The following is a 1071470-nucleotide window of genomic DNA, read 5'->3' as shown; positions in this document are numbered from 1 at the left end:
ATTCTGGGATGCATTAACAGGTGTGTTGTGAGCAAGACACGAGAAGTCATTCTTCCGCTCTACTCTGCACTGGTTAGGCCTCAACTGGAGTATTGTGTCCAGTTCTGGGCACCGCATTTCAAGAAAGATGTGGAGAAATTGGAGAGAGTCCAGAGAAGAGCAACAAGAATGATTAAAAGTCGTAAGAACATGACCTATGAAGGAAGGCTGAAATAACTGGGTTTGTTTAGTTTGGAAAAGAGAAGACTGAGAGGGGACATGATAACAGTTTTCAGGTATCTGAAAGGGTGTCATAAGGAGGAGGGAGAAAACTTATTCACCTTAGCCTCTAATGATAGAACAAGAAGCAATGGGCTTAAACTGCAGCAAGGGAGGTTTAGGTTGGACATTAGGAAAAAGTTCCTGTCAGAGTGGTTAAACACTGGAATAAACTGCCTAGGGAGGTTGTGGAATCTCCATCTCTGGAGATATTTAAGAGTAGGTTAAATAAATATCTATCAGGGATGGGTCTAGACAGTATTTGGTCCTGCCATGAGGGCAGGGGACTGGACTCGATGACCTCTCAAGGTCCTTTCCAGTCCTAGAATCTATGAATCTATGAATCTATCACAGGGAATTAACAGAACAGGGCAATTGCGTGCGATCCATCCCATCATCCAGGATCAGCTTCTGGCAGTTGGAAGTTTAGGGACATCTGGAGCATGGGGTTGCATCCTTGACCATTGATAATAATAATGGCTAATAGCCATTGATGAACCTATCTTCCATGAATGTATTTAATTCTTTTGTGAACCCAGTTATACTTTTGGCATTCATGACATCCCCTGGCAATGGGTTCCACAGGTTGATTGTGCGTTGTGTGAAGTAGTTCCTTTTGTTTGTTTTAAACCTGCTGCCTCATAATTTCATTAAGTGACCACTTAGTTCTTGTGTTATGTGAAGGGGAAATAACACTTCCCTATTCACTTTCTCCATACCGTTTATGATTCTATAGGCCTTTTATCGTAACCCCCTGTCAGGCATCTCTGAAGATCTTTGGGGGACCCCACTATTTCCCTTATTGACCTTTGTTTCCTATCTCATTACTAATTCCTGAGAGGACCTTCCTTCTTATCTCACAGAATCATAGGACTGAAAGAGGCCTTGAGAGGTCATCTAGTTCAGTCCCCTGCACTCATGGCAGGACTAAGTATTATCTAGAGCATTCCTGACAGGTGTTTGTCTAACCTGCTCTTAAAAATCTCCAATGATGGAGATTCCACAACCTCCCTAAGCAATTTATTCCAGTGCTTAACCACCCTGACAGTTAGGAAGTTTTTCCTAATGTCCAACTTAAACCTCCCTTGCTGCAATTTAAGCCCATTGCTTCTTGTGCTATCCTGAGAGGTTAAGAAAAACAATTTTCGTCCCTCCTCCTTGTAACAACCTTTTGACTCATGACTGCTTAGTTAGGCTTTCTGAAAGTCCAGACACACTATATCAACTGGATCACCCTCATCCACATGCTTGTTGACTCTCTCATTGATCAGGGAATGTGATATATCCCCAAGGAAAAGTAGGATGACACCCACCAGCCACAGAGATAGGTGGTAGCCTTACCATGCAGAATCCTGCTCATCATTTATTAAAATCTCTCAGTTACATTTTCTGTTGAGCTTAATCAGGTAAAGTTTGTAAAAACACTGAAAATCTATAGGACAGCATAATAAATCACTATGATTTTAATCTATTTTCACCAGTTTGTGTGGCACAGCCAGGCAGAATTCATTCCTGCAACATAATTGCTCCTCATCTCTCCTATTTTTGGTCAGAAGTGTCTTTGTGTGTGTGTGTGTGTAGAGATCCTAATCTGACTACGACAGCTAGGGGTCATTTTTTATTTTTTATTATAATTAATTCATTATTTATTAATATTGTTGGCTTGCCCTGCAATAATCATATCAGTCCATACAGGGAAGTTAATATTATTATTATTTAAGTCAAGGCTGAATGATAGAAAGTCTTGTGGGGTCTCCTACTCTCATTATTTAAAAAACAACAGTTTTCAGTATTGCCTACCTGTCAAATATCATGACTCAGGTATCAAAAATCAAGGTGTTTTTTTTTAATCGCTGTTGTGTCTTTTTATTTGCCTTTTAGTTTTAAGTCTTTAGGGTTCACATTTCTTTGCAACCATGAGGAATAAGAACTTATTTAAAACAAAAGCTGAGATTCTCACATATTTACAAAACAACAAGGAGTCCGGTGGCACCTTAAAGACTAACAGATTTATTTGGGCATAAGCTTTTGTGGGTAAAAAACCCACTTCTTCAGATGCATGGAGAAATGGGTTTTCTACGCACAAAAGCTTATGCCCAAATAAATCTGTTAGTTTTTAGGGTGCCACCAGATTCGTCTTTGTTTTTGTGGATCCAAAATAACACAGCTAACTCTCTGATACTTGTTCACATATTTATGTAATTTCAGGATCTGGGTCTGTGAGAAAAATGCTAACTCTCATGACACTCAAGATAAATTGAGATTTGGCTGCACTAGATTACTGCCCTATTTTGGGCCAGGACAGTAAAGGCAGCAGCAAGCCTCCCAGCATGGGTCCACAGACTCAGGCTCCTACTAGTGCTCCAAAAATAGCTGTATAGACAGTACTGTGAAGTTGTAGCTCAGGCTGAAGCTCAAGCTCTAAAGCCCACTCCCTTCCTTAGGGTGCAGAGCCAAAACGGCCATGTCTACATAGATATTTTAGCACAGTAGTCAACCTGGGCTAGGAGGCTCACTGCCACAGGCTCTGAAGTCTTTGAGACCAGACACTGAGAGATATCTAGCTGCTGCAGAGATAAGGGGGAGAGGTTAATATCTGTGTCCCACATTCACCCTGATGGGGAGGTTTATAAGGACTATTCTCTCCCTCCCACTCACCCCAAAGGGGACGGGGGGGGGCGGTGTGTGGCTATAGGGCTGACTCAAAGTTCCTGCCTCACTCCCATTCATCCATGAGACTCTCTGGGTTTGTTTCAGGGCCTGTGCCTGCCTCCTCATCCGACCAAACAGAGCAGTGGTTCTCAAACTTTTATACTGGTGACCCCTTTCACATAGCAAGACTCTGAGTGCGAGCCCCATATAAATTAAAAACACTGTTTGATATATTTAGCACCATTATCAATGCTGGAGGCAAAGCGGGATTTGGGGTGGACCCCCATGTAATAATCTTGTGACCCTCCCCCCCCCGGGGTCCTGACCCCCAGTCTGAAAATCCCAATAGCGTCTATGGGAGTTGGATGGGTCAACACAGCCAGAGGTCACCAGTGCCCACCTGCTCCCGCAGCCTCAGCCGTGCCTAGTGCGCATGCCACGCGGTGACGTCATCCCGTCCCCCACGCACGTACGTTCCCCTCCCCCTCCCGGTAACGGGGGAAGAGGGGGCTGGAGCGAGCGGAGACCGAGCACCGAGTGAGTCGGGGGGAGGGGAGAGCCGCGGGGCGGCCCCGCATCGCGTTTCCCCGCGGGGCCCAGTGAGCGGGACCCGCTTCCGGCGGGTGGGGGACCGCGGCCTAGTGCGGCCTGCGGCGGCCTGGCCTGGCCTGGACAAAGGGCCCGCCCCCTGCTCGAGACTCCCCGTCCCTCAGCCGTGGCGCGCGGCGGGGCCGCCGGGGGTGGGGCTGCCTGCGGACCTCGCCCCCCTCAGCCCCCGGGAGCAGGGCCCCGAAATGAGGGGGCGGGGCCGCCACCTGCTGCTGGCTCAGCTCCCGCCAGGGTAGCGCGGGTCTGGCCCCCCCCCGCCTCACCGAACTACAGCGGTGCCCCCCCCAGGGCAGCGCGGGTCTGATACTCCCCCCCCACCGAACTACAGCGGTGCCCCCCCCCAGGGCAGCGCTGGTCTGATACTCCCCCCCCCCCAGGGCAGCGCGGGTCTGCCCCCCCGCCTCACCGAGCTACAGCGGTGCCCCCTCCCCCCCAGGGCAGCGCGGGTCTGCCCCCCCGCCTCACCGAGCTACAGCGGTGCCCCCTCCCCCCGAGGGCAGCGCGGGTCTGATACTCCCCCCACCGATCTACAGCGGGCTTCCCCCCCAGGGCAGCGCGGGTCTGATACTCCCCCTCCCCCAGGGCAGCGCGGGTCTGCCCCCCCCCGAGTTACAGTGGTGCCCCCTCCCCCCCAGGGAAGCGCGGGTTTGACCCCCCTCCCACCGACCTACATCTTTCCCCTCCCCCCGGGCAGCGCAGGTCTGACCCGTCCACAGGGAGCTACAGCTGGTCCCCCTCCAGGGCAATGCAGGTCCCCCCCCCCCCACCGAGTTATAGCTTTGCTTCCTCCCCTCCAGGGTAGTCTGGGTTTGTCCCCACACACCACAAGCTACAGCAGCCCCCCTCTTCCCAGGGCAGCATGGGTCTGGCCCCCGCCTCGGCATTGTGGGTCTTGCCCCCCTACTTGAGCTAGGGTGGTGTGGTTCTAATCCTCAATTGAGCAGGGTAGCCCCTCTCCCATCTAGGGTGGCATGGATCTCACCCCTAATCCAAGCTACCGTCTCTCCACCCCAAGTGCAGTATGGATCTGACCCCCACACCGAGCTACAGCGGCCCCCCTTCCTCCAGGGCAGTATGTACCTCACGCCAAATTGAGCTACAATGTCCCCCTTTCGCCCAGAATAGCATGGATCCAATCCTCAATGTCCAACCAACCCCATTCAGGGCAGCATGATTGCTTGGGTGAGGGGAATGCAGGATATTCTCACTCGCCCCACAAGTTTAGATCATGGGGGAGAGAGGTGATGCGTGTAGCTTTCCCCACTGTGGGAAAGGATGCTGCAAGTGTAGTTTTGCTTTTTTCCCCAATCCTATTCCCCCTCTGTACACATCCAGTACCTGACTGGGCGGTCTTTAGTGGGGGAAGGTGGAGGGGTGCAGTGTGGTTCTCTTCTCTTTTTTGACACCATGACCAATTGGGTGATTTCTGGGGGAAGGAGACTGAAGTGTGGTTTTCTTCTCTTTCCCCATATACACACCATCACTGACTGGGAGATGGGGAGAACAGGTGGGTGCAGTTTGTTGTCCTACACTAGAGGTCGGCAACCTTTCAGAAGTGGTGTGCCAAGTCTTCATTTATTCACTCAAATTTAAGGTTTGGTGTGCCAGTAATACATTTTAATGTTTTTAGAAGGTCTTTCTATAAGTCTATAATATATAACTAAACTATTGTTATATGTAAAGTAAATATGGTTTTTAAAATATTTAAGAAGCATCATTTAAAATTAAATTAAAATGCAGAGTCCCCCGGACCAGTGGCCAGGACCCAGGCAGTGTGAGTGCCACTGAAAATCAGCTCACGTGCCGCCTTCAGCACCCATGCCATAGGTTGCCTACCCCTGTGCTATACCTTCCTCAAATTTAGGATGATTCATGAGAGGGAAGGCTGCAGTGTTCCTTCCTTCCTGTCTTTTCAAGGCAGAATGATCTGGCAGGGGATACTGCTGCTATTCCATTCTGTGTCCACCCAGGCAGTGGAGGATCTTCCACAAGGCATAATGGTCTTTTGGAGTTAGGAGGCCATAGTGTCTGTCCCCTTCCCAATCCGTAAAACATATAATCCCCTGGGAACACAGTTTCAACCTCTCTTGTCTTAACCATTACATTTCCTAAAGTGTGATGAACGGGAAGTGGGGAGACTGCTGTGGTGTTCCCGCTCTTAAAGACAAGATGGCCTCCATAGAAGATGCGGTCCTCAGCATCTCTTTTCCCAAAATGTTGTTAATGGGGAAATGTGCACACACCTCTGTCTATCTTTAGGGTTTTCTACTGCAGCTTGTCACTGATGTCTGAACCTCATCCACATCAAAAAATCAATAGCAATAGCAAAGATTTGAGTAGACTTCATAATCAAGTCTAGCAGATTGTTCTGCAAACACCAGACAGTGTGTGTTTCTGATTGTACTTGATATATGCTTTTTCAGTTTTCTTTTATTCACACAGTGAGAAAACATTCTTACAAACAGACTTAGTAGTTTAAAAATATTTCAATTAATCAAGTACAGCACAAGCAACAAAAGCCAAGTGTTCCGCGATTTAGGCGTTTGTCACATATCAGCAGGTTTGAAGCTTGAGACGTGTGTTGGTGCAAGTGGGAAGAACAGATTATTGGAGTCAAGCCTCTACCATGGAGAGCAGAGGAATGATTTTTTCCAAAAATGACTAGTGAGCTCCATGTTCTAAACTTTTAGATTTGTTGAGCAGATTCTAAACTGGTAAATGCTTTGTGTAGGAAATAGTATACAGAATTTACTCTCAGATTTGCCAGTTATTTCTCTTAGCTATGCACTTTAATTTAATTGAAGGAGTTCCAGTGAAAGCAGAGAGTTGTCTAATAAGACCGCTAAACTAGGAGCTCTCTGACTGTAACACACTTGAAAGGGCTGTGCGTCATGCCCTATTTTTGTTTTTTGTTTTTTGTGCCTTGTGACTTTAGTTGCCCAAGCATTGGGAAAACACTAAACTTCATGGAATCAGGGTCAAATCCTAGCAGCATCAACAACTGAGCCCTTCATCCTGCTGACATGGAAAAGTGAGTCCTGTGCAAACAGATTGGGTGGGAGTCTTTCAAATGCAACCTCAAGAACTGAGGTGCTGTCTATTCTGTGTGTATCTTAAATATCCTAAGCACTCCTCTTAAGAAGAGAGGCTTGACTTTTTGTTTTTGACCAACATTTTCCCCTCCCCCTAGGGTTGTGTGGTTTGCTATGTGCTAATTGGATATTGCCCTCTTCTCTAAAGGTGGCTGGATTTCAGCTGTGCAGTATTTACAAAGCTATAAAACATTCAGGGATGGGACCATATAGAAATGCAAAATATTTATTCAGTTGACCTTTCCACTTCTCCCACATAGGTTCTTGTGTTCAGGGTCCTCGCCTTGGGTTTATTTGTCTATCTTGGATTGTAAAATCTACAGGGCAGGAATGTTTGTTAAGCATTGTGTTAATGGGGGATAGACTATTTTATCCATAAACCTGGTAACATTACTTTTTGATTGATAGAACTTTTTGAGAGATGTAATATTTTGGACAGCAATCTGTTCATTTTTCTTTAATGCAAAGTGAATAAATTAATATTTTCAGTAGAGGAACAAAGCCAAAATCCTAGTTGGGGTTATCTTCTCAAACATCCATCTCCAGATGACTTTAGGAAGCCCTGGTCAAAAGAATTTGTGCCTTTTGTGTCTGGCAAACTATAACAGAGGGGATGTTAAGTGGTATATTCTGACCTTAACAGAGATATTGCTGACATCATGAACTGGAACAAAGGTGGACCTGGCACCAAAAGAGGCTTTGGTTTTGGAGGATTTGCCATAGCCCCTGGAAAGAAAGAAGAACCAAAACTCCCTTCACAGTCCCATAGTGCTTTTGGAACACCTGGCTCTTCAGCTGCGTTTGGGAAGTCAGCACCGCCTCAGCTCCCTTCTTTCTACAAAATTGGATCAAAGCGAGCAAACTTCGATGAGGAGAATGCGTAAGCTGTGCTACTTTTTTGTGTGTATCCTGTTCTAGATTTGGTTGTTTGATAGGTTTCAAGGAGCAAATTTCATTGAGGGAAACTAACAAGCAGAGAAATAGCTTAAACTCTCTGAGCCTGGGTTTTCTTCTCAGTGAAAGGGGAACAATACCCTTTATGTCGTGGGAGTTGTTTGTGAAGCTTATTTTAATTATTTAGATTTAAAATAATAACAAGATGCCTATTCAAGAATCTAGGCACCGTAACACATCATTAGTGGATATAATAAAATCCCAGTACATTTTAACTAATCGTTTCAACAGGAACTTAACCAGCCAACCATCCACAAAAACTCCTTTCCACCCTTTCATCATTTTAGGAAGCATGCCCATAGCCGCCTCCAAAAGCCCAGTTGAACATATCTTTTGCAGCATGTTCAAAAGGTCACCAGATTCAGGCTATTTTAGACCAACAGGGGGACCGAGTTCCAAAGTTTTGGAGCTCCCATGTCCTGCCAACTGCCCCCTCTCTTTTATAATGAGGGGAATCCAGCTTGACCATCCGTGCTGACTACAGCTGTGGCAGAATGGCATGGGGAGAGAGGTGATCCCTCCAGTAGGCCAGTCCCAGGCCGTGTAGGACTTTATAGGTCATAACCAGCACCCAATATTCCAGTCAGCCAGTGCAGTTCCTGCAGTGCTGCTATTGCACATTCCCAGCAAGATGCCCCACTCAGTAAGTGACCCGCTACATTCTGCACCTGCTGCAGTCTCTCGGTGGTTTTAAGGCGTGGCCCCATGGTGAGCACTTGCAGTAGTCTAATCTTGAGGTAGTAACAGCGGCAAAGTCTCCATCCAGAATGAAAAGTCACAACTTCTTAGCCATATGCACATGGTGGTAAACTGACTGGAATACTTCTGGAATACGATTGTCAGATAGCAGCTGGGAGTCTGAAATCACCCCGTGTTACAAACCCTAGCAAGATAACTCCCTCTGTCAAATGGTCTGAAGTTGCCTCTTCTATAAAGAGAGAAGATGGTCCATTCCTTAGGGCACTAATCTGGGACTTTGGAGACCCAGGTTCAATTCCCTGCTCTGCCACAGACTTCTTATGTGACCTTAGGCAAGCATTTAATCTCTGTGCCTCAGTTTGTGTCTGTAGAGCATATTTAAACATATTAAAAAAGATTGTGAGGCTGTCAGACACTACAGTGATGGATAGATGGATCTCCACTTGCTTTCCTCTGGCCCTGTCTTGTTTGTGTTCAGTTTCAGCTAGCTCACTTTCATCTATACTTCAGTCTCAGCTAGACACTGACTGAGGGACTGACCAGCATCATCCAAGTCTAACAAGATACGGTTGGGTGTTGCCAGCATCCTGAAAACATTGTCCTTCGTACTAACCCTTCTTATAGTCCCATACACACTTTGAGGAGGGTGAAAGAATAGTGTTCAGTAGCAGCACCTGACTCTGGAGAGGGCTTGGGAAGAGGAACAGTTGTCCACAACTGCCTGCCTTACTTCAGTTATTAGCTTAATGCATTCCTGCTTGTATCACACTTCAACGTCCTTTAATGGAAAAAACTAGATGAGTACAAAATGTTGTTGTTCACTCCAGTCAGTTATATAGAGACTCAAACCAAGAGCTCTACAAACAAATAGACCCACTGCTTGACTTGTTATAGCCATGTGCTGACTTGGCCCATTACTGTGCTATAAACGACTCTCTCTTGTTTGTCAGATACTTTGAGGATGAAGAGGAAGATTCCAGCAATGTTGATTTGCCATACATTCCTGCAGAGAATTCCCCCACTCGCCAGCAGTTTAATTCCAAATCAGGAGACTCTGACAGTGAAGATGATCCCTTGGAAGCATTCATGGCTGAAGTGGAGGCAAGCCCCAACTCATTAAGTCTTTATGAATTTAGGTGTTAAACTCCTCTCTGGTCAAGAGCAGGAAACAGAGATAAATATACAAAAGGTTAAGGGTTATATTACTACTCTTCAAGGTGCTTTTTACAATAATATTGTTACATGTTGACATGGATATGGCCGTACTTGGTATATCGGAGTCCGTGTCTATTATCTTTATGAGAATTTTTAAAAAAAATCCCGATATGTGTAAAAACCATTTAAGAGTGATTAAAGCCAAAAAAAAAAATTACCAAAAGAATCATAGACATGTAAGTCTGGAAGGGAACTTGAGAGGACATCTAGTCCAGCCCACTGCACTGAGGAAGATCAAAAGTATAGCTAGCATACCATCCCTGGCAGGTGTTTGTCCAACCTGTTCTTAGAAACGTCCAGTGATGGGGATGCCACAACCTCCCTTGGAGGCCTATTTCAGAGATTAACTACCCTTATAGTCAGAACGTTTTTCCTAATATCTAACCTAAATCTCTCTTGTAACAGATTAAGTGCATTACTTCTTGTCCTACCTTCAGTGGACATGGAGAACAGTTCATTCCTGTTCTCATTGTAACAGCCCTTAACATATATGTTACCAGGTCCCGCCTCAATTTTCTTTTCTAAGACTAATCATGCCCTGTTTTTTTAATCTTTCCTCATAGGTGATATTTTCTATAACTTTTATCATTTTTGTTGCTCTCTTCTGGATTCTCTCCAATTTGTCAATCTCTTTCCTGAAGTGTTGTGCCAAGAACTGGTCACAGTACTCCAACGGAGGTCTCACCAGTGCTGAGTAGAGTGGGACAGTTACCTTCCATGTCTTACATATGACACTCCTCTTAATGCATCTCAGGATAATACAAGCCCTTTTCGCTACCTCCTAGCCAATTTATCCCCATTTTGTAGTTGTGCATTTGATTTTTCTTTCCTAAGTTCTTTGCACTTGTCTTTATTGAAAATCATCTTGTTGAATTCAGACCAATTCTCCAATTTGTCAAAGTAAACCTACCCTCCAAAGTGTTAGCAACCCCTTCCTGCTTGCTATCATCTGAACATTTTATAAGCATACTCTCCATGCTATTATTCAAGTCATAAATAAAAATGCTGAATAGTGCTGAACCGAGGAGAGACCGCTGCATTTCCCTATTTTGCTTATGAGAACATCATGTGAGACGGTGTCAAAAACCTTATTAAAATAGGACATCATGTCTATAGCCCAGCCCTCCTCTCCCCCCCCCAAATCCACTAGGACAGTAATTGTCAAAGAGAAGGAAATTAGGTTGGTTTGGCATGATTTGTTCTTGACAAATCTATCTTGGTGGTTATTTGTAACCCTATTATCCTCTCGGTGTTTGCAAATTAATTGTTTAATAGTTTGTTCCAGTATCTTTCCAGGTATTGAAGTTAGGCTGACTGGTCTATCCTGTCCCAAGTCCTTTTGTTCCCCTTTTTAAAGATAGGTAGTGTGTTTGCCATTCTCCAAGCCTCTGGGATTTCACCTGCCCTGTAAGGGTTTTCAAAAGTAATCGCTGTAGGTTGTGAGATAGCTTTAGCTAGTTCCTTAAGTACCCTAGGATGAATTTCATCAGCTCCTGCTGACTTAAATACAGCTAACTTATTTAAATATTCTTCAGCCTGTTCTTTCCCTATTTTGGCTTCCATTCCATCCCCCTTGTTAATATTAATTGTGTTATGTATCTGATCACTTTTGACCTCTTTAGTGAAGACTGAAGCAAAATAGGTATTAAACATCATAGCCTTCTTGATGTTAACAGTTGTTAGCTCTCCTTCCCCTCTGAGTAGAGGACGTCTACTTTTCTTCATCCTTCTCTTGCTATTACAGTAGTTATAGAACCTCTTCTTATTGCCTTTTATGTCCTTAGCTAGGTGTAATTCTTTTTGTGCCTTATCCTTTCTGATTTTTGTCCCTGCATGCTTATGCTGTGCTTTTGTATGCCTCCTTAGCAGTTTGTCCGTGTTTCCACTTTCTGTAGGATTCCTTTTTGATTTTCAGGCATTAAAGAGCTCCTGATTGGAGCCATATTGGCTGCTTCTTTCCTTCTTCCTATCTTTCCCTTCTATTCTTCCTGTCTTTTCTTTGCATCAGCTTGGTGTTGCACCTTTAATATTATCTCTTTGAGAAACTGCCATCTCTCATGAACTCCTTTTTCCCTTAGATTTTGTTCCCATGGGATCTTACCTACCAATTATCTGAGTTTAACATCTGATTTTTTTTAAGTCATTGTCTTTATTCTGCTCCCCTCCTCCCTTTCCTTAGAATCATGAAATCTATCATTTTATGATAACTTTCACCCAAATTGCCTTCAACCTTCAGATGAACTATAACATCGCCAAAGATCTAACAGGGCAGTACAACACCATTCACTGTATGCTAGTATTTTAAGCTTTTTTGTTACTTTGATCTTAACGATTTATGCCCTGGCATCCATTCTGCTATATGCAATTATGTTTAAAGACAGTTGGTACTAGCTGGGTTCTAGCACAGCTTTCCTGACCAATGTGTGGAGAAAACTGTTTCTAAGAACAGTGTTGGGAAAACGTTGGCCTAGGAACTTCCAAAGGATTAGTCAGTAGCATGATATGGTTAGTATAATAGGACATGGAATGAGAGACTGTTGAATCCCAAAGGTGCTGTTTCTGCAGCATGATGGAACACCCAAGCTCTGATTACTTCGGTCCTATTACAATATGACTCACTTTTTTCCCCCTCTTCAGATTTATTATCATGTTTTGCAAGGTCATTCATCCCTTTGTATAAACAACATTGCAATAAGGAATTTTCCTTTCCAAGCTTTATCCTTGCTGTTTTGTGATACAATTCTGTGTCCTCTTAGGATCAAGCAGCTCGAGACATGAAGAGACTTGAAGAGAAAGACAAGGAAAGAAAGAATATAAAGTAAGCTCTCTTCTGTATCTCTCAGATCCTGCCTTGTAAGGGTGTTTAGAGCATTTCAAGGCTTATAAAAAACATCTTCTCTATTTTACATTAAACTTAATTGGTTCTTTAGATCCATGTAATGTAAATACAGTAAATAACCAGAGCATAGAATCCCTTCCAGTGACTAAAGTTTTGTGCAGTAAAATAGCATCAGATGATAGATGAGCAGAATCCTTTGAGGCACCCCAAAACAAAACATGCTGGAAGATGCACTAATAAGAAAACAAACCAGGCTTTTATTTTATTTGGGAAGGATCACCGACGACTTTCCTTCCCTCCCTGCACTTAAAGTCCCTACACTGCAGCAACCATCTGTGCCCCTACACAAGCCAAGGAAAACTGGGTATAGGTCCCTACCAAGCCAGTCACTGCCGCCCTGAGCAATATCCAAAGGACGTTGTTCCCAAGTGTGATTCAGGTACTCTTTGCCCAGCAATCCCAGGCCATGCAAACCTAAGGACTGAGGGATTAAACTGAGATCCCTGCATGGCAATGCACTGCATTGCTACTAGCTTGCCAGACGAAGCTATTTGCTCCCCAGTGATTAGGAATGTTTGGTTTTGTCTAAAACCATATTTATTAGAATAGATGGCTCGTTTGGGATCATCTGGTGAAAGAACCATTGCAGCACAGACAAATTTAGAAATAAACAAAACCTTGCAATAAATACTGAGATTCTTCCAAACCTAGTTCAGGGGTTAAGAGCAATGGCACATGCTGCTCCTCACAGTTGAGATATTTTGATCTCAGAAGCAGATTTACAAGGAGGAAGCTTGCCTGTCTGTCTTGATCAGGTGAAATAACTAGGTACCATTGATACTAGTGTGAACATCAAATGTGTTAATATAGTCTGTATTGCATGGCATTGATCAGGCTGTTCATAGGCCTGAAACAGAACCAAACCACTACTGACTTTGGGGAAGCTCTGAACTGGATTCAGACTTCCTGGTTCCTGTCCCTCTCTAATTATGGGCTTGTAATAACATCTATTGGTAATTCCAGGAACTTAAACCAAAATGCTCACTTTTTAAAAACTTTCACAGTAGAATCCACATCAAAGAATTCTTTATCTTCAGCCATGCTAGTGAAAGTAAAATGAAGCTTGTGCAGGTTTATGTATTATGAAAAATCCTGTGGGTTGGGATTATACACTGATTTAATTGCTGCTTGATATTGTTAGTGTTGTGTCTTCCACTAAAGTATGGAACTCAGCACTAATCAAGTGACAATACAGAGCTGGGTATGTGGAACATTTGCAGGGAAGTTTGTTTCTCCGCTTGTTTTTCCAGGGGTATTCGAGATGACATTGAAGAGGAAGATGACCAAGTGAGTTCCTATGCAGTCTTTCTATCTATTTTATCCCCCCCAAATCGAACTACTTAGGTACAAGCAAAACTTAAACTTCCAAGTTTGTTTCAAATGGTATTTATCAAGAGAGTCTACTAGCTTCCCTGTTGTCCCTGCCTTTCCAGATGCTTTAGAAAAGAAATAAAAAATATTGGGAGAAAAATCTCACAGTTCCTTAACTTGTATGTGAGAGGATCTTTCAGCTGATATAGTTTAAAATATACACAGTTTTCAATACCTCTGGGCCTCATCTAAACTGTTTGTAGTAATATCTTTTATTTATATTGGTTCCACACCCCTGCTTTCCCCCCTCCCCAAATAAGAGAAGAACAGAAAGGAAAAGAAATGGGAGGGAGAGGAAGGAAGGGACGGACAGGGAAGGGAGAGGAGAGTGATGTCTCGGTTTCCATCTGTTAGGAATAAATGAAAGGTTTCTAGAAAGTTAGACCAAATCTTTTTAAATTTGTCTGAGATCCGTTTTCTGAGAAACATTACCCACTCAACAGCTGCTAGGTTAGCCAAGTTGCTGTAGCAAGCTTCTACCTCTGGAGGCAGTTTGTTCTTCCGTGTAGATCATAGTCATGTAATACAGAACTACAGTGGAACCAGGGGAAGTCGCTCTTATGATTTGTCAGCCAAATTTTGTGGCTCTTTGAGGGCAGAGATCAATTTTTACTCTGTATGCACAATTAGGGCCCCAATCCTGAATGAGGCAATACAATAAGGGCGTGTTTACACGTATGCTTACTGTGTGGCAAACTGGAGTGTGAATCAACAACACACCAGCATGCTGCTTACTAAGTCTCTGGGAGAACTCTGCTGGTATGTACTGAAAATTCCCTAGTATGCTCTGCGGTCCACGTGGACACTTAGTGTGCAGCATGTTGGGACCACTGCAGTTTTACACCCTAGCTTGCCATGCAGTAAGTGTACTGGTAGACATGCCTTAACACAGATAATAAATAAGAAAAGAGACTTCATTTCAAAATGTACTTTATCCATTTATTTGACATGTAATCCTAATTATTTGATACTTTGTGATTTGTTAGTAACTATTCTTTTAGTTTCAGTAATGTAGGACCTCACCAAAGTGCTGTAACTGTATACATTGAGTGAAGCTAATTTATGCATGCAAATATCTGAGACTATGCAAATTATGTGCAGAGATGGTTAGTTAAGCAGCTAATTGGCTTGGTGAATGCACATGCGAAAGTTAGACAAGTGCAAACATTTGCACGTAGGTACATGCACTGGACTTTGGAAATCTGGCCCTGAATCTTTGCTGAGAAATCAGATGAGACACCCATTTCCCCATGAGAATGTTTTGGTTTGCAGATTAACAGTGAGAGCTACATGAGTCTCTACCGATGTGCATCTTTGTTAGATGTCTAGATTGGGATCTTCCAATGCCTTCAGTGAGTTCCAACTTGTGCCTCTCTTGAAGGGTTCTTTTGGAATTGTTTCTTTCCCACTGAAATGGAGTGTTGACTGTCCATTAGTATGTTGAAGCAAAACAACTTTTCCTCACTCAGAGGATGGTGGGAGGAGGTGAAAAATAAACATCTGAGGCATTTTGGGGGAGGTGTTTTTTAAAAAAATAATTGAACATACAATGACTTTTTGTTCAAACTTCCATGTTTAAAAGGCGGCAGCATTTGTTCTGTAGTCTTTGTGGATGTAAGAATAGACCATGCCATTTAATAAAGCATAACACATGACATTTCTTGGTACAAACATTTCTTAATCAGTCTTTTGAAGAGGAAAAACGTTTTTAAAGTATTTTGTGGTACTTAGTGAACCTTACAGCAGCTTTCTTCATTTCTTCTGATTCTTTCCTCTGGACTTTACTGCTATTGCTGTTTACTAGAAGAGCCTGTTCTAGTGAACATGTTGTCCTTCAATGGTAGGTGTTAAAGCAAGTGACCATCTAATATCTGCACCAGTTAAGCAAAAATATAGTAGTATTTCCCCCATTGTATTTGTGTTTGATTTTACTGATGTGTTTTGCTGCAGGAAGCTTATTTTCGCTACATGGCAGAAAACCCTACTGCTGGTGTGGTCCCGGAAGAGGAAGAGGATAACTTGGAATATGATAGTGATGGGAATCCAATTGCACCGTCCAAAAAAGTCATAGATCCTCTTCCGCCTATTGATCATTCAGAGGTAGGGATGGAGTTTCTCCTACTGGGTTTTAACTTAAGGAATTTTTGTATTCCTCAGCCTAATGAGCCAGATTTGTGGAGCAGCTCAAAATAGCTCCCTGATCGAAGGGTTTAAGTTAGCTAACGGTTATTATAAAATTAATCTTGATCTGTTTGAGGAAATTGAGCAGAACAGAACTAGGGGGTTACAGGTGAGAGTTGTAAGGAAAGAGTGGTAAGAAATTAAGGTCATATTTTACAGAATGATCAAGAAGTGTCAGCCATGTCCAGGGCGGTAGTGGAGTCAAGAAGCGTGAATGAACTCAGTTAAAAATTGTTGACTGTGTTGTCATCTCACCAGCGAGACTTCACTGTGTGACTCGATCCACTCAGTGAAGTTTAGGGGTATGAAGAAGGCTGCTGGAAAAAGCAAACTAGCTGTGAAACAAACTTGTCTTGTACAGCCAATGATAGTAGACAGCATTTCGCTGCTGTGCAGCATAGTGTTCTCTTTACTGAAATTAATTCAAATAAACAATCATCCTCCCTGACCAGCTGTTGGCTAACTTCAGGGATGATTAAGACTTTGCTCAGAAAAGGACAAACCTTCCTGCCAAAATCCAGTGTACAGAATGGATTCCTGTCTCGTAGACTAACTGAGTAATTGAACCTGCAGATTGAATACCCTCCGTTTGAGAAGAACTTCTACGAGGAGCATGAAGAAATCAGCAGCCTCACCCCACAGCAGATAGTGGAACTACGACATAAGTTGAATCTACGGGTAAGCTGGAAACAAGACCATACTCCCAGGACCCCTCACTTTCACCCCTTGGGATTACTTCAGTGGTTATTATGCCCAAGACTTTCACAAGAGACATTGATTTTGAGACCACTTGAGACACCCTCAGATTTTCAGAGAGCAGGTGCTCATCACTTCCTGAAAGTTAAGGCCCTTTGAGGCATCTTGTGTTGGACACCCAAAACCATCCGTTACATTTGAAAGTATTGCCAATGTATTTCAAGTACAGTTTACATTTTCTAAAGGGTTTGTATGTGCTCAGCATGGGTATGGGACATGTCTGCAACTATGAGAAAAACTGTGTCCTTCATTTATATAAAACATGCTTGCCCATTTGTCTAGACACATTATACAAAACCCATCTCATTTATCTAACAACATTAAAACTCTGTCTAACTCACTCAACCTATGCATAGAGGAATAAAGTAAAATGTATTCGTATATATTTTCAGAAGTTCCACACTTTTTTAGTGGCATAGTTAAGTTTAGGGATGTTGCTTTGTTTTTATAAATCAGGGAGTTTAATAATTCTGGTTCCCAAGGAAGCAGTTTGCTTGCCATGGGAAAAAAACCAAAAACAGAAGTACTACAATCACATTCTCCTGAATTAGACTAAGGTATTGTACCATGGAGATATGCAACTATAATAATGTTTGATAAGGGAATCAGTCCTCTGTCATTTGTGCTTTATCCTGGGACACCTTTGGAAATTAGATGCTCCATGTCATTTATTTTGAGATTTTTTTTGTAATGATAAAATATTAAATACAATTGACCATTTCAGACCTAATTTAATTTATTGTTCAACTCATTCCTTCACTATGCAATAACAGTTCTGTGTTGAATCCAGAGCAGTAATCTTTTTCATGCTGTATATGGCCAGTTCTGCAGTTTTTTATCCTCTACAGTAAATGAAAAATAACTGAGATGATCTGCGTCTGAGAGTCAAAATGCCTGGATATGAGTCCCAGCTAAATCACTGTGTGAGTTAGGCAGACTATTTAACTTTTTCCCCATTTGTAAAAAAGTTACATTATCCAGCTACCACACAGGTTTGTGAGCCTCAGGGCTTGTCTGTGCTGCCCCTCGGTTCTGGACTTCGGGGCTGTGAATAGCAGCGTACCACCAAAGTGTAACCAACGTGCACTGTAACTCCCCCAGTGGACAATACCATGGACTATGTTAATGAAAATTTAGGAAGTCGTCTTGTTTGCTCCTGCAACATCTACCTGGAAGAGTTACAAGACAAAACTTTGATGTACACTGTTATTCGTATTCCTGTAGTCTGAAATGCTCCAAACTTATGGCATTTACACTGCATTAACCTTATTTCTGTCAAAATGAAAATGTGCCGCCTTCTGATATAAAAATGTTATCTTCATTTTGTATAAAGACTTCTCTGCTTTTCTCTTTCCAATTCCAAGTTTTTATTTCGTACTGTACATGTATCTTTTTATTTCTAGGTCTCTGGTGCGGCTCCCCCCAGACCTGGCAGTAGTTTTGCTCATTTTGGATTTGATGAACAGCTTATGCATCAAATTCGGAAATCGGAGTATACCCAGCCCACTCCTATACAGTGTCAGGTGAGTACTGTTACTTCCTATTCCTCTAGCATTAAAAGCAGAGGAGCTGTAGGCAAAAATGACCCTTAGTCCATATGAAGCTGTGAGCAATTGTGATTGCCTATATTAAGCCATCCTGAAGCATAATTCATGTACATCCATGCAAATTACTTTAATCTTATTGTAAAAAATAGGTTTACCTGCTACTTTTTAAAATGTCAACTGTAAATAAAGTCCAGTCTCTTTTTTTAATTGGCCTACCCACTAGGATTTGTACACAGCACATTGAGAACCTTATACTAGGAAACAGTTCACACCTAACTAGCACCATGAATAAGATGGGTAGGCTACATGGGAAGTGGTTTTCGGTTTTGTTTTGGGTTTTTGGCTATTGGCATGTATTCCATTGCCTTAGTGAAGTGGGCCCACCTCTGTTGCAGTGCATGTGCAAGAGATTGTACTGCATACGCAGCCGGTTAGAACAAGAGAGCGAGGCTATCAGTCAGTAGTGTAAGGTTATAGCCAACCTTGCTGTAGCTGCATTTTTTTATATTTTAAAAAACGCAATAAATATATGGGATTTTTTTAAAGTTATGTCTAACATTGATAAAATTCCTCAGACTTTGTTGTGTTTAGAGGTTGGTGTACGTGAGGTTAGTCTATATTGCGGCGATAAAAATATCTGCTGCTGAAAAATGCTGGATTGGCAGCACTTAAGGATAAAGTGAGTACATCACAGCTCAGTACTGGTACAGTATGGTCAGGAGCAGTGAAAGCTTCTCTTCACCACGCCACCAGTGTGCCTACATCTGGACCAAGAGGGAGGGGACATCCCCTAGAGAGAATTGTTCAGTCTCTTGACTCCTCTGCTAAGATTCAACAGGAATTTCAATTGTGTTTGATATGTATATTTATCCACTGAGTACGGTACTGAACCCTTGCCACTGATTTCACATAGGCCATAAAACAGCCCTGAAGTGCTAATAACTTTAGTCCTCTAACAAGTTCATCCAGACCTGAACTTGGCAACCTAGATATGGAAGTGTGTGTAGCCTGTTGCCAATCCCTTGTGCCATCTTGTCCTGATTGTGTGGGTTTTCAATCTCTCTGTTTTATCAGTCTATTTGTGTTAGTTGACACACAGGTTTAGAATAATGTGCTTTTATTTTCAGGGTGTTCCGGTTGCATTAAGCGGCAGAGACATGATTGGCATAGCTAAGACTGGCAGTGGGAAAACCGCAGCCTTCATCTGGCCAATGTTGATCCACATCATGGATCAAAAGGAGTTGGAGCCAGGGGATGGTCCCATTGCAGTGATCGTGTGCCCAACCAGAGAGCTTTGCCAACAGGTAGGTACATAATATACATAGTATATTTGTTAGCACTGTTTCCTCATAGAACATGGCAGATCTCTGTGCAAAAGACATTAGCAGATAAACGGCAATAATCTATTGAAAAAGATGGAACTATGGGTTAGTGCCCTGGTTTATAGTTTAAGATAATGCTCTACACTTGTAACTCCTTTCATCCTGGGATGTTAACCAACTTTATACATATTAACTAATTATCTAATATACCTACGAAGTGGGTTGGCATTATACTTGTTTCCCCTTCTGTAAAAGGGAGGTAAAGAGGTAAAATGATTTGCTCGAGGTCACCCAGGTGAATGAAAGAGCTAGGACTAGAATGTGGGAATCTGGACTCCCCATGCCCATCTCTCATATCTAGACAGCACTCTTCTTGTCATGGAAATATTTGTTTGCATTATTTTGGAGGGAATAGCCCCAGGAAGCGGGCATCAAATCTATCAAAACTGTGTATGTTAATTACAGATTGGTACAATGCTGACCTATGCTGTATCCTATTGATACTTGACATGCCCTAATACTACTACTACTAATGTCATAATAACTAATAATAATGTCAGTTATGTTGTTCCTGAATGCTGAATATATAATATAGCAATATATGCCTCAAAAGGACATTGCTGAGGTTAGTTAATGTTCGTAAAATGATTTGAAGTTGAAAAGTTCTGTATAAATGCTATGGTCCAAATTCTGCAGCTGGATGCATGGATAGGTTTTCAAGTAAAGTTAATGGGAGCTTCACATATGTATTTCGGAGCAGAATTCAAGCTTGAGGATTTGTAATATGCTCCCTTGAGTTACATTAAGACCAAGTTTGAGATGGTGGGATTGAAGAATTAGTTGATATTTCCAAGAGTGAGAGACCTTTTGGTTGAGTCTCTAATCTGAGCTGTGCTTTGCTTTGTTTGCAACTTTCAGATCCATGCGGAATGTAAACGCTTTGGAAAGGCGTATAACCTGCGCTCGGTAGCGGTGTATGGAGGAGGAAGTATGTGGGAACAAGCCAAAGCTCTACAGGAAGGGGCAGAGATAGTCGTCTGCACACCAGTAAGTATATTTTAACAGTGATGGAATCTTTCTTTTTTGCCTGCACCGGAGCTTAGGATCCTGGCTTTCTTTTAAATTGAAAGTGAGAGGTTGTTTTTTTTTTTTACCTGTTGATGGGGAACTCTTTCATTAACTATTCAAGCCCTGCAGCCTTCCTTACTACCAACAGCTTAGGAGGTGCTATAACAAACATGCTGAAATCATTGTTTAATCTGGAAACTTTGAGAGGGGTAAGCTCTAAGTAGAAAAGATGAGAAGGAACAACGTCAGACTGAGTCAGTACGAGGCATGCTTGGTACCAGCACTTGATTTCTTGTCCTTGAGATTGTGATGAAAACTTTTTGAAAGTGACCAGCTCCAGTGCCGTGTTCCTGAATCAGCAGACAACATGCAACAATAATACTGAAAAGCGTGAACAATCTATATTACCTTGGTTGTGTGTTAACTCTGAAATCTAATGATAGTAATTTGAAGTTGCCCCATTGTTAACTTGGATTCACTGCCAATCAGTTATAAACAGACAGCTATTTTGTAACTGTGGGTGGACCTTGAGCAGCGTACCCACCACATAGTTTACACTGATTCCTGCGAAGGAAGAAATTGGGGGGGCGTATGTCTAAAATATTCACAAGTCCAATGATTTCATTTTAATAATGAAGATCAGTATTAGTGAAATCTCTGGGTAAAATGAGAAGAGACAAACTGAAGGAAATGCAAGTGATTATCTGTTATGGACAACCAGAGTGAAAGCAATACATGAAAAATTTCTGGACCAGTTATTGAGGAAAAGCATAGGGTATTTGACCCTCTGGTACTTTTAAGTGTGAGTTTGTGCAGATATCTATCTAATCAAATAAAACTACATGTCTACAATTTGAAAAGTAAGAAGAGTAGAAATGTACTCTACCGTGATCCAAGGTGTTGTAACTAAGTCTAAAGGGATGCAGCTAAGCAAAGGAAATTGTGAGTGGAGTATCAGGGAACATTTCCTAACTGGGAGATCTGTTAGATTGTGGAAATGGTAGAAATCACTTCATATGAGTCATTTAAAACTAGAGTGTGAAAAGTACTCAGATATACTGGAGGGAGCACTTTTGTATTGCCCGCCAAAGAGAACTATTTTGTTCCTCTCCATTTTATTTCCGTTACTTTGTTTGTATCCAAACAAAGCCTATTATGATCTTCTCACTGGCGTCAGTGAGTTCAGAATCGGGCCCATTTTCTCAAGGTTTCCTGAAGTCTTTCTTGCATATGCTTCAAATATTCACCTATTGTCCAAATATGATAATGTCTGTTTCACTGTGCTGAGCCGTCTGAACTCTTCTGTAAAAGCAGCAAAGAATCCTGTGGCAGCTTATAGACTAACAGACGTTTTGGAGCATGAGCTTTCGTGGGTGAATACCCACTTCGTCAGATGCATTCACCTGCACGTCCACCAATGTAATATACGCCATCATATGCCAGCAATGCCCCTCTGCTATGTACATTGGCCAAACTGGACAGTCTCTACGGAAAAGGATAAATGGACACAAATCAGATATTAGGAATGGCAATATACAAAAACCTGTAGAACACTTCAACCTCCCTGGCCACACAATAGCAGACCTTAAGGTGGCCATCCTGCAGCAAAAAAACTTCAGGACCAGACTTCAAAGAGAAACTGCTGAGCTTCAGTTCATCTGCAAATTTGACACCATCAGCTCAGGATTAAACAAAGACTGTGAATGGCTTGCCAACTACAAAACCAGTTTCTCCTCCCTTGGTTTTCACACCTCAACTGCTAGAACAGGGCCTCATCCTCCCTGATTGAACTAACCTCGTTATCTCCAGCTTGCCTGCATATATATACCTGCCCCTGGAAATTTCCACTACATGCATCTGACGAAGTGGGTATTCACCCACGAAAGCTCATGCTCCAAAACGTCTGTTAGTCTATAAGGTTCCACAGGATTCTTTGCTACTCGTACAGATCCAGACTAACACGGCTACCCCTCCGATACTGAACTCTTCTGTGTACAACGGACAAAGGTCATGGGTCAGTTCTGCAGGATCTGTTGCTATATTTGAATATATATATATGTTCATTGTTGTAATATATTTTAAAGCATGGATGTCTTATATTTCTTGGAATAGAACAGGTTTTTCCCCAGATGTCCGTTCTATTTTTATATTGTGCCAAGCCATTATGACACATTAGCCTAGGCAGTTGCTGTATATAGCTCTTATGAAAAATGAATAATTTAGTGTTAGGTACATTTTAGGTAATACAGATTGTTACAACAATCATTCATTTTCAGAATGGAGATGGTTGCAGCCATAATCCTCACACTGCCACGTTGTGGCTTACTGACTTTCAACAAACAAGCTGCATTATTGCAACACAGTTCTATAATTTAATGATGGTGTTGTAATGATTATCAAACTAATTGCCTGGAAGGAGTCTGTAAACCACTGGGCTTTGCCTCAATTAGCCAAGTAAGAATTCAGTTATGAGTGTCCCAAAGTAAAATTACATTTAAATATGTCTCCAGGTGAATATACAGGGTCTCAGCAAAATTTAATGGTCCAGGTTGCTATGCCTTTAAGAGTTAAGAAAATTATGCTGGCATGTGTATAGTGACAAGGTAGTGACCAATTTAAACACTGGGTTGCCTGTTGGATGTGGATGGGGTCTCTAGTGCATGTTTCACTTCAAAATTGAATGAAACTAAAAGTAGAGGTTCGTTTTGTAGTGTTGGCCCTATATGCTGGGATGGGAATTTCAGATAATTTGGTGCCTAACTCTTAAGGCTCTTTTGAAAATCCCAGCCTTAAAACGTAGTCTACCAGGCACACTAACTGTATGCGTTTGGAATCTTACTTTCACTGACTTGAAAATATAATTGATACAGAACTGCTTTTTGAACAGCAGTGATCTATTATAGACTGAAGCACTGAGACATTTTCTATTACAAGTCTCTTTTTTTAGTATCATGATGATTTATACCGGAGCAGTAGCCACTTTCCTCAAAGATGCCACTTGTTACACTTAAAGGCTTGTGGATTTAAATTTTTGTCTTCTGATAGGGTCGCTTGATTGATCATGTGAAGAAGAAAGCTACCAATCTTCAAAGAGTCTCTTATCTTGTGTTCGATGAAGCAGACAGAATGTTTGACATGGGTTTTGGTATGTATTGAATGAAAGCCTCCATACAGTATAAAGTAGTGGTACACAATTTTCAATCTGAATTGGCTGGCTGAAACTCTTGTAGCTTAACGGAACTTTGAAATCCATTGAGAAAAATCTGTATGGACAGAACCCTTGCTAGGTATGCATTTAAAGTGCATGACCTTTTAGCATTGATGAAAAGGGGCCAGGCAGGTCTAACAAAATGAGATTGGGAATGGGATTCAGGAACTGCTAGGTTCTAATCCTGACTTTTACCTCCAACTTTCTGGGTGGCGTTGTGCCAGTCCCTTCACCCCTATGCGTTAGTTCTGCAGGTATAAGTGGGGATGCTGTATTAACACCTGCCTACTTCACCGAGATGTTACATGCTTGATCAGTTAATATTTGTACAGTGCATAGAATACGTGGACAGCTCTGCAGTGTCATTAAAGAAGGTCCGTGCCTTGACATAGCATGGCTTTGACTCTGCAGTGGCGGAAGCAAACCAAAGAGCAGAGAGGCTTGCCAGTGTATTGTAGGAGGTGTAGGGACATGCACTCCGATTAATTTGGAGCACAATTGAAGGGAGTTATGAAACAGCATTTTGGCAGCAAATAGATGCAGCCTGGAAGCAATAATAAAATTAGACATCTCTTCAATCTGTTTAATTTAAATATGAAATATGGGGCATAAAAATTGCTATGGAGTTGCTGTCAGAGCTATTCTTTTGATTGTTGAGCAGATAAAGTTAGAGCATTTTGATACCCTCAGATTTTTACTAATAACTGGTTGTGTTGTTGGAATTTTCTTGCTGGGTGAGTAAAATGTCATTAATTTTTTTCCGTGATAATCATCATGGTAAAGAGCAAGGTTTTGTGCTTGTAAATTTACATGACAAATTGGTAAGTATGAATTAGTTTGTCTTTTTTTTGTAAATGTGCAGAGCCACTGGCCCTGGATAATTCTTCTTTGTTTTCTTTTTCTATTGCAACTTCAAGCCCTTGCTTTGTTCCCCGTAGTCAAAGCTTATTTAACTCGAATCCTTACCTTCCCAAGCCAGTGCCTGTTGTATTAAGGCTGTTCAGAGTTAGTGGCTGGAATTTGAGCGCTATACACACTGTACCCTCATTTTTGGGGAGCAGCATTGCTTAGTCTGTATCTCAGGTTAGCTCCACACTCATGGCACTAACACTTAGGCTGGAAGTCAGTCAGCCCTCTCAGAAGCTGTAATTAATGCTGTTTAACAACCAAAGGCACACAGAAAATGGATGCACTTTGCAGAGCAAAACTATCTCTCTGCCAAAATCCATTTACTCTGCTGTCTTCATCTGTTTCATCAGCTGGCCTGAAACACTTGCCTATTGACGTCTCAGTTGGAGTAAGCTGGTTTCTAATAAACCAATGATTAGTGAGTCTGAACAGAAAGAAGCTCTTCAGATTTTTGTTTGCTAGGGCAAAAACAATTTATATATAAAGTACTATGGATCCTTTTTTTTTTTTTTAAATCCACGGAATGCACAAAAATCTTGACTAGATTTCCTTTCATTCGCTAATGAAATAGTGCTGTGTTTTGCATTATGTGCTGTTTTCTCTTTCCTTTCTCAGAATACCAAGTAAGATCAGTTGCCAGTCATGTGCGCCCCGATAGACAAAGTAAGTACAAGCATGTTTCACAACAAGCTACCACAGGACAAAAGCTTAGGAAGAGGCATTGGTATTTAGTAGTTAGAGCAAGAGTCTTGGAGCCAGGACTCCTGGATTCTATTTCCAGCTTTTCCACTGACTCATTCTCTGACCTTAGATATGTCACTTGGGACAAGATTTTCAAGAATTCAGCTCCAGTTGTTTTTGGTGGTGGTTAATATCTAGTTCAGAGGAGAGTTGAAGACATAATATTTAATGTTCTGTGAGATCCTCTGATGGAAGCTGCCATGGGAATACAATGTGGCGTTCCCGTCTTTCCACATCTTGTTTTTGGATAACTGAATAAATGCTCTTATTCTAACCATTTTCCTGTGTATGTATTTAATGTATTCTGGTACATTAATATAAGCCTAGGTGCTAAAGGATTTAATGGAAATTTGCCTTAAACTTGGTAAAAGTTTGAGTATAACTCAGAATCCCTAACACCTAGCACAGTTCTTATGTTTCTGTTGTACAGAGATTGTTAATAAGATCTATACAGAAGTGTATTCATAGTACAGAAAGGGAGCGTACTCTTCAGAGAGTTCAAATAGACTTTTCCTTCCAGCTCTCTTGTTCAGTGCCACTTTTCGTAAAAAGATTGAGAAGTTGGCCAGAGATATCCTGATCGACCCGATTCGAGTGGTGCAGGGAGACATTGGAGAGGTAATCCTGCAACATTGTTTCTGAAAGAGAATTCAAAGATGGTGGAGGAAACCATCTTATTCTGTTGTCTTGTGTTATTTACATTAAAGCTTAGATTACAGCTGTGGTCATTGACTGCCAGGAGGAAACATTTTGTGTTCTTGAACAGGAGGTCTGAAAAAAATAAGTAATGTAATTAAGAAAAAAAATTCTAATTTTATGGTAACTCAGAGACTTTAAGGCCAGAAGGGACCTCTAGTCTGACCTTGTGCACGTCACAGGCTACAGAACCTCACCCACCCATTCTTGTAGTAGGCCCATAACCTCTGGCTCAGTTACTGAAGTCCTCAAATCTTGATCTAAAGACTTCAGGTTATAGCCATTTACTCCAGTTCAAACCAGTAAGTGACTCATACTCCAGAGGAAGGCAAAAAATACCCAGGATCTCTGCCAGTCTGACCTGGGGGAAAATTCCTTCCTGACCCCAAATATGGTGATGAGTTAGATTCTGAGCATGTGGGCAAGACCCACCAGCCAGACACCTGGGAAAGAATTATCTGTAGTAATTCTCTGTAGAACTAAGCGTTCTCACTGTGATGGGAGCTTTTATTAATGCCTGGAGCAGCCCTGATACTAAGAAAATTGCTCTAGAGAAAAAATAACTCTGATAAATTAATAAGTTCTGCCATTACCTTCAGTGGCTCAGGCCCTTCGTTCCTAGTGTAGCCTTTGATTGCCTGGAGAGTAACAGGTTATTAGCCTTGTTACTGAGTTAGAAAAGATCTAGACCCCTTTATTTTAACTTAGAACTTTGTGAAATTTTGTTCTAATAAAAGCCTTTTTAAAAAAGTTAGTATATGTCTAATCCTGGCAACACAACACAAGTACATTTTCAGCACAGTGCATGGCAGTTTGGTGTTTCAGTTTCTGTTAGTCTGAGACTCATATGGATGAATTCCTGTGTTTTGCCCTGAAAATGTAAAGGATCAATTAAACCTGTGCACAGGTTTTACAATCCTAAGACTCCTCATGAAACTAGTAATATAACAGCTTCCAGCTGGTTTGTGTGGGGATTTTGGCTACTTGCTTGCTTAGCAACAGCATAACAGCTGTGTCAGCTAATTGTTCTAACAGGTGACAGGCATACATTTGCTTTAAGAAATTTTGCAAGCAATATATGCAAATAGCTGAGATCTAACCGTACTGCAGGACATTTATAAGAGAATCCTTCCCTACCGAAATCTGTACACATGCCTTCAAAAGACAACACATCCTGCCTTATATTTGATTAATAAAGAAAATTAATGGCTGATTAAAGCCCTTGGGATTTCAGCTTCCTTAGCAAGCATTCTGCCTTTGAGAAAAGGAACCTCTTTGCTAGCTCAGCCAGACAGTGTCGCTTCTGTTGCTGCAGGGAAATGCAGATATTCTGGTTTCTTTGGGCAAAATTATGAGACTATTTTGAAAACATCCTCCTCTTTGGTTCCATTTGTATCAGAACACGTGCACACAAATCAAAATATCCCCCAAATGGTGCCATGTCCCCCACTCCTATTGATTCATTGTAGAGTTTGTACAGTGAACTCCACCAACATCATGATTTACCCTGGTTCAGATGAAATGTCACAACTCCCAGAGGAGCCTTTTTCCTCGGATCCTGCACAAATGATTTTTCTGATGAGTGCTCTCTCTTCATGTCCTTAGGCCGGATTATTCCCCTGCTTTCTGATCCTTGTTTTGCTTAATCTAGCTATTTTAAATGGTAAATGTGGTATGGTAGAACATTAGAGACATCCTGGCAAGATCTGCGCTTTGCCTCTCCCACACTGATGGTTCAGCCAGTCCCAGCCTTCTGTGCCCCATTGGGTCAGTGTATTCAGAGACAGGGCAAGGGAATAAATGCAAATGAAGTTGAAACTTTTTCAAAAGGGGAACTTCACCACATTTCATCCTACTCCTCCCCCTCGCCTCTACACTTCTGATTTGAATCCCTGTGCTGCATTCAGTGTCTGCCTTGTACTTTCTGTGCCATCCTTGACCACTCTAGGTTATAACTGTAGTCTTTCTCACTCCTTCCAATAGGCAAATGAAGATATTACCCAAATTGTGGAGATTCTCCCCTCCGGCCCTAGCAAATGGAGCTGGCTGACCAGGCACCTGGTGGAGTTCACCTCTGCTGGGAGTGTTCTTCTGTTTGTCACCAAGAAAGCGAATGCAGAGGAGCTGGCCAATAACCTTAAGCAGGAGGATCATAACCTAGGGCTGCTTCACGGTGACATGGACCAGAGCGAAAGGAATAAAGTCATTTCAGACTTTAAGAAAAAGGGGATCCCAATTCTGGTTGCTACTGATGTGGCAGGTAGGGAACAAGTTTCTCGTAAAAGTTAATATATACAAACTGGCAGCCTCAACAGAGGGGCTAGTGAATCAGCATAGAAACTAAATGCTGCCACGTGCACAATTGACCCTGATGAGAGCAACGTGGGGGAAATTTGCATGGCAGCTGACTGACCATACTGCAGCTAAACAAAAGACTTTTTTTCCAGCTTATCACCTAGTATCTTACACAAGATGGACTTTATAATATGATCACATGAAAAATGAACTAGCCAGAGTATTGCTGTTCTGTTTTTGCAGCAACTTTTGGGTTTTTTTCCCCATTTAATGAGAACAAAACCTTGGGAGTGTTTTCTTAAAAATGAATTGTGTTGCGGGGGAAAGAGTGTCATCTTATAGCCAAGAGGTTAGGCTCCTGGCTTGTGATGTGAGACACTCAGATTCAAGTCCCTGTTCTGCCTAATTCAGAGCAGAGATTTTCATCCCAGATCACTCCAAATCAGGCCAAGCTGCCACTTGAACCTGGATCTCTCACATCTCCTGCATCCCAGACCAGTACCCTAACCCCCCAAACATTTTGGCTTCACTTAAATTTCATTTAGGCAAAAATATTCCAACCACCTCTACATACAAGTCCGTGTGTGCTACCTGTTAGGTTTTCCCTATTGCTCTGTTTCAGGCGGTAGCTAAAGAGGTAGTTTGGACTAGGCTGATGCCAGCAAGCTTTGGGTTCTGATCTACTGGCTTATGTGACCTTGAGCAAGTCACTTCGCCTTTCTGTGCTTCAGTTTCTGCATCTATAAAATGGCTGCTACCCACCTCATGGGATTGTAAGCTCTGTGAGAACGTCAGATGAAAGGGGATAGAGAAGTGCAAAGTATTAATACTAAGTCTCTGACTCACACACACACACTGACTCACACACACACACACACACACACACACACACACACACACACACACACACACACACACACACACACACACACACACACACACAGTCTTCACTGAGAGAGGCACAGCCTCTCTGCAATTATGTGCATTGCTGATGATGTCCCTTTTCCATGCATACAAATGGAAGTAAGCAAATAGTAGTGGGATTTGCTTCCATAGCCTTAGGAACAATAGTCAAATGTTTTTCAGAAGAACACTGTACTAGGAGAGGGGTCTTATTTTCAGTTCTAACAATACTAGACTATACATATGCTTGCCAGCTATTCTTAAAAAAAAAAAGTTTACTGCTCCCTTATGAAATATTGACTGTCTGGTAGCTTAAAATCAATTAGGACATTGCATAGTTTTCTAGGAGGGGGAAACAGACATCCAAAACCTTCAGAAAAACAGCTTTTAGATCCTGGACTTTTGACTAAAACAAAGTGTTGTGTTTTATCTGCTGTATCCTCTAATAAGGCACTCTTCCCCACCCTTGTAGGGGACATACTTGACTAAATGGGTCTCTTCCATCTCTAATGTCCATGATCCTGTTAACCTGATGTGTAGGATGTGTGTTGCTGTCGGAGTGGATGTCATTAAACTTCAGCTAACTAGTGGTTTCAGCTATAACAGAGCTGGCTTAAATGGGTTGTACTCTAGTGCAAAGCTCTCTCTTGTCTGAGCTGTGTAAAGTGACCCAGGTCCATGTAGATGGGATTTGTTTGTGTTTGTTCAAGAGAATCAGGCTGATCGTCATGTTGCTCTATGTTACAGCTCGTGGTCTGGATATTCCTTCCATTAAGACTGTGATCAATTACGATGTGGCCCGTGACATAGACACCCACACACACAGAATTGGACGTACTGGCAGGGCTGGTGAGAAGGGAATAGCTTACACTTTACTGACTCCCAAGGATAGTAATTTTGCTGGTGATCTTGTCAGAAATATGGAAGGAGCCAATCAACATGTTTCAAAAGAACTCTTGGACCTTGCAATGCAGGTACAAACACAAAAACATCTCTCTCAGCTAGAGGGAGCATCGTCATTCAGTGGGTAGAGCTGGGCAAGGGGGAGATCAGGAGTTCAGGAATATAGTCCTAGCTCCGTCACAAACTTGCTGTATTGCCTTTTGTCTCACTATATCTCAATTTCCCTACTGTAAATTGTAAAAATCATACTTGTCCACCTTTCAGGGGTTTGTGAGGCCTAAAACGACTAAGAGTGCCAAGGAAGCCAGGACCTGCTGATTCCAGCTGAGCACTGCATGGGTTTAAAGAGTCTTATTACGATCAAATCCTCGCACACTTCCTGTCTTTATGGCAGGCACCTAGAAAATGTGGCTTAATTGAGAGTTGTGCAAGACAGCCATTGCAGAGACTTCTGCTCTGTGAAATAGTTCTTACCTGTTCATGGTATCTGCTTAGCAACACTGTCTGTCCAAGCTATTCTGGCATTTCCACAGAAAGCATGCTTGATAGTCAGGGTTGTACCATTGTATTCTGGGATTTCTGACACTTTTCCCATACTGCCCACCACATCTGCTGAGTACTGTCCAGTGATTTTCAAGAAGGCTTAGGTTCCTGGGCTCACTTTTGAAAATGGGACATAGGCTCTTAAATCACTTAAGCACGTTTGAAAATTTTACCTTACTGGTTCCATCAGACCTGAGCAAACCAAGCCAGGCATTTGGCAGGTACAACCAATGCTCATAAAACCCTGGGACAGTGCTTGTGTGTAGACATAAAGCTTTGCAAACTCACGGTGTTCCAAGTAACTGGGGCAGCATCTTTTTGCCTTCAGTACCTTAGTTTCTGCTTAGCCTGTTGCTGGCGTGAATTGATTGCCTCAGTGGATCCTAACAGTGAAGTGTGGAAGGCCATAGACCTCCCATGGTGAAGGTCTTTAGAGAATGTCTTTGTTCCTGTATTTTTACAGGAGAAAAAACAAACCATGAACATGGCATAAGAGTTTAATAACGAAAAGCAGTGCTCACAAGATGCATAACATAGAGGAAGCCTCCAGTCACAAACAGGGCACAATGCCATCTCCAGTTTAGTTTTAGTGCAGCTGTTTCCCCTGTCCTGTCAGCTTGTGAGAAGATCTGTTTTGGGGCAGGAAATAGAGATGTTTTATGTTTTTCTTTGAAAACGATCAAACTAAACCTTCCTCTCCCCACACCTGCATTTTTTTTTTGCATTTCAAGGAGTTGTCTTTGTTTCATACAGAATGCCTGGTTCCGGAAATCCCGTTTCAAGGGAGGGAAAGGCAAGAAGCTGAACATTGGTGGTGGTGGCTTAGGATACCGCGAACGCCCTGGCCTGGGTTCAGATGGCTCTGTAAGTAGAAAACTTTAGAGGGCTATTTCTTTTCATGAAAATCCAGCCTAACATTGGAGCATAACTCCACAGGACCTGTACACAGGATTCAGCCTATCCGGTTTCAGACTGTTGCGCAGCTCAGAATCTTTGAGATTCAAACGTATCATTGAAAAGTCCTTGTACTTGCCTTGGTGGCTTTGTTTAGAGCCACAGAGTAGGTTTGAGAGGGACGCAATTCTAATTTGACTTGCCTTTTCCTGAAGTCGATGTTCAGCACAAAACTTGTACCTTCTAACCGGTCCTGGGAGTGGTGATTGCTCCACAAGAATAGGATATAGTTGAGCCAAGAAGCTGTGCACAGGTTGGTTCCTGACAGCAAGAGATTTATGGGATTCCATTAGACTGATTGGGAGCAGTCGTTAGAGCCCTATCTGTGCTACAAAAACTATTCATTGCTGCCCAGAGAGTCTTCAGTAAGTGTAGCTGAGCTGGCGCCGAGCACAGTTTAGCTTGAAAAGTATTGATGTACTATGTGCAGCACCAGTATAATAACCAGAGTCAAGACCTGGTCAGCTAGTGAAGATTTTTGGTTTTGTCTACTCTTCCAGCTAAATCATATTCAGCCTTGCTTAAGCTGCAGCTGTTGCTCAGGCATACATAATCCCAACAATACATATAAAACGATGGGGTCTATATTATCTTACCACTCAAGAAAGAGATCTTGAAGTCATTGTGGATAGTTCTCTGAAAATACCCACTCAACGTGCAGTGGCAGTTAAAAAAGCTAACAGACTGTTGGGAATCATCAAGAACGGGATAGAAAGAAGACAGAGTACATCTTATTGCCTCTATATAAATTCATGGTACGCCCATATCTTGAATACTATGTGCAGATGTGGTTGCCCCATCTCAAAAAAGGTACTGTATATTGGAATTGGAAAAGGTTCTGAAAAGGGCAACAAAAATGACTGGGGTATGGAACAGCTTCCATATGAGGAAAAATTAAAAAGAGGGGGACTTTTCAGCTTGGAAAAGAGACAACTAAGGGGGGATGTGATTGAGGTCTATAAAATCATGACTAGTGTGGACAAAGCAAATAAGGAAGTGTTATGTACTCCTTCTCATAACAAAAGAATTAGGGGTCACCAAATGAAATTAATGGACAGCAGGCTTAAAACAAACAAGACAGTCACACAACGACAGTCAACCTGTGGAACTCCTCGTCAGAGGATGTTGTGAAGGCCAAGACTATAACAGGGTTCAGAAAAGAACTAGATAAGTTCCTGGGGGATAGGTCCATCAATGGCTATTAGCCAGGATGGGCAGGGATGGTGTCCCTAGCCTTGGTTTTGCCAGAAGCTGGGAATGAGTGACAGGGGATGGATCACTTGATGCTTGCCTGTTCTGTTCATTACCTTTGGGACACCTGGCACTGGCCACTGTCAGAAGACAGGATACTGGGCTAGATGGACCTTTGGTTTGACCCAGTATGGCCATTTTTAGGTTTTTATGGAAGCTTGTAGACAGGGCCCACATGACAGGCAGGGACTGGTTTTCAGGGGACTCTTTGCTCTGGATTCATGCTTACCTCTCCAGGTGTGGAAATGAGAATATCCCACAAATATCTGTTTACCAGAGTTAAGGGAGAACCATCAGATAAAAATGTTCTTTTCTTTCCCTCCCCACTATTAACTCTTCTTTCTTTATGGACAGCTCCATCTGGTGGTAATGTTGCCTAGAGGTTAGAGCACGGGACTGGACTCCTGAGTTCTAATCTTGGCCGTTTCCCCATCAGTAAAGTGGGAATGACCCTGCCTTTCATGGCTGTTAGGGAGACAACATGGCTGAAGTAATATCTTTTATTGGAGCATCTTCTGTCGGTGAGAGAGCAAAAGTTGGTCCAATAAAATATATTACCCCCCACCCCCTTGTCTTTCTAAGATACTGGCACCAACACAACTACAACTACACTGCAAACAATCTCAGGGCTGTTGAGAGACTTTGCGATCTTCAGGGGAAAGGCACTCTAGTGCAGCGCAGCATCCAGTCCCTGAGTTTGGAGGTAGGACGAGGTGAAAAGTGTGTAGTTTAGAGAGAGAAGTTCAGTTTCCCTTTTGCTTTCTCCTCAGGACCGTGGGAGCAGCAGCAATGTGATGAGTAACTATGAGGCATACAAGCCATCCACTGGGGCAATGGGAGACAGACTGTCTGCAATGAAAGCAGCATTTCAGGTTGGTTTGATCACTCGTGTTCCCTACATCAAAAGAAGAGCTCATGAAGTAAACATTGTACTTTTTACTACTGATCAGAGACAAAGCTATGGGCTTAGTTTTCTGGAGGGGCAGAGACCCTGTTGACTTCAGTATGAGTTGGGTACTTAACACCTGAAAATCTTGCCTTTCTCTGGTTTTAATTCTGAGTGGATACGCTGGTCATCATACAAACAGAATACATGTCCTGTGCTATTTGCACCACCTCTTCCTGACTCTAGTTTCCCTGTGCAGTAAAACTGTGACGCTATCATGGATTGAGAGACTTCGCCAGCAACCTGTTCTGGAAACTTTAAAAATACACTTTTACAATTCAGTGCCTCTTGCCGCTTATTACTATTGTTTGTGTAGTGAAAAATTCCATTCCCTGCATTTTGTTCTATGGCCTACGTATCCCTTCAGGAACTATTCCTCAGTAGTACAATCCCGTGGTTTGATTGCTGTCAAGGAACTGGAGTCTTTGGAATATCGTCCACATATAACTAAATTCTTGGGAACGCTCTCTGGCATCCTGTTGCAGTCCTGAGCAGAAGAGTTAATTTAGGATTCTGAATTACAGGTTATACAGATACTCTGTTCCCCAGTATCAGACATGTCCTGCATCATTAAAGGAGTCCCCTTTCTTTCCTGTCTTCTGTGTAGATTGCTTGGCACCAGTGATGTATTGGGTTGTAAGTTGTAAGAGTTAATGAGATACAGTCCCTTCACTAGAGTGTACAAACAAACTCCATAACAGAGAAGTCCCCTTCTTTAGCTCAACATATATTTGTATGTACTGCAGGCAGGTGTGTGCTTTAATTCACTCTTGTTCAGAAGCACAAAACTAATGTTATCTCTCAAAGACCGGCTTCTTAGAGGAGCCCCTTTCACATAGGACATCCCCAGACTTCATGCCAGAGCTATGTGTACATCTGCGAGTTCCCTGACCCTGTGTATTGGCTAACACTCTTTTCTGTTTCCTGCAGTCACAATACAAGAGCCACTTTGTTGCTGCCAGCTTAAACAACCAGAAGACTGGTAGCTCTGCTGCTGGGGCCAGTGGATGGACCAGCGCTGGGAGCTTGAATTCAGTACCAACAAATTCAGCACAGCAGAATGCTGCAAGTCCTGACAGTCCGATTGCCACTGCTGCAGTAAAGGGTATCCCAGGCTTTACCAGTGCTGGGAACCTGAGCAGTGTACCTGGCTATCCAGGTGTTGGAATTCAGGGATACAATAGCACAAGTGCCATCATCAACAGTAGAGAAGGTGGCAACGGCGGTGGTGGAGGTGGAGGAGGAGGTGGTGGCGGCGGCGGCGGCAGAGAACGATACAGTGACAACAGAAGCAATCGCCACAATGACAGTCCGGCGCGCCATGGAGATGGTAGTGGTCGCCACAGTGACAGTCAGCGCCATGGAGATGGTGGTGGTCGCCATAGCGATGGCTATCGCCAGGGAGACAACCGCCATGGGGACAGCCACCGCCACAGTGAAAGCCGCCACTCTAGTGGTGGAAGCAACAGTAGCCGACATGGTGACGGCCGCAATAACGGTGACGGCCGCAATATGAGTGATGGTAGGAACAACGAGGGTAGAAACAACGAGAGCAGGATCAATGAGAACAAGAAAGATGGCAGCAACCGGGACAGCAAGACGGATGGTTTTGCTGTCCCTGAGCCCCCAAAGCGCAAGAAGAGCCGATGGGACAGTTAAAAGCTGATGCATCGTAACCTGGGATCCACACAGGCAGTGATGTCTTTTTAAGGAAGATCTTGGGTTTTGATAACTGGTTATTGAGGAGAGGGGAAGGAAACATTCCCATGTGAGTCGGTGTTGGTACATTTGCAGACAGCTTCACTCTAATGACATGTAAACACAATGCTTCTGTCAGAGAAATCATTTTTATAGAGCTCCTGGGTTCTGCATTTAAAAAATTCGTCCACTCAAGTGACTTTCTGCTGGATTTAAAAACAGATCTAGTTAGCAGGAAAGAGGCCGTTTGTTCCACACACAGAACATTAAGAGACTTGTCGTTCAGAAAAGTTTAAGGTAGTCTGTTTTCTTTAATCAATGTAGATGTTAAAAGCCAGTCCATTTAGAGATGCTCAGGACCCACCTGTTTAAGCATAATCTTTCAATGAGTTGCGTGATACCAAGGTCTCCGATCTATTCCTCCCCCATATTCTCTTCCAGGCCCCACATAATTTGGTCTCAAAATCACCCCCCTAGTTAAGAATGTATCCATGTGTCACTAATGGCCAGATATAAAAGGTTAATTTCATCAAGCAGTTTAAGGGATTCTTGTCTGGTCCTATTTACCATAATTCTACATGTAACGTAGGACAGAATCGTTAGCCAGTTGTAGCAAATGAACTGTCACCTTTGCACCAGCTGGCTTTTATTTTTTAAAAACCTCACTTACGTAACAGCCTTCATCTTCGTGGAAGCCTGCATAGCGAGCGTGTATCTCTGTTGTGCCTGTTTGCTCACTGAGAGAGGGCTAATTGCTTTCTCAGAGAAAAGGGAAGCCCTTTGGTATGTGCTACTTTAATCATGGTCCAGTGTCCCCTTATGAGACAAGACTAACCACAGGGAAGGGGAACTTGTTCTTAAATCCAGGGACCTGCTGCTGTTAAGCCTTTAGGAAGAACCTATAGAAGTAAGTAGTAAAGTGAGGTGGCTCAAAAATCGCCCAGTATCGGAGACGTGTAGTAAAAATGTAAAATCTCGCTTGACTGATTTTAACTCTTAACTGCTGTCGTGTGTATTCCCTGGGTTCCCCCCTCCCCTTTATTTTTTTAATTTTTTTTGCCATAATGGTAGAAAAAAAAACCTTTTTGCTGAAACAGTTCTGTTCTCATCTTGATCTTGTTTCTATGAAGAGAAGTATCGGAAACTGTGTCAGGTTTTTGTGACATTGTGACGTTTTCTTTATCAGCTGTTCATTTACTTTCTGCTTGCTCTAGTAAATGTTTTATTATTGGGATAGGTACCTAGCATGTGCCTTTTTTTTTTCTCTCCGACCCATCTGTTCCTCCTCAGCCGTTTTGGGATTTGGGTAGAGACGTAGCAGAACTGCAGACTTTTTATACACCCTTTTCATCTAAATCCTAAAATGGATGAACTAGAGTGCCTGGCATTAAATGAGGATATTGATATATAATAGGCATTGCAGAAACTTGCTGGCATGAGGGTAATCAATGGGACAGGGTAATATCAGGATACAAAATATATAGAAATGACAGAGTAGGTCACGCTGGTGAAAGACTGGCACTATATAAAGCATAAGGTCAAATAAAGTCAAAATCCTAAATGAATCAAATTATTTTCCAGGTGTCTGGCTGGTGGGTCTCGCTCACATGCTCAGGGTCTAGCTGATTGCTGTGTTTGGGTTCGGGAAGGAATTTTCCCCAAGGTCAGATTGGCAGAAACTGGGGCCAGGGGGTTGCCTTCCTCTGCAGCAGGGGGCATGGGTCAGGTTTATATGAGTGTAAATGGTGGATTCTCTGTAACTAGAAGTCTTTAAATCATGATTTAAGGACTTCAGTAACTCAGCCAGCGGTTAGGGGTCTCTTACAGGAGTGGGTGGGTGAGGTTTTGTGGCCTGCAATATGCAGGAGATCAGACTAGATGATCACGCTGGTCCTTTCTGACCTTAAAGTCTATGAGTCTATAAATTGTACCACAGTATTTCTATGTATAGAAATTTCATGCTTAAACAATAAGAGTATAGCAGTAGGAATATAGTACCGATCACCTGACCAGGATGGTGATGGTGACTGTGAAATGCTCAGGGAGATTAGAGAGGCTACAAAGGCAGAAAACACATATTTTATAGGAGATTTCAACTAATCTCATATTGACTGCATGTCTGGAAGGGATGTAGAGATAAAATTTCTTGACACCATTAATGACTGCTTCTTGGAGCAGCTTTTCTTGGAACCCATAAGGGAAGACAGTGCTTGATTTAGTCCTAAATGGAGCACAGGATCAGGTCCAGGAAGTGAATATAGTTGAGCCACTCAGTAATAGAAACCATAATGTAATTAAATTTAACATCCTTGTGGAGGGAAAAAAACAACAAGACCAAAAAAATGCTACCATGGCTAAACAGCAAAGTAAACGTTGATTAGAGACAGAGGCATCCTTTAAAATTGGAAGTCAGAGCATACTGAGGAAAATATAGAGGAGCATGAACTCTGGCAAGTCAAGTATAAAAGTATAATAAGGCAGGCCAAGAAAGAATTTGAAAATCAATTACCGAAGGACATGAAAACTAACAGCAGTTTTTTTTTAAGACCATCAGAAGCAGGAAGCCTGGCAGTCAGTGCGCCTGTGACAGGTTGGATTACAGAAGCCAGCTGATGTGCCAAGACTACCTCTGCTCCTGGTTTTCCTGCCAGCCCAGGACTCCAGCAACCTGTCTTGCTGAGCCAGAAGCTCCCATCTGCTCCAACAAAGACCCCGGATCTGAATTACTTGCCCCAAAACTGCAGGTTTACCTGAAAGCAGCTAACAGAAGTGTGTTTGTCTTTAATACCCAGATGCCCAACTCCCAGTGGGATCTAAACCCAAATAAATCTGTTTTACCCTGTATAAAGCTTATGCAGGGTAAACTCATAAATTGTTCGCCCTCTGTAACACTGATAGAGAGAGATAGACAGTTGTTTGCTCTCTGTGGTACTAATATATACTCTGAGTTAACTAATAAGTAAAAAGTGATTTTATTAAATACAGAAAGTAGGATTTAAGTGGTTCCAAGTAGTAACAGAACAAAGTAAGTCACCAAGCAAAATAAAATGCACAAATCTATGTTTAATCAAACTGAATACAGATAATCTTACCAGTTTTAGAATGCTCCCTTTTACAGACTAATCTCCTTCTAGCCTGGGTCCAGCAATCACTCACACCCCTTGCAGTCTCTGTCCTTTGGTCCAGTTTCTTTCAGTATCGGGGTGGGGGAGGTGGAGAGGCGCTCTCTTTAGCCAGCTGAAGACAAAATGGAGGAGTCTCCCAAGGGTTTAAATAGACTTTATCTTGTGGGTGGAGACCCCCTCCTCCCTCATATGCAAAGTCCAGCTCCAAGATGGAGTTTAGGAGTCATCTGGGCCAGTCACATGTCCATGCATGACTCTGTTTTTACAGGTAGTATCCATTGTTTACCTGCTACCTTGAACGTCTTCAAGTAGACTTCTTATGTGGATTAGAACATTCCAAGATCCATTGTCCTTTAAGTGTTTCTTGATTAGGTACTTAATTTCAACATTCCTTTCTCCAGCAACTGATCAAATGCTCTACTAAGGTTATGTAGAAATCAAGCCAGTACACAGCTAACATTCGTAACATCGAATACAAAAATGATATATGCATGCAAATAGGATTAATACATTCGGTAGCTCATAACCTTTATGGAGATATGTTACATGGCATATGTAGCATAAAACCCATTCTAAGCATATTTCCATAGAGCCTTATGGGAGGTACCGTCACCGCGTCCACTGGACGATCGAGCTGCAAAAGGAGCACTCAAGGCAGACAAGGCCTTTTCAGAGAAGCTAAATTAATTCTTTGCATCAGTCTTCATTGCAGAGGTGGTGAGGGATATCCCCACACCTGACTATTATTTATAGGTGACAAATCTGAGGAACTGTCTCAGAGTGAGGTGTCAGTAGAGATTTTGGAACAAATTGAGAAATTAAACAGTAATAAGTCACCAAGACCATATGGCATTCACCAAAGAGTTCTGGAGGAACTCAGATATGAAATTGCAGAACTACTAGCTGTGGTATGTAACCTATCTCTTAAATCAGCCTCGGTACCATGTGACAGAGCATAGCTAATGTAATGGCTATTTTTAAACAAGGCTTCAGTGGCAATCCTGGCAACTACAGGCCAATAAGCCTAACTTCAGTACCAGGCAAATTGGTTGAAACTATAGTAAAGAACAAAATTATCAGACACTTAGATAAAAACAGTATGTTGGGAGAGTCAAGATGGCTTTTGTAAAGTTAAATCATGCCTCACCAATCTACTAGAATTCTTTGAGGGAATCAACAAGCATGTGAAAAAGGGTGATCCAGTTCATACAGAGTACTTGGACTTTCAGAAACCTTTGACAAGGTCCCTCACCAAAGGCTCTTAAGCAAACTAAGCAGTCATGGGATAAAGAGGAAAGATCCTTTCATGGATCAGGAACTGGTTAAAAGACAGGAAGCAAAGGGTCGGAATAAATGGCCAGTTTTCAGAATGGAGAGAGTTAAATAGTGGGGTCCCCCAAGGATTGGTACTGGGATCTGTGCTGTTCAACGTATTAATAAATTACCTGGAAAAGGGGGTGAGCAGTGAGCTGGCAAAATTTGCATATGACACAAAATGACTCAAAATAGTTCACTCCAAAGCTGATGGTGAAGAGTTTCAAAGGGGTCTCATAAAACTGGTGATGGGGCAATAAAATGGTAGATGAAAGTCCATATGGATAAAGGCAAAATAATGCACATTGGAAAAAAATAATCACAACTATCCATACAAAATAAGGAGGTCTAAATTAGCTGTTACTGCTCAAGAAACAGATCTTAGAGTCATCATGGATGGTTTTCTGAAAACATCCACTCAATGTGCAACAGCGGTTAAAAAAGCGAACAATGTTAGGACCTATTAGGAGAGGAATAGATGATAAAACAGAAAATATCCTAATGCTGCTATATAAATCCATGGTATGCCTACACCTTGAATACGGTGTTCTGTTCTGATTTCCCCCTCTCCCCCCCACCAAAAAAAAAACCAAAATTGGAAAAGGTGCAGAGAAGAGCAACAAAAATCATTAGAAGGATGGAACATACCAAGAGAGATTAAAAAGACGGGCTGTTCGGCTTAGAAAAGAGACATTTAAGGGGGGATGTGATAGAGGTCTATAAAAAACCAAGAATGATATGGAGAAAGTGAATAGCGAAGTGTTACCCTCAGGTATCCTGAGAACTAGATGTCACCTGAATAAATTAATAGGTAGAAGGTTTTAAACAAGCATAAGGAAGTACTTCACACAATACACACTCAGCCTGTGGAACTCATCTCCAGGGGATGTTGTGAGGACCAAAAATATAAATGGTTTAATAAAAGAACTAGATAAGTTCATGGAGGACAAGTTCATCTGTGGCTATTCGCTAAGATGCTCAGGGATGCAACCCAATGCTCCGGAGGTGCCCTAGATCTTCCATAGCCAGAAGTTGGGACTGGGTGACGAGGGATGCATCACTTGAAATTGCTCTGTTCTGTTCATTCCCTCTGAAGCATCTAGCATTGGCCACTGTGGGTGACCAGATGCTGAGCTAGATGGGCCCTTGGTCTGACCCAGTATGGCTACTCATATGTTCTCCCATCTTCCCCAAAAGTCCACTGGGTTTTAGTAAAGGGTGAGAGGAGTTTTTGTGTTTCTCCTGTAATATCCTGATGGAAGGTGCTAATCACTTCACAAACATTAAGATTCAAAGCCCATGAGCTAGGATAGGCCTTGTCTCCATTTTACAGCTGGAAAAACTGAGGCACAGAGTGTCTTTGACTTGCCCAAGTCATACATCAAGTCAGCTGGGAGCAGAACCCCAGCATCCTAGCTCCCACTTCCCTGCACTAGCTTGTAGCCAGTTTAAGCTAAGACGCCTGTCTTATTACCTAGGTACCTTAATATCTTAGTCTGGCCTGGCCTTCAGAATAGTTTCTGATTGAGATGTTATCTAACCACCGTTCTCTTTCATCAAGACAAGCAGAGTTCACAAAGCTTTCCTCAGAGCTGCCAACCAAAAGAGAGCAGATCAGACTCAGCCAAAATAGTGAGCTGAGCCCCTCTTTGGAGCTCTGTCTAGGCGCTGATGGTTCTGGTTCAAAGGGACCACCAGCATGGGGGTAACCTCCCCTGCCACTTAAATGGAAGCCCTGAAGTCTGCACACCATGGGTCTAACCACAAAGCCTTGCATTGGCTCTGGCTGCGCTCTGCCAGGTTCCAGCTGCCTGGAGGAAATGGGCACGACAAAGGTTCAGTATGGAGAATGAGAAGATCTGGCCCTCCAGGGGTGGATGGGCGCGATGGCTGGAGCGCAGGAACTCTTTCCATGATTTGCATTCCCCTCAGTGCCTCATCACACTCTGCATCTTTGGAGTATTGTACAAACGGTGGCAGCTGAGTGCTAGGAAGTTTCCATCCGCATCCCCCCGCTCTGTTATCCTCCCTTCATGGGGCTCAGCTTGTGGTTGCAGGACCAAGCTGTGGATCTGCCAGGGCCTTCGGTTTCTCTCCTTTTTCATCCTGCCCCTTCACTCTTTTGATACCACTATTGAAATTCCTCACTGTGGTCTCTAGGCTACCAGAGGCCTCTCAGGTTTCAATGAGCAAATACCGAGCAGCGCCAGGGACTTATAAAAGTCAGCTCGCAGGCTTGTGTTAGATCCACAAAGGGGCTGGTGCCTTCTCCAGAGAACAAAGTGTCTGTGTGTTTAGTGTGTTGCGTGTTGGCCAGTCAAGAAAAGAATGTGCCTGTAAGACAGGAGGCCTTGCTGGAGTCGCTCTAGGAACTTGTTTCTTCCAGGCGAGTGGGAGCATGATCCATGTTAGAAGAAAACACTTGCTGGGAGCCTGGTCCAGGGTCTAAATCAGGGTGCTTGGATTCTATTTCTGCCTCTGTCACTTCCCCTCACTGTGCCTCAGTTTCCCTATCTGTAAAATGGGGTAAACTCTTCTATCTACTAGATGTGATGTGAAGGTGCTGCTGCTATTTGTATAGCAATTAGAACCTCCTACGCAAGGCGATACGCATGTGCCTGATTTTCAGAGATAACTGAGCCTACTTTGACCATTTAACTGTCACTGTGGTTGCTCAGCACTCATGAAAATAGGCCCCATTATTCCTCTTGTGCAGCAAGAGCAGAATAGACCCCTCTCATCAAAGCATCTTCAAGCACTTTGTACCATTGTTGTCGTTAATCGACCCTCCCTTCATCACTTGGGAGACACGGAAGGAATTGCTCCCGATGTGCCACCACCCGCAGGTAGAACACTGAGCACATACGCTGCAAGAAAAGAAGATTCCTATGTCCAGTTGAATCAGCAAGTGTCATTTAGCAAGGCAGGGGGCAGTTATCTGCATTAGAAGAGGGCCTGGGTCAGATTGTATTTATATGTTGGTGATAGCTAGAGGCCCCCCAACGGTGATCAGGGCCCCAGTGTGCTAGGCACAGTAGAAACACAGAGAGACTCCTGCCCCAGCGATTTTGAGGTCCAAGTAGACGAGACAGACAGAGAGGGGAAAAGGCACAGGGGAGAGGGAGTGACTTGCTCAGGATCACCCAGCAGCAAGTCAGTGGCCAAGAGGTGAATATAACCACATCTCTTGACTCCCAGTGCAGTGCCCTACCCAGTAGACCACACTGCCTCTTCATTACTAGAAAGCACCAAAGGAGTCACTGTTTGGTGCCTGGTTTTAAGAAAAGTTTCTGGGTGAGAATGTCGGTGAGCTTCCACCCACAGAGCAGCGCCCACAGCGCTCGCCATTACTAGCATGTTAGTTGGAGGAGGGAGGGTCACAGTTCAGCATAACCCCCTGCTCACTTGGGTCAGCTGACAGACCTCCCCAAGCACCCTCCAGTTTGCAGCGAAACAGGGCACAGCTCGTTGGCATGCACGATGGTCTGAGCCACATCTGTTCCACCAGACTGACCTGTCTGACTGCCCTTGTTTCTGGGCTTGAGCTGACAGCCTGCTGCCTCCTTGCTTTGAGTTTTGTAGTGTGGAATTTAGCTACCAGATGTTCTGGGATTACCCTCCTCACTGTCGATCAATCCTCTGCAAACCAACATGGTGAGGAATGACCAAGCTTTACTCATTTGCTCTGAAAGGCCCTGATCCAGCAAAGCATCTAAAACACACACTTCCTTTTAAAATCACAGTAGTTCAGCAGATTTCAAGGGGCCTGCTTGTGTCTAAAGTTAGAAGTACGGTGCAGAAGAGGACAACCTCTTTAGGCCCTATGGCCCCAATCCAGCAGATTCCCGTCCCCACTTTGCCTCTTAGCTGAGCTGTCCAGTTTGAGCTCTTCACAGCTTTTCTCATCTGCCAGTCCTTGGATCATTTCTCTTGCTCTTCTTTGACCAGCCAATTTACCCACATTTTCGTGTGGTTAACCTTGTATTCCAGGTTCAGTCACAACACTGCTGCAGACAGAGGGACCATCGCAACCATTCTGCTTGGCATAACGCCTGTTCGTAGCCAGCCCAAAACTACAGTCATCCTTTTGGCAGCCACATGACACTACAAACTCTTTCCGGACCCGTCTGGAGGGTCTGGTTGGAGACATGCTTGCTCTCTTCATAGCATGGTCTCCACCTCTTTGCTCAGGCTGGAATGACTTTGACCCAGATCTGGGAAGCACACAAAGTCCTTGGCGTTCTCCCCATGGGCCTTCTGGGGAATATCTTGGGTTGGGGAGGGCACAGAGTTGTCGGAAGCAGAGGAACTCGGGATATATCCCAGCAGGCTGGTGTGTGGGGACAGCGGCAGGATCCGGAGCTTGGTGCTCTGCTGCACCCCTGCCCCTGCCGGCCCCCGTCCGGCGATGCTCATGCTGACGCTGTTGGTGGTGTGTGACACCAGCCCACCATAATAGCAGCTCCCCCCCGTGCTGGTGACTCGTGTTTTCTGCTTGAAGTCCAGCGCCAGGCTCCTCCGGAAACGGGCTTTCTTAATCTCTGCCTGCACCTGAGGGAGAGAGCCGGCCTGTCAGGGCAGGGCAGCGGAACAAGACAACTGTGCAGGCATTGCAGCTGCCGGGTCTCTTGGCACACACCTCACAATGCCCCAAGCCCAAGTACAGAGATGGCAATGAGATTTCAGGGTCCCAGTGAGGTTTGGTGTGGAGAAGGGGTCATTTCCCTGCAACCCCACCCATCCCCTCAGTCTCTGCTCCATCCATCCCTTCCATACTACACTGCGGGAGGGGCTTACTCAGGGGATCTCCCTCCCATGCTGCTGACCAGGAGGAGGCTGGTCAGCTGACTCAGCCAGCACAACAGCATTCAGGCCTGCATCCCACACTGGGTGCCACCATGGCTCAGCTTTAGGGATCACTGGGCAAGCGAACATCAGGCACCACAGCGCCAGAGAAAACACTGCGAGGAGCTGACTGCCTTCATCAGGGCTGCCCGGGGAGGGGGGGGGCAAGTGGGGCAATTTGCCCCAGGTCCCACAGGGGCCCCCACGAGAATATAGTATTCTATAGTATTGCAACTTTTTTTTATGGAAGGGGCCCCCAAAATTGCTTTGCCCCAGGCCCCCTGAATCCTCTGGGCAGCCCTGGCCTTCATTACCCACTGGCTTCAGATCAAAGCAGGCACTAAGATCCAGAGAGCTCAGTGTGGGTTCAATCGCACTCCCTTTGATGGCCATGGGCACAGGTTTGGGGCCAGGGTGAACTCAGGAGTGTTCTCCAGCCAGGCAGCAAGTCTGGTGTTTCTGTTCAGACTGAGAGTGAATTGCATGCAGCTGGATGGCCCAGGGGACTAGACCTCTTCTCCCACAGACCAGGCACTGTATGGGCAGAGGCAGCAAACGCGGTCCTCAGGCTGCCTGGCTAACTTGACTCACCTCTGTTCCTGATTGATCTCCTAGAGGGGGGAACTCCACCTCCATAGCCCTACAGTCCGTAGCCTATCAGCAAGGGGGCCAGTGAGGGCCAGGTTAGAGTGAAATCCACACTAGCCCCAGTAGGTCCTGGCTCACGCTGACGCTCTGCAGCTCAGTGCAAATCGAGGGCAGTTTCCCTCCTGCTCCAGGAGGACTGTGCTGAGTTACTTAAGGGTCAAAGGTTACTTCACAGTCTGTTCCAAGGACAGGGGTTCCACAAGGTCAGAGGAAAAATGAGCTCCCTCCTCGCCCCAACAGCCCCAGAGGGAGAAATCCCGCGGGTCCCCTTGACTTTAGGATAGTAGCACTGATCTGCACTTCCCACAGCCCAGACTGAGCTCCCACATAAGATGACGGGATGGGAAAGGCACCACGTACCTACCAGAGCCAGGAACTAGCTGCAGGGCTGAGCCCATCTCACTTACCTCTCCATTGCAAAAGCAATAGATAAAAGCCACAAAGAAGCCCTGCCGAGAGACCAAGAAAGAGGCAGGTTTTACCTGGGGGTGCTGGAAACAAGCTCCCAGCATGTGCCCAATGCCCCTCCCTCCCTGGCAGGTCCAGAGAGCTCAGGGGTCCAGGCACCTTGGCCCCCATTTCTATTTGTTTTATGCACGTTTGTGACCATTTCACTGGGACAACTACCCCACTCAGCCCCCCCCCATGGCTTTCTCCCCACTCCGTGCACTGGTCCCAGCTTGTTTAACAGACCAGCCCTTCCACAGGCATCAACTACGCACGGCAGCTGCAGCCAGACTGTGGTGCATGTCCCAAGAGGGTGTGACTGGCCAACCCCACCTGTGACTCAGTCAGGCCTCCTGTCCAGGTGGGGGAATTAATGCAGCCACACGAGGGGCAGGTTATGTGCTTAACTCAGTCCAGGGCTGGAGATAAAAGGAGGCCTCCGGAGATGTAAAGAAAGAAGAGAGGTGCCTGCTTCTCCCAGTCCAGGGCAAATGGCTGGACTTCCAAGGAGCTAGCTTGGAGATGGTGAATGAGGGCTGCAGCCAGCCTGAGTTATCAGCACAGTCCCTAGGAGGAGGGCTGTGGGACCCCTCAAGGGGAGAACAAGAGTTGGATTTGAGGGGTGAAGGAACAGCTTCCTTAATACACTGCAAGAGATTTAATAAAAGAGGCCCACAAAGGGGGAATCCGGCAGAGCTCAAACAAGCGCTAGAAGAGGGAGCTGAGGGCAGTGCACCTGCAGGGCTGTGTTGCGCCCCAGGGAGGCCCTGCGATGCTCCTTTCACAGGCTCCAGGAGAAGCACTGAACAGCTTGGCAGCCACTGCAGGGGACTGAGGGGGGTTTTCCAAGGTGCCCTTAAGCCATGAGCACATGGGAAGCGAAGGAGCCTTGCAGGGCCCCTCAGAACATGCCTACCTAGTGCTACCTCTGCCAAGCACCTCACAGGGCAGATCATCTTCCTTTGGAGCCAGCACTGGGCCATGCAATGTGAGGAGAGCTGGGTGAGAGAGAGCAGGAGAGCTTCCCAGGAGCTGCAGCCCCAGGTAGACGTACCTGGGAGGAGTTGAACAGCATCTCGTAGTGCATCTGTATTTGCCATAACACGCCGGAGATTTCAGTGTAGGGCATTGCCATGAACACTACGTAATGGACCCCAAAGAGTGGCATCAGCACCAGGGTGGACTTTAGCAGCTTCCTGAAAGGTAAAACCATTCCACAGCTTTGTCTGCGGCCTCTCTCTCTAACCCTCTGTCCTCAGCTTTTCAGCCACCGCCTAGGATTTATCCTGCAATATCCTGGATAAAATAGTAACAACCTTACATTTTTATAGCATTTTTCCTCCCCAAATCCTCTTTGCAAGTAATTCACCTGCCACTGCAAGGCAGCCACCTCTCAGGCATAACGTGGCAGCTGATTGACAACCTGCAGCAGCAACAGACAACAGTTTAGGTCAAGAAAGGAAATGAATCCTGTCTCCAGATGAAACTGCCGGGAGGTGGAGTTAGGGAAAAAAAAAAAAGACCAGGCTGCTAAAACTGCCCCTAATTTCACAAAGAGGGCTCTGGGATATTTAACCCCCATGCGTGTTCAGCATCTGATTTATGGCACAGTGCCCCCTAGCAGCTGATGCATTGGGTCAGAGAGCACTAGCACCTCTGGGTTTTCCTTGCAATCTCCCATTGCTTATCTTGGGAGCGGTGCTGAGTTTCCAGTCCAAGGCAAGATGGCTGCACTTCCATAGTGCGCCTAACCCAAACCCTAAGTGGCGCTATATGCGGCAAAATAAAAAGCTTTTGGCTGCATTAATCTCGGGTGTGATATTTGCTACAGCAAAAAGTTACAAAGCACCTCGTTCTTCAGGAAAAAGCAGATTGACTGTCGGGGCTGGGAAAGATTCATGCCTCCCTTTGCCCTGAATAAAAATATATTGCTCAGGTGGCTGAAAGGGCATGTCCGCCCCCTCCCCCCACAACCCATTCCTGGGGCCTCATCTACTGGTCAGTCCTGGAAGCCGGATGCTGTATGGCAGCGGATAGGACACTGTGTGGGAGACAGAAGTTCTGTTCTTGCCTCTGCCTTTGCCAGCAGGGTGACCTTGGCCAAGTCAATTCCCTTCCGTAGAATGGGGAACAGAGATCCTGACTTCCTTTTTAAAGCACTTTAAGATCCATGCATGGGCCGTGCTATGTTAAGAGCCAGCTATTCGTACTATTTCCTCTGCTGCTTGCACCGTATTCTGGGCCGAGATGATATTTACACTAAAGCAGAAGGTTCATCTCTGTTAGTCAATTGGCAGCTGCACATTGCCACTCACCTGTACTGCTGCCGAGGGTCTAGCTTCCCCGTGTTTGTCTCCCAGAGCTTCGACGCCAGAACCCTCACGATGTTGAGGAAGAGGAAGAAATTCACCTGCCGACACACACCCACAGTCACCTTACGAGCCACACACACAGAATGTGGCCAGCGAAGGGCTTGTCCGTGCGGGGAAAGTGACCAGCATAACTATTGCAGCTGTTGTAATAAGGAGCTATTCCAGAACAGCTATAGCGCTTTGAATTCGTACCCTCTCTTATTCCAGAATAAGTTCCCTGTGTAGACACACCCTAAGTGATCTCCTCTAGCTAAGGACTGCATATAAATGTCCTCAGGGAGGTTCTTATATTGGGACACTGTAAAGCTGAAATGAAGGGCCTGATTCTCATCTTTAGATGTATATTTCGACTGTAAGGCTCAGATCCTCAATGGTGCTTAGATGCTCAACTCCCATTGATTTCAGTGGCAGTTAAGCTCCTATGAACCTTTGTAAATCTGGCCCTATGTGCTTTGTTGAATCAGGCCCCAGGGATCAGCATCTCTCAGGACTGAGCCCTGTAAGAGATGAGAAAGCAGACATTGCCTTGGTACGATGGCAAACAATGCATGGATCGGAGAGAGGAGATGAGCCCATTTCTATATCTCCTGAATCCAGCAGGTTTTTTAGGTGAATGGGATTGGGACAAGTCTGCCGGAGAATTCTTACCACAATGGCTGCTAAGATAGGGACTTGATAAATCCACTTCATATTCCCAGCGCTGAGGTCCCAGCATCTGAGGAGACCAGTAAGAAATGCTTTGGAGAAACCTGAAATGAGGGATGAGGAAAATAGCCCCTTTCCATCTTGAACTGAGCCTGGGCAGGAGGAAGGCTGATCCTACAGCTGGGGTGATTCTGCCACACACATTTGCACCCCAAAACATAACCAATGAGAGTCACGTATGTTACTTTAAAAAAAGTCAACAAAATCCAGATCCTGGGTCAGATCTCTCCCGTGGCAGAGCTCTGCCTTGCATGCTGCAGGAAAGAGGAATGTGCTTTTTCATAATAATAAGACTGCTTTGTATCAGTGACCTGTCTTCATTATTTACCCCCTCACCCATCTTTCATCTGCAAACTCTATCAGCAATGATGTTATATTTTCTAGCAAATCATTAATAAAATGAATCAATGGCATTGGGCCCAGAACCAATCCTTGTGGGACCCCCACCAGGAACATTCACCTTCATTGATGATTTTCCATTAACAATTATGGTGTGAATCTAGTACACTGAATATGGGCCATATTGACTTTGTATAGTGCTAATTTTTTATCAGAATGTTGTGCTGTACATCATCAAATACCTTACAGAAGAATATTACACCCACAGATACCTTTATCAATCAAACTTGTAATCTCAGTAAACAATATCATGTTTATTTGACAAGGCCTAAGCCACAAAATCATGCTGATTAACTTTAATTCTCTAGTAACTGATTTGCTTATCACTTGTTCCAGTATTCTGCCCACAGTCAGTGTCAGACAAACTGCCCTATATTTACCTTTTGTACATTTTGGCACAATTTCTTCCAGACATCTGGAGTTTCCTCAGTTTTTTATAAGTAGTTTAAAAATTAACGTCAGAGTTCCTTAGAACATCTTGGCCAACTCTTTATTTTAAAACTTTTAGGTACAAGTTATCTAGATCTGATTACTTTAAAAAGTTTGATTTTAGTGGATTTTAAACTCCCCCTTACTGTATTTCATCATCCTTATATGATATGAAAACATAATCTAGTTTCATTCTAAATACAAACCAAAAATATTTATTGAACACCTGCCTTTTCTACATCATTACTTAAAAATTTATCCTTTGGATTCCTTTTGTTCCTGACATGTTTAAAATATTCCTTTTTATTCTCTATAACCCTGTTGGCCATAGATTTTTGTCGATACCTTTAGCTTCCCTTATCAATTGCCTGCATTTTTAACTTTCTGATATGTATATGTTCAAATCTCCCTCTCCTCCATAAAAGCCTCAGTCTAGCAATTCAGTGAATTGGTCATCTGCAGATTGCAACCACCCAATTCAATAGGTTCACACAGAGAGATTTGCACTACAGGCCAATTCTCACCCTCCCAAATGGTCCTTTGGAAAACAAGTTGAACCTACGTACTGTGTATCCGCCAGGGAGGCCCTGACACTGGCCCAAACAGACACAAATACAGCAGGGAGACCTGGAGGGAAACAGAACAGGCAGTATGGTTGAAGCATCAGGTTTGCAAAATGAACCAATGCCAGGAATTTAGATGTCCCACTGACCTCTCCTAGCTGGAATCAGAACTGCTGACCTGCATGACATATAACCTGTACTGCTTAGAATAGAGTCTCCTTTACAGCTTGTCTACACAGAGACTTAGTGTATGTCAAACCAGGGTGCGACTCTACAAAGTACTCTCTTGCAGTGCACTAACTCGTCATGTGGACCCTGCTACCACGCACTACAAATTTCACAGTGTGCTTTGGTGCTCCACAGCTCCCAGTCAGCCTGGCAGGTGGATGCGTTTTTGGTGGGAGTGGTGTCTGTGCTTACCCCAGCCGATGATGGTGAGGGCCCACAGGTAGTTCTTGTTGGAGAGAAAGGCCATGAAGATCAAGCTGTGCAGGTAGAGCCCCTCCACCAGAATCCAGTAGTGGTTGGTGGCCAGGAAATAAAGGAAAAGTGTCACAACCACCTTGCAGCCCACCTGTGGTCATGGAGAAATGGAAACCACATTAGGGTCTCAATACCTCTACACGTCTCCCCACTCCTGAGAGATCAGGGCCATGATTCTGGACAGGGAGGCCCCCTCACTACTCTCCTTTAGGTCCTGCCTGGCAGCGGTTACTCTGGCTTTGACCTCTGACCCTTCTGCATGAGACAGTGTGCCTCCTGCCCATAGAAAGTTGTCGGGGTAGGAATGGGGGAAGTTCCCTTCCACGAAGAAGTTGGAGTGGAGCGGGAGGGGCCAGCACAAACCCAGTGTGATGCCCAGTGTTGCAATCCAGCATCTGCACTCGGTCACGTAGCTCGTGGCTTTATTGGAACAATGTGTATGTGCTGGAAAGGCGAGCGCCAACTTGTGTAGCTGTCACGCCTCCCGCGCCAGCCCCTTAAGGGTTAACAGAAGCCTTTTAGGCCATATCAGGGCACTGGCTTCCCTGAGCTGTGCTGAGCGCTAATGTGAAGGACAGTGCGCAGCTGTGCTGATCTGCACTCTCCTTGGACGAGCTCTTTGCTCATTAATTCATCCTTTTGTTAAAGCAGGAGCTGCAATCCTCCACACTCATCTCTTGCAAAATAATAGACACCGCTGCATCTCTCTGCTCCCCTGCCTTGCTGGGAGAGATTGCCCCCTCCGCAACCCCAGCCTCTGTACAGACACTGCTTCAGTGGCGTACAGAGGCAGCCAAGGCACTGCAGCAGGCGGGGGAGAAATTCCCTCAGACTCAGGCAAAGTGCAGGACAATAGCAAGTGATCCGACATTGTCCCTCCAAGATCCCAAAATGACACAGCCCAGGTAAAGCTGCCATAAATTAGAGCGACCTCAGAGGCTGCTCTAATTTATAGTGGGGGCTGCACAGGCAGAATCTGGAGAGCTCATAAGTAGCTTAAAGCCCCTTCTCCCCACCCTCTTCCTGGTCTACACCTTCCTCCTCAAGGTGCAGCCCAGAATCAGGCCTCCCCCAATCTCTCCTCACTGCACTAGGATTCCTAACTCCCCTTTCCCTCCCCTTTATTCCCTGGGTGCTTGGGGTAAATTAAGAGGGAAGATGAGTCTTTCAGCTACTTGCCAGCTGGGTCCAGTGTCCCAGAAAGGGGCCCAACTCGCCCTTTAAATCATCCACTCGCATCTTCTCCAGCTCCTCGGGCAGCGAGCCGGAGTAAAGCACCACATCCTTCACGAAGATGCTGGCGGCCCGGCAGATGAAGGAGGCGAAGAGGTGAATGTGGATGTAGTTCCTTGTGCAGTGCAGGCGCCTGCCCTCAGAAGAGGGAGTACATCAGTGACAAACACCGCCCAGTCAGCCATGTCTCCGTTACAAACACCTGCCCGTCATCCGAGCATGTCACGAAGCAGCGGAGGAACTGTACCAGGAGCCGTGAGGCTCAATGCATTCGGGGACATGGAGAGGGGTCAGAACCAGGGCTTTGGGGCTGGCCCATTATAAATATAGAGCCCATTTATAAAAGCTGGATCTGGATTGAGTTTTGCATGTCAAGCCCCCAGAAAGCAGGGCAGTTTGGCTCTGGCTGGCTGTCCCAGCTCTGTGAGAAATGCAGGATAAAATGGATCCGGCTATATCTGGACTTAAGGAAATGGTCTGTGGTTTGGCCTGAAACTGTTTGTGTTGGGCTTTCTTTGATCTAATTTGGTTGCCCATCACTGCTGGCTGGTGACTCTGTGTGGGGCTCTGCTGGAATGCTGGATGAGTGTAGGGGCTAGAGGATGAAAGGGAAGTGGTCGATTGCTCCTTCTTACTTGAAATAGCAGAGGATGCACACGGCAACAATGAGGGAGGCCAGGGAGATGGAGTAGCCGATGGTGTACATCATGTGCAGGCGGTCAAACACTTCCTGGAAGGGAAGGACACAGGATGGTCCCCGACGGCTCTGTGCTCACAGCTACATCACAGTAAGCAAAGTAGGACGTGCAGAGCCCTAACGTACCCTACCAGCTTGGACAACAGAGATGGCCAGCAGGTGAGACCAACCTGGCACATCTCCTACCACGGAAAGGCGATTTCTAGCTAAGGCCAGCTCAGCACAGCTCCTACCTGCTCAGCCCAAGGGAGGAGGCTCCCAGCTCAGCTCCTGTGCGGCTCTACCAAGGGGGAGGTTCTCATCTGCCTCCCTGGGCCGGGCTGCTGCCTACATCTCATGGGCTTTCAGACCTGGAGCTTTGGCTGCACCGAGGAACAGGATGCACACGAGAGGCGGGACTCTGCTGAATCAACTCTGGCATCTGGACAGGAGGGGGCAGACACAACAATCCTGCTTCCCATCCCCCACCCCTCCCCAAACTGCTGGGGGCAGGGGAGGAAATCAAAACCAGAGGTGGGGGAAGGCAAAGAGTAGTTGGAGGGGTGGAATCAGCAAGCTGCTCCCTTTGGCTGGCGCTGGAGGAAGATGAGCAAATAGAAGCTCCCAACAGCACATGGGCCTTTAATCGGAGTGTGCGATGAGCACTGGGCTTGGAGCAGAGTTTGGAGCTGCCTCTATCCCCCTGCAGTAGAAGGTTGCTTTGCTGCCAGCAGCCACCTTGAGCTCAGGGACTAACTCAGTCTCCAGTGGCCCCTCTCCTCAGTTACCCCACCCCACGTCCCTTCCCTCTGGCTGTGGCTCACCTTCTCTCGGCTCCGGCGCTCAGGGGTGAGAAAGTCGGTGCATTCTGTGTAGTTCGCCCACGTCTTGTTGATGCTGAGGGCTAGCTCCCAATTCCCATAGGCATCACAGTGTCTGTAGGCGTGGCCTGAAAACAGGGGCAGGGGCAGGGCAGTTGGACCTCCAAGAAACCCAACGGGCCAAGCCACTGCAGAGCAAATCAGAGGACCACAATAGATCATCTAGTCCAGTCCCCTGCACTTAAGACAGGACTAAGGGTTATCTAGACCATTCCTGACAGGTGTTTGTCTAACCTCTTCTTAAAAATCTCCAATGGTTGAGATGCCACAACCTCCCAAGGCAAATATCGCCCTGACAGGAAGTTTTTCCCTACAGGCCAGCCTAAACCTCCCCTGCAATTTAAGCCCATTGCTTCTTGTCCTATCCTCAGAGGTGAATGAAAACAGTTTTTCACCCTCCTCCTTGTAACAGCCTTTTAATCCCATGTTCCTGCAACAATCCATGCACCAGACCTCAGGGGGGATTGAACCGCCAGCCACAGGCACACCCCCTCCATCACCATTAGCTATTAGAGACGGCAGCAGGCTGTGACAGTTGCCGGGGGCTGAGTGCTAGGGCATGCTCATATGCACTAATCCAGGATAATGCACTTAGGGGTTGCTCATCCCCGTTAACTCACTAGGCCTGGTCTGAGCCTGTCCTCAGCTGAGTTAGGTTGTGCTCAGCAAAGCATCTTGTCTGGGATGCTCATAGGGTGAACTTTGAGTGACTGAGCTACTGTCTCTGAGACGCCTTTGGAAACCATCCTTTGAACTGGCAAAGCCAGTGAGCCAAAACGGGGGCTGGCAGGGATGTTTTTCCAAGTGTACCTTTATGGTTGAAGTCATAGATGTACTCTGGGCACGGGACCGACACCTCTTGGCTTGGGAAGCCCTCGGGCCAGCAGATAATTCCGTCCCACTCCGGGAAGCAGCTGGCATCTAGCCAATAAGCAAAGACATGGCTCAGCACTGGTATCATTATTATTTCATGTTTATATTGCACATCTGCTTACAAGCCTCTTACTCCAATGAGGGAAAGGCCCCCAGCAGGATTCCCCCTTGCGGGGGTTTGTTTGACGTATGTAAATGTGGCATTGCAACTGGTGATTTCAGGATGAGGACAGCAAGCTGCAGATGGCCAGCCTGGCATTATTGTTATTTATTTGTATCATCGTGGCAGCTAAGAGCCCTGATTGCACTGTGCTCGGTGCTGTACACAAAAATACGGTCCCTGCCCTCAAAGAACCTGCAGTCTAAAGAATCTGACCCAGTGTTCACTGAAGGTGATGGACAGATTCCCACTCATTCCGAGGGCCTGGAGTAAAGCCCCGGGTGAAATCCTGCCTTCAACAGGAGTTTCGCCACTGACTTCAACAGAGACCGGATTTGCTCTGCGTGGTTTAACCAGCTCTCTTGGTACTGGCTGAGCACAAAGGACACAAACTGGGATGGTACCTTTGATTTTCTCCAGCTGGGCTTTGAGGTTTGTTTGACATTTCTCCTTCGCTTCACCCAGCAGATAAATCTGCTCTTCCTTGGTGAGGACGTCGTCCGTGTCAACCTGCCAAGCCAAAAACAAAGAGACGGGGGCTGCAGTCATTGTGCTGCCTCAGGGCGGTTTGCAGAGGGAACAGTCAAGGCGTTCCAAGGCCTGGGCTACACTACAGAGCTAGGTTGATGCAAGGCAGCTTCTGTTGACCACACTGTGGAAATGTCTACACTTAAATTTCACTCTTCCTGATGTAAGTGCCCCGCTACGCTGACTTAACAACTCCCCTCCACGAGCAGCATAGAGTCAAGGAAACATTGCTTTCGGGAGCCGTCCCACAATGCCCCACACTGTCAAGGGCCATGTCCTGCCCTCCAAGTCCCCTCCGTCCCAGCTCCCTGGGATGGAGGGGACTTGGTTGGCAGGACACTGCGTGAGTATAAGTCACGTGGCTTGATAAGAGAAACACGAGTGTTATTAGTATTGTTGTTAATTATTTGTATTCGTGCACTAGGTAGGCGTCCGAGCCCCGGCCCATTATCCCCATTGCAATAGGCGCTTCTCAAACCCAGAACAAAATGCCCCAACAAGCTTCCCAACTAAGAACACAACCATACAGTAACCAAAGCCAAGTGCCGTGTACGTAGCACTGCCAGGAGCCCAGGCTCAGTGGCTAATTGCATCTCTCTAGTTAGCCAGTCTCCTGTATTTCTAAACAGTGAGAGATACTGAGCAATAAAGAGATCTCAGTCACTCCCTCCCTTGTCTCTGGTTTGCTTCCGGCCCTTCGCTTGTCTATTTAGGTTGTTTGCTCTGTCTCTCACTGCGGCCCCTCGCACCATGAGGCCTCCACGCACCGTTGAAATACAAATAATCATGCACAATACAAGGGATTCCGCGTCACTGTTTGTAACTAATGCAGGGCCGGCGCTTCCGTTTAGGCGACCTAGGTGGTTGCCTAGGGCACCAGGCTTTGGCGGGGAGGCAATTCAGTGGCGGGGGGTCCTTCTGCGCTCCGGGTCTTCGGCGGCAATTCTGCAGCAGGTCCTTCACTCGCTCCAGGACCTGCCACCGAAGTGCCCCAAAGACCGGGAGCGCAGAAGGACCCCTGCCTAGGGCACCAAAAACCCTGAACTAATGTTTGCTAAAGCCTGACATGAAATCAAAGCAGCAAAAGTGGCCAACACCAGTAATTGCTACCCAGCTCGGCCATTCTTCCCCTAAGTTTTGTTTTGCTTTTCTGAAAGGTGACAGGATCTTGCCTCCCCCTGCCTATGTTCCACTGTATTAGTCCCTCTTGTGTTTCCTGGCAGTGGTCCCTGAGGGGCATACATTGTATCGATACCTCCTCCAAAAAAACTCATCCATTCTTTGTTTTCAACATTGGAACATCATGTCCTCTGGCTATTGCCTGGCCTTACTCAACATGATGCTTGTGGTTGTGATTCTGCATTAGAAACACTGTGCAGTTTGAATCTTTTGTAACTCATAGAGTCAGTCATAGGGTTTAAGGCCAACAGGGACCTTGGGTGGATTGGATGGATGGACTATAAGGTGGATAGAAAGCTGGCTAGATCATTGGGCTCAGTGGGTAGTGATCAACGGCTCAATATCTAGTTGGCAGCCATTATCAAGCGGAGTGCCCCAGAGATCGGTCCTGGGGCTGGTTTTGTTCAACATCTTCATTAATGATCTGGATGATGGGATGGATTGCACCTTCAGCAAGTTCACGGATGACACTAAGCTGTGGGGAGAGGTAGATATGCTGGAGGGTAGGCATAGGGTCCAGAGTGACCTAGACAAATTGAAGGATTGGGCCAGAAGAAATCTGATGAGGTTCAACAAGGACAAGTGCATAGTTCTGCACTTTGGAAGGAAGAATCCCATGCACCGTTACAGGCTGGGGATGACTGGCTAAGCAGCAGTTCTGCAGAAAAGAACCTGGGGATTACAGTGGATGAGAAGCTGGATATGAGCCAGCAGTGTGCCCTTGTTGCCAAGAAGGCCAACAATATATTGGGCTGTATTAGTAGGAGCATTGCCAGCAGATTGAGGGAAGTGATTATTCCCCTCTATTCGGCACTGGAGTATTGCGTCCAGTTTTGGTCCCCCACTACAGAAAAGATGTGGATAAATTGGAGAGAGTCCAGCAGAGGGCAACAAAAATGATTAGGTGGCTGGAGCCCATGACTTATGAGGAGACGCTGAGGGAACTGGGCTTGTTTAGTCTGCAGAAGAGAAGAGTGAGGGGGGATTTGATAGCAGCTGTACCCTACCTGAAGGGGGGTTCTAAAGAGGATGGAGCTGTTCTCAGTGGTGGCAGATGACAGAACAAGGAGCAATGGTCTCAAGTTGCAGTGGGGGAGGTCTAGGTTGGATATTAGGAAACACTATTTCACTAGGAGGGTGGTGAAGCACTGGAATGGGTTCCCTAGGGAGATGGTGGAATCTCCATCCATAGAGGTTTTTAAGGTCCAGCTTGACAAAGCCCTGGCTGGGATGATTTAGTTGGGGTTGGTCCTGCTTAGAGCAGGGGGTGGGACTAGATACCTCCTTGAGGTCCCTTCCAACCATGATAGTTTATGATTCTTCTATGATTCTATGACCGTTAGATCATCAAGTCTGTCTGTCTGTCAGTCTAACATCGGCCACACACACCCTGCACCCCCTCCGCCAAACCCAGCGAAGGAAATGGGACTCACCAGAGCCTAGGCTAGTATGTGCCAGAGGTAGAGAGTAGGAGGGACCAAGGGATAACACTGAGACCACCAGGTTATTGTAAGGGATCCAACCAGCTCCTGAGAACCCTCGTCATTCATTATCACCCACCTGACTTTACTTTTGCTTCCCAATCCAACCTGCGAGAACGTATGAGTTACTGGGATGTTATTATTGGAACTTGATCTGTGGTCTTAGACCTGGGGTTGTATAAATGTTTAGCCGTGTGTTTCCCTCTGCGTCTCTCTGTTTTGTTGCACTGTGCTGTGGAAAAAACAGCATCGCCCCTGCTTGGTTTTAAATAGGCCACCGTTTAATTTCCCCTGAGTGCGCCCAGCGGGGCCGGACTCAGCCACACGCATTAGGGCCTGTGTCAGAGACAGGCAATAAAGCCTGGAGAAAATGGAAACGTTAATGAGAACAGATAACTGGCCAGTCAGAGAGGAAATGAGGCTGCGACAGCCAAAATGAGACACATCTGTCAGAACCGTGGCCAGGCGCTGCAGGTATGAATGGCTTGTGATGGTGTCAGATAAGCTTGGGCTGGACGCACATGGGTCACTGTTCTGGCTCTCATCCTTTCTCCTGCAAAATTGGCAGGAAATGGATGAGCAAGCAGAGATAAGGGAGGCAGCAGCTCTGGACCTGAAATCAAGGAGCAGGCATAGAGAGTGGCAATTAAAACGTCCATCTGGGCAGGGAACAGCAGCACTTCAGGAGCCCAGGAAATACCGTGCGGCCGATTTAATGGGACTTCAAGGAGAGATGCTGCATTTTCTAGTTTTTCTCTAAATCCAGGCTGCCCAGATAAGAGAGGGGAATTAAAAATGCTCCAAAGAGAAGCTCAAATACAAAGGGCTTATCATTTTCTAAGAGTGTGTGTGAGAGAGAGCGAGAGAGATCAGCAATCAGAAAGCCATGCACAAGGTAAATTCTGTCCAGGCCAGATTGCCGTAGCTCAGTTCTAGCTCCACCCAGCACAAGGCAATCAAAGTGAAATAGACATTCCTTCCTTCCAGCTCCATGCACCACCCACAGTCAGTGATTTAACAGGGTAGCTTCCATCCACAGGGCAGTGTCTCCCAGCCAGAGCTGCCCCCTCCAGTGAATACAGCCCCATGGATCCCAACAGAGAGGGTTCATCAGGATTGAGGGGAACATGCTGGGCGAGTGTCTCTCCTGTCTCTGAACCACCACCTGGAACCCGTAAACACAATTCCTGAGGACTCCCTTAGAACTTCTGAGTGCCTGCGCAAGGAGATCTGGACTGACTTTTAGTTATATCCAACTAATAGCACTTGTGCTGAGCAAGGAAAAGATCCAGAATGGAGTGTGGCTTAGCAGTTAGAACAGGGGAGCTGCTGGGAGCAGGCTGACTGTGATTTAGCCTGCTCTACCCTGAGCACTAAGCTGTGGCCAGCATCAAGTCATCTAATTCCATTGTCCGGGGAGTCAGGACTCCTAGGTTCCATTCCAGGCTCCGCCACAGATTCTGCGCATGACCATGGACAAGTCACATCACCTCTCCGTGCGTCACTTTCCCCTGTGTGAGATGGGGCCGACTATCCCATGGTGTGAGGCTTTATGCAACCATGTTTGTAAATTGCTTGGAGATACTTGGAGGGATTCATATGAATGGGAGTAAGAGGCCAAAGCCCTGGCTGAGAACTGAGATGATTTCACCTTCCATGGCCCAGCCGGTGAAGTCTCAGCAGTGGGTCTGGGGCTGTAGTGAGCAAAGCTCACAGTGAAATTCAGCTCCCTGTGTCTCCTTGCCTTGGCAGGGTCCTCATCTGGCCCAGATGGCCTCCTGCCAGCAGATCATGCTGTCCAGGCTTTTTAGCCCATATCGATATTAAGACATTGTTTAATTTTATTTATTTATTTAATACTTGCACTAACGACCCCTCTTTCCAAAGGCAGCAGATGCAAGGCACGGGAACATAAGTGATTGCTTCGAGGCAGGAGAGAATAAACAGCTCTCGAGCAAGCACCAGAAGTGGACGTCCTCTGCGCAATTAATCTCCGGCTATAAATTAGTCTGTTCAGTAATAGCCTGAGGTAGATGGAAGGAACAAAGTGTGCTAGCGTGTGCTCCCGGTTACATGTGTGTAAATCCACAATGACTCCACTGAAGCCTATGGCATGACACCCGTGTCACTGAGAGAATAATTTTGCCCTTTGTCTTTTATTAGAGGTTGCTACAAAAATGTTTTCTTCGTCCCTGCTCACGCCCAGATCACACTGGCTCAAGATCAGTCCTGGACTAGTCCCGGGCTTATGGGCTGGTATCTTGAAGCTCATCCCCCCTAGAAACATCATGGTCTTTATCCCTTTGTGGAGCTGGTATTCTAGGCTGTCCAGTGGCAGTGGCTTGTCCTGCCCAGTGCCATGGGATCTTTAACGATCACAAGCAATCCAGATCTCGGTTTTACCTCTTATCCCAAAGACGCACTCCTAGGAGCAGGGCACCTCCTAGCAGCATGCTGGCCCACTGATTCAAACCCTCAGATTATAAACTCTTTGGACTAGGGAAGCCATTTTATGTCAGATTTTAAAAGCATGCGAGGCGGAGTGGTCTAGTGTGAAGAGATGCTGTGGCTATGACCTGCCAAGCCCAGAGGTGCGGGGGCTCAGCCTCAGCAAGCCCTGGCACAAATTAAGCCCTGCATAGGGCACTGAAAGACCTGGACTTTGTTGCTTCTCTGCTACTGACCAGCTCCTGGGCAAGTCACTTCACTTCTCTGTGCCTCGGTTCCCGCTCCTACTTATGTCTGCCTTGTCCGTTTACACTGTGAGCTCTTCTGGGGAGGGACTGTCTCTCACTGTGTGTTTTTCAGTGCCTAGCACAATGGACGACCCTGATCTCAGTTAGGGCCTCTAGGTATGACTGTAATATAAATAATAATAACGTATAGCCCTATATAAACCATTAATAATAGTGACTTACGGGGGAAGAGTGCCACCCGCTGAATCAGCAAGAGCTTTCTAAGGAGCATCAGATTTTCTCTGGAAATCTCCAGCCCCAAAATATTGACCAAGCCCAGCTCTGCTCAGGATGGAAAGTCAAGAGGGTCGAGCTGTAGGGAATGAAATGGTGCAGTGGAGCTGCTCTTGCCTGATTTAACGCGGTCCTTTCCTCTCCTCTGCTAAATGCCCATTCAGAAATATTTGTCTGTTCCATGTGGCATGTCAGGCTTCTGCATGGGCTACTCCTCATTCGTCCCTGCTAGCAAACTGTATTTTCTTTGCCAGTGATTGTGGAGCTTTTCATTGCACCTCCAGCAACAATGAATCCCTCTGTAGTTTAATTTTTGACACCACCATGTGAAAGTTAACAGGCAGGGCTTTGCAAAGATATAGCAGCCCTGTGGGGGAGAAAGGGGAGAGTTCGTGCTGCCCTGCTCAAGATCTTCCTTTGAATTATTACCCAGCTTTCGCTTTGCAAATAATTTGGGAGGGGGGTGGCCCTGGAGCTCCCTTCACCTGATGCTCGGTTAATTTCACTGGGTGTTATCAGGGAGTGTAATAGCAGCAGGGCTGAAGTGGTGCTATGCTCTGATCCTGGTTGGGCTTTGGGGGCTCCCAATTCCATTTCATGAGACCTTGCAACATGTTTTGGGGACTGAAATGGCAGAAATCTCATCAACTTAGATGAGACAGTGAAACTTCTGCCATCTTGAATGGTGGAAATCTGAGCTCAGCAGCTCTTGCCAGATTTCAGACACATCTGAGCTCTGACCCAGAAACTGGAAAAGTGGCGCCTTCTGGTTATGGATCTGATCTGGAACCAATGTGGTGGGAACCAGTTTGGATCTGGGGGTTAGAATCCATCAGCTCCCAAGTTAAAAAAGGGTTGGATACCAGGTTCTGTTAGTGTGAATTGCCATAGCAGTTCAGCAACATCAGCAGAGGCAGTGGCATGGGCTAGCCCCACCAGCCCATGACCCTGGGTACATAGGTGAGCAGCTGGCACCCCATCCTGCCATTGCTTCACTGGTTACTCGAACCAGCTTGGATCTAGCAAGATGGAAGCTAACTCGGGTATGGCTGCATGTGCTGCAATCAACCTCCTGATTGCACCAGCTGTTCTCTGAGTCTGCCAGAGCTGTGGAAGCAGCAGACTCAGCTGCAGTGGGATGGGAGGCGGAAGAGCCTGCAGAGGTGCTGCTTAGGATGAGTTTGTGATGTGTATTTGTAGTTTTTAATTTGCTCGGGCATTTGGCCCCCACAACCTGGGCAGGGGCGTTTTAGAAATGAAATTGATCTTATGCCCCCGTTCAGCCTTGTGCTCTGCTCTATCAGCTCTTCTGAGCTAAGCCAGGTTGGTATATGGATGGGAAACCATTAAAAAGGAGCAACCAGGAGTGGTCCAGTGGATGATGTCCTCTGCCAACATCGTGACACTAGGGGGCACCATGATACTGCATGGGGCCTTTTACATGGCACATATAGCTCAGGTCCTGCCCATCTAGGGTGACCAGATGTCCCGATTTTATAGGGACAGTCCTGATTTGGGGGTGGGGGAGTTTCTTATAGAAACTCCTATTACCCCCCACCTCCTGTCCCAATATTTCACACTTGCTGTCTGATCACCTATGCCCACCTGCAGTTCTTAAAGATCCCCTTTGTGTAGCCTGTTAACCTATGTCCTGGTGGGAAGCTAAGCCAGCTGATTGCATTCCACCCCGTCAAAGTCCCTCTTTAATTTCAATAGGATATAGGGCTCTTCTTCCTTTCCTGTCCTATGCTGCTGTGTAGTTGTGTGTGTGAGCTGTTAAACAGCTGCCATGTTCTACCCCCAGAAGTGGCTGCATTTCACTGGCGAATGAATTGCTCCCGGTGTGCAGTCTGTGAAGTGCTGTAGGATGAATGATGGTGTAATAAGGATCTGATGCATGGGAGCTCTGGTAAGAAACTTTAGTTCCTGATCAAGTCGCCCTCCTTGGGTTAATGTTAATACTCCAGGCACGTGGCAGGGTCAGCTCCCAACCACTAAGGGATGATTATGCAGCATTTTTAAGGGCTCTTTTTGTGTATTCGCAGTGTATTAACACCCCCCATCTGCTCCACCTCAGCTGGAAAAGATTTAAGACAGAATCACAGTCATTTCAAACTGCAAATGGACTGCTCCTATTATGCCCTTGGACTCCTGTGCCACGTGCTCTGGATCTAAAATACAGATAGATCTGAATGAACCAATGAAAACAACCGGAAAGTGAACTTTCCCCCAGAAGACTATGCTGGCTATAGCCAGTTTCATGGCCTAATCAAGAGCAGCCCAGAGTCAATTGCATCCTATTATTTGAATTTAGCCTTGTGCTAGAGAGAGCGGAGGGGGGGGGGAACACAATTGCTTTTCCTGTATAAAATTAAAATAACACCACATTACAGATCACAGAGCAAACAGTGGGGGCTGGTTGGGGAATTTTTCTGGGTTCATCAGAGGTAAGATGATGGTCATTAGCCCCAGGGGATGGTCATTAGCCCCAGCATTCACACCGCCGTTTGGTTTGGTTCCGGCTCTCACAGAGAGCAGCAGTGAGTGTTTGAAGTTGTGCCCATCGCAAAAACACCACTGTCCAGTTTGGCACGAGTGGTGCAGCCTCTGTTCGGTGGAGACCTGGGACTGGCATTTCAGGGTATGGTGTAGGACAGGCTCATGGTGCACTGGAAGAACTGCATGAGGGAAGCCTGGAGCCAGGTTTGTAAGGTGAGCTGGGAGCAGGACTCCTTGGATCAAGGTAGTGCTATCAGCCCCTGAGTTTCAGAAGCTCTAAATTCACTCAACCATAGAAGCTCTGGGAGCCCTTCTGTCTCTGAGGTTCCTTCCAGGCAGAGGCAGTGAACTCTCTGCCCCTGGATGTTCATGAGAAATGAGAAAAATTTTCAGTTTGTGAGATCACTGTCTCTTCTAAAAAGCTTTTAGCAGCTACATGAGATTCAGCCTGTTTCCATCTCCCCCAGTCAAGCCTGGTACATTCGACTGCCCACGGTCAGTTCTAAACTCCAGCTAGCAACATGGTGAGAAGTCACATGAGAGGGGAGGTGGCAGATCCTCCCCGCGGGAGCGAACGAACCCAGAGACCTGCAGTTGCACCCCACTGAGCACAGCTAGCACCAGGGTTTCTGCAGACCCAGCCATGTGCCTGAGGAGGGGACCCATTAATACCTCTGTGTACGTACTTTGTCTTCAGTTGACTGGTAATTTCATGTCCCTTAATGCGGTCACATCCCATCAGCTTCCAGCAGTCAAAGAAGGGTGATCTCATGACTAAGACACTACACTGGACTGCAGGAGAGCTGAGTTTGATGTCCTGTGTATCTTTGGGCAAGTCATTTAATCCATGCCTCAGTTTCCCTGTCTGTAGCACTGGGATAAATAACACTTCCTCCCACCCATTGCCTGTCTTGTCTATTTATATTGTAATCTCTTTGGGACTGGAACTGTCTCAATGTTATATGTACAGCACCTAGCACTATGGGGCCTTGATGTAGTTTGGAGCCTCCAGATGCTACTGGAATGTAATTAATTGAAAGACCCAAGGGAGGAAGAGAGAGCAGCATATTCAAGTCAAACCCTTCTCATGATCAATTTTTCCAAGAGTGGAATTTTGCCCTGGGATGATCTCAAAGGTTTTCATACAATGCAGCCCATCAGTAGAACGACTATCCTACGGACACCTCCCACTCGCTATCCCAGAACAGCTCTGTGACAACGGCGATTGCTTCTGTGGAAAAGTAACAGCAGGAAATGATCCGCTGTATCCTCAGCTTCCTTGAATGCAATTTAGCAACAGGAAACAAGAAAGATCCAGCATCATGTGGCCAGCCACCTGTACATGCAAAATGAGAAAGTGGCCACAGCACCAGAGACCCTGCCCTCAAGGATGTCTGCACCATTGATGGATATGGGAGGGGTGTCAAAAATTAGTAGTCTGCTTATTAGGGGAAAATGATTGTTCAAAAAATCAGTTTTATTTTACTATTAGATATTTTTCTCATGGAAACTACCTACTTTATGAACTTTAAGACTGAACTTTTCAAAGGCATCTAAGACCTTAGAAATGATTTGCTGGTACAGCTACCCCGGCAAACCCTCCTAGTGTAGATAACGTCTTATGCTGGTAAAAAATGAGTTCTTCTGCCGGTTCACTTTACACCAATCGAAACAAGCTATATTGACAAAAGCACAAAACTGCACCTACACTCTGACTTTTGCTATCTCCAATAGGGGTGATTTTTCTCACACTCCTAATTCCCAGAGCTATGCCGGCAAAACTTTTAAGTGTGGGCAGGAGTTAAGTGCCAACTTCCATTGAAATTCAGTGGGATTTGAATACCTTAACTCTCTAAGGGCTCGTCTACACGTGAGTTACACTGGAATAGCTAGTCTGGAATAACTCCAGGTGTGGACACCCTTATTCCAGAGCAACAGTGTTCCTGTCCCAGGTACCTTCATTCACTTTGGAAGTGGATTATGCTAACCGGGGAGGAGGCACTCTTATTCCAGAAAAAGAGTGCTCACACTTGGAGTTATTCCAGAATAGTTATTCTGCTTTAAACTCACACCCTGCCTTATTCCAGAATAACCTTCCTGGGCAGACAAGTCCTGGAGGCTAGCTGCCAGCCTCAATTGCTAGCCCTCTTTCCCCACTACTTCTGTTCAGCAATAAACTCATTTCTCTCCTATTCTCATTAAATACCCCTACCGTATTTGTCAGTAATGAGCCACTCATCACACTCAGACAGGCTGGAGCTCTAAGGAGCTGCAGTACAGTTCCCAAACGTAACTAGCAACATTTAAAGCTACGCTGGTGGGGAAAGCCCTGGCTGGGATGATTTAGTTGGGAATTGGTCCTGCTTTGAGCAGGGGGCTGGACTAGATGACCTCCTGAGGTCTCTTCCAACCCTAATCTTCTATGATTCTATGAAAGCTGGGTTAGGTAACTTGAGTTAGCAGTTTGTATTCAACCGCAGGCTCCCTAAGCAAGCCCATCTGGCCCCGCTGGGTATATATTCCCCACTACTAGCATGCACCAAAGCCCACGCCACCACGTCATCACTACTATTTTTAATGAATAGGCTAGATTAAAGCTATTACAGGTACCTCAATGTAAACTGCAAGTCACATCCCCAATTGTAATGTAGACATAACTTCATAGACTTCAGCTTGAATGGCTAACTAGGGACAGCCTGTTTGTTCTGTGTTCGTACCGCACCTAGCACAATGGGGTCCCGGCCCTCGGGTAGGGCTTTCAGGGGCTGCTGTGATATAAATACTAGCCTGAGTTCCTGTCTTCACTGCTATGTTAACCCGAGTGAAGCCCACACCTGGGTGTGAAGCGCTGCCTGACCCGAAAGAAGGACAGACACCGGGAGGGCACAGAGGAGCAGACTTACCAAAGCACAGACAGAGCTCAGAAGACAGCTGCAGAGGAGAGTAGTCACAATGCTGCTCCCATAGACCGACCCCTCCATGGTCCCCAGAGCAGGCCGCAGTCAGGCTGGCTAAGATGCAGCACGAAGGGAGAGTTCAGGGGCTCAGCGACACTCTGGGCGAGCCCTGGCCCAGGCAATAGCCCCTTCATTCAATCCAAATCATTCCGGGTGTGGGCGGCCGGGCTGGCAAGAGAGCTGCTAGAATTGAGAGAAAAGAGCATCTTCGGGTCTTAAGCAAATTCTGCCCCACGCTCCCCTGAGGTTCCCCAGGAGATGCAGGCTGAACCCAAACCAGAAATCTTGCTTTTCAGAGCCTTGGGCCCAGCGTGGCACTCACTCCAGCCAGTTCTTCTGCAGGATGCTGCTTTTGGTGTCCTGCTTCCAGCTGGATGGGCAATTACCAAACACGGGGGGCTTCTCTCTCCCTCTCCCGCCCTACCAGCGTGCACACTTCTTTCTATTTGGTCTCTTTGTCTCTCCTGCTCTACCCGGCTCTGGGAGCATTTCCAGACACACTGCCGCTCCTTGTTCCCGGTCAGATCTGGGTGGCAGAGGTTTATTGGCTTAGCCCTAGGTGCTAAAATCCTGTCCACTCAAGGAAGATTCCTCCTCCCTTTTCAGCAACTTCTCCCACTGCCTGGTGGGTCACTTCTCAGCTGTCAACCTTCCCCCCCCCCGCCCGCTCTCCCATCTCCAGCTCCCAAACTGATCTCCCTAAAAGCAGCAGCCAAGTAAAAGGTGGAGGGAGGAGGAGGAGGAAACAGCAGCAAGGTCTCTAGGCTAGGGAACCAGAGAAAAAGAGTATGTGAGCATCTCCACTTAGTGCTCCCAGGGCGGGATGGATTTGGGGCAGATGCCTGGTTAACTTGTTGGGTTCTCTCCACCCCTCCTAGGTTTTGATGGGTTACAGAGAGACACACTGCAACATGTGTGTGAGAGGACTTGCCCTGGAAGCCGATCAATAGGTCATCAATGAGCACACGACAGGGCTTTCATGCTTGGAGGGGGTAATTTTGCAAGACATTTTTTGGTGAGGAGATTTCCCAAATGATGATGATCTGTGTGGTGAGGGCACTTCCCGGGACCCCTTCAGGCTGGGGAGCTGTACAAACAGAACCAAGAGATGGTCCCTGCAGCCAGGAGGTTACAATCTGAGCCGAAGACAAGAGAGAACAAAGGGACGCAGACAGACAAGCAGGGCAGCACAAGGAAACTGATCGGCTCTGAGATCAGCTCACCAGCTTCTCTCTGTTGCCAAGAGTTTTGTAGACATCCTGGCAAAGGTGAGTTTGAAGGAGGACACTCACATGGGTTGGTTGTTGCTTTCTTTTTCTTTCTGGAGATAAAAGCAGCAGCAGCCTTTAACAAGATAGGATGGATGAGTGGAGGTGGCCAAGCTAATTCTGGCCACATGCTCCCAGGTTAGCTACACAGTGCAGCTGCTGCTCTATAGGAAAAGCCAACAAACCATTGCAAATGAAGCCAGGCCCCTGCTGCCAATACCCCACTAATTCATAAGACCACAATGCCTCTTGATACACCTATCTCATAGAGCTGGAAGGGACCTTGAAAGCTCATCCAGTCCAGCCCAGCCCCCTGCCTTCACTAGCAGGACCAAGTACCAATTTTGCTCCAGATCCTTAAGTGGCCCCCTCAAGGGCTGAGCTCACAACCCTGGGTTTAACAGGCCACTGCTCAGACCACTGAGCTATCCCTGTATACTTGTTGGGGCTTGTCACCCTAGTATCCCAGTGCCTCACTACCTTTAAAGCATTTATCCTCACATCTGCCCCAGGGCAGTGCTATTATCCCTGTTGTCCGGATGGGGAACTGAGGCACAGATCTACAAAAGGATTTAGGTGCCTCACTCCCAATGGAAGTTAGGTGCTTAAATACCTTTGAGGATCTGGGACTAAATGACTTGCCCAAGGTCACATAGGAAGTCTGTGGCAGAGGAGGAAATTGACTCCAAATCACCCAAGTCCTAGGCAAGCGCCCTAACCCATTGGATCATCCTTCCTCTCTCCAACTCACTGCCTCTCTCTCTAGGCCTTGGCTACTCCACCTGAGAAATGAGGCTGAGAATAATGCTTTGTTCTTACCTAGCACTTCTTCCTCTGTAGATCGGAAAGCACTTTATGCAGATGGGCATCGCCATCATGCATTGGTGTCCCCCCCGTGTAACAGGTGTGAGCACAGAGATTTGAATCCCTTGGCATGAGAGACCTCATGGTTTGGGGATAAAACACTGGCCTGTGAGATCAGGCTTCTCTTACCACAAAGCACCCATGTGACTTTTGACAAGTCACTTCCAAGGCCGGTTATCCTGTCTGGAAAGTGAAGCTGTTCATTTCTCCCTAAGACAAGAGGGCAATGAGATGGGGAGTGCAAGAGGAGTTCTTTGACTAGATCCTGGAGTTTCTTTTCACCTTTGAACAGTAGTGGAGGAAAGTATTCCATCCCGATGGCTCTTGATTCCATATAGCGCCCCTCCTCCCCCACTGTTTCTTGTAGTGTTAGCCCCACAGCGCAGCCCAGAGAGGGGGCGTGACTAATGCAGGCTGGCACAGCAAGCCAAACACAGAACTGGGAGCAATCAGGTCTCCTGACGCCCAGTCCTTGCTCTGTTGACTGGACCCTGCCACCTCCCATTTAAAGGGGCCTTACTGTTTCTGTACAGGTTCTGGTTTGGAACAGGGCTCTCTCCTTTCTCCCCAGACGTTTCTCTCTGTGGCCCCTGCTGCAGTAATATCCCTCCAGATTTGACATGATCAATGGGCTTTCTTGGTCCTTCATAAATCCTCTGCCAAGTAGATGGCTATTACCATCCCCACATTCCACATAGGGAAACTGAGGCACAAAGTGACTTGCCCCATGTCACACAGCAGTCATTATTATATGTATTACAGTAGCACCTAGAAGCTCCAACCAAGACCAGAGCCCCATTGTGCAAGGTGCTGTACTCAAACACAGCACAGGAAATAAAGCCAGGAATGCCATGCCGTGCCTATAAACCACGCTGCCTCTTGTTATGCACAGCTCTGCTCAGATCCTGCCCCAGGGAGAGCCCCTGAAGCTTCTTTTGACCTTTTCCTGAACATTTTCCTGTTCTCTTTGGAGAAAGCCAGACCAAATACTTTAAGGAGATTCAGACTCTGGCCTGCAACATCCACTGGTGCAATAGCAATTCAGGCCTGGACAGTGCACTTGTAGCCTGCCTGCCATGCTGGGGGAAGGCTTCTTAACCAGTTGCGAGAGGAGGTCAAATTTAAATGATGCCTCTTCCGGAGATATGGCCCTTACACCTTTGAGTAAATCAGACAGAAAAAAGACAAGTCTCTTGTTTTTTATGCTACAATACGGTTTGATCTGGCAGGCTGGGTATAAAGGAGGGCACACTGATTAACTGCCCATCTCTCCAGATCCAAACGTACCATTGTGCCACCCAAAACTGCTGCCAGTCCATTGTTAGGATATTAATAGTCTTACACAAATATTCCTGAAAAAGATCTTATCCCTTCATTGAGCACTGAAATGCAACTCCTGCTGGTGTGGCGCACGCAGAGGTGAAAGTAAGCCGGTCTGATTCGGTACGCCTTGCTGGACCGGACTGGCTTCCCCAGGCTGGTGATTTAAAGGGCCCGGGGCTCCCTGCACTGGCAGGAGCCCCGGGCCCTTTAAAGGGCTGCCTGAGCCCCGCTGCTGGAGCCCTGGGGTAGTGGTGACAGGGCTCTGTTAGTGATTTAAAGGGCCCAGAGCTCCGCTGCAGTAGTGGCAGCCAGAAGCCCAGGCCCTTTAAATCGCACCAGGGCTCCCAGCCACCTCTGCTGCTGGTAGCTCCAAGGGGTGATTTAAAGGCCCTTGGGCTCCCAGTCACACCTGAGCCCCAGGGCCTTTAAATCTTGATTTAAAGGCTCCGCCTCTTCTGGATGAGGCCCCGCCTCCGCTCAGGACTCCATAGTACCAGTAAATCCTTTAACTTACTTTCACCCCTGGGAGCACGGCAGCTATTTAGCAGCCCACAGTTACACCCTACAGCTGTTTCAGATGTTTTTATTGTATCCAATTAAACTGCAGCACTCTTTTTTTTTAACTGGGTTTCCTGATTCTGGTCTGGAGGCTGAAAATGAGCAGGGATGGGGGGTAGGGGGCAAGGCTTTGGGAATATGCAATGTTACCTTTGACATCAGTACATTTATTTTGAAATGCTGTGGACAGTGAGAGTCTCTGTATCTAACTTGTTAATTTCTGTACATTTCAATACTTATATAGTTTTTCTAACTGTAACACTCCTTGGTATACAGACATAGCAGCAACCTGAACGTGTACTAACCATCCAGCACCTCTCTCAACCTGCCATCTCCAGAATCTAAACTTTCTTTCTTTCTTTCTCTCTCTCTGGCTGTGATGGTTGCTAACATGACCTGGGTGTAATCAATCCACTGCAAGGGTGTTGGGCACTGGTGCTTCTCAGTCGTCTCTATTCTCTGCTTATGGCATACAATAGTTTAGTCTCCAGATGGCTATAATAGTTTAGCTTAATCCAAGTGATTGAGCCCAACACAGGGGTAACTGGGTGGGTTTTAGTGGCCCATGATGTGCAGGAGGTCAGATCGGATGATCTGTCACTCCCTTCTGGTCTTACGCTCTATGACACTATGAATCTAAGTCTACCTGACTTTACAGAGAGCCTGAAACAATAGCTCTAAGTGGCTCGAATTGCTCCATTCATCACAATGCCCAGATGCCCAATGATGAGACTATAAATGTCAAAATTGTTAAGTCTTCTGCTGTTGATCAAAACACGTGAAGGAAGAAGAGGGAGGGTCATATTATGAAAATCTACACAACATATTCTGAGTGCATGGACTGGATTTTGCCACTTGTTCCTTTCCCTGGTCAGATCTTCTTTTAAATGGCTACTTGCCACATCACTCACGGAGCCCACCATGGCATCAGGGCCCCACCAAGGTGAAGAAAAGTCAAAGTAATCCAGCAGAGACCAGGAGTGTATCCAAGTCCCCAGTGAAGGGAAGCTGAGTCCAGACAACATACATGATCACATTTTGAACACTTACACAATCTTATTCTGGCATATCAAGTGGGTGGATTTTATTTTGTGGATGGGGCCTGGAGGAGAACCACTACTTTTTGTTTGTTGTTGTTTGTCAATTCCTCCCCTGCTATAAAACCAGTTTTAAATCAAGGTGACCAGATTATTTTAAAGCAGCTTTTTGTGGCTCATGTAAAGCCTATACTCCATATCACCTGTAGCAGGTGCCCAGTCTCACCCAAAAATCTGGGCTTGCACATATGAGGCATCCTGTAGGTGTTTGTAATTAGCATTATCAACCCTCTGCCAAGTGATAACAGATGTCAGGGCCCTGAAAACTGGATTCCCATTGGAGGAGAAATCTGACACAGAGCCTGCGTAGTTTCTTAGTGTAATTTGCTTGGTTAAGCTATCTGCACCAGTCCTGGAACAGAAGTGGTGACAAACAGTACACAGGCAATCAGAACTCGCAGCCCAAACCCCAGTGCCTGTTGCCCAGGAAGTGACTCTGGTTAGATTAAAGCAGACAGCAAATTCACCAGTTCCTCCAGAAGGAAATTGCATCACAAAGCTAACCACAATGCAGCGTCTCATCAAGGATGTAACACAGTTTGCAGGCTAGGCCACAGAACGTGTTTCGCTGTGTGTAAGCTTGATGTTTCACTGGATATCTATCATTTCATTAGCTCTTTGCTCCTCACCTCACTTTCTGTATCTGTTTCTTACCCTAGATGCAGGTGACTGATGCCTTTAAGGGGAAATGGGGCCAGCCCTGCCTTGCCAGAATTAGCTGCCTCCCCATCTAAGGGGGAATCATGTACACCTGGTACATGGTTGGCTGCAGGGCTGCTGCTAACAGGCTAGGCTTCTGTACCAGCTATGGCCTGGGCAGAGAGCTTCCTTCCCACAGAGATGCACCAGATGTGTTCACTACAAGATCCTTTCAACGCACGGCCAGGAATGGTGGTTGTGACCAAGCTGAGGTAAGGTATGTTACATGTGGTGCCACTTAGTGCTGACCAGTGTAATACAGTTTGTGTCCCATTCCAGGGGATCAAGTGACAGCCCAAAACTCCTGGGTCTCGCCAATGGGCCGAGAATGTGGTTGGGTGAGTTTGGCACTGGAACCACAGGGAAGTCCAAGAAAGCAGCCTGAGAGTCAGGGCCTTATCCCAGAGGGGCTGAGTCTGTGAGGGGGACTGCAGGGAAGCAGCCTGGGAGTCTGAGCTCCAGCCCAGAGCAAAGAGGCAATGGGCTGGAAACAGACCCCAAAGGCCAGGCCACATGAATCCCTGGAAAAGATGGGAGACTCTGGGGAGGCAACAAGCACCCTGCTGTGCCACGCATAGCTTGGGGGGGGGGGGGTGCTCTGGGTCAGCCATGCCGGTGAGGGCACCAAAACCAGTGGTCAGATTTTTTCAGAGGCGCTCAGCATGCTGGGTTCTGAGCTGTTTTGGAAATGTGAAATCAATTGGGGGAGTTGAGCCCTTGAAAATCAGGCCCTGCGCTCTTGGGAAAACCTTTGGCCTGTGATCTCTCAAACTGGGTGCCCAAAACTGGAGGCTGCTTTTGAAAATATTGGTCTGGCTGGCTCAGAGGCAGGAACGGAAGGCAAGAGAAACACATTTCAGTTGCTGGTGTGGGAGCACTATGCCTAGCAGCAAAGAACGCTTCATTTATCAGCGACCCTGCTGCAGCTCTGAGAAATCTCTAGCAAAGGGGCCTGATAGGTTTGCCAGCTTTGATTGGATGTGTTCCTGGAAGTTTCATCAAATGACATAATCTTTAATTAAAGATAAATCTTCAGTTACTGGAAACTCCAGGACGATCTTAGTTGGCAACCCTAGGGGCTGATGGAAATGTCTCCTTAACCCCTCCAAGGGCTTGCGTGTCTGCAGACAGCAGGATCCTGCTGTGGGGAAAAAAGAAGGCTCAGGTACAAATGTCCCATATCTGCCCAAAGCTCTCCGAGACTGATCCAGACACGTTCCCACAGGGTCCTCCACCGTCAGGCCGGTGTAACAGAGCAGTTTAGGGGAGTGGGGAAGAGACTCTTATAGTGAACGCTGGACATTTCAGCTGGGTGGCCCCACTGAATGCCTCTGAAGAGGGGGGCAGATTTGCATTAACTATCCTGCCCCCCCGGCTGTGAGCATCTCTGAATTCCCAAGGGGATGTCCCTACAGTTACCACTAGCCGGGCGAGAAATACTGGACCATGGGTCAGGGTACACCCCCCCCACACACACACACACCTTGTTCCCTCTTGGATCTGAACGTTACAGAGGAGGGCAATGTCATGTATCTTTTAAAAACCCCTGGGCCACCTGCTACTACCCATCAACCCCACTCAATGAATCTCTTAACTCTTAGGTGGGTACCAGGCCGCATCTTTCTGGCACATAAGGGCTACAGCACCACTGAGTGGTCTTAAAATATCCCTGCAACAAACACTAGGACTGTTGCTTTTTACCATAACTATAACAATCCTGCCTGAGGAAATAGGGCTATGCAGTGTTGTTAACTAGCAATTAGTAAACTCCAGTCATTATTCCTGCAGTAAAGTTCTAGCAAGGCTGCCCCAGTGGTAGCACCTTTATTCTTGCCTGCTTATTCCTATCATCGAGATCAGAGCTAAGACCTGAATGGAAACATAGGAACAGTGACCTGACTGTCAGTGTCTGCAAGGCAAGGCGTTCACAGCTGACTCCCTTCAGGTGCGCAGAGCAGGAGGCGATGACTGATTCATATAAGCCCTGGGTTTGACATACTCCGAGCCAGTTTAAATCCCATGGAAGGCATCTCAGTCTTTTGTCCTTCTGACAGAAATGTATTGAATTCCAGGCACTCTGTGCATGGGTCTTTCTGATAAGACCTTCCAAACCGTGAGAGGTTGGGTGTGGACATTAGGAATCCCATGGTGGTTTTGTATAAACTAGAGATTTTCTCTCCTATCATTGGCTAACATTTTCCCTCCCCTCCACTGTTATGCTGGTGCCCGGATGTATATCAGCCACTGATTCTGGGTGCCTCTGTTTGGTGTGGTGGTTTTTGAGAGGAGGAGGGGTTTGAACACCCACAGCTCCCGCTGACTTAATTTCAGCTTTTCTGAAAATCCAGCTCAAGGTGTCTCGAGTTAGACACCAAAAATTAAGGCACCCAAAACCACTGGCCACTTTTGAAAATGTTGGTTGGAGCATTTGGGCACTTCGGCATCTTCAGGGATGAGCAAAAGTTACAAGCTCTTACAATGAGGATGACTTAGCGAAAAACAGATGGAAAGTGTAAAATTACCAGCAGCTTGGAAAACCCACTAGCTATTCAGTGCAAGCTTCCCAGGTTGACAGGGCTCCCAGGAAGAGCCCAAGGGAGACCTGCCTCCCCTTCCCAGACTGCCAGTGTGACAGAGATGGCAAACTCCTGCAACATCCTGGACAAGCCTTATTGAATTAAGGTTGAGTATTTTAGGAGTTAATTGTATCAATGCACATGTTTGTGTATAGTTGCGGGATTGCAAGGGACTTCTTTAAGAGGGAGAGCGAACTGGGACACCTGTAACCTGGGACGTGTTATGAGCATCACAGGACTCTGAAAACAATGGGCCAGACAAGACTGACTTTTTAGTTGAGTGGGTTTCCTAGGATATGCTTGGGAGGAGGAGAATGCAAATTACCCACCTCCGGTCTCATCCTTTAGAACTGGGGTGGCCAAGCTGAGCCTGAGAGAGAGAGCCAGAATTTACCAATGTACATTGCCAAAGAGCCACAGTAACACATCAGCAGCGCCCACATCAGCTCTCCCCCACCACTACCAGCACCTCCCGCCCACCAGCAGCCCTGCTGATCAGCGCCTCCCCCTCCCTCCCTGCACCTCCCAATCAGCTGTTTCATGGTGTGCAGGAGGCTCTGTAGGGGAGGGGGAGGAATGACGGCTTGGCAGGCTCAGGAGGGGGTGGGAAGGGGTGGAGTGGGGGCAGGGCCTGTGGCGGAGCCAGGGGTTGAACAGTGAGGCCCCCCCCCCGCCCACACACACACACACAGAGCTCCGGCACATTGGAAAGTTGGTGCCTGTAGCTTCAGCCCCGGAGTCGGTGCCTATACAAGGAGCCACGTATTAACTTCTGAAGAGCCGCATGTGGCTCCGGAACCACATGTTGGCCACCCCTGCTTTAGAAGCTACACCATGAGGAAAACCCATTGTCTGGTTGCTGACTTATTCGTAATCTCTGCAGATCAAAGACACAGAACCGGATAAAGCCATGACTCAGAGATGCGGGGAGGGGAGGAATGCTTGTTCTGAGCTACCAGCTGTTATGAATTTGTGATCACAGAAGAATCCCTGGGTGGAGTTTGAAGGACCATTCCCTGCCAGAGCCCTTGTTGGAGCCGAGGTGATCTCTGGTGAGTTTAACAGGCGTGAAGGTTCTTTGGTGACTTTAATATGTTTTCTCTGTAATGCTTTTACCGTATGAGTTAAAATGCTTGCTTCAAAAGAGCCACGTGGGAACTTGTAACTATGGTAATTACGCTCTGAGGAGAAAGCCAAGCAGGCCTGCTTAGGCCGTCTGTGTGGCTGGGGACCTCACACTGTAAGCAGGGAGCTGAGTAGGCTGGAAATACCCCCATCAGGAGGGAGAGAGGCGCCGTCTCCGTCCAAGCAAGGTGACGGCCAGGGAGCCAGAAGCCTGAGGGGGGAAATACAGGTGCAGTTGCCTTGAACTGTGACAGCCAGGATGAAAACGCAGATGCTAAGAGTCCAGACGGAGGCCCTAATTTGGAGCTGGGTCATGTGGAAGGACGGAGACCAAAAGTGGCTGTGTGCCATTCAGGATTCTGGATCCAGCCTCCGGTGTAAACTGGAGCAGCCCCAGGGACCTATCCAGCTGAGAGCATTTTGATCATCATCCCTCCTACCTCCAACATACCCTATTGCCCTAAGAACCCACTTGCACATGATGGGGGGGAATCCCTCAGTGAGTTAATCCTGCTGCTTCCTGACCACTGTAGGCTGACAATCAGAGGGGCTGGAACACAGCTCAGAATCAGGATCTACCCTGTGGCTCCAAAGAATCAGATGCAGCATAGGAGCAGGTTCTGTTCAGTGGCATGAAAGGGGGGTCGCTAGCAACCCTAAGATCATGTTACTGTCCGAAAAGCATTTACCTACCATTGGTGCAAAAACTGGGGAGGTAAACATGCCTGGAAGTTCCCAGGTGTGTGGAGCTGCAGGTGGGTGCTGTGGGGGATGGGATTCTAGAACTGGATGAGGATCTGGGATTTTCTGAGGTGAAAGAAGGTGGAGGTGGATATTGCAGTTTGGGTGGAATTAATTCAGGGAAATCCTATGGCCTATGTTATACAAGTGGTCAGACTAGCTGATCACAACGGTCCCTTCTTGCCTTGGAATCTGTTAATAGAAAACAGAAAGCGTGATGAAAACATTGATTCAGCTATATATTTTTTTCCCGGTTTGCTTGACTTGGTTCATGTGAGAGTAGTTTGGGGTATAATCAAGTATACCCTGATTCCATCAACCCTGAGTGACTTTACTCTTGTGAGTAGTTACGTGCCTCAAGTTATTCTCAAGCTGGTGTCCAGATGTGCTATGGGTTGGCCTGACTTCAGTGGGAGCAGAGTTAGGCCAGCACCGGGCACTGTTAAAAAACCCATCCTTGTGTATGCGTTTGCAGGATACGGGCTTTTGTCAATTTCTCCTGTTTGTGTGGGTCATTCGCCCAGCAACAGAGCAGGGAAAAACATTTCATTTCAAATGAGGGAATTGTGATTGCAGAAAACCCCATTGAAACTGGCACCTAAAGCTATTTTAAAATCATGTTTGTAATTGATTAGATTTCAAGAGAGGAGATTTTAGTGCTTAAAAAAACAAACATGAAAAACTCCCACAGGGACAGAAACCAGCAGGTGGTGCTGTTAGCTGAGATACAGAACTAGCCTCATGGGCTGTGAGATTTTGGAGTTTTCCATCCAGAGAGTGACCAGATTATGGAGTTGTGGCTAGCCAGAGCCATTCAAGAATATCTCCCCAAACTCACCCCACTTACTAGATGGCCCAGACTGAGTTTTTGGGAAAGTTTGAAGTTCTGCCCTGACAAGTGATGCCAATTAAGAATGATTCAGTTTGGAACAAATTCCCTGGTTTGATACAGCTAACTTAATATTGTCAGATGCTACCAGCCTCTTCCATGTGCAGATGTTCACAATAGCTCCAGCGTAGCTGCTGGATTGAACTGCGTATTCATACAGAGCATTTATTTAGGTGTTTGGTCATTACTTTTATTTCATGCCAACACCTTTGACGGACACACTGAATGGAGAAGACATGTTACTACAACGGCCCCTCCATAGAATGTGTTCACACCGAATCACAGCTGGGATTTGCCGTCTCCAGAGCAAGACGCCACTCAGCAGGCTAATCTGCCTCGTGGCTGCCCTGGCATCATCTCCTCCAGTCCAGGCCCTCTGGTCAGGAACTCACCTTGGCTTGCTTATATCCCCACAGAGACAAGCACTCATACCTGAGTCACTTTGCTTAACTAATAACCCTTTGGTGGCAGGACAAGCTGTACAAGTGCGGCCGGTGTCTGAGAGAAGCAGGACCTTTAGGATGCTGTCAGCCACAGGGACCATCTGCCCAGGCTGGAGCAGTGTTGCCAGGGGATAAGCTGCTTCTGCAGGTCAGATCTGCTCTTTAAGCACCGATCTATGCAAGGCACATTCTCAGACTTGGGCACACATAAATGCAGATCCAGCCCCACACACACACACAGGCTCGAACACACATGCAGTTTCAAGGCGTGTGTGCTCACACACACAGATTCAGATGAACACACACATGCAGGTGTCAGTGCTGGTTCATAGACACACACACACACAGTGAATGCGTGGTTTCATCTCTCTAATCGCACACACTTTCATGGGAAAGACTCTGTCCTCTCTTGCATGTGGCCAGTGCATTATCAGCTGCTCTTGCTGCTGATAGATGGATCTAATTTGTCAATAACAGTTTCTCAATGTGGGGCAGCTGCTCCATTCAGAGGTGCTGGAACTAGGGCTGCTGGGGGGGGCTGCCACACCCCCTTGCTTGAAGTGGTTTCTGTCATATATAGGCTTGCGGTTTGGTTCAATGGCTCTCAGCCCCCTCCACTATAAAAATTGTTCCAGCCCCCGGCTCCATTCCTCTCCTTGATGCCCTTGAAATGCCTGAAAGTGGAGTCTCATCAAGCCAAGACCTTGCAGCTGGCGCATCTGTGTCATTCACTTGCCGGCTCTCCCGTTCCTGTCTTTCCCTTCCCCATCTCCCCTTCAACCCCCTCACTCCAATCTGCTCTCTTCCCCGTGTCCATCTCCTTAGTACCCCAATCTCGCCTCCCCCGACTCCTCCCAAGACTGCTTTGGCCCTGCTGATTTGAGATGGCAAGTTCGTGGGTCTGAGTCTCCATTTCCCTGCCCCTTGGATGATCCCTGCATGACGTGAGTGCAGAGTGCAAACCGCTGCCGTTCTGAGCCGGTAGCACTTGAGGATTCCTTTGTCGTTTTGTAAGTGACCACCCAAGGTGCACGGGGTAGGGTGACCAGACAGCAAGTGTGAAAAATCAGGACAGGGGTGGGGAGGTAATAGGAACCTATATAAGAAAAAGACCCCAAAATCGGGCCATCTGGTCACCCTAGGCAGGGGAGAAATGAGGCCCCTTGACTTGCAAAGGCTAGAAGGGAGGGAATCATCCTAGATGCCTTTTCACTTCTGCTCCGACACTTCCTGCAGTGGCAGAAACTGCCTTTCACCCCATGATGAGGCCCCATGCGGCTACTTGACCTTATCTCCCCTTGCATTGCCTTGCCCTGTCCTTTCCCAGGGTAGAAAGTGTTTGCTGATCCCCCTGCCACTGTAATCTCTCCCCTTGAGTCAGGTCCCTTGGTGTTTAACCCCTTCCCTTCTGAGACACCAAGCCTGTACTTCAGTGACCGTTCCTTTCCGCAAAAGGAATTAACCATTCAAATGGACAAAGAGGTCCAGCTCCAGAGCTTGTTTCCTGACTCCCCCATGGTCCCCTTTGAGTTCCCGCCCTAAAGTGAAACTGACCGGAATCGGTCAACCCACAGACATATCCCCGCCCTGGGCCTGATCCTCCAGTCCCCGCACCGTAGCGTTGTTTACAATGCCAGCTGGGTGTCAAACACTACCCAGCGCTGCCTCTACGCAGCAAGCCATGCACAGGGAGGCCAGGCAGGAGACAAACAGGAGTTCTCCTGATGAGCCGTAAGGATGAACTTGTGTCACAATAGAGAAACATTTAAATGTATCTAGGCTTAGGGTTGTTAGGGTTTTTGAAGGATTATTTTGCTCATATTGAAACAAGGGCATGGGGGCAGGAACAGTGTGGAAATTGCTTAGACCCATTGGCATCCCATTTGTGAGCTTCTCCAAGAGAAATGTCTTGCAGAGCCTTTGAACCAAGCAGGAATAGCTGTTTCAAAAGCGCAGCTAGGGAGCCCAGAGATGAGCATGGCATTCTTGCATGTGTAGGCCCGTCCCTTCTCCCAGGAAGGCTTGAAAGCCTCACCTAAAGCCTTGATGGAGCCGTGCTATGATGCAGTCCGGGAAGTCGAGCCAGAACATAGTTCACTTTGGACGCTCTCTGCCCAACCTGCCTCTTCCCTCACCACCCCGCTTGAAAGTTATTTGTTTGTGCATGCTGTTCTGTACCCGCCCAGCAGAGAAACCACCCGCATGCCACCTTCTGGGCCAGAAATGGTCACGTTACCCACCTTCACCAGCACATCGACCTTTCTTAGGGCTTGTGTATGCTAGCAGTGCTTTGCTGGCCATGACAGGGTGGGGAGCCCGGGGCCAAGCCAACCCTGATTACAGAATGAGGCAATTTCCAATAAAGAGCAGAGGGAAGGTGCAGTCAGGGGAGAAAGGCTCTGTAGCTGATTCTGCTTCACCAAGAAGAAGGAGGGGAAAAAGAGAGGATGGTGGTGCTAAGAGGAAAGCTTAGGCGGCTGTAGTGAGACTGCAGAGAGTGAAAGAGGCTCCTGCAGGAAAGACCCTGAGACCAGAGGAACTGCTCCAGCTTGGAAGGGCCAGGAGTAGCTTGCTAAGCCACGAAGGACTCTGACCAGACCAGAGGAGTTTGAAACTGGAGGCTGGAGGGAAGACCTCTGTGTTTAGCGTTGAACTTTAAGTTAATAAATCAGACCCCTCAGAAGGACAGTTGTGAATGGACTGGAAAAACCCTGAGTGGAGTTTATTTGGGGATCCAAGAAGGGAAACTGAGGTGCGGACCGTGTGCCAGGCTGCCCTGAGGCCAGCAGGAGGTGGCCATTTGTCTACACTGGTCTAGCTGTGCCAACAACGCACTCCGGGTGTGTATGCTGCACACTTCCGATGTAGGTTATTCCACCACCGTCCCTTCTGCCTGGGAAATGAGCTATCCCAGTGAAAGCACAGGCTGGCTGGTGCAGCTGCATCTGTTCTAGGAGCTTTTGCAGCGCCACTCTGTCAGTCGGTGATCGCAGCTCTGCCCATAGACATCTGCAGCGTACCCCCAGCCTGAGATACGTATGTGTCCCCCCTGCTTCGGAGCACACGCTCTCTTACTGCAGGTATCCCCAGGGGGGCAGGGCAGTGCTGTTAGCCCATTGTACGGCTGGGGAGCTGAGGCACACGTGGACTATCCGACGTTCCAAGGTCACACGGGGCTGGGGTAGAGCAGGGAATTGAACCCAGCTGTCCCAAGGCCCAGGCTCGTGCCTGGATGATGAGCCATCCATCCTGTCCCACCTGAAATGACATTTGAAACACCATATCTGACATGAGATTTGCCCCCTGAAAAAGCAGCTTCAAGGCTCCTGTGAAAGGCCCGTCTTGCTCCAGGGGGAGAAGGGCCGTGTGGGTCTCTCTCTCCCCTGCCCCCCGTCCCAAGGGCAAGAAAGGTTCTACCTAAATGTCAAAGCTCGTTCCCTGCTCAAGGCTGCCCACTCGCCCCTAGGGGACCACCCACTGGCCTTTCTTCCCTCCTCACTTGTCCTTTACAACGTCCACCCCCCCTCCCCACAGCAGGCCAGGGGAGCAAAGCACAGGAGCCCCCGCACATTCCAGCAGAGATCCCCCAATGGGCCCGGGAGGGAAGGAATCCAACCTCCCAAGGTCCCAGCAGACGATGTGGGTGTGTACCAGGAGAGGAGGGGGTCTCAGGTTAGCCCTTTCCAAAACAAGCGAAGTGTCTCTCCCTGGCCAAGCAGCTCAGGCATCAGCGGCTGGGATATTTCTGACACATCTGCTCCTCTGAGGAGACTCCTCAGATTACTGCAGCCTGGCTGCTCAGACAAGCTCCCGCATTGACCAAAGGCGGGGAGGGGGAGGTTGCGACAGAACCTGACTGGCAGCTGGGGCTTCTGAGCTCATGAGGATTTTGTTTTGCAAACTACTCAGTGTATTGGCATTATTTCATGCTTCATTTTGAGGCACTTTGGCCTCCAAACATACGTGTCCCATGCAGCTCCTGTAGCAAGAAGCAGTCTAAAGCAAAGTTCCATGGCAGTGGTTCTCAAACTTTTCGTACTGGGGACCCCTTTCACACAGCAAGCCTCTGAGGACGACCCCCCCTTATAAATTAAAAACAAATTTAACACAATTTGAAAGTGATATTTGTATGTTTTTTAATATCACTTTTCATAGCAGACTTAATAGCTAGCTGGGAGGTATGTACCCATGACCCCCATGTAATAACCTCATGAGCCCCTGAGGGGGGTCGTGACCACGAGCTTGAGAACCCCTGTTCTATGGTGTTACTAAAAGTGCTCCCTCTAGTGGTGGTCCTGCTGCTTTAGTTGTGTAACAAACACTGCATCCTAAAGAGAGGCTCTTTTGTGGGTCAGATTCCCCTGTTGCTAGCACTCATGACTTGATCCCAAAGCTAGCGATACTGGGTGTTTCTCTTCAAGTCCCAGCTCCTGTGAGCTCATGAGACCCTCAGCCTTCCAGATCAGCCACACCATCACCGGCTCATTCACCTGCACGTCCACCAATGTAATATACGCCATCATATGCCAGCAATGCCCCTCTGCTATGTACATCGGCCAAACTGGACAGTCTCTACGGAAAAGGATAAATGGACACAAATCAGATATTAGGAATGGCAATATACAAAAACCTGTAGGAGAACACTTCAATCTCCCTGGCCGCACAATAGCAGATCTTAAGGTAGCCATCCTGCAGCAAAAAAACTTCAGTTCCAGACTTCAAAGAGAAACTGCTGAGCTTCAGTTCATCTGCAAATTTGACACCATCAGCTCAGGATTAAACAAAGACTGAATGGCTTGCCAACTACAAAACCAGTTTCTCCTCCCTTGGTTTTCACACCTCAGCTGCTAGAAGAGGGCCTCGCCCTCCCTGATCTAACTAACCTCGTTATCTCTAGCCTGCGTCTTGCTTGCATATATATACCTGCCCCTGGCAATTTCCACTACATGCATCCGACGAAGTGGGTATTCACCCACGAAAGCTCATGCTCCAAAACATCTGTTAGTCTATAAGGTGCCACAGGACTCTTTACTGCCTGAAAACCTTGGACACAAACGACTTTCGTAGACTCGCTGAGTCTGATGTAATACACAATGGGCAAAAATGCTACACATGAAAGTCCGTTTTTAACAACTCAACACCAGCCCATCCTGCAGTTTTGGATGTTACCATCATATTTCTCACACTGAGAACAGAAAAGCCCAGAGAAACTGGAACGACCCAGGAGGCAAGTGGGGATGCTGTTTTTTTTATAGTGTTACCAACTCTTAGGAGCAATCACAAGCTGCAGGATTTTAGCTGGAGCTGGAGCCAATCTGGCCATGTCAGGAGAAGCTCCAGCTCTCTAGCAAATTTGAGCCCTGTTGGGGGCAGGGGTGCAGGAAAACCCCTTCTGATTGGCTGCTGAGCACCCAAACCCAACACCATTCTTACTAGAAGAGGAAGAAGCTAAAGAGTCCAACACCTCAGGGTGGTCCTGCATGCCCCCCCCTTCCTGTGAGCAACAGGATGGTTCCTCTGCTCCTCCCCCTCCCTTCCTGCAACCCCCAGCCTGGGAAGCTGCAGATGAGGGTGAAAAACTGTGTTGCTTAGGGTGACCAGATGTCCCAATTTTATAGGGACAGTTCTGATATTTGGGGCCTATTACCCCCTACTCCGTCCTGATTTTTCACATTTGCTATCTGGTCACCCTAGAGTTATTCCCCAAGTCTGGAAGGGGCAGCAGTCTGGAAGAAGAGGTAACGAACCACAGCAAGACATGGTCAAAGGCCAAGGCAACTGATGACCAAAGCTAATTCAGAGGAGTTTCCCTGCCATGGGCTGAGCTCCTTGGAATTATTACTCATGGAGGGGGAGGGGGAAAGAACTGTGCAGCCTGGTGCAAACCCCCATAGTGTATTGTGTGTGTAGCATGGATGCTGCTCCACACTCTGTTGACTGAGATATGTGGAGAGCACAACCAATCCCTGTTGGTGGTGCTATAGAATGCAAAGCCCTTGATTCCGTACAGAGAGTCACCCTAGGCCCCAACACACTTCTGCTTAGGGTGAGGCTGCTCTCAGAAAGTCCCCTCCTGGGTCCCATCCACAGTCCAGCAGGGGTGTACTCTCCACGCTGGCCCTGCCAGAGAGGAAGGTGGCCGAGTGGGCCCAATCAGCCAAATAAGCTGCAAATGGGAGATTTAGGCTGGAGAAAATTAATTGGAAGGAAGTTCACCAGGGAAGGAATAGGCAGGGCTTCTAAATAAACAGGACACTGGCAGGAGATGGGGGTGCAGGGAAGTTGGCTGCATTTGTTCCCTGGGAGGAGGGAGAGGGGTGAGGGAGGCTGCAGAGACAAGTAGCCCACAGTCCCTCCCTGGGAGGAGGGAGTTGAGAGGCTGGCAAATCCAGAGGAGGGCCAGGCAGTAAAGAAGCAGCTCAGGGAAAGGCAGCAAGGTGCAGGGAACGGACCTTGGCTGCTGTTTAAAGGCCCCCCGAGCCATAACCTGGAGTAGAGGGTGTCATAGTATAATTCCCAAATCTGGACCTTAGCATTCAGGATATGGGTACTAGCATAAAGTCCTCTAAGCTTAATTACCAGCTTAGATTCTGTAGCACTGCCACTAATCAGGAATTTCTAGGGCCTGATACCCTCTGGTCCCCCCAAAACCTTCCCAGGGGACCCCAAGACCCAGATTCCTTGAGTCTCACAACAAAGGGAAATAAACCATTCTCTCCCCCCTCTTTACCTCCTCCCAGATCTTTCCTGCCTGGGTACACTAGGAGATACCGTGAGTCAATTCCTTGAAACACAACACAGAGAAATCAAGTTTCTCTTTCCCCTTCTCCCAGAGGCAATACAGCTTCAAGTTCCGTGAATCTAACACAAAGAGGAAATTTATCCTTCCCTTCTCCCCACCAATTCCCTGGTATATACAGACTCAATTCCCTAGAGCCTCAACTGGGGGAAAAAAATCAAACCGGTCTTAAAAAGCAAAACTTTTAATAAAAAAAGAAAGAAAAAAAAGTATAAGGTTTATCTCTGCACTTTAGATGGTAAACAGTTACAGGGTCTTTCAGCTTATAAACAATAGAAAGAAACTTTCCCCAGCAGAAACACAATTTAAGCTACTTCCAGCAAGTACACATATGCAAATAGAAAAAAAACAAATTAAAAGCCTATGACCGCCTTTTCTTACCTACAATTCTGAATAGATAAGCGACTGTAGCAGGGAGATTGGCAGAAACCTGGTTGCATCTCTAGCCTCGTCCAGGACCCAGAGAGAATAAAACCAAACCCAAACCCACAAACAAAGGCTTCCCTCCACATGAGATTTGAAAGTATCTTGTCTCCTGATTGGTCCTCTGGTCAGGTTTTTGGGTCCGTTTGTTAACCCTTTACAGGTAAAAGAGACATTAACCCTTAACTATCTGTTTATGACAGAGGGTGGCTCCAGGTTCCCCCTACCTGCCACTGTGGGATCGGCCCCTGGGACAGTGAATGAGATGGCTGGCAGGCAGGGACTCTAATACACACTCCTGGAAGAGGAAACCAGATAGTGACCTGGCAGGAGAGCCGAGTCACAACGAGCACCCTGTGATTCCAGGAGTGAGAGCAGGGCCGCAGGCTGAGACTGACAGTGTCCCTGCTGGAAGGTGCATTGGCCTGGAAGGGCTAATCCCCAGAATGGCCAGGAGGAGGCGCTGTCCTGAGGGGAGTAAAGCACCCTGGTCACAGAGACAATTACAGCCAAACACAGTTTTGCATCCATGCTCGACACAGACAGCAGCAGTTTCGCAGGGGAGGGCTGAGCTATAGCAGCATGGGGCCAGCCAGCATGAGCATTGAAACCAAATCCCGGCCCACAGTCACCATGTTATGCTGGCCACAGCCAGGGCTGGAAAGAGACATCAAGCATGATGGTGCCAGCCCTGAGCAGACAGGGCCTGAAAGACACTGGGCCACATTCTGCATTGACTTAAATCCAGTGAAACTCTATTGACTTTAACAGGGGAGGTCAGGGTATGAGCCACATGGCAGGCGGAAGGGATGTAAATGGTGCCATGTGGTGCACTCTGGACGGGTCAGTGGGGCAAGAGACTGCAAAGGCATCGAAGCTGGTGCAACGTACGTGCCAAGGGGCAGCACTAGAGGGAGGATTTTCTCTTAACTGCCGGCTCCCACTGCCTTGTTAGCTTTCCTGCTGGGCCCCTTTCTTCCAGCCTTGTGCCGGATAACAGTACACCAATTTGGGCTCATGGTTGTTAGATTCCCATATGCCTGCTTAGCTGGTGGAATGTATTCCCAGTCACTCATGTAACTGAGAGCCACCAGGAAAATCCAGCCACAAAACAGTTGCACCCTGCCAGACCCTGATCTGTAAGTGCTTGGAAGCAATGCCTCATTACAGCAGCGGTCAAGAGAGGCATCGTGGCATCGTAGATAAAACGCTGGACTGGGTGTCATATGTGGGTTCCACTCCTGGCTCTTCCACTGGCCTGCTGGGTAACTTTGGGCAAGTCATCGCCCAGCTCTGTGCCTCAGTTTCCCCTCCCACCTTTTGTCTGTCTTATCTATTTGGAGTGTAAGCTGTCTGGGGAAGGCACTGTTCTACATTATGTATGTACAGCACCTAACACAATAGAGCCCTGATCTCAGTCTGGGTCTCTAATGCTACTGTAATAAAACACAGAGGCTCAGGCCAGCGTTCTGTTTTAAAATTTTGTTTATTGTGGAAAATGGAACTTTGAGTATCCTGCAAAGTGACAGAAACGTTGATACTCGTCTGAGCAAGCCCAGATCCTTCCGCCCCAACCCTGCTTGGGCCAACCCCCCTAGGAGCAGCAAACTCTAGGGGAGGGGGAAGAGGACAGAGAAAAGCTGCAGACAACTTTCAGGGCCAAGGGGATATTTAAAAGGCTCATCAGCAGAGGACAGAACCAGAGGGGAAGGGATCAAATATTCCAGTGAGCGGCTGTGAGGTGGCAGCTTGCAAATCCTGGGCTTAAAAGGAATCTGCAGTATTTGCACTTGCAGGCTTGCCTATAAAAAGACACTTTTCCCCCTGGGTATTGGGGCAGGTTTATCAGCCAGCCTGTTCCTATTTTCTTGCCATTTGTATTTTTGTTTTTGGATGATCTTTTAGGAAGCAGCCCTGATCCACCCCAGCCAATGAGCCAGGTGCCCCTTTCCAATGGGGGGGTGATGGCTGCTGCCTTCTCTGTGCTCGGGAGCTGATGACAATGGGCAATTGTTGAGCAGCGCCCCTCTCTTTGGAGTTTCTTCCTTTTATAGTAAGTAGCAGTTGCTCCTGCAGTTGGCCTGCCCCTCTGGAGTGAGCACCGGGCTGGGTATATAATGGGAAGGAGCAGACTTTGCCTTTTGTCCCTCGGTCCGTTGCCTTGTGGGGTGCGAAGATCCTTCTCAGCTCCTTTGCAAAGAACCTGGCACCATGGCGCCCAAGAAACCTGAACCAAAGAAAGAGGCAGCCAAGCCTGCTCCTGCTCCTGCACCAGCAGCAGCTCCAGTTCCGGCACCAGAACCACCAAAGGAACCCACCTTCGATCCCAAGAGAGTGACGGTAAGTAAAGAAATTAGCCAGTCTCCTGCCCACTTCCTTTTGGGGACCTGCCAAGTGCTTGGCAAGCCAGTGTGCCATGTGAATCATGCCAGCCGCGCTGCCTTCCCTTCTAGCTGGAACTGGAGGGGGAAATATTTGGAGTCCACGCTGGTGCAGGGAGTTGGGGCTGGGAATCTCCTGCCACTCCCTAAAGCGTCTTGCTGGAGAAGGGATGCACTTTAGCCCTGGTTCTTCAGGTTATTTCTGGGGAGCAAATGGCTTGCACCAATGGAATGGATTCCTCCTCTGAAATCTTCCCATGAGGATAGTATCCCCCCATTTGATCCTGTAGGGGGATTCTAAATAACTAGTGGACAAATCCTGAGAGGTGCTTAACACCCGGAACTGCCATCAAAGTCAATGGGCTCCTTTTCTCTTGCTAGCCCCTGGATCGCAGAGTTCAGTTCTGTTTGTTGCTGAGTCTGGAGAGGAGGGAGGGAGCAAGCAGGTGTGGGGGGGTGGGGGTGGGAGGGAACATTCCTTTCATTCCATCCATGCTTTAATATAGTGGGTCTTTTGTGAGTGTCTCTTTCCCCCTCCCCCCCCCCTCCACCCCAGGCTGCTGCACTGTTCACCATGCAAACAAGTTGCTTCTTCTGCACCCTCTTATTGACAAGGAGAGGTATAGAAACGTAACTGACTCAAAATTCAACCCTAGACTTTCCTTTGGAGTTTTCAAAAAGCTTGGGAGTTTTAGTTTTAAAACTCCACGTGATCTTCCCAAAGCACTTTGCAGATTACACACACATAGTAAAAATGCAGCCACCTCTGGGGCAGAGCGTGGCAATCAGATGGGCAAGTTGTACACAACGGCTTGGAGAGGCGACGTCAGGCAAGGAGATACAGTCAAGCCCCCACTCTCGTGCGGGACCTGGGATTTTATCATCTGATCTGGAGGACTCTCACACAACAGGGCTCAATCTTGCTATGGATGAAGGAGGAAAGTCTGAACTGACCCCGGAGGGATTTGAAATTGGGGCAGGAGAGTGTCTAGGAGTTTCAAATCAGCTGTGTTAGTGTCTATATACACAGTGCTGTCCTGTCTGTACTTGCCCCTTTCCACACTCTCAGAGCACGGGCTTGCCCACTAACACCTGCCAGACCTTTCAGGGAGTCGAACTGTAGGTGCTGCCCAACCTCTGTGCATTACCCTTCAGCCACTAGGGACTTTCCAGCTTCAGCCAGGGGAGGAAGCACAGATCCCCTACTCTACTGCCTATGCTCCTAGCACCTAAGTTATTCCCATTGGCCTTTCTCTCCCAATCCTGCCAGAATCAGGAATTCTTGGGGAAGCCACATGGGACCTGCATTAGAGTTTCCATTCCTGAATCCCAGATCAGAGGTTTCGATGGTTTGTGATGAACAGCTGCACTATGTGGAGGTGCTGCCCTTTAGAATTTCCAACGGGGCAGCTGTTTTTCAACTGCAGACACCTCGGGCTGGATCCTGGCCCAGTATCTGGCTGCTTGAGAAAGATAGTGTAACCCTCCCACCTGCTGGGTGGGGTGCTCTGTCCCACCTAGGGGCACTGAGACCACTTAGAGAGACAGTTAAAATAAGTCTGCTCTGCAGCCTTGGCTAACAGCCCGTTGGCTTTTAGTTCATGCAGCAGAGGCTCATGCACTAAACTCCAGAAGTCCTCAGTTTGTTCCTGCCCACTAGGGTGACCAAATGTCCTGATTTTATAGGGACAGTCCCGATTTTTGGGTCTTTTTCTTATATAGGCTCCTATTACTCCCCCACCCCCATCCCGGTTTTTTACATTTGCTGTCTGGTCACCCTACTGCCCACCAACAACTGGGATCTGTCGGACTTACAGTAGCATTGCTCAAAACATCTCGATAGGGGCATCTGGTCACCCTGCATCTGGAACGCCAGTGGATTCTGCCCCCAGAAGGATCCTCCCTGCCTGGGATCCTCTAGCATTATATGGTGACTTTAGCAAACTCCCAGCCTCCAAAGAAAGGGATAAAAGGAGTGTCCCCTGCTGCTAGAAGAGCTTGGTGGGGCAATGAGCAGCCGGACATAAATTAGATCATCCCTGAAACTAACTGACAGCTGGATCTGAGCCGGTCCTCAGCTGGCCCCAGAATCAGGGGAACGGGCTGGTGCTGTAGATGACACTTGAACTCATAACCTCAACATTACGCCTCCCAGTATGGCTTTATAAGGGACTGTGTGCTAACAAATTGCACCCCTGGAATCCACCATTGCAGATTTGCACTGTGTGTTACTTGAATGCAATGCAGGATCTGGGCCCTAAGCTCCACTTGCAAAATATGCTTGTGGCCGGGCTTATGAGCAAAATGCGCATTGGTACGTGCAAGACAACTTACCTGCATGCACTGTTCCAATGTACAGGTACCTGCCTGCAAGTGCAAGGATCCCGTTTGCATGCACAAAGGTGCTTTGCACCTGCATGTGCACTAGGTATCTATCTGCATGCGCAGTTGCCCATTCTGCACACCGAGATGCCCGGTTTTGCACACACAATGACCTGTTTGCTTTGGGAGCGCAGCAGATCTCTTTATTCTGTGTGCTTCCCTCTGACTGAAGATGAGTCACAAACTGTTGCACAACTGCATAATAGATAGTTACCCTAATGTAAATGGGCGTAAGAATCTTAGGGGGAAGGGAGGAACGTGCCAAAAATGTTTGGAAAAATGATGGATTGCAGCTGGCCTATTGCTTTTAAGACATTTTTAGAAAACGTTCAGCTAGAATAAGTGCTTCTCGATTTTGTTGTTTAAGAAGCAGCAGGCAGGTTTTTCTGAGTAACAGAGACCAAGCCAGCGAGGCTTGCTCTGGCAGGGCAGAAAACTGGAGCTCACTTCCCTCTGTGAAACACTTTTCTGCCTCCCTGGATGAAAAGGGCTGCAGTCAGCATCTTGCACTCAGGGCCACGCTGAATTAACAGACAACAAATTTAGAATGGATCAAGTGAATCCCTTTGCATAATTAACCTGTGGAACTCGCTGCTGCAGGATATTTCTGGAGGCAAATAGCTTGATCGGAGCCAAAATGCATCACATGAACGTGACTTGTACCTCCGGTGGGCCCAATACTGCTTCCATTGAAGTCAATTCCCATTGACTGTAATGGTGCTGCATCAGGCCCTGTGACATAAAACAGAATAGACTATAGGAGTTCTTGATCCTCAAGCTTCAGGGGCATAAACTGATCAGAAAGAAATTGCTCCGTCGGGGATACTACTGCATAGCTGGGTACATTTTCAGCTTTTACACCTTCCTTTGCAGCATCTGGTATTTAGGCACTTCAGGAGAATGGAGCTCAGATTAGGTGGGTGTAGTAACCCCTGCTCCTTACATCAGACTTCACCTGAAAGTAGAGTTCAGTGTGGACAAGAAGCTTCAGTGATCCGGTGTGGAAAAGGCAGCCCGTGACCAGAGCGGGATTTGTTCTGGGATTTCTCCCTCCCTTCTGGAGGTAGATGTACACGTTTTACTCTCCGCTGCCGCTCCGATTATGATGCCCTACATTTCCCTTATAGCCAGCAGTGTCGGGGAGCGGATGTGGTGTAATACAGCCTTGATATACTGCAGTGTTTGCAGTGGGAAATCTTCACCCCTCTCCATTTGGCCCTAGTGGAAACAACCTCTAGCTAAAACTGGAACTGCAAAGTCATCAGCTTCTCCTTTTGCTGAGGGTGGCTTTTTGGGCACTTGGAAAGATGTCACCACAGAGGACTCTTGCAATCTGGCTCTCGGCTACACACGGACATCTGAGCACTTTATGCTGCAAATCGAACAGAGGCCCTGGTTCAGGAAAGCCTCCCTAGTTAGGACTGCTCTTAAACACATGCTTAAATTCGATTGAAGTCAAAGGGACTTAGGCTAGGGTGATCAGACAGCAAGTGTGAAAAATCGGGACAGGAGGTGGGGGATAATAGGAGCCTATATAAGAAAAAAGCCCCAAATATCAGGACTGTCCCTATAAAATCGGGACATCTAGTCACTCTAACTTAGGCACATGCGTACAATTAAGGGTTTTCCTGAATCGGGGCTAAAACAGAGTGAGGCTGGATTGGTACTTGGGGGGAGGCCTCTGAGCAACAGGAGGTGCTGCAGAGATGCTGGTGAGCCAGGAGGTGGCGCTCTTCCCTCTTAGCCCAGAGTGAACCAGTACCCCAGTGTGGTGCTAGGGGAACAACTTGAAGAAGAATTAGTGCCAGGTCCTGACACGTGTGGCCTGTGATTACCCCAATGCACTTTTTGCAGGAGGCCGAGTGTTTGATACTCACACAAAACAGGTTGCTGACTCCTGTGCTAGTAGCAATATCCAGCTGCTCTCCACGTCACCTCTGGCTCTAAAGCCCAGCCTCGGGCAGCACCTGGACATAATGCACAAAGAAGAGGCTGCTTCTCAGAACCTGCCCCTGCTCCGCTCCCCCTTTGGGCGATTCCCCAAGGGTTCCCAGCCAGCACTGCACGAGCAGGAAGAAGCAGGGTGCAGGAACAGAGCCCTGTGAGTGATCTGTGATGCCCTGTGTCCACCTTACACTCGTGCAATGCAAAGCACCCGTAAAGGCCCGTAGCCCTCCTGGAACAGGGTTCCTCCCTGCTAGGCAGTGTGGCCTGAGCATGAGTGGACATGGCCAAGGCAGTCCTCTACCCCAGATGTTCAACAGGGCTGTTGCAGTTGAGGTGCTGTTTGGGGCACCCCTCCAGAATGGTGGACACAGCCCTGGTGCAGGAATGAACTGATGGATTCCCCCCTCTCATACAATCTGGGGCGGGGCCAGTACACGTAATCTTGCGCATCATTATGAGTGGATGGGCTGGGCCAGCTGCAGTCATCTTCTGTCTCACATAGAGTCCTCACTGGGGTGGCATTGGTCGGGTCCCCCAGAGCAGTGAGTGGGGCTTGGAATTACATCCCACTGAGATGCATAAGGCAGGTCCCTCTGCCCCTTTCTGAACTATCATTCCAGGCACTCTGCAAACTCAGGCAGATGTCAATGCAGTGGCTACATCCCAGTCGCGTTTTCCAGCTTCTCTTTGCACTCGTAAAAGCTGGAAACTATTTTTCCCCCTCAAAAGAAAGCTGAGATTCTGATGTAATTGCATGATTCCAGGAGTTGAGGGGTACTACCCAGTGACTTAACCTGGTTCTCACTGGAATATATGCCGGCAGCTGGATTTGATGAGATGGCTGTGCCTGCGCAGTCCTGAGGGGGTTCTGTCCAGCTGTCCCAACAGCATGGAACAGATTTTCTGCTGCCAGCTGTCTCAGTCCTAAAGTATTTCGGCGCCTGCAGCGTCTCATCCTGAGTCAATTTCCTGGATGAGAACATCTATTCAGTCTCCTCTCTCCGTTGTTCTCCGAGGGGAGGTCACTTTTTCCGTGGCTCTTCTGGATACAGTTACATTTCTAAGCCAGTGTTGTAGTCAGAGGGTTAATAATAGCATGCTTGGCATGGAGACAGTTTAACCCATTGACCCCCTGACTTTAGGACTGAGCCTTGAAATAACATCCTTTCTCCCAAGAGGGACAGTGCAGCCAGCCCCCCTGCTGCCTGCAAACTCCCAGGCCCAGCTGATCTCACCAAGAATTTGCTACTGCCTCTGGGTCTTTGTTGATGGAATGAGGCTCATTACTACAGCTCTACCCCTTTCAAAGGGACAAATGTTCTTGCTCATTGTGGTTAAGTACGTAGCCACCTGTTTCCAACTGGTGCCATCGTCTTGGGAACTCTTGGGTGGGGAGAAGAGACGAGTACTCAAAGCTGAGTAAAGGAAGTACTTTTCCTTAAACAGCGTGCTGCTATCATGTGGCAATGAGTTCCACAGGTTATTATTGAGGGCAGGAGTTCAGTAGGATTCAGAAAAGAAATAGGCATTGCTATGGCATCCACAGTTATATCAGATTTTTTTTTAAAGCTTCCTGCTTCAGGACATGAGCCAACCTCTGCCTGTCTGGGTTTGGAAAGGAACTTTTGCCTATGGGCAGATAATGCCATAATTGTCATGGCGGGTTGCTTATGTCTTCCTCTAAAGCAGTTGATTCTGGCCACTGCTGGACTCGAGGTAGCAGGGGTCTGATCCAGTCTGGCAATCCTACGTTCCTGTGCATCGATTCCCTCTTGGTGGCAGAGGTGGCGACTCGCTTGCATTTCCCGGGTGATACCAATCAAAGGCGCTGTCAACTGCTCGCCTGCCAAATGTGCAGGCCAAACAGGTTCTGCATGCTAGCCTCTTCCCATCATCCTCCAGGTTGGGGAAGGCGAGAGAGGATGGTGGCATGAGAGGCAAATGGAAAAGCAAGAAAACACTGAAGGTTAAAACCAGAGAAGGGGAGAAAAGGCAAACCAGGAAAGAGGAATTGGCACATTGGCCTTAGTGATGGGAACTGATTGTGCGGAATCGCAGGCCCACTGCTGTCAGTCAGCTGACGTGAAAGAACATGTGGCTCATGGGACACCAGTATGTGCATTAGCGCACTACTGCCTCCTTGCACTAGTGCCTAGGCAATCCCTTGCACTAAATAGCATGTTTCATCCACTTCATCAGATAAACCAGCACAATGCCCATTTTACAGACCAAGACACGGAGGCAGAGAGGGCGGAAGTGCCCAAGGTTACAGAGTGAGTCATGAGAGACCAGGACGTCAAATCCCCATTTCCCTCTCACCCAGCCCTGGGCTTAGTCCACTAGACCTGAGCTAATACTAATGCAAGGACAGCGAGTGTTTGTAAACCACCAGCTTCCCTAGGGAGGTGGCCCTAGGATACATGCTTTGGACTAGGGCTGGGCGGAAACTTTCCATGGAAATTTTTTTTTTTTTCGGGGGGTAGAAAACAATTTTCAACAAAATGGACAGCTGCTTTCCTCCAGCATATTTGGTTTGGTTTTTTGTTTTTTTTTTTCTGGAAAACTCAAAAACCAAACAAAAAGTGCCCCAAATATTTGGGTTTGGGTTGCAAAAAAAAAAAAAGTGGGGGTGGTTTTGTTTTTTGGTGAAAAGTCAATTTTTTTCAGTGTATGTGGGGTGGGGGCAAATCCTATTTCCTCATCGGTTCCGGTTATGCGGGCTCTGTGAGACGCTCCTAGCAGCATTGTAAGCTGGCTGCTGAGCATTTGGGCCAGTGCGTGGCCTTCCCAGTCCTTTTTCTTCGGTGGATACTGGATCAGCCACTGGCTTCCTCTCTGTTGAACCCTGGCCATCCGCAAGGACAACTGGATTTGTTTTTTAAATAGATGGATGTGTTGGTTTAGTCTCTCCTGTCCCCGAAGAGATGGTGGTACAGCCCAGTAACCCTTCCATGGGACTCTCCTACCCCATGCTATGGAGGGCATGGAATGAAGCGCCCTCACTGGCTGACCATTGTTCATGGCTTTAGAAACCCAGATGTTTGCCTGCCAAGGATGCCAGTGAAAATACACAGTCCCACTGGGCACCTCTAATTGAGATGGAATGAGCCCTTTGGGTTATGAAATTAAAATACAGCTCTACCCTGATATAACGCTGTCCTAGGGAGACAAAAACATCTTACCGCGTTATAGGTGAAACCAGGTTATATCAAACTTGCTTTGATCCACTGGAGCACGCAGCCCCGCGCTCCGCCCCTCCCCGGAGCACTGCTTTACCGTATTATATCTGAATTTGTGTTATATCGGGTCGCATTATATCAGAGAAGAGGTGTATATCTTAGAAAGAGCTTAACAGCTCAGCAGCTGGCTATGCTGGAACCCACCACACTGTGTATGTTCTTGGGACCCCAGCACCGCCATGTATTCAGTGGACTTGCCCTGGTAAATGCTGTTGTACAGTATCAGCAGCTAGACAAGGGCCTTTCCCTTCCAGACACCATGGGACAGAGACTCTGCTATAGGGTGACCAGATGTCCCGATTTTAAAGGGAGAGTCCCGATATTTGGAGCTTTGTCTTATATAGGCACCTATTACCTCCCACCCCATGTCCCGATTTTTCGCATTTGCTGTCTGGTCATCCTACTCTGCTATCTCGAGCTATGTCATGCTGTCTTTAAACCAGTGCGAAGTGGGTGTTAAGTGCGATTGTGGCGTTTTCTGCCTGCTCTGCGCTGGTGTCTGTGACGAGAGGAGGTGCAGGGCAACAGAATCAGGCCTTAAAAGTTGTAAAACTTTTTCACTCCCTTTTTGTACCCAAGAGGTGGGGTGGGGAACGGGTAAAATCACTCCCCTGAAAAACAACCCAGTGCACATCGGAACTGGGGGAAAACACAGTCTGTAAAAGGTGGGGTCAGTGGCTTCACAGCACAACAGCAGACTGACATCCCGTTCGTGAGTTCAGTTCCACGAGCCAAATTCAGCCTTGGTGTAAGCTAATACAATTCCCATTGAGGTCAATGGGAGCTGTCCCAGTTTGTGCCAGGGCTGAATTTGATTCTGTCCAGACTGTTTACGTTACTGGGTCCAAATCCCTGGTGTGACTCTGTTGACTTTAATGGGAGCTGCTGGACCTTAGCACCTCTGGAAATGAGACCCAGAGGGCCAGAGTTTCAAAAGAGCCCAGCACCAGACATGCACCCATTCTGCTGAGCTGTTATGAAAATCGTGACCCAGAGCATTTCCCACTGGCCACCCAGCAATTGAAGAAGCAAAAATCCAGGTGGTCACTTCCGAAGTCTGGGTGCAACTGATTAAGCCTGCGTGCTGGGTATTATTATCCACACTTTACAGCTGGTGGAAGCAGACGTACAGAGTGGGGAAGTGCCTTGCCCAAGGTCACCCAGCAAGTCAAGGTCAGAACCAGGAACAGGCCTCAGGATTCTTTACAGCCTCCCTTTCACTCATTGCCCAACCTAGCCACTGTATTGTAATACACAAAAACCTCTTGGTCAAAATCATTTGTCAGACAGTACAGATTCTCCCTGGAGGTCTGCCCTGAGGGACAGGCACCGCATCCTGTTCCCGGATGTTCTGTTCTGTGGCTTTAGTATTGCCATTCCAACCATTTCAAAATACTGAGCCAGCCCCACCCACCCCCAAATAATAAGATTTACATAAAAATCATGGGATTTAAATAAAATAAAAAAGGAGGATCTTTTTCTTTGTTTTCTGATTTGGGGACCTTAAAGCAACACTGAGGTCACATTTTTTGGCTTTTCCCCACAATCATAATGGCTAGAAACTTACCCTTTTTTAATAAGAGCTGAGATTGTCCTCTATACACATGTTTCCAGGAACTGGGGCTTTAAGGAAAAAACCAGCTCCCACAAGACTTCTTATAAAATCACAAGCACCTTTGGCAGCATGGTGGCTACTGATTTTTATATGTTTGTTTGAAAAATTCCTTGGCTTACATTTTCAAAAGGGACCGATGATTTTGAGTTGCCTCCATTTCAGGGGCCCAACTCGAGATGCCTTAAAGGGGCCTGATTTTTAGAGGACACGTGCTCTGCACTTTCTGAAAAAGCAGGCCCCTTTCAGGTTTCTCCAGTTGAGCACCCCAAAGATTGAGGCAGCCACAGACTCTTTAGAAAAGGTAGGTCTCTGACTCTTCACATTTGGCTGCTGTGATTTCTCACAGAAGCCTGACCCTCTGGTTTGCCAGATCCTAGGTGCCAGCAGTCATTTAACAAACACTGGGGAGAGGAATTAGATTGTGTTTTGGACAGATGGTGTCAATGTACTGAGATTTTGTGCCCAGGCTGGGCCCCATGGTCCCAGTAGCAGATTACACCTGGTTTACCCCGATAAACCAGGTACCTCACATGAGAATTACAGCAGGAGATGGTTTTTTACTTTCCTACATCCCTAAGGAGAAGAAAAGGTCTCTGGGTTTCTCTTGATTAAGCCCCACTCTAGCTGGGCAGCAGGTGTCAGTTTCCTGCATCCCAGTGATCTCACTCAGAGCCGGAGCTAGGCATAGGCAGAGTAAGCAATTACTTAAGGCCCTGAGCAGCTCAAGGGCCCCCCCTGCTAATTATTAGTATATGTTGGGGGGAGGCAAAATATTCCTGCTTAGGGCCCCCAGTGGGCTAGCCCTGGCACTGATCTTGTGGCAGTGAAACATTTTTAGGACATTTTGAAATTATAACAAGAAGCAGACCATGCCACCTGCCAGCCCTGACTCATACACACGCATACAGTTCAATGGTTTGATTAGACGGGACCGTCATGTCCTGGCTCCCAACTCTCACCTGCTGCTATGCTGAAGAGCCACAAGGTGCTGAGGCTCCTTGACTTCTTCTATTGCAACAGAGAGCTCCCAGCCCTGGCCAGGATTGCGCCCCAAGCATGTTACTAGGTGCTTCTTGGGTCCTGTCCCCAGACAGGGAAATGGGGCTCAGAGGAAGAGTTCTTCCTGCTGCTGCGGTGGCTGTTTGTTTTGCCGAGTGACTGCTCTGCTCCACGGGGCGGGGTGTGTGGCTAGTGTCTGCGGCTGGCCCTGGCTGTGATGTTCACGCAGCCGTATCCCATCACACAAGGGCAGGAATTGGGCTCTAAAGGCTCTGCTCTGTTTTCTTTTCCCTTTAGATTGACTTCAGTGCTGACCAGATTGAAGGTAAGTGCCGGGCATCTTTCGAACCAGCGGTTACTGCCTTTGCTGCGTTGCGGCGGATTGGGAAGGGTAGAGCCCAATGAGTCTGACCCTTAGCCCTTTGCTTTAATCACAAGCCTGCGCTCGCTTGCAGAGATGCCAGCAGAAACCAGGAGTCCAGACCCTGACCTGCTTGTTCTAGCCACTAGCCGACACTGCCTTGCAGACTAGAAGAGCTTTTCTGACTCCTAGGCCTTCTCTGACTACAATCATTAGGCCGTTCCCCCACCCCAAAGCTAGACATGGAACCCAGGAGTCCTGATCCCCAGCTCTCCATGCTGTAACCCAGTGGTCCCCAAATTCTTCACAGTCACGCCCCCGCCACCCCTGTCCGTGCTCGCCCTGGGAGATGGCTCCAGGGATGGGGGCGCAGATGGGAGTAAGGGGGCCAAGGCTGAGGCTGCAGCTGGGGGAGGGTCTGGGGCTGGGAACAGAGTCATGGCCAGAGGCCAAGGCTGGGGGCAAGGCATGGGCTGGGGCCGGGAGCTGGACCGGAAGGGGAGCTGGGGGCTGAGCAGGGCTGGGCGAAGCTTCCTCCTCGTCCCCTGTGGGGGATGGCCCAGGCCCCACCATGCCACCCCAAATGTTCCTTCCACTCTCCAGGTTGGGGACCTCTGCTCTAATCACTACATTACACTCCATCCAGGCATTGGTTCGTGCCATTTTATCATGGCTAGAAGGTGCATATCAAATCAGAACGCAGAGTCATTGATTGAATGCACAAGCTGGTACTACCCAGTAATACTAACAGCACACACGGCACTACAGGTGGTCGGTGGGGTGCCAATGCCTCCTTACCAGAGGATGGGATGGGACGAGCCCTGTGGAGCACTTAGAAGAGAGGTCTGAGCAGAGCAAGTAGCAGTGGCAGGGGAGGTGGGAAGGGCTGGAGATAGGAGTGGTGGACATATAAATAGAAGCATAAGAGGAATATGAATAGGAGCCAGGCCAGGGATTCAGGAAGGTCGCAAACTCCTAAAGCATCAGAAGGAATATATGGAACCCAGTTCCCTGCTCTGCTCTGCTGATGGAGGAGCCACCAAAAATGGAGGGGAAGCAAGCGGGTACTCGCAAGAGAAGAGCATTTTCAGTTCACGCTGAAAGATGCAGCCTTGGCTTGAAATCAGGGATTCCCTCTCAACGAGCAGATCCCAGCCACATACAGAGATGTGGGGTGGGCTGTGATTATGGCTTCTGAATGGCTCTATTAACTCCTCTGGATACAGCCAAGATCTGGGTTCAAATTCAGGCTGGTGGAAGTACTGTAAGAAGATCAGGTCTCAGGCTGAGTCCTACAAATGGTCCCTGTGAAGCCCCCCCTCCAAAAAAGACAGTGAAAAATGTAAACAAGTACTAATCCCACGGTGTTTGGATTTCACCAATAGTGAAATAGATGAATGCCCAGCCTTACGTTCTTCTAATGTGCTTCTGGATGGAATCCAATCTGAGCAGATGCTTGCCGTTATTTTCCCTGTAGAGGCCCACAGAGAGGGTACAAACCACAATGAATCCAAGACACAATTTCTAAATTAATCATACACTCATCTTGGGGAAACAGGACTAGAACTCTTCTCCTTTTGTTCCAAATAGACAGGGGTTGGCCGCAGGAGCTAAAAGAGACTGCCCTTAACTGACACTAGTAGTGGTTCCCTTATATATGCTCTGTGGGCCCAGCCACTGAAGGACGACAGCACTCTCTCACTCACATGCACAAAGCCAGTGCAGCACAACACCACTGACAGAGAAGTAGCTATTGTGATGTCACACCCGGGGGCAGCAGCTCCAGGGTTGTCTGCCCCATACTATGTAGGAAAGGAAAGGTGGATGGTGTCAAGAAACAACATCAAGCTCACAAGTGTGCAGGATTTGGATTGCGAGGGATTGACACACGGTTTGGCAGGGGCTCCTAGGCTGGCAGAACCAAGCTATGGGCATTTATAGTCCAGATCTTAAGCAAGGCAAAGCACTGCAGTTGGTATGAAGATGCCCAGTAATAAACCAAGCAAACTAAAAATCCTGCCTAAGGATTTTGACCAAACCAAGGAAACCATATCTTGGGCCTCTATGCCTCAGTCGCCACATGGACACCCTGAGCATCCAATCCCACGTGGCAGCAGAAACAGCGGGGATGCCTCCTTGAGAGCGTTATTGCTCGAAATCAAGAAGAAAACAGACAAGAACCTAGAGATCGTGACAGCCTTTGATGGTAAAATCGTGTGTCTCAATACTCGCATGGAAGTGCTGGAAGAGCGAGTCACCGGCCTGGCCCAGTCAGCCACTCAGACTGATTCCTCGGTCAAAAAACAGAGGGTGAAAACCCAACAGTGCACCCAGGCCTTGGAACGCTTGGCCCAAGAAAACAGCCACCTCGGCACCCGCGTGGAGCTACTGGAGAGCCAGGCCCGGGCCTGCACGCTGAGGATTCTTGGGTTACCAGAGAAAGAGGAGGGGAGAAACTTAATTGCATTCCTGGAGAAATGGCTGCCCACCATTCTGCGGCTAGACGCACCCAGGGACCCCATCGTCGTGGAGAAAGCCTACAGGGAAACAAACTGGAGGCAGAAGCCTGGGACAGATGCTTGCAGGACTGTTATTGCTCACTTGGCTGACTTTCGAGGTAGAGAGAGAATATTACAGCAGGCCAGGAGGCTGAAGAATATTATGTATAAGCGGAAGCAGATCCTGATCTTTCCAGATTTAAGCCCCATTCCCCAAGGTAAAAGGAGGCGATGGACCCTAGGCTGATGGGAGTTATATAGAACCTGGAAATGGCAGTCCTGTAGCCCGCAATGCACAGGGCTCAGTCGCGAGCAGGATCTTAAGGATGGGGAGAACGTGGCCCACCCTTCTTTGTACATGAGGGACATCAGGCAGGAGCATTCTGCAACATGTGGGGAGAAGGAGAACTGGGGAGGTCATAGAGAAGAGAGTTGTAGTAACCAAGGCATGAGAAGATGCAGACCGGGAGGAGGGTTTCGGCAGGGGAGGAGCTGGAACAGTGGAGTACATGGGGAAAGTTGCTAAAATGGCTTCAGGCAGAGACGTGGGATGAGAGGGGGAGTTCTGCGTGAAGGTTCTGGGCCATGGAAACCCATGGGAGAATTGAGTCAAGGAGAAAGATAGTGGAAATGCGGTTGTGCTTGAGGATGCTCTACTTGCCCAAGGGAGGAGCTTCTGCCTTGGAGGGGTTTAACTGGAGGAACTGGTTAAACTTTATCCCCATTGAAAATCCCAAAAGGCAACTCTCAAAACCCCACCCTCCCTGTCCAGCAGCACCAGCCCTCTGGACGGGACCAGTTTTAGGGCTCAGCCTCTTGCCAGGAGGATGTGAGGGCATTATAGGAAGATGACAGCTGATTCTCTCCCTTCCTTTCTGCAGAGTTCAAGGAGGCCTTCATGCTGTTTGACAGGACCCCAACCGGGGAGATGAAGATCACCTACGGTCAGTGTGGTGATGTCTTGCGGGCTCTTGGGCAGAACCCAACCAATGCTGAAGTCCTGAAGGTGCTGGGCAAGCCCAAACCAGAAGGTAAGAGAAACCAGGCCAAGGTGGAGAGACATTGTGTTAATTGGTTAATAGCTGCAAAGTAGACTATGTTTCATGTAGGAGATAGACCTTCAGCTTCATTCCCATGTATTGGCTGTGCAGTGTTCTATAATGAACTGGCATATCTATATCTACCAACCTACCTATCTGTGTACCTATCTATACCGATACACCTCTCTTGCTCTTGGTTAAGCATCGATACCCATTCGTCACCATGCCAGAGCTGAGTGAATAATCCATAACTGAGTTATCTAACTTCACTTCTTCCATTAGCAATACATCCGGGAGCACATTGTAATTTTTCTCTAAGTTATTCTTTATTGGACAACATTTTCTTGCAAATTTCATTTACTCCATGACTTGCCATTCATAATTTCAGCTGCAATTGGTTGTGTAAGTCATCTGGTACTGGTCAGTTCATTGATTATACAAACGTCACCTTTATCATCAGGTTTCTCGTGCAAACACTCGGGGATAGCAAATTTAAAATGAGCTTTACCTATGCGTTTGTGCACATCAGCTTAAAATTCACTCTCTGTGAGTATTATTATCATGATCATTATATTGTCGTAGCACATAGGAGGCCTAGTCAAGGAACGCAACCCTGTTGAGCATCCATGCTAGTGAAACCTGATTGCACAAATGTTTGCAGAAAGTAAACACAAAAGGGACAGAAACACAGCAGAAGGGTTGTATTGGTGAAATGTATTGCTCAATCTGAGTTTGCATTTTCTGGCAAAAAAATTTGCCTAACTCTACCTTTATATACAGTTCCTGCAGGACAGAGGTGGAGGGCAGCAGGGTAGAGAAGCTTGTGCTGAATTGTTTTGTAGACAGATTGGAGACTTTGTTCACTTCAGCCTTCAGTCTAACACCTTTCACCAGCACACAGTTCACTCTATAGATGAAGTGTCAAAGAGCAGGGAAGAAAAGAGAATCAGGGGCAGGGGAATGGGACAGAGAGGAAGTGGGTTTCTATTCATGAGGTGTCTATTCTACACTTTACCTCTGAGACAATCGTCTCTGCAACAGAAAATCCCACACGAGGTCGCAGTCCTGATCTCTGGCTCACTGTGGCTCGTGGACTCTGCCCCTGTAATAATACACTTGAGTGTGGCTGAAGGCCCAGATTTAGGGTTGCCAATTTTGTTGGACTTATTCCTTGGAGGTTACATTACATGACATAATCTTTAATTAGAGATTAATCTTGATATCCTGGAGACTCCAGGAGAATCCTGAAGGATTGGCAACCCTACCCAGATTACTGAAGACAGCCGAGGGTGCAAATTGATTCACCCACTGTAGGGCTGTCAAGACAGCAACAGGGTTGTGCTCCTAAACCCCTTGAGCAGGGTGTTCCCTTCTATTGACATCTCCTCTTTAGGGCAGAATACACTTTGGGGCAGCAGGAGACGGAATGGAGAGCCACACAGCCACCCTGTGGCATCAGGAACGACAGGAGAGGAGGGTCAGAGCCAGTCTCCCCCAGCTGCAAAATCTTTCATTGCTCATTTAGTTGCAGATCATGAGTCAACAAGAGCTATTGCGTCAGTATGCGTCTGAGGCCCCTCTTCTTACTCACTCAGGCTCCGTGTCCCTCATGTTGTCAGTGCTCTGCATCTTGACGCTCCGTTAGGTGACCAGATGTCCCGATTTTATAGGGACAGTCCTGATTTTGGGGTCTTTTTCTTATATAGGCTCCTATTACACCCCCACACACACCATCCCTGTCCCGATTTTTCACACTTGCTGTCTGGTCACCCTAACCCTCCGCCCCACCCCCTTCCAGAGCAGGTTCCCCTGCTCCCTGCAGCTGAAATAAAACTCCCTCATTCTGCAGCCGCTGTCTCCCTGCCGATGCCCTTGGGAAGGCTTTAGTGGACAGACCATCTGGAGGCCTGAAGGGGAAATCTAGCCCGTAACATAACAGGAGATTTGTGGTGGAATTAGCCCCACGAAGAGAAGAACCAATGAGCTCTGGCTGTTTCATAATTTAAAGAAAATGACTCAGAGACTCTTTATGCCTGGATCATTCCGCCCTTCCCCCTGTCAAATATCACCCTTGATCTGGCTCAGAGGACACACTACCCTCATTGGGTGGCTCATCCCTGATTGCATTATTCTTGGGCCAGATCCTCAGCAGGTGTAAATTGGTGTAGCTTCATTGACTTCAGGGAGCTATGTGGATTCAAACCCACTGGAGATGTGGGTCCTTGATTTTACTTTTTGCTTAATAAGAACCTGCTGATTGGGAAACTCTCTGGGTGACTGAACAATACCCATAAACCAGTTAACAAAGGAGTATGTTGACCGGGTCAATCAAATTAATTCCCACAACCCTTGTAGGCAGCCTTTCCCGTAAGGAGAAAGCCAGATCCTTGTATAATGCCCCGGTGGTAAAAACACGGATTCTGACAAACTGACAAGGAAAGTGAATTCCAGAGCTCTCTGCTGAGAACATTCTGCCCCCATCACCTGAAATTCAAACCTCGGAGCTGTTAGCAAAGGCAGCCCAGCTGATCTTCACTATGACCTATCCTAAGCATTCACAAAACATGAGTCAGGCCCCCAAAATTGATGACATTTTTAATAAAAAATAGGGGAGTGCTTTTTTTATTTGCTTTCTATTTCTGAGCCCTGAGAATGCAAGAGAGTCACATTTTCAAGCTGCTCTTCATGACAATGAGGACTGGAAATATACTAGCTTTTCATGCAGTCTCCTGATTCCAGAAGCTGTGGCTTTGATGAAACCTCCAAGGAAAATATTGAGAGTTGGCAACACTAGATCAAAGCCGCTGAGATGGGTGATTATATCCCAGGCTTTCCTCTCTGCCTAGAAACTGCTTTTTTTTTTAAACCTGGCCATGATCAGAGAAGTAACTGCATAAAAACGGCCCCTTCGGACTTGGCAGATCAACTCACTGTGTTTTCTGAGTCAGTTCTCCTGGCTTGCCTGACACAGACAAGTTGTTATTCCTGTAGTCCTGCAGAGCCAGAGCAGTGAGCTGGGCCCTGATTCTCCACTGCCTTGATTTAGTAGTGTTTTATTGCATGGTGATGACTGCATGGTGCAGGGCAAAGGGAAATCAGCTGCTGGGTTCTACTCTGCCTCACGAATCTAACCCAACTCCCTCAGACATCCCTGGACTCTGGGTCTTGGCAAATAAAAAAGCCTTTGGCAATGGGACTAAAGAGTTTCGTCTAAAAGACTCCGTTCTCTGCCCATCTGGGGCCATTAGAATGTGTCTGACAGTTCCCACAAGAGTAGGTGGCAAGCCTTGTTTCCCAACCAAATTCTACTGCTTTTAATTGCTAATCTACTTCCATCAATTTGCTTCCATAGTTTCAGTTTGGACGCAGGATTCATCCCTATTTCTTTCCCAAATATACAGTTAAAGAGCTGCCTGGTTCTACCTCAGATGGCTTTGAGATAGCAAAGTGATTACTCTGTGTGTGTGTGTGTGTGTGTGTATGTGTGTGTGTGTATATATATATATATATATATAGCTGGTAAAGTGCTTTGTTATAAAATGTGCCATAGACTATTTAATTAATGTCACCTCCTTTGTCTTCTTCGTCAGAAATGAACACAAAGATGCTGGACTTCGAGACCTTCCTCCCAATGCTGCAGCACATCTCCCGCTCCAAGGACCAGGGAACCTTTGAGGACTTTGTGGAAGGCCTGCGTGTCTTTGACAAGGAGGGGAATGGCACCGTCATGGGTGCCGAACTGCGCCATGTGCTTGCCACACTGGGTATGGGCTGGAGACAAAGCTAGATATGGTTGACCTGTAATGGTGCAGCTTGGGGTGGCAGGGTCTGTTCCAGATGGCAGAGATCCAGGCTGTGCAGGTCGGGGTGAAGTCCTGTGGGTGGGACCTTGCTCAGGTATAATGCATTAGAGGAGTGACCCTTCTATCTGTGGAAGACAAATATATAATCTTCCTCTTCCAAATGTTGATTCTAGCCAATGCCCCAATTTATTATTAATATGGACATGAAAGTGTTGGCATTAGAAGAGTGAATGGCTCCAGGATAGAGAGCCTTTCACATCCAGGGCACTGGCTCTCATGCTATCCAGACTGGTTAATGACTCAAAGTTGTTCCCAGCTATCTGACAGCTCTTCTCTGGATTCCTTGCTCCTCTTCTCTGGATTCCTCTAGTGGTTCCAATATGTAGCCCATTGGCTCATGTCTGCTCTGTTAATCAACCTTCGATGCAGTGTTTAGCCAAGAGACGAATCTTGTCCCAGATGTTAACCTGACATCTGGGAGGCTTTGCGTGTCTCTCAGGGAGTAGCCACGGGAGACATAATCCACAGCAGCATGAGCCCCAGCTGGAGGCAGTGCTAGAGTCCTCATCCTAACCAACCTGTCCTTCTGCTTCTACCCCTAGGAGAGAAGCTGACGGAAAGTGAAGTGGAGCAATTGATGACAGGACAGGAAGATGCCAACGGCTGCATCAACTATGAAGGTAAGAGGAAAAGATTCCTTTCATGGCTACCCCATCCATTTCAGTCTGCTCTGAGATGCTAAATGTATCTCCTGACCACACGGAAAGAGAAACCGGGGGTCAGTGAGTGCGGAAAACCCATCTGACTCCTGTCCTAGTCAACTAATTTGAGATCAGGAGAATGTTTATACCAGAGATTTCCAACAAAATGTTCCCAGGATGCAATGTGCCTAGTGGTCGTATGTGCAAAGACAGGGGAGCGAGGGCAGTTCTAACCCTGACTCTGACAGTGGTTTGGGGTGGGTCAGTAGGACAGAGGCGAAGTGCATGTGTATTCAATAGTTCACTGGCCCTTTGTCATATGAGCTCAAAATGCAGGGCAAGATCTCCCAGGCTTTCCAACCAAAATGCCCCAAGAGCAATTTCAGTAGCAGGGAAAGGGACACTTCGCAATGCTCCTCTAGACTGCCTTCTTGCCTATACTGCTTTTGGCAGTATAAAAATGTTGTAAAAATAACCCACACTCCTAACTGACATTATTATATCAGGAAATGTTTCTAGTATTGACTTGGATTCCAGGGCACCCATTGCCCTGCTAGCTCCAGCCATGATCGGACCATGCATCTGGGGTTTCTGATGAGCAATAAATGGAGGGATGCTGATGTTGCTGCCAAAGTGCAAGTCAGATCATGTCCCCTGTTTTTTAAATCCCTTTTCTGATCTCAGTGGAACTCCAAACCTGGAAGCTGGAATGAGATTTCCAGCTGTTGTCTCAACTCGGCTCATGATGTCCACTTCACCCTGGCTTAGAGCCTTGTGGACAGGACGAGTGTGAGTGTGAGGCAGTTACTGTGGGCCCCTAAATCCCCAGAGGCTGGAAAGCCTGGAAGCTTGTGGGAGATTTTGTCAGTGTACATAATCCCAAGGAATCACATGGAATGTAGGAACATGTAGCACCATGACTCTTAAACACAGATGGGTGCCCCAGCACCGGTACTCTAGCCTTTTGTTTCTGGTAGTCTTGACTTCAGTGGGATTACTCAGTTGAACACGGGGCCTAATCCTTTTTCCTTTCATGGATCACTTTAATGATGAACCTCTGTACTAGGCTCCGGTGCACCATTGCAATGCCTGCCTTCCACGAACATGTGGGTACTCTAACCCACCGTGATAGGGTGGCTGGTCCTTTAAAGGGAGAAGGGTCTCAGCCCAACCTGTGACACAGCCTACTGTCCTCCCCAGGTGGGGAAAATGAAGCAAGTCATGTGACCAGAGGGTCGTGTGACCCAATCAGGCCTCTCCCTGGGGTAGATAAGGAGGAGGTCTGGGGAGACAATCCAGGCAGGAAGGTGTGGAACTGGGAATGGGCAGGCCGCAGGGAGTTTGAAGGCTCCTGTAGAGGACCCTGAGACACTAGGGGGGAAAAGACTGTAGCTAGGTAGTGCTGGGAGTGGCAGGGAAGGTTCTAGGTGTCAAATACTGGGAGTGGCTTGTTGAAAAGTGGGAAATGATATTTATATAGACCTTAAATATATGATCTCTTGATTTGGACTTTGAGGACTTCATTTTGGAACTGTTTATGACACTAAACCACCCATGTAAAGGGTCTAGAAGACAGCCTTTATTAAATTACTCGGGCACCTTCAGGAGAGGGAAACTGAGGCAAAGATGCTGCAGAGCCACCCTGTGTCACAAGGGGGCACTCTGAAGGCTACACCGACCTTGTTACACCCACCATGGAGCTTGATTGTTCTACAGCAACCCAAGTCCCTCAGAGGACTGACTTGCACTCAGTTAAATGGAAGGTGATTGGTATTAAATGGTGCCGCTGGTCTCTGAGACTGGAATATGCAAAAGACCTACAATCAGGGCAAGGTTTCAGCAGTGTTCAGCATGTTGACTGCATGCTGGGTGCTGAGGTTTTTTGAGAATCTGGCTGTAAGTGGCACAATGGGAACTCCTGAGAGCGGAGTGGTTTTGAGCAGCTCTCCTCAGCTGAGGGGTCCGGGAGGTGCTGAGCGCTTGGAAATCTCACTCTGAGCTCTATGGGAAATTTGTCCCCACCTCTAGTTAACTGGTGGAGTTACCCAAAAGGTCTGGGAACTGCTATGATGCACTGTGTGTGCCAGAGGGCAAGGGCTCGCATTCGGGTCTGGGTGGATTTTTTAAAGCCTTTCTTCTTGTTTCCTGCTCAGCTTTTGTCAAGCACATCATGTCTGGTTGAAACAAGAATCTTCAGGGTGAGTTTGTCTTGATCTTTCATTGTTTGCCCTAAAATGTTTGAGCCAACTCGGTCTGGTGGCCTTGCAATGAAATACCACCAAGATACAAAAGGGAAAAAAAAAGATCAAAGTTGTGTTATTTTTAAAAAGATTTCTAGCAGCGTGAGCCATATGGCTGTCGATTCTGATGTGGAAAAGGCAGAAGTATTCAATGAATTTTTCTCTTCTGTATTTGGAAACAAGCAGTGTTTATATTTTATAGTGACAGTGAAATACTTTCTATTCCATCAGTAACTGGAGAAGGGGGAGTATCTTTAAATCTGCAGGACATGATACCCAAAAGTGTTAAAAGAATTGGCCAAACAGATCTCTGAACTCTTAATGTTGGTTTTTAACATATCTTGGATTATTGGGGAAGTTCTAGAGGACTGGGAAAAAGCTAATGTTGTCCCAGTATTTAAAAGTGGTAAACAGGATAACCCAGGTAACTGTAGGCCTGTTAAGAGCTGATTTGAGATGGTCTCCAAATATCTATATAAGGTTGTTTCTAACGGTAGAAAGCTCTTTAATCTAGCACTAAAAGGCAAACTGAAATCCAGTGGTTGGAAACTGAAGCTAGACAAATTCAGACTGAAAATAAGGCATAGATTTTTAACTGTGAAGGTAATTATTAACTATAGGAAAAATCCCCTAGGGATGTGGTGAATTCTCCATCACCTGACATCTTGAAATCAAGACTGGATCTCTTTCCAAAAATATGTTCTAGCTCGAACAGACGTTATGAGCTAGATACAGAGATTATTGGCTGAGGCTTTTTGGCATGTTATGCAGGAGACTGAACTAGATTATCATAGTGGTCCCTTTTAGCCTTAAAATCTATGACTGTGGGGATGATGACATGTTAAAAGTTGTTTGTTTAAAAAAAATTCCTTACTTGTATTACCAGAAACCCCTTATTAAAACTGAAAATATGCAAAATTCACCATTTATGCAGTTTATTTTGCATTTCACTCAGTTTGCACAAGGAAAATAGACCAGTAAGCGTCACTTTCCGTAGGGGGACATTATTAACTTGAAATCTAGTCAGTTTAAAAAAAAGAGTTGAAAATAATGTTAGATGCTGCCGCTGCCCCGAATCCTCCTACTGATTTTTGTGGTTTCACTAACTCAGTGTCTTGTGTTCTTAAATGTTTTCTCCCCTGCTGCTTTGCGAAAGACCCCTACCAACAAAAGCGAAAGAGAGTGACTGCTCAAAGTGCTGTCAAATGCACAAAATAAACAAATTCTAAAGAAAAAGAAGTACTTCTTTCCCCTCCAATCTTTTTCAGTTTTAGGTGTTACTTGAAATAGCAGAAGACAGATTTAAAAAAAAAAAGCAAAAACTTGCCGACAGGAGCCTGATTTCTAGGTAAATAATGTCCCGGCAATTGCTAATCATTTTCTCTTGCATTCTTATGCACTAGTTCAATGCTGCAATGTTTAGTGGCAAACCCTGCAGGGGGACATTTAACTCCAAACACAACTATGTTAATGGAATACTATTTGTAATGTCATGAAAGCATTGCTATGAATATTTTGGCTCCATCTGAGAGTTGGTTCTATTATTTCACAGACTTATTATTATCATCATCCATTGTCATTATATTAAAATGCTCTGTGTTTTGCCTTCCAGGTTTTCTGAAATGTTTCCATCCAACTAAGCATTACCAACAGCAAGAATTCTTGACCCATGTCCCTTCCTTCCTAAAATGTCCTGAGTCCGCAGCTGTATCTCATATGAGCCACAACAAAGAGTCCTCGTAGCCACAATGTACCAACCCTACACTATTGTGTGCGATCACCTCTGTATATAAAAGGACATATGTCTGCCCTTCCATTTTTAATCTTAATTTATTCTTTTGATTTTGTTTCCCTGCGTCGTTTAACCCATTAAATTTCACCCACACGCTGAATGTCATCTGTTTGCCCTGGTCCTTTTAAAGGCTAGATCAAATGTCGTCCTCGCTCACTAAAGGTAAACTCGGGGGTGTGGGGAAGATGAGGGTGTGGTCAGCTTGCAAGAAGTCAGCTGTTGGATTTCACAAGGAGGCAGGATGGAAAAGGTGTTTGTACAGGAAGGGAGCAGAGCCAGCTTTGGGGACCTGTGAAAACAACGTGTGAAGGAGGAGACGAGACCCGGGGCTGTCAAGTCACTACCTTTCATCACGGCCAAAATTAAAAGAACGTTTATTGGGCCAAATCCTGCTCTCAGTTACAGTGGTGTAAATCTGAGTCACTCCACTGAAGGGGTTACTCTGGATTGGCAACAGTGTGTGAGAACAAAATTTGGTTCATAGTATTTGTTTCCAGCACAGCCATGGTTCCTGGGACACTAGCATGTGGTGACTCCCCATGATATTCTGTAAGAGAGTCCCACAGGTCTGTGTTCAGAGATAACTTGAATGTCTATTTAACTCTCTGCTTCTGGAGATGCCACCTTGGGTGGTAGGAGGGATGTCCCACCTTGGAGCTAGGGGAGTGCAGTAGTAAATGGAGGGGTCTTGTTTCAGAGTAGGGGGAACAGGAGGGGTATCCTGTGAGGAGGGAGTAGAAAGATCCCATCTATAGCTACTGCACAATGACTCCTGTAAACAGATGCTCAAATGTGCTTAGACTCAGAAAATGTCTCTGAAATAGTGACATTGGAGCCCTGTCTGTACTAGGAAAACAGGTATGTTTTTAAATAGGGCAAGTTGTAGTTTTAGCTTGATTTATCTCACCCAGCTAACATGTTAAAATGAAATGTGATCTGCCTACCCTAGGATTTAAAAATGTTAGTGATCATGTTTTAAAAGCATACCTTTTCTCCTAGTGTAGACAGGGTCACAATGTCAGTATCCCAGAGCCTTTCCAGACTTATTCATGCCCAGTTATTCCAGATTGGATTGGCTCCATTTGCAATTCAAAGGGCTATTCCACCACTAAATGCCACCTGGGACCTGAAGTTCCAAGCATGGAGACGGAGGTCTCCTCACAATCCTAGAATTGTCCCTTCATAACAGCGAAGTCTAGTGCAGTGGCTCTCAACCAGAGCCATGCGTACCCCTGGGGGTATGCAGAGGTCTTCCAGGGGGTCCATCAACTCATCTAGATATTTGTCTAGTTTTACAACAGGCTACATAAAAAGCATTAACGAAGTCAGTACAAACTAAAATTTTATACAGACAAAATGAGAAAGTCAGCAATTTTCCAGTACTAGTGTGCCATGACACTTTTGTATTTTATGTCAGATTTTGTAATCGAGTAGTTTTTAAGTGAGGTATCAGGGGATAGCCGTTTTAGTCTGTATCCACAAAAACAATAAGGAGTCCGGTGGTACCTTAAAGACTATCAGATTTATTTGGGCATAAGCTTTCATGAGTAAAAAATCCTTACCATTTGGATTATGCAGACTTGTCTGTGAGTGATCCATTATTGTCCTTGAGATCTCTTCTATCAAGGCACAGTGAAATTTCAAAGGAACCTAGTAACTTCCTAATCAATAGAAATAGAATAATTAACACAAGTGGAAATACATTATACCGGAAGAATTCACAGCCAGTAATAGAGGAAGAAGGAAGTCTTCCTAAGTAGTGGGGTTTTTACCCACAAAAGCATCAGAAGAAGTGGGCGTTTCACCCATGAAAGCTTACGTCCAAATAAATCTGTTAGTCTTTAACAGGGGCGGCTCTAGACATTTTGCCGCCCCAAGCAGGGCGGCATGCCGTGGGGGTCACTCTGCCGGTCGCCGGGAGGGTGGCAGGTGGCTCTGGTGGACCTCCCGCGGCATGCCTGCGGAGGGTCCGCTGGTCCCGTGGCTTTGGTGTGCCTGCGGCAGGTCCACCGGAGCCACCTGCCACCCTCTCAGCGACTGGCAGAGCGCCCCCGCGGCATGCCATCCCAAGCATGCGCTTGGCATGCTGGGCCCTGGAGCTCCCCCTGGTCTTTAAGGTGCCACCAGACTCCTTGTTGTTTTTAAGGGAGGTGAAACTTTGGGTATGCAAGACAAATCAGATTCTTTAAAGGGGTACAGTAGTCTGGAAAGGTTGAGAACCACTGGTCTACGGGTGTGGCGGTGTAAAAGGAAACCATTCTGTCATAGGAAAACAGCATTTTTTTAGAAGAGCATATTGCAAAATATGGAATACAACCAAAGAAATCAAATGTGTTGTATAATTGATCAATAACTGTCTCTGAGTAAGGGCTGACAGAACACAAATGTATTGAATATGTTAATTTCAGTTTGGAATATTGAATTCATATACTGTATGCAGGTTGCATACATTTTTCAGATTTGGAAGGAAAGGGTTTCTGTATAAAAGAACATTTCCCAGCCCAAAGCAAGAAGGAAAATATTTTACAAAATACAAAGGGGGAGTGGGTGTTTGAAAGAAGCAATGACAAACACCCTTCAAATTAAAGAGCATCTAAGTCAAGCCTGTCAGACTGAGAAGCCCTGAAAAAGGAAACTGGTGAAAAATGACTCATTGAAGACTAAAATAACATAGTGAGAAAAACAAACGTTCTTTCTCTATAGCTCTGAAAGTTTTAAAAAAAAATCTCATTTCAAGTTTTATTTTTCCGGGAACTGAATGCTGATGTTAGCATGTGGCTATGGTATTCTAGCCCCAGGACAGCCGTGTCCCAGAAGTGGAGTGATGGGTGTGTGATACATGGGTGTGTGATACAAGGACCTGATGCTCCTTTTCCTTCTGCCTCTCCCTTGATTGTGCCTCGACATTCACTGCAAGGACAGATGGGTTTTGGGGGAGAGAGGTGCCGTGCGTGCTTAGATTTGCTTATTCCTTCTGTAGTCTCCAGAAGTTCTCCAGCAAATCCTCAAATGTTCTCTCACACAGCCTTCCCCGTTCGCTCTCCCATGTGCATTTGTGGGCAGGCTGGTTACAAGGATAGAAGCTATTGGGAAAGAATTTCACCCATGCTCTGTTTAAAGCTAGATGTGGCTCCATCCCCTGCTTGGGGTGGTACAAAGAGAGGCCTATCCACATAACTACTGTCAGCTCACCTGGCACTGGCAGGGGCCCACTGTAGGCAGGCTAGGGGCTTCCCCCTCCCCAAACCATCATGTCCCATAGTCAGGCAGGCTGGGGTTCATCCCAGAGAAAGAAGAACTCAGCCTTCACCCACCTGTGTAGAGGATTTGGAGTGAGGGCTGTGATCAGGCATACACACCCTATTTAAATCCAGCTTTGCCAAGGAGCTGCAGAGTGAAATTAATAAGACTGGCTGGGTCAGTGCTGCTATTCAGGAAACGGGGCAGTGTTGAAACTGTCAAGAATCATTCAGTTTCATTCTGCTGATGCATCTTGGGAAAGCTCTGACAGCAGGGAACTGGATTAGGAGCCTGGACCTTGTTCTTGACCCTCTACAGAATAGTAGATATGGCAACCACATGCTAACCCCCTTCTGCCTGTTCCTATACCCTGAAAAGGAGGAGAATCTCCTCTCTTTCCGCTCCCCCGTTTTGCCAGCCATCTTCAGGATTCATAGTTTTCTTCCTTTGCTGTTGAATGGGCTGAAAGTAATTTCATTGCCACCTGCAAGAAACAAAAATGAAGACGAATGACCTGTCAGGCCAGGTTGAAAGAGGCAGCTTCAGTTTAAAAGCAGGGGCTCACTGTGAACCAATGCGAAAGAGCAAAATGGGGAGACTGCCTGACAATGTTAGGGGTGGCCATTGGCTGTCATGGTTGTATTTACACTTTTCCTGGGATGGGTAATTGTCAGGGGAGCAGCTGAGTGAGTGGAAGTATCTGGAGGAAGCTGGGCAGTTGGGGAGATTCTGAAGGGGAAGCTGAGGACGCTGGAGGTGCTGGAATAGCTAGGAAGGATGGGTTTGCTGGGAGACTGGATAATGTCTCTTGAGCTCTGGAGCAGAACCCAGCCAGGACTGTGTTTCCTATAGGAGACAGCCAGCCATCCAACATCATTCCCTTCTAATGTCTGTTCAACAGCCTATATGAATTAAGTTGGTAGCTACCTAGCTACCTTTCCATATGCCAAGCATCACCATGATAGAGCTGATGAATAATTCATAATGAACAAATGATTTGACTAATTTCACTTCTGTTCGCAAAATACACAGAGAAGATGGCAATGTTCTCAATGTCATTCCTTATTCAACAGCACTTTTTGCAAGTTTCCTTTGCTCCCTGGCTAGCTACTTGAAATTAAAGCTGAGTTGCTTAGATGTGATTGGCTATGGAAGTCACCTGGCACGTGTCTGATCGCTGATTGAATAAGTGTTGCTTTTGTCCTCAGGTGTCTGGTGCAAATGCTTGTAAAAAGCAAGTTTAAAATGAGCTTCTCATGAGCACAAGATTAGAATTTGCTCTTTTGTCTGCTGTGGTATCTGAATGCCTCACAGTCTTTAATGTATTTATCCTCACTGTGAGGCAGGGCAGTACTATTATCCCCATTTTACAGATCGGATGCTGAGGCACAGAGAGCTTAAGTGACTTGCCCAAGGTCACATGTGAAGGCTGTGGCATAGCAAGGAATTAAACACAGGTCTCCCAAGTCCTAAGTTGTGCCCTAGTCATAGGCAGCAACTTTCCCTGGCGCCAGTGGGTGTTTGCATCCCCCTGCCCCGACTCCACCCTTTCCCCATCCCTGCCCTGCCCCCATTCCAACCCCTTCCCCAAAGTCTCCACCCCAACTCTGCCCCCTCCCTGCCCCATTGAACCCCTTTCCCCAAATCCCTGCCCCGGGCCCGCCTCTTCCCCAAGCGCGCCGCTGGGAGCTAGGGGGAAAAAGCGGGCATGCGGCACGCTCAGGGGAGGAGGCAGAGGTGAGCTGGGGTGGGGGGGCAGGGCGGGGAGCTGCCGGTGAGTTCTGAACACCCACCAATTTTTCCCCATGGGTGCTCCAACCCCAGAGCACCCCCGGAGTCAGCATCTATGGCCCTAGCCACTGCATTAGCCTTCCTTACTGTAAGCCTCCAAGCCAGTACAACCTGATAGCAAATTCAAAAGGGGTGCAGACATGGCCAAAGCAAATTTGTTTTAAAAATTCAAATGTTTATTTGTGGGAAAATTCTCAGGAACTTGCCCAGCTCTAGTGAACGTCAAGCCAGAAGGCCCTGCTGGCTGTGATGTCCGACTCCTGCACTGAGAAACTCAGAGGCTTCTCTATCAACCTTTTCTGTGAAGTAAACTTTGAAACTCAGTCTACTCTAGGGACTGAAATCACACTACAGAGAAAGAAATAGACACTGGGCAGAAAGAGAGTGAGATAAAGATGACAGCAAGGGAGAGAGTGATAGTGAGGTATGGGAGAGAAATAATTATTACAAACTCCAGACTTTGAAAACCACTCAGGAATACGGAGGGTCACCATTAGACTCATGGGGCTCTATTCTGTTTCTGCAGGACACAAATAACTATCATTGACTTAGGGCGTAGGGGCTGCTACTGATTAATCTTCACCTGGTTGGTCTTTGGGAAGGGCCTGATGGGCAAAATAGCATTGCAAAGTAAGACTATCGTGATAATGTCAATTGCCAACTGTTTGTGCAGCTGCCCCTAGTCCCAGGTCCCTGTAACTCCATTCCACCACCTGTCCCCGCGACTGCTGATGCTGAGGCTCCCAGAGGATGGGTGGTCTTAAGGCTAGGAACATTTATAGAAAGGATCTGTCAACATCGGCCGGCGTCCCTCATGCAGAATTGCACTTCACAGCTGGAGGAGACTATAAAAATCATCACTGGATCTTAGCAAGTCCCAGGACAATAGCTGATGCTGTGCCCTTTTATAGCTTGGCTGCTCTGCTCATGTCCTGAGGGCTCTGAGGAGAGGTAAAAATAGGTTCCCATTCTAAGGAGAGCCTGTTGCAGTATCTCTTTCTGTTCGAGATAAGAGAGCATTTCATACCAAAGATGGTTTGGATGTTGGGAGACTCAGAACCATTCCCTATGGAATGGAAGAGGCAGATGGAGCTGGCTTTCGTTTTGAGGAGTCACGTGCACTTGGTGTGGGGATAAGACTGAAATGAAGTTGGAGGAATTAACCCACATCCTGCTTCTTGAGACACCTCTCTTCTCTCACACTTAGCAGCGGAGGACAAAGGCATCTTGGGTCTTCAGATGCTTCCCTGTATCACACAGTTTGAAGCAATGCCCAGTCATTCAGTGGTCTGTGTGCAATGAGTTGAAGAGTCTCATTCCATCTGCCAGTAAAAAGGCGTCCACTGTACAAACACCACTGTTATATTGGGCATCTTCTTGGAAGGTGCAGCAGACAGCGCAAGGCTTGAAAAGACCATACCGTCCCTAAGCCTTTATATGCATACCGCCAGGATTCTCAAAGCAAGCACCTATAGATTTAGTCAAATGATTGCAAATTTGCAAAATCACATATATGTAAATAAATTTGCACAAATTGCTTCCAGCTTTAGAGAGAGAGACAAAAGAAAGAGAGATACAGAAAGATGAAAGGATGGAAAGTGGGGGAGGGAGAAGGAGAGAAGAGGGGGAAAAGGTGCCTCAGCATTTAATTCTCTTCCCCTTGCCTTCCCTCTCAGCATCAGCATTTCAAACTTTCCCTCCTGCACTGCCCTTGCATTGCCCACCATCAAGACACTGCAGAGTAATTCCCCCCATTCCATGGCACCACCACACACACTCCCCAAAGGAATTTAAATGGGAGTTGAAGGTCTCAGAACTTTGCAGGATGGTTCTCCAGAGAGAGACAACTTTTGTGAGGATTATTATGAGTCACATGACACTTGGTGTTTCTCTTAAAGTCTCAGCTTCCAGAATCAGATTATTATCCTAGAAGCTCAGCTTTCTTTGAAAATGTAAGTTTCTAGCCTTCACGGTTGCAAAAACAAGCTTGAAAATAAGAACCTGAAATGCTTCAGCCCTAGAAAACAAATAAAAATGACCTTAAAATTATTAATTTTTAAATTGCATTATTTTAAGCCAATCTCATGAGTTTGGGGTTTGGCAAAACTGGGACCCTGTAAATGTAAAATCAGTGTCATAATTTGATGTGGTCAGATTTACAGTGTGGGCTCCCTGGTAAATGAAATCTGTTCTGTTGTATTTATGTATTTAATATTTAATCAATATAGAAGGGGTGTCGAGCGATTAAAAAAATTAATCACAATTAATCACGCGATAAAAAATTAATTGGGGTTAACTGCACAATTAATCACGCTGTTAAACAATAATAGAATACCATTTATTTAAATATTTGTGGATGTTTTCTGTATTTTCAAATATATTGATTTTGATTACAACACAGAATACAAAGTGTACAGTGCTCACTTTATATTTATTTTTATTATAAATATTTGCACTGTAAAAAAGCAAAAAAAATAGTATTTTTCAATTCACCTAATATAAATACTGTAGTGCAATCTCTTTATCATGAAAGTTGAACTTACGCATTTAGAATTATGTACAAAAAAGCTGCATTCAAAAATAAAACAATGTAAAACGTTAGAGCCTGCAAGTCCACTCAGTCCTACTTCTTGTTCAGCCAATCGCTCAGACAAACAAGTTTGTTTACATTTGCTGGAGATAATGCTGCCCAGTTCTTGTTTACAATGTCACCTGAAAGTGAGAACAGGCATTCGCATGCCACTGTTGTAGCCAGTGAGGCAAGATATTTACATGCCAGAAGCACTAAAGATTCATATATTCCTTCATGCTTCAACCACCATTCCAGAGGACATGCGTCCATGCTGATGATGGGTTCTGCTCGATAATGATCCAAAGCAGTGTGGACCGAAGCATGTTCACTTTCATCATATGATCAAATACCACCAGCAGAAGGTTGATTTTCTTTTTTGGTGTTTTGGGTTTTGTAGTTTCTGCACTGGAGTGTTGCTTTTTTAAGACTTCTGAAAGCATGCTCCATACCTCGCCCCCTCAGATTCTGGAAGGCATTTCAGATTCTTAAACCTTGGGTCAAGTGCTGTAGCTATCCTTAAAAATCTCAGATAAAAATCACAAATAAGAAGCGGACAGTATTAGCTTCCGTCAATGTAAAAAAACTTGTTTCTCTTGGTGATTGTCTGAACAAGAAATAGGATTGAGCAGATTTGTAGGCTCTAAAGTTTTTACATTGTTTTGTTTTTCAGTGCAGTTATGTAACCAAAAAAATCGACATTTGTAAATTGCGCTTTCATGATAAAGAGATTGCACTACCGTATTTGTTGTTGTCAGACCTCAGCCGTGTGGTGCTCTGCTCTATTCAATGTTACACTTGTCTGCAATGAATTGAAAAATACTATTTCTTTTGTTTATCATTTTTACAGTGCAAATATTTGTAATAAAAATAATAATAAAGTGAGCACTGTGCACTTTGTATTCTGTGTTGTAATCAAAATCAATATATTTGAAAATGTAGAAAAACATACAAAAATATTTAGTAAATTTCAATTAGTATTCTATTGTTTAATAGTGCTATTAAAATTACTATTAATCGTGAGTAATTTTTTTAACTGTGATTCCTTTTTTGAGTTAATTGTGTGAGTCAACTGCGATTAATCTACAGCTCTAATCTATAGGCTAAGGGAACAGGTAAAGCTAAACGAGACCACATATTGGGGAAAGAAAAACTAAAATGAACCTGTTTTTCAAATGAATGAACAGTGCCCTGGCATTTTCTCACTGCTGAGTGCTTGCATTTGCAACCTTAATAAAATATTCTTTTATTGCAATTCTCTTTGTCTGTAACAGAAAAAGAATCCGCCTCTGAACTAAAGAGACATTCCTGCCATGCAAGAACCTGAACTTCTTAGCACTTCAACACTGACAGCTTCTCTCCCCCTTCCTAAAGGCTTGTCTACATGGGGAAATTATTCCAGGTTACGGTAGGTGTGAATCTATTCTGGTCCACACTGGGAATTATTCCAGAACAGCTATAGTAGGATAGTTATTCTGGAATAGCCATGCTTTTCAATTTCCCCATGTAGACAAGTTTGCAGTAATAGCAGAAGCTCCTCACTCTGCTAGGCTGTGCCTATGCTGCTGACAGAGCAAGCTTTTCAGTTCTGGGGCCTGCCAGCTCGAGGGCAGGACCAGGGGGAATGAGACATTTTCAGACTCGAGAGGATTCAGTAATGGACCAGGTTCCAATGGCCACCAGAGGCCGCTGCTGCTGCATAGAAAAAGGTCATGCTGCTACCTATATTCCTTAGAAAGAAGAGAGAAGGAAAGGAGGAAGAGGTGGAGGAAGCAGAGAAGGAGGGGAGGAAGGGGGGGAAGGTAAGGAGAGGAGAAGGGAGGAAGAAGAGGGGGAGGGGAAGAAGAGGAGGAGGAAGAAGATGAGGAGGAGAGTGAAGAACGGGAGGGGAAGGAGAGGAGGAGGAGAGGGAAAGAAGGAGGAAGAAGAGGGGAAAGAGAGGAGGAAAAGGGGGAGGGGAAGGGGAGAGTGAATGGGAAAGAGAGGAAGGAGAGGGAAGGGGGAGGAGAGGAGAAGGGAGGAGAAGCAGAGGAGGAGAGTGAAAGGGAAAGAGAAGAAGGAAAGGGGAAGGAGAGGGGGAGGGGAAGGAGAGGAGGAGGAGGAAAAAGAGGAGGAGGAGAGTGAAGAGCGGGAGGGGAAGGAGAGGAGGAGAGGGAAGGAGAGGAGAAAGGGGGGGAGGGGAAGAAGAGGAGGAGGAGGAGGAAGAAGAAGAAGAGGGGAAGGAGAGGAGGAAGAGGGGGAGGGGAGGAGGAAGAAGACAAGGGGAGAGTGAAAGGGAAAGAGAGGAGGGAAAGGGGAAACAGAGGGAAGGGGGAAGGAGAGGAGAAGGAAGGGGAAGCAGTGGAGGAGTGTGAAAGGGAAAGAGAGGAGGGAAAGGGGAAACAGAGGGAAGGGGGAAGGAGAGGAGAAGGAAGGGGAAGCAGTGGAGGAGTGTGAAAGGGAAAGAGAGGAAGAGGAAGGGAAAGGAAACAGAAGAGGAGAGATCGGGCCAGGAGAGGCAAACCGGCAGGGATAGGCAGAGCAGCCGCAGCCGCCCGAGGCCCTGGCTGTCTTCACAACTCTGGCTGTGCCGCAGGGAGCGCTCGGGTCTCGCTCGGCTATCTCCGTCAGCTCGGGCCCCAAGGCGGCTACTCGGGTGTTTCCGTATCCGTTCGGCGCTCTGTCTCCGCTCGGCCGCGGCCCGCTCCGCCCTCGGGTATTTCCGTCCCCATTCGGCTATTTCCGCCTCCCCTCGGGTGTTTCCGTCCCCGCTCGGCGGCACTCGGCGCCTGGCCGGCCTCCTTCCTTCCCTCCCTGGTGCCTGCCCCGGTAACGGTCGCTGTGAGTTTAAATGAGCAAGGGCCGGGCCGGGCCGAGCCGCCGCCGCCGCCGCCGGGACCGGGACACGGACTGAGGCGGAGCCTGGGCCCGCCCCGCTGCGGGCGCTGAGGGGACAGGATGACGGTGCTGCAGGAACCCGTCCAGGTACCGAGCCGGAGCCGCAGCCGCACCGAGGCCTCGGCCCGGCCTAGCGGGGCCCGGTGTCTCCCGGGCCGGACCGGGGCAGGGGGCTGACCCACCGCGGCCAGGCGGGCCCCCTCCGAGGCGGGGCTGCGGCCGGCTCCGCGTCCCCCGCGGGCGGTGGGACCCCCGGGGCCCCTCCTGGAAGGCAGGAGCCTGGTGGGGCCCACCTGCCCCGACCCCTGCCCTAGAGTGGGACCCTATCCCCTCCCCCCGCGATTTGAGACCACCCCTTCCCCTGAGATGGGCCCCTACTGATCCAGGTAGACCCCTCCCCTCGGTGTCCACACCCCGCCCAGAGAGCCCCCCCCCCGACACTCCCCACTTCCAGGGCAGGCTCCCCTCAGATCTCTATCTGCTCCCTTCCAGGGGGGGCCCACCACTGCCAGTTGCCGGTCTCCATCCCAGGGGACTGTCCTTCTCCCATCGCAGCCCTATTATCGTTACTGTTTGTATGGCTCTTGTGAGCCCTAAGCGGGAATTGGGACCCTCCCACTGTGCTAGGTGCTGTACATACACAGGACAGAAAGATAATCCCTGCCCCAAGCGGTTTACAATCTAAGCATAAGATGATAGACAACAGATGGATACAGACAGATGGGGGGTGCACAAGGAAACAGGGAGTTGATATTGGCCAGCATAATAATGACTAGTCCACTTCCAAGAGGGACCTCTCCCATCTCCACTGCTCCGCCCTGACCCCTTATGAAACCCCTTGATTCCTCCTTTCCTGTTTCAGCCACCCTCCACATCTGCTGTTTTACTTTTTAAATGTTCTCCATTCTGTGAAGACACACAGATGAAGGACATTTCTTGTCCCAAGGAACTTGCAGTCTAAAAGAGATGGGATGCCTCAGAGACCCAGAGGAGGGAATAATTTAGATTAAAAAAAAAACAAAAAAATTTAACTGTTTTTCCAGTATATTTTCCCTTCTTATCTTAGTCTGTCTTTCCAGATGTGATGCCCTCTCAGAAGTTATCCATCCTTCACTCTTTACCATATCTAACTTGCCTTAGCCATCCGTTTAATGTTCCCTCCCACTTCAATCTTTCCCATGTTATCTTCTCCCCTTTCCCTTCCACCAGACCTCTGAATAAATCGGGACATAGGGTTTAAAAGGTCTTGAATAGCTGCTTGTAAAACATATTTTTTTTCCGTTAATTTATAAACCTCTCCCAGCTCCCACACTGGGAAGATGCTTAACATACTATACAGTTATTCATAATAACAATATTGAGCACAACAAAAGTATCAGTAATTTATTTTATTTCCTTTTCTCACAAAAAGGAAAAAAGATGTAGCTGTTTGTGGGGGACACAACACCTACTCCATTGACTTGGTCTAAACAAGGTGGTAGCAATGGTGGTGCCATTCTTGTAGAAAAGGAGTTTGTGTTCTTTACACCAAATTCTTTCGGTCTGCTCTGAACAGCTCTAGACAATGTGCTAAAAACACTTCTAGCAACCTGGACCTCTTTTTCCAGTAATACTCTCCCCACTGCTGCCATCTCTGGAGCTCGACAGGTGGTAGCAACAGTTGGGAATTCTAGTAAAAACTGACTAGTGTAGGCTTCTGTGTGGAAAGGAAGCAAACACCCACTGACATAGTGGATGACAGCAAACAAGATCTAACATTTTTACAAGTGCGTGTAATCAGCATCTTTTCTGCTGTTCTAATTATGGCTAACCAGGTGGAAAACATTTGCTATCCTGAAATTTCCATGGCAGAGATGTGGAGTATTTTATCTGAAGTATATTATTTGGTTTGTAAAATGGACAGACACTTTTAATGTCATCTTCTCTAACTTGGGAGAGCTGTTGATGGCAGTTATCAGACAAACCTACTTGGATTCTGTGTACTTGATGAAGTACCAGATTTCTTCTTTTTTGCTATCCAAAGAGGCTGATATGGTAGTGCAACATCAATGCACAGTCATTATGTCTGCACTGGTACATGTCGGACTCATGATTTGCCACTATCTCAGCCCTACTGGTGGCAGCAATGACGGAGATTGTATTATAGGCACAGTTCAAGTGTTGGATGACAAGGTTGGAAAAATATGAATTCTGATTAAGTTACAGCCTCCCCCATTGCTACCACCGGCTGAGTTGCACTGGTATGAATTGCAGATCCTAATAGTGCCATTTTCAATGCAGCCTTTGTTTAGGTTCCTAGTTATTGTCCTCCATTGGTGATCTCACAGAAGTCTACTTTAGTCATCTGTAATCACAGTTCTTAAAAGTAAAACAGCAGTGGTGCAGTGATTCTGACAGTTGTAATAAATGCAGTAAAACCACAGGATTATGGTGCATTCTGACACTAATGTAATAAGCCTACGACATTCAGACTCTTTTTTGCAGTACAGATTTAAATGACACTGTTGGATTATGTGTTCGTTGCTTGGCTGGACTCCTGGTACTTTTTCTTTCCCCAGTTATCCCATTCTTCTTGCATATGTTCTGTAAGAGTAGGCATCATTTATGACTCATCAACATTAGAAGCGACTAATATGTGTAAAAACAGATTTTTTTTTTATGTACCTTTGTACAGCACATGTTGATGGTCATTCGAGAGATCTTTCACTCCCCCTAATCTATCCCTTCCTTACCTTGAAAAAGCAAATGATTATATTTTTTTTAATTTGAAAAACTGGTACTTTTACAATCCTCACAGGGCTCTGTAGTGGTTTCATTTGTATATGTAGCATTTTAAAAACAAATGCCTGCCTTGAAGAGCTTCCAGTTTGAGGGCCTGATCTTGACATTCTACTTGCAGTGAGTAAAGGTGGCAGAATCTTGTCCTAAATAGACAACGTACCATTTTATACCTCCAAATGATGTCAGTTAAAACTTCCAAATTTCAATTCTGAATTAAGCTATATATTCCATGTGTTGTTGTTGTATAACACAGGTGCATTTTAATTTTCGTCTCTAAAAACCTTTCGTTTCAGCAACACAGCTCTTAAGTTTGCTTGGATGCTTCAGTTCCTTGTGTTTTCATCAGATTGAATAGCTGGTATTGACTGCCATGACCAGATCTAATGATGGACACTTTCCAAGGCCATGTTCATATTGTACTCCTGGGGGAATTCTGTGTCACTGCACTTGCGCAGAATTCATGGCCTCTGCAGATTTCTTTGCTTACCCGCAGAAAAATGACTTCTGATAGGGAAGCAAAGGGAAGCTGCAAGAGCAGTCATGCGCCCACTACCTGCCAGTGCAGACAGGTTGGTTTGGGAACCCAGAACAGCCAGTAGAGACATAAATCATCAGGGTATTTCTGAAGAAATAGGCATGGGGCAGACTCTGTTCCCTCAGGCTGAGGAGAATGTAGCAGCCTGCCTGCTTAGTGAATTGTTCCCATTGTTCATAGTGAATTCCCCCCTGAGTATAAAACAGGTGTAAAATTTGTAAGGCTCCTTTCCATTCTCAGAGTGGTTTAAAGGACAGTATGGCCTTATAAATGCTCATGGTGCTTTAGTGATTAGAACTGGTCTAAATTTTTGGACTGAAAAAATTTCCTATCAAAATGTGCTCCATGAACTGTTTTCTACTAACTTTATTGGAGATGGTCAATAGCCAGTATAAATTGTGGTTTGAGTCCGCAGCCCTCACTTGCTCTTCAGTTGCCTATGATGTAACATTGAGCATATGGCTGCATATATGTGTTGACTAATACTTAGAAAGTCAATACTAGCTACATTACTATTAGACGGGGGGTTGGTGATTTCCTCCAGTGTTCCCCGCTCCCATTCTCCGTCCATTGAATTGTAGTTTAAATAAATTACCAAAATAATTGAAACTAGATTATGTTGCTTTATTTTGACAAAAAATGCAGAATTCTGCAGAATTTTAAAATATTGTGCACAGAATTTTTAATATTTTGGTGCAGACTTCCCCCAGGAGTAATATTGTGACTGATAACATGATAGGAACAACCATGTACAGTTATCATTAGCAAAGGTTCCCTGGCCAGTAAGGCTGCTTCCCTACCTCCAAGAACCATGCTATGAAACCATGGTTTTCATTTAATTTTAGACTGATTTTTCAGGCTGGGGGTAGTCTATAATGGCCTTTCTTAAAAGGAAAAAAAATCCTTGTCTACACTGGTCATGGCATCAGCAATGTGGACAAGCTCTTCTTGTTGAAATGAGTACAGTGCTTTTGACATAGCCTTTAAGATGGGTGGGGAACCTGTGTCTTGCAGGCCAGATCTGGCCTGCTGCTTCATTTCATCTGACCCGCGGCAAGTCTCCACACCATGAGCTGGAAGCCCCAGTCCTCAGCATCCCTCTGCAGTGTTGCAGCCAAAAGCGCCGGCTTGCCTCGCTGTGGGGGGAATCTAGAGTTGCCAGGCCGTTAAAAGTCCAATTGGCTCCCTGAAGCAATGATCAGAGGAGCTCCGCATGCTGCCCCCCGCGCTGGCTCCACAGCTTCCAATGGCCAGGAACTGCAGCCAATGGGAGCTGTGGGGGCGGTGCCTGCAGATTCAGATAGTGCGCATCATGCAGAGCCCCCTGGCCCCTTCGCCTAGATATTTGGTTTAGCTGTTGTGCAACATCCAGATGCTGAATAAGCTTTTCTGGGTGGAAAGGTAGGCTTGCCATGAGAAGGCTTCATATACTTTCCCCTGGATGAAAAAGCATTTGTCTTTTCCTTGAAGAAGCTTTCTCATTGCACAGCAGATGATATGATAGTTTTGGAGTTCTTCTCTGAGATTTATAACAGTTGTGAGTAAGAAGAGAGAAGAATGTGAACAAGCTCTTGGGCTCTGTCTATTCCAGCAGTTCTCAAACTGGGTCGGGACCCCAAAGTGTGTCACAGCCTCGTTTTAATGGCGTCACCAGGTTGCCATTAGACTTGCTGGGGCCTGGGGCTGAAGCTGGAGCCCTACCGGCCAGGCCAGAGCCTGAGGGCTTCAGATGTGGATGGTGGGGCTCAGATTTACAGAAACCTCCCCCAGACTGGGGCTGAACCACTTGGCCTTCGGCTTTGGACCCCTGCCTGAGGCATTGTGGCTTGGGCTTTGGCCTTGGTCCTCCCACCCAGGGTGCCAGGGCTTGGGTGGGCTCAGGCTTCAGTCCCACTTCTTAGGGTATGGCTACACTTACAGCCGTACAGCGCTGCTGCGGGAGCGCTCCCGCGGCAGTGCTTTGAAGTGCGAGTGTGGTCGTAGCGGCAGCGCTGGGAGAGAGCTCTCCCAGCGCTGCAGGTACTCCACCTCCCCATGGGGATTAGCCTACAGCGCTGGGAGCCATGCTTACACTGGCACTTTGCAGCGCTGTAACTTGCTGCGCTCAGGGGTGTGTGTTTTTTTCACACCCCTGAGCAAGAAAGTTGCAGCGCTGTAAAGCGCCAGTGTAGCCAAGGCCTTAGGGTCATACAGTAATTTTTGTTGTCAAAAAGGGGTCACGGTGCAATGACGTTTGAGAACCCCTGGTCTACTCTGTGGGAAAGTGTTACAATAAACTATTGGATGGAACACTTTGAACCTGCAACCCTTGTATCATGCCCTCTGTCCGTGCAGGTCCGCTGTCTGAATCATTTAAATGTTGGTTGCAACCACAGTGGTGAGATCTCTACCTCTGGTCTGGATGAACAGGTGCCACCTAAAAAGGCCTGTCCCCATTGTAGATGAGAAACCACAAACAGTTCAGCTGCACTAGGTCAGCCAGTTCTAAAGCGAATGGAGTAGCTTTTATTGAGTAAATACCTCAAAGCACCTGCTTGCAGCAACAGTTCTGTGCCCTGTGAATTGGTGCTTTGTGTCTCTTAGAATGCACTGATACAACCACAATTGTCAGGTGTGCTGCAGGGGGAAGCACCAAAATGGTTCTGTGAGGCACTGCTGCAGTTTGGGCATGCTTAATTGTTGCATTAGTCTTGGTTACAACTGCCTTAATATGTTCAATGACCGTGTTACAGTTTCCTTGCTTGGTTTCTGCAAGGTGAACTATCATCACAATTATTGCTCACTCTTGTTCGCAGTCTGAGGCCCAAGACCAGTTAAATTTGTTTTGTAAAACCTGCTGTGTTGTAGCATGGTGGTTCTTTTCCTCTCTTACACTAATCTCTAGAGCAACATGAGAGTCACCAATCTCACTGTCCTCCATTAATGGATTCAGCCCATAAAACTTGTTTCTTTTTGATTACAGAATGACCGTCATTATAGAGTATGAGCTCTACTAACACACACTACAGGCCTGCTGTTCCAATCCTGGGCCTCTAACCAGCAGTGGTGATTGGTTGAACTGGTTTGTGGTATCCATTTTATAATGCAGATGTGACATAACTGTAACACAACCAAAAGTCACTCGCTTACGGTCTATGCCAGACTCGAGCAAGGTTATAACTCTCAGGCTACGTCTACACTACAGCATAAAATCGAAATTACTAAAACCGGTTTTATAAAACCGATATTATAAAATCGATTTTATGCGTCCACACTAGGGCACATTAATTCAGTGGTGTGCGTCCGTGGTCCTAGACTACCATCGATTTCCGGAGCGGTGCACTCTGGGTAGCTACATTAAAGGAATGAGACCAATAACTTTGATTTCCGTCCACACTAACCCTAAATCGATATAGTAATATCAATTTTAGGGTTACTCCTCTCGTTGGGGAGGAGTACAGAAATCGATTTTAAGAACCCTTAAAATCGATTTAAAGTGCCTTGTAGTGTGGACGGGTACAGAGCTAAATCGATTTAACGCTGTTTAAATCGATTTAACTGTGTAGTGTGGACCAGGCCTCAAACAAGAGCAGGTTGCCAGAAGTATACTGACTTAAAACTCTCTTCTATAATCAGTTATTTAGCATCAAAGGTATGCATGCTGTTTTACAAGCCCAAGGTCTAAATAGATATGACCTGTTGTCATTCAGATATAGGCATTTGATTGAATAAAGGAGGAGGCACGACAGATAACAGGAGGAAAATGGAACTCTGGTGCGGCTCTAATTTATGCAAGGGGCCACACCTGCCCCGTGCACAATCTGAAAGGTGCGGAGGTGACTTGAAGGTCTCTGGGTTGTGCTTTCTGTGCTGTGCTTCCTGAAAGGTGCAAAACAAAATTTGAACTGGTTCAGGATAAAATTGAAGATGATCGCTTCAGGCAAACTTTGTGACTAAACTTCTCTTGGATACACAACAATACTATTGTGAACTGGGCTTTTAAACTGAAAAATACTGTACTTGCAGTATATCAATGGCTTTCACAGGTATTTAAAAATTGTTGAGTTTTAACTGTATTGGAGGCATCTACAGGTGAAAGGTTAGTGATCTCGTATAGAAATTTCCTGTATAATAATCTACAGTGTTATTCAAAACTCTACTGTGAAGGCTGTATATAGATTCCCTGTGGTTAATAACATGACACCATAGTGGTGCCTGTTAGAGTTGTAGAGTTTAAAGGCAGATGGGACCACCTGATCATCTAGTCTGGCCATTTATATAGCACAGGTCACCAACACCATCCAATACCCGCACGCTAAACCCAGCAACTGAAATTAGACCAAACTATTACAGTCCAGAGGTGACTCCATTTATGTGTCACAGGCAAAGAAGGTGCACAAGTGCCTGAGGCCCCTGCAATGGCAGGGAAATGATTATGTAATAAATATCACTTGCCAGGATTATCTAGACCTGCTCCCATACACTACATAGGAAGGCCAAAAAAACCCAACAGGTCAGATTGGCAGTGACCTTGGGGAGAAAATTACTTCCTGACCCCACACATGATAATCAGTTAGACCCTGAGCTTATGAGCAAGAACCAGCCAGCGAAGCACCTGAGACAGAAAATGTTTTGTGCCACCTTCGCCCTGGCCTTCCCCATCCAGTGTCAGCAATGTCAGCCCTGACTGACGTAGCTATGCCAACAAAGCTCTGAACTGTAGTCCTGGCCTACCTGTTGAGAGGACAGCTGGAGGACCTTTCCATCTCTGGCACAGTAAATACATCATTTAAGTAGTGGCAGCAACCTGAGTAACACTATTAATGTCACATCTGAACTGCCCTTTGCATGCACATATGATGCTCCGAAATTAGAAGGGAAATCAGTTTTAACTTGGGTAAAACAAAAAATGTTTAGAACTTATTTCCAGGCTGTTCTGGCTTAGTCTCTCTCAACCAGGTTAGTGGAGGCATGCAGCACAGACAAAACTGGCACTGAGAGTGGCTCAAAACACAAATCTTCAAGAAAATGGCACAGTTTTCCTCCACTAAGTGTTCTAAAATTCCACTAATGTTTATCACCAGATTAAATAAAAGTAAACTGATATTTCACTTTTAAATAGGAAAATTACTAATCACTTGAGGTATTCTGATCTCTGATATTACTAACTTAAAAAAAATAACAAAAACCCAAACAACTAATGGTAATAAGGTTTAGGGATGATAACTGTGTGACTGTTCAGCAATAGATGAACAAACTACTCAGTCTGCGTTCAAATGTATAAGTGCAATCTTTGTGACATGTGCAATTCCCTAGACATCTCACTGCAGTTTGTGCGTTCCTATATAGAATCTCAGCGCTTCACTCAATGGAAGTAAGACATTGTTTTTCACACACCACCTAACAATGGATCATGTTCATCTTGGCTCACTGTGGAATGTGTGCAGCTGTACCCTCCCAGAAAATGCCATTCTGCTATCACGTGCAGTTGATAGTTAGCAATCATATAGTGTTTGATGTTGCCATTGGCATGATCTCTAAGCTGTCTCCGTGTAGTTTGTGGTAATCAGCTGTTGGTAAAAACCCACAGAATGGCACTGGTTTGTTTATAACTTGATTAATATGTAGTAGGTACAGATTAACTTTCTTTGCTCAATATTTATTAATTTAATGTAAGAGCTGCAAACAGAAAAACAAATTTAGATTGCTCAGTGTCACTATAGGCTCCTGTGTATGTTCTTATCCTTTGCTTTAGATATATAATTTTTGGTAATAACTTCTTACAGCAATACTCAGTCATATATAGATCACAGTCCCACTTCCACTCACCCATGGAAAAGACTCCACTTGACTTTAGTGAGAGCTGGATCTGGTTCATAAACAGGTGTACATTACAGCAACAGACACTGGGGGTAAGGGGGGTGGGAGGACATGACAGTTGTGTCCCTAATCTTAGAGAAATCTTGTGCCAAGTTAGAACATTAGGCCTCTTTACGTGACTTTAAAAGATAGTGAAGTCTGTACTATGAACCCATCCCTTATATGCATCTCTCTCTCAGGCAGTCATTTTTAAATTATTCTTAAGGTTTTTAATATTGTGTAGCCTTTCAGTGTTGAACATTTACTAGGCAATTTAATTAATTTTGCTGGGCCTTTGGCAATGGATGCTGGTCCTTGGTATTTCCTGCGATTAATATGGATTTTTTTTAAAAAAGTTTTCCCTGTGAATTTTGAATCATATGTATCCATTTACATGCATCAGAAAATATATTTTTCTCTTCTACAGGCTGCTATATGGCAAGCACTTAATCATTATGCTTATCGAGATGCAGTGTTTCTGGCAGAAAGACTATATGCAGAAGGTACGTACCTCGCTAATATTGAATTAATGGTTTAATTTGCTTAGGATGTTTAGGGCTTCTGTTCTTTTTCACTTGGATAATAAAGGTTTATTTCTTTCTATTCTAAAAACTTCCCTGCAATTGAAGAGACACAGCCAAGATAAAAATCAGATGTTACTTGTAACAATATCAGGTATTACCTAAACTTACTATAAGAATAGAGGGAAAAACAATTGTTTTTCCATCATTTCAATTTGCTATATACCCTGGACTACTCTGGGTTTCACTGTTCTCCCCTGTAGTATATTAGTTTACCATGTTTGTGTGGGTCTTTCTTATAGCGATGGGAGCAACTTTTTAAAAAATGTGACTTTAAAAAATCTGTGTTTGGCAGGGGTAGATACGGTACATGAAACTACTTTTTAATTTAACTGAATATATTTCAGGTAGATGGTGCCCCTTCAGAATGGCTTCTTTGACAAGTACTTCTGTAGTGACACCAACTTGAAACCTTACTTTTCTTTATTAAAAAAAAAAAAAAAAAAGTGAAGTACCTTCAGGACCTTTATTTGCCAAGCTTGCTTCTGGCTGAAACTCTTTGTATTTACATACCTTTTTTTTTTAATTCTTGGATCACTATGCTATTTTTGTCTAGCCCAGATTCAGTTTCCAGTTGCAGCTCCTCACCTCTTGCTGGACATAGAGGCTTTCATAATCAATGTTGCTACACAAAGTGGTCAGCAAAAAACAATGAGTGTTCTGGCTTATGCCCTTTCTCTGAACTCAAACATAACGCTTTTGCCATGTATTTAAACTTCTCTGGATCAAGGAGCTGCTGTCCAAAAATTTCTTTTGAGTCTTGGTCTGCAGCATAGCAGCACAATACTTTACTACAAACACATGTGCTGGCCTGTATCTTGTTACATAACAAACTTAAATATTTGAATTTGGCTAACCAGTGTGTGTGATTATTTTATTAGTTAATAATTTTTAAATTGTTTTGATTTATACACAAAACTTTTTTAAAAGTTGCTGAAAGGATTTCAAGGATAATTAGTTTGCCAAGATAGCAAGCCCGTTTGCACTAAAACTTTTTGAGTTCTGTAAAAAATGGGACATGTTTGGGCCTCATTTCTTTCTGGCTTCTACTTAAGTGTTCCTTTCCTTTGCTGAGAACTGTGCATATATGATTACTTTAAATGCACAGTTTACATATATAGTTGAAAAGTCAAGTGAGTTAGGAGCCCAAGTCCTGTTAGGTGCTTTTGAAAACTTTATCTACAGACTGTATCTTCTCTCTCTCCTCTATCCACCCATTATTCATCTCCTCGTATACTGTAGTTTATTCAATATACGGCTACATATATTACACACAAATACATTGTTAAAAGAACATTAAGGTTGCAAAGTCAAGAACTCAAAAGGCAGGAAATCCCAGAGTTAAGGTTGCCTGTGTAACTTAGTTTAGCCCCCTTGTGTGTATATATTATGAAACGGTCTTTAGTTACATGAATTCACACTTTTTTCCACATTACCCCTGCCTCATTCAGTGCATAGGATGTATCTGTCCTGGAATGAATCAGCGTTGTGTTGTGAAGGAGGCTGTTTTTGTTGGACCACTGCTTCATTTGCTGCAGAATTTGAAAGGTCTGTAGTGAGTGAGGTAGGGGATTGCAGGAAGAGAAGGAATGGCCTCATAGTTAAGGTAGTTGAACTCTGCCCTGGAGAACTGGATTCTATCCCTGCTTCTTCCACAGAGTTCCTGTGAGATGCTGGGCAAGTTACTTAAATCAAACTTTTTATAGGTGATCGTTAATTTTGTACTCCTTATTTTCTGGGTGCCCATCTTGATATTCTGGGGTTTGATTTGCAGGAGTGCTGAGCACTCCTAGCTGGAACTGAAGGCAGTAGGAGTTGTGCTTTGAACATATAAAGTACTGTATAATGCAAAGTACTCTGGAAAAATTGGTCCTAGACCACTCACATTGGATGCATAAAATTAATGGACATATGGGACCTTAATTTCTTGGGGCCTCAGTTTCCCCACATAAATTATAGTACTCTGCAGTGGTGGAAAAAGGAGGATAAGAGTACCTGAGACTCAAGAGGACTTGTGGTATCACTTCAAGGCTATAATTATAAAGGCTATAATTCTTTAACCTCTGTTCTGAATAGAATCAGTTTAAATTAAAAAGCAAGGATCCATGGGTTATAAAACTGAGACTTGTAAAATGGAGTTTGAGAAGCTTTGTTATAGGCAACAACCTGATCAGTAACTGTTTAAACCTGTGAAATTGTGCAGTGAAACCTCCTAAGGGTTTGAAATGGTGAATGTATTGAATTGGCTGGAAAGCAGGAATGGGAATGATGTTCTTGCTTTGTAACCTGAGACCTGTGCCTAAAACTCTTCTTCCTAAAACTTGATTGGAAAAAAATATTAGCACCTAAAATACGTAGGGCAAGGTGCATACCACACTTGTCTGTCCTAGTTTTGTAAACTACTTGCTCAGCTTAAATGTGAAATTTAATTTTTGCTACCTCCCCTCATGGTCCTGCAGGGCTGCCCAGAGGGGGGGATGCAAATGGGGCAATTTGCCTCAGGCCCCGTAGGGGCCCCCACGAGTGTTTTTGAGGGCCCCTGGAGCCGGATCCTTCACTCGCTCTGAGGGCCCTGGAAAACTCTCACGGGGCCCAGGCCCCTGGAGCTTCTTCCACTCTGGGTCTTCGGCGGCGGGTCCCAGAGTGGAAGGACCTCCCACCGCCGAAGTCCCGCGGCAGGGGGTCCTTCCACCCTGGGACCTGCTGCTGAAGTGCCAGGTCTTCTGGGGCAATTCGGTGGCAGGGATCCCCTGCCGCCAAAGATCCCATGCCGCCTGAATCCTCTGGGTGGCCCCGTGGTCCTGAAAAATGTTCTTTCTACTCCTCATTCTTTTTACTCAGGAGGAGTAAATAGGAGAAGTACTTGTGGCACCTTAGAGACTAACCAATTTATTTGAGCATAAGCTTTTGTGAGCTAAAGCACAATTCATCAGATGGAAGGAGTAGAAAATACAGTAGGAAGACATATAGATAGATATACACAGAGAACATAAAAAAATTGGAGTTGCCATACCAACTCTAAGACTAATCAATTAAGGTGGGCTATTATTAGCAGGAGAAAAACTTTTGTTGTGATTGTCAGAAACTGAGTGTAGCTCACAGCAGAACATAATGCAATGGAGACACACTCATCTGGATTTCTGTTCCTTCAGTATAATGCAGTCAAACCTGGTATGACTCTCTGACCCTGTGCAGATAGCACTCAGCTGCACAATCAATCTCCTTATTTAACTTGGTCCGTTTGTCTAAGGACAGCTCAGATTTCCTGCTCCATTCCTTTTCATGCTGCTTTTTCCTCCATGACCTCCTATAAGCCCTTCTCCTTCCTCACTTCCTACCATTTCATACCTATTTTCTCTTAAACAAAGTAACAAATAAATCTTTTTGTTTTAATCTGTTGCCTAAATTTTCTTTAATATTAAGAACGAAGTTGCATATGCACATCAAATAAATGGCAGTCTGGCTGTTGCTGCTTTCAATACTTCATGGTAACTTTTTTGGATCTTCATAAGGTACATTGTTTCCAGATTATTTTGGTCAGTCTGTCCTTAGTTCAAGTGGTTTACAATGAGGTAGCAGCATCAGCCAACTTGGGGGAGGGAAAGATACCACCTTGCTAAAGATTTTCTTTTAAGATCAACATTTTTTGAGTTGATAGCAAGTGAAGTCTTGACATCCTTGAAGTTCTGTCTGTTCTAAATGATCCTTCTAAAAACGGTCAGTCCTAGTCCCCTTCCGTATTACAAATACATGTCTCTTTGGATCCTCTCTTTGTAGCCCCACGTTTTGCAAAATGTAAATACTTTGTGACAGAAATGAAAATATAATTTAAGATCCTTTCCACACAACCACCAAAACTATACTAAAATGAGTTTAAAAGTGGCTGTTGTGAGCTCAGTCTGACTTACTGAAGGGTTGATGTGTAATCCTTACCCAAAGAATAGTACCACCAAGTCAAATTTTTCAAAAGCACCCAAGTCTCATTGAAATCCACTCAGCTACCTAGTCTTTTCCCCACCCCATAATAGGAAAAATTGTGCACCTTGTTTTAAGATGCATCTAGATATGGATGGCAAAATATTATTAAAGTACTTCTGTGATGAAGTTACCTTCCTGATCCTTGATTTGCTATGTTCAAGAAGCTGTCGCAATAATTCTGTTCCATTAGAAATGACAGTTTCACTTTATTTCTGCAAGTACGTTTGTTAAGAAAGATAGTGAATCATTTGTTAGATGTGGGGGCCAAAATGGTTGGTGTTCATTCACTGCAGTAGATGGGGCAGCCATGATTGCTCCAAAATCTTGGGAAGCTGAAATTTCTAATGCCGTGGCTAGTAAAGGAAATACACTTGATTACTTCAATCTGTCCTGTTTTTTCCCCTCACAGCAGGAATCACATTATTTGTGCATCCTGTTGCCAGCAATCCTATGGAGCTCAACCACTTGTACAAAAATATTAAATGATCAAAGGATAACAGCTTTTTTGTTTTGTTTGTTAGTACACTCAGAGGAAGCACTGTTTTTGCTGGCAACATGTTACTACCGCTCAGGAAAGGCATATAAAGCATACAGGCTCCTAAAGGGACATAGCTGTACCACTCCACAATGTAAATATCTGCTGGCAAAGTGTTGTGTCGACCTCAGCAAGTAAGTCATCAATTTATATTGTATTGCAGTATTTTGGTAGGTTTTTTTAAGAAACTGTGTTGCATAAGCTGGTAATTCACTGGTCTTTCATCTCTCAGGATTATCACAAGTGGAATTAATTTTGCTTTCTAATTTGGACCTAAAGAACAATAGCCCATATTTCAGAAACTGCTAAAAGGTATTGAGTGCTTTACAAAGGAGCTGTGAAATTTGTATGGAAAGTCACTTCTGAAACCAGTTTGGGACTGTGCTGTTCAGTGCGTCCACCTTAGTTTGTTGTAGCTCGTTTCTTAAACCGCTGCTAAAGTGAATCTAGAACTTAAAAAAAAAAACCCAACCCTAAAACCCTTAGAACAGTAAATCTGTTACCGTTCACCAAGCTGGTGCAGATGGAAGATGGAAACTTTAGTTCACCCAAGCCTTATGCACCCCTTAAGTCTTCAAAATAGACATTAAGTGGGACATAAGTGCTGTATAGGCCTTGAGCTGACTCTCTGCACAGATGAATGTAGCCCATTTAGAGTTAATTCTTATAATAAGATGAGACTGGAGTCTGGTACGGCTACAGACTTTGTTGGGGAGAAAGTAAATGCCTTCTGTGTCCCCTTTCCCATTCACGTCTAGGCAGACCTCTCAAACTACTGAGGCCCATATGTGGGACACAACATATGACAAAAGACCCAACGTGCTTATCTTCTGTTGTTGTGCAATCAATAGGCTGACTTGATACATTTGTTTCCTGGGTTGTACCATACAGTATATTTTTCAAAGGACAGAGCTCATCTCTTGGGATCCCACCCACATTGTGTAACCAAGCTGCATGAAAGATGTTTTGTGGAGGGGTCTGGGGAAAACTCTTGCCCATCAGCAATGGGCAAGTAAATATGGGGGTGGAATCAATGATGATTGCTTTTTTGTTTTTATTTAAGACTTTGGCTTTGTTCAGTATAGTGCCACTTTACTACAGCGGGTATCGTATCAAGAAACGTTAAAGTGGAACATCTGATTGCCAAATATTCTGTTGAAATAGAAATCAGTTTAATGCTCTTCTTGGAAGGGACCAGTGTGAGCTGATTCGCTCTGTTTCTTCCGTGCCAATCACAGCTGTATAAAGTTATATTCTGGTATAGCTTATTCCTGTAAAGGAAGTGAAATAAGCATCTTAATAACATAGCTGCCTTCGCACTAGGGGGATTGTATTACTTAAACTGTACTGGTTTAGGTAAAACAGTACAATCGTTGGTGTGCAGACAAACTCAAAGGGATACTGTCAAGTCTGACCAGCCCCCTCTCTCCCTGACATGCAAAAAAAAAGGTACTGTCCCTTCCTTTCAATAAAATATTAGCGTTGTGGTGATGTTAAAATCCCTGCTTTTGGACTGCACAAACCAATCCATGATAGATTGTATTGTTACGTCTACGTGCAGTACACTGTGCCAGGCATTTGATTCCACCTGCCCATTCTGTCCTCCTAAGTAAGCAAGGCATCAAAATTCCAAGTCCATTGGACAGCCCCATGTTAAATTCCAAGAATGGAGCTGCCAGAGACCAGACATGGTACACTGTAGCTGGGAGACCAAGCCAAATCCACTTGTTTTCCTTGACACCCCTTTAAAGGTATCTGACTTTCAGAGAGTAAGTGTTCTGCACTTAAACTGTTGGTGTCTCTATAAAGCAGAGGGTGCAATACTCTACATTTTGAGACTTCTTGTCAGGGAAGTGTGTGCCCAATTTGGAACTTATTAGTATTGACAGCATATCTTGTGTTTGTTTACAGTATAGGAATATTGGACAACCACCATTGTTGTGAGCCTTACAAGCCCTTTAAGCCTCTTTTTTTTGTTTTTTTTAATAAGGCTGGCAGAAGGGGAGCAGATCTTATCTGGTGGAGTGTTAAATAAGCAGAAAAGCCAGGATGATGTTGTTACGGAGTTTGGTGACTCTGCATGCTTCACCCTCTCATTACTGGGACATGTATACTGGTAAGGTTTCTTTTTTTATGATGATGGTTATTGAATAATGGATTTTGATTTGGCAGAGGCAGTTCTTAGCCATGAAAATATTTCTGGCACAGCCCCCAGGTCACAACTGCTCTCAGGTTACGTATCCCCAACAATCCTGCAATCTGATCTACATGAGCAGATACCTGTGGAGCCCCTTTGTGACTGCAAATGTAAGTGTTCGCTCAGAGTGCAGATTGCAGGATCAAGACCCAAATGATGCTAATCTATAGAGGAAGGCTGATGCCTCCCTCATGTGGTTTGCCAATTGCATGAAAATACACATTAACGTTTCTTGGAATGTGTGTGGGCCTATTTTATTTTTGTTTTGGATTTTTTTGTGGATGGTGAATAAATTGGCAATACAGGAACCTGTTTTGAGATTGATTTATTTATTTTTGGTGCTCATTCTCCCCAAAATATGTGGCCTATTGGTTGGAGAAATATTAGCCTTCTTTGAAGGAAGTTTTCAGGTGGCCACCTGTTGATCAATATATCACTACTGCCCACCCTCCACAAATATTTCTGTATTGAATTGCTGTCTTCTCTGAAGGCTCTCTTCCAAAAATTTCATCCAATTAACTTTTAATGATTTTTTTTCAGGAGAACTACACATATTAAATTTGATTATACAATAATGCTTCACTCTCTTGTAGTGTGCGTCATCCATAGACACAAAGGAGCATTTCAACAAATTTATTAAAATAAAAGCAATAGTAAAAACAAAAAAAACCCAACGTTTGTATTTAGCAAGTCTTTACACAGTAGAAAGCCATTGCAAATGTTAACCGGATACTTGTTTCACAGAGGACCATAAAACTACTGGATACCTCACAGGTGCATTGGGAGGGTTAGTATTTGTAAAGTGTTTTGAGAGCCTCTGATGAAAGGCATTAAAGAAGGGTAAAATATTCTAAACATAATGTGACAGGTTGCCCTCCTTCAAGATGCCACCTGATATACTGAGATACCAATAAGCCCGCGTGGGTCCTCTTTAACCTGTCTTGCTGAGCCAGGCTCTTAGCCTCCTCCAGAACACACTCAGGCAGGGCCACACCCACCTGCAGAAAGAGAGAGACACTGAGGTAAACTGAGTCTTCCCAGAGCTAAAGGGACTTGCCCCAGCACTAAGGTGCCCACCTCCCTTGGAGTGCAGACCCAAAGATATATTGTCTTCCGCTTTATAGAAAAGTCTGCACAGCGCAAGCTCATAAAAGTATGCCCTCTTCCTCAATGAAGAGATATGCACAACTTCTTAAAAATTTCACTAACTGGGTTTAATAATAAAACAAATTTATTAAGTACAAAAGGCAGATTTTAAGTGATTATAAGGGAGAGCAAACAGAACAAAGCAGTTTACTAAGCAAATAAAACAAAAGACGAAACTAAGCTTGATTCACTAAAGAAATTGGCTACAAATAGTAATTTCTCACCCTAAATGTTATTTCAGGCAGATTGCAAAGGTTCTTGAAAGCCAGCTGCCCTGGCCTGCAGCTTGAAACTTCAGGTATTATTACTCACAGGCTAGACATCCTTCCAGCCTGGGCTCAACTCTTCTCCCCCCAGTTCAGTTCTTTCCAGTGTTTCCCAGTGTCTCTTTGGGTAGGGAGGCAGAGGAGAACCACAATGATGTCACTCCCCTGCCTTGTATAGCTTTTGTGTATGGCAGGAAAAGTTTGTCTTCCAGTGGAAAAACACTGGTGTTCCAAGGTGGGGTCCGGTGCCAGGTGACTCGGTCACATGTGTCTGCAGGATTGTAGCAGCTATTACTCGCAGGCTGTTTGGAGCATCCATAGGAGGACTAAGCTCTTTCACAGTCCATTGTCTCTGCTGATGGGCCATCAGCCCTGTCTGACTTTTTCATTGTCGTAACGGAAGAGCTAGTTGTGGGTGTCACCCAGAGTAGCACATTTGAAATACAGATACATGGTCAATATTCCTAGCTTCAGATGCAAAAATGATACATGCATACAAATTGGATAAACACATTCAGTAGATCATAACCATTTCAATGATACCTCACATGACCCCTCTTGCATAAAACATGTCTTAATCGTGGCATATTCATATCCTGACAATATTTCTATGAAGAATATGGGGTGCAATGTCACACATGGTACAGATGTTTAAAAACAAAAAATCTTTGTAAAATACATTAGGCATATTTTGAACATTCTTTGTGGGGGGGGGGGGCGGGAGCGGTGCAAGACCCTCTGCTACCGTAGAATGTTGGTAGCCCTACATACCAAACGTCTTATTTCTTTGCTTAATTACAGTTAATAGCATTGCTGCAATGTGACTGAGCACACTTAAATGTTAATTTCAGGCTTTGTTAGTATTGAACCTCTTCTCTTTTTGGTGTCAGCATTATTTGAAGCTTAATATAACCTGGATTGTCAGCCTGGTGCTTTCCCTAAGAGAAACAAACAAACAAAAATAAATCCAAAAACCGTATTCCATTTAATGGTTTTAATAGTCAATCATAGCATCAGTAGTTACTAAAAAAAGAAAAGAGACCTCAAAATAAGTTGCTTTTTATAGCCGCATTCCTTCCCCCACACCCCCAGAATTATTATCCAGCACAAAGTTACATTGAGCTGGACACCAGTATGCTGAATACAAATAATCATTTCACAACCTAAAATGGCTCAGAGGTTAGTAAACAGTCTGTTTGCTGTTTGCAAGGAAGTAGAGAACACTCATTACAGCAAAATGCTGGTCTTCTACAAGCAATCAAGCTGTACTTTCGTCAGCTCTTAAAGCCTGTGATGGTTTTTGAGCGTTCATTATGAATTAAAATGAGTAAACTTAAAACTTTTTCTAAATATTTCCGATGCAAAAATATTGAATAGCTTTTAAATTAACTGACTGTTTCTGTAGTCTGCAAAATGAGAATATAACAGTAGCTCTAAAGAGCTTCTTGTTTCCTTCTCCCCTCACTTCTTTTTGAAAGTTATGTGTAACGTAAATGCTGTTTTAACTTTCCTTCAACTGTTTGTTTGTTTTAATTCTCTTACAGCAAAACAGACCGGCTTGCCAAAGGATCTGAATGTTACCAAAAGAGCCTTAGTTTAAATCCTTTTCTCTGGTCCCCTTTTGAATCGCTGTGCGAAATAGGTAGGTCTGCAGAACTCAATGTGAAGAGAAGTGCTTTAAAAAAATAATTTGCCCTCTGGAGTTGGTATTTTCTCATGCAAATAATTAACTGAAAAACTTCTTAAAATTTCTTTGATAGTGCCCCAAGAGCAATCCATATCTAAATATGTTGTATTTCTGTTTAATTTTGGAGCTGCTCCTCATTTCCTGACTGTTTGGCTTTTGTGACTTCTAAAAATGAGCTTTTGTGGGGAGGCAGGGGAAGGGAGGGGAGAGAGAGAGAGAGGACCAAATATATCTTCCCTTGAAGAGGAAAAATTGTGCTACAGTTCTACCTCTCATAGCCTCTCTCTTTTGTAATAAGAGCTCCACAGAACTTAAAAAAGAAACTTGCCCACATCTAAAAGCATACACTTTTTTTTTAACCGTTCTTTTTCATTCAAATTAACCCAAAAATGTGTCTTGGAATAATTTCCAACTTTTGTTGATTTCTGATCAACTCAGGCCTTGGCTACACTGGCGCTTTACAGCGCTGCAACTTTCTCGCTCAGGGGTGTGAAAAAAACACACCCCCGAGCGCTGCAAGATACAGTGCTGTAAAGCGCCAGTGTAAACAGTGCTGCAGCGCTTGGAACGCGGCTCCCAGCGCTGCAAGCTAATCCCCATGAGGAGGTGGAGTACGTGCAGCACTGGGGGAGAGCTCTCCCAGCGCTGGCGCTGCGACCACACTCACACTTCAAAGCGCTGGCGCCATACCCTCAATGAGAATTTTATCTTCTAAGATAATTTTGTAGGGACCAGCTGGTAAATGATTATGTCCAATTCTCTTTGAGATAAGTGAACACTGTGTCAATAAGCCTTCCTACATTCTTGTGTGGATTTCTAGGAACTTTGTGCCTAGGATAAGAACATAAGATTGACCATACTGGGTCAGATGAATGGTCAGTCTAGCCCAGTATTCTGTCTTCTGACAGTGGCTATTGCCAGATGAGTCAGACAGATTGAACAGAACAGGGCAATTTTCAAGTGATCCATCCCCTGTCATCCAGTCCTAACTTTTGGCAAACAGAGACTTAGGGACACCCAGAGCATTTGGTTGCATCCCTGACCATCTTGTCCAATAGCCATTGATGGTCCTATCCTCCATTAATTTATCTAATTCTCCAGGGGATTAAATGAAATAGATAGAGGAGGTAGAGTTATGTCTGAAATCCAAAATAACTTAAAAGTCCCTAGTGTAGTGCTTTTAAAAACACACACACACACACAAACTTGCTCACTTTTCTTAAGATACCTAGTGTCCTTTCTATTTTGCTTTTACCCAAACACCAAATATATTTGATCATGGATAACACTGGTTAAAATTTTCTTCACTCTTACAGGTGAGAAGCCAGACCCTGACCAAACATTTAAATTAACATCTTTGCAGAACTTCAGCAGTTGCCTGCCCAACACTTGCACAACATTGGTGTCTAATCACAGCATATCCCACAGACAGCCTGAGACTGTCCTTATGGAAACGCCACAAGACACAATTGTAAGTTTCATCCAACCCTCTGACCTTCGAAGCAGTTGTCCCAGTTTGAATGAACAACTTAAGAAATACTTGCAAGTGAATGTTATAAAAGATGTCTTCCATTTCAGGAATTGAACAGACTCAACCTGGAATCCTCCAATTCAAAATATTCCTCCTTGAACACAGATTCCTCTATGTCTTACATTGACTCGGCTGTAATTTCACCAGATGCTATCCCTCTTGGATCAGGAACTGCCATATTGTCTAAACAGGCTCAAAATAAACCAAAAACTGGTCGGAGTTTACTGGGAGGACCAGCTGCTCTGAGCCCATTGACACCAAGGTAAGACTAGGACTGGGAATTTGAAACCTTGCTTTGTGACCATTTGCATTGCCACTGTTCCATGTGTCTTTGGGCAAGAACCATGTATTTCTCTCTATATTGTATGGCACCAAGCAGTACTTGGTAAATAATGCTGCTGAGGCAAAAGCCAAACCACTTACAAAAAGTAGCCATTCATGTTTTAGTAGTGGTCGGTTTTCATCCAGAAAAAATCAGACTTTTAGAACAAACTTTAATAACTAGTTAAATAAGCCACCAGCAGTTTGTGACTTTAGAAGAGTGGCATTTTGGTTCTGTGTGTTGCTTGGTACAACTTCTGCGATAGAAAAGTCACTAATAAAAGGATTGTGAAGTTCTTTTTCAACTGTGAAACCAACAGTTAATAGTAAAAGCTGCATTAGGGATTTGTAATACCTTTTGATTTGAAGGACGGTACCCCCCCTTATAGGTTCACATGTTCTGTCTCATGATCATGACTCTGCCACTTTCTTCCTTTAAAAAAAAAAATTAATTAGTATTGCAGCAAAGCCTGTTGGCCCCCGCTGAGATTGGAACTCTCTTGTGCTAGCTACTGTAAATGCATAAGACAACTTCCTTGTCCCCAAAAACTTGCAATTTAAATAGACAAGACCAGAGAAAGGGTAGTGTAAAAGAAGCAATCTTATCTCTAATTTATAGATGGTAATGGAGGCATAGAGAGACTTGCACAAGCGCTTACATGGGAAGTCAGAGGCACAACTGGAAATGGAACAAGAAGATCAAGCTTCCTCTGAAATGTTTGTAATATAATACTGCTTTTCAAGGATGCCCTGGTTCTGACATCTCCATTTCATTCTTTTCTCAGTTTTGGAATTTTGCCACTAGAAACCCCTAGCCCTGGAGATGGATCATATTTACAAAACTACACTAATTCATCTTCTGTAATTGATGTGCCATCTACAGGAGCGCCTTCAAAGAAGGTATCTTGCATTCAAGAATGTGTTTGCCATTCTGTCTCAGCTTAAATACAAGGGAATGTAAAATTAAACTCTAGTGCAAGTATATAAGCATCGCAGATTAGCTCAGTTGCTCTAAGTTGGATATATATATTTTTTCCCCTGCAGATTTTTTGTATTTGAAATTACACTTTCTCCATCAGCCAACCAATTATAATGTTCTTCTAAGTCATGGAAATGTTTTCACTGACTTTGTCTATATAAAAATGGGTATATTAAATAACAAATTTGCTTTTACTAAATTCACTTAAATTGTTAGTATTTCAGTTTGGTGTGTTATCAAATACTCTTATCAAGTTCTGAACTTTTTCTTTTTCTCACTTACTAATTTGTTTCTTTCACTAGATAACTAGAACTGATCAGGAATTTTCCAACAAAATGTTTTTGTCAGAAATGCCAGTTGATCTAAATCAGAACTCTTCACAGAAAAGGGTTGGTTTTGATTAACTTTTTCAGCTAAAATAAAAATGGCCAAACTAGATCAGACCATTGTCTGTCTAGCCCAATATCCTGACTCCGACAGTGTCCAGTGCCTGGTGCTTCAGGGGGAATGAACAGAACAGGACATTTGAGTGGTCTACTCTCTGTTCTCCTGTCCCAGCTTCTGGCAATTGGAGATTTAGGGACATCCAGATCATGGGATTGTGTCCCTGATCATCTTGGCTAAAAGCCATTGATGGCCCTTTCCTCCATGAGCTTATCTAATTCTTTTTTGACCCAGTTATAGTTGGCCTTCAACATCCCATGACAATGAGTTCCACAGGTTGACTTGCATTGTTTGAAATACTTCCTTATATTTGTTTTTAAGCCTGTTGCCTATTAATTTCATCCGGTGACCCTCTGATTCTTGTGTTATGTGAAGGGGTAAATAACATTTCCCTATTCACTTTCTCCACACTTTATAGACCTCTATTATATGCCCCCTTAGTTCTCTCTTTTTCTAGGATGGTCAGTCAGTCTTTTTGATCTCTCCTCATATGGAAGCTATTCCATACCTCTAATAATTTTTGTTGCCCTCCTCTGTACCTTTTCTATTTCTAATCTATCTTTTTTTGAGATTGGGCAAGCAGATTTTTGTGCAGTAGTCAAGCTCTGGGCGTACTTTGGGTTTATATAGAAAAAGTTTCAAAACTTTCAAAACAAATTCCGGTCTTCCAGTTGAAAATGACTCTCTTCCCCCTCTCCAAAAAAAAAAAAAGATTATTATAATACTAAATAAATAATGATAAACATCAAAATGAAACACTTTGACCCTAACTATGTTTTTTTTTCAGATTTTTGGCCCTTGAAAATTTTTGACTTTCCCATCCTAAATCAGGATGCAAAATTTTTGATGATATGAAAGTTTTTGCAGAATCAGAAAATCATTTCCTGCCCAGATCTATTGATGATCCTTTTGTTCAGGGTTCCTGTCTTTCTAATGGAGGCAAACCATCATTAGAACATTCTCTACAATGGGTTTGAACAAATTAGTGGTGAATGTTGAGACCTTTTTTGTGATAATGCAAAAATATTGTTAATGCTACAAAAAAGAATTTTACTAAATAAGATATAATTGTGATTGTTAATTAAACAAAACAGGAAAACCACTATATTTTAAAGCGAATTAAACATGGCCTTATATATTAACCAAATTGTAAAACATCAACAAGTTGCAGAGGGCAGTTTGTGTTAACTATAGCTTGAGTGGCTATTTCATATCAAGGTTAAAACTATTATTTATTGGTGCAAATGAGGACTGAGATCCTAAAGGCTAGTCCCACGTGGGTGAAACAGATCTTAAATTTTTTACTTTGAGCCTTTAAAAAATGTCAGTGTTCCTTGTACCACGGTGCTGTGTGGTAAGGACAAGCATCTTGCTTTAGCTTTACACAGCCACACAGCTTGGGTGTAGGGTGCCTCATACTACCTAGCCAGTCCCATGCCTTTTGAAAACCAGAGCCTGCAAACGGGACAGAACTATAGTTCTGCTCTCTCAATTATGTTGTCCAGCAGAGCTGGCCAGGGACAAGGGAGCAGTAATATGTGCCATAAAATGAATCTTGCAATCACCTACAGCAAGAGAGGAGCATGGGAACAATTCTGACTCTGAGGTGTTTGTAGCTTTGCATTATCTTATGTGCAGGGCTGAGCCTAAAGGCTCAATCAAGTCCACCATGTGTTCACTTGTATATTGTCTTTTATTGTATTACTTTTTAGAGGTTGTTTTCAAATAGACTCTTTTTTTAAAAAGTATAACAGGAAGTATGTGAATTGAAATTACCACACATGAGGAAGCACGAGAGCGGCAGTTCTCACCTTGGTTCATGAATCAGCCCAGCCTTGCTGAGCTCAGTTGTCTCTCTCCAGCAGGTGGAGAGAGAAGTTTCTTTGCTGGCTGATTCTCTAATATAGAATGTTTAATAAAAGAATTCTGTTGGTCTTTACCCTCGACTCACTGTAAATATTATATAAATTAGTTATTTTCTGACATGATGTAGTCAGTGCGTTTAGTGACATAATAACAAACCTGTAGAAATTTTGTGTTATGCAGTCTGTCACCAGGATAAGCCAAGCGGGAACAAAGTCTGTCTTCTCACAGAGTGGAAATAGCCGGGAAGTCACTCCAGTCCTTGTTGCACAAACACAGAGTTCTGGCCCACAGACAAGGTAATACAAAATTACATACCTCAGTAGCATCTTTTACACCTGGTTTTGCTTCCTGTGTCCTTATCAAATAAGCACAAAGTGAATCTGACCTATGGTATGAAGTGTCATTCCTGATTTGGATGAAGAAAGAGATAATGTGAAGTGGGTCTTATTTAAACAAAATCTTATGATAGTAACCAGTATTTTTGCTAAACTAGTAGATTTCTGCAATCCGTTCAACTAGTTCTTGGTGGAATGGCCTAATTGCAATTCGGTACGAAGATCCTGACTTTACACTTCTCTCTGCAAGGGGGATTTTTAATTACATTCTGCTCTGTACCTCAGAGTTCTCATACCAAGAGTACCTCACTTACCCAGAGGCCAAACTATGCCTTACCACGCTTGAGAGAATGATTTCAACTTTCTAACTTAGTTGTAGATTTCTCAATATTTATTTCAGTAATAAATGTTGAAAAACAACTTGTTTAAAATGCATCACTTTAACAGTTCAGAAAACTGCCAAATGTGTAATGTGTGTTCTCTTCCTTGTGTGCACATGCTTAACTTGCATTTGCGTTAAGCAGAATGTGCCTCAAATGGCTGTTCAGTCTTGACTCACAGGAGCATGAAGTTAATTTTGGTATGAGGGCCTTGTTTTCTTATGTGGCAGAAGGGTCCCCAGACTGACGTATGGTAAGAGACAGCCAGCTAATGACGGGCAAGACTTTTATCCACCTGGTTATTCTTGGCTGCCAGTTTGGATTTTCTCCTTTCTTAGAGCCAAAACTTTCAGCTCTCGTTGCATCGGTAGGACTTACTTGCTATATGTAGGAGAGGATAGCTTGATTTTACTTAGCATAGAAACTTACTGGTTAAGGAAATACCACATAAACTGCTGCAGTGATCACAAATGGTGGGGAAGGAGTGGTTAAAATCGAAATTTGGGTTATATAGCAGCACGTAAATCTGCCCCAGGGAGATGGAGGCACCTTCACACCAGCGTACAAGACATCTGCTAATTTAATACAAATTAGTGTAAAAAAAAAACAAAACAAAACTTTAAGCATTTTAATTCTAATACGCTGTTTATTTTTAGTACAACACCTCAGGTACTGAGCCCAACCATTGCTGCTCCACCTAATGCACTGCCTCGAAGAAGTTCTCGCCTATTTACTAGTGATAGCTCTACGACAAAGGTAACGTAGGATGTATACCTTAAATAATGTATCCATTTTCTTATCTTTCTTCTTATGCTAACTAATAACCTGATTATTCAGCCACTCGATACAAAGCTTCCATTGAGTAATGCAGGGTTTCTCAAACAGGGATCGCTGCTTGTGTAGGGAAAGCCCCTGGCGGGCTGGGCCAGTGTGTTTACCTGCCCCGTCCGCAGGTCTGGCCGATCACGGCTCCCACTGGCTGCAGATCGCTCTCCGGGCCAGTGGGAGCTGCTAGAGGCAGCGCAGGCTGAGGGACTTACTGGCCACCGCTTCCGGCAGCTCCCATTGGCCCAGAGCAGTGATCCACGGCCAGTGGGAGCTGCGATCGGCCGGACTTGCGAACAGGGCAGGTAAACACGCCGGCCTGGCCCACCAGGGGCTTTCCCTACACAAGCGACGACCCCTGTTTGAGAAACCCTGGAGTAATGTGTGGAGCAGCTGAAGAATTGTCCTTGTAATGTGCAGACTTTGTGAAATACATTTGGCTGCACAACATGAACTTTATAGTACATGACATGATTTGAATTTTTCAGTTAGCATGCATGTCTGTGTGATGTTTTCAAAAGTCTTAACACCTAAGTGCTTGTATCAAGTGAACACTCATCCTGAAGTGTTGCGGGGCTCAAATTAGTGACTGACAAACTTTATAAGTCATCTACATATTTCAGTCTGGAATTGCAAAAATTCAGTTATGATGCTGTTTATTCCTCCTCAAAGTGAGAGAATCCACCGAAGTAATTATGTACCTCCACAGCTTCTGCGGTGTGTGATAACGCTTCTGCAGCAGCAAGAAATTAACCAGAAACAAGTGTTCCTAGCTGGTTTCAAACTGCTCCCAGCACCTTTGGAAAAAGTGCTGTTGTGTGTGAGAACAATCTGGTAGCTGCTTATCTGCAGAGAAAGGTAGAGGTTTAGATAGATGTCCTACTGGTAGCTGATCTTATGAAAATCACTGTTATATTCAATGATGCCGAGAGCTTTAGTTAGGAATTGAAATGTATAGGAAAAGTGAAGTACCAAAACGTTAAGTGAATCAAGGAAGTATCAAAAATGTGTCTTGTGACCTGTAGTATATCCTTGGGGATTACCTTTCCCTCTTCAGATAATCTGAGCCAATAAACTGGGAAGACAAAGCAGGGTGAGGGGACCTTGCAGTGAAACCCAGAAGAAAATAAAGCTAATAATTACTTTTTCTTTTTCTTTTGAATTTCTTGCATCCTTATTTTTGCTGAACCTTTGCTTTCAACAGTAAGTTCCAGAATGAGAGAGAATACTTGAATATCCCTTCTTCCCTTCCCCTGGCATTCAATCCACAGCCTTTGACAAAATAAGGATGGCCTAGTTTCCTGATCAATGAAAATGAAATTAGATCTCTGGATGAGAGGTGCAATATCTTCAATACACTTAAATCAGTTTACTGCTTTCATTCAAGCTACTTTATAAAGATGCAGTGTAAAACCAAATCAATAACCTTAGTGCAACATTATGGCTGAAATTAATTGTATACACTTCATGACTACTTTTAAGACTTTGTATCACTGTTAACTTGGTTATTTTGTGTGTGTACACATCTGTTAGACACCATTATTTTAGTAAAACAGCAAACAAGCATGTCTTTTTATTCTTTGATTTGCAATCTATTTGCCTGTAGATAAACCCTGGTTTGAAACTTTTTTTTCCCCTTATAGGAGAACAGTAAAAAGTTGAAAATGAAGTTCCCACCTAAAATTCCAAACAGAAAGACAAAAAGTAAAACAAACAAGGGAGGAATAACTCAGACAAACATAAACGATAGTTTGGAGATCACCAAACTGGACTCGTCCATCATCTCAGAAGGGAAAATCTCCACTGTCGCACCACAGATCCAGGCTTTCACACTACAGAAAGCAGCAGCAGGTTTGTCTGAAAGCTCTCAGAATGTAATAGAGCCAAATGTTTTCTTAAAGGACCCATTTTTAATTCTTAACTTAAAGCTAGTTAACTGATTTCCTTGTATATTCTCAGAAAATTCATTTTTTGCTCAGAGTAAGTGCTGTAATTTTAAGGAGGATACGCTGTATTCTTCATACACAAAACACAGGTTCAGCCACTTTAAGTATAAAACTCAGCTCACCCTTAACTATGTAACCAATTTGCAGATAGGTTTATTCTACCTTTTGGCTTGAAAGGAGGTGGCAGAGTTGTTACCTAGTTTTCAATGCAGGAGTTGGTGTGCAAAGCCAGCAGGAATATCTAATTCTGTTCTTGGTGTCCCTGCATGGTTCTCTTAAGAACAGGGACCTCAGAAGGGTGTCTGCCATAATGTGTCGTTTGAGAGAACAGCAGCTCCAGGCAAGTAATTCTTTAGCTCTTGTCTCTCTCTTTTATTTATTGTATTTTTCCTCCTAGAAGGATTGATGAGCCTTCTTCGTGACATGGGGAAAGGTTATTTAGCCTTGTGTTCATACAACTGTAAGGAAGCGATAAACATATTAAGCCATTTACCTTCTCACCACTACAACACTGGCTGGGTGCTGTGCCAAATTGGGAGAGCTTACTTTGAGCTTGCAGAATATATGCAGGTAGGCATAGAGCAGATGCATACTTCTATTTTAATTTTTTGTCTTGCATAGCTTTGCACAGAATTTGCTGGCTTCCTGTGAAACCTGAGGAGAGTCTACAGTTGGGATAGCATAGCTGTGTAAGCATCAGGTTTGAAATACCTATCCTGCCTCTAGCAGTTTCAGATTAATCTGGATCACTGCAACCCTTCTGCTTTCTGAGGTGGCAAAATTAAGTTCTATGCTATTTATTGTGTTGTGGGTCTTCCTTATGATATGTTAAAAACCAGCATTCTTTCTAGTCAGCAAAGACATTAAATATCCTATGACACTTTTAGTCAGAGCAGGGGTTTGCTCCAGTGTCTTTGGCCAAAATCTCCCCTCCTCACCAGAGTTGTGTCCCTGGCACTGGTTGACTGTTGCCCCCCATCCTGGAGGTAACACTATTTCAGCTGTGCTGCATCTATAGTTTGTGAAGCCCAAAGGAGTCCTTCACAAGGACAGGTGCACATATTATCATAATATTCTTTAAGTTATGACGGTAACTGACCTCTTGAAAGGTTGTTTTTCCAAACGGTGGAAACGGAAGATCTGTTAGAATTCTGTTGTGTATGGTCTCCAGTCTCTGAAATTGCAGTTGTAATTTTTAAACAGTTAAAATAAATCCTGTTGATTTCCTCATGTGATAGACATTTACATGTAATAGGCATGTAACTTAGCACTTCTTCTTTGAGTGATTGCTCATATCCATTCCAGTTAGGTGTGCACGTTCATCGGAAGACTTTTTTTACCTTAGCAACTCCAGTGGGCCGGCAGGTCGCCCCCTAGAGTGGCGCCGCCATGGCGTTCGATATATGCCCCTGCCGGCCCACCCACTCCTCAGTTCCTTCTTACCACCATGTCGGTCGTTGGAACTGTGGAGCGCAGCATAGCTGTCCTCCACGTCCCTAGCTCTCCTTTGTTTCATTGTTCTCGTAGTTGTAGATAGTTGTAAATTGTAGTTAGTTATTGTTAATTGTAGTATAGTTGTATATTCTTATTAGCGGGTTTGGGCTGTAGCCCTTCCCTGCGCCCGGCACCAGGCCCATGCCTGGTTCGCCGGGGTTCAAGCAAAGCTCGGCCTGTAAAAAGCCAATGCCGACCAGCGATCCCCACGACGCCTGTCTGAAGTGCCTGGGGGAATCGCACATTTCAGACAAGTGCCGCATCTGTAAGGCTTTTAAGCCTCAGACAAAAAAGGAGAGGGACCAGAGGTTAAGGACTCTCCTAGTGGAAGCGGCTCTTAATCCTGTGGCCTCGACGCAGAGCGCCAGCACCGGAAAGACACCCCGGCACCGACCTTCCCCGGCACCGGGACCCGAAGCAAGACCCTCAAAGTCTGCGACTCCATCCTTGCAGGCTTGAGCGGAGCGCCCGGCACCTACCTCAGCTGCGGCACCACCAGCAGGGATTCCGTCGACTCTGTGCCCTGGAGGTCTGTCGAGTCCGGTCCCTCCTAGCTCCCCTATAAGATCTGGGGTTGAGCTATTGGTCCCTTCGACGCCAGAGACTTTCACTTCGGCGCGGGACCTAATTGCTCTCACAGAGCCTACCCAGCCTCAACCCCCCGTACCCCCGGTGCGGGTCATATCCAGAGGCAAGCCTGCGACAATGCAAGCGCCGTCTCCGGACTTGCCCAGCCGGCACCGATCCCCTTCGAGGTCTCGGCACCGTGGACGTTCTCGCTCCAGGCGCCGCTCGCAGTCCCGGCACCGCTCCCCTCAGCGGTACCAGTCGCACTTGTGGCACCGGTCATCCTCCAGACAGTCTCACTACTCCCGGCACCGGTCTGGATCGAGTCGCCGCTACCGGCACCGAGACTCCAGGAGCCATTCCCGTCGGTGATCAGCACCCCGGTCGACCTCCCAGCACCGAGCTGGTGGCAGGTCCCGGTTGACCTCCCGGCACCACGCCGGAGGCAGGTCCCGATCCCGGCACCAGTACGATTCCTGGTACCGGTCCCCGGCACTGAGAAGATTGTCGGCGTCGAGACTGAGGGAGCCCTACCAGCCACGTTCAGCCCCACCATGGCCCTCCCGGCAGCCGTCTATCTCATCGCAGACAGACAGCATGTACGCCCTAGACGCAGACAGACCCGTGGCCCTCTTCCATGACCCTCCTCCGCAGGATCAGGGACCGCAGCAGTGGGGTTTCTGGACACCCTGGGCGTATCATCAAGCCCAGGGCCCTCAACACATTCCACCTCAGCCTGTGATGTCTGAGCGCAGGGCTCCGGAGGCCTCGTTGTCTCGCCCTCCCCCGTCTCCAGCGGTGGAAGACCGATCCAACCAGCAGGACCCTGAGCTCCCTCCGGAATCAGAGGCGCTGGTACAGACGGAGCCCCCCGTGGACCCACTCCTACCGGGGGTCTCCTCGTCGTCCTCCCCCGATGAGGCAGTGGCGGGAACGTCATCCTCCAGTCCTCCCCCACTCGACCTCAGGGCGCACCAGGATCTCCTCAGGCGTGTAGCGCAAAACTTGAACTTGCAGGCTGAGGAGGTTTCGGAAATCGGAGATCCTGTGGTGAGCATTCTCTCAGCGGATGCTCCCACCAGAGTCACCCTTTATCAGGACTATCCAAGCCAATGCTAATACCATCTGGCAATCACCGGCCTCCATCCCTCCTGCTGCACGCGGAGTGGAGCGCAAGTATATGGCACCCTCGAAAGGATATGAGTACCTGCATGTACACTCAACCCCGTGCTCCCTCGTCGTGCAGTCTGTGAACGAGAGGGGAGCGCCACAGGCAGCAGGCCCCAGCACCGAAGTCCAAGGAGGCGAGGCGTATGGATCTGCTAGGCCGGAAGGTCTACTCAGCGGGCGCCCTCCAACTCAGGGTCTCTAACCAACAGGCCCTCCTTAGCCGCTATGCCTATAACTCCTGGGTGGCAGCGGATAAGTTCAAGGAGTTGTTGCCTCAGGATGCCCGTCAAGAATTCGCGGCAATTCTTGATGAAGGCAAGAAGGTCACAAGAATTTCATTGCAGGCATCCTTGGACGCGGCAGACTCGGCCACCAGAACTCTGGCTTCAGGGGTTACAATGCGCCGCATCTCCTGGCTACAGGTTTCTGGCCTTTCTCTGGAGCTCCAACACACCATCCAGGACCTCCCGTTCGAAGGTCAAGGCCTATTTTCAGAGAAGACGGACCCCAGGCTGAAAAGCCTGAAAGACAATAGGGTCATCATGCGCTCCCTAGGGATGCACACGCCCGGGACGCAGCGTAGACCCTTCCGGCCGCAACAGCAACAGCGCCGGCCCTATCCCCAGTACCGCCAATGGCAGGACTTTAGTAGACGCCGAAGCAGGAATGGCCGGCGCAGACAATTGGGCAACCAAGGGGGGCAGAATCAGGGCTCCTCTAAAGCCCCACCTGGCCCAAAACCTTAGTTTTGAAGGTGCGCCCGAGGATGCTGTACCAGTTTCCCCCACGGATCCGTCCCCCCTGTTTTCCAATCATCTTTCGTTCTTCCTCCCGGTGTGGACCCAAATAACTTCCGACTGTTGGGTCTTACGCACTGCGCAAACGGGATACCGTCTGCAATTTATTTCATACCCTCCCTCCCGCCCCCCACCCTTGTCCCTCTTCAGGGACCCCTCTCACGAGCAATTCCTTCAGGAGGTGCAGACGCTCCTCGACAAAGGAGCCATAGAGGCGGTTCCGGAGAACGAGAAGGGCAAGGGGTTTTATTCCCTCTATTTTCTGATTCCCAAGGCCAAGGGAGGCCTCAGACCTATCCTCGACTTGCGGGAACTCAACAAACATATGGTGAAGCTGAGATTCCGCATGGTATCCCTGGGGACCATTATCCCATCTCTGGATCCTGGAGACTGGTACGTCACCCTCGACATGCAGGATGCTTATTTTCATATAGCCATTTTTCCGCAGCACAGACGCTTCCTTCGGTTCGTGGTCGACCGCCACCATTATCAATTTGCGGTCCTCCCATTTGGCCTCTCCACGGCCCCGAGGGTATTCACGAAATGCATGGCGGTCGTCGTCGCATATCTTCGGCGCAGTCGCATACACGTATTCCCCTATCTCGACGAATGGCTGATTCGAGGCACGTCAGAGTCGCAGGTTCGCAACCACATCCGCGAGATCAGCAGACTCTTTGGAGCGTTGGGCCACATTATCAACATGGACAAGTCCACTCTGCTCCCCATGCAGAGGATAGAGTTCATTGGGGCCATTCTGGACTCCACCTTGGCCAGGGCCGTTCTGCTGCTGCCCAGGTTCCAGGCGCCTACAGACGGCACCTTTGACCTCTATAAGGACGTGCCTAACCCTCTTAGGCCACATGGTGGCCTGCACCTTTGTTACGGGTTATGCGCGGCTTCGCATGAGGCCCCTCCAGACTTGGCTTATCGCACAATACCGTCCGGCCAGGCATCGGCTGGACGCGGTTATCACCATCCCCCAGGAGGTATTGGATTCCCTCCAGTGGTGGCTAGACCAGTCCGTAGTGTGTGCGGGGCTCCCGTTTCATCCGCCCCAACCCTCGGTATCCCTAATAACGGATGCCTCCGACCTGGGCTGGGGGCCCACCTCAGAACCCTGAGGACAGAGGGCCAGTGGTCCCCTCAGGAAGTGGCCCTCCACATCAACATACGGGAGTTGAGACCGGTCCGTCTTGCTTGCCAAGCGTTCTCCCATCAGTTTCAAGGTCGCTGTGTCTCGGTATTCACTGACAACACGACGACCATGTACTATATCAACAAGCAGGGAGGCACGAGATCCTCTCCCCTATGTCAGGAAGCGATGTGGCTCTGGGACTTTTGTATAGCCCACTCCATTCACCTCATGGCTTCCTTTCTCCCCGGAGTACGGAACACGCTGGCAGACCGTCTGAGCAGATCCTTCCTTTCGCATGAATGGTCCCTTCTCCCGGACGTCGCCCTCTCACTCTTCCAGAGGTGGGGTTATCCCCGGCTGGACCTCTTCACGTCCAGAGGGAACAGGAAATGCCAGATGTTCCACTCTTTTCAAGGGCGGGAACCAGGGTCGGTAGCGGACGCCTTCCTTATCCCGTGGACGACTCACCTGCTCTATGCGTTCCCTCCGTTCCCGCTTGTCCACAAGGTCCTTCTGAAGGTGCGCAGGGACAGGGCCCGCTTGATTATGATAGCGTGGCCCAGACAGCATTGGTATCCGATGTTGCTGGACCTGTCCCTGCCCCCCTGCCCCTTTACCTGGACCTGATCACCCAGGACCACGGCAGGCTCCGTCACCCGGACTTCCAGTATCTACACCTCACGGCGTGGCTCCTGAGTGGCTGACCAGGTCGGAACTTCGGTGCTCTACCCTTGTACGTCAGGTACTACTGGGCAGCAGGGAACCTTCCACTAGAGCGACGTACTCGGCCAAGTGGAAGCATTTCTCCTGTTGGTGCACGGAGAGGGGTTCCCTCCCTATGGAGGTTTCTATCACCAGTATTCTCGATTTTACATCTGGTCCCTCAAGCAGCAGGGCCTGGTGATATCGTCCCTTCGAGTTCACCTGGTGGCTATCTCCACCTTTCATCCGGGAGGAGACGGCTATTCAGTTTTCTCTCACCCTACGGTGACTAGATTCCTGAAAGGTCTAGAACGTCTCTACCCCCAGGTTCGACCCCCTGCCCCTACCTGGGATCTCAACCTGGTTCTGACTCGGCTCATGGGCCCTCCATTTGAGCCGTTAGTGACTTGCTTCCTGCTCTCTCTCTCCTGGAAGACTGCTTTCCTGGTGGCCATCACCTCAGCCAGACAGGTGTCAGAACTCCGGGCCTTCACGGTAGATCCCCCGTATACGATCTTCCATAAAGACAAGGTGCAGCAGAGACCACACTCTGCCTTTCTCCCCAAAGTGGTCTCAGCCTTTCATGTCAACCAGGAGATCTTTCTCCCCGTCTTTTTCCTAAAGCCCCATTCGTCCCGCAGGGAGCAACAACTCCACTCGCTTGATGTCCGTCGGGCACTCGCGTTTTATGTGGAGAGGACCAAACCGTTCCGCAAATCCCCCCAGCTCTTCGTGGCAGTAGCAGACCGAATCAAAGGGCTTCCCATTTCCTCACAGAGGATATCCTCGTGGGTAACGTCCTGTATCAGGACCTGTTATGACTTGGCTCACGCCCCTACGGGCCATGTAACTGCACACTCCACCAGGGCACAAGCATCATCGATGGCTTTCCTTGCCCGCGTGCCCATCCAGGAGATCTGTAGGGCGGCGACCTGGTCCTCCGTCCACATCTTCGCTTCCCATTACACCCTGGTCCAGCAGTCCAGAGATGACGCGACCTTCGGCTCTGCAGTGCTTCATGCCGTGGCTTCTCACTCCGACCCCACCGCCTAGGTAAGGCTTGGGATTCACCTAACTGGAATGGATATGAGCAATCACTCGAAGAAGAAAAGACGGTTACTCACCTTTGTAACTGTTGTTCTTCGAGATGTGTTGCTCATATCCATTCCACACCCGCCCTCCTTCCCCACTGTCGGAGTAGCCGGCAAGAAGGAACTGAGGAGCAGGCGGGCCGGCAGGGGTATATATCGAGCGCCATGGCGGCGCCACTCTAGGGGGCGACCTGCCGGCCCACTGGAGTTGCTAGGGTAAAAAGTCTTCCGACGAACGTGCACGCACGGCGCGCACACCTAACTGGAATGGATATGAGCAACACATCTCGAAGAACAACAGTTACAAAGGTGAGTAACTGTCTTTTCAGTTAATTGAGTTCTTTTTTCAAAAGTCCAATATCCCATTTCATTTCCGATATCCTAATCCTTACCTGTTAATGGATCTATAAGAGGTGAATGTAGTAGATTTCTGAAGTAAGTTTTTGTTTTGTAAACTCTGCACTATGTTTTATGTCGTTTTTAAAGAAAAACAGTTGCTCCTGGACCTTGCTTGCATCCTGATCATGTCCACACACTTGGAATGTACAGACGCTGTTAATATTTCACGAAAGACCCTGCTATGGACCCCAGCACTTTCTTAAAGTTTTTTCTTGTTGCTGATTTGAGTACTATTATCTGGAATCTGTGAAAGGAACTTGAGTTGGCATAGTAACATAAAATCAAGAGTGAATTTTTGAGTAGACAAAGGCTGTATTTCCTTTGAACGCTTTATAGAAAAAAGTAGCCCCATATGGTACTTTACTTCCTAGTGAATCAGCCTCACTACTACTGGCACAGACACACCCTTGTGCATTGTAGGGAACCTTTCCCAGGCTTTGCTCTTTCATTTACTTAGTAAACAAACACCTGCAACAGCAAAGTGGGTTAAGTCTCGCAAGGCCAAGCCATTAAGATGCTCCAGTATCTAGTATAAATGCGGTCCTTGAAGTGTACTGTATTTGGATGGCTAGGTAATGTGGTTAAGACCATCCACCTATGCAATGTAAATCTTCGATAATAGAAATTCATAATGTATTGATCTCATAAGAACAGCCACACTAGGTCAAACCAAAGGTCCATCAAGCCCAGTATCCTGTTCTCTGACAGTGGCCAATGGCAGGTGCCCCAAAGGGAATGAACAGACAGGATATCGAGTGATCTATCCCCTGTCACCCATTCCCAACTTCTGGCAAATAGAGGCTAGGGACACCATCCCTGCCCATCCTGGCTAATAGCCATTGATGGACTTATCCTCCGTGAATCTCTCTAGCTCCCTTTTGAACCCTGTTATAATATTGGCCTTCACAACACCCTGTGGCAAGGAGTTCCACAGGTTGACTGGGTTGCATGAAAAAATATGTTCTCCTCATACGGAAGCCGTTCTATACCCCCTAGTCATTTTTGTTGCCCTTTTCTGAACCTTTTCCAATTCCAATATATCTTTTTTTTTAGATGGAGTGACCACATCAGCACATAGTATTCAAGATGTGGGTGTACCATGGATTTATATATCTCATTTTACCAATGTTACTCCTTTATCTTACTCTTTCCATCCTGGTGCATGAAGATATCGTAAACTGAGTCAGACTGCATATCTTAAGTAAACATACTGTGTTTCTCCTTTCATTTGGATAAGAAGCTAGAAATGACACAAGATTTGAAGCTCTCCATGTTGGTTTTTGTGTTTATAGGTGGTGATAAACTAAGCATCTCCATTGTTTTATAATATCTCTGAAACTTCCTAATATTGCCCTTAGTGCTCTTCTTGAGGATTTCATTCAAATTGTTTTGTTTTTAGGCGGAGAGGATATTCTCTGAAGTAAGAAGGATTGAAAACTACAGAGTTGAAGGCATGGAGATTTACTCTACAACGCTATGGCATCTTCAGAAGGATGTTGCACTTTCAGTCCTATCAAAAGATTTAACAGACATGGATAAAAATTCACCAGAGGTATAATATATTGTAGTGGTGTATGTTGCTGCGTACAGTTATTTTCTTATCAAGATTAAAGATAATTAATGAGTCAGAACAAACTCAGTAAACTCTAGTCTAATTCGAGTATATTTGTGTAATAGAACTGTCTCGTATAAAGGCTACTGGATTACCTGGTGGATTGAGGATGTCTGTAACCATTATAAAAAAGACATGTCAGCCTGCATGGAACAGGCTGAAGCCCATTAATCCATCAGTTGCAACTTTCATTTGCTTAGCCCCTTTCATCCAGAAAGATTTCCCCGTCATTTATTCACCCCGACGCATGGGAGGGAGTGCTCTCTATTAGGTAGAAAAGAGGTGTGCAGGGGTTTTGTTGCTTGCTCCGCTATTATTTTAATGTCTTTCTGTAAGACCCTTTTCCCTGTAGTAAAATTTAATTAACTGACCACCTAAAATTTGCTAGATATCATCTAAACATGTAACGCATTATGGTCTTAAATTTGTCAATGAATCAAACAATAGGCTGTCAATAGAGGTGGCAGTTGTGACTATATGGACACATAGTAGTGTAAGGCTGTTATGTGCAAAATGTCCTGTCCATTTTAATGAGAACTGTAACCTATAAACATGCACACTTTATGTATTATTAATGTTCTTTTATTTGAATTTATAATTTTTTGTTCTTTACATTTATTAGAGTTCAGAAAAGTTAAGAACCTTGTAACGTGTGCTTTTAGTGTGTTAGAAGACTGGGGAGAAGGGTGGAAAGTTATGGAGGATAGCAGGACAGGAGAGGTGCACATAGGCCTGGGGAGAAGAAAGGAGGAAAACAAGAACAGAAAACCTATTCGTTGCCAGCAAGCAATTCTTCACATGGAGAATAGTAAATGTCAAGTAAAATGTCCATTAACTGCAGCTAGACAAGTCTGGAGATCAAAGAGAAATAGAGCCTCCAATAATATGAGGTGATAATGTTGCGGCTGGGGACTCTTGAGCTCTGATCCCTCAAGTTGTGATGCAGGCTGCTGTATGGGATGGAGTGGGGGTTTCTACTGGAATTTGCTGTTCAGGGTGGGTTCCCCGTTACTCTGCTGGAGAGAGTGAAGGGGTGATGAATCTTGACTGTAGCTGCCTCCAGCCCACTGTTATTGCTAGTGCTAGAGCTGAATAGCTGACTGCTTACAAGCTCCATATTGTGTAATACGTCTAGTATTTAACTGCTGCTGACTTGCCGTGTCTCCTTGGGCTCTTGACCTCTGTATCTCAGTTTTCACTATGTATAAAATGCATCCAATCCTCTGTCCCTCCAAGGAGTGAGACTTAACTAATATTCTTTAAAAAGTGCTTTGAAATCCATAGATGAAAGCTGTTATATACGTGTATGCATCATGCTCTAGGTAAACCATTATGTGTGTCATCCTAGCAGTGGCTGGCATGTCTCACTGCTGGGATGAGGCATGCCAATACTCTAAAAACACAGCTCAATAGAAGAATACCTGTTTAAATCAATTATTTATCACCCTTATGTTGTAGAAAGGGGATTTGATAGTGACTTTGCAATGTTGCTGTTTACTAGGCGTGGTGTGCTGCAGGAAACTGTTTCAGCTTGCAACGGGAGCATGACATTGCAATCAAGTTCTTCCAGAGAGCCATTCAAGTTGATCCAAACTATGCGTATGCCTACACTCTCCTGGGGCATGAATTTGTGTTAACAGAAGAACTAGACAAAGCATTAGCCTGTTTTAGAAATGCAATCCGAGTCAATCCTAGACATTATAATGCATGGTAAGTTGTCTGTATTTTTTTTTTAATGAAAGCACCAAGGGAAGAAGTGTATTTTATTGTTGACTGCCTTTACATGTTGCAAGTGTAAGCACTCTGTTATAACAACTTGGATACTTTTTTATTTCTGCCACTTATCACATAAAAGAGTATCTCTGTCTGTTACAAAGAGGGATCTGACAACGGATATCACCATCACTGTTGCTGGATGATAATTAGTCTCTTTTGTTTAAAAAAAATGCACGTACTGCATTGCCTTATGTTCTCATGGTATCACATATAATGCATTGTCCCACTTCCATTTGGTTAAACATTTTTGTTAACTGGCACTGCTCCGTTTCTTCAGTGCTGCTCTGTGCCAGCCAAGGCGGTGAATATAAATCCTCTTAGTAGCAGATGGGGGACAGGAAAAAACAAAGGTTTTTGGTGAGACGACCCTTACAGAAGGAGGTCGTCCAATCTGCTTGCTGTATTCCCATTGGTTTCTTGTTCCATGGAAGGAGAAGCAACTTTACTGTTTTGTTGTTTGTTTTTGTTTGGTTTTTTTTATCTCCTTCCCCTAATTCTTGCCTTTGTCGGGATTATCTGATTTTAAAGCAGAATACATTCTTAGTGAAGAGCTTTTTGGTTTTATCATTTTCCTTCTCTCTCTCTCCCTCCAGCTGCCTTGTATTCTGGATCATCCAGTTGTCAGTGTTGTTTTCAATCACTGAAAGTCTGAACATAGCTAGCCCCCAATATAGGCAGAATTTTGTCACAAAAGTTTCATGTGATTCCCGTCTGCAACTTTTTGTAGGAAAAGCATACTATCTGGGCTAGCATAGAGGATCTTGGGGAAACTAAATTAACAGTCAAGGAATTAGCAATTCTTTGGTTGCTTATTTGTATGTATTCCACTCCTGATGTACATGAACCAGAGATGGGAATCTTTTGACTAGAAGTGTCCTTTGGCCTGTGCCTGAAACTGTCTCCTACATGCCCTGGCACCTCTTGTTTCCAAAGACACAAAAAGGTGAAGGAAGCTCAATTCTCCTCTCAGTTCCTTCTGACTTCCCATGGCTCAGAGACAGAACTGCAAGCAGTGTCCTTTGCTCTTGTAGACTTGTATAGTTAACTTTTAGAATAGTTCTAGTATAGTTTTGATAGTGAAGCATCTGTTAAGTTCCTTTATAGGTAATGCTTTTTAGCTTTTTTTTCCCCCCCTTCCCTATTGCCCAGTACTCAGTTTTCATGGTAGAACAGAAAGCCTTGCGCTTTGTGAGATGGCTGTCCCCTTTAAGGATGACCACTCAAAATGTTTATTTTGCTTAAGTGAGCAGCACATCATGAGCAAATATTCAATTTGTTCATTTTCAAAATGAATGAAAGCTAAAGAAGCTTGTGTGAAACTTTTTTCCAGGTAAACAAGATCTGTTCGAATCTGAGCAGTCTTCTTCCAAAAGTGCCCCAGTAACCGTGGGCTTCTACCAGTTTAATACATGCTGCAGCAGTTCTTGCTCTCAGGCCTTCATCAGAGAGGGGTAGGGCTCATCACCACTCTTTGAAAAAGCATTAGAATAGGTCACCATCCAAGGGATCTCCTAAGAAAAAGGCATAGATACTCAGTGCTGAATGAGGTTAAGGGGTAGCACAAGGCCTGTGTTTGTCTCTCTGGCACCCCAAAAGACCTCAGTGTGCATGTTGGTACCTGCTACTAAACAGCCCCTCGCAGTTGCCCACACTGTTGCCATGGTATCACCTTCAGGTCTCCTGGCACCAACAGTGGTATTGCTATTGGCTTTATCCATACCAGTCTCGTAGGCACAGTCCTGGCACTGAGGATATCTAATTTAATGTCGGGGTACCAACTCACTTTGCACTGAGCTACATGGTACCAAGGGATTTGGCAGTGTCCAAATGTCCAGAGTCTCTTCTGTTTTTCTTTAGCCATTAGAATTCTTACATTGGTATTGAGCTCTACTAAACTCTCAGCACTGTGTGTATGTATGGCACTGGCAAGAGATGTCCCTAAAGAAATTACAAGGACTCCTACTTGGTCTACTCCACCTCCTAGAGAACAAGTATTTCTTCTCCCCATCAGCCTCAGAGCAGAATAGGGAGGATTCTCTTAATTACTCTCCAGTCTACCATACAGCTGACAAGGCATCTAGGGCACATGGACGTTAATGTAGGCACAGGGATAATAGGGAGGGACGTTCTTCTTGGGAACTCCCCAGGCTACTTACACAGTTTTGCCCAGAGTCCTCGCTTTTCGCCTTACTAGGCTCTTTGAAGTCCTCAACACATTAGAAAGCCCAGCTCCTCTACCCGCTCCAGGGTCAGATCACGTTGTCCTGTAGCATCTACAAGAATTCAACCCTGTCAGCATCCTCTGATCCCTCCTGCTCCAGCACTGCAACTGCAGGGCTTTGAGGAGCAGCGTCGCTCTGCCAACCTAACTCCAGCTGCCATTTCTTCACTCTCACCTGATACAGCTATAGTTCTAGCTATGCCAACACAGCTATATGATAAGACCTTTCAGGATCTCCTTAGAAGAACAGCTAGCTGAAACACTAGAGATTATGATAGAGATCATACACAAAAAATCTAACAAATTATTAGACTTCTTATGTACTTTGTTACAGAAGACATTAACATAACCAGTTAATGAAGATCTGTTCGTCACCTCAGCTGTGCGAGTTCTGACAGCATACCTCCGACACCATAGAATGTAGATAGGAGGTACCCAGTTCTCTTGTCAGGGTTCAAATATTTTTATAGTTGACTCAGTAGTAGGCCACTTGTCACCCCCAGCCAGGAACATATAATACAACAATCAGATGTGTTCCTTATTCCATGCTCTGTTGGACTGATGTATGCTTGCTCACCAATCCCTCTGACTTTGAGGGTGTTGAGAGAGTTCAGACAAAAAGCTGCATCTATGATACTAATGGCATCCGCTTAGCCCAGGCAGTTACAGTACCAAGATATGATGAAGCTCTCTCTGTATAGCCTCCATTAACATTGCCTCCAAGACCAGCTTCACAGTACCTCACATCCTGGAGGATGGCTAGCTAACCAACATGGAGTAATCTTGTTCTAAAGATGTCCAGAGCATTTTGATTCACAGTAGAAGGGACTCCACAGGACTCCAGGCCAAGTGGAAAAGATTCATTATTTTGGTGGAGCATCATTTCCCTTTAGAGTCTGATGTTACCAGGATTTTTGAATGATCTCCTCTCCTTAAAGAGATCAGGATTCTCTTAGCTTTAAGAGTACACCTAGCGGCCATATCTGCTCACCCACTCACTGTATTCTCTCACGCTGTGGAAAAGAGCCTCCTTAGTGGCAGTTGCTTCAGCTTGCCAGATAAGTGAATTACAGGCTCTCATGGCAGACCCACCAGGGTCCCACTTAGGCCTCCTAGCGTCAGGTTCCTCCTTGAGTCACCAAGAGTGGAATTCATGTAGGCAGGCACTCAAAGGGGGTGGGTGGGAGGCTATTTACCTTACAATAACTGTGGTTCTTTGAGATGTGTGGTCTACATGTGTTCCAGGACCCGCCTTCCTTGCCTTCTGCTACAAAGTCTTATTGCCTGAATTCTATATTGATGAAGGAACAGAGAGCTGATTGGCCCAGTCCCACTTTCTGATGCCCTTGGGTGTAAGGGCGCAAGGGCACTTCATGTGCAAGCCAGTGGATACTGCTGGCCAAAAGATTCCACTTTCCAGTACATAGTTATTGCTTCTCTCTTTGCAGCTCTTTACACAGTTTAACTTCAGATCAGATTTCCTTGTCTAATCAGTTGAAAGTGCTTCAGCTACAGTTATTCATCGTCCAGCTGGGCAGGGTGAACTGGTGCCAAAACCCAATTGTGAATTAGTAGATACTATAGCTAGTTTGTGACTGGAGGGGTTACTCTCTGAGCTAACATTGTCACTAGTGCCTGGGACATTAAAGGTATGGCTGGCATAAACTAACTGTTGACATCCATGGAGTTGCTCCCACTTACACAAACAGTGAATTGGCCTATTCTGTTTTAGCAGAAGATAGTCTTAATTCTGCAGTAGAATTACATGACTCAGATGCCAAAATTTGAAACAATATGTTGGGTGTTGCTATGGTTACAATGTACGTTTACCCAAACTGCTTTAGCGGAAAGGCTTATATGGCTATATCTGAATCACAAGAACTTCATTGTTTTCCATTGATCTAATCTTCAAATTAATGTGCCAAAGATCATTTTCTTCTGCCAGCACACACTTAATAATAAAAGTTGGTTTGTGATAAATCAAACTTTATCTGACAAACTTGTTTTGTCCTTGCAGGTATGGGTTGGGAATGATTTATTACAAACAGGAGAAATTCAGCCTAGCAGAAATGCATTTCCAGAAAGCACTCGATATCAATCCTCAGAGCTCAGTCTTACTCTGTCACATTGGAGTAGTAAGTAGATTGCATTTACGGTAATTCTATCCTTGTTCTGTTTTAATCTGCTTTTTATTGTGTGTGCTCACAATAGAAAAAGCATATTATGGACCGAACTTGAAGCAAAGGCCCTGCTCTTCTTCCACTTCTGTGCAAAATTGCATTCGCACACACATTTCTGGTTTTTGCAGCTACGAACACCTGTATTTGTCCTGGAACAGTGCTATCATCTCTGCCTCCATAAGTGTTTTAAAACTTACACCCTCAAAACTGGACAGTTGTGCTCATGTGGGTGATAGCATTTGTGTTCACACTTGAGCAGTTTTTGCTCTTTCACAGTGTGGGCACATGCACAAGTAGCGTAGGGATCTGAAAATCAGTCCTCATATGAGAAAGTTTAAAGGAATTGAGTATTCACAGAGAAAAAACTGGTAATTAGCTCATTGGTCCTCAACTGCTAGTACAAACCCTGGAACTGGCACTTGGGGCTCCCCCACTCTACCTTTAATGAAGTTCTGTTTGGGGCCTCGGGGCCTCCTTGCTCCTCCTCATCTATATATGTGATGACCCTTAATTCTAAGAGTAGGGATTTCTAAGCAACTTGTGTCAATTACTAGCACAGTTAAATAGGAAGCAGTTAGCACAGTTGATATGGCCAAGATCTTACTGTGATTTAAACTAGTATAGAGGCCTGAAAAGACTGAGCCATTGTTTTAGGTCTGTCCGTTTGCCTGTGAAGGATTTATACAACTAGAGCAAATGCTCTGTTCTAATATAGAAAGCCGTTTTTAATACGTTAATGATTGTTTGAGTGATGTGGGGCAGAGCAGTATCATGGCGGTTGGTTATGTGCTCATCTGCGGACACTTTTCTCACTTGCAGTATGGTAACAAAGTATATAAAAGCCCTTGGTTAAGCTTTTCCTGCCCCTGATTCTGCTATGTCGATGGGTTTTCATTGCCTTTATGTTCTAGGGCTGGGGTATTGAACTAGTTTGGTAGTAATGGCTAAATTACCATTCTGCTAGAGTCTGTGGGCTCGGAGTAAGAAGCTTACTAGAGAGAGGTAAATTGTGCAGTCTTATCTGACTCCAGAATGAGCCTCTCTGTTTGAATATTGCATTTTAAAGGCACTCCACTTCGTCAAATGTATTTTTTTAGTAGTCTGCTCGGATCCTGCCTTCCCCTCATTTCTTTGAAAAAGAAAGTCTATTAACATCATCTCTGTTCTGTTGTAGGTCCAGCATGCACTGAAAAAATCTGAAAAGGCTTTGGATACTCTAAACAAAGCCATTAACATTGATCCGAAGAACCCACTATGCAAATTCCATAGAGCTTCTGTATTATTTGCAAATGAAAAATATAAGGTAAGACATGGATGCTAGAAACTGAAGTCTCTCTAAATTCCTTAGGGTCTGCAGCTGTCTGAATGATGATGAATTAAAAGTTAATCAAATCTTGATTCTTATTACTTCATAATGGAAACTATGCTTGGCTCCAAGAATATATCTCTGTCTGATCGCACTGGCTATGACTGTTGGAAAGACCTGCCTCTTTTGCCAGTGTAATACTGCAGCCGTTGTAGTCATTCTGGCATTAATGTGAATAGCTTTTTATATTTGAAAGGAAGCCTTCTGGTATCATGAGAGCTACTTGACTCCAGTTAACCAAGTCTGTATTTGGTAACCACTTCAGCACTGTATTAGGAGTTCTGTCCTTTATAACAGGTGTTTCTTGAGGGATAATCTTTGTCGGGTGTGTTTAAAATCCTTCTGCTTTCAATTTAGGGGTAGAGGTTGGTTTTTTGAAGGTGATCTCTGACTAATTTAAAAAAACAGAAGTACTCGAGTCGTGGCACCTTAGAGACTAACAAATTTATCTGAGCATAAGCTTTCTTGGGCTATAGCCCACTTCATCGGATGCATAGAATGGAACATATAGTAAGGAGATAGATATACATAGAGAGAACATGAAAAAGTGGGAGTTGCCCTACCCCACTCTAAGAGGCTAATTAATTAAGATGAGCTATTATCATCCCACCTTTTCATGTTCTCTGTGTGTGTATATATCTAAAATAGCAAATGTAGTCTGATGCAGAAAAGATACAGAAGTGTTCCAAAAACTCTCCTTTCCTAAGGAAGTACATATACAATTATTGACAGTGCCCAGCCTTCTTCAGCCTTAGATTTTACAAGAGGGAAATTTAGCTCTGGATTTAAAAAGATCAGACCTTTAACTTTTTTTTAATGTAACCAAAATGCCAGGAAATTTAGTCTGAGCTCACCAACTGCACTCTCGTGTGGTAGCAGTCTGACAGTAGCATCTGTTAGCCCATATTCTTCAATAGAACATAGACTCTCCGCACTCATTCCAGCAGAGACCATATCAGTGATCTGCTGTTCAGATGTCAGTGATTTTGCACTTCTCTGAATTGCCTGATTTTTATTTATGTACTATCTTTTATCCTTGCTGTCACTTTACCATTACAAGTTATCATTTGCCCGTTGTACAACTGTTTTTAAAAGATTATGATATAAATCACTTGATTGCCTATTAATTTGGTGTTTGCATTTGTGTTCTTATGGTAAGGATGTCAGTGAAGCCCTGGCATTATCTTTTTCAGCACAGATGAACATTTTAAGTGTGAAACTTCTTAGTTTAAAAATGGAAAATCTGAAATTCTTCTATCAAGTAGGAAACTAACTAAAGATACCCAAAACAATCACTCCAGTGATTTAAAACCATATCAGATTGGAAGAAAAAATCATTATTTACATTTTAAAACGTTACTCTTATTCAGCCTGCATTTGCTAGAATATTACATTTGATTGTGCAATGGTTGTTCACAGAGGAAAGTAGAAATCTGAGGTTTCTATATGGTTAACAAGATGGATTCCAAGAAAACTCATGAACTAACTGTTTGTTTTTTAATTAACCAGTTTATTATGATGTAATAAAAGTGGAGTGATGCAGATACTGGCTCACACTTACTGGGAAAATCATTTAACTTTTTTTCCCCCCTCTTTTAGTCTGCTTTACAAGAACTTGAAGAACTGAAACAGATTGTTCCCAAAGAGTCTCTTGTTTACTTCTTAATAGGAAAGGTAAAAACTGAATATAGTTCTATGAAATATAGCTATGATCATAAGTACCCGTGATTTCCTTTGGTGCAGAGAAACAAGCCTAGGTGCTAGTTTTCTCACTATCGTGAAGCTACTTCCATTTTGGACAGTGTTCTGAAAATTCCCACAGTGACATGTATGCCTCACCACATATAAACTGGCAACCGCATTTGAGATTAGTTCTTGATCAAAGTGGGCTGTTTGAGCTTGTCCTAGCAGAGCTCTATTTCTGAAAAAATTACTTCTGTTGTTGGAGCCTGAAGCCCGATTTTACCATGCCACCGTCCTTTGTCCCCACCATAACTGCACCACTGTCATTTAACCTTGAAGGACAGTGTATTCTAAGGACTGTGGAACAGATTCATATAAAAATGCCTGTATGAAAACAGGTGCATGATTTTCTGTGCATACCTGCTGCACCTTCCCCTGAAAATGTGACTCTAAAAGTACAGAAACTTTGTTCAATACAATTGCAGAAATAGTGTGCTGGATAGAATCCTACCTCATCTGGGGATAGAGCCCTATCTCAACTCCTGTTGTCATCTTAGACATGCATTTATAGAAACCTGTTGTAATCACATTCTAGTCCGTTATCAGAAATGCTGAACAAGGAACGCCTGCAGAATAGTATAGAGTGTAAAACACTTACACGGGGCAGGCAGGACTTCTGTTTCATCTAAAGATCCCTACACAACAACTACATGGAACCAAGTTATTTTGGAAGAATGAAGAGTTGAATTCACCTTTATTGAGATTTGAACCTCTGGATATTGGGAGTCTAGGGGTTTTCAAATCTAATGCTTAACCCACTGAGCCACACAGTAACACCGCTAACAAAATCCACCTCATGCAACTTCCCACCCTATTCATTCATGTTGCTCATTTTGGACCTGCTGTAGTGTTCCGTAATTGGGCCTTGGATGTTTGAGAGAAGTCAATTTCCATCTCCTTTTTAGTACATTTATTTCTAATTAAATGAAAACTCGTGTCTTCACATTTCACAGTGTATTAATATTCAGAATGTTGAACTGAGCTAAATGGATGCAGCTTTCTTTTACACTTGCTGTTTTTGTCTTGCAGAGATTTCCATTTCCTGTGGTTCAGAGCTATATCGTACACTCCATGCCTTTATGTTCTAACTGCAAATAGACTAAAGCATAAAACCTTCCTTCTGAAAGGTGTAATGATGGCAATATAGCATAAAGGGGTTGCTGCTTTTGTGTTCCTAGGACAAACCTATTTTAAATTAAAAGAAAGTGATGCTAGTGAAAGATGACTGGCTAATAGCTCTGGTAATAGAAGTCCTCTCTTGATAAAGAACATACAGCATGGGCAGTAGCAATGCCACCCCCACAATGTGCCTCAGCCCTGTTCTGCAGAGCCTTAAGAGGATCACCTGAGACTATATCTAGCGTGAAAACTAGGAAGTGGACTGAGACAAATTCATTTCACGTAGAGCACCAAATAGCCATTAAATGATGGTGTCTTTTGCTCATTGCCAATCTGGAATGGATTCTATCCAGTCACCAAGAGATGTGACAGGCTCTGTATCAGAGTTCTTTGAGACATTCGGTTCCTTCCTAGACAACTGCTTACAATGCATGCTAATGTCCCATTCATCCAGCAGTCTTTCACATGACAGTAGGAATTACGAATACCACTTAAAAATAACTATTGGCTACAAGCCAGTGTTGGATAAAATGATATCAAGTAGCAGCTTAATGGAAAATGTAGTGTTAATGTTTTTATTTTTAGGTTTATAAAAAATTGGGTCAAACTCACCTGGCCCTTATGAATTTCTCGTGGGCAATGGATTTAGATCCTAAAGGAGCCAACAACCAGATCAAAGAGGCCATTGATAAACGTTACCTTCCAGATGATGAGGAACCGATAACTCAAGAAGAGCAGATCAGCGAATGTTATCCATATGAGTCAGGTTTGTATTTCCAGCTCAAAATCCAAATTAACTGGTTTTCTAGTAGAAAGATTTTATGATCCTCAGTAAAGCAGAAGCCCAGACTATAACTGCTTACCTATTTGCACAGCAAATGGCGACTCCAACAATTCTCTTACTGCTGATCTAGCTGGATCTACTTGTAATAAGCACTTAGTGAAAGATTGTTAGATTTCTTAGGAGATTAGATATTTAATATTAGTATAAGGACTAATCTTTGCAGGACCAGGACCTAATAAACTCTTAACAGTATTTATATAAGTCATATCTTAATACTTTTTTACAAGACAATTATACACCCTGCAACCTGAACCTTCTAGTAAAGGGGGATCTAATCCTTCAGGTATCTGAAGGGTGTAACAAGCAAGGAAAGAATGGAATTCTTTGTTCAAGAGCCCAGAGCAGCATAAGTGTAATGAGATAACTTAACTTAAACAAAGGAAAACTTGGGTTTGATGTCGAGGGAAAATACCCCTAACAGTGAAATGTGTTAAATCTTGGAATTCTCTCTCAAGGAAAGTTGTAGAAGCCCTGTTGTTTGAAACTGTGCAAAATTAAAGCACTAAAAAAATACACCAGAGGGAATGGCCTAAATCTTTCTCATCTAATTTTTTATCCAGAAGTATGGATGGTCATAAATATTGATGAGCTTGACATGAACTAGAAAATGGATGGATAGACTGTTGCAAAAGAACCATTTTGTTTTCTTCATTAGGGAAACATGTTACTATAGAACTTAAAATTCTTATAGTCCATTGTAAAATTGTATTGAAAACTTTTTATCAGATGTATTGCTGGTGTGTATCCCATTGATTTTAGTGACACCTTCCAGTAAAACCATAGCATCTTGTTTTTTAACATGCTTTTTATTTTCTGAAATGGTAAATGTTTTTGGTTTTGTTCTTCTGTCTAAACTAATCTAAATGTTCTAGTATATCATTCATCTGCACCCAGCAGATGGAGACAGAGCACTTAAACTTTTCAGAGGTGACTGCAGCTTCTGGAAATAAGCACCACAGAAATTTTGTACTAGGATCCTTTTTTAATTTGTTTTTTTTTTTTAAATAGAAGTTTGAATTCACCAGACATTACTTAAAGCCTTCCAAATGTAAACCAGTACAATCCTCCTGACTCTGCAGACAGACTGAAAAGATACCTCAAAGGTCTAAACTGCCAAGTGACCACTTTAGCATGTGGTGAGCCTATTGTAGAGGCTTTTTAAAACATGTTGGCTAACATATTCTAACATACCTTTAAGTCCCAATCTAGGCAAAGTTTTTAAAGTAAGCTTTAAGAAAGGGACCGTGTCTTACTTCTGGGAAGTGCCCAGCATACTTCTGGGTATTATGCAGGACTGCTATTTCCCTTGGCATCAAAACATTTGGAAATTCAGATAAAGGTGAAGGTACTTCCATAGTCTAAACTGTGCTACCTAAAATTTACCTTTAAGCAATACAGGTAGGCACAATCAAGCTGCTTAGAAAGTGACCATCTCCTCGAGCTATTTATCTTGCTTTACTGCAAATTTTAACGAAGACAGAACTTGTTGAGAACTGCTTCTTACCAGATGAACATTCATTTTGCTTTGCTGATTGCCATGAATATTGGGGGAGGGGGGGCCTAGGAGGGGTTAGATGCATTTCCTTACCATGCTCTGGATTGTGCCTGTATACAAACTGAATGAGGGCAGAGTAGGTACAGTATTTGCAAATAAACTGATTTTACATTTTTTTTAAAGTCTGTATAAGCTGACATTTCTAAATCTTTTACTAGCGTCAGTTCTTGTGCTGTAAACTTCACTCTGTCACTTGCAGCATGGGGGCTCAGAGTATGGCAGTAAAACCTGCTTCCATCCTGTTTTAATTTCACTATCTCTGAACACTTTACTATTGTAAATACTAAGTAGTCCTTAAACATTACAGTTTTGAGATGAGAAGATTGATGCAAGCTATCAATCTCTGTGGGGCATGGCAGGTAGGCATATCAATCTGGCCTTTCCCGTTCACTTTATAATGGGATCAGATCTTATCAGTCTCTCTCCTAGCTCATTGATGGGAGGTGGTTAAGGAGGCTTTAAAATAATGAGGGTGCTTGTTTTTGCAAGATGCACATCATGTTGATTCCCTTCTCAGCTCTTTTAGGCCATGGCTACACTGGCGCTTTACAGCGCTGCAACTTTCTCGCTCAGGGGTGTGAAAAAAACACCCCTCTGAGCGCTGCAAGATACAGCGCTGTAAAGCGTCAGTGTAAACAGTGCCGCAGCACTGGAAGCGCGGCTCCCAGCTCTGCAAGCTAATCCCCATGAGGAGGTGGAGTACGTGCAGCGCTGGGAGAGCTCTCCCCCAGCGCTGGCGCTGCAACTACACTCACACTTCAAAGCGCTGCCGTGGCAGCGCTCCCACAACAGCGCTTTGAAATTTTGAGTGTAGCCATACCCTTATTTAGATCTTGTTAGGCTGGCTTGGGGAGAGTGGAAAAGAACTGGGTTTTAAAGAGGAGAGAGGTTACGTGGCATATGGGATTAGAAGAGATAATCCAGGGATGGGGGCAATGTGGGGAAAAGGTTCCTGGGGATGGGGGAGTGCAGAACCCTCTATATTTATAAGCTATGATAGAGCCTTGTTGCCACTGTTTTCTAATGTGGTGGACTTGCTTATGTAAAATGTGCATGCCTTCTACCGAAGAGCCTAATCCCTTGTTTGTGTTTTAAAGTTGGCACAGATGAATCCCAAGAGAGCAGCATGACGGATGCAGATGACACACAACTCCATGCAGTTGAAAGTGATGAATTTTAACCTCCAAAAGCCAGTATCTGAGCTTGGGTGTGTGATTGGTACTGTTGTGTTCTCTCCTTCCTTCACGTACTGTGTCTTCACGTCACTGAGCCGGCATTGTCATTATTCTCCACTGACACCATGAGTGCACCACTCATCAGATTTTAAACCTACACCGAATTAATGGCAGTGCAATGTTTAGCTGCTACTGAGACTGACTTGTTGGCTCTTATACCTTTATGAAATGACTCTTTGAGGAGGAAAAACATATTTTTTCCAACTCCTCCTTTGTTGGAGAGCTATCATGGAAGAAAGACTTGTGGTTTGCTCTAAGTGAGCCGATAGATGTGGGAATAGAACAAGAAACTGCTTCCTTAGTACTTTCTCCAGAAACGTGTCTCAGTTTGATTCTTTCTTGGTAAGCAGAGTGCTGAACTTCCATTTCCAGGTTCTTCAAAGACAGCGTTAAGTTTAGGATGGGACAGGTTAAAAACTTTTGCATATTATAGTGTAACTTAAATGCCAGGGAATGTGAATAACCTTAAAGCCACAGTGTCTCCAGTGAACAAAATACAGTGCACATGATCGGGATTCAGCGTGTGTCAAAATATTATAACATCTCCGGTGTCCCTACTTAGTGTAAACTTGTTCTTAGCCAGAGGAGCACATTGCACCATAGCAATTATTACAGAACGCTTTAATATTCTAGCCAAGAGTTAATTTATTCATCTAACTTCCAAAATGTCAATTGTTGTCTACTTAGTACTTCAGTGAAACAAGTCATTAATGTGTTGCCTCTTCTTCAGGTGCCCCTTGGATTTGGTTCTGATGTTCAGAGAATAAAAAGTTTTTTTATTGTAAGAGCAAAATAAAGAGAAGTGTAGATAAAATTGTAATGTTGAAAGGATAAAAGTAATATAAACCACAATGACAACTTGTTTCTAAGTAGATAAAGAAGCCAGGAAGACAGTGTAAGCCTTAACACAATCAAAACCTTACAGTAAGATGCATCAAATATTTGTCTAAGACAGTATCCTTTTAAAACTATTTTGTAAAGTATTGTCTGAGCAGGATGCAAAAATGTGCAATTATCTTATTTTTTTTTAATCCATTCTTTAAGATTCTTGGAGAAAATTCTCACTCTATATCTGTAGGAATTGAGTGCCCTGGAGGCTGTTTCTGTGAGAAGAAAGCAAGGCTATATTAAAGAATCCAAAATTATCTTTCTCTGTAGCACTCTGCAACAAAGATTGGTGCCCTTTATGCAGTGACCGTAAAGAGTGTATGATATCATAAGTTTTTTTTAAAGAGCAAATTATGCACAATAAATTGGGAATGATTCAAATTTCACAGCAACATATTTGTTGTGATCAGTCTTAAAATTTGTTCTGTTCCTTTCCTTTTAATGTATATTGTTTTTAGAAGACCTTTAGTTACCATTAGTAGAACTTTAATTTTTTTTTAAATATATATATTTTTTTTAGTGTCCTTGTCCTAGATTAGGTACAAACATGTCCTATCACACCTACTGTTTGGTTGTGAGAAGCATTTTTTACCGTAAGGAGAAAAAAATTCACAACACCTGCACAAAAAATATTCTCCATTATTCTGAAGTGGGTAGACAAGCAGTGAAAATAGGCTGAACTCCAGTCATAGTGAAAATCTCTAAAACATGGGAGGTGATATTGGATGAAGCTTTGTGCTTTTGTCAATACTGTAAATCTGTTTATTTCTGAAAATGAACTAGATCTCATTATAAATCATGCAAGTGTTTCAGCGGAGTAAAGAGTGCACTAGATGCAAGATTTCTTTGGTGCTAGAAAAGTATTGCAGTTAGGCTCTTGCATGATAAACCATCCCTTCAAAGGAAAACACCAGGGTTGAAATTCCCCAATGGAATTGTACTATAGGAAAGTATCCTCACCTGCTGTTCACATGTAGTAGTCATGAAGTTACCTATATCTGCATGGTTTTCTTTCTTTTCCCTCCCAGTCTTAAAGCAGCTGTAGCTCTCCAAGATTTGCACCTCCATTATAGGGTTTCCACAGGAGTGAGTTACAAAGAAATAACACATCGTACAGTCTGGAGCTACAGTCTGTGTGAATATTAGCTGTACAGTATATTTGGCTACCTTTTGGTAGTTGAAGTTTACATTCTCTAAACAAAAAGCAGGAATCTCTCTCTCTCTCTCTTTTCCCCCCCCCCCATGCCCCATATAGTTGAGAGCTGGAAAATTCTGGTTTTAAGCCATTAGGCCAGGGGTCGGCAACCTCTGGCATGCCGCTCACCAGGGTAAGCACCCTGGCGGGCTGGCCAGTTTATCTGCTGCGTGGGCAGGTTTGGCAGACCACGGCTCCCACTGGCCGCGGTTCGCTGTCCCAGGCCAATCGGGGTGGTGGGAAGCTGCAGCCAGCACATCCCTCGCCCACACTGCTTCCTGCTGCCCCCATTGGCCTGGGACAGGGAACCACAGCCAATGGGAGCCGCAGTCGGCCGAACCTGCCCACGCGACAGGTAAACAAACTGGCCCGGCCCACCAGGGTGCTTACCCTGGCAAGCGACGTGCCAAAGGTTGCCGACCCCCGACTTAGGCCTTGCTGACCAGGTCTTAGGCCCCAAATTTGACTTAGTTTTATTCCTTGTCTGTTTTCAAAGCGTATGTGCTAATTTGGGGATTTTCCTGAAACAAATGCTGCTTTATTTGGGGGCCAGAGATGGAAACTAGCAAATCCCCCATATGGGGAAAAAAAATCTTGAATTTCCTTTATAGCTGTTTAATTTTTTAAACAGTTTTGTTCTTTAAATGTTGTAAACTGTTATATTGGAATTCATTTTTAAATACCCAGCAAAGGGCTCTTATCTCAGATAAGATTTTTAAAAGGATGCAAATTCTAAACTGAACATTAGTGCTCAAAATATTAAATTGTCCCCTGCGTTAGATGTACGTCATCACCTACATTTTATTTTTCTCAAGAATTGCAAGTTACATTTAAACCATGCTGCTATTTTACCTTCTTAAAAACCAACCGCACGAAAACCATTATTTTAATCAATCTACTTATCTGCTCTTTGAGCGGCAAGGGAGGCAGAGTGTGAACGCGCTCTGACACCCAAACTAGAGCAAATGTGTTCACTGAAGAATTAGGGGACTGTCATTTATTAATACAAAAACATGCAAAAATGCAAAGTGTGGGTGTGGTGTGTACTATTTGCATTGAAACAATGTAATTTGTCTTTTTTCCTTTTTTTTTTTTGCTTTTCCTGACTTTTATTTCATATATTGTACAGTCTTAGAAAAAAGTCTTTTCTGTTAATATATTTGCAATTCATTAAAGGATGTGGAAATCCAAATAAACTACTTTTAAAAGCAGTTTTATAATCAGGTGCTTGATGTGTGGATCCCTCCCCACACCCACCCTCTCAGAGAAGTGGATGAGTTGCTCCCTGAGGGCCCAGTCCTACAAGCACTCTCTCCTTATTGAGTTCAGTGGGATTTCTCACTTGGGGAGTGTTTTCAGGGTTATGGCCTAACTGTGGCTGCTTTTGTCTGCTGCTGGTTGACCTACTAGGCTGAAATAAAGGAAACTGATGGATTTGGCACTCTGTGACAGCCTCTTTAAGCACAAACCCGTACAAGCGGCGTTGTGAGTTCTGCACAAATGCAGGCACACTCCTCAGCTCTGACCCAGAAGGATCAACTGCGGGATGTTGGTCATCTTGTCCATTCAGTCCTTGACCTGTCTGAAGAGTTAGGTGACGTGTGGGTGGGTGGGGTTGGTTTGTTTTAATGGAAACTATCTGCAAGTATTTGGCAGTGGAACTTTCATAACAACAGTAAATATACTTGTTTACCGAGATTTAAACAATCTATACTAATCAGATCTATTGGGTGATGGACACTACTAGGTGCCTTCATGACAGGAGACGAGATCAAGAGAAACCTTTGGCTCTTGACACACCAGTGTGTGCTGCTTACAGTGCTGGTATATTCTCTGGTGACTAGTTAAAGGGTCACAACAGTGGGGTGAAACTTTGACAATGGCTTCTTTTCCAGCCACAATATTAACATAGCAATCATTTGGTGTGAGGAAAGAGGAGAAATAATGTATCTATATAGGAGAAAAGGTAGCCCAGACCAAAATACCAAGTAGTCCCCCTAAAATCACCCATTCACTGATGCCAGGCTTTGAAAGCATGTGAGAGACCCACGTGGAGAAGGGGGAAGTGACTACCCTAAGAGCTGTCAAATGTACAAAGACAATCCTGAAATATTTCTCATCTTTCCATTTTGGTAACCTGAGGTTTGTTACAACAATGTGTGACATCTTCAGACAAGTCATTTTTTTTTTTTAAATTGGCTGTGTTCCTTTAATTTGTGGCAACTTTACGTTGTATAGGAGGTTTTCTTTTACCTCTGCCCTGATGCAAAATACAGACGAAAATGTAAAGGCTCCAAGCCTCCCTCTCCTTTGTTTTCCCACCTGATACGCTAGACCAGTCTGTGGTTGATAGGGAACAAATTCTGTACTCTGCTCCCATGGACACTATTATATATTGACTTTGGCACAAGACTATTCAAACCTGCAAAAGTATTGTTTAGTGTTCGCAGACAAAATATGTTTAAATACTGCATTGTAGTTACCAGCCTTATAATACAAGCAAGGATTTTGTTGCCAGAGGAGTATTTGGATCTGAAGCAGACTACATTTTGAGCAGCACTGGGAAAAGTCCTCGCTGAAATTAAATGAACACCAGTATTGAACTTTTGTAGCAAAAAAAGCAAGATTTTTGCATTCCATATTCACTTGTAATAACTTAATTGCATACTGGATCTAACAACTATCCGTACATCAAAAGTAGCCGGTAACAAATGCTTCAAAGGAAGGTGCAAATATATACTGTGATGAACACTTATGTTCCTATCTGAGAAGTTTTGTTTTTAACGCCAGGTAGATAATGGTTGAGATATTTGCCTAATTTTTTATGTCCTATCTAATGTAATAGGATGTTCTCTTTATCCATGTCAATGTTCAATCCTATTTTAAATCCCACTGAGCTCTTAGACTATCTCTTGTGACAGAGAGTTCCACAGGTGCACCAATTTTTTATTAATGTTTTTGAATTTTAGTGTGAGATTTTTTCCCTTCTAATTCCCTTTAGTTTGTTTAATTTGCAACATTGTCAAATTTCAGAACTTAAAGGAAAACTGAAAACACGTAATATTTCCTTACTTCTGTTGCTTATGACTGTCTAGTAAAAGATTAATTTGAATTGGGCTTTTAACCATTTGTGTAAGCTATCTTACTTGTATCTCATCCTGAACAATAAAACTAGAGTGGTTAACTTCACTTCCTTTTTCTCAGATATTTTGGTGTTTGCTGCCTGGAATAACCTTTCAGTAATTTTCACTGATACCCACAAAACTTTAAAAATACTATTTATATTAAAATACCCTTTTCAACAAACACATAACAAACTTGGGAACCTAACGTGTTGCCAATGACCTTCTATTTTAAAAAACAAAAATCCTTTATGAAACGCCCCATGTCAACCTTCCCTGCTACTCTGTGGATTTTCTCTTCGCATCAGCCACCACTCAAATGTGGCTGAGGATTGTTGTGCGTCAAACACAAATTCAGTAGAAAAGAATCAAGCTACTTATTTTAACATAGCTTTACTGGAAAGGCAGTTGAGACATCTTCCCTGGAGGATTTTATATTGAAACAAAGGCGCTTTATCTATCACTACAGATACCTTGACTGTGGGCTCCATTTCCTGCTCTGTTAACATGTCTGAACTAAAATGGAGCTTAAAATTAGACATAATTGTATAAGAAAAGTCAGCTGTAAAACAAAACTAACACTTCCCTTGTGACAAGGTGGGTAAAGTAATATCTTTTATTGGATCAACTTCTGTTGGTGTGAGAAGCTTTTGAGTGGCACAGAGCTCTTGACTATCCTGGGACCAACATGGCTGCAACTATACTGCATAAAACTTTTCCTTGTATACAACTGACCCAAGCAAAGTTTCCAGCCTGTACTATTGAGCACAGCCAGGCTATATTCACTATTCCACTTACGAGGGTCTTGCCACAAAGTCGCTTCTGACTTTCAGTAGCTGCATCCAACTACTTCACGGAGACCTTGCATTTCGCTGCCTACTCTGCCAAACCATGCCTACTGAGACGTTAAAAGAAAGAGCCAATAAGCATTTTGGGACAGGACTAGCTCTTTTGTTCTGCGTATGTACAGCACACAGCACAATAGGATCCTGCTCCATGAGTGGGGTCTTAAGTACTACCCTACACCAATAACAATAGTTGCTATAGTTTACAGTCAGAGCTAGATCCCCACTACAGGGATGTATTGTAAATCATGGGATTTGCTTCAAGACACAGCCGTGCAATGAAAAGAATTAGAAAATATAAACAGAAGGGGCTTTTTTTTTTTTTTTAGTGTTTGTATTGGTCTAAATTTCAAAGCCATGATCCTACACCCTTCTCTGCAATGAAAGTAGGATTGGACCTTAAGAATTATAACTGCACACACGTCCTCCCCCCAACACCCCACAGAATAAATAAATACCCCTCTTTTATTTGTTTCTGTTGTCTCTAATCTCACTATTTCTTTACTAACATATACTTGAACCTCAAGGCTCAAGTGAATGCCTTCCGCCATCTCAATTTATCATTCCTGTATAAGGAACTGTGCTATAGTAGAGACAAGAAATGGGTGGGGAGCTGTTCATTCTAGCCCACAGTCACTTGCTGGGTGACCTTGGGCAAGCACAATTTGTGTCTTCGGCCATGTCTACATCTAAAATTTTGCAGCGCTGGTTGTTACAGCTGTATTAGTACAGCTGTATAGGGCCAGCGCTGCAGAGTGGCCACACTTACAGCAACCAGCGCTGCAAGTGGTGTTAGATGTGGCCACACTGCAGCGCTGTTGGGCGGCTTCAAGGGGGGTTCCGGGATGAGAGAGCAAACCGGGAAAGGAAACCAGCTTTCCCGCGGTTTGCTCTCTCGGTCCCGGAGCCAGCCAGCAAACCGCAGGGAAGGAGACCTGCTTGCTCGGGGTTCCGGGACCGAGAGAGCAAACCGGGAACGCCGCGGTTTGCTCTCTCGGTCCCGGAGCCAGCCAGCAAACCGCAGGGAAGGAGACCTGCTTGCTCGGGGTTCCGGGACCGAGAGAGCAAACCGGGAACGCCGCGGTTTGCTCTCTCGGTCCCGGAGCCAGCCAGCAAACCGCAGGGAAGGAGACCTGCTTGCTCGGGGTTCCGGGACCGAGAGAGCAAACCGGGAACGCCGCGGTTTGCTCTCTCGGTCCCGGAGCCAGCCAGCAAACCGCAGGGAAGGAGACCTGCTTGCTCGGGGTTCCGGGACCGAGAGAGCAAACCGGGAACGCCGCGGTTTGCTCTCTCGGTCCCGGAGCCACCCAGCAAACCGCAGGGAAGGAGACCTGCTTGCTCGGGGTTCCGGGACCGAGAGAGCAAACCGCGGCGAAGCTGGTTTCCTTTCCCGGTTTGCTCTCTCGGTCCCGGAACCCCGAGCAAGCAGGTCTCCTTCCCTGCGGTTTGCTGGGTGGCTCCGGGACCGAGAGAGCAAACCGCGGCGTTCCCGGTTTGCTCTCTCGGTCCCGGAACCCCGAGCAAGCAGGTCTCCTTCCCTGCGGTTTGCTGGGTGGCTCCGGGAACGCGAGAGCAAACCGCGGCGAAGCTGGTCTCCTTTCCCGGTTTGCTCTCTCGGTCCCGGAACCCCGAGCAAGCAGGTCTCCTTCCCTGCGGTTTGCTGGGTGGCTCCGGGACCGAGAGAGCAAACCGGGAAAGGAAACCAGCTTGATTACCAGAGGCTTCCTCCTTCCACGGAGGTCAAGAAAAGCGCTGGTAACTGTCTACATTGGATTACCAGCGCTGGATCACCAGCGCTGGATCCTCTACACCCGAGACAAAACGGGAGTACGGCCAGCGCTGCAAACAGGGAGTTGCAGCGCTGGTGGTGCCCTGCAGATGTGTACACCTTCAAAGTTGCAGCGCTGTAACTCCCTCACCAGCGCTGCAACTTTCTGATGTAGACAAGCCCTTCGTTTCCTCAAAGCTGTCATCCCCAGTGTTAGCAATTTGCATATTCCCTAGGGCAGATTATCAAGATTTTATTCATTGTGTGTAAAGTGCTTTAAGAGTTTCCACTGGAAACTTATGAAGAAAGCAAACTATTCATCCCGCTGGATTATTAAAATGGAATAATTCACTTTCTAACTCTTAGACCAATCACAGAAATATTGTGCAATTTGGGACTTTGGTGTATGCATTGTTTGATATCAATAAGATTACAAATATCATTAGATGACTGGTAATCTGCACAGCCTTTACAAAGAGATTGTACCTGGTTCTACCTCTTGATTTATTGCTGCTCCTGAGAATAATTTCTGATACTGTGTTGTCTTCTCACCTACTGCCGTTTTGCTGAAGTGAATCCCCTCCAAGTGAGAGATGCTTGGGATAATGTTACACAGGATGTCAGAGTCTTGCCTCTGTGCTGTTCAAACTATACTTTTGTATTATGGTAGCACCTAGAAGTTCTAAATTAGATTGAGACCCCTTTGTGATCAGTACTGTGCAAACCCCTAGTGAGAGACCATCTCTGCCCTGAAGAGCTTACAGACAAAGAGGGGGAGAGAGAACAGGCACTAGAAAGGTGAAGTGACTCGGCTGTGGTCATCCAGCAGGTCAGTGGCAAAGCTGTGAATAGACTATGTTGCCTCACCGAAGCACTAGACAGGGGATGGGATGGGAAGATGGAACTAGAATGTCTTGTGCCAGTTGAGATCAGATGATTCTGGAATGTCCTGTGGCAGTTAGTCTGGGTGGTGGGAGAGGGACTGAGGCTTGTGCAGCTGTACCTAAGGAGGAGAGATGGAAGGCTGTGAGCCTTACTCCTGGATCAGGACCCCGTTGTGCTAGGTGCTGTACAAACAGAACAAAGAGACAGTCCCTGCCCCAAAGAGTTTACAATGTAAGTATTTCTAAATCTATCATTCTTGTGTATTTTCCTCCCCATTGAGTTCATTCTTGTCTGAGACAGTGCTGTTGAGAGGTACAGTACATGGTGTCTGCCAGGTTTGGCCTTGGGGGGGGGAGTGATCAGGGTGGCCACCCTGGCAGCCAGCTTTTGGGGGAGTGGTGTGTGTGGGTGTCACATTGCTTTGCCACCATGAGTGGGAAAACACCTGGGAGACCCGGGCTTCAGAGGGTGACAGTCATAGCGCTTGCGATATCTATGTACCAGGGGGTGGTGAATCACTCTGTTGGCCAGGAATATCCAAATAGATTATCTCAAGTCTCCTGTCATTAGCTGGCAGGAATAGGTCACTGAGACACCTGGTGGATAATGAACAATGCACCCAATGACAGGAGGCAGGTGCCTATATTGGGGCCTGGGTAGTGCTGTGATTTCTAACAGAGGCAGGCAGCTGAGAGTATCTTCCTTGTGAGTACGCTGCAGTTCCTATACTTCAGGAATGCCGAGTGAGACCAGGGATATAAAGTTAAAACCACACCATTAGGTACAATGACAAGAAGGGTCCTACAGACTCTGAGCATGCAGACCCCACATGTGTCTGCTGCACCAGCAGCCTCTTCCACTGGGAGGCCTTTTTGTGATTACACATGACTAATCTTAAAGAGACAGTACACAATATTACTACACACATCGCCTTCATTCTATTCCCATTGAGAATTGGCATCACTTTGACAGCAGAAATGAATGTCACTGGATTACAAAAATCATAATATACAGTACACTCAGTGTTGGCGACAATCCAAGTGGAGATAACACTTGGTAAACTGCAGGAATCCTGGAGAATAAGCTTGCTGACATCTGAGGCTATGGCTATACTGTCATGGCATGGGTGCCCAAAACTTGTATGGGGCTTCTCCAGCCTGCAGGGCTGGCTTCTACACTTGAGCATGTGTGTGTGTATCAAATAATTCAGAAAGGAAAGCGATACAAATATATCAGGATGACAAAGTTTAGATGCTAGCTATGAGAGTCCACAGCCATGTTCAATGAGGGAGAACGGGATAAGTTACACTGAGAACCTGTTCCTTTCTCTGGCTCTTCAAGCAGCCAGGAGGCACTGGAAGGGATGGAATGTTAGGGTCAGAAAGTTCCGTGGCAGTTGGGACCAGCAGGTTCCGTGGCCGTTGGGAGCAGACGGGCGGCGAAGGTTCCATGTCCATTGGGAGCAGAAGGACAACAAAGTTTCCATGGCCATTGGGAGAAGATGGGTGGCGAAGAGTCCGTGGCCATTGGGACCAGCAGGTTCTATTGCCTTTGGGAGCAGAAAGGTGGCGAAGGTTCCATGGCAGTTGGGAGCAGATGGGTGACAAAGGTTCCGTGGCCGTTGGGAGCAGACGGGCGGCGAAGTTTCCATGGCCATTGGGAGAAGACGGGTGGCGAAGGGTCTGTGGCCGTTGGGACCAGCAGGTTCTATGGCCGTTGGGAGCAGAAAGGCAGCAAAGGTTCCGTGGTAGTTGGGAACAGACGGGTGGCGAAGGTTCCGTGGCAGTTGGGACCAACAGGTTCCGTGGCCATTGGGAGCAGAAGGGTGGCGAAGGTTCCATGGCAGTTGGGAGCAGATGGGTGGCGAAGGTTCCGTGGCAGTTGGGACCAGCAGGTTCCGTGGCCGTTGGGAGCAGAAGGACTGAGATGGCTCCAGCCCGTGTTGGCCAGGAACAGAAGGCCCAAGATGGTTCCGTGGCAGCTGGGAACACACGCTTTCAGAATATCCCAGAGCAGTGGGTAAGCAGATGGGAGCAATGACAGCAGCAGGACACTCTCCTGCCCTTGCAAAGGAGGGGATAGAAGGTGAACAGCCAGGGAGGCTAATGGGACACTGGGTAAAGTCAGAGAGAAGAGCCCTGTGGCACACAAGAGCATGAGGCAAAGAGAGGGAAAGGGAGAGAGCAAGGAGAAAGACGGAGAAATGGACTGAGGAACGTCACCCCCTGAAAGCTAAGGGGGCTCTGAGTTATCTCATTACCCTGTTTGGGGGAGGGCCGAAGTGCTGCCTCAACTGTCTTTTTTTTACATAATAAAAAACATCCGTTTCCTCCCCACCTCTCATAAATTCCATTATTTCTAGTCGCTATGAACAGAAGTTGCACTCGCAGGGCCCAGATCCTGGCTGCTGCCGCTTTGCAAAGTTGGCAGAGCTGGGTGGCTGAGGCTTCCCCTAGTATGGGGCAATGCCTCTGTAGCACAGAGCCTGTGTTAAAGAAAACGCCCATTAAACTGAGGTGTGCATATTTGAAACAATGGCTCTGAAGATGAAACCTGCGAGTCACTGGTCCAGGCTGGGCTCTGCAGACTGCCTGCCTGTTTTGCTCTGCCTCCACAGCTGCTTACATGGACAAAGCCTCCTTGTGACCCTTCCTCTAAAGACACTTTACCTCCAAAATGTGCTTTTAAAGGCTGTTTGAGGTTGTGCTGCCTTGCTGATATTTTGAAGCCCAGTCTCCCCATCCTAAAGGTCATTCTTAAGGGGGGCTCCTGCAAATGTGCCTTTTTTTTTTTTGTAATTACCTCAGGAAATCCCTTTTAAGGGCTATTGGATGCGCCAAATTTAATTTGATACCAACAAGTTCTTGGGTTTAGTTGGGCTCCCAGAGGAGTTGGTGCTTTTTAATCCTTAATCTGCAAAAATGTACCTTGGAAAATTCTTGTCAAAGCCTGAATTTTATTTAATTATTTATTTATGGTGGGTAGGGGGAGCCCTCCAAAATCCATCGAGCACTGAAAAGAATTTTGAGGTAACTTTTTTCAGAGAAGGGATTTAAATGCATCAAGTCCCCAATCTAAAATGAATAATTTTTTGGTACCAAATTCAATTCATACATTTTTTTAGGTATTTTTAAACCAATAAGGATGGAAATCAAATCATTCAGTATTCAATTAATTTGTTTATGTTGGAGTCCATCACCCCCCCAAAAATTAACTGGGGATTTGAAGCTTTTTAATCCCTCTTCTGAAAAAAATTTCCTCTGAAAATTCTTCTAAATCCTCTTTGAAGCTTCTTATTCAATTTTGCATCAAAATGCTTGGGCCCAAGTGCCTGTTGTTACAGCCTAGTACGGAGGGCCATAAAGACAGGACATCCAGAGCAGAGGAAGTCCCTGGGTGGTATAATGGTACCTCTGATCTTCGCCACTCAGTTTGCACTAAGGAAAAAGAACTAGGAAATCAACAGCACCCAGTAAAAAGTCACTGCCAATGCCACCAAGACTCTTCCTGGAGCCGAGAAATCTGTGCCCAAGCCAGTCCTATGGGTCATTTTAGTCATTAACTGTGGTCACCTCAGACATTATCAACAATCCTAAAGGTTTAGAGAACCTGACTAGGAGAAATGGGCATGCTTAGTCCTGAGAAAAGAAGACTGAGGGGCACTGGATAACAGTTTGCAAATATGTTATGGGGTGTTATAAAGAGGACAGTGATAAATTGTTCTCCATGTTCACTGAAAGTAGTTTGAAAATAAATGGTCTTAATCTGCAGCCAGGGAGATCTAGGTTAAATATTAGACAAAGCTTTCTAACTGTAAGGGTAGTTAAGATCTGGAATAGGAACCTATCCCAGGGAGGTTGTAGAGTCCCCATCTTTGGAGGTTTTTAAGAACAGGTTGGACAAACACCTGCCAGAGAGGTGTAGATCTACTTGGTCCTACCTCAGCACAGGGGGCTGGACTTTATTACTTCTCAAGGTCCCTTCCAGATCTTAATTCCTGTTATTCTATATTGCCACTAATGGCAACCAAGCTACTTCCTAAGCCTGCCTCAGCTTCCACTGCCGCTGAATGCACCCCGGGCACTGTCCTCTTCCTGTTCCTCAGTGGGAGCAGAGCAGACTCCCACAACCATCCCTGGCGTGCCCCAGTTCAGTGCTTCCTCCAGCCTCCCCAAGAAAACACCAGGAGTTGAGTACCTCAGCACTACCAGCTGCAGGCCACTTCAGCCAGACACTCCCTCATTCTCTGCTAGAAATGGGATTGGAGACTTTCAGAGTAGCCCTGATACACACAGCAAATGTAACTTAATTCTTGCTCCAGTCTCCATGACTGCTTTCAAGCAGCCAAACATTTTGGGTGATGGTTCCCATTCTGTTAGTTTCCTAATTCATCAATCAGGCAATAGAGTTTTCAGGATCCCTTGGGATGGAAACTATTTTGTTTGGGAGGAAAGAACATTCACTATAGTGCTGCCTAGGCTGTCTCATTTCCCAGCAGCCTTCTCTTTTGATGTTACAGACCGTTCTCATTTGGAGCTTGCTTTCATGGCCCAGACCTCTTCACCTATGTTCACTAGCTCTTTAGGAGGTTCAAAATCACCCTCCTCATACTTTTAATATCACAAAAGAGGGGAAGCCACAGGAATGTAACACCAGGACAAATGAAAAAGAAGTCTAAAGCCAGGTCAATTTCCCTGAAAAATATAAAGACAGGTGCCATATGTAATGAGGAGTCCCACATTTCCCTTTCAGATTAAAATATTTCCTCAGATTAAAATTCCTCACATTGTAAGACCCTGGTAGTCAAGAACAAAACTAGGAGAAAGTGTAGAAGCTCTTTATTGCATTCAGAGGAAGAAAGTAATCATAAAAAAATAAACAAAATGGCAGACTTAATTATCATCCTGCTTCTCCTGCCAGACCTTTTTCTTCTCAGAACAGGGTCAGGAGGGTCATTGTATGGATTCTAGCCTTTAGTCTGTTTCTCCATGGGGCTTGGATAGGTGGGTGAGATTCCGATCTCCTACATTAAGGGCCTCAAGGATTTTGCTAAATCCATGCTAGCATGGATGGATACCTTGTCAGATGTCCTTTCCTACGGTATTAAAAATCAACACACTTGGAGCAGTTCTTTAAAAAAGTTGTTTCTTAACAGACATCTTCTTTTAGGCTGCTTTCAGAGATGCAATCTGCTCCTTTGCTAGAGCTATAGTGTGCAATGTGATGTTCTGAAGATATGTGGCTCTCACCCTGGAAGGCTGATGACCAGGAAAAATAGCAATCAGAGAGTTCCATGGGTGAACTTTATAAATGGGAGGTGTCTGCTCTATGGGTGAAATCCTGACACCATTGAAGTCACTGGGAGTTTTGCCATAGATTTAAGTGGGTCCAGGATTTCACTATACCTCAAATGGTCCAGGGATTTTGATTTCCTCAGCGAGGCAGAACAGCACCAATCTAACAGAATTCAGAGCAGTCTGCAAAGCCCTGGTTCTGTGGATTAAAATCAGCACATCCTTATTATGATACACAATAGAACAGTCCTGGCCTACCTCAACAAGCTGGAGGGCATCCGATCCTCATGTCTCCACAAGAAAACAACTTTTATTCACCGTGGCAAAGAATAATCATTATTCAGTGAAGAATGTTTTTGCACAGGATCTAATTCTGCATACAAATCCATACAGACTAAACTTAGTCACGCTTTTTAAAGGCAGTATCTAGAAGGTAAAAGCTGCTTTGTTACATGATTGCTACACTTCTATAACAATCCATTAAGAAGTTTAATACCAGTTTGACTAAACAGATTAAACAAACCCACTGTTCTTAAAACATATAAACATTCCTCAAATCTGGTACCATTCTAGCATCATTCTATCCTAGAATTCCTCCAGAATGGTTTATGGAGAGGATGGAACATAAATTCTCTATAGTCCAGGTGTCTGCTTTATCAAGTAACCTACAAAATTAAAGACATATTTTAAAAAATGAAGATCCAATTTTAAGTAAGAACAGAAAGGGAATTCCACAACAGTGACGTTTGATGCACAAGTATCCTTTCTCTACTTTCCCTCTTAAGTTTAGGAATATCATCCTGTACAGTACGATTGTCATCTTGGACTTTACACAAATGAAAAATCTCAGGCTTTTTGCACATCATTTGCATTTTGGTATGTTCAGCTAGTCACATTTCAAAGCCCCTGGCTATATTAGACTCTGTCAGACTCGGCTGGTGAGTGGCACTATCTTTATTTTTGGAGTTCCATCATTGCAAGGGGATCAGTGGATGCCCAAACCTTCTGTGTTGCTGTCCCAAGGAATTAGAACTTGTTTCCTATATAGATTATTGCGCAGCTCACCTTTGCTCAATTGTAAAGTTAAAAACATGACTCTTTTAGATGTGATCGAGTGGATAGAGAATGGGGCTAGAAACCAGAAACTGAGCCTAATACTGTCTCTAGCATTGACTGACCTTGGATAAGTCACTTATCCTCTTTTTGCTTCAGTTTTCCCAAATGGGGATATTTATACTCATCTCATAGCAGGGTTGTGAGGCTTAACTACCTAATAGTTGAACAGTGCCTTCAAAATTGTAGACTATCAAGTAATATTATTTAATCACTCTCAGGCCCTCGGTAGGATTCTCCCTACTGCAAGGCATGTTATAATAATTTGGCCCTTTATGTGCAAAGAATATTAAACATAAACAAAATACAAGATTGCACTGTGAAGTGACTAAAATAAATCAGATTACTTAACAATTTAGCATTTTTAGTTGTACATTTTAGAAAGGCTCTCATACTTAAAAATGGTTGGCCTTCTTTGTCTTCTGATCCTGAGAGGTGGGAGGAGTGACAACTGGAGATGTAAAGGCCTCTTGAAAGCTGTAAGTTTATCAGCTACTTATACCCTAGCTGAAAAATCTTTGGATAGAAAATGTGAGAGACTTATTTTACATGCACTAAAAAAATCAGCTTTTCCTATCCTGGGTCTCCTGGACATGGATTCTTACCCTTTATCTGAAATGTTTCAGAGTAGCAGCCATGTTAGTTTGTATCTGCAAAAAGAACAGGAGGACTTGTGGCATCTTAGAGACTAACAAATTTATTTCAGCATGAACTTTCGCGATGCATCTGAAGAAGTGAGCTGTAGCTCACGAAAGCTCATGCTGAAATAAATTTGTTAGTCTCTAAGGTGCCACAAGTCCTCCTGTTCTTTTATCTGAAATGTTATTATTGAATAAACTGCTACAGCAGCAGAAATCACACTTAAAATAAATAAATGAAATTGAAAATGAAGAAATTTACAGTATAACAGGAAAAAACAGCGTAAAGGGCTTGCCTTTGCTAGGAAAGAATGTGTGTTCTGATATGTGTCAGCATCCTAGTGTTGATAAGGCAAGTTGTAGTTTTAACATGTTAGCAGATCAAGGTAATACCTAGGGAAGAGCCTATCAGGCTAATGAGTTAAAAATGCAATTTGCCTTGTCTGCACTAGGATTTGAACATGTTAAAAACCAGGGCAGATGACGCCTCCCAATTAAATGGGTGCACTCTGCTAAACTGCTGAGGAGGGACTGACCATCTGCAACTACACCTTGTGCCCCTGGCACTGCAACCCTAATCCTGGCTGTTTGAGGAAGGGAGGTCCTGGTGGTGGTGGCTGGGTGAGGGAGTTCCTGGAAAGTAAGCAAGCCCACTCCACACCCACCCTACAGGGCAGCTCTTCTCTGGGCATTGCAATCACCACTCAGGTTTCGCTTACTCTTGGTTTATGTGGATGTGGATGATCATTGGAAAGTATTATGTCAGGGCCTCCAATGTGACAGATATGGTAGTGGACAATCCTTGTGGGGTTTTTTCACTTAGCCTAATAACAATCACCCTAACTCAGCTAGTAGTTTCTTCTGGGGGACAGTCTTTGGGGGAATTGCTAACAGGTTATGCGCCAACAACAGGAAAAACCACTTTTGTTTTTCTTGTAAAGCCAACAGGGACAGATGCTGAAAAATATTCAGGGACACAGGTCACCCTAACTGCAGGAATCCTCCTGCTTTTCCATCTCCCTCTTCTCTGTGTTCCCCAGCTCAGAGCTGTGTGCTGTAACATTACAGGCACTCTCCAGATTTCCCTTCCCCCTTTGGGTCCTGAAGTGGTGTGATGGCATATACTGGTGACTATCAAACCCAATCTCAGCTCCAAAATATCAGAGGCATTTTGTCTTCAGAGATCTCTGACTCTGAGGCAAATGTGGTTCCTGTACCCTCAGAAGCCTACAACAATGCTGAGAGCAACAGGGTCCCCCCTTTCTTGCCATCCTTCTGCATGACAGGGGCATATACTCCCCCCTCCCCATTTCACACAGTATCTGCATTCACAGCACTGTGGGGAGAGGGTCAGCTGCACAGTTTGCCCCTTATCTAATTCAAGCATGAGGGTGAGTGAGGGGAGGGGGGGCTGATCCAGGTGATGGGCCCTGAGTGGCTGCCCTATGCAGCCCTCCCCCTCCTTCCAACATCTCCGGGAAACACAAGCAGGGGCAGGGAAAGCCGAACACCAGCATCAATCACCCCTCCCGCCCCACCCCCTGCTTGTGACTGACACCCCCTCCTCCAACCAGAGCGGCACATGCCCTCCCCACGGCCAATGGGAAGGGAGGAGGGCGGAAGATCCCCACTTCAAGGCTGGTTGAGCTGTGCAGGTAGGTGCTGGGATGTGGGAGCAGAGGCTGGAGCTGGTGCAAGCGGGGACGAGGGGAAAGGCAGCTGCGGAGCCATGGGCCGGGGCTCGCTGGGCAGGGCAGGCAGAGGGGCTGCGGGGCAAGGCAGCGGGGGGGGGGGTCTGTGGCTTTGCAAATGCATGTGGCCGGGAGAGAGGGAGCGTGCGGCTGGCAGAGGGACCGATCACCCCCTATGGTGCTGCCATAGACAACAGGCCAAGTAGCGCTCGGAGCCCCAGTCCTGCAACTTTGTGCGCGGAGTCAGCTGGGCTGCGGGGGGCCGGGGGTGCGGGGGGGGCCAGAACTTTGCCTTGTCGCGTCCGATTCCTGCTGCTGTGCCTGTTCCAGGCAGGCAGAGAGGAGCGATTGCTGAGAGCTAATTCACCAGGCCAAGGCGGGGGGAGGGGGAAGGAGGAGGAATGATTATTGCACAGCCAGAAAGTGAGTTTGGCTTGGCGAGGGGTGGGGGGAGCGGGGGGGGGGAGCATTGGCTTTGAAACCAGACAAATAGCAAGGGAGAGATCTGCAGCGGCTCGGTTACGCACAAAACGAGGAGAGATTTTGTGTTGCATTTGCAACAATGGTGATGGCTAAACGAGCAGGCCAAATGCTGGGAGCTGCTGGAGCAGGGATGGGATATCGGGCAGGAGGTCTAACCTGGGCCAGCCGCCTGCTGAGATCCCGGATCGCCTCCTTGCAGGTCGGATACACAGTCGGGGGCTGGGGTTTGTAGACGGGCGCTGGGTTAGCGTCGTATTTGACGAGGGTTTCAAGTGCCTGGCGCAAGGACAGTTTATAACTCCCGAGCTGCAGCGAGGCAGAGCCGTGCATTTGAGTTTTCAGGCTCTTCATCCGTTGTGGGTTTTGTTCGTTGACTTGTGTTAAGGAAACACAATGACCACAGACGTGCAAAATCCCAACGATCCCTAAGGAATGTACAGGAGCCAAAGAAGGCGAGAAGGAGGCTCTGGCACTAGCATGGCAAACCTGGCATAGAGGCTGTAAAGACTTTAGATAGTAAATTTTAGGAAATGGGGTAGAAAATACCCCCCCCCCCTTTTTACAATCCTCCATTTTACCCAAACATTAAAAAAAAAAAAAAGGCAGATTCCAGACTCTCAAGGTGGGTTTCTAGAACGATTTCAGACAAACAAAACCACATCAGAAATAACCATCTGACTTTTTTGTTGTTGCAAACTATTGCCCTTCCCCACCCCCGAACTCCTTGTCCTGAAAAATAAATGTATTTCAGTGGGTGGCGGGCATTCGTAAATGTGGTAAGTGATTAAGGTGTAATTTAACATGCAGGGAATTTCCTAAAATGGGATTTTCATAAGAGCCTAAGGGAGCTCGGTGCCTAAATACCATCAATTTTGACATTACTTTGATCTCTTTACCTGAGTCATTAATCTATATAGTGTGCAGATTTTTGTCTGTACTTTCCAACTGTTTTGTCCTCCAGAAGTGTACAGAGTTGTGTCTAGTTTTCCAAGTATAAATCTTTACACAGCTTGCTTTGTGTGTTTGCTCTATATTCTTTCTTTCTGGGGTAAGGTGGTGATGATAAATCTATTTCTTCCTAAATCCTGATTATTTCTCTTCCTGCCCCCTCCCCCCAAAGGCAAGTTGTTTGTGAGCTATATTTCTTTCCCCTAATTAATTTTTTTTGTTACAGATACCAGAGTTCCACTTCTTCAAATAAGAAGAAAGATTTGCATAACTACTAGAACTTGGTTGGATCTGGAAAGGTTAAGAGTCCCTTCTGAACTGCTCCAGACACTATGGAGTCTATCAAGATGTCCTGCAAGGTAGGACCTGCCATCTCTTAATTTTTATAATGGTACATTGTTTTCAGAGTTCTACTCAATACAGAAATGCTGAATTGTGAAAAGCACCATGGTATCTGAAGTCCTTGTTTAGAATTCTCATGTCGCTGTTTATTCTCAGGAAAGGTTTAAAAACCAGGACTTCTCTGTCACTTCCATGAGAAATATTTAACCAGAAATTGGAGATCCAGGAATATAGCTCAAACAAAAGTTCACTTTCCATTTGATCTGTTTTTGAGGATGAAAATCGTTTATCTAAAATTGGAAAAATGCAATAACTTCTGGTGTTTTGTTTTATTTTTGCTGTGTGTGTGTGTGTATGTATTTTTTAAGTATGACTGTAATCTTTTAAAAAACTATTAATAGCTATAATTTTAGTTAAGTATTTCAGGATCACTCCGCATGCTACCAGAAATGCTATGTCAACTCTTGACGCTGTGAACTAAGGCCTTCTGACATAGCGTATTTGGATGGTCATTGTATGTTGTAAATTAGTAGTTAGTAGTCCCGGCTGAAAATGTGGGACCCAAATATCCTTGCAATAACTTCCTTAATATTTTTAATAACTTTACAGAATTAGTAGAAATTATTTTCCAGAGCGTAAATCAACTCAGTCTGAAAACCTGATAAGCAGGACAGAAAATCTATCTGGAGATTGCCAAATGCATTAAAATTGACACAGTGTCTCCATGTGACACATTGGCTACACTCACACTTTACAGCGCTGCAACTGGGGTGTGAAAAAACACCCCCCCGAGCGCTGCAAGATACAGCGCTGTAAAGCGTCAGTGTAATCAGGGCAGCAGCGCTGGGAGCGCGGCTCCCAGCGCTGCACGCTACACCCGTAAGGGATGTGGTTTACATGCAGCGCTGGGAGAGCTCTCTCCCAGCGCTGCCGCTCTGACTACACTCATACTTCAAAGCGCTGCCGCGGCCGCGCTCCCGCAGCGCTGCCAGGGCAGCGCTTTGAAATTCCAAATGTAGCCATACCCACAGTGTCTCCATATTGCTAACCCCACTCTGACTGTATGCTACTACCAAGTCTTCTGATTTTTTATTCTCATTTTTATTTTTTTTTGTCTTTTGTAAACACTTGATGGGGTTTGATGAGGTGAACACTTTATACATAGGCAGAATATTGCTGGGACATATGAAACATTTTAGAAAGAATAAAGACTGCAGGGGAATGGAGCACATCTACTGAGTCCCATCTAGTTTATTCTAGTGCAGCCCCCATTGCTCCACTTAGTGTAGGATTGATCCTTAAGGTATTCTGTCTAATGCTTTGTTCATCCTAGTTTTAATTTACTTATTAAATGGAGCTTCCGCTGCTTCAGTCTGACTGTTTTCACTGTTAGGAAATGTTTCCTGATATTCAACCTTTTTTTTTGCCTCTTTAGATTTATCCCTCTGGTCCTAGGTTCCTACTTGATTCTCCCCAAAATAGTCTATCTTTCCTTGTTGTGTATGCCCCTCAAATGCTTGTATATGGCTGTAATATTCTCTTTGCTCTGCTGACACGGATCCTGGTATTGTTACACGTGCTTGTAATTCCCACAGTGTTTTGCATATGCCTGTCAGTGTGATTTAATGTACTCAGCATTGGCCCAGAAAATCTAAAATTCTAATCCAGGGGTCAGCATCCTTTCAGAAGTGGTGTGCCGAGTCTTCATTCATTCACTCTAATTTAAGGTGTCGCGTGCCAGTAATACATTTTAACGTTCTTAGAAGGTCTCTTTCTATAAGTCTATAATATATAATTAAACTATTGTTATATGTAAAGCAAATTAGTTTTTCAAAATGTTTAAGAAGCTTCATTTAAAATTAAATAAAATGCACAGCCCCCCAGACCAGTGGCCAGGACCCAGGCAGTGTGAGTGCCACTGAAAATCAGCTCGCGTGCAGCCTTTGGCACCCGTGCCATAGGTTGTTCTAATCCTTAGTCTTCTGCTGAGTAACTGTTTGGGATGGGTAAATCACTTCAACTGTCTGTGCCTTGTTTTCTCCATCTGTAAAATGAGGATAATACTGATGTGCCTGAAAAAGGGGTTGTGAGGATTAGTTGATATTTGTACACTGCTTTGAAAAAATAAAGCATTATATTAGTAGTTTTGATTATTATAGTGTAAGGATTACAGCTGTGTTTGGCCAAGTTTGTATGCATTTAATAAAAATCAAAAAGAGCAACAGTCATAAAAGGAGAAAAGGTCTCAATCCTTCCCCATACTAACTAAGCATTTTTCTTAGTTGTCATGAAAGCCAACAAATGAATGACCCTGCCTTCAGTGGGATTGCATATGGTAGAATTTACAATAAAATAGTTAATATATCCATTCATATGGATATTTAGACAAGTCTACACTAATATTGATCACCAGCTGGTCAGCATAACAGTATAGACTCCTATGCTGTGTATGTATTTATAACATCATCAACAACATAAAACCCTAATACTATTTATTTTAGTTCTCTGCTACAAGTTTTTGGAGGTTGCTGCTACATTTTAGCAGTGTGATTTCCCTCCCTCCTCCATCCCCATGGTGCTGTGCTCCTGTAATTTCTGTTGATGGGAGCTATAGGTGACCAACCCCTATGAAAAGCAGGCCTAGAGGTGTTTGAAAAATATATTGAAAAAGACTAACCAATTTTAAAATTGCTATATATTAATGGATTAACTAGGTAAGAGTTTGCCATAGGTATGTAATGCACTGTGATGCCTGTATACAGATATCCTGGAACAGCTTATAAAATTAAATGTAGTCAGCCCTATGGCTTGAGTGGGATGTAATATGAGAAGATTCTAGTCAGTTTAATTGCTTATATTCAGGGCCCAGTAGGCCTCAGTGAAATGGACAAATCATGTTGGCTTCATGCTGCAGCTTGGAAAAGTTGTTGTTTAAATAACACCAAAGTTAAGTAACCTGACCTGTTCTTGAGAGAGAACCAAAAAATGGAGGCTATGGAAAGGGTAGAGTAATGAAGGCACCTCCCTTTGCTAGTATAAGGAGGGTCTAGGGTAGGTGTGAGGAGAGAATTAATTTCTTCTGCCTTCCAGTAGTCAGAAAGTTCTGGGTGAGAGGATGTGTTTGAAGCAAGTGGTTCACATCCTCTGGCTAGTAAGCATTTGATAATGATAAAAATAAAGCTCTTCAAGAAGGATACAGGCACAGCATCTTGTTAGGACTTTCAGCACATTTTCAGCATTTTTGGAATGGGGCTGGGGTTCACCAAGGGGATATTCTTGCACTTGACTGGGGAGAAGCAGTGTCCCTGCACCCACTCATCTTTTGTGTTGTTGCTGGCTAATAGTTCTAGTTCTCAGCTAGTTGGTGTCTGATAAAGCTTTTGTCTTGTCATTATTGCTTTATTCCCTCAGTAAATGATAGGTTTCCCTAAACGTGTATTGGGATATTGCAGACTAATGCGAAATCATTGCATATAATGCAAATGTGAGGCAGAAGGTGAGGTCATCCTTAAGCACGGCCGCGGAGTCTAGTGTAGCTCCTTATGTGAGATTTCTTATAGTTCATACACGGCACATGCCAGCAGGAGGGAGATTTAGTCACACAGAACTTAAGCGTCTTGTCCCTGACTCCCAAGAGCAGCAGCAGCAGAAAGAACAAATTGTGTGGGTGAGGGTAGGAGGGAGGCACAGGTTAATAGTGTTGTCCTAGGGCAGAAGACTAGAAAGTGGAAACTGATGGAAAAACAGTGAAATTGGCCAGTCTAGTTTTATTGTTTAATCAGAGTGACCTGCAAAAGGTAAACCAACAGCATCAACTGTGAAAAGTGACCGACTTTTACAACTATTGTTGTTAATCTAAGGGGTTGCTAGTAAAACAGGGAAGACTTTTAACATATGAATCTTTATTAACCACTGAAGGCTGTCACTCTCGAAATTCCCAGATTTTCTGTTGCCTCAAAAGATGAGAAAAAGCTAGACAGTATTTGTAGAAAGTCCAATCAGTAAAAAAATGTTGCTGTGAGCTTGAGGCAGGGGCTGTGGTCTCCTTTTGGAAAGGATAAAGAAGTATTGGAAGACTTTCAGCTACTCTTTTTCATTTTGGGCTGGCTATTCCAGGCACTTCCTTTTAACAGATGAAATATACTCCATTCCTGTTAACAACTAGCTAATGCTTCTAAACCTTTTCTATGTTTTCTAGCACATGTGCAGCTCCACTGTTGCTGCCAGACGAGGAAGCACTTGTGTGGAATGGATGCAGATACGTTTACCACTGTATCATTTTACTCTACAGAACAGGATTAGGCAACGTTGTGGTTAAAATACCTGCCTGATGCCTACGCTAATACTTCCATTGTCAACGTCAGTGGAGCTGCATTGGTGCTAAAGAGAGAATACAAAAATTCCTAGTGTAGATCCACCCTTAAAAACTGAAAGCATCATTCCCATAACACTGCTAGGCTTCACCTTTCTGGTGTCCCAGATGGCAATGGCTTTACATTTGGAGCAGGATCACATTTCCCTCTTCGTGTGTTTTCCCCTTCATCACACAAAAGTGAAATAACTCCTCATAATTAGCAGTTAAAGCAATAAAATTACAGTTTGTGCTATGCCAGTTTTGCTAAAATGATACACGTTAGTTTTATTTATAAAGGAATAAAATAAAATTTAAGACTTGCATCAATCTCAGGGATCATGTACAGCCCTCAATATAAAATCAACATGTTGACCAGCATCAATTTAAGCTTCTTAAGAAACATTCCCGTAACTGATTCCATCATCATGCTTCTTAGGCAAAAGTCTGAGTAAATTGATGGGGTCTGAGTCTATGCCAGTGGTTTTCAAACTTTTTTTCTAGCAGTCCAGTTGAAGAAAATTGTTGATGCCTGTGATTCAACAGAGCTGGGGCAGAGGGGTTTGGGATGTGGGAGGAGCTCAGGGTTGGGGCAGAGGGTTGGGGTGTTGGGAGCGGGTCAGGGCTCTGGGCTGGGGGTGCAGGCTCTGGGGTGGGGCTGGGGATGAGGGGTTTGGGGTGCAGGAAGGGGCTCTGAGTGTGGGGGGACTCAAGGCTGGGGCAGGGGATTGGGGCGTGGGCTTACCTTGCGCGGCTCCTACTCAGTGGCACAGTGGGGGTGCTAAGGCAGGCTTCCTGCCTGTCCTGGGACTGCACTGCGCCCGAAAGCAGCCTGCAGCAGGTCTGGCTCATAGGTGGAGGAGTGCAAGTGGCGCTGCATGGTTCTCACCCGCAGGCACTATCATCCCCCCCCATTGGCGGGGAGCCAATGGGAGTGCAGAGCCGGTGCTCGGGGCGGGGACAGCACGCGGAACCCTGTGGCCCCCCGCCTAAGAGCTGGACCTGCTGCTGGCCGCTTCCGGCGCATAGCGCAGTGTCAGAACAGATAGGGACTACCTTGCCTTATCTGGGCAACACTGCTGACAGGACTCTTAACAGCCCGGTCGGCGGTGCTGACAAAAGCCGCTGCAACCCAGTACTGGGTCGCAACCTGCAGTTTGATAACCACTCGTCTGTACTGTCCACCTTGTGTGCAGTCACATCTGTGCAAAATTAATGTAAAATACTGCTGTTTTGATTTGATAGCATTGTACAACCACTTTGCATCAATGTATATTATGACACAAGGTGCAAGGCCAAGACAGTGGTGAACTGTGTCCATTAGCCTTACACGGTGCTGTAAAAGTCAACACTGTGTTCCAGTTGGTCTGATAATTTCAGGGTTGTCAGTAGTTTGTGGACTATGAGTAGATACTACTTCCTGTATCTACCTGTACCTTCCCCTGTAGGAAGATGTACTTATCCATATTCCACAAATGGGTGCAATAGTGGGAAGGGGCTTATGCCTTCCTCTGAAACATACAGAATTTCCCACTATTAGACAGACTATTAGACAAGATAGACCATTGACCTGCTTACTATAATCAAGAACCCATGTACTTCATGGCACAATGGGACCATATTCTGTGGATAGAAAGAATAAATTAACTTTGCCACAGAATTTAAGCAATCGTAGTGAAATATTCTTCACGATCATTTCCTCCGCCTTACAAAAAGACACATTACTACGGTTCATAGTTGATTATTTTCAATTTTAGGTACTTTATACCACAGTGTTTCCAGGGTCAGAAGTTAAAATAATTCCCCTCATGTTTTGACATATTAAAAAAAAAAAAGAAAGACGTTTAAGTTGTAGACCTTCCTTGAATATAGGAACAAGCAGTGGATTTTTTTTAATTGTAAACTTCAGCATCAAATTAACTGGTTTAGTCACTAAAAGTGTTTACTGTTTTTTAAAAAAGCACTACTTTTCAGTTGGACTATGTAGCTCTTTGCATGAGGAATTTACTCTTCCTCCTTGACTCTGTTAAGCAACTCAAAACTTATCCAGTGATGTGAGAGGTCCAAGGAGAGCCTGTTGTAATGATATAGAAAAATATTTGACATCAATGATCTTGCCACTGCGTGATGGATCTGTTTTAGCTGCAGCTTGCTTATATTTATAGTTGTGGAACCAGAGAAAGGTCTCACAGTTCTGTGTTTAGGATAGTGTGCTCTTTTACTCTCGAACATGTCTTTTTGTTGTTGTTGTTGTTGTTGTTGGAATATCTAGTAAACCTGGAAGCCAGTATGCAGAAATTAAAGTTGGATTAGAAAGTGGAGTGTTTCCAGGGAGTTCTGTAATTCAGTTTTCTTCTGTAACCCCTGTTCTTATTAACTTCTGCTTGTTTCTCAATCTTACAGTTTTCTTTGCAAGGGTAGGAGTCTCCATATACCCGAGTTTCCTATATAAGCATAACTTGTATTGCAATAGCACTTAGCGGCCCCAGTCAGAATTGGGGACTCTTATTACTTTATACACTGTACATGCATATAACAAGACTATCTTTGTCCCAAATAATTTACGATCTAAGTACAATAAGAATAGGTGAAGGCAACAATCTGATGTGGGGAACACAAGGTAATTGTCAGTTATAATTAGTGTAATAAGCAACAGTCAGCATACCAGTTGCCTAACCATTTTTGAGTGTTTTTTGTAAGCATTGCAACAGGGGAGGGTTTTAAGAGATTCAAAGGAGGCTAATGTAGTGGCTTTGCAGATTTTTACAGGGAGCTCTTCCTGTGCGTAAGGGAAGGCGTCGGAGAAAACATGAAGATGTTTGAGGAAAAACTGGACTCATGAGCTATATAGGCTGGTATTGTTGGTTGAATGAGGGCAGGGGTCAACTGTCCAACAGAACATATGAGCTGATAGGGAAGGTGAGGGTAAGCTGTGAAGTGCTTTAAAAGAAAAGACAAGTAGCTTATGTTGAATGTTGTGGTGGAGGGTGCAAACAGGGTCAAGGTCTGAATTCAAATGGTTTTTGCAGCAGCATTTTAAATGGATATAATGGAGAGGTGACAGTGTCGTAAAATATTTGGCACGGCCAAAGTTACAGTACTTAATATGGGAGATGAGAGCCTGAGCCAGTGTTTTAGGTGTGTGGACAGAGGAAAGATGGTGAGATGTGCAGCAAAAAGGGGCAAGATTTAGACATGGGATGTCGTTAGGCTTGGAACTAGAAATCTTGATTTATTGGTTAGTAAAATACTCTTCCAAGGCAGAATGTAGAGAGGATTGGAAACCTTCATCCTTTTTCTCCTTATTGCTATGAGAAATCTTCCCTGTTTCTTTAATGATTCTGTCTGTCAAGATGTCCTTCTGTTTCCATGGTGCTTATGTCTGAACACATACTGCTACTAGAACCATTATCATTGGTAGGAGACTTCTGCCTTTTCTGCTAATCTGAATCCCAGATTTTGTATGTGTGTGGTGTTTTTTACATGGCCAAGGATGCTTCTGCCATTGTAAAATCCTATCTTGGTTCAGTACCCTGCTGTTCTAAAGGGCAGTTTTTTTGGACCAGTAGGAAATAGATCCAAAGCGCAGTGTGAATACTGCTACTTGCTAGGTCTTCATCATCTGACCTTATCCCACATACAATTTTTTTTTTTTTTTTCCATGGGAAGCCAGTATAACTCTTGAATAGTCCAGGTATGTACCTGATCCAACACTGCTGAGGACACATCACCCTGATATGCCGTTCTTCGTACTGGCTTCCCATTGTTTAAACACAGAGTACAGTTCAAGGACACTGGACTGATTTTCAAGGTCATGGATCTGGTCCTAGCTACTTGAGCGGCTGTCTCTTCCTCCATGACCTCTAATGACAGATATGTTCCACTGGAATAGTGAAACTGTCAGACAAAATGAGGGACTTACGACCACAGGAGACAGGACCTTCACAGGAGCAGGACCAAGACTATGGAGCTCTCAGCCAGACAAGTTAAGAAAGATCACTGACTTTCCCACTTTGCTGGCTGAGGACCTTATCTTGGCCGCTAAAAGAAGCAGTGGATCTTCAGTCCCTGCATTGGGGCTGGCAATTGGATCATGTAGCAAAATGTTGTCCTGAAAAAATTAGGAAGATGCATAATCTATGACTTCTATAACTAACAGCATTGATGGGCAGACCCAGGGTAGGACTCATTAAAAAAAGAAAAGCACCAGTGTCTTGCCCTTGCTACCTAAAAGCAGTACATTCTGGCCTTGTTAAAACATGAAGGTTGTACTGCTTTACCTCAGCCAGTGTGTTAGTAGTAGTATTAGAACTGCAGCGTAATTAAAGTGGTACAATCCCTTAGTGTGGGTGCAGTTAACCAGTATAAAAAGTGCTTATATTGGTTTAATTAATTCCTGTACAGCAGGGGTGGGGAATCTCTGGCCCATGGGCCAGATCCGGCCTGCTGCTTCTTTTCGTCTGGCCTGGTGCAAGTCTCTGTGCTGTGGGCTGGACGCCCCGAGCCTCGGAATCCACCCCTGCAGGGGTAGGGCTGGAGCTGTGAGCACCAGCTTGCCACCATGTGCCTGCGGCCCCTAAGTGGAGGGGTGATCGGGGAAGCTCCATGTGCTGCCCCCAGCACCGGCTCTGCAGCTCCCATTGGCCGGGAACCGCACAGAACCAAGGCAGGCAGCGAGCCTTTTTGTGCTGCCAACCAGGAGCTACCTGAGGTAAGCGCTTCCTGACTGGAGCCCTGCACCACCACGCACTCTCATGCACCCCAACCCCCTATCTCAGCCAGGAGCCCCCTCCTGCACCGAAGCTCCCACCCAGAGCCTGCACCCAGACCACCTCCTGCACCCCAACTCCCTGTTCCATCCCTGACCCCACTCCAGAGCCCACACTCCCAGTCAGAGCTGTACCCCAATCCCCGGCCCCAGCTCTGAGCCTGCTCATGCACCCCAAACTCCTTGTCCCCAACCCAGAGCCCCCTCCTGCACCCTGAACTCCCCCCCCAAGCCTAGGGAAGCCCCAAGCCTCTCTCCCCCCCCACACACACACACATGCAGGGCTGGAGCCGCGAGCACTGGCTCACTCCTCTGTGGGGGGAAGCTCCAAGCCTCCGTTCCCCCGCTCCTCATGGCGATGTGTGTGGTCCCTGACTGATTTTTGATGTGCATCAATGGCCCCTGCTAGAAGAAAGGTTCCTCACTCCTGCTGTACAGGAACAGGAATAAGCTATATGTTATAAGGCACCTTTTATGCTGGTTATAAAATCACATAAATGTAGGGCTGGAAGGAACCTTGAGCAGTAATCAAGTCCAGCACCCTGCACTGTGTAAGATCAGGTAGACCTAGACCAACCCATTACAGATGTTTGTCCTACTCATTTTTTAAAACCTCCAGTGATGGGAATTCCACAACCTCCCTCGGAAGCCTATTTCAAGCTTAACTACCCTTATAGTTCAGTTTTCCCTAATATCTAAACCTAAATCTCTGGTGCTGGAGATTAAGTCTGTTACTTCTTTATCTACCTTCACTGGACCTGAGAACAACTGATTCACTTTCCTCTAACAGCCCTTAACATATTTGCAGACTGTTTTCAGGTCCCATTTTAATCTTCTTTTCTCAAGACTAAAAATTCCCCTTCTCCAGTATTCCGGGACTTCACCTGTCCTCCAGAAGTTGTCAAAGATAATTGCTAATGGTTCTGAGATTGTTTTTGCTGGTTCGCTAAGTACTGTAGGGTGAATTTCAGCAGGCCCTGCCGACTTGAATACATCTAACGTATCTAAATATTATTTAACCTGTTCTTTCCCTATTCTGGTTTGCATTCCTTCACCCTTGTTAGTATTCATTTTGTCAAGCATCTGGTCACCTTTAATCCTTTTAGTGAAGACTAAAGCAAAATAGACATGAAATACCTCAGCTCTATGGATATCACCAATTATCAGCTCTTCTTCCCAGCTAAGTTGAGGACCTATACTTTCCTTTGTCTTTGTCTTGCTCCTAATGTATTTGAAGAACCTCTTCTTATTGCCGTTTGTGTCCCTTGCAAAGTATAACTCCTGTTGTGCCATAGCTTTTCTGATTTTGTCCCTGAATGTTTGTACTATTTTTTTGTACTTCTGCTTAACAATATGTTCATGTTTCCACTTTTGGTACCATTCACTTTTGATTTTCAAGTCCTTAAGAGCCCCTGATGGAGCCATATTGGCTTCTTACTATTATTCTTTCTATTTTTCCTTTGCATCGGGGTACTTTGCAGTTGTGCCTTTAATATTATTGCCTTCCAACTCTCCTGAACTCCTTAGATTTTTTCTTCCCATGGGACCTTACCTACCTGCTCCCTGATTGTATTAAAGTCTGCTTTTTTTAACGTCCATTATCCTTATTCTGCTATTATCACTCTTCCTTTCCTTAGAATTAAGATTTTCATGATCACTGTCACCCAAATTGCCTTCCGTCTTCAGATTTTCTAGCAATTCCTCCCCATTGGTCAGATTCAAGGTCTAAAATGGCTGTTCCCCTGGTTCCTTTCTCCACTTCCCAGAATAAAAAGCTGCCCCCAGGACATTCCAAGAACTTACTGGAAAATTTGTGTTTTGACATATTACTTTTCCAATAGATGTATGGGTAGTTAAATGCAGCCCCCCGCCCCCTTACTACCAGGTTGTGTGTTTTGGATATTTCTGTAGTTTGATCTAGAAATGCCTCATCTGCCTCCTCTTCCTGATTTGGTGGCCTTTAATAGTCCCCTACCCTGACACAACCCCTAATTTTTACTCCATTTCTCTTTACTCCGATTGGTCTGCCTTCACCTTCTTTTGGACCTCAGAACAAGTATATATACTCATGATGTGTAATGCATACCTCCTCCTTTTTACCCTGTCTTTCCTTCCTGAAGAAGCTGTACACCTCTCTACCAATATTCCAGTCATGAGACTTATCTCACCAAGCCTCTGTGATGCCAATTAAGTCATAATGTATCTTATGTACTAATCCTCCAGGTCTTCCTGTTTGTTCCTCATTCTCCTTGATTTGTGTATAGACAGTTAAAGTGTTTGAGTAGATTCTCCCACTGATTTCCCTCTTGTAATTTTTTGTGCCCTCAACAACTAATCCCCTGTTAAGGCACCTTTATTTATTTATTTTATTTTAATACTGCATCTATGGTAGGGGTACGCTAGTGTAACTGTTTGTTTGGTGGTAGAAAAATCACACCCCTAACTGAAATAGTTTTACCAGAACAAAATCTGTGTGTAGACCGGGCCTCAGAAAAAGGGTTCTTCTGATTGCTCACTAATGACCCATCTGTGCATTTAAGAAGCATCATTGATAATTAGCAGTTGTACAGTGCTTTGAACATGTCAAGCACTATATAGTCATTGCTCCCAACTGTCCTGTGAGGTAGCTAAGTATAATCAACTTACAGATGGGGAAACTGAGATGCAGAGAGGTAAAGTAGGAGAGGGCAGTGAATCAGTGGTGGAGTCCAGAGTATAACTTAAGAGTGTGATGCTTGGTCCCAAGCTAATTTCTGTATAACCTGCTGTCTCTTGATGGGTTCTTGAGTTCCATCTACTACACAGCTAGTGGTATCGTAATTATGATACAGGGTTCACTGCTAATGAAGATATGCGTTACGATCCCGATCCTGTGATTCCTTAATGTTGAAAGTTAAGCATGTGAGAAGTCCCATTGAAGGCAGGGGCTGTAGAGCCACATGAAAGTTAAGCATGTGTATAAATGTTTTCAGTATCAGGGTTTAGTTGCATACTAGCAGGGTACATTTATTTGTGCAGGGAGCTGTTGTAGTGGCCTATATGGTAATGGATTTTGCAGTGTAGTTATACAACATGTAAGACCTGATTCTCGTTTTGCATTAAGGCCCCTCTACACTGCTCTAGCAGTGGGTATTTCATTTGTAGCAGGAGCAAAAGAGGGTCTCCCCACATAAGGCCAAATAATCTAGCAGTGTAATTGAGAATCAGACCTGTAAAATATGTTTCTAAGAGTCTGGTCCTTCTAGCATTAACTCATTATAAAAGTGTGAAAGGTGTAAATGCGGGAATTGGCCCTTAGAATCCTCAGCTGAAACAGATTCATTCTGAAAGTTCTAAGCAGAGTTAAATTTAGCCCGTGACTCGCCTCCCTTCCATGTCTGTTAACATGACTCCCAGTCCCACTTTTTAAATACTAAAAGAAGTACTCTGCATAGGGTAGCAACCTCTCTCCAAAGGTTGCTCCCACCCCTTGCTTCAGATGCTGATATATACCACTTCCTGGCCTGAAGCACAATATGAGACCTAGCAAAGAGTAGTGGCAGGATGCTTCAGGCACGTGGATGGAATGGGGCTCCAGCGACAGCAAAGATGGGTTAAAATTGGCTCATCCCAAGAGCTGTTTCCTAGCACCCTGAAACTTTTTACAAAGCCAGCCCCCTCCCCTACCCTCCCTAGCAGTTCATCGGAAACACAGGAAACTAGTAATTTTTTAAAAATTTACCTATTCTCCCCCATTCCTGCCCCCCCAAGAGATTATTGTATTCTTTTATGTTTTTATTATTGTAGTGTTTAAGAAATGAACAGAACAGCAGATAGTGATTGCAGGAATGTCAAGTCTTTGTTTTTCCTGTTTCTGATGGATATCTCTTGGAAATGCAAAGACCTGAGGAGCTCTTTCTTTCCTTAATTGAGAGGTCAGGGGTACTGAATCTTTTAAAAGAACTTAATTCCAACTGTTTAGCAGGCATTTGAACTAAATAGGTGGTATCAGAACTAAACAAGCTCAGCTCCTCTCCCAAGTTTTAAACAGTGACTAAAAATAATTTCCTCTGTCACTCAGCTTTCACTTCCTTAATACTTGTGATAAACTAGTTGTACTATCAGTTGTCTGCTTATTTTTTCCTGGAAGACACTATAGGGACAAGACCTGAATATCATGTAAAAACCAGCAGGGATTTAAAAATAACATGTAAAATGATGGGGATGGGAGGGAAAATACTTTTTGGGTCACATTTAAGGAGTTAAACACAAAAGCGTCATTCCTTCAATCAGAGCCACATGGGCATGCCCTTGCACCTATGTGGAGCCTCATTGAAGTCATTGGGAGGACTCCATGCGGGTGGAAGAGCGTACCTGTATGGATATGATTAAAGTAATAAGGCCCAAAGGATTAGCCAGTTTCTAAACCTAACCATTTTATTCAAATATCAGACGTGGTAGATACTATACAAAAATATAGGAAGTCAGTCTCTGCCCTGAAGTGTATAGCCTTTTTATAAAGACAGCAGACAAGAGATTGGGGGCAGGGCATGAAGGAAACAATGCATAAAGAAAATAATCTGGGTGATAAATATGGCATCTAAGAAACCTGTCATTTAAACTATATAACACTCTCTCCCCAGCTGCCCCTCTGCTGAGGTTGTTTGTTTTTAAAATAAACTTCTTCAATATTTACTAACTTTAGCTTTTGTTTCCTTTTCTATTTTTTAACCATGCCTTTTTGAAAATGTTGTTTCCCATTTTTAACTATTACCTTTCTTCTAAGTTTAATATTGTGCCCTTTTTTTTTTAAATGTATTACCTTCACACTTGCCCTCTCCCTCCCTCCCCCTGACATGTGGCAAAGTGACACTGTCCAAATTCTGTTCTAGAGAAATCTCCCTCCCTTCCCTTAAATAGGAAGCTGTTTAAATAAGCTTTGAATAAGTTCTACGCCCCCCCCCGGCAAAAAAAACCTCTAATATGCCTTTCAAGACTGCTGCACTTATTTTTGCAGAACTAAGAAAGAAGGGTTTTGTTGCAGTAGCTGCGTTTTTGCCTGCTGTGCAATTTTTAAGGTAGTTGTATAGTGTTTCCTATAGTACATGTACTTTCAATCAAGATAAAAACGTATCACTTAGTAGATATATTTTAATGTGATTAAGGTTCAGCTGATATGTATTTGAATCAGCATCTGTGCAGCACACCAGTCATCGCTTGAAATTTGTTAGCTCATTTGAGGAAAACCTCTCTTTTATACCAACAGAAAACACAGTATTGAACTAAGACACTTCAGCAACATTTATAAGCTGCACTATTTTGAGCTTCTGTGTTACTATAGGAAACAATTGTTACACACTGCAGGTCTTCTGTGATGGCTTTTTTTTTCTTTTAAATGACTCTCTGTTCTACAGTGCTTAATGGTTTAGTCACAGAGCACATGTTGCCATGTCCTAATATTTTGATAAGGTTATGTCATTACATGCTCATGTATCAGCATAGCAGCATGATGTTGTGATGCCTGGAGTTCATCCCTGCAGAGACAGGTGGTCACACTAGTAGATTTGTTTAGACGAGGGATCGGCAACCTTTGGCACATGGCTCGCCAGGGTAAGCACCCTGGTGAGCTGGGCTGGTTGGTTTACCTGCTGTGTCATCAGGTTTGGCCAATCTCAGCTCCCACTGGTTGCGGTTCGCTGCTCCAGGCCAATGGGGGCAGTGGGAAGCAGCGTGGGCCAAACCTGATAAATTATCCTGGTCCACCAGGGTGCTTACCCTGGTGGGCTGTGTGCCAAAGGTTGCCGATCTCTAGTTTAGGGTGTTTTTAAAACATTAAGGCTGCTAAGAGAGAGGTTCATGTGACTCTGAATTTTGCTGAAAACTGCAAGTTCAATTTCTTGTTCCAAGCGGTGTCTCAACACTTGTATTTACAGTAGTACCATATTGGCCTTGCTACAGTCCTGCTTTGGAGGAAGAATTTCTTTTGGGATGGATTAAGAGACTTTAAAAATTTGGCTCTTGTTGATGCATAATTTTGGTGAATGCTTGACTGAGTCGTTATAGAGTCCCTGGTGCCAACAGTGCATGCTGTGTGTCCCTGGGACTGTGTATAGGCTACAGGCTGGGCTACCCTGGGACTGTTGCGAGCTTGCAAAGAACTGATGCCTTAAGAGAGCATGGGGTTATGAGATGACTACACTTCCCAGCACGCTCTGCGTCACCCGCAGCCCCGTCCCTGCTCAGGGCTGCTGTTCTGAGCAGGGCGGGCATGCGGCGCATGCGGAGTAACAAACCAAGGCACTGTTGGAGGCGCGCCCTCTGGCGGCTAGCGGGTGCTCTGCAAGGGGCGCCGCAGCGCACCAGCAGGACAATAGGCGCCGGGCTCTGCGGGCCCAGGGCCGGGCTCGGCCGTACAGTGCAGGGCGAGAGGGGCCCAGCAGGGCTCGGGCCCGCCGCCGTGATCCGCAAACACTCCCCGGGTTCGTTCCTTGGTGCACGGGCCAGGGAGGGACCCCGGGCCGGGGAGCCAGGCAGCCGCTTCGGTACCGCCCCGCGGGCCGGAGCAGCGGCTCTCCGCCCCGCCTGGCTGAGGCATGGCCCGCTGCTGCCGGCTCGGGAGCGCGCTGCCCGCGCCCTCCGGCCGGCGGCTCTGCGGGGCCCCGTGGCTGCGGGCGCAGTGCGCTCGGCGGCCGGCGGGGGCGCTGCGCCTCCCCTCCCCTCCCCCCGCCCGGTGCATTCTCCGATTAAAGGGAGGGGGAGGGCAGAGAAGGAGCCCGGCCGCCATTTTCCGAGCAGCGCCGCCGGAGCGGGGGGAAGCACCGCCGCGCTCGCTCCGCCGCCGCACCGCAGGCGGAGAGCGACACAGAGCGGCCCGCCCGCCAGACCCAGCGCCCGCGGGCAGCCGAGGGCCTGCAGCCGGCGGCTCCAGGGCGCTCCCCGAGCCGGGGGTGGGGGGGCAGCTTCTCCCCCCGCCCCAGCCCGGGCTGCAGCTGCCGCCGTCGCCGCTCTGCACCCGGGAAGGGAGAAAGAGACGAGCCCCGTCCCCCGCGGCCGGGGAAGACCGAGCGGGCCAGAGCGAGGGGGGGAGCCGGGGCTGCAGCCGGGGCTGGCGGAGCCTGTGCCGGCTGCGGCTCCGCTTCTCCCCTCGGTCGGCGCTTGTTTGCAAACTGCGCCCATTTTGTGCGGGGCTGAATCCGCCCGGACTGTGCTCTCGGCTCCATCACGTGGTAGGTGCCGCTGCCGCCCCGCTCCCTCTCCCCTCCGCCCGCTGCCCTTTCTCCTTCCCTCCCTCCCGCTGCCCCTTTGTTACTGCAACTACCGCCGGCCCCGCCGAGCCAGGCAACTTTAAATGGCTCCTGCTCCCTCGGCGCGGCTCCCGCCGCGTGCAGGGGAGGGAAGAAAGGGGGGCTCGCTTCCACCTTCACCATCTGCGACCGCGGCTGCCTCGCTGCCCGGCGCCGCCGCCGCCGCCTCTGAGCGGCTCTGATGTGGGCTTCTGCCAGTCCCGGCCTCAGCCCGAACTTCTCTGCCCGGCTGCTGGCTCCCGCCCCGTGCCAGGCACGGCCGGGCTCGGGGCTCCTGGGAGCGTGTGTCGGGTAAAGTACTCGGGGCCGCTAGCGGATCTCAGCCAGGCTCCTCCGGGGGAGGCGGGATGGGGGAGAGCAGGGGCCCGACTTTGTTTTCGCTGCGGTGCTTGGTGCCTTGCTGGGGGAAGTGGCTGTATTTTGGTCTGCCCTGGCTGAGCCCTGCGTGTTCAGTCTCCTTGTGCTACTGTCTCTGTGTATTTCGCCTCCCTCCCCCAGTGCGTGCGGCCAGCAAAGTACTGCGGATCCATTGCGTGGAGGTGGCGGCGGCGGCGGTGGGGAGGAGGTTGCTTTGATGGCGCCACTTTAAATTGAAATCTTGCACAAGGGCTGCAGCCTTTTGTGGCTTGTTTATAAACTTGAACGACCGCCCATGGAACGTTCCTAGCCCGGGTGTTCGAACGCGGCGGACCCCAAAGTTCGAAAATCGAGTCCTGCATTGCCGCCCCCAGCTCCATTCACACTCCCCGCCCGTGTGTGTTGCCATCGCTGTCACGTGGCTGGCAGTCACTGTGGTGTGGTGGTGCTGTTTGTGTGGTGTGTAACGTTAGATACTGGCTTGAATCTGAAGTCTGTCCTCTCGAAGAAGCCAAGCCCAAACTATCCCTTTGGAAGAGACCAAATGGGATAGGGGTGTTTAAGATAAAAAAACAAAACAAAAAACGGAGTTTTCAAGTAAACAGAAGAAAGTTGCATAATCTCCACCTTGCATAATTTTGCATCAGGAGCTTGTCCCTTCACAATAACATTAGGGCCAAATGCACAATTAGGTATGAAAAGTAGTATTGGAGCATGTGTGTAGATGTCTGTCACCTCATGGTTTTTTCATTCTTCTCTAAACAGTAGCATAAAGTGTGTTCACATTTTTAAAGACTATTCTGTTCTTGCATGTCTCTTTATGATAAGAGGTTTAGAGCATTTGTGATGCTCGATTTACAAAGAATTTGCCTAGCATTAGATTTGCTCAGGATCTTTTTAGAGGACTTCTTTGTATCTTCCGTAACACGTTTGCCCATTCATGTTTCTACAAAAAATTAGGAAATAAAATATTAGGAAATAAAATAGGTGTATCTCCTTATATTTATCTCATAGAACTGGAAGGGACTCCAAAATCACAACAAAATAATTTTTTTTTTTTTTTTTTTTTTTTTTTTTTTCAATTGTAGCAGTCTCTCCTGCTAATAAAATCTATATACATTTAAAATTTGCCCAGTATGTTTATATAGGGGTTTATATACACCACCAGTCTGAATGGCAAACAGAATTGTAACTTTCCATAAAACTGGCTGTTGTGTCTGTTTGGATTTTTGTCTGACCACTACATTTTGAACAGTTTGGGCCATTTTCTTGCTAGCAGTTACATCACATCATGTGATGTGTGCTATGATGTGTATTTCTAAAAATAAGACAAGGTAAAAAGCCCATCCTCAGGGAAGTTAAAATGTGTTGTGAAATTGGGAAAGTACTTTAGTCATAACACTCTTTGACTAGTAAACTAATTTTTCTTTCTGGACAAACCAGTTGATATATTAGTATAATTTAAACATGCCCACTTACCCTGAAGTTTCTTAAATTCAGATTATGAAGGGAATCTGATTTTTTTTTTCTCCTCCTCTTCTGGATAACATTACTTTTTTAAAGGTTAAAAAAACCCAGCCACCCACCATTGTTTTCAGAGGGGAATGTATAATGCCAGTTACCCATTGTGTATATTCTCCCCTTAAACCCTCCCATACAACATGGGAAAGGTATTATGGGTAGTGACGATGCCATGTAGACTTTTAACAACAAATTTATTAACTTAAATATAAAATGATGGTAACCTCTTCCCTTTTTTTTTTTTTTAAATTATTTGTAAGATGAGAATAGTTGCCTGACTTAAGAGGTCCCACTATAAAGGTGAAGTACAGGCAAAGCCTAATTTGGTAAAAGGGGCTGGGGGGATTTTTTTTCCTTAACTGTACCATCTCAGTGGGATCACTAAATCCATATTAGGCCCTGTCTACCCTGCAAACTAAATCCATATTACGGGTTTAATTACAACGCAGTTAAAGTTGACCTGAAAAAGAGAGAAGGATGGAAGTCTTTTATATACTGTCATGCTTTTTTATTATGTATAAAGAATGCCAAAAAGGGGTGAGAGAACTGTTTGGTTTTTTTTTCTTGTGGTTTCTGTAACATTTTTTCAATACTAAATGCAAGCGAAGTCCACCCTGGAAGATTATGGTGACGGGAGAATATCACAAAAGTTGAGTAAAAGCCGAACAATTTTTGTAAAGGAGAAGTGACTTTAATCACAGTTCTAAAACTGGTTTTGTTAACACACATAATTCCAACACCCAATGAACACTTTGGACAAAGCATGTCTCTGGAGTTTAAACACCTGATCCTTTCATTTAAGAGAACTGACAATACATATGCTTTGTGTTCCCCAAGTAGTTCACCAGTGAAGCCAGGGAGGATCAGGCTTGATGGTCTAATAAGGTAAATAAGAAATAAAAGTATATTCAGGCATTCTTCATGCTTACATCCTAAAGGCAGGTGGATAATAGAAGCCACATCAGTTTTGCAGGGATTATGCCTTATACTCTTTCTAAGAAAAAAAGTTCTAAATCTCTTCTGAAAACCAACTTTTTTTTTTTTTTTTTTTTTGGAAGGTGTGCAGGTTAAGTGTCTTGCTTTTGTACTTCATTGCTGTCTTATCTCCCATACTTTTTTTTTTTTAAAATCAATCCCTGTGTGATTGGGACAAACTATCATTAAGTTTACCTAATATCCAGAAAAAAGTTACGTGCTGGCTTGACCAAATACATAGAGTTTCTGTATATGGCTCTTTATGTTCAGAGTTTATAGTCTCATTAAAAAAATCTCTCAACACTTGGATGGTCCGAATGGCAGGTGATCTGTGAAGTACAATTTCCTTTGTATTTTATAAATAACATTTCCTCAGTCATAAAGTCTTAAAATACACTGTGTATCTGGAATGTGTGTCCAAAACCTTTTACTAGAATTCTTCTCCTGAAAAAGAAAATCCTCTCCAGACTCCTGTACTATTGTGTGGCTGTAAGGTTAAGGATGTAATTTTGAACGGCTTTGTTATACAATTAGGAAAAAGTCTTCCTGTCTCTTCTCAGTTGGACAAAGACTTGCCACACATCAGGATCCTGGTGATGTAGTTGCTTAGTGTATTATGCCATGAGTATATTCTCTTCAAGGTACATTCAAACTGAGATGTTAGGGTGGGGGACAATGCAAATAGCTTACTGCAAAACTGTTCAGACTCCAAGAAGGGATGGAAAACAAACTTCTTGTAACATGTTTCCCTGGAAACTATAATTGAAGTTTTAAGAATGAAAGCAGAAAATAAAACAGAAATTCTGATGGTTAAGGAGATCTAATACTGAAGACTGGAGCTTGGGCACTGTTCTATGTGAATCCAAGATGAAAACATCTTACTTTTTTACATGATCAAGAAAACAACACAGTGATTGGAAAAAGAATGGCTGAAACAAGTCTAAAGAGAGGAAAGGGTTCTTATTTGACCATATCTTTGTCAGCTCCTCAGTTTAGACTTGCTGCTGCAGAATTACTTTTCTCTCTCCACCAGCTCTGCGAAGTGTTGAGAGTGGTGAAAAGTATTTTTGTTTAAAATAGCTTTATTGAAATCTTTCTTTACTGAAAGCTAAATCCAGACTTTAGTCAGGCTAATAGCATGAAGTCTGTTATGAACGCTGTACTAAGTTATAGCAAACTTCATTGAGTCCCCTTCATGATTTTTATACCACCTTATTGAGGTCTGCAGTGACATAGTGAAGTGATGAATGAGTGGAAAAGTTCTGTTCAACTTCCTTTATTTCTCTGCCTTAGAAATGAAAAGTGACAAACCAGTTAGCACATGGTAATTATGGCTTGTCATTCACACACTGCAGGTTCCTTTTATTAGAAGGAAGTGCTCAGCATCCTAGGCTTGGAATTTACTTCCTGGTGGTGTTGGATGCTGTGATGGTGATCCACCTGAATTGCTGTCTTCAGTGTGAGATCCTGAGCAGCTGTTAAAGCTGAGACCTATTGGCTGTCTGTCAGCAGTTTGCTAAATTAAAGCTTTTGGATCATGGTCAGGATAATGAGTGTACTGGATTATTGATTCATTATAGAATAAGACACTTAAATGCCCAAAGAGAGGTTGTATAGCTTAGTGGATTGAGTATAGGGCAGGAGCTTGTGTGTTCTAGTCTCTCTACCACTAATTTTCCATGTGACATAGGGTAAGTGACTTAAACTGGTTTCTCACTGGTAAAACGATGAAAATATGGAACTCCCTCCCAGGGGTGTTAAGGTTTAGTTAGTTCATGTTTATACAGTGCTTTGAAATGTAAGTGTTCTATGACGGTGACACATTTTGGCAAAATACTGAAAGTTAGCATTAATATTTTGATCCTAGTGCTTTCTCAAAAGAGCATGCGTTAAAGGAGGTGTTACTTTAACTGCAGCAATAGAATGTGTACAAAAAATCTGAATATACTAAAAAAAAAAAAAAAAAAAGACTTTTTGATCCTACTTAACTTATCTAAGTCCTGAGTTCAAGACTCTTTCTTTCCTGTACTTTTAGGTATATTCTGGGCAACTTGCCAAGGAAAGCGCTGTGCATTGTGGTTTGTGGTGGAGTCTTCTGTGGTAGAGGGAATGCCAATTTTCCAGTTGTTTTGTAAATACAAGAGCAGCTGAGTTTTCAGATATTTTGTTTATACTTAAAGCTTTTTTTTTACAAACATTCTGTTGCTTACATTTCACTTTTCCATTTGACTCTTGAATGTGGCTTTGCTCTGAAGAGTGATTCCCTCAATCTTCTTTCAAAAAAGAGATAAAATGTTGGGGATTCCATATCAAAGACTTCATATCAAAGTAGGTCACTTTTGCAAGTAAAAGTTTTAATTCTTGTACATAACTGCCAGACTGCAAACTTCCTCTAGGAAGTGATAGTCAAACTTGCTTTTTCCTTTTTGTACGTCTTTTTTTGTCTGTAATTAACTTTGTGTAGACCAAATTCTGCCATCAGTGACTCCTGTGCAAACCCTGTTGAGTACAGAGGGGGTTAGACAGGTATAACAGATGATGCCATTTGAAGACTGGAGCTGCATAGGTGCCATTAAGAACATAATCTGTGTTTTAGGATCACTATTACTAGTGATGCTTGAGTAGGAAAGAGGCTAGGTTGACTTTGAGACTCAAGAGTTCATTTGCAGGCTTGACTCCTTTTATGTGTAAACTGAGTACACACAGTCTCAACTCATTGAGGCCCCACAATCCAATTATTAGTCACTTCAGAGCAGAACCCCTCTTTAATATTGAGTCTTTCATGGAAGGTTATAAAACACTCAGTCTCAACCCTCATTAGAAGACCTTGTCCTTTAAATGTAGATAAGGGATGTGTTATGCATTTTAAGTGTCTTGGTTCATGCCTAGATATCTACTTCCTTTAATATCTTCACTGTCAAATCTTTGGGAGAGCTGAGATTTTTAAAAACTACACTGCTACCCCGATATAACGTGACCTGATATAACACGAATTTGGATATAACGTGGTAAAGCCGCTCTCCAGGGGGGCGGGGCTGCCCACTCCTGCGGATCAAAGCAAGTTGGATATAACGCATTTTCACCTATAACACGGTAAGATCTTTTTTTGGTTCCTGAGGACAGCGTTATATCGGGGTAGAGGTTTATATCATTTTACAGCATGGCAAGCAGTTTGCCTATCATATGTGATGGTACAACTAGTCCATCCTATGTTTTTTTTTTTAAAACTATTGTTTTCTTAATTAAAGCTTCAAGAGTTATACTTGCAGGAAAGTTGCCTCTACGTTGGTAATTTTCTTTCCCAGTTACAGAATGTTGAAAGATGACAAGATATTCTTTCCTCCTTTTTAGAAAAGACATTTCCCTCCTTCCCTTGCGACCGCCCCCCCCCCCCAAAAAAAAAAAAAGTGTATCTAGGAGTCTGGACTGGGGGCTTGTTTTAGGGAAGAAGTCTTAGCATACAAGTTTTAAAGGCCTACTTCTAGACCTTTTGAGTTAGAGACTTAGGTTGTATTCTTGCAGTCACTGGTTCAAATCACTCTTCTATTCACATTTGTAAAAATGTTACAAAATATAGTCTTTAATCATGTACATAGTGCAATCAACCTTATGTGTACCTATAATCGAACCTACCTTTTATTTCCTGGATAAATTTGATATCACTTCTCACAATGTTTTTTTTTCCCCCTCTCAGAATTAATCTCTTCAGTATTCATATTTACCTGCTGTAGATAAGTAAGACTGGTTCCCGCTCTGAGAAGCTTACAGTTAGCTTGGGCATAACATGGGCCCCCAAGAAGTTGACAGGTAGAGGGGAAGCAGGAGAGGTTTATATAACACACGAATGTCAAGTTATTTGATTTTAATGTATGTTGTGCTCGTGTGCGTGTAAACTTCTTAGTGTGCAGATATTGCTAGTTTTAGGCTTTTGTTTGTGCACAGTGGAAATCTTGGCTTTCCAACACTGACTTCCATTCCCAAGTAAAGTAAGTGGCTTTTGAAGAGTAGAGTAAGATTTCCTAGTGAAGAAGTCAGGGAATAACGTGGGAAAAGATGGAGGCACCTTGTGGAAGGAGGCCTCAGGCTGAGCATGAAGGCTCGTGGAGTTTGTATGTGGTTGGACAGAAGATGAGGCAAGGCAGGAAGAGGTGAACTTTTGCAAGTGAAGATCATAAGTTTAAAATTTTGATACAGGAGCTGCAAATCCATCCGAGGGCTACTAGCATGATGGTGGATGAAATGGCAGGGAAAGAAGATGACTTTGGCAGCAGAGTGTTGGATACATGGGAAAGGGATTGTAAGGCAAGAGTCAAGTAAATCAGGTAGGAAGAGGTCGCAGTAGTCCAGATAACAGGTTACCAAGGTGTGGATCAGGTCTTGGTAAATTGGAAGAGGCAGATTTTGGAAATGTATAGAGAAAGGACTTAAGGCGTGTCTACACTTAACACTTGAGTGAAGACGCTACTTATACAAATGGGAGGGGTTCTGTTGGTATAGATCAGTGGTTCTCAAACTTGGGTAGTGGTGGTCGCTTTCACAGAGCAAGTCTCTGAGTGCAACCCCCCCCATCCCAATAAATTAAAAATCCTTTTTCAAAAAAATAAGTATTTAACACTATTCTAAATGGTGGAGGTGAAGCATGGTTTGGGAGTGGAGGCTGACAACTTGTGGCCCCCTCAATGTTATAACCTTGTGACCCCTGAAGGGTCATGACCCCCAGTTTGAGAACCCCTGGCATAGGTGGTACTCCACCTCTTCCATTATCCTAGAACTGTCTACACTGGGGATTAGGTCAGTTTAACTGTGTCACTTGTGATGTGGATTTGTCACAACCCTAAGTGATGTAGTTATACCAACCTAATGTCCTAGTGTACACCAGGCCTTAGTGGGATCCTGGATATATTGGAGGGGGGAGGGTAAAGAGAGGAGTTAAGGAGAGGAAGGAGTCAGACTTTACCAAGTTATGAGTCTTGGTGGAAAATGCCACTCTCGTCTCCATGATGAAGAGTGGGGAGAGACGAATTTGTTTCAGCTGTGTAGGATTTGAGGTTGGTGTGGTTGGTGTGGATCATCTAGGAAGAGTTGTTGTTTAAGATAGTTGCAGGATTGGAGAAAGATGGTGATTCATGTCATTAGAACAGATCAGTAACCAAAAAACCCCAACTTCATTAACAGAGTTAATGTTGCCCAGTGGTATCTTATGCCCTTCTAGGACATTGAGCTCAGCTGAATGCAAACCTCTGAAAACCAGGAAACAAAGGGCATAATTTGAAGGGGGAACAAAAATGGTGGGGGAAGTATGGAAGTTTGGGGGAGCAGAGCTTGAAGCCCCCTATATTCCCCACTGCACAGCTGTGACTCCCTCCTTTCCTCTGCCACTCTTCTACACTGCTCTAACCCGCCCCCCCAGCTCTGCTGCTTTGAGAGAGTGAGTGAGGCTGGAGACCCTTCGCCACTGCTGGTAGCAGCATGGGTAAGGTGAGGAGCTCTGGGTTCCTTTCCTTTGGGGAGCCGTGGAGACTTGGGGCAAAACTTCTGAGAAAAGCCTCTGCAGAATGCAGGCAGAGAGCAAGGAACATACTGTCTGTCTGAAAATTGCCAAAGGTATGGCTCAAATTCACAGAGCTTGAGTGCAGCTCAGGTTCAGTGACCACAGTGTATTGCTTTAAGCCTCCCAATTTCTATGACAAGAGATACCCATTAGGGCCTCAACAGTAGTCTTGCTGCACATGCGCATATTGCTCTTCTAGTCCAAGTTGTGCCAACTTGGCTTTACAAACTTTACTCTTAACTCTTTCAATATTGCTTCCCCAAAAGATCAATGGCTGCAGTGCACTAACTTAAACTGTCAAGCAGGATAGCAATATGGGGACGGATTAGAGCCATACATTTGAGCCCAGGAGTGTGCATAACCTCCCTTAATATTGTGAACAGCTGACTTTTTAGGGGGACTCAGGAACTCCTGCTCAAACTTGGACCACCAACTTATGCTGTGCCGCCATGAGTCACAGCAAACTTCAAGATTTTGAGTCACCATGTGAATTTTAGAGCACTTACTATAGAATCATAGGACTGGAAGGGACCTTGGAAGGTCATCTAGTCCAGTCCCCTGCACTCATGGCAGGACTAAGTATTATCTAGCTTCTAGACCATTCCTGACAGGTGTTTGTCTAACCTGCTCTTAAAAAAAATCTCTAATGATGGAGATTCTACGACCTCCCTAGGGAATTTATTCCAGTGCTTAACCACCCTGACAGGAAGTTTTTCCTAACATCCAACCTAAACCTCCCTTGCTGCAATTTAAGCCCATTGCTTCTTGTCCTATCCTCAGAGGTTAAGGAGAACAATTTTTCTGCTTCCTCCTTGTAACAACATTTTATGTACTTGAAAACTGTTATGTCCCCCCTCAGTCTTCTCTTCTTCAGACTAAAGATTGTGGGGAAAAAAATGGGTTTGTTCCCTCATAGGTCATGTTTTCTAGACCTTTAATTGATTTTGTTGCTCTTCTCAAGACTCTCTCTCCAATTTTGTTCACCTTGTTCCTGAAATGTGGCACATAGAACTGGATACAATACTCCAGTTGAGGCCTAATCAGTGCGAAGTAGAGCGGAAGAATTACTTCTGGTGTCTTGCTTACAACACTCCTGCTAATACATAATAGTCAACTTTTAAACTGAAAGTGATGCTCAACCTTAACTGTAGCAGAGCTGCTGCTATGTTGTTGTTCATGGAGATGGTGTGGAGGAAATACTTGTGAGCACTGGGATAATACGTACTGCTCTGTGTTGGGAGAAGTAGTTCACTAAACCTCTGTTGCGGTATCTTAACAATTACTGCTTTGATATACTGCAAAAGCTAAGCCGTATCTTCTGCTGACAACACAAGGGCTATAAACAAAGTGGAAGAAGATGTCTGTATAATACTAGTAATGTGACTCAGTGGCAGAGAAACCATGATATTTGCAACCTGGACTACTAAGAATTTTAAATGTGCCCTCTATAGGCCAAAAAATTTGGTCTTCTGAAGGAGAAAAGATAATCATCATGTATAGAGGTCTTGGCATTTATTTATTTTTTTACAATAGGCTTATTTGGGTCTTATCTAGTCTTTCCTGGAGGACTTGAACTATTAGGATTATGAATTGCAAATACAACAAGAGTATAACTTGAACGTTTTGAGGAGAGGAACTTCTAGTGACTGTTTTTTACAATTTAATTTAATTTTTTTTTGCAGAAGAGGAGGGACTGTGAACATCTGAGACAGTTAGGGGAAAAGATCTTTTGTATGTAAGTGTTTTCACCCCTTCAGCTGAGGACTGGGAGCACCTACCTCTGTTCTCTCATCAGCCAGCAAGAACAAGGGAGAAGAGGCTTAATATTCCAAAAGCCAGGGAAGGAGGAGCTCCACCCCTCTCTTAAAGCACAGCTGCCTGCTTTTTCCCTTAAAGGTCATCTTTAAGGAGGGAAATGTTTCCTGAAATTTTTGTTTGATATATCACTAATAACTTCTATTAGCTATTGCTTTTGCTCATCGGAAATTTTGCAAAAGAAAAATTGGATTAAAATAAAACTTTTGCAGATTACTTTTAAGAGAAATTGGAGGCCTCTTAAATTAGTGGAACAAAGAATGGAAAGTTTGTTTATTTAACAAGGAGAATTTGGAAACATTTTGTAAATCTTAAAGTTCCATCCCTCCTCTTTCCATTCCTCCTGTAAAGCTAGGGGTAAACCTAAGGTATGTCTAAACAGATATACATTTGGTTTAATTTGATTTTTTTTTTCAAATGGATTTAGTTAAATCTGTGAACACTCATATTTCTATGTTAACTAGGTTTATTTTGGTTTCGATTAAGTTGATTAGGAACAGGTTTAAAATGCACAAAATCAAATTACTTTTAATACAAAGTAAGTGTCCATGCAGATATTTACCCTTATTGAACTTAAACTAGTGCAAGTTTGTGTGTAGACAGAGCCTTGGATTCCCATGGTTAGAACCCAGTTGTTGTCGTCTTTTACTTTCCTATTTTTTTTAATTATCTCTGAAAGATGTTAAATGTGTATGTAGGTTGATACGGAGATCAGACTTTCAGATGCTATAGTAATGGACCCAATTAGATTAGTGTACCTACTTTTTAGGGAAACTGAAAAGCAGAAGCGTGAGTGAAGGTATTTGACAGCAGTGTTTATGAATAAACAACTGATCTAAATAGTCAAGTCTCATCAGTAAAGGCCTGGGTAGGGAATTTAATAGAAGCCTTCTGTAGTGAAGCTGCTTTTTCTATCCACAGCCCATCTTCACTGCAAGGATTGTAATCTGTACATTGAGTGCATTAAAAGCATTTGGCCCTGTATGTAGGGAGTGAAATTGTTTGTTGAAATCTGTTTTTCAGCATGGTTTAGTATGGGTTTAAGAACACAGCTGGGCATTGCCCACACATAATGTATTGCACATTTATGTAAAAAAAAGTAAAATAGACTCTGTTCATAGTAGGTAAGCAAACTACACAGGAAACAAAATACTTAGCACTGTAGACACAAACTGTCAAGGACTTTTTTATTCTGGGTGGATAGAACAGTGGACTGGAACTCAGGAGGCCTGGGTTCTGGTCCCAACTCTGCCGCTGGTCTGTTGGGTGACCTTGGGCAAGTTGCTTCCCTCAGTGCCTCTGAAATGGTGGTGGTATTGACCTCCTATGTAAAGTGCTGTGAGATGTATTGATGGACAGCACTATATAACAGCTAGGTATTCAACACAAACGGAGTTTAAAGTCAGTTTAGTTTAGGCTCTAGAGTTGGGATCATCTTAAAGGAGAACCTCCTTCCTCCAAAATCCTTGACATCAATAGAAATGTTTCTGATTTTTGTTTTCAATATTATTTGTAGCCATGTTGGTCCCAGGAGATTAGACACACCCTGTGGGTGAAGTAATATCTTTTAGCTCAAAAACTAGTCTCTTCCGCTCATAGAAGTTGGTCCAATGAAAAAATTACCTCTCACACCTTGTCTTTCTCTGGTTTTTCTCAGTTTACATGGAAAGGTTATTTTTAAGTGAATAAAACTTCCCAGCAGTTAGTATAATGTAAACACTGCAGCATACTTCTATATAACAGCTTGTTTCTGATTTGCTTTCCAGTTCTATTAACAAAACTAATTGTAGCTCTAGATGAGTAAATCTAAAAAAGCGTAAATGGGGGCAGAAGGAAAGCAAACTCCTTTTAAAAAACTTAATCTAAAATGAAATCAGTAACTGATACAGACATCTGGGATTTTTAAAATACTTTTTAACATCATTATTCCTTGTCCATTATTGGTGGCTTCTATTGTGATTATAACGTTAATTATTAATGTAAACTGACGTACAGTTGAGGGGATTTGTTTATTAGATATAAATACACCTCTGCCCCGATATAACGCTGTCCTTGGGAGCCAATAAATCTTACCATGTTATAGGTGAAATACGTTACATCGAACTTGCTTTGATCCGCCAGAGTGTGCAGCCCTCCCCCCACCCCCACTGCTTTACCGCGTTATATCCGAATTTGTGTTATATTGGGTTGCGTGTTATGGGGGTAGAGGTGTATTTTGTTTTAGGATTGCTCTGAACTTTTCACTTTTGCTCTGAATGTTAAGTATTGAAATACAGTACAAAAGCAGTGATGTGTTTTATCTGCAGCATAACAGCAAATGGAAGATAAAGCAAAAGCTATAAAATAAACTAAGCTGTTATAATTGTCCTGCACTTTCAAAAATGTGTAATAGTGCTGACAAATCTTAATGATTGATTAAATGGCTATTTGATCAGAAACTTCTGTCAGTCTTAGGAAAAACTGCAAGACCATTAAGTAAAATGTCATCAGTCACTCTTTTGTGAACTCATACTTTCTCTTGTGAGTTGATTTGTTACACTGTTAGTGAGTTTATTACTAAGTGTGGATGTACTCTGTCAGGGTGGGTAGAGATGAAACTGTCATATGGCAAGTACTTGGTCTCTCCCTTTCCTAAGTTAACAGCTGGTTTCAGTATGCATCCTGTAGTGGGGGGAAAACTTCAGACAGCCTCAGCTACTGTTAGTATTTTTGTTTAAATCTTGAATTTGGAAAACCGCTAGTTCCCAAGTGGATGAAACCTGAAAGGGTCTACCTTTACAAGGTTTCCAAGAAAGTCACTGGGGTTGTTTTGCTAGATAGGAATGTATTTTTCTACCCACTGGGAGTCCGTGTGGGTGGAGACATATTCCACCCAAAGCCATGTCCATCTATGCTAGCAAATTTAAGGAGTAATTTACCACTGATGCAGCCTCATTGGTGGATGCTATACTGTAGATGTAGCACAAACAATCTCCTGGGGGTCTCTGAAACTGATGTATGGTGGAAGGGGTATATAAGGCAGTTAACTTGTTTAGGGTGAGAGGAGGATGTTTCAGTACTCTGTAGGTGAGACTTTCTCCATGCAGAGCTCTGAGGAGTTTAAAAGTAGTATGGTTTTGTGGTTAAAGCACTGGACTGGGACTTGGGAGATGTGGATTCAGTTCTCAGCTTTGCCACAGCCTTCCTGTGTGATCTTGAGGGGGCAGGTTTCTTAACCTTTGTGCCTTAGTTAAAGTGTAAAATTGAGATAATACTTGTCTGTTTACACTGTTAACTCTTTGGGCCAGGATATCTCTTACTATGTGTATATAATGCCTAGCATTGTGGGGAATCTCTAGGTGCTAGGATAATAACTTGCAATTTCTGAAGTATACTGAACACTAACAGAATTATTTTTAGAAAGTGCTCAATGTTGGCCTAACTTTGCGCTCACTGAAATCAATAGTTTTACTATTGATTTCATTAGCAACCAAGTTAGGCAAATATGGAGAGCTGCAGAATGCTCAAAGGGAGAGAAACGGAAGTTCTAGAAAACAAAAGCATGGCCTTGTAACTTCTCCTGAAGTCTGGTATTCTCAGTTTTTGCAGATGTGGAAACTGAGGCACTGGATGAAAGTGACTTGCCAGAAAGTTCTCATTGGAAATTGATGTTTCAGAACCAGCACTGGGACATCAGTTTTTCTGATTGCTAGCTTTGCATTCAGTCCGCTAGACCATGCTTGCTGCTGTTATCTTGCAGTGTTGCAGACCATGGGCCTAGGTCTGCCTCTCAGAGGGCTCATGAGCATTTGTTTACTATTTATCAGATTCAGTGACTCTGCTTTCTTTTTTTAGGCTGTCCTCGGGCGAGGCAGTAAGAGGCAGTGGAGCTGGCCTCGGCACTGGGAGAGGCTGGATTTCCTGTCTCTCTGTGCTGAATGGCTGCGATGGCGCCCGCTCTCACTGACGCAGCAGCTGAAGCTCACCACATCCGGTTCAAACTGGCTCCCTCGTCCTCCACCTTGTCACCTGGCAGTGCCGAGAACAACGGCAACGCCAACAACATCCTTCTCACTGCCAACGGCACCAAAAGGAAAGCCATTGCTGCAGAGGATCCCAGTGTAGATTTCCGTAATAACCCTAGCAAGGAGGAGCTGGGCAAGCTGCAGCCACTGGTGGCCTCTTATCTCTGCTCGGATGTAACATCTGTTCCTTCAAAAGACCCTTTGAAGCTGCAAGGAGTCTTCAACAAGCAGACAGTTCTTAAACCTCACCCTCTCTTATCTCAGTCTTTCTTGAAAACGAGCGATCTGTTGGGGAGACAGCCAGTGTTGGAGTTTTCTTTGGAAAATCTAAAAAACATGAGTACTAGTGGTCAGCCACCCCTTCCACAAGCACCTGTGAATGGCTTGGCCAAGAAATTGGCTAAAAGTACCAATTCAGACCATGAAAACTCCAGTTCACTTAATGGTGGGAAGCGTGCTCCCCTCTCAGCCACCCTCCAGGGTGTTGACGCTAACACTGCAGGGGGTTCTGAATCAGGGGACTTGAAGACGGGTTTGACCAATTGCACTCTTCCACACAGAAGCCTTGATGCTGAGCGCACAACTCCATTTAGCAATAATAGCACTGCAAACAATTTGTCGCTTAATTCTGCAGCGCAGCAGCGGGTGATTGAAGGAGGTGGTGGAGAGAATAGATTGTCTGGTGTAGATGCACATTCTGATTTTGGGAGCAGCAAGACGGGGGAGCAGAAGTCTCCTCTGTCGGCAAGTCTTTTCAGTGCCATGGACTCTGATTTGAGGACAAGGACAGTGCTACGGCGGCAAGCAGACATTGAGAACCGTGCTCGCAGGCTGCAGAAGCGCCTGCAGGTGGTGCAGGCCAAGCAGGTAGAGAGACACATCCAGCAACAGCTGGGTGGCTTCTTGGAGGAGACTCTGAGTAAACTGCCAAACTTGGACTCTCTAAGGCATCGGAGCCAGCTGATGCTCACCCGCAAGGCAGAAGCAGCCTTGAAGAAAGCTGCAAGTGAAACAAGTACGTCGGAAGGACTAAGCAGCTTCCTGAAGAGCGACTGTATTTCAGAGGAACTGGAGAAGTTTACAGCCAGTGGGATGGCCAATCTGAGATCCAGTGAGCAAGCATTTGATTCGGATGTCACTGAGAGCAGCTCAGGAGGGGAATCTGACATTGAGGAGGAGGAACTGACCAAAGCAGAACCAGAACAGCATCATATACCACTGTGAGTAATGCTGAAACTTTTGCCTAATTCTGTTGGGGTGAGGTGGGTAAGGCAGGAAGGGGTAAAAAGGTGCACCATCTTTATTTTGAAGGATCATCTTTGATTTAAGACCATTTCATAGAAGGAGGAGGCAGTATTAGTGTGCGTGCAGTTTGGCTTGCTTGAACTGCATAATCCTGTCTTAATTATTGCAGGGATTGTAGTTTACAATATATTTCTATAATGTGAAACTGTATGTACAATATTATGGCAGTGATTCTCAACCGGGGCACACATACCACTGGAGGTATGCAGAGATCTTGCAGGGGGTACATCAGCCCATCTAGATACTAGTCTAATTTTACAAAATGCTACATGAAAAGCACTAGCAAAGGCAGTACTAACTAAAACTTCATACAGACAATGACTTATTTATATTCTATATATTGTCAGTGTTTCTTAACCTGGAGTTTATGATTTATTTTACAATTATATGGTAAAAATGAGAAAGTAAGCAATTTTTCAATAAGTGTGCTGAGACACTTTTTTTGTAGTTTTAGGTCTGATTTTGTAAGCAAGTTTTTAAGTGAGGTGAAACTTGCGGTATGCAAGACAAATCTGCATCCCAAAAGGGGTACAGTAGTCTGGGAAGGTTGAGAACTACTGACATTTAGGGTCTAATTTGACGGTCTCTTCGTGAAGTTAGGGAACTAGGGCTAGTTAGGGCATGTAGAGTATCCATACTTCAAATCCAGTACTGCAGTCTGTAATGTTTTTTGTCTAAAATTGCTCTTGGGTTGGATCTGCCCCTTCAGACTGAAGTATTCTACTGTGGCAATGGAGATCTCCTTCTTCACGTTCTTAGCCAGTAGTAGTGTGTAAAAGATGGCCAGGATAATGTATTTATGTATCTGACCTACTCTGGTTTTGCAGAATCTGTGCTTGTGTGTGGGTTTTGTCCCCTTTTTTTTTTTTTTTAAAATAGGAAAGCATTTAGCCCTGAAAATGTAATGTGAAAAGTATAAACTGATGCATTGTTGTAGACAGCTTGGAACAATAGCTCTGAGAGCTCTGAACTCCACCTGTTCCGTGTTAATCTCATTGGCTGTCAACATGTTGTAAGGCTGTATAGTTAGTCATTGCTGGCAATTTAAGCAAATGGGAGGGATTGGGAACTGATGAAGAAAAAATGGGAAGGGACAGGGAAGGAGTACAGAAGGAGGAGACAGTAGGGACAAAGTAGTGCTTTTCCTAAAGGTTAACATTTTCCCACTCAAGTGATTGCTGAATGTAACAATAAGGTACTAACCAGGTAACGAAGGGTGTATTGTAACCTGGTCTCTGTGCATACTTTCTACTGATATCAATAAGAATAGCCATACTGGATCAGACCAAAGGTCCATCTTGCCTAGTGTCCTGTCTTCCGACAATGGCCAATGCCAGGTGCCCCAGAGGGAATGAACAGAACAGGTAACCATTAAGTGATACATCCCCTATCACCCATTCCCGGCCTCTGGCAAAGAGAGGCTAGGGACGCCATTGATGGACCTACCCTCCATGAATTTATCTAGTGCTTTTTTGAACCTCGTTAGTCTTGGCCTTCACAGTATCCTTTGGCAAAGAGTTCCACAGATTGACTGACTGTGCGAAGAAATACTTCCTTTTGTTTGTGTGTTAAACCTGCTGCCTATTATTTTCATTTGGTGACCCCTGGTTCTTGTGTTATGAAAAGGAGTAAATAACACTTCCTTATTTACCTTCTTCATACCCATCATGATTTTATAGAACTCTATAATATCCCCTCTAGTTGTCTCTTTGCAAGCTGAGAAGTCTGTCTTATTAATCTCTCCTCGTATGGAAGCCGTTCCATACCACTAATAATTTTTGTTGCCCTTTTCTGTACTTTTTCCAAGTCCAATATACCTTTTTTGAGATGGAGTGACCACATCTGCATGGAGTATTCAAGATGTGGGTATACCAGGGATTTATATAGAGGCAAAATATTTTCTGTCTTATTATCTATCCCTTTCTTAAAGATTCCCATCATTCTGTTTGCTTTTTTGACAGCTGTTGCACGTTGAATGGATGTTTTCAGAGAACTAGTCACAATGACACCAAGATCTTGAGTGGTAACAGCTAATTTATACCCCATCATTTTATATGTATAGTTGGGATTGTTTCCAGTATGCATTACTTTGCATTTATCAACATTGAATTTCATCTGCCATTTTGTTGCCCAGTCACCCAGTTTTGAGAGAGCCTTTGTAGCTCTTTGCTGTCTGCTTGGGACTTAACTATCTTGAGTAGTCTTGTATCCTCTGCAAATTTTGCCACCTCACTGTTTATCCCTTTTTCCAGATCATTTATGAATATGTTGAAGAGGGCTGGTCCCAGTACAGACCCCTGGAGGTCACCACCATTTACATCTCTCCACTCTGAAAACTGACCATTTATTCGTACCCTTTGTTTCCTATCTTTTACCAATTACCAATCCATGAGAGGACCTTCCTTCCTTCTCCCATGACCGCTTACTTTGCTTAACCTTTGGTAAGAGATCTTGTCAAAGGCTTTCTGAAAATTTAGGTGTGCTATATCGACTGGATCCGCCTTGTCCACATGCTTGTTGACCCCCTCAAAGAATTCTAGTAGATAGGTGATTTTCCTTTTACAAAAAACATGTTGACTTTTCCCCAACAAATTGTGTTCATCTATGTGTCTGACAGTTTTGTTCTTTACTATATTTTCAACCAGTTTGCCCAGTACTGAAGTCTGACTTAACAGCCTATAATTGCCAGGATCACCTCTGGAGCCCTTTTTAAAAATTAGCATCACAGGTCTGGGAAAGTATGGGCCCCTTACTGAATGGGGGAGGCAACCTAGTGACAGAGGATGTGGAAAAAGCTAATGTACTCAATACTTTTTTTTCCTCTGTCTTCACGAGCAAGGCCAGCTCCTAGACTACTGCACTGGGCAGCACAGTATGGGGAGGAGGTGACTCGCCCTCTGTGGAGAAAGAAGTGGTTCAGGACTATTTAGAAAAGCTGGACGAGCACAAGTCCATGGGTCTGGATGCGCTGCATCTGAGGGTGCTAAAGGAGTTGGCGGATGTGATTGCAGAACCATTGTCCATTATCTTTAAAAACTCATGGTGATCGGGGGAGGTCCCAGATGACTGGGAAAAGGCTACTGTAGTGCCTATCTTTGAAAAAGGGAAGGAGGAAGATCTGGGGAACTACAGGCCAGTCAGCCTCACCTCAGTCCCTGGAAAAATCAGTCATGGAGCCGGTCCTCAAGGAATCAATTCTGAAGCACTTTGAGGAGAAAGGAGTGATCAGGAACAGTCAGCATGGATTGACCAAGGGCAGGTCATGCCTGACTAACCGAATTACCTTCTATGATGAGATAACTTCCTCTGTGGATGAGGGGAAGGCAGTGGACGTGTTCTTCCTTGACTTTTAACAAAGCTTTTGATCCGGTCTCCCACAGTATACTTGGCAGCAAGTTACAGTAGTACAGACTGGATGAATGAACTGTAAGGTGGATAGAAAGCTGGCTAGATCATTGGGCTCAACAGGAAGTGATCAATGACTCCATGTCTAGTTGGCAGCTGGTAGTAAGCGGTGTGCCCCAGGGTCAGTCCTGGGGCTGGTTTTGTTCAATATCTTCATTAATGATCTGGAGGATGGTGTGAATTGCACCATAGGCAAGTTTGCAGGTGACCCTAAACTGGGAGGAGTGGTATCTAGGATAGAGAGGGACCTAGACATATTAGAGGATTGGGCCAAAAGAAATCTGATGAGGTTCAAAAAGGACAAGTGCAGAGTCCTGCACTTAAGATGGAAGAATCCCATGCACTGCTACAGACTAAGGATCGAGTGGCTAGGCATAGTTCTGCAGAAAAGGACCTAAGGGTTACAGTGGACGAGAAGCTGGATGAGAGTCAACAGTGTGCCCTTGTTGCTAAAAAGGCAATCTGCATTTTGGGCTGTATAAGTAGGAGCGTTGCCAGCACTTCAAGGGAGGTGATCATTGCCCTCTATTCAGCATTGGTGAGGCCTCATCTGGAGCACGGTGTCCAGTTTTGGGCCCCACACTACAAGAAGGATGTGGAAAAGTTGGAAGGAGTCCAGCAGAGGGCAACAAAAATGATTAGGGGGCTGGAGCACATGACTTATGAGGAGAGGCTGAGGGAGCTGGGATTGTTTAGTCTGCAGAAGAGAAGAATGAGGGGGGGGGTTGATAGCTGCTTTCAGCTACCTGAAAAGGGGGTTCCAAGGAGGATGGATCTAGACTGTTCTCACTGGTACCAGATGACAGAACAAGGAGTAATGGTCTCAAAATGCAGTGGGGGAGGTTTAGGCTGGATATTAGGAAACACTATTGCACTAGAAGGGTGGTGACACACTGGAATGGGTTACCTAGGGAGGTAGTGGAATCTTTTTCCTTAGAGGTTTTTAAGGCCCAGCTTGACAAAGCCCTGGCTGGGATGATTTAATTGAGAATTGGTCCTGCTTTGAGCAGGGGGCTGGACTAGATGACCTCCTGAGGTCCCTTCTAACCTTGATATTTTATGATTAGCTGTCCTTCAGTCATTTGGTACACAAGATACAGTTAGTAATTCTGCAATTTCATATTTGAGTTCCTTCAGAATTCTTGGGTGTGAATATCATCTGGTCCTGATGTCTTATTACTGTTTAGTTTGTTTGTTCCAAAACCTCCTCTAATGACACCTTAGTCTGCCACTGTTCTCAGATTGTCATGTAAAAAGGATGGTTCAGGTTTGGGAATTTCCCTCACATCCTCAGCTGTGAAGATCAATGCAAATAATTCATTTAGTTTCTCTGCGTTGGCCTTCTCGTCCTTTTGAGTGCTCCTTTAGCATCTTGATTGTTCAGTGGCCCCACTGGTTGTTTAGCAGACTTCTTATTTTCTGATGTACTTAATTTTTTTTATTTGTTTTTTTTTTTGAGTCTTTGGCTAGTTGTTCTTCAGATTCTTTTTTGACCTTCCGAATTATATTTTTACACTTCATTTGCCAGAGTTTATGCTTCTTTCTGTTTTCCTCACTAGGATTTAATTAACTTCCACTTTTTGCTTCTTACTGCTTCTTTTACTTTGTTTAGCAACAGTGGCACTTTTTTGCTTCTCTTACTGTATTTTTTTTAATTTGGGGTATACATTTAAGTCGAGCCGCTATCGTGGTGTTTTTAAAAAGTTTCCATGCAGCTTGCAGGAATTTCACTTTTTTGGTGCTGTACTTTTTAATTTCTGTTAACGTCCTCATTTTTGTGTAGTCTCCCTTTCTGAAATTAAATGCTACAGTATTGGATGAGGTGTTAAATTTAATTATATTCATTTTTACCAAGCAGTCTAGCTATATTCACCTTTTGGACTACATCCTGTGCTGCATTTAGGACTAAATCAAGAATTGCCTCTCTTTTGTGGGTTCCAGGACTAGCAGCTCAAGAAGCAGTCATTTAAGGTGTCAAGAAACTTTCTCTGCATCTCGTCCTGAGGTGATCTGTACCTAGTCAATATGGGGATAATTGGGAAACACCCCCATTATTATTGAGTTCTTTTTATTTTTGATAGCCTCTCTAATAATATCCCTGAGCATTTCACAGTCCCTATCACTCTCCTGGTCAGTAATCTATCCCCTACTGCTGTAGTCTTATTTGAGGGTGGAAGTACTGTCCATTGAGATTTTATGACAATTTGGTTCACTTCAGATTTTTACTTCATTTGATTCTATGCTTTCTTTCACATATAGTGCCACTCCCCTACCAGCATGACCTGTTCTGTCCCTCTGATATATTTTGGCCCATTGATTATCTTCATTCCACCAAGTTTCTGTGATGCCTATTATATCAATATCCTCATTTAATACGAGGCACTCTAGTTCACCTATCTTATTATTTAGACTTGCAGCATTGGTATAGAAGCACTTTAAAAACTTGCCACTTTTTTGCTGTTTTCCATTACATGATATAATTGGATAAGACTCTTCTTTTCATTTGACTGTTTGTTTCTCATCAGATCTTACCATTTTCTCATTTTTCTATTCTCTCCTCTTTACTAGGACATAGAGAATCTCCATTAGTAGATCCTCCCCTAAGGAATGCCTCTCTCTGAACCATGTGCTCCTTCGCAGCTGTCGGCTTTCCGTAGCCCTCAGTTTAAAAACTGCTCTTTGGCCTTTTTAATTTTAAGTGCTAGCAATCTGGTTTCATTTTGGTTTAGGTGGAGCCCATCCTTCCTGTATAGGCTTCCCTTTTCCCCAGAGTTTCCCCGGTTCCTAGTAAATCTAAACCCCTCCTCCCTACACCATTGTCTCATCCACGCATTGAGACCCTGCAGTTCTGCCTGTCTGACTGGCCCTGCGTGTGGATCTGGAAGCATTTTAGAGAATGCTACCATGGAGATCCTGGACTTCAGTCTCTTACCTAGCAGCCTAAATTTGGCCTCCACGACCTCTCTCCTATCCTTCCGTATGTCATTGGTACCTACATGTACCATGACCACCAGCTCCTCCCCAGCACTACACATACATCTATCCAAAGGTCTCGAGGGATCAGCAACCTTCGCACCAGGCAGGCAATCACCATGCGGTTCTCTCAGTCATCGCAAACCCAGCTATTTATGTTTCTAATGATCTAATCCACCATAATGATTCTGTCTCTTCCTAATAATTGGAGTTCACTCCCCCAGAGAGGTATCCTCAGTGTGAGAGGTTACCATGACATCATCTGGAAGTAGGGTCCCAACTATGGGATCGTTTCCCTCAGCACCAGTTGGATGTTCTCCTTCCCTGAGATTTTCATCCTTCTCAAAAGCACAAAGGCTGTCAAATGGGGGTTGGGGGGGAGATAGGACAGTTCTGCTGTGTCTGGGAAAGTCTCATCTATGCACCTCTCTATCTCCTTTACCTCCTCCAGTTCAGCCACTCTGGTCTTCAATGCCCATACACACACTCTGAGGGGCAGGAGTGCCTTGCACCGAACACACACGTATGATTACCTGCTTATAAGGCAGGTAATTATACATGCTGCATTGGTCGCAATAAACGCGATAGCCCCCACTCTGTTGCTGGACTTCTGCCTGCATTCCTTTTTGCTCTTGCAGCTTATTCCTTTGTAGATGTTTTGTTTTTTGTATCGGGGGTGTATTTGGCTTTAAGCTTAAAGAATGTTAAGTGTATCTACCCCCCTCTAAACTCCCTCACAAAGCTTCCCTGTTAGCTGCTCCTGTTTGCTAGCTCCTTTGGTTGCTTAGGAGTGGGCTTTTTAAAGCCCTGGTCTTCCTCAGTAGCCCCACCCCCTGGTTAAGAAATTACTTTTGGGATGAAGCACCTATAAAATCCTAATTTGTACCCCCAGTCCATGGACCATGATTAAAAATGGAGATTTGGTTTCCACAGAATGATTTTGACACTCGGGAATGAAGCAGCCATTTGACTGGAAAACACCAGTACTTTAAAGGTTAAAATATATTCTTGGTACATCTTGATTGCCCTGATGTGAGAGTGTTAATTGCACCAGCTCCACAGTGGACTCTTCTGAAGCCTCTGAGTGTGATGTAAATACAGCTCCCTCAGTTACTCTATCCATGGTAAAGATCAGTGCTTGGTATAATATTATGTTCAAAAGTATCGCCAAGTTCTTGGTGAATTTGATGGTTTTGTGTTTTTTTGCACATCTCTTTTGAACTGGGACTAGATGACAGGATGGATCACTCGATGTTTACCCTGTTCTGTTAATTCCTTCTGAAGCATCTGGCATTGGCCACTGTTGGAAGACAGGATACTGAGCTAGGTGGACCATTGGTCTGACCCAGTATGGTTATTCTTATGTTCAGTACTGAAGTTTCAAGTACAAGAGTAAACTTTTATATGTGAATTGTTACCTTCAAAAAGAAGTCGCATGAGTTAAAACCTTTTTTCAATAGTGAGGTTTAAACATAAATGGCACAATTAAATTCTGATAGAGATGTGAACATTCTGTTCAGGAAGTAAATGCAGATTAGGTATAAAATTTGTGCTATAGATTGGAGAGGAGCCCCTCGGTTTTACACACTTTGTAATGCCTACAAATTAGATGTTAGTGTTGCTGATGAAGATTTAAAAATAGTGCAGTCGTGGATTGAAAGTCTGATTCCATAGGCTCATTAAATTGTGACTTCCCAAAGTGTCATTAAACCCTCCATGTCTGTGGCTTCATAGTTTATATAATTTATTTCTAGCGCAATGAAACCTCTTTCCTCTTCCTCCATACATCCCAATCCTCCCCAAAAGTTGTGTGTGTATAAGGTTCTTCTTGCTCTGTGTTGTGCCTCAAGTGTGAGCTGCATGGTTAAACTTCCCGTCCTCATGAGTTCACCCCCGAAAACCTGACAAGTTTTAGAGCTCATAAAAGGGATTCGTCTCCATACTTCTCACCGTAGTTTGTGTATACAAACCCTTGTGTCTGGGCTGGGTCCACTAGAGCTGTCTAAGGGTATGTCTACATCTAAAATTTTGCAGCGCTGGTTGTTACAGCTGTATTAGTACAGCTGTATAGGACCAGCGCTGCAGAGTGGCCACACTTACAGCAACCAGCGCTGCAAGTGGTGTTAGATGTGGCCACACTGCAGCGCTGTTGGGCGGCTTCAAGGGGGGTTCGGGGAACGCGAGAGCAAACCGGGGAAGGAGACCAGCTTCGCCGCGGTTTGCTCTCGCGTTCCCCGAACCCCCCTGCAAACCGCAGGGAAGGAGACCTGCTTGCTCGGGGGACGCGAGAGCAAACCGGGGAAGGAGACCAGCTTCGCCGCGGTTTGCTCTCGCGTTCCCCGAACCCCCCTGCAAACCGCAGGGAAGGAGACCTGCTTGTTCGGGGAACGCGAGAGCAAACCGGGGAAGGAGACCAGCTTGATTACCAGAGGCTTCCTCAGGTATGCTGGGATACCTGCTTATTCCACGGAGGTCAAGAAAAGCGCTGGTAAGTGCCTACACTTGATTACCAGCGCTGGATCCTCTACACCCGAGACAAAACGGGAGTACGGCCAGCGCTGCAAACAGGGAGTTGCAGCGCTGGTGATGCCCTGCAGATGTGTACACCTCCTAAGTTGCAGCGCTGTAACCCCCTCACCAGCGCTGCAACTTTGTGATGTAGACAAGCCCTAAGTCAATGAAGGCTCTTTTTAAGCTCAACTTCCTTGCTTGGAAAGTACTTCTAGCCTTTAGACAATGATCTTTGGTTTCTAGTGATTGATTAATCTTATACCAAATCTTACAAGGATCAGGCAATACTCTCTCTAGTCACATCACTTACAAACTGACCCAAATATGTCCATCAATAATAATTGAAATTCACAGATAAGCAAAGTAAAGAAAAATGCTTGTTGAGAATTTGAGTTTGATTTAAGGATATTTTCTTTGTATATTTTGACATGTGATGTCAATTTGCGGTTTGTATTTTTTAATGGTTATAAAGCTGTAACTCTTCTTGAATCTGTCTCTACTGATCCCAAATTATTTAACGCCTTTAATTCCCCACAAATGAAAATTTTAAATTGATAAAAACTAAAGCTTAAAAATAAACATGAGTTAATTTTAAAAAATCAGCTTCTGTTTCTAATTGAGGAAATTGAGGCATGAAATGGTAAAATTCTCATGGTGACCAATTCACTGGTAGAGCCATGAATTCAACCCCAGATCTTAACTCCTTGCCCAGTGTCCTCTCCACTGGAACTTTCTGCCTGTGCTTTGAGTTACTAGTGTCTCTCTAAGTGGTGGTGAATTTCTTCTTTCATTGATTTTTTTTTTTCCTATCAGCAAGAGATTCTCAAAACCCAAATTCCCTTTTTGAAGAGAGAATTTTTCTACATACCTGATGTTAAAGATCTTTGAGGGAAGGCATGAGTCTGCTTGAAGCAAATAAGAAATTCTGCTTGGCATTTCTTCCTCTGGGTCAAATTTTCTGAGCAGTGATGTTGCCCAGAAGGTCATAGCCAAAGGGCTGCCTGATAGGATTTCTCATGGCTATGACATTGTGGTGTACAATTAAAAGCTATCAAATCCAATGTTGCCTGCAGCTTAGTGGCTTCCACTGCCAGCCAGAGGCAGGATTGTAAATGATTTGTTTTGTGCAAAGCAGCCACACATTTTCATTCTGTTTTGCAAAGTTTTTAGTTTCGTCCTACCTATTCTGTTTTGGTTTTGGCCTCATGTCATCACTGTGTGGAACTGTTTGCAATTACTTTAACTAGGAACTTCCCTATGGCTTATCTAGTCCATTTCTATAGTGTGTGTGTGGAGGGGGGGAAGAAATTCTGCACAGATGGTGACTTGCTGGAGAATTGCTGACCTTATTATACTGCTTCTGACAATATTCTCTAATAGGATTCTCACTTGCCTGTTCTCTGCCTTTCAGAGTTTGAGGGGGGTTTGTTTTGGGTTTGCTTTCGGGTGCTTGCATAGCCATTCCTGGTCTGGAATAATGGACTCCTATCTCTTTTACATGAAAGTTGTGTAAATGTAATGAAATGTTTTAGCAAAACTCTTGCTTCCTTCTCTTGAAAGGAACTGGTGGAATGTTTGGGGTCATTGAGGTACTAGTGAATGACTGCATATCAGTAGGGCACTGCTCTTGAGCTTTGTTTGTGTTGGAGACAGAGTCCTAGATGTGAGAATCCTACAGGAAGGTAAGTGAAATTTTTTTCTTTTTCTTTTCAGTCTCAGCAGAGACAGAGATGTCTACAAGAACTCGTAAAACAGTCTTCAGATCAAGCTTGTTATAATTATACAAGCAGGTAGAGCTTTGCACAGATCTTGAATAAAGATTGTTTGGTGCAAACATACTGAAATGTCCCTTTTTGTCTTGTACAAATTACCAGTGTGTAATTACTGCTTAATTTTTCCTAAGGGTTCTAGTTTTCAAGGTGAGAATTTGGTTTCTAGATAATAGCAACATACTTATGAAAAGGGCATACTGGAGGAAATTATGGCTCATCTCCTGTGTATATCTGGAGTTCCTTTAAGCTATGGAAGTCTTCATTTGTACTGTCAAAAGCTGTAAGTATGGAATGGAAGACCCAATGCTGAGTTGCTTTTAACTTAAACTCTGAAGTTGTGCTGCTTTTCTGCCCTGCTGGAGCCCGCCTGTCTGAATGAGTGGGCTGCAATTTCTCTTGCTTCCAGAGTTCAAAATAAAATTAGTAGTTCAAAGCTTTTTGGGAGTCGCTGTCCAGTCTGTGCTGCTTCTAAAAGAGGATCTCTAACAAGCACTGCTATCTTACCAAGGCTGCTCTGGCACCATGTTCAATTGCTGTGAGGATCTCTTAAGCCATGTCTGTACTAGAAACTCTGATTTGATTCAAGTTATGTTGACATATAGCTGCTGAAGTTTATGCATTGCTCAGTCACGTGCATACTTGGCTGCTTGCATTGGTGCTGCATGTACTTACTTGCAGTGCCTGTTGATGCAAAGTACAGTGTACTGAAGGTCCGTATCCCAGTGTGCCACCTGCTGGTGTCCAGCACAGTGCTTTTTGGGAGACTTTTGTGATATGTTGTGGGATAGAAATTAGTGCCCAGGAATTGCTGGGAGTTAGGGAGTCAGGTTCCCAGCATGCAACGTTCTCCATTTCATACAGCCATCCATTTTCCATAATTTATGCACCCTTTTTTAGGAATTCCCACAAACACACGCAGCACTTTTCATCTCTGATGGAAGCATGGAGTCTGCAGAGCTCTCTGCTGTTCTCATGAGCTTTCCAAATACAGGGTGCGATATTCTCCTTGTGCACTTGCAGGAAATCCTGCAACAATGGGGGGCATGAGTTCTTCAAGGACAGTTTGAAGGACACAGTGAAGAAGGTTTTAAGGTTGATGGTGGTCACTGAGGGGCTGCAGACCGTGCAGCACTGCTTCTGGACCTGAGAAATGAGCGCTGACTTTAATGCAGGTTTTGGGCAGTGAGTAGTGGCTGCAGAACTTTGGATCCTGGATCTGTGTGCTGAGCTTGCTCCAGTCCTTCAGTGAAGGGACACTAGAATGAGAGAGCTGCATTGACTGTGATCACCACTCACTTTTCCACTATCTGGAAGCTTGCAGTGCTGGATTGTTATCTGGCAGTAAGAAATCATTTTGAAGGTGAAAAATCCACAGTGGGGGGTGTTTGTCATGCAAGCATGTAGGGTCATTAATAGAATCATAGAAGATTAGAGTTGGAACAGACCTCAGGAGGTCGTCTAGTCCAACCCCCTGCTCAAAGCAGGACCAGCCCCAACAAAATCATTCCAACCAGGGCTTTGTCAAACCGAGCCTTAAAAACCTCTAAAGATATAGATTCCACCACTTTCCTAGGTAAGCCATTCCAGTGCTTCACCACCCTCCTAGTGAAATAGTGTTTCCTAATATCCAACCTAGACCTCCCCCACTGCAACTTGAGACCATTGCTCCTTGTTCTGTCGTCTGCCACCACTGAGAACAGCCTACCTCCATCCTCTTTGGAACACCCCTTCAGGTAGTTGAAGGCTGCTATCAAATCCCCCCATATTCTTCTCCTCTGCAAGACTGACTAACCCCAGTTTCCTCAGCCTCTTCTTGTAAGTCATGTGCTCCAGACCTCTAATCATTTTTGTTGCTGTCTGGACTCTCTCTCTCTCCAATTTCTCCTCATCCCTTCTGTAGTGGGGGCACCAAAACAGGACACAGTACTCCAGGTGTGGCCTCACCAGTGCCAAATAGAGGGGAATAATCACTTCCCTCGATCTGCTAGCAATGCTCCTACTAATTCAGCCCAATATGCCATTGGCTTTCTTGGCAACGAGGGCACATTGCTGACTCATCCAGCTTCTTGTCCACTGTAATCCCCAGGTCCTTTTCTGCAGAACTGCTGCTTAGCCAATTGGTCCCCAGCCTGTAGCGGTGCATGGCATTCTTCGTCCCTAAGTGCAGGATTCTGCACTTGTTCTTGTTGAACCTCAGATTTTTTGGCCCAATCCTCCAATTCGTCTAGATCACTCTGGACCCTGTCCCTACCCTCCATTGTATTTACCTCTCCCTCCAGCTTAGTGTCATCCACAAACTTGCTGAGGGTGAAAGTAATCCCATTATCCAGATCACTGATAAGGATGTTGAACAAAACCAGACCCTGGGGCACTCCGCTTGATACCAGGCTGCCAACTAGACATGGAGACATTGATCACTACCTGTTGAGCCTGATGATCTAACCAGCTTTCTGTCCACCTTGTAGTCCATTCATCCAATCCATACTTTTTTAACTTGTTGGCAAGAGTACTGTGGGAGACCATATCAAAAGCTTTGCCAACGTCAGATATCACATCCACCACTTTCCCCATATCCACTGAGCCAGTTATCTCTTCATAGAAGGCAATCAGGTGGTCAGGCATGACTTGCCCTTGGTGAATCCATGTTGACTGCTCCTGATCACCTTCAGCTCCTTCAAGTGCTTCAAAATGGATTTCTTGAGGACCTGCTCCCATGATTTTGCCAGGGACTGAAGTGAATCTGACCAGTCTGTAGTTCCCCAGGTTCTCTTTCTTCCCTTTTTAAAATATGGGCACTATATTTGCCTTTTTCCAGTCGTCTGGAGCCTCCCCCAATCGCCACGAATTTTCAGAGATAATGGCCAATGGCTCTGCAATCACATCAGTCAACTTCCTCAGAACGATTGGATGCATTAGATCTGGACCCATGGGCTTGTGCACCAGCAGCTTTTTCTAAATAGTCCTTTCACACTGAGGGCTGCTCACCTCCTCTCCATACTGTGTTGCCCAGTGCAGCAGTCTGGGAACTGACCTTGTCTGTGAAGACCAAGGCAAAAAAAGCATTGAGTACTTCAGCATTTTCCACATTCTCTGTCACTATGTTGCCTCCCCCATTCAGTAAGGGTCCCACACTTTCCCTGACCATCACCTTGTTGCTAATGTACCTGTGGAAATCCTTCTTGTTACCTTTTACATCCCTTGCTAGCTGCAACTCCAGTTGTGCCTTGGCCTTCCTGATTACACCCTTGCATGCACTAGCAATGTTTTCATACTCCTCCCTAGTCATCTGTCCAAATTTTCACTTCTTGTAAGCTTCCTTTTTGAGTTTAAGCTCACAGAAGATTTCACTTTTAAGCCAAGCTGGTTGCCTGCCATATTTGCTATTCTTTCTGCACTTTTGGGATGGCTTGTTCCTGCACCCTCAGTAAAGCTTCTTTAAAAACAGCTGGCTCTCGACCCCTTGCCCCCTCATATTAGCTTCCCCAGGGGATCCAGCCCATCAGCTCCCTAAGGGAGTCTGCTGTTCTGAAGTCCAGGGTCTGTATTCTGCTGCTCTCCTTTTTTCCTTTTGTGAGGATTCTGAACTCAACCATCTCATGGTCACTGCTGCCTAGGTTGCCACCCACTTCTACTTCCCCTACTAATTCTTCCCTGTTTTGTAAGCAGCAAGTCAAGAGGAGCACGGCCCCTAGTTGGTTGCTCCAGCACTTGTACCAGGAAGTTGTCCCCAACACACTCCAAAAGCTTCCTTGATTGTCTGTGCACTTCTGTATTGCTCTCCTAGCAGATGTCAGTCCTTTTCTCTCAAGGCTTGTTTACACTTACAGCAGTGCAGCAGCATAACTGCAGTGCTTAGTGAAGACACAACCAGTACCAACATGACAGCTTCTGTCGCCATAGGTACTCCACCTCCCTGAGAGGCACTAGGTGTGTTGATAGGAGAAGCCGCCCTGTTGACATAGCTCTGTCTGTACTGGGAGTTCGGTCGGTATAACTACATCACCTAGAAGTATAGATTTTCCACACCTCTGAGTGATGTAGTTGTATTCACATAAGCTTGTAATGTGGACTAGGGCCAAGTCCAATATTTATGGCTCAAAAACTGAGGTAGTGTATGAAAGTGAAAATGACTATTTTGTCGTCTTTGCTGAGGCTGACAGAGAGGTGCATAAGCAGTGAAAAGAAAATGTATTTGGATATTTTAAAGTGCAAAAACTATTTAATTTACAGAGACAAGTTACAATATCTAATTGTAAAATATCCAACAAACAAAAGAACTGTCACTTCTGTTTAGATTATTAAAACTGGGTGTTGCAGCCTAAAAAGGCCTAAAACAAAAACCTTACTTGTGGCATTCATTGTATGTGGAGATTTACCCAGATTACACCAGAGCCTGTTTTCCTTCTCCTGTGTCGAAGTGGTCAGTTTACAGTGGGGAGTGATGGTTTGAGAGTAATTTCCATCATCAGCTTGTAGCTTATGTATCTAATGCACAGTTAAAAAAAAAAAAATCCTTGTGGCACCTTAGAGACTAACAAATGTAGCAAGGACTCCTTGTGTGGTGTGTGGTTGTGGTGTGTTAGTCTGTAACACGGCTACCCCTGAAACCTGTCTAATGCACGGTATGCCATTTGGAATCTTTTATCCTAGGGCGACTTGCCCCTTTTCCTCTGATTTGATGACTGCTTTAGTCTTTCTGGCTCGCCACTGTGGGCACTAATTTGATAACTGACTGGGGGTTCCTTGTTTTTGTAGACAAGTGAGATTTGACTAATCTAAATATAGATTTAATATAGAGGCACTCATACTTTAAAAATGGGTATCTGACTCCCATAACACTGGCAGTTTTTGCCTCTGCAGCACTTGTTCCCTCAGGTAGCACTCTTGTGTCTTTACCTCTCGTGCTCTGTCATCCTCCTTTTTTCAGTTCTGTACATGACCTAGACAACCTTAATTCTGCAGCCTGTGGCCTTCATAAGGGAATGGAGCGATATGGTATAAAGTAGGTTTCTGTGTGAAAGATCAAGGGGGTGGGGGGGGGGGGGCAAGAAGGTGAAAAGCTGCAAGGGCAGAACTTCAAAGGGGTGTGACAGAAAAGGAAACCAGACGGGATGCTGGTTACCTGTAAAAGTCAGCGATGGTGGGATTACTGGTACTGGTGAATGGAATGGAAAAATAGATCAAAGAGGGGGAAGGAAAGTAAAACTATTAAAAGGGGAGAACAGAAAGCAGTTGGGAAAAGAGGAGAGAAGCCACAATCTTTGAACCGTTGGTTTGGTTAATGCTATTTGTGATGTTAGCACCTGAGCTAAAGTGTCAAAACATCTGTGCTGAGGGCTAGATCCAGCTTACTTGTTGTATTTTTGGAGAACTGGAAGGTCCTTCAAGCTGCGTAATCACTGCATTGTAAATAAATAAATTAAAAATTTAATTTTGTAGACTGCATGGTTGCAAAGATAGCTTTTGACCTAGTTGTAATTGTTTCAGTGGCATCTGCAGCAGTTTGTAGAGAGCATGAAACAACTCCTGTGAACTGTCGTGTCTCTCCTCCTCCCTCCCCCCAGATTCATCAGTGGAATGTTTAAAGCCTAAGGATGCTTTAACAAATAAGGTTGGGCAGAGGGTGGGAGTGAATGGGATTTGAGTTGCTGCAGGAGTGTGATGGGAGACATTCAAGATGGATAAAAGAAACAAAGAACAATTGCTATATCTGCCCTTTCATTTCTCTTCGTTCTAAAGCAGCCTCATTACATTGTGACTCCCTTCTGACAACAGACATGCTACACGACCTCAGGAGGGGGAACCGAAGACTGAGCCTGCCTGAGCCCCACTGCCCCGGGGGTGTGTGTGTGTGTGTGGGGGGGGGGATGGGGGAGAAAGCTGAAGCCCAAGGGCATTCATTCTCGGGGGTGGGGGGAGGGAGCATGTAACTGTAGTCCTGGGTGGTGGGGCTTGGGCTTGGGCTTCAGACTTGCTGGGGCCCAGGCCCAACACCAGCTGTGGTGACCCCATTAAAATGGGGCCACCACCCACTTTGGGGTCCTGACCCATAGTTTTGAGAATACCTGTTCTAAAGTCCATAAGGGAGAGCCTGCTCTGTCACTGAAATGATGAATGGTGATTTAAAAGGTGTGTGTATGTCTATAAAGACTGTATTCTACCCTTAAAAACAAGGAGTCCAGTGGCACCTTAAAGACTAACAGACTTATTTGAGGCTAAGCTTTTGTGGGTAAAAACCTCACTCCTTCAGATGCCTGGAGTGAAGTTACAGATCATGTGTCGTCATATAATGCCTGCAAGAGAAGGAAGGTACCTCACAAGTGGAGAACCATTGTTCACAGGGCCAGTTCAATCAGGGTGGATATAGTCCACTCCCAATAATAGTCGAGGAGGTGTCAATTCCAGGAGAGGCAAAGCTGCTTCTGTAATGAGTCAGCCACTCCCAGTCCCTATTCAAGCCCAAATTAATGGTGTTAAATTTGCAAATGAATTTTAGTTCTGCTGTTTCTCTTTGAAGTTTGTTTTTTTTTTTTATTCAAGAATACAGGCGAGTCTCATCTTTAGCGCATTTAGCATGCGCAAATTCAGCTTTGCGTGGTCAGCAAAACCAAAACAAAAAAAAGAGCAATAACAATTTAAATACTGTACCTGCAATGCGGGCGATTTCGCCTGCCATTACACTCAATGTAATTTTGACTATATACGATTTTCACTTTATGCGCTGATAGTAGAACGTAACCTCAGCGTAAGATGAGACTCGCCTGTAGTAACTTTTAAATCTGTTATAGAATGACCAGGGAGATTGAAGTGTTCACCTACTGGCTTTTGTATGTTACCATTCCTGATGTCCGATTTGTGTCTATTTATTCTTTTATGTAGGGACTGTCTGGTTTGGCCAATGTGCATGGCAGAGGGGCATTGCTGACATATGATGGCATATATCACATTAGTAGACATGCAGGTGAATGAGCCCTTGATGGTGTGGTTGATGTGCTTGGGTCCTCTGATGATGTAGCCAGAGTAGATATGGGGACAGAGTAGGCAGTGAGGTTTGCTAAAGAGATTGGTTCTTGTTTCTGTGGCGTGGTGTGTAGGTGCTGGTGAGTATTTGCTTCAGGTTCGGGGGTTGTCTGTAAGTGAGGACTGGCTTGCCTCCCGAGGTCTGAGAGTGAGAGATTATTTTCCAGGATATGTTGTACATCATTGATGATAAGCTGGAGAAGTTTTAGCTGGGGGCTGTATGTGATGGCCAGTGGTGTTCTGTTGTTTTCCCTATTGGGCCTGTCCTGTAGTAGGTGATTTCTGGGTACCTATCTCGCTCTGTCAGTCTGTTTCTTCACTTCTCTAGGTGGGTATTGCAGTTTTAAGAATGCTTGATAAAGATCTTGTAAGCATTATGTCTTTGTCTGAGGAGTTGGAGCAAATTTGGTTGTATCTTAGGGCTTGACTGTGGAAAATGGATCGTGTGATGTGGTCTGGATGGAAGCTGGAGGCATGTAGGTAAGTATAGCGGTCAGTAGGTTTCCGGTATAGGGTGAAGGTGTGTGATCATCACTTATGGACACTGTAGTGCCCAGGAAAGGGATCTCTTTTGTGGACTGGTCCAGGCTGAGGTTGATGGTGGGGTGGAAATTGTTGAAATGCAGGTAGAATTCTTCAAGGGCCTCCTTTCTGTGGGTCCATATGATGATGTCATCAACGTAGTGCAAGTAGAGGAGGGGCACTAGGGGACGAGAGCTGAGGAAGTGTTCTAAGTCAGCCATAAAAATGTTGGCATACTGTGGGGCCATGTGGGTACCTATAGCAGTGCCAATGACTTGCAGGTATAAGTTGTCCCCAAATTCTACCCTTGCTCAGTATACAAACTTCACTTTAATATCAGTGGAAGACTGTGTGTGTGTGTGTGTGTGTGTGTGTGTGTGTGTGTGTGTGTGTGTGTGTGTATAATAATATATTATGACTCTATACCCTGACACAGATTCTAATTAAGTATGCTGGCGCTCTCAATAGAGTGAGTTTGACACATGACTTCAATTGCGTTTCTCTGGGAGCCACATGCAGCTTTGTTTTGGATGTGGGGGTAGCTTGCAAGAAGGTGAGCACTGGAGAACAGCACTCTTGGGTAACACTGCTGCTTATTGCCAGGCGTGGAACTAAGTTAGTGGAGCAGGTAGCTGTAAAAATGCCACAAAATGGTAGGTCGCCCACCTCTGGTGAGAGGAGAGATTAATGGTAGAATCGACTACTTTATTGCAGGGAAACACTTTGTCTGTCTTCTGCCAAAACCCTTTTCCTGCTAGTACTGTTGGCAGGAAGTGAAAACTGGCTGTTTATGTGCTTAATGTTAAAATGTATAGCTTGTATTTGCTATTTCTCTAAAAATGCCAAGTTATGTTCTAGAGAGTCCATTTCCTTGCTAAAATGCTTTGGCTTTTGCCACACTCTAATATTTGCCTTTTTCCTTTGTTCTCCCTTCCTCCAGCAGATATTTTGGTTGTATTAGCTCCACTCTAGTACTGCACTCAATTTCCAGCTGGGGGAAAATGTTTTTCTTGCTAAACTGGCACTCCCCCAGCAGATTTTTCCACAAAGTATGTTTTGGGCCCACTCTGAGTATGGTGAGTCTGATTTCAAAAGCTTGGCAGGCAGCACAGGTTTGTTGGGCTATCTTTGGCAAAAATGCTATAGCAATGCAGAATGGGACTTCTTAAAGAAACATGTTACTTAGGTCTCACTTGCTACATCTTTGAATGAAATGGAGAATTTTTTTTGCCAGTGAAAGCATGTACATTCAAATCAGCATTTTGGCTGGGATGTAGAAGCAGAACTGGCACTGTATTTGATTTTATACTGAGGTTGATTTAAATGGCTCTAGAGTTCACTTATTCAGCATTACGTTGACAGCACTCCTGATGATGGTAAATTTGAGAAGAAATGGATGGGCTTTTTTTTCTTCTTCTTCCCCTTTTCCAGCTGTGTGTAAACTGGAAAGGCCATCTACTTCTGATATACTGGTCATTCTTTAATGAGATTCTGAAAAAACAGCAGACTGTTTTCCCTCTAATCTTACTCATCATAGAGAATATTAGTTTTGAAATGTTGTCTCAAGTTTTTACTAACTGGTAAATAGCTTGTGCTGTGGTCACCCTGTGGCATTGATGAGTGCTGTACAAGAGCCTATTGTAGATCAATAGGTGTCTTTTTGTCGAAATTAGCAGATGCCCCGAGCAGAACATCTAAGAACTGAGCATAATGGAATCCCAGGCTCTGTTATGGGACTAGTGATGTGGGTGGGGACAGCAGTGTAGGGTGGTATATTAATGAGATGGGGTAAGAATACTGTCTGTATCGAATAGGAGGAAAGGAGAAGGACAGATGCCCCAACTATGTTTCCTATGTCAGCAAGGTAGTTTTGTCGCCGACGCTTTGTCACAAGCAGACCATGTAAAAGTTGAAATTGGGCGTCTGAAGCTTTTTCCAGGTGATAGCTCTGAAAGTAGGCTAATGGAATTACTGTGGCAGTATGTAGTCTGTTTTTGCAGTTAGCTACACAATCATGATTAAGCAGGGAGAGAATCATGCTAGCAGCTTCTCTTGACACTTCTGCTGGTCACAGAGTAACATTTTGTGGCTGAAGCATTTTGCCAGATGGCTCTTCAGTCTGTGGCGCTCAAATATAACACAGTTAACTCAGTATAACACTTATGAGAAATCCTAGTAATGGAGCAGTTCACAGGGAGGTCCCTACTATCTGATTCTTCTGCTTAAGCAGATGAATTTATGCTGCTTCACCTTGTGAATATATCTGATGGAAATGACATGTGAACATATATCTGGGAATATATCTGATGGAAATGACATGGGAACAAAATTCCCACTCTGAACCATTTAATTTCCCACCACTAAACTTCAGAATGTACATATATGTAACTGGAACTCTTAAGAGACATGTCACTTGGTGCTATGTGCAAAACTGTTCTTTCTCTCACAGTTTGGGTCATTCAGTTTATGTAGTAGTTGGAGAATTTGAGCTAGGTAACTGCTGGAGTTGTGGGTCTCAAATGCAGTGGATCATTCTGTGCTGGATTCAGTGTGTAGATGGAATCTATCTAGTTGACAGAGTTGGCTGTCACTTATATTTATACAGAATATATATTTAAATTGCCAGTTAATGGTCTACATAAACCTTTTGCTATGCCTGTGGTAGGAATTTTTCAGTCAGATGGAGTTAGACTTGTCTTTCACATGTACTTAGGATGTCAATTTAACTTCTTCTAATGTCTCTGTTTTCAAATGGTCAGAAATACAGTACTTGAATTTTGAGGGTAGCCTGGATATGACACACAAACTGGTACATAAAAAAAGGTCTCCCAAAGCTGGACAGAGACTCAGCACAAATTGGATATAGAAACTTGGAAAGAAATCTGACTTTTGTTTGTTTCTTCAAACACTTCTTCATCGGTGTAATATGCTCATTTTGACATAGTACACTCAAATACAGCGGTGAATTTTAAAAAAATATTCTTAAGACATCTAACCACTGAAGTCTTGGGTCTTTCTGCTCTTGATAGTATTCTTACTCTTTTTCTCTTGGTAGCAGAGGTGCAGTCTTGCAGTTGTGACATGTCAGTAATTTCCATAGCAACAGATAAGGATGTAAGTAACAAGTTACAATTTAAATATTTCATTTGTAGAAAGAAGGACTTTCACAAATATTAATGGAAGGAAATGTGAACTGGAGGTATGTATGAAAATTAAGAAACTAGATGGATGAAAATGGCAAGCTTTTTAGTGCTGTAGATTCACCTCTTCAATTTACATTTCATTCTCTCCAAATGTTTAATTTCAGTGCCTAAGGGAGCCTGATGTCGAAGTTTTTTTTTTATAGAGGATCCAATATCTGTGTATATTTAATCTTCTGCCATTGGTTTCACAGGTTGGTTTTTGTACTGTGGACCTTTGCTGCTTCTTGTATTCTGTCTCCAGTATTGGGTGAAAACCATTAAAATCTTACAATGTGACCAAGGTGCACTTTTCAGTGTAGCCCATTCACGTTTAGAAATTAACTGGTTAGTGCACCCTTTCTGACCAAACCCCATGACAGATACACAGCCTGGACAGTTTTTTGTAGTCAAGTCTAACCAAGAATCCTGTTTGGATTTAAAAATGGACACTTCTTCTAAACTACCATATATACTTGTTCATAAGCTGAATTTTTTTAGTAAAGGGAAGCACCAGAGAAGGGGCTCGGCTTATGAACAGGTATAGAGAGCGTGAGGTGGGATGCAGCCCCAGAGGCAGCAGAGTCAGAAGGGAAGAGGTGGGGCCAGAGTCTCTCCGCTTCTGGCCATGCTGCACTCTCCCCAGCCTCCGGGGCTGGCAGGCTGCAGCTGTCACTTGGCCCTGCCTCCCAGAGCAGGCTGTGGCTGCGCTGCCTGGCCCATTGGAGCAGGCTGCGGCCGTGCCACCCAGCTCAGCCTGCTGGAGCAGGCTGTGGCCGCACTGCCCAGTCTGCTGGAGCAGCTCCAGCCAGGCCAGAGAGACCCTCCCCAGATAAGGTGGGAAGGGATGGGATGGGAAGACTGGGGGGGTCCTAGGGGTCATGTGGCCACAGGGGTTAATCCCTGACCCCTAGCTTCCCCACGGCCTCAAAAAAAAAAAAATTCTCCACCAGATGCTCGAGGTAAACAAACTATCTCGGCCTGCCAGCAGCCTTTGGCCTGGAAGCCAAAGTTCGCTGACCCTTGAATTATGGGTCTACTTGTGAATGAGTCATAAAAATTTTCCATATTTACTTATTCATCTTATGGAGGTTGTCTTATAAATTAATATATGGTACTTGTAATGGAACAGCAGCCCATACAGCGTTCAAAGCCATCTAGGTTAGGTGAGCTCTCTGGTGGTTGTAACTTAATGACAGATATTGAGCTTTTGCTGCTTTAGTGCTGGCAATGCTACATTGCATTATCCAATCCAATCCTGATCTGGGTGAGAGAGCCCAGATTTTTGTGTAAAAGCTTTGTCCTATAAATGTCACAGATAGTTTCCTGCAGAAATGGGGTTAAGAGAGCAGTGTGTGTGCATGCACACCTAATTGCAAAATAGCTCTACTAACAGCAAGAGTTTGGCTGACTGACTAACTTTTGAGCTGTGGGATTGAGGTTGGAGTGGTGGCGCAAAACCAATGGCCCATTTGGTCCAGTATCCTGGCTGACAGTAGTGACTACCCAGATAATTTGGGGGAGGGGAGGTGGGTGTACAAGAAACCCTATACTATGGGAATTTAATGGCCCATAGAAGTTTCTTCCCAACCTCCTCTTTTAGAGTTTGTCTTAGGCTCTGAAGCATGAGTGTTTGAATCTTAACATAAGTGTGGCTTGTCTGACTATCTATTTAAACATTTTAATTCCCTGAACTCTGCTGAACTCTTGATGTCATTGGTAACTTGTGACAAAAATGTCACTACAAGTGAGTTCCCTAGGTTAATTTATGCTTTGTGACTCAGTTCTCCACTTGGATGGTTATGGCTTCTTGATCTCTAGTTGTCTGGCCCTGCTAGAGCGCCCCATTGGGGGTCTACTGTAGCTTAATTGTGGAGGATGAGGTGTAATGATGCTCTTCTCCACTGTGTCCCCTCCTCATGCTTATGCTTATGCAGCATAGGAGGTGACTGTGCCACCTTTGCCAGTTTTACTTTGGGGGCAGTTCCTTCTGCACACAGGGAGAATCTCTCTGCTGGTTTAAGTTCATTTTACATTTCTGTGGCACAAGGAGAGTTAACACCCAGTGTTCTAAATTTGGTGTCCGTTTCATTGACTGTCCTCATGGTTCCTCTGCTTTGAATGAGAGTAAAAAGGAGCACCCAGTTATTCAATGTTCTCGCCTCTTATTTATCCTCTCTGCACTGTCAGTCTGTTCTTTCACATGTTTTTTTTTTTTTTTAGTACTGTAGCTGAAGGCAGGCTGCTGGACTTGGTTCCTCCTGGGTCTGGTGGGGCTCATAAGGCCATGACTTTTTTTAAATTCTACACTACATGATACTGGCTGTAACTGGTGTGGCTGCTTTGGAGAAGGAGCACTGAGGAGACTGGACTTTTTGTAGGTTTCATAATAATATGCGTGAAGCAAGAGCTGTGACATACCACAGCATTTTGTGATATTGGTTCTTTCACATCACTGATGAATGACAAAGTAGTTCGCATGCTATTGGGATTAGAACTGACACAATAGAAAATAACTTAAACTACAGTGAAATTAGATAAACTTTCAATGCACTAGTCATCTTTCCCATTTCAAGACAGATTAAATTGATGGGTGTTTGAATATAATCTGTATCAATATTAAAAGCAAGTGAAGACCCAATGGCCCTAGACAACTCTCTATTTGCACTTCAGTTATATGACTTCTCAGAGTTTATTGTTCCTGTACTGGTCAAAGCCCTTAGTATTCTAAATACAGCAAGTCAACTGGGCTGAGTTCTGTCCAGCCACTTAAAGAAAATGCTACAGCATGACAACTCATTGTGCTTAAAGAAGGTTTTCCATAGCCAGTCCTTTGGTTCTTTGCAGCTGGAAATAGGCAGTGACCCCAAAACTAGTTAAATAAATAATCTAAGAGTTAAACTATATTTAATGATATTTTACCTGTGCTTTTGAGATCCTGAGCAGCACTCTCTCTCTTTTTTTATGTTTTTATACTTCTGGTGTATTAGGATTTAAAACTTGTATTCTTAATTGGCTTATTAATTTTATATGGTAACCATTTTAAAAACACTTCTACTGGATGCAGTTTGAATCCCCTTCCCCCAGTGGCCTGTTCCATTATCGACTGTCTGAATTTTTATTAACCTGAAATAGCATCCCTCTCCAGCTGTGGTTATGTATGTATATGCACTCTTTTTCTCTCCCTCCTGCCCCCCTTTCTCTCATTTGTTTGGGCAGTTGGTTTATCAAACACACTTAGTGTGTCTCATAAATCTGTGTGTTGGCTGGCTTGCTGTGTTCATGTCTGGGGCTCTGTGGTATAAGGCATCAGAGTTATTCCTAGAATTTCTTTTTTCTGGGTACATGTGCGTGTTGGCTGGCTTGCTGTGTTCATGTCTGGGGCTCTGTGGTATAAGGCATCAGAGTTATTCCTAGAATTTCTTTTTTCTTGGGTACATGTGCGTGTTGGCTGGCTTGCTGTGTTCATGTCTGGGGCTCTGTGGTATAAGGCATCAGAGTTATTCCTAGAATTTCTTTTTTCTTGGGTACATGTGCATGTGGATAATCAATCATTTCACAATGGTATCCTTAGTAAATAAGGAGTTTTCATAACCTGACCTATTTGTCATGATACAATCTTACTGTAACCAAAACATGCATGTTACCAAACACAAAACAAACTTGTGAAACCAAATGGGTTTTTGGTCTGTTTTTGGGGTAACTTGCAGTGTGGCTGTCTTCTGTTTCAGAAGTATTTTGTGATTTTTGAATTAAAATATTTTGGTCCATATTTGAATTTGCCTGTAGTGGGTTTCCATTTTGCCAGTCAGCCCTGCTTGGCTTGTCTGTTTAGCCAAATAGAAGGATTGACTCTTTATGCCTGAGTAAGTAAATCCTAAATCATCTATGGCAAATAAAAATCAGATTTGCTTGTGCCTTTTATGATGTTTGAATTGAGGTTTAGTGGGAAAACTGCCCTTTCAGCTAAATGGAGATCTGCTCTGTCTGTCCATGCATGATTTTTAATGGATTCAAAAACTAATCACACTTTGCCATGTACTGTTTGCTGCCTTCTTACTCTCCACACCACTTCTCATTTCCTCCCCTTTCTGTTTTTGGAAGAGACGGGGGTCATGTTTTAATAAACTTAACTATTCCTTTCCCTCCCGCGGAAAGACCCAATGGCATAGGCCAATATAACTCCATCTTTAAAATAGCATATCATAAGATATTTCATAGTGTTCTAACACAACACTCTCCTCCTGCTCTTTCCCTAATTTAGATTGCCTAGGTCTGTGAATACTTCTTGCCTCAAGCATGTACCCATGTACCCAAGCATGTGGTATGGGAACGAGTGTTCCAGCTAATATACTATACTTTTGACAGAGGCCTTCTGAAAACCCAAGTCCCTCACCAAAGGTTCTTAAGGAAACTAAGTAGCCCTGGGATAAGAGGGAAGATCCTCTCATGTATCAGTAATTTGACTGAAAGATGGGAAATGAAGGATAGGAATAAATGGCCAGTTTTCACAACGGAGAGAGGTGATTTGTTGGGGGGTCTCATGGATTTGTACTGAGACCAGAGCTGTTCAGTATTTTCATTAATGATCTGGTAAAGGGGGGTGAACGATGAAGTGGCAAAGTCTACAGACGATACAAAATTACTCTGGATAATTTAAGTCCCAAGTGGACTGTGATGAGTTAGTGGGATCTCACAAAACTAGGAGACTGGGCAATAAAATGGTAGATGGAATTCAGTATTGATAAGTGCAAAGTAATGCATGTTGAAACTAATAATCCCAGCTGTACATACAATGATGGGTTCTAAGCTAGCTGTTATCACCTAGTTATCAAGAGATCTTGGAGTCACTGTGAAAAGTTCTCAAATGTCTGCTCAATGCGCAGCAACACTCAAAAAGGCTAACAGTATGTTAGGAATTATTAGGAAAGAGAAAATATAATGCTACTATATAAATCCATGGTGAGTCCATAGCTGGAGTACTGTGTCCACTTCTGGTTGCCTCACCTCACAAAGGATATCGTGGAACTGGAAAAGGTTCAGAGAAGGGCAACAGAGATGATCAAAAGTATGGAATGACTTCCATATGAGGAGAGATTAAAAGATTAGGACTGCTCATCTTAAAAAAGAGATGACTAAAGGGATATGATGGAGACATATATAAAATCATGAGCAGGGTGGAAAAAGTGACTAGAGAAGTATTAGTTACTCTTTCATGGAATGAAATTAACAGGCAGCGGGTTTAGTACAAAGGAGGAAATACTTTTTCACGCAATTTACAACTAACCTGTGGCACTCCTTGCCTTAGAAAGTTGTGATATCAAAAAGTATAACTGGGTTTAAAAAAACACAAACAAACCTGGAAAAGTTCATAGATCCATCAATGGCTACTAGCCAAGATGGTCAGGGACACAGCCCCATTCTTGGGGTGACCCTAAACTTCTGACTACCAGGAACAGGGAGTAGAAGATGGTGTGGATCACTCCAGAATTACCCTGTTCTGTATACTCCTCCTGAAGCTTTGATATGGACTGCTGTTGGAGACAAGATACCAGGCAAGATGGACCCTGGTCTGACCAGCATGTCAGTTAAGTTCTTGTGAAGGGTCAAACTTCCCTGTTTTTGGGTCTTGAAATCACTTTCCACTAGGGTTTCAGCTTCTTGGGCTGAAACTAGGCAGGACTGAATGCAAGAACTACTCTGTACAGTCTATTCTTACATGTTGAGAGAAGGGGGGGAAATGTATACAGATGTATACTGGGTTCTTTGAAGCTGCTTCTCTGACTGTATTGCTTATGTGATGTGTTCAGATCAGCTTACCAAAAGAACAGAACTAGGAATTCTTATCTGTTCACAGGACTTCTGGATCTCAATATGTCTCTGAGCATCTCATTCATTTCCACAAGTATATTTCACTGGTTTTAATCATGATTTAAATCAGCAGTCAGGAAACCTAGGTTTAAGTAATTCATCTTAGGGTATGGCTACATTTGGAATTTCAAAGCGCTGCCGCGGCAGCGCTTTGAAGTGTGAGTGTAGTCAGAGCGGCAGCGCTGGGAGAGAGCTCTCCCAGCGCTGCATGTAAACCACATCCTTTACGGGTGTAGCGTGCAGCGCTGGGAGCCGTGCTCCCAGCGCTGCTGCCCTGATTACACTGACGCTTTACAGCGCTGTATCTTGCAGCGCTCAGGGGGGTGTTTTTTCACACCCCAGTTGCAGCGCTGTAAAGTGTGAGTGTAGCCAAGGCCTTAATCTTGTTTTGCATTTGTACTGGTTAGTTCTTTTCCTAAAGAAAGGTTGGTTGTCATTTGTTGACAACCATTAAAACATGGATTGGCAACTATATATAACCTTTACACTAAATTTGGTGCTGTATTTGCTAACCAGCAGGATACAATTATAGCTTAACCTTACTCATTCTTACTTTTTATATTTTTGTTAGAAAATAGTGAATGCTGCATTTCTTTACTAGATTAAATATTTTTACTTGTGATTTGTCAAGCTCTGTTTGGATAGTAATTCAGATTCAATTAAAATGCACAAAAACAGCATTTTACATTTAATTAAATAAAACTACCTTACTTGCTGCTACATAATTTTTTTTCCATACCAAAATATTTGCATTTAAAACTAACTGAACTATTAAACAAGGGAAGCATTATCTGTAGTTTAAAGAATTGAACTGATTGTTTCTTGTCTCCATTCCTGTCAAGATTTTAGTAGTAGATCTCATCCTATCACACCTATTTTATTCTGTGATTGGAAGAGGGAAAACAAGCTTTCCTGCTCTTTCAATTCCCCTTGATTTCTTAACTCTGAATAAACTGTTCAACTAATTCAGTCCAGTGACTAAACTGAAATGGAGAAAAGATTCTCTATCTGCAAAAGAGGCTATTGATATCAAGAGCTGGTTTAGCACTTCAGATGCTTAGGGTGACTTCCACCAATTAAGTAGTTGGACTTTCTTTAAAGCTCTGCAGCAAACATGTAGTGATTAGTATTTTTAAAATAATTTTAATAGATGATAGTAAGTTTAGGCTGTAACACAGATTACCACTCAAATTTATTTATTAATAGGTTTATTTTTTAAAAAATCCAATTTAAATAAAAAACAGCATTTTAAAAATACATCTGTTTTTGTGTTGCTGCATTAGGTTAGATATATTCTGGAAAACCAAAGCAGGAGGGAATTATAGTTGTGTTTTTTTTTTTTTTGTTTTGTTTGTTTTTTGCAAGTATAGCTTATAGTTCATTACCTGTAGACACACTGGGTGGAGAAGAGAGCTTTTGACAATTGTCTAATACTGGATGGTGCTAGCATTCATTGGCAGTGAGAGGAACTACAACCTTTCCACAGTGAAGCAATGCATTGAAACATGCAGCAGTGCAATAAGTAGGTAAGGATCTTTTCCTCCTGTTGCTTTTGGTGCCTTGAGCTTGGGCCAGTCATAAGAACAGGAAAGAACATCAGATGCCTGTCCTCCTTAGTGATAGCCTCATCAGTGATTTAGTGCTGACAAGTGAAGAGTGAAGCTTGATCTACCCTTGTTTTCCTTTATGCCTAGAGCTATGAAACGTAAGAATACATATAGCAACTTCACTTAGACTTATATTTTTCTCGTAGTTTTACTGTGTGTTTGTTTGTATTTTTGGATGTCTGCTTAACACTGACCAGCTGATGTGTGACTTCAGTTACTTTTTGTATCATTTTGAAACAGATTTTAAGTTGAGAAGGAAAATTCTGCACCATGTCCAGCTTCTCATTATAATCTAGGTGTTGAATGTGCCCCTTTCTCTATTTCAGTTAGTTGTTGGAGAGATTTTTAACCCTTTCAGTGGAAAAAAAGCAGCCTTGGAGGCAATTGGGTGTGGGGGGGTGGGAATGCTGCATCTTGGTCATAGTTTTTACCCACTGTGCCAAGATGCAGTGTGAAAAAAATCATGGAATTTAGAGAAGTCTGAGAATCCTACAACTTTATGGAATTGGAAATGGATGAATATCTTTGATAGCTCTGTAGTTAATTGTTACGAATTGATCTGGGAAGACATGGATCCTACATGCTAATAAGAGTTGTTGTTTTAATTTTTGACCTCTGGATGCTGCTTGAGCACACATACTTCTTAGAAGAAACTGTGTTTTAAATAAATCTGTTTCAATCTATCTGTGCATCAGTGATGCTATAATTGATGTAGGGCCCTACCAAATTCATGGTCCATTTCGGTCAATTTCACAGTCATAGGATTTTAAAAATCGTAAATTTTATGATTTCAGCTATTTAAATCTGAAATTTTATGGTGGTGGTGTAATTGTCGGGGTCCTGACCCAAAAAGTAGTTGGAGGAAGCGGGTGTTGCAGTACTGTACCCTTACTTCAGTGCTGTTGCTGATGGCAGTGATAGGCAGCTGAAGAGCAGTGGCTGCTGGCCAGGAGCCCAGCTCTGAAGGCAGAGGTCCTCCCAGCAGCAGCGCGGAAGTAAGGATAGCATGGTATAGCATTGCTACTCTTACTTCTGCGCTGCTTCTGGTGAGGTACCACCTTCAGAACTGGGCACCCAATAACCCATCTCTGAAAGCAGTGCAGAAGTGGCAATACCCCCTAAAATAACCTTGTGACCCCCTGCAACTCCCTTTTCAGTCAGGACCCCCAATTTGAGAAATGATGGTCTCCCCCATGAAATCTGTATAGTATAGGGTATAAACACACAAGACCAGATTTGTGCAGGGAAGGTCAGATGTCATGGTCTGCATCATGTTTTTCATGGCCATGAATTTGATAGGGCCCAAAGCATATGGAATTTATCCAAGAATTGATTTTCATATTTTCTTACAAATGAAGCAAGTTTATTCAAATCTCTTAAAAATTAGAAAATACTGTGATAACTTTGAAAATACCAAAACTGTGATTTGGACAACCCAGATGCATTTATCTGATTAATGATATGCTGAAATGGGTAGTATATACAAATGCATGTTAAGAATGTTAATATTGAATGCAAGTGCACAATGAATAATGCCTGGATTTTCTGACATGCAGAAATATTCTGGAGCAATGTGATCATCGTATACCAAGATGTCAGGGATTCTTAATTAAAATAGCTAATGCATGAACATGTTTAGAAATATAAATTCAGTGACATTAATACTTAAAACTTTGAGTTGTAGTATTAATGATAGGAGCTGGAATGACAGCTCTGGCAATTGGTAACTTCCCTATATCCCAAAGGCAATGCTGCTATTCCCAGGCCATGTCTTCTCCTTCAACTCTGAGCTGTTCTGGCTGCTGTTTATTACTCTGTCCTTGGACTCGTTAAAGATACCAATAGGGAACTAGTTACAGCTAGTTGGTTTTTTTCGTTGTCTTTTTTTTTTTTTTTTTTTTTTTTTTTTTTTCTCTGAGGGGGACATCTGTTTGCTGGGAACTGAACTGAGATTAATTTCATTTGGGCAGTCAGCATTACAGGCACATTCCTTTTCATTCATACTCCTTTTGAGCTTTTTATTCTGTGTTTTTTTTTTTCAGTCTGAATTCTTCTCTTTGGTTTGTTGTTCTGTCCTAATGATATTGATATCAGAACTCAAACTTTATAGTCTGTTAAAATTGGCTACTGGTGTTGTCACTAGCTTTTAAAAGGGCACTGCGGTGATTGAAGGCATTAGATCAGTGAGCATTACTTCAGTAGCAGGTGAATTACTTTAACCGACAGTCCTTTTCCTAAAACCTAGATGAACATGGTGTGATGGGAACAAGTCAGCAGAGATCTTGTAAAAGAAAGTAGATTGGAAACGAAGTTAGAATTCTTGGAGAGAATCAAAGTTAAGTAAAAGGGGAACTGGCTCATTATAAATCAAAGGCTTTTTGAACATTCAAATGACGTCCCTCACAGGAGGCTCTTAAGGAAAGGATATAGTCCGTAAGATGAGACAAAATGAAGGTGTAAGTGATTTTAGTTTCAGAATGATTGGAGGCTAATAAATAAAAGGATATTTAGTATGATCAGTGTTGTTTAAAGGGGCGCTTTAGAATCACACCTGTTTGAATTTTTACCTACTCTTATAACAAGTAACAATATAACTGAAAGAGAGTGTAACTTTCCCCCTCTTTCTGTTCCTCAGTTGCCTCTTGATAGTATTTCCTGTTTGGTCTTTTACAAACATGAGGGGAAGAAGAATGAAACTATTTTAAAAAACAAAACCAAGAATTGTAAATGTAGAACCATGGATTTGTAGGGGGAATTAAAAAATGTGGTGCCTTAAACTAAACTCTTCCAAGTTGCATAGATTTCAAGTTTATCCCTTTTTAGTGTTTCAAAATGAGATGGAAAAGGTGCTGAAAGTGACAATTTGTGGATGATACAACTACTGAGGATAGAGACTGAATAACTCCAGCAGTACCTAACAAAGTTAAGAGACTGTCTTAAGTAATCTCTGATGACCTTCAGTAATGTAAAGTAATACATGTTGGTAGGAACGATCTGAACTACACTCATGCACCTTGATTTAAATTTTACTATGCACAGTCATTAGAGCACAGAATTTCCAACCAAAGTTGCATTTGAGACAATTTTCTGTTTCAGAAGGTGGAGAAAGCTACTAGGGGCGAGGCTGTTCTAGGTTTGATTTTTTGATAAATAGGCAGGAACTGGTTGAGAATTTTGAAAATGGAAGGCAGCTTGGGTGACAGTGATTTATGAAATTATAAGAGTTCACGATTTTAAGGAATGGTGGGAGGGAAAAATGGCACAATAAAGATAATGGTCTTCAAGAAGGCAAACTTGGAGTTGGTAGGTAAGATCCCATGGGAAACAAATCTAAGGGGAAAAACAATTGGAGGGAGTTGGCTGCTTTTCAAAGACATTATTTAGGGCACAAGAGCAAACTATCCCATTGCATAGGAAAGATAGGAAGTATAGCAAGAGACCATACTGGTTTAATCAGGATATCTTCAATGATCTGACATTCAAAAAGAGAGTCCTACAAAGTGATTATCTTTGAAAAGTCATGGAAGATGGCTGAAATTCCAGAGGACTGGAACATGGTGCTATATTTGCCTGTTATAAAAAGGGGAATAAGGACAACCTGGGGAATTAGACTAGTCAGTTTAACTTCAGTACCTGGAAAGATAATGGAGCAAATAATCAAGTAATCAGTTTGCAAACACTTAAAAGATAAGGTGATAAGTAAGGTTAAGATTTTTGTCAGTTTATTTCAGTAAAAGTCCATGAACAGGTCCCAGGCAATAAACAAAAATTAATGGAGGCCTGCAATGTGTCGGGGGGAGGGGACAGGAGGGGATGGGAAAAAGTGGCTGAAAGCTGGAGCCCCGTCATTGCTGGTAGCAGGAGCTGAAGGCGAAGAAGTCTTAGAGGTCTCTTAAAGTCACAGAATCTGTGACCTTTGTAATGAAATTGTATCCTTAAGTGACAGCATGTCAAGAACAAATGGTGTCAAATCAACCTAATAGCTTTCTTTGACAGAGTAAAAAGCCTTGTGGATGGAGGGAAGCAGTAGGAGTGGTATATCTTTACTTTAGTAAGGCTTTTGGTACTGTCTCGCAAGACCGTCCCATAAACAATTTAGGGAAATGCAACCTAGATGGCGCTATTATAAGTTGGGTGTATAACTGGTTGGAAAACCGTTCCCAGAGAGGAGTAATCACTGATTCACAGAGTCAAGCCGGAAGGGCATATTGAGTGTGGAGTCTGGCAGGCATCAGTTCTGGGTCCAGTTCTATTCAGTATCTTCATAAATGATTTAAATAATGAAATAGAGTACACTTATGAAGTTTGAGGATGGTACCAAGTTTGGCAGGGATTGCAAGTGCTTTGGAGAGGATGGAGCTAAAATTCAAAATGATCTGGACAAACTGGAGAAATGGTCTGAAGTAAATAGGACAAAATGCAGTAAGGACAAATGCAGAGTACTTCAGATAGGAAGGAAGAGTCAATTGCACACATACAAAATGAGAAATGACTACCTAGGAAGGAGTACTGCGGAAGGGAATCTGGGGGTTATATTGGATCATGAGCTAAATATGAGCCAACAGTGTAAAACAGTTGCCCCCTCCATCCCCGCCCCCTCAAAGTGCAAACATTTTGGGGTGTGTTAGGAGTGTTGTAAGCAAGACATGAGAAGGAAAGAGAAGGCTGGTGGGGGGAGAGAGACATAACCGTTTTCAAGTACTGTATGTAAAAGGTTGTTACAAGGAGGAGAGAGAAGAATTGTTCTCATTAACCTCAGAGGATAGCACAGAAAGCAATGGGCTTAAATTGCAGCAAGGGAGGTTTAGGTTGAACATTAAGAAAAGTACCCTGACAGTTAGAAAGTTTAAGTACTTTAAATTGCCTAGGGAGGTTGTGGAGTCTCCATCATTGGAGTTTAAGAGCAGGTTAGACAAAGATATATCAGGGATGGTCTAGATGATACTTTAATTTTGCTTTGAGTGCAGGTGATTGGACTAGATGACTTCTCGAGGTCCTTTCTAGTTCTACACTTCTGTGATTAACCATAAATAATGATTAATGGCAACACAATGGACACTTCTTCGGTGTAAACCAGGGCTTTGGAGTGGAGTCCAGAGCTGGAGTGTGGAGCTGGAGCACAGCTCCAAAGCCCTGGTGTAAACATCTGCTTGGTGCACAGCTGTTAAAGCAAGCTATCTTACACTTCTTTTTCTGCAAGGCTGTCAGTGGAGGATGTTTGGTGTCAACATCCCCCTATCGCAGGTTATTCCATGGGGTTTCTTGCACCTTCATTTGAATCTGATATTGAATGGTCATCTCAATCTTGAAAGGCTACTGGTCTGATCAGTTACAGCTCATTTTGTGTTAACTCATGTTGTAGTTCTGGGTCCCTATGCTTTAGTCATCCTTACAGTGTAGGCCTGTACTGTTTCAGTGACTTCCTATTGTCCTATGTTCGTGCCCACCATACGTAAATGAGTGGGCTGGGATCAGGATGCTACCCTGTCCCAAGAGTCACCTAACAGCAGGCAAGATTTAGGGAAAGGACTTCCTCAGTCCAGGGCCCTCAGCTTTTCCTGGAGGAGCCCCAGAAGAGACTTTCACTGTTTTGTCTTCTGTATCATTTTGTAAATCTAGCTTTATTTCAGTAGCTTTATTTTTGACTTTTTTAGGGTAAGGTTGGGAAGCCTTGTTTGTTGCTATTTTTATGTCTGAGTGAGATTGCTGACAGCAAACAGTGGTTTGCCTGAATTCGTACATAAGAACCAAAGGATCTGAAGGCCCATGTGGCTGTCTATTTGGACTAGCTGATCTTTGTTTCTGATTTTAATATGTTTGTATCCATTTTATTGTGCAATGCTTAGATATCTTTCAACCTCATAAATGTATTATTAAATATTCCATGCTCTTGATATCTCTGTATGTTACAGGTAACACTGACAGCATCAGCATCAGTCTGAACCAGTTATTTGGGTGTCTGTCACAATGCCTTTTTAGACCCAAGCTCAGTAATGTGTATGGCCATCAATCACCTTACTCATTGCATCACAAGGCTATCAGACTTTGGATTCCAGCTGCTTTGAGTCTCACATTCTTCGAATTTTCAGCAGTCCTTGAAAGTATGAATACAGAATATTTTTGGATTTTTGTTTTTTTCCTTTCATGACCTAAAACAAAGTGATGTATAAAGTCAGCATTGTAGAATTTACTTTCTGTCCATCTCCTGTGTTCATTAAGTCTTGCAAATAATCACTGACAACTGTCAGGATTTTATTGTGAATCTTGTGGCAATAGAGCTTTAAGGAAAATACCAAGTGTCTGCCGTCATGTGAATGTGAGAATCTCAACTTTCATTTAAATAAAAGTATATTTCTAGCCCTCATTTTTGCAGAGGAGCATAAAAATGTGACCTTACTGGACCCTCAAAGCTCAGAAACAAGAAGGCAAATGAACCTAAAATGTAGTATTTTGGAGAATCTTTTTTTCTTTTTAAGCCAATGTTATGACTTATAATACAGAACATAATGGACTGATAAGGTTGCATTCTTTTGGGAGACTCATGTCTTCATGGTCCAGTACTGAGAAGAGAAGATTTTTTTTTTGAAATGGCGTGAAAACTAGTTTCTTTTTGTTACCAGAAGTTTCTTCTTGTGATGTGCTCTTTTCTCAGTCAAGTAATTCTCTAGTTTTATAAAGTTTGAGGTCCAAAAGCTTAGTCTGAAGTTCCCTAAATGAATCTGATAGATAGGAATAAATATTTGTCAAAGACTAATCCAAGCAGTAACACATACAGTAGGATACTACCCTTTTGGAAGGGCTAGCAGGTAAACAGAATATTTTGATTAGTAGCACAGAAAATACAAGGGGGGAATTTTATTTGAGTTTATTTTGACTGCTAAAAATAGAAATATAACTTCTCTTTTACAAAAAATCAGCTGTTTAAATTTCTCATGTCCTCTGGGATCTGTTTCCACCGTTCACGTCTCAGTGTTGTTCGGCTCTTTTCCTAAATTTCCTTATAATATGTCTGATATGTCTTTTCTGCAATCAGAGTCTAGGACAACTGTTTAGTCTGTGCTGTATTTGCCGAGACTGTTTGCAAGGATAACAATTGTTCAGGCGCTTTGTGATGTTGATACCTGTCTACTAGGAACTGACCTGAGATAATCGATTAATTTCAGAGGTTGTTTGAATAGCCAGCCTTTGGTCTCTCTGACATACAAAGCAGTGATTACTAGGGTAGTAAGAGACAAGCTTCTGTTTTTCATTTCTATAGTCAGGGTGGATTGAGGAAATGAAATGAAATGTTACCCCACCATCATGCACACGCTGTAGATTAAATGAGTTTGTCTGGGGCACATTCCAAACAGTCCTCTCGCTGATTGGAACTAGTTATGCTTTGTAGGGAGAGCAAAGACAAAAAACTCTCGCAGGCCTGCCCAGAAAGCCTGAAGTCAGTTCTGGCCATGAAGCAGCTGCTTCTGGCCAGGTCATTTTGATTGCCGTTCTGGACTGGATTTGAACTATTATTCTAGAGTGAAAAAAGCTTTGTAGCCTATTTAACAATCCTCTAAACCATCTATCTAGTCTTTTTTTTTCTCTTCCCCTCACGCTTTTCTCCGCCTCAACCCCCCATGTTTTATCATTTAGGGAATCCTCATTACTACTCCATTAGTAAAAGCAGAAGGGGGAGAGGAGTTGCTCAACAATGTCAAACCTGTCAGCTCAGCCATATCTGCTGGATACAACTCTGCATTGTCCTTGACAAGGAAAGATTCTTGCTGTAATTCACCTTGCCAGCTGGAAAGAGGAATTTTTAAAAGTGAGTTATTTTTAAGAGTGCTTGGGTTGTTTGAAAGCTCTAAAACAGTTCAGTGGTCTCAGAGGAGATGCTGCTTCTGTTTAAGGGGCAGGGAATACTTGTAGCAATACAAGAACAGCATCTCTTCCATCTTGTGGAATTTCATTCCATGTGAAACCCAGAAATGTGGTTCAAATACCCATTATTTTGTTCTGGTTTCATTCTGGCTCCCCAGATGTGGAATATGTCTTGCTGATGAATCTGTAAGCAATTATACAAGACTAATATAAATGCAGAATATTCTTTATTGCTCCTTTTGTACAAGTTTTGAAAGCACTATTCAAACAATGAGCACAACCTCCCAATGGGTTACTTTGAAAGGTAGATAAGTATTTATTTATTAAACAAAGCTACAGAGAGGTGGTGAGACTTCCTGAACGTTAGTACAGCATTACAGTACAGTCAGTGTGAGGGCCAGAAGTAGAACCCAACCCAGGAGTCCCAAAGCTGCCCACTGTTCTAGCTAATGGATGACTTTGTCTAGAAGTGACCTAAAATGGGAGCCTTTTTTCTGATCGCTTTTATTTTCTGTGTTGAAAATATATAATCTTTTGTTCTTCCAATCTTTCTGTAATCACTTGTTTATAAATAAGGGGCATTCAGAGACTTTATAATCTTGGAAAGGTTGATAGCTACCTTGGCATTATAGCTGGTGTATGCATGCAAGTAACTATTTTAAAAAAATAAAATAAACAAAGCACCATACGTATTGCTCTCGGTAGTAGTTGCCCAGCAGTGTCTTTGCATAGATACTACATCACTCTCTCTAGGTGGTAGAAATAGTTTAACCAGTTGCCAGTGAAAGAACTTGGAGAAGTCTCTCCCAATATGCAATTAGAATTGTGGTTCTAAGTCCATAACATGTTGTTGTTTGTAGAAGCTTTGGAAGGCAAAGTGAGCATGTGATGTCAAAATTCTTCGACCTCTTTTTGAAAGACAAGTTAGAGTGCAACCCATTAGTCCTGGATTGGTGGATAAAAGCAGTGGCAGCACCTTGATGTCCACCTGCATATATAAAAGTCACTGTATAGAATGCTCCATCTTGTTTGGAGTCGGCAACTGTTTAGAGCAAAATGGAACATTGTACCCAGGTATCTGTAGTCTCTGTAGCTGGGAGGAGGTTCTGGGGGTTCTTCCATACTAAAGATAAAGGTGTATGTTGACTTTTTTCTCTTAAGACTGAGGTTCATTTGTCTCCTAAACTAACAAGTAAGCTGCCTCTTGAAGTGTATGCCAGCATCGTGTGTCTTCTGGTTAGGAACAGTGCTGCTTTGTTAATCTTGACTGGTTTCCCTTCTTCCAGTACCAGAGTGTTGCCTTGAGAGAGCTTAGCCTCCTCCCTCATTAGTCCAGAGCTGTGTATTTTTGAACTTGTAGCTCAACTCAGGAATTGTTGCAATGCTTCGCTTTGGTTCCAGAATATTGGTGTTCTCTAGCAAGTGAGACATTCTTGTGCTCAGCCTGTTTGCATCCTTTTGACCCTCTGTTGTATTGGGAAGTGTTGTCCACCAGAAACTGACTTTTCAGAGAAACAGATCTATTGTAGAAAGATTTTTGGAAGGCTAACCATTTCTATTTTAAAACAAAACCAAAAGCTGACTACAGTCTTAGCTATTCTCAACCATGAGGGCCTTCTTTGCCACATACCTGTTCCCTGATTTGTGTAAAGAAGTTTTAATGGGCTTCTTTATTTTTATTATGGCTGGAAGGCTGAAGCTAGGCTCTTTTTAATGCAGAGTAACATGCTTATCAAAATCAAAGGATTAATACCACAATTGCATAAATATTCTTTTGGAGAGGTAGTCAGCTGAGGCTGATGGACTTGGTTGCAGCCATAGGTTGTGGCAGGAGTGGGAAGAGGAAAAACCAAAATGCCTGTTTTATGTTGGGTATTGCTGTTGGCTCATGAGACCTCTTCAGTGGTGCTTGTCAGCCAAATGAATGAATTGGGTTTAAACTGATAATGGAAAGCTCTCATGTAATATTTTGGCCAGGGCTTTGTGTATGGGCGATCGTGGCAGAAAGGTGTAAATAGCAGTACAGTAGGGTTTTTTTTGGTGGGGAGCCCTTCATTCAGGGGGTCTTGGAAATTGAAATCTGTGGTAAAGTTGGAAGGCAGCTTGGGTATATTGCTATCCTTCATAGTACTTGAGTATCCATTTTATAGCATGCACTCTCTGGAATGGAGGGCTGCCGGCTCTGACTGTTTCTTGTCACCTTTCAGCCACCGGTCTTTTTGCAAACACCATGCCTCTAAAGAAGACTTGGACTGATTATATCCTTCTCCTCACCGAGCCAAGCTCTTGCTTTTCACACTTCATTCCACTTTACTTCTCCCTCTCTAAAGAAGGTGAAGCAGCTTTTAGACTGAAAATCAACTCAGATTTAGGGAGTTGGTTTGACCTAGTCTTTCTTTCTGGGCTTCCTTCTGCCCCAGAGTATTCAGGTCACTCATGACTCTCATCATCTGACTGCTTGTCGAGGTGCTCTGAAGCAGGAAGTTTGTGTGACAAGCAGTGGTATACCCTGCCCTGCAAGGATTTGAAGACCCTACCTCCTTCACTGCAAACGTTCATGATTACAAAATTATCAGAAACCATATTTTTGTTTTTAAAAAAAAGGGCAAGAAAATAAAACAATACTAGCTCTTTTCTTAATCTTCATTCTGTCTAAATTCCTTATTTTGTTAAGGTTTAGTCACAATATGTTTGCATATTCACCCAGTGCTTGTCACTCAGTTTTTTAAGCTGCTGTTTCCATTTATAGGTCCCTTCCTTTCTGACACTGATGGAGCTGCCTGTTTGCTGCAGAACAGCACACTTGAATGTGCCTTCAGAGGATCTTTTGAACAGGAGGCATTTCCCTGAGAACATTTTATTTTAAATAAAATCTCTCCCTCCCCCTTTTTTCTTTTTTTTTTTTAAATATTTTGTCTGATCAGAGTTAACTTCTTTCCCTTCCTTGGGTCTTGAGGCCCTGTTGGAATCAGATTACATAAGAACAGCAAAGTAGGGTTTTTAAATAGCAATTAGCCAGTGCCGCTCCTAGTACTGCGTTCAGTACTCTGACATGGTCCTCCATCAGAGAGTGGAACTTATTAAAAGCAGACATGTCTTTCAGAATATCTCATGTTCTGTAGAGTTGGACCGCTACCAGTGCAGCAGTTTGTGCTGGATCAGGACGACTTCTTTTGAAGCATTTCTTACCTATGCCCCTGACACTTACTTAAAACTCCCCTCAAGCCTCTGAACAGCTTGTTAATACACACAGTGCCAGACAGAGTTGCTTGACTAGAGGAACTGATGCACCTGGCTTGAACTTGTAGTTTAGGCAGCGGTGGTAGTCATGTTAGTATGTAGGACTCCTTGTTGTGTGGTGGTGTGTTGTTTTTTTTATTTTTTAAAGTTTAGTAAGAGACCCTCTTGTGAATTAGGAAGCACTTGTGACCAGTCTTGAGGTTATATCCACTTCCTGTTCGTGTGTTCTCTCTCTCTCTCTCTCTTTTCCCTCCTGCCCCCCATTGAGCCACACATCACCATGCATAAAGCTTTCAAGCTTTGTGACGCCCCCAACAAGGAGTCTTCTTTCCCCCCCCAGTGAAGTTGGTGTTACTAGCAGCAAAGAATCCTGTGGCACCTTATAGACTAACAGACGTTTTGGAGCATGAGCTTTCGTGGGTGAATACCCACTTCCTCACATGCATCTGAGGAAGTGGGTATTCACCCACGAAAGCTCATGCTCCAAAACGTCTGTTAGTCTATAAGGTGCCACAGGATTCTTTGCTGCTTTTACAGATCCAGACTAACACGGCTACCCTCTGATACTTGGTGTTACTAGTAACACCGTCTCAGAAACTTCTGTGGTTTATGCTCTGTGTGATGGACCCATACAACTTATTGCTTATTTTTGTTATAGGAGTAAAATGCTTTAAATATACTTTTCTCATTAAGTTGAAGGATCAGTGTATCTGTCTATTTTTGACAGTAGGACAGATGCTGCACTATTACCTTGAACGTCTCTCCTCCTGGCCCAAATGTGAGCCTGGGGTTTATGGGTGTTAGAATGTGAGATTGGTAATTGCCATAAAAACATGCACATTGCCGTTTTCCAGTGCTAAATCTAACCCTGCTGAAAGGCTTAAATAAATAAAACCGTTGGGCATTACACACAAGCCGTTTCTTGTCTTTTTGACTGATAGTCTAATCTAATTCTCTTCCCTTTCTTGAGATAAGTGTGTGTGGTCTTTTAAATGTATGTGCTTCACCCTTAGTTCACATGGCTTTCCAGCAGGGGTGAATTAATTCAGAAGAACTTCTTCAAATGCTCTTAGGAGGTAGATATTCATTCTCAAAGAATTTGTGATCTATTGAGTGAAACACTTGTCACCTGAAAAGTTGTTCTAAAAAAACAATCTATCATTATGCAGTGTTTGTGACTGTCTTAGTTATTAGGCCTAGCCTAAGCATAAGAAGGAAAACCTTTCTCTAGTGTTTCTACAGAGACTTTTCTTTTTAAATACTTTCAAGTACTGTGGGTTTTCATTTGTTTCACCCAGGCCCTAATTTCTGCTATCCTTGTGCTTCCTGGAAATTTTATTTAAAATCAGAATTTGCCTATCTCTGACACTTTTTTAATGTCTTTTGAAATAATTATTGCTCTCTTACATTTCATACCTTGGTCCAGCAGTTAGTCCATGAGCCAGGAGAAGGAATGGGTGGCTGAGAACAGACCTATGAAAGACATTTTAAGACAGTGGAACAATAGGCTGGTTACACGGCAAAAGATGGAAAATGGATTTCATGCACAGTTGGAATGGAGACCAACGGCTAGTGAAGATACTGACTAAACTTTCACATCTCTTCCTAAGAAAATTTAAATTATTACCATGGGAGTGCAAAGAAGGATCTGAAGCCTCTGATTAAAAGGGGGCTGGAAGAGATACTTCAGACGCCACTTCACTTACCAGCAGCATTGGGACTGTGCACCATTTCATTTAAACTTTTTTTCCCAAGTCACATAAAATAACCACTCCTCTGTCCAGATTTAATGGGAGCCTTCATGTGGTTAAGAAGGATGTTGAATTTTCAGAGGCAGAAGCCAAGATCATAGAAGATCAGGGTTGGAAGGGACCTCAGAAGGTCATCTAGTCCAACCTCCTGCTCAAAGCAGGACCAAGGAATTGCTGTCTGTCAAGGAACATATGCATTTGTAGATCTGTCACCTTCTGTGTTGTGGAACACTTACCCTCTGTTTAAAGAAATTTATCTTCCTTGAAGGGATAACTGACTTTCAGAGGAAGAACAAAATTCATTTTAATTTAATCAATGGAATTGTCATATTGGAAGTAAAGCCTGAATGTTGCAAGAGTATGGTGAAAGTAATTCTGGATTGATCCAATCTGTGTGCTTTACTCAGTCTCAAAGAACATAGAATTGTTAAATGTCTGGTTTTGGGTGGAGAACTATTGTTAGTATAACTTCAGCAAGCCAGATAATATTAACTAAGCTTGGGCCTGTTTGTGTTCAGCATCCACTCAAATTCCAGTCCCATGTCTACCAGTGGTACTAAACAGTGCCATGGCTGTATGGAGCAGATACCAGTTATAGGTGCAGAACCACCAAATAAATACATTCATTTGCTCTGAGAGCAGAGAGAAACTTTGAAGAGAACTTGCAGATAGGTAATTAAAGATAAAGAGTTAGTGTAGTAACCTACTGTGACTTGACTTTAGGTTTTAAGAAAAGCAAGCAACCAAAAGAAGGTAGGAGGGAGTAGCAGGAAGTAATTTTGATTAAAAAATATTTGCTCATTTAAAAAACAAACCCACCAGCCTACTTAATCAGGCGTCTGTCTTTCAAATTATTGTTATGCTTGAGTCTGCTTCCAGCAGAAGAAAGAAGATACTGATCTGTTTTGATGGGTTTGTTTAGAAACTTCAGAAGCAAGGAGATGTATTTAATGGTGAATGGAAAATTATCCCATGGAAAGTTTCTGGCCTTCATACATGTTATCTTGTTTGATTTGACGAATCTTGTTATATCCAAATGTTTCTACTCATTCATCTTGAATTGTTTCTAAAAATAGGGGGTAGTTTTTGTAGTTGAAAATATCCCCACAGTCACCTCTTCAGAATCACTTAACTGCACGTCTTCACTGTTGAAGTCACATAAACCAGAACCTTTAGAGAAGAGTGTTACTGCCCATTGCGTAGTAATGGTCAAGAAAAAGGTGATGATGGGAACATGCTTAGGGAGACTAAGGGCTGGTCCACACTGGGGGGGGGGGGGAATCGATCTTAGATACGCAACTTCAGCTACGTGAATAAGATCGAATATCTAAGATCGGGTTACTCACCCGTCCACACGGCGCGGGATCGATGTTCGTGGCTCTCCGTGTCGATTCCGGAACTCCGTTGGGGTTGATGGAGTTCCGGAATAGATATAAGCAATCGATCCACGAGCAATCGATTTTAACCCGCCGATACGGCAGGTAGTCTGGACATGGCCTTAGGAATGAAATGATTGAAAAGACAGTCAGTGGTGTGATGTGTTCAGTTCTGGTCCCCATCTCAAAAAAGATATAGGAGGAATAGATGGGGCCCATCTTGGATATTATCCATATAAGTGGGTAATCCTTTTTTAAAATCCTACTAAATTCTTAGCCTAATATTCTTGTGGCAGAGAGTTCCAAAAACTAATGGTGAATTGTGTGAAAAAGTATTTGCTTTTATCAATTTGACATGGCTGCATTTAAATTTCATTGGCTGGCCCCTTGCCTCTCCTATTATGAGAGAGGCTATCCCAATCTTCCTTTTCTTTGCTATGTTGTTTTCCATTCCTTTATCATAACCCCTTCTTTGTCTCCGAAGCTGAAAAGTGCCAGTCTTTTCACTCACATGTAAAAAATTTTCAGTGCTCCTAATTATTCTAATTTTGGAAAAGAGAACCCCCTTCATTTTTGTGGCATACACCAGCTTCTAACTAGTGGGGGCTGGAGTAGTTGGGAAAAGGTTTTTGCCTTGTGGGGCTAGCTCCTGTAATTGTCTGTTGCAGAATTACTTCTGGCTTCTCTTTTGAGATGGGATGCTGGGCTACTTGAATACTTGGTCCGATGCAGTATGATGCTTCCTGGGTTCTTTCTTTGTCCATCCAACCCTCTTGTGTCTGGGTACTGCAGGACCAAGTGCATTTGATCATCTCATTATTTGTAGACCTCTGCAGTTCTAGTCATGTTGAGATGTGTGCTTAGTTTTATTCTGTACTCTCCAGACCATCAATCTTTAGCCTTGTTGCCAGTACACCATAATATATGCCCATGTATCAGCTTTAATAGAAGCTGGAGAGCCTCCAGCAATTGAGCTTCGGCGCTCCTGTCCTCCAGGAACTCTAGTTTTTCCTACTAGGTAATGTCTTCCTCAGAAGATTTCTTTAGTAGTGGAATGTAATCTGTGATTGTAGTGCATGGAAAAACGAAGCAAACTGCTCCATAGAATTTAGAGCCAGACAATATGTCCATTCTGTTGTATAGACAATTGTTTCTAGGGCTGGATTTGTTCTGGATTAACAAATTCTCCAAATCTGAAGATAAGTTTTGATTTAGTGGAAATGTTCAAAATTCGGTTATCCATCAGCCAAGAACAATTTGGCCAGTTCTTCAGAATTTATTAATATGTTTTCTCAATTGTGCTCTAGAAGCCTTTTGCACTGAAAAAGCCATACTGCCGCTGATTTTGTCTTCCATGCTTTTTTTCAAAAGTTTTAAGTACCCACTTCCCCCAGAAGGTTCAGGTTTTTTTGGTCTACAGTATCATACCATTTTAGCACTTTTCCATTTTAGCCATTTTGGTTTTGGGATTGCTTTTCAGATTCCGTTGTTGTTAACTTGTACATTGAGTGTGCACAAACATTTTACTTAGCCAAGTGATGACTATCTTCATGTCAGTGTACACATTCAGAATGACCTGCCTTGGAAAGGATCCGATCACTTTTAATTTGGGCCACTGTGTGTAATTTTAATACATCTACAACAGAGCTAAGCTTAGTCTCCTTAGACCTGATGATGCTTAGCACATGTAGAGTTTCATTCTGAAACAATTCTGCAAACATTAACTAACTTAGTAGCATTAAGCTTTCAACTTAAATTTGGTTAAAGTTTACTTAAGTTTGGAAGCAAGCTGATAACTGTACATATGAACATAAACTCTGGATACATCTTTGGATGTATTGGTTAGCAACAGCATGTCACAGCAGGAGGGACCAGTAGAAGGCACTAAAAATTTCTAGGTTTTTTGTAGTTGCTGTAGGCAGTGCAGGAAACTTGATAAATTCAAGATTGAGAGACTGTACTAATTGCAGAAAAACAAGTAGGTAGCCAGATCAAATTTCTGTATCCTTCAGCTCAAGCTTCAATTGAGTCAACAATATGGAAATATAAAAGATTCTCACCAGTTAGAAATTAACATGCTCACCAATGTGGTCTTTCTAGTAAAGTAGATGGGAAAGCAGTGGGATTTCTTTTCTTTGCCCTCAAGTGCCATGATGGTTATTTTTTTATGGCATATTTGTATTTTTTCAATCTTTGAGTGTATTTTGGGGATGGTGTGGGAGAAAGCTGAGGTTTTTTTTTTTTTAGTGGTGGTGGTTTTCCTATTTTGTGCTGGGTTATTTTTTCACTAGAGTTTTTTTAATCCAACCTTTGAGATTTTGGGAATTGAAATGGTGAAAAAACTACAAGGACATATCCATTTGTATTTCAGCTTTTCTGCCTCCTCTGTTAGGATCTGCCTCCAACATGGCAGTATGTGAGCAAATGGATAGTATTGCGGGGGTATCTGGAGTGGCTGATATCTCTGTGGAAGGAGTGGTGATTTGTCCTTGAGTATTAAGTATTGGAGAGGTGAATGTATGTAACTCAGTTATGTGCTTTTTCAGTTTTCTCCTGTTCTTTTCCTTTTTCCTTCCTTCCTTTCCTCCTTCCAGTGGGCTGTTGTCATATCCCTTATTTCTCCACTAAGCAGGATAGGCAATCCTATGTGGTTTTGTTTTTTGTTTTGTCAGTTCCAGGAGGCTACCTCTCTCTAAATCTTCTTGTATGGAATTGAAATAGGAGTGCTGCAGGCTTGAGCTACAGGGCTGTTTTAATTGTGGTGTAGATGTTCAGGTTCAGTCTCAGGCTGGAGCCTGAGCTTTGGTACCCTGCAAGTTGGGGAGGGTCCCAGTGCCTGGGCTCCAGCCTGAAGGTTGCAGTTAAACAACCTTCTAGCCTGAGCCAGCTGACACGGCCAGCTGCAGCTGTTAACAAAAGTGAGAGAGTTTCCCTAGCATCAACACAATTTCACCTTTACTCTACCTCTGGGGAAGAAGTGTGATCTACTTACTGTGAGGCTGAAAATCTGGATTCCTAATACTTGTTGAGCGCTGAGCCACTGTGACTACGTGCAGGTCATTTAACCTCTCTGGGCCTCCATTTAGCTATTTAGAAAGGGAGTACAGTATCTCCTTCATATAGGGATTTGGGGTGTTTTTACTTCTCTTTTTCTTAGATGATCTTCTGTTACATCTTTCAACAGGCTTAATTTTTGAAATACAAAGCACTGACTCATTCCATCACCTCTCGTTGGGGGAAACCCTTCTGAACCTAACCAGGAAACTTGTACTAGCCGAGCTACTTTTCTTGATTCTGTATTCACCCTAATGCCAGCCGTCTCCTGTTGAATTTTCTTGAGAGGTGTACAGGGGACATAGAAGTTCTTTTTGTGGGGTCTCCAAACTGGGACGAAAGACCCACTAGATGTACAAGTGAATATTTCACTTGGGGAGAGGGTTCCTCTCCTACTCATAGTCTTGAGGGGAAAAAAGAATTGAGCATATCCTTAGCTGTATGAGAGTCAGCGTTGCTGCCCTCATGCTATATCACCTCTCCATTGTTGCATTTGCAATTCCAATACCTGTAAGACATTTGAGTTAGTGGGTTTCACCCATGGATTGGGAGCTGGAGTATTTTGAGTCACTTTTCACTGCTGTATTGGTGTGGATCATCTGGTTTGCAGGGAGAGTCTTAAACACTTGGTGCTGATTAAGTGTTGGCTTGAGTGCTCTGGAGATATTTTTTCTTTATCAGCCAAAGAGATACAGTACTGGTAGCAGCTCTTGCTGCAAGTTTCCCCACTCTGCCCTCTTGCCTGACAATCTCTGTTAAACCCTGACTGGCAGAGACCACTTCTAGAGGGGTGAAAGGTATTCATTCTTTGGTTCTTCTGTGGAGACTGCCAAGCAGTCCCATGAGTGCTATTTTCATTGTTATCATTTGTGATGTGTGCTTGTCCTCTAGCAAAGTAAGGCCTCAGGTATGCTCAAGTCTAACCTTATCTTGACTAAAATCTAACTCTTCCAGTACACATTGACTGGCAAGGTTAGGGATATCCGTGTTCTAGCATGGGGGGCTGTAATGTGGACAAGACAATAGATCCAAGAAGCTCAGGTATGTTTAGAGATGCTATGAGACCGTGCTCATCAGCATGCTACAAATATCCAGACAAGCAGCTACTAAACTTTACTGATATAGCAGCACCTTTATTTTTAAAAAAAAATTGGGAACCTCTTATCTCAGCAGATAGTTGGAACACCTACATCTCGAGCAGTGCAAGACAATCATGCACTGCCACTGTTAGACTTTGTAATACCATCCCCAATTGAGAACAAATTTTGTTTCAAACTGGGTGCCAAACAGGCGTCAAGTGACAACTCTGGTTGCTACTGATCTGGACTGGAATCTATCAGAAACTTGGAGATGAGAAATCTTGTTTCATTGTGTGACTGAGCCATCCACTTCTCTTCCCCCCACCCCCCGCCTTCAATTAAACTAAGTACCTAGCTAGACAGTAGTTTAAGACCAGATCTAGAGCAGAGTAGTCAATTATTTTGTCAATTTCTTGGTCCACTTATAGTTAAGGTCCAGACTCCAGAGGAAAATAAAATAAAAAGATAAGCAAGCAAAAAGATTTCGGGGTCTGTTCAAATGCGTCTGGTGATTTGCCCTGCAGTCTCTGTCTGTCTGACTAGAGAATAGAGCTTAACAAATGGATTTACTGGGGGCAAGCAGGAAACTCTTTTAGTAATGGAAGGGCTTACCCCTCTATTTCTGCACAGTGTAAGCTTTCTTAAAACAAAACAAAAAACTTCTAACATCTGAGATGACCTCCATCTGACTTGAGTTTTAGAACTGCCTTCTTGGGTTAGCAGCCAGCGTGAAAGAGGAGTTTGAATCACTTCCACTTGTCTTAGTATTTTAGCCTGTGTTTATCTTTTCATTCTGAATTATTATAGGTTTCCGGAGTCCCAGCAAATTTTGATCTTCCGCTCACTGAAAATAGAGGTAGTGAGTAGGATACATCTTGTGGCTAATATCAGTTGAATTTGTTGTGAGTTGATACCATAGCTGCTTGATAGAGAGAATTGTAGGGATGCAAAATGTAACTCCCTAGATCAGAGTTTGGCCAGGACACCTAGTCTTGCACCCCTTAACAAAAGCTAAGCCATTATTTTGCAGGGGATCTCAGAAGAAAAGTTCTCAACCTTTCTCCATTTGTGATCTTCAAACTGGAAGATTGAGAGGAATAGAGGACAGAGGAGAAAAGGTGCCTGCAGGGAGCCAACTTTCTATTGTGGGTAGAGCACACATTCTTGTGTGTGTGTATGTATGGAGTTCAGAGACTGAGATGCATATGTGGCTGGCTGGTTTGCTTTCTGGACTGGAAGATGCTAATATTAATGTAAATCCACCCTATACTGAAGATTTGATGTGGGAATATGAATGGCGGGGGGCAGGTAGAGGAAGGAGTGGTGTTTCGGGGAGCTGTGGAAAGGGGGACAAGAGTTTGGGGACTCTAAAGTATGAGCTGGAAAAGTAATTAAAGGACATATAGAGAAAGGTGGGAGAGGAAGATACAGGTACTGGGAGCAAAAGGAAATAAGGGGGAACCACATGGGAACACGGCTAGGGAGACCCTGCTAAAGAATGCAGTGAAAATAAAAAAGGAAAGGGGGAATATGAGACCAGGAGAAAATTGGTACAGACAGAGCAGGATACACTACAAAGTAAAGAAAATAGAGCACAAGGACAATATGGAGAGACACTATCACATGGCGAGAACTGACAGGAAGACGGGAATAAGAAATTGTTGGACAGAAGAGACAACTGTAGGGCTGACCAACTTTCTTTATTCTGGGTTTTAGATTAATAAATTATAAAGACAGAGGATACCAATGTGGTGATCTGGTCTGACCTCCTGCATAAAGCAGGCTATAGAACTTTCCTGAACTTAATTCCTGTTTGAACTAGTGTGTCCCTTGTAGAAAAAATATATAGTTTTGATTAAAAAAAAAAAACAAAAAAAAAACCAAAAAAAAAACAAAAAACAACTGCCAGTGGTGGAGGAATACACTACAACCTCCTGGGTCCCAATGGTTAATATTTTTTTCATACAGTGAAGGTAAGCACCTTATTTCTATTCTGAATTTGTCTAGTTTTCAGCTTCCAGGCATTGGATCTTGTTTGTCCCTCTGCCAAATTTATTTTCCCAATGTACGTACTTAGTGACTTATCAAGTCACCCATTAACCTTCTCTTTGATCAGCTAAACATTTGGTCTTGTGAGAACCTCATATACGCTATGTTTTCCAGTTCAATTATTCTTGTGCCTCTTCTCTGAACCTTCCTCAGCTTTTCATTCTCCTTCTTGAATTGTGAACACAGTCACTGGGCACCCTATTCCAGGAGTGCCAAATACAGAGGTAGCATAACCTCTCTGCTCCTACTCAAGATTAATGCAATCATTGGATACATAAACAGCAGTCTTTTTCGTCACCGTTCCACAGTGGGAGCTCATGTGGAACTGATTATCCACCATGACCCCCAAGGCCATTCTCTTCAGAGTCACTGTTTCCCAAGGTATTGTCCCCCCACATCCTATAAATATGGTGCTTGTTCTTTGTTCCTAGATGTCTGGCTTCACATTTGGGTATACTAAAGTGCATATTGTTCGCTTTCATCCAGGTTGCACTGTCAGTAAGCTAGACGCTTCACTATTTAACATTTCCCTGATCTTTGTGTTATCAGTAATTATTTTGTTTTCTTCCAGGTGACTGATTACAAATGTTAAATAGCACAGGACATAGAGCCAATCTCTGTGGGACTCCATTAGAAACTCATCTACTCAGTGTTTTCCCATTTACAAAAAGAACAGGAGTACTTGTGGCACCTTAGAGACTAAGAAACTTATTTCAGCATGAGCTTTCGTGAGCTACAGCCCACTTCTTTGGATGCATCACGAAAGCTCATGCTGAAATAAATTTGTTAGTCTCTGAGGTGCCACAAGTCCTCCTGTTCTTTTTGTGGATACAGACTAACACGGCTGCTACTCTGAAACTTCCCACTTACAGTTACTTTGAGACCAATCAGTTGGTAATTTTAAAAATCTATTTAATGCATGCAGTATAGTTTGTATTGTCCTAGTTTCAGAGTCAAAATGTTGTGTAGTACTAAGTCAACTGCCTTATAGAAGTCCTACATCTATTACAGCAACGCTATTTCCTTTATCAGCCAAACTTGTAATCTCATCTAAAAATTGTAATGGTTTTCTGTATGTAGTTTATTAGTGTTGCTAGGGCCTTTAAAGGCATATAAGAAGAAAGGTAGCAATCAAAATGTTTGAGGAAGGGGGGATGCAGCACAAAAGCCAAGTGATCATGCACTTAAATTAGGCATATCATAATTCCCAAGCTGCTATTATGAACTAAAGTAAAAAATTATGAAATCAAGGAAGAACAGGGGAGAGTGGCTTTTGGTGGAAATGCTAGCAGGAAAATAAGTGAATTTGAAGGAGAGGAGTGGAAGTTGTATGGCATAATGGTGGGGAGGCTCTTCTAGACACAGGGAGCATCATGGAAAAGTGCATAGACTACAGTAAGGCCATCAGCCACCCTGATCTATGTGATCTGTTCACGTGACCTGGATGTTCTATTCAGATTCTTCAGAACCTGTTTTCACTTTATTAAAAACAAAAATCTAGTTTTCGTGGTGACAAAAAGAATTGCCTCAATATGAGTAAGTCTGAATTGATGCACTGTTGCCTTCCTCAGGCTGCAGGCAGTGTGAAACAATGACCAGAGAGGTCTGAACTCCCCAGGCCTGGAAATGTTTGATGCTAAAGACTGATGATGATGCTCAAGTCAATGTAACTATTTTGTGGTTGGCAGCAGAGAGTCCTGTGGCACCTTATAGGCTAACAAACGTATTGGAGCATGAGCTTTCGTGGGTGAACACCCACTTTGTCGGATGCATCATAATAGCACCTTGGGAATTATGTTGTGGTCGTTGGTCACTTTTAGAGACTGCAATAGGGAAAGGGGTGGGAGCAAAGCAAACAGCGGTGGGGGATGGAATTTAGCCATTTCTACAAAGAAAGAAATGAAGGTATTTTAAGGAAAGAATCAAAGGGCAGAAATAAGTGATCCAAAAGGTGGCTGTACTTTTACATCTGAGTGCTAGCTATATGGGCCACTACACTACAGGGGGGTGAAAAAGAGTTTGCTTAGTACATACAGTCCATCTCCTACCCTTGATCTTTGTGCTGACTTCCTGTAGTCATCAGTGGGAGCTCCACTGTGGGTTGAGGATAGTATGTCTTAAATTTATATCTGGCAGACCGTAATTAAATATGCTGTTTCTCCCTCTCCATAGATTTCTTTTAACACTTCTGAACGGAAGATTCTTTGAAGCAAGCAGTGTAATGGGTGCTGAGCTGTGAGCATATTTTAAAGTCAAAATAAATTGACAAATGAGGATAAGAAGGGAAGGTGGAAGATCCATTTTATCAGAGCCTGGGGGTCTCCCTAACGATAAAGCTGAGTGAGGGATTCCACTTCAGAATTCTTTGGATGTTTCTTCCTATATAGTGTTGGCCTTTTCCTCTCGCCTCTCCTTCTTTTTTTTAAATGCCATCTGTTTTTCATTTGCTTGCACATTTCACTGACCTATTTATTAAATCAGTTTGCACAACCCCTTCTTATATAATCATTGCAGAAAAGTGTCTGAACTGACTCACTTCCTCCTTTCCTTTCATTCCGCTTCAGAGCCATCAGCTGCAGAGCCAGAATCATTTGGGGCTTTCATGCTTCTCTGTGACATTGTAAATTCAAAGAGTATCGGTTTAAACCTTAGGCTTTGCAGTGCATATGAGTCAGCATTTTCTAAGGGGTGGGGAGTGGGGATGTGATGGCATTCTGTCTGACGGTTGGGCTTTGCATGTTCCTGTTTTGAGGGGAGGGATTTACTTGTAGTTACAGTGCTTGTGGGCCTCTGCTTTGGACAGTGATTTCATTGTCCCAGAAATGTGTGGCGTGAGGGGGAGTTTGAGATTCTGTCACCAGTCCAGGTTCAGAGTCCACACCTGTTAGCCAGGCAGAGGAAGCCAATCACCTCAGTCTTTCCTCAGGTCTGCTGGCTCTGTCTTTTCACATTTGGATTCCGAATTTCAGCCAGCTGCAGCAGCTCTCTAAAGTGACTTTAGGAAACAGTGAGAAAGGGAGTAAAATATGGGGTGTTGTAGATTCCCTCTCTTGTGCCACAGTGGTGGAGTCTTGTCTTACACTGCACTTCTTCCCCCATTCTCTGCTGCTTTCATGTGTTTCTTGTTCTTGTCTCCAGTGTACATCCCTGAAAAGTGGTTAGTTGCCAACACTAGTCGTAGAAAGTTTTTTCCAAGGTACCATACTAAAGCATGGACTTAGGTGTAAATCTGGTGTTTGTTGGGAAGACTTGTGCTGGTTCCCTACCTTCAGTATGGTCTCTGTTGTTCTCCTTTAGGATCAGTTGTAAAATGTATCAAGAGAGGAAGGGGGTAGTTAGCAAACCTTAGTAAGGTTTCACTAGGTCTCAGAATTGAAACTTCATTTAAGAAACCCTGATTTTACTACCTAATGCTTGGTTCCTAAGCTCTTCAGGTGAGCCGCAATAAGCATTTCTGCAGTTTTTCGTCAGTGGCTCCATCCTGCCCCAGCTCCCGCAACAGGAGGAGGGGTTAGGGAGGAAGGTTTTCAAAATCCATTGGATCTGTATCAGAATTGGCGAGGCTAGCACAAACCAAGACATCTGCATCATATTGGCCCATACAGCTGACACTCAGAATTAGAAGTATAGCCGTCTTTTTTTGGACCACTTGTTTCTGCCCTTTGGTATTAAGAAAGACAAATAATTAATCACCTTCTTTTCTTTCTGCATTTCCTTCTTTGTAGAAATGCCTAATCCTCATCCCCCCATCTCTCTTTGCTTCGCCTTTCCCTATTGCATCCTCTAAAGCAATCAACAACAACAAAGTCCTTAATCACTGGGTCAGTTTTCCCCTTTTCTGATCCACTTCCTAGTGGTGCATGCTGCTAAAGCAATTTCTTCCCCATCAAACATCCCTAGTCAAACACCAGTGGTCCTGCTAACACTCATTCTCTTCTTTCTTCCCCTGTGGCAGCTTTTCTCAAATGCCTCCTGGGCAGAGAGGTGTTGGGGGTGGTGGTCCCTCCCTGAGGGCCACCAGCAGGGGTTGGACCCTACCCCCACTTTGGAGAGACAAATGCTGGAGGAGGAGGCAGCTAGTGAGTTCCCCACCTTCCTGGGGATGTAGGGTTGCGCTCCAGCCCTGGAGTGGTGGGCAGCAGGCTCTGGCCACGGGGCTCCAACCGCCATTGCCCCTGGTCACCGCTGCTTCAGAACAACTACCCCTGCAAAGTAAATGTTACTGTCCCCTTATTACTGATGGGGAACCTAAGATTCAGAGATGAAGCGACATGTTCAGGATCATGCAGTGAGCAGTGGCACAGCAGAGAATTAGAATGCTCTTCTCATGTGCCGCCTTAACTACAGAGCCATCCTGGAATTGGTTTGAATTCCTTTTCTTAATCCTTCAAAGGACTGTAGAATTGTAGCTGTTAATGAAGCTTTTGGGATGTCCATCTTTAATGTCATACTCATTGATTGGAGCTTTGCCCTTTTGAAAGAGCAAAAGTGAAAGATTGCACCTTTTTTTTTAAAGGTAAACAGTGTAGTAAGTCTCTGGAGTATATGAGGGTCCCCCCACCAAAGAGGAGGAGATGGTATATACCAGTGCTGTATAGTACCTAGTCTCCTTGATGTTTCTATGTCACATGAGAATATCATGATATAGCTGCCAGCTTGTTCACCCCTGTAGCCTGAAACTGCATGGTTTCCTGTGTCGGCTAGGCTGCCAAAGGCTTATTTCTTCCAAAGTATAGCAGTTATGGGTGCTCCAAATTTCACCCCATCTCAATGATTTTTTACTATTCTAGAAGTAAAAGATGTTATAGAAGTGCAGCATATTGTTACTGTTGTAATCTTTTACGTTTACCCTTTTGGCTCTCCCATAGAGAAGCTTCTGGCCATCAACATGTTGAGGCTTGAAATTAGATTGCTCCCTAACTTCGCTCCTCTGATGGAGAAACAGTCTTCCAACGGGAGCAGTAGGGGAAAAAATCCTAACCGATTTCAAGACTGACTGGAGAGGATGGTATGATAGGCTGCATGCTGCTGTAGGCAGTCTTATCTGCAACTGCTAGTAGCAAATCCACCAGTGGCCAGAGATGCAACATTGGATCGGGGTGGAGAGAGCATTCTGAGTTACTGTAGAGAATTGAGGGGTTGCTAAAACAGTCCTTCAGTTTATGGCAAGTTCTAAGTGCAGAAACTCCCAGCTGGATGTGGGTTTTGGATACAGATGCCTTATTGCATGCTGCCTTCACTTAATGTTCTTGTACCTTAAATTTAATATTTTCCTGTTACGTTTGAGATCCTATGTAGACTGGGATTAATAGGTCTCTCTAGTGTTAGGCATACTTTTGGGTAGGAGAGACTGAGACTTTGTGCTACAGACTGGGTGAGGCAGACACCATATAGAGAATCTGCTTTGTACAGCAAGAGCTGTGGAGAGGCTCTAGCATCAAATGCCTTGAAATGTGTGATGGGATACAGAAGAGGCTGATGCTCTATCAATGGAGAAATAAAGGTTGAAAACTAAACTGTAGGCAGTCTGTTGAGGAGCGAGTGTGTGTGTGTGTGTGTGTGTGTGTGTGTGTGTGTGTGTTTACACTGGTTCCTGAAATGGACAAAGCCACAAGTTATGATTCTGGTGAGGTTATGTATGCTTCAGGTTCAGTGAATTGAATGTATTTGTTTAGTTTAAGTACATTTTTGGAGAATGCGGCACATGCTTTGTTCTCAACATCTCTTCAAATGGTCCCACTTCTTTGCTTGGTTGCAGGCAGGCCTTTTTGAATCCCTATAATTGGTTTGAGAGTAAAGAATGATCAGTATTGATGAATTTCAACCAGACTGGGGGAGATGTAATCATTGTCTTGTACTTCTGTATAGAATTTGGTGAAGAGGTGGCCCTGATTCGCAACTGTATATATGGGCAAATGGAAAGAGTGAAATTACTTATCCATATCTTATTGTGATTGCTAATTGAACTCCACATTGTTGCATTTTGAGATTTGTTGTGTGTTTAATCTGCAGTCGGGATCTGAATTAATTTTTTACTAATTTGTGGTTTTAGACTTAATTCTAGATCAGCACTCAGGCTACATTTTACACTATAAAACAGGACTAAATGGAAGCTGACACTTAAACTCAAGCCAATGTCTTGAAATTCTCATAGGAGGTGTTGCAAATTAGAGGGGAAAGAGGTAGCCTCTGTGGGTCAGTGGAATAATGCAAAAATTGTTAATGCTGCAAACCTGGTATCAAAGGCTGCAAGTGAAATTAGTTTGGTCTGATTAATTCTCCTGTGGACCATTTGTTCCCCTTCCGAAAACGTCTCCCCAGTCTAACATCATTGGGGACCTCTGCTGGAGTGGATCTTGTGGGTCTTGGTAAGAATTGAGGCGCATTAGCAGAGCTGAGTGAAAGATTAACTATCCAACTTAGTGGGCAATTTAGCCAACTGTGAAGTGTCCCCTAAGATTTTTGGGGACTATCCAGTATAGTTTTAAAATAAATTAATTTCAACAAAATTGCATTTCTTATTATAGTATAAGAACCTATTCTAAGTTGAAACTAAGTGTGAAAGATACTTGTAAGAGCAGACTATTCAAAAGAGCTGGTTGAAATGTTTTTTTGGGAATTTGAAATTTTCCAAATTCTTTATATCGACATTAAACAGAGCTGGTTTTTAAAAAAACACTGCTAAAATGTTCAGAGTATCGAAGATGTAAGGTATTAATAAATACTAATTGTTCAAAGTATCACACAAGGATCTCTGTGCTTTACAAGAATTCAGGTTTTAACCTTGCAATATTTATTGTGAGGTTGAGGCTTTCTACACATTTTACTGTTGAAAATCTAAATCTTTATTTAAAGTTTCTGATTTTTCTTTATGCCTGCAGCTTTGGCTGAAGAAACCTTTCTGTCATGAATCTGCAGCCAAACTGAAATGGAAACCTCAAATGTGTGAACTACCCACTCTCACGTGTTTCTTGATTGGTGTTATGTTTTTACAGCAACCTAAATGCCAACATGGTTATCATCCCTGCAGGACTGCCCTAACACGTACATCTGCATGTATTTGGCAAGCCTTGTCTCTTCCATTTTTTGGTATGGATGTTGCATCTGAAATTGCTGCTAGAAGACATGCAGCAGCATAGGCAGTTAGCCAACAAACTGCCACTGCTGGGATGTATGACTTTGAGGACACTGTATGAGTGGAGACACAGGATAGGTGACATGTACCCAATATTTAGGCTCTGATGGTAGTTTGCAAAGCATCGCCCCACTCAGCAGATAGCAGTTTGCAAAGTAGGCAGTTTGCATTTAGCTAGGATTATCACCACACAGTGGAATAGCTTTTCGCCCTGAAGAAGCGAAGGAGCTCTGAAGATTTCTTTGAACTGCACTATCCCCCTCTTCCAAGGCATGGACATTCTCTATGGGTTTGAATTACCTACCCCATGCTCTACTTCAGTGGTACCCAGCGCGGTGCCCACGGGCACCATAGGGCCCGCTGGAGCATCTGTGCATGCCCGCGTACTGTCCGGCGCCGCCGCTGCTGGATGACGCTGCTTCTCGGTCGCATTTTGGCGGCGACACCTATTGATGGCGCTTCTTGGCGGCATATCTGCAGATGCTTGTCCACCAGCCACGGTCCTCGGTGGCTTATTGTCCAGCGCCCGCCAGACTAAAAAGATTGGGGACAACTGCTCTACTTACTTGGCTGCAGAGAGTATCTTTTAAGTTCAAACATTAAAGCCTCGTCCGCTCACAGTGAATAGCTATGGTCTCCTTTGAACCAGAATACTTGGGGGTTCCCCTTTACTTGTTTTTACAGTGGATTTTGTGCTATTGAAAGATGTCCACTTGACAGCCGTGGAGACTGAAGCTCTCTGTCCAAAGAGTAGATATAGTACAGGCAATAGCAGTGCAAGATTTCTCTCCTCAGCCATGCCCAGACACACACACTATCTCCTCTCACTACCAGTATGTCTTGTTCTTGTACCAAAGTCAAACTTTGCTTGTGGTGGTGTGGGAAACAATTCAGTCTGATGATTGTTATTGACCTTTGCTGAGCCTTACCTTCAAGAAGGCTGGTTTGTAATGGTGACTTCTGTTTCACTTTATTTCCATTAATGTTCACCCTGGCAGACACTCCATATCTCGGTTCTCACCTGAAATGTTTGCCTTCTCTTTTAGGATATGTGTACACTGCAACAGGGAGTTTGCCTCCCAGCCCAGGTAGAAAAGTAGCAGTGTGGACACTGGTTCAGGCTAGCCACTCAGGCTTAGACCCAGGGGGTCAGGTGGGCTTGTACTCGGGTGACTAGCCCATGCAGCAGTGTCCACGCTTCCATTCTTATTTAGCATGATAACACAAGCTCAACCAGCAACTTTGTCTACCTTGCACTGACTGGGAAGCAAGGTCCCAGCTGCAGTATAGACATGCCATAAGGGTCGGATCATATACATCTTGCACAGATTGGTGAGCACTTACTCGAATGAGCAGTCCCATTAAGGAAAGCACTCAGGTTCAAACTGCACCCCTTACTCCCACTAACATTCCAGTCTAGTTACTGTGAGGGGCACGTCTCACAGATGAATAAATTCTGAGGCCAGGAGGGACCTTTGTGATCATCTTGTTTGACTTCCTATATAACATAGGCTATAGAACTTCCCCAAAGTAATTCCTAAAGCATATCTTTTAGAACAACATCCAGTTTTGATTTAAAAATAGTGGCGGAGACGCCACCATGACGCTTGGTAAATTGTTACAGTAGTTAATTACCTCCACTGTTAAAAATTTACACCTTATTTCTAGTCTGAATTTGTCGAGCTTCAACTTCCAGTTATTAGAGCATGTTATACATTTCTCTGCTAGATTAAAGAACCCATTATTAAATATTTGTTTCTTATGTAGATACTTACAGATTGTAGTCAAGTCACTCCATAACCTTCTTTTTAAAAAAGCTTACATAGATCGATCGAGCTCTTTGATTAGAAAACATGCTTTATAATGGTAGACTACTTTACTCATTCTCATGGATCTTCTGTGAACCTTCTTCGGTGTATCAACATCCCACAATTCAAGAAGGCACCAGAACTAGACATAGTATTTCAGCTGCAGCTGCCACTGCATTAGTACCAAATATACAGGTTAAAATAGCCTCTCTACTTCTATTTGAGATTCCACTGTTTGTGCATCCCAGGATCGCATTAACCTTCTGGGCCACAGCGTCACCCTGTGGGCTCGTGGAACTGATTATCCATGAGCTTTCAATCTTTTTCAGAGTTGCTGCTTGCCAGAATAGGGTTCCCCATCATGTAAGTGCGGCCTACATTCTTTGTTCTTAGATGTCTACATTTACATTTAGCTGTATTAAAAAGCATATTGTTTACTTGCACCCACCAGGATGGCTGAACAAGAGCACCTTGTACAGCTTTTAATCTAGGGCAGTGGTCCCCAACGTGGTGCCTGCGGGTGCCATGGCATCTGAATGCACCCACGTCCTGGCCTCCGGGAGAGCACCTGCCAAAATGCCACCGAATTTCAGCAGCATTTCGGCGGGGATGCCTCTTGATGACGCTGCTTGCCGTTGACAAGTGATGTCATCAAGAGGCGTCACTCCTGAATTTTGGTGGCGACGCCTCTTGCTGACGTTGCTTGTTGACGGCAAGCGACGTCATCGAGAGACATCACCACCGAAAGGCTGCTGAAATTCTGCGGCATTTCAGTGGGTGCTCCACCGCCGCACTGCTCCTTTGGCTGGCGCCCACTGATCTAGGGCAAGACCTTCAAAGGTGATACCTAAAGTTAGATGCCCTAAATTAATATACAAGCATATAAAGAAGTGGCTTGGTTTTAAGAAACTTTGAGGACCCAGAAGCTCCCATTGACATCAGTGGCCTTCCTTAATCATAGAAATTTAGAAATGGGAAAAGACCTGTTAGGACCTAGTGTTCGTTCTCCCCGTCCTACTCTTTGATAAAATGCATTATAGGGAGTCAGTGGAGATGAGCTCCGTATACACAGATAAATAATATACAAGGTTGGAAAATAGATGCATTTCAATCTGCCCCATGTTGCCTACATCAAAGGGGAGATGTATGTGAAAAATAAGGTTCACTATTAAAAAAAAAAAAACAAAAAAAAACACACACACACCCCTCATTGGTAGCTATAGTGGTTTTTTCTGAAGATTCTGCAACCTGGTCGTGGGGGTTACTTCTTTCTTGGACAGTGGTGATATCACAGTGTCTTTCAATCTTGTATGGTTGAGTCCCGCATTTTAACTAACAGTCTTGCACTTCAAAAGTTGTACCTCTATTTGTTGGGAAAACTTTCTACTAGGTTTAGTGCTCTTAGCTCTCCCCCACCCTCCTTTCCACTGACACATTCGTGTCTATAGATTTTTGGTCCTCTGCTTCTCCTATACTGAGTGTTTGCATAGAGTTTGTATATTATACCAGTCCACCGTGCCTATTTGAGGACAGGAAACTCGGACCAAAATTCATCTCTGCTTTTGTGACCCAGGTTACCAGCCCAGCAAATATTCCAGTTACCCTAATGTAGCTTCTCTGATCCACTTCTCATAATTGATCTAGTGCCAGGAAGCCTTTCTGCTTCCCTCACTATGGAGTGTAATTGCTAATTTCTTAATTTGTCTTCTGATCTTCTGTTTCTTACATCATTTGTCCCCAATTAGGTGACAAAAACAGGCCCCCTTCACCAGCACCTCTTAAATGTTCTGTTTCTTTCTGCCATGTGGTTTTTTTTTGTTGGTTTGTTTTTTTTCCCCTCTAGCCTCAGGGAAAACTGTATACAGCACTAGTCACACAGAAGCTTCTGTTTTTTCCATGTAATCCCATTCCCATCTCCTCCCTCCTCTCCCTGCCCTTGCCACTGTTCTCTGTTCTTCTTCACACAGCTGCCTTGACTAGCAAGAATGCTGTTACACCTTTCTGTCATGACTTTTACACCCCATTTTCTGGAGAGTCAGAAGCATTTACTATATTTGCAGTGTGTTAGCTTGAACAATGGTTTGGGCTGGGAAATGAAAGCTTCCTTGGAACAGTGCCAGAAAAGCATGCCTACACCTTTCCCTAGACTAAATGACCTTCACTGTTGACATGGTGTATTTTATCCTTTGTCTAGGGCTTTTTAGAGTAAGGAGGCGATCCAAGGCTGCTGGGTGACTTACAGTGGTGGAGCGGGATTTCTTGTGTGTGTGTACAGTATCTTAAACTCTCGTTCTTCTGATAGTTCTGGGTACAAAGGTGGGTGGAGTGAAAAGAACCCTCATGGGACTTAGATGCATGTCAAAAGTTAAACAATTGTATAATGCGCAGGTTAAGAAAAGAATCTGAACATCTGGATATAGTGCTTAGGAAAGCCCTTTCTGTGTCTCTTTATCCTAAAGAATCTGCTGCTGCTATTGCTTTGAACAAAGTTCGGGGATGCAGGGAGAAGGAATATAATCTTAAAGCCAGACTCTGACACCAAGCTGAGACTGAAAGCTCTTGCTAACTGTTAGAGGGACCCTTTGCAAAATAATAGCTTTCACTAGCTCTAATCTTAAATAATATAACCATCCCTTTCCTCCACCATGGCCATCATATTCCTTTGTGAGGCAGATTTCTTGCTGCTGCTGTTGCCACATTGACTTGTGGAGTAATTCTGGTTTTTTTGGGCTGGGTGCTAGACAGATAAATATTGGAATATTTCATTGAGCCTTACTGAAAATGACCTCCCTGTGCTTCAAGCTAAAACTCGGTTCTCATTTTTACTTCAGCACTGAAGCGACACAAGCAGATCGAAGGCATGGAAATCAGGGCAGTTTCATGATTGAGTGGGCAGAAGATGCAGGCTTGCACATGCGTGCTGTTTTCTACCTCCCTCTCCTTCTCCAGTGAAACATCCTTGAACATGTGTACTTGGTACTAAACAGTTTGAATGTTCATCTCTCCCTTCAGGGGCAGGAGATTTGGAGGCATTGGTGCCATTATTGACGAATTCACATCAGCAATCCTGTGTTTTACAGTTAACGTATCATAAAATTGATTGATAAATCCTCCACCCCAACCGTGTACTTCCATAGGGTTGCAGCTTGAAGTAATTAATACTTAGCTAGGTTTCTGCCTCCACTTTCACAGTGTTTTTCTAGTACCTCCTGGGCTTCTAAATTGCAGTGGTTTAACCAGAAGGTTGTGTGTAGTAAGGAGCAGCAAGCAGGGACAGTGGCAACTTTTAGACTTGCTCTGTATTCAAAGGTTGGCCATAAATTCCTTCTGACAGAATCTAAACACATTCATGACACTGACAATTCAGAGTTGCTTTTGTGGATTTAATTTAAATTCCATATTCCTGAGTGTTAAAATACTTGGTTGAAACACCTTCTCCTTCCCTTGAAAAGCCTTCGTAAATATATATTTTGGGTGGGAGAAAGAGGCTGAGAGGTCAGTTCAGTATTTCAGAGTGAAACGTGCACAGTTCTGCAGGAAACATGCTGTAGCGCAGTGCAGCTATTTTATTTTAAGACCGTTAATACACTGTGTGTAAATACCCACAGAGCTCAAAATTTTTGAGCTTTGACCTCTATCTTACGTGTAGCTTCATGAGAAATGAGGAAGAAACTTGGATGTTCATCCTCTTTAGCATTTTTTCCTTAAAAGGATGGTGGAGTTTTACAATTGTTTCTTTCTTTTCTTCCTACTAATTGCCTTGTACAGTGGAGTGGCTGATCATATTTATCATTGAAATAACTTCTTTACTTGAAAATATTTTTCATTTTAAAAAGACGTTTCTCCTGTTACCGCCACTGTAGCATTAAGCATTCCCCCCCCCCCCCCTTTAAAAGGTGCCTTAGTGCTGGAACTAAAACCTCTGCTTTCTGGATCCTTCTTGCTCTAGTTGTTTTGGACAGGTCAGGGACATAGAGCTGAACTGTTTCTGTTGTGACAAGTTCCAACAGCTGTTTCTTTTCTGGGGAAGTCTTTATATTGGTGATTGCAAATCCTAGTGGCAGACTTGGGAGTATTTAATTCGTTCTTCCTTTCCTGTGATTACTAGGTTCCAATGTGCAGATACTTCCAGTGGAAAGGGGAAGGAGATGTGGGGGGAAGAAATACAATAAAAGCTTTGGTATTTGACATGCTTGGGGGTATGGGAGGGTGCTGTAAGTTTAAAAAAAAAATTCGAGTTAAGTAAGAGGGAGGGAGTTCGGGTGGTGGAGGGTGCAGAGCTGCCTAGCATGCCTCCGCTTAGGGACAGCAGGGACATATCGCTGCTTGCAGGGAGCCGCCCAAGGCGAGTGTTGCTTGGATCCGGCCTCCCGGGTCCAAGCACCCTCCCAGAGCCCTTGTCCTGCCCCTCCTTCCTGCCCTCCAAACCCCTCATGTTTGTTCCTCCTCTTAGGTGCAGCAGGGACATGCCAATTTCGGGGAGCCGAGAGGAGCCAGGTAGGGAGCCTGCTGGCCCCGCACCAACCAGGCTATAAACCAGACTTTCAATGAAGATCAGAAATGCCAGTTTATAGAGCCTTTTGGTTGATGCCGAATAACACAGCTTTTACTGTATAAGAAATCTTATTCTTTGAATGGATGGCTCTAGAGGTTAATGAGAGCCTTTTACTCCTGCATCACTGGTTGCTACCAATCCAAACTGCATTGAAATCAGAAGTTATTTATTACAAACTAGTTATTGTGTGACCTCTATGAACTTAGTTGATGGTCCATCTGAAGCCCTGTTGGGCAGCTGTCCACCTGACAGTGCTCACTGAAGACTGCTTGGCCCCCTTATTGGGGAAACTGGACAAAAAGAGCAAGTATTGAAAGGGCCAGGGAAACTGAACCTCCCTTCAGGATTGAGGCACGTTATGTTTGCAAGTTTTGTAACATCAATATTTTGTAGTGTGGTCATGCACAGGTGTGAAAGTTATTGTTGAACTTGCTCAGGACAAATTAAGGGCTGCATAGGGTAAGCTGATTCTGTACCTGTTATAGGGGTAAGCAGAGGGCTCCAGCATCCGGGGAAGCTCGGTTTCATATCTACTGCCATCTGTAAACTAACTTCTGTATTAAAAGATATAGTCCAGGGAAGTACCGTTCCATACAGCACCACATTAATACCCCTGTGCGTTTAATGGTGTTCTGAGCTGCCATCCTGGTGCTGGCAATATTTAACATGGTTTCTTTATCAAGGAATATTGATTTATTGTGGAGTATTAAAATGTGCACACCTGAGCAGAAGGGCCTCATGAATTGTTATGCTCCAGGAATGCTGCTGCTCAGGAATGTGAATAAATTCACCCCTTTAACAATAGCCCTGATTTGCATATTCTCCATTCACTGTTCTCCAGGAACCATGCCAGTAAAGTTCTACAGTATCAAAGTGGGAGGACATGCACCAAACAGTTTTGTTTGCACACATACAAAAGACTCTGCTATTGAACAAGGATAACAACTTTTTCACATCTGTTTACTTTGTGCTGCAGTTGTCTTTTCTTTGGTGTGCAGTTATTGGTAATTAAAGGATTTATTTGTCTCCTTCTTGCATCTCCTCTCCCTATCCTATTTGCTGCTTCAACTGTATCACTACAGGAAAGTCAGATTTGTAGCAGTCTCTGCATAGTCTCAAATTCTTTCCAGGCTGTCAAGTGTGAGGTGGCGACTTTATATTGTTGGCGCCTGGAGGAGACGGGGCAGTTAGGGAGCTGCTTGCTGACATAGGTACCTCCTTGAAACTTTTGGGTTGGTTAGTCAATTGGTTCTTAGCCATGGATGTCAAAAACTGCTTAATCTGTCAGTAATTAAGTGGGTCAAAGCCAGGGCTTTGGAGCTGGAGCGCAGAGCTGCAGGTTTTTGCCTCGAGCTGGAGCAGAGCAGGAGCACAGCTCCAAAGCCCTGGTCAAAGCGGCTTTTGTTTTTAGTGAGTTTCTGAGCGGGGAAACTGGTTTTGTACAAGTGTGTGTTAGAGATTTGTCCTGTCTCCCTTGCCAAAAATCTGTGTGCGCACACACACGTGCACATTTGGGGTGCAGTGTCGTTTGGGTAGCAACCAGGCTCAGAGATGTGCTTACTCTCTTGCAGCTTGTAAAGCACTTTGGGGTTCTTCAGAATGAATTGCACTAGAGCTAAGACTATCATAGTTGGTTTTGTTTGCACTTGTTATGCAGGTAGTTAAGGTGGCAAAAACAATTTCCATTATAATTCCCATATTTATACACTAAGTTCATTATTCGCAATTTTTGACAATACCAAAAAAAGAATTTGCATGTTTCACTGTGAAGTTTGAAGCTTGGACTGGGCACATGGCTGCCAAGGACTACCATCTTTGCATGAGCTAGGGGTAAAAATAAGTGTGATAGATAAAAACTGAGCTCCAGGGATTTTTCTAAGATTTTTAGCCTTTCAGTGAAGTTCTGCTATCTTCTACTCACTATTTTTCCTACCTGGCCTCAGCAGGGATGTAGGTTCCTGCTTTGTGGCTGCTGCAAGTACAGTTTGCCTGGGAGAAGTTGTAAAGTTCTCATTGAGAGAGACTCAGCAAAATACTCCATTTAAAATTTTGCTTTAATGTCAGGACAAGAAAAAAATGAGGGACAAAAGTGTTCCATCATTTTAGTCTTTGAAAAATATTTTTGAAAATGTCACACTAAGCTTTCATTAAATTTTTTTTTCCGTTGCGAATATATGGGCGTAACAATGTTAATGAACATGCTGCTGCCTTGTTTAGACCAGTCCTGGAGAAATCTGTCTCCAGCAAAACTATGATAGCAACAGAGACCTGAATCTTGCAATTTCCTGTGCAGAGGAGGATCCTGCTTTTCAGTGGAACACCATTTTCAGTGGGGTTCTGCAGAGGTCTGCCTTTGTGTATTTGTAGGTTGCTGGTTGAAGAGGTGAAGCTGATGACCCGTCTTTTAGTGAGATGAGAATTCCGGAGCTTACTTGAGATCTTTGAAATGTTGGCATTGAGTACAGGACACTTGGAATTTTTGAAGGTGTCATATTTCATGTTCATGTATTGTAAAGAACTGCAGTTACATTCACAAGGTCAGGAAATGCATGTCTTAAGGCTTCCACAGCAGTATTAATTTAATGGATTTCACACACACTGTGTATTCTGTTTCCATACCTGGATTTGATCTGTAGTATCATGCAGTATATTACTGTTTATCTTGTAATGTTTTGGTCAGTAAAACACACATGCTGGGAGTTTGGTGCCTGAAATCACATCTGGTACAAACCCAAACCTGAGATAAGGTCTAAAGCTGTCAAGGGGGGGAGGAGAGAGAAGAGCAGTCAATATAAGCTCGGGATCTGTTGCCAGACAAATGCTATTGCATTCCTTCTGACCAACTTATTGTCAAGTGGATGTGGATGAGTCATGACTCAACAGGAAGCAGTGTAGTAAGGCTGTAAAGATTGTCAGAATGGAACCTGTTCTAGTGTAACTGGCATGCTGCAGTACTAATTGTTACAAATCAGGCCCCTGATGAAGTTTACTCCTCACCTGATTGGATGCAGGGGCAGGATTTTTACTGACAAGGGCCTTCTGAACAGCTTGAAAATGTAAATAACCCTGACTGCCAGTAACATGGCAGTAGAGCAGAACAGAGCTGAGTGAGGATAGGTTGTAAGCTTATGGGATCAGGGGACTAGAGCTATATTTGTGCGCATGTGTTCAGATATAGAGAAAAATTCAGTTGAGGCAGAATATTTTGGGTGCTGTAAGTATTTGTAATGTGTGTAAGTGGATGAAGAGAAAAGGTCAGTAGAAATGCAGCAAATGAGGAAGGACAAAGATAAGTCAGCAGTACAAATGACCCAAACCTCTCCAACCTGTATTCATGTTGTATATTAATGTCCTGCTTAAAGTGTGATATGTAAATGGGAAAAACTAATTTTTGTCCTGTAGCTTGGGCATATGACTGGAAGCCTGAAGTGTTGGTTCCTGTTGCTCCATATGTATGTTTGGTTTCCCCCCCCCCCCCCTTTAAGTCACCATAGAATCTCCCATTAATGGAGGAAACTGAGCTGTGGCAAACACTGAAGGGGGGTATATACAGCACCTATGGGCTTATTTCACCAAAGATCTACACTGATGTATTGAATTGATTCTGATTTGGCCCTTGTTGGGCTCTTGCTGCTCCTCTATCTGAAGAATGAGGAGTGTGCTGTCACCATGTCTTCCTCCAGACCAATCCAGATGGGACATCATGTTCTGAAAAGGGAGAGGACAGTGTCTAACAGCTGATGGAAGAAATTGCTATGCCATAGCATGGCCCAAACAGCTGTCTGAGAGATGTTGCTTTTGTGCTCTGATAGGCAGGATATGCATGCAGCAGGAGAGGAGACAGGGCCTGCCAAATTGTCTATGCTAGGAAGTTAATTTAGGTTATAGCCGGGTGTTAATTTTTAAAGCAGAATAGCCATTCCTGATGCTCCTATCCTAGAATAGGAGTGCCTTAATCCTTTTTGAAAGTGGAATTAAGCTAGTTTAAAATAAGGCCGTCTGACCTTCCTGTGGATGAGTTTTTATTTTGGAATAAATTAGGAATAATCAGGAATAACTTCCAATATAGACAAGCTTTGATCATTCCCACACTGCTCTCCCTCTGCCACCTTGTTGCTTGTGTCCTGTTTTCAGACTGTGCCCTGTGTGTGAATGGGAGATGTGTGTTTTTGTTACAGAATTCATTCTGTGGCTTTGCTGTAGATGGAGGAAGAAACGTATACATTCCTCATATACTAAAAGATAGGGAGTTAGCCAGAGCCTTCCCTGTAAGACTGTATTTAGGATCCAGAATTTGAACATTGCAATTAGATGCAAGAGCTGAATCATGCCCAAATAGTGTCTGCTTTCATTGGGTAGCTTCTGGACATGCTATAATCATTTGTACATGTTCCCTCCCAGCTTTTCCTGTCTGTAGAGACTGGAGTCCCTTGACAAGAGGTAAGTTACATATGAACAAGTTAAGGAACAGTGTGATGATACTACATGCAGACGCTCTGACCTTTCTTTGTAGCCACAGTGGTGTATTGAAAGGAGAGGAGAGGCTTTGTGGTAGGCCTGAGTTAGGCCTGGTCTACACTTAGTAATTAGATAGACCTAGCTATGTTGCTCATGTCTCTGAAAAACTTTGCTGTAGCTAGATCAACCTAACCCCCATGTAGACATACCTAGGTCGACAGAAGCATCTTCCATTGACCTAGCTACCTCCTCTTGGAGAGGCGAATTAACTGCATAGATGGAAAAACTCCTTCTATCGATTGTAGGAAGTGTCTGTGATACAGTGGCACAGCTGCAGCATTGTAGCTGTGCTGCTGTAGTGTTAACGTATCCTAAGACTGTACTTGTAAGCTCCTGTGAGCAAGGAGTGTCTTCTGTTTGTATGATGATGAATATTGGCAGTGTGCTCAATAAATAAGTATATTAATCATGGTTCTTTGCATTTTGAATACATGCAGTTCTCCTACTTCCTAGCTTTCATGAAAGCTGATCTCTGTTAATCTACGGATGCCCTCCCCCACCATGCAATCCCCACAGAAAAGTGATGCAAGTAAAGACAAGCAGTAGAATGACTCAGCATCTCTCTCTGACACACAGGAATAAGTTGAACAGCTGCCTGCCATGGACTTGCATTTTTTGTTTTTGAATCTTGCAGTACTTAAGGTTGAAGGTTTAACGTATGGAACATAAGTTTGAAATGTTATTAATTGCTTTCGTGCAGGAGCTAATGTGTACTATGTCATAGTTTTGAAGAGAAGAGTGGCAGTGAGTGTTTTTTATTTTTGGACTTTACACATTGGCTTCCTTTTATGTAGCACCTGCAGATCCTAAGTCTGTTTTCAGATTGTATATTTGAGAATTGCTTGCCCACCAATTAAACATCACCTCTAGGGTAAAGCATCACTGCTAGCAAAGGACTGGATGTGGGGAAAAAAGTCCCATATTCAGTGGCAACTTCAGGAAACCTGAGGGTGGGTGGCATTTCCCTCTATGTATGTATGTATGTATTAAAACTCTGGAAGTCAACAACAAGGTTGGCTTGTTCTGTGCCCACTTGCTGAGGATTTTATGGTTTGTTGGAGGCTTAAAGGCAGAACCTTCTTTCTCTCACTTAGTGTGTGTTTTTTAAAAACTGGTTTTTTTCTGCCCAGAACATTGTCAATCTAGTGTGATTTTGTTTTGGTTCTTCTGAGGGTACCTTATCAAATGGCAGTGGTAATGTTAGCCTAGTGTCCAGGTGTGTAGATACTAGGATTGCACTCATTAAAAATTCCTGTGATAAATTCACGGTCTGAGCCTCCCCCTATTTCTGTGCTATTGTTCCTTCCTTCCCCATGATCAAATAGAGTTCCTGGACACTAGTTTTTTCAATATATTTTGGCACACAATAAAATAGCCAAGAAAAAATTGTTCTGCGACCCACCAAAATCCTATGTGATTATAATTGCATAGGATTGTGGGATTTAAATCACAGGATGATGGCCTTTGAGTCACATTATCGGTTGCAGATCAAAAAAGGTGTATATGGGTATGTGTGTGGAGTTCAGGAGTCCTCCCTTTCCTTTGCTGCCTTTGCAATGCTGTCAGTTGGAGGATTGGGAAGAGTTGCTCCAAGGAGCTATGGAGTTCTTGAAGCCCCACTTACCCATTCTTGGAGCCAGCTCCTGTGGGAGTGAGGAGTGAGAAGCTGCCCTAGGGTTCGTTAGTAAGCTGCAGAACCAGGGGCAAGGGCATTGGCTACAGCATCAAAAGGGTAGGGGTAGGGAGCAAGCTGTTTCAACTAGGTCTTGGAGATCTAAGGATTTTGTTGCCCTCAGCTGGGGTGGCATGACTCACCCCCCAGGTGATCCGGTGTGAATTCCGGTATGGATTTCCAAATTTATTGGCTTGCAGCAGTTTACCCCTTAGCTGAATGTATGTAGTCATTAGTGCAAGTGCATTGTTGACTGGACACCAGCTCCTTTCTAGTTCAAGTGTCTGGATTTTTGATTCTACTCTGCTTTATTTGCTGCAGGCCAGGTGGATGCAACCTCCCAGAATTCCCTAACTGGGAGCTAAATGTCTCCGTTGGCTGATCTGGCCTAGGTCAATTCTCTTTAACATGAAGGAGGATTTTAGAAGACTGCAGGTGGCTAGAGTGCAGTGGTCCAATTAGATCTGAGAAGAGGCTTCTCCAGGGGTCTGCAACCTATGGCATGTGAGCCAATTTTTAATGGCACACTCCAGCATGCCATTAAAAATCCTACCCAGCCTGTCCCACTCTCCTCTGCCCTCCGCTCCCCCTGCAGGGGCAGGGAGCAGAAACATAGCAGTGCACAGGGGGTAGGCAAATGGCCCCACTCTCCCAGTGCTGCAAGCTGCGGGGTCCGCGCTCCTGGGATGGAGTGCCGGACCAAACACAGCAAGCCACCGGCCCCGCCTCCCCTGGGGCCCTGCCGCCATGTGCACAGCGCTCTGAGGGGCAGGGCTGTGTGCTCCTGCAGGGCAGCGTATCTGGCTCTGCGTGGAGCCTCATGGTAAGGGCTCCGGGGCTGGTGGGGTTGGATAAGGGGTGGGGGAAGTCAGGGGACAGGGAGCAGGGTGGGTTGGATGAGGGGTAGTTAGGGGTAAGGGGGTCTCTGGGGGGGGTTGGATGGGGCATGGGAGTCCAGGGGTCTGTCTGGGGTGGGGGTGTGGATAAGGGTTGGGGCAGTCGGGACAGGTAGGGGGTAGGGTCCAGTCAGGGGACAAGGAGCAGGGAGGCTTAGATAGGGGGTGGGGTCCTGGGGGGGGGGCAGTTGGAGGCAGGGGTCCCAGGAGGGGGTAGTCAGGGGACAAAGAGCAGGGGAGTTGGGAGTTCTTAAGGGGGCAGTCACCCAGTCCTGACCTCTGAGGCCTGACCCCCCTCCTCCCACACCCACCCAGCCCTCTGCCCTGTACCCCCACATACCCCCAGGCTCCTGCCCTGAGCCCTACCCACCCCCCCACAGCCCTCTGCTTGACTCCTTCATCCCTTCACACGCACCCCCACATACCCAGCGCTGACTCCAGCCCTCTGCCCTGACTCTTGCACCTGCCACATCCCCATCCTGAGCATCAAATGGGAGCTGCCCAGGTAAGTGCCCCACACCCAAATCTCCTGCCCCAACCCTGAGCCCCCTCTCTCATTCTAGCTCCTGGCCAGACCCTACACCCCAACCCCTAGCCTGCTTCTTCACCCCAAGCCCTGTGCTCAGGGCACTCCCACCCTCAGCTCACTGCAGAGAGAGGAAGAGAATGGCCAGAACCAGGGAGAAGGTAGGTACCCACTGTATGTGTGCAGGGCAGGGACCCCAGATTGGCAGCGGGCTGAGCGGATCCGGCAGCTGGGATCCCGGCCTGCAGGAGCCGGCAGATGGAACCCCAGACCAGCAGCAGGCTGAGCGGGCCGGCGGCGTAAGATCAACATTTTAATTTCATTTTAAATGAAGCTTCTTTAAACATTTTGAAAACCTTGTTTATTTTACAATACAACACTAGTTTAGTTATATATTATATGACTTTTATAGAGAGAGACCTTCTAAAAAACATTAAAATGTATTTCCGCCACGCGAAACCCTTAAATCTGAGTGAATAAAGGAAGACTCAGCACACTGCTTCTGAAAGGTTGCCGACCCCTGGGCTACTCTCTTCAAGACTAATTATTGCATGGTGGAGCCAGTAGTTGCTGTTGGAGGGCTTCTCACTATTAAAAATGAGGATGTTTGTGAATGGCTTTATTTTAATGCCAATTACACATGGCCTTTGGGGTCTTGGCAGGCTGCCAGCGTTGCCCGCCAATGGGTGAAGTTTGGGTGCCCTTTCTTAGCAGTGCTAACTAACTGAAATGCATTAGGCTCTATGTACATGAACTTCCTTTCAGCATTGGGCTGTTCAGTGGGGAACAGTGGAAATAGCTGCTCTTTTTCAGCCTGAAAGACCTCTTTTGTCTTTGTGAATATTGCAACATTTGAACTGAATTTAAGTTTTCAGAAAAACACCCCTGTTGCTGCTGATCAATACTGAGCACAGACTATGAACAGAAGAGTTCTGATGTTTCCATCCAGAGGGGGTGGTTCGTTTCTGCCTGTGAAGAAGCTGATCTCATTAGCAAATCATAACATCTGAGTACTTGTGGGGTCTTCTTCCTAGAGTTGTCATGCCTGCTTGTTTCACAAAGCTCACTCTCTCCACCCATGGGCACCCAGTGTTTCGCTGATTCTTCAAAACCCACTAAAAGACTCAATGGACTATTTATATTTGGACTACTTATATTAACGAGTAGGTAGAAGAGGCAGCCTTTAGGAATATGGAAGGACAGGAGCAAGCTCAAAAGTATCATTTGAGCTGGATTCATATCCTTTTCTCTGTATTATCACATCTAAAGGTCATTAGAAATCTTTAAAAACTAACATTTACACAGTGCTTTGAGGCTGTAAAGGGACATGGAAAAGTGATTATATTTCAATCACAGGAACATGAACAGATCTCTTCCTTGTGGTATCTGAGAGTGAACTATAACTGGCTTTGGAAGAAGCAGCCACCCAATCTATAAATCAGTGGACCCCTCTAACAATCCAGTTAAGTTCCTAGGTGCTAAAGCCTTGAAAAAGCATAATGCATGTTTCTGTTTCCAGGAACTTGCTGTAGATAGTTAATATAGAATATATTCCTGGAAGTACTGAAGTTTTCTAAAATCTTTACCTCTGTCCCTCCTTGTCCTCTTGAATTCAGCAGTCTCATTCTGCACTCAACAGGAATGCTTCTTGCTCTCATTTTGAAACTCCTTGATCCCCAACCCCACTACACTTCCTCATTCCCATATGTTACAGACTGGTTAGAAGTTGGTAGTTTGTGCTTGTGGTAACAGAGTTTAGTGTGAACAGCATCAGGGTTTTATCTGTCTAATACTAGCGTTCCTGAAAGTCAGCTGTCTTTTGTTTGCAAATTTGGCTAGTTGCAAATCTGTTACAGGTTTGAGTCTCTCTTGAATCTCCAGTGAGGCAATGAGATGAATTTTTCAGTTTTTCTAATCAGTGAGTGCATCCACCTTACTGAATAAGCATGAGTGATCTTCCCTGGAGTTACTTCCCTTGTGTGAGCCTCTCACAAGGGAGAGTGGCCACACTGCAAAGTAATACTTGAGTGCTGTGGGCAGAGTGGTTAATCTAATGCCACACTGGCACTCTTCTTGCTTGTGTGGTGTCAAGACTTTTGGAGGCACAGTAACTACGCCACTCTGTTAGTGCTTTCTCGGTGTATTGTGCACAATTTCTCTTTTCTTTCTGGAGATCCTGGGCAGAGAAGACACAAGCTCAGTAACTTAATAAGTAAACTAATTCCAGCTTGGCCCACTCCAGACTTCTGTCTGCTGCCTTCTTTCCAGCTGGTGGCAAGGCATGGATCCAGCTTGGACCAATGACTTGTATCATATGTTGGCACTAATGCAACTCTCATTTTTGCAAGAGGAGGCAGAAACAGGACATGAGAAAGCAGTGGTGGACATGTTGGCAGTGGCTTGGTGCCATGAGAAAGCAATGGAATGCTTGCTTAGGGAGAATGTGCAAGCTTCATGTGAAGCTGGAGGAGTAGAGACAGCTGATGCAATTTTTAATATGGCTGATGACTCTCCTTATGCTGACTGGTTCTGGAAAAGGACCAAAAATGGAGTAGTAGGACTCTATTGTTAGGCAGGCATAAGTGGGTTCAGTTTGCATATGAGAGGTGCCGCTTTCCTGAATCTGTGCAAAGAGCTCACTCCAGCCTTCAGTGCTAGGACATGCAAGTGAGAAGGGACATACCATACCAGAAGCAGATTGCCACTGCCAAATGAAGCTGTCTGCCACGGATTTTACAGGTCTGTGCTTAACCAGTTTGATATTGGTAAGTCAGTTGTTGGTCCTGTAGTAAAAAATGTTTGCCAGGCAATTGTTGCTTTGGTTCCTTCATGGGTGGTAAAGGAGGGCAATGTCTCTGAAATATTTGTGGGCTTTTTTGAATGAGCTTCCTGACTTTGGTAGGGTCATCTATGGCGCACGTACGAGGCGTCTGGCAGAAAAACCTCTATGCCATGGAAATCTTTTAGTCGTCTGGTAGCTGAACAGACTAATGATTTGGCAGGGACTAGTGATCTCCTGTGTGTGAGGGAGAGGTGGAGCATGGGGAGTTTGCTTTGCATGGAAACCTTCTTGACTTGACTGTTTGGCATTGGATGCATAAAAAGCAGAATATTACAAGACTATTCTTCCAGTTGCAAGGTACCCTTAAGCCTACCTTGCAACTGGAAGAATAGTCTTGTAATATTCTGCTTTTTATGCATCCAATTCTGTTTGCAGCAATAAATTACTGCATGATTTGAAGTCCTGTCTGGTTAGAATCCATCTTGAACTGCACATCATGTGTGGGAAGACATGGGGGTGTGGAAGGAGTGTCAGGGAAAATGGAGAAACTTCTTTCTGCCCTCTACTGAAGCTAAAACTGCCATTACAGCAAAACCACTAGCCCCCTCAATTTCATAATATTCCTCATAACCTGTTAATGCCCAGTCTCTGCTGCTGTTAAATTATACCCCCCGTGTAATATCCATAACAAACATATTACGATTCTCTGTGAATCTTACCAGGCTGAGGTGCTGGTTCGGGTGCTTCTGTCTCATCCATCAGAGGACAACAGGTGGAGGCCAGGCTGTCTGGGTATAGAAGCATTGGACTCGGGGTTCCTCTTCTTCCAGATCTGCATCTTCTGGCTCTGTGCTCCCCACAGTCCACTTGACCCACAACCCTGCCCAGAGCCCTTGATCTGTCCAGTATGAAATCTGGGTTTGTGCTTGGACTTCTGCTGGTGACTCAGTCTGTCTCTGTAGTACAGACACATGCTCAGGGAATCACCATACTGGAAATTATGGTTCTTGGCCTTGAGCGTCTATTTGATTTATCTTTTTCTCAGCACAAAAGCCCCACTTGTTCGATTCCTTGCTTGACAGTCTTATTTTAAAGCTTGGCATTTTGGATGTTGATGATGTTGTGGCCCCTGCAAGTTTCTAACCAGAGATCCAGCAATATGATAGTTACAGCTTCTAGTAAGCCGGCAGCACGCTGAGATTATATCTTCTTGGGTGCCATTATCAAAATCCAGAATTCTGTGCCAGAGATTGTGTGACTGCCTTGCTGGTATTGGAAGTTGCTTGCGAATGTGGGGAATGAATATCAAACAGACCAGGCCATGTAGTGGTGGGTGACTGACTTCTGATCACGGAATAGGATCAGGAAGCACGGAATAGTTACATGGCAAGAAAAGACTTCCGCATGTTGGGCCTAGGAGAATGCTGGGAAAACAACAGAGGATCATCAGTTACATTCTGGCACTAACTTGCACCCACACTACTCAGGGCTTGTCTACATCAGAAAGTTGCAGCGCTGGTGAGGGAGTTACAGCGCTGCAACTTTGAGAGTGTCCACATCTGCAGGGCATCACCAGCGCTGCAACTCCCTGTTTGCAGCGCTGGCCGTACTCCCGTTTTGTCTCGGGTGTAGAGGATCCAGCGCTGGTGATCCAGCGCTGGTAATGCAATGTAGACACTCACCAGCGCTTTTCTTGACCTCCGTGGAAGGAGGAAGCCTCTGGTAATCAAGCTGGTTTCCTTTCCCGGTTTGCTCTCTCGGTCCCGGAGCCAGCCAGCAAACCGCAGGGAAGGAGACCTGCTTGCTCGGGGTTCCGGGACCGAGAGAGCAAACCGGGAACGCCGCGGTTTGCTCTCTCGGTCCCGGAGCCAGCCAGCAAACCGCGGGGAAGGAGACCTGCTTGCTCGGGGTTCCGGGACCGAGAGAGCAAACCGGGAACGCCGCGGTTTGCTCTCTCGGTCCCGGAGCCAGCCAGCAAACCGCGGGGAAGGAGACCTGCTTGCTCGGGGTTCCGGGACCGAGAGAGCAAACCGGGAACGCCGCGGTTTGCTCTCTCGGTCCCGGAGCCAGCCAGCAAACCGCGGGGAAGGAGACCTGCTTGCTCGGGGTTCCGGGACCGAGAGAGCAAACCGCGGCGAAGCTGGTTTCCTTTCCCGGTTTGCTCTCTCGGTCCCGGAACCCCGAGCAAGCAGGTCTCCTTCCCCGCGGTTTGCTGGCTGGCTCCGGGACCGAGAGAGCAAACCGCGGCGTTCCCGGTTTGCTCTCTCGGTCCCGGAACCCCGAGCAAGCAGGTCTCCTTCCCCGCGGTTTGCTGGCTGGCTCCGGGACCGAGAGAGCAAACCGCGGCGTTCCCGGTTTGCTCTCTCGGTCCCGGAACCCCGAGCAAGCAGGTCTCCTTCCCCGCGGTTTGCTGGCTGGCTCCGGGACCGAGAGAGCAAACCGCGGCGTTCCCGGTTTGCTCTCTCGGTCCCGGAACCCCGAGCAAGCAGGTCTCCTTCCCTGCGGTTTGCTGGCTGGCTCCGGGACCGAGAGAGCAAACCGCGGCGAAGCTGGTTTCCTTTCCCGGTTTGCTCTCTCGGTCCCGGAACCCCCCTTGAAGCCGCCCAACAGCGCTGCAGTGTGGCCACATCTAACACCACTTGCAGCGCTGGTTGCTGTAAGTGTGGCCACTCTGCAGCGCTGGCCCTATACAGCTGTACTAATACAGCTGTAACAACCAGCGCTGCAAAATTTTAGATGTAGACATGGCCATAGAGGTTGTGCCAGCACCTGATAAGGTAAACTCATTCTGGGTGTGCCCTATACCTCTGGTCATATTACTACATTCCTCCCTCTCCCCACATAAATGGATACGAGGACAGGGGCTTAGTTAAAAGGAATGCTTGAGCTATAGCTCATATTAACTTTCTGGTAAAAACAAGCATATTGTGGATTCTGGTTTTCTTCATTGCAGCATAACATCTTCCTTTTTGGAGAGTGTGTGTGTGTGTGTGTGTACACACACGGGCTGCTTGCCATGCGTTCATATATCTGCATGTAGCAGGCTTCTCTTTGGTGTATGCCTTTTATTCCGCTGACGACATGCCTCAGACTCCTCCCTTTTTGGAAGTGCTTGGGCTGCTACCTGTAACAGCTGATGCAGAGTCTTGCTCAAGCATGCCAGAATCAGACACAAAGTTCAGGCTTAGGCGTCTTCTAGCGCCTAAATGTTCCTTCTCACTTACTAACATCACTGTTCTACATTTTTCTCAAGCATTGCAACTCTTCCCCCAGGATGTGAATTGTAAGCCTGACTCAGAGAATTGTGAAATAACTTTTCTAGTTTTCAGGACAATGTTTTTAAAAAGTAACAGCTGGGGAATCTGTCCTGTTCCTTTGCAGTTGAACATCATGTGCCTGTAGGGGGCCTAAGGGTAGGTTTTGAGACCTCCAGGTTCAGCAAAAAATTGTTCTGACAAGAATCTGATAAGGATGTTACTTCCTTAGAAGCTCATTGGCATAGGCTCAGGGAGGCCATGTGCTCCACACTCCCACTCAGTGGAAAGCTACAGGATGGTTGCTGTTTAGTGAAGCTTCGGTTTTTGACCCTGAGTTTTCCCTGGTCTCATTGAGGGAGCAATGGTATGAGGTTGTAATTAAAAATGTTTGTCCCTGTGATCTAAGTTTACCAGTCTAGTCCAGACTCTTCACACACAAGAATGCTTATGCCTGTTCAATGTAAGCAACTGTCTGCAGTTTACAGGCTGAGAAACATGAGCCTCTGGCTCCTTGGGCCACAAACATAGTCTCCCTTATAATCGCTGTGTAGGACTTTTAGATACCAAAACCCTTTGGAATATGAAGTGAGAGTTCCAAGCTCAGAGTATACTAAAGAATAAAACGATGGTTCCCAGAAGACTGCCTCTGCACCAGTCAATGGGCTGGAGAGGCAGGGTGATTCCGTTCTTTATATGCTCAGGAAAGAAAAGATGGGAATTCTTCCCCCTCCCTCTATTCTAGTCCCAGAAGAAACAAAATGGATGTATCTTTCTGAAATCTTTTTCAGAGCATATTTCTAGTCAGGCTCTCCAGTATTGTTTGGTGTAATTGAGCAGGGAGGAGGAATCTATTCTGGTAATGGAGCTCTGGTTTCCTTCACAGCTGCATGAATAAACTCTTAATTTTGTGGGAAGAGGAGGCGGTAAACAGTCAAACGGAGGGATTCTTTTGAGACTCCTGGGGATCTCTTCCTTCCTTGCTTTTCATGCACCAAATTTCTTTGTCCTGTCTTGGAAATTGGAGCGCAGTTCTGTTTATCCATGAAGTCTCTTTGAAATATTTTAGGGTAAAACTGGGATTTTAACTTCATACACCTCTGCCTTGGGTAATCTGAGCTAAGTATGTGTTAGGCTCTGTTCTCTTATTCCTTCTCTCAACTTGAACAAACTCTTTAGAGGACCCTGGAAGGCCTTCCAATAGATAATTTTCTCACCAGATAAGTTTAGGGTGTTCTCTGTGCACATACCTTGTGCGTGCTTCATTTATGCTATCTTGAGGGACCTGTAACACATGCTTGTGATTGGGGGTGTCTTGATATGAGACACAGTTGTGCTTTTGGTGGAGTAGGCTGTCTCAGTTGCTTGTCCAAAAGAAGGTTTTGCTCTGGGCTGGATTCTACAAAATATCAAAGAAGTAAAAATGTTAAATGTTGAAGTGCTGTGTGAGGAACAGTTTTAATCAAGTGAAAATGCCATTGTTTCAAGAGGGAAGGAATGAATTTGCTTTGAAGAATCTGCTTCCAATGAGTTGTTACATAGTCAGACCCAGATAATGGTTGATTTTTCACATACAGAAATATGGGTAATATTTAACGATTAACCAGTCTTAAAACATGGCTTTTCTCCTCCCTCCACAATGTTTTTTATTCATGAAAGACTAACACCATTTATATAAGCTAGACATAGCACAAGTTTCTGTTCTGTAATTCCCTGTTTCTCCTCAGCTAGAGGTGAGCAAACTGTGGCCCACAGGACCCTCCTGCCTGGCCCCTGAGCTCCTGGCACGGGAGATTAGGCCCTGGCCCCTCCCCTGCAGCTTCAGCTCACTCCACCCACTGGCGCAGTGCTCTGAGCGGCAGAGCCGTGAGCTCTTGCTGGGCAGCGCAGCTGCAGAGCCCTGGCCTAACCCGGTGATCTGTGCTGCGCAGTGGCTTGGCTGGCTCCAGCCGGGCAGCTGCCTGTACTGGTGTTCTAGGAGGTGCAGTAAGGGGGCAGAGAGCAGGAGGGTTGGATAGAGGACAGGGGAGTTTGCGGTGGTCAGAGGGTGGGGAACAGGGGGGTTGAATGGAGGCAGGAGTCCTGGGGGGGCAGTCAGGAAGGAGAGAGGGGGCATTAGATGGGTCAGCAGGGGGAGGTGTTCCAGGGGTGGTGAGGGAGAAGGGGTGGTTGGATGGGGCAGAGGTCTGGGGAGGGGTGAGTCAGGAATCAGAGGAGGGGTTGGATGGGGTGGTGGGTCTGGGGCGGTCAGGGGACATTGAGGGGTGAGAAGCGGAGGGGTCAGATAGGGGGTAGGGGCCGGGCCACATCTGGCTATTTGGGGAGGCAGTCTCCCTTTAACTGTCCCTCCATACAATTTTGGAAACCTAATGTGGCCCTCAGGTCAAAAAGTTTGCCTGCCCCTGTCCTAGGCTCTGAGTGCGCCTCTGAATCCCGACCAGAAACAGCCTCTACGTTCCAGCCCTCATGACTGAGTATTGCTAAGGGGCCAAAAGTGAGGAATGTAGCCAGAAAAGCATCTAGCAAGGTATATGTTTAAAATAACCCCTCGCCCCACCCCGAAACTAAGTTAGCACTTTCTTGCAGCTCCTGTGTGTGTAAATTACACCATAAGAGACTCCTTTTATACTTATTTATTGGTTGGTGGGTCTTATTGGCTCTAGGGAAATCTTGCTTGCTCAATCTTGCATATCACCTCTAGAGTGTGGCCCTTAACATGTAAATGGTGACTATCTGCTTTTTGCTTGGATTGTAGCCTTCAGCTTCTCATCTAAGGAAAGCACACAGGGTACAGAATAAGTTAGGTAATGTTATTGGGGGAAGGGAGGGAAGAGCCAGCTATCTGTGTTTCCTCTAATTTTTCCCCCACACACGTGGAATGAATTTTCTTATGTGCATCAATATGGAAGTGATGTGTGGCACAACACTTCCATATTCATGTACGTAACAAAATTAATGTGGCGAGGGTGGAGCCAAGGGCTTTGGAGCATGGGAGGGGGCTCAGGTTTGGGGTGTGTGTGTGAAGTCTCTGGCTTGATGTGCAGGCTCTGGGTTGGGGCTGAGGATGAAAGGTTTGGGGTACAGGCTGCCCAGGGGCTATGGCGGGGAGAGAGGACACTCCCAGCTGTCTTTTTCCGCTGCAGCACCTGGACTGGGGGATAGAGGTTCCTCTTCCTACCGTGGCAGCTCTGGGGTTGGGGTCGCAGGATAGACACTTCTCCCCGGCTGTGACAGGTCTGGGGCTGGGCTGCGGCCGGCGGAGAGAGGCGCCTCTCCTTGCGGCAGCCGAAGTGGTGCTTAGTAGGTTTCTGTGCAGCGTAGAGGGAACGTGGCTAGTCTGGCTGGCTCTTTGAAATCAGAACGTGAGTGACTTCCAAACCTTATTTCCAGGCACTGTTCTATGCTTCCAATTCAAATGGATTCCATTGGCTGTGTCATTTTTGGCTTGATGAGTTCTGAAGGGGCACCACAGCCACTGCTGTTTATAAAGAAAGATACTTATATTGGAAGTAACCATATACTAGCAGTTACTAAAAAAGCAAAAGAAAAATGAAATGGTGAGCGTGTACAATAGGTTGAGTGGAAACATGCCAAGATGCTGTGCTCCAGGTTTTTATCAGTGTGAAGTGATCTTTGCTTCAGACCTGAAGATCTTCAGCATTGCGCACACCGTTTATGGATTGCCTGATAGGTTTATAGACTTTCTGAAGGCTGCAGCATTTACTCTGGGTGAGCTCTGCTCCTTAATCAGTTTCATAAAAGAATAGCTAATTTTTTTTTGTCCAGTGGCTTATATTTAAAGTTAATGGTATAACAACTCAGAAAATGAATATTCTCACTTTCATCTGGTTTTAAAAGCTCTGAAGACTTGGAGCTGGTTGGTGCTTGACAGGAGATCTCTGCAAAAAAACCAAAAAACCACTATGCATGTGTGTCTGTCTCTTCCCCCCCCCCCCCCAAATCCTGTGGTTTATAGGCTCCAGGTAGAATGCTAGAGGCCCTAATCCTATTCTGAACCCCCTCAGTTCCTTTAGTTCAATCAGTTAACCCTACAACTCTCAAATACTGAGGTTTCTGAATAATTTTCTTGTTGGAATGAATTAATTTCTTGCAGAAAGATCATTTAGTCTTTCATTTGTTGACTACCTTGGGTTATTGTCCTATATGTTGGTTTCCTCTGTTTCCATTCGGAACTTCCTGTGTTATATGGCCCACATCATCCTTTGCAATTTGTCCAAACTTTTGCCAGAGTGCTGTTTTGTTCCGCATTAGCTGTTTTAGCACTTTTGTAGTTTAGGAGGCTTGTTCTTTCTCGTTTTACATGCAAGCTTCATTATTTAGACATTTCTAATGAAGACGTGACTGTGGCAAGTTGAACTTGCATCCTACAGCAGGCTGTGTAGCTCTGGCAGCTGCAGCGAACTGGAAGTTTGTGGGGGTGGCCTTTAACTTCAGTTCATATTTTCAAAGTTGACTTCCGTGAAATTGTGGGTGGGTGCTCAGCACCTCTGAAAACCAGGATGCTTACTCAAATGCCAAAGTTCTCAATATTTAGAATGGAATGGAGCAGTTTGTACATCTGTGCTGTTTCATGTTGCCTGCAAATTCAGGAAAACATGATTGAAATCTTAAGTAAATAGATATTTAAATTTAAAAAAAAATCTATCTGAGATAGATGTAGAGCAAAGCAGCCTAAAATGAATTTAGTAAAACCAGTGCAAAAATCCTATGTGGGTGCTCTTAATTTGATTTAAGCCTGGTTTGGTAAGGAATCAAGATAAAGCACTATCTTAACTGAGGCCTTGTGTACATACAATTGTACCCCACACTAAGTAAATCGGTACAATTTAAAGCAGTATAACACTCTGAGTGTAGATTCAGTTATACTAGTATACATGCTTCAGTCTTCAATGGATACTGTGTTCATTTCACCTCCCTCATTCCTCCCCATCCCTCTTCAGGGACTCTTTGCATGAGAGACTGTTCAGATAGGAAATAGAAGGTAGTCTATGCCTGGGAGTCATAGAACCCATTCTGGTACATCTGAGGTAAAGGCTTTTTTCCTGTTGTTTGCTGATCCCCAAGGAAAAAGCTGGTCCATACTACACCTCAAGCACTGAACAAATACATGAACACACAAAGTTTCAAGATGGTCACACTTACTTTCAGTGATTATACCATCTCTAGAACAGGGAGATTGGCTCTTGGCCTTCAACCTCCAGGACACCTATTTCCACATATCAATTCAGCCAACCCACAGATGACTCCTCAGATTTACCCTAGGGGTCAGGACCATTACCAATACAGAGTACTTCCTTTTGGCCTTTCATCGGCTCCCACAGTATTTTCCAAGGTCCTCTCTGTAGTAGCAGCTCATCTGTACGCCGGGAGGATCATGATTCACCCCTACTTAGGCTACTGACTCGCTTGCTCCTTTGAGGATGTCCTATAGGCCACCCAGGCAACTAGGGATGTATTCATGAAGCTGGGTCTACAAACCAGCATCCAAACATCAACCTTAACTCCAGTACAGTACTTGGAGTTTATAGGGACTGATCTTGACTCACTACAAGCGAAAGCACTCCTCCCACAACACAGATTTCACAGCCTGACCATTCTGTCAATTCAGCCCAGCCCACAAGCATTGACCAGACGTTGCCTCCAGCTTCTTGGGCACATGGCGGCAGACACATTTGTAATATCTCATGCCAGACTACACATAAGATACCTACAGGCATGGCTCAGATCTGTCTACAGACCAAATAAAGACTGGTTAGACAAACCTCTGTTGATGCCTTCCAGGGTCATCCAATCCCTGGAGTGGTGGAAAGACCCAACAAATGTCTGTACAGAGGTCTTGTTCACTCAACCCCACCTCCCTAACCCTCCTGCAGTGGACATTGCTTCTAACTATAGACAGATCCCTAATAGGCTGGGGAGCACATCTGAACAACCTCAAGACTCAGGGCAAGTGATCTCTCATGGAGGCTACTCTCCACATCAACCTCATCAAATTAGAGTGGTCAGAAATGCTTGTGCTCCCTTTCTCCCACTGAACAGGGACATACACCTGAAAATCATGACAGACAATATAGCATGCATATACTACATAAACCACCAAGGGACTGCCAGGTCATCCTCACTGTGCACGGAAGTGCTAAAGCTATGGAATTGGTGTGTTCGCCACAATGTTTTGATATCAATGGCTTATCTACCAAGAGTACAGAATATTGCAGCAGACAGTTTCAGTCACAGGCTCACACAACTGCGAGAGGGAAACGAACCCAACAGTACTCCACAGCGTATTCTGTCAATGGAAGACCCCAGTGATAGACTTGTTCATTACTTACCTGTTGCTCCAGGGCCGGACTGGGAAAACGCTCATTAGGTTACACTCTCCTTCTCCCATGGAATCGGGCCATTTCCTCTGCTGCTGAAGGTCCTGATAAAATTAAAGTGAGGAAAAAAGTAAATGTTACACTGATTGATCCCATCTGGCTGAGACACATGTGGTTACTTGTACCTATCACAGTGGGCGATGTGTGCACCAGTCCCTCTTCAACCCACTCCTTACCTCCTCTAACAGAGTGAAGGACAAACTCTCCATCCCAAACAGTGGATCCTCTGGCTCAAGGCTTGGCCCCTTCATTGTTCCAACATAGAGAAGGCCTCTCCTCTGGGTAGGTGCAGGAAGTGCTACTGCACAGTAGAAAATAAACTACCAGATGCACTTACCTGCAAAAGTGCGTCTGGTTTCAGGTTTGGTGCAATTCCAAACAAATCACCCTAGCATCTTTCGCCCTCCCCACAGTGTTTGCACTGCACACTAGTCATAAGAGGGCAGGCCTATCCCTCAGTTTGTTCAGAGGACACCTTGTGGCCATAACTGCTTTCCATCAACAGATAGAGGGATACTCGTTTTTTGCCCACCCAGTTACAAAGAGCTTCAAGGGCTGGTGAACCTCTTTTCCCACCCCTAACATGGGACCTAAATCTAGTTTTAAAGAGTTTAACTAAATCACCCTTTGATTCTTTGGCCACTTGCTCGCTTACATACCTGTTGATGAGGACAGCATTTCTAGTGGCTATCACCTCAGTAAGGAGAATAGGGGAGATAGTGGCACCAGTAACCCCCCCCCCACACATATACTATTCTTTAAAGACAAGGTCACTCTTAGGCCACAAAATTCACCCCCAAGGTGGCCTCATCTTTTCATGTAAACCCACTCATTCACCTCCCTGCCTTTTACCCAAAGTCTCACCATGACAGCAGGGAGGCTATACTACATATGCTAGACATTAAGAGGGCCTTGGTCTTTTGTTGGACAGGACAAAGGCCTTGAGGAAATCTCCTAAGCTCTTTCTAGCCCTCGTGGAAAGGTCTAAAGGTGCAGTGGCATTGGCCCAGAGACACTCCACATGGGTCTCGAACTGTATTAATCATTATCGTCATGCTTGCAGTGTATTACCTCCATTCAGAATCTGTACACATTCCACGAGATCCATTTCCGCTCCATCACCTTCCTCAAGAAAGTTCCTCTCTTGGAAATCTGGATGGCAGTGACTTAGGCATCTGCTCATACCTTCGAAGAACACTGTGCAGTTAGTTACTGGAGACTCTTCTTCCAATGCCATCTTTGGCTCCACAGTGTTGTCCTTAACACACTCAATTCTGAAGCCCCAGTTTCCTACCAGGGCTACAGCTCATGAGTCACCTGTGGTGGAGCACTCATGGGGCACTACTCGAAGAAGAGGGAAGTTACCTTGTGCAGTAACGATAGTTCTTTGAGATGTCTCTCTATGGGTGCTCCAGTCTACCCTCTACGTTGGAGTTCTCAGTGGAGGCTTTATGGTGGAGAAGGAACTGAGGGTGGTTTTGCCTGTGCAGCATTAGTTGGCCTCGAGGCACAACGCAAGAGGAAGAGCCCATGCTCAGGCTGAACTGGAGATGGTTGGTAGCAGTGTCAGAAGTGCAGGGATGCAGACACACCTACAGTGGAGCACCCATAGCAGAACACATCTCAGACTCGCCTTTTGCAGTAACAATGGTTAACTTCTTCCCAGTTCTGCCAGTGACCTGCTGTGTGACCTTGGCCAAGTCACTTTCCCCTCCATTTTGTAGTCCCTAAAATAGAATTAATACTGTCTTCAAAGGGATGTATTCCTAAAGCTTGCTTTGTCTGACCAGCTCACATGGGTTATAACTTCCTTGTCTCCTCTTTGAGCTATGGACCTCCAGGCTGGTTCCTCTGTTTATGCTCTGCCTAAATGAAGAATCCTTTTCATGTTAATGCAGAGCTACATCCTATAGCTTTTTTAGTAGCTGCACAAGGCTTATTTTAGAGCAGTGATGCGCCCCTGCCATGGGGTGCAGATCCCTCATGAACTCCTGTTGCTTTGTTCCCTAAAAAGTTGTTTACATATTGAGGCTTTCCCTGCCTATCTCAAACTACTGGACAGGAGGGCTCTCTGCCATGGATCACATGAGCCTGTTAGGGGGAGATGATCCTTCTCACATGACCACACCCCTTCAACGAGGGAAAAACAACATATGTGGAAGTCCATGGTGTTTAATCATCCAGTGCTGTATATATAACACTTGGGTCTTTCTGGTCTCCTCTTGGTTTTCCTTCCTCCTCAGCCTGGTTGTCCCCTTTCTTTTCTCTTCCCCTATTTAAAGAGAGAAAAAGGGCTGGGACTTCAACACATGTTAATTCCATTCCTCCCAATGATGTGATGTTAGTCTGCAAGGAGATGCCAGGCTGCTAATTCTGCACATAGGCAGACTGTTTACAGTGGGTACCATCGGCTTAAATTTCTAGGATGGTGTCCTTGTCAGTCAAGCTGAGTGTACTGCCAGCTGTGTGCATGCGGATGCTGGTTAGCTACATTTCCTGACCCACTCCTGTCCTGCAGCAGTCTGCATTCTGGACTCTTGGTCTTGTGCAACTGCACTTGCTCTGTCTGGTGCTTGTTTAAAGGGAAAAGAACATCCTGGAAAGAATCTCTCCAGATAAGTGTGGTCACTCTGCTTTTAAGGGAAAGGCCTCAAATCTGTACCTACATTTTAAAAATGTTTCAAAACTTCTTCTGGAGTCATAGAATCAAGCTTTCTTTCAAAGCTAACTCTGCAAAACAGTGAGACTCAGCTTCTGTTTTAACTAGGGTGCCTGGTTTTTTTTTGCAGTCACATGACATCTTGCTGTCTCTTGGGTCTGCCTGCTCTCTCTGTTCTGGTGAATCATAGAATATCCAGGTTGGAAGGGACCTCAGGAGGTCTGAACAAGGAGGGGCAGGGACTGAAGTACACAGGAATCCTGATCTCCGAGGACTTCATCAGTCTTGACAGTCCCACGTGTTCAAATTCCTATGCATCGTTCATAGTCTCCGCCTTCTGCTCTTTTTTTTTTTTTAATTTAAGCTTAATGGAAAAATATTGAACAGTCTTGTAAAGTGACTTTCTGCTTTGATACTAAAATATGTTCCTGTAGAATGCAATTGCCATTCAATTCTGCACTTAAATGTTTAATATTACACTTGTAGAAGCAGAAATACATGCAGTCTTGTATGTGTGGACAATTAAATCACACACACACACACACACACACACACACACACACACACACACACACACACACACACACACACACACACACACACACACACACACACACACACACACACACACAGCGGTTTGCAGTTGCTGTGGAAGAAGCTGGAACTGCCCACCACAGTGGTCCTTAATTCACTTGCCAGTGTGCACTGACTGGTCCACCTTACCTTTGGTACAGCTGTTTCTGTAACACTTCAGAAAGAGATCAGGTAGCCCATCTAAAGTGACACTTATCCTGCCCAGCCATCTGGCTGTCTCATTTATTGTGGTGTTCTGCTTAATCTGAAACTGCATCAGCAGCTAAAGTAGACAGGACGCTTAAATATGAGGAAGTAATACTCCTAATTATTTTAGGAAATGAGCAGAATATGGTGTCGCTCGGTGCTGAAGATCCTCTCCAGAATGCAGAGAGAGATATGACAAGGAGGTCTTTGCCATTTGCTCAAACAGAAGTACAAAAAATAACCTTAACTCACAACATCCCAAACTTCTGGTGTGTAAGGATTCAGTGTACCATGTAAACGTAACATATACACTTTAGGACTTTCCTTGTGGGAAATTAAAATACCCTGCAATGACCATTTGCCTTATGTATAGTTGATTGGAAAACTAGGCCAATCTTTTCTCAGGTACTTTGCAGATAGTGGACCAGATTCTCTGCCCGCATTAACTTCCCCTTTGCTCCACTTCAGTAGTACAAAGGAGATGTAATGCTACCATTAGGAGGTAGATAGGAAATCCCTTATTGTAAAGAGTTCCCTGGTGGCTTACAGCCATATTACCTTACCAGCCTCACCTGCTGGGGCAAGATAGAGCATAACAGAGCTTGAGAGCTGAGCCATTGCGAGTTGTGATCTTATGGTGCTGGGATGGCAAAATAGTCTCTAGGGGACTATTCCTCCAATCAGTATAGTCAGACTAGTCCTGTGGCTGCTCTGATGTATGTCATAGACTCGTTAGACCTGTGGTCTGCCTTAGCATTGGGCCACCTTTGCATCCTTCTTTGACTCCAGGGCGGTGGAGTGGGTGTGATTTGCACAGAGCATGAGGCCAACTTTGACCAAAATATGGAATGCGTATTGAACGATGAGGGCCACCAGGGAGAACGACTGAACTTACAAAAGCAATTGAATATGGCTTCCAAGGGAGGTGACAGATTACAAGCAGCTGGCTCTGTTAGTCTATGGAAATCTGGCTTGATTTTCTTTAAGAACTGGAATGACGACAAAGACAAAATCAAAAAAATAATTTGGAGAAACTATGGAGTTCATTATTTACCAGCATTATTCTATTCAAGTCAATCGTGGGTCAGGCTCAGAACAAGGAGAGTAGGAGGCTGAACTGTAGCTGTTAAAAGGTTATCCTAAATTCCTCCTCCTGTTCTAGCATTTAAAATTGGAGGTCCAGGTCTCCTCTCACAAACCTCTGCAGGAGGTTGTCATAGCTTGTTATATCAAAATAGTGGAAAATTGTGAAAGTAAAATAATAGAGAAACAGGACATTTGAATTCAGAATTTCATCAGTAAAAAGACCAGCACTGCTGCCCAACGAGTTCAGCATATGTTATGTATTTTCATAAGTGGCATTGGTTTATTTGAAACTTGTAATAGGATTGGTTTTGAAAAGGCAAGTGTGTTGATTGCCATTAAATACAAGAAGCTGACACAAGATAGTTGTAGAGCTATCTAGGAACTTGGTTATTGCAGTCAATTGTGATCTCTTCATTCTTGACAGACAGACTGTGCCTTTTACATTTGAAAAGTAACTATAAAATAAGATACATGTACTATGAAAGTTTCACAATCTTTTTGGGGTTTTCACTTTTTTTCTTCTCCCAGAGGATTTTTCATGAAGTTTGGCATGGGTTGGGATAGGCAAAAATCTCATATGTGCTACAGTTCTCCCTCCCACCTTACCCATCAGCATCATAGCTCAAATCTGAACAGGAGACTAGGTTATTTGTGAACATTTAGAAAATCATCTGGACGACAGTCTTGTCTCCAACCATAGAGGGGTGGATATGAAGGGGCCTTGAATCCATAACAGGTTGTACAAGCTGCTAGATGTCCTCCACACCTCAGAACCAGTGATAATTTTGTGTTATCAATTAAGCTGTTCTGGAGCCTGCTAGGACTATGTGGCACACCCCTGCCATGTGCCAGCCTATCTTTAAAGGGGCTGAAAAGTGCTACTAGGTCCTTGCCAAAGGTTCCAAATTCCTCTCCCTTCCCCCCGTCCCCCAAACTCTCTAGTAGTCCAGGCTGCAACTGAACTGGCAAAGAGAGCAAGTGGTTAGAACTTTTGGGATGCAAGGTATTTCTGCATCTAGCCTGCAATTCACGATTGTGAATTATCAAGCATTACTAGACAAAAATTACTTTCTGAATTACAGTAAACTTGAGGACCTTACTGATAGCCTGCCACATGTTGAATGAGCACGTTTTCAGGCACTTATTGAGAAAAGGAAGCTGGTGGCCAGAATTCCCCTCTAGTCGGCAGTAGATGTAGCAGATATCTTCTCCAGGGCCATGGCTGTAGCCATAGTCATGTTTAGGGGGTCTTGGCTCTATTTTTTGGCTTTCCTAGGGAGGTACAGAATACTATTGAAGACACTCCTTTTGACGAATCTCCTCTTTTTAATTAGAAGATGGATGCATTTCTGCACACGCTCAAGGATTCCTGGGACAATCTTCATTCGCTGGGCACCTACATTCCTGCCCCAAAGCAAAAATTCCATTGCCAAACACCCACTCAGTCAGCGTTACAGGTCTTCTCAAGTCTATTCTGACACCGTATGAACCTCTGAGGAAACACAAAAAAACAGAGGTCTCTCTTCCCAGGGCCCCCCTCACAGGCTTTGACATCACAGCTCCAACCATAAGATATTTCTAATGTGCGCCTGAGAGCCACCATCCACTGTGCCTACCCCTCATGGTCCCCCTACTCCCTTTGGAGGTTGTTTAGCACTCTTTCCATGGCTAGTGTGCAATAACAACGGACAGATGTTGAATGTCATCTCCCATGGCTACATGATCCAGTTTATCATACTACCTTCTCCAAGACTCCTGTCCCTCTTCAGGGAGCACACTCACAACAGCATTCTCACCCAGGAGGAGACCATCTTGTTAGAATGGGGATTCATGGAACACATTCCCCCCAGACTATCAGGGATCAGGATTCTACTCAACTTCCTGATATTTAGGAAGAAAGGTGGGTAGAGACCAGTCCTCAATCGCCAGCACCTCAGTTGCTTCATCCACAAGTTAAAGTTTCATATGGTAATGCTGGCAGCGATAATCCCATTCTTGGAGAAAGGCATGCAGTTTACCACTCTAGATATGAAGGACGTTTACTTTCACATAGATATCCATCTGGCCCACAGACATTTCCTCAGATTCACATTGAGCACTCACGATTTCCAGTGCAGTGTGTTCTCCTTCAGGGTAGTCACTGCTCCTATAGTCTTCAGCAAAGTTATTTCCATCATAGCAGCCTATTTCAGACTTCTATGGTCGTCTTGTGTTTCTGTATCTTGACAATTGGTGCCTAGCCATGAGGGTCCAGGCAAGAAGCCCAGAAGTCAACCTCCATGCTACTTAGTCGTCTTTCTTCCTTTGGAGTCAAAGACAATGTCAAGAAATCGATCCTAGATCCCATGTAGTCTCTGGATTTCACGGGGGTTATCATAAGTTTGGTCATAGCACAAGTTTACTTAACCTGTGAACAGGTTCCAGGAGATTAATGACGACATAACTCGCATCATGAACAATTCATATGTACCAGCCAGAACTTACTTGTCCCTCCTCAGCCGCGTTGCTTTGTGTATTTGTGACCCCCTTCGCATGACTCCAACTTCGTTGCTTCCAGACATGACTCCAGTCTGTTTTACTCACCAAACTGCCACTCCAGGGCTTCCATGCTGACGGTCTCCCTCAACCTGCTATTATCCCTCCAGTGGTGGACAGACCCACATCGTGCTTGTGTGGGAGTTCCCTTTCTTTCCTTTTCCCAGACAAGATGATTATCACTGACACATCTCTGAGGAGCTCATATCAGTGACCATGTGGCTTAAGGAGCACGGACTCCCAGAGAATCCAGGATGCACATGAACATCCTGGAGCTGTGAGAACCGCATGCCAAGCCTTCCTTCCCTTCATCTGCACCCATCATGTTCTCATCATGTCAGATACCCCCACCACTGTGGTGTGTGTGTGTGTGTGTGTGTGTGTGTGTGGTGGTGTTGTTGTTGTTGTTGTTGTTTTGTGTTTTTTTAATATCAGCAGATGGAGGGACAAGATCATCCACGCTACACGCAGAGGCAATCAGTCTCTGGAATTAGTGCATCAACCACCAAATCTTCCAGGGACACAGAATGTACTCGGCAGATATTGTACGATAAATCACTGGTGGGAACTTCACGATTTGGTGGTACGCAGCATCTTCACTGAGTGAGGGACTCTGGTCAGAGTCCTGTTTGCTTCACAAGTAAACAGCAAATGCACAATATGTACTGCTCCAGAGGAGCCCTGTGTCACCACATCCAGGGCGAAGCCCTCCTAATCCCCTGGTCGGACCAACCCAACTGTGCCTTTCCTCCACTACCACACTTACCTCAGGTAGTGCATAAGATTTGGCAAGACAGGACAGTGGTAATTCTGATTGCCCCCTGCTGGCCCAGACCATTCTGATTCCCCAGTCTTCTCTGCATGTCGTCCCACCCACCGATTCCCATCCCCTCTGTCCAGATTTGCTGACTCAATGCAAAAGTGAGATCAGACTCCCTAATCCCCATTCTCTACTCCCCAGAGCGTGGTGTTTGGATGGGCCTCTGCCTTAGGACGAATATGCTCTTCAGTTGTACGCAACATCATCATTTCTAGCATCGGGAAAGACCAACAGACATTGTTACCTAGTCAAGTGGTGACGTTTTTCATCATTGGCTCAACAAAAAAGTGTTTTACTAGAATTTTGGGGGATCCCCTCATACTGGACTACATTCTGTGACTAAAGTGACCAGGTTTCACCCTGCAGTTTTTTTTTTAAAAGTACAGCTGGCGTCAATTAGCGCATTCTAACCACCAGTGGAAGGTTTCTCTGTTTTCACCCCCCACCCCCTCCAAATGCTAGGTTCTGTAAAGGGCTCATCAGAATCTTTCCACCTATCCAACCAATAGCTCTTCAATGGGACCTGAATCTTGTGTTCTCTCTCTACTAATGAAGCCCCCCTTTAAACCTTTAGTGTTGTGTTCTGTGTCCCTCCTTTCCGTAGAAGTAGTCTTCCTTGTTGCTATTACTTCCATGCGAAGAGTGGCAGACTTGGTGCTATGATGGTAGGCCTGCCTTTTACGGTTTTCCACAGACTCTCCTTGTGACTGCACCCCGAATTCTTAACAAAGTTGGTGTTTTCAATTTCATATCAGTCAAGTCATTCACATGCATCTGCAGAGGAATGTTGTCTCCATTTCCTTAGCGTTTGACAAGCTCTGGCCTTCTACCTGCGGAGAGTGAAACCAGTCAGGAAGCGCCCTAGACTATTTTATTGCAGTAGCAGAGAGGCTCAAGGGACAGGCCATCTCCACCCAGAGAATCTCCATATGGACTTTACAATGTTTCACACTCTATCATGTGTCAGATCTACCACCTCCTACAAGTACGAGCTCACTCCATGAGGGTTCAAGCTTCAACCTCGGCCTCTCTTCAGAACTTGCCATTCATTGACATATGTAGAGCAGCTACCTTGAATTCTGTACACACTATTTGCTACACATTAAGCCTTAGCGCAAGACTCAGCGGTGGATGCCTCCTTTTGGCACAGTGGTCCTCTGTACTACTCGCCCTCCTCCATCTTAGGTACTGCTTGTTAATCACCCTCAAGTGGAATAGAATAAGGACCATCGCTGGAAGAAGGAGGCTACTTATCTCGAAGAACCTCCTGTTACAGGTGTGTGGTCCCTATCTGATTCCACTTCCCACCTTCCCGCCCCTCTGCTACAGATCTGCCAGATTTGCGGTGGAGAAGGAACTGGAGATGTGGTCAGTCTGCCCCACCCTTTAGTGCCTCTGGAAGCATGATGCAAGCCAGGGCGCATGTGCAGACCAATGGATACTACTTTAAAAATTCTCAGACTCCGGGCACATAGTGCACATGTGTAGCCCCTCAGTGGAATACAGATAGGGACATTCACATCAAAGAACCTTCAGTTACTGGTAAGTAGCCGCCTCTTCTGTCGTGTGTGTGTGTGTGTAGTGATGACAGAGTAACAGTTTGTTTTGTGAATGAATTAATTATAAAATACTGTGGTGGATTACACAGTCTAGTAGAGAAGTGCATGCCCTTGCGGTATTATATGCTATGTTCATTGCAGGGATAGTGAAGTTAGGGAAAGGCCAAACAAGTTTGGTGTGTTTTGGTCTGCATTGTCCAATTTTGTGCCTTTCAGCGACGGAGATGAGACCATGTATTTTAGCTGTTAACTGGTTCTGGTGTGTACGGAAGTGTTAGGAACCTACTATCAGGCACAAAACTCAAGTTTGCTGATGCCAGCTGTCCTTGACAACACCCCAGGTGCTGCTTCTTTCTTATAAGGGGTATCTTGAGGAGGACAGTGGAGGGAACAAAACTGCATGTCTTAGAGTAGAGCCACTCTTTTAAAAACAAAATAAATCTTGTGATGGTTTTTATCACAATTGCTGGGACGTTCTGAACCTTAACATTTAGTGCATACCACACAGTTGCAGCCTTGTAGACCAGATTCCTCCTTTTTGTGGCCATTTGTATAAATGAATATTTTATTTCTGCTGGTGTTGGACAATAGAGATTCTTTTAAAAAGAGTAAATAAGGGGTAACTGAGTTGGCTGTGTGGCCTGGGAAATGCGGTTTGGCACTTCTAAATCAGCTTGTGTTGGATGTGACCAAAAGGTGTTGTCATCTAATTGTTCTGTGGTTTGTGAAAAATATTTATCTTCATTTCAGTATGTAATGGTTAGATATCCATATTATGCTTGAAGGTTTGAATGAGTGGTGTGAACAGAGAGCATCACCTCTAATCTGTATTTTAACTTGACAGTATAGTCTCATTTTTTCCTTACAGGTCAGGAAGCCCTGAAGCATGAGATTTTAGAAATGTCAGACATGAGCAATGTAATCTATCATAGTAGGTCTCTATAGTTCTGCAGTAGATTAACATTGTGTATGAGAGTAGGATATTCATGCCATTTTAGTATTAAGCTTTTGATGCATCTGCTCTTTGAGCCACCCAACAAAGCTTTGTCAGTGTGTGTTTGGAGTTGTTTTCAAAAGTACTTGTTTCCCTATTTCAGGAGGAGACGGTCAGAATGGAGATGGGCAGCAGACCGAGCAGGTATAGTCAGTCGCTGGAACTGGCTCCAAGCTCACGTCTCAGACCTGGAATACCGAATCCGACAACAAACAGATATTTACAAGCAGATTCGTGCTAATAAGGTAAAGAATGGGGGGATTTCGGGATGCTTATTTTTTTCTCAATGGCTGTTTCCTTTCAGAGAGAGAGAGCGGGGTGTGCATGTGTATTACATATTGTTCTGGATGTTGAGGCTTAATACGTCTGGTGTCTGCTGCCACTAGGCATATTGCACAAATGTGGTTAGTTCTAATATTAATTTGAACATGTGTCAGGAACAATTGTTTCATCTGGGGTGACAAAGCGCATACAGATGGCTGCATCGCTTAAGCCAGTGATTTATAACTGTTTAACAGGGCTGGTGCTGAGAGTTGATATTTTATTTTCCACTGCATGCATCTGATGAAGTGGGTTTCAGCCCATGAAAGCTTATGCCCAAATACATTTTTTTAGTCTCTGAGGTGCCACAAGTACTCCTCGTTCTTTTTGCTGATACAGACTAACACGGCTACCACTCCGAAACCTGTCACTATGCAAGGCACTAAATTTAGCTGTATGAAGTGGAAATGAATCAACTTCATGAAAAAACCTGTACAGATACAGGCAGACGACATCTTCCTTTCCAAATGCAAACAGATGGACATCATACCAAAAGGACTGAAGGTAAACAATCCATTACAATCTACGTACCACACAGACTGTGCTGAGAGATTGTGCCCCACACGCTCAAAAAAGCTGCGGAACCACCTGATCAACATCCTATACAGCAAACGGAAAGATTAAGAATGAGCTCTCAAAACTGGATACTCTCATAAAAAGCCAACCTTCTACACAAACTTCCTTGTGGCTGGACTTCACAAAAACTAGACAAGCCATTTACGGCATACACTTTGCTTCTCTCAAAGGGTAAAAGTACACTAAACTATCTAAACCACTAGGTGCCTCAAGGGGCCACAACAGTGGTTTCCTTAACTCACCCAACAATATTGTTAATCTATCCAGCTATACTCTTAAGACAGAGTCTTCTGCCAGCTATCTCAAGGCTTCGTCTTCTGCCTCTCCACCCACACGAACATGATACAATTCTGCAGTGACCTGGAATCCTACTTTCAGTGTTTCTGACTCAAGGAATATTTCCAACACAACTCTGAACAACACACTAACCCACATAAACCTTCCTACCAACACTACAAAAAGGAGGCTTCTGTGTGGACTCTCCTGAATGTCGAAACAACAGACTGGACTTCTACACAGAGTGCTTCCGCCGATGTGCACAGGCTGAAATTGTGGAAAAGCAGCATCACTTGCCCCATAACCTCAGCCGTGCAGAACACTGTGCCATCCACAGCCTCAGGAACAACTTTGACATGATTATAAAAAAAGCTGACAAAGGAGGGGCTTTTGTCATGAATAGACTGGAATATGAACGAGAGGCTGCTAGGCAGCTGTCTAACACCACACTCTACAGGCCATTTTCCTCTTATCCCACTGAGGGTGACTAAAAGAAACTACACCATTTGCTGAAGAAGCTCTCTGAAAAAGCACAGGAACAAATCTGCACAGACACACCCCTAGAACCCCGACTAGGGGTCTTCTACCTGCTACTCGAGATCCATAAACCTGGAAATCCTGGATGCCCCATGATCTCCGGCATTGGCACCCTGACGGCAGGATTGTCTGGCTGTGTAGACTCTCTCCTCAGGCCCTACGCTACCAGCATGCCTAGCTATCTTCGAGACACCACTGACTTCCTGAGGAAACTACAATCCATTGGTGATCTTCCACAGTGGCCAGGATGGTGTTCTCTGGATATAGAAGCCCTTTATGCCAACACTGCATACGAAGATGGACTACAGGTCATCAGGAACAGTATCCCCGATAATGTCACGGCAAACTTGGTGGCTGAACTTTGACTTTGTCCTCACCCACAACTATTTCACATTTGGGGACAATGTATATCTTCAGGTCAGAGGCACTGCTTTGGGAACTCGTGTGACCCCACAGTATGCCAACATTTTTATGGCTGACTTAGGGGACGAGAGCTGAGGAAGCATTGAGGAAGCATTCTTCTAACACCCCTACTCTGCTTGCACTACATTGATGTCATCTTCATCATCTGGACCCATGGAAAAGAAGCCCTTGAGGAATTCCACCATGATTTCTATAATTTCCATCCCACCATCAATCTCAGCCTGGACCAGTCCACACAAGTGATCCACTTCCTGGACACTACAGTGCTAATAAGCTTTGGCCACATAACTACCACCCTATACTGGAAACCTGCTGACTGCTATACTTACCTACATGCCTTCAGCTTTCATCCAGACCACATCGCGTGATCCGTCATCTACAGCCAAGCTCTAAGATACAAGTGCATTTGCTCCAATCTCTCAGACAGAGAGAAACACCTACAAGATCTCTATCAAGTGTTCTTAAAACTACAGTACCCACCTGCTGAAGTGAAGAAACAGATTGACAGAGCCAGAAGAATACCCCAAAGTCACCTACTCCAGGACAAGCCCAACAAAGAGAGTAACAGAACGTCACTAGCCGTCACCTTCAGCCCCCAACTAAAACCTCTCCAGTGTATCACCAAGAATCTACAAGCTATCCTGAAGGACGATCCCTCACTCTCACAGATCCTGGGAGACAGGTCAGTCCTCGCTTACAGACAGCCCCCCAACCTGAAGCAAATACTCACCAGCAACCGCACAACAGAAACACTAACCCAGGAACCTATCCTTGCAACAAAGCCCATTGCCAACTCTGTCCACATATCTTTTCAAGGGACACTATCATAGGACCTAATCACATCAGCCACATCGTTAGAGGCTTGTTCACCTGCACATCTATCAATATGATATGTGCCAGCAATGCCCCTCTGCCATGTACATTGGCCAAATGGATGGTCTCTATGCAAAAGAATAAATGAACACTAATCAGGCATCAAGAATTAGAACATTCAAAAAGCAGTCAGGAGAACACTTCAACCTCCCTGGTCACTCAATTACAGACCTAAAAGTGGCGATTCTCCAACAAAACAAAACAAAAAAACCTTCAAAAACAGACTCACGAGAAACTGCAGAACTGGAATTAATTTGCAAATTGGACACCATTAAATTAGGCTTCAATAAAGACTGGGAGTGGATGGGTCATTACACAAAGTAAAGACTATTTCCCCGTGCTAATTTTTCCCTTACTGTTGTTCTCACTTTCTTGTCAACTGTTTTGAAATGAGCCATCCTGATTATCCCTACAAAAGTTTTTTCTCCAGCTAATAATAGCCCACCTTAATTGACTAGTCTTATTAAAGTTGGTATGGCAACACCCATTTTTTCATGTTCTCTCTATATATATCTTTCTACTGTATTTTCCTCTGCATGCATCTGATGAAATGAGTTTTAGCTTATGCCCAAATAAATTAGTCTTTATGGTGGCACAAGTACTCCTCATTCTTTTTGCTGATACCAACTACCGTAGCTACCACTCTGAAACCTATGTGAAAGCTGTTATAGCAAGTTGATTTTTCTTGTGGGGGTAGTTGAGGGTGAGTGTAAAGACCAGCAGAGCAAGAGAATTCTTGGAAAGAAACAGATCTGTACTTAATGCCCAAAAGGATGTGATTTATTAGTGTATTTTGGACTCTGTCAGATGGTACAAACTTTTAAAGTACCATAGCATCAATATATAGGGCTTTGGAAACTGGGGAAGATTCCACTGGGGGAATCCAGCAGAAATATTTAGCATTTCATGGGGTGAAGGAGCAAAAAAGAGAAGAGCAAGATTCTTACATAAGTGTTGAAAGAGGAGGTAATCGGGAGGAGGAGACTAATCAGAAAATACTACAATTAGGATATTTCAGGTCTAGGTGCAGCTGCTTTTATTTGGAAACTGACTGACATAAGTTTGCTTCCTGTGGGTTATAGTGTCCTACTTGACTTTATACAAAACTTCCACTGTGCTTTTCCATAGGCTCTAGTGGTCTGTGTGAAATGTAACTCTAGAGGCAAACTAAAAATTTTCCATGAGCATGGCTCCTAAACTTGAAAGCAGGAAGTAAATGGGAGAGATGGAAGATTTGTCATCCTATCCCAGACATCCGCCCTAGAGAAGAGCAGGCTTTGTTTTTTGAGTGATCAGAGTGGAGCTAATATTCTTTACACTGTGCAGACTAGCACAAATGTCTGTGGTGGTGCAGCTTCTCCTATTTTGCTTGAGAAGGCATTTCCAAAGGGCTTCTCCGTCCTCAATTTTATTTCTCCCCCCTCACCCAAAAAAAAACAAAACTTGGGAGCTAATTTTAGTGCTCCTGGAAAATAAATGACTAAGTTCTAACTTGAAGTGCTGAGTGAATCCTTCCCCCCCCAGTTCTGCCGAAAACCTATGCAGGTTTTTTTGGTGGGCACTCATACCCATTCACATGCAAACCTAGGTCTCCGGGAAACCCCGAAACCAGCGTCAGTGTGTTACTTGCTGCCTTGGAGCTATTCTTTCAGTCATCATAATGTGGGACGCTGCTTGTGTGGGCATCCATTATACATTTGACAAACAGCAGGTTAAATGGAGGCAGCCAGTCAGGCCTGGTGGTCTGGTGAGGACAGGTTCTGTTCGGGCCCCAGGGTTCCCTGTGCATCAAGGGCAGGGATTACTGGAGTGGCAACATGCTTTGCCCCAGCCAAGGGAGCCACCTAATGTGGTTACTGGTTAGAGTGCCATTCAGTGGATCTGGCACAAACAACACCCATCTCTTATCTTTCTGGATGAAATCAGTTGGTAGTCCAAGGACTAGTGAGTGAGGGGGACATAAAAGTTTCTTGGACATGTATATGGGAGGTGCATTTAAACAGCTGCTATAATTGTATATACTAGAATCAAGTGCCTTTCCTGTTCCAAGTATTGCAGTGTACAGCATACCCACAGCCTGGCACATCTGGGATGATTTAACTCAAAAGTATGTCACCAATTTTAATCATGATTTAGATCAACAAGCAGGAAATCTTGATTCAAATCATGAATTTTAATCATATTATGCTAAACATAAGTACTACTTAGTTATTTTCTAAAAAGTTTAATTCTGATTGGTTGGTAACCATTCAGATAGGTTGAATTTCAGCTGAATATAGTGTTTACACTAAATATGGTATTCCTTTTGCCCTAATGAGGATAGGGAGGAAAGAAATGGTGGTGGAGTGGAAGGATGTGTATTTCCAAATATTTATTAGCAATTATAGAACGCAACTTAAATTATTTAGTTTCTTAATTTTTACAGTTTTTTTTGTTAATATTACATTTCTTATTGTGTCAAACTCTACTTGGATGGGCATTCAAATTCAATTGTGCACAAGCAGCATTTTAGAATGTTTGTATTAAGTAAAGCACACTCAAACGTTCAGGATACATAAGGAAAAAAATGTATCTGGAAGCTTGTCAAAAGATGTTTTGCATATAAAATTGACGTATTAAAGGGTAGTATATCTGTGGTTAGCGAATTGAACTGGTTCTCATTTTCTCACATCTCTTTTATTCAGAGATTGGAAGGGGAAAATAAACTTTCCTTCCTTTACAACTTTGTGGTTTCTTATCTTTGAATAAACTAGTCATTGGACTGAACTAGTTGAATAAACTGAAATGAAGAACGTGTTCTCTCTCTCTCTCTACCTGTGGAAGAGGCTACTGCTGTAAAAAACTGGCTTAGTACTTCTGTATGCTCTGGTTCCAAGTGCTTAGCCTGAGACTTCCACCAATCCAGTGATTTAAGTTTCTTTAAATCTTGGCAACAAACGTACTGCTTTATATTTTAAATTATTGAGAGAGGTTGTCATAACTTCAAATTTTATTTTAAATAGGTTTGTGTTAAACCTTATATTTAATTTTAATCAGAACATATCTAAAAATGGATATTACTTTTTAAGTACACTTTTATCTATACTTGCCGGAACTTGTCCCTCCCTCACCATCCCCCATTCGCCCTCCCACGCGCCCCCACCCCCAAGGGCCTGGGGGCTGTGAAGGAGAAGAGGAGTGATCCTGTTCCCAGGCAGTCAGTAGGCTCTTGGGAGGGCAAGCTTTCTGCCCTCTCTTCTCACTTGCAGGTGCTACTGGGATGAAATTCTGATTTGTCATACAGTACTAATTGGAAGCTGATAAAGAGGAGAGATGGGAAAGAACCTTTAAGCAGGGCCCAGAGTCAGCTCTGTGGCAGAATGCCAACACTTCCCCCTTCTCAGTAGCTGGCCATAGCAAGGAGGCTGGGTTTCCTTGTCAGGACATTTGCTCCTTGACTCTGTCAGTATTCTCCCTCTCCCTCTCCCTCTCTCTCTCTCTCTCTCTCTCTCTCTCTCTCGTAGGGGTTTAGTTCTCTAGCGTATGACGTCAGCGGCACAGAATTTCCCCCAGGAGTATCTGTTCTCTGGGTACATGGAGGTTGTGAAATGGGATGTGCCCATAAAGTAATTTACCGAGGAGCTGCTCTGTCATCAGGTCTTCTCTCTCCTCTTGTACTAGGTGCTGCAGGATCACTGCTGAGCCAACAGTGAGCAATTTGGCAGCTTTTGTTCTAGAGGCTACCAGTGCTTAGGACTAGCACAGAATGTGCCTGGTCACTTGTCCGCAGAGAACATGAGTTGGGAGCTACTTATGCTTGTGATATAGGAAATTTTCATTAGGAATAGCTACTATAGTCTCTGTATCAGGTTTTTCTGGCCAGCAGTGGCTAATACCCTCTTGAATTTGACCAATTTTAGTATCTTCTCTGTGCTCTGAAGGGAAGGAAACTATAGTCTAGGCCCTGCTGAATACCATCCTCCTGTTGACATGTTAATAGTTTGTTCTGCAGAAACTTTTGCCCATGAGTCAAACTTGGCTTATTTCAGTAATGGTGATTTCTAATGTTTTTGTAACATCCCTGTTGTGTGTTCAAAATCACGGTACATATTTAACTCTAACGAGAATGGTTGGTTAGAGCATGGGGCTAGGACACCAGATTGAATACTCACTGTCTCCTCAGCGACTTGCTGTGTGATCTTGAGCAAATAACTTCAGTTCCAGTCTTGCCCTAGTGCAAAAGCGCTAGCCTCTGATTTGTTCTGGGGAGCTACTCAGAGCCTGGAGAAGGAATCTCTTTCCAGGATGCTCCCAGATCTCTGTTGCTATCACTCTTGTCTCTGTTGCCTCCAGTGCAATGTTCAGAGAGCTACCATAGACAGAGCTGTGAAAAAAGCAACCCAGTGAGTTTTTGGATTTTATTGTGTTTACCTGACTTTCTCTTCCCCCTCCTCCTCTCCCTTAGCTGTCTGTCTTTTGGAAATATTTACATGAAAATGTCATAGATGGAGGTTTTTAGAGACTTGTGTTTCTAGTATCAACTTGAACCTGTGAATGAAAAATTTACTTCTTCTGAAAGTCAAAAAGTAACATTGATTCTTGTTCCTTTTGAGGGAATGAGTGCTTGTCTACACTAGGGGTTTTGCCCTTGATGTACATCAGTAGTGCAAATCCCTAGTATAGGTATGCTGTATTGGTGGAAATCCTTTTAAAACACTGCTGTAGTATGTACGAGTTGGCTGTATAGCGCTATTTCCGTGTTTAAAACAGCCCAAATGTTTATGGTACTGTCTAGAAATCTAGCTGGATCTAGTGCAGTGGTTCTCAGCCCAGGGGCTGCTTGCAACCAGTCAGCACACAGCTATGGCCCATGTGACTTCCTTAGGGCCATACAGGCAGTATGTATGTGATTTTTATTTTTATATAGATAGTGTGGATTGCGACCCATAATGGTAAATAGGTTGAGACCTGCTGATCTAGCGGATGCAATCCTAGATGATTAAAGCGAAGAGCATGGCTAGTGGGTGGAATCAACTATTTTTGGATATTACAAAGGTGTGGGTGAGTTGAACTTCCTCAAGATGGGCAGTGCATCTGACATGGTTCTACACACAAAGCTGGCTAACTCATCTCTTCAACTCAGAGAATGTTGAGCTCTTAAGATTCTTTTCAGTGAGAAATCTTCAACTTGGACACAATACTGGGAGAAGATTCCATCTGAGAATGCAAACTATGACTAAGCCTTTTGCCATTTGTTCAGACAACAGCAAAAGAACTTCTCAGGTGAAACCATCCTAAATTTTGTTATGTACGGTGTAAAAGGTACCAGTCAAAATAATAACACAATTCAGTCAAAAATTCTGCAACCGCCATCAGGCTCTGCATAGCTGATTGCAAGGGCGGAGGAGAACATAGCAAGCATTTTACACAATGAAAGACTTTAGAAAGAGAGCCTAAGATTACAAAAGCAATTGAAGGAGATTTCAGATGGATTTGATAGATTACAAGCAGCTGATGCTACTGTCATGGTCTCTATGGAAATCTGGCTGGATCTGGAACCACGCAAGGACAAAATTGAACAAGGATTCGAAGGAGAAGTAGAAACTCTTGGTTACTTAGCCAACATAATTTGATTCCATATTGATCATAGGTTGAGCCTAGAACAAGAATCGGGCTTAAAATATGGTTGCCGTAGGAGTCCTGAATTCTTTTTTTACTCTTACATTTAAAATTGAACTTCCAGATTTCCATTCCAAATCCACATTTTTAAAGGAAACTGCAGAATTTCATTGCATCACAATAGAGCAAAATTGTGAAGTAAATAGTGGAAGACGAGGCAGTTAAATTCAGAATATCAATTTTTATAAGGTCTGTAGTGCTGTCAAGCCCACTCAGCATCAGTCAGGTGTTTTTTCACCATATTTGGATGGTTGAATTTAAACTTCATAGTAAGCTGTATGTTGGAAAAACCAAATATATTAGGTCTATATGTATTTATGGGGAAGTTCAAAGGCTTGTAGGCCTAGCTAGTAGCAAACTTGAGACTTGGGGTTTTTGTAACTTTTTTTGAAATCTACAGATAGAATTGTAATGTCTTCTGTAATGTGTTCCCCCTGGATACCACCGAGCCCTCTGACTCACCTCCTCTCACACTGTGCTTCTGTGACAAACTAACCTGCTCCTGCTCCTACACTCCCACCAGCCTTCATACAGGCAGGATCACACCCAGCTGCAGTTACATGTAGGCTCTGACCAGCCACTACATGAAACAACAATAAAGAGGTTACAGCCAAGATAATCCCCAGCCTAAGACCCCAGAGCTGTACCATGCTGCTCTGGTCAAAGCCCCGACCAATTTATTATTCAATTTGCTCCTCCCTCAGTGTGGAGAGGAATATGCAACAAGCATGTGTTAACCAAGCTGAGATTTTCTCCAGATGCTTCACTTAAAGGCACACTGGTTTAGATAAAGCAAAAAACAAGTTTATTAACTACAAAAGAGATTTTAAGTGATAGCAAACAGATCAAAACAGATAAACTAGTAAATAAACAAAACCGCAAACTAAGCCTAAAACACTAGAAAGGTTGGATATGAATTAGCAGTTCCTCACCCTGGCTATGATACAAGCAGTCTGCCAGATTTCCATACATAGGCTAGAAATCACTTTAGCCTGGGGCCAGCACTTCCCCCAGTTCAGTCTTTGTTCCTCAGGTGTTTCCAGAAGTTCTCTTTGTGTGGGGAGTAAGGTCCCTCAATGATATCACACCCCACCTTTATATAGCTTTACCATATGCCAGGAACCCTTTGTTCTAAAACCAGTTCCCAGCCCAGTTTGTGGAAAAATACAGGTGCCCAAAATGGAGCTCAGTATCATGAGATCTGGTCACATGGCTTTGCTGAGTCATAGCAGCCATCACGGGCTGGCTGAAACATTTACAGTAAGCTATTGATTAATCGCAGTTAACTTGTGAGATTAACTCAGTACTTAATCGCAATTAATCACATTGTTAAACAATAGAATACCAATTTAAATTTATTAAATATTTTGGATGTTTTTCTACTTTTTCAAATATATTGATTTCTATTACAACACAGAATATTAAGTATACAGTGCTCGCTATATTTTGGTTTACTGATATTTGCACTGTAAAAATTATAAATAGTGTTTTTCGTTTCACCTCATACAAGTACTGTAGTGCAATCTCTTTATCATGAAAGTGTGACTTACAAATGTAGATTTTTGTTTGTTACATAGCTGCACTCAAAAAACAAAGAATGTAAAACTTTAAAGCCTACGAGTCCACTCCGTCGTCCTTCTCATTCAGCCAATCGCTAAGACAAACAAATGTGTTTACATTTACAGGAGATACTGCTACCTGCTTCTTATTTACAATGTCACCTGAAAGTGAGAACAGGTATTCTCTTTTTGTAGTGGGCGTTGCAAGGTATTTACATGCCAGATGTGCTAAACATTCATATGCACCGTCGTGCTTTGGCCACCATTCCAGAGGGGACACTTCCTATGCTGATGATGCTCTTTTTAAAAAAAGTGTTAGTTAAATGCTCGTTTTAAAAAAAAGTGTTAGTTAAATGTGTGACTGAACTGCTTGGAGGAGAATTGTATGTCCCCTGCTCTGTTTTACCTGCATTCTGCCATATATTTCATGTTATAGCAGTCTTGGATGATAATCCAGCACATGTTGGTTTTAAGAATACTTTCACAGCAGATTTGACAAAAGGCAAAGAAGGTACCAATGTGAGATTTCTAAAAATAGCTACAGCACTTGACTCAAGGTTTAAGAATCTAAATTGCTTTCTGAAATCTGAGAGGGAGGAGGTGTGGAGCTTGCTTTCAGAAGTCTTAAAAGAGCAACATTCAGATGCAGAAACTACAGAAGAAAGAAAACTAACCTTCTGCTGGTAGCATCTGACTCAGATGATGAAAATAACCATGCATCAGTCTGCTCTGCTTTGGATCGTTGTTGAGCAGAACCTGTCATCAGCATGGACACACGTCCTCTGAGATGGTGGTTGAAGCATAAAGGGACATATGAATCTTTAGCACATCTGACATGTAAATATCTTGCAATGCTGGCTACAACAGTGCCATGCTAAAGTCTGTTCTCACTTTCAGGTGACATTGTAAACAAGAAGCGGGCAGCATTATCTCCTGCAAATTGTAACCGGACTTTTGTCTGAGCAATTGGTTGAAGTAGGACTGAGTGGACTTGTAGCCTCTGAAATTGTATATATATTTTTTTTGAATGCAGTAGTTTTTTTGTACATAATTCTACATTTGTAAGTTCCACTTTCATGATAGAGATTGCACTACAGTACTTGTATTAGATTAATTGAAAAATACTATTGTTTTTTACAGTGCAAGTATTTGTAATAAATAAATACAAAGTGAGCACAATACACTTTGCGTTCTGTTGTAATTTAAATCAATTATTTGAAAATGTAGAAAATATCAAATATTTAAAAATGCTATTCTGTCATTGTTTAACAGTGTGATTAATTGCACGATAAAAATTTTTAATCGCTAGTTTACAGTTGGGTTCTCAAACTTCATTGCACTGCGACCCCCTTCTAACAACAAAAATTTCTACACGGCCCCAAGAGGGGAGACTGAAGCCAGAGCCCAAGGGCTTCAGCCTCAGGCAGTCGGCTTTGGCCTGGCAGTGGGGCTTGGGCTTCAACTCGTCTTTGGCCGCAGCCCTGGGCACCAGAAAGTCTAAGCCAGTCTTGGCGAACCCATTAAAATGGGGTCGCAACCTGTGTTCCCTGTAAGCTGTGCGCTTGGGCGGCTGCGCAGGAGAGATTCAAGTGCTGTGCAGTTGATTGGCACAGCCACGCCCGTCCATCCGGCTAGCAACATGTGTACAGGTGCCTCTCCCCCACTTTTGCAGCTGCTCCTGGGACCTTCCTGCTGGCTGGGCAGAGCCTGGTGGTGGGAAGGAGGGTGCTGACGTCAGGGTGTCCTCCAGCCCCTGTACCCCATCTCCACAGAACAGGGTAGCAGAGACGGGGCTCAAGACTCACAGCAGCTCTACGATTGAACAAGCCTTCGGGTGAGTGAGTGAGCGAGCGCCTTAAATAAACAGCGCACGTTCTGAGACTTTCCCAGCAATGCGCGCACACACTCTCTCTCCCCTGCCCATGTACCCCATCTCTGCAGAGTGAGGGAGGAGAGCATCTCTCAGAAACTTCCCCAGCAGCCAGCACACACCCAGTCTGTGTGTCACACACCTCCCAACACTTGTTGTTACTTCTTGGTACTTCCTGCAATGCGCACATATCTCTGTAATTTTATTCTTTCAAAATGTGTTGCTTTAATTTTTTGACTGGTCTGTGCATTTCATAATTTTTATTTCTTTTACACTTAAATTTAATTCTTTGAGTAATGAGTTCTAAAATACCTAACTTGTGCTGGCTGGGGTAATTATCCCTACTGGTAACTTTTTTTAAAAACATTATAACGTAGATAATTTTTTCACATCTTAGCTTATAGAGCCGAGATATATCTAGCTTTTTTTTCCTTCTGGTGGTGCACAGCTGCACATTATCTTAGTTCACATAACAAAATTTATTCCGCACATGAGTGGGAAAAAATTAGAGGGAACGTTGTTCGTCACTAGGGTGACCAGACAGCAAATGCGAAAAAATTGGGATGAGGGTGGGAGAGGGAGCTATAGGCACCTATATAAGACACAGCCCCAGATACCGGAACTGTCCCTATAAAATCTGGACTTTGGGTCACCCTTGTCATGACCCACTTTGAGGTCCCAATCCAGTTTGAGAACCGCTGCACAGGAAGGCTAAGCTGTTCCACAGCTCATTGTGTTTGATGAGCCGTTGGCAGTGTCTAGCTTTACCATTGTTGTACCTGAAATATAGATCCGTAGTCAATATTTATAACTTCGGATACAAAAATGATATATGCATATAAATGGATAATCATTCAGCAAATCATAGTTTTTCCAGTGACACCATACATGGCTCATCTTATATAAATTTCATCATAATAAAACAACTATGAAGAATATGGGCTGCAGTGTCACATCTTCATTTTGGACATATTGTGTCTGCTTCTTATGTATGGGGGAATAAATGTGCTTATGAAGTAAATTGCATAATGTCTGTCTTCATTTCATAAAGCCTTCTTGGACATCTCTCTCACTGCTAGGTTTTTTAAGTTAGAGAAAATGACAAAACCCTGAGCAGGCTGCTCTGTTCTGCTTCTCCCCCCTCCCTTCCAGCGCTTACACCGCCATACAGCTGATTTGTGTAAGCTGGGGGGGTGGGGCGGGGAGGAATGCAGCATGCTTGGGGAAGAGGCGGGGATTTGGGGAAGGACCCAAGGGGGTGGAGTCAGGGCGGGGCCAGTGGCACCAACCCCCTCCACCTGTGCACTGGGGTGCAAAATATCGGGGACAATTTGCATCCAGACTGAACATCAGTTGGGACGCAGGACAAACAAGTAAATATTGGGACAGTCCTGATAAAATTGGGACGTCTGGTCAATCTAACTGTAATAGCAATTAATGATCTTATCCCTACCTATTATTACAAAGAAGAGTAAAATCATTGATGCTTGAAAAAGTAAAATAAAACACCCAACCATCTAAAGGAAGTGTGCCATTCTGATAGTGTGATAAATTACATAGTGTTGATAAAACAAATCTAGCCAATTCCACAGCCCAATTCAAGATATATAGTGCCTGAGAGAGAACATAAGATAGGAATTAGTAATAAATATCCTGTATGGAAGCTTAAAAAAAAAATACTTTCAAAGTTTTAAATGAAGATTTTTAAAACATCATTTTTATTTTAAAATAGAAGGCTTCCTCTCTCCTGCATTCCACATGGTGAGCTGCATTCTTAAAGCTTTTGTATATTACTCAGAGAAGCTCAGTCTGACAACAATACAATGGCAAGTTCAACTGAGACACTATATTTAGGTACTGAGAATGAAATGACTGACATTTTTAAAAAAAAAATTGCAAATCAGTTACTATTAGTAAATATCCAAAGTGCTAGACCTGATCATTGCAGTTTTCCTAGACCCCACAGAACAGTTAAGCTCATCCACTTGTGTTCTTACTCAGGATGAACTGAAGATAGTAAAGCCCTTTTTAACTCTGACTTTTCCTGCCTCCTCACTTTTGCTTTCCCTGAGCAAAACAGAGGGCACACAAATCCATGAGTGCCAGGAGAAGACGATGACTTCCCTTGGATTTCCAACACACCATTCTCCAGTACCAGTCTCTCTGTTTCTAGGTCCATGCCAGTTTTCCTCTACCTCACCTACCTCCCTGCTGGTTCCCAACCTTGGGTGGGTTTGGAACTGATTACAAAGGATGATGGGTCACTTGGGGTAGATCAGCATTTAGGGCAGCTGGGAGAAGAACCACAGCAGTATTTAATCATTTCTAGAATTCCAGAAGCCAGCATCTCCCCATCCCTTCTCAGCCCAGCACCCTCCTGTGATGCCTGGAAAACCATAGAAATTAATAAATTAATATCCACCCTGGACATTGGGTAGTTTCCTTAGGGTAATAAGGAAGGAGAGAGATGGAAGAATAGAGGTAGCCAGGACTGCTAGTCAGAAACCATCTACCCCTTTCATTTAAACATACTTATCTCATTACATGATTTTTACCTAAATTAATTGCTAGGTTATGGGTGGCCACCATGATTTTCTGGAAACCCACTGGACTCCTGTTTTAGATCTGATTCCCTCAAGCCATGATGTTAGGCTCCTAGAAAGGATTAAATGTGGGATCAATGCCATCGATACAGCTAAGATGCAGTTGTTGCTACACTAAATGTCCATGCAAGGGCTTGTGGCGCACTGTGGGAGGATGCAGGTGTTGGCACAGGATCCAGGAGTGCAGGGAGGAAGGAATGTTGGCAGTGAAGTTCGGGCCTGAGTTTTGGTGTGGAAAAGTGCAGCCAGGATAAGTGTGCAGTTTAAAAAAATAAATGACTTAGCAATAATAAGGGACCATGTTCATGGCCACAGAGTTATTCTTTGGACTTTGGGGCATTTTTGCTCTTCCCTGGCCTTAATGACCTTGTCTTGTCCCTGGAAAACTAGAGCTCTGATTGCTTGTGTGGCAACACGTAGTGTAGCCTCTGGAGCCTTCAAGTGGCTGATCCGTATCCGGTATCTTCATTCCAAGTAGCCCTGCCTGTGTCCTAGGGAAGGACTAGTCCCTCCATGACCAGAGATGGCCATTATCCTAATTTACCTTCACCTCGTAGTATATTTATGCCTTTAAGGCTCTCTATGTGCTCCCACCACCCTCACAAGCTTCATCGTCATCCTGTTCTCATTATTGGTGTTCCTTCACTACTGTTATCCTTTTGTTTCCAGTTTTTTTCTTGTTGTCACCTTTAAGTTCTGTTTACCGGGGGTGGCGCATATAGGAACCAATATTGTCCTTGTGCCCGACCTCTCACCTTCCCCCTCTTGCTTCCCAGTTAGATCTTACCGAAAGGTTTCCTCCTCTTCTCTTCCCCCCTCCCCCCGTGAATGTTAAATAGGTCACTTTGTCAGCTCCTAATGCACGTACAGCCATGATGAATTATTAGCATCTGCTAAGCATAGAGGCAGAGTAGTTCTGGCCTTTGATTTAAGCCCCAAGTGTTATGGGGTAAAAGGGGAAAAAACAGGAGAGAATAGGTATCATTAGAACCCTCATAAAACAACCCTCTCCACCCTGCCATGCCCTACTGGAATTATAGCTGCTGGTGATTATTTAAATATCAGTAAAAAGAACGAGTACTTGTGACACCTTAGAGACTAACACATTTATTTAGGCATAAGCTTTCATGGGCTACAAGCCACTTCATGAGGTGCATGCAGTGGAAAATACAGTACGAAGATTTTGTTTGTTTTATTTTCACACACACACACACACACACCATGAAAAAAGGTGTTGCCATACCAACTCTAACAAGACTAGTCAATTAAGGTGGGCTCTTATCAGCTGGGAGGGGGGAACTTTTGTAGGGATAATCAGGATGGCCCATTTCAAACTGTTGACAAGAAGGTATTAGTAATAGTAGGGGAAAAATTAGCATGGGGAAATAGTCTTTACTTTGTGTAATGACCCATCCACTCCCAGTCTTTATTCAGGCCTAATTTAATGGTGTCCAGTTTGCAAATTAATTTGTTCTGCAGTTTCTCGTTGGAGTCTGTTTTTGAAGTTTTTTTTTTTTGTTAAAGTGCCACTTTTAGGTCTGTAATTGAGTGACCAGGGAGCTTGAAGTGTTCTCCCGACTGGTTTTTGAACGTTACAGTTCTTGATGTCTGATTTGTGTCCATTTATTCTTTTGTGCAGAGACTGTCTGGTTTGGACAATGTACATGGCAGAGGGGCATTGCTGGCACATGATGGCATATATCACATTGGTAGATGTGCAAGTGAATGAGTCTCTAACGGTGTGGCTGATGTGACTAGGTCCTATGATGGTGTCCCTTGAAAAGATATGTGGACAGATTTGGCAGTGGGCTTTGTTGCAAGGATAGGTTCCTAGGTTAGTGTTTTTTGTTGTGGTGTGTGGTTGCTGGTGAGTATTTGCTACAGGTTTGGAGGCTGTCTCTAAGCGAGAACTGGCCTGTCTCCCAAGATCTGTGAGAGTGAGAGATCGTCCTTGAGGATAGATTGTAGATCCTTGATGATGCGCTGGAGAGGCTTTAGTTGGGGGCTGAAGGTGACTGCTAGTGACGTTCTGTTACTTTCTTTATTGGGTCTGTCCTGGAGTAGGTGACTTCTGGGTACTCTTCTGGCTCTGTCAATCTGTTTCTTCACTTCAGCAGGTGGGTATTGTAGTTTTAAGAACGCTTGATAGAGATCTTGTAGGTGTTTCTGTCTGAGGGATTGGAGCAAATGTGGTTGTATCCTAGAGCTTGACTGTAGACAGTGGATCGTGTGGTGTGTCCTGGATGAAAGCGGGACGCATGTCGGTAAGTATAGTGGTCGGTAGGTTTCTGGTATACGGTGGTGTTTATGTGACCATCGCTTATTAGCACTGTAGTGTCCAGGAAGTGGATCTCTTGTGTGCACTGGTCCAGGCTGAGATGGATGATGAGATGGAAATTGTAGAAATCATGGTGGAATTCCTCAAGGGCTTCTTTTCCATGGGTCCAGATGATGTCATCAATGTATCGCAAGTAGAGTAGGGGCATTAGGGGACGAGAACTGAGGAAGCGTTGTTCTAAGTCAGCCATAAAAATGTTGGCATACTGTGGGGCCATGTGGGTAACCATAGCAGTACCGTTGACTTGAAAGTATATATTGTCCTCAAATGTGAAATAGTTGCAGGTGAGGACAAAGTTCAGCCACTAGGTTTGCTGTGACATTATCAGGGATACTGTTCCTGATGGCTTGTAGTCCATCTTTGTATAGAATGTTGGTGAGAGGGCTTCTAATATCATTGTGTTTCTTTCTTGTATTGATCTCTGAGAATGCAGCATCGATGGTGAAAATCTGCTTTGAGTTTCTTGTTGATTGTGGGGTTTTTAGCCAGGGTTTATTGCCTTTGCATTGGCACAGTTGTGACTTTGCCCTCCCCTTTGTCTTGCTGTGATAGAGGATCCACTTTGTATTCTTTATTACAAGAAGCAATTCTCTTTTCCACTCCGTTGAAATGTTATCTTTGTATTTGCTCACGTACAGCTAGCTGACTCCTCATATATGCAGTGCATCAGAGAGGAGGGGGCAGCATTCAGCAGTCTTGCCTGAGAGGGAGCTAACTGTATGCTGTGGATGAGTCAAAGCCATGGGACCTGCACCAGTTTAACTTAAATGACATGAAAATCTAGACAGCAGGGATTCTGTCTGGCATCCTGTTTGAATGATGCTTTGGACACACAAACTTGCTGTGGTGGTTTAGGTTTCTGGAGTGTGAAGGAGGAGAAGAGACATGAGACTGAAGAAATCCATCCACCATGCTACAGTAATAATTCTTACATTTTTCTTTCCTCTAGGGGCTGATAGTCCTTGGTGAAGCATCATCCCCAGATACTGCTGTAGATGATGTATCCCATCCCCTTAGTGCCGAAGTTAAGCTGGAGCCCGGGACTGACAGACTGGTAAGTGCCAAAGATGGAGAGAAACACAACTAGATACTACAGAAACATGTCTGCAAGTACTGGTGCGTGTTGCTTTGGGAGTGTGTCCTGGAAGACAGATCCTTACACCGTGGTGTCTGGAAGCCCTTTAAGGCATGGTGCACAGTTGGGTGAAATGAGGCCTCTTAGTGGGGCTTATTGGAGAATTTATGGCTGTGAGGAGGGGTTTTTCAGGGGGTCTGGGTTTAACAGATATGGTGACTTGGACATGTTTTTAGAACAGGGCTCCCCTGAGACCCCCTTGTAATAAACATTAACATTTATATAGTAGTTTACAAGTGAAAAGCACTCTAAAGACATGAACTTATTCTCTCAGACCTTCTTCCCTCTAGCAAAAATGTCTTGGTCACACACCCAGAGATGGAGAGGCACAAAACTAGTGAACTAGAAAGTGACTATTAGTCTGTGCTTCAGTTTCACTACCCACAAAATGGGAATAAATGATGCTATGAGATCTATGGATGGGAACTATATCAAGAGCTTAATATTTATTAATATAGAAATGTAGGCCATAGAGACTACAGGTTTCATCATGCAGTGCAGGCTGGCCGAGCTTGCTCCTGTAATCATTTATGGAAATATCTTCCTTATTAAAGATGAGGTTTTGCAAACTGCGGTACAGTACTGTGAGCTACACTTGGACTGACCTCCTCTAGCTCCTCATACTGGTAGTGACCATAGAGCACCTGCTGATAGGGTCTGGTAAGTTTCAAACTGGAGCAAAATTTAGGGGCACCCAAGGAATACGTGAATTTTGCCACTTGTTCCAATTGGTGAGAGTTGCTATCTGTGTGGTTCCAAAATAGTTAAAATAAATTAACTTATAAATTCACAGAAGAGATGAATATTTCTGCCTGCAGGAGGCAGTCGGTTTTAAGCAACCATAGTTTAGATAGCTCTTTCTGTGGAGTGAATATTAAATAAAACCAATGTTGTCTTGTTGCCACAGCTTTTTGGAATTTGGCTCCCAAAATAAACTACTTCCAGTTATTTTGACCTCCTGTTTCGAAAGCTTCTAGTAATAATAAATAGGTGAAATAAGAAAAATCTAGCTTGAGAAATTTATTAGTTTTGATTTAAAGTTATTTCCTTTGTATATTTTGGCATATTATGTTGCCAGTTTGCATTTTAATGGTTACAGAGGTTTGTCATTTTAACTCTCAGTGCCTGCTGTCATTAAATAATTGTTTGACATGGGGGTATAATTGCCCACAGAGTGAAAATTTAAATTGCTAAAAATCTAAAAACTTTAAAATAACAATTGATGTAATCTGTCAAATATTTTTAAAAAAATCTAATTTGCCAAGCCTACATATAATGGACAACAATACTAAATTACCAGTGCCAATCCATAATGGACAACAATACTAAATTACCGATGGTCTGATCTATAACGCACAGGTGGTGCTACAGGTAACTTGTACTAGATTTCCTTGAGACTGGGATTCAAATACATTTGTTAGGGGTTTCTTGTTAGTCCTTGAATGACGGTTCACCTCATCATAAAACTTACTACATAATTTGTTACAGTTAACAGGATTTGCTTAGGACCAGAATAGCAGGGTATTGGGGTACGTGAGCTGAGCAGTGTGAGGATATGGGACTGGAATAACAAAGTGCTTTAGATCATGCCACAAGTCCTCCTGTTCTTTTTGCGGATACAGACTAACACGGCTGCTACTCTGAAACCTTAGATCATGCAGTGGCTTGCTCTGACCAGTGATTATTTACTGTCTTTCATGACTGCCTAGTAATAGGTGGGGAACAGACATACAATAGAATAGAATTCTGTGATCGCTTCTGTGTTTACTTGAGAGAATCAATCAATGCCAGATTGAAGACCGAGATAAATAGTTAAGTTTAACAGTAGTAGGGAAGGCTTCATTTTGTTCTAGTTTAAGTCAGGAATTTTGACTGAGAATATGCCAATGCCAGTTTTGTTTTCCTTTTGGAAAGCCAAACTTAGGTGCCCATGCTGACCCTATGAAGGAGCTCCCCATAAACATCCGCAGGCTGATAAGGCCACCTTATTATCTTCCTTCAGGTCCTTAAAACTCTCTTCTGCTGTGATATCTTGTTAGGTGGTGTGCTGGTATCTCTGAATCATTCTGGTTGTAATCCTCTCTCTGTTCCCTTGTTTCACTATTTCTCAGTTTTGTATCCACTTGTCTCTTTTTACTTGGAATGTAAGTTCTTCAGGACAGTCATCAATTTTTGTTTGTTTTGTCCAGTGTTAGCACAATGGGGCCTTGATCCTTGGTTGGGCCTCCTGCATGCTACAGCAGTAAAAATAGCTGCGAAGAAATAATGAAGCATGCGCTGAGATTAGTGTTTGCATAAAACAGGCATGTGGTCACGGCTGGAGCCTACACCTTAAAGTCTGCTGTTCTGGAGGGCTCTTACCTGGCAGTAAAAATACTCATCCTTATCACTTTCATGGAGGGGCCTCATTTGAAGTTGTCTTATCACCCCTACTCTGCTCTTTTGTGCAATACTCTACCAGCCTTTTGTTTAGTTCTGACTGTCTGGCCGTTGGAGATAATGCTGAGGGCGTCAGCCACAGGAAATGTGGCCTTTAGGCATCAAGCAGTTATGCTCCCCCTGCAGGATTATTCATGTGCTTAATTACACTTGTTACAGAGAGGGTGGGGTGGTGAGTCAGGAAGAGGCTTGGCTTGCACAGAGCTAGAGAACAAGTCTAGAGCACATTCCTGTTGCACTGGAACTCTTATCAGAAGAGCAGCTGTATCTGGCACCCCTCCTCAGCGTCCTTTTTCAGATACACTCTAGCTGTTCTGTTCAGCCTAGGGCCCAGAGATCTGCATTACTATCTCTGCACCCTGAGGGCAGCATGGAATACCATCCTCTTTGGCTGTGCCTGTTTCCTTGCTGAAGAGATGGTGTATAAAAGTGGGCAGGAGAGTGGATCCGTCACCAATCATTCCTAAGTGTCTGAGTCTCTTCTCTCATTCAAAGTCGTCATCTCTGGCCAGCGTGTGGGGCCCCAGGATATCCCAGTTGATGTTGACCAGTGGAATGAGTGTGTTGTGTGATCACATGTCCTGACACTGAGTAGGATGTGTGGAATGTTGCCCGATAATCCCTAGGAGGAATTCATTATACTGGCAGCGAAAGGGGACGTTTTCACACAAGACCTAGAAATTCCTTCTTTTAGCTTCCACTTCAGGATTGAAAATGCACTGTCTGAAATATGAATGATGCGAAATCCTGAAGTAGTACCAGCTAAGCCCTTGATGATCTGCAGGATAGTGTTAGGATCTGAAGACAATTGTAGGAGGAAATTGTTCCACCCCATGTCTCGCCAGCCCTTCTAGCTAGTTCAGACATTTGGGAGTATGTCAACATTGCATCTGGAAGTGAGCCTCCCAGCCTGGGTCCACAGACTTGTTTTGTTTTGGTGGGGTTCATGCACTAAAAATAGCTGTGTAGACATGGCTTTGACATTGGCGCGCAGACTCTCAAGTCTGAGGGAGTGAGGAATGGGCTTTGGAAGCGGAGCCGCAATATCTACACAGCTATTTTTAGTGCATTAGTTGCAAGCCCCACTAACACCAGTCTGTCTACCTGGGCTGCTCTCAGATGCAGTGTAGACATACTCTTAATGTAAACGATCCCTCCTTGCCATCAGAAGGAGATGGTACATGAAGACTTTGGTGATGCATTTGCTGCAGTGAAGGGCTTTGTACCCAGCAGAGGGGAAGCATCAGAAGCTTGTTCGGCTGAGAGGAGTGATCTAAACAAAGAGATAAGAGTAGGTCCTGCTATCTACAAGGATATATAGGAATGAAATATTATGTATCCTCTGCAGCACCGTGTGAGACTCCAGTGGCTTGCAAACTCCCAGTGCCAAATGCAAAGAGGTGGCCTTTGCAGGGGTTACAGTATGGCTGACTCTTGCAGTGGTGCCAGCACTGGCAAGTGTCCATGTTTCCAGATTTTCACACCCGAAATGGGCCATTCCTAGTGGTGGTAAAGCAGCAAGAGATTAAAAAACAGACTCGGAAAGGCTGCAAACCAGTTGCATAGTGTTAGAAGACTGCCAGTGCCCCTAGATACCCACAGCTGCAGTGAATGTCCATCATCTGTAGCCCTAACAAAGCAGATTTCTCTTCCCCCTTGCAAATACACGAATATGTGATTAATGCAACCTTAAGTACGGATTACTAGAGAATTGTTCCTGCTTTTTAGATGCTTCTCCTCCTCCTCCTGGGTTCCCAGCTGCTCCAGGGTCTCCAGCCCACTTTTTCTGATCTGTATTCAGACAACTTCGTTAGTTCTGCTTCCTCCTAATCTAGGCTCCTTGGAACAACACTGCCTCTGTGCCTAGAGTGCAGAGCCAGCTGCTATTGCTACCTCCACTCCACTCCCCTTATGTGCCATACATGGAGAGAATCCATTCCACAATCTAAATTGCCTTTATCCTGGTGTAAGCAAATCAACAAAGAACAAAAAGAGTCTCCATTCAAGGGCTCAGTGTGTGTGACTTTATGCCAGGCTAGCAGAAGGTCTGAGTGAAATGGCAGCCTGTTTCTGTGCTCTCAGAGAGAGCCAGAAACGTCAAGGTGCAGCACACTCGTTGGTAACAACTCTTTTTTCTCCCCTTAGTCTAAAGGAGCAATCCCGTCCCCTGGCTCATGGAACATTCCCTCCTGGACCCCACCCTAACTCCCCCCTTCTCACTCCACCCCCCCATCTTCAGTTCACCCTTTCCCTTGCTGGAAATGAATGGACAAGCTGCACAGAAGTTCAGAGAGAACTGTTCTGTGTTTCCAGGGGGATTGCAGTGGAGATTCTGCCTCAGAGTTCATGGGCCTACAAAAACAGACTTTAGGAGATTCAAGAAGAGGGGCCAGATGAGCATGGGGAAAATAGGTCATCTCCTCCCAAAAGGAAATTCCTCCTGATACCTTCAGATGGATTTCTCAGCCTATTACTGGGGATCTTCAGGGTATCCTGGGCTGACTGCTTTTTATCCTCTTTGGACTGCCCTTAGAAAGATGGTGTGTGCTAACACATTTAAAATGCTAGTACACACAAGACATTTGTAGTAGCTATAGTGGGACAACCTTTCAGTATGTGTAAAACCCAACTACGTTAAGTACGTTAAGAGTTTAAAGTGTTTAACAATGTTTGGGGCCGAATTTACAAAGGGGTTTAGGTGCCTAACAATACAGATACCTTTGTATGTTTGGTCCTTTTACCTTAATGTAGAAGGGGCCTCGCAGTGATTCTGGCAGCTCACATGATCTAAAGCCACTGAACTTCCAATGGTTTGCAGATCACTGGCGTGTGAAGGTAGTTTGTACAAGTGGTCATTACACTACGGTGAGGCATAATGTTAAAATCTTCCTTATAGGACCTTATCATTTCTTGGTTTGCTTTGCTCCTGGCCACTAAGGCAGTCTTTGCATGCCTGCAGCTATCTGAGAAGACTGGAAATCCTTCGGTTTTGTACACTGGGAACTGCAGATGAGCAGCTCTGGCAGAGGAGGAAAATCTTGCAAAATCCTCCTCCTCAGTCTCAATTCTATGTTGTGGCATGTGCTGGTTTGTGAAGCCTCCTGGAATTGAAGTTGTGTGTGGAAGCCCATTGTTGTGGTCTTTGTTGGTGGTGCAGAGGTAGGGATGAGGGAAATTTTACATGACTGTGAGAAACCTTTATCCATTGTGTCCTTTCTTTTCCCTCTGCAGGGTACTTCCATTTCCCAGCCGGTAGTGAATCTTGGTACATCTGCTGGAAATACTCCAGAATCCCTTCCCTCCAAACCCTGTGGAGCACTGAGACCTGTCAATGGAGTTATTAACACGTAAGATGCTTTTATGGGCTGCCTGGAGGGAGGGAGTTTATGCCTCCAGTGAGGTTGGCGGTATTCCATTACGAACTAGGCCTGGCCCACTCTAGAGTTTGTAACTGAGTTAAATCTTTTTCAGGCGTGGTTATAGCCTCTCATGGTTATGATATTGCTTGAATCCCACATCTAATCTAATTACAGATGCACTCAGAAACAGTGCATTAGACAGATGGAAATGTAGTTAGGCATAACACTGTTCTCAGAAAAATAATCTTTCCCTGCCTTGAACTGTGCAACAAATGATGTAAAACACAGTCCCGGCAAAACTGTTTAACAGGTTTTTTTGAACACCGTTGTGACTTCTGTGGGTCAGACAATTGCATACAAGGTCTTAGTTAAACTTCAGATACATCCCACATTAGCGCTATTGTCATTAAGAGAACATAGCAGGATTTAATGTTAGGTGAAAGCAAACACTGGAGACTTGTCTACACTAGAGAATTTTAATATTTCAAGCACTGTTGGAAATCTCTGCCATGCATGCAGTATTCACACATGCTTGCAGTTGTTCATAGGTGTTTTCAGCACCATTGCCTTTGTTTCTATATCGCTACACTGTAGATAGAAAGCACTGGTGTTTCAATTGCATTAGTGCAAATGATTATCCCAGCACAGTAACAAAATACCTTGATATGTCTGCAGTTAGCTCTGTCATCAAAGCTCTACGTTTGAGAGCAGTGTATTTCACTTATAAAACTTAAACATTGTGTTCTAATGAGGAGAAAACTTTCTGGCCAGTGGGTGGGGTGTTGTGTTGGAATTAAGATAAGTGCTATGTGTGGACATGATATTCTGTATGCATCTAAAACAGGAAGGTTAATGTCAGCATTGCACCATTTCAGGCACACTGGTGAAGATTGCAGTGGTACAATTCTGTAGTGGAGACCAGATTTGGGGTTCATGTCTAGATTCTGAGCGTCCTTTCCAATGAATTTTTCTCAACCTGGTACCCAGTGGCATTGAGGCCCAATTCAGATAATCTGCCAATATCTCAAGAGATTCAGGACTGGAATTTCAGGGGATCCTGCACGGCAGGATTGAGGGACTCATTGATAGAACAGTGGAGTTGGATAGAAAGGGACTTTCTGAGGTCGAGACTGAAATATCCTGGTGGAATTGTGTGTAATTCTCACCATTGGTTTTAGTTAGTACTCTTTGCTCTGCATTTTCCTAATACCATTTTTTTTTGTTTTGTTTTTTTTAACTTGGAAGGTGATAGGAGGAAAAGAAAAGAGAAATGTCAAACAGTTTAAATATAGGGCTGTCAATTAATGCAGTTTACTCGCACGATTAACTCAAATTAGCTGTGATTAATCGCAGTTGTGAAATTTTATTAAATATTTTGTATGTTTTTCTATATTTTCATATATATTGTATTCTGTGTTGTAATTGAAATCGGTGTATATTTTTATTACAAATATTTGCACTGTAAAAATGATAAGCAAAATAGTGTTATTTCAGTTCACCTTACAAATGTAGACTTTTTTCGTTTGTTACATAACTGCGCTCAAAAACTAAACAATATAAAACTTCAGAACCTACAAGTCCACTCAGTCCTACTTTGTGTTCAGCTTTCTTCTTATTTACAGAGTCACTAGAAAGTAAGAACAGGCATTTGCATGGCACTTTTGTCACCGACATTGCAAGGTATTTACGTGCCAGATACGCTAAACATTCGTATGCCCCTACATGCTTCAAGCACCATTCCAGAGGACATGCTTGCATGCTGCTGCTGATTACTTAAAAAAAAAAAAAAGTTAGTTAAATGTGTCACTGAACTCCTTGGGGGAGAATTGTATATCCTCTGCTCTTTTACCTGCATTCTGCCATATATTTCCTATTATAGCAGTCTCAGATGAAGACCGAGCACGTGGTTTTCATTTTAAGAACACTTTTTCACTGAAAATTTCACAAACCGCAAAGAGGGTACCAATGTGAGATTTCTAAAGATAGCTACGGCACTGGACCCAAGGTTTCAGAATCTGAACTGCCTTCCAGAATCTTAGAGGGAGGAGGTGTGGAGCATGCTTTCAGAAGTCTTAAAAGAGCAACACTCCAATATGGAAATTACAGAACCCGAACCACCAAAAAAGAAAATCAACTTTCTGCTGATGGCATCTGACTCAGATAATGAAAATGAATATGCATCGGTCCGCACTGCTTTGGATTGTTATTGAGCAGAACTCATCATCAGCATGGACGCATGTCCCTGGGAATGGTGGTTGAAACATGAAGGACATGAATCTTTAGCGCATCTGGCATATAAATATCTTGCGATGACTACAATAGTGCCATGAGAACACCTGTTCTCACTTTCAGGTGACATTGTAAACAAGAAGTGGGCAGCATTATCTCCTGCAAATGTAAACAAACTTGTTTGTCTGAGCAATTGGCTGAACAAGTAGGAGGACTGAGTGGACTTGCAGGCTCTAAAATTGTACATAGTTTTATTTTTGAATGAAGGTTTTTTTGTACATAATTCTACATTTGTAAGTTCAGCTTTCACGGTAAAGAGATTGCACTACAGTACTGGTATTAGGCGAATTGAAAAATACTATTTCTTTTGGGTTTTTTTACTGTAATAAAAAATAAATATAAAGTGAGCACTATACACTTTGTATTCTGTGTTGTAATTGAAATCGATATATTTGAAAATGTAGAAAACATCTGAAAACATTTAAATAAAATGGTATTCTATTGTTTAACAGTGCAATTAATTACAATTACTTTTTTTAATCGCTTGACAGCCCTATTAAAATACTTCAATTTTGCCACCTGAAGTAGACGTCAGAATTGTGAACCTAGTTAGGATTTTTAGGTAGCATCTATTCACTGCACAGTTCAAATGAATAAAAATGTTTAAATCTCTTCTGCTCTTGGACAGCCTTCAGTCTGGCTTGGCTGAACATTCTCAGGGAGATGGCGCAGATGCTGAGGAGCTGTTGCATAAAAAGCAGCGGCTGAACATGGTCTCTTCTCCTTCTGATGGAACCTGTGTAGCCGCTCGCACCCGCCCAGTACTAAGTTGCAAGAAACGACGGCTCGTTCGACCTAGCAACATCATACCCCTCTCCAAAAAGGTCAGTGTGTACTGGTGTTGTCTTGCTCATCTGTATTTGATGTGGGGTCTGTTGGCAGGAAGTGTGTGTGACCCTAGAGAGAACAGTAGTTAGTGGTGTACTTCCACCACTGTAAAAACAAAGATGAAATAGTCCCTTATTCCCCCCAATGTACGAGTATTTGCTGCTTTTATGAAGGTTGATCTAAAACATTAAAAAAAAAAAATTAGCAGAAGACATTGAGGCTCTAGGCTGTTGTAGATGCTATAGGGAAACCATACAACCTTTCCGTTAATTTATTGTGATAATTGCAACTCTTGTGTCAGGGAAGAGGAGATGATAATTACTTGGGGAGGAATCTTACCATGAGCACCTTTTATTAAACATTAGCTGAAACTTTAAAAAGTCAGAGGCAGATACCCAACATGGAAAATTTAAATCCAAACTATTAGATGTTTGGTAAAGTTATAAGCAATTTAAAATGGAAAATGTCAGGCAACTTTAATTATAGCCATTGTTACCTGCTTCCTAAAAGTTGTGCCATGTGTACAACACTCTATGCCTTCCATATATGTAATAATTCACCTGGGCTGCTGGACTGACTGTTATCTTCAGCCCCGAAACATATGAATGTCTTATGTTCCTGTACTGTTTTGCTTTTCATACTCTCTTCCACATGGTCTTGCCCTCCCTCGCCCTCTTCCTCCTCCAGTGCTCCTGTTTCTACTGCTGACTGTAGCAGTGAAAGGAGCTGTTACTCCCTGGTGAGCTGCGTGGGGAAAGCAAGGCTTCACTCTTCAGTCTCTCTTGTAGCTGACCCAAACTCTGGAGAGAGCAATGTCTAGCCCTCCCCTGGAGGGAAGGTGGCTAGGATGTGGGACTGGAGAAGAATGGGAAGTGAAGTCTATTTCTGTATAGAGGGGATATCATAGCTAACTTTTTTTTTAATGATGTAATCTTCTGGGTAAGTAAAATGGAAAGGAATCTTGTAAAGCAGTATCACCATCTGCATGTTCCTGTGGTCCTAGCAAACCATTCCAACTTGAGTATAAAGGGCTGTATTAACAGTGGAGGTAAGGGAATCTCTCTCGGGGAGGTTCAATCTTGCCGGAAGTTTCATTGGATTCTGTGCTGCTCTCCTGATTAAAGAACCATTACTCAGACAGGACAAACCATTCTCACTGCTGCTAAGTAAAACAGGTTTCAAGCCAAACTGCATTATCTTACGGTTACAAGTCTAGTGAGCTATGGGGGAGCGGATGTCTCGGGGTACTAGAATTTAGAGTACTAGCTCAGTTAGGTGCTACCTTCATGCGCAAAAAGGGCATGTTTCAGTTGTTGGCACAATCAAATTAGCTTAACACAAGTGTAAATGGAGATTTGTCATCCACCTGTGAGTATTTCTAGAGGGTTCTGCAAAGATCTGTTCTTGGCCCAATGCTATTCAATACCTTTATCAATGGTTTGAAAGAAAATAATAAAATCATTGCTGGTAAAACTTGCAGATGACTGAAATTGAAGTGATTAAATGCTGAGAGGGACATGTTAGGTATACAGAGTAATCTGGTTCACTTGGGGAGGTGGGTTCATTTTAATTACATGTATTTTAATACAGCCAAATGCAGGGACACACCTTTCAGAACAAAGAACGTAGGCCATGCTTACAAGATGGGAGACTGTGCCCTGATATGCAGTGACACTGAAAGGAACTTACGGGTCATGGTACATAACCAGTTCAACGTGAGCTGCTAGTGCAGTGCTGTAGCTAAGAGTCTGAATTCGACCCTTGAACATATGTATATGTTGAGTGTCAAGCAGAAGTGAGGAAGGGGGGGTTACATCTGTGTACAGCATTAGTGAGCTCATTGTTTGAATACTGTTTGGTGCTCGGGTCCATATTTGAAAAAATTGGAAAAGGTTTAGGAATGAGTTACAAGGATGATTCGCAGTTGGAAAACATGCCTTATAGTGAGAGACTTAAAAAGCTCAATCTCTTTATCTTATTTCGGAGAGGGTTCAGAGATGACTTGATCACTGCCCATAGGTATCTATGTGGGAAGGAACAAGGTGCATATTTTTAAGAGGGGTCAACCAACAATTGGAACAATACCAAGGGGATGTAGTGGGTTCTCCATTACTTGAACTCCTGAGTCAAGACTGGGTATCTTTCTAAAAAGTATGGCGTAACTCTCACTGAAATTATAGGCTTGATTCAGACCTTTCAGATGAGAGGTTCTGTGGCCTTGTATGCAGGGGGTCAGACTAGGTGATCATAGCGATCTCTTCTGGCCTCAACATCTGTAAATTGAAATGTCCAGCTTAATTGAGCTAATATGATTGAAAACATCCCTTTTCTTTGTCAAGACTTACCTATAAGTGTCAGCTGCTGGCACAGCCATTTCTCATGCTCGTCTTGTCTAGGCTAGAAAGAAGGTTGCTTTTCCCCCATCGAGTTAGCTGAATTGAGCTATCTTAAGTTGATTGAAAACCTCCTTAAACTGTCTACGGTAATGTCAAATATCTTTAGCCAATTTTAGCTGATTGATCTATTGCTAAAAGTGTTAAACTGTATCTTATATTGGTGTTCAGTAGGATTTTTGGTTGTTAAAACTTGATTTAGGGTTGGGGGAAATGCCTTTTTTTCCTAATCTAGACAAGGCCAGTGGCTCTTTTTCGGTGTAAAAAGGATGTCGCCTCCAGGATTTTTCAGCAAATTGCCCAAGAGTTGCATGTGGAATGAGTGTGTGTAGACAGATCAGCTTTTTTGAGCTGAGTATATTGAATTTTTTTTTCCTTGGGATCTAGGTTCATCGTAACAGCACGGTGCGATGTAGCTGTGATGTGAACCCGTTGTGTGCCATCTGTGGCACTCGAAGCTCCATATCTCCGGAAATCCAGTATGAAGCCCCTTTGCTGGAGCGCCTCTCCCAGCTGGACTCCTGTATTCACCCTGTTCTATCATTCCCAGATGGTAAGTACAGCCACTTAAGGAAACACACAGTGAAGTTGTGGGGTATAGGGAGAGAAATACCAAAGGGTGTAAAACGGATAATAGAGCCTGGGTAACTTTGGTGCTGCCATAATCCAGCCGCTTGGGGACCTGCCCACTCTGCTCTGCTGCAGAACTTTAGATATTCGTCACTTTCTGTAGGAAGTGTGAATGTGCTAGGTACGTCCATTGGAATGAAGTACGTGCAGCTGTCAGTGGCTTATGGGGGATGGCACTCACCAGAGTGGAAAGGTGAAAGGAAAGCAGTATATATTGAATCCACACTATAGTGAGCATGCACCTGTATACTCAGTCCTTGGGAGAACATTGCCTTGGAGCCTGGCTTTGTGGGAATAGAGCGCAAAGCAAATAAAGTTTGATGATTGGGAGTCTGGCATCAGAGTTTGAGCATTACACTGACCATAGTTTTGTAAATCAGTTGGGAGATGTATTTGAGTTTGACCATTTATATAAAAAGAAGAGACTGTCTTAGTTAGAAGAAGTCTCTTCTATCGACGCCAGCAGCAAATCTGCGATACAATGTGAATTTGAGGTTAGTGTACAGTCGGGTAATAAGAGGCTGTAACTCCCATTACAGAATTTCTTGTATGCTACGAGTCTGTATTCTATGGTCTCTCAATTAGTGGCATATTCCTTAGACAGTAAATGGACTTCGGAGGATTACACGAATGCATTGACGTATTTCCAGATTCAGTTTAGGGGAGTTTTGTGTCAGAGTGGGATGGTTTGGTAATGGTTTCCAGATTCCTTTTGCCTCTTAAGCTGTCAGTTAAAAACCAGTCTAGTTTGTGGTGACCAAAAACTGTTGCTGTCTATACATCAATGACCCCATCACAAAAACATATCACCACAGTTGATACAAACTGGCTCCCTAGGTGGCCCTCTCAGCAGAGACACCCAGGAGTGAATAAGTCATATCAGCTGAACTATTCCATCACTAGAAGGTGTCTCTCTAGAACAGGTCTGAGACATGTTGGCTTGTGGCCCTCTGGGGGAAGCTTACACTACAGCTTCCCATGCTGATCCTGCTCTGTGGATAGAGAGCTTCGCTTCAAGGCTTTCAGTTCAGATTGACTATGTGGTTAAATTGCTGGACTATACCTCTGATCTGGGTTCAGTTCCTGGCTTGCCAGCTGGCTCCCTTTGTGACCTTGGGCAAGTCACTGAATCTCTGTGGGAGTCAGTTCCCCTATCTATAAAATGGGGGTAGTAAAGTGAGGACAGTAATTGAGCATTTTTCACAAGCACTAAAGTCACAAATAGGAAGAGAGAGTTAGAGGATTACAGAAAGGGCAGAAAGTCTTGTAACCGAAGCCTTTTTATGTATTTATGGGTGCTAAGATGAGAGTAACTTAAGTTTCACGCTTCAGGGCGTAAACGTGTTGTTGCAGAAATCATAAAGGAATTTCTTCCCTCATCTACTGTATTGCACAGTAGGCCAGATACTTCAGAAGAAGGTGAAAAAACTATTATGTATCAGTCATCTGCCTCAGCTAGACACCAACAGTTGGATGCAGTTCAGTAAATCCCATATTTATAGGGTTGACCTGAACCAGCTAACTTTTTTAAACATGACTTGTCCTGTCTACACTAGGTGCAAAGTCTTGTTTAAAACTGTGTTCAGGCATGTTTACTAGCACATTTAAAACATGAGCATTTGTCTTAATTTAGGTTTCCCTCAGTGCTCAGATACATGTGACCACCTTTGATTATGCCCGAGACTGGCTTTTTAATCCTTTCAAAACCTGGAAGAAGGTGGGCTGTTTGGGGCAGGGAAATCTGGTTAATATTCTGGGTGTCTGCATCACAGTATCCCAGCTGAGAGAGAAGTTTCAAGGTCACAGAATTAAGACGAGTGTCATCAACCAGATTAACTGTTCATTCTCTCTCTCAAATTTTCACTGTGCCCGCCATCAAAAATATGATAAAGCCCCCCTGAATTGGCTGCATAGATATGGTACATTTGCATACATAAGGTTTGGAGGAGCTTGTGAAGATGGAACTTTTTATCAATATCTGGACCTGAACTGGCTGTGTCTTTCAAGCTCTCATTTTGAGTCCAGCTCTCTTTGGCACCTTTTAACACCATGGCACCCAGAGCTGGGCTTCTTTGGCATAATGTGCCACAGTCTGCACTGCCAGGCACCTCAGGAGGAGGAGGATCCTTTTACACTTATGGTAAGTGGTCATATGTGGTGGGTTTTAACCCATTACAGTGCTGCTTCATAGGTGCTTTGTCCTTTCAGTTTCTCTGGTTCATTTAATTTGTCTGGGAATTTTTAGATGATGTAATAACCTTGGTAACAAGGATGTTAACTTGGGTTTAAAAATGCACAGTGTGATTGCCATCTGCTGGTCCCAGAGAAACCTGCAGGCTTGAGTTCAGTGAAAGAGAAAATGTGTAGTATAGATTGCAATACGATTGGCAGTGCAACCAGCATGAAGCCCTGTTAAATCAAATACTTTCTGTAGGAGCAGCTCAGTTTTTAAAAATTGAAGTAAATTTCCAAGCCTTGGGATAAATTGTGGAATGATCTGCAGGCAGGAGAGACGAGTGAAAAGAGTACATGTTGTGTCCATGAAAGCAAATCAGTTTCGTAAATCCACGATGAAGCCTTCTTGGCTACCTGTTTAAGACTTTTTATTCCTCGTGGAGCATGCCTCTGCTAACTCATTTAATCTCCAGCATCAGTGATGGCAGGACAGCTGCCATCACATCATTTATTTCCCTGGCTTCTTAACAAATAGACTAAACCAAAAGCTTTAACTGTCAGGTTGTTTGAACGCCACTTTAGCAGCTTTTCCCTGGAACCGAAGCTCCTACTATTAATAACAAACTCCAGCCCACACCCTGCTGCCAGTTGGCTCTGTTCTGCTGTCCAACCTACCCATGCACCCTGTGTGTGCCCCTGCCCTTGGGTCAGATTGGCAGCCTCTGCTTGGGCTACCATGCCAACTCATAGAGGGTGGTGGGAATTCTTCTGGGGTTTCAAGCAGAGGCCTCTGAGATTCAAGCCCTGCTTGAAATCTCCTCCCTTCCAATTAGACACAGTCTGAAATAATTAATCTATGGAATATAGAGATTTCAAACAGCCGGTCACTCCTGTAGGCAGTGCTTTGGAGCTGTGCTCTGGCTCTGTTCCAGCTCCAGGCGAAAACCTGCAGCTCCACTGCTCTGGAGCTGCTCCACGCTCCAGCTCCAGGCTCCACTCCAGAGCCCTGCTTGTAGGGGCTAGGAAGGGGGCTCAGCTCTGATCTTAGCTGCTTCATCAAAGGCACTATAAAAATGTTGTATGTCCTTGAGATCTGAGGAAGGAATGTGGACCCTTCCTGCTCTCATGTCAGTATTGTGGTGGCTCCTCTCTGGGCCTCAATATTTGAACTTTCAGTTGTGGTGATGCGGTTAGTCCCTGAGACAACGAGGTACCTAGCAGTTGTTGTTTGCTTTTTGATGGAAGCAAGGTGCAGGTGTTCTGCCACTGATATGGCAGGATTCCAGATGGATGAGACAGACTATGTATGTTACGTAGTCCCTAGTGGCCCTGGATATAAGCTTCTTTCTTCATGGTTAACGCCAAGTTGCTGCCTTATAGACAACTCTCTTCTGTTCAGGCTGAGGCTTTTCCTGCTGCTCTGTGAGAGATGAAAGAAACCCTGATAACTGGTGGCCCAGAGGCACAAGACAACAGACATGTCATGCAGAATGTTCTGCTACCATGCGTCATAATTTTTGGCAGCCAAATCAAAGTTTGAGCCTGTGAGCAACCACTGAGAAGGGGGAAGTTGGGTCACCTGGGATCCCAAGGCCAGAGCCTGGTAGTGACTTTTTCTGCTAGCCAGAGAGGGGCAGCTGTGATCTCCTAATAAGCCTTACTTGCCTGTGCAAGTAAAATGCGGTATAATTTCATCAGTGTTGCCCTCAGTGGTGGCTTCTGCTAATTCAGACTGTCTCCTGAAGAGCTACAATGGTGACTTTCATGGGAGCAGAAGGTTGTGAGAAAGGGAGAGCAGCCTGCAATATGTATTGGATTGGGCCATGGACTTATGCCAGGACTGTGTGTACACATTGTGGGGCAGGAGTTTTATGTTGAGACTGCATGCGTGGATGCCCGTGTGTGTGTACACATCCAGGGGTGGGGCGGAATGTATGTGCTGGAAATGGGCTTGGAGTGTACTTACACATTTGTGTGCCCATGGGCTTGTGGAACCACAGTAGATGGATAAGTAATTACCCCCTCCCCATCTCTCTGAAATGGAGGCAGTGTGGGGATGATATCAGTGGTTTACCAGAATATAATCTGGGTGAGAGAGACAGCTGTGCCACAAGTCATATACGAAATTGCTGCTTGTCGTTGGGGCAGCATTTGAGGGATGGATACCATGTGTTGATGGCTTATGCCCACCTTTTGCCAGAATGATGTGCCTGGGCTACGTTCTACTGGATCCTCACAGCTGTCCTGAGCTGCTTGAGTTGCAGCAACGGCCTGCAATACTTTCCCTCAATTAGGACTGACCAGGAACAGGTGACTTTTCCTCAAAGGGAGAGGTCATGGTGGTCATCCGTGCCTTTGCAGCTCCAACGTAGATGAGCACAATGAGTGTTGCTTTGCACGGTCCTTGAAATCCATCTGGTTCACAGGGTTGCTCCTGCTCTTGACATAGGTAGCTGCTCCACACCACTAACGCCCATGTTGAAGACATTGCTGTGTATCTTGTCCTGGCAGATAAGCTGTCTCATTGTAAAATGCTCCCTGGAGAACAGCATCAGGGTATTTTTAACCTCCGAGTGCCTCTTTGGAAGGTGCTCTCGCTGGTAACTTACTGCATTGATCGATCATCTGGATAGCACATAAAACTGATCCATATTATTTGGTTGACTTGTTTTGGGTCTGCTTTTTCTCCGTGTTGAACTGCTAGGTTAGGAGAGCCATGGTAGCTCTCATTGTTGGTGGCTTATAGAATTAAAGTGGCTGGCTCCCCTGGTGACAATCAATACATGAAATGACTCTCCCAAGTGAGTTCCTTTTTAGGCCTTTGTCCTTGAAAAGGATGTGTCCCTTCTTATGTCTTGACCCTGAACTGAGAATGTAAATCACATCTTCCACTTTCTGCCCTTCCCAGTGTAAGTTTTGGTGTGCTACTGCTGCTGTGTTCCAGCTTCTTGGCAGGCAAAGGATGATGGGCTGGTGAGACTGAATGCGGAAAGGCACTGGACCCCTGTCCTGTCCTGGTGGGAAAGGCAAGTGCCTGGTCCCCCTCCTTGTCTTGGACAGAAGAATGTGCTAAACTCTCAGAGGTTGAGACTGGAGGCACTGTCTCCCAAAATCACAACCTCCCCATGAGCGTGAGGGTGGAGTCAACAACCTGGAATCATAGTTCAGAATAGATGTATTGTGGTCTCTCCTGGGTGGTAGCACAGGGAGAGGATTATACTATTGCATTTTGAATTCTAGCATGACGTGGTTGTTGCGTTGTACTTGTCTGCAGATGTGCCGACGAGCCTGCACTTCCAGAATATGCTGAAATCCCAGTGGCAGAGCAAGCCCTATGAGAAAATCAAACCTCCCAAAAAGCTCTCACTCAAGCATAGAGCCTCCGTGTCGGCCAGTAGCCTGTCTGACCCTGCTCGCAAGGACCGCCACAAACTGGTCAACTCCTTCTTCACTGCAGCCAGTAAGTATCCCCCTTTTTCTCAAACAAGTACAGGAGTGTCTGCCTGTAAACTCCAACTAATCCTGCTAATGGTCCTGAATGTCCTAAACAAGTGCAATGAAGAAGAAAAGTGTGTATGATCGCCCTTTCAGGGCGAGCTGTAGACTGGGCATGTGGCGATTTATATTGCAAGACCTGGGATGGAGATGAGGTGTGTGCAGGCATGAACCAAATTGGGCCAAAATGTCATAGGTGCTGCTCCGTGTGCAATCTGTGACTTCCTGGTCAGTGTTTTCCTGGCATGGGCAGAAATAAAGAGATTCACTGCTCCACCTGCATCTCCCCTAGTGCCTGGCGGTGCTGGAGCCCTGACCCATCCGGATCTCCGGTGTTGACTCTGTCTGGGTGTATCTCCTGTGCTAACAGAAAGCGAGGGGAAAGCAGACGTTTCATAGCTCTCTTTCTGTTCCCCTCCTCAGAGTGCTCACATCACAGAATCCAACCAGACAAGGCACACAGGCAGCCCTTAGATGATCTAATGGCTGTGTCCAGGGCCCAGAGAGTGCCAGAGCGCTCACTTATCCTGCCTCCTGCACATGACAAAAAGCAATTGTGGGACTCCTTACATGAGAGACGCGAAGGTAGGCTCCCACAGCTAGGCCTCACGGGGGGGGAGCTTGGGCTTTGTGCATTCCCATCCTCTTTCCCCTTGGCGAAGGGCAGTGTGCTGCTTCTGGGAATAAAGGAGCAGTTATCACCACTGCAGCTATCCCCTGTGTGCTCTAACAGCTTATTCCCCCAGGGCCTGTAAAGCTGGCAGCTGCGGTCAGAGGAACTTCTACTTCATGCACAACGGACCTCGATGGTCAGTTTGAAGCACGTGGCATAACCTTTTTAGCTAATGTCATTGTCCGTTTTTCTCCTTCTAATGTAGTGTTAAAGCATCACACGGATGTCGGAGGCCCAAGTTACCTATCAGCGACTGCAGCCTCTATGCCCCACAGCCCCATAGTGCGGCAGCTGTCCACATCCTCTGAAAGTTCTGCTCCTGCCAGCACAAGTTCACAGGGCACCTCTACCATGTCTGTAAGTATCTGATCAGGGCATGGTCATGCATCTGGAGGAGTTGATGAGCTCCTATCCTGCTCTGGAGGTTGCTTGGTTCTCAGCAATCCAGGTTTCCCTTTACTCTGGCTAGAAAGAACAGTTCAGGTATTAGTGTCTGAATTTACTCAGTGGTTTGGTTCCCAGCACCAGAGCTTAGAGTCAGCCATAGATTAACAGTATTGCTGGTTACTAGTGAATTCTGGGATTTTAAAAGCGAATTATAATTTTAATAAAATTCTCAGATTGATCCTGGTTGGTTGATCCTCCTCAACTGATGGAGTAATTAGATTTTTCAATATTTTCAATGCTTCATTCTGCCAAATAATTGTAATTGTCTTGCGTAGGTTGAGCCTCCACTTTAATCCAAGTCCCAGTCTTTGCCAATCTTTGAGAGAGCCTGGTGATGTCCATGATTTAAATCTGATGGGAAGGAGGCACGTAGCTGGGTGTCAGTGTGCTGATATCAGCAAAATGCTTCCACTTACAATGCTCTTTCATCCGTAGATGGTGGGCCAGCATTATTTCCATTTTTTTTACAGGTAGGGAGACTTAAGTGGAGAGATGAAGAGGCTTGATCAGCTTCACACAGGGAATCACTAGCAGAGACAGGAATCTCAGGTTTCCTCTTTCCTTGTGCCCAGTCAGATAAACCACAGCAGCCCCTGAAGTCCCTGTCTCCTTGTGACCGCCTTCAGTTTTGCAAGAATATTGAAGTGGTAGCAGGATATGGCCCTTTGGGGATTTCACATTAGAAAGCCATTGAAGTGGAGAGGAACCTTCAGCCAGCACTAACTGCTGGAATAGCTTGAATGGAAAGATTAGAACCACGTGATACCATCCATTCTCAGATCCTGACGTCATACTGACCTCATGCTGAACAGTATCGAGTTCTGCTGAACTGTTGAGCAACATCCGCAAGGACAGCTGGCCTCTATCCATTTCTGTAATTAGCATCTTTGGTGCATGACTGGAAATGGGCCCTGGAACTTGAGAATGAGGTGTTGGAATTGGCCTTTCCTTCACTGCCTCAGGTTATCATGCCCAGACAGGGAATGGTCTAGAACAGATGATGATTAGCAAAACATTTAGCATCTATGGTTAACCTTTTTAACAGAGACCTGAATCAAATTTGTTTGACCCAATTTGTATGATTGGTGCCAGCAGCTTGCCTCTCCAAGTGAGGCAGTAACATCCTCTCCAAATAAAGGTCCCAAGCAGTTGTTGCAAACTTCCACCAGCTAGGGCATGTAGAGGTCTTGGATGGAATGGATCGCTTGTAGTCCTGCTGGGACAGAGCTAGTTGCTTTGGATTTATAAAGCATCCTACCAGCCGGAATAGTTTGCATGGTTAGAATGTTGTAGATGCTTTGGAGTTAGAGAAGAGAGAGATTTACAACTGTGTCCTAGTGGCATAGAAACTCCTCCTGTTACCTGTGACTGATTCCTTGCTCACCTCAGCCATTGACATTGCCCGTCTCTTCTCTCCATTTGTCACACAGATTGTTGATGATAAAGCCAAGTTGACCTGTGGTGAGTTTGTAGAGAAGGCATGCTTTGGGAATTGTTGTCAGGAAGATACCTGGCCACTAGGAAGTGACAAAGGCCCAGCAATTTATTTCACTGTGAACTAACTCGTGTCTTTCTTATTGATAGTCATAATGGAATTGTAAGTTTTATGATACCTTTTTATTGCAGGAGGTATTCTACAAATAAATTCCAGGGCAAGGAATGCATAGGCACCCAAGCTGTCTGTTCAAGTTAAATTCTTGACCCGCACATCATTCTTTTGCACACCATCAGACCAGTGCCATCTGCCCTAGGGTTTACCCCACCATCTCTGGCTGCTGGGATAAAGTCATGGCCAAAGAAACATCTGTGCCTCCTAAGATAAGTTAGGGGTGTTCTAGAGGCAGGAAGCACCCATTAACTCTGCTTATTTTTCACTGAGGCCATCCTTTTCCCTTCTCAGATCCTGGGCTGTACTGGAGGAATGGGATAGCTTTTGAGGGGTGGCTTGCCTAATCTGAACGTTCCTAATGCTGGCTGCTGCTGCTGACTCTTTGTCCTGGCTGTTGCTCTATTAGAGTTGCACTTAATTCTTTATTTGTTCCCTGGGACTAAAGAATTGTGGAGGTGCTACATCACCATGTTGCCACATTATGTCAGTGCTTGATGAGCTGACGTCTGAAAATTCTGGGCATTCTCTTTTAATTGTTGGTTTAGTTCATGGTACAAAGTGTGGGAAAGACCTGCACGTTTCAGAACAAGTGTTGAATTTATGTCTTTTTTCGGTGGCAGTCTTCTCTGATTCTCCCCCCAGTCCTTAGACTTACTAGGAATCTTGTCCTCAGAGGCTGTAGGGTTCAGGTTTACTATGCACTCAGAGTCTGCCTGTTAGCTCCCGTATATTCTGAATGTTTCCATCAGAAATAGAAATCTCTCCATTTTTGTCTACAAATATCCAAAGTGTAAAACTTTTTACCTTTAAACTTAAAATTCTAAAGAGGCTGGAGAGATCCAGGGGTTAAATGTGACTTTTAGTCCAGTCAGTTAACCTAAATTTGCATATGATCTCTGATTGGTCAACATTGCTTCCCACCTCAGTACTGAGCTCTGAGGAGGTAAACAATGGAAACCGCCAGATGTTTGTCACATGACTGTTTTAAGCAAATCCTGTTTTCATGTAGGTAGCAGTGCTATTGAGCTGCCTTATGTGACTGTGAGGATCACTAATCCACTAATGCTTGTGCTTCTGCAGCACACTTAATCTAAGCAGCTCAAAGCATATTACCTGGCTTTTATTAGTTGGTTGTATTGTTTATCCGTCGTAATTACAGTTGCCTGCATGACTTCATTTTCACAGTAAAAACCACATGTTCCGTGTAATGGGGAATGGAGAGACCGATAAAAGGGTAAATTGCAAATCCTCTCGGTAAAGGGGCTATGAAGTTGAGTTGGGCAGTTTGAGAATCAAATGTTTTACCACTTTGTGAAAGACCTGATCAGTGGTAAGTTGGGAGAGAGTTTCATAGGCACAAAGGGCATTAGGCACCCAACTGCCATTGACTTTCAGTGGTAGTTAGGCACTTAGCTGCTGTTAGTCACCACCTCTTAAAACCAGGATGGATACAGCTTTAAATAGCAATATAATTTCTTGAAACACGGGTTGAAAAGTGTGGTAAGGAGCTAAGGCTGTAGTTCAAAATTGTTTTGTAAAGAGACATTTTTTTCCCTTTGAAATACATGAGCTCAGTGATAACGAGTGGAATTCTCTCTGCGTGGAAGGTGGAGTTTGAAAGGAACAGGAATATAGATGGGAACTGTGGCTCTTCCATTTAGAATTTCCATTCTGGCTCCTCTTGTTAAATGCATGATGGGGAGGGGGCACTAAAGCAGGTAGGTATCCGCATTGCACAAACCTTCTCCATGTTTGAGCCCTTGCTGGGCTCCTTGTCAGCACACCCTGCAGAAAGGTCGAATGGACCAAGGAGACTGAATTCCCCTCTAACTCCTAAGGCAGCCTTTGGTGAGGTATTCTGGGAAGTATTGAAACTTTAATTTCTGCAGTGTGCATTGTTCTTGGTCCATGGATGTGGCTTCAGTCTCCAGGGCTATCAATCTGGCATCCCTCACTAGTGACAATTCACGTTAGAAACTTTTCAGTGACCAAACTGATTGCTCATTAGAGAAGCAGTCCCGCCAGGCTGAAACCTGAGGCCCCCTCGCTTTCCTCACCATTTTTTGTCTTTGTTTTGCAGCAGCCGAGGAGGAGGAGAGGCGAAAGTTCCTTTGATATTAATAACATTGTCATCCCGATGTCTGTTGCTGCAACAACTCGTGTAGAGAAACTACAATACAAAGAAATCCTCACACCGAGGTATGTCTTTGGTCCATCCCCAGCTTCCATGTTCAGTGCTTCCCCTTCCCGTTTCCTCTGTCAAAAGTGTAGCATCGTCAGAAACTTTGCCCCACTGGAGCTCTCTGAATGGCTGCTAGTGCTGTTCAGGAAAATGATTTTCCACTTGCTCATGTCGATTCCTTTCTGAGCACGCCTACATGTGCAGTCAGAGATTTTTGCCTTAGCAGTAGCTGTAGAGTCGGCTGCGCCACCCCCTTGAGTGCCACGCTCGTGCCCTGGTTTATTAGGCGCCGCCAGCCCTATGCCCTCTCAGTTCCTTTTTACGCCCCTGGTTGGTCAGAGCATTAGCAGTTCTTTACAACCACTGTTTATCCTCTTTGTATGTCTTTTTGTAGATGCTTAGTTAGCCATTAAGTTAAGTGTTAGGTTGGTTTGGTAGTCAAGTCTGCACTGGGTCTTTGCCCTGGAGCGGGACTTGCTTCAAACCATGCTCTTCAGGCAACAAGACGATGCCTATTAGTGACCCCCATGACAGCAGTTTTAAGTGCGTGGGGGAGTCCCATAGAAAGGACAAGTGTGGGATCTGTAAGAACTTTCACTCTAGAACCCAGGAGCGAGAGATCCATTTGAGGGCCCTCCTCATGGAGGCTGCACTTGGTCCTGCGTGGGAGCCGTCCTGCTCGGACCCCACTCCTAGAACCCCAACATCAGTGTGGAGCACACCATTCCCCCTCACAGGTGCCTAAAAAGCGGCAAAAGAAGAGAAGCTCCCTGGCACCAGAGGGGAAGAGGGTTTTGGGCACAGGACCTATGTCAGGCCACATGTCCGCCGCGGAGCTTCACGGGGGTACCTCTGTGCTCGGACCCCCTAACCGAGCCAGGGATCTGCCTCGAATTCCTGGAAGTGGCAGGGGACCCCGACTTCTCCCGGGGCCATCATTGCATGAGGTGGCCCTGGCGGCCAAACGAGTAGCAGCATTGCAGATGCCATGCTAGGCGCCAGACTCGGCTAAGACCCTAACATCTCCCTGGACCACAGGCGTAGATCCCTATCACCATGGCCTGGGACCCCAGCACCACAACCTCGGTATCCAGTCAGAAGGCTTAGGTCCCTGAGGACGTGCTTTCCCCCCCTACAAGACATGGGACACCAGAGTCCAGGCATTGATCCCCATACCCTCGGTACCAGTGAACCTCCCACCAGACATCAGCACAGCACAGGTCACCATCCACCTCCCCAGCACTGCTTTTGTGGCAGACACTGATTCTCGCCCTCTTCTTACCAGTTGCCAACAAGGGTCAATCGACAGACTCAGGTCTCTACAGCTCTGCTCTGGTCACTGGAGAGGCAATGGTCCAAGTTGGAGCAGGAGTTCAGTTCCTTCAGGAAGGGTGAATCCCCACTGACCTGCAAGGCCAGCATGGCGTCCGCAGTGGCGGGGTGGCAGCAGGGACAGTGACCTGCTCAGTGGCTGTACTGGAACCCATGGGGTGTGCCTGTCATGCCAGTTCTGTACTCCCACCATTCCTCCCTTCAGGAAAAACTGCCCGCAGTGCCGCAGGCACCAAAATCAGAATAGGGTGCTGAGCTGACACGAGGCCAGCACAACAGGTTCGGTCCCCAGAGAGGGAAGGTGAAGCCGCCCCTTCCTCTGTAGTGCAGTCGTTCATCTCCAGATGAAGCAGCGGCGGGCCCCTCTCAAATGGGCAGACCCTCCCACCCACCCCTGACGACTTCAAAGAGCACCATACCCTCCTTAAAAGAGTTACTAACAATTTAAACTGGAAGATGGAAGAGTTGGCAGAGGAGTCTGAAACAGAGTGGTCCAGGTCCTGATGGACAATGCAGTGGCTATGTTATGTATCAATAAGCAAGGCGGAGCCAAATCTTTTGCCTTTTGCCAAGAAGCCTGCAGGCTCTGGGTCTTCTGTGTATGTCACAACATCAATCTCATAGCCGCACACCTCGCCGGGGGCCAGGAACGCTTTGGCAGATCGCCTGAGCAGGACCTTCTTGTCTCGCCACGCGTGGTCCCTCTATCCGGAGGGGATCAGCATCATCTTCCAGAGACAGGGGGCGGTCCCCAGCTGGACCTGTTCACATCCAAGAAGAACAGGAAGTGCCACGTTTTCTGCTCCATTTGGGGGATCGACAGAGGCACCCTGTTGGACACTTTTCTGCTTCCTTGGTCAGGGGCTCTGTTGTACCCTTTTCCCCCAGTACCGTTGATCCACAGAGTCCTTATGAAGAGCAAGCAGTACAGGGAGAAGGTGATCCTCATAGTGCCTGCTTGGCCGTGCCAGTTCTGACATTCACTCCTAATGGAGCAGTGTAGTACCGCAAGTGGAAAATTTCGTATGCATTTGAAACTGTAGGGGGAATTTAGGTTGCAGAATAGAACTACTTGAATTGGAATTTGTCACTAATAGTAGTAGGTTTTTATCCTTTCTGTAGGCCACCAGTCACTAGGGGGGCAAAATTAACACATGTACAAGGTATGTTCACTGCTCCTCTCCCCTCTAGTCCCTCCAAGACTACATGGATGTGTTATATGCTTTACCATGGCAGTGACTGACCTTGTTTTCAATGGTATATTGCAGCTGGCGTGAAGTGGATATCAGTGCTCTGAAAGTGAACCCTGATGAAGACAATGAGGAGGTAATGATAGTTGCTTTATATCTGTAACTAATTGGGGAGCTTCCCATGCCTTGGGATGGACTTGGTGGTAGCCATATAACTTCCTTTCAAGTAGGATGTGCTGCACAAGTGTGTGAAGTACCTGGAAAGCAGATGCTGAAGGATCAACAAGAACCTCAGAAGAGAGGTGTGGGGTCTCCTTTTTCATAGATTATTAGGGTTGGAAGGGGCCTCAAGAGATCATCTAGTCCAACCCCCTGCTCAAAGCAGGACCAGTCCCCAAATGGCCCCCTTAAGGATTGAACTCACAACCCTGGGTTTAGCAGGCCAATGCTCAAACCACTGAGCTATCCCATATGGAGGGTGGCGTCTTGGTTAGGCAGTAAGAGACCAGTAGGAAGTGTTTAATCAGTCCATCCTCCTTTTCAGCAAAAGGTGGGGAAGGAAGCAGCTGCTGAGATAGAAGAAGCTAGTTTATTTTGTTGCATGTGTATCAGTTGAAGCCAGAAGTCTGGCTTCTTTCATGAGGTGGCTCAGGGTAGCAGGCCCTTAGCCTTTTAGGGAGACCTGAGGTCTTGTCTACACAAAAAAGCTTCACCACTTGCATTGGTATAATTATATCAATATTAGTTAAACCAATATAGCTATACCAATATGAGCCCTTTGTGGACACTCTTAATTCTGGAATTCCGTTTAGCTCAAGCCCCTTCCTAAGCAACATAAGCTAAACCGACAAAAGGGCCTCTTGCGGTCCTCCGGGTAGATCAGTTTAAATTCACACCTTGGCTTATGCCAGTGTAACTTTGTTGTGTGGGCAAGGCCTTAGTGTAAAAGATCTCACGCTAATGTGACAATCCCTTTCCAGATTGAGGACCTGTCTGATTCAGCCTTTGCTGCTCTTCATGCCAAGTGTGAAGAGATGGAGCGGGCAAGGTGGCTCTGGAGCACCAGTCTGCCCCCTCAGCGACGAGGCAGCAGGTAAGCCTACTAGCATGCTCTCTGCAGCTGTGGTGCACTCTGATGCCACTGTAACATATGTTCAGTGGGTGCAGACTACTGCTTCTCAATTCTGCCATGTTAGCCTTGTGTGGGAAGACTGTCCTTTGCTCCAGCTTCTCTTGTAGTTGTGCTTCTCTTAACTAAATGCCCTCTTCCTACAGAGAGGGGATATCTGGGAGCAGAGTGCGAAAGAGCGATCTACAGAGGTTCATCTCCTGAAAGGCAGTAGTGTTGCAGAATCTAAGATGGTTCTTTGTACAGTAGGGGCAGAGTGGTGTTGGACTTGTGGGAAGGAATGGTGTATCTGTAGAGAGAGACAGACAGTGGAACTGGTAAGCTATCAGTTGGGGAAGACCATTTGTGGTGATGATGGTGAGTAAAATTATGCCATCAACTCTGGGGCTGAGCTTTCCCAATGGGATGGCCTCATACAAATTGTCTATCCCCATCTGATGTCAGAAATGTATGAGGAAATTATGTGGAACTTTGCAGAAGCCCTGGTAGTTAGATCCTATTACGTTATGATCACCTAGATGGTTGGTTGTTCTGTTTTAACCATCATTTCAGCCTATTTACCAGATACAAAAATAAGGCTTCCTGCTCTGTAATTCTCCAGACATAGCCTAGTCCCTTTTAAAAAATACTGAGTATAACATTCATTCCCCAGCTCAGCCACTTCCTTCGTGAGTAACTTCAGAACACTGCAGTGCACCCTCTGGACTGGATGACTGATTCCTGTCTAGTTTATCAATTGCAGTACCTCTTCTTTTGTTACCTCCATTTCTTGAGTACTGCGTCTTTACCACCAGAAGAGCAAGGCTGGGGTAGATAATATCCCAGCATTCTCTGCGGTGAAGAGCGATGCAAATATATTCTCTAGCTTCTTTGTAATGTTGTTCTCATCCTTAATTGTTCAAGCAGACCCTCCTATTGATGATCTCATGGTCTTCCTGGTTCTGATATATTTGAAGAATTTCTTGGCTGTTCTTGTGTTAAGAATTTGAAGAACAAAAAGCCAATCTTAGCCGTTCTGATTTTCTTCCTGCTATAGCTTATGCTCCTTTTTTCTTGGTTTTACTGGGGTTGGATTTTGATATTCTGAAGGACATGTTTCGCTCAGACAGCCCTTTTGAACCTCACCATTTAACTAAACACTGGTTTACTTCCTGATTGATTCTCTTTTTGTTTAGATGTACGCATGCCTTAATGAAAGGTTTTTAATCCCTCAATTTTCACTTTTAAGTCTTTGACAAGCTTCCTCATTTTTCTGTTCCGTTTCCAAAGTGTAGGTTTTGGCTCCTATCCTCCCCAAAGGATGTCAAGCTTAATTGTATTTTGGTCAGTATTTAGCTATTTGAACAAATGTCTTTTTGTTACTTAGTGTACAGCTGTTGTCAGGGGAATACTTGGGAAAACTGACCTAAGTGTCTGAGACTGTGGGGTGGCTTATTATTACTGCTATAATTGTATAGCACTCAGAAGTGTAGTAGGTATGTGCTCCACAGAAACAGCCCCTCTCCTCTCTCCCCCCCCCCCCAAAAAAAAACAACTGTCCCAAAGAGATTGTTCTGAGTGTGACATGATGCAGTGAAACAGTGATCGTTGGATGGAAAGGCCAGATCAGACAGTTGCAGTGCCTAGTCCAAAGAGTGGCTCAGTTTTGGTATGTGCACATCTTGATGATTGCCTTGCATGTAGTGACCTAAATGGTGTGATAACACTGTTCTAGGGCGTGATGTGGCAGAAGTGAGCTGGCAGTGAATGAAGGGTTTGCAGAATGACAGCAGACTTTCAGACTGCAGTAGTGAAATGTAAAATGAGAATTTTAAGACACGCTTTTTTTTTAATTCCAGGTCTTACAGATCAGCAGATGGTCGGACAACCCCTCAGCTGGGGAACCCCTCCACTCCCCAGCCACCATCCCCCGATGTGGGCAACTGCCACTCCCACTCTGAATTCTCCCCACGCAGTCCCGTCAGTCCCGAACTGCACTCTGCCCCTCTCACACCTGTTTCCCGTGACTCCATGCGGCTCTTGTCCAGTGAGGACACCCGTTGTTCCACACCTGAGTCTGGTCTTGACGAACAGGTGGGTGGCTTTCGACTTTTCATCCCCTCTGGCTGGTGGAAAGGTCCAGATACGTACACATTACTGAGAAGCTGTTGTTTTTGAGGCTAAATGTGAAATTCAGACTTTTGGTTTGTTTTTCACTGTTGAATTTCTTACTGTGGGAAAACTGCTGAGAATCTGTGTGAGAGAAATTCAGTTTGCTGAACTGAATGAAAAATCTATTCTCATTCAGCTTTGGCAGTTTTTCCTTTGGGCACTCATCCTCAGTCTGCGTGCCCGAAGAACCCCATTCATTATGTTACAATATTGACGTGGGAGAAGAACGTCACAGTGCTTGCCTTTCCAGGACAGAATGAACCCAAGAGACTTTCTGCAGTGAAAGAGCGGGAAAATGTCAGTTGATCTTATTGAGCTTTGATAGGTGTTTAGTTTTTCTAACACCTGCATTGTGATTCTTCTCTCCTTAAAACTCTCCAGCAAGCTGAAAAGCCAGTAAAAGAGAATTCTTGTTGGGAAGTCTGAATTGAGACCTTCCTTGGTCCATGTGGCATATTAATGTGTAAGGGGGCAGGCTAATGTTGTCCAATGATACTTCCCGTTTTCCTCAATAAAATGTCACTTTTTTTCACGGTATGTGTGTGGGAGTTAATCTCGTTGTGGTCCTGGCTGGGTGTGGATTGCTTGAGCCTGCTAGGAAAACAGGCATACAGTGCTTCATTGGTCCCAGCGGGGCTCTGACAGCTGGGTGCTGGCTCTGCTGTGGTCTCAGTCTGTGCCAGCATGAGGGGAGCTGACTTTGCCCTGATCCCTTGGGGAATCTCCCCATGCTAATTGCTGAACCTGCACAATATGTGAAGCACCTTTAAAGGGAGCATTGGCCAGGGCTGCCATATGTCAGGGATGAATGGGAAACAGGAAGATGACTTGGGGTGGTGGGGGAGGGGGACTATTCTGAACCACAGAGGGTTTACCCAAACAGAGCCTCTGAGTAGGTGTGAACAGCTCTGCTTCTCGTTCCCCTGCAGGCTGTGCAGCCCTGGGAGCGACGCTACTTCCCGCTCTCCTACAACCCCAAGACAGAGTGCGAGGACCAAGCTGATCCCCAGGACCGGTTGTCGCGCTGCACCCGGCGCACATCGGGCAGCAAGTCATCCCGGGAGATGGACAGCGCCCTCCCCTTGCCCGCCCTCCCCAGCCCCAAGAGCCGGAACCCAGCCGTGGCCTCCTCAGCAGCAGCAACAGCAGTTCAGCGGCCGGCACACAGATAGAGCCGGACAGGAAGAAAGGAGCAAAACCAACACACAGAACTAACTCTTGGCATTAAAGCTTCCGAAATCTGCGTTTGATATTCAAACATCCTGCCAGGAATTTTCACAGTTTTTAGTGAATTTAAGGAGTTTAGAAACTGTTTTCTTTTTGTTTGTTTGTTTTGGGTTTTTTTTTCCCCCATGTTTCCTTGTCACACAATAAGAGCACCCCAGCTTCCTCCCAGCAGAGTGAAGCCTCGGGAGGAGAGCAGTCTGCCAGACACCCTTCCGCCCCTCCCCCTTAGGTGTATAATTCTAGAGCACAGGATTTAGCTGACTAGCAGACGTCTGGGATTTTTCTCACTCTCTGCTGCCTGCTGCCTCCTCCCCGAAAAGTCTTAGTGGAGTGAAATTAGTGGTGAAAAGTGATGTCTTTGGAATGCAACCTCCCACACTAGCTGTCTCTCCCCACATGCAGAGCTGAGATCTGCAGTCTCTGCACCCCTATCCTGTCATTTTGTTCCCTAGGTTGTAGTTCCAGGTATTCCCCCAGGCTGCCTGCTGCATTGCACTGTACTGCCCTTCATTTCTTCCTTTTGCCACTCCTGCTTTTAGAGACTTCCCGTCACTTTGGGAAAGGAAGGTCCCGCATTAGCTGCTTCATGCACAGCTCCATGTGGGGGAGATAGATTTCGGAAGCAGCCTTGTTTAGTTCACACCTTGTGTTTATACTGGGTGAAGGGCAGGGAAGTGGGAGTCAATCCAGCATGTTCTGGTGCTTCAGCAGGAGCGGAGTTTATCCAGCACCCTTAAGGACTCCTTTTGCTGGGATCTAACTTGCTGCTGGCACCAGTACATGCTTTGATGCAGGAAATGCAGTTCTGTTACCAACACTTTAATTTCCCTTTGTGGTTTTTTACCCACAATTAGAAAATGTCAGGCTAGGTTAGCAGCTGGCCATCAGAATGTCACTTCTGTTACTGTTACTGCTTAGAACCCATGATGAGCTGCAGATGCCAGGAGGAGTGTTCAGTTGGCAGGAGTAGGACTTGGCAATTCACCATATGAAGTCTGTAGGCTGCAGTGCATAGGCTGCTAATGTTTGTTTCGCTTAAATTGGTTTGATCTATTTAAAAAAGAAAAAGCAAGTGTTGTGCTGCTCGAAGACTAGCTCAGCAGAGCCTTGGCTGCTCGCTTAGGAAAAGATCAGGACTTGTTTTTCACCACTGCTTAACTCCACTTCCACACAAATTTTGAAAACAGATGTTTAGTCATTTTCATTTTCAGGACTTTTTGGTCTGATGATCATAAAGTTTGACAGGTATTTTATTTTAAAATGGCACCACCGCTGCCCCCTCCTCCTGTAGACTCCTGGATCCCACACACCGTTCCAGTCTGTAGTGTTTTCTGACCCTAGCGGTGTGGCTATTGGTCCCTGTCCTGTTGTTAGCATTGTGCCTGTCTTATGTATAATCACATCACCAAAAAAGGAAAAAAAATACAAAGGACATAATTTTTTTTTTCCATTTTGTAATCGTAAAGAAATAGTAGCTAAACTGCTTAATGGTTGGGGTTTTTTCACAATTTTCAACATTATCTAGTGTTTTTTGGTTCTGTTCTAGTTTAAAGGATTTGTCATCGTTTCTTTAAAAAAAAATGCTACCATATCCCTTTGCATAAGTGCTTTTCTATTTATAAGGTTGAAAATTCTGAATAACCCTTTTAGCATTATAAAAAAATCACAAAAAAAAAACCACCTTGTATTTTGTAAATATTTTTTCTTTTCCTGCTTTGAGCTGTGTAATGTCCTTGTTCTATAGAAACGCTTTTCTTCCGAGAAGCTGATCTTTGTTAATGTCCTGATTCTGTTTGCAAAGCACAAATGTGCTTATAAAAAAAAAAAAGATTAAAAAAAAATTTAAAAAATGTAGTGTGCTGTGCAATGCCCCTTCTGTGACATGCCATGTGGAGTGTGGTCAGCAGCATGACTGCCAGGAGTAGAATTTCTCTGGGGTGCTCAGAAGTTCTCCGTTTACTTACAAAAGTGTGCAAGCAAGTCCACCTTCCATGTCTTCACTGGAGCGTGCACAGGTGAATTCACTGCAGGGTAATATTGTGGTCTTTCACCCCTCTACACCACAGAAATAACCAAAGGCAGCTGCTGCAGCAACTCAGGTTTCATGGTGGTGTGAATCTGAATCCTGAATCCTGCACCAGAGGCAGGGACATCCAGCTTGGTTGGAGGCTCTTATTTTAAAGGTAAAATAACATTCAGCAAATGTGAGGGGGGGACTGTCACAGCTGCCAGCTGTTCTGGTAAAGGAGCAATCATGTAGGGCAGTGTTGTTTCCTTCTGCAGTTGACCTTTTCAATGTGTTTCCCACTTCTGGATCAACCCTGTCCCACCTCATGTCTGTGTCCATTGTGGAAGAACTTTTCTTGGTGGGGGGGTGCCCAAAGCAAGAGCCAGTGATTGGGGAAGGGGAAGCTGAGGTGAGAGGGCATCTTGACCCCCTAGTCAGCATTGCTGCCATGTGTGGGGTTGGGATGGTTCCCCAAGCCCTAGCTCATGTATGCCCCCATCTTGTAACAAGACACCCTTGGGATGCTGCCTATAGCTCTGGAGTTAAATCAGCAAGTTTCTACACTAAGCACTTGCCAAAAGTTGACACAACTAAATGACCTCTGGGAGGGGAAGAATTTCAGCTGGCTGCTTGCCCAAAATCCAACCCCAGGTTTCCATCTGAGGAAGGGTTAAAAAAAAAAAACAAAACCCAACCACTTGCGGGCAGTCCCATGGCACAGGAAAATGTTCCTTCAAAACCCCAAAGCTGTGACCAGCCCAGCCCACAGCAGCCTAGCTAAGGGATGGTGGCTGTGAGCCCGGACCTCCAAATCCCATGAGACCTCAAGCCTGGAAATCTCACAGGATCTGGCCTGTCCTTTTCGCGCGCTCATCATAAAACCCTTGCTGTGCTCAGAGCCCTGAAAGGTTAACTGAAGCCTGGCTCTTCAGAGAGGGAACATTCACCTCTGTCATTGGCAAGAGCTTCGTTCTCACCTAGGCAGCAAGGTGTTTACATGGCCTACAGCTCGAAAGTCTCTCTTTCGGTAGGTGCTGTGACAATGGAGCAGATGAACCACACTAAGTGTATTGGAAGATTTGGCACAGTCTGAAAAAGTTTAGGCTTTTGCATGGCCCTGTTCAGAGGGGACGTTTGACTCCACTGCAGCTCTGCCCAACGTGTATGTAGTAACTGTCCCGAGTACCAGCAGTGTTTCCACATGGGGCGAACAGACCCAGCCTCTCCATCCCCTCCCACACTAGCAGACCCACCAAAGCAGCATTTTATTGTAGTAATGACTTTATTTCCAAATTCACTTGTACAGCAACAATCAGTGTAAACCAGTTGTTAAAACACACACTACACTATGGACAGTCACAAACAGGAAGCTAAGCTAGGATGATCATACAGAGATTAAGCCCTCGTACCCCCTCCCCCAAAATTAAAAAGGGAATCACAGGATTGCAAATACGGGAATTTGAAGTGGCAAAAGGACAATTATGGTAAGCATTTTTTGGAGTTCAGAAATATGGTTCTCTAGTGCCAGTTTTAACCCTTTTCAGACCAAAGGAACAATAAGTACATCAATGTACCATCCCTTTGCAGTAAATCTCAGGCCCTGGCAGGTGACATCTATAAAATGACCATGTTCTATGGGCTGGGAGGTCAGGCTTGGCTCTTGGAGACTGGAGAGTTAAGGTGGGAACTGGGACTAGCTACTTTGCAGGAAGAGATGTGTCAGAACTGCACAGGAAGGCTGGGACCCAGCTGGAGGGTAAAGAGAGCTGACAGCAGAGTAGGGGGCTGGAAAGGGCAGGGAGAAGCTCCAGAGATAGCAATGACTGCTGGACTCTGACAGTAGCAAGTTGAAACATCGGGGAAGGGGGTTGAGTGCAGATTTCTGTAAGCTCCCCACAAATGATGTTCAGGCCAGGGTTCTAAGGGTTAATAAAACTAACCCCCCCCCCCCCATTTCTAAACTCCAGCTTTTTAAAGTAACTGGGTGCTGCCTGTGCCAGAAGTCATCAACTCCAAGCATCTCTGCCTAGGCCAGGGGCCTGCAGCAAGACATGACTTTGGCCACACTGGTCTAAGTGAAAGTTGGCTAAGCAGATTCACAGCATGGCAGGTACCCAGTCTTCAGTAGAAGCTGAAAAGGGTTAAAATGGTTCTCCCAGTTGCTCATTTACATAGGAAGCCTAGGATATTTCTGTCCTGTCATCCCACAAAGATAATCACAGACTTTACAGGTTCTTACAATCATAAGAGTCCAGTTAAGTGGAACTATTGACAGGGACCCTTGCCATCCTCAGCAAGCAGCCAGCTGGCATTAGGCAATAAAGCATCCCATGCTGCATGTCTCCTCTGAGTGAACATGGAGACTCCTGTGGAAATAAGTGCTGGCCACTAGGCTGACTTGGTTGCCCTCAACTCCCCAGCTAGCATCTCCCTTTCAAAGTTCAAAGCTAAGCCAATGCTACAGTCAACCTTTGCTTGGTTCCTGAAGGACTGATCAGAATGACCACCACACCTGGCTGTGCTGCACCCTAGAGACATCAGACCATTGCTCATGGGCTAGAAACTCCAGGCTCAAATTTGTGCCACCCACCAAACCAGCTGAACTGACTCTCAGCTTAAAAATCTACAACTCAACTTCAGCTCAGTTTGAAAGTAATTATAAGGAAACCAGTGTTGTGACCTCCTCTGCCCAGCAGCCAGCTGGAATGCAGTTTACCCACAGTGGTACCTGCCACTGAGCTGCCTTCAGATTAGCTCACCTCCGGGGGGTCAGACCATACACCAGAACCAAGACTCCTGCTGGCTCAGTTGTTTTGGTACAAGAGCAGCAGGCTGCTCTGTTCATACTGGGCCAAATCCTGCTGTTACCTCGGGCTGGCTTGATGCTGGTAGGGGGCAGTATGGCCCCTGTTTTAATTCAGTGCTTGGTAGAGGATATTTCCTAGATGCTAACTCAGGGCAGTCGCTGCTCCTCATACAGGAGGTAAGGTTGCAACAAGCACTGCTACTGGAATACGATCTAGGATGCAATAGCCCTGTTCCTCTAAAACAGCGCAGTAGCACAGACAAAAGGGGCAGTTGCTGGCACCTTGCAGTTCACCCTGGGCTAATTCACCTTGGCAAAGGGCTGTTTGATGCAGGTCTCCCCAGTAAAATAGCAGGCACATGAACAGGGCCTAGCTGTTTGAAGTCCTGCCACCGAGCATGGCAGTAGCCCTACACAGGCCCCTTGTTGGGTACACTAAGGCTCTGTCACTGGGGGAACTGGGCCAGTGCATCCCCACTTCCACTGGAGCAGCAGCCTCAGCCTGTTCTATTGCCCTAATACTGACTTTTTAATGACATCTCATCCTCAGAATTAGCTTCACCTAAACCACATGTAGCCCTGCCCTTGAGCCAGGCAATTGGGGAAGGAAAGGCAGCTTAGGAGCACATCTCAGACCAGAAGAGCTAAGCCTCTTTGGTGCAGCAGGTTGCTAGGAGGAACTGCATGCAGAGCAGGGGAAGGGCTGGCAAGCAGCAGCCAAGGCCCATGACCTCATGCTTGTTCTGAATAGGTTGCCCTAGCAACAAAAGCAGCAAGAGGAGGATATTTTCTTGTTTTAACCTTAATCTGCACTCAGGGTTGTGTAAACAAGTGGCTAAAACAAAGGGTTAGAATGGTGCAAACCCAAAGCATCTAATGTTTGACTTCAGGGCTCCACCAGCCCTGCCCAGCAGCGCTCAGCTCTTTTTATTGTGAAGGGCAGTTTTCGTCTGAAGGACAGAGCTTCTTGGCCAGGCACTGGAGAAGACAAGAGCGTGCAAAGGTGGCAGCAGGGCCAGTAGCAACTCCCCTACTCTTCCATAATTGACACCTGAAAGCCCCAAGAAGTCACCCTGGTATCAATGAGGCAGCTCTGGGCCCTGGTACTCTATTTAATCCCAAGCTAGAATTCAGGCAGCCCCATCCTGCCAGGCTGTGACTGTGACCCTCTGATGCACAGCCTCCAAGCCAGGTGCATGGACATGGTATCACAGACCCTCTCCCATGTTCAGCAATGAGTGTCTTATGCCCTGGCCTCTGACCTCCCGAAGAGCTGCACTCACACCGCTGGGCAGGAGTGGTCTGCTAAGCTAGCACAGACACCCAAGAAGCTGGGCCTGTCTTCTGCACAGGTTGTTCACAGTGTAGCCACAGGAGATGACTAACACACCACTTCCAGACATTAAAGCTGCTTCTGCCTTATGCCCCTGGGGAGCAGGGTGACCAGATGTCCCGATTTTATAGGGACAGTCCTGATTTTTGGGTCGCTTTTATATAAGCTATTACCCCCCACCCCCATCCTGATTTTTCACATTTGCTCTCTGGTCACCTTACTGGGGAGTCAGCCTTGTGACCACGGGCCCTGTGATCAAAGACCATTTGTCAATGGCACAGAAGTGAGCCTTGTTCCCAGCCTCAAGGCAGCCATTGCACAGGGTGGGAACTAGCAGCTGGAGTTGCAGAACAAGGAACAGAGCTGCCCTCTGGTTCTCCCACCAGCGGGCTGCTGGGTAACAGAGGAAATATCACTCCTGTGAAATCAAAGGCTTTACTGGTTTGAGCCCCGGGCTCCCCCACTTCTAATCCCAGCTCAATGACTCAGTGACACTTTAGGCAAATCGCTCCTCCCAGCCTGCCTCCCTTTCCCTATCTGCAAAGGGGGCAGTACAGGGGTGCCAGGGACTGCAAACGCTTCTATGATTCGAAAGTCCACTGACCTCTAGCCCGAGCAGCCTGCTGGAGATCACCGGGAGGCGTTCAGTGGGTGGAACAAGAGGGGATCCGCTCTGCCTCCTTTTTAAAGTTTAACGTCCATTAAAATGCTGCCGGGATCTATAGCACTCATGGGTTCAAATGTGATCCAGAGAACAGTCATCACCAGGCCTGCAGAACTCCTATCGCCGCTACCGAGCCCCTCAGGTGCCAACGCCAGCACTTGGCTTTGGGAAAGGTTTTCCTGACAGTGGCTATGGAATAACCTATAGGAAGCCAGGGCAGACTCACCCCGGGGCATCTACGGAAGACTGGAAAAAGCCTCAGAGGAAACGTTGTAGGGCCCAGTCCTGCACAGGACGAGGGCTGGGCTCAGTGACGACCTCCAATTATCTCGCAGGACAATTCCACCAGCTAAGCAGTGCAATCACCTTCCATGATGAACTTCCAGAGTCGTCTCTCTTGTTTGCAGGCTGAATTCCCAGAAAACATACACAGCTCACGGGACTAGAACCCTCCAGCTTCCGGAAACACATTTCCCATCCTGAGCTGCTACCAGGTCAGTGCTGACCCAGTTCAGTTCTACTGCACTTGTCTCTGGCTATATATAGCCAGATGTGCTCTCACCCTTTTCTGATTGAACAGACAACAGCGAGAGTCGCTTTGGCTGAATTCTAGCCCAGTACTGAGCACAGGGAGGCAGTTCAAAACCTACCTACTGAATTATACAACACACGCTTATAGAACAATCCCCACCCTGGTGATTTCCAAGCATATACAGACAAATCCCACTATACAACACGAGGGGATGCCAAAGAAAAAATCTTAGACTCATCTACTCAACAGCTCCAGCATGAAATGCACCACTCCGACAAAACCAGGCCAGCCGGGACACACTTCAAGAGCATTCCCTTTGCTAAATCAATTGATAGGCCCTAGTGTCATCATTACCACCGCATGGAGCCAGTTTTTGGAGCTTAAAGGATGCAGGGGCCACCTGGGAGTATATGGGAGGGTGGGAGGGATTTATGGGCAGGCAGTTGGGTTTAAGAAGAGGGAAGCCCAATTTCTACACATCTTACCTCCTGGACACAAAGATTTTCTTCCAAAATCGCTAGGTGAAATAGTGATACTATTTCCACCTGCCCGTGGCTCTGCCACCCTTTATCCATTGCTCTGACCAAAGAAACGTGCCTTCAGTCTAGGCATTGTTATGCTAACAAAATGGAGAACTCAAATCCCGCAGCTCTTAGCTGTCCCAGATGTGTCTAACTCAAGCGTCTCCCTTTTCGACTGGAAGACAGCACAGAACACAGAAGTCCTCTATTCATTCAGCTCACATCAGGGGAAGAGAACTTTCACTTTGCAATGGCTAAGGCACCATCTCAGAAACGGACACAGAAGTTGAGAAATCTGTGTGGCCAGCCTCAGAGAATTCAAGTCCACATCAACCAGTCAGACAGACACAGACAAGCATGGCCTTAGCCTCATACCATGGCAGGAACAGAAAGGCTACAGGTACTGAGGGAGGGAAACAAATTCCAGCCATCGCTCCATCTTCACACTATTTCTTAGGAATCCAGATGGGTCAGAATGGCCCCAGCACTCTGCTGTTTCTTACAACAGGTCACCCAACCCACTCATCCAGCGTTTACAGCATGTAGTTGCCTTGCAGAGGGACTGCGCCCCAGGGTTGCCTGCACTCCAGAACACACAGTGCACAGGACACACGCTGGCAGGCATGGGAGTGGGATAGGAGGAAGAGGCAGTGAACTGGATACATGCCCAAGGCCATCAAATTAAGTAGGGTAAGAGGCCTCAGCCCAGGAGAAGAGCAGTGGTGGGAGCAGGCCTTGCCCCTAGAAGCCCGGGTTGAAGGCTGAAATCCTTTTGTAAGAGGAACAGCCTGGGAGAAAAAAATCGCCAGCTGTTGTCATTAATACGAGTTAAAAGAAGGAGCCTTAAAACTGCATTAGTCAAACCAGAGAGCAGGCGAGATCCTTGCCTAGACAAAGGAACCAGCTCTGAGAACAGCGAGTTTGCCGTGGCTACTAGTACTCCCCCCTGCGGGACATGCCACTTGCTCCGAGTGTAGGGAAGCTGTGGGCTCCCAGGACTTGAAAGTCAGTTTTGCTGGGTATCAGGAATAACGCTGGTGCCTTTTAATTAGACAGACAGTTAGATCCTGGCTCCCAGCCTGTGACCTGGAATCCAAGTAGCTTCGGGGCCAATTTCCAGGGGAGAAAAGGGCTGTTGCTGTCACATCCCTCCCCAAGAAGTCCCTGGGGAAGGTAGGTGGCCTCCCATACTGTCTCTGGATTTCTACAGAGTATTAACTAGTCTGCGATTTTCATCAGACACACAAGCGGGCGAGGTAATAGCTTTTACTGGACCAACTTCTAGCGGTGGGAGAGAGACATTTTCCAGCTACATCGAGCTCTTCCTCGGGTCCAGGAAAGGTGCTCGCAGTTACTCAGCTGTGACACCAAGTACTTTCCCAGACCGGAGGGAAGAGCTCTGTGTGGCTCGAAAGCTTGTCTCTCTCATCAACCAAAGCTGGTCCAATAAACACTATTACCTCACCCATCCTATTGTGTCATATCCTGGGAATGACACCGGCTACAACACTGCATACATGAGATTTCCATGGTGAGTGCAGAGCCCCAGGCTCCCCAGCAGGGGGCGGTCTGCTCCCAGGAAATTGCTGGGACAATTCAACGTGTTTTAAGCAGGGGCTGGGTGCGTGGGTGCTGGAAACAACCAGGGATGTTGCTTGAGGTGGGGAGGTGCCGGTCTCACTGTATCTTTGGCGGGCTGGAAATTAGTCTGACTGAGATGGCACTAGGGGAACAGGCTTGTACCTTGCTTGACGTTAAATTTAAGCGGCACCAACCTCTCCAGAAACCAAACTCCCTTGAGGGGGTGGGGGTGATCACTGGAAGATGAGGGTTTGTATCTAATGCTGTTACTGATTTTGAAGTCCTGGAGCCAGAGCTGAATGGACAGTAAAAGTAGGTTAAATCGTTACCCATTTGGGGGGCAGAGGGAGGGAGGAGTAGTTGTAAAAGGAACAGAGGAAGAAGGCCAGATTGATTTTTCTTTCCTTCTCTTCTCTCCGCCCACCGCCAGGCGATCACAAGCCCTGCTTGGCCAGGGAAGCAGACACTTCGTCAGCTAGCGTGGCCAGCTGGGGGGAGTCCACCATGTTGATACTGCCGGTGGAGGAGACATTGCTAAGGCGACGGGGGGAGGCATCTCCGGAGATGGTGGGGGACTTGTAGACGATTTCGGCTCCGTGGTCAGTCTTGGCTTTGGCATTCTCGCGGAAGGTCAGCTTGTGAGACTCGATCTGCACAAAGAAAAGGCGCAGGGTGAGCCCCGACATTGGGGGGGGGGTCAGTCGAGCCACGTGAGAGGCTTTGGTGAATGGTGAGTTAATGCTCTGTCCCCACCAGCCATGCCTGGGGTGCGGCGAGGAGGAAGCGGGTGAATGGAGGACAAGCACAGCACCTTCTGTTCCATGTTCAGCCCTGTGACAGGGTGGGGGCTGAAGCCTGAAGGAACCATTTGCCAATAACGGCCCAATGCCCTCAGGCAGATGAACCGCTAGCGGTAAAGGGAGGTGCCTGCAGGAAAACCAGGGCAGAACCTGGGCTCAAGGAGCCTGCTCTGGCCTCACTTCAGTGGAGCAGTAACTTTCTCAGACCCCGACCTAGCAGGGCCAAAAGTGGAGTCCCCTTTGCCGAACACCGAGGAGGGGACCAAAGACAACTGATCAGCAGTACAGGGGCTAACGCTTTTGGCTTTTCATCACTGCAGGCCTGCTCTTATTCACTACGTTCAGGTGACAGCAAAGTGAGCTGGGGGGTGGGTGGGGTCAGCCTGACCCCAAGTACCTCTTTGGGAGGCTTTGTCTTGGGGCTAGCAGCAGAGGCTGCTGCAAATTACGGTGAACAGGCAAATCTCAAAGGGGGAGGAAGGACCAGAACCTGCCCCCACCCGGTGTCCAATTACATGACTGTCACCATCTCACACACACGATCCAGCTGAGTACGCCGATACTGAGCATTTACAGACAGGCACCGGCGCCGCGCCCCTGGCTAGCGTTCGCCAAACCCCCCTCTACGGTGGAAGCTGATGAGTGACTACTTACTGGCATCGCCATCAGGCTGCAAGTCTGGGAGCGGGCTCTCCTCGGGGATGGCGGGCTCAGTGAGCAATGCCTGAGGCCCTGCGCTTTGGGACACACCATTTTGTGCACCACGCTCAGCGTCTTTGCCCTTCTCTCTCTACAGGTGGAGAAATCAGTGGGGCGCAAAAGGGCGTCAGCAACAAAATGAACTGAATTAAAACCGACAGCAAAGAAATGAGAGGGGAGGAATAGGTCTGCAAAACGCATCAAAGGAGAGAGGGGAAATTCGCTGAGCCCATAGAGAGAGAAAAAGAACGACAGGGCCAGGAGGTTTGGAGCTAGGCGAGAAAAAGAAAATCCCATTTGCTATGAGAAAGGAGATGCCCAGAGATACGATCCAAAGCAGATTCACAGGGAGAAGTGCAATCGAAGCCACAGCTGTAGCAGCAGCACTGAGGCCTGGTCCGCGCTGCAAAGCTTTACTGCACCTGAACGCAGCTGTCAAGAATCAGCGTCCCGAACCATCCTGTGGTCCTAAAACATCCTGCAGTCGCTAAGGGGATGTCTACTCTGCAACCAGAGACGTGACTGCTCACATACCAGGGTACCTTGATTACTAGCTAGCTCAGCTAAAGAGAACACTGAAGATGTGACACATGGATCCACAAGGTGAGGACAAACCCAGGAGTCCAGCTAGCATTTGGGTATTCCTACCCGTGTACACATGCAGCGTAGACACACTCGCACTCACCAAGCAAATGTAGACTATTTGGGGGAGTATTTAGGCTGTCTGGATGTCTCACCCCGTAACTTTGGAGAGTCACTCCTGTGGGGAGGACCTCTGGGACGGAAGCAGCTTCATTTTCCAAATATCCATTTTCCCACCTCTCATGGCCAAGTACTAATTAGAACACAGTTGATGTTCCCATCCTCTCCTAGCCTAACAGCCACTAAGGCGAGAAACCATCACACGGAGCAGTGGGCACCCAAACTGCTCCAGCCAAGGCCCATCCTGGCAGTTGGCCAGGGCCATGCCTAATTTCTCTAAAATGGAACCAACTGCAGCTGTCCCTTGAACAGAGATACAGCCTAAAGAGACTACAGGTGCCACTCGATCCTGGTCCAAGCAGCTCCTCCCTGGATTAAGAGGGCACATTGCATATTGGGATTTGGCAGCTAGCAGCTCTGGATTAAAGGGTGAGAACGGCCACCGGACACGAGAGGGACTCTGTAGGCTACACCGGGCCTGTACAGTGCACGTTACCCTCTTTGGTCTTTTGCAGATCTAACTCTGCAAACAAACAAACAAACTTCCTCCAGCATTGAGTCTCCAAGCTCGGCTCAACTCACTCAGGCTTGTGCTGCGGGGCTAAAAGTAGCAGTGTCGACATTCCCGCTCGGGCTGGAGCCCGGGCTCTGGAACCCAGCAAGGGGGAAGGGTCTCAGAGCCTGGACTCCAGCCCGAGCGGGAATGTCTCCATTGTAATATGGAACCCTGCAGTGTGAGCCCAAGTCAGCTGACCCGAGCTCGGAGACTCGCTGCCGAGGTTTGTTTTTTGCACTGTAGATGTAGCCGGAGTTATATTTATGTACCCAGAAGGTGTGATTTCAGTATCGTGATCACATGACTGAATGAGGCCTGTGGCTAAATTACAATACTGCGATACACAACCACATGGGATCAGAGAAGCCATGTTGTTGTGTTGTCAACTGCCCCAAATGGCAAAAGCTTCTAACTATGGCTCAGTGACTGTACAAGGAGATAAAAAGAAATGAAAAGATGCTTAAGCTGAACAAGGAAGAGAGTGGTACAGTACAGCTCGATGTGTAATGGCAGTGAGAGAAGGGGAAGGAAGCCAAGTAATTCCTCAGTCAGAGAAGCTAGTGCATTTGCTGGAAGAGGCTGACAGCTAGAAAGTTTTTCAAGACATTTACAAAATGCATCCAAAAACCAAGTGCTGGAACACAGAGCTGAACAGAACCTTTCCATCTCGTCAAGTTTTTGATAAAAAGATTGAACAATCAGCAAGACAACAATAACCTTCCCCCAGTTCACTCCTACTGCAGAGAAATCGAACACTTTGTCCCACTGTCCCCAAATTTGACTAATGAATCCACAAAACATCACCCCCATCCCAGCATCCTTGCATGGTTCCTGCCCAATTCATCCACCCAGTTGTGCTGTATTCAGTGTCTCATTTCAGATGCTGGTGCCCTTCACTTTGCTGTGAGAACATTTCAAGCACTATCATCCAAGTCTTCAGCCATAGGCTGTGTTTAAAAACAGGACTTTAATTTTTACCTAATAAACAAAGACTGAATTATGAAGTATCTTCAATGTATATTTGTTTTAATGAACAATTTACTGCAGGTCTTAAAGAAAAAAAAAAGGTATCTGTGTATACACAGATCCGGATCCTTTAAAAATGCCATTTGTTGTTACTGGCTATTCATGAGGTCTGATCATTATTCAACTGACTAAATCTCACTGTTTGATATGCAGCCACATGGGAGTGTGCACACACCAATGCACCACCCTTCGTGGGGAACCGGTAATGGCACAGCAGGGCATTCAGCACTAAGAAAATCAGCACAGACAGTCCAAGCAAGTTCTTAATTCATGTCTAAACAATGAAAATGAAAAAATAAATATATAAATAAATAAAATTATAAATAAAAATTATGTATTTGCAGTAGTCACACAATGTGCTAACAGCAAAAATATTTTTTTCTCCTGAACACGTTTTACAGAGTTTGTGGGTAGCGTCACACCCCGATTCGGCAGAGCACTATGTCAGTGCTTAGCTTTAGGCAGGAGTAGTCTCAATACCTTTGACAGAACTAGTGTGTGCTTAAAGATAACACTGCACATAAACCCTTGACTAGGCAAAGTGCTTAACTGTTCAAATCACATCAATATCCTTCAAGCGAAGGACTACGCCTGCCCCTCGCCCCACACACACACACACACACACACCAGACTTTCGGATGTCAAATACTGCGGCAGCCCTATAGCCCAGCTGTTCAGCCCATGCTGGGAGACTGAAGTTTGAGGCCAGAAGAGAATATCTTCTCTCTGAAATGTCAACAAACTTGCTCATTTCTAATTAAAATCAAGTCTTTAATAGACTGCTTCCCTGAAATGCCAGCTTCCCAGTCCAACAGTCTGCTTCATACTTCGCAGCTGAGGCTGAAAAAAACAGGTAAGATGCAAATCCAACTATAAGCTGTAACATCTTACAACAGGAAAGCTCGGGGCGTATGCCCATTCAGTTACACTGACATTTAGGGAACAACAGAAAAACTAGGAAAGCAAATAAAAAGAAATCACTTGATCATATTGTTTTGTTCTGACAAACCCCCATCAGGGATGGTCTAGATAATACTTAGTCCTACCGTGAGTGCAGTGGACTGGACTAGATGGTCCCTTCCAGTCCTATGATTTTATATCCATGTAATATATAATAAAATGTTTTGTTCATATTAAAATGCCTATTGGCTAAAGAATGGTGAATACAAACGCAACCCACTCCACCCCACCCTGGTAGTAAAAGGCCCCAAGAGCTCAAACGGCCCCAAATACTTAGATCTGTGCGTATAATGTGTCGCTCTTTATCACAGACACTAATAGGATGGGTAAGCGTGGGACTTTTAAAAACATGCAGGAGAATAACGTCTGAGAGGAAGTTTCAACCACGCATGCTGGGCCGAGTTGGACTATAGCCTGCAAGTTACCACTCACACTTGCATTAAAGCCACACACCTCTCATGGTTTTCTCCAAAAGGAAGGGATTGGCCAACTGTCAGTTTCTGCTACGCTATGAACATCTCGCTACGGCAAAATGAATGTCCTGGTATTTATCTGCACAGCACTAGAGTGATCATTCGTGTCCCACTTTCCCCTGCAGGGCTGCATTTCTCTGAGCTTGGCAGGCAGCTCTGCTGACATGCGCTGTTGCCATGCTGACAGGTCACCGGCATGAAACCGAACCCGTTACTAAGAGGCAGAAATGAGTCAGACGAATGGACGGATCAGGCCCCGATACAGAGCAGCATTTAAGCACATACTTCAACCCGCTGAAGTCCAGCTGACTTTAAAGTTAAGCCCGTGCTTGTATCGGAGTCCGAAACTTCCAGTGGGTGACAATTTACACCTTTTGAAAAGCAACCTCCAAGCGGAAGCAGGAGCACAGCTTCACTCAGATGTGACCGATTTCAGCTGCCACGCAACCCTCTCTCCCCAAAATGCTGTAGTGGCTTCAAGAACGGGGAAGGCTGGATAATCATGAGGAGCTGCGGCAGAGAACACACCCAGCATTCAGAGAAGAGGAAGCTTGTATGAAACAGGAATTGGATAAACTCGGTTGCAGCTGCTGTGTCCAGACCCTGATCTGTGTTTGCCCCCATACTCACTCCGACATGTACACAGAGCGCCTGCCCACCTGAGAGAGGACAGCAGGAGCGCTCGGCACCGTGCAGCTTTTTACCTTTTTATTCCCTCCTCCAGGGACATGGGTGATGTTATCTAATGACCCAATTTTCGACTGCACCTTCTCTTTGAAGTCCAGTTTCTCCGATTTCACCTCCACCTGGCCACCACCTGGAAGAGAGAGCAGAGTGGGGCTAGAGAACGAAACCCAGGTTTCCAGAGTCACGCATCTATTGTGCACTCTGCCTGTTTAACAGCGGTCACATCTGGGCACCGAGATGTGCTGATGGATGGGGGGTGTGCAGAATAATGATGGTTAAATGGTACCCACACTGGCCATTCTAAGTCTCTCTTCCTCAGCTAGGGTGACCAGAAGTCCTGATTTTACAGGGACAGTCCATACATTAGCCGCATCCCATATTGATTTTTCACACTTGCTATCTGGTCCCTGTATCATCAGCCCAGCCCCACCTCTCTGCTCTTTATCTTGGCATGTCTAAAATTTAGGTTACAAGCTCTTCAGAGAAAACCCTGGAAAGCTCAGGCACTACGAAGTCGGACAATACCTGGTTTATGATGAATGTTGCCCAAGGAACCACATTTGGATGTCACATGGCTCAGGTCTACAGGCTTGTAAACAATTTGCACCTGTTCGTATCAAAAACAAAAAGGGAAAGGACACCCCATTTTTAGCATCACCGAGGATAAAAAAAAAAAAGCACAGAATACACTGGGACCTGATTCAGATTTGAGATAAAGTGCAGGTAAATCCCCATAAGATGAATACACTCCCAGTTACAGAAGAACTTGCCACCAGAAACCGTGAAATCATTAAAGCACATGTGTAGCGGCCTCTCTAAAATCAACGTGTTCAGCATGCACAAGGTTATCATCCGTTCTCCACAGGAGGGGGAAAGCAAAGGCAGTTTAAAGTGCTTAAGTGAGAGGAAAAAAGTGGAATGTTGTTTAATTAAGTTTCATATTCAGATCATCCAAAAAAAGACATATTAGAGAGAAATTTACAACAAACAAATACCTTTTCTGAAGTAAAACTCAAAGTTTATGTCCACAAAAACTGAAAGAACAGAAATGATCAATGTGCACAGAATAAGTGACTGAAATGTGTTTCTGAAAAAATGATGTAATGGAATTAAAGTTTTTCTTTAAAAAGCACAAGTTACAAAGTGATAGTTTTTAATACACAAAACCACATCATACAACATTACTTACAATGCATTTACAAATTTTGAGCCTGTGTGAATGTGTACATCTCATCATCTCATTTAAATGGTGCCATTTAAACCAACAAGTTCAAAGATTTCTCATCACATGACACTGAGCACCTAGAATTTTTTTTTTTTTTTTTTTGGACATGCCTTTGGAAACATTTAAACTGGTTAAACTAGACAGTAGTTCTGCAATACACACAACAGGGGCAGTTAAAGTAAATCTGGGTTTGTAGCTGTAAGAAAGATCACACTGAACAATCTGATGACAGATCATATTCTAGAAAGGCCTGGGATACATACAAACACCCACCCACCCAGCAATGACAACATGAGCAGAAAACAGAAGGGAAAAACCATCCCCATATCCCTGAGAGTTACTTTAAAAGACAAATATCTGATAGTTATACCAGTGATGATAAACCTTCCTTTATTTTAATGTGGTTCTTGCACATAGATACCAGAGCACACATTGTGCACGCAAGGGAGAGTGAAACTGGAGAAAGAGAACCTTAGGGTTTGGCATCACAGAGGAGAGAGCTGGTAATGGTGACAGACATGGGGAAATTGCTCTTGCAATTCACGCAAGAGGCAAGAAAAGGATGACTCAGAGAACCCGAGCCACTGCTGCTCTCTGTACCCACGGCTCCCTCACACATCCCAGGAAGTCTTCAACACCTTTCATTTAAATTAGTCACCAATAAAAGAATACAAGCTCGAACCAAACATATTTGAGCTCTGGGCCTACAGAGCCTTCCATCTTCAAAGCAGTTTACAAATAATAAATAGAAATTCTCTGCCCTTCTCTCCAACCCTTTTACAGACATTAACTAACCAACCCTCATGATCCCGCTGGAGGCAGAGAAAAGTCAACCCTATTTCAGAGAGGAGGATACAGAGGCACAAAGCAAGCTGCCGGAGGGGATCCATGCCAGAGCCCAGATCAGATCTCAGAGATACCTGGCTCCCCCAGCAATGCTCAGACCACCCCTCACCTAATGCATCTCTCTGGTGGAGCAGAAAAAGGAGGTCTCACTGGATTATCAGATGACACCGCAGAGTGTCTGTGCCCAACGGTTACAAAAAAAAAAAAAAAAAGATGAATGTTGCTATAGCAACAGCTCATTTCCCATTAACTAGCTGAGTTCTTACTGGCAAGAAACATGAATTCAATTGCCCACACTAGAGTGAATCAGTGGCAAGAGCAGAGACTGCTGGCCTCTCACAAAGTACACACAGCGGCACCATGTAAACTGGGGAAAAATCAGACAGTGTGGGGCCCTATGCGGAGAAAGCACAACCCCTACCACCACCCCCGAGGCCAGGTCCTTCTGCCAGCCTAGCCCCTAAGGGGAGGAAAGGCAGCCATAGAAAGGAGAAAACAAAAGGAAGTCAATTGCTTTGAAAAGGTCTGAGAGCTGCTGATAAGCAGAAGTAGGGTCCTACCAAATGCACAGCCATGAAAAAAGCAACACGGACCATGAAATCTGGTCTCCCCCCGTGAAATCTAGTTATTTGTGTGCTTTTAACCCTGTACTATACAGATTTCACTGGAGAGACCAGCGTTTCTCAAATTGGGGGTCCTGACCCAAAGGGAGTTGCAGGGAGGTTATTTCGGGGGGGGTCATGGTATTACCACCCTTATTTCTGTGCTGCCTTTCGAGCTGGATGGCTGGAGAGAAGCAGCTGTTGGCTGGGCGCACAGCTCTGAAGGCAGTGTGGCAGCCAGCAGCAGCGTAGAAATAAGTGTGGCAATACCCTACCACGCCACCCTTACTTCTGCGCTGCTGCCACTTTCAGACCTGGGCAGCCGGAGAGTGGCGGCTGCGGACCGAGGACCCAGGTCTGCAGGCAGCAGCGCAGAAGTAAAGGTGGCAAGACCATGCTGTGCCATCCTTCCTTCTGCGCTGCTGCTGGCCACGGCTCTGACCTGGGCTCCCGGCCAGCAGCCACCGCTCTCCAGCTGCCCAGCTCTGAAGGTAGAGCCCCTGCCAGCAGCAGCAGAGCCGTAAGGGTAGCCCTCCCCCCACAATAATCTTGTGACCTCCCTACAACTCCCTTTTGGGTCAGGACCCCTATGGTTACAACACCATGACATTTCAGATTTGAACAGCCAAAATCATGGAATTTATGATTTTTTTAAATCCCACGATCTTGAAATTGACCTAGATGGACCGTGAATTTGGTAAGTCCCTAAGCATAAGACAGTTCCCATATGCTGGTCACAGAGAGCACAGTGGCCACTCATCTCTGTGACAGTCTTTCCCTTGGCTCTGTCATATTCTCTCCTGGCTTTATTATCCGTGAGCCAAATTGTGCCCTCAGAGATATGGTGCAAGTCCATTAAGTTACTCCAGATTTTCAGCAGTGCAATCGGGAGCTCAACATGCAGTTTTTGTTCCTTTTCCCTGGACCGTACGAGTAGAGGTAAAACGTTTGGGCTGGGCGTGTATTTGCAAACTGTATGTAACTCTGAGTGGGCCCCTACCAAGCTACCAGTGTCACTATAAGGGTGCCTCCATTTAAGCTAACAGCTTAAATCGGAACATCCCCCTGTCCATATCAGCAAGTCCAGCAAAACTCTGATCAGTCCTCTCAGGCCATTGCCTAAAGCATGCCGGAGACACTGTCATTAACAAGTAGATGCATGATCTTTAAAAGGACCCTGCCACCCATGTACCATCCACTGCCTGAGTTTAAACGTAGCTCTCGTGCAGTGACTGGGTCTTTCACGTGTTTTATATGGTGTTGCAATTGGAGATGGCACTTTGCAGAACTAGGGGACCTCAGTTTGCCTGCACTTCCTAAGCTACCGTCCATAGCAGCGACTGGCACACAGAGAGCGTTAATATCCACCTAATCTTCTGTCTGGTACAATCACTCCATTCTGCTGACAACAAGGCACTTATACTTCCAGGTAGCTAGAAACCTCTGGGTTAACAGGATATTTTCTTATGGAACACTGTGTCTTCTTGAAGGATTTTCAGTTAAAATCAGTTCACATGATGCACGTACAGGACTCGATCGAGTTTATCTAACGAGGTCTTCCATGTTAATGGGTTAATTTATTGCACATCACCAATAGCTATCCGAACGCGTGGTCGCTGAAGATAGCATTGGAGGTTTAGTGTACACAATCATGCCACTATTAGTAAGGTTTGTTATAGTGCATGAAAGTGTGAAAGTACTCACACTGCCTCCTCCTGGACTGTGTTTGATATTATCCTTTGAGCCACACTTGGATTGAACGTTGCTAAGATCCAGCTTCTTATTCATTATCTGCACCTTGACAGCCAGAAAAAAGCATGAGTAACACCACCACCATTCAGAGATCAACTCTGTATTAAACCACCCAAACATTGTTTGGGTGAAACAACCCAGAGCACCACCCAGTAGATAGAGCAATGCCAATGGGCTGGTTCGATCCTGCTTTGTCTGCTCAAGTTACTGATTCTACAGCGGCCTGGTTAGAGCCGAGATAAAAATTGCTTGTCTCCAGCATAGGTAGCCCCAGTTTACAAGCTAGAAAAACATGCAAAAAACCCAGCTGTCCAAGTTTCCTTCAGCACATTCAGAGGGAAAAATGCCAAGTAATAAGTGGGTCGGAAAGTGCTCTCGAATTCCAAATGATGAAAATGAAAACTCTGCTGGGCTCTGCATAAATTCCCCAACTCTAATCTGGTGGGGTTAGAGAAGAAATGAGCCTGAAGCCACCCCCCAGCCGCCCCGATCCAAACACCGTCAGACTGGAGAAGCTGCAGAAGAGCGGACTCGCTTTCACTCAGAGCTGAGTGACTGAGAACGGAAGGGACAGAAACAGCCAGCTAAGAAGAGCACAAACCAGAAATATGCTCAAACTCCACACACGGGTTCAGAGGGATTCAAACATCTCAGACAGAAAGCTACAAAGGAATGGAGACCAACATCTTTGTACTTTATAAGGTCTTAAATTCTAGATAAAATGGGCAGCCCAGCTCCATTACAAACGAGGCTAAAGGATTTGCCTCTTTGTATAGCTGTAGATATGAAATACAGAGTCACTGTTTCTAAATGCACATGTACACAAGCTAGAAATCTGGTGACTTACATACTGTTATGCTCAGAGTGCCTGGCCTGTCACTAACTGAGACCGATCTACAGACAGATTTAGTGCCAGTATAACCATTTTAATTCGGGATGTGTTTTTACACCTATGGTTATACCAGTGTAGCCCCCAGTGTGGACACAGTTATATTGGGACAAAGGCACCTTATACCACCACAGTTTCCCCCCTCCCCATAAGGTGGTCAAACTAGATGATCAAATGCTATTTACTGGCTTTGAAATCTATGAATCTATAAGCACCTTTATACCAGTATAACTGCATTCAGAGGAGGAGTTGTTCTGTTTTAACCATGTCCGACTCTGCGTGCAGACAAGCCCTCAGTTTACTTTATGAGAAAGTTACTGTTTAGTAAGAGCAGAAGAAATCCTCACTTCACTAACTCCATTGCCTGGTGGGCTGCGTTCTCTGTTCCTCGGTCATTCGGCAGATGCACATTTCAGCAAAGCTTCTGGCTGCTGTAGCCGGTTATTGCTGCTACCATGAAGGCTGCGTCCCAGAGCTCCTTTCTACATTTCATTTTTAAAGGGCTGATGATGGAGATGTAGAAACTGGGGGCTGATGAAACTTTTTTTAGTCTTAGCATGATTAGTCATTCTGCAAATCTGGAAACAAATCAGTTTGGATGGGTTTTTAAAACAACAGCATGTCATTAAGTGACTCTGCAGCAGTGCACTTGCACAGACAGTCCAACGAACACATAATACGTCTGACACAAGCAATTCAGTTAGATGTTGCTGTCTCTCCCTTGATGTTTGTTTTTCCTTAACTACCTGCTGTCTGCCTTTCCTCCAAGTGCACTGGGCTGACATTATCCATTAACAGGGAAATACCTGGAACACTTAGCAGTCAATAAACACCTTCTCCACTTCCCATGCCCAGTCCTGGGCAACATCCACTAGATTACGCTGCCTTGCAAAAGCTCAAACTTCTTCCATTTGTTCCGGACACTGTGGCTACATTTATCCTACTAAGGGGATCATAAGACCCAAGCATACTTAACAGCAGTAAGATCCCCAGAGGACCACCACCCATTTCCCCCTCACATAGCGGAAACCATCTTGAAGTTCAGCTGTTCTTATTCTTATTGTAAAAAAGGGAAACAGAAGGTCACTCATTAGGATGATGGTGGAGGGTTAAATAACTGACTTCAAAGCGGAAATGGCTTATTACAACAAGCACAGACTTTAATCAATTTCAATAAACTGACTTTTCACTTTTGAACCCACTGGACTATTGCAATTTTGAAGTCCCCCAGTTCCAGTTTACTGCGTGTCCGAAGGCAGGCGGTTGGAATGCGGCTGTTCACGCCAGAAGCCAGAGGGAAAGGTTTGTACTGTTGGAAGAAAGGGGAAACGTCTCTAGAGTGGCACATCAGCTCTGCTCTGAGTACTCTGCAGGAATGGTTGGTATCAACGGTATCGTCAAGGAGGACTGCAATTTTAGATGGCATCACAAACCAGCACTGACTCCAAAAGCCACTTAATACATTGTAATAAAAATGCAGAATGTGACTATTTAATTAATAATTGCCAGTGACGGCAAAAAATGCTCCTTTTAAAAAATGTTACCTAAAATACTACAAAAAGCCACTCGGGTGACATACCAATGTTGTATCTAAATGCCGATGTCACACATTTACCCAGTCACTCAGCAAATCTCCTGTATAATCACACAAATGGCTCCCAACCAGCCGCTGAGGAGAGTACCCGAGGTACATAGTGCTCCATCCTTCAGAGAAATGCAAGCTCTTGTAATTGGACCTACTGTCTGTTAGACACCTATCTCATAGAACTGGAAGAGACCTTGAAAGGTCATTGAGTCCAGCCCCTTGCCTTCACTAGCAGGACCAAGTACTGATTTTGTCCCAGATCCCAAAACGGCCCGCTCAAGGATTGAACTCACAACCTTGGGTTTAGCAAGCCAATGCTCAAACACCTGAGCTATCCCTCCCCCCCATGCAGCAAGTCTGGTTTTGGCCAGCAGTGCCCTCCAGTGTGCATTCACCCCTCGGAAGTGGGGAGAAGGGATTCTTCACTGCCCTATGTTGATGAGATGTACAGTGGTATCTAGTCCCTCAATTGTCTGCCTAGGACGGATCCGGCCCCCGATCCAACAGGCTGAGAGCAGTGGGAAGAAATCTAAGTACAGGAGACGGAGGTGGCCTGGAATTCAAGTGAAAACAAGACCCCTCAGAAGACAACGAACTCCTTTGTCAACTGGTTCCTAAAGATGATTCTATCTGAGGGTCAACAATTGTTTTCGGTTTTCAACAGGTTATTTAAAAGAACCATTTTTAGTTTGACTGGCAGCCCAGACTTAATACATCCCTTCTCCTAAGCACACAGCCTTCCCCCTGCACACCTACACAGCCCCCATTGTCGTGGGGTTCTCCTTGTAAACGGGATACAGTGAGGTCCATAAAAGGAACCATGCAGCTGAAAAGGCTCATGTTTGTTTTAATTATTTGTATTTCCATCAACTACTTTGCTCAGACATTTACGCTCGCGCTCCCTCGCACTGCTCCCCTTCACTGTCTCAACATCAGCTGTTTTACCGTTCCAGACACAAGTCTAAACTCCGCCCTCTGATACAAACCCAGCTCCCACTGAGCCCTCCTTGCCAAGTAGGCCAATGGCATATTGGGCTGCATTAGTAGGAGCATTACCAGCAGATTGAGGGACATGATTATTCCCCTCTATTCAGCACCAGTTAGGCCACACTGGAGTACTGCGTCCAGTTTTGGTCCCCCCACTACAGAAGGGATGTGGACACATTGGAAGGAGCCCAGCGGAGGGCAACAAAAATGATTAGGGGGCTGGAGCACATGACTTATGAGGAGAGGCTGAGGGAACTGGGGTTATTTAGTCTGCAGAAGAGAAGAGTGAGGGGGGATTTGATAGCAGCCTTCAACTACTTGAAGAGAGGATTCAAAGAGGATGGAGCTCGGTTGTTCTCAGTGGTGGCAGATGACAGAACAAGAAGCAATGGTCTCAAGTTGCAGTGAGAGAGGTCGATGAAGTGGGCTGTAGCCCACAAAAGCTTATGCTCAAACAAATTTGTTAGTCTCCAAGGTGCCACAAGTACTCCTGTTCTTTTTGTTGGAAGTTAGGAAACACTATTGCACTAGAAGGGTGGTGACACACTGGAATGGGTTACCTAGGGAGGTGGTAGAATCTCCTTCCTTAGAGGTTTTTAAGGTCAGGCTTGACAAAGCCCTGGCTGGGATGCTTTAGTTGGGGTTGGTCTTGCTTTGAGCAGGGGGTTGGACTGTATGACCTCCTGAGGTCCCCTCCAACCCTGATATTCTATGATTCTGTGGTGGAAGAGAGGTGCAAAGGTTGAAGGTAGAATTTGGCCCTGGGATTGGAGGCCTATGAAGTAGTTTGTGTCATGCGGGAGGGTGGCATGATGGTGGAAGGGGATACTGAGAATACAGTCTGGAGAGACCTTAAGGGAACCTCTAGCTGAGGCACTGCTCCTATAGTCCGTGTGTCCCTGGCAACCGCAAAACCCCATTAAAGTGAATGCACTAGAAAGAGTCCACGAGCTTTAAAAACAGGTATTACCCATTACACGATAGCATCTTAGCTTCCCATGGTCTCTAAAGGAAAGTGCAGCAGAACCTTCAGAATGAGACAAGGTAGTAGGAAACTATTTTAATGCACATGACTGGAGAGAAAGTCACATAAGACTTGATTCCGAGCTTGTGAGCCTTCCCAGATCAGATAGTAACCCCGCTGCTCCAGGGACAAATTGCTTGATCATTATATTGAGTGAGAAAAGTGCCTAAGGCTACAGCCCGGCCCGGCTAGCAGGGATTGCACTAGCGCTCTAAGCTGTGCAGACAGCGCTTTGAGGCTGCCGCTTGGACTGGAGCCCAGGCTCTGCAGCCCATGCCCCCTCCCTTGGCTCACTAAGCCAGGCCAGCAATTTCAGCATAACCACCCAGTTCCCTTGATGAGATTCTAAACCAGATACTGGCTGGAACTTAAGCAAGCTACTGTCATCCACTGCTGCTGCTTCAACGTGAGAGGCCGCAAGCAGCTCTTCTATTATAAATCAAGAGAGAGCACTCCGCTGTAAGCCAAAACTCCATGCAGCATCTGCTGACACCCATGTGGAAAGCAAATATAGGATTTACCTTTCCACCTCCTGGCTGGTGCTTCAGGTTTTCAGTGGAACCAATCTTGGACCTGACGTTTTTCAGATCAGGCATGGGGGCGGTAGACGTCTGCAGGCGGCTCTTGGCAGAAGCAGGGGATTTCGGTGGTGTGCGAACCACTGCCACCTTCTTGGGCTCCCTGTTCGGGGGAGTTGGCAGGGAGGGCGTGCGGGAACGGCTGCCGGGGGTGCCGGGTGAGCCAGGGCTGCTATAACCACTTCTGTCTCCAGACTTCGCTGGTTCACCTGAAATTCACAGACACACATGTAACAGCAGGGTGGAGGCACGGGGTTGCTGTGCAAAGTGCTGCCAATGTTTACGGAATGGATCAATCTGCTCCAAGAACGCCCACCTGCTATTCGACATGCGGAACGCTCACGGAATCAACATTCACAAGTTGCTCCGATTGTTACTTACCAGCAAGGGGATGACTAGTACTGACCATCCCCCTACGAGGTCACAGTCTGGGGAGGATCTTGGTTTACAAAGGGAGGGGCTAGCTAGAAACAAACACCAGTGAATCGAGACGACGGAGTAACGATTCTGCAGAGGAGAATCCTGAAGGAAGGGACAGGCACAGCGCGGGGGATCACAGGGGTTGGGAAGGAAGGCATTTTTATCTAAGGATTTCAAGGCACTTTGCAAACATTTAGTCAAAAATAATACCTACCTCTTCTGTACACCTTTCCATCAGCAGATCTCAAAGCATTTTACATGGAGGTCAACATCACTGTCCCCATTTAACAGATGGGGAAACTGAGGCACAGAGCAGGGGGGATGTGGGACAGCTTGCCCACAGCCACTCAGCATGAATGGCAGAGGCAGGAATGATAGAATGGTGGTTTGGAGCTTTACATACGATCTGACCCATGCTCAAAACCCAACCAGCGTTCTTAGGCAATATCCACCATGGTTCTTACCAACATCTGTATGGAATGAAACCCAGGTAATCTGACTCCTAATCTGCCTCTTGAACTAACCAGGACACAGACTCTCTTTCTCAATCTCACTCACTCAGGACCAGTGTGGGAGCTGGGGGAGACTAACACTTTTTGTTGACTTGCTCCATGCAACAGGAGTGGAACAGTGCTGGGAACCTGCATTTCTGCAATTTCAACTTAACAGCGAATGAGAGCCCGGTCCCAACACACAAAATTAAGCTGGTTTTCTGAACACAGATCATGAAAAACTAGCTTTGCACAGGGCTGTGACATTAACCTCTCAATGCCTGTGAAGCTACAAACAAAAATATTCAGATGCAATTTTTGTAATTAAAAAAAATATGAAAAAGGAAAAACACTGACATTGCAAAATATTTTTAAAACAGCTCAGACAGCTGAGCAGCTTGATTGTTTCCAAGATCGAACGGGGGGGGGGGGGGAAGCCTTACATTTTACCTTTCTCAGATTTTGCTGCTGTGGTAGGCGGCTTTCTCTGCTCCTTCCTGCCAGCTGAAAGAAAGTTAAAGAAACTTTAGTAAAATCAATTACGCTTCAAACGTTAAAGGTTTTAGCGGTGTCTGGATGAACAGAAGAAATATTCAGCAGGACACATGATTTTAAAGGTAATTTATGACCTCTGGAGCAGAAAGCATCCTCAGAGAGCATCAAGAGCACTGGCTTAATCCCCCCCATAACTGTTAGGAGAATGTATCCTAAATAAAAATGATATACAAAGTTGCCTCTATCCCCAGCTCTAGCCCCTTTCAGGAATGAATGATTGGCCTTTTAAAAGATCTATCAATAAATAAAAAAGAAAAACTAGCTGGAGTAAAAAATGGAGCAGCTCAAGTCTTCCAAATGAGAGCAGAGCGCATCCAATAAATGGTACTCCCAGAGGGATCTAACCAGAGGATAAAGGAGGTGCAGGTGTCATCCTAAACCAAGACGATTATATGAAGGAAGCAGACAGACCATTAACCAACCAGGCTTATTACACAAAAACTATTCATAGCTCAATACACACAAAACTGTGATGGATGTTATACGAACCAGTGCTACCACACCCGCACTCCTTATTCTATCTTACCCTAGTGAATGAACCCTAGGGGCTATTCTATAGGGTTCCCCAAAGTACAGGAAGACCCACCCTACCTAACTGTACCCATATAAAAGGATCCTCTTCTCACTGAAAGGGACGTCTATAGGCAGAACACTACATTGTTCAAGAGTTAGATGAAATACAAGATTTATTCGTCCCCACTTTGCTACTGCTCAATCTCCCAGTACACTAGAGGCAAAGCAGGTTGTCTCACACCAGCAGCATTCCAGATACTGGGGGATTTCACCACAGGGAAGATCCCTACAGAAAATTCACTCTGAACCCTCTGCTAGATTGACTGGCCAGATTTCCCCCCTTCTTTTTCCAGCTCTTATGGAGTCTTGGCTGGACATTGCAGTACCCAAGAGGGTAGTTTCAGACGGATCATTTTTCCCAGACAAGGGAAATCACCTATTACTTTTAGGCTCCGCCAGGGCTGCACTATTCACGCCCTCATACCCATGAAGAAAAAGCACGGTCCATCTAACACTCATCTTTCCACATCTCCCCATGGGTCTGGACTCCTGACATTGCAGAGTGGCTCGGGAAGGAGAATTTTGCTCCTGCAGCAGGAGAAAGGGGGGTAAGTGCAGACAGGCTGCTTTGTGACACAGTATGCTCAAAAATAGATGTGCTCACAAAGTCTGGCCCGGTCAGTGATTTTAGGGAGGGGCAATCCCAGTGCTTTCTGGAAAGAGAAGATTCCTGCCTCCCTGTAAACGTGCTGAATGTCCATTGGGGATTTTGCTGCATGCAGCACACACTCCATCCTACCAGCACTGGGAGGCGTCTTGGGGGCCGTGGGCGTTTTTGCCGGGATCCGGGTAGCATTGGCTGGGCTTTTCTGAGTCTGTGTTGCAGACCTGGGAGCAGCCATCTTCATTCCGCTTTTCATCTCCGGACCCTGGAGGCGGAATCGGGCACAAACATTTACCATGTGGTTTGCAGACCCACAAGAAAAAACAAACAAACAAACAACTGCCCAGTGAAGGGACATTCTCAAGATTGTTACTTTCTTCACTCAGATAGCAGAGAGCCTGCAAAGCACTCCTCAGCTCCTGCCCCCACCATCCCGGGACTCTGCCACGAGGTTCAGAGGGTTGGCTATATCACTAAAATGGCTGTATGAGTCACCGCCCTTAGGATGCTGCCCCATGATGATGTGCTGGCTGCACCAGTCCCAGTGACTGGAAGCCCACTTTCCCATGCAAGCCGTTCACTTCAGTCACGCAGTGCCATGAAATGCTTTGCTACCCATCCCAATTAGCAGGGCTGGCTGAAAAGCAAGTCAATGTCCTTCACCTGTTCCTAAAACAAAAGCTTCCTTTCCTCATTTCTGATCAATTGTGGTTTATGTTCATTCAACAGCCCTTTTAGGGTGCTGAAAAGTTTATGAAAAGTTAACTCTGCTGGGCCAATTCAGATATAAAGCTTGTTTAGGCTGGTCATTGGTGCTTAAAAAGTCAAAAGCAGAATAAAATATCCTTCTTCCCCATTTCCTCTGCAGTTTATTGTTTATTAACCCCTTTCATCCTGCAGGGCAGCTTTCTAAAATGGGTTCAACTCCATTTACTCCCTGTCTGACGCAGGACTAGGCATGAAAACTTCCATTAGAAGTGTGAAAAAGAAAGCTAAGGTGCTCTTGGTCAGAGCTCAACAATTTCAAACCACTGCTCTTGCTTTTAATAAAAAAAAGCTTGAGTATGTTGTTACTGTTTTTTCTCTGTCAGGAAGAGAGAGCGCTAAGCATTATTTCTTACTATGAATGTGAAATTTTCATTTTTTAAAAACATACACCAGCCCTGAAGCAATGCACGCCTGCATGTCGGGGATCAGAACGGGGCAGCTTCAAATTCTTTAGCACTGAAGCTCATCCTCTTATTCAAGATATACAATTTCTGTTCTCCCTCTCCTTCAGGTTTTAACAAGTTATATGAATGGAAACTCTAAAAGTCTTTTTTAAATATACATAGAATGAGCCACAACCCTGTTACAGGGCGGTGTATTGTCTTTTCTGCATAATTTTGTAGCATGGAAGACCTGACTCCAATATATGAGATATATACAAGAAGACTATGTCAATGCACCCATAAATACCAACAATATTGTTGCAATATGAAAGAAGTCAACGTTTCACTGAAATACAAGACAAAATCCTTCTGCAAAACGGAGGAGAGGTTTTAAAAAACAGCGTTAAATGAATGCAAACCAAGGGACCCTCCCAGCAGATCAGCGATACGTGACTGCTCTGTACAACACTGAATTATAAAATTTCCACAAGAACTACTCCAAACAACATCCCCTAACCAAGAACAGGAAAGGATTTCATGGTAACACACTACTTAGTTGTTTTGGGTTTTTTTTTAAATAAACACTGTTAACATCAGGTACTCCAGCCACCCCATAAACAAGCTACAATGGTTGTCTGGCCATTCCTGACTGAAGCGATTCACAGTCTCGGTTGAGAGAATTTTCAGTCCGATTTACCTCCTCCGTTAAGTAACGTGGAGTAAGCAGGAGACATTACACATGCTCTCAGAACATATTTCAGCATGGAGAGACAGGTTGATCTAAGTCAGCATTGGCAGGAATCAGTCAGGAACGGGCAACTCATCGTTTTTTAAAGGTAGCTTTGGTTTTTCACCCATTTCCTTACCTTTGGCTTTGTTTCTTTCATTCCTGTACTGGCAGGTCGGGATGTGATAGAAGAGACTCGTTTAGGAGTGGAAGCTGGTACTGAGGACTCAGCAGGACTGGAGGGGTTTTTCAAAGGGGTTGTACTAACAGAGGAGGGTCGTTGGGGGGTAATGGAGGATCTATCTGTCAGGGGTTTGGCAGAGGAAGGTGTGGATGTCTTCAAACAAGTAAACAAAATAAAAATAAAATTAAAAAAATCAGCATGAGAAAAGAGCAAACTGAAAAGGGATGATGGTTAAAGTCAAATATGAAAACGCTCTCCAGCCAACAAAGCTAATGCTGCTTGCGGGGTTGGAAGTATTTAGTTGGCAAAAGTGCCAAAGTACCGACAAAGAGCATTTACACATGCTGACTTTTAGCAACAAGGCTGTGTCGACACAGCCTTGTCGCTAAAAGTTGCGTGGTGTAGACAAGCCCTAAGACATGGTTTCCAGGATACAGTCCTCAATTCTGTGGGCATGGTCTGCATTCCTTGCTTCTAGATGTAGGACTTTGTACTTGGCTGTATTAAAACACTTTTTGTTTAAATAGGCCCAGCTTCCCAAGCTATCAGATAGCCCTGTCTGACTGCCCTGTCATCATGATTTACCATTCCGCCAATCTCTCACCTACCAATTTTCTTTGCCAGTGATGTTATATTTACTTCCAGGGGTCATTAGATGAACATGCTGAATAGCATCAGGCTACTACCAATCTCTGGGAAAAGAACAATCCCACTCGATGATGACTCCCCACTGACAACTACTTTCTGAGATCTGCCAGTTAGCCAGTAATCCATTTAACTGTGCTTTACTGATATTCTATAGTGCTAATTTTTTAATCAGAATGTCGTTTGGTATTAAGTCAATGCCTTACAAATGTCTAAGTATATTACATCTATGCAATTACCTTTATCAGCCAAATTTGTTATCTCCTCAAAGAATGAAATCAGGTTTGTTTGACAAGACCTATTTTCCATAAAACCACATTGAATGGCATTAACTATATTCCTAGCCTTTAATTCTTAATTAATTTAATCCTGGATCAGCTTCTCAATTATTTTGTCTGGGACTGGTGTCAGTCCTCCTACACCCATGTCATCTATTTTGCACTTTCTGAATACTGGCATAACATTAGCACTCTTCCAGTCTTATGGAATTTCTCAGTATTAAACTGTGCATATAATTCAGAACATAACACTGTTGGATAGGGACAATTTTTTAACTGTTGCTAAGAACAAATTCCCAGTCCTGCTCTTTCTTTGTTCCCAAAACGGGCAGTTATGTAAGTTCAGAAGAGCTGGCTCACCAACCAAAGCCCCAAATCTGCAACTGTTATTTCACAAGGCTTACCTTCGCAGCTGCATGGATCTGCCTCCAGGACTGGGACCCAATTATTTAAAGTAATAGTTTTTGGAAAGTTAAACACTTTGGACTCCTGCCGTGTACCTTGGGGTTTTCTTTGAATTAGTACAAAACCCAGCAGTTTAATTTTAAACTTCACAGTTTTGTTATGAGTTGATTCTTCCAAGGTTCATGATTTAAAATGGCTGCACCTTTCAAAGGCAGTGGGGGAAAACACAAACACACACTAACAGAAAAGAAAACTGGAAATTAATGGCAAGGTTTCCTAACAAATAGATGACTTGGGTCAAAAGCAGTTGGGTATAGATGGAGTCAAGAACACACACAGAAGGCTTACATCATCTCTCATATCTGTTATCTTACCTTAGGCTTTTTCTCTTCAATATCAATTCCATCTTTGTCTTTACTGTCAATATGAGCTGATGAAATGTAAATAAAGACAGTTATGTTTCTCTTCTTGGGGATACTAAATAAATACCAAATAGCTTATAATGCCTGCATTATCGTAACATGCATTAATGTTCTCTTTTCTTCTCATTTCAGTTAAATCTATTAAAAAACAGTCCTTATCAAATTACTTCCTCTTTTTAAGTGTGTTCTTGCCGTGTTACAGATTAGCCTTAATATAGGAGATGATGGGTTAGAGTAACTGCTGGGAGCATCAAAAGCATGCAGCAAGTTTTATACCAGACCATTCTTGACAAGAAGATTGACATACTGTTCTAATGGTGTCTTTCTGAACAGCTCCATTCTCAGGCCTAAGTCTGTCCCTTTGCTCTTAAAATCAAATGCAGATAAGATGAAACATGACATCTGAAGACTAAAACTCACGAATGTGTCAAACCTCTGATGTTAGGTGCTGAAGGCCCTAAATAACAGAACCGCGTCTTCTTGTGTTTCCAAAATCACTTTTCAATGTATTGCTTCAAAAAAACAATTTTATCCAAATCAATTTGTAATCGTCATCTCTCCCGACGTACTGTTTTCTGTCTGACTGGCAGATATTACTCCTTAGGATTCTGTTTCAGAACCTGTAATATCCCTTGAGCCTTCGTCAGCCAAATGAAAGCCACTTAAATTAGATTCATAATGAACACAGGGATTCTTGGGCCATTACACTATTACTTAGCTCCATTAACCTACGAACTACAACAGACACTGCAGTATTGCAAATAAAGAATTAGAAGTATAGAAAGAGTAAAATGTGTACTACACTCTAGCGTGTTAACTATTAAATCCACTTTTTTCCATCAGCAGCTAAATTCCTTCTTAATTTTAAAGGAAAACCAGCTCTTGTATCTTCTCTAAACTTTGGGAATTTATTCTGGCTGACAATGAAATGTACAAGGTCATTTATAAAACAGAGCTCTAGCAGTCACTTTGAACCTCCCCCACTATTCCCTTCCATTTCCTAAAGCAGCAAAGGTGCCTTGTGCAATGAAGGCTGAGCTGTGCATTAGAGAGAACTTCAGGTATTTCTGGCTGAAAAGGGAAATACCTAGCCCCTTTTCTGTTCCTGCTACTCAATCAGAAGCCGGCGACTTTAAGTATATGCATACGACGAAGTGGGTATTCAGCCACGAAAGCTCATGCTCCAAAACATCTGTTAGTCTATAAGATGCCACAAGACTCTCTGCTGCTTTTATAGATCCAGACTAACACGGCTACCCCTCTGATACTTAAGCATATTGTAACCTGAACTGTCTGAAAAAACAGTCAACTTCATTTCAAAGAGAACAGGAGTACTTGTGGCACCTTAGAGACTAACAAATTTATTTGAGCATAAGCTTTCGTGGGCTACAGCCGAAGAAGCGGGCTGCAGCCCATGAAAGCTCATGCTCAAATAAATTTATTAGTATCTAAGGTGTCACAAATACTCCTGCTCTTTTTGCAGATACAGACTAACACGGCTGCAACTCTGACACATTTCAAAGAGAGGAAGGCTGTACACTTCCACCCATTAACTACTGGCATTAGTGATGGCAACCTCTGCTAATGTCATGAGGTATGAATGAAGCTTTCTGATTGCTTATTAAGTTTAAGAGGATTAACAGCAGCTGATGATCCCCACAGTACAGTCCATACGGCGGAAGCCTCCATCCTCCATTTTCTGCCTCACATGATGGAGAGAATATGGGACGAACGTTCAGACTGACTGAGCTAGCTGTGCCAAGACTGTGTGTAGGCATCAAACACGGTGCGGGACCCATACAGACATGCAAACCTGTGTGTCAATAGCTAATGATTCCTGCAGAAGAGTGTCGGAATTCTATGGATGTCTACGGCTGGTGTGGCCCCAAAGAACTCACGCTGTGTTTTTAATACTTGGGCACTAAAACATGGAGGCTTGTAAATTAATGAACAGATTTTCTTACAGATCCCATCTTGATTGCTTATTAAAACAATTCAAAGAAAAACCCACATTTCACCATTGGACAGGCAACCTCTCAAGGTTTCCTTAGGACTGCGGGTCTTGTTGAGAGGAGAAATAGTTCTTGAATATAGAGAAAATGTGCCTGGCATACTAGCAAAGGCATTTGTGCCCGAACAGGCTGAATTTAGGAACGCACTCAGGCCAGTTAAGCTAACACTGTTGCATGAACTTGCACATCTAAAATTAAAGCTACCTGACCACAGTGCTATCAGATAAGCAGTTAAATGGCTCAAGGTTTCTCAGCCGACATACTTAGGTATCTAACAGGCTTCCTCTCACACAGGTCTCTCTTATAATACACCAAAGATTCAACCATCTCTCTAGAACTGTTTGGGGCGCACATAGTACTGGGCTTGGAAACTGAGGACAAAGTCTCGCCCGCGGTACCCTTCCTCCTCCCTCACCTTTAGAAAAGCTGACCCGAAGGGCTGGCTTTCAGGAAAAACAAACAAATATGAGTGGGAGACCCTGCGTGGTTTATTAACAACAGCCATGAAACTATAGCCTGCTCTATGCGAACGCTAGGTCAGAAATGCCCAGAAAAAGTTTCAATCGATCAGATGCCTCTTCTCTTTTATAAATATTTAGAGTGATGGATGAAATCCAAGAGTCTACCTAGCAGCTTTGATAAATCCAAGGATACTGAAATGAAAAGGAAGAAAAGCACATGGCAGCGTGTCAGCATCCATGCAAGAGAACGTGCAACTGAAGCGTGAGTGTGATGCGAATGCATCAAAGGCCAGCAGTAAATGAAGGGTGAAAAGCAGCAGCACGCTGGATTTGTTCATAGCGAACATCCGGGGACAACGGTCAAGCAGCAAGATTCAAGGGGTGTCAGTACTGGGTTTAGCAGCCTTGCCCTGAGCAAATCATTGGAGAAAGAAGCGTGGGGCAGGAAAATGAGACACATATACACACACACCTTTTAAATGAGGAACCCGACTGACTTGTTTCTCTGACACGCGAGTTGCAGGTTTCTTTTTGGGTGCCTCTTGCTTTTCCATGGCCTGCACCATTCCCCCCATCTCCTGTTGCATGGAAACACTTCTATCTGCTACATCCTTATTTAACCTATCGGGAAACTTGGTTGTGTCTAGTGGAGAACCTGAGATTTCTCCCTCCCTAATTATATTAGCTTCAACTTCCACTTGGTGCATACTTTCAGAGGGTTCCATCTTGGTGACATCATCATATCCTTTCCCTGAAAACCACTGCCGTTTCTCATCTAGGATCTGTCCTGCTTTATGACCTTCCCTTTCAGTAACAGGAGTCTCTCTAGATATTTCTGCCAGGTTATCTCTGGGTTGGCCTTCTGCTGGAAAGCTATGCTCCTTCACAGCTTCCTCAGCTATTTCAAGCAGTGGAGAGTCTTGCTGTCCTAATGAGGAAGGTGAATCCTGCGGAATAGTTTCATCAATGTCACGGTCTTCATCCTTTTCATGCCCAGCGGCCTCTTCTTTATATTTACCTCTGCTGTATAAATGAGATGCCTTGTCTTGAACATGGGAGTTGCCAACTGGCTCGTACCCCACATCATCAACACCTGGGTGCCACTTATCAAATTGAGCAGCACGTTTCTCATGATAGAACATTCCAGCTCTTGGAACACTTTGAGAGAATTCGGAAACTGCTGATGCGGCAAATTCTTCCGTGCACACATCATGACCTGCTTCATCTGCCAACGCTTTACCCACTCCAATGTCCTCTTTTCCACCACGGTCCCAGAGCTCAGTTCTGGAGACAGCCTCCTGGCTTTCTTCAAAGGCTCTGAAGTCTTCATACGTGCCTGGGGGGACTGGTATCGTGGCCTCAGCTCTGGCAGGAATTGCTGCTGCCTGTTCTCCAGTCTGCATTTCACATAAAGGGATGACAGTCGACGGAAGAACCTCACCTGCCTGTTTTTCTGGCTGAATCTCACTTGCCACGTGCTCCTGAATTCCATATTCCACACTCTCCCATAGCCTTGGGGAGCTCAGCTCTTCTGGGGGGGCGAAGAGGGAGGACAGGATGTCAAACATGGCAAAGAATTAGCACAGATATTTCAATGGAAAGTCATTCTTTCAACACAAAAGAGAGACTTAAAAGACTTTTTATAACCATTCGACATGGATAATAGCAATCAAGTCATACACTGCCACTTGCGGTGGAAAATTCAATTTTGCAGTTCTTTGTTTTAAAGGAATCTTGTCCCTGCAGATAGGTTTAAAATTAGAGCTACTCCACTTTGCTTTGATGATACACATTGAATCATCCATCATCTCTGCCTGCCTGCTCCATTGTTGGGAAGAGGTAGAGTACCAAAACAAAAACAGGATTTGCCATACCAGACCTATTCAGTTATCCTGTCTCCCATACTGAAAGTCTCAGAGGAAGGAGCCTCCCTCCACCTCTAGTAACATGTTGGCGTGCGATCAGCTATGTTGTGTCCATGGTGGATGGATTCTACCCCGCCTCTGTCCACAGAGGCGGTCCAAAGTATACCATGAAGGCTAACATTTGATTATCATTCTCTTTGCTTGTATAACTGCACAATTTTATAGGTCACAAAACTATCCAGCCTCTATCTAGTTACAGCATTGGACAATTAATTAGCTCTTGTGGCAGTGAAAGCCACAAGTTGAACATGTGTCAAATCAAGTGTCGTTTTCATTTGTTCTAAATAAATCTGCCAATAACTGTGTTGTGTAACCACAACACAGTGCGGGCCAGAATGAAAATGGATAGATAGTCTCTTCACTCTAAGAGCTAGTTTACACCGGCAGCGTTAAAGCGCTACCGTGGCAGCGCTTTAACGTGGCTTGTGTAATCACAGCAGGGGGCGCAGCTACCAGCGCCGGTGCACTGTCTACACTGGCGCTTCACAGCACTGAAATTTGCTGCACTCAGGGGTGTTTTTTCACACCCTTGAGCAAGAAAGTTGCAGTGCTGTAAAATGCCAGTGTAGACAATCCCTCAGGTTACATGCAAAACTTAAATCCCCTCCAGCTCTTCTCCTTTAGCTGACAACTCAGCCATCCAGAATTCTAACCCTCTTCACTTCTCTAGACCATTTCTCCTTCTGCTACATCTTTACCAAAAACTAGACAGAGCAGTACAAGTATTCGAATTCTTTTTTATTTCAGTAGCCTGTCTACACCATCAAAGCACAGGGTGTAGGTGGAGAGGATGGATCACAGAACAGAAACACTTGGCTGCAACTGCAAACAAACTCTCATTTTGTATGTTCCGCCCACTCTACAGAGTAATTAGTACCATAACATTGCACACTCGTTCTGGAGTAGCTGACAGTAATAACCTTTAAAAAAACAGAGCTTACAGTCACAGATGCAGAGATTTTAAGGCCAGAAGGGAACATTTATGATCATCTAGCCCAGGCCTACACTACAGACCTACAATGATGTTGCCCAGGGGTGTGAAAAATCCACATCCCTGAGTGACGTAGTTCTATTTACCTAACTCCCCATGTAGACAGCACTCGGCCAATGGGAGAACTTCCACCGATTCTTGGGGTATGTCTACACTACCCGCTGGATTAGCGGGTAGTGATCGATCTATCTGGGATCAATTTATCATGTTTTGTCTAGACGCGATAAATTGATCCTCGAACATACTCCCTGTTGACTCCAGAATTCCACCGCTGTGAGAGGCGGAAGCGGAGCTGACGGGGGAGTGGCGGCCGTCGATCCTGCACCGCGAGGACGCGAAGTAAGTCAATCTAAGATACGTCGACTTCAGCAACACTCATCTCGCAGCTTAAGTTGCGTGTCTTAGATCGATCCCCCTCCACCAGTGTAGACCAGGCCTTGGGGAGGTGGATTAACTATGTCGACGGGAGAAGCTCTCATTGGCATTGTAGAGCCTTCATTAAAGGGCTATAGAGGCAGAGCTGCAGTAACACCGCACATGAAGACAAGCTCCCCGCCTGCAGTCTGACCTCCTGCATAACACAGGCCAGAGAATTTCACGCACCAAGCCCATACATTCTGGTTGAGATAGAGCATCTCTTTTAGAAAGACATCTGATCTGGAGGAAAAGACCTTGGAGTGATGGAAAATCCACCACACCCTTAGGTAAACTGTTCCAGTGGTTAATTAAAAATGCGTGATTTATTTCTACCCTGAATTTATCTAGCTTCAGGCTTCTAGCCACTAGCTCTTTTCATGACTTTGCCTGCTAAATCAAAAAGCCTAGGTTAGGGAAACTTTTGTACTAAAATCAAAAAGAAGCCTTTCAATAAAAACCAAATTCTAAAGAGAAATTTTTAAAAACGGGATAAGCAAAAATCACAACCGAATTAGCCTTTTACCAACACAGGTCTAAGAGAACTAAGTGCTTAAGCAAAATCATCACTGCAGAGTCCTCAAATTCATGATCCAAGACACACCTAGATTGGATACCAATTAGTACTGGCAATAAAACTCGTGTCAGGCCTCTGATAACCAAAGGGCATTCCATCCATGCTAGTATGCTAACCAGCAGTGCTCATTTACCCAGTCTCGCTCTGCAGGCGAGCAGAACATACCGTAAGGACCACAAAAGTAGAGACATGCCCACTACATTCGTGAGCGACATTTCCAAAATGCACTTGTTGTTCTAAATACAGAATGCAATACGTAATCAAAGGAGTGTGTAACATTTCAAATGATATGGTTAAAAAACTGAAGATTTAAAAGGCTGCCTCTCCCACAGAAACTTGAGACTCACGTCACTACTCTTCCCTCTTCATGTTGAAGAGGCAGTTTTCAAAGTCCACAGTAAAACAAAACCAAGGTTACAAATTATGATTTATATCTGGCCACAGGCGTGCAGCGCTCATCACAATTATATCTGACCCAGAGGAAAATGTATCATAAAATGGAAGTGCCTCTTTGAAAGCATCATTCCCCATGTTCAGAGAAGTAACAATTTACTGTGCAGAAACCTGGTATTCAGTACGGGGCGGGAAAGTTTAAACATCTGGTGAGAACAGAGAAGTGGCCAGAGCTGGGCAGATATTATGCAACGCTCCCATCACATCTCTGCTAATGACCTCAAGCTACACCTACAGAAACCTCTGCTATTCTAAGCCATGTCAATTTGCACATAAGAACTGTCACTCATAAAGACTTGCATGATGACCCTGTGATAGAGTTATGGGCAAACTTCTGCTAGGGAGTAGGATAAGAATAACCAAACTCATATTTACATGGAAGCTGAAGATGTGAACTCTGCCCTGGGTTGAAAAGATACAGGAACAAATATTTACTTTTTAAACATCACTAAGTTTGAAAGTACTTCTCTCAGCCAGACAAGTTGTGTGCAATTTGGAGAGTAGCAGCAGGCATGGAGCAGGAAGGATATACACCAAACAGATGAAGAAATTCATGTCATGTATATGCCACCAAGAAAAAGATCTTGCAAAATGGGATTTACTCAGCTTGAAAAACCAAGCCTCATGTAAATGACACAAGATGGCGAGCGTTAGCATGAAAACGATCTACAACATATTCAGCTTTCTGCACTTGCTGTTTCATTAGACTGGGGTGGAATTTTCAAAAAACATTCCAAGCATTAGCCTCCCTCTACTCCCACTGGACGCTTTTGAAAATCCCACCATGAAGTTTTCAGTTATGTCTGAAGTCAGCATAGTCAAAATCACCCAATGTAACTCCCCCTATTAAAGGGATAATTTTTTAGCTCGGTTAAGCAGATGCCCATCTAAGCTGTACGTCCACACACTGCACAGCAGCTAGCTTTGTTATGGTCTGTGTAACAGAAGCTAGAAGAGACTACTCTCAATACGTCAAAGTACATAATGAGACTAGTTTGAGAATAATGTGACAACCAGACTCCCAGTGGGCATTATTTTTGTCACAATTCAAGTAAAAAAAATTGGATGTGGTAATTATAAAGTTAGATAACCCACTGCCTCGAGGTCAGCACTGCAGGGTTCAAAATAAACCTAAGTGCCTTACTCCACAGGAGAATGATATTGAGGTATATTGCAAAAGGTGACTGGGAATGAAGGAGTCAGTATTCAGAGCATGAGCATCTCCCGTTGGCTGACCCATATTGTCCTCTCTGTGTGTATTTTGCAAGCTGATTCCTCCTTCCATAGCCCGGAGGATACTCAACTGTCTGCTATTCCAGACAGAGGACAAGGACTCAGGCTGTGACCATCCAGAGAAGAAGGGCAATGGATGAAAAGTTGTGGTGTCCCCCTAAAATGAAAAAGTGGAGGGGATACTTCAAGCATCTTGACCATACCTGGCTAGAGACGGGCAGCAGCAGGGAGAACTGGATAGTTGGGTGTAGAGCAAAGAAGGGAAGCACTGCAGAAGAAAAATCCCAACCCACTGGCAACTGCTCTCTCTGTTTTGGGTCCCAACTGGATTTTACTATTTCCCAGCAGCAAATATTCCACTGACCTTGAGCACCATCTCCTGCAGCTTGATCCTCAAGGTTAGGAGTAGCTCCCACACCTGCCTCCTCAGCTGATTCACAGTCAAATAAAGAGGGGGAAATTACAAAAGTTAAATTTAAATGGCTGCCACGAAAAACAGATTTGCTTCCTTCCTGATCCTGTCCATCAGCCTGAATGCATTATAAACAGTACTATAATGTACCTGAAGCAGGAGCGGCGCCAGGGTTTCTGCCGCCCTAGGCAAAATTTGGGGGGCGGTATTTTGTGCGCTCCCCATGGGGCGCGTGGGAGCTTCCAGTTTCGCTCCCATCGCCCCGCTGAAGGACCCTCCGCCGAAATGCCGCAGGCAACAGTGGCAGTCATTGAGCTGCTCAATTGCCTGCCGCTGTTTTCCGCGGCACGTCGGCAGAAGGTCCTTCTTTGGCGGTGCGACAGGAGCGGAACCGGAATTTCCTGTGCGCCCCTAGGGAGAGCACAAAATGCCGCCCCCCGAATCCTGGTGCCCTAGGCGACTGCCTAGGGTCGCCTAATGGAAGCGCCGGCCCTGACCTGAAGGCAGTTACCTTTTAACTGCAGTTGAGGGACTGCCTTACTACATCAGAGCAGTACTTCTCCTAGCCAGTATCTTGGATGACAGAGACCAGTACCAGATACTTCAGAGACAAGTGCAGGAAACTCTTGTGGGCAATTAAGGCAGGTTAGCATGAGAATGTATATCCCTTTTTCAGTCCCAAGGGTGGATGTTATCAGCCACAAAAATATCTAATTCTTTATTACTGCCCACAGGCTAATTATAACAAAGCTCAGACTAATTCTAACACTAACCCAATGCTAAAAGCTGAGAGCTATGGGGTAGCTGGCAGACACTGCTAAGTGTCATCTCACTACCCCAGGCAACAAAAAGTAACTGAGAGGTGGTTTTGAGGCCCTTAGGGGAGACAGGGTACAGCATCAGAAATCCTCTGAAGTAAACAGGACAAAATTCAGTAAGTATAAATGCAAAGTACTCCACTTCGGAGGGAACAATCAGATGCACATACACAAAATGGGAAATGACTGTTTAGGAAAGAGTATTGCAGAAAGGGATTTGGGAATCACAGTAGATCACAAGCTAAGTATGATTCAACAGTGTAACACTGTAGCAAAAAAATAAAATAAAATAAAAATAAAAATAAAAAAGCAAACATCATTTTGGGATGTATTAGCAGGACTGTTGTAAGCAAAACATGAGAAGGAATTTTTCCGCTCTACTCTGCACTGACTAAGCCTCAACTGGAGTATTGTGTCCAGTTCTGGGCCCCACAAATCAGGAAAGATGTGGACAAACTGGAGAAAGTCCAGAGAAGAAGAACAAAAATGATTAAAGTTCTAGAAAAATGACCTATGAGGGAAGATTGAACAAATTGGGCTTGTTTAGCCCGGAGAAGAAGACAGAGAAGACATGGTAACCGTTTTCAAGTACATAAATGGTTGTTACAAGGAGGAGGGAGAAAAATTGTTCTCCTTAACCTCTGAGGCTAGGACAAGAAGCAATGGGCTTAAATTGCAGCAAGGGAGGTTTAGGTTGGACATTAGGAAAAACTTCCTAACTGTCAGGGTGGTTAAGCACTGGAATAAATTCCCTAGGGAGATTACAGAATCTCCATCATCAGAGATTTTTAAGAGCAGGTTAGACAAACACCTGTCAAGGATGGTCTAGATACTACTTAGTCCTGCCATGAGTGCAGGGGACTGGACTAGATGACCTCCTGAGGTCCGTTCCACTCCTATGATTCTATCATGCAGGGTACATACATGGCCCCAAAGGGCACTCCTGACCAAAAGAATCCAATCTCTCATTTGTGTGGTGTATGAGCACCTAGAGTGGGATCCATGTGGACAAATACTCAAAAAATAACACCTTGTTTACTTTTTGCCCTGCTGCTGCATGCTGAGCAGAGGTTTATGCTGTCCAGAATGATGCCTAGGTCTGTTTCCTGAAGAGCCACAATTAGCTTAGAACCCAGTAACAGCAGAGGACAGTTCGACCTATATTTTCAGAGGTGCACTGCCTTCCATTTATCAGTGCTGAATTCCATTTGTCATTCCATGATGCCCATTCACTTAACTTGATTAGCTCAGCCTTTCAGTCTTGACTAACCAACTTAATTCTGAACCTTTTAAAATGTTGCCCGCTCACTACTCACCCCCATTTCCCCGATGGTTAATATATTACACATCAGTCCTAACACACAACCTGGTGGCAACCTGTTAAGCTTCTACAATGTGGAAAATCAACCATTTATTGCTACCTTTTTTGGGGGGGAGGGGGGTTTCACTAATTTCGCACTTGTGACAGTACTTTAACCTCTCATCCCATGTCAAGCCTGCAGACAGGACCTTTGATAAAGGCATTTCGACAGTTCAAGTAAACAATGTCCATCTTCTATTTTGCTGACATCCAGAGAATTCTAGTAGACTAGAGAGGCATGCTTTTCTGCTACAGCAGCCATGCTGGGTTGCTTCTCTCCTGTGTTTCTCTAAGTTTTTTATAAATTCTATTTTTAAATCACCTTTCAACCAGTTTACCTGATACCAAAGTAAAGCTCACTAGTCTGCAATTCCAAGGATCAAACCTAGTGCCTTCAGGGGCTCCCCACCAATTCTCAGGTATAGTCACCAATTAAATGAGAGACTGCATCCTTTTGTTACCAGCTCATCCACTTCATCTATGAGTTCCTTCAGAACTCATGGGTGTGCCACACAAAAGAGGATGATGCTGTTGAGCCAGGAGAGGAGAAAAGGTTGCAACATCTTCCCCAAAGATCCTGCTGCTCTCCGGGATGGGAACAAGAGACAGACCTGACCAGTTTGGATTTTCAAGTAGGAGAAGGTAAAGCAGCAAACCTGTGTGTGCTTACTGGAACCTATCCATGCCTATGAGATGTTTGTAGTTTTACTACTAAGTTGCAACTCCACTGCCTATTCCAGCTCTATCAGCATCCAATAAGACTGTCCAGCCACTAGGGATGGTATGGTATTTAACAGAGGTGGTTTTTTACCAGGTAAAATCACGGCTTTTAGCGCCCTGGGAAATACTACTTAGTAAATACTTTAAACTGAGACTATTTTAAAAACTCTTTCGTCAATGCACACCACATTACACTGAGTTATAGTTACGTATGCAAATTGTGATCACAAGGTGTTAGATTTGAGATGAATTTAGGGCTGTACAAATAAAAAGCAAAACTGCACTGGTCATAATATCAATATACATCATCATAATACTGAGCATCAGAATGTCTATACATTTTGGTTGGTTATTTTGGTTTTCAATATTGTTTAAACAGAAGTCAAAATCATTTGATTATATGAGAGAGACAATAATGCAGAGTTGTAGGCTTGAAGCATTAAGCAATCAGAAACATGCAGAAACATGCAGTTGCCACCTACCAGTCCAGGTCCATTTGACCAGGCAGCATTCTGTAGCAGAAGACCAACTTTGAAACAGGATAGATTATTCAGTTTGGAACGGCTGTATCCAAAGTTTGAAAAGATTCGTTCTAAGCTTGCTGAACTTGCTGGACACCGATGCAACCATTTTCCCGGTTTCCTGGTTTAAACCGGTACTTACCAGCACCCTGCACTAAACTAGTTTTTCCCGGGAAACTGCCAACCCTGCCAGCCACACTTAGAAACTCTTTCGTCATTCACCAGAAGGTGTGCAGAGGCCTCACCTGTGGTTCCTTCGGGTATCTCCACATGCTGCCGAGCTGCAATCCGATCCTCATGTGCCCTCTCCTCCACTAAGGGCGCTGTGGCATCTGAAAAACAAAGCAGCTTTCACACAGCCTGACTGAAACAAACCCCCTTCGGAGGTCAGTGTTATTTTAAAAAAAAAAAAAAATTAGCACTGAAGGATGTATCACAGAAGGAAAACCATCCTCAATGCTCAGCAGGTTTCCTTCCTATCGCCTGAGCAGGATGAAATTGATACTTGTCATGGGAAACAAAAGTGCAAGCACAGCGCATGCACACACAGAGAGACCATCTGTTAGGCACGCTGTACATCCATCACTTCCTTTGTCATACAAGCTGCATGCCTCCATGTATTACTTACCCATCCAAAAAATAAAATAGTTTGGCTACCAGCACTGTCTTTTTAAAACATGGCCAGAGCAGGAGGGCAGAGAATGCCGGGTTTGCACATTCAGCTCAGAGCTCGGCTGGTGACAACAGCCTGCAGTCAGGATGTTTTATTACAACACACATGCATCTTTCATTAAACACCTCAGCTGGATTGTGCCCACTAATTCATCCCTGCTAGGACTTGCCTCACCCGGCAAAGCTCTGGAGTCTCTTTCCCCCCACCAAATGAGGTTTTCCGCCTTATGACAACACTGTCCTGATGCACAGGATAGCAATATCCAGTCCTGGACCAGCTAGAATTTTAAGGGCCAGTCTCTTGAACCACACAGGCTGAGAATTAGAGTTTGATCACAATGGAGTGCTGGCAGTTCCCATGTCCAATGGAGTATAGCTCTGGCTGGTCACTAGACATTTGCATTTAAAAGTACAACAGTCCAGTTCAGAATAAAGCTTCTGTTAGATAAAGTTTAGAAACTAAGAAAATTAGTATTTTCCTCTCCTTCCAAGGCTTGGGATAGGTGCATGCATGGTAGCTGGGCATACAAGCAGAGGAATACAAATGCCACCAATTGCAAATATTAGTCCATCTCTAGAACATTTCTAAATTAGGTTCTCTGTAAAACATGTGGCAACATAATACACTCAGGAGACACACCATCCACCCGACCCGTGTATTATGCCACATCAGCATATTAGGCTTTACTTCACATGTATCTATTTTATTTTACATATAACCATGTGCTGTCATTCTGACAGATACCAAATTGTATGGCCTGGCATGTGTACAAAGGAGCAAACCCACCAGTGAATTGCAGCTACTTCTGGGATGGAGGGCACCACACAGGAGGATAAGGGGAATATTTTGGCCAAGTACTTTGGTGCAAACTCTTGTCCTTCAGAAGCATGCACTATGGGATTGCTAATATTCAGGCTGAACAACAGGTGCGCCATTTAGGGAGGCAGGGGAGGGCTCTTGCCCCCCACCCCAGAGTTTGGTAGGGGAGGTCTACTCACCCTAGCCCCAGACAGAGCTCTTAACTGGAACAGCTCGAGTGTGATATGTGATCAGTTCAGAAGCTAGGAGCAGCACAGCCTGGGGCAGGGTGTTTGTTTATAAACAGAGGCAGAGTGATTAAGATAACAAAAGGCTTATCATTAAAGTAAATTAAGGATCGTTAGATGATCCTGAAAGGACTGCCACGCACTTCAATTAAAAAATAGGAAACAAAGGGTAGGAATTAAAGGTGAGAATGGAGAGAGGTAAACAGTGATGTCCCTCAAGGGTCTGTACTGGGCCCAGTGCTGTTCAACATATTCATAAATGATCTGGAAAAAGGGGTATACAGTGAGGTGGTAAAATTTATAAAATTACTCAAGATAGTTATGTCCCAAGCAGACTGCGAAGAGCTAAAAAGAGACCTCACAAAACTGCGTGACTGGGCAACAAAATGGCAGAAGAAATTCAATGTTGATAAATGCAAAGTAATGCACTTGGCAAAACAGAATCCCAACTATACATAAAAAATGATGGGGTCTAAATTAGCTGAACCTACCAATAGAGAGATCTTGGAGTTCTTTGAAGACATCTTCTCAAATGTGCAGTGGCAATTAGAAAAGCAAACAGAGTACTGGGAATCATTAGGAAAGGGATCGATAATAAGAGAAAAATATCATATTGCCTCTATACAAATCCATGATACGCCAAATTACTGAATAGTTTGTGCAGATGTGGTCACCCCATCTCAAAAAAGATATATTGGATTTGGAAAAGATACAGAGAAGGGTAACAGAAATGATTAGGGGTACAGAACACCTTCTGTATAAGGAGAGATTTAGAAGACCGGGACTTTTCAGCTTGGAAAAGAGAACTCGGGGGATATGACAGAGGACTATAAAATCATGAATGGTGTGGAAAAATTGAACAAGGAAATGTTATTTATTCCTTCTCATAACACAAGAATTTGAGGTCACCAAATTAAAGTAATAGACAGCAGATTTAAAACAAAACAAAACAAAAGTATTTCTTCACAGACAACCTGCGGAACTCTTTGCCAGGGGATGTTGTGAAGGCCCAAACTATAACAGGTTCCAATAAGAACTAGATAAGTTCATGGAGGATAGGTCCAGCAATGGCTATTAGCCAAGGTGGGCAGGGATCCAACATCCCGTTCTGCATGTCCCTCACCTCTGTTTGCCAGAAGCTGGGAGTGGGCAACGAGGCAACTTGATGATTGCCTGTTCTGTTCATTCCCTCTGGGGCACCTGGCATTGACCACTGTTGGAAAACAGGACACTGGGCTAGCTGGACCTTTGGTCTAAACCCAGTATGGCCATTCTGATGTTCTTATATAGAATCCAGGTGTATCTGCTCCCTGCTGTAACCCACTAGGACCCTGCTCTCCTCCCAGAGCTGGAATAGAACCCAGGAGCCCTGATGGAGTCTCTCTCTCCACAAAGTTAATAATAAAATAAGAATATACATTAACATTTTAAACCTAACCAGTGTCCCTTAAGTGACTTGCCATAAGATGTCAGAACGTGTTTTTATTAGAGCTGAGTGGGCCTTATATTTATTTAATTTTGTTTCTTTTATAAAGGAATTAGGTACAAGGCTCCTGTCAGCTAATTGCTAAGCTATCTGCCAAAAACTAGAGTTTTCAAGTGCCTACGTAGCCCCAGACATCATGGTTAAAGTTGCTCTCCCCACCACCAAAATCTGAAATGGAGCCCCTGCTGAACAAGTCAAGGTCTAGTAAAAAAATAAACAATAATAATCTCTATAAACTACAGAAACTTATGTAATGAATAATATTTTGCACCTTTGTATAGCTCCTCCCATCCAAAGACCTCAAAGATCCATGCCCACCTTTTAAGTATATTATCCGATTTTACAGACAGGAAACTAAGTGATTTGCTAAAGTCACTGGCAGAATCAGTATTAAAAGCCAGGTCTCATGGCTCAGTCCTATGCTCTAGGAACTCGACCAAGCAGCCTCCCATAAATAGAATTTCAAGTTGAAAGATCTCTGCAGGCTTCCCCACCACCACTGATGCTACAATCTTTAAATGTCTGTAGGATATTAAACATTGTGGGCCAGATTTTTAAAGGTCTTTTGGCACCAAACTCCCGTTGGGAGTAGCGGAGACACATCTTGCAACCAAAAGTTCTAATATGAACCCAGGTTTTGTTAGCCTGAGAGGTGATTTGGACCGAATGCCTAGACTCCAAACTGATGTGTGACACCTTGGAACACAGCTTGGTTTCTTGTCCAATTCTTGACATTTCTTTGTAAATATCTATTGGAAACGGAGAACACTCGCTGGCTTGATGTAAATCTAACTCTTCCTGGCAGGCTACAGGGTCATTTACCAGGGAAAGGCAACTAGGACACTGAGACATTTTTCCAAATGATTTTTTTGGAGTCTGCGTGTCTACGTTAGAATCTGTGTTGCGTTGTGAGCCGTTTAATAATGGCTTCTGAAGGCTGGCTAGTGCCCATTAACATTAATAGGGATTTGCAGACACAAGTCGATGGAGGTAATTGCCCTCTCAGGATGGGCTACACTCAGCAGCCATCAACGGGCACGCTGATTTTGGAGTGCAATCCTTGGAGTAGGAAATGGAACTGGAACTGATCCTCCAAGGGCGCCTGTGTGGGCAATTCTCCTTCGTGATTATCAAACTAACAAAGAGCATTTATCTGGCAGCACAGAGACACAAGACAGCCATGCCTCTTCAGGAACCCCCCTTTAGAAAATGGTCTGGCACATCTCTAAGGAATGCTTAGAAACAGCACCAGCCATTACTGTTTAAAAGCAGTACGACAAAGAGCTCCCACCTTCCATAGTCGGGGTGCTCTTAGCATCAGAGGTCTCAGAAATGGGCTCATCCGATCCATCGTCAACTGGTATCTGCAGGGGATAGCCTGGAAAACATACATTGAGCACTCAGAACAGATCCTTGGCTATGTCTAGCGGGCTCTTCTGTTAACCTCGCCCATCCCCATTTCCTTATCTGAAAAGCTAGATGGCTGCAGCTGGCAATTATAGTACGATGTTCACAGAGTGTTAAAGTGCCAGTTACAGATTCAGCAAGAGCACCGAAAAAAAAGCCAAAAGCAAAATCTGCTGAGCAACCAATCCAATGCAGTGCACATCTAGAAACAGCAACGCTCAATCAATCAATAAAACCTTTCCCTGGAGACCACAGATGTCAGATTACATCAGTCTGAGTGAGTCACTATAGTTCACACTGATGTTTCTAGTGCAGCACAGACGCCCTCTCAGAGCAGTCTGCTGAACTGATAGCTTATTTTCTTCTGTTTGCATTGATTTAAAAACATGAATAAGAGGGAAAGCACCTGCAAGGAATTCTTCAGTGCTCCATATGGATTATGATGTTGAGCCTGGGTTACAAGCAAAAAGGACAGGGACACTCTTTTCAAGGAGTTCCAGCAAATAAAACAAGGAGACCTGGAGAAATTGATTTACGAAGAATTTTATCAAGCTAACACAAGCAAAGTCTCTTGGACTCTGGTGCACGAGAATTGAAACTATGGCATTGACAGAAGGCTGCTGATTTGACTGGATAAGAGGGCCAACCTTGAGGGGCCTGGCCCTGGAAGGGAGAACAGTCCTTGGAATGTGCCACAGGCTCGGTCCATAACATAGGGACCCCATTTGCCTGACGCAAAGTGTATCTGGGACAGATAAAAGACAGAACTATGTTGTTCCACATTAATGGAATATTGAGTACCATCTGTCCCCATGACTACACAGATGTGAGAGCCGGATTGTTAAATACGTGGGGAAAGACTTCGTGAAAATGTAGGCCTAAAACACGGGGTGAGAGGAGCTCTTTTGGAGAAAACTTCCCCACTTCTCCATGTTCCCAGCTTTTTCCTCAGTTGTCCTGGCTCGCTACCCAAGAGAAGGAAGCTGTCTGCTGGCAGCACCTTTGGGGAACATTATCATCAATTGAGCTGACTCGTGAATACAGAATGCACATGAATGCTGCTGCATTATTACAGCCGCAGTCACTAGGAAAGCAACAAATGATTCCAGGGGAAATAGGGAGAATCTGTGTATTAACGAGATGACAGGAGGCAGGGAGAAGGCGACACAGGCCAGGCAGGATGCAGGAGGTTGGGGAGTGGTGGGGGGAAGGAAAGAGATGAGCCCATCTACTTCAAGGATCATGCAGTAGGGGAGAAGCAGGAGGGTTGAGGTGGGCAAAGTGAAAGAACGGAGACAGCATTCTCAGCTGTGAGAAAAGAATAAAAACTCATTGGCTGTTATTGGGTATGCCTAGAGGACAGGGGAAATCCTCTCTGGATCTGATTTTTGGTGAGGCCAGACATCCACTGTATCTGACACATACTGTAGTCCATCCTTTCCTCGGTGAATGTTCATAAAAAGACACAGGGAGGCACAAGTGGCTAGAGCAGAGTGGCGGAAGCCTGGCAGTCAAGGGCTGTTCCCAGGTCGAGATGGGAGAGTAGGGATTAGTGGTTAGAGCAAGGGAGCTGGCATTCATGATTGACGATTCTCCTCCTGCCATGACTCACCGTGGGACCTCCAAGGTCTGTGCCTGCATTTATCCCCCCTGTACCTCAGTCTCCTCACACATGACAGATAATACTCATTTCACAGTAGGGGGTGAGGATTCATCACCTCATGTCTGTAAAGCCCTCCGAGATACACTGCTAAATGACGCCATTCATGTGCATGCTACTAACCTCAGAAATGTGCCAATTTCCAACACACGAACAGAGGCCCCTGGGAACAGCACCCTACAATATCCAGACCTGCCACTAGCACTTGCTTAGTTGACGTCCCAGAGCCCTGGACCCCAACACAAGCCAAGGGTCTACTTGTAAAAATACGTCTCTCGGCTTTGTAATGTTTTTCTCTTAGCATCATCCTCCCCAGAGAGAGGAAGCAGAGCATTCAGGGAAACACCACTCACTACACAACAGGGAAACTGATCTTCCTGTCTTCACAAGACGACAGCAAGAGCTCCTCGTTTAAATGGCTCTGAGAAAAGCTCTACCTGATCCTTTGCACACACAGGGGGATTATATCCTTTAGCCCACTGAAGCCATTGTAAAATGGTTCTCTCGCCACAGCAGCTCAGATCGAAAGGGCAAAAAGTCGTAAGTTACACTCTCTAAATGAGGTGCCAGCTTCCGCCTAGAGACTGGAGGGGCAGGTGAGTGTAGTTTTGTCAATGAGATGTATTAAAATATCCAACACTTCTACCAGGGCCAGTCTTGCCCGGAAAGGGGATATATATCTCTCTCTGTCTCTCTCTCTCACACACACACACACACCAGAGGCTCGGTGTGACCAGGCCTTCCCTTCCTATCCCAACCTCCACCTCCTCACATGTTTACATGCCAGCAGAAGCCCCCTCTCTCTTCCTCTCTGGTAAGCAGAGTAGTTTTTTCGGAGAGTGGAGGGAATAGAGGCAGAGACAGAAGAAGCCTAAAACCTTCCACCCCTTCTGTACGGGCAAAAGTGGGGCCTGGCATCTCAGCATCCTCTTTACTAGGCTCCACTGACCATTCAATGATCATGACAACAATTAGCACCAAGCTGCGGCTGGGTGTGGGGTCTCTTGAAGGTAAAGGCAGGGCCCACTTGATGGGCCATGGGTTGAGGACATCACCTGGGAAGGAAAGCTGGTGAAGTCATTTCACACCTGCAGAATGGGTCAGAGTTCACTTCCAGAGGCAAGGAGATTCTTGTTTTAACTTAAACCAGCTCGTCCACCTCTGTCTGCAACAGACCCACCTAAATGCTCAGAGTGCGCCCTCGGCATTCCTGCCAGCTCACTTAGAACAATCAACGCTCCATTCCTCATCCCATCCCAAATGCCTCTGTCCCAATATCTCTAAGTGATTATCCAGAGACTCCTGAACCTTTCCAGCAACCAATGGGTGAAAAGATGGCTCCCATCATGCATAAACGGGGTAGATACAAGTTTGAGAGATCTGCCCTAGTGACTTTTTAATTTTCTGAACCCTGTAAAGGGCGGAAGGGTTTATAACCATGTTTAGAGGCGGTAAAAGGAAGCCAGTGTCAGAACAGAAGGTAGTTCATCTACACATCCATGGACATAAGTCTTTTAAGTATGAACAAAGAGAACTAGTACACTAGAGAGGATCTGAGGTGCTACATGGAGGGATGGGAAATCTCAGTCCTGTGCCTCAGTCTATTAAAGAAGCCATTAATCTACATTTAAAAAATAAAAATCAATTACCCTGGTCCCTTCTATACTGGACTTGAGAAAAGCCTGTTTTACCTCCTTTCAATTCCCAAGCAGCCTTTAACTTTTTTCTATGAGCAGCTAGATCAGGGGTCAGCAACCTTATGGAAGCGGTGTGCCGAGTCTTCATTTATTCACTCTAATTTAAGGTTTCGCGTGCCACTAATACATTTCAACTTTTTTAGAAGATCTCTTTCTATAATATATAACTAAACTATTGTTGTATGTAAAGTAAATAAGGTTTTTAAAATGTTTAAGAAACTTCATTTAAAATTAAAGCCCCTCGGACCGGGCAGCGTGAGTGCCACTGAAAATCAGCTCGTGTGCCATAGGTTGCCTACCCGAGCTAGATTCTACAGCCTTTTACAGATTTCACACGCTCTACCGACTCAAGTGGTTTTTCTTCTTTTGATACTTACCTTTGAATGTGAAAGAGAGCACACGGCAGATGGGGATGATTATGACCATCAAGTCTGACCTCCAGCATAAACGGGGATAGGATCTCACCCAGAGATTCCATCACCAAGCCCAAACCCCAAACTTCGGTTTGAGCTGTAAAGTATCTGAATGTCTCTTATGTTTATCTCCCAAAAGACAAAGAAGCTCATTTACTGCATGATAATGTCTCGGCACCTAAGTAATTCACAAAACAGTCTCCTTTCCTAGACTTTAGACTAACCTTTAACTGAACCACATATTCCCAGGTGTCAACTCTATGAGCAATCTCACCTCAGTCTCCTTGTACTGAGATCTCCCAGCTGTGTCATCCTCATTCTCCTAGAGAGAAAATAACCTGCCTGTGGGGGAAGGTCCTCCCCTTCTCCCATGACTACCCCCACCTGATAAGGCTCACCTGATGGGATCTGCTTAGCTTGGCTCATCGAATGGTCTTCCATCATATTGAAATCCTGACGTTGCTCAGTCATCCTGTTGCAAAAGTTATCTAAAGGGGAAAAAATGTAACACTATTACACACAACCTCATGCAATGCACCTTCCCCTGCACTCAAATTATTGCACTCCTATTGCTCTGTGATGCATTTTCAGCTCATCAGTTTAATTTCAGGAACACAATATTTTTCGGGGGGGGGGGGGGAGGAATCAGATGGCCATTAATAACTAGCTGCCTTTTAAGCTACTGCAACAAGCTATTTAATTCATTCACTTTTTCAAGAAAGACTCGAAAAAGCACACTATTATGATCATAGACAGGTTACAGCTCAAGGTACGTGCTGAAGAAAGTGGTCCCTCGACTGACTCTCATAAGTTACAGCTGGATAAAGGTTTGACTACCAGAGTCTCTTTCCAGTGCAGAATTATTCCCTATTAAGCTCCTCTAAACCTAGTATCAGAAGCAAATTTTGTCCACAGCCTTTAAATTTACCAGAACAACAAGATAAGCAAAAAGCATTAAGATGGTGACTAGGATTCTGAAATGGCTGACATCAACTGGGGAATGCTCTTTAAAAAATAACAAAAAAAACCACAGTTGTATCAAGTTATAGGCACAGAGATCAAAGCAACTGCAATCCCAACAGAGGGCAATAACTGCATTTGTGAAAAGAAGCTGATTTTTGTGACCAACGTGAAGAGCTAATCATTGTTGCATAAGTCGTAAGAGACAAAATACCAAGCCTGTGTCGCCAATTTCATGCAGCAGACTGAGGACACAAGCAACTTCATACACAATGGATCACTGAAGTTACACAAGTAATTTAATAACTTCCAGGGGAAAGGACCCATCATGGCTCATTGTCTGGTCTATCAATTTTCTCAAGTCTATGTCTGGGACGCTGGTACTATGTGGCGTAATTCCGCAGCAAACTGCTTGATAGACTGTACGTCTTGTGGCAGAGCCATGGGCAGAACTGAGCTCAAATGACTTAACCGCAAGATCATTCTGCCTCTTCTTACAGTCTCCTGTCCCTGATGTTACACACCTTCAAATTTCTACAGTGAAGGAGACAAGAGGTCTACAGACCACAGCCTCATTCAATATGAACCAGGATTCATTCACAGAGCACAGTTCATCCTGTACACTGAAAGAGGTAGGGATTCTGTGGGGAAAACAATAAGCATGTATATCTATAAATGAAAGACTCTCTTAATGCATACACAGAAGAGGGCCATGTCAAAGTGTTACAGGCACACTTGAGTCTGGCATTTTCTAACTTCTAAGTGCTTGAATTTGCAGGCTTAATGTTATTTCCTAGGGGTTTGGTTTGTTTTTTTAAAGAAAGGAAAACAAATTCTATCATGAGTAACTGAGGAAACAGTGACCTTTGCAGACTCGGTTCATAAATGCTTGCAAAGCACATCTAGAGCATTACAGGAAGCAGAGTTCTTCTTTTTCCATTTGATTTTCACACATTTTTTGCACGGTTAATAAAAAGCTTCCTCGACCTTCCTGTATTTTTGTTGTTTGATGTAATTTGAAGAACTCTGTCCTATGGCACAAGTTAAAAAATAAAATAATCTCTCTCCAAGTCCTGAAATCTTCTCAGAGCTGGATGACCTGAATCGGTGCTGAAGTGTCTGCCAACAACAAAAGGAAGGAGGGGTGCTTTACCTGGCTTACTAGCAAGTTATTTCTGCCCGGTGATCTGAACAGTGCATTTGCCAATTAAGCTAATTTGCATCCCTAAATGACCCAGAAAAGTGCAGACTCAGAGCAAATCCAGGTGTGAAAGAATTCAAATGATTTTAACACACAAGAGAGAGCAGAAAAACATTTTCCACCCACACACAACATTGTGGCAAGGACCACTGTCTTCTGTCTTCATGAATGTGTGCTGCACAGGACAAATGGCCTGCCATTATGAGTAATCAGCTGGAAGCATGTACAAGTGATTAAAAAAAAGAAAAGAAACGAAAAGAAAAAAAGATTTAAGGTGGTAACAAAGCACTTGTATGACTGTAGGAGATTTACTTAGACTGGAATCTCTCTGCTCTGCATTTGCAGAGCACCTAAGCACCATGAAGCCCTCAGTCTATGGCTCTTAAAAACTCCCACAATATAAATAAATATTAATAAACATTCCTAGTTGTGTAGCTGTTTTGTAGCCAGGAATGGTGTAGTGGTCTATGCATAGGATTGGGAAGCAGGAATTCCCAAGTATTTGTTGTGAGCCTTCCTGCGACAAGAAAGGCAATGTTCAGGTAAGTCCAAGTAAAATATTCTTTTTATTCTCAGGAAAAGTCCACGGATTCCTTATATCCCCAGAGAGCTCCCTCTCCAAAGCACTCGGGGTAAGGAACCAGGAGGGAAACTAAGTGTACGTCCTCAAGAAGTGGTTGTGGGAGACTAGAGCCAAGAATAAGGTGCAAAGGAAAACCAGTATCCTGTTTAATTTACGGTATATGGGTGCCGACAAAATTATCCAGTTCTGCTAAGCGGAGACCATGATTCTGCTAACTGTTCACTAAAAGTGATGTCGATTTGATGATAGCTGCTCTAATTACAGCCAATGAGAGTGATTAATAACCCTATCCCATGTTTACCCACAACTGGATGGGAGGGAGCTGATACCAGCAATGCTGGCAGTAAGGAAGAGAGCTCACATGGTTTTGTTGGCTGGCAATAAATTAACTGGATCTTTAGAACTGAGTGAGGGATCTCAACTCTTCAAGATTTTTTTCCACTAGGAAAATGTCTACGCAATTTAATTTCTGCTTTAGACAACTACAAAATCTGACTGAACTGCACAGAAAACCTTCAAGAACTTGCCCTGCAAAAACTCACCGTGATAAGCCACAAGAATTGATGTTTGAAGCGGACAGAAAAGTCAGCACCTGCTCTCTGCACTTGATTAAAAAAGCATTAATGGAGTTTTGCTCACCTAAGACAAACAAACAGTTCTAATTATCTGGCCAATCTCTTTCTGGAGCTCCAGGAATCTTATTGATTATATCCTGTCCACAGCAGGCTGCATTTTGATGCTTTTTTAGGACTGGCAAGCAGGTAAGCGATAAAATGTAACTACTAAGCTGCAGGATCGGCGCTAGGGGTTTGAGCGCCCTAGGCGGACGGCAATTTCGCCGCCCCGCACGCTGGTCCCACGGCTCCAGTGGAGCGGCTCCAGTGGTGCCTGTGGGTGGTCCGCTGTTCCGCGGCTTGGATGGAGCTGTCGCAGTCGTGCCTGCGCGCGGTCCGCCCAAGCCGCGCGAGCAGTCGACCGTCCGCAGGCACCACTGCGGCAGCTCCATCCGAGCCGCAGACCAGTGGACCGCCCGCAGGCACGACTGCGGCAGCTCCACGGGAGCTGCCTGCCACCCCCTCCAGCGGCGCCCTGACCCAGGGGACACCCTGGGCTGCCGGCTCCTGCCGGCAGCTCAGACTCCCTCTCTGTCCCAGCAGCAGCGGCTGCTCAACCATTTAAAAAAAATTGGGGGTGCTTTTTGGCGCCCCAGGCAACCGCCTAGTCCAACTAAATGGTTGCACCAGCCCTGCTAAGCTGGCATACCATAAGCAGACGGATAGCTCAGTGGTTGAGCATTGGCCTGTTAAACCCAGGGTGGTGAGCTCAATCCTTGAGGGAGCTATTTAGGGATCTGTGGCAAAAAAGCGGGGAAAGTACTTGGTCCTGCCGTGAAGGCAGGGGACTGGACTCAATGACCTTTGAAGGTGCCTTCCAGTTGTATGAGATATACCTATCTCTATATTGAAAAAAAAGAGGCAGTTCACAAAACCAAACTGGTGTTTGCCATAAGTGAAAATGAGGTTTGCAATTCAATAATTGAATTGGTTTGTTTGTTTTTTAAATTGTGGCAATTTTCTGGTGTGGACAATGCCAGATGGAATCTTCTATCCAAACAGGCCCAACAAAGATGACGTGGTAGGCACTTTTCCTACAATGCTGCCTGCTATTGTGCCCCCTGGAAGGCCAGGCTTTGGTCTCTATGTCAGCTAAAGGATCAATTAATACCAATTGTGACAGACATTTCTGATGAGGAAACCTGTCTACTAGCATTTGACCTGAGATCCATCAACTAATTTCACTGGACAGCCACAGGTGTTATCGCTTTTCCATCATTTCTGCTGACCCAGAAATGAAAAGCTCTTGAACTAGCTGCCCTGTATCTAAACACTAACTGCATGTTTGTTTCTTTTTAATTCTCCCTTTTTTCTAGCCAACCTTTCTAACAAAAATCAGTGACATTTCCCCAAGATTGTCTTCCCCTCTCCCACAAATGCTGAGTGAGGTCTTCACGGCCTTAAGAGTTTCTCTTAAGGTTTGGCTACATGGGAACACTCAACAAAATTAATCCAAATTAACTAATGGTGTGAATTCAAAGGGAATCAATTAAACTGTATTAAATCCCGTGTGAACACATTCATTCAAAATTAAAGTGGCCTCAATTCAGCCTTCCAAAGGGAATTAAGTTAAACTTAATTAAAATAATTTCAATTCTGAACGAGCATGTCCTCACAGGGACACAAAAAAATAATCTGCTTTGAATTCACACCTTTTGGTCTTGTCTGCACTTTAAATTTATGCCAGCTCAGTTATGCTGGCAGAAGGCTGCTTCTGTTGACAAGAGTTAAATTTGTTCGGGGAGTTTGTGTTCCCACAGCAGCATAAAAATTCCTTCTGTCCTTCCTTCTACGCCAACGTAGGCTCTGTAGTATAGACATAGCCTTAGTCAGTTTGGATTAATTTTCTTAAGTATCCCTGTATAAACAAGCCCTTGAGAATTCCAGATTAGGGTGCCCACAGGATGGTAAGGCTTCATGGCTGGAGTCAGACAGACAGGAGTGAGGGCTAGTATGCTTTTTCTGTGGAAAGCATTGCTGTGAGCATAGATCCTCCACTCATAATACAACATTTAGTATCAAAGATGTAATGGCAAAACAGCAGTCGCAAGCTAGGAATCAGTACCAGCAGAGAAAGTTTCTAGATTTCGTCCATGGTTGGCCTACAGAGCACTTGCTGGTGGTCTGCAGAGATATCTGGTCACATGGTGCTGGCTCCTCCACCTGGCTTCCAACGGCATTTACAGGTGTCCAGACTCCTCAATACTTAAAAGAGACTGGGTGTCTATCAAAGTCACCAGAAAAGGAGGAGGCGCAGCCAGCCTAGCTCCCTGCCAGGTAAGGAGGAAAGAGATGTTATGCAGTCCCAAATGGGAGGGGAAGTGTTCATAAGCAACCCCCTCAAATGACAGGGTTCACACCATGAAACAGCTTGAGAATCTCTGAGTTCGGGTGGTTGGAAAGACTTACATCAGAATTTAAAGACAAATTGATTTTCCTTTGGTGTCCATTTTAGGGAGAAGAGAAGAGATACTGTCTTCTCAGCAGTGGAGAAAGAAGAGTTTCTTTTATTATTAGGTGTTTTATCTTAAAGCTCCAGCTGCTGGAATCATGTGATTACTTGTGAATCTTAGGGTTTTATTTAAAAAAAATAAATAAAGCCTCTAGACCTAACGGACGCAGAGAAAAACATAATTTGAACTCCATGGCTCCAACGCCAGAAGGCAAGAAATAAAGCCCCAAATCATTTTTTAAAACCTCATGATTTTATGGGGTCTGGTACATAATTTTTTAAATGCTGGGGGAGTGGCAATACTGAGATAGTAGAACTGGCCTCACACTTAGTGAGAAGGAAGGAGCGTCTCCCACACAGTCAAGCGGAGAAGAACACTTGGCACGGTCGTGAAGGCTGGCGGAAAAGTGTGACCCTCCCTCTGTTTCCAAAATCCAGATGGTAGGGTGTGAAAGGACAGCCTATTCCCATTGTCCATAGGCCAAGAAAAAGCAGGGGACAGGGGAGGAAGTGCTCCAGAGCAAGAACAAATGTGGGTTTAGCCCTGTTCCCACTGGACAGGTGTGCTGGTCACAAAAGCCAGCCTTCCTTGCAGAGAACTGTTCAGTGAAAACAAAGCACAGGGAAACCTGCACTTCCACAAGGCCTGAAGATACTGCACCTATTCTGTGCATAACAGTAGAAATCAGTCCCCGTGGCTTTCCATCTGGAACCTCATCAGAGAAAAATATATCCATTAATACCACCACATGGAACAGAGAAACACGGCAATTCGGTGAAGAAACAGGGAAGAGCACTCTGCTACGGGATGATCTTTAAGTACTATGATTCTCCAGCAAAATTTAAAATATGAAGGTCATAGACTGGTACAATTATATACACGAGGAAGGAATGCAACAACCAGCACTATAGATACATTTTACATATCTCTGCTGGATTATTTCACCCACCTCTCCCTCTATTTCGTTTGTTCCACTTCATTAACTGTAAGCCCTGACGACTCCGGCGTGCACACACTCACTCAGACTTCTGATGCCTACAAACTTCTGCAACGTAACCATGACTTTCCATTCCTTCAGTTCAAAACAAGCAGCAGACAAACTCTTCTATGTTCAAGCTGCATCTTATTCTAACCGGGAAATTCCAGCGCCATTCTCAAATTAGGTAACCGTCTCAATGACTAAATGGAATTTACTGAATAAAATTACTTGCCTCTGGTCAACAAATGGCCCATTTCAGGACCGATTCCTTAAGCAAACATGGTGCTGAAGTCATTCACGTATCACAAGCCATGACAGAGAATAGCATAAAAGTAAGGCCGCCCCATACCGTTTCCGTCTTGGCTAACAGAAGAGAGTCAAGTTTCTTGAAAAGTAAGTGAAAGCAGCCCTACCTTGATCCAAAGGCTTCCACAATGAATAGTAAGGGTAATGATGTCTCTGAGTATTTAAACTTTGGCAGCACCCCCTATGCAGCGGATAGGCACGTTCTTCAGGGTCTTATCAGTTTCCAACAGATCCTCTCCTGTCAAGCAGGCACTTTATCTAAACAAACAGCCTATCCCACCCTTGACAACATTTCAGGGTTCGTCAAAACTCTGAGTACTTCACAGTTAGGATCTGCCTCTCGGGGGAAGAGGCAGCTGGTCGGTTATAGCTAATATGGAAAACAGCACGGTGCTGTGGTTCGAAGGTTTTATTGCTCTGAGTTAGGGATGGCTGGGCATTACCCACAACGGCTGAAGCATTATTTGGAGTGATTTGCAAAAGTGCCAATAAACTCTCTACTGCACACCACACACACACACCCCACCATGTATTCCATATATGCCACTTGTACAAACTGTTATTTTTGAAATTTGAGGAAGGGGTTTTTGTTCAGTTGTTGCTGCTTTATAAACACACATGATTATTTTCAGTATCTCTCCGCTGATAAAAGCAGGTTCTTTGAGTGGCAGGAATTAAAATTTCCGAGGGAGAAGGGAGTTGTAACATTTTAGAAACTTCTAAAAAGTCACATTAAATAGCTTAGCCATTCACATTACAAGGCTAAGAACTGGTACATAAACAACTTCCCAGACAAGAGCCTTGGATAATCTCCCCTTCCCAACAATAAAAAGAGGTTACAAGATAACCACACTCAAACCTGTCACTGGCCTAGGACAGGTGACTGCCCCACTCTGCCTATCAGATGAGAGTGATTTTGGAATGGATAGAAACAAACCTTCCCCCGTTTGCTTTGTTTAAATGGCAGCAGTTTGTGGCAGCCGAAGCATGATATATGTAAAGGCAAAGGAGACAGATCAGCAGTCAAAGTGTAGGGAAGGGCGGAGAAATGCTTATTTAAAAGGATTTTGCAGAGAGAGTGATGAAGTTCTCTTCCCCTGCACTGTGGGTTAAACTCAGCCCTGTTGTAACTAGGAGAAACTCTTTTTAAAGTGTTTGAATAGCATCTCTCTGGCTGAGCCTGGCCCAGTCTCGCCAAACAATTCATTGAAGAGTTGTCTCATACAAAGAGCTAGGAGCACTGAGTGCTGAAAGCCAAAACAGCAGGAGCAGCAACAACGTATATTTATACAGTGCCCTTCTCCCGGAAAAGCCCAAAACACGATGTCCATTCTGCACACAGGGACCAAAACATCCATCGCTGAAAGGCCTCTTGAATATAGCAGTTCTTTAAAAGGACCCAGCATCACTGATGTTCCGGACAGGAAGTGAAGGCTATCACAGCCAATTCAAGCTGCAGAGGAAATTTAAGGAGGCAAAACACGATTACCCAAGGTGGAATTTGGCTAGGATATAAAGATCGACATCCCAGCTCTTGTGAAAAATGGCAGGAAATCCTGGCTAGAAGTCAGCAGGTACCTGATTTTGTGGGTCATCAAACAGGTGGCACCATCAGCAGCAAAATGCACCCTAATTTCATGCTGGGGCATTGTTTCGAGTGCTATCTATGGAATAAGCACTACTAATACTTCCAGTACACTTTGGGGTCTTCTATCCAACTATGAACCTGGCCTGACCTTCCTTAATTTGTGAGATCTCATGGGATTATAGTTCAAGATGCTGTGTCTGCAAACCAAAGAGGACTTCGGAGTTTCTACTGTGCTTTATGTCATTAACTTACTATCAAGATAACCAGGGGAGATTCAAAAGAAAATTAATGCACCATGGAGAACCCAATATGTAGGGATAGTTTATTTGTCTGTCAGAACGTTCTCAACATCGTGGAAAAATTTCTGCATTAACTACATAGAGTTTAACTGCATAAGTCTCAGAGAGAGAGGATGGCCCAGTGGGTAGGGCACGAGCCTGGGTCTGGAGAGATATGGGCTCAACTCCCTTCTCTGCCACAGGCTGCCTGTGTGACCTTGGGCATGTCACTTAAGTCGCTCTGTGTCTCAGTTCCCCCATCTGTGTAATGGGGATAACAGCACTACCCAGCCTCACAGGGGTGTAGTGAGGATAAATACATTAAAGATTATGAGACTCTCAGATATCATAGTTAAGGCGGGCAGATAAGTATCTAGAGATAGAAACCAATATACACTGAATGAGGCAGCATTCCACATGATGCCCAAAGGTCGACTAAAATATAATATTTTCATATGAAGCCAACATTCGTCACACATGTGCACAATGCCACCCACCTTCTTTTGGAATGAAGCAGATTATAAAAATAACAGAATTGGTGTTTTTTAAATAAACTTCTGAGCATGCACAAACTGCCATTTTTGACTCTCACAGCTCTGCCAATCAAAATCCAGGTTTGATGAAACCATTCAAAGGCATTTCTCAATAAAATTTTCTACTCTCATGCATCAGTGCTAGAGCTTTTCAAATGAAAATAGTTACGTATTCTTTCCACATTCCTCATTCACAACCACCAGCTCCAATTATTTTGCTGAAACTTGTCCAAAAAGTTACCCTCTGGTACAGATCCAGACTAGAACAGATCAGCCCAATAGGCTGTATTTGTGGAATGTTATGAGTGACTGAAAAGAGGAAGTTATAATGGAAACACTTGAGCATTTGGGAAGTTATAGCTGTAAAAATGGCAACAAACTGCAAATGAGGGAATGAAGCTTTTGGAAAAATAACTGGTGTGATTATAAAACTAAACACCAAATGAGTCCACAACAGCTGTCAGGTCCAGTGTATCACGCTGGGCACCATCCCAACTGTGGGTCTTGTGTCAGATCGTGCAAATCATAAATTGGACTCTTTGGCCCTGAACAAACTCATGAGCTGTAAACCCACATATCTGCCTTACGTAGAGAAAAAGCATCAGCACAGGTAGGATTGGGCTATAATGTCTTATCCTAAGGCTGCACTAAATTATAGTTCTCACTGAGGTAAGAGAGACAATGTGTGTTTGTAATATCAGAGCAAGCTACAGGAAGTGAAAGCACATTATTTTATCACTACACACCCAGTTACCCACTTCTGGAAAATGCAGGTTTATTTTCCAACTGGTGCACTCTGTTACCAAGATCATCCTGCACTGGACAAAATGACCTGTAATCTTCTCCATCTGTAACATCTTTGATTCTATGAATAGGAAAATAGGGGTTACAATAAACACAGACACTTCACTACTGCAACACTGACTGATGCCACTATAACAATCCTTTCTCGCCTCCTTCTCCCTGCAACCAACCCTAATCCTTGAGAAGGATTACCAAGTAAGAACAGTCATAATCCAACATATGGGAATGTTTATCTCCCTGAGTGTCAGCCTGGGCATATTACTGCAAGGAGTTGGTATTTTTTAATACTTAACATCTCCTTGCTCATGATCATCCTAGTTTTCACCTGACAGGCAATTTGGCCCCTATTTATCTATGATTATATTTTACCTACCACAGAGTACCAGGATAGTCTCAATTGAGCAATCAGTTAAAACACAGACACACGGCAATAATAAGCAAATATGGCATTAAATAGCCATGCATGAAAACCTGATTGCAGAGCGCTGTGCCGACAACCATGCTAAGCGAAGGCCCCAGAGACTAACATCAGTTCTTTACATGTACAGGGCAGGTGCGGACTGGGAAGCAGGAGGCCACGTTTTCCCACCCTGCTCAGCGCCTCAGTCGTGAACAAATGTGACAGATGTTAGTTACCTTGCTCAGCGCATTACTGGAAGGCACTCAGATACTACGGTGATGAGTGCAGTATAAAAACCTACATAGCATTAATAAATTCATAGATTCCAAAGCCAGAAGGGACGACTGTGATCATCTAATCTGACCTCCTCTATGACACAGGCCACAGAACTTCTCCAAAATAATTCCTAGAGCAGAGCTTTTAGAACATCCAACATTGGTTTAAAAATTGTCAGTGATGGAAAATCCTCTACCAGCCTCGGTTAATTATTTCAATGGTTAATTACTCTCTCTGTTAAAAATTTACACTTTATTTTCAGTCTGAGTTTGTCTAGTTTCAACTTCCAACCACTGGATCATGGCCTACCTTTCTCTGTTAGACTGAAGAGACCGTTATTAAATATCTGGTCTGCATGAGGGGAGGGATAGCTCAGTGGTTTGACTATTGGCCTGCTAAACCCAGGGTTGTGAGTTCAACCCTGGAGGGGGCCATTTAGGGATATGGGGCAAAAGCTGGTTAGATGATTTAACTGGGGATTGGTCCTGCTTTGAGCAGGGGGTTGGACTAGATTATCTCTTGATATTCTGTGTAGGTACTCACACACTGTAATCAAATCATCATGGCCTATATCCTTTGTTCCTTGATGTGTACATTTTAGGGTGACCAGATAGCAACTGTGAAAAAACAGGACAGGGAGTGGGAGGGAAATAGGCATCTATGTAAGAAAAAGTCCAAAAAACAGGACTGTCCCTATAAGAACGGGACATCTGGTCACCCTAGTACATTTACATGTAGCCATATTAAAGTGCATATTGCTTGCTTGCACCTATCTTACCAAGAGATCCAGAGCACTCTGAAACAGTGACCTGCCTTCTTCATTATTTACCATTCCCCTAAATTGTGTGTCATCTCCAAACTTAACCAGTGATGATTTTGTGTTTTCTTCCAGGTCATTAATAAAACTGTTCAATAGTGTAGGACCAAGAATTGATCCCTGCAGGACCCTACTAGGAACACACCCACTTGATGATGATTCCCCATTTACAATAAGGGAACAAGGAGTTCAGTCTCCATGAATGGCTATTTTCATGCATGGTCCATTTAACCCTCCAACTCTGTATACTGAGGCTGCCAACAAGGGATGTGGACAACTAGTAATTGGATGGAAACTACCAGTTAAAATTTTCACAAGTCTAAGATTTTAAGTTCAAACTAAAACAAAGACAGTGAAATATAGACGTTTCTCTGCTACATTCACTCTGGGGAGAAGGAAATTATTTGCAATAAAAGGCTATCACAATTACACTGCAGAAGACAGGCGAATCAGTAACCACATATGTTTCAAGAGTTCATGGAGACAGGTAACAATTGCCATATCAAATTTAATCGATCAGATTCACTATACACATATATGTTATTACCATACTCACATTCGTGAGCCTCAGACACAGAAACAGAGAACTGCTTTTCTGGACAATAGATCATGTCCATTTGGTAAGATATAATGAACGACATGAAAGATTGGTTACCACTTCAAACTTAATTTGGACCATTGATCGACAGGAGATTAACGATCCCTACATTATAACAACACTAAAGCCGCCTCTAATCTTTGACAAAGAATATATTTCATTCCCAACAGGCCAAATAAAAACTTGACCCTTGGTGCTGCACAACGTACGCTAACGTTCAGTAATAAATGTTATACTCCCATAGATTGTTTTAAACTTATCTCTGCCAAGTGCCAATATCCGATGTGAGTGGGCATTATGGTTATTCACTTGGACGCATTTACTGAGGCAGTGTTATTTGCATAGTGTTAAATCATGCATAAATCATGGCCAGCTGTACGAAGTCACAGATTCCTCACTGTACTTTGGAGTGCAGACCCCTTGATTCAGCAAAGCAGACTGACTTTTCCTTGCCACACTTTACAGAATTGAACTGAAAAAAATCGGGACAGGGGGTGGGGTATAATAGGAGCCTATATAAGAAAAAGCCCCAAATATCAGGACTGTCCCTATAAAAACAGGACATCTGGTCACCCTAATAATTAATGCTCTGTTTTTAATCAGTGAATGCTACATGTATCCTATTTTGTTATGCAAAAGTGAAAATTAAACCGGCATGAGCTGGATAAGAGTAGTTTCAGAAAACCAATCAAACAGAAATAGAACCTATTCCCTCGGAAATCCTATCTGAATTATTAAATTAAACTGAAATGGCAGTGTCATGAATTAAAGTCAGCCTGAAAAACTGTTCATAATTCACAAGCAACTTCCTTTTCATCTCCTCTGTACACTTTTCAGAAACGTGTTTCCAAGGAACTGTCAGATAAGTGAATATGAACAACTGCCTCATTAATTGTAGGCACTGTCTAAAGTGCAGTGAACAGGTATCTTGATACTCCTTGTAATCTATCTTGTCAAGGGACTGGAACAGCTATGAAGATTCAGAGAAAGATTAATTCATTTCAAAGGAGCAGGGAGAGATGTTCAAATGGGAAATGAAAACCAATAGTGCTGTAAAGACACACTGTCATGGTGTTTTTCTTCATTTTAAAAAAATCATTTTTCTTCCTTATTATTGTTTAATAATCCCTCACGTTTGAAGCTTAGTTTTCCTTGGGGATGGAAGGCAAAACTTTCATGGATGAATACACACAGGTTTTGGTTTGTTAATTTAGGGTCACTCAGGAGTGCTGCACGCTTTGCAATACCAATTGTTTTGTTTTGCTGGCTGGGTTGCACTAACCGGCTTTAGTGCCGCACTCTGAGCACCTATTTCTGATCTTAGGGTCACCCATGAGCAAGATAGTTGGGGCTTCGCAAAGCAGTTAATCATTTTAACTCTGAGGTGAGGATGGACCTATCATTCAATTACTGCATATCGCACTCTTCTGCCAAGGACACAACCACAAGCCTAGTATACATTTCACAGCAGTGTGGGCAGAAATTCAGAGGTAGCCTTGCAAACCACTGAGGAGGTGTCCTTTCTCTCTGCACCTGCTAAACAGATATAGAAGAAATTAGAGTTGAGGTCTAGATGGCAATGAAGTGCCAAGTAGTCAGTGTTTCCAAGAATTATCTAAACAGAATTTGCCATTTCCAATCAGCTTAGACTTGGTTCAGGAGCTGCCTCCAAGCAGGATGGCGATTATTTCAGGACTCAATTTACTCAGTCGCAACTGACAATCCATGGGTCAAGACAGCAAAAGTAGGTGGACTCACACAACGTCAAACTGACTGCAAAACTGGAAAATGTAGCATTACACCCCTGAAAGTCCTTCCCTCTCCACATAAGAGAAGACCCCATATATGGGGCTCTCTAGATAATGAGAAATTGTTGTAAATTACTTCAGGCAAATAGTTCAGATACTTTGCACTAGGACAATAATAATACAACCTAGCTCTGATATGGCACTTTTTATCAATAGATCCTCATTTTACAGGTTGGGAAGCAGAGGCACAGGGCAGTGAAGTGACTTGCCCAAGGTCATCCAGCAAGCCAGTGGCAAAGCCAGAAAAAGAACCCAGGTCTCCTGAATTCCAATCCAGTGCTTCATCCACTAGACCATGCTTCCTTAACAGGGTGAGCAATTAAACATGCTGTCATTTCATGTCTTCGCAATGTTACTAAATTAGTTAAATATCTACCAATGCCCAGTTACAAACCTGAGCCATAATTCACAGTCCATTCTTCTCCTATGGATTGCACATTGATCTGGTGGTATTCAGTAAACATGTGCATTGATGATCAAAGTAACAGCTTCGCATATTTCTTCACAGAAGGCACATGATCACTCAGCCTAGGAAATGTACTTAGGAAGTATGTTTTTAACAGGGATAATGTGATTCAGCTTTGTGTCTTGCAGGTTTCTGAAATACATTGTCTAGAAATGGATAATTTTGATCATCTTCCCTGTACTGATGCTACCAAAAGACAAAGAACTAACGTAAGGAGGAGGATCCTCTAAAGCAGTGGTTCCCAAACTTGTTTGGTCGCTTGTGCAGGGAAATCCCCTGGTGGGCCAGGCCAGTTTGTTTACCTGTCGCGTCTGCAGGTTCGGCCAATCATGGCTCTCAGTGGCCGCAGTTCACCGTTCTAGGCCAACGGGAGCTGCTGGAAGCGGTGGCCAGTATGTCCCTTGGCCCACACCGCTTCCTGCAGTCCCTATTGGCTTGGAGCAGCGAACCACGGCCACTGGGAGCCGCCATCGGCCGAACCTGCGGACGCAGCAGGTAAACGAACTGGCCCGGCCCGCCAGGGGCATTCCCTGCACAAGCGGTGGAACAAGTTTGGGAACCACTGCTCTAAAGGTTGTGGTGCTTCTGATGTAGATCTGTAATGCTCTTTGCATATCTAGCACATGCCAAATTCTCCTCTTCGGATATTTGGGATTTGCAAAGAATGATGTGTGAACGGTGGAATTTAAATGGAGCATGAAAGCTGGGTCTATCCTCAGGACAACATAGCTGGAATGAAACGCTGTGATTTGATTGCAAGCGCTCTGTGTTCTGACACCCTTCTTGCCAACGTGATGACCACAAGAAACAACACTTAGACAAGTATCAGAGGGTAGCTGTGTTAGTCTGGATCTGTAAAAGCAGCAAAGAATCCTGTGGCACCTTATAGACTAACAGACGTTTTGGAGCATGAGCTTTCGTGGGTGAATACCCACTTCCTCAGATGCATGTAATGGAAATATCCAGGGGCAGGTATATATATGTGTGCTAGCAAGCAAGCTAGAGATAACGAGGTCAGTTCAATCAGGGAGGATGAGGCCCTGTTCTAGCAGTTGAGGTGTGAAAACCAAGAGAGGAGAAACTGGTTCTGTAGTTGGCAAGCCATTCACAGTCTTTGCTCAATCCTGAGCTGATGGTGTCAAATTTGCAGATGAACTGAAGCTCAGCAGTTTCTCTTTGAAGTCTGGTCCTGAAGTTTTTTTGCTGCAGGATGGCCACCTTAAGGTCTGCTATGGTGTGGCCAGGGAGGTTGAAGTGCTCTCCTACAGGTTTTTGTATATTGCCATTCCTAACGTCTGATTTGTGTCCATTTATCCTTTTCCGTAGAGACTGTCCAGTTTGGCCGATGTACCTAGCAGAGGGGCATTGCTGGCATATGATGGCGTATATTACATTGGTGGATGTGCAGGTGAATGAACCAGTGATGGTGTGGCTGATCTGGTTAGGTCATGTGATGGTGTCGCTGGTGTAGATATGTGGGCAGAGTTGGCATCGAGGTTTGTTGCATGGATTGGTTCCTGAGCAAGAGTTATTATGGTGTGGTGTGCAGTTACTGGTGAGAATATGTTTCAGGTTGGCAGGTTGTCTGAGGGCACTTAGACAGACAAAGAATAGGGAGATTTTTTTACAAAGATTTAAAGGGAGGTTTGCGTTAGTGCAGTCAGAAGTAAATTTCTGGGTTCAGGTCCTGTAGACCTGTCACACTCACAGATTCCTCAAGACTAATCTATTCAAATTGGGTTTCAAAACTACTTCCAGTTTTGACTAGTGCTCATGATGCCTGTTATAGCAAAGGCATATAATTCTCAGGAAGCTCACTTTGAGGCCATTTTTGGTGATACACAGTATTCCAGGTGCCAGTGCTTGAACTGCAGTCAGAAAATGGAGAAGGATTTATTTGCAGATATTTTTCTTGAGGTCAAAAGACTGGAGAGATTAATAAATGTTACTTGACTTCAGCATTTATGTTAAAAAAACATGCAGCTATTCTTAGTGTGTTTGGTTCTGAATGTAGGCTGAGCCCTTGAGAAAGGGAGTATTTTCTGACTAGAAGGGTTAGTGATGGGGCTGTCACCAGGTCTACAAGTTTTAAAAAACCAAAGTGAAAATCCTTTGTGCTCCATCACAGGTTTGACCTAAATTTTGCAATAAGGGGCTGGATTCTGCAGTGCTCCACTGCAGCAGACAGGGAGCTCCAGATACTTCTTTTAAAAAAAGAGGCTTTCATTGAATTAAATATGAAAATGAGTAAACAGTACAGTATTCCTTCATCTCCTTCAGAATTGTGTAGAATCTCGCCTCAACTATGAGACAGAGAGCATGAGATCTGCCAACTAATTGTAAAGTACTGGGCCGTGCTTCAGCAGAGCCAGAACTCATGGGAGTCAGGTCCTGGGAAAGAGGAATTCCATGCAGAGGTTTGTATTCGATAGCGTAAAAAGCATCTGAAAGATCACAGAGTCCAGCATGGTCTACAAAATAAAACTGTTTATTAACATAGGCAAAAGCTGGAGATAGAAAGACTGGTCTGCTAGCTATATTTAAGCTAGGAGAACGGATTAGGGATCTCCCAGCTTTCCAGTAACGTTAAAAAAAAAATTTGCTACAGCAACAAATCGAGATAACGCTAGAAACAGAAGGAAGTGTCCGTAACTGAAGTCACTGGTTAAAGGCTCAGTGTGGTTAGTTTCAAAGGGGCTAGGTCCTCACCAGCTTTTCAGGGGCTCAGTTGGAAATGTGCTTAATAAACATGGCTGCTACGACCTGTTGGGCGTTTATTGTCCTGATCAGATCAGATTGGAGAGGGAACTGGACGACATCATCACCTGATCAAACTCAGCTGGACCCTGAACATCCTGCAGTGTGAACCTCAGGTCCCTTTTGCTGCCTAACTAGGGTGTCATTTTCCTTCTCTGACTTTATTTCACCTCATACCAATCTCTCTCTCTTTCCCTTCTAACTGAGTCTGGGTTAACCAGCCAAGACAAAGCCACCTTTTGTAACACCGCTGAAATAGGAAAAAAAAAAAAAAAAAAAAAAAAAAAAAGGCAAACTACAAACAATGCTTGTAGCCAACCGCTGGGAAAGTTTGCCAGGTCTCAGAGTAGCTAATAAAGACCATGTACTATGCCTGTACTTTCCCAGCAGTTAGTTGTAATTAACAAAGGCAGAAGTCTGTGTTGTTGTTTTTTAATCTTTGCCATTTCAGTCTCCCTTTGTGTGGGTTTTTAAAGTTCTGCCTTGTTTTAAAGGGAACAAGATTACACTTCAACAACAATCCAATACCATCTAAAACTGGCTCTTCCCCTTCCCCCCCAAAAAAGGGAGGGGACCTTTAATACCATCTTTAACACCATCTAGGAGACTGATGAGCAGGAATAAAGGGAATACGAATATGGAAAATTGTTAAAATGAAAGCTTTGCCTTATGTATCAAATGCTTTAACTATTCTTTCTTCTTCTCCTGTGTGTTTAATACGAGAGTTTTAATGGTGATTGTTACAATGGGAATGAAATAAACAATTTGATATAAAACTCCAAACGTTTTTCAAGGGCCTCCAGATTAAGGAGCTGATCAACAGGGCTTATTTGGCAGCAGAAAAGGAAGAATTGGAATCTTTTAAAGTTCACTGTTTGTTCAGTTGGCTTTTCACAAGCAGAAAGAAGGGATGCTCCTTTTGAGGAGACTGGCTACTTCTGTCCACATTTGTACAGAACAGGCTTGCAGTTGTGGCCTTTGCACAGGTGCCTTGCAGGCAACAGTGGAATGAATGTGTCGCTCCCCATGAGATATGGGCAACTACTTTACTACTGCGAATTTTAATGCAGAGTCGCTATATGCTCAGGTTGCTACTATCACTAATGTTATTCAGCGATAGTCACTAATGCAGTGTCAGTTTAATAGTTCTTTGATACTGCTTTTGAAATATTCATCTGATGGCTGAGAGACGGCTGGACTCATATGTGAGAGTATGACAAAGTCTTAGCATTCTGGCTCCACCTGTTGCCTGGAAGAATTTTTTACTGAAGCTTCTGGCCTGCTATAGAAAGTCAGAGAAAGAATATTAACAGGTAAGGAAAAAGCTCCCCTTTGTACACAAACCATGGGAGAAGGATTTTCACTAGTTTTGAAAATATTTGAAGTTGAAGGACAAGATCTTACAATTCACCCACATTTTGCATACTCAGTTAAAAGCTGGCAATCCCAAAAGCTGTTTTAAATTTAACTACACAGAAGTACATGGCACAGTCTTTGTGTCAGCCACAACATATAGTATTTACACCTAAGTATTCTAGTATATACATATACATCTGAGCACTATATTACATATAGTATTTACATCCGGCATTTCTTCAATTTTCTGAACCTTGGTATAAAAACCAAGCTCAGAATTGATTCTCACTCACATTCATTTCACATCCAACCTTAATGTCTACCTCATACTGCTGCATAATAATGAACATGAAGTAGGTCTATAATTTCCCCCAGTGCAATCCTGAACTCAGAACTGGCAGTGGAACACAGAGAGAGTTTCGTTACTCAGCAGTGCCTCCACCCAACTACGTACGCATTCTCACGAACATTTTTTTGTTATCAGAAAACAAAATCACTCCCACCCGGTAACCTGCAGCTGACACTAGACGTGGGAACATTTTGGCTTCCCACGACTTAACTGTCTGAATGTTGTAGCAACTCTATGATGTCAAAGTGCAGTAATAACTTTCGGATATAAGTTGGACCTTCGTTAATTCTCAGTCTGTAGGTGTCCTTAAAAGATTTGAATGAAGGACTGCACTAGGAGATTTTAACTTGGAAGCAATGATCATTGAGAGTGTACTTCAATTTGTAATGTGTACATAAACACGCACACACGGCAACCTGCTGCTTGCAACATCCCCGGCCAGGTTATTCTCATAACCCAATCTCTACCTCAGGCAAAACCCAATAGCACATATGGCAGAATCACCATTATAGCACAGGGGTTCTCAAACGGGGGGTCAGGACTCCTCAGGGGGTCATGAGGTTATTACATGGGGGGGTCATGCACTGTCAACCTCCATCCCAAACCCCGCTTGCCTCCAGCATTTATAAAGATGTTAAATATATTTAAAAGTGTGTTTAATTTATTGGAGGAGGGTCGCACTCAGAGGCTTACTGCGTGAACGGGGTTGCCAGTAAAAAAAAGTTTGAGGCACAGTGTATAGCAGATGCAATTAAACAGAGGGTCAAATTTATCCTAAATGTATTTCTACTTGAGTGACACCACGATGAATCTAGCACACTGATCTAGCAAGATGACAATCAAATGCTTTGCCTGATGCCACAAGAAATCTTGCCTCAAAATACAAAGATGTAGACCGCAGTGTATATTTGTACCCTCCTGACTGTAAACCTGAAAGGAGGGCCGTCCTTACCCATACGCAAAGTACGCAGCTGTGCAGGGCACCAGGAAATTTGGGGCATCACATTTCCTAGTGCCTAGTCCCTGCTCCAGCTCTTCCCCGGGGCTCCCACCCCTGCTCTGCCACGCCCTTCCCCGCCCCTACTCCCCTGAGCTCTGCAGCATGGCCAGGCCTGCACTCACGGGCAGCGGGAAGTGCAGACCCAAACCCAGCCACAGCACCGGTGAGTGCTGGAGGGTGGTTCCCCCTGCCTCCCAAGTCAACCCGGTCCCCCTTCCACCTCCTCCCCCCCCCCACACACACAGGAGGGCTGCACAGGGCTCCAGAATAGCTAGGGACAGCCTCGCCTGAAAATACTGCTTTACACACTGATATCCTTATATCCTGTAAGGAACAATCCAGCACAGACCAGGGAAGAGAAAGAGACCAAATTGCTCAGACTGCTGTTGTGATGGGAGGCCGTACAAGTAACCTAGATAGACAGACAGACTCCACTCCTGCAAACTCTTAGGCAGGTGTTTAAACATGAGAGTAGAACTCTTGTTTTCAAAGGGACTAGCAGTCACATGCTAAAAGTTAAGCATGAGTCTGCAGTATCAGGCTCTATATGAGCTAATGTGTCTTCCTCTCCGAGGTCTGATTCTATGAATGCCAGAGTATGCAAATCACTGTTTAGGATTAGTATGCGTAGCTCCCCCGCTAAAGATTTACCCTGAACATTTCTATCATTAGGACAGCTTATGTACATCATACAAAAATTAATGTTAATGTGAGAAAAAAAATCCTTCCAACCTGCCTCCGTGATGTTTATGACTTAAGACATTCAGAATGACAAGCCAGCGTTCTGCTTCAGCAAAAGCCTGTTTTACCTTAGCTTGCAAATCACACAGGCAGGAGGAAGAAATTGCTTTTCTGACAGGGATTATTTTGCCTAAAGAAAACAAAAAGACATCCATCCACGCAAACTGATGGCTGCTATTTTCTTCCCTATTCGTCATGTGGAGTCATTCTCAAGGATGTCCCTGTTATGACTCCCTAAGATAAGTAGCCTAATAATGTTCAGCAATAAAAGAAGTCCCATCAGGTCTCATCTGGTCTGAGGATATTTGCAATCTAGCAAGACCAGAGGTTTTCTTGTTTGTGGTTATTGCCATTTCCTTATTTAACCTATGTTCAGAAACAAGCTGCGAGTGCTCATTTCACGCTTGAGAGGGTAACACCACGTAAAACCCACCACACCAGGAGAATTGGATTTGCGCTGTCTCTACAACTATTCTTGAGCGCTAGCTCGAGCCCGGTCAGCCCAAGTCTGTCAAGCCGGGCTCAGAAGCTCACTCCAAAATGCCATGTAGACGCATCCTCTGAGACTTGGTCAAGCACAACCTGGCTCTCCAATGCCGGTCCCTGTTGCTGGTAGCCATACAAAAATCAGCCATGCACCTTTTTCCTGAAGGGTAGGCCAGCATGCAACTGGCTGAAAAATGCCTCCAAACACGTTGTTTAGAGACATCATGAGATGCTAACAAGCCAACCAGTGGATGACTCCAAGCAAGCAAGTGTTAAAACATAGTAGCTAGCTGACAAGACAGTGAGTTTGCGGCGGGTTTGAGCTGCAGCCCAACTGCCCCAGTTCTCATGAGTGTAACTTCGATAATGAGCAGGAGTAAACTAAAGCCTGGAATACTGAGTATGCAACTTGTGACTTTTTCGTGGGCATTACCCCTTGAAAGCAGCCCTGCTATCAGTCTTTACGCTTACACTACAGGGAGTTGTCTTCACTTGACGCTACTGTTGTGCAGCATTGCTGTGTGCTGTTGGCCACATCGGACACCAGAGATGGCTGCATCTGTGACAGGCAAAATCTACGCCATGTAAAATCTGTTAAGAGTTGAGACACGTTTTGGGGCAAAGGGGAGAATTTTTTCTTTCTTCCAAGTCTTCTCTACCAGCAGTTCTCAACCAGGGATCCAGAACCGCCTAAGGGGCCTCGAGCAGGTTTCAGGGGGTCCACCAAGCATGACTCACTGGGGCCCACAGCAGAAAGCCAAAGCCACACTGCATGGAGATGACGCCTGGGGCCCTGAGCCCTGTCATCTAGGGCTGAAGCTGAAGCCTGAGCAATGTAGCTTTGCAGGGCCCCCAGGCAATTGCCCTGCTTGCTGCCCCTTAACACCAGTCCTGCCTTTTATATGCATAAAATCACTTATTGTGGCACAGGTAGCCCGTGGAGTTTTTATAGCAGGGGAGGCTGGGGGGCACTCAAAGAAAAAGACTGAGAACCCCTGTCCAGTACCAGCCCAGATGCAGGCAGCTCCACCTGCTGGAGATGAACAACTGAAGGCTGAGATAGGTCAACCTTTATATGAGGATATGACACCCAAAGTGCTAGTGCTGATCTCCATCTGCTGGTCGGGAGCAGCTATAGCCCACACATCTGGAACACTACAGAATGAGCTACTGAAATGCAAGGTGACCAGAGAGCAAATGTGAAAAATTGGGATGGGGGTGCGGGTGGGGGTAATAGGAGCCTATATAAGAAAAAGACTCAAAAATTGGGACTGTATCTATGAAATTGGGACATCTGGTCACCCTAGGTGCTTGCTAGAGTGGGCCAGGAATGTTTCAATTAAACGTTCTTTTGATGGAAAATGCTGATTCATCAAAACCCCAACAGTTCTGGCAGGCATGAATCAGTTTCAACTGAACTTTAATCAAGAAGGTTTCTCGGGTCCAGAATAGACTTCCTGCTCAAAATCAGAGAGCACCCCAGAACAGACAACAGCCTGGGATTAGTGCATTCATCTGGGAATCCAGCTTCCACTCCCTGCTCTGAAGCAGGCACAATAGGGACCAGAACCTGGGGCTCCCACATCCCACGAGTGCCCTAACCACAAGGCTACTGGTGATGGATTGGGCTCCTCCAGCCTCGTCTTTTTGAAAGGGTTCAGGTTTTGTCCTGATGCACAAAGGGGAACAAAAAGCAATTCTCAAAAATTTTCCGTAGGATGGGAAAACTGTTTCCCACCTAGCTCTAGTGCAGTGGCCCCTAACTGTGGGGCATGCCCCACTAGCAGGGTGTGGCAGAACATCTGGGGGAAGGCACGCCAGTCCCCATGGGGGACAGGGAAAAAGCACCACCCAGCCCTACTCTGCCCCCAGCTCTGCTCCGGCCCCGCCTCCCGCCACAGCTGTAGCCTCGGCTCTGCTCCAGCCTGTCAGGGCATGGACACATTTCATTACCGGTAAAGATGAAAAGTTTGGGCCCCATTGTTCTAGTGCCTGCTTATTATTTACTTTGATTTTAACTATCTTTCATTTCACTGTGCTGACAATCAGTGTGTTTTATGAAGCAGTCAGTGTAGCTGAATAGTCTCTGTAAAATTTCTTTAATATTTAATGCAGCTGCAATAATGTTTGAAGATATTAAATATTAAAGATTCCCTAGCCTGACAGCCACAATGTAAGAAAAACTGCAATTATGCATGTTTTCAGATTCCAGATGGAGTGGAAAGTGCAAGGTGGGCAGGGGGGTGTTAAAGTGTAACCATGTGAGTGAATTCTTGGAGCAAGGATTATAGCATTTCAGATATATATATATATATATATATATATACACACACACACACACATACACACACTACAATACTTTGAGCTGTTTGAACACGTCTAGGAATCCGCACAATATATCTGCTTAGACTACTGGCACACCATCCTGGCACCAAATTCTAACGGCCAGTTGCACATACCTGAAAAGTTTTCATGCCCCTTGGGCTGTAGCTACTCGACCACTCACCCAGAGCAAACAGGAATCTGAATCTCAGTCCTTAGCAGGTATGGTTTCAAAGACAAAACTGCCAAGTCTAACCAATGCAGCAGTGGTTTCATAAATCTATAGAAACTGCCCTGCTGCCACTGCTGTTGTGGGTGAGGGAGCAAATACGAGTAAGTGGATAGTGCTGTTAATAGTGGGGGCTGCATCCTGACTCCCCCTCCCACACACACACAACACAATTCCCTATTTAGCAGGGAGTGCAGAGGCAATTACTTCAAAGAGTATTAGAGGGACCACTGAACTGATCAGCTACAGTAGGATTTTTTGTGTAGTATCAAGGAGGGGGTAGTACAGGAACTCTGTGATTCTATACATTCTCCCTCCCCTCACTCCCCACCCCCAACAATATATTGAGTACTATGGGGGGCAGTTCTGCCAAAGGCAACTCTTGCAAGTGACTGGATGCTCAAGGTGCAGAATTGGGTGGCCTGGGTATCACTGATCACATGGCTACCATGCAAGTCTCCTCAGAGGAAGCACATCCCTTTTCCAACCAGAATGCCCGTAGTGCACCGAAGGAACAGGCCTCAAAAAGTGGAGAAGTAATAGTGAGGCTCTTAAGGATCTTCTGACCCTGGAAAAGACATTTAGAAGCTTTCTCGCCTTACGCTACAATATAAACCAGGCTTTGGACATACAAAAATATCATAGGCTCAGACTGACCTTGAGGGCCCTGCATGCATCAAGCTATGCTAAAGTTCCTCCCTGGAGCACGATGGCTTAGGGAAGAAAGATGGAAGGACTATTTCTCAAGAGCTGTGACATATGGAATTAACTTTCGGGATGAACCCGGACCAGGATCGAGTCAGAATTGAATGTACAATATTGAGGCACCCACTCAATAGACTTTCTGACTCCAAAACCGATCTGGCAGACAGAAACACCAGAAAAGTCCCTAGTAAGTACCAAGACACCTCTCCCATCAGACACCTGATTTACCACTTGCTGCTCATGTAGCAATATCCCTCATGGTAAGTAAATGATAAAAGGAAGTGCTACCAAAGATTGGAAACGTGGCTGTATTTTCATTTTAAGGGCCTGTCCACACTTACCAGGGGGAGGGATGGCTCAGTAGTTTGAGCACTGGCCTGCTAAACCCAGAGTTGTGAGTTCAATCCCTGAGGGGGCCACTTAGGAGTCTGGGGCAAAATCAGTACTTGGTCCTGCTAGTGATGGCAGGGGGCTGGACTCCATAAACCTTTCAGGGTCCCTTCCAGCTCTATGAAATAAATAACTTGAGATATACCTATTTATTTTATTTACGGTGCTGCAGGGGTGCTGCTGCAGTGCTTAGTGAAGACACTACCTATGCCAACAAGAGAGCTTTTCCCACTGGTGCAGGTACTCCACCTCCTCGAGAGGCGGTACCTACGTCTCTAACTGGCCCGCTACTCAGAGGTTGCAATTGACTTCCTCTTGGCATCTATTCAGAGGACAGACGATCGAGTCTGCAGGCTGCCTTAATGGAAAGAAACCAAAACAGCAAATGGCTGCACATATTTTTTTTAGTAGGCAGGCTCATCTGGCTCTAATAGAAAGAGCAGCACTTAGAGCTAAGCTTTTAGTGTAAGTCCAACATTTCTATCCAGCATAAGCCCAGCCCCCATGGAGAAGTGAATGACAGACTCAAAATTAAGACATCCACTTTAATCAAATGCAGCAATGGGGCAGGGGGAGAACCAGAACAACTGATAACATATTTTATACTCGGAATAGCCTGGGAAGAAATACAATTAGTAACACCCTAAGCCTCGTGTGCTCTAATGGAACATTATCCCTACATCCACCACTCACTTCACATAGACTTAATTTGGATAAGATGCTATGTGCTTCTTTTCTGCAGCATTTAATTGTCCATTATGGGTTGGAGATTTGAGTGAACTAAAACCATACTATGCATCCTGGATATCCTAGCTTATATCTATATTCTAAATGGGGCAAACAATAGTAAGTCATTCTCAATGTTTTAAAACACACACTCACTCACGCTACAATTTTATTACATAGACAAATGTTCTGAAGCATCTTGGGTGATTAAACAGTTCAATATTTATCAATATGAATAGAAAAAACAACACAGGAGGTAGAAGGTAAAAAAACCAAGGTTTCCAACTGATGCTTAATTACATGGAGTGTCAATGAGTTGGAGAAATGCAGGCTACAGATCCTGCAGAGAAGCCATGAGACCAGCCGTGGGACTGGGTGAAGGGGTAGAGAAGAGAGGTCAGTGCTAGTCGAGAGGTGGGAGCTGACGTAGGATAACAGCAGCAAAGTCACTGAGCTAGATTAGAACTGGATCAATTTATCAATGGAATAACTAAGTAAGGAGGAGCACCAAAGAACAGAGACAATGAGATCACACTTCAGGGTATGCATGCATAACTAATAATTTAGCACAATGAAGATCAGAAACTGTATTTGCTCCTTTATTTTTTTTGTAACAAGAGGACCCAATCCAAACCAGACCAAGGCACAGGTCAAGAAAGTCTTCAAGTAACTATTGGCAGAGCCAATAAGAATTTTATATTTACAAGATGTCCATACTAATGTAAGATTACGCATGCCCTATCTTCGCAGATGGTCCTTCCTTTGAGTTTCAGCTATTTAGATGATCAGACAATTAAAGAGAGTATCCTTGGCTTGCATGATGTCTATTTTATAGATCCTGACTAGCAGAATTACTATGAATCAGGACCACAAAGTAATTCATGTGGAATAATAAAACTGCCATTCCTAAATAAAGGAACAGCTGCTTTACTCTTTGATTGCAGGACCCACGGTCCCAGGTGCTGGTTACCCTCACCCTTCCCTGCAGTAAGTGCAAAATGAGAGCACAGCACCTTACAGGATCAGACCCTTAAGAGTTAGATTAAAAACTTTGATTACCTTTGAAGTTTGACAAGACAGACACCAGGAGTAATTCAGGTTAAGGCAACATGCCCCAAACACACAGGAAATAGTTATTTAACTACCACTGATAAATATCATAATAGGGGCTTCGGAGACCCATTGTGCACATGTGTGGGAGGGTCATAAATGTCTTAGGAGAAAGAAGCATGCAGTAAACGCACCCATGGTAATCAAACAACTTTAAAAAGTCCTAAAGCTTTTTATGATGGTTTTTTTGTACACACTAATTTCTACTCGGCAACCTGCTGGTTCCTTAAGGCAAGTTTCACTGTATACCGTCCCATCAGCCATAAAACTTCACCCTTGTTAAGATGCTGTTAAGGTTGTAATTACAGATACTAAAGGGAAGACATCTTACAATAATGCCATTTTTAAAAATGAAACACCAGAAAACAGGCAATTCACAGTTAAGTGTTCCCAAACACTGGCCAATCTAGAAATGCAGTCAGTTCAATAACCTCAACTCTCCCTCTTAGCCCCACCTCCCAGGGCACCGTCCTTCATAATACTGACATGTGTGAAGTCTAGCTGACATGTTAAATACTGGATACTTCAATGATTCAGCCTCGAATCCTGTTACCTGGAGACACCTCTGGCCATGCACATTTTGAGAGACTCCCACTTGAGGATGTCTGAAGTCACATGTGCTGTTCAAATGGAAGGTACCGGGGGCTTCTTAATTTTGAAAAGAAACTTGGTAAGTGAGGTCTTAGACCAAACTGATTTTTCCTACTACTTATTTTTTGAACTAAAAACTGGCTATTTTAATGTTTTTTGACCTTACAAAAAACCACCACCCTGACAGTGGGTTTTGTATTTAAAATAAATAAATGTATAAATAAAAGGCTTTCTGCTAAAAAATTTTGTATGCAATTCATTCAGCACGTGGACTAGCTGCAGCTGGTACAATGAAAATTATATCCCCCAGAGCTTCTGCCTCTTCTTTTGAACACAAGTGTATACTAAAGCAATAACCAATATGGTCAGAGTGAATGTAGAACTGCCCTGTGCTTGTATATTCAAGCCAGACCTCAATATTACTTAGAGGCATATATTTTAAATATGAGACAAGGTAGGCGAGGAAATTTTTTATTTGATCAACTTCTGCTGATGAAAGAGACAAGATTTTAAATTCCACAGAGTTCTTCTTCAGGTAGCTATTTAAAATAGCTATATATATTGCAATCAGGCTCTTTGAGGATTTTTAGCCCTGTCAGCACTAAATTCAGCTCTGCTGTCATGCAGGCTGTATGTATGAAAGAGAAGCCTGCTTTAGAGTCTTACTTCCAGCTTTAAAATACTGTTTTCCCCATGTCTCAGGTTACGAAGGATCCATTCATGCCGTGTGTATAGGGTCACAGACTCTTCCTAGTATCAGTAAGCAATGACTAAAATAAATTGGTTCTTTAAAGCTTGCGAAAGGACTCCTCTATTAGGCATATCACAGCAGCACAGATGCAGACCACACCCATAGCCATGGAGTTTTGTTTCCTGAGACAAGAAAGAGGTGAAAGATGCCAGGTTCTATCCTCAGAGCAGACATGGGATGAGCAGCAGTCCCCAGACTGTGCTCTGAGAAAATGCTCTACACAGGTTATGGAAGGACCAATTCTACAGGATGAAGAGAGAGAGTTAGTTCTTAGCGTCTCTGCTGAGACTGCCGATAAAGGGATGTTTCAGAACCAACTGTGATAGCAGTTTCCGTGACGAAGACTCCTGTAAACTAGGAATGGAATGAGATTCTAACTCATTCCACACATCCCACTGAACAGCCATCAGATAATATAGATACAGTTTCATCTAGGCAGGGTACACATATGGCTTTTACCTGCTAATGAGACTTTCCCAATACTAATCTATTTCAAACCACTATGTCACCACCACCAGGGAAGCACTTTTGTTCAGAACTGCAAGTGATCATATCACTCGATCATCACGCAGGATTCTCTTGCTTAGCTGAGTCTGAAAAAAGTATAAAAGGGCATGCAGGGAAAAGTATGCAAGATCCCTGTAATTTAATACACAATTTGAGATGCTAATTCTTAAAGTTACTTCTATATAGTCTAAAATAGCTAAGAAGCAAAATAATTCACCACGATATTCAAACAGTGGGTGAAGTCATGTTAAAAAAAAACAACTTTGAGGACAAAAACTATAGTACTTGGTGCTAAATTCTGCCCTTGGATGCAGTGAAATAAGTTGGAACTGTAAATGCACATCCAAGGGTGGAATTTGGCCAGGAGTGAATCCCAGCCCGGGGTTCACTTTCCTGATGAGCTATCAAAAACCACCACCACCACACAAGGTGCTTTATAAGCTTTGCAGCAGATCAGCATGCGATCTACAGTTCTCTCATTATAAAACCACAAAACCTGAGTTTAAGAGTCAGAGTCAGAATCTCAAATCCACAAAAGAAACTCACAGAAAGAGCACAAGAGTCTAGACTGGCACCAACACCCTTAACTCATCCTATCATGACCACAATCCAGAGTCTGAAGGTAATAAAACACTTACCACTGATACCGTGCTTTTCATCCACAGATCAAGAGTTTTACAGAGATGGATCAACATTATTGAAAACACTCTTCATGTAAGTTATTTATCTAATTTTTTAAAATGTTTAAATTTAAATAATATGCCCTCAGATATTTAAATCATTCCATTTTAAAAGATAAAAGAAGGATTTTCTGCTGCTCTATTGATGTATAGAAGGTCTTTTCAGCAAGGGGAAAACTTTAAGAAGGGGAGGAGAAGTCAAACTGACTATTCACAGAGGGCTATCATGCACAAAATAAATGGCGAGATATAGCAATATTAGTTTTTCTCTGATCTGAGTTGTATTAATCTTTGGCTACTTGTGACACTTAAAGACAGACAGACAGAAGTGTGATTTTTAAATTGAGGGTGCTCTTTTAACCGTAATATCAGATACGCGATCATGAGGGATCATGATACAGAAACCGCAGCAGGAGCCTGTATCCTTTTAAACCCATCTCACGTTAAATTTCATCTGTCACCATCTAACTTCCAAAACATACACGTACAAAGAACATACGCACTTACCAACATGCAACTCAGGTCAGGAACAGCCTGTTGTCCAGAAACCCAGGCCAAGCAAATTCACAGCCTAGACAAGCATAATGTTGCTCCTCACCGCCTTGCAATTGCAGGCAAGCTGCTGATCTGCACTCCAAAAATTCCTGGCTACATTTGTGCTTAACCCAGATTCCCTTATGCTGGTAGTTGCAGACCCCTATGTGAAACACCTCGGTGCTAGGAATGTCGCACCCTGCAGCCGCAAAACAGACTGAGCCCCTTCACAGAAGTTCCTACTGTCTATTGAACAAGAATTGATTCAAATGGGGATGGGAGGAGAAGGGATGTATTTTTACATATGAAAGTAAGACCCTTCTGCTTTAAGGTGACAAGTTCTCTTCCCTTTCCTCCTCTGTGCTCCCATACCTGACGCACCTTCTCTCAGGCCATGTCTACATCTAAAATTTTGCAGCGCTGGTAGTTACAGTTGTATTAGTACAGCTGTATAGGGCCAGCGCTGCAGAGTGGCCACACTTACAGCAACCAGCGCTGCAAGTGGTGTTAGATGTGGCCACACTGCAGCGCTGTTGGGCGGCTTCAAGGGGGGGTTCGGGGAACGGGAGAGCAAACCGGGAAAGGAGACCAGCTTCGCCGCGGTTTGCTCTCGCGTTCCCGAACCCCCTGCAAACCGCAGGGAAGGAGACCTGCTTGCTCGGGGCTCCGGGAACTAGAGAGCAAACCGGGAAAGGAGACCCGCTTCGCCGCGGTTTGCTCTCGCGTTCCCCGAACCACCCTGCAAACCACAGGGAAGGAGACCTGCTTGCTCGGGGCTCCGGGAACTAGAGAGCAAACCGGGAAAGGAGACCCGCTTCGCCGCGGTTTGCTCTCGCGTTCCCGGAGCCCCTGCAAACCGCAGGGAAGGAGACCTGCTTGCTCGGGGTTCCGGGAACGAGAGAGCAAACCGAGAAAGGAGACCCGCTTCGCCGCGGTTTGCTCTCGCGTTCCCGAACCCCCTGCAAACCGCAGGGAAGGAGACCTGCTTGCTCGGGGAACGGGAGAGCAAACCGCGGCGAAGCTGGTCTCCTTTCCCGGTTTGCTCTCGCGTTCCCGGAGCCACCCAGCAAACCGCAGGGAAGGAGACCTGCTTGCTCGGGGCTCTGGGAACTAGAGAGCAAACCGGGAAAGGAGACCCGCTTCGCCGCGGTTTGCTCTCGCGTTCCCGGAGCCACCCTGCAAACCGCAGGGAAGGAGACCTGCTTGCTCGGGGAACGGGAGAGCAAACCGCGGCGAAGCTGGTCTCCTTTCCCGGTTTGCTCTCGCGTTCCCGAACCCCCCTGCAAACCGCAGGGAAGGAGACCTGCTTGCTCGGGGTTCCGGGAATGCGAGAGCAAGCTGGGGAAGGAGACCAGCTTGATTACCAGAGGCTTCCTCCTTCCACGGAGGTCAAGAAAAGCGCTGGTAAGTGTTTACATTGGATTACCAGCGCTGGATCACAGCGCTGGATCCTCTACACCCGAGACAAAACGGGAGTACGGCCAGCGCTGCAAACAGGGAGTTGCAGCGCTGGTGATGCCCTGCAGATGTGTACACCTTCAAAGTTGCAGCACTGTAACTCCCTCACCAGCGCTGCAACTTTCTGATGTAGACAAGCCCTCAGACTTTACCCAGCACCTCTCTCCCCACCCATCTCCTCCTGGGGAGGCAGCTACCCATGGCCGTCGCAATTCAATCCCACTCCTCTCTCCAGCTGCCCACTTCCCGGCAGCCAGAGAGTATTCCAGAACCTTCCTGTCCCCAACATCTCGCCCTGCCTGTCAGAGGGTCGCCCAACGCAGCTTTCCTCACTCTCTGAATAGGAAAGAGGTAGAGACTCACTCCACACGTAACTGGTTGGCTGGAGGCCAAAAGTGAGAACTGGCCTCCTGCTTGAGTGCAGAGAGAAGCTACAGCGACTAGAGAAGGCAATAGGTTTGCTGGCTTTGTCTAATTTGACTTCACCAGCTGCACTCCGTATTGCACTGCAGGAGCACTGCAGCCGGCTAATTAGGTGTGCCCCACCAAAGACAAGACAGTCACACAGCAATATTTCAAAAGAAATCTGTAATAGAAAAGCCTCCACACTACCTCAGGCCAAATGGGTCAGTGACTCAACGCGCTCAGGATCTTTTAAGTCCAGATTGACCAAATCAGAGATGCAGCTTTTTCTTCCATACAATTACTTCAATGTTTAACAAACCCAACTCATTCCAGCTGACAATCACATTCTTTTCAAATACAGAAGATGAAGATTCAATTCACCTTAAAAAGAGTTTCCCGGACTGATGTAAAAGTGTGTATGTACAGACAGGCGCCAACTTTCCTTGGCACCAGCCGGTGCTCACGTCCCTGGCTCCAACCCACCCAATGGCCCTGCCCCAACCCCGTCCCATTGGACCCCTCCCCAAATCCCCAGCCCCACCTCTTCACCAAGCACGCCACGTTCTTCCTCCTCCCCCTCCCTCCCACCGCTTGCGGTGCAAAACAGCTGTTTCACGGCACAAGCACTGGGAGGGAGAGGGAGAAGCAGGACTCAGCAGCATGGTCAGGAGAGGTGAGCTGAGGGAGGTTGGGGAGCTGCCGGTGGGTGCAGAGCACCCACCAATTTTTCCCCGTGGGTGCTCCAGCCACAGAGCACCCAGAGTCGGCGCCTACTCAGTGAGGAGGGAGAAACAGTAACAGGAAACTTGGAAATGGCAGAGATGCTTAATGACTTCTTTGTTTCGGTCTTCACTGAGAAGTCTGAAGGAATGTCTAGTATAGTGAATGCTTACGAGAAGGGGGTAGGTTTAGAAGACAAAATAAAAAAGAACAAGTTAAAAATCACTTAGAAAAGTTAGATGCCTGCAAGTCACCAAGGCCTGATGAAATGCATCCTAGAATACTCAAGGAGCTAATAGAGGAGGTATCTGAGCCTCTAGCTATTATCTTTGAAAAATCGTGGGAGACGGGAGAGATTCCCGAAGACTGGAAAAGGGCAAATATAGTGCCCATCTATAAAAAGAGAAATAAAAACAACCCAGGAAACAACAGACCAGTTAGTTTAACTTCTGTGCCAGGGAAGATAATGGAGCAATAATTAAGGAAATCATCTGCAAACACTTGGAAGGTGGTAAGATGATAGGGAATAGCCAGCATGGATTTGTAAAGAACAAATCATGTCAAACCAATCTGATAGCTTTCTTTGATAGGATAACGAGTCTTGTGGATAAGGGAGAAGCGGTGGATGTGGTATACCTACACTTTAGCAAGGCATTTGATACGGTCTCACATGATATTCTTATCAATAAACTAGCCAAATACAATTTAGAATGGGCTACTATAAGGTGGGTGCATAACTGGCTGGATAATCGTACTCAGAGAGTAGTTATTAATCCTGCTGGAAAGGTATAACAAGTGGGGTTCTGCAGGGGTCTGTTTTGGGACCGGTTCTGCTCAATATCTTCATCAATGACTTACATGTTGGCATAGAAAGTACGCTTATTAAGTTTGCAGATGATACCAAACTGGGAGGGACTGCAACTGCTTTGGAGGACAGGGTCATAACTCAAAATGATCTGGACAAACTGGAGAAATGGTCTGAGGTAAACCAGATGAAGTTTAATAAAGACAAATGCAAAGTGCTCCACTTAGGAAGGAACAATCAGTTTCACACATACAGAATGGGAAGAGACTGTCCAGGAAGGAGTACAGCAGAAAAGGGATCTGGGGGTTATAGTGAACCACAAGCTAAATGTGAGTCAACAGTGTGATGCTGTTGCAAAACAAGCAAACATGATCCTGGGATGCATTAACAGGTATGTTGTAAACAAGACACGAGAAGTCATTCTTCTGCTCTACTCTGTGCTGGTTAGGCCTCAACTGGAGTATTGTGTCCAGTTCTGGGCACTGCATTTCAAGAAAGATGTGGAGAAATTGGAGAGTGTCCAGAGAAGAGCAACAAGAATGATTAAAGGTCTTGAGAACATGGCCTACGAAGGAAGGCTGAAAGAATTGGGTTTGTTAATTTGGAAAAGAGAAGGCTGAGAGGGGACATGATAGCAGTTTTCAGGTATCTAAAAGGGTGTCATCAAGAGGAGGGAGAAAACTTGTTCACCTTCCCCTCTAAGGATAGAACAAGCAGCAATGGGCTTAAACTGCAGCAAGGGAGGTTTAGGTTGGACATCAGGAAAAAGTTCCTAACTGTCAGGGTGGTTAAACCGTGGAATAAATTGCCTAGGGAGGTTGTGGAATCTCCATCTCTGGAGATATTTAAGAGTAGGTTAGATAAATGTCTATCAGGGATGGTCTAGACAGCATTTGGTCCTGCCATGAGGGCAGGGGACTGGACTCGATGACCTCTCGAGGTCCCTTCCAGTCCTAGAGTCTATGAGTCTATGTATGTAGTTGAACTACACTGCATGAAAAACCCAACTATTTACATTTAATACAACCTTCGCCCCAAAAGATCTCAGAGTAATTTACAAATAGATACTGTGTATGAACTACATTTTCCAAAGGGTCACTTTAGCTACTACTGACACGCACAGGAAACAGCATCAGCTGTTTAACAGGACATAACACTACACAACTATTTGGGACAGGAAGTGAAGAAGAATCCCAGTGAGAAATGAGGATGGGTGGAATTTTGTTTTGGAACAAAACCAGGGCTCTTCTCTTAAAAGATCCCATCTGTCTTTTTGTAACAATTCCAAGTAGTCGGGACTTCTACTTTTAAATCTCATCCAAACGATATGGAGCACACAGGATATACACTTTACCCTTGTTAAAGAGAACTCAACTTTGGTGGGAGAAGGGATGCCATTTAAAAGGAACCTTGTCCAATAAAGTTTTTATATATATATTTATATTTATTTCTCTACGTGGTGTGACAGCTGCCACGATCAAATTTTCAAGCTGAAATCAGTTTAAAAAAGCCTAAATTTACTTTTCCCTATTTATGCTAGTGATTTGCTCTTTGCAATTCACTCACATTGAATAATGAAAACTGAGAAGTCAGTTTCCCTTCTGCGTATGGCCAGTTGCATTTCTCATGAAGGAGTACAGCATAGTTGCCTTTGAGTTTCAAACACAGTAGGAAAATGTGCAATGATCGGAGAACAGATAACATCACACTGATATTTAAGAAAGGGGCAAACAACGTGACCTGGGCAGTTACAGACCTGTTAGTCTGAGTTCAGTAGTATGCAAGGTTTTAGAGCAAATTGTGAAGGAAAGAAGGGTTAAAAGATTCAGAGAGGTTAATGAGATGTAATCTAACACTGACTTACCAAAGGTAGATCATGCCAAACTAACCCAACTTTCATCTTTGAGAAAATAACTGATTTTTTTAGATATAGGAAGTGCAGCAAATCAAATATATTCATACTTCGAGAAATTGTTCACAATACCATATGGGGAATTATTTGTTAAATGAGGGAAATGGGAATCAGTATCAGCATTGTAAGGTGGTTAAGGAATTAGCTAAAAGGGAGAAGGCAACAGATTGTGCTGAAAGGTGAATCATCAGCCGGGAAAGGTTACTGGCAGAGTTCCTCAACCACTGATTTTAGGATCAATCTTCTTATTCGATATTTTTATTAGTAACCAGGGCACAAAAAGCAGGAGTGTGCTAATGAAATCTGCCGATGGTACCATGGGAGGCATCGTCAGTACAGAGGAAGATCAGATTGTTACACAGGAAGATCTCGATGACTTTGAAGACTGGAGTGACAGATATGGAATGAAATTCAACAGTAGAGAGTGTAAGGTCAGAGGCCTAGGATCTGAAGAACTTCTGCTACAAGCTGGGGCTCATCAGCTGGAAGTAACAGAGAAGGGGAGAGACCAGGGCATGTGGGCTGATCACAGAATCACTATGAGCCACCAATGTTATGTAGCTGTGAAAAAGGTAAATGTGACCCTGGGAGGTGTCAGGCAAGACATTTCCAGTGGAGATAGGGAAGTATTAAGGCCACCGTACAAGGCATTGGTAAGACCTCACTTGGAACACTACAATTCTGATCACCAATGTTCAAGAAAGGTGAATTTAAACTGGCACAGGCGTTGAGAAGAGCTACAGGATGATCAGCGGAATGGGGGGCCTGCCGTATGAGAGGAGAAGAGAAGAGCTTAGCTTGTTCAGTCTTGCAAAAGGGCAGCAAGAGGGGATGCTATCAATCTCATTAAGGAGGTAAATACCAGGAAGGGTGAAGAGCTATTGACGCTAAAGGACAGTGGTGGCACAAGAACAAATGGATATAAATTGGCCATGAACAAGCTCAGAGGGGAAGTTAGAAGAAGGTTCTAACCATCAGAGGGGGGAGGTTCTGGAACAGGTTCCCAATCAGAGCTGTGGGGGCAAACAACTTAATTAGTTTTGAGGGAGAGCTTGAAGAATGTGTGAGCACAGCTGTATGACAAGGTTACTTGTGATGGTGGGAGGTAGGGCTCAACAACTGGGGCTCACTTTGGTTTATATCTTGTGTATCTAAAGCTCACATGTCAGGGTTTCAGCCAGCCACTGGCAAGGGTCACAAAGGAATTTACACACATGCACCCCTCTCTGGAGGGATTTTCTTTTTTAAAATCTCTTCCTTCTGAAGCATTAGGGATGGCTGCAACTGGACTGGAGATGGGACACTGGGCAGGTGCGCCAAGGCTCTGAGGTGGCACCAGGCATTTTCTTTCTCTCTCAGGTGCTTGGCTGGCTGGTTCTAGCTTACATGCTCAAGGTCTGGCTGATTGCCATATGTGACATTGGGAAAGAATTTTCCCCCAGGCGAGATTGGCAGCGACCTTGGAGTTTTTCCACCTTCCTTTGCAGCATTCACATGCAGATCGTTTGCCAGGATTATCTGGGTATATCGCACTTAATTATTTAGATAGATTATAAGGGTTGGAAGGGACCTCAAGAGATCATCTAGTCCAATCCCCTGCTCAAAGCGGGACCAGTCCCCAAATGGCCCCCTCAAGGATTGAACTCACAGCCCTGGGTTTAGCAGGCCAATGTGCAAACCTCTCCCTGTCACTACAGGCACCTAGGACACTGGTGCACCTTGGTCCCTCCTACTCTCTGCCTGTGGCACGTTGTGATGGGATCCCTGGGCTGCAACCTGTGACTGTGGGACCACTGCGCCCCCTTAACTCACTAATCTGTGCCACCTCTCACAATGCCTTACTGGTGACAAGCAGCAAACCCCTCCAGGTGCTGATTCCACTAAGTACAACCCATGTGAAGCCCCATACCCAGCTAGATTGCGTGAATGCTCCCAGAGCCACTCATGAATCACACAGAGGAAGGCAAAAGTTTATCCCCACAGCTCCCAGCCTTGTACCTTAGGAATATACCGCCTGGCACTGCTCACAACCCTTTCCTGAGCAATGCAAGTTTATTAATTGGTTCACCACTTCATCAAAGGGAAGTGGACATACACCAGACTTTGTAACCAGAGCAGATTTACCAAGCGCTTCAGTCAAACTCCCTGCTAAGGATAAACATTCAAATAAGTTTATTGATTACAAAAGATGGATATTAAGTGATAGGCAAAAGTCAGGGTAGTTACCAAAAGAAAATAAAAGATAAGCACGCAGTCTAAGTTCTCAACCTTAGTAAACTAAGCAATATCTAGACTAAGCAATCTCTCTCACCCCACTGGATACTGCAGGTTAGGTACAATCTTTCATATGCAGACTCTCCCTGTTAGCCTAAGACCAGTTTCTTCAGCTCCAGCGTTCTTGCGGTCTTCAGCTTAGGTGGGACAAGAGACAGCCAAGCAAGGGGCCACTGTGTTCTGTTTTATACCCTTATTCCATGTGCTTGGAGAACATAAATCCAGGCATGTCTGGTGAGCACTGCTGAGTCCCCAGGCAAGGCTGAGCAATTCCCCTGGTGCGGCCTCACGCTGGCGAGTCATTGAATTGCAACTCACTGGCTGGACAATGGCTAGTGATGGTTGTTTGACACCTGCCCGGGCATTGGTTACCTCCTTTGTTGTTGACTCTGGGGCTCTAACATCTGGGTGATACCTCAACTCACAGCATATTTCAGGAACAATTATACAATACAATCTCATAACTTCATATGCACTAATGATATATATATATATGTAGATAGAACAATGGCTTTCAGCGGATCATAATCTTTCCCATGATATCTTACATGGCATGCTTTAGATGAAATATAACAATTATATATAAATGATGAAATATTAGGGTTACAGGGCACTCCCCCAAGGTACAGACTGTCCTATACATACTAGCCTAGTCTCCTGTGGGTCTCATTTCCATTACTGTATGGCTGCTGGGTGGGGTGTGGCCTGTGATATACAGAAGGTCGGATTAGAACGTCTGCTGGTCCCTTCCAACCTTAAACTCGATGGCTTTTTTTTTTTAATTAAATGAAAAGACAAACATTTCTATTGATCATCTTTTGCAAGCTACTTTTAGCAAAAAAACTTGCAACTGTGGGCATGGGGGGAGGGGGTTAGCTTCCACGGCCACTGAAGTTGCCACTGAAGAGATCATTTAGAGCCAACTACACTGGGGGTTCCTTTAGCTTGGCTATAAGTCCCACAGCCATCCCATCGATTTATGCTTCCTCCGCATTCTTTAAATACTCTGCATCAGAAACTGGAAGCAAAACAACATTATGGCTACTAGTCTTCATTATTAACCATCATGACAGACTGTTTTGGAAAAAAGATCAGTGGATTGATTTCTGATGCACATGCAGGTCTCGTTTTAGTGAGTGCACTGCAGAGAAAATACATTAAAGTTGTAAATGTAGTTTCAAATTTTTTAAAATGTAAAGGACATCTTTGGGATTAGACAAGGGCCACCGTCAAAACTGAGTCCCACCCTCCCAACCAATCAGATTATTTTCGGGGTAGAACTGTGGCAGAGAGCAATCTTGGATGAGCAGAGAGAAAGAAAAACACCTCTCTGACTAGGAATTCAGTTGTGGAGCAGAAAGACACCTGAGAGGAATCTTACACTTTGAGGATGGGAAGGAACAGGGACGGAGTGGGGTTGGCAGACCAATAAGACAGGGCTTAGAAAAGCACAGAGCAGTGCAAGGGATCTCTGGGGGACACAGTTAAGGGGCCAAGGGAAGCCACAGAGGACTACTGGTAGGACTCAGGAAGGCTTAATTAAGCCCGAGTGAGGAAGTTTCTACCCAGCAATGACAGCAGGCTCTGTTCTGAAGTTCCGATCCACAGAAGAGAGCTCAAAGTGACTGGGAGACCCAACCCAGGATCAAGCTGGCGTGGAGGGAGAAAGAGAGAAGAGGTCAGTTAACAAGCTTAAAAGAAATGTTTTCATTGATTTGGTTGGTTGTTTTGTTTTATGTTTTAATGACAACACGTTGTTGGGATTTAAAACATTCCCCCTGCAGGGTTTCAGCCTGAATGTTAGAATACCGCACAAAGTGAAATGGACTGTACAAGCTTAAATTGACCAGTGTGTTTCCATTGAGCTAACTGAAATGCAAATAGTTAAACAGAGAGGAATAAACTAGAGAGTTTTAAAATTATTCCTGTGTTAATCTCAGGTTTCATTAGTAACGCGGGTATGGAAGTTTGTTTTGTGGGATTAGCCCAACAGTGTCCCTTTTTAGGATTTCGAAGGACCTCAAGATCTTTGAATGAAAAAATGTTATATATCTGCAGAGTTTTAACACATTCACTAGCCCATTTTTCAACACAGTAGCTCTGCGTTGAAACATGGGCTAGTGAATGTATTAAAACAGGTGACCAAAAAAAACTGGTCAAAATACAGAGCCATGGGAACAGAGATGGCACTTAGGTTTGTATTTTTATATTACAGTAGCAATCAGCGGTTCCATCCAAGATCAGGGCCCCCACTGGGTACATACATAGACATACTGTAGCAAGTTGACAGTGTCTGCCTCAACATTCATAAAAGTAAGTAGCACTTGCCCAAGAACTCCCTACGTTTACAGTCCGTTAGATAAAGACAATTCAGCACAGAAGTCATGCAAAACCCTCGACAACAGTTATCTAAAAGAAACACAGTGCCAGGTTTTGTCACAGCTACAACTAACAGCTCTTCAAAATCTCTCTGAGGGTGGGTAGCCCAGCCCACTCAATGAACAAGTTTGTGAAGCTAACCTTCAAATAAATAAATGTATTGTGATCAAAAAACTGACAGATTAATCTACGTTTCCAACCTGTGTGTTTAAATGGGAGCAGGGAGGGAACAGAACCGGGAAATGCCCATTAGAAAAATACGGTTAGCACTCCCCTCCACCCTCCTAAGACATTACTGTTCCTCTTTGCCTCATGATCTAATATTCAGCCATTAGTAAATGAAAGGAGATTTTGTTCTAAGATTTGGCCTTGGATGTTCCTTAGCAGCATTTCACTAAAGTAATGAATAAGAGTGCCCAACGCACACGTACAGATGGGTGCACGCACGCACACAATCCTCCATCAGACAACTCAGTCAGGAATACTTACATGTAGCTGAAAAACCCCAGCGAATTTGTTACGCTAACGTTATTGTCAATGAATACAGGCTTTCAGATGAAAGTGCAAAACAGGCCCGTGATGATAGCAACCCACAACCCAGCTCACCAACATTGTAAATAGCAGCCCCTCCCCCACTCCTTTAATGGCACTTCTATCTGCACTCAACAGACCGCAATCCTGAAGGAAGCCCAGACTTCCAAGGGTGGATTTAATTACCACAGTTTAGCAGTTTGCTCTCCTCTCCAGTATTACAAAGTAACAAAAAAGTCACCAAGTTAAGAGACAGCATAAAACAGGGCTGCCAGTGGCCACAGAATACTAGAACAGAGTCTTCCATGACAGCTACAAGTATTCAAACATTTCCAAAAGCAGACTTGATGAGACCTGGATGAACGATAATATAAGGATCTGCCATTTGGTTCTGTAAACATGAACTGAAAAGGGGCAGTGGGAGGGGGGATTGTCAAAGCAGGCAGGAGACACAAACAAACAGCAGGCCTGAGTCTGCTCCACATTCACCTTAATGGGAACAAGGCTGGGCCCCCTAACCAGCTTCAGAGGAGCCTTCACTGCAGTTATTTATTTTATTCATTTCTAACCTGACAGCAACCTGCACGACGAGATGAGCAGAGCCATGCCCATTTCCCTTCCCAAAAGCCACAGCGGAAGGGGAAGCCAGAGTGTCACCTGTCCAAAAATAGCTTTAAGTAAGAGTCGCTTGGAAACACCGAGACACTGCTGAAATGCTGAACTTGCATTTTACACACTCCAACAGGGTACAATGTGGTTTGGTCAATACACCTTTACCAGAAGGAGGGATGGAATATTGGGAGCAGAAGGTACCTTAGGAGATGGAGAACAGAGCGGGGAAATGAAGCTAACCCTGGTCACAGAGATAGTATACTGGGGTTGAATAGTGAGGTGGGTTGTTCCTTCTCTTCCGGGGATAATGAGAAGTATGAGTTTAGTGCCAGAAACATCTGGGCAGACAGAAGAGAGACTGAGAACACCCTCTTTAAAAATCTGCAAAGCCCAGTCCCAGGAAAAGTACATCCAGCCAATACAGTTCACAGTGGCATGCAAAGACACTATTAATTCCCACCTCCCAGCAGCCAGTTGCCCAGAGCTCCTTCACTGAGCTGCCAATTCAGCCTTCAGCCACAGGAGGGCTCAACAGCAATTCACAGGTGTGGCACCACAGCACAATTGCAGGCAACATCAAATTTCCCCTCCAACCCCACCTCATGCTCCATCCAGAAGAGGCACGGACCACACGCATTCGCAGGAGACACAGGGCTTCCCAGAAAACACGGTTCCAGCAGCCCTCAAACCCTCTTCTTTCCTCCAAGCTGTAATTTAGCAGCACAACTGGGGAGAGATGGAAACAGACTGGGGGCGGTGGGGGGCTCACAGTGGAAGGGGAATGACAGAACTGAGAGAGCCCTTGAGAAGAAGGGTTGGCAGGAGGCATTGAACACACCTTCCTAGCAGCCCCACCACAAAATTCCACATCAATATTACATATTTTCAACAGAAGAGAATTTGAGGTTCACGTTGGTAATTAGTCAAAAAGTTCAGGAAATTTAATTTCATCGCCACCAATGGCTTTTCACTTGGCTGTATTCATGCTTCACTGTGTCACTGGACTTCTCCCTGAATTACATGTTTAAATTCTCCCATGCAAAAGATTTCTTTAAAAATAAAACCTAAAATGATGAAGTGAAAAAAACCTACTCTGGTCATTACTCCCCAGATCTCCTTTTCATGCTTTCATTTTTTAAACTATTCTTTGCTAACTCAGAAACTTGGTCCATGACACTTAGGATTATTTGAAAATAATCCTAACAAGGACCAAGAAAGCTGATGCTACCAGCTCTAATGCTTTGACTGTAAGCTCTTTGGGGCAGGGATCCTCTTTTTATTCTGTATTGGTACAGCAGCTAAAACAACGTGGTGCCTGGTCCGTAACTGGGGCTCCTAGGAGCTACCACAACACAAATAACGATGACTACTGCACATTTAGGCAGCACCCACACTGCCAAAATTGGGAACTTTAATTTCCTGAGGTGCTGCTCCAAGCCTGGAACAGCGGCAGTAGTATAGATAGGATTCTAGCATTTTTACCACTCTCTCGTCTAATCCACTTCTGATTGAGGTCAGAGGACAAAGTGATATAAATGCTTGAGTCCTGCCTACACTACAGTTTCCATCATTGCTACCAAGGGTGGTGATGCACGCATTGAGAATTATGGGTTCTGGTTTTTCTAGCGTAACTAAGGTCTTGGACGGTAAACTCTCCGGGGCAACTCTCTGCCTTCTTATGCATTATGGATTTTAACTTCAGATAGGACCATTATAATCCTTTTGTCTGACTTCCTGCATAATAAAGGCCATAGATCAACACTCAAACTCCTGCACAGAGCCTAGTGACCTGTGGTTGAACTAGATCACCTCTTTTATGAAGCCATCCAGCTCTGATTTAAAGACCTCAAGTGATGAAAAAATACACCATATCCCATAGCAAACTAATCCCAAGGATTAATTACCCTCACTGTTTCTAATCTGAATTTTTCTAGCCTCGATTTCCAGCCACTGGATTTTGCTGTGCCTTTGTCTCAAAGATTAAGGAGTCCCATAGTATCAGATATCTTGCTCCTTATGTAGGTATTATGTCCAGTGATCAAGTCGTTTCTTAACCTTCTCTTCAGTAAAATGAATAGACTGAACTCCTTAAATCTCTCGGCCTGTTTGGGACTGATGGGCCCTGCTATACTACAAATAATACCTTATAAAAAGATGGAACCTTTGTCAACCACGCTCACTGTAGATCTGGACGGAGCAGTGTGTTGTGGGATCAGCACTCACAATGAATGACAAACATTGTGTCCCATCTAAATTTAAACCCTGAAGGCTAAACTAATTTAAGAATGAGGAGACAAAGAGAGTTCAATAAGGGTGAAAACCACTTATGCTGCAGCTAGGAAACAAATCCCTGCATAGGAGGAAATTAGGGTGACCAGATGTCCCGATATCCCTGATATCTGGAGCTTTTTTTTTTTTTTTTTAATATGGGCTCCTACTACCCCCACCCCAGTCCCGATTTTTCACACTTGCTATCTGGTCATTCTAAAGATAATGCAAAAGCCACCTTCACATGCATCTTTCTTTCCAAAGACCAGCTTTCATGCATCACTAACCCACCAAGGACAAGTGTAAGAAAACCCAACCCAACACATATTTGTACATGGCATGGATTACCTTCCCAGCTATCCAACAGTTCATCTAGAAAAATGCCATGTAATGTACAGACAATTGAACTGACAACTCAAATTTGTCCTTACACATGGGGGGGGGAGAGGGGGGGCGAGGATTTTACAAAGTGTTTCCATGGATTTTTATTTTTAAATTCCAGTGGAAAAAAGATTTTTAAAACATTCCTCCCGTGATTATTGCAACACTTAGAACTAGAAAATGAAGCTGGCTATAAATAGGAACGAAAATTTACAAGTTCATTTTCATTGCCCACCAGGAGGAAAAAAAACGCAGAGTACAACTGAATAGTGAAAAATAAATTAGACTTCAGATTCTGAGCTTTTATAATATAAATTATTAGTAACCAAGGTAAAAAAAATTCTGTGTGTGTTTTTCAAATTGATAGCATGCTTTTAAATGGAACAAAGTGAATCTTTTTAGTGAGTTTCTTGTCATTCAATTTGAAGAGTCATTCATTAAACAATCAATTTCTATACTGCACAAGTAGATAAGTTAGAGCTGCTATGAAGCATGGTCCATATAGATTGCTAAGCAAAGACAGCTTAGTTCAGTCTTACGGCACATTCTTCTCGTCAGTTCATAAATAAGGATCAGTCTTGGTTGCAAATGGAGTTGTGCCCATCACAGGGTAAGCAAATGGAAGGAGAAACCCCCTTTGGAATGATGGCAGCTGCCCTAAGGCTGGACTACTGGGGTTTTTTATGCAACTAATGTATCTAGAACCACTCCTCTTCCCTACCTCAACCCTCACATTCACCACCACCCCCCACCACACACACACACTCTCTCAGGGAGCAGAATACAATTAAAATTTGTTATTCCTTGATCAAATAAACTCATTAATCTAGGTGTCGAATCTAGACTAGGTGTGACACATTTATTACAGCAATGTCGGTGCCAATCTCTGTCAAGGGTTTTCCTGTTTGTAAGATGAAAACTCAAAATAGGGAGATGCTCAGTAAGTGAAGGAAAACAACCTTGTGTGACACAATGTCCAGAAATGGGGGAGAATCATGCCCCTGACTAGTGTAATTCTGTGCACTCTGAATGATCAAAAGATATTTGCAGCGTAAAAATAAAATAGGTAATAAAGGAGATGGCATATCAATTTCAGCATGCTACAGAAATTACCTTCCTAAAGGCTAAGAATGCAAATACTGGTAGACAAAAGGTTTCCCCCCCACCTTGACTATAGGGATATACCACAGTCTTCACCCAATCAATGAGAATTGTATTATGCATCCATATATGCTGCCATAGCAGGGGCGTGACCAGATGCCATATAACATACTCAAATTTTTACAAGACCCATTTCAGACAGCTCTTAAGAAAAAGCTCGTAAAGACACAAAATAATTATGCAGAAAATCCTAGTGAGGCTAATGTCTCTGTATCTTCCAGAGAAAGCAGACAGAAGTGCAATACATAGAAGGGATTTGTCTGTCTATTGTGTCCCTGCTCATGGCTGTCACTATCGTTATCAATTACTTCAAATAAGGTGACTGACACTTAAAATAAAGGGGGAAAGATAAGGTGCATTTTCCCCCACACTCCAGGGACACCAAGATTTTAGAATTATGAAACGTAAAAATCACATAATACTGACCTGTGCTGTGTAACAAAGCAACGTAACTCTTAGACTACATGACCCAAATAGCTCTCCTTCTAGCCCTAATTCTATGATTAAAGGAGATGGTGACCATGCACAGAATACCTTTTACTTCTTAAAATGACAATCTGATTTTTTTTAAAGTGCCCCCACATTAAATAGGATCCTCTCTGTAATGTTGAAGATATGATGAACTGCAAAATATGGCACCTCAGATGTGAAAAGGAAAAAAAGCCCACCCTTTCTCTCTCCAGATCCACACCTACTGCAGTACCCACAGACAACCTATCATTTGCCATCACCCCCACAATCAAAAGCAGTCTCCCAAACAGGAAACCAAACCTGCCAGCAGGAATGAGACGGGGGTGAAGGGGGAACGTAGAGAAAAGTGGGATGGAGGGAAAAAATAAAAATTCCCCTATAAAATGCACCTGCAACCCTAGAGCAGCAACAGTGGTTACAACTTGCAGCAGGGTGGGAATAAAGCATCCGTGTGAATTACATGAAAGAGAAGACGGCTTTTAAGAAAAATCCCTTTGCAATTTAAAAAGCCAAGCCACCACGCACATTTATTCCCCAAATAACGTTGCAGCTGAGTTTTAACACACAAGCAAAGGAAACAGTGACAGAAACCTCCATTCCCTGAACATCCATCTCATGCCACCAAACCCAACCTTTAGGTTCCAGCGGAGACACACCCCTACCCCATTTTATAATGCAAAGTCTCCCCTGAATACTGGGGAGGGGGAAGCAGGTACAACAACAGAAAAGCACTCTTTTTACTGGAAATTGAAAAATAGATTTCTTTTAAATAGGTGGCGCGCTGGGATTTTTCGGAGGCTGGAGGGGCCACAAATCTCATATTCTGCAATCAGAAAGGCAGCTGGATTGTGCACATTAACAAACAAAAAAAACACACCTGTACAGGTTCCCTGTCTTTTTTTTTTTTGAGCTGTGGTGAAGGCAAAGTGAATAATGCAGAGAGTGCATGGCAACCCCCCAAAGCCACTGCGCGCACCCTCCGCCCCTGCCTCCCCCCACTCCAAAACCCTTGCAGTGCGCACACACACCCAACCCCTTGCATTGCATTGCATTGCATGCAACTCCCCCCACCGCTCCAAAGCCCGTGCATTGCATTGCATTGCATTGCCCTCACCCCCCCACTGCCTGCACCTGTGCACTGCCCCGAGGTCTGCAGGTGCCCCCGCTCCCCGGGCAGGGTTTGCACTGGGGTGGGGGGTCCCGGGCGCTTACCTGCCGCTGCGGCTGCTGCAGGGGGAGCTCGCTGGAGAGGCGCAGCGAAGCCGGGAGGAGGGGGGGAGTGACAGGAGAGCGCGCGCGCCCGGGCGGGGGGGGGGGGCCGCGGGCGCGAGGCGGAGGCGAGCGCAGGCTCCGGAACCTTCGCCGAGAGAGTGCCCGGGCCCTGGGGCGCCGCCAGAGGGAGCAGCGGCGCGCGCAGGCGGACAACGACCACAGCCTCCTCCCCTCCGCGCACTCGCAAGGGGGGGGCAGGCGCATGCGCCGAGTCGCCGCGGGGCGCAAGCGCACAACGTCCCGAGACCCACTCACTGACCGGCCTCCTGCCTTCAGAAGCGCATGCGCGAGGCCGCCCCCCGCCGCCGCCCGGCTCCTTTGAGGGAAGAGAATGTTTCTCCGGAGGGAACACGCGCCCTGAGGGGGGAGGGGCGGAGAGGCCTGAGGGGGCGGGGCCTGAGGGACCGGCCCCACTCAGTAACCCCGCCCCCTTGTTACCCAACAGAGGGAGACCTGCCAGTTATCTGCCTGCCAGCTTTCCCTCAGACCCCCTGGCTGGCCCCGCCCCCCCGCAATTATCTGCTCCTTCCCCCTCTCCCTCAGACCCCCCCTCCCCTCCAAGTGCCCCCCCACAATTATCTGCCCCCTTGCCCCTCCAAGCAACCCCCACCGCAATTATCTGCCCCTTCCCCCACCAAGTGACCCCCTGCAATTATCTGCTCCTTCCCCCTCTCCCTCAGACACCCCCTCCCCTCCAAGTGCCCCCTCCACAATTATCTGCCCCCTTGCCCCTCCAAGCAACCCCCACCGCAATTATCTGCCCCTTCCCCCACCAAGTGACCCCCTGCAATTATCTGCCCCTCCAAGTACCCATTATCTGCCCCTTCCCCCTCCAAGCAACCCCCCACAATTATCTGCCCCGTCCCCCTCCAAGCGACCACTGCCGCAATTATCTGCCCCTCCAAGCGCCCCCTGCAATTATCTGCCCCTTCCCCCTCCAAGCACTCCCCCACAATTATCTGCCCCTCCAAGCGCCCCCTGCAATTATCTGCCCCTTCCCCCTCCAAGCACCCCCTGCCGCAATTATCTGCCCCTCCAAGCGCCCCCCCGCAATTATCTGCCCCTTCCCCCTCCAAGCGCCCCCTGCCGCAATTATCTGCCCCTCCAAGCGCCCCCTGCAATTATCTGCCCCCTTCCCCCTCCAAGCACCCCCCCACAATTATCTGCCCCGTCCCCCTCCAAGCGACCACTGCCGCAATTATCTGCCCCTCCAAGCGCCCCCTGCAATTATCTGCCCCTTCCCCCTCCAAGCACCCCCCCCACAATTATCTGCCCCTCCAAGCACCCCCCCACAATTATCTGCCCCTTCCCCCTCCAAGCGCCCCCTGCCGCAATTATCTGCCCCTCCAAGCGCCCCCTGCAATTATCTGCCCCCTTCCCCCTCCAAGCACCCCCCCACAATTATCTGCCCCTTCCCCCTCCAAGCAACCCCTGCTGCAATTATCTGCCCCTCCAAGCGCCCCCTGCAATTATCTGCCCCTTCCCCCTCCAAGTGCCCCCACCACTATTCTCTGCTGCCTTCCCTCCTCTAAGTATCCCAAGATACCCAACCTCACTGTACTAGATGCCCCTCAATTCCTCCTATCACCAGACCTAGGATACCCCTTGGAATTTTAAAAACAGTTAAGGCGATAGCATAGGCTGGGTTTTAGGTAACTATCCATTTTTACCAATTTGGCAAAACCATCTCAAGTTCACACATTGAAAGGAAGGCAAACTTGGAACAGAACCCAGGGATCTTGTCTTTTAGCTTTTGTTAGCCACTAGAGTATTCTTCCTCAATTAAATATATATAATACAATGGGCTATGGTTAAAAAAGATCTGATCATGATATGACGACTTATGGGGCATTGTCCACTGGCTTTCCACTGCTATTTCTCATTATACATTCACTTTTCAGTATCTCCATCAGAAATCTGCTCTTAGATCACATGCTCTCTCTTGATTTGCACCTTAATGATTATCAAAAATCAATAAATAAAATAAAGTTAACATCTTGGGCTAGTCTCACACAATGGGGAGGGATAGTCCAGTGGTTTGAGCATTGGTCTGTTACCCCCCAGGGTTGTGAATTTAATCCTTGAGGAGACCATTTAGGGAACTGGAGTAAAATTCAGTCTGGGAATTGGTCTTGCTTTTAGCAGGGGGCTGGACTAGATGATGTCCCGAAGTCCCTTCCAACCCTAATTAAAAATAAATAAAAACAAAAAAAATCCTCCTGCAGCTTCTCCACTAAATCCAATGACAACAGATAAATAATAAAAGGTAATAATTCCACTGGGGGAATCACTGTTAAATTCAAGAGCAACAACCTGAGTGAGTTGTCTCTCAACCATGCGGTGGAATTTGCTTGTTGCCTATTTGTGTTTAAAAAAAATTGAATAATCATCAGAATAAAGATCCTTTCCTGAACACAAACGTGCAAAACACTAAAGCTTTGTAAAGTTAGTTGTCCTTATCCCACAAGCCCATGAACTACTGGGGAGTGTGGAGAAAGCAAAGGATGGGGCTAACAAAAGCAGCAGAGGCCAGTGTGTTTGTGTGATGTATGTAGCTAATTATGTAACTATCATCACATTTGTTTTCTCAAAACTGCACCTTTACGTTTCTCAGGAGCCTTCCTGTCTGCAGGGGTAGGTACCACAGGCTCAAGCCTGCAATGTGCTGAGTCTCAATCTAGAACAGGGGTAGACAAGCTATGGCACAGGTGCTAAAGGTGGCACGCGAGCTGATTTTCAGTAGCACTCACGCTGCCTGGGTCCAGGACACTGATCCAGGGGGGCTCTGCATTTTAATTTAAATTTTAAATGAAGCTTCTTAAACATTTTAAAAACCTTATTTATTTTACATACAACAATAGTTTAGTTATATATTATAGACTTATAGAAAGAGACCTAAAAATGTTAAAATGTATTACTGGCACGTGAAACCTTACATTAGAGTGAATAGATGAAGACGGAACAGCCCTTCTGAAAGGTTGCTGACCCCTGATCTAGAACACTGTTCTAGCTCTAGTTAAGCACCCCCTGTTGGCCACTCACCAGATTGTTGTGAAGGAAATCCCAGATTGAATCCTCAGGTGTTTTAAGTTTCCCAGGGTCTCTGCAGGCTGTGACACTGTTTCCCCCTTGACATCTCTGGCACATGTCCACTCTCAGTCTGTCAACCCTTTTCAGAAATGGATCCTCTCAGCCACTCTAACTTAGACCCAGGTCCAGTGCAAGACATCTACATAGCTCAAACACACCCTCTCACAGAACTTGACCCAAAGGCACAAGTCTTCTGGTCTGACCCTTCCACGGGCCATGTGGTAGGTATAGCATAACACACACAAACTCTTGATCTGTATTTAATCACATGAGAGTTACACAGATCTATTAAAAAAATACACCCTGCACACAAATTTCCCCTCACTCTAATTCACCATTCCTTTGGGAGCCCTTGAAGGACCATCTATGTTCAGGGTCCCTCTTCCCCAGTTCATCTAGCTCCTGCAGCACTTCTTTCATCTTAAGCTGGTGAAAAAAGGGCAAAGGAGGGAGAACAAATAGAACAGTTTCTGTCCTTTATAATCTTCCAGTTTCCTGCGTCAGCTGATTTCCTAGTCATCCTCAACAGGTGACCACAGAGTCCTACCTGGTGCCTTCATTACTAGGCAACCACCTCTGAGCTGGGGCCAGGCCAGTCTTTTGTCAAGAGTTGTTACATTTCAAGGGAAGACCTTCCAAACTGAGAGTCCTGTGACACCTTATAGACTAACAGACATATTGGAGCATGAGCTTTTGTGGGTGAATACTCACTTCGTCGGATGCATCCGACGAAGTGGGTATTCACCCACGAAAGCTCATGCTCTAAAACGTCTGTTAGTCTATAAGGTGTCACAGGACTCTTTGCTGCTTTTACAGATCCAGACTAACACGGCTACCCCTCTGATACTTCCAGGTTGAATGACCCTAGATTGTCAGTACTTTGCCACTACCCTGATAAAGAAAGCCGACCCCAGGCCCAAAGACCGGGTCTTAATCAAGTTAATAATCATATCAAGGCCTTAGGCCTCAATCACACTAACATACATAGCAAAGTAAAAACATTGATTTTATACTAACCCTCCTGAGGCTCACTTTCTGATTTAACTATATCATACACTACTAATATGTTACTTAATGCTGCTAAAACACAAAATGCTGCTATAAGGGGTTAAACTGACATAAAGTCCCTTAAAAACCCTATCCATTACTGCCAAATAAACTAACAACTGCTAGGCTACTATAGTTTATTAAGCGGCTTATGCACACAGAAAATTAACCTCTAATAAACTTGGCTGAACATGCAGTTTGGGCCCAAGTTCCTCAAATTTGCTTAAGAAACATAGCTGCTGACACTGCAAGTAGGCGAAAACCAGGTGTCAAAGTCCTGACATTAACAAAAAAACCCGTATAAAGGGGAAGTTGCAAAAAGCAGGCTTGCAGATTAGCTCATAACCAGTATAGTAATGGTAAAAGTTTTTGCAGATGGTTAAAAAATGTAATTGTATTAACCAAATATGGTATCCTCGGATGTATAAGCTCATATGGTAATTTGCGGTTTTAAGCTTTATAACCCCAGGTATTATTGCTGTAAGGTAGAGCGACTTCCCTCTTGCTAGAGGTCCTGTCGTCTCTCCCTGCATATATGCTTGTAATCTATGATTAATCAATAAAGGAGCCTCAGGCTGTCTGATCAACTCAACTGACTGGTGGTCAATTTCCACGACAATTTGGTGCGTTGGCCGGGAACCCACAAGAGGGCTTCTCCTGGATCGGAGGACCGCAGGCAGTCTCCTTCCAACCCCCGGGCCCAATTAAAAGGTAAGAGACCTTTTGAAATCTCTATGGGGTTTGGCAGAGGACTAGTCTGTAGGCTCCGGTTTGGGTAAGTCACAAGCTGGGTTCGAACTTTTAGCTATCAGACAGACCAGATGCCCTTTCTCTAAGGTTTCTAAGATTCCAAGGTTTTGGCCTTTCCAGAGGCTCCCGTGGTTTCAAAGGTACCGCTAACAACCCACGGACCACGCTCCTTTTGGTCCGGTGAGTCCTGATCCAGGCGTGGATCAGGGGTCCCCTTCCTACCAGGTCTGATGGGGATCCGGGTTTAATGTTCCAGTGTTCCGTGGTTTCGCCTTGACGTCTGTGTCAAGAAAGTGCCTGTGTCTGTGTGTGTGAGGGCCAAGCGGCCAGAGTGAATGCAGCTGTGGGAAGACGCCCCGAGCCTCCTGCGAAGCAAAAGCTCGTGACCGGGAGTGTCTCGAAAGCAAGCCCCACAGCTGAGCTTCTGTATGTGCAGAGATTGTGAAGCTTCCCAGCTGGCAAGCCTTGGTAAGTGGCTAGCCTGTTGGGTGCTTGTGTGTTTCCCCGTCCCTCTTCCCTTCCCTTCCACGACCTATGACCCTGTGACCGCTCCTCGAGCACTGTCCTTACAGGACCGCAGAGTCCCTATTTTGCCCACTGGAGCCATAAGCTCCCTTCCCTTCTCGGAGAGGAGGGAAGCCTCCAGGAAAACCGTACCGCTGAGTCCGTAGCTTCAGAAGCATCGTTGGCTTAAGGCTGGTGCCCTGGGCTAACGACAGGCGTACGGGGACCGCGGGTTCTCCGGAAAGGAGCCCGTCCCATCCTTTACCTCCTTCCTTGTAGGTACCTGCTGTTTGGCGGGTCAGAGAAAGCCTACTCCACCTAGTTCCCCTGCCCAGGGCAGGTAAAGACACCACTGGTGTTAGAACCGTGGTAATCCTGATTAGCGCTTCCCTGGTGTGAAAGGCTTGTGTGAAACAAAGGGCTGAAGTGAAAATGGGGTCTACCCAATCTAAAGGGATCCCAATCCCACCAAAAGGCACTCCTGCTGCTTATATGTATGTGCACCGTGGCCCGTCGACATGTAGATATTTGCAAAAGTGGAATTGGTATACTAGAGACGACCCAAAACTGCAATTTCCTGTGGAGGGCAGTTTTGATCTTGATAGGATTGTGCACCTCAGGGGTGCTCTTGTTGCCAACTCTGTAGGACAGGGACAGTTTGATGCTTATTTTGAATGGCATGATGAAATGGGTAAAAGGCGTCAGGAATCCCAAGTTAGGGGGTTAAAAGATACCCAAGAAAAACTAAAAACCCAACTTAAAGAGGCACAGGAAAAATTAAATAGTGCTCAAAATTTGCTCAGTCCCCCTCCCTTAAACGTAGTTCCCCTCTGCCCGTCTCAAACACGCCCGAAACCGACTGCCCCAAAAAGAATCTACCCTTCACCCCCTTCCGATGAGCTAATTGATCTGTTCTTGGAATGTAGACAGTGGCCCGATAACTCTAATAGGCCGCCCGCTTATAGCCCAGATGCTCAGGCAGAGGGTGGGGCTGGACCGGGAGATAGAAGTGAGGCAGAGGACAACCAAGGTAACCATCCAGACACCACATCTCCCTCATCTCCCTCAGGTTCTGATAAACAAACACCTCCCAAGACCCCTTCAGGTGGGTCTACGCCCCGGTCTGATATGTCCGACGACTTAAGGGAAGCTCTAGCTATAGTAGAAGTGGGAGAAAAATGTATAGACGATTGGCAACAGGTATCAAGTGAGGAAAATATAGATTGGGAATGCAAAGAAATTAACTGGGACAAATTATCTCCAGATTCGCCGCTACGGCGGCTGTCAAATACTATAGCAGAGATGAAGCAATTTGTGACATCACCAAAATATGACTCCCTTTTAAATCCCCGCCACCCCCCGGTCTCTGACGACCCTGATGCAGTGGCTTATCGTACCCGCCGTAAGGAGTTTCTGCGAAAGGCTGAAAAAATCCCCAAACCACCTAAACCTGTTGCCCTTTGCCCCCTCCGTCAGCTGCCAGGAGGCCAGGGAGGTTTAATGACAGTACATGCTCCCTGGTCACCAGGTGATCTTTATAACCTTATTGAAAAGTTTCCAAAAATCAGGGAAGATCCCGTTAAATTCCAAGAACAATTGGAAATGATAATCAAGTGCTATAACCCCTCACATGCTGATATGCACCAGCTATTATCGGCTATAGTGCCCAAAGAGACCCTTACTCGCCTCTATGCGAGGGCAAATTGGCCGGATGACCCCAGCCAGATGTCAGAGGCCGATTTGGTCCAAAGAAGAAATAACCTAATTGTTGAAGTTCTCAATGTATGCCCAAGGAAAACGGATTGGGCCAAAATAAATGCCTGTAAACAAAGTAAGGGAGAAAATCCGGCCGATTATATGGAACGTATAAAGCAAGTGTTTGAAAGACATTCAGGGATCAATAATGCAGAACAAACGGCCACACAAGCAGTAGTGGCAGCCTTTGTGCAAGAACTCTTGCCAAAGGTAGGAGAACAGTTAAGGGTTAATTTAGTGGATTGGGAAGGTAAAAATTTAAAAGAAATTCTGGCAGCTGCACAGCACTTCCACCGCCAGTTAGAAAGAAAGAAAGATGAAACAGAATCTAAACTTATGGCTTTACAAATCCAAAGTATGCAAAACTCTGTTGGAAAAGGGCCCGGAAAAAGGTCAAGACAGGCTGTAACTAAAAATCAACCTTTTGCTGGAAGTAGCCCCCTGACTAACCTCAGTTCCACAGCCTGCTTTTCGTGTGGGCAGGTAGGACATTGGAGAGCCAATTGTCCCCAATTAGGGGAAAACCAGTGTCGGTATTGTAAAAAGGAGGGACACCTTATTAAGGATTGTCCCACACGACCCCCTAGACAGTTTCCAAAACAGGAAGGATTGCCTTTTCCTGCTCCACCAGCCCCAGCTCTTAACTACTAGGAAAGCCAGGAGACTAATAACATCGTCGTCGCCCCCCTTGTTCATGTGGATCAAACTGGCCCAACCGTTTCTTGTCTAATAAATGGTGTCCCTACCCCTTGCTTGGTTGATACAGGAGCTTCTAGGTCTACCTTAAAAGCACAAGATTTCCCTACTGTACCTCTTTCCTCTGAAGTCGTAACTGCTGTGGGGGTAGGAAATACTCCTATTCCCCACCCTGTGTCATCTCCTCTATCTATATCTATCGGTCCTCTTTCTGCTAACCATGCCTTCCTCCTCAGTCCATGCTCCCCTGTAAACCTTTTAGGAAAAGATCTATTATGCAAACTTCATTGCACTATCTTTTGCTCCCCAGAAGGGGTCTTTTTAGAGGTCCCAGATCCGGCTCATAATGAGGTTTTAGGTCTCCTCCAAATTGATCCAGCCCCAGATCGGGAACCCGATCCCAGTCTTTCCTTGTTGCAACAGGAACTACTGGCAAGGGTACCCCCTTCACTGTGGGCTGAGCATGCTAACCAAGTAGGACGCATTTGTTCTGCTCAACCTGTTAAAATTCGACTTAATCCAAGCAAACCTCTTCCTAAAGTCCGGCAATATCCCCTCTCTCAGCAAGCTGAGGAGGGGATTCGTCCAGTTCTTTCTGCTCTACTTAAACAGGGGGTCATAGTTCCAACAGTAAGTGAATGTAATACTCCCATTCTACCCGTCCGAAAACCCGGAAAAAACACCTGGCGATTCGTACAAGATCTACGTGCTATTAATGCTGCTGTCCTCCCAACTTTTCCGGTGGTTCCAAATCCTGCTACTATTCTCTCTTGTATACCTCCCACTGCTCAGTACTTTTCTGTGATAGATTTGTGCTCTGCTTTCTTTTCTATTCCTATTCATGTGGATAGTCAGTTTCTTTTTGCATTTACTTATCAGGGAGCTCAGTATACTTGGACCAGATTACCCCAAGGTTATACTGAGTCCCCTACTATCTTTTCTCAAATCTTAAAGAAAGATCTAGATGATATCTCATTTCCAAATGGGTCTGTCTTAATACAATATGTAGATGATTTGTTGCTTGCTTCTGACTCTCTGGAAGCTTCAAAAGCGGATACGTTGGTTTTGCTCCAAGCCTTAGCTCAAAAGGGTCATAAGGCTTCAAGGGAAAAGTTACAACTCTGTCTCCCTGTAGTGCATTATCTGGGCCATGATATTTCTGCAGGAAAACGCGCTTTGTCTTCTTCGCGGGTACAGGCAATTCAAAAGATCCCCAGGCCAATTACAAAAAAGCAGCTCAGGGGATTCTTGGGAATGGCAGGCTACTGTAGACAATGGATTCTGGGTTATGCGTCTCTTGTGCGGCCCTTACAAGATTTAACTCTTAATAAAATCTCTGACCCTATTCCATGGCCCACGGAAGCAGAGGAAGCGTTTCAACAAATAAAAACTGCTTTAACCAAAGCCCCTGCTCTCGGTTTACCCGATTATAAAAAACCATTTACTCTCTTCTGTCATGAAAGAGAGGGCTCAGCCCAGGGTGTTCTTACTCAGACTCACGGAGAAAAACACAGACCCATAGCTTACTTTAGTTCTTCATTAGACCCGGTAGCAGCTGGGTTACCCCCCTGCCTCCGGTCTGTTGCAGCAGCTGCAATATTAGTTGAAGCCTCCGCCTCCCTAGTTCTCGGCAGTCCGTTAACTGTTGCAGTTCCTCATGCTGTCACCGCTCTCTTAACTAAAAGCAAAACACAGCATCTTTCAAACTCTAGACTCACTAAGTATGAAATGCTTCTGTTAAATGCTGCAAATGTTACTTTGGCTAGATGTCCGGTACTAAATCCTGCTTCTCTTCTCCCCACGGTAACCGATGGGGAACCCCATGATTGTCTATCTATAACTGCTGAATTATCTGCTCCCAGATCTGATCTACAGGATATTCCCCTGCAAAATCCCGAGTTGATTTATTATGTAGATGGTTCCTGTTTAAGAAATGCGGAAGGGCAGCTGGTAGCAGGCTACGCTGTATGCGATCAACACAGAACTATAGAAGCATTCTCTCTCCCTTCAGTAAAATCAGCTCAGGTTGCTGAACTGTTTGCTCTTACTCGAGCCTGTTGTTTGGCAACCGAGGCGTCTGTTACTATTTATACTGATTCAAAATATGCTTTTGAAGTAGTACATGATTATGGGCAATTGTGAAAATATAGGGGATTTCTTACTTCTACCGGAGCACCTATTAGCCACGGCCCATATGTCAATGCTCTTTTGTCTGCTTTACAGTTACCGTCTGCTATTGCTGTAGTCAAATGTGCAGCCCATAAAAAACCCCATGACGATGTTACTCGAGGAAATGCACTGGCGGACTCCTCCGCCAAGCAAGCGGCCCTTTCCGGGTCTCCGGCTCCTACTGAAATATTTACTCTTTGTATGTCCCAGCCCGTCTCTTTAGTTGACTCTTTACAGGACTTAGCACTTACACAGGAGTCAGCATCAGACGATGAGAAAAACTGCTGGAGACAGTCTGGATGTTCCAAACATCCAGAGGATGCCTTGTGGTATGCTCCAGACGGTCGCCTGGTGGCACCCTTGGCTCTGCTCCCGCACCTTGCCCGGCTAGCACACGGGCTAGCCCATGTAGGCAAGAAGGGGATGATTGCTTCTGTAGCTAAATATTGGCATGCTCCAAAGTTTACAAGCATTGCCCAGCAATACTGCCAAACATGCCCTATCTGTCTGGCATACAACAGTGGACGACCGGTTCGAACCACCCAGGCAGCACACCCACCGCCCTGGGGACCGTTTGTAAACATCCAAATAGACTTTATAAGTATGCCTAAGTGTTGTTCATATGAGTATGTACTTGTGTGTGTGTGCATGTATTCTGGATGGGTGGAAGCTTACCCATGCGCCAAGGCAGACTCAACCACTGTAACAAAGAAGTTGCTCAAGGAATTTATTCCTCGCTTTGGTATCCCTGTCTCAATTAACAGTGACAAAGGAACCCATTTTACAGGTCAAATCACTCAACAAATCTGTAAGGCCCTTCATGTGGACCAACGCTTGCACTGTGCTCACCATCCTCAAAGCGCGGAAGCAGTGGAACGCAAAAATGGGGATCTAAAAAACAAGCTAGCAAAGCTGTGTGCAGAGACAGGCCTTAAATGGCCGGATGCACTCCCTCTAGCACTAATGCAAATGAGGAACACCCCCATGCGTAAACATGGGTTGTCTCCCCATGAAATTCTCATGGCTAGACCAATGAGAATGCCAGTGTCTCCGCCCCTATCCCCAAACTCCCAGCATTTGCAACTCAGTGATGAAAATGTACTAGAATACTGCAAGACGCTAACTAGACATGTCAGATTTATTCATTCACAGGTCCAAAGTGCCCTACCAGATCCAGCTGAGACCGCATGCCATCCCTTGGAGCCTGGTGACTGGGTTTACTGTAAGGTGTTCCAACGAAAGTCTGCCTTGGAGCCCAGGTGAAAAGGTCCGTTCCAGGTCTTACTGACTACTCACACTGCAGTAAAGTGCCAAGGACTCCCAAATTGGGTACACGCATCTCACTGCAAAAAGGTAACGCCTCCTTTGGATCCCATCAGTACCCCGGCTGTTCTACAACCTCGGCTGACAACGTCAGCAGGTGAACCTAAGCAAAAACCCAAGTATCACCTTCGAAGTCGGCAGGTTATATAAGGCATCATGACCGATCCACAGACCAAGATCAAACAGACTGCTCGAGTGCGAAAGTGGCTAATGCCCTCTATCTGAATTATTACCATTCTAATGTTTTTTATGTTTCTTTTAAACATTTATGACTCTTACCTACTCTCAGTTGCTGCCCGAAAGACTACTTCGCTACGTCTCCTGTCAACAGAAAAACCAAAAGCCAAAACAACCACCCCACCCTACCCAATGTGCGGGATAGCAGTTAAAAAAAAGGAAAAAATCACTCCCCGTTCCACTCTGTGTGACGAACAAAACCTTGCTGCCAAACAAAGGAAGAAAGTAAAAAGGTCTCGAGAAGCCTCCACTGCTAAACCCAAAACTCTTACTATAGAGGACGTTAAAAATTGGCCATGGTATAAAAGACGTTACGTGATGTGGTATCAGGGAGGCTCTTGTGGCCGACAGGCTTGGTCATGTGGGGTACATTGGTATTTGGGATTTCTCCCCGGTACAGCTGATTGCAACCCACCACAGGTCCCCTGGCCATGCTACGTCATTCCAGAATTACTAAACCACACTTCCACTGTTCCCCCCACGGTCTCTCCTCTAAGTAATCCTCCCATAGTAACCCCATCTATTAGTACCCACCTTGAGCCCCATGCAAATCCATACTTGCCCAAAACCTCAACCATCAGGCAATGGCCTAGGCCCTCTTCCACTAATTTGTTTTCCTACTGTCTAACTAAGTTGATGTTGATTTTCTCCTTGCAGGGTCAAGTATACCAACGGTATGTTAAATGGAATGCGTTTGGTATGGTATACCTTAGTTATCGTAATATAACCTCATATTTAACATACGCAGGAGAATCTGACCAAGCCGCAAATTTTATAGACACGTGGGACACTGACCATGATATAGACCTTATGTTAATCCCAGGCACATGTTGGCCCCTCACGGATGAGGGTCCCGAATGTTTTGTAGCCACTCATGCCACAAGAACTAATGTTACTGTTAACAGAATATGTTTAGCGGCTGTAGGGTTTGTTTGTGCTCAGGACATTCCCATCACTGAAAACCTGACTTGCACATTACTTCAATACACCCCTTCACACTCAATCAACATCACACTGGCCAAAAAGGGCCTTCAGGTGCAAAGCCAACAATTGTGGTATGAGCCCACTGAAAACCCCCATTTATCAGGGTTCAGATGGACAATACTAAATGCTACCTTGGGAACTGTCCATTTCTCCATACCTCTCACTCACTTCCAAATTACTAGTACTTATTCTAATTGCTCCAAGGGTGCGGCTATACGCCTACTAGAGCAGCAGGCTAGACTTGCAGACAAAAAAAAAAGAAGAGATATTGTTGACACTCTACTGCATGGTGCCAACACTGCAGCGTCAGCCTGGACTCTATATAAAACGCAGGAACATGACAGTCATCTGGGACAACTAGACCAAGCTCAGGGGTTTATTTCCGGGGCTCAGATAACTGAGGAGAAGGCCGGTATAAGCGCACTCCATACTATTTCGGCACTAAGTATTGTTACCCAGGACCTACTTAAGCAAATGGTTCACCAGGTTGCCACATCAGGAAAGGCATTGCAGTGGGACCAAGCGTGTTCAGAAGTACAGGATTATCTTAACACTATCCTTTTTTCCTTACGTAAGGACCTTGAACAGCAGCGCTGGCCCACTGCCCTTACTAATACATCGGGTTTACCCCTCGATTTGTGGCCTTGGAGACTTACGTGGAAATTCTCTAAATGGAGGTGTTGGCGCTCACAGTGTTCCTTCCGGGCTTATGGACCCGTGAAAGGATTTTGGGCCCCCACTTACCGTATCCTTCCAGGCCCTTGGGGTGGTTGCTTATGGGACTGGGTAATTCATCGAGATGTTTGGGAAATTAAACCTCCTGGCGGTCCTAACCGCTTCTTAATCGGTGCCCCAGCTATAACCCCTGACCTTTGGATAGGTCTGGGTGATCTTTGAACCTATTGGCCTTTACAACCCCCACAACTGCAATGTTTTAAAAAATTACACCCAGGGGAGGTAGTGACTGTTCATCACCGAGTATGTTGGAAAGGTCTTGGTACTTTACAAGACCTAACCTCCCATGATCTATTATCTGCTAACAGCAGTTGCGTTCATGTTAATTCCTCAATCATACACAATGTGGCTTTTAACCTCCACACCAGCTCAGGCACTCACAACATTTACTGGCCCGCAGAAAAGGATTATCAGGTTTATTTGGAATTTCAGGTTCCTTTTGATTGGACCTCTGTTGTTCCTGACCGATTCCATTCATTGTTATCCCTCCTACCAGACATTCAATCTATTTCACATTTGCAAACCCAAATTCACTACTTAGCAACTGTTTACCAAGAAGCTTTAAATGCTCTTCAAACGGTTCATTTGGTCTCCACCCTTTGTGTTAAAGGTGATGTTCTGTGTCAGTGCACAAAAAGTTTTCAGTCGCCCCAGAAACACCCTTGGTATGTAGGGCTTCTTTTTGCCATTGGTACCGTTACCTTTGTATGTATTTGCTGTTGGTACATTAAAACCCCCTCCAGTGCTCCCCAGGAAGGTAATCCAGGCCAGGAAACAGTAAATCAGCAATTAATTAAAAACATTGCGCAGGAACTTATGAATATTTCAAATTTCGATGAAGTGTTTACTGCTGAGGAGAGCCCAGTAGCAGTAAACAAAGGAGGGGATTGATAAAGAAAGCCGACCCCAGGCCCAAAGACCGGGTCTTAATCAAGTTAATAATCATATCAAGGCCTTAGGCCTCAATCACACTAACATACATAGCAAAGTAAAAACATTGATTTTATACTAACCCTCCTGAGGCTCACTTTCTGATTTAACTATATCATACACTACTAATATGTTACTTAATGCTGCTAAAACACAAAATGCTGCTATAAGGGGTTAAACTGACATAAAGTCCCTTAAAAACCCTATCCATTACTGCCAAATAAACTAACAACTGCTAGGCTACTATAGTTTATTAAGCGGCTTATGCACACAGAAAATTAACCTCTAATAAACTTGGCTGAACATGCAGTTTGGGCCCAAGTTCCTCAAATTTGCTTAAGAAACATAGCTGCTGACACTGCAAGTAGGCGAAAACCAGGTGTCAAAGTCCTGACATTAACAAAAAACCCGTATAAAGGGGAAGTTGCAAAAAGCAGGCTTGCAGATTAGCTCATAACCAGTATAGTAATGGTAAAAGTTTTTGCAAATGGTTAAAAAATGTAATTGTATTAACCAAATATGGTATCCTCGGATGTATAAGCTCATATGGTAATTTGCGGTTTTAAGCTTTATAACCCCAGGTATTATTGCTGTAAGGTAGAGCGACTTCCCTCTTGCTAGAGGTCCTGTCGTCTCTCCCTGCATATATGCTTGTAATCTATGATTAATCAATAAAGGAGCCTCAGGCTGTCTGATCAACTCAACTGACTGGTGGTCAATTTCCACGACAACCCCTTTGGAATTTTGGTCCAACATGGAAGTCAAAGGACAATAGAGAAGATCAAAGGGTGCACCTTCAAAATAGAGTTTGAAAGCTTACTAAAGACACATACAAGAAGTTCATCTCACACAGAATTCCTAAATTGTACAGACAGATTCCCCCAGTGTTTGTAACAATTAAAGTAGGTACTTAACTTTTTGCATGAGTTGTCCCACTGAGTTCATTCCTTACCAATGTGAGAAGGGTTTAAATTCAGTTCCCTGTGAACAAGCATCCCTACTACAAACAGCTACCCCCTCCACACACACACACGCAACTACCCCTCTTGTTGGCAATCTCTGAAGGATGAGCTCATACTACTCTTTCAGTAATTATGAGGTAGTCGCTCCTGGTATACAAACATTGGTGCCTCATTGGTGAGACTCCCAACACAGGAGTCTCAGATTCAATTCTGTGGTGTTTAGATGCTGCTGTAATTATTAGAACTGGGAGCACTGGCTGTTGGGAGTCTGAAAGGACAGGAAAGAGGAAGGAGGGGGGAGGAGTTGAGGAGGCTGGGTGAGAGTTACAGAGGGTGTGGCAGCAGATTGGTAAAGAGGTTTCCACTGTAAAAATAAAGTCCTGTTGAAGTTTGTTAGTACCTTGACTGGTTGATACAACAAATTCCCAACGAACACACTGCTTAATTTCAAAGAGGAAGGATAGCCCAGTAGTCAGGGTGATAGTACAGGATTTAGGAGAGCCAGGTTCATAGAGTTTAAGGCCAAAGGGACCACAAGATCATCTGGCCTGACCTCCTGTATGTCACAGGCCCATAAAACCACTTAGCCACCACCACCACATCAAGCCCAATGACCAAAATTAGACCAAAGTATTACAGCTCTCTGGAGACTGACTCATTACATGCCTTAGGCATAGAACAGGAGGAACCAAGATGCACTAACGCTCAAGGTCACTGCCATGGCAGAGAACTGATTAGTTGAGATGTACCCAGATGATTCTCGGAAGTTACCTGTGCCCCATACTGCCAAGGAAAGAGACCCTCCACACTCCCCTCAGTGTTCAATTCACTGCTCTGCCATAGATTTCCCCATGTGACCTTGGGCAAGTCATTTAGGCCCAGATCCTCAAGGGTATTTAGGTTCCTAACTTTGTCTCTTTGTGCCTCAGTTTCCCATCTGTAACATGCAGATACTAGCACTGACCTATAAGTACCTAAGATAGCTACCTGGAAAATGTTTCCTGCAACTGCCCTGACAACTCTGTTATGTGTCTAGGAAACTTCAGTCTCCAGAGCTGCTAAACCAGCGCTGTTCACTAGCATGAACATTTAAGAACAAGACATTTCAGCGACATTGATCTATAATATTGGGGGAGAGAGAGAAGCAATGTTGCTCAGAATCAAGGACATTAATTTAAAGAAAGTGATCTTGCATTGCATATTGTAGAAGATCCACACTAAAGACTTCATATTTTCTTCCTCAGTGTACAAATACGATACACATCTTAAACTCAAAGCCAAAATTCAGCCCTTGTATACTTACACAAGGTTGTCATGAGATCTACATATGTGCATCAGAGAGCAGCTTGGCTTTTTGAAGTGCAGTTGCACAAAAATGTTTCCCCTAGCCAAGAGGTTTGGGACTTTCTTTCCTATGGACACTGGGCTCAGTTCTGACCTTTGGACACTTGTACTGGGAGACGGACTGGTGGATTTAATAGATCTTTCCCATTTATAAAGTCTACGATTCCTCATAGCAGGGGCAAGATTAAGCCTATGAAGTACAGACCATCATTGCTGTGAGATTAGCAATCCATCTGTTACACAGAGCTGCTACCAAGAGCAATTTAGAGTGGAACAGTGCTTAGAAAAATGAAGTAACCATATTAGTGTTGCCATGAAGCAACTTCCTAGGTACATAGCGGTTGCGAGATGGCTGAACTACCTGTCCCGAGTGACTATCCACAGTGTCACACACGTCAAAAACGCTCTGCAAAACATGTGGCTCTAAATAGTCCCCTTAATGAATTTTACGAATAAAAATTGTGTGATAATAGTGCAACTATCCAGGCAATGTGTTTGCACCACTTCTCTAGCTGGTACACCATAAGCTTTCATTGCTAGTCCAGACATCTCTGGAACTGGAAGCATGCCACAAGAGCACCAGAGATCAAACACTAAGGCACATTAGGGGATCTATCAAAGATCTGGCAACGCTCAAAGACCCTGTCACAGCACTGAAGCAGCAGGAGGGAGTTCTGGTGATGTCTGAGGAACTGCAGGAGCAGTGCAAGTCCGAGAGTGCTTCTGATCCCCCAGTGGAATTAACTCATGTTAATCAGCACATCTCCTGGCACTGCCCAATCAGGGGTACAACATACAAATACTCTCAGAACAGATTTCTTAAAGGCACAAAACCACATGTTCTTAGTTAAAGGTTTATTTTAATTACTTCAGTGGAGACTATTCTAGTGAAGGGTCTTTTTCCACTAAAAAACCGGGTTGGTTAAAGATACCCGTTTCTTCATCCCCAAGAAGAGTAGCAGAGTCTTGCTTTACACCCCTGCAGTTGAACAGGGTACTGGCAGCCATTGGGGCAGAAGGGGGACCTGGAAGGCCTTGTATTTCCTCCCGTCAGGAAACACAAGACCCGTGCCCATGGATCCCTCTTTCCCCTTCCTCTACAGCGGGCTATGACAATGTCTTTCCTTATCTGGATCTTGGGAGGTTCACACACTACAGTTAATGATGCTCTAAACCAGGGGTAGGCAACCTATGGCAAGGGAGCTGATTTTCAGTGGCATTCACACTGCCCAGATCCTGGCCACCAGTCCGGGGGCCTCTGCATTTTAATTTAACTTTAAATGACGCTTCTTAAACATTTTAAAACCCTTGTTTACTTTACATACAGTAATTTAGTTATATATTATAGACTTATAGAAAGAGACCTTCTAAACACATAAAAATATATTACTGGCACACAAAACCTTAAATTAGAGGGAATAAATGAAGACTCGGCACAGCACTTGTTAAAGGTTGCTGACCCTTGCTCTAAACTTTGGGTGAAAAGGATAAGCATGTACTTCTGAACCCTTCCACGAGTCCTACTGGGTCCCACTCACGGAAGCCCAGCTCTGCATCCATGGGCAGGAAAGTGGAAATACAGCTGGGCAACTCTAAGAGGCAAGAGTGTCCAGATAACTACTGGAATGTCAAAGATAGATAAAATTCCTCTCTTTAAAAAATGAGTGGGGGAGGGAGTGGTAAGTTGCCACTAGAACAGCTACAAATACTTCCTTGCCTCAGTCTGTCCCTGTTCCGAGCAGCCCCAATCATCTCTTCACTCAGATAGAGAAATGAGATCGTGAAGGCAATTGTAGTTTGGCAATTCACTTTGACAGGAGCAGGTCACATGACAAACGGTTATTCCTTCCCTTTAAGGGTATCTGGGGACCAAGAGGGAAGTCATTTTTACTGTGATGATCAGATCTCGAAAGCTAAGCAGGGTTGTGTTAGTACCTATAAGGAAGACTTCTAGGAAATGCCCACATTCTGGGAACAAAAAGAACGAGGAGTCCTTGTGGCACCTTAGAGACTAACACATTTATTTGGGCATAGGCTTTTGTGGGCTAAAATCCACTTAATCAGATGCATGCACGAAAGCTTATGCCCAAATAAATGTGTTAGTCTCTAAGGTGCCACAAGTACTCTTCGTTCTTTTTGCTGATACAGACTAACACGGCTACCGCTCTGAAATTCTGGGAACAGTTTCCTCTGCCTCAGTACTGAGCCATCGCCTCTACATGGCATTAGGGGTTACTGTGTTGCTCAGAGTGCCATCTTTCACATGAGACACAAAAATCAGTTCATAACCACTTGTCATTAAAGGGCCTAGGATATGTATTGTAACTATATGGCTGTTAACTCTAGTCCACTGGCCAGATTCCAACTTGGGTAATTCTATTCTGTCTCTCTAAATTGTCCCTATGTTTCAAATTGAATATGGGATTTTTAGTTTTTTGTTGGTGTTGTTTTCTGCCGGAATTGTGACAAGCATAGCTGTGTGCTATTAAAAAGCCCCTGTTTCACCCTAGAGGTAAGTGTTAGAGAAAACCATTCACCGGGATCTTTGCTTCTGTATTTCAGCTTCCCCGTCCATGAAGTGGGGATAATCATGCTGACTTGTCTTATGGAGGAGTTGTGCAGCTGAAACTGCTTTGAGATCTTGCTGTAGGTACTACAGAAAGGCAAAGATTGACTTATTACAATGACTTATTATAGTTTGCATAATAGGAAAAATAATCATTGACTTCTGCATCATTCTCTTTATTCTTAGCCTAGTTCAGCAGGATCTCAAAGTTGTCCTCTGATAGCCAGTCTATAGCCTTTGTGAAATTAATTTGGCAAGTCTCGGTCCTCTGCCTAGAGGACAAATGGTGTTTTTGTGATGTGGCCATTGCAGTGCAGGGAAATAGGTATGTGAAGTGATCCCTGTACACAATGCAATATGGAAAATGCTTTGGGAGCCTTCAGGATGAAAGGCTATATAAATGCAACTATTGATGCAATAATTTTTGCAATAATTTCTCAAGTTGTTTTTTTAAAATGTAAGTTTCATATGCTCACACTGCACTGTATGTCGGGCCTTGTCTACACACAAACTTGTACACCTCTACCTCAATGTAATGCTGTCCTCAGGAGCCAAAAAATCTTACCGCATTATAGGTGAAACCATGTTATATTGAACTTACTTTAATCCACCGGAGTGCGCAGCCCCGCCCCCCGGAGCACCGCTTTACTGCATTATATCCAAATTCATGTTACATTGGGTCACGTTATATCGAAGAAGTGGTGTACTAATTTAGTTTAACCCACGTGGACACTCTTTTTTCAGTTGAAGGGTGTTAACGCCTGTTGCTAATCAACCTAAACTAAACCAAAATAAACCCAGCTGAAACCAAAGCTAGGCCTGGCCTACCTTTAAAAGTTTTGCCAGCATAGCTATTCAGTGAGGACTCTTCAGGGGAAAAACAAAACAAACCACCACCAAACACACACACAGCCTGAAAATCAAAATACCCTCAACTGAGAGCTGTGTTGGCAGAAACCCTGGCATAGGCAAGATTATACTGGCAAAAGTTGTTTTGCTGGTACAGCTTATTTTGTTCAGGGAACTGGTATAAGCTATACCAGCAAAAGAGTGACAACAATGCTTTCCTGGTACATCTATACTAGGAGTGTTTGCTGGTATAGCTACACTGGCAAACTCTTTCTAGCACAGACTAGGTCTAGGAGGGTTCCATCCAACTTACATTTTTCAACAGTTTAAATTATGTTAAACCACTGCAACTCTGATAGAGTCACTCGCGGTTTGTCTAAATAGGCCTCGTGTCAGCCACCATGCGAATAACCTCTTTCAACAGTTTTTAGCAAAGGAAAGCAAGATAGAGGTTTCTGAAATACTTCCATCTGCAACTGCCCCTTTTCACTCCCTGCCAGAATCCTTTCCTTAACAGGAGATAGCAGACGATCTGCATGTAACTTATTTAAAAAGGATGCACCCGAGTAATGCGCATATGCTGTCAAAGACAATGTACAGGCCAGATTTTCATAAGAGTTCAGCATGTTGTGCTTTGAAATCTGGTCATAAGTGTCAGAGTGGGAGCTGCACACTTTCAAGAGTCTAGCCCCATGAGCCCATTGACAATCTGCACCAAGCCTCCCACTGTTGTGCTACCACTAGCAATGGTTGGAATGCTACTAGCGTTCACCCCTGTGCTACCTAGACCTGCTCTGAGCAGGGCAAAACCAGGTTGGATTTCACATTGTATGAACTATACCAGGTCTCAAGTATCAGAGCGGTAGCCGTGTTAGTCTGGATCTGTAAAAAGCAACAATGAGTCCTGTGGCACCTTAAAAACTAACAGATGCATTGGAGCATAAGCTTTCGTAGGTAAATACCCACTTCGTCAGACGCATGTAATGGAAATTTCCAGAGGCGGGTATAAATATGCAGGCAAGAATCAGTCTGGAGATAAGGAGGTTAGTTCAATCAGGGTGGGTGAGGCCCTCTTCCAGCAGTTGAGGTGTCAACCAGGTCTGAAGCTTAATGCTTCCACAGGGGGATTTCGAATTTAGCAGCCTTCATTTCCATCAGCTTGGAACTGGGGATACTGCATTTGTAGCCCAAACACAGCTATCTTGAACTCACAGAATCAATTTACATTTCATTTTCAGAGGAAGGCAAATGGAACAAAGAGACAAATCTGCATTATACCTCTAGAAACCCCACTGAAGCTAATGGGAAATCAAGGGGTAAAGCCTGGCTCCCTTTCAACACTACAGGCTGTGAGCAGGCAGGATGACTCAGCAGAAAACAAGAGCATCAGCAAGGTCTTTTCTTCAAGGGAGAAGGATAACAAGAAATGCCAATGTATTGCTCTTTTTTTCTGAGCACCTGTATAAGGAGAGGACAGCAGATGAGTTGGAGTTAACCTGCTGCTCACCAAAAGCCAGGTCATGCCTTTGCACTCTGTCTTGTATGTTTCTTTGAACCGAGACAAGACCTTACTTTTAACAAAACACTACCTTAAAAAAAAGGAGGGGGGAGTGCACGGGGCACTGTAAAGATGATATTAAGCCTGCCAGTTGATAACAGAAGCTAGAAGGGCCAGTGTGGCTCTTATTAAAATAAACATTGCATTTCTAAGTCATTTGCTGCACAGTGCCCTTCAATGCATCTAGCACTTGTATACCTAGAGGAAGCAGTTTCTAGTGGTTACATGACAGGGTTGGGGTTTACGAGTTTCCAGGCTCGGCCATCACAGGGAGAGCTTGGGCAAGTCCATAGGCCTCTGTGCCTCAGTTTCCCCATGTATGTAATGGGGGTAATAGCTTCCTGCCACATACAGGTGCTGTGAGAGTTATTCAATTGAAGAATGCAAAAAAAACAACCACTACCAAAAAACACCCTCTTAGTGAAGGTGTTACAGAAGGGCAAAGTAAGCATATCATGAGTTTGGATAGTACGCAAAACCCCATTGATTTCCGTTTACTCAACTTGGTAGCATGTGACAGTTATTCTCACTGCTGTTCAATGGCCTATACGAAGCAAGTTTGTGGCATCTCAGTCTAATTTCTGGTGGTGTTTTTTGGGTTTGGAAACTGGCCATCACAGCTGGCATGAGTTATCCCCTTTGTTGACAGCCTCCACAGGGAGGCCAGTGACCAACAGGGCCTTCTCATCCCTAGAGATGTGGTCTCTCCAGGTCATAGGGCACTATGGAGAAAGCCTGCATGGAGTTACCTGTTTTGTGGTTAGACACAGGACTTCATTCTCCAGGATTCAAATAGGCGAGCACCTCTTACCAAAGTGAGATTCATTACAAAGAAACAAATCTGCACACTGATCATGCTTATCTTGTAACAGGTTCCTCCAATACCAACCCGACGAATCCTCTGGTTTCCTGTTGTTGCCTCTTGGCCAAGTGATAGCAGATTTGTGGTGTCTTGGAGGTCGGTTTCCTGCTTGCAGTGGAAACTAATGACAGGAAGACAGGTATTGTCTTAGTGTATTTTCTTTATTTACCAAGTGTACACAAGTCCTAGGGAGAGGAGTTAAATCCGGCTCTTAAATAAACCAAGCAAGCTCATAACCCAGTACTACCAAGGAGTAGATTTTGCAGTGAAGAAGCTGTTAGAAGAGTCTGTACATCAAGCCTGATTTTAAAACGGTTTTGAGCACCATCTGCTGTCATCCCTAAATAATGCAACTCTGAATTGGATATCAAACCAGCCCTTCACTTTCTACAGAAACAGGCGCACCATTTGCCCCTTCAGAGTTACACTGTGCCAAATTTGCCCCGGACTCCACTGAAGCTATACTAATGGAGTGACGCTGGAGATTAGTTCACCTCACTAGTTCTAGAGCACTTGCTGTGTGTACACTCAGAGCTACAATGCCCACACCTGGTGAACGGCTATAGCACAATGGATCTTTGTGTTACGTACAAATGGTGTCCTAAAATGTGTTGTAAAAAGTATTAAGTGGCAAGACAGCAGGTAATAATATATAGCGTCTGTTACAGAGAACATTGGGATGCAGGTAGCGTGTGCTGGAAAATGTAGCATCTAACAGGAAGAGAAAGGAGGAGGTGAGGACAAGGGAGAACGTTACCAGTTATCAAGGCTTAAGGTAGGTTGGACAGCCTGGAGTCACAGACCCCTCTCTAGGAGTCCTGGGAGGTTTAGTTGTTGACAAGGAGTGACATGGCCAAGTCTCATGCTACACTTTCTGACTATGGAACACAGAGCACAGAATAAGCTATCTCCAACATGGGGTGTCTTCCTGCTCTCGCTAGGCTGTGTGTCACAAGAAGTAGGAGTGTTTTTGGGGAGGCGGGCAGATCTGAGACCTGCACCTTAAGATTTCAAATTCAGAACTAATCATAGGGGTTCATTCTGTTTGATTTTCCTTCTGAGATTGGAGGGGAAACAGCCCTGACAGTCTGTTCAGCCCCTTCTCTAGACGGGGACACACACACAGCTGAGTTCCAGCTGGGGCTGCAATACCAAGACTCCAGGGGCCCGGCTAGGTCAGGGAATAGGATACAGGACCTTTCACCTCTAAACACCAGCACCAAATATGACCTTGGGAAGAGTCATGTTCTCATCTGATGCTATCTCACTCCACATCCCAGAGGTAGTGATCCCACACCTGCAGACTGACAATTGGCATTAGCTACCCCTCACTTGCAGCCTCAGCTGACACACCAAGGACTGAATGGATCACAAAGAGTGGCCTTCCCTCTCCACCCCCCATTAGAAAGGACTCCTCCCAAATCAGAAGGTACATTGGCTGGACACAGCAATCACAAACCCTTAGCAGAAGATAGGGGCATATAGTCCTCCATTCCCCACCCATGTGTGACCAAGCCACTTTCCACCCCACTCAGTCCCATGTGATGCTAACTAGGTTTGAGAAACAGGAGATGAGGGACGTAGTTCACAGAGGACTCTGGCCAGCTCAGGCAGCTGGGAGGAGCATCTCAGGAGGACACACCACAAAGACATCTTGCTCCATGGATAGAGGTGGGTCCTGAGATTGCCTGGGCACCACTCAGAGAATGGAGTGAGTGTGACTGCATTGCTCAACAGGACTGTCTGGAGCACATTGGGTCCCAGGCCTAGGCCCAAGACCAAAACCAGCAGCATAAGGCTGAGGAACCAGTGAACATTTCCACTTCCCACTCTCTATGAACCTGCCAGTCACCACCTACCTGACTCCACCGGGAAGCTAGGATTTGGGGCTTTTGCAGAGCTCACCTCCAACCCCAGCCAGCCACAACACATCAGACTTCCAGGGCGCACAAGCTATCCCCTTTCCAGGCCCTCCAGTTCAAAGAGAGCTCCAAACCTCTGGAATTTGCTGATCCCCTCAAACTTACCAATGGCAGGTACAATCTGCATATCCAATCAGAGCAACGGTCTCAACAAAGCACTTTCTATAAGTCAGACACACACACACATTCTCTCTCTCTCCCTCCCTCCCCCTCCCTCCAAGCACCAGGACAATGCAGGCAGCTGCTGCAGGAACTTTCCCAACAATTACCCGCACACATGCAGGACGTACTACAGAGAGAAGGGAATAGGCCCCTGGTCCACATATCTCTAGACCAGACCAGACCATTGACCAGAATGAGTCAGTTTCTATCAGCCTAACCACACTCCCAGAATTCTCTGACTGGAGTGGGAAATGCTGAACCCTTGGAAAGAAGTTGTCCCTGGAGAAAGAATGGCTCTAAAGCCCTTGTGCTTAAAGGAGGATATAGGTCCCTACCTAGGCAAACAGAGATGAGCCTATAGGCAGATTGAAGAGGTTCTTACAGGAGCTCAATGCCCAGAGTAGGAAGGGCTTTCAAGGATGTCCCCTTGGATTGGGTTTATACTCACAGTCAAGATCAACAAGACCGAACAGTTGCCATTTCTCAGGGCTTCAGTTTCCCCTCAGTCTAATCAGCAGATCACACTCTGCTCCCAGAACCAGGAAAGGAACCCAGGAGTCCTGATTTCCACTCCCCTCCTGATTTTGTTTGTAGGTCACACTGGGGCATGATCTGAGCTGCACATCTATGGAAGCAGACCTCAGGAGAAGAAAGGCTAAAGAGATTTTCCTTCAAAGCAAGGAATGTGTCAGCCTGTGAGATATAAACATAACTAACATGCACTCCGGGACACCAAACGAAAAGCAACAGACATCTAAGGACCATCCCCAATACAGCAACTAACATATCAAAACAGTGAACATCTTCCAGCCTTAATTTCCTTGTTCACCTCACTGCTCTATTTATTCCTCCCAATCTCATATTCATCTACTCTACCCATGCAGTCTGTATTTTAAGGGCACCAGATGCCTCTGCTTTCCCAGCATGCTCTGCTGTTTGTTTTTAAAAAGCCTCAGCTGGCTGCCAACGCCTGCTTTTCAGCTCCGAGAAACATGCTTGTTAGCAGCAGATTCCTAATCTCCCTTCCGCACCATGAATGGGGATAACACCCATCTGCTGGCCTTCAGGAGAAGGGGAGGGTCTGTTCCACAGCCCTAGCACAACAAAAGTCTAGCTTATTATGCACTGACTTATCCCCCAACAATAACTTGCCCAGTCAGGCAAACCTACAATCCAGAGCTGAGACCAGCACCTCCAGGAAGGGCTTCCATTCCCACTCAGCTGCTGCAACATTAGACACGGCCCTTCCAGGGTTCTAACAACTAGCGGACTCTCTCTTGGAGGTAGGAAGAAAGCTAAGGTGGGAGGCTATAATGGAAAGTGTTAGACACCTGGATCTAACCGACGTCGTCAGCTTCAACTATGAGAAAAAGAACGAATATGCTCTGTAGCTCATTAGTAAAGCCCTGAGACGTGTGGACCCTCTGTAAGTGCTATTGTTACTCCTTCAGGAATGAGTCTTACCTTCTCAACGTTCAATTTATTCAATCAAGTTCCGAGCACTTGAGTGCACACATCAGCAGGGTCTTCCCCTCTCTGGACACACTGGCAATCTCCTCCATGTGTTGTTTTCAAGTATCCTTCAAACAAGCGAATGCTGCACCCTGCTCTGAAGAGACAATTCCCATTAATCAAAATATAAACAATAAAACAAGTATACACACAACATCCAAATTCAAGTCTTAATATGCTGTTTTCCAGTACAAATAATTTAAACAATTACAATCGTTCCAAGGGCCTCCCAGTCACTTAAGAGAGGCCAGAAGTATGATCTAGTGCAGAAGTTCTCAAACGGTGGGTGAGGACCCCAAAGTGGGTTGGGACCTTGTTTTAATGGGGTCGCCGGTGCAGGCTTTAGACTTGTTGGGGCTTGAGGCTGAAGCCAGAGAGCCACTGCTTGGGACCAAAGATCATGGGCCACGGTGATTGTCGCATACCTGGCGATTGCCCTTCCTCTTATAGAGGTGCACGATGGACGCGTCTCTAAATTCCTGTGGAATGGATCCCTGCTTCCAGAAGGACTGAAACAGCTCAGTGAGTTTCCGTAGCAGCACGGGTCCACCGACTTTATACACCTCTACTGGTATGGCATCTGACCCTGGGGCTTAGCTGGTTGATGGCTTTCTTCACTTCGTCCTCTTCTGGTGAAGCATCCATGGAGTCATTGACTGCAACCTGGGGCATCTTGTCACTCGCCTCATCATTGATGACTGAGGGGCAGTTGAGAACTGCTTCAAAATGTTCAGCCCATCTCTGGAGAATCTGCGTCTTCTCTGCAAGGAGCACAGTGCCATCAGAGTTCAGGAAGGGAAAGCTCCCAGAAGACTGTGGACCACAGTGTGTGTTGAGGGCTTCATAGAACTGCCTGTAGTCGTTCCTGTCCGCATATGCCTGTATTTCATCTGCTTTGGTGCTCAGTCACAAGTCCCGCATTTTGCGTGGTCGGTTCTGTACTGCTCTGCGAGCGTTGATAAAGGCAGTCTTCTTTGCCGCTGAGGATGGGTCGTTCTGATATGCACGATGCAGGCGGTGCTTCTCAGTAAGTAAGGCCTGGATTTCTGCATCATTTTCGTCAAACCAGTCTTGCCGCCTGTGTGTGGAGGGCCCCAATCCCTTTGATGCAGCTGTATGGACAGTGTTGCAGAATTGCTCCCAGTCTTTCTCAGCGTCATCCTCAATACGAAGATCAGCAAGCTCATTCTCTAGGTCTTCCGCTAGATTTTCAGCGATGCAGCTGTTCTTCAGCTTTGATACATTGATCCTTTTGAGAGCCTTATAGCCTTGTGGTCGTCTCTTCGGCATGATACGGAGCTTCATTTTGGATACTATGAGCCTGTGATCCATCCAGCAGTCAGCGCCGCACATAGCTTTTGTAACCTTGACATCTTGTCTGTCCCTTCTCCTGATGATGAAATAGTCGATCAGATGCCAGTGCTTGGAACGGGGATGCATCCACGAAGTCCTGTTACGGGTAGGGAGGCGGAAGACCATATTGGTGATCAGAAGGTCATGTGCTGCACAAGTTTTCAGCAGTAACAGGCTATTGCTGTTACACTTTCCCACTCCATTTTTCCCAATGACTCCTTCCCAGGCTGTGGCATCGCATCCGACTCTTGCGTTAAAATCGCCAAGTAAGATCAGATTGTCTGTGCGGTGCACTGATGATAGCAGAGCATCTAGTTCTTCGTAGAATGTATTCTTCACATCCTTTGAGTTGGTCATTGTGGGAGCGTATGCGCTGATCAAAGTACCTTGTTTTCCTTTCCGAAGCGGAAGCTGCATTGTCATGAGTCGGTCATTCATACCCTTGGGGGAACTGGCAAGTTGCCGAACAAGATGACTCTTGATGGCGAAGCCAACTCCAGATTTGCGACACTCATCACTGCCGCGGCCACTCCAGAAGAATGTATAGCCTCTGTCTGACTTGAACAGCCGTCCTTCATTAGCAAGGCGAGTTTCGCTAAGGGCTGCAATGTCAATGTTGTAGCGTGCGAGCTCTCTGGCGACAAGGGCTGTTCTTCTCTCCGGTCTGTGTGCTGTGATGTTGTCCAGTAACGTGCACACATTCCATGTGCCAATGGTGATCGGTGTCACTCTAAGTTTTGTTTTTGTTTGACCGCTTTTATGGGATCCCCGCCAGCCGCAGTATGCTGGCCAGGGTAAGGTGAAGCAGGCAATGTTTAGGGCACCTTTTCTAGCCCCCTCTTCATTCTACGGAGGTGAGCAGTGCAATCCTGAATAGGGCTGCTCAGTCACTCAAGAAGACGCCGAGCTCCACTGCTGCCTCGGTCAGTGAGGAACGACCATTATACCTGAAAAAGCAGCAAAGAATCCTGTGGCACCTTATAGACTAACAGACGTTTTGGAGCATGAGCTTTCGTGGGTGAATACCCACTTCCTCAGATGCATGTGAAGTGGGTATTCACCCACGAAAGCTCATGCTCCAAAACGTCTGTTAGTCTATAAGGTGCCACAGGATTCTTTGCTGCTTTTACAGATCCAGACTAACACGGCTACCCTCTGATACATTATACCTGAGCTGCCTGTGTGCAGGTCCGCGGCTACAGCTCCCAGTGTATCCACACCTGCTGCTTCATCGCTCGCCCATCGTCACGGGACTTGATATGATGTGATATGAAATGATGTCGAGACTTGCGCGTGAATTGGATTAAAGTGAGGGAGAGTTGTGCGACGTCAACCTCACTCTCTCTTCCCAGTTCCTATCTGTATCCAGTGGCAGGACAAGACTCAAGATGGCTGGAGACAGGGCAGGGCGCAGTGGATGACCAGGACGCCTACGTGTCTTGTCGTGCTCTTGAGCGTTCCACAACGCTTGCTGTCCCTGCCCTCCTGACCGTTGAACCAGGTTTCCTCAGTCAGCCAGATCCAGCCTTCGCGTGCAATGGGTAGACAGGCCCTGACTCACCAAGGGTCTCAGACTCATCCGCTACCCTCACCTGGTTTAGCCAGTCAGTCGAGAAGGTTTCCGGGGTGTGGCTGCTGTCGCATGCTGACAGCTACTTGGAGCCACAGGTGAGAGCATGGTGTCAAGTGGGGACCAAAGTGGATGAGCTACTCCTAGGAGTATGACTGCTCCCCCATCAGAGGTACTATCCCTCCCTGACAACCCCATCCACCCCAGCAGGGCACACTCAGCAGGGTGTGTCATAGGTGCTGGAACTAGGGATGCTACCACAAACCCTGGTTTAAAATGGTTTCCATTATATACAGGGTTCACACTTCGGTGCAATGGCTCTCAGACCCCTTTCCCTCCCCCCCCCCCGCCCCTCCACTATAAAAACTGTTCTAGCGCCCCCAGAGTGTGTAAGCCCTGCTCTGTCTGCACACTCAGCAGCATTGGTGTGTGTAGGTGTGTACGCCCTACTCTATTTGCAAGCCTTGGGTGAGTGTGCAAGCCTCACTATCTCTGGCACACTCATCTGTGTGCATGTGTATGTAAGGCCCCCTGTCTGTGGAACACTCTGATGCCTGTATGTGTAAGTCCTGCCCTGCTGTCTGCACACTAGTGTGTGTAAGCCTGACTATCTCTGGCACACTCATCTGTGTGTGTAAGTCCCGCCCTGCTGTCTGCACACCCGTGTGTGTAAGTCTCACTATCTCTGGCACACTTATCTGTGTGTGTGTATGTAAGTCCCGCCCCGCTGTCTGCACACTCAGGCGAGAGTGTGAGTGTAAGTCCCGCACCGCTTTCTGCACACCCAGGCGGGTGCGTGTGTGTGTAAGTCCACTCTGCTGTCTGCACACCCAGGCGGGTGTGTGTGTGTAAGTCCCACCCTGCTGTCTGCACACTCGTGTGTGTGTGTGAGCTTCACTATTTCTGGCACACTCGTGTGTGTGTGTAAGTCCACACCGCTTTCTGCACACCCAGGCGGGTGGATGTGCGTGTGTGTGTAAGCCCCGCCCCCGGCCGCGCTGCGCCTCGCCCCGCCCCTTCCCGCGCTGCCCGCAGACCGGAGCGGAAGCGCCGCTCGCTGCGGCCCAGCGGGTCCGGCCCAATCCAGCCCCGCTCGGGGCGGCGATCCCGGCTCGGGGCGGCCGATGGGGTCCTTAAAGGCGCAGGCACCGGCCTCGCTCTTCGTCGGCGGATGAAAAAATCACGTGTGGCTGAAATGGGCCGGTCAGTGGTGAGGGGTCCGGGGGGGCGGAGGGGAGAGAGACAGGAGCGGGGGGGAACCGGGGGGGCGGAGGGGAGAGAGACAGGAGCGGGGGGGACACACAGGAGCGGGGCGGGACCACCTGGGGGGCGAGGGGAAGACACAGGAGTGGGGGAGAGAGACAAGGAGCAGGGTGGGGGAGCCCTGCGGTCAGGAGACACACAGGAGTTGGGGGGGGGAATGGAGGGCCAAGGGGAGAGAGACAGGAGCGGGGGGGGGAACCCTGCAGTCAGGAGACCCACAGGAGTGGGGGGGCCGAGCGGAGACACACAGGAGCGGGGGGGGCACAGGAGCGGGGGGGTTGGGGGGAGACACAGGTGTTGAGGGGGGAACACCTGGGGGGCGAGGGGAAGACACAGGAGTGGGGGAGAGAGACAAGGAGTAGGGTGGGAGAGCCCTGCAGTCAGGAGACCCACACACAGGAGTTGGGGGGGAATGGAGGGCCAAGGGGAGAGAGACAGGAGCGGGGGGGGTTGGGGGGAGACACAGGTGTTGAGGGGGGAACACCTGGGGGGTGAGGGGAAGACACAGGAGCAGGGGGAGAGAGACAAGGAGTAGGGTGGGAGAGCCCTGCAGTCAGGAGACCCACACACAGGAACGGGGGGGGGAGACACACAGGAACGGAGGGGGAGCGGGGGGGAGACACACAGGAGCGGGGGATGAATGAGGGGGCCGAGGGGAGAGACACAAGAGTGGGGGATGAATGGGGGGGCCGAGGGGAGACACAGGAGTGGGGGGGAACTGGGAGGGCCAAGGGGAGAGACACAGGAGCAGGGGGGGTGAACAGAGGGGAGACACAGGAGCAGGGGGGTTGGGAAGGAGACACAGGAGTGAGGGGGAACATCTGGGGAGCGGGGGGAAGACACACAGGAGTGGGGGGTGAACCGGGGGGCCAAGGAGAGAGACACAAGAGTGGGGGATGAACGGGGGGGCCGAGGGGAGAGACACAAGAGTGGGGGATGAACGGGGGGGCTGAGGGGAGAGACACAGGAACGGGGGGGTGAACAGGGGGGAGACACACAGGAGTAGGGGGGTTGGGAGGGAGACACAGGAGTGAGGGGGAACATCTGGGGGGCGGGGGGAAGACACACAGGAGCAGGGGGGGAGCCCTGCAGTCAGGAAACACACACACAGGAGCAGGGAGTAACTCCGTGAGGGGGACGACACACAGGAGCCAGGAGGCGGTAACCCCTGGGAGCAGCATGGGATACACAGAGAAGCAGGGTAGGGGGAGCGGCTGCAGTGTTAGATTGGGGGGTACTGGGTGCCAGGATGCCTGGGTTCTACTCCTAGCTCTGGTGCTGCCTCCCTGTGTGGCCTGGGCTGAGTCACTTCCCTGCTCTGTGCCTCAGTTTCCCCATCTGTCAGTTAACGGTGACATTGCCAGGAGAGAGGAAGGGGTTAATTAATTTATGTCTGCAAAGGCTGCTGAGCCCCAAGGGTGCCAGGCAGTCTGGGGGACTCACCAGTGGGCACAGGAGGCTGCCAGTGCCACTCATGGGAGTGCTGAGCTGGCTGTCCCTGTGCAGCTCCCATGCTGCTCTCTGCTTGGCTCAGCTCCTGCTGCTGATTGGCATGTTTGTGCACCAAGAAGAGCTGAATAGTCAGAGCTGGGACTGCAGTAGCTTCATGCCCAGCCCCACAGCAGGGGGAGCCTGGGGGGGGGGGCTGGAGGGGATGCTTCGGCTCCTAGACCCCAGGTGAGGAGCTTGTTCTGTGGATGGAGGCCGAGGTGTATGTTCGCCTGGGGAGCTGGAGGCCAGAAGTGCGAGACAGGCTCTTAGGCTCTAGGAGAGGAGGACACAGCCTGGGGGCTATGTGCTTGGCACAGTGTAGGGGGAGGGGTCTTCGACCCTAGGAGAGGACCCAAGGAGAGTGGAAAGGGGGGCATGGGAAAGTTACAGCAACTAGGTTGCTGGGGGCCAGGAGTGGAAAGGCAGCAGTAGCCCAGGGACCCTGGAGCTGGGAGCCAGGAGGATCCCTTTCCAGACTCCCGGAGGGGTGGTGCAGTGGGGTGAGGGGACCGCAAGGCCTGGCCCTGGAGCTGGGAGCCAGGAGGATCCCTTTGCAAACTCCAGGTGAGGTGGTGCGGTGGGGTGGGGACCGCAAGGCCTGGCCCTGGAGCAAGGAACCCTCTGGATTTTCTCTTAGCCCCTAAGAGAACAGTCCAATACGATAGTGTGAGAAGCTGGGGTCCAGGAAGAGACACTGATGCTAGACCACTGGAGAGAAGCCAGTTCAGTGAGTGAGGGGAGCAGGTGGCATGTGGAGATAAGGGGGCAGATTTGCTCCTTGATCAGAGCTATGCTGACTGTGGAGCAGGCATTTCATGTTCTCTGGTTACTTCTTCTTATGCTCTTAGTTCAGATCAGCTGGATTGCAAAGTTCAATCAGTTAATTATTATTTATTATGATAAGTACCTCAAGGCTCCCTTATAAGCCCTTTGTAGCAGGGACTATAATTTACTGTAGGTTCATTCAGTACCTATCGCACTGGGGCTCAGACCTGGTTGGACTGTAACAGAAATGCCTGTAACCATAGTGCTAATCACTGTGCACACACTTAGCAATGCCTGTGCCTGTCTCTGTCTCTCCCCCTCCCCCCCCCGCCAACTCCCAGTCCAAAAGACAGTTGTTCCCTGTATGTTGCTCTCATGGGGAGCTGCTGTGCCAGGATTAGGGGAGCTTGGCCAAGTAGCCCAGGTTTAACCTGCTACTGCAATGCCCTGGGAGTGCACACAATGGAATGGCCTTGTCTCGGGGCTGCGTCCGCACTACAGACTTCTGCCAGCGTTGGTCTGTTGGTCAGGGGTGCGATGAGTTTTGACCCCTGACCAACCCAGCTGGCAGGCAGAATGCAGCTTTATAAGCAAAGCTCCCCTTTTACTGGTGTAGCTTGTTTCAGTCCTGGGGGTTGGTTTTACTTTACCAGGAAAAAGCTCTGCTTCTGCGGTATAGCTGTGTCTGCGGCAGGAGCGCTTTGCCAGGATAGTGCAGTGCCTCGTGTGTAGACATAGCCCCAGTTACACACATACTGGTGTCTGCAGGTCACATACTCCAAAGCCCTATTATTCAATCAGAAGCAAACAAAGCCTTGACATGAATCTTTGTCCCCTCTAAAGCTGGGACTAGGCCAGGGTGAATAGTGGGACTTTTTTATGAGCCAAGGATTGGTGGGGAGCACCACTGCACCCACACCACTGCCTTTTCCCCCATTCCCTCACTTAAAAAAAGAAAAGAAACATTTTAAAAACAGCCCCACTTCGCTGCCATCACAGAGGCTGAGATTTTAAGTTCCTGATCCCAGCCTCATGGAAGTCAGTGGGAGACTTTGCAGTGGCTTAACCGGCTTTGCATCAGGCCCGAAATGCACAAAAGGCAGAAAATCCTACCGTTAAGATCGCCACAGCATCCTCTTTAGTTATATGTAATGCTGCTTTATCCCATGCCTTGTGAGCCCTGTTCATGTTTGCGAAAACACCTAGCGCTTTGTGGGCGCTACCAGAGACACGTAACATTCATAGCTTGGGAGAGCTCCCATTGAACACAGAGGTGCAGGTGAAGCTATGTAGGGTGGTGGCACTGCCTTATTTCACTTAACGGGCACAGAAGAGCCTTCCTTGGCCAGCTGGTAATAATCTGTGGAGTTCCACTGGAGAGCCACTCCATGAAGGCTGTTAGTCTGGGTTTCCCTGTTCTGTTCTCTCCGGAGATGCCTGGGATATGAGAAGCCAGCTGATTTCTTCCTGCCTCTGACTTCCATGCAGGTGATCCTGATCCTGCAGTGGGCACTTGGCTGATAATGAACTCTGGACTGGCTCCTACAGTGCCAGTGGGGATGAGACCTGGTTTGTTTGTCAGTAACATCAGCAGGTGTGAGTCGCTGACACGCAGGGAGTGGCAATGAGGACGAAGGGGCCATCTGTACAGAAACTGTCCACATCCTATCTGTGGAATCTCCTGCATTTAAAATTTTAGCCCTACCATGCCCAGCCATGTCACTGCTTCCCCTGATTGCTACACCAGCTTTCACAGACACATCAGAGCCTTTCTAATAGGAAACAGCTGGCCATGGTCATGCTCACTAGGAGTACTTTTTCCTGAGTTAAGGCCCCTGTAAAGGGCAGCAGGTCAGACCCTAGGGGGAGGGAAGCAGGAGGCTATGTGTAAGGACTGATTATATAGGCCCAAGGCAGGTGGCATAAAGTCTGGGCTTCCAGGAGATCAGGATGACCAGGTGGGGAATCCTCCCTGTGTCCTGGAGAAGCCCTGTGTCCTGCTCTGCTCCCCTGTTGCATGGGTGGAGGGTGCTGTGTTGTGGCATATATGAATAGCAGGTGATTAAGCCAGTTAAGTGTTGGACTCTCCCCAGCCTGGCATAAGGTGTGAGAATGTTGGGGCTAGCTCACACGGATTAAGTCTGCTTGTGTGCGGGGAGTACAGAAGCCCCTGTGCTGCAGTCACTGGAGAACGAGTGGCCCTTCATTCCAAATACCATGATGAGACCCTAGGGCAGTGGTTCTTAACCTTTACTGCAATCTGCACCCCTTTGGTTCTCAAAATAGGTTCTCACACCCCTTAGCAAAAATCATTGAAGAAGGCCAGTTCTTTAAACCTAGATATATTTGTTTGTTAGTACATTACCGTAATGTTAATAAATACATAGGTTTGACAAAACAAAGTAGTTGTACTTCCATGCTGGTGCTTAATTTGTGTTTTCTATGATATACCTTCTAAAAAAAATCTGGCATGTCTTGTGCACCCTAGGTTAAGAACCACTGCTCTAGGGTATTCTCCCATCTAAGCAGAGGTCCTAGGACAGGGGTAGGCAACCTATGGCACGTGTGCCGAAGGCAGCACACGAGCTGATTTTCAGTGGCACTCACACTGCCCTGATCCTGGCCACCGGTCCAGGGGGCTCTGCATTTTAATTTAATTTAAAATGAAGCTTCTTAAACATTTTTAAAACCTTATTTACTTTACATACAACAATAGTTTAGTTCTATATTATAGATTTATAGAAAGAGACCTTCTAAAAACATTAAAATGTATGACTGGCACGCGAAACCTTAAATCAGAGTGAATAAATGAAGACTCGGCACAGCACTTCTGAAAAGTTGCCAACCCCTGTCCTAGGACATTACTCCCTTTAATCCTACAAATCCAGGGGGTGAGGAGCAATGCGCAACTCTTGCAGTGTGCATGGTACCTGTAATAGGACGGCAGATGCTAGGACCTTGCTTAGGGATCGAGGGCGCCTCTGTGGAATTCTCTCATTATCAGGTGCTTGAGGCCTATGCAAAAGTGCAGCATAATTAGTCACTGTAAGATTACATCAGCTTCTCTCAGGAAGAGGGAACTAGGGCCTAGGATAGAGGAGCTCTCCTATAGGGAAGCCATAAGAACAGCCAAGCAGAAATTTATGATCTGGAATCGTGATTTGAGTTACTGGTAAAACCAGCTCCCAGCAAAGGCCAGGTTTGGGCTGTAGGCAGTGTGGCTGTGCTGAGCAGGGGACAGGATCCAAAAGGAACGCACGCAGACCTGGAACTAAGTAGCCCTGGGGAAAGGTATGGAGGGTACCGGAAGTGACATGAGAACGAAAGTTCAGGTTAAATACACACGAGGGTATTTTCCCCCTGGAGAATGGTGGAAGTTTGGAATCTGAAAACATGGGCTGACTCCGTGTTGCTTTGTTTCGGAGCTAGTAGCTGGAGTTCATGGTGGCTAAATGGGGTTAGATCCTGAAGTGCAGTGAGAGAGAAACGTAGTCTGGGCACAGGGCTGTGAGGTAGGACTCCGGGCTTCCATTGCTGGCTCTGACACTAGCTTCCTCTGAGGTGTTAGGCAAGTCATTTCCCCTCTCCACGCTTCATGTTCTGGAACGTAGAAGCAGCAGGCTAGTGCCTTGCCAGATGTGGGGCTGGTGGGAGGGTTAGTTAATGGCTATAGAGCAGTGGCTCTCAACCTTCCCAGAGGACTGGACCCCTTTCAGGAGTCTGGTTTGTCTTGCATATCCCAAGTTTCACCTCACTTAAACGACTTGCTTACAAAATCAACTAAAAAATACAAAAGCGTGTCAGCACGCTGTTACTGAAATTGCTGACTCTCACTTTGACATATCATCATAAAATAACCTGATTGGAATATAACTACTGTCCTTGCATTTCAGCGTGTAGTATATAGAGCTGTATAAACAAGTCTTTGTCTCTACGAAATCTTAGTTTGTACTGGCTTCGCTAGTGCTTTCCATGTAGCCTGTTGTAAAATCAAGCAAATATCTAGGTAAGTTATGTACCCCTGGAAGATCTCTGTGTACCCCCAGGGATACGTGCGCTCCTGGTTGAAAATCACTGCTGCAGAGGGCTTTGCTGTTCCGAAGTACTACGCGTTGCCATTCCTGCAAACATGCACGTGGTTGAACTGGTCTCCCGCTCTCCCTAGCACTCCTGGGCTGGGCCGGGAGGGAATTAGCTATTTGGATTAGGTGGATGTACCCCTGTTACCAGTTCCCTGGGACTGCAGGAGGGTTCCTGGGCATTGCACTTTGCTTCTCCACATCTGTTGACTTTGCACCACCCAGCCCCTCCTTCCTGTGTTGCGGGCGCGAGGCTCCTCCTCACAGGGCTGCAGGCCTGCTAGAGGAATGGGAGAGCTTGGAGCATTTGACCCTGCTCCCCTTCCAGTCCTTGCTGGGTCTTCCCTGCAGTAGCTCCTAATACTGGCTTCTTAGGTTCATTGCCTCAGATCAGGCCAGGCCTGGATCCAGCTGTGGTGCTGGCAGGATTTATCAGCACTGCACCTGGAGCTGTCTCTCCCCATTGGACGGATGATTATATAAGCAGCACATGGGAGAAGGCGCCCCACCCCTTCTGCCGTGCCTGGATAACACTGCCAGCGAGGGGTGGGGATTTGGCCAGCGTGCTGAGGCAGCTGCATAGTGGCAAGAGGACTCTCTAGGTTTGACCCCAGGAAGGCAGGGATGTTGGGACCTCTCAGACCTGCTCTCACTTGCTCAAGGGGCACTAATCTCCCTCCCAAGGGCCGGCGGTAACCTGTCTGCTCTGAAATGCTGCCTCCTTAGGGCTCACCCAGCCAGTCTACCAAGGAAGCCAATGGCTCCAGCTGGGGTCTTCTGGGATGAAGCTTGGAGTCTGGAGACAGCATTGCCTGTAACAGCGCCACTGCACCCTTTGTGTCTCGTAGGTGGGCAGCATGATGTCTGAGAACACATCAGTGAGCCCCACGGGGGGCATCACCCCCCTGCAGCAGATGCTGGCATCTGGGACCGGGGCCCTCTTCACATCCCTCTTCGGTAAGGGGTCAGCATGGGGATAGCTGAGCGAGGAGTGGGGCTGGAGAGACAGGGTGGGTGGGTGCAAGGATTTCCACGCGAGTTCAGGGTATGCACATAGGGAGGTTGGGGAGTGTGCACATGTATAAGAGGATGGGGATAAGTGTGCAAAGAGCCGGTGAGCTCACTATTCTGAACTTGGGACAATCTGTGGGGCTTCTGCTAATATAGCCATGGGCTCTTCCACCGCTCAGCTTCCCTTTCCTCACAGCCCTCCCCCTGGAATCTCAGCTCAACTCCTTGTGTCTCATCCCCTGATTAAAGTTTCTCCCAGAATATCTGGCCTGGTCATTAAGAGACTTAAAACTCCTTGGCAAGCTGGACTCTGGCTGTTTGCTGGGCACCAGGGGCTCTGCTGACCCTGGGCTCCAGAGGGAGGTGTGAGGAAGAGCAGGTTCTGGTCGCAGCTCTGGGAAGGAGGGGGGGTTCTGGTGATTAGAGCAAGCGGGAGAGGAGCATGGACTCCTGGGTTGTACTCTAAGCTCTTCCCACGCTCATGCTGAGCCCCTGTTTCCCTGTCAATATTAAATCCATTTCCAGATCTATCTTTTGGGGGGAGGCATTGAGGTGTATTTGCTCACTCATTGATAAAGCACTCTGCGCCAGCCTTTTGCCAACTGCCCTACAGTGGCCCCAGGTCTAAGTAGGTGCCTTCTCTTTCAGTGACTCCCCTAGATGTGGTGAAGATCCGGCTGCAGGCACAGAGGACGCCCTTCTCTAAAGGTAACTAAGTGCCCAAGGCAGAAATCTTGCCTTCTTGCCACAGCTGGAGGCCAGGTGGGTCGTCTCCGAGCCCGTGACCTCTGCAGCAGCAAGCCCGGAATGCGGTAGCTCAGGCCCTGGGTTGTTTCTCTCCCCGGCTTTGCCTGGCAGGTGTCTGTGAACCGCAGCAATTCCAGTCCCCTATACAGGCTGCAAGGGGAGTTGTGAGGAGGAGCCTCTGCTGGGTTGATGAAGGGCTTATCGGGTTCTGGGATATTTGGCTACTCAGTCTGGGCAGGGACTGCCTGCAGGCAGCAGAGCAGTGAAGATCTGTTGTGGTGGTCACCTGGGGTAGGTTCCCCCCCTGATGAGGACACAGGTTCAGCAGAGGGGGTCTGGCAAGGCACCCTCAGGCTGCATCCCTGCTTAGGTCCTCACCTCTTCCCCCATTTGGGAGCTTCTTTCCTCGGCCCTCTCCAGGAGGCCCAATTTTGACATGCCCCCCCGTACACTGAACCTGTGCAGCTGGCTTGAATGGGATCAGCATTCCCACAACAGCGCCCCAATAGTGTGCCACCCACAGGCATCCTGCCTCTGGGGTGCAAGCTGGGCTCACATCTGTGTGGCCTTAGGGGAGAGGGGATATGCGCTCAGGTGTCCCATAGGGCCTCAGAGCCAGTGTGTTGGGGGGACCTGGGCTGGGATGTCCCGTATGGCCCTGAAGTGGGTGGGTGGGTTGGTGGGGTGCCTGGCACATGTAAAGGGATCCACAGAGCCAGGGACTGGTCACTATCTGTTAGCTACTAGTGGAGGTAGGAAGTTAGGCTCTCTCCTCCTGGCTCTGCCCTCCCTTCCCGCCTGATAGGAAGGAGCCCATCCCAGGCCTTGGCTTGTCCTGGCCGCTGCCCTGCGGGGCTGCTCTGCATTAATCACAACCAGCCTGAACTAACCCTGGCTGACAGTTCCAGGAGCAGCCAGGCCCTTTCAAGCCTCAGCAGGAGTTTGTTGCCCACAAACTGCGTGAGAATCCCTAGCCCGGCCACTTGCCTCCAGGTTCTCTTTTAAATAGTGAGCCAGGTCTGGGGCACCTGCATGGACTGTCATCGGGGGGGATTTCTGTAAGGATTAGAGCAGGGGACTGAGGGTCAGGAATCCTGGGTTCTGATCCTACTGCCTCCCTCTGGGAGTCACTTCCCCTCCCTGTGCCTCCGCCTCCCTCCCCCCAAGCTATAAAACTTGGGAGCAGAAAGTCTGTTTGTTTGCAAAGCACTTTGGAAGTTTCACGTGGAAGGGACTAGTGCAGGGAATCGACAACCTTTGGCACATGGCCTGTCAGGGAAATCTGCTGGCGGGCCGGGATAGTTTGTTTACCTGCAGCGTCCGCAGGCTCGGCCAATCGTGGCTCCCACTGGCTGAGGTTTGCCATTCCAAGCCAATAGGGGCTGTGGAAAGCAGTGGCCAGCGGATCCCTTGGCCTGCGCTGCTTTCCGCAGTCCCCATTGGCCTGGAACAGCAAACAGCAGCCAGTTGGAGCTGCAATCGGCCAAACCCGCAGACGCTGCAGGTAAACAAACCGGCCCGGCTCACCAATGGATTTCCCATGGGCCACGTGCCAAAGGTTGCTGATCCCTGGATTAGAGAGACAGTGGGCTAGTCTGGTGGAACGGGGTCCCTTGAAATCCGTATGGAGCTGGATTCAGGTGACTTGACTGCCAGAGTCATGCTGCTAAATAGATCCTGGACATAGCTGCACTGCTCAGCTGTGGGGGGCTATGGCACAGACGTTAAGAGAAGCCTCCCTGTTGCGGGCAGGTGGAAGTGACTTGTGTTATCAGCGGATGTGGGGGGGATGGAGCATTCTCAGATCTCATCCCAGCTCAAGTCAGCAGCCTCCCCCTTTCCAAACCCGAGTGGCTTGCCCCAGAACAGCCCCCACATTCCAGCTCTCTGCTGATAGCAGGACTCGGGGGTCCCTGCCTTCCCAGACCATGCACTGCTAGCACCCACCTGCCGAGCTCCTGAGAGCTTGGCCGCTGCCAGCAGGGAGGGTGTCCCCGCCTGTCGCTAAATGTGTCCCTGTTGTGTGTTTCAGTGTTGTCAATAGAGTGTGTGCCCTGGAGCGTTCACCAGTTCAGATGTGAGTATCTCTGGGTATTATCCTTTCGCCCTCTTCCTGCTAACAGCCTCCCGTGGCTGCTGACCCTCAACAGCTCCATCTCGCCCCGGGGAAGAACCTATTCTCCATAGCTGCAGTCTCCAGAGCGAGGCAGTGCAGGGCTCTGTGCACCCTTGCTCAGCCCACACCATCTTCCTTCCATCCCTACTGCAATGGAGGCTAGTTCTGAGTCTTCTGGGGGTCAGGTGCTGTCTGATGGTTAGAGGAGGGGGCACTGGGAGCCACAACTCTGGGTTCTGTTCCCAACCCTGCTACTGACTGACTCCATGGCCTTGGGTAAGTCCCCTCACCTCTGTGCCTCCCAGGCATGGAGTTAATTGAGACTGACCCCGCAGGCAGTTTGTCATGAGGCAGGCAGGGCCTGGGAATGGTTCTCCTGGCCCTGGAGACAGGACCTGGGAGGAGTTGGCTTGCTGAGTCGTGGCTGTGTTAGGGGCCTCTGGATTTTACTCTTTTCCCCCCTCACACCCCATAGCCCATTCTGTAACCACCCCGCTCCTGGAATAGCTATGCAGGACAGGGACACCTGCGACGGGAGCGGCCCCCTTGAGCATATCCAGCCTCTGCTGGTTTGAGGGGAGCCTCTTCTGCCCCATGATACCTCGCAGCAGCCCGTCACGTGCCCTTCTCACCCCCCCCCCCCAATATCCTGGATGGAGTGCAGGGGGCTGCCCTTCTCTTCCACACACACACACTGAAGGATTACTAGCGCTCTGTCGGAAACACGTGCTGGAAGCTGGCTGTCCCAGGCCATTTGGAGGTTCAACACTAGCCGGTTTCCCTGCAGGAGCTCACGTGGGCCTCTCTGTCCATCTCTCGTCTGTCCTCCCCTCCGGCTGCCCTGCTGCCCGCTTGGATCCCTGCTGAGCTTAACCTGCCGCCTGAAGTTATACTCTGGGCATGGAAATCAGACTGGCTCGTAGGGGTGGCTGATGCTCGTTGTGCTGCCGTCTGGGGATGCTGATTTGGTGGTGGGGAGGGCTCTTGCGAGGTTGGCTACCTTGTGCCCACCTGCCATTCCTTTGCCCATTTGGCAGCTTCCCACACCAGGCTCCTGTGCCCACTGCTACATCTCCCCCCGCTAGGCTCCCATCTCTGCTGTGCTTGCTCTGAGGTCCATCCCTGGGGCGATTGTCCCTGGCGTTTGGCAGAGGGCTGCTTTAATCTGTATCTGGCTCTCCAGCGGCCACTAGGCACGGAAAGGGATTTGAATGGGATCCTGGGGAAGGGAGCCAGGCAGACCCCAGGACTCCTCATCCAATCCTTCAGAGTGACAGGGCTGATGCTGACTCGTGGAGGCAGGTGGCCTCCTGCCAGGACAGGCTGTTAGTGCAGGCTGACAGGCCGGCTTTAGGGCGAGTGCATCACGGGGATGAGGGGAGCGTGATGGAGTCAGACAATTTCCCAGGACTCGCCCTTTTTGCCTCACCACACTTCTGCTCTGGTGCCTTTATTCTGCATGACAGGATTGGGGCAAGTCTCTGCCTGTGCCTGCTCACCCCCCCCGTAAACATGCCTGTGTCCCAGGCCTGTGGTAACAATGGCTTGGGGTAGGCCTGAGGCCTGGCCACCCCAGGGCACCCTGTCTGAGATGAGCCTGGGCCTGGCTGCTCCAGCTGTCTGCACCCCAACTGACCTGTCCAGCTCCTCACAACCTCTCCCACCCCGTGGCTGCCCTGTCTGCCCAGCAGCCCTCCTGCTCCTTGCTGGCAGGAGAGCAGGGGCAGCGCCCCATGGGGCTCAGGGAGACTGAAAAAGGAGCAGAGTTCTGGGGGAGGCAGGGGATGGGGCAGAGAAGAGCTGGCAGGCCCTGAGGGGTACAGCCCTGCCCCCCTGCCAAGGATCCTTGCAGAAGGAAATGGCAGAGCCTGGACCAGGGAGGGGGTTTGGGGGTGGGGAAGGGAAGAGCCTGAAGCAGGCTGGGCTGGGCATGAGTTTAACCCCACTCTGTCTCCCCTGCTGCCTCCTACAGGGAAATGCTTCGTGTACTGCAATGGGCTCATGGACCACTTGTACGTATGCCAGAACGGGAGCAGCTGCACTGCCTGGTACAAGGCCCCCACCCGTTTCACTGGCACCCTGGTGAGGCTCTTCTCCTGCCGGGGACCAGGCTGCCTTGGTGGGGCAGAGGGGAGCCAAAGCCAGTGCAGGGTCAGGCCGATGGTTCAGTGGCCAGGCTGCATGAGGCAGTTCGGGCACCCTGGTCTGAGACCTGCTGGGCCGCCTGGCAGGATGAATGGAGGTGTGGGGGAGGAGAGCAGGCTGGGTGCACCAGCGTTCGGAGCAGCTTCACCCACCCCATTCCTAGGTGGCTCTAGCTCTGTGGAGGGGAAAGGGTTAATTTGCAAGAGTGGTGTTTAAGAGGGCGTGCCCCTGCTGGCCAGGCATGGCTCTGCAGAGGCTTGACTCAGTTTCCCTTTATCTCAGGGCTCCTTAATAAATGCCGCACTGGCTTTCTTGTGGCTAATGTCACACCTGGTTTATCCACAGACTATTCAAAACAGTCCTCAAAGGCCCAAAACAGAGTCCATCATCACGACACCAGTTCATCCTCAGCTCAGATGTCCCCAGCCAGTCCTGGAGCGCTAGCCAGGGCTCAGCCTTGTACCCCGTGCTCTCTTGGCCCACCCCTGGTTACCCAGGGTCTCCTACTCTCTGCAGCCCCTGCTATGGCTTCCACTAGCAGCACATGTACCTGCCCTGGGTTGAGAGAGCTCACGGGTGCCTTCCATCCCGCTTCTGTCTTCCCCTTTTATAAGGCCCGTGTGCCTTCCCTTAAGCCCAGTTGGGGAGCAGGTAACCAGCCAGCTATACTTCCCCACCCATCCCCTAAGGGGCCAGTCACCCTGTGATGAGGGCTAAGCTGGAGAAGCAGCAGAGCTTGGAGCGAGAGGGAAAGACACAGCCCTTGGGTAGGCTCTGGAGTGTGTATCCGGTCTCCCTTTCAGGTTACAGGGCTGCCCCTATCATGGGGGAAGCCTCCTCCCCCTACTCTATAACCCCCTTGTGCTCGCTTCCTTTCAGGATGCCTTTGTGAAGATCACACGTTACGAGGGCATTCGGTCTCTGTGGAGCGGCCTGCCACCCACCTTGTGAGTCTGGGCACCGAGTGTTGCAGCCGTTCCCTGTTGCATGCCTGCTCTAAGGGAGGTCAGATGCAAACATCTGGGCCCCCCACCTGTGGTGCTAGCCAGCTGTGCACTCCCAGTTTTCCTGCAGGGCCCACACAACCCAGGCGCTGGCACTACTAGTAGCTTCTGGCCTTTGCCCTGGGGTCTCTGACTGCAAGGGGTAGGGGTGGGAGGTGACTGTCTTGCACTGACCCAGAATCCTTGGTTATCCCTGGACTGCAGACTGTTTGCCTCCCCACTCCCCAGACTCCCTTCCTGCCTTTTCCACTCCCTCTCTGTAAGAGGGTGTGCCTGCCCTCTATCACCCCCCACTGGCCAAGCATGGCTTTGCAGAGGCCTGCCTCAGTTTCCTCTGAGGCTCCTTAAACCCCACAAGGGCTGTGTCACAGCAAATGCCAACCCTGTCCGGGGCTGGTTTGACAACAGAAACAGCATAAAACAATTCTCCAACAAAGCCCATCATGACACAAAAGTTCATACCCAGCTCTGGTGTCCTCAGCCAGTCCTGGAGCTCATCACCTGTCCCGGCCCTTCCTAGCCAGAGCTCAGCCCATTTTTAGCCCTCCCTGGCTCAGAGAAGTCAGCAAGGAAACCTCCTCTGCTGCCCTCCTTGCCTTCCCTGGGTCACCAGCAGGGTCTTCCTGCTCCTTATAGCAGTGCTCTGATCTTAGCTGGGCTGAGAGCTGTCTGGAGACTAACTTTCCCCTGCTGCTTCTCCCCTTTATAAGATCCAGGTGCCTTCCCTTAAGCCCAGCTGGGCAACAGCTAATTAATCCCAGGTGCACTGGTCTCCCCTCCCCTGCTCCCTCTTAAAGGGGCCAGTCACCCCATGACACTCCCCCAGACAGCCACCCTTCGCCCTCTGACCTTTCAGGCAGAGCTGTGTGCATGTGGCATTTTGACAGGCTTCTCTGTGTGCAGGCAAACATTGCTCTCTGTGAGATGGGTCCCACTGCTTTGCTGGAGAATGAGAGGGGCTGTGTCAAGGCCCAGGTGTGTGTGTGTGAGATTATGCCTAGAGCAGTCTGCCCCCCGACTCGGCATGGAGCGTGACGCGAGTTGGCAGGTGATGCTGACGGGCCCCTCTCCTTGACAGGGTGATGGCGGTGCCTGCCACAGTGATCTATTTCACCACCTATGACCAGCTGCAGGATTATCTGCGCTGCCGGATGGGCAGGCAAGGGGCCCATATCCCCCTGGTGGCTGGTGCCCTCGCCAGGCGTGAGTACTCTGCATTCAGGGTCCATGTACCTTGCAGCCTCTTCCCCCACCCTCCCCACCTGCTTCTCTGGCCCAAGGGTAAAGAATCATTTCAAATGGACAACGGTCTGCCTTGTTTTCTAGCAGCGAGGGTCATTAACCGTCAGCACAGTTGGCCCGAGTTGGTGAAGCTGGATTCTCCGTCCCTGGCCATTTGTAAATCAAGAGCGGGTGTTTTTCTAAAAGCCCGACTGTAGGGATCATGGCCTGTGTTATGCAGGGGATCCAACGAGCTGATCGCAAGGGTCCCTTCTGGCCTGGGAATCTATGAATCCCTGGGCCCTGTGCATCCATGGTTAGAGCACTCCTGGATCAGTACCCTGCCCTGTCGCGGATTCCCCGGGTGACCTCACGCACAGCCCTGCCCCTCCCTGGGCTTTCATTTCCCCAGCTCCCTGCAGTGGGAAAGGCTCAACCTACCCCCTGCTGCACTGAATCACAGTGAGATCCTCATGCTGGGATGAGCCTGAAGCTGCTCTCCCAGGTGTAACGTGCTGTAAACAAGAAGCAATCCCAGCAGACAGCTCCTTGCCAAACCCGATGGGCCAGTGCCAGGGCTGGCCCCCCTGGACTCCTGCCCCATGTGCTCTCACCATTCTAGGAACGGCAGGTGACTGGCCTGTTTGCCCATGGGGGTGAGAGGCCTGACCTTGCCCCATCGTTGCGCCCTTGCTGCTGGCTTGTCGGTAGCTGATATTCTGACTCTCTCTCCCTCAGTGGGCGCGGTGACGGTGATCAGCCCCTTGGAACTCATCCGGACTAAGATGCAGTCCCGGCCGCTGAGCTACCGCGAGCTGCGTGTCTGCATCCAGTCCTCGGTGGCCCAGGATGGCTGGCTGTCCCTCTGGAGGGGCTGGGGGCCCACAGTGCTGCGTGACGTTCCCTTCTCAGGTATACCACACCGAAAAGGGGTGCTGGGGACAGGTGAGGGGGCTGCGGGCCGCACTGGGGCTGGTCTCCACCTGGAGCTGGGGCCGTAGGGAAAGGTTTGACCCAGGACAAGAATTCCCTTCTTGCCATCTGCAGTCGGTGTCATGCTGATAGCATGGGGCTGCCTACAGAAGGCACTGACGGGCCACGCTCCAGTCCCTATCCCTTCTGTGCATCTCTTGTCCAGGGCAAAGCTTTTTACCTGACAGTGGTGACTCCAGAGCAAAGGATTTTCAGACCCCGTCCCCACCTGAGCCGGGATACCAGTTTGGTGGGTCTCAGCCCAGTTCCAGGGCCCTCATGCCAGGAAAAGCAGCCTCTCAATGGGTACTGATAGGCCTGCCAATTCCTGGTGTCAGCCGAACGGCCAGGAACCTCCCATCTCTCCTGTGTGTTCGCTCCCAGTCAGGGCTGGGCTGGGCAGGGGGATGTTTGCCTTTTGCCGTATCTGCTCTGGCTGATAGATTGAGGAGGTCAGTCCCCAGGGCTGGGGCTCAGTGCCAGAGGGCAATGCCCCAGGAGCAGCAGTGGAGGTGGCTGCTGATGCTTCTAACCTGTGGTCCTGGTGTGTCTCTCTCAGCTCTCTACTGGTTTAACTATGAGCTGGTGAAGGAATGGCTCTGCCGTCAGTCTCGGCTTGACAAAGCCACTTTCATGGTCAGCTTCACAGCTGGGGCCGTCTCGGGGACTGTGAGTATGGGAGCTTCTGTTCCGGCCTGGGGGATCAGAGTTTCTGCCCGGGTTTGAAGGGAGCCCATGGGCTACCTCCATCCCCAGAAAGTTGGGATTCTAACCAGGGGGAAACAGCCCTGCTGGAAGCAGAAGGGTTTCAGGGCTTTTTATTTGAGTGCAGTTTATTTGGGAGTCAGATGTTCCCCTCCTTGAAACACCGGGACCTCGGATCAAGCAGCCTTGGCCAGCTTGGGTCCGGATAGACCATTACTGGTTTTCAGATGCCTTTGCCTGCCCCTGCACAAGGCACAGGCAGTACCTGCCCCAGAGCAATGTCTGCGCAGGGACCAGCCTGGAGTAGGGGGATGCAGTGGGAACTGGGGGGTGGTTGTTACACCAGAGGCCAGGAGACTCGGCCCCTCGTGGGCAGAGGTTCTAATCTGCTTAGGACAATGGGAGGAGGAGGGCTGAGCGCTCAGAGGGTGGATGGTAGGGGCTGATTTCAGCATCTCTTGGCATGAGGGAGAAGTGCTGTAGGGGGAGACACCGGGGTCCCCAGCTGTGGCTTGGGAATGATAGGCAGCTTCTCCCCTTCCTCCAGGTGGCTGCCGTGCTGACGCTGCCCTTCGACGTGGTGAAGACCCAGCGACAGATTGAGCTGGGGGACATGGAGACGCTCCGAGGTGAGGGGCTCATGGAGCCCGGGAACGTGGGACTCTGAGCAGCCTCAGCCTTTGGCTCCAGCGGAAAATCCATCTAGAACGGCCCATCGGGGGGCTGGCTCCTTTCACTGCCCAGAGGGGGAGCTGTGATTCTGCACACACAGGACAGGAGGGAGCGGTGGCTCCTCTGGAGCAGACACCCAATGTCCAGCTGTTGCTCATGCCCTGGGGGGAAGCATTGGAAGGTGGGGCAGACCCTTCCCTAGGGTGAGTGATGGGTACCAGCACTCCCTTCCCCTCATACCTCCGCTTTGCCTTTGCCCTGCAGTGGCTGCCTCCAAGTCCTCATCCACCTGGCTGCTGCTGAGGAGGATCCGAGCTGAGTCTGGCACCCGTGGGCTCTTCGCAGGTAACTAGAACGGCAGCCGGGCCAGCTGTAGGATGAGGGGTGGGGAGCAACCGCATTTCCAGGGCTGCCGGCTCGCGGGAGTGGGTAACGCTGCCCTCTCTGCCTCCTGCAGGCTTCCTGCCCCGTGTCATCAAGGTGGCCCCGGCCTGCGCCATCATGATCAGCACCTACGAGTTCGGCAAGAGCTTCTTCCAGAAGCTGAACCAGGAGCGACAGCTCAGCAGCCTGTGAGCGCCAGGGCGGGCAGAGCCCCCGCAGTACAGCCTCCAAACTAAGCACACTGTGGGCCAGGGCCAGGCGGAGGAGCCCGCCCCTGGTTGGTGGGGAGTTCCCCAGAGGTAGCAAGCGGGAGGTGACTGCAGAGATCAGTGCTGGGATTCAGCTGCCAAAGCCAGGGCCTTTCATTTCATCCAGCCCCCTTTCCTGGGGGTGACAGCGGTGGTTCTGCCTCCCTACTTCTCAGCTCCTGCTGAGATCCACTGGGAATGGACCTCCCTGCTAGCAACAGCTTCTTCCCCCAACATGCCCTGTGCTGGGATATGCAACATCCAAGTGCCTTCTAGTCTCGCTCTCTCCTTGTGTTTCCTGCATCCACCTCGGCGGGCTTCCCGTCTGCCTCCCTCAGGGGCGAGCTAGAGAGGCTGCCAGAGCAGCATGGGCACCATGGTGCTTCGCAGCTGAGAACAGTCAGGCCTGTTTGCCTTTGACAACATCTCACCTCTACCCTCGCTTCCCAACTGACACATTCATGGTTTGGAGGCTGCCTGCGCCTGCTGGGGGCCGCTCTCCAGCCTGTGACGAGCCCCCCAGCGGCAGGTGCCCTGCTCCTGGCATCTGATTGCGCTGGCCCCTTGATGGGGGCAGAAATAAGCTGTAGTGGGAGCGAGGGAGTTGTCCTCTGGCGAACGCAGAGGACCCGCTCCCTGCCTGGCCTGGTGGGGAGAAGATCGACCCAAGCGAGGGGATCCCCTGCGTGAATTGACTGCCTCCCCAGGCCATGCCCTGCCAAGGACCAAGAGCCTTTCTCTTCCAAAGACTTAGAGCGACTGGGGCACGAAGGGCAACAGCCCCTCCTGCTCGGAGTCTCTCCACAGCTGTTCCTGCTGCTGGCTGGGTTTAGCCCTGGGATTGGGTCCTAACCCACCTCCTGCCCTCTCCGCACACCCCGTTCCCCTAGGCTGCCTCCTGTGGGGCAGCAATACAAAGGACAGTTGGGCCCTGGACTCCAGGCCAGTCCCCCCTAGGTAGCATCATGGCTTCTTCCACTCAGGACTTCCCCATTCCTGTCTGCCCCCTGGAAGGCAGAGCTCTGGGGCTCAGGCCCCCACGTGGCCCATGCTCTGACAAGACACCTTGCTGCTGGTAATGGATGCCACCCATTGGCCCTCCCTGCTGTTGACAAAGGTGTGAAATCTCCAGGGCAGAGATTCCCTGCCAAAGCGCCCCCATCCTCTTAGGGTCAGTAGCTGGACAAGTAGCCATCTTCCTTCCTGTTGGTAACATACATGCCTGCTGGCTGGTTGCAAGAGTGGGGATTCATGGCAACTTCCTTCAATAAAAGACATTTTATGTGAAATTTGTGCTTGAAAACCCTTGCCCCACCTGCCTGTTCTCCCTCCATCGCCTCAGCTGCTGGGAGGGGCGGGGGCACGCTAAGGGCTGCTCTGCCAGCTGTTGGCAAGGGGCTAGGATTTGTCCTGCAATGAGCAGCCATTGATCTCTGCTGGGAAGGGCTTGTGTGCATCACGGTGCGATGGGGGCGGGGGGCGGGCAGTACTTCCTGTCACAGTGTCTGTGCAGGGTGGGAATTGATTGGTTAATCTCTGGCCCTTCATTAGCCAAGGGGCTCCCTGCTGGGGTCTCTGCACCCTGCCAGTGCCCCAAAGAGGGGAACTCCAAAGCCCCCCCTGCTCCTCACCTGGACCTGGGGCCCAGAGAGGCCTTGTGCAAAGGCTGTGCTATGGTGTTTGGGGACTCTCCCCTCCTCCAGCCAGCTCAGTGGGGTGGGGCTGAGAGCATTTTTGTAAGAAACTGCAAATTGGTGGGCGGGGGACACAAGGCGTGTTTGTGTCTGAGCTGGTGGGGGAAGGGGCTGTGGAGCAGGACACAACCCAGCACCACCTGTTTTCTGCTGCCATGATGCATAGGACCGCCATGTGTGTGTGTGTGTGTGTGTGTGTGTGTCCTGCAAGACAGCCCCACCCATGGGGGTGTCAATGCCATGCCCTTCCCTGCCTGTTCAGTGGGGGGGGGGAGCTGTTGCCCACCCTGCCTGTGGGTTCTCAAGCTGTTGTCAGAGTTATGAGGAAATCCCGAAGGGTGAATAAACCAACACCCTACTCCCTGGTTCTCCACAGGGGGGGGGCCCCCTCCGCTTTTCCAGGGCCAGAGTTGGATCAGTACCTGCTTCCCCCAGCCTTGCCCTACCCTGCCTCCAGCCAAACAAGGTTCATCAGCAAAGCTGTGATACTGCCACGCACACCCCCACCCTGTGGTGGGGCTTAGACCTAGAGGGGGCCACAATCCTGCTGGCGCTGAGGCTGCTTTCTAAGGGGCAAATACACCTCGGGCCCTTTAGCTACAGGCATCCATAGGAGAGGGTGGCCCTGCTGGTGGTTAAGGCACTGGCATGGGATTCAGGGGAGCTTGGTTGTAATCTCAGCTCTGCCCCAGCCTCCCTGTGTGCCTCAGTTTCCCCGCTGTAGTGAGTGGGGTAATACCGCCTGGTCTCACATGAGAGACTGCCAGTCACCTGCTCGCTGGGAAGGGCCTCAGGACCCTGGAGTGGAAGGGGCTAAGCTGTGGGAGTGCTTGGCCGAAAAGCAGGAGTCCCAAGCCCAGAGTTGGGCTGCTCTCTGCCCTCGGTGCGTTCCTGTTTGGCCCCCAGTGTCCCCTGCTCAGCTGTAGATGCAGCATGGCTCCTTTTCAGCTGCCTCCCCCCACCCCTCCGGTCAGCTGGCATTGGGGAACGTGGAGCAGTGATGCCCCTGCCTTGCCCCATGGTTATCCCTGCAGTGCCTGATCGCTGCAGTCCTGACCTGCCGCTGTGCTGTATCTACAGGGACCTCACCTCCATTACTTCCTGCCTGAGGTCAGAGTAATGCGAGGGGCTCACCCCACCCCTCAGCCTGCAGGAATATAAGCACCCCGCACACAGCAAGAGGAATCCTGGCTCTCGGCAAACGCCTTCCTCAGCAGCTCCCTGCTAACAAAGGGGGTTGAAGGCTGCTGCCCCAGGGTTGGCCCTCTCCTCTCCTCTCCTTCTCCCCCTTGTCGGTACGCTGCGGCTGAGCCGCGCAGAGCAGCCAGCGGTTAACAGGCCCCAAGCCTCCAGGCTCATTCCCTCACCCCAGCTGCCTCCCACAGCATCTTCCACCAAAGAGCCTCCTTTAGTGCCCCCAGCTGTGCTTGGCGGCAGATCAGCCAAAACACCTTGCAGGAATGCCGTGGGCACCCAGGCAGGAGAGTCCCCACCATAAGGCTGGGGTGGATCAGAGAAAAACCCAGAGAGGGAGACTGGGTTGGTGAAACCCCTGACCTGACACGGAGTGCGCCTCAGCGCCTTGCTTCAAGCACTAACGTGACCAGTGTCCGAGCCCGCAGGCCTCTACCTTTGCTCCAATGGCATCATGGGCACCACGCTCGGACATGCCCGTAGCAGGCCCAGCGCCCGGGCTCGCAGGCCTCTCCCTTTGCTCTAACGGCATCATGGGCACCACACTCGGACATGCCCGTAGCAGGCCCAGCGCCCGGGCCCACAGGCCTCTCCCTTTGCTCCAACGGCATCATGGGCACCTTGTTTAGACATGCCCATAGCAGGCCCAGCGCTGTTTGCAGCCGGCTTCAGTGCAGAGTCAGGCTCGCGGGTCTGGCTGAGGTCTTTCCGGGACAGCTTGAGCAGACATCCGCTTAACCCCAGGAAGGTGGAGCCCAGAAGTGTAGTTCTAGGGTTAGGTATGAGGGCAGCTGCACCTGTACCTCCACAAGCTGCTGCAACACGACCCCCAAAGAGCTGCTGGCTGCAGGGACACAGCATGAGAGCTTACGAGGAACCCCGGTTGCATTGGTGCTCAGCACCGCTAGCTCCCATTGACTGCAGGCCTTTGCGAGCAGGCACACGGGCTCAGGGCTCGCTGACAATCAAGCCACAAGGCACCTTGCGGGGGGCTTCTAAAATCAGGGGCTGCATCTGAATGGCTTGGCTGTGATGGGGAAGAGCACGGTGGCTAGTGGCGGAGGAGCTGGGCCAGGCTTGGAGGTTGGGTGCATGCGCCTACCTCCATGACCCCTGGGGCACCCCGCCGGAGTGGTCAGGACTCAGAGTCTCACCATAACGTCCCCCCGCAACTCCCTCGTTAGGGAGCCAGTTTCCATCAGCTACAGGAGCCGCGGCAGGCCCAGACTCATGGTGCCAGGGCATTTTGTGTGGGCATTTAGCCATATCTGCGATGACCGCCAGCTGGCCAACAGCCCAGCGATTGACCCAGAGCTCCAAGCACCTGCTCTTAGCTTGAGCTAAAGAACGCGTCTATCTGGGATTGTAAGAGATGCGTGTCTGCAGGGCAGGCACTGAGGGGCCCTACAATGCACTGACCGGGGGGTTACATCTACATTGAAAACAATGGGAGACTGACCGCGGCACCAGCTTAGCCCCCCTCACTCCAAATCAGACCCAGCTCATATCAGCATTTATTGTCTGTTTGCTTCGACAGGTCCTCCCCCGAGCCGGGGCTAGAAAACGTCAGGGGGGCGCTGGGGCTATTCTCCCTGTCAGAGGATGCACAACATGCCCCGGCTGGGGGCGCTCAGGAGCGAGACACGCATGGCAGCAGCAGGTTCCTACACACAGGACATGGGTGGTGGAGGAGGCAGAATCCCCTCCCCCCACCAAGGCAGGGATAGTTGCTGGGCATGACGGGGCATGCAAAACCGGAGGAGGGAGCTGTCTGGGGGTCTCACCTCCATGGGGCAGACAGCCCCTTAGGCTGCAAAGACACTGTCCGAGCATCCGGCCCGTGGCAGAAGGGCACAAGAGTCCATGGCTGTGGTGCAGGGCTGAGGGAAGCAGGTATGAACTGACAGTTCTTCCCCTTCCCAGCCCCCAAGCTCCCTGCTCTGGGCTTCTCACGTGCCTAGGGGGCCACACAGTGTCCTGATGGGAGGAGGCATCTTGGCCCCAATCAGCTGGTTCCAGAGCAATGATAAAGTCCCCAGGGTAGGACACTGGCAAGGGTGTGCCCCAAGGGGAGGCCATGGCTGTGTGACAGTGCCCTGCCCCGCCTCCACTCTTCACCCTTTCCAGCCAAGCGAAAGCTCCAGATGCAGGATTTATGTCCCGCCCCCCAACTCCTCCCACTTTTGCAATTTCAGTCAGGTGCAGGATCCTTCTTCATGCCCTGTCCTTCAGCTGCTGTGCAGCATGGCGGTTAAACAGCTGCCTTGGTCCACCCCAGAGGTGGCTGCTTTTCTGCAGCACATTTCACAAAGCACGTCGGGATCCCTCCGGCTCCGTACGAGTTTAGGATATTAAATACTCGGTTAAGCGTCCCTTGGTAGGAATGGGGCCCACATCTGTAAGAATGCAGCGAATCAGCCAGGGTGGGGCTGGCTGCCCCAGCCCCTCAAGAAGTTCAGTAAGGTCCATTTGCCTGTCGCTTTGGTCCCGTTGGTTTAAGATGGTGGCAGCTCCTTGGTTCGCCTCTTGGCTCCCCGGTGGGACCTGCCAATCCCAGGACAAGTGGCGCCGCCCAGCGTCTCAACTGGGACTGTGGGTGGGGCTGGCTTCGTTACTGTCACTCACCAGGCACTCATTAGATTTCAGGCTGGCCAGGGACCTGCAGCTTGGGAGGGAGGCCAGGGAACCGCAGAGCCCCAGCATGGATGGGGTGGGGTCCTTCCCTGGAGGGCAGAGGGGAATTGAAAGAGGGCAGGTCAGAGCAGGGGCCCTGCCCAACCCAGGCTGTTCAAAAATCCCTGTGCTCTTTTCCTGGTGGAGAGTGGACAAGGTGTGACTTGTCCAAAGTCCTACTGGAAGTCAGTAGCGGAGCCAGGACTAGAACTCAGGAGCCCCGATTCCCAGTCTCCTGCTCTCAACACTAGACCCCACTCCCTCTGAAAGCCAGGGAGCCCTCCCCCAAGGCCTGGTTCCCAATTCCGCTGGCTCTAACCTCTACATCCTACAGGAACTGCCCCAAGCCAGCTTCCTACGGGAACACAGATTCCTAGAGTCCAAGGCCAGAAGGGACCATTGCGATCACCTTGCCTTAGCTGTGTGACGCAGGCCAGAGAACTCCTCCCAAGGAATTCCGAGAGCAGAGGGTTTAGAACCACATCCAGTCTGGATTTAAGTATCACCAGGGATGGAGAATCCACTTGGTAAGTTGTTCCAGTGGAGAATTACCCTAAATGTACGCCTTGTTTCCCGTGTAAATTGCTCCAGCTCCATTGTGGCTGATCAGCGCAGAATGCAGGCTGGGGGGTTAGATCAAGGAGCTGGGAGGCAGGATGCTGGGGTTCCATTTCCAGGTTCACCTCTAAATTCCCAGGCCTCTCATACCAGCCCCTCCCTCTTGCAGACAGGTGCTAGGGTCTTCCTCCAACCCCAGGTGTCTACTAATAGGTAACTTCTGCCTCCCAGCCCTTCCAAAGGCGGTTTGCCTTTCCCTCCACCGACCCGCTACCCGTGGGCTTACCCAATGGCCCCCAGGGCTCTCCTTCTTGCTTCCCCTCCCCCAGCCTCTGGGAATCCGAGCTCAGGCTGATCTCCGCCGACAGCTGATCCGTGCTCATGAAGCTGTGCCTGCGAGAGACAGCGCCGTTACTCCCGGCCCGGAGGAGCCTGAGCAGCATTCAAAACCCCACCGCCGGCGCATCCCCCCCAGGAGTTCCTGCGGCTGCTGGTGACTCTGTCAGAGGGTCTTTCAGTTCCCATGGTGCGCTGCAAATTCTCCTGGAGCCCTGTCCGCTGGGGAGCTGGGTGCCTCTGGAGTCCCCACTGCGCCTGGCGGGGTTGCATTGTTCCCGGAGCAGCCTGGGAACCAAGACCTAGGCCCTGATCCAGGCAAGCACACTCTTCATTTTATGCATGGCTGCAGCGGGGCAGCTCTCAGGCAGTAGGTCACCGCAGTGCAGCTGGGCCCCATTGCCCGGTCTCTGCTAACTGGGAGCGGAAGCACGTCTGTCCAGAGGTTGAGATTATCAATCTCCCGATCCCACTGCCCCCAGCAGACAGCTCGCAGCCTGCCCAAGAGGCAATGGCAACACACCGCTGGGGTGAGGAGGATGGGGAGTCCTGGAAGGGAGACATCCCGAGCTGGGTATCTTACCCTATTCACCCCACATCTGTCCATCCAACCACACCTCTGTCTAGGTTCCTCCCTCCGTCTGACCCTCCATCCTTCCATCCGTCTAGGCTCCCTCCTCCATCTGACCCTCCATCCTTCCATCCGTCTAGGCTCCTCCCTCCCTGTCTGACCCTCCATCCTTCCATCCGTCTAGGCTCCTCCCTCCCTGTCTGACCCTCCATCCTTCCATCCGTCTAGGCTCCCTCCTCCATCTGACCCTCCATCCTTCCATCCGTCTAGGCTCCTCCCTCCCTGTCTGACCCTCCATCCTTCCATCCGTCTAGGATCCCCCCCTCCCTGTCTGACCCTCCATCCTTCCATCCGTCTAGGCTCCCCCCTCCCTGTCTGACCCTCCATCCTTCCATCCGTCTAGGCCCCTCCCTCGTCTGACCCTCTATCCTTCCAGGCTCCTCCCTCCCTGTCTGACCCTCCATCCTTCCATCCGTCTAGGCTCCCCCCTCCCTGTCTGACCCTCCATCCTTCCATCCGTCTAGGCTCCCCCCTCCCTGTCTGACCCTCCATCCTTCCATCCGTCTAGGCCCCTCCCTCGTCTGACCCTCTATCCTTCCAGGCTCCTCCCTCCCTGTCTGACCCTCCATCCTTCCATCCGTCTAGGCTCCCCCCTCCCTGTCTGACCCTCCATCCTTCCATCCGTCTAGGCTCCCCCCTCCCTGTCTGACCCTCAATCCTTCCATCTGTCTAGGCTCCTCCCTCCATCTGACCCTCCATCCTTCCATCCGTCTAGGCCAGGGGTTCTGAAACTGGGGGTCAGGACCCTTCATGGGGGTCACGAGGTCATTACATGGGGGGTTGTGAGCTGACAATCTCCACCCCAAACCCCACTTGCCTCCAGCATTTATTATGGTGTTAAATATATAAACAAGTGTTTTTAATTATAAGGGGGGCGAGGGGTGACTTCAGGCACCAGCACACCAAGCGCGTGAGGGCGGCAGTCAGGCTGCCTTCGGCAGCATGCCTGCAGGAGGTCTGCCGGTCCCGCGGTTTTGGCGGCAATTCGGCGGCAGACATAGAGCTGCCCCTGGGGGGGGGGTCGCATTCAGAGGCTTGCGATATGAAAGGGATCATCAGTAAAAAAGTTTGAGACCCACTGATCTAGGCTCCTCCCTCCCTGTCTGACCCTCCATCCTTCCAGGCTCCTCCCTCCATCTGACCATCCATCCGTCTAGGCTCCTCTCTGTCTAAATATCTAGACTCGTCTTCTTCTTCTCTCTCTCTCTCTCTCTCTCTCTCTCTCTCTCTCTCTCTCTCTCTCACACACACACACACACACACACACACACACACACACACACACACACACACACTTACTTTTAAGGGGTTAATTAACCACTGGAACAACTTATCAGGGGACATGGTGGATTCTCCATTGCTTGAAGTCATTAAATCAAACCTGGAAATCTTTCTGAAAGCTCTGCTCCAGCTCAGCCACCAGATAGGGGCTTGATGACCACACACAGGGCGAGGGTCTCATGTCCTGCAGGAGGTCAGGCTAAATGGCCATAATGGTCCCATCTGGCCTAACAGTCTCAGAGGCTCTCTCTGGTGTTTGTCAGGCCCCAGGCCCCTTGGCCTCCATCCCTGGATGACTAGACCAGCCCCTGAGTTACCCCCGGGCTAGGAAGGATGTTGGAACACACCAGCCAGACCCCTAGTTTGGGATGCCACTTCTCTCCTCTGCTGGCAGGAGATGGGGTTACTGGCTCTGGGCTATACCCCCCACCCAACTCCCCTATCCCTTCCCAGGGGAGCAGGGTTTTCACAAGCTTCAGGGCCATGGAGTCAGATAAAACCCGAACCAGCCTGAAGGTTCCTCCGAAATGGAGACCAGATCCCAGCACTGGAGCTGTGGCTGGTTTCAGAGAACGTCCGGCTCTTCCCTCCTCCTCACTGTTCTGCACAGTGAGCTATTCCCCCCTCTGCCCTGCATGGACACACACACACACACACACCCCTCTCCTCGGGAACCTAGCACACTCATGCAGCCTTGGCAGATGGCTCAGAACAGCATCTGAAGGTGGGAGGTTCATAGGAACCAGCTCCTGCCTCCTCGAGCATCTCCTCTTGCTGCCCTGCACGCTGCCCCCCACCCGGACCCGGGCCCGGCTCCTCGGTGTCTCCTCCCTGGGGATTCACCTCCTGTACAGCTTGGCGTCTGACCCGCTCTCGTTCCCACTGAGGGTCCCCAGCGACGGCCACTGGTTCGCCAGCGGCATGGCCATCTCCTTGGAGAGCTGGGTGTTCTCACAGGGGATCAGGCCCGTCCTGGAGGCAGAGGAGGAGGAGGGGAGGCTGTGATGTGCAGCGGGCCAGGGCCTGCCCCAAGAGACGGGGCCAGGAACACAGAGCCCTACTCTGCTCCCAGCAAGGCTAGCAGCCACATACTACGTGGCAGGGAGGGAACTCTGGGGCAGAGGGAACTGATGGGGGGGAGGAAAGGAGAGAGCTCCTGCCCGCATGGGGCAGAGGGAGCTTGGGGGGAGGAAGGGGAGGAGAGAGCTCCTCCCCCCGTGGGCCAGGAGGAGCTGATGGGGGAGAGAGAACCCCTCCCCGTATGGGGCACAAGGAGCTTGAGGGGAGGAGAGAGCCTCTCCCAGTGTGGGGCAGAGGAAGCTTGGGGGGAGGGGAGGAGAGTGCCCCTCCCTGCATGGGGCAGGGTTTTTCTGATGGACTCACAGTTGCTCCTGCAGTTCCAGGATGACGCCCTCCAGCTCCTTCTTCTCCAGCTGGTTCTGCACCTTCACCTCCTCCAGCCTCATCTGTAGACGCTTGTTCTCCGCCTCCAGGTCCTTCAGCTGGGATTCCCGGAGCCGCACCAGCTCCTCCAGGTACCCCTGGGGCACAGGCAGGGATCAGGCCTGGCGGGGCGGGGCAGGGCAGGCCTTGCACTGGCTGCATGAGGAGTGAGCTCGCTGGTGGGGGATGCACAACTGTGGGTGTGGCACACTGTGCCCAGGCCAGCTCTGCCAGAGGAGGGATCTGGTGGCAGGGACAGATAGAGGATGCACGCCAGGATCACCCCCGTGGAGGCTGCAGCACTCCTGGAGCAGCAGCCTCCACCCCAGGCAGCAGGGCTGGGGCCGAACCCCCCAGCAGCAAGCCCGGAGGGGAAGCGTGAGCACCATTCTGCTGGGGAGGGAGCAGGTGGGTGCGGGGGCCGGCCAGAGTCACTGGTGCTGCTGGGAGTAGGAGCTGCCATGCAGGATGCAGCAGGGCTCTCCCGGGGTTACTTGTCTCTGCTTCAACACCAGGGGCTGGATGAGATAACCTCCTGAGGTCCCTTCCAGCCCCACATATCTAGGAGGAAGGCTCAAAACCAACCGCCCCACCCCCAATCTGCACCCCGCCCCAGCCTGATGCCCGGGTACCTTCTGCGCATACACAATGCGGAACTTCTGCTCCATCTTACGCCACTTGTTGTACCAGCTGTCCTCGTCGGTGACCAGCAGCTGGTAGGGGTGCTCGGGGGAGCTCTCCTCGCTCGTGCTGCTCTCCATGCTCCTCCGGTCCTCCTCGTCACTCAGGTAATCGTAGCTGCCCAGAGAACCAGGGGCTCAGCGGGAGAAGTTAGCTCCCTGTCTGCCCCGACTTGGCGGGGAGGGCCAGGGGGGTCCTGGGAGCAGGAGTGAGGCTCAGCGAGTGGAGAGAGGCACGAAACCCACAGAACGGCACAGCTCTGAGTCGTTGTCTGGGCTGATTTTCTCCCCTGGGCAGCAGGAGAATTGCCTGACTGGACGGCTTGGCAAGGACCGGGGAGTGCGTGAAAGCGTTGGAGGGGCCCGAGGAGACGCTAAAGAACATGGCACTGTTGCCAGCTAATAAGAGCTCTCCGCTGTGGCAAGCGGATCAGAGCTGGGTTTTGGAGCCAAAGCCCCGGACCCCTGGGTTCCAGCCCAGATGTGCCTCTTCTGGGCAGTTTAGCGCAGCAAATGGAATCACGGTAACAGGGACAGAGCCTGGCACTTTGCCATCCTGCAGAGGCCAGACTGAGCTCCCTTCACTGTGCTGCACGGGGAGCTGCCCAGAGTATCCCGATGGCCCTGTCTGCTCGGGAAAGATCTCGTGATGCTTTTTCCTAATGGTTTGCCCCATTGTCCCTGGGGGCATTTTTGCTTCCTTCCTCCCCCAGGCCTGTGCTGAGTGGTGGGCGGGTTCCCTCAGCCCAGAGGCGCTGCCATGTGAAGCACTCTGGGAGCTCTGGAGAGACAGAAATGTAACCCAGTAGGTCAGCCTTGCCCCTAAATCACTTCCTCTGGCCCACCGAATCCCTGCCATGGCTCTAGCCTATGGAGTGCTCAGAGCTGTGTGCCCAGCAACGTCGCTCCAGCGAGGCACTATCTCCTTCCTACCTCGAGACACCCTGAAACAGCGCTGGCCTGATTATTAATTGCATTGTGCCTAAGGACCGGCCCTCACGGGGCCCCTTGTGTTAGGGGCTGTACAAACACAGAGAAAGTCCCCGTCTCAAAGAGCGTATTGGCGGTCACAGCGCTTTGAATCTCCTGATTCTCCCGTTGCTCTGTCACCCTCTAGTGCTCTCTCTGCATCGCTCTTTCCCATGGTTCTCCTGGCCGCTGAATGTGCCAGCTCTTGTTTTTCCAGGCTGAAATCCAACTGTTCTCTCTCTTGACCCCTTGGGACTATTTCTCTGCATCTCCTCTCAGTTTGCAATACTCACTGACCTGCTCTTCAATGCCTCTCCTAGGTGCTGGGTAGATGTATGTGATGGCGCCGTAGCAACGGGCACAGTGTCTTCTCAGCGCCCCCAAGCGAGAGCGTTTGTGGTGCTTCGTACAGGAAACGGGACTACATTTACCCAGAATCCTTAGTGACAGGGTAGGTATCGGCTTGGGAATACAAGCCTGGGGGTTCTTAGTTGCATGATGCAGTTACGCAATTGCAGACCCTCCTGGCGGGGGGTTTCAGCTGTGATAACTACAGGCGTCAGGACGCAGTATCCCCTCCATGTGCAGTGATGCACAGTGGGAGGGGCAAAGGGCTGTACAAATCTATCTACATAACAACAAAACGACCTGGAGTCAATAGGAGAGGGAGGCTGGTCTTAGCACCCAGCTGACTAACCTCCCATAAGACAGACAGACATGGTCCAGTGCCTACCACCACCATCTGGGACTCAGGAGACCTAGATTCCTTGCCCAGATCTGCTGTGGGCAAGTCACTTCCACTCACTGGGCCTCCACTTTCCCCTCCCACCACTTGTCTGTTTGATTGTAAACTCCTTGGGGCAGGGACTGCCTCTTACCAGGCGTCTGTGCAGCACCCAGCACCCTGGGACCCTGACCCTGGTTGAGGTCTGTCGGTGCCACTAATGGGAGCTGAGCTTATTGGGTGGATGATACAGTAGCTGTTACCTCTGTGTAAACTTCAGATACGGGGTGTAGTCAATGACCACAGGGGTTTTCCCATCCATTACTTCCCCTTTCAAGCAGAAACTGAAAGACAATGAGAAAAAGGGAGTTCAGGCAAAACCGATCGATCAACACTGCCCCAGAACTCCTGGGGTCAGAGCTGGAAACATTTTCCTGTGGCTCTAACTACCCTGACACCTTTCCTGGGATACCCAGGACTGAGAGTCACCTTCTTTTTCCCTGATGCCTGGGCCTGGCTGGGCATCAGCTGCCTAATATCACCAGCCGGTCAGCCATTCATGTCCTCTCCTCTGGTGTATCCCAGCCCTGTCTTTGCCTGGCAAGATCACCAGAAGTGCACCCCAGCCCCTGAGCCCTCTTGAAGCGTTCCTGGGACACCCAGCCCCTGGTTACTCACAGAAATCCCAGATCTGCCCCCAAAGGAACAGTGTACCCCGGTTTAACCTTAGATCGCTGCTCTTGTATGGCATGCAGCACATATAACAAAACCAGAGAAGGTTTATTTAAGACAGACTAGAGGTTCCACCAGAGAACAAGAGCGGGAGAGAGAAACAAAGGGTTACAATACATAACAAATCACAGAACATGCACTAGGGCCTACACTTAATCACTTTCTTTCCTAGTTAATACAATAGGTTCCACCCCCCATCCCAAAGTTCAGTCTGCTGCAGAGCTGGTTGGCTTCCCAGGACCCACAGGCCAATCTTTTGTGAAACACTCCGCTCAAGAACAGGTCTCCTCAGTGAAAGGATGCGGAGGGTCTTTGTCCACCCTGTGAAACATCAAACCAGCCTTTTGTCTTTTACCTCCATGGGGGTCTGGATTGTTTGCAGTTGTCTTTGGTGGCTTTCCATTGATTGCTCTAGTGTGGTCTGGAGGCTCCAGCTCAGGACTCAGGACAGTTGGGGGCTATTCCTAGTTTTGTCACTAAGCCTGTTGTATGACCTTGGGTGAGGCAGTGGGACCTAGTGGATAAAACACCCCACTGGGAGTCATGGGAGCTGTTGGGTGAGCTTGTGCAAGTTGTTCCCTGTGCCTCAGTGTCCCCATCTGTGAAATGGGGGTAATGATTGCTCTAGGCAAGAGTAGACAACTGAAACTTGCATTATGGCTCCGGCTGACCAGGGATGGGTGACAACCCCCTCCTGCTTGAATGGGCTGTCTCATAGGATTCCCTGCTGACGATAAGGCATCGTTTTCAATGTAGCTATATCATTCCTTAAGGGTGGCACCCGTACACACAACTCACAATGGTCATGAGTCTTGGCAAGTCACAAGCTTTCAGTGGAGACCTCACACGCTACCCTTCTTGGATAAATACCATGAAAGTGGTGTGGTGAGTGTGTCAGGTCTGAGGCAGGAACTGCTTGTAGAGAACAGCAGAGCTTTTGCCCATTGGTACCAACAGGCCTCTGTGCAACCTGCCCAAGAACACTGAATGTGGGGGGAGCTCCCAGCTACTGCAGTACCAGCCTCTCCCAGCATGGGGTGCTGTAGGGGTGGGGCAGAAGTGCTGGCTGTGGGGGGAAGATCCCTGCTGCTCCATTCTCAGCCTCTCCCAGCAGGGGGTGCTATGGCGTGGGGAGGGGTGCAGGAGCACGCGCTGTAGGGGGAGATCCCTGCTGCTCCAGTACCGACATTCCCTAGCAGGGTGTGCAATAGGAGACAGTGTAGGTGAGGACACACATACCGTGTCCTTAGTCCGGAGCAGGAAGCCAGGTAGGAGTGGGGCTGGAAGGGTCTAGCCAGACCAGTTCAGCCATTTCCAAGTATGAGGCCAGGAGAAAATATGTTGGTTTTGTCAACATTAAAAAATTCTGGTGACCTCTTTGAAAAGCTCTTGCAACCCCGTACTTTGGTGCAGGGACACGAAATGCAGCCGGGCCATGGGCCCAGGTGGCAGGGATGGACCTTTTGCCCTTTCGGTGAAAAGCCATCCAGATTTGGCCCAGTGATAAGCCTTTGACGAAGTGCAGTTCATGAATGTGGCGTACAGAATGATTAGATATGAGCAGCTCAAGTCCACAGAGATTCCATCCGCGCTGGGCATGGCAGGGCCGTAGGACTTTCCTCGCCCTTGCAGCTGTGGGTCCAGGCCATGTCTATGCTCTAAGGATTATTTGGGGGAAGCTCCCTGGCTTGTGTTATGCAGGGGGTCAGATGAGGATGGTCCCGTCTGGCCTTGGAATCTCTGAACTGAGAGCAGGGAGCCAGGCTCTCAGAGACCGTCCTGCTTGACCCCAGGCATAGAGGAGCACGTTGTGGGACAAGAACCAGACCTGCAGGGCGAGGTGGATTGGGACCAGGAGCCTGGGGACAAGGAACCTGGCTGGGATGGCAGGCTGGTTGTGCGGTGGAGAGAGAAGCCAGGAAGTTGGGGCGGGGGGGACAGAGACTGGGAACCAGTGGGGCAGAGGGAAGGAGGTGAGGTGGGGAGACAGATCTGACAGGGATCTGAGGTGAAGGGGGAGAACTGGGACTGGCTGGGCAAAGAAACTGGACCAAGGATCTGAGGGAGGAAGGGCAGGACACAGATTAGGCAAGGAGCTCAGGGAGGAAGGTTGGGAGCCAGTGGGGACTGGGAATGTGGCGGTGACTGGAGACCGGGGGGTGGATGGGAGAGATCAGATGAGGTGCTGGGAGGGAGGGAATTAGGACTGGCTGGGCAAATGCACTGCACAAAAGGAACTAGGAGAGGAAACTGGGAATGGCTGGGCAAGGAGACAGGTACTGAGAGTGTGGGAGAGACTGGGACTGGGGTGAGGAATCTAGAGGGATGAGACTAGGACGTGCTAGGCAGGAAGCCTGGGGCTGGGATGGAAAGCCTGAGGAGCAGAGACAGACTGGCTCAGGGAGGAGAATGGGAGAGAGAGAAGGAGCTAGGGTGGGGAACAGGCAGGACAGGGGCATGTTGGAGAGGACAGGGCAGATGGAGTCATACTTGTGGGGGAGGACAGGCAGAAGAGTCTTTTCCCATTAGAGCACACTGCCCTCCAGGGCCTGGAATGGAACCCAAGATACCCGAGTCTCACCATTCCTCCATTGTCAGCAAATATCTGTGAAACCCACTGGGAAATTATCCCGTCTCACTACAGTGCAGCTATATAGAGAGGATAACAACCTACTATTGCTGTCAGTTACGCTGGTAACTCAAGTTGGAGAGATCTGTGCAGTGGATCTAAAGGTTCCCACTTGCTGATGACTCACAGGGGTGTCAGATCTGTCTCCCCACATCAACTCCTTCCCTCTGCCCCACTGGTTCCCAGTCGCTTTCCCAAGCAGTCTCAGTTTCCCTCCTCTGCCCCCCATGCCAACTTCCACGGGCAGCACCATTATCAAAGCTACAAAGTCAAGCACTCCAATATTAGGGAATGCCAGAATTCAGGTTGCCTGTACAACCTTTGTTCAGCCCACTTGGGCACACAAGTGATGCTGTAGTCTTTAATTAGATGATCACACTGTTTTTTCCAGTGCACGGGGCCTGCTCTGGGGTTGAACCAGAGTTTTGCAGCAAAGGAGGCTGTGGTGTGTAGGGGCCCTGCCTCACTGGTTGAGGAAGTTGGAAGGTAGGTAGTGAAGGAGGCAGAGGACTGCAGGAAGGGAAAAGATGGTCTGGTTAAAGGCAGGTGAATGTTGCTCTGGAGAATTAGATTCTGTCCCTTCCTCTGCCCTGTTCCTGGTGTGATGCTGAGTGAGTTAATTAATGAAAAACTGGGTTTAAGTATGAGATCCTTGTGTTTTTGCAGGGGCCTGACTCAGAACCCGGGGGCTTGAGTTACAGAAGTGCCGGACATTATCAGCTGCAACAAAAGGCAGTGGGAGCTGCGCTGTGAACATGTAAAGTGCGATCTAATGCCCAATACTCCAAAAAGAATCACATTGTAGGTGTCTCAAAATGGGCACTCAAAACGACTGGAAAATTTGTGTGCTGCAGTTCCTCAGCTGTAATACGGGGAAAACAACACTCTTCATCCCACCTGGGTGTTGTGAGGATCACACTCGTGAAGCGCTCGGAGGCGTTAGTGGCAAAACACCCAGGAGGAAATGAATAATGCTGTCTTCAGAGCGGGGTTTGAATAGGATGCAGTACGTGGATGTCACCCATTGACTGGGGAGGAGAAAAAATAGCTGATTGATGCTCACTGAATGAGCCAGGGATCCTGTGGGAAAAATAGCACGAGATCACATCATTAAAGACAACCATAATAAGTACACACAAAGGGGCTGAACTAAGGTTAAACAGGCGATCTTAACTCTGGCATTTCCTAGCTTCTTTGCCACCTTAATAACATTCTTTTAATGTAGGTTTGGGGCTGGTTGTTATTTGTAATTCTAATGAAGTCCCTTGTTCAGTGTTTGTAGAAAGTGGATCTGTGTGCAATTCTTTAGCCCTGACAGAGGAACCCTGATTGGCTTTGAGCACAGAGTGCCTGGATCTCGATATGAGAAATGTGCATTGTCCCTGTTGGTCAGTCTGTCTCCCTCTGCATTTTCTAAGGTGGTCATTCAGCATTGCTCTAAGTACTGCGCAATGGGTGCTTTAAAAATACCTCTGAGATTTTGATTCAACGTAAGAACAGCCATGCAGAGTCAGTTCAGTGGTCCATCTAGCCCAGTATCTTGTCTTCTGACAGTGACTGGTGCCAGATGCTTTAGAGGGAATGAACAGAGCAGCCAACTGAGTGATCCATCCCCTGTTGCCCAATCTCAGCTTCTGGCAGTTGGAGGTTAAGGGACACCCAGAGCATAGGGTTGTGTCCCTGACCATCTTGGCTAATAAGCACATGGAGGATAGGTCCATTGATGGTGAATTCTTTTTTGAACCCAGTTATACTTTTGACCTTCACAACATCCCCTGGCAAGGAGTTCCACAGGTTGAGTGTGCATTGTGTGAAGAAATACTTGCTTATCTTTGTTTTAAACCTGCTGCCTATTTATTTCATTGTTCTTGTGTTGCGTGAAGGGGTCAATAACGCTTCCTTATTCACTGTCTCCACACCAGTCATGATTTGGTAGCCCTCCATCATACCCTCCTTCAAGAGGAACTGTTCTCAGGCTCCTCCTACCTGAAGTCAATGGCGCTGAGGCCGATCAGCATCCCAGTGAGCACGGTAGATTCCTCTCGCAGCATGATAGCCCCATCGTCGTAAAACCTTCTGCAGGGAAGGACAGACACTGTTACCCCTGAGAACACCCAGCACCACCACACATGCTCCCACACAGCCATGCCTGCCCACTGCTGCAAGCTCCATGGGGTCTCCCTAGCATCTGTCCATTCACACTCACGCAGCCTTGCCATGGAGACCCAGCCAAGCGCCGCCATACGAAGCCCAGGGATCACACTCACATGCCCGTGCCCCTGCGCTGGCCCGTTAAATCCATCGTAAATGCAAAAGGTGCTGCTCTTACTATGCCGCCCCCCCAGGGAGGCCTGTGCTGCATGTGTCTGAGGCACAGGGCGAGGTGCCTGCATCTCACCTGAGCATTGTCACGGGCTCCCGCACTCCCATACAGGAGGCGAGTGGACTGAGCCAGTGAGGGGCAAGGAGGAGTAGGGATGGGTGCTCCTTTGCCCCAGGGGGTGGGAAACGTGAGCCACAGAGCAGCCCTGCTGCTCCGACCAAGGGGCAGCAATGTATGATGGGGATTTGTAGCCTCTACAGGAAGCCCATCCTGCTACAGTCGTCTATGGATGTGACCCGTAGGCTCTTCCTACCAACACAGCCCCAAGACGGGCAAACACTGGTCTCCCTCAGTCTCGCACCGGCTGTGGGAGAAACGGCCTGTCTGCACCCCAGCTACTCACCTGGTGGTTCTGGTGTCCCTCAGGGCTGTGGTGATGTATTCCGACATACGTTTCTCCATCAGCGCCACGCGGATCCAGGCCCGGCCCTGCGACAGATGAGCCCAGGGCACTAGGTGGTTAGGAGGACCTGCCTCTGGTGTTGACACCCATCCATCCACCCACCTAATCTATCCATTCCCACTGACACCCCTCCATCCATCCAGCACAGGGTGCCCATCACTATATAGTCTCTGGGCACTAGCTACTGTCTTGTGACCATCCCCTTCCAATGCAGCAGATAGACACCTCTCTGGGAAGGATGAGCACAGAGGTTGTTGCCCCATTAGCTGATGCCCCTTTCCAGGTCACTTAAGGGTGGCAGGGGCCCTTTGGCCCAGCAACCCTCTTAGGCCCACTGAGATGGGCTCTCTGCCCTTCCCATGTGTCTGCTGCTTTCCCCCTCCCCTGACAGGACCCGCCCAGCTTGTTGGCTTAGACAGTAGGGAAGCAGCCGCCTGGGCCCTGCCTGACCTTGGCCCTAGAAGTGCTGATATTTTCCATGTTCTCGATGCTGCTGACGCAGTTGTTGGGGACCTTGCTGCAGGCCAGGCGGATGTAATCCCAGAAGCCGCGCTGCCCATCGGAGCTGAACCAACTGACGGGACCTGGGGCAGAGAAGAGGAGATGGCTGGGTTGTGACCAGGAGAGGTCCCTGCAGTCCAGGGGGCCAGCCTGCCTTAAACATTGGCCAGTGCTGGAGGCTCCAGACATCCTCCGTAGCAGATGCATGCACACAACAGTTGCACACACACACAGTCAATAGGAGTAGACATCTGCCCACCTGGATGCAGACAATTGCACACAAATGTGTCCAACAGTTGCGCACACGTTCACACAACGGATGTGCACAAACATGCACGGAAGTGGACATGTACAAACTTGTGCTTATGGTAGGTGTGTCCACGGGCAGGTCTTCCATTGCAGAAGTGTGTAAACATGATGCATGCACAGACACGCACACACACACACCCCCGAACGCCCTGCGGGGAGCCCAGGCAGTCCAAGCGAGCACACGCACCGTTACCTTTGAAACGGTGACTCAGGATCTGCTCTAGAATGGCAGCAAAGTTGATGAACTCCTCCGATGAATCATCAATGGGTTCCGTGGTATATTTCTCCAGCAGGGTCTTCACAGAAAATCTACCAGGGTGGGGGTGGAAAAATCACAGACAAGTAAGTAGGGGAGGCAGACAAGAGTTTCCTGTGGGGGACCCTCGGGGAGAATCTCTGAAAGCTAGTAAGGAAGTGTGGTCTGGAGGCTCCTGCACTGCCCTGGGACTCAGGACCGTTGGGGGCTATTCCTAGTTTTGCCACTAAGCCTGTTGTATGACCTTGGGTGAGGCAGTGTGACCTAGTGGATAAAATACCCCACTGGGCATCGTGGGAGCTGGGTTCGATCCCAGGCTGTTGGGTGAGCTTGGGCAAAGTGTTCCCCGTAACTCAATGTCCCTGTCTGTGAAATGGGGGTAATGATACTGACCTCCTTTGTAAATCACTTGGAGCTCTATTGATGAAAAAAGTGTGATATAAGAACTAGGGGCTACTATTGCTTCTCCCTTTGCCTTGTCTATTTAGCCTGAAAGCGCTTTGAGGGTGGGTCTCTCTCACTACGTGCATGTACAGCTCCTGGCACAATGGAGCCCTGCAGAACACTGATTCATCATCTCCAATTGGGAGCATCCGCATGGGGACACCAGCTCCACACACCCTCCTCCTTGTGTATCCATCATTGCCATGATGTGATTTCATGATCTGTGGTGCAATTCCCTGGTGGAGGAAGCAGTTACACAGCATCTGCATGTGGACAGAGGCAGCATGCTCTTCTGTGGACAGATGGGCTTCTCCATTGCCCATCTCCAGCTCAGGATCACTCAGCAAAGTGCTTTAGTCACTAATGAATTAGGCCTCCAATTAAAGAGGTCTATTTAACAGATAGGGAAACTGAGGCACAGAACAGGAGAAGTCACTGAGGGTGAAGAAGGGAACTCAGGAGTCCTGTACCCCTCTCCCCCCATCACTGCGTCACGCTCCCCTTCAGGGCCCAGACTAGAACCCAGGAGTCCTGCATTCAAGACATTTGCTTTCCACTCACATCTGTGATTATTACGGATTACCCTGTCATCAATCCACTCTTTGTGGGCACCTGCAAATGGAGGCCAGTGGTCTGCCAGCAGCAGCGCTCTCCTTCCCCACCACACTGTTTGCCTCTTCTCGCAGCACTGAGGCATCTGCTGTTTCCAGACAGCTCTTCAGACACCTACGCACCCAGCTGTCCTCAGGCCTTCTTAGAGCCCTGTTTTTCAGCACAGGGCAAGTGGAATCCAGCCTGAGTCCCCTGGGGGGAGCGGAGGAGCATGGCAGGGAGGAGTTGTTCCTGGTTTCAGATGGCATCATTGACATTTCAAACCCTGCAAAGGGCTTTTGCTAGACTGGTGTCAGTTAGGCACTGAATCAAAGTGACATTGCGAGTGGGAGACGGACACAGACACAGTGTGGGAGGGAGGCCAGTGGGGAAATAGAGCTGGAGACTGGAAGTCAAGCAATTAGGTTCCTTTTCCAGCTCTGGGAAACTATGCTTTGGTGGGGAGAATAGGGGGCTGGGATCAGGACTCCTGGGTTCCAGTCTCCATTCTGCCCCTGTATGAACCTAGGCAAGTCACTGATGGAGAAACCAAGGCACAGAGAGGTGGAGTGACTCTCCCAAGGTCACCCAGGGAGGCTGTGCAAAGCTGGGACCTGAACCAAGCTCTCCTTAGTCCAGCCCACTCGACCCACCCTTTGCCGAGTCTCATGGCCTTGTGCTTTTCCTTAGGGTGCTGCATAGCATCATCCTGATCTCACAGGGGGGCCAGGTTTTCCTAACCCATGAGAGCCCCTTCCTATCTCTTCCCCACCTCCACTCCAGCCCGAGGACATCAGACTGCATTTCACTAGAGCTAGAATACATTGTGGGGGAACAAAGATACTAATAGGATTGGACAATGGAGCTTTTCATCTCAGTCTGCTTGGCCACGCTGCTGGAGGCAGCCGCTTGTGTTGCTGAATCAGGGCATCCTTTGTGACACCAGCCCCCCCAAGGAGCCCAGGCCTGAGCTGATCAAACCAATTCTCTAGTGCTCATGGTTGGAGGGAGGAAAGGGGGAAAATGGTGCTCACAGTTAGAGAAACTGACATTAGTAAAAGCAGCAAAATAAGGTGCCACTTCTCCAAGGAGCTGGATGCAACATTAAGTAACTGGTAGCAGTAGCCTGTAATTACACATCAGAGCTGCAGGAGCGCACAGCCCTGCAGAGAACATCCTGCTATTCCCTCCCAGGGAATGGAGTAATTTAGACACCCGCGCCCACATGGGCCCTGTTGATGGCAGTGGGGTGCCCTGGAGGCAGCTGCCTGGATCTAGTTGCAGACTGAGTGATTTAGGCCCTGATCCAGCAAAGTACTTAAGTGCACACTTAATTTCTAGCATGCGAGTAGCCCCATTGATGTCAATGGGACACTCTGCACAAGTCGAGGGAAGTGCTTGCCTGGATCTCACCAGCACCATTTCTGCAAAAGAAAAGTGGATCTGACTCATCTTAGAGTCCTTTGACTGTGTTGATAAAAGCAGTAGAGAGAGATCTGGTTGCCCTTAATTGATGTAGGCTTTCAAAAGGTCTTGGACAAGGCCCCTCTCAACGGGGTGTCATGGAGTGAGAGGCAAGGTATTGTCACTGCTTGCAGAGGCAGAAAGCAGAACCAGAATGAGGGGCCAATTTTCATCCCGGGCAAAGGTTAACAGTGGCAGCCTGGAGGTTCTGGCCTGGGTCCTGTGCTGTTGAACTCAAACATTCAACGGTAGTACAGACATACATGCTCTCTCCCCCTTTCTCCCCCCAGTAGCATTGGGCGACCCTAATCAGAATCCCAGTGCATGGTGTTGGTAAGAGACAATCCATTCCCTGGCCCCAAGGTGGGATTTTACAGTCACAGGGTGTGACTTGCCCAAGGTCACACAGACAGTAGCAGAGCTGGGAATAGAAGCCAGTCCTTCTGGCTCCCAGCAGGCCAGTATCCCATTCACTGGACCACAGCGATGTTACTATCACATCTATTGTAAGGGCTCCTGGTCTCTGACAGCTACACTATTTCTTACAGATCCTATCGATGTTTGCTTGGTAGCCTCTGCACACACACTCAGGACTGATCCAAGCAGATCTCAGACACAGCCTCTTTAGCATCCCAGGGCAAGAACCCACTCCTCAGCCTTATAACTTAGGAGAGAGAGAAGCCATCTGGCTCCCCCTTCTCATATGCTGTCAGTTAATTCAGTGCAAGGCTGATCGCTCTGGGGAGTGCCCTCCTCTATTGACCCCAGTAGGGTACAACATAGGCCACCCACCCATGTGACCACAAAGGAGCCCCAGTAAGAAAGCATGGCTCAGCCTGGTGACCCACCTAACCCATGGCCCGCATGAGGACCCATTAAAAGCCAATGCAGTGGTTGTGTCTTGGCCATAGGCCCCGGGCTCAGTAGGAACTAGACTGATACTCCCCTCTCCTCTTCAGCAGCCATCAGATAATCACTTCAGACAAATTCTACCACCAGACGTACACGTTTTGCAAAGAGGCAACTACCATGGGAAAGCCATCAAACCACAAGGATCACACCCTGCTGGACTCTAACCCTGATGCCTCCTATTGCACCTGGACCCAAGTGTTGAGTTCTGTAGCCCTGGGAGACAAAGGTTTTATTATCCCAATTTTACAGATGAGTAAACAGAGTAATGGCCTGGCCAAGGCCCCCCAGCAGGGCTAGAGCCTGGACTGGAATTCAGGAGCATCCACATTGGTATTCCGTTCATTAGTGATCGCAGCATTCCCCAGGCAAGACATTTCTCAGTCCAGCAGTTGTACCACTCCCGTTATTAACAACAAGCAACTGCCCCTTTCAAAAGCAGCTGCCAGTTAAGTGTGAGGCCCAGCTTGAAAATGCAGTGGGGTTGGTTGGGAGGGAGCAAGAAAGATGGTCCTGTTGTGAGTGGACTAACCTGGGACGTGGGAGAGCTGAGTTTGTTTTGCAGCTCTGCTGCAGCTTCCTTGTGCCTTGGGCATGTCACTTAGCCACTCACTGCCTCCATCTTTACTATGAGGAGAACAGCACTGCCCAGCCTCACAGGGACCAGTAAAGCTTGGGGGACTCACCTACCACAGTGCCAAGCGCTGCCGAAACAGGCAGAACCCTTCCCCAATGACAGTGAAACTGCCGCCACAGGCTCCCAGAGAAGGGTTGGGTGGTTCTGCTGCTGGAAAAAGCCAACAAGACCAGATACCAGCAGCATTGTTGTGGCCAGGGGGAGAAAAATCCTCCCCACCCTGCTGCTCATAAAGCCATCCCTTCTTCAGGGCGGGCACACACAAAATAAGTGCTTGAATCAGTGGGGCCCTGACTGCTTCAAAGCTTTTCCTGTCCCGTTTACCAAGTGTGGGGGTCACTGTGAGAAGTGCAGTTGGGCACCACATTGTTTTTTGGGCCCCATCTCTCCCCCAAGGACCAGCCCCCACGATGTTGGAGGAATAACTGCAGACCCAGAGCTCCTGCAGGAGACAAGGGGAGCCTGGCCTGGGGAACGGCCTCGGAGGGGACAGCCCTCTCCCATGCAGCACCGTGGTAAGGCAGCAGGGACCATCCTGCTCTCCAGGCCTGAGCGGCTGCTGCCCCAGAGCGCCAGCTGTGAGCGCCCGCAGCGGGATGCGTGTGTGTGTTTGCTGGGGGGGGGAGGTTGGCGATGGATGTGAATGAAGGGGTTCAGGGTCACCCGGCACCACGCATTGGGTGGGAGGTGCTTTCAGGGGCTCTGAGTGGAGAACGTTGTACCCTCTCCCCCTTCGGGGATAGAGGTGGGTCACTTCGTCCTGAAGCCAAACTGGGACCCGTTATAGACCAGATCATAGCCCAGGGCCCAGCTGGGGGGCGGGGGGCAGAGACCAGCCCATAGCGCAGCATGCGGCCCATTAGCAGGGCACATCCCTCCCTCTTTCCCACGCGGATATTTCACTCGTGCCCAGGGAACAGCCGGCAGAGCAAGGGCTGCGGGGCAGTAACACCTGCCACCCCAAACCGCCCGCTGGGGTCCGGGGGGGCACTGCCCCCTCAGCCCAGAGTCCTTGCTCCAGAAAGGGTGTTGCTATGACAACCCCCTCCCCTCCCCCACATGCTTGAGCCAGGCCTGCCATGATGTCACTTACTGGAGCCCACACCTGGCCAGCCTGGGTCCCAGCCATTGGGGTGGGGGTACAGAACAGCACGTGCCCCCCCTCCATTCCTCCTACAAGCTGCTTTTCTCCCTTGTTCATCCTGGATCATCCCCTCCCCCCATAATTAGTAATCATCAGTCATCATCCCCCCCTCCCCCAATAGCTTAATACACAGCACTGCACAGCCTGTTAGCACCCCCTCACCCGCTGCAGCCCCCCCATTGCAACACCCCCCTCCCCCAGGAATACTGCTCAATAACACACGGACGCGTAATGTGATGGCCCAGCGCTGTTCCCACAGGGAGAGTTCCCAGCCAACCTCATCACCCCCCTCCAGCCAGTCGAATGCATCCTCCCCCCCACAAAAAAACGTCACCCAGGGAGCATATTTCTGCTTCCAAGCTGCACCTGGGATGATCCCACCCCCACCCCAATTCCCATCTCATCCCCCCCACCCCAGCTCCACCTCTTCCGCCATCATTCCCTCCCCCCGCACCTGAAGCTGCCCAGGGGGGGTCCCGGGTCCCTCCCCTCCAGCAGCCCCCCCACCTGCAGACCGTGATGAGATTCTTCCTCTCCACGGCGATGTTCCTGGAAGAGGCTTTCTTGGAGGAGAGCCCGAGAGCCATGGCAGACTGGATACAGCTCGATTCCATCCAATCCGCCAGCAGACCCCCCTCCTCTGCCCCAGATCACCAGCGCGGGGCCCCCCACATCCACCCCCCCGGTGGCTGGGGACTATTTCCCCCACCTCCCCCCCAAAAGCCGCTCCACCCCCTGCTGATGGCGTGAATCAGAAAACCCAAGGAAAGGGAGCTCTCCCTGGTGCTGATGCTCCAAGCAGCCCTCCCCCTATAGGGAGGCCAGCCCCCTTCCCATGACGCGCTGGTAGGGAGGGCCAGCCCCCAGGCAGGGGCAGGCTCCAGCAGGTCTTTTTCCCAGGATGGAAGGGATCAGCCCCCCCGAGCCCAGACTTTCAGGGGAACAGAATCCACTCTCTGGAAGGGAGGGAGGGTGCGCGCGTGTCTCTCTCTAAGGAATGAGAATGAACTCAAGAAGAGTTTTTTATTTATGAATGGGGAGTGGGAGGTAGGTAAATGGAGCCCATCTGTGTGTTCTCCAGGCTCAGGGCCAGGCCAACGGCCTGAGCGATCATTTAGGAGCCAGGATCCGGCAGGCTCGGGTCTCGACTCCTAGTGGATTTGATTAAGGGGTCAAGATTCTGGAGACTCGGCCCACTTTGACCATGGAGGGAATGACTAAGAAATCCAGATTCTGCAGGGGGCAAATCCCGTTTTTTGACACGCCCGTGGCTGAACAAGAGGGCCCTGTGTGGCATGGAGAGCAGGAGATACTCCAACACCGGGACGGCTGAACTGGAGATTAAGCTGCAGCAGCCAGAAATGGCCTCCACTCGCTCACCCTCCATTTCCTTCACCCTCCGCACCTCAGCGAACGTGTGGATTACGCCCAAGGGTTACTCACTCACAGGACGGATAAGACACAGGCTCCAGTTCCCAAGCTTCGATTACATCACCAAAACTTCAGACCAAGCTGAGTCACTAAAGCTTTTCAGACCAAGAGAAAATGAACTGCCATTCAGCAGTAGCCTGGAATGCAGGCCCTGTGGGTGCCATGCCAAGCTCCCTGGGACAGTCCCTTCTCCATCTGTGAAACAGACATTTATGAAGTATTCTAGCCCCTAGGAGCCCCAGTCCTGGATCAGGCCCCATGGTGCTAGGCACTGTACAAATGGAACAAAAAGACTGTCCCTGCTCTTAATACTCCTTCTCCAGGTCTTTCTTTGGAAACTCTTCAGAGCAGGGTCTTTCACTGTGTGTACATACTGCACCTAGCACGCTGGAGTGCTGATCTCAGTCAGGGCCTGTGAATGCCATACAAAGAATAAGGTGAATACAACAGCAACTTAGAAGCTTCTGCCCCCTGCTGCTCAGATGGGCACAGCACATTGTATGTGCTGGGCCTGATTCTGGTGCCACTTGACTCCCAGGGAGGTTTGCCCAGTGGGAGTGAGGGTGGCCAGGCAGAGGGCTAGTGGCTGCCATTCGCCCAAGAGAAATCAAATGGGTGCGTCTCTTTGTGGGGTTTTTCAGGGAGACACTTGGAGTGGGGTATTCTGCTGTGGATTCTTCCTACAACACCTTGGGCAAATCTTTGTCTCTTTGTGCCTCAGTTTCCCATCCAGAACACAGGGATAGCAGCGGGAGGATCAGCGCATTAGATACGCCATGGGGATGTCGGGAGGATCGGCGCATTAGAACTTGGGTGGTGCTCAGCTTTCAGAGCAGCCAGTAGGACCCTAGGTAGAGATCAACGCTCCAAAGCCCCTTGGAGCTAGACAGGGTGCTAAGAACACGTTGCAGAGGGGCACAACGGTGGGCACAGAGGTTCTTCATCCCCTGCTCTCCCAAATTCAGACCTAGTTTCTAGACACCACAAGAGGAGTCCATGTGCCCCTTTCTAGTGAGGCGCTGAACAAGGGCCTTAGTCAATGGGATATAGGCAGGTGCTTAAGGCTTTGCTGGCTCCAGGCTTTGAAGGGATGATCCCGGTTGGGTGTGGGAGGGCAGCACAGCACAGCAAGGGTTAACGGAGTGTTACCATTCCTAGAAGCACTTGCCAGGTCTCCCCGGCCTTTTTAAGGACCTGACAGAGTCCCTGGTGACATGGAGGGAGTGGGGAGGTTGGTCGCGCAGAGATAAGCTAGGATCCCGGGGCTCTCCCTACAGATAAAGCTAATCACAGAGCTCAGTCTCTACAGCAGAAGGCAGTCAGCCCCCCCACCCAGCAAGCCTCACAGCCTAGCCTGGCCACCAGCCCACAGGCAGGGAGTTTGTCCCCCTCCCTGCAGGAAAGTTCCAATTTCTCACAGCCAGGCTCAGCCAATGAATCTATCCAGTGGCAGCCCATGGTTTAGCTTGGCGATCAGGGACTGGGTGCAGATGCCGGTCATTTGAAACCTAGGGCTCCAGATGGGCCTGGTAGCTGGTTCTTACACTTGCCATGGAATGGGGTCTGGAGAGACTACAGAGAGTGGGGCCTAGTGGTTAGAGGCAGGGTCAGGCCTCCTGGGTTCTATACCCATCTCTGGGAAGGAAGTGCATCTAGTGCTTAGCACTACAGAAGCATCCCCCCCCTGGGGAGGGATGGGGGAGAGAACTGCATTTTTAGAAAACCCAGAAACAACTGATTTTCCAGAGCACTTTCCTCTGTGGTAACATGGGCCCCCCTTCCTCTAGGGCAGGCTGCACATTGCCCAGTGCCACCTGCCACCTCCCCAGTCATTCCCCCAACCCTGCGAGCACAGGGCTCCCCTCCCATGGCACGAGTACAGGAGCAGATCTTGGAATGCACATGTCCTGTGTGACCAGATCTGTCTCTTCCTCTGCATCCATTTCATGTGAGAGAGAGACACACACACACCCCTCCCCACCTCCCTTCGGCTCAGTCACCATTTCTCCCACACTGCAGGCTGGTTTGTTCCCCTCGATTTCCTGATGCAGTCTCCAAGCCCAGCAGTGAAACAGTCAGATGGGCATTGAGTGCATGTACACACAACCCCCTCCCTGGTGCCCCTCTGAGCTGCCAAACGGAGAGGGCTGGAGCACCGACATCCTCTCTCCTGCCCCCTCCTTCTGTCTTTCCCTCCCACCTATATTAAGGTAGCAGTGGGCTTGTGACGTGCATGCAAGTCTCTGCTGCAGACACCCGGCATCATCACCCCAAGCATTCAAAACAAGTCAGGAGTCAGCCCTTCAAAAAGCACAAGATCAGCTTAAAGTCATGATGTTCTAAGTGATGAGCAAGGTCAGAACTTTTTGCAGCCGGGCATTGGAAGCTTTTCTCCATAGCTGGGGAGGGGCAGGGGACTAGAATCTTATTTGATACAGAAAAAAAAGTGATGGCCAAGCTTCTCATGTAAACATGACTCAGGAGTTGGGGGCTTTAAGAAATCTCCCAAAAACCACAACTCATGGAAGTTCAGAGGTTACAAAGCCAGAAGGGACCACTGTGACCCTGCAGTCTGGCCTCTGCCTCACACAGGCCATAGGACTTCCCTGAATTAATTTGGCAGCCATCACAGATCCATCTGATCATTTAAGCTCACCCCAGTAGTTTACATCAGCACAAACATCTGTATCTGTGAGAGGGCTGCTAGCTCCAGGGAATCCCTTTGTGGCCAAGGGTGACTCCATAGAAGCCCTGCCTCCATTTCCACTTTTCAGCCTGGCTTCATAGATTGAAAGCCAGACAGGACTATTCTTAATCATCCAGTCTCACCTCCTACATAACCCAGACTAAAGCCAAGGGATCCACCCAGGGTTACATGGGGAGTCTCTGGCAGAACAGGGATTTGAAACCAGGTCTTGGACATCCTAGACTAACGCCCTAACCACCAGCCCAGCCTTCCTCTCCAGCCTTCCTTTCTCCACCATCCTTCCTCAGCTACAGAGACTTGCAGCTTGGCTCACCACCAGATTCATTAGTTAGAAGGCCACACCTTCTAGAGTAACCACATCCAAAAGGGAGCTCAAAAATAACAGCTTGTCTACCCAGTCCTTCTTACCTGGGGGTCAGTCTGTCCTCTGGCCTGCCTGGACTCTTGCCTCACCCCAGGGCCACCTTCTCTTTGGCTCAGAGAGGTCAACAGGCAAACCCAATCTGCTGCTCTCCTAGTCTTGCAGGGTGTGTTTACACTGCATCCAGGAGCAAACCTCCCAGCCCACTTCAACAGACTCCTGCTCTCAGGGCTTATGCTGGAAATAGACAATGCTACAGAACCCTTCCTCTTTTCAGCAAGCTTCTCTCAGGACCCAGCCCTGCCCTCTCTCTCTTATTTATCCCAGAGGCCCGACTGAGTCACATGGCTTATTTTCTCTACCTGCGGAGGCAAGGGAAGAATCTGCTACAGGTGGGGCTGAATCGGCTCCCCTTAAAGGGCCAGCCAGCCTGTGGCAGGACCCACTGCGCCACCAAGATGTATTTACACTGGGGCAAACATCCCTAGGCAGGGGTGGATCCTGCAGACAGAGCATCCCTCCCTCTGTGCACCTGGTGCCTTGTCTCAGTGGGGTATTTCCTGCGACTATCCCGGCCATCGCAGGCCCACGTGGACACCCCCGTGGTATCCGTGCTCTAGTGAAGACAAGGCTCTGACAACAGCTGGGGCTTTTCCCACTGTGCCATCTGGGCCTGTCCTGGGCAGGGTGCAGCGATACACAGCCTGGCTGGGAGCTATATGACAAAGCCAAGGGTGGACAAGGCCCACCTGCCGTGGGCTCCTGTCTGATGCTCCCTGTTGGGAGGGACATGGCGGCTGAGCAGGGCCAGGCTGCTAATTCACTGCACCTTCGACCAGCCGGCTGATCATGCTGACACTGCGTATTGATAACCTCTGGAGCCAAATGGGCCAGGGCGACACTGGCGATGCCCGATGGGGTGTCTGCACTGACTTAACCCTTTGTGGGCATGTCGTCTCTCCCATCCTCTGCACCCCGATCGAATGGAAAGAAAGCAGCTGGGTCCCAAAGAACCATGTGTATGAGTCAGACCCTATTCCTATGCACTGTGGTGTGGGTTGTAATATGCAGGGCTTTGAAATGGCTCCAAGCTGTTTCCTGTTTCATGTACGGTTTCATGGCACGGGGGTTCTCCTGCCGCTGTCCCTCCGTGTCCGATCTCTGCTCCTCTGTTTCCTGCGCTCTGCCCTTTCAGCTGGGAGGCATACACCCTGTGCTCTCCTCCTCAGACTCAAGCCAGGGAGGAGAGGTGGCTCACACGGTGCACTGGACCGAGATGACAGCCAGTCGCTGACGCAGAGGCGGTGCTAGTCCATATTTTGAGGGGGGATGCCCCACATACAAAACATACTACAAAAGTGAATGGGGGCCCCCTGGAGCCGCTCCGGGCCCTAAGCAGTTGCTTCGTCTGCTTACGCCTAGCACTGTGCAATAAAACCCACTTTGAGGGCGTGTGAGAGAACAGCAGTTGCAGGGGGCTGGGCTGGGGCTGGCGACAAGTTCAGTGACATCGGGGTGCACTAGAACTCTCTTGATTTCAGGGGATCACACCAGGGGGGCTGAGAGCAGGAGCCAGCCTGCTGGCTCGGCATCTCTGGGGTAACTGGCAAACGTGGGATGGGAGGAAATTCTGATCTGAAATGAGGGATGGGTGAGAGGTGGGTGGGGTTGGTGGAGGGCAAAGGGAAGAAAGGAAGATGGGGGGAGGGGAAGCAGGTTGAAGGAGGCAGGTGAGTGGGTTGGACACTGCCCCACCCCATCTCTAGTTGCATATTTTCCTTTGAAAGCATCTGTACCCGGTGAGGACTGAGCATGTGCTAAAGGGAAGCTGACACTGGGGACTGTGTCAGAGAGGGGTGGCCCTCGGTCACTTACAGAGCTCCAGGGAGGTCTGTTCACTCACCCCCATTCGTTCCCCCCTGGCACCCACCCACCTGCAGCCACCCCCCCACACACACACGTGGACGCCCCCTACGCACACCCTCACACCAGGCCACTCACACTGACAGTGGTCACAACTCACAGGTCACTGGTCCCCGTAGCCTGACACGCTAGCTCACAATCTCCCACCCACACAAAGGCACGGCATGGGTGCACAGCCCTGCCACACCCACCCGGTCCCCCACACCCAGGCAGCGCATGCACGGAGCTCACCCACATTCCACCCACCTCTCCCCTGCCAAGCTGCCGGAAAGGCGCCGTATCAATCCTGGCTTGTTCTCCTGTCTGTAAGAGATAGAACGAGGGCTTGGGGCGTCACTGGAACTCAGCTCCCACAAGGGGCTGCACAGAAAGCAGAGAGCTGCTTTGTAGCCTTTGTTACGTGTTTCGCAGACTCAGGTCGTCCACACGGCTTAAAATAAGTGGATGATGCAAAACCAGTCTGTGCAGAGTAGCATCCCGCTGGCCAGGTTCTGTTTGATTTGGTATCAGCTGCTGATCGGTCAGGTGGCTGAAGCACGTTTTTCGTGCTGTCTCTTGTGCCTCTGAGCTGCGTCCACTCCAGGACAGCCTGCGAAATCTAGAACAATTTGCATTGATGTGCTCCTGTGCTTTTCAATCACCAACCTCAAAGGGCTGTGCAGAGGTGGGGAGGGGCTGACTCTGTTTTACAGGTGGGGAAACTGAGGCACGGAAGGGGGGATGTGATTTTCCCAAGGTGACACAGGGCACAGATGGGAATGGACCTGGGGATTACAGTGGATGAGAAGCTGGATATGAGTCAGCAGTGTCCCCTCAATGCCAAGAAGGCCAATGGCATATTGGGCTGTATTAGTAGGAGCATTGCCAGCAGTTCGAGGGAAGTGATTATTCCCCTCTGTTCGGCACTGGTGAGGCCACACCTGGAGTATTGCGTCCAGTTTTGGTCCTCCCACTACAAATTGGAGAGAGTCCAGCGGAGGGCAATGAAAATGATTAGGGGGCTGGGGCACATGACTTACGAGGAGAGGCTGAGGGAACTGGGGTTATTTAGTCTGCAGAAGAGAAGAGTGAGGGGGGATTTGATAGCAGCCTTCAACTACCTGAAAGGGGGTTCAAAAAAGGATGGAGCTTGGCTGTTCTCAGTGGTGGCAGATGACAGAACAAGGAGCAATGGTCTCAAGTTGCAGTGGGGGAGGTCTAGGTTGGATATTAGGAAACACTATTTCACTAGGAGGGCGGTGAAGCACTGGAATGGGTTACCTAGGGAGGTGGTGGAATCTCCATCCTTAGAGGTTTTTAAGGCCCGGCTTGACAAAGCCCTGGCTGGGATGATTTAGTTGGGGTTGGTCCTGCTTTGAGCAGGGGATTGGACTAGATACCTTCTGAGGTGAGCATGCTGGGTACGTGCGGGCAGCCCACCCCGGCTGTGCAGCTGAGCGTTCTAGGTACATGCGGGCAGCCCACCCCGGTTGTGCAGCTGAGCGTTCTGCGTACGTGCGGGCAGCCCACCCCGGTTGTGCAGCTGAGCGTTCTGGGTACGTGCGGGCAGCCCACCCCAGTTGTGCAGCTGAGCGTTCTGGGTACGTGCAGGCAGCCCACCCGGGCTGTGCAGCTGAGCGTTCTGGGTACGTGCGGGTAGCCCACCCGGGCTGTGCAGTTGAGCGTTCTGGGTACGTGCGGGCAGCCCACCCCGGCTGTGCAGCTGAGCGTTCTGCGTACGTGCGGGCAGCCCACGCTGGCTGTGCAGCTGAGCGTTCTCGGTACCTGGGGGTAGCCCACCCCGGTTGTGCAGCTGAGCGTTCTGGGTACATGCGGGCAGCCCACCCCAGTTGTGCAGCTGAGCGTTCTGGGTACGTGCAGGTAGCCCACCCCGGTTGTGCAGCTGAGCATTCTGGGTACATCTGGGCAGCCCACCCCGGCTGTGCAGCTGAGTGTTCTGGGTACGTGCGGGCAGCCCACCCCGGCTGTGCAGCTGAGCATTCTGGGTACGTGTGGGCAGCCCACCCCGGCTGTGCAGCTGAGCGTTCTGGGTACATGCTGGCAGCCCACCCTGGCTGTGCAGTTGAGCGTTCTGGGTACGTGTGGGCAGCCCACCCCGGCTGTGCAGCTGAGCATTCTGGGTACATGTGGGCAGCCCACCGCGGCTGTGCAGCTGAGCGTTCTGGGTACGTGCGGGCAGCCCACCCTGGCTGTGCAGCTGAGCGTTCTGGGTACGTGCGGGCAGCCCACCCCGGTTGTGCAGCTGAGCGTTCTGGGTACGTGCGGGCAGCCCACCCCGGCTGTGCAGCTGAGCGTTCTGGCTACATCTGGGCAGCCCACCCCGGCTGTGCAGCTGAGCATGCTGGGTACATCAAAATGTAATACCCTTGCTATGCTGCTGCACGGTCTCAGCATTGCCCAGCACTCTCTGCAGCAAGCAGGCCTGCAGATAGTGGCAAGGGACTCTGGATTTTGCAGCGGGCTGGACATTCTGCACTAGCTGTGCAGGTTTCTGCTGAACTGAACATGCAAATAAAGGATGGGATCAGCAGCCTGATCTCTTGTTATTTATTTTCAGATTAAATAGAGTTCCTGTTGCTCTTCCCCGACCCTGTGAGCATGCCACAGATTTTGTAGTTCAGCACTATAACTGCACTGTGGGGAGAGCTGGCAGATCGGCCATCTCTACACGGGTTGCTCTCGAGATTCTCACAACCGCAAGGGCTGGAAAGGTGATTCAGGAAGAAGAATTGAAAGCTCACAGCCTACACCTACAGTGTAGGGTGGCTTTCATGGCAGATTCCAGGTTGCAAAATCAGAGATGACACAAGACTCTGGTTCTAGATCCATCTGGGTGGAACACGCCGGCCATGATGCTGGACATTCCAGGCGCATCCTGGTAGATCACGTGCTCTGTGCTACCATACTGGCAGGTAAAACACATCTAGAATGCTTGGCCGGTGTGTCCTACCTGGATGTGGCTGGGCCATTCAGCAGCATGACAGGTGAGCTCTACCAGGATGTGCTATTTAGCAATACATTGGGTACGTTCTGCCTTGACATACCTAGAACCTGTGGCTGCAGAGCCGGTACATCCAGGTAGAACAACCTTGTTGTGCTGGTGAATGTTTCAAATGCATCCATGGAGAATGTGCCTGGAACCTGCCCTCAAAGTCCAGTGAAGTCAATGGGAGTGTTTCCTTCGACGTTAACAGGCCAGGCAGCTGATTGGGCTACTGAGCACTGCACATCCGAACACCGGGTGTAATGCCAAGTGCACTGGGCGTGTGCTAAGCCGCTGGGCTACTCATGGATAACCGTGGTATGGACAGGGCCAGTAAATACAGACACCTGTGCAGTGAAATCTGCAGGACCGGAGCCCTGGCTTCAAATGCATCCGGGGAGATGCCTCACCAGAAGCAATTTTTTTTAAAAATCAACAAAATTCGAGAAGGGTTCCACCCAGGGCTTTCCCCAAAGGGAATCCCCAGAAATTGGTAAACAAGATATTGCAAGGACATGAGCTAGGCCATCAACACAACCCACGAAAAAAAAAAAGTGCATTAAACCTAATTTTAAAAGTCAATGAAGTTAGTAGCAGGCGAGAGAGCCGGAGGCTCACAGCGGGGGGCTGGGCAAGGTGGCGGCCTGGCCAGGGGCAGGGAGGAGAAGGCTAAGTTCTGCAAGATGGTCTCTCCAGATAGCGCTGTTTACGGGGCCACAGTGAGGGTGAATCTCTAAGCGGCAGGGGAGCGCGCCGGGCTGGTGGCCCAGAGAGATTAGGGAGGTGAGCATGACTCAGGAGTCTGAAGTGCCTCCAGCTAGATTGTGCATCTCTTTACCATCTCCCTGGGTGGCAGGCTACCACAGCTGAGCCAGGGGCTCCGGGAGGAGAACCCAGCTGGTGGGCTTTGGAGGCTTCTCAGGATCCACCGGGCACTGGTAGGTCAGTTCGCTCATTCGCTCGCCCTTGGGATGGAGCTGTTTGGGGAGCATGGCTGAGTGGGTGGAGTCAGGGGGGGAAGGGGGCGGAGAGGGGTGTTGGTGTCTTCACCTGGGGGAGCTTAGTGGGGAGAAGGGCCAGGAGGGCAGCTCACTGGTATCTCCAGAGGGAGCTTGGCTGGTAGAGGTTTCTTTGGGGGTTTGAGATCGGCTAAGATGATCTGCTCAGAGGTTGGAAAGTCTGTGTGGCGCCTTCATCCCGGGAATGCTGTGGCGTTTGGAGGCTGCTCAGAAGTCCTTGGCTGTAGATTCACAGCACCAATTACCAGCCTGGCTAGTGTTAGCCCCTAATCCGAGTCAGAGACCAAGCGGAGCCGTACCCCCCTCTCAGATCCCTCCCCAATATTTCCTGTTGGATATGAGGTTTCCCCGCCATTTCCTGTGCTCAGCTGGTGCATCTTTCGGGCAGCTGCCTTGCAGTGACGGTGCTGGCTGTGACTCGGGTGACCAGATGTCCCAATTTTATAGGGACTGTCCCAATAGTCAGAGCTTTTTCTTATATGGGCAACTATTACTCCCCACCCCAGTCCCGATTTTTCACACGTGCTAGCTGGTCACCCCAGCCGTGACTTTATGAACAAGGGGGCTGTGCCCGGGTCACTGAGACCCGAGTCTGCCCCTTGGTGTGTAAAGAAATTGGGGGGCTGGTCACAGAGCTTGGTGTGAAAGGGTCTGCCAAGAGCTCAGGCCAGCAGGGGAGGGAGAGTAACCACAGAAGCGGAATTGGCTGGTCAGCCTGCCTGGCCTGGAGTCCCTGCTGCCCTTCCCGGGGCTGATGGAGGGTCCTGCTGGAGTTGCAGGGCCAGGGCTGGGGTTCGGCAGAACGGGGGAAGCTGAGCATTCCCAGCGGCCTGCTGTTGCCTCCATCCCAAACCAACCAACTGCTGAGCTCCTGCGGCCCGGCCTTCCCCCTGGGGCCTGGGGGTCGGAGGGGCTGGTTGGCTGACACACCTTGTGGCTCTGGCTTTGAAGCCCAGAGCAGGGGGGAAGCTGCGAAACACCCCAGCTCGGCTCAGCTTGCATGGAGACCTGCTTCTCTGGCAGCCACCCCAGCCCTGTGCCAGGGCTTGGGGGTAGGGGGAAGCGGCCACCTTTGCGTTTTCTCCATGAAGACGTTGATTGTTCAATGGCTGTTGCTTGTGAAGTGCCCAGAAGGGCACAGGCTGAGAGGCAGGAGCCATCGCAGTGCTCTATACTGTGACACTGGGGGTATAGATTCTATACTGTGATACTGGGGATATAGATTCTATACCATGGGTCACAGGGCTCTATCCTGTGGCACTGGTGTTATAGATTCTATACTGTGGGTCACAGGGCTCTATACTGTGGCACTGGGGTTATAGATTCTATACTGTGGGTCACACAGCTCTATACTGTGGCACTGGGGTTATAGATTCTATACTGTGGTCACACAGCTCTATACTGTGGCACTGGGGTTATAGATTCTATACTGTGGTCACAGGGCTCTATACTGTGGCACTGGGGTTATAGATTCTATACTGTGGTCACACAGCTCTATACTGTGGCACTGGGGTTATAGATTCTATACTGTGGGTCACACGGCTCTATACTGTGGCACTGGGGTTATAGATTCTATACTGTGGTCACAGGGCTCTATACTGTGGCACTGGGGTTATAGATTCTATACTGTGGGTCACACGGCTCTATACTGCAGCAGGGAGGGTCTCAGTGCCATGTTTGGGGCCGGGGGCAGGAGGGTACAGACTCTGCACTGTGGGTCACTGTTATACACTGCGGCATCAGTGTCATTTGCTGGGTCAAGGGATGTCAATCATTCCAGCACCTGAGGGGGAGAGATAGCCCCCCTATCTCCCCCATTCCCTTCTCCCCCCCTCTTCTCTGCCCTTTCCCGCTGTCGGTTCGTTTTGTGCTGTTTCTTCCCTGGCCCAATCAGGGCTCTGGCTGGGCACAGCTCATGCTGAGGTTTAACTGGCGTGTCTCCCGGGGGGGCACGGAGCTGCCCCTCCTTTGGGGATTCCTGGAATTGGGCAACTAACGGGCTAACAAGGACATTGCCAATAACTAGGGAAGGACCCAGGAACACGCTGACCCCCTAGCAGGGAATCAGGGAGGGGAAGGGAGAGGAGTGGGGGTTGACTGCACAGATGGACTATCAGCATGGTGCAGAACACAGCAGCACCTCCACTGCTCCCCAAGTGCCTGGAACGCCTTTTACGCCAAAGCATTTTGCAAACCCATTGCTGAAATGCAGCCAGCTCTGGGGTGGGGCATGGAGCTGTTCTACTGTGCACAGCCTGGCCACGTGAGAGCTTCAGGGCAAAGACAGGATCTGTAGGCTTCTAGCAGGTCACAGTCAGAAGTGGGGCAGTGGGCTAAAACCTCCTGCTCTCGCAAAAAGAAAACATGTCAGGGCATCGTCAACGATCATGCCTGGCCAGATCTGATGTGGCATCTCCAGCCGTGCAGCACCTGCTAGTGCCAAGCATGGGCGTTGGCTCAGACAGCAAAGTGCCATCGGCTGGGTGGACTCCCTGCAAGCCCTGGGGATTTCTAAGCTTAGCCACAAAGTGCGGCCCAAGAGGACGCTGCCTTGCCTTGCCGGCCCTGCAGCGCTCATGAGCTGACAGGCTCTCTGAGTGTAGACCCTGTGTCACCGCGTGAGTTCACGCCATGCACTATGACCCAGGTCCTGTCTGCACACACGGGACAGATCCCCAGAGGCACACGATGCTGCTGGGCTTACGGTTATCCTGGCAGGCAATACAGGCTGGACTCCAAATGCTTCACTGCCCCTTTCTCCGTCTAGCCCACCAGCCACCTACCAGGCTGGCCACGTCTTCAGTGAATTCCCTGGGATATTTATCCTGTGTTTCCCCTGTTTGCCCCATCCCCTATGAGGCTGCAGTGAGCTTGCAGTATCCTGTCACAGGGACCCTCCAGTCTCCCCCCTACACTGCTCTCATGGGCAACTCCTTCCTATTGGCTGGTAGCCAGAGCCAGCACGGGGAAGCCCAGTTATCTGACCCAGAACCTCCTACTGACCATGTATTCGGGGTTTCCCAGAGCCAGGCATTGCCATACAGGGAATCAACGGGCCCTTGCAGTGCTGGGGAGGGGCGGGGGGGCTCTGAAAATTGATCTCGGAGACAGCCCAGTTCCACCCTCCGCTCCTGCATCTCTGAGACAGGTGGGAGCTACTAAGGATTTGAACGAGCTAACGCCAGCCTAGCTGAGGCCCAGACCCTTAGTGCCCCGGGGGGCCGCTCACAGGAGCGGAGGGCTGCAGGGCCAGGCCCAGCCCGCTCTGCAAGTGGCCTGAGTACATCTGGCAAAGGATGGACCGAGGCCAAGGGCAAAAGGCGAGGCAAGATTCTGCCTTCAGGCAAGGGTGAGACAGTGGGTTAGTGTGTGATTGTGTCGCCTTCCAGTGGCTGACCCCCGCTACTGCGCTCCCCTGCTCCACTTTTCGCTCAGACTGCGCTGGCCGTCCGGTGCTGGATGGTCCCAGGTTTGAGTCTCGCTCACGAGCAGGGTGGCTGTACCGTGTGTGCCTGGCTGCAGCTTGTTGGCTAAACCAGGTGCGGCTGTGTTGCGAAACCGGCTTCAAAGACAGGCCAGGCAGCCAGTTTGCACAGGGCCAAAGCTGCGTTAGAACCAACATTCACAAAATGTATTGATCAGCCAGGAAACAGACGCACCCTATGTAGGGCGTAGAAACAGACCTTCACTGTACGCTTTCGCCTTGGTGCTTGCTGGCTGGCTAAGCCCTGCTGCAAACCAGTTTAGCTGGGATTATGATGTGCTGAGGACCCAAGGTTAGATCAGCATTTGGGATATGAACTCTCCCTGTTTTTTTGCGGAGAGAGGCGGGAGAGGCCTCTGGATGTGCTGCATCTGGGGTTGTTAGAGAAATGAGCTGGAGTCCTGATCTTTGCTACTGGATCTGGGTCTGAACTGGCCCCATGCTCTGGCTCTCCTCCCCCTTCTATTACAGGCAGTTCTGGTAGGGAATGAGAGAGCTGGGTTTGAATCCAGACTCCCTTGTAGTTCAGGGTTTGCGGTCCCACAGGCTGGTTTGGGCAGGTCTTTAAGGCTTTCTCAACACACAGAGGTTGCAGCAGTTTAAGTTAAATGCTTTTTAAAACTGGTGCACACCTGTGAGTTATTTTGGTTTAGCTTGAACCTGTTCCTGATCAGCTTAAACGAAATCAAATAAGCCTGGTTTAAACCAAAGTTGGAGCGTCCACACAGCCTTTGGGTTTCAAACTTGGTTTCAAACCCCATTTTAAGTTAAACCGGAGCCACTCTGCATATAACCAAGCCCTCGTTGGACTCTGGTCCGGAAGTCAGTGCAGACATGGCCTAAACCCATTGCCTGGGTGCACTCAACCCCCCTGTGGCCCAAGCTGGGTTCCCACTGGGGAGCTGTGGGTTGGTCTCACCTCTACTGGGAACTCACTGAGTGACTCTGAGCAAACCACTGCACCTCATTTCCCCTGTTATTCCCTTAAACATCAGCGTAACAAACTCCTGGCATTTGGGAGCGGGGCTGTGTCACAGGAGGGATTGACTCCTGCGTGTGACTCTGTGCTAAGGGGGAGGAGGGCATAGGGACACGACACTCCCAAATGCGCTAATCGCACACCTCAAAATAAACAGTTTCCAGAAGCCCAGAAAGCTCAGATGGAAATGCAAACACCATCTGCACGGGGGTGGCTGTCAGCAGGGATGGACAGATGGCAGCAGGGACTGAGGCGCTTCCTACGGCGCACACCGCCAGCCCTGACAAAGGATTCAGAGCATTATTACACGAATCCCTTGAGGCTCCAACTGAGACCAGGGCCCAACGTGCCAGGCGCTGCACAGGTGGACTAAGAGACGGAGCTTAGTCTCAGATCTTCAAAAGTATTTCGGTGCCTAACTCCCACAGAAATCACTGGGAGTTAGGCACCTCGATAGCTTTGAAGATCTGGGCCTGACAGTCTAACGAGACCAGGCAGATAATGGATTGTTACTGTACAGGTGGGGAATGGAGGCCCAGAGAGATGAGGGCCGGATTTCCGCTGGGTGGGGTGCACAGCACTTTTGGAAAACATGGCCCTTTGGAGTTTTGCCAGTCACTGACTCCCCCCCCCCCCCGCTCTCCTGAGTCCCAGCTCAGTGCCTGATCCACAATAGGGCCCCTCCTTCCAAAGCCAGCCGTGCACCTGCAGAATAGGCATGGACCATGACTGTGCCTATGCTCTGGGATGCTGCCAAGAGGGCCAGGAGATCCCGAGGTGAGCCGTGTCTATGGGGAGCAGGGGCTGCCATAAACGATCCCTGCAATCCGGTATTCTGCAGGGGCAGCGGGGGGATCCCAGCATGAGCTACCACACTAGGCCTACCCCACGTTGTTCCTGCCTTTCCTGACATGTGTTTCTTCCCTTGCCTTTTCAGAGACTGGGGCCGATCGGGTGATGCTGCCTCCGGGCTGATTGCTGGGACAGACCAAGAGACGCAGGGAGAGGGACAATGAGCAAAAAAGCCGTGGTGGATCCAGGCCAGGTAGTGGAAACTCAGAGCCAGACTATATCACGGCCCCAGTCAGTCCAACCTGCCCCACTGCTCCCTGCCTTTCTTAGGGAAAACCCTGCAGAGACCCTGCTTCACATCGTGCTACCATCCCCCGTGGGGAATCCCTGCACGGACACCCTGCTTCACCCCGTGCTACCATCCCCCATGGGGAATCCCTGCATCGACACCCTGCTTCACACCGTGCTACCATCCCCCATGGGGAATCCCTGTAGGGACACCCTGCTTCACACCCTGCTACCATCCCCTGTGGGAAATCCCTGCACAGACACCCAGCTTCACACCGTGCTACCATCCCCCACGGGGAATCCCTGCATGGACACCCTGCTTCACACCGTGCTACCATCCCCCACGGGGAATCCCTGCACGGACACCCTGCTTCACACCCTGCTACCATCCCCCACGGGGAATCCCTGCACAGACACCCTGCTTCACACCATGCTACCATCCCCCGTGGGGAATCCCTGCACGGACACTCTGCTTCACCCCGTGCTACCATCCCCTGTGGGGAATCCCTGCACCGACACCCTGCTTTACATCCTGCTACCATCCCCCACGGGGAATCCCTGCATGGACACCCTGCTTCACACCCTGCTACCATCCCCCACGGGGAATCCCTGCACAGACACCCTGCTTCACACTGTGCTACCATCCCCCATGGGGAATCCCTGCACAGACACTCTGCTTCACACCGTGCTACCATCCCCCACGGGGAATCCCAGCACGGACACCCTGCTTCACCCCGTGCTACCATCCCCCATGGGGAATCCCTGCACGGACACTCTGCTTCACCCCGTGCTACCATCCCCCACGGGGAATCCCTGCATGGACACCCTGCTTCACACCGTGCTACCATCCCCCATGGGGAATCCCTGCACGGACACTCTGCTTCACCCCGTGCTACCATCCCCCACGGGGAATCCCTGCACAGACACTCTGCTTCACACCCTGTTACCATCCCCCATGGGGAATCCCTGCACAGACACCCAGCTTCACACCGTGCTACCATCCCCCGTGGGGAATCCCTGCACGGACACCCTGCTTCACACCCTGCTACCATCCCCCACGGGGAATCCCTGCACGGACACCCTGCTTCACACCCTACTACCATCCCCCATGGGGAATCCCTGCACGGACACCCTGCTTCACCCCGTGCTACCATCCCCCACGGGGAATCCCTGCACGGACACCCTGCTTCACACCCTGCTACCATCCCCTATGGGGAATCCCTGCACGGACACCCTGCTTCACACCGTGCTACAGCCCCCATAGGGGAATCACATCAGAGCATCCCTCTGTATCCCAGAATAGATCTGGCTCCGGTCCCACACTGTGTCTCAGAGCTGGTGCCCAGGGCTACAGCTGCCCAGGCTGCGCTGCCCAACACGGGCACAGTTAGTGACCATGAAGAGCGTTCTCCTTCCTCCCCTTAGGAGGATTATGAAGCTGAGATCGGGAGAAGGCTGGATGAAGAGGGCTACAGGGACTCCGAGCTGAAGCAATCAGAGATGTCACTCGATGAACAAAGCCGTGAGTAACCCAACCACTCATAGTTCATTAAAGGTTAACAGAGGGTTAGAGATCCCTTGCGATGGGACATTCTCAGCCTCACTGACAGCTGTTTGTAGCAATGCAGCCTGAGGTGATGACATAAGGGAGGGTCGCCAGGGCACATGCTTCAGGGCATGCACTGCCTGCCTGGGGTGAGATCAGGAAGGATTTCCCAGCCCTCCCATGTCACTCCGTTAGCTTGGTGAACTACGAAAGGTTCTGATGCCCTCATGGCTGCTGCTGGACCCGGGGTGCCTGGCTAGAGGGGCCAGCTGTGCTAGGAATATCCTGCACTCCCAGGGGCCATGTCCAGCAGGGGTGGTGAACTAGGTGCATTGTGGAGGGCACCGACATATCAGGCACTGGCTACCGCTGGAGATGGGATCTCAAGCTAGAGTGAGCAATGGTTCGATCAAGTCCCTGGGAAATCTTACATCCCTTGAAACTGTGTCTGTGATGTTGGCGTGGGCTCTGGTATCTCAGGGTACAGGGTTATGATATGCTGTATATATATCAGAGTAGAGGGCTCTGCATGGTGCATAAACAGCATAGATACTTCAGGGCATAAGGTTTATGACATGCTGTATACTCAGTGTATATGCACCGGGGTACACGGCTCTGAGGTTGTGTATATTGTTTGAGTAGACAGCGTACATAGTTCGAGCATAACAGAATCACAAAATGTGAGGCTGGAGAAGCCCTTGAGAAGTCGTCTAGTGCAGGCCCCTGAGCTGAGGATGGGCCATATAAACCTAGACCATTCCCGGCACGGGTTTGTTCTTAAAAACCAGCTCCAGTGACGGGGATTTCAACAACCTCTCTTGGAAGTCAGTTCCAGAGCTCAGCTACCCTGACCGTGAGAACGTTTTTCCTTATATCTAACTGAAATCTCCCTCCGTGCAGATTAAGCCCAATCCTTCTTGTCCTATGGATAACAATTGATCTGGTCCTCTCGATAGCCTGCAAATATATAATCAGGTTTCCCCCTGTGATCTTCTTTTCTCAAGACGAAACGTGCCCAGTTTTTTCACACTTTCCTCAGAGATCAGGTTTCCTAAATCTTTTACCATTTTAGTGTGTATACGCAGGGCTGGTGGTTCTCTTTCTCCTCTCTTTGCCTGTCCACCACCCAGCCTCCCTTCCTTGCGGTTTCCAATCCCTGCAGTCTCAAGTGGTCCCCCCGTTGCAGTATGCTGCTCTCCCTGTCTGGCATAGTCCCCAATATAGATATGTTGCAGAAAAAAAGTGTTACATTCACAAGGAATGTTGCACAAATCCACAAAGAAGAATTTGGCCAGCTCTACCTGTGCAATCGATGTATTAAAGTCCTGTGGATAATAACTCCGTTGTAGAAATATCTAGGGACCATATAGATGGGCGTGAAGAGAGGAGGGGGTTAGAAATAGACACGGCAGAGCTGCAGGGAAGGCGATCATCGGGGTGTGATTAATGCAGTCAATCAGGAGATTGTTACTACATCTGGGTGAGTGTGTAGAAACAGAGAGGGAGAGGAAGGCAGGATAGCCTAGTGGACAGAGCATAGATTAGGGCTCAGGAGACTTTCCCAGCCCGGTCACAGACTTCCTGTAAACTGGGAGGATGGAATCCATCGGGGATGTTCAGATCCTGGGCTGAGGAGGGTCCTCCACATCCCTAGAGAGAGGTGTATATTTGGATTTGTAATGACTAGTTGCTTGGCCTGGGAAAGCCGTAATTCCCAGCTGTTATGTCAACAACATGCTCCGTTTGCAGCTGTGACGTCATTCCCGGGGTCAGTGGCTTTCACTCTGCAGAATTGCTCTGGGAGCAGCGACATGCTCTGTGCTAGGCAGGTCCTGGGACGTACCCTTTGGGCAGAAGTGATGCTGCAGGCAAATCCAGCTGCTTGTTCTGCCTCTTAGCTGTGTAGCTTCGCCTCCCTTTGCTGACACTGAGTCAGATCTCCCAGGATAAGTCGAGCCAGGCTGGCAGTGCTTGGATGGGAGACCTGCAGGAAGTGGCTTGATGAGTCCAGTAGGCAGCGCTGGAGCCAATACCAAGCGTGATGTCAGCGTGTGTTGTGCTGCTGGAGGGATCATCTTTTATATGAGACATAAAACTGGACTCCTGCCCCTTTGTGGTCGTTAATGATCCCCTGGCATCTTCCCTAAGGCGTATTCTGCACGCTAGCCTGGGTGATCACATTTACTCACCATTTCCTGCAGCTGTCTGTTGTTGGATACAGGGTTTGTCATCACGTCTGGTCCTCGTTTGTTGCGCAGAGCTAATCAGTGGCTGTGTTCCGCCGCAGAGGTGGCTGCACTCTTATGGTGGGTGAAAAGACGCCTAGGAATGTCACAAGGTTTATAATTAATTAAGATCTGTAAAGCACATTGTGGTCGTTCAATGAAAGGCGAAGGGCACAGTGTTATGTATGAGTGGCCAGACTGGGTCAGACCCATAATGGCCCAGTAGCCCACTATCCTGCCTCTGACAATGGCCAGTGCCAGATGCTTCAGAAGGAATGAACAGACCAGGGTAATTTCGAGTGATCCATCCCCTGTCGACCAGCCGCAGCTTCTGAGAGTTGGAGGCTTAGGGATACTTGGAGCGTGGGTTGCATCCCTGACTGTCTTGGCTAAGAGCCATTGATGGGCCTAGCCTCTATGAGCTTATCTAGTTCTTTTTTGAAACCTGTTATACTTTTGGCCTTCACAACATCCCCTGGCGAGGAGTTCCACAGGTTGACGGTGCGTAGTGCGAAGGACTCGCTTAATGTTTGTTTTAATCCTGCTGCCAGTGAATTTCATCAGGTGACCCCTTGTTCTTGTGGTAGGTGAAGGGGTAAATAACACTTCCCTGGTCACTATCTCCACACCAATCACAATTTTATAGCCCTCTGTCATATCCCCCTCCCTTCACAGGCACCAACTTGCTTCTTTCCAGGTGGGTGCTCCACCCCCTTCTGCCCCGCCCCCACTTTAACCCTTCCCCCAAGGCCCCACCTTTGCTCCGCCTCTTCTTGCCCCTGCCCCACCTCTTCCCACCCCCAGCACCCGCCACCCACCACCGAACAGCTGATCGGCAGCTGGCTGGTGAGTGCTGAGCACTTACAGTTTGCTTTTTTTGTAGCAGCCCCGGAGTTGGCGCCTATGCCCCACTCCCCCAGTCATCTCTTTTCTAAGCCGAACAATCCCACTCTTTTTAGTCTCTGCCCCTTTTCCAATTCTAATTCTAGAATAATGAAATCACCAGCACTTCCTTCTTAGGCCTGTAATGAGCCCGCAGTGCTCCGGTCTAGGGAGGACAATAATTCAGCTGGCCACAAGAATGGCGACCTAACGGGCCGGGGCTTCAGTCTGAGCTGTGCTGGCCCGATGATAACGTGGGGCCTGAATGATTCCCACCTCTCCCGCTACTTTCTCGAGCTCACTCCTGGGTGCCAGGCAAATGCTGGGGCGCGTCGCAGAGGCAGCCAGGAGTTTTTGCAGTTTCACCGCCAAGCACCCCTCCTCCACAAATACACGCAAAGGCAGGGCCCAGCAAGCTTTGCCTAGACGGTGAAACCGGCCCCACCTGTTAAATCTCCACCGTGCCAACTGTTGGGGGCTCGCCGCAGCAGCTCTGTTCATCCCTATTACGATTCTTCATCGGCATTGCGGTAGCCCAGGGGTCAGCAACCTTTCAGAAGCGGAGTGCCGAGTCTTCATTTATTCACTCTGATTTAAGCTTTCGCGTGCTGGTAATGCATTTTAACGTTTTTAGAAGGTCTCTTTCTATAAGTATATAATATAGAAGTAAGCTATTGTATGTAAACTAAATAAGGTTTTTAAAATGTTTGAGAAGCATCATTTAAAATTAAATGAAAATGCAGAGCCCCCTGAACTGGTGGCCAGGACCTGGGCAGTGTGAGTGCCACTGAAAATCAGCAAGCATGCTGCCTTTGGCACACGTGCCATAGGTTGCCTACCCCGGCGGTAGGGTCTAGAGGCCCCAGCCAGTGTCAGGGTCCCACTGTGCTAGGCACGGTACCTACATGGAGTAAGAGTCAGAATTTATCATCTGTCGACAAGAGAAAGAGTGGGAAGGGACACTGAGGCGCAGCAAGAGGAAGTGAACTGCACAGGGTCAGGCATAATTAATCTTCAAAGCTCTCCTGACAGAGGCAGGTTGTCATTCTACAGGCTGAGGCAGAGAGGTAAAGTGATTTGCCCAAGGGCACAGAGCAAGTCAGTGGCAGAGACAAGCTTAGCCCAGAGAGGAGCTTTTGGTTGCCAGCTCTGTGCTCAGATCACTAGACCACATTTGCAGGTGCTTGCAGCTGTCCCTGATGATAAGTTTCCCATCCTGAAGCAGTCACCCAGACATGGGCAAAGGGATCCAGAGAAGAGGGACAGGGCCTGACAGTTTATAAGTAGGACATCTGCCATCAGTGCCGACACACCAGGGCTCTCCAGAGCTAAAACCATGAGCTGCTAGAGCTGTAACCGATGCACGCCCTGTGCAGACGACACAGAGCGGGACCTGCAACCCAACCTCACCAGTGGGTTACACAAGCAGGGACACTGTCTGAATCCCAGACCATGAAACAAAAGGGAGCCAGATATCAAAGCCCTTGGTTAAAGTCCGTGCTGGTCCTGGAGCGTTTTCAGATCCTGCACTGATGGGAGGCATCTCCTCCGACTCCCTCCACAGCAGCTGGGGGTGCACCAAGACGGCCTCGAAAGCTCCCTTGTGCGTGTGGTTGTGTGTGCAAGATGCCTGAATGGGTGTAGAATTGTGTTTGGGACAAGTGTGTGGGGCACACGCCTTTCATTTGATTGCCCCAGACTTGTGGGGAAGTGACTGATCCTGATCTAGATCCAGACTTTGTGACTGCCCCACTATCACCCTCTCTAATGGAGCCAAAACCGGGGTTCGAACCTCCCGCTTGCTCTGGGGAAGTTCGGATCTGGAGCCGAACTCTCTGCTCTGGATTCATCGCTCATAAAGCACACACGGGCTTTGGCTGAGGCCAAACGGGGGGCTCTTCCCAGAGCGGCAGAGGCTCGGCGGCCAGAAAACGGTGAGGAACTCGTATGGGCAGAAAGAGGGAGATCAGGTAATGCAGTTGCTTATCCTGCCTGTGTTAGGTTTGCCCAGTACCAACAGAATGCTCACCCTGGCACCATCCCCTTCCATTGCCACTCTGCACCCGGCTGCTGGCATCCTAGTGCCAGCCCCATCCATCGCCGTTTTGCACCAAGGTGGCACTATTCTAATACCGTCTCCATCCATCGCTACCCGGTACCTTAGTGACATCCTCGCCTATCACCACCCTGCAGCCTGGCCTGCAGGAGTTTGTGTTGCCTTTATCACCCAGCCTGGGTTTTCCAAGCGCAACGGCTCAATCTCCCCTCCCAGCCCCAGCCTCTGAGCTGATCTTGCAAAGCATAAAACTGTCCCGAGGGACCTTTCGGTGGCTCCTGGAACCGCCTGGTGTGAGTTTGTCCCTGCCAGGCAATGACCCACAGAGGTATCGCTGTCAGTTTCCCTATAATTGCCTGGTTATTGATGATAAATAAAAGACTTGTTTTAACTAAAGACAGAAGCCACTTGTGACTGACCTGTTACTGTCACCAGCCAGCGAGAGGCAGCTTCCAGGTCGATGGATGTGTTAGATTATGCGAGCGTACGCTTCTTTGGGACTGTATTTGTGTGTGGCCTCTGTGCGTCGGGAGCCGAGTTTCAGGTGGTGAATTACACGGCTCCCTTTGAAGAAGGGATGTGTGAATGGCTATATGCGTCCATGGGAGCTGTGTGGGTGCGTGTCCCTGCGTCGTGAATATTTGTGTGGCTGCCAGCCACTCTGTGGGAGTTGTGTGACTGTGCGTGTGCCCGTGTGGATGCCTGTCCCAGTGTCTCTCTGTCTCAATGAGGCGTGGGTGGGTGTGAGCTGTGTGTCTGTGTGTAAGGTGTGGGGATGTAAGCTGTGTGTCTCGGCAGGGGTGTTCGCTGTGCATCCCTGTGTGTGAGGTGTGAATGGTTGTGAACTGTGGGTCTCTGTGTGGGTGTGAACTGCGTGTCTCTATGTGGGTGTGATCTGTGTGTCTCTGCGTGTAAGGTGTGTGCATGTAAGCTGCGTGTCTCTGTGTGGGTGTGATCTGCATGTCTCTGTGTGAGGTGTGATCTGCGTGTCTCTGTGTGGGTGTGATCTGTGTGTCTCTGTGTGTAAGGTGTGTGCATGTAAGCTGCGTGTCTCTGTGTGGGTGTGATCTGCATGTCTCTCTGTGTGAGGTGTGAGCTGTGTGTCTGTGTGGGTGTGATCTGTGTGTCTGTGTAAGGTGTGTGGATGTAAGCTGCGTGTCTCTGTGTGGGTGTGAGCTGCATGTCTCTCTGTGTGGGTGTGAGCTGTGTGTATGTGTGTAAGATGTGTGGATGTAAGCTGCGTGTCTCTGTGTGGGTGTGAGCGGCATGTCCCTGTGTGGGTGTGAGCTGTGTCTCTGTGTGGTTGTGAACTACGTGTCTGTGTGGGTGTGAGCTGTATGTGGGGTGTGAGCTGTGTGTCTCTGTGTGGGTGTGAGCTGTGTGTCTCTCTGTGTGGGTGTGAGCTGTATATGGGGTGTGAGCTGTGTGTCTCTGTGCGGGTGTGAGCTATGTGTGGGTGTGAGCTGTCTCTGTGTGGATGTGAGCTGTGTGCAGGTGTGAGCTGTGTGTCTCTGTGTGGTTGTGAACTACGTGTCTGTGTGGGTGTGAGCTGTATGTGGGGTGTGAGCTGTGTGTCTCTGTGTGGGTGTGAGCTGTGTGTCTCTCTGTGTGGGTGTGAGCTGTATATGGGGTGTGAGCTGTGTGTCTCTGTGCGGGTGTGAGCTATGTGTGGGTGTGAGCTGTCTCTGTGTGGATGTGAGCTGTGTGCAGGTGTGAGCTGTGTGTCTCTGTGTGGGTGTGAGCTGTGTGTGACTGCAGTGTATTTAGAGGGAGCCGAGCAGTTGCAATATTGCCCAAGGGGGTTCTGAACAGAGGGCTGGGGGGTGACTGGTTAGCGCAAAGGGCTCTGTCTCCCTAACCCCTTCTTTCCACCAACCCAGCTAGAGCAGGGGGCAGCCCCAGGCTGGCATCCATGACGCGTCAGCCACCGGCTGTGGCTCATGGCATCATGACGGGGGGGCAAGTGCTGTGAATCCCCAACCACAGAGGTGAGAGGGCTCCACACATGGAGGGTTTGCCGTGGGGGCTCATGTCGCACCCTCTGCTCTGGACTCACCACAGGGAGGGAAGCAGGGTGGACTTGCAGGTGTCATCAGCTTCCCCCTCGGTTACCGGCCTGTACGGTCACCCTGCCGTGCGAGAACATCTGTCAACTGGAGGGCAGGGATATAAATGGGGGGGGCGTTAAGTGAGGGCAGGGTGTACAGCCATCTAGCAGGCCTCAGCAGCTCTTCTGCGGGGCTGGCCTAGCGCGTGGGACTCTGCCTCGCAGGGGTATGGGGCGAAACTCGAACTCAGAGCTTCCCTCCAGGGGTGACGGCAGCTTGGCTGAGGTGTGACAAGGATGGCAGGGGTGGCGTTCCACAGAGCCCCCTATTGTCTGCTGGGGGAAGGGCTCCAAAGCAGGACCGGGAAGGGTAAATGGGAGATGTATGGTGAATTCGGTCCCAGCCCCACAGGTCCCTCAGGAACAAGGAGCAACCATTGAGGGTTAAACTGCTCCAGGCCCGGGGGCCGGTCTCCCCTCCCCAGGAGGGCGACACGGGGCCCAATGTTTACTGTCAGCACAGCCAGAGTGCTTTTCAATTTACTATGAACACAAGAGTCACTTGGGACAGGAATTTGGGGGCGGGGTTGGAGGGCGTCCCGTCCCAGCAAGACGGGGGCAGAGGTTTATAGAATGGAAGCGCTGGGAGCCTGTCCCTTCTCTCCGCCTGGATGGTGGCTAGGGGGGCGCTGAGATCTCAGGTAGGTGGGATCTCCCAAACTCGCTGCAAGGCCTCCTCTCACCTGTACACACCCGGGGCTGTGACTTGGGGGTACGCGGGAACTGGCCCAGCACATCTCAGGGAGGGGGAAAAAGTGTGGAGGGAGCACCAAGGGTGCCCACGGGGTCTGGTTTAAGGGAGGGTAGGAGGGAACCACACCAGGGGAAATGTAGTTTGGGGAGATCTGTGCGGCTCTGGCATTGTCTCCCCAAAAAGAACGGAGGGAGACTCCCATGGGTTGGAGCTTGCCTCGCCGGGGCGCTGGAGAATGTGCTCTGGTCCTGCTGGGGCATCTCCATCCTCTCTCCTCATATTGCTGTGATATTGGATCTCCCCGGCAGCAGGCTCGGGGCCTCCCCCTCGGGGTACAGGAAAGTGCTGAGGGAGCCCGTGTCCTGGGCGCTCCTCGAACGCACCTCTGCACCAAAGCCCTCTCCTCTCAGCCCGTGCCCCAGTCGCTGCCGTGACCGGGAAAGCACAGCCCGGCATCCACACCTGCTCTGGCTCTGTCTGCCCGGCATGAGTGGGAAACCAGAGGCACCAGAGACAGGAAAACAGGCCCCCTGTGATGGGGGCGGGGGGCAAGGTGGGGTGACACCACCTCCCACCGAGGCTGGGTGAGTGGCTCTGGGGCCTGGCTAACTGTGAGATTGTTCCACACTCAGGTTCATCCTCGTTGGATCAGATCCAGGAGGCGTCAGGGAGAGCGGAGGCTGCCCACCCGTCCACCTCCAGCTGGGGGACACATGAGGTGAGTGGCCTGCCATGCTGGGATCCTGTGCGGTGCTGCTCCTTGGGGGTCCAGGGCCGTGGCCCAGTCCGGCCCCATGGGGAGAGATTAGACCCTGTTCTGATCCGAACCCAGCGGGAAGGACGCTCTGGGAGCCAGGAAGAAGGAGGGAGAGGAGAGGGTGGGATTGGGGTGGGAAGAGAGAGAGAGATCCCAAGGACCTTCCCAGGGAACAAGCAGAGCAGAGGGGAGACCCTCCCCTGGGAACAGGTGGAGCAAGATGGAGATCCACCCTGCGGAACAGGCGTAGCAGGAGGGAGACCCTCCCTGGGAAACAGGTGGAGCAGGGTGGAGATCCTCCCTGGGGAACAGTCAGAGCAGTAGGGAGACCCTCCCCAGGGAACAGGCGGAGCAGGAGGGAGACACTGCCTGGGGAACAGGCGGAGCAGGAAGGAGTCCAAGGCCTTGTTTGCTTTATAAATACACCCGGTGCAGCTCTGGGACAGCTGCTTTCCCAGCCATCACTCAGCCGCTTAATGACAGTTCAAAGCCCTTTTTTCCTGGGCAGCTGGGACAGTTCATTTCCAGTGACCGAGGCACTTTCAGTCTGGTCTGAACTGCCCCTGTGCACACAGAGCTGGAGGCAGCCGGTCTGGGGAGGGTGCAGGCAGCACCCAGTCCCCCAGTTTGACTGACTGCCAGAGCTGGGTTTGCTTGGTGGGTGCTGGTGATGGGGGCTCATGCTCTGCCTGGAATGGGACGGAGCCAGCAAGGTAGAGCTCTGCCAGCACTTGAGGGTGTGGTGGGGGGGGGGGGGCAGGTGAACTGTGTTGGGGGTGGGGAGATTTCACCCCTTTCTCTCCCCTTTTTCTCCTTCCATTTCTGGGCCTGATCTGAAGAACCAAGAGGTTCTGATCAGATTTGGGAGGATCGTCACTGGGATTTAGTGTACTCAGCCATCCCTTCCAGGAGTGCAGACACCAGGCCAGGCCAGGCCATAGAGAAATCCTCTGCATGAACACTGGGCAGGCCAGGGTGGGAGCTGGAAAGCCAGAGTGAACCACAGGGTCTGTCTGGGTCCAGCAGTTGCATAAAAAATTCCCCTTTATATTCAGCCCAGCCTAGCATGAAATCACATCTAATTCCCTGCTCAAGGAGAAATAAGAAAATGGAAGGGTTTTAGAGAGAGTTAGACAGAACAACGAAAACTCGGTGACGCTGCCTTGGTGATGGGAGTCAGGGAGCATGCTGGGAATAGACCAGCAATACCACTCTGCAGCGACTCCCGCCTCTTGCTTTCCTAGGCGTTCAGTGGTGAGCCCCGTACTCTGGGTCCTACCCTACAGCAGAGGGGTCAGAGCGCCTCCGAGTGGCTGCAGGAGTACACAGCCTGATTCTCAGCTGAGGATCAGGTCCAGAGAGTTTGCATCAGACCTGGGGGAGGGGAGAGATGATACCACTGGGGTGGGGGAACACCCCCGCCCTCCTGCTGAGCCTTCCTCCTACTTCAGTCATGTCGGCTCCTCTCACTCACTCTGAAACAGGTAGCAGATCTTTCTCCCCGCCATGCATCCAGGGTGGTGTTTCCCTACCTAGCTCCTTGCTCTACCTTCCAACAAAACTGAAAGGCAACACATTTTAAATTAACACAAGGCCATGCTTGTGCACCCAAGGCCTAACTCACCTGTGGAACTGACTGCCACCAGATGTCCCTGAAGCCACGAACTCGCCGGGATTTCCAAAGGGACCAGCCATTTCTATGGATAACATGAGCATGATGCACCCTTAAGTTACACAGGGACACAGGATGCCAACGCTCCTGCTTCAAGCCAGAGCCAGCTGCTAAGGCCTCATTTTCCAAAGAACTCAGGGCTGGACTTTCCTAAGCGCCCCGCTTCCACATAGGCACCTAAATAAGAGCCAAAGTTTAGAAAGTTCTTACCACCCAGCATGCACCTCTGCTCAGCTGATTTGAAAATCTGGCCCGGGGATTGGGAAGAACTTTAGCAGGTTATCCCACGACAATCAACTAGGGAGTTTCTTGCGCCTTTGCCTGGAGCCACTAGCACTGGCCACTGGCTCCTAGACGAATCCACCCTGGCTATCCTGGTGGACCTATCAAAGCCACCAAAGCCTGCGTAACATAATCATTAGCTAAACTTGTCTCCCCATGGGCTCTTCATGGGTCCATCTCATTCAGCATTTCCACCCCAGCCCTTATTGCATTGCTAGTTCCCGGAGCCACCAATTAAATCGCCCGCTGTCACTTGCCTAAATCCAGCTGAGGGAAAGCTGGACCCTGGGTTGTTTTTAATACCTGCTGAGTTGCTTTCTCCAAGTTTTTGACCTTATGGGGGATCAGATCACCCAGGGATTGAATTCTAAGGAGAGCTCTGTGCCTTCCACCTTTCTGGCTTGATACTGGGAGCAACAGGGGCATGGGAAAGTCCAGGCTGGCCTCTTGCCGCAAATGAATCCATACACTGGAATAACGCCATGAGCCCAGAAGCCACTGGGTTCCTGGGGCTGATTTGCTATGGACTCCAAGGCAAGGGGACATTGGTGTTTAGGGAAATTGATCACCTCCCAAGGCCTGGATGGGCTGAACTTGGGGTGAGTGTGTAGCATTGGGCACTTCCCAGCACTGCGAGGGTTGGGGGGGATTAGAGTCTTTGTAAGCTTGTCCCCTCATTTAGAGGATGTGTTACTGTCTGGTCCATGTCCTTGTGGTGCTAACCTCCCTGCCCCACACCCCTACAGCTAGACCTCGCTGCAGCTTAGAGATTCATGGGACCTCGAGTTCCTAGGGCGGGGGGAAGGGCGATGGATCATTGCATCCCTTTCATGCAGCTGCTTGAAGGCACCCAACTCCCCTTGGCCGTCCATGGGAATTGGGCATCTGAGTCTCCTTTGGAAAGATCCCCTTGGCTCTGCTCCCATTGCGGAGCAGGGCAGAGGTGGAGGGGCATCCCGTGTGTGGGACCCCAAATCTGCCCAAGGCTGCCAGGACCACGAGGACTCAGTCAGCCACTGGCATTGCTTAGCTAGAGTCAGCCTTACGCACTGATGCCCATGAGAAGTGGTCCAGGAAAGGGAGCTCCATGGAGTGCTACAGTCCCATTAGGGGGTGGGGGGGGGAAGGAGGGAGTGGGACAACTGAGCCAGGCTGCATACATAAGCAGCCATAAGAAGCAGTAAACTAAGTGGAACTAGACTGAGTCTCATATCAGGGAGCCACCCCCAAGGAGGAGAATGGAACATCCCAGATGCAGAACCCAGCGATTGCACAAGATGTGCACAATCTATGCTACTGGCCTCTCATTTTGACAGCTTTAGCGGGTGGAGATTGGGTTGTGGGTGGCGCCTGGGAGAACTTTGCAATCCTCCCTCTCAGAGCTATTGTTTCAGGCTCTCTGCATACTCAGGCAGACATCACCAACTCACACTCATCGCCACTGGCTTATTGGGGATGTTGTGGCCACCTCGTTGGCTTCCCACCTCAGGAGAGAATCCCAGCCTGCTCTCCAAGGGCTGTGTCCTGTCCGCTCTTCCCTTCCCAGGCATATGTGGAGTTACATGAACTGGTCATGGACAGAAACAACGAGCTGCGCTGGATGGAGGCCGGCCACTGGATCAAGCTGGAGGAGGATTTTGAGGAGGCGGGGCACTGGGGGAGGCCTCACCTCTCATACCTGACATTCCACAGCCTGCTGGAGGTTCACAAGGCCTTCATGAAAGGTGAGGAGAGGGGCAGCGGTGATCAGAAACAACAGTACAGAGCGGCAAGGGTGAAGGGGAGAAATGGACAGTGAGCCAGTGAGAGGAAGATAATAAAAAGCCAGGAACAAGGGAAGAAGCGAGGGAATGGAGCAGGGGCGACCTAGGAAGAGTGAGCCAGATCTTGGCCCTTCGGTTTAATATTATGGGTAGCATCCAGATGATATTTGTCAGTGCCGTAAGCGAGAAGCCCAACACCTATTGCACTGGAGAGACACATGCTTACACCAGCAACCAGTTTGGCCCCGTTGATAGGAAATGTTGCACCCAGTTGGCCAGTGAGCCCAATATCCTGCTCCACCAGGGGCTAGCGCCAGCTGCTTCCAAGGGAAGTGCAAAGGCTCCAATCAGGGAATCTGGAATAAGCTGGGAAATTCCTTCCTGACCCTCATTGGCCAGTAGTTGGCTTGTGCCCTGAAGCAGGCGGGTGGAACATGTTGTGGGGCGGGGAATAGATACAACGGTTTGGTAGGTTGGAGAGCGGTGGGAACTGGAAAGGAAAGAGAGAGACTATGGAGTGAAAGAAGAGAACAGAGCCAAGAAAGGATCGACCCAGAGGGCTTGATGCTGTGGCTCCTGCCCCTCTGTCCTCACCTACTCCCAGGCAAAGTGCTACCGGAGGCACCCCAACATCACACCTCCTTTGCTGCCAGTGCAGAATCGGAGCCGGGGGAACAGAGAGCGTGTGAGACGCAATGTGAGAGAAGGAACAAAGCGGGAGGGGAAGGAGGACTTCAGGGTGGTGGACAGAGACGGGGAATCCCATGCCCTGGGTGAGGCAATGACTAACGGCTTGAGCAGGGAGGGAGGACTTCAGCCCTAGTGACCTCTGCCCATCTCCCCCAGGCACTATCCTTCTGGACCTGCCTGAGAAGTTCCTGGCAGGAATCACCAATCAGCTGATAGACCGAATGATCTCTGAAGGGCAGCTCAAATCACAGGACAAAGAGACGATCCGGAGAACCCTGCTGCTACAGCACAGGTACTGGGTCCTCTGCCGCCCGGAGGGCAGTGAGGGGATGGGCTGTGGCCTTGACTTCTTTCTGGGGGAGCTGGGAAAGGAGGGAGTCGGAGGAGGGGAGGGGCGCTAAGGGAATCCCAGCACCCTGGCTATTCCGATGGGGAGTGTTTCATCCTGCAGGCCCCTGTGCACAAGTGCCAGTCCCATTCACGCAGGTGCAAATGACGATGAAATGTGCAAGATTGTGGGAAGGCGGGGAGGGGGAATTGGGAGGGCTTTGCCTGGCCACACATCCCAAGATACAACAGTCGTCTTCTGCTTCCTTTGCTAAACCGCGCACCACTACTGGGTGCTGTTAATCAGCCGTGTCCCATCCCAGAGGTGGATGCATTGCAGTAGCTGGTGAAGTGATTCCTGGGGCCAAATCCTAAGAGGTATTTGTAGTATTGGAGATTCCTTTGCAATGAAATAATCAATATTAATTAGGATAATTAACAATTATTTGGTCAATGGGACACGGGAGTGACGGGGGGGTAGAACAAACCCCTCCATATGCCTGGGCAGTGTCTCTTCCAGGGTGATAAGGTCTGTGTTTTTTTCCTCCTCCTTTCTGCAGTCACCCAGATGGGTCTGAATCCTTGGGGACCCTTTCCCCAGGCCAACTGGAACGAAAGGACACCAAGGACGAGGTCACGTCCGAACCTCTCATCCAGGAATATCACCAGATTGAGATGCAGACGTTCACGGGCACGGAACAGGCAAGAAGACTGTGGGAACGGGCCCCCAGCTTGAGAACCTCAGAACAGCCAATAATGGGGGGGGGGGTGGAGCAGCAGGAGGCAGAGGGACCCACCAACAGCATACAGCTGAAAGGCTTCATGCATCATCCCAGATTGCAGCTGGTGGAGTCCCACCAGGAGGGAACTGGCTGTGTGCAGTGAAGGAGCAGCAAGGGACACCAAGAACCTGAGGCTGACACACAAGCACAGTAGGAACCTGCCGTGTGCAGATAGAGGCCGCAGCTTCTGGAGTGAGGGCATCTCAAGGGGGGTTGCTTTCAGCACTGGTGTTGGTCGAGCTGGGACGTGAGCCATGGGCATGGCCACAGGTGGGCTCAGCAGTGTGATGGAGAGAAACGCGGCTGATGACACACCTGTGCCCTGGTGGGGGTGGCCCCCTGCGGGATGAGAATCTCTGAATTTGCGTCTCTGCAGGAAGGGCCCCAGCGGCAAGCCTTCAGGAAGCCGCTCCTAGATAAGATCGCAGAGGACGCCGAGGCCACGCTGGTCCTCGTAGGTGAGCACAACCCTCTCCTGCATCCCCTGTGGCTCCTGAGCCCTGCCACATGCCCCTTGCTCTCCACCACGGGAAAGAGGCTGAGCCGGAGGCGAGATCCAGGTGGCTGCTCTGGAACCAGAGTTGCTTGGAGCTGGGCAGCTCCAAGGGAGGGGGGCTGGCCTCGGCAGGCGGCCTCGGCGGGCGGGGAGGTCCCACGTTCTGGCTTTTGCTGTCTCGTGCGCTTGGGCAGCTTTCTCTGTGCCCAGCCGAAATGCTGTTTTGCTTGCGTGTCTGGCTTGATGTAACTTTCGCTCACTTTGCGCTGTCTCTCTCTCTCCCTCTCTTTCCCCTCCTGCTCTCTTTCATCCTCTCCATTTTGTTCCCTTGCCCCGCCCCCACCCTCCAGCCCCCTTTGCCTGCCCTGTGTGCCAAGCCCCGCCAGTGACCCCCCCGCCATCCCGTCCTCTCTCCAGGCCGCGCCACCTTCCTGGATCACCCCACCTTGGCCTTCGTGCGCCTGAAGGAGGCGGTGGAGCTGGACTTGGTTCTGCAGGTGCCCGTCCCCGTGAGGTTCCTCTTCATGGTGCTGGGACCTGACTCCCCGCATATCAGTTACCACGAGATCGGACGGGCCGTCTCCACCATGATGGCAGAAAGGGTATGGTGGCCTCCCGGGGCCTGGGAATCTGTGCCCATGGCACCCCCAGGCAGCAGCTCCTCCCCCCCATCTACATCCAGAATAAGATGTCAGTGCCCTTCATCCTGCTCCCTGGCAGCCACATCTGGCCCATCTCAAACACCCATGTTAAAGGCCTTTGGCCTCCCTGTTCAGGGTGATGCCTCCATCCTAGCCAGGGGGAGGCATTGCAGTGCTGGAGGGAAGAGACTTTGCCTCCTGCCCTTTCGGAGTTAGAGCGAGGAGCCCACGTTCTAAGGGCCTGATCCCAAGCTCATGGAAGTCAATGGGGGTCTTTCCATCCGCTCCTACAGACTTCGGGACAGCGCTGCCAGGAGGTGCTGGGTGTTGTGGCCCAGTTCGCTCACCATGAGGCACTCCCTGATGGCCGGCTGTGGGGTAGCAGCTCTCTTGCTGGGCTAGCGCTCCCAGATGATGGGCACACCGGCACTGCAGCTGTCTCTCTGTCCATCACTCAGCCGTCTGGCCGGGTCACCACCTTAGCTCACTGGTGTCCCACTCTGATGGGGCGGTCCCAGGGGTCTGCGGTAGGCGAGGGCGATGCCCGTGCGGGGAGTCTCGCTGCCCTCCTGAGCCTCCCTCTCCCCTGGCAGGGGTTCCGTAGGGATGCCTACCTGGCGGAGGGGCGCCAGGACCTGATAAAGGGCTTGGAGGAGTTTCTGGATTGCAGCATTGTCCTCCCGCCCTGCGAGATCCAGGACGAGCGGCTCCTCAGGAGCCTGGTGCCCATGCAGAAGGAGCTGCTGCGGAAGAGGTACCTGCCGGACAAGAAGAAGCCGGAAACGAGGACCTTAAAGGACTTGGGTATGTAGGGCACAGTCTGGAGGCAGCATGTGAGTTCCGGAGAAGCCTCTTGTCCTAGCCCCTGAGGCCCCTGGCCTGCTCCCCTCTGGAGACGGCTGCTATTGAAAATAAAAGCAACAGGACCCCTGAGTAGGACAATGGAGGTTCTTCTACCTCCTGTGGACCAAAGCCACCAGCCTTGGTCCCTGCCCACGATAGTCCTGCCAGGCCATGGGAAGGATCCTTTGGGAGGGTGATGCATGAATGGGGCAGCGCTGGGGTAGGGGTGGAGGTTTATTGGGGAGCCGCGTGGAAGGAACCCAGGGCTGAGGAAACATGGATGCTGAATCCCAGTGTCCACCCGAGACAGGGCCCAGGGTCAGGTTTGGTGGGTCATTGTGGGGGGCAGGGTGGTGGGGGAGCCTGACACCGAGGACATTTGGTGGGGAGCCCCATTCTCCACCTAGGAGAGGGCAGCACCTGGAGATCAGGGTTTGCAGGCTGGTGCTGAGTGAACATGGAGCTGAGCCCCGATTGCTCTGGAGATGGTGGCACCTTGGGGCCAGGTGAGCCTGCCAGCAAGTGGTCATCAGGGACCAACACCCCCTCTCAGCCCAGTGGTGGGTCACGTTTGGGGGCTCACTGGGGGAAGCCCAGAAGAGAGTGAAGACCGAGGCTGAATTTCCCCCTCACTTCAGGCGTTACCTCCCCACCCCAACCTGGCCACTGATGCCTTTGTCTCCTGGCAGAAAAGGACCACGAGGAGGAGGAGGACGACGACCCCCTGCGGCGGACCGGCTGGCCCTTCGGGGGCCTGGTGCGGGACATCAAGCGCCGCTACCCAAAATACCTCAGCGACATCAAGGATGCCCTCAATGCCCAGTGCCTGGCAGCCGTCATCTTCATTTATTTCGCAGCCCTCTCTCCCGCCATCACCTTTGGGGGCCTGCTGGGTAAGTGGGACCCAGCTGTGGGCCCCTCAGGGAATCAGGATGGCTCCCTGGGGCCCCTGCCCCATCAGGCAGCCCCAGGCCCCCTCTGGAGAGTGCCCCGGTGGGGTCAGGGTCCCCATCCCTCTCTGCTGACTTGCGCTGTTGTTTCTAGGGGAAAAGACAAGCAACCTGATAGGGGTCCCGGAGCTGCTGATCTCCACAGCTGCACAGGGCATCATCTTCTGCCTCCTCGGTGCTCAGCCCCTGCTGGTGGTCGGCTTTTCAGGTCCCCTGCTCGTCTTTGAAGAAGCCTTTTTTAAGGTAGATGCCCTGGTTGCCTCCTTTAGCCCTGCATGTGCTCCTCTGCCCCTGCCTCCCCGCAGGATCCTCCATGTGGCTTTGCAGGGAAAGGTGTGGCAGGTCCAGCTCTCCCCCCCCATGAGGTCCCCCCAGCTGCCTTACACAGCCCGTCCCCTGTGGCAGAGACCTTCCCAGAGACCCGCTCCCCAGCGCCTGGGGAGTGGGTGACCTGTGACTCCACCTCCCACCTTCATACCCACTCCCCCTGCCTGACGGAGCACAAACCCATCCTTTCCAGCAGGAGGCACTGCCCCTCCCTCTCTGGGGCAGCCCCCATCCCCAGCACCACCGGAGCCATGAGCCCATATACACAGCAAAGCCCAGCAGTGACCACGGCCGTGCTCCCGGGGCCACATCATCCCCAGCCATTGGGAAAGAGGCCAAGCCGGGGTCGATGGAGCTGCAGGGTCCCAGGCTGGATGGCAGGAGGGCATGGGGTGGGGTGTTGGTGGGGAGAATGCACAGGGGGGACTGGTCTGTCCAGGCTGAGCTGGGCTGCTAGCAGGAGCTGGGGTGAAGGGGCAGGGGGGACAGAGTCTCTTGGGGATCGGGGTTGGGAAGAAGAGTGTGGAGGGTTTTATGGGGGCAGGGTTGGTGGGCCTGGGCCCTGTCTGGTCTCAGGTAGAAGCAGAGATGAAGCCAGCGGGGGGCCATGGGAGGGGAAGGAAAAGGACCCCAGGGGACTCAAGGCCTGCTTTGCTTCCCCCTTTCCCCCAGTTCTGTGAGAACTACGGCATGGAGTACATCGTGGGCCGGGTCTGGATCGGCTTCTGGCTCATCCTCCTGGTGCTGCTGGTGGTGGCCTTCGAGGGCAGCTTCCTGGTGCGCTACATTTCCCGCTACACCCAGGAGATCTTCTCCATCCTCATCTCCCTCATCTTCATCTACGAGACCTTTGCCAAGCTCATCACGGTAATGGCGGGGCAGGGAGACCACACCGCAGCTCAGTTCAAAGAGGCTTTATTGCTGTCGCAAGCTAGTCGCAGGTTGCCCAAGAGGCAGACCCTGCTGGTATCTGATCTGCCCAGGGTGGGTCTCCTGAGTGGGTTGAGTCCCCTTGTCCGCTGTGTCCATCCCCAGCCTGGTGGCAGGCTGCTCCATTGGGCTATGCCATCTCTGCCCCCCTTCTCATTGCTCCCAGAGCTGGGCACCATTTTCCCCAGAGTTATCTGCATCTGTGTGTCACATGGGTGATGTGCATCTGGCAATATGCACAACTAGTGCATGAGATAGGAGATGATGTTTACATTCATTGCACATGTGTGTCTATGAGCATGAGACTGGGTGGGTAAGGAGCTTGTGTTGGCAATAAGGTCCACACGAGTGAGTTCAGGTGGGGTTGGGGAATGTCTGCATGTGTGTGTGTGTCTGTGTACGCACACACCCATAAGCCATATGTGATTGCAGATGTGTTGAGAAGCTGTTGCAGTTTTGCACTAGTGCATAGGTGAATGGCCAATTGTGCACATATGAAATATGGGGTGGGGTGCATGGTTGTGTGATTTGGGGTGGAGTTACACACATGCATGGATATAATTCATAGCATCGTAGGACTGGAAGGGACCTCGAGAGGTCATCTAGCCCAGTCCCCTGCATCCAGGGCAGGCCTAAGTTGTGACAAAGTTCCTCCTCTCCCTTGGTGGGTCCTGCGCTTATTGGCAGATTTGCTCACCTCACAGATTCACCCTGTGGGTCGAGAAACAGCCCAGAGACCTTCCCCTCTGGTAGAAGCCACAGGGAAAGTCAATTCCTCCTGTGTTTGATCAGGAGTTGGGAGGAACCTGGGCCCACCCTCTATTCCAGGTTCCAGCCCAGGGCCCTGCAGACTACAGCTGTCTAGAGTGCCTCCTGGTACAGCTGTGCAACAGCAACAACTCCCTGGGCTACTTCCCCATGGCCTCCTCCCAACAGCTTCTTTGTCCTCACCACCAGACCTTCCTCTTGATGTCTAACGCTTGCACTCCTCAGTCCTCCAGCAGTATCCCTGCTCCCTCTCAGCTTCTTGCACACCTCTTGATCCCAGTTCGTTCGTTCGTTCGTTCCTTCCTTCCTTCCTTCCTTCCGTCCGTCCGTCCGTCCGTCCGTCCGTCCGTCCGTCCGTCCGTCCACACACATGCACTTCCTCTCCCCCAACCCCTTGGCCTGACTGGAGTGAGCCCTTTTATAGGCCTTAATTTGAGTCAGGTGCTTAACAGCCTCACCTGGCTCTTAGCAGGTTAATTGGAGTCAGGTGTTCTCATTAGCCTGGAGCAGCCCCTGCTGTGGTCACTCAGGGAACAGAAAACTGCTTATCCAGTGGCCAGTACATCTCCCTTCCACTACTCTGCTGTTCCCAGCTGGCCTGGGTCTATCACATAGTAATATCAAGACCATCTCTGACAGCATTTGTCAAACCTGCTCTTAAAAAATCCCCAATGATGGAGATTCCACAACCTCCCTAGGCAATTTATTCCAGTACTTAACCACCCTGACAGTTAGGAAATTTTTCCTGATGTCCAACCTAAACTGTCCTGCTGCAATTTAAGCCCATTGCTTCTTGTCCTACCTTGAGAGGTTAAGAAGAACAATTCTTCTCCCTCCTCCTTGTAACAATTGTATTGGTGGACAGGATTACTTGTGATTGCTGGGTCTGTCTATGGGTGGGTGGGTGGAGGGATGCGCACGTATCTAGGGATGTGTAACAGACCCGGATGTGACTGTGTGGCTACAACATGGCTGTGGGTATGTGCGTAATGTGTTTGCAGATTGCATGCGTGAGTATGTAATGCATTCATGTATAAGGTCTGGGCGTATGGGTGTGTAACCGACCGGCATGCTGGTAGTGTCTGTGCAGCATATATGCTTATGGTTGCCTGGTATTTGCATGTAGTCAGGGGCTTTTTTTGCATGCCAGCTAACATGTCATCACCAAAACAGCTTACTGCCTTGTGTAGACAGTGCTAGTCGTGTTTAACCACGTTAGCTGGCTGTGATCACCCTAGCCTCTCGGGCACGTTGTTAACTGGGACGGTCCTTGCCGGCTGCAGGCGCTAAGTGACCGCTTGTTTTCCTGCTCTAGAGAAGCCCTTTTTGAAACCCTGCACCTGGATGATTTAGTAGGGAATTGGCCCTGCTTTGAGCAGGGGGTTGGGCTAGATGATCTCCTGAGGTCCCTTCCAACCCTGATATTCTATGAAGCTTTGCTGGCATCTTCGCCACATTTTACTGACCCGTTCAAAAAAATAATTTCATCACAGGAAGTGAGGTCACATAGATACGGTTTCCATAGAAACCCAGAGAGAGAGCAACAGAGAGCGAATGAGGGAGAGAGAAAGATACAACAAGAGGGGGAACTAGGCGAGAGATGGAGATGGAGCCCATCTGATAAGCTCCTCCGCTGCCATTCTGTGCCTTGGTTTCTCCCAGGGATGCTAGTTCTAGGCTGCAACGTATAAACCCCAGCTCCCGTTTATGCTGTGGGAGACCCCCCTTGACCAGGAATTTATTGGGGTTCCAGAGCAGCCAAGTGCCCCAAGGTCTCAGAACTTCCCACCCCACAGCAGCTGGTTCTGCACGGCCGACGGGCCTGAGATCAGGCTTCTCGGTCTGTTTGGGCAAAGCCGGCGATGGCTGGAAACCGCAGCGGGCAGGGGAAGAGAGGGAGCCAGCTGTGGCAGCTTGTCCTTGTTGGATGCCCCCTGAGACCATGGCTGATTCCCAGATAGGAGGCTCTTTTCACATTTACACATACACATACCACACAGAGAAATTGCACAACTCAGAGACAGATGGACACAGTCACAGAACACATGGACACACACACATCACCTGGACAAATAGAGACACACACAGAGCACATAGACACACAGACAAATCACGCAGATACTCACCACGCTCAGACAGTCAGATGGGCACAGTCACAGTCACAGTCACACACGCGCACACACACACATCACCTGGACACATAGACACATACACATCATCTGGACACACACAGACAAATCAAACAGATACCCACCACTCTCAGACACTCAGATGGGCACAGTCACACAACACACGGACACACACAGACACACACACACATCACCTGGACACACAGAGACACACACACATCACATGGACACACACAGACACCCACCACTCTCAGTCAGTCAGATGGGCACAGTCTCAATCACACACACGGAGACACACACAGAGCACATGGACACACAGTGACGCACACAAACCCACACATGGGCTGACTCACAGCCATCAGCTGCCCCCTTTGGTTTCCCACTCACTGGAGCTTTGTTTCAAAAGAAACAAGAAGGATATTGATGTTAAAGATAACGCCCCTTTTCCATCCTTCCACGCTGCCAGCTGCTGCCCTTCCCTCGGCGTTCCCATGGCCCATACCCTGACAGGCCTGTCCCTCCTGCAGGAGCAGGGCTCCTACATCAGATACCCAAGAGGAGTGCTCCTAAGACACAAGCAGCAGCACAATGAAGCTGTGCATCACAGCGCCCTACAGACGGGAGAGGGACACAGCTAGGCCACCCTCCTTACTGGGACAGGATTATCTCTGGCCCTGCATTCTCCAGGGCTGGCTTTAATCAGCCCACACAATGGGGCTCGCCCACTTCCCCAGAGGGTTGCAATTCCAGGGACTTAGGGAGCTCGCTGTCAGGAAGGGTTTCCTGGTAACGTTGCTCAGTTTCACCTCATCCTTCCTAGTTACCCCCTATCCCCACCAGCCCCTCCCTTCCATGCGTTCTGGCCCTGCAGGTGCACGGAGACAGGTATTAAGCCCCCTCTCTTGGTCACCATTTAGCTATGCCCAGTGTACGTAACAGCTGGGATTTTCAATGGGCCCAGGAGAGTTAGGTGCCCAACTCCAGTTGAATTTCAACAGCATTTGGAGGAGGAGGGTTATTTGGAAACCCCAGCCGGGCGTTTGATTTTTCCTCCTAAGTCTGATGCTGTCTGCGACTGCCCATGCTGCATTCAGGCGCGGCTCACAGAACACAGCCAGCTGGCAGGTGGCCAGCCCACGAGGGGTATAGGGGACGCCAGCAGCAGCACTGAACCCGGGACAGTGCAGCTGGGCCCTGAGCCACGCTCTGCTCTGCTCTGTTGGGCTCCTTTAACGCTGGGCGAGGAATGGGCTTCTGGAATAAAACCCTGGAAAGGGCTGGGGTGGGGGAGAGGGAGCCTGGGTGGCAGGCGCAGGGGAGGCGTGGGAATGGGACCCCACTCTAAACCCTCCCTCTGCTTGGAGTCCCCTCCCCACCCCCATACCATAACAGCCTCCTGTCTCCTCGGCGGCTGCGGGGTCTCATCCCTGCCACTGGGGCAGCGAAAGCAGGTCAAGCAGGGAGAGTCCAATCTCTCTCATGCCTCTTCCTTTGGGATTTCACTTCCCCTTCTTTACCCCGTCAAGCCCTTCCCACACCCTCTGACTGTCTGGAACAGCTCCCCTCCCCTGCATCGCAATCCCACAGGGATCAAGAGAACTTGGAGCCTGTGAGCCATCCCCCGGGGATGCCCAGAAGTCGGGGTACTGACAGTGTCTGATCTAGGCAGGAAAGAGGGGCTGGGGTTTATGCCCCAAAAGGCTAATGACCTGAGAATAACCCAACGCTGCCACTGGGTGGCACTGATACTCCCATGCCCTTTCCTGGCAGTGAGGAAGATGCTGTTGGCACAGAGCCCCGGAAGGGAAGGCTGCCGCTGCCCCTATGGATGGGCTGAAGGGGTAGCAGGGCTTGGGGCGGCGGGGGCCTCTAGACAAATGGACTCTGGGCCATCCTGCTATTGCCACCTGCTCTCCATCCTGCCTCCCTGACCCGCCTGCTGCCTCCACAGATCTTCAAGAAGCACCCCCTGCGGAAGACTTACGGGTCGACCGACGAACCGAAACCCAACACAGCCCTGCTCTCCCTGGTCCTCATGGCCGGCACTTTCTTCATCGCCTTCTTCCTGCGCAAGTTCAAGAACAGCGCCTTCTTCCCTGGCAAGGTGGGGCCTCCTGCCGTGGCTCCTTCATACGGCCCCTGGGGGAGTCCCACCCACCCCCATTGGCCAGCTGTGGGGCTGGAACCTGGGACTCCCAGTGCTAAAAGTCACTGAGACTTGGCCTGAAGGCCAAGGCCACAGCTGGGACTTTTTAACCTGAGGAGTGGGTTACACCTGATGCCCCCCCTCTGCACTTCTAGTGTTGGTTTGCAGAGAGACTCCATCACCAGACGGGAAGGATCCCTCCCTCGCCCCAGAGTCCCTGCCGTGCCGTGTCCAGCCCAGCAGCTTGGGAGGAGGCAGGATTTGGGACTAACCATGCTGGTTTGGGTTTAAAGTGGCATGGAGCCTTTGTGGTCAGGAGATGGGCATCGGTGATGTCAGGTCTCTCCCTAGTGCAGCCATGCTGCTGGGGAGATCGTATTCACTGCAGCCATGCCAGCTCACCACCTGCGGGCATCCCCAGCCGTGCGTTTCCATGGCAATCTCCAGGGTGTCTGTCTGTATCCTCCACCCATGAGTTGCAGCCCAGGCCCCATTCAGTCCTCAGCCTCTCTGCTCAGCCTGCCAGCCAGGAAGCTGAGCTAGGATATGTCCTGGGTTCAGGGCACGGCTCTGAGACCCACCACGCCCATTTCACCCAGGCTGCCGGACAGCCGCCAGAGATGCTTAAAAGTTCACAGAGGCCCTGGGTCAGGTCTGCAGATGGATGCGTCCACTCCCCTTGGAGCCTGGGGGGTGAATGGCTCCTCCTCTGCCCATGGGGTCTGCTCCTCGCCTCCTGTCACAATACAGCATGGGCTGATTCTTCACCTCGACGGGCGAAGAACCTGGGTGGGAGGTGGTGCACTGCCTCATACCCGAGAACAGCCAGTCTCTGTCTCCCTCTCCCAGAGCAGCCAGTTCCCCTCCCTCTTCCGGTGCTTCTGCACTCATCTGAAATTGGCCAGCATCCTCCATCCCAGACATCTCCATGGTCCTCATGCTCCTGGATGCTACGTAGACAAGCCACCTCCTCCTGGAGGTCTCTGATCTCCTTCCTGAGGGACTCCACTCACAGACCCCTCTCACACGGAGTACTTCCCTCCTGCCTGGCTTTCATCAGCAGGGACATGCAGGCTGCCTTTCCAGCAAGTCATAGCCAGGGCTTGGATGGCAGCTGCCAGGGTCCCCCACCAGACAGGTGCAGGCAAAGGAGGATTTATCAGATCTGAAACCCTGACCTCGAGATGAAAGGCTCATTATTCCATTCCCTAGTGCCACCAGCTCATCAACTTGGGCTGAATCTACGGGCAAAAGCCCCCCAAGACCCATTCCTAAACCCACTGTGAGCCAGCCAGCCCCCTTGAACTGCTCCCAGATTAGTCTCAAGGAAGTGAGAAGCCCTGCGTACCATCTCCTAGGCCCCCCTGGGCAAGCCAGTCCCCCCACGCCTGGGGCCAGATTGGAACCAGTGGCCCCCAGAGGTGAAATGCCCTGTATTCCAGCCCCTGCCCCCAGCAGCGACGTGGTGGTTGTTGGATTCACATGGCTGTTTTTCCCTAGCTCCGGCGTGTGATTGGTGACTTTGGGGTCCCCATTTCCATCTTCATCATGGCGCTGGCCGACTTCTTCATCAAAGACACCACAGACACTCAGGTGAGGGAGCGGAGAAGGGGGACGGGTGCACTGATGCATGAGGCCATGGCTTTTTGCAGTGGCAAGACTCGGCGTGAGTGGTCAGTATTGGCCTGAGAATGCTCACAATCTCACATCTGGATGTGTCGCTCCTTCCATCCACTTTGCGGACTTCACTGACGGTGGACAGAGTGTGGGCTAGTGGTTAGAGCAGGAGACTGGCCCTCAGGACTCCTGGCTTCTAAGCCTGTGTCTGAGAAAGGATTTTAATGAGGGGGGGGGCTATACCAGCATAGCTCCAGCACCGCTGCTATGCTGGGATAACCCCGTTGTGTAGACACAGCCTACAGGAACAGAAGGGTTTTCTCCAGTGCCGTGGGAACAACACCTCCCTGAACAATGATAGGTAGATCGACAGAAACGGTTTTCTGTCAACCTTGCTGTGTCTGCGTAGGTCAACATAGCTACAGTGCTCGGGGGTGGTGGTGGTAGATTTTTCAAGCCCCTGACTGACAGATCTATGCTGACCTAAATTTTTAGTGCAGACCAGGCCCTCATGGCTACAGCAGGGGACTGGGAGTGAGGACTTCTGGGTTCTATTCCTATGCCTGCCGCCAACTGGCCATGTGATCATCGGTGAGTCATTTCACCTCTTGGTACCAATCTCCAAGGGCAGAGCTAATGAGGTTGCATTAATTAACTGCTCCACAGGGTGCGTTTTGATGAAAGGCATTAGAGAAGTCTCCACTTCGGAGCCCTCCATGCTGCTGACCTCTCAGGGCGCTGTGCCCAAGTTCACCCTCTGCTGCAGACTCCCAGGTGCTCTGTCCCTTCTGCCACTGCCTGGCTCCGGATTCGGGCATTTGGATCATTCATCTCTCTCCGTCTCTCTTCCAGAAACTTAGCGTTCCTAAAGGCCTCGAGGTCTCCAATACAACTGCCCGGGGATGGTTCATCCATCCACTGGGGAAAAACAGAGACTTCCCAATCTGGATGATGTTTGGTGCTGCCCTTCCTGCCCTCTTGGTCTTCATCCTCATTTTCCTGGAGTCGCAGATCACAACGTAAGGCCGTGGTTCTCAGCCAGAGTCCCAGGGGGTCCGCCAAGCAGCTCTGGCATTAGATTTTTTGGGCCCAAAAGCAGAAAGCTGAAGCCCGACCACATGGGGCTGAAGCCTGGTGCCCCCAAGTCCCGCCACCCAGGGCTGAAGCCGAAGCCTGAGCAACTTAGCTTTGTGGGGTCCCCTGTGGCGTGGAGCCCTGGGCAACTGTCCTGCTTGCAACTGCCCTAAGCTGGCTCTGGATTTTATATGCAGAAAGCCAGTTGTTGTGGCACACATGGGCTGTGGAGTTTTTATAGCTTGTTGGGGGAGGGCCTCAGAAAAAAAAAAAGGTTGAGAACCTCTGACGTAAGGGACTGGAGTAGGGGGAGAGGGATAGAGAGACCTGGAGATTGAGGCTGTGAACAGGAGTGATGGAGAGATGGTGACACCACAGAGCAAGTAAAAGGGAGAGAAGGAAGGGATAGGAAAGAGGAAGAAAAGAAGGGATGGAGCGGCAGAAGAAAAGAAAGAGAAGAGCCCATGGGGGCTGCTGAAGAGACCGTGGGGGCTCCATCCCTCTGCAGATCTGAGGATAGGAAGGGTAGTCCTCTCTTCTGCTGCTTCAGGGGGAGGTGAGAGCAGGGAGGCTGGCAGGGGGGAGGAGGGACAGATGGGCCCAGTCCTTGGATTACAGCAGATGCTATTTCACCCTCTCCCCCAGGCTGATTGTGAGCAAGCCCGAGAGGAAGCTGGTGAAGGGCTCGGGCTTCCATCTGGACCTGCTGCTGATTGTCGGCATGGGAGGCATCGCCGCGCTCTTTGGCATGCCCTGGCTCAGTGCCACCACGGTGAGGACCATCAGTCATGCCAATGCCCTGACGGTGATGGTCAAGACCACCACCCCCGGGGAGAAGGCCCAAGTCCAAGAGGTCAAGGAGCAGAGGATCAGCGGGCTCCTGGTGTCCATCCTTGTAGGTGAGTCCTTCTAAATGGGCATTCAGGAGGGCACCATCCCAGCAGCCTGGATGGCTCAAGAGGGCTGGGAATAGGATAATGGAGCACAGCCCCGCTAGGTGGCTTGTTCAGATTCAGCCCCTGTGGGCGGTGAGCACGGCTGTGTTTGCGGAGATGGTTTCCAATGGGTCGTGGCCCAGTTCCTAGCAGGACCAGCATCTGCAGAGCAAAAACTACAGCCACGGATGGCCTCCCTCTCAAGCAAGCAGCCAAGGACGGACTGGCTGCGGCGAGAACTTGCCAGGACAGGGATGAGGGTGATGCTGGGGGGGGGTGCAAAGAAGACTTGCTTTCCTGCAGCCTCTTCTGTGGCTTACAAGGCTTCTCTTGGGACCTTTCCCTACGAACGTGAGAAACGGGACAATGCAGAGGAATGCTGGGCCGGTGCTGGCCCTGAGGCCCGGCCTGGGCTCTCAGCAGCTCTGGAGCTGGCCCGTGAAGGGAGGGCTCACCCTCCAGTCAAGCTGACATTCCTAGGCCACTCCGTTATCACAGGGACGCCTCTCTCCCCGTCAGGTCTCTCGATCCTCATGGAGCCCGTCCTGAAGCTGATCCCGCTGGCTGTGCTCTTCGGGATCTTCCTCTACATGGGGGTCACCTCCTTGAACGGGATCCAGCTCTACGACCGCATCCTCCTCCTACTGATGCCACCCAAGTACCACCCTGAAGAGCCCTACGTCAAATGGGTGAGGGCGCTGCTCCTCTCTCCTTCATTGTGAGGGGGGTTTCCTTGGCTGGGTGGGGTGGGGACAGGCTCTCCCAGCTAAGGGTGGCGGGGACAGGTCCTCCCACGCTTTCCCCTCTCAAGTGTGTTGCAGGCAAGAGGGGTGTCGGTGCCGCACCGCTCTGGCCTGTTTCGCCCTGAGCTCATATTTGGTTGCAGCTCTGCAGGCTTATGGGGCTACAGGGAAAATTTCCCAGGAGGCCCCAGGGCTTGGGGGTTCCTAACAAGCCATAACAAACTGTGCCTGGATCCCTTCTGAGTCCTGAACCAGCAGGGGCCACAGGGCCCGACGGAACCTAGCTCCCCACGCAGGGCCTGGCAGCTGGAGAAGTGTTGCAGGGGCTGGCTGTGGCCGCTTCCTGTTTGAATGTTGAGCGTAAGGGGGCATGATCTGAGCCAGCCCCTTGTGCGCTAACTTACAGTGCGGTAGGGGGTGGTGCATTGGCCAGGCCAGCCTCGAGGCCTGCTGCTGGGATCACAGCACCGCCTTATCTGAAAGGAGGAAAGATCCTCCCTCTCCCACTTGGGACCTCCCTTTCCAGATCACCCGCACGGAAACCCTTCCCCTCTCCTCCTGTCCCCAGAGACCCTCACCTCCCCAGTCCCAGGCTGCGGATGCCCCCCGCTTCCCCGGGTCTGGGGAGCAGCAGGGAGACACCCCATTCCTCTCCAGGGCATAGCTCTTGAGTGTGGGGCATGCAGAGAGGGGAGGTGCTTGCCCCTGGTGCTAGACTCTCCTGCTGGTTCGTGGGGTCCTGTGCATCAAGTGGGTCGCGGCTCTGCCCAAGTATGTGGGGGGTGGGTGCTGTCTCAGGGGTGAGGGCCACTGGGGCAGTTCTGATTCTCCCCGGCTTTTGCCTTTAAGGTCAAGACCTGGCGGATGCACATCTTCACGCTCACCCAGATCGTGTGCCTGGCCACGCTGTGGGCGGTGAAGTCCACCCCGGCCTCCTTGGCGTTGCCTTTCGTCCTCATCTTGACGGTGCCCCTGCGTCGCTTTCTGCTCCCCAAGATCTTCAGTGACATCGAACTCAAGTGTGTAGGTATCCATTGGCCTGCACCCCAAGCCTTTGCTCCAAGGGGGAAAGGGAGGACATGGGGGTGGGGAGCAACTCCCTGATAGAGAATCATCAGAGAGGAGGGCACATCCCAATTCCTTTCTGGACAGCACTTAATCTTCCATTCCCATTCTCCTGCACCCAAGATGTGAGTCCCATTGCCATGCCCTGAGAAGATAGCCACACAACTGGGCAGGCCGTTAGGTCTTCCTGGTTCTCTCCGTCCTACCCCCCATCCCACGAGAGCCCTAATGGTATCCCTGCTTCCTTCCAGCTGGACGCAGAAGATGCCAACGTGACCTTCGATGAGACAGAAGGCCGTGATGTGTACCATGAAGTGCAGATGCCGATCTGAGCACCTGCTGCTTTGTGTCCTCCATATAAGGAACAGAGGATTCCTTTCCCAGGCTTTTCAGAGAGCCCAGAGTCTGGGTTCAAAGAAATGAGGGTGTATGTGTGTTTGGGTGTGTGTGTGTGTGTGTGTGTACTGTATGCACAAGCACACATGCATGTGGGCACACACACACACACACACACACACACACACACACACACACACACACACACACACACACGCCAAGGAATCTATGTAGCTATACTCGCGCATTAGATCCGCTTCAGATTCTGTAGGACCACAAAGCAACTTGACAAGACTCCAAAACCAGACCTTGAGGACAAATCATGCTTCCAAGCTGCATCCAGACTGTTAGAGACGGGAACCTGACATGTGGACTCCACTCAGCACTGGTTCTGCAGCTAAGTAACCCAGGAATATATTTCTTTTTTTGTTTTGTTTTCTTTTTATGGCTTGATCAGTTGTATCCACCAGCTGGGATAAAGCATCGACTCTCTGGGGAAGAGGGAATCTTGGTTCTTATCTGCTCACCCGGCCATGCAAGTGGTCTGGTGCTCCCCTTTGCCTCAGCTCCTGGGTAGTAATGAGATCCTGCCAGATTATTTTTTTTACAGACCACTGAAGAGTTAATCCCACTGGCAGGGCTCTTTGCAGACCCTGGTGCTGGTGTATGTAGCCCAGGGCATACACAGCAAAGCTGGGACCACTCAGCTGGAGCAGGAGGAGACGGCTAGGAAGGGCTGCGTCTCCTCCCAGATGAAGAAGGCGGCTCCAAAAGAGACCAAGGAAGAAGGCAAGTGATGAAAAGCCTTTAGAATCGCCTTGAGACCATGGAACTGAGGGAGCACGAGGTACCAGTGCTGATGGGAAGGAAAAAGCTTGCCAGGGACGTGGGAGACTCACCAGCATCACAGACATCGCTGGTTCCCATTGATCCGGGGTGGCTTCGGGCTAACAGAATCCAGGTTGCCACGGTGGAGGGATGGGGCTAGCCAAGTGATCCTGGGATCCATCCTACAGCCTTCTGCACAGGGAGGGCGAGGATGGGTGAGAGGGGAAGTCAGGCAGGTTTTGCCCAGGAGCCTGAGACTGGGGTGAATCCTCCCCGACCTTCCTTCCCACCAGCTTCCAAGCCCTTTCCCGGGCAAACTTTGGTGCTAACTGATCTGAGGACTCTTCTCAGACAGAACAGAGCGCTAGACTCAGAGCACTGTTCATAATCCTCCTTTATACTCATTTCCATGGCTTCTGGGGCACTTGCTTGGGAACTGAACCGGGCTCCTCTGGTTTGGGGCTCACTGTGCAGCCAGGACTGAAAAAAATTGTTACTGGAGGGGGTCAAAGCATTCGCTGATGGCCCTGGGATCCCCTGCGTGCAGGCAAAGTGCGGCTGTGGCTGGCACCGTATCCAGCTCCGGACAAGAGCGATGGGGGTTAAAATTCTGCACTGTCATCATGGATGACATGTAATTAGCTCCTATAACAAGTTACTTTAATGAACCTCTTTGCAGTCAGTGTAGGGCTGGGTTTAAATCATGAGGCCAGACCCAGGTGCTCCAATGTCCTCACCCCCAGGTCCCATAGATCTCCCAGGGAAGGGAAGGGAAGCTACCGCTAGCTCCAGGCAGATGCTGAATCCTTAGTCTGGCCCATGCTGCCATGTTACTAAGATGTGTTCAATTCCCCCAGAATGTGGCTCCCTCTGACTAACACAATATAACATTGCTGACCTTGGGCCAAGTGCTGTGGGGTGTAAGCTGCCGCTGAGCCCCGCTAAAGTCATGTTCACTTACACCAGCGCTGGATTGGATCCCTAATATAACCTGACACGGGTGCTGCTTTTTCTTATTGCAGCAAAATCATCTGCACAGTGATGTGGGTGGGACATCCCAAGAAGGGCTCAAAGCCTTCAACAAGCACAGTGTCAGTCAAGGGTGCTCAGCACCTTACGGGATCCAGCCCATGTTCAGATCCTTTTCCAGCTCTGCAGAGCAATGCACCTGCTCTGCCCTTTCTCAGCATCTCGCCCAGAGTCAAGACCTTCCATGTGCTAAGAGCCCGTTTTTGAGTGCTCCCCTCCAATTTTGCATCCTTGTAACTCTGCCAATCAGACCTGACTAAGGCAGGTCTGAACCGGGCCCTCAGTCTGCGAAACATCACAAGCTTCCCAACCTTTGTCTGTATGATTTAGTTAGTGTAGAATAAAAACTTCAGGCCAAATCTTCAGCAGATCTAAATCATCAGCGCTTCACTGACTTCAGGGATCCCAGCTGGTTTTCGTTTGTTTGTATTAATTTATCGTCTGTCCCAGGGAATTCAGTATGTAAATAGGAAGAGGATAAATTTGTCTATTTGGCATTAAGAAAATAATGATAAAACAGATGTAAAAAAAAGAGTTTTGTGATGCTTTTGTAGTTAGAGTCTATGTAAAAAGCAAAAAAAGGAAGAAAAAAAAATGAGTGGCCGAAATGACCTGAATTTTTTACACTAGTGATAAAGAATGTTTGTAATTTATTTTTTAAAAATGTATTTTAAAATATGCTGATTGTGCTTCTGCCTTGTAAAAGAATGATAGGGGATGAGGAAGGGTGCATGTGCGTGCTTGCAAGGATCCCCCTTGCAGAAAGTTGGGGGTACCAATTGATAGTCTAGAAAGGCTTTTTTAAAGGATAGTTGTAGAGACAGATTTAGGGACCACCATGTCCACTTTATTGTTCTTAAACTAATATTAATATACTTTTTAAAATTCCATTTTGTTTTCATTGAAACATTCCCCTGCTGTGACTGCAACCCAGCCAGATTCTGATCTGTTAGACCAACACAAATCTGGAGCAAGTCCTTTGACATCAAGAGAGGGGAACTGGACTTTTACCACTGCAATTGAGATTAGAAGCTGACCGCAGAGCCCAGTTGCTAGGGCATGAGAACCAGGAAGTGAAATTGACTAGCAGAAATCAGGTTAAACTAAGAGCTGGCTGTTTGTGCATTTCACTCACATTGTCTCAAAAGTGAGTGAAATGCAAAAACCAATCCAAAAGAATAAAAAAAGAGCATAAATAGAGATAAGTGGTGGAAATTCTTTCAGGCAGAATCATCTCCGGGGTTGTTGGGAACATAAAGAAGAAATTTGTGCTTTAGAAATGATGAGCCTGACCCAAAGCCCATTGAAGCCAATAGGAGTCTCTCCATTGACTTTGCTGGGTGTTGGATCACATCCGCTATGATTTTTTTTTTTTAAAACCAGATGGTGCCTCCTTTATAGGGCTGGGCCATGCAAAATGCTGAGCAACTGATAGCACCTTGCAGACTCCAGCCGATAGTTCTCAGTCTTGACACTCCTCTCCCTTCCTCTGGTTTAAAGCAGGAATAACTGCTGAAGTCAGCAGAGCTACGTAAGCATAAAACTGGGTAAGGAAATGGAGACTCAGGTCCCTTGTTTTCAAATGGCCTACAGGGGGATTGTCCTCTTTGGAGGAGAAGCCCCTCCATGGGGACAAGTAAGGGTGTGAGGCGAATGTGGCAGCACCACCTACCTCGTTTATTAAACGCTGGAGTCGCTAAGAATTCTGGATCTTTGGCACATTTTTAAAAAGAGACACTTGGACATGAATTGAATTGTGTTTTAAAAAAAAGAATGAGAGCAAGGGTCTGATTCTGCTCTGTGTAACTCCAGCTTCACCCTATATAATGCCACTGAAATCTAGAGTCACACTGGCTTGGAACCAGAGTCAGGCCCAAAGATCCCAGAGCTGAGCAGTAAATTATGTGACTGGAACTCACTAAAGGGCTTAGAGTGCATGCATGTTACGTCCTTTTCCACGTGGGGAAGGGGGTTTTGCAGGATTGTTGCTGCCTGGATCTGGTAGCAAGAGATACTAAATGTAAGTCCGATTTTCAAACTGGATAAGCTCAACTAAGGTGCTCTCAGTTCTACATTTGGCCTCTTGAACAGGCAATTAGTTACTTAGACACCTCTGTAAGGTGGCAAGTGAGCCCAGTTGGCTCAGATGTCTCAGTGGCCGTATGCAAGCCAGATCTGGAACTGAGCAGCGTTTGTGGGAGAGAGCGAGAGAGAGAGAAAATGGTGATCATGTGTGGGAATATATTTGCGTGTGCGAAAGAGATTGTGCGTCTGTGCGCATGACAGAATTCTGTCTATTTAACATTGATTAGACCATGAGCGGAGGCTTTTCCCTTTGTTAAAAAAAAAAAGAGGCTAGAAAGGGACCATATGACGAAGCTGACTTTAGTGTGAGAATCCAGCCTGCACGGTACCTCACTGGGACCATGGTTGTCTGGCCCGTGTGGCCCAAACCAAACCTACCCTGAGCTATATTGTGTTAGGATTATTCTGTAGCCTTGTCACCTGTATGTCAGAACTAAACAGAATGTTGTGTGCTTTTGTTTTTCATGAAATTAAAAATAATGCACCCCCTGTACGATGCTTTGAAAAAAATAAAAAATAAATTTGAATGAAAAAACCACCCAGAAAAAAAATAATTTTTTGCATTTACCATCAGGTTCTCTTATTTGTAATAAAAATTAACAGTATTGCGATAGCTCCTAGAAACTCCAGCCAGGAATCAGGCCAGGTGTTGTACAAAACAAGGAACAAAAACAGTTCATTCTCAAGGAGCTTATTCTGTGGAAATAAAACAGTTTAATACTTGCACAAAGATAATCACCTGCTTTAATTCCTAACTTCCTGGGGCCCTGGCTGCAGACCCTCCATCGTAGGAGTTTCTACACCACAATGTAATTTACTTGATAGCAGCACCTGCAGGCTCCAAAGGAGATCAAGGCTCTGTTGTGCTGGGCACTGGGCACAGACTTAGGTTATGTCTGCATTACAGACCCCTGCCAGTGTAGCTCAGTACAGAGGGGTGATCCCTGACCGACAGAGCAGTGTCAGCTAGCGCAGCAGTACCAGCAAATCTGCTGTTTCATGAGTTTAGCTTGTTTTGCTCATGTGGGGTGGGCTTAACTAGATCTGTACAGATAGGGTGAAAAATTGGGACGGGGTAGGGGGTAATAGGCGTCTGTATAAGAAAAAAAAAACCAAATGTCGGGACTGTCCCTATAAAATTGAGACATCTGGTCACCCTGCGTACAGAGCACAGTTTTACTGGTATAGCTGTCATGGCATTAGGAGAGATTGGCCAATACAGTATGCTGGTATCCCTGCCATGGTAAAGGGCTCCTAGAATAAACATGGGGTTAGTGAGAGACAGTTCTTGTCCGGAAATGCTTAGCCCAGCCCTCAAAGGTATTTAAATGCCTAACTTCCATGGGACTCAGAGTAGCAGCCGTGTTAGTGTGTATCCGCAAAAAGAACAGGAGTATTTGTGGCACCTTAGAGACTAACAAATTTATTTGAGCATATTAATTTGGGGGAGCAAATTTATTTGGGACTTTGAGCCCATGGGCTTGTATAAGAGGGTGTCTTGCCCCTAGAGGCTGAAAGGCCTGGGACCAGCCAACCCTGATTACTAAGGAGTGTGACACATACCTAACGAATAACTGTGTCACCCCTGCTCTGTAACCCTGTTACAGTGCCTTGCTGCAGAGCCTCCGACCGGGATTCCTCACAAACAGTATGCAAGTCACTCCCAGCTTTGGCCCTTACCAGCCTGGGTTATGCTGCAGGGTAACCCCCCCATGCCCCCAATCCCAGAACTTCCCCCAGCAATGTACGTCTGTGCTGCCCGGCCCTCCCCTGGACAGCACAAAGTCCATTATTTCTTTAAGGGAATAATATACCATCTTATTATTTTAAATACCATACCCAGACACTCCAGTTTAGACACACTGGATCAGACAAAACAGGCAAACCAATATAATAACTACGAAGAGATTTGAGCCGAGTTTAAGGAATGAGGCATAAAAGTCAGAACAATAAAGATAAAACATTTACCAGTATCTACTTAAGAAACTCTCTTAGTTGCAAAGCAAACTGTCTCACCCACACTCAAGCAGATTATGGACCGACTCTCAAGCTCAGGACCCTGCCCCCAGAGTCTAACAGCTGTCCCCTTTTGTCTTCTCAGGGGCAGGGAATGTAATAGGCAAGAAGAGGGGGGAAGGGCATAATGGGGGGGTTGTCCCTCCTTTTTACAGTTTCAGCCCCCCCACCCCTCCAAAAAAACAAAAACATTTCCAGCTGAGACCCAGGAGACAAAGTCTACCTGGAAGGATGTTCCCTGCTGTTTTTTTCCCACTTGTTTAAATTTCCTTTGTTTTCCCTCCCTGTTTGATGACTCTATTTACTATTTAAATGCAAATTAAGGCAAGCACACATTCCTTCGTCTGGCACAAACTTGACTTCTCCCTGGGCAGGGCTGTGGGGTTCGGAACGTCTTAATATCCCACAGCAGAACCTTATATCTTCCCACACAGGCGCCGACTTTGCAATGTGCCGGAGGGTGCTCACCCCCTGGCTCTGCCCCAGACTCTGCCCCCACTCCACCCCTCCCCCAAAGCCCTATACCCGCCCTGCCTATTCCCACCCCCTCTCCCAAGCGTGCCCCATCCTCATTCCTTCGCCCCGCAGCCTCCTGCACCCTGCGAAGGAGCTGATTGTGGCGGGCAGGAGGCACAGGGAGGGAGGGGGAGGCGCTGATCGGCAGGGCTCGCCGGTGGGCAGGAGGTGCTGGGGTGAGGGAGAGGTTCTGATAGGGGGACTGACAGTGGGTTTTGTCGGCGCCTATGTCTTCCCATACAACATGGCCACACATTTCACCAGGACAACACACACCAGCCATTTATGAGTTTTCGAATGATATCTTACAAGGTTTAATTTCTACAAAGATTATTAAACTAGCTTGTTGAGTGTGAACACGGGGGTATATTCTGTCAGAGTGATCACAAAGCAGCTGGAGGCTGCAAGGGAAGGGAAAATGCTCATCTACTCCCAGGCCATGAGAAACGGAGCAAAGTGGCTTTATTTCTAATTGTAACCGGCCATGGTGGCTTAAGTAATCATTTGTTTCTAATGAACAAACATTAAGACAGATTATATGGAATGTGTAAGGTCCAAGAAACGGTTGGTCGTCTCCTCAGGGAACGCAGTGTGCACTCATTCAAAGGGGCTATTCACATGAAAAACATACAGGCCTTCGCTAGAAAAACGTTTACTGCAAGGCCTAGTAAGAACATCAGGAAACGGAGCCCTACCAACAAAAAGCAACACCGCATGTCTTTAAGGATAATGGGAAAGGTGAAAGATTGTAATTTTTGAATTATCTATGGGGTTTCGTGCTTGGCGGTCAGTCAGCGCCGCATCAAGGGAGCCTGCTTCGTTGTGAAACACAAGAACTGAGGGGGATGCTCCGGGCTCAGGCTGCTAGGGGTGAGCATGTTCTAGCAGAGAGTCCTGGGAAGCAGGACCGAGGCCTGCCAAAGCAGGAAAGGCCTCCAGCAGAAAGGAGGGAGAGAAACCTTCGCTTTGTGCGGCCTTTTGGCTGGGGGGTTGTTCTGGGACTGTGAGTTTCGTCTGGAGTTTATGTTATATTAATAAACCCAGTTCCCAAGGAAGGGTATTTCTGACTTCCAAAATAAATAAATAAAAGGCTGGATGAAGGTTTTTTGAACAGTCCAAGAGAGGAAACTGAGGCAGGCTTCCCGTAGTGACTCCAGGCCGTGAGGGAAGCACAGGTGGCAGCCGATCTGGTTACAGCTTCTCAACACACCAAAGATGAACAGCTTTAACTAGTCCAGTTTCGTTTAAGCCGTACAACACCCTTCGCATGGACGAAGTTATCGTGGTATAAAGGTGCTTATATCGGGACAGCTGTTCCTGTATGGGAAGGGGACCGAGCTAAACGGGTCTAGGACTCCTTTATACCAACTTAACTCCATCCACACCAGGGGCTATACCTTATACTGGTATAACTCTAGTGGTAAAAACCCCACACACCTCGCAGAGATAGTTAAACCACTACAAAATCTGTGTGTGAGCAGACAGAGCAGGAGAGGCAGAGTTTATTACTCCCAAATCTTTCAAGCAAGGAGCTTAGGCACAGACAAATTAAGGATAAAATAGTCAAAAATGCCTAAGGCCAAGTCTACACTCCAGTGTGCAAACTCGCCCCCGCCAACCCAGCAGCACCCCCGGGGTAGACACAGCTATGCTGGTAGAAGAATGCTTCTGGCCACATAGCTTAACATCAGTTGGGGGGTGCGGGGGTGTTACTCTGCCAGCAGAAAAACTCCCTCTTTCTGCATAGAAGTGTGTCTACATCAGGGGACTCTGCCAGGACAGCTATACCAGCCAAGCATTTGGAGTGTAGCCAAGGTCTAAGTGATTTTCCCATTTCCATAAGTGACTGAGGAGGCTAGATCAAGGCCTAAATGCCAAGGTCATTTTAGGAAAATGTGACCTTTGGTGACCAGGCCAATGGGGGGGGGGGGCAGGAGGGCCATTTGGCCTGGGCCTCCAGCTCAAAGGGAGGGCCTCATATTTAGACTTTGTCATTTTTTGGCTTTTGCCACTTGTTTTTATGCACATCCCTATCGGACCAAAATGCGACACGCTCTCAGCATAGAGCCGGACGTGTAAGCAAATAAGAGAGGTGATTTGGTAAAAGACATCATTTTCGTGTTAACTGATATAGATTTTGTCACATGAAAGAGTTTAAAATGTTCATAAATATGGTGTATTTTTGTCACTTTGCCTGCATCAGTGGCTTCAGGTGAATGCACCCTCAATGTGTTGAAGCAGGTAAAGAACTGTCACCGTTCAGCTATGGGACAGGAGCGTTTGAATGGCCTCGCCATGCTTAAGATCAATGGTGACATTGCACGACAGCCAGATTTGTCCTCAATAATTAGTGCATTTGCACAGAAAAAGGCTAGAAAAGCAGGTGTTAAATGCAAAAATATTCAAATTATGTCTCACTCTTTTGTTGGTGCCTTATTTTGTTTTCACGTCTTGTCATTTTTAATGTTTATTATGGCCAGGGGGCCTCGAAAGCTGAAAGTGGCCCGGGCTTCTCTGGACCTCTGAAAAGGCCTGTCGGTGACTTGTCCAAAGTCAGACAGGGCTGGGGTGCCTGAGGCAGACATCAAACACTGGTCTGCCCTTATCCCAGCCCCTTAACCCTTCTCGCCTCCTGCGGGGCTTCCCCTGGCTAGAGGGAAGGACGCCCACCCGTGGCTCTTTACATCCAGCGGTGCCTGAGGCCTCGAGCCCTCGGGGAACGGGACACAGCAGTGAGACTTGGAGAGTTGGGAGAAGTCGAGTCCAATATTGGTGCAAGGGAGGGAAGGAGGCGGGAACTGAGAAGGGAAGATCAAAGGGGGCTGGGGTGGGGGGAATCTAAGGAAGGGAGGTTTTGGAGCATGGGAAAAAAAAAAAAAAGGACCAAGGAGTCCAGGGGCAGTTGTGCATTTTAGAAGGGGGAGAGACCCTGGAGTTTTAATAGGCCTGGGCTTCATCCTGAAAAGTGCTGAGCTCCTCCTAACTTCAACAGGAGACACAGCAGCTCAGCAGCTCTCCGGCTCAGACCCTTTCTTGTCTCTCAGTGTTTCCTATTGCACCCCTCCCCCTGGCCTCTGCGGCAGGCACCACTGGCAGGTGGGAGGGGGGCAGGTTCTGGCTGGGGTTTGGCAACTCCCCGTGGGTGTCAGAGGCTGTCAGCAGTGGAGGCCGGCTTGCATACAGCCGACAGATGCGCTTGGAGCTGTCCCCCATCCTCTCCAATGCTCCAACTATTTCCTTCAACCTTGACCTAGAAAGAGCGAGTGAGCAAGTGCCTCTCTCCCCTGCACTGGGAGCTCATGCAGCCCCCCATGCACAGCCTTGGGCCTCTCTCCCTCACAGACTTTGCTTAATTATGTCCCTCAGTGCTGGACTCCCGCCAAAGCCCAAGGAGCTCAGCCTGGATTTGGGGCTGCCTCCAGCTCCGGCTGCTGCATTCCAACCCCCTTGGGGCCAGTGGTTCTGCCTGGGGTATCCCCCATGCTTCAGCCTCTCTGCCAAACCCCTGCACTGGTCTGCAGGCCCTGCCGCCTGGGCCATGCAGAGGCGGCCCTCTGGAGTCCGAATTCATCAGCAGAGAAGAGCAGACGCAGAGTCAAGCAGGCAGCGCGCACCTCGTGCTGGTCAGCATAGACCCTGCCTTCGTTACCATGAAATCACCTTCTGTGCTTGGGGTCCAGCCACACGAGCCTCTTGGCAGGAGCAGGATCTTGCTGTCTCTGTGCCTCAGTTCCCCCTGTGTAGAACAGGGATAATACTACTGCCTTTGTCCATCTTGACTATTTAGACTGTAAGATCTTCAAGGCAGGGGCGGTCTCTCACTAGGTACCTGTACAGCGCCGAGCACCACAGAGCTCCTGATTTTGACCGGGACCTCTAGACACTATTGTAACGATCACCATGAAATAGAATGTCTCCATCTCTACACCCAGCAACCGTCCGGTTGTCTTTTCAGAGATGGGTTGTTGTTTGTTTTAAATTAGCTCCTTTCTTGTCCCAGAGCTGACCTGCCCTCTACTCACTATTTTAACGATAACAGTTCTGGAAGGGGTATTCAACCTTGTGCGTCAGGGCTTAAGCCGATCTCTAACTAGTAGAGAGCAGGATAAAATTAAGCTCGGGGCAGACTCTTTCATACACCTTCTCTGAAGCAGCCGCTGCTGGCCAAGATATTGCAAGGCTAAATGGACCTTGGGTAGGATCCAGTCCGTGACCAAGAGAGCCAGACTGTTCCCCATCGAGATCACCCTGTATCGATTCAGATGCTTATCAGTGTCTCCCCCCTTCCCCCACCAGAAATCTCTGTGTCTGCTTCTCTCTCTCCTCCTAACAGTCAGACTCGCCAGCACGCCCTTCCCTGGGAAGTGATGTCTCTCTGACCCTTGCCAGCAGCAGAAGCCAATCCACCCTTCAGAGGCCAGCTCATGCCAGGCTGGAGGTCACCTAAGCTCCTGGGGGTTTCCTGGTCCTACAGAGGGCACCTTGACAGACAAGATCTGGGACGTGAGGCCAGGTGGGGAGGTTTGCCTGCAGCAGCCAGATATGGGGCTAGCCCACTGGGGACCCTAACAAGAATATTCCCCACCACCACCCCACACACACCACATACTAATAATTAATAGGGGGCCCCCTTGAGCTGCTTGGAGCCCTAAGCAATTGCTTAATCTGCTCATGTCTAGCGCTGGCTCTGCTCTGCCAGCCAGACCAGAATGCCCCTGCCTCCTGGCTCTGTGCTCCACCTCCTGTCTGCTGCCAGGTCCCACCCATCCCTCCCATTGGGGCCCAGCAGGAGGGTGGGTGGCACGCCTGTGCAGCAGAGCCTGGGGAGAAGTTGGCATGGAGCCCTGCAGGCCAGCTGACGGATGAGAGCAGCCAGGCAGGGAGTAGGAGGATCTCTCTCCTGCTGTCAGTAAGGGAGCCAGAGGAAGGAGGGAAGCAGCTGGGGCAGGAAAGGGGGAGGCGGACGCTGCCTCTCTGTGCAGACCAGAGAAGAGTTCAGCGGTCAACGGTGCCAGAAGAGCTAAGTCCTGCCACTGCCACTGCCATTAGAAAGGCTGAGAAAGGCAGGAGACTTTCAGCCATTTGATGTGGGGAGGCTGAACCCCCCGGCTGATAGAATCGCCCATTAACAACATTTCAGATCCTTGCCCAGTGCCATCAATGCCCGTGGCGCTTGAAAAGACTTTAGCTCGGGGGGGTCTCAAACTGAGGGTCAGGACCCCTCGGGGGGTAGAGAGGTTATTACATGGTGGGGGTCGTGAGCTGTCAGCCTCCACCCCAAACCCCACTTTACCTCCTGCATTTAAAATAGCTTTAAATACATAAACAAATGTTTTTAATTTATTAAGGGGGTGGGGTCATACTCAGAGGCTTGCTATGCAAAAGGGGTCACCAGTACAATAGTTTGAGAAACACTGCTTTAGCTCAAGCTACGGCCCCAGAGCTGATCCTGTTATCCAATCCACTACCCTGGCCCCTGGTGCAGGCTAGCAGTAGCAGATCAGGCTGCAGGGACGGGGCTGTGAGCGGGACAAGAGGTAATGCACACAAGAGGACTTGGGACAATCCTTCAGAGAAAGGGAGGTGGCAGTGGCCAAGAGGGGAAGGTAGGAAGGAGCCCTGCATGAGGAGTGGGAAGAATGGTTGCTTGGCAGATCACAAATAATTAATCATAACAGCCAGAACTCCTTTACTCCAGGGAAAGTCTCCTCCCCGTGTCGCAGATCCCACAGCGAGCACCATGTCTTGTCTCACCAGTTTGTCACTGGAGCAGGGGAAATTATTTGCAGGGAATAATTTGTTCTCTTCAACCCCTTCTATGCCATTCACATTTTTAGGTTGTAAGCTTTTCAGGCAGAGACTTCATCTAGATGGACCCTAGCACAATAGGGTTTGGATCCTGACTGGTGCTGCTTTGCATTCCCCTGAGATCAAATCCTGCTGTTAATCCATTCAGTGTGTTTAGCCTTTTTTGGTGACCAGACTATCCACAAACAGGGCAGGATTTTTACTACTTCGTTATTCAACACTTGGCGTGATGGATGTTTTTTCAGCCAATGATCTGCTGGTCTCTTTGTTTATCATTGATCCAACTTCTCTTATAGAAAAGAGCTTCAATAATGATGCAACCAAAAGGGCTCAATGAAAACTGCATCACAATCATACAGGGCCCAATTCTTCACTGCCCAGCACTGTGTGCGGTGCAACAAAGTTCCTCCTCTACCTTGGTGGGTCCTGCACTTATTGGCAGATTTGCTCACCTCACAGATTCACCCTGTGGGTGGGGAAACAGCCCAGAGACCTTCCCCTCTGGTAGAAGCCACAGTCCAGGCCAATTCCTCCTGTGTCTGATCAGGAGTGGGGAGCTTTGGGGGGAAGCCGGGCCCACCCTCTACTCTGGGTTCCAGCCCAGGGCCTTGTGGACTGCAGCTGTCTAGAGTGTCTCCTGGTTCAGTTGCGCAACAGCAACAACTCCCTGGGCTACTTCCCCATGGCCTACTCCCAACACCTTCTTTGTCCTCCCCACCGGACCTTCCTCTTGATGTCTGATAACGCTTGCACTCCTCAGTCCTCCAGCAGTATCCCTGCTCACTCTCAGCTTCTTCCACACCTCTTGCACCCAGTTCCTCTCACACAAACACTTCCTCTCCTCTGGCTTCCCCTTAGGTTGCTTGGAGTGAGCCCTTTTCTAGCATCAGAGGGGCCTTCATTAACAGCCTCACCTGGCTCTTAGCAGGTTAATTGGAGTCAGGTGTTCTCATTAGCCTGGAGCAGCCCCTGCTCTGGTCACTCAGGGAACAGAAAACTGCTTATCCAGTGGCCAGCACATTTCCCTTCAACTACTCTGCTGTTCCCAGCTGGCCTGGGTCTATCACAGTGGTTATTAGTTACGGTGTCAAGTACGTGGGAAAAAGGATAGTGGGGGGTTTAGACTAGTGTAATTGACCATGTCTGATGCAGGGGAGCAGAGAACCTGGCCCTGGATGCATTTTCGTTCTGTGTTTGTCCAGTGACTAGCACTGCGGGGGAGCAGAGAACCTGACTCTGTATGCATTTTCATTCTGTGTTTGTCCAGTGACTAGCACTGTGGGGTTCTCGTCCGTGACTAGGGCTACAGTAACACAAATAAATAATGTCCTCTCTTCTTTTTAACCTCTGGCAGAAGGGATGTTATTCTCTATTCCATTCTACAGGAATTTAGAAAGCTCACAATCAAATTCCAGAAGAGAGTAAGCTAGATAAAAGCTTGGTTTACACTGAAGTTTTACCAGTGTAACTATTATGGTTAGGGTATTTAAAAAAACCAGAACAGTTATTCCAGCCCCTAGCCGGGAAGCTGTTATACCAATATAGAAGGTGACTTCTGCTGGTGAAGTTATTCCCTGTGGGAATGGGCAATACCAGTATAAAGCCCCTTTATGCCAATATAACTGGAGTAACGACTACTGCAATCCCATGGCATACCTTTGGGGATGGCTGTATGACATTTAGGAATGGTTTCGGTATGACTAAAACAAAGAGGAGTCCTTGTGGCACCTTAGAGACTAACAAATGTATGTGGGCATAAGATTTCGTGGGCTAAAACCTACTTCATCGGATGCCTGGAGTGAAAAATACAGTGACTGTGTTCTACTCCCCGGAGGAGGGCTTTCATAGCTCTTCCAGGGCCTAAATACAAGCAGGGGGCGGGGATTACTATCAGGATCCTAACAAGAGCAGTCAGGACTAAGGGTCAGAGGAGGGTCAAACCTGAGGCTGGGCATAGCAGAGAAGTTCATAGTCAGGGTCAGAGTCCAAGTCAGATTTCAGGGTCTGGGTCAGGATTCAAAGTCCAGAATAAGCTGAGCTCCAAGCCAAGAGTTCCAGAGCAGGAGCAGTCATGGCAGCTACAAGAGAACCACACTATGGACGCTTCCTGGAATGCCCTGGGGTTTAAATAGGTCAGGGAGCCAATCAGGAGCCATGTGGCTGCTGCCTGTCAGACCCTTTGAGGCAAGACTTCCCATGGTTGGTATCCACAGCAGGCCAAGGGCAGTGGGCTCTAGATCTGTGGGGCCTTATGGTTACCTTGGGGAGTGTCAACAACTCTGGAGAAGCACCACTCCTAAACTGGCTCACACTGGGTTTTCCAGAGACTCCAGCAAAGACAGGGCTTGGGGTCTAAAAAGCTGGGCTCGAGCAGGGGGCTTCCCTTTTGATGCAGCAGACGGGCAGGACTCTCTGTCCCAAGAGAGGCCCCAACCCCTGCAGAAGAATTGGAAATACTTTGGCCTGCGAGGGCCCCATAAGACTGATGCCAACTGGGCAAAGGCTGCAGCATGCCCCTAGGAACTTGTCTTGTTTTGTGCGTGTTTTCTCTTTGCTTTTTTGTCCTTCCAATAAATGTACTCGGCTGGAAAAGAGCCGTGGGGTCCCTGGTAAAAGCACAGGAATTATCCTCAAAAGATACAACTTTCTAGTGCAGACAAGCCCTTGGATTTTATTCTTACACTCAAATTGTGTTTTTTCCCCCTTCCTTTAGTCTATTTGTAATGGTCTCTCTCTGCCGTACTCCTCCTTGTCATTTCCAGCAGTACAAAGCGAGTACAAAATGTTACCAGATCGGACCCTATGACCCAGGAGGTCCCTTCCAGCCCTACGTTCCATTCGACACCCCTTTTGCCCTGCTGTACATGACCACACAAAGGTGCCTGGCAATAATGAATCAGGCTCATAGCATCTCGCCATAAAAAGGTCTACAAATCATTAGCCAATGAATGATTTTTAAATGAGTAGCTCCCAAGGTCTTCTGAGGTATGATTGGCCAGCTAGGTCACATGTTTTATGAATTATCATTTAGTAGCCCAGCGGGAGGCCCCAACCAAAATCAGAGCCCACTGTGCTTGGTACCGCAGATCCCTGTGGTCAGAGACAGCCCGTTGCCCCGAATTAGACAAGACAGCCAGCTGCAGTCTTAGCCTCTCCACTTTATAGAACTGAGTCCCAGAAAGACGATGTGCCGCAAATTCTGAGTCACAGTCCAGCGTCTTAACCACAAGCCCCTCCTTCTTTAGAAGCAGGAAGTCTTGCAGGAATTATGCGACAAAGCTATTCGCTTTTGGAAGTGTCCATCAGTGTCATATACACTAGTATTTACAAGGCCTTTGCCAGTTTCCTGGCATTCCTAACACCAGAGCAGCGAGTTCAGCTGCCATGATTTTTCCAAGAGCCTTTTTATGCCCCCTCCCTGCTGTGACAACATCCTCCTTTCCAGCATTTGCTCTCCCTTGTACCAAGCAATTCATGATGCAGGCCCTGTCACTTTGTCTGATGCCCGCTGGTACAGTACTGATTCAGTGTGCTTGCTTCATTTGTTGTAGAATCAAGCCGCTTTCTGAATAACTTGGAAAATCAGTTCATTCCCCTGCTTCCCTCAGTCAGAAAGCAGCCGATTCACAAAAGCGCGGAGGATTTGAGACATGTGGTATGTTTCTATAAATCCACTAGCTTCTGATTTTTTTTTTTAATGTCATCTGTAAATTGGGGCCCTGCCATCCAGTAATCTGTTCAGCTTCAGGCAGTTCCCTCTAGTACAAAGCGAAGTGATAAAGTCATTGCCGTGTAATTTCACAGGATAAACAGCTGTGTGACCTTTCCTGCTGTGATTGTAGACGACCATTCCACGCGTGTATTGCTCCCTCTTGCGCCCAGCACTCTCGTATTAAATTGAGGGGTGGCTGCAGCCTGCTTTGGTTTATGCAAAGTAGCTTTGGATTTGAGGAGCGACTGATGTGCCCGCAGCTGGGCAAAATGTAGGCATCTCTGTGCTGTAGCAGGATTATGGCATCGAACCAAAAGGAAAGCAAACAATGCAAAATGGAACAACTACGTAGGGCCCAGATTTGTTATGCTCTCAGTGGAATTTAAAGAGCAAGGGGAAATCAGCCCCAAGACTGCATAAAATGAATATATAAAACAAATACAGTATCAATTTTGTACTCACTGACATGACCTCTGCTGCATCACTTGATGATGACGTGTTCTGTTCATTCCCCCTGGGGCACCTGGCATTGGCCGCTGTTGGAAGACAGGACACTGGGCTAGCTGGACCTTTGGTCTGACCCGGTGTGGCTGTTCTAATGTTCAATGAAACACAGAGCTGAAATCCAAGTAGTTGGGGGTTGCCATAAAGCAATGTTGAGGTTGGCCTGGATATTATGTATAACGATTTGTTTCCACAAAGACTGAAATAGGATGGCTTTAGGTGAGTCATGCTTTGAACCTAAGGTGACCAGATAGCAAATGTGAAAAGTCAAGACAGGAGGTGGGGGGTCATGGGAGCCTATATAAGAAAAAGTCCCAAAAGTCAGGACTGTCCTCGGGATCTGCCCCCCCGCCCCGGGCCTGCTCCTCCCCCACCCCCAGGCCTGCTCTTCCCCCCTGCCAGGGGGTCTGCTCCCCCTGCTTGCTCCTCCCCCGCCTGAGGACAGCTGGTCACCCTATTTGAACCCATAGGCCTCCACCATGCAAACACATACGCGTAGGAGTAAATTTACACACATGAACAGTGCCAGTGAACCCTGTGGAACAGTTAGGGTGACCGGGGGGGGGGGGTAATAGAAGCCGATATAAGAAAAAGACCCAAAAATCGGGACTGTTCCTATAAAATCAGGACATCTGGTCACCCTAGGAACAACTCACGTAAATAAAGTTAGCCATGTACATACATGTTTGCCAAACTGGTGCCAAACTGTTTGCCAAACTGGATGGTAGTTCTGGCCAAATTTTGGCCCTGGTCTTATAAATGGAGCCAAATGGGCAGAACCTTGGGCCTACAGGCAGCTCCCAAGAAGTCAGTAGAATGCCACATGGGTTCTGGGATCCAATAGCATGGATCAAATTGCAGGATCTGTCCTTTGTTTACAATTGTGTGGGAACAGTACAATATAAGGGTAATATAATATATGAGCAATGTAAGAACCCTTAGAATTGGACAGATTAGACTTGGAAAAGGTGCAGAGAAGGGTAACAAAAATGATTGGGGTATGAAATGGCTTCCATATGAGGAGAGATTAAAAGGACTGGGACTTTTCAGCTTGGAAAAGAGATGGCTAAGGAGGGATACGATAGAGGTCTATAAAATATTGACTGGTGTGGAGAAAGTGAACAGGGAAGTGTTATTTACTCCTTCATATAGCACAAGAACTAGGAGTCACCCCATAAAATTAATAGGCAGACGGTTTAAAACAAGCAGAAGGAAGTATTTCTTCACACAACACCGAGTCAACCTGTGGAACTCATTGCCTGGGGATGTTGTGAAGGACAAAACAATAACAAAGTTCACAAAAGAACTAGATAAGTTCATGGAGGATAGGTCCATCCATGGCTATTAGCCAGGATGGGCTGGGATGCAATCCCATGCTCTGAGTGTCGCTAACCACTGATTGCTAGAAGTTGGGAGTGGACAACAGGGGTTGGATCACTCAATGTTTGCCTGTTCTGTTCTTTCCCTCTTAAGTACCTGGCATTGCTCACTGTCAGAAGACAGGGTACTGGATCATTGGTCTAACCCAGAGTGGCCATTCATATGTTCTAATATTGCGGGTGTGCAAATGGACACTTTATCGGTAGTAGCAAGGGCTAGTCCTTACCAACCTACAACATAATGCTGGTTACAAAAGTTATTGTTATAGATATTTATATTTCAGTTGCACCCAGCGGCTCCCGTGAAGACTGGGGTCTGTTGTGCTCTGCACTAAATAAACACATACTCAGAGACAAGACCTGCTCTGAAGATCTCACAGTCTCAAGAGACAAGACAGGCTAAGAATGGAAGGGGAAAGAGAGGCACAAGGACATAATGTGCCCAAGGCTGCATAGTGGAGAAAGTGGCAGTTTTAAACAGAAGCCAGGTAGCCTGCCTCCTATTTCACTGCATTATCCACTAGGCCATGCTACCATCACATTTAATTAAGAAAAGCAGTAATGTTTCACAGAAAGCAGTTACGCTAATACCCACACTGATCCAATGGTCTGGGAACAGGAGGCCTGTATCCTCAAAAGAGACCTGTGGTGACAAGCTTACGAAACTTTCTTAACATGTTACAGATTTTAAGCAAACACGTGAGTATCTGAAGTTTCACGATTTTCTTTTGGCGCAGGGAGCATCTTTCTGTTCTATGATTGTACATGGCTTGGGGTCCTAGGTGCTATCACAATACACAGTATCTGCCTCATGCAATTTCAGCTCTTTGTTTCCCGGGTAACAGCAGTACTTATATAGGACTTTGCATTCTCAAAGCACTGTACAAATATTAAGTAATTCCCCAATCAATACTCTGAGGTCCTTGTCTCCCTGTAGTAAGAACCACTTTCCCACTACACAAAGACTAAGTTTTGGTAGGTTAGTTCTCTGCTGTCCACAGGCAACAACAAACTATGGAGTTTCTTGGTTCTGAGCTGGATTCACCCACCATCAGGGCCGCCCAGAGGATTCAGGGGGCCTGGGACAAAGCAATTTCAGAGGCCCCTTCCATAAAAAAAAGTTGCAATACTACAGAATATTATATTCTCGTGGGGGCCTCTGCAGGGCCTGGGGCCCACCATGACCCATTCTGTGGCAGTGGAGTTATGGACATCAAAAGTAAAAACTCTTGGCCCTGATCTTGTAGTGAGCTCTGCATGGTGGAGTCATATGAAGCTTGAAGTTCTGTACAGGATGGAGGCCCTGGATCTGGCTGATTTAGGTACCGGCCTAGTAGTCTATGATGGAAAATGGTGCTGGTTTTGCCATACTTTTAATCAGGCTCTACATCAGTATCCACAACCATTTATCACCTGCCAGCATAATGGCTGAAATGAGTGTGAAAATGCTTTTAAAACTGGTAGTTTTTTAAAATACTCAAGAAATAAAATGAGTCTTACATTCCTGTAGCAACTTTCTACGCATATCTATCTATCTATAGGTAGAGAGAGCACTACTAAAATGCAGCCACCGGGCACAACTGCAACATGCAGCAAAACTGTGGAAGAAGGGGAAATTTTGACCAAAGGATATTGTGGGGAATTCTCTGTTTTAACTGAAGTTCCACAGCATTTTTAGGGCCAAATTTTCAGTGGCCTGGCATCTCTTTGCTAGTACATATCACGCACTCACATTTTCATGCCTATAATGAACTGTGGTGTCAGACATCAGAAATTTTCAGTTTGTGGGAATTGAAGCTGTTTGTGGGCTTTTGATGAATTTCACAATTCCAAACATTTTTGAATATAGTTTAGACATTGACAAAATGTTCTGTTTCGACAGTTTCTAAATGTAAAGGTTCCATTTTGTCTCCAAATCATTTTTCAGTTAGAAATTTTAGTTATACTAAAAAAGTTTTAAAAGACTAAAAAAGGTTTAAAGTGAAATAACGCTTCAATTTATCTGATCCATTTTTTTTTAGATTATTGGTTTATGAAAATTGAGATTGACTTTTCTTCCCAATTTGTGAATGGAATTTTTTTTAAAGCTTCTAAACCGATCATGAATGGGAAGCTCATCTCCAGACCAGCTCTAGTATCAATTAAGATGTGCATCTGCCATTCTTCATCTATAGGTGCGCACACACAGACACCCAAGCAGGTTCATGTGTGTGTTTACACAAGTTGCATCCACCAAGAAAGGGGCTAAGCCTTTACCTCATTTAAAATTTTGGCCTGCCCTATGCAGAACAGACAAGACCTACGTTTTTAAGGTTTCACCCAAAATGATCACTTTGAAAGGCCTCTGGGTGAAACACAGCAGCACCTCAGTGACAGGACATGACAGTTTTAGAGCAGGAAGTGAACAATGCCGAAAACCGATGGCAGTATTTTACACCAAGGGATTGTAGAATTTATTTTTCCCCCCACCAGTGTGGCGTTAGCAACAGTAAGATTTTTATTCTAAATTCCTTAGCGTAGACAAGGCCTAAATATACTATTTATATTTTGGTTCCTTTCCCAAACCTAAAGAGTTCTGTGTAACTCAAAAGCTTGTGTCTTCCACCAACAGAAGTTGATCTAATAAAAGAGATTACCTCACCTACTTCTCTCTGGCTTACACCAATGTACTTTAACTCTTCCCTGGCTACCACCCAACCACCACGCTGAAACGAATCTACATTAATTTGTGATAACAAAACTCAGCAGCGCTGACATTCCGTTTACATTTCCCATACTATAAAAAGTATCTACTGCGACGGGGCAGAAAAGCAATTGCAGATCCTGTTATGGGAATCCCTGGTAGCCAAAGCAAAAGCATGTAGCACCCTCCTCCTTTCACGTTTATGGGCCTAAGAGCAGGTCCACCCACCCTTTTTCCCTAAGAGAGCTGGCAACACTTAATTGCAATTTTTTTTTTTTTTTTTTGGTCTGTAGAAGCCGCTTGCTTATTGGGATTGCCATTAATTTGACAGGCAGATCCCAGACAGGGGATTGGCTAGCAGCAGATGACGCCCATAACAACAAAGGTGGAGTTGGAAAAATTAGATTAAAAAAAATTGGGGGGGGGAATGAAAAACTCTCCCTTCACCCGCCCCACTCTGGCTCTGAAATATACAAGAGTGTCAATTTCACGGTAGCGTTAACAAATCCAGCGGTTCACCCGGTCCGGGAGGAAAGTGTGAATCTCACTCTAGATTGTGCATTTCCTGGTGCAAGAGACACACAACAAAACTCCCCATTTTTTTTCCGTCTCCTTCCCCGCGAGCCTGTTTACAACGCAGCCACTTGCAGTTTAGTTCAGGTTCCTTCTTTTGCGTTGGTGCAAATGTCTGTCCCCTCCCTGGGAACTTTACAAAGAAAATCTGAATTTTATTTTTGTGCTTAGGTGGAACTTTAAAAAAAAAACAACCACCCTCTTTTTTCGTGCTATTCGAGATGGGTTGTAGGAAATCGACCATTTGAATTTTTGGTGCTGTTGTTGCAAACGTCAGAAGAGGATTGTTGCAAATGTAAGCTGTTTTTTTTTCCCTCCTCCTCCTCTTCTTTTGGCTACAGTGTTGCAAAAGCAAAGAGCAATAAACGCACACACACACACACAGACAGACAGACACAGAGCCCCGTAAGAGCAAGAAGAGAGAGTTAAAAGAGAGGAGAGGAGAACGGTTTCTCTGACAATTCCGTTTAGGGAGCAGATGGAAAAGTGGAGACTTGTGAAGGGCTGTGAGGTTGGCTAAGGATCCAGGAGCGAAAAGAGCCCGGCTGATTGGAAGAAAAAAGCAGAGAGATGGAGGCGGGGGAAGTGCAATCTCTCTGCGGGGACTGGAGCGAGTCCACGCCCGGGGCCAGCGCTGCAGAGCTGGCCAGCATTCAACCAGCGCTCCCCAGCTAAAAGCACCCAAAAAAAGCAGCCCCCAAGTTCCTTCTTCAGCCTGGCTGATTTGCAGGTAGGTGCATTTTGGAAAAAAGAAGCAACCCACGACCTCCAGCAGTCAACGCGCCCGATGCAGCCCCCCGTTGCAAGGGAGGGTGGGTGGGAGAGACGGATCAGAGGGAGGGGGGAGAAGGCACGATCCGAGGCAACGCTTGCTGCACCGGGCTGCTTTGCTGCAGCAGGAGCGCATGTGGAGCTCGCCATTAGCCGACGCTCTGGTTCGCCATCTGGGGCTGGAGGAGGCGCTTTGTTTCCTCCACAGGCTCCGGCGGCGGTTGGCTGCAGCTGCTGCTTCCCCCCCCCGGTTGCAGACTCGACTGGTGGCCGGCTGACTCGGTAAGGAGAAGGCGCTCGGGGGGCAGAGAAGGTACCGGGGCTCGGGTTTTATTTATTTTTTTTTTTGTTATTTTTTTTTTTGGTGTGGTCTAGCGGGGAGATTTTTGTGGTGGCTTCATAGGCAGATCGAGGCGGATTTTCCACGCGCTCGCAAGCAGGGAGAGGCCCGGGGATCGCCATGCAGGAAGCGGCGGCTCCATGAGCCTGGGCTGGCCCGGGCATCGGCGCTTACAAAGCGGGGTGGAAACCGGGTTCCTACCGCTCCGGGCTGCTGCAGAACCGGACCCCCCTGGAGGAGCAGCAGCCGCGGCGGTAGGGGAGGGGGAAGCCGGCGCCGCCGCCTCGTGCGCGCTGCAGCCCGGCGGTGCCGCTCCGCGTGCAAGGGGGGGACCGCACGTGGGGTTGGAGGGCGGCCTCGCTCAGCGGGCTGCTGGATTTCGGGGCCAGGCTCCCAGGGCTGGGCGGTTGGATTTCGGGGCCAGGCTCCCAGGGCTGGGCGGTTGTTTTTTCCCGTCCCCGAGGCGGTTAGTTCCGCGCCGGGGCTGGGGAGGTCGCCATGCGGCGGGCGGTGCGTGCCCAGGCTGGTTCCCCTCCCCGCCGGCCGGGCGCGGGGCTCCGGCCCCCCGCTGGGGTGGGTGGTTCTGGGCCCCGGCGCACGCCGGCGGGTGGGCTGGGCGGAGGAGAGGCGCTCCCCGGGGGTCGGTGCGGGGAAGGACGCGCAGCTGCCCGGACGCCCCCAGCCGGGCATCCAGCGCGGTGGCGGCGCTCCCCGCCTCCTCCTCCCCTGCCCCCAGCGGCTCCGGCGAGGCTGCGGCTGCAGCGGCTCCGGCGAGTCCTTCCCCCGCCCCCCCTGCCCTGGAGCCTCGGGAGGTGGGTCCGTGGTGGCTTCGGCGGCGCGCTCGGGGCCGGAGCGGGGCGAGCCGCGGAGCGAGCGGGCGGGCGGAGCCAGCCATTGTCTGCCGGAGCCCGCCGCGTGGGGAGCCCGGTAACCAGGCGGGCGGGGAGAGCGGCGCGGGGCCCCAAGCGAGCCTAGGCGGCGGCCGGGGAAGGGTGGCGGGGGCTGGAGCCGAGGCGCCCCGGGAGGGCCCGAGCCTCCGGTGTCCTGGGGGGGGAGCGGGGCGGCGGGATCCGGTCGGGGACCGGAGCGGTCGGATGCGGTCGGGGAAGCGGGGACCGGAGTCCGAGCGGGGCGGCGGGGGACCAGGGCGGCGGGATCCGGTCGGGGAGCGGGATCCGGTCGGGAAAGCGGGGCGCGGGGGACCGGAGCCCGGTCGGAAAAGCAGGGCGCGGGGGACCGGAGGGGCGGGATCCGGTCGGGAAAGCGGAGCGGCGGGGACCGGAGCGGCGGGAGCCGGGCGGGGAAGCGGGGACCGGGGCGGGATCCGGTCGGGAAAGCGGAGCGGCGGGAGCCGGGCGGAGAAGCGGGGACCGGGGCGGGATCCGGTCGGGAAAGCGGAGCGGCGGGGACCGGAGCGGCAGGAGCCGGGCGGGGAAGCGGGGACCGGGGCGGGATCCGGTCGGGAAAGCGGGGCGGCGGGGACCGGAGCGGCGGGATCCTTGCGGGGAGTGGGGCGCGGCGCGGGCCGAACGGCCCCGGGTCTCCTCGCCCGGCGCCCGCCAGGCGAGGTGGGACCCAGCCGCGGGCGGGGGTCGAGCCGCGCTGTGCCCGGTGAGCGGCTCCGAGGCGGCCGCGGTCCTGCGGGGGGGTCGGGAGCAGGCCCCGCGTCGGGCCGCGGCAGGCGGCGGGGGTGACGCCGCAGCGCCCGGCGGAGGAGGCCGCCTGCTCTCCCCGGAGGGGGTGGGGGAGGGAGGCGCAGCTGCTGGCGCGTCGGTCCCGCCCGGCTGCCGCTGCCTGGAGGAGGAGACTGGCGCTGGCCTGAGCTGCGTTTGGGCAGGGGCTGCGCAGGGCACGTGGGGATCTACCCCCCCCTAGTCCGCTCCTCCCCCCGCCTGGGATCTGCCCCCCGCCCGGCCTGCTCCTCCCCCTGCCCGGGGATCTGCCCCCCCTTCCCGGCCTGCTCCTCCCCCTCCCATCCCTGGGATCTGCCCCCCGCCCGGCCTGCTCCTCCCCCTGCCCGGGGATCTGCCCCCCCTTCCCGGCCTGCTCCTCCCCCTCCCATCCCTGGGATCTGCCCTCCCCCGGGCCTGCTCCTCCCCCTGCCCGGGGATCTGCCCCCCCTTCCCGGCCTGCTCCTCCCCCTGCCCGGGGATCTGCCCCCCCTTCCTGGCCTGTTCCTCCCCCTCCCATCCCTGGGATCTGCCCTCCCCCGGGCCTGCTCCTCCCCCTCCCATCCCGAGGACCTCCCTTTCCCCAGGGATCTGCACCCCCTTCCCGGCCTACTCCTCCCTCCGCCCAGGGATCTGCACCCCCTTCCGGGCCTCCTCCTCCCTCCGCCCGGGGATCTGCACCCCCTTCCCGGCCTGCTCTTCCCTCCGCCTGGGGATCTGCACCCCCTTCCTGGCCTGCTCCTCCTCCTCCCATCCCTGGGATCTGCCCTCCCCCGGGCCTGCTCCTCCCCCTCCCATCCCGAGGACCTCCCTTTCCCCAGGGATCTGCACCCCCTTCCCGGCCTACTCCTCCCTCCGCCCAGGGATCTGCACCCCCTTCCGGGCCTGCTTCTCCCTCCGCCCGGGGATCTGCACCCCCTTCCCGGCCTGCTCTTCCCTCCGCCCGGGGATCTGCACCCCCTTCCTGGCCTGCTCCTCCTCCTCCCATCCCTGGGATCTGCCCTCCACCGGGCCTGCTCCTCCCCCTCCCATCCCGAGGATCTGCTCCTCCCTCTGCCCAGGGATCTGCACCCCCTTCCCGGCCTGCTCCTCCCCCTCCCATCCCTGGGATCTACCCTCCACCGGGCCTGCTCCTCCATCTGCCTGGGGATCTGCCCCCCTTGTCCACACCTCCCGCCACCTGGGAATCTGTTCCCCCCTCCCGGCCTGCTCCTCCCCCTCTCATCCCAGGGATCTGCCCTCCCATCCGCTCCTCCCCCTGCCCAGGGATCTGCCCCCCCTTCTGGCCTGCTCCACCTCCTATCCCGGGATTCTGCCCGTCCTGGCCTGCTCCTTCCCCCTCCCATTCTGGGGATCTCCCCCCCCCCATCTGCTCCTTCCCTTCCCTGGGGATCTGCCTCCCCCTCCCACCCTTCTCCTCCCCTCGCCCGGGCATCTGCTCCTCCCCTTCCCATCCCAGGGATCTGCCCCCCTGCCTGCTCCTCCCCCTCCCATCCTGAGGATCTGCTCCCCTCCGCCTGCTCCTCTCCCTCCCATCCCCGGGGTTCTGCCCTTCCCAGCCTGCTCCTCCCCCCCCCCGGGGATCTTCGCCCCCGCCTGCTCCCCCCCCCCCCCCCCGCCTGGGGATCTGCCTCCCCCGCCTGCTCCTCCCCCTGCCGGGGCCCTGCTCCTCCTCCTCCCTCCCATCCCTGGGATCTGTCACCCCCTGGCCTGCTCCTCCCCCTCCCATCCTGGGGTTCTGCCCCCCCCCAGCCTGCTCCTTCCCCCTCCCATTCCGGGGATCTGCTCCCCCTCCCTCCTGGCCTGCTTCTCCCCCCCCCCGGGATCTGCCCCCCTGTCCCGGCCTGCTCCTCCCCCCTTCGCATGGGGATCTGCCCTCCCCCTCTGGCCTGCTCCTTCCCCCCCCGCCTGGGGCTCTGCCCCCCTAGCCTGGCCGGCTCTACCCCCCCTCCCAGCCTGCTCCTCCCCTCCCTGGGATCTCCCCCTCTGCTGGCCTGCTCCTCCCCCCGCGCCCAGGGATCCGTCCCTCCCTCCTGGCCTGCTCCTCCCCACTCCCATCCTGGGGATCTGCCCCCCAATCCTGACCTGCTCCTCCCCCACCTAGGGATCTGCCCCACCTCCTGGCCTGCTCCTCCCCCCCCAGGGATCTGCCCCTGAGGATTTCCCCCTTCTCTTGGTCTGCCCCTCCCCCTGCCTGGGAGCCCTTTGGTGTCCCCCTCCCATGATCCTGGCCCAGCCCCAACTCTCCTGCTTGAGATTCCCTTTACTCTCGCCCATCCTGGTCTGCTCCTGCTCCTCTATCTGGGGATCCATCCTTCCTCCCCCCCATCCCATTCCAGCCCCTCCTCCCAGTCTGGGGATCCTTCTGCCATCCTAGCTTGCTGCTCCTCCCTCTGCTTGGGGAACCCTCTGCTTTCTCTGTCCCCCTCCACCAGGGGATCCCTCTGCCCCCCCAATGTGATCCTGGCCCCTGCCTGTCTGTGTCTGTCTTTCCCCTCCTGCTCCCCCCTTCCCCCTGGCCCCTTCCTGCCCCTGGCTGGAAGTCTTTCTGCTCCCCCCCACGCTCCCAGGCCAGCCTTCTCCCTCCCCTTGCCTGCGGGTCCTGCTGCCTCATCACAGCCCAACCCCCTCCCTCAATCTCAGCGCCCCCATCCTTCTGACCCCCATATGTGCGGCTCTCTCCCATGCCCCTGATCCAGGTCCCACTCCCCATATGTTGGGAGGAGTTTCTGGGCTCTCCGATTTATGAGTCTGAGAAAAGGGGTTGGGCTCCCATTGTTTCCCCCTGTCTCTGGGATTGGCCTTCTGGGTCCCCCTTCCCACAGGGGAGAGGAGGAAGAGGTCAGGAGTTGAGTGCGGGATAGAGAGATGGATGGGAGGGGTCTACTGGAGGGCGGAGGTCGTAGTCCCACTCCTCCATGCTCTTGCACTTCCCACTCCCCCTTTCTTCCTCTCTGCTAGAGGAAAGCTTGGCCCTTGCACCCCTTACCCCACCCCAACCTACCCAGTCTTTTGGCACCAGGCTGCAATTTTTCAGTGGTGCAACAGGTAAAGGGGGTGCAGTTAGCCGAATTCTCCTGGCTCTGGTGTGATTGGGAGAAGGGTCCCATTTTAATTCAGAGAAGAGGTTTCAGCTCCACCGTTGGGCTGGTCCAGTGACCAGAGAGGACAGGTTTTCTGCAACCAGAGTTTATAGGTCCGGTTTCTGTTTGCTTTTAGAGTGAAGCGTGGTTGATTTAAGGTAGATTGAGAGACAGCAGGAGAGACCCAAAAGAGATCGCCCTTGGGTCAGACAGGTGGAGAATGAACGGAGAAGCAGATTGCCCTACAGACTTGGAAATGACAGCTCCCAAGAATCAAGGTGAGAGCAGCCCTGTAGCCCAGGCTTTCCCCATCTGAAAGGGATCTATGCTTTGAGATCCTCTCCGTGTACCCACCCCCCAAAATCCTGCAAGGATGTAAGCATATGAGTAATCCTAATGAGACGACTTACGTGTGTGTGTGTGTAGTTAAGCACTCGTGCGAGTCTGCAAGAGCGTTTAAAAATGAGAACGACGCCTTGGTTGTGATGTAATAGACTGTACCAAATGCGTACATGGATTTGACCTTCAGACCATGCGTTCTGGTAATCCTTTCCTGGGGACGCTCAATAAAATTATTGAACATTTAAAGTGGCTGCTAGGGCCGGGAGAGTTAAGGCTGATGCTCCAGCCCCACTCCATGCAGGTGTGGTTGTAGAAAGGGGCCTGACTGACTAGTTTATGGATGCCAGCCAGGAAATTAAAATCGAGGCCAGCTTCTGTTGGTTTGTGTCATGGTTGTGTCATTCGAACAAAACATACGGGATCAGATCCATACCTGATGTGATTGGGTGCAGCTACATTGACTTTGCTGGAGTTATGTATCAGGGGGTAGCCGTGTTAGTCTGTATCCACAAAAACAACAAAGAATCCGGTGGCACCTTAAAGACGAACAGATTTATTTGGGCACAAGCTTTCGTTGGTAAAAAACCTTGCAACTGTTTGCATTGGAGCTGGATCGACTCAGGCCTCCACCTCCTAGATCATCCAATTTTCTTTTCTTTTTTTATTTTTAAAGTGGTTTTAGCCCCACACACGTACAAATCTGACTACAAAAAGGTGCTTCCCCCAACCCTGTGTTTGTATAGCCCTTAGCACAACATGAGCCTTGGCCAGGACTAGAGGTCCTGGATACTACAATACTGCAAAGAAATAGTAATAATTGTCACTGATAAGGTCAGAATCAGGTTTCCTGTGTTAATTTTGCCCTGCAAATGGCTGCCATGAAGCCCTTTAAAAAGCCCTTGGAAAAACATAAAAGACCAATACTGGACCCACACCCACCATGAAGAATAAAAGAACTGATTCCCGTCCGTTCCTTGCGTACATGCCCAAGGCTCCCATTGAATCCTGGGAACTCGAAGATTTGCCAGATCAGAGCCCAGAAGTCGTAGCTGTGCAAGCTAAGATAACGACATGGAAGATCACATACCATGCTTCAGGGTGTGGATCAACATCTGGACGGAGCAGCAGAAATCCCCCCACCCCCGATACCCTATATACATCATTGCTTAGTTGGCAGCTGCATTCCTTTGAAGCATTTGGTATAGGGTGCAGTCACAGGCCAGAGACCCCAGGCGATGACTGCACAGTTTGCTGGGGGTGAGGAGGGGCTGGATCTGATAACATAGCTATACAAAATGCATATTAATGAGCCGTGCAGGTCTGTCAGGTAGCTCATTTGATCGACTGTAACAGGTATAGTGAGGCTGTGAAAGGGAACTTGTCAAGATTTGACAGACAGAATTTAGCCTACCTTAAAATCACATACACACACAGCCCTCCTCCCCCTTGGTCTGCCTCCAAAATGGAGGTGGTTGGTGAATGGAGTCCAACGGGGGAGATTCTGCCGCAACAGATCTAAGGTATGCAGGGACTTGGGGACGTACAGAGACCCTGCTTTCTGAACCAAATATGCCCTGGAATAGTCAGGTAAGTTTATTTCAATGCCCTAGTAGAATCAGGTGCATTGATTTCAGTGGCATTGTGTCCATTTACACAAGGACTGGACTTGGGTTGTTGAGAGTGCAGGATTTTTGTAGTTTCCATAAACTGGCCTTTCCCGAGAATGGAGCAGGGAAATCCATTACGGTACACCCCGAAACCCAGAAGCAAGAAGTACATGTGGGGTCGGCTTAGGCCTCACTATTGTCCTGTTAACGGCTGATCTGTGATATTAAGGACCATGGTTGGCTCTTCACATAAAACTCCTGACACTGATGGAAACGGTATGTGCGGATTAAAAGCAGTATATGAATGTAAATGTTACCTTGATCTGGAATTTGGAGTCTAACCAATATCTTTTTAACATGTAATTGATTAAAATGGTAGACAAAATTCACAGCTGTTAATTTTCCAAATTCTAAAGAGATCAGATTGTTTTTAATTTGGGGAGAAGAAAAAACCCCAACAGCAAATGTTTAGGATGGCCAGCTCTGAAAATCTCTGGAGATCTGAACTTTTTAATTCCCGTTAATTTTCATGGGAATTAGGTGTCCTTATCCCATACAGAGCTTTGCAAACCTCAGGTTTATCCCATGTTGGGGGTTAAAACTCTGCAGCCCTTCACTTAAAATCAAAAGCCTTTGAAAGGTGAGCTGCATAGTGAAGGTGGTTTTGAACTGAGGGTCTGTTCAAGCTTTCCCTGAAATCAATAGGCAGCTTCCCCGCAGACCTGAAGTACAAATCTGTAGAATATAGAAGCAATATAGATGACTTGGCAGCGAAATACCAAAACCCTTTGTTTGTTTTTATATCTTTACTTGCCCCCTTTGTAAAAATCCAGACTCCACTAGGATTCGGGCATGCCCAAGAATGCAACTTTGTGGACAAAGTGGGACTTCCATAAGATTTCCAGTAGCTGTGATGTCGCAGAATTATGCACCTGTGGGTTCCCCTAGTGACTCAAGGATTTTAACAAAGGAGGGGAAGAAGCAGTGGGAGGAGTGTGGGGAGGAAACACTGGTATGTAAAGGCTAAGTATTGTTAGGTGCGGAAACTTCCATTTACTCATTGCATTTAGCCTGTCTAACTTTACTGCCCAGATCAAATTCCTAGAAATGTAAGACTGGAAAGGGATCTCAGTAGGCCATCTAGTCCAGTCCTCTGCACTGGGGCAGGACTAAAATATTATCTAGACCAGGGGTTCTCAACCTTTTTCCTTTCTGTGGCCTCCCCAACACGCTATCAAAACTCCATGGCCCACCTATGCCACAGCAATGTTTTTTCTGCATATAAAAGCCAGGGCCGGCGTTAGGGAGTAGCAAACAGGAATTTCTTGGGCCCTACACCACAGAGAGCCTCACAAAGCTAAGTTGCTCAGACTTCAGCTTCAGCCCCAGGTGGTGGGGCTTGGGATAGCGGGATTTCGGCTTTCTGCCCTAGGCCCCAATGAGTCTAATGCTGGATCTCCTTGCTGGCCCCCCCAGGGGCCTCGGACTCCTGGTTAAGAACTGCTGCTCTAGACCAGGGGTCGGCAATCTTTTGGAAGTGGGGTGCCGAGTCTTCATTTAGTTGCTCTGATGTAAGGTTTTGCGTGCCAGTAATACATTTTAATGTTTTTAGAGGGTCTTTTTCTATGTCTATAATACATAACTAAACCAATGTTATATGTAAAGTAAATAAGGTTTTAAAAAAAATTTAAGAAACTTAATTTAAAATTAAATTAAAATGCAGAGGGTCCACCCTAATTACCCAGACCAGTCTGTCTTCCTCACAGTGGAGAATTTCATGCTGGGATCTGTCGTCTCTGCATGCTGCACTGCTCTAATAAAGGTGATGCTGGTTGCAAGCGGCAGCTGGCCAAGTCTGAGTGCTGTGTTGCTGTCCTGCTTGTGGCTGCATTGGGTTAAAGGGCTGTTGTTCTGCGGGAGCTCAGTAAAAAGCCTCCACGCAGAGAGGCGTGTCCTCCAGCCTCAGGGAGGGCCAGCTGGCTGCGATGTGGTTTCGATCCTTTGTTTTCTTCCCTGCTCAGACCTTTGGTCCCAGGAGGACATGCTGACCCTGCTGGAGTGCATGAAGGGCAACCTGCCCTCCAACGACGGCAGCAAATTCAAAACCACCGAGTCCCATCTGGACTGGGACAAAGTGGCCTTCAAGGATTTCTCTGGCGAGATGTGCAAGATGAAGTGGATGGAGATCTCCACCGAGGTAACCTCCACGCGTTTAACGCGACGACCTTGGGCTCTCTCCTGAAGCTCGGTGCTATTAGGCCGTGGCTTTGTGTAGTGCAGGGGAGTGAGTGGTCTGAGCAGGGCAATTCCCGAGTCCCCTTCCTCCCCTACCTAAACAGCCAAAGTCTGATTACCCGGCCATAAGACCTGGGTTCTTCAGTCATCTGTGTTAACTTTCTCCCCCAGCTCTGGCTCAGCCAGTGGCAAGTCCCTTCCCCCACTCTTTGCCATATGCCCCTCTGCACAATGAGGGTGACACTAACCTGTCTCCCCCTGCTTGGAGGAGGTCTCAGACGGTGAGCCACAGCATTGCTCTTGAAGTGTCGAGCGTTGTAAGGTTTAGCCTCGAAGTGTCTGGTGCTGAACAGATCTCAAAGCTCCCTTCCCTCCCTCGGCTTGTGATCTGTTATCACCATGGTGCTGTTCGATCCGTCCTCGGGACTGATCCCTGCCTATTCTTGCAGGTGAGGAAATTCCGGACGCTGACGGAGCTGATCATGGATGCTGAGGAGCACGTAAAGAATCCTTACAAGGGCAAAAAGCTCAAGGTAGGTGATAGGGACGGGGCCAACAAATGGGGTCTCGTGTCCCACCCTGGCCAGGCTGGGGGACCTCAGCAGGGGGCAGCAGAATTGTCTTAACCATCATTGGGAGGAGCGGGAGTTGGCCAGCTAAACCCAGGATTCTGGGTTCAATCCTTGAGGAGGCTATTTAAGGATCTGGGGCAAAAATCTGCCTGGGGATTGGTCCTGCTTTGAGCAGGGGGTTGGACTAGATGACCTCCTGAAGTCCCTTCCAATCCTGATATTCTATGATTCTATGATTCAAAACGCATCACACATCAAGTCTCCCATTTGGGATATTCTCTGGCAGGGAAATAGACTAACTGATCTAATGGGCCATTCCAGAGCTAAGTCAGTGGGGGACACTTTGCTTCATCCTGCCCAGTGACAACACTGACGTGCTTCCCAAGGCTACTAAGGATCAGTTAGCTAATGTTCGTAAAGCACGTTGGAGGTGGAAAGCTCTGGGTACTAGTCATGTATAGTGACCGTGTGAACTAGGAACAACAGGCCGGGGTCTGTTATTGATAACCTGTGTCTTAAACTCAGGGCCAGGGGGCCGCGAATTGGCTCGGAGAGGCAACATGGTCTGGTGACTACAACACAAAATGGGAGTCAAGACTCTCGGCATGAGTCAAGCCACGTCTCCATTTTGTGCCTCAGTTTCCCTTTCCCCATCTTCAAAATGACACTAGTACCCTCCTCACAAGAGGGGCCTGGAGGCCTAATTACTGTGCGTAAATGGTTTTGGGGAGCCTAGGGGAGCCCCCTTTGTGGCCTTGATAAATCTGAAGGATTGTTATTTATCTGTCTTAGATGCTCATATGGGTCCCATTACCATAGCACGGAGCACCTCACAGCCTGCTGTGTGTATATCCTCACAACCCCCGTGAGGCAGGGCAGTGCTGTTCTCCCCGCCCCGGTCACAGATGGGGAACTGAAGCACAGACAGGCTACGTGACTTGCCTCAGGTCGCACAAGGAGTTTGTGGCAGAACCAGGTCTCCTAAGTCCCAGGCTGGGGCCCGAACCACTGGGCCATCCGTCTCCTTACAGGGACGTGGTGTGCATAGGGATGTGTTTTTGTAATTGTCCTCTTTCCCTCAGAAACACCCCGATTTCCCCAAGAAACCCCTGACACCCTACTTCCGCTTCTTCATGGAGAAGCGAGCCAAATACGCCAAGCTGCACCCTGAAATGAGCAACCTGGATCTGACCAAAATCCTGTCCAAGAAATACAAGGAGCTCCCCGAAAAGAAAAAGGTACGTGGGGCTATAGAATGGGGGATTTGGGAGCTTCTCTCTCGCATGCACACGCACACACCCCCAACTTAGGCTCTGATTCTGTGCTCCATGCAGCCAGATCCCCAGGTAGGCAGTTGCGAAGGGGGGTGCTGGGCGGGCTCTGGAATCTGCCCACGTGGGATCAGGGTTCAGGTGGGCAACAAGTCCTTAGGACAGGAGGTGTTCAGGGAGACAGTGCGATCTGATGGACAAAATACTGGACTGAGACACGGGAGCCGTGGGTTCTATTCCTGGCTCAGCCACTGGCCTGCTGGATGACCTTGGGCAAGTCACATCACTGCTCTGTGCCTCAGTTTCCCCCGTCTGTACAATGGGGATAACAACAGTGACCTCCTTTGTAAAGCACTTTGAGATCACTGAATGAAAAGCACTGTAAAAAGAGCTGGCTGGTATATATTTAAATTTTTGGGGCTCTTAAGACTCTCTCCACACACACACCCCTGCCACCCCCGCCTTTGCACTCTATTTGGGATCTGTTGGGGGATGGGGTGGGGTGTATGGCGGGAAGATGGGTGGTATCCAAGCTCCACCCCTAATTTTTCCACTGAAATGGTCAGCAGCAAAACAGTTACAACGTTGATTAATCCTCTTCAGACTTCAGGGTCAGCTGCGCAGTGAGATAAATGTGTGCCCGGCACTCCTCAGCCAGAGCTCAGGGTTTAGGCTGCCCATCTGTGTCCTCCGTGACACTGCCCTGCTCTAGTCCCCTGGGGAAGGTTTTCCGTGCAGTCAGAAGAGGTTAGGGACTGAGCTGTCGATGTGACAGTTTCAGCTCTTCACGTGAAATGTTCTATCCAGCCCATGCCACGACCCAGCGGCCGCCCACCCGGCTGGGTCAGACATTCCATCGGAGCGGCAGCTGCGTGAGCCGTTCGCGTAATGTGTAAGCTCTCGCCTGTCCCCAAAGAGGTCTCGGCGCTAAACCGTGTATCGACATGACGTGGGACAGCGATAAACATCCCTCCGACTACCTGGCGCCAGGGCCTTCTGGGCTGAAACCAGGCTGGTCTGCCTTGCGCTAGACACTGGCCAGGTTGGGATATCTCTGTAGCTGTCTAGGGGATGAATGGAAATTGTGCCTCTAACCCCTTTAGGCAGCTTGGAAAAAATCTCAGCCCCTAGCTGCCGTTTCTGGACCCGATCCTGCAGGGAGCTGCGAGCCCTGAACGCCTATGGACCCCAGTGGAAGCCAGGGTGCTCAGCACCTTGCTGGGGTCAAACGCTTCATCTTTAGGGCTGGCCGAGATGACTGGGCCCCAGCCTCCCAGCACATGGGACTCCCCTTCCTCTGCTGGGCAGCTGAACTTAGGACTCTGCTGGCTCCCCTCCTCTGTTAATGCCCCGGCCCTTTTGTCCCTCCCAGACGAAATACATCCAGGACTTCCAGCGGGAGAAGCAGGAGTTTGAGCGGAACCTGGCAAGATTCAGGTAGGACACCCACCAGCCGCGTCTCCCGGGGCAAACTCTAGCTGTGTTCGTCCCGACTAATGGGAGATGATGAGTGTGTACATGTAACACACACAGAGGGAGGAGCCCTTTGTGGGGGGAACAACGAGGAGGAACAGGGCGGGGGTGAACAAAGGGAAAGGAATCTGAATCTGAATGGTTTCATTGATTCTCAAGCTAGGGGGACGCAGACTAAGGCCTGGGCTTTCTCTGACAAAGCTGCCCTAGAGTGCAGACACTGGGGAACCACCTGTGGATCCATCTCCCTCCAAGTGAACGGTGGGGGCCAAGTTGATGAGGTCCTTAAATACATTAAAGGGATCCTACATTGGCTCCCCACTGCAGTATGGACACTATCTCTTCTAGCTCCAATTCCTGTGACCCCCTTACTCTCTTCCTGGGCCCTTCTCCTTAGCTGCTAGGGTCCTGATCCTCAAAGGCATTTAGACTAACTTCCATTCATATCAATGGATGTGAGGACCCTAAATACCTCTGAGGTTCTAGGCCTCGGTGTGTAGCCGTCTTAGGTTCTGCGCCAACATGTTCCAGGGTGGAACCCAGTTGATCAGAGTGTTATGGTCTGTCTCCTCCTTTCGCTGCCTCTGACGCTCGCCCCCCCTCTTCTTGTCCCCGTTGCATGAAGGGAAGACCACCCAGATCTTATTCAGAATGCCAAGAAGTCGGACATCCCTGAAAAACCCAAGACCCCACAGCAGCTGTGGTACAATCACGAGAAGAAAATCTACCTGAAAGTGCGCCCGGATGTGAGTTCCTTGTGGCTATGTGGCCTGTGTGTATGTATGTGTCTTTACACCATGGGAAGGAGGGGGAGAGAAGCCGGGGATGGGAGGGGGCCTGAAGGAAGAAGCACCAAGCAGAAGTCCTGTGCTCTCCGGATAGAGGTAAGGAAGAGGCGCCATGTGTCTGGGAGCAGACCCGGTGCCCGAGAGAGAAGGCAGAGCTCTGATTTCGCTGTGGCTAGGGAAGGGACGCAGCGCGTAGGGGCCGGATGGTGTAGCGAGCAAACTCAGGATCACAGTATTTCCCAGGGCTCAGAGAAGTGCCGAGCCCCATTGCACGACCCAAAGCAGTGAGATCCCCAGCGCAAAGGCGACTTCCCTCCCATGTCCCCGCGAGCTCGGCTCGCTGCCCCGCCATCCCAGGCGGGGCCCGCATTTCACCCCTGTGCCCTCACCTCTGGCTTTGGGTTTTCAGGCCACCACGAAGGAGGTGAAGGACGCGTTGGGCAAGCAGTGGTCTCAACTCTCCGACAAAAAGAGGCTGAAATGGATTCATAAGGCCCTGGAACAGCGAAAGGAGTACGAGGTAGGGAACAGCCACCAGTTCCCCTCCATCTTCTCCCCGGCCCGACGGGCGCCACCTCCCGGCCATCAGCCGAGGGGCGTTCCCAGAGCCGGCCAGCCCCTCTCTGTAATCAGTTTGAGGGGTTGCTGTTGAGGGATGCAGGCCCCTCTCCTTCCACTCATTGTAGGGCTAGCCCACAGCCCAGGTAGCTCAGAGCCTTCCACTGCAGAGCTTGGGATCCATTGCCTCTCGAAAGCGAGGGCAGGTGGGCAAGGCGTAGGGAGGTGACTGGCTTCTCTCCTTCTCCCCTCCCTGTGCTGGCGGGCATCGACTCAGCCCCCTTAACCGGCTGGCTGCTTTGCCGTCCGCAGGAGATCATGCGGGATTACATCCAGAAGCACCCGGAGATGAACCTCGAGGAAGGCGTCACACGCTCCACCCTCACCAAGGCAGAACGCCAGCTCAAGGACAAGTTCGACGGGCGACCCACCAAGCCCCCTCCGTAAGTCCCTTGCAATTCAGGGGTGGGGCTGATGCTGCTTTTTCTTGGGGAAGGGGGAGATTTGGAGCTTTCCATTCCTTCTCCCATGTGGGTCCAGGGAAAGCGGGACTGGAAGAAGGCAATCTGGGGCCCTAGGCACACCCCTCCTGGCTTCGTACTCATGGCCCCACCCTCCATGGCTTGGCCCCACTGGGCCCTTCCTCACTCCAGGACCTGGGTGTATCTGCCTGGGGGGACAGTTGGGCTCCCTGTGCTCTCCTCCTACCTGCAAAGCCCTCTGCTGGGTGGGCGCTGGCAGGGTGCTCCAGGACAGTGAGTCCTGGAGTTAACACCCCATTGAGCTCCTCTGAGCTGTCGTTCCAGGCTCTCTGCAGATTCAGGCTGATGTTGCGCTCGGATCACGGTTTTAATTTTTTCTTCACAACCACAAGGACTAGCCTTACTTTTTTATTTATTTTTTTAAACGAGAGCTCAGCCTTGCTCTGTACTTCACATTTAGATCGACCTGAGTATCACTCAGGGATGTAGAAAAAAATCTAGCTGTAGCTGCAATTAGGTGTACAAAAGAATTCTCCCGTTGACCTAGTTGCCACTGCTCGGGGAGGTGGATTAACTGCAGTGGACGGAAAATCAAGTAGGACGCGCCTGCGCTACAATGGCACAGCTGCGATGTAGCGCCTGTAGTGTAGACGTACCCTCGGATTCTGAGTAATCATGTGACTCCTGGACATGGGCCTGTATCTGGCCTTCAGTGGCACTGACTTCGCAGCATCCAGCCAGTCCCAAGTGGGTTGACACACTGGCTGCTCTAGATTTTGGAGACCAGTATGGTTGGGATTATTGCTTCCCTTCTCTTTTGCTGCACCACTGAAATGCAGCTTCCTCTGGAGTTGAGCATGGCAACTGTTGAACAGTGCACAGCAATCCTGCAGGGTAGGCTGGGACAGGAGGTGAACCTGAGGAAGCAGACTGGAATCCCCCAATTTGTTCCCCAGAGGGAGCACCGCTGGGGAATTTTCAATGGCCACATGTGGGCAGGACCCTCATCTGAAACGGGGGGTGGGGAAGGAGTGGCGACCCTTGGGCGCCTCACAGCCATTGTTGCTTCACAGGAATAGTTACTCTCTGTACTGTGCGGAACTGATGGCCAACATGAAGGACGTCCCCAGCACGGAGCGGATGGTGCTGTGCAGCCAGCAGTGGAAGCTGCTTTCCCAGAAGGAGAAGGACGCGTACCACAAAAAGTGTGATCAGGTGAGCAGGCCGGGGGCCCGTACATCAGCGGGGCTGAGTTTGGGGAAGGGGAGGACAGCTAGAAACAGCCGGTTTCTGCAGCTGTATTGGCAGTTCGAGTGGCCATGTTAAATCCCCGATCTGGGTTTGAGCCCCACCTGCCTTGTAGCGGGAGAAACCGGACGCTTGGGTTCTGCCCATAACGCTGGGCAAGTCACGTGCCCTCTCCGAGCCTCAGATTAAGCAAGGGGTGATTAGAGGTTGTGAAGTGCTTAGAGATCCTCCAGCGGGGAGATGGGATTAGAAGCCCCGAGCACTGACTGTGGGCGAGGTCGGTGCCGGAGACTCGGGCTGAGGGAATTGGCTCTCTCGCTGCGCGGCGCTGGCTGTGACACCAAGGCACAGATCACCCTGTGATTTTGCTAGGTGTTCAATTGGTGCGTGGGGATGGAGGTGACGTCTCTTAGTAACCGTGTCTCTCTCTCCCCCCTCCTCCTGCTTTTTCCAACAGAGGAAGAAAGATTACGAAATCGAACTCTTTCGCTTCCTGGAGGTGGGTGTGCCTGGGACACGGCGGGTGGCCCAGCTCATTCCATGAGGGGGCCCCGGCCAGCCTTCCCTTGGCATTTCATTACATGGCTCGTCTGTTTTTTTTTTGCCTGGGCAACTAATCGTGTTGCACAATTGGGGTAGGGTGAGGGGAACGCTTTGTGTATGCGAGGGCCTGTCTTTCTCTTCAGCATGGGCTAAAGAGGCAGGCACGGCACGATGGTATCCCATCATTCCCCAGATGCAGCTCCAGCTGTCTCCTTTCGCTGGGGCGGATGTAAATCAGAAGTCTGTTCCTTTATATGTTGGGTCTTATCTCACCCCCCATCACTGCAGTATCCCAGCCCCTTCTAGTTATGCATGAAGCAACTTGATTAACAGTTGTCAGGTGTGGTTCATTCCTGGGGGAGGACGGTGTGGGCAGTGGAGGGTTTTGTTCTGGTGGATGTCCAGGCTGCTAGGGATGGCCGTTCATTCCCCAGTCTCTGACCAGCTCCGGAGAAAGCCCCGGCTCCTGCATGGAGGAGCTTTAGCAGAGTGAGAGAAGCTGCTCCAATGTAAATGGATGTGAGCAGACAGAGAATCCAGGGGTAGGTGGGTGTGGTCCCCTCCCCCTGCCGGCCCCCCACCATGTTTCCACCATCTTCACAGCATGTGGGGATTTGACCTTCGTTCAGCTGGTGGGGAAGGGCAGGGCAGGGCCTGGCCTTGTTTTGACCTGGGTGCTCCTTTTTCCAAAACGTCTGGGAGCTGCTAGCCCCTGTGTTGTGTCTGGATGGGCGCCATGATTTTGTTTGCAAAAACCAAGAGTGGAAAACCCAACAGGTCTGTTTCCCCACCCACTTCCCCCAGGATAAAGCTTCCTCTCTCTGGGGGAGGAGAGAAGGTCCCTCTTTGTCTGAGTAGGTGGGACAGGGACTGCCTCAGGTTGGAGCTGGTATCTGTCTATGCTGTGGGAGAGCCCAGCACCCCGAAGTGCTGTGCTGAGCTGTCTCAGGATGGGTCCATTTTGTTACATGGTGTTTTAACCAATCTCTGGGCACGTTCGCTGGTTTAAAACCCAGTGCTCTAGGAAGGTGCCAAAGCATTTGGAGAATGGTACCTAGAGCACCAAACATTTCAGGTGGGGGTGTCCTTTTCCCCTCTATCCCTGAAGTCATAAAAGAGAAGCGTTGTCTAGTGGCTAAATCACAGGCCCAGGAGTCAGGACTCCTGGGATCTGTTTGTGTCTATGCCACAGATTTGCTGGGTGTCCTTGGGCAAGTCACTTCATCTCTGTACCTCTGTTTCCCCAGCTCTGAAATGGGCATATACATTTTACTGTGAGGAATTGGTTAGTGCCTGTGTGAACCACTGCCCTCTAGTGGATATGACTGGAAATCCCACATTGTGTCATAGGCCCAATACCGCTAATGGAGATTCTCTAGTAGGCAGATTCTGGAGCAGGAGAATCTGAGGCCCATGTGGTTTGAAATCCTCAAAGGCGTTAGTGAGACTGAAGCAGCAGCATTATTATTGTTCCATTCCCTTTTGGTTGGATTGTTCCTCCTTTGAAAACTCGCCTGCTCCTCTTTGGTGCTCTCTGACCCACCTGCCTTTGCTTGCCACGCAGAGCCTGCCCGAGGAGGAACAGCAGAGGGTGCTGGGGGAAGAGAAGATGCTGGGAGCGAACAAGAAAGGTGCCAGCAGCCCAGCTTCCAAAAAATCATCGCCAGACACTGGCAAGGTGAGGGGCTGGCTTCGGTGCAGGCAGGCTGCAGTGCAGGGGGTGCGTGTGTGTGTCGTGAGAATAGAGGGACAGAGCCAGTTACTTCTAAACCAGCTTCAAGACTTCTGGATGGTAACTGCTGAGCCAGCAGGGAAAAATTAAACCAATAAACTAAAGAACATAAAGAAATTCAGATTTTTTTGTTTTTTGACTATTGGAAGCTGCTGCGGGATTTTTTGTACCCCCTTTTTTTTTTTTTTTTTTTTTTTTCATATTCTATATAATTTTTTAACTCAACCCCACACCAAGACCCTTTGTGCTCTTCAACAGGCAGGTTCTGAGAAACCCAAACGGCCCATTTCTGCTATGTTTATCTTCTCGGAGGAGAAGCGAAAGCAGCTGCAGGAAGAGCGACCCGAACTTTCCGAGAACGAACTGACCCGGCTGCTGGCGCGGATGTGGAACGACCTTTCAGAGAAGAAGAAGGTTGTTAAATCAATGACACGCTCGTTAGACGCCTTGTTTTACCAACCGGCACCTCTAGCTAATTCGCCTCTCTTGAGAGCCCCAGAGGATGCCGGTAGCATCCATCCCCTCTAGGGGACGCCAGCAGTTCAGGCCCTGGTCACTCCCTGCCTGGCTGTATGCTGTTGTGATTTTCTCCACCGTGTCAATCAAGGCTCCAGCGGGTGGCACAAACGAATGGGTCCTGGCGGCTTCCCCCCTCCTCAGCAGTGGGGTCCTCGCATCTCTCGGGAGCGCCTTTGATTCCATGCAGCCCGGGACCCGCTGTGTGGAATGAGACACCAGAACTAAACAAGCAGCTCAAAGAGATGAGAACTTGCCGGGATTAAACCCGGAGAGGTCTTGAGCCTGGATTTAAAAGCCTGGCCGGGGGGGAGTGGAGTGGTGGTCCATCCGGCCCCAGGGGGGTTAGCTCACAGCAGAGGGTGTGTGTGTCGGAAGTTATGCTTTGGCTGGAAAGTTTGTGTGTGTGTGTGGGAGGGGAGGGGCTATTGAGCGTGGGCTTTATTTTCTCTATGCCAGAGGTGGCCAAATTGGGGCGTGCCCCCTAGGTGGGTGCAGAGAAACATTGAGGCAGGGCAGAGCTGGGGGGAGGGAGCAACACCCAGCTTTGCTCCTGGTCCCGGCTGCTGACCCCGGCTTCCAGGCCGTGCCCGGGCCCCAGCTGACAGTCCCAAGCCCGCCCCCAGCCTCGGCCCTCTTACTCCTCTCTGCCGCCCCCCCCCAGCCCCCCCGAGCCACGGCTCCATTCCTGGCCCTAGCTCCAGGGGGATGGTTGACAGGTCAAAAGTTTGGAGACTGCTGCTCTATGCAGATTGGGGAAGGTGTGTGGACATGTGTCTTGCGGGCGTGTGTCCTGGCACAGCGATGGGGAGAGGAGAAAAGGGGCAGTTACCTACTGACCTGCGTGACACCCCTTCCCCTCACCCCCTATGCTGAAAACACCCTCCACTGCCAGTTCCAACCAGGCTGCTGCTCGAACAGCGCTAGGAACTGATGGAGCTGGAGTGCAACCCCCCCCGGGCAGCCCCCCACAGATCTAATAGCCCAGACACTGTTCCCCCTTTTGTCGCAGTGAGGGGGAGATGGGAGTACATGGGGGTCTAGCTAACAGGCACCCAGATTATTTCATAGCTAGGACGGCAGGGGGAGGGGCAGGCATTTGCAGAGGCCAGGGGACTGTGTTGGAGAGACCTGGGCCTTAAACACCACCCTTCTGTGTGTCTGCCCAGGCCAAGTACAAAGCCCGAGAGGCGACCATGAAGGCGCAGTCGGAGAGGAAGCACAGCTCCGACAAAGAGGAGCGCGCCAAGCTGCCCGAGTCCCCCAAAACGGCCGAGGAGATCTGGCAGCAGAGCGTCATCGGAGATTACCTGGCTCGCTTCAAGGTGAGGCGCTTGGGGGGCGAGGGGGGGATTAGAGAGAGAGGAGACAGGGACACCCCCACCCTCCACACACCCCTGCTGGAGAAGGAACAGGACATTTCCTGATTGCAGGCTCTGTCTCGGGGCAGCCTGCTAGATCTGACCCCTCTGGGACGGGCCTGGACTGGGCATAGGTTTAGCCGCGGCAATTCGTAACAGGGTTGGGGACTCCGGGATGCTCAGTAGCAAAGGAGATGGCGGTGGGAGGTTGTATGGAGGAGGACTGACCCTGTGCTGCATTGTACAGCCCCTAGAAATATCAGTCCCCTGGTCTCGCCGGGAGAGGGAGGCGTAAATATCGCCATGTTGTGGGGTAGGGGGAAGGAAGCGACTTGCTCGCGCTCGGTGACAGACTCGAGCATAGTCCGGTGCATAACCTGAGCGTTGCCGGGTCTCCCTGTGCCGCAGAACGACCGGGGGAAGGCGTTGAAGGCCATGGAGGCCACTTGGAACAACATGGAGAAGAAGGAGAAGCTGATGTGGATAAAGAAGGCAGCGGAGGATCAGAAGCGCTACGAGGTTCGTCCCTGCGCTCCCCGGGGTCAGGGAATCTGTTCTGCGGCCAGGGCCGGGGGGTTCCTCTGAGACTGTTACTCCATCTCTGATGCTCTGCATCCCTGACTCCTGTATCTCGGGCAGGGGGTTGCCCCAGTGGCTGGATCCACCCACCGCCTTGTTGCCTGAAGTTTTCATCTTGGAGAGTGGGTGGGGGAGAGGCGTATGCTGAGCCAGCAATTGGCCTCACCTCATCCGTCTCTGTTCCCCCCTCCAGAGAGAGCTGAGTGAGATGCGGGCCCCCCCGTGCTCTGCAAACTCTTCAAAGAAGATGAAATTCCAGGGAGAGCCGAAGAAACCCCCCATGTGAGTATCGATCCCTCCGGAGGAGTGTGGGGGGCATCTTGCTTCCACACAATGTGGAAAAGAAGCCAGTTGTCTCGCCACTGAATGAGAGACCAGTCCAGGGGGGCAAAGCTGGGGCTCAGGCAGCTGGAAGGGGACTGAACTCGAGCCTGCCAGGGACTCATAGCTCATTGTGGAGCAAAGTCAAGTGCCAGGTAACTGAGAGGGAAGTGTAGTCTAATAGTTAGAGCAGGGTAGGGCAGGGAGTCCTGGGATCTATTCCTGGATCTCAGGGGAGAAAGTGGGCTCATGGCTAGCGCAGCAGAACAGGAGTTGGGACGCCTGGGTCCTAGTCCCACCTTTGGGAGTGGGTAGATTCTGGGGATGAGAGCAGAAGCACAGGACGCCTGGGTTCCATTCCTGGCTTGGGTGTGGGGTGGGGTCTGGTGGTTGGAGAAGAGGGACAAGGGGTCAGGATCTTTGGGTTCTGTTCCTGGCTCTCGGAGGGGACTGGGATCCAGTGATCAGAGAGGAAGAATCGGGGTTCAGGACTCTTGGGTTCTGTTCCTGGCTCAGATGTAGCATGGGGATCAGGGTCTGGTGGATGGAAGAGAGGGACAGGGGGTCAGAATCTCTGGGTTCTGTTTCTGGCTCGAGTGGGGAGCAGGGTCTGGTGGTCAGAGGAGAGGGATGGGGGGGTCAGGATCCTCGGGTTCTGTTTCTGGCTCTGGGAGATGAGTGGGGGGTCTAGTGATCAGAGTAAAAAGATGGGGGGTCAGGACTCTGGGCGTGGTCCTCTTGCTGCTTGGCTGCTCCTAGCTGTGCTTGGGATGGACCCTCACTGGTGGGGGGCTGGCCGCTCTCTGACCCCGCTCTCCCTCTCCCCAGGAACGGTTACCAGAAGTTCTCCCAGGAGCTGCTGTCGAACGGTGAGCTCAACCACCTGCCGCTGAAGGAACGGATGGTGGAGATCGGCAGCCGCTGGCAGCGCATCTCCCCAAGCCAGAAGGACTATTACAAGAAGATGGCTGAGGAGCAGCAGAAGCAGTACAAGATGCTCCTGGAAATCTGGCTCAAGGTGAGCGGCTGGGCGGGGGACAGAACTGCTCTGACTCCACGCATGGTTTCCTGTCCCCACCCCCGCCCCTGGGATGTCCAGTCCTTATGCTTTCGGGGTACGTGGCCTTTGAGGTACCCCATCCCTGTTGTCCCCCACTGACCCTTCCCCCTCTCTGTTCCCCAGTGTCTTGGATCTTTCTTCACCCCTCACCACTGGGAAATGAGGCTTCAAGTGTCCTTGATTTAGCTTCTCTCTCTACAGTGCACACCCAGACCATCCCCCCAATATTCATGCCATAGGGCGCATGTCTGTGGCTATGACAGATGCTGTCCCTGGGGTCAAGGTCACTTCCCCTCTCCTAGCACGGGAGCCCGAGAGATTTCAGAGTGGATTTCAGATCCAGCTGTAACTCTGTTCCCCCAACTCCTGTCATGCTTTCCAAGCAGACGAGGCTAAGGAAATTCCCTCTCTGGACAGAGGGGCAGTGCTGTTGCACTCCCAATGGCACAGGGGTCTTTGCTTTCCACCCACATCCCTTTTCCGGCACAACTCCCCTTCCTGGAGCTGGGAACGCTCCCTCAGTCACGTAGCTCCGTCCCCTTTGCCTTCCTCCGGGTGGTTATTTTAGTCTCTTGTCTCGGCAGAGCCTGTCACCGCAGGAGCGAGCTGCCTACAAAGAGCACACCTCAAATGTGAGTAACCCCTGCGACAGGCGGGGGCGGGGGTGAGCTGTCCTTGATGATGGTTTAAAAAGCCTTAGTTTGAGGGAACAAAGTCCATAATTGGTTATGTTCCGTTAGCACCATGAGGCCTGAGCCCTGCTAGGGGCTGTCCATATGCCAAGTAAGGGAGACTCCTGGCCAACCGATCTTCCAGTCTAAATAGACACTGGGAACCAAGGGTGGGAGAGGAAACCGAGCTCACAGAAGGGGAAGCTGCTGGGCCCAAGGTTAGCTAGCAGAGCAAGGTCAGAGCTGGGAATAGAATATAAAGCCTGTCTCTCACCCAAGGCCTTTCTGTGGGTGTGGGTGATGGTCATGGACTCTTTAATCTCCGACCTCCTGGGAGGGACTGAGGAGCCTCCAGAGTTGGCCCTTTGATTTTTCCTCTTCCCTCCCTCTGCCACAGAAGCGCAAGAGCATGGGGAAGGTGCGGGGACCGAACCCCAAAATGAAGCCCGCCATGCAAATCAAATTGGTAAGTGCCCTTGTCCTCCCTCTTCCCCCCATTGGGCCAGTAGCATGACTCCTCCCTGGGCCCCGGCAACTTCCTGGGGTGTTTCTGCCACCTGGAGAAGCAGCTCTCCAGTGGGACGGGCTGCGAAGAGGGCTGCTTGGAGAACAAGAGCAAAAAACGAAACATTTTTAGAAATGCCATCATGGTGCTGTCTGGGAATTGCAGTTCTGGTGCGTCCTACTCCCTGGTAGGACTACATCTCCCATGATGCACCGTGGTACTCTTCTGCGGGGAGCCCATGCATCATGGGAGATGTAGTCCAGCTGGGGAGCCGAGCCCGGAGTGGCGAATGGTAACACGTGGCACCCAAACTATGGATCCCATGAGGCACTGGGTAATCTGTGGGTGTCCTGAGTTTATTGCACTGAGGGCCCTAACCCATTAGCCGAAGGCTCTGCTTTTCTGTGGCCCGGGACTCTGCCATTGTGGGGATTCCAGGGAGGGGTGGGGGCCATGAGGCCTGGCCACATCCGCCCACCACATCTGTCTGACCCCCAGGAGTCCGAGGAGGAGGATGACGAGGAGGAGGAGGAGGAGGAGGAGGAAGAGGATGACGATGATGATGACGATGATGACAATGGGGACTCGTCCGAGGAAGGCGGGGACTCATCGGAGTCGAGCAGCGAGGAGGAGAGCGAGGATGGGGATGAGGTGAGGCTGCCTGAGGCACGCTGCAGGATGCTGCGTCTGTGCCATGCCACTCACTTGACACGCACACACCCCCGCTGCCACTCCGGTTTGCTCCCAGCCAGTGCATTGACATAGCTGCGCTGAGGTCAGAAGAGCTGCACCCATTCACAATGGCTGGGTATCTGGCTTTGGGTTTGACCTGTATCCACAGCGCGGGGAGCTGCACCCCAAGGACGCAGAGTTTGGGGCAAGCCTAGGGGCCAGGGCTATGGCCGTTGCTTCCCATCGCCCCGACCCACAGCACATTCATTCCATGCCGTGTTCTCTCCCTAGATAACCATTTACAATGTGTTAACTGTGTCTTCTGCTGAAGATATCTGGCCTGATTCTGATCTCTGTCCCATTGGTGTAAACATGGAGTAAGTGAATGGAGTTACTCTGGATTTACACCTGTGGCCGTGAAGTCAGAATCTGGTCAATGGTGCCAGGGCTGGGTTTGGATCCCAGGGGTCCGTGCTGCCTGTCCCCAATTCTTAACCACACTCCCTCCCGCCATTTGAGAGCTCAGAGATCTAGTGTCCAGCGGCGGCAAAACCGAATCTTGCAGCGTGGCTTTTCCAGTCCCCACTTCCAAATAACAGGCCGCTTGCTTACCGTGAAATCTTATTTATTCTTTCGACTTCATGGGCCAGGTGTCAGTCAAACCCGCTTGTAATGGGTGACCCGCGGCAGGACAGCATACCAGTGCTGCAAACGGCCATCCTTCCTCCTGCTGTGCCACCTGCTCCCGCAGGCTGAGCGGGGCAAGGCTGCTGGCATGCAAGCCGTGGGGTGATGGACCTACGGGCCGCTGTGCTGCCTTCTTTTGGGTGGGACTCTATGCAACAGCGGCTGTGTGCGGCGCTGGCGTGGGAAACCTGTGTGCGGTGGGGTTCGGCCACAAGGCACCATCCCAGGGCCTGTCTCCCCAGCACAGACAGACCTGCAATTCCCCAGCCACCGCTCACCTCAGACTCTTAACCTTTTCTTTGCCTTTCATCCCAGAATGAGGATGATGACGACGATGACGAAGAGGAAGATGACAATGACTCTGAGGGCAGCAGCAGCTCCTCCTCTTCCTCGGGCGATTCCTCTGACTCGGACTCCAACTGAAACGCCCACAACACCACCTTCTTGCCGGACTTTCAGTAATTCCCCACCCCACCCCGACCAGTAATATCCCGGCTGGAGATCTAAGTTGATGGTTGCAGGGAGGGGGATGGGAAAATCACTGTGGCTAATTTTTTTTCCCCCTCCCTCTTAAAGAATTTCACACTAATGGGGTGGGGTGGGGGCAACTGATGAAAAGCTTTGTTTTAGGGGGGAAAGAAGGGGATATTCTGTGTTGTTTTTCCCCATAGAGTTTGCTTTCGATTCTTTATTTTATTTTTGTTTTTTGGAGAGGGAGGGGGATTTTTACCCCTCACAGCCCCCCAGCTGCCCCTGCCTTCCCCTTCAACTTCCAGCTACCCCCTCCAGACTTTATACAAAACCCTCGCCAAAATCCTTTTTAAAACAACAACAAAGCAGCGACAAAAATGTAGTGGCAAGAGGCACAGAGCGTTGTTCCGTCGGTGCGCGGGCCGAGCGGCTCAGGACTCGGCCGTCGGGACGATCTCCCCCTTTTGCCTCTCCAGCCGGAGGAGGGGACGGTCTTGTACAGTCTGAATCTGCACCCGGAGCTCCTGGAGAGCAAGTCCCATTGCACTTCAGAGCTCCTGGGATGAACTTACCCCGCAGCATTTCCCTCGGGATGGGGGAGAATTTTTGTGTGTGTGTTTGTTTGGGGTTGGGTGGGGTGGGGGAAGTTTAAAGAGCTGTTGCCCAGTTTCAGGGGCGGGAAGGGCTGGCATTGGGTGGGGGAGTTAGGGGGCTGTTACAGAGCATACCGTTGGGAGCTGATCATTGCATCACCCAAAGGAAACGTGGTTGATCCGTCGTATTCAACCGGCATTTGAGCAAAGATGGTGGCAGGCGGATCCCAGATTTGAATATTTGTTTTGTTTTGTTTTTACAATGAAGTGACCAATTATTGTACTGGAACGGGGCATTTGTCAACTGGGAGGGGGCGGGCACGGGCGCAGGGTTCGGCTGCAAGGAGAGATCATCTGTATTGGTGGTTGTCGTGTTTGTTGTATTATTTTTTTTTCTTTTATAAAGCGAGAAAGATCCATCTTTTTATAATCAAAATCTCTGTCTCTGGCTAGCTGCACAGCTTGGCTTCACCCCCCCCCCACCCCCCCACATGTGCGGCATCAATGTCGGGTCGGTGTGCAGATTGTTTTCGGGGGGGGGAGGTGGGTGCGATTGGCACAAACTTCCCAGCGGGCATCAGCCTTGCCTAGAGAAGCGTGTGTCTGCAATAGGGGCGGGACGGTGCTTGCCAGAGGAACCCAGCTGTGCCATCCCGTTCCAAAGCCAGGCTGCGACATTGGTTATGATAGAGGTGGGGCCACGCCCACCAATCTCACACCTCCGGGGCCCATCTGCCTAATCTGTTCAACTACAGTTTTGCTACCAGCTCCGATGATACTGCTCAGATTTTTTTTTTTTTTTTTAAGGAACATTGGGGAAACTTGATCCAAAAAAACCTATCCGTAGACCCAAGCAGCTGAGATCTGAGCTCCCAGGAAGCTGCTGCTTCTAGGACAGGATTCTCAGCTACGTATATATCTAGATTAGTATATAACGGGCTATATATTAATATATAGACTGGTATCAATATCACTTTTCAGGTGGAGAGCTGTGACTAGCGTTTTATCCCTGTTCGTGGGAGGTTTTTAAATGGGTGTGTAAGTGGTTCTATAAATAACCCATGTGTGTGTGTGTCACCACAAAGGCCCTGCTGCCTTCTGCGTCCATTCTCTGGGTCACTGGCTGTTACAGATCAGAGAGTGACCTCGCCCCCACATGTCACTGGGTCCCAGTTCCTTGCACCTTTCCACTGGGCTGGGCGAGGCTAGGGCACTTTCACCCAGAGAGCATGGGAGTAGAAAGTGACTGAGACAGGGGAAGAAAAATCCAGTGTTTAAATAATGTTGGGGTTGTTTTTTTTTTGTTTAACTCTTTCTCCCTCACCGTGAGGGGTGGATAAATTTGGGCAGCAGGCATCCTTGCCATCTGCTCCCCCCAACCCGTTGCTCCTGCCCCCTTTCTGCAAAATCCACCATTGATTGGAAGAGATGGCTCAGTTTCTGGGATTTTGTACCTGCCGTTTTTGTTACGGCCAGTGAATGCAAGGACAGTGTTTCTGGGACTAGACTCCCCCTCCTGCACCCCTCATCCTTTATGCATTCACAGCACCAGCAATTTCATCTCTCATCTTGCTGCATTCTGGTCCCCTTCACCTCCTAATGTAGACTGGGGAGCCCAACTTACTAAGAGACACTTGAGGAAAACAAAACTGGGTCCCCGTTACTCCCCCCACCCCCCTTAAAGCCCTGCCCTTCCCTCCTCACCCAACAACTCTTTACCACTTCCTCTCCCCAGCACCAGGCAGGGTGACAGTGACAGTATTGAGCAGTAACAGATCCAAGCAGCGGGTCAGTGTGTTGCTGTCACGTTTTTTTCCCCTCCAAGGGCACGATCTCCCCTGACGCGCCACGTGCTCCCAAAGCAAAGCTCTGGTGAGCACGAAAAGCGGGGCCGCGTGGAACAGGAATTCTGGGCTCTGTCACTTCCTTTCCTGTTTATGTGTTTCAAGGATTTAGGGAGTTCCCCCCCCCCCGTGTTTTGTATTGGGCATAGCCAAATCTCATCAGAGTATTAGGGAGTCTCTTCTCCCCCGTCACAGTCTGAATTGAAGGACTGGAGGGGGGGCCCACAAATGTGAAGAGTTTGTTGTAGAGAAAATTAGTGCAGCCTCAGAGGGGTGAAGCTCCCAGCAGGGTGTCAGTGGGGGTCGTGGCAGGCAGCGGATATGGATTTTAGCAGCATGTGTTGGGAAGGGTGTCAGGTTTGGGAGCCACAGAGGGCTATGGGCAGAGCAGGGAATGGCTGGATTTGGGAGGCCTGGATGTCTAGCCGCAGGGGGGGGGAGAGTTGGAGCAGATTTTGGGGGACTGATTGGGGTTGCTGTTCCTTGGGCTGTATCCACAACTCATCTCCCTGTTTTCCATCGCAACCCTCCTCCCCCCTTCTCCCAGATGAGCATGGGGGTGAGGTGAGCCCCCTCTTGGTTGACTTTAGGCCTGTCTGTCCCTCTCTTGCCCCCCAGTACAGCGTGCATGGGGCTACTCAAAATATCCTGGGCTCTAGGATTTGGATTCCACAACAGTTCAGGGTGGAGATGGTGTGCTGGGGACGCCACCCCTAACTGCCCCCCCACGTCATCTGAAGAGAGGGCAGCTGCCGTGGGTTGTGTGTGTCGAATCAGGTCTCCACTGGGGGTGGGGGGGCTTTATATGGAAACAAGGACAAAACACCCAGTGCGGACATAGGAAGGGGGCCCGTGGCCACCCTAAGTGGGTCTGTGCCCAACAGAAGACACCCTCCCTTCCTTTCTGCTAGGAATTCGACACAGACTATGCTTTCTGGGCCAGAGTCCTAGAGTCCTTGCTTAGGTGACGCTCACAGCCAGCTTGCTCCCAGGTATGGGCTGCAGGATCGGCCTAGTCTATTTAACGCTGCCTTTTTACAATGCTAGGTTGTGTTTGAACTGAATAGTTCTCTAGACCCCCCTTCACCCAGGTTCCTTGTTTGAATTTTCCCAATTCAGGAAAGCTCGTTTCATTTCAATGGGGTTTAAGCAAGTGCTTTTCTGAATTGGAGCCAGAGGGTTCTTGGGATTAAAAGATCCCCATTTCTAGCCGGGTGCAGCAGGTTTCCCCATCCAAGCTGAAACTATCCTGGGGCTCCCAAGTCCCAATGGGAAGTCATGCTATTGACTTGAGTAGGGTGAGATAGATATTGTGGGGAGGTCCTGCTGGGGGTGTGTCATTCAGCCAGCTCACAGGATGCCCTCCCCAAAGAGTAACAGACAATCCTTGTAGATCTAGCAAGGGGACTCAAGTGCTGATGAAAATGTAGGGTTTCTCACCCCCTCTTCCTGCCCCTCCACCCCTCCCACTGGGCGTGTTCTGATGCAACGCGCCCATGATGTCTCATCCCCCTGCTGTTTTGTATCCGTCTGTCTGTCCTTGGCCCTGTTTCCCGACCCTCCCCAACTCCTTTTAGTTTTTGTTTTCTGTTTTCTTTTTCCCCCAGTGGGGAAACCAATTTCATTTTGCTGATTGTACCCAGCGCTGTTGTATTTTAGTGGATGTGGTTTTTAGTACAAAAAAAAAATACAAAAAAAAATGTTTTTTCTGTTTAAAAAAAAATAAAAATGAAAAATTCTTACAGTACTGACAATTTTTTTTTAAGTTACAGGGGAGGAAAAAGTGGTTTGTACTGTAAGAGAATTGAAGCTGAGTGCATTTTTGCACTGCCACAAAAACCAGTGATACTTTAGATGAACGTTCTTGTGAATTACAAAAAAAAAAAAATCATTTTTTTTCTAATATTTAAAGAGTGTTTTTGTAGGTTTCAAAAAAAAAAATTAAACAAAACCCAACTTCAATTTGTATTGCTCAGTGGACTTAGCAATCAAGCCTGGACAGACTTAAAACTGTGGAGGGTTTTTTGGGGTTGTTTTTTTTGGGAGGGGTGGGGTTCGTATAATGAAGTGAAAAATAATGTTTCTGTTCTCATGTCATTACTATTAAAAAAATTAAACTTTAGGGAAAAAACTGTGTAAGAGGTGGTTTTTCCCGTGTCGTGACTTTGTTCAACTTCACAATTAGCTATTACTGTTTGTTTTACAATAGCATTCGGGGGTGGGTTCTGGACAGACCCCAATCTAGCAAAAGATTTGAAAATACTTAGAATCATAGAATATCAGGGTTGGAGGGGACCTCAGGAGGTCATCTAGTCCAACCCCCTGCTGAAAGCAGGACCAACCCCAACTAAATCATCCCAGCCAGGGCTTTATCAAGCCAGGCCTTAAAAACCTCTAAGGAAGGAGATTCCACCACTTCCCTAGGTAACCCATTCCAGTGCGTCACCACCCTCCTAGAGAAATAATGTTTCCTAATATCCAACCTAGACCTCCCCTACTACAACTTGAGACCATTGCTCTTTGTTCTGTCATCTGCCACCATTGAGAACAGCCGAGCTCCATCCTCTTTGGAACCCCCCTTCAGGTAGTTGAAGGCTGCTATCAAATCCCACCTCACTCTTCTCTTCTGCAGACTAAATAACCCCAGTTCCCTCAGCCTCTCCTCGTAGGTCATGTGCCCCAGCCCCCTGATCATTTGCATTGCCTTCTGCTGGACTCTCCAATTTGTACTTGAGGGGTTTGAATGTGTGAAATTCTGTGGCTTTTATGAAGATCAGATTAGATCACCATTTCTCAACCTTTTCAGACTGATGCCTCCTTATTTGAAGTGAAAAACCAAATTGTGACTGAACATTTACTATAAAAGTAAGAGAAAAAAGTGTATCAGTGCTAAGCCTGTGTACTATATGTGTGTGTTTCGATTGGTGGCCGGAGAACACTTGACCTTGAAAGGGAACGTGTGTGGGAAAGCGAGATTTTCTTTGCTGTAGATTGTAATTCAATGTTCAGTGCCTACCCTACCCCGATTTGCCTCTGATCACTTATTGGTTACGACCTTAAATCTAAGGACATGCATCTGCATAATTAAGACCTTAACAAGAGACAGCCCCTGTCCCAAAGAATTTACAGTACAAGCCCTCATTCTACAAACACTTGTGTATGTTGAAGCGTGTAAGCAGCCCCTGTGAAGTCAAAACGATTCTCTTCTATGTGTTTGCACAATGGGGCCCTGATCCTCCATTTCTTCCAAGGGGTACATCAGCTCCTCTAGAGATTTGCCTAATTTTACAACAGGCTCTATAAAAAGCACTAATGAAGTGGGTGTCAACTAACATTTCATACAGAGAAAATGAGAAAGCAATTTTTCAGTACTAGTGGGGCTGTGACACTTTTGTGTGTTTAGGTCTGATTTTGTAAGCAAGTAGTTTGTAAGTGAGGTCAAACTTGGGGTATGCAAGACAAATCAGACTCCTGAAAGGAGTCCAGCAGTCTGGGAAGGTTGAGACCCACTGGACTAGGCAAATGATTGTATAACTGGGCGTCCCTGGAATGCTGGTACCCAGGGGAGCCTCTGCTTTTCAGCAAGGTAAAACAGCTGTCGGCCAATCCAGGACTATTTTAAGATTAGAGAAAGGTTCTAACTCCTTAGCATGCTGTGAAATACCTTGCAGATACAGACTTAAATACGCCAGCCAGTTAATATGGGTTCCAAAACCCATACGGGATGCTTTGTGCTGTCCTTCCATAAGGTGTAAGGTGCTGTGCTACTCCAGAAGCTGGGTCTGGGTCTCCATTATCCTGTGCTGTGTAGGGAAAGAGGGTATATAAAACTCCCCCTCTGACCTGGTCCTGTCGTGCATTGACTCTGCGCAGATGTGAGTAGCTACACATGGTGCAGGGCAACAGATAATTTAACCCATTGGCTTTTTGGAGGAGCTTAAACAAAGGTCATAGAATCATAGATTATTAGGGTTGGAAAAGAACCTTAGGAGGTCATCTAGTCCAACCCCCTGCTCAAAGCAGGACCAATCCCCAAATGGCCCCCTCAAGGATTGAGCTCATAACCCTGGGTTTAGTAGGCCCATGCTCAAATCAATGAGCTATCCTTCCCCTCTGGCCACTTATGACAATTGACATTCCTGTGGGGCTTCCTGCAAGGGTCAGGGTGTTAAACCAGAAGCCTGCCCAAATTCCAGAACAGGTGACTGCATTGCACCTGCTGAATTCCCCCTGCATTAGCAATTTAATACGAGAATTGTCATTTCTTACCCTAAACTGTTACACAGAATGGCCGTGTGCTGTTAAACCGCGGCCAGGCTCCGACCCAGAGGTGGTTGCACTTCCACAGTAAATGAAATTATTCCCCTGTGTTTATACCCAGAGTCTGGGGGCTGCACAGGTGTTACTAAGGACAGAAGCTCTGCTCTTGGTGATGATGAGCATGGAGGAAAGAACCCAGCCTGACTCTCAGATCCCAGGAGGAGTCTGCAGAGGTGGCAGTTAGCAAAAGCATCTTTCCATGACAGCTGTGCACCGTGGATCTGGAGGGACTGAGACCCATACCTGGAACTTGACTTTCAGAATCACTTTTCAGAGCAGAATCACACTTTCTGCTATGGGCTATCTAGCAACAGTTGCTAGGGAAAGGCCCGCTTCCACTGGTACAGAATTGGCCTGCTGAGTGGCTGGCTGCCTCTAGTCTGTGCTCAGGAGAGGTCCAAGGCTGGAAGAACAAAGGCATCTGCAGATCAGGAATGAGGGACCACAGCTGAGCTGGGTGGGACGCAGGTGCGGGGTGCTGTAGGTCAGGATGAAAGGGGGAAGCTTGTGCCCAACCTAGCAGGTTACAGCTACCAAAGACTTTCTACCAGTTCCTCGCTTTCCTGAGCACTGAATTTCTCCTCCCCTGAAGGTGGACAGCTCCTGGGGGAGATCTCACTTGGATGAAGTGCAGATCTGGGCGCTAAGGTGAGATTGTTCATGTGTGAAAGGTGGAATCAGCCCAGCAAAGTGGTAGAAGAGATGAACCTTCAGAGGAGGGTTCAATCCCTGTGGTAAAATGTACCTTGCCCTGCCTGCCTGTTGTTCAGCATACACCAGGGTCCAGCTTCTCCCTGGCCCTGCCACTTATCCGGTCCTCTGCAGCAGTGCAAAGGGAGCGTGAAACACTGGAGTAGGATGATAGCATTTCCCACCAGTAATGCATTGAGGTAAATGACTGCAGACGGTGCAGGACAGTGAAGAAACAGGGCCCAGGCATTTATTATCCTAGCCCACTGTAACTTACAATGCTCAATGGTTTCAGAGTAGCAGCTGTGTTAGTCTGTATCTGCAAAGAGAACAGGAATACTTGCGGCACCTTAGAGACTAACAGATTTATTTGAGCATAAGCTTTCCTGGGCTACAGCCCACTTCATCAGATGCCTAGAATGGAACAGGGGTTGGCAACCTACGGCACGCATGCCAAAGGTGGCACGCAAGCCGATTTTTGACAGCATGCGGGGCGGGCTGGGCCGCTCAGCCTGCCACAGCTCTGGGGTTCCCATTGCTGGCCCCTTGCCAGCTGGGGTCCCACCACTGGTCCCACAGCGCCGGCTGCCAGCCTGGGGGAAGGAACCCCAGGCTGGTAGGGGGCCGTGAGGCCAGCTGATGGGAGCCAACAGGCGAAACCCCAGAGTGCCACCGCCGGCTCCCACCGCGAGTCCCACTCAGTGCCCACTGCTGGCCTGGGGGAAGGAACCCCAGGCTGGCAGTGGGCTGAGACCGTGGCTGGCAGGAGCTAGCGGTTGAAACCCCAGAGGGGGGCTGATGGAGATGCTCAGCCCACCCCTGAAATCCCAGAGCTGAGTGGGCTGACCGGCTCAGCCCTCTGCCGCTCTGGGGTTCCGGCTGCTGGCCCCTTACCAGCTGGGGTCCCCGCCGCAGCCCCACTCACCTTGCTTCCAGCGCAGGCCTCCTGCCAGACAGGGTCCAGGCTTCCAGCCCTGCTCAGCCCTACCAGCCCCCAGCTCCACTCACTTCAGCTGCCAATCTGGGGTTCCAGCCGCTGACCTCCTGCCAGCCGGTTAGCAATTTATAACTCAGAGGCCTGTGTGCAGCTTAAAGTATCTAAATAGGTGCCACCGGACATTGGAAAACTCAGCAAGGGCAAGGATCACACTAAACTAATAAGATCTGTATTTTAATTTAATTTTAAATAAAGCTTCTGAAACATTTTGAAAACCTTGTTTACTTATAACAGTAGTTTTGTTATATATTATAGACTTATAGAGAGACCTTCTAAAAAAAGTTAATGTATTACCGGCACGCGAAGCCTTAAATTAGAGTGTATACATGAAGACTTGCCACACCACTGCTTAAAGGTTGCCGACCCCTGGAATGGAACATATAGTGAGGAGATAGCTATACATACAGAGAACATAAAAAGGTGGGAGCTCCCCTACCAACTCTAAGAAGCTAATTAATTAAGATGAGCTTTATCAGCCAGAGCAAAAAAATTGTAATGATAATCAAGATGGCCCATTCCAGACAGTTGACAAGAAGGTGTGAAGATACTTAACATGGGGAATTAGATTCAATTTGTGTAATGACCCAGCCACTCCCAGTCTCTGTTCAAGCCCAAGCTAATGGTATCTAGTTTGCAAATTAATTCTAGTTCATCAGTTTCTTGTTGGAGTCTGTTTTTGAAGCTTTCCTGTTGAAAAATTGCCACCTTTAAGTCTGTTATTGAGTGACCAGAGAGGTTGAAGTGTTCTACTGTATTTTGAATAGTATGATTCCTGATGTCATTGGAGTTCTCCTGGCCACCTTGTTAGAGCCATGAAGAACTCTTACCCGGCAGGGTGAATGAAACCATATGTCTGTTATACAGGGAGTTTGGTGCTTGCATTTTGCAGGGGTGCTGGGAGGGGAGGATCCGGCAAAGATCATAGCCTGGAAGATCCAGCAGTAGGAGAGTTGGTTAGAAGGATGTGTGCCTTTTCTAGGGGGACACTGGAGGAGGGGAGAAGGCAAATTGGTTTTAGGAGGATCCCCTAGGAGGTGACAAGAGGCTGACATGGGGAAAAGGGATACCCTGGGGAGGGGAGTCAGCAGCCTGGTAGGAGAGGGAGGACACAGACAAATGGGGAGAGGGATCACAGGCATGTTGAGGGGATGAGATGGGGCAAGAAGTTAGTATATGGAGGTAGATCCCTGAGAAGTGGGGGGAGCGGTCAGGTGTGGGGAGGTGGATCCCCTGGGAGTGGAGGGAGCAGTCAGGTGTGGGGAGGGGGATTCTTCTGGGAGTGGGGCGGGGGCAGCCAGGTGTGAGGAGGGGGATTCCTCTGGGAGTGTGGGGAGCAGGCAGGTCTGAGGATGTGGATCCCCTGTGAGTGAGGGGAGGTGGATCCCCTGGGAATGGGGGGAGCAGTCAGGTGCGGGAGGGGGATCCTGGGAGCAGAGGGCAGCAGGCAGTCAGGTGTGGGAGGGGGATCCCCTGGGAGTGGAGGGAGCAGTCAGGTGTGGGAGAGGGATCCCGGGAGGAGGGGGCAGCAGGCAGTCAGGTGAGGGAGGGGGATCCCGGGAGGAGGGGGCAGCAGGCAGTCAGGTGAGGGAGGGGGATCCCCTGGGAGTGGAGGGAGCAGTCAGGTGAGGGAGGGGGATCCCCTGGGAGTGGAGGGAGCAGTCAGGTGAAGGAGGGGATCCCGGGAGGAGGGGGCAGCAGGCAGTCAGGTGAGGGAGGGGGATCCCGGGAGGAGGGGGCAGCAGGCAGTCAGGTGAGGGAGGGGGATCCCGGGAGGAGGGGGCAGCAGGCAGTCAGGTGAGGGAGGGGGATCCCGGGAGGAGGGGGCAGCAGGCAGTCAGGTGAGGGAGGGGATCCCGGGAGGAGGGGGCAGCAGGCAGTGAGGTGCGGGAGGGGGATCCCGGGAGGAGGGGGCAGCAGGCAGTCAGGTGAGGGAGGGGGATCCCGGGAGGAGGGGGCAGCAGGCAGTCAGGTGAGGGAGGGGATCCCGGGAGGAGGGGGCAGCAGGTAGTCAGGTGAGGGAGGGGGATCCCGGGAGGAGGGGGCAGCAGGCTCTCAGCTGCGGGGAGGAGCAGGCAGCCCCGCCCCCACGGCCCCTTTGTGCGCTGCCCGCTCCGAGCCCCTCCTCCTCCTTCCCTGGAATCCTCTGACACTCTCCGCCTTGCAACAATGTAGCCAGCCCTGCGCGGCGCACAGCAGCGTGAAAAAGGTGCCGGCTGCGCTGATTGGCTGCCGGCTCGCGGCCTGCCCCGCCCATTGGCGGCCGGGCCGAGCCCCGCCTCGGCCTCGTCCTAGCAAGCTCGGTTGCGCCTCCTGGCAAAAGCCGCCCCCTTCCCCCCCAGCGCCTGCAAATGCTGCTGCCGCCGCCGGGGCGGAGGGCGCGCTAGGGCCGGGGCCGCTGCAGGGCCGGGCCGGGCTGAGCCCCCGCTCCCCCCCCAGCCGGCGCGGGCGGCTGGGCTGCCCCCGGCCGCGGCCTGGGGGATCCGCTCGGGCCGGGAGCCAGGGGCCATGGCCGGGGCTGCCGCCCGCTGAATGTGCCCGGGGAGGCGCCGCCGGGCATGGGGAGCCGGGAGCGGGGCGGGCGCTGCTGCTAGCGGGGAGCTCGGCTCCGAGCGACGCCCCCACCGTCCCTCCCTCCCCGCGTCTTCTGCACAGCCGGGGTGAGTAGCCGGGGGAGGGGCTTTGGGAAGGGGTGGGGGGGAGGAGGAAGTGGGGAAGCGGGGGGAGCAGATCGGTTGGCTGGGAGGACCGGAGTAGCGGGGTGACTGGGTAGGAGCTCAGTGGGGGAGAGGCTCACCTGGGGCGGGGGGCAGGGACCCATCCTGCGAGGCACATGGAGGGGGGGGGTGAATGGGGGCTGGGCAGGTCAAGGGGGCTGGGTCTTCAGTTGACACATGCTGGTCTGGGGGGGCCACACTCCACAGCAAGCCTGTGATGAGAGCGGAAGCTAATTTGGGTTGGGGGGGGCTCCTCTCTTTTGCACCCCCCGTCCTTCAGCGAGGGGCCATGCAGCATCTGCCCCAGTGTGACAGCAGTTCTGAATCATGGGGTGCGGGCATGATCCTGGTTGGCAGCAGCCTCCGCCTGCTGGGATCTGGCTCCCTGGCTTCAGAGGGGTCTTGGGAGGGGCAGGGTGCCAGGCGCAGGACCCTGGAGCCAGCTCAGTGTCTTGCTTCCTTTTGTCAAGCGAATCAAGCTTTGCACGGGCCTGGTGTTCAGAGGCTGCTGCTAACAATAAGCAGTTAGGGAGAGCCCCGAACTGTTGGCAGACCCTGGGATTTGGTCTGTTCTTTGTACTCATCCCCCTGTGTCCACAGGCCGCTCCCTGCTCTCCAAGGGGGCTGCCCTGGCAGAGGTGCACAGTGGGGCTTAGAAAGAGAAGAAGCCAGTTTTGAAATCGATATTTCCTCTTTCTGACCTGGAGGTGGGAACTCTGCCCCGCCACAAGCCCTGAGAGTACAGGAAATCTAGGGCCCCCATGGGGCTGCTTCTGGAACCCCTGAAAGGTGGGGCAGGGACCTCCACAGGCCTGCGCTATCCTACCCTGCCTTTGGCATGATGCAGAAGCTGGCAATATGGCTCCTAACTGGATGGCTCGGTTATTTACTGGGTGTGTGCATGGGGGTGGGGGAGAGGTGTAGTTCCCCAGGCTGCCCTCTTTTAATATCATATCCATTTATCTCACACACACACTTAACACCTGTCAAAATCCTATGCATCTGTTCCTGGGGAAGGTGATGCAGCAGAATTGCTTCTAGTTGATGTGGGAAGCCAGGGGGCCTCCTGCCATGCTCCTCTGGGTGGATTATTCCAGAGCGGGGTGGGGGGAGAGGCAGATCGATGTTGACTTTTCCCAAAAGCCGGGAACACTCTGACTTCCCTTCAAATAGCCTGTGGTGATGCCTCTGCCCCATGTCTGTTGCAGGGGGTGCAGAATCAGGAAGGTGCTCACAGAGCAGGGGCAACAGTGCAGGCCCCTGGCAGTGCTTTCTCCTGCCCAGCTGAGTTTACTCCAGCAGACAGAGATGCCCTCTGCTGCGGGTGCCCCAGTGGGGGAGGTAGCTGTTGGCAGGGCTGCTGGTGCGGAGAAGTGGAAGGAGCGCCTTGTTCTCCATGTCGCTTGCTGCTTCCTTGGAGGAGGCTGTCTCACGGCGTGTCTCAGCCTGCTGCTGCTCTTGTCCCAGCTCTGCAGGCTAAGGTGCCGTGTCCTGGCGCAGGGCCCGAGGACTGTGGTCTCTCTCCTTGCTCCGCTTTGCCTTCTCCACCGTGTCAGGATTGTTGTTTTCCTAGACGAGGGCTCTGCTTGCCTGGGAGAGGCCCTGTTTATCTGAACTGGCCTCGGGGAGAGGCTGCATTTCTAGCTAATGAAACACCAGAGCTCTGACTCCACCAGCCCGCTGACCTGAGGCTTGGCATCTCGGGATGATTGACTTGGGTGTCACGCTTGGAGCTGTGTTTTGGGGTCCTGTTCTTTATTTGTATTACAGTCGTGCTTAGAGACTCCACCTGAGACCAGGGCCTGAGGGGCTGTACGTACACAGATTATCCCTGCAGCATGGTCCTGTTGGTAGAGCACTGGGCTGGGACTTGGGAGACCTGGTTTCTGTTCCTGGCCTGCTGGGTGACTTCAGGCAAGTCACTTTGCTGCTCTGTGACTCAGTTTCCCCATCTGAAAAACGGGGAGAATGATACTGACCTTTGAACTCTCCTGTTCAGAGGTGAGCGGTAGTGGTAGCATTAATAAAAAAGCTCGCGGTGCAAATAGAAAAGACAGACAAAGGGTGAGAGGGGAAAGAGACGCAGAGGAGAAGTGACTTGCCCAAGGTGGTGCAGCAGTGGCAGAGCTGGGGCTAGAACTGGTCTCCTGAGTCCTGCTCCAGCGTCCTGGGTGCTGCTGGGCCGTGCTGTCTGACCTGCACATCCCCTAACCCAAGGCTTGGAGGAAGAGGTGACGGTGATTTAGGGGCTGGAGAAAACACCTGCTGTGAAATAGTTGCCTGCCTGACAGGTGAAATGCCGTTAATCACTTTACAGATGAGGGGCTGAGTTGGTCTTGCACACCGGGGGGGGGGGGGGGTCATCGCATCCCTGTGCTCCCCGCCCAGTTCTTTGTGTGCTGCCCTGTCATCCCCCTCTATTTTGGGGGCTCCCTGCAACTCCCCACACCTCCTCCCTCATGCCAGGGACTGCCCCCCCTCCATTGTTCCTCCTTTATTTCCTATCTGGGTGGGAAGGGTATCCATGCTAACCTCTGTTGAGAGGATGGGCAGAGCCGACCTGGGGTGCTGGAATGTGTTAATGGCTGCCATCTGCCGGTGCTTTGATCTATAGACAATTACAGACCTAGTGGAAGCCGACTGATCTGCTAACTAGGTGCCAGGGACTCTGCATGTCCCCTGTTTTTCCCCTTCCACTTTGCCTGTTTTTCACCCAAATCCATAGAGATCTGCCTACTGATGCCAAGGAAACCCAGGTCTCTGGCATTATTTTCGCAGGCCTTCCAAAGGGAGGAGGGTCTGTTTGGTGAGCAGTTCTCGTTTCCCGGACAAGCTCTTGTAAACCAGAACTGCTTCACAAAGCCCTGGTGTCTGTTGCTTTCAGGCCACTGTGCCAGTCTGCCCAGCGCCTGGCAGGACGAGGGCCTGGTCCTTGATGCTACGGTCAGAAAAAGAAATAATAATGGAAGCAGATTCTGCTTTCCTTACAACTGTACCCTGCCGGCCCATTACAGCCCCTTGCATCAGAACTGGCTGGCGACCCCGGCGCCCTCTGACTAGCACGTGGGGCTGGTTTGGAACAGTCCAAATGTGGTTATGGGCGGAGGTGTGGCCTGGTTGGGATGTGGGCACTGGCCATGCACCGGTGCCGGGAAACGGAGCCTCCTGGGTCCCCTGTTGCTGATCTAGTCCGTCTGTCCCCCTCTGGCCTGTGCAGGGTTGTCTCTGTGGTATGTTCTCACATGAGCTGCCGGATGGGGCTTCCCTGCATGGCCGAATGGGCAGTGGGCGCTCTTGAGTGGGTTTTGACGGTGATCTCAAGCGCTCTCTTTGTTTCTCTTCTTGTCCGTTGCAGCGGCCTCCCAGCCTGGCCTGGGCTATGTGCGTTCCAAGCGTCTTTTCCACTAGCGTTTGCAAATGAAAATGGAGGAAATGTCTTTGTCTGGCCTGGATAACAGCAAGCTGGAGGTAAGCGGGAGTGAGCCGGGACCTGCAGGACTCCAGAGAGCCACATTCCCTTGGTGAATCCTTCCCACCATCCTGACCTCAGGATTTAATGAGTCCGTTTTACTCTGTGCAGAATTGTCCCCTTCTCGCGCCGTGCAGCAGGCAGATCTGCTGGCTGATCAGTGAGCAAGGCGTGTCTTTGCCACTCCTCTCAGCCCTGCAGAGCCAACGGGATTCCAGGCTGCATTAGCCACAGCCTGAGCACAGCTGCACAGATGCAACCCTGGGGATGCAAGGGATGGCGGGGCTAGAATTTATTACTGGGGGTGATGCTGGAAAGAGCCAAGCCTGACTCGTGGGTCCTGAAATACCAGGAATGTGGATTCCTATAGTGCTGGCCTCTGACCCCTTTATGGTGCACCCAAGGGGAGGGATGTGGCGAATCGCTGGGAAACCAACGACACTAAGTCAGAGGGTGTGGCAGAGGGAATGCCAGGGAAACCGAATTCTGCACCTTGCCTAAGGAAGAGGAAAGAACGGGCCCACAGCTTTACACGTGCGCCCAGGGCTGTCCTGGGGAAAAACCTGTTGTCTTGTTGGAGTGGGGTCAGCCTTGCAGTGGGCAATGCCTGCTGGATTCCTATGGAGAGGAGGGACCCCTCTCAGGGTGCAGGTGCGGAGTCTCTCTTCTTCCTTGCAGTGTTAGTGAGGAAGCAGCCATGTGTCCAGGTCTAACTGGAAGCCATGGATGTGGGCGTGGGCATCCACCTCATTGGGCCCCCGATTCTGCCCGTACTGAGCAGACCCCTCTAGAGGGGGAAGAGGCTGGGTTTGCAGCAGGACTTGGGTACATCCAGACCGTGTGACTTCATCCCAGAAGGAGGAAGATCGAGCCAGAAGGCTGCTGTCTTGTGGGGAGAGCTGAGACATGAGACTTCCCAGGGTAGCTCCTCTGTGCCTGCTTCTGCCCCTTCTGTTGCCTTCTGGGGGAAGAGAGCAGGGAAAGCTCCCTGATCCCAGACCCCCCTCTCCCCGCCACCACCTCCATGGCTGGGGGTAAAGCAGCGACAGCCTCGGGTGGGAGACCACGTGCAGCTGGGCCCTGCGTAGCCACCAGTGGGTGCCTGCTCCAGCATTGTGGTGTTTGCTGGGATGGACAGAAAACACACTCGGGAAAGGTGGCAGCAGTTGCTCTGGGATACAGTGCAAGGGGAGGGGGGGTGAGTAGGGGGCAGTTAAGCTCCTCGCAGTCGGACCCACTAGGTATATAAAATGTTGCAGTCTCAGGCAGCATGGGGTGGCTGTCATGGCATGGGCTGTTGAAAATGGCAGGGGGGTAATTTCACCTGGAGGGATGTAATCGGGTCTCCCTCCCTGCTGCTTCTCACCGGCTCTATTGGGCCCCAGGCCATCGCTCACGAGATTTACACGGACCTGGTTGAAGACGCCTGCCTGGGGCTCTGCTTCGAGGTGCATCGGGCAGTCAAGTGTGGTTACTTCTTCCTGGACGACACGGACCCCGACAGCATGAAGGATTTCGGTGAGTTCCCTCTAGGGCCCCTTTCCTGCTCCCTTCCCCCTCCTCGGGCTTAAGGGGGGCAGAACCGGGTGGAGCATTCTAGGAGGATTTAAAGGGACATGCCAACTTGGCTCTCTAGAAATGGTGAACTGAAAGCTGGGATCCGTTTTCTGATGAGGCCCCTTCAGATGGCAAAGCCTGATGCTTCCAGAAATGCCCTTGAAGGTCACTTTGAGTCTGGTCTGCTCCCTCGTTGAGCTTTGAAAGGGCCTGTTTAGCAAGGGAGAGACGGAGCTACCGTAGCTACCCAGCGACAGGGTGAACTGGCCAGACGCGCAGGGCGAGTCCATGCGCGGAGTGAGCAAACTTGGAAAAGACGGAGGATCAAGGAAACCATCCTGGGTCAGATCAATGGTCCGTCTTGACCAGTGGCTCTCAACCTTTCCAGACTGCCGGATCCCTTTCAGGAATCTGCTTTGTCTTGCGTGCCCCCTGGTTGTGCCTCACTTAAACTACTTGCTGACAAAATCAGACCTAAACATACAAAAGTGTCACAGCCTCTAGTACTGAAAAATTGCTTACTTCCTCATTTTTATCATATAATCAAATCAATCATTTGGAATATGAATATTGTCCTTACGTTTCGGTGTATAGAGAGCAATATAAACAAGTCATTATCTGTGTGAAATTTTAGTTTGGCACTGGCTTTGCTAGTGCTTTTTATGTAGTCTGTTGTAAAACTAGGCAAATATCTAGGTGAGTTAACATACCCCCCCGGTGGAGAACCACTGATCTAAACCAGTATCCTGTCCCTGACCTTGACCAGCACCAGCTGCTTCAGAGAAAGATGCAAGAAACCACTGCAGGGGGCAGTTATGGGATAACCTGCCCACGAGGAAAATGTTTTCCTGACCCCTGTTTATTAGAAGCTGCTTTCTGCCCTGGAGCGGGAGGCTTGTCTTATAATCCTTGTTTCCCTCCAACTCCTATGAGTTAGGCCTTGGCTACGCATAAGAATTGTACCGCTTGCACTAGACGCTTAAGGGGCTGCAGCCTGCCTCGTATGCATGCAGCGATCCTGGTGTAAAGCTGCCGTAGATAAACTCATTGACTTTAAGGTCAGCAGGGACTATTATGATCATCTAGTCTGACCTCCTGCACAACGCAGGCCACAGGATCTCACCCACCCACTCCTGTTACAAACCCCTAACCTGTGTCTGAGTTATTGAAGTCCTTGAATCCTGGTTTGAAGACCTCAAGGTGCAGAGAATCCTCCAGCAAGTGACCCGTGCCCCACGCTGCAGAGGAAGGCGAAAAACCTCCAGGGCCTCTGCCAGTCTGCCCTGAAGGAAAATTCCTTCCTGACCCCAAATATGGCGATCAGCTAAACCCTGAGCATGTGGGCAAGACTCACCAGCCAGACACCTAGGAAAGAATTCTGTAGTAACTCAGATCCCCCCCCATCTAACATCCCATCACAGACCACTGGGCATGTTTACCTGCTAATAATCAAAGATGAATTAATTGCCAAAATTAGGCTGTCCCATCATACCATCCCCTCCACAAACTTATCAAGATTAGTTTTGAAGCCAGATATGTCTTTTGCCCCCACTGCTCCCCTTGGAAGGCTGTTCCAGAACTTCTCTTCTGATGGTTAGAAACCTTCGTCTAATTTCAAGTCTAAACTTCCTAGTGTCCAGTTCATGCCCATTTGTTCTTGTGTCCACATTGGTACTAAACTTAAATAATTCCTCTCGCTCCTTGATATTTATCCCTCTGATATATTTATAAAGAGCAATCATCCTCCCTCAGCCTTCTTTAGCTTAGGCTAAACAAGCCAAGCTCTTTGAGTCTCTTTGATTCCTCGGATCATCCTAGTAGCCCTTCTCTGTACCTGTTCTAGTTTCAATTCATCCTCCTTAAACATGGGAGACCGGAACTGCACACAGTATTCCAGATAAGGTCTCCCCAGTACCTTGTATAATGGTACTAACACCTCCTTATCTTTACTGGAAATCGCTTGGCTGATGGGTGTAGCTGATCTGGTTCGGGAAGGGGAAGAAGCTGTGCGAGCAGTTTCACTGTCTCCGCACCAGGGCTTGCACCAATGTAACTAGGCTGGTTAAAATTTCCACGCTGTAGTTGTATCAGTACAAAACCTGTGAGTTGCTCAGGCTGCAGAGTGGCCTTCGGGATGTGGTGTTGTGCCAGGTACAGACATCAGAGAAAGGCAGCGGTTTTCAAACCATTGGAGTCCCTCTGAGCCAGAGGTGGGCAAACTACGACCGACGGGATCGTCCTGCCTGGCCCTTGAGCTCCTGGCCAGGGAGGCTCGCCCCCGGCCCCTCCCCCGCCACTGTGCGATTGGGAGGCTCTGGGGAGGCAGTCGGGGCAGGGAACGGGGTCGTTGGATGGGGCAGAAGTTCAGGGGGTGGTCAGGGAAGGGGAACTGGGGACGGTGTTGTATAAGCATGGGAGTCCTGGGGTGGCCTGTCAGGGCAGGGGTATGGATAGGGGTCAGGAGACGGGGAATGGGGGGGGTTGGATAGGTGTGGGTCCCAGGGGGCAGGGGTGTGGATAGGGGTTGGGACAGTGAGGGGACTGGGAGCAGGGGGGTTGGCTAGGGGATGGGGTCCCGGGGGGGCAGTTAGAGGCGGGGGTCCCAGGAGGGGGCGGTTAGAGGACAAGGAGTTAGGGGGTTGGATGGGCTGAGGGTTCGGAGTGGGGGTAGGAAGTGTGAGGAATGGATAGGGGGTGGGGGCCAGGCTGTTTGGGGAGGCACAGCCTTCCCTACCCTGCCCTCCATACGGTTTTCCAATCCGAATGTGGCCCTCAGGCCAAAAAGTTTGCCTACCCCTACTCTAGACCGTCGTTCGTTGCTTCTGGCATTGCAGCTGGTCCAGGCAGGTGCGTGGCTCGGCTGATCAGCGCACTCACTTCCTGGGTTCCATGCCACAGAGCGACGGGCCCGGAGGGGAGAGGGGGGAAATCCCGAAGGAATCTGCCAGTCTTCACTGACTCTGTTTATAAAGCGTGACGTATTTGCAGTCAGGTTGGGCTCCTGCGCCGGTCCCACTTCACCCTCTTCCTGACGTGAAGTGAGAAACTGGTTTAAAGAGAGATGCCCAAGTGTGCCGCTTCATATTGGGTTATGCAGAAACCTTAATGCGCTCAACCAACTCGGGGCGGTGGGGGGGCCGGCTTGGTTTGGGTAGCAGAGGGTCAGACAATAGAGATGTCTATCTAAACCTCAGGCTTGGCCTTTCGGTGAAACTTTCATTTGCCTGACAAAATCTAGGGCAAAGTCACCTGAAGGCATCAATACGTGCATGGCATTGGCTGTGCTAATAGGATCTGTCTTTCTTGGGGGTGGGGGCTCTTGCAGGAAAACCTCTATTTCTGTAGCCTCAAAGTAGTGCGGGGGGGAAGGGGCTGTCTGCTGACTGGCTCTTAAACTGACCTTGTTAGTGGGGATGTAAGGGGAGTTTTTGTTGTAATCAGAAAAGTGACTGTGTAAAAACAGCCTCTTCTCAGCACACAGCTCCTTGGGGTCCCAGCTACTGATGTTACTGAAATAAACCTGTCATTTTCCCCGCGACTGCCGCAGGAGAGGGAGCTGGAGTGGATTCTGCCACCCTCCTGCTGCATATCTGTATTGGCGTACGAGCCCCGACTGAGCTTGGGCTCTGGAGCAGCACTTTTCCAGTTCGGCTTTGGGGGCCCCCTCTTGCCTTGGTTTCCCCTCCCTCCCCAGTTAATCTTGGGAGACTGGTTTCTGCCAAGACGCTCTGGAGGGTTACTCAGCCTAGCCAGGCCTTTCCAGTAGCCCTTTCCTGGCTGTACTTCCTGTGCTCACTTGCAAGGCTTCCCTGGTATCCTTGGCAGGCCTGGTTGGTCATCACGTGCTCCCCATCCCACGGCCCGTGCTTTTATCCTGGCTAAGCCCAGCATGCATGTGGCAGAGCCCCACTCCTTTAGAGGGCCAGCTCATCCTGCGACTGGCCCCCATGGTGCCAGGTGCTGTACGTATTCCCAGGTGGAGTTGGATGCCTAGAGAAATCATTGCTCTGTGTCCTGAGGCTGCTCAGAGTCCGTGGGAGCAGGGGGCTCTCGGTATCTCTAGGGCTTGCTGTTGAGCCGGATGAAACATGGGCTGTCGCGGAGCCTCTCCGAGCAAGCTGGAGCATTGTTCGGTGGGTGTGAGGGCTCAGGGACGTGGCAGTGGACGCGGCTGGGCCCCCACGGGGAGGTGGGCCTTGCCTGCCCCGTGGCACCAGAAGAGCTGACGCTTGTGCTCCCCTCTTTCTCAGAAATCGTGGACCAGCCCGGTGTGGATATCTTCGGCCAGGTCTACAACCAGTGGAAGAACAAGGAGTGCGTGTGTCCCAACTGCAGCCGCAGCATCGCTGCCTCCCGCTTTGCCCCCCACCTGGAGAAGTGCCTGGGGATGGGCCGGAACAGCAGCCGGATAGCCAACAGGAGGTGAGGGCGGGCGGGGGCTGCGAGACCGGACTGCGAAGGGGTCATGGACACTCAGCCCGCCCCCTGCAATGCGTGTTTCCCCACTCGGGGGAACCGAGGCCTGGGGAAACTTAGCAGGGCGTTCTGGTGAGTCTGTGGCAGAACTGGGTGTGGAACCCAGGAGTCCTGACTTAACCACTAGGCCACTCTTCCTTCTCTGAGCTGGGAACAAAACCCAAGAGTCTCGATCCTCTTTGTTTGCTAACTGCTGGCCCCCGCCCTCCTCCCAGAATCAGGAACAGAACCCAGGAGTCCTGATGCCTATTTCCCTAATTGCAATTAAATTTTTTTTGTAAAAACTTAACATTTTTTAAACTTCCATGCACCGTGTTTAGTCCCCTGCCCTCCCCCCCATGCAGTTGGCTTGTTGCTCAAGATGCTCCCTCCCCTTCTGCTGATCTCTGTGGATGTGGGGTGACTGGGTGTCCCTCTACCTCTGGCCGTATGCTGAGGGGTGGGGGGCAGGCCTCCGGAGCCAAGCGCCCTCATGTCTGTTCTCTCCCCCTGCCCCCCTCCAACAGGATCGCCAGCAGCAACAACATGAACAAATCCGAGAGCGACCAAGAGGACAACGACGACATCAACGATAACGACTGGTCCTACGGCTCGGAGAAGAAAGGTAGCAAGGCTGGGGGTGGAGGTGCAGGGCGAGTGGGTGGGACATTCCTTTACCGATAAGGGGCTGGATCACCCCACCCCTGACACCCAGTAGGCTGGGCTGTGAGACACCTCCCAGGGGAGCCATGGTGAGGGGCAGCGTGAGAGGTAACAGGGTTCCTACCCCCATACCTTAAGCCTGGCACCCCCACTGAGGGGCCTGCCTGTGACTTGCTCATCAGTGGGGCAGACGTTGGTCCCAGCCCCTCGTGCCCAAGGTCTCAGCGGGGGGTCTGGAGCAGAGCCAGGAAGTGATCCCCAATCTCCTGAGTCCCAGCTCACAGCCGCCACCACAAGCCTGTCTTGTCTCTCCCGGGGGGGCTGGGAAATAATCTCGCATAGCTCCCCGCTTGGGAGTGGTCTTCATGTGGCCTCTTTCTGGTGCCCCCTGGCTCTGTGTACTGTCCCCTGCCCTCCAGCCCGTCTCTACCGCTTACCCAATGGCCTTGGGCAGCCGGCTGAGCTGGGGAGTCTGTTGGCCATGTGGATGCCAGGCCGAGAGGCGCATTAAGTACCTGGCAGAGTGAGAGAGACTGTGGCTGTGTTTTGTGCCCCTTGGGAGCCACCTAGCCTGCCTGAAGCCCTTGGAGGAGCAGGGCTGCGGCAGAGTGGTGGTGCAGGCTGGCGCCGAAAGGGTTAAAGCAAAGCAGCTTGGGGTTTGGCTTTTGGTCCCATCCCCATTTCCCACCCTGCTCCGACGGCCCTGGGCTCTCGTGCCCCTGGAGGGACGGGTGCCGAGGTTGGTTTGGATGTTGTGATGGTGGCACTATTCAGGCTAAAGAACATTATTCCTTTCTCCTCCCTTCCTAGCAAAGAAGAGGAAATCCGATAAGGTACGTTCTGGGTGGGCGAGGGAATGTGGGGTCGGAGAAGGAGAACCATCAGCTGTGAGCTCTGGGACACAGGCTGGTGTCAAGTGTGTGAGGTCTGCAGGGTATGGACTGGCAGCGGGGCAAGGGAAGGTTGGCCCGGGAGTGTGGCTCTGCCCAGATCTGCATGCCCTGTGGTGTCTCTAGTGCCCATCCCGGGTGCAGGGAGCGGCCAGCAGCTCGGCTCATTGCTTGCTGCGGGGGGAGGCCATGATCCATTTGCACCTCTGGCCGCATCAGGGATCGAGACTTTTCGTGTGCGCTGCCTCAGTGCTTTCTGCTACGGTGGCCAGGGCCAGTTCCCTCCATGAGTCTGCAGCGCCTTGGCACAGGCTGCTCTGGGAGGCCACCTGCTCCCATGAACATTGCTAGTTAGCGCCATGTTTGCACGACTGGCTCTGTCAGGGAGGAGAGGTCAGTGCAGAGCGGGGAAGAGGGATAAGTGGGGTAAATGGGGGGTGAGTTGCAGTCTAGTTCCTAGAGAGTGAAGGAAGCCGTTAGGGGTACGAGGACACAGCAGCTCTGCTAGAAGGGGAAGCCCCCGGTGTCAGCAGCTGGCTCGCTGGCCCCTTTCGTTCTGGTCCCAGGCGCGTGCGTTCCCTTGAATAACCAGGGTGAGGGTTGTGGGTGTGAATGACCAGATTCTAGGGGCTGGCAGCTGGCTGTTCGTATCCATGGGGCTGGGCAGGGAAGGGGACGGGCAAGGTGCATTCAGACTCCGCTTCATTCTTCCTCTTCCCCAAAGCATCTGTTTCTGTCTTATTCCAGAACCCCAACTCGCCCCGGAGATCGAAATCCTTAAAACACAAAAATGGTAAGCGGCCAGGGGGCGGGGCACCTCGGCGAGGGGGGGCGGGTCTTAGGCCAGCTGGCTCTGCCTGGGGCTAGTGCTCCCCACTGCCGGGGTTTGCCGGACGCCTCTTGCCACTGCCCTGCACCTCTCCTAGCCTTTCCCAAATGCCTCCGCTGCCCTTTTGCTGGCTTCCTTTTTCCTTCCTTGCCCAGCTGGAGGCTCTGCCGTTGCTCACTCCGCTGTTCCCGACTCCTCCTCTGCATGCTGGGTCCTCCATCCCCCCTCTTCTCATAGGCCTCTCTCATGCCCCCTAAACCTGCTTCTGGGAGCCCCTCCCAAGCTTCCCACACACACACCCCTGTGCCTGGCTGAGACAACGGTCCCTGGGGCAGGGACTGGCTTCCTAGGGGCTCCGTCCAGCCCCCTGGGGATGCACGCTGGGCTGCTCGGTGGCTCTCCAGGCTGCGGGCAGGGAGGGTGGGAGCATGGCTGGTGCTGGAGTCCCCATCTCTCCCTTTGCCCGAAGTGACAGGTGGCCGCGTCACGCATCTCACCATCTCATCCTCTTTTCAGGGGAGCTCAGCGGGAACTCGGATCCCTTTAAGGTGAGTGTAGGTGTGAATTCATGTCGGGGGTGGGGTGGGATGGGGGGGGAGGGGGACAACATGGCCCAGTGGTTAGAGTGCTGGCCTGTGACTCAGAAGACCTGGACTCTATTCCCAGGTCTGCCACTAACTTGCTTGGTGACCACAGACAAGTCACCTCCCCTCCCTGTGCCTCAATTCCCCTCGTGCCCCTCATCTGATGTATTTAGATTTGAAGCGCTCTCAGGCCGGGGCTGGTTTCCACAGCTCTGGGGCCCTGATCGGGGTTAGGCGGTAGAGTGATCTCACGCGACGCTTGTGACATTCGGTCACCCTCGTGTCTCCCTGCAGTACAGCAACTCCTCTGGAATCAACTACGAAACGCTGGGTCCCGAGGAGCTTCGCTTGTTGCTCACCACGGTGAGTAGCCCCTTGGGACGGAGCTCTCCCGACGATGGAAAGGAGTCTCGCCCTGCTTGGGAGCCAGGGCTCCTGGGTTCTGTCCCTGCTGACCTGCGTTGTGGCCTGACAGCGCGGCTCTGAGGTTGCTGCATGGCTTTTCCACTCTGCTTGGGGCTTCAGCAGTACAACTAGCCAGGGAGTGCAGGGAACATTGCTAGGTTGCTCCAAGGCTCCTGAGAGTCAGTCGTTCCTGCTCGCGGGATACAGAGCCCAGGAGTTAGGGTCCAGGGAGTTTGTCCAAGTAAAAATCCCCACACCTCCTTCGCCATCCCCCGGAGTTTTTCGCTGGTATCTTCAATATCAGCCTGGAGCTAGGAAGCATGTGATAAACTTGCAGCTACATTGCCTGCCCTCAGCTTCCTGACTGCATGGGATGGGGGTCTTGGTTACTCCTGTCTCTGGAGTCTCCCCTCAGCCCTTCCTCTTGGGCACTGCTCCTTGTTCAAATGCTGCCTGCCTACCTCCGATGCAGTTGACCTGCCTCTGCAGCAATAAAATTGATGTCTTGTGGCTTACCCCTGCTGCTGTTACCTGCTGGGCTGGGAATAGCAGCAGCAAAACTGACCAGTCTAGTTGGTTTCACGCCGCAGCTGCTTGGGGAATACTCTTACCAGCAGCAGCAGAGGCACTGGGGCTGCCCTGCTGCAGAATAGGGAAGACGGGCCTGCATTGAACCATAGATGGAAGGTTGCCCTGGGGAGTGAAATCTTTCAAGCTCTGTGCTGCCCCCGGAACCAGGGGGCAGGGCTGCCCAGAGGATTCAGGGGGCCTGAGACAAAGCAATTTCGGGGGCCCCTTCCCTTAAAAAACAAAAAACAAAACAAGTTGCAATACTATATTCTTGTGGGGGCCTGGGGCAAATTTCTTCACTTGTCCCCCCTCTGGGCGGCCCTGCCAGGGGGAACATTGTGTTTCTGGTTGCCAAGGAAGGTCCCATGTTAAGGGTGTTTGAAAACCCCACGTAGCCATACCTCTGCGCTGGGACACCTCCGGCTGCTCACCCCGTCTGTTTTCTCTCTAGCAATGTGGAGTGATCTCTGAACACACCAAGAAGATGTGCACCAGGTGAGTTCCGCCTTGGGTCTCTGTGTCCTACTCAGGGCCTCTCCGAAAAGTTTGCTCAGGTGGCTTGGCCTCGCTGCAGCCTGGGACTGCATGGTGGGGCGTCATCTCCTCCTGTCTTAGGAGCAGCTGTTGCTGAGTTACTGGCAAGAATCACCCCCCCCCCCACCCACTGCCCAAGCATGACTTTCCGGGATGCAGGGAGGCAGCCGGTGAACAAGGGTAGGGCTGGAAAGTACATGGAAGGGGAACAAAAGCCACTGTGCGCTCCAGGCCTCTGAACTCCTGTATCCCCCCCCCCGCAGGTCTCTGCGCTGCCCCCAGCATACAGACGAGCAGCGGAGGTCAGTCAGGGTCTACCTCCTTGGACCCTCTGCGTAAGTGCGATCAGACAAAGGGGAGCCGAGGCATGCCCACGGGAGATGGAAAAGGCTCCTGGGCCTGCTGCCTCCAGGCCGGGCTATGCAGGGCCAGCTCTCTGGGCCCCGGCAGGCTCGTCTTGAGGAGACATTTAACGAGGCCCTGGCGTGGTGTCTCTAGACCTCAGCCGAGTGCAGGCAGGAAGGGCAGCAACTCCCTCAGAGCGTGAGGCCCTGAGCCCCAGGTCTCTTGGGGACTTTGCTCAGTACCATGTGGGTGGCCCTGGGGAATGTCTGTCCCAGGTTGGAGGCAGGTGATTGAGACATGGGACAGTAGCCCAGGAAGGCGCACAGAGGGGAGAGGTTTCGGAGACTGGCTGCTGGTGGGGGCTTGGTTCCTGGAAGGAGGGAGTCTGTTCCAAGCAGGAGGTGGGGCGGTGGGGGCAGCAGAAGGCTTGACCCAGTGTGAGGAGAGAAGAGCTGATTCTGGAGGGCTCTAGGGAGCAGCAGGAGGACCTGAGGGCAGGGCTCTGCAGGAGCTGGGCAGGGCTGCTCTAGCCTCTCCGCTTCTGCCACAGCCAAAACCCAGCTCCGAGGGCCTGCCTGGTGGGGGGGGGCCTTTGAGGAATGCTAAGAACCAAAGCACCCTTGTTTGTGCCTCCACCCCAAAACAAATGGAACAGCAGAAGTCGGGGGGAGGGAGGGGCTGCACCTGCCAGGCACATCTCCTCCCCCTGAGACCTCGCTGGCCCCATCTGACTGCTCACTTCACGCTGCAGGAGAACCCATTGCCTTGTGGGGCGCAGGCTCAGAAGCAGTATGTGGGGTGGGTGTGGGGAATTGCTCGTGCAGCTAAGGGATGTGTGGAAGGCTGTGACCCCTCTCCTGTGTGCCCCCCTCAGCTCGCTCCCAGAAGCAGAGGGCAGTGTGGAAAATGAGGGCTTTGACGTGTCGGAGAGCCAGGCCATCATGAGCCGGCTGCAGTGGGACGGCTCCTCGGACATCTCACCCTCCGACTCGGCCTCCTCGAAAGCAAGTAAGAACTGGGGCCCGGGGGGGGGGGGGGGTCTCAGCCGGCTGCCAGAGTCCTGGGAGAAGTGCCCTGAGGAATTGGGGCAGCTCCCCGGTCCACCGTGCCCTCGAGAGAAGGGGCAGGCTGCCCTCCCTCCCCCCAGTTTGTAGGGAAACCCCTTTGCTTTCCCCACAACTTGCTTCCCGAGTCTCTGGGGAGTGGGGCTTTTCCCTTGGGGGGGCCCCCGCGGCTCACGTTCCCCTTCTCCCTTCGGCCCAGGTACGAACAACTCGGAGTCGCGTAAAACCAAAAAGAAGAAGCCGCACCTGAGCCTGGTGGGGGGCACGCCGGGGCTCAGCTCCAGCAAGAAGAAGAAACCCAAACCGCCTGCGCCCCCCACCCCTAGCATCTACGATGACATCAACTGAGGGGCGGGCGGCGGCCCCTGCACCGGGCCTGTCCTGACTCTGATCACACCCGGGGGAGCCAGGCGATGCCTCTTACCCCCTGCGCTGTTGACTGACGAGAGAGGACCCGTCTCCGGGAATCGGACTGCGTGGATGCAGGGGGCACCTGTCTCCAGGAGGGGGTGCTGTGGAGCTGGAGGACGTCACTGCCTGTGGGGATTGGGGGGCATGGCTGACATGTCCTTTCCCCCATGTCTATTTATTCTATAATAATTTTTTTTTCTTTTTTTTACTGGATGTCCAATCATGACTATACGGTGACGTCTGTCGCTTGGCAACACTAGAGACGGGTGTGTGTGGGGGGACTCAGCGGATACCACCCTGGGCCTTGAAGGGAGGCACCAGAGGGGGGGGGTGCAGGATCCAGGGCGTGCCAGCCCTGCAGCCTCCCTGCCTGCTCTCCCCGACAAGCTGAAAAGTCGGGGGATCTGAGGGGAGGAAAAGGCCCCAAGTCTTGTCCCTTCAGAGCCACCTCCTCCAGGGAGCCGGGTGCTGGCCTCTGAGGATGAGCTTGTACAAGGGTCAATGCCAGGGGCCCAGGGCCTCTGCTTTCAGGGCAACACAGGCCTTCCCTTTTACTTCTGTCTTGTGACTTCTGGCTGGGCCTTGATTTGGCATCTGGGAGGACGGGTGTTTCCTCCTTCCTTCTGCCCCCAGGTAGGGAGAGGGCTGGCTGGTGCCAGGTCAGCGCGCCAGAGCGGAGGGGGTGATCTGATGGCTCTGCTGTGGCCCGCTGTCCTCGCAGGGCGGTGGCCGTGTGCCAGCCTTGCTCTGTGCAGGTGCTTGCTGGTCGGGCAGGCCCCAGAGCGGGCACCTGTCAGGGTGCTGTGTGAGGACTGCGGGGTACAGGGAGGCTGGATGGTAACACACATTCCTGTGGGGTTCCCCTCAGCCGGCTGTACCTCCTGACATGGGGAAGTGCCCTGGCTGGGCTTGCGGCTGCTTGGCTCCGTGGTGTTGCTGGCACTTGTTCTGCCATCTCTGTCTGGGGGGGTGAGGCTGCTGTGCTGTAGAGATGTACACGCCTGCTGTGGGGCAGGGGGTCCCATCACCCTGCTCTGCTTTGCCTAGTGTTGCCCTGGGACTCTGGTCATACCCTGTGATTGGAGAGAGCTGCTGGCTGGGGAAGTGTTGGGACCCTCCTGCCGCTGCTACAGTGGAAGGTGGCAGTGGGGCCCGTGACACATCCTTGCTGGGCTCTTTGCTGGGCCAGTGTTCTCGCTCCCCGCACGGCACCGGTCTCTGAGCAGCAAGGCTGGTGCTGGAATGATTCACTGCTTTAAAAACAAACCGGGGGGAATCCCCAACTGGGGGAGAGCTTAGCCCCCTCCCCCTTCCCTGCCTTCCATCTCCCCTCCCCTTGAGCTTTTGGAAGGGACGAGTGAGTGTCCACTGAATCACATTGCTTGGGCTGCTCTTTGCTAGAGACAAGCTCCTTCCCCTGCACACTCTGAATGTGCTAAGCGTGGCCCAGGCCCCATTTTCGGGGCAGGACCCCCCCCTTCCCCCCCCCAGGGCACATGGTGCTTCCTGCTGACTTGGAAAACTGAATGCTTCAATTTTGGAGGTGTCTTTATTTTCCTCTCATCGCTGGGTGGCCCCTCTGGGCTTCTGATCTTCCTGGGGCTTCTTGTCACCAGGAACCAGACCCTGAGTGGGCTTCTCCTGTTGGTCTTGTGGGTTTTCTGTCTGTCTTGAATTTTCCATCTCTGCAACTCTCAGCCAGCTGGGCCGTGCCGCCTGTGTGTGCAGAGGAAAACTCCCAGGGGACGGAGACCCGAGCTGGCTCCTTTTGTTTCTTCTAGGCCTTTCTGTGATTTTTTTGTTGTTGCGGTCGGGGGAAGAATTGAAGTGGTGGTTGGCTTCTGAGCCTTTTGCTAATGGTGACAAGCGGTGGTGCGGGCCTGCTCGCAGAGAACCTCTCTGTCCTGCAGGCGGCAGCGTGCGTCTGACGCTCCCTGGACGTACGTGTGTGTGTGTGTGTGTGTGTGTGTGTGTGAGAGAGAGAGAGAGAGAGAGAGGCTGTATCCGGGTGTCTTGCAGATTCCAACAGCATCTGAAAACCTCCAGGTTTCTCCTTTGCTTTCCCGTTGGAGCCGTGGCACTCGGCCCGCCCTCTCGTGCATGCTGCGCTGCTCTGCTCTGGAGGGGCCTGTGGGGTGCCCTCAATGAAAGGGCAGGAACCCAAAGGCATCCTTTTGAGCAGAGCTTTCATGCAGCGCTAGCTGCTTGGTCACGGTGAGGGCTGCATCTTGATGTTACAGGTCAAGGCAGGCCCGGTGCACACCCCTAGATTGAGACTGGCCCCCTGGTTTTACCGAGGGGGAGTGGAGGGAGGCACCTTTGACACTCGGCAAATGTGTGTGCCGTGTGCCATGTGCCTCAGCTGTAGTCAGAGGCGGCTAGTGGCCTGCAGAGATGCATGCTCTGCCCATTGTGGTTCTGGTATCGCTACACCTTCCTTCTGTTCCGTGGGTCACTCCCTGCAAAGAGGTGTGTGTGTGCAGACCCAGCCGTTCCCATGCAGCGTTTGTCTTGGCTCCCCAGTACAGTCTCCAGGTGCCTGCAGCACCGATTGGGGCTGGCAAATAGGAAGTGAGGCCCATAGTGCAAACGGCCTTGCTGATTCCCTGGCTAAGGTAACTTACGAAATGCACCTGTCTGACCCTAGAAACCTCTGTTCTGAGCTAGACTCTGACCTGTGCTCCCTTGTCTGTGTCCTAAACTCCTGCTGTTACATATTTAGAAGGCAGGATCTGGCTGCAGAGAATAGGCCTCTGGGGAAGAGGAAGTATATCTTTAAGGGAGGGGAGGAATCCCTCCAAGTTAGGTGTCCATTTCAACTTGCGTGCAGGTAGGTTAATCACAAGTTGCCTCTTCATCCCTTGCCCTTCTTGGGGGAGGGAGGGAGTCTAGTTTTTAATCTAGGGTAAAAATCATGATAGTCTTGAACGGTGGATGAATTTATGAAAGGGGTGGCAGAGATTCAGGGTGTGAGCTGGAGGCAGGTGTCTCACACACACAAGCATTTGACCCTGTGGACTGGGCACTGACCTGCAGTGGTGCCCTCTGCTAGTGAGTCCAATGCCCCCTTGGACAGGGTGTGCCAGGATCATAGGGGGGCTCAGAGCTTTAGAATGACAGGATTGCCTGTGTGTCCCTATGAACTGCTTTGCAAGTGTGTGGGATTGAGTTGTCCCCTACAAGCCGGTTGAGATGAGATGGCTAGTCTTAGTGGAGGTGATCACTGCACCTCATTTACTGCTTGTACAAGGGAACAATGTATCCCTCCCTTTGAGCTATGCAGCTTCTCCAGCTCAGAGTCAGGGAGACACTCAGCCGCAGTCTCCAGTTTGACTCCTGGCTTGTGGTCATTTTAAGCCCTGCCTGCTGGTGCACCTGCACGGGGTGTCCGAGCTCTCTCTGGATGTGGTTGACGTCTCTTTACATGGCTTTCCAGTCGATGTAGCTGCAGACTCTGTGGCTTCGAGTGGAAACGATGCTGCTAGCTTTGGGGCATAGCTGCATGGGGCTCCTACATGCAATTCTGAATCAAGCATCTCTAGACGCTGTCGTTTGCCCCGAGCCGGGACTCTTAAAAGGATCATTTCCGCGGCATCTGGGCTTGTCAACAGTAGGAACAATAGAACCTCGAGGGCCCAGGCCTGGACCACTCTCCTGCAGCACCAGTGTGTTGATCTAGATCCTCTTTTGGTGGAAGGAAGCCCACTCTGCTGTAGTAACACATCGGCAGTGGGGTCTGGGACAGGACAGATCTGGCTTTTACCTCTAGGCTTAAACTGCATGTTGCTGATATGTGTTGTGTGGGTCACTACAGCACAGTGCGTGGAAGGCAAGTGGATAGTGGAGGGTTAATACCTTTATCCTGCACAGCATATTAAAATAACCTGCCTAATTGGTGGGACTAAAATCCTTCCTGCAGAGAAGGACCGTGGTAGTTCTAAGTGTGGCTGCTCATCTACCTCCTCAGTTTGATAGTAAATTACCCTGCCTCGGTGGCTACCATGGAGGTACCACAACATTGTGGACAGGGCTGTTGTGAACTGCTTGAGTCCTGCAACTTCAGAAAGCCAGGCCCAAGAGAAAACAACGCAAAGGAGCCCAGGCTGCACCCCATACTGCAGCTGCTGGTGGAAATCCTTGGGAAGCATAGCTGCATTCGAGTTTTACGTGCAGCTGCTGAGAGAATGATCCAGGCTGCTTGGTTTTTTTTTCTTAATCACAGGCTCTGTATCACCCCTCCCCCAGTCCCTTTTTTTTTTTTTAATTTTTTTGTTTATTTGTAAGGTAAGCCTGCTTCACTTGAAACCCTGCATTCTATCATGAGACTGGTCGTGAGGAGGGTTTTAATTGGTAATGATGATATAAACACCTGCACCTGTGACTTCCCATTTGTCCCCCTCAACACAACTGTCAGGGGCTGGGAAATGACACAGGTGGTGATCACATGGGGGAAGGTGGGGTAAGTACTGTACTGTGGTCTTGAAATTTTTATTTTTGCATATGTAATCCATCCTGTACAGGTAGTTCCAACTTTGTAAAATCTGTGTATTCCATTAGTGGATTGTGGCTGCCCCTGTAAATAAAATGCATCTTGACTTGGTATCAAAGCCTCTTTTCTGTATAATGTCATTGAAGTGCTACTGTCTCCCCTTCTGACTAGAACTACAGCTGTGGGGGGGAAGTGGTAATGGTTATAAGAACTGTGGGGTTTGGGGGTTTTGTTTTTTTTTAAATTCAAGCCGCTCCCCATTCCCCCAAGAGTTTATCTCTAACTGTTAAACTGCCTGAGGAAGAATGGGAGTTTGTGTGGCAGCTTGCACCGTTTGCAGCCAAACTGGACTGGAAGGGACTGGGGGGGTGGGGGGGGAAATGTCATGCACTGAGACCTGAGAGACTTACTGCTTGTGATTTTTAGAGTAGAAGCCAATCTCCGGGCTATGACCGTCACACAAGGCCAGAGGCCTGCCCTAAAGGCTTTTTGCACTAGTATAACTACTTCAGGTAAGGGTGTGGGTTTTGTACCAAGATTGTTATCCTAGTAAAAGCCCTGCTGGGAATCTATTATGCTAATAGGGCTAATTCTTGCTCAGGAAGCAGAATAAGGTCTATCCATAAGCACTTCCATATCTGTTCAATTGTGCCCAGTGTTTTTTTTTTTTTTTTTTTTGAGGGGGTGGGAAGGGTGCTGCTTAAGTGACACCCCTTGTCTAGGGGAGTAACTGAACTCCCTGGAATAACCCTCCAGCTGGATGCTCTGTTCTGGAATAATCACTCCCCTCACAAAACAGTAATTCTGGGATTTAAAAAGAAAACATTTGAGAGACTGGTCTACACTAAAGCTTAACTCAATGTAACTTAGATGGCTCAGGGGTGTGAAAAAGAGACCTTCCCCCAAAACAACATGAGTTACATCAACTTAAGCACTCCCCTCCCACCCCACACTGTTGGTGGGAGATGTAGCTTCTGTCTCTTGCAGAGATGGGGTTGTTATGCTGATGGGAGAACGCTGTCCTGGTTGCATAGACATGTCCTAAAGTGTTCACAGGAGCAGCTATTTCAGAATAGCTTATTTGGGTCTAGCTATTCTGGCCAAGTTCCCTCCTGTAGGCAAGGCCTCAGCTGTAAACCAGGTAGCTGCAGGGCTCCTGTAGGCCTATTTCCCCCTGCTGCTTCTCAGCCCTGTGCGTTCCTCACACGTTCATACTTCTTGCACTCCTGTGCATGCAGGCAGTTTCTCCTCTGCCCCCATGCAAAATAAAACGCTACCTTCAACAACCAGGAGCAACTTTCAACATGTTCATTATCTCACTTTAAACAAAATCCACTGTAGGGCCTGTCTTTATAAATGCATCCATAGAAAACAAGGGTGGGGAGGAAAGTGCTCTAAAGAAAGTTTAAACATTTGTCTCAAAGTGTCGGATAGGCACAAGTCTACCTCCTCCCCGGGGAAGAGCACTCAGCAGAAGTTGCAACCTTCTATTTAAAAAGTATTCCTTTAAAAATCCTTCCCTCCCATTTGCACCAGGTGCCAGTGAGAATATTTGGTCTTTAGAATTAGCACATTAAATACAAAGCAAGCCTGCTCAAGCAGGGAGAAGGTGCCAGGCAGCCCCAGGCCCCTGAAAGGGGTGCCTAGGCCCTGGTGGAGTGCACACGTGCTGAGTGAGCCAGCTCAGTGTGTAATCCGGGAAGGCAGCCCCTAGCCTCTTGCAGGAGTGGCAAAGTGATGGAAGTACCATGCAGGATCACAGCAGGGTGACATGCTGTCTCATCACCACAGAGTCCGGTCTTGGGAGTCTGGCCTATCCTAAAGCAAGCCTGAGCATGCAATGCTCCAGCAGCTGCGTTCTAACAGGGCCCATTCACCTACAGCAGAGAGGACAAACCATGAAGCCAGAGTTGCTTTCTGCCAGGCTAGAAAGTGGCTCTTTTTATGGGACTCCTTCACACAGCTGAGACAGGCTCAGAGTACACAGGCTAAGGCTGTTTAAAAGATGTTCATGAGGCAAGGGACAGAAGGTCTCTCTCCTCATCTCTACCTGAGGAGCTGCAGCAGTGCCTTGAGAGTGACACTTCATCTCATGCCATAAATGAAACAGGTCAGTTAGCGCACACAAGCAGCACCTGGCAAAGCTGTCCCCTGTGATGGAGGAACAAAGTCTCTCTCATTAAGCAGCAGCAAGGCGAGGAAACAGTGAATCTAGGGGTCTCTCTTCCACATTGCTGGATACAGAAGGTTCTCTAGTATTTGAGCAGGCAAGGGGGTTCCTTGGGCTCCCAGCCCCTTTCCCTGACACTGTTTGTCACAGCACATTTAAAACAAGCTATACAACAAATGCTGGGTTCCAATTAAAGGGACAGACAGGAGTATCTGCCCCTCCAACTTTGCCTCTTATCGGCCGTACATCCCAAAAACCAGGAAACTGAAGAAGACAGTCACCCCAACCAAGGAGACCGTGGCCGGCGCAGTGAAGAATTGGCGGTAGTTGATCCGGCAGTACCATATCACAGCCAGCATCACCATGAAAACAGGGAGCATTAGATTCCCTATGTTCACCGTGACCCCTGCTGCTTCTGCTGAGGTGACCCCTGAGTCAGGAAGGGGGGAGCTGGCGGTCTGTGACAAGTGGCAATGGATCACACAGTTGTCCATGATATTGAGGGAGCGGAGGGTCCGTGCCTGGTCCTGGAGTAGCTGGCCCTGATAGATAAACTTCATCTGATTTTCTTGTCCTGGGAAATATTTGCTTTTTAGGGAAACAGAAAGAGGCAAAGTTTAGAAGAGAGGCTTTAAAAACCAGTCCTAAAGGCAGCCAAAACTGGGCTACTGACTTGTGTAAAACCCAAACAATGCAGCAAGGTTAAACCTCATCAGGATCCAGGATTCAAATGTAGTCAGTAAGTGACGGTCAATTTCACCATCCTTCCTGAAACACATCAGCTACTAACTAGGAGTTTAGGTTTACAGAGTGGGGAAGTTACACACCCCGCTGACTGCTCCTGCCAATTCTAGCTGCCACTGAAAATGAAACCATGGTCACAATGGGGTCAAACAGTTGTTTGTTTGTGCATTACACCAGCCCCTAGAGGCTCCAATCCAGATTAGCCCCACTGTGCAAGATAGCCTTTGTCCCAGAGCACGTTATAGCCTTTAGGGTTTACCTCTTGACCATAACAGGATTCAAAAAAGAACTAGATAAGTTTCGGGGGGACAGGTCCATCAATGGCTGTTAGCCAGGATGGGCAGGGATGGTGTCCCTAGCCCCTGTTTGCCAGAAGCTGAGGGGATGGATCACTTAATGATTCTCTGTTCTGTTCATACCCCCTGAGGCCTAGTGGGTTGGGCACTGGAGTGGGACTCAGGAAAGCTGGGTTCTAGTCCCAGCTCTGCCACTGGGTTGCTAGCTGACCTTGGGCAAGTCACTTCCCCTTCTGTGCCTGTTTCCCCAGTGGTAAAAACATGGATGAGGCTACTGATCTGCTCTGAGATGTACTGATGAAAAGGGCTGTAATAGCACAGACTGACATTTATACACAGTAAGAGCCAAATCCATCCAAGCCATCACTTACCAGCGAGGGGCACTTCGTTAGACATCCCAGAGAGAGATTTAATTGTTCCTACACATTTATAACCGGGCACTGCCTAGAGGCTCCACTGCACTGGGCTACAGACACACAAAGGGACAATCCTCACAGAACCTGTGGCAGTGCTTGTTGGGGGAGGTTTGCTCACTTTAACTTTGGGCCTCAGATTCAGGTGGGATCCTTTCCCCATAGACTGAAAATCCCCTTGATGTCTCTTACGTGCAACTTACCTCTTGAGAACACCCACGGTGTCTTCCGGTCTCACCATGGCCACCTCTTCCGTGTCGTTGAGGAACTTGAGACGCACTTTGATGAGCCCAGAGCCTGGTTCACTCTCCTCCCTGATGTGTGACATTTGCGAGGTTCCTTGGCTCTCTTGGCCCGGCTGTTCTAGGGCACCAGACTCGCTGGATGAGGTCCTTTTGGGCAAGCCTTGTATGTTCAGCAGATGGTCGAGGCTGGACTCAGAGGTGCTGCCGTTGCCCCCCTGCTCAACTGCAGGGCCCAAGTTGGATGCAGCACCCCCTTCCTCTTCGGCCTTTTCTTCTGCACTATCAGCGGACCCCTGGGGCTCAGTAGGCTCTGACGTTACTGAATTCCCCACGTACCGTTCGACGTGGCTGAGATGGATCACCGAGGATTCGCCCGTGGTGACAATAGTTCCCAAAAGCTGGTTGTTGCCATCTGCTACGTAAGTAGAAAGCCACGCCAGAACCAGAGCCAGGACAAGAACCACCACACCAGTCACCACCGTTACTTCATCCCCCACACCTTCAATGATGGTCATGCCAGGGGGCTTCATCTCTTGGCTTCTTGCAGGAGCTCAGCTGCAAAGAAAAGAGAACTCAACTCTAGCCATGAACCAACAAAAGGATGGTGCTCCAGAAGGGGAACGAACTGAGGCGGTGTGGAGCCTAAATGGAAAGAACCAGGGCGTGAGAAGCAGTAGTTTCTGCCTTTCCAATTGCTGAGTCCCTTGTTCTGTTTTAATGTTTGTCCCTTTTCTTTAAAAACAAAGAGCACAAGAACCCATCAACTGGGACATGCACAGCAAGCAGGGAAGGGAACCGTAACCAGCCAGGTTAACATGAAAGAAAATGAGCCAGGCTCTCCTAATGTCGTCTTAGTTCTTTATCCTCTAGCCGAGGAGCAGACATGGCAGAAATAACTACGGCTGGTTGGTTTTTATGACTCCCCAGAACGTGACGGCCACATTCAAGCACCGTGTAGCTGTTTTCCTCCTAGCTCAACTTTGCCACACAATCCCAGCACTGAACATAAACAGTTGCTGTCCAGCAATGGGGACTTCTGGCCTGTTTTCTGGCAAAGTTCACTTTTTAGATTTGACACGCAACTGCCCTTAGCGTATCTACCAACTGCACAACAAATGGGTGGGAGAGGAAGGGTTCTCTTACACTCATGTTTACTGGCCTAGATAAGACGAGAAGGAAGGAAGACAATACAGAGAACGAGAGAAAGTTAACACAGATAGAAGCAAAGCAAGACCACGTTATGAAACTTAAATATCAAAATCAATTTAGCAAATCAGCTTTTTCCACAGCAGCTCCTTCATTAATGCTGGTATAATGGACTATTCAGTATGACACATCCCCAACCAAATACAGTGACAACATTTAAGAAGTAATAGCCATTTAAGAAGAGGGGGAGGAGATAGCTCAGTGGTTTGAGCATTGGCCTGCTAAACCCAGTTCAATCCTTAAAAGAGGCCCACGTAGGGATCTGGGGCAAAAATCAGTACTTGGTCCTGCTAGTGAAGGCAGGGGGCTGGACTCAATGACCTTTCGAGGTGCCTTCCAGTTCTAAGAGATAGGATATCTTCAATTATTTAAATTTAAATTGCAAGGAGAAATTCTTCCACAGCAGAGGATGTAAGTGTAACATAGGAACTGTAAAATCAGAACAAACTAGCACGTCTCACAGATGAGGAAAGAACACATTCTGGGCCTTAACCACTGAACTCATGGGTTCTGCGCATTGGACAGGTCAGCTTTGTACCTCAGTTTCCCCATCTGCAAAATGTGAATGGTGATATCAACCCATTTCATAGGAGGCTCGTGAAGGTCAACTCATTCATTTTTAAAGGTCTCGGAAAATAATGTGAAAGTGCTCTAGAATAGCAAAGCAAAGACACAGAAAAGTTTAAAAGACTGGGCACACACAGTGCTTCCATGGATCAGGGAAAGACATGCCCACTCACAACTCAGACATTTTTAGAAAAGGAAACAAACATATTGCCACAGTCTGCAGTTACTCAGCTTTTCATTAGAGAAACAGCCAACCCCTCTTCTTCCACATCTCTTAGAAGCAAGTCCCTGTGACAAAGACCTGAACTTGAAATCATAAGTAGAGAAACTAAATGTTGGGAATAAGTGTCACACAGATTAGTCCCTCAATGTTTACAATCATGGATTCAGTTCAGTTTACCATGGAAGACTGTGATCTAGTGTTTGGTGAGGGGGACTTGGAGTCAGGACTTCTGGGTTGTAGTCCTGGCTCTGCCACTGGCTCTTTATATGACCATGGATAAGTCACTTCCCCATCCCAGTCGGTCTCTCACTTTCCTCATCTGTAAAATGGGAACATTCACTCACTTGCCGTAGCTACCTCACAGGTGGGGCGCTGAGGGTTGGCCTGGCTAATACTTACGCAGAGCTTCTGGGAAGTATCTATGCTATTCACACACTCAGCATCATCGTTAGTGCCATGTAAGAAGGCACCGGTCTGCGCGTGGCGAGGGTGCCATCTTTTGAAAGGAGAGGACATGTTCTGCCATTTCATGGAGTGCTGAATCCTTTTCTCCCCTTACCTTGCTGCAAAAACCGAAGATGATGAAAGACCTGGCACACACCCAACCCAGCGGGACCAGAAGCCCAGGGCTGCCCTGTCTGAGACAGGCGGGACACCCGCATGGCGCATAGAGGAAGAATCTAACACTCCCGGAGTCATGACTTTCCCCTGCCCTTTTCTGTGGGCCAGACAGGTACCTGCAGACAGAAACCTGGGCCGGGGCAGTTACCTGAAGGTTAATGACTCCGAGCGAGCAGGGAGGTGGCATTAATAGCGAGTGTGTGCGCGTCATGTTCCCAAGAGATGACACAGCCCTGACAGCGGGGGAGGGGGATCAAGCCGGAAGAGGGGTGCAGAGCTGGGGAGGGGGCGATCCCGGGGGGGATTAAACCCCCATAGCGGGGGGAGGGGCAGAGCAGGGGGAGCAATCCGGGAGGGGTTAAACCCCTTTAGCGGGGGAGGGGGCCGGGCCGGGGCGGTTAAACCCCCGTAGCGGGGCAGGGGCAGAGCCGGGAGGGGACGATCCGGGGGGGTTGAACCCTCGTAGCCGGGGGAGGGGGCCGGCCCGAGGGAGTTAAACCCCAGCAGCGGGGGAGAAGCAGAGCCGGGGGGGGGTGTTAAACCCCCGTAACGGGGGGAGGGGGCCGGGCCGGTTAAACCCCTTAGCGGGGGGAGGGGCAGAGCCGAGGGGGGTGTTAAACCCCCGCAGCGGGGGAGAAGCAGAGCCGGGGGGGGGGGTTGAACCAGAGGGGTGCTAAACCCCTGTAACGGGGGGAGGGGGCCGGGCCGGTTAAACCCCCGTAGCGGGGGGAGGAGCGGAGCCGGGGGGAGGGCGATCCAAGGGGGGGTTAAACCCCCGCAGCGGGGGGAGGGGGTCGGGCCGGGGGGGTTAAACCCCCGTAGCGGGGGGAGGGGGTCGGGCCGGGGGGGTTAAAGCCCCGCAGCGGGGGGAGGGGCAGAGCCGGGGGGTTAAAGCCCCGTAGGGGGGGGAGGGGCAGAGCCGGGGGGGGTGTTAAACCCCCGTAGCGGGGGGAGGGGGTCGGGCCAGGTGGTTAAACCCCCGTAGCGGGGGCAGGGGCAGAGCCTGGGGGTTAAAGCCCCGTAGGGGGGGAGGGGGTCGGGCCAGGGGGGGTTAAAGCCCCGCAGCGGGGGGAGGGGCAGAGCCGGGGGGGGTGTTAAACCCCCGTAGCGGGGGGAGGGGGTCGGGCCAGGTGGTTAAACCCCCGTAGCGGGGGCAGGGGCAGAGCCTGGGTGTTAAACCCCCGTAGCGGGGGGAGGGGGTCGGGCCGGGGGGGTTAAAGCCCCGCAGCGGGGGGAGGGGCAGAGCCGGGGGGTTAAAGCCCCGCAGCGGGGGGAGGGGGTCGGGCCGGGGGGTTAAACCCCCGTAGCGGCGGACGGGACGGGCACTACCACTTACCCGGCACTCCCGCAGTCGCCTCCTCCTGTCCGAAGGCCCCCCCCATACACTTCACGTTCCAAGCACACGCCGCTTACGTCACAAGCACGCACGCAGAAAACAGTGACGTTCACGCCCGCGCCTCAGACGTGCAAGCGACCTGGCGGCGTGAGGCGGGGCAGAGGTCGGCGCTGGCTGGTGACGTAGGCGACGAACCGAGAGAGAAGGGGCGGGGTCGGGATGATCCAAACCCGCCCCCGTAAAAAAATCCCTTCAAGATGGCCGGGCAGAGGGGGCGGGGCCTAGAAGTAGGGGCGGGGCCTCGTGAGGCAGGGGCGGGGCCTGGACCAGGGGGAGGAGCTTCCGCTTTACGGGCTATATAAGGGGAGGGATTGTTTATCCAAGTGCTGAGTAGAGTCTGGGATCTGGCCGGGGGTCCTAGGGGGGCTGCAGGACCTGCTGCCACAACAGCAGGAGCCCGGTAAAGATTCAAGACACAGAATGTGGGAGCAGACGTTGTGGGGTGGGAGCAGGATTACAGAACACGTCCCCTGCAGGGCTCTACAGCCGAGCGAGGCGGTAAAGAGCCATGTTAATCCCTTGAAAATAGCTGAATGTATCAGGAAAAGCCTTGGGAAATCTACCAAGAGCTAGAAAATTACCGGGCGTTGCTGTGCTGGTGTCGTGTATTGCTAAAGAACAGCCTGAAAAAGGCCTTAACACTAAAAATCTAGGACAATAAAAGCAGACTGCCCACCACCCAAATGTAGGATGCTAACAAGTAGGGAAATATATGGGGTCCCCTTGGAAATGACTGGAAATAGAGCAGGTAGAGGTGGGGAGCAAGGGCAAGTCATTATGTGAATAATTAGTGGGAGGGAGGTGAGAGCAAATGTCCACAGCTGTGCAATTTACATTTAGAAGAAGGGCTTTATCTGCCAGGGTTACGCTCCGATAGGAGATGTTTTGGATGAAACCATATATTCTGTTCCCCTTTGAGCTGTTCTACATGCTGAAAGTCTGGAAACATGGCAAATGTGAGTAAAGTAAAAATAAAGTGAAATAATGCGAAGGAGAGCATTCATATGTAGAAGGAACAGAACTAAAATGTAGCAACCATGTGGATAAGCACAGTACAGCTTATGGAGGAGGTATGGTAGCTAAACATATGCATGTTCAGATACAAAACAAGGATTATCAACACGATGTCTTATGCAGAAGCTGCTAAAAGGTATTCAAAACAACATCATGAGAAAGAGGAGAAAACCAGTAAGAGGAAAGCAGCAAAGAGTCCTGTGGCATCTTATAGACTAACAGACATTTTGGAGCATGAGCTTTCGTGGGTGAATACCCACTTTGTCGGATGCATGTAAGGGGAAAGGTACATTGTTACGACATAGTGACCTGTTTGCACTGTGCAAACTGTAAGGAGAATGGGGAAAAAATAGACTATAATAAAAGTAGCAGAAAAGTATTTGCATGCTAGTAATTTGGCAAGAGTGCATTCATGCCATTTTGAGAGAGGACAATACTGTGGTTTAACTAAATGGTGTAAAAAGTGTTTTTGATGGAATGCATAAAGCTTAAGAGCATGTGGTCAGGCACTCAAAGACTTTTTTTTAAAAACTGAAAGGCAAACCTGATATCTGTGTACAGGAAACATGGCTAAAAGATGGAAAAGTTGTCTCTTAAGGTCATAGTATATAGCAGAGTCAGATACAAGAGAGCAAGGTGAAGGGGAGGAAATCATTTATAAAGGAAAATTTGAGTTATATTGAAATGCATGTGAAGAAACTGACTTTTGAGTATACTGCTACTGAGACGCCAGTGCAGAATAAAAATACCTCTTTAAGGATGTATAATATTTACAACCCCTGTAAAGACTTGGAGAGCTCAGAATTAAGAGCCAACGAGTTCATATCTTGAATGTGGAGATCTGAATAACCATAGCCAAGGCTACGAAGCTGTGAAAGGGGTCACTGATTCCGTGATTTTACGAGACCTCTGTGACTTCTTGAAAATTCGGGGCTCGGGCTTCAATAAATCTGTGATTTATCGTTTGTTGCCTGCGTCCTCTCCGTGACTTTTTAATAAAAATACCTATGCTAAAATTGTAGCCTTAGCCATAACGAATTATGGGGCAGTGGAAAGTCGGCTAGCAATGGCAAACATTTGGAACAGTCCATTGATGAGCACAATCTGGTAATAACAATGGAGCACCGGCTAAGTTTAGCTCAGTTGCTGGTTCCTTTTCCCGTTTGGATCTGGGAATTGCAACTAGCAATATAGCTAATAAATATAGGTGGGAAATTTACAAGGAAGAGGGAAGGGAAAGTGATCATTTCCCTAAACTACTTATGTATGAATGAGAGGGGGATATTGAAGACACTGGAGGAACTCTTACTTGGAACTTAAAAGGGCTGATGAGCGTTTCTGGAGTAAAGGTGAGGAGTGCTTGAGCAACAAGTGTGTAAGAAGTGAGAGTAATTCTGTGATAATGTAATTGTCACGGAGTGTGTGGGGGGGGTCCGGTCCTGCACCCCTCTTCCTGGAACCCACAGTGACTCTCAGCCAGCCAGTAAAACAGAGGGTTTATTGGACAACAGGAATGCAGGTTACAGCAGAGCTTGCAGGCACAGTCAGGACCACTCAATCGAGTCCTTCTGGAGTTTCAGGGTGCTTGGGTCCAGCATAGGATCCCCTGAATTCCCCTCATCCAGCCCAAAACCGAAACTGACCTGCCCCTCCTCCAGCCTGCCGATTCCTTTGTCCAGCTTCCCAGGCCAAGGTGCTACCCCCTACCCCCTACCTGGCTCAGATTACAGGCTTAAAGATCCTGTCCCTCACCTAAAGACATCCCCGGCTCTCCCATCCCCCATGCGGACAGCCCCTACTCCATCACAGTAATAAAAGTAATTATGGCAGCACCCAAAGTAGATTTTGTGAGATACTGAATTGCCTTAAAACCAGAACCCCGGTTCTGTGGTGGCATGAAAAATGTGAGATTGGAAGAAAGAAAGAAAGAAAGAAAGAAAGAAAGAAGGTGTATAGAAAAGCTGCAATCACAACGACCAGTGAGACTTCGAGGGCATCTAAAAGAAGTAAGGCAGTGCCAAAAAGGGTTAGGAAGAGGCCTAACAAAGAGAGTTGGAAAAAGTATTCTGGAAAAATAGATACCCAGGTGTCAGAGGTTTACCAGCAAATTAAGAGAGTGAATGGAACCTGAAGGAATAACAATTTTATCCCTGATCTTACTGAAGAAGATCAAGTGATAAATTTGAACAAAGGAAAAGCAGAAATCCTAGCAAGTAATGATGAGAATCAAAGTACAGATTATTTGGGGGGGGGGGAAGGAAATTTATCAAAGAAAATTGTAAGATCCTTAAATAGTTGGAAAAATGCCAGCGTGCTGAATGAAAACTTCAGTATGCAGGAACGGAAACACAGCTATAGATAAAAGGTTAAACACTGCGCCAGGGGTAGCATTTGAGCATTATATGACATATCCTGACCTGACGGGATTGCAGGAGTTTTATTAAAGTTATGTAAATCTATAGGGGAAAGGAGTAAGAGCAGTAGAATGGAAGTGTGCGGTGATACCAATTGAGAAGTCAAGCAAGCTACTTCTGAGAACAGCTGTCTAGGCCAATTGCCCTCATGTTTTGTGTGGGGAAAATTATGGCGAGAATGATAAATAAAAGTGGGGGGGGGGGCAACCTGTGGCTCCGGAGCCACGTGCGGCTCTTCAGAAGTTAATATGCGGCTCCTTGTATAGGCATCGACTCCAGGGCTGGAGTTACAGGTGCCAACTTTCCAGTGTGCCGGGGGGGGTGTGTGTGTGTGCTCACTGCTCAACCCCTGGCTCTGCAACAGGCCCTGCCCCCACTTCACCCCTTCCCGCCCACTCCCCTGAGTCTGCTGTGTCCTCGCTTCTCCCCCCTAGAGCCTCTTGCATTCCCAGGAGGGAGGAGGAGGCACTGATCAGCAGAGCTGCCAGTGGGCGGGAGGTGCTGGGAGTGGGTGAGGGAGCTGACCGGGGGGGCTGCTGAGGTATTACTGTGGCTCTTTGGCAACGTACATTGGTAAATTCTGTCTCCTTCTCAGGCTTAGGCTGGCCACTCCTGAATAAGAGGCTAGTTGCATACTGGGTGAAAAAAAAAGAAATCCTAAATAGTGCAAAGCAGTTTTAGGAGGGAGAGAGGTGCAACTGATCATATTGTAAGATTAGAAACAGAAACACAAAAAAGTCTAAGGATCAGAGTATATGGTGACTGAGGGGGTTGGATGTTGAAAAAGCACGATACACTATGGAGGGAGGGTTTGTTATATAAGTTGTCCATGATAGGGATAGAAGGAAGAACGGTCTGGTGGGGGATAAGAGATTTTTCTGAATAAGAGGACCATACCGGACAGAACAGAGAAAACCTTAGCAGGTATCTATAGTGTTGCCAATGGGGAGTTTGTCAGCTCTACCTTGTTTAACATTACGATAAATGATCCGCCAAACGGCATAAGGGCCTGAGTAGGAGTTACCTTATTGTGGATGATGCACTAAATGGGTTAAACACAGGAGAATTCAAGTGGTTGGAGAGAGATTCAACAGAGCGCTCAGGGAGGTCTCGGAATGGGGAGAAGTTTGTGGATTTAAATTTTCACTACCTAAAACAAATGGAACGATCATCATTAGAAGAAAGATCAATTACACTCATCTTTGATATCTTATGGAGAATGGGTGCATGCAGTTTTAAGATTCTGGCTATATAGTTTGGCACTTCTAAGTCAGCTTATTATCACATAGACAGTATTACAAACAAATGCAAAGGTAGGATTAGTTGACTTTTAAGTATTGCTGGGATTAATTGGGGAGCAGATGAGACAGCGCTGCTGATGCTTTGTAGAGCATTAGGAGCAGCAGTCATAGATGATGGGTATCGAGTCTTGAGTTCTGTGTCCAGACTGGAGCTTAAAAAGTTAGAATCGATGGAAAGAATTGTGGACCAAGAAGACAAGAGGAAGAAATGTCTGAAGTTTGCCCCAAATCGAGGATAATGTGCTGCTCCAAAGTTCTAAAAGGATCAGTGAAGTGCTCGAGTTTAGACTGGTAACTGGTCGCTGTGGTTTGAATAATATTTGGTATTTATTGACTAGACACAAAGCTGGGTTAGGAAACACTTCAGGTTAAAAGAAACATCTGATCCCCTGATATGGGAATGCAGGGAGTGGTTCCAGGAAAGAAAGGGTCTTCATGAAGAATTTAGACCGGGGTGGCCAGAGGTTGAGCAGTGAGCACCCCCCCCCCCCGGCACATTATAAAGTTGGCGCCTGTAGCTCCAGCCCCGGAGTCAGTGCCTGTACAAGGAGCCACAGGTTGGCCACCCCTGATTTAGACGCTTTACGGTGAGACTACACTATGAGGGCTTTAGTGAGAGGATTTGGAAAGTGGGGTAACTTTAACAAAATGTGCAAACTCAGTAGCTGAGTCTGCTTTGCTGTAAAGATGGGTCCCTGAACTCCTGTCCTAGCCCTTTGGGATCCATCCCTGGCCCCAGGGGTCAGAGCATGGGTGGGGCTGGGAGCACAGCCTGGCCCCAGGGACTTGTTCCTTCCTCGTTATAGGGTTTAACTCTCACCCAGGGACATTTCACATGTGGGGAAACTGAGGCACAGAGCAAGGTGGCAACCTGCTCAAGGCCATCCGGCAAGGGAATGGCAGAACTGGGGATAGGACCCAGGGGGGCCAGATTCAGACCCTGCTGTACCTAGTAGACCACAGTTTAAGGGAAAGTAACCACTTGTTGGGTAGAGCATAGTTTTTGTTTAACAGTAAACACCAGTGCTATTAATCATTGGAGGGAGGGAATTAAGAAGAGGCCCTGGTCCTCGGGGGGCGGGGGAGGGAGGTAAGGAGGCAGACTACACTTACCAAAGTGCTATTATTAATCATGTTTATTGCGGTAGGTGCTGTACAGCCCAGACAGACCTAGGGGTGGGGGCAGAAAACACAGAGGGAACAATGGGGTGGTGATAAGTGCTATGTAAATTCCATTATTATTGGTTTGGAAGGTGGGTTTTGTCAGGGAGGGGGCTCAGCTCAATGGAAGGAAGAGGGGCCAAGGTAAGTGACTCCAGGAAAAAGGGGTGGGGGCTGGAGCAAACAGCCTATCACAGGGCAGAGAAAAGTCCAATCAAAACTAGAAAGTTCTCTGATGGATCCTGCCCCTTCCAGCTGCTTCCTTGGTGCACTGTTTCCCCAAGGGCAAGACACGACAGTTAAGTTTCCATGTCAAGAGTAATTACCTCTGTTGCTCTGGGGAAAACATTTCTGCTAGAGAGGAAGGGTGGGTTTGCGGTTAAGGCACAGGAATGGGATGAGGGAGATCTGGTTTCAGTTCCTAGCTCTGCTACAGATGCTCTGTGGGACCTCGGGTAAGTCACGGAATCGCTGTGGGGCGTCAGTTCCCACCCGTACAGTGGGTGACCTTGGGGAGGGGTCCTGCCTCAGAGGGGCGTTGTGAGATACGGACACTGAAGATTGTAGCGAGGATGGTAACAGTCTGAGTATCTGAGAGAGAGCCAACATGCCTTGCTGCTGCTGTTCAGTGCCCGCGGGGGAGGAGAGGTGTGAAGCGCTGAGAGGGGAAGGATTAGCTTGGGGTATTCCCCACACATGCTTAAAGGCTCAATTTTATATGGCAGTAGCACCTACAAGCCCTAGTGGTGGACCAGGATCCCGGTGTGTGAGGCGCGGTACAAACCCCGAACAAGAAGACAGTCCCTGGCCCTTCTGCAGCTGATGCACAGCCGCTGAGCCCTCTCCATGCCATTGCTGTGTAAAGCTGGCCTGCTGGAAGCAGAGGCCGCCGAGGAGCCTGTTCCTGCAGTGGGAAGTAGGTCAATGCGCTAAATAATTAAGGCTGCAGCTGTTAGGCTGAGGCAGGCCTGAAGATGCTGACGTGATGAAAACCAGAGCTGCTGGATCTCCAGCCTGAGGAGATGTCAATAAATAGACTGCCCGGCTCAGTCAGGTGGCTGGCGTGTCTTGCAGCAAAAGCTGGGACTCGAGACAGCATTCCTGGTGCACTGGCACTTCCCTACTCTCCCAATTCCCTCTCCTCTTCGCTCCCAGGCTTTCCCCTCAGATGCTGGGACAGGGGAAGGAGGGCGAAGCCACCAGACTTGGCGTCAGGGGAGGAAAAGCTCTTTGGCGTCTGAAAGCATCGAGAAAGGGCTGCAGCTGCGCTGTCTAGTACGGGGTAGGATCCCAAAGTTGTTGACAGCTGCCAGCACTGAAATGCAGCCACCGCTGGGGGAAGATAACCAGCTCACAGCAACCTGCGAAAGCAGGGGAATGAGGAGGGTGATGTTAAGAATGAAAAGGGCCCTGGGATCTGCAGAGAGGGCACCCCAGGGGATGTCTCCACCTACAGACCCCCTGCAGTAAAGGACGTGGAACTCCGTTTACCTACCCCCAGAAGAAGGATGGGGGGAGTGAACCCTGTTGAGCTAGAAGCCTGTGTCACACCTCTGCTTGTTCTGCTGCTGGTAAGTTCCAGGGGGCTGGAGGGAGGCTGGAAGACTAACCTCAGGGCTGGTCCTGTCTTCCAGGCAAAGCTGGTGAGAAGATGCGGAACGAGCAGCAAGTCAGAGTGGTGAATTCAATTCAAAGGGAGGGACCTGGCCAGTTGTGTGTCGGCTTTAAACACTCCTTACGACACAAGTTGGTAAGTAAAGCTTCTTCATTCCATCTAAGACAGCACAAGCCTTTCTGAACGGCAGTGGCTAAAGCTAAGCACAGGGGTTTGCTAAACACGGGGCAAGGAGAACTGGAAACATACGCCGGGCGGTTGTGGGGGACAGGACAGGCTGGAGGGGCAGAGGCGTCTTGCTGTGGCATTTCCAGGGTGGTTTTCTTAAGCTTTTATTTGTCGTTAAAACCAAATTGCTAGCCCTGCTGGTGACCAAGATACCCCTCTGGAGTCTGCAGGTAGCTGGACACAATTAATTCCCCATTCAGCTCAGCAGGTGTGAACTCTGAGGCCTTAGGATGGTAGTTTACTTATCTGAACTTTTTCACTTCTGCTGGGCAAAGCCCACAAAAGAGGAAGCGTGGTTGTATTAGGAAGCTCTGTGCACTCTTGCTGTCACATCTCAAGCTGGCAGAGGTTGGAAAAGTAGCACTACTCGCTTTCCAATCCAAAATCTAGTTTAAACATCAGACTCCAAGAGGGTTTGCACTAAGATGAGAGAGACTATTTGAGATAAAGTGGATTTCTAACTAGAGATCTCCCAGTCACTAACAGTTCCACTATATGGCATGTCATGGCACTAACTAGGCAAGTAATAGGACTCTCATGCTTATTCTGTAAAACCATAGCTATCGACCATTGGAGCTAAAGGAGAATCTCCCTTAGCCGCTAGCACTAGAGGGGCTGTGACACACAGTTGAGCAAGTCTGATTTCATCCAATAACAGACAGTAGTACATTTTTATAGAAACACTTCCTACATTACAATGTTTTAAAGGGAACCAGACAGCACTGGTTTTAACTGAAAATCTAGACCCTCGGAATTCAATGTTGCTTCTGCAACATGCCAACTGTCATACCAGCTCAGAAGTTCATTATCCTGCTTATGGCACCAGCCCATGTCTAGTGCTTAGAGGGAGAAAAAAATTAACTCTCCTCCTGTACTGAACCCAGCCATTCTCTACTAGGAGTGATGGCTTCTGAGCCCCTCCAGCAAGCTGGTATCCTCACGTATATCACCTCCACACCCTAAAGAGCAGATCCTGACTCCCCCAAATCCAGGAGCATGTGGACTGGGGGATTGGGCTGTGGTATTCCAAGCTATGGGGCTCAGTGCTAGAGTCTGGTGTGGGAGCTGGGTTGGGTGCAAGCCCCTCTCTCACTTTTTATTAGTTATAAGAGAGAGGGCAGATGGCCCAGTAGTCAAGGTGCTGTCCTAGGACATAGGAGCCCTAAGTTCTATTTCTTGCTGGCCCCCAGGCTCCCTGTGCCTCAGTTTCCCCTCTGTAGAACAGGGATACAAGCATAGCCCTGCCTCCCAAGGGCATAGGGAGGTGCTTGGTTACCATGGAAATGGCCTAGCAATACCATAGATAAAATCACTGCTCCTTCTCCAACTGCTTGGCTGTGAATTCACCATGCCCGGTGCACTGCCCATCTCCTGTATATCACCCCACTGCAGGAAGCTGGCCATCAGCTGTGCTGCACCCCCTGCCAAAGAGGACTTTTCCAGCCTGGCGTCCCCCTCTAATGGGCCCTGGCCCTGTTCACCGCCATCTCCAGTCCATAGGGCAGGGGTTCCAAGGCAGAAAGAAAAATGAGTGTCTGAAATTTTAACTGCGACTGGAGTGGGGTTTTAGGCCGGTTTGGTTTTTAAGGATAATACCGTGTGTGGGTGGTGGTTAGAGGATGAAACATTCACGCCTTCTTACAAAGGAAAACAGAGGGGTTAGAGCAGAGGAATCCTGGGTTCCATTCCCTATTGTCCCAGCTTTAAAATGGAGTCCTGCTTTCCCACATTTGTGAAGGGCTTGGAGATGGGTAAGAGGAGCATTCGTAACAGCGCTTTCGCTTGGGGACCCATAAATCTCTCCCATGGCCGCCTTCTGACTTGCTTCGGTGCAAGGTGAAACATTTCCAGCTTATGCAGCCTTTCCTTGAAAGTCAATCCTGACTCCGCAGCTAATGGCTTTGACTACCCCCCGCTGGTGCTTTTCCTTCTCAGATGTATCCTTCTCTAAGGTGCAACAGTTGATGACACCAGTATCAAAGCAGCGGAGGAGAGTGCTTATGCTAACACGCAAGGAACTGCTAGGGATACGCGCGTTAGCACGAGAGTGCACACACCCACGCTGTTGTCAGAGACGTTGTCAGATGCTACCGGTGTGGTGCTCTGCTTTGCTCTCTCCTTGTTGGTATCACTCGGCTGCGTGCGTGTGTTCCCTCTGCGTGCTGCCCCAGCTCTGCGCAGATAGCTGACACAGCAGACCCGAAGAGAACCCCCAATGACCACAGAGTCTAGTAAGGTAAGAAGGCACGGCGGCCAGGTTTATTGCGATCTTGGACACAGTTGCAGTTCCTCTGAGATTGTTACTCTACAGGGCATACTACGAGAAAGTGCCTCTTGACAATGGACCCGGCTCAGTCAGTGGCGGGACTTTCTACTGCCCCCTAGGCCGGACAAAGACATCGCCCCAGGGATACATTTTTATACACAGGTACAAACAAGTTACACATCACTCCTGACGTATTGAGGTGCAGCCCCTCTACGTAGTAAGGTACAACCCCTCTACATAGTCAAGTGCCGCCTCTCACCTTGTACATGTTGGTTCGATCAAAACAACTCTATCCATCATATTACCCTTTTGCCCCTGTCATTGGGATGGGTCGGTCTGTTCCTTGTTATCTGTGTGGAATGTGCAAGTATGTGAATGTTCTGATCTCTAGTGTTCAGTACCTTTTAGGTACGTATCTTCTTGCAGCATCAGCCCTTTCCTTGCCAGCTGCTGTGAGCAGGGCCTGCCTCTGGCTCACAGCTTCACTTTGCTTTATGTTAGCAAAGTCTTGCCCATTACTTTAGTTCAGGCCTCAGGCCTCATACTGGGCCTTTATCAGGGCCTTCACTTACTACACACGCTAACCCCCAGCAACGCAGGAAAAAATTTAAAACAAGCTTGTTTTGAAATATATTTGCTGTAGCTTTTTATTTTACATGGGGAAACTAACAACACAGGCTGCCCGTAAAGTGCAGAAGCAGAACAGAATATTTTACTGCAAACAGCAGGCAGTTTTTGAGCTCATGAGATTAAAATACATAATCAGGATTCAAGTAAAGAGACTGGACCTATCCAGATAATGAGAACATCCAGAATTACATTAGAAGGTTGTTTTTAAAATCCCTTGGAAGGGCTACAATGTGGTCTAGTGGCTAGAGAAGTGGACTGACGATCAGGGAGCTATTCTCAGCTCTACCACTGGCCTGCTGGGTGACCTAGGACAAGTCACTTCCACTGCCCTGTGCCTTGGTTTCCCCAGTGTAAAGAGGGTAATGAAGCACACCTGCCATTGTAACCGCTTTGAGATTTACAGATGAAGAGAGCTGGCTATTTTTTTAAATGCTCCTGCTTCAAGGCATAAGCTAACAGAGGGGTCAGGAGGAAACATCTCCTATAGGGAGGTTATTCCAATATTGGCCACTGGGGGTATCCTTGACCCCTCCTCCAGAATGAGCTGGACCTGGCCATTCCTGGACACAGAACAAGATGGGCTTCTGGGCTGGCACTTCCTCTGGCTCTGTCCATTTAGATAGGAGGACCAGATGTCCCATTTTTATAGGGACAGTCCTCTTTTTGGGGACTTTCTTATATAGGCACCTATTACCCCCCACCCTGTTTCTTCACAGGTGCTATCTGGTCACCCTACATTTAGATCTTTACACCACACTCTTTGCTGAATTTATGAGCACTCCAGTTTGGAAGTGGGACACACCGCGGGCATCAGGCCTCAGCCAGAGGCATTGCAAGAGGTGGTGGCAGATTTGATCGGCGTTCATGTTTTGCGCTTTTCAGCTACTGGCATGTTTGTAGCCAGGGCATCGTTTTGGGTCCACGGAGGGCACCAGCATCCCCAAGCCTTGAGTTTATGACCCCAGTTCTTGGTACTTAGAGTTTAAAAACAGAAAAACCCACAGGGACATCAATCAGACCAGGGATCATCCCGTCCCGTGTCCAACACGGGGCGGTATCAGCTGCTTCAGAGGAAGGTGCAGAAAACCCAGCAGAAGGTTGCTGTGGAATAACCTGCCCTGGGGATGAGGAAGAAATGTTCCCTGTTCCCGTCAGAGTGAGACATTCTTCCTAACCCCATTAGTCAGCATTTGGCTCATGGCCTGAGGCAGAAAGGGTTTAAATACAGAGACTCTTGTATTTTAGAAGGTTATACTATTCTAATTCAGCATTTCCTTGTTCTCTAGCTAAATGTCCAGTCCTTCCTTTGAGTCCTGCTCAGCTCTTGGCTTCAGTGATGTCCTGTGGCAATGATTTCCCCTGACTAAACAGGTACTGCCTGGGGAAGAATATTCTGCTGTGTCACTTTTAAGTATCCTGCTTTTGAATTTCATTGACCATCCTTTGTCCTCGTATTATATGCAGTAGAGCGGGGTAGAAACTGGTGCTGGCACAAGCCGAGCCCTGTTATCAAAGTATGTTCAGAAAGGGCTAGATTCTGCCAACTGCCCTTCCACTGAGCAGCAACTTACTCGATAAGTAGCCCACAGGGCTACTACTTGACATGTTCAACTGACAGAGTATTACGGGCCCTGGTATGTTGGGATCTCAGTCACCCATCAGCAATTCAAAGCCATTCCCCAAATAACACGCCTGAAGGATGCATCTTCTCTTTCACCGGATGTAACCCTCAAGAGGGAGCTGCAGATAAGCCCGCAGAGCCGGGGGCAGGTTGAGTTTGGGGATGGTGGAATGGCACCGCGCTCCCAGGTGCTTTCGCACGGCGCAGCGCGCCAGGTGCTGCAGCTGACGGGGCTGGTTCGTCATGTGGAGAGCAGAGTCGTAAAACATCTTGTGCTCCTGGCGAGACGGAAGGAGGGTTAAACGAGGCTCCGTCTATCACAGGGCTCAGCGGTGAGTACAGGGGCAAGGAGAGGCAGGACCCCTCACTTTATTAAGTCCACCATCATGCACTCAGTAAAGGCTAGAAATTAGACATTTCTAGTCATCAGAGGGAGGTTCTGGAGCAGCCTCCAAGGTGCAGGGGGGACAACTGAACTCACTTTAAGATGGAACTGGACAAACTTAGGAATGGAATGATATGATGGGTGGCCTATGACAGCAGGGGCCTGGACTCTGAGCCTGGAGGTCCCTTCCACGCTTATATCCCCGTCCTCTCTAGAACCTGGAGGACCAAGATCTCTATGGGCGTTAACTCCACATCTCCTGTTCTTTGGAGCCTCTCCCCAGCCAATGATCTCACCCGTACTGAGCTGTGTTTGGGAGCCACTGATCTAGTCCCTTGGCCAATGCGGGATTGCAGCTGAGAGGGGATTTCTTTATCTGGACCAGTTTTAAAAGTCCCAAGCTATGGAGATGGTCCCGCAGCCACAGATCCCACCGTCTGGTCCCCACAGGCGAGTTGCCCAAAGACCCAAATTCTCAAGGTTATGCAGAATACGTGCCACTAGGATGGCTAATGTGTCACCTACCGCCCCAAGCAGACTGAGCATCTGGCTGCATATTAGGCAGCAGTATAAAACCCTCTGTCCCCAGCAGATACCTCCAGGGCAGCCGCTTGCCCTGCTGCAGCTCCTGATGCACCTGATCTGGGGGGCCAAGTCACCATTCAGCCTCCAGATCCAAGCACGCTGCCCCTCTCACCTGCTCTGTCTGGTGCCAAGCGGGCTGCGAGCTGGACTTACCTGCCACATCTCCGGAGGCACCACTTCCACCCAGGAATCACAGGATGGGATCCGGTCGTAGGAGTTCAGCACGACTTCCAGGGCACGGGGGGCCAAGGAGCAGAACTTCAGCATCTGAGAGTCAGGCGGGAGAGAGCAGAGGACAGGGGTGAACTGGCCAGGAGGGAGGAGAGAAATACAAGGAGGGCGAGAGTGCCAGCGAAGCTAGAGGGAGCCAGAGACGATAGCGCAGTGATGTGGGCCCCTCAGCAGGAAGTCCCAGCGCTCTAGGGCTGTGACAGGGTCAGATCCTAGCAAGGGAGGACTCAACTCTCCCTCCTTGCATGCAAACGCAAAGCTTACCACGTGCACATGTTTCAGAAGGGACTTAAACTCCCATTGCACTGAGTGAAGTTCACCCTACACTGCTGTACCGCATGGCTGCATTTATACTGTGCTGCTGTGTCGGTCTGTAGTTTGCAAAGGGGTTTGGGATCCTCAGGAAGGCTGTAGGTGCTCTGGGAATTGTCGGTAGCCCGTCTGCTCCAGTATCCCATCACTGATGGCTGATTCCAGATATTTCAGAGGAAGATGCAAGAAGGGCATGAATAATAATGCTATAGATGTAGTTTCTTCCTGACCCCAGCAATTAGTGGCTGGTTTGTGCCCTGAAGCATGAGCATGAACTTGTCTCCCTGGCACAAGGGGAGCCTCATACAGAATCAGGGAGGTAGAGGTTAAAAAAATATAAATAAATAAATAAAAAAGACCTGTTAGCCCTCATCATCAGAGCAACCAAGGGTGGTGGGTGGGGAGGAGAGGTGGAATTAAGGGAGATGCATTTCACCCCCTCCTCCCCTGGCTTTTATTCTTCTCTTGATGTCACCCTCAGCCAAACTAGACAATGTGACTCGATTCTACCCAAGGTGTTCAATGCACCTCACAAACGTTACCTGAGCCTCCCAATTCTGAGGAGTGAGAAATGGGGAAACTGAGGCACAAGGCCTCCTACCTGACTTGCCAAGGTCACACAGGGAGTCTGTGGTAAAGCAGGGGACAGAACCCAGGAGTCCTAACTCCCAGGCCTTCCACTCCTTCAATCACGAGGCCCCACTCCCTCCTCCGAGTGCTGGGGAACAGAGCTCAGGAGCCCTACTCTAACCATTAGACTCCACTCCCACCGTCCCTCAGGAGTCCTGACTGCCAGGCAATGATTTAGCCCATTTCCTTCCCTTCCCACGCTCACTCCCTCACCTTGGGGTTGATGGCCGCCGCCCCGTGGTCCAGTAAGGTGGCGATGATGCTCTCAGGCTGCCCGTCTAGGTACTCCTCCACCGCCTGCAGGGCGCAGTCCATGGGCGTGTAGCCGGCGCAGTTGCTGACGTTCACAGCAGCCCCGTGCCGGAGCAGCAGTGCCACCAGGCGGGGGTGGCAGTTGCCGCAGGCGTTGTGGAGCGGGGTGTGGTTCTTCCTGCCGGCCGTCCTGGCGTCGGCCCCGCACTCCAGCAGTCGCTTGGCCACCCTGTAGTAGCGCTCGGCCTCGGCCGGCTTGTCAGCGCTGGCGCAGGCGGCGTTGAGGGCCGTCTCCCCTTCCCGGTTCCGGTGGGCGAGGGCAGCCCCGTAGCACAGGTAGAGCTGCAGGTGGGCCTCCAGGCCGTGCTCGGCGGCCACGTGCAGCGGGGTCGTCCGCCTGTCCCTAGTGCTCAGGTTCACCAGGGCCCCATGCTCCAGCAGCAGCTCGGCGCACCTGCAAAAAAACACAGCCAGGCTCACCCGTCCCCAGCCCCCACCTCTGCTGATCTGGGGTGCTTCAGCCTCCGTGCAGAGCCCTGGAGAGACTGCTGGGGGGGGTGTCCCTCTCTCCCTCTCCCCAGAACTGCAGCTGCAGGGTTTCTTCCCTTCCCGAGCTGGGTTCAGATCCCGCTGCCAGGGCACGGTGCAAACCGGTGCCACTCCCAGGCTGACTTGGGGCTTTGATCTGTCGGGGGGCAGTGGGCTGCCTGGAGTCAAACTCCATGGGAAGGTCGGGCTCCACTGGGCTGTCTATGGGGTGGCTCCTGGCTTCAGCACTAAGTCCTCGTCCCTTGCAGAGGGTGACTGGCAGGCAGCACTGCTGCAGGGCAAGCTCAGACTGCTCCCTGCCCACCAACCCCAGCAGGGAGCATGGGGTACCCCATGCTCAGGCCGGAGCCCCCTGGGGCTGTTCCATGCAGACTTGAGGCCTGGCCCAGGCAAGTGCTGCCTCCATCCACCAGCCGCTAGCTCCTGCCACAAACAGCCCAGTTCTGGACACACTCTTTGCTTCCCCATGACTCCTGTGCAACTCTCAGGGCACAGGGATTTGGGGCATGCCTGGGCCTGGCAATCACAGGCTCGGCAGCGGGGCCCCGCGCTCTGCTTGGATTGATCTTGCTGGCTGAGAGCACGAGCCTTCCTCACGACCACCCACTCGCCCATCAGGCAGGGGCCGGAGTGTCTTGTGCCAGGGGCAGTGTCAGAGGACTCTGGAGATCCAGCATCCTCGGGGCAGGGTGGGGAGCAGCAGGCAGATTCCCTGGGGCTGAACACACAGCTCGGGCAGCTCTCTGCCATTCACACCACGTGCCTCCATCCTGCACCAGAGGAGCTCTCCTAGGGGACTGGGACAGGGTCCACTTACCCCGCATTAGCCCAGACAGGTTTAAGCCCCAGGTATTGACAGCGGAAGTCCCACCGCCCTCCCCCCGGCAAGACTGGGCATGCTCCAAGTGCTCCAGCAGTATAAAGGGAGGGAGCCCAGCTCATTCTGGGTGGGAGGCTGCAGGAGAAGGACCTGCCTAGGAAGCTCCTGCTGAGGGCCAACCACAGGCTCTAGCTATGCCGAGAATCAAAGCCGTCCATGGCCCAGCTGCACCCTGGTGACTGGAGGAAACCCTGGAGACGACCGGCCCTGCCGAACATAGAGGACCCAGCGCCTCATGGGAGACCCCAACGCAGACTCTGGTAGGAAGCGACCCAGGGCGGATGACTGAGTGGTACCTCCGGAAGTGCAGCTTGTTTCAGTAGGACCCTCCCTGCTGAGTCAGTGGCAAGCTGCTACGCCACTGTTGGGGCCCGGTGGAGTTGGGTGGGCCCAAGCCCCCCTACTGGGGCAGCTACACCTCAATGCTATAGACTCAGGTTGCTAGGCCATGCTGCCCTGCACTAAAGGGGGGTGCTATAGAGTGGTCCCTAGGCCACGCTGCCCTGACCCTAGAGGTGTGGACCTTCACAGGGACATTTGGTCTCTGTGGCCCATACAGCCCTCAGTGTCTCTGCTGGCCAATGGGGCCAGCTGGGATCTGAGGGTGAGTCGGGCTTGCATGCGCTGCTTGGCTGAGCAGCTGCTTTGTCCTGGAGGCTGCAGCTCGCGCTCTGCAAGCTCTGCTTTCATTTAAAAACAAAAACAAGGCCAAGATTTTCACAAGTCACTAGCAACTATGGGGAGGGGGGTTTCCAATTGACACACTTGACAGAGCGCTGATTTTCAGAGGGTATGGTCTGGAAGCCAGGCCCCTGCAAGGGCAGCTCAGAGACCACCCAAAAACTAGAGGTGGCCACGTCATGGGGTCACATCACGGCTTTTGGCCCCACACCTCTAGACCTGACCATTGGGAATAGAATTGTCAAAATAGGAACTGAGGCAGCAGTGTCTGCAGACAGCCTGAAACAATAGCTCAAGGAGGTGCGACCCATCTTGTTAACTCTGAAGACTAGTGACAACTAGTGAAATGAGACCACTTACCTCTTTTGCTACTGATCCAAGAAGGGCATAGTGTGACGATCTAACATGGAGCCTTGTGTTGGTTTCTCCGGTGTGGGTGGATCTCTGCCTGTGAGCAGAGCTTGGAGGAGTGCCATTTCCCCCCTCCCAAAGTCCGCTAGTTTGCAAGTCATTGACCTGCCTGCACTATAGATCTGTGGGTTAGGCTAGAAATTCCTCTTCAAGAAATACTGCGCCCTGCCCCCACCCCCACACTTACCGCAAGGTCTCCGGGGAGGTGCAGAGATGCAGCGGGGCCAGCCCCTCCTCTGACAGCACATTGGCGTTGGCACCATAGTTCAGGAGCAGCTGGGTGCACTCGGCACGCTGGTGGATGCAGCTGTCATGGAGGGCAGCCTTCCCACCCACCACGGCGTCGACCTCTGCCCCCTGCAGAATCAGGTGCTTCACGCAGTCCCGATAGCCTCGGGCCGCCGCGATCCGCAAGGGGGATGTGTGCTTCTTCAGAGGGCTCAGGACCCACAGACCTGCGGGCGGGAAGGAGGGCAGGGGAATCTCAAAGCCCTGTGCTGCTGTTCCACTCAGTCATTTATTGAGTCTGTTATTGAGTCTGCCAACCTCGACTGACCATAATCCACCCTCCCGCCCCCAGGACTTCCTGGAATTCATCTGTGTGATCTCAGGGTCACAGCGAGGCAGGGGGAAGAGGCAGAGAGAACCGGAGCAACTTGCTCAAGAGCCGAGAGGCAGTGGGGTTTAGAGGCCAGGGTGTCAGGGAACCAGAGCTCTGTTCCTGGCGCGGACGCTGCCCTGCCAGGGCATCTTTGCCAACTCTCTGCCGCTGTGTTTTTCCCCTCCCACCACTTATGTGTCTTGGCTATTTAGCCTGCAGATTCTCCAGGACAAGGAGCGACTGACTATATGTATGTACAGCACCTAGCGCACAGACCCACATTGCAGCTGGCGTGTCTAGGTGCTACCGTAATACAAATAAATGAACAACAACTGCACAGCAAGCAAGTGGCAGAGCTGGGACTGGAACGCAGGATTTCTGCTGCCCGTCCCCTGCTCTCCAGGAGAAGTCACGTGTTCTGGAATGAGCAAGGACCTCAGGAAACCCCAGGGGCTTTCGCTGAATTCTGCTTGGCTCCTTTCTGCCGCACTTTGAGCAAAGCCCCAAGAACCGACACATCCCTGGGAGCACAAGGTCTCTGGCTCTGGTGGGGATGGGGGGGGGAATCATTTAACTAGGGCAGTTGAGAAGAGGAAAGCAGCACTCAGCCCTGGGTTTGTTCCAGCCACAAGCCCGGATCAGAAACCCCACCTACGTACCCAGCTCTGCCGACCACATCAGCTCCTCACTGACCGTCTCCACGATCACGTTCGCGACAGCCTCGTCTTTGAAGATGTTCTTGATGGTCTGCAGGTCCCCGGTGTACAGGATGTTGTGGACAGCAGGATCCCGGCAGTACCGGGGACGCCGGGCGGGTTTGGGGAGCAGGGAGCTGCTGGTGGCCGGTGAGAACCTCCTGGTCAGGCATTGCCTCGAGAGAGCCCTCCGACGATCCTCCCACTCCAGCCGCTCTCTCTGCAGGCGCAGTGCACGCAGGGTGGAGGAAGTGAACGCAAAGGTCTCCCTAGACATTCTCTTAGCTCCGCGGGATGGGGCTCAGCCAGGGAAGCCTCCTTGCCTCTGAGACAGGCAGCAGATTAGTGCCCCCTGCCACCTCCCTCAGTCTTGTAAATATGGGCATGACCAGAAAACCCCTCCCCTTGTTGATTCAGAAGAGCAAGCCAGGCCATGCTATAAATAGAGGGGATGCTTACCAGGGCAGTCAGCAGCAGAAGTTTTGTGCAGGGTCATGTTCTATCCAGGGCCGGTGGCGTTTGGAGGCATTAACCTTTGCCGGGTGGCAGGAGTTTAAGCAGAACAAACTTACAGCAGCCCCGGGAGAATTTCCCCAGCCCCTGAGTGGAGAGCAGGGTTGTCCCGCATAGGACCCACTGAGCAGGGGGAGTTGAGTCCACAAGAGGGCGGGAAGCACTGCAGACAGCTCACCCCTCCTCTGGGCTGACCGGGGTAGTGCTGGGCAGGGAATACCACCTGCCTTTCCTCACGTGGCCACGCTGCGGCCCTCGGGTGCCCGCTGCCAGCTCTCCACATGGCCTTGCATTTAAACAGTTACCGTGTCTGAGTCAGGGCCCGATTCTCAGAGGTGTCGACAAAGAACAGTCGTAGGTGACTGACACTTCTCAGGACCAGCTCTCTGGGACCAGGAGCTGCTCCTTCTCCTAGCTACACTGTGCTGCCAGCCACCCCCAGGCCAAATTCAGAATAAAAAGACAATGAAGAACACATCCCTCGGGCCAGAGAATTTGCACCCTCGATTGCAGACCCCTGCAAAGGAGAAGCAGGTCACCTCTCTACAGGCCCAGAGGGGAACCAGGGACATTGTAAAGTATTTCCTTAAGCCCTTTCAATTCCAGTCCACAAGTGAAGCGTGAGCGAGGGTGGGAGGAAAGGAAACCCCCCAAACCGCACCGATCTTCAGATGAGAGAGTTAAATCACAAGCCACATTTTAATTGGAATCATCGAGGACAGATGGTCTCAACAATTCACTAGCCGTTTTTAACTAGACAGAGTTGGGAACAAAACAAACCAGACAACTTGCTTGAGGCAACATTAGCCCATCGGTCACTTCCCCCCACAGCCACACATGGGAGTCGCCCTATTGCCTGGCCTTCTCTTTTGGGGTGCTGGCACTTGATTACGCCAGCCCTGGGCTGCTTTTAACAGGGGCCTGAAGCATCCTTGAAGTTTAAATTGGGTAAAAACACACCAGCTGAGAGATCAGGCTGCGTGTCAGCAAGGTGCCAGGGGAGTCATGGGGATTACATTCATTTGCACCAGTTGAGGATCTCGCTCGGGGTTTTACAGAGCCGAAGAGACACAGAAAGGTTCAGGATTTTTAAGATCATTTCCTCTGTAGTTATTTCCTACCTCACAAATAATTTTCTCCCATCACATGTGTACCCCAGCCCCTGCAGCATCCTGCCAGTGCAGGAGAACAGGGCAGTGAAATGGACTAGACCCAAACAACGATGCCAACTCAGCTGCCTCCACAATTCAAGCTGAGTAAAGAAAGAGTTAAAGGCTGGATTTTTTTTTTTTTTAAAACCACACAATCCTCTTGGTTTTGAGGAGGGATGGTGCCCCCTGCATCACCTTGATATGGGCTTTGATTTGATATGTTTTACAACCCGATGGCATCCACTTAAGGCCAGGGCCTGGGAAGATTTCACAGAAGAACAGAGCTGTCAGATCAGCAGGGTGCCAGAAAGTGAGGTGACCAGAGGGTAAAAGCTTGGCCCTGGAACTCAGGACATGGGGCAACTGACGCCGTCACCCTCTCAAAACACAGCACAGGGATTCTGGCTGGCCTGGCTGCCATTCCGATGCCCCGTGGAGAATAACGTCGACGCAGCTGCATTTGATACAAGCCTTTTTCTGTGGGGAGCAGTGGGCTCAACCCTGAAAGGTACCGAGCTCCTTTGATTCTCAGTGAATTTGCTGGGAGCTGCAGTGGCCCAATGGCGGGGAGGATTCAGCTTTAATATCGAGAACTCCATTGTGCTCAGCTGCAGCTCCAGTCCTGTTACGGGCTGATCCCGCAGTCCTTGCACGTGTCTCTCCCCAGTGAGGGCAATGGGCATGTGGCAGGAGCATGGCCTGGGATTCCTTCACTCCCAAATGCAACCCAGCCAGCTCCGTGTTAATGCTTTAAAGGGGACATGCTCCAGTTAACAGAAGCCTCCAATGCTCCCCACACAGCAGCATGTGGGAGAGGGATAGCTCAGTGTTTGAGCACTGGCCTGCTAAACCCAGGGTTGTGAGTTCAGTCCCAGAGGGGGGCCATTTAGGGATCTGGGGCAAAAATCTGCCTGGGGATTGGTCCCGCTTTGAGCGGGGGGTTGGACTAGATGATCTCCTGAGGTCCCTTCCAACCCTGATGATCTATGTTCTGGCTAGGAGCCAGGCTGGCTTTGCATAAAATCAAAGGGAAGGAAAAGAGGGCAGCTGAAGAAAGAGTGTCACACGTGAAAGGTACCGAACACCCATTTAATGCAGGAATCAGATACAAGCAGGGAAAGCTGAGTCACTTATGGGTTGTGATCAGTCAAAGGCACCAAGCAAAGACTGCCAGGGTGCTGCTGGAAGGGCTCAGAGGGAGCAAGGCAGGAATCATTTCATGTCAGGGCTGCCAGCATCATCCTTGTTCTGTATGGGAGTCCCAGACTATCAGTCAGCACGGTCCTGTCGTCACAGCTCCCAGACACACAACAAACGTACTATTCATAAATGTATACAGGATACTAAAGGCACACAAGTCACCTCGCTGTTCAGAGTCCTTGCTTTGCCAGGATTCAGCCCGGGTGCTGCCCCTGGCTGAGTGACCATCCGGCTCCGTGCTGGCTGGGGCGTCTTCGCCTCGTTGTAGCTCCAGAGGGGGTCACCGGCTGCTCTCCATAGCAGAAGCAGAAAAGAAGTCCTCCGGCAGCTGTCCTAGGAGCCCATCCAGGTCATCTGCACAGACAGGAGAAGAACAGAGGCTCAAGTCCATTTCTTCCCCTACTTCTTAAAGTTTCCCATTTCATCCCCCGGGGCATCCAGACACTGTCACTGGGGCATTAACCCGTTCACCCCAGGAGTTACACCTCCAAGTGGATGAGCCCACTTCTATGAAAGGATTAAACACACTTGGGAAAGGGAAATATAAGAGAGGACGTTAAGGGAAAGAGCCATCACATCTTCACTTTCTTCCAGGATTTCCTATAGATGGCAGCCATGGCCCTTGTGCGATGACACCAGTGGAAAGCGTCTGGACTACTTGGTGGGTGGGCCAGATTCTCGAGTGCTTGGCACCTGCCACTGGAACCACGTTTTCAGGAGAGCTCAGCTTCCACCATGCGCCCAACAAGCGGAGCTCTTTGGGGAATCTGGCTCATAACATCTGCAGCAGAATCTGCAGTACCCATGTCACAGGCTTCAGCCCCCAGGGGTTCCTCGTGGAAAGGTCTGTTGGACCCCGATGTGCTGTCTCCATGGCAGGATGGTTCCATACGCCAGCTGCTGTTTCCATCCCTCCTGAAGCTCCATGTGCTCCTGGGGTTGGGGGCACCCCCGGAGAGATTTTCTGGTGAGTTCTGCTGGAATTCAGCCGGGCTTTGGACCTACAAAAAGTCAGACCCAAGTGAGATGCTCTGGGCTTTCCCTTTTTGTTTGCGGTCAGCACCAGACCCTCATTTCCTGATGTCTCCCATGACAGTACATACTCCCCTACGGAACCTCCTTCATACCCCAAGTTCCTTCAAAACACCCCCCTGCAAGGACTGGACATCGGTTCCTCCTGAGTCCATCAGAGTCCCTCCTTCAGCCCCCTAGCCATGCTCAGCTTCTTAGCACAGCACTCCCAAGTGCCTCCAGACCTGGTCAGGTCAGCCGTTGGAAATACCTCACAGAGCACAGGAGACGCCCCCACCTGCCACCAGCATAGCTCTCTGCTCTGCACTGCACCGTACCTCTAAGGACACTGGCACCGTCCTGTCTCCCGTCTCCCCATGCTCCTGTGATGGCTGCAGGGGGCTCCCGGTGCTGGACTCTGGCACGTAAATCTTCACCAGGTTGTTGGGAGTCACATTGAGGTAGTGATTGCGGTGGGATGGGGAGAACACCCCCACCTGCAACGAGAGGGAAAGGCTACTCGCCTGGACCCAGAGGTCTCTGGCCTCTGCCTATTCTCAGCAGCGCTCCCCGCAAGAGGGAACGGGGAGACGCCACTGGAAGAAGAATCAGCGCCTCTGTAGTGCTTCGCAGACGTCCCTCTTCACCAGCTTCTGTGACAGATGATTGGCAGTGCTGGAGACCGATGGCCCAGACCCAAAGCTGGGCAGTGTGGGATAGATTAATAGGCTTCCCCACCCTCTTGGGGCAGCCGGGCGAGTTCAGTCTCTGTGGCCCATTCAGTCACAGGCCTTTGAGGACAGCCAGCCCCCCTTCCCCCCCGGGGGGGGCAATCTGTGCCAACAGGTCACTGCCTACAGAAGGATTTTAATTGAGGATGGAAGGTCTCCCTCCTTATCTCATTCATCTCAGAGAATGGAGCAGTAAGAGACACCTGGAGCTGGATGCAAATCAATGACCTAGTGGCAGATGAATCTGTGTGCCCCTTATTAAATCCATCCCCCACCAGAACTGGAGCCCTAAAAGCATCCCTGTTGCCATAGGGAATCTACCTCCAGGAACAAAACCTACCCACCTAAGAGTCCTTCAGTATGTAACCCTGGCCCTAATCTCCTTTGCCTCAGGTACCTGCTTTAAGAGAAGCACTGAACCGGCCTTCAGGTCGCTCTGTCTCTCCTCCAGCAGCAGGCGGTGCACTGTCCCCTGCATCTCTCCTGCAGACAGGACAGAGAGAACCCATCAGCAACATGGGGCAGGTGCAGCCAGACCCACACGGCTGCCACAGTGCTTTGTGCCATTACACATGGGGCAAATCCACCTGCGAGGACGTAGCCAAGAGGGAGTGCTGACCAGCCACCGGGGGGAATCAGGACAAGGGGGCAAGCTGGAGTGTTACTTCAACACACTTCATCTTGCTATTTCCATCCCAGCTTCCTGGCTCTGACAAAGGAGAAGCCCACTGGAGGACACTCTGCCAGGATCAATCCTGCACTGGCCCCTGGGACATGGGCCCTAGCTGTTCACCATGTCCAATGAGCGAATCCTCCTCCACGCAGCGTGGAGAGGCCTGTGAGAGTTCACCGCTAACAGGAGGCCAGAGTCAGACGGTAGAGGGGTCACTGTCACGGCGGGGAGCGGCAAATCTCATGCTTGAGGGGGCAGCAGCTGATTGCTGCAGGAGTTGGAAAGGAAGTAAACTCACCTACATACAGAACTACACAATCCTGTCTGTGGGTGTTCTGCATCACACAGGCCACTGCTAGAGGCAGGCTACAGAGCCGACGGGCCATTGATCGGGTCTGATCAGGTGAACGGGATGTACCTCATTTGTGTGGTTCAGAAGAGCAGAGGGACCCTGAGGACCATGGGGAAAGCCAGCAGGCAGGCACTACATATATTTTCAGATGGGAAACTAGATCTCTGTATGAGGACAGCCAGCTATTAGCTGTTGGTTATAGTTCCTTTGCTGGTCAACAGCCCTGCTCACCTGCCCCAGTCACCCTCAGCCCAAAGGGTTAACCTCTGTCCTTACCGGTAGGATCCTTGAACACGGCACCAGCGTCAATGTTGGTGCGCGTCAGTGACTTGATCATCACTGCCATGCTGGGGACCTTGTTCTTCGGGAGCTGCTTCAGCGCTGCCTGCACAGAGGACAGACAGAGAACCATTGCCTATGGCAACTCACCCAAGCAGAGGAAGGGTCACCTTGCGCTGAAAGTCCTGAACTGGGAATTCAGGAGATCAGGGTCCAATTCCAGCCTCTGCCACATACCCCCTACATGGTCTTGGGTACAGAGAAGGGAAGCAACTTGCCCAAATCCCACTGCCATACCACAGGAAGCCCTTCGTGGCCAGGGCTCTCTCACCATTTGCATTGTCAGCACCAGCACAATGGAACCCCCAGTCCCCCCGGCGCCTGCAGGTGCCACTTACACCAATTACTACAATAAATCTTCCAGGACACAGGGAATTCGGGGCTCCAGGTACGATGCTGCGCTGTCATGTTACATGTTCTGCCAAAGAGGTGGGCTAGGATCATGGCATCCACCCTGGGGCCCTCCAGGGCAACTGTGCTAAGAACATCGCTGGTATTTGATCATGCAGCCCAGGCTCCAAGAGCCCCCCCCTCGGTTAGCTTAAAACAGAAGTGTCTGAACCACACTCATTGCTAAAGGGAGGACACCGCACCACAGCTCTGAGGCCAGGGCCGGTGCAAGGATGTTTCACGTTCTAGGCAAAACTTCCACCTTGCGCCCCCCCCCGCTCCCTCCCCCTCTCCGCACACCAGCATCTTGAGCACACCGTGGCTGCTTCACTTCTCCCGCCTCCCAGGCGTGCGGTGCCTAAGCTGATTGGTGCTGCAAGCCTGGGAGGCGGGAGAAGTGAAGCAGCCATGTGCTCAGGGAGGAGGTGGGGGCAGGGGTGAGCTGGGGCGGGGAGTTCCCCTGCGTGCCGCCCCCCCCTTTACTTGCTGCAGGTGCCCCTTCCCGCGCTCCCCTGCCCCAGCTCCCTCTGCTAAATGCCAGCAGCGATGGGGGCCGCTGAAGATCTGGCTGCCGCAGTCACTGCCGAAGAAAATGGCACCCCCCAGATCCTAGTGCCCTAGGCAACTGCCTAGGTCACCTAAATGGTTGCACCGGCCTGAGGCACTTCTGTCCCTTCCCTGCTGCTCCTCAGCCTGAGTAGCACAAAGGGAGCAGAAAAGGGCAGAGAATCTGCCACAGAGGTACTGATTCCAAAAGGACACAGGTGGCCCTCAGGCTGAGAGGCGTGGACACCCCTGGATCAAAGCTGATCAGCAGCCTTCAACCTCTATGTGCCATTCTAGATTTCCCGTACAGTGTATGTGTACAAATGAATGGGAGCGAAATGTTACCACCATCTGGCGCATGTGGCTTTTTATAAGCCAGTGTATTTGCAACGTGGCTAGCAGGTGTCTATCTGAATAATAAAGAAACTTCTGCTCACTTCAATCATGGGCTACTTTGATCCTCTGATTAATTTGATCTGGGGCTAAATTGTTTTCACTAGCCCCTCTCCTCCCACACACTTCCACCTCTTAACCCTGACAGCTGTACAGCAGGTAGCACTGAATAATTCAGTCATTGTCTCTAGACATTTCTCGCTGCACTGTAAACAAATGGGCCAAAAATTCTGAAGGGCCCAGGTGCAAGTGCTCCTGCTGGATATACAAGATCAAATTGCTTATTTCAATCAAAGCATTAGCAATGAACTTGGTCAAAGTCAGAGGGAAGCTCAGAAATCCTGTCACAGGCACCTGTGGTTAGCCAAATGCAATGCTGGGATGAGACTCAACTACTCACAGGTTCTGAGTTCTGGATGATCAATCACTAGATAGCAGCACCTGTGCCTGTTTGAATGTGGTCAGTCAAGTATAATCACCTGGTTATAGCAGACACCTGGGTGTATTAGGCACCATGCCAGCATATGTCTGAATGAGACTTGACTGTTTGTAAACTGCTCTGAAGATAAGTGCCGTGTGTGGCTGTCCATATATTAAATTATTTTGTGCATGAGCCTTTAATAACCATTTTTAAGACACTAGTTTGTGCAGGGAGATGATAATTCCCATGGGTCACTGCATCTTAGTGGGAACAGTCCTGGGGCAATGGGATAGTATTTTATCCTGGGATTCCATACTCTGCAGATGACAGGACCTAGCTCCCTGGGGCAGCAGCAGGGACACTACCGTGGTTGTAAAAATAGGGCTACTGAACATGCTTTTAAGTGAATCCCTGCTAAACTGAAGCCAGATTAGTTCTGAGCTCCCATGGCCAAGGCGTGCGGGCCAGCAGGTTTCTCAACTCACACTGCACTAGCTGTTTCACAAAACAGCACCAGCAGTTACTAGTGTCCTGGTGACAACTGGAAACTGCCAGCTGACTGCTGCTTCAGACAAGTTATATCGGGCACATCAGCCCTAGGCAGAGGAGACTGTCATGGGGGGACAGGGGGCTCCATGAAGGTAGCAGATGCTGGATCCTGTTCTATCTTGTTGGATCTGCACTGCACGGCTGGGGAAGGTAAAACTATCAAAGCCTGGACAAAACCCTGGGGGAGATGCCATTGCAGAGGCAACACAGAGGAGCTGAATTTGTCTTACCAGGAAGTAGCCTTCACACCCAGCACAGGCCCCTCCTTACCTTCCTCAGCACCATGGCCACGCTATATGTCCTGAGGAAACAGGAGGGGTCTCTTTCATCCAACCGCAGCTCGGTTTTCATGGCAATCCAGGGGCCTTTTCCAAAGTCCTCTTCTATTGGCTGCTGGGAACTCGGCACTTCCTGGAGTCACAGGATGGATATGGTCACTATGCTCACTATGTGAGGTTTATCTTGTACTAGCATCTCTTTGGCTACCCCTTGCTCTAAGCAGAGCATTAGGGGAATGAGAACTGACCCTCACACTGAATCAGTGCTACTCATGAGCACTATAAGAGAACCCTACCTTTTGATTTGGGTCAGGATCCCAGGTCTAGGCTTGGAAGGATCAGATTTATCGATAAGTGTCGATTTCACTGAACACACACACAAGCGCCAACAAAAAATATTTCCATCAAAATAGAGACAGGCAAAGAGAGAAAACTGCTGCTTGAGAACTACTCTGAATCCTGTGATTTAGCCTTTTGAATCAGCTGGTTACAAATGCACTAACAAAAGAACAATAAAAACAGATCTGATTTGTTGATGGATGGATATTTACTTTCTCAAAATCTCATGTCGAAAGATACAATGTGTGTTAACGGCTTGTAACACTAACTTTTTTAATCTCAAGGTCTGGTGTCATTAAATGACTCTGAATCTCCTCCCCAGAATTTCCCACAACTTTGAAAATTTAAATAGACAATAGCCATGTTTATTTTAAGCATTTTTATCAGTCACAATTATTTAAAGAGAGATCAAATTCTGCCAACCACACCTGTATCTGAGGTCTGGTCTACACTTAAATTAGGTTGACATACCTATATTAGTCAAAGGTGTGAAAAATCCAGGTATGCGGAACCTAATCCTGGCACAGATGCAGCTATATTGACAAAGGCTTTCGTTGACCTAGTGCCCATCATCCAGGGAGGTGGCATTCCTGCACTAATGGAGAAACCCCTTCCATCAGTGTAAGGCTGCATCTGCGCTACAGGATTATGCCAGCATAGCTAGGGGGTGTAACTAAGCTGCTGTAGTCTCTGTAGTGTAGACATACCAAGTAAAACATTAGCAGCAAACCCAGTTTGCTGGCCCAACGTGGCTCAAATGCTCCAATAAGCCCCACAGGGCTTGTGGTTTTATTTACAGTCATTGCAATTGAGCCTAGACACCAGCCAGGACTATGCCCTGAGGAGATGATTCCATAAATCGAGACAGTTGCTAGTGGGGGTCAGAATGAGACAAAGCACAGGACACTTCCTATGGGAACAATGAATCCTATGTTGCATAGAGATGGTGCAGGCCAGAGACCCCTGCTCCAACTCCATCCCCGAACTGTGAGAAAAGTTCTAATCCAGGTCTAAGCTATTTCATCTGACATTTCAGGTCTGTCTACCACTCTGGGAAGAGGCCTGGAGTGGATGGACAATGCTCTGCCCCAAGGAGAAAACAAGTGGTCCATTAGCCTCCAGCTGCCGCAAAATGCCTTTGTCACAGGGAAGATTAGCATATCTGCTCTGAGAAGTTCCTAGAAGATGATCTGACTGCAGCAGCTGAGGAGTGCAGATCACTAAAGCCACAATGCGACTGGACCAGTACCCGCGGACTACTTGCTGCTCAGATTCATGAACTGTTCTGAAGCTTTTGGGTATTTCTGGCTTTGCTAAGGTGTATTTCAACCAACATCTCACAGGCAAATGAGACCCTGATCAGAAGCAGCTTTTGGTACTATGCCTCATGCTGCTGTTGGGTGCAGCCAGCATAGAGCAGCGACACATTTTGGGGTGCAGTGCCCAATTTGGATGCTGTTTCTGCTAGAGGTGTATAGAGTGAGGGGAACAGGGAAAAAGTATTACCTCTGTCCGTAGCTTTGCCAGTGCTCCATGGGCTGGAGTCTGAGGAGTGGAAATCAGGATTTCCTCCAGATTTTTCCCACCATGCTTAGGGGAGAGCAAGAGAGAAGCATCTGTTACTTACAACTACAGCTTCTCAGCTGGATTAGGGATGTGCTCAGGACAGTCTGATGCAATTGCACCTTTTACATCTCTCATAGCATCTTTGAGCTGGGGCCTCAAAGGCAATCCTTCAGAACAAAGAGATTCTGCTACCAATCTTAGTTAAAGAGCGACAGTCAAGGCTGAACTGGGGTCTCTGCAACTGGGGTCAAGGGAGAGGCAGTGAGCCTGTCTTCCTAGAAGCTTCTCTCCTCCGTCCATTGAAAAAGCAGCTCCAGCACACACAATGGGGACAGTTCTGTTGAATAAGGTGGTGCCTTTTGTTTTTTTTTTTTAAAAACACATCCACTTTTCTAATGACAGCCAAATGTCCAATCCCAAACAAGCACAGCTCTGGGTGCAGACCCAAAAAGCCCCCCTCCTGCAGTGGCTGTAACCCAGACATCACTGTCTCATGCTAATACACCAGCTCTGGAAAGTGAAAGTGACACAGGACTTGACCCTATGAGGACTCATGTTCAGCAGTGCCTCACGTATCAAATACAAGCAAAACCGCTCTACGCTTCAGTGATCCCAGAGGTAATATACAATTTGCTATAAAATCGCACAGCAATCTCCCCTTTTCACCCCTATTGATCTACTCACAGGTCATATTTACTGCAGTATAACCCCCTTTATGCTGACCTGATTAATCACAGTAAGATAGTGGCCCCCAAAGCAGTGTTCCTATACCCAGTGTTGTCCAGAGGTATCAAGTGCCCCTGAAATATTCCGAATGTTGGGGATTCCTAGGGCATGAATTGTTATAGCTAGATACTACCACCCAGATCCTCAAAAAGGTATTTAGGTAGCTAATGCCTACTGAAATTGAGAGACGCTAAGTACCTAAATATGTCTCAGGATCCAGGCCTACATGGCTATGTAGCTGCCTCTCTGATCACCATGAAGATGGGAGGATGTAGGTAATGCTCCCCATGACCCCACACGCACAAGAAAAATCTAGGGAAGCAACATTCATGCCTTGCTTGCTCTGGCGCCAGCGGAGAGTGGGTGCAGCGTGCGGCTCACACCTGAAAGGCAACGTACTGATTAGTTCAATCCCTTGGCGTCCCTGTTTGAGTTGCTGTTTCCCACAGAGATCTCAGCCACCTCCTCTGCAATGTGTCCTACCTGATGAGGCAGAATCCCTGCAGGTCCTGGGAAGCGGCGAGATTTCACCCGTGACGGGGTCCAGCCAGATGCCTTGGGAGTCTTGTTGGCTGCCGTGACCAGCTGCACAAGGTGATTGGTGACCACTGGAGACTGCAGGTTCCCAGCAGCAGCAGAGGCTGAGTAGGGAGCTCTTGGGATGGAAGTCGGTGACTCCACACAAGTCATCAAGGACCGTGGTCCTGCGGGGAGCCTAAGAGGTGGCTGCCAACTGCTGCTGGGCCCTCTGGGTGTGGAACAGCCCTGACTGGGCATCTGTGGCGTTGGTGGCCTTGGATTGCCACTCCCTGAGATGAAGCTTGGACCCTTTCCTGGAGCCACCAAAGGACTACTTGCTTCGGTTCCAGGCTGACCTCGAGATGCTTGAAAAGGCCTCAAAGTGTGGCACTTGGGAGCGGAGATGCTGCCACAAAACGTGCCTGCAGCAGCATTGCCTTGTGGTACTGCATTCCCCAGGGAGGTAGCCGGAGTGACTAGGCTAGACTGAGAGGAGCAAGAACCTGCTGTGCTTGGCCTCAGCTTCAGTTTCAGAGCAGGGTCGGCCTGCTGGAACGGGGACTGATTCTGCATTCTGTCTGCCCCCATCGAGATGGCCCAAGTCCCCTCGTGCTGCAGAGAGACTGAGCCACCAGGGCTAGGAGTTACCATTGGAGCTCCCACCCGAAGCTTTTTGAAAGCTGTCCCTCCAGGGCTACTCGCGTCCCTCCAGCACACCCGAGGGGACAACCCCTTCTCAGCCGCGGCAGGCCCAGGACCTGGCTGCACACAGGCTGCATCCGCCTGCATACAGGCTGCCAGGAACAGGTCATTTTCAAATTCATCACCATGGGCAGCTTCCGGAAGGGGAGGCTGTCGGCTCACAAACTTAAACCCTGCTGCCGAGCTGCAGCTTGTCGTGCAGTCCCTCGTGCGGTTTGAGGTGCGCAGGGCCGGTACTGCCAACGTGGGGGCCACCTGGTTCTTTAGAGTCTTGAAGCCCACAGCTGGAGGATCCACAGTCTGAGCGTTCACCACTGTCAGAGGCCTCAGGCCAGGTGTTTTGCTGGAGGGGCAATCGGCCCCAACTCTGAGTTTTGGAAGGTTCTGCAGCCCAAAGACTGGGGACAGCATGCTGGTACTGGGAAAAGCAGGTAGTAGGGACTCCTGAGCTGGTGCCAGGGGGGTGCCTGGGTCTCTGGGCCCAGAAGAAAAGGGCCTCAAGCATCTTGTATTCACAGGGACCAAATCTGAGAACTGGTTCTCCGCGTCCTCCACGGCTGACAGGAAATCCTGCAAAAGCAGACAAGGCACCACAAAGCTCGAACTATCTTTACATGAGATGCTCCAGAAACCTCAACTAACCTGGCCCTTTAACTTAAGAACCCAGTACAGCTACAAAGGTCCTAAGATCAAAGACTTGCTCCAGTCAGCCCTGGACCAGGCCCATAAAGGACAGCTGGACACAAGGACTAGTGTAAGCCTGACACAGCGTAGAGCCAATGGCAGTTTGCAAGCCTGTTCTCTCTTGCTATGTATAAGTACTTGACACCATTTGAGAGCTGGGAGGGACATTTTGTCAGCATGTCCTTTGATAACTGTTGGTGTCATTAGCAGCCAGAGAGGTTTCTTTTAGTTATTTGCCGCTCAAGGGTAAATCACAGAATCTACACGGCCAGGGAGATAGGTCCCACCTACAATATTCCTTGCAAGTGAGTCCCCTGACTTAATTAGAGGGGTGGCGTAAATAGGGACTGAACGGAACTAGGAGGCAAGATTCTCTGGGCCAGGTCCGCAGCCCACCGACCCATTAGCAGCCTGCTTCACCAGCGAAGCAAGAATCCTGCTCTGCCCTCGCCTGCCAGTTCTCTCCTGGCCCACCACAGTTCACAAGCATTTCCTCACCTCGTCTTCAAGCTCCTCTTCCACAGCAAACAGCTTTTGCAGCCTGCAAGCCTGCAAGGAGAGGAAGAGAGACCGCTTCGTTTGCGAGTACATTCTGCCCAGGCGGCCTCTCTGCCCATTTCTTATGCAACACCTGAATCAGCAGGTTTCTTTGCTCTGCCGGTACTTTTACTTTAGGGTTTAAGCTCAAAGGGGCCTGTGGCAGGCCACAGATGTGTAGATATATTTTTTGCAAGGCAGGGGTTTGTCTTCTCCTAACTCATAGTGGATTTTCAGGCAAAGGAAAGACTAACAGGGCCTGTCAGGCACAGTTCTGCACCATGCAAGATACAGATGTATTGCAGCCCTGCCAACGCCACTCAGACCTGACTTGCAAGACTCCCTGAAAAAAAGCAGAGCCTTCCCCCTGGGGGCAAGGATAACCAGCTCCCCCCCGTGCCTTCCCCCTGGGGGCAAGGATAACCAGCTCCCCCCAGCCCCCCAGTGCCTTCCCCCTGGGGGCGAGGATAACCAGCTCCCCCCCCCCCGTGCCTTCCCCCTGGGGGCGAGGATAACCAGCTCCCCCCCCCCCCGTGCCTTCCCCCTGGGGGCAAGGATAACCAGCACCCCCCCCCCCGTGCCTTCCCCCTGGGGGCAAGGATAACCAGCTCCCCCCCCCGTGCCTTCCCCCTGGGGGCAAGGATAACCAGCTCCCCCCCCCGTGCCTTCCCCCTGGGGGCAAGGATAACCAGCTCCCCCCAACCCCCCCGTGCCTTCCCCGGGGGGGGGGGCGAGGGTAACCAGCTCCGGGTGGATGCCTCCCCCGGGCGCTCCCATGGCGGGGGGGGGGGGCTTGGCCGCGCTAACACCCCATGGCCCGGGGAAGGGGCGTTACCATGGCAGCAGCGCGGAGCGGAGGGACACGGGCGCAGGGTGGGGCGGATCCGGTCCCGGGGACCCCGGCCTGGCGGCACCTCCCCTTTAAAGGGCGGGGCCGGGGCGGCCTGTCCGCCGAGCGGGCGCGAGTCACTCCGCCGCCTTAAAGGGGAGGTTCCCGGAGCCGGAGCCGCGGCCTCCGACCGCTGGGGCGGGGACAGCGTCCGCCCCGCCCCGCCCCGCCCCCATCGTCCGGTCCCCCGCTCCGCCCATCCCCCCCCCTGTCCGTCCACCCCCCATCCGTCTGCCCATCCCCCCACCAGTCTGTCTCTCCACTCGTCCATCCATCTGTTCATCCCCGGAACCCTCCCAGTCCCTCTATCCACCTCCCCCGTCTGTCTATCCACCCATCTGTCCACCCGTCCACCCACCAGTCTGCCTGTCCCGCCATCTATCCACCCATCCATCCATCCATCCATCTGTTCACCCCCTGCCAGTCCATTGGTCCACCTGTCTGTCCATCTGTCTACCCACCCACCAGTCGGTCTGTCCACCCATCTATCTGGCCACCCATCCGTCCATCAGTCTGTCCATCCCAGGTGCTGAAACCGTTTGTACAATGTGGGGTGCTGAGAGCCATTGAACCAAACTGGAAACCCTGAATATGATGGAACCCACTTCAAGCCAGGGGTGCGGCAGGCCCCCCCCTAGTTCCAGCATCTATGCCCATCTGGCCATGCACCCATCAGTCTGTCCAGCCATCCACCCCCTCCATGCAGATGTGCATCTGGCCATCCACCTGCATATGTCTGTCTGTCCTACCCCTGCCCTCTCCGTGCCTATGTGCAGCTGTCTATCCCCCCCGGCTTGTCTATGTGCGTCTCTGCATCCCCTGGTCTGTCCATGCATGTGTGTGTCCGTCCATCCACCTAGTCATCCACCTGCCCATCTACTCATCCCTCTGTCCTTCTATCCTGCTAGCAAACCAGAGGGCAGCTTGTGAAGTTCTGCAGTGCAGCCCAGCGGCTGCTGCCTTCATAATTATAGTGGGGCGGTAGGTTTGCTATGGTTACGGCTGAGACCAGCTTTCCAAGTGCTCTGAAATCCACCTGCATCTCCCTTGTGACACTGCTGGTCTCCAGACTTACAAAAGAGCTTGGTGTCCGGCCCCTTCTTTTAGTGCCTCCATGGAAGCTGAGCACGCCGGAAAATCTGGCCTGGTTGGTGGGGGCTGAAAAAGTGCAAACCCCACTCCAGAGCTCAGCGAGTGGAACCTCCACTCACCAGCTGTTAGAAACCGGAATCTGTGGAATTTTCCTTGGGACCGTCCAACGCTCCAGAACGGAAAGCTCCACTTTTGTCCAGCAGCTGAGAGGGAGGTTTCGTCCCACAACCGGGATATTGACGGCGGGGACTGGAATCCTCGCATGGTTGGATGTTTAGTTTTCATTCTTGCTTTGAGTTAGATCTGCCTCGTTCTTTTCTTGCTAGGCCATACAGCGGGGAGGGATGCGTTGTTCCTCCGTGCTGCATGAATCTTTGCTTTCCAGCTGTGACTGGCTGGCATATGCTGAGTAGGGAAGCGGGGAGTCTATAAATAGTTGTACAGAAATAGCAGCCGTCTAGGCTCCAGTGAGCCAGACCAGCCACTAGAGGGGGACTGCCGCTCATTCAAGACCAAGGGGGACAGGTCGGTTGGTGGGGGAAGTCCCCCATGGCAGTAGCAAGTTGTAAACTGCAGCAGGAAGATGGACACATCTGCTGCTAAGAAGGTGCCATTTGGTTCCACGCTTTATTCAGGGAGTTCAAAAGACAAATCGTGGTTTAGCCGTTTAGTGGCAAGGTCTTTTGGGGACTTCCCCTTTTGGGGGGCTCCCCCTTCCCGTTGGAGAGGCACCGTGGTCTAGTGAATAGGCGCCTGGGCTCAGGAGATTGGGATTCGATTGCTGGTTCTGCCACTGGCCTTTTGGGTGCTCTAGAGCAAGTCACTTCCTGTCTGGGCCTCAGTTTTCTCCATCTGTACAATGGGGATAATGATACTGACAGGCCTGGATTAATCAATGTGTTCTTGCATGTTGACCCCTGACCACCCCCAAAACTGGGTGGTGCTGCAACCCTATGCAATGCTACTTCTCAAATTTGGCCTGGCTGCCCGCCCTCCATCATGATGGCAGGATGGCTGGGCCAAACTTGAGGGAATGGTGCTGCAAGCTGGTGCTTGGCCCTCCTACTTCTACCAGGGCCACCAAATCATCAGAAGGCTGGATGCACCGTCCCCCCACCCGGTTGAAAACCTCTGTTCTGGGAGTTAGCGGTGCCTAGGACATCTTCTCTGTCTAGTTTAAGGAGGGGAGGGGGCACATTTCCATTGTGAATAGGGCCCCAACATTATTTAATCTGGCCCTCCCTTGTAAAGGACTTCGAATCTAAAAATGAAAAATGCTTTATAAGAGCTGGGTGGTATTATGATGTATCATTATTTATATTGTAGTAGCACCTAAATCTATTGAATTAAATTGGTGAGACCTGCTTGTGTGGCCTCTCTGAAATCAGCTTAAGAGGGATTACATCAGGATAGAGTCATTCAATAACAAACCAGGTTTGCTGATAAGCTAAACCAGTACAAGATGTACCAGTATAAGTTCTAAACCAGTTGTAAGGGGGTTTCACCTGTTTAACTAAATCAGTATTTAAACGGATGCAACTTATCTGTGTGCAGGGGTAAAATTTGCAGCCTACGTGCATTAGGAGCCTACACCCCATTTTTAAAAGTGACTTCAGCTCCTACAGCCCAGATCCTAGACGGTATTTAGGTGCCTTTGAGGATCTGGACCTAAGTTCCTAGAGGACGTATTTTCAAAGGTATTTAGAGGCCTAAAGATGCACATAGGTGCCTAGTGGGATGTTCACATATGCCTAAGCAAGTTAGGTGCCTAATTCCCTTTGGTTTCAATGGGATTGTGGCCCCAACCTGCTTTTGAAGTTGCCACTATGTGTTTCTCTGCATATTTAGGTGCCTAAATACCTCTGAAAATCTGGCACAAAGTTATTTCTGAGTCTTTCAGATGCTTTTGTAAATTGCATCCCAGGCCTTATGAATTCCAAACCCCTTGCTTGGCATCTCTTTCATTACCATTAAGACAAGCATCTAAGAATTGACAGAGTATTAAAATAACGTGCATTGGTCCGAGTTCTATCTATGGGTATGCCAACATTATAGTGGTACAGCTGCGGCGCCATAGTGTAGATGCTACCTACATCGCCGGAAGGGGTTTTTCCATCCCTATGAGTTAATCCGTTCTTCCGTCGACCTAGCTGCCTGTGCATAGGCGTTAGATCACCCTAACCGCAGTGCTCAGGGTGTAACATTTTCCGGAGCCCTGCGTGACGCACCTATCTCAATCTATCGCTGAAGCGGGGACCAGGCGCATGACACTCATTCCAGCCCACTGACGTTAGCAGAGTTGAGGGGAGATGGCTGAAGGCACCATCTTGCCTTCTCAAAGCTGGTGGAATAGGCACCATTGGGAGCTAATTGATATCTATGGTCTTTTGCATGGACCTTAATGAATTGGGAGGCAGCGGGGCCGGGGCTGGGCCGGTGAGGCTGATGACGTGTCAGAAAATGTGGCGAACCGCCGATCGGGCTGACGTTGGTAAATAAGCTGTCGCAAGCAGCCAGCCGGGCTCGGAGGAGGCTCATTCCTTTTGCTGTTTGCTAAAGAAAAGACATTCGTAAACCAGGTTAGTCACAGAGCTTTAAAAGGCAGCAACTGCTCCCGCCAACTGCAGCCTGCCACGCGGAGTTAAATATCAAAGGGAATTCAGAATACTTTGCACTTTCCTTTCTCCCCCCTCCCCCCCCGCCTTTAGCTTTTTATTGACGTCGTGTTCGTGTAGCATATAAAATTGGAGCGAACAATACGCCCATTCAGCCCACAGCCGGGGCCCATTCAACGTGCGCCATTTTTTTTTCTCATAACACCCCACTGGTCTGTGTTTTATTAAGGGCACCAATGCCTAAGTCTGGATTGCAATTGCACTATTAGGTTCAGGCCCGAGGAAGGGGCTGCCTTATCCGGGAGCCCCCCCTGGGAAGGAACAGACCTTTCCTCCCAGAGCTCCGCCTTGCAAGAGGGAATGGATGGAAGGAGAGTTCTTCATTGCACCTCTCTGCAGGATGTGGCAGGGTGCACTTGCCACAGCTGGGTGTGGCTTCCCGCTCCCCGTCCACTGGGGGGTCTGGCTCCACTCCCAGAGTCAGTGTGGAAGAAGAGGGGGCGGTGGCCCTGCAGGGCCCCTGCGGAAATTCAGGGACGAAGCAGCGACTTGTAACCCAGGCCGTAGCATCTTGCCCTGCTGCGGTGCGTTAGGGGCGAGGGGGTTTGAAGAGCATGGCTCCCTGTTGGGCTCCGAGTCAGTGCTCACCTTTTCACAAGGGCCCAGCTGCCCCTGGGGCAGACGTTGGGGATTGACCCACAAGTCGTCTATGATTGAGCTCATTTGAGAATCTGGCCCCCGTTGTGGGAGCTGAGCCCTCGCCAGCCTCTGATGCAAACATACAACAGGAGGATGATTCTCTAGCCACTCTTGGCCCTCGAGTGCTTAGCCCTCCTTGAAATCTGGAGTCCCGTTTCCATATCAATGGCACATTGGTCCAGCCTCCTCTCTCTCTGCGGGGATGGAGGAGCTTCCTTTGCTCCCGGAAGAAAGGTCTTGACATGGTTTGGAAAAAGAACGGCTCAGCTCCTCCACTGATGTTAATCTGGGTAGTTCTGTTGACTTCAATCCTATGCTGATTTGCACTGGCTGGGGATCTGGCCCATTGTCTCCCATGGAGTGATGCTGATTTACACCAGCTGCGGATCTGGCCCATTGTTACCCATGGAGCGATGCTGATTTACACCAGCTGGAGATCTGGCCCATTGTTACCCATGGAGCGATGCTGATTTACACCAGCTGGGGATCTGGCTCATTGTCTCCCATGTAGTGATGCTGATTTACACCAGCTGGGGATCTGGCCCATTGTCTCCCATGGAGTTATGCTGATTTACACCAGCTGGGGATCTGGCCCATTGTTACCCATGGGGCGATGCTGATTTGCACTGGCTGGGGATCTGGCCCATTGTCTCCCATGGAGTGATGCTGATTCACACCAGCTGGGGATCTGGTCCATTGTCTCCCATGGAGTGATGCTGATTTACACCAGTTGGGGATCTGGCCCATTGTCTCCCATGGAGTGATGCTGATTCACACCAGCTGGGGATCTGGTCCATTGTCTCCCATGGAACGATGCTGATTTACACCAGCTGGGGATCTGGCCCATTGTCTCCCATGGAGTGATGCTGATTTACACTAGCTGGGGATCTGGCCCATTGTCTCCAATGGGGCGATGCTGATTTACACCTCCTGGGAGTGTGGCTGTAGATGTCCTAGGCTGCCTTCCCCAGGGTGATTTCCTCTGCACGGTTAACCTGGTGGTAACTGCCTGGCCCGTGGCCTGCCGGGGGACATACAGGACTGTTTATAACCATCCAGACTGAAGATTTGCCTCCTTGCTGGCCCCAGTGCAACGACGCAGGGGAAGCAGCTGGTGCCTCCCTTAGCTGGGGCTGCGGTGCCCAGCCAGCTCTCACTCACACCTCTGCTTTCCCTTGAGGGGCTCTGTGGGGTGCAGAACCCCCAGGGGTCATGGCTAGCCCCTCTTCCACCCTCCCCGGCACAGCCCAGAGTGCCCCCTGCCCCGGGCTCTGTGCCAAGCTGACTTTCTGCTAGGCAGAGGGGTCAGTGCCGGCATAGAGGCGCTGCAGGCCAGTGCCGAACGGTGGACTGGACTTTCCATGGAGCTGAGGCAGCAACACGGCTTCTGGGGCCTGGTCCAAGGATTCCGCTGAAGTCAACAGAAAGATTCCCGTTGACTGTGCTGGGAATGGGAGCGGGCCCCGGGGGGCTGCCTTGCCGTCCGTAGGAAAACTCCCAGTGATTTCAGCTGGTGCCGGATCGTGCACTCTGAGGTCATTCTCCTTCCATTTGGCCGCTGGAGCATTTCTTCGCCTTGCCGATCCTGACAGCTTATTCCATTCCGTCAACGTAAGCGCCTGGGCATTCTACCTGGAATCCCTTCCCGCGGCGAGGCCAGGAATCAAATCCCCACCAAGTCAGTTCTTCCCCCAGCCTTTTGTCTTTTACTGACTTCTTTCTGTGGCCAGGCAACGTCACTCGGAAATATAAGTCGAAAGGGAAATTCTGAAGCGCCTTCCTGTTTCTTACATTATTCAGTGTCATAAATTCTCCATTCTCAAAGTGACTAATATTTTAGGCCACTTTCTACTAAGCTGATTTCCTGGCTATGCAGAGCAGAAATATGAAGATGAGGAACTGGAGTAACTGGAGTTACTGGATATCTTCATTCCTGGTGTTATTCAGGTCCGCAGCCTGTGGGCCAGCATTCAGGGACGGCATAAAAACCTTGGATTTTCTACGGAGTCTATGGGAGTTGGGTGTTATTCTGCCATTGACTTTTAATCTGATTCGAGCATCTAACTCCCCTGGGAGTCTTTGAAAATCCCAGCCTTCTGGTACATCCCTTGCACTCAACCTACGGAAGATTTACATGGAGAGGCAGTATAGTCCAATAGTTAGAGCACTAGTTTGACTTGGGTTCAACTCCCAGTACTGCCCCAATCTGTGTGTGTGACCTTGGGCAAGTCACGTAGCCCCTCTGGGTACATCTACACTGCAAAAACCCAACAAACCAGCGGCAGCGAGTCTCAGAGCTCAGCTCAAGTGACTCGGGCTCCCGCTCGGGGGTAAAAATCGCGGTGCAGACATTCCTGCTCTGGCTGGACCCTGGGCCCTCAGACCCATGTCCCCCCGCCACCTGACTACACCACAAGCCCATGTCAGTTGAGCTGGGCTCTGAGATTGCTGCTGCTGGGTCTTGGGGATTTTTGCAGTGTAGAGGTAATCCGTGCTTCAGTTCCCCACCTGCAAAATGCGGATAACAGCAGTGCCCTAGCTTGCAGGGGGAGCATGAGGATAAACCCGTTTAAGAGTGTGAGGTGCTCAGATACTGCGGTATTGGAGCCAGATAAGTAAGAGAGACAGAATCCCTTTCCCCACTGGAATCCAATGAGAATCTTGCTTTCCATCCTTCCAAAGTGCAATTGTAACATGCTGGCTTGCCTAGCACCATGGTGGCTGGTCTACACAGAGAATAACAACCTACTACTATTCCAGCTGCGCTGGTTAGGCCTCAACTGGAGTATTGTGTCCAGTTCTGGGCACCGCATTTCAAGAAAGATGTGGAGAAATTGGAGAGGGTCCAGAGAAGAGCAACAAGAATGATTAAAGGTCTTGAGAACATGACCTATGAAGGAAGGCTGAAGGAATTGGGTTTGTTTAGTTTGGAAAAGAGAAGACTGAGAGGGGACCTGATAGCAGTTTTCAGGTATCTAAAAGGGTGTCATCAGGAGGAGGGAGAAAACTTGTTCACCTTAGCCTCCAATGATAGAACAAGAAGCAATGGACTTAAACTGCAGCAAGGGAGATTTAGGTTGGACATTAGGAAAAAGTTCCTAACTGTCAGGATAGTTAAACACTGGAATAGATTGCCTAGGGAAGTTGTGGAATCTCCATCGCTGGAGATATTTAAGAGTAGGTTAGATAAATGTCTATTAGGGATGGTCTAGACAGTATTTGGTCCTGCCATGAGGGCAGGGGACTGGACTCGATGACCTCTCGAGGTCCCTTCCAGTCCTAGAGTCTATGAGTCTATGAGTCTATGAGCTACCGGAGACACTCCTTTAGCTCAACTAGGAGAGACCCATGCCTGCTCAGGCCTAGATTCACTGCTTAGCAGCCACAACTGGTGTCTGATTATGGGTGTTGAGCCCTTGAAAATTCTGGCACTAGCACTGACGGTTGTGGTTTCCCTCCCTGGTCTCAGCTCAGGCAGGAGGACTTTTTACGCTCATTCCAAGGGGGAAACTCTGATGCCTTGATCGTATTGCACAGCATCTTATCCCACAAACAGTCGTACTGAAGTGACACTGCTCATGGGGTGAGGAGCTGCCCAAGATGAATGGAGGGGGGACTGGCATCTGTCCCTAAATTTGCTTCTCAATAATACAGCTACAAGTCTCCTTGTTCTGTGGATTTTTCTTTTAACACGGGCTGCCAATTAATCGCACTTACCACAAGCGATTAATGCAAAACCAATCAACCAGATTAAAAAAAAATAATTGCAGTTTTAATCTCACTGTTGAGCAATAATAGAATCCCAATTGAAATGTATTATCAATATTTTTGGATGTTTTTCTACCTTTTCAAATATATTGATTTCAGTTGCCACACAGAATATACAGTATGCCGTGCTTGCTTTATTTTATTATTTTTGATGCCAAATACTGGCGCTTTAAAAAAGATAAACAAAAGAAATTGTGTTTTTCAATTCACCTCATACAAGTCCCGGAGTGCAATCTCTATCATGAAAGTACAATTTACAAATGTCGATTTTTTTTTCACGTAACTTCACTCAAAACCTACAGTCCATTCAGTATTCCTGAATATCCCATTCTTTTGCAACATCCACGAAATGCTCTGGACACGTTTCAGCATAATGTCTCTCTTCAGTATGTGTTACTGTTACAGCAAAGACTGCAGTCTCCAGGCAGCATCCCTCAGGTGTGCCGTGACTCCAAGATAACTGTGATTACTCAAGGACGGCCGGTGATCGCCAGTCAAAGCAACAGCTCGTGCATTTTTCAGAAGCTCCAACTTCGTAGTCTTCTCGTTGTGATGGAGGTCTCATATTTGCGATGCAATGGTTCCTCAGGAGGGCAAGGTGTCTGACAAATTGGAAGATGCAATTTAAATAACATTCTGTCGTTTACAATGTTGCGTGGTCTGCAATCCATAGCTATCCGTTTTGGAATAGCATTGGGTAAGCTGTTGGACTTTGTTTGATCCATGGGGTTGTAGCAATCCCGAAACTCTGGAAGCGTACTCTGTCATGGCCGGCAGGATTCATTTGCTATCGGTAGTGCAAGACCTGGAGATGAAAGCATGTTTAGCGTGTAGGTGGAACTGCAGATTTGAAGTACGTTGATGGTATTAAGTATCAGAGGGGTAGCCGTGTTGGTCTGGATCTGTAAAAGCAGCAAAGAGTCACCATGCCATGCATCTGACGAAGTGGGTATTCACCCACGAAAGCTCATGCTCCAAAACGTCTGTTAGTCTATAAGGTGCCACAGGACTCGTTGATGGTATTGGAACTCAGCCTTGCAATAGCTACAGATAACCATCTTTTTATCCAGGGAACCATACAGACGTTTTTTTAAATAAACTTCTCATTCAAAAGCCCTGAACTTTTGCAGCTTTGCTGCACTAACTTTTTCTGCTATTTAATCACCAGATCATGAGAACACAACAGACCTGTGCCAGCGTCTGCCAAGCAATGAAGTACAATAAGTGAAGAGGGTCAAACCAGAGGTATGCTTGTTTTCAAAATAATGCGTTTATTTGTTTTGCATTCATCGCTTGCGTTCACTGCGATTACTTGGCAGCCCTACAAATATAACAATTCTACATTTGTAAGTCACACGTTCACGATCAAGAGATTGCACTCCGGTACTTGGATGAGGTGACTTGAAAACCACGATTTGTTTATCTCGTTTGCAGTGCAAATATCTGTAATAAAAATAGTGATATAAAGTGAGCACTGTGCACTTCGTATTCTGTGCTGTAACTGAAATCAACACATTTGACAATGTAGAAAAACACCCACAAATATGTATAGTACATTTCAATCGGTTTTCTATTATTGTTTAGCAGTGCGATTAAAACGGCGATTGATCGCGACTATTTTTTTTAATCTCGCGGTTAACTGTGATTCTTTTAGTTCGTCGGTTGACGGCCCTACTTTTAACACAAGGTTTTTTAAAAGGCTGTGTACCCCGATCTCCCCCAGTAATGGACACACCCGGGGTGCCAAACCCCCACTCCTTGGGGTCCAATATTTTACTCCAATTCTATTCTCTGTAGATTCTCATCCTGCCCTCATCAATGCAGTATCCCACTGGCCGGTCGGGCATTAAAGTAACATGTGGAACATCTGTTATTCTCTCTCCCATCCTCTCTCCTGGGGGAGAATTGTGTGGGCAGTGGAGGGTTCTGTTTTGGTAGGGTTTTGTTGTTTAAAGGTCCGTGTTTCCGTTAGTGCAGGCTGATCGGAGCAGAGCTCCGGGGACTTGGAGTAAAAGGCGTAGGGTGGCCAGACAGCAAGTATGAAAAATCGGGAAAGGGGGTGGGGGGTAAAAGGAGTCTATATAAGAAAAAGACCCAAAAGTCGGGATTGTCTCTATAAAATCGGGACATCTGGTCACCCTAGGAAACTGGTGAGACAGCCCTGGTCAAGAGCAGAGTTGGTCAATATTTCCCCAGACCTTCTAGTTATAACAGAGGCCTGGGAACTCTTGGCTCAGCTTCTCCCGGCTCCCTATTGCCTGTAAGTTTCCTGCCACCTCCCCCCCACCCCACCCGCATCTCTGGATGAAATGCACCACCTCCCTTTGGCCAGCGCACACAGGCGCAGACTCCACTCCTTTCTCTCCTCCCTCGCTTTCCTGACTCATAGGTGCAGTGGTGGACAGAAAACACGGGGCCAGCGGACAAGCTTTACATCTGCACAGGTGGGGAGGCTGGGATCTGATGACTAACACAGATGCTTATCCAGTTGTGGGGGCAGGGGGGAGGAGAGACAGAGAGAGTGTGGGTGGCAGTGTGTGTGTGTGTGTGTGTGTGGAGGTGGCAGGGTATGTGTTGTGTGTGTGTTGGCAGAAGGGTGTGTGATGTGTGGAGGCAGCAGGGTGTGCGGTGTGTGTATGCATATGTGTGGAGGTGGCAGTGTGTGTGTGTGTGTGTGTGCGCAGGTGGCAGGGTGTGTGGTGTGTGTGTGTGTATGTATGTATGGAGGTGGCAAGGTGTGTGTGTGTGTGCAGGCGGCGGGGTGTGTGTGTATGTATGTGTGGAGGCAGCAGTGTGTGTGTGTGTGTGTATGTGTGTAGAGGCGGCAGTGTGTGTGTGTATGTGTGTGTGTGCAGGCGGCAGGGTGTGGTGTGTGTGTATGTGTATGTGGAGGCGGGAGGGTTTGTGTGTGTATATGTGTAGAGATGGCAGTGTGTGTGTGTGTGTGTGTGTGTGTGTGTGTGCAGGCGGCAGGGTGTGTGTGTGTGCAGGCGGCAGGGTGTGCGGGGTGTGTATGTGTATGTATGTGTGCAGGCGGCAGTGTGTGTGTGTGTATAGAGGCGGCAGTGTGTGTGTGTATGTGTGTTTATGCAGGCGGCAGGGAGTGGTGTGTGTGTGTGTGTGTATGGGGAGGAGGCAGGGTTTGTGTGTGTGTATGTGTGTGCAGGCGGCAGGGTGTGGTGTATATGTGTATGTGGAGGCAGCAGGGTGTGTGTGTGTGTGTGTGTGTGTGTGTGTGTGTGTGTGTGTGTGTGGAGGTGGCAGGGTGGGTGTTGTGCTTGGAAGGATTTCATTTTTCCTGGGCCTTTATTTTCTTCCTGTCAGTTTCTCAGCGCTCTCTGCCTTGCGTGGGGTTAGATTATTCCACTCGTCTTGAGGGGACTGACTGACGCTGGATTCCGCTAGTCCTTGGGAACGGTTAATGAATGACTCACCTGAAACTCAGGCTTGTGATTCATCCCTCCGCTGGGTTTTCGAAAGCAGCCCCCTCCCCTGCACACACCCACACACCAAGGTAAATACATAACGCAGGCTCAGGGCTGCTCACACAAACAGGCCTGTCATCTGCTTCTCTCCTTCCTTGTTCCTTGAGCTTAACCCTTTGCAGGCGTCGCTTCAAAAAAATGCAGCGATGCATTTCTTGCGCTCCCTGGAGCTGCATTAGTCACTCTCCGCAGGATGGACCCTCCTCTTTGTGGGAGTGCACTGGGGAATTTGCTTCTGCACCAAAGTAATGCAAAACTCCCGGGCCTGCTTTTCCATCACCCTGCACCCGGTGCAGTGCGTAACACCGGTGCAAAGTGCAAGCAGATTGGCCCAGTCCTTGTATGCATTGGATCTGTTTTGCACCACAAAGGCAGAGTCAAATAAGGTCCTGCTGCCAGCCTGAGGCTGTGCTTGCGCTAACGTGACTTATTGAGTAAGCAGGACCCGTGCATGCCCAGGGTTTGTATCGGTGCAGTGCGTCTGCATTACGGATTGCACTGGCCAAAAGGCCAGCAGTGTAACCAAACCGGTGCCAGTTTCCCTAGACAAGCCCGTATATGCTTGGGCTCCCTCCTGGAGTACCAGGAGGATGCATGAAAATGCTTGGCAGTTACCCCCACTCTGCTCCACCATCAGTCTCAAAGCACCTTGCAGAATGAGTAACGTTTTCCCCATTTGGGTGCAGGGAAACTGAGGCAGAGAAAGGTCAGGGCCCAGATTCTCATAAGTGGCCACAATTATTATTATTTGAGGTGACTCGATTTTGGGGCACCCCAAACCCTGGGGCCTGATTTTCAGGGGTGCTGAAGTGAACGGGAGCTGAGGCTTTTGAACTTCTAAAGAAAGACTTGATTCCAGCATTTGGGGCCTAGAGCCAGGGCAGGATGGGGTAAGCCGCCTTATTGCATCTCTGGAGCACCCAGCTGCCAGGGTGAAGAAGATCCTAGCAAATGCTGCATCACCACGGAGACCTTCCATCCTGCACTTATGGCCCAGCCCATCAATGGGGTAGCTGCAGCCGGTCAGCTGTCACCTCGTGGCTCCTCCCACATTGCAGGGACTCCTCCCACATTTCTTCAGATCACACCCCTCTGTTCTTTGCAGAGAATGGGTCTGATCCTGCTTCCATGGAAATCAGCTGGAAGATTCCCATTGACTTCAGTGGGGCCAGATCTGTGTTTGTAAGTTGGCCTGGGGACATGAGGCCGGATAGGAAGGTTTAGCCTCTGCGGGGAATTTGAAGACAGGCCTTGTAGGAAGTTGCTACACTCTGTGTCTTGCAAGCCACAAGAGGCGATAACCTTATAGCTTCTGAGGATTTTAACCCTTTCTGCACCATTTTACTACAATGGACACCTATGGCCCATGACCCACAGGGCTGGCAGATTGGGTGTCATTATCATAGTGAGTTGTGGACAGTTTCCCACTGTAGACTCCAAGCCAGGAAATACACCAGAGAGACTGACTTTGCTATAAATAGCTAGGGTTTCCAAAAGAGCCTAAGGGAGTTAGACACCTCTTGACAGTCAATGGGATTTGGGCCCCGAGCCTCTAAGAAAATTGCAGCCCCTAAATAGAACGTATTTTTCAAGTTGAAGTTCTCTGTCCTGACAAAGCAGGCAGAAAGAAAAGCTACCTGGGGATTTTGCAGTGAATGGAGAATGTGGTGTGTAGTATTGACACTGGAATAGGGCCAAGTGGTTGATATTTTCCCCAGCGCCTCTCTGAAACATTTGAGAACCATCTGCCAGCATCGGATTTGCAGCCTGCCCACAGAAACTTCACCTCACATGCCTCTGGCTCCTCATCCTGTGTCTGGAGCTACGTCGCAGCCTCTTTGGGGCCCAGAGCCCATGAGAGCAAGCATATGATCCCAGACCGGCCCAGTGTCATAGAGTTTGAAGCCTGAAGAGACATCAGATCTTCTCATCTGACCACCCAGCACCCACACACTAAACCCAGCAACCCAAGCTAGACCAAAGTATCACAGCCCACAGGAAATGAAACTATGGTGGGTCACAGGCAGAAAATAGGAGGGACCAAGGTGCCCCCAAGTGCAGGGAATTGACTGCTAGCTATAGATGATCCTGGCAAGCAACCTGCACCCCATGCTGCCGAGGAAGGTGAAAAATGTGTTCATGGATCCCTTTGTGTGGCTCGGGGCTTGCTGTGGTTTACCACACATGGTAATTAGGGGGACAGAGAAACCCACTTGGGAAACAAAGGGACAAAACTCAGGGACAAACCACTGGCTTACAGTTTGCATCTCCAAGCACCTCGCAGCCTTATAATCGTGCCCCTGCTGGGCCAAATTTGCTTTTAGTGTGAACAGCTTCACGGACTGCATTAATTGACGCAGCGGAGAATTTGGCCCTCGAGGCGGTACGCGTGGATCTCTTCCCCCACACCTGATGTTCGAACACTGCAGAGTGTTGGCCTGCTAAATAACATCACTAGAGTCTAGCACCTGGGAAAATAGGCATTGCCATGGGAAATCCAGCCCGGGGGCCATCCAGTCCAATGCCAGCAGCTTCCTAAGGAGCTGTGAGAACTCCTGCAGGAGGCAGTTATGGGATAACCGACTCCAAGGAATGTTTCCTCCTGACCCCATCAGGATGACTTATGCCCTGAAGCAGGAGGGTTTATAGCTTTTCCCAAATTCTTGGGGCCGGATTCTCCTTGAGGCACTCTAGCCATGTAAAGGGGCCTTCAGGTGGCAATTTATGGGACTAGAGATGTCTGTGCGGGGAGTTGGTGCTGCTTTCTGCCAGGGGAGAACTTCCCCTCAGCTGGGGAATTCTCAGCTGGCCAGCTATGGTTCTATGCTGCCTCCTTTTTCCCACTGCAGAACTGAATCTGGGCCTGCATCTCCAAACCTCGAGCCAGTTTAAAAAAATATTTCCACTGCCTTTCACTGCTTGGGAACATGGAACCCACTGCAAGAAATCGACCGAGATTTAAAGGTGCAGGACACAGAAACAGCCAGAACAGTTCCTGCTGTTAGAATCCTAGAAAGATAGTGCTGGAAGGGTCGTCCTCACATGCTGAGGCACGATTAAGTGTACCCGTCCAAGACCATCTGGTCTCATTGTTTCCTTGTGCTCCCCTGCCTGTCTGTGTCCATCCGTTATCTCGGGGCTGATATTTGGATTGTAAGCTCCTTGAGGCAGGGTCTGTCTTTGTACAGCACCTAGCACATAGGGGTTCTGGCGCACCACTGGGGCTGCTACACAAACCCTGCCATGAAATGCTGCAGCTAAAACGTTCTGCATTACCACCACGTACTTAGACTTGAGCTGTGCTATGAAGACCTAACCTTAGAATTGCCTGTGTCTAGTGGCATATGAGGACATGCATATTCCCCACTGCCAGTTTGACTCCACCATAAACTGTCTCCATGAGGGCAGCGTCCTTTTCGATTGTCCTGTCGTTCTCTGTCCTCCACACCTTCTCTTCCCCCCGGGTGGAACCCCATCCAAGATGTTGTGCCTTGGGTGTCTGCCGTGGGGCAGTCTGTCGCCACGGCCAAACCACCATAGCCTCCTCTGTCTAATGACTGAGTCTGCAGACTGCTGACCCGAAAGGGGCAGCACTTCCACGTAGGTTCTGCGATCTTGCCAATGAATTCCCGAGTCTTCTTAACCTATGCTGGTGGAATGCATTCAGTTTCCTCTTGTGGACTTCCCCCCATCTGCCATGTCTCTGAGGCATGCCACAGAGTTGGAAAGACAATAGTGGTGTATTGCCTTACTACGCCCATTTCACAGATAGGGAAACCGGGTCGCGGAGCGCTGTTGTCACTCGCCCAAGGCAGCTGAGGGAGTCAAGATCAGCGGTGGGATTAGGACCCAGGAGTCCTGACTCCCGTGACCACTGGGACCTTCTGTTGGCTGACAGCAATAAATTGGCCGTGCAGCAGCAACAGAATCCCCAGCTCCATTCTGATGGCAGGACTGACGAAAGGGGAAGCCGGATTTTCCAGTCCCAGGTGGAATCTGGAGCAGGAGCAGTTTAAGAGGAAAAAAAAATATTTTGACTTGTGCACTGAGCTAATTTACCCTGGGGTCACGCAGAGGGGTAGATAGGGCAGCCCCAGGGGATCGCCTATCTCTGCTCAGAAACCTGCTTAACGGCTGGATGAGTTTCCATGGACAATGCAGGGTCGCCAGTTAAACACAGGTTTCAGAGTAGCAGCCGTGTTAGTCTGTATCCACAAAAAGAACAGGAGGACTTGTGGCACCTCAGAGACGAACACGTTTATTTCAGCATTAAGCTTTCGTGGGCTACAGCCCACTTCTTCGGATGCATAGAATGGAACATATAGTGAGGAGAACTATATACATACAGAGAACATGAAAAGGTGGGAGTTGCCCTCCCAACTCTAAGAGGCTAATTAATTTAGATGAACTGTTGTCAGCAAAAAAACTTTCGTAGTGATAATCAGGATGGCCCATTTCAGACAGTTTGGCAAGAAGCTGTGAGGATACTTAACATGGGGAGTTAGATTCAGTGTGTGCAATGGCTCTCACACACACACTGCTGGCGGTGCTGTGCAGATATCCTACAAATACCAAGGGGCCAGATTTCCAAATGTGCCCAAATCACTTAGGAGCCTAAGATCCATTTTCAACTGTCTCTTAGGGCCAGATTTTCAAAGGCCCTTATGCACTTAAAGATGTAGCCAGGCACCTAACTTGCTCCCCACGAAGTGCTCATCTATATAGGTGTATAGAAACCGCCCTTAGGAGCCTAATCTCACTGGCTTTCAATGAGCTGTGGACTCCTAAAGTCCAGATCCTCCAAGGTATTTAGGCACCTGACTCCCATTGATTTAAATGGCAGGCGCCTAACGGCCTTGGAGGATCTGGGCTGGCAGCTGCTTTTGAAAATGGGACTAAGTCTCATAGGTGGGGAGATGGGGTGTCCACCCCTGCAAGGCCTGGGCAGGTTGGAAAGGGCCAATGACCCACATAGGCTGCACGTGCCGGGGTGGAGAAAGCCCAGCTGGGCAGGGGCAGGCTGGGCTTGAATAAAGCCAGGAAGCTGAGAGCAGGAGGGGGGCTGTAGCAGGGAGGAGCTCTGCTCTCACTCCCTAGGGAGAAGGAGGAGTTCTCGGGGAGATTCAGCCCTGCCCTGGGCTGCAGAGTCTGGCATGAAGCTGAGAAGGGCAGTAGCCACAGGGAGTGGTGGAAACTCAGGCTGGTAAATTAGAGGTGAGCGTCCCCTGTTACAGGTGGCTTAAAAAATTGGACACCCCCTTTCCCTGATCCATTTAGGCACCAAAATAAATGGCTGGGTCTTTGCAGCAGTTCAGCCTGTGGTGCACGAGGAGGCCAGAGCACGCTGGAAAACCCAGCCCTGGTTGTGGGCGCTGACTCTGAGCCCTTGGGAATGGGGCCCTAAATGCTCAGCAGGTGAGCGAGGCCTCTTGGTACCCTGTGCGCAGCATGATGACCCCGTCTGTCCCTGTCTGAGCCGGGAGCGCGGTGGCCTGGCTTCCCTCTGCTCCAGACCCCCTAATGTGCTGTTTGCCCAGTTGGCTTTTACAGTAAATTGATGACAAGAGCTTCAGGTTGGGCAGAACTCCTCTGTCAAGATATTACAACCTGCAAAAGAGTCCAAGTGTGTGTCAGAGCTTGGCGCTTCTCCACTGGCTTCTGGGGCAGACAGAAGAGCCTTGACAGGGTCCAAGTGGGACTCAGATTGTCTTTGTAAAAACTCTGGGGTTTAGACATGACTTAAAAAAAAAATCCAGACAAAACAAACCTGCCCTGAGATAGCTGTATCTTAAACATAGTGCTAATGCACCAAAAGCCAAGTCTCCTCTCCCTTGAGCTCAGGGAGAAGTTCCTTTGTGTTGTCAGTATAGGGCCTATGACACACAGGTAAGAAGTTCTGATTCCATCTAGTAGAGGGTAGTGCTCTCTCTCTGACGCTCCCACCCCTCGACATAGTATTATCCCCATTTTACAGATGAGGAAACCAAAGCACAAAGCGTTCAAGTGACCTGTCTGAGACTGTACAGCAAATCTGTGGCAGAGATGAGACTGGTCCTTCAGGAGTTCCCAGGCCACTAGTCAACACCGCTGCCTGTCACGGAGTGTGGGGGAGTCCGGTCCGGCACCCCTCTTCCTGGGACCCACAGTGACTCTCAGCCAGCCAGTAAAACAGAAGGTTTATTGGACAACAGGAATGCAGGTTACAGCAGAGCTTGCAGGCACAGTCAGGACCCCTCAATCGAGTCCTTCTGGAGTTTCAGGGTGCTTGGGTCCAGCATAGGATCCCTTGAATTCCCCTCATCCAGCCCAAAACCGAAACTGACCTGCCCCTCCTCCAGCCCGCCGATTCCTTTGTCCAGCTTCCCAGGCCAAGGTGCTAACCCCTTCCCTCCTGCCTGGCTCAGGTTACAGGCTTAAAGATCCTGTCCCTCACCTAAAGACATCCCCGGCTCTCCCATCCCCCACACAGACAGCTGCTACTCCATCACACTGCCACATTATTCTATTCTCCAAGGGGCCTGAAGATCTGAGTGCTCGGGATATAGATAGCCAAGCTGCCATTGCTGTCTCCGAAAAATCAGGGCATGGTCCTTTCCCTCCCGCTCGAGAAGACAAGCTGGGGCGGGGGTTGAGGATCAAGCACTGGGTCCCCTTTGGTGAAGCAGGGGTGGGGGTCTGTTGAGAAGCTGGTTCCAGCTCTCTGATTCTCCTCTCAGTTCCAGTGTCGTGCCACTTTGGGGCTGCTCTAACTTACACCAACTAGCAATAGTCCCCAAGAGACCGTTTGCCAGCAGAGCATAGTGGGAGCACAACACGTTCTGGCTGCTCCTCTTCCCTGCCCCTTGCGCTGATCTATAATCTATAACCCTGATCCTGCCATGAGCTCTCTGGGAGCGCACTCAAGCTGCAGGATCGGCACCTGAGTTCCTAACGCATGAGACTGTAGGTAATTAAAAGCAAGAGAATTTTTAAAACCCAAGTTATCTGCCATTCTTTATGCTCTGTGTTTACCTGACACATGTCTTGCATCCAGGTTTTCACGGTGGCAAGTCGGTTTCACTTTTGCTCAGAGTCGCTTTCATTTTCAGGTTCTCAGGGCTGCAGTTGCTGGGGTTCGGACATTCATTTGTTTAAAAGCAGCTGGCTGCACTAGTTGTCGGGATTTTTCTTTGAATCGTGGAACGGAAGCCTTTGCACCGGTCTGAGGCTAGCTTGGTTCTGGCCACATTTGAATTTGGAGCTAAGTTAAAGCTGATGGCATTCCTTTAATATTAAGTTGTCTCCAACTGGACAACGCAGGTGCACAAAGTTAAGCGAGTGGGTGCAGGATCAGGGCCCAGGACTGTCACGTTTTCACCTCCTTTGCACTCATTTTGCTAGGGCAACAGAAAATGGTGAAGTGGGCTCTGTTCTCTGCAGTGAGTGTATACAGGATCAAGCCCTTAAATGGTAAGTAGCATCTTGGGGATTACTGGAAAAGGGAGACAAATGTGTAAAAAGCAGCCAGGCCTCATTCAAGATGGCTTAGCGGTAGGGTGACCAGATGTCCCGTTTTTTGGGTCTTTTTCTTATATAGGCTCCTATTACCCCCCACCCACTGTCCTGATTGTTCATATTTGCTGTCTGGACATCCTACTTAGAGGAGCGTTAATTGGTGCATAAGGAGTGTGGGCCAGATTCTGCTCTCTTCCGGAATTACTCTGGATTTACACCTGGCCTCACTCTGAATTTGCTTTGGTGTAAGTGAGATCATACTCTCACTTTCTGTGTCCTAGGGCTGGGAGCGCTGCCTTACCGTGAAGGTTGCCTACCACTTCCCATTAGAATACCCTGTTCCCAGTTGCTTAAAACTTTGCCAAATGTTAATGGATGAGGACGATGTTTTCCATGCCAGGTATTGACCTCGGGCTGAATTTTTCTGGAAAGTTTCACTTAAAACGGTTCAGCCATTTCATAGAACGAGATTAGGGGAAAAGCAATTGTTTTGCTCATGTTACAAACCCTCTTGCAACCATTTCTTTAAGAAGCTCTAGGGCCTCCATGCTTTGGAGCATGGATTTGAAATTTGGCAGGAGGGCGAGGCTGAAGTCAGGCCTGTGCCTTTGGCCAGCTCTGTGAAAATGTGCCCACAGTTGGCCAAGTTATAAACCTCGGCAAAAATTAAATTTGCACATGCTCAGTGGAGACTTGTTAGAGCTCAGATGATAAATTCTGCCAAGGCTGCCATTTGCACTGAGCATGTCCACCCCCGTCACCGCTCCTAGGTGAGACCAGATTGTGATGTGCCATCCCCACAGAGCAATTCAGCATGCTCCAGCCCAGGCCTGCAGAGACCAAGCAGGACTTTCCCCTTGCGATTGCTATGTCTGGCTGCCAGGGGTTGCTGCAACACCAGGCAATGGCAGGTGGGGGCTCTGCTCTCACTGCTCCCCTGGCGGGGGCCCAGGCAGCCTGGAAGAGAAGGAGGGAGGTGAAGGCTGATTGTGCCTGAGGCTGAGAATGGGGAGGGAATGGGAAAAGGGAATGCAGGAGCCAGAGGTGGGGAGGAGTGCAGGGAAGGGGGAGGATATGGGTGCAGAGGAAGGGGACAGGAGTTGGGCAAGGGAGTAGATAGGAGAAGGGGGGGCAGGGACAGGAGCCAGGGAGGAGTGACTAGTGGCAGAGGGGGATTGCACAGGCCAGAGGCACAGGGGCAGGTTAGTTTAAACTGCTAGAGCACAGTCCAGCTCCCTAACCTGAAAGTGAACCCAGGAGTCCTGAGTCTCCACAGTCCTCTGCTACCAGCAGGTAGCTGTAAAACCCAGCGGCCCAAGGCATCTCAAACTGGGCACCCAAAATGAGTGGATGCCTTTGTCAAACATTGGCCCGTAGTGTCTCTGTGCCTCAGTTTCCCATCACGTGAAATGGGGATCATGGGCCCTCTCACAGGGGTGTTGTGAAGCTAAATTCACAAGTGTCCATGACACGCTCAGACAACCGTGGCGAGAGGAACACCCAGGAAGAAATTAACGGCGCTGCATTCAGCGCGGGGTTTGGGCGCCGTGCGGTAGATAAGGCCCGGGGCTGCATATTGACCGAGGAGGAAAAGCAATCTGGAATAACTGAATGAGTCAGGGACTGAAGAGCTGCATGAGCCTGCCATTAACGCCTGGGATGGGAAAGCAGAGGCACAAGGGGGCCCGATGCAGGTTGCCCGGGGGCCAGCGTTCACGGCATGTGCTAACTTTTGAGCGCGGGGCTTTGCAACCTCTGTTCGCATCCTTCCCTGGCGGAGCGACCCTGCAGCCAGGCCTAAAGCTGGGGCTTGCCCCACCCGGCTCCAGCCCTGAAAATCACCCCCCTGCCCCCCCCAATCTTCCTCTGGCCCTTTAAGACAGTGTTGGTGACGCGCCTTCCTTCTTTGAGGCCCCGCCCCACGGGGACCAGGCCAAGGAGGGGGGAGGAGGAGAGTGGTGGTGGGGGAGAAGGCTATTTTTATCCCAGGGTTCCGTCACGTGACGGTGAGTGACGTCACCAAATGTTGTTGTTGGTGGTGGGGAGAGGGAGGGAGCAGAGCCAGCTGCAAAGATGGAGGAGAGGAGGAGCAGGAGCTGGTGGCGGTGGTGAAGGAGCAGGAGCAGCCAGATCCCTGGCACAGGTGGGGCAGAGCCAGGGGGCACCAAGCTAGGCTGGGCCCAGCTGCAGCCACCCCCCCCCCTGCACAGCAGCAGGAATCTCAGCAGCTGCAGGTAAGGGCGGGGCCCGTCCGTCCACCCAGGGGACACGGTGCACAAGCCTCCGCCGGGCTCCTGCACCATGCCAGCCCGCCCAGGAGAAGGGGAGCCGGCCCGGCGGCTGCATGCGGTGCTCCTGACACCGGGGAGGGGTGCAGGGTGCAGCCCTCCTCCCCCATCTCCCCCCCTCCCCGAACAGGCTTTCCACCTGCTGCAGGAAAAGAGGGGGAAGCCGTACCTGTTACAGGTAACCTACCTGTGCATGCCCAGAGGAGCAGAGGAGGGGTGGGGTGTCCAGCAGCTGTTGGTGGCTCAGGGCTTTGTTAGGGAATGTTGCAGGGAGAGGAAGCGCTGGGAGATGGGGGCGAATTGGGCTGGGCAGGGGGAGGTGGTGGAGGCAGGCACCGCCTGCCTGGTGCATTTGCAAGGTGTGTGCACCCTTGGGTTGGTGTTGCTGATGCATCCTGTTGCCAGAGATGACCTGTCTTTCCCTTGGACAGGTACAAGTCTTTGTGGTGGGTGGCGGGGGGGGGGGGGGATCCAGGCACCTAGGTGTGCAGAGACTGCCAGGACAGGCAGTGGAACAAAAGGCAGAGACTGATGGTTATGAAATGGCAGCGCAGAATGCCCAGGCTGCCTGCATGCATGGGGAGTGGGGGGGGAATCCAGTGCCGGGGGCCTGGCATCAGGAACATTGCCTCCTGTTCATCAGAACTGGCTGAGCTCCAGCTTGTGTGTGTGTGTCTGGTAGGTGGGTATGTGCTTGGGGGTGTGAGACAGGGTGGTGTGCACCAATCACACTGCACTCATTGGAAGCAAATCGGGGCACATGGGCAGCAGTGCTTGGGGGTCAGGGTGGTGGGGTGGTTTTTCCCCCGGGGCCTTTAAAGGAGGGGTCCTTCTGGAGCTCCCCAAGAGAGTGCATGCTCCCCCCGGTCTGCGTCCCCTTAAAGGTGCCTGGCCTTTGCAGCTTCTGGAGGCTACTTGTGGGGTGCAGCCCTGCATCCACCCCCTGGATCCCTTTCTCTGGAAACCCGCCTTGTAAGGGCTTAAACTTTGTGCCATGGAGACCAAGGGGATGTGAAGCCAGTTCGAATGCATGAATGCCCCCTGCCTCAAATCCCCCATTATTTTGAATGGAAATCTCGTCTCTTGACTTCAGGCTTCGGCGCTTCGTTTCCCCATCGCTGGTTGGACCGTTCGGGGCTGGGGTGGGAGAAGGAAAATGTGTACAGTATTATTGCCCGTGAGAGAAAGGTTTGCTGATGCCTTGTACTGCACGCTAGCCGTGTGCTATAAATACTAAGCGGGGGGGGGAAGGGGGTGTGCATGCAGGGGGAACGAAAAGGCTCCCGAGCAGCAGCTGCTCTTAAATAATTTATCTTTCCAACTTGCATCCTTTGGAGGAGGACTGGCTGGAATATTGTGGTGCTCGTAGCCTCATTGCTGGGCGATGGGTTTTGTTTGTGTGGTCCCTGGACCGTTCTGCTGGTGGATGAGGAGCAAGTGCTGGTCTTCGGGGCTCGTTTTTCCTTTTGCTTTCAGAGCTAGATGGTTTGCCTGCTGAGGCTGGGGGCGGGGGAGGGACGACGCTGCGGTGCGTGTGTTTGTGATTGACTCCCTTCCCTGCTTTCCTTCTCCGTCTGTCCCTTGTTATCCTTGCAGGTGACCTGCAAAATGGGGCCATGGCAGGAAAGATGTCTCTCCGGGAAAAGGGGCTTGCTAATGGATTGTCTGTGTGTTCCCTTCGGCTTGCCAGGCCCAACACGCCCCAGTGCTGCAAACGGGGAGCCAGATTCTGCTCTTGGCCACGCCGGTGTAAATCCGCAGTAACGCTGTTGACTTCAGCGCGGTTACTGTGGCTGGATGCGAGTGTAGCCGAGAGCAGCACCTAGGCCGCGGGCTGGGATGCGCGGTGCAATACGCAGTCTGGTGGTGACTGTGAAGGACCCCGGCGGGATCAGAGAGGTTAGCGCTGAGGGATTGGTCAGGTGCCATGCAGCCCATGGGGAAATGGATGGCGGGACTCCCCGCTCTGCCCTTGGAGAGGTCTCTCCATGCCCTCACGTCACTTGCTGCTGGGAAATATTTCCTAGTATTCATCCTTGGTTTTTTTTTCCCCTCTCCGTTCCTGTCCTCCTTGCATAATAAGTAATGCCTCCTCCCTGCGTGCTTACACCCTTTCGGATGTCTGTGGAGCGTTACTATTTCTGTCTGCCCATTGTTAACTCTTTAAACCTTCCCTCCCAAGCCAGAGCCCTTTGCTCTCGAGGCTCCAGATGCCGTCGCTCCTACCCTAGGGGAGGAGGGAATAATGAAGACAGGGGCTGCAACTGGGATCAGGGTCTCATTGTGCTGAGAGCTGGACCAACTTACCATGAGACAGTCCCTGCTCAAAGGAGCATATGGTTTGAATGGGGACAAGGGGTGTGGAACACTAAGAGGAACATAAGGTTCCAAAAGCAGAATTGAGAAGGGAGTTAGGTCTAGTGGTTTGAGTGGGTGGGGGGGGACTGGCAAGTAGGACTCCTGGCTTCTAGCCTTAGCTCTGTGGGGAGCGGAGAATTGGGAGGGTTAGAACGAGGGTAAACAGGACTCGTGCTTTATATTTCTGTAATTCAGACAGAAATTAATTCATGGAAGTCCTATCGCCTGTGTGATGCAGAAGATCACAGAAATCCCTTCTGGCTTTATAGATGAAACATTTGCTGGTCCCAAGAGTTCAAAAATCATGAGATGGGCGTAATAAATCTCATGACTTTTTATTTTATTTATTTATTAAATAAATAAGGTTCTTCTTAGTTGATTTCCGGTGCAGCTTCGTATTTTCAAGCTTTTCTTTGCAACCACGAGGAGCAGAGAATTATTGAGGTAGATGAAGGCTGTGAGATGGTCCTCCCGGACTCACACGGCTGCTTTTAAGAAAAAAGCCACAGGTTGCAAGCCATGCAGTAAAGTCACAAGCGTTGGCAGTGCTGGGTGCTCTTAACGACGAGCCTGGTCCAGAGCCCAATGATGTTAATGGAAAGGGTCCCACTGATTTCAGTGGGCATTAGATTCAGTTAAGGTGAGCAGATGTCCCGATTTACAGGGACAGCCCTGATATTCGGGGCTTTGTCTTATAAAGGCTTCTATTCCCCCCCCCCACTCCCTGTCTCGATTTTTCACACTTGCTCTCTCATCACCCTAGATTCAGTCCCACTGACTGGACTTTCCAAAGCTCTCAGCCCCCATTGTCTCAATGGGAACGTCTGGTTGCTGAGCATTCTGGCAAATCCAGCCCCACAGTGTCTGCTTCAGAGGAAGATCCATGTGCGAGGCAGCTGCTTTACTTTATTATCCTCGGGGGCTTTCCAGTTCCCTTTTTTTTATGCTTACAGGTCACCTCTTCATGGTACCCCATTGTTACCCTTTGATGAGGCTCCCTAAAGACCTCACTTTATCCCCTCTCCGAGCCAAGCTGGTGTGGGGCATGAGAGCCTCTCACAAGAGACTCAGCAGGAGAAATTAGTATTAGTTATGAGCCTTCTTGCTGTAGCACTTTGGAGCCGTAGTCACAGACCAGGACCTGGCCTGCTTGGCGCTGGACAAAACATTGAATGAAGAAACAGCCCCGATCCCAAATTCAGATCTTCCCTGGATTGTCTCGAAATTTGACAGAAATCTGCAGCCTCAGATCTTGGACGTTGTAGCTAATTTTAGAATCATGACGTTTGGCAGCCAGATCTCTTTGGTGGCTTTGAAGATCGGAGCCTTATTTGTTGTCAATTCAGTATTGCCATGTGAAAGTGAGGCTCCGGGCTGCAGGCAGGACCTGTGCAGTAGTCAAAGCTTTGGCCCAGCGGATTTCTGATCTGATCAGAGGGAATTTGATTTCAGGAAGGGCCTTTCCTGATTAATTATGTAGCTAGCACTGCTCACTCGGAAAGGATCCACAGGCGCGTTCCGCGCTGCTACATGTACAGAGACTCTAAATGCAGCTGATTCTGGGGTAGGGGAGGAAATAGCAGCTAGTGCATGGAGGGTAAACTTTGTCTAAGCAGACTGGAGCAGAGCCATCGGCCCATGGGCTCTTGCTGTGCAGAGAGGACTTATTAAAAAGATCCGCCCATGGAACTCAGTGGGTTTTACTCTCCTCTCTCTTAGGCTGCTTTTCTGACTTACAGGGGTCTCAATGAGAGAAGATTAAGGCCTGCTTGAGCTATGATTTGTAGCGTCTAGATGTCCCTGCTGAGATCTGGGCTGCGTTGTACTCACACATCATAAGAGACAGGCACTAACTGTCTAATACACAAGGCAAAGGAAGAATTATCTCTATTTTACTGTTGGGACACTGAGGCACGAGGGGACTTGCCCAAGGTCACACAGGGAGTGTGTGGCGGAGCAGATCTCCCACATTGCAATGCAGAGCTTTAACCACAAGACACTCCCTCTCCAGGAAGGATGCTCATTGGAGACAGGCCTGTTCGGATTTGAAGGTGTGATTCCAGGAAGCATTTAATGAAATCCCAGTGCTGTGGTTGTGGATGGGCGTTTTGCCACTGACTTCAACAGGGCCAGGATTTCACCCCGAGCTAATGGCTACGAAGCCATCTCGAAAATACAGCTATGCTCCATGGTTGTGTCTGTGGCTCCAACCAGGTGTGCGCAGTTGCAGAGAAAATATGGGGCTGGTGGTTTTTGTTTTAAGCTGTCTGCCCTGGAAGCTCATCTGAGCATCCAGCTGGACATTTTCCTTCTCACCCGTCATCCTCAGTCACCCGGATCCGGCCTGCAGAATCTTTCCCTCGGTGACACCTGTGTGGCCCTGCTGCCTCCAAGTGCAACCGGAACTGGAACTTAGTTAATGGATTCCGCTGCTGACGTGGGAGTCTGAGCTGAATTCAGCCCATTGTCTCATAGCTCTGCGGGGCGAGTGTGAATGAGAAGCGTTGGCTGCTACCATCAATAGGTCTGACTGTGATCTGAGTGAGCCGCTCTGTAGGGTAGGAGGGGGCTGGTTTCTTTACACCATCGTTTCTGTGAGCAGAACCACGTTTTAAGGGACCGCTAGACCCCATGTGGGCTAGATTTCAGGATACTGGCCAGTGTAGCAATAAGGTACAGGCCTGGACATCAAGGCCTTTTCTTGTGGGATGAGGTGGGGAAGATACTTGGCCAAGTCCCTGGAGTTATTCTCCTTGGGCCAGATCTCCAGCCAGTGTAAATTGATATAGCTCCAGTGTGTTCTTTACCTGCCATAGGAGCTGGGCAGGGGGCTGCGTGATCTAGTAAGTAGAACTGGGGATCAGGGAGCCTGAAATCTGTTACCAGCTCTGCCACTGAGCTGTCAGGTGACCTTGGGCAAGTCACTTCCTGGCTCTGTGCCTCAGTTTCCCCTCCCGCCTGGTGTATTTAGACTATGAGGCCTGGTCTACACTTTCCCAGCATAGTTGTGTTGGTTAGAGATGGGATTTTTACGTAGCTGTGCTGATAAAAGCCCGACTGTGGACAGTTCTAGCCATATAAAAGTCCTGGCAGCCCAGTGAAGCTGGCCAAGGGAAACCATGTAGTGTAGCAGTCGGTTTCCCTTAGCAGCCTTCCAGGGGGAAACTGGCTGGAACGTCTCAGTTTTCTTCTACAAGCTGTTTATGTAGCCCGCTGGTGAGTCCTTTTGTGGTCACTCCGGGTGCCTGGCCTATGGAGGATCTGAGTCTGCAACAGCCCTAGATCTAGGAGGATTGGTTCCTTAGCTGCAGCTGTAGCAGCTTGTGCTTTTAGCTCTGGAGGTCTCCAGTTAAATCCCCCACGTGCTGGGCAAGATGGCAGCTCCCCCCCGCCCCATCACATAAGGAGCTGGCAGTGGAAGGGCCTGTGCTATCCATTGCAATGCATAGGAAGCCTTCTAAAAGGTAAAGAAGCTGGCTAGAAGGCCGTGTGGGTTTTCTCTCTGCAGGTCTCCTGGGTGAAAGGCCTTCCTGGCTCTTGTGGCTTCTGATAACCCTGGCCCCTTAGTCAGGAGCGCAGTCGATCAGGGAGTGCTCCAGCCGGGATTGTACTAGCAGAACGTGCCTCAGTTCCTTGCTCCAGCACGGCTCAGGTGCGACCCACCTGCGTGGGTCCAGAGTGGGGTGTGAACCCAGCAACTTCAGGGCTAAGATCGCAAGCCCCTGCTGTGCTGGCTGAAGGCAGAGCACCATTAGCTTGCCGTTGCGGGAGACTTTTCTCCTATTTTTTGGACCAGTATCGCAGAACGACTGGCCCTCGGGGAGGGTGCAGTTCACCTTTGACTGGTCAGCTGCGTGCCAGCTGGGGTGAGATGGTACCTGGGTCATACAAAGAGGCAGACCCAGGGTGAGGGAAGGTCAGAAGCGGGTAGGTGGAAGCTGTTTGAGAACAGAGGAGAGAGAGCAGGAGCGGGAGAGAATTGCCTGTGGGAGACCTGGGACACCAGAAACTGGGAGCTGCTGGCAAGGCGCTGGGAGGACTGAGACTCATGCAGAGGTCTGTAGGAAGGAGAGCAGTGAGTGGGGCCTAGGAGCAAGGGGTTGCCTGGGGAGGGAGGTTCCCCTGTCGGGTGCGGAGGCCTGGAAGCTGCATGCAAGAAACCTGAGGTGACCTCGGGTAGAGAAGTGAGCTTGGCACTTCCAGGGCGATGGGCTACGGAGTGGGGTCCTACAAAGGGGACCGTGGTTATTGACTCTGGGGTGGGTGACCTGGGAACAACGACCTTTCAGTGGCGTTGAAGAGGTGCTGTGTTGTAACCTCGTCTTACTCCAGGGCTTGGGGAGGAACTGTGTTTAGCAGGAGGGCTCGGGGGCACCGTGTATGAACAAAGGGGTTTGAATTCGCTGCTAACACATTCCTCTGCATGCGTGGCCGAAGGGGAAATTGAGTCAGGTTTCGCATGTGCTGCCAAGGTCAGCACCCATGTTGGAGGGTTTCCCCCGTAACGACCAGGCATAAGAGGGGCAAAGACCCACATTCTCCTAGCACAGCTGTTCTCCACCGGGCCCATTGTGGGCACCTCTGGAAATCTCTTCGTCTGTGTAGGTTTTTGTACTGTGAGGCGTATCTGTTCATGGGCAGAACCCCCCTCTCATTTAGCAATATGGGAAAGGCCAGACGGCCGTGATCTTCTGACCGGCTTGTGAACCCTTGGCCATAGGGGAAGGATCTCTTTCCTGAGAGCTCCGTTGAAGCTGCCCCAAGCCTGCTGTCCCACGCTGGGTTCTGCTCTCCGCCCCTCCCCTGCGGTCGAACCCGATGGGTTTGCTGGCTGTATTTGCTTTAGCACTCAACCGTGCTGCAAAAACCACTGATTTGCGTGGCCCCGCTTGTCTCACGACACGGCTAGAGCGTGGTCTGGCCTGGCGGCGAACACGGGACCGAGTTGCCTCCCCGAGCCGTGCCACGGTGTGAAAGTGTGTAGGCAGGCCCAAGACGTGCATGTAGGCAGGCTGAGACATGTTGGAATGGCCTGTGGGGGTAGGGTGGCCGGGCGGGGGTGGGGGGAGATGTTTTGGTCGGGGTGGTGCAGGTGGGACCAGAGATCCGGGAAATGGGGCATCGGGGAAAGGAGTAGGGTGGGGAGGAGACCCAGACAGGCAAGTGAGGGGCAGGACGAGGCAGAGTCCCTGCCTGAGAACGCTCCTTTGAAACGCCGCTCCAGCCTATTCAGTAGCTGTCCCGGGGCGAAGAAGGCGTGGTGCCAACACCCATCGGAGCTCCGTGCCAGCCCCACCCTCCCTACTCCCATGCCCTCTGAGCTGGGGAGCAGCGCCGGGGAAGAGCCCTGGACCCACCGCCCTGCTTCGGCCTTGGATCCGCGGGACAGCCGCACTGCTCCAGCAATCCCGGTGTAACTAAAGCTGTGCGACCCCAGAGGGCTGGTCGGCACTTAGAACGCTGCAGTGCCCCAGCGAGGATGCTTCTGTGCGGCGTTTATCCCCCTTGGCAAGAGGCGGTAGCTGCGTCGACGGGAGAAGCCCTCCCTTGACCTAGCACTGTCTCCGCCGAGGGTCTGGTCGGTGTTCCAGCGGCACTTGGGGCGTGGCATTTTCACACCCTCGAGGGACGTATTTATACCAATATAGAGCTGTAATGTAGACCTGGCTGGGTGCAGTTATACCAGTATAAAGGTGCTTACGTCAGTAGAGCTGTTCCTGTGTGGGAAAGGAAGCTAGCTGTCCTGGTATAAGCCACCTTTATACTGGTATAACTGGGCCCACGCTGGGGGCCATACTGGGGTAACTGTGTCACCTGGCCTGAGCAGGCCTCCTTATTTTCCTGACTGTTCTGACATCAGAGGTGGGGAGTGGGAAGCTTGGCGCTTGTGTGCTTCCCATGGGCTGTTTCCCTGCCTGCGACAATGGAGGCCCCCTCTCAGCCCAGCTGTGCTCGGCCAGGCCTAGTGGTTACTGAACAAGAGCAGGAGGCAGAGCCGCCCAGGTCCTAATCCTGGCTGTGTCACTCATTCCCCCCGAGACCTTGTGCTGCTCACTCGGGGTCTGTTTAGTTTTGAAAGGGCAGGTCCAGCCTGCCCCGCTTTCCGTCTGTGCGCGACTGCCGCCGTTGTGCACTGAGATCCGGGGCTTGTGTCTGTGCACGGGGCCAGCTGTGCTCCTGATTAGCCCTGTGGGTTTGGAGCTGCCTGACTTATTTCTAGTGAAATCAGGGCCTTCGTTTAACCTGTTTCTGCATCTCGGTGTCCCACGTGCGTAAGATGAGGACAGCCATCCCGCCTCTCTCTTGGGAGCAGGTGGGGCTTAACGAGCCCATGGTTGCACGGTGGTTTGAAGGTGAGGCAGGCTGTGTTCTGTTGCCATCGGACGGAGACAGTAGTCATTGCTCATGGTACTGTAGCACCTAGAGGCTGCCTCCAGGATCAGGGCCTTCCTGTGCTGGGCGCTGTTCCCACACATAGTGGGAGATAGTTTCTGCCGCGAATGGCTTGCAAGACAAAAGTTAGGAGGGGGGATGCTGAGGCCAGGAGGTGCCATGACTTGTCCAAGGTCACCCAGCAGGTCAGACCCAGGAGTATAATCCAGGTTTCCTGAGTTACAGGCAAGTGCCCTACCCACTAGGCTGCACTGCCGCTGCAGCACAGTCCAGCCTGCTTCCTGTATGTTCCCAGCTGCTCCGTGCCCATAGGCTCATGGGTGTCGGGCAGCCTGGGAGCCATTAGATCCAGCCCTGTGTCACTGAAGTGTGGCCCTGACTGGCTGCGTGTACTGATTAGTCACTTCCAGCTCACTTGCTCTCTCACCCCTTGGTGATAGTGCAGAGCCGGTAGCTTTATCTGTGTGTTCGCACCATCTCCCCCACCCCCTCCCCAGGGTCACTAGGGTAGATAACCGCCATGGGACTGGAAAGGGGAGACCTGGGCCAACCCACGGGTTGCTGAGTCATTACAGGACCAAGCATGTGTCTGCGCGGGAACAATGGAGAACACAAGGGACCCACAATCGCTCCCTGCCCCAAGGTGTGATCTCCTCTGGGTCCTCTGTCCTCCACCTCCGTCTGACTCGGTTCAGGGAGCGCTCAGGACCTGGGACCCTGCCGGTGGGGCCGGTGTCAGCGCCGGAGATGTGGGGTGACTTGGGTCCAAGCCCTGTCAGTCTGCAGTGCGGGCGGAGGACGAGCCGCAGACCTAAGTCAGCAGGTCTGCGCAGTGCAGTGTGGACGCGTTAGCACCTGGCTCCGGTAGCTGTAAAGCGAGTGCAGGCTTGGAAGCGCCGAGTCCAGGAGCCCAGGTCCCACAGACCAGGGTTTCCAATGCCATGTAGACGAAACCTTAGCAGTAAGGCGACTCCCCACCCCGTTTTCCCCTCTCTAAGGGGGCTGGGTAGCCAGGGACCCTGTAAATGGTAAATTCCTGGCACTAGGCGCTATCTGAGCATCTCCCAAGGGCCTGGCTGTTGTCTCTGCAGCGTGCTCCGAGCAGGCCGGGCTGGTAGCAGATGAAGATGCTTTGTCCTTCTCTAGTTTATGCAGCTTCCTTTCATGAACGGAGCCTGGCTGCTCCCTCTGTGGCCGGTTAACGTCAGCCCTGTTCCGCGTGTGGGGAAAACGAAGCCCAGAGAAGTGAAGCCACTTGCCCCAAGTCACAAAATGCGTCCACAGCAGGAGTCGGAAGAGTTCCCAGGAGCCCTGAGCTCTAATCCCTGAGTCTTCTGCCTTCCTATATGCTTGTGCCCACGGGCCAGTAGCCACTTCATGACACTGGCAGTTATTAGCTGGGGGGGCGGGAGGGGCGGGCGAGGGATCCATTTTTTTTGTTTGTTTTTTTTTTTAAATCTGGATCTGCTCTTGAGAGCGAGCAGCTGCTGAGTGCCCAGCTCCAGTGTGGGTGGGTGGGAACTGCCTGTCTAGAGAGCCCTTCCCCTTGTCTGCCTGTTAACAGCTGATACAGAGCCCCAGAAAGTGATAGGGAAATTGGCCCCACAATGAGCCTTAAGAATGAGCCTTTACCTCTCTATGGCACCCTTCACCCCACAGAGCAGCTGTGAAATGCAGCCCCCTCTGGGCAGAGGGCAGCGGCCAGTTCAGAGCATGCTACTCCGGCAGTGGGCAGGAGGAGAATTGGGCCAAGGCTTCTGGGGCAAACCCTGCCTCTCACAAATTCTGCCAGGGGGTATTTGAACCCCAGATGGAGCAGACGAGGTCACTCAGTTCCTCTGCACCGTTCGGGCTGTAGCCGGCTAAGACAGATGCTGCAAACTTTGGGACACATTCTCAGGGGTGTAAATTGGCATCGCAGCAGTGACTTCAACAGTGCCAAGGGATTTACACTAGCTGAGGATCTTTTTGCTTACATCTCCGTGCCAAGGCCGTCTGCTAGCGGTGTCTGGCACATGGCTGGCTGCAGAGAGTTTAAAGCACTTTCTAGCTGAGCTGCAGTGTTTTCTAGGGCTTCATGGTAGCTTGGAAGATGCTTAAATACGGAGAGCTTTCCTCAACTCTCCAGATGCATCCCTAAGTGAGAACCCTTCCCTGTGGCTTGCGGTCGATCGGACACCTTCTCTGCATCAGGCTTGGGAAGTCTTTAAATAGGCTGTGGTTGTCAGACAGGTCTCTGCCACTGATGTCCTCAATCCTACAAGCCAGCCCTGCTATTCCAGCTCCTTCCGCTCTTTGCCATCGATCTGTCCAGGCGAGAGATGCGTGCCAGGAGCGATGCCCTCCACTAACCTGCCTCATGAGCATTTGCACCAAATCAGAATGGTAGTGATCTGCACACGCTCAGGCTGGTGCATGTGGCTACCCAAACTGCAGGGCAAACTCTGGTATCTCCTGTGCAGAGTTAGGGATTGTGGCAGCTGTGATCATCTGCACCAGCTGAGGATCTGGTCCGGTAGCATTAATAAGAGATAACTACTTGCTCTCCTCTAGTGCTCTTCATCTGAGGATCTCAAAGCACTTCACAGACATAATTTGATTAAGCCTGATGACCCCACTGTGGAGTAGGTCAGGGATTATATACAGCAGGGTGTTACCAAGAGGGGAGAGCATGTAGCGATTGTAGGCATCAGGCCTTCCAGCTCTGCCACTGATTTGCTGTGTGATGTTGGGTGAGTCACTTTGCCTTTCTGTATAATGGGGAGTAAGAAGAGTGTTTCAGAGGGGGGATGTAAGGGTTATTTTGTGCATGAATGCTGGTGAAGTACTTTGAGGGCCTCTGATAGAAAGTGCAAGGTAAGTGTTCCTTGTGGCTCACTTCACCCAATACTGACATGCCGCCACCTCTGGGGTGGAATTGCAGCAGTTGTTTAACAGCACACAGCAACAGTGTAGATCGGAGAGCAGAGACGCTTGCTCTGTCCAGTGGAAAGTGCAAGGAAAGAATTCAAGGCAAGCCAGAGGAGACCGTCAAGCTCTAGTAAAGAGTGCCTGAAGATCACTGATTAGCACTGGGAGTCAGGGCCACATCTGTCTAAGCAGATGGCACCCCCAGTTGACCAGGAGAATCTTGAGGGGGATCAGTACTGACCGATTCAGTACTAACTGCCTACCTGCACCTTGGAGGTCTCCCATCCAAGTTCTCACAAGCTAAGGGGGCTTGGCCTGGTCAGATCTGGCAGCATCCCAGCGTGAGGTGGATTGGCTGCTGGAATGGAATACTCACCGTTCTTACCGGCAGGCGGGGCGGGGGTGGCGAGGCTGCATTTCTTCAGATGAGCTTTTAGCGCAAACCCCTAATGAAAAGAGCGGTCAGCCGCATGGCCCCATCCGGCTGGCTGATCTGTAGGGTGGCGAGCCTGGGATGCAGGTGAGGACAGCATCGGGGCAGAGGAGGTCTTTGGTCCTCCGAAGGATCCAAACGCCTTCCCACCACCGTCTCCCTAGTACAGTCACCAAGCAAAGCAGGGAGAGGTTGAGACTCCCTGGCCCGTGGAAACCAGCATGACAGCCCTGCCTGGGTGAGAGGCAGGTGTCATCCTGTGCAGATTCCCCATCCCCTACCCCCCAGGCCTTGCCCCGCTGCAGCCTCTCCCTGCTGATCCAGTCCACAGCAGGGCTGATGCACCTCACTCCCAACCTGGACCCCATCCCTGCTGTTCTGATCCTGAGATCCCCGGAACAGCCTTCATGACGCCCCACTATCCTGACCCGCAGCACTTGCTGCTATTCCGATGCCAGCTGCCCCCGTCTCTCCCTCTGCAGCTCAGCCCCGGCCCCCTCCGGAGCAGCCCCCGGTGCTGATTTTGGGGGTGGGTTTGTGTGGTGATCTCTCTCACGTCCGCAGTGGTTCAAATCCGGTTCTCTGAAGGGTGAAAGCAAGCCCCAGTCTGTCCCTTTCCCTCGCCCGATTGGCAATCTGAGCAAGAGCCGCTTTCTGGGTTTCCGGTCCCATCGTTTGAGAGGCTTGGAGGTGGAAGTGTGGCATTTTGGGGTGGGGGGTAGGGTCCTTGCAATCCCCTAGGGCGTGGCTAGCGGGGCTGAACTTGTTGAGGATCTCCAATGAGGCCCAGCCCCGCTGCCTCCCAGCCCCCGTGAGCAGCTTCCTGGCGTTACTGGCATCTCTGATTCGGAGGGTGAGATCCGTGCGCCTGGCCTGAGCTGATCCTCTCCCTGCCCTGCTGCAGTGACCCGGACTGTCCGCTTTCCTCCGGGGCTGCCTATGCCTAGCCAACGGACCCCGCCTCGAGCGCTGGGCCATGCCGCCTGCGGCCCGTATGGGGTTAAACTGCGGGCCAGCTCCCTTCCGAACACAGACGTGCCTGGGTGCAGGCTGCCAGGCTGTGAGGAGACACTAATGGGGCCCCCGTTGAACTGGCTCTGTGGGGAGGTCGGTGTGGGGCTGTGTGTGGGGTTCCCGGGTGGGGACAGCAGGGGGCTGTAGGTTAGGATCGAGATGCACTGGCTGAGGGGGTGTGTGTGCAGGGGGCAATCCCAAGACGGGAATAGTGTGTGTGTGTCTGGGGGTTCAGGGCTGGATAGTAGCGGTGGGGGATCCCAGGGCTGCTAGGGCTGGGGTGCAGCAGGACCATGAAGGCTGATCTGCAGAGCTGTGTGTTGGGGAGCCCATCACTGGAATAGCACAGGGGGGTGGTAAGCAGAGCTGTTGGGGGTGGGGGGTAAGGTGTGTGTGGGGGCTGAGATAGTCTGGGGTGGGGGAAGGGCTGGGATAGCCTGTGGTGTGGTGTGTCAGGATTGAGGTGCTCAGAACGGGGATAACAGGGATGCTACGTGGGAGGCTGGATACCAGGGTCATGAAGGAGATGCCCTGACAAGCCCCTAAAGCCCTGCCAGGAGATCCTGGGAAAATGCCCGTCCTGCAGGCGCCTGGCTGGCTTGGGGGAGGTGACTGGATCTCCTCCCCTGGCTCGCTGGTGTGAGGCTGGTGTGGTTGTCCAGGGGGGCGAGTTGCCCTGCCCCAAGTGGAGAGGAGTCAGCACCGTGACCTGCCAGCGCTCTGGTCCGATACACGAGTCCCTGGGCTGGTGCTCAGTGGATGGGGAGGGCTCGTGCGATTGCTCCTCCTGACTTCCCACCCCAGCTCCTCCACCCCTGACGCGGGAGAGAGAGAGAGAACGGTGCCTCTCCACTGGCCGGATCCTGCGGGGTGCAAAGCTCTGCTGGCTTCAGCGTGGGAACCCTGCCAGCCCAGGCTCTGGGTGATGTGCAGATTGGTACCTTCTCTGATTGCCCCTCCTCCTGGTCCCTACATACCCCTGGGGGGACCCCCACCCCACCCAGTTGCCATGCGCAGTGGCTCCCCTCTGACCCAGCTCTTCTTTGCTGCAGATGCCCATCGCAATGCAGCAGGCCCTGCTGATGGAGATTTCTAGGTCAGCCTTCCTCGCTCTCCTCTGCCTGCCGCCCTCTCCGATGGCTGCCATGGCTGCCTCGTCTGCTCCCCGGCCGCCTTGTCTCTGCTCTCCTGGCCTGGGGGCTCTCCCTGCCTTTATGGGACCAGCACCGCCTTTGCAGATGTCCTCTCCAGGCAGAGACGCTCTCTCTGCGCCGATGCGACCCCCTCCCGACAAAGAGGTTGGGGGGCTGGGCCCCTTTGGCAAGGGCAGAGTCACAGCTGGGAATGTGCAGACGTGCAGGCTGTGGGACACTGCCTTCAGGATGTGCCCTGTGGGTCCTGCTCCTTCATCCCTCCCCCTGATCCCCACACCTTTGCAGGAAGAGGCTGCGGCCAGCTCGGGGAGGGCACTGCTCCGTGCTGTCCTCTCTTCCAGCCACTAAACCCGAGGCGTGGACTTCCTGCAGCAAGGCACCGATCTGGTGCTGTGGAGCCATGGACGGGCTGGGGGAAGCGGGCAGACAAACTCAAACCCCCAGGGAACACGGGGATGGATACTTCCCTTCATCAATCACCACCCCCCACAAATTGCCCCTGGACGCAAGACATGCAGCGAGACTGGTGCAGAGCCATCGCCCGGGTGCCCGCTACAGGTTTGGCCCATCTGTCTGCACAGTGCTGCTAGCTAACCCTTAACCCGCCACCCTCCCCATACTGGGGAACCCATTTCCCCTGCCTTAGCAAGGAGGAGAGTCCCCAGGGAAACCGGGAGTCCCCAGGGAAACCAGGGCTCTTTGGGGGTCCCATCCAGAATCAACATCTGGAGTCTTCACTCTTATGCGTCAGAGAGAGCCACTTGGCCCATCCAACTGGGCGAGGGAGCCAGAGGCCCTGAGTGGGGAAGGCGATTGTAGGCTGCAGGTGACAGAGTTGGCACTAGAACTCAGGTCTCATAAGCCCTGGTCTGGTGCTCTACCCACTAGACGATGCTGCCTGCCTGCCTGCTTCCTCGGCTATCCCCTGAAATGGCTGGCTTGTGCTGGCAGGGCCTTCTCTGGCTGGCATCTAGGCCAGCTGTAGTGAGCTGCGGGCCATGATACTGCAGCAGTGCAGTGAGTGCATCAGGAAATCGGTTTTTCCTGGAATCTCGGTTTGTTTGTAAATGGACTTTCCCCTGTCCGAATGGGAGACTAGCTGAATTCCCCGGCGTGGTAGCGTGGTCTTCTCCTGTCTCTGGTGGTAATCCCGTTAGCAGAGGATTAGCCCAGAAGATGCGAGATGTGTTTGGGTATCAGTGAAGCTCTGCATTGCTGTGTGTCTGCTCTGCCTTCAGGGAAGCATCTGGCCTGGCGCTACAGGGAGAAGGGCCTTGATCCTGCTGCTGCAGGCTTGGATGGGGAGCAGGGCTTGGTCCTGGAGCTGTGTGGATGGATTTGTTGTAGAGAAATGTTCGGAGTTAACAAATGACTTTCCATTGTTGCTCTGGGTGCCGGTTAATAATCATTGGTAAATCTCGAGCGCTTTGCAACTGTCGATCTCAAAGCACTTTACAAAGGAGGTCAGTATCACTACCCCTCAGATGGGGAAACTGAGGCACAGAGGGGCCCCAACTTGCCCAAGGTCACCCAGCTGGTCAGTGGAAGGATGGTTTTGTGGTTAAGGTGCTAGGGCTCAAGACGCCTGGTTCGCTTCACAAGTCATTCATCTCTCTGTGCTTCTGTTCCCGGTCTGTAAAATGGGATAATCGTGGTTCCTGTCTCGTCTATTTGGATTGTAAATCCTCTGGGCCGGAGGTTGTCTCTTGTCATGTCTGCCCAGCACCTGATACAGTGGGGCCCTGGTCTTGGTGGGTCATAGAAATACCACTGGACTAGAATGTCACTGCTGCCCCTTACCTGAGGGAAGCGGAACTGCTCATGTGTGTGTCAGAAGTCCTATACTGCTGCTAGCTGTTGGCGCTGCTTCCTCTAGCTCAGTCGGCCTTTGCATTTGGAAGAGAAGGATCCCAGCTCTCGTGGTCAAGTGCTGAGTGACCCCCAGGTTGTCTGTGGTGGCGAGGGCTTGGTGACGCACTTGGCTTGCTTTGTGGAAGACATCTGCTTGTACCTGGTCGGCTGGGTCAGTAACTTTGTTTGCACCTGCTTGACTCTCTCCAGCCAGGTGACAGGAAGCTGTGCTCGAGGGCAGCAGAGCCATGCATACTGTACAGGGCCCCATTCTCTGACTCACAGCATCACTGACTCCGGCCCTCCACCAGCGCAAGGGGAGAATCGAGCCTGCTGGGCGCATGGGCCTGTAGATATCTAGGTCTCCCTCCCACATGCCCAGGGCTCCCCCAGTGACAGATCCTGGGGTCCGGCTCAGTCTAGCCAGTTCTGGGGAGAAACCCAATCCGCAGGAGGAGGTGGCCCATCTCCCTGCCCCTTCTTCTGCAGGAGGGAGGGGAAAACTGGGGTGTCTTGCCTCGTAGCCCTGGAATTGGGGGGCATCCAAAGCCTCTGACTGTTGTTGCTCTCCAGCAGGGCTCCTCCGACGGGCTGGCCACGAGGGATGCCTGAGACCCTGGGCTGGTGCTAGAGCTTCAGCCAGCCAGGCCTCCTGGGAACGCTGTCAGACACCTGCCAAGACGCTTGCTTCCCAAAGACCCTTCGCCGACCGGTCTCTGGCCAGGACGCCGCCTGCCTACCGGACAACATGAACTCCCAGAACGAGTCAGGTGAGCTTGGAGCTCCCTCGGCTCCTGCCCTGGGCGGGGACAGGGTTGCGTTTCGTACCTGCGGCTGGTGGCTCGAAGCTGGGGGAGGCAGGAGGTGGCCCAGAGGGGCGTGCTTTGAGTATGCAGTTTCCAGCTATGTGGGAACCAAGTGCTCATTGCACTAGCAGGAACCGGTCTGCTATAGACTGGCTTCCAGCCGGCTTTCTCTTAAACCCTCCAAGTCTTCGTCCGAGTCGGGGGGAGGGAGTGTGTGTCAGGTGGCTGCTGCCATCCACCCCAGAAGTGGCTGCATTTCAGCGGGTGCTCCAGAGATGCAGGTGTCGGGATCTGCAGCCCCCTACTTGTGCATGAATGAGCCAGTCGGGGCAAACGAAGTTCTTTGGCCTAGGCCCGGATGAAAGGTGAAATGCTGTCATCTCGGGCAAGTCCTTGTTTGCAGGATAGTCACTAGGTTGGCTCCGGGCTCTTAGAGGGACGAGGTGGGTGAGATAAGATGAGTTCTGTATAGCTCGAAGGCTGGTCGCTCTCGCCGACAGAAGCGGGGCCAAAGAAAGATGTCACCTTGCCCGCCTTGCTCGTCGCATTGGTTATCTTAGCGGCTTGGCAGAAGGAGGTGGAGAGCCAGAGACTCGGTCTTCTCCCCCTGCCGTCAGGCAGCCCACAGACTTATATGGCTGTGAAGCTAGACCCCCCCCACACCAGATGTCCGCATCCATGGGAACAGGCCCAACACTGCAGTGGGGGAGCCTTAGATTTGGGGGAACAGGCCTAATGGAGAGGCAGATTTTCCAGCAGCAGAAGCCAGGTTGGAGAGCTGATGTGACGAAGGTTTCCTGTTCAGGGGGGCAAAGGGTTCAGGAGCAGAAAGGAGGCCATCTCCTGTCACTTCAGGGGGTGTGTGTTTGAGATCCTGCTCTCAGTAAATTCCACCCCAGAGCTCTGAACTGGTGGTTTCCAGTTCCCAAAAGAGCAGGCCTCTGTCTGCCACCCTAGCCCAGCCGGGCCAGGGGGAACCGGGAGCTCTGTTCATCTCATGTCTGTCACATGCAGTGTAAACGGACCTTGCATCTCTTCTGTGGGCACGTCCCAGCCCAGGGTCTTCCCTCTGCTGCTGGGAAGTTACAGGTCGACCTGGGTTTTGGTGTAGTGCTGACTGGGGGCTGACCCGTGGTTCCAGGCCGGCTGGCGTTGGTTCAGGCCTGGAGTATTATCCCTGTTTTATCACTGAAGAAATGGAGAAGTGGGGACGGGTAGTGACTTGCCAGCCACTGTTTGAGCTGGGAAGAGAACCCAGGAGTCCCGTGTTTTCACCGCGAGGCCACGTGTCTCCTGTCCTCGTTGGCTGGCAAAGTCCCGTGTTGTGCTGACTTTCTGCGGAAGAGCAGGGAGGCCAGTGTGGCCAGGCTTGGGTTGGTGAAATCCTGCCCTGGGTGTACAGGCTCCCGGTGCCAGGGCATCTCCGTCCTGGCAAGGTACCAGGGGTCATGTCAGTTGTCCCTGCTGGGGATCGGGGGAGTATCCTCAGTGGGAAAGACACATTCAGTCCTTTGGTCCCTGCTTCTGCTCAGTTGTTCCGCAGAACATATGTGCTCAGAGATGTGAGCGCCCAGGGCCCATTGAAGCCAATGAGAGCTGCAGATGCTCTGCTTAGGGCAGGATTTGGCCCTGTATAAATTTAATAAACCTCTTCACGTTTGGTCCTGGGGGGTTGCATTGTCAGTGCAGGCTGAGAATGGCACAGCACATGTCTCCTATGCCTGGGAGGGTGCCTGGATGAAGTTACACCCCCCTGTTGATCTGTTAGTTCCATGGTTCTGAGAGATGTGGGCAGATATGTTTGGAGATCTGTTGGGGTTTTGGGTTTTTTTGAGCTCTTTGCCTGCTGAACCTTGTATTGTAGCATTTTGGGTTGCTTACTGCAGTGTGTGTCCCCCCTACACCCTTCTGGGTGGAATTGGGAGTGCTTGACTGTGTGTCACAAGCACTATACAGCAGAGTGCTCGTGAAGATTCCCCTTTGGCTCAAGTGCAACACAGATAGTGGTGTGTGGGTGTGTGGGGAGCGGGGAGGGGCGCGCTGCAGGACCTTGGAACGCAGCTCCCAGGCCTGGATTGTGGTGACAGAGCCAGGCAGTTTAGCTGGCTAAAGAGGCTTATTGGAAGTAATTGAATGTCCTTTTTACCAAGGGGAAAAAAAAAAGAGAGAAAGCAAAAGCAAGCTGTAAGCAAAGGTTGCGAGGAGCGAGATGGCAGCCGAGCGGTCTCCTTGGCAACAGCACATTTGTGGGCACTGGAGCCCCGGCTGGGAGCAGGCCTCTCAGCGGTTCTGGAAGACGTGCCTGGAAAGCCTCTGCTGTGTTTGTTGCCATTGAATTTGTGATCCCTGCAGGCCTAATTGGTGCATCTGGAAATGCTCAGGCCAGGGTGGGACGATCCTTTTTTGTGCTCAGCCCCCCCGGCACTCTCCCCCCCATGGCTGTTGCATTGTGCAGTAACCGAGCTGTGAGGGCTGATGGAGGGCGTGGGATGGGGAGCGGCTTGCTTGGGGTGAGGAGCCTTTGCTTGCCCCTTGCTGGCATTTCTAGGTAGGGCCCCACCGACTCAGCTGAGGGCCCTGGTGTGCCCTCACCAGGACAGGAGACAGGAGCAGGGCTGACCGAGCAGTCCACCGGGCATGCTGCCCCGGCGCCAGAGCTCCATCGCTGAGAAAACGTTCGGGAGAATCCTGTGTGCTTTCCCCCTGGATGGGAAACTGACCAAGGATGACCCTGTGGCTGAGGCACTAAGCTGGGACTCAATATGGCTAGAGAAAATTCCTCAGCTACAGACTCTGTGTGACCTTGGGGTTGAGTGCCGTACCCATTTTACAGATGGGGAACCGAGTCACAGTCCTGCCTGGGCATCTCAGTCTAGGATCAAGCCTTTAGGCTGCCAAGCACTAATAATACCACTCGCTCCCTCCCCTACCGCTTTGTCTGGCTTGCCTCTAGCTTATAAACTCTTCGGGTCCAGGACTGTTTCTTATTATGTGTTCGTCCAGCGCCAGGCACAATGAAGCCCTGATCTTGTCAGGGCTCCTCGTGCCGCACTAATCATTGGATCCTTTAGTTTTCCCTTCTGCCTGGTCCTCCTGAGGGAGTGCTCTCTTAGTGAAATACTGCACTTATTAGCTTGTGAAAACCCAATTCCCCCTGCTGCGGCCACCGCCAAAGTAAGTTTATTTCATAGGAGAAATCAGCCCTGCTGGAACTTTTTGTCTTCCTGTCGGACTAAGGCAGTGGGCACTGGCTGTTTAACTTTTCTGTATGGAGCCTTTGAACTCTGCAGCCAAGTGGCCCTGAGCATTACGTTCTACAGACAGCAGTGCAACTGCTAACCAAGTTGGCATTTAAGTGGTCCTAATTAGGCTTTAAAGCTAACAGCCTGTGACTGGGGAAAGTTCACATGTCCCTTGGGGATGATGCTTTGGCCCTGGGAAGAGGCAAAAGGGACAATCGCTCACCAGTCGTTTACCGGGTAAACCAGAGGCTCTTAACCCTTCCAGATGACTGGACCCCTTTCAGGAGGCTGATTGGTCCTGCGAACCTCCAGGTTTCACCTCACTTAAAAACGACTTGCGTGCAAAATCAGACCTAAAAATACGAAAGCGTCACAGCCGCCGCTGTTACTGAACAGTTGCTGACTTTCTCGCTTAGAGGCTATAATTCTACAATAAATCGACTGGAATTGAAATCTTGTTCTTACGTTTCAGCGTATAGTCTATAGAGCAGTATAAACAAGTCATTGTCTGTATGAAATTGTAGTTCGTACTGGCTTCGCTAGTGCTTTTTGTGTAGCCTGTTGTAAAACTAGGCAAATATCTAGCTGAGCTGATTTCCACCCGGAAGACCTCTGTGTACTCCCAGATGGACGCGTATCCCTGGTTGAGAACCACTGCTGTAAACCATTATCACAACTGGAAGGGTTGCTGGGGCGGGGGGAGGGATGATATTCCTATCAAGTTCTCACCCAGCTTCAAGTTCTATTGGGATAGCTGGGGAAAATAAACAGTGGGTGGGCTTGTAATTGGAGCTCTGACCTAGAACTCAAGAGATCTGGGTTCAGTCTCAGCTCTGCGGCAGACTTTTTCGGTGGCTGTGGGCAAGTCGCTGGCCCTTTCCGTGCCTTAGCGCTCCAAGTATAAAATGAGAAAGATCCTTCCTCTGTCTACTTAGATTGGAAGCTCCTTGGGGTAGAGACTCTCTCTGTACAGCACCTTGACCAATAGGGCTTCCATAGTACAAACAAATATACCAGTGAAACTGACATTGAATTGGCCATCATTAGGGTCCAGAGTCAACACATCAGCAGTCACAGCTGGAAACCTAGCCTCAGCGGGTCAGGCAAGGTGACACTTGATGGACCTGATATTTTTAGAGTTGGGTGTGGAGACAGGGTCAGCTTTTGGAATTCACAGGGTCCATGGATTCTTACCATCCTGGGCAGTGAGAAATCCGGATGATACCAACTGTCCCCAGACCCCTCCTCCCTTCCAAAAGCAGAGTAGGTTATATAAACACTGCTGCTCGGCTCCCTTCCGGCTCTTCTCCAGTGCTTGGGCTGGGAATAGTTAGGCTGCCTGCATTAAGGAAGTGTCATGGAATTGCCACTGCATCTTCTCCATCTCCCCTCCTCTCTAGGTGGAGCTCACATTGCTTTCCCTTCCCCTTCCTGGCTCTGGACTCCCTTCCGTGAGCGTCATCGAAGAGCCCTGGGGCTAGTCTTAAGAAATTAATTAAGCCAGAAAGGGAAATGCAGCTTGTTTCCGCCTTGTACTGCATCACTTTAATGGGAAGAGGTGTGCGCCCAAGTTCTCCGACCTCCTAGATTTCTGGGAGCCTGGTGGGCTGGTATCTCCTATTGCTGATCTCTGGATCTAGCTGTTCCCTAAACCATCCAGGGTCCCCCACTGCACTTAGGACCTGATTCTCCGGGGCCCTGCACCTTGATAGCGCCAGTAGGGAATGGATGCGCACTGCTGCTGTAGGGATTTGGTCGCATTTCACACCTGGTATAAATGACCACGTGCAGGTTCAGAACCATGGAGGATCAGGTCCTGGATATTTTCAGAGAGTTGCTTTGTGCTTGGAAAGTTGGACTCTGGATCTTACTGTCATTTTTCACTAATTAAAAAAAAATATTACGAAATGATGCAGGAAAGCCGTGGTCTAGTGCTTTGAGCACGGGGTTCTACGAATACTTGGTTGTTATATGCGCTTTTCCTCCATAGATCGCAAAGTGCATTACAAAGCAGCTCGGTATCACTACCCCCATTTTACAGATGGGGAAACTGAGGCACAGAGCAGAGAAGTGACTTGACCAAGTCACCCTGTAGCACTGCTGGGATTAGATAACCAGGTCCCCAGAGTTCCAGTCCAGTGCTCTGTCCTGAGTTCTAATCCTGTCTCTGCCACTCAGTCACTGTATGACCTTGAGTGCAAGTTGTGCCTCAGTTTCCCCATCTGTAAAGTGGGGCTAATGTTAGCCACCATTTTTTAAGTACTTTGAGATTAATGAATGAAAAGTGCCCAGTGTTTCACTGCTGGATTTTGAGGCCAAGATTTAAAAAAAATTACATGTACAAAGGAAGGTTTTTAATTTCACAGTGAAGCCTCATGTACAAAAATGCTAAGCAGCCAGCTTCTCCCATTGGGGAGCTCACACACGGGGGCCTAACCAGAGGCCCAGGTATCGGCACTCGTTTCTGAATGTTTGGTCTGAGTGTCTGATCCTGATCGCCATATTTGGGCTCAAGAAGGAATTTTCCTCCAGGGCAGATTGGCAGAGGCCCTGGAGGTTTTTCGCCTTCCTCTGCAGCGTGGGGCACGGGTCACTTGCTGGAGGATTCTCTGCAGCTTGAGGTCTTCAAACCACGATTTGAGGACTTCAATAACTCAGACAGAGGTTAGGGGGTTTGTTACAGGAATGGGTGGGTGAGATTCTGTGGCCTGCATTGTGCAGGAGGTCAGACTAGATGATCGTAATGGTCCCTTCGGACCTTAAAGTCTATGAGTCTGAGTCTATGTAACTATGTAACTGGCTCCTTGGCCTATTGGGCAAATCCTTGTTTGCCTATATTAAAAATAATAATAATAAAGAACAAGGAAACGGGACCCCGAGCGCCCTGTCCATGTGGCTGAGGTTTTACAAACACAATGCTGAGAGCCAAGTTCTGTTTCCCACAGCAACCCCAATCCTCCTGCAATGCCCATAGATCATGGCAGAGAAGTTCCTCTTTATAATTAGCAATAGAAAACCCTTAAGACGCACACGCTCAGTTAAGTTACGACTGCTGGGAGCCGCATGACTTTGTTTCCTGTCTCCGGGAACTTGTAAAATCTCAGCCCGAACGCGCCCTGCGAAATCCAAGGCAAATTCATGATTATAAAATGCCGGCTTTTCATTAAAGCATCCTCCATCCCAGGATCTGAAAGTGCTTTACTGGCATTTAATTAAAGGCTTGTATCAACCTCGGGAGGTATGTTGATCAGGATTATTATTGGTTTGCGAATGGGGAAACTGAGGCAGAGAAGCGCAGTCACTTGGCTGAGGTCACGCCGTAATGATTGGGAAGCAGAGCAGAACACAGAACTTCTGACCGCCCCCACCAGTCTCTGGCTCTAACCACTTGTCTTCCTCACTGTTCCCATGACTCATCTGGTCAGAGAGTAAGTCACATGGGAATGCTTTATATTTTTTTGACGTTTAATCTTTGGCTATTTAATGCTGAAATCTGCTTAAATAAGCAGCTCATGTGATCGGAGATTAGGCGTGTGTGTTCCTTCTGGAGTGGCTCCTGTTAATAGGAGATTGGCTCTGTCGCTGTTCTTATGGAAGCACCTAGAAATCCTAGCCAAGACTGAGGCCCCATTGTGCTTACGAGCCGTGCGCGTTACCTTCTCCCCCGCCTCCGAGACCGGCACCAAAGACAATTGGAAGTCAGTGGAAAGGCTCCCATTGGCTTTGGTGGAGTTTGGATCAGGCTCTTGTGGAAGATAGTGGCTAGTTTGCTGCTGGCCTGTCAGGATAGGGGACGTAGGTGAGGGATTCAGCTGGTTGAAGAAATCAGGGGGTTGCATTGCTGGCCTGTGCAGGGTGCATTTGGGGTCTGATGGAAAATGAATTGATGTCAGTGGAAAGGGCTCTGTTGAGTTCAGTGGGCTTTGGATAGACCCTCATTTAATGGGAAGGTGCTGCCTGGTGTGTCTCTGCTGAGCAGTGAGTTCTTGCCTTAGTAGCCCTCCCCTGGGAAGTCTAGGGGCAGCTGGGCAGTGGGGTGAAAGCTGGATGTTCAAACTGGTCCCTGGGTATGCTGGGTAAGGGTGGAAGGAAATCCACTTCTCTACTTCTCGTCTTTCTGCTGTGGAGGGAAGTGTGGTCTGAACGTGGCGCCAGAAGCCGAGGACTATTTGGTTCCAAACCCCAGCCCTGCCACGGGCATAATGTGATGTTGGGGCAAATCACTTCCATGCACCCTGCCTCAGTTTACCCCTCTGGACTAACACTTAGTCCTTCCCACTCTATGCGGGAAACCATTGGCGTTTATAGGGTGCTTGGGATAGAGGACGCACTCATGTAAGTGCTGGGTATTATGCAAGGAAGGGAATGGGGATGTCTCGGGAGCAGGGAACATAACTTATTTTTGTGATATGCTTTTTGATAGGGCTTGAATTAAACCCCGTGTGCAGTCAGGAACTATTGTATTGTGCCCATTTTAGAGACAGGTCAGCAAAGTCACAGCTAGATGTAAGTGACATGTTGCAAGTCAGTGGTAGAGCAGGAAATAGACCATACAGCTCCTGAGTCCCGGTGCAGGGCTTTAGCCATAAGACTTTCCTTCCAGTGTGCTTTGAGTGATAAAGCGACGCTCCGCTGGGTTTCCTGTTGGAATCAGGCCTGGCTAGGCTGTGACAGCCCGTCAGCGGAGAGGTGTTGGCATCTTAATCTCAGCAGAAAGGCCAATAGACTTGCAAGCTCCTCTAACTTGGGAGCACCCCCTGGCTCCTTGCTGGCTTTCTGAGGTCTGGGGAGAGGTAGGGATGTTCGCACTGCCTGGGTTACAGCTGCCTGGTGGATTTCAGGTTCCCATCTGGGCATGCCATTCAGTATTAATAATCTCCTTGGACTGGAGTATCTCTTGTTCCCCAGCAGGAGGAGGCACTGCACTGCTTTGAGCTCCTAGGTTCAGTGACCCACGTTGGAGGTGGATTTGTGTTTCGGGAAAAGATGCGAGAGCCACTGGGAAAGTGAATGCCTTGATAGTCTAGAAAACCATTTCAAGTAAACACGGGGACAGCTAGGGATGGGCAGGAACCACCGTGCTAGGCCTGATCATTGACCTTAGGATCAGAACCTAGATTGCAACTGCTTGAGGCCGTCTCCAGAAACTGTCCCAGTGGGTGACTTGAAACAGGCCCAGACTCCGGTTAGCATGGCACTGCAGCACCTAACAAGCTATAATCCTCCCAGCACCCCTCCCAGGCAGGGCGGGCTCGTCTCCCCCCATTCCACATGGGGCCCTCGAGCCCCAAGAGACTAAGGTCTGTCTACACAGCAAGCAACAGTGAGTCTCGGAGACCAGCACATATGCTGTGTGACTTGCACCGGGAACAGGGAACTGAACTTGATCTCCAGAGTCCCAAACAGGCACCTTAACGACTGGAGCAAGGATGTTTGCACTGCAAGCAGAGGTTTGACCTAGATCAAGCCAGCGGAAGTGTGTCTACACTGTGGCGGTCACACTCTGAGCGCGGGGTCGACCTACCCTTCCAGCGTGAATCCTGGTTGCAGTGTGAGGGGGGTGAAGGGACCGGCCAACATCTCTCAAGAGTGGTGGCTCCATTAGGAACCCGACGTGAGAGACCTCCGCAGCTCTTGCTGGTGTCAGTCGTAACTGTGGGTACGAATCAGGCCCTCGGTGTCTCAGACTTTGTCGTCGCTAGCAATAGTGTGCTCCAGGGTGGATAAAGATTGAGGGTTTTTTAAAAATTTAAATCAGATTTTTTGTTTTTGTTTATTTAAATTATATTTTTCTTGTTTAAAATGAAATCTGAATTTAAGACAAAAGATAAGGCCTAAACTCCTTACACACACACACACACACACACACACACACACACACACACACACACACACACACACACACACACACACACACACAATGTGTAACTACATTCCACTTACCATCCTGATGCACTGTGACACCAATCGTAAGCACAAAGTAATTACCTAGTACAAAAAAAATGTCTCACCATGGTGAACCATACAAAACATGTACAATTCATACAAATCTGAAAATGTGAAGCAATGTAATTGCTTAAAAAAATGGGCCTATAGTTACAGGGGACCCGCTTAGCCTGTGAAAAGATGTACCACCACTAGGGCAAAGGCTCTGCTTGTAAATCAGTATGTTTTAATGGTTATGACAACCAGTGAGATGGCATCTTTCTCTAGCAAATAACTGAAGTACAAATGGAAAAGTTGATTAAAATCAAGGCTTAAATTCTCATAGATTATATCCTGGAGCCCCTCTTTCGTGTCCCTCCCCCATTTGGGGTGCTGGGCTTCAGCTGTGGTATGGGGGGGTCTCAGGGCTTTAGCCCTGTGGGGATGGGGTGGGGGGCCAGTGCCAGGGTTCGAGGGTTTAGTTCCAAGGAGGGAGGATGCCGCCAGTGCTCGGAGTTTCGGCCACAGGGTCCTGCGGGCCTCCTGAAATCAACCCATGGTTCCCCCCCAAGGGTTTAAGATATTTATCAGAGCTCCACTCTGGACAGCTCTGGTTGCATTTTAGAGTTGATTAAAATCAGGTATCTACATTGAGGCGTTCCACCAGGTGATTTAAATCACCTTCCTTTAAATCCGCTTCTGCGGGTGTGTTTGTAACTCAGGTGAAGACAAGGCAGTGTGGTGTCATCCCAGTTAGTGGGTCAATTTCAAGGCTAGGGGGAGGGGGCGGGCGGGGGGGAGCCGCGTGTGGAACTCAACCTGCTGACTGTGCAAACCACCCATTGCCTTGTCTTCACTAGCTCTGTGACTGGAGTTAGTTCGCTCGAGTTAGGCGTCCCTGTTTCTTTTGTCGAGCAGCCCGAAACACGTTGGCTTGTTGAACAGAAGCCCCCATTTGCCGGGCCCGGCTTTCTTGGCATGTGGCCTTAGGAGTGGGGAGGGTTCGTGCAGTGGGGCCCGTTGTATGGCCCAGTCAGTATTCTGAGGCTGAGGGAGGGATAGCTCAGTGGTTTGAGCATTGGCCTGCTAAACCCAGGATTGTGAGTTCAGTCCTGAGGGGGCCATTTAGGGAACTGGGGTGAAAAAAACCAAACCTTGAGATTCTGTGATAATCCCTGTCGCTGTTGAGGAGGCAACGGGAAATGGCCGCTGGGTCACATAGTGCCTGTGGTGAATTGGGGCCGGGGGTTAGCTCTGCGGCTGTGTCTGGCTCTGTGCTGTACCGGTCCCATCCAAAATCCACCAGCCAGAGCTGCCCCCAGGGTCTGATTCTCCACTGCCCTGCACACCTCAGTGACACCACCAGGTGAGAATGGGAGGAAGAGGGGCTAGATGTCCCGAGAGCTAAAAAGGCCATGTGGGAGTCACCAAAGGAAGCAGAAAGGGAGCGGAGGGTAAACACAGAGATGGGAGGAATTGGGATTGGGGCAGCTCAAACCGCCAGCTGGTACGAATTCTCTGGGGACCTGAAGAAACAAGGGCAGGAGATATCTTGAGTCTCTGATGCTAACCCCTGGGTGGAGGTGCTTAGATTGGTTTAAAACTGACTGCCAAAGGATTAGCTTGCACTGGCCGGGTGAGATGCTACATCTGTGCATCGCCAAGGTCTTATCCCAGTTGGGTCTGTGTTGGCTTCAGTGGGGTGATGCTGCCCCAGACCTGGAGGAAGACCATGGGGAACAAGGCCTTAGCTACGGAGAGGGGACAAACTCAATGTCATCTACCCCAGGCTTCACAACTTCAGAGTCAGGCTCCACACAAATCACGATTGGCTTCAGAACCAGATTGATATTTTTTTTTTTCCTAAAAATGAAAAAATGTTTAGTTCTTTTTCTCTATCGGCTTCCTGGATTTGGAACCTTCAGGCGTGTTTTATTATCCAGCCTTTTTCCGCAATCACGAGAGCTAGAAACGTATTTATTTTTAAAAGGAAAGCCTTGGTTCTGTGACACTCTTGGGACTCCAGGAGCTGGGGCTTTTAAGGGACAACACCAGAGTGTGTGAGCCTTGGCATCTGTGGACCTGGGAGAGGGCGCGACTTTCGTCTGGTGATGGCCACGTGATGCTGTGAATTATGCCAGGAGGACCGTGCTCTGGTTTGACACCACGGCGGCTCTGCTGGCTTCCTCAGATCAGCACTGGAGCAGCTGAGGTAGGGTTGGTTCCCCCTGGTTGCCCCAGGGCATCCTGTCCGCTCTGTGGGCATCCATCAGAGCAGAAGCTCTTTTGGGCAAGGGGCCATCGTGAGACTTTGGCTACCTGGGGGCTGTGGATGGTCAGGATGGGGGCCCCCATCCCTGGGTGTGTAGTGAAGGAATCTAGAACTCGGCCTGCGGACGGGACTGGAGCAGCTGGCTGGGGGCTGTGTGTGTGTGACAGAGCTTTGCGGGAGAGGAGAGACTGTAGTCTAAGCAGTAGTTACGCTAAGCCAATTAGCTTTGTAATTGGATCTAAAAAGGTGGGAGGGTTGGGGGAAGAAGGATTTTGCTATAGGGTTGTGCATAGAGGCTTGAGGTTCAGATGCACCCTCTAAGCTCGGCTCCAGCACCCAGATCACATTGCAAAATGGCTTTATTTGAATGTTTTTTGTTTTTTTTTTTAAATCCTTCGTCGTGGCTAAGCCCCCATCTGATCAGCCAGCCCGGGACTCTGCCCAGGGCCAGCCAACTCCGAGGTCGGTTGGTCTGTCCCCTCTGTCTGTCTGGTACATTTCCGTGGGTGTTCTGTGCTGGTGGAAGGTGCAGGCCTGGTAAACCCTGGGTGGGTGGAGCCTGTCAAAGCCGAAGGCCTGCCCCCTCAAATGGGGAATTGGTTAGGCGGGGGGGAGGACAAATGATGACACCAGGACACCGGTCACAGGGACAAAAGCCAGGATCCAATGTTGGCCACGGTGCCACGAGCCCCGGACAGCGCCGGATCAGTTCAAGGAGGCAATACGAGTTGCCTACAGGAACTCTGCCCTGATGCAGGAATGGATGAGAGACCAGAAAATAGACCCCCAGTCTGAGGGTGTCCTGTCCTCCCTACCCCTATTCCTTCTGGATGGCCCCATCTTACCCACGACCTTGTGAGACTCCAGACAGGGAAGGTGTGAAGGAAAAGCTGCGGGGAGAGGTGCCCTGGAAGCAGGCAGGCAGGTGCCAGGGTCTCTGTCTCACCCCAAAGGGGCGGGTGTCGGGGGCTGAAAGGTGCCAGCCTGCTCCAGCGAGGGCAGCCGCAGGGCAAACTCTCCCTGCAGGCCTGGATCTGGAGCAAGAGGAGTCGTCTTTGCTCCTGGCCTGTCTACTGCTCGGCCTTGATGCCGGAAGTGTTGTCAAGGTGTGCCACCACCACGGAGCTTTAGGATACGGTGGTGCACCCAAAGCTGGCCAAGGACTTCCCTACCTGAGTGAGCTTGAATCCAGCGAGCGCGGCTAACAATAGCCATGTAAACAGATCGGCATGGGCCAGAGAGCCGGGTACGCACCCTGGGGGCCATACTAACGCGTCTAGCTTGTGCTGAAACTCACGCTGTGTGTGCTGCATCCTGCCAGCTGCATTCACACCCATACCGAGGCACGGGTGGGGACTGATTCGGTCTGGTTTTGCTCGTGGCGCGAAGGCTGAGCCGTTCGGACTGGACTCAGGTGGTTTCTGGAGGACGAGGGTCAGCGTTCAGTCACTGAGCTGTGCTGGGCTGTCCTCCAGCCCGTAAGCTAGAGGGGAGAGGCTGTTAGTTCCCTTCCCATTCCCTTGAGCCTTCCAGCCTTGCCTTTTTCATGGGGCCCCAATTCTGTGCAGCGCCTCTTAGAGGCAAACCAGCAGGACTGTCGCTTTAAGTTATCTCTGCACTACGTGGATTTCTGGGTCAGTCTGAGCAGTCCCGAGGGCGGCCTGTGACCGTGTCACTGCCTAGAATCTCCAGAGGGATGTGCTCAAAGGATGAGTCCCCTTTTTTCCCTGATGTACTGTGACCTGGCCCCACCTCTGGCATGCCCCCGAACTGGGAGCTGCAGGTGACCGGTGGAGCATATGGCTAATTGTTGGCCCTCCATCCTTCTTTGCGGGGAATTCTCTGGCCCCCATAAGCTGCTGGATGTTGTCAGAACATAACACAACTTTAGTTCTTAGAGTTCAGAATGATAACACACAAGAGCCCAATCAGAGGGAGACAAAGCAGGCTGCTCCCTAAAGCAGTGAGGCGCAGCTCCCGCTGCCTTACGCCAGGTTGGCTCTCTGCAAACTGACTCTGCTCACACGGCTGCTTCCCTACAGAGGCCCTAGCCTGCCAGCAGGATCAGGTAACCACTTCCAAATTAAAGTGAGAGCCGATCATTTTAACAGTTTTCAATCCACCCCAGCGTGCAGGAGAATCTGTCCTGGCGTAATTTATGTAGCAAAAGATTTGGCTGAGCCAGCTAGTGATTCTTGAGATCTGTCGGTTCCAAGCCAGCGCCCGCTAACGTGTGTTGTTTTGTTAGCTGTGGGCTTTTTCCAGCTGTTGTCCTCCGTTCTATATTCATCGCTACTGGATTGTCGTCAAACACACCCTGTAATTTATCCAGTGGGAATTCCAGTGACATCTGGGCTGCCAGCGACACAGCCTGGTGGGACCCGCACTTCAAAGCAGGGCCTGGGATGGCGTAGTCTAGGAACATAAAGACTCAGCCCACACCAATAGGAACCGACACCTACGAACCGACACCTTCCCTGAACGTGTCAGAAACAAACACACTTTCCTTCTGGTATGTGCATTAGAGATGTGCATGTCAGAGGTTGCCGAACGCTGCCGTTCATTCGATGTTCTAACTGGTCTCCTCACATATCGCCAAATCAGCAATGACATATAGACTTCAAAGCACTTCACCAAGGTGGGTCAGCGGCATCGTCCCCGCTTTGGGGAAACTGAGGCACAGAGGTGCGGTGAAGTGACTTGCTCGAGGTTGAGCAGCAAGGAAGAGAGCGCGGGAGTCCTGATGCCCAGTCCTCTGCTCTAACCACTAGGCTATTGCGAGCTGTGGGAATAGAATTCAGGGCTCCATAAGGCCACCTTCTTGCTCTACCACTAAACAACACTCCCATCCATGAGCTGGAAATTGAACTCAGGAGTCCTGCCTCCCAACCCCCTTGTTCTAACCACTAGACACCACTCCCCCTGAACTCCATTCCTGAACTCCAGAGCCTTGTGCTAACTGCTAGACCCCACTCCTCTCCCAGAGCTGGGCCTAGAACCCAAGAGTCCCGACTCCCAGTCCCAGTCCCGACTTCCTCCAACCCCTGGACCCCACGAACGCCAGCTTTCCAATCCAAACCCCTCTGAAGTTTGGGACGACTCAAATCGGGCTCCGGATTTGATGGCTTGCACCCGTGGTTGCTTTTCCATAAAACCACAAAAGAGCAAAAAAATAAAATAAACCCCACGGTCCCATATTTCCGCTCCAGACTGAGTGAGCCCCCCAGGTGCTGGGAGTTCCAGGGTATTTTTTAGGGGGGCTGGGTCGATGCAGCAGGGGCTGGTCCCTTTTTCATACAGATGTCCTCTATGGCTTTTGCTGCCTGCCAGGGCCGTTCGGGTTCTTCCCTTCCCCCTTTCAACGCTGCGCTGTATTTTTAGAACACTGTTTTCATAGCTCACAGGCAAATCCCACTTGTCTGGAAAGCTGCCTCTCCCTGTCGCAGATGGGAGCGGCGTGGGGCGAGCTCGCTTGCCCCCCAGCTGCGAGAGCCAGAGCCTTGGGCCATCCCAGTGCCCCACGCCTTACCCACCTGGGCGCTCTGATCTTTGCTAGGGGATTAGCCTGTTGCAGTTCGGTGTGGGTTGTGTTTTTCTGATGTCGTTGTTCATGCAACCCAGTAGCCCATCTTCAATAGCGGTGCCACCTGCTTAGAAGAAAGCTTTGCTGGAGGGAGACCTGCCCTCGGGGAATTTTTCCTCCTGACCTCCTACGCCTCGTCCATGAAGTGGGAGCGTGTGCAGCTCTTTCCCAAGCTCGCCAGGTTATTTCGGTATGGGCGGTGATGACTCTTGCTATTGCTGTCCTCCTGCATACGCCTCTCAAATCCCTTTTGCGATTGTCCTCAGCGGTCGGCTGCAGTGGTGTCCAGTGGCAGTGAGTTCCGCAGGCAAACCGTGCCTTGTGCCAGAGCGCATTTTGGCTGGCGAACGAGCTGGCCGGTGGGTGTTTGGCATGCGGGAGGAATTGGTTAGGATGGGGCGGGGCCAGCCAGGGGGAAAAGATGTGGAGACTCGGAGTGTATGTGGGAAGTAGCATACAGGGCTGTGAGGATGGGTGAAACATCGGGGGGGGCCTCTGATACCCCTCAAGTCGCCAGCTCCAAGGAACTAGTATTTGGAGCCTCCAGTAACAGCTGGTCTCTCTGCAGTGAGTTGGGCGGGTGGGGGGGTGGGGGGGGAATGTTTTAACCCCTTCATGACTCTTCCCGAGTCCTAGCAGGCAGCTTTGAAAATCCCTGGGCCAGGAGGGCACCCGGCTTGTGGGCTCAGCGGGTCAGTTACTGTGGGCCTGATCCTAAGAGGTAGAAGTTGGTGGTAACTGTGGGTTTGCTTGGTGCTTTTCTGCCATAGGGTGGCAAATGATGGGAAGCGATAAGGCCAGCGGGCCGGTCAGAGCCACAGATCACACCTCAGCAGCAGCAGGATTTCAGGCCCATTTCTTTAGGAGTGAGTTGTGTTTCTCCAGCTCGCAAGAGTATCCTCATCCATTGGCTCCTTTGCCCTGCCCCAGGCTCTCCTAGGGGATCCTTCCCTGCATGGCTCGCTCCCAGCTGGGCGGCGTCTTGGCCTTTTATCCAAGGACCAGCTGACCTGCCGGCTATGACTGGATCCCTGGCCTCAGCCCCGTCATCCAGAGGCAGTGCCCCTTAAAAGGTCAGCCCGCCCTGCGCCACATAGCTTCCTCGGCCGCAGCTTGGCGGGCTCATTCTGTGATGCTCTGAACGTGTGGCTACTGCGAGAGCCAAGCTCGTCCCTGCCATGGGTGGACCCTGCCCCTGAGGTCCATTGAATTGCATTGAGCTCCTGGAACGCAGCCTGCCCCAGAGCTGCACGCATCAGTTACGCACAGTCCATTGAACAGAGCAGCCTGCCATGGAGGCTGGTGTTTGGGTCTGCTTTGCATTATCCCCCTGCCCCTGTACCGAGACTCCCCTGCGCTGAGTGTTTAGCCTGGAACCGCTCTGCCCTGCCAATGAACAGTTTAGGAGAGAAACCTACCAAGATCTCCGCTGAGGTGCAAAGCGTGGCTGCGGGGTGGGCATGGCGTCCCCGTCCCCCCAGAGCTGGCAGGTGGACCAATCCCGAGCACCCTGCCTGCTGCTTATGTTGCAACAGTGGAACTTGACGTGAGCCGCGGGGTCAACTGCGCCGAGGGGAGAAAATATCCTGTGGCCTCCCGCCCATTTGCAGCCGCAGGAATAGCTCGTCTGACGTCAACTCCAAAAGTGCACTGCTGCCGGGGGGGGGGAGGCGAACGGCCCATAAATAACCCTGCTATTAAAAGTCGCGGGTTCGGATTAACACGCTGATAAATAAACCAGCGTCCCCTTTGCTGCGCCGGGTCAGAAATTTAAACACCGCTGCAGAACGTGGGGCCTGAGCAAGCCTGGGAGCATGCGGGGTATGGGGCCCTGAAAGGTGATCCCTGGGTCTTTTCCATGGGCACCTTTTGCCACAGGCTGGATCTGCTGTCTAGGCAGTAGTCTGGGGCAGGAAAGATGGGGCTGGGAATGGGAATGATCAGTGGGTATTGAGGGTGATGGGTTGTCTGTATTGATTTAGGCAACCTGGATTTTCGCCCAAGGCTCTGCTAGAAGGGTCCTGGAGCCATGGTACTATTGATTTGTATTACCCTGGGCATCTAGAAGCCCTGGTCGTGGAGTCAGGCCCTCTTGGTGCCAGGCGCTGTACAAATCCGATCTGAGCGACGCTTTTAGGTTGGCTTTGCTGTACTCAGCGCCTTGTGTGAGTATCGCACTGTGTTGACCGCCTGCCAGCGTGGCGTGCAGCATCCCACAGGACGGTTGCATTGGGTAGCGGCACAGCAAGCTTCCCCCGCCAGTATATCTGCTCTCGGTCCTGGAGGGGACCCCAATGGATGGGGAAGAGTGAAGTCTCCCTGTCTCATACAGTCATTGGCCAATGTGGGGCATGGGGTGTCTTTTTGGTTTTCATGATGCTGGTCCGTTAAGAGCCTCACTTAGTTTCGCACACTGCATCTGCCAGCGCGTGGTAACGACTTTCGGTCCCTCTCAACTTCGGCTTGGAGTCGGAGCGGTGACCTAGAGGAGAGAGGCACCAAGTCCCCGTGGCTTCCCCTGAGCCTCAGCCCAGTCTCCTGCGGGCTTCACGGGAAGGTGCTGCGGGATGTGCCACAAGGATCCCAGCGTTTGCCCTGCCGGGAGCCGCGCTAGCCGCTTCATTCATGGTGTGTTTGGCCCGGTGCGGCATCGCAACCCCCTACGGCCAGTCAGGCCCCATGACAGGCCCCAAGGAGGCCAGATTCAGTGCTGGTGTAAACACGTGCCGCCCCACAAGAATCAACGGCGCTGCACCAATTTGCTCCAGCAGAGGGTTGGACCCCATCCGATTCCCAGGAGCCTGTGAGCCAGTAGCTCACCCCTGGAGAAGACATGTTGCTAGAGCCCCCAATGCGTTCCCCCTGGGTGGTGCTTTGCAGGGGCTCCTCAGCCTGGGACTGGGGTGGGGAGGAGCATTTTTTGACTCCTGTGAGTAGTTTTGGCCCTGTGGCTCAGGCATGCTGCAAAACAAGGGCCACAACTTTCCCATCGTGCACCTCTCCGGGTTCTGTAGTCAGGGGTGGCCAGGTGAAGATGCTTCTCAGATCACCCTGGCAGGTTGCTGGCGGGCCCGTTGCCTTGTGAGTGCCACTGTGAGAGCCGCACGCTTGCTTTCCTGGCTTGCTCTTACCGGGGCCCCTAATTCCCACGCAGAGATTTTCCCTTCCTAGCAAAACCTGGGGGGTTATTTCTGGCAGCGCTGATGCGGATTAACGTCCGGGGCAATTAGGGCCTCTTGGAAGGAGCGTTTGCAAGCCTCACTTGGTGGCTTGCGTTACTCACCCCAGCTGGCCTTCCGTGCAAAAACAAAACGAAAGCAAGCGGCCGCGTTGAAGTGGAGTCGGGGGGGGGAGCTGCATTTGGGGCATCCCGTGCAGACTTGGCTCTGTCCCCCTTCATAGCCCTGGCAACAGAGGAAGAACCACCAACTCTCTGTCAGACCCCTGCCTGCCATGACAGCGGGTCAGGAAGGTGCCAGGGAGGGGCCACGGCTTGAGCTCTGCCAGCTGGGGGCTTCTACCTGTTATAAGGGTGTGAGCTGTTCCTGCTTCAGCAATCTGTGGGCTCCAAGAAGTGGGAGGTGGGAGACCTGGCCCAGGCCTCTGGGAGAGGCTGCGCGGTGCAGTGGTGTCCAGGTGTGAGGGGTAAAGTCTCCCGGGCTGTTAGGCAGGCAGGGCCGAGGGGTGCAGGCTGAGCCATGGAGCAGATTGCGGGGTGCTCCCTGTGGCTAAATGGAGGAGGAACTGCCGCTGCTCTGAGCCCCACATGGGGTGGGGGATGCTCTGGAGCCCCAGATCTGCCCCTGCTGAGGGCCAGGCTGGCTCCTAAGCTCCCACGCTCAGCAGCTGCATCCCTTACGGCCCGGGGCATCCCTAGGCTCCCTGCGGCTGGGTCTGCTTGCTGGCAAAGGGCCCGGCCATGGGTTTAATGAACCCGGGAGTGTCTTGGCTCCAGGGTCGACCTGCTGAGCAAGGAGTGAATGCAAAGCCAGCCGCCTTCCCCTACGGGGACCTTCCTTCCTGCAGCAAAGCCCCTGTGTTATCCCCTGCATCCTGGCTGTAGGGAGGGCGCCAGGCTCCTAAGTTTTCAGTAGCAGCCATTGGCTGTGGGTGCCTGCCTGGAGACCCAGCTAGGGCCGGAGGTTCCCGGCCCATTGTCAAGGATTGTTTTTGTTCCATCAGATGATCGCTTAGAACGAACAACCTAGGCCCACCAAACCCCCCTCCCCCAACTCCAGGGCCTGGGTCCTAGCCACTGCCTTGCTCTGCCCTCACTAGCCCCGAAGTGCAGCCATGGGCGGGGGGTGAAACCCCTGGCTTGGGGAGGCTAGGCCCCCCAGACCCACCCCTTCCACGCCCACCTGATCCCAGCCCCCACTGTGACTGCTGACCCCTGCCCAGCACCCCTGGAGCACTAGAGAGCCAGGCAGTGCAGCCCCAGTCCCCCCGGCCCCAGAGTGCTGGGCTATGTCGCCCAGCCCTACCCCTGGCTGGCATGCCCGAGCCTCCCCAGGCCGCGCTACTGGGTCTGACCTCTGGCCAGCTGGCCTCCTCACCCCTGGAGGTGCCCCCGGCCCAGCTGCCAGCCCCAGCAGTGGGTGGGCGGGCAGCCAGAGTGCCCCCAACCTCAGTGCTGGGCAGGTGGACAGGCAGGAGGTGTGGCCGGCGCGCTGGGAGAACGGGCGGCGTGGCACGGCCCCGGGTGTGCACCACAGCCCCCAGGCTGCGTTCCCCAGCCTCTGGCACAAAGGGACGGGCGGGCAGGTTGGGGTCTGGGGGTGGAGCTGGAGCATGGGCCGGGGTATGTTAGGCTGTTTGGGGAGCCTTCCTGTGCCTATGAAACCTACCGCCCAGGAGTGCAGCCGGGTTAGGGTTAGTTAGTCAGTCCCATTTACTATTGTTAGTCCTTCCTCTCTGCCTGTTGGGTCTGTGTTGTTGCCCCTCACCGTAGTATCTGAGCACCTTCCGCATCAAATCAAGAGCCAAGCCCCTGGTGCATTTTGTGGGGTCTCTGGCCCATCTCCCTTTTGGGGCTCAGAACCTGGGGGAGGGTTTAGTTTTTTTGGATTTGTTTAGATTGGATTAATTTCCTCCAGTCTGGGGTTGTGGGGGTCAGGTTTGGGGTTGGGGGTGGTGGTCAGGGTTGAAGGGTGGGGTTGGAGGGCAGAGGGACTGGTCGGGGGGGAGGAAGGTGGGGGTCACAATTGAGTGTTGGGGTCTGGGGGTAGCGAATGCTGTTCTTGGGTCGGAACCCCTGTAGACCTTCCGCTGATCTAGTCAGTTTCAGACTAGGGGCAAAGAATAGAAATTAACTTGTTCTCTCTGCCCCTCTTTTTCCTTGCCTCTCCCCTCTCATGTTTCTCCTCCCCCCCGTCAGATCTGTCTCTCTCCTGGCTCGGTTTGGCAGCGCTCTGAGTCCCCCCACCCCCCCAGCAAAGCTATTCCACTGACCCCCTTGGTAAAGGCTTCATCTGCTAGGCAGCCCCTTCACAGGAACAATCTCAGTTCCCTGAGCACTGGGCTATTAATAGCTGGCTCCTCCCCTCCAGTTCTATTTCAGGTCACCCTGGGCAGTTGCTGTCTCCCTTGGTGGAAAGGATGGGAGAGAAGAAAAATCAGATACAGGGAATTGTCGGTGGCACAATTAGCAGTGGGCTTCGTGGGCAAGCCCAGGCCCTTCTGCTTCGCAGGACATCTTAGCTGGGGCGTGTTTCGGTAACGCCGGGAGCCAGCTTCCGTCTCTGTTCCTGTGCAACGCCTGATCTGTGCCATTCCTCCCGGGCGGGGAGCTGCCTGCCGGAGGGAATCAGACAGCGCCTTGAGATGTGAAACCTTCCTTCTCTAGACTAGCAGCTGGACCCCCTTCCGGAGCAGCGGGCCCTTCCCACGCCCAGCCTCTGCTGTCTGCAGTTGGCATAAACAGTGACCGGATTTTTTTGTTGTTGTTGCAAGATTTGAATCTTTTTTTTTTTTTTTGGCCCAGCAGATGAATCGTTTTGGGGTTGCTGTCAAACGCTGCTTGCTGACTCGGATGCTTTAACTTTTCCTAGGAGACCCCCTGCTTTTGCTCTTCGTGGGGGTGTGTGTGTGTGGGGGGGATGTCTGATGGTTTTCAGCTGAAATTCGGCACAACAGACCCCTCCCTCCTTGGGCGAAGGAAAGCTCCCTTGCCCTGCGCCAGCTTGTAAGGAGAAGGTGGGACAGGGAAGGGAGCCAGCGTGGATTGCCTTGCCGGGCCCTGTGGTAGCTGGTGTCAGAGTTGGTCCTGGTATGCTGCTCATGTCCAGGGCACTGGGGCTGCCCGCGATGTTGCAGACTATTTACGAGAGCGAATCGTGTTTTTCTTCAGATGGGGTATCTGGACACGAGCAGTCGCTGGAGCTCCTTTCACGGACTCCGCTCCATGGCCTCCCTGTGGCAGGTGAGTGCTGCGTGATCGTTAATACAGCCCTGGCAACGCTGTTGATTGCCCCGAGCGTTTAGCATGGAGCGGGAGGCGCCTCTGGCGTTGGTGGGGGCCCGATCCTGCCAAGGGGCCACTCCATCGGTGCAGGGCACTGTGCTTCTCTTAGGATTGGGCCCACAGTGTTGCAGACGTGGAGCCGGGTTTATCAGATTGCCTGGGAGCTGGTTTTCGAGGGCTCAGTGCTGGTGTGCCGGGGCAGGTTTTCCAAAGGGTGCTGTGCCCCACCCGCCCGTTTGGAAATCTGGCCCCGATTCTGGGTGCTGAGCTTTCATGGGAATTCTAGTCCTAGGACACGATCCTGCCATGTGTGCCAAGCCCCGCTCGGCTCCTGGCAATGCAGGAGTTACTCAGGGTTGGGTTTACACCAGGCAGATGGTCAGGGTTTCATAATGCCATGTGGCTTTTCTTTGGATACTTTTAGTCTTCGCTCTGGGGTTAAGGGGCTCAGAAGCGGAATAAAAACCTGGGAATATGGGACAGACTTACCTGCCAGCAGGTGTTTCTGCCAAGCAGCCTTTTCCTTTCCCTGGCAGTAGCCGTCTGTGCATGGGTTGATTTAGATGGCGGCCCCGTGATATTCCAGCTCCTGCCACGTCCCTGAGCCAACCAGCTGCGGTGTCAGCCTGGGGCAAATCCTCAGCTGCTGTAAATCAGGGTAGCTCCATTGAGTCCTTACAACTGAGCCGCTGTCTCTCTCATCGCAACGGGGATTCAGCCCCCGCTGCCCCTCAGAGCATGATCCAAGCCTGGGGTATGGCAAGACGCCCTCCCGCCCCAGTGACTGCAGTGGGCTTTGGATTGGGTCCTCAGGACACAGCTGGCCCTGGATAGGGACCTTGGTGGGTGGTGGCCCGCACCAGTGCCCGCTGTGGTTTTGGCTCTGAGATGGCACAGCTGGCAGCTGCAGAATGGGTCACTAAATGACCTTTGGCCCGGAGAGGTGGCAGCCCGGTTTCCCCTGCGGCGGGAGAAGTGCGATCCGTTGCGGCGTGTCCGTGGAGGGGGCTGGGTCTCTTTAGGTTGAGTTTGTGGGTGGGAGCGACGCGTGACTTTGCGCGGAGGGACGATGCTCCCAGGGCTTGGAGCGTTCAGCGGGGCGTGGCTCCCGTCCCTTCACTCGCTTACCTCGTTGTCCGGCGTTCCCCGTGAAGGGACTCATTTAGCTGCCGGCCACCTCAGGGCGAGGGGCTCTGGCTTTCGAACTCCCCAGCAGCGCCTGAGGAATGAGGATCGCTTGGAACGTCAGTTTCCAGCATGGGCCCCTGGGAGCAGGGAGGGTTGATCTGTCAGTGATCGGAGCAGGGGGGTGGATGCCGGGGCGTTCTGCCCTGATTTACCACCCCTACCTTTGGCTCCCTGAGATTTTTGATCCTCCTCTGAAGGCAGAAGGGAGCTAACTTCTCCCCTCTTCCCGTTTGGCCTGTAGCCCTGTCACGGAGTGTGGGGAGTCCAGTCCTGCACCCCTCTTCCTGGGACCCGCAGTGACTCTTGGCCAGCCAGTAAAACAGAAGGTTTATTGGACAACAGGAACACAGGTTACAGCAGGGCTTGCGGGCACACTCAGGACCCCTCCATCAAGTCCTTCTGGGCTTTCAGGGTGCTTGGATCCTAGCTAGGATACCCTGAATTCCGCCCACACAGCCCCAAGCCCAAACTCAAACTGCTTCCCTCCTGCCCTCCCTTCCTTTGTCCCCCTTCCCGGGCAAAGGCGTTGACCTTTCCCCTCCCTTACCTAGCTTAGGTTACAGGCTCCGGTATCGTCCATCCCCTAAAGTCCTCCCCTGCTCTCCCATTCCCCACACAGACAGCCCCTACTCCATCACAAGCCCATTCAGTGCCCTTTGGCAACTGGCTTCTGCAGCCAGAGCCCCCTGCCGTGCCGGATCTCAAGTGGGCAGTGTCAGTTTCCATTTTAGCCCCGCTGCCTTTGGTTACCTGAGATGTTAATAGCAACGACTGCCTGCCTGCCTGCCTTCCTTCCTTCCTTCCCTGGACTGGGAGATGCCTCCGAACCGCTGGGCTGTCCCCGCCCCTCCTGTAGCTGTTCTCCTCTCAAAATCCCCCCCCCCCTTCTCTGCCCTCCCCTCCTCACGAAGAAGCCATGCCCTTGTGTCAGCCGGGACGTGGAATTTGGAGCTGGCGCTCGTAGGGCAAAGGAAATCGGGGCGAGGTCAGCAGAGGGGCGTGGGAATGGGGGAGAGAAACACAGAAGCCCGTTGCCTTGTGATGGCACAGAGCTATCCGCAACGGGCTAGGGGACGCGCTGGCCCGTCAGTGCCTGGCGTGGCAAATGGATGAGCGAAGGTATGTAGCAAGGGTAAGCAAGCGAGGGGGTGTAGGGCTGGCTGAAGTGCAGGGAGTTATGTCAGCGTTACCTTATCCTGGTGGAGTTCGCAGCTGGCTGGATCCCCTGGCTTTGGGAGGATTTGCTGGTGTGCATGCGTGTGTCAGGGTTCGGGTGCCTGATTACTACAAGTTGTAAAGCGGCCTGGCTGGGACTTGGTTGGACTCCGCTTGATGCTGTGGCTCTGTGGGAAGTGATGGGTTTTGATACAGGACTCGCAGGGTGAGCTTTTTTCACACAATGCACAGTTAACCTGTGGAACTCCTCGCCAGAGGATGTTGTGAAGGCCAAGACTATGACAGGGTTCAGAAAAGAACTAGATACGTTCCTAGAGGATAGGTCCATCAGTGGCTATTATCCAGGATGGGCTATTATCCAGGATGGTGTCCCTAGCCTCTGTTAGCCAGAAGCTGGGAATGGGAGACGGGATGGAACACTTGATGGTTCCCTGTTCTGTTCATTCCCTCTGGGGCACCTGGTATTGGCCACTGTCGGTAGACAGGATACTGGGCTGGATGAACCTTTGGTTTTACCCAGTTTGGCCATTCTCATGTTCCCGTTGCCTTGTGTTGCGCAAGACGCAATGGTCCCATGGCCACGTGTTCAGTTATCACTGGAGTCGCCTGGAGACACTCTCAGGATGGGCTAGGGGTGGGATGTGAGCACAATCCTGGTCCTTTCAAAGTGGGACGGTTCTGGTGTGCAGGCGAACGCAAAGATGTGCCTAGAAATTCATCTTAGGCAAGGTTGTGACTTTGTCACTGAAGTTTTTAGTAAATTTCATGGCAGGGGTGTGGGGGGAACCAGTAAGCCACAGAAAGGTCACCAAATAATGTTGGTTTTTTTGCTCCATCAATATACAGGAGACAGTAGTAGTGGGGGGTGCTGAAAAGTGAGCGAAACTGATCTGCACTCGCCTCACAGTGGTAGCTCCTGCCCCATGAGTCTGGGCCCGGTTCCTTGCTCCGGGTGTTGTGACCTGGCGCACGGGGTCAGGTCTGGCCCATCTGCCTCTCTGTCTATGGAGGGGTGGATGGGCCAAAGCAGAATGGCCCAGCGACCCCATGTGCCAGGTCACAATGCTGCTCAACTTGGGGGCTCTGATCAGATGTGGTTTCGCAACCAGCTCAGGGGTAACGCCAGAGACCTCTGTTTTCTCGAACAACGGAGGTGGTCCCAGCTGGAGCCTACCTAGAGCTTTATTGGATAGAATATTAGTAGCCACCAGTCAAGCACGTTCCCAGGACAACAAAATCGAAGCAAACAGTTTAACTTCTCACCCATTCACATCTGTACAGTAGTATTTGCCCTTTAACTCATGCTGCTCTGTAGAAAGAAGCTGGTCAATATGTTCTGACCCTGCCCATCCACAGGCCTCAAAGGGAGGCAGAGATCCCTACTCCCCCTTTTGCTGAAGGAGGGAGTGTTTTGCCCAGGGAGACACAGCCAGGCAGTAGCAGGGCTGGGGATTAAACCTAGGTCTGTGCTCCCAGTTCCCTGCCCTGCCCTGCCCTGCCCCACTGCTGCCTCCAGAAGCGAGCTTCTTACGCACCGCTGCGCCTCGGCCTTTGTCCAGCCCTGTAACTGTTCAGGCTGCAGTTCCCCAGAGCACAGCAACCTGCGGGCGCTGGATTGTGGTCTGGTCGGCGTGTGTCACCCAGGGGAGGCGCTGAACGGGGGCGCGTTCGGGCTCTGAGCCCTGCTAAGCTGCGAAGTTACAAAGCGTGTGCCGGACGGGTTCCCTCACGCAGCGCTGGCCAGGGGGGCGGCATGGAGACACCCCCGTCTTTCTGCTTGTGTCCAAGGGAAGCCCGCGCGTCGGCCCCTCGGTGGGAATGTTTAAAAGGAGCACGAGTCGTCATTCGCCAGCCGTGAGTTACCCTGTCTGCAAAACCATAGGGCCGGGAATGCAGGGCCACTCCAGCCATCTCACCGGCTTGGCATCTCCGAGGGCGCTCGCCCAGCATTGCCGGCCCATGCCATGCCTGCTAATAAAGGATTTTTTTTTTAGAGGGGGAGGAATGTGGAATGTAAACACATGTTTCAAATAGAAACCTTGTAACCTTCTGGGATAAACAGGCGGTCACGCAGCCGGGGGAAAGGCCAGAGACTCCACACGGGACGTTTCAAGTGATGGTCCGTCCCTCTCCCCTTTCATTGTGGAGGTGAAAGGAAAGATGGCAAAAGAGTTAACCCCGGTTCCCCCTTGAGGTTCGACTGCTGCACACCAAGCCCAAACTCGGGTTTGAGTCCAAGCCCCCGTTCCGTCCACACACGCCTCAGGCTGAGTTGGATCGGCGAGCACTCAGGACCAGGAGCAGCACCAGGGTTTTTGGCGCCCTAGGCGGGGATCCTTCTGTGCTCCCGGTCGTTGGCGGCAATTCTGCGGCGAGGAGGTTCTTCCGTGCTCCTGGTCTTCGGGGCACTTTGGCAGCAGGTCCCGAAGCGAGTGAAGGACCCGCCGCAGAATTGCCACCGATGACCGGGAGCACGGAAGGACCCCCTGCCACTGAATTGCCGCTGAATTGCCTCCGAGGGCAGCAAAATGCCCCCGCCCCCCAAAATCCTGGTGCTCTAGGCGACCACCTAGGTCGCCTAAATGGAAGTGCCGGCCCTGCTCAGGACCTGGGGCCTAGAACCCTGCTAGGGGGTCTTGTCGGAGCCTGGGTCCCAGCCCCGTCCTTTTGCAGGGTGCACGCAGCTTCAGTCACAGACCCAAGGCCGAAGGTCCGTGTGGTGCAGTGTGGGCGTGTTAGCAGGGCTGAGACCCCCAGGCCCAGCAACTGCCAACCCAGGTTAAAATGCAGTGTGGATGCTGTGGCACAGGGTTGGAAATGCCAAGGCCACAAACCCGGGTCCTACAGACCCGGGCCCAGTGTGCAGGGTAGAGATACCCTTTGTGTCTTAAATCGGGGCACCCAAGAACTGAGGCCCCCAAAACTAGAGGCATTTTTGAGATGGCATTTCTACAGCCTTTTGCTCCAAACTGCGTCAGAAATGATCAAAGCTAAAATGCAGCCAGCTCTGGGGTGGAGGGCAGCAGGCCACTTTGCACGCTACACACAAGAGTCGGAAGGGGATTGGATCTGATGGTTCCCACCGAATCTTGGTCCACACTGTTCCTGGCAGAGTCCGGAGCTAGTTTGGGAGGAGCAGACAGCACGCAAGGCAGAGACCTAGGTTTGGGATAGCAGAGCATCTTGCCAGTCAGGGTTAGTGTCTTGGTAGAGGTTGGGAATGGTGAACAATAAGAGGTACTGCAGGCCAGGAACTGGGTCCTGGCATGTAGTACTAAAAACCAGGAGACCTAGGTTCCATTTCTGGCCACTGACTCATTGTGTGGCCTGGGGCAAGTCATTTGGCCTCTCTGTGCCTCAGTTTCCCTATCTCTTGTTTATGTTACAGAAGTGCCTAAAGGCCTGGTTGTGCTCGGTGCTGTACAAACACGCAGTGAAAGGTGGCCTTGGCCGCAGAGAGTTCGTATGCTAAGCAGACAAGACGGCTGCAGGGTGGGAGAAGAGATGACTTGCTGGAAGTCACTCATCAGCTCAGTGGAAGAGCTGGGAACGGAACCTGGGTCTCCTGGCATACGCCGCCCACTAGGCTGTACTCTCTCTCCCCTGCCTGATAGCGGCTAGTGGTACTGAGCTACCCTTCGAAAGTGCTCTGAGCTCTGCCAAGTATTGAAATTTGCAAGCAGGGAATTAACTCATCATGGCAATTTGCAGACAGACAGACAGACATGTGTACAGACTGCAAAGGGTTAATCTATGAGTGGCTAATAGCTTGTATCCTGGGCTAGCCCGCTCTCTCCCAGCATCCGGGGAGGTTGGATGCTAGTGGATGCAAAGGGGTTAAAAAACCAAACCATAACAGGCGGTGCTGAAAGATCCACCATCCAAGCTGATGAAATTCCCATTTCACAGCCGAGGGAGCCAAGGGCTGCATTTCACAGCAGAGACTTTTGTTGCTGTGAAAACCCGGCTGGCTTTTATGCCGCTGAATGTGTGTGGGGCTGTTGCCTTGGGAAAAGCCCTGCACTGGTTTCACAGCCTGTAGGATTGCAGTGGGCACACTGTCCGACCTGCTGTTATCCTCACTGCTTATCAGGGCTGGGGCAGGCCAATCCGAGCCCCTCCGCAGAGCTGTCTGAGTGTGTCCCCTGGATGCAGGACACGTGATTCAGCCCTGCCGTGTATGGGAGAAAAAGTGGGCATGTCAGGGGGAGGGTAACCAGACCAGGGGTCCTCAGACCTGGGTTCCAGTCGCACCTCTGCCACTGACTTGTTGGGTGATCTTGGGCCAGTCACTTTAACCTCTCTGTGCCACTCTGTTTTCAAGCAGGAGCTCTCCCGGGCAGGGCTCTTTCTCACCAAGTGTCTGTGCAGCGCCTAGCACGGAGGGCCCTGGTTTTGACTGGGACCGCGGTGCTCCCGGAATAAAAGTAATGCGACTCCTAGATATGGCCAGCTAGGGGCTGTGACAACTGGGGAATCTGCCCACTGTGCTGTGTGGCTCATGCTGAATCAATAGCTCCTTAGCTCTGCAGGCTCTCCTGAGTGGGGTGATGTTGTGTATCGTTTATTTCAGGCTGGAGCCTGGACGCTTTCACTTGCTGATTCTGACTGTGCTGCCAGTCAGGCTGAAATGGCTCTTCTCCCCCCAGACAGCTGTCAGAGTGAGGGCCCGGCCATCCCGGGGTGCTGGATTGCAGAGCCAGCACAGGCTGGGTACTCGTGACCCCTCCCTGAATGTTATTGGGCTCACGTTCTTCTCGGGGGCGGGGAAGACGGGAGTCTGTGACAGCAGGGGAAGGGGAGAAAATCGCTGGAGGGGAAATGGATCCGAAAACAGGAGAGAGAGAAATGCAGAGATGAGACTGACTGAAGGAGCAGAGATGGGAGAGGGAAAAACCGCCTGTGCGCTGACCTGTTAACAATTAATATTTCGGTGCCACCTCAGGGTCCCGATCAGGGATCGGGGCCGCATTGTACAAGCGTGACATTTGAGATGGTCTTTGCCTGTCTAAGTCAGGCTGTCTCTAGGGCGGCCCGCTTATCCTGGTCTAGTGTGTGTGGGGGAGGTGAGTGAGGTTTGGATTTATAATGGAAACCAGTCATTGCTCCTCCTGCCTTTCCCCAAAACACTCCCAAGGTACCAGTCCTCATTAAGGACCCTCCGCTGGAGTCTGGACTAAGCCAGACAAGTTCAGAGCATCCTGCAGCAGAGATGTTGTGGTGATTTTCACTAGCTCTCGTTGGGGTTTGAACCAAAGCAGCCCCCAGGGCCTCCCCCGAGAGTGTGCCAGGTACTGCAGAGATGTAGTGAGAGACCACTGGCCCCTGGGAGCTTACGGGTGGACACCAGGGAGGGATTATGGGACCTGGAGGCCCAGAGAGGTTAAGGGCTGGGTTTTCAAGGACTCGGCCCCCCACGATTCGGCCCAAATTTTCAGAAATCCTCAGCCCCCAGCGGCAGCCACAGTGACACCTCTGGTCCCAGCAGGCCCTGTTCTCTGGAGAATGAGGCCCCAGCCTTCGTGAAAATCTACCCTCGTGTGACTCTAAAGTCGCCCCATGCCCTGTAGTGAATCTGTGTTCCTGGCCACCTGCAGGGGAGCTGGCCCTGGGGCTCTAGTGAGATTCCTAGTCCTCGCTGGCACCAGCCTTGCTGGTCAGGGCCACCAGGTCTCCTGAGACCCAAGCCCCCTTCCTCGTCTGAGTTTCCACTCTCTTGTGTCTTACAGACATCAGATCCCCCCAGACTCCCCCCTGTTGCTGGCAGGAAGGGCACTCCTGGGGCAGTTGGGGTGGGGTCGACAAAGACTGATCCCCTGAGTGTGATTCCCCTGTCGCTCGCCCTGGCGTGAGTCCAGAGGCCTGGGTGGAGCTCACTCCTGGTGTACGTGGGCCCTCTGTGGCCATCTTTACTGCGCTCCTCGCCAGAGCTCCCTGGGCAGCCGGTGCCAGCGGCAGTCGTGGGCTCGCTCTGGTGGCTGCCGCTCCGCTCCCTGATTTCTCAGTCTGGCTATTCCCGGTGGCGACGTGCTCATGGAGGGCACTGTCGAAGGCATGCCAACGGCTAAGAATACCGGGCCGGGTATTTTTAGAGCTGAGTTTTAAGCTGCTTTTCGCTGCCAGCTTGGCTTTAACACCCTCCAGCAAGCGCTGCTCTAATCCCACTCCTCTGCGGAGCCTGGCAGCTGGGTGTGTTGCGGGAAGGAAGCTGCGCTCGTGCTGTGCCATGGCCCTGCCAGGCAGCCGACTGGGAAGGAGAGGTAGAGCACGCTCACCCGCCTTAGCTGTACGGGTTATTTCTTTAGCCTGGTTTAGGGGCCTGGGAGCACAGATCAGTTAATCATCCCACTCTGCAGGTTGGAGACAAGATCCTGAGCCCATCTGGTCTCTGGATGCCCGTGCCGGGCCGCTAACCTCCATGTCCTCGCCCGGGGTAACCTCTAGCGGCCCCAGGCGAGATCACGGCCTGTGTGCCTGGTACTGTACATATACCTGGCAAAAGACAGCCCCTGCCCTAGGGAATTTGCGATCTAAACATTGGGAGAAGGGACCAGCCGTTGTACAGGGAACTGAGGTGAAGTGACTTGCCCCAGGACATGCAGGGAGTCTGTGGCAGGGATAGGACGCGCCGTCTTCCAAGTTTGCGGCCAGGCTTTTTAACCACAAGGCCAGCCACGCTTTATGCACTACCTCCTGGCCGTCCAGCCATAGCTACATGACTCTTCACCCGAGGGCAGTGTCCATGCAGGGCGGCCCCACTTAGCCAGCCAGTTTACAAACCAGTTTGACTTGGTAAGGTCTTGTGATTTCGATGTAAACGAAGCTCGAGGCATGAGAGTTTCTTAGGCCTCCCGGATGGGCCGGGGAAGGTATCGCCCCAGCCTGAGTAGACATGGCTGCTGCAGGGGACGTGGAGGATGGAGAATCCGGTCCCAGCCAGGGAGGGAACTGGATGGGTCCAGTGTGAGCCGGCGGCTGCCCTCAAGGCCCGTTGTGGTCTGGAGAAAACTTCCTCCGAGCTGGAGACAGGGGCACCTTGCAGGCAAGCGTAAACTCCCCTGTAACGTCGGGGTCAGGCTGCAGTTTTTAAACCCCGCTGGTGGTGCTGCAATCAGCTGTGTCTGCTCAGCCCTGAGTGGAGCCGGGGACCCCTGCTGCCTAGCTCAGGGCCCTGAGGGGGCCGGGGTTCTGGCCAGGGTTTGGTTTGAACCCTTCACTCAGCAGGGGAGACATTTCAGTGGCAGAGTGGCGGGGCTGGGGAGAGCCCGGACGGGCGGAGGCTAAAGTCGCCCCGTGCCCTGCAGTGAATCTGTGCTCCTGGTCACCGGCTGGGGAGCTGGCCCTGGGGCGCTGGTGAGATTCCTAGTCCTTACTGGCCCCAGACTTCCAAGCCGTGAGGGAGGAGAGGGCCCCAGGCTGGACCCTAGGGGTTTGCCACTGACCTTGGGCAAGCTGAGAGATCCACTCTCCTCCGTCACAGGGATGTTGGGAGTCCAGCAGTGGGTGCTTGGAGACCAACATGGCTGGTGCGCTGGGTGACCTCTGGGCGGCTGTTAGGAGCCCAGGCACTGGGTGGCTGCCTCCAACCAGAGGCTCCCCCGGGGCATCCCTCCCCAGCCTGCTCTCACTCCCTGTAATTGGGATGCAGCGTTGATTCTGGGGCTGCGTGGTTCACCTCGGCCAGTGGCCCTGCAGCCTGGGGGCTGCTGGGAACGCTCAGCATGGCAGACCTTTGCCCGCTGCCGGCCCATCTGCGAGGGCGGGGAAGAAACCCCCTTTCTTGAGTAGGAACCTGAGCATCTGCGGCTTGATGTAGCATCCCAGCTGGGCTTGTGGGCCTGCGGGGAGGGGCTTCCGCTGCAGCTAAAATGGCCAAGCGGCTCTCTGAGTGTGCTCCATCTCCCATCCAGGTCACTGTGAGTGACATGAGGCTCGCTGTCTGGTTAGGAATTTGGGTCTCTTTGCTGTAGTATCTGAGCACCTCACAGCTGGCTTGCACCGTGTCACCTCTGTTTTACAGGTGGAGAAACCGAGGCACAGGGCCATCCAATGCAGAATTTTCTCAAGTGTTCAGCCCCCACAATTGGGGCTAGATTCCCCTCCCCCCAAGGAGGTCAATTTCCCATTCAAGTATAGAAATAAACGGCCTTATTCACAGAGGGACTGGGACTCAGGACATGGGAGAGTGTGGGCTAGTGGCTAGAGTTAGGCAGGAGGACCATCTCTGCCACTGATGCGCTGTGTGACCTGGGGCAGGTCCCTTTCTGTGCATAATATTTTCACGCTTTTGTCAAGGGGGCTTTCAGATCATTGGGGGAAATGCTGTGTGTGTCTTTATCTGCTCCCCATCCTCCCCCCCCCCACACCACCCCGGCCTGCCTGGCTGGAGCAGGCTCTGATGAGTTTGCAACGTTCACAGCTCTTTTGGAGGAGAGGGAAATTTCAGGAGGAAGGAGCATCCCGGTTCGCTCCCCTGCACAGAGTGGTTCTGGCTCTGAGCCCTCCCTGCAGGGGCTCGCCCTGCTCTCACTGCTCTGTGGGGAGGAGGCTCCTGCCAGCAGCCTCCCCCCTAGCCTTGCAGACTCTCTCTGAGCAGTCCTCAGAGCTGTTTCCTTGGGCGCTTGCAGCTGGCTATTGTCCCTGCTGCTCAAGAAGAATTGCACCATCTCCTTGGAGTAGAAAATTAATGGCTTGCAAGAGTCGGGTGCGAGGTCCCCGTGGTCCCAATTAAAGCAGTGGGAGCCTGTTTGTAGGGGCTTCCTACCTACGTAAATCCCTCTCCCCAGAGCACCTGCCACCCCGAGGAGTGTCCCTCGTGTCCCGGCGTGGCCGAGACTTCCCTGCTCCTCTGACTGCCCGGGGGTTGGGCACACCTGGGAGGGAGAAACGCAGGAGGGATTTGCACCTTCCTTCAAGAAAATCTGAGCTTTGTAAACTCGTCTTTTCGCAGTCCCTGTCTCCTCCAGCAGGGGGCGCAGTTGGAGGGAGGGTAGCCCTGATGAGGGGAGCACCCAGCCTGTCCCAGTAGGGGGCGCTGTAAGGGATAGTGCAGATGTGTCTACGCCAGGGGTCGGCAACCTTTCAGAAGTGCTGTGCCGAATCTTCATTTATTCACTCTGATTTAAGGTTTCGCATGCCGGTAATACATTTTAACGTTTTAGAAGGTCTCTTTCTATAAGTCTGTGATACATAACTAAACTATTGTTGTGCCTAAGTAAATAAGGCTTTTAAAATGTTTAAGAAACTTCATTTAAAATTAAATTAAAATGCAGAGCCCCCCGGACTGGGGGCCAGGACCCGGGCAGTGTGAATGCCGCTGAAAATCTGCTCGCTTGCCACCTTCGGCACCCGTGCCATAGGTTGCCTACCCCGGGTCTACGCCCAGCACGAGTACAGGTTTCTGGAGGTGGCTGTTCAGTGGGGATCTCTTTGAAAACCAGGATCCTGCACCTGATGCCGCTTGCAGGCTGGATTTCTTCCCTGGGCTTTTAGGGAGCAGGACCTGGAGCGCTGTGGGTTTCAAAAGCAGGGTGCAATGGTCAGCTAGTGGGTTAGAACCCAGGGTCGGAGAGCCAGCACTCCCAGGTTTTATTTCAGGGGCCAAGCTCCTGCTTCGTGCTTAGAGCAGGTACCAGAGAAGCAGGACTCCTGGGTTCTCATCCCAGCTTTGCCCAAAGCTGTGCCCCACTCTGTGGCTCAGTACCGCCGGGTGGTAGTAGGGTGGGGTAACCCTGATGCGTTGCGCCGCTCGGGCATTCCCGTTTGCAAAGCGCTCTCGAGACCTTTGCACAAAATTCCAAATCTATTATTATCCTGGCTGGGGGGGTTTTCTCGGTGTGGGGATTGAATCAACACAGACGCCAAGACTGAGGTCAGAGACGAATTCCTTTCTGTTAAAGAAACTGGGGGAGTATCTCCAAGGGCTTTGGAGGTATAGGAGTGGCAGCAACTGCACTGGTTTCCCAAGGAGGGCATGGGGACCTGCCCCGTACTTCCGTCACCTCGAGATGTTCCACAACCCAGCAACCTTTCCTTTGGTGAGATCATCGTGGCCATTGTTGCTTTCAGAAATTGCCAGCCTGGCTCTGATGCAGTCTCCAGAAGGGACTGGCCCAGCTCGGGGGAGGTAGAGTCCACAATCCCTGGCCACAGCAGTGGTTTGATTGCACTGTTTGTTTACAAAGCTGTTTTCTTCCCCTTTGAACCTTCACGGGCTCTTTTAAAGAGACACCGTTCTAAAATAAGAGTGACGCTGAACTCACCGGGCCTGGATTTTCTGTCGCCCTGCACCTTACTGGCAGCGATTACCCCTGTGCAAAACACGGCCGTGCTGAGCGGACAGCATATGACGCTCACTGAATGACTTTGCCCCAGCCCTCTGGAGCCTGATTCTCGCTCCCGGCAGCGTCTATCAGGAGTCACTCCACTGGCGCAGAATGGCCAGGAGCAGAGAGTTGGGCCCAAAGGGTATAAATACACCAAGTGTTTTTGGTGACGGCTGCTGTAAACCCCAGAGTCCTGGCAGCAAAACCAGAGCCTGGCAAACGCCGGCCGCTGGGGACTTCTGAGGTGGGTTGTAAAACTCCTGAAAATAGACTCAGTGCAGGATGAAACTGCCGGCCGTTTTGCTGCGCCCCTCGGTCTGGCTTTGAACATTCCCTTGTAGCAGTAGTGTGGCCTAGTGGGTAGAGCGCCGGAGTAGGGGTCCGGTAATCTGTGTTTGCCCAGCTCAGGGACTGGGGTGAATCTGTTTATTTTGTGTGCTTCGCTGGCCCCCTATCACTGTGATATCCACGCACTGCACGCTTTTTGGGGTGTTTATTTTCCCTCACCCCTGTGAGGCAGGGCAGGGCTGTTATCTGTATTGTACAGATGGAAACCGAGGCACAAAGAGGCTAGGTGACATGCCCAGGATCACAGGGTCTGTGACTGAGCAGAGATTTGCACCCACTGGGACGGTGAGGGGTGAAGTTAGGGGCCTGGAGATGGGAGTGTGGTTCCAGCCCCCATCGGGGGCTCGGGAGATTTGGGATTTATCCCCAGCTTGGCTGCTTGACTCTCTGTGTGTGACCGTGGGCAAACCATGGAATTTCTGTGCCCCTCAGTGTCCCGCCTGTACAGCTGGGACAATCCCCCTCCCTCTTGTGTTGACTATTGCTGGCTCTTTGGGCAGGGCCTGTCTCTGCAGCATCCGGCGCCGGGGCACCCCTGGGTGCTGCCGTCAGATATAACGGTAGGGAAGGGATGAAAGGCCCTGGATCGTTCGGCGCTCTGGCCGCGCGGTGTCCCTGCTCCCCGCCCCCCAGTGAAAGAGGGAGATGGTTGAGGGCAGTGCACGCTTTGCTGTCACACCCTTGGAAAATGACTGGGTGTGTGTGGGAGGCAAGGACCTGGGTGGATCATCTTCCCTGACCACAAACGCCGGCTCTTGTATTTTTACATGCGTCTAATTGGGGCTGTCAGGGGAGAGAGGCCGCTCCCTGGGGCTTTGCTGTGGAATTTCCCTTGGGGGAGGGTCCGCCCTGCTCTGCCCTTCGCTGATCTGGGCACTGGAGGTGTCCGGAGGGTGATGGTGGGGGGGAGAGTGGCCATGGAGGCAGTTGTGACACCAGCCCCTCTGCAGGGCTCAGCTGCGCACGAAACGTGGTTCATGACTGTGTGATTGTACCACATTGCCAGCCTGCTAGTGCCCAGGGTTGTGCCACAAGTACCCAGTGTAGGGAGGACCCAGAGGATCCCAGACACGTACCCTGGAGCGCTGGTTATGCCATGTAAGTGCTGTGGGGCTAGTATACAAATGAATTTCTTGCAGCCTGCAATCTGGCTGCTTTGCAGAGAGGCCTGGGGGGGGTGGTTACTTTGGGTGTCAGTCCCCCCTCTCCTGCCGGCTGCACGTGGGACAGGCAGAAAGGAGCCTCAGTGACAGCAGAGGCAGCATGTGCAGACCCCACTTCTGAGGGCCTCGGAGCTTTTTGCACCTGGAGAACCATCAAACCGCAGGCTCTGCCCTGTGGTAGGGGAGGAGGATAGTAAATCAGGGGACAGCTAGGACTTTACAGCTGTTGCTGTTCCACGCTCTGTGGCCACTGAGGGTCGTGGGCTAGAACGCAGAGCCTCCTGCTCCAGAAGCACAGGCACTGGAGCTGAAGATTCTCTGTTAGCCATATAGGGCCAATGACACACAGATAAACAGCCCTATTTCATCCAGTAGGGGGCGGTGGTACTTAGGTGTAAAGATGATGCCCAGTCACCAAGTTGAGCGCCTGAGATGAAAGTTCCCAAGGTCCTGACCTGAGGTTTTGGTTCAGCCCACTCTCTGATGCCTGTAATGTTTGTTTTTGCTGGGGATGAAGCTGCCGCGCAGATGTTGTGATGTGTGGGAGGGACATGTTTCTGATCAGCGCCCGATCACCGTGTGCTTTCCAAGGAGACTTGCTCGGGGACGGGCACCGGATCTCAGCAAATACATGCACTCGCCTCCAGCAGAGGACTCCTCTGGGACTGGCAGTTTGGAGCCCCGGCACCTCTTTCATTACACATTAAGCCCTGCTGCTGGTCCAGCAGGGACTGGACTGTCCAGCGCTGGGAGATGGGGAGGAACTGACTAGAGATCGGGATGGGATCTCTACACGAGGAAGCGCTGTGATTGGTATAGGGAGGTGGAGCTTGCCCCCCCCCCAGAGCTCATTGGAGCCAGGCCTGCTCTGGGGGTTCTCTATACAGCCCAGTTCCAGGGGGGCTCTGAGTGGAGGAGGTCGGAGCATGGTGCGGGTCAGCAAGGTGCCAAGCACTTTTCTCATGGCAGCATTGGGAGTGGAAGCAATTTCCTGGGAGCTGAAGTGCAGCCGGGCCTTGGCTGTGCTGTGATTTGGTTGGAGCCCTTTGCTGGTCAGTCCTTTCGCCCAGAATCCTTTGCTGCCCTGTGCGGCCCCCGGAGGTTAAGGGGGCATCATGGTCTGCCCTGCCATGGAGCAAGCCTGTCGGATGTCTACCCTGGGTGGTTATCTGGCTCCCTGGCTGGAGATCGGAGCAGCTTACAGATCACTCTGTCTCTGGAGTCATAGAGTGGTACCCTAACCACTGAGCCAGCCAGCCTCTCTGCCTCCCCGCCCGAGGCTATAGCCTGTAGCAGCATCTGATGGAGCCGTGGGCTGGGCGGCTCCCCATCGCATACGCCCTGCTGCTGGCCGGCCCACCCTCCCGTCGTGGGATGCCAGCTGCCACCCCTCGCGGCTTCCCCCCTGCGGGTGTTTGGTTCTCTCGGGAGCCAGCCAGGCTGTGCACCCTCTGGCCAGAGAAAGCCACTTCTAAGCAGGGCTGTGTGCGCATTTGGCAGGGGCTGGCCCAGGCTGCCCCCTTCCATCTGCTGCAAGGTCAGGATTATTTTTAGACTCCATGCCTTGGTGCTGTTGATAGAAGGGAGAGTCCTCCCCTGACTTGGGGTGGAATCTCAGCCACTACGGCGTCAGGGTATCTGTCCCCCATTCCCATTGTGTCCTCGGTGGTTTATCTCCCCCCCCATGCTAAACCCCGGGCTCCAGAGTCTCCGGCTATTGCCTTAACCACTGAGCCATCCTGCCCCTTCCCCTTCTCTCCGCTCTTCGTCTGGGTCCATCTCCTCATGACCTGGCCTGACTGGAAATGCCGGCCGCTCGGGGACCCCCTTGTGCAGCTGTTTGCAGCTGGGTAGAGCAGGCGTGTGGGGCAGCAGAGACGCAGGATGGGTGTGTATGTCCGGGAGCGGGAGCTGAGGGGACAGTGGGCACAGAGGGGACGGGGAGCCTGTGATGGGCTTCAGCTGCAATAAAGGGAGAGACGTCCTCCATGGGGAGGAGCGGGGTCCAAGCCGCCTTGGTGTTTCATGCTGCTGGCCCTGGTTCTGGGCGGCCCTTCTCAGGAGCCACCAAAGCACCATCTGGATTCTGGGCTTCTCTGGAGCCTGGCGAAAGTGCAGGTATTCTGAGTGAGCTGTGACGGGCTCACCTTTCCACCCTGGCGATGAGCGTGATATGGGATGGTGTATGTCTGTCCCCCAGCACCAGGGGCTGCCATGGGCCCGGGCAATTCTCCTGGATGCGGCCAGAGCAGCTGCTGGGCCTGGGATCCAGCCCACCTGCCCTCCTTTTCCCAGCCAGGCCCGAATGCAGAGGGTGAAGCAAATGGAGGGGAGCCGAACGCGCGCGTGCACACACACACACACACACATTGTGCAGCAAAGCAAAGGTGACTGGAATGCACACATGTAATACACACGTTGTGCAGCAAAGCGAGGGTAGCTGGGAACGCACACGTAGTACACACACACATACACACACACACACGCAGCAAAGTGAGGGTAGCTGGGAACGCACACGTGTAGTACACACACACACACGTGCAGCAAAGCGAGGGTAGTCAGGAACATACACGTGTAGTACACACACATACACACATTGTGCAGCAAAGTGAGGGTAGCCGGGAATGCACACGTGTAGTATGTACACACACACGTGCAGCAAAGCGAGGGTAGTCGGGAACGTACACGTGTAGTACATACACACACACACACACACTTTGTGCAGCAAAGCGAGAGTAGCTGGGAATGCACATGTGTAGTACACACACGCGCACGCACACATTGTGCAGCAAAGCGAGGGTAGCCGGGAATGCACAAGTGTAGTATGTACACACACACACGTTGTGCAGCAAAGTGAGGGCGGCTGGAAACACGCCCCACGCAGCATTGTGTGTGGCTGCTGGACGCCCGAACAGTATCCGCAGCCCCGCAATGCCTCAGTGCCCCCGAGAGGAACAGGCTCGGCTGCCTCCCGCCCCCCCCGGCTGCCAAGGGTGGGCTGGCGCCAGGGAGTGAGCCTGGGCTGGAGCTGTGGACGCGCCCAGCGTGCCAATCAGCCAGTGCTGCTGCTGGCGGGCGCAGCGGGAGGCTGAGCGGTATCCGAGCCGCGTCCATCCTTCCATCCATCAGCGTCAGGATGCCTTGAGGAATGATCCAAGATGGGGAGAAGGGGACATTAATATTCCAGGCCACCCGCCGTCCCCGACTTCCTGCTTGGATTAGAACAGGTTGTTCATTCAAGCGTGCAGGCCCCTCCGCTCGCATACAAATGGGGTTGCGTCTGCAAGGCGGTTACTCATGACTGCGGTGGCAACGTAGCTCCATTCATCCGCAGCGTGGGCCGTGCCCAGCTCCGGGGGGGAGGAGACGAAGGGGGCATTGCAGCGTGCCTGCCGGCCTGGGGCCCTTCTCTCCCAATTTCAAGGGGGCCGCCCCATTGCAACGGGACATACGGGCTTAGCACACGTGGTACGCGGTGAGGGCTGGTGCCGTGGGGATGGACTGGGAGCCCGGACGCCTGGGTTCTGCATTGTGCTCACTCTGCCCCCGTGGACAGGAGATCAAGGCTGCAGTGGCTGATATTTTTTTAGGGATCTGATGTGTGACTCTTTAGACCTGTTTTCCAGGGGCTCTGAATGCCAAAAGTCACTGGGAGCTGTGAGCCGCTCTGGCCAGAGGCATCTGGAGACACTGGCCTCCCGTCTCTCTGTGCCTTGGCTTTTCCGTCTGGAAAAGGGGGCTCCCATCCCGGCAGGGCTATGCTGGGCGTTTTTACTGATGCCTCTTGAGGGCTTGGGAGGCAGAATATCCTTGTTATGGCAGCTGGGTCAGATTTTTCGTGACCGTCATCCAGCGCCACTGCTGCTTTCTGGGGCAGCCCCTGCAGCCCAGACTGGGGTTCTGGAGAGCTCGAGTCAGTTCTCGGCTCCCTCACCGGCTCCCTGCACTGGCCTGGGCAGATCCCTTAATCTCCCTGGCCCTTGGTTCCCTGTCAATGATGTGGGTGTAACGAACAGCCAGCCTGTTGCCGGGCTTGCTTTGTCCGACTGTGAGCTCGCCAGGGCGTGGACTGTCTCCTAGCAGGGCCCTGATCTCAGCTGGCGCTTTTAAGCACGGCCACGCTAGTCGTAGTAATAACGTGCAGTCAGATGCACGCTGGCATTGCAATACAGCCTGTCATGGAGATTTACTACCACTCTTTGTCTCCTGTCGGAATGGATCCGCATTGGAAGGGGACACTGAGGCACAGAGAGACGCAGTAACGTGCCTCAGAGCACGTGGCAAGTCATGGGCAGGGTCGGGAAGAGAACCGGGGACTCCCAGAGGGCTGCTCAAGCTGCTGGGCTGTGCTCCTAGAACTGGGGTCATGACTCCTGTTCCCCACCCCCCACCCTACGGGCACTGCCTCCCGCACCGATGCCGATACGAATAAGGGAGTTATGGACGCTTAGGGCAGTGTTGCCTAGTGGCGAGAGTACTGGACTGGAGAGACCTGGGTTCTAGTCCTGTGACCTGCTAGGTCATCTCGGGCAACTCATTCTGCCTCTGTGCCTCAGTTTCTCCATCTGTAATATGTGGATAATGATCCGAACCTCCACTTTAATGTGCTTTGAGGTCCCCTGCTGAAGAGAGCTGGGTGGGGGATTATGCCGGGTGGCTTTCAGGTAGGATTCTCTGCTAACGTCTAGCCCAATTGGCTCATGAAACGAGGAACAAAACGTGAGTGAGTTTTGATTTCCTCCATTTTTTCCAAGACCCCTCATAGCTCAGCGCTGCCCCTCCATCCCCTCGCTGCAGCAGAGCACACGGAGAAGATTTCTGCCACAGCAAAGCTGGTATTATCCATGCTCCTGGCAGGGGGTTGGTGCCGCATGAATGGCGGGCACAATGGAGAGCAGGTTTGGCCCCTGGCTCAGCAAAGGGCTGGATCATCACAGCGTCGCGGTTGGGCACCGGAGGACTGCTCTGGTGGCGTCACCGGACAGCACGGCCGAGCGGCCCCATCGACTCCCTGGCATCTGGTGTGGGAGTCAGTGTCAGGGAACGTTGCTTCTCTCGGCAGCTCTACAGGCTGGGGCCTGCTGTTAGCCAGCGTGGGGTCAGCCTTGCCAATGGCCCTGAGGGGAGAGGGGAATTCAGTCCCAGCTCCTCTGCCCTGCGTGGGGCTTACCCCGTCTGCACTGACATTCAGCACACAGGTCGTGCTGTTCACCTTGAAAGGGCTTCCCCTAGGTGGCCTGGGGAAAGTGAGATCCCAGGACTTGGCTAAGCACGTGGGGGTTGAGCTGGGGATAGAACTCAGGAGTCCTGACTTCCGTTGCTCCCCTGACTAGACCACACTGCCCTCCCAAGTCAGGAATAGAACCCAGGAGTCCTGACTCCCAGCCTCGGAAAGTGCTTTGGGATCCTCTGGCGAAGGAGGGAATTGTGACTATTCATTACACCGAAGCTCTTGTGGCAAGTAGGGAGATGCACTGGCCGGGTCAGGAAAGCCGGAGGGAGATCCCACTGAGCCGGCTGCTCCTCGCTGGCGACCACACCCCCGCCGAAGGAGGGCACAGACTCGCCAGCGGACGGATCCCCTGTATCAGAGGCCAGGCTGGAGCCTCTTTGTTCTCCCGTACAGCTGGTTAGGGAGCTGATGGTGCATCTGGTGTCCTCGGTGCGGGGCACTCACAGGGCGGACGGGTGAGGTTCCACCTCGGCCTTCTCTTCCAAAGCCAGCTTGGTGCGTCCTGGCCGTCCCGCAGAACAGCGGCTACGTGCCGCTTGGCGCAGGAGTGGGCAGAGTCCGGACCTGCCGCTGGCTGCCTGCCCCCAGCCCTGCCAAGCCGCGGCGGCATCCCCTGGGCAGCCGCACCCGTTGTCAGCAAGGGGTAATTTTCCTGTGGCCTGGGTGTGACCGTGTGCCGGGGCCTAGGAGTGAGTGCAGTAAATGAAGGGGGAAGACAGCCCTGGGAGAGCTTCGGTCACAAGGCAGAGAAGACGGCTTTACCATGGGTGTCTGTGCTATTCATGCCCTGCTGCGCCCAATCCCCCATGGCCCTACACCACGGGCGGGCATTCCCAGCCAGGCGCAAGGTTACCCCTTGGATCGGAGAACAGGGTTCTCCGGAATGGCTGAGCCAAGGCACTGGAGAATCAGTGCCATGGTGGGCACGGGTGCAGCCCACCACTGGAAAACCCGGCACCCTTTTGGGGTCTCTGCTTCTCCTTTTTGGAACCCACTAAGAGAAGGAGCCGGCGGCCCGGTGGGTGGAGATTTGCTGCGAAACGAGAGGGGAGAGGGAAAGAAGTTATTAATGATTGTGGTGCTGGTGATGATGATGCATTGAACTAGCCCCTAGGCACTGTGCCCCAGGACCCCCTGGGGCTAGGTGCTGGATGGACACAGCACAAAAGGCTGGTGCCCCTGTTCCCAGTTGGGGCCTGTGGCTGAGATTTTTGGATGTAGGTTTGGCTCCTAAATCCTCAGGGAGGCTTCTAAATAAACGACCTGATTTTTTGCACAGGGTCGAGGGCCTCGCAAATCCCATAGAGGTTGCAGGGAATTGCGGGAGGTGCTGCGGATAGGGGGCCTCTCTGCAGAACAGACCACGTCCCTAAGGGCTGGAAAGTGAAATTAAATGCTTAACGTTAGGATCCTCTGGTTAAAAGCCTTGGCCGTCGCTTCCAGGCATGGCCCTAGTTCTGGCTGCACCTGGGCTCTGATTTCCAGGCGAGACCGGGCTGCCACATTTTCCAGCTGAAGGCGTCAGAAGCTGTTGGGGGCCCAGGCATGTATAAGGTGTCTCAGTGTGGCCCCCCCGAAATCATGGGCCGCTTTATGAAATACAGGCCAGAGGGAATCTAGGCCTAAAAGACGTTTAGGTTCCTAACTTCCAGTGAATTCAGTGGGGCTTTTCAACGCTCGTGAGGACAGACTAGGGCAGGGGTTCTCAACCCAGGGGCGGGGATCTGCCCTCCTTGCCCTTCCCAGATTGCCCTGTAGGCCCCGCTGGCTCCGTGGGAGGGGAGAACGTGGGCCAGGTTCTCTCTGGAGCCAGGCATACTCCGGGCCCTGGGGCTGGGATCAGCTTTCTTCTGACCCGTGGATCCTGGAATCCTTTCAAACCCCAAGGCCTTCTTAGGACTTGAAAAAGCCTCAGAATCACACTGGCTTGGGTGAGTGGCGCGGCTGATCGGCATCTTTTACTCACGCAAGCTGCCCCATTGACTTCAGTTGGCTTAGGGCTGTGGTGTGAGTAAGAGCCCAGCCATGTGCGATCCGTCGCCAGAAGTCCTGGGTTCTTCTGGCTGGGAAGGAGACTGTCATCCAGTCAGTAGAGCAGCGTTTGAGGGGACCAGGGGAGAGAATATGGACAGAAGTTCAATCTCCTGAGTCGCACAGGGCTGAGGATTGGCGCACCTGGGAGTAGGGGGAAGAGAGAGATTGGTGCTGTGTTTCGTTGAGAGGAGGCTCGTGCCCGTAGCGTTGGAGATCACAAATGAGAATGAAGTGTCAAACGCTCCGGGTCAAATAGGATTGCCCTGCTTTTATAGATGGGGAAACTGAGGCATGACACGATGTGGAAAGTGACTTGCCCAAGGTCACACGGCAAGGCAGTGACCTAGCTGGGAGTAAGCTCTACCTCTTCTGATATCCAGTGTGGTGCTTTAACGAAAAGTCATGCTTCCCCCCCATATGTCGCACGCTATATATAGTCAGTCACATATGTATAATAATATTTCAGGCTGTCCCTCAATAACATAGGACTTGGGGGGATTCCTTGGGACTATGAGACCAGGCCCCTGTTATCTCATGGCAACCCTGTCACATCCTCCTGTTCATACACTGATCAAGCTCCATCTTAATCCAAGTCATTTGCCCCACTCCTGTTGGGAAGCACTCTCTCCTCAGATGGTTATTCATACATTTCTGATAGTGCCGCCTAAGGGTCTGTCTGCCTTGCATGCGAAGCCCAGCTCTGACTTAGGTCTGAGCCCAGCCCCTCCTACTGTCCACACACAAGTCAGTCTGACTCGGGTCAGCAAGCACTCAGGATCCAGATCCTAGGACCATGCTAGAGGGGTAGGTCAGAGCCCAAGTCCTGTAGATACTCGGGTCTAAGCCCTGTCAGTTTGCTATGTGGACACAGCTCAAGCCACTGACCCAGGTCAGAAGGCCTGTACAGGGCCGTGTGGATGCATTAGCACGGTTGTGAGATCCAGGGTTACAATGCAGTGTGGACGCATTAGCACGGTTGTGAGACCCAGGGTTACAATGCAGTGTGGACGCATTAGCACGGTTGTGAGACCCAGGGTTGCAATGCAGTGTGGACATATTAGCATGGCTGAGAGATCCAGGGTTACAATGCAGTGTGAACGCATTAGCACGGCTGAGAGATTCAGGGTTACAATGCAGTGAGGATGCTCAAGGTGTGGGGCTTTGAAATACCGAGTCCACAAGCCTGGGTCCCACAGAGCTTGCTTTACAGTGCAGAGCAGGACTCAGCTGTGATCAAGGCCCCGTTTTGCTTACCCACACTCAGCTCACAATCTCAATAGACAAAGAGCAGGAGGGGAAACTGAGGCACAGAGCGGTGACGGGACTTGCTCATGGTCCCCCAGCAGGTCAGTGGCAGATCTGGGCAGACCGCCAGCCTGGTGGCACCCATTCCTGTGTCACAGCTACAAGATGAGTCATCTTCTCTCTGTTTTGCGCCATGTCTGGATGCACGGGGATGTTGTTGCTTATGATCTGTCTTGTGGTAGCTCCTTGGCACCCCAAGCAGGGACCCAGAACTCCCTTGTGTTAGATGCTGTACAAATAAGGCGAGTTGGGCACCTAAGTATCTTTGAGGATCGGGGCCTCAGTTACCTACGTGTAACATGGGGGATAATATTCCTATCCCTGAGCATAAACTCAGTAAAAATTGTCAGGGGCTTAGACGCTGTGGTAATGGGGGCCGTGGAGATGCGGTAGGGAGCAGTTGAATTTCTATATGACGTATCTGGTGCCTGATTCTCCCTCGCGTTGCAGATTGTGTTGTGAAACTGATCCTGACGGCGTGTTTGCACCCCCTGGACACAAGCATAAATGACAGTGCAAGGTGGTGGAGAATCAGGCCCCTGCCCCTGCTGTCTAGCCAGTCCCACCGCTTCCCAACTAAATGATATGTATAAACCAACCGTAAAGCAATCCTCCCCCCCCGACCCCCCTCAAGCAGGGTTTATAAAGATTTAATCTCCCTCATTTGCTGGAAGTGTCAGATCAAAAGCCCGAGGCAGGTCCCACCTCCGCAAGGGGGCTGGGACAAGAGGATAAACACTCTTGATCTGATGTCAAATTATTGAACCGAGCAGGGTTGTCTGTGTGTGTCACTCTCCCTACGCACAGGCTGGGACCACGTCACCGCTGCGTCAGCAGAGTTGCCATGGTGAAGGAACACAAAGGTTTGGCTGTGGTGTGTGTCTGGGAGTTGGCGGGGGTGTTTGTGTCATTCAGCAGATGGCAGCCGTTCGCCACCCGCCTCGCCATGGGGAAGTGCAGGCTGAGCCTTGACCGGCCTTTTGCTACCAAACTGAGCTGTGTAGGCACATCCCTCGATTGGCATTCTTGGCTCGGTGGTTGATTCTCCTGGGGTGGGCTGGCAGCGCTCTCTGGCATTTCTAAAGGGCCCATCCTTGCAGTCCCCGGGCGCCGGTCCGATTTCCTCTTGCATCCTTCCTCTGCCTGCCCCTGATTATTAGCTGTATTGGAGTAGCGCCTGGGAGCTCCAGTTGTGCTAGGTCCTGTCCAGACACAGAATACAGTGACAGTGCCTGCCCCAGAGGGCCACAATCCGAGGATAAGACACAGGCCAGCGGGTGGATTCAGCCTGGGGTGAAGACCATACTGGCTGGGGCGAGGGGCAGTGGCCTCAGCTCCCAGTCTGCCTAGCGGTTGCCACATTTTTTTCTAGTCCCTCCCCGGCAGTGCAGAGCTGACAGAGGGGACTGGAAATCCCTCGCTTCCTCTCTACCTGCGGGATGTGACAGTATTACCGTTCGCAGCAGGAAATATCGACGTGACGGTAGTGCCCAAGTCGGCCTCGGGGCCCCGTTGTGTCGGGTGCTGCACACACACGACCATGTTCCCAGGCAGGCGGGGGTGATTCCTACTGGAAAGTGAAAATGTGACTCGCTCGTTCTGCAGGCTCTGCTTGTTATTTCTCCGGCTGTCGCAGCAAGGGGATGCCTGGTTTGTATGGCACATGGGGAATGCTGGTACCAGGCAGAGCGACGCCGGGGCTGTCTGCTTTCCTCCAGGAGAGGGCTGCTGCTGTGGCTGGACAGGGATGCCAGAGAACTGCAGGGTTCTCTCCCCAGCTCCGCCACTGTCCTTGAGCAGTGTGCCTCAGTTTCCCTGCACCTGTGGGATTGGGTTAATGATACTAATCTACCTTAGATTGTGAGCTCTTTGGGGCAGATGCCTTCCTTTTGTTCTGTGTTTGTACAGCTCCTGGCACCATGGGGGCGAGGTCTATGCCTGGAGTGGCGAGGCACTACCGTAATTTACCTAGTAGCAATAAAGATGTACCGCTCGTAGCACCGTACGGGCCTGGTCCATGCCTGGAGTAGCGAGGCACTTCTGTAATTTATCTAGTAGCAATAAAGATGTACCGCTCCTGGCACATTGGCTTCGTGGTTTGTGATTGGGGCTTCTAGATGCTATGACCATGCTCATAAATAACACAGTACCTCATAGTTTGGGGGCGAAACTTAACTCATTAATGTTCAGAAAGTGCTTTGAGATCCACACGGGGAAGGGCCAGCGGTCAGCGATTTTCCCTCTCTTTCCTTCTGTAGCTTCTCCCTCCTCCTGCCTTTCGCAGCAGCACTCATGTGCCAGCTCTCTTCAGCGCTATCCTCCACCTCCCGCTTCCACCCTCCCCACCCCGCTCACAACAGCTGCTGTTTGGCTCGGTCTATATTTAGCCCTGTGTGTTGGTCCCCCTGCCCCTCGGTGTCGTTACAATAAACACACACAAAGGGGATAATTTCCTGGAGAAAACCCCTCGCTGCAGGAGAGGTGGGAGTAGCCGGCACTGCCATGTACCCCGCGAACACACACACACACAAACACATGCACACACGTGCGCACACACAAACATGCACAAACATGAACACGCACAAACGAACACATGCGTGCACACACACGTACTTGAACACATACACACACAGACACATACTCTCACACACACACGAGAGCACACAAGAACACACACACGAACACAAGAATACACACATCCCCCTGGCAGGGTGACTGCGGCACAGGCCCCTGATGGATCTGGGCCTGTGCGGGTTAATGACGGTGCACATGGTTTTACGACAGACGGGGAGACAATCAGAGGAATGAGTGACTGAGTCACCACGGCTCTCGACTCATTCACAGATTGCCAAAGTCCTGGCGCAGCCATACCCACAGGGCCTACAGCGCGCAAGGGGCTGCACGGTGGGTTATGGTGCCCTGGGTGATGATGGGAGCGTCCTGCTGGGCAGTGAGGCTGGGGGAGCTGGACTCTGGATCGGCCGAGCCCCAAGGGTCATAGGAGGATGGGGAATATCCCTCTTCTCCTACTCTGGGTTCTGGCTAGGCCGCCTGTGCTGGGAGCTGCCTCCCAGACTCAGATCTCTGCCTTGGCAGTGGGTGACAGTGGCTCTTGCGTCCAGGAAGCGGGGGTCCCTGCAGAAGTGACTCTGTGAGGATCCAGCCTGGAGCGCAGGCCGCTTCCCGTTAGCAAGGGTCTCCCTCAGATCCCACTGCACACGTTGGCCGGCGCAGGGGAGAGTGAAGGGCTGGCCGAGAGGGGAAAAGGTGCCCCCCCCCCCGAGTGCCCTTGCATCCTGTCCAGGGGGTGAGCTCCCTACATTCTGGTAGGTATGCAGCCATGGCTCCCTTGCAGGGTCTCTGCCAGGAGTGAGGGGTCTGCAGGGGCCGATGGTGATAACACTGGACACAGCCAGTTCAATCTACTGCTTGTTTAACCCCAATCCAACCCAGCCTCAGGTTAGCCAGTGTGTGACACTCCAGGACAGGCTGGATGGATGGAGGGAGGCTCTGGGGCTCCATTAACTAGGGGGCAGTGCCAGGCCATGGGCAGACAGAGGGAGGGTGGGAATGGGAAATGCAGGAGATTCCATGACCTGGATGGATTTGACTTGGCCCTGTTCTCTGAAGCACCCCAGGACGCCAGGTCCACCGGGGTACCACAGCTGTTCCCGGGACGCTTGGCCCACTGGGGCACCCCGAGACGCTGGGCCCACCGAGGCACCCGGGACGCTAGGCCCACCGGGGCACCTGGGATGCTAGGCCCACTGGGGCATCCCGGCCGTCCCCAGGACACTGGGCCCACTGTGGCACCCGGGACGCTGGGCCCACCGCGGCACCTGGGGTGCTAGGCCCACTGGGGCACCCCGGCCGTCCCCGGGACGCTGGGCCCACCGGGGCACCTGGGACGCTGGGCCCACCGGGGCACCCGAGACGCTGGGCCCACCGGGGCACCTGGGACGCTAGGCCCACTGGGGCACCCTGGCCGTCCCCGGGATGCTGGGTCCACCGGGGCACCTGGGACGCTAGGCCCACTGGGGCACCCCGGCCGTCCCCGGGACGCTGGGCCCCACACCCCAGCTGTTTCTGGGGCGCTGGGCCCAGTGGACCCCCAGCTGCTCCCTTCCCCCATGCCCAGGGAGCCAGCAGGAGAGCGGAAGAACTCTCCATTGCTTTTAGCTGAGGGGGGGGTCCTCCCACCCTCGATCTCTGCCCTCCGTGCTGGCTGGTCCCTGGCGGGGGCCGATTACCAAGGTCTGTCTCCGTTTGCTCCCCAGCGGTAGACGTGAAGCCGGTGCTGCCCGTGGCCATGCAGAACTCCTGCGGCAGCGGCAGCAGCAGCCCGGTGGACCTGCGGACGGAGACGCGGGGCAGTGTGCCCAGCGTGGACCCGGCGGTGCGGGAGCAGCAGCTGCAGCAGGAGCTGCTGGTCCTCAAGCAGCAGCAGCAGTTGCAGAAGCAGCTGCTTTTCGCCGAGTTCCAGAAGCAGCACGAGCACTTGACGCGGCAGCACGAGGTCCAGCTGCAGAAGCACCTCAAGGTGAGATGCCCCGGGGGGGCTGCCACCGCCTCTCTCCCTGCACGAGGTGGAACGTCCTGCAGCAGGCTGAGCCGATGGGGCCGGCCCGTGGACTTCAGGTGCAGGGGGCCTGAGTCTCTGCTCGTTCCCCCACTGAAGCCAACACAGCTGCACTGGTGGGTAGGAGAGGAGTGTCTGGGTTTCCGAGCGGAGGCTGAGAACCCAAAGCCCCCCCGGCCAGTTATAGCCATGGAAGGCAGGGGATGCAGGTGGGACAGTCTGTGCAGATTTTCCCAGCATCCCTTGCTGGCTTCCTGCATTGCCTAGGGCTCCGATGTCTCCCAGCCATCCCCTATTCCATCTCATTGCCCCTTTGACACCCCTCCCCGATGCTGGAGGTGCAGGCCTGGCTCTCGTAGGATGTGGGGGGGCTTCTATGCGCGCTGCCCCAGTGGGGGCCTCTTTGCCAGCTCCTAGCTGGGCTGCTCTGAGCAGCTCCCTCTCCTCAAGGAGCCCGTGCGAGAGCCGGCCGGGTCCCAGGTGTAATCCTGGCTTAGCCGCTTGCTCGCTGCCTGATCCCAGGCGAGTGGCTTGATGCCTCCTTGCCCCACTTCAAGTGCCCCCGGCCTGTGGGCGGGGGCCTCTGAGCTGAAACAAGCCCCGCTGCACCAGCCACGTGAGGGCCTTCTGGGAAGCCAGCGGGGTCTCCCCTCTGTGCTGGCCCCGCGAGCTGGGGAGTCGCGCTCTGGCAGCCTGGGCTGTGACCGGACCCCGCAGGCAGGGGGTGTGTGATTTTCAGGAGGCCCCTCCATGCTAACCTGGGTCCCCCAAATGAGGGTCTTCTCTGCCACCTGGGTTCACCCTCCCTCCCCCACTCACCTGTCCCCCTCCATTAACACCTGGTATCCCCTCCCCGGCTCTCACTTGGTTTGCCCCCACCTAGTCATCCCCCCCCGCCGGTTTCTGTCCCCTCTGCCCACCCGACCCCCTGCCCGCTAACCCGGTCCCCCTCTGCCTGGCAGCAGCAGCAGGAGATGCTGGCAGCAAAGCGGCAGCAGGAGCTGGAGCAGCAGCGCAAGCAGGAGCAGCTGCGGCAGGAGGAGCTGGAGAAGCAGCGGCTGGAGCAGCAGCTCCTCATCCTCCGGAACAAGGAGAAGAGCAAAGAAAGTAAGAGCCCGCCGGGGGGGTGGGGGTAGGCACTCGGCCCCTGCCCTGCGGAGCCTGGGCCCAGCTGGGGCAAAGGCTGGCCCGGGGGCCTAGGGAACCGAAAGCCTCACGGCCTGTATATTTGATCTGGCTGGGCTCGGCAGATCCCAGCAATGCTCTGTCTGGATCCTGGTGGAGCGTTGCATGCTGGGAGTGCTGCTCAAGAGAGAGCGTTGCATGCTGGGAGTGCTGCTCAAGAGAGCGTTGCATGCTGGGGGAATTTGTCTCCCAGGGGCCCTAGGGACACAGTATAGAGCTTTGCAGGGGGCATATGGCCCAGGGCAGGGGCCCACTTTGCATGTCTCAGGCCCAAGCCCCTGACACTCATGTCGGGTCTGGTCTGAGCTTTCGGTCTTGACACGCGTCTAAATAAAAGACCCAAACCCCTTGTCTGCCAGCCTTGGTGGGGTCTGTTGGGGGCATTGGCGCCGTCCTGCTTAGCACCCAAGTCCAGAGGTCACCCGGCCCGGAAAGCATTAGCCCTCGCTAAACGCCCGTAGGGCTCGGGGAATCCTTCTCCCCAGCCGTGCTCTCAGTTACTTGGTTGGCCTGTGCCTTTCCGTGGACCATGTCCCGTCTGTCTGCAGGTGCCATCGCCAGCACGGAAGTGAAGCTAAAGCTCCAGGAGTTCCTACTCAGCAAGTCAAAAGAGCTGACTGCAGGCGGCTTCAACCATTCCCTCCCACAGCACCCCAAATGCTGGTAGGTTGGCTGACAGGCTCGGCAGAGCAGGGCAGGGCCGGATGAACTGGCTGAGGCCTCTCTTAGAGGACCGAGATCCCAGACTCCTGGGTTCTGTGCTCTGCCCTGGGCAGGAGTGCGGTGTAGTGGTTAGAGCCGGGCGTCAGGACTCCTGGGTTCTCTCCTGTGCTGTGGTCTGGTGGGCCACGCATGCCTGGGTTCGCAGTCCCTCTAGCTGGTAATCCACACCCCCCGCCACACCTTGTTTCCTGCGGCGTATCTTTGTCAGAGCCCTGGGATAGGTAATGGGGCATGTACATCTGGGTGGTGTGTGGATTTGCCAGGCTTCCCCAGGAGGCCAGGGCGTCACTCAGGGACATGACTGGTTAACACATATCCAGTCAAACCAAAACGGCCCTGTCCTGGGTCCCAAGGAGGCACCCCTGCCCAGCGCCGAGGCTGGGAGGTGGCTGTGACGTCTCTCTTCGCCTCTGGCTTTAAAAAGGGCCTGGCACGCGTGGCAGCTAATTGCATTGCTGTGACCTACTCCACTTCCTGAGTCCAGAGATGCTTAGGGGATAAATCCACTTAGCTGGCTAAAAACAGATCCCTGATTGGCCGTCCCCCTCCCCCACACTTCCTTCCTGCTTACCAGTAACATTTTGTGTTTTCACCAGGGTCCACGCACCCTGGCCCAGGATTGCCCAGGGACCTCAGGGATCCCACAGAGATTGTTAACACCACCCTCCTCCTGATCCTCTCCTGAGCTCTGCCACCCTGTCACAGCCCAATTGTCGCCCTGCCCTGGTTAGAACGTGGTCGGGTCTTGGAGCGTAGCCAGGACCAGGCTGGGTTTGAATTGTGTCCCAGTCCCACGTCGCAGCCTTGGCTGGAGCGAGGTCTGTCTGTTTAGATCACGGGCCCCCCTGCTCGGTCCAAGGGTGTAGAACCCAGGGGAGACACACCTCAGACCCATCCAGGCAGCTGGGGGTCGGGTTGTCACTTAGGTCCATGTAGATGTGCAGACTCACCTCTGCGGCGCCTCCTGCTGGTCTCTCAGGGAATTAGCTAAATTCAGCTCTAGAGCGCCCCCTGCAGGCTGGTGATCCGCCTGTCTCCTGGCCCCCTTGTCCCTCCCTGGACCCAGTGCTCTTTTACATGGGGTGCTGCCTCCTGGCAGTACCCTCAGTCTTAGGGTCTCCCCTCCCCAGGGAACCCCCACCCTCTATTCCCACCTCGCCTCAGTATATGGCTACTGCCAGTCATTGTCTAGCCCCCACGCCCTGGGGCAGACTGCAGTATCAGCCACTCATCACTGGCAAAGAGGGTTTGGACCTGCTGCCTTGGCCTACCCCTGAGCTGCCCCCTGCAACCCCCAGTACCTGTTAGCCCAATGCTAGGCCGCAGCCTGGGGCTTTCCAGGCTGGAGCTCCCCAACTGCTCTGCCTTTCCCCAGCCCTGCCCCACTCAGGTACCCTGTGTCTAGCTCCCTGCAGCCAGGCCCTTCTCCCTCTACAGGCAGAGGGAGACAGTTTGGGCTTCTGGCTCCCAGCCTCTTATAGGGACCAGCTGGACCTGATTGGAGCATGGCCCTAGCTGTTCCTGCCTTCCTCAGTCAGCCCAGGCTTCTTGCCCCAGCTGCAGCCCTCTCCCAGGGCTGGCTTTAACCTCTTCAGGGCAGGAGCAGGGTAACCACCCTGCTACAGTTCCCCCGTGAGGGTTGATGGGGCCTGAGTTACGCTGTGTGTCACCTGGAGGGCATTCTCGGCCAGGCGGAGAGAGGGTCATGGGTAGGCTCAGATAGACCCGTCTCTCTGCATGGGTGGGACTGACAGAGGCTGGATCAGAGAGTCTGCACTTGGGCTGGGGCGCGGGGCTGCCTGTCTCTCTCTGGCCGGTTGGATGCACAACGGGGTTGGTCTCTCTAACAGCTTTGCTTCCTGGCCTGTCTCCGCAGGGGAGCCCATCATACCTCGTTGGACCAGAGTTCCCCTCCCCAGACAGGCAGCCCGGGAACACCGCCCTCCTACAAACTACCCCTACTCGGCACATATGACAGCAGAGACGACTTTCCGCTCCGGAAAACCGGTCAGTGCCGCTAGAGGGGAAGAGAAACTTACAATCCCCTTTGGTGGGGCTGGCCGGCTGGATCGGGGTGAACAAGAGCAGCTTTGCCTCCGGGCCATTGGTTCGAATCCAACCCAGGGCGGTAGCTGACTGTAGAGCGTTGCCACCTGCTGGCTGTTTGGGCGCCTGAGTGAAATGAGCTGGGCGGATCCTAGTACAGTTCCCGCTGGGCCGATGTCACAAAAATGACCATCGTAATTGGTCCCCTTGCCAGAGGAGAGGTCAAGGTCTGAACAAGCCATGGAGACTGATGCTGTCTGGAAGGAGGTGGGGAGGGTCTGTCCCTGTAGCTAGCACAGCTTCACCCTAGCCTGGGGAGGGCTGTAATTATTAATATAGGACCTAATATTCACAAGAGCCTAGTTCTCATTTAGGCACCAGAATCAGAGGCCAAATTTTCATCAGAATCCAGCCTGCAGGGTGCACCTTGGGAGCTGAGCTTGTCTGGAAATCTGGCCCCATTCAGGGAGTGGAGCCCTGGCAAACCTGGCCCTGAGCTCTTTGCAAAGCCCCTAGGGTAGGGCGCTAAGTGCTTTACGGACCAGATCCCTGCCCCAGAGGCCCACCAAACAGCCATCAGAGGGCAGCGATTGGTGCTCACTACCGCCCCAGGCTGGACTGGACCCGCCCACCGAGAGGCAAAGCCGCTTGCTTGCCCCAATCCAGTCCAAACAGCTGGTGTCTAGAAGGGGCTGGCCCGCTGTTGTGGGTGGAGAAGGCCCCTGAGGACTAGGGAGCGCAATGGACACCCAGGGGTCCTGCTGGCGGAAGGGTCAGCGTGACGGGTGGAGGGGGAGGAAGGATATTCCAGGCTCTGGCAGGAATGGGGGATGGGGTGGGGAGGGCGAGCTGCTGTCATCTCAGCCACAGCCCCTCTAGCTGAGAGCCAGCAAGAGGCTGCTGTAGGCACAGGGGCCAGGCAGGGGCTCGGAGCTGCCAGCGGGGGGCTCGGAGGCAGCGAGTCAGGGTGGGCCCCGTTCATGGTGCTTTTCCTTTCCCCTTCCAGCCTCGGAACCCAACTTAAAAGTGCGCTCGCGGTTAAAACAGAAGGTGGCCGAGCGCAGGAGCAGCCCCCTGCTGCGGAGGAAAGACGGGACCGTCATCAGCACGTTCAAAAAGAGAGCCATTGAGATCACGGGTGAGTGAGGTCTGTGGGACAGACTCGCGGGAGCTGCCGGTCGGCACATTGATCATTCAGCACGGGGCTTTGAGTCTGATTAAACAGAAGTTGTGTCTGGTCTGGTGTAGAGAAGAGAGAGGAGGGGAGGGGAGACAGCATTGGGCAATGACTTGAGCACCTGGCTGGTAGCCCAGACTCCTGGGTGCTAACCCCAGCCGTGCCACTGATTTACTCTAGCGGGTGAGTCACTTCCCCTCTCTGTACCCCAGTTTCCCCATGTGTGGGGGATGCTGCTGCTGCCTCTCTTTGTAAAACACTTGGGGGTCAATGGCTGAAAACTGCTGCAGCGTGGAAGTGTTATTAATTGGTGCTCAGCGTGTTCTTCAGCAGAACTGTTCTTTGGCCGCATGGCAAACAGCCACCGTGAGGAACAAGCCTTTGGGGGCCGGAGATGCTCGCAGCTGGGGCTCCAGTCCATTGTTACTTTGCAGGAAACCTGAACCCAAAAGGGGTGAGAATGTGACGTTCTGAAAGGAATGGTTGGGCAGGGAGAGATGGCCTTTGATTAGACCCACACAGTGACCTTGAATTTCTGCTTGGGGCTCAGACAGGACAGGGAAGGGTGTGGTAGATCCTAAGCAGAGAGAAGTACAGAGACTGTGTTCTTTCATTACTTTACCCACAAACATCAGCCGGGTGGCACACTGCTCCTAACGGGAGAATCGAGGCCTGCTTTGGGTCGCTGGATATCATCCCACTGCCCTGTGTGCAGCGAGATCGCCGGCCGTCTGTGTGCACAACCGTGCGCCTGATTTGAACATGCAGTCGTCAGGAATGCAAGTGCAAAGTGCATGCTCCTTTTGCTCGGGAAGAGGGGGATCTCCGTTGTCATGTCACCTCGTTGAGCTTTGGGATGCGAGGGGAGGGTTCCGTTAGAATTACTGGTCTCTGCCTGGAGCCCCGGAGGAACTAAATAGAGAAACATCTGGTTGGCGTGCGCGGTGGTGAGTGTTGTGTGCACAGTCGGCTCTGCACTGGGAGCGTCCTGTTAGCTCCTGGGGCATGGATGCGCGGAAGCTGGCTGATGTTCCCTTAAGGGAGAGACCTGTAGAGCAAACTTCCCTAGCGGAGACACAGCAAGAGAGTTCTTTTGCCGGAGTCGCTTAAACCACTTGCGAGACTCTTTGAAAGGATGGTTCTGCCCATGTCCACACTGGGGCTGGTCAGTTATGTACGCTAGTGAAACTTTCTAGAGTAGGGGGGAGGGATAGCTCAGTGGTTGGAGCTTTGGCCTGCTAAACCCAGGGTTGTGAGTTCAATCCTTGAGGGGGCCGCTTAGGGATCTGGGGCAAAATCAGTACTCGGTCCTGCTAGTGAAGGCAGGGGGCTGGACTCAGTGACCTTTCAAGGTCCCTTCCAGTTCTAGGAGATAGGATATCTCCAATTATTGTTATTTAGGAGCCTAAAGGCTGGTCTACATGGGTATGGTTGCCCAGTTATACTGATATCGTACAGGTCTAGTTATACCCATATAATCCCTGTATGGACCTTCTCAGTCCTGAGTGGTTTTTCTCAGCATGGTTTAGCCTCCTTCCCTACGTGATCCTCTTATGCTGAAATAAGATTGTCCCCACGGGGGTTGTACCTGTACAACTATCCGCCATAGGTTACAGCTACGCTACGGTCACTACCACTGCCTGCGATGGCTGACGGCGCCGTAGTACAGATGCTTCCTACGTCGATGGAAGGGGGTTTTCATCACTGGAGGTGAATTCTGCCTCCCCGAGCCGCAGCAGCTAGGTCGGCTTAACTACAGCATTCAGGGGGGTGAATTTTTTCACCCCCCTGAGTGACGGCGTTGGGTCGATCTACATTTTAAGAGCAGACCAGGTCTTAGGTTATAGCAAAGAAACTTCCCTGGGTATCCAAGGCCTGGGTGACGCTGGTGGATCCGAGGATGGATTATAGGCTGTGTCGATCCCTTTGACTGTGCGTGTGCGTCTGTTGTTTGCTACTCGGGTTTGCAACTTGCAGGGTAAATGGCTGGCCCAGAGCCGGCAACTGATCCAGCCCCCGCCTGCCTATTTCCCCCGCAGACCAGGGCATGGCAGTGAATTTCCATGTGGAGAGCAAAGATGGAAGAGGAGAGGCTTAATGGGCTGCCTTGGTGTCCTCATGTTGGCTTTGAGCTAGAATTTTCCAAAGCACGTCAGATGCCGGTTGAGTGACAGTGGGAACTGCTGGGTGCTGGGCCTATTGTGAAAACCTGGTTCTGATGTCAGTACCCGAGCGGGAACTGAGCTCTGGACCCTACGTGTGGGTGCCGTTGACTTACAAAGGTGGCCCAGCTCTTTTGAAAATCTGTCCCCTGTGTGGTGTGGAATCTGTCTGTCCGAGGCCGCCTGCCACCAGCTCTGCTGGGCGAACTGACCCACCTGAGGTTTATGAGAGAGGAAGCTGCTGACAGGCATCCCCTGGATGTTGAAATTCATGCCCCCCGTCCCTGGTTGGAAATAGCCTAAATTTGGAGACCATTGTGGCATGCTGCAAAGCCCATTCACCTGCGCTGGGTGAACGGTAGGCTGGGGGGAGCGTGAATTCCGTGATGGGGATTTTTAGGGATAATCTCTGCAGAAGGGCTGCGGGGGTTTGTGGGCTTGGCTGCTGCTTCCCTCTTGTATTTGATTTCCTGATTGGATTGAATATTGTGCCCGGCCCCCTGGAATCTGCACAGACACAGGCAGAGCTGCACTGATTGACAGCCGCTGGCGATCGGGCTCATCCATCTCCTCTGAAACCCAGGCTGGCCTGCCCCCGGTGATGGGATCCCTGCTCCCTGAGGGACGAGCGAGTCGCCCCAGCTCCTCTGGCGAGGCTGCAGCCTGCTCACTGTTATGCAACCAAGCGTTGATATCGAATGAAGAAATTAATCCAGAGGGCGTGTAATCTGTGCAGGGCCAATTTGTGTGTGTGGGGAGGGGAGAAGGGGAGGATAATCCAGGAGCATCTGTTGTTGCTCTCTAAGGAAATGTTTTGCTGGGGAGGGGGCGGGGGCAGATACAGCAGCCGCCTCTGAGCTGCTGTTACATAACGTCCGAGGTCCGGGGCTGCTAGCGGTGGCAGACGTCAAGGGCAGCGGCAGGTACTTGTCTTCCTGAGATACAGGGTGGTGTCAATCCGCAGCGCGTCAGTGGGCCAGATCCGCAGCTGGGGCAAGTCCATTGATGTAAATCGGCATCCTGTTGAAGGCAATGGAGGATCCACACCCTGTCTGCTGACCCTGGCATGGAGAACTGCTTTCGCCCTAATGACAGTAGCTGGGGGTGATGCAGAGCAGGCTTGGAACAGTTGTTTCCGTACCTGTCTGGATGTGGGGTTTGTGCTGACCTGGATTTCTAACCTGGGGTGCCCAATGGCCGGGGGCAGCCACAGCCAGGAACGGGGATACTCGCGGGGGGGGCATGCCCACCCTACCATGTGGGAAGATGGGATTTTTTTTTCATTTTGGTGCATTGCATCTGGGATCTTGTTAAAATCCCACCGTCTCCCTTGCGCAACCATTTGCTCCAGACGCTACTGACTCCGACGGCAACCAGCTTACCCCCGCTTTGCACTGAGGCGTACAAGGGCACAGCCCTGGGGGATCTGGACCAGGGCTGGGTAGGGGAGATGAAATTGTTCCAGCTGTGAGAGACCACAGAGCTCATGGTCACAACTGCTTGTGTGGCCAGCTCCCCGATTCCGGTCCACGCAGGGAGCGATGCAGAGCGAGAATACCAGCAACCGCTTGTCAAGCCGCCTTCGTTGTAATGGGTCCTGTGTCAGGGATTTTGCATGCCCTGATCCCGGCTCTGTGCCCATCCTTTGGGGTCAGCTGATAGTAATTACATTTCATCCTTTCCTAGCTCCGTCCACTCAGGGCTTGCAAAGTGCTTGACGAACACTGTAGAACATAACCCTTGCAGCCCTACCCCTGCGAGGAGAAACAACTCTCAGGGAAACTGAGACATGGAGACAGGCAGTGACACGAACGCTCCCTGAGCAGGGACTAGAACTCCTGCAGAATCTCCTGTCTAACATATAGACAACACTCTTGCACCCCTCTCCCAGTGTGGCAGGAGTGCTCTGACGCTGGGGAAATCTTGCCCAAAGGCAGCATCCCTTCCTCCCAGACTCCCGACGGGTCAGTTGTGCAGAGCTCCGTGCCAAATTTGCTGGTGTGGATCGATGCCTTTGCCAGTCTGGCCTTCAGGGCTGGTTCGGGTCCATGCTGGATGCCCAGGGCAGGCAAGCCCACTTGGGAAGGGCAGCGAAGATTGCAGGGTTTAGCTCCTGGCCCCCAGGAACGACCTCTGGATCGGCCTGGCCATTGGGAGCATTGCGGGGAATGGGCCTCTGGGCTGTGTGTGCAATTCTCCCTTTCTCTTGCAGTCTCCTCCGTGTGTAACAGCGCCCCAGGGTCCGGTCCCAGCTCCCCGAACAGCTCCCACAGCACCATTGCTGAGAATGGCTTCACTGGCTCTGCCCCCAACATCCACACCGAGGTAAGGTTCGCAGAGGGAGCCCCCCTGGGGGGCACTATGCCTCCGCCACCCCAGTCCTCGCTTATTTTCTTCATCACGAGCCCTGACCACAGAGCTGAAAGCTGCTCATCTCAGTGGAACTGCCCCATCTCCAACGACGCTGGTTTGATACCTGCTTGGTCCCCTTATTATCCCTAATTTCTAGGCAAATCTTGTGGCTATTGGAACGTCAAGGATGTTTTCCTGTCCTCCGTCTTGTCTCTAAACCTTTTCTTTGGCTACAGGAGGGCTGCAGTGTGCCAAGAGGAAAGGGTTAGTATCGTGTGGTGGGGCTCGCCGGGGGCTTCACGTCATTGGCGCGTTACATGAGCGAAGTGCACGCACGTGCGAGGCCTGTCTCTGCATGGGTGCTAGTAGGATGATGGAATTGCTAGTGGAAATGGCGCCGATTCTCTCGTTCGCCACGGTGGGGTGACTCCCAAAGGGCTGGGGGAGGAAAGAGTTTTGGGGATCTGGAGGTTATTTTTCGCTGGGGCTGGGACAGTGACGGGGGCTTTTCCTTCCTCTGCAGTTGGGATGCTGCCATTGGAGAAAACAAAACATATGTTGCCTAAAAACTAAAATAAACCGAAACAGCCAATGGCCAAACTACCCCCCCAGATACCTTCCTCGGGACCCGAGTGACATGAGCTCGCCAAAGTCGGGAGGTTGTTTAAACCTCATTCCCCTTTGTTCACTTGTTCCATTTCCTTCAGCTGGAAGCTGATCAATTACCCTTCCCGCTCCGAGGCATTTTCGATGGGCCGGTCTCCGGTGCAATTGCCCCATGTAGATTGAAGGCCCTGATTTAAATAGTTAAAGGGACCATCCTGGGGTGGCTGAGCTGGCCCCCCCACGTGTGTGCTGGACGGAGGCGTTCCACTCACAGGACATCGGGGAGGGGGTTGGGCGTGCTCTGGTTTGCGGACACGGAGTTCCTCGCCAGCACACAGCCCTGCGTTGGCCTCGAAGCACAGCTAGCGGTTTTTTGTGTCCACGGGCCCTTTAGTGATGCTCAGGGCTGGATCTCAGGGAGACACGGGTTCTAGGCTTCCACCATCAGCCTGTCAGCTAGGCCCTGCTGCTCGTCGTCATGGGGTTCCCTGTCTTGGTCCCACAGCCTGCAAGATCCTCTGCAAACATCCAGGTCCGAACCTGAATACAACCCGCTTGTGCCATAGGTTTGTTCAGGTCTCTGCATCTCTCTTTCCCCCGCTCCCTGAACGAACACATGAGGGCACTGCTCTGACGGTGGTCCCTGGGCTGTCACTTGGCAGCTGGTCGTGATCCAGGGGCTTTGCTGGGAGAGACGGGGACGCCCCCTCTCTCCCGCTCTCGTGAAGCAGCTGGAAACACACCCAGGATCACAGTTAACTCAGCCAGGCCCAGTATAAATCCAAGAGATAATGGGAGGCAAGCACATAGCGAAGGCACAGACAGAGACGGGGCAGGGCTGGCCGTGTGCCCAAGGTGGGTGCAAGGATGTTTCGTGCCCAAGGCGAAACTTCCACCTTGCGCCCCCGCCCCCCCCGAGCCCTGTGGCAGATCTCTGCCCCCCCCCGCCCTGAGGCGCCCCCCCGTGTCAGCTCCCCCCGGCCCGGGGAGCCGTGCGGCAGCTCCCCACCCCAGCTCACCCCTGCCCCACCTCCTCCCCGAGCACGCTGTCGCCTCTCCTCTTCTCCCGCCTCCCAGGCTGGCGGTGCCAATCAGCTGTTTGGTGCTGCAAGCCTGGGAGGGAGAGAAGCAGAGTGGGGCGGCGTGCTCAGAGGAGACGGAGCAGAGGCAGGGCCGCCCAGAGGATTCAGGGGGCCTGAGGTCTTCGGTGGTGGGGGCCCCTGCTTCAGTGGTAATTTGGCGGCGTGGGGAGGGGGTCCTTCTGCTCTGGGACCTGCCGCCAACGTGCCCCGAAGACCCGCGGCTGGGACTCCTCGCTGCCGAATTACCGCCAAAGCGGAACCTGTCGCTGAAGTGCTGAGTCTTTGGTGGTAATTCGGCGGCGGGGGGTCCTTCCACCCTGGAGCAGAAGGACCCCCCACCGCTGAATAGCCGACAACAACCCGGGGCGGAAGAAGCTCCAGGGGCCCGGGCCCCGTGAGAGTTTTCCGGGGCCCCCAGAGCGAGTGAAGGACCCCGTTCCGGGGCCCCAAAAAACTCTTGGGGCTCCTGCAGGACCCAGGGCCTCGGGCATATTGCCTCACTTGCCCCCTTCTCTGAGCAGCCCTGAGCAGAGGCGAGGTGGGGCGGGGAGCAGTTCCCCTGTGTTCTGCGTCCCCCCTTACTTGCTGCAGGCAGCCCTCCCCGCGCCCCCTGCCCCAGGTCCCTCCACCCAAATGCCAGCGGCGACCAGGGTGGGCGAAGATCCGGCTGCCGCAGTCGCCGCCGAAGGACCTGAAATGCCGCCCCCCAAATGCTAGTGCCGGTTGCCTGATGGGTTGCACCGGCCCTGTGTGTGCCCACCCAGGGAACCCATCTGGCGGGTTTAACTGTGAAGTTGCTGGGGTCAGCCATGGCCGCGGCAGAGACGTCTCTTATCCCCGATCAGCCTGAGCTGCTGCCCCAGGCTTCTGCAGTGGGGTTCAGCTCCCCGGCGTGGATTGCTGCATGGATAGGGGCTTCCGTGCCCAGCAGAGGCGGCAAGGCTGGAAGCCCCGAGGGGACACCTCGCTTGGGGACTACGTGGGCTGAACAAATCCGTGAAACTCACTGGACGTGGAACGAAGTCTGGGTCCTGGAGCGTTGGCACTGAGTAGGGAGGGTGCTCACTGGAGGTGTGGGGGAGAACAGGGCATGCTGGGGGGCACTCTTTCCTCGGGTGCTAGAGCTGAGCAGAGGTGGAAGTAGGGGGAGGTTCTCCTGGGATGCTAGGGGAGGGGGCGGGGCATGCGCCCCCTTGGGTGCCAGGGCTGGTCCGGTTCTCCCTGGGGTGCCGGAGCTGACGTGTTACCCACCGTATCGGAATTCAGTAGCGGGAGTTGGGGGGTGGATCCCAGCCCACCCAAGGACAGGAGCTCAAGAGGTGCCAGGCTGTGGGGCTGCGACAGCGCTGTGACGGGAGTCAGCAAGCTCCCCCTGTCCTCCGAGCCGCGACTGTAGGGACCACCAGTCGCCAGCCACATGCTGCTTCCCCCCCACCCTCCAAGCCCCTTGCTAGGACCGAGCTTTGGGCTAGTCTGCTTGTTTGACGCCTGTGGTGGAAGAGAGCGCCCCGTGCTGGCTAGTGCTGTCCTAGCAAGTCCTATTCCTGGCGGGCTAGGGCTGACCAGCCACACCTGAGCTGCTGCCACGTCCTCCTCTCTCGCTTACGTAGCTTCTTACCCTTGTCTCTTTCTTCCCCACCCCTATCCCTCCTTCCTTCCTTCCTTTCTGCAGCAGCTGCTCCCCCAGCACAGAGCCCTGGCCATGGACGGCTCGGCTAGCCAGCTCAGCCTCTATACCTCCCCGTCCCTGCCCAACATCTCCCTGGGACTGCAGGCAACGGTCACCGTGACCAACTCGCACCTCAACGTGAGTACGGGCGCAAACGTGTGGCAACCCGCCTTCTCCCCGGCCCTGTGCGAGGATGGAGGCAGCAGGGGGAACAGGAGCAGCGCTCCGTACAGGACGGCAGCGCCTGGCGCTAGGGAGAGCAAGGCAGACTGTGCCCGTGCCGGGGGGGGTGCCCTCGAGGCTCTCCAGGGCTGCGTCGTCCCGTGTGCCGGTACTGGGCGGGGGCAGCGTGTTGCCAGTCTGAGCCGGGAGCCGTTTCGCACCCACTTCGCACGGATGGAAAGGACGGTGGGGAAGCCCGGCAAGGAACCCAGGAGTCCGGGCCCCCGTACCACTCAAGATAAGCTTGACCTTGCAGTGGGGGTCATTAATAGGCAGACTGGGGGTCAAATCCAGACCGCTGGATGCTTTTGAACGGACCCTGAAATCTTTTCATTTGCTTATTCTCATTATTGTTGGAGGTGGTTTTTAAATGGTTTTCTCTGTATCTGCCACCTGGCCCTCTGCCAGCCTGTGCGGTCAGACAGCCGTGCACGGCCAGGTCCCGCCCTGCTCCCAGAGCAGAGCTGCAAGCCCTGGGATTCAGTGCAGCCTGGAACTGGGACCACAGTTTGGGGATGTGTGGGGCCAGTGGGCCGAGGTGTGGGGACTTCCAGCCCAGTCAGGGTGGGGAGTTTTCTGATCACCCGCCGTGAACTAGCTAGGAGTGAGCTCGCGGAGGGAGGTGTGGGGCTGTTCGCCTGGCCTGGGGATGTGCCCTCAGGAGTGAGCTGGACTCCAGACAGAGAAGCCCCTTGTGACTGGCTGCGTCTCTCTGGGACCCCACTGTCCCACCGGCGCGTCAGGCTGCTTCCAAGGGAGGGAGGCACTTTATCCACTTCCAAGGGAGGGAGGCACTTTATCCAGACAGGCCAAGCTGCTTTGGGGACCCAGTTCTGACCCGGCTGATTCTGCGCATGCCCTGGGCTGAGGGGCCGACTTCAGTTCTGTGGTGCTGGTACCGGCCGGAGCCTGCGCCATCCCCCTTGGCCTGGTCCCACCGGCTCCGCTCGCTGGGGTGCTGCCTGCGACAGTGGGTCGAACCAAATGTAGCTGTGCCAGGGAGGCTGAGGAGTGCTCACCCTCCTGCCCGATGCCCCCCATCTCTCTCGCACACACACACGCACACACACACATGCCCATGACACACAGACACGTCCATCACAAACGCGCGCATACACACACGTCCATCATACACATGCGCACACACACGCACATGTCCATCAGACACACACACAGGTCCATCACACACCCAGACCTACACCAGTCCATCATACACACAAATGTCCATCTCTGTCTCTCACACACATAGGTCTGCCCCCTCTTCCCCCCCCCATGTACGTGCCCACACCCACAGGTCCATCAGACACACACCCACACACACCCCCGGCCATCACACCCCACCCATCACGCTGCCCTCACCAAACACCCGCCCATCCCACACAGGTGCTACTGAAGAACCCGGTGCAGAAAGGCCTTTGCAAACCTGGCGCTTTGGAGCCTGAGTCTCGGTGGCATTTAGGGCCCTAAGATCATTGGGCTCAGTATGGGGGAAAGCGGGTAAAACTCTCGGGCCCGGGCTGTACAGATGGTCTCCTCTGGTGGCTCTGTGAACCCCAGACCTGCTCCGATTCCTGGCAGCGGGGTTCTCCTGGCTGGAGAGCTGTGTCTGGCCCAAAGATCCCTAACCATGCCTCGTACTGCCTGATTAACCCCCCCACCTTGTTTGGAAGTGATTGTCCTTCCAGCCGGCCCCCCTCCTTCCCTCTGTTACTGTCTGCAGCCCAGCAGACAGACGGGGGCGTCCGTCACCTTTGGCTTTCCTCAGCTGCTTCTGGCGCTGTTGGTTTTAAACCGTAATTAGCAAATCCGAGCAAAGACTAATACTAGAGAAATGGACTGTTCCCCGAAAACACAACAGCCCGGCTTTAGGGTGGGCCCAGGTCCCAGCTGCGGAATGGGTCCTGGGCTCACAGCTGGGAGGAGTAGGGCACTCGCTGCCTCGTTTCTAGCAGGGTTTGGCCCACGGCTCCGATTCTCCCATGCTCGGGCGATGCCTGGGAGAGAGCAGGGGCGGGGGGCTACAGGGCGGGGTTCAGGTGCGTTGGCAGAGCGGTGGGTGCGGAAGCACCGGAGGCTGGTGTGACGGTGCATTGGCAGAATTTGCTGCGTGCTCCAGCTACACCCTTTGCTTCCGTGAGCAGCTTAGACAAAGTGGAGACCTCGTCCCCGTGAGCCGAGGGACCGAGCAGCTGTTCGGATGGGAAGGGGCTTGGTGGGGGGGGATTTGTCCGGCCCGGAGATAAAGCCAGTTCCTGGGGCTTGAGCCAAGAGGCCGCTGGTCACTCCAGAGTAACTGAGCCGAGTGAGTCCATCTGTCCAGCCAGGGTCTGTCTAGAACAGGGAGTTTTAACCTGGGGTCCGTGGAGGCCTGAGGGCCTAGACTGTGTCTTAAGATTTCCAGAGGGGAAAAGGCAGAAAACGCTTGGGGTGGACCGTGGAGAGCCCAGGATTTCAGGTGTGCAGCAGCATGGGCACGCCGGGCATGGCTCTGCGGTGGCCTCCCTGCTGGTGATAATGGTTGTGACGCCGGTTGGCAGAGCGGGTCCTTCAGCTCAGGCTGGAGGTGTCAGCCCCAGGGCTTAATCCTCGATAACACGGGCGGTTCCAGGTGGATCTAGGGATGGGCATCCAGCTCCTCAAGCCGTGCCTGCCTGCAGGGCCATGGGGCGCGCTGCTGCCATCCAAGGTGCACAGAGCATGGGACACGTCCCAGCACTGAGCCCCTGGGTAACTCAGCTTTGTCGGCTCCACCTGCACTGGGGCAGGGCCTTGCGGCCATCTGGGGACAGGGGCAGAGATGGGGACAGAGCTGGATGTGGCTGGGAGGGGCGTTACTTGATTCATGGTCCTAATACCCCTCTTCCCCATTGGTAACCCCAGCGGGTTTGTGGTCCACAGGAGACCCCACTGCCCTGGCTGGGAGCCCCAAGCAGGCAGAGGTGTGTTATGGGGAGGGGCGAGGGGATGTGATTGCCCCCCCCCATCCCTGGCCAGCATTCAGAGGCAGGGCAAAGGCCTGCAGAGGAGCAGCCCCCCCCCCCCAACACTCTCTATTCTCTTTCCTTCCCCCACAGGCTTCCCCGAAGCTCTCCACCCAGCAAGAGGCGGAGCGCCAGGCCATCCAGTCGCTGCGCCAGGGTGGGGCCCTCACGGGCAAGTTCATGAGCACCTCGTCCATCCCCGGCTGCCTGCTGGGGGTCGCCCTGGAGGGTGAGACCAACAGCCATGGGCACGCCTCCCTGCTGCAGCACGTGCTGCTCCTGGAGCAGGCCCGCCAGCAGAACACGCTGATCGCCGGTGAGTGCGGGCGGGGGGCCCAGGCCATGCTGGCGTAGGGCAGGGCCAAGCTCGAGGCAGGCCAGAGGGCTCGTGGGATGGATAGCCTGTTGGGAAGGGAAGCTGCCTTGAGGTTGCAGCAGGGGGCTGGGGCGGAGGGTTCTGTTCCCGGTCGTGCCGCCGTCCTTCTGCCTGGAATAGCCCTTTGCGTGTTCAGCTACACCCCCGTCGGTGTGGCTCTCCGCTGTGCGCAGAAGGGGAAACATAAGCACCAGACCTACGCAGGGACGAGAACCCAGGAGTCCTGACTCCCATTCCAGTGCCTTGACCAGCAGCCCCTGTACCACTGGATCAGGCTTCCTGTGCCAGGCTTGACCCTCTGCCCTCTCCTTCCAGTCCCGCTCCACGGCCAGTCCCCGCTGGTGACGGGCGAGCGCATCTCCACCAACATGCGGACGGTCAACAAGCTGCCCCGGCACCGGCCGCTGAGCCGCACCCAGTCGTCCCCGCTGCCCCAGAGCCCCCAGGCCCTGCAGCAGCTGGTCATGCAGCAGCAGCACCAGCAGTTTCTCGAGAAGCAGAAGCAACAGCAGCAGATTCAGCTTGGCAAGGTTGGCAGGGGGAATGGGGTGGGCAGGGCGGGTGGCTTGCAGGGCATGGGTGGATTGAACCTGTCAATCACCAGAGAAACCCCCCTCCCCTTACGCCCCCCCCCCCGCAGGTGGCACATCAGCTGCTGTACGTGGCCCGGGCACCAACCCCCTGTGCCCCTAGATGCCCCAAAGAACCTTTGCCCCTCTCTTTAAAGATCATCACCAAGACGGGCGAGCTGCCCCGCCAGCCCACCACGCATCCAGAGGAGACGGAGGAGGAGCTGACGGAGCAGCAGGAGGCGCTGCTGGAGGACACAGTGCCCCTGGGGCCAGTGGGTTTCGTGGTGGACGGCTCGCCGGAGAGCGAGAGCACGCAGGACGAGCTGGAGGAGGACGAGGGCGGCGAGCCAGTGAAGGACGAAGGGGGTGCGAGCGGGGACGAAGAAGAGCCCATCGACTCGTCGGAGGTGGAGGAGCTGGGCGTGGCTTACAAGCAGGTGAGCCTCTCCCACTGCTCCCCTAAATGAACCAGGGTCTCCTCTACTTTACTCCCCCTCTGACAGGAAAACAGCCCCTCTCCTTAGGCTGACAGGCAGATTTGAACCCAGGGCTGTCAGCACTGAGGCTGTGTGCCTCTACTGCTTGGTCTAAAGGAGTGACTCCCCCAGCTGGCACCTATAGTAGGCTCTTATCCTATTCTGTGCCTCAGCTACTGGATGGCGACTCTGTGCTAGTGGGCAATGTGCCACCATAGGTGTGACCCCTGGGAGGAGGGAGCAGCTGTGGGAGATGCTCACCCCAAATGTTGACTCTAGCTGGCTGCCGGGGTCACGCAGTTCCAGCCAGGAATGGAGCAGCTGTTTGCCCTGGAGATCCTTCCAGCCTGCCTGGATCCAGGCGTGTATCCTTGGCCCATCACCGTGGGGGTCCGGATCCCAGCTTTCCCCATCCCCCATTGATGAGTCGCGCTCAAGGCGGGCTGCGCTGGGGACTTGATGGGGAGGGGGCGTCCTGGGAGAGCCAGGGGGGCCGGGAGGTGGGATGCTTGCCCCAGCCAGCCGGCTGTGGCGGGGCAGGGTAGCAGGCACTCGCCCCAGCCAGCTGGATCCAGCTTACGCAGACCGGGCTAGTGAGATCATCGGGCACCTGGGAGATGGCTAGTGCTGGCTCCTGACAACCCCCCAGGCCGGCAGTGGGAAGTGGCCCCACTCGCAGGGCTGAGGGCATGAGCAGAGCAGAGTCGCAGCCGGCGGAGGGGAAAACGCTTGGCCGCAGTCCTGGCCTGCTCGCATGCCCGGCCACGCTCTGGTGCAGATGCCCACGTCGCGTGCCCAGCCGCACGCGCCCCTGGGGCGCTCTCATGCCTGATCGCACCCTCCCAAAGCTCTGCGCCCTCTGGCACGGCCCTGGCACCTGCTGCCCACCCTACCCAGCTCCAGCCATTCAAGCCAGCTCCTCCCAGCTCTCTGCGGCTTTCAACTCCGCCTCTGCCGCGTCTGCTGCCTGCCAAGCCGGTTCCCCATTCATCAGAGACGGCTCTGAGGGGCGAGTGACTCATCCACACCCCTGCATCACCCGCTTCGCTCCCCACTTCCGGCCCTGGCACAGCTCCCCCCCAGCATTGTAACCAGCTGCTGTTGCTTCTGAGGCATGACTCATCCAAAGCCTCTCGCATCCCGGCTGCTGAATATTTGATCACTGTGCGGGCGGGAGTGCATGGGGACGTGCGGCGCGGAGCGATGAGTCTCTTTCCCCGCAGGGGACGGGGTTTGTAAAAGGGGAGCGGGTGGGTGGTAACCGCTGGCATCTCAGCAGTGCCAATGTCGCACTGTGGGTGCTGTCGGGGCCCGGCATAAGGATAGGGATAGACCTGGGAACTGCATCCCCGAGCCAGCCCACGCCCGTAACCTCATCCCTGGGGTTCCTGGGTCTTTGCAGGCTGGTGTCCTACAGGGTTATAAACACAGCGCAGAGGGAAGGGGCTGGGGGAGCCGGCTGCCGGGCAAGCATGGATGCTGCTGCCTGTGTATGTGGGGCATCGAAAGCCAAACAGATTCTTCAGCGGGAGGCGGGATGGGGCAGATTCGGATACGTGTGTGAGTGCCCAGAGCTGGCTCAGAGGGACCCGAGGCTTCCACTGTGCACTGCACGGACCCTGTCCCTGCCCTACAGAATATACAGTCTTAATAGGCAGAGCAGACAAAGGGTGGGAGGGGAAACTGAGGCACAGAGCGGGGCTGGGGCGGGTCAGTGGCAGAGCCGGGAACAGAACCTGCGTCCCAGCTTGCTGCCCTGTCGCTGACCCCTGCTGCCTGTGGAGGGCTCAGCCAGGGTGAATTTCCGGCCCTGTGTACATCCCCTCTCCGCACCATGTTCTGGCAGGTGTTCCCCGATGCTCAGCAGCTGCAGCCCATCCAGCTCTTCCCAGCTTCCCTGACCATCACCACCCTGCCTCACCAAGCACTGAGCCGGACCCAGTCCTCGCCTGCCACCGCGGGCATCAAGAACACGGCAGCTGAACCCCCGGTCAAACACCTGTTCGCTACTGGTAAGAAGACATGTGCCCCAACGTCACCTGAGGGGAAAAACAGCCCAAGCCACGCCCACAGCCCACGCTCCACCCTCACGATGCCAAAGTGGGGCGCCACTCTCAGTGACCCGTGCAGAACCGCATCATGGGATCATCCCTCTCCTTTCGCGAGTGCTTTGATCAGCTGGGGAACCGCTAATCCAACCCATCATCCTTAGACTTCAGAGTGAACGCCCCGCCGAGCTGAATGAGGCAGCTCATGCCTTCTTCGTGTGCTTGTCTGCAGACTCAGGCGGGCATCGGGGTGTGGCTTGCGCCCGGGTCAGCTTTGGATGGTTTCTTGTGCAGCCCTCAGACCTAGAAACTTTTAAATGATTGACAAAATGAAAATGTCAGATTCTGGAGCAGGATCTGGCAGGAGGAGCCTAGATTGGCCGAGGCAGCCCAGTTATCTCGGCTTTTCCAGACAATCTGCCTTAGAAAAGAGACGTCCACTTGCTCTATTGCTGACCCAGGCCACGGTGCAATAAAAAATCCACAGCACTGAGTCACAGAGCCCGGGGCAGCTGGCTTGGGCTGCGAGTATAAAATTACAGTGTTGAGGTTCAGGGCCGGGCTGGAGCCTGGGCTCTGGGACGCTCCCCGCTCGCAGGTCTCAGAGCCCGGGAAGAGCCCACACATCTACACTACAGTTTTATAGCCCTGCAAGCCTGGACCAGCCTCGGCCACGCTGCGGGTCTTTTACTGCAGCGTAGCGGCGCCCAGAGAAGGTGATTAGATGGTGCAGCCCGTCTCCGTGGGGCAGCAGCGGGGAACGTAGGCGCCGACTCTGGGGGTGCTCTGGGGCTGGAGCACCCATGGGGGAAAATTGGTGGGTGCTCAGCACTCAGCGGCAGCTCCCTGCCCTGCCCCCCCACCCCAGCTCGCCTCCGCCACCTCCCCTGAGTGCGCTGCGTGCCCGCTTTTCTTCCCAGCACTTGCGCCGGGTCGGCTGGGAGGGAGGTGGGAGGAGGGAAAAGGTGGGTGAAGAGGCGCTGCCGGGGCGGGGATCTGGGGAAGGGGTCCAACGGGCAGGGAGGGGGTGGAGTTGGGGCAGGGACTTTGGGGAAGGGGTCGGGAGGGGGGTGGGGAAAGGGTGGAGTCAGGGCGGGGGGGTACCGGGGAAAGTTTTCGCTTCTGGCGGGGAATGAACCCTTGGGCCTCTGTTTCCGAACGCACATGGTGATACGGTCCAGCTGCATTAGCCAAGCGCAGCAGCCTGTCTGTGCTCCCAGCCGCCACGCCAAGTAGGGCGGGTCACACCCACCCGCTGTCCCCAGGAAAGCCTCCAGGGCTGTGCCCCAGGCCACTGGCTGCCCCCCAGCCAGAGGGGTCTTGCTGCCATGGGGTTCCTGCCATCCAGCCCTTACTTCCTGTCCCTTCCCTCGTCTCTCCCCCAGGCGTGATCTACGACACATTCATGCTGAAGCACCAGTGTATGTGCGGGAACACTAACATTCACCCAGAGCATGCTGGGAGAATCCAGAGCATCTGGTCCAGGCTCCAGGAGACCGGCTTGCTGAGCAAGTGCGAGGTGAGGATCCTAGGGAGGAGGCTGGGGGAACGTGGGGGCTCAGGCAGCAGCAATCATGCAGAAAGTGTCAAGGGACCATGCGTGGCTGAGGCCTTGGGTTACTGTTGCACCTCAAAGATTGCAACCACGGCACCCCGGCACCGTCTCCTACGTCTCCACTGCAGAGGTAGCTCCGGTGATCAGCAGCCGCCTACGCGTGAGCAGCCGCTTGGCCAAGTCTCGGGGCCCTCGCTGGCTCTGTGTTCCCCGGGTGTGTCGCTGGGACTTCTGGGGGCACAGTTCCCGGTTCTTGGGGCTGCTTTGCACTGACCGCTCTGTGATTCTTCCCCGGTGCCTTGTGGGAGAACTCGTGTGTACTTCTGGGGCTGTGGGGGGGCTTGTGGGACGGCTGGAGGACTCAGTGTGCAAAGGATTTAGCCTGCGTTCTCGCTGTGAAGTGAGGTTATCGGCCCGAGTGAAAGCTCTGAGCCCCAGCTCTGCCAACCCGCTGGGGTTGAAAGCCCCACCAAATCCGGGCAAGAGAGTTTGGGGTGTGGCCACGGGCAGTGCAGACGTAGCTCTTCCTAGCACAAGAGACTTGGGTGGGGACGGACCCTCCCCAGCTTCATCCAGCCCAGCCAGCTGCCTGCTAGAGGTGTCGGTAAGATCGGATTCCCCCCGCGTGGAGCAGCCTGCCCTGCAAAGGGGGTGGGGCAATAACCCACTGAAAACCCCCCACCCCTCCCAGCCTAGGGGTATGGTGGGGTTGGGGCATGGCTGGAGTGTTCTGTGCTGCTGCTCTTCTCTGCTGCCCAGGGCCTGTAGGGGGCGATAGGAAGTACAGTATAGGTTCAAGCAGCTCTGGGGTGGCTCCGAATTACTGCCGGGGGTTGGAGAGGGCTCTGCATAGCCTCCAAATACAGGGAGCACACCCACTGCAGCCCTGCCCCACTGGAAGGGACCCCAGTCTATGTGGATCCCCACAGGGCTGACCAGTCCCCAGCACCAGAGGTAAATGCCTCCTGGCTGAAGCATCCATGATCCAGCCACCCCCTGGCTGCAGCTCACTCCCTTCAGAACCAGAGTTGTCACCTCTGAGGTGCAAAAACCCAGGACCCCCGGGTTGATCCTGCGCCCCTCGAAGTGGGCGGCTGGCCGTGTGCCCTGAGCACCCAGACAGGTTTCTCAGCCCAGCTAGCTCCATAAAGCCACGATCCTGGGACTGTCTGGCCAGGCACGGCCTCACTCACCCGGCTCTCTCTGCTAGCGGATCCGGGGCAGGAAAGCGACGCTGGATGAAATCCAGACGGTCCATTCGGAGCATCACACGTTGCTGTACGGAACCAGCCCCCTCAACCGACAGAAACTCGACAGCAAGAAGCTGCTAGGTAGGCGGACCTGGCAGTGCCCCATCTGAGGATGATTTAGGGCCCTGCCCGCTCCCACCAAGTCCCTGGGCGTTGAGCTGTTGGCTACGGCAGAAGGCGGAGGGGGTTGTTCATGCTCCTTGCCTAGTGTGCGGGGCGAGGGCAACGTTTTCTTCACGGTAGCTGGGTTTTCTTTTTAATCTAGCAGAGGCAGCACTGTCTAATGGTTAGAGCAGGGACCAAGGAGTCAGGACTCCTGGGTTCTTTTCTTGGCTTTGAGAAGGGAGCGAGGCCTGTTGGTTAGAGCGGGGGACACAGGGAGTGAGGACCCTGGGTTCTTTTCCTGGCTCTGGGAAAGCAGCGAGGCCTATTGGTTAGAGCAGCAGGAGTGGGGACTGGGAGTCAGGACTCCTGGGTTCTATCGCTGGCTCAGGGAGGGGAGTGCATCGTAGGGGTTAGAGCAGGGGGGGTCTGGGAGTCAGGGGGACTGGGTTCTTTTCCTGGGTCTGGGAGGGGAGTGTTCCCTATGGGTTAGAGCAGGGGCACTGGGTTCTTTTTCTGGCTCTGAAAGGGAGGGTGACCTGGGGGGCAGTGTGGGGGCTGGGGCTCTTTCTGCTACGGTAAGCGATTGAATGTTGGACTCACCAGACCAAGTCCAGTCCGTTCCAACGGCAGCAGCTGGGACACAACCTCGGTGGGCCCGGTGGGGAGATGTGTCATGGCAACTCCTATGCCCCTGTGTCCAGATCCCCCCATTTTTACCTCTTCCCAGTCCAGATCTCGAGGGGCGGGGTGAGGGGGACCGTGCCCTCCCCAGGCAGGGGCGTGGGCTCTTGGCTGTCTGTCACTGCTCCCTCTGCTCTGCCCAGGTCCCATCAGCCAGAAGATGTATGCGGTCCTGCCCTGCGGCGGCATCGGGGTGAGTAGCTCCTCGGGGGCGGGGCTAGGGGGCTCTGTGCCACGCTCCCAGGGCGGCCCGCTAACGGCCCGGCTTGCTTTCTGGGCAGGTGGACAGCGACACGGTGTGGAACGAGATGCACTCGTCCAGTGCTGTCCGCATGGCCGTGGGCTGCTTGGTGGAGTTAGCCTTCAAGGTGGCCTCGGGAGAGCTCAAGGTGAGTCCCCCGCACGCAGCCGGGGGTTCAGGGGCGCTCCATCGCGCATGGCCACTGCAACGGCCTGCCATACTGTAGCACCTAGGGGCCCAAGTCATGGTGCTAGGCGCTGTCCGCTCGCAGAACAACAAGACTCTCCCTGTCCCCAGGGGCTTGCCGTAGCTGGAGGGGTTGTCCCTTTAGCTCAGGGAGTAGGGGATTGTGATTTTGGTGCTAGTGGTCCCGAATTCACATGGAGCTGGTTCACATAGAGGATAACAGCCTACTGCTGCTAGCAACTCGGAGTTCTCCCTCAGCTGTCCGGGAAGAGAGCTATGCTGTGGAGATGGGTTCTCACTGATCCGTGTAGGGGGCCATCAGAAGGAGTGGCAGCGGAGAAAAGGGGTGGCAAAGGACAGTCTCCCTCGAATGCAGTCGCTCGTGTATTTGCCCCCGGCCTGCTGGCACAGGATTATTCATCGCTGGGAGTCAGGGAGAATCAGGAATGGGGCTGTGTCAAAGTGGTATCTCAGGGTTCAGTCCCGTCCCGCTCAAACGCAGCGGGTTTGATCAGAGGCTGTCTCTATCAGCCGGCTGCTGCTGCGCTGCCCTTTCCCCCAGGAACCAATAGACGGGGACCCAGCCTGGGACAGGAGGTGTCCAATATTCCCATGGCACGGAGCACGCAGGGGCATCTCCCGCCTGCGATCATGGAACCCATCTGTGGCAGCAACTGCTCACCCGGGAAGGGAATTCCAGGAAGAGGCACCTGGGAAAATCAGGCCCCACGTGGTCTTCGGAGCTTCTTTTAACACTATTCAGCCACTGGAAATGAAGAGGGGTCGCAGCCCTGTGACCGGCCTCTGAGGATCACAGTATCATCTAGGGGTTAGACAGGGAAGAGCAGGGCAACAGCCCGCCCGGGGTCTCGTCTCAGCTTCGGAACGAGGCGTGTAGTCTTGTCGTTAGCGCAAGAGAGCAGGAGGCAGGACTCCTGGGTTCTGTTCCCAGCTCTGCCACGGATTCGCCGTGTGACCTCGAGCAAGTCCCTTTCCCACTTCCGAGGCACCGATCTCCCCCCCGAAAGGCACTGCTGTTTCTGCAATCCAGCCTCTTACATAAGCAAGACTCTGAGGATAATGATGCTGACGGAAGAGGCAGGGTAGAGTGGCGGCTGGGCTAAGAGGAACGGCGGCTTCCCTGCGGGGTGGGGGAGGGCACCTGTCGCTCGAGGGACTTTTTGGGGTCACCCTCCTGCTTGGAAATAACTTCCTGTTGTCATTTATTGTCTGTATTGGGTTGGGAGCCCCAGTGATGGACCCAGGCCCCCATTTGTGCCAGACACTGTCTCAGCACGGGACAGAAAGTCCCCAAGGCTCTTACAAGCTAAGTGAAAATAGCATCTCCGATCTCATGTCCCCTCCTGATGGTTCTGGCCGGCCCCAGGTCTGGCCCTGCCTTCCCTGTGTGCCGTTAGAACAGGGCGAGGGACCTTCGAACCTGGCTCACTCGTTTAACCCCCCCGCCCCCCCACCTCTCTGGTTCTCTGTGCAGAATGGATTTGCCGTCATCCGGCCCCCGGGGCACCATGCGGAAGAATCCACGGCCATGTAAGTGAGGGCAGGGGAAGGGGACAATGGCAAAGGGACCGAGAAGGACTGGTGTCTGCCTAGTTCCAGCCTGGACTTCTCACCTCGTCGGGAGAAGGGGAGGGCCGTCGGGTTCTAACCGAGATCAGTCCCACGCCAGCCCTGGGATGAGATTTGGGGCGCCCCGCTTGAGATACCGCCAGGGGGCCTGGTACTCAGGAAGTGCTGGGCATCGGCCCTCTGACTGCCAGCCCCTTTGAAGGTGTCCTGAGCCGCGCACTCAGAATCCCTCTTTGCCCAGCTCCAGCACGATTCAGCAAAGGGGCTAGGACCTGATTTGGTCTCATCTCCACCAACCAGGCTAGATCCATTCTGTCCCCGGGGGATCTGCGGGGGCCCCCTGCATCTCCAGGGGATCGTCACGGGGTGTGGCAGCTGGCATGGCCCCTCCTTCGGGACCGAGGTGCAGGAATAAGAAGGGACCCCTGCCACTGTCACAGTAGAAGCCGTCCAGTCCTTGTCTGGGCAATGGATGAACCTGAGGTAGCAGCAGCTGTATTTAAACGAGAGGTGGGGGCTCAAAGTACACATCTGGATCTGGATTCACTCCTGTCCGGGCCAATTTGTCCCACCCGCTGAGAATTCCTGTGGGATGAGGGCCATCAGCTGCCACAGGGGGTAGGGTGGAGCAGCCGCTGATTCAACCTTGGCATATGATCCCGGACACCTCACCAGCTGGTATAAGTTAGAGCAGCCCGTGAGCTGCTCTAAGTGTTGGCAAGAGGTGGAGACCAGTGCAGAGGCTCTCAGGAAACCCTGCAGGTGAAGCTGGTCCCCTGCACTGAGCTGAGGGATGTTGGCGCAGAAGAGAATCAGGGCTCGGCTCTGGCCCCATCTCTAGTTCTAGCAGCTGGGGCTCTAGGCTGCTTTCTCTGTCCAGTGCAGACAGGGAGTGTGTTCTGGGGCCTGTCCCAGCCCAGCACGTCACCGACCCTCCCCCTGCCCCGCACACCCAGTCCCCAACCCCTAGCTGGTTGCCAGAGCAGTTCTGTGATGGGAATCTTGGAGGGGGCCTGTCTCCCCAGCCATCATTCCCGGAGCGCCGCCCTGCTGCTGGCTTTTACCCACCGGGCCCCGTCGCTCTGTCTGGAGCAGGAGGAGATGATGATTGGTGCTCTCCTGGCGTCAGAGCTGCCCCGTGGCGTGGCGCTGAGCTGGCGGAGCAGTAGGGGGCACGGATAGCAGAGGAGCCCTAGCGTAGACGCAGGCAGATCAGTGGGGCCGGTTCCCCGCTGCCCTGGCGCTCGCGCTGGCTAGGAAGCAGTGACCCCATCTCTCTCCTCTCCTGCCTGCTCAGGGGCTTCTGCTTCTTCAACTCCGTCGCCATCGCTGCCAAGCTGCTCCAGCAGAAGCTCAGCGTCGGCAAGATCCTCATTGTGGACTGGGTAAGGAAGGCGGCCAGGCCAGACGGAACGTACCTGCCGTTGGCTGGGAACCAGATTCCTGCTCCCCTTGCAGGGGCTGGATCCTTCTCTCTCCAGCCAGCCCTGCAAGAGAGAAAAAAAAATCCCCCTCGTTTGGCTTGCCTTTGCCCCGCGTGATGGAGAACGAAGGGGGTTGTGGGGTTGACAGTGTGGACGCAGCTCTGATGGCAAAGCTGTGGCTGGCGTAACTTATCCTGCAGTTTTGCTGGTGTAGCTGCATCCACACTAGGGTCTCTAGCCAGCACAGCTGTGTCAATCGGGCGTCACACCTCTTCCTGCCCCCGATTGCCATAATTATGCCAGCAAAGGGGTTTAGTGGAGACGCGGCCATGGCTGGGTCCGGTCGGTCCTCTCCCCGATCCCTGGGGTTCACCTAGACTAGCTACCCCGAGGTCAGAACTAGGGCGCCTGGGGTGAGACAGCTGACGAGTTACCTCTCGGGGTGGAACCACACCTTGCTTTGCAGTGAAGACCCAGCCCCTGGCCTGGTCCGACCCCACAGCCAGGTTTTGTCCATTTGGGTGTGGTTTTTTTTTCGTCCTGACACGGGGATACCAGAGCAGCCCTCAGCGTGGGTGCAGTTCGGTCAGTATCACGGTGCTCCTATGGGACCAGCTGTACAGGCAGTAGTGTGCCCACGCTCAGGGGCCTGCCCCTCACCATCTCCACCTGGCTCAAGCCGGACAGCTGCTGTGTATAGACGAGCCCGGAGGTGTGTGGACAGGATGAGGCGGCCAAGTCCCTAACTAAGAACTTTTCTCTGAAGGGGTTAAAGTGCCCTGGGCCAGCCTTCTCCCTTGTGCCACTCTGTGCTCATCCCAAGCCCTGGTTCGGTTCAAAGCGGCTATAAAACCCCGCCTCCTCTCAGTCCAGCCAGGCTCTGCATCGCCAGTCGGCGTCCCGCGTGAGACGAGCTGGGTCACACACTCACACTGACACACACACACTCACACTGACACACACACACACACACACATTCCAGCTTTCTCTGTTCAGAAGGTAAAGACCCCAAGCCCCAGTATGTGGCTTTCCCTTTGCAGGTGGTAACAGACAGCTCCCGGTTCTCTGTACCACTCACATCAGCGATGCTTTCCCTTCCCCCCCCTCAATGGGGATGAGGGGTTTGGGGTGCAGGAGGGGGCTCCAGGCTGGGAGCTCTGGGGCTGAGGGATTCGGAATGTGGGAGGGGGCTGCAGGTTGAGGCCAGGGGTTGGGGTGTGGGAGGGGTGAGGGCTCTGGGCTGGGGGTGCAGGATCTGGGGAGGAGGGGTTTGGAGTGCAGAGGGGCTCCAGGTTTGGGGGCCTCAGGGCTGGGACAGGGGGTTGGGGTGCAGGCTTACCTCGGGCGGCTCCCAGTCAGCAGTGCAGCGTGGGGGCTAGGGCAGGCTGCCTGCCTGTCCTGGGTCACCACACTGCGCCCCAGAGGGCTCCTAGGGAGGAGGCTCCGAAGTGCATGTGGCTCTCGACCTAGACCCCAGCTCCCATTGGCGAGTTCCTGGCCAATGGGAGTGGAGAGCCAGTGCTTGGGGTGGGGGTAACGCATGGAGCCCAGTGGCCCCCCTGCCTGGGAGCCAGACCTGCTGGCCACTTCCGGGGCGCAGCACAGTGCCCCAGGACAGGCAGGGACTAGCCTGCCTTAGCTCCACAGCACCGCCGACGACTTTTAACGGGCCGGTCGGCAGTGCTGACTGGAGCCACCAGGGTCCCTTCTCGACCGGATGTTCCGGGCGAAAACCAGACACCTCATCACCCTACTGACATGGCCATCAAAACCGCGAGGCCGTCAGCTAAATAAACCCAGGAGGTTCACTGTACTAGACTGACGTGGAAAGCAAAGTATGTGGCAAAAGAATCCCCGTAGTGGCTTTCTCTTTCCACTCCCTCCTCTGGCCCCCGCCAGCTCCCCCCTCCTGGTACGAAGATGTTTGCGGGGAGGGCTAAGAACGCAGGTTGCAGGAGTGAGTAGCTGCGCCAAGGTCACCGACTGTTCCCAAGGGCGGCTGCAGCCGGGCACGTACGGCTGCATTTGTGTGCACGATGGCTGCCATCATTAGCCTCCAGAGTTAACGCCCCACGGAGACAAAAGGGGTCTCTGGTCATGGCCGCTGCCCTACACCGTGGCCTCATCAGGAAGGTTGAAGGGCTGGAAAGTCGCTCGCTGTTTCCCATGGAAGCAGGTTCAGAGCTTGCTACTGAGGCATTGGGTATAGCCATTGGGCACCCCTGCCATAAAGAGTCGGCTGGAGGGAGGGTGGCTGCTGGGATCCAGTCAGTCCCAGTCCTGATGGAGGCTTGTTTGTATCCACCGGTCTCTGCGTCAGCGCAAGGAGGCCTTTGACCAGACCCTGACTAGTCCCGCTGCCCCCATCAGCGGGGGAGCCCCCTAACGGCTGTGCTCCCTGCAGGACATTCACCATGGCAATGGCACCCAGCAAGCCTTCTACAGCGACCCCAACGTGCTGTACATCTCCCTGCACCGCTATGACAACGGCAACTTCTTCCCAGGCAGCGGGGCCCCCGAGGAGGTGAGTGCAGGCCGGAGAGCCATACGGGGCCGTACAGAGCTGCCCACAGGGCCGTGGGGTCTCTGGCCAGTGAGGCCCTGTGCACGTGATCTGGAGGGCGTCTCGCTGGAAGGTGACGGGGCTCCGTGTGGGAGCTGGGGCTTTGTCCGAGGGCCGGTGGGCCCCAGCGAGGGAGCCTGTCCCAAGGCAGGTGGAGGCATCAGGGTTGGGGGTGCAGAGGGTGGGGGATCTGAGGCAGGACTTATGGAGCATGGGGCAGCTGTGGGTCCCATCCAGCATCAGGTGTGGCGTTGGGATGTGACAGGTCCCAAGGATCTAACCCAAGGGCATTCCCTGCTTGGGGGTTATACGGTGCTGAGGGAAGGGGGAGGATCCTGAATCCCCTTGTAAGGCTCCCTCCGTGATCCCCCGTCTGCTCCCTGAATAGCTAGCGGAGACGGGGCATGATCAGAGCGGCTGGGACGGCAGACCCCTGAGCCGGAAAGGCCCTCCCCGTGCCAGACTCTTCCACGGGGCGGTGGGGGCTGGGCCCCTGCCGTGCCTGGCCCACGGATCCAGGCACGTCCTATGCAGGTCTCCTCTCTTGCAGGTTGGCAGCGGGATGGGGGTGGGGTACAACGTCAACATAGCCTGGACAGGCGGAGTGGAACCCCCCATCGGCGATGTGGAGTACCTGGCCGCGTTCAGGTAGGGCTCCCCCAGGGGGCACTGCCGGCTCCTCTCCACGGCTGGGGTACCCCCGCCGGGCGACAGCCTGGGCTGGAGCACAGGCCTTTGCCTCAGCGCCCTGCTAGCAGGTAGTGCCGTAGCCTCAGCTGAGAGGAGGGAGAGACGGGCCCTGCCACTGACTCTCTGGGTGTCCTTGGGCCAGTCAGTCGGCCTCCATCCATCTGGGGCCGGGGGGACATCCAGGAGGGGCTGGTGCTGGGAAGAGGTTTGGGGCTAATAGGACTGGAGTGACACTGACCCCAGTTGGGCCAGGCCAGGGCAGCATGACCGCAGCCACAGTGGACAGCGCTAGCAGCAGCAGCGGTGTCTTTCTGCCCTTCGAGAAGCATTATCCCCATTTCACAGAGGGGGAAACTGAGGCCCGGAGCAGGGAAGCGGCTTGCTCAAGGTCAGCCCGCAGGCCAGTGTCAGAGCAGGGACTAGAACCCAGGAGTCCTGCGTGCCTGTCGTTTTACCCTCCTGCCTGTTCTGGCTGCAGGATCTCCGTGTGCCATGGATGTGTAGGACTCCCTGGGGCATGAGGCCCTGTTATGGGGAAGGGGGCCTGCAGAGGTGTTCCTAGGGCTGGGGTGGGCAGCTGGGGGAGGAGGCTGGGGAATGCTTAATCTCTTGGACCCAGAAAGTGCTTTTGTTTTGCTGTGGGGAGTCAGGCACGGGGGGGAGGGGAGATCCCAGGGCACAAGTGGGGCAGAGACGGGTTCCCAGGAGCCCAGGGCAGGAGGGGCACAGGGGGAGGGTTCCCGACGGCAGGAGGAGGAGGGGGGCAAGGGAGAGGGTTGCCCGGGACAGGCCATGCTCCCCCGCAGGTGCTGAGATGTTCCGTGCCCTCTCGCCGGCCAAGGAGCCCATCTCCCAGCCCCGGGTGACTCAGCCGAGGGTTGCTCTGCGGGGGGCCTCACTCGCGGTCTCCCCTCCCCCAGGACGGTGGTGATGCCAATAGCCAACGAGTTCTCCCCGGACGTGGTCCTGGTCTCTGCCGGCTTCGACGCAGTCGAGGGACACCTGTCTCCACTGGGTGGCTACTCCGTCACGGCGAAATGTGAGAGCGGGGCTGGCGTTTGGGAGCCAGTGGGGCTGCCCCGTGGGGGTTGAGGGCCTGTGTTTGGGGGTCAGTGGGGCTGCCCCATGGGGATCGAGGCAACAGCCTGCATTTGGAGGCAGGCAGGGCTGCCCCGTGGGGGTCAAGGGACAGTGTTTGGGGGCCAGTGGGGCTGCCCCATGGGGATCGGGGCAACAGCCTGCATTTGGAGGCAGGCAGGGCTGCCCCGTGGGGGTCGAGGGCTTGCTTTTGGGATCCAGCTGGGTTGCCCCATGGGAATTGGGGCAAGGGGCTGCGTTTGGGATCGTGGCTTGGAGCAGAGACACGAGAACTATGAAAATTGCAGGCAGAGGGAATTGCGTCAGGCTGCACCCAGCCTGCCCCCTGGTCCGGGGCTGGGTCCCCACAGCGTCTCTCGCCAGCCCATTTGTCCACTATCCACGTGCTGGTTCCCCAGGTGGGAAAGCCCCTGGGGGGTGAAACTCCCTGGGTGGAGGGTTGACACAGGGTTCAGGCGCCCTTCAGGGTTCGGGCGCCCTTCAGGGTTCGCTCCCACTTCATTTTCCAGGTTCGGTGACTCGGGGGACCCTGAGCGCTGAAATGGGAGCTCTCATTCCCAGGCCTGGCCTGGGGATGGATGTCGGAGCCAGATGGGGGCGGGAGCCGAGCCAGGTCAGGCTCTTCTCCTGCTGGGTTAGCCCTGGGCGGCTCTACGCGCTAGGACCCAGCAGCTCCAGGGCCTCTGACCTGGGCTGCACCTGGTTCTCCTGAACTCCCTGCAGGCCCCCGTAGCACTGGTGCTAATACAGAGAGAAGTGCTCTATGCACCAGGTGCCCAATGGTTTAACACACCACAAGGTGGGGTTCCCTGGGCTGTACCCCTGGCTGCGCCCCACCTGGCTTTCCTGGGTGACGGGGAGAGTCACTGCCCTGCTCTGTGCCTCAGTTTCCCCATCTGTGAAATGGGAGGTTAATCCACTGACAAAGCACTTTGCAATCCCCAAATTGTGAGCAGTGGTTAGTGTGTCTATCTCCGTGCATACAGGCATACCTATCTGTCCGTCTGTCTGTCTGTTTATCCCCATGCATACGCCTCTCTCTCACTGGCCCCTGTTATCCCAATGCCCCCAGGTGCTGCAGGACTATGCTAGGGGAGGGTCTTGTCCCATACTGACCACGGCAGTTTCTCCCCCTTCCTGTAGGTTTTGGGCACCTGACCAAGCAGCTGATGAAACTGGCCGGCGGGCGCGTGGTGCTGGCTTTGGAGGGGGGTCACGACCTGACAGCCATCTGCGACGCCTCAGAAGCCTGTGTCTCCGCCCTGCTTGGCGTGGAGGTCAGTGGAGTTCCCGCCCGGCGCAGCCCATGCGGGCGCATCTCGGGGCCTCAGTTTTCCTTCCCACCTGCTGTTTAGCCTGCAAGCGCTTCTGGGCTGGGACTGTGTGTTACTGTACCTGTGCCGCACCTGGGCTGAGCCGGGCCGCGAGGTGCTAATGTGATACAGACAATAAATATGATTATTAATTGATATCATTTAGTATCTGCATTACAGCAGCGTCTGGGAGCCCCAGTCGCAGGGCCTCCGTTGTGCAGACACAAAACAAAGAGACAGTTGCTGCCCCAGAGAGCTGACTGCAATACTGGGGAGAGTGAGCCCCAGACTGGGCCCGAAAGCCCCCGTTCAGCAAAGCATCTCTCTTCAGGACAGCCCTTTGGGCACGTGGTTAACTTTAACCAGGTGCTTCAATCCCCTGGACTGTCCCTGCATGAAATCCTGGCTCCACTGGCGTGAGGTTCCACCCACTGCACTCAGCAGGACTTCGGCCCATGCTCCGAATAGCTCCTTACCGTTACTGCAGGGGTTCCTATGATCCCCCAGTGGGCCGGGTGCTAGGGTCTGCACACACGTGCTTAAGTGCTGTCCTGACCGGAGAAGGGTTTAATCACATGCTTAAGTGCGTTGCTGAATGGGAGCTGAAATCAGTGCTGATCGAGCTTTATTGATTAAAATCCAATCCTGCCGTGTCTAACAATCGGCTGGACTTCCCGTGGGTGGCTTGGGATTCTTTTCTGCCTTTCTCTGAAGCTTCAGAGGCAGGACACTGAACTGGGGGTGGGTGGAGGGGACAGAGAATCCTCTTGCTAGATGCCTGTCTGGGGTGTTTTGTGCACATGCTCAGGGTCACCCTGAGCCCCAGATTTGGGGCCAGGAAGGATTTTCTCCCTGCTCAGATTGGCAAGGACCTGGGGGGGGGTTCACCTCTCTCTGCAGCGCAGGGTGTGGATTACAGGCTGGGATCCTCTGGGTGTCTCTCACCTGATCAGTTCCCTGCCATCAGCAGCCCCTTAGGTCGCCCCAGTTCCCTGCCTGCTGTTGGCACATAAGAGTTTAGCCTCTCGAAGGCAGCTTTGATCTAACGGAAGTCTTAATACAGGGGAGTCTGGGTGAAAGATAACGGCCGGTGCTGGTTCCAGTCTGGCCATAAAACCTCTGTGTAAGTTCTAGTGATCCCAGCTCAGCCAGGTAACAGACCAGGAACCGGTGAAGCTGACTAGAAACAAGCATGAAACTGACTCTCACCATAGATAGGGAGAGAAGTAGGAACAAGAGAACAGACCCCAGAGCCAGCCAGGAGACTGGAGCTATAAACCCCTCCCAGTGTGTTCCCAAGGAAAGGGGGCATTTGGGAACAGGGCTGGCTCCAGGCACCAGCTCACAAGCAGGTGCTTGGGGCGGCTCAGGGGAAGTGGTGGCACGTCAGGCTCTTTGGGGGCAGTTCAGTAGCGGGTCCCTCGGTTCCTCTCGGAGGGAAGGACCTGCCGCCAAAGAAGAAAGCAACGCGGTGCAGCCGCCGACGATAACGATGGCGGCTTTTTCTTTTTTTCCTGCCTCTTGGGGTGGCAAAAACTCTGGAGCCAGCCCCATTTGGGAAGGGCATTTGCTTTTAAAAATAAATTAATTATGATCCTGATCCTGCAGTTGAAGTGCACAGGCGGGTCCCATCTGCCTCTAAGGAGCCCTTGCCCCCGCCCGAACCCACCGCCCGCTCAAGGGGAGAGGTTTTCAGAAGTGCTCAGCATGGGCCTCGCTCTGCTCCCAGCAAAGTTGCTAGTAAAACTCCCATTGATTTCAACAGCAGCAAACCTGAGGCCAATCGGAAAAGCCTTCTCTAGGGGATGCCATTGTGTGGATCAAGGGCCCATCCCAGCCCCGGGGATGGGGCCCATCTTATTACTGCTGTAGCTTTTATATGACAGTGTCACTGTATAATAATCATGGGGGAAGGGGGGAGCACCTCGGGGAAGTTGAATTAAAGGAAGCAAGGATGTGGAGGGGGAGGATGCAGAACATGCCCCCCACTCGTTCTGAGACTCTTCTCTCTCCACCCCCCTTCTCTCCCAGCTGGACCCCCTGGATCAAGGTCTCCTGCAGCAGAAGCCAAATGTAAATGCCGTGGCCACGCTGGAGAAGGTTATTGAAATCCAGAGTAAGTGGGGCAGGGGGGAGGGGCAGCTCAGGGCACTGGGTCTGGGGAGGGGTTGAGGAATCCCCTCAGTTGATGCCCTTTGGTTCCACCTCTGGTCAAAAGTTCAGACGGGGATAGGAAAAGCCAGGCCCGGATGTCCTGGGAGTGGGCGAAGGGTCAGAGGATGAAGAAGCTTTAGCTGTCCTCCCAACAGGGGGTGCTGTAGGGGGTGGGGCAGGAGCGCTGGCTGTGGGGGGAGCTCCCAGCTACGCCAGTCCCAGCCTCTCCCAGCACGGGGCGCTGTAGGGGGTGGGGCAGGGGGAGAGTTGTCCCAGTGGGGTAGTCAGGTGCCCCTAATAACTCCCTCCCGGGGCCTGCAGGCAAACACTGGAGCTCTGTGAAGCGCTGTGCCTCGGTGGTCAGCTGTTCCTTGCTGGAGGCGCAGAAGGGGGAAGCCGAGGAGGCAGAGACAGTAAGTGCCATGGCATCGCTCTCGGTCGATGCCGAACAAGGAAGCACAGACTGCAGCCCCAGGTACGGCCACACCCCCCCCCCCCCACCGCACCCGCGGCCTTTGTGCGTCCTCGGCATCCTGGACGTATTGTACCTTGTTGCTTACGATTCGGATTAGCCTCCTGGCTTGTATCCCTGCAACACGGGCCCGAGCGCGGTCCTCGGCTGGCTCTTTGATAGCATTTTTGTTGGAGGTGAACTTTAGTCTGGGTCTCAGTCTGGCTCTAAACTTCCCAGTGGCAAGGGGATAGAGCACCAAGCCTCCTCCAGCCAAACAGCAGGCCCTTGAGCTAAAGGACAATTTCCATCAGCTCATATCTGTACAGGGCCTATGACACAGAATTGATCCATTCTGCACCCATCCAGTAGAGGGCAGTGGTGCAGAACTGATCAATCCGGAACTTGCTGCAGTGTGAACCTTCCGAAACATCCCACAGAACCTCTAAAAGCTGCACCTGCTGCTGCTGCTTCATTGCCCAGCTCAGCGCGTGCCGAGGGATTTGCGTTTGCAGGTGAAATTCACCCTGGGCAGGGTGTCAGTGGGACAGTGTCTCCCGCTGGCACCTCATTTCTCCTTTGCACGCCCTGGCTTGTGAGACAGCCCGTCCCCCTCCACCACCTTTAGCTCGCCCACTGACACCACCTGGGCAAGTCTCGGCCCAGGGCATAGGCGCTGACTTCCCCGCTTTCCCCTGGGTGCTCGACCCCACCTTGCCCCTGGCCCTGCCCCCACTCCACCCCTTCCATGAGGCCCCGCCCTGCCTCTTCCCACCCTTGCCCTGCCCCCATTCCAACCCCTTCCCCAAAGTCTCCACCCTCTCCCTGCCCCTATTCCAAGTCCTTCCCCAAATCCCCGCCTCAGCCCTGCCTCCTTCCCTGAGCACGCTATGTTCCCGCTTCTCACCTTCCCTCCTGGAGCTGCTAATGAGGCCAAACAGCTGTTTGGCAGCGGCCAGGCAGGAAACGCTGGAGGTAGGTGGAGGAGCGGGGATGTGGCATGCTCAGGGGAGGAGGAGGGGCCGGAGGTGAGGGGAGCTTGGCTGCTGTGGGTGCAGAGCACCCACTAAATTTTCCCCGTTGAGTGCTCCAGCCCCGGAGCACCCACGGAGTCAGCGCCTATGGCCCAGGGTAGCTGTGTTTTGGAAAAGCGAATCTGTGGGGTCCGTTGTCCTCCTGCTGTGGATTCAGGCTGAGCTCCTGCCCGCTCGCATTGCTAGTGAGCAATAACGCCACACAGGAAAGACCCCGGTGCCCCAAAACCACGAGCAAAACTCTTCCGGTCTTTGGCGGAGACGAGATGGTGGGAAATATGTCCCAGCAACCAAACACTGCGGGGTCTGATCTGCTGCGGCATGTCTGGGCCCAAGGCCCTAAGTGTTGGGGGAGATGGGGAGGACAGGGGATCATGGGCCATGTTCTCCTGCCCACTCACAGGACGGAAGGCAGTAGGAAGTGCAGTACCATGGCGAGCCTCCTGTTCCAACACATCCATCCTCTGCCCCTTTTCTCCCCCCACCCGCCTTGTGTGTAAGGGGGCGAGCAGGCAGGGGGCTCAGAGGGAGAATCAGCCTGTTTCAGTCATCGTGCGGCCCCCCAGGCACAGAAACAGGGCTGGGATTGATGCTGGCAGAGCTCTGGACAGGGGTCAGCTCGAGTGCCGCAAAGCTCAGCTTTCCTTGGCTGCATTTGGATGGACTCTGGTGAAATCAGGAGCTAATCCTCAGTGCGCGCAGTCTCCCTGCGCCTGGCACGTCTCCTTATTTGTGTTCCTGTAGCACCGACGAGCCCTGTGGCGCTAGGCGCTGTACACCAGAGGTGAAAGTAAGGTGGTCCGGTCCGGTGTACACAGCTGACTGTGCTGGCGGGGGCGGCTTCCCCAGGCCGGCAATTTAAAAAGGCTCTGGGCAGCAGCCTGAGCCCCTGGCCCTTGAAATCGCCCCCGGAGCCCTGCTGCCGGAGCCCTGGGGTAACGGCTGCGAGCCCCAGGGCTCTGGCGGTGATGTAAAGGCCCCGCCGCTTCCTGTTAAGGCCATGCCCCTTACGGTTTAGGACTCGCCCCCCTGCTCAGGACCCCGGCTCTGTGTACCGGTAAATCCCTTACGTTACTTTCACCCCTGCTGTACACATGTGGTACACAGACCGTCCCTGTCCCCAAAGAGCATGCGATTGCTAAGACCAGACAGACACGTGGACAGTCAGCCAATACAGATACTTAGCCCCACCCTCATTCCTTTGCTAGAGGGACACATTTTCCAGCATGTGGGGGGCTGAGCTATTTGGAAAACTCAGTCATCTGCGTCACCCCTGCAGTTACAGGGTGATGAGGCCTTTTGAGAATCAGGCCTTTATTTAGGTACGTAAACGGGAGCTGGGTTCTTCGGGCGGTCTGGGCTCCAATTGTATGCGCTGAATGCCGGGGACCATCCGTCCCTGGAACACAACCTGAGATCAGGCCGCCTGCCTAAGATCAAGCCCCCACCTCGCCCCATATTAACAGCTGGCGTCTCTCTCTTTGCCCCTAGACAAGTGGATGAGCCGATGGAGGCGGAGCCTGTTTTGTGAAGTGCCAAGCCGTCGTGTAGCTGTCACTTTTTTGTGGTTTTTTTGGTCATTTGTGATTTCGTTCCCCTCCCTCCCCCCAAAGGATTTTTTTTTCTATTAAAAAGAGGAGAAAAAAAAAAGTCACACTCAACTCCACAGCAAAGCCGTGTGTGTGATTGTGTCCGTCTCCAAGCAGCTGACCCCACCAGCATCTCAGTCTTGTCCCCGCACCTTCGGGATTCAGGGGTTTGGTTGGTTTCGAGTTCCTCCTCTCCTGTCTTACGTCTCCGGCGTTCTTCCCTTTGGCGACACAAGGTAGCAGCAAAACAAGAAACAGTTTCACTTTGGGGTCCTTTACACTCTGTGCTCCGGAGAGAGGAGACGACCCGGCTGATTTCAAATCTGAACGGCAACACCGTCCTGTTTTCTCTCCCTCTCTCTTCTTTTCTCGTTCCCCTGGTTCGCTCACACTGAAATCCAACCTCTGTGACTTGCTTTCTTGCTTTTTTTTTTTTTTTGTTTAAACCTTCACACCTGAATTAATCTTTCTGTCAAGTGTGTTGAAGTGTTTCTGAGACATAAGTGACTCTGAATGCTGAGGACAGTCTCTGGGGGAGGAGAGAGGAAATATTCGTGCCTTTAATTAAGTCATTTTTTTTAATGCCTTAATTTCCCTGTGATTTTCATTTTGCTCTTTTGCGTTACCATTTCAGAGGGAGCTATACAGATATAAATATGGGGCCGGGGAAGAGAGTCACACTTCTAGTCTGATTCTCAATCACCCCCTCCCTCCCCAACCAGTCCTCCCTTCTCCTACCACACGCACTGTGTAATTAATCCCATTGTAATTAAGAGAGCCATTGTGCATCCATGTTCACGACCAATGCTTTCTGGACGTTCTTTTTGTTTGGTTTTCACAAAGCCTAGTCTCGCTGTAAATAATTTGATTTCTTGTCTCGTGTGCACAAAACAAACCGTTGTCCATTCGTAAAAAAACAAAAACAAAAAAACAGAAAAAAAAGGAAAAAAAAATTTTCTTTTCCTGTTACTTCACCAGCCTAAGAGAACTTAGAAGGATTTTAGCTTTAAAAGAGGAAAAAAAAACAAAGGTATATAATTTTATTACAGATGTATTATTTAATAGTATTTTTTTAAATGCACCGCACATGCTTTTCCTTTGGAAAGTTGGGTGGTGGAGGGGGGGGGCGGAGATTTGCACCAAGGACAGAGCTGGGTGGTTTTGTTTTAAATGATTCTTCGGCAGCGGGATTTCTAAGTTTTGGGTGATGTCAGCCTGTGTGTCGTGTGGTTTTTCTCTTCGGTTGAAACCTCTGATGAGGTCTGTCGGTGTCACCGTTCCCTTTGAGCTTAACGCTCCCAGGGACTCCCTGGGGAATGGCCTCTTTGATCATCTCAGCATTTGGATTCACCTTTCTGTTCTGCCCTGTTCGTAGACACCCACATGTCCTGGCTGTGGCTGCGCAGCGAGGAGATACAAGTCATTGATGGGGGGATTTGGTTTGTCCTGGTGTGGAGGGATAGGACGATGCCATGTAAACCGTGGGCTGACCGGAGACTGTAGTGGTGCTTAGGTCTGGTGCTGGGCCCCCGTGAAGGGTGACAAGGGGCTGATATGTTGCATTGGCAGGGTAGGGGGGTGAATTTCACCCTGGCCTACGGGAAGTGATGCGGGAGGATTCCGTGCCGCCCGCCATTCTGGGAAGTGGCAGGGTGGATCTAGAACCCTTGGCTGCTGCAGGTGCTGCAGTTTGTCCCTCCCGTAGGGTTCTCAGTACTAGACCCAGAGCCAAACAGCCCCAGAGGCAATCGCTGGCCCCTCTGATGAGGCAAACCTGAGCCCTGGATCCAGCCTCCTCTGAGTTTTGGGGTGGACTGTCCCACTGCCAGAGGAACCTTCTTTGTCGTCAGTTGTCTTCCTCCCCCCGGCTCGGATCCCTTCTCCCGGACACCACAGTGGGAGTAGCTGTGCTGAACTCCCCTCACGAAGGCCCTGTCTATGCTGGGGTTCAAACCCTGACAGCAGACAGGGCTGATTGCCCGTCCCAGAGATACCCCTGGGACGCTTCACCCCCCTGTGCAGGTTGCGGTGCTTAGGGCAGGCTAGAATCCCCCTCACTGGGGCATGGACTTGATTTTCAGTCCCTTTGTGGCCTCCCCTACAAGGCTTCCCAGGGTTGTTCCCACAGCCCAGTGCAAGCCCCTTCCAGCCTGAGCATGGGGATCAGACTTTGCCCCTGCGTCCCCGAGTGGCTGGCTGAGCACTGGGCCCCTTTCACGGCCTTATTGCCTCCCTCCCCCAAACGGTTTCGTAGCCGTCGGGCTCAATGGCACGAGCCCAGGCCGAGAGGGAGCATCAAAGCGCTCTCGGCACGGAGCTCCCCGCCTGCTGCCCAGCTGCAGCACCCTGCCCCTGACACAGAGAGGCGAGCCGGCCACTCGTCTCTTGTGCCCAACACTAACTGAGCGGAGCTGGGGAGAGTTAGTGCAATGCACACTTGTGAACACTAGATAGTGCCGCTTGGCAAGGCAGGGCTGCTCCTGGGGGCTCTGCACATACCACCCTCAGTACCGCCAGGTGATAAACTGGTTCTTCCCCGGAGGGCAATTCAATAACCCTTTGAGGGGACCTTGGCCTCCTCCTGGCTGGCTCTGAAGGGAGTCCCCCTGGGATCCCATCAGCTTCTGGCAGAAAGCGAGCCCGTGCCAAACAGCGCTGGTTACCCAAGAGCTCCATGCTCGGATAGCTTGGTCCCAAGGCCGGGCGTGCTAGGGCCGAGCTGCCTTGCCCTTCAGGCTGCCAGGCATTTCCGATCCTGGCCGTTCTCTGCCCATTGCAGGGGCCTCTCCATCGCCACTCCATTGGCAAGATTGCAATGGTTCCTTAGCTGGGGCCGGGCCATTTGGCGCCTGGCTAAACCTGCCGGGGGCAGCGCCCGGCCAGCTCACCTCACTTGTAGCTGGACTCCTGCCCTGCCCACAAGGCCTGGCTATGCATGGGTAAGAAACCCAGCTCTCTTGTGCCGAAAACCAGCGCCCTAGAGAGAGCTGTGGGGTTTACTCTGGTGAAACAGAGAGAGATGAGTCATTGATCCTCCCTAGCATGGGATGGGGGTGGGGGGACTTACGCGGGTCCTTCCGTCCCTGCTTATCCGGCTCCCTGCCCCATCCCTTCTCTCCAGCAATCTGCTGGCCATTAGCTTTGAGGACAGTGTGGCGAAGGTCAGATGGTCTATTCAGGCTCTTGCAGGGGTGGAAACGAGAGAGGTTGTTTATTGGCAGCTAAGCAGCTTCTCCCTGGTGGCTTCCTGAGGACACCTGCAGTGGTGGCAGGGTCCGTGTAGCAGTGACTCTAGGGAACAGCGCGTTTCCCTTTTGTTGTTGGTTCAAATGCAGCTCAGGTCGGCAGTGACTATGGGTCTGTCTGCACTGCACTGTAAACCCAGGCTCAGACTCGCATTTGGGCCCAGCCCCCTTCCATCCACACACAAATCAGTCTGAGGTGGGTCAGCAAACACTCAGGACCCTGATCCTAGGACCTACCTGGGGCGGTTGGGGGAGGAGTAGGACCCTGAGTTCCACTGTGATTCGAGTCCAAGCCCTGTCATTTTGCAGTGTGGATGCAGTTCAAGCTGCAGGCTCGAGACAAAAGGCCTGCCCAGTGCAGTGTGGGCCCGTTAGCATGGCTGTGAGCCCTGGGTCCAGCACTTGTAAACCTAGGTTTACCACACAGTGTGGACACACAAGCACTGGCTTGAGTCCACAAGCCAGGGTCCCACAGACCCGCGTTTGCACTGCAGCAAAGACATACTCGGTAGGGTCCCAGCGACGCCCTGCAGCGTAGCTGTGCCCGGTAGGGTCCCAACGACGCCCTGCAGCGTAGCCGTGCCCGGTAGGGTCCCAGCAGCGTAGCCATGCCCAGTAGGGTCCCAGCGACGCCCTGCAGCGTAGCCGCGCCCGGTAGGGTCCCAGCAATGCGCTGCAGTGTAGCCATGCTCAGTAGGGTCCTGGCAACGCGCTGCAGCATAGCCATGCTCGGTAGGGTCCTGGCAATGTGCTGCAGTGTAGCCATGCTCAGTAGGGTCCTGGCAACGCGCTGCAGCAGAGCCGTGCCCGGTAGGGTCCCAGTGATGGAAGTTTAGCTGTGCAGCCTGGATGTCAGATTTGTCTCCAAATACCTTTTGAGTAGGTCATCCTGGCTCCTGGTTCGGTTCTTTACCTTCGCCTTTCGCCAGCCCTGCCTGGCCCCGAGCAGCACTGAGGTGTGACGTACAAAGCGAGCTGGCGCTGAACATTGGAAGGCTCCGTTCAGTTCTGAGCTGCCCACCCCAGTGGAGACGTCACCCAGTCAGGCGGGCGTGCAGTGAGGCCAAGTCTCCAGGCACGGCCCCGGGGAGCCAATACGGGGAGTGGATTTTGCCCATGTGACAAAACCCACCTTCCCACCTGGCGCCATTCCTCTGTCTTGGTAGAGATGTCCAGGACTGAATTCCCCTTTGCCCTGCCAGGGTGGCCCCCTTCCTCTTGGCAAGGCAGGAGATGCGAAAACCCCGCCAGGACTTCCCAGACGAGGGGCTCGCTGATCTCGGCTGGGCTCTAGCCCAGAGGCAGGGAGAAGTTGGGCACAGAAGGGTCTCGTGTAGCTCGCCCAAGCACTCAGGGAGTTGGAACAGGGATCTCAGCCCTCTGCTGGCCCCAGCCACCACCCGCTGGGCAAAGCCACGGGAGGAAGGGCCCCGATGGGTCACTCAAAGCCATGGGTGACCCTTCGAGGCCCTGTCCCCACTGAGCTCCCAGGTCCCCTTCTTCCCTTCCCAGACCAGCCCGGAGGTCGATGCCAGGTTTCCAAGGGGCATATCCGGGAGCAGGGTGGTTTACAAGGTTTCGCTCTTCTGATTAAATGCCTACCTAGAAGCCACACTAGGTCCATTCTGCCAAGAACCCCTCTCCAAACGTGAGCCCCGCTTCCCTGGGACAGCTTGGCTGTGGCTTGCCCACTGGGCTGGCAGAGCCTGAGTTCCCGGCTCTAATCCCAACCGCTTGCAATACCAAGCAAAGTGCCCTCAGCTCTGCCACCACAGCTGGCTCCCAAGTGGCAGGCCCCGAGCACGGCACTAGCACAGGAGCTGAGCCCCTTGAAAGGCTCAAGCTGGTTCTTAATTTCCCCTCCCTAAACCATACTGCACTCGGGAACCATCTCCTAGGTCCTTAAAGCCACCCCCGCTCAATGGAGACCCCCCGGGTCAACAGCAACACTTGCTCCTGCCTCTTCTTTGGGTGGGGAACCTCCCCTCTGACCCACCTTGGCTAAATGTTGCCCTGATCTTGCCACGATGGTAGCACAGTTCCCTTCATCTGCCCTGTCTGCTCTAGAGATACAACTGCCACCCCCGTCCCCCCGGTTACAACCCTGTTTCGTTTCGGAGCGTAGATGGGACCTCAGGCTCATTTTCTAGCCACGCTATGGCACTGCTCTAACTCAGTTCCAAAACGCTGGCCAAAACCCGTCTCCGCTCCGCAACATAGCCCTGGTGCAGCCGGCCCAGGGACCAGCCGGTCTGGAACTGTCACCCGGATACGGCTGTATGGGTAGGACCCTTTGACTTTCTGATGTACCAGTAACCAGGCCTGTTTCACACCCTCAGTGCAGTCGTGCAAATGACTGGCACGGGGGAGTCAGGACCCTCAGCACCTGAATACAGCTAAGCCGCATCTGCCCAAGTAAAGCCAAACTCTGTTCTCAACTGTGTTGGAATCCAACACTGATCCTAGAGATCGGGGGGAGGAGAGGAGGGGAATGTATTGCCTTTCTGCTCGTAAAACCCTCCAGTCTTAAAGAAACTGAGAGAAGAAAAGCATTTTCCCCTTGATCACATTGGTCCTCATCGTCATAATGAGTTTCTTTATTTTGGGGGGAGAGGCAGTGAGCCACCCTCCCCTTTGCAGTCTGTCTCGGTTGCAGTATGGGGGTGTCAAGTTTCTGCCAGGGCCCTGTTCTTCACTCATTTGCAAAAAACAAAAAAAAACCCAAGCCATGACTCCATTGGACACCTGTAAGTGTTTGTCCATGGGTGGACTGTGTCCCATGGTCTCGTTTCTGAGTTTCACGCCGTCTCGGCAGTATTACGTTGTTGGGGGTGGTCTGTGCCGTTTCTGTCGTTCCTGTCCCCTGGACACTGCAAGATGCCACCCCCCGGGGGTGGGAACTGTTTCTGTCTGAGGGTTTGGTTTTGGTTTTCTGGTTTTTTGCCCTGCTCTCTGTCTTGCTCTCGCTCTGGTTTTCAGTTGAGTATTTTGTAATCTGTTACAATGTTTGTCCTTGTGTAAATAAACCTGTTTCTGGCAATACCCGCTGGTGGCGCTGGCGTGCGTGGGTTTGTTTGGGGTCGCACCTTTCCGCCTGGCCTGCCAGGGCCCGAATGGGGCCGCACCGGCCCTGAGCTTCACTTCCATTAAGGCTCCTGCAGTGGAGCTGGGGGCCGCCCTTGGATTTTGATGACTGGCCTGATTTTCAGCGGTTTCCCGCAGCATAAAGGGGGTGTGACGGCCTGTTGCGCTGTTGGAAAGAGGCTGTGGGGCAACTGGTCTAGTTAGTAGGACACTGGAAGGCACTCCAGCCACCTGGGTGCTCGTCCCAGCTCTGCCCCAGATGCTGTGTGGACTGGGGCCAGTCACTTCAACTGGCTGGGCCTCAGTTTCCCATCTGATACTGTCCTAGCTCCCACAGGAGTTGGGGCTTGGTTAATGAGGGATGGAAGCCTTTGAAGTGCCAAAGCCACACCCACAAATGACTCACCCTGGAAAGGTTTTAAGGGCCCCTGGTGTAAATGGCCCTTTAAGCTCCATGGTGTGGGAAGCATCGACGGGAGGGGCCACCCCTCTGGCAGGGGGCCGACAGCTTGAACTGCATGATGGTCCAGGGCTGGTTCTTGTAGAGAGCGACACAGGGCAGGCAAACCCAGACCTGGAAATGGGGTGCGTTGCTACAGAAAGCCAGCCCCCTTTGCACCGGCTGGGGAATTCCATGGGCACTGCCTGTTGTGGTGGGGTAGCGGGGAGCCTCTACCCCTCGTCACGGCCAGTTCCTCCAGATGGGGCGACACTCCCTGCCCCTTCAAATCCCCACCCAGCGATGGGGAGGACGAAGGGCGACTCACTTTGAATGAGGTGCCGGGGGTCACACAGGCAGTTACAGGGTCCTTTATTTGGTTCTCAACACCAGGAATAAATACATGCCGTCAGCACTTGTCCATTACCCTGTAGCACCTGGGCGCCCCAGTCACAGACCAGGCCCCCACTGTGCTAGATGCTGGACAAACACATGACTGAATCACTCCCCCCTCCCCCCAATGATTCAAGTCACAGAGGATTTGCAATGACATGGACAATGGTCGTGAACAGAAGCATTTTAGCTACGGCCTGGGCCTGGGCATGCCGGCCTGGGCATGCCGCTACCACCGGAGGGTGGCCGGCCTGTGGCCTTGTCACTCAAGGCCTTTGGCCCTTTCAAGGCTAAGTGATGAGATGCTGCTTGGGTCACTGTGACTTTGTCCAACACCTTGGCCTTGTCTCCGCCAGCACAACTGATCCCTGGTATCCAGCTAGTCTGCACCAGCACTTACAATGTTGCTAGTTTCCTGGCAGTGTGGCCTAGTGGCTAGAGAGTGACCAGCGATTCAGGAGCCCTGGGTTCCATTCCCAGCCCTGCCACTAGTCTGCTGGGTAACCTCAGGCAAGTCCCTTCATGGCTCTGGGTGTCAGTTTCCCTAGCTCGAAAAATGGGGATGACTTGGCCTTTTGTAAAGCGCTGTGAGATTGCTGCTGAAATGCTCCAGCAAAGTGCTTGATGTTAGTCTAGAGACTATAGCTGGAAAGACGCAATGTATTAAACGATCAAATTGGAAGCAGCTAGAGGATGAGGACTAGCCAGCATGGATTTGTCAAGAACAAATCATGCCAAACCAACCTCATTTCCTTCTTCGACGGGTACTGGCCTAGTGAACAGCAAGGGCACGTTAGACATGATACATGTTGATTTTAGGAAGGCTTTTGACACAGTCATGCATGACAGTCTCGTAAGCAAACTAGGGAGATGTGGGCTAGATGAAATTACTAGCTGGTGGGTGCAAAACTGGTTAAAAGCCCGTAGACAAAGAGTGGTTCTCAATGGCTTGCTGTCAAACTGGGAGGATGTATCGTGGGGGCCTGCAGGCGTCTGTCCTGGGACCAGTACTAATGACTCTTGATAGTGGAGTGCAGCGTATGCTTATAAAAGTTGCAGCTGACACTAAGCTGGCAGGGAACACTTTGGAGCACACGCTTAGAATTCAAAAGCACCTTGTTAAATCAGTGACCTTGAGCTGAACTCGACAAGCTGAAATTCAATAAAGACAAGTGCAAAGTACTTCACTTAGGACAGCAAAAAGCCAACCCCCAAGTACAGAATGGGGTGTAGTTGGCTAGGTGGTTGTACTGCTGAAAAGCAGCCGGGATCGGTAGTGAATCGCAAATTGAATATGAAGCTGCAGTTGTGAAAAAAGGCGACTGTATTCTGGGCTGCAGTAACAGGAGTGTCGTACGTAAGACATGGGGAGTAACTGTCCTGCTCTGCTCAGCACTGCCGAGGTCTCGGCTGGAGCGCTGCGTCCCATTTCGGGTGCCGTATGTTAAGAAAGATGTGGTCAAACAGGACAGAGTCCAGAGGAGAACGACAAAAACGATCAAAGGTTAGAAAACCTGCCCTGTGAGGAAAGGTGAAAAAAAAAACCAAACTGGGCAAGTTCAGGCTTGAGAAAAGAAGACTGAGGGGAGACCTGATAAGTCTTCAAATATGTTAAGGCCTGTTACAAAGAGGACGGGGATCCATTGTTCTCCATGTCCACTGAAGATAGGAAAAGAAGAGATGGGCTTGATCTGCAGCCGGGGAGATGGTTAGATATTAGGCAAAGCTTTCTAACTCCCAGGGTAGTGAAGCTCTGGAACAGGCTTCCAAGGGAGGTTGTGGGGCACCCGTCACTGGAGGTTTTTAAGAACAGGTTGGACAAACTTCTGTCAGAGATGGTCTAGATGTATTTGGTCCTCTCTGAGCACAGCTGGCTGGACTAGAATCAGTGTTTCTCAATGCCCGGTCCCTGAGAGCTCCATGCCTTTAGGAAGGCAACAAGATGGTCCCTGGTATCAAAAAGGTTGAGAAATACTGGCCTAGATGACCTCTTGAGGTCCCTTCCAGCCCCACATTTCTCTGAGCCTATAGTAGTAGCTGTGCAGCTGGAGAATAGAGTACCGCATTTTCTAGTGCAGATGCATCCACAGCATCCACACACAACTGTCCCAAGCATTGGGATGGCGTGATGCCCAGGACAAGGTCTTCAGTACCAGCCCGAACAGTTTCTCTGCAGTCCAGACAGGAAGCTACCAATGTTGGAGCCACACGGGGCCAGCTGGTCCTCCAAACAGCCCACCTTGCAACACCTTGTCTTGTGTTTGGAGCTTACCCCAGAGCCCTTGCTCCCAGCACAGCTAAACCTCCTTGGTGCTAATGCTCAAGGGGACAGATCCAAGACACTGGTTTATTTGGATCCTTCTAGCGTGAGGCCCCCTGTCTAAGCCAGAGGAGAACCTGCGTTAGCCAAAGCAGGGCTAAATAACTGCTTTCCAGCAAGGCGTTCTAGCCAGTGCAATCCTCCTCTAGCCCAGAGCCAGCTGCTCTCATGCACTGACACGTAGGGGGCTGGACCAGCAGACAGGAGAACAGAATTTGGCCTGTGTTGCATCTAGTGACGTTGGAAGCTGGGAGGACAGATGCTGCCACTTGCTAGGAGATTTAGTTTAGGGATATGCGGGCAGTTCCAGCCACTCCCCCTAGGGTGAGTGACCTGCCATCTGTCTGGCTCACTGATGCACTGGACGTGCTACTTGGAGTGTGGCCGGCTCTGCGTGAGAGGGAGCAACCGGACCAGCCACGGAACAAGTGCCACCACCACCCACGGGAAGCTGGCGTATTTCAGAAAGTTCAGGCTGTACCACAGGACGATGTTCTCTGGCTGCACCACATCGTTCAGGCCCTGAAGGGCAGCGAGGGCCAGGCCAGCGCCCATGGCTTGCTGCTTCCAGCCGGGTCTCTCGTGCCTCAGCTGGGTGTAGAAGGAGGAGTGGGTGGCCAGGCCCAGGCCCACGACAGAGGCTGTGTCTCGGCACAGCGACGAGAAGGGCCTCGTCTCTATGTGGATCCACTCCGGGTTCAGGCACCACTTAGTGGCCAGGTGAATTGACCTAGACGAGCAGTGGAGAAATGTCAGTGCCTGAAAGCTCTTCACGAAGAGGCCTGGCAGTAACTGAGCGGCCCTGCCGCCCCAGCTCTGAGCTTAGCCCTGAGGAAGGGGCCAGCCCTCCTGTGAGTGAGTCAGGAGGCTCGCTGGAGTCCACATGGAATCCAGCCTTAGGGCAGTGCTAGGGAGGGGCTCTGGGGTCATAAAAGATCCAGAGGATAACCGGCCCTTTAAGAGAGTGCAGGGTTCTGTGGACCTATGACTGATTAGCTGACTCCCACATGGGCTTAAAAAGGGGCCCCTGGGCCCCACGGGGTGGAGTCCTGGAGAGTCAGAGCTGCCAGGGAAGAGCAAGGAGAGGGTCAGGGGACAGCTACCGGGGAGAGAGAGCGGAAAGCTCTGCAGGCCCTTCCTGGGACTAGGAAGAAATTGCTGAGCCCAGGTGAGGGGCCACTAGCTGACCTTCCTGAGCTGCAGAGCTAGTGCCCAGGGGCTGAGGGCTAGGAGATTGGTGGAATGGCTAGCTGAGTGACTCTGCTGCCCTGAGGAGCCAGAGCTGGATGGCTGAAAAGGGCTGAGCTGTTGGTCTGTGTTCTGAGTAAATTATGCCCAGAGGTGGCTCCTTGAACTGGGCCAGGAGAGAGCCCTGGACCAAGGGGATGCTGAGGCAGACATACTGGTGGTGCGCCCGGCCAGGGCTCCCTTGTCGCCGCTCCCCAAGGCACTTTCCAAGAGTGTGGGTGTTATCCCGGTCCCTGGGCACGTTCTCTCTTGGGCAATTCTGCCTCTCTCAGCTGGAGTGACTGTAGAATCGGCTGTGTGGCACCCAGAGGAAGGGTGGGGACTCCTGTGCATAAAGGCCCAGGGGAAGGAAGATGCCACAGGTAAGTTGCCAGTAACCTGAGGAGTGAGAACCTGGCGGGTTTATATGCTTGGGTCCTGCAGCCGTTCAGGCTGTGCTGGGCCTGGGTCTCTCTGATCGGGAAGCCGTGTAAAGGGACCCTCTTCCCGTGAGAAGCTCACCAGTCGATGTCCACGCCAAGAGCGACCATGCTCCAGTACAGCCCAATGGCACTCAGCAGCAGGGCCAGCGAAGTGGCAAGGTAGAAACTCAGCTTCCTCTCTGCTGGGACGCAGGCCTCCAGCATCCAGCCCAAGGCGGCTCCTAGGCAGCAAAGAGACACAGGGCAGAGGGGCAGGGAGTCTTGGCAGGCAGCAGCCTGAGGACTGGGAGGGTGAGGAAGGGGCTGTAGCTTGAGCCCGGAGTCTGATGCTGCCCGGCAATGAGGGAGGAGGGTGCTGGCCACAGGTCCCTGCCAATGGGGGGAAAGGACTGAGATGCCACCAGCTGAGCAGGTCCTGAGGAGCGGATTCCCACTGCCTGGGTCAGCTGGGGCTCCAGGTCACAGCTCACCCAGGGAGGGGTGGGTGTAACCCACTGCCTGCCATCCGCCTTGCCAGGGGAGCAAGGGCCAGTGGGGCTGCGCTGGCCACAGAGGGTGGGCTCGGAGAGGGGAGGGTGAGCGGACACTTAGGGCCCATCAGCCCCAAGCGGATGATTGCAGTGACCTACCCGAGGCTGATGGCAGCTGGATGTGCCCCGGCGGGAGAGGCGCTAGCCAGATCCCTTCAGGGATAGTACGTGCCTCCTGAGAACGTGTCTCTCACCTGCGCTGCCTCCTCTCCCATGAGACCCCAGGGGCTACCCTCCACCCTGGGGCTTAGCGCAGGCTCGCGGCAAGGCTGCAGGCTAATTGGCCAGACAAGCGCAACCAGGGCCAGATCACATGGAAACCGAGTATAGAAGCCGTGCTAGGACCTGGGCCAGACCACGCTGGTGCCAGCTATGAGGGCCTGCCAAACGGCTCGGCTAGCACAGCCCCCAGCCCAGATGGGGCTAGTGTCTGAATGCAGTCACCACCTCCTGTCCTCTGGGTGACAGCCAGCCAGCCAGCCAGCCTCCTCTCTCTGCCTGCCAGGCCCACCGCTCCCCCAGATCTACTCACCAGCCACAATGCCACCCAGCACCTGGTGGGGGAAGTGCGCCAGGATGAAGATGCGCGAGAGCCCCACAGCCAGCAGGAGGAGAAAGTAGGCCAGGAAGGGGGTTAGCTTCACCAGCCGGCTGTTGTGGGGGGAAAGGAATGAGTTATACAGCTGGGTGGGAAAAGAACACACGCCCTCCTGCCTGCCAACCACAAGGGGCAGCTCTGTAACCTCAGCGTTACCAGTCCGGCCACCCCACCCTATTGATCCATCCGGGTATGTAGCACCGGGGTACCAGAGCACTGCATGGTTTGGTCCTAGTCACCAGCGAGTCTGATCCCCTTTGCCCTGCACCGTGACCACCGTTCTGAATGCTCTGTACTGGCGGGAGTGACCGGGGGAGGAACAGGCCGCTGGAGAATTGGGCCGAAGGAGAGGGGCAAAAAGACTTGTAGGCAAGGCAAAAAAAGATAGGCGAAGGGGAGCAGAAAACTGCAACAAAACAGGGTGAATTTTTCTGCCGAGATTTTTCTTGGAATTGTAGGAACTTCCCCCAATTTTTTCAGAGGATTGTTTCCTTTTTTGCAATAGTCGCTCACAGCGGGACAGGGGCGCATGGCCAAAGTCCAAGCGCTACATTTCCTGGAAACTGTCCTACTTCAATGGGACCCTGCCCATTTTTGCCAGGGTCTTCCCAGTCGCTCACTAAAACCATCTTGGGCCCCAAGCCAGCAAAACATGAAGGCCCAGATTTGGAAGGTTTTTTGGTGATGCTGCTCAGTGGTGCGATGCCCAACTCATTTAGGAGCCTTACGTCTCATTTTCAAAAGGGATCCAGGCACTTCACCCAGACTTAAGGCTCCTAAATCAGTTGGGCATCACACACTGAGCACAGCAATACCTAAATACCTTTAAATATCTGGGCCTGAAGCCCTTGGTTAAGTCCATCCCTGCTCAGCAAAGCTCCTATGCACATGCTTGTCTGTTGATGCACATTTAAGGAGATTTAAGTGCTCAGTGAACAGCTAGGCACATGTATAAATGCTCTGCTCAATAGAGACCGCCTGCTGAATCGGGGATTAGCTGAATAATACAATTAGCTAACATAGTATTAAGCCCCTCATAGCACTTAGTATAGACAGGGTTTAACACCTTTCAGACATGTTGAGTTTGACTACAACTAGCTGTGACTGATGCAATGCTTCGGAAGCATGGAATATAGCACGATCGCTCTCCCATTAGGCCAGGAAAACAATCGCTAGGCAGCCGATAAAGATACACGATAGTCTCGGAATATTCCCTATGTCCGTAGCGTCTGTTGCATCTCAATCTAATTCTGTGCTTCCATTGCATTGCATCGCTCACCCCAGCAACTGCATTTATAGCCAGCTGGGGGGCCGATTCTACAAGCTGGGTATGAGATGCTACCAGAGCTGAATGGCCGTGCTTTCTATCTGCTTTACAACATTGGGGACAATGAAGACTCAGGCCCTGGGGGGCTGATCCTGATCGGGGGTCTCAGGGCACTACTATAACACTACATAGAAGTATAACCAGTAGCGTAATAGTTGTACTCATCGGAATAGGACATGCCACAGGCTATATGTGTGCAGCGTGCCTCAGCTGTGTTATGAGAGCCTCCATGCAAATGCCCACCCTGCCAACAATGGGGTGTCGGGGAACTGCCTGTCCCAGGGCCCCTGCGGCACCTACCTAGTGGAGTGTCGGGATGCCAACGCCGTGAGAGCAGTGACGATAGGCCACAAGGCTGCCCCTGTGATCATGCAATGGCCAGAGGGGCTACCTGCATAAAGGGAACATGAGGGGTTAAATATTTTTCCTGCCTGTCTCTGTGAGAGGATAGTTAGGGTCTGGAGGTAGCATGGCCTAGCAGGTAGGGCACTGAGAACGAGTAGATCTGGATTCTATTTCCAGCTCTGCCACTGGCATGGAGGGGGACCATGGGGAGGGGGGGAAGAGAAGTGTGTGCCTCAGTTTCCCCATCTATGAAACAAGAGGGAATGACACTGACCTTTGTAACATGCTGTGAGATCTATTGATGAAATGTGCCAGGAAAGAGCTATGTGTTAGTTGGTTACTTGCTAGGAAGGAAGGGTTACTGACCCGTTTGGCAAGTGTTTGTAACCAAAAGTCACATAGCCAGGCTGGCCCCCAGTGAGATCCACCAGCCTGTGCTGAAACCACCCCTACTAGGGCCTCCTGGCCAGATCCTCAGCTGGTGAATACAGAGAGGCTGGCCCTCACAGTCTGATTCTCTGTTCACTTAACATCAGTGTAAACGGGGAGTAGCTTCAGGGAAGTGGCTAGCGTTACCCTGGCACGAGTGGGGAACTGAGCCCAGGGAAGGGTGGCAGTATCAAGGAGATTATGGTACTATAAGATGCTGCATTCAAGTTGCCTTTTTCTATTACTCCAATCTGGGCAGACTGCTGGGTTCTGTGGCTTGTGTATTACCTGTGCCCCCGCCTCACTATAATGTCATGGGAGAGGGGTGGTCAAGAATGGCCTTGGGTCTCCCGCTCTTCTGGCTGCTGGCACTCAAGGTTCTCACCGCATGAGTATCCAGATGCAGGGAGAGGAAACAGAACCTTCCTTAGAGCCATCTGCCCTCGTGGGCTGGCACTCAGCCACTGGGGCAGGAGACTGGGGCTTCACAGGGCAGAGGGGAAGGAATGGTGATCCCAGGAAAAGGAGCTGGAGGCTGGACTTTTAGGGTAAGGGAGAAGCCAGGCAGGAAAGGCCAAGCAAGATTCTCCATCCCACTGCCTGCTGTCAGACAGCCGACCTTCCCGGGGATTTCCTGGCCTAGACGCAGGCAGTGATATTTATTACTTGCCAAGGTCGGTGGCACAGACTTCACTTCCCACTGTTCACTAATGTGTTCTGCTGAGAATCACAGACTGATTAATGGCCTTACAGCTGAGCTCTGTCTCTCCCATGCCAGGACGCCAGCTGACTGGTTGCTTAAGGCTGAGGCACTGTCTGCGCTGTCCCATCCCAAAGGCCCGGACCAAGTGGGCTGAGCACAGTCAGTAAAGCAGTGCAGCCAGGGCCTGCAGATGGCCAAATTCTATAAATGCCCAGGGCTCGGTAATGTCCTCCTCACGGACGCCATCAGGCCACTTCCCTTGGATGACAAGTGGGAGTTGGATCAGGTCCCGAAAGTCCATTTCCACTTAGTCCTCAGAAATCGAGGTGGATCTGAGGCTGCTTTTGTGTAACTAGCCAACCGAGAGACCAGAAGGGAAGGAGCTTGTGAACGTCCCATTAGAAATCCCCTCTGGCCTCCCTTTAGGGTCTCCTGTTATATGACCATCAACAACAATGACCTCATCTGGTGCCCTCTTCATCTGTGGATCTCAAGGCACTTTACAAAAGGAGAGTAGAAATCCTCACGGCTATTTTACAGATGGGGCAGGCCTTCTGTCATGAGGGGACCCCGCTTCCAGTGATGGTTTCGGGGGTGTCAATCAGCTGTCCTGGCTAATGCTGAGTGTTGCCTCCTGCTTCCCTAAATTCCTTCTGCAGTTTCAATTCAGTACCACATACTTCACTTCCCATCCTGAACTCTTATGTAGCAATGCTATGCACTGTTAATCAGCCGCCACATCCTGCCCTCAGAGGGGACTGCATGTCAGTGGTTGGTAATGTGATTCCTGTGTACGTGCACGTGCTGAAGAGCAGTTTGCAATCCTTTGGGAGGAAGGTGCTATGGGAATCTAGGACACCGCTGTGGTACTTTCTGGAGACATACAAGCTGAAACTTTAGCCATCTTAATAACCAACCTGGCCCTGTTTCACAGGAGACAGGGAACTGGCGAAGCAGGACTTTTTCCTTGCTGGAGAATCCAGATTCATAGACCCACCAGAATGGCCGTTCACCAAACAAGATCCTACGGACAGAAAGAGACAGAACTGTGCAGGCTAAAAAACAAAAAGCCCAAGTCTCCCAGAAGCCATATCCTCTCTGGAGCCAATAGCCCCCGTGGGACACAGTTGAGGGCAAAGCCTGATCCATGACTTAGGACAGGGGTCCCCAATGCGGTGCCCGCAGGTGCCATGGCACTCGCTGGGGTGTCTAAATGCCCCGCGTACTGGCTGGTGGACAAGCAACCGCCGAAATGCTGCCGACAAGCTGAGTCATCCAAAGGCGTCGCCACCAAAATGCCGGAGATTTTTGGCAGTATTTCGGTGGTGACGCCTATTGACATTGCCACCTGTCGGCGGAATTTTGGCGGATGCTCACCTGCCGCCACAGTCCTCCGTGGCTCGTCATCTGGCGCCCGCCAGACGAAAAAGGTTGGGGACCACTGACTTAGAGTGCATCAGGGCTGACATGTGACCTCAGTGCCAGCCAGGTCCTTTTCTCCCTCCAGATGGCTGAGGAAGTAGGTCAGCTGATTCTGGTTCCTGGTTTTGATAAGTCTGCCCAGTCAGCAGGCCTGTGACCACTGCACAGGGATCTCCCAGCAGCACACTGTCCAGCATGTGAGCCAGTCTGCTCCGTGTGACACCTGAGTAACTCCACTGACAGCAGCAGAACAACGCTGGGTCTGCAGCTGTGTACATGAGATCAGGATCTGGCTCAGTGTGCCTGCGACTGCTATTTGCTGGGTTATCAAGAGAACGCCTGAAGATTAAAAAAGGAGTAGGAAGAGAGGGGAGGCGAGCAGAGGAAGAGGCAGAAAGAGAGAGAGTAGACAAGAGGAACGCAGGAAAGTAGAGGCGAGTTAGCTGATATTTATGGGCTGTGTGAGCCTGACCCATAGCCCACTGTAGTCAATGGAGTGTCTCATTGACTTTGATGGGCATAGGATCAGGCTCAGTCGAGTCAATGGACAGCCTCCCATTGATCCCTATGGGCTTTGAGTCAGTTCTAAGAGCGTGTATAAAGTGTGGAGGAGCATACTTCAGAGCTTCCGTGGCTCTTGGCAGCGCTGGGTGTGGATCCCCACACTTTGCTCCTTGGCTAGCACACACCTGTCCACGAGTATTAAAGTGGGGTGAGGTGGCAGAAGCAGGGCCCTGTAATGATGCTGACTTTTCTAGCTGCTGTTGCTGCACTTTCCACCCAGGATCTGGAGTCACACAGGGATCTTTCTGCCTCTGCCATTGTCGCTAGTAATAAAGATCCCATAGCTGGGATTTAGCTGATGCATCTGTCGTGAGGCAGAAACTGGCTCCGGCTCACTCTCCCACAGATGGGCTAATGGGAGTGGGTACTTTTAAGTGTCAGTAGGACACAGGAGTGTAGGAACTGCTACAATGGATCAGACTGGTGGATCTATCCAGCTCAGTTTCCCCCCTCAGACAGCGGCCAATTCTGGCTGCTTCAGAAGAAGAAACCACGCAGTAAGCAGATTTTATTTTTTAAGGGGAAGCACCCGATTCAGGAGGGAGTGGCTTTGTCTCACGCTGCTTCCTTATTGTAGGAGTAGTGACTCATGCTTCACGTAAAGGCGGTGATGCTGGGCAAGCCAGCGTGCGCCTTGCTGTGTTTTCCTAGAACACCATAAAAACAGATCACTGGGAAGACGGGTTTCATTAGTAATAACATCCTGAGCACATGGGTTTCTTGGTCCAGTGAGTCTGCTACCTGGGGCAGTAGAGGGGATTTAGCCCCTGAGCTGTGTATGTGTCTATCCAAATGTCTCGGAAGAGACCTTTTCTCACCATTTAGCCACTACATTGAGCCACTCGGAGACTAAACCGATCCACAGCACTGCCACCCCAACCTTCCGGTCCAGAAAATAAGCCAGGGGGAAGAAGACGACGAAGATACATTTGGGATCGGCCAGGAAGGTCATCGAAAGCCAGAACCGCTCCAGCCAGGGCGGCCCGGTCTGCAGCATCTCGGCAAACAGGACTCCGCGGCTGTACAAGGCGTCCATGGCGGCTAGGCTGAAACGACAGGGGAGAGCGTTAGAAGGGCCTGGACCCAAGACCGGGCACAGGAGCTGCAAGGCTGCACTTGCCGTGGCTTCAGGCACAACTTTAAACCCACCCCCAGTTTGCATAGAGTTGGTGTGACTGTGTGTGTGTGTGTGGGGGGGTGTCTGGGCTGAGGCAGATGGAAAAACAGGTGCCCACCTGAGGAGCAGGGGCTCCTGATACCTCTCCCCTTAATGCAGGGAGCACCTGAGGGGGGAGACCCTGATACCTCTCCCTTTATTGCAGGTGCCCCGCTAAGGGGCAGGGGATCCTGATACCTCTCCCCTTAATACAGGGGGCACCCTGATACTGCTCCCTTTACTGCAGATGCCCTCTAAGGGGCAGGGGATCCTGATACCTCTCCCTTTAATGCAGGTGATCCCTAAGGGGCAGGGGATCCTGATACCTCTCCCTTTAATGCAGGGGGTGGATCCTGATACCTCTCCCTTTACTGCAGGTGCCCCCTAAGGGGCAGGGGATCCTGATACCTCTCCCTTTAATGCAGGGAGCACCTGAGGGGGGAGACCCTGATACCTCTCCCTTTACTGCAGGTGCCCCCCTAAGGGGCAGGGGATCCTGATACCTCTCCCTTTACCGCAGGGGGCACATGAGGGGCAGGGGAATCCTGCCCCCCCATCACTGATACCCCTCCCCCAAGACTTCCCCTTTAACGCATTTACCCCCGAAGGGGCTCCCCGGGCCTGCCCCCCCCCGCCGCGTGAGGCTGGCGCAGGACTCGAACCCAGCTCTCCCGAGCCCCCCAGGCTCGCGCTCTAACCACTGGGCCCTTCTACCGCCCTTCCCCCCCAGCTTCCCCCTCCCTCGGCCCGCGCGCCCCGCCGCCCCGTTACCGGCACCTCCCGGATGGTGACGCTCCTTCCTCCCGCCCTCCCCCTCTGACAGCGCCTCCTCCCCGCCTACATTTCCCAGAGACCTCAGCGGCCGCCGGAGCCCTACGGGGAGGAGGTGGGGACACGCCGATGCGCCTCGCGCGTTCTCTGCCCCCCGCCGCCCGGGCCCCGCTGTGTGGCCGGCCTCGCCCCAGCCCAGCTGGGCATTGCTGCTTCCCCTCGCCCCGCCCTCTGCGCCTGTGTCCCCGATGTCCGGTCCCAGGCCCCCCAAATCCAATGCCTGCCCCCCCCAGTTCCACCTGTAGCCCCCCAGCACTCAGACATCCCACCCTGTAGCCCCCTCTTTCCAGATGCATCCCCTAAACTGGCGCAGATCCCACAGACCTCTTTCTCCTTCTACTTGTGTCCCAAATCTCACCCCTCTCCACACTGTCTCCCACCCTACACCCCAACCCCGCCCCTATATCCTCCTTTCCCCCACTCCCATCCTCCCTCTTCCCCCATATCTCCAATCCCACACCATGCACCTCCTGCACTTGTAATCTCATGCTCTAATCTGGGCCCTCAATCCCATATATCCTGCTGTTACTCCTAGGGTGACCAGACAGCAAATGTGAAAAAATCGGGATGGGGGCAGGGAGCAATAGAAGCCTATATAAGAAAAAGACCCCGTAATCGAGACTGTCCCTATAAAATCAGGACATCTGATCACCCTAGTTACTCCCATGCCTGAGTCTATGTGCCTTCAGTTTCACCTTGTTCAAACCAGAGGTTGGCACCTTGACAGAATTACCATACTTAGAGATGACATTGGGTGGGGGAGGGTTATGTCATTTGGAGTTAGATCCTAGAAATCTTGTGTGAAGTGCTTGTCTATGCTATTATTTATGTATCGCTGTAGTGCATAGTAGCCCCAATGGGAAGTTTACCTTAAAGGTGACCTGCAAAGGGGTGGGAGGGAAGTAGGTTTATGCCATTGTTTGCTGCTCTGGACTGGGATGTTTAAAGAAGTTTTTTGGGGGGGTCCACCTCTTTTTACAAAACAAAAAAATACATCCTCGCAGCTGCTTCTTGATGTTAAAAATGTAAGTATTTCCTATTCTGGAAAACACTGTGGATGACTGGCAAACTAGACAAAATTTGATATTGCTAAATGGGGAGGGGGGTAGGGGAGTAAACCTTCCACCCTTTCCGGCTGTCTTTCTCCATGATTAAGAAGCAAAAAGGAGCACACACCAGATTTAAAACAAAACATTCTTTGTAGGTCATCTTTAATTTCATCAGTGCTAAAAAATTAATCCTCTTTTTGCTAAACTGCTGCATACAAAGGGAGAATAAGTAAAACCCTTTACGGAAAAGAAAGGAAGATGCCTCATGCTTCCTCAAGGGACTTTCAAGAGAATCTAGAAAACAATTGAGTTTGGGATCCATCCTGTCATGGTGCAATTTGCTTCTCCCAGATTGCTGCAGACTTGGCTACTTTGGAATGATGATGTACAAAATGCTTCACCAGGGATAAGGAAACTGTGTGGGAGTTGATCCTTTTATTCTGCATCATAGCATCTTTGTAAGGCTCAGAGACATTTTTTTTGGGGTGTGCTGGATTTTGGTTGGTTGTGGGCTTGTTAGTTTGTTTGCACACATGCCACATGGCAAACTTTAGCCTGGATCCTAAAGTGAGATTTGCCCAAGTGCAGGAATCTAATCTCCGTGCAGGGATTGGGGCCTTTATTTGCATCATATGCATTCCACATTGCAGGATGCCTGAGTGGGATTTCTGTTTAGGCTGTACGCACTTCTGGGCTGGGGAACTGTCAGTAAAATGCTCGACTCGCTTGGGAGCGCTGCAGAAAAGGTGGCAAATAATAAATGCAAGATTTATTTTTTGTTGCTAATTTGCATTAACCCACTTTAGGATTTATTTAATGTAGCATTTCTGTAAGGGTGTGTGTGTGTGTATATAATATACATGCATTTCTGTAAGAGTGTGTGTGTGTATAATATACATGAATTTCTGTAAGGGGGTGTGTGTGTCTGCATATATAATATACATGCATTTCTCTGTGTGTGTGTGTAAATATATATATATATATATATAATATACATGCATTTCTGTAAGGGTGTGCGTGTGTGTATATATATATATATATAAAATATACATGCATTTCTGCAAGGGTGCGTGTGTGTGTGTATATATATAATATACATGCATATCTGTAAGAGTTGTGTGTGTGTATATATATATATAATATACATGCATTTCCGTAAGCGTGTGTGTATATATATATATATATAATATACATGCATTTCTGTAAGCGTGTGTATATATATAATATACATGCATTTCTGTGTGTATGTGTATGTATATATAATATACATGCATTTCTGTAAGAGTGTGTGTGTATATATAATATACATGCATTTCTGTAAGGGTATGTGTGTATATATATCTCATATACATACATTTCTGTAAGGAGGGTTTGTGTGTATATATAATATACATGCATTTCTGTAAGGGTATGTGTGTATATATATCTCATATACATACATTTCTGTAAGGAGGGGGTGTGTGTATATATAATATACATGCATTTCTGTAAGGGTATGTGTGTATATATATCTCATATACATACATTTCTGTAAGGAGGGTGTGTGTGTATATATAATATACATGCATTTCTGTAAGGGTGTGTGTGTATATATATCTCATATACATACATTTCTGTAAGGAGGGTGTGTGTATATATAATATACATGCATTTCTGTAAGGGTATGTGTGTATATATATCTCATATACATACATTTCTGTAAGGAGGGTGTGTGTGTATATATATAGTGTGGAATCTTTGCTGCATCCTACACAGAAATCCCTTCCCAAGGTCACACAATCCCACCTTGCATGGCTGGCCACGCCTCCTCCCTCCCCATGCCCCCACCCACTCCTCCTGACCACGCCCACCCACCGGCTCACATTTCCACCTCGCCTCGCCGGCTCCGCCCCTCCCCATCTCCTGCCTCTCAGGCCCCACCTCTCTCCTCCGGCCCCGCCTCCTTGCGCCGTGACGCCAGACGCCGCGCGGGGCGACGCGGCAGCGCCGCCCCGCCCTCCCCCGGCCGTGGCCCCGCCCCCCCGTGCCTGGCGTGGGGCTCCCTGTGGCTGCGCCGCGGCGGCCGCTGCTGAGACAAGATGGCGGCCCCGGGCGAGTACTTCAGTGTGGGCAGCCAGGTGTCGTGCCGGACCTGCCAGGAGCAGCGGCTGCAGGGCGAGGTGGTGGCCTTCGACTACCCCAGCAAGATGCTGGCGCTCAGTATCCGCCCGGGGCGGGGCTGCCGGCCGGGGAGCCTGTGGGCCCGGCGCCGGCCGGGGGGGGAGAGCCCGGGCCTGGCGGGGACCTGCTCAGGTGGGGGCCCCTCTGGCCGGGTCGGGGCTCTGCTGCGGCCTGGGAGTTGCCTGGCGCAGGGGGAGAGCAGCGGTGGGGGGGCTGGTGTGTGGGCAGGGTGGGGGGAGGGGTTGTGATCTGCCCTGGGGATTGCATGGGGGGGGGTGTCTGATCTAGCTGGGGCACTGTAGTGGGGGGAGAAGAGGCTGGGGGTGGCAATGCTGCCCGGCTTTGGAGGGAAAATGGAGCAGCTGAGTGGGGGAGGTTGAGTCTGATCATGCCTGGGGACACGTGTGTGTGTTTGTGTGTTGGAAGGGGATTTAAGGGCAAGAGGTAGATGCTCTGGGTAGCTTGCGTGGAGAAAGCGTGATATGTGCTTGCTTCTCTGTGTGGCCCACTCTTGGCTATACAGAGGTAGAAGCGGGGGATGGAGACATTGGCAATACATGAGCCCATCGTTCGTCTCTGGACACACTTGAAAAGTTTGCCTAAAAGAGGCCATGCAGGCCTCTCGCCACATGCTCAGGAAAGGCCTTGCAAGATGCCCCAAAGGTCGGTGTGCTCAGGCTCCTCAGCTCTGTGAGAGAGAGAAACCCCAGACTCTAAGTCCATACCACTGCCTCTGCGAGCTCGGTCTCCAACCTCCCCACCTCTGGGTGCTGCTAGCCAGTGTCAGGACAGTGTCTGAGCTGGCCTGGGGAGTGCTGCCTTGAACCCTTCAAAAGGAAGTGCCAGCAATATGAGTAGGTTGCTTTGTGGGATGTAACAATGGTTCCTCCCTCTCTGGCTTTATGGAGGAGGCAGTGCTATCTGGGTTTGAGGAGAATGTGGATTTTAATAGCAAAGGGAGGTTGAGAAGTAGGGTCAGATGGTCTAGCTTGTGGGCCAGGTTTTGATCCTTTTCCAGAGGAAAAGTATGTGATCTGGACACAGTGCTATGGGGAATGATGTACTTTCCCCAGTTTTCTCTCTCCTAAGTTGCTCCCTTTTTATGTGAGTTTCTGCAGGTGAGGGTTTCATATCAGCTGTGGTATTAACTTAGTCTGGTGGGAGGGAGATCTGATTGTTTTTTGCTTTTAAGCTGCAGGTGTCTCATTTATATGCATGAGACCAGTCTCCCTCCCCTCCTAGGAGTGGAGAGGCAATGCACAGAGCCATATGTCTAATGCAGTCTCCTCACACTATTAAACCCACCATCTCTCTCTGCCTTGATGTGTTCTTCTCTGCTTACTCTAGCAGACAGATGAAGGAGAGGAGGACTAACTATCCCTCTTCATCAGGAACAGATTGCGCAGGAATTAATGTCAGTTCTATAAAGGTTTTTCTGGGGGTGGCTAACTGGTGTCTAATTTACACTTTTCTGTCATTCTAGAAGTGTCAAACTACCTCAAACGCATGTAAGGTTTATGTTATTGAAAATGTGGTAATGAATGAGAAAGTCTCTTCTATGACTCTTTAGAGCTTGTCACCCGGTTATTATCTAGGTGAAAGCATTAATAGAGTAACCTGTGTTCAGGTTGCATCAGGTGGCATCTGCAGTAAGGGAATGATCTTGGTAGAGACTCTAGACCTAGTGTGTATCTGTTAAGGTTTGTCTATGTGAGCAAGTAATTCTGGAAAAGGTAGGGCATGAAATTAAAGCGCAATAGCTATCCATGCACACTCTCTTATTCCAGAATGAGTGCCTACACAGAGCTGTTCTGGAGTAGCTTATTCAGCAGTGGCTGATTTTGGTCAGTTTCTCCATGTAGATGATAAGCAAAGGCTTATTGACTGAGATCCATGCTGATCAGCGAAGCCTTGTCCCCACCACAGTCAAAACCGTGACATGAACCTCTCTAAGCTTCTTTGACTAGAGTGGGCAAGATTGTATGTACCCCTGAAAAGCATGCTGTAGATCGCACAGCATCTTAGGTTGTCTACAATGTAGTTATAACAATTATTAGCAAAAGAAAAGATCCTGTCCCATGGTCAGGGGAACCAGGCTAGCAGCAGCTGAGTTTAAATCGTTATGCTAGCACTGTTTCTGGTTTTTACTGCTGACCAATTGTTTCATTGTTATAGGGTTTAGTGTAGCAGAAGAACTTATCTGCTGAAAATCTAACTCTTCTATTGATCTGTTCTCTAAACTTCATCAAATAGCCCTCCTTACCAGTCATCTTTTTAGACTTGTTAAGTATGTCTGCCTGGATTTGTTTTCCTTAATGCTGTTTTCCTCCAGAATGTCCCTCTTCCAGTGGAAAGCCCAACCACGCAGATATCCTGCTCGTAAACTTACAGTATGTTTCAGAAGTGGAAATAATTAATGACCGCACGGAAACCCCTCCTCCTTTAGCTTCACTCAATGTTAGCAAGGTAAGGACCTGTTATCCTTTTGTATGCTCATGGATTTAGACTTGATTTGATTGACAGGAAGAGCTGAAAATCCGTTGCATTTCTTACTGTTAAAATGCCCTGCTTTGCACGATGTTTGCGTAGCGGACATTGCTTTTATGAATTTAAATCAGAATATTCATGTGCATGGTGCTATTCTGGTTCCCCATATACGGTGGAGCACAGAGATGTGCATTTAAGTTTCTATGTTAATGGGCAGTCTGGCCGTCTTTATACATAGTGAGCATCATTCAGGCCTAAAGTAGAGAATGTGGAGGGTTTTCTTCCAAGTTAACTAGTCCATGAACAAGTGAGTTCTTCATTGTGCAGATGAAAATGTGATGGTCTGGAACAGGGGTCGGCAACCTTTCGGAAGTGCTGTGCCGAGTCTTCATTTATTCACTCTGATTTAAGGTTTCGCGTGCCAGTCATACATTTTAACGTTTTTAGAAGGTCTCTTTCTATAAGTCTATAATATAGAACTAAACTATTGTTGTATGTAAAGTAAATAAAGTTTTTAAAATGTTTAAAAAGCTTAATTTAAAATTAAATTAAAATGCAAAGCCCCCCGGCCCGGTGGCCAGGATCCGGGCAGTGTGAGTGCCACTGAAAATCAACTTGCGTGCTGCCTTCGGCACGCATGCCATAGATTGCCTACCCCTGGTCTGGAATCTTGTGGCCATGCTTAATTAGCTGCATGTATTTTGCCAAAGCATAGTATGGAGCATACCTGGCTGAATGGAGCTAGAGGGGGAATGTATTACTGTCCGTTTCTTAGACTCATAGACTTTAAGGTCAGAAGGGACCATTATGATCATCTAGTCTGACCTCCTGCACAAGGAAACTGACAAGACCAACTTTTTTTAAGTCCTGGGTCCAACTTGCTGTTCAGCCAGGGCATCCATGATTTTAGTGCTGATCACCAGGCTTGGCTAGGTTGCTGGAGAGTAGACAACTGTTAGTACTGTATATGTGTATGCTTTTTGGACCTGTTGACGTTGTCAAAATCCAGGGGGCTTTTGGACCTGATTTCAACATGGCCTTGTCATGGACACTGGCTCTGTGGCTCAATCATCCTGAAGTGTGCCATAGCCTTGGTGTCTAAAGTGCTGTAGGTGCAATTTGGGACCACAGTATAGTGCACTCTGCACCATAAGACCCCACTCTGTCAGGTTTTTTCTGTCTTGTGACTGGACTCAAGCAAGGCTTATAGGATACACAGACCTATGATCCTAAGGCCACGTCTACATTATGGACACCACAGTGGCACAGCTGCAGCGCTGTAACACCTTTGGTGTAGAGACCTTTCAAACTATGCAGAAGAGGTTTTTCTGTTGCTGTTGGAGTGCCATCTCCCTGAGCAACTGCAGCTATGTTGACAGAAGCATTCTTACCATTCACCTAGCTGCATCCATGCTGGGGGTTAGATCTGCATAGCTATGGTGTTTGGGTGTGGATTTTTCAGATCCTGAGTGCTGTAACTACATCTGCCTAACTTTTAAGTGTAGACTAGGCCTAATAATGGCAAGATGGCATCTGAATATTAAAGGTGTGTGAAGTGGCAGAGACCGAAGGCTTCCTGCGATCGGTACCTCAGTGACTAATGTTTCTGTTCTGTTAGCATCTCTTCTTCTAGAAAAACTGCAGCTGTGTAGATCTCTCCGCTTCCTGCTGAAGCCCTGGTATCTCAGCAGTAGAAAATGAGACAATGCTGCCCTTGCAACACAGCAGGAAGTGAAGAGTAACTTTCCCGTGTCTAAGTGCAGTGGAAATCTAGGTAGATGGATTACGATCACCCGAGCTGGAATTTAGCCAGGACACTAGGGCTAACACCCATAGTCTTCTATAAAGTGCAGCAGACTCTTCTGTGACCACAAGCGATCAGGATCTCTCAGCCAAAAAATAACTTGCTTGATTGTGCTGTCTCCTTGCAGTGCTGACATAGGGTTGTGCATTCATTGCTCACGGAGCTTGCCATCAGCTGAGGCTCTCATCACTGCTACCTGCAGCACCCAGGTTTTCTTTGGCAGGTGGTGTAATCAAGAACTGATGTTGTTGGCTACAAAATCGCAGGTCAAAAGAGCTTTTATTTGTTTCCCATTTTGGAGGTGATTCGGGCAGGTTAATACTTAAGCTGTCACCCTTCCAGCCCATGTTTGCTGTGTGCACTTGCTTTAGTCAATCTCCAATGGATGGGAATCCACTGGAGTTTTCCTGCTCTTGTGAGCAGGTCAGAGTTCTTATGGTGGGAAAGCACAGAAGCCTTGAAAGACGTGGAGCGGTCAGTTGTATCTCAGGGATCTCTGTGTAAATTGACTGTAACTTCCCCTCTAAAATAGATCATTTCTGGTTTTTGGGAGGTGCTGTCTGAGAAACGGAAAGGGAAATTATCTTGTGCAGTCAAGTAAGTTGGATGCTTTGTACTAAATGCCCCAGCCAACTGAGCTGGGAAAGGAACTTAGGGTTTTGCATGCTCAGTACTGGTTGTCTAATGGCACACTGGAGTGTTGGAGAAAGGCTTTAGCCCGTAACTGCACGGTAGACAAATACATCTTTCAGCTGCATGTCAGTGTCATCTTTGTGAGGGAGGGAATGGACACAGTTTCTGGCAGGGCTGACTCGGCTTGATGGGACTTTTGGGGGGTTAGCATTCTTTCAAGCTAAAATCGGAGGGCAAGCGGTCAAAATTAGAGATTTGGAAGCTTCAGGGTATAGGTAAATTTTGGGGATTGGCTTTGTTAATCAATTAATTTTAAAGTGGAAGGAGGTTTCAAGGCAAAAAATGCAGTCGAGAAAAGCAATCTTAAGCAGGGTGTGGCTGCCATCTTTAAGGAAGTGTTTAGAGGTGATAAGGCAGACCTCCTGTTTATATTAAAAAATCTCTGACCCAGATGGTGGTGGTTTCTAACAGACAAGAGTATTTGTGATGGGTAGAGTTCCCACTATAGCAGCAAACTACACTATACAAGCCATCCACAGTACGGTAACATGGTACGGTACCTAGGAACCGCAGGCTTTGTCCCTAAACACAAGTGTCCTCCTTTTGTGGCATTGTCTGTGGCTTACGTGAGTTTCCTTTTGCTTATTGATGGATTATCATGTTGACAAGGTATCAAATGACCCAATTACTGTAGAGATTTAATTACATCTTGGAGCTGCATCAACTGCTGTAACTGTAAATGCAGCTAGTTAGATGTAATAGACGTTCAGGCCTTACATGGCTATGGGGAGAGGGGAAATCACTGTATGCATAACACATTTAAAAGTGTATTAACTAACATACTTACTTAATTACAGACATTTGGTTAGTTAGTTTTGCTGGAAGGAAGGCTCTATAAAAATTCTTCAGTGCAAGAATCCCACATCAAATTGTAATTCCACTGGCAGTTTCAAGTGTCCAGAAATCTGTCTGTATTCTCATAATAAAAAAAAAAATCTTTGCCTGTCTGAGACAACTGCAGCATTTCATATCTCTTGCATTTACAAAACTCCTCTTCCAAAAGCTGGTGTGTAGGGTGTTGACTGGAAAATAGTGCAAACTGCTAGTGTCAGAGGAAGGAAATCATGCTACTAGGGGATGTAGAGAAGATCTTAACTGAGTACAGATTTCATATAGGAAGAAGGGGAATGATGTACGAAGATGGAAATAGAGAGCTGCCATTTAAAACAAGAAAGAAAGTATTAGTCTACAGCAGTCCCAGGTGTGAATGGAAGAATGGGGGACAGGGGAATGGATGTTGGAGTATCTGTTGCAGGTGGAAGTCTAAGGCAGGGTGGGGAAGAAATCCTGGATGCAGCACAAATGAAAGAGCTCTGCTCTGGGAAGGGGAACTGAGGTGAGCAGAGTGAGCAGGCAGGGAAAGTGGAGAAAAAACTTTAGTTTAGATGAAACTTAAAAACTAGGAGAGAGCTGTGAATAGGACTGGTAAATGGATATGCTGCTAGAAGGCAGGATGGAGAGAGGGTGACAGCGAGACTTTCACTGCAGGAAGCATAAGCATATGGTATTTGTGATGCCTACGGGACTGGGCTGTAAGAGATTATAAAAGGGAATTGCCAAGAATTAAATGAGTAGATAATGAGGATGTTTGGTCAAGATGTGGCTGAACAAAGACAATTTTGTGGTTGCAGTGGTGGGCAAACCAGGGAGATGTTCTGGAAGGGATCTGACTTGAGGACTGTTCAATCTATGGCCTTGGGAGCAGAGAAGAGGAGTTAGAGAAAGGAGAACTGTGAAACAAAACATTATTACCCCAGGTGCAAATGTTGTCCTTTGACTAATTTAGTGTTAATTTCGGTGGTGTGTTCAGGCCAGGAGCTGGCAGTCCCCTTGGGACGCTGAAGTCTCGAGGAATGAGTTTAAGGAGCTAGAATAACATAGCCACAAGATGGCCTGTGTATGGCCTGGGTGGAGACTTGTTGGATGCAGTGTACACAGTGGTTTGAAGGGAGGCTTTAAAATAGATGGCTTTGGGGCTGGTCAACCACTTTGTTATGATCCCTGTGTTCAGCCGCATACAACCAGTAAACCTCAGCTGCCTCCTAGAATCCTTTCCCTTGGCTGCTCAGCTCTGCAGAGAGGATGCCACAGGGACTGGCACAGTGGCTCAGCGTGCTCCTGGGGCCGGAGACACGGCTGCAAACAGCATAGTCCATTTCAGTGAAAGGCTAGCTAGAGATTGGCGTCTGGCTCACCTGTTGTAACGAGAACACTGGTTTATACTGACATGGTTACTAATGTGAGCTTGTTTAGCCTGTGCTATGAGATGTCACTCTGCATCTGTACAGCTCTGAACTGGGAGGGGGCCTCTTGGGATAAGAGGGCAACTGGTCTGTTTGTCTAATTAACTTAGTTGCCATTTAGTACTGGGGGGTGGGGGTGGCAGGAGGAGTCTCGGGGCATGACAACTGAGGAATGTGACCAGGCAGCTTATTGTAACTCTCTGACTTTCTTCTAGTCTTGCATGTATTCGTATCATTCATACATACGTGAATAGGGAAGGGAAGTGACTCATCCATTCATAGAATTATTGCACAAGGTGTATAGCTGAAATCTGCTTAATAGGCTCATAGTAGCAAGTTCAGATGCTCTTTGGAGACAGGGGGAGCTGGAACGGCAGAGTATATCTGACAGTCAGACTGCTTTGAGTGCTTGAATTGGAAACTGTGTAAACGAGGTTTTTGCAGATGCAGTTAATTTTTCTCTTCTGTAGCTAGCAGTGTGAAGTAATAAAGCACATCCTGTGAGCTCAGATGCTCGTTCTGTAAGGACCCTTCAGATTAGGAGCTCGATATGTGGGATTAATGAACACCAGTAAATGAGTTTGTTGCCCTTAGTTTCATTCTTCAGCGGGTGACTAAGTACATTGTTCTGGTCAAGCTGAGGGCTGGAATTCTAGGTGTTTCCCCTGGATCCCTCCTTATTTGTAGGTGGACTAAAGCACTGTTTGTCAAGAGGGGAGGAATCCCTAAAGCATTCTTTGAATGTTGTCTGCAAGGCTTAGACGAGCTTTGCTTTGCTTTACCGTGTTTGCGTTCCAGGCTGAGGGTGAAGACGGGGATATGAGCTCACGGGCAGCAGCGGCTGCGTTCCCTCAATCAGTCTGGCAGCGTGTGGGACTGGCCACTTGGTACTGACACTGTGGGCTGCTGTGTAGGTCGCATTGTAGCAGTCCCCTGCCGAGGAGATTTGCTCCCTCCGGTGTAATTGTTGCTACTTTTCTTGCAAAGGCAGGGTCCCCACTAAGACCTGCCTGGTCTCTCCTGCATGTTCTCTTACATGCCAGGCCAGTCAGCTCCCAAATGGACAAAGAGCCTGTCCGAGCATCCAGCTCTCTCAATGCAGAGGATTCTTCTGCTCAGCGCTTCGCAATGTCTTGTCAAACACAAGAAGCCGGGAATAAACTGCTGCTTGTGTGTGATAAGGATGAGCTCTTCTCTGGCTGCCCAGTCTCTCAGCTGCAGAGCGGGGTGCATTACAAGTCCAGCCTTCACTTTGAGCAAGGCCATGCAAGCTACCATCCTGTTTAAATGAGGCAACCTGGCGGCTTCTAGGGCTGTGATCACCAGGAGCATTCTCTCTGCTGACAGTGAGGTGAACCAACCATACTTTGCTATAGGAACCCTTAAAGCAACACTTCTCAGGCAAAAAATCCCTGCTTCCGCTAGTCGGGGCAACTGCTTTCCAGCAGCCACACAGAAACATGGTTGTTGCTTTGTGTAGGTTACCAAAACTGTGTTGAAATGAGTCTCATAATCAAGCTACCAGGTGAGACTGGTTCTGAGTGATCTTTAACTAAGCCACCAATCGGCAGCACCCTCTTTTGGTGTTACAGCTTCACAGTTCTTCAGTAAAAGACGTTAGGGGCACATGAGAAGGAATTGGAACAGTGTCCCAATGAGTGTCCTTCATCTAAGCACCGAAACAAGACACAACTGACTATTTTTTTGGCTAAATATTTTCTCCCTCTGTGGATGGGAGGGGGGATTGATCCTTTGCTATTGTTGAGAATTGTAGCAAAGTTCCTCTGCTTTCTGGGGCTTAGGATTTTCACACTGGGAAGAGGAGAGCAGAGAATCTTGATAATGCGTCTCATAGCTGTGTGAAATGTGCCATTCCTAGCTAATCAACAGTGACTTTCCTTGGATAGTTGGGGTGAGCCTTTGGGAAGACTTTGCCCTGGGACAGGCTGTTTTGCAAGTTGGTTTTGTATCTATAGAAGATGCTTTCTAGGGGTCAGCTGGCATGAGATGCTTTCTCCTTTATGGCAAAGAAGCATCTCCATTCTGCTGACAGTCTGTTAACTGTACCCCTTTCATCCGTGTTCTATGTGCTGGGAATGGATCCCTCTCATCGGTGTGTTGGCTTGCTTTATCTTTTTGTGGTGTGCTGTAGCACGGGGGTTCTCAACCTTTTTCTTTTGGAACCCGCCTCCCCCCCTTAACTCCCATGGCCCACCTGTGCCACAACTAGTTTTCTGCATGTAAAAGCCAGGACTGGCATTAGGGGTAGCAAACAGGGCAATTGCCTGGAGCCCCATGCCACAGGGGCACCCCCGCAAAACTAAGTTGCTCAGGCTTCAGCTTCAGTCCTGGGTGGGAGAGCTCAGGACCCTGGGCATCAGCCCCATGCAGTAGGGATTCAGCATTCTGCTCTGGGCGCCAGCGAGTCTAACACACTGGCCCTGCTTGGTGGACACCTCCCCCCCCCGCAAAAAAAACCTCACAGCCCCCCCCGGGGGCCCCGGACCCCTGGTTGAGAACCACTGCTGTAGCATGCTTTAGAGATGTCACAAGTATCCTAGTTTACTGGTTTCTCATTCAAGCCCTAGGATGAGCAGAGGGGCCTGTTTTGTGCTCTGCAGATCTCCTCTGACTCTGATAACTGAAGTTTGACGTAGAGGGAAGGAAACTTCCTTTTGTAACAGGGATTTTTTCCCATAACTGATTAAAACTGCATTGCTGGTTGTTTCTTAAAATACACCTCATGACCACATTTTCCATAGAAACATTGAGCAGCTTTTAGGTCACACATCTAACGCTGCAGTGATCTCTGCCAGTCAGAACTGTTGACTTTGAGTTTTGCAGGGCTTACAGTATGCGGACGCACTACCAGCTGGGTAATGTAGCAGTGGGTTACTGCTGACTGCAGTTGGCCTTTGTAAAAGGCCTTGTAGCAAAATAACCTCTGATTGGTTTGGGTCCCATGGGTTGACTATGGGGCTGTAGGTCAGTCTGGCTTTTATAAAAAATAAAAATAAAAATGAATGACCCTGAGCAGAGGGAGGATAGTCCTGCTTTGTGACCAGCACCCCACTTCTGAGCAGAGTGCAGGAAATGCTTGATGGTTTCCATCTCTCCACATACTTCACAAGCACTAAGGCCTTGTCTACACGGGGAAATTGACCAGCATAATTATTGTGGAAAAACTATTCGGCTATAACTATTCTGGTAGAACTTAGCTCTTTATAAATATATCAGAGGGATAAATATCTAAGCTTAGTACCAATGTGGACACAAGAACAAATGAATATAAACTGGACACTAGGAAGTTTAGGCTTGACATTAGATGAAGGTTTCTAACCATCGGAGGAGTTATTCCAACATAACTCTGCTGGTCTAGTTCCCTGTGTAGACAACCCCTCATAACCCTAATAACCCACCTGCTGTTGATACCTGAAATGACCAAGATTCTGAAATTAGGAGACAGGCAGTTCTGCTGCTGTGTATTTGACAGCACATAATCTTTTTCTCCTGGGTGTGTGCGCTTTGCACAGAAATGAGGGGCCCAAAATAGGAGAATGTGACTGTAAAGCCCCAAAGTTGTCCAGGGACTCCAGGGCAGGTGTATTTACTAAAACCACCTTAAAAAGACTAGACTGGCTGTTTTTTTTAACTTAGATACATGAAGGTCTTTGGATGAGGAGGGCAAAGGCCTGTATGCATCCTCTACTTTTTGCTATCATCAAACTAACTTAACTTGTGAGCTGAACCATGAAGTGCAGAGATGCGTATTTAACGTGTGGGAAACATGCATAGCATGAGCATTTAAAGTACCTAACTTCCAATGTAGTACCTGATGCAAACGGGCATCCTACACTTTCCCCAGTAGGCTTTCTCTGTGTGATGGAAACGGCATCTTGCTTGTCTCGCTAGTCCAAATCCAGCCCTGATCAAACAAGCTGCTACTACCTGGCTGGTCTGTGATCTGGCACTTTGATCCATACTGCGTTAGTAGGAATCTGTGTCACGGTTTTAGGTGGGGCTTGTTGGCCATCTCCTCTGAGAGGCCAAGCACTGAATGGGTTGGAGACTTGCCCTTGGAGGTTCCCTGTGAGGTGCTGATGGCAGGCAGTGAGTGGGAACCTGGAACTTGGGCTTGCAAAATGACCATGAAAATATTGTTTGTCCCCCACCCCCCATAACGGAAGCTTCTAGGCTGTGAGCACCGTAAGGCAGGGACTCTTTCATTAGCTCTGCATAGTGCCCATCCCAGTGGGGCCCTGATCCTGGCTGAAGCCTCTGGGCACTATGATAATAAAAGTCACCTTGCTGTTACCAGGGCAACTCACAGTGAAAATAACTTGTATCTTACCCACCTGCCCCCAAAAAGTCCAGCTTGGCTCAGTGAGCGGGTAAGTGTGTATTATCTGTGTTACAGTCATGCCTGGAAGGGACAGTCCTGGACTAGGCCCCCAAAGTGTCATGCCAACACGCAACAAAAGATGGCCTTGCCCCATAGAGGTGACAATCAAAGGTGCCCAGGGGTCTTGATTTTTCAGAGATGCTCATGTGACACCGTCTCACAAACCTGACAGTTACTTAAATAAGCTAAGGTCGGGCAGCATAAAGCCTGTTTATAGCTCCCTGCCTGCAGCTGATTGGATTTACGGCTCCCGTGGTGGAGCGGATATCGCAGAGCTGTAAAATAGAATGTAAGTGATGAGACTAGGAATACGTCTCCTTTGAATAGTCAGAACTGTTTATAGTGGGACTGAATCAAGGGAGGAGTGCATGGTCCTTCGGATGCGCCAGCTGCCTGAGAGGAGACGGTCCCTGCCCCAGAGATCTTACAGTCTCCGAGAGCTTTATACTCGGACCACTCAGGAGCCCAGGGCATCTCCGAACGCTGGGTTAGAGCATTGTTGCTTGCACCGGCATGGTCCTGACGTCTTTCTGCTGAAGTCTGTTGCTCCATTTCATTTCCCCTGTGTTTACTTCGGTAAGGCATGGACCAGGTTTTATTTCTGTAACTGGCTGCCTTTATGCAGACAGTTTCACCGGCAGGATTCACCTCTGTCAAATGCAGACCGGCCAGTCTTAATTTCTCTTTGCCTCTCCCGCTCTTCCACTTGGGACTCTGCTGTTTGTGGTAAAAAAATCATTAACTCTCTGGGTCTTTGTTTCCCTCCCTCCAGCTTGCCAACAAAGCACGGACGGAGAAGGAAGAGAAGATGAGCCAGGCATATGCAATTAGTGCTGGTGTGTCTCTGGAGGGACAGCAGCTTTTCCAGACTATACATAAGACGTAAGTTAGCTGCTGGGAGGTGGCTGGGAGGTCTTGCTGTTTCCTTCACCCTCGGGTACGTGCATGCGCCTGTGTTCTCCAGCGGGCGGGGTAACTCTTCCTGGGACGGATTCCGAAAGCCTCCCTCTCGCTGGTGGTCTCCGTCTAGTCACTCGCAACTGCCAATACGTGTAACAGGACCTCCAGGCTCCTCTGGGCTGGCCCCGCGTCCAGGGTTGCTGCTCTCTCTCATTGCCATGTGCACTGTCGGGCCTTCCATGGACTCTGATCTGCTGCCGATAGACTGGCCAAGCTGCCAACTGCTCCTCTGGGCTGCACATCAGCTCACTATGTAGTGTAGGTGAAAGTGGCCCCATGGGACTGAGAGTCTCAACCCTGCCTAGCCTCCTCAAATTACAGCTGGCGCTGTGCCATTTCAACCCTCACCCTGGCCTGTGGCAGCCTGCGGCCTTGTGAGCGATTGGGCTACAGTGCAAATGGTTTGATTTGCCGATGTGCCAGCCCGGAGCCCAGTCTAGTGTTACAGGGACACGGGACAGCTCCCACGCTTGGGAACGCAATCAGATCTGCAGTTCCTCAGCGTGCGCTGAACGTGCTCCCTGCCTGGCTTGCACCTTAACCCGGCAGACTGACTTGTAACTGGGGCGACGTAACTCCAAGCCCACAACAACGGCTCTGAGTGATGTACGCCTCCTGCCGCTAGACGGATCTCTCATCAGGACGCCACTTCCCGTAGTCCTTCCCTGTGGTGCCGGCTGTGCCTTCAAGGATGTACTGGCTGCTGGCCAGCCGCGCCCCCAAGGGTGGGTCATTGGGGCGGGGCATTGGCTGACTCCTGTCTGCAGTGATCTGGCTTCAGAGCTGCTACTGCCAGTGTTGGGAACTGACAGGGCCCTTGTGAAACCCAGGGGAGGAGGGGAGATTTAGGGTTCTGGAGCTGCTGGGCAGTAGTGGATGTGGGTGTGTGAACGACAGTACGCTTCTACCCTGATAGAACGTGGGTTCGCATACAACGCGGTCAAGCTCTGACATGCTGCTCTGAGCAGCGTGTTAAGGGGGCCAGGGCAGATGAGTTGGATAAGGGGCAGAGGGTCTTGGGGGCAATCAGGGGCTTACCCCCACCCCCACTCCACCCCACATCTAGGAGGCAGGACCTGTGGGGGGGTAATTTTGGGGGCCCCAGAGTGGCCCGGGGGATTAGCAGGGGGCCCGGGAGCAGCCTGCTCTGCTTCCCCCGGCCCCAGCCGTGTGGCTTGGGGGAGGGGGCTTGGAGGAAGGGATTCCCCCCGCACTCACCAGCAGCGGCAGAAGTGGAGCAGCCTGGCCCCAGCCGCTGCACTCCGCTTCCCACCACAGGTGAGTACGGGGGGCGTCTTTTCCCCAACCTCTCCACGCTCACCGGCGGCCGGAAGCAGAGCACCGCGGCTGGGAGGTGGTGGAGTGGAGCAGCCTGGGGCCACGCTGTGTGCCTGTCGGGGCGGGGGGTGTGGATAGGGGTTGGAGCAGTCAAGACGGGGAGCAGGGGGGTTGGGTTGGGTGGGGTCCTGAGGGTGATTAGGGACAGGGATCTCTGGAGGGAGCAGTCAGGGAACAAGGAACGAGGGGGCCAACGCAGTTTCAGCTATAACGTGGTGAGTTTTTTTGACTCCCAGGGACTGCGTTCTATTGGGGTAGAGGAGTATCAGTAAAATCCTGCCCTGTTTTGCCTCTCCCAGCATTAAAGACTGTAAATGGCAAGAGAAGAACATAGTGGTGATGGAAGACGTCGTTATCGCTCCTCCGTACCAAGTGGAAAACTGTAAAGGCAAGGAGGGAAGTGCCCTGAGTCACGTACGCAAAATAGTGAGTAGCGGGAGGGTGACTCCCCCGACGTAGGTACCCATGGGACCCCATTATGGTCATGTGGAAGGACCCTTTCCCCTGCTCCGCGCTGTCCGCTCCCAACGAGGAATGGTGCATTATGTAACTACTGTTCCTATCAGTGCCTGAAGTGGGGGTTTGAATCAAGCAGGAAATAGTTTAAAAGGTCTGTCTCCTAATGGTTCACTGAAGGGGCCTGGCGTCTCCTGTACCCACTTCTGTGGAACCCCTCACTATGGAGCCAAGCCGCTTACAAGGCTGGACTCTGCTGTCCGGTCCCCGTCCCGGTTTTACTGCTGGAGCAGTCAGGCTGGGGAAGGAGTTAAGGGTTTGATATTAAAGCTTTATCCACTGAAGAGTTGTGATCTCCCTGGCACCCATCCCCAGGCCACATAGACCATTCTCTGGGGACGAGTCCAAGACTTGGCCTTGCCATCCCATACTGCCTGTGACTGGGTCTGCCTCCTTGCAGTCCAGCATGTAGGACAAATGCAGCTATTGAGTTCTAGCTGAAACACTGGCGGTCTCCGTCTACCCGGCTGAAGGAGATGGAGCATGTGTCCCTAATCCCCATCCCAGCTGTTGCAGATCCCACAATGCTGGTCACGACGATTGCTTCTGGTCACCACGGACCACTTTCACGCATGTACTCTGCACCCTCCCCGCCTGGTGGCACCCACTAGACCCAGTCACCCCCGTTTGCCCGCTGTGTGAAACTGTACAATTAAAACCCAGCAATGTTGATCCATCTTTTCCCTTTTTCTCTTCCCCCTTGGCCAGGTTGAGAAACATTTTAGAGATGTGGAAAGCCAAAAGGTAATGCAAGGTTCACAAGCACAGCAAACACAGAAGGAAGCCGCCCTCTCATCCTGAGTCCTGCCCCCTTCCGATCACCAAGGGCACTCTTCCAAGATCCAGCAGAAGCCGACATGATTTCTTCAAAGGAGACCGGGGCGGGGGAGGGCCAGGGTTATATTTTATTTCCCGGGGGCTCTTTAACAGGGAGCTCACCACTTCCAAACTTTAGACTTTAAAACAAAAAAAGTGAATAATTTAAAAGATCATCCATTACTTGACTAACAACCTTTCTTTTTCTTCGCCATGTTTTCTCCTAGGACAGTCGGACTTTGTTAATTTTATTTTTGACTTCCTCTCTTCTTCCGCCACCCCACACAACACCCCCCCCTTTTATTTTTGTAAAGGGGGGGGTCCGCCATTCTCCCCTCCCTCCTTTGACTTAGGAGAATCTGCTCTTCCCCCAACACCCTGATAAAAATAAAAGTAACAATCTGACTGTGTTAACTGAATCGGGGCCTTTCTGCCACCGGCATGGTCCCGTTTTAATTTTGTTTTGCACAGGGCAAGGCTTGAATTAGTCTTATTTTTCTTATCTTTAAATATATATATGAATATATATATTAAAATGTTCTTTAAATATTTTCTGCTTCTAGCAGTTCTCTTCACCGGGATCATGGCAAAAAAAGAAACCCTCCCCACCCCTAATTGGCCCTGGCAGACTTGGTGACTTTGCGTGTGACGCTCCGGAGAGTTCGCACCCATTAAGACTGGGGATTTGGGGGGCAGGAGAGCCCAGGAGGTGGTGGTGCTCCTGAAATCGTAAACCGCTTCTGACCACTTTCTTACTGTCCTGTTCTGAAGGCGAGTTGGCCCACTCTGGGAAGAAACAGGCGCTAGGAATAACACAGGGTGGTGCTGCTAATTTACCCCTCTCTGCCTCCCACAGTATGGTACCGCAAAGCCGTCTCTCATCCACAGTGGGCTGGGAGATCCAGCGACACGGTGGCTTTCTCGTGCATTGGCTCACGTCACTGAATACTGTGCCTGTTAGATCGTGCGTAGGCTTCTGTCTTCTTTCAAGGTTTAAAATTATCCAAATGATCTTGGATAGCAGCTCGTTTGTGTTGGATCCCCTTTCTGTTCCAGACATACGTGCGTCTGGGATCCTTACAAGCTGGGACACGGTTTGTATACGTCCGAGTGCCCGGGCAGAGAGCTCGGGGGTCTGTGCTCCATTTGCTAAGAGAGCACGCGGGCTTCTGTCACTGTCGAACCCAACCCTAAAAGTCTTTAGTCACTGGGCTGCTTTCCCCTGTCCTGTACCGTACCCAGCTGGCAGTCATGCGGTGATCCATTTGGCATCTCACGCTGCATGGGTGACTGCAGCCATTGGCTCTGCGGCAAGCCAGTTTACGGAGCCTCTGAAACTGGCTTCCTCCCAAGGAGGGCAGGGGTGCGGCTAAGCTACAGGAGTCTCTCTCTCATATATATATATTTTTTTGCCATGATCTTCCCCCTTCCCTTTTTTTTTTTTAAATAAATGGATCAAAATTAAATAATTCAAGCCCTGCCTTTAAAAAAAAAAATGGAAATTTTTTTAGTATTGTTTAGCAAAACAATAAAACCCAAAATTTTTTTAACCATCAAAAGTGTCTGCAGTGATGGGTTTGTTTGGCTGCAGCCTGGTGCCCGGCAATGAGCCGGAGCAGGGGCTCGAGCATACAGGACCATCCTCGGGGTTGGACTGCCCTGGCCTTCGATTGACTGCCTTGCCTTGCTGTTCTGTTGGAAAGGCAAGCCCTCCGCGGTGGCCTGTGGGGAGGGGGCCAGGCTTCCTGAGAATGGGATGCAGGACTGGAACAATGTCCTCAAATGAAGGGGGGCGGCGTTGGTTGTGACGCGGGGCTCTTGGGTGAAGCACAGAGCAGAGACTGCTTCCAGCCGTGCCTTTGGAGCTGTGGTGCATGGTGCCCCCTCTGCTGTGGGGAGGGATGGGGGGTAACGGCTTGGCACTGCGTTGAATGGGCACATTTGTGCAGTCTCGGGCGGGTGACAGAGATGGGCTCTGTCTGCTATGTGCCCAGCGGGTAGGAGGGTCATACCTTCTTGACCCACAGGGGCCACAGCTTTCTTAACGAACTAATTGTAGCGCCGATGAAAAAAACAGTCCTGGAGGAGAACAGCATCAGGCCACAAAGCATGTACAGCATGTGGGGCCCAATGCAAACCTCAGCTGGGCCCATCCAGCTCTTAACCAAAGCCCGTCAGCGCGGGGCTGCTGCTACTGGGAAGCAAGTCCCATGGGTTCTGAACCGAGACCCCCTGAGCTCACTCCAGGCCCCTGGCCAGCCATGGCTCGCTGGGAGTTTTGCCAGAACCGATCAGGTTCAGCCTAGAGGTGAAGGACTCCAGGATCCTGTTGCAGAACCAATAGATGGCACTTGACCCCTTCTCCAGCAGGGAGGGGAGAGGGGAATTGTCCTGCGGAGACCTGGCAACATGTCCTCCCTGGTGGCTAACTGCTTTGAGCCCTCGGGCTCCCCTGCAGCCATGTGGATACTTCCCACTTCCCTGCCGGTCGCTCGAGAGCCGAGGCTGCCGGTGAGGACGATGCTTGGAAAGCCATGGTGCTGTTCGGCCCAGAACCTCACTCAGCTCCGTCCCCTGTGGGTTTAGGGAGAGAACCATCCGCCCCCTGCTTGGCCCAGCCGCTGCCTGGACTAGGCCGTGGTGGGTGGTTTTTCCATGGGTCCTTCTCTTGCCGAACAAAGGGGCCTGGGCTTGTTCCTTTGCGTAGCCTGCATGGAAGGGGGCTGTTACTCTGGGAAGTACAATGTCTTCCTGTGCCCAAGGGAGAGGAGTACAGGGACTGCTGAGCTCACACCCAATGCTCCAGCCCTTTCGCTGCTGGTTAATGTTCTCCACCTCCAGGTTACACACTGTCTTTAAGAGACCCCCCCACACACACACAGATAATGCTGCACAGGGAAAGGGCACAGTGGCTGGGGCATCGGTGGGGTCCCAAACTCTCTCCCTGGCCCTGCCCCATAACAAGGCTGTCTCCCTTCTCTGGGCCCTCTCTGTAAGTAGGGCTGGTGGTGAAGCAGAGATTGGGAAAGCGCTGAGGTCCTCGGCCGCAGGCTGCCACATGAACATGTGCTAGGGGCACATGGTGGGGAGGGTAATGCCTTGTATTGGACCAACTTCCACGGGTGAGAGAGATGCTTTCGAGCAGCTCATCAAGTGCAGGAGATCATGGGCTTAAACGCAGTTTTGCTGCTGTCTCGGTTTTCTATCCAGCAGGGTCACATGCCTGTTCTGGCTGCTGTGAGCAGTAACGGTAACGACTTGGATGTGGGGAGTGGGACAAACTCCTCTAAGGCCAAAGCACCTGACAAACTTGTCTCTTGGCAAAGATCAGAGCTGCTGAAAAGGCTCTGCCCTGGTGGCTTGAAGCTGTGGGATGAGGGGGAGATTTCCCTCGTGCTCTGCGAGGCTTATGGCTGCAGGGTTGGCACTGAAATCAAAACCATTCCTCAAGGGGATTTCGCTCCTCGGAGCTGCTTAGAGAAATGTTGCTCTCCCTAGCTGTGCACGGCTGGCCTCTGCTGGAATACAGGGGATGATGCTTCCCATGCCAGATGGAAAACTACTGAAACTGCAAGAAGGGCGTCAGAGATCAATGGTCTGTAGTGGTGATATGTAACGGCGGGCTCCATTCAGGCCAGAGCATCAACCAGTGGAACTCACTGCCACAAGATATTGGATAGCTCAGTGGTTTGAGTATTGGCCTGCTAAACCCAGGGTTGTGAGTTCAATCCTTGAGGGGGCCACTTAGGGATCTGGGGCAAAAATCAGTACTTGGTCCTGCTAGTGAAGGCAGGGGGCTGGACTCAATGACCTTTTGAGGTCTCTTCCAGTTCTAGGAGATTGGTATATCTCCAATTATTATATATGGGGGAGAGAGAGCAGTGGTTTGAGCATTGGCCTGCTAAACCCAGGGTTGTGAATTCAATCCTTGAAGGGGGCATTTAGGGATCTGGGGCAAAAATCTATCGGGATTGGTCCTGCCTTGAGCAGGGGGTTGGAGTAGATGACCTCCTGAGGTCCCTTCCAACCCTGATATTCTATGATTCTATATTGAAACCAAGAGCTTGGTAGGATTCAGAAAAGGATTTAGATGGCTCAGGGCACCCACAGCTGCATTAATGTGGGCTGTAAACTGATGCTTCCAGGCCTCAGCCAATCACTGATTGATGAGAGGGGGTCGGTAGAAACTTCTCTGGGATAGGCTAGCCCAGAATTTCCTGACCTGGGGGCTCTTGCCCCTTCCTTGGGCTGGCTGGAGCCCCATGGTCTTGTGATTCCTACAGCATGTGCACTGTGGCCAAGCTTTGGAAGGAGACTGTTAAAGTGCAAGAGCAAGTGTCTCTTCTGCTCCAGGGTCTCCAAGCGCTCTGCAAGCAGCAGTGACTTCAGAGCCCTGTCCTAAGCTTGTCAGCCTCCTGCAATGCCAACTCCCATAGAGGCAGATGTCACTGGGGGCGGGGGGGGAGGTGCATGCTTACGGGGGTGGCTGGCACATCTCAAGGAGCGCAGAGCAATGCCCCCTCCCCTAGTATGCAGTGTGACGGGGGTTAGGGTTCCTGCTGCCTCCGTGACTTGTTGGCTGCTTGGCGGGAAGATTCTAATCGTGCTGCACCAAGGATTTGCCTTAGCAAATTGTGCCATCTGCAAGGGCCTATGCAAGAACGGCCAGACCGGGTCAGACCAAGGTCCATCTGGCCCAGTATCCTGTCTCCCAGCAGTGGCCAATGCCAGGTGCCCCAGAGGGAGTGAACAGAACAGGTAAGCAGCAAGTGATTCATCCCCTGTCGCCCGTTCCTATCTATTTCGGCTAGACACTCCCTTTGCTTGGTGGTCCAGGCAGCACCCTGGCTCTGTGTCCCATGTGGGCCAGCCCCTGCTCTGATCCAATTCCTGGGAACATCTCCTCTTGCATCTTGCACGTTCTAGGCCAGCTCTGGAGCATTGGCCTCTCCGTGAGTGTCACGTTGGCTCGGGTGCTCTTCCCCAGCAGCCTGGCAGCCGCAGCCTCACCCAGCAGGAGCGACTGGTGGGGAGAGTGCAGCCGATCTCGGGTCCCCAGGCAGGCGGGCCAGCGCTTAGCAAAAGCCACACGTGGCCTCGTTTGTGAAGGGCCTGGGAGCTGTAGGGTTGTGCCCAGCGAGTCCCCCTGGCTTGTGTCCTGCTCTTGCTGGACCTCCGCTCTTAGCGCTCTGGCGGGCCAGCTGCAGCGTTTTAGGGCAGACCCTCACCATCGCGACGGGGGTTAACCCGCCTTCCCTGGGTTCAGTGGGCGTAACGACCTGGCTCACGGGGGTGGATTTTGCATACACCCCTCAGCGATGTAGCGGGGGCCACTTCACTTTTGGGAGGCAGACCTGGCCTAGTGCTCCTTAGCGCACAGCCTTGGGTGTGGTGCATGGTCTGAGAGCGCCACCTGCTGGGGTTGTGTTGGCATCGCTGCTTGGCAAAAGCTGTGGGATGCGGGAAGGGGTTGGGGCGTCATTTGCTGTGAGACGGGCCGCTCCTGGTGGCGGAGTTGGCTGAGTGTGTCCCTGCCACAGGCCTTAAAGTGGGCAGGAGCGTGGGCTGTGGGGGGAGCTCCCAGCCACTGCAGCCCCAGCCTCTCCCAGCAGGGGGCGCTGTATGAAATGGGGCAGGAGCACTGGCTGTGGGTGGAGCTCCCAGCTGCTCCAGTCCCTACCTCTCCCAGTAGGGGGCGCTGTATGGAATGGGGCAGCAGTATTGGCTGTGGGGGGTAGCTCCCAGCTGCTCCCAGTAGGAGGTGCTGTAGGGAGCAGGGCAGGAGCACTGGCTGTAGGGGTTGGAGCTCCCAGCTACTTCCAGAAGGAGGCGCTGTAGGGAGCAGGGCAGGAGCCCTGGCTGTGAGGGGAGCTCCCAGCCTCTCCCAGCAGGGGGCGCTGTATGGAATGGGGCAGGAGCACTGGCCGTAGGGGTTGGAGCTCCCAGCTACTCCCAGTAGGAGGCGCTGTAGGGAGCAGGGCAGGAGCCCTGGCTGTGAGGGGAGCTCCCAGCCTCTCCCAGCAGGAGGCACCGTAGCAGGGAGAGCAGTGCTAGCTTCTCTCCAGGAGGAGTCAGGGGTAGATTAGCTACAGCTGTACGAGCCACCCAAAGGGATGGGGGTGGTGGCTGTGTGGAGGGAGCTGGGATACCCATGGCCATCCCTCCTCAAGGTCTGTGTGCAGCAGATGGAGCATGTCCCACTGTGTCAGGTATCCGGCCAGGCCGGGAGCGCTGGATTTGTATGTGTTTACTGGACACTAGCCTTGATTAGTTGCTGTGGGTGGGGACGGCTGTTGAATTATGGATGAGACGTGAGGGTGATGAATTTTGCATGGCTGGCTCGGGTGCAGAGGGAGTGAAACGGGAGACTCCACGGTACTAGGCCCATGAATTCGAAACCCTGGGGCTTTGCTGGGGATCCTGGCTGGAGCGCTGAAATCTCACTGCAGCGGGAGAAAGAGAAGTGGGTTGGGGGACAGGGGCGAGGGAGGAGGAGAAAGGCCTATGCTAAGCTAGGAAAAGAGTCCCAGGACCATGCGAAGGAGCAGCCTTATTGTCCCTGTGTGTCTCGCCCATAACGTTTTTGTGCAGACCTGGAGCGCTCTGCTTGCCACTGAAAGGCGACCAGCTCTGGGGTGGAGCAGATGTTTCACAGCATGCAGCAACGTACTGCAGGCATTTGGGACAAGGGGCAAAGAAGGATCCAACTGCCAGGACAAGGCGGGAGATTGAGGGAGGTGGGGATGTAAAAATAAACCCTGGGCACCCGGCAGGCTCTGTCACTTGTTCTGAGTGGGGGTCCCAGTGGTGCTGTCTCCAATCCTGCACCTGCCTTTGGGCTGGCCCCTAGGTGCTCCACCGCTCTGGTGTCCCACAGGTCGGGTAGCTCAGTGGCATTCTCCTCATTTGGCAGCTGGGCTGCGCCGCCGCTCCCCAGAGACGCAGAGGCCACCATTGTCTAAAAGTGGCTGCTGTCTGGGGCGGGGGATGCCCTGGGGTGGCCCCTTACTGTGCTGGGCGCTGCCAGGTGAAGCCAGCAGGAGCCTGGGTGTCCGGCATTTTGCATCCAAGAATGGAAGCTCCTAAAACCTGGGGCGGCTTTTGATAATGTGGGTGACTTGTCCCAGCTTGCATGGCAAGTGGGTGGCAGGGCCCCAGGCTCCCCGACTCCCTGTCCACTGCTCCACTGGCCAGTCCCATAGCCCCTTCCCAGAGCCAGGAAAGGAATCCAGGCCCCCTGCGGTGCGCTTCTCTAACCACTAGCTCATACTCCCTCTCGGGTAAGATTGGCAGACCATGTGGGCTCCTATAGGCATGGAGACAGGGCCCCTCTTGGGGGTAGAGAGGACTTTGGGGAGGGGCCGAGCCAGCCCCCCAACTGAAGAGGCCAGAGGAGCAGCAGGATGAAACCCCTGTCTTGCCAGCCTGCCCCCTCCCTCTGGGCATAGGCCAGCGGTGCCCTCTACACACACCTGGCTGGCTCCTGCAGGGTATCATGACGCGCTAGGGGCAGGGTGAGGATGCGAGTGGGGTGGCACTGAGCCAGGCAGTGTCAGTAATCCTGAGCCCAGATTAGATTTCGCTTGCTCCTGGGAAGGCAATCCCCTCCCGGCAGCTGCCAGCCAGCGCTCTGCCTGCCCCAGGGACCAGAACGCGGGGGGCTGGGCCCCAGGCTGTGGTCGAGTTGGGCCTGACTTCCGAGGTACGTCCAGGTCCCCGGTTGTCGGGGCGGCTGGGGGCGAGCATCTCTGGTGTTCGTTCGCTGCCTTTCGAGTCAGCCATCTGCTCTCACTTGGCCAGCTGCTCACCCCTTCGCTCTGGCTGCCCTGGCCAGCCTGCAGAGGTTGCACTGCCCACCCGGGAAGGGTCAGTGTTCCTTGGCTTCTCCAGATGTGATCAGGAATGGTGGAGGTGTGTATGTGTGTCTCCGTCCCCTTCTCCGGGGCTGCCTGGACAGACAGATCTTTGCTTCCTCTAAGGAGGGGCTGCCCCTCAGCGTGAACTCCCCAAGGCCATGCTGGGTTAGAGGTGTGGATCTCAATGCCCCACCTTCTTGGGCTCACGCTTAGCGGGTGAACGCCATGGAGCAGGGATCCATGTGATAGGATCAGCCGGGCCTGTCCCTCACCCCACGGACTGCAGGGGTGCAGGGGGCTGGGATCCTTTCTGCGCACATGTGAGCGATGCAGGGGGAGTGCACGCCCAACTGAGGCCGGGCTAGAATTTAGGTTGCTCTGGACCCTCGGGCAGGTGGGTTTTCAGTCGAGCTGGCGAATAAGGGATTTTTCAGTTGCTGGTAGTGCCGAAAAATTGGGGGGGGGAGGATAACGGAAAACATCAATTTAATTTTTTTTTCCCAGCCAATCAAAAAGAGTCAGAAAAATGTTGTTTGGTTCGACCCCCAGCGAGATGCTTCATGGGGGTGTTTGTAATCAAAGCCAGGGAAGGAAGTGCTAGATTGACACCCGCTGTTCTGCTGCCACCACCTTCCTTAGCACCAGGCTGGGGAGGGTTTGATTTTCCCTTTTTAACCAGGAAATGTTGATAAATGTCAGTTTTGTTGGGCGCGCGCAAGCTGGCGGAAATCTGTTTCTATGGCTAAGAATCAAAAAGCACAGAGAGGCAGAGGCAGAAAAATGCTTCTTGGGGCCTTCTTACACTTGGCTTTTCTGTCTCTTCCCCTGGTCTATGGTGCGTGCTGCTGCCAGTTTGAAGGGTTACAAAGCTTGACCTGCCGGAATCTCAAGGTCACTTGCTATTACATAACGACTGTCTAACCCTCCCTGCCCACATTATTCCTGGCAACTGTAAATCAAAATAGCGACGGGATGCGAATCTCAAGCCCAGGGCTTGTGGCTTCCCTCTCAGACATGGGTGTCCTCTGAGTTCTAGCCCCAGCTCCATCTTGGGGGATTCAAACCTGGGTCTCCTGTGCCCTGGGTGAGTGCCCCAGCTGCTGGGCTAAGGATTGCAATGGGGGCGGTGTTAGGTGACCAGGTGTCCCGATTTTATAGGGACAGTCCCGATTTTTGGGTCTTTTTCTTATATAGGATCCTATTAGCCCCCACCCCCAACCCGATTTTTCACATTTGCTGTCTGGTCACCCTAATGTGGTGGCACCACCTCAGCTCCTGTTTGGTGAATCTAGGCTGATGAAGGGAAACGTTTCATTTTGATGACATCAAAATGAACCCTTTGGACCTGTTTGGAAACAGTTTGAGTATTGGCTTGCTAAACCCAGGGTTGTGAGTTCAATCCTGGGGGGGGGCCGCTTAGGGATCTGGGGCAAAAATCAGTACTTGGTCCTGCTAGTGAAGGCAGGGGGCTGGACTCAATGACCTTTCGAGGTCCCTTCCAGTTCTAGGAGATGGGCAGAGCTCCAATTATTAAATATTAATTTTTTTAAAAATCCGTTTTTGTTTTGGAGGAAACAGTTCTACATTGCCCCACATTCGTGAAACGTTTCAGTCAACCTGAATTTACCTTTCTCGGCAGAAGTCTTGGCCCAAACATTGTGCCCCGGCTCTAATTATGATACAGGCTCTAGCTACAGGACCGTGTGGTCACCTTTTCCCCCACCGGACCTCGGGCTCATTCGGTGCACGGGGGGGGAAGGTTGCAAGGGGAACCTTAATGCTGTTTTTGCCAAACTGTCCGAGTGCTTGACTTTGCGACCTGAATGACCTTCCCATAATGTAGATTTTTGGGGGTATGTAATTTCCTAGTTTGTTTTTTTTTTTTTAAGAAGGAAAAACCAAAGTGTGGGCCTCTGTATTGCACGTTCTCCAGCACTGGCTTCAGGATTTGAACCCAGGACCACAGAACTTGGCCGCTTGAGGTAAGGATTAATTACGCTACCTGGCAGCAGGAGTAGACAGAAGATGCAAGGGAGGGTTATTCCATGTGGCTAGAGGGGATGGGGGCAGGGCTCGTTTTTTGTTCCCTCCCCACGAGCCCCCAGGAAGGCTGTGTGGGTGTAGGGCTTTGGACACCCTCCTTGCTGCCTCTGGGTGCCAGGGGAGAGCCATCCACCTCCATCCCCATGAAACTGCTGCTCTGCCCGGAGTATGCCTCTCTAGTCTTGCAGACCTGGAACCCAGGGGGTCTAGAATCCAGCCTGGAGTAGTGCCTGGTCCCTTCCCTTGCACCTCAGCCTGCACGGCACTCAGGGACAAGACTCCAGCCCCCTGCCTATGGGGGACCCGTCCATCTTCCTCCAGGCTCTGAGATTAGTGTCCCAAACGGGGTAACGGTTTGAACCGGCAGCTGGCTGGGTGGGTGAAATTGCTGCCGATCTCCTGCTGCTGCGGGTTGCCTAAAAGCAGGAGGCCTGGGGCTGCCCTATGGCCACTGGCCTGGCTGTGAGACCTTCTGGTGCCAGGGGGCAGTGCTGAGCCGTGGGGGGCCCCACCTGTCAAGAGGAGGACACAGGCCGGATGTTTGTGAGCCAGAGCTGGGGTGGGAAGTGCCCCCACCCCCGTGCAGATCAGATTTCCATCCCCAGATCCTGGCCTGCTAATCCCCCGCCCCGCTAGGGTGACCAGATGTCCCGTTTTTATAGAGACAGTCGTGTTTTTGGGGACTTTTTCTTATAAAGGCTCCTATTACCCCCACCCCCCGTCCCGTTATTTCACAGTTGCTATCTGGTCACCCTGCGACCTCACTGCTGTCAGCACACAGGGGCATTTCCCCAGGGCCACCAGCCCTAAACTGCCCCCATTGCAAGCCCTAGTGTAGGGGGCATGCCGGGGGGGGGTCAGGAGGGAATGCTCCACAGCGTTCACTGCTACAGGGATTTCATGCTGGGGAGCAATCTGATTTACACCGGGATTTGCTTCACCCCTGAATTCAGCCAGGGCACAGGCGGCCTTCAAGCTCCTGCCCCCTCCCTGCCGCGCCTCCTTGAGGCTCAGCACAAAAACCTCGCCCCGTGCCTGCTGCTGTCTGTCTGCCTGTCTCTCTGCTGGCCGGAACGGGCAGCCCTGGGGGCAGCTTGGGTAATCCCTTACCGGCTGCTCTCACCCCTCCTCTGCCCAGCAGATCTAGCGCAAGGCAAAAGCTGCAGCGCTGCTGGCAAAGCGAGGGACTGGCCCGCAGGGCTGTAAAAAAAGAGCCCGGGAGGTCCTCCCCCAGCCCAAGGACCTATCCGAGCCGTTCCCTCCCCACTGGATCGTTCAGGTTCCGTCTCCTGCTTTGTCCTGGAAGGAGAGAGACCAAGAAAGCTCTGGGCTTATCACTCAACAAAGGACTCTTTGTTACAGCCTCCTCCAAGGAAACCTGACCTCCCTCCCCATCTGTGGGGTGGAAAGCGACCCGAACGGGGCTGCTGGCTTGGCTGGGCCCTCTCTCCTTCTGTCGGCGCCGGGCTTCTGCTCTATGTGGGCTCTGTAGCCCGCCTCCATGATGCTGCCCTTCTTCCTGGCTCTCCTGCTTTGGGTGCCGGTGGCAGGAGCCGCCAAGGCCTGTCCCCACCTGTGCATCTGCTACGAATCCTCGGATTTCGTGGACTGCCGTGGCCGGCACCTGGCCCACATCCCCCGCAGCATCCCGCATAGCACGTGGCTCCTGGATCTGAGGCACAACAGCCTGACCAGCCTGGAGGCAGGCTCCTTCGACACCCTGTGGTCTATGAAGATCTTGCTCCTGGCCCACAACTCTGTTGGCCAGCTCTGGCCCAAGGCCTTCACGTGCCTGGGCTTCCTGGAGAAGATAGACCTCAGCCACAACCTCCTGGCCCAGCTGCCTCCTGACTTCTCCGATGAACTGGCCTCCCTGAAGGAGCTCAAGGCGGCCTACAACCGGCTGTCGGCCGTGGGCTATGAGAGCCTGCAGCACCTGGAGAGCCTAGAGAAGCTGGACCTGAGCTACAATCAAGTGGCTTCCATTGAGAAGGGGGCCTTTCGGGGCCTGTCCAGGCTCCGCTACCTCTACCTCCAGTCCAACCGTCTGGGGATTGTCCACAACGGCTTCTTCTCCATGCTCCAGAACCTAGAAGTCCTCTTCCTTGGCACCAACAACATCAGTGCCATCGAGCTGGAGGCCTTCACCTCCCTGCACAACGTGAACCTCCTGGTCTTAACCGGCAACCAGCTCATCCACCTCAAATTCAAGACCTTCCTGAACATCCAGACGCCGAGCACCCACCTCCAGCTCGCTGGCAACCCCTGGGCCTGCGACTGTGACCTCCAGCGGGTCTTTAGCAAGATCCTGAGCGTCCGCCACCTCCATGTGGAAGACTACACCAATATCACCTGTGCCAGTCCCTGGCAGCTGGCCGGCTTGCCTCTGGTTTCTGTGGACACCCAGCTGTGCGTGGCTGAGACAGCCACTGTCCTGGTGATCACGGTCACCGTCCTGGTGACGGTCATCGCCGCCATCGTCATGGCGGAGAGGAACAGGAAGAAGAGCCAGGAGAAGAACTGGAATGAGTCGGACGGCCCCCTCGACCCGCAGGAGAAGTGAGATGAGGGGTGGGAAAGCCAGCGCCTGGTGCGTGAGAAGCCTTTGCTTTTGAGCTCTCCTGGATCCGCGCTGACTGGCCCTATTCCCAGCTCCTCGGGACTCAAGCCCGGATGCCTGGTGTGGGGACGCTTTATCCAGAGCCGCCCTGCCCGGAGATGTGACCTGGTGCACTGACCCCAGGGGGCTCCCGCTCGGTCCCATCAGAGTCGGGCCAGGTCCCTTCCTTTCACCTGCTCATTGCCACCAGGTTCTGAGAGCCAACGGCTGCCCTGCTACGCCCCTGCACCCACCTCCCCGGCCTTCAAACCCTCCCTCGGGCACACCCCCCACAAGCGCGCTGGCCTTTAACAGCTGCCTCCAGTGATGCTTCTCCTGCCCCCTGCTGGCCTGTGTGGGGATTGCACAGATGTAGCCAACTGGAATGTGGTGAAGAGGGGGAGGGAGGGAATCTCCCCCCCACCCGCCCTCGACTACACTGGCTTCGCAGAGCTGACGGGAGGGAAAGGAGAACAGTGCTCTGGTTTTGCCCTTCAACTCAGCAGTTCTGGCTCCGTCAGCCCTCGCAGCCCTTCCCTACGAGGCGGGGATTACCCCTGCCTTACAGCTGGGGAAACTGAGGCACGGCGCTTCAGCCAAGATCAGTGCAGTGAGCTGGGAATAGAACCCGGGGGTCCTGATGCTCGATCCTGCCCTTCTCAGACCCTCCTCTGCTCTGAGCTGGCCCGATGGAGTTTGGGGGTAGCGTTAAAGCACTGCCTTGTGGGAAGAGCAGGTTTAGGGGCTGCTGGGGCTTCCCTCTGGAGGCCGGTGCAGTGGGTGGGGAGCTGCTAGGCAGAGCTGGTTGTCTGCTCCGTGTGTGAAACCTCTTGGGCTGGTGGGGGGCCCTTGACTCAGTGGTCAGGAGGAACCACCTGCTCCACATCAATCCTGAGGCCAGGGCTGCCTGGGGGAAGCTTGCCTAGGAAGCTCTGGCCTGGTTCTGACCCTTCCTTTCCACCTAAACCAACGCCCTGAAGAGCAAAGAGGTCTCGGCAGCAGGGTACTGGCTGTGATCACAGGCTGCTGGCTGGAGCCTCTGCCTAGCCCTCAGCCCTACTCCCGCCTGGCCCAGTGGTGCTGTGAGCCACGCTCCAAACCACAAGGCCCTCGCTGTGCATTCACCTCCTCGGCCCAGTCCTGGACCCAGCCGTGGCAGCAGCTCTGGCTTAACCAGCAGATTACAAATCCTCCTGCCGGAGGGTGAGCAGCCCCGCCAGGAGGCCCGAGCGCCTCTTGGAGGGAGAAGGAGAGTGAGGATTAGGTCAGGTCGTGTGTTTGGTGTCACAGGTGGACCAGGCAGCTCTCCTGGGGGGCGGGTCCTTTGGCCACGGGATTTTACAATTTGTGGGGCATGAATGATTTGGCAGGGAATGTGGGTGCAGGAGGACAGCTTTGGGGGCCAGGCTGGAGGAGGGATTGTGAGACCTGAGAACGTTCAGAGGTTTATCCCCAGCTAGGGGTCTGATCCTGTGAGGTGCTGCCGGTCTGGGGCTTCCCCCAATGAGGGGGATCTGCCTCTTACAGGATCAGGCCCTGAATCGCCTTCCTGTCAGGCTCCTACTAACCACAGCTAGAGAACAGGGCTGTGTTTTGAGCCAGTCCCAAAGCTCTTTGAGCTGGGGCAGGGGCAAATCCCCTGTGGAGTCATCTACTGGGAAACCTTTGTGCCAAGGGGTTCCTGGCTGCTAAGATAATTAGATAAGATAATACGGCCGCTGGGCTGCAGAATCCTGTTGTGGAAAAGAAATAAAAGCTGGTTTTTCTGGGTGCGTGTGTGGTGTTTACTGTGTGTATCGCACTAGGCCCTAATGCTGGAGCAGGGCCCCCTCGTTCTGTGTGTACAGCACTGAGCACGGAGAGACAGCCCCTTCCCCAGGGAGCTTCCAGGCTCAGGCCTGGTCCACACTACAGCGTTAAATCGATTTAAACAGCGTTAAATCGATTTTAACGCTGTACCCGTCCACACTACAAGGTACTTAAAATCGATTTTAAGGGGTCTTAAAATCGATTTCTGTACTCCTGCTCAACGAGAGGAGCAACCCTAAAATCGATATTACTATATCGATTTAGGGTTAGTGTGGACGGAAATCGAAGTTATTGGTCCCATTCTTTTACTGAGCTACCCAAAGTGCACCGCTCCAGAAATCGATGGTAGCCTGGGACCATGGACGCACACCACCGAAGTAATGTGCCCTAATGGGGACTCGTAAAATCGATTTTATAAAATGTTTTATAAAATCGATTTTATTAATTTCGATTTTACTCTGTAGTGTGGACGTGGCCTCAGTGATGTTGGTTGGCAGCATTTTCCACTGGTTTCTCTCCCCTCTTCTAAGGTCTCGGCGCTGATTAAAGGGCCAGGCAAGTCTTGTTTCCTGAATCCAGCGCCAGGATGGGATAGTGAGAAACAGTGAAATGATCATTGGGCCCAGTGGTCCCCCACCAGGGTAGGAACAGCATGGTTCAGCGTGCAGGGTGGTGAACTGAGACCTGGGTTCTGTTCCTTGCTCTGCTAGTGGCCTATTGGGTCACTTTCCCTCTCTTGCTCAGTTTCCCCATCTATAAAATGGGGGTAATGGCCCTGGCTTCCTTTCTAAAAGGCTGAGAGACCTATTAATGGCAAGGTCTAGGTATTGTTATCTGAGCATCTCTGAAGTGGTTTTGGATTTATCTCCGCCATGGCCAGGTGAAATCTTATTCCCATTTTACAGACAGAAGCTGAAGGCAAGGGCCACATTTTCCAACGCGCTCAACACGATGGGTGTCGGACACACATGTCCCCCTGCCTCTACGCTGCTAAAAACCTGACCCCTCGTTATGGATGGTGGCCTCTTGAAAGCCTGACCAACGTCATGCAGGAAATTTGTGACCCAGATGGGCTGTGACCCCATATTTTCCAGTCCAGTGCCGTCTCCACAAGCCCAGCCTTCCTCTAGCACAGACATGGGCAAACTACAGGCCACGTCTCGCAGGTGGGACCGTCCTGCCCGGCCCCTGAGCTCCCAGCCAGGGAGCCTCGTCCCCGGCCCCTTCCCCGCAGCCACGCCACTGCATGGGCTACGCTCTGGCCCACTGCTCCCACTGGGCAGTGGGGGGAGTGCAGCTGGCTATGGCTGGGGGTCGCGGCTGCAAGCTCCTGCTGCTGGTAAGGCGAGGGGAGCAGGGGGGTTGGGTAAGGGAGCAGGGGATCCTGGGAGGCAGTCAGGGAGGAGGGGATGGTTGGATGGGGTGGAGGTTCTGGGGTGGTGGTCAGGGGATGAGGAACAGGGAGCTTTGGGAGTGGGAGTCCTCGGGGGGGATGTGGATAGGGGTCGGGAGGGCAGTCAGGGAGCAGGGGGGGTTGGATAAGGGGGTGGGATCCCAGGGGGCAGTTGGGGTGGGGGGGCAGGGGATGAGGAGCAGAGTGTGATTGGATAGGGGGTGGGGGTCCCAGGGGAGTTGTCGGGGGTGTGGCTAGGAGTCAGGGGACAGGGAGCAGGGGCAGTTGGATGTGGTGGAGGTTCTGGGGGGGTGGTCAGGGGATGGGGAACAGGGAGCGTTGGGAGGGGTGCTTGTCAGGGGGTGGGGATGTGGATAGGGGTCAGGAGCGCAGTCGGGACAGGGAGCAGGGGCGGTTGGCTGGGTTGGAGGCTCTGAGGGGAGCAGTCAGGGGGCTGGGGCCAGGCTGTTTGGGGAGGCGCCCAGCCCTCCATACAGTTGCGCAACCCCGATGTGGCCCTCGGGCCAAAAAGTTTGCCCACTGATGCTCTAGCAAGTCCCTCTCTGGTTCGCTCGGGGCTGGGACACCCTTGTCTCTGTGGAGCACAGTGTGAATGCTCTGCACAGGGCGTTATGCACACAGCCCCCCAATGGCAATGGGCGCTGAGAACTGGTATGACACACCCAGAATGAGTTCAAGTACAAGTCAAAGCCAGGTAACTATAATTCTCTAAACCGACCTGGCCGGGGCTTGGGCTGTAAAAACAGGCTCCGTATGGAGCCCAGGGGGGACTCCACTTGTTATCCGGGAGAGTATTGAACTCAGCAGAACTGCTCCTGCGTGTAAAGTTACACGCCTGCATACGTGCGCTTGTGGTGCAGGCTAAGAGGAAAATTTTGCTCGTTGGCTGGCACCCTGTCAACTTGTTTAAGGCACAGAAGGGCTTGGGACACATTTCACAAGTGCTCAGCCACCCATTTAAGCAAGGTAAGTAGCTGGGTTTTTCCAAAGAGCCATATGTATTGAATGCTGGGCTGCTTGGAAAACCCAGCTGTAAGCATCACTTCTGCAAAGTTTTAATGCTTATTTTAGTGCCCATGTGAGGGCTGTTATGTGGACCAGCACCAAGAGGACTGAACCAGGACCTCCAGAGCTAAAAGCGAGTGGGGTCAGGAGGGCAGTCAGGGGACAGGGAGCAGGGGGGTTGGATAAGGGGGTGGGATTCCAGGGGGCAGTTAGGGGCAGGGGGGTCTTGGGAGGAGGTGGTCAAGGGATGAGGACAGCTGGAGCTAGGTTTGATCATGTGCCTGTAACAGGCTTGTTCTCTGTGGGTCAGCACAGAGGGGGATCTGTAATATACACACATGGGTGCTGAGGCCTTGGAAATCTGGCTGTTAGTCCAACAGCTGTGCCACTGCTGAAGCCAGTCACAAGAGTAGGGGAAATTTGGCTCATCACAAATCCAGGGCCTGGACTGAAACGTTCTTGAACAGAAGATCATTGGTCTCCCGTCCCTCTACCCCCTCATTGAGCTCAGATATAATTTGCTGGCATTGCAGCAAACTCTGTGTCCTAAAGCTGGATTTACTGTGTTGGCAGAAACCTCACCAAGGGCAGGAAGCCAGCATCCCATAATCCCACATTCTTAATTAATCCCCCCATCACTCAGGAATTCACCAGCTGTAGGAGCAAAATGTAAAGTGTTCTTGGTAGGCCTCAGCTCTCTTTAGGTCCATCTGGGGTCCTCCAGACTGCAAAGGGAGAAAGAAAGGTGAATTCTTCCACGGAACCATCTAAAATGATGGTCAAAGCTGCAGGCACCAGGCTGAGATGTGGGAGCCTAGGGCCAGATTTTATTAACCGATTATCAGCTAGAAATAGGGGGAGTGCTCCCAGAGCAGCACTGAAGGATGGGGAGAGGAGCATTACAGCTGGGTGGGGACTGACAGCCGTGCCTCCTGGAGTCTGATCCCAGCCCTTGGAAGGCGCTGGGGTCTAGGGGCTGAGGATGAGGATGTGGGGATTGGGAGTCAGGAGCCTGGGTTCTGTTCACTCTTGTGGGAAGGGAGCGGTGGCAGGTGGTTGGGGGAGGGACTAAGTCAGGACTCCTGGATTAGATCCCAGCTCTTAGAAGGGAAGAGCGGGGAGATTGGAAGTCAGGGCTCCTGGGTTCTGTTGCCAGCCTTTGGCAGGGAATAGGGAAGGAAGTTAGAACAGGGGGTCATGCATTGGGGAGGGAGTTTGGGAGTCAGGGCTCCTGGGTTCTGCTGCCAGCCCTTGGCAGGGAATAGGGAAGCAGGTTAGAACAGGGGGTGCATGCATTGAGGAGGGGGTTGAGGAGTTAGGACTTCTGGGTTCTGTTGCCAGCCCTTGGCAGGGAATAGGGAAGGAGGTTAGATAGGGGGGTGCATGCATTGGGGAGGGGGGTTTGGAGTCAAGGCTCCCAGGTTCTGCTGCCAGCCCTTGGCAGGGAATAGGGAAGGAGGTTAGAACAGGTGGTGCATGCATTGGGGAGGGGGGGTTGGAGTCAAGGCTCCCAGGTTCTGCTGCCAGCCCTTGGCAGGGAATAGGGAAGGAGGTTAGATAGGGGGTTGCATGCATTGGGGAGGGGGTTTGGAGTCAAGGCTCTCAGGTTCTGCTGCCAGCCCTTGGCAGGGAATAGGGAAGGAAGTTAGAACTGGGGGTGCATGCATTGGGGAGGGGGGTTTGGAGTCAAGGCTCCCAGGTTCTGCTGCCAGCCCTTGGCAGGGAATAGGGAAGGAGGTTAGAACAGGGGGTGCATGCATTGGGGAGGGGGTTTGGGAGTCAGGAGTCCTGGGTTCTTTTCCCAGCAGGGCAGGGGGATAGAGAGAGCAGAGAACTCCTGGGTTCTCTCCCCCCATCCTGAGACAGCTGGCTGGTGCACAGGGGTCAGAACGGGGCAGGGGGCCTGCCCCTGGCCGGGCTCTGTAGCGAGGACCCCCCACCCCGCACACTGCTGGGCGTGGGGAGGCCCATCGACTCCAGCGGCAGCGGGGCTGGAAGGAGCCTGCGCTCGCGCACCTCCCGAGGAACCTCCCGTGGGCGGAACCCGGCTGCTGGCGGGGCGCGTTTCCGGCCGGGCACATGTGGGGACGGATGCGAGCGGAAGCGCGCTGCCGGACCGGCTGGGCTGCCCCGCACTAAGATGGCGGCGGCCGGGGCTCGGCGGCGGCGGTTGCTGCGGCTGCTGATGCAGCTCGGCTCGGTGCTGCTCACGCGCTTCCCCTTCTGGAACTGCCTCAGCGCCCTCATGCTCTTCGCGGAGCGGGCCGACGCCCGGAGGTGGGCGGGGCGGGGGCGGGGCGGTCAGAGGAGGAGCTAGGAGGGATGGGGGAGGGGCAGGGGATGAGATGGGGAGGACTTGGGGGTGGGGTGGAGTCAGGAGGGATGGGGCGGGGCCAGAAGGGATTGGGGAGGGGCAGGGGATGAGATGGGGAGGAGTCACGGTGGAGTGGAGTCAGGAGGGATGGGGAGGGGCAGGGGATGAGATGGGGAGGAGTCAGGGTGGGGTGGAGTCGTGTGGGAAGGAGGGACAGTGGGTAGGAGAAGGGGTTAGATGGGGAGGAGGGAGTAGAAGTTAGGATCGATGGAGTCAGGGTCACGGGTGGTGGGGGAGGAGGAGAGGGTGGTGGTGGGGGTCATGGGGAAGGGCAGAGTTAAGGGCAGGATGAGAATTGGTCCCCTGAGGCAGCAGCTGTCTGTGCTACACACTGTTCCTAGGCGTGGTCTGGTTAATGGCCTTGCATCTGCTGGTGCTAAAGTAACATCAAGGCTCTGCCTTAAGCCGGGGGACCGTAGCTCAGGCGCTAAATCCTTCCTTACCGGACTTCCTGAGGCTTAGCTGTTGCTTACGTGAGGTGCTAGACTGTTCATGGTTAGGGTTGCCAGGTGTCCGGTTTTCTAAAGCTCGGAGGTGGCAGGAGGTGCCTGGTCATTAACCCAGCCCCTGCGTAGTAGCTGGGGGCTGCCTCCTACCTGCCCACAGGCTCCTTGTTAGCCTGCAGCAGCTCCTGTCCCAGCCCTGGATCAGCAGAGCGAACCCAGCTGGGGCCGAGAAGGTGGAGTGGAGCCAGCCAGCAGGGAAGGCAGAGGCATGTGTGACAGAGTGGACCCTTGGGGGAAGAGGCAGAAAAGGGAGTGGAGCCTAGGGAAGAGGTGGAGAAGGGGGCGGGAACTCAAGGGAGGAGGTGGAGCAGGGGTGCGGCCTTAGGGGAAAAAGGTGGGGCAGGGCCCATTACCAGCAATTAGAAAGGTGGCAACCCTATTTGGATTGCAATACCCAGATGCAGCTAATGCTGGAGTGGAAACCATGTAGCACTGCGTGTGCCTTTGGGGAGTTAGAGCTGGCGCTTTTCTGATGGTGCTGGGTCATGCAGAGAGACACTGTGAATGGCTTTGAGCTTATTTTCATAACATGTGGAACAGCAAGCTTGGATAATTTGAGTGGCCTCCCCCTCCATTCATGGTAGGCATTTGGGGAGGCAGTGTTGCCTAGTGGATAGATCACTGGACTAGGGGTCAGGAGATGTGGGTTCTATTCCAGGCTTTGCCACTGGCCTGCTGGGTGACCTTGGGTATTTTGTTTATTATGTTTATTATGGTAGTGCTGACGGGCCAACCAAGATGGACCTCTGTTGTGCTAGGTGCTGTACAAATAGAATAATAGACATTCTTTGCCCAGGAGAACTTACTGTATTTTATTTTTTGAGTGGATTTGCTTCCCTGCTCTGTGCCTCAGTTTCCCCTTCTGTAATATGGGGATAATGATACTGACCTTCTTTGGAAAGTGCTTTGAGATCTATGGAAGAAAAGAGCTGTATAAAACCTATGGATTATTGTTAGAGAAGACTGCGACTGAAGCATGCTGATGGGATGACGGGAGGAAACTTCCCTTGCCACTCTTTGGCCCTTACATACTCCAGGATAAATACAGGACCTCCGTGTCCAGGGCTGTCCCTTGGATACTGTCGCAGGCTAATGTGGGAGAGCGAACTCAGGTTTCTAATATCTCCAGCCTGAAAGCAGAGTTCTTCCCAAGGCAGTGCCCGAACACAGTTTTGGGCACCCTGAGCTCACATGCGGATGGAGGGTTGTGGCTGCTTTGTCCTGCTCATGTGGTATGACTTGATTCCTCAGATGTCCAACTGGATTGAAACTCCTTCCTTGTCTCCCCCTAGGAAACCTGACATCCCAGTCCCATATCTGTACTTGGACATGGGGGCAGCAGTGTTGTGTGCCAGCTTCATGTCCTTCGGGGTGAAGCGCAGGTGGTTTGCACTGGGAGCTGCTCTTCAGCTGGCAGTCGGCACGTATGCGGCGTATATCGGGGGCTATGTGCACTACGGTGACTGGCTGAAGGTGATGTGTTCATCGGAATTCCCTGGGGGGCCGATCGGCTAGGGGGCAGCTGCCTCATCTGTTCCCATGCCAGCCTTGCTTAGTAATCCTGGGCTCTTTGGCCTATCTGAAATGAGTGTAGATCTCAGTCCAGGCCCCCAGGCACTAACATCCAAGTGAAGCTAGTATCCTCACTGGGCCTCCTTGTTGGCTCTTTCAGCGGGGAGGGCAAGGAATTAAGAGGCCATAGAGACTGAATCGCTCCCTCGCTCCTTGAGATCAGGATGGTGTAAGGGGTGACTTGCCCTGCTAATGCCTGGGTTGCATCTGCTTTGTGAATAGAAGAAGGCTTCAGTCTCCATGTTAGTATTTCAGTGAGAGCAAGAATTATCCCCATTGCCCTGTCCTTCCCCTTCTCTTCCACCTCCACCCCTGTTTTGATCCTGCTAGTCCGCTATCTCGTGGCCAAAGCAGCTGCTTCAGCGAGATTGCATAGCGCACCTAGCTACAAGCCCACACACTTTCTTCCTGACCTCAGCTGATGATCAGCTTGTGCCCTGAAATGTGAAGATGAGAGCTCTGTATCCAATGTAATGCCCCTGCAGATGTTGTTTTCATGTATCTGAATGCCTCGTGCTTTTATTTATTTTAAGTTTATGGGGCTCCTTTTTATTTCCCAGTCGCTAACAGATGTACACGCTGCGTGATTTCCCCCTGCAGGTGAGGATGTACTCACGAACCATAGCTATCATTGGTGGGTTCCTGATTTTGGCGAGTGGGGCTGGTGAGATCTATCGTCAGAAGCCACGGAGCAGGTCCCTGCAGTCCACGGGGCAGGTCTTCCTCGGCATCTACCTCATCTGCGTGGTATGTACCCAGCGGGGCAGGAGCTGCCTGGTGCCATGGTGGGCTTTCGTGCACAGCTTTGTCATTGCTAGGCATCGTGCGTTGGCTTGCAGTGAAATCACCAGAGCACGGGGACGAAGCAGGGTGATCGGAAAGAAACTGGGATTATGTGGCTGTGGCCGCAATTGGGAAAGTGTGGGTGTTGGAGCAGCTTGTATCACAGCTGGAGGAGATCAGACAAGGCCTCCAGCCTCTTTGCTTGTTAGCAGAGGCAGTTCGGATATTTACAACGTGCACATCTGTTGCTGTTCTTTCTTGTTGGCAGGCCCTTCAGAGCTGGGGGGGATTCTCTGTGGGGCACAGGTGGCCACTTAGGGTGCCCCTTGGAGTAAAAAGGGCTGTTGCCAGAGGAACACCCCAGCTGCCATGGGTACTGGCCAGCCCTGACCTGCTTACTCTGCCTGTGGACTTTTTGCTGCTCCCTATTTTTGTTTGTTCGGGTGCAGCAAGGTGCCTTTGGGTGTCGCATCGGTTCTAGAATTCTTTGCACCTCCTTTGGACAGCCCTGCAGCCTACTGCAAAGGATTCTGGGATGTTTAGAAAGCCATAGCACTATTTGCATATGACTGGACAGAAACAGAGGAAGTGGATTGGATTGGTGGGAGGAGCATCAGCTTCCATGATCCCCTAAGAACAGCCCTGCAGGTGGACGAGGCAGAGAAATGGAGACAGTGTTTTGGCACCACTTGTGCCCTTAGTCTTTGTGGTTATTGTTTGATTGAGTAGCAGGCACTATTCCTTCCTGCTGAGGCTGTATTAAATCAGAACCCTCAGCATGACAGCAGGGGGCACTGTGCCACGGGTGGCACTGCCTTTCAGAGGGGATGTAAAACTGGCATCCTGATCCCATGGTGCTTTGGGCAAAAGTCAGCTATTAACCTTGGTCTCCTGGCCAAATTCCAGCCTGATGATTAAACTATAATGAGATCCAACGGCTAGAAGTTGACGCTAGATACATTCAGACTAGTAATAAACTGGCAAATCTTGAGTAGGAGAGGGGAGGTTATTTTACCTCGGAATTTGGCACTCGTGTGACCGCTGCTGGAATCCTGTGTCCAGTTCTGGTGCCCACAATTCAAGAAGGATGTTGATAAATTGGAGAGGGGTCAGAGAAGAGCGACGAGAAGGATTAAAGGGTTAGAAAACCTGCCTGATGCTAAGAGGCGCAAGGAGCCCAGTCTATTTAGCTTAACAAAGAGAAGATTAAGGGGGTACCTGATCACAGGCTGGAAGTACCTACAAGGGGAACAAACACTTGATAATGTAAAAGCAGCAAAGAATCCTGTGGCACCTTATAGACTAACGGACGTTTTGGAGCATGAGCTTTCGTGGGTGAATACCCACTTCCTCAGATGCATGTAGTGGAAATTTCCAGGGGCAGGTATATATATGCTAGCAAGCAAGCTAGAGATAACGAGGTCAGTTCAATCAGGGAGGATGAGGCCCTGTTTTAGCAGTTGAGGTGTGAAAACCGAACTGAACACTGAACCACTGGAACAATTTGCTGAAGGTTGTGGTGGATTCTCCATCGCTAGAAAATTTTAGTTCAAGGTTGACTGTTTGTCTAAAAGATCCGCACTCTAGTTCAACCACCAGCAGCAGGAATTCATTCCGGGAAGTCTTGATGGGCTATGCCGAAGGTTGGACTGGATGATCATAATGGTCCCTTTTGGCCTATACTCTGTGAATTGCATTGGGCCTCCTTCAGTTTCAGTTGGTCTCCTGCACCCCTAAGCTGCTGTGTAGTGATTGAGTGCGTGCAGTGAAGCAGCTGCCATAGCGCACACAATCCCCAAAGCCTTTTGGGATGAAAGGCTGTGGATACGTCTACACTGCACTGGGAGGGATGTGATTGCACGACATGTAGACGTACCTGAGGTAGCTTCAGTAATGGTAGCAGTGAAGCTGCCGCAACATAGAATCATAGAACTGGAAGGGACCTTGAGAGGTCTCTAGTCCAGTCCCCTGCACTCATGGCAGGACTAAGTATTATCTAGACAGTCCCTGACAGGTGTCTGTCTAACCTGCTCTTAAAAATCTCCAATGATGGAGATTCCACAGCCACCCTAGTCAGTTTATTCCAGTGCTAAACCACCCTGACAGTTCGGAAGTTTTTCCTAATGTCCAACCTAAACCTCCCTTGCTGCAATTTAAGCCCATTGCTTCTTGTCCTGTCCTCAGATGTTAAGAAGAACAATTTTTCTCCCTCTTCCTTGTAACAGCCTTTTATGTACTTGAAAACTGTTCTCATGTCCCCTTCTCAGTCTTCTCTTCTCCAGAGTAAACAAACCCAATTTTTTTCTATCTTCCCTCATAGGCCATGTTTTCTAGACCTTTAATCATTTTTGTTGCTCTTCTCTGGACTCTCTCCAATTTGTCCACATCTTTCATGCAATGTGGCGCCCAGAACTGGACTCAATCCTGCAGCTGAAGCCTGAGTAGAGCGGAAGAATTACTTCTCGTATCTTGCTTACAGTGCTCCTGCTAATACATCCCAGAATGGTGTTTGCTTTTTTTTGCAACAGCGCTACACTGTTGACTCATATTTAGCTTGTGGTCCACTCTGACCCCCCAGATCCCTTTCCGCAGTACTCCTTCCTAGGCAGTCATTGTCCATTTTGTGTGTATGCAGCTGGGTGGGGGGCCCCTGGTGTATGTACCCAGGGTCCTGGCCGGGCAGGGCTAGATCAAAGCTAGTGTGGGTATGTCTAGCCGTGCTGTAGTCACACATCCTGATTGCAGTACAGACCTATTCAGTGTGTATGAATTTGCTCCTACCTCTTGGTTTACTGTTCCACTATGCCCTACAGGCCTATTCCCTCCAGCACAGCAAGGAGGATCGTCTGGCTTACCTCAACCACATCCTAGGTGGCGAGATCACCCTGCAGCTACTCTTCATCCTCTATGGGGTGCTGGCCCTGTCATTCCTGTCCGGTTATTATGTCAGCACGGCCGCCCAGATCCTCTCGGTGATCCTGCCCCTGGTCATCCTGTTCATTGATGGGAACCTCGGCTACTGGCATGACTCCCGGCGCATCGAGTTCTGGAACCAGATGAAACTCATCGGGCAGAACGTTGGTATCTTTGGGGCTGTCATCATCTTGGCCACAGATGGTTGAGATGGGACAAGTGGGGGCGGATAGGATGGGCCTCGGGGAGGCTCTGCAGTTTGGGGGAGGGGATGGGATTAGGTTATTTTTTAAATCACCATTATTTATTCTTTTTTTTACTATTTTTTAAAAATTCCTAGTTGATTTTTCCCATTGACAGGCCAGGGGCCTCAGCGGCTACCTCCTTCTCAAGCACGCTAGTCCTTCATCGCACTTTGACAGGTGTTTTAAGCACAGCCCTATAGAACCTCACTCTTCTGGCTCTGTGTAGCAGCAGAGGGAAGGGATCTTCCTGGACATTGTAGAACAGGGTAAGACTAGCTCAGTGGGTGTGTGAGCAGCATAATTTCTCCGCTGAAAGGAGGAGTGGATCCTGGAAGCGTGGGAGTCCCCCTGGGGAGCCAGATGATTGGTTACTGGAAAGATGCCGACAATGAACTGAGTGGGGGACTTCAAAGCCACCCATTCATCGTCTGTGGTGAACTCTGCACATTGGTTGCAATGTGGTGTGTGTGTGTGTGTGGGGTTGGGGACAACAGTAATAATAAGCTAGCTCTTATTTAGTGCTTTGCATCAGTAGATCTCAAAGCTCTTTACAAAGGAGGTCAGTGTCATCATCCCCATTGTACAGATGGGGAAACTGAGGCACGGAGCGGGGACGTGACTTGTCCAAGATCACCCAGCAGGCCAATGTCCAAGCCAGAGTAACTGTCCTCCATTCGTTACTTAAGCTGGTTCTCACTGTGCTTCTAACTACTGCCTGTGGAATTTCATGGGGTTACAAAGAAACCCTGCTCCCCAAAAGGAAGCAGTGCTACGGAGAGGAGCGATTTCAAAGGGGATCAGCCCTCAGTGCTCTTGAGAGGGAGAAGGAAGCTGCTCCGGAGATGAGAAAGGAATAATTTTGCCTCTTGCCCCGCTCCCGCTCTGTGTCCATCCGTCCATGCTGTCTCCAGTCCATCATTGGAGCACCCGTGTGACTCAGTTGTGTATTGGCTGGTCTCCTAGCACAGCCCCATGGAGGGAGCAGATGGACACTGCTTTACAACGGGACAATCCTGCCTGCCAAAGCCTGGGGGAATGAACAGCTTCACAGACGGGAGCTGCTACCCATCCCCCTGAGAGGGGGGATTTCCAGAGTGCTGGGGGGAGTGACTGAGTGAGGAAGGGAAGCTTGAAAGGGGGGAAAAGTCCAGTTCCCAACCCTCTGAGGATCCCATGTCTTACAACCCTGGCCAGTGATTGTCAGTGTCAGGGACAGGGTGGGAGACTGCGCTCCATGTTATAAGGTGACATGCTGCCCAGAGACAACTTGCCTTTGCCCCATAAGGGCCTCCTGCCACCAGGTTGGGTTTGTCTTTGGTTGCGAGGCCAGCTGGCATGCAGGATCTCTCTAGCTCTAGCGCCCTGCCCGCCTAAGGAGAGCTCTCAACCATAGTCATTGTCTCAACTGCCTAGATCAAGCTTTCCACTTTGACCTGCTGTTGCGTCTTCCCTATTTTCTAAACCACTTTCCCATCATGTATTTCTGATGATTAAATGAGAAAAGGCTTTTAACTCCACCCCTTGTTTCATTTCTTACCGGACTTTGTTTGGCTTTAATCAAGCCAGGCAAAACCCCGCCTATGGTACTTCTCCGTATCTGAGCACCTCACAGCTTTACTATGTTCATCCCACACACCTCTTCTCCCCCGCCAGCCATGTCTATTAACCCCATGTTACAGATGGGGAATTGAGACTCAGAGGCCCATAGTAACCCAGGGTGTCCGTGACTGTGCAGGGAACAGACCCTGTGTCTTCCGAATCCAGGCTTGTGCCCTAACCACTGGGCCATCCTTCCTGTCTTCCCCCTAATCACAGGCACGTGAACAGAGGAAACTTCAGCTGCTTTTCCGCTCCAGAGCCAGGTGGTCAGATCTTACTTAAGCCACCAACAGAGATGCTGGCAGGAGAGACGTGTAAGCCAGAATTTCTTATCCTAAAGTTAAGCACCTAAATAAACAGGCCGACTTTGAGGTGTCGGGCATCACTGAAGTACCTAGTACCTCCCAGATACTTAGGGATTTGTCCTCCATGAGGCACAGCAGTGTTGTTACCCCCATTGTACAGATGGGAAACTGAGGATGAACTGCCTTGCCCAAGATCATGCAAGAAATCTGTGGCAGAGCTGGGAACAGAGCCCAGGTCTTGAGTCCTGCTGCCCGATTCCTCGTATCTGAATAATGTCTCCCATCTTCTGCTTCATATGCACATTGCTTTTAGCTTGTGCCTCACCAGTTGAAGCTATGGTACTTGTACATTTCCTCTTGGGCTTACTGGGGCTTAGCGTGGGTAGTGCTGGCATTTTAAGAGTTCATTACAGGATCATGGCACTTAACCAGACAGGCTCTCCTTTAACCCTGCCACTGGGGATGCTAGTGCTTCAGCAGATCATCTCAGGGCTTGTCTACATCAGAAAGTTGCAGCGCTGGTGAGGGAGTTACAGCGCTGCAACTTTGAAGGTGTACACATCTGCAGGGCACCACCAGCGCTGCAACTCCCTGTTTGCAGCGCTGGCCGTACTCCCGTTTTGTCTCGGGTGTAGAGGATCCAGCGCTGGTGATCCAGCGCTGGGTAATCCAATGTAGACACTTACCAGCGCTTTTCTTGACCTCCGTGGAAGGAGGAAGCCTCTGGTAATCAAGCTGGTCTCCTTTCCCAGTTTGCTCTCTCGTTCCCGGAACCCCGAGCAAGCAGGTCTCCTTCCCTGCGGTTTGCTGGGTGGCTCCGGGAACGCGAGAGCAAACCGCGGCGAAGCTGGTCTCCTTTCCCGGTTTGCTCTCTCGTTCCCGGAACCCCGAGCAAGCAGGTCTCCTTCCCTGCGGTTTGCAGGGTGGTTCGGGGAACGCGAGAGCAAACCGCGGCGAAGCTGGTCTCCTTTCCCGGTTTGCTCTCGCGTTCCCGGAACCCCGAGCAAGCAGGTCTCCTTCCCTGCGGTTTGCTGGGTGGCTCCGGGAACGCGAGAGCAAACCGCGGCGAAGCTGGTCTCCTTTCCCGGTTTGCTCTCTCGTTCCCGGAACCCCCCTTGAAGCCGCCCAACAGCGCTGCAGTGTGGCCACATCTAACACCACTTGCAGCGCTGGTTGCTGTAAGTGTGGCCACTGCAGCGCTGGCCCTATACAGCTGTACTAATACAGCTGTAACAACCAGCGCTGCAAAATTTTAGATGTAGACATGGCCTCAGATTTACTGCTGCTTTACTGGCTGACTAGCAAGAATTCACGGTAGATTCATGGCAAATATCTAGCAATTTGACATTTAAATGTTTCACTGCCAGGGATGCTGGGGATGGATGACGAGTAGGTTTGTGATCAGGGTAAAATGTTCAAAAGTGCCCAGGGGACTTAGGAACCTAGCTTGTTTTCAAAAGTTGCTCAGGTGCCTAAGTCCCAATTACAGTAAGACTTAGATTTCTACGTCACTTTTGAAAATGGGCCATAGGCTGCTAAGTCACTTAGGCCCAGATTTGGAAAAGTATTTAGGCATTGCCATGCTCAGTGAAACCGAATTGATTTAGGAACCTACATCTCATTTTCAAAAAGGATTTAGGCATTTAGGTGCCGAAATCCCATTGAGAGTCAGTAGGATTTAGGCTCTTAAAATGTGGTTTAGGTTCCTAATACAGTTAACTGTCACAATGCCAAGTGCATCAACGCCTGAAGACTTTTACAAACGTGGGACTTTGTCACTTCTGACAATTTCACCCCATTTGTGTGTGGGGTTTTCAAAGGCACTAGCTGGAATTTCACTGGCGGTTTGGTGTCTGCGTCCCTTTGGCCGCTCTGAAGTTCCCAGCTGACATTTGTTGATCAGTTCTGGTGCACAGTAGCCTTATGCACTGGTTAAGGAGAAAGCAGTAAGACCCTAACGTCACACTGTTGGGATAGCTAAAGAAAGGCGAGACACCTTGAAAAAGAAGCCAAAACCACATTAAAAGATGACGTTTTCCAGCTACTCTTGTTGTCTGTTTTCTGCTGTACACATTGTGTGTAGGACTCCACAGCCAGGCTGCTGGCTCCTATAAATACAAGCTTGGGTGTGAGACTCCTGCTTGCTGTTCCACAGGATTGTAAGGAAAGATGTCGCTGCTTTTTTTACACGTTTGTTAATGGTCCCATTTTATAGGTCGGGAAAGTGAAGCACAGAGAGGGGAAGTGACTTTGCCGAGGTCCCAGTGAGTCAGTGGCAGAGATGAGACTTGAACCCAAGAGTCCCGACCCCTTGGGCAAGAGTCGGCACAACACAGGCTTCACTAGCACTTTATTAGGGAGAAGCTGGGTGCTGAATTGGCGAAGAGGATTCTTTGTGCCAATCATTCCTCTGGGTGCAGGAAACACCCCTGGGGCTCTCTGCACGGCTGGCCATGCTGAGCTCTGTTTCTTCTTCCCTGGTCTTGATGTACGAAGGCCTGACTCTTCCCAAGCCCAACCTGCTCTGCTCTCGCTCTGACCAAGAAAGATTGCGCTACGGTTTGCAGAACGAGTCTGGAATGGATTTTGCATGGTTCACCAGCTCATAGGAATCCCGGATGTCGGACAGTCCAAACCAGAAAAAGATCCATTGGTGGTTGGTGAAGCTTCCATCACTGTGCTTGAAATACCTGACGGGAATAAAACAAACGCTTAGTCCCAGAGCAGTATCTGTATCCCACAGAGCAACAGGAGTGTCCGTTGAGACAGTTACAGGGGTAAGACTGGGTCAGACTTGCCACCCACTGTATCTAGCTGGGCACTAAGAGTGTCTGGGTTCCTCCTAGACATCGGTGATCGTATCCTTGCAGCACCTCTGTAAGTAGCATAGTAGTGGTAATTTGACTGATGGGGAGGTCCAGAGTGAGTGGGAGGGGGTTACAGGTCAGGGTTAAGGGGCATTGGCAAGGTGGCATGGGGTGCTGTGCATCGGCGTACAGCTGCACCAGCAGAGCGGTGGAGGGGCCCGGCCCTGGTGTAGCAGGGATGTTGCAGTCAGGATTGAGATGCACTGCCAGAGCTGGGTGTGTATGGTTAGGGTAAGAGTCAGAGGTATTGGCAGAGCTGTGTGTGGGGAGCCCAGGGCTGGAATAGCCGGGGGCTGCAGGGCAGGGTTGTGGGGCATTGGCAGAGTGGTGTGTGGAAAGCCCAGGGCTGGAATAGCCGGGGGGCTGCAGGGCAGGGTTGTGGGGCATTGGCAGAGTGGTGTGTGGAAAGCCCAGGGCTGGAATAGCCGGGGGGCTGCAGGGCAGGGTTGTGGGGCATTGGCAGAGCTGCGTGTGGGGAGCCCAGGGCTGGAATAGCTGGGGGGCTGCAGGGCAGGGTTGTGGGGCATTGGCAGAGCTGCGTGTGGGGAGCCCAGGGCTGGAATAGCTGGGGTGGGTGCAGGGCAGGGTTGTGGGGCATTGGCAGAGCTGCGTGTGGGGAGCCCAGGGCTGGAATAGCTGAGGTGGGTGCAGGGCAGGGTTGTGGGGCATTGGCAGAGCTGCATATGGGAAGCCCAGGGCTGGAATAGCCGGGGGGCTGCAGGGCAGGGTTGTGGGGGATTGGCAGAGCTGGGTATGGGGAGCCCAGGGCTGGAATAGCCCGGGGGCTGCAGGGCAGGGTTGTGGGGCATTGGCAGAGCTGGGTGTGGGAAGCCCCAGGGCTGGAATACCTGGGGTGGGTGCAGGGCAGGGTTGTGAGGCATTGGCAGAGCTGTATATTGGAAGCCCAGGGCTGGAATAGCCAGGGGGCTGCAGGGCAGGGTTTTGGGGCATTGGCAGAGCTGGGTGTGGGAAGCCCCAGGGCTGGAATACCTGGGGTGGGTGCAGGGCAGGGTTGTGAGGCATTGGCAGAGCTGTATATTGGAAGCCCAGGGCTGGAATAGCCAGGGGGCTGCAGGGCAGGGTTTTGGGGCATTGGCAGAGCTGCGTGTGGGGAGTCCAGGGCTGGAATAGCCGGGGGGCTGCAGGGCAGGGGTGTGGGGCATTGGCAGAGCTGCGTGTGGGAAGCCCTAGGCTGGAATAGCAGGAGAACCGTTAGTGTGTCTAAAACTTGAGCCCAGAACAGATGTGCATCTGTGTCAGCGTCCACCAGGAGGATGGCATTCCCAGTAGAAATGCTGCTCTGCTCCAATCACCTTTCCACCTACCAGGGGTTAATGGGGTTGGTGACGCGAGACCTCCAGAAGAGGGTCCTGAGATCCTGCCGTATGCACTCCCACAGCATCTGGCCAGAGCCTTGGCTTTTCTTGGTAGAGCTGACCACGAACTTGTCCAAGTACGGCATCCCACCCAGGACCGGCTCCTTCGTGATGATGGCTGCTGCACTGTAGCTGGGTGACAAAGGGCAGGGTGAGCGGGCCTGGGGGCGGCACGAGCAGACTCTGCTTGGCAGGGAAGTCTTCCCAGAGGAAGGGAGGAAGTTTTGCACCTTCGGTTCTCCCTCCCTCACTCCCCTGGGCCCATGCAGCTGCCACGAGGGTTACCCCAGCTGTCCGCTTGTGGGAGCTCTCGGGCACTACAGGAAATAACCACGTTGTGCCCGGTTTGCGTATGGCCCCAAGGTTCCAAGGCTCTGGGGTTTGGATCCATACTCTACAACAGGAGCCAGTTGGGAAGGCTGCAGCTTGTCTCTTACAGGCTGTGTGTGAGGCTAGAGGCTCTAGCTGGTGTGAGGTGCTGCACATAAGGAGAGACAATCCCTGCCCCCAGGTTTCCTCTCTAAACAGATCAGGCAGAGAAAGGGGGGCAGGGAAGGTTTTCAGATCTCTGGGATACAAGACAATCCCCAGAACTAACGGCCTTCAGCGGCTGAATAGGGATCTCTCCCCTTCTTAAATATCCCACTGCCTGCCTGCTCCTAGAGCTCCTGGGCCCAGCAGAGACGGGCAGGGGCCTCCTTACCCCTCTGAGAAGTAGATCGAGTGCAGCCTGGGCCGTATGGAAGCCAGGTAGTCCCCTCGGAGGGTCTTCCCGAAGGACGTGTTGATCAAGGAGACCAGGCGCTGCTGGTCCAGCTCCTCCAGCCTCTCGACCCGCAGCATACGCTCAGCGTTCCTGAACAGGGTCCCCGAGCCTGGAGCCAAAGGGAAAAGCAAGGGCTTTGCTTGCTCAGACGGTCTCCCGCAGAGCAGCAATGCTGTGATTCCTGCTCCATTCGCTGGCCACCTGGGGCGCTGGTGCGAATTCTCCAGCCGAACTCCGCTCCCCCATCCCGTCCACCCGCTCTGAGAGAGCGAAGCAGCGGCTGAGCCCGTCGGGGCAGGCCCAGGGGGCCACACTCACCTTTGTTGCTGAAGATCTCGGCGAGCAGTGCGCCCGCAGAGACGATGACGGCGGAGGCCTCGTAGGGCAAGCGGCTTAGCAGGTCAACGATCAGCCTGACCTGCTGCTGCTCCTTGTGGCCCGTGCACTGGGCTTTGGTCACCAGGTCCAGGTCGGCGGGCAGGTTCACGTTCCCCAGCACCTGCAAGGCCGGGGGGTGGGAGGGGTGGCCTCAGCAAGGGGATGGGTGATCTCTCCATGGGTTAGGTCCTTCTGCCCATCCCCTGCTCCAGGCCGGCTGCCTCCTGGAATGGGCCCAGGCCAGCTGCTGAATGCAGCATGGGGCGTGGTGGGGCAGGCTGGCTCTTGTGTGGCCGTGGTCAGTCCCAGTAGAAGGGTGCAGTGCAGGGGGCCGCTCTGACCTTCTCCCAGCTGATGGGCAAACCCCAACAGCAGCCTTAGGCCTCTGCGGCCCCTCCCTACATGTACGTACCTGCCCTCCAGCCTCTCTCCACTCGCGTACAACGCTCCTCAGCTCCGTCCCCTGGCTCCCCGGTCCATGCATGGGAGGGGGTTACCAGGAGCTAGGGAGGGGTGAAGGGAAGGGTGGGGGGCCCAGCAGGCAGGCAGGGTGTGGGAGTGTATCTTGGAAGCAGGACACTGGAAGGGGCACTTGGAGCGGGAGGCACGTGTCTAGCCCAGCAGAGGCTGTGCGAGTCAGTGTCTCCTGTGCCAGACCCTGCGCTGCCCTTACCCACCTTCTTCCCGGAGTTCCTGATCCCCCCGGTCATGTTGAGGAAGATGATCTTGGTGGGCAGCAGTGCCCTGGAGACGGCGGCGGTGACCTCGATGGAGTCCAGCAGCAGGGACTGGCGGCTGCGGGTCTCCCCGACGGGGCAGATGATGGGCACGTTCCCGGATTCCAGGCACCACCGCAGCAGGTCGCTATCCACGGAGATCCCGCTGGGAGCAGAGAGAGGGGTGTTAACGGGAGCCATCAGCAGGGTGAGGAGAGCCGGGCCTGCAGGCTCAGCGGCTGACCTGGAGTTGGCGGCCGACTTCTCGGCTCCTAGCACAGCGCCGGCCCCGAAGAAGGGCATGGTGGCAGCGGAGTTCTGGCGCAGGGCGTCCGTCAGGGCCTTGCAGTTCTGGGTCAGCAGCGCCTTGGTATCCTGGAAGGTGAGGGTGTCGCTCAGGGAGCTCCGGGACGGCAGCCCCAGCACCAGCACGGGCTTCATGTCCATGCGCTGCAGGAAGGCCACGCTGAAGGCCAGGCTGGTCACGGTCTCCTTGCAGCGGGAGACAGCCTCGTCCACCTGCCCAGGGGAGAACAAGGGAGCCACGGGTCAGGGCCTCGGGGAGGCTGGGCAGGCGCCGCCCTGGGCACCGAGCACCTAGGGGGTGGACGCTGACAGGTGGGCAGCCCTGGCTCTGCGTTAGCCCGCGGCAGAGCCGCTCCTATTGCACTGCGAGCACCTGCGGGCACTGGGTGGCTGTGAGCTCCGGACCTGGCAGAGCCGTGCAGAGCCCTGGGGTGGGGGCGGGGATGGCGATGGGGATGTGGCTGGGAGACTGGGGCCCTGCTGCAGCCAAAAATTCCCCTCCCTGCTTCCCCTAATAGACTGTTCTCTCCCCTCCCCCACTACAGCTATCACCCTTCCCTACCAACCCCTCCCCACTACAACTATCACTCCTCACCCTTCCCCTCCCCACCACACTACAGCTATCACCCTTCCCCACCTCCCAGCCCTGCCTCACTACAGCTATCACCCCTCCCCTCCCCTCCTCATGCCACCCAGCCCCTCCCTGTCACACTACAGCTATCACCCCTCCCCGCCCCTCCCCACTACAACTATAACTCTTCACCCCTCCACTCCTCATGCCACCCAGCCCCTCCCCTCCCCTTCTCAGCCCCTCCCCACTATGGCTATCCCCCCTCCCCTCATGCCACCCAGCCTGTCCCCTCCCCTCCCCTCCGGACTACAACTATCACCTCCTCTCCTCTCTTATCAACCCATTTCCTCCCTTCCCCCATCAACCCATCCCCACCCCAGTCCCTGTAATGCTTGGTGCCCTTTGTCCCTAGCAAAGGCTGCTATCAGCGGCCCTTATCTGGACCCTTGCTATTAGGCACAGCTGGGCTGATCTAGCCCTATTCTTCACTGCAGGAATGTTTCCGAGCACTTGTGGCCAATGCTTGGTTAAAAACAGCTCCCCGCCCCCCAGGTGTGTGTGGCCCCGGAAGGGAGGAAGTGGTGGGAGAACCAGCAGAGGTAGCGCTCTGGGCGCTGCTGGACTGGCTGGGCCAGGAGCCCCTCTGACCCTGCATGCCAGTCCCTACAGCCCAATCTTCTTCCCCCTGTGAGACCGGAACAGAGAAATGGGCCCGCCAGGCTACTGGGTCCCTCTAATCCAGCGTCACAGAGGAGACCCATGGGGTCATCCGGACCCAGAGGCTCCTAACTCCCATAGATGTCAGTGGAACTTAGGAGCCTTAAATGGGCTCTAGCCATGGGACCCAGTGAAATCTCTCCACAGGACTGCTCTGGCCCAATCCTGGCTTTGACAGTATTTCTCCTCCCAGCACCTGTCAGGCAGGGAATAGGGTGACCAGATGTCCCGATTTTATAGGGACAGTCCTGATTTTTGAGTCTTTTTCTTCTGTTGGCTCCTATTACCCCCCACCCCTTGTCCCAAATTTTCACACTTGCTGTCCAGTCACCCTAGCAGGGAGCCAAGGCCCAGTGGGGCTAAATCCAGCTTCTCAAAGGTTTTTCGGGACCTATCTCCCATTGAAAGCAGCAGAAATTAAGCTCAGATCCTCAAAGCTTTTTAGGTGTCTAAGTGACGTGCCCCAGGTCACACAGGAAGTCTGTGGCAGAGCAGATAATTGACTGTAGATCTCCCAAGTCCTAGGCTACAGCCCTAGATGGGTCACCCTTCCCCAGCCCACTAGTCTATATAGGGTGGTAACCTGCCTGTACCAGGACAATCTAGTTCAATACCCCATCTTGTGGTGTTTGCCTCTGTAACGGGTGGGCAATCATTTTGGCCCGAGGGCCACATCGGGGTATGGAAGTTGTATGATGGGCCATGAATGCTCATGAAATTGGGGGTAGGGGTGTGGGAAGGGGTGGGGCCAGAAATTAGGAGTTTGGGGGCAGGAGGGGGCTCTGGGTTGGGGTGCGGGTGTGTGTGTGAGGGCTCTGGGGTGGGGCTCGGGATGAGGGGTTTGGGGTGCAGGAGGGGGCTCCAGGCTGGGACCGAGGGGTTCAGAGGGTGGGAGGGGCAGGGGGTTGGGGTATGGGGGAAGGGTGCGAGGGCTCCGGCTGGGGATGCGGGTTCTGGGGTGGGGCTGGGGATGAGAGGCTTGAAGTACAAGAGGGACTGGGCTGGGCTTGAGGGGTTCAAAGGGCAGGAGGGGGATCAGGAGTGTGGCAGGGCATTGAGGTGCAGGCTGGCTCAGGGGTGCAGGCTCTGGATGGCGCTTACTGCAAGCAGCTCCTGGAAGCATGTCCCCCCTCCAGCTCCAAGGCGCGGCCAGGTGGGTCTGCGTGCTGCCCCATCCACAGGCCCCACCCCTACAGCCCCCATTGGCCAGGAACCGCAGCTAATGGAAGCTGCGCGAGTGGCACCTGCGGACGGGGCAGCACACAGAACTGCCTAGCCATGCCTCCACGTACTATGTAGGAGCCGGAGACTTCCTGGGAGCTGTGTGGAATGGGGAAAACCTCCGACTCCGCTCCCCGGTAGAAGCTAAGGGCCAGATTAAATGGTCTGATGGGCCGGATGTGGCCCGCGGACCATAGTTTGCCCACCCCTGCTTGATGACATCCTGAGGCAGTGAGTTCCACAGGTTAATCCCACATTGCTTCCAATTCTATTTCCTTTCCTCTCATTTGACTTGGCTGCCTTTTTAATTCTGGTTCCCCTTTTAGTTATTAACTGGTTTATAACCTGCTCTTCCAGCCGGCTACTTGTGAAGCACATTTTTTTTTCATCCTAAAGTATCATATTCATTTTGCGGGGATGCGGGGCAGGGGAGAGAACCTTAATCCTGATATGTCTTGTAAAACAGTGTGTGTAGAAGTGCTTGGATGGTTCAGAAATGTGATGGAGAGAGAGCCCTGATTCACAGATTTTTACGGTCTCGGCAGCACCATCCCCAGCATCTCCCACCCTTCCACCCCTGCTGCCCCCACTCTGCAGCCCCCTGGACTTTGGGGCTGTACCTGCCCCCCACCTGCCCATCCCATCCACAAACCCTCTGAGTCTTGTGCCCCCTGGCTGTGTCCACCCCACCCAGCTGTGGGTCTAGTGTCCCCAGCTGCGCCTGCCCCCCTGATGGCTGCCTCATCGCAGCTGTGGGTCCGGTGGCCGCAGGGTGCTGTGACCCCCCCCAGCTGAGTACAGTGCCCCTGGCCGTGCCAGCCCCCCGGCTGTGGGTCCACTGCCCTAGGGGGCTGTGGACCCCCAGCTGTGGGTGCACTGCTCCAGGGGGCCATGACCCTCCCCCCCCATCTGTAGGTCCAGTGCCCCCAGGGCCGTGACTCCTCCAGCTGTGCCCGCTCCCTGCCCAGCTGTGGGTCTGGTGCCCCCTGGGGCCATGGTGCCCCTAGGAGTGCCTGCTTCCTACCCAGTTGTGGGTCCGGTGCCCCCTGGGCCTGTGACCTCCTCCAGCTGTGGGTCTGGTGACCTCCCCAGGGCGCCTGCCCCCCCCCCCGATGGCTGCCCCATCGCAGCTGTGGGTCTGGTGCTCCCCGGGGCTGTGACCCCCCCAGCTGTGGGTCTGGTTCCCCCAGGGCTGTGACCCCCCCCCCAGTTGTGGGTCCGGTGCCCCCTGGGGCCGTTACCCCCCACCTGTGGGTCTGGTTCCCCCAGGGCTGTGACCCCCCCCCAGCTGTGGGTCCGGCGCCCCTCACCTCGATGACGGCGAAGGGGCGGCCGCCGGCGTGGCCGAGCGCCTGGAACTGCGCCAGCCAGTGCAGCGCCTCGCCCGGGCTGCCGCCGCACCCCCGGAGAAAGGCCTGGATGTCCCGGCGCACCACGGGCGGAGGCACCGCTCCGGCCCCGGCCAGCTGCAGCCGGGCGCCCGCCAGCCCGCCCGGGCCCTCCCGCCGCCGGCCACCCCTGCCGCAGCTGCGGGGCTCGGCGGCGCCGGGGCGCGGGGGGCCGGGGCCGCGGCCGCTCAGCACCCGCGGGACAGGCGCGCAGAGCAGGCGGCCGGCCGAGGCCGCCGCGGAGCCGGCGCTGAGCGAGCCCATGGCGATGCTGCGGGCGCTGCAGTGGGGCGAACGCGACACCCTGGGGCCGGGGCCGGGGCCGGGGCCGGTTCCCGCCCCCTTCCTCCGGGCCCCTGCAAGCAAATCAGCGGCCAGCTCCCGACGTGCCGCCCCGCCCCGCCCGGCCCGGGGCTGTGCAAACAGCGGCTTGAGCAACCCCAGCGCTGCTGCGGGTGCCGGGCCAGGTGCTCCGGGGCTGGGGACATCCCGCTCCCTGCACAGATCAGAGCCGGGCCCACCCCTCCTGGGGATGGGGGATTGTGCCAGCTCCCACCTGCTGAGGCTGGCGGGGAGGGGGGCTCTTTCCACTACCCCACCCCCCCGCTGGGCTGCTGGGCAATCCTCTCCCAGGCCTGACCTGAGAATCCTGGGGCCAGCTTGGCAGAGGGGGCCTGCCCTGCTGGCTGCAATGAGAGCTGCCGGGGATGCCAGGCTGCAGGCCTCTCCAGTTGGGACCCCCAAAATCAGTGGCTGCTGGTGAAAATTACAGTTTAAGGCCATAATTGGGTGGGAGTTTGGCACCAAAATACCTTTGTGGATCTGGGCTGGAATCACTAACCTGCTCAAGGTTGTACAGAGAGTAAGTAGCAGAAGAGGGAATGGAACCCAGGAGTCCTGCTCCCAGTCTGCCTGCTCTAACCACTAGACCCTGTTCTCTCTCATGGCTAGGAACAGAACCCAGGAGTCCTGCTCCCAGTCCGCCTGCTCTAACCACTAGACCCTGTTCTCTCTCATGGCTAGGAACAGAACCCAGGAGTCCTGCTCCCAGTCCGCCTGCTCTAACCACTAGACCCTGTTCACTCCCACAGCTAGGAACAGAACCCAGGAGTCCTGCTCCCAGTCCGCCTGCTCTAACCACTAGACCCTTTTCGCTCCCACAGCTAGGAACAGAACCCAGGAGTCCTGCTCCCAGTCCGCCTGCTCTAACCACTAGACCCTGTTCTCTCCCACTTAGCAGTTCTTATTCCCAGTCCTGCTCTAAATATTGGATCTTCTCTTTCCCCAGACCTTGGAATAGGATCCAGTGGTTAGAGCGTGACTGGGAGTCAGGACCAGCACTTTGCTGTGACCGAACTGGTGAACAGGTCAGGAACATGAGCAGCAGCAAAGACCATTGTAGGGAGGAACGTGCCAGTTACTGTCGGTACGGGGGGTGGGGGTTATGAAGGGTAGCGCTTTGTCCTAGAGACAGCAGTAGACATGGATGCATGAGACTGATTCTCATGCACTTGTTCCTGGAAGCTTTGATAAATGGTCTTACAACAATCATGGCTAGTAATTAGTGATAATTGGAGTCTGTCCAGGTGAACCTGGGTAAGTCAAGCCGTTAGTTATATACATTGAAAAGGATCGAAATCACTTCCATCTCTGCTGCCTTTCTGCAGTTGTTCCATAGTGAAGCGTAGTTGCGAGAAAGCGAACGTGCTGTATTGCTGAGAGACGAGCGGGCTGGAGTTTTGGGTCTGTCCATCTGTTTTTCTTCCACCCCAGAAGGGCCAGGGCCGTAGGAATGTGCAGCAAACCATTAAAGGAAAAAATAAAAGGTCACAGCCGTTTTACAGAGCTTTGCCGACTGTCCATGTTGTAAGAGAGGGATTCCACCCTGCCAATACTCTGGATGCTTTTCAGCAGAGCTCATCTACTTCACTCATTATGGGAAACTGAGGTACAAAGCAGTGTTCTCAGGGTGTCCTGGTAGCAAAGTCAGGAACAGAACCCAGGAGTCCTGAAGCCAAGTCCTGTGTTGTCCCCTTGAAGCCACCTCCCCTCCCAACTTGTCTAATCCACGATCTGTTAGATCTCTATTGCCAGTCTCCATGCTGTAGCCCAGCCAGAAGTTCTGGGCTGAATGCAGGGACTTCTGGGTGAGATAGGTCTCTGACTTGGTATTCAGGAGTCCCATCCAGCCTTGGAATCTATGCCTGTATTTCACTCTCTGGAGCACCCAAAGGGGCTCACCAGACCGTCGATGGGCCCCTAGGGTGAGAAGCCATGGACTAAACCAGAAGCCCTGTGTGGGACGCAGCTCCTGATATGTTCTCACTTTGTGTCTTATCAGAATGACCTGCTAAGGCCTTTTAGCTACATGATGACGTCGTCGTTCCCAAAAGCCGTGAGTTGGGGTAAACTTTGTGTACCTGGAACAGCATGTCGGAGCCTGGGCCAGCTTTCTGTTGACTTCCCAGGGTTGGCACTTGCGTAGCTGGGAGAGGGATGTGGTGGGTGCGTTCTACTGTCATTTCTCAAGAGCTGATAAAAACCTAAGAGCAACAAGGCAGAGGATTGTGCCCTGGAGTGAGTGGAGAGCTTCAAAGAGATCTGCTCCATATAGAGAGGGGCTGTCAATAGATAGGAGAAAGCAAGCAGTCAAGGCCATCAGAGGGTGGGGGGAAATGGATCAATGCTCTAACATCCCATTCCCCTAGCAGCCACCTTCCTGCAGAGATTTAGGCCTGCTCTGTGCCTTTTCTATAGGAGTGTAACTAGGTTGGTCGGGGAGGTGACTTTTTTACCTCATTGTGTTTTTTTCCTGATGGCTAGGAGCCCCCTCCTGGATCCAGGACCTGCTGGCGCTAGGAGCTGTACAAACAGAATGAAAAGATGGTGCCTGTCCCAGGGGGGTTTCCAATTGAAGTGTAACACTATACCCCCAGGTGGGTTGTCAGCAGTGGGGATTGAGATATGGCTGTAGCAGGCTCTTCAATCTCTGTGGGGCTCAGCCACTGCCAGAGAGGGACCGAGTGACACACCGTGCTGACAAGAGACAAACGGATTCAGACAAGGGACACAAGGAATCAATGAGGCAGTCTAGTTCTCTAATAATGGGAGGCCCAGCTGTCAGGCTGAGAAGTCTGCGTTGAGGGTGGAAGATCAGCTGATGGGAATCCCTTAGCTATCTGGAGGTTTCTGGGGTCCCTACAGAAGAACCCCTCTTTTTTTTCTGGAAACCATTTTCAGAAATAAAACTAGTCAGTTTTCGGCAACAATTGTTCAGTGTCAGGGGGTTTCTCCCCCATTGAAAAGCTGACAACATTGATTGACAATGCAAGGTCCCTGGGGCAAGGTTTGGTTCTGATGTTTTGCATCGAAATGATGTTCAGATGGAAACATCCTGCTCAGCTCTAATCGCCAGGGTCACTTTTGGCCTGTGTGCGGCCTCTGCCCCCTTTATCTCCATCCGCCATCACGTGCAGGGGGATCACCTCCATTAGAGGAAGCCAGAGTGCAGCCAGTGAGTGGAGGGATTATAATCAAATGATCACAGAATCAGAGACGTGGGGCTGGAATGGACCTTGAGGGGTCATCTAGTCTGACTGCTGTGCCAGAACTGCCTGGGGGGGGGCAAGTGGGGCAATTTGCCCTGGGCCCCACAGGGGCCCCCACGAGAGTTTTTGGGGCCCCTGGAGTGGGATCCTTCACTTGCTCTGGGGGCCCTGGAAAACTCTTGTGGAGCCTGGGCCCCCAGAGTTTCTTCCACTCTGGGTCTTCGGCGGCAGGGGGTCCTTCCGCCCTGGGAGCCGCTGCTGAAGTGCGGGATCTTTGGTGGCAATTTGACAGCGGGGGCCCCCCGCCGCTGAAGACCCCAGGCCCCCTGAATCCTCTGTGCAGCCTTGCGCTGTGCTGAGGCAGGACCAAGTAAACCCAGACCACCCCTGGCAGGGGTTTGTCTAACCTGTTCTTCCAGACCTCCAGAAATGGGGATTCCACAACCTCTCTTGGAAGCCTATTTCAGAGCTTCACTACCCTGAGAGTTAGAAAGTTTTCCCTAACAGTGAACCAAACTCTCCCTGGCTGCAGGTCAAGCCCACCCCTCTTTGTCACAGCCCTTAACATATTTGCAGATTATTTGCAGTCTTTTTTTCTGAAAACTAAACATGCCCCTTTTTTTTACTCTGTCCTTATAGGTCAGGTATTCAAAACCTTTTATCGCTTTTGTGGCTCTCCTCTGGACTCTCTCTAGTTTGTTCACAGCTTCCGCAGAGAGTAGTGCCCAACTGAGGCCTTGCTAGCGCTGGGCAGAGCGGGACAGGTACCTCCCCTGGCTTCCACACGACACTGCAGCCCGGAACAATATTTGCCTTTTTTGCAACTGCAGCACATTGTTGCTTCATGTTCAGTTTGTGATCCACTATCAGCCCCGATCCTTGTCAGCGGTATTACCACCTCGCCGGTTAGTCCCCGTCTTGTAGTTGCACATCTGGTTTTTTCCTTCCGAAGTGAAGTACTTTGCACTTGTCTTTATTACATTGTGTCTTGCTGGAATTCAGACCGATTCTCCGATTTGTCCGGGTGGTTTTGCATTCGAATCCTGTCCTCCAGAGTGCTGGCAACATCCCCCTGGCTTGCTGTCATCTGCAAATTCTGTCAGCATCCTCTCCACTCCCTTATCCATGTCATTAATGAAAATATTGAATAGTACCGGACCCAGGACCCCACTGATTAGCTTTAAAGCTGTTCTCCTCCCTTCACCCCCTGTGGAGCTGGATGAGCCCTGTCAGGGCTCTGCTGTCCCCCATGCTCATGACATGAGGTTTATTCCATGCCAAAAAAATAAATAAAATAAATGACATTAAAACACTGGTGCTACAATGATTCCGTGTGGCAAATTGCCTGTGTCGCCCTGCGCTGGTTTCCTGTTCTGTCCCGCACAGAGGAGAAGCTGCTTGTCTTTATAACCTCCGCTCCTTCCTAGACTGCTGTTCCTGACGTGAACCGTGCCCCTGGTACTCCCGCTGCTCCACCAGTGATCCATCTCCTCTCATGCCAAGCCCTTCGCCCTCCTGGTCCCTCTTGGCCAGCTCCCCCCTTCTCTGCTGTTAAGTCTCCCCGTAGCACTGACCTCTGTGATGCTTGCAAGGTGTGAACTGAGTGTTCGGAACCGGGCCGGCTCTTCCAAGCGACCCTCCCTTGCCCCCTCCTGATTAAGGCTGGGTTTTCGTAGCAAGAAGTGTGTGTATGGGGGGGGAAGCCTCTGCCTTCGTTAGGCAGAAAAGGAGGGCTTGAGCCTTCAGGGTGCTCAGCCAGGGGCCCTGATCTTCAAAAACACAGAACTCCTCCAAAGAGACCAAGGGCGAAGCTGATCATAGAACCATAGAATATCAAGATTGGAAGGGACCTCAGGAGGTCGTCTAGTCCGACCCCCTGCTCAAAGCAGGACCAACCCCAGCTAAATCATCTCAGCCAGGGCTTTGTCAAGCCGGGCCTTAAAAACCTCTAAGGAGATTCCACCACCTCCCTAGGTGACGATGCTCTTCCTTGGTGAGTCGAAGGCCCAGCAGGCACTGGCAGCAGGTGGTGCTAGAACACTGATCTCCTGGAAGAAGTGTGGCTGTAGTGCAGCTCGAGGGGGTAATGGAGCTCGCAGGCAATCGGGTGCGTGGGGTGCACCGTACTGCAGCTCAGGACTGTGCTCAGCTCCAGTCTCGCTCCATTAGTGGGCTGGGGGCCATGCCTCTGCCTGCAAGGGGACCAAAGTTCGGATCTTGGCCCCATCGCCAGGGCAGTGGGAGAAGCCCTCCTGGCCCCCTACGCCAATGTTCAGAGGTCTCCAGAGTGCTCAGTCTACTGATGGTTTCTGTGTTACTGAGGCGCTGCACTTCAACACTATTGTGCTCAGTGCTGTACATACCCTGTGCCAAAGAGCTTCCAGGTTCATCAGCCGTTATCCCCAAGAACCAGACGCAGAACTGAAAGGTCACACGGGGGAGTCTGTCGGGGAGCTGAACCCAACATCTTTGCAATCCCAGTCCAGTGTCTTCATCACCACCTCATCCGTCCTGGCCGCAGCCTTCATCAGGCTGGAACATTTGCAAGGGAAAAATAAAACACCAGGCCAGGCAAAACTGCAGGCGGTTTGCCTCCCTGCTGCAGAGTGTCTGGGTTAGCCAGGACCCACCGGGCTGGGTTCAGGATCTTGGAGTCACTGTGGGTAGTTCTCTGAAAACATCCACTCAATGTGCAGCGTCCGTCAAAAAAAAGCGAACAGAAGGTTAGGAACCACTAGGAAAGGCCTAGATAGATAAATAAATAGATCTATCAATCCATGGTACGCCCACACCTTGAATCCTGCCTGCAGGTCTGGTCGCCCCCTCTCAAAAAGGAGACATTGGAATTGGAAAAGGTACAGAGACGGGCAACAAAAATGATCAAGGTGATGGAACAACTTCCGTCTGAGGAGAGGTTAAAAAGACTGGGGCTGTTCAGCTTGGAAAAGTGACGACTAAGGGGGGATATGATTGAGGTCTATAAAATCATGACTGATGTGGAGAAAGTAAATAAGGACTTGTTATTTACCCCTTCACGTAACAAACTATGGCTCATCCAATGAAGTGAACAGGCTGCAGGTTTAAAACAAACAGGAAGTATTTCTTCACACCGCGCACGGTCAACCTGGGGAACTTGTTGCCAGGGGATGTCGTTGAGGCCACGAGTATAACCAGGTTCAAAAAAGAAACTAGATAAATTCATGGCTATTAACCAAGTTGGTCAGGGGTGCAGCCACATGCTCTGCGCGTCTCTAGTCTCTGTTTGCCAGAAGCTGGGGATGGATCACTCCATGGTTGCCTGTTCTGGTCATTCCCTTTGGGGCACCTGGCATTGGCTGCTGTTGGAAGACCGGATACTGGGCTAGATGGACCTTTGGTCTGACCCAGTAGGGTTGTTCTTCCATTCTAGGCTCCCAGGTCCTGAATGCCTTGGTGGATGGAGCCAGTGTCTATGACCTAGCTCAGGGCTGCGCTTCCCGGTGCCCTGGGGTGATTGTCCCAGGTGCTGAGCAGCCCTCCCAGGGGCTGAGTGCCTTCTAGGCATTGGATTGATCCCCACGTTAGCAGTGAGTGTGACTCCAGCTGCCACGGCTGTGGTTCTGTTCTTGAGCGAGCTGGTCCAGCCGGGTGTACACCAGCGCTCCCCTTTGGGGGCTTTTAAGGGATGCATCTGGGCTGACTGCCACTTGGTCATAGTCGGGATCAGATTCTTGCTTGACCTAACAGACAGGAGCTGTGCTGCCTGGCAGAGGGGTGGCACATCACAAGGCTCTGTGACATCAGGTCATGGATATTGGCACTAGAGGGCACCATTATCACGTCGCTTGCAGCTCGCCGCACGGTCTGCTCAGTGGGTTAGCTGGCGTCCCTTGCACTGATGCCATGAGTTTAGCTGGGTAAACCTCCATTGGCTACAAAGCAAGAGAGATGGAAAAGGGACCTTGCCCTTTCCCCAAGCTGGTTGTTCGATACGGCAGAATAAAAAGCCGCTGGCAAACAGTTAATGGGAAGCGGACACAGAAATCATATAAGGGATAGGTTGGTGGCCTCAGGGAGGCGCTGTGCATTGCCATGCAGGGATTTGCTCCCAGCCTGGCCTAGTGGTTATCTCAGAACCATTTGAGTGCCCGATTCATGCTCTGCAGAATGGCCTGGGCACAGGTAGCTCATTCCTGGTCTGCCCGACGCCCAGGTTGGATCTTGAGCTAGGATCTGTTGGAGACGAAGTGGCTGGAGGCAGATGTTGCTGGGACAGTGCCTTTTGGGGGTCTCGCTTCCCGGCCCTGCCTTCCGGGGACGTGTCCTCCTCCACCTGGCCTAGTTGGTGCCACCCCACCAGAACCTTTGGATTAAGTTGCTACAGCTGGTTGACTGACTTTACGGGGAGAAGGCAGCCAGATTCTTAGCCAGAGTGAACAGTGGAGCTCCAGCCAGAGAGAGCACCTGCTGCATCCTTTGCCAACTCACTCTCCCTGCAGGCACAGTGGAGGTGCCTGCTCTCAATGGGGATCTGGGAACAGGATGGGAGGCAGTATTGCCTAGTGGACAGAAAACTGGACTGGGACTCAGGAGACCTGGGTTGTGTTCCTGCTGCGTGGCCTTGGGCAAGTCACTTCCTCTCTCTGTGCCTTAGTTTCCCCATCTATGAAATGGGGATAATGATACTGCCCTCCTTGGTAAAGCGTGTCGAGCATTTGGGGTGGAAGCACTACAGAAGAGCTAGGGAGGATTATTATTATTTGACCCTGTCATTCTCCAGCAGTAGCTGCCCAGGGCTCTGCAATAGAATGGACTCAGCGGTTTTTTTACCACTATGTTAGCTAGTCTGGCTCTGAGCAGGATCAGACAACCCAGAGCCACGTCCCTGATGCTGCTACCACCAAGGGAGAATGAAGGCCCCTAGTTTTCCTAGCCGGCCAAGGCCACAGAGTCTGGAACTTCTCCCCAATAGTGTCCCATGCAGGTGAGAGCAGAGGCCATGGGGGCAGGGGGTTAGGGGTCCGTGTGTGTCTACAGTGGCTCACGCCATCCCTGCTCTGTGGCTAACCACAGGGCTTGGCATCGCACTTGATTCCCAAATCTCCCAGCTCTGACAGTAAGGGGGCCTCTGTGAATAAACATGTCAGTCTCGCCAGGGCTGTCATTTTATTTATAACCAGTCTCAGGCATCAGCTTCTCTTCCCCAGAAATTAAGGCGGGGCTTAGCTGTCTCGTCATGAGCAGTCCTGAGACATTGGCGTGTCTCACTGAACTTCTCAGCCAGGGCGAGTGGACCGGGGGCCAAGAGGGAACCTTTGATTCATGCTCAGCACGCTGATGTGATAGCGTGTTCTCTTCAGCGCTGGACCCGTCCCCGGCGCCAGCGGCCTTCCACCAGGCCAGTAAGTAACTTGAGTTTTATGGTTTGGTTCATTTCTTCCCTGTCCATCCCACAACGAACAGCTCCTCCATAGCTCGCGTGTCATGTCGCTGGTCCGTGAGCGCCGCTGTGCTGGTGATGAACGGCTCACGGCTGCAGCACCTTCCACCCGGGATCGCACAGCTCCTTACAGACATTGAGGAATGACTGAACAGGGATTGATGCATTGCTGAGGCTCGTGGCTGGAGGAACATGGGACTTGCCAGAGTGGCTCAGATCCCCAAGACCATCAGCTCCGGTTCCCATCTCTGACTCTTCAGCACTGGGTTCTGACCCCAGATCTGCCACTAGCCTGCTGGGTGACCTTGGGTAAAGTCACCGCCTCTTTGTGGGCCTCAGTTTCCCCCTCCGTTCAGGGGGATGTTGAGCACAGGCCCTCTAGTTTTAAACCCCCAAACCAGAAGGCTTGGCTCCAATTTAAAGGGGATGGGTGGATGGATGCCACTTCCCCCCCAAGGCACCTCAGCTGGAAGCGTGAGACACTCTTGGTCTCTTCCTGGCGAGTCCCAGGGCTGCGACCTGCAGCCACTTCAAATCCAATTTCCATCTCCGCTGTGGTGCCAGGTGCGCTGCCGGCCCGTTGCCCCAGAAACGGGCTCACCTCGTCTGCTGGATACCGGCACGTGTCTGAGGGGAACAAGGGGCCCTTCCTGGCCCAGCGAATGGCCCGTTGGAAAGCAGCAGGAGCACAGGTGGCATTGCTCTGCTGCTAATTAGATGCTGTGGCTGAATGGGGGCTGGGGGAGGGGAGGAAGGGGTATGGGATCAGAGCTGGAGGAAAGGAGGGATCGGTATGGGGGGCAGGGCTGGGGGAGGGGAGGAAGGGATATGGGCTCAGGGCTGGAGGAAAGGAGGGATCGGTATGGGGGGCAGGGCTGGGGGAGGGGAGGAAGGGATATGGGCTCAGGGCTGGAGGAAAGGAGGGATCAGTATGGGGGGCAGGGCTGGGGGAGGGGAGGAAGGGATAGGGGCTCAGGGCTGGAGGAAAGGAGGGATCAGTATGGGGGGCAGGGCTGGGGTATGTGAGAAGGTTAATTGTCCACCTGCATCTCAGCTGATAGCGAGCAACAGCTGAGGGGCCTGATAGGCCTTGCTGCTCTGTAATTAACATGATCAGTGGGCTCCCATCACCCCCAGCCTGCCCGAGGGATGCATGCCCTTGAACCTCCTTCCGGCAGGAGAGCTGAGATTCGGGGTCGGAATTGGGGAGGAACGGTATCTTTTCCCTTGCAGAAGGCACCTTGCTGGCTGGCCAGGAACCCAAGTGCTGGAGGATGAAGGGACTTGTCCAAGGCCAGACAAAGAATCTGGGGCAGAGGCGGCCGTATGTCCCCTGGGTCCCAGCTCGGTGTGTTAACCACAAGCCAGCAGAGCAGGGCTGGAGACCTTGGTTCAGTTCCTGCCATGGACATCCTGATGAGAGCGAGGGATGGAAACCACTAGGTAAGAGTGAAGCGTGATTAGGAATTGAAACCACGTGCGGTGCCGGGGCCAGTAAATGAACCACCCGGACTGGACTTAGCCCCTGATCTCAGAGTGAGGAGCCTGGCTCCTGGGGGAAGCGCTCCGAGATCTTCCAGGGTCAGGAGCTCGTGTTTCAGGGTGTCTCTGAAGGATGATACCTCTGGCCCGCAAGTGGGACTGGACTCTGAAGGGAGAGTGTTAGCTACCAACCCCTCCACCCCCTTTCTAAGCACTCTGTATCCATGTCTACACACAGGCTGCGGGTGGATGGGGAGTCGCTGAGGCCCCTTACGCCAGTCGGGCATGTTCACTCCGGCATCACCTGCCCCGTGTTTGAGGCACGGGGCCCAGCTGCACTGCATGGGGCACATGGCAAGAATCTGGGATACCTCCCCAGGCTGTCTTGAGTTCCTACCCCACACGTGGCATCCTGGGTCATTTCCCACCCAGGACGCCCTTAGAAGATCTGAGGGATTGGGAGATAAAGGGCCATCAGCCCTTTCTCCTGATCCCTGCTGGGGCGAGCCCCGTGTCCAGCCAGCTCTGTCCCGGCGGATGAGGCCTGTCGCTCAAAGTCTCCCCTCCAAGGGCTGGCTCTGGGCACCCTGCTTAGCCGAGGAGACATGACACAATCCTGGTTGTCCATTCACAGAACTAGGCCGGCATGTCGCTTGCTTCCTTCCGGGCCCTGGTGCGCCTGGCTCCAAATGCTCTCCGTGCTCCCCGGGTCCCCTCTCTGGCCAGGCTCCCCCCTCCCAAAGGAAGCTGTGATGCATCTGAAGCCATTACAGTGGGGGAACAAACACCAGGATGGCGCACAGCCACTAAGTGGCTGCACGTTGGCCTGCGGCGCTGATAAGGGGGCTGGGGAGAAGGGTTTTAGCGCTGCGTTCTCGGAAGTGTTGGGCCATAAAACTCAGTGGCTTCTTGTTTGCACAGAGGCTCCACGTCTGTCTCCCCGGGGCAGCGGGAAGGGCTGGCTGGGAGCAGCAGAGTGACCCAGAGCCACCCTTGCTGGCAAGGTTGGTGGAACAGGAGTATGAGTTAGGGCAGCCCTAGTGTAGGGGAGGCACAAGCCACCCTCTGGCTTTTAGCACCAACATCGAGACACAGCTGGTCCATTGCTGGGCAAGGCTCCCTGCCTGACCCTTTCACACCAGGAAGCACAGTGTTGGGACTCAGTCCCTTTCACACTGGGAAGCACAGTGTTGGGACTCAGTTAGAGGGTGGTTTCCTCCTCCTCCAATCCCGGCTGTCCTCGACACCTGGCAGCTCTCCTGGGTGAGCGCCGCCTTCCCAAGAATCTCCACGCACTTTGCAAACCATGAATGACCCTCCCAATGCCCCTTATCTGCGTTGTACAGATGGGGAAACTGAGGCACCTCACGGGGAAGTGACTCGCCTGGGGTTGCACAGCAGGCTAGTGGCAGAGCAGGAGTAACGGAGTGACCTGCAATGGCCTGTCCTGTGCAGGATGAGCTAACGGTCCCTTCTAGCCTGAAACTCTGTTAGGGTGACCAGGCAGCAAATGTGAAAAATTGGGACAGGGGTGGGGCGTAATAGGAGCCTATATAAGAGAAGGACTCCAAAATCAGGACTGTCCCTAAAAATCAGGACATCTGGTCACCCTAAACTCTGTGCAGCTGTGAAAACATCTGTGGCCGCAGCAAAGAGAAATGGATCTCGGTGGTGACAGAGCCTTGACCGGCGCCGGTTCAGAGAGCAGCAGCTGGGGGAGGTAGGGAGCTCAACCTTGTAAACTTGCTTCGCAGCTGCTGGCCGTGGGGCTGGGATTAGAGATAGGACCTGAGCTCAACCTTGAATTCAGAACCTGGGGCAGGTCAGACCTTCCTGGTCCAGGTCAGAGCTTCCTGCCTGGCCCTCCTCTCTGCAAGGGACTTAACTGAAACCCTCCTCTCAACCAGGGGGCTGCTGAGGGCCAGTGTCGTGCCCAAAGTGGGTGGCAGAGGATGGTGCGGCATGGGGGTGTAGCCAGAGCATCGCCAGCTGATTCAGGGCGTCCCCTTCCGCCTCTGCTCCTGTGGGATTATCAGTGACCCCCTCTGTCTCATACAGGAGCCGGGTAGTGCCCTTGACGTAGGTTGTGGGTCCAAGTGGGGCTCACTGTGTTCTGGTTTAGACGTGGCCGGAGCAGGTCCCTGCGGCTGCTGCTTATTGCTGTGTAGAGAGGAAAGGATGCAGCACCCTCCACCAGCAAACCCCCAGGGCAGGGTAGGGTTACCCACGTCTCCCCTGCTCCCCAGGGCTGACTCTCCCTGCGTGCACTGCTGCAGCTAGCTGGGCCAATGTTCTGGGTGGGGCCAGAGAGAAGGAAGGATGGGGATGGGGTGGGGGTGGGGGATAGGAACGAGCTGACTTGTATTCTTGAAGTGCTGTTTGAAATGATTTCCAATCAGGGTGACGCGCAGCAGGGCCCCAGGCTGGAAAGCAGAGCCTGTGTTGAGTGCTCCAGCCGCAGGTGACACGGAGCGCAGGCTGAGGGCGGTGCCCACCAGCAGCGCCCAGAGAGCTGACGGGGCCAGGGATCAGGTGCTGCAAACCATCCCCCTGCTCAGGGCGATGACTTGGAGAGAGCGAGGGACGTGGTCAACTTGACTTTCAGCTATGTGCTCAGCAGAGCTATCAATGCCCCTGCTTCAGGGCATGAGCCAGCCGCTCCCCGGCAGGGGTCAGGAGGGGACTTCCCCGGGGCAGGCTACTCCATCCCTGAGCAGTAGGGAAGACAGGCCAGTGAACCCTGTTACACCTGGCGCCAAGGCTGCCCAGTTCCAGGATAGCACCTCCGCCCTGCCCCTTGTGCCCTCCTTGGGCCCCATCCAGAGAAGCTTTTCCATCCCGCTCGGCGACCTTTGGAAAATTGCTTTTTACAGCCTCTCAGGTAAATGGCGCGGAAGCCGCCTTTGCCCGGTCCCATCACCGCAGCGCCAGCTCATGTCAACAGCCCTGGCTCCGGAGCCGAGCGCGTGAGCTGGGGTGGCTGAGTGCTCTGCCTCTGGTTAGGCAGCTTCACCCCCCTCCTGTCGCCCGGCGCGCATTAAGACGGCTTGTCTGACATTTGTAAGTCATTCGAGAGGATTAGGCCTGTATCTGTGTCAACATGACCCAGGGGCAGGGCCACGGGCCGTGCTATTTACACTGCTGGGGCTCTCAGGAAAGACGCGGCCGGGATGGGATCGAAAAATCAATCCCGCCTCGGTTTTGCAGCCAGCTGTTAGCTTAGCCAAGCGGCAGGACGTTCACTTTCCCATCGCTGGGGGCCGGCCTGTCCTCTCGCCACCGATCTGGCTAAGCCAGCGCTTTCCTCCCATTCGGAGCGAGGACGAGCTGCGAACCAACCTCGTGTGCCTCTGCCCGGCCACACTGCTGTCTCGGGGCCGAGTCCGGCAGGCAGGGAGAGGGGCTGGGGGCTGGGTGTCACTCAGATGAAGTCTTAGTGTGGTTTGATTTGGGCAGGTGGCTATGGGCCCCTCATCATCTTTCTGTCTCTCCATCCCCAACTCGTTTGTCAGGTGCTGATTGGAGTCTCAAGGGCCCTCCAAGCAGGTCAGCCTAGGGTTAGAGCCCTCTGTGGGTGCTGGCTGGGCCCACACAGGGAAGGCAGGAAAGCTGTGTGTCCCCTCGAGCCCTGTACTCGCCCGGCACTGTGACAGCTTGTGATGAAGTGGGGCTGTTCTTAATGTTTCCTCTGAATATTGTGTGGGTGCCTCAGTTTCCCCTATGCATTTCTTAAGTCTCTAGAGGGTGAGATTGTTGCAGAGCAAAGGGCCAGTGTCCGGCATGCTGTCTGCTGGCAGCTGTTGGCCGGGGCCCTTCCCCTCTGCAAGGGGATGCTGAAGGTGGGGGAGAACAAAGAGATCAAGCGACCTCCTGGCCCGGGAAAGGAACAAAACCCAGAGAGGAGGGGCTGGAGGGTGAGTCAGTTTGGAGCTGGCTGGGGATGGGAAGTGAGGTGCAGACATGGTTGTCTGGATCACAGCCCCCCAAAATGAACCCAGCTAAGGGGTCCTGTTCTGTGTACCTGAAGCTCTGTTTTAGACCGTGTTCCCATCATCTAATAAACCTGTTTTACTTGCTGGCTGAGAGTCACGTCGAACTGTGAAGTAGGGGGGCAGGACCCTGTGGCTTCCCCAGGACCCCGCCTGGGCGGACTCGCTGTGGGAAGCGCACGGAGGGGCAGAGGATGCTGAATGCTCCAAGGAGAGACCCAGGAGGTGAAGATGTGTGAGCTTCTTGCCCTGTAGCCAGTCTGCTCACAGAGAGGAGACGTCACCAGAATCCTGCCTGGCTTCGTAGGGAGCAGTTCCAGAGCATCGCCTGGGGACTCCGTGACACAGCTCACCTGCCAGAGGGGGTTACTGCTACGGGTTAGGGTTAGAAGGTTAGCGCTTCCTCTGGGTTAGGCTTTAATGGCCCCGTCTGATTGCCATGGAGTTCAGTGGGAGCTACGGGCCCCCGGCGCCTCTCTGGATCTGGCCTGTTGGCTTTGACAGCCTCAGGATTGGGGCCCCAGAAGGAGCTGAGGGCACGGGGATGGGGCGATGCTCAGGGCGAGGTACCCAGGCTGTGACACTCCATCTTTGTTAACCCCACCTGGGTTTGGATCTGTTTCCAAGCACCCAGCCCGGCGGGGCCAGCAGCTGCTTGATTTACCCGTTCCCTGGCGCGCCGTCTCATTCGCCTCCTTCAGCGCCTGAGTCACCGTCAGCTAATCCCATCAGGGGCTTGTTAAGCAGCGAGCCTGTCCCGCTGTGAAATTACCTCCTTCTGGAAATGTGCTGGCAGCTCCGGAGATGGGGGGGACACAAGCGTGAGCCTCCCTCCGGTGTCTGGGGCAGGGATGGGAAATCTCCCCAGAGCCGCAGGAGGGGCCCGGTGCCAGATGCACACCTTGCAGGTCCCAGCTCAGGGCTGCACGGACCTGGGGCTCTGGTGCCGGCCCATCTCTCCTATCATGCTGGGATCTGGGAGGGAGTGTGGCCCTGGCGCCGGAGACGTGGGTTTGATCCCAGCTTGGCCCCAGGCTCTATCTGAATGTTACAGCCCATGTGTTTGCCACGCTGGGCAGATTAGTGTGGGGGATAAGGGGGGGGAGGGACTCCAGGTACTCCCACATGGCTCCTTTTCCTTTGCACTTGGGCTCCCCCCTCTGTCCCTTGAGCCGCTGGGGGTGAGACACACGCTTGGCAGCTGGGGCCCCCTCCCAGCCAGCCCGGAGCCCTGGAAGCGAAGCCCACCCCAGGGAGGCCGTCTTGAGTCACTGGGCGAAGAGGGAGCGGCTCACCTCAGGCTGGCAGCGCTCAGTCAGCATGCGAAGCCAGCGGGTGGGGGGGACGGTGTGAGTGGCTGAACGGTTGCCATCAGTTCGGATTAAGGAGGTCAGGCTGAGACAGGGCCAAGGCCGCCAGAATGTGAGAGCTCCCATCTCTCTCTGGCACGGCAAGCCCCGGTGGAGTTTGATCTGGGGGAGGAAGGTGCCTGCTTTGATGGAGACGCTGGTAAAGATCATTCAGCGTCAGGAAGCACCTCGGGGAGGGCTGGGGGGAGCTGGATCTCTCTGTTGTCTTCTGGGGTTAGCCTGGGAAGTGGTGGCTTGTTAATCTCTTCCCAGCAGGGGGCGCTGTAGAGGTGGGGTAGGAATGCTGGTTGTAGGGGGGCTCCGGGTGACTCCAGCCTCTCCCAGCAGGGGGTGCTGTAGGGGTGGGGTAGGAATGCTGGTTGTAGGGGGGGCTCCGGGCGATTCCAGCCTCTCCCAGCAGGGGGCGCTGTAGGGGTGGGGTAGGAATGCTGGTTGTAGGGGGGCTCCGGGCGACTCCAGCCTCTCCCAGCACGGGGCGCTGTAGGAGTGGGGTAGGAATGCTGGTTGTAGGGGGGCTCCGGGCGACTCCAGCCTCTCCCAGCAGGCGGTGCTGTTGGGGTGGGGCAGGCTGGGGGGTATCCCCAAGGTGCAGTCGCTGGGGCTCATCACATGCCGTGAACAAAAGGGGCTAATTGCAAAGCTCCCTGAGTCACTTTCCCATGCTGGGGTGTGCGTGGGGGGGGGGGCACTGCAGTGGGGGAACACAATCCTTTTCCTCTGCCTTTGCATCTCTCTCTAATTAGCTTTCCTGATAGACCCGTCAGCAGTTATCAGCATGACACAAACCGTGGGCTGGCGCTGCCCCACCGGTGTGTCCATGTCCGGAGTGGCATTAGGGGGCCCAAGAGAACCCCCTTATCAAGGGGTGTCTGAGGCTCAGAGGGACACGTGGGTGCTGTGAGCATAGGCAGTGTCACTGGGAACAATGATTTGAACCTTTGAAGCTGTTTAATGAGGCCATAAAGACTAATGGACTGGCTGTTAACGAAAGGCTGCTAATAGCTTCATTTCACTGGGTTCTGGATCAGGGGAAGCCCTTACAAGGCTGAGCAGCCCCCCCGGCACTCCCCTTCCAGAGTGTTGTGCGTCCCGCAGCGCCTCATGGCCTCACCCGCTGCTGGAATGCAGCTGCTGCTGGAGTGGAGCAGAAGGGCTTTTTCAACAGCTGGGCAGCAGCCCGCTTGGGACAGGAAGTGATGGGTGTCATAAGCAGCTGATTGCAGGAGGACAGCAAGGGATCCTGGGTCATTGCTGACTCAGAGGGAGGAGTGCCACCAGCTCAAGCACCATCTTCCTGCCGTCGGGGAGGGGACAGTGCCCTAGGTCCAGGGCTGGGGTCCTGGATGGAGCAGCTCGCACTGTGGCCTCTGGCTCGCGGCCTTTCTCTTTCATTGCGGCCTCCCTCTAGTAGCCAGGAGCTCTCTCCATCCCAGCGCCTCAGTGCAGCCCCCATCCTCAGTGGGAGAGATTTGGGGTCGGGAAGGTCCCACCTCCTGATGCTCAGTGGTATGCTTGGGGGGGAGCCCGCCCTGCTGGCTGAGCCAGCACGCCCCATCTCTTGCCACCCGGTGTCCCAGGGTTGTGGTGACGGTTCAAAGCCATAGGTTGGAATGGGGACCTTCCCTTGTCCCCTGCCTCCAGATTCACATGGCAGTGGAGGCAGTAGCCCAGCCCACTTACTCCCTGTCCCGGACTGGGGCATGGGTGGTCATGCCTAGTGGTCAGAGCAGTGGTGGTCAGAGGCCAGGAACATGCCAAAGGTCAGAGTAGGAGTCAGGCTGGGCTGAAGCAAGGCTGGGAACCAGGCGGGTCCCAGGAGCAATCAGCCAGCCCAGGCTCAGCTGCAGGCCGTGATTGCTGGCATCCCTGGACATTTCACACTGGTGCAGAGAGGCTGGTGGGACCCTGCCATCGCTGGCTCTGGAGAAGATGCTGTAGGGAACGGCCCTGTAGGAGACAAGTGACCTCGCTGGTCTTTCCCAGTAGCGGATTCTTCTTGCTCAATTCTTAATCAAGCCAAACTTCTATGGAAGTCACTGGCACAGCAAGAGTCACCCTCTGCATATGGCCTTGGAGATTCCCCAGGGGTTTGCTTCAGGGTCCGACGGCTCCCCAGAAGTTTGTTGTGTGTCTTGAGCAGGTCTCCAAAGCTGGGCCCAAGGTTCATCGGAAAATGTTCATCTCAGCAGTTTTGCCCTGGAAAACGCTCGTTTGATTAAACTGGATTTTCTGGTTTGTTTTGCAGAATTGTGTCGTTTCTGATGTCAGTTCATGGGGATGTAAGTTTAGAGAATGGCAAAAGGTTTATGGAATGAAAAAAGTTCGGCCTTTTCATTTTGAAACATATTCGCCGCGCGGGCGCCCCTAGGAGTCGAAATCGGAACGAAACATTTCAGTTGGCCGGAAACAAGATTGGCTTCGGTTTGGAATTTTGTTTCATGAAAAGTGCGGAAATGTTGGCTTTTTTTGGCCCAATACCAGGCAAATCTCTGCCCCCCGATCGTCAAATGTTTCCCAGGATGTAAAATCTGTTTTCAGCCCAGCTCCCATCATGAGAACAGGGATCGGATCCTCTGCAGGTGTAAGCGAGAGTGGATCCATTGACTCTTTTGTAGCTTCCATCCCAATGGAAACCAGATTCACTTGGGAACCCAGTGATTGGGGAGCACGTGATGGGGAAGGCATCAGGAACCCTCAGGAGGCCAAGCTGCTTTGAGTATCTTTCTGGGCCAGTAGGTTTTGGGTGTCTGAGGATGGCAGGTCTGAGCTTCCTCCTTGATATTCCAAATACTTCTCCCTGTTTCATTCACTCCATCCTGGCTGTTCTGCAGGACAGATTTCCAAGCGCTCGGCCCCCGGCTCCCCCGACTGGAGCTACAATTATGCCCAGACTCATCTCTCACTGGAATAAGGGATCAGGTTTTGTGAAAGAGGCCGGCACAGTTCTTTTTCAGCTACATTTTTGTTTCCTTCTAAATGTTCTGATTCCTTCCCCCCGCCCCCCGTAAAACCATCACAGACTGAAATTTTTTTTACCAAATATCTTTGACCCAAAACCGAGTCACCCTCCCTCAGTGGCTGCCTTTTCGTGCCAAACTGAACAACGTTCTTAGGCGATTTCAAGGGGAAAGAAAGGGCAGCTTTCCCAAAGCGCTGCAGTAACTGATGGGTGTTTTCTGAGCAGTCCCGCGCTGTCCTCAACGTGCTGAGCGATTTAAAGCATCCGCTCCTGACCAACAGGCTTCATTAGGAACCGAGTGATTCGGAAAATAGGGTCCTCCGTTGTGGTGCGTTGAACCCTTCAAAATGCGGCTCCACCTGCCTGAGGATGTGACCCCCACCCTGACTCTGATGCGGCGATAAGATAACACCCCCCCCCCCGGGGAAGATGGCACAAGTGTTCTCTGCGGCTGATGGACATCAATAGCAATCAGTTCAATCCGTGTGAAAAATACCCTTGTCCCGGAACCTCCTTAACCGATCAATTTGGGGCCAGGCGCGTGTTTAAACAAGATAAGGGAGTGAATTAGCCAGACCCCCCCTGCCGCTGTGTACACGGCAGCCCAATTTCAGTTTAAACAGATGCTGCTTCATAGGGCACAAACCTTTTTATTGGTCTTGCAAGGTGCATTAGCCCTTCCGCTGGGCGTGGGGGGTGGTAGCAGGGAACATGAGCCAGGAAATGGATTTATCTCTCTGTCGCACACTGAGCCGCTCTGCCTGCTTGGGATGGAAATTGCCGGGGTTACATCTTATGGCTCCCACTGAACCCGCACTGGCAGTGATGCCTGGTGGTTAGGGCACTTGCCTACGGCTTGAGAGGCCGGGCTTCAATTTCCAGCTCCACCACGAACTTCATGTGTGACCGGAGGCAAGCGGCTTAGCCTTTCTGTGCCTCAGTTTCCCTTTGATCTCCTGTCCCTTGCGAGGTTCTGAGGCTAAATGCATTAAAGATTGTGAGGGGCTCGGATGCTGTGGTGTTGGTCAGATGCACTGGATTTCAGGCTTTAGTGGGGTTTTTTTGAACAGGTAGCCATTGAAAGTGACCCACTGGTATAAGCCGTGCACCAGCCTGTCCTTTCCAGAGACCTTGGTTGCTTTGAGTCCTGGGAGGCCAGATGAGTTCTGACAGTCCCGTCCTGCCACTCCCTGGTTTGGCATTGCTGGTGGCTTTCCAGACAGGCTCAGCCTGAGACGTGGGTGCTGGAGGGCTGGGGGTGGGGGTGCGTCAGGACTTAGATGTGTTGCTAGAGCTCCAGGGCTGCCCAGTGGGTGGGGCAAGTGGGGCAATTTGCCCCAGGCCCTGCAGGGGCCCCCATGAGAATATAGTATTCTATAGTATTACAATTTTTTTTATGGAAGGAGCCCCTGAAATTGCTTTGCCCTGGCCCCCCTGAATCCTCTGGGCAGCCCTGTAGAGCTCTGTGAGCATGTGATGGGGAGTGAGCAGAGATAGAAGGGGGCTTGCCCGGAGTGGGACGGAGGTGCAGTGTGGGACTCAGGGCAGGGGGGGCTGCAGGGCAGGACAGAGGGGGAGCAGAGATAGAAGAGCAGGGGGCTTGCCCGGAGTGGGACGGAGGTGCAGTGTGGGACTCAGGGCAGGGGGGGCTGCAGGGCAGGACGGAGGGGGAGCACAGATGGAGGAGCAGGGGGCTTGCCTGGAGTGAGACGGAGGTGCAGTGTGGGACTCAGGGCAGGGGGGGCTGCAGGGCAGGACGGAGGGGGAGCAGAGATAGAAGAGCAGGGGGCTTGCCTGGAGTGAGACGGAGGTGCAGTGTGGGACTCAGGGCAGGACGGAGGGGAAGCAGAGATGGAGGAGCAGGGGGCTTGCCCAGAGTGGGATGGAGGTGCAGTGTGGGGCTCAGGGTGGGCGGCGGGAGGGGCTGCATGTCAGGATGGAGGGGGAGCAGAGATAGAAGAGCAGGGGGCTTGCCTGGAGTGAGACGGAGGTGCAGTGTGGGACTCAGGGCAGGACGGAGGGGGAGCAGAGATGGAGGAGCAGGGGGCTTGCCCAGAGTGGGATGGAGGTGCAGTGTGGGGCTCAGGGTGGGCGGCGGGAGGGGCTGCAGGGCAGGACGGAGGGGGAGCAGAGATAGAAGAGCAGGGGGCTTGCCTGGAGTGAGACGGAGGTGCAGTGTGGGACTCAGGGCAGGACGGAGGGGGAGCAGAGATGGAGGAGCAGGGGGCTTGCCCAGAGTGGGATGGAGGTGCAGTGTGGGGCTCAGGGTGGGCGGCGGGAGGGGCTGCAGGGCAGGACGGAGGGGGAGCAGAGATAGAAGAGCAGGGGACTTGCCTGGAGTGGGACGGAGGTGCAGTGTGGGACTCAGGGCAGGGGGGGCTGCAGGGCAGGACAGAGGGGGAGCACAGATGGAGGAGCAGGGGGCTTGCCTGGAGTGAGACGGAGGTGCAGTGTGGGACTCAGGGCAGGGGGGGCTGCAGGGCAGGACGGAGGGGGAGCACAGATGGAGGAGCAGGGGGCTTGCCTGGAGTGAGACGGAGGTGCAGTGTGGGACTCAGGGCAGGGGGGGCTGCAGGGCAGGACGGAGGGGGAGCACAGATGGAGGAGCAGGGGGCTTGCCTGGAGTGAGACGGAGGTGCAGTGTGGGACTCAGGGCAGGGGGGGCTGCAGGGCAGGAAGGAGTGGGAGCAGAGATAGAAGAGCAGGGGGCTTGCCTGGAGTGAGACGGAGGTGCAGTGTGGGACTCAGGGCAGGACGGAGGGGGAGCAGAGATGGAGGAGCAGGGGCTTGCCCAGAGTGGGATGGAGGTGCAGTGTGGGACTCAGGGTGGGTGGGGGGAGGGGCTGCAGGGCAGGAAGGAGTGGGAGCAGAGATAGAAGAGCAGGGGGCTTGCCTGGAGTGAGACGGAGGTGCAGTGTGGGACTCAGGGCAGGACGGAGGGGGAGCAGAGATGGAGGAGCAGGGGCTTGCCCAGAGTGGGATGGAGGTGCAGTGTGGGGCTCAGGGTGGGCGGCGGGAGGGGCTGCAGGGCAGGAAGGAGGGGGAGCAGAGATAGAGGAGCAGGGGGCTTGCCTGGAGTGAGACGGAGGTCACAGTGTGGGGGTCAGGCCTGGAAGAACGGGGGGAAGGGGAAAGTAGGGGCGTCAGCAGAGCTGTGGTGTCATTTGCAGAGCACACCCCTGCACGGCCCAGCCTCCCCTCCTCCCCTCACTGCTCCGTTACCAGCCTTTCACTTTCAATGTACCCCCGGACTATTCCCAACCGCTCTGATCGGGAAGTGAAAGGAGAGAGGACAGCCAAGGCAATGATCCCGTGAGGCACCACAGTGACATTTCCAGATCGAAATCTTAATTTCTTCTTCTTTTTTTTTTTTAGCCGAAATTTCTTGGGTTTTCCATTTTTCACTCCAACGTCAAAATTTGCTGGGGAGAATTTTGAAGAAATGTGTTCCATGAAAAAGCTTTTCGGTTGACTTCCCCCCTCGACCAGCTGTCTGTGTGACCTTGGGCAAGTAATGCCCACTCGCTCTGTGCCTCAGTTTCCCCATCAGTCAAATGGGGTCAGCGGTAGAGAGCTTCCTTTCTAAAGAGCGTTGAGATCTATGGCTGAAAAGCCCAGTGGAAGAGCGAAGGGCCTAGCTACATGGCAGCTGCAGTACTGCTGTAGTGTAGACGCTTCCTACATTCATGGAAGGTTTTTCCATTATAAGAACATAAGAAGCGCCACACTGGTCAGACCAAAGGTTCATCTGGCCTAGTATCCTGTCTTCCGACAGTGGCCAATGCCAGGTGCCGGAGAGGGAATGAACAGAACAGGGAATCATCAAGTGATCCATCCTGTCACCCATTCCCAGCTTCTGGCAAACAGATGCTAGGGACACCATCCCTGCCCACCCGGGCTAATAGCCATTGATGGACCTAACCTCCAGGAACTTATCTAGTTCTTTTCTGAACCCTGTTATGGCCTTGGCCTTCACAACATCCGTGCAATTAATTCACCTCTCTGAGAGGCGGTAGCTGGTTGACGGAAGAAATATTCCATCAACTTGGCTGCATCTAACCCTAGCGCTCAGGGCGGGGATTTGTTCACAACCCGGTGCGCCGTGGCTAGATCGATCAAATTTTTAAGTGTAGACCAGGCTTACATATCGCAGCACGAATCTGCCGCCGTCCTTTTGGTGCTTCCTCACAGCTCCTGCTTCCTCTGGCCACTGGGAATCACGCTCTCCTCTCTCTCGTGGGGCGCGTTTTCTTCTTCCTATTGATTTGAGCTGCTGCCTCAGATTAGTACTTAATGACTTAGCAGAAGGGGAGAAAAGATCATTGATTTTGTCTGGCCGTGGAAATAACTTTGCCTCATTTTTTGGAGTGCCTCTGGAAGGTCCCTGGGATGAAAAGTGGGGGCTCGGGTGGGCCAGGGGATCCTTCAGCTCTAGTCCCCCAGCTCAGGTGCGCTCCCGGGCGATTCGTGGGCCCCGGGTGCAATGACTTGGGTTGGGAATAGTGTCTGTCTGGGTTGCAGGGAGTCTGGGTTGCAATAGTGTCTGTCTGGGTTGCAATGGCGGAGTGGACCAAGGACTCCCGGGTGGCACGTAGCAGTGCATGCTGTTTCTTACCTTGTTTCTGGTTAGAGCCTGCTCATTTCCCAGGTTAGGGTGTCAGTGCCTGCTTTGGTTGGGTCCTGGATCCTTAGAAGGCTGGCAGAGCTGGGGGAGGCTGGTAGTTGGGATAGAGGGGCCCTGGCAGAGCTAGGGGTGGGTGGGAGTTGGGATAGAGGGGCCCTGGCAGAGCTGGTGGAGACTGGTAGTTGGGATAGAGGGGCCCTGGCAGAGCTGGGGGAGGCTGGGAGTCGGGATAGAGGGGCCCTGGCAGAGCTGGGGAGGACTAGGAGTTGGGATAGAGGGGCCCTGGCAGAGCTGGGGGGGCTGGGAGTCAGGATAGAGGGGCCCTAGCAGAGCTGGGAGTCGGGATAGAGGGGCCCTGGCGGGTCCCAGGACAGAAATGGGGGTGGGGAAGGGTGGCTGCAGCTCAGGGTGGGGGTGCATCACCGAATCTGCAGGGGGCGATTGTCGGACTGGGACAGCAGCTGGTCAGGCCTTGGGTGCAGCTGCAGAGCGGAACAACCTGAGACTGTGGAAAGAACATGCAGGTCCCGGCATCGCCAGTCGCCTCCTCGTTAAAACTCCCCCCGCGTCCCACCCTGCTGTGCGCTGCATCCTGTGCGAGGTCTGGTGTGGGGGGAAGCGTGGGGGTGGGGGGAGTGTGGGGCTTCTTTTGGCTTTCCCGCGTCCTGGCCTGAATCATTGGGGGACATTTCCTGGGAGTTGAAGGTGACCCAAAGAAGCAGGTGATTTCACATAAACTCCACGCCCGGCGACGGGCGAGACTGGGAGCCAGGTCCCTAGGGCGGGAGGCAGGCGGGTGTGCGGAGAGGCAGGGCCCTCGCAAAGGGCACGGGAAGCTGTTCCTTGCCAGCAGATCAATCCCCTGCTGGGCAGGCGGCAGGCGAGGAGCCCGTCGGCTTATCAGAGCAGCGTGACGCCGTGTGCAGTGATCCGACTGCACACCCGCCTCTCCCTCCTATGTCCAACCCCGGCCTGTCCCCCCTGCTGCTCTCGAGCCAGCGGCCCTGATGGATTGGAAATATTTGAGGTGGCATCCAGTGCCAGACCTTCCTCAAATGGAGAGAGCTCTGCCCATGGGCTGGGGCTCCCTTCCCTGCCTCTGCATGGGATGGAAAGAAGTGCCCCCCGCCACCTCTGGGTTGAGTTCTCTCTTGCTCAGCCAGTGGGGGAGGAGGGGGGGGTCCAGTGGCAGGAGGTGTTGGCCTTGCCAGCCAACTTTCCCATGAAGTTCCCTGCAGAGAGATGTGGGGTGGCACCCCCAGAAAAGGGAGGGTCCGTCCAGTGCCCAGAGGCCCTGCTGCTCCTGCGGATGCCAGGTCAGCCCAGCTGGGGAGGGACAGATTGTCCTTAGGGTGGGCTTAAAGGGCATTCGGACTTATGGGCTGCCCCACTGAAAGCCCAGCTCTATGGGCTGGGGGTTCCCTGGGGGCCTGTTTCCTTCTTGACCTGTGAATGGCTAATTGCTTGTGGGCTGAGCCAGCTGGTGTCAATCAGCAGAGAAGGAGCCTCGTCCTGTGGGGAGGGGGAGGGGCGCTAACCAGACACCTGGGTTCAATTCCACTGCAGGGTTCCTGGATGATTTTGGACAAGTCCCACAGGGCCAGATGTTCCAAGGTATTTAGGCACCTAGTGGATTTTCAAGGAGGTTAGGCACCAAACTCCCATCGGTCTCAATGGAACGGAGGAAACTGATCTGCTTAGGAAGTTTGGAAAGTCCCACTAGGCACCGGGCCCTTTGGAAATCTGGCCCTTCCCCTCTCTGGATGAACAGCCCTGCCCTCCACGGGGCCTGGAAGGAGGAGTACAGTAACGACTGGGAGGTGCTCGAATCCGAGGGCAGCTGGGGGCCAGGTCTGCCCCTATGCTAGCTTGCGTAGCACCGTTGGCTGTAGGAGACATCATGGGCTAGTGCACTGGGTGTGGTCTAGTCCCAGCTCTGCCACTGACCTGCTGGGTGACCTTGGTCACGTTGCTTTCCTCTGCTTCCCCTTCCGTCTTATCTCTTTGTCGGGGGCCAGCACCTGGCCTCAGTGAATAATAATGGACTCAATGGAGCTCTGTGGATTTGTACCAGCTGCGGATCTGGGTCCCAGGGTTTCTGTTCACCCCTGGACAGAGCGGGAAGCCCTTGGAATGCACACTGCCCTTTTTCACTGCCTATCTTCTCAGCACTGCCTGCCAGGGCATCTCCCGCGGTCTCCGCCGCTGTTCTCATCTCTGCTTTGGGGACGCCGTGTCCTTCCCGCTTCTCAGAGGCTCTTCCAAAAAACAAACCGACCCCAGCACGCATGAGAAACCAGCCGGGGATTGTGTCCGCTTCCCAGAGCTGGCAGCGCCCAGGCAGTCACCAGCTCCAGCCGGCTGCAGTGAGCCAGCTCGGTCCCCTGGCACCAGGCGAGGGAGGTGGAAGAGAGCTTGAGGGGGGAACTGGAAGTCCTTTCTCTGCCTCCCAGCAAAGGACACAGCGGATGCCCGGAGAGACTCTGGAGAACAGCCTGGCATGTGCTGCAGTGGAAAGGCACCAGCGCTTCTCCCATGCAGGCGATCGCATCACGGCTTTGGGGGCTGAATCGAACCTGTGGTATCATTGTGGCCTGATGATTATTTATTATTGCAAGACCCCCAGCTGCGGACCAGGCCCCACGTGTTGCCATTGCCCCACTGTGGCTAGTTCCCCTGGCGGGGGGCTTGCTGGGTAACTGGGGGGAGCCGTTGGCTCAGACGTGTGGCTAATTACAACAGTGCACTGAACAAAGAGAGGAAATGAGGCATGTTCCCTGGAGGGGGGTGCGTAAAGGGCTGGGGCGCGGAGCAGCTCCAGGCACTTGTCCTGACACCCCAGTGCTCCCTGTGTATCTCCCCACCGGCCCCGTTTCTCTGCCCGTGTGGGCCGTCCTCGCTCCTTCCTCCCTGTCTGTCTCCATCCCCCTCTCGGGCTGGGAGCCGGGAGCTCTGCTCCCCCACACAACAGAGAACGGGGAGCTATCCAGCCTGTTCCCCACCGGCCGTATCCACCAGTGTGGGCTGGTGGAGAGAAGATCTCTTGTCTGGGGAAGCCCCACTCTGAGAGCCCTGAGCCTGGGGACCCTCCAATCTGAGAGGCCCCATCCAGGAGACCCCTCAAACTGAACCTTCCAACTCCAGATCCTGCTGCCAGAGACCCCCCCAGCCCCAAGGGGCCCTGCTGTAGGAGACTCTCCTGTCTCAGTGTCCCTTCGGTCAAAGAGGCCACAGGGCCCAAGCGGGGCCATGATCCAGCAAAGGATCCCAGATTCTAGGCGTGGGATCCAGGTTTCCACCTGGTCCCACGGCAGCCATGATGGCAGTGAGAGCTGACTCCTCTCCACTCTTCCTTTCCCTTACCACGGGAGCACATCTCCTCTTGACTTCTAGCCCCGTCCTGGCTCCGGCAGCCCGGGAGTTCGATGCTTCGCCTGCGACGTGGGCATCTGGCGAGGCCGAGGGCAGGAGGGGAGTGGCTCAGGGTGGGTAATAAGCTCTGATTGCGGCTGGCAGGGCACCAGTCTTCCCTGGGCTGTGGGCAGGGGAAGGGCAGGCCCTGGCTGGAGATCAGGGAGGCGCTGGGGAGGGAGCGGATGTTCTGCCTTTCCAGGGAGCTGGGAGTGGCTGCTCTGATCCAAGTTGGCTTTTGGGGGCTGGGCCAGTGGGGATCCAGCATCGACCCCGTCCAGAGCTGGGCTCCCCAGACAGCTTGGGGCCAGCTCAGCTGGCTGAGGCAGGCGGGAGAACAGGGCCCCTTTGGCTGAGCCGGCAACTGCCTCTCTCAGGGGCTTGAGCCAAGACATTGAACAGGGACTTTGAGGGCCTGCAAGGGGCCTGGTGGTGCTCAGCACCTCCTGGAATCCAGATCCCTGTCAGGGGTCTCAGGCTGGGCTCCAACACCTTGACCTTGGCTTTAGAGACCCTTGGCTGCGGGGGCCTGATTCCCCCCCACCCTGGAGCTGCTGGGTCAAGGTGTAAAACCTCCCCTTCCGCCCCAGGTGTGAGGCGCAGAGCCCAGGTTCCCTGCCCAGCACCCGCCTGAGCGGGATGGGGGGGGGGGGATTTGACTTTCCCAGCTGCTGTGCCTGCTCACCGGGCTGCAGGCGCCTGCATCACACAGCGAAATCCTGCAGCAGGCACCGAACTTCGCTCTCCGACGCACAGACCCTATGGCCAGTCCGAGCCTCCGGGGGCAGGGGTGTGACCGGGGCCGCCTGTGCAGTGTGCGGGTGTGGGCACGGCTGTTGGTGCACTAAGGGAGGTGTGTGAGATTCTACAGGGGGGACGCGTGTGTCTGTCTTGATTTGTGGGTGACAGTCAGATACACCACACGCTGCACTGCAGTGGGGTGTACGGGGCTATGTGTCTGGGTGTGTGAAGGCATCAGAAGAGTGTGTGTGTGTGTCTGAGAGCAGGTGTGTGTGAATGTGTGTGTGTGGAAGACTGTGTTGGTGTAGGGTGGTGGGAAAGTGCAGGCGACCGCCAGGGTGTGACGGTGAGCACAGGTGTGTGCATGAATGAATATGTGTGAGCCTAGCTGTGTGGGTGAGTGTGCCGGGGACTGCTGGGAGCTCTGGGTTCCCAGGGCTGGCCAGGTTTCAGCCCCATCTCGGCAGCCGTGAGCTGTAAGTTGGTGTGAGGTCCCGCCGTGCACCGGAGCTCCTCTGGGGTGAGGGGAGGGTCATTCCCCACCAGGCAGCTGGCGCCTCTGCTCCTGACCTTTCCGAGGTGCACGGTTCTGGCTCCGAGTCAGAGGAGCGTAAACACCAGGGCTGGGAAATACGAGGGCTGGCAGCGGCTGTGCTGGCACCAGATGACAGGTGTGTGATGTTGAGTGTGGGAAAGGCAGACGGAGCACCCGTGGGAGCAGCCCTACCCCCTGCTGATTAGCCTGGGTGGCCAAGCTGGGGTGGCCTGGTGGTGATCTCATCTAAGCACCCACTGAGGGACTGTGGGGGGGCTGTGCCAGCCAGATGGCCCGGGCAACTGCTTCTGGGGTGGGACTAGGCAGCTGTTTAAAAGCTCACAGGAACACTGCGCACTAGGTTAGGACAGGGAGCAGAGAATTCAGGAGAGTTGAAATCAGAGATTAGGACGGGGTTCTGGCAGGCTGAGTGGACGTGACCAGGACCCCAGCATTAATCTCTCTGCACTGGAGGTCAGCAGGACCTTGGACTTTACACAGGCATGTGCTGTATGATTCCCAGCCCTGTGCTGAGCTTCGGAGCAGGTTCTCTAGGTGACCCAGTGCTCCTGCTCTGAGTCCTTGACTCTCACCAACCAGCCTTTACGTCCCTCCCCAAATACCTCCTCTGCCATCCACACATCCCTCCACCCCCCGCTCTGCTTCTGCCACATGTCCCCCACGCCCCCCCCCCCGGCTGCTCCCTTCTCCGAGTCGCTCTGACAGCCCAGCTCCGGGCCCCCAAATCCTTCCTGACAGAGGGTCGGGGAGCAGCGATGCGCCGGTCAGCTGAGGCGAAGGGCGGCTGACATGTAGCAGGACTGTGCCTCCGAGGGACAGCCTGGCGTGTGCAAGGAATGACGCCCTGTCCCCCCGAGCGGCAGAGGCAGGCGGAGGGGTGCTGGGACGCTAAGCAGTGTGGATGGGCAGCGGAGGTCTGGTGGGGGAAGCGAGGCACAAGCTGCCCCACTTGGAAATGGCACATCGGAACCGGAGACCTGATTCTGACCTGGATGGGCCCTGAACTTACTTATTGCCTGCTCCTGGGGCTGGGCCCAATCCCTTTGCTGCTTCCCTGATGAGTTGGTCAGGGCTCAATCACCTTCCAGGTGAGTGTTGTGGATGCCATTGGCTGGCTCAGGCATCTAGGCAAGGATGCATCGCTGACCCCTCCTGAGTCTGTGGCCCTGTTTCCTCCGAGCCAGACAACATCTCCGAGGCCAGGCCCCGCTCCTTCCGCTCTAGCGGGCAAGTGACCCAGTCCTTCTGGTCTCTTCGATATCTCGGCTCCCCCAGGCCTCCTTGCTGAGTGTGATGGAGGAAGAGGCTCGTGCAAAGCGGTTTCACCCCTGACAGAGTGTGCGAGCGCGTGTGCGAGACGGTGCCTGAGCGGGTGGAATGGTGAGAGTGAGATTGTGAGCATCTGAATGAGCACGTCGGGACGTGTGCGAGGTCAGAGATGTGTTAGTGTCCAGGCTTGGGAGTGTGCGTGTCAGCATGCCTGGCCGTGAGCGGGTGTGAGTGGATGGGTACGAATGACTGAGAGCGGAGGGTGAGGATGCATAAGGGCGTGTATAAATGTGTCACAGCACAGGCGTCCCTGAGGGCGTTTGAGCGGATGGGCCTGGGAGAACGGATGTGCGTGTCTGTGTTCAGGTGTGTAGGGCAGAGATTTGCAATTGTTCACCTCCCCGTTCGCACCCACATGTGCACAGACACTGCTCCCACGTGCACTCACACCAACACGCCCGGCTATCACTGTGTGTGTGTGTGTGGGGGGAAAGCGGCGGTATCTGTTGAACCCCCCTCCACAGGGCCTCTGCCTCTCAGTCTATTTCCAGCTGCGCTCCGCATAGCTCCAGCTCCCGGACTCGCTGATTTCAGGAGGAGATATAATGTCTTAAATCTCCGCTCCCCGCCTGGGGCCATCAGAGCAAATGGGAAAAGCGTTCACCTCCGGGTTACCGCTGTGGCAAAGCGGCTGGGTTATTTATTTGGTGGGAGTTTTAACGTCTCTTTGTCTGAGCTGCTGGCTGGTAATTGATATCTATGATGCGATTTGTCAGGCTCTTGCATCAGCTCTCGGTATCATGTTTCTTGCGTCTTGATCTGGATCCTGATGTATCAGTGGCTCAGGCTGCCTCGACCCTTAGAAACCGCCTCAGGGCCTTTGAAGAGGGCAATGAATATTTGCTTCTGTCTACTTAAAATGATGGGATAGGAAATAAAGAAATAACTTGAGTAATAATTCTCTGCCCTCCTGTCCAGGGGTCTCAAAGCTTCTTACTAACATTAATTCATTAAACCTCAGAACCCCACTTGGGAGGCAGGGGGGGTATCATTACCTCTGTTTTATAGAAGGGGAAACTGAGGCACAGAAAGGGCTGAGCTGAGACTAGACCTCAGGAATCCTGACCCTGCTCTAACCACTAGACATCACTCCCATGTGGAGCTCAGGTTCTAACCCAGGTGTCCCGCTGTAGCCACTAGACCACGCTGCACTGGGAATAGACCTCAGCAGTTCTGGCTTCTGTTTGCCTGCTCTGAACACTGGTCCTCACTCCCATCCAGAGCTGGTCAGAGAACCCAGGAGCCCTTTGCTTTTACCACCGCTCACCCTGGTGATTGCATTGGCTCAGGTTTGAGCCTGGAGTTTGCCAGGGGCTGGGTACATAACCCACCAAGGGCAGGGAAGGGGCATCTGCCACGCTGCTAGGAGGCCCGCCTCTCGATGGAGCTCAGACAGAAGGCCAGGCGCAGCTTGGCGCGTAATCTGCGCGGTGTGGCTCAAACAATGCTAACTGAGCTCCGATGGGTACGCCCGCAAACTGATACATCTTTATACACCTCAGGATTCCCACTGGAAAAGTTCCTGCCGTTGTTTCTCCCTGTGTCTCTCCCTCTTTTTTCTCTTTTCTTTTTCTTTTTCGTTTTCTTTTCTTTTCTCTGGTTTGTCTAGCCAGGAGCGTCGCCAGGGTTTTTGGTGCCCTAGGCGGGGGTCCTTCTGCCCTCTCGGTCATTGGCGGCAATTCTGCTGCCGGGGCGGGGGGTCCTTCCGCGCTCCTGGCCTTTGGGGCACTTCGGCGGCAGGTCCCGGAGCGAGTGAAGGACCCGCCGCAGAATTGCTGCCGAAGACCCGGAAGGACCCCCCGCAGCCGAATTGCCGCCCCCCCAAATCCTGGTGCCCGAGGCGACTGCCTAGGTCGCCTACATGGAAGCGCCAGCCCTGTGTCTAGCTCTTTTCCCACTTTCAGCTCAGCCCAGAGGGAGTCATTTGGATTGACACAAAATCAACAAACATTATAAGAGAGTTAGCAAGCGCGACCTGTGAAGAAAGGTTGAAAGGAAGGGGAGCATTTAGTTTAGAGAGGAGAAGGCCAAGCAGGGATAAGATAACAGTCTTCAAATGGGTAAGACGGTGTAATAAAGAGGACGATGATCGATTGCTCTCCGTGGCCACCCAGAGTAGGACAAGAATCAATTGACTTTGCAGCAAGAGAGATTTAGGTTAGATATTGGGGAAAACTTCCTGAGGATAAGGCCAGGTAAGCACTGGAGCAGGCAGCCTAGGGAGGTCATGGAGTCCCCATCATTGACAGGGCTGTAAGAACAGGATGGGATGTGGGTTTTTCGGTGGAAACTGCAACTTTTAACACATGCAACTTCCTAGCGCCGCTGCCGCAGATTTGTGTGGTGTTGCAACCTGGTGCCCGGGGTCGCAACGCCACTCAGCTGCGGCCCGGCCTCCCCTGGGTTGTGTTTGCCTTTGGTGCATGGTGTCTCCTCTGGGCTGTTGCCCTGTGTTAGAAGGTCGCCGTCGTACCTTGAAAGAAGGTGCTGGGGCTTGGGTGTGGGTGTGCGCGCAGGGGTGGCGCTGTCGGTGGGAGCTGGCATTCCTCGGGAAACAGGGTGAAGGGAAACCTGAGATTACGCCCCGCAGGGAGCATCTGTCAAGTGCTATGTTGACATGCTGGTGTCTGACCGCACCAAAGCCACAGCAGCCACTGAATCAAAACCTCACAACTTTCTTGCAGCCGGACTCGGGTCTGCGAAGGCAAAGGCTGGACTCATAGACTTTAAGGTCAGAAGGGACCATTATGATCATCTAGTCTCACCTCCTGCACAACGCAGGCCACAGAATCTCACCCACCCACTCCTGTAACAAACCCCTAACCTATGTCTGAGTTATTGAAGTCCTCAAATCGTGGTTTAAAGACCTCAAGGTGCAGAGAATCCTCCAGCAAGTGACCCATGTCCCACGCTGCAGAGGAAGGCGAAAAACCTCCAGGACCTCTGCCAATCTTCCTTGGAGGAAAATTCCTTCCTGATCCCAAATATGGAGATCAGTTAAACCCTGAGCATGTGGGCAAGACTCACCAGCCAGATACCCAGGAAAGAATTCTCTGTAGTAACTCAGATCCCACCCCATTTAACATCCCATCACAGACCACTGGACATATTTACCTGCTAATAATCAAAGATCTATTAATTGCCAAAATTAGGCTATCCCATCATACCATCCTCTCCACAAACTTATCAAGCTTAGTCTTGAAGCCAGATACGTCTTTTGCCCCCACTGCTCCCCTAGGAAGGCTGTTCCAGAACTTCACTCCTCTGATGGTGTGATGTTATTGATATAATCTGGGACCATATAGAACATGGTTGCAACCAAGGTCCTGTAATGGCACCAAATCTTATGTGAAAGGGGTCATATAAGGTGTCTAAGACCAGGTTATAGATTGCTGGTTATGATTATGCTGTCTGTATGCATGTGTCATTTTTTAGTTGAAGTTATGAATATTGGCTCTGTACTGTCTGTATTTCAAACTTGTGCTACGCTTCTGGGTGACACCCCAGACAAGTTGGTGTTAGCTCTGCCTAGCCTGCTTGATGGCCCATTAAGGACCATCAGCTACACAATTGACCCATTGAGAGAAGGCAAATACACCTTGAACTCAGCAAAGTATGCAGGGACTTGCCCCTGTGATTCGACTCCTCCATTTTGCTGTAATTTTCTACAGTAAGAACAAAGAAGTGTTCTTACAACTGGAAAAAGACTATAAAAGGCTGATGCCTCATCTCCATCTTGTCTTTAATCCTGCTTCTTACCTCTGGAGGGGCGTTGCTACAAACCGAAGCTCTGAACAAAGGACTGAATGACCCATCCCAGCTGGGGATGTTCCAGAGACTTGATTTGAACCTGAAGTTTACTCCATCACTGCTACAAGCCTGAACTAAGAACTTTGCCATTACTGTATGTAATTGATTCCATTTAACCAGTTCTAGCTCTCATCTCTACCTTTTCCCCTTTAGGAATAAACCTTTAGATTTTAGATTCTAAAGGATTGGCAACAGTGTGATTTGTGGGTAAGATCTGATTTTATATATTGACTGGGTCTGGGGCTTGATTCTTTGGGATTGAGAGAAACTTTTTCTTTTATCGGGGTGTTGGTTTTCATAACCATTCATCCCCAGGACGAGTGGCACTGGTGGTGATACTGGGAAACTGGAGTGTCTAAGGGAATTGCTTGTGTGACTTGTGGTTAGCCTGTGGGGTGAGACCAAAGTCCACTTTGTCTGGCTGGTTTGGTTTGCGCAGAGGTGGAAAAACCCTGGCCTTGGGCTGTAACTGCCCTGTTTTAAGTGATTTGTCCTGAATTGGCACTCTCCGTTGGGTCCCGTCAGAACCGCATCGTCACAAATGGTTAGAAACCCTTCGTCTAATTTCAAGTCTAAACTTCCTAGTGTCCATCATCTGGCCAGTGAGGTACAACTCTGGTGGGAGCAGGTGGTGCCTCACCGGCCTTGGGTTAAACAACGTAGTGGCAGACAGCTTGGCCAATGCTCCGACTGTTGCTACAGCCAGGGTGCGTTGTTGCTCCAGGCAGTCTGGATGATCAGCCCTGGGGTCTGAGCCGTGCCCAGGGGTGTAACCAACCACACTGCAAAGCCCTGCCCGAGGACGTGCGTCCTCACCCATGCCGCACGCCCCCATGTGTGCTGCTAGACGTTCGGGGGAGGATGTATCCCATGGTGCTTTGTGCTGCACTGGAAGCTGAGCGGCTCCGTCGTTCTTTCCCAGTGAAAGTTGTGGATGAACTTGTCTGCCTGTCTGGGCACATGGGGGGAATTGTGGGAAGGCATTAGAGGACTATCAGCATTCGAGCGGCTTAGCCAGCATCCTGGCTGTAAAGAGGGCAGGTTACTGGCCCTAGTGAAAGCAGCCCCAGGGATCTACTCTATCCCCCCAGCCGGGCCAGCTAGTCTGGGTTGAAAGCGCCACCACACTCCGGTGGGAGGGGTTTGTGTGTGGACAGGAGCGGGGTTCAGGGGCAGCACCCAGGTAAGAGCCTGGGCTAATGCCGCAGTAAAGACAGACTCTGAGTGGGGTAGCATTGGTGAAGGTGGGAGATTTCCCAGAGGAGTCGGGTGCTGGTCTGCAGGGACTGAAGGCAGGACCATCGGCTCGAACACACCGAGCAGCTATTGCGTCAGCCAAGCGGCGCCTTGGAGGAGACAGTGATCCAGGCACAGCCCCAGCCTCACGGGGCACGAATTGAGAAGTGGTGTCAGCTTTGGGTGCTTTTCAGTACACAGATTAGCCTGCGCCTCAGAGGCGTCAAGCATCCACAGCTCCCACCTGGACTTGTGGGTACTCAGCACCCTCTGAAAATCAGGGACCAGCCAGCTCCAATTGGCTCCCCAAACCAGGGGTTACATCTGAAGAATGCCCAGCTTAGCCTCTCCGTGCCTCGGTTTACCCATTTGCAGCCAGGCTGGGGGGAATGATATTGAGCAGTCTCAAGGGGATGGAGAGGAGCTGCCTTGATGCTGTCTGTCTGGGGCAGCCGGATCCTTGATGCGGGCTCCTTGGAATTCATTAAATACAAATAAATCATAACAAGGGAATGATTGTAAGTCGCCTTGAGATTCTGTTCTAAAAGTGCCAATGTATTAGCTGGTCCATATTCTGGGAAAACACCCCTGGGACTTCAATGAGAATTTTGCCTGAGAGGGAAGGAGGCAAATCTCTTGGGATCCAGCCCCTTGCTCTTAATGCCAAATCCATAAAGAATTAGTTCCCCCCCTCCCCCATGCAGAGTTGGGTTTTAATGAAACTGAGCTGCAAAGGGCAACTCATCAGTCCATAAAAGGGCTTTGATGACTATTGATTGGACCAGGAAACTTTCCTGGAAAATAATCAGAGTCTTAATGAGAGAGCTGATCGCGGAGGGGTGATTAATTAACTAATTACTCACCTTTCTAATCATGGGGCTGAGCTGGCTGGCCATGTGTGTGATTACACACGTATGTGTGTGTGTGTAAATCATTTGGAGCTTGTTTTATGTCGGTTCTTTTATTTTTTAAGTGAACTTTTATCAAATGCTTGGAAGAAGTGGGAGTGCCAGGCCCATAGCGAAGTGCCAGCCAACATGGTGTTAGGGCAAGGTCCCACCCCATGGGAACTGAGTCTCAGAAGACCTGCGTTCTATTCCTGGCTCTGCTACTGGCCTCGTGGGTGGCCTTGGACAAGTCATGGCATCCTTCTGCCTCAGTTTCCCCATCTGTAAAAACAGGAATAATGACACTGGTCTCTTTTGTAAAATGCTTTGAGGTCTACTGCTGAGCTATGGAAGAGCTTGGGGGTTCTTGTTCTGTCTCTCTCCCCTGCCCCAGTTGTTAGCTGTGCTGGGTAGGGACTCTGTTTGTACAGCCCATAGCACAAGGAGGTCCCAGCTGGGCTGGTCTCCAGGCACTGCTATAATAACGATTGCTAATAATGGGCTGGGGTTATCCTAAGCTGGCAGCCGAGGCAGGAAGAGATGTTCGGCTATCACCAGTCGTGGTGATAGCAGCTCCCCAAGGGGTGAGACATTTGAACTGTAACGGAGCAGCCTTCAGGATACCGAGGGCCAGCTCCTTGCCTCCAGTTATAATCACCCCACACATCCCTTTCCATCCCTAGAGCCCAGAGCACTTTACAAAGGAGGACAGGATCGCGATTCCCCATTTCACAGATGGAGAAACTGAGGCGAGGCACAGGGCAGTGACTCAGCCAAGCTCACTGAGCAGCTGAGACAGGACTAGAATCCATTTCTCCTGAGTCCCAGTCCAGAGCCCATAAAGCTACCACCAGCTGGGTAGCTGGGGACAGGGATTTCTCTGGTGTGTGAGATGGTGCAGGGTCTGTGGCAAGAGGAATGGTCTGTGTGGGGTCACTGGAAGCTGAAATAGGCTAGAGCAGCCCAGAGGTGGCTCTAACTAAAGCAGCCCCAAGGATCAGGGGAGCAGCCCTGTCTTCCCTTGCTTTGCACAGAGCTCTGGCACAGTGGGGGATCTGGGTGCTGCAGTTCCTTGGCTAAGCCCCCTGCAGTACAGACTGGCCCGGGGGATGCTGCAGGTGTATGGGCCGGGAGGCAGATTGCACAATCCCTGGCTCTCCTAGGCTCCTGCTCTGCGTAAGCCATGCCAAGGGGACGGGGAGAGCGGCTCTGCTAGCAGATTGAGGGCACGGAGCCTGCTGGAATGCATAGCTTGTGCCGGGCCTGCACGAGGACTCACAGAATGAATCTATCAAGGGACGTGGTCTTGGCCTGCAGAGCGCATCTCATGGATGGTATATCGGGGGCTGATCCCCCTCCCCTGCCGTCCTGGTAACCCCCTGAGGCCTCTCCCCCAGGGCACAGCTGACTTTGCCGAACTGGCCATCCTGAGACAACTGTCCCGGTGTTGGGTTACTGGAGGGGTCACTCAGCCAGGCTCTAGGGCTAGGGAGGTGACCCACACTCTGGGTGCTGCAGCCCTTCCGTGGCTGGGATTTGAGAAAGCTCACGGAGCCACTGCCCCTTCTCTTCCACCCAAGGACGGAGAGTTCATGCCCCTGACTGTGTGCTCCCCTGCATGTCAGACCCCAGCTCTCCGGCCGCAGAAGTCAGGCAGCTACGCTGAGTGTCTTGGAAATATTTCCTGGGGCTGGCTAGGTGAGCGGGCCAGCTCTGTTCCCGTGTCGTGGCCGGTTGGGTCAATATCCAGGGCAGATCCCCAGTGAATTTCCCAAGTGGCAGTGTGGTCCAGTGGCTAGGGCAGTGTAGTGAGACCTGGGTTCTCGTCTCACCTCTGCCACTCATTGAGCATGTGGCCTTGGGCAAGTCCCTTATTCTGTGGCTCAGTTTCCCTGTCTGAGTTTGTGCCTGTTTCATCTATTTTAGCTGGAAGCTGTTTGGGGGTAGGGGCTGTCTCTTGCTAGGTGTTTGAATAGCGTACAGCACGGCTGAGCCCGGAGGCTGCTCCCTGTCTAACGTCTCCACCCTGGACCCTTTCTTCTATGTTGATGATATGACTCCAAGCATATCCCTCAGCATCAAAGGGTTTATCCTGACCCCCTGCCCCAAAGAAAGGCAATGGTTTTATCCCCATTGTACACATAGGAACCTGAGGCCAAGAGAGACACTGAGGCCCAGATTCTCATCTAAATCCCTTTGCAGCTCTGGGTCTAAGTGACTTGCTCAAGGTCACCCAAAGCCAGAAATTGGCTCCAGTGTCATAACCATTTGCATTACGCAAGCCGGTGAGGAGAGTTTGTTCCTGTCCTTCTTTCTCCTCCGCCACTGAGTCATTATGTCCGCACGGCTGTTTATTTATAGCCGTCCCTGCCTCCCCTCCCGCCCACCCCCTCCGCTGGCACTGTCCCCCAAACAGCCTTGTGCGGAGTGAGACGGGATCAGCTCCCGACCTGTGTGGATCGGGGTGGGGACAGACGACTGAGCCATGTGGTGCTTGGCATTCACCTCTGCTCGTGTCACCTGCACTCTGCCCACTGCTGCAGCCCGGTCTGGGCTATAGGGTGACCAGATGTCCTGATTTTTTAGGGACAGTCCTGATTTTGGGGGCTTTTTCTTCTATAGGCTCCTACTCCCCCCACCCCCTGTCCCTATTTTTCACACATGCTGTCTCTTCACCCTAGCTACGGCACAGGGGTGTCTGTACTGCCACGAGGAGGCGCGATTGCAGCCGATGTAGACGTACCCGACTGTCCAACTGCACTGCGGGCCTAGGCTAACACTGCGAGTCCCAAGCAGCTGCAAACCGCTCCCCTTCCCCCAAATTTTCCCCTTTGGCCCTGAAATGTCGAATCCGCCCGTCCTGCAGGCGACGCTGCTCCGACATGCAGGAGCGGGCAACGGGCAGTCTGGGCTCATGGATAAGATCAAGGGGCCATAAATCATGAGCCAAATTGATGCTCATCCCAGCGGGGAGGGGGAATTTCCCCTTAGGAGCAGCATGCAGCAGGGCAAGAGGAATAAGATTTTTCCAGCCATGGAAGGGTTTGATGTAGAAAAGGGGAATTCATTTTTTTTTCCTCCCTCCAGGCCAGGCTGGTTGGATTTTGGTTATTGTGGCAACCCTGGATTGCCAGGCGAAGGGGTTGGAAAACGGCACCGGTCACATGCCTTGAAGACAGTCACAGAATATGTGGCACATACAGAATACGCGCTGGTGCGGCGCAGGGCCGAAGGGCTAGTGGCGTTCGGCTGGGACCCCAGCGTAGCTCCCCCGCGGCTTCGTGCCAGGCGAATAAAGCACCCACCAGGTGTCATTATATATTATTCTAGCCCTGCGAGATCCCCAAATAGGGATTGGGCCCCTGTGGTGCTAGGTGCTGCAGAGACCCACAACGAAAAGCCCCTGCTCGAAAGAGCTTGCAGTCGAAATATCCTAGCAACAAAACCTTTGTCCTACCCCACTCCATGCTCTGGAGCTCTCCTAAGCTTGTAGGGTCACATGGAAACACCCTCCAGTCCTGGCATTCTGGGAACACAAGGGTTGAGTTTCTGGCTGGTCCTGGCGAAGGGGGTAAGAACGAACATTGGAGGAGCTGATTGAGCAGCTGTCTGTCTGTCTGTCTATGGCAGGAAGAAGAAGAAAGATTGAGATGGACTGCAAGGCAAATTGGAGTTGAAATAGATTATTGGAAAGAAAGAAAAGAAAGAAAGGATCGAGATGAACAGACATGGATAGAATTTGAAATAGATCATCAGCTATATCGAGGTGGGCAAACTACGGCCAGAGGACTGCATCCAACCCTCCAGAGGTTTTAATTCGGCCCTCGCTGGGGACCGGGGGGGACATGCCGCTGCTTCTGGGAGCTGCTTGAGGTAAGCACCGCCCGGATCCTGCACCCCTGACACCCTCCCTTGCCCCAATTCCCCTGCCCCAGCCTTGATCCTCCTCCTACCCTCTGAATCCCTTGGTCCCAGCCCGGAGCCTCCTCCTGCACCCTGAACTCCTCATTTCTGGCCCCACCCCAGAGTCCTACCCCTGCCCACCGCACCTCAACCCCCAATTTTGTGAGCATTCATGGCCTGCCATACAGTTTCCATATCCAGATGTGGCCCTAGGGCCAAAAGTTTGCCCACCCCCGAGCTATATATTTGTCAACAGAGAATCTGCTTTGACTGCTGTCTGTCTCTGTTCATTTATCTTTCTGTCCATCCGCCATCCCAACTCCTTCCTTCCATTGTCTCCTATCTCTCTTTCTACAGATGTTGTCGCTTGGTTGAACCCCCTTACATATCGGGCCTTTCACACTCTGCCCACGCCTTTGCCCCACCAGAATCGCTTCACCCACCACTGAAGTGCAGCCACCTCTGGGCTGGAACACGGCAGCTGTTTATCAACGCTACATAACAGTTTGGGACAGGGCGTGAGGATCCAGCTGGGATGACGGTGGGAATCTGATGCAGAGAAGATGTGGGGGTTTTGGTCAGGACTCTGGGGCTAGGCCCCTGACTCTGCCAGGGGACCCTGAATGAATCTCGGTGCTACACCCCCCCGGATTCCTGATTCCAAATACTGTAGCACCCCCACCCTCTCCTGTTCCATTCTGTGCTCACCCGCAGCACCCAGCCGTCCCACCGCAGACTCCAACCATCTCTCTTCCCCTACCCCGTGTCCTTTACAAAGGGAAGCTTATCAGCCAGTCTCCCTGGGACTTATCCCAATGCCCTGTCCCTTGGCACAGACTCTGCTCTCCTTGGGGAGGCATGAGGAGTGGCTCATGGCAGCACATGGATCAGCGAATGCTGATGAGGGGGGGAGAGAGTGAGGGAGGAGCCTTCCTCCTTCTTTGCGTCCCCAAGCCAGCAGGGCTATAAAGCCCCTGGGTGGTGAGCAGCCAGCGCAGGCAGAACTGTAAGAGCAGCAGGAGGGACTGGAAGCTCCCGGTTCTCCCATCGCATCCAGCTGACGCCCGCAGCTCTCTCTACCTCCTGCACCCCTACGCCTGCCCAAGGTGAGTAGCTCTGCCAGGGGCTTAGCTTGGGGCCAGGCACTTCCCCTGGAGGTGGGAAGCCGGGTGGGAGGAGGCAGGTTGCCCCTTGTCAGGGCTAAGCTGAGCAAAGAGGGAGGTTGTGGGTGGCGGCATGGCCTCCCCAAGGGAAGCAGAGAGACCCCCATTGTTTGGGGCCATCCCAATTCGACTGGGTAACAGGGGGTGGAGGTTGGCCCCATGTCGCTCACTCCCATCAGCTTCCGGGGCGGGGACGGCTATGGGGGTTACTGGCCAAGCAGTGTGGGAATGTGCAGCACCTGGCACTCTGGGGTCCTGGGCCGTCTAGGTGCTACTGTAATACACCTAATAATGTGCAGCGCCTGGCACTCTGGGGTCCTGGACTGCCTAGGTGCTACTGTAATACACCTAATAATGTGCAGCGCCTGGCACTCTGGGGTCCTGGACTGCCTAGGTGCTACTGTAATACACCTAATAATGTGCAGCGCCTGGCACTCTGGGGTCCTGGACTGCCTAGGTGCTACTGTAATACACCTAATAATGTGCAGCGCCTGGCACTCTGGGGTCCTGGACTGCCTAGGTGCTACTGTAATACACCTAATAATGTGCAGCGCCTGGCACTCTGAGGTCCTGGGTTATCTAGGTGCGATCGTAATACATCTAATAATGTTCAGCGCCTGGCACTCTGGGGTCCTGGGCCTCCTAGGTGCTGCCATAATTAACGTAATAATGCACAGCACCTGGCACTCTGAGTCCTGGGCCATGCCTCGGGCTCCTAGATGCTACCATAATGCACCTAATAATGTACACCACTTGGCACAACAGGTGTGTTGGGCTGTGCTCAGGGCTAGCAGAATACAAATCATAATAATCAGGAAATCCTGGGGCGGAGGGAACGGGGGTGACTCCTAAAGAGGAGGGTTTGAGGGGCATCTTGCTTTCCCTCCCCCTCCCCACCCCGAAATCTCTCCCGCTTTGGGTCTCAGTTTGTTATTCCCTGGGGAGCGGTGTCTGATGAGCGAGGGGGCTGTCAGCAGAGGGTGACACAGCCTCTTGGGTAGCGGGCGTGAGTATCCGTCTCTTCACTTTTCCAGGAAAGTGGGTCAGGGGAACATCTAGAGGGATCTCGTGCTTACTAAAGGGAAGCAAATGTGGCAGGGCTGACCTCAGCCCTGCCGTAAGGCCCTTAGAGTCAGTGGGGGGGAATGCCTGCCTCTGTCAAGTTTCTTTTAAACATTTGATTTCAGTGCATCGTCTAGAACCACGGGGGGGAGCGGGGGGGGCGGATTGGAAACAGCCCTGGTAGCCCAGCGCCCGGCCGATGTAACATAATGGGCGAGTGGTTCCATAGGACATTGTCACAGCAGGTGCATTCTAGTGCAGCGTCCGGCTAGGATGCAAAGCAATTCTGGTTATGGACATGCAGAGGCTGCCTCTGACCGAGCATGGAGTGGACCCCCACCCCGGCCCCTTTTACAGTATGTATGCAGCTGAGAACCACAACACAGAGAGACCCGCTCCGAATGTACATCGCACGCACATCCAATTGCACTGCACAGCTAAAGAAGAGCCCGCACTCCTGGATACATGTGTAACAGGCACAGACTCAAAAGGGCCCCATCTCTTTTATCTGTACAGTGTCAGGCGTGCAAAGAGCATGACAGAAATAACACAGAATAATAGGGGTGTATTTATGCCAGTGTAACTCATTCTCCTCTGTGGCTGATTTGCAGCGGCGGCCCTGAGCTCAGAGGCTGGTCCTCAATGCGGCGTTTGTCTCTATAAGCCTGGGCGCACAAATGACGGCGTACGGTGCTCTGGAGTCTAGCTTCAAAGCACTATGCCAAAGAGCAGTGTATTGGTATTCATCCCCCTGTAATCCAGACAGGAAATTGAGGCTGATCTTCGCTGCACTGGTGTAAGTCAGCAGTAATACCGCGGAAGTTAATGCTGTGACAGCGGCATAGGGACAGCAGAATCAGGCTGTTAGTGTTGAACAGCTGCTGTGTTCCACCCCAGAGCTGGCTGCTTTGGGATGGTGGAGAAGTGACTTGTTTACGGGATGCCAGAGGGAGCCGGGCACTTCATTCAGGCTCCTTTGAAAGCCTCAGCTTTCCGTGCGGTGATACAGCAGGCCCAATTCACCTCTTGTTTACAACCACGCGGCCCTGGAGGGGCTGCCCCAGCATGAACGAGAGGAGATTTCCGACGTGCAAACCCACCTCAGGCCCTGTGTGGACTTGCAGGTCAGGAATCGGAAGGGGGAACAAACGGGGACCAGGATGCTCAGTAACTCACGGCCCTGTGCATTTCCAAGAGAAGAACAGGACCAATGGGTTGTCCCCTTTCTTGGTACATGGAAATGTGCCCTGGGCTGGAAGTCTCAGAGGACCAGTGTCACAGAGTGAGGGGAATCAGGGCCCTGCACGCCCCCCGCTATCCACCTTAACTCCCAGCCAGACAGTAAAACAGAAGGTTTATTAGACAACAGCAACACGGTCCCAAGCAGGGCCCGCAGGTGCAACCAGGCCCCCCCCAGCTGGGGCGCAAGGATCCCAGACTCCAGACTTGGGGCTCCCTTCCTCCTCCCAGCCAGCCCCCAAAACTGAAACCAACCCCTCCTCCCCAGCAGGCTCTCTCCCCCTCCTTCTCTCCCCCTCCTCCCTTTGGCCAGGTTCCCGGGCAAAGGTGTCGACTCTCCCCACCCTCCTTCCTAGCTCAGCTTACAGGCTTGGGTACCGTCCCTCACCTAATGTCACCCCCTGCTCTCCCATCCCGCATGCCGACATTCCCAGGTCAACCTGCCCCGCTCCCTACTGCGTCACACCGAGCAAGCAGGGCAGGCTCCCGAGAGGCAGGACTTCCAATCAAAGTAGACACCCAAAGGGTGGGAGGGGCAAGAGACATCCAGAAGGGAAGTGGCTGCCCAAGGCCACCCAGTAGATCGGTGGCAGCGCCAGGACCAGCACCCAGCTCTCCTGATTCCACGCGGGCAGGAGTTGACCGATTGCCCCTTGTGCCCCTGGAGTCTCTGCCAAGGCAATGGGGCGTGTTGGCCTTAGGGTGAGGGGCAGGCAGATCTGGTTCCGGTCCAAGGTGACCCTTTGCCCCCAACCGGAACCTTGGAGATTCGGGAAGTTCGGGACCGCTTTTATTGCATCCTCGCAACGGCAGCAACCCCTTCCCAATCGAAACGCAACTGCTGTGATGTTCCCCCCATTGCGCAGCGAGGGGCAGTGGAGAGGGTGGAAGGGGCGAAGTATATATTCACATGGCGTGTTCACCTCCTTTTCTTCCCCGCTCTCAGATGGTTGCCTCTGCGAAGCTCTGGCCCATGCTGGTTGCCGTGACCCTCTGCGTGCTGTCCTGCTTGGGGACGCTGGTGGAAGCCTACCCTCCGAAACCAGAGAACCCCGGAGACAATGCCTCCCCGGAAGAAATGGCCAAATACTTCTCTGCCCTGCGGCATTACATCAACCTAGTGACGAGGCAGCGGTGCGTGTGTGCGGGTTGGGCCGTGCGCGCATTTGTGGGTTGTGCACGTGCTAGTGCATGCCCTGGGTGTGTGTGTCTGGACACCAGTGTCCGGGTTGTGCCCGAGTCTGTGTGCTGGGCCGGTGCGGGTGTCTGTGTGTGTGTGTTTGGGCATGTGTGTCTGTGTTGTGCTCTGCACATGGGTGTGTTTTTGCTAGGCAGGAATCTCCCTGGGTTTTGTGCAGGAGAGTCTGCGTTTGTACCCAGGTGTTGCCTTGTCGGGTGCCCGGGCGGGGCATGTTTGTGCACAAGCACAGGTATCTCTGCACCTCTCTGTGCACAAGTCTGCACTCTGGGGGTGGTTGTGCGTGTGTGTCTTTTTGAGCACGGGCAGTTATGCACAAATGTGGGAATTTGTGCACAACTTTGCCTGTTTTTTTCCCCTGTGTGGGTGTGTGTCTGAATGGGGCAGGTGTTTATTCCCCGAGCCCCTGGTCCCAGCCAGATTTGCACCAGATCTGGGACTGTGGCGTCATTCCCAGCTCCGTGTTCTCACTCCAGCGAGAATCGTGAGTTTTATTCTCCCTCTGCCCTGGATAATCTCCCAGCGTAGCCCGTGGAAGAGGCAGCCTGCTGGGTCCCCCGGCCCCTGGGGGGTCCTTGAGGGAGCACAGTGAAGATGGCAGCCATGAAACGGCACATTAGACACCAGTTCCATCAACACAGCTTGCCCCTTGGGAGCCTGTTAGCCAGGGGCTAATACACACTAATTGCAAACGAGAGGGGGCTGCTTGCAACCCTCTTCTGCCAGGCCCCTCACTTACACATTCCCCCACCCAGCTCCTTCTACACACTAAGACACTCTCCCACTGCCCTCTTCACACACTCACCCCCCCCACACACTCACCCCCTCATGCCTTGTGCCCACCCTCCCTGTGTCCTGGCACTCTCATTGATGCCGTCTGCCTCCCATCTGTGCCAGTTTCTGCCTCCAGCAGGCAGCATCTGTGAACCCAGTGCTCTGTTTAACTGCCCCCCAGGTACGGGAAGAGATCCAGCCCTGAGGCCTTGATGTCCGAGCTGCTCTTCGGGGACAGCAGCGACCACACCGGCAGATCGCGGTGAGCGCGACCCCGGCCTCTGGGGTTCCCTTCGCTCCAAAGTCGGCACTCCCCCCGCACACACACACACTCCAGGGTGGCAGGGAATGCACTGGGGCCCTGTCCACGCTGTCGTACAAGTGTCCCCCATTGTCCTACACTACCCTGGGAACCGACCGCTTGTGGGACCCTAGATCTGAGCAGAGATCTGGAGCCGATGGCCCTTGGGGGCTGGATCAACCCCTGCCCCTTTCCCAGACTGGACCCCCTCCCAGTGAGGGGACTTGGAATCCGGATCCAAACTCCATGGCTCGGGTCCTACATGGGTGGTACAGGTTTTGGGGGGAGGCTAGGCTCCCATATGCCCCAACCCCCAGGCTGGTTCTGCCCTTTCCGTAGGCTGGGGGAAGGGGAAAGTGTATCCCAGTGGTGGAACTGGGGCGGGGGGCTGCCGTGAGCAGAGGGCTGCCTCCTCCCTGCTTGTGGGGGTCAGCGACCGGCTGCTCTGTGGGGCGGAGGGAGAAACGGGGATAAGGCTGAGGGGGCCGAGCTTGAGAAGGGGGCTGGTGGGGAGGGAGGGGGGGCTCTGCCTGATGTTGCCCCAGTGTCTAACTCCCCACTCTCTCTGGCAGGTACGAGGACTCCTACCTATGGTGACGGGCTCCCCCCTCCCCGCCCCCCACAGCCTATTTTTAAATGTTCCAAGTCTTTTGGTGTCATTTGCGTTTTTAATTGAGTCCTGAGGAGCTGGCAACCTCTCTGCGAAGAAGGTCCCCCCCGGCCCCCTTTCCCGTCACCCTCTCCAGCCCCCTCCGAGGCACTGAGACCTCCCCCCGCCCCCCCCCTCCGTACAGCACCTGGAATGGCTGCACCACAGTGCCTGAGGACAGCCCGGTGCTGAGGACTGCCCCTCCCCCCACGGTGGGGGTCACAGGGACAGATGTGGGCCCTGGGGGGTGGGGCGGGGCGGAGAGGGGGCTCTCTGGATTGTCGTTGTAATGATATCTCTGTGCCGTGGCCAGTCTGAGCGACTGGATCCCGACCCCTCACTGTCCCCCCCCGAATCGGGTTGATTTTATTTTGTACGTCATTTATATACATATATTTCCAGTGGAGTCTCTGGTCTCTGCCTCCATAATAAAGAGCAAGTTGAACGGAAACCACCAATGCCTGGAGTGTTTCTGTCCCTCCCCAGCAAAGGCCGCAGGGCCAGGAACCTGGGGGTAGAAGAAAGGTCGGATGGGTGGAAGGGCTGGATGGAGGTTGTCATGTCCCACAGCACCAACCTATTAACGGAGAGAGAGAGAGATGGGTGTGTATGGGAAGGGACGGGTAGATAGAGAGATTAGATAGGTGCTTACAGAGATGGATGGATGCGGATAGACAGACAAATGTGGGGCTGGCTAGATAGATTAGATGGGCTCAGGGGCAGCTCCAGGCCCAGCACGCCAAGCACGTGCCTGGGATGGCAAGCCACGGGGAGGCGCTCTGCCGGTCGCTGCGAGGGCGGCAGGCAGGTTGCCTTCGGTGGCTTGCCTGCGGAGGGTCCGCTGGGCCTGCGGCTTCGGCGGACCTCCCGCAGGCATGCTGCCAAATCCGCGGGACCAGGGACCTCCCGCAGGCAAGCCTCCGAAGGCAGCCTGCCTGCCGTGCTTGGGGTGGCAAAATGCCTAGAGCCGCCCCTGGATAGGCTTGTAGGGCATCAATGGATCTGGAGCTGGGTAGAGAGATGGGTGTGTAGAGATCGTTGGATCTGCGGCTGGGTAGATAGGTGGGTGTGTAGGGGATTGATGGATCTGGGGCTGGGTAGAGAGATGGGTGTGTAGCGGGATAGATGGATCTGGGGCTGGGTAGGTAGATGGGTGTGTAGGGGATAGATGGATCTGGGGCTGGGTAGGTAGATGGACGTGTAGGGGATAGATGGATCTGGGGCTGCGTAGATAGGTGGGTGTGTAGGGATCGATGGATCTGCGGCTGGGTAGGTAGGTGGGTGTGTAGGGGGATAGATGGATCTGGGGCTGGGTAGGTAGATGGGTGTGTAGGGGATAGATGGATCTGGGGCTGGGTAGGTAGATGGACGTGTAGGGGATAGATGGATCTGGGGCTGCGTAGATAGGTGGGTGTGTAGGGATCGATGGATCTGCGGCTGGGTAGGTAGGTGGGTGTGTAGGGGGATAGATGGATCTGGGGCTGGGTAGGTAGATGGGTGTGTAGGGGATAGATGGATCTGGGGCTGGGTAGGTAGGTGGGTGTGTAGGGGGATAGATGGATCTGGGGCTGGGTAGGTAGATGGGCGTTTAGGGGATAGATGGATCTGGGGCTGGGTAGATAGGTGGGTGTGTAGGGGATCGATGGATCTGGGGCTGGGTAGGTAGATGGCGTATGGGAGGATCAATGGATCTGGGGCTGGACAGGGGAGTATCTAGATAGATGCGATGGGCATGTGGGGAATGTGTGGCAGGGAGTGCTGCTCCTTTAAGGGACAATTTGGAGCTAATGGCCAAAAGCAGCTGGGTGCACTCAGAGAGCCCTTGCCCTGCCCGGGTGCGGGTGCTGGATATAAATGGGAGGGCAGCTGAGGAAGGGATGGGGCCTGGGCTCTGTTGGCTGCAGGGGGCCTGGGAGGGGTAATTTTTGGATTGTACGGTTGGTTGCTCTCACTCCAGGCTCTGAGATTGGGGCCTTAGGAATGGGGTGAAGCTGCTCCTGCCCTGCCCTGCCCTGCCCAGCTGCCGAAGGGAAAGGAGCCAGCCTGCTGCCTGCATCCTCCAGCAATACATGAACTAGGGCAGAGTTCTGACTGGGGGGCCTGGAGGGTGAGTGGAGGGGCGTTTAACTCTTGGTTTCCTTCTCCTTGGCCTGTGCTGAGGCAGGCTGGGGGGCCGGGCTGGCATCGGGCTGGGGGGCTGGGCCAGCATCGGGCTGGGAGGCTAGTGTGGAGCTGGCCGCCCAGATAGGAGTGAGCATGGGGCTGGCTCGAGCTGGAGTCTCAGTTCTGGGGAGGGATGTCGCTTGGCTAAGCCTGAAGCCCCTCGGTCATGGGGTGCCGGTGGGGCCATGGCTGGAGCTGACTAGCGATAGCAATGGCTGATTCATTGCCGGGCAGATCCTGTCTTTCTTCCCATTTGTTCCAGCTGTCCTGGCCTCTGGTCCCCTACCCTGAGCAGCAGCAGGCTCCGTGCTGCGCCCTGCCCTGGTGTCCCGGCAAGGCCCAGCTCTGGCAGGAGAAGCGAACTCGGTTGAGGGTGGGAATCGATCTCTGTACTGAGCCCTCCCTGAGCCTCATCCCCCTGCAGTGCCAAGGGCGAATGGATGCTCCACCCTGGGCCATATGGCTGCAGCTCCTGTTGTTCCAGCCTCTTAAACTGAGATGGCCTCCCACACCCCTGAGCTCCTCGTAGCCGCTGGACACCAGAGTGTCCACCCCAGGCATCACTGGGACACGGCCTCCGTTCTGGAGAGGGGTGTGAGCCAGGACTGCTCCAGTTAGTTATTGGGTCAGGTCTCAGGTGGTGTTTTCTGGGGAGCTGGGTTGACCCCCAGCGCTGGACACGGATTGGGCAGGACTGGACCCTTGATTGCCACTGGGACTGCCTCCTGGATGGGCTGCCCAGCATAAGCCCCCAGTAAATGCTGTGTTCTCTGTACGTGCCCCTCTGAGTTCTGAGCCCTGCGGTTGAGCTCGTGTCATGTGTTCATGTTTTTCTCTGCAATCACAAGCACTAGAAACATACTTAATGTTAATAATAGCTGTGTTCCATCACATGACTCCAGCAGCTGGGGCTTTAAGAGAGAGGCATCAGCACTTGTGAGATCTGCAGTGAAAGCATGAGAGTCGGAGACACTGATCTGACCATCTGCCCTCCATGTCCCCAACTTTGCCATTGTCAGCTGTGACCCAGGCGCTGTCTGCGAGCATCCCCGACTCCGAGCGCTCAACAATCACCAGTCAGGCCCCTGAAATCCCAGGACTGTCTCGAAAAATCATGAGAATTTTAACAAAAACACGAGCTGGGGGCTCAGTTGATTCGCTTGCTGAGCCCACAGGGCGCACTCATGTCACATTTTCGTGGCTTTCTCTTAATTGTAAGGTCTAAAACCTGCCTTTTTTGGTACTGTGAAAGCGGAGAGGGCAGTGGGCCAGGAGCAGGCAGGATCCCTCTGGCTGAGGAGGGAGATGGACCCAGTTGCCTGCAGAAAGGGTACTGGAGTGACGCGGGGCTGGGGAAAGGCCAGAGGAGCTGAGGAGCTCTGGGCCAGTGATTCCCCAGGCTACAGGGCCTGGTACAAGGCCCCTGGGGGTCCTGGGTTGCAGGGAAAGGCAGCAGGTCAAAACCTCCCTTGCCTATGATGACTGGCTTATGCAGACTGCAGTCGGACCCAGTGAAAGGGGGCTGGATGGTGACTGGCAGTAGTCCATAGGCTGAGGCAAGGTGGGGGTTCCGTGGGGAGGGGAGACCCAGCTCTGTGGGGTATTGCCTGGAGGGGCAGCACCCTAGGTAAAAGGGCATCAGGGTCCTGGGAGGGACATGGGACGGGGCCCAGCGGCAAGCGGGACATTGGCCTGCAGAGGTTGCTCCAGAGCTAGAAACGGAGCTAATTGCCAGGAACCAGCAGGAGGCACCGCAGGGGTGAGTAACGCACCATTACAGGCACCGACCCCACTTTTCATAGCTTGGAGGGACCATGCTGTGATGGAGCGGGACCTCCTGCATCGTACAGGCCCCAGAGCGGCCCTGGATTAATTCCCGGCTGGACCAGAGCAGATCTTCCTGAACAACATCCACGCGGGACTCGTAAACTGCCAGTGATGAAGAATCCACCACAGCCCTGGGGATGTTGTTCCAATGGTCAGTTACCCTCACTGGTAATAACTTATTGCCAGACTGAATTGGTCTAGTTTCGTCTTTTCTTTCATCTTGGACCCCCCTCCAGTTTGCCAGCATCTTTGAATTGTGGGCCCAGCACTGCAAACAGGATTCCAGCACCCGCGGTTGCACCAGCTCCAAATCCAGCATTTCCACAGCCCTTGGTCTCCAACACCCCAATCTGGGCCTGCCGGGTCTGACTTTGCCAGGGCCAGTTTTCCCCAGGCAGCCCCTGGGACCGGTTACCATGACCCTGGCTTGGCTGGGGGCTCCCAGGACTGCCTGGGCTCTGATGAGCCTGGGATGCCACCTGCTGGAGGAAAGTGCCCACTGACGGATGCCAGGTTTCTTCTGCAACTGCTAGCTCTTGAATACTGCGTGCAGATGTGGTCGCTCCATCTCAAAAAAGATCTGTTGGACGTGGAAAAAGTTCAGAAAAGGGCAATAGAAATGATGAGGGGTGCGGAACGGCTTCTGTATGAGGAGAGCTGAATGAGACTGGGACTTTTCAGCTTGGAAAAAAGACAGCTATGACTGAGGTCTAGAAAATCATGACTGGTGTGGAGAAAATAAACAAGGAAGTGTTGTTTACTCCTTCTCATAGCAGAAGAACCAGGGGGCCCCACATGAAATTGATAGGCAGCAGGTTGAAAACAAACAAAAGGAAGTATTTCTTCACACAACGTACAATCAACCTGTGGAACTCCTCGCCAGAGGATGTTTTGAAGGCCAAAACTATAACAGGGTTCAAAAAAGATCTAGATAAGTTCCTGGAGGGTAGGTCCATCAGTGGCTATTAGCCAGGGTGGGCAGGGATGGTGTCCCTAGCGTCTGTTTGCCAGAAACAGAATGAGCAACAGGGGATGGGTCACTCGGTGATTCCCTGTTCTGTTCATTCCCTCTCCTGCACCTGGCACTGGCCACTGTCGGAAGACAGGATACTGGGTCAGATGGACCTTTGGTCTGACCCAGTGTGGCTGTTCTTACGTTCTTCTCTCTTCCTGCACTGGGGATGGCTGCAGAGTCCCATCTGCCAGGCTGTCTCTGATGGAGACCAGGACGGCTTCCCCTGGGGCTTTTGTTTCATTCTAAGGTAACGTAATCTATGGCCCCATTACCCCCACCCATCCCCCAGCCCTACCCTTAATTGACTGGTCTCTCCATGCACATGCAGGGAAGCTCCCATGTGGGGCTGAAAGCACTGTAGGGAGAGACCCCTCTGCAAACATGAGGCCCCTTGGGTCAATGAAGCAGCTGAATGAGGGGGCTGGTGGTGGGAGCAGGGGATGGGATATCAGGACTTCTGGGTTCTAGGCTCAGCTCTGCCACTGACTCACCATGTGGTCTTGGGCCAGACACCTTCTGGCCCATCCTGGGTGTCTTGTCAGTCTCCTTCTCCCCGGTGAAAGGTCTGGACCCCTCGTCCCCCTTGGCTCTCAGAGGTCAGTGGGAGGGGGCAGCTCTCTGCAGGGGGTTCAGAGGGGCTCAGCGGTGGTCTGACCTGGTGAAATATTAACCCCACCTCCCCTGGTGCTGAACAATGGGCACCTGTTCCTACACAAGAGCCTGTCATGGGGGCCTCCCAGCCTCTGCATGGGAGCTCGCCCTTCCCAAGTGAATGAGGTCCCAGAGCTGGGCTGGGGGAGGAGAGGGGGCACACTGAGGTGTCTCCAGTGGCCTCTGCCCCAGGGAGATGTCAGGGTAAGTCCACCCTTAGCACATCATCCCAGTGGGCATCTCCTGGAGAGCTGAGATCCTCTCCCAAATGGAGACCCCTGCAGATCCCAGGCCTCACCCCTTGGGGGGCAAGGGCATGGGGATCTTGGCTCACCCTGTGTCTGTCTTTGGGGTGCCCTCTTCATAGCTCCTGATTCCTCCCCAGAGTTAAGCAAAGGGAAGAGACAGCCCCTGTGCTAGGGAGACCGCTTGGAGAGGGGGACCTCGACCCACTGCCCGGCAGGGGTGGGCGGCGCGAGCGGAGGGTGACATCAGAGCATCTGCCCAGAGCGGGGAAGTGATGACGCAGGGACAGGTGGGAGGTGGGGGCTTGGGGGGGTGTAAGGGGAGATATAAACCTCCGGAGCCAGCTCCGGCAGTGCAGAGTGTGGAAGGACTCAGCCAGGCCACCACATCCCTGTGTCACACTGTGCCTCTGCACCGCACCCGATTGGATCAGGGTAAGCACACGGGGCCGGGACTTGGGGCACGGGGGGATTCTGTGGGAGGGGGGAATGGGTCCCTGCCCCCTCCTTCCTGACATGCAGTGGGCAAGCCTGCTAGCACCCAGCGTTGGTGCCCTCTGCCTAGGGTGTGTGTGGGGGTATATCTGCATTCGTGCTGCACAGCACCATGCACATCTGCGGCACAGATGCCCGATAGTTCTGGAGAGTGCTCTGCGATTCCTGGGGCTGGGAGGTGGAGGGCTGGCTCAAGGGGGCTCCCACACCTCTCTCAGTACCAATGCAGGAAGAGCAGAGGGCGGATCTGGGGCAGCAGGGCTGGGGGTGTTGCTTGGCAGAGTAGCCAGTAGCTGGTGGGTCCTGGCGGGAGGGTTGGCTGCCTTTGGACACAAAACATGACTTTCCCCCTGGACAGATGGAGGAAGCATCAGGGGCTTGGGATCTGGAGCTGGGGGGATGGAAATGTCTGTGCGTGTGGTGCTGGGTGTCTGTCCAGGTCTGTGTGAATGGATGAGTGTGTCGGCACGTCTGAACGTACGCGTGTACGGGTGTCGGTGTGCGCACCCCAGCGTGCGAGCACAAGGGGAGTCCTGTCTGTGAGTGGGTGTGTGAGCACAGACGTGAGCAGGGGCAGATTGCTCTGTGTATGCCAGTGACTGCAAGTATTCCCGTGTGTACGTGCAAGTGTCCGTGTGAGTGCATGCACATACACGGACGGCTGGGTGTGTGTGTGCACGTGTAGTGGTGAGCACAGGGCAAGTGAGTGCAGTCACGAGCACAGGGCGCACGTGAATGTTTCTGCATGTGCTCATGAGCACAGAGCATGCGTGTGCAATTCCCACACAAGCCAGCGCCATCGCCTTACAATTCAGGCACCCTCTGGTGCTCTCCTCCTCCAGGGCTGGCTGGCACGTCCCCCAGCCCCACCACCTCCCAGTAGACAGATGGGCCATGCGCTCCCTGAGCCTTGCTGCTTCCCCTGGGGCCGGCCGCCGTCCCTGGAGTAGTCGAGAAACCCAAGAGCCCCCTCCTCAGTGACTCCCCCACCTCCCACCCCCTGTTTGTCCGGGAGTCCTACTGGCTTCTCTCCTTGGGCCTGCCCTCTCCTCCCTGCACCCATGGCATCCACCACAGCCATTTCTGGCAACACGGCTGGATCCCCCTCTCCCCCATCGCCAAAGACCCCTCGAGCACCCACCCGTCCAGCTTACGCTCAGCATGGCATGAGCTCACCCCGCTCCTCTCCACCTGCCTTCGCCCTTCCCCACGCTGGCACTGCCAGCCCGGCACTCTCCACGCTGGTGCCATTCAGCCTGTCTCTCTCCTCCCCCTGGGTGGGGTCCATGCCCTGGTTCTCTCTCCCCAGCCCCACGCTGGCCTCCCTTCCAGTCCCAGTGCACTCGGGGGCTGCTTCGGGGGGCTGTCGCCTCGTCTCACCGGTGCGCACTCTCCCTTCTCTCCTCCCCCCAGATGGTTGCCCCCTGCAGGCGTTGGGCTTCCCTCTTCTCCCTCACTTGCTGTGTGGCCCTGCTCCTGGGGCACCTGGGCAGCGCTGCCCCCATGCACCCCAAGTACCCTGGGGACAATGCCCCTGTGGAAGACCTGGTCCAGTTCTACAACGAGCTGCAGCAGTATCTCAACATGGTCACGCGGCCCAGGTAAGTGGCTCGGCTAAGCTGGGGGTAGTCAGCTACATACCTCTGGCTGGTCTCCCGGATGGACGGATTTCCCAGTCCCGTCCCACAGTCCTGTCTTCCCCAGGGCCTGGCTTATCCGTCTCCGAAGCAATGACTGACTGCATGTTTTTCTCTCCCACCCCCTAGATACGGCAAGAGATCCAGCAGCCGGACGCTCTGCGGAGACCCCTATGACTCCTCTGGATGCTAAACCCGACAGGTAAGATCTGTTCTGGGAAGGAACTCAGGAATGGGCGTGCGTCCTACTTGTTCATCTGTTACTGTCCGGTTACTGGCAGACCAGTCAGGGACGCCCTACCCACCAGCCCTATCCCACAGCAGGGAGTCAGCTGGAGCCGCGTTCTGTGGTGTTTTTTGAGACACTGCAATACCAGGTCAATGCATGGGGTGGACAGAGCAAGCTCCTCTTCCATCCCCCTGTTTCAAACATCAATTCAATACACAGTCCTCAAACTAAGGACATATCCGATATTTGGTGTTGGCGAGTCAGAGGGATTTGCTACTCACTGCGCACCGGATGCCTGCAGGAGAAGGTGAAGTGGGGGCAGCGGATGCACAGAAGAGGTTGGGGTGGCCAGGGGGGGCGGTCTCAGAGCTTTGCAGTTGCAGGAAATATCATGGAGAGGTTTGGGGTGCGTTAGAATGGGCGGCAGCATGGTGAAAGAAGGGGGCTGGGAGTCTCAGGACGCCTGGGTTCTATTTCCCAGCTCTGGCAGGAGACTGGGCTCTTGTTTGTAGCAGGAGGCTGGGTTCTCTCCTCAGATGTCTCTAAAGGAGCCAAGGAGGGATTTGGCGCCAGGAATCCCAGTTTGGCTCTGGGAAGAGAGTATTTTTAGGAGGTAGAAGAGGAGAGTGGGGGTCAGGACTCCTGGGTTCTATTCCCAGCCGTATCACTGGGCTGCTGTGTGACCTTGGGTGAGTCACTTCCCTTCTTGGGGCCTCAGTCTCCCCGTCTCTACAGTGGGGATATCAATACTGTTGAGCCTCCAGGATCATTGTGAGGCTGCGTCGATACTTGTTTGCGAAGCGCCCAGAGAGCCCCCGGAAAAAGTGCTGCATAAAGACAGTGCTGTTATGCCCAAGGGCACAGGAACATGGACGGGGCGGGGGCCTTCTTTCAGCGCTCCTGTCATAAACAGATAGCTAAGGGTTAATGTCTCTTACACCTGGAAAGAAGTACCTGAAACACCTGACCAGAGGACCAATCAGGAAACCAGACTTTTTCAAATCTGGGTGGAGGGAAGTTTGTGTCGGAGTTCTTTGTCTTGAATCTGTTCCTCTCGGCTTTGGGAAGGATTTTTCTGTTTCCTGCTTTTTAATCTTCTGTTTCCAAGTTGTAAGTACAAATATAGTAAGGCAGTAAGGTTTCTATTGTTTTCTTTTGTATTTACCTGGGTATAGTTGCTGGAGTGCTTTGAATTGTATTCTTTTTTAATAAGGCTGTTTATTCATATTTCTTTTAAGCAAATGACCCTGTATTTGTCACCTTAATACAGAGAGACCATTTTTATGTATTTTTTTCTTTCTTTTTACATAAAGCTTTCTTTTAAGACCTGTTGGAGTTTTTCTTTAGTGGGAAACTCCAGGGAATTGAGTCTGTGCTCACCAGGGAATTGGTGGGAGGAAGGTCAGGGGGAAATCTGTGTGTGTTAGATTTACTAGCCTGACTTTGCATACCCTCTGGGTGAAGAGGGGAGTACTTCTGTTTCCAGGACTGGAAATAGAGAGGGTGGAATCCCTCTGTTTAGATTCACGGAGGTTGCTTCTGTGTATCTCTCCAGGAACACCTGGAGGGGGGAAGGGAAAAGGTTTATTTCCCTTTGTTGTGAGACTCAAGGGATTTGGGTCTTGGGGTCCCCAGGGAAGGTTTTTGGGGGGACCAGAGTGCCCCAAAACACTCTAATTTTTTGGGTGGTGGCAGCTTTACCAGGTCCAAGCTGGTAACTAAGCTTGGAGGTTTTCATGCTAACCCCCATATTTTGGACGTTAAGGTCCAAATCTGGGACTAGGTTATGATAGCTCCCACTGTGCCCGCTAGATGGCACTGACAGATCATGTTGCCAGGGGTGGCATCAAGCTCTCTGTGAAAGGAGGGAGCTGAAGGGGCTGCAGAGGAGGGAGACCAGGCCCCAGCTGCTGAACAAACCCTGCTCCCTGTTCAGCCTCATGGGCCCAGGTGTTGGGCTTTCCCCCGGGAATGAACCGTGAAGCGAAAGGGACGCAGGGCTAAAATCAGAGCGTTGAAAAGGACACAGCTCCTCAGCAGCATCATGGAGCAATCCTTGCAACTGGGAGGGTTTGACTAGCAGCGCTGGCTTTCCCCCAGGGAGCCTGTTCCCTCTCCCGGGCACTTCTCCCAGCTGCCTGGGTGGTCAGTGTCAGGCTGTCTAGTCAGTGTCATTGTCTGAGTCTCATAAACTAGCACAAGTGTGTCCTGTTTGGGTTGCATCAGATACAGGGGAATATCCTCTCTCTGTCCTATATCCACCCACCCCTCCCTACCTCACTCACGCTGCTGAGCTGGGTGTTGACTCTGCCCTGGGAGGATCCTTTCCGTGGCAGCTTGATCTATTTCAGCCCTGACGCTGCTGCTTTACTGTTCGTTTTATGGCCGTGCCTAGATGCTTCCACCCAGGCCTGGGTTCTGGGGTGCAAGGCTCTGTACAGACCCAGCTAGAGACAGCTGATCGGCTCAGCAGACCCGTCAGGCAGATGGGTTTCCCCATCGCGGTTGGCTGCGGCGGTGGATGTTGGAAGCGGCAGGGCAGAGAGGTCGTAGGGCATGAGGAATCCAAATCCCACTCCCTAAAACGTATGATTTGTATCCCCAGGCTTGGACCAAGTGCTGGACTCACACACCCCAAACCCATGGTCCTCTAGACCATGGTTCTCAACCAGGGGCATGTGTACCCCTGGGGGTACGCAGAGGTCTTCCGGGGGTACATCAGCTCAGCTAGATACTTGCCTAGTTTTACAACAGGCTACATAAAAAGCACTAGCGAAGTCAGTACAAACTACAATTTCATACAGTGACTTGTTTATATGGCTCTCTAGCCTGTACACTGAAATGTAAGGACAAGATTTATATTCCAATGGATTTATCTGATAATTATATGGTAAACATGAGACAGGCAGCAATTTCCTAGTACTAGTGGGGTTGGGACATTTTTGTAGTTTGAGGTCTGATTTTTGTAAGCGAGTAGTTTTTAAGTGAGGTGAAACTTGGGGTACGCAAGACCAATCAGCCTCCTTCAAGGGGCACGGAAGCCTGGAAAGACATTTACACAAGCAGGGTGGGGGGACCCCCTGCCCCGCATGAATCAGGAGACCTGCCGGCTCTGCAGGGTCCTGGATACAGCTAGGCACCGTCCTCTGAGAGCTGCTCTGGGGTGCTGGGACATGAGTGGGGGGAGGAGCAAAGGAGAGAGAAGCAGGCGTGGGAGCAAGGCTGGGAGGAGACGGTTTGGGGGCAGGGGAAGTATGGATCTCTAACTCAGGCTAGTGCCATGGGGCTCTTGGCTGGAGAGTTCTGGGGCTGTGACTGCTCCATAGCTAACAGGCTGCTCTTTACCCTGGACAGTGGAAGCTGCAGCTTTTAGCTCCAAACCCCTCTGGTTCAGCCCCACAGAGAGGGACTTGGCCCAGGATACCCTTGCAAAGTTTGGGGGCAGCAGGCTTGGAGGACAGGACAGATGTGAGGGATGGGGGGGAGACCAGGGGGCAGGAGATGCAGGCATGGGGGTCATAGCATCCCTAGGCTGCAGTGCTGACTAGGTCCCTTGGATCCTAACTGAGTCTTTTTGGTGATTTCAGGGTGTGATCCTGAGCGGAAGCCACCTTGGGGCGAACAGGAAAAGGCCTCGGGGTGGAAAAACCCAGCCCCGGTGCTGATCCCTCTGTGATTCTCCTCTCTTCCCCCTCCTGTGCCTCCCGGGGCCGCCTGCTTCAAAGACAACCAACATCGCAACTGCCAGCTTCTCTCTCTGTCCCTGGGTTCCTGGGTAGACTAATGTGAATAATGATAGCACAATAAATCTGGGTGTAAGTTGCGTCAATTTGCTGCTCTTTGATCTGGAGTGAGAGGAGTGCAGACACCCAGTTGTGTAGGTGGGGGCAGGGAGGGGACAGCACAGCTGTGGGGTGTCAGGGGCTGGGACATCCTGGTGGCTGAGGCGTGCATGCGTGTGTCTGTGTGTGTATTTGTGCATTCACAGTGGGGTATCGCAGGGGGCCTGCTGAGATCGAATCACCAGAGATGGGGGTTGCTGTTTACCCTGGGGAGAGGGAGCAGGGAGCCAGCATCACTTGGCAGGGGGGAATGGCCAGGGGGCAAGAGGGGTATCACTGAGGCCCAGGGCAGCTATCTGAGAGGGGGATGAACGGGCTGGTGAATGGTCCCACAGCAGGGTGACCTCCATGGGAGTACGCGCCTGTACTTCCCTGGGGTAGGTGGGAATCCCCCCCATGCTCAGTGCCTGGAAGGTCTGGCCCCATTACACTGGCACACGGACCCTGGTGTGTGTGTGGGGGGGGGAATGGAATCCAGGCCCTAGAGCCTCCCCAGGAGGAAATCCCTTCCCCGGCCTTTGTCTGGACCCACAGCCCTGTGCCTCCCCCCGGCGCCTGTGAGGCATCCGAGCGGCTGAGCAGGCTCCTGGTGGTCCCCCCACCCCAGTGCAGGGGCAGGCAGAGGGGCAAGGAATAGGGTAGGGCTGATTGTGGGGAACCTCTGGGAATATCCTCCCCACGCAAGCCAGTCCTGGGGCCCGGGCCTCTCCACGTAAACTCTCTGTGTGTGTGGGGGGGAGACACCCTCACTGAGATCGGAAAGCAGTTTGCGGACAGGAATGATCAGTGCTTCCCTGCCAATTTTGAGATATAAATGAGCTGATCCCCTCCCGTTCACTCCTTCGCGGTCCTGTTCCCCCATTCACCCATCCCTCGATGGACCCTCTGCTCTCCTAAACCCCCATTCATTCATCCAGCCGTATCCCCTTCACTCTGACCCCACCATGCCTTCGGGCCCGATCCCACAGCCTTAGCCCGGCCTTGGCTCAGCCTTCTGCCTCGTCCCCTACAAAATGACCCTGGTGCTCTTTCAAAGTGGTCTTTTGGAAACACCCCCCTTGCACCCTGCTTCCCCCCCAGTTTGCTGGAGATAATTGATGCCCCCCACAGCCCCTGCCTGGCTCAATTCAGATCTGCAAGGAGGGGGCGGGGGCAGATGGGGTTATTCACACAGCCGGCTGCAGAGGCAGGAGATCTCAGACGTAGCCTGGGGGTCCTCGGAGCCCCGGTTGAAACCCATTGGGTTGAAACGGCCCAGCCACCAGCCCGGTCCCCGGCTCGCTGGTGGGACCCAGCCAACCCCTTCCAAAGGCGTTGCTGCTTTAAGAGCCCAGCGGCCGCGGGGAGATTGGCAAGCGAGCGGCAGCGGCTGGAGCGAAGCGAGCCCAGCACCGCCTCGACCCGCCCCGCCGCGCATCCTAGCGAGCCCGGGGCCTTTGGAGCTGCGCCGCTGGGGCAGGTAAGAGCCTCTCCCCCGCCCCTGCGGGCAGCTGCTAACCTGACCTCTCCCCCGCCCCCCAGGGCCCCCTTTGATGTGCATTGACTCACAGGCTGGAGGGACCCCAGGAGGTGCCTAGTCCAGCCCCCTGCTCAAAGCAGGACCAGCCCCAACTGACTCATCCAGTTTCACCCCCCTGAGCTGGTCAGTTTCAAACCTCTCCCCAGTTTCCACGCCTGGAGCCATGCCAGGAGAAAAGCCTCCTTGCTTTGCCAGGCGGGCGCTGGGCGAGGCGGGGTGGTTTCAATAGGTGCCCAGCGAGTCGTGTCTCTGACCATCTTCCTCGCCTTCCCCCTGGGGCAGCCGGCTTCCCTTTCCCCCTCCCCAGCCCCTGCTCCCCGGATCCCCTTGGCTTCTCCTCCCCTCTGGCCAGGGCTTATTTTGTAATGAAAGAGCCACCCCGGGGCTCAAGCAAATTTTTTTTACATTCATAACTGATGCAGCAGGACCAGAGGTGCCCGGGCCCTGAAGTGCCTGGCGCAGAGGTGCCGGGGCTGTGAACTGCCAAGCCCAGAGGGGCCCCAGGGCTCAGCCCTGCCAAGCCCAGAGGGGCCCCGGGGCTCAGCCCTGCCAGGTTCAGAGGTGCCCGGGCCCTGAAGTGCCTGGCCCAGAGGGGCTCCGGGGCTCAGCCCTGCCAAGCCCAGAGGGGCCCCAGGGCTCAGCCCTGCCAGGTCCAGAGGTGCCCGGGCCCTGAAGTGGCTGGCCCAGAGGGGCCCCGGGGCTCAGCCCTGCCAAGCCCAGAGGGGCCCCAGGGCTCAGCCCTGCCAGGTCCAGAGGTGCCTGGGCCCTGAAGTGGCTGGCCCAGAGGGGCCCCGGGGCTCAGCCCTGCCAAGCCCAGATGGGCCCCAGGGCTCAGCCCTGCTAGGCCCAGAGGGGCCCGGGCCCTGAAGGGCCCAGTCCAGAGGTGCTAGGGCTATGAACTGCCAGGCCCAGAGTGGCCCTGACACAAATTGAGCCCCGCCTCTGGCTTTGGGTGGGCTGCAGTGTTCCTACTATTGCGGGAATCATCTCTTTGATTTGTTGGCACTGATGTCTTTTGGGGGGTGAGGGAGGGGTAATGGAATTTATTTTCTCTGCTGCTGGGTTTCACTCCCCCAGCTGCATCCCTCCCTGGTTAAATATGCTAATTTCAGCTTCTGGCTGTGTGTTGCTTCGGGCATGTCGAAGAGCAACATGTTGTCACGTAATAATAAAAGTAGCTGCTTTCTGAATGGATGCAGACTCACGCTGCCTATCACCACCACTTCAGTCTCTGGGCCCCGCTGGCACTGAAGAATGGCTGGATTCAGCAGGGCTGCCCATCTGGGCACAGCTCAATCGGCAGCTTTGTTCACCTCGCTGTGCGTCCGCCCCGCAGAACAGGCCTGCGTCGCTCGCAAGCGGGTACCTTCCAAGTGGGGCCGAGGAAGACATTCCCTCGCTCAGCTTGTCTTGGATCCTGGGACCACTGCGCCGACATCTGCCAGTCAGGAACGTCTGCCCCCATCCTGTGGTTAGAGGCAAGGCTGTGGGGTGGCGGAGAGGCAGCGTGGAAGAAAGGAAACGCAATGAGCAATGGGCAGCGGAAAGCCACCAGGCCTGATTCCCCACTGCCTGTGCAAAGAATATCATGGGGCAGTGTTTTGCCCCCGTGCTGCGACAAGGTGCAGAGCAATGAAGAACTGGGCCCTTGGAGCCCAGCTGCTGCCACAGGCAGCATGGCCCTGAGATCTGGCTGAGGAGAATGCAGTGGGAACCTGTAGATTCTCCCCAGACTGTGTTGTCGGTTCAGGGAGTGCTGAGCTAGGAGGCAGGATCTGCCTGTCACCACCAGGTGCCTCTTAGATCAGGGTTGGCGTCTATCAGGGGAGCATTCATGTGTGTGTGTGAGAGATCAAAGGGAACTTGTAATGAAGGTGGATGCTGTGCAACCAGTGCAAATTAGTGACAGACAATAGAAACAATCAACGATTCATACATTAGAAACAGAGACCGGTGTGTCCTGGCTCCCTGTACCCTGTTCTAACCACTAGACCACACCCCTTCCTCGCTCTAGGAATAGGACCTAGAACAGAACCCTGATTTCCATTCTCACGGGTGGAGCCAGAAAACATTAGGTGGCTTGTAGATCTCCTCCGCCCCCCAGTCTGTTGCTGACTCTGTGCCCACTGAACTGCCCTTAGTGGGCGTGTGGGATGCGCGTTCTCCTAATTCTGATGCCTGGTTGGGACGTATCCCGCCTGGTGAGGTCGTGTCGGCATCCCTCCCGGAGCAATAAATGCGCGTCTGCACCCCAGGAATGCGGATGGCTTTCTGATGCAGCTGCAGCCAGATTCACACACCAGTGCTCTAAGCTGGGACTCCCACTCCGAGCCTCGAAGGAAGCACAGCAGAATCCAGGGTCCCAGGGCCAGGTGCTGCGTTAGCCAGCAGCTAAGTGAGCCAAGACTCACAATCTGCTCCAGGATCTGCCCACCAGGCCTAGTACCAGGATTCCCACTCCCAACCGCAGTGGGGTGCTCGTGGCAGGGCTCATTCCCAGCCACATCCGGGGGGCAGGTGGCAAATCCCAGGGTGGTAGGAGGAAGCTACATGGAACCATCCCCATCCTGGTGCTGCCACACCAGGATTCATGCTCCCAGCCTCTGGGCTCAGCTGGATCCAGGAACTATCGCAGCTCCTCATGGCCCCATGCATGAAGATGCTGCAGTCCGGGTTGTGGGCTCAGCCTTCTTCAACCAAGCTGCCACATGGGAGCCTTTGCTGGGAACAGGATAGCTGTCCTGTTTCCTCAGGCAGGCCTAAGAACATAAGAACAGCCAGACCGGGTCAGACCAAAGGTCCATCTAGCCCAGTGTCCTGTCTACCGACAGCAGCCAATGCCAGGTGCCCCAGAGGGAGTGGACCTAACAGGCAATGATCAAGTGATCTCTCTCCTGCCATCCATCTCCATCCTCTGACAAACAGAGGCTAGGGACACCATTCCTTACCCACCCTGGCTAATAGCCATTAATGGACTTCACGATCATGAATTTATCCAGTTCTCTTTTAAACACTGTTATAGGCCCAGCCTTCACAACCTCTTCAGGCAAGGAGTTCCACAAGTTGACTATGCGCTGCGTGAAGAAGACCTTCCTTTTATTTATTTTAAACCTGCTACCTATTAATTTCATTTGGTGACCCCTAGTTCTTGTATTATGGGAATAAGTAAATAACTTTTCCTTATCCACTTTCTCCACATCACTCATGATTTTATAGACCTCTATCATATCTCCCCTTAGTCTCCTCTTTTCCAAGCTGAAGAGTCCTAGCCTCTCTAATCTCTCCTCCTAGCTTGTTCCCGGGTTTGGAGTGTGCAACCCTCTCCATGAAACGACCTGCGATTCCATCCTTCCCATGGAGATTCCCTCTGCCTGTCACTCGGGATTCTCCCAGGCTGCGCCCCTCAGTACCAGGGATGGGGCAGAATGGGACAGATCTAAGCTCACTCCAGCTATGGCTGAGATAGGTGCTAACCTGGGCAGCTGCGTGATGGCTGTGCTATCTCATACCAGCCACCTCCAGTCCAACAGTGAATGGCTCATACAGACTATCCGGGATGCTCTTCACACTCCTATGGGAGCATCCGCCATCCTCCTCCCATGCTGCCTTCTGAGTCCAGAACACCCCATCGAAGCCAATGATATTGTTTCTATTCATCCCTCCTTCCTGGTTTTCTTCGTTAGGGCCAGCTGGGTCCAGCAGCGGAGTTGGCTGGTGTGCAATGCCAGACTGGCACGAGCCTGATCCGGTGCAGAATCCAGATCGGCCTGGGGCACAGTGCCACCGGCACCGCATGGCGTTCAGGCTGAAACTGGTATCTGCCCCATTCACTCTCCTGAGCTCCGCCCACCCCCAGACCAATGTGCATGTGGCTTCTTGCCAGGGAACATTCCAAAGGCACCTGCCCAGGTGCTCAGGTGTCTGGATTTGTGATCTGATGGGTGGGGCGAGAGAGATTGTTAACCCTTAAAGCACAGAGCAGGGAAAGCAACTGAGTCGCTGTTTCAGTTCTTGTGCCCTACCCTGGAGGGCCCGATTCCTCCTCCTCCCCCATGCCCTGAAATGTGACGTGTTTGTTGCTTTGCCCAGAAAGAATGGAATTGATGCTCTGGCAGCTGCTAAGCTGAGACCGGGCGTGTTCATTTCACATGGAGCTGGCTGCATTTCCAAGTGTGTGGGTGGGTGAGTGGGTGGGTGTGGGGTGGGGGGAGAGGCCTGGAGTTTGACAGCAAGAGTGGAGCAAAGAGGCTGGCTGGGGACAGAGCCTGCATGGGAGCAGCCTGGGGAAGGTGGTGCCCATCCCGGCTTTGTGGAGAGGTTGTTTCAGCCATGGGGCCTTTCAAAGCTCGGGGTGGGGGGTGGGGTTGGAGGAGAAGCTGACTTGGATGTCACCTTCTGTGACTGGGAGTGGCATATCCCCGAATCAGGGAGGAATTCGATGCTGAGTCTCTGCCCTGAGGAGTTCACAAACAGTTCGTGGATGGGAGGGTGCAGAGACCTGCGGCCCCTGGAGGCCAGCTCCTGGCACACGAGGGCTACGAAGCCGGGCAAACCAGCCTTCTTGGAATCTCCCCCAGCAGCTCAGGGCTGTTAGATGGGCCTGCATTGCCCCTGGGTGGAAGGGAAATGGAGTGACCGGTTCACACTGTGCTCTGGTGGATCTGGATCCCCTGGCAGCAGCCCCAGGTGCCTCTCTAGCTGCAACCCTGATGGCCTGGCAGGTGCAGAGGTGGCTGAGCGATGTCCTGCAGCCCACATGGCTTTGGGAGCAGCGTCACTTAGCATAATAGGGACCGGCCCTGTCCTGGACTGGGAGAAGGGCCCAAGGGCCCTCCCCTCGTGACCTGCCATCCCCCATCCTCCCCCACCAGCTTGGATCCCTAGCCAGCTCCCTGGCAGCATCTCCAAAGGTGACAGCCGGCTGTAACCGTGAGGGGTGGACTCTGGGGCGGCTCCCGCTGCTTCCATATCGTTCTCCTGCTCCAATGTTGCTATGGCAACCAGGGTATTAGCATCTCCTCCGTGTGCTGGCAGCTTGTCCATGGCCCTGTTTCCTCTGGGCAGCCCCGTCCTCAGGACGCAGGCCTGGGCTTGCTCCTTACTCCTGAGGCTGCTGTGTGCTCAGCCGCCCCTTCTTCGGCTGCTGGCTCCAGGCCGGGATTTGGAGCTGGGAGAGGCAGAGAGAACCACAGGGTCTGGCTGTGTCTGGCAGCCTGGACAGATGTGCCCCCGCTTTGCTAGCATCATAGACTGGCACTGGCTCTTCCCTGCCACAAGGGGCGCTAGACGGGCGGGGCCCCATCCAGGGCAGCCTGCTGTTGCTCCGGGGTCCTGAGCCGACTAGATTTATTTTTTTAACCCCCTTGAGTTCACTGGCCCTGGGAGACTGGAGCTGCCATGGACGGATGGGAACGTGGCGCTGAAAGGGTGAATGCCATTCCAGTAGCAATCCCCTTCCCGGGAGGATTTTAGGGAAACTGCAGACAAGGTTCCTGTTGTCTCCCAGCAGGGGTTGCCGTGGGGGATGGAGCAGGAGTGCTGGCTGTGGGGGTGGGGGTTTCCCAGGTACTCCAGTCCCAGACCCTCCCAGCAGGGGGCGCTGTGGGGGATGGAGCAGGAGTGCTGGCTGTGGAGGTGGGGGGTTCCCAGGTACTCCAGTCCCAGACCCTCCCAGCAGGGGCGCTGTGGGGGATGGAGCAGGAGTGCTGGCTGTGGGGGTGGGGGGTTCCCAGGTACTCCAGTCCCAGACCCTCCCAGCAGGGGGCGCTGTGGGGGATGGAGCAGGAGTGCTGGCTGTGGGGGTGGGGGGTTCCCAGGTACTCCAGTCCCAGACCCTCCCAGCAGGGGCACTGTGGGGGATGGAGCAGGAGTGCTGGCTGTGGGGGTGGGGGGTTCCCAGGTACTCGAGTCCCAGACCCTTCCAGCAGGGGGCGCTGTGGGGGATGGAGCGGGAGTGCTGGCTGTGGGGGTGGGGGTTTCCCAGGTACTCGAGTCCCAGACCCTCCTAGCAGGGGGTGCCGTGGGGGATGGAGCAGGAGTGCTGGCTGTGGGGGTGGGGGGTTCCCAGGTACTCCAGTCCCAGACCCTCCCAGCAGGGGCGCTGTGGGGGATGGAGCAGGAGTGCTGGCTGTGGGGATGGGGGGTTCCCAGGTACTCCAGTCCCAGACCCTCCCAGCAGGGGCACTGTGGGGGATGGAGCAGGAGTGCTGGCTGTGGGGGTGGGGGTTTCCCAGGTACTCGAGTCCCAGACCCTCCTAGCAGGGGCGCTGTGGGGGATGGAGCAGGAGTGCTGGCTGTGGGGGTCGGGGGTTCCCAGGTACTCCAGTCCCAGACCCTCCTAGCAGGGGCGCTGTGGGGGATGGAGCAGGAGTGCTGGCTGTGGGGGTGGGGGTTTCCCAGGTACTCGAGTCCCAGACCCTCCCAGCAGGGGGCGCTGTGGGGGATGGAGCAGGAGTGCTGGCTGTGGGGGTGGGGGGTTCCCAGATACTCCAGTCCCAGACCCTCCCAGCAGGGGGCGCTGTGGGGGATGGAGCAGGAGTGCTGGCTGTGGGGGTGGGGGGTTCCCAGATACTCCAGTCCCAGACCCTCCCAGCAGGGGCGCTGTGGGGGATGGAGCAGGAGTGCTGGCTGTGGGGGTGGGGTTCCCAGGTACTCCAGTCCCAGACCCTCCCAGCAGGGGGTGCCGTGGGGGATGGAGCAGGAGTGCTGGCTGTGGGGGTGGGGGTTTCCCAGGTACTCGAGTCCCAGACCCTCCCAGCAGGGGGCGCTGTGGGGGATGGAGCAGGAGTGCTGGCTGTGGGGGTGGGGGGTTCCCAGGTACTCCAGTCCCAGACCCTCCCAGCAGGGGTGCTGTGGGGGATGGAGCAGGAGTGCTGGCTGTGGGGGTGGAGGGTTCCCAGGTACTCCAGTCCCAGACCCTCCCAGCAGGGGCGCTGTGGGGGATGGAGCAGGAGTGCTGGCTGTGGGGGTGGGGGTTTCCCAGGTACTCGAGTCCCAGACCCTCCCAGCAGGGGCGCTGTGGGGGATGGAGCAGGAGTGCTGGCTGTGCAGGGGGGAGAGTGTTCCTAGGTACTCGAGTCCCTGACCCTCCCAGCAGGGGCACTGTGGGGGATGGAGCAGGAGTGCTGGCTGTGGGGGTGGGGGGTTCCCAGGTACTCCAGTCCCAGACCCTCCCAGCAGGAGGCGCTGTGGGGGATGGAGCAGGAGTGCTGGCTGTGGGGGTGGGGGGTTCCCAGGTACTCCAGTCCCAGACCCTCCCAGCAGGGGCGCTGTGGGGGATGGAGCAGGAGTGCTGGCTGTGGTGCAGGAGGAGCTCCCTGCTGCTCCTTTCTCAGACTCACCCTGCAAACGTCCCTCCTTCTGCACATGGTGCCCGTTAACTCGGCGTCTCCTTGGCTCCTGCGCGTGGAGATGATACTCCAGTGACCCCCGGTGGGAAAGGGCTGAGAGTGGCTCTGAAGGCGGGGGGCTGGTCACTATGTTCTGTATCTCCTTCTCCCTCTCCCTCCCTCCCCCCTGGCAGTCGGGTGGCATTCCCCGCTGGGCCCTGCCAGGAATCTGGACGGGACTTGTATGCCCACAGCAGGGGTAGCGCAGCCATGGGGTTGCTAGATTGACAGCATCCTGGGGCTATAGGCTTCCCCCTATAGCTCCTTTCCTCTGTGTCCTGTGCCCCCTCCCGCTAGCCCCCGCTTCTCCCCCTTTCGAGTGACTGCCTTTCACCTTTTCCTCTCTCCGCAGAGCCCTGTGTGTGCCCGTTCAGAGCTGCGCTCGCCACTTGACGCCCCAGCCCTGCCCGAACCGCACCAGCTGCTGAGATGCCTGTGGCTGCTACCAACTCCGACTTGGGTAAGACACCCCCTCTCTGGGCTGGCATTGTGAAACATCGCCCAGGCCCTGCGTTCCGTTGTGGGCACAGGGCACCCTTGGTCTGTGCCCCTCACCACCCCCGAACTCCCATGGGGCTTGGGCAGCTCCCCAGCGAACGCCCGGCATAGGTGGACACTGGAGATGGGCCCAAGCTGCCAAGTTTGGACTCAGATTTAAGAGCTCCTCACGACAAGCTCTTGGGGTGGTGAGGCTTGGCCCAAAAGGGGCAGGTTGACCGACTCCATCTCTACAGCCTCCTCAGCTGTGAGATCTGGACCCTGCTCTGAGCTGGGAGAGGAGACTGCCCCGTAATGGAACGCCGGTTCCCTCCCCGTGCTGCTGCTCCTGCTTCTCTCTCGCCAGGTCCCTCGGATTGTCTAGCTGGATTTTAGAAGTGCCTGCTTATTCTCTCTTGTCAGGAGGATGGTTTATTAGCGGGGTTACGGGAGAGCAGCCCAGGAGCTTTCTAAACCCACTGGATGGGGCCATCCGTGCCCCAGAGAGCTCGCTGTTCGTTCCTTGTGCTGTGGGAGCAGCTGTCTGCCCTCGGGGAATGGAGGGGATAAGTGCCCAAGTAAGAGGAAGGATGGCTAAATGGTTAGAGCACTGGCTTGGGTCTCAGGTTCAATCCCCAGCTCTGCCACATTCTGCATGTGTGACGTTGGGCAAGTCACTTAAGGCCAGATTTTTAAAGGTATGGAGGTGCCTAACTCCTATTGAAACCGATGGGAGTTAGGTGCCCAAGTACCTTTAAGAGTCTGGGCCTGTCTGTGCCTCAGTTCCCCCTCTGTAACAGGGGTCTAGGAGGATAAATACACTAAAGATGGTGAGGCACTCAGAAGCCACGGGAATGGGGGTTATAGGCGTATGTGAAATGAACGACCTGACTTCCATGCTGGGAGCTGCATTTTTGGGGCTGCAAAGCTCGGTCATTCAAACAGAGGTGCCCTGATTATTCTGACTTGGGGGGACTGGGGCATGCAGGGCACCAGGCTGTTCTGAACGCTTGCCCTCTGTGAGGTGATGTGGGTCAGCTTCATTGTAGGGGACGAGTGGCTGCGAGCCCGATCTCCTGCTGTCTCCCCGTCTGATCCCCTCTGCCTCCCCTGGAAGGGGTGGAGGTGATGCCATGGTCAGGGGCTGGCACAGCAGGTTTTGGCTGAGACGAGATGGAGGCTGGATCAGTAGGTGTCACGGAGTCACCGGGTGATGCTCTGGAACTGCTCCCCACCAAGCCAGGCAGGACTTTGGGGAGCCTCCTCTCCCTTGGAGCAGACTTGTTCAGGGCAAGAAGCTCACACAGCTTCACCTCCTGGGTCTCTACTTGGAGCATTCAGCATCCTCTGCCCCTCCGTGCGCTTCCCACAGCGAGTCCACCCCAGCGGGGTCCTGGGGAAGCCACCGGGTCCTGCACCCCCACTTCGCAGTCAGACGTGACTCTCAGCCAGCCAGTAAAACAGAGGTTTATTCGATGACAGGAACAGGGTCTAAAACAGAGCTTGTGGATACAGCGAACCGGACCCTCGGTGGGGTCCATTCTGGGGGGCAGTGAGCCAGACCCCCAGGTCTGCCCTCCACCCTCGACCTCAGCCAGCTCCAGACTAACAACCCCTCCCAGCCCCTCCTCTCTGCTCAGCCCCTTTCCCGGGCCAGGAGGTCACCTGATCCCTTTCTCTCCAACACCTTCAGCTGGCACCTTTGCAGAGGAGGGGCCCAGGCCATCAGTTGCTAGGAGACAGAGTGCCAGGCATTTAGGTGCACTGGCCCTTTGCTCTGCCAGATACTTAAGAACTGCCATGGGGACACTGAGGCACCAATACAGTATTCAGAGAAAACATTAAGAACTTTCCCAGTTCGTCACAGTAGGTGCCTTGGCTTCTCTGCCATCAGTACGGTTGGCTGCTGCTGCAAAGGTCACTTCCCCTCCACCCGCTTGCTGGGATGCTGGTACTGACCGACTGCATCGCTTGCTCGTTGGTGTCTATGGAAACGCAGCTGCAGAAATTAAAGAGGCCACCCAGAGATTCTGGGCTGGGCAGTACGAAAGCATCTGCCCCCATTAGAGTGGGTTACCCCCCCAGGCTGGGGCAAGGGGGATGGGACAGAATGGGGCCTGAAGGGGGGGAATGAGATCGGGAGGGGGCAGTGGGAGAGGAGCAATGCAGGGAGAATGGGGGGGGGGGTGCCATGGGATGAGGGGAAGGGCTTTGGGTGAGTAAGGGGGGTTCAAGGTGGGTGGGGAGTTGGGAGGGAGGATGGGCATGTGGGGCTGCCCCATGGGGGCATCGGGAGTCCAATCCGGGGCCCGCATCTCTAAAAACCCCAGTGCTCCACCCCAGGGACAGGCGCTTGCGCTGCTCCCCTCGGAGTGTGGGGATGGGGACCTGGGGACAGTCCCCCTGTTCTTGATTGGTTCTGCTGGCTGCACCCCTCACTCTGGGCTGCATCTTCTCTGTCTCTCGGGCTGGCTGCATATCCTTTGTTGCTAGTAAATGCAAAGGGGTAGGGGTGTGTGTGTGTGTGCATGTGTATGCACAGCTTCTGCTCCCTACCTGCCCGCCTCTAACCCTCTTACATTTAATTAAACCTCTTCTCTTTAGCTGGTGATTACATTGTAGGCCATTCAGGAATCCTGGGGCTGCGCTCTAAGCCAGTTAATGGCACACCCGGGCCATGGGGCTGGGCCAGACCCCCAAGGCCAGAGGAGGGCACTGGGAGCGTGTGGCTTGGGAAACAACAGGTGGGCACATGCCTGCGTGTGTCTGGCATGGGGTGTGCGCCTGTGGGGGCGTGTGCCTGTGCACCCAAGCATGTGCACCAGAGTGTGGGCATGTGCATGCCCGTGCACCAGAGAGTGGGTGTGAGCGCAGGGCTGTGCACCAGAGTGTGGGCATGTGCATGCCCGTGCACCAGAGTGTGGGTGTGAGCGCACGGCTGTGCACCAGAGTATGGGTGGAGGGTAGAGCCAGGGCAGCATTTGAATGGGAGACCTCTCAGGAGCAGCCCAGACACTGCAGGGAATGCAGTAGGGGGCGCTCTGCCCTCAGAGCCAGTGCTGACCCCCATGCATGGGGCTGCTCCAGCCAAAATCTAGGCTGTTTCCTAAGGCAGGTGCCTCCATTCTGCCCCCTGTGGTTTCAGCAGGGCGCTGCTGTGTGGCGCTGCAGGGAGCTGCTAAGCAGTAGCTGTGTTCCACCCCAGCACTGGCTGCAGCTCAGTAATGGTTGTATTGTGCACAGGGGGGTCCCTTGGGGTGAAACAGCTGCAGAAACACAGAGAGGGTTGAGTGGGGTCTCAGGGCCTCTGTGTAAAATGAGGCAGGACAGCCTGTGGGTCAGGCACGGCCCTGGGACTTTGGGGAGACCTCCTCTGCCACAGACTCTCAGTGTGAGTCACTTGATCTCTCTGTGCCTCTGTTCTTTCCCGCCCCCCCCCCCCCCGTAATAGGATGAACAGAGCCCAGGGGGTTCAGGAACAGCAGAGGTGGGGTTGCTGGTTTGCATAGAGACCAGGTACATTTCTGACAATGGCCAGACAAGCCAGATCCCAGGCTCCCCCCCCCCCCCCCAGTAACCACATGAAAGGCCAGTCTTTGGGTGTTAACAGCCTCTGAGTCCACCAGGCTTTCTAAGGGTTAATCCCAGTCTCAGGCAGATTCTGTTTCTCTCCATCCCTCCCTCTCACCCCCCAGGCCATTCATGGCTGGAAGGCTGAAAACTGGAGGGGGTGGGTGAGGTTCGGGTGGGAGGAGTAGGAGTGAGTGAGAGTGAGGTTGTCAGGCAGGAGGCCGGAGTTGCTGGGGTGAGAAGGGCTGGGACCCCTGAGCAGGCAAGGTGGGGTGGGAAAAGGATCCGGTGGGGGAGTGGGATGGGGTCAGGCTGGGTGGGGTGGGAAGGAGGTTGGGGTGGGGGATGGGGTCAGAGTGGGATCAGATATAGGGGGATGGGAAGGGGTCAGGCTGGATGGGGTAGGAAGGGGGTTGGATTGGGGGGATTGGGGTTAGAGTGGGATCTGGAGTGGGGAGTTGGTGATCAGGCTGTGGGGGGTGGGATGGGGTCCGGGTGGGGTGGGGTGGGAAGGGGGCGGGCAGGGGTAGGACTGTGAGGGGGAGCAGGTGGTTTGGGGTGGGAGGGGCTCAGGCTAGGGGTGGGGCGGGTCGACGCTGTCCCTTTAAATTTGTATCCGTCCTGGCTTAATGTCCTTGGATGTAATCCCTTCCTGCTGCCATGGCAACGAGGGTATAATAGCGCCAATGCCAGTGCCTGCCTTAAAGAGGTTAAGGCACCGATGCCCCCTGCCCCTGGCGAGGGACTCGGGACCACGGCCTCTCCCACCTGCCGGGTGCCTGGTGCACCATCCCCTCCCCTGTGGTGCTGCTCATCCCCCGCTGCTCTTACACCCCTTCTGGCAGGAAGGGGTTAATAATTCAGGGGTACCCGAGGCTTACCCCCTGCCCCACCGAGAAGGGGGCAAGGGCAGGGAAGGGGCAGGGGGAGCAGAGCCTTGCGGACAGGCTGAGCTGGGCTGGTCCTGGGCTGAGCCGGGCATGGGGGATATGGGGGCTGGATGTGTGACCCTGTGGGGGTGTGTGTTGGGTGGGGCTCTTTGTGTGTGTTTTGTGTAGCTGTGTGTTTGTGCACTGTGTGGAGCTGTGGTTGTCAGTATGATCAGTTGTGTGTGTGTGCTGGGTGGGGCTCTTGTGTGTGTGTATTTGTGTGGCATGTGAAACTGTAGGGGCCAGTGTGATCAGGTGTGTGTGTGTTGCATGGGGCTGTGTGTGTGTTTTGTGTAGCTGTATGTTTGTGCACCATGTGACGCTGTGGGGGCCAGTGTGATCGTGTGTGTGTGTGTTGCATGGGGCTCTGTGTGAGTTTTGTGCACCGTGTGAAGATTGTGTGTGTGTGTGTATTGGGCTTGATGGACCTTTGGTCTGACCCAGTCTGGCCGTTCTTAGGTTCCTGGAGCTAGCAAGAGGACCCAGGAGCCCTGGCTCCCAGTCTCCCTGCTGGAACCTGGGGGAGATAACTGGCAGTAGAACCCAGGTGCCTTCTGTAACTACTAGGCCATGCTCCCACTGTCTCAGAATAGAGTCCAGGAGCCTGCCCAGTACTCTGCTGTATCCATTAAGCAACACATGGTGCTGAGAATAGAAACCAGGAGCCCAGTTCCCGGTGCCGATCCACTCACTGGCGGGCTTTGCATTGGCCGGCTGGCATCTCCAGGCAGCAGGTCTGGTGGGGTCACAACTCCCCCTTAGGCATCTGCTCTCGCCCACCTTTGCCATCTGGTGCCAGCAGTGCCAGTGCCAATCACACTGTCAGCAGCCGAGCTGGCTGATTGGCTGGCATTTTGGGGAGATGCCTGGTCTTCTCTCCAGCCAGTGGCTTCTGCCTCCTCCGCCCTTCCCCACGCTGCGAAAGCGTCGGGCTCAGCCCCATCCATCGCCTGGGCGGGTGAGCTGTCAGGGCAGCGGGATCTGGAGACGGTCGCCGTGACAGCCTGCTCGGGTACCCGCGTCTCTGAGCAGCAGTGCGGAAAAGCCTGTCTCTGAGCATCCCTGACCGCGGCCATGAGCAGCAGCCCCGCCAGTGGCGTCTCCTTAGAGGGGATCTCGCTGGATTCCTCGGAGGAGTCTGAGCTCCGCAGGGAAGGTAGGGATTCTCCACCCCAGCAGATGCATGGCGAGGGCAGGGGGAGGCTGCTTCTGGCATCATGAGGGGAATTGGCTCCCCCACTCCCTGCGCCTTCCCTGCTGCCTCCGGGGCTGTGGTCTGAACTGAGCTGTGAGTGAGATGTCAGAGATGTTGAGTGGGTGGGGTGGGGGAGAGACAGGAGGCCAGCGAGGGAGCAGCTAATCCCCCAGCAAAGGAAGGAAAAGGGTCACCGAGCTGAGTGGGGAGCAGGGGCTGTGCATGAGCCAACCCTGCCCCCAGGGGAACCACTGCCACTCCCCCATTTCCCCCACTGCCCCTTTCCCCTAGGGGTGGAAATCTCGGTTCTGCCCACTGGGAATGGCACTGGGCGGGTGGGTTGCTGCAGGCTGGGATCTTTGCCCAGATGGCAGCTCTGCCTGGAATTTGGGGGGCAGGGACGAGGTGGGTCTCTGGGGGGGGGTTGGTCCCCATCTGTCATGCTTTTCCCATCCCTTCCAAAGAGATGAATGGGGGGAGGTATTCCCTCCCCCTGCTACACAACAGCTGATCTCTGGGGATGTGGGACACATCAGTTCAGCTCCCCCCACCTCTGTATTGGCACATGAAGGCACTGTTGCTAACTGGGGCCTTAGGGGCTGGGACCAGGGTTTTGGGGTCTCCCTGTGCCCCTGGCTCACCCCGGGGTCTATATTGGGGAAGGGGTTCGGTGTATACAGTGCAAGAGCTGGGTGCCAGCAGGGGCCCTTTACTTTGCTGACCAGGGCATCGCTGCCCTGTGGGTGGCTCTGTGCACACTAGGGTGCCACCATTGGCTCTGGTGGGGTATCCCTGTGGGTGGGAGTTGGCCTGTAGTTATTAATACGGGCGTTTGGGGGAAGGAAAATTGGGTCCACATCTCTTATCTCCACTGAAATGCACTGGACTAAAGGGGTTTCTCTGTGGGGCAGGCTGGAAATAAATGATTTCCCTTGTGTTTAGACAGTGGTTTATGAACGGGCAGATGCAGTGCTGGGAGCAGCTGCCTCAGGGGGTCCCTGAGGTGGTGACAGAGGGGGGCTGGCATCCCCGACTGGAGAATGGTATCTACAACAGCCTCAGAGAGGAGGCTGCTGTGGGATGTTTCTGTCCTTGGCCTTTCACCTCTGGGACTCTGGGCTTGGCATCCACCAAGGATCCCTGCATCAAGGTGTCTGGCACTGAAAGCCTGGGGCCTGGGTGGCCTTGGCACCCACTGCACGGATGGACACAGGGGGAAGCGACGCAGGCCGAGGGATGTGCTGGCCACTGCTTCCAGTGACTCCCATTGCCCTGGAGCAGCAATCTGCGGCCAGTGGGAGCCGGGATCGGCCAGACCTGCGGACGAGGCAGGTAAACACACCAGCCCAGCCCGCCAGGGGCTTTCCCTACACAAGCGGCGACCCCTGTTTGAGAAACCCTATTCTAGGTCAATGCAGTGTCAGTATTGACGCTGCGTAATGATATTTTCTCTTTCATTATCTATCTCTTTCCTAATTGTGTTGGCTTTTTGGACGGCTGCTGCACAGGGTGGACGCTGCCTTGCTCACGTCAGGACTGTTACTGGCTTTCGGGAGCCGTCCCACAATGCCCCATGCGGCCAGTACAATCGAAGCAAGCACTCCTGCTGAGGAGACGTGCCGCTGACACAAGCAGCGCCCTGTTGACATGCACAAGCCATGTCGTTACTGCGCCGGTTGCACGCTGGCCTGAGTTCGGTTTCTGGAAGACGGTGGCTCCTGTGCTCCCCAGGCCAGAGATGCAATGGGGACTGACTGCTGGGAGGGTGTGACCCCTTAGCTGGCTGGTGACCCCTGCAGATTAGAGCTGCTGCTTGTTTCAGAACTGCCTCTGGGTTAACCGTGTAACGGCAGGACTGTCACAACGCCATTGTGCTGAGCCGCAGGGTCTTGCTTCTCAGCCTGTGTTCGTTGAAACGTCTCTGCTCTTCCTGTATGTGGAAATCCGGCTCCAGAGAGCAGGGCCGCCCAGAGGATTCAGGGAGCTTGGGGCAGGGCCGGGTCTTTGGCCGCAGTTCAGCAGCGGGTCCCTCTCGGAGAGAAGGACCCGCCACCGAATTGCCGCTGAAGAATGATGCGGCGGCGGTAGAGCAGCCGGTCGCAGCTTTTTAAAAATTTTTCCCCGCTGCTTGTGGCACTTGTACTGAACGGGCGGCGCTCTGAGGCTTCGGCAGCACTTCAGCCGCGGGTCCTTCACTCGCTCTGAGTCTTCCCTGCACTGAAGGACCCGCTGCCGAAGACCTGGAGTGAGTGAAGGGCCTGCTGCCGAAAACCCAGAGTGGCTCGCAGGGCCCCTGTGGGGCCTAGGGCTTGGGGCAAATTGCGGCCCTGCCAGAGCATGGGGGCAGGAGGGATAGCTCAGTGGTTTGAGCTCTGGCCTGCTAAACCCGGGGTTGTCAGTTCAATCCTTGAGGGGGCCATTTAGGGATCTGGGGCAAAAATCTGTGTGGGGATTGGTCCTGCTATGAGCAGGGGGTTGGACTAGATGACCTCCTGAGGTCCCTTCCAATCCTAACATTCTATGAGGGGCCCGCACCTGTGCCCACATTTCTACCCAGGCTCCGTAGTGCACACGTTGTCACCCACTTGCACTTATCTCCCACATATACATGTGGAGGCAGAGCTAGTGCACGTCTCGACCTCACACTCCGGCCTGTATGTTCAGACACCTGCACGCAGATACCCCGGCGCTGGCTTAGGCACATCTCTGCCCAGACTCAAAAGCACATTTGCATGTGCAGCTACGTGTGTGTGCACTCGCACGCCTACATCCGCTCATTGGCACCTTGAGACCCTGGTCATGCACCAGCACCCCATTGTGCAAGGTGCTATACTAACCCAGAACAAAGTCACTACCTGCTCCAAGGCACTTGGTGCATGTGTATGCCTTCGCACATGCTTCGACTCACAGATCTGTCCTGTCCATCCCTCACGCCGCATGTGTTCCCTCACCGCATTGGCTTGCACACAGATGTGTTTATTTCCCCCCAGCCTCCAAAAACATTATTTTTATTCACATTACCATAGCAACTGAGATGGGCAGGCCTAGCGGGGTAATGTCCCTCCCCCAAAGAGCTTAGAGTGTAAAGGGGAAACTGAGGCACAGCAAGGGAATGTGACTCGCCCAAGCTCACCGGGAATAGAAGGCAGTCCGGTGCTCTACCTGCTGAACAATGCTGCTTCTGTTCACAGCTGTCTATCTGCCCCCAGCCTCTGCTAACCAGAGTGGGGTTGCCATGATGAATACAATCATCCACAGAGGGAATGTTCATGGGATGCTCTGAGTGTCCCGCTCCATCCCCATGCAAATCGTCCCCTTACCCCTGCTCCCTGTCTCCACTACAGCCCTTGGCTGCAGGTACGGCGGCTGGTGCCTTCTCTCCTTTTCCTGCATGCCCTGTTTCCTGGGCCCGGGCACAGCTTGCCTCTGCCAGCAGCTCCATTCCCCTGACCCCTGCAGGGTCTGTAAAGAGGAGCTGGCTTGTGCTGCCACCCCCCACAGCAGGAGCCCAGGACAAGGGTCTGATCCGCTGAGCGTCACCCCCCTGGAACGTAGGCAGCACAGAGCAGTAAACAGCCTCCAGCCTGGCTGCTCCCTCCCACCCAACGACGATCGACTGCTGCGCTTGGTGGCTCGTAGCCAAATCTCTGCGTCGGTTCACTTATTAATGAGCTCGGTGGATGGGGCATTTGGGGACAGACGCTCGTCACTTGCTGCCTCGGTGGCTTGTTTGTGGTTTGGGCACATGTCTTTTTTTGGTGGTGGAGGGGGAGGGCCGATTTGTTCCTGAGCAGTCGAGGGGCATGGGGAGGCGTTTTCCAGTGAGCTGGCTGGTCCAGGCTGCGGTCCTACCAGTGATCCCCAAATCCAGGGTTTCTCCCATAATACCCCCCATTCCAACCCCTGAGGCGGATCCGCCTAAACCCTGGATTCCCCACCTCACCCCGTAAAGGGATCTACCAAATCTGGGCTTTCTCCTCAGAGCACCCCCAACTCCTAATAGGGTCCCCCCAAATCCAGGATTGCCCCTCACCCACCCGCTCACTTGTACCCCTCCTAGGTTCTGCCCAAGCGTCATATTTCCTTTCCCGACCACCTCCTGAGCCACTGATTTCCCCCCTACTCCCGCTCTTCACAAAAAAGTTGCTATAAATATTCCAGTGTGTTTAATATTTAACTCCCCGGCTCCCCCGAAGGAGATCGTTGCTGGGCAGAGTCCAGGTAGATTGTTGGGGCTGCTCCTTCCCCAGTGGGGCTATCGCCTGGGGCGGGGAGCTCACCCCAGGAGGGTGGGTGACGTGTGCTTGGAGTCAAGGGTGAGTCCTGCCCTGGTCCATCAGGGGCTGTGCAGCTTCCTACATTACCCTGGCATCAAGTTCCTCCCAATCTTCAGTATATTTACCCTCATCGCGTCTCTGTGAACCAGGGCAGTGCTGTGATCCCTGGGTTACAGATGGAGAACCAAGGCCCAGAGAGACCAAGGGGACGTCTACGCTGTCATTAGACGTCGCAGCTGGCTCGTGCTGGCCAACTTGGGCTCGTGGGGGCCAGGGTAAGGGGCTGTTCAGCTGGGAGATCGCTTGGGCGTCAGTCTGAGCTGGAACACCCACACCGCAATCCCTTAGCACGAACCTTGCGAACCCGAGTCGGCTGGCATGGGCCAGCGGCGGGTGAGTAATTGCAGTGTAGACGCACCCTAGTTGACCTCCCCAAGGTCATGCAGGGAGTTTGTGTCAGAGCAAGTACCCAAGCCAGCGCCTTAACCACTGGGCCATCAGTGGAGATGGGCCTCACTCGAATCCCCCTGGACCTGCCTCCTTTCTGCTCCAATCTGAGACCACCTGCCTCTTTCAGAGCCCTGGAACCAGTGTCAATACCCTTAAAGGGACAGGATCCTGGGGGTGGCAGCATCTGTTCCTCGATTAGGGTCACTTCTCAGCAACCCGGGAGCGAGCCGGGTAAGTGGGACAGGGCAGGAGGCCAGCTGAGTTGCAGATGGCAGAGCCTGCGGCTTGCTCGCCCTCCCCATCCGGAGTCTCCACCCTAACCGGTTCCTACAGCCACATCCGCCTCCCGTCCTCTTGGGTGGTGCTGGGACATTCTTGGGTGTTTGTTTCTTTAAGGGGAAAATGCACTGTCGCCAGTTACCAGTTAGGGTGGTGGTGGAAGAGTCGGGGGATCTCATGGCTGACTGGGTGATCAGCCATTTGCCTAGAGAGGGGGCGGGGCAGGGGGCAATGGTGGTGAAGTGGCCACATTTTAGGGGGTTAGAAAGGGAACTTTCTCCCAGGGGTCCAAAAGCAGAATGACTTTACTCTGACCGATCTCGGGGTCACACTGATTGCCAGATTTGGGGTGAGGAAGGAATTTTCCCCACAGGCAGATTGGCTGGGACCTCGGAGTTTTTTGCCTTCAGACTGGGGAGTGGGTCACTTGCTAGGTTCATCTGGGCGTCTCTCACCTACTCAATTCCCTGCGGTTGCAGGGGGCTTGGGCTCCGGTGGCCCCGCGGTCTCTCCCGTTCTGTGCCTGGGGCTCACAACAGTTTAATCTGCCTCAAGTCATTGGGCTCAGGACATCTATCTGGGTGACAATGGCCTGTACCTTACAGGAGGTCGGACAAGATGAGCTAATGATTCTTTCTGGCCTGAAACGACATACTCCTCATTGGCCCGAGGGTATCTCAGAAGGACAGGGACCCGGGGTGGTGGGGGAAAGGGAGTGTGTGTGGGGGACTGCCACTGAGACCTCCCTATCCCCCGTCCATTTGCCAGCGCCCTGCCCCAGCAGCTGATTCTGGGCAGCTATGTGGCTGATTCTTCTCTAAAGGTGGTCACAGCTTGGGATGGAGTGTGCCAGGCTGTGGATGAGTGAATCCTGCTGGTAGGGTCTGGGTCAACTCTGTGCCCTGGCAGAGGCAAGAGTAGGGGAGGATCCATCCCTAATCTCGTCCGCAGGGAGGGATTCTGTGGACTGGGGGAAGAGCGGACCCTGGGGGGGTTTATGTGATGGGATTGGGTCGGGGCAACAGAGGTCACCTGTCTGTTTGAACGCTGGTTACGGCCCCTTTTTCTTCTCCTCCTCCCTCCATCTCTGTCCCTCTTCCTTGTGCTGGGATTCTCTTGCTTTCACCCTGTCCTCTTCTCCCCCTACCCCCCCTTCTTCCCCCAGCCATGCAGCAGGTCCTGGACAACCTGAGTGACCTGCCCAACTCCACTGGGGCAGCTGACCTGGATCTCATCTTCCTCCGAGGCATCATGGAGAGTCCAATAGTAAGATCCTTGGCTAAGGTACAGTTGCACGGGGTGGCCGGGGAAGGGGCGGCGTCTGAGTTTGAACCTGCTTTTCTGGATCAAGAGCAGCGTCCCCTGTCCCACACCTTCCTGCTGCAGGCGCCTGTGTTATAAAGTCGTCCCTGGCTCTCCCTGGTGTTCCCTGCCTGGCACTCCCATTTCCATGGTAGCCTAGCTGCTACCAGGCCAGGCTCTGATGAGTGTGCCTGGGAATACGGAAGCAGCTGATGTCTCGCCTGGCCCCAGCTGTAGTATTACCGCCCCTGCACTGGTATAGAGGGTCACCATCTCCTGTGTCCTTGGACTGCAGCTGGGCTCCCCCAGACCCCTTGGCCAATCTCATCCAGCTCCAAAGTGCACAGGTCTGGAACCGGGAGTCATGAGCGTGGATGCGTGTGCAAGGTGTGTGCAAACGTGGCGTGTCAGCATACGAGTTGATCGTGTGGAGGTGACGCGTGTGTAACTGGGAGGAGGTGGTTGGGAGACTCTGGGAGGAGGTGTGTGTGTGTGTGTGTGCACTGACTGGTTACACTTTGGTGCATACTAGTTACGTGGGTGGGTGTGCACTCACGCCTGCCTCTACATTGGCCCCTGTGTGTGTGTGTGTATGCAGACGGGTGCCCGCCTGTGTGCTGGCTCCAGTGTGTGTGTTTGTGCATGCACCCATGTGCTGGCTCCAGTGTGTGGGTGTGAGTCTGTGTGTGACAATATTATTTTTAGTACCCATCTGTGCATCGCTCCCCTGGGTGCCCAGGCAGCAACCTCCCACCCTGCCAGCACCTGTCACTGGCACCGACAGAGCGGGAGAGGACAGGCACCCATTCAAGCAAGCTAAAGCTTGCTGGGCTGCTCCCGGGCTTGGGCTGCCAGGGTCCCGCTGGGGGCTGGATGCTGAGCGTGGCAGGGGGCTGGCGATGCAGTGCCGGAGGCACACGCCAAGGGGTTGGGGGCACTCAGGAGAGGGAGATTTCTGCTCCCTAGAAACGCCCCCACTGTTCTCTCACCGCTCCTCTGCCCAGACCACCCCCCCTGCCTCTCCCAGAGGAGTAGTGGCTGGAGGAGGTGTGTCTACCTGCCTGGATGCTGGCTTGTGTGTGTGTGTGTGTGTGTGTGTGTGTGTGTGTGTGTGTGTGTGTGTGCCTGCCTGGATGATGGCTTGTGTGTGTGTGTGCATACCAGCACTCTGTGTGTGTGTGTGTGTGTGTCCGTCCACGTGTGCCAGCCTGGATGATGGCTTGTGTGTGTGCGTGTGCATACCAGCACTGTGTGTGCGCTCGCATACCAGCATTCTGTGTGTGTGTGTGTGCGCACGCATACCAGCACTGTGTGTGTGTATGTATGTGTACGTGTGCTTGCCAGCACTATATGTGCATACCAGCAGTGTGTGTGTGTGTGTGTGTGCGCACATACCCAGCACTATAGGGCGAGGAAGGAATACGGGGGAGGGGTGGTGCATGCAAGATACCAGGAGACCTGATCAGCTGCTGTGACAGCTGGCCTGGCTGAGTCTCGGGGGATTCCCACCCCCCAGCCCCATTTTGCTGGGCAGGGTGGGGCTGGCCTCACAGACGGGCACCTACCGTGCAGCCAAACGGGCCCCTTGCCCCCCACCATCCTGTTGTTGCCTGGGAGCAGATGGTGGGGTATTAAGCACCATGTGATCGGATGTCTGTGTCACAGGGCGGGGCGGGGGGCCTGGTTCGGCCTCACAAGCCCCCCCCGTCTCCTCCTTTCCGCGCAGGGCTTGGCGTCTAGGTCTCGCTGGCCGGGGGCTCCAGGCAGCCAAGGTTAATGGGGGTTTGTTTGTGCTCTCTCATTCCCCTCCACAGGCTCACGAGCGCCTGGAGGAGACCAAGCTGGAGGCCGTGAGGGACAATAACGTGGAGCTAGTGCAGGAGATCCTGCAGGACATCGCCCACGTCTCTGGGAGCAACAGCGCGGCCGCCGAGCTGGCACGCATCCTGCAGGAGCCCCACTTCCAAGTGCTGCCGCGGGGTGCTGGGCTGGGGGCTGAGCATTCCCCTCTGGCTGCGTGTGTGTGGGGGGTCAGGGGGGTCTGGCTGGGATCTGGGGGGCTGGCCAGGGTCATGCCCCTCTGGCTGTGTGTGTGTGGCAGGGGGTCCGGCTGGGATCTGGAGGGCAGGGGGGCTGGCCAGGGTCATGCCCTTCTGGCTGTGTGTGTGTGACGGGGATCTGGTGGGGATCTGGGGGGTGGGAAGGCTGGCCAGGGTCACGCTCCTCTGGCTGTGTGTGTGGGGCAGGGGGGTCCGGCTGGGACCTGGGGGGGTGTGGGCTGGCCAGGGTCACGCCCCTCTGGCTGCATGTGTGGGGCAGGGGGGTCTGGCTGGGACCTGTGGGGGTGGGGGCTGGTCAGGGTCACGCCGCTCTGGCTGTGTACAGGGTGGGGTGGGAGGGGGTTTAGCTGGGATCTGGGGGGCAGGGGTGGGGGCTGGTCAGGGTCACGCCGCTCTGGCTGTGTACAGGGTGGGGTGGGGGGCTCTAGCTGGGATCTGGGGGGCAGGGGTGGGGGCTGGTCAGGGTCACGCCGCTCTGGCTGTGTACAGGGTGGGGTGAGGTGGGGGGCTCTAGCTGGGATCTGGGGGGTGGGGGTGGGGGCTGGTCAGGGTCACGCCGCTCTGGCTGTGTACAGGGTGGGGTGGCGGGGGCTCTAGCTGGGATCTGGATCATGCCATAGTCCAGACGATGTTGCTTTCAGTGCTTTATCCTCTGGAAGGTGGACCCGCTCCTGGGCTCGGGCCAATTGGGCAAATAGCTCCCTAGAACCAGCCCCCACCCCTGCCCCTGCCCCTGGGAGCTCCCGCTCTGGGATTTAGACACTAGGCCGCAGCTGGATACACAGAGAAGGTGGGGAGTGAACAGCACAGACAGTGGGAGCAAAGCAGCCGCAGGGTGGAGATCGGATCTGGCAGGGAGTTGGTTCCAGCCTCATCAGCTAGAGTTTGGCTGAGATCTGTCAGGGATCTGGTCTGTGCCACGCAGGCTGGGATCTGGTCTGTGCCACGCAGGCTGGGATCTGGTCTGTGCCATGCAGGCTGGGGTCTGTCTGGGATCTGGTCTGTGTTATGCGGGCTTGGATCCATCTGGGATCTGGTCTGTGCCACACAGGCTGGGAGCTGGCTGGGAGCTGGTCTGTGCCACACAGGCTGGGGTCTGGTCTGTGCCACAGAGGCTTGAATCCAGCTAGGATCTGGTTTGTGCCACAGAGGCTTGGATCTAGCTGGGATCTGGTCTGTGCTTCGCAGGCTGGGATCTGGTCTTTATCACACAGGCTGGGAGCTGGTCCGTGCTGTGTGGGTTGGGATCCGGGAGAGATCCAGTCTGTTTCTTGTCTGCGCTCTGTTTGCAGTGGACAAAGCCCCTTCTCCCCTGCTAACATCCCTTCCTTTCCCCACCTCACGCTGGGGTCTCAGTCTCTCCTGGAAACCCACGACTCGGTGGCCTCCAAGAGCTACGAGACGCCCCCACCCAGCCCCCTCCTGGACCCCATGTTCAACAACCAGCCGGTGCCGCCGGATGCCGTGCGCATGGTGGGGATCCGCAAGACGGCCGCAGAGCACCTGGTGAGCCTGGAGTGGGGGGCTCCCATCAGCCAGCCGGGTGCTCACAGGGAGCCTGGCAGGGGCGTGCACGTCCCATGGGAAGGCTGGTCCTGAGCATTGCCAGCTCTCTAGTACCCCGTTCCCCCCAGCTCTGTCTGTACAGCAGGCTGGGGAGGTCCCTCCGGGGTCCAGCCGCAGCCCCTTCCCCCACAGCGCTGGCTGCCATCCAGAGCTCCCCACACCCAGCAGGGCATCAGTGCCGCTCTATTAATCAGTCTGTCCCATGCTTGGTAAGGCGCCGGAGCTCAGCATTGCTGCAGGGAGGGGAAGGGGAGGGTGTGTGTGTGGGGGAGGAGGCTGCAGGGTGTGTGCGTGTGTGTGTGTAAGAGGGTGTGTGTGTCTGTGTAGGGGAAACGGGGTGTAGAGATGGGAGTGAGGGGGAGGAGGTGTGCGAGGATGGGGGTGTGTATGGGGGAGGGATTGTGTGGGGATGGAGGTGTTGGGCTGCGTGTGTGAGGGGAGGAGATGTGCGAGTGGAGGGATGGGATATGTGGGAGCATGGGGTGTGTGAATGTGAGGGGAGGAGATGTGTGGGGAAAGCTGGGTGGGGGCTGTGAGTGTGAGGATGGGATGTGGGTGTGTGAGTGTGAGGGGAGGAGATGTTTGGTGAGGGCTGGGTGGAGAGTGTGAGGGGAGGAGATGTGAGGATAGGGTTGTGTGCGGGTGTGTGAGTGTGAGGGGAGGAGATGTGTGGGGAGGCTGAGTCTGAGGGGAGGAGGTGTGAGGATAGGGGTGTGTGGGGATGATTCCCCGGGGGTCTGGCCATCACAGGGCCAGGTGCTGAGGTGTGCGCCCCCCCTCTGCCCGCAGGGCGTGACCTTCCGGGTGGAGCGGGGCGAGCTGGTGGTCGCCCGAATCCTGCACGGTGGCATGATTGACCAGCAGGGCCTGCTGCACGTGGGCGACGTCATCAAGGAGGTGAATGGCAAGGAAGTGGGCAATGACCCCAAGGTGCTGCAGGAGATGCTGAAGAACGCCACCGGCAGCGTGGTCCTCAAGATCCTACCCAGTTATCAGGAGCCTCCCCCGCCCCGGCAGGTAGGGCCCCCCGCTCGGGTATGTGGCGGTGTGACATTCCCCAGGGTGCGATCTGGGCTGCAGAGTAGTGGTTCTCTGAACTGCGATGCCTTTTACGCTGCTTGGCTGGTGAGCAGCCACTCCTGGCTCGTGACCACACGGCCTCCAGTATGTGACCTGCTCCCTGCTAAACAATACAGAGTGCTATCAGCCAGCCACACATGCATTACACTGCAAAACACCAGCAGAGTCCCAGCCCCAGCCTTGCCCTGAGAAATGTGCGTTTTCTACTGCCCGGTCCGCTGGCTGTGCAGAGCAAGCTCAGATAAAGTCCGTCATTTTGTCAAAGGAAAACGATATCCACACATCTTGTTATCGTCCCCCTAAGATGCTGGTTTCGATAAAACAGTGAAACGAATCGATTAACTATAGAAAGAAAGATTTTAAGTGATTGCAAAGCATGAGGCTTAAAAGTCAGAATCGGTTACAAAGCAAAATAAAGAGAGAACAATGCCACCTAACGTCTAAGCTTAGCAAGTGAAATGAGCTTAAAAGCAAAAGGGTTTTTCTCACCCAACGCTTACAGGAGCCTGTGCTGGCGGGACTCTGCCCACTTAGTTCAGCATATTCTTGATGGCATCAGCAGAGAGATGGTAAGAAGAGGAATGAAGTCAGGTGTTTTCCTCCCTTTTCTATAATTCAATTTCATGTGCTAGGAACATCCTGGCTGACTCATGGTGACGTGCAGTCTGTTGTGGACGTGATGTTTAAACCGTCCCTATGATTGAATGTGAATTTCTTGTTTACCTCTCCACCCCGCTGGAGAATGGCTGCTTGAGTAGGTAATAGCGAGGGGCTTTTGTCTCTGAAAAACTGGTCTGAATCTGCTTTCCTTTAACTTAGAGCATGTCAGAGTAATGTTATACAGTAGAATCTCATAACTTTGCCTGCAATGTTGATTCACACAGTTTACCAGCGCAGTAATGTTCAGCGGATTATGAGTTTTCAAATGACAAAGTATACTTCATACTACATTTAGCATAGTCCTATGAAAGGGGTGAACATGGGATGCAGGCTGTAACAGGGGTTTATGCATTGTACCCCCTCTTTATACCACCCTTCAGGTATATGAACACTGCACCCCCTCTTTATACCACCCCTGGGTACATGGGGCATATGCATGGCATCCCCTGTTTATTACCCCTCCTCAGGTGGCTGAGAAACATGTGCTGCTGCACCTCATTATAAACTCCATGTGCTTACCCTCCTCACCCCGGTCTGCCCCCAGTCGGGGAGTGTTCCGTCAGAAGGCCAGCAGGGAATTTGTGTGGGGATGCCTTGGGCAGGGAACTGGAAGAATTTAATAAGCAGCTGTCAGCTCAAATGTACTCAGTGGCGTAATAGAACTGAACCAAGTGTGGCCCCGGCACCAGCCTCTCCTGCCTTCTCCGGGCTGCAGGGGCCTCTGAATAAACCCAGGGGAGGATCCAACAGCCATCTGGATTCTCTTTAGGGTGGGGGCTGGGCTCTCTTTCAGGGAATGGGGGTGCTCGGTGACACCTCAGTGACAGCTCCGCCCCCAGTGTACTGGCCTGTCTGAGCCAAGACTTCCCATCACCTGCTCCCTCCATCCCAGGCCTCTCAGGTGCTCTGGGCTTGTCTCTGCCACCGGGAGGTGGGGTGGATAGGTGTGCAGGGGTGTGATTGTTGGTGTGTTTGGGGTGTGCTCCCCCGGCACGTGTGTTTGCCAGTTGGCTTACAAGTCTAGGTACATGCTGGCTATGTGACCTGGGACAGCCCCTCCCCCACTGTGTGCCTCAGTTTCACCATGTGTAACAGGGAGATGACGATGCATGTGCAAGTGTGTGTGTGTGGTATATAGATAGGCCTGTGTGTGTAGTGTAGATGTGGGCCTGTATGTGTGCATGTGTGTAGTTGTGTAGTACATATGCAGGTGCGTGTGTATGTATCTGTGTATATATAGGGGGCCATGTGTGCAGCTGTGTGGTATATATGTGGGCTCTGTGTGTGTGTGTGTGTGTGTGTGTGTGTGTGTGTGTGTTATACGCAGGCCTGTGTGTGTAGCTGTGTAGCATATATGAAGGTGTGTATGTGAGTGTAATATGCAGGCCTGTATGTGGTTTTGTGTGTAGCTGTGGAGTATATATGAAGGCGCATGTGTGTTTCCTTGCTGGTTGTTGCCGTTCCCCGTCTGTCTGTGCTGGATTCGGTGGCAGATAATCCCATCAGTGGCGAGGGTGGGGTGCGTGTTTACCTCTCTAATCCCCCAGCTCTCCCCACACCCCCAGGAGAATTTCCTTATCTCAGCAGCTTCTATAACCCCTCCCTTCCTGGCCATGCTCCTGCCAAGGTGGGCTGTGGGCTTTGCCCTTGTGGCAGCCAGAGGGCCTGGGGCAGGGTTTGACTGGTGCTGGGATCAAACTCCGCAGACGACAGTGAGAACCACTGACCTAGGCCAGCTCACACCTGTTCAAACTACAGCTGCCTTCACTCAGCGCCAGGGCCCTGTCTACACTTCAGGCTTCTGCTGGCAGAGCAGTGTCGCTCAGAGGCGGGAAGAGGTGTGATCCCTGACCGGTACCATTGTGCTGGCAGAAAGCCCTAGTGTAGACAAAACACAGAGTGGTTCTCTCCGCACAGCTGACGTTCAGAGAGGTGAACAGAAAATCTCCCTTCAGCGTAGGCTAGGGGGCGACATCAGGGTCGGCTCTGTCGGTTTTCCCATCCCAAGACAAAGTGCAGCATATTAGCAAGCCCCTCCTTTTCCAGTGTGGACAAGCTCTTAGGGTTAACCATGACCAGCCAAGCTGAGTTTTAAACCCCTCTCTGCACTGTTTCGATTTAACAGTTAACACCGTTGAGCTCCCAGAGGCGCTAACCCCCCATTTTCTCAGTGTGGGCTAGGCTGCTGGATCTGGGAGGTGCTGGGGACACTGCAGGGACTGGGGTTGTGATAAAAGCTCAGACAGACAGACAGGAAGTGCCTATTGGGAACCAGGAAGTCCCGCCTACTGCTAAAGGACCCTCCCCCCAGCCTAAGGGGTGGAGCCACAGGGCCTGGAAACCAGATAATTCTCGGGGACAACTAATGAGATAACAGGGGCGGGAGTGAGATCAAAGGATCAAAAAAAGGGAACCTGACGGGGACACCGAGCGGAGAACCCCGGTCGGCACTCGCTGCTCCTCGAAGGTGTCCAGGGAGCCAGTGGATGCCGCCCAGAGGAACTCTGCCCGGATGCGTGAGCGGATGGAGGATCAGAAATGGGTCCCGCAATCACGGCCGGCTTTAGGAAGTGCGGGGCCCAATTCGAACAGTTTCGACGGGCCCCCGGCAGGGATGACTTAAAAAAAAAAAACATGTAAAAAAACATGTGGGGCTTGTACTCACGGAGAGTGCGCCGAGTCTTCGGCGGCACTTCGGCAACGGGTCCTTCACTCGCTCCAGGTCCTCGGCGGCACTGAAGGACCCGCTGCCGAAGACCCAGAGCAAGCGAAGGACCCACCACCGAAGACCCAGAGTGAGCGAAGAACCCGCCGCCAAAGTGCCACCGAAGATCCAGAGCGCCACCAGGTGAGTAAAAATTAAACAGGCGCCTCTAGCCAGGGAAGGGATTCTCACTGAGCGTGGGGCCCTCTTAGGCGCGGGGCCCCATTCGAGGGAATTGGTGGAATAGGCCTAAAACCGGCCCTGCCCACAGTCACAGGAGACCTCGTCGGCCAACCTCTTCTCCCTGGTTTATAGATCGACATTTTAGCCAGGACCCAGGAGGAGGTTGACCAGGAGGTCCCGTGACCTTGTGGGGCCACGGATAGGGAGTGCATAGATAAGGAGGTGAGGGGAAAAGTGCAACCAAAATCTTAACAAAATAGATAGACAGGAAGTTAGTGGGTGGACAAGTGTGTGAAGAGAAAGAGGGCACTTCTGATGGGCTGGTTCGGCAATTGCTGGCTGGGAGGTGGGGGAAAAGGGATGGATAAGCATTCCCTTTGTGGAATGAAAGAAGATTATCTCTCAGCAATAAATATTAAAAAGGATGTCCGGTAAATAGAAACAGGGAGGGAGGTGCATGAAACATAGCCGGGCAGGGGCTTGTGGCTGACCCTGGCAGCCAGTTGTGGAGCTGAGCCCGAGTTCTCTGCTGCACCAGGATAAGCATTCGTTGTCATTGAGGTGCCCATTGCATACCCGCTGGGGTTTTGGGCTGCACACACAACTCAAAAATATTATTTCTCTGACAGCAGCACTTAGGGATCCCAGCTGAGATCAGCAGCAGTATTGCCAGCTGCAGTATTTGGTGTTTTATTTCCTCAAAGCTCCAGCTCCTGGAGTCAGGGGATTATGTGAGGATCTTGGCTTTTGTTTAAAAAAAAACAAAACAATTTTTTTTAGCCATTGTGGTTGATGAGTCAAGCTGGCCAAATGCGACTTTTTCTCCCTTCTAGTAGCTGGGCTGGATTTAGAGGGTGGAGTCGATGCCTGGCTCCAAGGTACCACAGCTGGTGCTTTAGCTGAAGCTGCAGAAACATGTGTTTTTTTAGATCCAGAGCTGGCAGGTTGGGCCCCTGGAGATGATTAATGCAGGGGTATCTGTCAAGGGTTACTTGAAGTGTGATTCTGCTCTGCAAAGGGCTTCTAAGGGGTGTAATGGGGTTAATGTTATCGACTCTATTTACAAATAAAGCAGCCCCCCTGCCCCCCCACCCTGCAAACATTCCCTGGGATCTGGGAGTCAAGCTGGGTTATTATTATTAATGATTTGTATTACTATTGTGCCTAGGAGCCTGGTCATGGATAGATGCTATTGTAATAATCGCTGCTGTTGACGCATGACCCTGAAAAAAGCCAGCTTGGCTCTCAGCTTCCAGGGGGAGCGTTGCAGCCCTGGCAGGGGTAGACTGGAGCAGTTGCTGAGGGTCTGTCTACCCAGCAGCTAGGAGGGGCAATCCCCAGCTCGGGCAGACTTACCCTCACTCACTTGGCTCGAGCTGGCGCTCTGGAATTAGCTGCGTAGGTGTGGCAGGGCAGGTAGCGGGACAGGTTAGTTGCTCAGAGTACAGTCCCACCAGAGCTCCCCGGTACGTACGCAGGGGGCTGGCCCCTCCTGCTGCTGCGCTGGCTGCAGCCATGCTGCTATTTCCAGCCCACCAGCTCGCTCAGTGCCAGCGTGGGGATATCTGCCCAAGCTGGGTATGACACTCCGGCTGCAGGGTAGACGTCCCCTGAGAGACTCAGTGGGCTGGGTGGGAAAGGTGTGGCCCTGCTCGGCCCTGATTCACGCCCGCTGCGATCCTGTGGGGTTTGCACTGGGCCAGTTCCAGCCCCAGTGTCAGGAACTGCAGCCAACTCTGCTCCATGACCCCGGCTCTGCACCCAGCCAGGGGCTGCCCTGGGAACCAGCTGGCATATGTCTGGGCAGGGCTGGACCCAACGTGTCACTGAAACGGCTTCAGAGGCGATGAGCACCCCCCGCTCCCATTGCACAGGCTGCCTGACCTTGCCTAGGTGGTGGCCGCAGAAAGTGCTCTCCAGGTGGGGGAAACTGAGGCACATGCATGTGTGTGTGAGACTTGCTCAGAGTCACACCAGGAGTTGATGGCAGGCCTGGAAATAGAGCCCAGCTGTTATCGGCACAGCAGGGGAGGAATTTAAGGGGTTGCTGAGGAAGGCGTGGGGGGAGGCAATACATTTAAGGGATGGGCAGAGCGGGCATGGCAGGGGGTTGAATCGGGGGTTGGCTGGGGAAGGCACAATATGTGGGGAGGGGAGAAATTTAGGGGGATCAGGGCCTGTTCCTCCAGGCAACTCATCTTCCCTTCTAGCCTGTATCCAAGACATCGTCCCAGCACTGCCTACCCCACCCTGCTCCAGCCTGTTCGCCTGGCCCCTGCCAGCCGATGCCTGGCAGGAATGGAGCTGGGGTGGAGGGCATGAGGGCAGAGCTGCTCGATGCAGACAGGAGCACACGACACCTGCCTTTGACTCTCTGGACACGTTTCTCCCCTCCTCCCCTCCGCCCCCGGCTGAGGACAAAGCGGGGCCTGTCAGCCGGCCCTGGCATCTGCTCCCTCAGCATCATGCGCTGCGGGGCCCGGGCACTGAAAGGCGCCTGGCAGCGAGGGGCAAGCAGGAGATGGGCTGAGCTCTGGCCCCTGTGTCTCCATGTGCTATTTGGAGCTTGTCTCGGCTTGTTACCTCAGAGCGGGGAGCAGGCAGAGTCCCCCTGCATCTTCCCCAGCCCCTCCCGACTCCAGCAGGGCCCCCCCCGCAGCCATTCCCTCCAGCCCTGCTCCAGGCCGGGCCAGCCCAACCATCACCTCCATCCCTACTCCCAATGGGACTCCCCCGGTCCCCCACATCTCCCTGTGGGGGCCTCCTTTCACCCCTGATCTGGCAGGGCTCCCCCAGCCACCCCTTGAACCCTGATCCCAGTGGGCCCCCCCAGCCGCTCCCTCCACCCCGACTCCCAATGGGACTCCCCTGGTCCCCCTTTACATCTCCCTGTGGGGCCCTCCCTTCACCCCTGATCAAGGCAGGGCACCCCCCAGCCATGCCCTCCACCCCTACTCCTGATGGGGCTCCCCCAGTCCCCCTTCACATTTGCTCCCTGTGGGGTTCTGCGCTTCACCCCTGATCCCAGAGAGGCTCCCCCGGCCCCCCTCACCCCTAATCCAAGCAGGGGCCACCCCAGCCACTCTCTTCACCCATGCCTGCCCCTCCACACCTACTCCTGATGGGGGTCCCCCGATCCCCCTTCACATTTGCTCCCTGTGGGGGCCCCCCCTCAGCCCCTGCTCGTGGCAGGGCAAGCTCAGGCATCAGTTATGCTCGGCTTTCTCCCATCCAAGGTTTTCTTTGCAGCCATAACAGCTAGGCTCAGACTCTTTGTTATCAATAGCTGAGAATCTGGGGAGCGATGGAGGGTCCTGGCTGTGCCCCCCAGCAAGCACCCCATGGCCTGCACATGGGGAGTTGACGGAGGCTTTGCCCTGAGGTCTGTCCTAGTTATCTAGATGGACTTTGTGGGCCCAAGGTGTTTCTGTAACTCAGTCACAGCCCAACGTTAAACAGCATCCAGCTCGGGTCAGAGTTTGGTGTCCCGAGATGTCAGCTGGCTAGTCCCAGGGCAACCCCCTACTGGAAACCCTGGGCCCCCTTTGGTAAAGGTACAGAAAAGAAGCATTTGAAGAGTAAGGTTTGAAGTCAGGCTTTCGTTGTTACAACTTCCCGCATTCCCTTGAGCTGGGGGCAGTTTCCAGAGGCCAAGGCCCCGGGTCGGACAGTCTCCTGGATGGTGTTCAGGATGGTGATGATTGTCCCGTCCGGGGCCAACGGGAGAAGTTGGCGGGGATGGGCTGGATACAATCCACTCCCCTTTCTCAGAAGACAAGCTGAGACAAACACAGACGGAGAGAGGAAAGCACAGCAAAGCTGGAAAACGCAGCTTCTCTCTGTGGTGTCGACTTCACTTGCAACCTCGTGACCGGAGAAGAACGGGTCCAGCGTGAGGCCTGGTCAGGCGCTCAGAGGTCTGCCACGCTTGTAGCAATGTGGAGCTGTTCAGGGCGTTGCTTTTCATGGCGTCTCTCTGATCAGTCTTGGCCAGCAAACCAATCTCTTATGAGAGAGGGAGCGGTGGGTGGACTATCTCACCCCCTCGTTATTGGGTCCACCAATTAGGCCTAATATCCGACACCCCGATTTTGGTTCATTGATTTCTGATCCTCGGCTCCTTTTGTGTACCAGGCATAACCATGACCCCGTCGTTGAGTGAGAGCTGGAGGCTGTTTCATCCAGTCTAAGTCAGTGTGTGTCTCCCAGCTCTGTTCCTTGGGCTGGGGCAGGGTTCTCAAACTTCATTGCACCGCAGGCCCCCTCCTGACAACCAATATTACTACAGGACCCCAGGAAGGGGGACTGAAGGGGCCCCCAAAGCTTGAGGGCTTCAGCCATAGGCGCCAACTCCATGGGTGCTCTGAGGCTGGAGCACCTGGGGGGAAAAATTAGCAGGTGCTCTGCATCCACCAGCAGCCAAGCTCCCCCCACCGCCTTGCCGCCTCCTTCTCCCTCTTCCCAGGGCTGCCCAGAGGGGACAAGTGGGGCAATTTGCCCCGGGCCCTGCAGAGGCCCCACAAGCCCTGGCCTGGCGGCGGTCCAGGTCTTCGGCAGCCTTTCGGCGGCGGGGGGCCCTTCAGTGCTGCCGAAGACGTGGAGCGACTGAGGGGCCCCGTGCTGCCGAAATACCGCCAAAGACCCGGACCGCCGCCGGGTGAGTACAAACGCCGCAGCTCCCCCACTTTGCCCCAGGCCCCCTGAATCCTCTGGGCAGCCCTGCCCCTCCCTCCCAGCGCTTCCTGCCCCCCCGCTGCCCAACAGCTGTTTGGCAGTGCTTAGGACTTTCCGGGATGGAGGGGGAGGCGCAGGGACGTGGTGCGCTCAGGGGAGGAGGCGGAGAATAGGCAGGGCGGGGCGGGAACTTGGGGGAAGGGGGTGGAGCGGGGTGGGGAGGGACTTTGGGGAAGGGGTGGAAGGGGGGTGGGGCGGGAAGAGGCGGGGCCAGGGGCAGGGGGTGTCGAGCACGAGCACCCACCCGGCAGATGGGAGGTTGGCTCCTATGGCTTCGGCCCTGGGCGGTGGGGCTTGGATGTTGGCTTCAGCCCCGGGCCCCCAGCAAGTTTAACAGCAGCCCTGGTGACCCCGTTACAACGGGGCGCCGACCCACAGTCTGAGACCCGCCGGTCTCTGTCACATGCTTTCCCTGGCTTTTCACAAGCAGGGTCGGTTGTCACAGCCGCGCCCAACTCCAACCCGGCCCAGGGAGCGGGAAAATGGATTTCCAGGTGCTCGGCACTGCCCAGCGGGGCCTGGATTTTCCAAAGAGCTTGGCCCCTCTGCTCTCCCTGCCTGGGGCTGACCCCCCCGCTCTCCCCGTAGGTGTTCGTGAAGTCCCACTTTGACTACGACCCGGCCAGCGATAACCTCATCCCCTGCAAGGAGGCAGGGTTAAAATTCACGGCCGGGGACCTGCTGCAGATCGTCAACCAGGATGACCCCAACTGGTGGCAGGTGAGGACAGCTGGGTGGTCCCGAATCCCCCACCGCTTGGCATGACCCAGGCCTGGGATGGCTTGGATGGGAGGGATGGGTTACCGAGGTGGGAGGGTCATGCCACATGGAACACCCCCCACTCCCAAGGCATGAAGGGGCTGGCGAGGGGATCCCATGGTCACTGCTGGTGGGATCGAGGGATGGCGCAGACGGCAGCCATGGAGCTCAACGGCAGCTGGCTGTGGGGTGAGGGTCTGGGGCTGGGGGCTGGGGGGGGGCTCCCTGGAAGGGAGCTGTGGGTGGCCCCAGGGTGGGGGCGCTGTGGTGATGGGGCTGTGGGTGTCCCCAGGGTGGGGGAGGGGGGCTGTGGTGATGGGGTTGTGGGTCGGCCTTGGAGAGGGTTGAAAATGGGGCTGTGAGGGGTGCTCCAGAGGGTGGAGGCTCCGGTGGGCCCCAGGTGTGGGGCTCTGGGGGTGAGGGCCGTAAGGGCCCCTGTAAGACAGGCAGTGGCTGTGGGGACCCTGGCTGGCTCACCGTGCCCGGGTGCTGTTTCAGGCCTGCCACGTGGAGGGCGGCAGCGCCGGCCTCATCCCGAGCCAGCTGCTGGAGGAGAAGCGGAAGGCGTTTGTGAAGCGTGACCTCGAAGTCCCCCCCACATCTGGTAGGAGGCGCCCACGGATGCCCCAGGCCGGCCCCAGTGAATGCAGGGCCCTGCTCCCCATCCCCAAAGCACAGCAGGGGAGCCCTGCTGCCCAAACCCCCCTGCCCCCTACGGCAAGCCAGGCCAGCTCCCAGCCTGGTGGCCAGTGCCCATAAAGGGGTGATTGGCCCCCACAAACCCTGACTGTGTCCTAGGGGTTTGCAGTGGCACCCTGAGGAATATCTCCAGCCGGGCCAGCACCCCGATCCCTGCTGGGGTTGCCTGTGGCAGCATCAGATTCCTGCTTGGCTTGCCCACGGCTGAATGAGTCCGTTCTGCTCTTGGCAGGTGCCCTGTGCGGCAGCCTCAGTGGGAAGAGGAAGAAGAGGATGATGTACCTGACCACGAAAAATGCAGGTGAGTGCCCCAGGCTGCCCACGCCCTGGGTGGGCATTCTTCTCCTTTTCCTGCCTCCTAGTCCGGATCTTGTCCCGAATCCCAAAATTATCCTTCCCCCTTCCAGTGCGTGCTGCCCCGTCCCCCGACCGGCGCTGACTGTTCTCCCCTCTCCATCCTGCCCAGAGTTTGACCGGCACGAGCTGCTGATCTATGAGGAGGTGGCCCGCATGCCTCCGTTCCGCAGGAAAACCCTGGTGCTGATCGGGGCCCAGGGCGTCGGGCGGCGCAGCCTCAAGAACAAACTCATCATGTCGGACCAGGCGCGCTACGGGACCACCATCCCGTGTGAGTAAAGACTGCCTCTCCCACCCCTGCCCAGCCCTTCTGGGAGCAGGGGAGAGGCTCCGGAGGGGGTGCGCTGCCTCCTGGGGCCAGTGCTAAGCCCGATATGCACCCTGATCTCTTTTCCCTAATCTGCCCCCTGCTCCGAAGGGGGCTGGTGTGGTGCTGACTGTGATACATGGCCTGGCCTCATGTGACTTGTGCCTCTGGATGGCGCTGGGTTCCCTCTAGCGTGTCCTGCGGCCGGCTGGCGTGGGCATCCCTGCCCCACACACGGCCGGCCCTTGGGGGATGCACTCGGAGGTTTGGAATGAAGGTGCCTGGAGCACCGGGCAGGGCAGCTGTCAGATCCTGGGGAGGAAAAGCCCCTGCCCCTTCCTTCAGCACAGGGTCTGGAGAGCCAGACAGACAGACTGACGCTGGCCCGGGGTCTGGCTAGGAGCCAGGGCAGCATGTCCTGCACAGCAAGGTCTTTCCAGCCCTCCAGGCTTATCGGAACTGCCTGGCCGCTGCGCTGCTGCTTGTGGATGTGATGGGCATGGGGGGACCCAGAGGCCTCATGGCGCATGGGGGTCCTATGGGGAGTCGCTTGGGACTGTAATTGACGGGGAAGTGAGGGCACAGGTAGGCCTGTTTGTAATGGAGCAGCACTCCCTGGTGAGGAAAAGTCCACCCTGCACCTCGTCTGCCTTCCATCCCCATTCCTGTGGCAGTGGCAGGAGGAAAGGGAGAGGGTCTGTGCTAGGGGGCTTTGTGAGGGGAGATGTAACTGAGCCAGGGTGTGTGGGTGATAAATAAGGATGGATCCAGAGTCAGATCGAATCTGATCCCGAACACTGAACTGTTGAGAGATCTGGCTAGTTAATTACCCCCCCCCCCACCCTGTCCTCCCAGCCCCCATGTGGCCCCTGGAACGGAGTCTCTGAGTGGGCCGGCTCTGGTGCCAGTCCCAGGCTGAAAAAGGGAAGGAGCCTGTGCTGAGACTCTGCAAATGAGGCTGGCCAGCTTTGCCAGGCCCAAGAGGCTCAGGGGGATCCAAGAAGCAGCCAGATACTCAGCAGGCTGCTCACCCGATCTCCAAACCCCTTGCCTGTTGTGTCATTGTAGGGCTGGGGGCATGATACTTCCCCCGTCGCAAGCAGGCCCCGTTGCCATGAATCCTCCACTTGTGGAATGTGGGGTGCGTCTGCCCCTTGAATTTCAGGATCCTGCTGCTGCCAGATGGGCTGCAGCCAACAAAGAACCCCCAGAGTGGTGCAGTGGGACGGGCTCTCCAATCTCCCTGTAAGCGCTTTGAAATCAAGCGAGCTGTCCCTGAGCTCGCAAGGCAGGACTTAGTGGCTTCCGACACTTACACACCGTTCAGCCAGGTGACAGCTAGAGCTGCCGTTTCCCAAAGGTTGTGAGTGTTTGGGCTTGAGGTTCTGGCTCAGCCCAGTGTAGGGAGACGGGCCAGCCGCACGGCAAGGGCTGGGGAATGGTTCCCAAGTTTTTGATTCAAGCTGGGGGATCCCAGAGTTGGGGGGTGTCTGAACCTGGGCTTCTGGTTCTGCCCATTACAGGGAAGGTCCCAGAGCATGGCACTGGCTCTCTGGGTTCCCGGAGCTGGGGGGTGTTTGGGTCTGAAGTTCCAGTGCGGTCCCCTCTCCGGTCATTCAGTAACTCGCGCTTACCGCGGACGTGCCATGTTATTCCCGTGCTCCTTGGCAGACACTTCGCGGAAGCCCAAGGACCATGAGAGGAACGGCCAGGTCTACTGCTTCGTGTCGCGGGGGGAGATGGAAGCGGACATCAAGGCTGGCCGCTATCTGGAGCACGGGGAGTATGAGGGGAACCTCTACGGCACCAAGATCGACTCTATCCACGAGGTGGTGGAGTCCGGCAGGATGTGCATCCTGGATGTGAACCCGCAGGTTTGCGCTATGGGGACAGGCCCTGCTGGGAAGCCCCTCGTTATACTGGAGGGGAGGTTAGGGCTCGGGCTAAGGCGAGGCAGGCTTCCCCTGTACCCATCCCAGCCACCTGTCCCAGGCCTGACTGGGAGGGGAGCGCGGTCCGGGACCCACTGAGTACCCGGCCTCTCTGCTGAGCCTGGTCACACACCTAGTGGGCGGTGCCCACCAGCAGGGGAAGGGTCCCTGCCCTAAAATGCAGCTAGCAAGACAAACGGTGGGTGGGGAAACTGAGGCAGAGAGCAGGTCAGTGACAGATCCAGGGGTAGAACCCAGGTCTCCTGATTCCCAGCCTAGTGCCGTAACCATCGGGAAACACTGTCTCCCCGTGGCCATAGCTGGAATAGCTATTGGGTCGCTACCCACCAGGGCTCTGAGCAGCGGGAAAATGCTCTGGGTCCCATTCCCAGCCCCCTCCCCCCCCCGGCTGCACGGTCCCCCTTCACGCCCATCCCCTGGTCCTAGATCTGCACTGACAGCCTGGCTCTGTCTTATCCAGGCGGTAAAGGTGCTGAGAACGGCCGAATTCGTCCCCTACGTGGTCTTCATCGAAGCCCCGGACTACGAGACGCTCCGAGCCATGAACAAGGCAGCGCTGGAGAGCGGCGTGGCCACAAAGCAGCTCACGGTGAGGTCACGCCAGCCCCCATACGGTGCCATGAGAGCAGGGGGTCCAGCTCCCCTTCCCTCACGCGGTGCCATGAGACATTGGAGTCGCAGGGCCTTCCCTGATCACCTGGCCCACACCATGTCCTTGGCCAGGGGTGAAAGTAACTTAAAGGACTCCCCGGTATGCCCCTGAGCAGGGGGGCGTGGCCTCAATCAGAAGGGGGTGGGGCCTCAACCAGAAGAGGCTTGGCCTTTAAATCCTGGGTCCTTTAAATTGAGCTTTCAAGGGCCCAGGGTCTGGCTGGGGTAGTGGTGGCTGGGAGCCCTGGGCCCTTTAAATCACCGCCAGGGCCCCATGGTAGCAGTAGTTGCAGCGGTGCCCGGGAGCCCCAGGGCTCGAGCGGGGATTGAAAGGGCCCGGGGCTCCCGGCCACCGCTGTTACCCCTGGGCTCTGGCAGCAGGGCTCTGGTGGTGATTTAAAGGCTGCTGCCGGGAGCCCCGGGCCCTTTAACTTGCTGGCCTGGGGAAGCTGCCCCCTGCCGGTATGGTCGGCTGTGTACTGATTCTTGCTGGTACGCTGCACCGAACCGGACCAGCTTACTTTCACCTCTGTCCGTGGCCCACATGACCCAGGATGGCTGAGCTGGGGCAGGCTTGAGTTCCACAGGGCATGCCCAGGTATTCAGGTGGCTCTGTCCACAAGCACGTGTGCGACATGCACTGGGATCGGGGCTTGCTCCTCCCCGCTGGTTCTTCCTGGTGGCCCTCATGGCCCCTTTAGAGGCAGGTGCTCAGCACTTCCCGTTCAAAAGACTGCCATGGCGGCGGTTGAGCATCCACCAAAATGCTGCCGAATTTTGGTGGTGACGCCTCTCGATGACACCGCCTGTCAGCAGCAAGCGACGTCATTGAGAGGCGTCGCCGCCGAAATGTTGCCATATTTCGGTAGCATTTCGGTGGATGCTCGACTGCCGATCAGGAGGCGGGCAAATTTAGATGCCGCTGTGGGCACCATGGCGCCCGTGGGCACCGTGTTGGGGACCCCTGCCATGGATGCTTTCTGCATGCGGGCCCCATTGTGCCTGGCGCTGTCCCTGCCCCAAGAATATTTCTTGGCTTATAATTCATCCCTCAGTCCCCCATCTGTCTTCGGTTGAGTACAGGATCCGTCTTCACGTCCTGTCCCAAAGGGCTGCGTAGCATTTCTGGGTGGCCGTTCAAAAGGCTGCCATACCCCTCCCCACAGGCAGCTGCATCTCATCTCTAGGATTTCTGTATAAAAGGCTGCCACGCTCCACCTCAGAGGTAGATGCCTCTTACTGCTGGGATCGCTGTCTTGTTTGCACCTCTGCTTACCTTTGCAAAGCTCTTTTGGGACCCCTAGCTCCCTGGAGGCGTGTGCTCATTACCCAGCCTCCCCTCTGCGCAGAGCTCTGGAGCAAGGCTAACGGGCGGCATCTGGGCTTGTGTCTGGGCAGGAGGTGGATCTGAAGCGGACGGTGGATGAGAGCTGCCGCATCCAGCGTGGCTACGGCCACTACTTCGACCTCAGCCTGGTCAACGACAACCTGGAGTGGACATTCCAGCAGCTGCAGGAGGCCCTGGAGAGGCTGCGGGTAGAGCCCCAGTGGGTCCCGGTCAGCTGGGTTTACTAGGATGACGGGGGATGGCATGCTGGGAGCGAACGCTTCCCCACCCTGCCCCCATGCAGAGGGCACTGCCAACCCACCTCCCCTTGGCCTTCCCTCTTGCACAAACCACGACGTCTCAAAGCCAAGGAACCCAGATCCCCTGCCTGCGTCCCAGGCCTGTCTTTGGGGGAGCTGCGGCCCGAGACAGGTCTTGTCCCTCCAAGGGCAGGCGCTAGCTGCAGCTGCCAGTAGGGGGCAGCGAGGCAGGAGACTGGGTGCTTGTTGAATATCCCCTCCCCCAGAGTTTTAACCAACTTTGCCAGAGTTAGAGAGTTTCTTGTGGGCATTCCCGAGGGGCACCCCTAGTGAAGGATGCTTCTTTGCCCTGGACACATGGCTGGGGGGCAGTGACCCCCCATTTCCTCCCAGGAAGGGTTAGGGTGGCCATGGGGAGGGTTGAGAGAGCAGCCTAAGGCAGAGCAGTGCCCAGGATACCAAGCACAGCCACTTTAGTGCCCAGAGTGGGCACCGGGTCCCCCTTCAAGCCAGCCCCAGGGCTGTGCCTGGGGCCAGATCCTGGCAGCCAGCAGAGGGAGGTAGGCATGAGGAGGGCAGCGGGAAGCATGCAGGAGGTGCACAGATCTGGGGATGCCAGCTGGCACCTCCCTCCATCCCTGCGCGTTTCTCCCTTCCTCACCCAGCCGCCCGCTCCATGCCCTGGCTGCATCCACCTTCCTGGTCCAGCCTGAGCTGAGAAGTGCCTGCCACCACCTCCAGCTGCCCCCTGCAAGACCCCTTTGCAGCCTGGAGGCAGCTCAGGGCGTCTCTCTGCACTGGCCTAGGCCAGAGGAAATCTCAATATGGACCAACCAGCTCAGGAAAGAGGCGTTCCTGGCCATCTTTCTTCATCGTTCCCCACTGGGCCAGCGGGGTGGGGATGAGGATGCAGTGGGGAGGGTGTGTGGGGGGGGTTCGGAGCCCATCGCCTCCCTGGGCTAGAGCGTCAGATTCTCTCTTAACCCATCTCGGGAGTTCGGGGCAGGAGTCCTGTCCACCAGGGAAATGAGGTTGGTGGGCTCAGTGGGCTTCTTGGATAAACCTTAGAGACTAACTCACTAATTCCCCGCCGTGAATCCGCAGCTACTCCCCAGCAAAGACTGACTTGTTACTTCGGGGCTGGCTGGCCGGGGTGGGGAGAATTTCTGAGGAAAAGACTGACCAGTTTGGTGCCGCGGGAGATCAGTCCCATTCCAGGACAGCCAGAGCACGGTACAAAAATCAGCAGGGCTCCGATGCCCTATCTGAAAGAGGTGAAGCCACCACATGCCCTGCCTCACCTGCTCCCGCAGAAAACTCGTGATGGATTCGTCCGAAGTGGGACCCAGAGCCCCGGGGCAGAAGCGCAGAAGGAATCTTCTGGGGAGATCTGCACCAAGCAACTGCACAGCTAAATCACTGCCAACAATTCAGCTCACTTTACAGACCAAGCCCCCGGCTCCGAGCCGGATGGACTATCCCCCCTCCCAATCTGAAAGTTTGCAAATGTCCCAGCAACGGTCCGAAATGCCGCCCTGTCTCTCCCCCCTGCCCCCAGCTTAGAGGATGTGATTGTGGGGTTATTGAAGGGGAATTGCAGCATCTCTGAAAATCAATAGCTTTAAGGTCCAAATGGTTGAAGGAGGAACCCTTGAGGAGCGTCTTCTTGTTACATCCCTGATGTAGGACACAGGATGTCTTTGTTTGATTCCTGGCTCTGCTCCAGCCTCCTGGGCAAGTCACTTAATTCCTCAGTGCCTAAGTTTCCCCACCTGTCCAATGAGCTAAAGTTAATACTCCCCCATGCGAGCGGGCTGAGAATACAGCTGTTAATGTAGGTGAGGTCCTCAGATACTTTGGGGATGTGGTGGAACCTAGAGAGGTAAGTAACATAAATACTTTTCAGATTCTGGACCATAGACCCCCAGCTGTAGGTTTTAGGATTTATAAAGTGACAGCAAAATACTTACGGCATTAAATAAAGACCATAATGACTGGATAGGCGGAGCCAGCCGGGGGCATCACAGGCTAGCGGGTAAGGGGAGTAATTGCCACCCCATGACCTTGGTTTGCCCACCCCAACTTTTCATAGGTCCATAGGCTCCACTTTTTGCCCCTTGCCCCAGCTTTGCAGGAGAGAAATGATCACATCTGAGGTTCTATATGCTAGCGCAGCTTTGCCCTGCTCCTGGGATTTTTCTGAAATGGTGCCACCGAGACAGACAGCAAAATGCAGGGAGAGGGGAGGCGATAATCCTGAAAACGGGGGGCCAGCCGGCTCTGTGGTTTAGGATCGGGTTTGTTGCTCAAACAGCCTTAGAAAAAAGATCAGTAAAACCAGGAGGAGGGCAGGGGTTGTGTGTGGACAGTGCACAGCCTTGTCTGCCTGCGTGGGTGTGAGAGCCGAGGCGGGAAGGGCTGATCTGATCACCAGGCGGGTTTGTTAGTAACCCGGCGAGGGGTGGGAGGTTATTTATTTATTTTCTTGGTAATGACTTTGGTCTTGCATATTTCTTTAGCCGAATCCCCACACAGACTTAACTGACCTCATCAAATGTTAAAGCTAGCTGGTCCCGCCCTCCTTTGACTTACCTGCCACAGGCGATTTTAGCCCCTGGCCTCAGTTTCCCCTTGCGATAAATGGTGACGATGTTGCCCTCCTTGGTCAAGCGCTTTGAGATTGACCGGTGCAAAGCGCCAGCTAACAGCTGGCTAGTACATCTCCGCAGTCCCTGGGAATCTCACAACATTGTTATTATTTCTGAAGCCGTTAGAGGCCTCGAGTGAGATCAGGGCCCCATTGTGCAAGTTGCTGTATATACACAGAGAGTTCCTGCCCTGAAGGGCTTCCGCTCTCAATACACAAGTGGCAGGAGGGGAAACTGAGGCACAAGGGGGCGAGGAAGTGACTCAGGGACTGCTGGGGGTAGAATCTCTGGATCCCTGGTCCAGTGGGCCATGCTGTCTCCTCTTGGCTTCAGTGGCGGCTGGGCCTTCTGACTCCCATCCCCGCGGCCCCTGCCCACAAGTCCTTCCTTCTGCTCTGGAGTGCAGGTTTCTGGGTCTCCACAACTACCTCATGCCTCAGCTGCAGCAGGGCAAAGGGAGCCCTGGCCTAGTCTCGGGCACCTAAACGAAGAAGGGGCTGTTTGCGGTTGTTCCCAAATGGCTTTATTTGCTGAGTGTTTTATCTTAAGGCAAAACTCCGTCTCCTGTTTCTAACCGGCCTGGCTGCAGTGTGCCCCTGGCAACCCAGACCAGGGGAGTCCATGCACAGGCCCCAGGGCTGCCCGTGAAGCTGGGATGCCTCCAGTTTTGGGTGCCCGACTTGGGATGACTGGAGCCTGGTTTTCACGGGTGTGGTGCATTCACTGACCTCCCCTCCCCCTGATCTGTCCGTGGCCCCCATTACTCTGATTCCCCAGACTTAGTGTATTGATTGCAAATCAGGCATCCCAAATGTGGGGCCCCTCGTAAAAATTTGGGCCTTAAGTTCTTGTTTCTCAAATGGCTGGAGTTCCCCTTTAAAAGCAGCTGTGACTAGGGTCTCCCGGCTGGGCATCATGGTGTGGGGGAGCCGAGGGAGCCAGGGAGAGAGACCTATTGGGAAGGGGTGATTACCCCCCCCCCAATTCCAATGCAGACCCCCTTTGGGAGGGTGCTCTCCAAACTGTCCCTACTCCAGCTCAATGGACCGCGCTTCCTTGCTATTAAAATGCCCCCCTGAGCGGTACCCCCCCTTTCTGTTCCCACCTCCATTGGGGGAGTGATCCCCAGGTCTCTTGCCAAGAACCCGGTCCACAGGGTTCATTTCCGTTGTAAGATAGTAGCGATAACACGAAGGAGAGGATTTATGTCCCGTGTTTAAAAAATCGCCATCTATGTAAAGAAAAGAAAACACCAGGCTCTGAAATCGGAGCGTTTTGGGGTTATTTTTGGTTGGTTTTTAATGTTTTGCTTGAAGGCTTTACAGCCTGATTGTTAGATTATCCAAAGGACTCAACACCCAGCAGAAACCTGGCAATTCGGTTGATTTGGTCCAGAAAGTTCTGGTTTGTTTGGGGTGAATCAGTGGGACTTTTTGCCCCAGGGACTGTTTTGCATCTATAGGTGACTTGGGGGTTATATGAGAGAATGGGGCTGTGGGGGATAAGTTTCTTTCCCTGTGTGTGTGTGTCTGTCCCTGTGAGTTTGTGTCTCTGTCTCTGTCCCCACAGGGGTGTGGTTGTGTATGTTCATTTGTGTCTGTCAAACAATTGCCAATTCTCACCATTTAATCACTTTTCACACAGTTTGTTTACTAATCAAATCCCCAGCTCCTGGAGTCAGATGATTCTACGAGACTCTTAGCTTTTTTTCAAGTAAGTGTCTATCCCTCATGTTTCTGGGGAAACACAACCCTGAAAGGCCCCGACACCTTTTGGCAACTAAAAATGATTGTTGTTAAAATCTCACGAATTTAAAGCCAATCTCCTGATTTTTGGGGGGAGGGGCTGGACTGATGATTTTTGAATAGTTGAGGTTGGCGACACTGAGACCCTTTCCTCCCCCTCCGTGTGTGCGCATGCATGAGTACATGTGCAGGCAAATGGGCACTAATGCATGTGAATGTCACTTCTGATGATGACTCCCTCCGTGTTAATTTTACATTTGCTCTGCCAGGGATGGCAAATAACAGTTTTTACCCTAACCCCTTTTCTGTCCCAAGCTCTGTTTCCTATTGAAGGGTGGGAGTAACTGGATTTTAAGATGATGTATAATATGGATGTGCCACTAAAATCCACTGTAGTGAATGATCCTGCGCTGCCCCCACCCACAAGAGAAATGGATGTGTTCGATCTCCAATTTGCTAGTCTGCTCCCGGCTCTGAGCATCTCCATTAGACTCCTTGAAACACATGCGCGTTCATAATGATTCAATGTAAATACTAAGCAGTGGCAAGGTGGGAAGATTTTTTCCCTCTTCTCTTTGTTTTTGGTGAGTGGTGGTAATTACCCTTCGCCTCCCTGGAATTGTCCATTTCTTAGACTCGTGTTTGTTAGAGAGCTCAGCGGCGTGATGTCCGTGTCGGGTCGGCGTTGCTGTTCGTGCGTGTGTGTTAGGAGCCAGTGAATTTGGATGGTTCGTGCCGTGTTTACACCACGTCGTGTTTTAGGGTGGAATCTCTGAACCTGTGGGGGTCCCTGCCTTCCCTCCCTGCGGCCTGGTCCCCTCTGTGACCCTGACCCAAGGGGTGTGTGACGATTCTGGACCTGCGCTTGGCCAGGCAGCCTCCTTTTGCAGCAGGACCCACAAACTCTCCCACCCAGCAGGTCAAAGGGCCCGATCCTGGGAGCTGCGGGTGGGAGGCGCTTGCCTCTCCATGGGGTTGAGGGGGGCTGGCGAGAGGGGCTTAGCCTCTGGCAGCTTTGGGCCCTGGCACAGGGAGGGGTCATTGGTCTGAAATGTCCCTTCTGGTGGGGTTGCCATGCCAGGGTGGCTGGTTTGGTATGGGAGGGGGGCGACCCGTCCATGAGGCATATGACATCGGGCCTGATTGCTGCCCCGAAGGACCATTTTCAGGGCTATGGGGTGAGGGCAGGAGGGGAAGTTACACAGATGCCCCTCCGCCCCAATGCCTCCAGCCCAGGCCGGCCGAGGGCCCTGTCTTGGGTATGGATGCCTTCGTGGAAATATGTTTCTCTCTGGGGCGGGCATGGCCCCATGGAGCTTTCTGCCAGGCTGCGCCTCGTGGAAAGGCCGGGCACCACTTGTTCCCTGTAGCCGTGGGCTGTGATGGGCTTTCCCAGCAATGGCGTTTTACACCAGGGGAGGAGCTGGCCCCTAATTTAAAACGTTATGTCCCCACGGCCTCTCCTGTCTGTCTGCCCCTTCTTGTCCGATTGAATGAATGACAACGACTTTTGTACTGACTTTTCTATTCCTAGTTACTTTCTGAGCTGTGTTGCTAGATGCTCAGAGCCCGGAAGCTGCACATTTCTTTTACGGTCATGTGAGCTGATCCAATATACCTGTCAGTGAACATCTCCTTTTGTTACTTTTCTGTTACTTTTATTAAATTAAAAAAAACAAACAGAAAACCCTCACGTGTGATGGCTGTGTTGTTTTCATCTTGTCCTCCTTGGCACAGCCATTTCAGGGGCATCCTCCAAGGAAGCCAAGTGAGTTACATTGCTGTAAAATTGGTATGAGAGGAGACGTGGGCGTTCTGTGCCTCAGTTTCCCCATCGGTGTTAATTATACGGGCTGATCTCCTGGGGAGGTGAGACTGGAAAGGGTTCGAATGGATATTTGTGTCTGTAAAAGGCCTGAAGAGCTACAGTGGGAAGGCACCGGAGAGGGGCAGGTTGTTATTGCGCAGAGCCATTTGCTGGTGAGTACCTGATGACCGTGCATACGTGTGGAAGAGTGAGTGCCATTGGATGGAATTGAATGAATGGAGGTGAGGGGTGTGGGTGTGTGTGTGTGTGTGTGGGGTGCACATGGGCTTGCTGTGTGTGTGAATCAGTAGGTGCGGAGGGAGCTGGGTGTGTGTGAACGTGGCCTTGGCTACACTCTAGGGCATTGGTCTCATACCTGATGCTGACGCATGTCAGCTGCATGGAGCTGAGCAGGTGCCAAGAGCCAGTGGCACCTGTGGACAGGTGCAAACCACTGCCCCCGGGCTGATATGGGGAACCCTGGTGCCCTAGGGTTAGGGTTTCTAAGTGCAGAGCTGGCTTTAGGAAGTTCGGAGCCTAATTCAAATAGTTTCGATGGTGCCCTGGCAGGGATGTCTTAAAAAAAAATCACATGTAAAAAAACACGGGGGGTTGTACTCACCGGGCGGTGCTCTGAGTCTTTGGAGGCACTTTGGTGGTGGATCCTTCACTGGCTTCAGGTCTTCAGCAGCACTGAAGGACCCGCTGCCGAATTGTCGCCGAAGACCCAGAGTAAGCGAAGGACCCGCCGCTGAAGTGCCGTCGAACACTCGGAGACAGTGAAGGACCTGCCGCCGAAGACTCAAAGTGCCGCCAAGTGAGTTAAAATTATAAAGGCGCCTCTAGCCAGGGAAGGGATTCTCACTGGGCGCGGGGGCCCTCTTAGGCACGGGGCCCGATTTGGGTGAATTGGTGGAATAGGCCTAAAGCCGGCCCTGTCTGGGCCGGGCGGTTGGTCCGGATGTTGCAATGCTTGGTTTGATGCCTGAATCAGAGGGGGCGGTGCCTGTCTGCATATCCAGTCCTGCAGAACTTAGCAAAGTCCAGAGTGTAGCAACTCGCCACGTGATTGCCTGGGGCGGGCGCCGCTTTTATTGCCCCCCTGCTTGCTCTCTGGACCGGCCGGGGTGGGGCAAATGCTGGGGCCAAAGGACAGCGGCCCCCTCCCCGGGCACCTTGTCTCCTATTGGCGCAGTGGGCACCTGTCCTCTCCCAGTGTCCCCACCCCGCTCCCTGCCCCACTGATCCCACCCTACCAGCTCAGCTGGGAGCTCTCTCCTCCAGCTTGAACTCGCCCTACCCAAGCCTCTGATCTGTCCGCCAGCCCCCAGCTCTGCTGCCTCCCACTCCCCACTGCTCCACTGCCCAGCTCCCCTATGGGAAGGTTTAGCCCCACTCACCCTTGCGTCCCGCCCTGACACCAAATGGTGGGACTATCTTCCACCTACAGAGGGTGAGGAGCCCCAGTGGGACAGCCTTTATTCCACCTTGGTCCCACAGCCCACCGGAGACATTGATTGGGGGCTCCTTCACGGAGCCGTGAGCACGGGCGTGTAGCTGGCGCGGTTTGCGCCCGTGCCCGAGGCCTGCCCCTTTTGCGGCATGAAGGAGAACCTGGCGCACACCTATCCTGAATGCGCCAGGTTGCAGCCCCTATTCCGGCTCCTCCAGAACCTTTTGTTGAGGGTGTGGCTGCCCTTTTCCCTGCATCTGTTCCTTTTTGCACACACCATCCGTGGCCCCACGAAGTCGCGTGACCTCCTGGTCAACCTCCTCCCGGCCCTGGCCAAATGCTCCATCTACGCTACCAGGAGGAGGATGCTGGACGAGGGGGCTCTGCGACTGTGGGGCCTATTTCCCTTTGTGACGATGCGCTTCTGGCAGGACCCAACTGAGAGTGCCAATTCAGGACCAATTGCTCAAACAGGGCAGTCACAGCCCAAGGCTGGCGTTTTTCCACCTCTAAGGCAAACCAAACCAGCCAACAAAAATGACTTCGGTTTCACCCCACTGGCTAACCACAAGTCACACAAGCAATTTCCTTAGACACTCCAGTCTCCCAGTATCACCACCAGTGCCACCCGTCCTGGGGATGAATGGTTATGAAAACCAACACCCCAGTAAAAGAAAAAGGTTCTCTCGATCCCAAAGGACCAAGCCCCAGACCCAGGTCAATATACACATCAGATCTTACCCACAAATCACGCTGTTGCCAATCCTTTAGAATCTAAAATCTAAAGGTTTATTCATAAAGGGGAAAAGATAGAGATGAGAGCTAGAATTGGTTAAATGGAATCAATTACATACAGTAATGGCAAAGTTCTTAGTTCAGGCTTGTAGCAGTGATGGAGTAAACTGCAGGTTCAAATCAAGTCTCTGGAACATCCCCTGCTGGGATGGGTCAGCAGTCCTTTGTGTAGAGCTTCAGTTTGTAGCAAAGTCCCTCCAGAGGTAGGAAGCAGGATTGAAGACAAGATGGAGATGAGGCATCAGCCTTATATAGGCTCTTCCAGGTGTAAGAACACTTCTTTGTTCTTACTGTGGAAAATTACAGCAAAATGGAGTTTGCAGTCACATGGGCCAGTTTCTGCACACCCTGCTGAGTTACAAGGCGTATCTGCCTCCTCTCAATGGGTCAATTGTGTAGCTGATGATCCTTAATGGGCCATCAAGCAGGCTAAGCAGAGCTAACACCCACTTGTCTGGGATCTTTTCCAGTAACACAGCATAAGTTTGAAATATAGATAGTATACAGCCAATGCTTATAACTTCAACTACAAAATGATACAGACATACAGACAGCATAATCATAACCAGCAACCCATAACCTGGTCTTAGACACCTTATATGACCCCCTTTTACATAAGATTTGGTGCCACTACAGGACCTTGGTTGCAAACCATATGGTCCCAGTTTATACCAATAACGTCACACCCTTCCTCCCCAGTTTCACGCATCTGGGCAGAGCTCCACTGGGCAGCATCCGCTGGCTCCCTTGACGCCTTTGAGGAGCAGTGGGTGCTGTCTGGGGTTCTCTCTCGGTGTCCCCAGCCGTTACCCTCGTTTTGAACCTATGACCTTCACCTCAAGTTCTGTTTTTCTCATTTGTTGTCCCCCATGTTCATTTGGTCCCTGGGTCCAGCAGTCCCTCCCGCTAGGCTGGGGGAGGGGCCTTTAGAAGTGGGCAGGCTCGTGCCTGCCCACCCCTGGGTTTCCAATAAGAGCAGTTATACCTCCCCCCCCCAACAACATTGCCCCTTCACAAGCCACCCCCTACTCCAGTGGGAGAACCAAGCCTCAGCTCGCTGGCGCCCCCTGCAGCCTCCATGCAGGCCAGCAGTTCACGTGGACTGATTTGGGTCCTTGTGGGACCAGGCCCTCGCACGTACACAGCAAACAAGATGCAGACAGGTTTTTGATACGTATAAATAAAAGCAGCTCAGTTTGGCCCATTGGCTAACGACACAGGGCAAGCAGCTGAACAAGCCAACAGCCTGAGGCAGCAGCCGCCAGGGCTAACAGCCCATTTCACATACAGGGAGGGGCCCGAGGTGAGCGGGGTTCAGACCCCCCCCACGGGCCAGGCCCCAGCACCCCTCCAGTTTGGCCCCTCTGCCCTTTTGATGCAGCCTGGCCCAATTTGAAGGATGTTACAACCCGGCACGCAGGGTCACGGCATGGCTCATGTCTGCCCTGGTGCCCCTCTGTCATGCAAAGACCACATTTGTGAAAGACGATGAGGGTCAATCCCACGGCTTGAGTATCAAGATTATCGCCTGGTGAGTCAAAAGGGCCATGCAAAAAAAGGTCAGCCAGTGCCAAGGTAAGATTGGCTTGGGCCCCTGTCTCTGACTATGGGGTTGAGGGGGTGGGGGGTGCAGGACCATCTGAGGAAGATGCAAGACCCCCGCAGGAGGCAGTCCTGGGGAAGCGCCAGCCTCACCCCTGACCTCTCCCTGGCTGAAGTTGCAGATGCTGATGGCCATTTTTGGGCGCCTCACTTGAATCACCAGGTGATAATCTTGTGACGCGCAACCGCCCCAGTGATTCTTGTGAAGATGAGGACCAGTGATCCCCATGCTTCAAAGCCTGGGCTGAGCCCCTGCTGGGGGTCAGGAAGGAATCTCCCCACCTGCTGCACAATACAATACACTGGGGATGGCATTCAGCCCTCTGAAGCGTTCAGCACTGATCACAGAGCTCTGCTGCCCCTGGCCTTTCATGATGCAAAAGACCCATTGCGGAGGGCTCAGAAGATCTTGTGAGTTCACAGTGCCCACCCTGCTCTCCCCCCCGCAAACCACACATGATTGATGGTGCCAAGTTGTGGGGTTGAACTAGGGTTGCCAACATTGTCTTTAAAAACAATTGGCTGTGCATGTCAGAGGGGATCCGGGGGTCAGATTTGAGCAGCGTTGCCATCCTATGTGCCAGGTTCCAGCAACATCATTCAAATTTGGCCCGCCTGCCCCTTCATCAAACAGGTGGCTGGGCCATATTTGAGGGGCGTGTCTGACGGAGGGGCAGCCGGGCCATATTTGAATGGTGTTGGGCCCTGGAACGTGGGCTCAAAATGCCACTCAAAGCAGGCCCAGCATCTTCTTTGAGCCCGTATTTCAACCAGAGGGGGCAGCCTGACCGCTGTCCCTTGCAATACTGCATCAAAGGACTACCCCCAGCCCAGCCCTGGCAGCCCCCAACCTCCTCCCCACCCCCACCCTACTGGGGTCTGCAGCACAGGGCGGAGTCCGTGGGGAGTGGTTTCTGCTGGGGGAATCTCCTGCCACAGTGCCCTTGCCCCTTCCTGGCTGGTGCCCCCGTGGCAGGGGGTGGCTTATCATGGCAGCTGTTGGAAAGCGATTGACGGTGGGGGTTGTTAATGGCCACCACCCCAAGGTGACGCCAGCAGGCGGCGAGCTCCGTGGTGCCCCCTAGAGCGTGGTCTGGTGGTTAATGCCTGTTGCCGGAGGGTCTGCCATGATGACGTTGCTGTAACAGGGCGGCGGGGTGGCAGGGAGCGGGTACAGGAACGGCTTTGACGCCACCTAGGAACGGAAGGGTGTCAGACAGCTCTGCAAGGTGCCCGTCGAGCCCTCAGCCAAGAGACATTTGGGGTCACCGGGGAGGAAGTGTGGTCTAGTGGGTAGAGCGGAGCGGGGGGACTGGGAGTCCTGGATTCCATCCCCAGCTCGGGAAGGGGAGTTGGGGCCAGGGATCGGAGCAGGGGGCCGGGCAGAGCAGGATCCAGTGAGGGAAGGTGCTAGAGGAGAACGAACTGATTTGGAGCCAGAGCCAATCAAGCCGGCTTGCTCAGAGCTGCATAGGGGAGCCAGCAATGCACCAGCTAGCGGCCAACGCTGCCATCCGAGCCCTGCTCCCCCATCTCCCATGACGCTAGCCTGGGCTCACCCCCCCACCGGCCAGCAGGCACTGATGGGCTCCGAGCCATAGAGATCCAGGAGGAGCCATGCCAGTCCTGGCTGGGGCACGGCGGGTTGGGCAGAGGGCAGGGCCCTAAGGCACTCAGCTCTGCACCAGCTGGCAGGGGGCTGGCAACGGGTATGGCAAATGGACTGTGCCCTCTGCTCCACGGGCAGACAGACGGAACCCACCTCGCTGTAGGGCGGGGGATCCTCCTGGGGCTGCTGGGAGGGGGACCCGGGAGGCGCCGTCCCGGGGGCAGGCGGGACCTGGGGCTGCGCCGGTTCGACGCCCGCCGTCTCGTGCAGCGTGGCACTGTCCTTGATGCACTTGCATATGGCGAAGAGGCATGTGAACCCGATCATCGTGCCAATGAGGACAAAGAAGAGTCTGCGGGGGGAAAGACACTGCAGAGGGCAGGGCCAGGTGCGGTCACGGGCTGGGGGGGATGGTGCTGGGAGTGGGGGGCGAGACGGCCATTGGCGCCTGGAGGGAGCTGGTTGCTCCAGAATCCTGGCCCACTGGCCGCCGCCATGGCTCTGCCGCCGTCACCAAGCGCCGTGTACCCCGCTCCATGTCCCTAGTCATACCCCACAACACTCCCCTCGCCATACTTCAGGGTCTTTCTCCCACACAGGGTTCATCAGGGCCACCGGGCACTGCCATCATCGCTACATTGCCATAGCAACAGCCTTCCTCCTGCCCAGAGGTGCCCTCCCACAAAGGGCACCCAGCTCCTGCCCAGCTGGGCCTCCGCTGCCGTGTGCGCCAGGCTCTCCCTTGGTGTTTCCATGGCCACTGACGTCACTAGCATCCAGGGGCTTTGGTTCTGGCCCCTAACCCGCCCCTCTCTGGAGGACAGAGTCACCCCTCAGGCCCCGCTTGGACACAGCGCCAGGCCCAAGTGACCCAGCAGCCTCTGCCCTCCCCCAGGCCATCCATACACTCAGCCTCATCTCTGCTCACAGCACCCCTGTGCGGGGTAGCGTCCCCGCCCGCCCCGTGCACCTGCCGTTCCTGGGGCTGGGGGGCCCGGAGTCGATGCGGATCGAGGGACATGGTCTCCTCTAACTCTTACCCCAACGGGTTATTCGTCTCCTCCTGGAATCCTGGGCGTAGGCTACAGCACTGACCATCGCAGCAGCGCTCTCCCAAACACCTAGCAGAGAGAGAGGGGGCGAAGGCTGATTCCCAGTGGCAGCGCCAGAGGAAGCACTAGCTTTATGCCCACTCTGCATTCTCCCTATTCTAGGGCCGAGAAGGGTGCGGTCCGGTCCCAGGTGTAGTTTAGAGCAGCCCCGAGGCTGCTGTAACTCATGGTCATTGTCCCATTGGCCTGGGAAGCGACGTGCGCCAGTGGCTGGATGTAGCGCCCTCCCACTGTAAGGGTAAGGCCTTTTCCTGTAGCCAGATTGGAAGGCCTAAAACCTAAGACCTTTGTCTGCAGCCAGATTAGATGAGCAGCAGCGATTAAGCAGGAAGTGACAGCCTCACAGTCCATCTAAATTACATTAAAACACTGTAACATCGGGCTGTTATAAAGGCGACCCTCCCCCCCCCCCGGTCCTAAAGGCACTCACTATGACCAGATAAAAAAACAGAGTTTAAGCTGGTTAAAAAAACACCCAGGTTGATAGCGTCCTGTCTGGCAAGGAATCACTTAGCTATAGCGGTGGGTGTGAACAACTCCTTTCTTTACTGTTTTGTCATTAGGGTCCCCACTTCCCTGTTGTTTGGCTGTATGATCTGGCTGGTTCATTGATTGTTCCTATTCCATAATTCATTTTGCGAGGCATAAATAATTTAAGGTGGTGGGTTCAGGGCCGGTGCAAGGATGTTTCGCGCCCTAGGCGAAACTTCCACCTTGTGCCCTCCCCCGTTCCCCGCCCTGAGGTGCCCCCCGCCCCGTGGCAGCTCCCCACCCTCCGCCCTGCAGCACCCCCCTGCTCTGCCTCCACCCCGAGCACGCCGCCGCCGCTTCCCTTCTCCCGCCTCCCAGGCGTGCGGTGCCTAAGCTGATTGGCGCCGCATGCCTGGGACAGAGAGAAGTGAAGCAGCCATGTGCTCTGGGAGAAGGCGGGGCAGGAGTGAGCTGGGGCGGGGAGTTCCCCTGCGTGCCACCCCCCCCCTTTACTTGCTGCAGGCGCCCTCCCCGTGCTCCCCTGCCCCAGCTCCCTCCGCCTAAATGCCTGCAGTGACTGGGGCGGCCGAAGATCCGGCCGCTGCGGTCGCTGCTGAAGAAAATGGTGCCCCCCAAATCCTAGCACCCTAGACAACTGCCTAGTTGCCAAAATGGTTGCACCGGCCCTGGGTTGAGTAGGAGTGGGTAGAGAATTTGGTTAGGATTGGGTAGTAAAAGGACTGATTCAGATAGAGCTAAGTCGGACTCAAGTTTCACTGTATAAACTGAGGTCTGAAAGGAAATTCTTTGGGAACAAACTCCAGGACCAGAGCTGCCAGATCCCATCACTCGGCCAACAACACCAGGCAGAAACTGGAGGCCCTCGGGTGGACCTGATCCTGACTGGCCATCAAGAAAAGCCTTACTGGGAGTGGGGAGCCCTGTCTGTGTAGCGTGTGCAGTCTGGTTTGGGTGCTTGTTACTCAATAGAAGTTAAGTTGGCTATTGCTGTGAAGGCTCTTTCGCTGGTAAAAGACCCTGCAAACCCGCAGAGGAGTACGCCCCGAGCCCTAGGAACAGGGGAAGGGTGGGTGTCGCTAGTAACAGGGAATTTTGTGTGGGTAACAGCACCATGCACCTGGGAGGGGCCTGCGGAGGGGGAAATCCCAATGAGAATTTCTGCCCCCTTTCACTTCCCTGCATCTGAGTAGAACGGGGGACTCAGCAGCCTGGATCGCTAGCCACCCGGGCTATGGCTAATGGCTCTGGAGGCCCCACGGGGTGACTGTGGCGTGGTGGCTGGGAGGGTAGGGGGGAGAACTGCGAATGGTGTGAGAGCTGGGCACAGTGATACAGCCTGGGGAGGATAATGCCCCGTAGGCGGGGGCAGTAATGAGGTGAGGCAGCACCAGCCGGTGGGGACGGGGCCGAGCGGCAGGACCAGGACACACAGCACTTACAAGGAAATCCCACAGAGGAGAAAAGTCTTTGCCGAGACCTGCAGAGGGAGAGAAAGTGTCAGTGAGCACAGGCCAGGCAGGCCCTCTGTGCCTCAGTTTCCCCATCTGTGCAATGGCAGTGAGACCCCCCTCTGCTTGGAAAATGCTTTGAGAGCCTCAGAGGAGGAGGCCAAGTTAAGACCGAGGCTGGATTATTTGGTTATTGTTAATTTTGGAGCCAATTTTACCATTTGGCCCCCACGTAACCCTGATGTGATCGGACGACTTTGATATGAGCCGTACTGTGGAGGTTGTAGTGCTGCTGGCCATTACAGCTCTCCAGCACGTCTCATGTGAATAAGAGCACAAATCCTGGTGTTCTGGCCAAATTCCAACATGGGTAATTCCCTTCTAGCGCCTCTAAGTCCTCCTTGCTTTTCCGGCCTTAACTGTGTAGCGGCAGGTTGTTAAAGTGTTGCTGTGATCCGGACCAGAGGTGGCTGCATTTCAATGCTGGGAGCGATCCCCAGATACAGGGTTTGTGCATCACTCTGGAACCCTTCCTGATGAAGCAGATGCGAAGAGCATGAACCTCTCTCTGCCAAGACCCTGCCCGTCCTGGGATGAGGGCGCTCTTGGGCTGAAATGGCCCCTGGGCTTTGCCATCAGGGCATGAGCGCTGTCCCGGAAGAACGTGACGCGTCGTAAATGAGTCACTGGCCTCGACTGAGTCCCAGCACTTTGGCTGGTGGTGAGTGGCAGAGTTTATCCCCCTCCCCGCATCACGTACCGCAGGGTGCTGGGGTGCAGGAATCCCGTGATGGACGCCTGGCCTCTCCGCGGGCCGAGGCTGGAACTGGGAACAGACCCAGGCCGGGCATTAGCAGGGGGTGTCAGGGGTTGGACTGGAGGATGACTCAAGCCATGGACTTCAAGCTACCCGTGCCCCGGAGCCTGAGACATTACGGGGTGCAGGATATTTGCTTTGCACATGGGCTGGCAACGAACCAGCTGCAGACCCCCTACTGCTAACCTGTAATGGTGGAGGGCAACCCCAGAAATCAGGGGCTAAAGGGGCCCTGTTGAGTCCCCCTCACTGAGGCCACATCTGCTCAGTTGCCAAGTGCTGGAAATGCCTGGGCAGAGGGAGGGTAGCCCGGGGTTAGGGCATTAGCTAGGCTATGCCACAGCTATCCTGGGTGACCTTGGGCAACTCACTCAAGTCGCTCTGTGCCTCAGTTTCCCCTCATGTACAATGGGGATAAGTGCACTGGCTGGGAGGCTGACTGCATTGTATGTTGTGAACCCCCTGACAGAGCCCAGATCAGCGCCTTTGGGCTAGCGTTGGGTTAGCAGGTGGATTGGCAAAGCCCTGCTCGTGCTGATGTCGTTGTCCCAAGGAGCAGGACTTTGCTAGCATGTGTTCGCAGACACGCTTTGTTCTGTGGGTGGCAGGCCGCGTCCTCACCGATTGTGCTGTCAGCGTGGGGCAGCTTGTGACAGCCAGTGACCATTAGGGTCAGTAACGCAGCGTCTCCACTGACACTGTGGTGACCTCGCTACCGGGGGGTGATGGTGTTATTAAGGCGGCAAGCGAGGACCTAACTCTGGTGTGGACCAGGCCATAGCAAGCTCGCTGAGCACAGCTAGAGCGGGCCCGTCTGCATCCATTGCCCTTCCCAGCCCCAGAGGCAGTGTAGACGCACAAGAGCGCTCCCTTGGGGAGCTAGCATGGAGTAGCCGGAGCGGCAGAGCTACGCTCCAGGAACTGCTCTGGGCTTTCCCCCGGGTCTCTCCGAGTGAGCAAGGAGCTGGCGATGGGCGGCCGGCGCTTGGGGGGCAGAGGTGGGGGGGGCGGCGACAGCTCAGCCGTCATCTCTCTGACCATGCGCCACACTGTGAGACAGAATGGAAATCAGGCAGAGGCTGCTCCCAGCAGGCCACGGGCAGAGAGATCTCCGGGGCCCGGCTGCATTTGGGAAGCCCTGTGCAGTTTGGGGGCTGCTAATCACTGGGGAGGAAACAGAGCCACAGAGAAACTGTCACCAGATCTACATCCCAGAGCAAATCAGGGGCAGAACCGAGAGTAGAATCCTGATTCCCCTTGTCCCCCACCCCAATCACCACACGACATCCTCACTGGAGCGGGACATAGAACCCAGGAGTCCAGCTCCCCCCTGTCCCCCACCCCCACCTCCACCCTCACTCTAACTCTATATCCTCCCCAGAGCTGGAAATAGAACCCAAGAGTCCTGATGCCCATAACCCTCCTCGCTCTAACCACTAGACAACACTCCTTCTCAAGGCTATAACAAAGCTGGGGTGAAGACGGCACCAAACCCTCGGGCCCCAGGCTGCGTCTGGAGATGCCCTAGTCTCAGGTGCAGAAGCGAGCAGGATACCCCATGCTGCGATCTCTCGCCAGCCACCCCTGCCGCCCTCTTACCTGCTGGAAACTGGTAAAGAGGCAAACCAGGAGCAGGTGGGCTGGGGGTCTCCAGGGCGGGGGCATCCTTCCCAAAGTGAGGCGACCGGACCCAGCCCGCTCAGGCACAGCCGCTGCGTTCGCTCCTCTGCAACCTTTGCTCTGGGGATGGGTCGAATCCCCACTTCATTCAACACCCAGCAAAGCTCAGGGCCCTGGCAATACGTCAGCCGGGCAGGGTTTGCTATCGCACCCCACCCCCCCGTGCCTGGGTGCAGAGTAATACTCTTAAAGCCACAGTAACCCAGGCACTGGGCAAACTTAGCTGGCCTGGGGGCCAGGTGAGGATTGGGTAACTGAGTCTCCTGCGCTGGGGACACCTGGGGGTAGTTTTTAGACAAGTGATGAAAAAATCTCTCACGTGATGTGAATGGGACAAATTCCTTGCAGATGTAAATAGGAGCAACTCCACTGACGTCCATGAAGCAGCTTCATTTCCACCAGCAGAGAATCTGGCCCCAAAAGGGGGCTGGGAGTGACTCAAGAGCCTTCCAGGCCCCTGGCTGTGGGGGCAGCAGGAGGGTTGGGGTTACTACATCCTAGCAAAGGCCTGGGGCAGTGTGTCTGCCCATCGCCTGCTCTCAAGCTGTCCCCGCCCTCACCCCATCAGCAGGCTCAGCCGCAGTGTCCCCATTTCTCTGCCGGCAGCACCTAGCAGGCCTGGGTGAGATCCGGCTCCGTCGCGCGGGGCACTGTGTGGATGTTCCGGGAGACACAGCGAATCTGGCCGAAAAGTTCAAATTGCAACAATTTTTTGCAAACTGGAGAAAACCAAACCGATTGTTTCGGTTTGGGACGATGAAGGGCTTCGCTGGGCTCATTCTGAACCACTTCGTTCGCGTTGGCCTTTAGGTTCAAACCTGCATTTGGCCTCCTTAGCCTAAACATTCAAACTGAAACGCGCTGCCAAACCAGGAACCCCACATTTTTCATTTCAAAGCTTTATTTCCAGTCGGGTTCTGGGGTGGAACCAACCCTGTTTTGGTTGCAATGAATCAGAATCTTTTCACTGAAAACATGTTTCAGTGAAACATCCCCGGCAAGCTCCTGCACCTAGAGGCCAGGGCCCTGGTGCACCAGGGGCCATAAATGGAGCAGGAGCTGACCAAGAGCCTAAAGACCTTACGATAGAGAAGGGATCATCTTTTTGTGTTGCCTTTGTACAGCACCTAACATCACAGAGGCCTGGCCCAGGACGGGGCCTCCTGGGGGCTCTAGTTATACAAATAAAAGGACCAGGGGAGATCAAGGCTGAGCTTGCCAAAGAGCGCAGCAAAACCCAATTGCCATTGAAAGTAAGTGACTTGACCAAGGTCACACAGCAAGTCTGTGGCAGAGCAGGGAAGTGACTGCGGTTCTCCTGAATCCTGGCCCGGTGCCTTATCCCCCAGCCCCACCACTGCTCACTGATCCCTTGTTATTAAACAGCCAGGACCGACCAGCTGTGTTTACACGAACACATTTCGCAAGGCTCCCAGCCTGGCCCGCTCCCAAACTCCCCGTGGCATCTCGGCAGCGGGGGAGGAACAGCAGCGAAGGAAAACAACCAGCCGCTGCGGCACGGGGAGCAAGCAGCTCCTCTCTGGTGGGCTCAGCTGAGGCCTGATGGGTCTTGGGGGCAGAGCTGCCCTCTTTGCTGGCGGGGGCTCTGTCCGGGGCAGGGCTGAGGCGCTTTGGCAGAGCGCGTGGGGGCCTCCAGCATGAACCAGCTGCTGATCTTGCTCTGCCAGACACGCAAAAGGCCTCTTCCTTGCATGGTCTATCTCCCTGGTCCCTTTGGTTGCCCCAATGTGCAGCCTCTCGGCTTCCTCCGCCAGCCCGGTTTGTTCTCACTGTGGATCTGGAGTGGGGGATCCAGAGTGGGGGGTTCCTGTACAATTCAAGCTGAGTGCTTGGGTTCAAGCCAAGGGTCAGAGACCCCCCCCCCCCACGCCCCGCCCCCAGCAGGCATCTGTGAGCAGAGCCAGCCCTGGCTCCTCTAGGCGCTGGGAACACCCCAGCAGTGCTGCAGGCTGCGCTCTGACCCTAGATGTGTGGCAGTTCCAGGGGCTCCCCACAAGGTGTCAGCGTTGGCCTGGCAGTGGGAGGCAGGGTTGGCGGGGTCCCTGTGCCCATGCTGGGACGGGGGGTTCACCCTCAGGGCAAAGGAGCTGGACTCCCCTAAGCCTGAGCTGAGCGGGTACCTGGGCCAGGGCCAGCTGGGAAACCTTGATTCTGGGGTGTGAGTGGGACCCTGGGCTGCCCCTGCAGGAGTCAGAGCCAGAACTTTGGGGGGCCCCCGGGCTCTGAAGGAGAGAAAGCGATAGAGGGATCACGCGACCTAGCCTGGCACAGGTGCCTGTCCAGCAGGGCTGCCTAAGGGGGAAAGGCTCCACAAGCGGGGGGTGTGGAAGGGGCAGTGTCTGGGCAGGATAGAGTGACAGCAGGGGGTCTGAAGGGTGAGAGTGAGCCCCCGGGACTGGGATAGCAGGGGGCTGTGGGGCCGGACTGAGGGGCATCAGCAGAGCTCAGTGTGCGTGAGCCCCCAGGACTGGGATATCGGGGGGCTGTGGGGCCGGACTGAGGGGCATCGGCAGAGCTCAGTGTGTGTGAGCCCCCAGGACTGGGATATCGGGGGGCTGTGGGGCCGGACTGAGGGGCATCGGCAGAGCTCAGTGTGTGTGAGCCCCCAGGACTGGGATATCGGGGGGCTGTGGGGCCGGACTGAGGGGCATCGGCAGAGCTCAGTGTGTGTGAGCCCCCAGGACTGGGATATCGGGGGGCTGTGGGGCCGGACTGAGGGGCATCGGCAGAGATCAGTGTGTGTGAGCCCCCAGGACTGGGATATCGGGGGGCTGTGGGGCCGGACTGAGGGGCATCGGCAGAGCTCAGTGTGTGTGAGCCCCCGGGACTGGGATATCGGGGGGCTGTGGGGCCGGACTGAGGGGCATCGGCAGAGCTCAGTGTGCGTGAGCCCCCAGGACTGGGATATCGGGGGGCTGTGGGGCCGGACTGAGGGGCATCAGCAGAGCTCAGTGTGTGTGAGCCCTCAGGACTGGGATATCGGGGGGCTGTGGGGCCGGACTGAGGGGCATCAGCAGAGCTCAGTGTGTGTGAGCCCTCAGGACTGGGATATCGGGGGGCTGTGGGGCCGGACTGAGGGGCATCGGCAGAGTTCTGAGTGGAAGGGATCCCACAGCTGGACTAGCCGGGGGTGGAGGAGGGTTGTGGGTGTCCTCAGCCCTTTGCTCTCAAGGGAGCTGGAGTTCACTGCGCACGCACGGTGTGGGGTGTGTGTTGGGGGGAGCCGCTGTTTCTTTCACCCGCTGATCACTGCGAGAGCCAGGCAGGGGTCTCATCTCGCTTCCCAAGGGGCCCTGGAAACCCAAGAACCGGTGGCGCCATCAGTCCAGCCTTTGCTGTGACCGCTCCCACCAGGCCCTGCATGCAGCCGGCCCCTCCTGAGTGTGTTGCCTCATCCGTTAGGTGCCCAAGTGAAAACACCTCTCCCGGGCCAGGCGCTCCTGTGGAGTGACACCTTGAGATCTCCGTGGCCGGGATAACCGCAGCCGGGACTCATCCTGCACCGTCCTGGCTGAAGCAGGAGTCTACAGAGCAGTGGGTCACACCCCCTAGTATCACAATCGGAGACGACAGAGTTGCCACAACCCTGCAGGCCCCGCTGGGCTCTGCAGATCTCCCAGGGATCAGCTCCCTCCCGAGGCAAGATTCCTGGTGCCTCTGGCTGGGCCGGAAATGCCACAAGATCATGGTAGATGGAGGGCCTGGGTCTAGCCCCCCACAGCTGCTCCTTAAGTGCCAAGGTTTCCCCATCCGTACTTTGCTCTGCCCTTCCTGGGTCTGTGGCTGCAGCAGCTTTGGTGGCGCCCCCTAGAGGCAGGGACACTGGAGCATCTCCAGATGCCCACGTGTTAGCTGGGTGGCAGGGGCCGGGGCCTGGGCTGGAGACATGGAGTGGGCTCCCTCCACAGGCCTCAGTATCCCGGTATCTCCCTATTGGGGGCTGCCTAGGATTTGGGGAGGGGGAACTCCTGGGTTGGAGCTGGGAGAAGCTCATGCTGCTGGGGCCCAGGCCGGGCACTGCCGAGGGGAAGCTCACGCTGCTACTTCGGCTGCAGCCCCCAGCCTGGGCTGGCGGGGAAGCTGGAAGCATGGGCAGGAGATGCCAGAAGGGCTCTGAGGAGCGTCTGGGACCAGCAAGGAGGGAAACCAGATTGCAGAGAAAGGAAAACCACGTGGCATCCGAAGGGGCAGCAGGTCCGGGCCTCCCTCGAATGGTCTCACCTGCTCGAGCAGGGGCATAGCTCCCACAGGCTCCAGTAGGCGCAGCACCACGAGGCGGGGTGGGAGGATGTGCTGAGGCCGCATGCAGAACTCCTCAGCTCTCCTTACACGCGGGGCTGGGTCCCCAGTGCCCCACACGCTTCTGACTCAGGGTGGTGCTGGAGTTGGCGATTTAGTAACACCAGACATGGCAGTGCCATCTGGGGACTAAGCTGTCCCCAGCAGAGCTTACAGGCCACGATCCTGCAATCTGAAGCATGGCCACCTCCCACCAGGCCCCAGCAGTGGATTGACTGGGGTTGCCCCCGGGTTGAAAGTTGAGCACTTTTATAAATGCTTTATGAGTCACAGCTGAAGCTCCAAAATGTTCGTCTTCGCAAGAGCTGGTCGGGAAGCGGAACTCCTCACCCTGGGAAATTCCAACGTCTCGAAGAAAAAAATTCATTCCCCATCGGAACAAAAAGCAAAAAATTTCCCACAAAACAAAAAGTCTGAAAAGTTTTGATCCGGGACCATCGACATGTTTCACTTCGACCGAGCACTTTCCATGCCTTTCCTTTGGCCTGTTCTCTCTCAGGTGTGAAGCTGGCATGTTACAGCCAGCCCAGCACGTGAGATAATCCTCATCACATTCCCATCGGAACGGGCTGCCAACGTCGAAACCCAGCGTTGATCAACTTGATAAAGTCAAACCATTTGGAGACACTGTCCCGTGGACATTTCCATGGACAGTGACACATTCCCGTGAACTGTTTTGGTTTCCACACAATGGCATCTTTCAATGGAAATCTCTTTTAGTGAAGATTTTTTTTAACCTGCCCCCGTTTTCACCCAGTGCTCCCAGGGGGAGTTGTTTGCTGCTGGTATGGGAACTGACTCGTCAATGCCTGGCCGATGCAGAATCAGAAACGCAGCACTGCAAAGGACTTTGTCCAGCCACCTGCGCTGAGGCAGGACCCAAATAATCCCAGAGCACCCCCGAGAAGGGGCTGTCCAGCCTGTTCTTAAAAACCACCAGTCCCAGAGCTCAGTTACCCAGAGAGTTAGAAAGGTTTTGCTAATATCCCAGTGCACAGCGAGATAAATCTATCACAGTCCTCTTCGTAATATACGTGAAGACGGCTCAGGTCCCTGGTCAGTCTTTTTTTTCTCAAGACTAAACGTGCTGTATTTTTTTAACCTTTCCTCCCAGGTCAAGTTTTCTAAACCTTCGAGCATTTTTGTTGCTCTCCTCTGGACTGTCTCCAGTTTGTCCCCATCTTTCCTACAGAACTGGACACAATACTCCAGCTGAGACCTCACCAGGGCCGAGGAGGCGGGACAATTACCTCCCCTGGCTTACATAGGACACTGCTGTTAATACAGCCTGGAATGATATTTGCCTTTTGCACAACTGCAGCACATTGGTGACATGTATTCAATTTGTGTTCCACTATAACCCCCTGATCCTTTTCAGCAGTGCTACACAGAGCTAATCATTCCCCATTTTGTAACTGTGCATTTGATTTTTTCCTTTGTAGATGTGACGAAGTGGGGGGTTTCTTGGGGTTTTCTGTGTTTTCCTGTGGTTTGCATGCACAGGAGGTGGGAGGGACTCAGTGTCCTGGGGTGTAACTGGTTTAACGAGGTGAGGGGAGAGGGAGTTTGTTGGTATACAGGACCAGAGAGGGACTCAGGACCCCAGCTACTGGTGACCTGGAGACCCGGCTCAGGAGACACAGCCGGTTCCGGCCAGTGGGAGGACAAAGGGCTGCAGAGAGAGGACCCCGTGACCTGATCAGCCAGAGGGGCCAGAGGAGGGCAGAGAGGAGAGGGGACCCAGGCCTTCCTGTTTACGACTCTGTTTACCCGGAGAGAAGACAATGGACAGGGGCAGGGTTTGGGGCCAGGGATATCGAAGCCCAGCTGGGAAGCAGGGGGGCGCTGGGCTGGAGAGAGGAAGCAGACAGAGCCCACCTGGGTGCAGGGGGACTGGGATGTGCTGGGCTGAGGGAGGCCAGGCCTGAGACCCTGAGAGTTTCCTGTGCTGTGTTCAACTCTCAATAAACCCTCCTGTTTTACGCTGGCTGAGAGTCACTCCAGTCTAGAGAACAGGGGGCATCAACCCCTTCAGGGGTGAGGAGGCCTGGGGGGACCAGAGCGAGGGGACTCCCTGAGGGGGCCCACGGCAAGAGACAGACGTGCTAAGGCTCAGAGAGGTGCGGGGCCTAACCCCGAGAGAGAGTGGATCCCCGAGAAGGGCTGTCTCACTGAAAGGAGCACCCCCCATGGCCCGCACGGGGCCAAGAGTGGGCACGATCTGTGAGTCCGTGACAGTAAACAAAGTACTTTGCACTTGTCTTCATTGACTTGCATCTTCTTGTTTTCAGACCAATTCTCAGACTTGTCCAGGTGGATTTTGCATTCGAATCCTGCCCTCCAAAGAGCAAGCACCCCCTCCCAGTGTGGTGTCATCTGCAAATTTTAAAAGCATCCTCTCCACTCTGTTATCCAAGTCATTAATGAAAGGATTGACTCGTACCAGACACAGGCCTAGCCACTGCGGGATCCCACTAGATAAACATGCATTCTTCAACCAAGAAAATCAAGTATAAACAGCCTAGTGATAATTTTGGCTCAGATTTGTGCCTTTGTCACTCAGTGCCCAGAAATCACCAGCAATGTGAGCTCTCAGAAGAATAGCTCTCTTTGCAGTTGGAAGTTATAGAGGGGAGTTGGCAGGACCGGCGCTAGGGGTTTGAGCGCCCTAGGCGGACAGCAATTTCGCCACCCTGCGCGCTGGTCCCGCGGCTCCGCTGGAGCTGCCACAGTGGTGCCTGCGGATGGTCCGGTGCTTCGTGGCTCCGGTGGAGCTGCCGCAGTCATGCCTGCGGGAGGTCCACCGGAGTCGCGCGAGCAGCCGACCGTCCACAGGCATGACTGCGGCAGCTCCACCGGAGCCACCTGCCGCCTCCTCCGGCAAAACGGCGCCCACCATTTATTCTGGCGCCCTAGGTGATTGCCTAGGCTGCCTAAATGGTAGCTCTGGTCCTGGGAGTTGGGAGCAGATCGAGCTGGAAAATTTCACATTTTTTTGCTGACATTTTGAATGTCGATTAAATCCCTCAGATTTTTTTTATTTTTTTTTTTTGGCAAACACTGGGTTTAGTTTTTCAAGCTTTGTGAAAAAAATTGCAAAATTTGAAATTCGGATGACATTTTTGGTGAACATTTTGAATTTCAATGGAAAAAAAACGAAGCAACCTTTTCATGATTTTTTGGTGCAAAACTTTTGTTTCAATTTTCAATTTGTGCTTAGTGGTGAGTCCCAATTTAGGTTACCGTGACCCCGCCTCCCAAGCCACCCTTTGGGCATTAGAACTGGTTGAAATTTTCTGCAAAATTCAAAATTTGGACCACCTATTTTCGCATGAAAACATTTTCAAATTTTCTTCTTTTGGGGGAAAAAACCCCTCACCAATCGCCAACCAGCTCTTTGGTTTTGCTGGATGAGTCGCCCTTTGGTGGCATATGGAGAAAAGGCAGAAGTGGCACAGCTTCTGCTACGTATTTTCAGTGTTTTTCACTTTTAGCTTTAGTTAGCTTTTTCCTAACTGCAGAAATATTTTTGGTCTGGTATTGTGAAAAACACTTAACCCCATGCTGAGTAATATATCCCTTCCCTGAAATCCTGCAGATCCTCAAATCACTGTTAACTTGTCATTAGCAGACATCATAGAATCAAATAATAGAATATCAGGGTTGGAGGGGACCTCAGGAGGTCATCTAGTCCAACCCCCTGCTCACAGCAGGCCCAACCCCAACTAAATCATCCCAGCCAGGGATTTGTCAATCCGGGCCTTAAAAACCTCTAAGGATGGAGATTCCACCACCTCCCTAGGGAACCCATTCCAGTGCGTCACCACCCTCCTAGTGAAATAGTGTTTCCTAATATCCAACCTAGACCTCCCACACTGCAACTTGAGACCATTGCTCCTTGTTCTGTCATCTGCCGCCACTGAGAACAGTCTAGATCCATCCTCTTTGGAACCTCCTTTCCAGGTAGTTGAAAGCAGCTATCAAATCCCCCCTCATTTTTCTCTTCTGCAGACTAAATAATCCCAGTTCCTTCAGCCTCTCCTCATAAGTCATGTGCTCCAGCCCCCTAATCATTTTTGTTGCCCTACGCTGGACTCTCTCCAATTTTTCCACATCCTTCTTGTAGTGTGTGGCCCAAAACTGGCCACAGTCCTCCAGATGAGGCCTCACCAGTGCCAAATAGAGGTGAACCATCACTTCCCTGGATCTGCTGGCAACGCTTCTACTTATACATCATTATTTGCGACTGCCACGTGAACGAACGCTGGGGCTGGCTCAGCGGTGGCTGATGGTTTTTGCAACTGATTCCTTAGTGGTGGCCTTAGGGTTTTTTTTGTGCTCTGTGGGAATCTGCCACTCACCCCAGATTCCAAAGGGATGTCAGCGACAGGGGAAGGGACGGGGCTCCGCTGGGAGTTCTCTGGTGGGGGGAAAGAGGGGGGAAAACAGCAAGGAGAGAGGAAGGAAAGGAAAGAAGGAAAGGTACCAGGGTGATAGGGAAAATGCCTAGCTAGAGAGAAAGAGAGAGGCACAGAAAGGGAGGGGAGGAGGGAGAGAGAGAGGCAGGAAAAGACGGAAAGCTGAACGAATGCTAGAGCAAGGAAGGAAGGAGAGGGGTGTGCCGAAGGGGGCCGGGGAGGAAGCCGGCACATTCCCTTGGCCAGCAGCCCCCCTGATTTATGGGCCTGTGACTCTCCTCTTCCATCACTCAGCTGATCGGAATGTGCTGGGCTGGGACAGAGGAGCCTGCGCACTGCGTGGGGACTGCCCTCAGTCGGGGGCTGGGGCGGGGGTCTCCAGAATGTCAGCCGAGGCTGGTGCTCCAGGCCTTGCTCCCTTACCCACCCCCAGGCTGGCTGGGGGGCTCCCGAAGTCCTATTATTTGGGTGGTGGCTGGAAGGAAACTCCCAAGAGTAGGGGGATTAGGCGCCCTGCCATCCCCCCCCCAGGCAGCCTGCTCAGGATCCGCCATTGTAACCTGCCATCCCAGCTCCCCGTCTGCACCCCGGGCCCTGTTCACGGTGGCTGGGTGGCTGCTCAGTCACCGGGGGCATTGGTGCTCCGGGCCTGGTCGTGTTTGGATCGCAATGTGCCTCTGGTGCAGCTCACCACTCGGGCACTCGCCGCCCGGCTCCTGGGGGGTGAGGAGTCGCGGGGGGCAGAGGATGGTGGGAAGAAGATGCTGAAGGGCACTGAGCCCAGTGGGTAGAAAGCCAGGGGGGAGAATGAATCAAGGAACAAATCCCTGGTTTTCCTGCAGTGCGTCGCCAAAGGCGGGCGGGCTCCTTTCCCCCTTGGGCGGATGGGGATAGCGGAAATGTGGCCAATTTCCCCCTTTTTAATCCAAGACTGAAGTACTAATGAAGCCCCACCTAAGAGCCCATCCGGTGCTCACAGGGAGCAACTCGTGAATGATTTGCATTGCCCTAGCCAGGCCCCCTGTGGTTGGGGCAGTTTGAAGGGGTGACACTAGATGACCTTTTTCTAATAACTCTGGCAAGGGTCAGCAGCGGGATTAGAACCCGGGATTTCCAGTACCACAACTTCAAGCTCTACCACGTGCGCCTAAAAGGGCGCCTCCCTCAGCGTGCAGCAGCAATAGGCTGCTATCCTCTAGAGGAGAGGTGGGCAAACTATGGCCCACGGGACTGTCCTGCCTGGCCCCAGAGCTCCCGGCCGGGGATGCTAGCCCCTGGCCCCTCCACTGCTGTCCCCCCCACAGCCTCCTCTTGCCTCTCTGCCAGCGCTCTGGCCTGCTGCTCCTCCTGGGCAGTGCCATGGCTCTGAGCAGCATGGTAAAGGAGCAGGGAGCAGGGAGGCTGGATGGGGGTGGGGTCCTGGGAGGTCAGTCAGGGGACAGAGAGCAGGGGGGCTAGATAGGGGGTGGGGTCCCAGGAGGTCAGACAGGGGACAAGGAGCAGGAGGGGTTGGATGGGTCAGGAGTTCTGAGAGGGGCAGTCAGGGGGTGGGAAGTGGGAGGGGGCACAGCCTTCCCTACCCGCCCCTCCACACAGTTTCACAACCCCCATGTGGCCCTCGGGCCAAAACATTTGCCCACCCCTGCTCTAGAGGCCCAGCCAGTAGAGGAGCACGCAGCGTGCGTTGCCCGTGTTACATGGTGTTGGTGACTCTCATGATATGAGGTGCGCTGAAAGCCCCAGCTCCTGGAGGCGCATGTTTCTCAGCGTTCGTTAAAATAAAAAAACAAGTTTCTAGCCCTCCTGACTGGGGCGAAAAGCCATAAAAACATGACTGGCCCCTAAAGGGCCAGAGCCAAGAAGCAAATACGAAGAACCCAACATTGGCCATTGTCGAAAAATCTCGTGATTTTAAAGCCAATCTCATGATTTTTAGGGGGGCAGGGCCCAACTCACCGGTTTGGAAAACTCGGGGTTCCAGTTTCATCCCTGAAACCTGCCAGTGAACCTGAACTGAAGCGCGGCAGCTGAACACTCTGAACTTGGCCTGCGGCTAGGGATGCAGGGAGACTGGGAAGGGCTCATTCTCGGTGTGAAGCCCCCGCCGCCCTCCAGCCGGCTTACTCCCCCCGCAGTCGGACATTTCAACAGGGATTTCGCGTGCATCGGGGTAAAGAAGTAATTTCCTGGCACTGTGGAAATGTCCTGAGGCTGAACATTAACACCCATCCCGCGAGGGGCCGGAGCCGTGGTCAGGGCCCCTCGCACCTGGAGACAATGCCCTGCGGCCCGTTTGCCAAGCAAAGTGAGTTCTCCCGCTGCATCTCCAGGGGCCCGATCCTGGGGAGAAGCCGAGCGTTTTCTGCTCCCAGCAAAGAGGCCAGATCCTCACTGCCCAGCGCCCCCTTTGCTCTCGCCAGGCTGGGACCCAGGGGTGCTAGGGCAAGTGGCTGTACCAGCAGGCCTGGGTGCTGGGCAGTTCCGGGATGGAGCCGGGGCCGAGTGGGCAGCACAAGGGAAAGAGAGCATGGCCAGGGTGGACCTGCACCCTGGCTTTTCTGCACCCATGCAAAGCCCCATAGGGGCCAATGAAGGAAGTGTGCAAGGTGGGGCAGCCCAGCCATTCTGATGTGAGCCCGGCCCAGGCCCCGCAGCCTCTCCACGGGGCAGCGAAAGCGACCACTCCCTGCACCAAACCTGCCTCGCAGTCACTAGGGGGTTTGGATCAGGCCCTGGGTTGGTAGCACCGGCCAGGCTCAGGACCTCTCTCTGCTGCTGGCTAATGTCCCACAAGTCAAACCGGGGGCCCCAGAGAGTATGCGGAGAGGAGGGCTCAGCTGGCCCCCAGCCCACCAGTGCAATGAGTTTTGGATGGTCTCTGTCAGAGCCAACAGAGACCCTCCTCCCCGCCTCCTTAGTGCACCCTGCGTGTGCCCTGTGGCTGGGTGTCCCTGGCTAGTGAGATAAGCAATGCAGGCGAGAGGCTGGGACCGTCCCTTTGGGAATGGGATCCGGGGTTCCTGCAGGTCAGATGGGTTCAGCGCCCGAGGCTGAGGTTTTTTCCCCTTTATCCAAAACAACAGCAACATACAGAGACAGTTCGTCGTTTTACGTAACCAAAATCTGCCCTGGTGGGAAGCTGTGGGCCAGCTGCAGCGAGCCTGGCCTGTCTCTCTCAGGGTGCAGGCGGACAGGAAACAGCAGGAGACCGCCTGGTTCCCAGGCCTCTTGCCTGCTCCAGATCCTGCCCGGAGGGTCTGTCTGTGCTGTGACGGGACGGGTAAGCGTAGCAGGTTGAGACACACCCGAGCCGGCTTTGATCTCACTCACTCCACAGCGGCAAAGCGCAGCAGCATGCCGGGCACCCTGGTTAGGGGTCCTGGAGCTTGCCCGGGTAGCACCCCTATTGCCATCACATCTCGACTTGCAGCACAGACGCACCCTAAATCTTCATCGGCCATGGGAGAGCCTCCCAGCGGGGCAGACCCGCCTAAGAGCCGCTCGGCAGCCCTGCTGGCTCGGGCTGATGCTTCCTTCGGTTCCTTGTCGTTAGGTGCCTTGTGGTAGCTCCTAGGAGCTCCAGTCACGGCCTGGTCCTCCCAGCATGCAAGGTGCTGCACAAATGCTGACCAGAAAGCCAGCCCATGCCCCGAGATCACCCTTGTGGGGCATGGGGAATGGGTATCCTTTAATGCCACCTTCAGGGAACTTGGTGCTCAAGGTGATGAGACGGGTGAGTGGCAGGGCCGGGATTCGAATACAGGTCTTCCCTCTCCCACTCCCATGGAGGAAGCACAGCGCTTTTTGGGGGGAGGGGCTGGGCAGGAGAAGGGGGAGAGATTGTGCCTAGGCTGGTACATCCCAGTTTGGCACAGCCCATGGTCGCGCCTTTCTCTCTCCCTTCCCTTTAGCGACTCCGCCCTTGGCCACGGCAGGAGACTCCCGCCTCTTTGAATCCGTGCCAGGCAGGAATCGAAGTCCAGTCCAGGATTTCCCTGTCTCTCCGCGGGGATGTGGGGCAGGTAGAATTGGGATGAATCCGCTTGGAAGAAGGGGGCAAAACCCAAATTGGATTTTGTTGGGACCACCCGGGAAGGGGCTTTCCCTGGTCCCCTGCAAATTGATTCAGTGGGCATGGGGCGGGTCTGTGTGGGGCAGGCCCAGAGCTCCAGCTGATAATTAATACAGCCATTGCTACCACCTCTGTCAGCCTGGGCTCTGCTGAGGGGTGGCTGGGGGTCAAGGGCTCAGTTGGGACTCAGCAGCTGGTCCCATTGTTGGCTCTGCTACTGTCTCCTTGCCTGGCCTTGGGCACATCTCTATTTCTCACCTGTAAAATAGGGCTACTGATTCGTCTGTTGCCTCCCTTGTCCTTCTGGTGGCTATTCTCTGTAGGGCGGGTCCAGCTTTCTCAGCTGGGCTGTCCAGCACCGTGTGGCACACATCTCACTTGGGCCTCCCAGGAGCTATTCTCCTGCAAATAGTAAAGAAACCGAGAGCGATTGCGAGGTACGCTAGGAAGGAGGGGGACCAGAGGTGCAGGCTGGGGTAGTTCCTACAGAGCCTTAAAGGAGAGGATTCGGAGCTCAGCATCTAAGCTGTGGCTAAAATTCCCCTGCTCTTATGTGGCAGTTGTCATCTGCAAATCTCCACATGCTTGATATAGGCAGTTAGTATCACAAGCCTCCTGTTACACTAGGGAAACTGAGGCATGGGACGGGGAAGTGACTTGCCCATGGTCACCCAGCAGGCCGGTGGCTGAGCCAAGAACAGAAGCCCTGTCCTCTGGGGCAGCGCACTAGCCACTGGGCTCTGCTGCCCCCTCGAAGCATAGCCCATTACAGCCGCTCACCTTTGAGCCTTTCAAATCCCGCTTATCACTAACGTAAGCGCCTTCACCCCAGCTAGCACCGAGGCCGGGCCTGGTGCTGACCTGTGCCCAGGACCCTAAGCCAGGATCCCCCAGCGACTCTCGCCCTCCCCTCTTTGAGCAGAAAGCATTTGCTGCCCCGTGTTTCCCTGGAGTCTCCAAAGGGTTTTTTCTCAGCCCTAGTCCATGCTGCTCCTTGCCGCTGTCCCAGGGAGGCTGCAGGGGGAGCAGGGAGCCGTGAAAACCACCCAACTCTACCAGTTCCCAAAAACGGCAGGTGGTGGGCAGGGCAGGAAGGTGGCAGCTCCCCTATTTAGGAGCTGCCCCCCTGCCCCGCATGCCAAAGGAACCAGAGATGGGCCAGGAGAGGCCCCTGGGCTGGGCTGCAGGGGTGATCCCGGGCAGTGCCGGGTTTACAAGGGCGCCATGGAGCCAGGCCCATGCTTATAAAGGGCCCTGGCCTGGTCCGCTTGCATTGTGCCCGGAGACCCCACCAGACCGCTGCCCCCCACCCCCGCACACCACCTGCTCCTCTTGGCCTGCCCAACTGCTGGCCGAGGGCTCCTCTCCACCCCCTGGCCCCATCCCTCTGCTCCTCTCTGCCCCCCCCGGCCAGACCCCCCTGCTCCTCTCCACCTCCTGGCCCCACCTGCCGGCTCCTTTCTGTCCCCTGGCCAGACCCCAGTGCACCTCTGGCTCTGCGCCATTTCTGCTTCCCACCACCTGCGGGGCCCCACCTGTCCCCCGGGAGCTGAGCCGCCGGGGACTGCGGGGGCGGAATAGTGAGGGGGGCTTGGCTGGGCCCCTCCAGGCAAGTGGGTCCTCAGGGGGTCTGCCTGGGGCAAGCCCTGGCCTGGCTGATGGCACCACTCCTGAGTGGCCGGAGCAATTTTCCACCCCGGGACCAGCCCTAACTGCACGGGCTGCTCAGCCCACCAGACAGTCACCTCCCAGAGGGCCAGTGAGTGCGGACAGGAGGCAGGGTGTGGGGGAGTGGGTCTCTGGAGCATCTGGGAGTGGGGGGTGCTGGGCTGTAAGGGGGTGGGGAAGATCTCTGTGTTGGGGTACTAGGGAGTGGGGGTTGTGTGTAGGATGCTGGGCAGTTGTGGTGGGGCTGTGGGCAGGGAGCGCTGGGCAGGGGTGGTGGTGTGCAGGGTGCTGTGCATTTATGGAGGGGGTCAGGGTAGGTGCTGGGCATAGGGGGTCCGAGGGTGTTTGTGTTGGGTGGTGTGTGGTGCGACATGGGCCCACCCCCCAGGGGAAACTACAGGCTGGCAGCACAGGGCTGGGCAGGCAGCTGCTGGTGTGTAACTAGTGCCCTCGCACTGGGATGGGTGGAGCGGGGTCACCCCTGCCATGCCCCACCCTGGCTGGCCCCTCACTCTGGAGACTGACCTCCCCCCGCCATGCTCCATTGCCTCCATGGGGGCTGTGGCGGGGCGAAGACTCACTGCAGTGGCGCCTCCTGCTGGTCACCTCGGGAATTAGCTCTTTCCAGTCCCGCGCGCCCTCTGCAGGCCGATGTCTTGCCTGCCGCTGGCCCCCGTGTCCCTCCTGGACCCCGGTGCCCGTCTACTTCAGGGTTCTGCCCCCAGCAGCAACCCACCATCTCTAGGTCTCCCCTCCCAAGGGAACTCCCAACCCTCTAAACCCACCTTGCCTCAGTGGCTGCTGCCAGTCCTCATCTAACCCTCCCCACACCCCCCCGGGGCCAACTGCAGCCTGTAAATCATTCATCATCGGCAAGGGGATTAGGACCTGCTGCCTCTGCCTCTCTCTGGGCTGCCCCTCTGCAGCCCGGTGCCCTTTTGTAGGCCTTTAACTTGGCCTGCAGCCTGGGCCTTTGATAGACTGGAGCTCCCCAGCTCCCTCTGCCCTTCCCCAGCGCTGCTCCACCCTAGGTACCCGCCTCAGCTCCCAGGCAGCCAGGCCCTTCTTGCTCCAAAAAGCTAGAGAGAGAGTGTCTCTTCCAGTCTCTGGCTCTCAGCCCTCTTATAGGGCCAACCATGGCCTGATTGGGGCATGGCCCCACCTGGGGCTGCTTCCCCCAATCAGCCCAGCTATCCCCCCGCCCCAGCCCAGCCCAGCCCTTCAGGGCATGAGCGGGGTGACCACCTCACTACAAAGGCCCACAAAAGATTAATCCGGCCCTGTTCCCGGCGTTAGTGAGTCTCAATCTACTCAGCGTGGGACCCTCCTCCCACCTGGACAAGAACCCTTCCCACTCGGCAACATGGGACAAGCATGGGGGTCATGGCCCCATGACACCACTTCCCAACCCGTCTGCCTGGTTCCTGATACCCCGAAGAGGGACCTCGAATTCCGCACCCTTCCTTGCTCTGTGGAGCCTGGGGTGGGGGCTGGTCAGCTCTCAAAAGCAAACGCGGCTGTAGCCTGCTGAATGGACGAGGGTGCCAGGCAAGCCGAACCCTCGAGTGATCCCAAAGCATTTCCTAGTCTGGCCATCAGGAGAGTCCGGAGTTGCTGTATGACCCTTCCCATCTCTTGCCTATTCACACTGTGACCCCTTTTGGGTGGGACCGCCCCTTTCTAGGGGTGCACACAGCACCTGCCACTGGGGAAGGACTTTTAGACACTCCTGGACCATAACTCAAATGATACCAAATCTCAGCTGGCACCAATCCCCCCAGGCTCAGCCACTCCCCTGAAACGCGGGATATCTGGAACCCAGCTCCGAACTTCACAGCCAGCCCTACTACCATTAACCAGCTGCTGCTGACGAGTGCTTTCCAGTGATCAGCACATCAGGGAAAAGGCCACAACTGGTTTGCGGCTGCCTGGCTGGGGCAGGCCCGGCAATTGTTTGAGGCAGATAAAGGAATGAATCCCCCACTCCTCCCTCACAACCCACCTCTCTTGTCCCAGGCAACTTTTGTGCCTTGAAATAGCAGCAGTGGCTTTGCTGCCCAGCTGATTATGACATCCTGACAGCAGGACCTTATGGTGTCTCCAGAAGGCAGGCGTGGGGGGTCTCCTTTTCTTTTCTCAGGGGATAGCTCGGTGGTTTGAGCATTAGCCTGCTAAACCCTGGCTTGTGAGTTCAATCCTTGCAGGGGACATTTAGGGATATGGGGCAAAAATTGGTTGGATGATTTAATGAGGGATTGGCCCTGCTTTGAGCAGGGGGTTGGACTAGATGATCTCCTGAGGTCTCTGCCAACCCTGTGATTCTACATAGCCCTGAGTTGGGGGACACTAAGCAGCAACTAGGGACCCAGTTTGGGGTCAGCCCCCCTTGATGGAGTCAGGGCTGGTCCTAAGACAAATGGCACCCCAGGCCAGAAGCACCTTCAGCCCCTGCCTCCATTGGTAAACACTTGAATGCCTGAATTTTTACTGCATTTGTAGCCATTTTGTGACTTTGAGGAACGATTTGCATGCATGATTTAGCCCTGTCCTAGAAGACGCTACATTTGCATGCTAGGCTCACCTGCCCCTAAACCCGACACTGGATGGAGTTCATTGAAACCCTGCAGATGGATATTGAACATCACCAATTTCCACCTGGAAACAGGCGGGGGGTCCAAAGCTCCAAGCAGCCCGCAGCTTGGGGGAGTTCTGATTCTGTGGCTCTCGTTGTGCTGGCTGGACATGAGTGAAAGATTCCCACAGGAGCGCTCTCCAGCAGAGCTTGAAGGGCGCAGCCGCCAGACCGCTGCCTTGCTGCTCACACGGTCTTGGGGTCTAGTCCTTCCTCTGCACCCTTGGGTCAGCCGCTTTCCCCTTCTCCGTGCCTCACACCAGGAACCCTTCTGCCCCACTTCCAAATGGCGCAGAACACGGGGCTGAGAAGAGACCTGGGCTCCCCTCTGCTGGTGTGATGGGTCGACCAGGGCAGGAGAGGGCCAGCCATCAGTTAGCCCAGTGTCCGCAGTCCTATTGCGCGGGCCGCCTTGCAGCTGGACCTCTCTGGGGAAAGTCCCAGGGGAGGGATTATGGCCTTAAATCAACCCCAGGGTCTCTCTGCGTGCAGAGTAAACTCCCCATGCAAACTGGTCATGCATGGGCATCAGGACTCCTGCGTTGTCTCACTGTCGCATTCGAGTGCCTCACACACTAGAGAATTTAGCCACCCCCCCAGGGACGGTCACTGCCCTGTAGATGGACAAGACACATGGAGGCTGAGAGGTGAAGGGACTTCCCCCCCCAGCTGGGAACACAGCCGAGGGACCCGCTCCTGTGCAGAAGGTCCGGACAAGGGTGGCTGCCACCGATGTCCCACAGGCCTACGTAGCCCTTCGGTGGTGCCCAGGCCTTGGGCTGGGTGGGAAGTTTCACTCCAGGAGCAGATCCAAGCTGCTCCCCGGGGGGGCACCCCTTCAACGCATCAGCCCTGCGTGTCAATAATCCGGCAGGAGGTGCTGGGGTGAGGGGCAACGGGTAGGAGAGAGACCCACTGAGCAAGCGGGAAAAGGGGGCACGGGAGGCAAGGCAGTGGAGCCGGACTTCCCTCTGCTAGCCCAGGGCAGGGGGTTGGCACATGGATGGAGCTGGGGGGCACTGCTGGAGGAAGGCTTGGATTCAGTGACCACGGAGCCTCTGGGGGCTGAGGAAAAGGGGGTGCTTCCAGGGCAGGGGATGATGGAAGAACCCACATTCCTCTCTGAGCACAGGAGCGGGTGATGCGTCCAGGGCAGGTTAGCGGCGCATTGACGGACGGGAATGGGGGAAGCTGAGTCCCTTCTCGCAGCCAGGCAGAGCTGGGGAGGGGGCTCGCTTTGGGTGACAGAGCACGGCGGCAGCCCAAGACAGAACAACTGGGCCAATGAATTTGCCTCTTCCCAGTGATGATGGGGAAGAGCCAGCTCCAGCCCCATTGCATTGGGCACCTCTTGCCAAGGCCAGGGGAAAATGCGCCACCAGAAGGGGAGAGCCCCCCTCCCCCCACAACCCAACAAATCAACTTCTTCTTTTGGACTTTTTCAGGGTTTTTTTTCCACATCATCTGGCTCCCAGCTGCGGGGGCCTTGGCTCCTCTCCCCCTGCTGTGATTTTTGTGAGCTGGGCTCCCTTCCTGCTGATGTGGCAGTGAGAGCGATTCCAGGCTGGAAACCCCAGCCCTCTCCTCTAGCGATCACTGCTCTGATTTTCCTTTAGTCGCTCCAAGCTTCAAATGGATTCTCTGCCCCCTCCACCTCCTTCTCTAAATTCTCAGCACCTTCCCCTCCAGGGTAGCACCAGGGGCCGTTTCCACCTCCTATCCATAGCCACCCGGATCTCTCGTTTCACGCGCTAGGAGTCGCAGGGCGAGATGGCTCCTGGCCCAGCAGCGCTGCAGACTCTTTCATTCCAGTTTTTGTTTTCCGATGCTTTGTCAGATTTTTCTGGCTCCCGCCAGCTCCTCCAACCTTAGATTCCACCCACCGCCTGCCTCACCTCCTCGTCCTCGCTAATCGCAACAGGGGCTGCTAGAAGTGGTTGTGCCAGGCACCTGTCCGGTCCCTAAGAACAAACTGCTCTACCTAGATCCCTCACCCTCCTTTCTGTCCCCTCCTTTTTTCACAGTTTTGTTTGGGGGTGGTGGACGAGATGCCCCCTAAACATTTCATCCAAACCGATCCTCTGGGTCAAGGGGTGGCCTGGGGAGGGTCAGTGACCCCTCCGGGATGTGGGAAAACTCCCCTGATCTCTCAAGTTTCCAAAAGAGGGGTGCTTTTCCCTCCCTATTGCTGCAGCACGACATGCTGCAAAGGATCCTATTCGTCTCTGCCCAGGTGGAATCGCGGCCAGGGTAAATTGCCAGCACTCGCTGTTAAGCAGCTAAATCAACCTGGGCAAACATTTTCTCTCATACTTTTCTTGGCCCGACCCGGTGAGTGTGGTATAAACGTATTGCCACCATGGAGCTGCACACGCTTATGCCAGGGAGGGAGGGGGAGGCTGGGCGGGCCGTTAGTTTTTCCATTTGACTTTTTGCAGGATTGATTTTACTGATGGGTGTATTTCAAATCTCCAAGTAGCTCCAAGGGGATTGCTGTCAGTACAGCCGTCTCCGGCGCCTCAGGGAGCCAGTGGGCCTTGCCAAGCATCCGGAGGGCTCCCAGACCGGGGCTAAGGTGACCAGACAGCAAATGTGAAAAAATCGAGATGGGGGTAGGGAGTAATAGGAGCCTATATAAGAAAAAGACCCCAAAATCAGGACTGTCCCTATAAAATCAGGACATAGAATCATAGACTTTAAGCTCAGCAGGGACCATGATGATCATCTAGTCTGACCTCCTGCACAACGCAGGCCACAGAATCTCACCCACCTGCTCCTGTATCAAACCTGTGTCTGAGCCACTGAAGTCCTCAAATCATGGTTTAAAGACTTCAAGGTGCAGAGAATCTTCCAGCAAGTGACCCGTGCCCCATGCTGCAGAGGAAGGCGAACCCCTCCCAGGGCCTCTGCCAATCTGCCCTGGAGGAAATCTGGTCACCCTAAGTCCGGGGCTCTTGTGCATTGAAGCAAGCTGCAAAACTGAATTTCCTTTGCAAAGAAATGCCCGGCCGCAGCTCCCTTGGGGAAGGGGACAGTCTCCCCCTCCTCCCATCCCGAGGGGGTTTTAGCCAAAACAAAACGGGGCAGATGGTTTTGATCCAGATCAAGGCTGGTTTTCGGGAGCTCCAGAGGCTCCCAAATCAAGGGTGACTCACCCTCCTCCATTCCCGGTGGGATCCTAGTGGACCCTGCTAGAACTGTTCTAGACTTGCCTCCAAGATGCCACTTGGCAGAGGCCTGGCTCCGGTACCTTTCCTTCATTTGCCCATATATGGTTTTTAGCCTTACGTTGCTGCTTTTTTGCCATTGGTGGTGGTGGTGCAGGGTGTGTGCGGGGGGAGGCGGGGCTGCCTCTCTGGCCAATGAAATGCCGAAGTCGCGGCCCAAAGGGGAGGAGCCAGGGACCCATTGCACCAAACCAGGGATGGGGTGGGATGATGCAGATGGGAGGGGGCACAGTGTGGGGAGCTTGGACCTGTGGGCCTCTCCAATAGGAACGCAGGCAAGAATGCGGAGAGGCTTTGGGGTCTGGCGCGGTGCCTCAGTGATTCCAGATGTTTGGGTGACTCAGCCTGGAATCTGCACTGGTTCAGGAACTGAACAACAATGAGAAGCAAGCTGTGCTTTAATGATGGGGGATTTGAAAGGGGGGGGAGCCACTGATAGCTGCCTGCTCCACTCTGTAGTTCAGGGTTTAAACGCTGCTTTAATGCCGGCCGGGGCTTGAGGCTGGTTCCTCTGGACACCCGGCAAAGCTGAGGGCTTCTTGTTTGCTTCCAGGTTCATGCTGGGTGGGCCACCCGCTCCTGGAGGAAAGGGGCATTGGTCAGTAGCTGGAGCAGCTGGAGGTCCCAGCTAGACAAGACGGAGCAGGGAAGGAGCCCGATGTCATCCTGGTTGACCAATGGGGAACCGAAGCCCAGAGAGGTTATGGGCCAAATTTTTTCAAAGAACTCGGCTCCCCTTTGAGAAAGTGCTGCCTAGGAGAACTGGCAGAGCTGGGAGACGCAGATCTCCTGCATGCCAGCCCAGTGCCCCCGCCACAAGACCAGCCTTCCTAGCCCCCCCAGGGACCACGAGGGGTCATTTGTGCTGGGGCAACAGGGTGCCCAATCCTGCTAGAGGAAACTTCCTTCCACGGCTCACCAGCCAGCCAGCCCTAATGGATCCCCCCATCACTGCTCTGCCGAAAGCCCCCAAAGAGGGAACCTTCCCTCTTGTATGTCCAGTCTCCAAATACTCCCCAGGTTCCCCGCCCCCACCACCCAACAGGGCCCCCACCACCCAGCCCTGACCTGCACTGCAGAACCCTTCACCTCCTCCCTTCCCTGGCATGCTGTGGGCTGTTAGGGAACTGACGTGTTCCGCCCCAGAGGTGGCTGCACTTCAGTATGTGGCGCTGCCCCCGTGCAGCTGCAATGTGGAGGCCCCCTGAAATGAAAGGAGCCAGAGGAGCATCACGCCCCCCAGGTATCAGGATTATTCTTGCGGGAGCCAGGGACCCGCAGCCCCAGTGACTCCATCTCCGGCCTCCAGATGGGCCAGAGCGTCTTGCCTGTTTGCTTTGGCACATGGGGGGCGAACCACGTCAAAGGCCTGTGGGCTGGGGCTGGCCGACCCAGGGCTCTGCTGCGCCAGGAGATGGAGCTTGAGGAAAGTGAAAAGCTGGGGAAAGCGACACGGGGCAGGGAAGGAAGAGACCGAGGATGGGAGAGGGGGCAGGGGGAAAGGAGAGACTGGGAAAGAGGGGAATTTCCTGGAGAGAGAGCGAATGTGGGACAAGGAGAGAGAAGGGCCTAGGCAGAGAGAGGAGAGGCGGGAGAGGAGAGACAGACACATCCAGCTGGGAGGAGCATTAAGTATTTCAGTGGGGGGTGGAAGGCAAGAGAGAGAGAGAGAGAGAAAAGAAAAAAACAAACAGGGCAGAGGATGGAGAGAAGGAGAAAGAAGAGGGGGAGGGGAAAAGCAAATCCCCCAGCATCCCCCACCCCACCCCCAAGAGCTCCTTTCTCTGCCCCTTCCTGACAGGCTGGAGTTAAAGGGAAAACGCGTAACGTCCCCTCCGCTGCCTCACCCCACCCCGCGGGGCCCCTCGCTAAGGGGAGCTGGGCTCTCTGCCCCTTCGCCGGAGCCGGGGGGATCCAGAGCAAGGGGTGGGGGGGGGTGAAGGCGAATGGCCCCAGGCCTTCCAGAGCCCGGCCCTGGGTTATTTATAGGTTGGGTCCAAAGGGAAAATGAGACAGTGTGTGTGGCTGGCCCAAGCCGCTCGACCGAGTCCTGGTCCCTTCTCCCCGGACGGGGCTGGTGACACTGCGCCCCAGCCCTGCCTCCCCCCTGCACAGGGTTGGCTTCTCCCCGCCCCCCCCCCCACAGTCCGCACCCCATCTTTTGGACGAAAGCAGGCAGCTGTCCCGTTTGCTCCTGCCAACTGCCCACTTTTGCCAAAAAACATTGGAATAGCTGGGACAGGGCTTTAAAAAAGGGACTATCCCGGCCAAAGTAGGGCGTATGTTGCCCTATTTATAGGGGATGGGGATTTTAATTATTCTTCCCAGCCTTTGCCTCCCTCCCCCCATTTTAATTAATAGCAAACCCTCCATGCTCAGTGTACAGGGCGTCACTTTTTAAGGGGCCTCTGTGGGCGGGGAGTCCCCCTTACGGACGTCTCAGGGACTAGGGGATGGGGTGCTTAGGGAAAGGGGCTTTGGGCCTGGATTCCCCCATGACTGGGCCAACCAGTTGACTTCAATAAGAGGCCAATTTCGGACCCTGAAGCATGCCAATCGGACCATGTATAGGGGTCAGCAACAGGCCATGCATGGTAGGGGAGGATTCTTCCAGTGTGGACACAGCATAGAGCCAGGACAAGCAGCCTTCTGCTATCCCCCTCCCCGCCTGCAGCCCCTGGGCTGGGACAGACTCATAGCGCTCGGCCTGACGGGGCGCTTCAGCTACACCCCAGCAGCTGCTGTTAGAGCAACCCCAGGGGTGCTCTAATTTACACGCTGGCCTCACAGAAGCTCTGAATCCAGGTGGCAGAAACTTGGCTTAGAGGTCTGTCTGCCCCAGTGCAGAATCTCCCCCTTGGCTTGGCAAAGGCCGGGGTGGGTGTGGGGTCCCTCCCTGGACAGCTCCATTTGCAGGTTATTCTTGGCATTAGCAACGACGGAACGGAGATCCCAGACGAGAGGAGGCACCGGAGTGTGTGTGTATGAGGGGGCAGAGGCAGTCCTTCCCAGTGTGGGGCAAAGGAGTGGAGTCAGCCCCCCACTCTGGCCCCATTACTCCTCCCTCCCCCCACTCAGTGGCTGTAAAATCACTCTGGATCCCGGTGTGACCCTGTGTCCGGCACTGCCCCCCATCACTGACACGTGCGTCCGCCGAGGGGGCTCAGAATAGGCCAGTCAGTGGCTCCCTCCAGCGCTGGGTTACAGGCCAGCTAGGCGAAGGGATGCCCTGGCTGCCCAGAGCCTGGCTAGTGCGTGGGGGACACTGGGTTGATGGGCACAGGTGCACCCTGCTCCCCCATGCCCCCTGCCGGGCACCAGTGCAATGGCTGGGGGTGCCTCCCACTCTCTGTGCCCCTCTGGTGCCCACTTCAATCAGGGAGGACACCTGCCCTCTGGCCCCCCATGGTGGGGGCACTTGGAGAGGGGGATTCAGAGTCCACCCTCCCCCAGCCCTGCGGTTACAGGGGGGTGAGCCCCAGAGAAGGGCTGGAGCCCCAAAACTGGGGATTGGGGGTGGATCTCCGATCCAGCTTCCACAGAGGGGGAATGGGGTCCTTGGTACAGAGTTACCAGAGCCTGAGAGAGATGGTGCGGAGGGAGGGGTGTGGGTGAGAGAGAGAGAGAAAATCAGACACAAGGTGGGGGCATAGGATGGGGTCCCTCCTCCCTCTTGAATCTTCCTGCTGGCCTGCCAACCATGCCCCCCCCCACTCCTTGGGGCCCCAGGCCATGCGCGGAGCCCAGCTGGTGAGAGCAGGAGGCCGAGCTGTGATGGAAAGGGCTGGGTGCGGATACCAAGAGACGTGGCAGCCCCTAGCACCAGGCACGGGCGGGTGGGGAGGACTGCAGGGTTATCCCGCGCCTCAGTGGGGCCTCAGGGATGGGCCCATCAGAGCCAGGACAGGAGGGAAGGGAAAGCAAGGATGAGAGAGGAATTAGCTTTGAGATGGACAGCTGGGTCTCTAACCTCCCCCATCCCTACCCTCACACCTGCAGAGCATGACGGGGTACAGCCCACACTGGGTCACCACCTCTTGAGTGTCCCCTCGTGGCCCTGCAGCCCCCTGCCTCAGTTTCCCCTTCTCGGGGTCTCGCAAGAGCTTTGGCTGCCGCCATGGCTTGATCCTCCAGCTCAGTCACTAACTAAAACTCCACCCCTTCCATGGTGCCCGAGTCCAAAATGGACTCCAGTAAAGGCTCATAAGAACGGCCACACTGGGTCGCTCAATGGTCCATCTAGCCCAGTGTCCTGTCTTCCGACAGTGACCAATGCCAGGTGCCTCAGGGGAAATAAACAGAACAGGTCATCACCAAGTGATCCAGTGCCTGTCATCCAGCCCCCAGGTTCTGCCTGTCAGAGATTTAGGGGCATCCAGAGCCTGGGGGCATGGCCCTGCGCATCTTGGCTAACAGCCACCTTCCACCCAGTCCCCAGCTAAGGCCAGTTCCTCCTACCTGAGGGCCAGTTTTTTCTGGTTCTTTGCACTTTCTTCCCCAAAACTCACCCGGGGGGGGGGTTCCTTCCCTCTGGCTCCGAGAGCTCAGGCAAACTTCTCTGCTGCTTTCCCAGCACCTCCTGCAGGAGCTTTGCTGATCTCAGCAGCCTCTAGTCTCTCCTGGAGGTTTTGCTCACTGCCCCTTATTTATCCCAGGCCTGACTGAGTCACCTGACCCACTTGCCCCACCTGGGGAGGTGAGTAAAGTGTGCCATGGATAGGGACAAGACCCATCTCTGCTTAAAGGGCTGGGACAGGCTAAAACAATGCAGTCACTCTGGAGACAGGGCAGCGGTTCAGACCCCAGCTCCGTTTAGGTTCCAGCTGAACCAAAGAGGGGGGATCAGGCTTGGGGTTGGATTGTACCAAAATCTCAGGAGCTGCTTATGGGAGATTTTGGTGAACTCTTCTAAAATCCGCTGATCCCAAGAGGTGTCCACCGTTACGGGCCAAAATTTGGTAAAATCAACTGATCTCAGGAGGCCAGAAGGGACCCCCCAGGTCATCTCTCCTGACCCTCTGTATATCCCAGGACAGAATTTACCCCAGTTCCCTCAGTCGTAAGTCCAGTCACTTGTGTTTGACTAACACATCTCTTCCAGGTAAGGCTCCAGCTTTGATCTGAAGACATCCCAAGATGCAGAATCTCCCACGTCTCTTGGGAGCTTGTTCCAGTGGTTAATCATCGGGGCCTTATTTCCTGTTTGAATTGTTCTAGCTTCCACCTCCAGCCATTTCTTCTTGTTCTGCCTTTTCCCGCTAGCTCAGCGAGCCCTAGATTTAGCACCCGCTATTTTCTCCTTGTGACGGTATTGACACGCTGTGATCACATCCCCTCTTGATCTTCTAAACACACTGAGCTCTCAAAGTCTCTCGCTGTCGGGCATTTTCTCCAGCCCTCGAATCATTTTGCTGGGTCCTTTCTGCCCCCTCTCCGGTTTTTCCACAACTTTTTGCCAGAATGGGAGGCCGTTATTTCAGTACCAGTCTCACCAGCGCTGTATCCAGGAGTAACATCACTACCTGCTCCCAGTCACTTCTCCCCTGTATTATATTTCCACCCTCTTGGGTCAAAATCTGGTGAACTCAGCTGATCCCAGGATGGGATCCCCACCACCACAATGGGCCAACATCTCACTGGAACATCTGTTCTCAAAAGATTTCAGCTGCATGAGAAGCTGAACTGGAGACCAGGCCCTTTGCGATTTCTCAGTCCCAGCCGGATTTCTATCCAACTCACTCTTTGCTCCCTTGAAACTCAGCGAGGTGGGGATTCAGGGGCTATCTCCAAAAAGCCCATCAAAATCCACGTCTCTTAGCAGAAAGTATCCAGTGAGTAATAAGAATAAATAATTGCTAAGCTTCTCACGGTGAAATCACACCCCTGCCAAAACAAGCATGGCAAGAACACCATGGAGCTAAGCAACCCTGCGCCAGCCTCTGCAGACTCTCTGAGAAGGAGCTCAGAGGTTCACAGCCACTCAGAGGCACCCACGTTTGCAAAACCAGGGCTGGATGCACAGGGCCATTTGATCACCGCTGAAAGGCAGCTGCCTCTGGGGTGGAACGCGGACGCTGATCTTTGCCAGCAACACAGCAGCCTCACAGCGGAAGGGTGACCAGGAACAGGCAGAGGGGGGATAGGGAAGCAGAATGGCATGCCTGGAGTTGGGACGAGGATGGGACACTGGGGCTAGCACCCCAGCTCTTACAGATAATGCCAAGGGAACTGCAGATCTCTGGCACTGTCTGCTGCACCATAGTGGGCAATGGGTCTGGCACCAACTCAAGAGGGAAGAACACCCCCTGCAGAACCCTAAACAACACTTCATGCCTGGCCTGGGCTGCGTCCCTCGGCAGATGTGTGTCGGGGACACCTGTCTGTGCAGGTGTGGCATGTGCAGGTGTTTATGTGTAAATGTGAGGGGGAATGCAGGACTGTACAGGGACGTCTAGATGCACTGACAAACGACTACATGTCAGCGGAGCTGGTGAGGAGACTGGAGTGGGGCGCAGGGAGATACCTGGCTGTTGTGAGAGTGTGTGTGGACCTGGAACAGGTGTAAGTGGTACATGCGATGCATGTGTGCAGAATTGTGGGGGACAGTGCGCGGCTGTAGCTGTGATGGACGCATGGGTGTGGACCCATATGCCCGTGCCATGGGCAATGTGTCATTGTACAGACAATATGGGGTGGGGTATAGGGTAGGGGTATATATGCTCTGGGGTGTGTTCTGGCTATGGGGTGGTGTCTATAGTTTGGAGGTGTGTGTGTGCTGAGGGTCTATGCAGCACCACGTGGTGTGGGGGGGGGCTCTATCGACAGGGAGCTACCCATGGGCGTGGGGGGAGGTCAACACAGCCCCCTAGCGGATGGATATAGAGGAGAGAGGGTGCGTGTGTTTGTGTGTGGAGCAATATACAGCCACAGCTGGCTGCACGCTCAGCGCTGTGGGCCAGGGAGGTGCCTACGGCCCCATCAGCAGCGGGTATGGGTAGCCGTGGAGGGGCTGTGTGTTAGAGGGATGGGGGTGCTCCAAGGGGGTGCCCAGAGAGGTGCCGACTGCCCTGCTGGTGGTGACACGGGAGGGAATCTCGGAGCCTTTCCCCATATTTGTTTGGAGAAGGCAGCTCGGTCACCCCGTCCTGGACCCAGGCTCTGCTGAACGCCCGGGGCGGCTGACGACATGGGAAGCACGTGCCAGCCTTGAAATGCAAGGCCTCTCTTCCCCACTCTGGATCTAGGGGGCACAGAGGTGGAGGGGTCCAGCCTGGTGTGCCCTGTGGCCTCTCTCCCCCCATGCTTGGCAAGGGAGCTGAGCGGGGCCCCTGCCAGGTGAGTCACCAGCCTGTAGGATTTTTCCCTGTCACTGCAGGAAGCCTGGACATCAGCTGATGCCGTCCTGGTGAGGGTCCACCCTCTGGAACTCCTTAGGAAGAGAAAGTTTACACCACGAGGCCTGTGCCCAAACGAAGGAGGTCTCCCCAGTGCCCTAGCCAGAGGGGGCACTAGCGCCCGCTCTCAAAGGTTTCAGCAGCACCAGTGCATTGGCACCAGCGTGGGGCCCGTCGGAGTGGGCAGAGCTGCAGCCAACGGAGGGAGCTGGGAGCAGTGCCTTAGAACGAGCCACGGCCCCTTTAAATCCCAGCTCTGTTCTGCTCCTCTCCCCGCTGCCAAGGTGGCTTCTCTGCATTTTCCTCCGGCTCCCTGGGGATTTGGCCACTCCAGGTGCTAGGCCGTGCCAAGGCCGCCCCCAGTGCCAGAGTAAACATGGCCCTAAGTGGCTCTCTCTGCCCCACGCGGTTTGTGCTACTTGCTGCGTTTGCGATTAATAGCGCGGTACCTGATTCCAAATGCAGCTCCCTGGGTTAGACCTGCTGCTCCGGATCCTGTGGGAGGGTGCGTAGGGGGCAGTGTGAGCGGGGGATGGGGAAGGGCCAGGAGCATGGGGGTAGCATGTGGGGACCCCCTCCGAGCAAGGAGGAGACAGGTCAGGAGTCAGCGGGGGAGGGCGCTGCTCACCCTGGCCCTGAGTCTAGTGGGTGGCAGTTATAACGGGCTGGCTCAGTGCCTGGGAGCATGGTTGCCCCTAGTGGTCAGCCCCGGTGAGTGCAACAGCCTGCTACTGCCGCACAGCAGAAGGAGCGACTCCCCTAGCTCCAGTGGGTGGGGCCTGTGTTGAAAGTGGCTGGTTTGATCCCTGCTCATGCTTGTGTGGCCTGGAGGCTCAACGCTGGTCAGCAGCAGGGAAATGCTGCTGAGCGGGCTGGGGAATCACGCCATGGGGAGAGGGCTGCTGAAAGGCCCCAGCAAAGTCAGCTGGAGGGGACTCTGCAAAGGCAAAAGGGAAGGATGGGCACAGCTCCAGCTCCTTGGGCTGCACCCAAAACCACCGTGTGACCTAAAGGGCCAGCTTCTTACCTGGATTGCAATGGAGCTGCCTGCGTTTGCATCAGCTGAGAATCTGGCCCTATTCTAAGGGCCCCGTTCCAAGGGGCTGGGGAAGGTGATCCATTGAGCTTCAAAGAGTTCTTGGAGCCAGCCACAGAGAACCCCTCACTCTGAGGGGTCTGAGCCCTGTTTGCCCCACTGACACCAGGCAGAGCTCCACACCTGGGGTGGCTGCAAGCTATACCCCAGTGGAAGGATAACGGCCCGTGAGGCTGTCGGTGGTCCCAGCTGGTTCACGCAAGGTGGGGCGTTCCCAGAGCAAACGTGGGATCTTCTCACCTCAGCCCTGATTTCCACCGGCCTGAGCTACTGCTGCGTTCCTCTGTGGTCTCGCTGGGATAACTCTGCCTTCACCCGCAGGCACACAGTGGTGGGGCGAGGGTGTGATAGGCTCACCAGGGATTTAGCAAGAGACCCAAAAAAACATGGAAAATCAAGCCAGGTGCATGGAGAGGTCACTCAGCCTATATCTCAGGCAATGGAGGCCCAGGGGTTGGGGTCCTCAGTTCTTAGCCCCATTATTGACAATCCCCACAGGGGGGTGAGGGGATGGGGACTGGTGGAGCAGTGTGTTGGAGGCTAATGGTGGTGACCAGAGCAACTCAGCATCCTGTCTCTGACCGAGGGCGATGCCAGCTGCTTCAGAGGAAGGTGCAAGAAACTCCACAGTTAGGAAATAATCTGCCGCCAGGGAAATGCCCTCAGTACCCTCCGTGAGTAAGAGGTTGGCTCAGGCCCTGAAGTCATGGGAATACTGGGAGCTGGAGTGTAGAGGGAGGACCAGGAGAGGGGGGAACATGCTGATTGAGTGCTCTGACTCTCCTCTTGCACTGCTGTAAACCAGGCGGGAGCTCCTGGGGCTGACAGCGCTGGGAGAGGAGAATCCCCCCTTGCTCTGGGAGAACGATGGGCACCATGCAGCGGACCTAGAGTTGCTTTCTGATCTCGCTAGCCCAGGGTTACCATGGGAATCCATGGGAATCGGGACCATGCTCTGAGGAAATCCAGGTAGAACAGGTTGGAAAATGGGTTGTTTTTTTTCCTGTAGAACATTTTGACATTTCATCAACCCCCCCTTCCAAATTTTCCATTTCCATTTTTGGCTGAAAATGTAGAGATTTTTCAGGTTTGGGGCGTTTCGGACCAGAAATCGAGCCGTTTGCAGGAAGGCGGGTGCTTCCCGCCAAACCATGTTTCTCCCAACCCCGAATTTTCCACCCGAAAAAGGTTCCAGTGGAAGGTTTTCCAACCAGTTGAAATGCTGAGACGCACAATGGACCCAAAGGGTGAGACCTGCAGGTGACGATGGGTTTGGGGAGGAATTTCGTGCTGACTGTACATGGTTTGAAACACCTTTCCCACAACTTACTGATCTCCCGTGACTTTTCCAGAGGATCCCTGGAGTTCCTCTGAAACAAGACACGTGCCTCCATAAACCCAGCAAATACCAGTGGAGCAGACAGTTTGTTCAGTTTTATAGGCTTCTCTGGGCGGGGAGCTGTAATTTTACGATTGGCCTGTGACGAGCTCCTGTTGGCCTGTAAAGATTTTTATCTTGCTGCATCTTTCTGCAGAACTCAATGTAAAACCCAGGGAAAACAAACACCTCCAGATTCTCAGCTGGTGTACGTTGGCATTGCTCCACTGACATCAGCGCTACGCCAAATTGCACCGACTAGGGGAGCTCATCCTGTTGACTTCAAAAGCGCTACGGCCTATTTATGCCAGCTGGGGGTCTGGCCCATTGGAGCGATGCTGCTTTATGCTGGTTGGGGCGGTTGGTTCTTGGACTTCTGCCCAGGTTCTCCAGGACAGGTGGCGTGATGTTGCGGCCCGTCTGGGTCCCTTTTTCTAGTGAAGTCAGGGCAGCGTCACAGTGATGAAAAAGGAGCTCAGGGGAGAGGCGCTGCTCGCTGAAGTGAGCTCTCTACGTCCTGTGCTGCTTGCAGTGTATTGTCTCCCCACAACTTTTTCTACATCTACCATACGTTCTCCAACTTCAGCCACTGGCTGCCCTCTACTCCTGAGCTAAGATTTTCTATGGCTCTCATCGGTGGAGCGCCTGGATGTTGCACAAACTGCAATGAACTCATCCTCTTGATACCCCTGTAAGGGAGGTCAGGACTAGTACCTCCCTGGTACAGATGGGGGAAACTGAGGCATAGAGCAATGACTTGATTTCCTCCAGGTCACCTAAGGAAGCTGTGTATGGAAGATAGACTTCCTGCATCACAGGCACAAGGGCAGACGTGTGCCACCCACCTGGGATCGCAGGGCAGATGAGTTCCAACTCGTCTCCAACACAGATACCCTCCACTCGCCCACCCCGACTCTAACCTTTCGAGCCACTTGCTCACATGCGCCAGGGGAGCAGGTCGTTGGGGGCCACCGGACAGCCAAGAAGCAGAAGAGGAGGGAATTTTTACCAGGCTTACTCAATAGGAAAATGCTCAGAGTTCACCCTGGCTATGTCGGATCGTCCGGGAGCCAGGCCACAGAGCTGGAATCCCCACACATCTGCCCCAGCTTTTGTGCCCATGCTGTGAGTTATTGGTGGGGCAGGGATTGTCTTCGGAGCAGACACCTCTCTGCTAGCAACCAAGCCCACTCCATCTGCCGCGGCTCCCTTGGGGTCACCACTGATCCAGGGGATGGCCCCTCCTGGGCTCGCCTTCTCTCTGTGTCCATCACACCACGTCTCTCATGCTCATCCTGGGCTGGGGGCATGTTGATTTCCAGCACTAGCCATGCCAGCCCAGGGCCCGGCCATTGCCCCACTCCACCCAGTTGTGTGGTGGGGGAAGGAGGAGTCTGTTCCTGCTCTCACAGCATGAGCCCATGTCTCCATCTGTCCCCAGCCCCCTGGGCCCAGCTGTGTGAGGAAGGGAAGGTTGTTAGGGCAGTGCTCCCTGTCGGATCCCACTCTTCCCAGCGCTGGCAGTTGACTCCAGGGGAGGATCTAGCCGTTCATGTTTACTGACACCAAATGTCTGCTGACGTTGTCTGAGCGAGGGCCTCAGGATCAGACCCTTGGATGAGGAGCGGCACTGTGGGTGGGAAGCGAGGCTGGGGGCCAGCAGAACTGGGTTCCAGTCCCACCTCTGCTGCTCGGCTGGTGCCCGTCGCTTTCCACTTCTGTGCCTCAGTTTACACACTAAGCGCCTCCGGGCAAGGGCTGTTGCTCGCTAACCATCCGTGCAGCACCCAGCCTGGTGGGGCCCCGTTAGGGCCGCAATTGAAATAACCATTGGAAAGTAATGGCGCCATGCAGGGGGTCCCATAATATAAGTGGGTCAGGGATCAGCCCTCTATATCAGTGCCCCAGGGGTGAAGATTCCCGCTGAGCCGGGATCCCTTGGAGATTAGCTCAGTCAAGCCAATAAGCTCTTTCTGAACCTGTCTTGTGCCTGTGACCTTCTCCCTTTCGCTATGATCCGGGGCTGGAGCTTTGTGGGGTATTTCCAGGGATGTTTTTACCTGGCAGCCTTTATGCGTGGGAGCCACCCTGTGGACAGGGAGGGGATGGCTAGGGCAGGGAAGGGCTGTGGGACGGGGACTGCCATCACGGAAACTGAGATGTGCTTGCCCAAATCCTTCAATCGGCCGAGGATCCCCCAGGTTCAGGTAGATGACAGACCTGCCCTAGGCAAGACGCCTGCTCTAATCCAGCTAATTCCCATCAGGGATGCACTCAATGACCTGCTGCTAGCGCTGAACTCTTTCCAGCTCCCCCAGCCCCTCCTGCCTCTAGCACAGGCAGGTATTTTAGGGGACTGGCGAGGAGAGAGGGAGAGCTAAAGAAGAAGGATGATGGGAAGAGCGAACCGCAGAGAGGGAGAAAGGACAGGCAGACCGAAGCCAGAGGGCAGATTGGAGCTGTGGCCCCTGGATGCTGCTCTGGTGGTGAACATGGGACACAATGGACCCCAGGGGAGATGGCAGCATATACTGCTCCTACTCGTGGCCCCCAGTGCAGGGCATGCTGTGGGGTTGGGAGTAGGAGATGGCAGTAATGCTTCGTGCGCCGGTTATTGCTGTCCTGGGGAGGCTGCTGTCAATTACAGCAGCCTGTAGGGCTGCTCTAAGTTACGCTACAGGTTGCTTTGGCCCAGGAAGCAGTCCAGAGTCCAGGAGACATGAATGCACCTTTCTAGGCTGAGTGTCCAGGAGGCAGAGCACAGACTCCAGCCCAGAGATGGAGAGAGGCCAGAAGCACTAAACGTTGCAGAGTAAAAGGAACAAGTGGCCATTTGATTTGATCTAAATCTGTCCCCATGCTGGATTAGCTCCATCAGTATCCCCTGCTCTTTCAGGTAGTGCTGAGCTACTGTGTCAGTTTCAGTCCTCAGGGGGTCGGGCAAAGATTCAGATCACGCGAGGTCTATGACCCTTGGAGCGAGGGGTTCACAGTCTCCAATCAGACCAGTGCCACAAGCTGCCACCTCTCACCTCATCCCAGGCCAAAACCACAACATTGCCCACAAATAAGCTCCAAATCTATTTATCTAGGGGTGCTTATCTGCCCCCAATGGTAGCAACCAGCATAGACCTTGGAAGGAGGAGCCCAGGTTTCAGGTAGCCCCATGAAGTCAGTCTGTGTGCACGTGGCTGGAATGCTAGCATCTCGGTAGATAGTTTTCTTATTAAAAGAGCCAGCGGAGCTGTACAGGCCTGGAGCCCCCTCATGAAACACCCCTCCCTACAGTATCTGAGAGCCTCACAATCATTATTGGATTTATCCTCACAACACCTGTGAGGCAGGCCTGTTACACCCATTGTACAGATGGGGAACCGAGGTTCAGAGAGGCTACATGACTTGCCGGAGGCCACACAGGAAGTCTGTGGCAGAGCTCAAATTGATAGTCATGTGACAGTGGCCATCTTGGCCAGCACTCCAGGACCTGGGAGACCTCCAGAACGGAAAGCAGGACATGCCACAGCTGCAGGGAAAGGAGCAAGGTGGATCCTCTGTGGATCGGGCACAGAAGGAGACATTCACCAGTAGGTGACACATAGGCCCAGTGGCTTTAACAGAGCTGGGGTAGAATTTGGCTGAAACTTGAAGCCTCCATTTTCCAGCTGGAGACACCTTAAAGGGGGCTCCAGAAAACTCCCTTTCCTGATAATCTACCCCCTTGCTGGGGTCTCATGTGGCCTCCCAAATGCTGAAGCCCCCCCAGGTCACCAGAGGCAGGCACGAGAGTCCCCATCCAAGACCAGGCTGGGCTCCAGGTCCAATTTCTCCCATTTTCATGTCAAGGGGAAACTGTGTGTCCAGTCCTCTTTGTCTGTGCACCGTCCTAGAATAAAGAACTGTTTGTGGAAACGGGCCGGAGCAGTCGGGAGCCCTGACTCATTGTCAGGAAGGAGCTGAAAAGGCAGGAGAAGTGGGTGTTGGCCCTTGACAGAGCAGCTTTGCAGCCACAGCGCTCAAAGCGCTTGGCCAAGATGGGTTGGTGTCGAGATCTCTGCTTTAGAGGTGGGGAAACTGAGGCACAAACGGGCAGAGTGATTTGCCCCAGGGTTGCCCACTGGGACGAGCTGCCTTGTCTCCCACTTGGCACACTAGCCACCAGCCCACAGCTGCCCAAGTACCCACCCTGCTGCTCTGCATCGACGCCAACGCTTGTTCAAAGCTCGAGTGCTCCTTTCTGGTCCCCCGCTTTCCAGCCCCGCTCCTTTAAACAGCCTGCTCAGGGCTGTTTTGCCTGGTTGGGGAGATGCCAAATCCAACAACCCACAGAGCCAGCAAAAGAGTGAGCTTGCGAGCAGACAAATATAAATATTCCAATCTGTGTGCGCCGGGGAGGCGGGGCGGACGCAGTTCAGGAGGGGGAGGAGGGAGTGAGAGGAAGGCTGGGATGGATTCCTTGCAATGTATAATTTGGGAGGTATTTTTAGGGGAAAATTGAGCGTCGGCCCTCTGGCATCTTGGATCTCCTTCAGAACCAACCTCAGCAGGGCTGGGGCCTTTCAGTCCTGGGTGGAGGGGTCCTGTCCTGTCCTTCCCACGTCCCGCTGCCAGCGGGACCAGATATCACGGTGGCCCCTAGAGGATCTAGAGGGCTAGGCAGTGTGACCCCCCTTACCGATGTCGTCTGCTCTGTGCGCTGGAACGGGTGCTGCAGGAGTTGTGTTTCTCCAATGCTCCTCTCAAAGGCAGGCTGCTCTCGGTGCCTGCAGGGCTGCATCAGGTTAATTCAAAGTGTGGCTTGAAAAGTCCGGTGGGCAGTTTTGTTTCCTTTTACATCAAGCTTGACTATAACAGCTTTTAAAAGAGAACTGGATAAATTCATGGAGGTTAAGTCCATTAATGGTTATTAGCCAGGATGGGTAAGGAATGGTGTCCCTAGCCTCTGTTTGTCAGAGAGTGGAGATGGATGGCAGGAGAGAGATCACTTGATCATTACCTGTTAGGTTCACTCCCTCTGGGGCACCTGGCATTGGCCACTGTCGGTAGACAGGATACTGGACTGGATGGACCTTTGATCTGTCCCAGTACGGCCGTTCTTATGTTCTTATGTTCTCTTCTGTCGGTTTAGCGGCAGTCGAGGATCAGGAGCAGATTTACACTAAACCAAAACCTGCGTGTCCACCCAGCGGGATAACCAAACCAAAGCTAGGCAGAGCTTCCGCCAGTAGCCCTGTTATGGACTAAAATGTGCTGGTGTGAGGATCTGCTCCTTGGTGGCCTGACTGTGGAAGGCTCCTGGGAAAGTACTAAGAGACTATGGGGATTGGTGCTCCATAAATACCATGGGATGGATGGATGGATAGATACATCGATAGATCATGGGTCATAAATCAGGAAGGGGTATCTCCAGGACATTGTGGAGATTTTTAGAAGACGCCAAAAGGTCCACAGACAAGATCAATCTATCTACCTTGGAATAACTACAGAAGAGATCCTCCCCAGAGAATCCACCTCAGGTCTTTCACTGAGCCTCGTGGATGAAGGAGATGGGGCCCTTGGGGCTTCAGTCAGTGTTGGGTGGGTGCAGAGGCCGGGCAATCAGGATACATGCAGATGAAGTTCAGTGGCTTGGTGTATCATACAGGAGGGAATTCCCAGAACAGAGAAAGGGGCATTGGACGTAGGAGTGGAGGGATGGCTAGGAACAATGCAAGCACTGCTTGAGTTGGCCAGATTCGGTGCAAGCAGGGTGGGTTTCAGGCTGGTGCACCCGGCAGTGCTTGTGACCCAAAGCCACCCTAGAGGAGGCTCTGGTTTTGGAACCCATCCTGAGAACATGGGGAATGATTAAGAAAGACACATGCTTCTCCACACACCAAGTGATCTCCTGCCTGCCTGTACTAGACTGGAATTGCTGCACGATGAAACGTACGTTACGACAGCACGTGGCGATTTCGTTACGTGCTGGTCATCGCATTGAGGTCGGGAGGGGTCTTGCCATACGTTGCATCTCAACTGGAGCTGGGTGGATGGCTGGGCAGGGGGCTTCTGCCTTTTCACTGGGGAAAAAAAAAAGAAAACAAGGAATACAAATTTGAGAGGAAAACAGACACTTCCTGCAGAAAGTTTCACTTAGCTGAAAGCCTGATTTTCTATCGGGCAAAAAAATTGATAGAAAAATGTCAACCAGCCGTAATATAAATCCCCCCAAACCAGAACCTCTTTGTGTCGTTCCCCTCCAACTAAATGAATTAGAAAATCTACCTCAGCAGGCTGCAATTTACCAAGATGCCCAAGGGGTTTAGATGTTCAGCTCCCATTAATTTTAAGGCTGTGTGTAATTAAATCCTAATGAATTATGATCTGACCATCTATATATCCTACCCCAAATCCCCCTACCTTTCTTACAGACCCCAAATAACATCAGAGCCTCTTTGTGCTGGGCCCTGACCCAATGACCTTATCCATCTGAAAACAGAAGGGAAACTGAGCAAGTAAGTGACTTGGCTTCCCCATCCTGTGCCTTAGTTTCCCTTTTGTGTTTAGGTGGATACACAGCAGGTCAAAGCACGTAGTAGAACTCATGTTGTTCGAGCTCTGGGTCGCTGCCCTATCTGCTGGACTGCATTGATTCTGTTGGCAAAATCTTCCCACATGGCAGGACGTGTAAGTCCTGCAGGATCTGGGAGAGCCAGGAATAGCCAGTGCAGGTAACTGCGAAACTATGATGTCTTTTAGCTGCTTGAAATCACTAAGGACCCTGCCTATGTGCATAATCACATGCGTACTCCCTCTCCCGGCAACATCCCATTGGTCACTGCTTTCCCTTACACTACAACAGAAGCCGTTTGGGCCGAAAGCACCTTGCCTCTTGGTGCACAGGGAACAGACAACGGCTCCCGGCTCCCTTAAACCTGCCCCATGCCCCTTCCCTGCTGGATTTCGGTTGCCTGGTGCCCGTGGTTCTAAGGACCAGGAAGGGTGCATTTAGTCTATTTTCACTGGCATGACTTCTGCCCCCATTCCCCGCGCGATAAAACCCTACAGCACTGTGTATTCATCCTGCTCAGAAGATTACAAGCCCAGCCTGGGAAGTTTAAATGCCTTTGGAGGATTCTAATTACACGCCAGCCTTCCCAAGGCTAGAATTAAACTCCATTCTGGAGGCTTAAATGGCAGGCAGGACAGGTGTGTCCTTGTGGCCTGGGTACCTCTGCCAAGAAGCCTATCCTGTGGGCTGTTTTGCTGGCTGCCTGCCACGGGAAGCGGATTCCTTCCCATGCATCCCAGCCTCCTTGCAACTAGCTTTGAAGCGGCTGCCGACCATTCCCCGAAACACTCTCTGTGATTAGCCTGCAGGGACAGCTACCTTCTGGTTGCAGGACTAAACAGCCTGGCCAGGAGCTTCCCAGCTAACCAGTGGTTTGGGGCCTGGCCTGTCGGTCTCTTGGGATCCATCCAAGCCCCCTGGTTTCTGTTTTTAACGTCTTTGCTGGGGGACGAAGCAGCTTGGTCCACAGCCCTCTGTTAACTTTACCCCTTTCCTTGGGTGAGATCCCCCCTTCGTTCATTTCCCCATGCGGAAAGGCCTCCCACCCATGGATCTCAGCTGCAAGCCCTGCTCTGTGTCCTAGGAGAGGAGAATCCAGCCTCTGCAATGGAAGGTGAGGATGCCGGGCTACCCAGGTGGTCTGCAAGATCCCAGTGTCTCTGCCCTGAGGATTCAGTGCTTTGAGGGCTTCTCCAGCGCTGCTGCTTTCGAGACCTCTGAGCACTGGACACGTGGCTGCCCCGGCACTGCTCCCTCAGCTCGTGCCCGTCGAGCCAACTGCATGTGCCCTGCCAAAGCTGTGGGGAGCTTGCTGTAAAGTCAAGGCAGTGAGATTCCCCAGCTGCCCAGCATAAGTAACGCACAGCGCTTCAAACCTTCCTGAGGACCACAGGGATGGGCACGACTGACCACAGCAAGGGTGGCCAGCGATAGACAGGGGCGGCTCCAGCTTTTTTGCTGCCCCAAACATGGCAGTCAGGCAGCCTTCAGCGGCTTGCCTGCGGGAGGTCTGCTGGTCCCACGGCTTTGGCGTACCAGCCGCCAAATTGAAGCCGAATCCATGGGACCGGTGGACCTCCTGCAGGCAAGCTGCTGAAGGCTGCCTGACTGCCTCCCTTGCAGGGACCGGCAGGGCGCCCCCCACGACTTGCCGCCCCAGGCACGTGCTTGGAGCGCTGATGCCTGGAGTCACTGCTTGCGATGGATGTTCAGATAATTCCTGCATGATATACTCAGATAACGTGGTGGCATTCAGAGCCCAGGGTGATGAGATAGATAGATAGATAGATGGATAGATAGATATTGGGGGTATATGGTGATAGATATTCTAGAATCTAGGGATGGAAGGAAAAGAAAGAAAGGAAGATTTAATGTGGGTTTGGATCCAGGATACTGGTTCAACCCATTATAAAAATGCGGGTCATTTGCAACATTGACATTTGGGTCCAATCTTGGATTTCAACCCCCCCAAAGTTTGAGGGTGCTGGGCTATGGTGCTTTAGTTCAGACCCATTTGTCCCCATGGTAGCTCAAGGGGGCAGTGTGGCCCAGTGGATAGGGCACCTGAGTGACAATCCTGAAGCCTAGAGTCAGGGCCAGTTCCAGGCCCCAGCGTGCCAAGTGCGTGCTTGGGGTAGCATGCCGTGGGGGGCGCTCTGCTGGTTGCCGGGAGGGCGGCAGGTGGCTCTGGTGGACCTGTGGCAGGTCGCAGGACCAGCTGACCGTCCGCAGAAACGCCTGCGGCAGGTCCACCAGAGCCGCGGGACCAGCAAGCGGCAGAGCGCCCCCCGTTGCGTGCCGCTGTGCTTGGGGGGGGGGGGGCAAAATGGCTAGAGCCGGCCCTGCCTAGAGTCTATTCCCAGGTCTGTCACTCACCGTGGGCAAATCACTCTCCTGCATTGTACTTTCTCCATACTTTGTTTTCCCCTCGGTGAAATGGGGATAACCGTTAGCGACAAGTGATGGGGTAGGCAGGCAGAGATGTAGGAGAGAGATCTTTACTAAGCCTGCATCGAAGTCCAGGTAGATGCTGAGATGCCTGAGTTTGGTACCAGCCTGGCCCAGTGTATATAACCAATCCTCTGGTGTCACTAAACCAGGTCCCTCCTGAAACCTAGTTCCACTCATTACTATTATCTGTATTACCATCGTGCCTAGAAGCTCTAGGTGTGGTTCAGCCCCCCAAGGTGCAGTACAAACACAGCAAAAAAGACAGTCCCTTCCTGACATTTCTTGGCTGGAGGCGAGGCAGCTGCGTAAGAGCCAAGCGCTGTCACGCCGTCGCTACCGGGCCAGATGCCGCAAGAAAGAGCAATGGCAGAAAAACCGAATTGCTAACAGGAGGCTGCAGATATGAAGCGAAGCGACAGGCTCCAGGTCGGACCCGCAGAGTTTGCGTTCGACTCCCGGCTGCTCCGATTTAAGGAGCATGCTCCGAAACGGAGCGCACCAGCAGCCGCCTCTGCTGTGAGCTTGCCATGTTTGCTGGTCTTGGCGAGTCTCCGCACAACGAGAAACCTCATCGCATCTGCCAGCGGCTTCTTTCTCTTCCCCCCAATGATTCATTAGCTCCGTGTCCAGGCCCGGGCGGCCAGTTGCACTATAAAAGCCATGCAGAGGGTTGCTTTTTTGTCTGGGCGCGCTGTGATCAATGGACAGGCTGGAGTGCTTAGGTTTTACATTTCCTGTTATTACAAGGAGAGGCAGGGTAGCTCTTAATATAATTCCGCGGGGCCACCCTGCAGTGTTTTCTTAGGAGCCGTCCCAACAGAGAGGTAAAGGGACAGAAAAGCGCTCGGGGGCTCCTGCTAGTCCACAGAAGTCCGTGGCGGGGCAGGGAATTGCACTCCCAGTTTTAGGTTAGATGTCTGACCATTAGCCTGGCCTTCCCTGTGAATATAAACAGCGCCCAGCGCAGCAGAAGCCTGATTTCAGCACTGCCAAACAGAGAGAAAAGGCAACACCTCAATGCTGACACCAGGGAATAAAAAGCAGCCGCTCGAGGGTAGAAAGGGCAATCTGGGGGACTGGGACTCGGGAGACCAGGCGGTTGATTCCTAGATAAGCAGTGTGAGCCAAGCCCAGTCAATTGCGCATATTGCATGCCTCAGTTTCTCCGGGGTCAAAAGGGGCTAGCACTGCTGGCCCTGGGCAGGCGGACTTCACGGGCAAGGTTCTGGGGTCCTCTGGCGACAAGGGCCGTATGACTGCTGAGGCGGATCAGTAGCCGAGGCGATTTCTCCTCCCGAGCTGCGATTAAAATACCAGCGGTTGGGAGGTGAGGCGGCTGGATGGAAAGAATGAAGTCAGGGCCCGGCGAAAGCTGCCGGGCTGCAGCCGCTCGCGTTCATTGTCGCCCGGCCAGACACACATTTGCTTTTTATTTCAGGAGCTGCCAGCGCAGCAGTTTAGACAGAAGGGGGGGGGGGGTGGAGCGCAACCCCCCACCCTCGGGTCCCAGCCGCTCGGCTCCTCTCCCCTCTCCGGCCGCGGCTGCACGCCAGGGTGGGAGTCCACCTTGCCGGCGGGGCTGCAAGAGGCGCTAGTCCAGAGCAGGAGGCAGCAGGAGCGGGAGCAGATCGATGGGGTTATGGCCAAGTGGCTGGTGCAGATGCAAAGATTCCCCCGTGGGTCTTTCCTGCTCTTCTGGGCGGGAGGGGGGCATCGCTGGTGGGTTGCCAAAGTCCCTGCCCTGCCAAGCCAGGGGAGAGACCCCAGTGGGGCTTTGGATCGGGTGCCCATGCCCATCTCCGACCTGCTTTTCTTCCCTGGGTGGATCTCCTGCTGACCCACATCCCCTGTGGGTCCGCAGAGCAGCGATCGTACATACACGGTACCCCCTGCTACCGTGCCTCTGCCCTAGGGTGACCAGACAGTTAATGTGAAAAATCGGGGTGGGAGCGGGGGGTCATAGGAGCCTATATAAGAAAAAGACCCCAACATTGGGACTGTCCCTATAAAATCGGGACATCTGGTCACCCTACTCTGCCCCTTCCCTCGGCAACCCCCGTTCCTCATCCAGCCCCCTCCGTTCCTGCTGGGCCCACGGGCGGCTCTGAAGGGTCCTGTGAAATCGGCTGCCATTGGGCTTCACGGCCTGGCCCACGGGGCTCAGCAGCGGGGGTGGGGAGGGTCCTGGGGGGGGTGGCCCATCACCGAGCACGGAGCCCTTTGCCACAAGCTGGTCATAGCGGAGGCTGCCAAGAGGGTCAGTAGGGGCAGGGGGGTGGGGAGAGAGGGCTCTGTCATGCCCTTGCCTCTCTCCCTAGAATGTAACCAGCCCCCAACCCATTCCGAAAAGGCCCCCACTGTAGGCTGTTCTGGTCGCCCTGTCTCAGAAAAGGTGCGTTGGAGCTGGACAAAGTGCAGCGAAGGGCCACACAAGTGAGGAGGGGGATGGACTGGCCGCTGCATGAGGTGAGATGAAAAGACTGGGTCTGCTCCGCTTGGAAAAGAGGTGACTAAGGGGGAATATGATTGAGGTCTATAAAATCACGACTGGGGAGGAGAATGAATAGGAAAGTGTTCTTTACTCCTTCTCATAACACAAGACCCAGAGATCACTGGGCAGCAGGTTTAAAACAAACATGTGGAAGTAATTCTGCACACAACACATAGTTAACCTGTGGAACTCCTTGCCAGGGGATGTTATGAGGGGCAAAAAATATATGTAGGTCCAAAAAGAAGTTGGTAAGTTCCTGGAGGACAGGTCCATCAGTGGCTATTAGGGAGGATGTCAGGGACATAACCTCATGCTCTGGGTGTCCCTAAGCCTTTGACTGCCAGAAGCTGGGACTGGACAACAGGATGAATCACTCGATCGTTGCCCTGTTCTGTTCATTCCCTCTGAAGCACCTGACGCTGGCCACTGTTGGAAGGCAGGACACTGGGCTAGATGGACCTTGGTCTGATCTATTATGGCCGTTCTTATGGCCTTATGACTTTCGAGTACTAACGAACCACAGGCTGGATCAGAGCTGTAGGGTCCCTGACTCCCATCGCCTTGAGTTATCCATTCCCGCCCCCCCATCAGCAAACTCATGCCTTGGGGGAGCTGTTTGGCACCCGAGCCCAGATTCCCTGCTCCTGCCTCCTGCGTTTCTCCTCCAGCCGGGAGAAAGGGAAAAGACAAAGTGAGAGGGAAAGATATTTCCTCCCTCTCTGCCAGCGGGAGCCCGGGACACGCTGGCGCTATTGCATATTGCATTGCTGCACTGAGATATTTCATGTCAGAGGGTTTGGCACAAACAGCCGCAGCAATTTTCCCTGTTCACCTTCCCCCGCCCAGCGCGTGCACCCAGGACAGGGTGTATTGGATTAGGAAGGGAAGCCCTGGCCCGTGGCTCTCAGGCAGGGCCGGTGCGTGTTTGTGCAGGGGGAACCCTGCCAACGCAAACAGCCTCCGCCTGTCTGGTGCTCCCACTGCAAGATTTATAACCCGGTGACACTTCCTTAAGTGCCTTTGCAGTTCCTCCACCTCTGCTCTACACCTGCCTGCATGGAGGCCTGCGGCAGGGTGACACCTGGCCGGAGGGGTGGGAGAGCCCTCTTACACTGGCTGCACTTCTAGAGTTGGGGTTTGTGCCACACATCTTGCCAGGATAGCAGGGCCCCTCATCTGCCCCGGTCCAGGTCATGCATTCTGCACCTCTCTGCTCCAACAGCCCGACCAGATCCCTTTCCTCCCATCTTCCTCCACTGCTGAGACCTGGCCACTGATCGCCAAACCGACGCGCTGCCTTCTCCCAGCGGGAAACTGGCTCCAGGTTAACTACAGCACCCGTGGCAAAAGTTAACCCCCCTCTTCTCCCCTAGCCTGGCCCCCTGCAGCTGTGACAAAGCCCCGGGGTAGGTGATCTGCAGAGGGGGGGCTGTCACGGAGCTCCTGGGAGCAGCCGTCCCCACCCAAGCTTGGAGGTTGGCTCCTCATAGCTGCAGCAGGGGGTGGGCTGTGCAATGGCGCGGATCTGCTCTCTGGCCTGGTTCTGATTTGACAGCGTCTCTCTCTCTATCCCGCTCTCCTTTTATTTCCTCCTTCCAACATCCTGCTTGCTCGCCCGCTGCCAGTGTGGAGGCTTCAGGAATTCACTCGGGCAGGGTCCTTTGTGAAGCGCAGCCCGTGGGGGGGGGGGACGTCGGCCTTTGGGGCAGGCTGGGCAGCCAGGCTGGCATAAAGGGGCACAGGGCCGGATGGGCGGGCTGCCTTTGTGCCAGCTCCGTGCCACCTCCGGCGGAGTCGGGGGCACAGCCGAGAGTGTGGGGAGGAGCGATGGCCTGAGAGGCCACGTGCCCTGGCCAGCCTGCACTCCTGCAGTGGTCAGTGCTGCTGAGCTGCAATTTAGGGCAGGCCTTGGGGGGCCCCTGTAGGACCCCACAGCTTCTGAATAGGGCAGGCGCAAACAGCCCCCCTATCCCTGCACCTGTGGCCCCAGGTGCAAACCAGCCCCGAACCCCAGCTCTCCTGAGGTTTAGTTAGTGGGGGTGCAGCTGTGTCTGGCTCCACCTGGCGGGGGCAGGGGGGCGGAGAGGGCATCAGAAGATTGCACAGGACACGGTGGCATCCCAGGGAGCTCAGCAGAACTGCTCGTTTCGCCTCGCTTGGCAGCTGCAAACACATGGCCGCTGCGTGGCCGCACGGCATCTGCACCGCAGCTGCTTCCTTTGCCAGATGCGCCCCTGTACGCAGAGGGCAAATGTTGTCTTTTCCCGGACAGCGCCCTGCGAGGGGGATTATATCGCAGCAAAGGGCGAAATTCCCCCCCAGAAGGGGGCTGGGAACAACTTGCCTCCCACTTAAGCCTTGAGGACTGGCTGGGGCCCTAGGGGCTGGATGGCACTGAACAATGTCACGTGCTGGACCTGTGCACAGGGGTGATTTCATCCTCTGGGAGCATGGTCTAAAAAGCAGCAAACAAGCTTTACAGTCGTGCTTGCCTGGGAGCTCTTACACGCACCCCCGCTGCTCCAGCAGGCTCCACGGGAGAATGACTGATCCCATGGGCGAAGTTCACACAGGGGAGATCTGATTCCACGCTGGTGCTATAGTGCCCAGGTCTCTCTGCTAACCTAGGATGCTGCCCGCCACGGACCGGTCATGATCTCACCAGGAGTGCGGCGCCTGACCCAGAGGGGGGCCCTGTTGGGACAGACGCTGTACAGACACCACAGAAAAGAGAGCACAGGCCCCAGGGAGCTAACAGTCTGGGGACTAGCCAGGCAAAGGGGAGGAGAATGGAAATATCACCACACCTCCATTCCTGGCAGGGAAATGAGACGCAGAATAATTAAGTGAGTGACCCAAGGTCACACAAGGAGACTGTGGCAGAGCAAGGAAGCGAAACCAGATCTCCAAAACCTAAGGCCACAAGCTTGACCACTCAGCCAGCCTCCCTCTCTGGGCCAAAAGTTTTTTTAAGACCATAAACCCTCTCCTAAAGCCCGGCTCACTGGCTGCCTGGCGTTCGGGCCACCGATTGGTTCCAGAGGCACGGAGTGCTCACATGAAGATGCCGAAACCTGACTGCGGCCCATCTGAAGAAGACTCTGTGCTGCCAGGTCACGCCAACGAATTGAGGGGAGCAGAAAAGGAAGCAGCATATGGCCCCGCCCCGCTTGTCTGGGCTACAATTGGGGCCTGCGCGATCCCTGCAGAGCCTTATCCGCAACTTGTTTGCCCGGAGCCCTGCTGCAGAGAAGCTCTCGGGAAGGATTTCTAATGGGCATTGGGCGTCTCTGTGACTTGGGTGGCTTTGCAAAGCTTGGAGGTCATTTTAGAAGAGCCGTGGGGAGGGTAATAATAACAACGGCAAGCTCTTAGAGAACACAGTTAGTCTTTAGATCTCAGAGCTCTTGGCAAAGGGGGGCAGGATCCTTAGCCCCATTTTACACAGGGGGAAACTGAGGCACAGGAAAGGGAAGTGACTTGCCCAAGGTCACCCACCAGGCCAGAGCTGGGATTATAACCCACATCTTCTGCATCCCAGTCTCGTGCCCAATCTACTAAATCTGGGTTGCTCTTTGCAGGTGCAGGCGGAAGTTGCACAAGAAGTGAATCCACACATTGGCAAGCGTGCTGCTCGTCACCTGCCTTCCCAGCAGCATGCGCGAGGAGACAGACCTGCCCTGAGCCTGCCTGAGCGACGATCCCAGAAAGCTGGGCAAAGGGTTAAAAAGAAATTGCTCTCATCAAAATGATTCCATACAATGCCACCCTGCTGGCACTGCAGAGCTGGGGGTCCAGGGGGCCTGCTGACACTCAGCGTTAGCCCAGCTCAGCTGCCGTTGAAGCCAGTCCCGTTGGTGGGGGCAGAGATGTGCTAGGTGGGAGCTCAGATTCCTTCGTCTCTTCCGAGATCCTAGAATGCCTCCATATCCAGCTATCCCTAGAACCGAGAATGCTGATGTATCTGTCTATCACCACACAGACCCCACACAGACCCCAATTCCTGTTTAATTTGTTTTTTTTAAAAGATCTGTTCTAGATCAGAAGGAATTATTTGGGGACAGTAGATAGGAGATCAGACAAGATGATCCCCATGGTCCCATCTGGTCTGGGAAATCTATGAATCCGTCTACCTCTCGCTTCTGGAACGCTGGCTCTGTCTGACTGTGGCAATTCCAAGCCCTGATCTACACTAAAAAAAATTAGGTCAGCCCAGCTGTGCCACTCAGGGGTGTGAAAAATCCACTCCTCTGAGCACGGTAGTTAAGCCAGCCTCACCCCTGGTGTAGGTAGACAGCGGGAGGTCAAAGGAAGAATTCTTTCATGGACACTACTCCAGCCTCCCTGATTCCTACACTGATGGGAGATCCCCTCCTGTCCCTGTGGGTGGTGCTTAGAGTGGACGAGTCCAGAGAGGCAGCTAGGTCGAGGGAAGGATACTCCCATCTACCCAGCCGTGTCTACACTGCGGCTCAGGTCATTTTAATTACATCACCGGGAATGACGTGTTTCACAGCCCTGAGCGATGCAGTGAAGCCGTGTGGCCCAACCCTCACCCGGGTGTCTTAGTGGGGGTGCCCAACCCAGCAGAGTTTGAGAAATTAATGGCACACTTGCCACAACGTATTCAAGAGGCTGAGTCAGTCCCAAGCCCCGGGGGCCTGTCGCTCGCTCTGGTCCAGTTCAGGATCGCTGTTTTGAAGCCAGAGCAGTAGTGATAAGAGTCGAGCCCAGCCAGGGGCCAGAGGCAGGGTTTACACCCCTGGCTGGAGAGGAGCGTGCTGCCGGTTGGAGAACCTCAGGGACTAGGGGACTCATAAGAACCACAGAGGATTAGCAGAGGGAAGGTTTTATGAGAGGGGCCTGATCCCCGGGGCATAGAGCACCCGCTTAGATCCTACCCCGGGGCTCAACGGGGCGGCTCAGCCCCTCGCTGGATCAGCCCCATGGTGACCGGGGGCTCTGGGATTTGCTCACTCTGACACCCCTGTGAAGAGCCAAGCCCGGCTGTGCGTGGGGATGGGGGTGGGTCATTTTGTCTGGGGAACCAGAAGGCCCTTCTGGTTCTGTGACGCCACCCTCCCCTAAGCCCAGTTCAAACCCCACCCTCCTACTGGCCCCCCAGTCGCTGCCCAGCCTGGGACACTTTTCTGACCATGACACCCCTGGGCAGGACCTGCTGGCCCCAGCGGTGCCACTGATGTCAATTCCTTGGTGTGAATGAACAGGAGGAGTAGCGCTGAGGACTGGTCCCAATCAGGTTACACCAGGACTCCTTTTCTCCCTCCTTCTTCCACACTCCCCACTTCCCTTTCTCTCCCCCGCCCTCCTGCCCCCTCTCTGTATCTCGCCATCTTTTCCCCTCCCTCCCCATCCGCTCTGCCTCTCTCTGTAGATCTCTCCCCATGAATCTCGGCAAGGTCGCGGCTCAGCCAGACGTTCCCCCATCTGATCCTCCCCCCTCCGCACCCCCCCTTAAGCTTTCTGAAGTTTGAAGCTGTTTTTTCCACAGCTCCTGCCAAGAGCAGCTAATGAGAAACAAACCCAGCTCCTTGGACTGCAGCTGATCTCAGTCCACAGCTCCAGGGCCTCTTCTCCCCATCCCTCCCTGGAGCCAGGGAGAATCAGGGGGTGAGGCATGGGCTTGGCGGATCGGGCTCAGGTGGGCAGCAGCCGCTGCCACCTCCCCACAAGGAGAAGCAGCTCTGTGGGGCTGGAGTCACAGCCCCGGCTGCAAAGTTAAAGCTGTGGCCTGGGTGCTTGGCTGCATTAGGGTCCTGATCCTGGCAGTTCCCAGATCCAGTGACTCCCCCCCCTTCATTGACTACATTGGGCTCTGGGGCTTCTCTGCCCCCCAGCAACGGGGTCTGAAGCAGGGATTTTTCCCCTGGTCCCAATGGGCTTTGGATTGAGCCCTTGGAGAGCAGCGGCTTCGCCACCCACGGGTCATCCCAATGTAAGGGGATGCTTGGCTGGCGTACACCCCCCCCCGCACCTTGCTGGGGGCGTGGCCAGATGGAAGGGGGTGTGGCTGAGCAGTCCCAGGCCTGGGGGAATGCAAAGATGGCTTAAAGGGCTGGTGTCTATTGCAACCCCCTGGAGATCTGGGTGATTGTTCCTCTGCTGGGGGGGCCAGAGCGAACTGGATCCTCCTCCCACCCCAGGAGAGGCGGGATGCAGCCACATTAAACACAAGAACCCAGGGGACAGGGCGAAGCAGGGGAGTCCCACGGCCGTGCTGATGCTGTGGACAGGCAAACGCTGAAAGGAGAGCATGCCCCTTCACCCCCACACCTTGGCAGCCGCGCCCTTGTGGAGAGGGTGGGAGGCGGTGGGCCAATTGGCACAGCAACCCGCCTGCTTGCTCCAGGACGGTTCCCTTCTCAGTCCTGGGGGAAGCTCTTTGGGGCAGGGACTGTGCCCCAGCAGCTGCGTTTGTACAGCTCAGTTAACAGCAAGGAGGTGGGGGGGACAGAGACAGCCTTTCTCTCCCACCCTGCAGAAGGACGATCTGGTTTCTTCCATCAAGCAACGCTGCCTGGAAATCAATGAGTGCTGGTCCCAACTGCAGCTTCTGAAGGCCTGCCGGGGGGGGGGGGGGGCAGCAGCGACCAGCGCCTCCTCCACTCAGCCTCCAGCAGCTCGACCTGCCTCCTTTAAACTAAAGGATTAACCCAGGGAAGCCCTTTCCCTGCCTTCCTCCCCCGCAGAGACAGCTGCTTCCTGCACCTAGGCCGAGGGCTGCCTCCCACTACATTCCTCCCGGATAATTACTCAGCTGGAGTTGTCCCTAAAAGGAGATGCCTCCTCGCAAAGGACAGGGCTGTAGGGAGCTGGGGAAGCAGAGGGCAGCTCCTGGGCTGGAGACCCAGGAGAACTAAGGAGAGAAGGACAGACAGGCAGAGGGATCTGTCCAGCAGTGGACAGAAGGCCAAAGGGGTGTACGTATGGCCGGAGACAGAGACACACAAGCTTTTGATATGGTCTCCCACAGGATTCTTGCCAGTAAGTTAAAGAAGTATGGGCTGGATGAATGGACTACAAGGTGGATAGAAAGCTGGCTAGATCGTCGGGCTCAGTGGGTTGTGATCAATGGCTCCATGGCTAGCTGGCAGCCTGTATCAAGCGGGGTGCCCCAGGGGTCGGTCCTTTAGCTCCATTAGCTCTTCTCCCTCCTGGTGTCCACTCTCCGGATGGATGGACCCAGAACCATCTTGTGCCTCCAGATGGATGGACCCTGAACCATCTTGTGCCCTCTCAGCCTTTGCTGGGCTAAACAACTCGTTGAGTCTCCTCCGGCAAGATCGGCTCTGCGGTCCCCTGATTGATCCAACAGCCTGGCTCTGTGCCTGATCCAGGCTGACTTCATCTTGGGTGAACCTGGCTGACCAGAAGGGGACGTGGGATTCCAGCCAAGGTCTGACTGGAATAACAGTGGGATAACAGAACCCAGAGAGCCGGCCTGGATTCCATTCGTTTTTGAGGCAGGTCCCAGGCGTAACACCCACTTGGGGTTTCCCAGCTTCTGGAGCTTTGATCGGAGCCAAGTCCTAGAGGAGTTAGGCCCAGAACCTCACTGGTATTTAGGTGCCTACAACTAAGGCCAGGTCTACACTAAAAACATAGGTCAACCCAATGACATTGCTCAGGGGTGTGAAAAATCCACCCCATGGCCCTGCTGCTGTTGCCTTTCAAATATAGGCAAGCCCTTGAATGGCTGTCAAAGCCCCCGGATGACTGTCCAAGCCCCCAGTCCGTTCCCAGGAACGGCAAGAGGGCTTCAGCAGTCATCTTGGTTGCGGTCATCCCCTCTAGAAGAGGTTCAGACCAGAGCTGCAGGAGCTGGGAAAGCCCAAGGGGGTTCAGCATGACCTCGGGGCTGGAATTAGGTCTGAGCACAGCTCCAGTGGCCAGGCACCGCCTGGCTCTGTGCCTGCTTGATCAAGGCACTTTCATGCAGAAGTGGCCCCTGGTTCCGAGTGCCCAACTTGGGTCTGATTTTTTGAGGTGCGGGGGTGGGGGATCAAGCAGAAAACGGAACCTCCCCGCCCTGCAGGAACAAATTCCCACATTTGTTTATGTACATTCCAAATCAGAATGAAAACTCGACATTTGCCCCAAAACAGAAGTGCTGAACAATTTCCATTTTAAACGCAGCCACACGTTTCATTTCCACATGACAACATGCTCCAATAAAACACACCCACAGCCAAGATCAAATTCTGTACAACTGCTCCTCGCGGTCTTCGGCTTCCGATAGGCTCACGTAAGAGCCAAACTGAGAAAGTCGACACATTTCAGTGTCAGCACGAAAACTTTTTGACGTTCTCAAAACAAGAGGGCCGAGCCCAGTCGGCGACTCTCTCTATTGCCTTTCAGCCAAAAATGATTCATTTCAACTTTTGCCCCTCGAAAAAATGTCATCGAAATTGCCACCTTCCTGCAAAACGTTTCTATTCAGATGAAACTCCATTTTCCAGGAGAACATTGTTTTGTCCACAAGACTTGGACCAGTTCTAGGCCCAGCCTCTAGGAAAGCTACAGAGAGCCACAACTTCTGTTAATGTCTAGCAGCCTCAGTAAAGAGCCCCATAAGAGACACTGCACATCACTTAGATTCCTCCGGAGCACCAACGTCCAGCTCCTCACTCCTCTGGGATGTTGACAAGCAAGTGCCGAGCACCCTGTCTCATAAACTAGGTGCTTCACTTAGTTGGCTTCTGTCACGGAGTCACCGGGCGATGCTCTGGAACTGCTCCCCACCAAGCCAGTCAGGACTTTGGGGAGCCTCCTCTCCCTTGGAGCAGACTTGTTCAGGGCAAGAAGCTCACACAGCTTCACCTCCTGGGTCTCTCCTTGGAGCATTCAGCATCCTCTGCCCCTCCGTGCGCTTCCCACAGAGAGTCCACCCCAGCGGGGTCCTGGGGAAGCCACCGGGTTCTGCACCCCCACTTCGCAGTCAGACGTGACTCTCAGCCAGCCAGTAAAACAGAGGTTTATTCAATGACAGGAACAGGGTCTAAAACAGAGCTTGTAGGTACAGCGAACTGGACCCCTCGGCTGGGTCCATTCTGGGGGGCAGTGAGCCAGACCCTCAGGTCTGCCCTCCACCCTCGACCCCAGCCAGCTCCAGACTAACAACCCCTCCCAGCCCCTCCTCTCTCCTCAGCCTCTTTCCCGGGCCAGGAGGTCACCTGATCCCTTTGTCTCCAACACCTTCAGCTGGCACCTTTGCAGAGGAGGGGCCCAGGCCATCAGTTGCTAGGAGACAGAGTGTCAGGCATTTAGGTGCACTGGCCATTGCTCTGCCAGAAACTTAAGAACTGCCATGGGGACACTGAGGCACCAACACAGTATTCAGAGAAAACATTAAGAACTTTCCCAGTTCGTCACAGCTTCATCTCAGGAGAGTCTGGGATGTAGGATCCTTCAATTTCCCGCCCCCCACAATGCAGTATTGGTGCCCTGGAGGAAGTGCTTGTCCCAAGAACAGTGCTCGGTGAACTTCCAGGGAGATGTGCGTCACCATCAAGTGCGGGTTTGAGAAACAGCTGTGTGTGGGTGTGGACATGGGTGTGTGATAATGGGCCTATCCTTCTTTACCAGCCATGGTACAACAGGCATGCCTGCCTCAGTTTCCCCTTCCATTTGCCCATGAAGGGAACAGTCTCTTGCTGTCTGATACAAAATCCCATCGCTGGGCATCATTTATTCACATACACCTGTGTCATAGTCCCCCCCCAAACCCTTGTGGTCAAACCATTCTCGACAAACCCACAGTAAACGTGGAAAGAGACAAGAGTTTGTCCAGGCCCCCCACCCACATATCAACAGCAGCACAGGGCTCCTGGTTCTTTTTGCCTCTGGTCCAGCCCGCCCAGAGAGTGACCCATCTCCTGACTCTTACCAGGGGCCCCGAGTCAGGTCCTCTGCAAGGCAGCTCCGCGCAGAGCTCCACTGCTCAGGCCTATCTGCCCTGTGAGTCCTACCCACGCCCAGGGCACCTCTCTCCAGGGTCCACCCTCTCGCTTCTGGCTCTGCTTCCCCTCAGTGAGCTGGGTCTTCCTCTTCAGCCCCCTGGCCACTTCCCCATCCTTCTGCCCATGGGAGTCCCCAGCCTTAGTCAGTTCTCACCAGCAATTCTGGTCCAGCTCCAGTAGCTTTCTCCCAAGCAGTTCCCTTGTCTCCTCTCAGACAGCTCCCACCTGCTGATCTCCGCCTTATCGGGCCCAGGTCCCCGCTTTTAAGCCCAGCTGGAGGGCAGATGACCAGTCACAGATGCACTGGGGGGACCCTACTCTCTGTTAAAGGGCCAGTGTCACCACACGGGTGTGTGTTGGTGTCGGGCGTGTGTGTTCTTTCTTAAAGTGAGTTCCCAACCTGCGGCCCAGAGCCCACATTTCTGATCGGTCCTGATGCAGGTGAAGGAACAACAAATCCACTGGGAGTGGTGGCTGGGCCAGTCCTGAGCAGAAAGACGGGGTTGTTTTGCCACCTGAGATCTCTGCCCACCTGTCTGATCACTGGGATTGGTGGGTGGAACCTCCCAAAGCAACAGAAGTCCCACCCCTTCGGGTGAGGGCAGGGCTATAGAATCAGATGTCAAGCGAGTTCGTGGGATGACAAATGAGCAATGAAGGGCAGGTGAGAGAAACCAGGGCACTGGGCAGAGAGCCCCGGATCATGTCCACTGGGTGTCACATCCTTAGTGAAGTCTCCTTGTCTCCCTGTGAGGTTTTATCCCCATTTTATCGATGGGAGAAACTGAGGCACAGACCGGGTAAGGCAGTTTGGTGCACCGAAGGTTGATGGGAATCAGGTTCCTAACTCCCTTAATCCCCTCTGTCAATCCCAGCCTCCGTGACTGCCCACGGGCTCTTCCATGGCATCCTGGCACCCTGGCTGCTTGTAATTCCAACCTCTGGGTCATGGAATAAGGTACCAGTTTCCCTAGCCAGGTGCCTGGCTGGGGTTTCCTCTGGGGACATGGTGTGTGTGTGTGTGTGGGGGGGGGGGGGAGCCGCAGAGCCCATCTCCCCTTCAGCCCTCTGGGGAAAGTAGCTTCCCCTGCCTCCCGATTTGCCCCCAGTGGAGTTAAATGGGAGGGCAGAGGATGGGGAAGGCTCCTGGTGCTGGAGTGGGCTCGCCTGGACTCCAGTGGGTCTGGGAGGCTATGAAGTTCATCTCCCACCATCTCCAGTGTCATGGGCAGACAGGCCCCTGCAGATCCCTCCCCATCCCCGCTGTGCCCTGGTGAGTGTGTTTGTGTGGGGTGGGGATGGGGGGGGCCTTCTCTCCGCAGCTTTTTCCCTCTCACCTAGTCCCCCCCGCAGCACTGTCTGGGCCTCCCTGATGGCAGGATGAGTCAGTGGCCGCAGACGAGCCCCCGGGCTCGCTTCTCACGCTGGCTGCAGCTCTGCTTATCCTCTTCGCCTCGTGTGTGTGTGTGTGTGTGTTTGTGTGTGTGTGTGTGTGAGACCATATGGGTTTAATGGCACAGGCTGGGGGGCACAGAGGGGATCTGGGAACCCCCCAGGGGCGTGGCTGCCCCTGCTTTTGCAGCCAGAGGGCGTGTCCACCCTTCGAGCTGGCTCTGATCCAGCCAGCGCTCACAGGAGAACACAGCTGCGGCCGCACGAGGGGCCAGCAGCCTGGGGTTCACTCCCCATCCAAGACCCTCGGGACGTCCTCAGGGCATTCTGTCTGCAGCAGGCTAGCGCAGGCGCGTCTCCTTGGGCTAGGAGTCACCCCCCCAGCTCGAAGGCTCCACGGATCCGCGTGGGAGGCTCCTGCAGACCTGCACGCTGTTAGAGCAGGCTCGGTGGTAGATGGAGCAGGGGGACACATTGAGTACATGTGGGACATGTACAGAGACATTGGTGCACACGCCCGTGCGCTTGCTTCCACATGTGCACAGCCGCACACTCATAGTGCACACACCCGTGCCTTGCTCCAGGCACACGAAGGCAGACAGCCATGCCTGCACCTGTGTATTGCTCATCAGCAGATGCGCACCCAGATATGGTCACCTACCCATGTGCTCTCGCACCCATCCTCGTGTGTATTTGCTCACACTTATCCCTGCACACTCCTCCCTCATAGATACACACCTATGCACACACATACCCTGCACACACATCCTCCCATGCACACACACACATCCCTACACACTCCTCTTCCATGCATACACACCTATGCACACACACTCCTGCACATTCAGCCTCCCATGGGCACACACACATCCCTGCACACTCCTCCCCCATCCCTACACACCTATGCACACACACACACCCTGCACACTCATCCTCCCATGCACACACACACATCCCTGCACACTCCTCCCCCATCCCTACACACCTATGCACACACACACCCTGCACACTCATCCTCCCATGCACACACACCCCCATACACTCACACCATCCCTGCACACAAGCACGCCCACTTCCTGACCTTGGTTACTGACTGAATGGACAGCCGGCCAATTTCCCTCTGGCCAAGTCCTGCACCCCCGCAAAGGAGGGGTAATCACTGGCCTGCCAATCATTTGTGTAACTGCCCAGGACTCTGAACGGGGGCTGGTTGCCCATCACTGCCTGCTAGGCCAGAGGTCATCCGGCTGCTGACCCAGCAGCTGAGCGGGCCGTGCTCCTGGGGTCCCACGGGAAAAGGGACTTGTGCTTCTTCAGCAGCTTCCCCTAAAGAGTTCCAAGCCCTTCACCCCTGTGTGAGCCGGGCAGAGAGGATCATCCCCAGGCTACACAGGGGGAAACTGAGGCACAGAGGAAGGCTGGTGCAGTGGTTAAGGCACTAGCCTAGGAGTTGGGCGAATAGGGTTCAAATCCTTTCCCGCCCCCCGCCCCATATGCGTAGCCTCTGTGTCTCAGTTCCGGGGCTGGGAGGATAGTCTGTGAGGTGCTCAGATATTTAGGCCAGATCAGTACCTGACAGAGAGGAGAAGTGACTTGCTGAAAGTCGCTCAGCAGATCAGCAGCGGAGTTGAGCCTCCCATAGCCAGGGTGAGAAGGCACCCTCTCCCGAGAGCCGTGGGACGCCCTGCTGCTCCGGGGCTGTCTCCCAGGGCCAGCAGCAGCAGGAATAACTGCATCAAGCTGTCAGCAACATGGCCCTTTCTCTGGCAGTCAGCAGAGCTCTGGCTAGGTGGATCCTTAATTAGTTGACCTGGCCACACTGAGGGACACGAGTGTGGACAAACTCCCTGGGAGTGCATCCTACAGATCCCCGATCTGTGCGGGATAGGAGTCTGTTAACAGGCAGAGCAGCTTCTGGAGGTCCCTGGGTTGACTCAGATGGAGACATCACACAGACTAGGGAGACGCCCTGCATGTTGGGACACTGGGGGCTAAGCCGGTGTCTTGGTGGGAGCCCAGGGGATGCGATACTTTTGCAAACACATTCACGTGATGTTTGGCTGCAGAATGGTTGCAACACTTGCGCCTGCTCCTCAGGCTGCAACCCTCCCTGGAGAGGGCACTGTTGTGGCTCAGTTTAGAGGAAGCTCCTTAAATCCAGGCACCGAGGCCCAGCAGTGAGGTGAGTCTGGGGCAGGCACTGTCTCTTTGTTCTGTTTGTACAGCACCTAGCGCAGTGGGGTCCTGGGGCGGGACTGGGGTTCTGGGATGCTACCACAAAACAAATGCTAGGTCTCTGCGCTGTATTGCTCCTTGCATGGGAGTCATGCCTACAGACCCCAACCAAGATCAGGGCCCTGCTGGGTGCTGTCCAGGCACACAGCAAGGGATGATCCCTGTCCCAAAGAGTTAACGATCCAGACAGATGACACGTGGTTCAGCGAAACAGCAGAGAGGTGATATGCCCAAGGCCACACTGGGGAGTTAGGAATAGGTCAGCTGAGTGCTAGCCCAGTGCTCTTCCCAGTGGACCACACTGCCCCCCTGACATCCTCCCAGCACTAACTAACCTCCCTCCTCAGTCTGTCGCACCCATACACAAGGCTCCATGAGTAACCCAGCATGGCCTGTCTGGGGACCCCATCTAGTTCCTAGCAGGGGATCTCTGTTGGTGCTGCTGCTCTGAAGTATACACCATCCTCAGCCCCCCACCTCCACCCCCCCATTCTCCCCCATCGGCTTCCCAGACCCCAATTCTGTCCCACGTTCAGCCCTCGGAGCCTCGTGTTGTGTTTCCAGCCCCTTTAATCTCCAGATGCCTTCAGGATCCCTTTGAATCATCCGCCAGGGCTGTGAGTCATCCAGAATCCTGCAGAGCTGGGTGTGGGGAGCCCAGGGCTGGGATAGCCTGGGACTGTGGGTCGGGAGCGAGAGGCACTGGCAGAGCTGGGTGTGGGGAGCCCAGGGCTGGGATAGCCTGGGGCTGTG

At 50.8% G+C, this 1071470-nt stretch overlaps 25 protein-coding genes and 4 long non-coding RNA genes across 96 annotated transcripts; 20 read left to right on the top strand and 9 right to left on the bottom strand.

Annotated features, from left to right (window-relative positions):
- Positions 1 to 3338: 3338 nt before the first annotated feature.
- DDX42 (DEAD-box helicase 42) lies at positions 3339 to 36910 on the top strand. Of its 5 annotated transcripts, XM_030541695.1 has the most exons (20): positions 3359 to 3447; positions 5014 to 5026; positions 6455 to 6550; positions 7255 to 7491; positions 9215 to 9365; positions 12236 to 12297; positions 13629 to 13665; positions 15700 to 15849; positions 16504 to 16608; positions 18090 to 18209; positions 19361 to 19537; positions 20474 to 20602; positions 23669 to 23768; positions 25356 to 25403; positions 26002 to 26099; positions 28161 to 28437; positions 30123 to 30349; positions 31575 to 31685; positions 33797 to 33898; positions 34903 to 36910. In XM_030541695.1, the coding sequence occupies exons 3-20, from the start codon at positions 6543 to 6545 to the stop codon at positions 35629 to 35631; spliced, it is 2868 nt and encodes a 955-aa protein (XP_030397555.1). In that variant the 5' UTR covers positions 3359 to 3447; positions 5014 to 5026; positions 6455 to 6542; the 3' UTR covers positions 35632 to 36910. The 5 variants fall into 5 exon arrangements, with proteins under 5 accessions (XP_030397553.1, XP_030397555.1, XP_030397554.1 ...); XM_030541694.1 differs by lacking the exon at positions 5014 to 5026 and having other exon boundaries at positions 3362 to 3447; XM_030541696.1 differs by lacking the exon at positions 3359 to 3447 and having other exon boundaries at positions 5025 to 5113.
- Positions 36911 to 44270: 7360 nt separating this feature from the next.
- Positions 44271 to 64251, bottom strand: LOC115639228 (parathyroid hormone/parathyroid hormone-related peptide receptor-like). The gene is made up of 14 exons (XM_030541715.1): positions 64166 to 64251; positions 58717 to 58732; positions 55228 to 55333; positions 54601 to 54711; positions 53734 to 53858; positions 52869 to 52963; positions 52180 to 52366; positions 50938 to 51091; positions 50521 to 50581; positions 49070 to 49136; positions 48365 to 48459; positions 47104 to 47245; positions 46010 to 46051; positions 44271 to 44660 (listed from the first exon to the last, which is right to left on the bottom strand). The coding sequence occupies exons 1-14, from the start codon at positions 64249 to 64251 to the stop codon at positions 44271 to 44273; spliced, it is 1677 nt and encodes a 558-aa protein (XP_030397575.1).
- Positions 64252 to 87402: 23151 nt separating this feature from the next.
- MYL4 (myosin light chain 4) lies at positions 87403 to 110321 on the top strand. Its single transcript, XM_030541278.1, has 7 exons — positions 87403 to 87581; positions 98102 to 98129; positions 101545 to 101694; positions 105294 to 105467; positions 106109 to 106186; positions 108361 to 108405; positions 110060 to 110321. Exons 1-6 carry the CDS (start codon positions 87453 to 87455, stop codon positions 108387 to 108389), a joined length of 588 nt encoding a protein of 195 aa, XP_030397138.1. The 5' UTR covers positions 87403 to 87452; the 3' UTR covers positions 108390 to 108405; positions 110060 to 110321.
- Positions 110322 to 120616: 10295 nt separating this feature from the next.
- Positions 120617 to 173389, top strand: CDC27 (cell division cycle 27). 5 transcript variants are annotated; one of them, XM_030541078.1, is made up of 19 exons: positions 120620 to 120803; positions 130298 to 130373; positions 134951 to 135098; positions 136955 to 137080; positions 140118 to 140215; positions 141577 to 141731; positions 141839 to 142053; positions 142898 to 143012; positions 145564 to 145697; positions 146773 to 146872; positions 148585 to 148792; positions 149288 to 149457; positions 157642 to 157794; positions 159356 to 159564; positions 163869 to 163986; positions 165206 to 165334; positions 166997 to 167071; positions 168845 to 169025; positions 171756 to 173389. In XM_030541078.1, the coding sequence occupies exons 1-19, from the start codon at positions 120777 to 120779 to the stop codon at positions 171836 to 171838; spliced, it is 2520 nt and encodes an 839-aa protein (XP_030396938.1). In that variant the 5' UTR covers positions 120620 to 120776; the 3' UTR covers positions 171839 to 173389. The 5 variants fall into 5 exon arrangements, with proteins under 5 accessions (XP_030396941.1, XP_030396938.1, XP_030396937.1 ...); XM_030541077.1 differs by having other exon boundaries at positions 149285 to 149457; XM_030541080.1 differs by having other exon boundaries at positions 120621 to 120803; positions 145582 to 145697.
- Positions 173390 to 189612: 16223 nt separating this feature from the next.
- On the top strand, positions 189613 to 365852 carry KANSL1 (KAT8 regulatory NSL complex subunit 1). 5 transcript variants are annotated; one of them, XM_030541036.1, is made up of 15 exons: positions 189613 to 191122; positions 221561 to 222950; positions 316385 to 316526; positions 334265 to 334369; positions 340121 to 340236; positions 343166 to 343361; positions 346146 to 346311; positions 351838 to 352023; positions 352482 to 352643; positions 352937 to 353088; positions 356868 to 356986; positions 359570 to 359627; positions 360472 to 360584; positions 362459 to 362693; positions 363701 to 365852. In XM_030541036.1, the coding sequence occupies exons 2-15, from the start codon at positions 221644 to 221646 to the stop codon at positions 363941 to 363943; spliced, it is 3300 nt and encodes a 1099-aa protein (XP_030396896.1). In that variant the 5' UTR covers positions 189613 to 191122; positions 221561 to 221643; the 3' UTR covers positions 363944 to 365852. The 5 variants fall into 5 exon arrangements, with proteins under 5 accessions (XP_030396896.1, XP_030396898.1, XP_030396895.1 ...); XM_030541038.1 differs by lacking the exon at positions 189613 to 191122 and adding an exon at positions 207166 to 207429 and having other exon boundaries at positions 356871 to 356986; XM_030541035.1 differs by lacking the exon at positions 189613 to 191122 and adding an exon at positions 207167 to 207429.
- Positions 365853 to 367269: 1417 nt separating this feature from the next.
- Positions 367270 to 484597, bottom strand: MAPT (microtubule associated protein tau). Of its 22 annotated transcripts, none has more exons than XM_030541063.1 (15): positions 484504 to 484597; positions 415967 to 416056; positions 411683 to 411769; positions 407432 to 407518; positions 403720 to 403785; positions 399204 to 399293; positions 395242 to 395297; positions 393495 to 393692; positions 391613 to 391742; positions 390196 to 390249; positions 388778 to 389043; positions 383724 to 383816; positions 379872 to 379953; positions 379364 to 379476; positions 367270 to 374093 (listed from the first exon to the last, which is right to left on the bottom strand). In XM_030541063.1, the coding sequence occupies exons 2-15, from the start codon at positions 416037 to 416039 to the stop codon at positions 373878 to 373880; spliced, it is 1611 nt and encodes a 536-aa protein (XP_030396923.1). In that variant the 5' UTR covers positions 416040 to 416056; positions 484504 to 484597; the 3' UTR covers positions 367270 to 373877. The 22 variants fall into 22 exon arrangements, with proteins under 22 accessions (XP_030396923.1, XP_030396911.1, XP_030396912.1 ...); XM_030541051.1 differs by lacking the exon at positions 484504 to 484597 and adding an exon at positions 462056 to 462199; XM_030541052.1 differs by lacking the exon at positions 484504 to 484597 and adding an exon at positions 425822 to 425924.
- Positions 484598 to 488528: 3931 nt separating this feature from the next.
- LOC115638931 (craniofacial development protein 2-like) lies at positions 488529 to 491199 on the bottom strand. The gene is made up of 2 exons (XM_030541076.1): positions 490595 to 491199; positions 488529 to 490372 (listed from the first exon to the last, which is right to left on the bottom strand). Exon 2 carries the CDS (start codon positions 489861 to 489863, stop codon positions 488979 to 488981), a length of 885 nt encoding a protein of 294 aa, XP_030396936.1. The 5' UTR covers positions 489864 to 490372; positions 490595 to 491199; the 3' UTR covers positions 488529 to 488978.
- An 827-nt stretch (positions 491200 to 492026) lies between these two features.
- On the top strand, positions 492027 to 511107 carry SLC25A39 (solute carrier family 25 member 39). 4 transcript variants are annotated; one of them, XM_030541071.1, is made up of 12 exons: positions 492027 to 492198; positions 499442 to 499550; positions 500253 to 500312; positions 502384 to 502428; positions 504440 to 504549; positions 505492 to 505559; positions 506695 to 506819; positions 507576 to 507749; positions 508369 to 508478; positions 509062 to 509143; positions 509451 to 509531; positions 509644 to 511107. In XM_030541071.1, exons 2-12 carry the CDS (start codon positions 499451 to 499453, stop codon positions 509760 to 509762), a joined length of 1074 nt encoding a protein of 357 aa, XP_030396931.1. In that variant the 5' UTR covers positions 492027 to 492198; positions 499442 to 499450; the 3' UTR covers positions 509763 to 511107. The 4 variants fall into 4 exon arrangements, with proteins under 4 accessions (XP_030396931.1, XP_030396933.1, XP_030396932.1 ...); XM_030541072.1 differs by lacking the exon at positions 492027 to 492198 and adding an exon at positions 499150 to 499285; XM_030541073.1 differs by lacking the exon at positions 502384 to 502428.
- RUNDC3A (RUN domain containing 3A) lies at positions 497303 to 541220 on the bottom strand. Of its 7 annotated transcripts, XR_003997544.1 has the most exons (12): positions 534911 to 535064; positions 529152 to 529267; positions 528599 to 528732; positions 528089 to 528174; positions 527349 to 527438; positions 522265 to 522345; positions 520261 to 520426; positions 519569 to 519726; positions 519029 to 519157; positions 516224 to 516330; positions 514491 to 515429; positions 497303 to 497529 (listed from the first exon to the last, which is right to left on the bottom strand). XR_003997544.1 is itself a non-coding variant. In XM_030541070.1 (11 exons), the coding sequence occupies exons 3-11, from the start codon at positions 528626 to 528628 to the stop codon at positions 515287 to 515289; spliced, it is 990 nt and encodes a 329-aa protein (XP_030396930.1). In that variant the 5' UTR covers positions 528629 to 528732; positions 529152 to 529267; positions 541072 to 541220; the 3' UTR covers positions 514209 to 515286. The 7 variants fall into 7 exon arrangements, 5 of the variants coding, with proteins under 5 accessions (XP_030396930.1, XP_030396926.1, XP_030396927.1 ...); XM_030541070.1 differs by lacking the exons at positions 497303 to 497529; positions 534911 to 535064 and adding an exon at positions 541072 to 541220 and having other exon boundaries at positions 514209 to 515429; XM_030541066.1 differs by lacking the exon at positions 497303 to 497529 and having other exon boundaries at positions 514209 to 515429.
- LOC115638932 lies at positions 515446 to 526342 on the top strand. Its single transcript, XR_003997546.1, has 4 exons — positions 515446 to 515906; positions 519583 to 519720; positions 521598 to 521728; positions 526029 to 526342. It is a non-coding gene; the product is annotated as an uncharacterized LOC115638932 (long non-coding RNA).
- A 3389-nt stretch (positions 541221 to 544609) lies between the features above and the next one.
- Positions 544610 to 585597, top strand: SLC4A1 (solute carrier family 4 member 1 (Diego blood group)). Of its 2 annotated transcripts, none has more exons than XM_030541722.1 (20): positions 544610 to 544746; positions 550228 to 550335; positions 551796 to 551892; positions 560513 to 560598; positions 564138 to 564315; positions 565201 to 565336; positions 565932 to 566073; positions 566530 to 566611; positions 567067 to 567251; positions 567884 to 568094; positions 568823 to 569026; positions 569178 to 569326; positions 570083 to 570277; positions 575189 to 575341; positions 576884 to 576976; positions 577853 to 578019; positions 578720 to 578973; positions 579529 to 579698; positions 580602 to 580775; positions 581069 to 585597. In XM_030541722.1, the coding sequence occupies exons 2-20, from the start codon at positions 550303 to 550305 to the stop codon at positions 581147 to 581149; spliced, it is 2790 nt and encodes a 929-aa protein (XP_030397582.1). In that variant the 5' UTR covers positions 544610 to 544746; positions 550228 to 550302; the 3' UTR covers positions 581150 to 585597. The 2 variants fall into 2 exon arrangements, with proteins under 2 accessions (XP_030397582.1, XP_030397583.1); XM_030541723.1 differs by having other exon boundaries at positions 544610 to 544750.
- Positions 550342 to 551788, top strand: LOC115639238 (proline-rich extensin-like protein EPR1). Its single transcript, XM_030541724.1, has 2 exons — positions 550342 to 550877; positions 550929 to 551788. The coding sequence occupies exons 1-2, from the start codon at positions 550510 to 550512 to the stop codon at positions 551632 to 551634; spliced, it is 1074 nt and encodes a 357-aa protein (XP_030397584.1). The 5' UTR covers positions 550342 to 550509; the 3' UTR covers positions 551635 to 551788.
- LOC115639241 lies at positions 555797 to 559874 on the top strand. The gene is made up of 2 exons (XR_003997634.1): positions 555797 to 558493; positions 558790 to 559874. It is a non-coding gene; the product is annotated as an uncharacterized LOC115639241 (long non-coding RNA).
- On the top strand, positions 560605 to 561704 carry LOC115639240. The gene is made up of 2 exons (XR_003997633.1): positions 560605 to 560847; positions 560882 to 561704. It is a non-coding gene; the product is annotated as an uncharacterized LOC115639240 (long non-coding RNA).
- Positions 585598 to 602221: 16624 nt separating the features above from the next.
- Positions 602222 to 630076, top strand: UBTF (upstream binding transcription factor). 7 transcript variants are annotated; one of them, XM_030540984.1, is made up of 22 exons: positions 602222 to 603016; positions 603266 to 603339; positions 608287 to 608428; positions 612121 to 612296; positions 612784 to 612867; positions 613989 to 614144; positions 615550 to 615614; positions 616276 to 616396; positions 616848 to 616958; positions 617309 to 617439; positions 618552 to 618693; positions 619184 to 619225; positions 620834 to 620947; positions 621260 to 621415; positions 622687 to 622842; positions 623287 to 623397; positions 623651 to 623739; positions 624607 to 624796; positions 625423 to 625470; positions 625907 to 625975; positions 626513 to 626665; positions 627689 to 630076. In XM_030540984.1, the coding sequence occupies exons 3-22, from the start codon at positions 608371 to 608373 to the stop codon at positions 627794 to 627796; spliced, it is 2280 nt and encodes a 759-aa protein (XP_030396844.1). In that variant the 5' UTR covers positions 602222 to 603016; positions 603266 to 603339; positions 608287 to 608370; the 3' UTR covers positions 627797 to 630076. The 7 variants fall into 7 exon arrangements, with proteins under 7 accessions (XP_030396844.1, XP_030396845.1, XP_030396843.1 ...); XM_030540985.1 differs by having other exon boundaries at positions 603266 to 603370; XM_030540983.1 differs by lacking the exon at positions 603266 to 603339.
- An 8764-nt stretch (positions 630077 to 638840) lies between these two features.
- Positions 638841 to 656729, top strand: ATXN7L3 (ataxin 7 like 3). Of its 2 annotated transcripts, XM_030540992.1 has the most exons (13): positions 638841 to 638945; positions 642358 to 642470; positions 643857 to 643989; positions 648279 to 648450; positions 649011 to 649108; positions 649957 to 649979; positions 650784 to 650829; positions 651382 to 651413; positions 651744 to 651812; positions 652876 to 652919; positions 653222 to 653293; positions 654178 to 654311; positions 654567 to 656729. In XM_030540992.1, the coding sequence occupies exons 2-13, from the start codon at positions 642420 to 642422 to the stop codon at positions 654713 to 654715; spliced, it is 1023 nt and encodes a 340-aa protein (XP_030396852.1). In that variant the 5' UTR covers positions 638841 to 638945; positions 642358 to 642419; the 3' UTR covers positions 654716 to 656729. The 2 variants fall into 2 exon arrangements, with proteins under 2 accessions (XP_030396852.1, XP_030396853.1); XM_030540993.1 differs by lacking the exon at positions 653222 to 653293.
- A 2298-nt stretch (positions 656730 to 659027) lies between these two features.
- On the bottom strand, positions 659028 to 667292 carry TMUB2 (transmembrane and ubiquitin like domain containing 2). 3 transcript variants are annotated; one of them, XM_030540995.1, is made up of 3 exons: positions 667098 to 667292; positions 663094 to 663690; positions 659028 to 662025 (listed from the first exon to the last, which is right to left on the bottom strand). In XM_030540995.1, exons 2-3 carry the CDS (start codon positions 663663 to 663665, stop codon positions 661671 to 661673), a joined length of 927 nt encoding a protein of 308 aa, XP_030396855.1. In that variant the 5' UTR covers positions 663666 to 663690; positions 667098 to 667292; the 3' UTR covers positions 659028 to 661670. The 3 variants fall into 3 exon arrangements, with proteins under 3 accessions (XP_030396855.1, XP_030396854.1, XP_030396856.1); XM_030540994.1 differs by having other exon boundaries at positions 667089 to 667291; XM_030540996.1 differs by lacking the exon at positions 667098 to 667292 and adding an exon at positions 665531 to 665800.
- Positions 667293 to 674200: 6908 nt separating this feature from the next.
- LOC115639170 lies at positions 674201 to 679209 on the top strand. Its single transcript, XR_003997618.1, has 3 exons — positions 674201 to 674320; positions 674673 to 674788; positions 679064 to 679209. It is a non-coding gene; the product is annotated as an uncharacterized LOC115639170 (long non-coding RNA).
- ASB16 (ankyrin repeat and SOCS box containing 16) lies at positions 677766 to 688132 on the bottom strand. The gene is made up of 5 exons (XM_030541611.1): positions 685575 to 688132; positions 684502 to 684769; positions 681755 to 682247; positions 680522 to 680635; positions 677766 to 679676 (listed from the first exon to the last, which is right to left on the bottom strand). Exons 1-5 carry the CDS (start codon positions 685885 to 685887, stop codon positions 679491 to 679493), a joined length of 1374 nt encoding a protein of 457 aa, XP_030397471.1. The 5' UTR covers positions 685888 to 688132; the 3' UTR covers positions 677766 to 679490.
- A 212-nt stretch (positions 688133 to 688344) lies between these two features.
- Positions 688345 to 700148, bottom strand: C23H17orf53 (chromosome 23 C17orf53 homolog). 2 transcript variants are annotated; one of them, XM_030541477.1, is made up of 10 exons: positions 700066 to 700148; positions 699192 to 699242; positions 697272 to 698579; positions 696003 to 696086; positions 694150 to 694290; positions 691518 to 691626; positions 690614 to 690699; positions 689824 to 689982; positions 689277 to 689475; positions 688345 to 688828 (listed from the first exon to the last, which is right to left on the bottom strand). In XM_030541477.1, exons 1-10 carry the CDS (start codon positions 700066 to 700068, stop codon positions 688755 to 688757), a joined length of 2214 nt encoding a protein of 737 aa, XP_030397337.1. In that variant the 5' UTR covers positions 700069 to 700148; the 3' UTR covers positions 688345 to 688754. The 2 variants fall into 2 exon arrangements, with proteins under 2 accessions (XP_030397337.1, XP_030397336.1); XM_030541476.1 differs by lacking the exon at positions 700066 to 700148 and having other exon boundaries at positions 699192 to 699628.
- A 21248-nt stretch (positions 700149 to 721396) lies between these two features.
- HDAC5 (histone deacetylase 5) lies at positions 721397 to 831206 on the top strand. Of its 7 annotated transcripts, none has more exons than XM_030541261.1 (27): positions 721397 to 721506; positions 738250 to 738443; positions 759851 to 759922; positions 787014 to 787276; positions 788278 to 788422; positions 789049 to 789163; positions 791100 to 791230; positions 792276 to 792407; positions 796821 to 796933; positions 800321 to 800455; positions 803614 to 803836; positions 804212 to 804426; positions 804624 to 804905; positions 806791 to 806956; positions 808378 to 808511; positions 809758 to 809878; positions 810727 to 810776; positions 810865 to 810972; positions 812506 to 812561; positions 813898 to 813985; positions 816429 to 816548; positions 817138 to 817235; positions 818198 to 818316; positions 819519 to 819652; positions 821720 to 821804; positions 822164 to 822317; positions 824819 to 831206. In XM_030541261.1, exons 2-27 carry the CDS (start codon positions 738422 to 738424, stop codon positions 824856 to 824858), a joined length of 3321 nt encoding a protein of 1106 aa, XP_030397121.1. In that variant the 5' UTR covers positions 721397 to 721506; positions 738250 to 738421; the 3' UTR covers positions 824859 to 831206. The 7 variants fall into 7 exon arrangements, with proteins under 7 accessions (XP_030397121.1, XP_030397124.1, XP_030397122.1 ...); XM_030541264.1 differs by having other exon boundaries at positions 738247 to 738443; positions 788281 to 788422; positions 800324 to 800455; XM_030541262.1 differs by having other exon boundaries at positions 738247 to 738443; positions 788281 to 788422.
- Positions 831207 to 833676: 2470 nt separating this feature from the next.
- On the bottom strand, positions 833677 to 843971 carry G6PC3 (glucose-6-phosphatase catalytic subunit 3). 4 transcript variants are annotated; one of them, XM_030541490.1, is made up of 7 exons: positions 843913 to 843971; positions 842804 to 843031; positions 840917 to 841023; positions 838823 to 838913; positions 837130 to 837248; positions 836147 to 836288; positions 833677 to 835127 (listed from the first exon to the last, which is right to left on the bottom strand). In XM_030541490.1, the coding sequence occupies exons 2-7, from the start codon at positions 843019 to 843021 to the stop codon at positions 834767 to 834769; spliced, it is 1038 nt and encodes a 345-aa protein (XP_030397350.1). In that variant the 5' UTR covers positions 843022 to 843031; positions 843913 to 843971; the 3' UTR covers positions 833677 to 834766. The 4 variants fall into 4 exon arrangements, with proteins under 4 accessions (XP_030397350.1, XP_030397348.1, XP_030397347.1 ...); XM_030541488.1 differs by having other exon boundaries at positions 843919 to 843968; XM_030541491.1 differs by lacking the exon at positions 843913 to 843971 and adding an exon at positions 835801 to 835970 and having other exon boundaries at positions 835005 to 835127; positions 842804 to 843732.
- Positions 843972 to 847035: 3064 nt separating this feature from the next.
- Positions 847036 to 863398, top strand: LSM12 (LSM12 homolog). Its single transcript, XM_030541307.1, has 5 exons — positions 847036 to 847220; positions 849514 to 849647; positions 859583 to 859692; positions 861408 to 861534; positions 862333 to 863398. The coding sequence occupies exons 1-5, from the start codon at positions 847100 to 847102 to the stop codon at positions 862423 to 862425; spliced, it is 585 nt and encodes a 194-aa protein (XP_030397167.1). The 5' UTR covers positions 847036 to 847099; the 3' UTR covers positions 862426 to 863398.
- Positions 863399 to 872187: 8789 nt separating this feature from the next.
- On the top strand, positions 872188 to 875223 carry LOC115639107 (slit homolog 2 protein-like). Its single transcript, XM_030541481.1, has 2 exons — positions 872188 to 872278; positions 873702 to 875223. Exon 2 carries the CDS (start codon positions 873841 to 873843, stop codon positions 874900 to 874902), a length of 1062 nt encoding a protein of 353 aa, XP_030397341.1. The 5' UTR covers positions 872188 to 872278; positions 873702 to 873840; the 3' UTR covers positions 874903 to 875223.
- A 6059-nt stretch (positions 875224 to 881282) lies between these two features.
- On the top strand, positions 881283 to 891805 carry TMEM101 (transmembrane protein 101). 3 transcript variants are annotated; one of them, XM_030541483.1, is made up of 5 exons: positions 881283 to 881443; positions 883339 to 883519; positions 884219 to 884365; positions 887215 to 887478; positions 891679 to 891805. In XM_030541483.1, exons 1-5 carry the CDS (start codon positions 881307 to 881309, stop codon positions 891709 to 891711), a joined length of 762 nt encoding a protein of 253 aa, XP_030397343.1. In that variant the 5' UTR covers positions 881283 to 881306; the 3' UTR covers positions 891712 to 891805. The 3 variants fall into 3 exon arrangements, with proteins under 3 accessions (XP_030397343.1, XP_030397342.1, XP_030397344.1); XM_030541482.1 differs by lacking the exon at positions 891679 to 891805 and having other exon boundaries at positions 881284 to 881443; positions 887215 to 889076; XM_030541484.1 differs by lacking the exons at positions 881283 to 881443; positions 891679 to 891805 and adding an exon at positions 882393 to 882626 and having other exon boundaries at positions 887215 to 889076.
- A 150-nt stretch (positions 891806 to 891955) lies between these two features.
- NAGS (N-acetylglutamate synthase) lies at positions 891956 to 899777 on the bottom strand. Of its 2 annotated transcripts, XM_030541486.1 has the most exons (7): positions 899692 to 899777; positions 895811 to 896085; positions 895528 to 895732; positions 894791 to 894971; positions 894410 to 894581; positions 893656 to 893838; positions 891956 to 892153 (listed from the first exon to the last, which is right to left on the bottom strand). In XM_030541486.1, exons 2-7 carry the CDS (start codon positions 896011 to 896013, stop codon positions 892018 to 892020), a joined length of 1080 nt encoding a protein of 359 aa, XP_030397346.1. In that variant the 5' UTR covers positions 896014 to 896085; positions 899692 to 899777; the 3' UTR covers positions 891956 to 892017. The 2 variants fall into 2 exon arrangements, with proteins under 2 accessions (XP_030397346.1, XP_030397345.1); XM_030541485.1 differs by having other exon boundaries at positions 895528 to 896085.
- Positions 899778 to 940077: 40300 nt separating this feature from the next.
- Positions 940078 to 945422, top strand: LOC115639132 (peptide YY-like). Its single transcript, XM_030541541.1, has 4 exons — positions 940078 to 940139; positions 943444 to 943631; positions 944651 to 944731; positions 945343 to 945422. Exons 2-4 carry the CDS (start codon positions 943444 to 943446, stop codon positions 945365 to 945367), a joined length of 294 nt encoding a protein of 97 aa, XP_030397401.1. The 5' UTR covers positions 940078 to 940139; the 3' UTR covers positions 945368 to 945422.
- A 3154-nt stretch (positions 945423 to 948576) lies between these two features.
- Positions 948577 to 953652, top strand: LOC115639227 (pancreatic hormone-like). The gene is made up of 4 exons (XM_030541714.1): positions 948577 to 948663; positions 951142 to 951192; positions 953229 to 953416; positions 953582 to 953652. Exons 1-4 carry the CDS (start codon positions 948577 to 948579, stop codon positions 953643 to 953645), a joined length of 390 nt encoding a protein of 129 aa, XP_030397574.1. The 3' UTR covers positions 953646 to 953652.
- Positions 953653 to 958896: 5244 nt separating this feature from the next.
- On the top strand, positions 958897 to 1004230 carry MPP2 (membrane palmitoylated protein 2). Of its 3 annotated transcripts, XM_030541556.1 has the most exons (13): positions 958897 to 958982; positions 966783 to 966890; positions 978773 to 978891; positions 980724 to 980876; positions 982326 to 982475; positions 983325 to 983552; positions 992485 to 992616; positions 993154 to 993259; positions 993587 to 993655; positions 993821 to 993982; positions 995690 to 995892; positions 996431 to 996559; positions 998020 to 1004230. In XM_030541556.1, exons 2-13 carry the CDS (start codon positions 966860 to 966862, stop codon positions 998194 to 998196), a joined length of 1659 nt encoding a protein of 552 aa, XP_030397416.1. In that variant the 5' UTR covers positions 958897 to 958982; positions 966783 to 966859; the 3' UTR covers positions 998197 to 1004230. The 3 variants fall into 3 exon arrangements, with proteins under 3 accessions (XP_030397416.1, XP_030397414.1, XP_030397415.1); XM_030541554.1 differs by lacking the exons at positions 958897 to 958982; positions 966783 to 966890 and adding an exon at positions 972236 to 972562; XM_030541555.1 differs by lacking the exons at positions 958897 to 958982; positions 966783 to 966890 and adding an exon at positions 972239 to 972562 and having other exon boundaries at positions 978773 to 978873.
- The last annotated feature ends 67240 nt before the right edge of the window (positions 1004231 to 1071470 follow it).

This window comes from Gopherus evgoodei, chromosome 23 (genome assembly GCF_007399415.2).
Source record: "Gopherus evgoodei ecotype Sinaloan lineage chromosome 23, rGopEvg1_v1.p, whole genome shotgun sequence".
NCBI lineage: Eukaryota > Metazoa > Chordata > Testudines > Testudinidae > Gopherus > Gopherus evgoodei.
The sequence above is the reverse complement of the archived record's forward strand: the minus strand, read 5'-3'. Positions and strand labels throughout refer to the sequence as shown.

What these genes read in the sequence shown, in the direction of transcription:
- MAPT (XM_030541040.1), bottom strand. Translation starts at nt 399,165, where the DNA reads ATGCAGACTGGAGAACAGGCAGCAGCAATTCCTGCCAGAGCTGAGGCC. An exon ending in ACCAGCCAGGAGGTGGAAAG is followed by an intron (nt 383,817 to 388,777) that starts GTAAATCCTATA and finishes CTGGCTGTCAAG; the next exon opens with GTGCAGATAATGAATAAGAA. An exon ending in ACAGTCCAGGAGGAGGCAGT is followed by an intron (nt 379,954 to 383,723) that starts GTGAGTACTTTC and finishes TGATACGAACAG; the next exon opens with GTGCAAATTGTTTACAAGCC.
- ASB16 (XM_030541611.1), bottom strand. Translation starts at nt 685,887, where the DNA reads ATGTCTAGGGAGACCTTTGCGTTCACTTCCTCCACCCTGCGTGCACTG. An exon ending in ACCTCCCCGGAGACCTTGCG is followed by an intron (nt 682,248 to 684,501) that starts GTAAGTGTGGGG and finishes GTTTTTTTGCAG; the next exon opens with GTGCGCCGAGCTGCTGCTGG. An exon ending in CGGCGGCCATCAACCCCAAG is followed by an intron (nt 680,636 to 681,754) that starts GTGAGGGAGTGA and finishes CCTGACTCTCAG; the next exon opens with ATGCTGAAGTTCTGCTCCTT.
- KANSL1 (XM_030541036.1), top strand. Translation starts at nt 221,644, where the DNA reads ATGGCTGCGATGGCGCCCGCTCTCACTGACGCAGCAGCTGAAGCTCAC. An exon ending in AGCCCGGGACTGACAGACTG is followed by an intron (nt 334,370 to 340,120) that starts GTAAGTGCCAAA and finishes TTCCCTCTGCAG; the next exon opens with GGTACTTCCATTTCCCAGCC. An exon ending in CTGATGAAGACAATGAGGAG is followed by an intron (nt 359,628 to 360,471) that starts GTAATGATAGTT and finishes ATCCCTTTCCAG; the next exon opens with ATTGAGGACCTGTCTGATTC.
- UBTF (XM_030540983.1), top strand. Translation starts at nt 608,371, where the DNA reads ATGAACGGAGAAGCAGATTGCCCTACAGACTTGGAAATGACAGCTCCC. An exon ending in CGGAACCTGGCAAGATTCAG is followed by an intron (nt 615,615 to 616,275) that starts GTAGGACACCCA and finishes CGTTGCATGAAG; the next exon opens with GGAAGACCACCCAGATCTTA. An exon ending in ACCTGAAAGTGCGCCCGGAT is followed by an intron (nt 616,397 to 616,847) that starts GTGAGTTCCTTG and finishes TTGGGTTTTCAG; the next exon opens with GCCACCACGAAGGAGGTGAA.
- MPP2 (XM_030541554.1), top strand. Translation starts at nt 972,481, where the DNA reads ATGAGCAGCAGCCCCGCCAGTGGCGTCTCCTTAGAGGGGATCTCGCTG. An exon ending in GTCTGAGCTCCGCAGGGAAG is followed by an intron (nt 972,563 to 978,772) that starts GTAGGGATTCTC and finishes TTCTTCCCCCAG; the next exon opens with CCATGCAGCAGGTCCTGGAC. An exon ending in TCCTGGATGTGAACCCGCAG is followed by an intron (nt 995,893 to 996,430) that starts GTTTGCGCTATG and finishes TGTCTTATCCAG; the next exon opens with GCGGTAAAGGTGCTGAGAAC.
- C23H17orf53 (XM_030541476.1), bottom strand. Translation starts at nt 699,284, where the DNA reads ATGTACTCGCAAACGAAGCGGTCTCTCTTCCTCTCCTTGCAGGCTTGC. An exon ending in TGGCAAAGCTACGGACAGAG is followed by an intron (nt 694,291 to 696,002) that starts GTAATACTTTTT and finishes CTGTGACTCCAG; the next exon opens with GAAGTGCCGAGTTCCCAGCA. An exon ending in GGCTGAAGCCTGTGACATGG is followed by an intron (nt 688,829 to 689,276) that starts GTACTGCAGATT and finishes CTGTCTGTGCAG; the next exon opens with ATGACCTGGATGGGCTCCTA.
- LOC115638931 (XM_030541076.1), bottom strand. Translation starts at nt 489,863, where the DNA reads ATGAATGACCGACTCATGACAATGCAGCTTCCGCTTCGGAAAGGAAAA.
- MYL4 (XM_030541278.1), top strand. Translation starts at nt 87,453, where the DNA reads ATGGCGCCCAAGAAACCTGAACCAAAGAAAGAGGCAGCCAAGCCTGCT. An exon ending in TCGATCCCAAGAGAGTGACG is followed by an intron (nt 87,582 to 98,101) that starts GTAAGTAAAGAA and finishes TTTTCCCTTTAG; the next exon opens with ATTGACTTCAGTGCTGACCA. An exon ending in CGGCTGCATCAACTATGAAG is followed by an intron (nt 106,187 to 108,360) that starts GTAAGAGGAAAA and finishes TTTCCTGCTCAG; the next exon opens with CTTTTGTCAAGCACATCATG.
- SLC4A1 (XM_030541722.1), top strand. Translation starts at nt 550,303, where the DNA reads ATGAGCAAAAAAGCCGTGGTGGATCCAGGCCAG. An exon ending in CCTGGTGTCCATCCTTGTAG is followed by an intron (nt 578,974 to 579,528) that starts GTGAGTCCTTCT and finishes TCTCCCCGTCAG; the next exon opens with GTCTCTCGATCCTCATGGAG. An exon ending in GTGACATCGAACTCAAGTGT is followed by an intron (nt 580,776 to 581,068) that starts GTAGGTATCCAT and finishes GCTTCCTTCCAG; the next exon opens with CTGGACGCAGAAGATGCCAA.
- ATXN7L3 (XM_030540992.1), top strand. Translation starts at nt 642,420, where the DNA reads ATGAAAATGGAGGAAATGTCTTTGTCTGGCCTGGATAACAGCAAGCTG. An exon ending in ATCCTTAAAACACAAAAATG is followed by an intron (nt 650,830 to 651,381) that starts GTAAGCGGCCAG and finishes TCCTCTTTTCAG; the next exon opens with GGGAGCTCAGCGGGAACTCG. An exon ending in TTCGCTTGTTGCTCACCACG is followed by an intron (nt 651,813 to 652,875) that starts GTGAGTAGCCCC and finishes TTTTCTCTCTAG; the next exon opens with CAATGTGGAGTGATCTCTGA.
- SLC25A39 (XM_030541071.1), top strand. Translation starts at nt 499,451, where the DNA reads ATGATGTCTGAGAACACATCAGTGAGCCCCACGGGGGGCATCACCCCC. An exon ending in GGCTGGTGCCCTCGCCAGGC is followed by an intron (nt 506,820 to 507,575) that starts GTGAGTACTCTG and finishes TCTCTCCCTCAG; the next exon opens with TGGGCGCGGTGACGGTGATC. An exon ending in CACCCGTGGGCTCTTCGCAG is followed by an intron (nt 509,532 to 509,643) that starts GTAACTAGAACG and finishes TGCCTCCTGCAG; the next exon opens with GCTTCCTGCCCCGTGTCATC.
- TMEM101 (XM_030541482.1), top strand. Translation starts at nt 881,307, where the DNA reads ATGGCGGCGGCCGGGGCTCGGCGGCGGCGGTTGCTGCGGCTGCTGATG. An exon ending in ACTACGGTGACTGGCTGAAG is followed by an intron (nt 883,520 to 884,218) that starts GTGATGTGTTCA and finishes TTCCCCCTGCAG; the next exon opens with GTGAGGATGTACTCACGAAC. An exon ending in GCATCTACCTCATCTGCGTG is followed by an intron (nt 884,366 to 887,214) that starts GTATGTACCCAG and finishes TATGCCCTACAG; the next exon opens with GCCTATTCCCTCCAGCACAG.
- LOC115639228 (XM_030541715.1), bottom strand. Translation starts at nt 64,251, where the DNA reads ATGAGATCACCCTTCTTTGACTGCTGGAAGCTGATGGGATGTGACCGC. An exon ending in TGGGACACTGGACCCAGCTG is followed by an intron (nt 51,092 to 52,179) that starts GCAAGTAGCTGA and finishes CCATGACCACAG; the next exon opens with GTGGGCTGCAAGGTGGTTGT. An exon ending in TGCTGTTCAACTCCTCCCAG is followed by an intron (nt 46,052 to 47,103) that starts GTACGTCTACCT and finishes GTCTCTCGGCAG; the next exon opens with GGCTTCTTTGTGGCTTTTAT.
- DDX42 (XM_030541693.1), top strand. Translation starts at nt 3,344, where the DNA reads ATGCCACGCGGTGACGTCATCCCGTCCCCCACGCACGTACGTTCCCCT. An exon ending in AAGGAAAGAAAGAATATAAA is followed by an intron (nt 12,298 to 13,628) that starts GTAAGCTCTCTT and finishes TTGTTTTTCCAG; the next exon opens with GGGTATTCGAGATGACATTG. An exon ending in TCTTGGACCTTGCAATGCAG is followed by an intron (nt 30,350 to 31,574) that starts GTACAAACACAA and finishes TGTTTCATACAG; the next exon opens with AATGCCTGGTTCCGGAAATC.
- TMUB2 (XM_030540995.1), bottom strand. Translation starts at nt 663,665, where the DNA reads ATGAAGCCCCCTGGCATGACCATCATTGAAGGTGTGGGGGATGAAGTA. An exon ending in ACCGTGGGTGTTCTCAAGAG is followed by an intron (nt 662,026 to 663,093) that starts GTAAGTTGCACG and finishes TTCCCTAAAAAG; the next exon opens with CAAATATTTCCCAGGACAAG.
- RUNDC3A (XM_030541066.1), bottom strand. Translation starts at nt 535,017, where the DNA reads ATGGAATCGAGCTGTATCCAGTCTGCCATGGCTCTCGGGCTCTCCTCC. An exon ending in GCATTGTGTATGCGCAGAAG is followed by an intron (nt 519,727 to 520,260) that starts GTACCCGGGCAT and finishes CCTGTGCCCCAG; the next exon opens with GGGTACCTGGAGGAGCTGGT. An exon ending in CTGGAACTGCAGGAGCAACT is followed by an intron (nt 519,158 to 519,568) that starts GTGAGTCCATCA and finishes CTCTGCCTCCAG; the next exon opens with GACGGGCCTGATCCCCTGTG.
- NAGS (XM_030541485.1), bottom strand. Translation starts at nt 896,013, where the DNA reads ATGGACATGAAGCCCGTGCTGGTGCTGGGGCTGCCGTCCCGGAGCTCC. An exon ending in TCAGGAACTCCGGGAAGAAG is followed by an intron (nt 894,972 to 895,527) that starts GTGGGTAAGGGC and finishes CCGGCCTTGCAG; the next exon opens with GTGCTGGGGAACGTGAACCT. An exon ending in CGAGATCTTCAGCAACAAAG is followed by an intron (nt 894,582 to 894,790) that starts GTGAGTGTGGCC and finishes CTTTGGCTCCAG; the next exon opens with GCTCGGGGACCCTGTTCAGG.
- LOC115639227 (XM_030541714.1), top strand. Translation starts at nt 948,577, where the DNA reads ATGTCCCCAACTTTGCCATTGTCAGCTGTGACCCAGGCGCTGTCTGCG. An exon ending in GCTCAACAATCACCAGTCAG is followed by an intron (nt 948,664 to 951,141) that starts GCCCCTGAAATC and finishes TTCCTACACAAG; the next exon opens with AGCCTGTCATGGGGGCCTCC. An exon ending in TGGGAGCTCGCCCTTCCCAA is followed by an intron (nt 951,193 to 953,228) that starts GTGAATGAGGTC and finishes TCCTCCCCCCAG; the next exon opens with ATGGTTGCCCCCTGCAGGCG.
- HDAC5 (XM_030541257.1), top strand. Translation starts at nt 759,772, where the DNA reads ATGCTGCTCATGTCCAGGGCACTGGGGCTGCCCGCGATGTTGCAGACT. An exon ending in AGCTGCAGAAGCACCTCAAG is followed by an intron (nt 787,277 to 788,277) that starts GTGAGATGCCCC and finishes TCTGCCTGGCAG; the next exon opens with CAGCAGCAGGAGATGCTGGC. An exon ending in GAGTACCTGGCCGCGTTCAG is followed by an intron (nt 817,236 to 818,197) that starts GTAGGGCTCCCC and finishes CCCCTCCCCCAG; the next exon opens with GACGGTGGTGATGCCAATAG.
- CDC27 (XM_030541077.1), top strand. Translation starts at nt 120,777, where the DNA reads ATGACGGTGCTGCAGGAACCCGTCCAG. An exon ending in ACTACAGAAAGCAGCAGCAG is followed by an intron (nt 148,793 to 149,284) that starts GTTTGTCTGAAA and finishes TTTTCCTCCTAG; the next exon opens with AAGGATTGATGAGCCTTCTT. An exon ending in CCTAGACATTATAATGCATG is followed by an intron (nt 159,565 to 163,868) that starts GTAAGTTGTCTG and finishes TTGTCCTTGCAG; the next exon opens with GTATGGGTTGGGAATGATTT.
- LOC115639107 (XM_030541481.1), top strand. Translation starts at nt 873,841, where the DNA reads ATGATGCTGCCCTTCTTCCTGGCTCTCCTGCTTTGGGTGCCGGTGGCA.
- LOC115639132 (XM_030541541.1), top strand. Translation starts at nt 943,444, where the DNA reads ATGGTTGCCTCTGCGAAGCTCTGGCCCATGCTGGTTGCCGTGACCCTC. An exon ending in AACCTAGTGACGAGGCAGCG is followed by an intron (nt 943,632 to 944,650) that starts GTGCGTGTGTGC and finishes ACTGCCCCCCAG; the next exon opens with GTACGGGAAGAGATCCAGCC. An exon ending in GACCACACCGGCAGATCGCG is followed by an intron (nt 944,732 to 945,342) that starts GTGAGCGCGACC and finishes TCTCTCTGGCAG; the next exon opens with GTACGAGGACTCCTACCTAT.
- LOC115639238 (XM_030541724.1), top strand. Translation starts at nt 550,510, where the DNA reads ATGGGGAATCCCTGCATCGACACCCTGCTTCACACCGTGCTACCATCC. An exon ending in CCATCCCCTGTGGGGAATCC is followed by an intron (nt 550,878 to 550,928) that starts CTGCACCGACAC and finishes CACGGGGAATCC; the next exon opens with CTGCATGGACACCCTGCTTC.
- G6PC3 (XM_030541487.1), bottom strand. Translation starts at nt 843,147, where the DNA reads ATGCAAACTGGGGGTGGGTTTAAAGTTGTGCCTGAAGCCACGGCAAGT. An exon ending in CTCAATGTAGTGGCTAAATG is followed by an intron (nt 841,024 to 842,803) that starts GTGAGAAAAGGT and finishes TTCTGTCCGTAG; the next exon opens with GATCTTGTTTGGTGAACGGC. An exon ending in CTCCTGTGAAACAGGGCCAG is followed by an intron (nt 838,914 to 840,916) that starts GTTGGTTATTAA and finishes CCCTTTATGCAG; the next exon opens with GTAGCCCCTCTGGCCATTGC.
- LSM12 (XM_030541307.1), top strand. Translation starts at nt 847,100, where the DNA reads ATGGCGGCCCCGGGCGAGTACTTCAGTGTGGGCAGCCAGGTGTCGTGC. An exon ending in TTCCAGACTATACATAAGAC is followed by an intron (nt 859,693 to 861,407) that starts GTAAGTTAGCTG and finishes TGCCTCTCCCAG; the next exon opens with CATTAAAGACTGTAAATGGC. An exon ending in TGAGTCACGTACGCAAAATA is followed by an intron (nt 861,535 to 862,332) that starts GTGAGTAGCGGG and finishes CCCCTTGGCCAG; the next exon opens with GTTGAGAAACATTTTAGAGA.